The sequence below is a fragment of the Podarcis filfolensis genome (genome assembly GCF_964270895.1).
Source record: "Podarcis filfolensis genome assembly, chromosome: 6".
In the NCBI taxonomy this organism is placed as follows: Eukaryota; Metazoa; Chordata; class Lepidosauria; order Squamata; family Lacertidae; genus Podarcis; species Podarcis filfolensis.
Window position 1 is genome coordinate 38,387,679 of NC_139609.1, and position 901,826 is coordinate 39,289,504.

The 901,826-nt window shown below is 41.3% G+C and overlaps 14 protein-coding genes and 5 long non-coding RNA genes across 46 annotated transcripts; 7 read left to right on the plus strand and 12 right to left on the minus strand.

Moving 5' to 3' along the window:
* Positions 1-21,734: 21,734 nt before the first annotated feature.
* Positions 21,735-31,748, minus strand: LEPROT (leptin receptor overlapping transcript). Its single transcript, XM_083621204.1, has 4 exons — positions 31,365-31,748; positions 29,695-29,770; positions 28,289-28,475; positions 21,735-23,753 (listed from the first exon to the last, which is right to left on the minus strand). Exons 1-4 carry the CDS (start codon positions 31,378-31,380, stop codon positions 23,637-23,639), a joined length of 396 nt encoding a protein of 131 aa, XP_083477330.1. The 5' UTR covers positions 31,381-31,748; the 3' UTR covers positions 21,735-23,636.
* A 133-nt stretch (positions 31,749-31,881) lies between these two features.
* LOC310765760 lies at positions 31,882-155,846 on the plus strand. The gene is made up of 9 exons (XR_014549776.1): positions 31,882-32,182; positions 40,529-40,622; positions 113,282-113,348; positions 129,266-129,399; positions 131,067-132,340; positions 134,521-134,599; positions 139,489-144,660; positions 146,850-147,047; positions 153,214-155,846. It is a non-coding gene; the product is annotated as an uncharacterized lncRNA (long non-coding RNA).
* On the minus strand, positions 33,741-84,835 carry DNAJC6 (DnaJ heat shock protein family (Hsp40) member C6). 6 transcript variants are annotated; one of them, XM_083621102.1, is made up of 20 exons: positions 84,570-84,835; positions 73,259-73,436; positions 61,408-61,558; positions 57,990-58,039; positions 57,708-57,856; positions 55,407-55,541; positions 54,295-54,428; positions 52,634-52,828; positions 51,831-51,948; positions 50,699-50,778; positions 48,958-49,151; positions 48,768-48,848; positions 47,776-48,222; positions 45,317-45,469; positions 44,298-44,369; positions 43,033-43,167; positions 39,154-39,420; positions 38,183-38,328; positions 36,715-36,891; positions 33,741-35,725 (listed from the first exon to the last, which is right to left on the minus strand). In XM_083621102.1, the coding sequence occupies exons 2-20, from the start codon at positions 73,269-73,271 to the stop codon at positions 35,624-35,626; spliced, it is 2,799 nt and encodes a 932-aa protein (XP_083477228.1). In that variant the 5' UTR covers positions 73,272-73,436; positions 84,570-84,835; the 3' UTR covers positions 33,741-35,623. The 6 variants fall into 6 exon arrangements, with proteins under 6 accessions (XP_083477228.1, XP_083477229.1, XP_083477225.1 ...); XM_083621103.1 differs by having other exon boundaries at positions 55,419-55,541; positions 84,570-84,834; XM_083621099.1 differs by lacking the exon at positions 84,570-84,835 and having other exon boundaries at positions 45,317-45,466; positions 73,259-73,777.
* Positions 94,559-123,925, minus strand: AK4 (adenylate kinase 4). Of its 5 annotated transcripts, none has more exons than XM_083621191.1 (6): positions 123,605-123,925; positions 122,625-122,779; positions 103,602-103,721; positions 99,564-99,736; positions 98,776-98,894; positions 94,559-97,685 (listed from the first exon to the last, which is right to left on the minus strand). In XM_083621191.1, exons 2-6 carry the CDS (start codon positions 122,767-122,769, stop codon positions 97,571-97,573), a joined length of 672 nt encoding a protein of 223 aa, XP_083477317.1. In that variant the 5' UTR covers positions 122,770-122,779; positions 123,605-123,925; the 3' UTR covers positions 94,559-97,570. The 5 variants fall into 5 exon arrangements, with proteins under 5 accessions (XP_083477317.1, XP_083477318.1, XP_083477321.1 ...); XM_083621192.1 differs by having other exon boundaries at positions 123,716-123,920; XM_083621195.1 differs by lacking the exon at positions 123,605-123,925 and adding an exon at positions 123,423-123,512.
* Positions 155,847-163,521: 7,675 nt separating the features above from the next.
* Positions 163,522-164,548, plus strand: LOC310765775. The gene is made up of 2 exons (XR_014549797.1): positions 163,522-163,709; positions 164,055-164,548. It is a non-coding gene; the product is annotated as an uncharacterized lncRNA (long non-coding RNA).
* A 7,361-nt stretch (positions 164,549-171,909) lies between these two features.
* JAK1 (Janus kinase 1) lies at positions 171,910-205,869 on the plus strand. The gene is made up of 25 exons (XM_083621097.1): positions 171,910-172,235; positions 181,110-181,187; positions 182,513-182,711; positions 184,219-184,342; positions 186,998-187,151; positions 187,884-188,047; positions 189,472-189,811; positions 190,691-190,873; positions 191,031-191,188; positions 191,801-191,924; positions 192,679-192,868; positions 193,406-193,512; positions 194,294-194,434; positions 195,227-195,314; positions 195,557-195,684; positions 195,965-196,100; positions 197,140-197,291; positions 197,647-197,797; positions 198,583-198,677; positions 199,651-199,843; positions 200,924-201,048; positions 201,924-202,096; positions 202,829-202,946; positions 204,167-204,277; positions 204,452-205,869. Exons 2-25 carry the CDS (start codon positions 181,182-181,184, stop codon positions 204,551-204,553), a joined length of 3,462 nt encoding a protein of 1,153 aa, XP_083477223.1. The 5' UTR covers positions 171,910-172,235; positions 181,110-181,181; the 3' UTR covers positions 204,554-205,869.
* A 606-nt stretch (positions 205,870-206,475) lies between these two features.
* RAVER2 (ribonucleoprotein, PTB binding 2) lies at positions 206,476-249,087 on the minus strand. 2 transcript variants are annotated; one of them, XM_083621142.1, is made up of 14 exons: positions 248,064-249,087; positions 234,904-234,970; positions 231,386-231,855; positions 228,733-228,924; positions 225,371-225,497; positions 223,492-223,577; positions 220,803-220,901; positions 220,434-220,545; positions 218,509-218,774; positions 215,796-215,907; positions 212,308-212,456; positions 209,817-209,906; positions 208,649-208,774; positions 206,476-208,025 (listed from the first exon to the last, which is right to left on the minus strand). In XM_083621142.1, exons 1-14 carry the CDS (start codon positions 248,499-248,501, stop codon positions 207,879-207,881), a joined length of 2,481 nt encoding a protein of 826 aa, XP_083477268.1. In that variant the 5' UTR covers positions 248,502-249,087; the 3' UTR covers positions 206,476-207,878. The 2 variants fall into 2 exon arrangements, with proteins under 2 accessions (XP_083477268.1, XP_083477267.1); XM_083621141.1 differs by having other exon boundaries at positions 223,492-223,574; positions 248,064-248,354.
* Positions 249,088-257,342: 8,255 nt separating this feature from the next.
* Positions 257,343-380,928, minus strand: CACHD1 (cache domain containing 1). Of its 3 annotated transcripts, none has more exons than XR_014549766.1 (27): positions 379,806-380,928; positions 336,233-336,295; positions 320,122-320,270; positions 314,062-314,168; positions 304,519-304,645; positions 301,699-301,843; positions 300,612-300,828; positions 296,744-296,893; positions 296,269-296,502; positions 292,304-292,453; positions 291,552-291,675; positions 289,262-289,379; positions 286,616-286,784; positions 283,504-283,646; positions 282,544-282,725; positions 281,091-281,201; positions 275,580-275,702; positions 273,969-274,068; positions 273,707-273,823; positions 272,280-272,440; positions 269,399-269,485; positions 269,106-269,222; positions 267,618-268,767; positions 266,904-267,528; positions 265,607-265,684; positions 264,496-264,597; positions 257,343-259,779 (listed from the first exon to the last, which is right to left on the minus strand). XR_014549766.1 is itself a non-coding variant. In XM_083621096.1 (27 exons), exons 1-27 carry the CDS (start codon positions 380,046-380,048, stop codon positions 259,541-259,543), a joined length of 3,870 nt encoding a protein of 1,289 aa, XP_083477222.1. In that variant the 5' UTR covers positions 380,049-380,927; the 3' UTR covers positions 257,343-259,540. The 3 variants fall into 3 exon arrangements, 1 of the variants encoding a protein (XP_083477222.1); XM_083621096.1 differs by having other exon boundaries at positions 266,904-267,065; positions 268,616-268,767; positions 379,806-380,927; XR_014549767.1 differs by lacking the exons at positions 257,343-259,779; positions 264,496-264,597; positions 265,607-265,684 and having other exon boundaries at positions 267,085-267,502; positions 267,601-268,767.
* A 13,378-nt stretch (positions 380,929-394,306) lies between these two features.
* Positions 394,307-394,716, minus strand: LOC310764022 (general transcription factor IIH subunit 5-like). The gene has a single exon (XM_083617102.1). It carries the CDS (start codon positions 394,550-394,552, stop codon positions 394,355-394,357), a length of 198 nt encoding a protein of 65 aa, XP_083473228.1. The 5' UTR covers positions 394,553-394,716; the 3' UTR covers positions 394,307-394,354.
* A 19,318-nt stretch (positions 394,717-414,034) lies between these two features.
* Positions 414,035-438,787, minus strand: UBE2U (ubiquitin conjugating enzyme E2 U). 2 transcript variants are annotated; one of them, XM_083621179.1, is made up of 11 exons: positions 438,716-438,787; positions 438,334-438,435; positions 435,089-435,170; positions 433,408-433,500; positions 431,912-432,009; positions 430,176-430,302; positions 428,675-428,744; positions 425,565-425,653; positions 424,105-424,186; positions 415,671-415,768; positions 414,035-414,487 (listed from the first exon to the last, which is right to left on the minus strand). In XM_083621179.1, the coding sequence occupies exons 1-11, from the start codon at positions 438,770-438,772 to the stop codon at positions 414,360-414,362; spliced, it is 1,026 nt and encodes a 341-aa protein (XP_083477305.1). In that variant the 5' UTR covers positions 438,773-438,787; the 3' UTR covers positions 414,035-414,359. The 2 variants fall into 2 exon arrangements, with proteins under 2 accessions (XP_083477305.1, XP_083477306.1); XM_083621180.1 differs by having other exon boundaries at positions 438,525-438,723.
* Positions 438,788-444,945: 6,158 nt separating this feature from the next.
* On the minus strand, positions 444,946-599,541 carry ROR1 (receptor tyrosine kinase like orphan receptor 1). Of its 3 annotated transcripts, none has more exons than XM_083621106.1 (9): positions 599,430-599,541; positions 491,930-492,001; positions 480,079-480,366; positions 478,875-478,905; positions 457,472-457,599; positions 455,643-455,960; positions 454,309-454,554; positions 449,102-449,313; positions 444,946-447,694 (listed from the first exon to the last, which is right to left on the minus strand). In XM_083621106.1, exons 2-9 carry the CDS (start codon positions 491,997-491,999, stop codon positions 446,270-446,272), a joined length of 2,718 nt encoding a protein of 905 aa, XP_083477232.1. In that variant the 5' UTR covers positions 492,000-492,001; positions 599,430-599,541; the 3' UTR covers positions 444,946-446,269. The 3 variants fall into 3 exon arrangements, with proteins under 3 accessions (XP_083477232.1, XP_083477230.1, XP_083477231.1); XM_083621104.1 differs by lacking the exon at positions 599,430-599,541 and adding an exon at positions 598,501-599,223; XM_083621105.1 differs by lacking the exon at positions 599,430-599,541 and adding an exon at positions 553,103-553,219.
* On the plus strand, positions 447,006-449,430 carry LOC310765759. Its single transcript, XR_014549775.1, has 2 exons — positions 447,006-447,117; positions 449,073-449,430. It is a non-coding gene; the product is annotated as an uncharacterized lncRNA (long non-coding RNA).
* Positions 599,409-618,734, plus strand: LOC310765764. The gene is made up of 4 exons (XR_014549784.1): positions 599,409-599,528; positions 601,839-601,911; positions 614,116-614,891; positions 618,183-618,734. It is a non-coding gene; the product is annotated as an uncharacterized lncRNA (long non-coding RNA).
* A 136-nt stretch (positions 618,735-618,870) lies between these two features.
* Positions 618,871-648,225, minus strand: PGM1 (phosphoglucomutase 1). Its single transcript, XM_083621172.1, has 11 exons — positions 647,244-648,225; positions 629,034-629,196; positions 628,104-628,250; positions 627,258-627,383; positions 626,376-626,566; positions 625,250-625,404; positions 623,543-623,658; positions 622,318-622,453; positions 621,704-621,887; positions 620,224-620,358; positions 618,871-619,574 (listed from the first exon to the last, which is right to left on the minus strand). The coding sequence occupies exons 1-11, from the start codon at positions 647,487-647,489 to the stop codon at positions 619,485-619,487; spliced, it is 1,689 nt and encodes a 562-aa protein (XP_083477298.1). The 5' UTR covers positions 647,490-648,225; the 3' UTR covers positions 618,871-619,484.
* EFCAB7 (EF-hand calcium binding domain 7) lies at positions 632,159-684,356 on the minus strand. 11 transcript variants are annotated; one of them, XR_014549769.1, is made up of 17 exons: positions 678,584-678,833; positions 674,718-674,929; positions 674,448-674,534; positions 671,791-671,986; positions 670,793-670,917; positions 667,310-667,451; positions 666,756-666,865; positions 665,093-665,244; positions 664,781-664,914; positions 660,620-660,768; positions 659,636-659,845; positions 657,345-657,452; positions 655,826-655,910; positions 653,648-653,764; positions 651,877-651,942; positions 650,211-650,286; positions 632,159-632,556 (listed from the first exon to the last, which is right to left on the minus strand). XR_014549769.1 is itself a non-coding variant. In XM_083621156.1 (15 exons), exons 2-14 carry the CDS (start codon positions 678,768-678,770, stop codon positions 655,836-655,838), a joined length of 1,887 nt encoding a protein of 628 aa, XP_083477282.1. In that variant the 5' UTR covers position 678,771; positions 684,255-684,345; the 3' UTR covers positions 653,574-653,764; positions 655,826-655,835. The 11 variants fall into 11 exon arrangements, 6 of the variants coding, with proteins under 6 accessions (XP_083477282.1, XP_083477283.1, XP_083477278.1 ...); XR_014549773.1 differs by lacking the exons at positions 632,159-632,556; positions 651,877-651,942 and adding exons at positions 683,792-683,868; positions 683,929-684,356 and having other exon boundaries at positions 650,216-650,286; positions 678,584-678,771; XR_014549770.1 differs by lacking the exon at positions 653,648-653,764 and having other exon boundaries at positions 632,160-632,556.
* ITGB3BP (integrin subunit beta 3 binding protein) lies at positions 637,148-716,397 on the plus strand. 3 transcript variants are annotated; one of them, XM_083621181.1, is made up of 12 exons: positions 637,148-638,152; positions 675,514-675,644; positions 682,321-682,418; positions 690,029-690,071; positions 694,007-694,142; positions 698,717-698,792; positions 699,899-699,977; positions 701,107-701,200; positions 702,407-702,460; positions 706,620-706,645; positions 711,364-711,417; positions 715,009-716,397. In XM_083621181.1, exons 2-12 carry the CDS (start codon positions 675,618-675,620, stop codon positions 715,069-715,071), a joined length of 750 nt encoding a protein of 249 aa, XP_083477307.1. In that variant the 5' UTR covers positions 637,148-638,152; positions 675,514-675,617; the 3' UTR covers positions 715,072-716,397. The 3 variants fall into 3 exon arrangements, with proteins under 3 accessions (XP_083477307.1, XP_083477308.1, XP_083477309.1); XM_083621182.1 differs by lacking the exon at positions 706,620-706,645 and having other exon boundaries at positions 637,152-638,152; positions 675,517-675,644; XM_083621183.1 differs by lacking the exons at positions 637,148-638,152; positions 675,514-675,644; positions 682,321-682,418 and adding an exon at positions 684,355-684,466.
* A 5,571-nt stretch (positions 716,398-721,968) lies between these two features.
* ALG6 (ALG6 alpha-1,3-glucosyltransferase) lies at positions 721,969-747,313 on the minus strand. Its single transcript, XM_083621309.1, has 14 exons — positions 747,212-747,313; positions 743,093-743,177; positions 738,852-738,941; positions 737,304-737,392; positions 733,144-733,226; positions 731,782-731,846; positions 730,583-730,768; positions 729,931-730,066; positions 728,141-728,226; positions 727,410-727,494; positions 725,468-725,538; positions 723,472-723,540; positions 723,146-723,344; positions 721,969-722,528 (listed from the first exon to the last, which is right to left on the minus strand). The coding sequence occupies exons 1-14, from the start codon at positions 747,291-747,293 to the stop codon at positions 722,331-722,333; spliced, it is 1,524 nt and encodes a 507-aa protein (XP_083477435.1). The 5' UTR covers positions 747,294-747,313; the 3' UTR covers positions 721,969-722,330.
* Positions 747,314-766,277: 18,964 nt separating this feature from the next.
* FOXD3 (forkhead box D3) lies at positions 766,278-770,214 on the minus strand. The gene has a single exon (XM_083621305.1). It carries the CDS (start codon positions 768,387-768,389, stop codon positions 767,040-767,042), a length of 1,350 nt encoding a protein of 449 aa, XP_083477431.1. The 5' UTR covers positions 768,390-770,214; the 3' UTR covers positions 766,278-767,039.
* Positions 770,215-791,821: 21,607 nt separating this feature from the next.
* On the plus strand, positions 791,822-802,394 carry LOC310765804. Its single transcript, XR_014549811.1, has 5 exons — positions 791,822-791,963; positions 794,943-795,007; positions 796,281-796,748; positions 799,947-800,104; positions 801,007-802,394. It is a non-coding gene; the product is annotated as an uncharacterized lncRNA (long non-coding RNA).
* Positions 802,395-901,826: the final 99,432 nt, after the last annotated feature.

The following is a 901,826-nucleotide window of genomic DNA, read 5'->3' on the forward strand; positions in this document are numbered from 1 at the left end:
GTTCCTCCAGTAGCTGCCTGCTACTTGCTCTGCATGGCTGGCAGGCAGCAAAGCAAACACTGCAGTCCCCAGGCTTCTTTCCTCCACACCCCTCCATTCTAACACACACGTTACAAAAAGTTTGTTTCTCAGGTAGTTGTTTGATGTAACCAGCATGGAGCAGAGCAAATACAGCAACCAACCAGCTGATCCCTGTACTTGTTCCATCACTTCCAGCCCTGCATTTCCCTCCCAAGGTCAGATCAGTTGCCCACTGCCTGCTCCACAAGGTCAGCAAAGGAAACAGGAGCTGAATGTGCTCCAGTGCTTCTTCTTCCTCCCCTCTTTTTCAGAAAGCCCACAGAAAACATACCTTCTCCTATCCTCTTTTCCCCCTCCAAAAGCCCTTCCATGGACAAAATAAAGAGATGGACAGCCCTGGTGCTCCCAACACCCTCCAAATAAATAAATAAAATGGCTAGCAACCATCCTAATTGGTTGCTTGCCTTGCAAGTCTCTCCTGGCATAAAGTGCAGCTGCCTTGACTTGTCCTTCGCTCCAAAGAAGAGAGGAGTTGACACAACCAATTTCAGAGCAAGAACAGGCAGCAAAATAAATGCAGCAGCATATGGATTGACCTCTGTGCTTCATCTCTCCCAAAGCAAAGAGCTAAACAGGCCCTAGCACTGCTTCTCTCCCCTTCTCTTTTTATAAAGCTCAGGAAAAAAAGATTCAGATGGACAGAGAGGAGGTGTGCAGATCTGGTTCTTCATCCACCTGGACATCATCTCAAAAATGAAAAGGAGAGGAGGAGGAGGAGGAGGAGGAGGAGGAGGAGGAGGAGGAGGAGGAGTTTGGATTTGATATCCTGCTTTATCACTACCCTAAGGAGTCTCAAAGCGGCTAACATTCTCCTTTCCCTTCCTCCTCCACAACAAACACTCTGTGAGGTGAGTGGGGCTGAGAGACTTCAAAGAAGTGTGACTGGCCCAAGGTCACCCAGCAGCTGCAGGTGGAGGAGCGGAGATGCGAACCCGGTTACCCAGATTGCGAGTTTATCGCTCTTAACCACTACACCACACTGGCTCTCATCTTCTCACCAACCATCTTCTCACCATGAACATCTTCAGTGACTCAGCCTTTCCTCCGGAGACGAAGGGGAGGCGTTAACATCACAGCCAACTGGACTACTTAATTTACTTTTTTACATTGTTATCTTTTTCTCTTCTTTTACATCGCTTAACGTAACTCAACTTCTGCATGACTTGCTGGCAGAAGTGGATCAAGAGTTAATTAAACAAGATGTGATTACAGCGTCATTGAGGGGTGGTCCTATCTTGACAGTCAGTTGGTTTGAGCACTGGGAACTTTTTGTTAATAGCCAGTAAAAAGCCTAAATTTCATTGAGAAATTTAGTTACTTTTAGCTGAGTCATTAAAAATCGTTGTGCGTAAAGCAGTTCAGTCCCTTCAGGTCAATGGGACCTAGCCGTCGCATAAGGCAAGCATGCTCAGTATCATGTAAAGGGTAGAGGTAGGAACAAAATGGCAACTGAAGCAAAATACTTTGAGGAACTACATACAAAGTCAGAACAAGATCTTTTTTCAATTATATCATTAAAACTGGTAAGTCACAGTTTATAATTTTCTTTGCAGAGAATTCTTAGATCAGACAAGCGATCTTGGGACATTGTTGACAGATAATACTTTATCCTTCTTTAGTTTAGAAAACGATATTTCGCCAGTAGAGTTTGTAACCATTAAACACAGGAACAATCTGAAAATAGTTTCTGCATTTGGAAAACCTGTCCAAATTTTCTCCTGGAATATTATTTGATACATATATCTTGGTAGCTAAAATTTTCATTTTCCGGGTGAGTTTGTTTGACATACGGTTGGGAGTGCAAGAGTTCACTGAGCAGACTAAGGTCAACATTCTTTGGATATTCTTGCATTAACATGTCGCCACCATTGCGAATCTGTTGATAGCAGGTTCACCAAAAATGAAAAATTGCCAGCTGGACTCCTACAACCTGTTGCTTTTCTGTCTAGGTTGGCTTTAAGAGCATCCATGACAGGAATAAATGAATTTACCCTAAATTTGTCTCTCGGATAAATTTTGTCTAAAGGTGCCGTCCCATCATTGGTTTTTTTCATATGACTTCTGATAGTTTTGTACTCTACATTCAATAGAGCAAATTTTGCTTGCTGTTCGGTTTCATCAATATTAGCAATAGTATGCTGGAAATATTTACACATATGCTCAATGAAATTTGTGAACTGTGGAGTGCCTTGCTAACTTGTTAACAGACTACCTGTTCCATACAGTAAGGAAAAACCAAATGCACAAATATAAGATGTGTGGGATGTAATCCACTGGGAGCAGTCAAATACAACATTCCTTGTTTTGCTAGAGTGGACATGCAAGGGAATGTTTGGTCCAGCCAGCTGAAACTTCCTGTTCCTCCTGGCCTGGAGCATACTCCCTTGCATGTGACTAGTGGGTGGTGGGCATGATCTTTCAAGACCTGGTAAAAGGACAAGGCATGCTGCCACTCTCTCTTTTCCATCTTCCTTTCATCCTGCGAGCTTCCCGGACTGCTAACTGCAGTCACTAGGTCAACCCACAGATGGGGTAAATCTGTTTGTATATTTAAGCCTTAAGCCTGCCTTCAGGGATCACACTGTGCTCTGCCTAATCATGAATAAACTTTCTTTTTATTGCTTATGAATAAGACTGTGGTGTCTTTATTCTTTTAGGAGGGATTCAAGGGGTCTTACCAGGAAAATATTAGAAGACATTTAAATCTGGACAAGCCAGATTGAATTGTGTATTGTCTTAAGAAACTCACACGAGTTTGCAACTAGTTTTCTGCTGTGCATGAGAAGGGGAATGTAAACTCTGCTAAGTAAAGGAACTTGCTAGCACAAGTTAGGAAGGTTATTAATAAACAATATATCCTCTTCTGCCATTCTGAACATTCCCACAAGATGAATGATGTAACTACCTAGGGAGAAAGCTTTTCAGGTTGTACCAGATAATAAACTGAACATTAGTCAATAATGTGATGCTGTGACTCAAAAGTCCTTAGTCATTTTAGATGCTCTCAATACACAGAAGGTATTAGTCATGATATGTGTAAGGCAATGCTTACAAAACACATCATTTGAGGAAGCTAGACGAACAACTTCATTTCATGAAAAAGTAACACAGTAGCAAACTCCTTGTGAATGGGAAACTCCTGACTATGCAGATACAGCTTAGGCCAGTGATTAAACTATATAATGACACTATCCAAGCTGTATGCTCAGCATTAGTAAGCAGACATGCTATTGCAGAATGGTGGAAAACATTAAACAAGGTCTGAACATCCCACTCTTAGCTGCATTCAAGATGAACAAAAATGCATTTAATATTAATTCTCAGCATTTTAAACCTATAACTATAAGCAGTGTTACTAATCCAGTTGTAGCAGTCATGAATCCTCATAGTGCAACTTGCTAGGAAAATGGAATAGGGTCATAGGGACCACTCAATGGTGTTAAGACCAGCAATGAATGTATTGCTTGCATTTGGGAATTTGTGCGTGTTGCCTTACAATATAGTAATTTTGACCTGACCCCTTAGGTAGGGAATCTTCAGCTCCAATGACAGTCATGGCCCACCAGAGGGTCCAAGTTGGCCCACAGGACCATTTCTCCCAATCTCTTTGTCCAATCCATTCCAAATAACTTTATTGTACTAGCCTCTGGCCATGACAAACATGTAGTTTTGTCAGCGTATTCCCTGAAGGAATAGGCAGACCTTTTCCCCAATCCCATGGGTTAACTTTAACAGGTCTTGTCCACCTATCAGTCACCTAACACCATCATTATATATAATGATTGACAGGTGGGTGGCACTGCTCCCCTGTCAAAGTTGACCACCGGAGGGGGAGAGATAAAGATTTGGTCCAGTGGGCCAAAAAGGTTCTACCCCTTGCTTTGGGGCAAGGCATGTGCTTTCATTTAGTTTCACTTTGTGTTCCGTTAGTAATTTTTAGCTATGCCCAGGCACAAACCAGAAGCTGTTTTGCACTGGCTCTAATAAAATTCTCAACCCCATGAGCATCCACAGGAATTTGTGTAAGAGGAAGGGAGAAAATAAATACTCCAAACAAAATAACAAGTTAAAGGCTGAGAGAACTATGCGTGCATAGCCTAGCAAAAAGAAGTAGAGAGATATAGGTTGAGGAGGTTCAACCATGTAAATGCACTTCAGAAAGAAGAGGAGCAACAATAGTTTATTCTATCCACTGAAAAGAGGTGCAGAAACAAAGACTGTAACCAAAGCAAATCCAGCTCCAGGGGGAAGTGAATCCGCAACCTGATTGGCCTACAGGAGAATTCCAGGATTAGCCAATCATGTGCGGCCCATTGTGTAAATAATGTATATAAAGGAGATATTGTGGGGGAACTTTAATTCCTCCTCACCACTATGAGCTGAATAAAGAGCATGAAATCCACTCTCGACTCTGAGTATATTTCAGTGGCTATGGAAGAAGCAAGACCTTCTGGGGCGTTAATGCTGTGAGTCCCTCCATCTTAGGCTCAGGTTGCATGCATGTGTAAATAAACCTTATATCATAAAGATACCATCATCTCCGCTCTCCCTCAGTTCAAGGAAACCGAACCCCAAGTAAGCGCCTGGAACCCATGGAACCTCACACCACTCAGAGATTGGGGTGATGTGCAACAATATTTTATTTTTAAATTGTTGCAACCCACCCTGGTACATCATGGTGAAAGATGGGTAAGCAATCTAACAAATGATCATGAGATGTGATTCAGGACTGCTTACCTGTGTTCTCCTCTGAAAATTATAAGAACGCAAACCAGACATTTGCATTGTCAGTTCTGGTAAGAAGCTGTACACAATTGTTATATTTTAATCTGCAATGGTGGGGAATTACTTTGCACCCATTCTTTATAGCAATAGCTATTAAATACCTACAGCTATTATTTAAGTTGATTCATTTGCCAGACTTAATTGCCGTGAGTAAATTAGTTTGCACTCTTATTCCAATAAATGAATAAGAAATAATGTTACTCTGTTGTAGCTGCCTCTTTCTTCAGTGGAAGATTGTAAATGTTCACAGCAAGTGTTTGATATTAAAATATTCAATATCTTCAGTGTGCTTTGGCCACACAGTTCTCGTCTGAATTTATTCAAACAAGGGATCCACAAATGCTTACTAATAGGAAATAAGACGGCACAAATGCTTAAATGTTCAGTTTTGAAAGTCTCTTTCTCCCACTCAGTCAACATACCTGTCTGAAGTTCATTAACTCAGTTTTTATTTGCAATAATATCCAGAACTAAAACCAATGACAATTTTGTGTATTAACATAATGGCATAGAATACAATAAGTATATCTATCTCTTGTGAACGCATACCTTCTCATGCTCCTCCCTCCCCAAACAAGGCAGCCTGGTGGGAAGAAAAAACCTGATTTGAAGCCATAGCAACATTTGTTAAGAAATTAAATGGTGTTCCATCCAAGTACTTTTGGCCATAGCTTTACAGTGCAATATGCCTAAATACCCATGTATTCACGTATTATAGTGTAGCAGAAAGAATTACAAAGCTGTGCCTCTCACTCACATCATGTCAATTTATAAAGTGATTCAGTATTCCTACTGGATTATGTTTTCCAAGGATGCTGAGTTTCAAGGAGACAAATATCAAAGATGCAGATTTTTCTTATATACCACTCAAGTGGCATCATACCAGTAGAAGTGGGGGAAAGAGGTAGAGGACTTTTCCAGTGCAAAACTCATTTGTTTCACTTTCCAAAAAAACCTTTGGTGGATTGCCTATACATATGGTGGATTGCCTACACATACATACTGTACATATAGCGAGATTTGAGATGAGGGCAGTTAGTTCCTTCTCTTGGTGTGCAGTCCTGGCCTAGATCTCGCAGGGCCAGCTTGGGACCTGAAATGGGGCGTTCTGGGTGTGGAGAGGTCTCAGCTGGTCCAGGATCAATTGGATCCCAAGCTGGCCCTGCCACTCTGTTAATCCCTGCTGGATAAAAGCTAACATTTGTATTGCAAATGAAATGCTCTGGATGTTTAAAATGTTCTGGGGCTTCTCCATTCAGTTAAAACATCGGATTGATCCATTCCTTTCTCCCCATCCACCCATTAATCATTTTTATAACAAGGAATCAAATAATTTCATCCTTGCACTCTTACCCAAACTCCCTGATATTTAATCAGCATAAGTATGTAAACGATTGTCTCTGATTTTCCAGACATATTCAGGGCTAATACAAACTCCAAAATAGCATTAATCTTCCTACAGTTCTTACACAGTTCTTCCCCCATGCTAGACCACAACTTAAAATCAGGGAGATGATGATTGATTAGGTGCTCTCCTGATGCGAGCGGCTGCACATGGAGGAACTTAAATTAACTCACACGCCAAATAATCCATGGGGAAGTGCATCTCCTCATTTCTTCTTGTGGTAAGCACCCTCTGAGGAATTCAACAGAAAAATATTTTTGGGGAGCGGGAGGTACTTATCAGACTGAGTGCTAGTTTTTAACCCTGTAGCACTTCCATGTATTTACAAAATTATGACTTTGAAACTTTCGGACTGTGAAATGATATCCCCATGGTCCTGGGTGCACAGGTGATTGTATATATATTATCCCCAGCTCACCCTTCCCCAGTATCCACATTTTAAACATGAGCACGGGCTCCAATTTGCTCTATATCAAGATACAGAATTTCCCTGCAATGAGGATAAGTAATAAGACTGGGTGTCTTAACTGCTGCAAATATGTGTACCTCCAAGCAGCTAGAAGGTGGTCAAGAACTGTAACAAAACAACAATGATGATGGAAGCAAATGTCTCTCACCTGCCCTTAAAATAAGGTTACCAGATTTTTTTCAATGAATCTGGGGACACATTTTTTTCAATGAATCCGGGATTTCGTATGGGGACTAGTTTGTAAACCCGGGGACTATCCCGGGGAAAGGGGGATGTCTGGTAACCTTACCTTAAAAGGTGATGTTATTTGATCCAGTTCTTAGCTTTGGTGTGATAGCAACCTGCGTGCCCCAGAGTTGGCGGTAAAAAGGAGGTGGTGGTGGTAGAACACTGGACAGGTCACATACATAACTAGTCTCACTCCTATGGCAGTTATATAGCAAGGGCAGGCATGTGCTTCACAGCTTTTGTTTAGCCCCAGTTCCATAATGCAACAGGTATTGCAGAGTAAATAGAATGTTAGAAATTGGAATAGAGTGCTAGCATGATAATCAGCAAAACTCCCTTGTAACACTGTAAATGCCATGTCTGAATGCAGCCTATAGAACTGCTTCTGGACTTGTCTACCTTAGAGGAAGTGAGGAGAGCTTATATGTTCTTTTCATAGCTCCACTGAGACACACAGCATCAAATTAGCAAGACCATACTCATTTGTATTTCACAAAGACTTTCAATTATATTTAAAAATGTATTTCATTACAATGTGGCTTAATTTACATGGCTAACATATCCATAGTTCCATCTGCACGGCCAACAGACTTTCATTTTCTCAGGAACAGGACTTCAATTACTGCAGAAATACAACTGAGAGATTTTCTTTCTTTCTTTAAGAAAAATAAAGGCAGTGTTATAGCTGAGGGAAAGGACTGACAATGAAGAGGTGTGAAAGGTGCACTATTTCCAAAAAACTCGGATGCATATTAACGTGTACTTCAAAGATCAGCATAAAAGGTTTTAATCTGTTTCTTCTGCAAGGTGGTACATCTCTAGCAAAACAAACGCTTTCTGAGATCCATATCCTCCTGTCCTCCCACCCCATTTTTCTTGCCTATTTAGTATTGAACTTGTCTTGAAATGAGGTTGAGTTTCTTAAGCTCAAGCACTGCTCTGAGCAATCACCAAACAAACAATCACCACGTATTTAACAGATGCTAGGCATCATCACAAAGCAATTGAGAAGGCTTCAGTAGAAGATACTTATGGTTCATAACAGCCTGACAACAAGAAGAGCTTGGCTTTAAGTAAAGGTTCCTTGATGGAATAAGGTCACAGAGCACTTTGCAAGATTCAGATCTGACGATGAAGCATAAACATAATTCCATACACCAATATGATCAAATCTTTCTGCACCAGTTTAAGGACTATTCATTATGGAGTAGGGTTTAATGACACCCAGGGTATATTAAGACATGAGCTTACTGGAGTTTTCCAGGTTTTTCCCTTCCTGGGTTTTAATAATATATTCACACTATGTGCTATTAAGCTGACTTTTCTTTCTTCTTTCTTTCTTTCTTTCTTTCTTTCTTTCTTTCTTTCTTTCTTTCTTTCATCTATCTATCTATCTATCTATCTATCTTTCTTATTTCCGTTTAAAGACCACTTACTTTCAGAAGATCTCAAAGTGGCTTACAACAGATAAAAATATACAGGGGAAAAATATATATAAACAGAATGGAGCAGATTCAATGAACAAGTCCTGCTAGCAGATTCACAGCTGTCCATGGAGGCACAGGTCACTTCTGTGTTCAGGACAGCTGTCTACCAGCTCCATCTGGTACACTGGCTGAGACCCTACCTGCCCGCGCACTGTCTCACCAGAGTGGTACAGTTCTGGTTACCTCTCACTTGGACTACTGCAACGCGCTCTACGTGGGACTACCTTTGAAAGTGACTTGGAAACTGCAACTAATCTAGAATATGGCAGCTAGACTGCTGACTAGGAGTGGCTGCTGGGGCCATATAACACCGGTCCTAAAGGATCTACACTGGCTCTCAGTACGTTTCTGAGCACAATTCAAAGTGTTGGTATTGACCTTTAAAGCCCTAAACAGCGTTGGCCCTGTATACCTGAAGAAACATCTCCTCTCACATCTTTCTACCTGGACACTAAAGTCCAGCTCCAAGAGCCTTCTGGCAGTTCCCTCACTGTGAGAAGTGAAGTTACAGGGAACTAGGAAGAGGGCCTTTTCGGTAGTGGCACCCTCCCTGTGGATGCCCTCCCATCAGATGTTAAGGAGATAAAGAACTACACAACTTTTAGAAGACACCTGGAGGCAGCCCTGTATCAGGAAGTTTTTGATGTTTTCTATATGTATTGGAAGCTGCCCAGAGTGGCTGGGGCAACTAGCTAGATGGACAGAGTATAAATACCGGTAATAAAATTATTATTATTAACCCTGTTCAAGGACTTCCACTAGCACAACAGGGCTTTCCCTGCCCATCCTCTCACCCATCCCCAAAGTGGCTCTGGGAGGGGTCAGAAGAGGAGAACCACCCCCAGAGCAGTGTGCAGGTCAAGGAGAGGGGGACTGTTCAGTCTGGCAAGTGGAAATGCTGACGGAACAATTGCCATAGCTCTGCATTGAAAAGGTACAAGAAATTAAGGTACAAGAAGTACAAGCACCATGCTAGATGACTATCCTGCAAATGCACTATTCTGTGCATTTATTTATTTCACAAAATAATATACCTTTTGACTGTACTAAAACCTCAAAGCAGTTTGCAAATCATTTCGTACTTGACCTTGTTCCATCAACAAACCTTTTACTTTAAGCCAACCAGGCTATTGTGAACCATAAATACCATGTACTGAAGCCACCGTCAACGGATTTGCAATGACGCGTAGCATCTGCATGCTTGAGGATGTTCCCTTTGTGGTCACAATACCTTGAGTTGTATGTCATGATCCAAGCATCCCATGACCAGTTGTAGCATTCTTAGATATTGCACTTCCATTTTAGGTTCGCAAGATGAAAGGGGTCATAAGGCAGCTACTGAGGGGGCAGTGCAAGACCAACCCACTTTTCACTACTGGCGAGAATCAGACTTGCATGCTAGAAGGAGTATTTGAAAACATTGTGGGGGCAGGAAAGTGAGTAAGACATGTTTGTGGGAATCACTTGGTATGCCTTTTCAGTGCTAGATCCAAGCAGTGAACATCAATAGTAGTACTAGACCTTTGGTGCGTCTAAAGGAAACATCACAAAGTAGGGAGAAAATACTCAAGTTCACGTGGGTGGCGCTGTGGTCTAAACCACTGAGCCTAGGGCTTGCCAATCAGAAGGTCAGCGGTTCAAATCGCCGTTACAGGGTAAGCTCCCGTTGCTCGGTCCCTGCTCCTGCCAACCTAGCAGTTCAAAGCACGTCAAAGTGCAAGTAGATAAATAGGTACCGCTCCAGCGGGAAGGTAAACGGCGAATCCGTGCACTGCTCTGGTTCGCCAGAAGCGGTTTAGTCATGCTGGCCACATGACCCGGAAGTGTACGCCGGCTCCCTCGGCCAATAAAGCGAGATGAGCGCTGCAACCATAGAGTTGTCCGCGACTGGACCTAATGGTCAGGGGTCCCTTTACCTTTACCTTTTACTCAAGTTCACAGGACTTATTCAGGCCATCTGCTGAGGGGGAAAAGGAGGATGGATGAAAAAGCCCAGTCTGTGGGTTGCAATAGCTGTGCAGTCCAAACTTACACTTGGGATTTAGGCCTATTGTGTTTAGTTGCACTTGCTGCTGGACTTGTGTACGTAGAATTGTAGCCTTTTAAGAGAAGGTTATTTGCAGGCTTAACCTGAAATCACACTTAGTATTAAACTGAATCGCAGCATGCTGGCTGACTGACTGGCTGGCTGTTTGGGTGCCACAAATTCTGTAGCCTCACCTTACTGGCTTTACAAAATATGGAGAAATTAATGCAAAAATACGGGCACTAGCAATTAAGAGGGAGAAGCCACACTTTCGCTCATCAATAAACAGGACCTCTAGCATCATGAAGTAGATTATATTGCCTTTAAACATATTATTTGTCCCTCTGGAGTGAAAGTGAAAGAACACCTTGGGGGCAGTGGCGTAGCGTGGGGGGTGCAGGGGGGGCCGGCCGCACCGGGCGCAACATCTGAGGGTTAGGGTTAGGGGACGCAAATCCACGGGTTAGGGGGCGCAAATTACTTGCCTTGCCCCGGGTGCTGACAACCCACGCTACGCCACTGCTTGGGAGGAAGGCTTGCCAAACTCTGTCCTTTCACTTTCTACCCTATGAACTCTACCAGTAAGGTGGTCTAAGTTGGATGCTCCAAGCTTTGATCGGGTGGCTTAAGCAAGCCATCCTTGTGTTTCTATACAAATAATTTGGAAACTCTCACCATTTTGGAACCTAAGTTATACTGCCTGTATTTTCTTGCTGTCGTATGGAAAAGCACATGAATCTGGCCTTTGATGAGTTTGTAAGTAAACCATTTTTAACTTACCAAATGTGTGGTCTTTTTGTATGCTAAGAGAAGTTGGGAACTTTGGAAGCAACTTAGAAGGGATAGTTTGAAGGTCTAACAGCCTATATTTCCATGCTTTACTTTGCTGCATATTTTGTGATTTTAAGTCTCTGCTGGGGCTGTTCGACCAAAGAGTCCTTGCCCCCAAACCTGGATCTAGGCATCGAGGGAATTCTCTTTTTATTTCACCATATCTGTTTTTCTTTTTAACCAAACTAATCCAACATAGAATCCCTAGTCTGATCTATTTATAACAGAGCCAGAAGCAGAGTTTTGACAGACATGTCTAGCAGTGCGTTAATAAAGGCCAGAATGAAAACAACAAGGAAATATAACTTCTGGCAGAGTGGATAAGAAATGTCCCCAGGACAGTGATGAACCATGAAGACACCTATGAGATTAACATTTATTGAGCAGGACTGTAAGCAGCCACTCTGCTCTGTGTGTGAAAATGGCACAAAGGAGGAGAATGCTTTGGATGAGCCCAAATGTAGACTTCAGTGCAAACTTCAGTCACAGAATGGTATGAACATGCTGTAAAAAAATATTTTTTTAATGAATGTATTCATTGCATTACATAGATATGATGCAAAGCCCTTGTTGAATTACTAGGGATAACAGAATTAGATAACTGTCTGTGACTCAAGTCCAAAATAGGTTGACTCATAAATTGCAGTGTTTCCCCAGGTTTTATCATTCTTTCCCCTTTAATTAGTAACAGATATATGCAGTCACCACTGCACTGGTTTGCGATTACTCCCAAGTTTCATTTTCACTTTAGCAAACTGGTATGCAGATTAGCAAGTACAAAGCATATAGAAAAAGCCTTGCGGAACTTCTTAATGTGAACACACAGAGATACTTATTCAGGGGAAATATTTGGAAAACCTCTCAATGTCCAGAATAGGTGGACAATAAAGCTTTCAGCATAAATGGAAGACATCAAGCATACGACATAGCAAACCTTGCCCAAAGTAGGAAATGGATGCAGAAAATCTTGTATTATTTGGACACACATGCTTCTTCCTTATGTTTCTTGGGATTTGATCTGCAGGATGAATAGCAGCAATGATATGTGTTCATATAAACAGAGAAAAAGGATAAAGCAAAAGGAACTGACTGCAGTGATTGAATTAAAAAAGACTGAGGCCTCTCTGATCCTTCATGCTGCTGAAGTATCATCCAGGTAAAGGGTTTGGGGGCAGAATCCAGACCCCATCACACTCTCAGTTGGGCTTGGAATTAATGAAGAAATTTTCTACTATTTTGGGGAAAACAGCATGGTTAGCCTACCAGATTTCCAAACTAAATGGTGAGCAGGGGAATAAATAATAAACACATATATAAGAAAGTGGCCTAGGCTGCACAGAGACACCCAGGGAACATCAGGAGGCACTGAAACTCAAAATTATCCATTGCTCTTGGTCAGAGATCACCAAACTGTTTGGACCAGTTTCATAATTTTCAGAATGTGCAGTGGGCACCTGCCACAAAATAGCTGCTGTGGGGGGCATGGCATAACACAAAATTAGAAACTGCAGTCACCGTAGTGAAGCTTTTCTCACAATTGTTTTTCCATACCAGGAAAGGCTTCACTTGCTTGCTGAATTTCTGCCTGCCATACTGTTTTTAAAGGCACAAGAACCTTGTTCCCCTACCAAAACCAACCCTAAACCAAATCCTAGGCTACCATCTCTTACCTGGAAGTTACTGCCATTAAACTTCTGACTAGATATGAATACCATTGAACTGACAGTTAACTATACAGCTAATTCTTAATGAGTGTGTGGTCTTTGGTTTCTGCAGGCAAGTCACACCCCTAAGCTTCTTTGCAACATTTTCACATTTGCCTTTGGCGGGGAGCGGGGGTTGTTTAACCCCCTTAGCTGTGTAATTGTATTTGTGTAGCAGTATTCTAGGGACTACCCAGTGTCACACGAACCCATCACAGGAAAGATACATTCTGTTTGCTAGGGGGAAATGCAAAGCCAACTATGGACATTTCTGGACCTTGTAATCTCCAAGATTGCAGGACAAAAGCAGGAAATGACCACTAAAGAGGATGGAGAAACAGCAGTCCTTTAGGACTCAAGGGACTCCTACTGCCTGGTGTCCAAACAGCTCACTTATCCATCACAACTCTGATTTCATTCATTGATTAAAAACAGCAATAAGGAGGCTGGCTAAGTTCACCGAAATCATAGAGATATGTACCTGCACATTTTCTAATTTTATTTTTAGAAGGGCTAGAGACTTACTCCACACCCCCCCCAAAAAAACCCTCCAAAAGCTTGGAGTCTGGAGTCCCTGACCAGATGTGTCAGTGAAGGCCTGCACAGGTGCCCAGGGGTTCCGGGTTGGTGACACTGAGGTTATTGTTCAGGGAGAAAATTGGAATCATTCTGTAGGAAGAAGCAAAAATGTTTCTAAAATAGTGTCTTCCTAAAGATCCAGCCACTGGAGAGAGTACACGGGGAAGCATTTTTTTTTTTTAATTCTAATTTTTTCAGAGAACACATTATCTTCACATTTCTGTCAACTGTGAACTGCCAAAAAAATAAGCCTTGGACATTTTCACTCTCTTCACACATGGAAGCACAGAGACAGGTCACATCCTTCGTAATAAACTCTAATCTAGCCTTCCCCTGTCCCCCCCTTTTTTTAACTCTAATACTGGTAACTAAGAAAAATAATAGGTATCAAGTGCCTTAATGCAAAGTAAATATGCATGTGTAGAAAAGTGCAAGGTAAATGTAAAGCCAAACAGTTGCACCTTATGAATGCGAAGCACACCTGTGTTCTGCAGGCTTGTTTATGGAGTTTAAATTGAAAAAAAGTAGTTTCTATAGTAACATTTGCATCATAGTGTGCACTTATGCTGCTGCTGCTAGAGAAAGGCATTCTGACATGTGAACCTTTTGCATTTCTTCAGTGTTACAAAGAACAAGTCTGTTGTCCAACAAATACTGTATAAACTTCCCTCCTCAAGGTGGATGCCTTTCAATGTCAATAAGCACATATCTGATCTGTATGCACGTTTTAAATGATTATGAGGGGAGAGGAAAGGGTACATCTTATCTCGAACAGCTGGATCTCTCTCTCTCTCTCTCTCTCTCTCTCTCTCTCTCTCACACACACACACACAGAGAGAGAGAGAGAGAGAGAGAGAGAGAGAGAGAGAGAGAGAGAGAGAGAGAGAGAGAATGAATGCTGGTTCTTTATATGTCTGGTTTTGTTTCCCTTAGAATTCTAATGGTGGTTGCCAGTACCTCATTTAAACAGAGCTTTTCCTCTCTAGACTCACAGCAACTGCAGCAATGGAAAACCAGTACTGTAAAGGCAGGCTGTTAATTGACTAATTCTATTTGTCAATAAAATTGAAGCACACCACTGTGTTCTAATATGGATCTACAATGAGCGTATCTGTATATAATAATATGTAAGGCAGTGAACAAATCCACCCTTTTCCGGAAAAGGTATGTTTGGAGGACCTGGAGGAGTAGGTGAGGGCAGCTGAATTTTTGTCCTTAGAGCCATAAGCAACCTCTGTGGCTTAGAGTGCTGTTAACAGCTAAGACTGATACACCAAGTGCAGCCCTACTTGTTTACTGGGTTTACAGTCGTCCGTGCCTTATTAAACTCCCTTCTAGACTCCTGTAATGCATTATTTGCATGGGCTGCCTTTGAAAATAATCTAGAGACTGCAGTTAGTGCAGTATATGGCGGCAAGGGAGATTATTGGGACTGGGCAATATGAGTCCATTATGCCAGTACTTTTAACATCTTCACTGCCTTCCAGTCCATTTCCAGGCCCAAGTCGCTGCCCCACCTCCTGGCTGATCTAAAAACCCAAGAGAAAGGGAAGACATGCAGAATACTTGGTAGGTATATCTATCCAGTGGTTCCAATTATCCTTGTCTCCAGGATAGCCCTTTCATTCAGTTTTTCAAGTGCAGTTGGCAACCACCAGTTTTCCTAAAATGATTACTTCCACCATTTCTTCGAATGAAAGCAAATTAAAATATCCCTTATGTATTTTGCTGCACTAGTCTGGACAGAGACTGAAATTTGACAAGCACCTGAGTTTACTCTATATATTGCAGGACACTCTAGACCAGGCACCCCCAAACTTGGCCCTCCAGATGTTTTGGGACTACAATTCCCACCATCCCTGACCACTGGTCCTGTTAGCTAGGGATGATGGGAGTTGTAGTCCCAAAACATTTGTACGGCTGAGTTTGGGGATGCCTGCTCTAGACACAGTTGCCAATACATATGGGAGGCACTAAATTAGCCAATTAATCAGCACATTTTGTTGGAGGAACTCATGTGTCTCTCTGGATATTAAACCTCCACTAACATGGAAGGCCCAGCAGGATTATTTATGGTCCTCATGTCACAGTGCCATCAGGGGGCTGTGGACATAGCAGAGCAAGACTTCATTTCCTGAAGGACCCAAACCATCAGATGTTAATTCAATTCTTGGGAGTTTTGAATCGTAGGGGGACTATAGGATTCTTCATGTCTGACCCTAGCAGCACCAAAGACATGTTTCTTTCATGTATTTATCCCACATTGCTGCAAAAATTTTGCATGTTCAGTACAATGAGCATGTGCGTGCATGAAGGTGGGGTTGGGGGGGATTGTGCAGGTCCTTCCCATCTGATCAGCACTGCAGGATGAGACCTACTTTATGGTGCTATATACTACTTTATGGTACTTTATAGACATTCAAATATTATTGTAGTGTTATGGGATGAAGCCATAGAATAGCAACTCCTGTCACATAGTCACAGGCCTAGGATTTATTGTTCATTCTTAACCTGGAACTATCTCTTTTTTCAATACTTATTCTGACCAATGTGTTACCTTACTTGTTCTATGAAAGCAGTTCTGTAATTATGGTTGGTAGGTCACTTGATACAATTCTTCATGCAACTATTATATTAAAAGCCAATTCAAAATAACCATGCTGTACACAAAATGTGCTTGATGCTTAATAGGATGTACGTGCTGAATAGAAAGATGTCTCAGAGGGGGAGGAAAGTGGAAGAGGACTATGGAACAAATAAGCATGTCTTTTTTCACATATAATATGAAAAATTTCCGCATGTTCTAGCACTGCCAATAAAAAAAAAATGTCTCTAGAACCTGACATTAATTAGTTGCTGGACCATTTAACACAGCAGACACTATAATTCAATTAAAGAGAATATATGGCTTTCTAAAACTCCAGACAAAGAAGCCAAAGAACACTCCAATGTGCAATTTTGCATTTTCTTCTCCTTTTTCCTCTAAATGTATGACTTTATCATACACCATGTGGAAAACGTAAACTGACCCTGCAATAGCACAGAATAAGGATATGCTGGTCCCAAAATGCTGATGGTGTCAAATGTGAGAGATGAAGAGTCAGGGGCACCTAAAAACATCACTATCCACAAGTGGGTTCTGTAGTAATTCATAGTGAGGCAGCTGAAGGGAGAGTGACTTTTAATATTTTCCTTCATCCTGACCTTTAGCCAAATTGCTAAATGTGAAACGGGGGGAGGGGGAGGGTTGTTTGTCATTATGTTATGCATTTTTTGTGCTTTTATATTGTGAACTGCCCTGTGATCCTCGGATGAAGGGTGGTATGGAAATTTAATTATCCTCTTAATCAACATCGTCATCATTTTGCATTTGGGCAGCAACATAGTTCTTACTCGGCTGGTTAAAATATAATAGGGCCAGATTTGATGAAGTGAACATGCGTGAGGGCCGACCAAAGTTGTTGACCTTTTTTAAGGATTTTACCCCAGGGAACAAACTGCCACAGGGGCCGGATTAAACTGGCTGATGGGCCGGATTAGGTCCCTGAAATGGACTTTGGACATGCCTGCAATATAACAATACCACTCAGTGCTGTCCCTGAGGTTACCCACTATGATTTCACACATATTGATCAGTTTCCTTAACCGAAAGGTCTTGCCATGAAACATGTCAAGCATGATCCAGCAATTTTGACAGACAGCACTTCCCCTCGCAAAGGTTGCATCTAACATTATTCCAAACTGTATTTCCCTCCCCCCCCCATCGATTATAAGATTGGAGTCTATTTTGTATATACATAATCAACTAATGAAGCTAGCTGAACATAAAAGCTACATATAAAGTATGTTTTATTTAATCATAACAACAACAACAGCAAATAAATAAATAAATAAATAAATGCCACATGAACATTAAGAGATAAGATTTTTGAACCTTTATCCAAGAAGCAAACATATTGAAGTTACATTTAAATGCAGGTGCCACATTTTTGCCACAGTTGCTTGTAAACAGATTGATAAAAACACAATTAAATCAATCATTAAACATTCTTAAAGACCATAAAATGTAAAGAGCCATTAGATGCAAGAAAATATTCTCAATTTGTACCGTTGTTCAAAAGCAGGCTGGGGAATCACTGGCCCAGGAAATAAGCCACACTGAAAAGCATAGGACTTACTTCTCAGTAAACATTCACATAATAGTGCTGTAAGAAGACAGTATGAATGAATGATCACTTGCTGAAACCTAAAAGTTTGCAAAAACCTGTGGAAAATGCTACAGAGTTAATGAAATTACCTGAAGTGCTACAGGGAAACATACATTGACTGCTCCTAATAATGAGTTTAACTAGAAGACTTCCTCATTATCTACACATTACAAAAAAGATTTAGAGGTGGGAATAAAATTAGTTTCAACAACTTATAATACCTTACCTTACCTTGGTGGAGACGTGTGCTACAGAATGTCTATCTTGCTATTAGAAGAACAAAACCAAAAACAAGCACAATCATTCAAGTTTGTCCTTTAACCTACTTGCATTAACAGTTTTTACAAAAGAAAAAACCTTTGGATAACTGATTTCATACCCTCCAATATTTCTCCAATGAAAATAGGGATGTCCGATTCCATAATTTTATTTTTTATATTATTTATATCCCACACATCGTATTGGGTTGCCCCAGTACTCTGGGCAGCTTCCAACATATATAAAACCATAATAAAACAGTAAACATTTTTTAAAAAAACTTCCCTGTACAGGATTGCCTTCAGACAACTCAGGGATTGTATAACTCCATACCCTCCCAACATTTCTGCAATGAAAATAGGGACATCCTAAGGAAAAGTGGGACATTCTGGGACCAAATCAGAAACTGGGATGGCTTCTCTAAATGAGGGACGTCCCTGAAAAATAGGGACACTTGAAGGGCTAGCAACTGCTCCTCCCTCTACAATAAGCCAATTTCTCTTTATATTAATCAGGATGTAATAGAAATAAGAAAACAATTCTGTTTATCATCTTCCAATATATAGTAATATTATTTATGTGATGTGCAGGAATTACCAACCTTTTTGGACTAGTTGGCATATTTTGAATTTTGAGGTAGTGCTATGGCTGCCTATCACAAAATGGCAGCCATTGGAAAGTGGCATAGCACAAAATGGCTGCCATGAGGGTCATGGCATTGCTGCTTCCCCCAAAGACAACCTCGTGCTAATTTTAGGAAGTCAGTTATTCCCTGAGCAGAACCTAGCTGTATACTGCATACTGCAAATATTTCCCACAAACAGTTTCTTTGGAACATAAACCCAATTGCTCACTGTGAGTACTACCCTTCTCTTTTTCTTCCCAGAAGAAATATACTGTAGCGAATGGAGATGTAATGCATTGATCAAATAATGAGTATAGCATTTGCTATTCCAGTAAATGGCCTCAGCTTGAAAACAAACTGCCGTTTGACTACCTTTTCAAATATTGCTCAATACAGCCAACATTCATTTCTGAGACTTGAAAACCTTGACACCAAAACCCAGCCAGTCTCATCTGACTGCTCTGTATCCTAAAGTGTCTCCATCAGGTAAACACAATTTGATAGCTACATCAACCTCAATAAACTCACTCTACAAAGTCTGTTAATCCTTATTATAAATAATATGGTAAAACCTCAACAGGAATTGACTCATTTTTCAGACCAAGAAAAAAACACAATTCATTCAATATTATTTCGTCTGAAACTTACTATAGGCTGAAACGTAATTGGAATTATGTGAGCATATAATATTGGTCATAGTTCTGAGTGTCCATGTTCCACAAAAAGTCCTAGGAGAATGGATGGTAGCGGTCTATTAATCTCTCGTTGTTGAGCTCCCAATTAAAGCAACTTTTATATAACTCAGCCACTAATTTTCACACATACACATGTGCACACTTCCATCTTGTAAGGGAAGTTTCCCTATTCTACAAAACACCACTCACATAGGATGTGATGGTAATGTATCTCATTTCAGGACCTTGCGACAGCATTGCATCGACGAGTATGTCTTATGTTAAGATGTGCTTTGTGGCATATTGCTAGGAGGCAAGAAAAGTAACACCACTTAAACCTTAGATATGCATTTCCCCTCTGGGAGAAAAGAGAGTTGGCAGTTGTTATTCTGTTTCCAGCTGGCATAAAGCACAAAAGAGGGGAGAGAAATATTGCAGGATGTATTCGCCCTGTAAAATGTCACAGTGGTACACTAGTTTATTATTGTGAAGTTTTTAAAATGTCTGAATGACAATTACTTAAAAGATCTAGTCTTGAACATCAAGTTTTTTGGTGTTATTGTATTAATGTAGCCTTAACCAACCTAGGGTCCTCCAGTTGCTTTGAACAAAAAGTCCCATCAGCCCCAGCCAGCACATATCTCCTAAGCACTAGTGGGTAGAGTGGTAGAGCAGCAGCAGAAGCAGCACTCACCAGACCTCCTGCCAGTTGAATTTCTTACCCAGGAGAGGAGAAAGGTAGTGGAGAGGTTGGCTTGGTGCAAACACAACAGCAGGAGCACTGAATTGGCATACGCACTACGTCAACCTCCCCACTGCTACTGATTCTAAGAAATAGAATTGGGGGAAACAATGGACCACGAATGAAGAATTCTGTTGACTAGCCTCAGTAGAGAATCAAAGCTTCTTTCTAGAAGGCTTCATAGCCTTGGACAGGGTTGGAGAACCTCGGGGCCTATTTGGCCCTCAGGACTTTCACAATGCCACCCACCGTCCCAGTTCTGCACATGCCTCAAGTGATTTTGCCTGGCTCAAATGTGTCCTTGAACTGTGATAATGCCTCTTGCTTGTTTGGATGTAGGGGAGTGAATACATGGGATGGTGGTGTGTGTCTGCTTGACTGGCACGAAGCCAACAGTACAGAGGTAGGTATCACATCCACATTTGCCTCTGTCCCTGCCCACCACTGGGTGGAGGACCCTCTGGAACAGCATGGGAGGTGATGCAGGGTGAGGGGGAATCCAACCCAGAGCTGCTACATATCTACCCAAACCTTTAGACTGCTGTAATTTGGAAAAGTTAGAAGCAACAACTGATTTTGTAAGCCCGGGCTCTTCCAAGGCTATATTAAATGCTGAAGGAAAATATGCACGTTTTTAGGGGTGTCAATTGCCAACCACATCTAACCCCCTCACCAAACCTCCCCCGCCACTAACATTTGCTTGTCAAACCTGCCTAGCCTTCACGAAGCCCCCAAGTACTGCGCCAACCCCAACTCCTAGACTTTGCCATCCCTCCAGTCCCCCCATTAATCTATTTGTCCTTCTGGTTCCACCTCATGCCACCACTGCAGCCAAGTGGGACTACTGGCCCACCAGGAGGATCACTGCAGGAAACAGACCTGAAGTGGTGGCTAGCCAGCCTAGAGATCTGCTGTAGGCCAACTCTTCATTATAAATGGTGACAGTAATGGCAGATTACCAGGCTAGCTAGCTAGCCACCACTTCCAATCATGTTCCTGTGCTATTCCCACCACCAGGCTGGCTCTTCATCCTAACTGGTGGCAGAAAGAGTGGATCCCCAAGATGGCTGGTGCAAAGCAGTGTGCTCTAGCTGTCCCCCCACTGCTTCTTATCATGATGCAGTTTGCAGTGCCACACACCTGTGGCCAAGCTTACTACAATGTGAAAACAACCTTACATTTTTATTATATGTATATAGAAAAAAAGCTATCACTTATTTGAGAAATGCTTAATTTAATCTGCTGAAAATAAGAAAATCTTAAATTGCATCTTCACTTGATTGTAGAACCAAATTTGCCATTAAATGTAATTAGAACCTTTTTGAGTTGCATTAAAGGCAAGTTTAGATAAACAGTTCTTATAAGGTTTCTCTTGTCAGAAGTGATAAGTGCCAAACATTATATAATGGGAAGTACTTTTAACTGAGCTTGTTATGTTTACTAGGCAAAAACTGCTGTCCACATTGGTAGAGCCATGTCTTTTGGGGAATTTCATTTTACTGCACTTACAGTAAGTTTTTTACTTGCATTTATATTTTACTTTCCACAGATAAGGTCAGTGCAGTCCTTACTTCTTTTAATTTGTTATAAAATCAAAAGGGACGCAATAATTCAGAATGCATGCCGCAAAAAAGACTTTGAAGTAAAATTTTATTGAGTTTTTAAAAAATACATTCACAAATGTATTCTAATACTGTGCAATTCCAGTACTTCAAATGACATAAATTACAAAGGTTACAAAAGTTCATATATGCTGTATATGAAGCATCGTCAACAAGAGAATGCAAAGCAATGTTTATCAAATACATGCAGCATGGCTTTGATGCACATGCCTCCTGCAGAACACAATAATCTTGGAGAAAGGCACTTTGGAGTAAGATTACTATGAGTATTTAGGGTACCACAATACTTTTTTTTTTTTAAACTATATAATGAAAATCGCTAACATAAATGGTCACAGATACTGGCAGGATGACAAGCTTGGAGCCAAGCAGTATCAGGCTCACAGGAACCTTTATAACCCTTGCAATAACTCTTATTTCACACCACCACAAATAGTAATTTGAGTTTGCACATTAAATGGGGGGTGGGAACTTTCAACACTATATCTCACCTATAAAATAACTTGTGTTCCCACTTTAAAGAGTAAAGCACCTTTTAGAACAGAGATGGCAAAACCAATCTCCTTTTGAAGGTCACACTCGGTCAAGGTGGGTGCGACCAAAGTCAGTTTTGGAGGGGCAGATCCCAAAGCAAGGCAAGGCACACCATTTTTGATACCCATATTAAATCAGGTTGAAGGCCACGTGAAATAAGGCCAGAGGCTACGGGATACCCACCCCTGCACTAGAAAGTGAAGATTATCATTTGCCTTTATCACACCAGCTTTAAAAAGGTGTATTCTGTATTATTTGAAAATGATGGTGAAAGACAGACTTTTGGAACACCAGGAAAAGAAGATCAAAGCTAAATTTCTATTCCTTTTTTTTCATTTGCTGCAGCATAATTTATAAGGCAACTTCACAACCTAACCCTATGCATGTTGACTCAGGAGTAAATCCCACTGTCTTCAGTAGAGTAAACTGGTGCCTGGGTTACTCCCAAGCAAATGTGTAGAGTAGTGCAGCGTTAATTTTTATACCTCTACTCTTACCAGAGCTAAAACTACTTTTAAAATTAATTATCTCAAAACTTCCAGCAACACAGAATAGAACTGTCAATGCATGAAATGCATCTGCAGGATTGTATCCCATTTTCTCACTCATGCAAAAGCTCTTCTTTAAGAGTGTATTTCAAAGCATTACAAACCCTGAGTAATTTAAGAATCGAATAGTCTGAGTATTTTACAAACATTACCATTAAAATGTCTTTGTGCTATTGTCACGAAGAAATGCTTACTACAGTTATTTCAGCACTTTGGCAAAATGAAACTTCTTTTTTTTTTTTTTGCATTTGATATACTTTCAATACCTTTTTTTCTGTACTTCAGGATTTTTTTGTTTTTAAAAAGCAAATGTTGTATTAAATTTAAGTGTTGAAACGAAAACTCCACATCACTACAAATCCATCTAACCTGCAAGACAGTCCCAATTTGCAAAATGTAGGTTGCAGTCCAAAAAATTCTCACAAATTGCAGCAAGTTGCATGTATCCAACTAAAGAGAAAGACTAGTACTTAAAAGGCAATACATTTACCCTGTGTTAGGATGGCACCAGATACAAAAAGCAGACCCATATCCAATAGTGCATGGTTTTTCCCATTGGTTTTGGACTACAACTCCCATCATTGCTAGCCAGCAGGACCAGTGGTCAGGGATGATGGGAATTGTAGTCCAAAAACAGCTGGAGATCCAAGTTTGGGAAGCCATGCAATAGTGTAAAGCTATTAATGCATGCAAATAATATATGTCATCATATGCGTATGCGTGTATACACATACATACATACATACATACAATGCACTCTAAGATCCGTGTCATAGTAAAGCTCCCTGTAAGCCCTAAAGTGCAGGTCCATATGAAAATCCATTGTGAAGTCTACCACTGTTCCCAGGAAAAATCATCTCCTCTTCCAAATAGAACAAAAAAGCCTAAAATGGTAATGAAAATTACTGCATTTCCAGCCAGAACAAGGCAACAAGCTCCCCACTTGATCTGAAATACAAAGTGAATAAGAAGAAAGATTTACTCTCTATTCGTTGATAGAAAATGCACCCTACTTTGAGCATTAGACACATACAAAGAAATACAACATCAGGATGCTAAAAGCGCTTACGATCAAACAGTAAATTTTGAGTACCAAGCAAACTAATGTAATCTGAAATTGTTACATACCTAAGTAGTCATTACAGGAACTAATTAAACATTTCGTTAAAATGCAGTGATATATATAAACAATTATTTGTCCTTTATGTGTACAATAAAAGTGGTCGAGAGAGTTCGTGAAAAGTTTACAAGATGCTCAGTGAGAATTTTTCAAGCTCATCCACAATGGAAGGGGAAAATCATTTAGAGTAATTTAGCGGCAGCCAGCCAAAGTCTTCTCAAAAGAGCAAATTAAAAGTCTGCCCCCATTACTAGAACTATGAAGGCCTGGACACCCCACTGTCCACACATTACTTCTCTTTGCCACCTTGGCCAAACTAGTATTTAGGTGAAACTGATAAAATAAAGATAAATATGGCATCCTTTATCTTTGAACGGTGAGTAAAATGGTTTTGAAAAAAACAAAGTTTTAAAATAATATTAAAAAGAATTTACACTGTTGTAAATCTCTTACAGCTAAAATAAATTTAAACTGTTAAGTGATTGTTATTGCTCTAGATTACTAATAGGGCAATCCTCTATCTGTCTACTCAAAAGTAAGTCCCATGAATTCAATAGTGCTTGCTTCCAGATAAATGGGCATAGGATTACAGGTCCACCAAGCATTATTCTCAGAACTTGGTGCTGGAAAACTACTTTCAAATGCACGTATATGCAACAACTCTGGTCAACCTGGGAACATTTGAGTTCCTGCAACACGGAAGGCAGAAAGACGTTTGGACAACACAGTCACTAATCTCTTGTGCTTCTCACTGAGCCTTCAATTCCTGATCTTGTGCATCAGCGGATGCAAACCAATATTGTTTGAAAACATGCACACTATTAAGCAAAAAGCAGACATGGAAGATTGAGAACAATGATCCAAGGAAGCAGCCCATTTTTAAAAGTTGATGATATAAACTTTATAGTAACACTGCTTGGCTCAATATACATATTAATGCTACTTCTTGATTATATTATAGGTTTTCTGAACTTTCTAAAAATATGGAAGTTTTAAAAAAAATGGTATTATTACTGCTAGCAGTCTTTTTTATATAAAAGCACCTAAAAAAGCTAGAAGCTGTAAAATGATTGTAGTAAACAAAATGTAGGTTTTATTATATGGTTTTATTATTTGTTAAAGTTATAGACCCATAACACAAACTCGATACTTTCTACCACAGTATTTTATTTAAGTTTTCTCAACTAACAAAAACTGAGATATACCTAAATACCTTTGGAAGCAGTAACTTTCAAAATTCCATCTCTAGCACTGGCACTATTGAGAAATATTGTTTCAATACAATTGATGCTGCAAACCTATAAAGATCTACTGTACTTCGGAACAAATAAGTCTCATAGAACTCTGTGCAGCTTACTTCAAAGCACTGTGCTGCGTAGCACTTATATTTTTACATTTCATAAATATGCCACATAGATCAGCAAATAAAATTCTATTGGCTTAGCCATTATTCACTTTAAGCTCTTCCAGTAGAGTAATTTTGGGTTTTATATGTATTGTACAGATTTTCTTTCACCAAAAACCTGTAAAAATGTTCCTCCCATCCATGGTTTCTGCATTTCCAGATGTTTTACAATCTTCAGCCTTTAGCAAAACATTGTTTGGTAAGAAAAGGAATTAGAGCTCTCTCTAGTGGTCGGACTGTATTATTTATTCTTATTTAACATTCTTAACAAAGAGAAATGGACTAAGTATACAGAAGATGTATACAGTCATACCTCGGGTTACGAACGCTGCGGATTGTGCGTTTTCGGGTTGCGGACCGCGGCGAACCCGGAAGTACCAGAGCAGGTCACTTCCGGGTTTCGGCGCTCACGCAGAAACTCAAAATGACATCATGCGCGTGCGCAGATGCGGCACTGCGGGTTGTGAACGTGCCTCTCGCACAGATCATGTTTGTAAACCCAAAGTATGACTGTAGTACTACTACTGGAAAATAAATTAGATAAGATCTTGGAAAGGAGAATTCTAGACATAACAAGTTTATGAAACCTCAACTAAGGGCTCGGGAGTAAGGAAACCAGGGAGAATACTAGTAGATATGAGAAAGATGTAAATATATCTTTACGTGCTTCTGTTCTGGTAACAAAGCACTGTGGCTTAATCATTAAGGCAAAGTCAAGTGCACTAACAAAAAACAAAAAAAAGTTTGTTTATCTTAACCTGTCCTATTAAACTCCCAAAGTGAATGAGAGCAAACAGAACGGTAAACAAGATAGAAATGTAAATTGGGTGAAACAGACTGTTCACTATTTGTGAATGGGAGGGATGTTTTAAGAACAGTAAGAGATTGGAGACTGGAGTTTCAAAGGATTTCTAACTGGACACTGCAAGCAAGACAGCCAGCCAGCATCACCAAGCATTTTGCTGCCCAGTATGACTGTCCTTAGCCCAGCATGGTTGTCATTAGCCTATCTTGTCACAGGCAACCAACAGAGGAAGGAGAACAGAGCACAATAATAACATGCAAGGGCAGCAGCTCTTGCCTACTGATGTTGCTGAACTCACTCCTGCTGGTAGGGAAGCGGATAGAGAGGAATACCTGAATGAAAGCCAAAACAGCATCTGCAATAGCTAACACAAACGCCAAAAAATAATTCAGAGGAGCCAAGCATTAAAGCAGGTAATAGTTCGCTTTCTTAAAACATGGAAGGTGAGCAACTGCAGATATCAGTAATCGCAGCATGTAGCACCTCCTTCTGCCTTCCTGCTCTCTGTGGATTTGGAAAAGTTGCCGAGCAGATAATGGAAAGCAGTATGAAATCCTGCTATGCATTCTTGCAAGCACAGGTGGGCATATAAAGGAGCTCCCGTCATCAAAGCCAGACAATGCAATCCGGTGTGTGTTAACTACACCTAAACCCCCGTAAGCTCAGCTAGGTGTTTACGCTCCTCTAGACTGCAGCTAGAAAACATTTATTGCCGAGATTTCAGAATTCCACTCACACTACCAGTGGTTTATTCATGTGAAAACCTTATTGCGAAATAGGAAACAAACCAGAATGCATGTAAACAATGCAAGAAGACCACTAAAAACTTATCAGTCTGCTTCAGTCTGAGGGCAAAATGGGGGTTCAGCCAAGTGCTCTTAAGAAGCCCTCTTCAGGCCTTAACATTAAAGACATGAAGGTCAGGAGTGAAGGAGCTGACATCTGCATGTGCATGTACACACACACACACACACACACAGAGCACAGCTCACTACAAACTTTTTGCCCTCTCGTGTTCATGCTGGATTCCAGAGACAATGTGAATAAGGAAGTTATTAGCATCTGTGTCTGCCTCACACCCAGCACTATTTTTTTTACAACACTGGCTGAGTCAGCTACAATCACAGTCATTCGCAGTACCTCTGGGCTCCATCCCCAGTGCATGTCAGGGTCTGAGCCCAGAGATATGGGGACTAAAGAAATTAATGGCAATAACAGCAACTTCCTCACTCAGAACTGTAACTGCAAGGGCAGGGCAAATCCAAGGCTGTTCGGCTTGGGCTACAGGTTCTAAGGAGGGCTTATATTTAGTCACTTGTTAATTTTTTGGCATTTGACAACTTGCTTTTATGCACACTGGACCTAAATGTGACACTATCACACAGTTGAAAATTTAAGCAAGAGGTGATTTGGTAAAAGGCAGATGTTAGAAGAAGCATTTGTTAAATATCTTATTTAACACTGCACTCTTTTTAGTGCTTTTATTGTTTTCATGTATTGACATTTTGATATTATGGCTGGGCACCTCAAGAACCAGAAGCATCCAGGCCTCTCTGGATTCCTGAGAGGGCCTGGAAAAGTGTTGGGATAACTTTCTTTATCCTCAGTTACCCTGGGTCCTACCCCTCACCTGGGAAGTTAGCAGTGGCTGCCTCACCCAGTACTTCTATTTACAGTGCTGAGCAATTTTTTTAAAAAAAATTGTAAACTTTTCTTTAAAAAAAAACCAAAGGAGGGCAGCAGCATCACTCTCAGTGACATTTGTGAAATTATGCTTGGTGCTTTGTCTGGTTTACTGTGAGCAGCAACTTAACCAGAAGACATTATTAAGATGACTCATTTTGTGAAGTGTTTATCTGCAAGACAATGTGCCATACACCAGAAAAACAGGGTGTGGGACTTACCTAATGACTCTCATCAGAAGAAGCCCTGTCCAAGGACTTCTGCTTGAGCACCAAGCTCCCCCTAACCCAAAATTTGACTGAATGTGAGGAAACAGCACACAGGGGGAGGATTTGGGGGGCATCATTCCATCTGGCAAGCTGAAATGCTTGTGCTAATAGAGCAATCAGAAGAGTGGGATGTTGTATTTTGCCCAGGACTGTGAGGGGTCAAAAGGAGACATATAAACTTTTCTTGTGATAAGACCTTACCACTTCAACGCGTGCAAGGATAATAGGAAACGCAAAGGCAGAAACCACAATTCCAGTCGTGAAGAAACATGCCAACTCCCTGCAGGCACTGCTTGCGGCATCAGTATCATCGCTTACTCTTTTTGTGATGAAGTGGGGAATAGGACTTATGAAGTAAAATATCAAAACAAATAAAGGCCAGTAGACGCTGCAGAATGACAAACACAAAGGATGAGAGAAGTTAATGCCGTTTGAAATGAATTTTATGCACAACCTATTATCATCCTCTGAAATCATAACAGCTGAGCACAGAAATATACACATAACTATATACAGTGGAACCTCGGGTTACGTACTGCCCCCTTTGCAAATACTTCAGGATATGCACGCGGCAAACCTGGAAGTAACGGAAAGGTTTCCACCGCCCGTGCCTATGCAGAAGCGGGTTACTGTCGCGCACGCCTGCGCAGAACAGGCGCCTCTGGATGCAAATGTTTCGGGGTAAGAACAGACCCCCGAAACGAATTAAATTCGCATCCAGAGGTACCACTGTACATAGGAAAAAGTCACTGAAGTATAAATCTAGGGCCATATACATTTGTTCTTCCGCTCACTTCAGGATACGCAGTTTTCCAGCCCAACTGCATTTTCTTCCTCCTCCCTTCTTTGCCCCTTGTTTTCTGCAGTTTCATCGCTTTAAAAAAAGGGCAAATGACCCCTGGACGGTTGAATCCAGTCAAAGGTGACTATGGGGTTATGGCACTCATCTCGCTTTCAGGCCGAGGGAGCCAGCGTTTGTCCACAGACAGCTTTCCGGGTCATGTGGCCAGCATGACTGCTTCTGGTGCAACAGGACACCATGCCGGAAAACAGAGTGCATGGGAATGCCGTTTACCTTCCCACCTCAGTGGTACCCATTTATCTACTTGCACTGGCATGCTTTTGAACTGCAAGGTTGGCAGGAGCTGGGACAGAGCTTAGGGAGCTCACCCCGTTGCAGGGATTCGAAATGCCGACCTTCTGATCAGCAAGCCCAAGAGGCTCAGTGGTTTAGACCACAGCGCCACCCGCGTCCCTTGTCATCTCCTTTCCCCGTATCAGCTCACATTCTAATCTGTGAACCTTTTAGCATTCTACTGCATCTTCTCTGACATGCCAATTTCTATTCCTCAACACCCACTGCTTCAGCAAAGGTTTACCAAACTACCCTAAGCTTCATTTTCCTTCTCGGCTGTCAGACTGCTCTCCCACACATTAACCCCGTTACAATCTCTGATGCCGTTCATTTCCCTCAATCATCTGAAAGACGTAAGAATGAAAAAAGAATTCAAGCTGCGTTCATAAACCACTTGCTTAAGGATTTCTTTCCAAATAAGCATGCTTGGAACCATCACACAACATAGAACAGTGATATATCTCAGTCTTACCCGTAACTTTCCAGTGCACACCCCAATACAAGAAACGTCAGACCCATAGCTCCAGTGAACGATAAGCCAACCAGGGCTACACAAATGGAAATAAAAAGAATGACATCACTAACACGCTTAACATTAATTTGTACAATCACAGTCTGTGCAGTTTAATTCACAAAGTGATCCAACATTGCAGTTAAAGGTGTAACCTCCTGATACAGCAGATGTTCGATCTCAAGAGGTCGTCAGAATTCAGGCTTGTTGGATCTACTTTGTTTTTTACTGGAACTCCAATCAGAGCCATTTAAAAACAAAACAGTTAGAATTAAATACCAAAGTGCCTCCTGAACCTAGGAATTTCTTTCCAGTACCAGAACATAACTGAGCTCACAGTCATTTCATGTAAAAAAAATCCACTCCTGGCTAGCTTTCTTCATTTCAGCAGCCTACATGGGGGTGGAGTGGAAATCACCTTGTTGCTGCCATTAGTAATCTAATGCAGATCACCCAGAGATCTACCACTATATTCTGATGTACCTTAAGAATATGAGGAGCCTGATGGACCAGGCCAATGCCCCAACATCCGCTTCACAGTGGTCAACTAGATGCCTATGGGAAGCCCAGAACCAGGACCTGGGTGCAAGAGCTCCCCCCCCCCCGCCCCCGCCACTTGTGATGCTATACAAGCGGCCTTCAGAGGCCTGCTGCCTCCAACAGTAGAGGTAGTACATTTATCATGGTTAATATCCACTGACAGCCTGATCCTCCATGAATTTGTCTTCTCTTCTTTAAAAGTTATCCCAAATTGGTGACTGTCACTACTTCTTGCATTTAGACAAGCCTAAATGCAGAGAAAGCCAAGGTAATTTCAATGCTTTAGTATTTTAACTTTTGTGTTTTAAAGTAGGGTTTGTTGAATTTTCCTTGATTTTACTGTTTTGTTTTTTGCAAACCACTTTGAGGATTGTTTGTTTTTACTATCAAGAGGTGTATAGATCTTATGAAGTAAATAACGTTTGTTTCACTTTCGACAGCCATACTTCCAGGATGGGACCCTCTTGCTGGAATTTTTCAATGAGTAGGAAAATGAGTGTACCCATAAACATTTTTTTTAGAAGAAAAGCACTGGTAAGAACTATAGTGGGTTTCTTTTTTTCTTTTCTTTTTTCATTTTCTTTTTTTGTTTTCGAATCAAAACCGATCGCACGTAAAACAATGGTTTGGGGTGGGTAACAGCAGCTGGGAAACCCCTGAACTGTTATATAGGCTTCAAGGGAAAGGAATTTTCAGCAAAATGTGACCGGCCAGGGCCCTTCCCGGCAGTTGCTCCAGAGAAAAGAGCCCTGCCCTCGCCGGCGCCTCCGGATTCCCCACCCCGCGTGCTTCACATCCACACCCTGGAAAAGGGCGTAGGAAGGAGGAGGAAGAGACCCAGCGCCGGCGCAGTGCAAAAAGTTACGCTGCCCCAGAGAGGAGTCTGTTGTTGGTGACAACCGAGAGGGGGCTGCACAGCGAAAGGCTCCTTTAGCCGTATTTGCAGAGGAACTTTCCCCGGGCAGGGGCGGGAGCGAGGTAGCCATAGCGACGGCGGAGCGAGAGAGCCGCGCCGACGGGGAAAGCGGAGGGAGAGAGAAAGAGAGACAGACAGAGGCCACCGCCGCGCGAGGAGAGAAGCGGCCCGATACCTTTAATCCCCGCCATGTCTCCTTTTCTTTTGCGGGGCGCCTTTTTTGCTCGCTCTCTCTTTCTCGCTGGACGACGAAGCAGAGGAGGCGGAGAATAATGTGTCGACTTCTTCCGCCTTCTGCTCACGTGGCTCCTGCTCTAACCCTTCCCCTTCTCACAGGGGGAAGGGAACAACAACAAAAAAGCAGCACTTTCTTTTTTCAAAAAAGAAACTAAGACTCTTTTCACGCCTATGAACTGCCTCAGGGCGGCGCCAAGGCAGTCGAAGTGAGGGGAATTTCCCTCAGAAATGGCCCTCAGAAATTCCCTCAGAAATGACTGCTGCTTGTACCAGATGTTCAAACATCTTTTTGTGGATCCATCCACCCGCATTTCCCTTTGCCCTCCCAGAGCATATTCGGATTGCAAAGGCTTGGGTGGCCTCTTATCTCACTTTCAGGGTCAAGCATAGGCCCCACAGAGTAAAAACCTTGGTTTTGAGGTCGGGCATGTGCTCTTCTGATATTAACTCCATCTTAAAAACAAAAACAACAAAAAACTTTAACTTGCTGTTTAGTCTGGGCTGCCATCCCAGACACTTCCCTGGGAGTAAGTCCCATGCGGTTAGCGGGGCCTACTTCAGAGCAGACAGACGTAGTAGGATGGCCCTGTTAGTAAAGCAAAGACCTCAGCAAGCGAGCGCCGTCATGCCAGCCATGCACAATTCATCACCTCAGTTTCAAAAGAAGTCAGTGGGATTTTGTGGGCGTGCTGGTTTTTTCGCCCAAATAAATCGCACTTGTATGGATCCATTGATGTAGATCCATTTTCAGCGAGGGTAAGTCTTTTGACTGCACACACCCATGGATACTGTGGTACCTCGGGTTACATATGCTTCAGGTTACAGACTCCGCTAACCCAGAAATAGTACCTCGGGTTAAGAACTTTGCTTCAGGATGAGAACAGAAATCGTGATCCGGCGGCGCGGCAGCAGCAGCAGGAGGCCCCATTAGCTAAAGTGGTGCTTCAGGTTAAGAACAGTTTCAGGTTAAGAACGGACCTCCGGAACAAATTAAGTACTTAACCTGAGGTACCACTGTATTTAGAAATGTGGGTGGCATCTGTACAGCCAGGGGTTTCCATTACTTAAATCAAGCGTTAAGCATTGTCTAATTAGTGCTCCTTGGGGTCCTCATGCATATTTATATACCCACACACCTTTCTAATTCATGCTTTCTACTGTTTCCTACTGCAATTTTCCCCGAAAGTGATTTCACCACAATGCCAATGTTTTGTATAAAGCAGACGCGCCAACCTGAATGAAATATTGTGGGGGCCCAGGTAAGCCCTGCACCGCATAATCAATCACACGACACAGTGCACCCCCCCCATTTGAATAAGAATGCCCATCAACTTTGTGGGGGCCTGGCCCCCTCAAATATTTTATTGTGGGGGCTCCCAGGAGTTGACTTCTATGGTATAAAGCTGGGAGACATGGCAGCTAGAAGCATTTTTGCATTCAGTAAAACACATATTCTATAATGTTAGACGCACGTTCAGAAAGAGGAGCAATAGTTTTAAGTTTATATAAGAATGAAGTCATTTGCTCCTCTCAGCATATAAAAATGACTTACAGCTGCATTGCTATCTATTCTTTCTTACCCAGGAGTAAGCTCCACTGAACTCAATGGGACTTACTCCTATGAAGACATATAGGATTGTACTGTAAGGTAACACAAGAGAGTACATTCAGGAACAGGTTATTCAGTCCCATGGAGTAGTGGGTTTATTTTCTTTCGCCTTCTGCTACAGCAGCCTCAGTATCGATATACTCAATAACATCCCCTTTGAAGGCGCTTTGTCTTCCTCTCTGCATAGGATAAAATACAAATAAAAAGGACTGAAAGTTCTTTCACCTTTTTAATATATATACAAATGCTTTCAACCAGTCACAGTTCATTGAGTATACTGCATATTTACAAAAAAGAGAGATTATAATAGTGGTTTTAGTCAGAACAGTAAACCTGAACATTGACGAGCAGATAGGACCAAAAGGAAAAGGAAAAGCTCTTTTGAGTTCAGTAGTTTGACACATAGGTCTCACTTTCATGCACCATTGAAAGCACTGCAGTTAGAGAAGGTGTTTAAGTTGGGTAAGTTTTTTTCCTTTTTACTGAACTAGATGAAGCTTAAATGATATATTTATTTTGTTAAAATTTGAATTTATCCTGGGCTTTTAAAAAAAGATCTATTAGTCTGATGCACAAAGCTAATGTTATTTTTGTAATTTCAAAAACTGATGCTACATTAACTGAATCCATTTATATTTCATAAGCATAATTCACACAATATCTACAGAAGTGAATGAAAGATTAAAACAAGTCACAGGAACATGATTCACATTTCAAAATGTTTTTAATAGACAAGCACATACTTGATCAAAACATTTTATAATATGTTAATAAATAACATCCAGTTTGTTATAGTTGTTCAAACGTCTTAATATCTTGTACATATAAAAAGGAGAGCTTGGTGTTTTGTTTCACATTGGCAGTAATGGCAATAAATAATGGATCAATACAACAAAAAGATGGCATTTAATATAAAAATAAACATAGGCTGGTGGACATGCTGTATCTGCAGAAAAGGGTTTCCCACTATAAAGAAAATAGAACAACAGAAAACAGATTGTCTTAAAACACCAATTTGAGCAAGATTTTCACGTCATCTAGAGAGTTTTCCCTGCATGTGGAAACCTTTTTGTCCACCTGTTGAACATCAAAAAGGCAGATGCATGTTACCATTTCCCCCCATACAGTGTCTTTTGTAGCTACTATTCAACAGCTCCATGAAGAAATCGGCTGCATAATGGGATCCAATGTTTAATGGAGTCAGGTGGCACGATGCCTTCAACAGCCTGTAGATACTTGGTTTTCAAGAAATATATCGAATCAGCATCTATAAACACATTGGACCTCTATAAACAACCAAGTTTTGCATGGCTGTTGCTGCACGTTGACTTAACTATCAACTGCTTGAAGGAGAGGAGACCAGATAATATTAATCTACCCCATGCAAGCCAGAGACCAGATTTCATTCAGGAAATGTCAATAAATAAAACTCCCATTATAAGTTTCTCTGCAAAAGGAGAAACAGTTCAAAGTGCTATGTAAAATTAGTTTCATTAGATGAGAGAACATACTTTTGTTTTATCATCAGATACCATAATGTGAATATATGAACATTATTGCTTACTGGGCCAATATAACTTTAGTAAGTAAGTAAATTTTCGTATTTTTTGCTCACCTCAGATCTTACAAAACTACATGAACATAGTAAGTTACCTATAGAAGTCCAGAAGTTGAGGCTACATGGTAACATTAGCTTGTGTTCACAAATGTTCTGGAAAAACTGGATATTTGATTCAATTTAAATATACAATTTGAATCAATTAAGAACATAACTTCACAATGCTGAAGAAGGCAGCAAAGTTTGTTTCAGAGGCAGGTTTCAAAGTGTTTTTTAACTGGGAATTTTTTTGCAAGGTATTCTTTCACCCTTACTTTAATAATAATGAACAGCAAACATTGATTTGGGATAATGCTTCAACAGGCTTTTGCATGTTAATAAATAAATAATAATTTAAAGACACTTCCCAAATTCTTTGTTGGTGTAAAATGTCTAGCTGTCTGCTTGTCTGAAACACGAAATACAGTACTATGTTTAAGGCAGCAGTAAGTTGCCAAAGACATATCCAGTTGCCTAGCTGTCATATTAAAAAAAAAGAAACACTACAAGAAGTAATTGAAGGGTCAAATTATTATGAGAGTTTAGTGTACAGCAAATAACCACATATGAACATCCTTATGCTTTGTTTTGACAAAGCTTGTCCTGGATACAAACTTTCAAGACTAAGCCACATTCCTAGTGACACAGCATCTATTTGGTTTGTAGTGAGAGAGACCATTCATTTCACCTCACTTGTTCCAAGACAAGCAATCCCAGTTTTCTAGAATGCAACCTTACCTACCCTGTTTATACCTGAAAGAACACTATAAGATTAACTTCTAGAACTCCTCTCTTTGCATCTGTAATTCATGGCATACGTAAGGAGCAGCCTCCATACCTTCCCGCTCTCCATACGAAAAGGTTTTAGTGTTAGGGCTAGTCTTATTTTTTTCCAAATTTCCAGCCAGATACTAATTCAGCTGTGAAAATCTTGTGGCAAGGAACTATATGAGCACTAGCACAGGTCTACAGCAATGTCTGAGGAAGTACGCTAATACAAGGGCTTTTGGCCTTGGTTTTCAAATTCTGACCAGGCATCATTGAGCTCCATAAAAATCATCTTTGCATATTGTTCATATGGCTGCCCCGTAGCCTACAAGAAAGCAAAACAAGATACATCACAAACATATTAAAATAAGCTTAAAGATGACACTGTTCATACAGAAAGTCAATAGCAGAGTGTAGGTATAATTTACGCTTATCATAGAAGAGCAAGCATGCTGAAAAGGGTAGCATGAAACCCTGAATTAACCCAGAATAGTTACGAGTTGACAAAAATCTTTTCTAGCCTATATCCTCACATCTACTTATCAGGTATTTGTAGATTAAAAGAAACAGTCAACATAGTATAAAGTTTTCCTACCTAGCTGCCTAGAGGCAATTCTTACTCATAAAAGGCAAGCATATATTTGATCTGTGCATACATGTTTTTTTTGCAGCATTTACCCTGGGGTAATAGGGTATGTTTTAATGACACTATAGAAGTAGGTTGTGGTTGCTCCTGGTACATATTCACTTGCCTTTAGTGAATAAGCTTTATTGCAATCTGTAGTTCTTAATGGAGATAGACTTACAACTTCCAATAGGCCGGCGTAGTATTTACCTATTGATATAGTTTTGAGCTATAAAGTAATGTTGTTCACCATGACCTCACACCTTGCCCACACAATCGTATCAACATTTCCCCTTGTTTAATTTTTTCCAGACCCATCAGACTTTAATTCTTAGCCTAAGCATATCAGTTTTATGAACCACAGTTTTTATTTTAAAACATTTTTTTTGCTGCAAAACTCAAACCAGAAACATAATTAGTAAACATGCAAGGTCTTATTATTTTCATTCACTTGACTGAGCCATATCACATTTTCAGACTATTTCTGAAATTATCCCAATAAACTTTCCCTAAGCTCCCACACAACTGGTAATAATTGCTACACCAAAGGTTTTCAGTGAACTGCAGTGACTCTTCGCTCCATATTGTTTTAAAGTGATAATGGTGAAAGTAATTGCAGGGATGGATCAAGTAGGAATCATTAAACTAGTACATGAGGTAACAGATTAACATAAAATATTATTACTTACTTTATCAGGATGCACAACAAGCACTGCTCTCCGGTAAACCTTCTTTACTTGCTCTGGAGTAACAAGATCTGCCATGCCCACAGGTTTCCATTTTGTCTCTCCTTCCCATAGTACTGTGTGCATTGTGGACAACAAGGCTCTTATGTTTCTCTCCTTTCCTTCAATCCATTCAAGGATCTGTGAAAATAGATAATGTAGTACTAAACCAAACTGCAAGAGAATATCTATACTAGCATGAATACTTATTTGATTGGAACAGTTTATAGTTTGTTTCTTCCCAGTTTGCTTTGAATCTCCGAAAGACAGGAGATAGATATCATCAAATGGAAATGTCAAATTGTTACCTCCAAGAACAGATACATAAAACTGCTTCTGAATATGGAGATTCAGCTAGTATTGTTCGTAACTCTCCAAATTAGAATTGTGGGATACATGGATATAGCTAGTGACCAAGGAAATTAGTGTGAATCACATGCCCAAGGATTCAACAATATAAATAGAATAAACTTAGCAAAATAAATATTAGGTAACTTATATACATAATTCATAATCCTCCAAATGAAAGACTTGTACCGTTATTGGGACAGACCCTATTTAGTCCTTCATAAAAGATTAATGTCAGTTTAATTATAATAATTATTCATGAGTTTTTCTGGTAATCATTCCAACTAGTGATTAGCTGGAACCCACAGACCATATGAAGAGAGTTGGAGCAGAAGGCATAGTGAGTTTTGCACTTATCTTCCATCTAAACACCTTCATTTGCCATAGTGATCACAGACCTTTTCACCCCTTAAACAGTAATTAGAAAAGAGCCAAATGGGTTTAGAGACCCCCCCCATGGCCAAAGCCATTGCTGGGAGAAGCTGGGCTAAGTGGGCTTAGCCCCCGACCGCCACCGCCCCCCACACCTTGTTGAAGGGTTTGAAGCTGGCTGATTATGAAAAAGTGATAAGAGGGAATTAAGGTCTGAGGGAGCAGGCCAAAGGCTGCCCTTTTTCCTGATCCAGTCCTTGCTCCCCACACAAGTCAAGACCTAGAACCTGCATGCTGTTCTCTACTGCCAGAGATATTTCCAGGTAGCATGAGGGAAGAATGCATGCCAACTTTCACCCACACAGAGCTTAGGAGAACGGAGATGGGGGAACTGTTTTAATCCTTCTCCCACACTATTTTCCTGCACAAATAGGGAGTCTCTACTATCAAGACAGAGTCTTACCTACATTTAGACACAGTCCATCCCCACCTTCTCAGTTTTGAACAATCAGTTCCCTTGTGTGGATACTGAAGCTTTCTAGAAAAATATAGGCATGCAAAACCCAAATATTGACAAGGTCCTGTTACTGATCTTGGTATCATGCTTGCATCGTAAAACATCTCTGAAGTATTAAATATTCAACTATTATACAATCCAGTCAAAGCAAAATCTTCAACAATTTGGAAATCAAATCCAAAGCATTCAGCTTACTTTTAATTTTTCAGGGTCCATCTCCTTGGCCATTTCTTCTTTCCTCATTTCTGCTATTGTTCTTGGTCCCTTTCTGTCTTTGTGAGCATTAAAGCCTTGACCAGATAAGAGGTCTTCAAAATCAGCAGACACTTTTGGTTTGGATTCTTAATGGGAAAAAAGTATATAGTGTTAAAAGGAAGTATTACTTGATTTAAGAAGATATAAATGTCACATTATTGTAAATACTTTACAAAATCATTCCGTACGATGCAGCGAAGTACATATGGGCATACCTGTATTTTTCCTCTGCAGCGCAAACAGAAGGAGTTTAAGCACTTTTATTCCCAACACCACCGTTGTGAGAAAGATGGCACATTCACCCCTCTGCTGAGTACAGGTCACTCTAAAAACACAAGTCACTTAGCACATCACCCTTTCTAAAGCATCCATGTACAAGCAGGATTTCCCAGTTGAATCTTACAAGTTTTGCTTGCCCATTTTGAACTTGAACTCACTCAGCAATTCAAACTGAATAAAATAGTGTGATAAATAAGAACTAGATGGCTTCTAACTATTTGCTCACGACATCTGTTAAATCTGACACCCATTAAGTTGATGCAGAACAAATTAGGGTGAAGCTGAACATTCTGGCAGATATGGGACTGCCACCAAATATGACAGCCCCTCTGAGTGAGTTTCTTTCTTCCTATCTTCCCAGTAGCATCTCATGCCAATGGCAAGATGCAAGGTCATAATGCTGCAGGTTTCCCCATCCCTATTCCACACTGATGACAACGGTCAGGGCATGACATCATGTCTGCAATAATATCTAGTTCTTCACTTAGAACCAGAATGTCTAAATTAATTTCAAAACACATCGCCTGTATTATAGCTGAGTGAATATTTTCAGCTTGGAAATACTCCACCTCTAGGCCTTCAAAACTACAAAACCGCATCGGAAGACTAAAAAGATCAAAAAATCAATTTACCAGAACTGCCTGATCCTTTTCCACGGTCATTTTGGCCACCGGGCGCTGCAGAAAAACTCACATTATAATTAGGCCTGTTCTGTGGAGAGGAATGTGGCATGCTTTGTTGGGGTTTTGTCTGTGATTGTGGCCAAGAGTATCCAGTGCCTTGTTGCCAGCTGCCTCCTCCCATTGGCTGAGGAGATGGTTTCTGTGGTGACCCCATAGGAGGAAATACTCCACCCATTCCTGTCGGTGTGCTGGGTTTGCTAGCGAAGGAAGGACAGCCTGAAACATGAAGCAAAGCATTTTGTGTTAATAATACTGCCTGTGTAATAGGAAAGCAGAATTACCAGTTGATATCTGGTAATTTCCTTACTAAGATTCAAAGGGCTGCAGGTGGACCTGGGTCCAAGCATTGAGGCTTCCACCCATCCCTTCTATGTCTGAAGGTTGGAGAAGTGTTGCAGTGCAGCACAAGAAGCAAAAATAAAAACCTCTCAAGTCAATAAAGTCTCCAGGAAGCACTTTAGATATGCACACATAAATGTTTGGATTTCACCTACGTCTATATATTCTTTTGTATACTTGTTAACAAAATCATTTAATATACAGATTTTTACATAAATATATATAAGCATTTAAAGAAGAATATTAGTAGCATTGGGTTATAGATATATATTCCAATGAAGCATAGGGCAGGTGGAAACGACATAGCTTATATTGAAATGTGCTGCACCAGAAAACAGCAAATATGCATTTCTTGGAAGATTTGGCATAGATTAAACTTGTAAGTTCCTCAAGAGTGTAAATACTGAATATAATAGCATTCTGGAGCAGTCTACACAAATACAGATCACATATGATTACTCAACCTACTAATAATTGGGGGGGGGGGCAAAGAGAGAGAAAGAGATTACGTGTCATTCTTTTTCTCCAAGCTATCAGCAATTTGAAGGCTAAACACAACATTGTGCAAAATAAGGATAATGGTATTTTCACTTGCAGGCAGCAATTTCTGGATCAGAATGAAAATCCAATCAACACCAATGTCCTTAACAATTTTTTTTTTTTACAGAATTCAAAAGCTTCACCCATTTGTTTTGGTAAAGTACCACCAGAACTTTACCATTTCCACCATTTCCTCTGATCACATAAATATAGTAGAAACTATAGATTATTTAAAAATTGCCTTTTTGTTGCTTGTGGGGTTTTTTTGGCTGCTTGTTTTTTTTTACTTCAGATATTAATATTCTGCATATTCAACTTCTTTTTACTTAAAATCATGGAACCCCTTCAGTACTGCAGACTTTTCTTTTTTTTAAAAAAAGAAGAAATAGCCACAAGTTGTTGCACTACGTGACATCTGACACATTTTCTGTTTTTGATCCTGCAGAGCAGCAGAACACCAGCAGAGGGAAGCAGGACACCTAATTTCAGAACCAATGTGAGGTTTGGACACATGAAGTGGTAAACAACAGGGAGCGGAGGTAATGCAAGCTGTTATTGTTATGGTAGAAATTAGGGGGCCAAGGAGGGAAGACGGAAGGGAAGCCTATTTAGAAAAAGGAGGAAAGACAAAAGCATCCCTTGAAGAAGGTACTTGCAAACAAGGCAGTGACCTACATTTTACTCTCAGTTTTAGTACATTTTCATCCTTCCCACCCCCTCCCAGAATTTCCTACTTTGTTCCTCATCTGTATTTACTAAGCAAGGTTAACTTTTCACATACTGTTGTCAATGACAAGAAGTCAGTCCATGACTTTTAGGGTTGTGCCCCACATTTAAGTGATGCCCTATGCAAGCCACACATTGCATTGTTCACAGGACAGATCCATCTGTCTTGGATCTATCCAATTAATCATGATATATGGTTAAAATGGGTGGGGCAGGGAGAGGAAAGGCCACCTTCCCAGGGTAATTTTTTCATATATTAAAGCCTGTATTAGATATTGGAGGTTAAACCTTGAATTGCGAACACAAATATTTGTGTACAATAGCAGCCATGCACAAATTAGTGTAGCAGTTCCCTTTATTTTCCTATCACATATTAAATGTACTTAATTAGCCCAAGAGATCTTCAGTACTGCTCTTCATGTTTTGTTCAACTGACAAAAAGTTAGTGAGAATATAAGAAAAACCAAACTCAGTTCAACTTCTGCACTTTTTACTGGCTGCCTTTTTAGTTAGTTAGAAGGAGCATGATTCAGAAGTATCAGAGGAGAAAGGCTTTCTGTAAAAATAGTCAAAAAAAGTACTATAGCCTTCTGGGGTTAATTGACATAATTTCTCTCAGATATATTGCTGTAAGGCCTACTTGCAAAGCTCTATGCATTCCTGTCTTGTGAACATGGATTTTTACTATATTGCCAAGTTTTTATTTCTGTAAACGTCACCTTGTAAATGTCTACTGTTCTGGAGAAGAACTATATAGCTCAGTGTTAGAACATCTGATTTGCAGGCAGAAGGTCCCTAGTTTAGTCTTTGGCAGGGGTAGGCAATCTAAGGCCTGTGGGCCGGATGTGGCCCAATCGCCTTCTCAATTTGGCCTGCGGGTGGTCCGGGAATCACCGTGTTTTTACATGAGTAGAATGTGTGCTTTTATTTAAAATGCATCTCTGGGTTATTTGTGGGGCATAGGAATTCGTTCATTTCCCCCCCCCCCCAAAAAAAATATAGTCTGGCCCACCACATGGTCTGAGGGACGGTGGACCAGCCCATGGCTGAAAAAGGTTGCTGACCCCTGTTCTTTGGCATCGCCAGATAGGGTTGGGAATACCTGCTGTCTGGTGAGTTGCTGCTAGTTGATATAGACCATGGTCTGACTCAGGTCACATGCCACAGCATACATTTAAAGCACACAACATCCTCCAAAGAATCCTGAAAACTGTAGTTTGACCCCCCACTGAGCTATAATTCCCAGCACCCTTAACAAATTACAGTTCCCAGGATTCTTTGGAGGAAGTTGTGTGCTGTAAATGTAAAGCATTTTTGGAGGGTAGGGGGACTGGTGAGAATTTTAAAGCAATGGGGAAAGATCCACATAAGCTGAAACAGACAGGCTTGGACAATTCCTTCAGTGCTCAACTGGTAATGCCTCTATGGCCTTATTTACTTCAACACCCTTCCTGACCTGCTCTATCCTTGTTGTTTGCTAATCAAGACTGTAAAAGCCCAATGGGAGTTATTTATGCAAATTAAGGGTTTTTCAAATTCAATTGAACAGAACCATATTTAAGATACATAGCCAGTTTATCATGAGTCTCAGCAGATCCAACACAAATGTGTGTGTTTTAAAGCTTTGTTGTAGTACTGCTGAAACCATTGTTGAATGTGTAAAAGAGGTGAGAGCTTGAAAGCATAGCTTTACTTCATGCCATCCCACAATGTGGTTCTCTCATGGTAACTATGGTGGGATCAGGCAAAGGTAAATAGTAGCCTTTCACGCATATTAAATACAACATTTTATTGAAAGTCTAATCAAGCTACCGATCTGTATTAATTGACTCAAGAGATGGAGCAGATCCTGCCTTCTAAATCTGCCAGTCTTTGCAAACAGATTTTAAAGCTCTCCTCCACTGAATCTGCCTACTTTTACCATCTTTCTCAGATCAGCCTGCCTTTTCTCTCTCTTTCTGCTTCATAAAAAGCATAACAAGTTGAATATGCAGCAATAATATGTCAGGATCACAGGATCAACCTATGTAGTTCTACAGCATTTGCTTGCCTGCCATGGATGGGTTTGCAAGGGCTATTCATTCCAGAGAAGCAGGCAAGTGGTTAATTGCTCCATTGTGCAATTCACTGTGGTCCTTCTTTCATTGCCTAGTGTAAAAATGCACATCTGATTGAGTAGAATGGGTAGCCAAAAACATGGACAATGTTCAGGTTTAATCTAACCTGCCAGATTTGCACCAAGAGTTCCCAAGTCAGCAAAAGGATCCAGTGTTTGTGGTTTGGCTTGATGTGTAGGTGTGCTGTGCAGTGACCCTGTAGGGCTGGTAGCAGCTGATTTGCTCCCCATACGTAGACCACCTAAGAAGAAAAAAGAGAACGCTTATAAAATATAATTTAATGACCTCAGATACAAAATTAATATAAGATTGCTGCTTCTTATCAGTTGGTCAGCTCAACACATGGACACCTCAGCAGACGTGTAATTTAGAGATAAATGATAAGTACAAAATTCACACAAGAAGATACATTGAACAGAGCATTGAAGGTGTTCCTGCTGCGACCCAAATAACTTTTGGCAAAACTCACCAGTGGTGGCAATTTCTCAGGCTGCACCCTCATTAAATTTTGCCATCAAATGAACAAATACTAAAGAATTTTAACTTCGTTCATGTTCTATGAAGTGGCTTTTGACAATTGTGTAAATGTAGCTAGCAGTATGAATAATATGCCAGTTTTAATAGCATACAAGCCATTTGCCATGTTTAGGCATGCACAAAGAGAGTTGGGAATCTTCGTGTGTAAAAATGTTACATTTTGCTCAGACTTTTAAAACAAATTTGAGTAGTTCTTGCTTACAGCTTAGACTAGTTTTTTCTGTGTTATATGTTTTGTTTCTGAGGGCCAAGTTATAGACGATATCAAATTTATCATTGCATTTAATGTGCACATATTTAATGCAAATAGCAGCTTCTGTGGAGGGTGATGATTATTGGGATCACAACAGGTAGGGAAAAGGGAGGTTAAACCAATGGGGGATTTATTCCCAATGCAAACAGCAGCCACAGAAGGCATACGTTCATCAGGACAGCAAAAGGTGAGGAAAGGGTTAAATTCCTCTCCCCTGATGTTTTTAATTATAATTATTATAATTATTAAGCATCAACCATTGGCTATTTGCATTGTTTTTAATGCATGTTAAATACAAAGACACATTTAACTTCATAGCTAGTTTGGACCAGAGGTACAATCTTCTTGGTATCTTTGGTGTTCATGTTTTATGTTCAAATAAGAACAAATGAATTTGATAAGTTTATTTAAGGTAACCATTAGAGGTCTCCATTTGTGCAATTACCTCATCACATAGGTTCATTTTAATGTAAAGTGGACTATTTGGAAATTAGTGGAAAGTGTCACTGTTCATAGCCAATAGGAATGAACGTCACATAGCAAATCATCTTAAACAAGTTAGAAACTAGTTTCAGACAAACCTGATTTGCTAGGCCATTCCCAATCACCTGAAACATCTGGCTGAATGGAAACAGATGGTGTACTAGAAGAAGCTAAACAAGAAGAGAATTGCCTATTAACATACATTGTTTATCAAAATTAAGGAAATGTCCTTCCAGTAATTCTGGATGCACATTATTTCACTATATTCATAGTTTTGACAGAACACTGGGTGCACTGGTTACTCATTGTATCAGAAATTAGTACATGCTATTTTCCAAGCCTGGATATTAATACAGTGGTACCTCTAGTTACGAACTTAATTCGTTCCAGAGGCCCTTTCTTAACCTGAAACTGTTCTTAACTAGAGGCGTGCTTTCACTAATGGGGCCTCTTGCTGCCACTGCGCCACCGGCACACAATTTCCATTCTCATCCTGGTGCAAAGTTCTCAACTCGAGGTAACTCTTCCAGGTTAGTGCAGTTTGTAATCTGAAGCATTTGTAACCTGAGGCATTTGTAACTCAAGGTACCACTGTATTAGATTAAGCTTGCAGCCTGCTGGAAAATTTAGATGCACTTATACTAAGCTTTAAAATGGAGAAAAGTTCTACTGTAGCCCTCAGACAAACCCAGCCCATCTAGACCTACAGTTCATAATGACATGCTTTTTGATGCCACACAACCATATTCCATGTGTTCATTCTAAAGTAAGCACCACAGAGTTCAATGGTGTTTGTTCCTACATAAGTGTATATAGGATTTCAGTCTTTTTCAAATTTTATGGAAAAGAATACAGTCTCCCCAATAAACTTCCTCATATCAAACAATTTCATATTGTTTGGCATGTGAACAATTCGGAGCCCATGGCTTGTTGCTGTTAACTTCAAAACATGAAAATCATATCTTAGTATTGTATATCTGAGGCCCACTAACCACTTAAGAAATTGGAAGAGAAACTATTTGACCTTATTAATAATCTGCAAGTGTATGAAGATATGGTTATCACCACTAAACTTCTATTCAAAAACAAAAGAGTGGGCATTTGAAATATTTCCTACCCATATTGAAAGGATCTCCTTGAACAGTAGGTGAAGGACTCCGTGCTCCTTGAAGAAAAGGATCAGTGGTGGCATTTGATGAACCAAGAAAAGAACCTAGAAGATCAGGGGCAGGCTTCTTGGGACTACTGCCAAATGGGTCAAAGGCAGCTGCTGCAAGAACAACATATTTGTTCTATTAAACGTGTATCCCATTCACCCCAAGTCCACTATTAAGCTGTGTTCCTTTACTCCAGAGCATACCCATATTACTCCTAACTGTTTTGTACATAAAAATAGGATACAATTAGGGAAGAGATTAAGGATTTGCCATCAAATCAAGAACTATAGAAGACAAAGACTCGTGTAGAGGTATTGATTACATTGCTCCATCTTCTGGTGGAGGAAGGAGCAGGAGAGGCTGGAATGAGAGTGACAACCTTCTTCCACACGCACGTGAAATTGAGAGTTTATGGGAGTGTGTTTAAATTTCAACTCGGGCAACCAAAAAAACAATCAAGAAGGCAATAACTCATTGCAATAGGCAAGTTTGCTCTTGATTTGCATTTGGATCTTTCTCGTTATGTTCTGCAGCTCTCTCATTTATACCAACTGTTTCCTCCAGAATGTACATAAATTTCACTAGCACACAAGTTCAGTGAGTTCATTCACTTTTAGCATTTCAGTACTTTCTTCTCATGTTTCCTTTCTGTTTGTGTTCACTGTGAACTAAGATATTTCTTCTTATCTTCTAAATTTAGTTAAGAGGCTAGAAGGTTTAAGGAACAGCAATTCTGACACAAAGAGGAAGCATTTAAAATGCATGTTGCCTCTTATGTACCCAGAAGGTGCCCCTGAGCTGTTGTGGTGCCATGTTCAGGTGTTCTGTCAGCTCAAGGTGAATGTGTCAGTAATGTCAGTGCACAGCAGGTTTTGTGACAGATGTTCAGAATCAGGTTGAACGGAAGAAAGTTTCACATAGAACCAAGAAACAGGAGGGGCTTTGTATCATCAGAAAATTTGGGATAGGCATAGTGCTAAAAGGCAGGTGGCTAAAAAACAGAGAAGAGAGCAGGAGTGGGATGGCAAGTGGGAGGTAACAGAAGCCTAGGAAAATGGGGAGTGGAGCCAGGTAGAAAGAGAAGAAAATAGCAAGAGAATCTGTTAAAGGGACAGAAGCAAGTCTGTGAGGATAGCAAATAAACTTTGATAGAAGTATGGGCAGGGACTGAAATTCATGCATTTATTAGGACTATGCAGGCATCTTTAACTGCATACCAATAGTTGTTTATCAAGGTTTTTCATTTTTAAGGACAGAATAATGTGATGAGTTTTAATAAAAACCAGCAAATTCTAAATGTTGCAACGCACGTAAACGTGGAAAAATATGGCACATTCCCCCCCTGCAGTGCCCAGTTGCTATTGGATCAAAACACTGACAACAACAGCACTCAATCAGTGTTGGGGGTGGGGTGAGGGGATGACGTATGACTGCTGCCAGCATGCGCTAAGGAAGGATAGGCATTTAGCATGCTGTCACAATCAGAAGCAAGCTGGCAGGTGTGATTACGTGCTAAAAACTCAGCATGTTCCACTGGCAGCCACAACATGCACTGCCTCCTTGGCATACACTATGGGGCTGAAACAGAATTAGGTAAACAATAAGCATGGCTGTTTTGTTAGGGGGGTTTCAGAATTTCTTACAGAAAACAAGTGACCAGAATGACTTGAGATAATAAAGGATTTGTGACTGATACAACAAGAAATTTCTTGTTTTCATAAACAAAGGCTTGAGTTCTCACAACTGTGAATGGAAGGGAGTTCACAGAAGGGGACTTTTTCATTTTCCCATTACATCTCCAACTTCCTGCACCCAGCAAAAAGGTTCTCACCTGGGTCAGGAGACTTTCCTGAGAAGTGGGGGATGGGACATCACAGGAGCACCAAGGGCAGGAGGAAATTTCCCAAATTTGAAAACATGCAGAAAGTTTTCTCCCATTAACAATTTTCAGAACCAAGCCAATGGTTACTCCAAGTTAATAATCATGAAATAATACTATCTGAATCTTGATTGTAAAAATTAGAAACTAAAATTGACAGCTTAGGCTACCGTGCTTCAGACAAGTAACTGTTAATATAAAACAGCATTTATCTTTCTTAGAATTCTGCAGTTGTTTAAGGGTTTGTTTGTACAATCTTAATTTCACTTTGCCACATCAATTTGCATTTTTTAAAAGTCCTCATTAATATTTGCCATCCTTTTAGTTCACATTTCTCTTGTGATACTATTTTTGCACATTTCCCCTAGTGTCATGTATGTTATTGTTAACAATATATGCATGTGGTACGCATTTCAAATGTGAACTGAACTGAGTTTCTCCCCCATTCCTAGTAGAAAGAGAACCTATTTAGAAATGATTGCCAAGAAATTTTTTTAGAAGGTTTTGGGTTTTTTAAGTGTCACAATTAGGAGTTTTTACCTTCTCCTACTCTTGGGGACAGAGATGGGGATGCTGAAGCTGCAGACCGCCGTGGGGTGGATTGTGTGGATCCAGTGCCACCCATCTGAAATACATCCTCAACAGCCGACTGTCCACCTTGATTTGGTCCTCCAGAGTTACCAACCCCAAAGATATCACTCAGCAAGTCTGAGTTTGAGGGCGGTGCGGCAGGTGCTGCTGGGAAGTTCTTGCTCATAGGACTGCCTTCCAAGCCTAAAAGATCGACATCCTCTGGGGGTGGTGGACCTGGTGGCTCTTGATGCTTCTTGGTATGCTTTGGTGCCCCGTGGATTTTGTCACTGCTGGTGTTACTATGCTGACTGGAGAGGGATAAGAGTTCATCATCTGACTGCTCACTTTCTTCATGCACCAGTGCCGCCCGGTCCTCAGAGCTGGGATGAGAGCTGCTTCTCTCCAGTTTTTGATCTTAGTGGTCAAAAGAAGCTCAAGATTAGCTAGTAGTTCTGTTGATCCTTCAGTGCTAGATACAAAGGGGGGAAATACCCCTTCTCTCTCTCTCTCTCTCTCTCTCTCTCTCTCTCTCTCACACACACACACACACACACACCCCACATGTGGAAGTAAACACTACCAGCAATAGCAACGTTTACACTTAACCCAAGTACTTTGGGTTAAACACACAATGGAAAACACAAAATTGAAAACGCACAGTGCTGACAGCACATTGCTTTTCCAGGGGACATTATTACAGTCAACTGCAATGATGAGCACAAAATAAGCCTGTCATGAGAACTTGGCCAGAAGTTCTATGAAGTGTGATGAGCCCATGAATACTATGCATGTCTATATGCTGGCCAGTTCTTTCCTATGAGTCAAGAAAATGCTTATGCCTTGCCATGGGGCCATGTGAACACAGCATTCCCGAGCTCCTTGGGGACAAGAAATGAGATAAGGGATAGAAGAAAACTAGTATGTGAATTATGAGTTCTGAAAAGATATGTTACCCATACCTTGCCAGCTGAGAGATGACAAGAATGCACCCTGCCCCACATTCTTCAGGTTATCTTGTGGCGCATCTACAGGACCTCTACCTATAATGTACAAAGCGTCAAGGCATACCAAAAATGTGTGAAATAAATGGCCAACTTTGGCATTTTCATTAAGGTCAAAACTGCAGCACTAAAACTATAGAGCTTTTACCTGCCAAGGCAAGGGTGTCCTGGTGTTCCTGGTGTGATGAGAAAAGAATGCTGGGGTTGATATCTTTTGTTGTGAAGTTTTCCCATGGAGGTGTTAGATCAGTCTGTCTATCAGCAGAATCTATTTCTATCTCCAACATGACATGGAACAGCTGGGGGTACTTGTCTGATGAGTCGCATGCATCCAATTCAGGTCTAAACATTGACAGAAAGTTCTTCAAATTAAAATAAAACAGTTTGAAGATATCATGTTAAAATAAAATATTGAGCCTCCATAGGATGAGCACAAAGAAGTACTTGATATGGCTGAAATATGTCACATTCTATATATGTAAAGTAAGTTTTACAGAGTGTGACATCCTAGTGGACAGAAGCAATGACAAAATATTACCTTAGTGGGTTTTTTTTACTTTGTGCTCTCAATCTGAAGTATTTAAAATCTCAGAAGAAATTTCTGATTGCAGATGAAGAGGATAGTTTGGATTTGTAATTCTAGTCCAAATGGGTTCAGGGAGTATTTAATAGTGATCCACAGGGAAAGGACACCTACCTTTTATTTTAGAGCATGCAAAATGAAAGTTGATTCACATTTAACTTTCTCCCTGATAAAAAGCTATTTCAGTTCAAAACGTGTTGTGCCTCAGTGAGCAGAGTTGTATTAAAGGGCTCCTTTCTGCTACTTCAGAGATCTTGAACCAGCTCTAACATGTACAGAAGCCTTGGGCTAGATGTAGCAGATTAAATTATTGCTGTTGCCACAGCCATCCCTGTTTTAGCCCATTTAGCAGGCATTTAGCAGGCATGCTACTGTTGCTACCAGTGTTTGTCTCCTTGCTCATCATAACAGTGGTTGGCTTCTTCAGGAAGCAGGCAAAACAAGAGAGCCGTGGCTGAAAGAACTGGCATTAGCTTCTATGGTGGCTTTGCAAAGATGAGAGCAGCTATCTGCTATGGCTCTCACATGCAGGGGCTGGTTCACAGGATGCTAATTTAACCTGCCTACTTTACAGACACCTGGAGTAAGGTACCTTGCTTAGTCTTGCTGACCACTTGTGTTTTAAACATTCAAGTCATGATCTACATGACTTGTATGGATGGTCCTGCCCTGGAGCAGAGGGATAAATTTAGAGCATAATGGCCCCTTGGGCTTTACAATTAAATACTATGGAGAGAAAGTTAAGAATTTTCACATATGAGTTTTAATCTCAACCTTAACTTCAAACACATCCTATTTTGCTACTAGGAGAAGTGGAACATTTTCATGCCAGGGAACAGAACATCTTACTCACTAGCAAAATTACAGTGTCTAGAAGGCAAGACTTCTCTAGTTTATTTTAGAATATTCCTTAATTAAGGAGCATAATTTTGTTGCATTATTAGGTAGATCTATGACAACCAGTTAAGTATACAGGCTTCTCTGTGGATTTTGTTTCTGGGCCTATGCAGGCCTTCTGCATGAAACAAAACTCCAATGTGCCTGAAATCATGGGATGAAGCAGGAGAATGCCCGGCCTAGTATCTACAACCTTTGCTAAAGAGATTTTAAAAGCATGCATTGCTTTTGCAATGAATTATATTAAGATAAATAGGGAACTACATGCTTCATTTACTCAAACTCCTGAGATTTCTATTGAAATAGGTGTCGCTTGATTGCATATCAACACTTATGGGTGTTGCTGCAATAATCCATATGCAGCTAACTACTCAGAACACAGCATCATTTCTAGTCATGAGATACTTACTTATTGAATTTTAATACCGTTGTTCCCAAGGCTATAAATCCAGTGTGAAACTGAATCTGGAATATTTGTGTGTTCGTCATCTAAAAGAATACATTAAAACACAATTTTAAAATCAACCCCCCTCACAAAAATAAAATATTTGGTGTATAGTATGCAGGTATTAGTAAGTTAGTCTGTAGCAGGCTTAAACAGTTATTTTGCAAATTCAAATCCTTCATTATAACAAAGTATGAAAATATTGCATTGATGAAGACATACTTTTGGATCAGGGTTAGGAAATATGGATCTTTCTATTGCATTCAGTTCTTACAGTGGGGGGAGAAACAGAAGCCCATTTGCCCTGCTTACCATGAGTACATAAAATGTAATGATATCTGAGTCATAAAACATGATGGCACTCCCTCCTAATATTCATGTGACTAAGACACGAATGAAACATACTGCTCATGGTATAGAATTATTCTGTACAATATAGAATTATTATCATTTTTATGTTATCAGTAATAACATAAATTCTGACTTAGTTCTGCATGATCTGTCCACCCCTTTTGGAAAGGGAATGGACTATGTATAATAAGAATTTATGTGTTGTTGTCACCACATAGAGGAATATTACTTTGTGAAGACAGTTCAAGTTTCTCCATAAGTTTCTGAACTGGACTGTAGTCTAAAGTGACATCAATACTTGTTCAGCAATATTATTAGACAAACTACCAAACATCTTTCAATAAGTAGCACCACTGCCTCATTCTTATTTTGCTTCCATATCTCCCAGTTTTTTTAAAAAAAAATAATGGGTGCAGAACTGTGTACTGCAGAAAGGGAACATCTGTTTTCTTTTTGGTCTGCTTAGATGAGCTGAAAGAAGAGCAGTACCAAGCATTACCCCCAAAGTATTGGAATAAATTTCCCTTGATAAAGTGAATGTCTTGAAAAACATCAGGAAACTATTCTCTTTTTCAGCTGTCTCTTCCCTTTTGAGATTTGACTTCAGCAGCTGCTTTTGATCTTCTCATTGTGTCTTTCGATTTTGACACCCCACTGTAACCTCACCACAGTATTAAAGAATCTGGAGTTGGCTAACCACCCCCACTTGTTTAGCTTTACATTCAACAAATGCATCAAGTCATACTTTAGCTTGAAGTCGTCCCCCAATAGTTGATCGCATATGGTAGACAGAAACCACTACGTCGCCATGGACAGTGACTCCTAACGGAATTACAACTTTTCCTTCTTGAATACGGAATTCCCTAAAGAAAAGTAAAATAACTTTTACTTTACAACTCTTGTAATATTAATCAGAACTGTCAAAACAAAATTCACAGTGACCTTACCCCACACCCAAGTACTGTACCACTCTACCCAGTAGAAGGAGCAGGTTGGGCCAGTTAACAAGAAGTCTTGGTTTGGCTGGTTTGTTTACCTCCCTTCTCTCTCACAGCACAAGCTACAGCCTATTTCAACATCCACAAATATACTCTATGCAGAAAATGCACAGAATATGAAACAGTCCATAGTACAAAAATCAAAACTTCAGAGGCAAAACATTATCCCTATTTAAACATTATGTATCCCTATTTAAACATTATGTATATGTGTGAAGGGCTCATCCAGAACATGGCCAACATGTATGGTGGTAGCACTTCCCAGTTCATGTATGATAAGAGCCAGTGTGAAGATAGGAAGCCGCTACACACATATGCATTGGGAAATCCTGGTTCCCATTCAAATAGCCACAGCTGTATTGACACAGACCCAGGCAGATACCCATACCTATATTTCAGACTGGTGTTGATCACGTATCAACCAGGGGATGCAACCAGCATGTTTACTGGTGCCTGGGGGCATAAGTAACTTGTGTGCTCTAGATAGCTCCTTCCCCTGCTTTGTATATATGGGTGCAGAGGTATTCTAAGTAAACACAGTGGCACTCACTTCATTCTTTCATACTCTTGGGAGGTCGTGAAGATTCTGGTTTCTCCAATAAGAATGTCACAGAAAGGCCGGCAGCCTGTTCTCTGCTTGTTGAAACAGGGCACTGGACTGAAGAGGACTGATTTGATAGTTAGAGGCTTGCAGTGAGGTTGAATAGGTTTGTCTGCTATTAGATCACAAATATATCCTACATACCTGCAATGAGAAAAATAATTAAGAGGGGTCCATTCATATTACTGCTTTGCTGAGGTCCTCTTTCGAGGGTCTTCTGCTGGTTCCCTCACTGGGATAAGCGAAGTTGCAGGGAACCAGGAAGAGGGCCCTCTCAGTAGTGGCGCCCTCCCTGTGGAACGCCTTCCCTTCAGATGTCAAGCAGGCAAAGAATTACACAACTTTTAGAAGACATCTGAAGGCAGCCCTGTATCAGGAGGTTTTTAATGCTTGATGTTTTTATTATGTTTTTTGATATGCTGTAAGCCACCCAGGGTGACTGGGGAAACCCAGCCAGATAGGCAGGGTATAATAATAATAATAATAATAATAATAATAATAATAATAATAATTGCATCCTTTAGCTCTATAAAAGTATTTGGGGTTCCTCAAGTTGCAGAATCTAGTATTTTCAATAGTAGAAAACCTGCTGTCAAGGAACAGGAATGCTGTGTCTAATTTTAAAATATAAGATTAGAGATCTCAGGGGCAAAAATCCCATGAGGAGAAAGCAAGTATAACATAAGCATCTTACAGATGCAATCCCTGATGCAGTTCTGTTTGAAAGCTGCAAAAGGATTTGGCTCTTCTCTCCCCTGACAACAGGACTGCTACCAATTGAGTGTAAAAACAGGTCCTAAGTTAATATTCCCTTAAAGTTCAGAATAGGGGTCAGGAACCTGTGGCCCTCCAAATGCTGCTGGATTACAGCTCCTCATTTGTGGTAGGGATACCACATTTTAAAGTCTTGATGCTCTTGTGATTGTCAAAAACCCAGGGCTTCAGATTATTAATGACTAAAAATTATTATTCCCACTTATACTGGAACAGTCTATTTTTTTTTAATAAATATTTATTCAATTTTCCAATTTTATACAAACACAAAAAGAAAAAGAAAAATATTAAAAACAAATCAATTTCAGTATCAATTTTTCAATAACATGTTTCTTTGACTTCCTCATACCTCCCCTTCTTGTTTTCTAGTTCAAATTGTTAATCCAGCAAATCCTAATCTCTTAACATTCCTTTTAACTAACACCTTTTTTTTCCAATCAACTTTTTTTTTTAAATTTTATAACTTAAACAATATTAATCCCAGTTCTTTTTATCATAACAGCTAGAGACCACATACATTCAATCCAGCATCTGGAACAGTCTAATTTATACAGGACCAAAGCAATTTAGGAATACTTGTGTTTTGGAATGCAGCCTTAGGAACCCAGTGGGATCATTGAAGCCTTAGCTGAAAGCATTTGTTTTGCTGAACTGTTGCCAATCTGCCTTCAACCAGTCAGTGACTGGATAAAATGAATTCCCACTGATTTCAGTGCAGATACATAGCTTTAAACAGACAGGAAGGGTGAAACTGAATAAAATCTGACTCCAAGAAATAAAGAAATGGAAAGTCACATTTCATGTGTTTAGACATTTGGTCCGTCGGGAAAACTTACCTTCTGTGGGATGGCCAGAGTACTATTCCAGGTCTCTTTGAATTTAACAACTGAATGGCAGGAATTGGATTAGAGAAGAGATGACAGAAACAGAACATTGCACTGACCAGGACTGCTGATGCTACACGACCATCCTGTCAAATAAAACACAAGAGCATCTATCAGGCTAATTAGAGGGGAAGGTTTGCCAGTTTCTGTGTAATGCATACAACATTATTTGATCAAGGTTCTCTCAAGATAGAAGCTTCCTGGCTTTAATACTAAATTCATACAGTAGCAATTGAATGCAAATACCATTAATGCTCCCAAACCACTGTAAAGATACAACTCATAAGCCAGTGACATCCACACAATTAATTCTGAGGACCAATACAGAGTCTATGAAAAACTGTTTCTATTAAATCAGCAGCAAACCTCTTACTGCATCTTCCAGCCTCCATACCAGCACTGCATTTCCCTAGCAACTACAGTAGTGGCTCTAGTGTGGAGACTCTCCATGCAATTGAGTAGGCAGATGTGGCAAGAAGCTTGTCAACATTGTAGCAATGCCACAATGAAACAGTTTTTATTTATCTCCACACTGGCTCAGTAACCCATGAATCAGCCTTCTGTTCAGCTGAGATTTACGCAGAAAGGTACTTCTGTGTCCCTGACAGGCTGGAATTGATATTCCTTTTTAGTTCTCTTTTTGGCTTTGTTGTTGGGGTACAGCATCAAGCATATTAGTAAGACTGCGACTTTTAATCAATTAGGCTTACTAAAAAGTTATCCATAATTAATTGATCTTTAAAAATAAATATATGCAGGCAGAATCCAACCAACAGGTCCTGTCAGCACAAGGATTTACAGTTGCACAACTCCCCCCCCCACCCTCTTATCTCACTTTGTGCACCCTCCCCAAATCTGCTCTAGAAGGTTGAGGGAAGAACCACAAAATATTTAGGGCACCACAATCAAATAATTTCGCTGACAACAAATGACTTAATTGGATACCACCATACACACTTTATTGTACACCACCATGAGCTTTTAAAAATGAGTCAGCAGTTTCTCAGTTCCTCTATAAACAAGCTGTTTTGTGATCAGACTTTTCTTGAAGAGTGGTTACTTACTGCCTGACTTACCATACAGTGGATGACACAAACATTTTTGGGATTCTGCTGCAACCAGTTATGCATGTTCTTACATACAGCATAGAGGTTATGGAGACTTGGCGCTTGTCTAATTGGCCAGCTACATTCAGATACCTAAAGAAGTCACAAAGTAAGGAAAGGTTAATTTGAAATTTCATAGTAACATGTTAGGTCATCTGCTCCATTCATTTTAATGGACAAGCTGCCCCTTTAAGCACATTTCGCAATCATTAAACAAAGGGTTGCTTAGCAAACATAAAAATTCATGGTTTAGAAAGAAAAGATTCAAGTCTTTTCTGTAGTTTACCCCTTACAGCTAAAATTCCCAGCACCCTAAACCAGGCATAGGCAAACTCGGCCCTCCAGATGTTTTGGGACTACAACTCCCATCATCCCTGACCACTGGACCTGTTAGCTAGGGATGATGGGAGTTGTAGTCCGAAAACATCTGGAGGGCTGAGTTTGCCTATACCTGCCCTAAACAAATGACAGTTCCCAGAATAATTTGGAAGAAGTTGTGGAAGTTCCTACACTGATTTACAAGGCCCTCAGACCCTGGATACCTTAGGGATTGCCTGATACCTTAAGTTCCTGCCTAATCACTGAGGTCTTCAGAGGAGTCACTGTTAATGGTCCCCCAAGGCTTGGATGCACAGCTCATATCTCTTAGGAGCTGTGCATTCAGTGTTGTGGGTCAAATTTTGTTTCAAATTTCCAGTTTAGGTCAGGCATCCACTGAAGACTTTTTTATTATTCCAGCAGGCATTTTAGTTGAAGTTTTTTTAAAAAAATAGTTTTTAAAATTTTGTTTTATTTAATCTTCTGCACACCACTTAGAGATGATTGTAAATTAAACTGTATATAACTTGTTGAAACAACAACAATAATATTAATAATACTGTGCTTTAAATGTATGGTGTGTATGCATGCAGCCCTGGTGTTTTGAGTACTGTATCTACAGTCTGTGCTTGCATAGCACACAATAATTCAGCAGCTACCCAGTTAACAGTAACAATTTATTACAGAATTCAGGAATTAAAAACAAAATTTTCAGGCATGGCTTTTTTAAAAGAACAATCATACTACTTTGAAAATTACAATATATTTAATAAAGGGAGAGAGGTTGCTAACCAAATGAAATTGATATAATTGCAAACTATATGTGGCAACTAAGGACAATGGCTGCAATTCTGTGTACAACTGGGCTGCTTACATCTCTCTGAAAGCCACAAGATTAAGGCAGCTTAAGCTAATATATGAGTTTCCATGAACAAGAACTTTCTTCTATTATTGAGGCACAACAATATAAGTGCCAGCCATTCTTTGCACTGCAGCAAAAGAACTGTCTGTGCAAATTTAGATAACACCACATACAGAATAATGAACAGTGAAGAAGATACACTGGATGGGCCTTTGCCCAGAAAAACTGCCTAAAACTATTTTAAATAATATTAATAATAATTAAATAATTTAAATAATAATTAAAGTAGCTCTTCTGAAATATGCATTACTTTTCCTGCATGCTTGACTAATAAGTGCTCTTTGTATCAAGTATACACTAGTCCCTAGCATTTTGTCCACAATCTATTACAAAATTCCAGGTTGCATGCACCCACATTATTCTGTGGTAGTACACCTCATTAGTCTCAATGGTATTTGTTTCCAGTAAGTGTATTTATCCAGCTTGGGGCTAGGCCCTGCCATTGTTCTCAAAAGCTGCATTCACATGGCAGTTTATTCCATTTTCATGACACTTCCCTAAAATCTAATTTCCATATTATATAAAAGCAGCTTGATGTAAAAGCTACTTCCAGAATTATAGTGGATTATAGTAGAATACAGCACAAGTTAAGCACTCATTTCCACGTTATTTCCAAGGGGATTTTTTAATGGAAGCATATAACAGTCTAACAATAAGTGTCCTAACAATACACAAACTAACCAAATATCAGTAAGACAGCACCATATAAATATCAGCAAATAACAAACAAAAACTTAGTACAGGCTCCATCCAAAAATATAAGTCCACCAGAATAACATGGTCTTATGATATTGGTTAAAAGCAGGCAAAGAAGTACCCATCTGAACCTCTACTTTTAGAGGCCTTTCCATAATTTAGGCACCTCTTTTTTCCTTGCCAACTTGAGTGGATGTAGCTCACCAGTAGAGCACCTGTTTTGCATAGAGAAGGTCGTAAAGATAACATGCCTAATCTTACAAACAGAGCTAACACCCTGTGATAGTCTGTGTCAAATCACAGTACCAGCAGAAGCCACTTACTCTATTATGAAACCTGGCAGTACGATAAGACTTCGGTGACAAATTGAAAACTGTGTAGTGGTCAGGATGTCTTGTATCCAAGAACGTCCGTACATCATCAATATGATTCCTAAATCCTAGTTCAACTCCTTCACCAGGAAATGACATCACTATCAAGACATGAAAAATGTAAGTTTACATTCTAAACCAGAAAAGATACAAGATTGACAATTAACAAGTCTAACATGGCTGCATTGCTACATGGAGCACTGCTTCATTGTTTGAAGTAACTCACACACTTACCAATAATTCTTGAGGTAATGTAAGAAATATCTAGTTCTCCCTTGGTGTAGCTATTTTAAAAGATAGGAAAATAAATGCTGGTTAATACACACACCAAAATCAACAGAAGTTTTATAGATGTTCCATGTCCCATTAAGGCCTATGCACAAGTCTTCCCTGTGTCTGTAAAGTAATAATCATATTCGCTCAGCAAAGAGACAACTGCAGCATCTTGTAATGCACAGCATTTCCCCATATTTTGGGGGTGCATTATGCCCCTGTGGTTCCTCTCCAATTGCTGCATTCATATTATTTCACTTCTGACTATGCAGTGGAATCTCTCTCTCATGCAATTATGCAGATATTTCATGTCAATTAGCTATTGATTTTAAACTGGCCCTGCACCAGAATGCGTTAAGAGATGATGAACCAAAAAATTTTTTTTTATGTATACCCCTCCTTTTCTTCTGTCATGGAACCAAAGGTGGTTTAAGAAATAGTTCCCATGAGCTTTCTCTCTCACTCTCGCTCTCGCTCTCTTTCAGGTAACAATAAAGTATATGAGGGATGGGAAACCTGTGGCCTCAGATGTTGCTGGACTCCTTCTTCCATAAACACCAACCAGGAAGTACAATAGTCAGGGATGATGGAAGTTGTAGCCCAACCTCTGGGATGGCCACAGTTGCTTCATCCCTGAATTGGGATTCATTGCCTTTCACTCTCACGACTCTGTTGGAAATATCTAAAATCTCAAGCTATTTTGTAATATTAGAAATTAGGTAGTTAAAAAAAACAACAACTACAAAGCTCATCCTGGGTCTTTATTTGTAGACAACTGCATATAATGCCAGCTAAATAATTCAATAGATAGTATCCAAGATTGTAGTTCTGTTAGGACAAGGATCATTGGGCTGCCAAGAAAACTTCCCCTCCCTCTTCTGTCCATGCATGCTCCCTAAATCTGTTCTGGGTTTTCCCCAAAACCTCTGGAGTAAATTTGGGGAGGGCAAGTTCCATTGTGCAAACAGAAATTCTTGCACTAAGGGAACTACTTTGTTGGATACCACCTATGGTGTCTACTCAGCTAATATTAAATGTTCCTTTACTGTTTCAGTACATTTGACTCAAAGAGCATAATGACAGAAGGGCCTCCCAGAGCAAGAAAATGGTGGCTGCAGGGGTCACTTTGAACATTAGGAAAGAAGCTGCCTCATGAATTTGTGTTCATGGTTACCACCAGCCTGAATACTGAAGATCTCAGCCCTCAAACAAATCCCTTACTTTTCTGTCGAATTCCACACACTTTTAGACCAAGTTAAGAATGCAAGAAGAGCCTGCTGGATCAGGCCAGTGACCCATCTAGTCCAACACCTGTTCTCACAGTGGCCTAACAGATGACTATGGAAAGTCCATGAACAGGACCTGAGGACAACAGTGATTCCAGTAAAATGGCATTCGACAGCAAAGATAGAATAATAGCCATTGGGGTTAGCATCCACTGATAGCCTTAGCCTCCATGAACTTCTCTGACCCTCTTTTATAGCCGTCCAAATTGGTAGGCATCACTGCCTCTCATGGGAGTGTATTCTATAGTTTAACTATGCACTGTGTGAAAAATTACTTTCTTTTGTCTGTCTGGAATCATCCAGTATTTAGCTTCATTGAAAAGCTCTCTATATACTCTCTCCACACCATGCAAACTTTTATAAATTTTTGTCATGTCACCTCTTCTTGCCTTTTCTCTAATTTAAAAGCCCCAAATGCTGTAACCTTTCCTCACAGGGGATTTTTTTCCTATCCGCTTGATCATTTTGGTTGCCCTTTTCTGAACCCTTTTCAGTTCTACACTAACCTTTTTGAGGAGATTCATTTCCAAAAAGTGAATAATTTATGGATAGAGAGAAATTCTTCTTCCTGTCTATAACTCAGGGTCTACCAGTGGTTTTGACTGACAGTATGTTCAGAGGAAACAAGCGGAAATAAAGCTTCACTCAGTACAGAGTTAATTTATGGGGTTCACTTCCACAAGACGGCTTCTAAAAGGAGGATTGCACAAATTCATGGAGGATAAGGCTATTGATAGCTAACTAGTTATGATGGCTAAAGGGAACTGTTTCATATCTAGAAGTATGCTCCTGAGTATCAGCTGGAGAAACAAGAGAAAAGGAAAGTTACCGTATTTTTCTCTCCATAACACTCGCTTTTTCTCTCCTAGAAAGTAAGGGGAAATGTCTGTGTGTGTTATGGAGTGAATGCCTACGGATGGCGGGGGGGATCTGCTGCAGTCGTGAGCAGAGGATCCATGGTTCCCCTTCATTCCCTCCTCCGTGACTCGCTTTGAAACAGCAAAGCGGGAGAGGAGCCGCTTACACAGGTGTAAGCGGCTCCTGTCTGGTTGACTGTCTGGTTGGGAGGAGGGAGAGAAGCAGAGGCTGCTTGTTTTAAAGGAGCAAAGTGGGAGAGGAGAGGAGCCGCTTACACGAGTGTAAGCAGCTCCTGTCCGGTTGGCTCCTTTAAATCAACCGTGCTCTCTGTCCCTCTCTCCTCCCCACTCAGCTCGCTAAATAGCAGCAAAGCTTTTTAGCAAGCCCAGCCGGGGAGGAGGGAGAGAAGCAGAGCCTGCTTGTTTTAAAGGAGCAAAGCGGGAGAGGAGAGGAGCCTTCTTCCCTTATACCCCTCTTCTGCATTATTAGCAGCATCCTTCTCCACACACCCCACGTGTGTTCCTTCTCCCCTTAAACCCCTCTCCTGCATTATTAGCAGCATCCTTCTCCACACACCCCACGCGTGCTCCTTGTCCCTTGAGTGCTTTTCCTTCCCTCCCCACTTAAAACGTGGTTACAAAGCATGGATCCTCAGGATTTTTGCACTGGGTCACCCCAAATTCACCATCAGATCACATAGCATGTCCATGGCTACAGCATGCACCAAAAAAAACACACGCACCCACTGTTTCATGGGGCCACAATGGTGCAAAAACATGGTTACAAAGCATGGATCCACATGGATGCTCAGGATTTTTGCACTGGGCTACCCCAAACTCACCTTCAGATCACATGTCTGTGGCCACAGCATGAACCACAAAAATCATACATCCACTGTTTCGTTTAGAATATTTTTTTTCTTGTTTTCCTCCTCTAAAAACTATGTGCGTGTTATGGTCAGGTGCGCGTTATAGAGTGAAAAATACGGTAGTTGCTCCATGCCTTCCTTATAGGCTTCCTGGAGTTAGCCACAGTGGCTTGAGGGCCATCATATTATTCAAACTTCAGGCTTCTACAGCAACCTTTTCTGTTTCCCTCCTAAGATCTCACCAGGGTGCTAAATAATCCCTTTGTCCAAGCCTACTAAAATCTGATTATTTCCCTGTGACAGGGAAATAATTACTAAGCTTACTATTTTGCTAGCTGAGCTCTCCAGGGCTTTTGTTTCATAGTACCTTGCAACAGATTGCATAACTTTCGTAGAAGTGTCTTTAAGAGTGTCCTTCAAGTTATCCTTTAAGTTGCTGAACAGTCTCCCTGCTCCTCCTTTCATCATGTCTAACAGGCCTCCCCCATAGTTAGACTCTATGTCCGGAGACGAGGCACCTTAAAAGAAGAAAACCAGACATAAGACAACACACACACACATACATTGCTTTGCTGGAGATTTACCAACCACAACAAGCACCAGATCTTAGCACACATCAGCAGCAACAATGCAGCTTCCAGTTAGGAACGAGCAAATGGAGATGTAAATGCCAACCAAGTTAGTTACAATCTCTGGTAAACAACAGGATGCATCAGAGTTATTTAACTGTGGTAGTGACACAAAGAATGTTACAATTTTTGTTTTGGGGGGGGAAAGGTTAACAGAATTTTTCCTGGAAAGCAAAAAATCAGATTAAATGGTGCAAAAAGAGAGGCTACCAATGACATTGCATGGTCACTACAAAACCAGGCACATATGAGGAGCACCAGTTCTGCAACAAACACTGTACTGTACTGTTTTGTTCTGTTCCTTGTGGGCTGTGGGCTGGACAGAATCAGAGGTGAATGTACCTGGAACAGAGAGAGACTAGCAACAGGAAACAGGGTATCACAGAAAGAAGCATTTTTCAGATAGGAAAGCCTGTTTTCAGGTTGCTGCTCAGCAGGATGTACTGCAGGACCTGAGACAGCTTTCAGAGGCAGGTGTTGATGTGACAAAGCCCATCTGAGTCATTATATCACTAATGCATGGCTTGCTAAATACAGAACCACATGTCTCAAGTAAAGTTCCAAGGCATTTAAAAGAATGGAACAAAGGCATACTATCAACCATGCCCAACTCTGACAAATGCAAAAGAATTTCTGTTTATCAGTCCATCTTCCCTGGACAGGCTAAGCCTGTGGCATCAGATATTTTCAGCATTTGAATACACTACCCATTTAAAGAGAATTTAACAGAATTACATTGGGAAATTCACACTCTGACATGTATCCAGACATTGCGTTCTTATGATCTGAAACCCAGCGGTGATAAATTCTGATAGCAGGCGCAATGATATCCATGCACAGAGAGAGCATTCTAACATCTCTCACTCTTCTTATGCAAGTTCCCCTACTTAAAAGCCCATTGCACAGCTCTCTTCGAACCATTTTGTCAATCTGCAATTTGTTTTGTGGAAGCTACACCACATATATTGAGTGAATGACTGCATCAGCATTCCCATTCACTCCAAAGGAGGAAACAGATCCACAGAGTTGAATGGGCAATGGATCCTTGGACTGGAGCATACATGAACACAAAAGAATAAAATAAAACAAAAGTGTGTTTGTAACAGCACAGCTGCTAATTAAGAATGAGCAAATGGGTGCAGATGTTGTGAGGAGAATCAGAACTTACAGGGTTAAACAGTTACACAGTAGTATGTGCAGGTGCCCTAATGGAGTGCTCGGTCCCCCACTGGGCCACCTTTGTGCTATTTATTCCAAGGCAGATTCTTCTTCCACACCTCCTTTGCAAGCACCCAAAAGCTAACTGTTGTTGTGTTTCTGGGCAGTAGCCTCTTCATCAGGGGTCCACAGATTCCCCCTACAAATGCTTACAGGGAAGGTGCGGAAAGCCTGCCTTGGAATTAACATACTGGCCACAATGCTGTGCACCAGACAGCACAGTGGCAACCTGGGGGTGGGAGTGTAAAGCTCTACTAAATACTAGGGCACCTCTGCATAACACTCTATGTGCTTAGCGTTGCATCTACAGATTTGAAAGTCCTTTATGCATAGCCAAGAATATAGCCGGGATCCAAAGAGCCTCTTGGGCATAGCTAGTGCAATTGATTCTTCTTTCCACTTTTTCAACAGAGACCACAAACAATTACTGTATTTTTTGCACCATAACACTCACTTTTTTCCTCCTAAAAAGTAAGGGGAAATGTCTGTGCGTGTTATGGAGGGAATGCCTACGGGTGGCATGCCTACGGATTTTCCTCCTCTAAAAACTACGTGCTTGTTATCGTCGGGTGCGTGTTATAGAGCGAAAAATACGGTATGTAGTACATCAGTTATAAACTAGTTAACTCTGAACTTTTTGGTAAAGAACTGCTACTTTGGTTGTGAAATAAGACTAGGATATTTGGTAACAGGCATGCTTTCCTAAGTCAGTTGCTAACATCTCATTGGAAGGAATTTTTTTTTTTTATGAAATGCAGCTGCTTGTGATAACTGCCTCTGTTAATAGCCTTATCTACACCTTTATGAAAGTCTTAATTGCCTTGTACATTGTTGTTTTATTCTTCTATGGTTTACGGACCTTAATTAGATAACACAATAACAATAAATACTGTTCTGATTCTAATAGCCTTGATGGCAGAATAAGTTATAATCCTGCATGATTTCACCTACCATAGAAAAAGGGAGGGGGAATGTTTAACTTTTTCTCATTACCTTGACATTTCTATCAGCTTGTCACTTAAGCTTTATGTGGACTAAAATCTTATATTTATTTACTTTTTTGAATTATTATCTCACTAGCAAAAAAGCAATTAAATTTGTGCTTAGAACTGTCATTTAAACAACGACAATACGAAACACAGTCAAGGGCAAAACTGTGTAAAAACAAGCACTAATGATGCAATGGCAAAAGATGTGCAAGCGATCTGGCGGTGCTATTCAGCTCTTAGAAACAAAGAGGCTTATGAAATGGACTCTTCTGTTTTAAAAAAGGAGAAAGACAGACGAGACATTGTCTAACAGATTGTTTTGGTTTATTTTGTTTTCACTGATACAGAGATATCTCTCGGCTTATTGAAAAGCAAATATAAAAAGACAAGAAATGTTAACTTCTAGAAAATTAAAGAATACTTTGCTTACTTCAGCTGATCACTGCTAGCTCTTGAGATTAATCTATGAGAAACCCAACTCCAAAGGTCTTATCTTCATTGACGTTTCCTGGTCTGAAGGTATTTTGGACTAATTGAATGGTCAGTGTTTTGTAAATGAATCTAGTTTTGTCAATCAAATAGAGGATCTTTGTTCTCATAGTCCACCCTGCAGCTATGAAGTTTCAGAAAGCAAATTTAAAGTGATATTTTGCATTTCTAGATTCATTTCAATTGGGGTTTAGGCCCGGTTTTGGCACAGAAACTGCTTTGGTCACCCTGTATGATAACCACCATTGGGAAAGAGACAGCAGAAATGTGTCCCTATTAATTCTCCTCAACCTCTCAGTGGCTTTTGATACTATCAACCATGGTAACCTTCTGGAGCAGCTGTCCAAGTTAGGGGTGGGTAACACTGCTTTGCAATGGTTCTTTTCCTACTTCGGTGATCATTTCCAGAGGACGCTGCTTGGGGAGTGCTCTTTGGCCCCATGGAGCCTTCAATGTGGGGTTCTTCAGGGTTTGATTTTATCCCCCATGCTGTTTAACATGTACATAAAACCTCCCTCATTCAGAGTTTTGGATTATGCTGTCAGCAATATGCTGGTGACACACAGCTCTACTTCTTCTTTACATTTGCAGGTATGGGAGTGGGTGTGCTGGACTTTTGTCTTGCCTTGCTAATAGGCTGGATGAGAGGCAACAAGCTGAAGCTCAATCCAGATGATTGAGACTGAGGCATTGTTAGTGGGTGGTTCCATAGACCAGATGGATAGGAGGTTGCCTGTTCTTGATGGTGTTAAACTCCCACTGAAGGAGTGGGCACACAGCTTCGGGTTACTCCTGGATCCATTGCTGTTGCTTAAGACTCAGGTGGAGTGCCTTCCATCAGCTTCAGCTGGTGGCCCAGCTGTGCCCCTATCTGGACAGGAATAGCATAACTTCTGCTGTCTGTAGTCTGGTAACCTCTCGGCTAGATAACTGCAACACGTTATACATCAGGCTGCCTTTCAAGACAGTTCAGAAACTTCAGCTAGTGCAGAATTCAACAGCTAGGTTGCTCACCAGGGCAAGATGGTTTTGAGCATACTACACCAATCCTGGCCAAGCTGCATTGGCTGCCAATTAGTTTCTGGGCCCAATTGAAAGCGCTGGTTTTCACCTATAAGCCTTAAACAGCTCAGAACCATCTCAGAACCACAATATTTCAAGGACCACTTCTCCCCATATGAACTGACCCAAAACTTGTTATCATCATTTGAGGCCCTTCTTTGTGTGCCTCCTCCATGAGAGGCCCAGAGGGTGGCAACAAGAGAACAGGCCTTTTCTGCAGTGACTCCTCATTTGTGGAATGCTCTTCCCAGAGAGGCTCAGCTGGTGCCTTTATTATACAGCAGGCAAAAATGTTGCTCTTCAACCATTACAAAAAATTGCCAATGTCCACCCCTAGGGCCTCATATAGCAATTATATTGAAATCACTACTACCAGCACCCCAAAAAAAAAAAAAAACAACAACAAAGCACACCAAGGCAAAAAAAAATTATCTGCTTATGGTCATCAGCACTGCTTTACGGAAATCAGTGGAAATGTTTTTTCATACCTGTTCAGAATCTGACAGGTGCTGATGGTAAAGAACTGTACAGTCTTTTACATACTCTCATTTGTCTAGTTATTACAACTGAATTATTAGAATTTTTAGCAAGGCTTGCAGAAGATGTATTGCTAGAAGTAATAAACTGGAAATATGCATGTGCCTTTATCATAAAAAGGAAGATAATTAAATTCATAGAAGTACTAGAACTGGTATGCAATGCCTATAAATTTCAGAGAGTAGCTCACCATAGACATTTTTAAAATTAGAATAATGAAATGAATGAAAATAATAAAAATGAAGATATTCTCATGTATATTTTTTTAAGCATGAAGGTTTGCAAGAACTGATAATAGCTTACAATGCAAAATCTCGAGCGCAGGGAAAATATATTATCCCAGGAGCAGTTTGGGGTCAGAAGCATTTTTGCTAGTGATCAATTGAACAATGCATCCACACACACCAGCTATTGCAGAACAAATGCAGCAGCTTAAACAACTGTATAATATTCACCACATGGCTTCTATATTCAGGCATAAATTGCTATTTGTTTTATGTAACATGCCTCTTTTCATTATCCTAGTGCATTCAGTTTGATTACTTTGATTACTTTGAAAGTATACTAGCTATGCAGTATGCATACAGTAAATTTGAAGTGGACATAATTGTAGTATGTTGGTCTTTTTTGATGTTCAGAAGCCCCTTAATACCCACTGATCATGAGGTACTGAAGAAGCAGTTGAAGGATCTGGTAGATGCTCACAGAACTGGTTTTCAGTAGTTCTTTGCATTCTGGGCTGAGTTCCCATCTTGCCTTTCTGCTAAAAGCAAGGAAGGGAGATGGAAAGACACAAGATACCTGGAGGGAACAAAGCTCTTCATGGAGGGAAAGGAATCTGCAGCAGGCTAAGTCAGAGGCACTTTGGTTGAGACAATGGAAGCTACATAGAGGAAGTGGGTTTGGAAATTTCTAGCCGCAGTTGGGTTAATCTATGTCCTGCTAGGCCTGCATATGCATCGCATGCAGCAGTTATAGTATTTTGTATGCACATAGAAATGTAGCCATGATGTATTAGAAGTGATATTAATGCCCTTACCAGACTGCATAGGGGGAAATGTAACATAGTTCGGAGTTGTTCAGGGCCTTATATGTTAGTAGTAGAACCTTAAAACTGGTTCAGTGATTAAAGGCAGCCAGCACATATCTTTTAGCACTAGTGTGATATGTGCTTGATGAGAGGCATCACTCACCACTGGGGTTGTGGCATTCTGCACCAGCTGCAGTCTCCAGACCAGCCATGAGGGAAGGCACACATAGTGGCAAAATTATCCCTGTTCAGGAAAGGATATAGTTGACATACCAGCCAAAGCTGGTGATAAGCACTCTTCCCCATTGAGGTCACCTGAGTTTCTATGGACAAAGATGACCCCAAGAGCATTCCTAAGCTTCATACCTGTTCCTTCAGAGTGAGTGTGACCCCATCTAGAACAGGCAACCCCCTCTCCCGATTCTTAGACCTGTTGCTTAGTATTGCACACTTTTAAAACTAAATAAATGCCAATTCAAAACAGTTGCAGTTTCATACAATGCATAGCATGGCAGGTTTGCCTCTCAATGGCAATGTTTTCTAGTAATATGTTACCCATGATCAAAACTGCAATATTACACCTACTTCCCTGGGAGAAAGTCTCACTGAATTCTATGGAACTTGCTTCCAAACCGAAGTATATGGGGTGGCACTGTTAGAATCTGTACTGACAGCATCATTGTCCTCACAAGGCTTTTTAGCTTGGTAAAGAGGCAAAAAAAGGAGGCATATAGTGGTGTATAGAATTATGTCTGTAGAGAAAGTGGACAGAGAATTTTTTTTTGTTCTCTGAATAATATTAGAACTGGGTCACTCGAAGAAGCTGAATGGCAGAAGACTAAGGACAGAGAAGGACTTCTTCCAGCAAGTAGTTAAATTATTAAATTCACTGTCACAAAATGTGGTAATGGCCTCCAACCTAGATTAAACAATTTCACAAAGGATAAAGCCTACTAGCCATGATGGCCACATACCACTGATGACTATTTTATCTACTACTGTATTTTAATTTTCTCAGTTGTTTACTGCTATTCAAGCCTTGAATTTTAATGTAGTTTATTGATCTCTTGTAAGCCATTTAAGGAAAATAAACACTCTAAACAGTGTACTAGAAATCTATCCAATAATTTTAAAAGAACCAAAATGACTACCTCCAAGATCAGAGGCAATGTGCTTCTGAACTCCTGTTGCTGAAGAACAGCATCGGGAATTGGTATTCCCCTCATGTCCCAGTTGTGGGCTTCCCATTGCCATCTGGTTTTTCACTGCTGGAAAAAAAGATGCTGGACTAGACAATCCTTTGGCCTGATCCAGGAGGGGTCTTCTGTTATTATTAACTGTATTTGGATTTGCCATTTAGAATGTTATGGTCTTGGGACAAAAAGGTATTAAAAGATTTCTGTAATGTTTTCCATCATAACTCAGCCATCTCAAGAATGCACAAGACAAAAAATATAACCAGCAAGGAGACACAGAGGTTCTCCCAAGGCTGGCCTGAAATTGCCAGCATATTCTAATAAGATGGAAGCATATATGTATTTTAATTTTAAGATCTCTTTACCTGCCTCAAGTTCATAGGACATGTTATATTTCTTTAGACAAATCTATATTCAGTTTTTCCTTTCATTTTACCCTAGTGTGTGGATACTACTTTGTGGCATTTATAAAGCGCCAACACACTTGATTCCTATATTCTTTGGAAGCTTAGAGCTTATAGATCTGCAGAAATACGATTCCACCACGTCAATACAGACACATACATGCAATACTCAAAAACATTATACCTTACAGATATGTTTACCCATGGGCAGAGCACAGAAGAAAAAGAGTGTCTCTTCCTTAATGCAGGGAACACCAATTATTTTGTGGTGTTCTGATTGTGGCCTCAGAACCCAAAAGCATCAGATTTCAAAGCTGCAGATTCGGTATTTGAAAACTTTGCCCCCTGTGGCTTTCCTCTTTACTGTTTACTTAATTTCAGTGGCAAATGCTCTTAATGAAAAATAGGGCCAACTTTTGCATGGTTTCTCTTAAGTTTTCTAGGATTATATTATTAACATCATTATTACGTTTATTACCTGCCTTCACCAGCAAGTCCCAGGGCAGGTTACAATAATTTAAAATTCTTTATTATTTTTTAAATAAATTAAATAATATTTAATTAATTTAGAAAATACAAATACTGGACTACACAGAACAACAAAGTAAGGGTAAGTTACACCTCCTCTCATTTTAAATGAGTCGATTCAATAGTGTTGATTATATCTGTTTTCAGATCTGGATATTCGGTAATAAAACCTGTTAAAACAAATTATAGTCACAGGAATAGGATGTCTTCTGGAAACACACTTCTCAGTTGTCAAAGGTCAGAGTAAAGATGTATGTCTCCAGCATTCACTAAAAGCTTTATAGAAGGCTTCCTCAAACTTGGCGCTCCAGATGTTTTTTGGCCTACAACTCCCATGATCCCCAGCTACAGTGGTGCCTCGCAAGACGAAAAGAATCCGTTCTGCGAGTCTCTTCGTTTTTTCGTCTTGCCGAAGCAAGCCCATTGACGGATTAGCGGATTAGCGGCTTTTAGCGGCTTATCGGCTTAGCGGATAAGCGGCTTAGTGGCTTAGAAAAAGGGGGGGGGAGGGAAAAAAAACCCACAGGAACTCGCAAGACATTTTCGTCTTGCGAAGCAAGCCCATAGGAGATTCGTTTTGCGAAGCACCTCCAAAACGGAAAACTCTTTCGTCTAGCGAGTTTTCCGTCTTGCGAGGCATTCGTCTTGCGGGGCACCACTGTAGCAGGACCAGTGGTCAGGGATGATGGGAATTGTAGTCTCAAAACATCTGGAGGGCCGAGTTTGAGTAAGCTTGCTTTATAGTGAAGGTGCCAGATACATCTCTGTGAGGAGGAAATTCCAAAACTCAGAGGCTATCACAGAGCATGTCTTCTTCCAGGGTGTCACCTGTTGAGATTCTGCGGATGTGAAACAACCAAAAGGGTATCCTCTGGCAATATTAGAATGCTACAGGAAAGGAGTAAGCCTTTCAGGTATTTTTGGCCTGGGTCATGTAGGGTTTTCAACACTAATGTGAGCACCTTGAACTAGGCCCAGAAACAAAATGGCAACTAGTGCAGTTGCTTTAAAATAGGGATTATACAAGAGTTCTAAGGAAAACCCTAGCCAGTAATCTGGTCACTGCATTTTGAACCAGCTGAAGTTTCTGAGTTGACTTCAAGGGCACACCAACATAGAGAGCACTGCAATAATCCAATCTGGAAGTTACCAGATCAAGGTGAAACCCACAATGTGTAGCTGACAAACCAGCTGGAGCTGGAAATAGGCACTCCTGGCCACAGAGGCTACCTGGGCCTCAGGTGACTTCACTGGGTTGAGGAGTACCCCCAAGCGACAAGCCTGATCCTTCCAGGGGACTGCAACCCTGTACAGAACCTCTTCAACAAGACTTGGAACACATAACACCTTTGTCCTTTCAGGCTTCAGTTTCCAATTGTTGGCCCACATCATTGCGTTCATTCCTCAGCCACCTCTCTTGATTCAGATGGAACAGAGAGATAAAAGTGCTATCCACATATTGGTAACACTTCACTCCAAAACTGCTGGTGACAGTTCCCAGGGGCTTCATATAGGTGTTAAATAGCATGGGGGACAAGTTGGAATCCTGCAGAACACCACAGGAAAACTCCAATGGTGTCGGCGGCCTTCCATAAATGCTTTCTAGAAATGACCCTGGAGGTAGGAGCGGAACCACTGAAATACAGTGCCCTCAAACACCACCTCATTGAGCTGCTCTAGAAGGATGCCATGGTCAGTGGTATCAAAAGCTTCTAAGAAGAATAAGCAGGATTGCACTCCCCTCCATCTCTCTTCTAACAAATGTATCAACCACTGTGATCAAGACAGTTTAGGGCCATGAATGGGCCTGAGGCTAGACTGAAATGGATCCAGACATTCATTTTCCTCCAAGCATGTCTGAAGCTCAATTGCAATGATCCTCTCAAGCACCTTCTCCAAAAAGAGGATGTTTGCCACTGAATTCCAGGTCTAGGGAGGTTCTCTTAAAGAGTGGACACACCACCGCCTACTTCAAGACAAATGGTTCCTCACCCATTCCAATGAAGCACCAATCACTTCCTGGACCCTATTAATCTCCTATGGTTAGCTTTAAGAAGCCAAGATGGGCAAGGGTCATGAGGGTTGAACTGTACCTGGAAAGTCCAGCACAATTTATGAGTTTGCACAGACCTCATTTCTCCTTCTATTCCAAGAGAAACCGAAGCTTTACCCCTTACATCCTTCTCTGATCAGTAACAGTTAGGAAAAAAGACTCCTTACCTCTACAAGACCAAGACAAAGTTTTCTTAGATCAAAGTTATTCCATTGTGGGTGCACACTAACACTAAACACGCCTGTTTGTTTAAAACGAACTGATGCATGTAAACTGGGATTCGGCCTTTTGCTAATTACCAAGTGGAGGTAACGCATTGTGTGTGACTATATTAGTCTTCCCCAGCCTGGTGTCCTCCAAGTACTTTATGTCACAACTCCCATCAGGCCTAGCCAGCACAGGCTACAATTTAACATCTGCTCAGCTCATTGGGTGAAGAGGAGTAATCCTGGCAGATAGTTTTGAAAAGAAGCATTAGTTCTTCTTCCACCATTTTGAAACCTACATGGAGTCTATTTTTTTAAATAAACCATTAGTTCAGTAGTATTGTATTATAAACTGGACTCCCAAATTCAGGTCATATGGTTCATCATGTGTATTGCTCTTATATCATGTAAAGCATCTGGAATTCTACCCCCAACCCTGAGACAGTGAATAAACCAGTTCTCAAGTCCAATCCTCTTTATATCAACCAAGTTAATCACACCACATAAATTCAAGGATGGGGACTAAGTACTTGTAGACTATCATATTCTCACTCTAACAGTTGTGCTTTGGGATTCCACTTCACTGGATATGAGATTATATTTTTAAACGGACTGGCAGCACATCACTTTGTGGAAACTGCTTATACATCAAGAAGATGTTCTCTGGAGGAAAAAGGAAGCTAGCGTCAGAAATGAAACAGAGCTATGGATAAAATTGTTAGCAAACACAGCTGGCATCAATAGTATTGAAATACCTTTTTTTAAAAAAAGGAAGGAAGGAACACACCCATCCACACATTTCAGTACATAGCTGATAATCCATCAATAACTACTCTCCACAATCCAGGCCAATCTGAACCAGGACCCCTGAAGTGCATAGCTTCTCATTACCAATCCTGTGAGCCATCTGGCTATACAATTGGAAGATTTAGCAAGGGGTGGGGGTAGTTTCCCAACTCATGCAGCATGCCAGTCTAATTCCACTGGTCATGAAGAAAACATTCCAGCAAAATTACATTCAAGCTTTCCTTCCCTTTGCTATTGTGAGGGGGCACAACTTTATTTACCTGCCAATAAAGCAGTGTTTCCTAATTTATTCTTGTGTTGTTCCCTCTCAATAGATCTAGAGACAATACTAGCAGGCTTGTTAGCATTTACAGATAACAAAAGAACTATTTTGGCCAAGCCACTCGGGATAGTTTTTTGCAGAAATAAATGAGCCATTGTTTAGTAGCATTCATTTCCAATACAACATCAACATTTATTCCACATCTGATATTCAGTTGTATTTTACCCCCATTAAACAATGACCTAAAGCACTTTTTCCACTGTTATAATGTGTTCCTTTTAAAACTGCTCTTAAGCATGTTCACCATAAGGTAAACTGGACATGGACCCAATACTTTCTGAAAAATACATTTTCCTTCTTCCAATGATCACCCTGAGTTTACTATGATTTCTTCACTTATGTTAATAAGGCACACCAACAGCCAACGAAACCTAAGCCATCTTCCCTCCATCACTCTCCTGCCCACTTAGCACACATCCTGAGAACAATACACTGACCTCAGCAGTTCCTTTGCATCTCTCCTCACTCCTTTCCCCATCAATTAACAGAAGAGAGTGACAGCTGGGATACGTTTCCTCATTAGCTGGTCTTCAAAGCTCTTTAAATTTGCAGCACCGGGCCCTCTTAGGTTTCCTTGCCTCAGAAACCGGAGGATGGCCTGGACCCCGGCCAGCCTTGCCATCCTCCCAGCACCAGAGCACGCCTGGGCCTCTCAGATCTTGCTGGGAAGCAAGGTGGGGCTGTAACCAGAGCCTCCCATCACCCACAGCCTCCTTCCCCTCCCCGGCCAAGAAGTTAAAGCCGCTACCTGAGCTGTCCATGGTGCTGCAGTCGAGCGGCTGGTGCTGCTGTCGCGCTGGGCTCCGGGCTGCTGCTGCTGCCGCCACCACCGCGGGGATCACCCCTTGTTTGCTGATGCTGCCGCCGCCTCCGCCGCCGCCGGTTCGCTCCCGGCTGCCGCAGAAGTCACCGTTGCTGTCCACGAGCTGCAAAGATTCATAGCCATCATTGTTGGTCTTTTTCCGGTAGCTCCCGAGGAGGCTCATGGGCTAGTCAGGCACAGAGGGTCTCCACTGGCATAAAGGAGGAAGCGGCAGGAGGAGGAGGAGGAAGAAAGGGAATCACAAGTGCATAACCTTCCCCGAGAGGCGGAGGCAGCCACACGCCCAGAAAGGGGGCTGCAGCCCCAGCAGGGCCTTCCTGGCGAGCGAGCTGGTGGGTGTATGCGCGCGCGGTGGCAGCCTACCCGCCTCCCTCCCGCCGTCCCCGCCTCTCTGCCTGGAAGCGATTGGAGCAGCCTGGGCAAGGCACGCCTCGCCTTCCACGGACGAGAGCCGGGGCCTGGCCATTAGGGAACACATCGCTTTCCAGAGATCTGGTGCCCGGAAGCAATCCGGGAGGCGCCTTAGCCGTGCCTCCGTTGCCATTGGGCTTCTCCTCTCCGCGCACAGAGCATCGCCAGCCATGCAACTGTCAATCTCAATGGTCATGCAGGAAGGGGACGGGGTGGCTCGACAGCAGGAGCAGCCCTACTGAATCCCGACGGTGAAAGCTGCAGAGCTCCGCGTTCCACAACCCAGGAGTGTTCCTCGGTTTTAAGTCAGCCGGCAGAATTCCACAAAAGCGGAAGTTTTCCCAGCTCCCTCCCACGCCCTGTGTGTGATGCATCCGCCACTCTTGACTCCAGCACTTTCTCACGTCCCAGTTCTCCCATATTATTATTTTTTAAAAAATCTGCCGCCTCTTTCCCTTGTTTTAGGAAGGAGAGAGAGAGAGAGAGAGAGAGAGAGAGAGAGAGAGAGAGAGAGAGAGAGAGAGAGAGAGACTCTACAACCAAAGGAAGGGGAAGGGAAGCCTAGAGCTACCCTGAGTTTGTAATCAGGATAACTGGGATGTTAATGGAAAAGCGAAGTAGATGGGGATCTGTCCAACAATAGCATTGAGGTACATGTGGGTGTTAAAACACTGGATGCTATGTTAGTTAAAAAGTAAGTCTTACTGAGTTAAACAGGGTTTTTTGGCTGCACAGATTTGCAGCCTAAAAGGTGGCAATAGGTGGCCCATCTGCAGAAAGAGAAAAGCAAAAACAGCCATATCACTGGAAGGAAGTGACCCTAACTTGCTGAAATAAGTTGAGTTCCTTTGCATGCCCTAATGTGCTCCATTAAGAAACCTTTTCTGGAAGGAAAAGATAGTGCTGCAGAAACAGGCTCTGTCTGTTAAACCTGCCACCTATGGCTTGAGCCATTTTTTCTATAGCCTTACTACAGCTCTGTTTACAAAGGCTGCAGTCCTAACCATACCACTAGGGTGCTTCATTTTCCAAGACTGTGGAGGCCTTACTATTCAGTTTGGGAGTAACACAGAACTACAAATAACATCAACTCCATTTAAGCAGCTATAGAGCTCAATGCACTTGACTTACAGCTGCTAACCTCTGTGACTTTTGCAAAAACTATTGGTAGGGTGAATATATGTATATAAATCTAATAAAAATATTATAAAAAACCAAAGCCTGATGGTGGGGTCAGCATGAGAAGCGCAGTTACAAATGGACTTCTCTACCATCACGTTGCAGCCTGGGAAACTGGAAGGTCTTACTTGCTAGATAGGTAGGAGTAGATTCAGATGAAATGTTGAGATGGTAACTGATACAACAAAGTCACTATGGGGTGAAATGTTTTGAGAGTGGTGGCTAGAGGGTTTACACCATTCCCTAGAACATTAACAAAACCTGGGTCAACATGGAGGCAGGTTAATGATGATCAGCCAGCAGAACTGTGACACACAAAAACATCAAAGAGCAACTGGCCACCATGCCCAAAGTCACTAGGTTTAGGATGACCTTAATGATTCATCTGTTATTACAGCAAATCAAAAGAAGAGCAATTATTTGAAGAAAAGAAAGAGCTGTTGGACCCCAAATTGCCTGGGAGCTGTACCCTGTCATTGAGAAGCTTTTACTCTTCCTTTGACCCACAAAAATCCCAGAGCCTGAGGCTGACCATAATTATTCCATGATATGAGAAAGCAACACAGATATTTTTTCAGCCATAGAAAAACAATCATAGGCAATATATATTTTATGAAATAGAGTGTCAGAAGTTTTTTGCGTTCACATGCTTACATTGTCCTAGCTTCATTAACCCAAATAGAGGTTAGGTTCTCCTCTCATTGGGTACAGTGATGCAGAAGGACTATAGAACAAGGGTAGAGTGGCAATGAAATTAAGTGATTTCAGTGCAAGTTCATTAGAATCCCAATTAATCCTTTCTGGGCTCCTGAACAAATCCTGTCAGCCAGGCTATAGCACACAAGTACAATGAAGATGATTAGCTTATTAGAATGGATTAACATTTACAGATTGATCATATCATACAAAAAGATGCTCCTTCATTGCTCCTCCGCATAAGTTTGTTTATGAAATTGTATTTCTAAACTCTATACAAGTTGCTGAACCAGTATAATATTCATACATATTGTTAGAATAGTCTATAGCAAACACAAAAACGGTATTGAAATGGACAATATTCTTACCAATATCTACACATTTAGGAGATCTATACAGTGGTCTGTGAACATGGAAAGGGCTTTCTGCTATGTCCCAGCTTCAATCCATGCACATTCTTTAGCACAAGATGCTGCTGCACTTTCATCTATGTGCAAAATGCTAAATGTTTGCAAGAGAATGCAACTAAGAACTGCTGAGATAATTTGGATAAATGTAATGCTTTCTTTTATGCCTGCAGCTCACTGAAGTGCATCAAGATGTGTATTCATTACTAGTGCTTATATTCATTACTAGGACTTCCACTCAGTGGCCTGTTAGTGATTGCATTTAGACTTCTATAAATTAAATCTGTATATACTGTTATGCTCTCTCTGCTTGTCTGAGCTGTGACAAGCTCCAGAGGTTTGTGTTTGCCTTTCAAATGAAGGATTAGTGGAGGTGTATTGGATTTTGTAATATTTGCATTTATTTACAAATACACAGGTTGAACATAGGTGAACTTAAAATACTTCAACTGACAGCCAAAGTTCACTGCTGCCACACTGGATCTCCAGAAAGAGGTAGCTGGCTCCCCCAAAATACTGTTATGTAAAATGAAATTTGTTTGTTGCCACCTAGATTAGGAGTGCATAACTGGATCTGGCTGGTGAGCTAGAACCTTCCTACCCTTGTGGGACCACCTATCTGTCAATCACCTGGCATTATTATGATGCCAGGTAACAAGTTTAAAGGGGCTGGCTCTGTGCACTAATCAGCTGATTAGTGTGCAGAGCCATCCCTTCTGAAGTCCACTCATAAACACTTTGTATTGAAACCACCCCATCCCAATGGGTAACTTCTTAATGCAATCAAGCCCAGTGGGGCTTCCCGTCAATGGCAGTTGAGAAGCATACCTTCTGAAACATACAGCTGATGGAAGTTCCAAGCCACCTCCTTTTGCTGTCCAGCAAACTATTTATTCAGTCCCTCAAAAATGTCAAGACTTTCTTTACAAACTCTTCCTCTAACATTACTGGCATCCTGTCTAGTTTTGCTTGCCTTGTGTTTTTCTTCACTGACTCACCAAATAAAGCAGCCTTTCCCTTTTTATTGATTATTCTCCCAAGGCTTTCATTTCAGCAGTAGTTATCAAGCAATTTCAGTCTGTATGTCATTCTCTTGTTCCTTTCCTCATCCAAGAGAATGAATGTGATTTCATAAAGAATGTATGAAGTGGGAGGGCAGGTGGAAAGAGGGTGGGAGGCAATCAATGAATTCTTCCACAATTATTCAATGGAACAATGTCTGTTTCACTGTTGAATTGTCAAGGTGTTTGAGAAGATTGTGCAAGTGGCAGACCTTTCATAGAAATGAATGAAAGGCATTAAACTTTCCAAGAGCAGTTGCCACAAAGTGTTGCTTTGCAGAGGGTTTCCAGTGCCCAAATGTTTTTAAGCAACTTTTAAAGCGAGTCAGGGTCAATATGGCTGCTTACCCCTATGCACTGTGGCTTTTGATGAGAAGAAATAGATATGAAAAGACAGCACCAACATAGTTTAAAAAGATGGGTGGGAACATTAACAAAGCTAAACATTTCCCCCACTCCATCAGTAGGCAAACCACCCTTTTTAGAACACTTTGAGGAGCTGGATGTGAAGAAGCAGCTCCTAGACTATCCACTTGCTCATGAGGAGTACAACCAGTAATCAGCCATGATGGGCTACAGGTGGATAAGGCTGGTGCTGACAATACAGGCTGCAAGCCTCCAGACATCTACTGATAATATATAAGCCTCAAGAGGGAGTCAGAAGGAAGAGTGAAAGCTTCTAAATGGGTTGTTTAGTGAGCAGTCATGCTTATATGTTTCTGAAGAAGCTACATGACATTGCAAGCACTTGGCTGTTCTTTTGTGCTTTCCACTGCATTTCCCCTCTCACTTTTCCATACCCACCAACATTTCTCTGATAAAAAATAGGGACATCCTATTTGATAATAATAGTAATAACAATAATATTTATACCGTGCCCAACTAACTGGGTTGCCCCAGCCACTCTGGGCAGCTTCCAACCTATAAAAAAGCATAACAAAAAACATTAAATGTTTTTAAAAAACCTTCTCTATACAGGGTAGCCTTCAGATGTATTCTAAAGCTTGTATTGTTACTTATCTCCTTGGCTCGGGGGTCACATAGTGGCAAAAAGAAACACAATATGAAGATTGAAGCAGTATGGTGATCAAACGAAAGGAGCAAAGCTTTTAGGGGGGGAACGGGGTCCCAAGTGCTCCAGCCATTTTTTCCACTCTTACCCCACCCCAACCCCCAGGACTTTCTTTCTCCAGTCTGCTAACACACAAAAATGGGGAGGGGGCCTTTCCCTGACCATACATGAGAGATGTGTGTTTTAACTAGCTATCCAAATGCCCATTGGACAAATAACTTTTAATTTGGACTGAGAGAGCTTGAGATCATTTTTACTAGCACGCTCGCTCTTTCTTTTCTTAGATCTTTCTAGTATTGCAGAATAGAGTCAGTTTATTTGCAATCAATGGATAATGCACTGGGGTGGGGTGGGGATCCTGGCCTTGGGGCATACAGAGTATACGGGAGACCCTAAAGGGGGGAAGGAGAGACAGAGAGAGAGACCCCCTCAAGGAGCCTTTCCCGCCTGCTCATGGGCAGCTTACTGGGCACCAGCATCTCGGACAGGTCTAGGTAGCAGCCTTGGATCCATCGGTGGATGATGAGCCCAGGCTAGCACCATAGAGAAAAGGTAAAGAGTGATCCTCGTGCGCACACTTCCTGGCTCTGCTGGCAGAGCAAGTCTTTGTACCGAGAACAGGCGTGTCTATAGAGATAGGAAAAAGTAAAGAGTGATACTCGCGCACACACTTCCTGGCTCTGTTTGCAAAAAAATAAAAAATAATTTTTTTCTTGCGCCGATAGCCGCCACCAGCTCTGGCAGGGAAAGCGAGACATTCACGGATCCAGTCAGAATTCGGAATGGGATTCTGTAATCCGTGATGTCCTGCTAAAATAGGGACACTTGGAGGATCTGATCTATTCTGCTGTGAAGACAGATGAAAATAATTCATTCAGCAATCCTTATCTTCCTTCAGCACGCCTTTAACTCCCATATCACTTCCTCCCTATACTACTCCTTCTCCTTCTCCTACTGCTAATATATTTAAATATTTTGTTGGCAGTGACTGTCTTTATGTTTTTAGCAATGTGCTCCTAAAATTTTATGTAATTTTAGCATCCCTTATTGTCTGCTTGCATTTCTTTTGCCAAATTTCTGTTCCTTTCTGTTCTCACATGGACAAAACTTCCATTTTTAGGAAACCTTATTGTCTCTAATAGCTTCCTTTACTCTGCTTGTATACTGGCATATTCTTGGCCTTGGTGATACCTTTTCTGATCTGCAGTATGCATGGCAGTTCTAATTTTGTGTTTTTAAACAACTCCCAAGCATTTCAGGGAGATTTGACCCCCTTGGCTTTGCCTGTTAACTTCCTTTTTACCAATCTCTTCATTTTGGGGTGGTTTCCTCTTTTGAAGTAGATGTGACCATATTGAGTTTTCTTAGCGATTTGCATGTATATTTAACATAACAGCTTTATGGCCACTGCTCTCAATTGGTTCGACAACACTTAGATCTCATTACAGTGGTACCTCGGGTTAAGTACTTAATTCGTCCCGGAGGTCCGTTCTTAACCTGAAACTGTTCTTAACCTGAAGCACCACTTTAGCTATTGGGGCCTCCCACTGCCACCGTGCCGTCGGAGCATGATTTCTGTTCTCATCCCAAAGCAAAGTTCTTAACCTGAGGTACTATTTCTGGGTTAGCGGAGTCTGTAACCTGAAGCGTATGTAACCCGAGGTACCACTGTATATCAATGCTGTCCTCTGAGACCAAGCACACCAGTTTGCCTATTTTGGCTCAGTGAAGAAAGGAGTTCAGAACACTCATTCCGCAGCACCCTGCCTTTTACCACCCAAAATATTTATCTCCTAGCTAGATTCACTTTCAAACTGGAGCTGATGAAAATGTGATATTGGAGGAATGACTTGTTAGAAGTAAGCCTTGCAGTAGTGGTGGCGATGGGAGGGTGGGCAAGATTGCATAGTCCTGAAACATGCATTTTAGAATTGGGCGCACACAAATGATTGTGGTGGACCCACACTACCATTAGTTTGTCCTTATGAATAATATTTGAAATGATTATTAGTATTCTTTTTAGCATGGCCTACCATGTCCTAAGATCTGTCCTTGGGTGGTGTGGGGTTCACTGCAGCTTGTGCTTCTCCCGCTTTATTCAGATAATGTTGAGAAGATCTGGGCCACATAGGTGGTGCTCATAATAAAAACCAGTGTGGTATAGTGGCTGGAGTGCTAACCTAGAACCTTGGAGACTAGAGTTCAAATCCTCAATCAGCCATGAAGCTCACTGGGCGACCTTGGGCCAGTCACTCAGCTTAACCTACCTCATAGGGTTATTGTTTTGTTTTGTTTTGTTTTTAAAGGGTCAAGTAGCAGGTGTTGAGGAAAGGTCTGTATCTGAGAGCATGGAGAACTGTTTCCAGTTAGGGTAAACAGATATTTGATTAGATGTGAGATGCCAGAGAATACAAGATTTTGCTGCAAAACCAGTCATCAGACTAGTGCAAACAGGCCACAGACCTGCAGTTTAGTTCTTTAGATCTACGACTCTTTCTGAGGGTTGGTTCAACCATTGTACTTAGGAGGTCAATTGAGGGCTTGCTCTTTATTTATTTATTTATTTATTTATTTATTTATTGCTGTAACAGTGCAAAGCTGCTTAGTGCAGCTTTAAGGCATCGTGCCTTAAGTAAAAACACTTTGAAAATTCTGCAGGAAGTGTGTAACTGTATGTACAAATGGGCAATGAATGTATGGAAAGTGGCATATACATAGTACTGGTATGTGCCTTATGCCACTTGTGGGGCATAATAACTGGGTACATGGTATCCTGTGCCATTCTGAAATAGCCATCAGTACATGGGATCAGTCATCTTGTTGTTCATAAAATGCACTTTGTACATACCATTACATGGGAAGTGGCATGCAGTAACTTTCTGTACTATTTTTATAGTGTTTAAAGTACACGGTAGAGGTGCAATGGGATGAAATAAGTGTTAAAATAAGAAAAAACAACACGAAGGAGAGAGTAGGCCTTGGTTCACCTCATAAGTACTCTGCATGTGTATGTGTTCTGTGAATGTTTTAAATACCTTTTTAAAGGATTTCTCCAGAGTTAACCTTTAAAAATCCACACAAGGATGGGGTAGGACGTACTTTAAAATGTCCATGTGTAGTACTAGGATAAGTGCAACTGTCGCCGCATCTGCACTATACATTTAAAGGAGTGTCATACCACTTTAAGCAGTTGTGTCTTCCTCCAAAGGATCCTGGGAAGTCTAGTTAGCTAAGGACGCTGATTGTTCTTAGGAGATCCTTATTCCCTTCAAAGATTGTTAAACCACTCTGGAAATTGTTGCTGTGTGAGGCAACTAGGAGCAATGACATAGCTGTCAGCTTTTCCCTTTTATTGCAAGGAATCCTATTCTGAATAAGGGAATTTCCCTTAAAAAAAAGGGGGAAAGTTGACAGTTATGAGCAATGATTTTAAAACTATAAAAAATTAGAATGATCTGTAGTAAAACACAATATAAAATAGCAGTCAACAATTAACAGAAGCTGCCCCATCAAAATACAAAATACTAAAACTTTTTTTTGACAGTGATAGTTTCTATTATTTGGCTGCGCTAAAGAATTACAGAACTATGCTCAACTTGCAGAAAATGCAATGTAGCTTCAGGCACTGACAATGTAGTCCTATGCATGTTTACTCAGAAGTAAGTCCTGCTATGTTCAGTCGAGCTCAGAGTCCTGAGTAAGTATACTCTGCAGCCTGAGCTAGGATCTTCTATGTAGCCAGTCCATTTACTGGTTAACAAAGCACATCATGCATCTTGCACTGTGTGGCCAAAGTGCAGCAATAATAATTAAAAAGAGCACCAAGTCAGAGGTATCTTTAAAACAAGGGATGAGTTTACGTAATGCAGACAGATGGCTTGAGAATGTGAGTCATAGAATCCAGGGAAAGTGCCCCTTTGACACTAACAAGCCAAATGAGTCATATTCTGAGATGGGGGAGAAACTTGATTCAGATCACATTTAAAGGCAAATCTAGTGAATTTGTGAAACAAAATAGCCATGGTTCAAAAATTCGCACTTCTCAGAGTTTTGCAATGTACTTGTTTGCCAAGTGATGTGTAAAATTTTTTTTCCATATACTGAGGACAAGTGTGCATAAAATGCATATATTAGTAAAAAAATGAACTTTTTTTTTTATTGGGGGAAATAGCTTTGCAGCAATCTGTATTGGGCAAAATGGAAAACAGTACAAAGTGCATATTAGGGGGACTTAAAAAAAACACTTGCAAACTATTGAGAACTGAAGTTTGGAAAACTGAAAGAAATAAAAAAATGACAATTTTGTCTATCCCTAGTCATGTACCAATGAGGAGACTGGCCCTAATCACTTTGATCTAGAGTCAGGAATGCTTTCTTTGTATCCCTAAATAATCTCTCAGGGCACATGTTTATACATTCAGCAGAATCAAGTTGAAAAGATTTCCTGGACTGTACAACAATAGGAGCGGGAGCACATTATATATTTCCCTTCATGTATTTCCCTTCATGTACAAAGCTAGCATGTGAGGGAGAATTAAGTCTCAAAACCTAGGAGCGTTCACCCTGGTACACCATTTTTCTGTACGTATGTGCTGGGCAGCTTTATTTCTTATTGGAGGGGCTTTTGAATGTGCAAGTCCTCTGGCAGTGTGAAGTAGTACAGCCCCAGAAAAGCTTTACTGTTTGATTCAGCTAAAGGTACCAACTATTCTTCACCTTTTAATTCAATATGCTAATGTAATATTACGCAATATGCAATTCTCGCACAAAGGTATTTACACCTTGAAAGTAGAAGGTGAAGAAGTGAATATATACTGCAGCTTCTATATAATTCAATTGGTAAGATGGTTTAATGTGTGTACATATGACTGGCTTACTATTCATTCAAAATAGTCTCTTCATACGATTACCTCTTCTGTAATATATAATATCTATAGATTTTGTGCTGCATGGGAAAATCCATGTTGTTGTTTTTAACATGCCTGACTCTGCAACAACTCTAACTCCACTCTGAGTGGGAAACAGTGTATATAGACTTGAGGCCTAGGCTTTCTTTCCTACTCTGAGGATTAATCTGCAGCTGGGTAAAAGCCGTATGCAGAACAGATTAGGTCAGTCAGCAATTAAATGAGAGTGCTTATACTACCGTTGGCATGCAGTAAAAAACCAAACACACACAACCATGAGTTTCAAGGGCAAAAAAACCACCATGGTTTCTCCTTAAAGGTTAAAGAAATTCATAAATGCTACACATATGAGCTTTGGGTTTCTTGGATCAGAAGGAAACAGATGCTGTCACAGCTGGCTAAATATAGTGCACCCCTGCATTGTCTTCAGGCTGCTATTGGTAGCATCTAAATTACATGAGCCGATAGAAAGAGGCTGTACCTCTCAGATGAAGCTGCGACTGAAATAAACAGCTCTTTCCCTCAAGGAGCATTGGAAGATGGAGGCCTCATCCCAAATTCGGCATCTGAATCTATACTGCTCACATTAATTTTTGCCAAATTGAAAGGACATTTGTACATAAATCAGAAACATGATAGGAAAGGCCAAACACTTCAGTGCAAAATTGTGGAATAAACCTACCTATAGCATCGAATAGTGGCAGTAATGTCACATCACTGTCTCAGCAACATTGTGACAAGCACACAGTTCAACCAATCTCCCTTCACTCCTTTGGGCAGCCTTAGTTTTGATAATTCAGATTTCAAAGCAGAAATAATGTGACATAAATGTGAGGTGATTTGTAATGTAGATTTAAAAGTATTTTCCCCTAAAGGAGAAAATTATGTTCAGTTTTGCAATATCACTCTGATACAATTATGAAGGTCAAGTATCCTCAAATCAAATGGATACTTTTCATACACACACTGAAAGGAAGTAAAGGTCTGTTTATTTACTGTAGACCACAAGCTTCCATAAATATTTTAATGGGGAGACATCCCATTTCTTTTTGCTATTATCAATATTATCAGATAACATAACATTAAACATTAGGACTGCAATCCTATATACAATGACCTGGGAATCAGTCCCATTGAGCTCAATAAGGCTTGCTTCTGAGTAGACATGACTAGGGTTGCACTGTAAATATATACACTGGTATTTGAATAAAGCCTTGGTAATACAGTCATACTGTAAGACATACTGCATTCACAGCTATGAACTAACAAATCTGGCATCCTAATTTGTGTTTCAAAGAAGAAGGAGATTTCATACAAAGTCTATCCCTTAGCATATTATATAACTGCATTTATTTTTAAACATGGCTTGTTTGCATTCAAGATGCACGATGCAATTTTAAAATGGTTACTCAGCAGAATAGACTGTAAATAGTACCACATAAATGACTCAGGCATCATATGTTTATAACACTGTACATGTTCCTAGTTATAGGTTTTCCTTACCTTTATTTTCAGATTCTTTCATCCTCCCTTCCCTCTCCTTGCTGCAGCTAAGCAGGAAAAAAAACCACCCAGCTGATTTCTGAAACGCTGACTTTTGATTTGTCATTCACAGCCAGTCATAGGTCACGAAAGCTACGTTCCTCAGTCCGAGGCAGTGATGTGGTGATAATTTGTATGAAAACGGTGTATAATGCTGGGTTATAGTTCGGATTATACAAAATCAGAGGAAGGATGAGGATGCAAGAAGACATAGCATATTTTATAAAATCTGGCATGGAACAGAGGATCTGGAGTCAAAATGTTTTTCCTCATTTCATTTCTACAGGCAATGTTTGTTCATTATTTTTTTTTAAAGATCCAGATCTTTCTGTTACTTTTTTCCAACAAGAAACAGGATGAAGGAAAAACAGCTAAAAGATGTTCTTTGTGAAGCTAATGTTCACAATTCACATGGTATGATAGATTCTAGCATGAAACCTAGAATCTGTGTGGTTTAGAAATCTGGATAGTTAATTTCCACATTTAGCTATTTTTGTCTTGAGAATTCATTCCAGAGTTTATCAGAATGCAGTTTCCTCCTTGTAATAAGTACCCAAATTATATATCAAAAAAATGAAATAAACATATATAAAGTATACTGAGAGGAGAATAAATTATACTGACCTGTGTCATATAAATCTGTAAGTGGCTTTGATGTTTTATAGAATGTAAAGTATGAGATTGTTTATAAAATTCCATTCTTCCTGCCATGGTATAACCTTACTAAAGAAAAAACATGCCTGCACCAAACTGTTTATTTCCATGGAGCAATTTATTCTAGATCTCTGTTTTAGAACCAGCTCCAACTTAGCATTGGTTGGTCTGCAGCTATTAACAAAAATAATGGATGGACAGGCACCATTTTTCACTGTGAAAAAAGTGAATTCACTCTGTTTTCTTCAATCCAGCTGCTTCTCTCTCATAGGGCAATCCTATATGGGTGTACTCAGAAATAAGTCCTAGTAGGTTATTCCCATTTAAGTGTATGTTTATAAATGCAGCCCTATTGTCTTATAAATTATTCTGGATTGGTGAAATTAACTGGACCAGATAAAATCATAGAATTGTATAGTTGGAAGGGACCATGAGGATCATCTAGTCCAACCCCCTGCAATGCAGGAATGTCAACACATGGTATCCCATCCAATTTGAAACCATGCTGGACCCTGCTTAGCTTTGCAAGTATGCTAGCAATTTTATTGTTACACCAAGCTTCTGGTCTAGTCAATTTGTAGTGGAGGTTTAGCAACTTTTCCTCTTTTTAAAGGGCTTGCTATATCTTGTTTTATACCTATTCTTTCACATACAGAAGTCTTTTAAAACAGTCTCAAAGTTGTGCCAGATACAGAAATTAGGATTTAAGTGTTGTATATACCCAACCCATAAATCAAATATACTTAGACCTTCAGCTAGCTAGATGCTGGGGCAGAGTTGGAGGACTCTTAGTGAACAGTCCTAGAGAGGAATATTCAAGGCCTTGGAGCTTTCCTGCTGGGTGGGGAACTGCCTCTCAAATCTTGTTCTAAGTGCAATTGTCCCATTTAGACTTTTCTTTTTCTCCCTGCATTCTGCTCAAGTTCTCTGTGTTTGCTTCTCCTCTTGACCACCTAGAATTTTCAGGAATACATCACAAGCAGCCTGCCACAGCATGCATATTTTTGCATTATATAGCATGCTGTTACATGCCAGAGATACTATTGAATAGCTGCCAGTCATAGTCCCACTAAAATGTAAACATGCCTATATATTTTTAAGCTACATTTATATCCCACCTTTCTTATAAGGACCTCAAGGCAGCATAAGTTGTTGTTCTCAGGTGAGGGTTGTGGCTTTGTGAGTTCCAGTTTTTCCCCAGCCTTAGTCCAGTCACTATTACACCACACTGGCTCTCAATAGCTTAGATCATCTTAATGTGGACTAGTGTCAGTCTTTACAATTCAGAGATTTTAGTGTTACAAAAATCCAGACCTTGCTGCAAAACCATGCCAAATTGGGCAGGATTCAACCAAGTTGTTGCATGCATGGAACAAGGTCTACTCATGCAATGGATTTTCAAAAAGAAACGGGATAATAAATGGCAACCCATCACAAAGGTTAAAACGGATTTGTTTTGAGCTGTTGAGTTTGTTTGTTTGTTTGTTTGTTTTGAGCTGTTTGAGAGCCAGTGTGGTATAGTGGTTAAGAGCGGTGGACTCGTAATCTGGTGAACTGGGTTTGATTCCCCACTCCTCCACATGCAGCTGCTGGGTGACCTTGGGCCAGTCACACTTCTCTGAAGTCTCTCAGCCTCACTTACCTCACAGAGTGTTTGTTGTGGGGGAGGAAGGGAAAAGGAAGTTGTTAGCCGCTTTGAGACTCCTTAGGGTAGTGATAAAGCGGGATATCAAATCCAAACTCTTCTTCTTCTCTTCTTCTGTGACAGGTTTACTTGCCCACATCAAAATCCTGCCCCTTTAATAATAATAATAAAAGACCAAAAGACTTGCATTAAAGGTACCTGCACCTGTAGAGATTGTACTACTCTTCTGTTATTCTGGGGGGAAAGGCAAATATTCTGTTGGTCTGAGAAAAGTTTTTTAAAACCCACAAGGGAAATGTAGGATGATATGCAGTAGATGATAGCATTGTGTGGATGCCCCATAAAAAGTGAATAAGTTAAGCATAACATTAAAAATCCCATGTACTATATAATCATTGACAAACATGATATGTTTCAGAGCACAAGAGGACAGATCCCTCCCTGAGGAGCTTATACAGGAATAATGTAAAAACATTGCATATTTTACACATGTCTACACTCATTATAAAAAATGTATGACTAGTAACACAGATGTCATGTGTTGCTGTCCCAACCAAGCATACAAATAACTGAATTCGTGAATCACATGCTGCAATTTTTTTGAAAGACAAAGACCAATGTGATATAATGTGATGTAGACCTTGGCTTCCCCTGCTGAGCCATAAGAAAAAGAAAATGGGTTGTAAATTTTAAGACATAATTTATTCATGGTCATTAAATTAAATGAGTCTACTCAGAGTAGGAAAAATGTGGGCTGCAATCCAATAGGTTTGTTCTTATGACAGGTGATCTACTGATAGATATTTTATGGTGGATTGGCATGGATTTTTGTCCTCTGTAATCATTTAGTGACAACACTAATTTGTCCTGGCTGACCTTCTTTCTGTTGACTACTTATCTTTCCACCTCAGTGTTCTTCACTTGTAAAATAAGAGTTGGTTGGTTTCCTTTGACTAGGTCTTTTTGCAGCTCGGTTGGCCTGTTGTAGAGCTTTGTGTTAGCATCCCTGATCTGTATTAAAAACTCAGGTGAATATTTGTCCTTGAACTTGCAGCTTATCCCAGGGAATGGGTTATGGGATGCACAACATTATTGACTCCACCCAAGCCCCAATTTTGCATCCAACTCTGTATGCAGATTCTTCTCACACTGCTTTGCACCTTACTTCAGTTGGTGAATGTGGGGTTATAGTAAAACACAGTCCATTCTACAAGCCTGAAGTCCACCCCTATGCAAGGGGTGCTTGCTACTTAATTACCCTACAAGAAAACTGGATGGGATGGTGCATATTGTGGTATTTGAGGCCCAGATTTTATTGATCTTTATCTCACTCATTTTCATCAAGGAGGCATAGATGTCCCTCTCATATTCTAACAAGGCAGTGAGAGTCTGGGTTAAGTCTATGTGCCTAACCTAGATCAATCCATGACTTGGAGAGGATTTGAGCTGAAGTCTCCTTAGTTAGGCTAACACTATCCCCTGCAGCATATTGGCTCTTGGCTCTGTAAGAGACATATATTGGGTTACTCTGAAGTCAGAGGTAATTTTAATAAAACGTGTTGGAGTCTACAGTAAATGCCTCTATGGATCTCATGCGAAAGGCAATGCATATAGGCTACATTATCAGAACCTTTTGGACACAGAACAATACGATAGAAGGGTAGAATGGCCATATAGCATGAGAAGTTGGGACCCTTTAATACACATATTATTATGCTTCGGGGCCTCCTAAATAGAGCCAGATCTTTGTGGAGGTGGGTTTGTCCAATAAGAGATTCAAATCAGTTTTAACTGCCAAGCCTGAGTTTGCTGGGGGTATGATTGAATCCCACCTGAAAATAGTGAGTCTAGAAGCAGCCCCAGTGTAACAGAGTTCTTCATTCTGAATGTCTAAGCCCACAAACAGAATCCGATTTATGTAATAGCTCTGCAGAAATGTCTTTCCTCTAATCTATCACTTAGAACAAATATAATCCTCTTGTTAAATGCGGGTTTCCAGCACTTTATTTTTATTCCAGTTTTCCTCATAGTTGTATCCATGACTGTAATGTACCGTATTTTTCGCTCTATAACACGCACGTAGTTTTTAGAGGAGGAAAATCCGTAGGCATGCCACCTGTAGGTATTTCCTCCATAACACGCACAGACATTTCCCCTTACTTTCTAGGAGGAAAAAAGTGAGTGTTATGGTGCAAAAAATACGGTATATTTAAACAGAGCAAATATTTTTTCAGCTAATTAAAGTTGTGCTGTTGAGCACATGATTTAGGACACAGGGCAGATTCCAATACTGCAAGAGTGCAACAGAATGCTTTCCTCTCCTCTCAGCAAAGGGTCCCCCCTCAATCTCCTGGAGCAGATTTTGAGGGTATGTAGGAGCTACAGAAGAGAACAGATGAAGGTGAAGTTCTGTTGCAAGAGAAGTCAGTTCCACTTATGCATGAACCAATTTGGATTCAACCAGCAATAAATAGTGGTCAAAGCTTAGCATTTTGCATAGGACTGGGAAGGAGGAGATTGGACATTAATTCATTCCAGAGGGAAGGGAGAGGATTGTCCTACTCAGATTTCTAGCAACAATTGCCACCTCCAATGGCTTATCGTGTAGGGCATGGAGAAGCAAGCAGGAAATGCAAGACCCAGCACTGGAACTGGGGTAATTTCCCCGCTCATCTTACCTTAGTGGTAGAGCCCATGATTTGCATGCAAATCAGTCCTGGCTTCAGGCCCTTGCATCTCCAGTGAGGATTGGAGAAAGCTTTTGACTGAAATGCTAAAGAGCTGGTGGTCAACATAGACCAGGGTGAACAAATGGCAGACTGGGATCTACTTGTAGAACTGTGGGAGATTTGCAGTAGATAGCAAGAGTTCAACTCCCAACTGTTTAATAACAGCAAGAGCAAAACCATTCCACCTAAATAAGACTGCTGAAATTAAGAAAGCTAACCAGAAGTGGTCTTGATATGAAAGGACAAGAGCTCAGTTCAGTTCTGGGACTGAAAACAAATTTCTAAGCTCAGAATATGCTCAGGGGTGGCCTGCTGGTTAATTCTAATGGTGTGCCTTTTGCATGTGGCTCTGGATTGGTTCATCTTCGAATTCTAGTCAAAAACAAAGAAGATCCCACAAGCTTGAAAATCACCTATTCGTGGTCAAAACTCTGTAAATTCACAGTCCGTCCCTGCCTCACTGCTTTCTCTCACTCACACACTCAAAGTGCAGATTACCTAATTAGCTCAGATATCTTAAGTAATTTATGGTGCTATACACCACATGGGGGGATGTAAGCTACAGGTTGTTGTTTTTTAGCATATGCATAGTCAATCAATTGCTTATGAAGATGCTAGACTTGCATACAATGAAGTCTCCTCCTGGGTGAAATGAGATGAAGCCAACAAAGAGGAGCGAGCCTGGTGCTGCAAGCCCCCTCCTCGACCCTCTAGAGCAGTTGTAGAGAACCTTTGCCCTCTAGTTTCAACTACAACTCCAGTAATCCCTGCCCATTGGCCATGCTTACTGGGGCTGCTTATCATGTGTGTGGGGAAATGGAACATCACACCACATTATGTTACTGCATACCACAGGAAAAACAGAAGTATGAACTCAACTCAGGATTGCTATCTTTGGCAGACATCCTGTGTTCTTTGTTCTGCTTATTTCCTTCCTTGCAGCACTATGCATGAAGGTAATAGGTTTTTTTAACTTACCAAATACCACAAATTTAGAAAACTTGGATCTTCCCCTTTCATAATATAGAAGGGTGGAATCATCTTTATAATTTACAGAATTGGGTTTCACCAACAAATGTAGGTAATGGAATGAAACACATCTGAGAAGATGCAGAATAAGTTCAAAATAACTTTATTTACAAATATCAAATGCTTATACAGCTGTAGGATTTTCTTAGGGGGAGGGGGAGAGACTATCCAAAACAAAAAAACCCACCTCCCTCAATTACAGTACATACAAAGACTGTTCCCTAGAACAACTTAGTACAGAACTCCCTCCCAACATACTGTCATTAGTACAAAACAGAACCATAACTTTAGAAAATACATCAGATTCACAGTAAAGTGCCAACATCATGAGGTGAAAATTGTGGTGCATTACAGAAGACTGTGATTCTGAGGAAAAGCTAAAAACCAAAGCAATAGAGAACATAGTATCTGGGTAGCTTCTAAATGGAGCGCTTTTGAAAGTACTGTACTCAGAGCAGCAACAATAATGTATTTTGACCCTGGAATAATTTCTACAAATTCTATAAAATTCACCTAACAATATATTTTAATAATTATACCACTCTTGCTTTGAATATGAAATTAATGAATATGTAAAGTGAATCCATCACTTTGAACAAGTCAAATTTCTCAGAGCTGTTACATCCAAGTCAAAAGAGCACACCCAAGCTCCTTTATCTCCACACACTTGGCTCCCCCAGTTTCACATTTCCAGCTCTCCCCTGGCTTATTTACAAAGGACTCGAAAATAAACCTTACTTAAAATTAAAAAAGCACAAACTGAGCTCTGCCAAAGGGCTTTACAACCTTGAAATAAAAACACAGAATAAGAGAAGTGGATGGATTCTTTGTTATCTTTCTGCAGTTCTTTCCCATCACTCTGAAGCCAAACAACATTTGTTAAATACATAGTTACAGTCTGGAAGCAGCCCAAGTCTCATACTCGATATATTCTGCTCACATAGGCCAGTTGCTCTTAATGCATAGATATACAAGCAGGTAAAAAAAGTTGGGGTGCTGAGCAAGTAACCTCAACCATATTGTATTAAAATCCAATGTTGCATGAGAGGAAGACAGCAGAGTGCAAGATTCCTTGGCCAGTTTGGGGTTACCTTCTTTCACTGCAGCCCCAAATGATAAGGCCCAGAATGTTTGGTCAGTCCCCACCCCCCTGCACAACTCTTTGGCGAGGACTTTTGTTGGGTCTACAGGGGAGAGCAGGTGAAAGAAGGGGATCCATTGCACAAACATGACTTCTGCTTCTGCAACCCTGGAGACAGCCCATGGTGAAGAAAAACATGATAAAAATATAGAACTCAGTCAAGACATGAAACAAACCCATATATATATATATATATATATATATATATATATATATATATATGAGTCTTCTCCCACCTGCCACAGGCTGAACAAAGAAGCCCCCTAGAAGGCAGCCATACCTTCCTGCCCCCTTGAAACTAGAGTGCTTTGAGTTTCAGTGAATGAAGGTATCTCCCAATGTCCCTCCCATCACTTAAGACACCTTCAGGAGATGGTTTACTAAAAGAAGCTTCTCCTTGGAAGCCAGGGAAGGAGAGGGCACTTGGTGACCCATCTCCCTGGTTATTCTAGATATTGCTTTTTGTATAAAAATGAAGATCTAATAAAAAATACAAAAGTGCATTCTATCACTGGTGTCCAATTCTTTGTGTAAACATACATTTGTCACACATTTAATTATGTGCACCACATGGAAAGTCACTTAAAAAAAACATGACAACTCATGGATATCTGAGCCTTCTCTATATAATTGATGGCCTCATGTATACCTGGCCCACTCAGAAGTAGTCACAGTGAGAGGTGATGGATTTTTTGTTAAACTCTTTGGATTCTTTGTTATTAGCTTAAAATGTGCTCATCATTGTAGCCAATTACAGGGATACGTAAACCCTTCTCATTCTTTCTGGAAACTCCCTGCATTAGATGTTATAGAGTTGCAGTGCTGGAGTCCTCAGTACATAGAATCAAAAACTGTAGAGCTGGAAGGGACCCTGAGGATTGTCTAGTCCAACCCCATGCAGGACAGGAATATGCCGCTGTCCCTTATGGGGATCGAACTTGCAATCTTGGTGTTATCAGCACCACATGAGCCGTCTCAGGAGACAGTTGACCTTCAGAAGACCTTTAGTCTTTCTAAAGCACAAATATAGTAGTTGCTTCATCTACATTGAATGTCCAGATTGTCTTGATAAAAGTGCAAAAAAGAAAAAAGCAGCAATGCTAGAGTCTGGTTCCTGGGATGCATCTTTGTATACAGAATGCTTTTTTGGGTACCGGCAGAGCCAGATGACAGCTTGCCATTCCCTGTCATTTTGCTCTACAACAGTGCAGCCTGAAAAACTCAGGCTGCATTCAGATAGCATGCTCCTCCTTCTCAAAAGGAAATACCGTATTTTTTGCTCTATAAGACTCACTTTTTCCCTCCTAAAAAGTAAGGGGAAATGTGTGTGCGTCTTATGGAGCGAATGCAGGCTGCGCAGCTATCCCAGAAGCCAGAACAGCAAGAGGGATTGCTGCTTTCACTGCGCAGTGATACCCTCTTGCTGTTCTGGCTTCTGAGATTCAGAATATTTTTTTTCTTGTTTTTCTCCTCCAAAAACTAGGTGCGCCTTGTGGTCTGGTGCGTCTTATAGAGCGAAAAATACGGTACTTATGGATAGAGCCTTGACTGTTAGGATGTGTATGTTCAGGAAAAAGTGCTTATCCACACTTTACATCCAAGTGTAGAGAAGAGAACTGAGAACCACCAACATTTCCACTGCACTAAAGGGGGATTTAGGGGAGCGTAACTAGTTTGTTCGCACTGGGTGCTGCAGCTATGAATTAGAGTAGAGCAAGGGGTTGCCAAATTTTGGCGTCACACAGGGTGCAGCTGAAATTTGAGACCCCCAAGGTTCACCATTGTTTGCACAATGGTTAAGACATTGTGAAGTATTATCCCTATGCTGCCAGGGCTTAGTGGGTTCAAACAGTTATGCAAACAGCTATTGGGTAGAACAAACACTAATATAGGTGTAAGATGGCATTAAGCTGTAGTCTTGCACTGCTGATGTTAAAATGTTATTTCACTTAGTTTGGCAGTTAATACAGTAGCCCATTCTCAAATACTATAAAGCTTCTTGTATAATATGCTAGCCAGTGGGGGGGGGGGGACTTAAACGGCATAATTTTATCATCAAACTAGCATAGGTCTCTTGGCGGTGGGGACTATAAAGCATAATTCAGAATAATTTCTCCCCGCATTTTATATAAAATAAGGCAACTTGAGGACACTCAGATCAAGTTATAGTTCCTGTCAAATATTATGCATCAAAATTACAGTATTTGCTTCCAGTTTAGGAAAGCTGCTATATGAACTCTGGATATAGGAAAAAATACACAAAAATGGGTATGCGCGCGCACACACACACACACACACACACACACCTCTATACATTTAAGAATTATGGAAAACTCCCAGTTTTTTTTTGTTTTGACCACTTAAAGAGAAACTAGTTTTTGATTCTGGGGTGGAGATGGGTAATACCTGCAGGACTTCCCAGTCTGGTCCACTGGCCTCTCCCCAGCAGTGTTTCCCCCACTCCTGAGCTATAATCTCTGACCAGCTGAACAAGGCATGGGGAGAGTGCAGGGGGGAAAGTTCAACCACAGCCAGTGCTGCTGACTGGAGATTAAGCTCAGAAGCAGGAAAGACGGGGCATGGTTGAGACCACTGCTGATCTGCCCATGAACGAACAGATCATATTTCTTTGCCATGTGGTACAAAAGGAAGTCTGCTTTACTTCAATGCTGTGTAGCATGAAAACAATCTGTTCACGGAAAAGTATCACACTCTTTCTCCATGGACAGCAGCCTACATTTTTGTGCTCCTCGCATTAATAGGAGACACACACCCACTTTAACCAATAGCCTTTGACTATTTCATATACTACAGCAGGGGTATCCAACATGGTGCCCTCCAGAGGTTTAGCTACAACTCCCATCAGCCCAGAGAGCATTGTCGATGGTGAGGGTTGATGGGAGTTGGAGTGCAGCAAACTCTGGAGGGCATCACATTGGCTATGCCTGTACTACAGGAAAGGAAATAGAAAAGTGGAAACAAAGTTAAGTTGCACTTACATCCTATTGATTTCAGTTGGATACAAGTTACTTACCACTAACATATCACACTGAATTCAACAGGTCTTAAGTGCAATTTATTTTGCTCTGGGTCCAATCCAACATGCAGGAAAGTGAAGAGAAAAGTTAAAGCACATTTGATTTGATTTGATTTGATTGATCTGAAACAGTAGTTTTAAGACTGGTCTGGAGAACTCTGGCATTCCTTGCTACAGGTTCTACAGTGAGGAGATCTATAATGGCAGACCAGCATTCCCATCACTACTGATCTGATTAAATGTGCTCTCTGAGGGAGTGTATTGAAAATATTCTAAGGTACCATCTCCATTTTGCATGGATCAACACCAGGAACCATGAATTATGGCTGGCCCATGCATGTACTGCAAGAGCCAAATCATAAGCTAAAATATAACCTAGAATTCTACGTTATCTTCAGGGAATCCTGGAATTCTTTAGAAGTAACATCTATGCAGAAACTGGTTCTTTGAGGAAAGAAAGTTTTGAAACAATTGCTCTGGAAAAATCAAGTGTTTCTGTTCAGCTTTTGGTCTAAAATTATTTGGTAGCAATCTGCTCAATGTTCAAGTCAGCTTAGCACGCTTAGCAATACATTTCAAGAGCAACATTCCAAATGGCCAGCTATCAAGGAATACATGCATAGTAGACCATTTTGCTTCCATTCAGACCTGAGTGCTTACTTACCTTCATTTTCATTCAGATTCTAGTGAATGATGCAAAGAAGCATTCAGAGAAAAGTACATTGGAACTAATAGATGAGATCTTAAGACTTATGTGGACAAACACAGACCACTTAGAGGAAAGGGAAAATTGGTTTAAAACAGGTCAAACTCACACAGGAAAGAAATGACTTCATTTAAAGACAGGTGGTTAAAACACACAGAGAGAGAGACCAACTGAAGTAAAGCTATGTACACATTACCATTGAAGCTGGCTCTGGTTTGCTCCCACCACCTGGGTTTGAAGCCATACATATGTGTCATTGGCCACAACTCACATCTATCCTGTAGTTTCTTGAGAAATACAGCTGTTTGATGCTTCAAACCAGCTTCCATCCAATTTGAAAACTCCACTCACATCCACTATGCAATTTAAGCTGAGCTGTGTACATTTGAGATAGCCATTGCACGTGCATAATGATCATGCATGCACAATGACCACTTCATAAATAGGAGCTGGCTAGGGGGGTTGCAGGCATGGGAAAAGAGGAAATGTGCTTTGGGTAGGATATTCCTGTCCCCTTTCTAGTGTGTACAGCAACATGCAAATGCAACTTCAAATGCAGTGGGAGAGAACCATCTCACTGTGTTTTAACACGGCTAAAGTGTACATAGCCTAAGTCTTTGGTCCAGTACATAACTTTTTTTCCTTTTGCACATGTGAGCCTTCGCAACTGATTGTCTTTATATGAACAAGTCTAATAATCAAACCATTGATATATATTGGCAACAGTTTCCACATTTGTGACAGCGTTTTTCCTAGACTGTGTGGTCATGAAAATTTGTTGCTTACTGTCCTGGTTCACATGTCACAATAAACCACAATTAAACTAAATGGCTTAAACGTTTAATGTGAACACACAGCATGCTAGTGCACACTGACAAAATTGCAGGCATTTCACTCTTCCCCTGCTTTTGCCACTGCCCAGGAAACAAGCAATGATCTGGCTTGCCATTACATCTGAACCTAGGTTTATGGTTTGTTTCTGTCCAAATCACAAGCCGTAACCAAGATTTGCTCTTGGTTTCTTGATTGTGATTTGTTTATGGGAGGAAACAACAAGTCTCTGGTTTGGACAAAACCAACAGTAAAAGTGTATGCCATTTCAGAGGTTAAACTATGACTTAATGTGACTTGCAAACAAGTGACTTGTGAAGCAGCTCAATATAATAGTGATCATCTGGACAGGTCATTATGTTAAATCATACAATCACTTGTCTGGGAGATAATTTGGGATAATTTTAAATGTGATAAAAAGAGAGCAGAAGCTCATTGGCAGTTAGTAACAGGCTGTAACACTGTATAATATTAAGGCTATAATAATACTATCCAAGTTGTGCAACTTTTTTTGATAAAAAAAATAGACCACATTTATATCCTAGTATACAGGATGGCCTAAATCCACACCACTGAATTACAAACTAGTTCCATAAACATTACAGCAGCATTTTTATTATATATATTCTTAAATGTTGGTATTTTCCGCAAACCAACATGTTTAAAAACAACCATAATTTCCATTCCCCATTAATTGATACTTGAACACATTTTTTGTTATTTGAACTATATAATGCATATATGCTCCACAGTGCTTGTTGCACTGCAGGTACATTTAGAGAAGTGTTTGTTTTTAAATTGCTGTGGAGTGTTAGATCAAGGAAAACAATTCCAAACATTCATGAAATGGCACACTGAATATGCAGAAGAACTAGCTGTGGCTAGATGGAACAGACAACAGGCTCTGTAAGCCTCCTAAGGTATAGCTGTCTCTGCATAACAATTTAGGATTCCTTGGAAGTCCATGCACAAGTACTTAATATGCTGAGGACTAGGATTCCATATAGCATTTTCAGAGATGTTCTTAGCTATCACTATATTTCTGCAGCTATTCTCCAGTAAAACCAGGGAGACAGCTGCTTTCTATATATATATATATATATATAAAGGCAGAGCACAGATACAGGACACCACAAACTTAATAGAAAATTAACTCTGGTTATATTAACTCTTGCTTGTTTTGGAAATGCTTAGTTTGCTTCTTTGGCCTGGAGTGGAGGAATTTTGCTGGACACCAGAGAATACACATAAGGCCATATTTTGTTGGTCTCTGTCCCAGAGAATGAGTGTAGGATTCCTCTGTTTCTGAAATAAAGAAATTAAAAAAAATTGTAAATGAAGAATCTTTACAAACCAACCAACCCTAGTGTTGTAAGTTTAGTTACAATGAAATTATTATTTTATGATAGAGTGCTGATTCATATTCCCTTTTTTAGTGTGTGTACTTGTATTCGTACTTGTGACCAAGGAAGGCAATGTGTGAAATATTCCACAAGCCATGGGCACCGACAGAATAAAAGAGAAATGAAGGACTGTTATATATAAATGGCATGTTATTTCCCACATGGAAGAGCCTTGTGTGTTTGGATTTTGTGTGTTTGTCTAAACCTCTGGAGTGGATTTGCAGATTAGAACAGGGTGCAAAAAATACGGTATGTGTGTGGACACACAGTACCTGTACTTCCACTTTCCATCACACTTGGTTCTCTCCAAGAATAGAACCCGTGCAAGGAGACCCATGGGCTTCACCAACATGTGGTAACCCTTGGGCATATGTTCTGTGTACACATAGCTATTTTCTAATACAGTGGTACCTCTGGTTGAGAATGGGATCCGTTCCAGAGGCCTGTTCGCAACAGAAAAAGAGTGCAACCCACAGCGGCGCACCTGTGCACGTGTGGGTCGCAATTCGCCGCTTCTGCGCATGCCTATGATGTCATTTTGCGTGTCTGTGCATGCGCGAGCGGCGAAACCCGGAAGTAACCCTTTCCAGTACTTCTGGGTACGTAACCTGAAAGAACGTAACATGAAGCGGATGTAACCAGAGGTATGACAGTATAAGGTAGTATGTGTGTGATATATATATATAGCCACTCATGCATGCTCCAATTTTGGTTTCCTAAATGATATGGAGACAAGATATCTCATTCCAAAGTTTAATCTAGATGCCCAGCTATGATTTCATTAGCCAAAGTTCAATAATATAATGTACTAATAATTAATACAGTTTAGAACATATTAAGTTGGCCAACGAAACTGCTTCCAGAAATGTATATGCCATGATTATGGCAGCAGAATTTTCGTGAAATAATATGAAAACTCTACTGCCATGCCACGGCACATACACCGTAACAATTAAATTTAGTCTTAGATGGAGCTTGGGCTTCCAACTTACTTGTACAATTCCATTACAGGCTTTGCAGCATCTTTGTATTTTCTAAGCCTAGCAGCAACAGCTTCAGGTTTATCATCTTCCCGTTGGATTAATGGCTCACCAGTAACGTCATCAACCCCCTGTTAACAAGAGTGGCATGACAAATCAACATGTTAGTATTACCAAGGGATATGATTATGCTGCACTGAAAATAAAATTAACATTCAGGCAAAAAAGTGTCAAATTTTGGCCTATCTTCACAGTCTTGGTTATAGCAAGGAACTAGGGGCACAATATAGCCAAATACTTCAGACAGACACATGTGCTACTGGTATGCCAAATTATACACAGCCCTCACCCAAAAGAGCCACACCCAATGTGGAAAAAATGGGAACACAGGCAAAGCCAATTGGTGAGTACACAAAAATGCTAATAGTGTTAAGTAGCACCCAGTATTACAATATAGTTTTCAATAAATTTCCATGTTCCCACTGGGTTCTATTGTTTTCTGCCAGGGAAAATCTCCTATGTACTACTTCTCATACACACAAATGGTTCCTTCTCTTTACCATTTGGCAAGCACAGATGGAACTCACCTGACCTTCCTGTTTCAAAATGATGCATGGAAGGAATTATTTGTGTGCCTGAGAAGCAGGGCTTTGGACAGTTCCCCTGAATGAAGACAACATCAAAACCCAATGGCAACACACTGACAACTATTAAGATAATTCACCATTTTTACTGGCAGATGAATAGTCTATGGTTTCTCTTGCCAAGTCACATTGTTTGGGGAGGACTAGTTATCTTACATGTACTTGAGGTGGGTTGAATTCCATATTATAGACTCTCCCACTTGCTGGGTGAATCCAACGAGCACTTAGGCGGTCTTTTAGGGACTCAAATGGGATGTTCAAGCTTATCACTAGATCCAGTTCACATATTGTGTCAAGTGCTTCAGCTTGACCCAGTGTCCTTGGAAAACCTATGTGCAAAAAGAGAACAAAAATTAATAACCTGTTACAAGAGTTTGCCGTGAGTTTTAAATTCATCACCTACCTATCTACCCCCACTTGTGTTGTGACTACAGACTTAAAACAGTATCAGGATCTCAAGTGCAATAGGCTATAGGAGCAATCACACCAGGGATTGTTCTGACTGCTGCCCCACACAATGTAATATGCTAGTATTAAGCTACTTTAATTACTACATGAGCTTTCGTTGCCAAACCTGTATAGGAAGGTATTTTATGTTTGATGTTTCATTATGTTTTTGTATATGATGGAAGCTGCCCAGAGTGGCTGGGGCATCCCAGTCAGATGGGCAGGGTACAAATATTACTATTATTATTAGTCAGCGTCACACCACACTAAGCTAGATGGACCAATGGCCCAGCTCAGTAGAAGACAGATTCCTATTACTCAGGCCCTGATTGATAACCATATTTGCCCCCAATTCAGACTGTCCAACAGCCCCCGAGGGGTGTTTTGCTTTGCTTTCCACCACATGGTTTACCAAGCACTGAGTTAACAGAACAAATGGGTTTTTCTCTTTTTATAAATACACAGTGCTATCTTCTTGTGCTGGCAGTCTTGACTAGATCTACACATGTTCTTTGCAACAGTGAGAATCACTGTAAGAGAGGATGGGAGTGTTAAAGATTTACTTCATGTCTTTCGTTAGGAAACAACGTGATCTTTTACAGTACTGCAAGCCATGTGCATTAGTTCCTGGAGCTCTCAAACCACACTGGTTTCTTTATGTAGATGAACAGGAACATTTCAGAACCTGCAACAACTTATTTCTCTTTCTGAATACTGCAGTATTTCAGCAAGGACACATTTATTCAAGCAAGTGGCTGTTTAAATCTCATGCAAGCCACCTCTTTAATATTATAGAGATATAGATCTGGAACTTGGTCAAGAAAAAAAAGGAGACAACTACTGAATAAATCATAAGTATGTTATAGTGAGCAAAATAGTGCATAATTTGTGGCTAGATTCCTGCCCAGACCTTTCTCTGAAGTATAAGCAACTTAGATAGAGCTCCTTCACTTTTATATCAGATGTGTGTGCCTTATACCATCTCGAACTAATGCACACTTTGCACCAGCTTTCCCCAACCTGGTTCCCCCAGGATGCCTCGAACTGCAACTACTATCATCCCTGATCCATGCTGTTGTGGCTGGTAGAAACATCTGGAGAGCATTAGGTTGGGAAAAGTTGGTTAATGCCAAGTAGCAGCTGCATTTCAAGGCAGAAAGCTTTTATTGTTTTGCTACTCAAGGTTTGTTAGTAAATAAGTCCCTGAGCAGAAAATAAAGTCTTTCTCATCTGATCTGCCAACTTGGCTAGAAGTCTCATAGTCTCTCTGTCCAGTGTGGCGCTGTGGCCTAAAGTTCTAAACCACTGAGCTTCTTGGGCTTGCGATCGGAAGGGTTGGCGGTTCTAATCCGTGCAACAGGGTGAGCTCCCATTGCTCTGTCCTAGCTCCTGCCAACCTAGCAGTTGGAAAGCACACCAGTGCAAGTAGATAAATAGGTACCACTGCTGCAGGAAGGTAAACTGTGTTTCCGTGAGCTCTGGCTTCCATCACTGTGTTCCATGTACCAGTAGTGGTTTAGTTATGCTGGCCACATGACCTGGAAAGCTGTCTGTGGACAAATGCTGGCTCCCTCGGCCTGAAGTGAGATGAACGCCACACCCCATAGTCGCCTTTGACCGGACTGAACTGTCCAGGGGTCCTTTACCTTTACACCTTACTCAGTAATAGAGAGAGATGGAGACTGTTGCAGAATTTTATTATTTACAAAAAGTTAAATTCAAGTATGCATGGGCAAGTACTGCCATCCCCTCCCCCCAAAAAGTAGTATTTGTTCTGTTTTTGACCTCTATCTTCCTGCTTTAGTATGGAGGCTGGGTTCAGAAATCCATATAATCAATTCTTCCCATAGTAATTTGTCATAAACTCAAGCTTCCTGAATGCAAGGAAACTTGGTTTTTTAAAATAAAATGATTTTTGGATGAAGCATCTATTTTTAAAAATAATAATAATCAGGATGCAAATTAGCATAAATGAGGCATGGCTAGCAATTGTTCATAGCACACAGATGACGTTGCTATTAGCAATTTATCTTGGCTCTATGCCTTCCTTCCCACCTATCAGTTGCTACTTGCCACACTTCAGACACACAGAGAGAGCACACAGTTTCATGCAACAGAAGGCCGATCCAGGAGCCTCACAGCTTAGGCATATCCCCAAGCACTGGAGGATAGCAAGACTCCTATGTGTCATTTTTCACTGGGAAGCATGGCAAAGCTAAAGCATGTGTTTTTCAACCACTGCACAATTTCATTTCAGAAGGTCAAGACCATGCTGAAACAACAGACAGCACTACTACTGCTTTCAATGCACAATTCAACGTGTTGGCACTTGTCTTTGAACTCCTAGTTGGCTTGGGGCCTAGTTACGAGAAGGACTGTGTTGTCAAACATAAGCCTGGCCAAACCTGAGCAGGACTCTGCAGGTGGGGCAGTGGAGGAAGAAGACACACACACACCACTGCGCAAGTAGACACCCCCTCAGGCTACATAGGATATCACCCATTAAACAGCAATAAAATTTCCATCTTATATTTTCAAAAATATAAGTACCTAGTGCTTTTGCATTCATTGGCCATAGTAGCAGAAGTTGAGAGACAGTCTAACACAGGATATGAATATAGCAGGGGTAGCCAATCTTTTGAGGTCAGTGGGCACCACTCACCAAATAGCTGCCATGAGGGCATGGCATAACACAAAATAGCTGTTACATCTAAATAGCAGAAAAAGAAACAGGACCACAAAGTGCTGTGGTCATACCCCATCAATGAAGGAAAAGATACCATCTTCAACAAGAACTGCTAGGAATAGCTCTTTGTACCTCTCCTCTGTTCAGAACAAATGGGATGGTGGGCGTCCAGTTGTGGCATCAATGACACATTGACATGTTCAAGGTTATGTGATTAGCGTGGGGTAAGTCGAGCAAACAGGCACTGAACAGGGAAAGCAGAAAGCCTTGAACATCCACACACTCTGGATTTTGAAAGGGATCTTTACAACAATATTATGTTCTGTGGGCACCTGCTGGTGGGCACACTGGTCCCTGTGGGCATCACACTGATGACCTTAGGAAAAGATGATACCTCCTGCTTAGTATCCTGTATCTCCCACAGTATTATCATGGTTCTTTTTCCTAAAAGAGTAGGCCAGTCTTTTTCACCTTTTTCAGGTACTGAGGTGAAAGCGGCGATTTTCCGTGTGTGCCGACGCGGAAACCAATAATAGCCAGTTGCAGGACACACTGCTCTAGGCATCATCAGTAACCTTCCAGTTCATTCACCAAATGAACATTTGAGGCAAAATGAAATTGAATGTGTTGGGATGTTAGAAGCAGAGTAGTCCATATTAGTACTTGAAAGTAATTCAGGCAAGTACTGTACTGAGCTGCCCCAAGAGAAATCCAAGGTGGCTTGGACTGTGGTCACCTTTCTTCAGTTGCTCAATAAATGCACCATTGTGAAAGAAACCCAGATATTTTCATCCCTTAGTTTCCATGTGTGGAATCATAGTTGCCAAAGGTTTAACTATGAATCCTCTGTCCTTAGAAGCTCTCAGGGTGTTCTCACTTACCTCCCCATTACACCACCAGTTGCTAAAAATACAGGAAAGGCTGTTTTCATGTTACATTACTTTTCCACAAATAGCATGTTATTTAAATCAAATTTAAAAGAGCCTGTAGAAGGAGGGAAGTGCAAAATGGTTTTTACTAGCACTCGAAATGTTTAAAGAAAAGGGGGAGGGGTCACTTACCATCAAGTAACCAAGGCTGGGTCTGCATTTTTTCCAGTTCTGTTATCATTACTCGTGTGAATACATGATCTGGCACCAAAAGGCCTTTCTCAAGATACTGCTTTGCTAGTATGCCAACATCTGTTCAGGAATGAAAGAAGAAACAAAAGCTTGTTATTGTTCTGCTAAGATATATATATATAATGTTCTGGACATAATTTTGAATGAGTTATTCCCTCCTCTTGAACTGCTTCACTAACTCAGAAGAAAGAGGTACAAAACAGAATGCCTGGGGGAGCGGGAAAGAGCAAGAGAAAGAAACAGGCTATGTTTGAAACCTCCATTACTGTCTACCCCAAAGCAATGCCCCTCCCTCCCCATGCCCTATAGAACTACAGAGAAAGCCATGCAAAGACTGGCTGGCTATTCAGTGTTCCGTGCCTTTTGACACCACTAGAAAATATATATAATTTTATTATTTGTACCCCACCCATCTGGCTGAGTTTCCCCAGCCACTCTGGTTAGGTTACAGCATATCTAAAAACATCAATCCTTAAAAACTTCCCTAAACAGGGAAACATTATACCTCTCATCTCATTAGCATAATTCCAACTCCCAGCATTATCTGCCAGACTAAGATGAATCATTAAGTTGCCATGTACGTCAGTTTAGCCATCTTGCATCTGGCAGGCCAAAGACCAATTCTGAAGCCTTAAGGGTGGAAGTTCTCCCATGCTTAATCTATATAGCTATAGTTATATCTGCAGCTATAAGGGAAGTACTTGCATGGACATCGGGAGGGGTGGTATTAGAGATATTGCTGCAATATACTCTTGAGCAGATTACCTATTTTGCTCTGCAAATGAGCATAAAGTCAGATAATGCATAAATTGCTGTGGAAAGACAATACAAAGGAAGCATGGGTCAGAGCCAAGTTGAAAGTGTAGGACAGGGGTAACTAATCTGAGGCCTTTCCAGATCTCATTGGACTACAAGTCCCATCATACCTGACCATTGATCATGCTGCTTGGGGCTGATGGGAGATGGAGTCCAACAGCATCTGGAGGGCCACAGGTTAACCACTCCTGGTCCAACAAGAAAAAGCAGGGAGCCATGGAAGAGGGGCCAGAGACTTCAAGAAGAAGGGCAGATGATGCATCAGCCCAAAACACAACAGCTAAGGAAATCAGAGGTGGAAGAAGAAGTGAGTTTAAATAAAGATAACTGAGGAAAGTAAAAACCAGTGGGGAGAATTGTAGATCTAAGAGGGCTGGAAACAGTGGAGGCAAATAGGGACCCAACTTTAGAGCCACATCCCCAGTATTTAAGTTGCTAAATGATTTAGTTTCCTTGATGACCTCCTGCAGAGTCAGACCTACAATCCTACACTGATTACCTGATAATTCATTTGCTTATTAACATACCTAGCTATGTTTTGAGTACAATCCACTGCATGTTTACTCAGAAGTAAATCCCACTGCCTATAAATGGAGCTTACTCCATTCTGGGTTTCAGTATTTGTCTGCAGGTAGGTGGCTACCTTTCCCCACAATTCTGGTAAGAACATAAGAACAACCTGCTGGATCAGGCCAATGTCTCATCTGGTCCAGAGTCCTGTTCTTACTGCAGCAAACCAGGTGCCTGTGGGAAATCTGCAGGCAGGATTGGAGCACACGAACATTCTCCCCTCCTGTGGCTTCCAGTAACTAGCACTCAGAAACATTGTTGCTTCACAGTTGTGGAGGTAGAGCATGGGTAGGCAAACTAAGGCCCGGGGGCCAGATCCGGCCCAATCGCCTTCTCAATCCGGCCCACAGACGGTCCAGGAATCAGCATGTTTTTACATGAGTAGAATGTGTCCTTTTATTTAAAATGCATCTCTGGGTTCTTTGTGGGGCATAGGAATTTGTTCATTTTTTTTCCTTTTCAAAATATAGTCTGGCCCCCCACAAGGTCTGAGGGACAGTGGACCGGCCCCCTGCTGAAAAATTTTGCTGACCTCTGAGGTAGAGCATATCCACCATGACTAGTAACCATCAATAGTCCTCTCCCTCCATTAATTTGTCTCAACTTTTAAAGTCAGCTAGGCTGGTAGCTATCGCTGCCTCCTGTGGCATAGAGTTCCATAGTTTAATTATCTGCTGCTTGAATCATCGTGAATAGTCTAACATTAAGCTTAACTAGATGTCCACAGTTTCTAGTGTTATGAGAAAGGGATAAAAATCCACTCTCCCTGTATTCTCCATGCTATGAATAATTTACCATGTAAGGAAGATTCAGATTAGAAGCTTCAGAGATTTAACTGGGGAGGGGGGGAGAGAGAAGAGGTAAAAGGAAACAATGCATGACAGACAACTTATCTGGCAAAGCAACTTACTGACAGAGTAAACTGAGCTGTTACATTTCCAGGCATTCAATAGCTTGGGCATGTAACAACATGAACATTTCATTTTAGCTCTGAACAGAAATAAGACCTAAGCTCGAAAGAGTTCAAAACATTGAAAAGGAGTTTAAATGAGCACTCAATACTCCCCCAGCAAACAAACAAAACACCTTACACTTTACCCTTGCTTTTTGTAAATGATGCAAAATAGCTATTAACACTCCGAATAGCTTTTCAGCAAGCAATTCGTATCTGAATGTTACTAAAGTAACATTTAGAATAGTGTTCTAGATCCTTGACAGTACATAGAATGCATTTTTAAAGTTGCTTTTTGATAGCATATGAGGTGATATCACAAGCATTGTTTTTAATTGAGCTGTATTATTCAAAACAGGATAAAATGTACTTTCCACAAAAGCAGGTTATCTTGGTTTATAGAAGACCTAAAACAAGCATGTAATCAACCCACCTGCCTGTCAGAACAGGAACAGCAGCAGCCAGACAGTTGGTAAAATGAGATTAGAGTCCAGACAAGGGGGGAAAAACATTCAAATGGGGTGTGCATGTAACGCCAGGTGATCGCTTCTGTGGGGGTGGGGCTTGCCTGCCCTCCCATATTTTATTCAAGTTGGCACCCCTGCTTCCTACCCGCAGACCACACCCCTAACTAGTCCTGCTTCAACACCCTGTCCCACACCTTTGCCTTACTGGAATGTGTCACTGAGCTCTGATGATGCCTTTGGCTTGCCTGGATAGAGGATAGGTGTGTGGAAACTACTGTACAAAGGTAGAATTTACCAGCCAGATGGGCAGGGATGTATGTATGTATGTATGTATGTATGTATGTATGTATGTATTATTAGTTTATTAGTTACACTTTCCACTTTTGCCTCAGGCCCCACTCACCAATGGCATGTACCCCTCAGAAGGTTGTTCAGGAAAGGGTGTGGCCCTTGGGCTGAAAACACCCTCACCCCCCCCAAAAAAAACCCATAGAGATTACAGGCGTATGATCAAAGACTCACAGAACTGTAGAGGTTTAAGGAACCATAAGGGTCATCTAGTCCAACCCCTTGTAATGCAGGAATCTTTTGCCTAACAGGGTTTGCACGCACAACCCTGAGATTAAGAGTCTCATGCTCTACTGACCAAACTATCCCAGGTCTGTTGCCTCTGCTAAGACCTGATGAAGAGTAGAGAATCACAAATTTTCCATCACTCCTGCTAGTAGACCAACTTCCTTTGGCCTTCCAGTCAACTATCACCTACCAGCAGCCATTCCATCAGGCTATCTGAACTGTTTCCATCCCAGTTGGCCGTTAAAAGAACAGGATTTTTTAAGAACTGGTGTGTGAGCTTGCTCTTCTCTTCTTTGCTCCCTACCCCCTGCCCCTTTCCCTGTGCATAATGTTTTTCAGATTATAAACCTGAGGGCAGAAACTGTCTCACTACAGATTCTTGTAAGCCATTCTGAGGCTTCAGTTAACAAGTGAGGTGAAAATGCTTTAAATAAATCATCTTCAGCTTGCCTGACTGGATTTTCTTTTTAGGGAAGGCTAACACAGAGACAGGTACAGTGGTACCTCGGGTTACATACGCTTCAGGTTACAGACTCCGCTAACCCAGAAATACTATCTCGGGTTAAGAACTTTGCTTCAGGATGAGAACAGAAATCGTGCTTGCGCAGCAGCAGCAGGAGGCCCCATTAGCTAAAGTGGTGCTTCAGGTTAAGAACAGTTTCAGGTTAAGAACGGACCTCCGGAAAAAATTAAGTACTTAACCCAAGGTACCACTGTATAAGATGACAGAGACTTAAGATAATATAAAAAAGGTAAAGGACCCCTGACAGTTAAGTCCAGTCGCAAACAACTCTGGGGTTGCGGCGCTCATCTCGCTTCACTAGCCAGGGAGCCAACGTTTGTCTGCAGACAGTTTTTCCGGGTCATGTGGCCAGCATGACTAAGCTGCTTCTGGCGAAAGCAGAGCAGCGCATGGAAATGCCATTTACGTTCCCGCCAGAGCGGTACCTATTTATCTGCTTGCACTCTGACGTGCTTTCAAACTGCTAGGTTGGCAGGAGCTGGGACTGAGCAACGGGAGCTCACCCCGTCGTGGGGATTCGAACCACCGACCTTCCAATCGGCAAGCCCTAGGCTCAGTGGTTTAAGCCACAGCGCAAATAAATAGTTATTAGTTTATACAGACAACTTTATTCCAGAAAGATGTTAAGTTTTTATTATTATTATTTTTTACCAGGCACATTTATCCCCCAGTACTACAAAATCATATTAAGTCATCTTTTATCTGGTGATAATTTAGCCATTACATTACATATATGTTAAATTGTTAAACAATACATACAGCATGCTAAGATGCCTAAAGATTGAGTAACCTTTCACCCATTCAAACTTCCTTTAGCTAACCCTTCCTTACCAATGCTCTCAGTTGACCAGCACCTTTACATATTAACTCAAGAATGCAGTGGAAAAGTCTGCAACTCATTTACTAGGTGAAAGGGAGCGATCCAACCCTTTCCCTAAATATACTTTTATTAGTATATGACACAACAAAAGCTTTTTGATTTCTTCACAATAGTTTCTGCAAGAAAAGCTAGAACAACCTCTCTTCAGCAGACTGCATTGTTAGCTAAATGAATCTTTGATTTCAGAGACAACAGATACAATATACTAGATAGAAAAACCAAATGCCACGGCTTGTAAGTCTTCTCTGACAGGGAAGCAGTTCAAAATAAAGATGGATGGGACAGGAGATCACAGGTCTTGTAACAGAAATGCGTGGCAGAGGATACAAATCCAGGCCTGCCTTCCTACAGGGTTAATAGGGGAAAATATTTGTAAGGCCAGCTCTGAGATGTGCTGCACCAGCTGTCAGTTCCAATTACTATTCATCATAGCAGAAGTCAAAATAACAGAAGAGAGTGTCATGGCCTAATTCATACACACAGAACACATTTACCAACTCCATCCTAAAACATTGTTCCAGGTGATATGCAAGCTTGCTATCACATCTATGGTATATGTTTCATACATGCAAACTGTCGTTTGGCATGGCTGTTAGTATGCCATGTGGCACCAGAGATACAAAGCAGGGATTCTACTGGTGTAGCATCCACCACACTGCTCAGATGTCTTCCTCACTGAGCTGGTGGAGGTGGTTTCTGGGGTACTGTTAGATAATCCCAGGATGCTAGTTCTGAGAGATTTCAATAAACAACCAAAAATCGCTTTGAATGGATTGGCTTGGTACATCATGACTAACATGGGCATGGGGTTGTCTCAAAACATTGTTGGTTCATTATACGAGGCAGGCCATACCCTAGATTTTTTCTTCTTCAACTGGACAGCTAGTTAATAGTTATGGTGATAGTTACCATGTTGCCCTAGACCAACCATCTCCTGGTAACATTTGGACTGATTGCAGGGATAGAGGGACAATTAGGATGATCTACACAGACAGAGCTGTAACTCTGAGTAACTCCTTACATGAACAGAAGGACTTCAGCTTGCACCATGGGACCTTCTCCCTTCTCTCCTTTTGCTCCCCTAATCTGCTCTGAAGAACATTTGGGTGTGGTGCAGGGGACACATGGTGGGAGGAGAAGGGGGGGGGAGTCCCACTGCTCAAGCAAGAGTAATTCCATTTGCACAGTTATATACTAGTTGGATACTGCCCAGTGACTTATGGAATCTGGGGGATTCCTGAAGGGGGCAGGTTTCCATGGTTGGTGCCCCATCTTGGAATGGTGCAATGAAAAGGGCCATAAACACAGCTTTTTCTAAATGCTCTCTATGGCACTACAAACCCTGGATGTCCCAGGTATAAAAGAGAACTCTAGGGGATAAACGGATCCACTTATGGCTAAAGTGAATGCAGCATAAATCTTGTAACGAATGGCAAGCACTTGGAAGCATTTCATAAAAGACTGCTGTTTAACTAGTGTTTGGCTGTCATACAAAACACTATTCTTTATACTAAGCTGATGTAAATTATTAATTATGGCACAACCAAAGCTCCTGTCCAGAAAAAAACCACTTTTTTTTTTGAGAGGGGACATCAACCCTGCAAACAATCAAAAACTGGGATGGGTATTCCATAACTTGGTTACCACTGAAACTCAGCACAGTAGTTAGGAATTCAACTAAAACACATGTGTTATATTACATCTTTGAATTACATCTTCTCTCACACTGGGTGGACTTACTGTTTTAAAGGATGGCTCTGGCTATCAGTAGTTGCATCAGGCACTTTTCTTTATCAGGAATATTTACTTACACTATTTATATTCCACCTAATAACAATGTTATTTGAGCAGTTTAAAGTCAAAGAGCTGAGTGATGAGCCTTGGGGCTGGAATGCAGTCCCCCTTCAAGTTTCCCTTCAAGTACTTTTCCCTGCCTAGAACATGTCCTTGAACTATTTTAATGCCTCTTGCTTGCTTGGAAGAAGAACGGAACACACGAGTGCATGTGTGTGCGTGCATGAGAGAGAGAGTGAGAGACTGACTTTTGCATGATGGGAATTGTAGCCAACTATACAAAGACGATAGTCACATTGCTAGCTCCACTGACCTCTGGCATACACCCCTCAGAAAGTTACCCATGAGGGGATGCAGCCTTTGGGCTGAAAAAGATCCCCTTAGCACTGCCCATAGAACCTGAACATAGAGCAAACATAGAACCAAAAGCCAATAAAAATAAGAGAAGAATAATTCCAAAGTAAAACCAGTGACAGGGAACAGCCATAGTGCAAATGATCTTTAAAAACACTAAACATTTGAGACCTGGTGAGATCATTTGAGATCACAATGTAGACACCAAGTGATCCCCCCAAGAAGGGCTTTTGACAAATAGGCAGCACCACTGCGAACCTTCTCTCTCTAGTAGGCAGCCACCTAATCTGTACCAAACACTTTTCATCCCATCTCCTTCCCAGACACCTTTTCAATAACTCCCTACCACATCTTGGTGTTATGGTCCAATTGAAGCTTTATTTTAAACGGCTGTATTATTGTGAATCAATTTTTGATGGTGTATTTATAAACAAAGAAGCAAAATAAATTTCAGCCCCAAATCATCAAGCACCAATAATATTTAGGACAATTCTGAGAGGTGTCAAGACAGTTCTGTGGCAGAGTCAGCTAGAAATCACCACAAACTGGGATACAGGAAGGTTCCCATTTTAATATGGAACTTAACACAAAGTCCTTCAGAAGAGGCAAGTAACTGTGCCAAGCAAATGGAAAAATAAGATCTACAAATCATTAGCATTACCAGTGATAAAAGGTATACCAAAGTTTAAAAACTGTTAATTCACATCTTCATTGCTAGAAATGCTTTTTATAATACTTAATGGATATTTCTTTGCATTTCCCTGCCAGAAGCATAAAGAAGTTGGATACACAGCATATTCCAGATAATCAACCTTATGTTGAAAAGTGAGCTCATTCATTTTACTGTAAAGAAGATGAGTCACTGGTTAAAGCAAGGTATTTTACTAAAGCAAGTTTAAATCAGATGGGGAGATTCGTGTGCACACATAGTGTCAGTGAAGATCAATTTTGATTTTCACTGAAGAGATTTTTGTATACAGACACATCAACATTCTTTCCACTCCTCACTGCAACCTTGGCTAATGCTCCTTAAGAGAACTAGAAAAACACAAGTTATGAAACCAACCGTTGCAGATGACCTGTAATAACATCTTCCTGATTGCTTTTTTGTTTTACCAACTTTGCTAAAAGCTTGAGAATGCACTGTTGCTAGGAAGAGCCACTCCCCAACACAGTTGTTTGTGTGAGTTGGTTTGTGCGGCAATTCATTCACAGACTCAGGCTTGTTTTCAAAACCTCAGTGTCTTTATCTGGGGTGAGAGTAAGATCTGTCTGCTCAAGTACAGCATCAAAGTGCTACCTTCACAAACACATCCCTAGAACTGTGAATGAATAACAATAAAGATGGAGTCACAAATTACCCTATTATTATAATTAAAAGGCACCTGCTCTTTTCACCACTGGCCAATAGTATCACAATGGAAAGCATTCCATTTCTATGAGAGAGATGACAAATGCCTATCCTAGGAACTACAAGAGGTGGAGGAAGCAAACTATCCCTTAGCTGCTTTTCCAAGTCAGATGGCAAGAGACACTTCATGCAGGCAAGACCAGACATAGAAGAGCCACATCCATGGCTTGAATAGTAACAGGAAGATGGAATATGAACTGTTCTCCCTCCTTCCAAGTGCATCATTCAGGCACAAACGTTGAACAGGGCCTAGGCCCTGCCAGTTGATGGCAGTGCAAACATGGAATTGGTGAGAGATCATAACCAATTTCATCATAAAGTGAAGAGCCACATATGTCAAAAGTTACATTATATAAAATTGGGGGGGGGGGGAGAGATCTCTCTGCTCCCAACCCACAAGGCCTTGAACCAAAGCTTCATATTCTCAGAATATGCCTCAATAACTATAAAGAAAGCTGAGAATTAAAGCAATACTTTATGAATATACAGTCCTTGGCCTATCGAAGGAATGCTGGCGCTTACGAGGCCAACCCACATTTTCTTAGCTAGGAAAGGCCAATAAATCCTAAATTGAGATAACCAGCAGAAATCACTTATGGTGCTTGTGAAAAACCAGTGTTCTGATATTGAAAGTCAGAAAATAATTGACTCTTTTTCCAGGAAAAATTTCTATGCAAATTAGGGTAATTACCCACAGGGAAATTTGCTATGGGTAAACTTGCATTAGAATATTTTCAGTTTTCATGGTAAAAAAATTTGGTGCCCTAGAGAGTGATCTAATTTAGTATGTTTATTTTTCTTGCATTGAATAAGAAAAGCAATTAACATTTGCTCTTGGTTACCAATGAACTCCTCCTGCCAACCTAGCAGTTCGAAAGCACGTCAAAGTGCAAGTACATAAATAGGTACCACTCCGGCAGGAAGGTAAATGGCGTTTCCTTGCGCTGCTCTGGTTCACCAGAAGCGGCTTAGTCATGCTGGCCACATGACCCGGAAGCTGTACGCCGGCTCCCTCGGCCAATAAAGCGAGATGAGCACCGCAACCCCAGAGTCGGTCACGACTGGACCTAATGGTCAGGGGTCCCTTTACCTTTACTAATGAACTCAAGTGTGTACAAGAGTGATGCTGAGTAAAGGAGCACTCTATATACCTTTATTATTGTGGAATAAAGAACAACCCTTTTAACATAAGTAGCATCTAGCAATCCTGTAAGAGTTTTCTTGAGTAGGCATTAGTAAGATGGCGCTTTTGTTTTATTTTCTGTTTTCACCAACAGGTTCCACAGCCAAATTCTATGAATGTGTCCTTAGAAATTCCCATGAGTCCAATGGATCAACTCTCAAGTAAGTGTACATTGGATGACAGCCTATTCCCATGTGTAAAATTGCCCTAAAAATGTGGAAGCACACCTTCCATTCTAAAAGCAAACCCAATCCAACCTAAAAAGTGTCACTTCCATATACTTGTACGTAGAACTTCACAGTACAGCTCACTTTAACTGGCCTCCTGCTGAAACAATCTGAGGGATTTTATATTATAAATCATATTTTTATTCCAATTCATCTTTGACATTCTCAATCATTAATACGTATCAGAATTACATCCACAGTTGGAATACTCTTTGGAAGAATGGAAACAGCCAAATCCTTTACTATTCAAACATGCTTAAAAGCATGCCCTATGGAGTGATCAAGATGTAGTAGAAGATTTGTCCACACTAGGAAATGATTCTTATAGTGTGAGTGACTCTTTCCTTGCCGCCTAACTCAAATAAACATGTGAACGGCCTCCCCTGCCAGTATTCCAATGAGACTGGCAAATGGTCCTCCTGGCTTAACCACAGTGCTCTTCTGTTGGTCACAGAATTCCCACAGAATTCTTGCCTTATACTTTAATTCATGCAACTTTCCCAAATCCCTATTAAATCAATAGTGCAATATAGCCAGTCTTGAGCCCTTTTAAGCTGTTTTATGCACTTCTAATGAATATTTTTGCAGGTGGATTGCATTGGTGGTGGCTAGCTCCCACCTCCAATGAATGTGTGTTCATTGAGAAGATCTGCACACACAGAAAGCTCTTCTCTGTACTATTGGGAAGCTTGGAAAAGCAGAGGGTCTGAATATGCCGTGGTTTGAGTCCACTGCACATACATTTACACACTCAGGGGGTCTTTGCGGTCACTACAATGATTAGTACCGCTGCATGTGGTTCACTGTATATGTGTAAGGTATCTTCAAACAGCTCTTTAACTGCTTTCACTTGCCAAATGCACTCTATCCATCGGGGTCAAGGCCAAAATCCTCAAACCAAAACCTCTAGTTTTTCTTTAATTTAGCAAAAGGCTTTCATTAATGAGGAAGCATGCATATTTGCTGTAGTTAATCCTACACTAACCACAGTAAATTATGCACCAAGTTGATTAGAGTTCATCTATTAAGACCAGCTTCTTCCAATACCCAAAAGCCATTATAACAATCCTCAGTACTGTTCTGAAGCAATATGAACTTTAGCAAGGCAAAGGAAAAACCCATTGCTTTTATCATGGTATTTTGCATTTCATTGCATTCAAGACATTTCCTGAAGGCTCAGAACTAGATGGGAATTTGGGTTGGGGAAGAAAAAGACAAAATGTCATGGGCATTTAAAAAACCAAACAAGTTTGAAGGTAACAAATAAACATCCAAACAGAAAACAACCATTAAGTATAAAATAAACCAGATGGAAAGTCCAATAAAAATTTCCATTTGCTACATTGGGTGAATTGTTATTTAAAAGCTACAATTGGTTTAAATTGCAGTCTCCTGGATTTGGTAAGATCCCCATAATTAACAAGGATTCCACACTCAGATTATGTTTCTTGTTTAATAAACTGTGACTGTTTATCGTAAAAGACTTGAAAGCATGTCAGATTATGATAAACCTATATGGGCTGGCAAGAAGTCAAGAGTGAATTTAGCAGTGATACAAAAGAGCAGGGTGGAAAGGTATTGCTTTTGGAATATGCCTAGAAGTCTGAACAACAAGCGTTGCTTGGTCATTTGTTGTTCCACATCTCTATGACATGATGCAGAGCAGCACTGCATACTTACATGGTAGCAACCCCTAAAACAAATGCTACAGGCACAGGTACAATATAAAATTAAATCCCAATTTCCCATCCAGAAAACTCATGCGAAACAATTTGATCTCCATAAGGAATTAGACAATTTTGACTTATGAAAAACCCACAGACACACTTTACAAACCTATGGACCTTATCCGTGAGGGCGGAAAGCCCTCCTTTGATTTAATTGCCTCAAAGAGATGAAAGCTGTAGCAGCATCATTCTTGCCTGTGCCTCCCAAACGAATTATCGGACAGATCAGAATGTAGGCATGGGTGTAGCCAGGATTTATGTTAGGGGGCAGGCTTTATGTTATGAGGGACAGAACCTCAGTTAGTGGAATACTTTTTACTTTATTTAGGGGGGCAGTTTCCCCCCTGTCCCCCACCTTGGCTACACCCCTGGATGTAGGAGAGTCACCAACAAATCAGAGGGTGGGAGAAGTGAGGCTTAGGAGAAGGTAACACCATAAGGATTGTGCCTTTGATCATAAAAAAATTATCAAGGTGACCCTTAACTTTGTTATTTGATTAGCCATGTACTATCCAAGTACTAAAATTCATAATAATTTCAGATATCTTTCGGTAAAGCGTGAAGACCAGTCTCCTGCAACTAGTTGTCTAGCCTTAGGGCTCATCCACTCTGCCACTTGTGCTGGGCCTAGAAAACACGAGTCTGAGCAGTTTTCTGCTTGATCTACTACTTTCCAAGGGAAAACCCCCCTGGGAATAAAGGGCAATCTGGGAAAATGTTGAATTGCTGTTTGCTCTAAATGAGCACTAAAGAGTGGTTTTCCCCAAGGGAAAGCAGCAGAACAAAAGGAAGTGTTGATAAACCCTTAGACAGGGTTTGCTATTAGAAGAAGACACGGTTTCAGCAACCCCATAATAAACTGAAGTCAATAACTTTTCTTGCCTAGTGTTATAGTTGAGAATAGGAGCAAGAATTTAACCTGCGTGAGTGGTTTGCTGCCACAGGTGTGTAATAGATCTTTACCCGGACCAGAAGGAGGCCACTTCAATTCACAATATCATTCTCATTCAGTAGTGAAAAAGATTTATAAATGTGCAAATCCTAACAGTTGAGTTTGGGATCTGGCCTGGCATTCAATCCCCCATCTCCCAAGAACGACTCAAAACAAAACAAAAATAAGTCTTTTCATTAAAAAAGCAAACCAAATTCTTTTTCTAGGACACTGAGTTCCTTGACCCAAGAAGGATTATCCTTGCACCATAACACCCTTCATTCTGCAACCTTTTATTTCCTGCCCCGGTTTGAAAGTTTCAGTGTGTTAAGACTAATGCCCTGCTTTTAAAAAATATATATCTGTCACTCTCTCCTTCAGAGGAACATAACATTAAGTTACCCAAGTTCTCTTATCTGACATTGCATCTCCTAGGTAACCAATAAGAACAACACTTTTCTTTCAGATACCGAATTACTATTTGTCCAATATTTACTCAACTAGCTAAGAAGGACATGATAACAGAGCGACACAGATACTGTATCTATGCAAAGAGGGTAATGCAGAAACAATGGAGTAAGAGAAAGATCAGAAAAAGAGCTTTGTTCTTGCTAACAAACACATACACACCTGTCATGCTGAATTATAATACAATGATCAACTCCAGTGGTATTCTATCCCTACTTAAGGGTGCAAGGGCCAGGCAAGTATAATCTTTCCATTCAAATCTTCACCAAACACAGCTGGGGTGACATTCACTCAAAAAAACCCCTTGCAACTCAGGGTTTATTAACATGCCACAGAAACTCGTCAAATAGGGTGCCTGAATGCCTCCAGGTGGAAAGAATTCAAGCGCATACCTGGAAACTTAGGTTTGTGCAATTAAGATTATTGTTAATTCTTTTTATCAGTAATTTGTTAATTGCCCAAATGATATGTAGAACTGAGTGAGCTCTGGTGGCAAACCTAGGACAGTATCCAGAGTATCTTGCTGACTCTTCATTTATAACAAGTTTTCAAACAATTGACTATAATAATAATCTATGGGGCAACGGGAAAAGTACATTCAATATGATACCAGACACAGCTGTGTTTCTCCTGTAGAATCAAGGCACATACCATCTATCATGTATTGGTATGGGATTATCCCATGGAGAAGCAGCCCACATCATTGTACAAATGAAGCCAAATATGGGAACATAGGGTGGGAATATTAAGGCCAGAAGTAGGACCTTTGATATTGAAATATTTCTTCTGGATATATTTCTTCTGTCATTGTTTTGACATGAATGTAGCCTTGGTTTATTTTATATATGCTGCGTTTTGTTATATTGACCATTCTGATATTTTGTGCTAAGCTGGATTGTTTTCTGTTTGTTGTTTGCCTCTTGCGGCTTCCCTTGGGAAAGAAAAGGGGGATATAATCAGTAAATTAAACCATGGAAGTACTTCCCTGTTGCTGGGTTATGGAGTCCCTTAAATGGGTAGATGCTGAAAGGCAGAGCAAACCAGATCTAACACTATTGCTGTTATTGAATGAGGGCACAGCAGACTCTATGCTGGCACTAGTGAATGACCAGCATTCAAAATTTCAAATATGCTCCATACATCAGTATGCTGCATTTTTGTCCTCACGGCACTATCAGAATGCATTCATCCAGGCTAGGGTCGGAAAACTTGTAATCCTTCAAGAGGCTGCTGAACTTCCAGCTCCTATCAGCTCCAACAAGATATGGAGGTCCACAGGCTTCCAACCCTAGAGCTAGGCAGCACACTCCCCCCCCCTGCCCCCGCCCTGCAACCTCTTGTCTTGTTATAATTACAAGGCATGAAGACGTTTGCTTCCTGAAGAAAAGAAGCAATTTGCTTCAATAAACGAGACAAGATGCAGTCCTGAATAATTTGTAGATAGTGGGTGAAATCCAATGGTGCTGTTCCATTAGTGAAATAGCTTTTGTTCCAGTAATGCTAACATAAGAAATGGTGAGCCTGTTTCCTCAAATTCCCCCTTCCCTTCCAGCTCCCTCCCCTCCCCTTCTGGACAGTGCCCTAAACCTTTGGAAAAGATTTTTGGGGATGCAGGGGGACTTGGATAAGATGTCCTCTCCTCCTCTTACACAGAAGCATTGGAGGGGGGAGAAGTTGCATTATCCTTAGGCCATGGGTCCACCTAGATCAGGATTGTTGATATCATCTAGCAGCATCTCTGCTGGATTTTCAAAAGGTCTCTCTCCCAGTCCTATCTGAGGATGGCAGATATTGAACCTGGGAAGTTCATTACTTGGCCTGGGTAGCTCAGTTGGTTAGAGCTTGGTGCTGATAACACCAGGGTTGCAGGTTTGATTCCCATATGGGACAGCTGCATTCTCCTGCCTTGCAGGGTTTGAACTAGATAATCGCCAGGGTCCCTTCCATCTCTACAGTTCTGTGATTCTGCATGCAAAGCAGATTGTCTCCTGCTGAGCCACAACCCTTCCCACTTTTACATTAGTGGAAGCATTTTTTGGATCAAAAACCATGAAATACTTCCATCCAGCATTTTAAAGGCTACATTCATCGTAAATTAATACATTAAAATAAAGTTACACTATAGTTGAAAGCACTGTATTTTCTCATCCTTACAAGATGGGGGGAAATGAGAAAATGTATCTGCTTGTTGCTGCTTATTTCCTGAAAGATATACTGAATATAAAGGAAAACAGCTTCATTATTTTCCCTTTTTGCTTTCAACAATATAACAATTCATGCATAAGGGGACAGAATACTTTCAGCATTTAAAGAAGCACTTAAGACATATTTTGAACTAATTTCTTCAGTACAATGGGCTTAAAGCCACCTGTTCCACAGAAACTCTGCCGGGCTGAAATAACCCGCCACCCACAGTTAGATATACCAAGTCCCATTTAAATAATTGGGATGTCAGCACGTTAACAGAGCGCTCAACAGCTGCAACTAGGTTCAGTAAGCCTGTCAAAATTGCTACTTAGAAAGGCTCAACATGAAGGCTATAAGCCTAAACCCATTTACTCAGAAATGAACTCCACTGAAATCAGTGCAACTTGTTTCCAAGGACTGTAGTTAGTATCAGGTTATATAATCGCATGCTTCTTTGATACAGACAAGATCCATGGCATGATCCAGCCCATGCTAAGCAAGTAGGTGTGCAGCTGGTTTTAACAGGAGTGATGAAAGAGGGAAAAGTTTGCCCCAATTGATGAACCGATACTTATCATTCCTTCTCCATTATTAAGCAAACGTGCAAGTATAGCACAATATGTGGCTTGCATGCATCTGTTCACAATTTTGCAAAAAGCCATATAACTGCACATTCAGAGGTTACGAGACTAAGTAATACAGCAATGCATAAGCGCAAAACCAAATTGATAGTTTTTAGGCACAATTATTGATTCTGGATTCCACTGGATAATTACATAGTAGTAGAATGAATAATAGCTACATAATTAAATGTCAAAGTTCAGTCCTGGAACTTGAGGCAAATTCTATCAACAAAAGTTTAGAATAAGTCAATTCTGACATTTTGGCTATGGGTTCAAATTTCAGCTTCAAATGTGCCGCATGTACAAGGCAGTGATTAGATAGGCAGCTTGCTCCTACTCGCCTCTGCAGTTGTAATGGAGCTAACACCTACGAAACAAGATCTTATGCAATGCAAGGAAGAACAGCACAAAACTGCATCAGTGTTATAAACTGGCTGCCAGACTTAAAGATGTTAATGTCTGCTACCCTCTTTAAAGGAAAAATGGATCATTTAAAAAAGTATTCCTGTACCAAGTCAGGGTCTCCTTTTGGAAGCAGATGGCTGTCATTGCTTTGGCACAGGGATGGGGCCAGCTGTTGGTGCCAGCATCTGATCCTATATTCTGTCCTGTGTGGCATGCTTTCTAAATGCTACAGTCTAAATAAAAAACTTCCCATTTAGGGAGCTAAGTGACATTTTCATTTATCAAAACACTTGGTAACATGCATCATTTACAAGGCTCATCTTTGTTACATTTTTAACAAACTGATAAAATGGCAATGCTGGGGAATGAATAAGATATGACTAACAAAGCCCAAAATGTGCAATAAAGGGTGATGTTTATACCAGAAGACTGCACATGCATAAAAAAAACTACAAGTGACTGGGAGCCAATGTGCTTAAGAGCATATCTCCCGCCTAACAAAGCTGATTGCAAAGAGCACATTTTTGGCAACATGTCAACACCCTATAGCATGGGTAGGCAAGCTAAGGCCCGGGGGCCAGATCCGACCCAATCGCCTTCTAAATCTGGCCTGCGGACGGTCCGGGAATCAGCATATTTTTACATGAGTAGAATGTGTCATTTTATTTAAAATGCATCTCTGGGTTATTTGTGGGGCATAGGAATTCGTTCATTCCCTCCCCCATATAATCCGGCCCCCCACAAGGTCTGAGGGACAGTGGACCGGCCCCCTGCTGAAAATGTTTGCTGACCCCTGCCCTATATATAGGGTACTACTGTGAGAACATCCACCGCCACACCTGCATGTTTGTCATCAGCATATTTCTGACAACATACTCCAAAACTCTGGATAACCCCACTTAGCAGTTTCATGTAAATGTTAAACAGCATGGGGGAGAAAATCAAACCCTGAAACTCCTTGGAACTGAAGAACACTCACCAAGCATCACCCTCTGGTAATGATCACCCAAGGAGGAATGGAACCGCCACAAAGCAGTGCCACCCACCCCAACTTAGACAGCTGCTACAGGATACCACAGTTGATGATATTGAAAGCCACTGAGAGCAGAGGCTGATTTAGGAGAGTGTGACTGATACAGTCACACTAGGTGCAGAGCCTCAGGGGCGCTGCAGGGGACGTCACAACTAAGATGTAGAATGAAAGGCAAGGAGCACCAAATTTTGGAGTTGCACAGGGCATTGCTGAAATCTGAGATCCCAAGGTCTGCCACAGCTGAGAGGTTGAGGAGAATTAACAGGAATATATTTCCCCTCCCTCTCCCCCGACAGAGGTCATCATACAGAGCAATCAAAGCAGTTTCTGTCAGAAGCCGTAGCTGGGGGGGGGGGGGAAGAGAGGGACTAGCCAGGATTTTCCCCCCAGTGAAGCCTGCCATTGAGGCTCCCACCCTGTGTATGTACACCAGTGGTTTTCAACCAGTGTGCTGTGGCACCCTGGGGTGCCTTGAATTGTGGTCAGGGGTGCCGCAGGCAACTAGCCTCTGTCCCTCTTCCCTTCCCTACTTCCTCTGCTGGTGTCTCTGCTTCCCAAAGGCTTGTGCGGCTGTTTGTTGCAGCAGCCCTGGCTACAAGTTCAGCAGGTGAATGGTGCCTCTGGGGCTGGCCAGGGGGTGCTGCTGCCAGGAGCTGAGGTAGCCTCTAAGTAAGAAGGTGAGGGAGCCCAGCCAGCCAGTCTGCCAGCCCTTGTTGTTGGGAATGGACAGTCAAGTCCCATGACCCTGTGGAGCAATGTGAAGAGGCACCTCTCTTTGGAACAGGGGGGCAGCTCAAAGACCAGGGGCAGTGGTAGCAGCTGCCCAGAGGACTCCCAAGGAGAGGGGAGAGGAGAGAGGAGGTGGAGGGAACACTCTACAAGGGAGCGTGTTCAAAAAAGCATGAGAGGCTGCCAACTCTGCAGGAAAGGGGTGACATAACTGGGCTTCTGAGCCTCATGGGGTGCCGCAGAAAGAACACAGTTGGTCAAGGGAGCCATGAAATCAAAAAGGTTTAAAACCTCTGGCATACACAAATGTGCGTCTTTGACCTGGGAGAAATAATGTCTAGTTTCGCCGCTGGTTTCTGCACCAAAACTGGGTCTAAGCCCTGATTGAAATGAATCTAGAAAATCAGTTTCCTCCAAGAACTGTTCCCTCCCTGCTAGTTTCTAATCAGGCAAGAGGGACAAGGGTCCAGAGCACACACAAGTGACCTATCCAAGCACCTTGTCCACAATCTCCAGCCTTACTAACTGAAATACAGAAGTGGTGGTGTTGAAATCTTACAGTGTAATCGTTTGCATGACTATTCAGAAGTATGCATCACCAAGTTATATAGGACTTGCTTCGGGCAATACAGGATACTGTGTAGATATAGGATGGCAGGTCAGCTTAGATTAAACAGAGGACTTCACAACCAGCTCTCAGAATACTGGGGGAATGGCTGCTCTCTCCCTCCCATGTAACTGGTTCTAATCTTCGCCCTGCACTCATATTGCAGCTTTTGCACAAGTCCCTAAGACAGCATGGAGATGGAAGGTGCAACGTAAAATCTTGTAGTCCTCTTCCCAAGTTAGTACTCCACATGAAGCCCTTTCCAAAGTGCAGGTTCCGATGATACACGCTACCGCCCCCACCAAAAACAACACATGCCAATCTGTTCCTTTCCTAGAGGAACTGTGTACAGTCATTTTGAACAAATCACGAAAAAGAGCTGGAAGACAGCTGCTGCAACTGATCTGCTCCGTTCCGAATGTATCTTTTGCATGCAGCAAAGCACGTACTAGATCTCAAGCAGTAGGAGGACTCTCCCCCCCCCCCCCGCCTCTACTTACCACTGCTTGCTCTGATGTTTTCCCTTAAAAACTGCCCACTGGAAAGATGATGGAGGCCAAAGCTCTTGGCGATCCTCTCGCACACGGTTCCTTTGCCGGAGCCCGGGGGACCCAAGACAACAGCTCGCAGAAGCTTGGAGGCCATTGCGCCCAATCTAGGAGAAGAAGCAAAGGGTCAAAACCGTGACGTCCAGCAAAACCTGCAAAGCAGAGCGCGGCTCCCATAACGCTACGCTCTCCCTTATCAGAGAATTGCATACGGTCCCGTCCTACGCTTCCTAACTGCCCTTGCTTCCGTGTCACAACACCCCCCCCCCCAGTACGGGGTGGGGGGAGGACAGCCCAGATTTCAAATCATTCCAAGTCCGGAGCAAGCGCCACAGCAGTCGTTTCCGACCGTGTTGATCTAGCAAAACTTTCTCCCTCCCCGCCCATCACCTCCGGAGACGAGGCAGGAATGTTCCCCGCGAGGGGTGGGGAACGGAGAAGTGAATGGTGGTTTGTCACTTCCAATCCCTTCCTCCCAGAGCCAGTTAAATAAATGCAGAGGCAGAGAAAGCAATATGGAACACACAATTGCAAAAGTCTGAACGAGAGCTATGCCCGTGTGCACTCTCCCTTCCCCACCTCGCCTTTTTTGCACGTGGACAAAGTCTCCCCAAACGCCTTTTAAGCGGCAGCAGTGATTCCACAGAAATCAATAATGAAACTTCCTTCGCGCCGTTATGAGTGAAGATTCAGCCCTGCCGTCCGCTAAAGCAGCAGGCTACAGAAAAAGAGAGAGCCCCAAACACTAACTTGGCTTAGAGACCCTTAGAAAACTCCCAGAAAACTTTTGACGCCTGAACGGAGAGGGGGGGCCGCAAGCAAGCAAGCAAGCAACGCGGTCCATTCTTTTATCCTAGTCGGGAAAACGGACACACGCCCAGATTTAAACAAAAATAGCCAGTTAGGGTAAAGAGAAAGAAAAGTCAACTCACCACTTCTTTGGAGCGTTATAAAAGAGAGGAGGGCCGAGGGAACACCAGGAAAGCAAATAAACCCGCAAAATGGCGTTTTTAAAATGTTCAACTGATTGTTTCACATGTTACCTCTCTATCCTGACATCCAATTAAAAAATACAAGCTCGCAATGCCCCCCCCCCGCTTGCTGTCCCGCTGCTCCGCCTGCGCCTTTAAGAGGAGAGAGTGAGTGCCTGCAAAGGCAAACTGCTGCTCTCAATTACTCATCCTGCCCGCGAAAGCAGCGGCGGCAGCAGCAGCAGCCAGCCCAGCACATCATTAAGGCAAAGAAATGCCAATTGTATGTAGACAACAGCGAAGAAAACTCCGCCCCTTGTAGGAAGCAAGGAACTTCGGGATTTGTAGTACTGATCTGCACTTTTAAAAACCGTTCTTTAACCTCTGCCGCTCGGCTGGACTACGTATCCCAGCAGCCCAGTGGAAGTCGACCGTGTCCCGCCCTTCTCCACCCACCTTGCTTATAGGAAGACGCTGGAATGTAGGTGCAACTGGGCAATGTGTGATTTTTAAAATGGGGATTTTTGATACGTAGGCGCTGTTTCGTAATGTTACAAAGGATGGCGGGCGGGACAGCTCGTGCAGGAAATGTTTTTAATCAGCAGCGAGTAGTCTAGAGGTAGAAGCAATCATTTTATCAAAAGCGTACTATTTGTTTTTAACTATTTGAAACCTGGAAGTTTGTTCCTCGGATGCAGAGTTTCTCCATCCCCTTCGCTAATTTTAAGGGTTGGAAACACAGTAGAGAAAAAGGAAGGCAGCGGGGCCCCCTACTGGCACCGAGGGAGTAGGGAACAATTATTTGCAGCCGGAATCGTGCTTACTCGGAAGTTGCCTTGATTTCTATTAGACGAGGCGGTATCATGCAGTTTGCACAGTATGACTTTTTAAAACAAAAAACAAAAAAACCACACCCACACATTAAGAAACAACCTTCTAACAAGACTGCTAATTCTTAGGTTTGCAACGTCTAGGAAGAGGACAAGACACGAGGTGGAATTTTTAAAGATCAGCCACAATTTGGAGGCGGACCTAGCCATTTCTATAAAGTCTTCCTCCCCCCCACCCCGAAAATGCAACGTTCCCCAGAGATCCATGGAACAAAATTTTTTCACCGAGATGGATATAAATATTACAATTAATGCAGCTACATTTTTTTACATAACTATCACTACTCATTGAATCGACACCATTCAACATTAAAAGTTTCTGTACCCAAGTTCTGAGGGCAAAACACCTCCTGCAGAATGTACAACCTGACACATACGCTGTATAACAAAAATACAAGCCACAAAGCTGAACTTGATACATGTCTGCTCAAAAGAAAGTACATTGCAGCCTTGAAGTACTAACTTGGAGAGGCCCTGGGAGTCCTTTTTATACCTGCTTTACTAGGGCCCTCACCTCCCGAATTAGGAAATGCATGCAACCCTCTCCTCAAGCTGTAGATGCACAATCCCTAATGATAATTAAAATATAGACTAGAGACCCCTTTATGCTAGATCTATAAGGACAGGTGCCCAGCCTTATCCTTATACAATCCTTGGACTACCACAGACAAAAACTAGAATTATAATGGAAATAATGTTTCAGACATCACATAATAACAAATTGAAAGGCAAGGAAGGAAAATAGAAACATTTAAGCAGTTTCATCTACATATGAGCTTCATGTGCAGCATCGCTCATCAGTCTCTGCTATCTTTTGAAGAAACAAGTTTGTTTTCAATTTGGAGGGGGGAATCTAACTACAAAACTGCAAGCCGTTTTGTAACATTTTTTAAAATTTAAAATGCAATTGGTTACATAGCTACTCAGAAGTAAGTCCCCTTGAGTTTGAAAGTATTTACCCAGTAACAATACTTACCAAGGAGTAAGTTGCATTTACTTCAATGGTGCTTGCTTCTGAGTAAACCTGTTTTAAGATTGCAATAATTGTTGATTATTCAAAGTTGATGAGAGGTCTAGAGGAGGCAACATGAGCTTGTGGAATGCTCTCCCCAGGGACCTTCAGCCAGCACCTTTGTTACATATCTTTAGGCAAAAACATTCCTCTTCTCCTAAGCCTTTGGCTAATTAAGCAGTCTATGGCCTTTTAAAGGGGGATTTGTTTGTTACTATGTAGTGCACTTTTGTGTTTTTATATTTTATATTATAAACTGTTCTGTGATTGTAGAGTTGGAAGGGATCCCCGAGGGTCATGTGGTCCAACCCCCTGCAATGCAGGAATCTCAACATGTGGCCCCCTTTCCAAGCTGAAAGCATACTGGACCCTGCTTAGCTTTGCAAATGTGCTAGCGGTTTTATTGCTGCACCACAGAGGGGTACAGAAATTTAATAAATGAACAAAATACTGTAAGCTAACACAAGTACAAATCTGTGGAATTTCACTCCACGTTTTGTGTCTGCTTGAGCGCGCTTGACATACATACTCGTCCTCTTCAGGCTGTGTGTGTATTGAACGTAGAGAGATTCTCACACTCTCTTCACAAAAGGATGCTTCATAAAATAGTAATAAATCTGAGCACTGCTTTGAGTTTCTTACCACTTGGAGAATCATGGAACTGTTCGTTTCTGCAGCACAAGAAACCTGGGAGGGATGTCTGAGAGGTCAAAGTGTGCTGTGGGTTATGCTGGCTGAACCTTTCTCAGCCACAGGGCTGCACTTCCTTGTGGACAACCTTCTTCAGCCTGCATAATAGCGGTGGTCAGGGCTGGACGACTCTGGGGTTGTGTGCTCATCTCACTCTATAGGCTGAGGGAGCCTGTGCTTGTCCACAGACAGCTTCCGGATCATGTTTACCTTCCAGCCGGAGTGGTACCTATTTATCTACTTGCACTTGACATGCTTTCGAACTGCTAGGTGAGCAGGAGCTGGGACCGAACAACAGGAGCTCACTCCGTTGCGATTTGAACTGCTGATCAGCAAGCCCTAGGCTCTGTGGTTTAGACCACAGCGCCACCCACATCCCAATGTGAATGTTAGGTTCCTACAATAGGCTACTTTCCGTATTCAGTCCCTCTTCCTCTCTATGACAAGAGTGGTTTAACATTTGTTCTTCCCAGAGAGCTTTTGGAATTGAAGCTCTGTGGGGCAAATTGTCTCCTAACAACTCCTAGGACCCTTGACAAATTACAATAGCCAGTATCCTTAAGGGGAGGTGATGACTGTTTAAAGTAGTGTTATACTGCTTCAAATATATAGTGCAGATGGAACCTATAGGCAAGCAAAAAGCATTAGGAGAATTCAAGGACACATTCCAGGCCAGTGAGGGATGTGGCTTGGGGAGAATCCTGAACACAGGTTAGACAGGCCAGGAAGGCTGCATTTGACCCCTGGTCCAGAGGCTCTGCATTCCTGTTTTAATGGAAGGTTTCAGTTCTAATGTTGCTGTTCATACCGCTGTTATATGCTGCCTGAACTTTTATTGCTTTATTTACACCGCCTGAACTTTTATATTTTGTTTTATAAAATGTAATGGCATGTTGGCATTCGTCTGCCTCGGAAGACAATGTAGGAGTTCGCCTTTGGGGGCAAAGTCAAACTGTTGGAAGATTGCAGTGCCTGCTGTGGCTGTAGAGACTGATAAGGAAGAGACATGTTTGTTGCAGCTGGGGAAGATGGAGGCAACTTCAAATGCACCATGGCGTTTCTTCTCTCTGAGCTCCTTCCAGCGCAGGGGCAACAGCTTGCAAGGGCAATTGGGGGGGGTGACATTATGTGCACGGTGTTGTGCGTGCAATGGGAGGAGCCAGGGTGGAGCTGAATGCATCAGCAGCATAGTTTCAGTGGCCACTGGCTCCTCCTGCTGCTGCCGCTGCCACTGCCATTGGTGAGGGGCTCCTTTGGCCCTCCTTCCTCTCCACAGGAGAAGGAGAAGGAGGCAGCCACTGAAGCTGTGCCACGCTTGAGGGGCTTACAGTGAAGATGCCATATGAACTGTTGAAGGTCGAACGTACACCATTATGCTGTTTTGTGTGAATACTGGATATATGAAAGTTCATGGCTCATGCCAATATTTAAAATAGTAAAGGAGGCAGCAGTCCTCATTTGCATGTGTAAAGCTGCCACCAGAAATTAAACAGCCACAGAACTGCATGTCACCTGCATCTGAATGCTTTTTCAATGCAGTCAATTCACACCTTTGGTTCTGAGCATGAATACCAATTGTGAGGCACCACCAGTGTGTGTGTGTGTGTGTGTGTGTGCACATCTAAACTGACCCTTAATCCCTGGCATTCCGTCTTATTATTGATGTTTTAAAAAGCAGGAAAAGAATCTGTTTACTATTGTGCTTCAAAACAGCAGCAGTTTCCGAAATCAAACAAAACCCAAGGGATAGTGTTTAGTATCCTTAATGCATTTTGGAAGTAAAATTAAATGCCTTGAGTTGGTTCCCCAAGATGTCATGTTGCAGAAAGCCCTTTCGGCTGCCAAGGATGGAGCTAAGCCAGTTTTGCTTTGTTGCTATCTGAACTGTCAGTGACTCCGGGGTAAGCGACGCCTGCCCTGCGTCGTGTGGTCCTGGTCGGACACTTTAGCCACCAGCTGATCGGGTGTGCAGGTTAGAAGCGATGCGCCATGTGTTTGCTGCCGCTCTGTCAGCTGAGACTCCCGCTTGGATAGGAGAGAGACCGAGACAAGGTGCCCACACGTTCCCCAGAAGTTGTCTCCTTCCTTTCTTGTTTTGCTGCTTTCATTCTGGTCATGAGACCCGGAAGTGTGTGTGTGTGTGTGTGTGTGTGTCTTTCTCGGTGTTTTTTTTTTTTTTAATCTATCACATGGCAGTGAGAGAGATATATAATAAAAACAGAAAAATGGCGACAGTCACGTTGTGGCGAGTCTATGCTGCGTCATTAGATGATCTTCATGCAAAGATCGCTAAGAACAAAGAAAAAAAGAGAGAGGGGGTAGAAAACGCGACTGGAAAGGTGGGTGGGCAGAAGGCAGCGGCTTGCGGGGAGCGGGGGTTGGACGGGATCAGGGAGGGGGCGGGCGGGCGTGTGTGTTTTTCCAGGGCATCGCAGCCAAGCAGCCCAACTCCCGAGCTGCCAGGTCTCCATTCACATTTCAGACTCTCCTGGAAAGCCCAGCTGCCGAGGTTGGTGCATGTTTCTACGGCGGAGAGGGGAGGGGTGTTTCTCGAGGGTGCGGGGTCTGAGGGGAGGAGTAGCGGGTCAGATTCGGGTTCCCTTCCCCCTTGTTTTCCCTTCCTATCCGCGATCGCCCGTGGCTGCACGCCGCTGGAGACGCTGGGTTTTGTTTACAAGCGGGGCTCCCTAACAGCTGGCTAATTATTCTGCTCTAACCATCAGGCACGCCTACCGCAGGCGCACTTTTCGGGTACGGGAGCGAATGTTTTGCTTTGCTTTGGGGTTTCTTCCCCACCCCCGAGGGACGGGGAGGTGGGGAGGGGTGGGGTCCCATCTTCTCCCCGAACCCTTTGAGGGAGCGGATGTTTAGAACGAGGCGAATTTTTCTACCCTGCGGAGGGGAGACCTCCTCTTGCGCGGCGATTGTGGAGGTGGCGGCGGGGGGGGGGGGCGCATGACTAGTGAGCCCCCCAGGGCGGGTGCCTGGGTGGCTTTTTAAAAAACGTTGCGCACTCTTATTTTGCTTAAGAATCCTGGCGCTGCTCCCTTCCAGTCAAGCGATTGTAAATATAGCCTAGATGTTGTTTACATGAAACATCCAGAGGGAGGAGCCTCGGAAGCAGAAGGAAGAGGAAGACGGAGGAGGCTCCCAGGCTGGCTGGGGTGAGTATCCCGAAAGGAGGAGCTACAGCTGGGGCTGGAGGCTGTTGTCAAGCAGCCTTGGTACCGCGCGCTTTTGAGGGTCGCTCCTCGGACAAGTGCTGCTACTCGGATACCCCAAAGCTTCTTCCCTGTTGGAGATTCCGGGCTGGCAAAGAGCAGGCGAGCCGGTTGGTCTAGCCTGCTGCTGTTCTCAGTGCTGGGAATGTCTCCTGCCTCAAACCCTGGAGATGCCACTGCCGTTCAGAGTAGACAGTAGGGGGCTAAATGGACCATTGGTGTGATTTGGTCTAAGGCAGCTTCCTGTAGAGTCGTGTTTCTCCAGTATGGGCTCTTTTTGGTGTGCATCTTCTTTTATTTTCAGCTGGTAAGGTAGGGAGGGCCAGGGGTGCCTTCCAACATAAAAAAGCTGAAGATGCACTGAAAGGGCAGCAGATTGTCAGTGACTCAGTGTAGTGCGCTCTGTTCTGTTTGTTTTACTGCAGAGTTTGGATTTTAAGCCAAAATGTCTTGAGGCTGTGCATGAAATGATCATCTTTTGAATTAAAGAGGGAGGCGTTGTCAGCTCTTAGCTCTTTATTGCCTGTCACTTTAAAAGTGAAGGAAGCTGCAGTTTTGTGCCACCTGCCCTATTCCACCACTAGCCCCTGTCACCTACCTTTCTCTTCTGCCTGCTGTAGGGCAAGATCAACTCCTGCTTGTTAAGGCAGCTGGATAGGAAACGCTGAAGGAATGGAAAGGGCAGCCTAGTGGCTGTGTCTTTGCTCTTGCTTCAGAGGTTTCAAAAGACCACACGTGATCTCTAGCCTGTCAGGTGACAACACTAACTTTGGGGTTTTTGTGTTTTTTGACAGATTTGGGGAGATGGAGCTTAGCCCCACCAGTACTGTGGTGAGGTGAGGTGCGCAGTGGGTTGCAAGTTGCATCAGCTAAAATTCCCTCATTTGCACAACTAGGGCCCTGGGTGTTTAAAAGGCTGCCCCTATTATAAGCAGTCATAGCATGCACACCACATTTATCCTCTCTGAGAGAGAGTAACTTGCCCAAGGCCAACTAGTGGCATCTTGGCTGAGCAGATATCAGGACTTGTATGTCTCTTGTCAGAAGCCAGTAGTGTGTTACTGTCTCACACTGGCCCTGTAAGGCTTGAGTTTATCCAGAAACGGTGGTATGCCAACTGATCCTAGTCACGTTTACTCAGAAAGAAGGTCCATTTAGTTCATTGGGGCTGACCCCCAATTAAGCGTGCAGGACTGAAGCCTTAAGCTCCATCTTGTTTTCAATTTCTGGCAATGCATGTAAGACTAGAATGCCTCTGGGTATGGCCAGAGTGTCTTTCCATCACACACTGAGTCTGGGACATTCTGACCCTCAGATTCCAGGAATATGCTCTGAAAATATGGAGTTAGGGAACAAATTTCAAATACATGACATCTTAAAAAAATCAAGGATATCTGATAGTTCTAGGCATAACAAATCCCTATGAAGCTATTCCCGCAAGATCCAGGGAGCATTTCCTTTTTCTTTCTCCCTCCTGTTTTATTTTTATGTTGCAATTTAGCTGTTTCTGAACATGCTTGTGGCAACCGGCTACTTGCCAGCCGAGCTTCAAGGTCTTCCTGCTCATCCAAAAGTACTAATTATTTATTTCTTATTCTCTCTTGCTCCAGAGGGCAGGGTGAAAATATCAGGGAAGCAGACCTCAGCTAAAGATTAGAAGTAGTAGGAGATATTTAACACAGAGGAGCAGGCTGACCCTGGGAAGCAGCAGGCGCTCATGTTTAAGCAGAGACTGGGCAGCTTATCCTGCTAGGAATGCTGTAGTACCTTGAGCAAGAGGTTGGACTTGAAGTTCCTTCCCTAGGTCCCTTCTGCTTGTGTTACCTGAAACATTTTCATGCTACCAGACATCTTTTATTTCATTTCTGAACTGTGTACAATAAATAATTTTAACAAAAATAAAACTGAATAAAAGGCTTTAAAAATTGACTTCCAGCAGATTAAAACAGCTGGGTAATAAAACACATTGTTGCCTAGTGCCAACATTATTGTAAAGTTGGTGCTAGGCAAGCTTCTCTAAGGAAGATGTTCCATAGCTGGGGTGCCACCACTGAAAATGCCCTGTCTCTTGCTGCTGAGTGCTGTCCCTCTGATCAAGGAATTATCAGAAGGAGGGCTTCAGCAGAGCAACAAAAACATAAGTTGATAAGGAGAAGAGGTGGAGATACTACCAACCCCCAGTCTCACCTGCAGTTAGATCCTAGGTTTTTTTGCTTTGTAGGGGAGATAAGATCATTTAACTCTACTTGGCAAACCTAGGGATTTTCTAGGGCTAAGTTTATATATGAACAAACAGAATGGCCACTCCGTCAGAATGCTTGGATAAACCATTTGCTTCTTGGTGACTGACTGAGGTTATATTTTAACAAAATATAGGGATGTTTGCTCTCTTTGGCCAATAAGTGACAAAGGTCCAGGTCTATGTCCTTGGTTCCATGACTGCAGCATCCGTGAATTTTGATAGGAATATAGGAAACTGCAGTATTTCTACTGAGTCAGACCATAGGTCCATTTAGCTAAGTATTGCCTACACTGACTGGCAGCAGCTTTCCAGAGTTTCAGACAGAAGTCCTTCCCAGCTGTACCTGGAGATGCCAGGAATTGAACCTAAGACCTTCTGCATACTAAAACAGATGTTCTGCCACTGATCTACAGCATGCCTGAATATGACAGAGACATTCTAGAAATAACAGCTAGCTCTTCTCTTCCCTTTATTTTTGAGTGCTAATAAGGACTTTGGAAGCGATTGAATCTTTACTTCTTTGTGAACAAAATTTGTCTCCATTTCACTTGATAATGGGAAGAGATGAAGATACTAACCTCACAGTTCTAACCAGGTCTGCTCGGAGGTAACACTACTGAATTCAGTGAGGCTTACTCCCAGGTAAGTGGGATTGCAGCCTTTGCCTTAGGAGACATAGGATCAATGCTGCCATAATGTTAACTGGATATCTTCCATTGTTCTTATACAAGAGCACAGGTTTGGGAGTGCATATCTAAGGATTTTTGGAGAAGGTTGTTTGGTCCATGAGGCTTCTAGGGAAAAGAAAGAAAGACAGGATTACATGCCTGTGAATAATAGCTAATGCATAACTAATAAGGCATTTTGGAGACTTATGTGTTGAATTATTCATTTGTTTGGTGCTCTGACAGCAAAAGTTGCCTTTCAGGGTGAGTGAGAATTCTCTTGTCATATGTAGACTCTCAAATAACAGATGTCTGTAAAGAAAGGTGTGGTAGAAGGGAAAAGAGAAGAATGGACCAAAGAAAGGCAGCCAGAAGCCTTTTGATGACTGATGGCACACCTGAGATTTTGTTTGTCATTTGTGTGATTCTTGTGGACCATCAATGTTCAGTTCTTCTTAAGCCACAGACAACAGCCATTTAAGCCAATGGCTGGGGAACCTGCATAGGACTTGCCTGTGCCATATAGGTTTTCATTTGGTAGGATGTAACCTGGAGCCTCACCTAAGGTCTGTTCCTCTAGCAGCCACCACCTGCTAGAGGAAATAAAAAAAGACAGACAGACAGACAGACAGGGTGAGAAAGGAAGCAAGTGAGAGAAAGGAAGAGCTAAAAAGATGGAGCCATTTAGATGGATAATAGTAAGTTTACCCAGTGTTGAAGGTTGGGATTAAATCTGGGCCCTGACACACAAAGGGTTGGAGCCTGGTGCTTTAAAATATTCAAGGAAAGAGAACTCAAAAATAAAATATAGGGCAGAAGTCTTGCTCATTAAACTTATTGGGAAATTGATTGATTTTAATGACAGTTTCAGAAGTATGGCTTTTCTGTTGCTGTGTCTACATTTTCCTTCCGTTAGTAATTCATTTGTTTCAAAAATATAGATTTTCTTCTTAGTAGCACCCAGAGCACTTGGAGCTCTGCTCTTATTGTAATTTCATACAGCATTGTCTGCTGGGAACCTTTCCTGCTCAAACCACATTGAAATGTGCCCCTGATTTCAATAGGCCTTGCGTACAAGTTTCCCAGTGGATTGTACTTAATATCTCCCTTGATTAAAATATTAATTCTTGCTAATCATGATTGTGATGCATTTCCTTCTTGTAGATGTAAATTCTGGGTAGTGTGGAGGCTATTAATGAAGCATATGGTGCTATGGGGAAAGGGGAAAATACATTTAGCAACAAGCTGAACTTTGATTGTCATTACAGATTATATAATTAAAAAAATATTGTTGGAACAGTGCAGTGTGCTGTAGCTCAGTGGTACAACATATAGTTTACACCATCCTTATAAACAGGCTGTATATTCCTGCATTGCAAGGGGTTGGACTACATGATCCTCTGGGTCCCTTCCAACTCTACAATTCCATGAGTCTGACTGCATAGCATGTGCTCTACCGCTTGAGGCATGGCCCAGAACTATAGCTCTTTCTCCAAGGAGCTCAGGAGCATATGTATATTTAAAGAAATTGCACTTTTTTGTGCAGCATGAAAGGGGGTGACTTTTGCTAATTCTCGATTTTCCTGCTTCCTCTTGATCCAAACCACTGCCTATTTTTATTACATTATTTTCATGTGTAGATATTTTCTGGAGAGACTGGATGCTGTTTTGGTTTAGCCTCTTTACCATTGGCAGTTCCTATTGTTTAGTTCATTCTGGAGAGCTAGCTGCACCTCAGTGTTCATTTTAAAAGAAAAGTGAAATGGAAAATAAGGTTTCACATTCCAATCTAATAGGCATTAAATGGCAAGATTCAAGACATTCACTTTTTCACTTTAGTTGCATTGTGCTTATTTGGAATAGGAAGATTGGGAGTAGTAGCAAACTCACTTTATGGTTCAGTCACAACATATACTTTATATGTGGGAAGTACTTATACTTACTAGATGATGGGCATGTGAAGATGGGTAAGGAAGTTGAAGTCGGTTGCCTAGCTCTGTTCAGTTTCAGAGTCTGTTATTTCTTCACTTGGGGAATTTGATTAGCAGAGTATGTGAATTATACCATAATGAAGACTCATTCAAATACTGCCTCCGACCTTTCTCCTCTCCCCAAAAAACCCCAAGGCAATATGTTATTTTGCTTTTCTTGCTGTAGGTCTCAAGTAAGAATGCCTCTTTCAACCCTGTTATTCAGCTTCTCCAACATCTGGCACCATCGTATCTGAAAATGACAGGTTTGTATTAAGAGGTCTGGATAAGTGTGAGTGCCAAGTCTGTACTTGGAAACAGCCATCTGTGTGTGAACTGCTCTTACGGCTGCTGGCCAGCACAAACACAAGGGGGAAAGCCCACATCCAACACCTGAAAGTGTGCATACAGTGCTGACCTGGGGGGTTGGGAGACTGACTCGAGGCAGTGTCTCCTTCCCCAACAGGTGATCACTATCTGAACTGAATATCTTGCTCATCTGTTTTGTGGTGAGTGCAGGAAATCCTCACATCTTACATCTTGCAGCTTATGCACAGCTGTTTATACACAGTATGATCTCTGGATCTGGGGCTATTATGTTACATGCCTCTTTTCTTTTATACTGGCACAGGGGTTTGTGGGAGATACCCAGAAAATTTGGGTAAATAGGTTTGTCGGATCACTCCAGGTTTCAACTAACCAAGATCGGATGGCTGGGGCTTCATATCCCGTTGTGTAAATATCTGTCTGCTGTTATGTAACATTTGCTTGGGATTTATTTTTAAGACGTTAAAAGTATTTTTCCAAGAATTTTTTCTGTCTCTTTATTGCCCTCTTGTGTTTAACAAAGTATGCAAGATTTATTCTAATACTAATTCAGCCTAGCAATTTCTCTGTGCAATTGCTTGATGGCTTTATGATTCCCATCTTGTAATATGGAAACATTCATTGGCGTATACATACATAGTTAGTTTGGGAACTTAGATGCAGATTTATTTATTTATTTGCAGTTCTGTTTCCTTTCATTTCTAGAGATACTGGTTTAACATTTTGTATTTTGGATCTAAATGTCAAGGAACATCGTAGCCTGAGGTTACAGTTCACGTCTCGCTGAAGTTAATGGCTAAGCAGCCATTGATTTGTGTGGCATCCTAAATCACCAGACTTATATAAGCCATCTTCTTATGTAATTTTTCATTAACTTTTGTCTTCATATGGAAAATGTTGACATCTTTCTGCAGGTTGCCTTTTTTTATTCTACTTGCATTCCAGTAATTGATGCACTACTGTTTCTAGCAAAGGCAGGACTTGCTCTGGTTTCTTGCTATGTTTGTTAAGACCCGTAAGAGTACAGTAAGAGGTTATGTCCCAGAGCTCCTTGGAATAACCAGAGAGCACTGAGGCTCAATTTTCACTACAAAAGTCCAAACTAGTCTGCAGCACCAAATGTAGCAGGAACCCTTTGATGAAATCTTCTGTTCCATGGGGCTGGAGGAGTGGTTTAAGGCACATTAGTAAATAAGTAAATCAGGTTAAGCTTACCTGAGCAGAAAATCAAACTAGGGTTCCTTCTTTACAATTTTTTTAAAAACGGCTTGTTTGCTTTCTGTTTATTCAGAACTATCAGTGTACATGATACTTAACAGAGAACTATAAGCAATACATAGGTCCCTCCCCCAACAAGCTTACAATCTAAATATAGAGGTGGAGACAGCAGAAGGAAGTGGCGGTGGTGGGGGTGAAGATAAGCTATATAGTTTATATGTTTGTGTGTGGATGCAATTGATGTATATGCATATTAATGCTGCCCAAAATCACCCTGCCTAATTAGAGATGGGCTGCCTGAATTGGGCAGGTCCTGAATTGGGATGAAACATTTTGAAATGCTTTGTGAAACAAAGTCCTTATACCCTGCTTGTATAGTCACTGGTGCAAATGGTGATTACATCAGTATATATTACATCAGTTGTAATATTTGTTTTTTTGATGTAACATGAGCATTTGAAACACAGTGATTTGCTGCTTCCACCTGTTTAAATGGCCACAGTGCTATTAGGTTCATTTAATTATTTGTCATTTGGCTAACATAAGGATGGCTGGCCGGCCTTTCAGCAATAGGTCTCTTATATCTTTATCACAAGGAAATTTCATTGAGGGCTCCTTGCTATTTCAGAGTTCACATACCCAGGTTCCCACTCCTCACTAATGCAAAGTTTGCAGTACCTATTTTTCAGATTGAAAGTGCGCTGCAGCGCCCAATATATTTTCTCAGCATTTTGTATTTTATTATTCAGGAACTTGGGCCTCATGACAAAGCATGGCTCTGAAGACTTGCTAGTAATATTTAGCACTTCTGCAGTACCTTTTTCATATTCTGAGTGCTTTAGCATACCTCATCTCAGTAACTGTTCTGGTAGACCTGTAATGTAGATCACATTCTTATCCCCCTGTTACTGGAAGGGGGGTTGCAGTTTGCCTGAGGCTGCCTATTGCATTAACAGTCTCTTAGCCACTGGGCTAGAGTAGTCACCCCATCTCTGATCTCTTTTCTGAAATTTGAACTGGCAGGTTTCATAACAAATGCAACACACCAGCCACTGGATGGCACTGACTTTCCATTAGGGAGTAACACTACTAGAGACAAGAGTTCTGTTGGGATCAGTTCCCGAGAGTTTTGCTGCATTGTTTTTGGAAAGATGTACTCACAGATGAGCCCTGGGTCCTGGAAATTCCTTTTTTGTGCCACAACAGTTATTAATGCTACAGTAGGTAGTCACAAAAGCCCTATTTAACCTAAGACTACAATCCTACACTCACAGACCCGGGAGGAAGTCCCATTGAGCTCCATAAGACTTGCCTCTGTGTAGACTTGCCTTGGATTGTGCTGTTGGGCTATGATGAATAAAAGACATAGAATAGCAAATGGTATGCAAACAGCAATTTACAGGTGTTGTACGGTATATCTTCTTTTATCTTAGTGTTTTTTTTAATGTATTGCTGAATGCTTTTTAAAGAATGTTTTATTTCCTGAGCTGCTCAGAGAATGTTGTTGTTGGCATGGAGTACCGTATTTTTCGCCCTATAGGACACACTTTTTCCCCTCCAAAAATGAAGGGGAAATGTGTGTGCGTCCTATGGGGCGAATGCAGGCTTTCGCTGAAGCCTGGAGAGCAAGGGGGGTCGGTGCGCACCAACCCCTCTCGCTCTCCAGGCTTCAGAAAGCTATCCGCTAGCCGTGGGAGACGCAGCTCTCTCACGACTAGCGGAGAGCTTGCCTGCACCCAGAAGCTTGGGGCGCGCTGAGCTCAGCGCGCCCCAAGCTTTGGGCTTTGCGCAGCGCTCCGCTAGCCGTGGGAGAGCCGCGCGACTTTGTGTGGCTCTCCCACGGCTAGCGGAGAGCTTGCTGGCACCCAGAAGCTTGGGGCGCGCTGAGCTCAGCACGCCCCAAGCTTCGGGCTTCCCCCACCCCAGCCCTGCACCTGGGAGGGAAATAATTTTTCTTTATTTCCCCCCCAAAACACTAGGTGCGTCCTATGGGCCGGTGCGTCCTATGGGCCGGTGCGTCCTATGGGGCGAAAAAAACGGTACTTATAAGTAATGTAAATTAATAATGATTTTACCTTCTGGGACGGGTGTCAGAAGTTGATGTGACTGGGTACCTCCAGTGGCTCACAATCTAGGGGTCCAGTCATGCCATAACATCTAAGCACTGCTGCTCACATGTCCTTTGGATCAGAAGTGATGAGCAAGCAGGTGATGGTAGTGAGAAGATGGGCAGAAGCAGCTGACAGCCCTCCCTTCTCTCTATCTTACCTATTTGCTTTCTTCTTGGAGAGAGCAGGCAGCTATAAGCTATAAGAAGAAATAGGAGGAGGAAGAAAGGCAAGGAGGGAGAGGTAGGCCAACTGAGGGCATCTTTCCTGTAGCCTCCCACCCCTCCACCTTCAAACCAGGCACTGCAAACCCAGAGGATCTTTAATGTTTGCTGACAGCAATTCTGCACTCTTCCTTCTTTATTCGGCACCTAGAAGTTTAAATGTATTGTGGACAAAACAGTTTGGACCTCCCCCTCCCCCCCCCCACAGTTAGTCATCTGCTTAGATTTTAAAACTCTGAGACCTAGATTAGATTTGTAGTCAAAACAAGACATAACAGCTCTGGTGGTCTTGGTGGTGGTGGTGTTTTTTAATTAGTTTATGATTTACTTTTCACATAGGTCCAGAGGTGATTTACAACCATACCATAAAAACCATTAAAAGCAGGTAAAAAAAATTACAAAAACAACAACAGCTAGATTTAAATATAAGCAAGCACCCAAGGCAGAAGCCTGAAATATTGCAGTTGCAACACCATTGCTATTCTACCTGTTCTGTTAGTAATGGTCCAATGGCACAATCCTAGGCATGTTTATGCAGAAGCAAGTCTAATGGAGTTGAATGGGATTCCCAGTTACATGAGTAGCGTGATTTATAAACATACCGTAAAAACAGTACAAAACAACTACTGAAGATAGGTGAAAAACAATACAAAATGAACATCTAAGGCAGAGACCCTTTCATCCAGCTGGAAAAAGCTTGTTGAAACAAAAATATCTTCAGGAGTTTCTGGAAAGTACATGCTGGTGACAGAGCAAACAAACTGAGGTCCATTGGGTGATTCTTCTTTCAGGATCTCCCCATTCCAAGTCTGAAAACTGCTTTTAAAAATAGGTATTGTGTAAAACATGATTTCATGTGAAATGTTTCCTGAGGAAAGTGACATAATAAGGCCTAGTAGGAGTGCCAGTCTAATAACTACGCATCACTGAATCCTGACTCAACATTTCAGTTGGTTTCAGCAGAGCTGTGAAAGACAACCCATGCCATGTCCCCCCCCCCCGCCCCTGTGTGAACAGCTCTTCAACCACAGTGTTGTTCTTTTGCACAAATGGAAGTCTTTTGAGCATGATGCCAGTCTCTCTGGAAGGACTCGGCCACCATTTTGTCAATAAATGCCGTACCAGTGATTTTTGTTGTTGTTGTTCTCTGGGCAGTTTGTATAAAAATACATCTAGTCATACCATGAACAATTAACTAGAGTGCTTGCAGCATGGTTGCTCAATTACTGAATAAGCTTCCAAGCAAATTTTCCTGTATATTTATTATGTGTGCATCAGATTCAGCGGTGACGAGAGTCGAGCATCAGTGCCCCCTGTGACCTTCATCTTTCTGCACATGCAGCTGAGGAGAAGTAAAGCTTTTGAGTCTTGGGGCCATCTGCATCTGGTAAATGGAAGTCCAGTCACCCTAAGAACATGGGTAGGCAATGACTGACAGGCTGCCCTGGCTCAGTTATCACTGTGCTGATGCTGTCTATACAAAAGGTACAGTACTGTGATAACTGAAGGATGGCAGCCATCTTAGCGTCACAGGAACTCAGCAAGCGGTGATCAGAGAAGACTGTGTTCTGTCCTGAAAACCTGGCTGTATTTTATTGACGAAAAACAAAGCCAGCAGCACGTACCAAAGCTGGAAAACACACATTCACTATTTTTGCAGCTTAACATTTCACTTCAAGATGGTACCTTCAATAAAATTTGAAAGCAAAAGTTTGCTTTTCTCATGTAACTCCTTTCTGTTATTTAGAGGTTCTCCCATAAATTATAGACATTAGAGTAAAGAGTGACAGGTGGGCTTGGTGATCTCTCCAAAAAATGAAAATCAAACTTTGCTGCACAATCACCTTTTAGGAAGGAGACTTTTAACATGATGCAGTTTGAAAACCTGAATCTGACAAATATCCGTCATTCATCCAAAGGTATAAGGAGCCTAGCAAAACATAACAACACACCCACACAATCCAGTTAAAGCACTTGGATTCCACTGTCACAGCCATGGCTTTTGTCCAACACATACTCGGAACTGTAGTTCGTCAAGGTGCTGAGAGTTGTTAGGAGACTCCAGACTACAGTTCCCAGGATTCCTTGGCAGAAGTCATGACTGGGAAAGTGGTAACGGAGTACTTTAACTGGATTGTGTGTATGTGACACAAATCTTCCAATGTGACTTTTAAACATTTTAAATTGGCATTCAGAATTGATGGGTGAGTCCCTTTCCCGAGTTGTGGGAACAAAGACAAAAATCTATGGTCATGGTGAACGTTTCACTAGAAAACACAAACATAATGCTATCAGTTGCGTAGTCATTGTTAGACAATTTGAGCGAGAGAGAACAAGGTAATGTTTCCAAGCAATATTTTTGGAGCTATAAATTTCCTCTGACAGGCTTACACATGGTTAGCTATTTAGGGCCTGTATCCACTGGAGTTTACTGTATGTTTGCAGCTGTTTGCATTCCCATTTAATTTGCATAGTCCACAAGACATTGACCTCAAACAGTACCAATCTCCCATGTTTGTCCCTCTCTAGTAAATTTGAGTTTACTCTATATGGAGATAATTGGATGAGTGGGGGGGGGAATTGGGCTCCAAAACTTACTTGGGGCTTTGGAGTGGGTGGATCCATTGTCGCTTTCTCTTCCTCCCCTTTCTGGGCCCACTATTTCCTCTATGCTGTCATTTCTTTTCCAGCTGTGCTAATAACTATTTCCTGGATCCTCCCTCTTGATCTCTCAGATTTGCACTAATCCAGATAACTGCACAAGCAAACCACATTAAAAATTTCTGCACTAGATATATTGGGCACCAATCTGACCAAGGCCTTCGACACTGTGGACTGTCCTTCTGAAAATTGGCTGCCCAGATATATTTGTGAACACCCTACGGCTCCTCTGTGATAATATCACAGCAACAATCGCAGATGACAATGGCTCTCAAAGTGAACCATTCACAGTAGGATCAGGTGTTAAACAGGGTTTTATCACCCCAACTCTATTATTTTCATTGCCATGATCTCACATGATCCCACCGGGGTAGAAATCATATATCGAACAGATGGAAAGATCTTTAATCCGAGTAGACTGAAAGCAACGAGTAAGGTTACCATAACATCCGTCATAGAGCTTCAGTATGCTGATGACAACGTAGTGTGTGCACACTCAGAGAATGACCTCCAAACCATCCTAAATATCTTTGCAGAAGCTTTCAAAAAGCTTGGCCTTTCATTCAACATCCAAAAAACCAAAGTGTTGTACCAACAAGCAGCACCACAAATTGAACTCAATGGTGTAACGTTGGAAAGTGTCAATCACTTCTCCTACATAGGCAGTTATCTTTCCACAAGGGCTGACATTAATGCTGAAATCTAGAATCGCCTGCGCTCTATGAGTGCAGCTTTCTCCCGATTGAAGTGCAGAGTGTTTGAGGACCGGGACATTTGCAGGGAAACCAAAATGCTTGTTTATAAAGCTGTTGTATGTCTAACCTTACTGTATGCTTGTGAAACATGGACCACTTATAAATATCTTTAGCTCCTTGAAAGATTCCATCAAGGGTGTCTCTGAAACATTTTACATATCACTTGGGAAGACAGGTGAACTAATGCTGGAAGAAGCAAAGATCACCAGTGTCGAAGCAATGATTCTTCAACCTCAACTTCATTGGACTAGTCATGTTCAGATGCCTGATTATCATCTGCCAAAGCAACTACTCTATTCCGAACTTTAAAAGGAAAAGTGTAATGCTGGTGGTCAACAAAAGAGGTTTAAAGACTCTCTCAAGGCAAATCTAAAAAAATGTAGTATAAACACCGACAACAGGGAAACACTGGCCTGCGAGTGCTCCAGTTGGAGAACAGCCTTTACCAAAGGTGTCATGGACTGAAGACACTTGAACTCAAATCAGGACAAAAGGGAGAAATGTGTTAAGAGGAAGGCATGTTTGGCAAACCCTCACTATGATCAGCTCTCACCTGGAAACCTATGCCCCCACTTTGGAAGGACGTGTGGATCCAGAATTGACCTCCACAGTCACTTACAGACTCACTGTTAAGACCGTGTTCATGGAATACAATCTTACTCGGCTACAAGTGATTGCCAAAGAAAAAGAAGAAAACTTTCTACACTAGATTTATTGGGCACCATTCTGAAAAGAGTGTGCTGAGAATTTACAATTCCTTTCTTTTCCAGCATGGCAGCAAGGATGTGCCAGGTGCTTAGCCTTTTTATATACAGTACTTTATATATACTTTTCTTTTGATCCCGCACATTTCCACAGAACCAGAAAGCTGCACAAGCAAATGACAATTGCTTGACACTGTGCTTTTGCACACTTCTTAAGGGGGAATTAAAAACAAAACAAAACGTGAGCAGCTATATGTGATCATGCCCTGTCAGTACTTAACTTGCATAACAGAATCAACAAATTAGAAGGCAGGGACAAACACAAAAGAGATACCTACTAGTATAAATGGGAAAAACCAAAGTTGCTGTTCATACATGAATTTAAAAATGTGCAGGTGGGAACTATTCTGGGGATTGGGTTAACAGCTAAATAATGCTCAGATGGGACAAGCGCCCTGTCAAAATCAACATTAACTATGTGCAGGACTAACCTGGGTTCTACTTAACACAAGACCTGAAACCATACTTTAGAGCTAGCTTCAGATCCTAGATTAATCAGACAACCTCAGTTTCCTCAGTAACTCTAATTCCCCTTGCTGCCAATTTAATTGTTGATCATGGTTAAGCCTGGTGGAGGAATCTGCTTCATAATAGAGAGTCTGATCGCATGGACTGTTCCTGATTGGGTATTTATTTTAAGCAATTCTACATTCTTCAGCCTCAAATCCCAGAATGGCTCACATACATAAAATCAATAAGCAAAAAAACCCAAGATGGATCCTAGCTGCAGGCTTTTCATCTGAAAGACAACACAATAGGAAAAAGATGGGGACAGAAGATTTAAAAAAACCAAGCACCCAGGCACTGCCAGTTCTTGAAGCTACAAATTTGTTATCATGACCAGATTGAAAGGGAATTGCTACTATCTTACAAATGCAACACAGAGCCAAAGACCAATATTATATAATTTGGTTACCACCTTCACATTCTGACCCCTTACAGAGCCACTCCATGCTAATCAAGAGCAATCCGGGTTCACATCATTTTACACCCCCCTACTTGAGTGTTGAAAATGGGTGTAGGGAAGAAGATAGAATTTGTCTTCATAATGTTAATAATGGTCACAAATGTTGATAGTTACCACATTAACAGTACTGGGCACTGAGAACCAGTGCACAGATGTGAGTCACACTGCCAAATTATTTGAGCTGTGTAAACTGGGGAGCTTAGCTTGATAAGACGATTTCTGATGGGTGACTTCAGTGATTGCCCAGTTGAGGGAATGGAACAGCCACCAAAGCAAGAAGGGTGACTGAGCTGGGCTGCTGCTTCTGTGTGAAAACAAAACATGCACACCTTGACTTTGGGGGTGTACGTATGTGTTCTGTCCTTCAAGAGATTGGGCGGGAGGGCAGTTATAGTTGGTGCATCTTCCATGGTGCATAAAAAGCATAAAAACCAAAGTAGTGCTTGATCACATTTCCATCAGCATTTGTTACAACATCAGAAACTGCTCTCAAACTTGTATCAGGCTTTGTAAAACACAAGCAATGCTGGAAGCAGCCCTTGAAAGTCTTGCATTGTTGCTGTCTAATGCTGCAAAATTAAGAACCGGACGCTAGAGGGTGCCAGAGTGTCTTGATTTTTAGGTTTGCTGAAATTTTAAAACCTAGGTTTTATGTACAGGGAGGAATCTAAAGAATGCTTAACCACTTCAGCTTGGCTCCAGTGTTATGAAGTTATTGGTTTCAGTAGGAATGGCGAACTCCAGATGTTGTTGAACTTCAGCTTCCATCTCCCCTGACTGTTGGCCCTGTTGACTGGCACTGATGGCAACTGGATTCCCATAAGTGCTGGGGGACCCCAGGTTCCCAGTCGCTGGGCCACAGTCTTTGTACTATGCAAAACTGAGGATTTAAAAACAGAAATTAAAGCATATCCATTTTGTGCACATTTATAGTTTACTTCTTGCTCTTCACCAAACTATAGTGAAATAGAAGCCCTTTTGCCTATCTGCCAGGCTTACAAAGCTTTTTCCTTATTGTATACAGTGGTACCTCAGGTTACATACGCTTCAGGTTACATACACTACAGGTTACAGACTCCGCTAATCCAGAAATAGTGCTTCAGGTTAAGAACTTTGCTTCAGGATGAGAACAGAAATCGTGCTCCAGCGGCGCGGCAGCAACAGGAGGCCCCATTAGCTAAAGTGGTGCTTCAGGTTAAGAACAGTTTCAGGTTAAGAACAGACCTCTGGAACGAATTAAGTACTTAACCCGAGGTACCACTGTACCTTGAACTGCCAGCCTCCTAGCTAACTACCAGTTTATGTACATTCTCCCTTGTCTTTTTTTAAAAAAAATATTTATTACTTTTAAACCTTACAAAAAGGAGAAAAGAAAAGAAAAAGAAAAAGAAAGAAAAAACAATACAGTACAATATATAAACAATACACAACACAACATTAACACATTAAACAAAACGAAAGCCAAAACAATTCAAAAAAACACACATCATACCATCTCAATACCCTCTCGTTCATTCCCTTGTTTCATCGACGTCCTCTCACCTCCCTTTTTGTATTCCATTTCTATTAATTATTTCAGCAAATCCTTTCCATCTTTCTCTATTTTCTGTCATATGGTTAACTTAACATATTTTAACCTTATTTTCCATTAATACTATAGTACTTATTTATGCTTAATTCATTATAACATTTCTACTAAAGCCATATAATTCCATTCCATCATTTTTCTAACACTCATTAATTTTACATTATTTCTATATATAGACTTTAAACTTTTTCCAATATTCTTCCACCGTCTCTTCTCCCTGGTCTCGGATTCTGCCAGTCTTTTCCGTCAATTCCATATAGTCCATCAACCTGGTGATCTTCTGTCCGAGGCTCTTAACTCTTTTCCAAGTCCCTTCTGCAAGTCTTCTTCATATTTATACATGCACTTTACTTTGTCTTCTCCTGATCTTGTTCTTATTTTCCTTCCTTTGATGCTGAAGAGTAGATCTCGGGGAAATTCCCACCTAGCAATGTTTTTATTCCTTCTCGACAGGTCAGCCAAATCTCCATAGTTAAAACTAAGATTCAAAAGATATTTCAGGACGTATTTCAAAGTTCCTCCAAATCTGGAGGTCCCCACAACTCCAGTCTCCTCCTGACCCAAGTCCAGGTTCCAAAGGTCAGTAAATCCCTGCATGAAGGGATCTATCCAACTTTCCTTCTCCAGTCCAAGCGGGGCTCCGATCCTCAAAATCTGACTTTCTCTAAATTCACTCATAAAAAGCATCGACTTATAGTCATCAAATTACATCTGTAAGGCTGGGGCTCTCTCCCTCTCCACTTGTACTACTTTAGGTTCAACAACAACAACTTTCTCCCCCGCCTTCTCCACAATTTCCCATGTCGAAGTAGATCCCTGTATCGATTCCTGAATAGTTTCTGTAATAATGTTCACTTTTTGTCCCAAATTAGTCACTTTTTGTCCCAAGTTATCAATTTTTAGAGTCATCACATCCGTCTTCTTATGGAGCTGTTCCAGTGAATCATTTATCTTACATAATGCAACCACTAAGGCTTCTTCTGTCAACATTCTTAACGCTCCAAGGTCAGTCCCAGATTCTCACAGTTTTTTATCTTGCAGCTGGAAATTCCCCCAGCTCAGCTCATGTAACAATTTCAAAAGCTTCCTCTAGGGGGAAACAATTTCTATTTGTATCAATCCTTTTAAGCACAGTTCAAGCAATAAAGTTAGTTTCAATTTTCAGTTACTTTTACTCCTTTTTAAATGCAGAAGGAGACAATGGAAACAATGTATTTCTCTTATTTAACTAGCTGTCAACAAACGATCTATTCACAGTCAATGAGCATTTCCAAAACGTCAGTCTTACTAGCAGCCCGTTTCCAGGTTCAGAGCGGTGGTAATTTGACTTTCTTCACTCTCTCCTGCAGGCTTACACGATCCAAAATTTCCCCCCTCTTCTCCTGCTTCCAAGGGGGGGTTTAATAATTTTAGCCGATGGAAGTTTAATCCTTTACGGAAGGCTTTCCAAGACTTTAGCTTGCAGCCTCTTTGCTTCAGTCTATTTACAAAAGGGGAAGGCGGACTTCCTGTTTGAAACCTCCCCGTTTCGGTGCCAAATTAAGACGTTTAAAAATCCAATTTTCCATTCTACTCACGGGTAGTTGTTTTAAAATCAAATTGTCCACAGGAAAAAGTCAGCGCTCTCCAGCAACAGCAATGCGGCTTCACTCTGTGAAAGAAGCAGTGAATTCGAAGCACCGCGCCACTCACCCCATGTCGCTCTGGATCCCTGAAACCGGGTTTCCCCGCGAGTAGGGGAGGCGCAAAAGGTGCCAGCCGAATCCCACGTTCACAGGCTTCTCCCGCCTGTGATTTTTTGTGGGTCCCCGCCTTCGCCGTGGTGGCCAGACCCTAATTTCCACGAAGCAAATTCCTCCCGATCAGAGGAATTCCGCCATTATCCGGAGGCGCCAACCCGGAAGTGTACATTCTCCCTTGTGAATCACATGTTCCCCCCCTCAGGTTACAGGCTCAAGGAAGTCTGGAGTCTTTTAACTTCAGAAGAGACATGTCATCTCTTACATGTGCAATGGAGTTTTAACTACAGTGGAACCTCGGGTTATGTACTGTCCTCCTTACGAATGCTTTGGGTTATGAGCTCCGCTAACCCAGAAGTAGGTGTCCCGGGTAGCGAACTTTGCAAGTGGAAGTCGCACGGCGGCAGCGGGAGGCCCCATTAGCGAAAGCACGCCTCAGGTTAAGAACAGTTTCAGGCTAAGAACGGACCTCCAGAACTAATTAAGTCCGTAAACGGAGGTACCACTGTACGTACCTTGATACTTGAGTCTCAGAGTATTTGCTAGGTTTCTAAATTAACATTATACTCCCCAATGGATAATCAAGAATGATATGTTTACAAACAGGCGAAATATCCATGCCTCTATGATATGCAACAATCCATACAAGTAGCCGAAGGAAACAAAGTCCAATCCCCCCCCCTTCCCCTCGCCCTCCTCACTGGCCTTTTAAAGATGTGTCCCGTTTTTCTTTCTCATTGGAAACGTTTGTGATTGTGCCTTATATCTTGAGTTTCTTTCTCCATTAGTATATCTAGCCATGGAATCTTACCTAGTATCTGAGCTTTTTAAAACTAGTCTTCCTGAAATCCACTATACATCTTTGCCTATACAGTACTAACTTTTAGCTTTCCATAACTATAAGAATTCCAGTGTTGAATGGTCACTCCCCCCCACCCAGGTTCTTCCTGATTTAACCTCACTGACCAAACTACTGGTTACGATCAAATGGAGGGCAGCTAATCTCCTTAGTCCTTCCTCCAGCTTCTGCAAGAGGATGTTGTTCTGCAGTGCATGCCAGGAATGTGTTCGATATTCCATGCTTAGCGTTCGTCTAACAAGCAAACATCAGGGCAGTTGAATTTCTCTGTGACTTCTAATTCTTGCTTCTCTGAAACGTGTTGCAGGAAGACACGATCCACATCCTCTCTTTGGTGTGGTGGCCTATAGTAGTAGACGCTGACCACAATGTTGTTTGACTTTTTTGTTGAGGGGTTGCTCTATTTAGCCTTGCACAGATGCTCTCCACAGGCTAAATAGGTGTTCAGTCTCTTCAGATTTCTGTGCAGGTGAACAATACTATTTTATGTTGCACGGAGCCAGTAGCTCCCAGCAACTGAAACGACTATTCAAAAAACAATTAAAATCAGCAATAAGCTATTAAAAAAACACACCAACCAGATTAAAACATGTCTTCATAGGCTTGCCTAAACAAAAAATGTTTTTAGCAAAAACATTATTAAAGCCAAACCAGCATTTAAGATCTGGACATCATTCCAAAGTGCAGTCAGATGTTGCTTTGGGTGAATTTGTTTGTTGGTTTCTGTTGTATCCCATGCATCACAAACATGATGGACTCAGCCAAGTCTTGATCTTGGCTGAAGTTGCACACATCTGGTACTTGTTTTATCAAAGGGGAAATACAGAAGATATGAACGTGTTTTGAGTGGGGTAAACAGTTTCTGGATTCAAAATGCTGTGAACACCCAACATTACAAACCTTATTCTAAACAAAAACACAAAGCAAACTTCAAAGTCCAAAACACTCCTCTCCAGCACCTTTTATTATGCACAGTAACGAAAAGAACAAGAATCAATTTACGATTGCTGTTTATGCAGCCATACAGAGATACCATTGCATGTTTTGTCTACTTTCTTTTTTAGAAGCTGAGCACTTCCTTCCTGCTCATATCCTGTGAAGCAAATAACCCCATAAGAGTTAGCTTTTTTCCATGCTGAATTAAGACTTTTATGTGCCACAAAATAAGTTCTGAATTATCCCTCCACCCCAAATGATTGAAATGAGATATTTGCTTTCTTTTTGCTAGGATAAGTTCTGAATGATCGCTGACCCCCATCCCAATATGATTGGAACGAGAGGTTTGCCTTCTTTTTTCTAAGAGGGATCCTGTGTTTTCAATAGCTTCACAACATACAGAAACCTCTTTCTTCTCTGGTTGTGTTTAAGCACATGTTGAAAAGTTTGATTGCTGTGGATATTTTTTTAAAAAACCAAGCCCTTTAAGTAATGCTTTGTGCGCTGCTCTAGGTTTGCATTTTTGGTTGATTTTGTATAGTGAGGTATGGGTAATTTTCTGCTGGGGCTTATTGTTTCTTGCTTTTTCAAATATTTCAAATATCCTAGTGGTCCAGCAATAAAACTGCCAGCACATTCACAAATCTAAGCAGGGTCCAGTATGGTTTCAGATTGGATGGGGGACGGCATGTTGAGATCCCTGCATTGCAGGGGGTTGGACTAGATGACCCTCAGCGGGTCTTCCAATTTTCCTAGTTTCTTATTCCTTGCACCCAAAGGGCAGTTTGTCTTGTAAAAAGCGCATGCCTCAATAAAGCATAATCTATTTGCTATAGAATAAAGCTGCCTCTTTTTCCCCACCAGTCTCTGCTTCTCTCCCTTTTAACTGTAGCTTGATCTTCAGACAGGAGCAAGTGATAATGCTTATCTCCATGTTGCAAAATTTTCACCCACTGATCTCTCTGAAGATCCAGCTGCTGTTAAATTCTTTCTTTCTTTCTTTCTTTCTTTCTTTCTTTCTTTCTTTCTGTTTGCTTTTCTTTCTTTTTCCTGCTTAGCAGTCCTGTAACAGGGCCACAGTGCTGCGTTTGTTCAAGCCTTGTCACCTTTTTTAGTTAGTTTGTAGAGAGAGTGTTCATGTTTCCCGAGGAGACCCTTCTTATAGGACTTGCTGTGTGCTACATTTGGGCCTGCATCACTGTGCTCACACGTCTCTTTACATTAAGGCATGTTTGCTTTGAACCCAGTGTTTGGTTGGGGCTTGTCAGTACCATTAAGGAAGTCTGTCAGTTACAATGCAGTCCACTTAGAGCATTTCTAGAAGGACAAAGGAAGGTCGGGTGGTTTCCAGTTGTCTTCTTCCCAGCGACCCTCTTGCTTCACATCGAAGCTCAGTATTGACTGCCTTAATTAACTTTATAAGTTGACAGGAGATGCTAAATAATTCAAAAATGGGCAGAGGGGTGGAGGTGTTCAAAGATTTACAGCAGAGCGATGTTCTTTTAGCTTTTAAAAATGCACAAAACGTCTGTGCAGAACAAACTGTGTTTCCCATGTAATAATAATAATAATAATAATAATAATAATAATAATAATAATAGAAAATTCAATAGGAATTTGAATGAGTCAGGGACAGAGCCTCCTTAGATAGATTTTATAGGAACTGTGTTAACTTCATTGGGCTGTGCCTCCCTGCATTTCTGCCACAGGCCATTGCCTGTTTACAAGTCGTATAACTTGCCTGGGCCAGAGTAATCTGAAATACTATGGTGCTTCTGGTATTGACACCTGCCAAAATGTTTACAATGCAGTGGCGTAGCGTGGGGGTGCAGGGGGGCCCGGCCGCACCGGGCGCAACATCTGGGGGGGCGCGCTCGCACTCGCAGCTCTCTGCCCCTACTAAAATCCACGGGTTAGGGGGTGCAAATTACTTGCCTTGCCCCGGGTACTGACACCCCACGCTATGCCACTGTTACAATGCAGCCATGTAGCACCTTCCTTAGGGAGCTCCGATGAGCTGATTGACACTTCAGAACGATGCAGCTCCCAGCGCTCAGATAACAGCCTGCAGTGATGCCCTGGCTTTCCCAGTGACAGGAAAGGAGTATAATAGGTCCTCATGGCACAGCACAAAATGAAACCAGTTTGGCATTCAGAGAAGAAGAAGAAGAAAGCTCAAGTAAAGCAAACTTAGAGATGAGGTAAAACTGAGTGCACATTGGGTGGAGTTTTATAATTCACAACATAACACAAAATATAAGTAGTTAAATTTTTTTTTTAATTCTGCATTTGCATAGAAAATGTGCTGTGGACAAGCATCAGTTAGTTATCCCACTGTTGTTGTTTTTTTGCATTCACTATCTAGAAAACCTGAATGTGGGATCATATTTGCTTCTAACTGAGCAATTAAACAGTATATTGCTTGTGTGGTTTGTTTGTTGTTTTCATTTTCTCTCTCCCTTAATAAGAGGACTAGACTTTTAAAATGAAGAGGCTAAGAGTTCAGGGAAGAAACCTGAAAGATCATCAACATCATGGGTTTCCCTAGCCTTTTGCCCCTCTCTGGCATTAACTCTGCTACTATACATGCCCTGTCTTATGCCAGCAGATCTGAGTCCAGTTTTTATAGGAAAAACTTCAGTCCCAGCAACCAAGGTCTGTTAAGTTCTTTGCTTTTAGTTCTTGGCATGGCTGACTACCATTAGTGGGATTTTTTCTTTTCTTTTCCTGGCAATCAGTAAAGAATCTTGTTTGAAACAGCCAAGTATCACAATAGTAAACATGCTCAAATCAGCGAACTATTATTTCCCAAAGGAACATTATTCTCTCTAAATGGAGCAGAGCAGAGACAGTTGCAAGCTAACCTGTGCAGGGGGGTGGGGAGTGGATTCAGGAAAACATGGTATAACAAAAGTAGGATGCTGCTAATTAGACTGATAAATTAGACTGATCAGGGTGTGCAACCTAGAGAAAATGTCATATATTGAGTACAGCATAACATTTCCTATACAAAACTGAAGTTCACTCTGTCAGAACAATACACCGTACCTTCCTGGGTACCACAACATGGTCCTAGCATGTTCTGAATTAAAAGCATTTCCAACATTACAATTACCACATGATTGGCACAGGAAGAGCTTCTGTGTAGCAATGGCCACATGCAATATATTCTACGTGTTCTCACAGCTGCAGCTGTAAGCAGTGGCTGTGCAGAAAAAAATCCTGGTGCTTCTACGTACGTGTCAGCCATGATGTAAGAAAACTTTGAATGTAAGAAACCACCATATAAAGATAGTCCATAACATCTCCTGTCTCTTTGCCAGTCACCCTACAGTATGGTCCGTTTTGCTGCCAAAGCACTGACTCACTGAAGTCAGTGAGTGCTGCAGACAGTTCTTGATGCCAATTTTTGTTGTGAATTTCTGTATCCTTCATTTCTTAAATTTTATTTTTCCGAAGACATTAAAAATATTGTGCCAATATATAAATGTTTTCAGGATCTTTGATCCTTGGCCTCTTTCCCAAAATAGAGGCCAACTGTTATGGTGTTTGTATTGGCCGTGTGTGCTCAATTAAATCTGCTACCCGCTTGACTAGCTGAAGTTGCTAAAGTTGCTCTAGTATTAAAGACTTAGACCAGGGGCTGCCAACCTTTTCAGGCCAGAGGGCACATTTGGAAATTTAAGGAAATGTCACAATTAAAATGCATTTTGCATTTAAAAATAGTTTTAGTAAGTGCTTGTTTACATTTGCTCTGCATTTCGAGGGATGGGTCCAGGCTTTCCAAGCACTTCTTATTTTTGCCCTGACGCTTTCCCTGTGAAAACCCTCTCTATGCTGCCGAATCAGAACAACAATCTGCTGAAAACCTGAATTGCAGTTTGCTCTGATTCAGCAGCAAAGCATGTGTTTTTGTAGAATCATAGATTTTTTTTGAGTTGGAAGGGACCCTGAGGATCATCTAGTCCAACCCCCTGCAATGCAGGAATATGCAACTGTCCCATATGGGGATCAAACCTGCAACCTTGGTGTTATCAGTACCATGCTCTAACAAACTGAGCTATCCACCAGTGCCTTTTTCCTGGGGGAAGTTGTGGGGTATTATTATTATATACCCCACCCATCTGGCTGGGTTTCCCCAGCCACTCTGGGTGGTTTCCAGCAAAATATTAAAATACAATAATTCATCAAATATTAAAAGCTTCCCTAAACAGGGCTGCCTTCAGATGTCTTCTAAAAGTCAGATAGTTGTTTATTTATTTGACATCTGATGGGAGGGCATTCCACAGGGTGGGTGCCACCACCAAGAAGGCCCTCTGCCTGGTTCCCTGTAACTTCACTTCTCACAGTGAGGGAACCGCCAGAAGGCCCTCGGTGGTGGACCTCAGAGTCTGGGCTGAACAGTGGGGGTGGAGACGCTCCTTCAGGTATACTGTACTGGAGTACTCAGATAGACTGAGAAAGTGCAGTAAGTCAATGCTTGCTGGAGTCATTTATGTTCATAATATATTCTTTATTACATATAGTGTTTTTAAAAAGCAACACATCTTAATTCCTTTCTCCCCTTTCATTTATTACATTTCTTTAATGCAGTAGCTAGATTTAAAACTTGGTATAATAAAGCCCTGCAGATTCTCTATCAGTAACCTTAAAATCAAGCCTAGATGTTTTTAGCAACTGCTTAGCAACCACATATCAGAACAGATACATTTTCCAGAATGGTTTTTCTTACAGGGGCTGAAGAACAAGCTGGAGCAAGCTGGATTTTGCTACTTACTCTGGGCCTCTACAAACGGCTGTTCCCATGCACGTGAATCAAGACAGGCCTGGATTTTGGCACTGGATTTTGGCAAAGGATAATGCTTTCACAATCTGTGTCATTATGGTTCCTGGAACATGGGTCTTTGTTCTCTAAACTACATGCTATTATAAAAGTAGTTCTTTCTCAGTGCTGATTTGGAGAAGGCAATTCAGGGAAGGCAACATAGCAAAGCCCCAGAGGCAACATGGGGCTGCGGCTGCTTCTCTCAAAGCCTCACCTTTTCCCGTATTTGCTTGTTACAAGGAATCCCTGGCCAGCATCCTTTTGTATGTGTACCACCCCATTATTGGTATGTGTGTAATTAGGCTTAGGGACTATTCCCTTCACTCCAGTGCAGTCTTTCCTTTTTCCATGGTAACTCTCTATAAGGGAGAGGACTCCATGGCTGTGTAAAAGTTTGGTTAGGAATGGAAAGGAGGGCAGACCCCAGCAAGGGAATCTATGCAATAATTTGCAGCCAGCTGTTGCTGGGCTAAAGCATGCAAGCAGCATGTATAGGTCAGCCCTGGAGGTCAGGCAACCCAAAATATATCCTCCCATCAGCCGCTACCATGTTTGTGGTGCTGCATCTTTCGTTGCACCTCTCCTCTGTACAGAACAGAACAGAAGGTGGGTGTCCAGTTCTGGTATCCAATAAAATGTGGACATATTTTGGGGAACATGTTCAGTGCATGAGAGGCTGAGAATGTGCAAACAGAAATTGAGCAATAAGAATAAACAGACTCTCGTGCATTTTGATTTTTGAGGCAATATTTACTGAAAACTTTCATAGGCACCACATGAAGTGCTGGTGGGCTCACTGAACAAGTATAGTGGTGGATGTAGGTATAACTTTTAACTAATGGGCAGCATGACACACAATGTGGTCCTGTATTCCTGCTCTGAACTGCTGGCCCAAAGGAGGGATTTTGTGAGTGGTTGGGTGCAGGGATACCAAAGAAGGATGTCAAAAACATCAGAATGGCCAGTTCTAGTGCTTTATTAAAGATGGGTGTAGGTCTCCTAGACTTTACAAATGCAGGATGAACATTGCACTGAAGAGATGGCTTGTCTGCACCTAAGCAAAAGTGCACATATTCTTTATACACAGAGCATCATAGGTCACTTTGTCTAGGACTTCCCATCACCTCACTTGACTAGATGGGGGTATCGGTGGCAAATACCAAAGTCTTACAGATAGTTCCCTTTTCTGAGCTCAGAGCCCAGCACCCTCAAGCCCACAAATAAGGGTACATATATATAAACATATATGAACTCACTGCTGCAGCAACTACCAATAATTGTGGGGTTATCTTTGACTACCAAGATGGTACTAGCAGAGCTTCCAGAACAGTTCATCTTTGGTTGAACACAATCCCCCTCTCACCAAAAAAATTAGATGTAGATGTCATTTTGTGTTATGCCATACCCCAAGAGCAGTCATTTTGTAGTGGGCACCCATAACAGTTTATCAAAATTCAAAAGTGGCCACTCACCCATGAAGATTGGCAAGTCCTGGTCTAATTTTCCAACCAGATAATTACCGACTCCTCATTTAGGTCCACAGCTAAGAGTAGACAGTACTTTCTTATACACTATTACCCTGTTCCTACTCTTGTAAGTAAGGTTTGCTCCAGATTTTCCCCATTATTTTAGTTTTTTGTTAGATACAGTGGTACCTCGGTTTAAGAACACCCCTGTTTATGAACTATTTGGTTTAAGAACTCTGCAAAACCAGATGTAGTGTCCCGGTTTGCAAACTTTACCTCGGTCTAAGAACAGAAGCCAAACGGTGGAAGGGCACCGGCAGTGGGAGGCCTCATTAGGGAAAGCATGCCTTGGTTTAAGAACAGTTTCGGTTTAAGAACGGACTTCTGGAACGGATTACGTTCATAAACTGAGGTACCACTGTATATGGAAATAATGTATTGTATCCAACTAATATACACCCAGAGCAGACCCACAGAAATAAAGAGACCTTGATCATGCCCATTAATTGTTGTAGTCCTCCTCTGAGTATGACTAATATTGGTTATAACCCAAATACAAGCATGAATGTATTTTCATAATGATTAAATATACATTATATTGATAAATCTCAGATAGTATAATCAAACACCTGTCCTTTAAATAAAAATGTTTGAAAAGGCCTTATCACTTTTTGGTTTCCCAGAACAAATTATTTCAGCGCTGCCTGCTCCTAGGGGAAATATCTTCCCTGGAGGCATAAAAATTGCAAACAAACTCATTCCCAGCACAGAGTCTTCATTTCAGCCAGTTCTTTTAAAAGCTTCGCATTCCTCATGGAATAGAAGACTACATGAACGCTATTTCCATATATTTTGTGCATTTGGCCTTCAGATTTGCCTTCCATTGCATATGTTGGGGCAATATCCAAGTGGAATGGGGAAATACCTACTTGAACTTCTATCCTATGCACACATACCTGGAAGTAAAACCTACTGGACTCAATAGTACTTACTTCTGAGGAGGCATGTATGGGATTGCACTAGTAAAAAGGGGTACTGTTGAAAAAGTCTCATTTGGTTCTAAATTAACTTTATATTTTTTAAAAAATTGGCCTGAGCAGTTAAAGCTGGGTTTTATCCTTTTAGGTATGGTTGCTTTACATCCTACCTGACTCAGTGTCAGTGCCATGGGCCAGGAGTCAGTTTCACCTGCTGAACAGTAGCCTGAAGGGGGAGAAGGTGGAGTGACTCCACCTGCAGCTGATCAGCCTTCAAGGACACAGAGAAAGCACTGATAATCTGCTGGCTTCAGCCTTCTTAAACAAAGCTTCCAGCAGCAGTCAGATGCGGGTAACAACACTGGAAGTTCCTGGCCCTACCTTGCTGCTTCCTGCTCGTCTTAGGCCTTGACCCTTGACCCCATGATCATTGGATTTCCTGACCCCTGGACCAACTGACCACATGGATTGCTGTTCACCCAAACCTAAGACTGGACCTGACTTCTGCCTCCAGGCAAGTACAGTCGTACCTCCGCTTACATATCACTCCGGTTACGTAAACTTTGGGATATGTAAGCGGTGAACCCGGAAGTATATTTCTGGGTTTTTGCTGCATGCACATGTGCAGAAGTGCTCTACTGCCGCGTGTGCATGCGCAGAATCTGTCCCTCCGGATGTGGAAACCTTGGGATCTGACCAGAGATCCAGAACGGATCCCGTCCACAACTGGAGGTACCACTGTACACCTCAGAGATTCTTTTGGTTGGCTGGTTTCCCACTCCACTGAGCTCTGCACATTGTTGCTCAGTAGTGAGACTATGACAGTCAGGAGCAGGTCAACAATAGTTAACTCTTTATTCAAAGAAACCAAGACACCTCATGCCAAGTGATCAGAGCAATTTTTCCCAGTAGGTCTTGCCCCAGCGGAGCAGTTGCCAGGACTGAAGGTTCCGTCCTTCCCACCACTCTCCATGACTGCTCTCCTGGGTCCTTCCCAGCAACCTGAGGTTTGTTCGCCTTGTCCTTCTTTGCTCAGCACTCTTCATTCCTTGTCTGGTTCTGGGAGTTCAGGGGGGAGAGGAGCTGGTCACAGCAGGAGGGGGAGACTCCCTGGCGTCTTCAGCAGCCTGCCTGATCTCTGCCTCTTGATCTGCCCTTCTTTCCAGCCTCCACTCCTCTCTGCCTCGGATTCTGAACTGTTCTCTGCCACAGCCACTTCCTGCTCACTAAACCCTGTTACCTCTTCAGCTTCTGACACCTCCTCCTCCCAGTCTGCTCCCGCTTCTCCCTCTAACCACCCATCACCATCCTACCACCAATCCCTGTCTCTGAGTGTTCCCCACCACCTTACATGCCTTACTTTTAACCTCTCGGGAGAAGAGGGGGTGGGACATCAGTAAGCCTACTCTATAAATTTAGAACTCCGTGGTCCTTAACCCCTTCACATACTGACTGGCATTGTTAGGTTTGATAGCAAATCTCCCACACGTATCCCCTTATGATTCCCTCAAGCACCCTCCTTGTGCTTCTACACTAAGTGGAAGATGGAGAGTGCACACACAACAGGCAGGGTGTAACTATGCTCTAGGACAGTAATGTGAACACGCCCTTAAAGAATGATCTGAGAGTAAAAGGGTAAGAAAGAGATCAGGTTTCCCAAAGAAATGGGACCTGATTGAGTTTGAAAGCAGAATATATGAGAGAGTGGGGGTTTGGTTTTGAGAGAGAGAGAGAGAGAGAGAGAGAGAGAGAGAGAGAGAGAAGGGGGAAGGGCTAATAACTTTCCATATGTCTACAAGGAGTGGTTTTTTTGTGGTTGAGATGAGGGCACCTGTTCAGCAACAGAAAGTGACAGACGAGGTGAGGCAGGGAGGAACAGTCACATGTAAAGGAAATCAGGTCTCTTTTGGGACCCCAAAAGCAAAAAACAACCATTTTATGACTAAGATGGGGCTTTAATGATTAAAAGGAGAGCAAATACTAAGAATCCCATTTTCCTGTCTTATCAAAGCTAGGATTAAGAGATTATAGTCTTAGTTAAAGGTTTTGTCTCTTCCTGAGCTAACAAAAGGAAGGTAAAAATTAACAGCCAATGTAACCATGCCTGTTGGTTACTTCTCAGTTGGAGACTTAATTTTCTCCCCCTCTTCCCAAGTAATTCCAAAAGGGAGCAGACAAAGCAAAAGAATTAGGCTGGAAACATACAATGGGCATGCCACAGGGGTGTTTGCTTATCGTGTGGGCAACAGTAAGTGTTCTGCCTGGGTTTTGGTTATGCCTCATGCTTTTCCTAACCCTGCCTGTGGCTGCAATTTCATCTGCTATTACCTACACAGGCTATCTGTAATAAGTTGATCTCATATGACACAACAGATACAGCCCTCCTGGATAAGGTTCAGAATCCACCCAGGGATGAAAAGACTCTCTTGCTAAACAGCCAAGGGCCAGGAGTTGCAACGCAAGTCTTATCATGCCCAAGGTCCACAGAGTTCTTTCCCTACATAGATACTGTCTTCAGCTACATTCCAAACCACAGCACTGGTCTTTACTTTTTTTACATTTGTAATTCCATATAACTTTATATATGGAATCAGCCCTGCCATTGGAGCCCTTTTCAGTAGGATAAAAGTGCCCAACAACAACAACAACAACAACAACAACAACAGTCAAGCCTGCTGAATCAGGCCAATGGCCTGTCTAGCCTAGCATCCTGTTCTCACAGTGGCTGACCAGATGCTTACAGGAAGCCTGCAAGCTGGACTTCAGTGCAGCACCACTCTCATGACCTGTGATTCCCATAAACTGGTATTCAGAAGTTAACAGTCTTTGACAGTGGAGGAAGGTCATGATGATGATGATAATAATAATAATAATAGCATAAACTCAGGTGTGTTGCCCTTAGGAAACAACAATTGCATGCTAGTGCAGAGTTGTCTTCTGTGCAGTTGTATAGATATGTATACCTATATTTGCAGACTCATCCAAAAGGTGAAAAGGGGAATTATTCATTTACCAGGTAAATAAAGACAGGCAAACTGCCATGTTTTCCCTGGCCAGATATAGTATGCAACTAGAAACAGATTAAAAGATGATACAGCTAGGTATCATCTTCTTTTTTTTTTAACCATCTAATGTGACTTTTTAAAGGAACAAACAGTCAACATGAAAAGTAGAATTTCTTGTTTTTTGGGGAGAGAAAGCCAGGTGAGAATAAGGAACAATGCAGCTGCCTTCTACTGAGTCAGAGCACTGGTTTTCAGTACTGTGTGCCCTGGCTGGCTGTGGTTCTTTGCAGGTTTTGGGCAAGAGCCTTTTCTAGTCCAAACTGGAGATGGCAGGGATTAAATGTGGGATATTTTGGGTGCAAAACCAGGGCTTTCCCATGGTTACAAAATTTGCCCCAAATGCAAATAATTTAAACCTCCAACATACCAAATTATACATTTCTGCAGTACTGTAATCTGCCCACTCAACAAACTAACTTCTTGCCAGGGACCAGTTTTGAAGTTCAAAGTCAGGGCATAGCTTATGTTCTAAACAGCAACAGCAACAACAGCAACATTGCCCTGTGTTCTGTTGTTCCTTTTTGAAATATATAAAAATGATCTAGTTGAAAAGAAAAGAAAAATCAAACTCAATTCAACCCTGGTGGTTTCATTTCCACATGACTTGGAGCTTTGAAATAATGCAAGAATACAGAAGGAAGCTATGTGTTGTTCTTGTTTTGGAAGTGGATGTCTTTTAGCCACTCTCTTCCTCCAATCATTTGCTTGCTCATGCTGAGCCCAATCCCCACCATTTCTCAGAGAGGAAAGGCCAGATAAGGGAGTAAGAGGCAGCAGTTACCCTCCCATAGCTTGATGGCATGACACTCTTTCTTTTTCTCTCTGCTTTGGTCACAAGCGGAGAGCCAGTAAGAAATGGCAAGAGCAGCAGCAATGGCATCGGGGGCCCTGGCCATTTTAGGTGTGGGCTTTGACAGGTGTTTGAGGATGACATACAGAGGAGACTGTGCTGTCTTTAGGATATATGGTTTATTTACACATATATACAACCTGAGCCTATGATGGAGGAGTTCACAGCATCAACACCCCAAAGAGTACTGTTTTTCCCATAGCCATAGCCTTGGATTCAAATGTTGCTCTGATTTTTTTTCTCTAGCTTGCTGCTTTACTTCTAGGTCATATCACTACAAACTTTTAACTCCCAACTCTAGTTTTTGCCCTTCTTACTAGGTGCAGTTTGAAGGATGGGCCCTGCTCATTTGCTGTCTTCCACAGAGCCCTTTCCTTTGTTCTCCTTATACCTCACCCGGAGGCTAGCCTGGCTATTAATTTTAACACTTGGTGGATCCAGGGGTTCAGGAAGCTAGCCTGTCTTGATTAGATTTCAACACTTGCTTGATCCAGGGATTAGAGGGGTCTGGCACCTAGTCTGACAAATACACACACCAATCTTATAACGAAACATTGATCCCCTCCCACACACATTGCCAACTAGGTTCAGTCAGGTTTTGCAACAATACTAAACCCTGCAAAGCCAGTTTGCTAGCAACGCAAATGAGGTATGTACAATTGACAAGCAGCAATCTTTTTAAAACAGCCTTCAGCTCTCTAGGAAAAGCAAACAATCATCTGTTTCCATATTGGAATTAAAGACCAAGCATAAAGTTTACTGATGAGAAGCAGGAAATCATTTCCCTCTGTAGCAAAGGGAAGCTTATGGCAAAGGAACAACCTAGCTCCAGTTTCCCTACAAGGTAGCATTTGAGCTATGTTGCCCTGTTGCAGTAAAAATAATCTTATGGCACCTTAAAGACTAACCATATTTTATGGCAAAAAGTCTCGTGGGTGCTATCCAGAGCACCTGATGAATGGACTGCAGTCCACAGAAGCTATGCCAGTGTAATTTTTTTATCCTATAAGGTGCTTATGACTCTTTGTTGCTTCTTGCCCCAATTTCCAGATACTACTGTTTGTACCATCTGAGGCTATGCTGCTCACCTTCAGACATCATTGTAGTAAGTATATCTTAAGCAAGAGCTTATAAAACTTTCTCCCCATTGTTGCTTACTAGGCAGCCTTTCCACACCTGATTTTGTCAGGAGGCAATATCAGGTTTGGCACTTTTTCATACCTTCAGGGTTCACTTTAGCTAATGCTATGGTATTCCCAGCTTTAATTACTATATACTGGAAAATACACATATGCATCAAACTGAAAGTACACTTGAGCTGCTTCTGGAAATCTAGCAGAATCAAGTAGAAGTTTAGCACTCATCTCTGTGTTAATTGCTTCTGGGGGGGGGGAAACCATTTTCAGCCCCATTAACCTAGAAAAAATGTGGGACAAAATTTGGGGTGATATCCTGGCATACTGTGCTTTCCCAACATTTCCATAGGCAACTCATGGGGGAACAGAAGCACACATGTGCATAAAGGGCGTGTAGTGGTTGGTAACATGTCCAATGACATCCTCTGCTGTGTCACACGCCAGCCAGTGATGTGGATGGAACTTAGCATGACATGGGAGCACATCAATTTAAAAAATTCACAATTCCACAACACAGCAGGTAAAGCAGTGTAAAAGGAACACTGGAAATCAGGGCAGAAGCACCAACATTGTAATCAGAAAAACTAATGTGATAACCCCCACATTGGAATGCATCCTATGTCAAAACAAAACTTATGTCTGGCTTCATTATTACAGAGGGAAACGTAACAGGAAAGGCTTGAATAATGGAAAAACAAGTAATCCCAAAAGACATTAGTTATACACTAATAATAGGTAATTCCCAGTTCTATGCAGGTGCAGAACCTTTGGAGTCTTATATGATCCCCACTGTAATCTCAAAGGGAGAAAGCTGGCTATCGATGGTACTTGGAACATAATGTATAAGGTATTAAGCTTGTGTTGATCTGTTCCAGCTTTGTTTCACTCAGTTTTGGCACCACAACAGCCTTGGTCAACCTGATTGATGACCTCTCTTGGGGACAGATGGTGGAAATGAAACCACCTTGGTTCCTTTTGACCTCTCAATGGCTTTGGGCACTATTGACCATGGTGTTATTCTAGAGTGACTGGGGGAAGCGGGAGGTGGTTCTGCTCCTACCTGCATGCTTGCTACCAGAAATTAGCATGGGGAAATTGTTGCTTGGCTCCATGGCTTTTTCTGCAGGGATGAGCAATATCCATTTCCATTAGATAAAAATAAATAAAAAGTATATTGCATTCTTGTGCAAGAATATATCTCAGTGCGTGTACTGTGATCACAGCCTCTGAGGTAACCCCCCATATGAACTCTATAACCGGGTTGTTGAAATTCAAATACGACTTCAGCAAGAGGCAATCAGTAAAAAATAAGCAAATATGCTTGAGGGACAGCTCAGTTGGAAAGGGTCACAGGAAACAAAATAGCTAGGCAGAGCTGAAACGAGGAGCAAATTGAAGTCATGGTGTGCTGTTAGAGGACACCCACTGAAACATCACAAACTGGATACCCATAGTCCCACGTCCCACCCGAAAACCTACACTAATGAGCTTCCACACTAGCAGTGGCGGCAGATGTGTGTTATTTTTTACTTTTGTAAACCGCTTTTTTTTTCTAAAATCAAGCCCTTTGTGAATGTTATGAAATAAATAAATACTTGGCATACACCCTACCCTTAAAGCACATTCCCTCCCTCCAGAGAATCCGGGGACTGTTTGTTGTTGTTGTTTTTAAGACTGCTGAGTGTTTAGCTCTGTGTGGAAGGTTAACTACAGTTCCGTGGGGGGAGGGGAGAGAAGGATGATAAGCTTTGAATGATGGTCTGGTGTGTGGATTTTCCGTGGTAAGAGCAAATGCGGAATAAATGTTTAAAAAAAAAGTAGTAAAGGCTGGCATTTTAATGAAGGTGTTGTTGTTGTGGACTCTACAATAACCGCAGCAACCTTGCTTGCACGAGCAGCACGCAGCTTTCTGAAAACGATTTCCATCTGCAATGGTGCGATTTATTGTAGCTCTTTTCGGCCATCGTTACTGCTCCAACCTTGACTTTCCAGGAAGAGCCGTGAGTAATGCTCGTTCCCGCACCGCGCGCGCACACCCCTCCCCTCCGGCGGCGAGAAGACGGCAGGGCTCAGGTCCTCGCGAAAGGTTAGCAAGCGCAGGATTGATCCCCACTCTGAAAACCAGCAAAGGACTCGAGGCAAGCGGGGAGACACGACAAAGTTAGTGGCACGCATGAAACCTGATCTATTCATCTCACAACTAAATCAATACTTGATGGGAATTCCAGGATATCACATCCAAACCCCGCCAAGCGCGGTCCACTTTCGGTAAAGCCCTCTCTCCCCGCCTCCTCCGCCCACCTTCCACTTTCCAGCAGTGACGTCTCGGCGTACACGCAGCACGGAGGGCTGCGAGGCTCCGCCCGGCCTCTTCCTCTTCTGGCTCCATGCAGCTGCCGGGTCCTAGGGCGCATCGTCTTCTCGCTGCGCTTGGCATCAGCAAGGGCCCAGGCCGGCTCTGCAACGCCCTGGCGGGAGAACAGACGGACCACCCGCCTGCAAGCGGTGCAGCCGCGCTGGAGAGAGCGGGCCAAGCCGAAACGCAGAGGCGAGAAAACAAAACGAAAAGGACGCGTGTTTCTGCACGTGTCGTGCAGCTGAGGCGAAGTCTATGGAACATAGGTGGAAAAAACGAGGGAGAGAGGAGACTAGAACAGACTCCCGTTTGCTTTGCTACGCTGTCCTAGAAAAGATGTGGATTACTCGGGTTTAGCATCTCCGCAGAGCGGCCTTCGTCAAGCTGGCGCCCTTCAGATGATGTTGGACTTAAGCTCCTATTAGTACCAGCCAGCGTGGCAGGCGGCCTGGAACAATTTGAGTTGGGGCCGATTAAATGTCCAAAGGGCACCAGAATCTGGGAGGCCGATTTCGACAGAGCTGTAGGATTCCTAAGCTTGGCCCAAGGCCTGAGGTGGGAGGGCAGGGTGGAGGTGTATACGTCTAAATCCTAGTACCGCATTCCTCACACCTTATACCACAAGCATTGCTGTCTTCCTTTTCTGCTTGGTAAAATGCTCTTGCACTACACAAACTCACACAACCCTTTTGCATCTGTTGAGTTTCTGCCAGTGCCAGTAGGTGTCATTTGCAGGAAAAGGAATAAATTTTACAGAACACTGCTAAACAATTCCCCTGCTGCTCAGTTTTGCCCTTCCCTTGTCTAGAAAATCTACCCTGTCCAAACATTTCTCTCTCTCTCTCTCTCTCTCTCTCTCTCTCTCTCTGTGTGTGTGTGTGTGTGTTCTTATTTTAACAGTGAAGATGTTAGACAACACCTGATGTTTGTCTGATGATGAGCTGGGAACCAGGGACCAAATTCAACCTTGTAGCTCAAATGCAAAATGTCCCCTGCTCTGGATCCATACAGTTGGCTTGTTGTTGTTGTTTGACATAGAGATGGGAGCTGGCAATTTTTAGTTCTCACCAACTCTGGTGCCATAATGTTTTATGGCAAGACTGAGTCAATCCTTACCTCCCCCTTTGTCTGTGGCTTATTTCCCCCAGCTGACCAACTCATTATCTCTTGAGACCCACTGTGGGACAGAAAAGCAGAACATGAATAGCAATAATATATAAATACACAAAAACATTAACTGATTTGTGCAATCCATGCTATTCTGCCATTTGGTTACACATTTGGTTGCATATATGCCAGCTAAACTGGGTTTAGTTCAGGGTGTCCAGTATAAGATTTATCACTTCAGAAAGGATGCCACGGTGTGTATTATTCCATAAATTTCCTATATTTTTTTTTTTTTATAATATATTTATTAAAGTTTTCAAATAAAACATATATCAAATAAGCACTTATCGTTGTCCATTTAACATCTTTCAATTGTTACATGGGACTCCCCCACACCTCCCGCATACACTTACATCATTATTAAATTATTTTCAAGCAAATTATCATTTAATTCATCTTAATTAATAATCTTAATTTGGTTTGACATATAATTCGACTTTAAATCTATTTTAATGGTAGACAATTGTCTGCACTGGCATCCTATTCAGCACTCAGCCAGATTACAATATTTTTGTAAATAAGTCTTAAATTTCCTCCAGTCTTCTTCCATCCTTTCTTCTCCCTGGTCTCGAATTCTGCCGGTCATCTCGGCTAGTTGCATATAGTCCATCAGTTGCATCTGCCATTCTTCCACAGTGGGTAGCTCCTGAGTTTTCCAATTCTTGGCAATTAATATTCTTGCTGCTGTTGTTGCGTACAAAAAGAATGTTCTGTCCTCTTTTAACACACTCTGGCCGACAATACCCAGGAGAAAGGCCTCTGCTTTCTTAGTAAAGGTGTATTTAAACACCTTTTTTAATTCATTATATATTTTCTCCCAAAAGGCCTTCACTCTAGGGCAGGTCCACCAGAGGTGAAAAAATGTTCCTTCATTTTCCTTACACTTCCAACATTTGCTATCAGACGAATGGTATATTTTAGCCAGTTTGACAGGGGTCATGTACCATCTATACATCATTTTCATCACATTTTCCTTCAACGCATTACATGCAGTGAAGTTCAGCCCAGAGGTCCACAACCTTTCCCAATCTTCAAACATAATATTATACCCAATATCCTGCGCCCATTTTATCATTGTTGATTTTACCATTTCGTCATGTGTGTTCCATTTCAGCAGCAAGTTATACATTCTTGAAAGTACCTTAGTCTTAGGTTCTAACAGTTCAGTTTCTAACTTTGACTTTTCCACTTGGAATCCTAACTTTTTGTCGTTTTTAAACACTTCTTTAATCTGAGCATAGTGTAACCAGTCTCGCACTTTGTCTCTCATCTTTTCTAAACTCTGCAATTTCCAGTTGTCACCATCCTTTTCTATTATCTCCCAATATTTTGGCCAATTGGCCTCCATATTGGCTCTTTTCCGAGCCTTAGCCTCCAGGGGTGACAGCCACCTCGGAGTTTTATTCTCCAGTAAGTCTTTATATTTTGTCCAGACATTAAAAACTGATTTTCTGACAATATGGTTCTTGAAGGCCTTATTTATCTTAGCTTTATCATACCATAAATATGCATGCCATCCAAACGCATTATTAAAACCTTCCAAATCCAAGACATCCGTATCTTCAAGAAGTAACCAATCTTTTAACCAGCAGAAAGCTGCAGCTTCATAATACAACTTTAAGTCTGGCAGGGCAAAGCCCCCTCTTTCTTTCGCATCTGTTAATATTTTAAATTTGATTCTGGGCTTTTTGCCCTGCCAGACAAATTTAGAGATATCTTTCTGCCACTTCCGGAAGCACTCTGTCTTGTCTACAATCTGCAGTGTCTGAAACAAAAATAACATTTTTGGCAATACATTCATCTTGATGGCAGCTATTCGGCCTAGCAATGAAAGTTTTAATCTTGACCAACTATCCAAGTCTCTCTTAATCTCTGACCAACATTTTTCATAATTATCTTTAAATAAACTCAGATTTTTTTTCCTTCCTTCAACCTCTAAGTTTGTTACTGTATTTAATCTTTGTCTCCTTTTCAACTGCCAAGCTAGCAGTTTCCCACATTTATTTGCCGATTCAAAAGTTTTTTGTTTCATTGTTTTAATCTTCCATTCTATTTCCTGATTTATCAGCTTGGAATATTGCGCCTGATAAAGTTTAATTTCTCTCAGAATCGGTTGGGACTTCGGGTTAGATCTTAACTTCTTCTCCAACTCTTTGATACTTTCCAGAATTTTATCTTTCTTTTCATTTTGCAGTCTTTTCTTTAAGGAATTCTGTTGGATCAAGAACCCTCTCATCACAGCTTTACTTGCATCCCAGATAGTTCTTTTTTCCACCGTAGTGTTCAAATTAATCTCAAAATAGTCCTTTAAGGTTTTTTGGGCCTTCTTTACAATTCTTTGATCTCTAAACAGGCCATCATTCATCTTCCATCTAAAGGAGCCGATTGGGATCAATGTCATATCCATTCTCAAGGCGTTATGGTCGGAGCATGTTTTGGGGCAGATTTCCACCTTCCTCACCTTAGGTGCCAGACTTCTAGTTATCCATATTTGGTCGATTCGTGTCCAAGTCAGTTGAGCTTCAGAAAAGAATGTTCCTTCTCTTCCCAAGGGGTTTCTAACTCTCCAGATGTCAACCCAGTCCATATTGTCAGTCATTTCAAAAAAGGTCTTAGGTAGTCTTCCCTCTTTAGTAATGTTCTGGTTCTGTGACTTATCCATATTTGTTGATACGACCCCATTCATGTCCCCCATCATGATGACGTTGTTGTAATCCAGATAGTCCAGCATGATCTCGTGCAACTTCTTATAAAAATCCGATTTTCCTTCATTTGGAGCATAAATTCCTAATATCAAAATTTTTTCTCCTTGATACTGTATTTCTATTGCGAGGATTCTTCCACTTTCGTCTTTAAAGAGAAATTTTGGTGAAAGGCTCTCTTTTGCATAGATCACTACACCTCTCTTTTTAACTGTATCCGATGATATAAATTCTTGACCAAGCCTTTTATTTATTAACACCTTTCTATGGAGCCTAATCACATGCGTTTCTTGTAAGCATATAATGTCCAATTGTTCCTTTTTTAAAATATGAAAGATTTTAGACCTTTTTTCGGGACTGTTACAGCCATTTATGTTCCAACTCAAAAGCTGCAGAGACATCCTGGATAGATCTGGTTATTCTTTCTGGGGTGGTACCTTGTTCTCCGGTCCTTGAGGATCCGAGGGGGCGGGCTCCCCTGGAGGTTCTGGCGCTGGCAATCCAAGTCCTTTGTGGAGGTCTTCTCCGTGTGCTCCCAAAAACTTGTCTCTATCTTCCACTGTTTTGATTTTGATCTTTCTCCCTCTGTAGGTAAAGGATAATCCTTGTGGAAACTCCCACCTGAAGATAATTGCGTTGCTTCTCAACAGTCTTGCCAATTCCGTGTAATTAGATCTAAGGTCCAGCAACTGCTTAGGAATGTCCTTATAGATTTCAATTCTCTTGCCCAAGATGTCTAGTGACTTTTCGTAGTGCAGGCCCAAAATCTTGTCCCTTTCCTCCTTTGATCTCAATGTTATCAAACAATCTCTGGGCTTCTCTGTCCTTCTGACTCTGCCAAGCCTGAAAGCAGATGCAATTTTAAAGTCTTTTTCCTCTAACTCCCAAAACTTGGCAAATTCCTTAGTTAGAAATTCAATAAGATTATCTTCTTCCACCTCTGGTATTGACCGTATCCTCAAGTTGGTCTCCCTGTTTCGCAGTTCTGTCATCAAAAAGTAAATCTGATGTTCTCCAACTTGTTTGCTGAGTGGTCTTACTTCTTTCTCAAATTCTTCCAATCTTTGACTAGTATCTTCAGCCAGTTTACGATTTTCACCTACAGCCTCCTTTAATTCTCCAATGGATTGGGCATTCTGTGCAACTTGTCCAGTCAGCTTATTCAAACTTTCTGTGTTCTGTTCAATTTTAGCTGTATGCAGATCAGCCTTCTTGTCCAGAGCCTCCAGTTTCTCCAAAATTTTCTTCAAGACAGAGCTACTTGTCCCTGAAGCCATATCTCCCAGGTGCAGCTCCTCTGTCTCACCCTCCCCTGCCTGTATTAGGGAGGCCGCCTCTATGTCTGGAGGCAAAGTGGAAGGCAAGGCCGGCACAGAAGATCTACGCTGTGAGGCTGCAGATAAAGTTAAAGTTGTTTGTTTAGTCCTTCCTCTTCTCCTTGCGCCACTCATTCCAAAGTTATCTGTAATCCAAGGTCAATCCAAGTTGTTCCCATGAGAAAACAGAGTCCCAGATGCAATAGTCAAACAGAGGCCGGGAAAGGGAAAGTAAAACAAAGTCACTGCTGTAAGCCCAAAATCCTCTAGAGGGAGCTTAATACGTCTTCAGGGAAAAGATCAAATCCAAGTTAAACTTATAAATTTAAATCCATGTCTATCGCCTCCACAGTGTGTTATTTTTAGCAGAGTAAAACTTAAAGCAAAACAGTGTTTCTTACAGTGCCTTGACTGCAACAGTTTCAAAGTATCCAGTTCCAGCTCAGAATGTTTCAAAACCTGAATTCAATATATCCAAAGTTGCAAACTGGTGCTCATTCAGGCAGCTCCAGCACCAGAGATTCTTATTTATTTTATAATCCACTGGTACCACAGAAGAAGAATATCAGTGCATCCCACATATGACCAGCAAAAGTCAATAGCTCAAAGTCTTTCACTCAGAAAACTGCTTTAACAGGGTGCCAGCATTTAGTTAAAGCATAACTTTTTGTCTCCACTCCTCCTGCTCTTTGCTTAAAGTTCAGTATCGCGGGAGATGGGCTTCCTGCTTATTCTCACTCCGTTTTCAGCCAAATTTCAACTTTTTTTTAAAAAGTTTTAAAAGTTCCATAAAGTTCTCAAAAAGTTTCAGAAAGTTGACGAAAGTTTCAGAAAGTTTTCAATGTCCAAATTTACTCACGGGTTGTAGTTTCCAAAGTTCAGAAAAGTTGCAGGAAGAAAGGACAGCGCTGACCGGCAACAGCAATGCGGCTTCACTTCGCTGTTTGCGCAACGACCCACAGCGCCGCTACCCCCTCCGCGATCCGGAGCCCCTTACGGGGTCCCTTCAACGTTTTGGGGGCTGCTTCTGGCGCCCGCCGGGTCCCGAGACCACAGGCTTCTGCCACCTGTGGTTTTCCTGGATGGGTCTCCGCTTCGCCGTAGCGGACGACCCGTTTACAGCGGAGCTCCCTTCTCCTTACTCGGAGAAGGCAGCCATTACCGGTCGCGCCGCCTCCGGAAGTCCCCATAAATTTCCTATAGTATTCATTGGTGCTTGAACTTCCTACCTGGGAATGCTAATCTTCATTTTCCATTTTGCTTTTGAGTGCCTTCTTCAGGCAGTGATAGATGAATGCATATTTGTACATACTATATTTTATCTCATTATACCTTCAGATTGTTTTATCTAATCTCTTTGGGAACTTTCAGCTTTAAGCAATCCTAACCCCACTTAACTCGGAGTGAGCCCCATTGAAGTCAATAGAACTTATTTCTGAGTAGAAATGCTTAGGAACATGTTAGCCAGTTATTTTGCTGCTTAAAATCTCTTATCCTTCATATTTGTTGAAGGGTCTCCATCTGCGAAGATGTCCCCCCCCCTGTATTTCAGGTCACATTTTTACATTACTGCACACACTGGATGCATATGGATTGTGGCTAATGCTATGTGTACTTGGCTTCAAACACCACTGGAGCTGGAGAAAATGGTAATATATACACAGCCTCCGTTTATAGGATGAGAAAATCACTAGAAGTTCATTCTGAGTCAGTTAACTTCTAGGGTTGTTTATTCTAGATCAGCTTTCTAGTGTGTGTTTTTTGTCACTCAAACAATGACTGATTGTAGAAATATTCTATTAACTACACTGGGTCTGGCATCATTAGATAATTTCTCAAGATATACACTGATAAGAATCTTTACAAATGCCTCATCTTTAACCCATCTGTTTAAGAAAGTGGTGTTGTGTAACAATTGCACGAACATGCTCACTACAGTATTTAAAATGTGCAAGCTGTTAGTAATAAGGCAGAAGAACTGCTAGGGTATGACTCTCAGCCAAGGGAGAATGGGGCCCTGCTCTGCTGGGTGTTAGTGGGCAGAGGTTTAGCTTTTCAACTTTGAATGAGGTAGGTTAGGGGGAGGTCCTAGGAGCACAATGACAGGCTTGAACAAAGAGACACAGAAGATGCCCCACCCCCTTTTTTCTGTCCTTTTAATCAAATGCTGCTCCTTTGGTGGAAGCCAGACCTTCATAGCTAGGGAGCTCAGGGTGGTGCAGGTACATTGCTTTTTCAAGCAGTGCAGAGTCCGCCCACCGCATCTCCCTCAACTGCAGAGTGGCTGAGGGGGAGGCCTGCCCACACTGCTGTTTCGGGCAGCATGGAGCCTGCAGGCGCCTGAGCCACCCCATTACTCCCAGGAAAGATGCATGGCTCTGGCGCAGTAAGTGCCATCCCCTGCAGTGTGGCACCCAGTGCGCCCGCCCCCCTAGCTACCACTCTCCCCTCCATCTAGGTGCAGGTTGTAGACCAGATCCATGTGCTATGGGATTTTCTGGATCAATTGGGGTTTTGGCTGGTTTTGGCACAGAAACTGCTTTGGTCGCCCTGTAAGATGACCTCTGTCGAGAGAGAGAGAAGGGAAACATGTCCCTGTTAGTTCTTCTCGACCTCTCAACGGCTTTCGATACCATCAACCATGGTATCCTTCTGGAGTGACTGTCCAGTGGTTCCAGTCCTGCTTGGATGGTTGTTCCCAGAGGCTGTTGCTTGGGGAATGCTTTTCAGCCCCGTGGAACCTTCAATGTGGGGTTCTGCAGGGTTCAGTCCTATCCCGTATGTTGTTTAACATCTACACAAAACCACTAGGTGAGGTTGTCATCCAGAGGTTTGGAGTACATCAGCTGATGACACTCAGCTCTGTTTCTCCTTTACATCTGCAGGTGAGGCAATGGAAGTGCTGGACCAGTGTTTTGCCTCGGTAATGGACTGGATGAGAGCCAACAAACTGAAACTCAATCCAGATGAGATGGAGGCACTGTTGGTGGGTGGCTCCCTAGACTGGATGGGTGGGAGATTGCCTGCTGTTGATGGGGTTGCACTTCCTCTGAAGGAGCAGGCTCATAGCTTGGGGGTACTCCTTAATCCTCTGCTCAAGGTTCAGATGGCCTCAGTGGCTCAGCTACATCCCTATCTGGACACGAATAGCCTAACTACTGTCGTCTATGCTCTAGTAAGCTCAAGGTTAGATTGCAGCACTGTGTTATACATAGGGCTGCCTCTGAAGACAGTTCGGAAACTTCAGCTGGTGCAGAATTCAGCAGCCAGGTTGCTCACCAGAGCAGAACACTTTGAGCATATTACACTGATCCTGGTCCGACTGCACTGGCTACCAATTAGTTTCTGGGCCCAATTCAAAGTGCTGGTTTTGACCTGTGAAGCCTTAGGATGGCAATACTTCAAGGACCGCCTCTTTCCTAATGAACCTAGCCGGACCCTGAGATCAGCTTATGGGGCCCTTCTTCGTGTGCCTCCTCCTGGAGAGGTTCTGAGGGTGGCAACACGAGAAAGGCACTCCAGCAACAGCGCGCGCGCGCACACACGCACACACACACACACGGCTGGACGGACCGAAAACGTAGCGAAGGCTGAGGAAACTTCAGTGCGCCTGCGCTGGGCAACCCCCCGGCGCTTGCGCACTGGCTCGGCGGAGCTGGCTTCCTCACTCAGCCGTCGGCGAGAGCAGCTGAGGGGTTCAGTGGGTCCGTCGCCATCCTGCGTGGGCGGGAGCGGACCTCGACTCCCCTTGGGGTCGGAGCCTGGAAAGCCCCGCGTTTCTCCCCCACCCTCCTTGCTCTGGCTGGAGAGGAAAGTATGTGGGGCAGAGAGTGAGGTCGGGCAGCAGCAGCAGTAGCGCGGAACCCCTTTCGCCCAAGGAGGCGCCCATGGAAGCGGTGAGTACGTCGAGGGGCGCAGGGCGAGAAAGGAGCCCTCTTTTCCTCATACGCCGGGGCGCTGCGGGGTGAATGGCGTCCCCCCCGGGGGTGACTCTTCTTTTGCCGTCTTAGAAGCCTGGCCCGCCCAGCTTGGGGGTCGCGCTTGCCCGATTTGTAGAACAGGGCTCGGGGGCTCCTGCCCACAAAGCTCTCCCCCCGCCCCCGCGGTGCTTTTCCAAGGGTGGGGACTCAGCGCAAGAGGCGGGACCGCCTTGGGAAGGGGAAACCCGCCAGCCTCCCTCCCTCCGGGGAGTGGGGCAATGGCTGGAGCTCCCTGGAAGGGCTGCTGCTTTGGACGGTGCTTTCGATCCCCGGCGCCCTACAGGCAGGACTGGGGAAACTGAAACCCTCGAGAACTGCTGCTGCTGCTGCCGGCCAGAGTAGGCGGCACCAAGCTCGGTGGGGGGTTGGTGGTGGCCCGACTGAGTGGTAGGCGGTTTCGGGGGGGGGTGTCCCGCAGAAGCCAAGAAATTCGACTGTTGCCCAACCCCAAATAAAAGAGATGGGGGGGGGGTGACGGGTGGACTTGTTGCTGAGTACGAGACCAGAGGTTTGCAGAAAAAGAGAAGAGAGAGAGAAGCGAACCCGCTTCCTTCCCTTCTGCATACATAGCCAGCTCGCGTGTACAAGTCGTCGTTGCGCTTTGGTGACAAACAACCAGAAGTGGAGATGGCTGACATCCTGTTTATAATCGCACCAGAGGTGGTCTGTGTTCTTGAGACAGCTTGGTGTTAATAGTGAGGGTTCTGTTTTTGTGTTTGCGTTTGCTCAGTTCTCGATAACCAGATGACCCCGTCCACACACAGGCTACTATATGGTTTCTTTAAAACCAGAAAAGAACTTGCAGCTGTTGCCGATCGCTGGGTTTTGTATGTTGAACTACAGCATTCGAAGAAGGGCACGAAAAGTCCTAATCTTGAATCATGGCACGGCTTCTGAAGAAAGCTGTAGCATCAGGAAGTTCCCTGTTTACTGTTTTGCTTGGGGGAGGGCCAGAGAAATGAAGCTGACCTTCTAGGACAAATGGTGTGGGAAGGGGAGGAAAGAGGAACCGACACAGGCACAATTAGCAATGTTGCATAAGGACATTGACTTCGTGTGAAAGAACAGTTCTGTGTCATAGAGAAAAATAGTAGCAGTTGTTTTGCTAAATGTACTTGTAAAAAGCCTATTTTGAACTGCTCAGTCTACTGTGTTTTATGTATACATCTTAGTATTCAGATTTTAGGAGTGGTAAAGCAGCAATATGAGTACAGGATGAGCTTGATGAACTTGCACCAGGTGAAACTTACTTGCACCAGGTGAAAAATGTGTTGCAATCAGCACTGATACTGGCTAAAATGTGACCAAAGCACAAACTGTTAGGCTCTTTAGAGCCAGTTGTTACAATGTTACAGTTTATAGTTTTGACAAAGTGAAGAAATATGGATGTGCCCCTTCTATGGCAATATAAAGCAACATTATGAATGAAATTACCGTAATAAAGTTAGGTAGTACCACTTTGTGCAATGGAAAACAATTTGAAATCATCTCTCCCCCTCCCTCATATTAATGAGCTCACTATTTGGTCATCTTAAAAATACCTAATATGGACTGTTCATTTCCACCTATTTTATATTCATGTATGTCACTGGGCATTTAGGCTACTACTGAGCAAGCATTCATGTGATTGTAAGTCCCACTGGGTAGTGGTATTTCTTCCTGATGAGAGAGACAGACACATATTATGGGACTGCAGTCTTTTAAGCAGGGTGCTTGGCTTGTCAGGTGCAGAGATCAGGGGTTTAAAGGAACTGTATTCCTTTGGGTTTATTATTACTATATTTAAAATATTATGTACCCATAAGTCTTCAAGGTGGGATGAATTAAGAATCTAAATGTAACTTGCCTGAAGCCCTTCTCTTCATAGGCAATAAGATTTATGGGGTAAGATCAATCTATTGATCTTACTTTAAAAGTAAACAGTTGCATGTTAGCTACAGGAGTTGTTGGTAACTATGGCTGCAGACAGTCCTATACATGCTTACCTGTAAGTCCCATTAAGCTCCATTCATTCCTATGCTTGTTTACTTGGAATTTGATGTCAAAATACTTTTTTGTTTTTTGTGTTGTAGATTGCTGCCAAAAACAAATTTCTTGTGAATTACCTAATTGTTGAAGCATGTGTAAGCAGTTTTTAAAAAACGACTCTTGATTTTAAAATATATGAATTGCAGTGTGGGCCTCAGCGTATTCACTTTGCCCACATATGGAGAAAAGTAATGCATTTTTTTCTTTTCTTTTTAAAGTGTACAGGAAACCACACCTTTTTAGCTGAAGCTGTTGCAGGTGTTATAGCAATGCAGGAGCCATGGTAGATCTCTGATGCTAAGTGGATTTGTGTGTGTGAAAGTGTCCTATCTTGAATACTTGAAGGGACCAGAGGAGCCTATTATAATGAGTAATTGTGCAGTGACTAGAATAGGGTCTCATGAAAAAGATGAAACTGCTTAGGAATTTTCTTTGAATGTTTATGTTACATAAATTGCCCAGATAAATAACTCTACGTTAGCTTATCTTCTATATATTTTTATACAGCAGTTCAGCCTTCTCAGGACTGTGCATGTCTTCTTCTTTTTCTTCATATGTAATACACTGATTTGTGTTGGGGGTTCTGATATAAAACCCCCCATTAGTAAGCAAGTACCTTATACCATGAGACGCGGGTGGCGCTGTGGGTTAAACCACAGAGCCTAGGGCTTGCCGATCAGAAGGTCGGCGGTTCGAATCCCTGTGACGGGGTGAGCTCCCGTTGCTCAGTCCCTACTCCTGCCAACCTGGCAGTTCGAAAGCACATCAAAGTCCAAATAGATAAATAGGTACCGCTCCAGCGGGAAGGTAAACGGCGTTTCCGTGCGCTGCTCTGGTTCGCCAGAAGCGGCTTAGTCATGCTGGCCACATGACCCAGAAGCTGTACGCCAGCTCCCTCGGCCAATAAAGCGAGATGAGCGCCGCAACCCCAAAGTCGGCCACGACTGGACCTAATGGTCAGGGGTCTCTTTACCCTTTACCTTTACCTTATACCATGGATATATTTCTACTTGTCCTTTATCAGCAAAAAATAAGGTGCTTCACGGGTACTTTAAGTAACTTTTTTTAGTGGTGAGACAAGTAGAGGAATGCGGGGCATACGTGTACTCCAAATGCTTCTGCCAGTAGGTCTTTCTCTAGATCTCATCATGTTATAGGGCAGGGTGGGGGGGTGAGAAGGGAAGGGAAGACTGTACAGTGGTACCTCGGGTTACATACGCTTCAGGTTACATACGCTTCAGGTTACAGACTCCGCTAACCCAGAAATAGTACCTTGGGTTAAGAACTTTGCTTCAAGATGAGAACAGAGATCGTGCTCCGGCAGCGTGGCGGCAGCAGGAGGCCCCATTAGCTAAAGTGGTGCTTCAGGTTAAGAACAGTTTCAGGTTAAGAACAGACCTCCGATAGGAATTAAGTACTTAACCCGAGGTACCACTGTACTTGTACCCAGAGCTGCACCAGCTGAATTGGAATTACATAGAGTGCATTAGTGTGTGGCTAAACAAGACCTTTTGAGCAAATATGATTATGCTTTTCTGTAAAATACTGCTTTAAAATAGACACCTGTATTAAGGCAGACTTTACGCTTGTTCTTCATTATTGCACATGTGTGTGTGACTGTGTGTGTATGTGTGCATGCCATTGCATCTCTTCACCTAAACATTTTGCTAATATTTATGTGTGGAGAGGGGGATGCAATTTCCTTTAGAAATGATGAACTCCTTCATGATCTTGGACCATATCTATATATAATTCTTTCTCAAAGGCCTCATACATGCACCCTTTGGGGGGAGTGGGTCAGGTTACATTAAATATAATCAGCTTTCCCCCCTACATGTATTTTAGCAAATTCAGCATTTCTTCAGAGAAATAAAACCAAACCCCATCATTCAAAGGGGAAGTAGAAGCCAACTGGTGAAAAGTAGTGGTTAGGATGAGGAGAAACAAAACTAAACAAAATAAAGAGTTCTCTAACATCTGCATGTGGGTGAGGGAACAGGGTTAGCTACATCCCTAAAATATATCTGATGAGAGAGAGAGAGAATGAATTTTTCACTTGATGCCCTGAGAAGGTCTTCTTTTCCTTCTTAGGCAGTACAGAACTAGTTGGCTGTTGCATCTTGACACCTTTCAGGCCCCCATTTTCTTGATTTGCCCCATACCTTGCTATAAATTATGTGTGTGGGGCAGAGGAAGGATTCTCCTCCCTAGTCAGAAGAAATGCCTGGCCAATAGAATGTGGCTACCTTAGATAAGGATCCTAGAGGTACAGATATTTGAATAGACTGATCTTAAGGTTAGAACAGATCTGCTGAATTCCAGAGTAGCTCTGACTCATGTGTCTCCTTATGTGTCACTCCAAAAAGACTCCATGTACTATGAAGGGCTGCTTTCCTTTTCCCACACTTCCTGGAAACAGGAAATCAGGGGTAGGAAACCTGTGGCTCTCTGGAAGTGGTTGGGACTGCAAGTCTCATAATTCCTGGCCATGCTGGCTGGGGCTGACGGGATCTGGTGTTCAGCAACATCTGGAAGATCACAGGTTCTCTGTCACTGATTTAAATCATGGTTATTTTAACAATAAAACTTTTGTAGTTGTAGTTCTTTGAGGCTTATGGTCTATAGTGCAACCTAATATTTCTCCCTCATAAAGTTGGTCAAATGCATATCTTTGTGTGAAAACTAAATGGTAAATGTGATTCTATAGCAATAGCTGATCAGTAAAGTGGTGGTGTTGGTTTTTTTTTTTTAAATAAGCACAGAACATTTTTGAACTCTTTTGTACTATGACTGAATATCGTATTTTTCCGTGTATAAGACTAGGGCTTTTTTCCTTTTAAAAAAATGTCAAAAATTTGGGGGCATCTTATACATGGATACATCTCTCCCCATTTTCTTAAATTGGAGTCCCCCAAAATAGGGGGCGTCTTATACATGGGGGCATCTTATAGACGGAAAAATATGGTAAGTACTGAAAGCAATCTAGATAAAGCTGTTATTCTTTTCAAATGCTCTGATTGTATTTTATAATTGGTGTATTTTGTGCTAGGTACCTCATCTGATCATAAAATGAGCTGCTGGTTGTGCTGTCAGTCTGTGCTGCCAACCATAGAGCCACTTCATATTTCACTTGTTGCTGACCTGTACTACTGTGCTATGACTAGTGGAAAGGAAGACTATGATTGACAAGGGAAAAGCCAGCATTTGATCAGATAGGATCCTGGGGCTTACCAGACCCAACACTTAGCCAGATGATTAGTGCATGGGAATAGTTTTCGGAGGTAATTGAAAAGGATCCTTGCATTCCTGATCGCTGGTCCTGCTAGCTAGGGATTTTGGGAGTTGTAGTCCAGCAACAGATGGGGACCCAAGTTTGAGAAACCCTGCCCTAGCTGTATAGCTGGCTCCCTCCTTATTGAATTTTAAGTGTGCTGTGTAAAAAAACAACACAACACCTTTTAAATTAGGCCTGTGTGGCAAAGTGATTCTGTCTGGCCTTCAGTGTTTTTTATGTTTGTGAGTTTTTCTTTTTTTAAAATGTGGTTTTAATGCTTGTATTGATAACGGGCAGGCTTCTGTTGTTTTAATTGTGAGCTACTTTGAAAGAACCCCAGTCCTGAAAAGTGGCATAAAAGTCTTGTAATAAAAATTATCTGCTCTTGGTGCCCTTTGGTTAGAAGAGTAGGGTGCAAAAAATAATTGTTTGGTTTATTTATGTGCTGCCTTCCCCAAATCTGAAACACTTCTTAAAAATTGGTTGGGAAGATGAGTTGCAGCTATTCAGATTTACTAAGAAGTATTTGGGTAACAAGATAAAGATTCAGTTGTGAAGGAACTGGTTTCCCTTCCTGTCCATGGAAGTTAACAGTGGAATCCTTTAATGTTTTCCTCCATTAATATCCTTAAAAGAATTGTGATTTTAGTGGCTGTCCTTGCAATTTTCTTCCAATAGTGAAATAGCTCCATTAGCAGTACATAGATATTATAATGCTGTTAATTTTTCATGTTGGCCATAGATTTCTGTAAACACTACCTAATGCCCTAAAGCTGCCTTCCAACATTAATATTTTAAGAGTAATTTTAAATTCTGGATTACATGTCATACTATTTTCAGTAGCTAAATTAAGCTACTGCTTACGGGCAAACAATTGCCATTATAATATTAAGTTCTTAATGTCTAACACATCTACTGCTTCAAGTAGAGGAATAATTATTCATCAGTATATCCAGTATATTACGTGCTTTTTCACACCATCCAAGGTTATTGGTCTTGCCTTAAGACAGCCTTTCTCAACCTGTGGGTCCCCAGATGTTGTTGAACTACAATTCCCATCACCCCTAGCTAGCAAGGCCAGAGCTCAGGGATGATGGGAGTTGTAGTCCAACAACATCTGGGGACCCGCAGGTTGAGAACCACTTGGAAGTCGAATGGAATCCATTCCAGAAGTCTGTTTGACTTCCAAAACATTCGGAAACCAAAGCACAGCTTCCGATTGGCTGCAGGAAGTTCCTGCAGCCAATCGGAACCCGCAGAACCCGATTGGAATTTGCAAACCAGAACACTCACTTCTGGGTTTGCAGCGTTCGGGAGCCAAGACTCGCAAGGCGTTCGACTTCCGAGGTATATGGAGCCAGACCCAAAATACTTTACAGTTGTCACTTGCTTTTAAATATACTTAGCCAACGAATATGTATTAATAGAACACCATAGAGCAAGGGTTCCCAAAGTGCAGTCAGCTTTGTCCCTGTGGTCTTACAGCATGGACCACAGAATTAAAAATTGTAAAGCACCTAACACAGTGCATTACAATTGCTACAACAACAGAAAAATCCTTAAGCAGCTCACCAAAACCCTCAGTAATATTCAAGCAGTCTGTGGCCAGTCTGGGGTGCGGGGTGGGCAGTTTGGGGACCATTGCCATAGAGAGCAGACAACAACAAGCCAAAGGATGCAGTGAGGTTCCACCCTCCACCTTACACAAATCCCTGCAGCAGGTGGTGGAAGAAACTGCTCTTTGCACCCTGGCATGATTCTCCCAAAGCAGTAGAAATGCTCAAGAGCATACAAGGTGTATAGTTTGTGTGGATCATAAGTGTGGATTTCTGTTCTTCTCCCATGATACAACTGTATTAAGTGTCTAGATAAATGGTGTCATTTGCTGGATACGGAGTACTCAGCAACCAAGGTGAATATTGTGGATGACTATGTCCCACTGACTAGATTGTTGCTGAAGAGCTGCTTTTTAAAAATTAAAAATGAAAAAATCCTACTGAATACAAGAATATGAGGACAGTTTTGCAGTAAGTACTTATTGACTGGGCATTGATTGTTTTGGCCCCTAGAAGATTATTGCAAAAGAATTGCACTCACTACTTTCTGTATTCCTGGAATAGTTGCTATAATTGGAGTCTAGAGTTAAGGGTTAAGTGTAGCATAAAAGCAGTTCTCAAAAGCAATAGTTTTGACTTGAGTTGAGGTTTTCGGGAAAGCTGTAGGTTTTATTTTTCATCTTTAAATCTGTATTCTTCCTTGATAGTAGTTCTTACAAATGTTTCAGTGGTTGTGGTATTATCAATTTTCAAATGCATTGTTCCTCTATTAAGTTATTATTAAAAAAACATTTCCAATGAGTGTCTAGATTCTGTAGTCTTCAGGAGAAATTAATTTTGCTGTGAGACCCTATGGAGTGGAATACTAGGAGGTGCTAACATCATCATGTTCTGTGATTGTAAAATAGGGGAGGGCCTTTCTCTCCATCCCTCAGGACTCTCCTTAGGCTACACCATAGGTTTTTAACCTTTTTGAGTCCACAGCTCCCTTGACCCAACTACATTCTTTCTGCAGCACCCTTGTGGGACTCATAGATGCTGAGTTATGTCACCCCTTTCCTGCAGAGCTGGCAGCTTCTCACCCTTTTTCAAACACCCTTCCTTATGGAGTGTTCCCTCAGCCTCCTCTCCTCTCCCCTCTCCTTGGGAGTCCTCCGGGCAGCCGCAGCTGCCGCCCTGGTCTCTGAGCTCCCCCTTCTGCCCCAAAGAGAGGTGCCTCTTCACACTGCCCCACAGCAGCCTGGGAAGCACCCCTGGTCAGCCCCAGAGGCACCATTTGCCTGGGAAGCTTGTAGCCAGAGCTGCTGCAGCATCAAACAGCTGTGCAATCCTTTGGGAGGCAGAGATGTGAGAGGGAAACAGAGGAGGAAGGAAAGAGGGACAGAGGCCAGTGTTGCTTGTGGCACTCCTGACTATCATTCAAGGCACCCCAGGGTGCCATGGCACACTGGTTGAAAACCACTGGGCTACACCATTTGTCCCAGGCCACACCCCTGCCAATCTTGCTTTACATTCTCAGATACTTTTGCCTATGATTAAAATGTAGCCATTGCTCCACCTACTATTCCCACCACTTCTTAAATGTTGTTGTCCATGAGGACATGTGGCTCTCCAATGGAAAAAAGATTCCTTGCTGTTGTAAAATGATAACATGGGATGTTTGGAACATCAGTAGACATGGATGAGAGTTTTTGAAAAGTTGGCTTTAGCTCTGTATTTTAGCTATATTATAAGTAGACAGAATGGAAATCTCTCTCTCCCCACCTCAAATATATATAGCCACTCTAGTTTAGAACATTTAGATGATTAAAGTATCGTATTTTTAGAGCATTCCTAAAACCCTGTTCTGGTAAACTGAAAATTATCTTTGGCATCATTTTCCTGTAGCCTAAAATTTCAGGATTTGATACTATTTTCTGTTCTCTTGTTCAGGGTTGACTAAATTCTGGATTATCTTGAAGTCACATCTATTTAGCTGGCTTGGAAGTTCAAACAGCCATATAAATGCCGGTATGTATTTTAATGTAATTACAGTGTTAGCAAATTTAAGACTAAACCACACACCATTTCCTAAAAAATCAGTTTAGTCCTTGTTTCCTGCCAGTCAATAGCATATGTGGTATTGTGGCAACTTAAAGATTAAATTTGTTATAGTATAAGAATTGGTTAGCCAGAGCCCACTTTGTCAGTTGCTCAAAGTGGTACTTAGGTGGATAGGCATGTATGTCCTGAGTACAGAGAGAAAGGATTTTCTTCTTCTTCAACAAAGTGAGATCACAAAGTCAAGCAGGAAACAATAGTGTGTGTCTCAATGCTATGCAGAGCACAAATGAATCCAGAATCCAGTTAGATTGATGCAACAACTCGTCTGCATGGGTGACCCCTTCTGAACTAGGGAGCCACTGGTGATACAGAGGTGGAGCATGATCTGTTAATTTCTGTGATGAGTGACAGTCCCAGAACTAGTTGAGTCCAAATTCAGCAGTGTCAGATTTGTGGTGGTGTACTTTTACTGTTGGAATACTGTCTTGGTATTTACATCATTAGGAGTGTGTGTCCTGTTAGTAGTGGCTTGTGCCATGTGAGAGGGCATCTACGTTCTAGCAAACATAGAACCAGAATCAGAGCTTGAGAGGGTGTAGAGCAGAGGAGAAGCTACCATTTGACTTGTTCACTAGCAGCATTCTAAAATTGGCCCCTCTTCATTGATCAAGACCTGTACACTGGTCTTGGATCTATCAATAGCTGGAGCCACCTGTACAGCCTTCAGCCCACTCGCTACCCTACACCTCTGAATTGCCCATAGCTGGCTGCTGCAGTGAGATATCTGGTATGTGCCACCCACCTTTGGAGGAAAGCACTATTTAAGTTTTAAAAAACACTTTATAGAAAGATGTACAGAAACGGCATTAAGCCATTCATTTCACTAAGCAGGTGAAAGAGCAAAAGCAGTTCCAGATAAAATGACTTTCTGTGACAGTGCACTGAAACTTTTTTTATCCCAGGCCCAAAACAGAATAGCTGATGTTAATTGCAATGAAGATCAAGAAACTAATATTGACTGTCAGTCCCAGCCAAAAAATTTTGTGCCTTAAAAGCTGGATAGTATTCTTTGTTAGCATCTTACTGTTGCAAGAAAACTGTGTATCCAAAATTGACCATAGTTACTAGAGTCTTTACTTTTAATAGTATTTTCTGGAGCTTTTTCTCACATTGATTCCTATCCCCAGATGCCTGCACAACCTTAGCTGCAAGACGTGTAGGAAATGGAAGTACAATCTAACTCTTCTGTGTACTGTTCTCTGGTTCTTCCCCTTTCATGTACCTGTATATAGTTTTTTAATGTAAGAGAAGACTGCAAAGCCATGGCTTTCTGTGCCAAACTGAGAAGTTCCAGGAAAAATGAAGTGAACACAGAAGCTCAAGAACCAGGCCTGGAAGTAGCATTCTATTTGCAAGAGAAGCCTTCTCTTAGGTATACGTCTGGCAGGTATACAGCAGAAGACCTCTGCATTGAAGCTGCCCGGAAATGCTGTGAGTTTTAGTTGCCTTCTATACTATTGTTTAACCTGAATGCCAATGCAGTTAGCTTAGTCTGCTGTAGCCTAGTGTCTGCTGAAATTCCCCAAATAGGTTTTTCTCCCCCCCCCTTTAATCTTGTTTGTGGGCCTTTGGAACACACTTTCTCTGTAGGTGATTCCCTTGAGAAAATTAGAGTTTGTTTTCCCTTAATGGATTTAGAGTTGGCCAAGAATTCATGGCTTCACTGCCTTATCCAGTGAAAGATTGGGCCCTCCAGGATGCTGCCGCAAAAATAATCGTAATATTTATGAAGCTTAGTAGCTTTATAAAAGCTTTTCAGTGTGACTTACAAATATACAATGCAACATATAAAAAACAAAATAAGTAAAAATGAAGCGCAATACGAGGCAATCAAACCATGAACACAATCCCTCCAGTCCTTAGCATTGGTTTAAACTACGACAGACAGTCCCAAAAAGAAAATACCACCAGTTGCCAACACTCAAACTCATTCTATTCCATTCTCAACAACCTTTTCTGGTTTAAATATAATAATTTTCTGATTTTTTTTAAAAAAATATCCCTTTAGATATTGTATTAGTTTCCCCCCCTTTTCATTCATAATTATTAGTTTAACAAATTCTCAGTTTTGCCTCTGCTTGTGTGGACACCATGTATAAATGTGACCCATTAAGTCCTCCTTAATATGTCCTGTTCCCTAATGTGTCCTCTTCCATCTTACCAAGGTGTGCACTGGTCACAATATTTGGTTTGTACCTTGCTTTGGAAAAGAGCAACATTTGATCTGAAGCAATTCTGAGGCTGTCAGATTTGGTTTAGGATGCAGGCCTGCATCCTGATACTGAAAAACGAAGCATCATGCGTCCCACACTCGCTGTTATGGATATAATTTTTTTAAGTCCCTTTGACAGAAGTACAGTAGATGGATTTTTTCCTGTGCAGACCAATATCCACCAAATTAAGGGGTTTTGTGCTAGATACCCTACTCCCCCCCCCAACAAAAAGAAAGGAACAGGCAATAACTTTGCTATATTTTGGTTGAATTGAGTGATATTTGTAGGCATGGGTTTCTCCAGCCACTCTGGGTAGCTTTCAACAGAATATTAAAATACAATAGTCTATTAAAAATTAAAAGCTTCTCTAAACAGGGCTGCCTTCATAAGGGTGGTTTAATATCTCCTCTGTTCTTCTATTGACAACTTATGTTAAAACAGTTCCCACTTCTCTCATGATTGCTAACATGCAAACAGGGCTGAAGTTTCTGTATTTGTTTTATCCAACTTTGTCGTCACAAGTGTCTAGTACTGTGTAAACTCCCCCTCCAGATTGGCACACAGTGCTGACTGGCTGCTATTCACATGCAACGTGCCCTTTAGTTCTAGGTGTCTTGTGCTCTGCTCAGTTCCCCATCTCCTCTTTCTTTTTAAGGACTTGTGTGAATACATATTTAGTGAGCTTTTCCCCAAGCTGATGAACTTACATTGTTTTCTTTTAACAGCTATATCTCCATTGTGCCACAACCTGTTTGCACTCTTTGACGAACACACAAAGCTGTGGTATGCCCCGAATCATGTCTTCCAAATAGATGACAAAACTGTACTCCGAGTACATTATCGCATGAGGTACATGTAACAAGACTTTTATTCCATTGTTAAATCTTTTCAAATACCTGTGCCTTTCTGTAGAATATGGTATTTAATTCAGTTTGCAACCAGTCCTCAGACTATAGCCATGGATATCTCTTTCCAAGAGTCTGACTTGAAAGGTTTGAAAAGGTTTTAGTCTTACTGCTTATGACACAAAATGATTTTATTGTAACTTTTGTTATTTGATTGTTGCCTTGAGTTTCCAGGGTTGTTGAGAGAAGATTAGGTATAAGCTCAATGAATAGCTAAGCCATGCATAAAGTCATAATTATTTGGTTTGATGTAGCCTTACAATTAGGGTTGCCATATTTCAAACACTGACAATCTGGACAGAGCTCCCCTCCCCCTAGTTGTTCAGCCTTTTTTTCCCAAAATCACTTTAAAAAATGCTGTTTTTGAACTATTTTTATGAAAAATTGACAAAAATGGCACTGCTGACATACACCCGAATTTTCATGGACATTCTTCCGATTTCCACCCAGACACTGCTGCCAACCTCGGTATTCCGGATATGTCCGGAAAATTCCGGACGTCAGTGGCGTAGCGTGGGGGGTGCAGGGGGGGCCGGCCGCACCGGGCACAACATCTGGGGGTTAGGGTTAGGGGGCGCAAATCCACGGGTTAGGGGGCGCAAATCCACGGGTTAGGGGGTGCAAATTACTTGCCTTGCCCCGGGTGCTGACAACCCACGCTACGCCACTGCCGGACATATATCAACCCTACTTACTACAGGAGGATCTGAACTTCTTATAGTCTCTGTATATAAGAATTTAAACTTATATGAACTGTGGGTTTCTTGAAACATGGTCTTTGAGGTAACGTTGATCTCAGACTGCCATTGGAACAATTGTTACAGCATTTTGTAGCCTGCAAAAATATATTCTTTGAACCCTGGCGGGGTTGTCCTATTTAGCACAAAGAGAAATTGGCTACAGTCCAAAAAACAGCAAAGTAAAAACAGATACAAGATAGAGGCTATTAATTTGTGTATGTGTAAGGAACAAAAACGCAAATTAATGGCTGCTTTCTCATATTCATTTCCACACACCCTTTTTAGGATGGTTTGTATTTCCAGGCTACATAAAGTAGAGCAGTGAGATAGATGAGAAGGTATATCTGCTGATCCGATGGAGATGTGGCCATTCCCAGACTCATGCATCATTATTTACTTCAAATGCGCACATATATATATATAAAATGTATACACACACACAATTTTCTAGCTTTTAATTCCTAAGCATACATATTATACCACCCACCTCCCAGCTCTAATTCAGTTGATCTTTATCATCAGAATCCTCCTTTATTACTTATATTTCACAAAACTTAAAGCCACCTAGTAAGTTCATGGGGAGGATTTGAACTGTGGACTTTCCAGTATTCAGCTCACTCTTGCCCACTCTGCTCCAGAGATCCATGTGAACAGGATAGCACCACCTGTTTATCAGAATGCTCTTTTAAAATTACTTTGTTTTCATCGCTTCAGTGACAGTATTGTTAGTGGCACAATTAAACTAAACAGTACTGTACCAGATATTAAATATGGTAAATTGGATTCACCTCCCCCCCAAGGTCACAAACCTATTGGGTGGAGTTTAATGTTCTGTTTTGCCCAACCTTGTGTGGTCATTACTCTGAGTGATGCTAGTGGCCAGCAGGAAGTATCGTATTTTTCGCCCTATTGGACGCACTTTTTCCCCTCCAAAAATGAAGGGGAAATGTGTGTGTGTCCTATGGGGCGAATGCAGGCTTTCGCTGAAGCCTGGAGGGCGAGAGGGGTCAGTGCGCACCGACCCCTCTCGCTCTCCAGGCTTCAGGAAGCTATCCGCAAGCCTTGGGAGCTCCGCGGGAGTTCCTGTTGGGCTCCCAAGGCTTGCGGATAGCAGTCTGCATCCTGAAGTCTGGGGCGCACTGCACAGCGCGCCCCGGGCTTCATGCAGATATCTGGCAGCCCCACAAGCTCGGGGGACAGCGGGGAGGCGGAGCGCTGCCATCCCACTATTCCCCAACCTGGTTTGGAGGCTGGCGGTGGGGAGAAGCGCGCTTCTCCCCACCGCCAGCCCCACAAGCTCGGGGGACAGATATCCGCAAGCCTGGGGAGACCAGCGCGACTTCCTGCCGGGCTCCCTAGGCTTGCGGATAGCAGCCTGTTCTGGGGGCTGGGGTCGGGGGAAGCTCGGGCATCCCCCGCCCCAGCCCCACGCCTGGGGGGCAAATAATTTTTTTCCCCTCTATTTCCCCCCCCAAAAAAAACTAGGTGCGTCCTATGGGCCGGTGCGCCCTATGGGGCAAAAAATGAGGTAGTTGCTGGGATTAAGTCACGTTAAGGGGAAATTCTGTGCTAAGAAGGTTGTACGGCCATCACTAGCTTGGGCTGCACAAGGAGGTTGTGGGGCTTGGGAGGGAGCAGTATAAGGGACTAGGTAGATAAGCTGCAGATGGCTTTGCTACTCTTAAATTAGCAGCCTCAACTTGAGTCGTTATGAGCGAATTAGCTGATTGTTATTTTTGTTGACCAGGTTCTATTTTGGTATTTGCTGAGTCCTTATTTTCCAGTCTTATATTAAAAAGGTTAAATTTTGCACATGACATCACATAGTTTCCTTAAGTCCCGTTCTTTACTTCCTCAAGGTTTTACTTTACTAATTGGCATGGGACAAACGAAAGCGAACCCCCGGTCTGGCGACATTCTCCAAAGAAATCTAAGAGTGCTTATGAGAAGAAACTAGCACAAGAAGGAACACCTCTACTTGATGCAAGTTCACTAGAATATATCTTTGCACAGGTAAGTTAGAGAGTGATTTTATGTTTGGTGGTATAGCAGCAGCATCCTTTTTTAAAAAAATTATCAGTACAATTTTATCTTTGTTTCTTCAGGAGGGGGTAGGTCTCATGATCATGTTCATGACCTGATCGATTATTTTTAAAATGATCCATATAAAATCCCATTTAAGTTCTCCGTTCGTACACTGTCTAAATGCAGTAGTGGTTAGTGAAGTGGGGTGGGCCACTGGTGCTTGCCAAGGGTAAGGGCACATGGAGCTTGGCCCAGTGTTGTGCCTGGCAATGGAGCCAATCTGATGCTTCCCCCCTCCACATGCTGCACATTGAGCTCCCTGCACCTTGCCTCTCAATAAGTGACACACTGTATTGGGAAGCAGGGGGAGCCATGTTGCTCCACCCACACCACTGGCCACTACTGACTAAATATTCGACAATTTTTTTTAATAGATTCATTTAGATTTTATATTTCTTTAGATGCACATCTGCAGAAAAGTTACCTATAGATAATGTGATATAAGTAAATTAGGTTTGTGAACCTTTTTGCATCCTACACCTGGGCCTCTTGATCCTATATGTGTTAACTATTTCTTTTTTGTCGTGAAGAAGTGGCCTTGCCCATTTGCTGATTCAAGCTTTAAAATGTTTCACATAGTTTTCTTCATGGGTTTCTGGTGGTTGAAATGATATAGCCATGCCTTTAGCTAAAAACAGGTTTCTCCCACTTTCTGATTAGGGACAAAATGATTTGATAAGATGCTTTGCACCAGTTCGGGATCCGAAAAATGACCAGGAGATTAATGAAATTGAAAATGAGTGTCTGGGGATGGCTGTGCTTGCAATCTCACACTATGCACTTAAAAAAGACCTGAAGTTGCCAGATGTTTCCAGAGACTTCAGGTGAGTCGGAATTGTTATTTTTAAAAAGTTTTTATGAAGTTGAAGGCATTCATAGTACAAATGTGCCATAGCGGGTCCTGAACCTTTATTGGTGTGAACTGTAATGACTTAAGTTTTCACTGAACTCAAAGCATTTTAATGGTGTGTCTCTCAGTAGTTGATGTGATTGAATTCTTCCCTTCTCCCCTCAGAATCCCTGACACAATTCCACACCACTCAGTTGTCTCCTGTTGTTTGCAAAGCAACAGTATGTGCCTGTGTTGTCTTGTTGATATTGCATGACTACAAGAGAGTAGTTTAGCCAGGGCTTTGCTGACTTGGAAATCTTCAGCCTGGTCTCAACTGTACCAATCAAGTAGCACATTTCTGCAGTTACCAGAAGCATTACCTTCTCCCTTTAGCTCCATTTATTTCACTGTTCCTTATTACTGTTGTCCAGAACACTACTTTTATTAGCTAGTCATGACTAATATGGTAGCAGTTGGGGCCAGGTAAACTCTCTGACTTGTTCTTAAGAGCTCCTTTATGTCCCCGGAAGCATTAGCCTTGGTCAAGGGAAGGTGTTCAGTGGCTGTTCCATCTGGACATGTGATGCAGGATGGTCGTCTGTCTCTGCTCGGCACATTTTGTGTAGAGTGTGGCAGTTGACCAAGCTATATGGTTCTTAATTGTATTTTTATTGCTGCTGATCTTTATTGCTAAGAGCCATAGACCACCCCAATTCAATACATAAAGAAATAGAAACAAATCGAATATACTTCATCAAACAAAACATATATTCCATCAAGTCTGCAGTAACCATCAGACCTGAGCAATAAACTGCAATACAATATAAGAAGCGATACAAATATAACTAAAAATAATATGAATATTCAGTGCAGTGGTTGTGCTATCTCCCATCTTCAACCACAAATCCACACACAGAGACTGCAGACTTCCTGAATAAATCTTGTCAAACACTGATGGTCTTCAGATCACAATTTGGGAATGCCTACTGTAGATCAAGGTTTCCCAACCAGCTGTTTTTGGACTACAGTTCCCATCATCCCTGACCACTAGGGCCCTGCAATCTAGGTATGATGGGAGTTATAGTCCAAAAACAGCTGGAGACCCAAGTTAGGGAAACTGTGCCTTCTGTCAGTGGTGGACACATCAAAGGATATCAACCCTCTATTTCAAGGAGAGGTTTCTGAGCCGGAAGGAGAATAAGTTGAACCACATATCTTTAAATACATTGCACTCATAAACAACAAATATGCTTTTATGTGTTTACGTATATGTATTCAGTATTTTTATCTGATATTTTGAAGGATTTTTTGTTTCTCTATACATTGTTTTTCATGAAATATCCCCTTGGGCAGCTTAGAATAAATGAAACATTGACAGAAACAATGAATATGCATCTCTTCCCCACCCCTTCCCAGCTATAAACGGTATATTCCCGAAAGCCTGAGCAAGACCATAAGACAGAGGAACTTCTTAACCAGAACACGGATAAACAACGTTTTCAAGGATTTCCTTAAGGAATTTAACAAGAAGACCATTTGCGACAGCAGCGTTTCTCCGCATGATCTGAAGGTGAAATACTTGGCGACATTGGAAACGTTAACGCAACATTTTGGTGCAGAAATACTCGAGACTGCCTCGTTGTTGATTTCATCAGAGAATGAGAAGATCTTTGACACGGGTTACTCTGAGATCATCCCATGTTATCAAGTGATGGTAACAGGCAATAATGGAATCCAGTGGCGGCTGAAACCAATTGTAAGTATCCTAATGGGCATAAGTGCCAGTTCCATTGCCTAGCTAAAAGTCCTTGTGCTAGAGGAATTGTTTCGTTGCATTTCACCTATTTATTTAAATAACATCTGTACAGCATCGTTAATTTCAGAAACAGCTATAATCAGGAATCCAATAGGTAAACCACCCAGCCTCTGAGGTCATGAAAGTTGCAGCCAGTCAGTAGCTATGGCTTAGATGTGTTTACTTATTTATAAACACCCTTTGTACTGGTAGAAGTGTCTTCTTAAATAAGGTTTCATTAGAACAAGACTGTACAACAGAAGGAAGTTCAGACAATGGACAGAGATCTTTTCAGTTATAGGACTTTTGAACTCTTTGTTTTATGGGAGTGAGATGATCAAGAATGAATGAAAGAGCAGGTGTTTGCATTGCAAACCTGCTCATATCATGGTTCAATACTAATGGGATGTCTTGTACTTCTAAAGCCTCATTTGGGGCTCATTCCACTTGCCACACCATTTTCTCCTGGGAAAACCCAGTGTTTGCTGCTGAATCGGAACAAACTGTTTTTCTGCAGATTGATGTTTGTTCCGATTCAGTGGTAAACAGTGGGTTTCCTTGGGACAAATGAAAAACTGCTTGGACCCATGCTTTCTCATTATGGGACAAGCAGAAATGTGGACAAGCCCTGTAATTCAGTTATAATTGAAGAAATATAAAACTGCCTTTTTGTAGGCCAACACAATTGCCTACAATTAATTTGATTTCACTTTTATCATTCAGTGTTCTTTTATGTCTTTTCTGTGCAAGCACACAGCACAACACACAGTTCCAGAACTGTTCAGGTTCAGGGTTCTTCTATCTTTCTGCTCCTAATCTACATGTGTTTATGTCACACAGGTTACACAGAGCGAGAGAGAGAAACACAAAACAAAGAGGAAAAGATCAGATGGCAAAGCCAAGAAAAACGAAGAAAAAAGTAAGAGAGAAGAATGGAATAGTTTTTGTTACTTTCCCGAAATTACTCACCTCGTGATCAAGGAGTCCACAGTCTGCATTTACAAGCAAGATAACAAAAGGATGGTAAGAGCTCTAGATCCCATTACACATGTTCATACACTTTTGAATTCTGTGCAAATGATAACAAAATTACCATTCCTGAATTCTATGCCCTTTGGTAGAAAATCAGGTGTTGCACTAAAGAGGAATAATTCTTCATGAAATTACTTTTCTGCTCTAGGAATTCAAGCTGTCTTCGTGTGAGGAAGCTTTGTCATTTGCCGCTTTGATAGATGGTTATTTCAGGCTTACTGCAGATGCCCATCATTATCTCTGCACTGATGTCGCGCCGCCCTTGATAAAACACAACATTAAAAATGGCTGCCATGGTCCAATATGGTTAGTTGATATCCTTCAAATACTATACTTTGTAAAGTTTTGTTCACATAAACAACATGCACGTTATGTCTCACCAATGCTACTTTGGACTCTGCAGAATAATTAAAACCAAAGTAAACGGTTACATTGAAGTGAAGGAACTGATAACAGCTTCAGCTGCTAAAGTTGTTCTTAAAGTATTCCCTTCCCACATTCAGTGCCACTGGTTAACTTAATAATAGTAATATGAACATCTAGAGAAGATACCTCCATATGGTGGTACTTTTGAATAAGCATGGTATTCTTGGTGGTGGAATGCTTTCTAAATAATCTTTTAAAACGTGTTTTTTTAAAAAACAAATGTTAAGAAATATGAGTCACAGTCCAAAATTTGAACTTGCTCTTAAACTGCTATTTACAGAATCTCCAAACTTTTAAGGTCATGAAAACTGAACTTCATATTCTGAATTTCTCACTCTTATTTTTATTTGGAATTCCTGATGGCCCCTACTTGAAATGTCTATGCTGTGGTTATCCCATATTTTTTAAAAAAATTGGCTCAGTTTTGCTACATGACAGACTTGCTTTCAAGAGGCTTTTTGAGTATAACTGCTCATTTCTGAACACTTCCAGCACAGATTATGCGATCAACAAGCTGAAGCAAGAAGGAAATGAGGAGGGGATGTATGTCCTGAGGTGGAGCTGTACAGATTTCCATAACATCCTCATGACTGTTATATGCAGTGAATACTCACAGGTACGATAAGAGTTATCATTTATATGCCCAATAGCTTTAGCTGTAAAGACTGTACTTTGATCTATAAAAAATAATTTATGGATTTAGGATTGACAAAAGTCTTGCCTTTGCTAGTTTTATATGCTCATGAGACTCCAGTACAAGTGTGACATTTTGTTCCCACTTATTTCTGAGAGAGCCTCCAAGCTGAAACTAGCTGAGTCTATTTCTGCATGTGACAAATTTAAGCAGACTCCATACTATGTACCTTTCTGCTGTCTGGAAGGTAAACTAGAGACAGGGAGTGGTTGATTAAATAATAATCTAGTTGTGGCGGTTCCTTCTCATCTGTAGTATTTCTACTACCAGTTGGAGTGTGATCTATGTGTAGCTAAAGTATTAATCTGAAATTTTGATGCCAAGGAGTTCTGAAATCATCTGTCATTGTACCTCTCTGATTGACATGGCACTGTTAACTGATCAACTTACATTGGATGGCAAAGCTCTTGATGACATTGTTCCAGATTCTGGCTGAGAAAATACATGTGATGTTTCCTCTCATTATCATACATGTGATGAATCATCCAGGACTCCTTCGTTGTGTCACAAGATAGGATGAAAATGCTTAATCAAATGCTTGATAAACAAACCTCTAGTATGATTTCACTGCATTTACTGGAATCTCCTCAGGAATACATTTAGACCTAATTATTATCTCCATGTTACTTGGGTTTACTTGATGATGATTTATTCTGTCTCCCTTCCTTCCCCACAGCAAATGTTGAACCCTACAAAACAGTACAAGAACTTCCAGATCGAAATGACTAAAGATGGATGTCGTTTACATGGATCTGATCGGTTATTTCTATCTCTGAAGGAGTTGATGGACCATTTAAAAGGACAGATGCTTAGGACAGACAATATAGTCTTCACACTAAAGAAGTGCTGTCAGCCAAAGCCAAGAGGTAGTGTCTTTAAGGTGGTCTTTCAGTAAAGATACTTTACAGAAGTACCGTATTTTTCACTCTATAAGCCGCACCAGACCACAAGACGCACCTAGTTTTTGGAGGAGGAAAACAAGAAAAAAAATATTCTGAATCTCAGAAGCCAGAACAGCAAGAGGGATCGCTGCGCAGTGAAAGCAGCAATCCCTCTTGCTGTTCTGGCTTCTGGGATAGCTGCGCAGCCTGCATTTGCTCCATAAGACGCACACACATTTCCCCTAACTTTTTAGGAGGGAAAAAGTGAGTCATAGAGCAAAAAATACAATATATTTCTCACGGAAAACCTTTAACTTCAACTTGTGTTTCTCATAGAAAAAGTCTGTATCTCATCTAAGCTTTCTGTGTTTTAAGCAGGGCAATGCTGAAGAGTATGTTCAGCATACGTTTTACCTACTACAGTAATATGCCAGTGCTGGCTAATTGCCACTGTTCTGGAAACATCACATGAAGTGGCAAATCTATTTGAAGTATTTTAGTGAACGGTTTTTGTATTTCCAGAAATCTCCAATTTGCTGGTGGCGACAAAGAAATCCCTAGAATGGCAACCAGTCTGCCCGTTAGGACAGCTGAGCTTCCACCGAATCCTTAAAGAAGAAATAATACAAGTAAGTGATCATGACATTTAAACATTTTGTGTTTTATTACTCTTTGATAAATATTAATACCAATGTCTAAGAAAATGGAGGAAAACACTGATCACCTTATCCCAACCTCTGTTGAAATCAGTTGTAAATGTTCAGATTACAATGCACCTTCATGTTTCTGTGGTAACAAAAAGGTTCATTTCCGCCTTCTTAAAATCCTGCAAGTTATTGTATGCACTGCTATTAATCTGTTGCAAAAAAGGATATTCTAATCTATTTTTAGAGAGGGAGCTATGAGTCAAGCTGTTTTTAGGTGAAAGGTTACTCAGATCAGTTTGTTTTAAAGAGGAAGACTTCCTTAATGAGAAATGCATACCACACATGATTCTGTAAAGCATAAAGTAACTTTACTGCAATTTGCAGAACACTCTTGTGACTCCAGAATTCATTTGAGTACAAATGACTTCTTATCAAAGCTGTCCCATCAAACTGACTTGCAGCCTGAGGAAAAGATAGCAACCCAACTGGAATTACTTTTTAGGATTTCAAAATAATTGCATTCATATCTTGTTAGTTTGAAAAAGAAGCCATTGGGCAATATTCTAATTATATCTGTCACGTTGGACTCATTTGATACCAATGCAGAAGACTGATCTCTAGCTTCTTATCTATCAAATGAGTATAGTACAATTAATATACCTCTTGATAATGAAAACCTGATGTGATGTGATGTTCCTTGCAGTTCTAAAGCCAATGGATAAGTATGGCACAATTTCTAACTTGGATTTAAACTATAATTTAGGGTGAACACCTTGGCAGAGGAACAAGAACACAGATTTACTCTGGGGTCCTTAGGTATAAGGAAGATGAGAGCTATCAGGCTGAAAAGGCGATGAAGGTTCTCCTGAAAGTCTTGGACCCCAGTCACAGGCACTTTTCTCTGGTATGTTTCACTTTATGAAATGGCTGCTGTCACTGCTGCTAAGTTTTTATAGGCAGTCTGGAATGCAAGACTATAAATGATTGTCAACCCCATTTGAAATTACGGTTTATAACCTGGGTGAGAGGTCATACAATTGTTTCTGAAGCCACATCAATGCATATTTCCACTTGGGAAGAGATAAAATGCCCATTTATTAAAGGTATTTGTTGAACTGAAACTAGTCTCTTTGTGTGTGAAAGATCCGTCTCATGTTCCCAGTTAGGAATGGGGTGTCCCAAATTTCTGTTAGTAACTGACATTTTATCAGGAAATCTTTCTTTCTTGCCTAGAGGGGAAGATGTGTGTTGCATAGGGGTTTCTCATTTCCTGCGTGTCATTATAGGGTAGAAACAGGAGCTGCATCTTAAGCTACTGCTCCTCTAATGGTGCAGACCAGCAAGTGCTTCTTGGACGGCACATCATTGGAGCTTTAGAAATGCAGCAGACTGCTTCCCTTTGTAAGTCATTAGAAACTGGCAAACCTGTGTTTCTGTTACAGCCACATGAATCACTCCAGGATCTTTCTGTGGCTGCAGGACTTTACATAAAACCTGTTACCTGGGCTGTTGTAATTGGCGAGGGGAATTTTGCTCATGGATAATAACAAACTCAAGCAGTAGTTTAAACATATGCGCATCACTGAACTTGGCTATTGTTTAGGCACTGGCTGTCTGTAGACTTTTACTATTGCTTCTTCCTTTCATAGTTTCGTTGATCTAAAATCTCTGCATTGTCACCCTGTGTGTGTAATAGGCATTTTTTGAGACCGCAAGCATGATGAGGCAGATCTCCCACAAACACATCGTCCTCCTCCATGGAGTTTGTGTCCGTGATGTGGAAAGTAAGTGAAAACTTTTGAGTACTGCTTTTCAAAACGAAGTGGTAGTTGAATTCCTCATCTTAAAACGACACCTCTCTCTCTCTAAATAAAGAAATCAAGTCTGGTGATGCATATGCTTCTAAGTTAAACCTGCCTGAAATATGCCTTGCCTGCAATTTCCCTCTCAATTAAAAATGCATGAAAGAGATTGAAGTATCTGTGCTCTTCCTACACCACTAATTTTTTTCCTGTGCTTGTTGCAGACATTATGGTAGAAGAGTTTGTCGAATTTGGACCTCTGGATCTCTTCATGCACCGCAAGAGCGATCTGCTTACTACTCCTTGGAAATTCAAAGTAGCAAAGCAATTGGCAAGTGCATTGAGCTACCTGGTAAGTCCCAGATGTCATCTACTGGTAGCAATTCTTTCTGCAAGTCTTCCATATCACAAAATGCAACTTGCATTGGCTATGCATTCTGATAAGCCAGTTATGCACACATAGGCTCAGTCAGTCTTGAAGTGAGTGGAAGCTTGCCTTCTGTGAACTCCAGTAATGTTTTGTGAACTGTTGTTCTAAGCACGTTTTTCAGATTATTCAAAAACCGTTTTCAGTGCATTTGGATGCCATTGTCTTAACATGCCAATTTCATGACATTCTCTTATAAATGCAGGAGGACAAAGATCTAGTTCACGGAAACGTTTGCACAAAAAATATACTCTTGGCAAGGGAAGGAATTGACAATGAATATGGACCTTTCATAAAACTGAGCGACCCAGGAATTCCAATAACAGTGCTGTCTAGAAAAGGTATTCTTTTAGAAAATAGTTTTTATCAGAATTGTAAAGAAAACAACCTTACTACCTGTATCATGCATCTGTATATCAATGTGTATGTCTAGAGTGTGTTGGCACTAATTTTCCAAAGAGATGCACTGAGAATAGCTGGCATTGTCCATATCTCAACTAAAGCATCCATGACAGATGGCCTTTCAACTTCTGCTTAAAAAGTCGAACTGCCCTTAATGTTATAATTGGGTTAATATTAGAAGGACTAACTTGCCCACAGCATGGTACTGAATGCCATAACTTAATTGCACACTGGTTGCATTTACATGCTCATATCTAGGCTTTGACCCTCTGCTTGCAGTACTTTGTTCCTCCTTTTGTGTGAGCAAACAGACAAGCCAGTTAAAAAAAAAGTGTTGGAATAACTCTTGATGACGTGCAGCCCTGAAATTTGGTATACATGGGTCCAAGAGGCCAAAATTACTGGGGTTTGTTTTTTTTTAAAATGTTATATTTATACACCCTTCTTGCAATATAGGGCACTCAAAGGACACCTCAAAATGGGCAGATTGTTTACACATTGACTAAGAATGATGTGCATATATAGATCAAGATCCCTTGAATACTAGAAAAGTAAAAAAAACCAAGATTTAGCAAGTTTCTCCCTAGAAACAAGAGGGCAATAAATGAATCTTCAAGTGACTCAGGTACTTCAAGGCTGTTCGCACAGCTGAAATATGGCAGATACATAGAATTGTAGATTGGAAGCGACCACATGGGCCATGTTCAACCATCTGCAATGAAGGGTTTTTTTTTGCCCGATGTGGGGTTCAAACCCACACCCGTTCCGTAACTGCTTCCAGATTCTTTCCTTCCGTGTATTTTCTCTATAGGAGTGGCTATTTCTATTAATAGTTCTGTGCTTACGTTAAAAGTGAGTCTCCTCAATGTACACTTACCCCCCCAAAAAAAGTAGTTTAAAAAGGAACATGTATTTAAGCAACCAATACCATGACTAGCTTCAAAACCGTTTTCACCTCATTTTTTTGTTTCCTCCCAGAATGTGTTGAGCGCATCCCTTGGCTTGCACCAGAATGTGTAGAAGACTCAAAAAAATTAAGTGTGGCTGCTGATAAGTGGAGCTTTGGTACAACACTGTGGGAAATTTGCTACAATGGAGAAGTGCCACTTAAAGACAAGACATTAGCAGAGGTAAGGCCTGGGTGGCTGTGGCGTGGCAGCGTGAAGGTATCCCTTTCTTACTATATTTTGCCTTTTGTGGAAATACATTTTTAGCTCTCTTGTAGAAAGCGTGTAGGGCAAGTGGAGATGTCAGCCGAATAACCTTTTCGTAGAACGCAGTAGAGTTTTACAAACAGAAGCCACGTTCTGAGTAGCCTAATTAAACCCCAGTGGGGTTTTGCAAAACCTCAGTCCACTGCTAAGAGCTCCCCTACAAAAGGATATTTCCTGCTGGAAGGCAGCCTTTTTTGAAACTTGGGGTGTGAAAGAAGGCATGTTTCCTAGCTCTATGAATAACGCAGGTGTCTCCCATCCAATCTTGCAGAAGGAGAGGTTTTATGAAGGGCATTTCACACTTCCAGTCCCATCCTGCAAGGAGCTGGCTGACCTGATGAAGCAGTGCATGCACTATGACCCCAGCCAGAGACCATTCTTCAGAGCAATCATGCGAGACATCAACAAGCTAGAAGAACAAAGTAAGTAATCTATTTTGCTTATTTCCCCTCTTCATTGTCAGTTTTATTTTCTTTGCTCTGTGGGATACATTAACATTAATGAATTTGCAAACATCTTGATGGCAGTATAAAAAAGCCATATATAGTCCCCTGCAGGCACAGAAGGGATTTGCTGTTCAGAAAGTAAGATAGTTACCAAGATGGCTCTATACATAAAAATCTGCAACCCGACACTGTTTGGGATTGCCGTTGTCATGGAATATTGTTTGTGTTACAGTAGTTATGGAAGCATCCAGGGTGACGTAAGGGTAGAGCTGTCAAGCTCTGCCGCACCATCAGTTCCTGTGTATTAATGATTATTTTGCCGGTGTTAACACCCCTCCGATAGCCCTTAGTATACACTGAGAGGTTGTGTGTAGTCGTCTTCCCACACCTTGTGCTATGATTCTGCTTGCCTTGGTGAGAGTGTGGTTGGCTCTCAGCTAGGAATAAGACGACAAGGTTTACTCTGCAAGTTCAGAATGGAGCGGGTGACTGCTAATCCCTGCCCTCAGATATTGCCAGCTTCTCTTTGCAGTTTAACTCCCTCGTTTCTAAAGCAATCGTCCATCTTCTAGGAAGATTTTCACTGGGGCCAATGATTTAGAGGAAGATACACAAATGTTAGGAATCTGCAGTTTGACAGAACATTCTGCAAGGTGATGGGGTCTGTTGAAATGCAAAGTAAGCGTATGTAAAAATAGATTTGAAAATTTAAAGGGTAAAAGTACTCATTTGTACCACACTAATATTCTTACCTGTGTCAGATCCTGATATCGTCTCGGAGAAGAAGCCTAATGCGGAGATTGATCCTACCATTTTTGAGAAACGCTTCTTGAAGCGCATTCGAGACTTAGGCGAGGTATGTTTACTTCTATTGCTGCTGCCCAGTATTTTTTGAAGATTTGGCACTGAGGTGCTGTACAAGGTGCTTCCCCTTTTGCACCTGTAGTCATAGTGTGCTGAAACATAGATGGCTTGTATGTTTATTGTGATCATTCAGCATTGTGTTCCTTCTATTGTTTTTAGAGATGGAAATAACGTGTTAAGTCAGCCCATTTCTCTGTGCAGGGTAATGGATTTGTTCATATGTTTATAGAGCAAGTGAAGTGTGGAATATTCCCTTCTGACAGAAGTAAATATGCATAGGGCTCCAAAAGCAGCACAGAGTGCAAAGGGCAAGGTTTCTGAGTAGAGATATGCCTTAGCTCAAACCTGCCTGGGAGTCGCACCTCCCTTGGTGTAAGTTCCAGGCCCCCCATTTTACTTGTAGCAAACACTTCAGTGAGAGAAAGCACCTCACACACGTTTTATAGACATTCTGTTTATTGCTTGACATCTGTGGTAGCTAAATAACACCATCTGGAAGGCCACAACTCCCATCTGCACCATCCAACATAGTTCAGCGCCACCTGGAGGGCTACAGGTTAGCCACCCCTGCTTTCGTATGTTCAGTAGATATGTTCTGGTATTGCAAAGAGGGACTGAAGCAGATACCCAGAAGCGCCCAGTATGGAGTGATTTTTAGTCCATAAGAGTTAAGTGATTGTACGAAGAACCACAGATCCACTAAGCAATAAAGCCAGAAGCAGATTCAAAAGTCTGTAAAAGAAACCTAGCAGGGATTTGGTTCCTATTCATTTTTCTTCTGTGGAACTTCTGAATAGTGGAGGTCACCCCGTTATTGCAGTGATAGCTGATCACGAATGCAGCCTATCACTGGGTATCATTGAAACATTCTCCTAGGTGAAGTAGCTGCCTCGTTTTCTCTTTCTTTTGCAAAGCAAGTGTGTGGTGGCTGACCATGGTTTTTTTTATTTTCTTTTTGAAATTAGGGCCATTTTGGAAAAGTTGAACTCTGCAGGTACGACCCTGAGGGTGATAATACTGGAGAACAAGTGGCGGTAAAGTCACTGAAACCTGACTGTGGTGGGAACCATATTGCTGAGCTAAAGAAAGAAATTGAAATCCTGAGGAAACTTTATCATGAAAACATTGTGAAATACAAAGGAATCTGCACCGAAGACGGTAAGTCCTGGAAGTCCTGAAAATGTTTTCAGTTTTCCTGTTTGCTTTTAAATTATCCATTTTCCCTCCAGACATCTTTAGGAAGAGACCAATTACTAAATTCTAGCAATACAATACACTTCTGCCTTAATCCCATTGAAAACATTGTGACATAACTAGTGATGAGCAAGCCTAATTTTCCATCTCTATCCAGGACTCTAGACTGCAACAGATTTTTGAAAAGGAAAAAGATAATAAAAATTTAGGTCCTATTGCAATTATAATCCTCCCTACTGCCGCTTTTCACTGTTCTCTTAAATTAAAGCAGTGGTGATTATGAGGGCGGGCACTGAGGGCCACAGCATTATCCTAAGGCCCTGAATTTTCACTTTCTTGGCGGCTTGGCCAGGGCTGTTGCTACGGCAGCACTTGGGAGCCTTAATGGAGGACCTGGTGCAAATTCTTTCCAGAGCTGTTGCTGTTTTGTACTTGTTAAAAAAACGGCGTGGTGCAAGGAGGTTGGCACTAGGGCCATAACAAAATGAGCCTGAACTTTTCGAGTTCCGGCAGTCCAAGACTCCCTCTAGTTTTTTAACAGCTTCAGTTCCAAAATTCAGTGCTGTCGCTAACCATAACTAAAAGTGTTGTTTTTGACCAGCAGCTTCTGAATTGCTTCTTGGAAATGGTTACTGACTGTGAGAAAAGATTGACGCCTCTCTGGGCGTTGCATTTGTATGTATGCGGAGTGCAACACTTAGTTGCCTTGCATTACCTAGAGTAAACTTTTTTTATGCAGCAGACCTGCATTTGTTACTGCTGCCCCTCGCAACACTTATCCAGCGGCAGGTAGGGTGAGGGGAAGGCACGTACTTCATAGCAAGGAAGACCCCCTCTTCTTGCCTCACAGCTTACAGAGCTAGCGAGGAAGCCATCTTGGTTGCTCATCTTGTGGCCCCTCCCCTCCCAGCTTTCCCTGGAAGTTGCCTGTGTGTTGGCATGCGGGAGCCAAGATGTTACCATACCACCACTGGCTGGACTCACTGTATAATAGGCGTTGACTCTGAAAATGGCTTGAGATAATTTTGGCTTTCTTGATCAAAGGTGGAAATGGAATTAAGCTGATCATGGAGTTTCTTCCTTCTGGAAGCCTAAAGGAATATCTTCCGCTAAACAAGAATAAAATCGGTCTGAAACAGCAATTGAAATACGCTGTACAAATCTGCAAGGTAATGCTGTACATATTTTAATATCTAAGTTGTAGCAGTAGGTGTCTTGATGTTTAATTTTCATTCATGTGCTCAGTATTGAAATATCTGTTTAAAATCATAATGCATGAATTTGGGGGGAGGGTTGTTAGCTTTTTGAAAAAAATAATTTATTTCACATTTCCATCCCAGTTAAGGCCAGCCTTTCAGTTGCAATAAAAATGCAAGAACAAACCAACGGAGCAAAACGGCTAATAAAAGCTAATAGGACAGCAGCCATAAGCAGCTTGGATAAATGCAAAAAGTATTTAGGGGTTGCTTAAAAGGCAAGTTCCTGGGGGAGGGACAGAGTCCACAAGTGTGGGGGCACCAGTTAGTGACCTTGGTGATGGCAGGATACAGGTCCCTTGAATCCGACTTTGGGGTTTAAGGAGCTTTAAGGTGTGTGTAGCTGGCTCTTCATACAACCTGATACCAAACCATGTATATCCTTCACTTTATCTCTGCTCCCAGTTTCTTACCTTTAATGTGCCCCATGTTTTATGCGGTGAATGACTTCATTTATGAAAGCTGAAAACGATGTTGAAAATGACTTTGTATTAAAGTGAGCTTTGTTGCTAATTTTCTCTCTGGCTAAATTATATGTAACCAAGCAGCAGCAGAAAAAAGAGAGGACTTTTTAGAAAAAGTAAAAAAGAGCCTAAGGCCTAGGGATTTAGTTCCAAAACTCTAGCTGGTTCTGTAGGAGGTTGAGACTGAGCACTGAAAAGCTTACCAAACAGAAGGATTGGGTGTACAAATTCTAAAGAACATTGTTAGAGGTGCTTGAGGTAGAAAGCAATTAATTGCAAGAGAATGAAACAATACTTGAAATTTTGTGTGTCTTCAACCATCAGGGAATGGACTACTTGGGATCTCAACAGTATGTTCATCGAGACTTAGCTGCAAGGAATGTTCTAGTTGAAAATGAACAGAGAGTGAAGATTGGGGACTTCGGGCTAACCAAAGCAATTGAGACGGATAAGGAATATTACAAAGTCAATGATGAAAAAGACAGCCCTGTGTTCTGGTAAGGAAGAGAGAGAGATATATAGTGACAAGCTAGTAAGTTTTTGCTGCAAGAGATATTATTTTTCGCTGAAACTGCACTGTGTGTCACTATGGATTATCCTCATGGTAGGTGTTATCAATAAGTAATGGGAGGTTTTAACTTGATAATGATCACTTGACCATAAGAAAGGGTTCTTGTATTGCATTTTCTAGTTAAAGAGCAGTCTGACAGGTGGTGACATGTACATATATTTATTGATGCATTTTATGCTTACATTTGTGGTTAGGTATAGGAATTACTTGCAAAACTGTAATGTGGCTGTAGTTGTCTTTGCCTGAAAACAGACATAGGCTGGATCTATATTGATCTGGAAAACACTATTTAAAAAGGAGTATAAGCTCTCAATGCAATTTTACATTGACGATGGCTCACTGCTCTACAGCGTCTTCTGGTGTCACATTTTTATAACACGTTTTTAATGTTTTAACTGACCAGTGTAGATTAGTCCTTACTTTGATACTTGTTTCTCTTTACAATCTTCTCTTACCTTTAATTATTTCAATATTTGTTTGTTTCTTGTTTGTTCAATTGATGCATAATACGTCTGTGTGAAGCATATGGCGTCATCTTAGTTTCTGTTGCGACGGCAACATCACTATCCAGAATTCCACTATTTAATGATGCAAAGTGAGTTTTGGCTTTTGTGCCGCAGTTGTACCAAAAGTAAATGAAAGCGTTATATGGTTACAGGTATGCTCCTGAATGCTTACTGCAGAGCAAATTCTACATTGCTTCAGACGTCTGGTCTTTTGGAGTCACCCTCTATGAGCTACTGACCTATTGTGATCCTGCATGCAGTCCAATGGCAGTAAGTAGCTGTGAAAGGAAAAGTTCTTTCCCATATGCTTTTTTCCAAAATAAGAGTCAAGTGTGTGTAAGTGCTTTAAGGGGTCCTTTCCCCCCTTAATCTTTAAAAGTCCCAGATTTCAGGGCAGTTACGTTTGTGCATACATGGATAATACTGCATTTAGGGGAATGTTGTTCACTGTCTGAAAACGATCCCCACCCCCGAAGCACTTATGAAACTCCTAAGCTTAAGTTGGGATGAAATGAAAGGATGAACATACGACCTTTTATTTGATGAAAATGATCATACTTTATATAGCTGGTCCCACGATTTCTGATTGAAACTAGTTATTTATATTCACAGGAGAACCGTTACTACTTCTAGGTTGTCTAGGGATCTTAAGAAAGCAATTTGATATATAGCCAGTGCTTTTTTTCCTAGACAAATAGGTGTCAGTACTCACCATGAAGTTGTTACAGTAAGTGCCACACAAAAAGAGGTGCGGATACTGCGTAGCCTGCAGTACCCCCTGGGGAAAAAAAGCACTGGATATAGTCATTATAAAATTGGGTTACTAGTAGGCAAATTCTTAAACTTCTCTCCAAGCACAGGCTCCCTGTAATTTAAAGTAGTGCTGAGCTTGACCTGGAGAAGGACACTTTCTTCTCATTTTTGTCTCATGAGACAAAGATGTAATACACACACACACAATTTTGGGAAATTTCACTTTAGGGTCCATCCTTTGCAAAGATGTGAAACTGTTCCTAAGGGGTTGCGCGTCCCAATCCTTGGGTAACTAGACACAACAAGTCAACAAAAGAGGGAAGGAGGGGTTCATTCAATAAACTGAAGCCTGGGTTCTGCCAGTTTCAATCTCCCCAGGTTTCTGTAATCCACATTGGTCTCTACAGCAAAGCTGACTTGCTTGCTTTTGTTTGCATTCCATTTATTGTAACCCTCCGCCCCAGTGCCCATGCTCCCTCCCCTTCTACCTATGTACAACCCAACATTGCTGGTCTTTGGAATGGCAGCTGTGCATGCATACATATCCCAACTATTCCCCCCATCGTTAACCTCTCTTCACCCACCTCCAAACCAATAGTCCAAGGTTCTGCTACCTATCTTTGGGCCCTTGTCATCAAGCAGGCACCACTCCTACCCTCTCCCTTGACTCTTGCACCCAGCCGTACCCTTTTACTAATAGAAAAATAAGATTAAACGTGGGTTTTCATAATTTACAGGAATTCCTGAATATGATTGGACCAACTCAAGGCCAGATGACAGTGACACGGCTTGTGCGGGTATTAGGAGAAGGCAAACGTTTGCCATGTCCTAAAAATTGCCCACCAGAGGTAAGGCATTAAGAATTATATGCATCGTCTTGTGTTGGGCAAATTCCCATCAGCTTGATGTTTATGAGCTTTCACAGGAAAAAGCTCTTTTAATCACAATTTGTATATGTAGACACAAACTTAATGTCGGAATCTTTCGGTGTGTAAGCATAACGTACCGTTTTCATTTACTAGGTTAACCAACTGATGGGGAAATGTTGGGTTCAAGACCCAGGTGAGCGGACAAGCTTTCACAATCTGATTCAAGGATTTGAAGCACTTATCAACAAAATGTAACCCATGCATTTTATACTTGCCACTTAAATGTTTTGAAAAGTGTACAAGGCCTTTTTATTACCTAGTGTAATTTTGTACTTTGGTAATGTTGTGTCTGAAAAGGGTTTTTCTGTTTGAGTAGCCAACACATGAGTCCGATGAGCAGCAGAGAACATTGCTGAGCATTTTGCCAGTTTATATATCTGTGCCAACAGGGTCTACCTGTAGGATCTCAGCTGCTGGGCCAAGTACTTTTGAGGGAGGAAAAAAATCTTTTAAGTCTACTGTTAAGTGATATGTGCCTATACAAAGTTTGAATCATGTATTATTAGAGTGCAAAAGATGATTTCCAAACAGTGTAGTGGCTGTCATTACAGTACAAAATGTTAAATCATGGCAGATAAATAGAAATGTTCTTGACAGCATTCAAAAATGAACATTAAGGAGGTGTGCTAGATAACTTTGGTTGGAACCCAACACCAGTTTTGTCCTACACACAAAGGGACTTTGGATCTGTGCCACACATCCCAAGCTACTTTTTGAGCTTGCATCAACTCGCAAAAGCGGGTTGTGTTCAGCAAAGCTGAAGTAACTCCTGTCATCGCAGCATTGTTTCTCCCTCTTGATATATATTTGTAGCATTTGCTTTTAGTATATTCATTAAAATCCAGACACCATTGGCACTTTGTCCTGGAGCATTCTGATCTAGTCCAAAATTTCTACATCACAGAAGTCAGTCCTTCTCATATTTTCCTTCTCTTTTAAAAGGAAAACTCTATAATCTTAGGGGTGCAAAAATAATGCCAGGGGAAAGACCACTGAAGCATGACAACATTTGGGGTTTTTATTGGGTAACAGATTGCAAGTGACAATTAAGCAGAATAGTGAGTTTTGAAGACATTTCCAGCAAGGCTGAATGGTGCATGGATTTTAATGCGCACTCTGTAAATGAAGATATTACAAGAGATAACATATACCAACCTGGAGTGGATGTACATTATTCCTGCATTGTGCACTTGCTATAAAAGAAGTAGGATTCAGTATGTTCTGCAATGAAGAGAGAGTCATGTACAAGCTCTGGGGCCAGAATGCATGCATTGCCTTACTCTGTGAATTTGCTTGTCTTAACAGATAGAAGACTAATTTGGAGGCTAGTCTTTTCCTAAAGTCAGATATTGCTTTTCAGGAATTATTCAGAATTTGCAATAATGTAATGTGTAACAAATTAGAAATGCTATCAAGTAAAGAACCCTCTTGCAAATACTGCCTGTTTCCCCCCACTGTACTCTGTATGCACTTTGTTATTCTTTATAAAAAATAAAGATTTTATGAATTAATATTAATGCATTGCCTTCATTCGTAGCTGAGACAACATTTCTCAAGGGGTGTTGGCTGTCTTGAGTGCACCTCTAAAGGTGAAGTCAAACTGTTGGGAGAATCACAGCGCCAGCTATAACCTCACTGGTACTGGCAGCCAGTTTGCTGTGAAAATCTGGGCCCTTACTGTGCAAATAGGTTGGTACATAAGTACAACGTGAATTAAATAGAGCAGCGCTTCTAGGTCAGAGGTGAGGGGTAACCTATGGTGCCTGGAGGTTGCTCAGCCTCTCCTAGAAACTTAAAAATTCAAGCAATATGACCTCCAGTCATGTTAACAATACCACACATACACTTTAGGGGATCACTGACTTTTCAAGAAAAGAGTTGTCATGTACTAGGGTTACAAATATTCAACTAGCTCAACAAATCAAGTTTTCAGAAAGGTAGCCCTGCTGATATTTGACATGGCTTGCTTTTTATAGCACCCTAAGTGTCTTTAAAATGTGCCGCAAGACTATGCATTCATAGGACACAACTCCTCCCCTTTCTCAGCTTCACAACAGGCCTCCCCCCCCCCAACATTCACAATGTACCTTCAGGAGCACACAATAAGCCACGCCAGCTTTATACTTCAGTGTAGCTTGCCAATTTATTTACAGAGAAATTGATTGCTCAGAAAAGATACATTCAATGTGAATAATACTAAACACAGAGAAGAAAAATCTCGCTATGACGTTCTGTTACTTCTGAATAATGTATATTAGTTTTATATAACGGCCTCCTAATCAAGAAACTTGTAAACTGCACCTAACTTTAAATCTGACTGGATTTAAATCAGGCTTACCTTGATCTCTCTTCAATGGAGACAAGCTATGCTGCCTTCATTGATGTACATTTCTTCATAACCTCCCACTGCAGATTTTACCATTGCTAATGCTGGGCCTCATGCATTTTAAATCTTACTTCAGAAACAAAAACCTACAAATTGGGGTCACTATGGAAAATGGCAGCTGTATTGGTTATTTCAAACATGTTCCAAAGAACAGGAAAGTAGCTTTCTGTGAATCTTAGTTAGAAATAAATTAAAAGCCAGCAAAAAGCATGAATACACCACATTCCACCCAGTTCCAGTGAACACAAATAATTGCCATGGTTATAAAGTGCAAGAAAAGATACTGAAGAATTTCCAAGGTGGCAGTGATTAATCAAGAGTACTGTAGTATAGACATAGGGTGTGGAGCAGATAGATCCTTAAACTAAATGCAAGTCAGTAAGATAGCAATGCATTCAGTTCCACTGGATACTAAATGGAAATTCACATTATTTTTCCCCAAAGAAACCAATTAACAAGAAATAGACCTAGAAGCCTAAGACTATAAATGCACAGCTAGTATCAATTCTCTTCATGGAAATTTTGTCATGCACACTTGGTATTGCCAGCAACCATTTATTTTAATGAAGTGTGTTGATATCTTCCTAGCGTACTTCCACTTTAGCAGCTACAACTGCTATTTTATTATTTTTTTAATCCAGAAAAGATCTGCCTACTTTGACTAGACTGTACTGCAATGATTATACTCAACCTAACCATTGTCTGGGCTGTAATCCAATATGCAAGCCCCATTAAAGCCAATAAAGGAATATTGCTATCAGGATCAAACATGAACTTAACTTTGCAGCCAGGATTCTAAATCTTTGAAGGAGGAAAAACCCAGCACAATTGTTTCTTTAAGACTACCACTGCAACTTTCCCAGCAAGAACATTTCCTCTCACTCTTATTTTATTGCTTCGAGAAACATTCTCAAGGGGGCAAAGCTGCCATTTCTTTAAGAGCTTAAGAAATAACTTAATTGTCACTCAATGCATAGAAACTAGTCTGGAGGGTATCTGCCATTAGTAGCTCCCCACACACAAATTTACTCAGAGAAACTACATAGATTGGTTCTCCAATATCTACAATACATATTAAAAGTGAAAGGTAAGGATGACATGAATGTGGCTTTGACTCCAAGCAAGATGCTGATCTTAATAAACACGTTTTCTTTTAAGATACAATTCTGCATAATGTACTCCCGAGCCCTGAGTTTGCTGACCAACGTATTCCACTGGGCCATCTTCTGGAGTGGTGATGAGGTACGAAGAGCCCCGCTTTTCATTTCTTATTGGTGCCATCTAAACGTCATAAAAGTCCATTATTACAGCAATGTGTGTGCAGTTATTTAAAAGAATACTGAATTATCCTTTCTATAAGCAAACTATACTGCTCTCTAAGGATGACCAACACTAGATCTAGTTACGTAAATAAAATAAAATAAAATAAATGGACTAGGACAAACCATAAGGCTACTTGGAATGTTTTTCAATAGCAACGAAATGAAGTCAAAAGACTTTGTATAGCAGCCCTGACAAATTCTTAAGCTGCATTATGCATTTTCTGAACACTAGGTGGCAGCACAAGACATCAACCTAGCAACATGTAGGTGCCAACAGAGAAACAGACTAGTATGCAGAACTTTTCCAAATTGGTCTCTCTGCTTCACTCTCTCTCTCTCTCTATATATATAATATAAAAATCTGACCACATTTCATATGTATGTGTGAAGGAATTCTAGCTCATTTATTTATTGCACTTTCATCCTACTCATCCACTGCATTCGGAAAGCTGTAGCTAACGAAATTTCTCATTTGCATACTATTTAAAAATACATGAGAATGTTGAAAGGCTATCCGTCACAGATGTGTAGTGTAATTTATCGGCTGCTTCAGGAATAAGCGTGCCAACTCTTTCCTCTTACCTTCAGTGGGTTTTGAGGCGCCAGTGGCAAAATGCCTGGATGGAAGGACCCCTGGGTGGCAGCGTAATACGATGGCATGACTTGCAAGTAGCTACTGAAGTCCCCATACACTCCACTATCAGATTCCTACATGGAGAAAACACAGAGAGGGAAACACTACGGTTGCTGGCCACTGAACAGAAACGGAGACATATTTCCGGGAGAAACGATTAATCATAAATTCTGTGACAGAGGAGAGTATCAATGTGCAGGCAACCCCCAATTTGCGCAGGGGTTGCAGTCCAGGTCATGATGTGTGACAGCAAGAGGGTGCATAAGCCCATTTGACCATGCCTGCTTTTCCTGCCACTTCTGGGTCTCTGCGATGTGCACGTGTGCAGTCGCACCTCAAATGGACACACACAAATCTGTTGTTGCCTGTATTCAAAAGTAGTAAGCATAAGTTTCTTAAAGGCAAAGTATCTCTGAGAATCTCCCTTTACTGTTTGGGGAGAGTATATTTTTTTCTCAGACATCTGAGCCAGAAACATGGTCAGTACCAAACTTGGGAGATGTTTTACCCCAAACACCAATGAAAACCAATTCATTGTTTTTCAGATGCTGTAACCTTTGCTACATCACCTTGTTAAAATGCTTCCCTAAAATTACAGGCGTTTTGACAATGGTATTGAGATTTTGCTAGAGCCCAATGAACAATTTTATTGATTTCCCGTGCCCAGATCAGCCAAGGAAAACTCAGGCAATTATAAATACAGAACATGAACATAAGAGGAATGCGCCTCATTCCATTAAGGGAATGTTTCTACTACCAACAAATACCTATCCTATAAATACCCTGGATAATTTTCATTTACGAAAAGAATTCCGCAAAAAGGGAAATTCAGAATTCTATGGTTCACACTGCCTAGCCTATTTTTTTTTTCCTTTTAAGAAGGATAAGCTCAAGTTTGCAAAGAAAAAAAAAATTCTTCAAATAGTGTTTGGTTACTTCATGGCACACAGGTGTCCTGAAGATTCTGAAATATGCTTACTGAAAGAACTTCAGGGAGAAAATTATAAGAAGTGCTATGTAATCTGTTACTTTGGTTGAATTTCAAAATCTAGCCTTGTTTACTGACAACCCTGACATAGGCTGCTGGTGAAGCATACTGAATCATCATCCACTTACCTCTGAGCCACCATTTTCTAATTCCCCTACTCTAGTTTGGATGGTATGGTATGCCTGGGCATATTGTTGATACCACTGCTGGACTGAATCCTGCAAAAGACGAAGGCAATTTTTATCAACTTCTGCAATTTCGCACCATGATTAATATGCTCGTTACCAGATATTAAAAGCACAAGCTTTGCAAAAACAAATACATATGCATGTTTTTGTTAATCTGGATCAATCTGCTCCATCTGAATGCAAGAGAAACTTAAGGTGGTGCTTTCTCTGCTCCCTCTTACTTATTCTCTTTCATTTCCTATAGCAAATCACTCAGCAATATTTTGTGTTTTTATATGTGCTTACCTAGTTGATTCCTTGATTTATCAGCTTTAATCCCCAACAATATCTAACAGGTTTATAACTTTAAGGTTTTTCAGGAAGTACAGTACTGGAAAATGTTTAATACTCAGTGTCTTGAGATATTTTGACAATCATAATCCTATAATTTATACAGTAATTTGCACAGCTACAGGAGAATTAATAGGTTGGCCCCATCTATTAGGCACATCCTTTATTTTAGAAAGAAACCAATACAGTCCTGTGACAAGTATTTCGATTTGTGGAAAACAGCTCAAAGCATAAGAAAATTCCTTCCCATCTATTCCAGCATCGTGTTCTCAGAGTGGCCAACAAACAGGACCTTACTTAGTGTAACTGTTGTTACAGTCATCCAAGTTTCTGCCCTTGTGTGCTATATATTTCTATCTATATTTCTCAAATGTAAAATCCTCTGTCTTGGCTGAAATATAACTTTGAGTATTACAGCAAATAATGCTTCTTGGCTAACAGATTGTAATGTCTTTATACACTTGGATGAGAATGTCAATGTGACACAAACTGACTTACACTCTGGCTTTTGAAAATATTTGCAAGACTAGTTGAAAACCAACCAGGCTGAAGTTGTCATGAGACCCATTTTTAATGACCTGTTGGCCTCTATTATGTATACTGACCGACTGTCCAGAAAAAAATAAAGAAGAGGATGAAAGGCCAACTAGAATTTGTGCAGGTTAGATAAAACAGAAGACTAAATCCAAGTCTTGCCATCTGTTTAGCAACATTCATCACAAGCTAAGGTAGAATTTACTTAGAATTGCTTGTTATGTTAATTTTTATATGAATAAATTTATATTTTATTATGTTATCTTTTATACATGCTGTATTTGGTGAACTAATCATTAGTTTTGCTGCAACCTGTCTTGCATAATTGATAACAAGCATTTGTTTTGCTACGCTAGTAGCTACAGTGTACAGTGGTACCTCGGGTTACATATGCTTCAGGTTACATACGCTTCAGGTTACACACTCCGCTAACCCAGAAATAGTGCTTCAGGTTAAGAACTTTGCTTCAGGATAAGAACAGAAATCGTGCTCCAGCGGCGTGGCAGCAGCAGGAGGCCCCATTAGCTAAAGTGGTATTCAGGTTAATAACAGTTTCAGGTTAAGAACGGACCTCCGGAATGAATTAAGTACTTAACCCGAGGTACCGCTGTATTTATTTGACGGGGGCTGGTCTGGTAAAAGCTAATTCAGCCCCATGTTCACAGAGGAAAAGGCAGCTTTCGCAGCAACATTCACAGCTCAGCACTTTCGGCATGGATTAAATAAATGATGAGAAATGCCAGTGAGAAACTTAATCAAACCAGCTGATTAGCGAATGCTCTTAATTCTCTCTTTCAGGATTCAATAAACTAAGCTGCTGTAGCAACTCAACTAGATCAACTTCCCCCAAGCTTTAAAACAGTATTGCACATGTATGTCTGCATGCCATAGCTACTTCTCATCAGTGTCAGAAACTTCCTGAATGGGAAACAGTGCTGGTGATCCCTCTCAAGTTGTACTGGGTCTACAGGACATACTTTGCCATGTGGTTCCAGGTGCACTATTAGCAGCACCTCACCAATTTAGAACCATCTGCCTCGCTGTGCTTCCATATTAAATGGTGCTATTTGTCTCTACTCCCATTAAATGTATGAAAAGCTGTTGACAGCAGGATTGTCTGCCAGCAGAGACCTACAGAATCCTGCTGTCAACAGTTTCCACAATTAGCAGCAACACACACAAGGCAGACCAGGCACTTTAGAAGAAAGCAAATTCACAAGAACTAAAAAAGTGGCAAAATGCAGACAGGTAATAGTTATACTTTCCCCCTTAATGTTCTATTCAAAACCGACACATAAACCATTTTATTCAACTTTATCAGTTTCCTGCACAGAAAGGTTCATGACTCTGTGAATGGTATTCCAAAGCTTATACCATCCCTTACATCACACAAAACATTTACCAACTAGAAATCTGACTCACTGTCTCATGCTTTTAATGCATGATAATTTATGGGTCTCCTTAAATGCTCATCTGCCTAGAACCCAGTCATGCTTTTATAACAAACTCTGACCCAAACAAAACACACAGCCACCAGCTGCAATGAAACCATATTCAAGCCACATACCTGTGTGTAATCCTCATACTGTGGTGAATAGTTAAAATAGCTTTCCACCGGTTGTTGCGCTGTGGTTCCCTGAGCAGCTGCAGCACTGAGTGAGTTATTTGGAAGTCCGGCCTGCTGCTTAGTATTACTGGCTTTGCTGGCAATTGCTGCTGCTCAAAGAAGAAAAAAGGCATTCTTACATCTCCTATAAGATCGAAAACAAGGCTTCATCTAAAACAGAACGTTCACCATCAATCCATAGCCCCAAAGGCCAAAGCTAGGCTGAAAAAGGAAGGAGTGATGTTGAGCACTTGGTTATCACCCTGATTGAAGACCTTATTCTTCATCGAAGAATGAAATTCTGGCAGTAATACAGAACAGGGCAATTTTGCTGACTAACCATTGGCTTCTCTCTTAATTAATATCAGAATCTAGGCCTCGATTGGAAGCCTCTCCCAACACTTGGGAAGAGATAGACCAGGTGTTTAAGTCTGTATAAATCTTTTCTGTTTTTTCACTACTATTCTGCCTTCTATTTATGCTTCTGTATCATCATGGAGCCCTAGGTTCCTGCTTAAAAGGTTCTGATTAAAAGGGGTAGGTTGTAGTCATTTACTTAAAGTTATGACTGGGACTCACAGTTCCTCAACTTCCGATATCTAGGGAGCATGACAGACAGATGGTAAGGCACCAGGCCAGATCAAATGCAGAGGCTCAGAGGCTTTTTGTAGAGGAGAATCAGGGGGTAAGGAGACCCCACCTTCTGATTAGCTCCTGCAAATGCTCTCTTGAGGCTGTTTTCCCCTCAGCCAGGAACCTAGCTGGAAGAAAATGAACTAAAAATGGCATAGAGCATTTGTGGTGAACAATCAGTAGAATACGCGAAGCACTAGGGCTGCCAATTCTCACCATAAATGCCTCCCCACCTCTGCGCATTTGCACAAGGATGGAAGCCCCCATGTTTGTCTCATAATGGGTAAGCTCTGGCCTTAGGGCTAAACTGCATATTATGTAGGAGCTTTGTTTTTGGTGCTCCCAAGTAATTCCTTTCTGTAAAAACAGGTGTAGGGGACTCCCATTTTTAACTGGGACTATGGGCATTCAGTGAGGGTTGTCCCACTGTACCCTACCCTATTGCAGTTCTGAAACTCACACACATGCATAGTTGCAATTAGCTGCAGAGGCTAAACTAGAAGAACTAACACACATTTCCCCTTGCAACTAATAGCATGGAGCGGAGGTTTTGGTGTGCACAGAAAGGATTAAGATACACGCCCCCCACCTCACCCGTGGTCCTAATCCAAAGTGGGTGGGCCCTGCTGTCGCTTGGCAAGTCAACATAACATGTAGTATTTTGGCTTTTGTTATCAGCATTTTCTTGGAGTTAAATAGGTGGGGCACTAGCTGTTATGTGCAATGCAACTTGTTCAAGACACACAGTTTAGTTGAGACTGTGGATGAGTTAGTTTGATCATATGAAATTAGATTAAGAAGGCAAAATCCAGTGAAGGTGAGTGGTGCATGCTCTAGTAATCTCCTGCTTGGATTACTTCAATGCGCTCCAAGGGGGGCTACCTTTGACGGTGACCCAGAAACTACAATTAATCCAGAATGCGACTGGTGACTGGGAGCGGCCGCAGAGACCACATAACACTGGTTCTGAAAGAACTACCTTGGCACCCAGTATGTTTCCGGGCACAATTCAAAGTGTTGGTGCTGACCTTTAAAGCCCTAAACAGCCTCGGCCCAGTATCCAAGCATTGCAAATAATTGATAAAATGGATTGTTTCAAGAAGTGGCAAAAAGACATATCTAAATTTGTCTGGCAGGGCAAAAAGCCCAGAATTAAATTTAAGATATTAACGGATTCAAAGGAAAGAGGGGGGTTTGCCCTGCCAGACTTTAAATTGTACTATGAAGCGGCAGCTTTCTGCTGGCTGAAAGAATGGCTGCTTCTTGAAAACACAGACATTTTGGATTTGGAAGGTTTTAACAATATTTTTGGGTGGCATGCATATTTGTGGTATGACAAGGTTAAAGCACATAAAAGTTTTAAAAATCATATTGTCAGAAAAGCACTATTAAATGTCTGGGTTAGATATAAAGACTTGCTGGAAAATAAAACTCCAAGGTGGCTGTCGCCAATGGAAGCTAAGGCAGTTAAAAAGTTAAATATGGAGTCCAAGTGGCCAAGATACTGGGAAATTTTGGAAAAGGAAGGGGACAAACTGAGATTGCAGAGTTTTGAGAAATTAAAAGGGAAGGTGAGAGACTGGTTGCACTATCATCAAATAAATGAAGCGTTTAAACTGGACAGTAAAATTGGCTTCCAGGTGGAAAAATCAAAATTGGAGACAGAACTGTTAGAACCCAGTACTAAGAATGTGTCAAAAATGTACAATTTGCTGCTGAAATGGAATACACAAGATGAAACGGTTAAATCGGCCATGATTAAATGGGCTCAGGACATTGGTCATAATATTTTGTTTGCTGATTGGGAAAAGTTGTGGACCACCGGGATGAAATTTACGGCATGTAATGCCTTAAGAGAAAACATTATGAAAATGATATACAGGTGGTACATAACCCCAGTCAAGCTTGCAAAGATTTACCATTTGCCTGACAATAAATGTTGGAAATGTAAAGAAACTGAAGGTACATTTTTTCATCTTTGGTGGACTTGCCCGAAGATTAAGGTATTCTGGGAAATGATCTATAATGAACTTAAAAAGGTATTTAAATATACTTTCTCCAAGAAACCAGAGGCCTTTCTCTTGGGTATTGTCGGCCAAGGGGTGTTAAAGACGGATATAACTTTCTTTATGTATGCTACAACAGCAGCTAGAATACTCATTGCGAAGTACTGGAAGACGCAAGAGCTACCCACACTGGAAGAATGGCAGATGAAGGTGATAGACTACATGGGCTTGGCGGAAATGACGAGCAGAATCCGAAACCAGGGAAGAGAAGCAGCGCAAGAAGAATGGAAAAAATTTAAGGACTATTTAAAGAAATACTACAAAGTTAATGAAAGTTAGAATGATGTTGGACTGGAAAGTAAATGGTTACTATTAGTAATGGTTAAGACAAGGAGAATAAGGAAGATTAGTTTAAATCTAAATCAAAACAAGGGAAGATTTGCTGAGTAATCGATAAGAATTTGGAATACAGAAAAGGGAGGCATGAGGAAGTCGGGGAAGTAAGGTACAAGAAATTAGGATATGAAATGGTACATTTTTTTTTGTTTTGTTTTTGTCTTTGTATGTTTATGTATGTTATATGAAAAAATTCTTGAATAAAAATATTTAAAAAAAAAAAAAAAAAAACAGCCTCGGCCCAGTATACCTGATAATTTTTTCTTTTAATGGTAATCTTCTTAAAATGAAAGGTTTCTTTTTAAATAATTTGAAATACCGCAGTCGCTGGCATTATTTACAACTACAGTAACCACACTCCCCCTCTTGAGAAAACCCAAGGGTTGCCTTCAGAGGCACCGGTTACCTGCTTACCTGAAAGACAGACTGAAGGCAGCACACTTGCTAAGTTCAAGTAGGGATTGGTACTCAGATGGATCTCCTTGGGAGGTTCTCCAAGCAGAGAGGTCTGGTTTTTTGAAGAACTCTGAAGTAAAAAGCGAATAAAATGTCGACACTTCTACTAAAGGTTGAACAACATAAAAAAATACATTTTGAACAGATACTGAAATTAAACATCCTATTAGGGAAATTTTATTTCTCATAACATAGACCCAAAGAGCTGAAGAGACTAAGGCTGCAATTCTATAATCCTATATAAGGCAGGAAACAGTAAATCAGTGTTATGGCAATCAATTGTTTGCAGTGGGTGCCTATGTGCAGAGATGAAGAGAGAAAATGGGTATAGAAATAAACAAAACCAAAAAAAGGGTCCAAGAATGATATTCAGCTGTTCTATCCTGTTTGTGCAATGGACTTCTGCTTCTATAAATGGGATTTAACCTTTCCTCTCTTCCTGACCCTCCTTCATGGATCACTGCCTTGTCATGGAAGAAAAGCAATGACAAACCTAGACAGCATCTTAAAAAGCAGAAACATCACCTTGCTGACAAAGGTCCGTATAGTTAAAGCTATGGTTTTCCCAGTAGTGATGTATGGAAGTGAGAGCTGGACCATAAAGAAGGCTGATCGCCAAAGAATTGATGCTTTTGAATTATGGTGCTGGAGGAGACTCTTGAGAGTCCCATGGACTGCATGAAGATCAAACGTATCCATTCTGAAGGAAATCAGCCCTGAGTGCTCACTGGAAGGACAACTCGTGAAGCTGAGGCTCCAATACTTTGGCCACCTTATGAGAAGAGAAGACTCCCTGGAAAAGACCCTGATGTTGGGAAAGACTGAGGGCACAAGGAGAAGGGGACGACAGAGGACGAGATGGTTGGACAGTGTTCCCGAAGCTGCCAACATGAGTTTGACCAAACTGCGGGAGGCAGTGGAAGACAGGAGTGCCTGGCGTGCTCTGGTCTATGGGGTCACGAAGAGTCAGACACGACTAAATGACTAAATAACAACAACTCTTCCTCACTACATTATCCCCATTTATGCATTCTCTGGTAGGTTGGGAGACACACCCAGAGCAGATGTGAGCAGAAAAGGGAAGAGGAGCAAGAGGAAGTTGCATTTCATTTACAGGCGCCATATTGAATCTTGCCCCCACTCTGAATTTTCGTAAGTTGTGTACGCATAAGGCGTGAATGGGTAAGAATTGTATGACTCTTCCTCACTTTCCAGTCATTGTTTCTTGGAAGACAAAGGAAGAACCAAGGGTCAGGTTTGTATCAACACAGCAAAAACATACATCTATTTACTCCTAGCGGACGCCTTGCAAACCACAACTTACATGGAAATTATGTTAATGCAGAAAGATGTTAATTGATTAAGTTAATTTTATGAGAAAATTAGTTTTGGAAAACTGTTACAATGATATACACTGAAATTCAGCTAGGGGGATTTGAGGAAGTCAAGTAACAATGTTACTAAGATTGGATTAAGTATAACTAGGATTTATGTTGTTTGTTTGAAAATTTTGGAAAATCAATAAAAAGGAAATTATGTTAATACAAAAAGGCTCCAGTTAAAAATGTGTTTCCAAAGTACCCTGCATTTATTCCTTGCCCAAGAATAAACACGCTTCCCTCTCCATAACACCCTTGATATGACTAAAAGCAATTTAGATTTCAAATCTTGGTTAAGTTTTATGGGGGTTTTTTGTGTTGTTGTAGTAGTTGGAAGAGACCCTGAGGGTCATCTAGTCGAACCTCCTGGAATGCAGGAATCACAGCAAAAGCACCCATGGCTGATAGCCATATTCATGCATTCATTTGTTCGTTCGTTTATTTAAGCCTGTTTCAGATAATTGCAGTTAATGTCACTGGCAATGATAATGCAGTGCTGAACTGTGGTTAATACAGGCAGTGGAATTCAATGCAATCAATGTAAAGTGCTGATGATATTGTGACCTAACTCTTCTTAACTGCGGTTTAGAAAGCCCATTTAATTATCTCTGCACTGGCCCCAATGCACTGTTTTGAAATTTTAACTAAATATAATATACTTTACATCATAAAAGAAACATTGATTATCTATACATCAGATTCTGCTGCACAATAAAACCCCCACACAGAATAGTTACAAATATAAAATTTCAGCTGGGTAGTTATTATTAAACAGCACTAACATGTCATCTCCTGCAAGAATAAGAGAAGTGGTTTTAAATTCATGTGAAATTAAGAATGAACAGTTATGGAAATACTACATGAAGGTGTTATTTCCTATGGACTTTAACAACACCAGCACCCGAATGGAACTGCAATACAGTCATACTTTGGATCCCAAACACCTTGGCACTCAAATACTGCAAACCCGGAAGTGAGTGTTCCGGTTTGCAAACGTTCTTTGGAACCTGAACGTCCAGTGGGGCTTCCGATTGGCTGCAGGAGCTTCCTGCAAGCAATCAGAAGCCATGCTTTGGTTTCCAAATGTTTTGGAATCCAAACAGACTTCCGGAATGGATTCCATTCGTCTTCCAAGGTACGACTGTACTGAACTTACAAAATTTATACACCTCTTGAATGTAAAGAGAAGCAAAATAAATTTGAAGCAGTTTACAATGATAATAAAACAAAGTTATCAGTAAAAACAAGTTTTAAAAACATTTTTTTTCAAAATAATGTACTCAACTTCTTACCCCCAAGCTTGAATCTGGGCTCTTTGCCTGGCCTTGTTGCTTGAGATGTCCCGCCCGTAAGCCTCCAGCAGCGACATTTGGTAAGCTTTGCAGGTAACCCTGGGACCCTGAGCCAGTGCCTTCTGTCAGTCCTACTGCGGTTGACAGCTTGTCCTGCGTGTTGTTTTGCCTTGGCACTGCTTGTCCAGATACATGCTGATTTGGAAAGAATGGCAGCATGCCAATCCCTGTTGCAACCGGTGTTTGAGCTGCAGCCCGATTAGATACTGCGCAGCCAACCATAAATGGAAAAAAAGGAAGCTATATTAGGCAAGAATTATTACTAGAACATCATGCTCATGTTGTTTATTATGTGAAAAGCACTGAGAAATCTATTTAAATGATTGCAACAGAAAAGATAATTCTAGTGGCTGGGCAAGGAAATACATTAAAACTTAAAAGGCTCTCTAGCTTTGCTATTTATACAACTGGTCTTACACCTTAACCGTTGCTAGCGACTGAAAAGGGGGATCTTGTGCTTTAAAATTTCACAGAGGAGAATTAAAAGAGGATGCCTTAGGCAAGAAAGCATTGGGAAGAATCTTCTGTGGTGAAGGAGAAAGCTACGGCTCTTCATACCTTAAAAAATCTGAATTGTCAGTAATATGGGAGCCACCATCTGCTAACAAGAGAACATAGACTCCTTCCAGAAGTGCCATCACATACTGGCCATTCCAGCCCAGCAGTATGTCAGTCCACCTCCTCTTTATTATAGAGGAAACAATTTGGACCTACGATAAAATGGTGCCAGCCACGCTTTCCTTCGGGCCCTCCTGCCCCTGCCCCCGTTTCCTGTCCGTCCACCCCACCCCCAAGCCATGGGACTAGCCAAGGGGGGGCAGGGAGGGGCAGCTGCCACCCTAGATCAAGCAAAACAATAGAAATACTTGACTGACCAATCATGACGGTCCTGCCCCCCAAAATCCTGGCTACGCCCATGCCCCCATTCCAAAGACATTCATTGTTCTGTAACTAAACAGGGTGGGAAATGCAAAACATGGAAGCCTCTTGAAGGAACATGGGTAGACCTGGAGGCAGAGCTTTCATTAAGACAATATTTTTTTTTAATACATGGCGATACGCCCATATTTTTTTTTTCTGCTGCCTTCTTCCACACATGCCAAGGTTGTGTGTTTGATCCCTGTATGGGACAACTGCATAGTTCTGCATTTGGTTTGGATTGGATGATACTAAGGGTCCCTTCTAACTCTGCAATTCTATGACTATTTAACTTTATCCTATAACAGGATTGCAGTCCCTCTACCAGGTATTTGAAATCTGCCATGGCAAACAACCATAGCTACCCATAAACTGTCTTTGTTAAACATTCTCGTTTCTAACACAGTTGCTAAAACAAAGCCAAGAGCATGCTGTCTAAAGGGGCTGCTGTTCTTAATTATACATGCACTGTGGGAAATCTTTTTTTTTTTAGCTCAAGGGCCACATTCCCTCCTGGACAACCTTCCAAGGGCCACATGCAAAAGTGGGTGGAGCAACGACTATGGCTCTTTACCTTGGTTCAGTGGGCTGCATTGTATAACAGGCTACAGTCCTACTACATAAGAAGTCAGAGGTATCTGCATGCACCCATACCCCTCCAAACAAACATTGTTCAATTCAGGCAAGCAAGAGCCATTTACACAGTTCAAAGACACATTCGAGGCAGAGAAAAGCACTTATGCAGCAGGTCCATTGAGGGTCATAACCCTGAAACAGAGGGTCATCCATGGCCAAGGAATATGCCCTGGGAAAGAGTCCTGAAAGCCAAGACTGAGGGGCCTGGAAAGCTGCATTAGGCTTCCAGGACTGAGGTTCACCACCTGAGTCAGAAGCATATTTTCGAAGCGGCCGTTTGCTACTATAACAGCAATCGAAATGTTACTTGCAATTGCGTGCTTCTCCGTGACTCCCCATATCTGTGGTCACTGACGGCACAGCACCCATTCCTAACATTGTCTGAAGCAGCACAGCTGGAGGCTCTCCAAGCAAACCTGGTTTCTGCAAAGAAGTACAAAAGAATTGCATAGGTTTAAGAGATGCCTTAGTAGACTTGTTTCTCAGCCTTTCAAATGCAGGTAATTTATTTGAATATACTACTGGATTAACAGGAGACCAAAGAAACAAGGAAACATTTAGTGTGCGATAAGATAACATTCTCTAGGAGGAAGACTTCCCCACTTTTTATCTAATCCAGAATTATAGACTAAAGGAGATTACTACAGGTTTATTATGGTCAGTCTAAGATTTCAACTCACACTATTTGTCTGAATATTCTCAATCTTCGCTAGTTGTGCCAGCTGTAAATTGGAAAGGTTCTGTAGCAGTAAACTAGATGCATTTCCAAGAACTGGTCCCTGTCAGTTTCAAGTGGGAGGGGAGAAATGAGTTATATATGAAACCAGCATTATTCAGATAGAGAAGAAGAAATATTTTCATATGTCTGTCAGAAAACTCTACAATCTCAGTTTAAAGAAAGGTAAATTCAAGAGCTACATTAATTATCTGCTTTTGTCAATTCACAATTCTGTTAAGAGGTTATTTAAAGTTACTCTATTATTCAGGATAGTCTCCATTATAAACTGGAAGAACTATCTATTCCCTTCTTTTTTTATACTACCTAAAGCCCCCTGCAGCAATCACTTTGAACCTCAAAGCATTTAATTTGCTTCCCCGCTCCCCTCAATGCTTGTTTCAATAGATGATATTGGACTTATACATTCTTCAAACCAAACAACTTTATCAAAAACACATTTGGAAGTAAACTGCAGTATAACACAGATATAGGGAGCTGCCAACTTTCTTCAACCAATTACATAAAAACAAAACCACTGGATTCTAAAGAAGCTGCGGCAATTTAAATTAGTCAGGAGTTAAGTATAAAAATAAATCTTTCAGCAATTATATCACAAGTATGGTGTTAAACAAAATATAGCTGATTATATGACAGTTTAATTAATCTTTCTGGGTCAAGTTTAATGACTCATTTAAACCATAATTCTTCCGTTAAGTATAATCAGGGCATAATTCTGTTGCAAAGTAAAAGCACCTCCTTGTTTCGTCGTTGCATACCTAATCCAAGGCAGGAGTCTCAAGCCTCATCATTCAGACTCTGACTACAGTCAAACATGCCTCCTCACTGTGATTTGAGGAAAGGCATTCCTGTTCCTTTGCAAAGCAGTTACATAATTGGCAAAGACCATAGAGATAAACACCAATGACATGTATTTGGGAAAGGGTTAATTTTTAAAATGCAACCATGCAACATGTGTTTCCAGTGATACTTCCCAGGGTGGGGGGTGGGGGAAGCAATTTTCTTTGGGTATAAACCAAAGTCCTACATAATAGCGGTAACAGCTAACACCTACACAACTTTAGCAGTTACACTTCCAAATGCAGAAGTGTGATTGACCCTCTGATATGACGAGTGTGAATCAACTGCATATCACGTTATACCTATTCTCTCTCTCTCTTCTGGTTTAGAAAACAAATAAAAACAAAAATCCTCATGCTTCTAGAAAAAGCATATTTCTAGAAAAGTGAAACAAGGCTTATTATCTTTAGATTCATGTTGCCTTATAGACAGTCTGTTAAGAGAACAAGTTGGAGGCTTAGCATGTGTTTTCCTTTAGCCATACAACAGAATTTTAAAGGGAAACGCTATATTCGCTTTATGGTTTATTCTTTACTTCTCCCTCCTCCAAACTTTAGAACAATCTGTCATTGTGGGTCAAGTAAAAAATCCCAAGATTTCATGCTGTCTCAGACAGTTCAAAATGAGGTCATGCTTTGAACATCTCCCTAACTGAAAGGTGCTTTATTTTAACAAGTCCTTTTCTTTGTCTGCTGTTTAATGAATAAATCAGTGATATTTGGGCATTTTCTCTCTCTTTTGAGAGTGTATTTAGGAAAGCAAGCATTATTGCATTGCATTGTAAGATGATATACCATATATACTCGAGTATAAGCTGACCCAAATATAAGCCGAGGCACCTAATTTTAGCACAAAAAACTGGGAAAACTTATTGACTCGAGTATAAGCCGGTTCACCACACCACAAACCTGGTGGTGGCGGAAGAACAAGCAGCCTGAAAGGGCTGCTTTCGGGCTGCTCGTTCCTCCTCCTCCACCGCCGACAGCGGCTTGTCCCTCTCTTGCTGCCTCTGCCACTTGCAAGAGCAGGCATAGGAGCTGCAGTTGGGAGAAGCACAGCTCAGTGCCTCTCCCAACCACGTCTCCTGTGCCTGCCCTTGCGAGAGGTGGCAGTGGGACCAGCAGCAAGAAAGGGCTCCCTTTCGGGCCTCTCGCCCCTCCACCGCCCACCTCACTCGAGTAGAAGCCGAGGGGGGCTTTTTCAGCATAAAAAATGTGCTGAAGAAGCCGGTTTATACTCGAGTAAGAATTCCAACTCCATTCAGCACTCCATTCTGAAGTGTGGATCATAAAATATATTATTGTTATTATATGAGAAGTCAATGAAAACAGGTGGTATTCAACTAAAGCAGGCATAGGCAAACTCGGCCCTCCAGAAGTTTTGGGACTACGACTCCCATCATCCCTAGCTAACAGGACCAGTGGTCAGGGATGATAGGAGCTGTAGTCTCAAAACATCTGGAGAGCAGAGTTTGGGGGTAACTGAACTAAAGAGCTGCACGAGCAACATTAAGATCCAGTTGCACAATGGAACTTCCTTTCTTGTCCATGTGCCATCCCCAAATCTGTTCTGCTGGATTGGGGAAAGCCCCGTAACAGATCTGGTGCGGATGGGGAGAATGTTCCACTGGACAAGGAGAAATATTTGCACTGAAGCAATGTTCCCCTTAATGCTATATTGACTACAGCCCTAGATTACAATTGACATTTTGCACTAGCTGCACGTGAACTCTCACTGTGCATGTTGACTTAAATTACTTCGCGAAAATATTTTATATCAGCTTATAGACATACCTGATGAACATTGTTGAAATGCAAAAAGGCTGGGTTGATTGATGGGTTTACAAGGTGGGGCACACTCATGGGAGCTCCAAGGACTGCTTTAGAGTAAACAGATTGTCATATTTATTATAAATCCACAGCACTTAATGCCTTTATATATAAACAGTATAAATAATTGCTAAAAAAGCCACAATTTCCTTGCTATTTTTTAACTCTTCTGCTAGATGTGGAAATAGCTAAGTCGTCATCATTTGCACAAAATGCTAAATCATGGTTTTGCTGGAATGAACCCAAACAAAATCGAGGGCTCCTTTCCTCTCCTCCTCTCACATATTTAGGGTCCCAGAGAAGTTCAGCTTAGAATCTCTGCTCGTTGTTGCATACAAACCAGAGATTATGGCCTGTCACAAACTCTGGTTAGTTAACAAGGCTACCTTCAAAAGCTACGTTTTGAACATGTCTTATTTTGAAAATGACCAGTCTGTTTTAAACCAGAGATCTGGTTCACATGACACAAGCTAGGTGAAAAGTGAAACTCAACATTTGTATAGTCTCATAGACACAGGAGAGAGGAAGAATGGAGCACTCAAGTTTAAGGCTTTGCTTAGGCTTGTCATTAGCTTTTGCACATAGCAATAAACCATTGTATTACTTGCAAATTGGGCCAAAGAAACTTCTTCATATGCCTTACATTTGCTTGCACTTCACATTGGATTTGCTTTGGTACAGTCAGACCTTGTGTTTTGTCTTTTCGCGTTACATCCTGCGGCAACCCGGAAGTACCGGAAGGGGTTACTTCCGGGTTTCGCTGCTCGCGCCTGCGCAGAAGTGCCAAATCATGTCGCGCGCCTGCGCAGACGCAGCACTTCAAGTTGTGGGCATTTCACGTTACGGACAGGCCTCCAGAACGGATCCCGTCCATAACACAAGGTACCACTGTATTTAGTAGCATGCAGACAAAAGTGACAATTCCTCTCAGGTGCGAATTTTCCTATCTCCCACAAACCGACCCCCCGCCCCCCGATTTAATGACAATGTGAAGTCCTTGAATGCTGATAACAATGAACACGTCCTGGCAGTTTTTGTCCAGTTGGCCACAAAGAAGAAAACACACCAATTAGAGAATGATACAGTTTAGAGTTACTTCTGCTGGTGAAAGACTATGGAAGCCAAAGCAGAATCTGAAAGGGGTGAAACAAAATCTCCTTTTTGATTCTTAAGAACTGTACAGTTGCATTTAATTATGCACCAGCCATAGCTAATATAAAGGGAAAGCACACATGAGCTTTTGGAGGTAAAGCAGAGCAAGCCAACTTTGCACACTCTGCTTGGCACAGAAATGAGTTTTCACTTAAGCAGCACACAACACAGCTTGCGCTGCTACATAAAAAGCAAATATGCAGCAGTATGGATATCGGGCTAATTCTTGATGTTCCAATTTTGAAAACATATTAAAGCTAGAATTAGTGAAACACAGAAAAACAAACCCGGCTGAGCAAAGTATCGCAAAAGCTTTTGTGGGTATTCGGAAGAGTCAACCAGTATATCCCAAAGATGATCCAGAAAGCATTTTTTACAAAGATAAAGAAGAGGACAGGTTCTCTTATGGATCTGTAACTGGTTCAAGGAGTCAGAACACAGGAACAAATTGAGAGTTTCTATAAAGCAAGCAAGCAAGCAAGCAGTGAGGTCGTCCAAGGATATGTGAATTAGGGTCAATGCAATGCAAGGATCACAAGAACGTGGCCCCAGAACCTGTTTTTGAAACAGTAAGTCTGTATTCAAAAGCCTTTACTAAGGTGGAGACTTTTCCCCAATTCAGATATACTGGAAATAGATAGATATAGATAGAGACAGAGACAAACAGACAGATATATTTAAAAAATCTTACCAAGTTTATTAGAACATCCATGTAACTGGGGTTGCAACAACATTTGTAACATCGCTGGGGTATTTAGGCTTTTCATAATCTGCACTGCATTTGGTTCAGGAAGCAAACCTTTTCTGTTGTTCCTCATCTTGTATTATGAAGAAATAGGGGGGGAAATCAGATTATCTCCCAAGATAGAAGAAAGTTCATTTTGTAAAGTTGTTTGCATATAGCTGTTGAACTTCAAGTAGCTTCTCAGTCACATGTAAGACTGAACACATTGAGGAACCTTTTGTAACTCTGACAAAGACTAGAGATGCTCCCATTTTCCCTTTTAGCCATTTAGATTTCAATTACTACATATATGCTTATTAAGGGTAAGGATCATCACCTAATGAACATTTACAAACAGGCAATCTTATTTTTTACTTTGTGGCTTCCAAGCAGTCATGATAAGAGACAGTAAGATGAGCAGGCTGTCTTAATTATATGCACTGTGAAAGCTAATAATATTAACTGTAATCTCAGATAGTCTTTTACAAATAAGCCTTTCTCAAGCTCGGGTTCCCAAATGTTTTTGGACTACCACTCCCATCATCCCTGACTGCTGCCCCTGTTGCCTATGGATGATGGGAGTGGCAGTCCAACAAAATATGGGAACCCAAAGCTGAGAAAGGCTGTGATAGATACTCAAAACTGGTCTAAGAAAATATTTAACCAAAGACAAAACTACCTATGTACTATCACAATGAAAATATTCAAAGATAACATAAGGTCCCCTTAACTATTTCACTACTACTTTATGAATATAAAAAACCTACAATGTTGTTTATTGAAAATACATGTCAACCAATCAAATCACTGGGTTAGATTATGTTACTCATATCTTTCTATATCTGCCAACACCACTGATATAGACACTTTTACACTTTCCCTTCCTTCCACATCACTGTACTGTACCTTTCTTTGTTAATTCGGTACTTTTCAACAAGGCCCATTTTATATTTAATCCTTAACACAAGGCATAACCTTAAACCATACCAAATCATTGGTCCATCTGACTTAGTATTATCTAATTTTAATTGGCAGCGGTTCTCCAGGGTTCAAGACAACCCTATCTGGTATTGCCAGAGATTAAAATTGGGACCATTTGGTATTAGAGAGCATTGAGTCATGTGACCTTAAACATTTACTTCCAAAGGAAGGAGGAACGATACTTGTGCATTAGGCACAGTTCAATTAGCACCAATTTCCACAATGTATGGGAGCATAATTCCAACACAACTTTGACACACACAACCCAACTGTGTACTTGACATCAAAATATGTCTAATCTGTCTAAAATTTCAAGAAAACAAGCAGCCAATATTTGCCCAACCCCTCCCCTCTTCTGGAACTAAGACTAATACTGGATTTTACTAGAGAATATCTTTTATCAGGCAAGACCACCTGATTACTACCACCAATCTGAATTGCAGCTTAACACACTGCTTCTCTGCCACAGGCCATGGTCTCTCACAGTGAGAAGAGATCCCAGGTTCAGATCAATGTATTGAGCCTGACTGCCAGTGTGAAAGTGTTTCAGCTTGAGAAAGATGGGCGTGTAAAACCATGGTTCTTTTTTATTCAGTGCACATTTATCTATTGATATCAGTTTATTTTGAAGGAATCAATGTTTGTATGTTTGTAACTTCCTAGTGAACTCTTAACTGTTCCAACAAAATAGAGTCGTCATGAAGGGCCTGGTCACACAGCCAATTCTCCTCGTGAGAGGACTGTGAAATCAGAAACTGGAAAATTTCCAATTTTCCAATAGGTTACCAGTGGGTTATAAGAGCACACATATCCAAGAACAAAGGAGTTGAGATTTTAGCAGCCTGTTTCTCAGCATGTCAGCATTACATTCTAATCAAAAATAAAACTCTGTTTTTCTCATTTTGAGGTATTATTGGGCTGTGCTTCAGTGGTTTCATATGCAAAATGGAATCCCAAGGTTCTTCGTTTGAAAAAAATCTGGCTGGCATCCTAGATGTAGGTGATATGCAAGGCTTTTGCAACAAGGTCCAGTATGTGAGTGCCAAAGTAGCTTTGCCCTACATGGCATCTTGCTCTTCTTTTGTTTATCAAGCCATATTCTACTCCACATTACTCATTTCTGCTACCTATTGCTTTCATTCTTCCTTTCGACTGCCATGTCATACTGGCCATTGCCAGAAAATTCAAAATTGGGTGAGAGGGAAAAGAACATTATGTCCTAAGAAAGTTTGTGAGTCACTATTACATATGCAGTGGGAATTCATTCTGATCTAAGGCTGCATACAAAAATCACCTCGCTACCCAACATTCCGAGGAATAATCTCTTATGACAAGCAAGGCATGAAAGCCTCACTCCTCATCAAGCATGAAATTAAGCCAACTCCACTATCCTGAAATTGTTGTATACTTCTCTGCTTTTTGGTCAGTACCATGCCTACTAGCACCGCCTGTTTTTAAAATGGCATAGCACTCTCTTGCGGATGCAATTCTTTCCAAAATTGCTTAACTACAGTGCTCTGAAGCGTCAGACAAAAGCTCAATAACTACCCCCTCTGGTCTTTGTGTTTTTAAATACCAAAGAGTTTAGACAAAATTAGGTAGCTAGACCTAATCCAGCAAGGGGGACATTCTTGGGATATATACAGGTGCCATTGGCTCAAATTTCAGGAGAGATTTTATTGGCTTGTAGTTCAGGGAAAAAATTGCAAGAATCACCATATCATACGCTAGTGATGCAAACAAGGTGGGAGAGAAAACCTGGGAAAACCACAGTGTTTATATCTAAGAACAGTTTTATCAGGAGCCCAGTTAAGAAGTAAACCAAATTGTGACTTAGCAAGAATGAGGAGCTGTGTGAGTTTCCATGGAGAAAACCGCAACCACTTTACTCCGCAACTCCTGTCGCTGCCATGCTATGCAGAACTAAGTAACGATTTGGTTTCGTTCTACACACAAATCTGGGCTCCCGGGTTGTCTCACTCTCAACAAACCATGAGGCTTACTGCTCATCGTTCCTTTCTGGGAGACAAACTATGAGCACAAGTTCACACGTAATGCTAAGCCATACTTTTGGTAGCTAAGTAGCAAAGAAGCCATGATTTGCTCCCCAAGTTGTCACATGCTCATTCATTCTTGCCAAGTCAAGAGTGGGTATCTGCATACTTGTTTGTTCTTGCTAAATCATGACTTGGGTCAGCACTATGTATGAACAAAGCCACTAATTGCCTACCATGCCCAAAGATACAGCCATCATATCAATATATAATTCAGTTTTTTATGTCCAGTGTCCTAAATGCACTTGTCACATGTTTTTCCTTGGGGGTGTGGGGTGTGGTAGAGTCTCTTACCATGCGTTGTGCTGCTATAAGTGTAGCAAGAGTTCCACGCCCTGGAGCTCCCGGAGCACAATAAGATACATGCACTCTCTTCTCTCTGAAAGTCAAGCCATCTGTGCCTTGCTGGACTTCCTCTGCCTGCTCTGCTGTCTCATACTCAACGACTGCAAAGCCATCAACCGAGCTATCTTCATCCTGAGCAAGCTGAAGGGACATTTCACAACACAATGAATGAAGTACATGCTCTCTATATCAGTTTCCAGACAGCACTATATCCTTCCACCTCAAGCACGAACCACCTGTGAAAAATACTAAGTAATGTGTTTCTAAGACCAGATTAACATTGCTGATCACTCCTCCCTTCAAGCTAAATTTAATACACAAATATTTTGCAGATGACAGCCACACAGAACTTGTACTTGAATTACTGCTGCCCTGCCATCTAATCTCATGAAGAACTTGAGCTATGAAATAAATTTGACAGTTATTTTATGGAGCATTAAGGGACGGAATTAAACTGGGGATTATTTTGAAACCATGGGCACATTCCCCGCCCCGCCCTTGCATTTCTTTCCTATGGGTGAGGAATACTAATTTTTTTCATGTACAGTTTGGCTGAAAAGTTTTGCATTTTAAATAATATGAAAAACTGCAGTGGTGACATCTGCAAAATTCAATGAAATTCTAGCTGGTGGTATATATTTAGTTTTGACACCTCAGTTATTGGCGGAGGTACAGGAAACCAACTGCTTTGCACACGTGCAAATGTTCGTTTTCTTGCTTCTTTGCAGGATTGCAGCAGTCTCCCGAAAACGCATCAGAAGATGCCTTTTAAATAGCCATGTTACAAAAGCTGTTTGCGTTTCACTAGAGGTGAGAGTTATGCTGCACTAAAGGAGGAGGAGGAGGAGGGGAAAGACCTTGATATTTGGCCAGAGGAAAGAATTTGGCACATGTACCCTTCTGGATCACCACCAACAACTTAAGACTTATTTCAGTAGCATTTACTGTCACATAAGTATTCCCTAGGAAGATATGGATGGCGTCAGTTTTATGTAATTATCAAATCGACTAGTGAAAAGCAGGGATTGTTTGTTGGATACAACGTCCAACCAGTGTTACAAAGCTTAGTAATACAATCAACATATGTTACAATAAAAATAGTAAAATGAATAAAAACTAGCTGCATTTCTATATATCTTGAAGGTTCCACATTGAACTAATTTATTTGTACCCCATTTTCAAAACATCTAAAACGATTTTGTCTCACAGGAAATATAGAGCTCATCAGGGCTTATTTCATGCCAGCTGAAAGCTTCTGCCCTTTGATAAACATGCATCAGCTGTTTATTCTGTCTTATGGAATCACTCTGGAACAACATTAAAAACATAATAGGTATAATCAACTGGTGCAAACCCTATCAAAATGCATTGAAAGTTCATAATAAACCATGCCTATCAACCAAAAATATCCTAAAATATATCCTTAAGCCACAAAGGACACTGTAAAAAAACACACCAACCCAACATATTTATATACTTAAGACAATAATATTGTGACAGGTCAAAGAGATAGGAAGCATTGTACATTCTTCCAAAACTACATGTAAACAAAACTGGAATAATGTTTAGAAAAAAATAACATCTGTGACTAAACAGCCCACAGCTGAAATAGTCTAAGACAAACGTATCTCCAACATATATTAAGAGAAGGGGCTAGTTTAAATTAGTTTAAAAGGAAGAGGTAGGGAAGAAAGAAAAATATTAAATATAAGGATGTTTCTCAGCACACTGGAAATAACTATGAACACATGGAACAGTCTTGTGGCATCTAGACCAGTATACTGATCACTGTGGTCTCAAGCAGAAGCTCTTCTAAGTTCTGGCTTTCAATATATTTTTAACTGGAAATCCTGGAGCTTAAGTCTGGCACCTTCTCCATGCAAACATATACCCTACCCACTGAGCTATAGTCCCCTCTCCAATACTATAAACAAGCAGTATTAAATTGTCTCTTCCCATTCACCCCCTTCAAAACAAAGGTGATGTTCTTGCCCCTGTCTTTTCTAGTATCCAAAGAGATTGCCAACTTAAGTCTATTGAAGGGGAGGGGGGACTACGGAGAGTTTTCTGGAATCCTGAAATCTAGCAGACTTCTTGCGGCACAAGTTTTCATGAATTAGAGACAACTTCATCAGATGTCTCAATTGCTTTCCTCAGTCGGTAGGTTATCTTTACCAATTTACAGTAAATGATTTCTAAATTCCAATTTGGGGTTCTAAAATATAACATTTTTATATATACTGAGGGAGCTTTATTCTGTTGTTTCCGACTCCCCTCCCCTGAAATACCAGAAACTCTAAGATTTATAAGTGAAAGTTTAAAATGTTTCCCAGAATTGCTTCCTCAAACAGAAATTCTGTAAATGCAAGGAAGTGGGCCAGATGGCCTTTTACATAATTTTCAGGTGACTAATGCAGGCCAGCCATACCCAACCCTAATAAACCTTTATACTACTACTGGAGCTGTTACAAGCGTACTATAATCATTCACCAGCTTGAACATATTAAGCTAAAAATCAAACAAAGGAAAGTCCATGTAAGGTGAGTAGTCAAACCACACAGCCCCCAAAGACAAGAGCTGTGGCTTTAAAAGTCCTACATACCTGATAAAACACAGGGTTATATTTCGACGAAAAAGTCTGCATCAGATCCTCTGCATCTGTGTAGTCTGTAGGGAGGTTTTCCACACAAAGGCACTTTGAATGTATGAGTTCTGGAGTTAACTGATTGACATCCATCCACTGAGCAAAAAGGGCATTCCCACCTACTTGTTTCCCTAGAAGGTCCAACCTAGCTTTAGCTGCAGAATCCTTTTTCATGTATTCCACAAAACCATAGCCCTTCGAATACCCAGTGATTTCACTATAAATCAAAAAGTGTCTTTCAACATTGCCATAGGGCCGCACCAACTCTTCAAACTCTTGCAATGTATAGGAGCGTGGTAAGTTGGTAATGCAGAGCAGGGCATCGGTTGGCTGAAGCTGCACTGAGATTTCTTTCCCTCGAAGGGAGTATTGGTGAAACAACCGTATTGCATTCTGAGCCTGCTCTCCATTCAGTAAAGTAACAAAAGCTGGAAGACAGCAAAAACAGCAACAGATATTTACATAGTCTACCACAATTCATCTTCCGCAACAAAGTTGGCTTGTTGGATGAGCCTCAGAGCAAGGAAAGTACCAGCATTTATTACAAAGTTGGTGGTTGACTTTTGTGATGCCCCAAAATCACAATAAACATAAAACAATGGATAGTGTAAAATGTAAATCAGGCCCTATTGCTTCTTCTTCTTCTTCCTGAATTCTGAAACAAAGTAAGGGTTTGAGAATTCATGATTATAGTTCTCTTCGCTCATAGAAAGTGGATGTTCCACTCTTACAAATGTAAGTCATATCCACATTATATATTTAAAGCACACAACTTTCCCAAAGAATCCTGGGGGCTATAGTTTGTTAAGAATGCTAAAAATTACAGCTCTGCGAAAGATAAAGTACAGTTCCCAGGATTCATTTTGGGGAAGCCATGTCCATTTCCCCGTAATCCCCTATTTAAAAATATGAGGCCTTTCCTAAGGGTTCCCCAACCCTCCGGATGAGGCTTTTTAGAGGACTGTTGGGGAGGAAGATCCCCTTGCCACCACCCTAAACATAGATAGTTTCCAGTTCTATCATAATATTGTTTATACACTAATCACAGTACAGTGGTATCTCGGCTTACATACGCCACAGGCTACAGATTCCACTAACCCAGAAATATTACCTTGGGTTAAGAACTTTGCTTCAGGATGAGAACAGAAATCACGCGGCGGCAGTGGGAGACCCCATTGGCTAAAGTGGTCCCTCAGGTTAAGAATAGTTTCAGGTAAAGAATGGACCTCCAGAAAGAATTAAGTACTTAACCCGAGGTACCACAGTACAAGCAAGGCTTACTTAGAAAATATTCTTTGTCTTTACTATGTGAGGGCATACTTTAAATATTATTAGTAGTGTGGTTAACAGCTCAAAATAAACACAGCTGTATAATGTTAAATAAAAACCAAGTAACATGGGATGTACCTATTAATTCCATGCCCCTCCTCCTCCACCATGTGCTTTGTCAAAAATTGCCATGATGTGTCTGTGGGGGTGACTGTGCTGCCTCATGCGCTGTAACCTTTTAGAGTTATTGCTGACATATCATATTTCAATAGAGCCTTTTCCTGAAATTCAATTCCAGGAAGCTCTGGTTGCAAGATTATGGTTTAAAACAGAAAACATCTTTTATTCCAGATTGCCTATTAATCATCTGCTTCTACTGAACACCGAAGCTCAAGTAGAAGTGAAACTGAGTGGAAAGATGATACCACTGAGAATCAGGAATGCTAACATTTTCTTTCAAGCCTGAATAATCAGAGGTTACACTATCCTCAAGTCTAAAAGGTTTACTAAATAAATTATAAGCATAGTGACACTTATTTTTTTTAAAGCAGGTTTAACTGAATCGTAGCTGGGACCATCTTATACTAATTAAGCACATACATAGATAGATTAGAGTAAGTATTACTGTAACATTAAGGCTTTGGTCTAGATACCAGCTACGCAAAGCTTTCTTATAACTTGCAATATGTTTTGTAATTGAAGGGAAACAGCTGTTTCCTCATAAAACTTCTGTATTGCACAATTTGACCAATCAGGATGTGTGATACCACCACCCTTATATATTCTGTTATTCATCTATAAATATTATTTATTTATTTATTTATTTATTTATTTATTTATATGAATAAATACAATTCATGTTCTAGAAAATATGGTAGCAATCAGTAGTGAAACTGAAACGAAGTAAGTGTGATGCTTATAAACTACTAATTCCTATTTTGCTCAAAGGAATTATATTATGATGCCTACAAAAATCATAATATAATGCCATTAAGATGTCTAACTACAGCATGGTGGGGGCAATTTACATTTTTGGGAGGGGACAGTAAGACTTTCCTATATTATGCCACCACCACTGCCCTGCCACCATTAGACTTAGGAAGCAAAGCTTCCATTGGTGCCAATGGAAGCTTTTGATCTAAGCCGAATTGCCCCATGGGGACAGGAGAAGGAGAGGCGCAAGAAAGGGAAGGAGAGAGCAAAAAGGGAGGGAGAGAAGAGAGGAGGAAAGAGAGGTCTTTGTGTATATGTGAATAGATTAACCGCAATGAGTGGCAGGGAGAGAGTTGATGGTGAATGGGTGATGACTGATGCAGTGCAAGCTTGTGTGGGAGAGAGAAAGAAGAGAAAAAGAGTTGGGCAGAGGGCCTTCTCGGTGGTAGCACCCGCCCTCCCATCGGATGTCAAGGAAATGGACAACTATCTGACTTTTAGAAGACATCTGAAGACAGTCCTGTTTAGGGAAGTTTTTAATGTTTGATGTTTTATTGTTCTTTTAATAGTCTGTTGGGAGCCACCCAGAGTGGCTGGGGAAACCCAGACAGATGTGCGGGGTACAAATAATAAATTCTTATTCTTATTCTTATTGGGGGTGGCTCCGGCTTTACCCACTTTGGCTCTGGCCTCACTCACTGCTGGTGTTTAGTCCTTGAGTTAAACAGGAAGGAAGGAAGGAAGCCCTGCTTTTCATACTAAATAAATTGTGTTGTTGAACGTTAATATAAGACCAATGAAAGACTTCTGATTAAACCAAAGGAAATTCAAGGCAGTTCTGATAAAATTGAAATAATTGAATCTGGCAACATTTCCGTACTCCTTGCACACACAAGAGGTCGCAATGCACACGCTAAGTTCCCATGCAAACAATGGGATAACAGACATGGGGAGTGTCAGTTTCAGAATCCTTTAAGGCTCATTCATATAGCATTAAACCACAGCTTTGCATTATGTGTGAACAAGGGCACTGAAGTCACAGTTTAACTACATGTGTGTCTTATGGACTTAACTAGCTCTGTATGCAAAATCTTATAGTCCTAGTTCTCTGCCATGGGCGTAAACTCTTTTTGTGTGTACACACACACACACACACACACACACACACACAGCTAGATAAATAAATACACACACATCACTTGTTTTTAACTGGTTTTTTAAGCTGTAAGCAATGTGTGGAAGGTGATTAATAAATAATACTTCTTGGTTCTTACCTGTTCTTTTATTTTTGTCCACATAACAGTACTTCAATTCAAAGTCTTTTAATAAATTATGGATTTCCTGGGGAGGTGGCAAAAGAAAAAAACAACACAATCCATCAGAATAAACTCAGTGCACTGAACATTTTTATTTTAATGTTAAGGTTTTTGAATTGTTCCAAATAAAGAATTACTCCATAGACATACTGCTATACAAAACATTAATTAGGAATCAATATGAGTGAGCACTCACTTCAACCACAAGCTCTGTCCTTTGAAAAGTGAAATTCCTAGAGTAGTTACTTTTTGCCTAATGAAAAAAAGAACTATAAAAGGCTGGCATACTGAGTTGCCAGATAAGGATGATGTAGAACACTGCTAATAATGCAACTCAACGGTATTTATTCTGCATTGTACAGCAAAACTCCTTCTGTTTAAAATGAAATCTCTTACTGACATAGATTGCCTTGTTCTTCACAGAAATGAAATATCAAAAATATAATTTTTGATCCAAACTTCAGTAGTCACATTTTATTGAAAGATACAGCATTCAACACCATGTCAATGAGTAGTTAGCAATATCTAAAGTCATAGGGGAAAGTCTGCATGCTCCCAACATTTTATTGTGCGCTTCTACAACACTCCAAGACTACATTCTGAAACTGTGCATCTTACCATTGCAAACAAGGTCACAGAAAAGTATAATTAGAGAACACAATTATTTCCAGCGTTTCAATGAACTTACACAGTACTACTCTTATAATGCATTTTCCCTCCTCTATAATTAGGCAATTCTGTGCACATCTCTGAGGAATTCAGCAGCTAGCACCTGTTTCACAGGTGCTAAATGCTTCTTATTTTTTTCCAAGGGGTGCTGCATCCTCTTCCTGTTGTGTACTGAAAAGGAACATGTGCTTCTCCTCTCTTGTCAATGACTTAGAAATTGGGTTGGGGGTCAATGGGAACTTTATAGACTCACCAGAGGGATAATAAATTCAGAGATTTAGAGACAAGGCAATGTATATAGATACCATATTTGGGCTGGTAAAATCAAGATAGTTCCAGAAGGGACATGAGATTTTCCTCATTAAAGAAGAACATGCTAAGCCTGTTGGCACAACAGGCTTATTCCATAGTTAATGGTTGACGGTGAATGCACACCATTCTGGGCTGTTTTGCTTTCTCCCTGCAATTGCATAGGGGAAACTCACCACAACTCCTGACTTAGTGCTATGCCTGAACCAGTATTTGCTCCCAATAAACCACAATCTGTCAACTAAGGTTTGTTTTACTATGGTATATGAACTGAGTCATTTTGTGGAGGGGTAATACAGAAAGTAAAGTTCACAGAAAGTTTACTTCAAGAAATGCAATGATGAGACAATGCTAAGATGCCTGAACTATATGACATTACAAAACTGTTAATCTGAGCTTTAAAAGAAAAGGAAAATAGGTGATTATAGCCACAACAAACAGGGGCTACAAAGCCTCGTGCTTAAGGAAAGCACCGTATTTTTCGCTCCATAAGACGCACCTGACCATAAGACGCACCTAGTTTTTAGAGGAGGAAAACAAGAAAAAAAATATTCTGAACGAAACAGTGGATGTATGATTTTTGTGGTTCATGCTGTGGCCACAGACATGTAATTTGACAGTGAGTTTGGGGTAGCCCAATGAAAAATCCTAAGAATCCATGTGGAACTGTGCTTGGTAACCACGTTTTTGCGCCATTATGGCCCCACAAAACAGTGGATCCGGGGGTTTTTTGGTGCAGGCTTTAGCCATAGACATACTATGTTATCTGATGGTGAATTTGGGGTGACCCAATGCAAAAATCCTGAGGATCCATGTAGATCCGTGCTATGTAACCACGTTTTTGCTCCATTACGGCCCCACAAAACAGTGAGTGCGTGTAGCCATGGACATGCTATGTGATCTGATGGTGAATCTGGGGTGACCCAATGTAAAAATCCTGAGGATCCATGGGCTTTTACCTCCCCCCTCCTTTATCGCTAGCGTCCCTTATCTCCCTCCTGATCGCTTGCCGATCAGTTGCTTCCTTTCAACACTCCCTTCCCTCGTTTGCCTTAGTGTCTTTTCCTTAGCTGGAGCAGTTTTTTGCTCCTTCTTTACTTCTAATTTCTCTTCTCATTGTTTTAGTCTTCCTGCCTCCTCTCCTTGCAAGTTCGCTGTCTTTACTTCCCCCCTCCCAGGCTTTATTTATTACTTTATTGCTAGCATCCCTTATCTCCCTCCCGATCACTTGCGGATCAGCGGCTTTGTTTCAACATCCACTTCCCTCTTTCAAAAAGAAAAAAAGGGGGGGCATGATCTGCTTTTTGCCCTTGGGCAATTTGGCTCCAGGGACCACACATTTGCTCCATAAGACGCACAGATATTTCCCCTTACTTTTTAGGAAGAAAAAAGTCTGTCTTACGGAGCGAAAAATACAGTAGTTTAAAAGAGAAAGGAAAGGTGGCAAAAAGTAATGATGAAACAATAATGCAGTGGTACCTCGGGTTACAGACGCTTCAGGTTACAGACTCCGCTAACCCAGAAATAGTACCTCGGGTTAAGAACTTTGCTTCAGGATGAAAACAGAAATCATGCTCCGGCGACACGGCGGCAGCGGGAGGCCCCATTAGCTAAAGTGGTGCTTCAGGTTAAGAACAGTTTCAGGTTAAGAACGGACCTCCGGAACGAATTAAGTTCTTAACCCAAGGTACCACTGCAGTGGAATCCCACAGCAAAGGAAGAGATACATAGATATTGATTATTATAAAAAGAATTAGGTCTACTTTGGGGTGTAAACAAGCACTATTATTTAATTTATGAGTCTCTTCTTACAAAACAATTTGCAACTAAAAACACTGGTTTGCATCCAGAGAAGTCATATAGCACAAGGACTTCATCCTGTGCATTGGAACTTCATCTCCTCCCCCCCCCCCCCCCGCCATGCTTCACAGGGTTGTGTGGTGGGACGGAAGGCAGGACAGATTTGGGGGAGCTCACAGGAAAAGGAGAGAGGAAGTTCCCCAGCAAAAGCAAAATTCCTTGTGCCAACTGTATACAACCATTATTAGTATTTGTTTTTTGTTTCTTTCGTTTTGGGGTTTTTTTGCTACTTTTGTTACAGCTTCCAAATAACAATCTATCCAAATCATAATCTAATGCTACTTTCATATTCATTGCCCATTTATGTTACACTGTTCAGTTTATTTTGATTTCAGTTTAGGGTTGGCATAGCTGCTGCTTCTCCTGGTGCATCTAGTGTGTGAGGAGTGCCTGTATCAGAATTTCAACCTGACTAGGAGTCGACCTGCACACTGTGGAACATTGTTTTCAATTAATGTGCAACTGGCTATGTCTCTTCCTTTTAAAAAGAGCATTTGGTATGGCCTCCCAATCTAGGTCAGGACTGCTGTGCTGGAGGAGAGTTTAACCATTTCCTGCTGGGCCATTTGCTACCAGAAATCACCCCTGATGTGGCTATTTGCCCTTCAAATAGCACCTTTGGAACAATAATCAGTTTCGTATGGAGATTTTGATTCGGAAAACTATACAGGAGAAGCCTGTGCTACCCTCCCAGTCTACCCACAGATTTTTCTAAAGCAGGTATGGCTTACTTGTGATGCTCCAAATGTTGTTGGACTGTATGACCATGATTGATGGGAGATTAAGAACAACATCTGGAGGCACCAAAGGTTAGCCAGCCCTGTTCTACAGAAAGACGTGGCAAATTTTACTTACTGATTAAATTTTTATTCTGTCTTTCCTCCCGAAACAACAAAACATAAAAGAACAACGCAAAAGCAATAAAATATCCTCACAGGTTAAAGAATTTCAAAGTTGCCAGGAACAGTATCTTTCAGCCACCAATGGCTGGTTGAACAGAAATGTTCTTTAAATTCCACATGTTAAAATAATGTTAATTATGAGCAAGACAGATGTACCACACCAGGGAGAGGAACTGTGACCAAGAAGGCCCTGTTGTTGCATTAAAAACAATGAGTACTTTTGGCCCTAATCAGACTGATTATGATATATTTACACACTCACTCTGCCTTGAGGGTCTCCAATGAAACTGAATTTGTTACGACACATCCTTCTACTCTACAAAGTGCCCTAGATCACAACACACTCCCACCTTGCCAATCTGCTAATTCAATATACATAGCTTAGTGGGTAATAGGGGTTTGATCTGAATAGGATCAAGTGTATTCTTTTTAGTCAGATTGGATACTAGTCTCTTATTTCATCGGTTAACAGCTGTCAAATGCTGTGTTAATAAAACATGATGCTGCTCCTCAGGCTATCTACATACACTGATAGTATGTTATTGCTACTACTCAGCAATCCAATACATCTGCCTTATGGTGGGTTAAATGCAAGGGGGGGGGGGGGAGTTGTGACCAGAATGGGGATTCTGACTGGCATAGGGAGATGAGAGAAAGGCACATTTCTTTGGAGTCCATCACTAAAGTGAAGGAATGGTCAGTACACGACCAATTTGTTATGTGTAAATATATATTTGATGTTTACAGAAGGTTGAAAGCATGCCTGAAACTCACACATGCATCTTCTGAAATTTGTCAGCACGCATCATTCCCCTTGGAGTACCCATCAAATAAAAACAATCCCTAGCTGACACCTATAAAACAATATTTTTAAAAATGATTCACTCACTAAAATGATCGGCTAAGCCTGTCTCTATATATAGGAATTTGTTATGCTTTCTGGCAAGTAGTACTGTACTTTAAACAATGGCCTAGCTAGCACGACATGGCAAACCAAATTCGCAGCTGCTTTGCTCTTCCTCAGTCCTGTTTTACTGCCACTCCATGCTGAGCTAGACCAGCATGTTGCCTGAACACAAGCTTATAATAGAATCATAGAGTTGGAAGGGACCATGAGGGCCATCTAGTTCAACCCCCTGCAATGCAGAACTCTTTTGCCCAATGTGGGGCTCAAACCCGCAACCCCAAGATTAAGAGTCTCATGCTCTACTGACTGAGCTATTATACTCAACTTCTCTTCTCAACTAACCACAAGCTGCAGCCTAGAACAAACCTTGGCTTCAGTTAATGGTTTGAAAGGGGAAAGCTTAAACCATGAGCCCTGGTTTGCACAACATGCTAAGTAAAATGTGGCTTAGCTCAGTGTACCATGGAATTAATAGAAGGACCAGGAAGGAGCAAAGTGGCTTCTCTGCAGGGGGCTGTGTGATTCCCCAAATGCATAGTTTGGCTTACTGCATTATGCAAACCAGGCCAATATTCTACAACAGGAGTGGGGAGCCTCCAGTCCATGGATATAATTAGGCCCGACAGGGGTTCTAGTTACCCATTAATCCCACCCCCTTGACCCACACAACTAACAGCACTCCCAATGGTGCATTAGCAAGGAATGCTGATTGGCAGTGAGCGTGAGCCTGCTGGCATCAGCGGCACTACTGGGTTCGACATGGGGAACTTGGCAATGCAACTGACCCCTGCCCAAAGTGGGGCGTGGGGAATTCCAGCAGGCTTGAAGCTGCCACCTTTCAGTTGATAGGTGGCAACTCCAAGGTACAGTGGTACCTCGCAAGACAAAATTAATTCGTTCTGCGAGTCTTTCCATCTTGCGAGTTTTTCGTCTTGCGAAGCACGGTCAAGTCGCAACTGCACCTCTTCAAGCGGTTTTAAGAAAAAGGAAACAAACTCGCAAGACGTTTCGTCTTGCGAAGCAAGCCCATAGGGAAATTCGTTTTGCGAAGCAACTCAAAAAACGAAAAACTCTTTCGTCTTGCGAGTTTTTCGTCTTCCGAGGCATTCGTCTTGCGAGGTACCACTGTAGTTCATTGTCTGCATGGCCAAGTTCCCCCTACAGCCAAGTCCTGCAGAAAGCAGGCTTGGAGTCATGCTTGACCAGCTGACAGGCAGCAGCTTCAGGTCTTCCTTAGCTTGGGTTTTCTTTTGCAATAAAGCTTGCCACTCTCCACAGGGGAGAATTGGCCAGCTGATTCCAAAGTGATGCCAGGTGGGCAGGGCAAAGTTGCGCATTGGGGTGGGAAGAACCCAGGACTCAGGCTTCTGGTCAAACCCAGTTCCCCATTCCTGCTGTACAACCTGACAATGTTAGCACACTTTTAAACAGGGCTGCCTCCTGATCTGTGAAGTGTTTCTTTGAGAACTCCAAATAAGAAAGAAGATTCAGAAATGCTATTTTCCAAAAGGAATGCATATTCTCACATATGTCTTGGGAGCTAAATGAGTGTCTTGCTTGCAGTGCAACACTATTCAACAGTCACATTATTTATTATCCACATCTATCCCACTATTCTTCCAAGGAGTCTAGGAATCAATAGAGCTACCTAATTTTTCACCCTCGTAGAAGCCCTGTGATCAGGATGGTGAAGTAGGAAGTTCTCCAGGGTCACTCAATTAGCTCTGCAGCTGAGTAAGGATTTTATCCATGGTCACCCCAATTCAAACCCCATACTCTACCCACACTCTGATCTCAGTTCTCATCTCAAATAGTACCTTCTTATTATGACAGCTAGATCACCAACCCGCTACTACAAAGTACTTTCTGTTAAGTTAATTTATAACCTTTGACTTTAAGAGAACGAAATCAGCTTAACTCCCAATACACCAGCTTAACTAGTGTGGGAAAAGGCCGATCGGTCTCTTTTAGCTTCTTGACAGCTAGCTGTGCTGCCCACATTATTACAAAGAGAGAAAGTAGATAGCTATAATAAGACTTTCTTACTATCCCATGCTACAACGAGAGGATCCCATCTTTTTGTTTATTTCCTGCAGAGCTAAGCATAGCCTTTGGCCATTAGTTAGCATATGTACTTCTTCAGTCTGCTAGTTAGACAGCATAAGAGGCACCAGGAAAATCATAGCAGCATCCTTTATGAAAAGGAACCAGAATTAGAAGACTGCTCACTACAATGCCAGCAGATAAATAAAAGCTTGCACTGGCTGCCCATTTGCTATCAGGCCAGGTTCAAGGCCCTTAACAATTTGTGTCCAGGTTGCCAAAAGAAGTGACTAATCCCTTATACCCCTGCCCAATCACTGGGATCTTCATGTGAGCCTCTGTTAGTGGTCCCCCATGGCTCAGATGCATGGCTTATATCCACCAGGAGCCATATGTTCAGTGTTTCGTAGAACTCTCTTCCTGTTGAGGTCAGAGAGGCCCCCTCCCTCTTAAACATCCAGCACCTACTGAAGACTTAAAAAAAAAATTAGTGGGTATTTTAACAACTGAAATTCTGATTTTATAACTTTAACTAACTTTTATCTTCATTGCATTGAGTTACTTGTACACCACTTAGAGATTATTGTAGTTAAGTGGTACAGAATATACATTTTCAAAATAAAATAAATAAATACTACAATGAACAGGAAGTATAGTTCTGAGGCAAATGACTTTAACTATGAAAAATGCAGCTTGTGACACTAAGCAGAGATGCAAAAGTGCGCATGAATGTTTTATCAATTAATACATTTTATATTTTCTAACCTATCAAATAAAGTCCTCTTTTGAATGATAACTCATAAAAATGCTAAATCATAGATTTCTAATGTACCAAGCAAGCTATGGTACTTTCAAGAGCTTATGTGTTCTCACAATTTCTAGGAAAAGGCAAATGAAGTCATGTTGAAGCAGCAGCAAAGATGAGTACCTGCTATTTTGCAGTCAGTTTGGGGGGGGGAAAGCTTGCTTTTTCATTAAATGGACTTTTCTAATTGCAGCCGATTTTAATAAATATATTCCAGAACCAAAAGCTATGCTTCCACAAGACTAAAGATTAAGAGTTCCCCATTTTGAAATGCCAAGAAACAGAAGTATGTATCTCTACAAAGCTACCAGAAAACATTTCCAAAACAAGTACAAATGATAAAATATGGCAATTTGGTTTCAAATGCATATATAAGGCATCATTCTCTCAACTAGTGAGTGTTGGTGGCTCAGTGCCTATCAGTGTGAAACACTCCCTGCCTCCAAATAAAGTATCAGTTTCTACATAAAGAAGAGAATGGTCTCCATGTATCTAGAGGTTTCCCTAGAACAGATAATCAGATGTCTGTAAAATTAAAAGTGCATATTTAAAAATAGGCTGACAAGGATCTATGAGCTTCCAGGACTTACAGAATCTTGATGAAATCGAGTATAGAGACACAATGTTGGAATAACTCAAGCCAGTCCATTGCAAGGCAGCAGAAAGGACTCCAGTCTAAGTCCCTTTCCCATTGGCTAGTCCAATAGTGATATATGAGTTTCAGTTGATGTGGTCTGAGGAAGTAGATAAGGCTATGGATCTTTGCACCACTTGGCTTACAAAGTCTAGCAGGATGGCCCAGGGAGGCTCCAAATGCCTCATTATAAGAGGGAACAGTTTCTGCCTGCCTCAAGGAATGGAGGTGAATCCAATTCTAGAGAAACTTTCCCAGGACCAATAAAATATAAACAACTAAAGGCTGGTGCAGAGCAGTCCAACTTTTCATACCAAGTGGCCCGCAAAAGTACTTCGACATGGAACCTGCAGGCCGCACACTGCCTTGTTGTGCAGGGGCAGTGAACAAAGACAAAAGTTGGCGTTGGCGCGCACACACACACACACACACACACAGTCCTTGTGCTGCTTTCCCAAATTTGGCTAAGTGAAGTACTGTGCTTTAGGAAAGAGGCACAAGGTTCTAGCAGGGTCACAGAGCCCTCTCAGCTCCTTCCCAAAGCTGGGGAAGCACTAACTAGGTTTTGTGATGGAGGCTGGAGGTCTCTAGGACCTTGCCAGAACCCTCATGCCAGAGCCCCAAGTCCAGAGCTTCAATAACCCAGCTTCGGGAAGGTAGCATAAAGGCTGCAGTTGGTGTCAAATATTGCTAAGGGCTACCAAAAGAGGTAGTGAGGGCTGCATGCGGCCTGGACCGCCCTGGGCTAGTGGCAAATGCTCCCTCCTTGGGCAATGTCCTGGAGTGGCTGGTTGCTGAACTGATCCAGCTCATCTTGAAGAAACTAATTTTCTGGATAAATTTCAATAGTGGAACAGACCTGGTTCTGGCACGAAGACTGCACTGGTCACCCTTTTGGATGACCTGTGCCAGGAAAATGACAGGAGGAACACAACCCCATCAGGTCTACTGGCCCTCTCGGTCCAGTATTATCCAGGAATGAATAATAATAAATAATTGATGAAGACTAGCTAATAGACCACTTAAACAAAGACAGAGGTCATGTAAAGCAGGAACAAATGTTTGTTATTAGCTTATAAAGAATGAAACCCCAAACACTACAAGCTGAATCTATAGTTCCCTAAAGGAAAACTACATTCAAGTACAGTCCAATCCTATGCCTCGTTACTTGAAGACCTACTGACCTAAACAGGACCTATCACTGCAACCCATGTACAAACATCCCACTCAGTAAGAGAAGTTTACATGTGAATGTCCTTCTGGATCAGAAACCATGTATGCAGATTAGATGCACCGTGGTACATATCCAGAGACAAATCATTAGTTCTGTCTTGAGACGTGGATTTCTACACGCATATGTCCAGTAACTGTTTTCAGCCAGTACTTTCTCACAATACCTTGCTGTGCTTAACTATCTCGGGCTTAATCCGTTTATATTTCATCCACATACACGGTTAAAAAAAATACAGTAAACAGCACTGAAGCACCATCCTTCACAAGAAACAGAAGGTTTAAGGAGAATAAAGACTATTGCTTTTTAAATTTTCATCTAAATTATTCTTGTTCTGAGGCTGCAATATTTCCAAAAGCAAAATATATTTAGACACCATGTGTTTACTCCTATCTACGTGTAATCCAATATTCCGATGGATATCCAAGCAAGCCTGGATAAAGAATGAGCTTAAAGAATACTCCGACAGCATGGCTAATGAAAATGAAAACATCTTGGCAGTGAAATCCTTTTTTGGTAACAATCCCTGCAATCCTATTGCAAGTTTCTATTACAAGGACTATTTGGACCATGAAGACATATGTCCTAAAATTACTTTTCAGCACAGCATAGCAGCTTGACTCCCTCTTATGGAAAAACACTGTTTTCCTGTCAGAAAGTACATAATTTTAAGGAATATTTTAATCTATTTCAAGCAATTATTCTTACAGGACAAGGAGCAGCCTGAATACATATTTGCCATCCTCTATCTATGCTATGCGGCAAACTCGTTCAGACAGTGCAGTTCCTTATGTGGCCAAAACAGCACTGACCATGAACAAGGGAGAAGTATCAGCAGATTAGGGGAAAGTACAGAAATGTTTGTAAAGTATATATATGGGGGACTGGGGAGACTCAGCAAGCCACCAAGAATGCTCAGTGAGCATGGAAAACTGAGTACTAGAGACAGAAAAGTTGAAGATAATAGAACAGAAACTTCTGAAAGAAGCTATAACTAGCTGGCTGGAACCTCAACAATGCAATATTTTGTTGAAGGTCTCACTTATTTTTAAACCAATTAATAATCCCCAAAATGCTAATTGGAAAGCTGAAACCTAAAATGGCTTACAGTATGATTCTACGCATGTTTGCTTAAGCAGCAAGTCCCACTGAGTTTAATGGACCTTACTTCAAAGTAAGTTGCTGTGACATTTTTAAGGCCTTCCTTGTATCCATATATGATCAGCATTATGTGTAATATCCAACGTTAACCATACTCAGATTTAAGTCAATTGATTTTTGGGTGGTCTTTTCAGGGAAAGAGTTAGTTAGATCTCACCCTGTAAGTTCCTCTGAAACCAGAAAAATGTGTACTTCTATCTGAGGCTGAAGGCAGACCACAGACAAGTTGCAGAAGCAATTCTTTCCCATGGTGCACACATATATTTCTTTTGTCTCATTGTCACTCCTGGTAAAACAGATTTTGAAAGTTCTTTTAAGTAGGGTGATGGTGGAAAGTGTATGGGGTTTACAGTCGGCACACCTGTGATCTTAAAATAGGAATTGTCTATTGATGTCCACATTGAGTTAAGCTTTTGTATTTTGAATGCCTCCGCATCCATGCATAGGGCAAAACAGGAACACAACAGGTTTCAAGGGTTTTTTTTTTATCATATCCACTTCACAGCAAATGAAAGGAACTGGCACAGTCTCTGCAAGAACTGTAAGATCTTAATCTGGTTTGATTTATGGCCTGTTCTTAGTGTTCACCTTTCCTGTATTTTAACTTATTGCAAGTTGATATGAGACTTATTTTTAAAAAGCAATGAATACATTTAATAAAAAATAACAATAAATGGAACATTTTGCACTCTATTATAAAGATGCCAGACATTGGAACTTTCTATGTGGCACTTGACAGAACAGAATATTATTGTCTTCTTTTTATCACTCATTTTCATTATCCACAGACTCATTCAGTGACATTTATTAGCTTGCTCATGATAGAATCTTTGCCTTTAACTTGCCATCGCCTTACTATTTTAACAGTAATGCATTTCATTAGACGTGTGTCCCTACCACTAGTAAACATTTTATGCATATCAATACAGTAATTTTCTGGGGACTAATAGCCTCTTTAAAACTCAATTCTGTATAACCTACCTCCACCCACTAAAGCAAAGCACATAGAGATTGTCACTGAACAAGGCAACTTGTTCAGCATTCAGGAACATAACAGGAGCTAGAAAGTCCTGGTTAATTTGCATGTTTTATTGCATGAGATTGACCACTTATAACTGGATATGGCATGGGTTTATTATACCTTTATTCCAAAACTGTAAATGTTAGAGGAACTTGAGTCTGCCTTTGCAAAAACCTCTTATCTTGAGTTGGAAATCTATGACAATTTAAAACAATAAAATTTAATCCCAGTTCTACTTCTTTATTGTTTTCCCACACTTTCCCCAATTTTCAGATGCAACCTGCGCAATCATGAAGACTACAAATCTGTTACTTAATGGAAAACAATAATTTCTAACAGTGCCCAAAAGGCTGAAAAAGGTAACTCCAAAAACCTCCTATTGGCTATCCACATATGTAACTTCTCATTGAACTACTGTACAACCTTTGCAACAGAACATAGTTATTCTACACAAGAGTTAGAAAAGCCAAGGGGGAAGAAAGAAAAACAGCTTCAGCTATCTATTCCAGTTAAGTGTCATTGATGTTAGCAATGGGAAGCAATTTAGAATGTGTAAGTTCTTTAGTCAATAAAATAAAACTCTTACAAAACTTTCCTCCACCTACCCTACAGGCATATATTCTTGGTGAGTGAATATGAAAAATAAATAAAAATGATGGTCTCAGCAACAGTAAAAGACATGCAAAGCAATAAACAAATTGGGGAGGATGAGAACATACAAGTGTTTTTTCCAAAGGCAAAAACAAGGCACAGACAGGATGTTGAACAAAATCTCATCTGCTTTCCGAATAGGAGAACAAGAAGCAATGCCCATTTTGTTTTGCTTCTTTTCTCCTATTCTGGCTGCCTTTTGACTTTCTTTATTCAGGGATGGGAGTTCCTGCTGAGCTGCTGCTCATGCCACCAAGTGTAAGGTATAATCCCAACACAGGGCAACAAGCAAACTTCCTATCCACAGCACTGTATCCATTGCAATAAAACGAAAGACAACTCCGCATGTTTTGCTGCTATGAAAGCGAGAGAGGAGTGTTCCTCGTTAACTCCCTCCAACCCACAATCCCTCCTAGAACTTTCAAGACTTAGGCTTCTGCATGTGTTGCCTTTCAACCAATTATAGAGACGTCCCCTCTCTCCCACTATCTCAGGAGATGAATGACGATACCTACCCACCTGCAAAGTTCTGGAATCTTATTATTCCCAACATTAAAAGGGGGGGCCCTCCCCCTTCTTCTTCCACTTTGGAGAGGATGTGCTTCTACAAGCTTCCCTCCCAGCCCAGTCACCTCCGTTATCCCTGGCAAGTTCTAAATTACCTCTTCCCTGCCTAGAGACGATGCACCCCCGGGACATCTTTTCTCTCCCCACGGGTTCCCGTCACGCTCCTCGAGTGACCAACTCTGCGTGACCAAGCTCCTTCCACAGCTGCAACCCATTAACTCTCGGCTCCAGCCCCGGGGAAAGCGGGGGGCCCGTGGCTCGTCCTCCCCCCTCCCCGCCGCCCCTCCAAGGGCTCTGCCCCGAGCTGTGCTCCCCACGCGCCGCGAGGGAAGGGGAGAAACGGGGGCGTTTCCCTCACCTGGCTGCTGCTCTCGGTGGGCAGGTTCCTCAGCAGGATCTTGCGCCTGTTGCTCAGCTCCCGCCTGGTTCCGCGCAGCCTGCGGGCGATCTCCTCGGGGGCCAGAGCGCGAGGCGTCCCCGCCGCCGCCGCGCCCTCCGACTCCCCCAGAGTCCCGGGCAGCTCGGCGCCGCTGGACCCCGACGATGCCGCCATCTTGCCGGCCCGGACGCGAACGCAGCTCTCACACCGCCCGGGGGGTGGAGGCAGTGAGTGGGGGAAGAGAGCCAGTCGGGGCGGGCTGGGCTTGGGTCTGGGGCGGCGGCAGGGGGCGGGAGCCTGGGGAAGAGGGAGCTGGGCGCCACCCCGCGCGCAGGACCCAGCAGCCACGCTGCATACAAAGAGAAGAGAGGAGGACGGTCTCGCCCGCCTCCGCCTTCCCCTCGCGCCCCCCGACATGCCCCCTAACCTCTGAAGTACATCACTGCACTCTCGCTGCCTCTGCTTTGCCTCAGACTCACGCCCAACCACAGTCAGAGCGCTGTTTGGCGTGGCTGGGGGGTTTTTTCGGTCGAAAGAAAATGATAACACACTTTTGCTAGGTTGCTTAAAGAACAAACGCCGTTGTTTTCGGAAACAGGCGCGGCTGCTCTTATTAGGAGCTGCGAGCCGGGCGAGCACGACTAGCTAGCAAGGCTGCTCTCCTTTCCCCTTTGCTAACCCTTTAATTAATAAATAGCCGGGTTTTCTACCTCGAGCAGCTGCGTAAGAGCGCGCGAAGTGGAAGGCAAAGGGCAATTCGCCAGCAGTCGAGATGCAACGGGGAGGTGGGGCGGGGGGAGCAGTGCCTGTTGCGCTGCATATGCAGCTCGCAGAACACGGGGCGAGTTGAAATGGAAGTGAGCTAGGCTACAGTCATATGCATACTTGAACTCCAAAGGACTTACTTCGAAGCAGGCAGGCATACAATGCACCGTTTGGCCAGAACGTAGTGTTACAATGGCACTCTGAAAGCCATTTCTCGTGCGCGTTAGGAGTCGTGAGAGCTTCTGGAAGTTCCTCACAGGAAGGGCGGAGTGTGAAAAGCAAATAAAACTTAGTTGCCGTTAGGGATCTTTCTTTTCTGCTTTTGCTTTGTACTTGTTTTCCTATGGGGGCATGGAGTTTGCATGAGCTTTCCAGACACTTATATTTAGCCACGTTTAACAGCCTCTGTAGAAAAAAACTAGGGGCATAAAATGTGAAACAAATCTTTGTGTTTTAGAAATATGGCCCTTTTGTATTTTGTTTAATAAATATTTCTTCATTTTTACTTTTTGCATTGCTCTGCTGCTTTGTTGCTTGCTGCCCTGCACTCCTTTGGGACAGAATACAAATTTATTTAAAAAATAAGTATTATTGTCGTTTAAAATGGCTCTCTTGGTTAACTAAATAAAAATTTTAAAAATCGCAAAAATATGCAAAAAAATTATAAGGAAAGAAGAAAAAAACCAAACTGACTCAGAAGTTAAAAACACAAAGGACATAAAATCTTGTTTGGTTTCAACAGCCACCAGGTCAGCTGGATAAAAATAAAATAAACAGATGGGGTCAGAATGAAGAACTGTTGAGTAGAGAAATTCCACCCCACCTTGTGACCCTCCCAGTTCTACTTCTGCCACCCACTAACAATGGAGGAACACAAAGGTCACTCTGCCAGTGCAGTACAAACATGTCCCTTGAAAGAGGGCTTGCCAGTAGAGTAGTAGCCAAGCAAATGGCCCTGAAACTTGGTGTTTTGGTGGTGGGGTCATTCAACCCAGGGTCTTACTACCACCATGCAACAAATATCAGGCCCAATCACTGCTTCAGCAAGCTTACTGGCCGGTCTGCCCCCCACCTTCTGCCCGAGCTACTAGGCAAGGCAGGGCTGTGGATGTGACACTGGCTCCATTGATCTGTAAAGCCCCACTGATGGTGGGGGGAAGTTTGGATTCTGCCCACTTCTGTTTTATGGTCTAAAAACACCAACAAAACAGTTCTATAGCAAAATCAATATTTCCCCCACCTTTCAATTAACTTATTCATGAAAGTTAATAACTAAAATTAATGTTAAGGATTCCCTGTACTCTTGGCTCTATACGAGCAGCAGTTGTTAGCAGTATTTCCTGGGAAATCATTAGTCACACATTGCAGCTGACTCCTGTAGTTAAAGGTTGCTGAATCCTCCATATTGGAATTGCTATAAATAAACCTGATTGCGCTTTACTTAAATGCCAGGCCTGGGCAATACAATCTATAACATCCCATCATAGACTGGTTGGTTCCACACTTAATTACCCCTTCACTTTCTACAGCTGCAAGTTGTATTTGGGCTGCATTTTTGTATTTCCAGTTGCATTAAACATTGCACATCAGTAAAGACCAACACCTATTTGCAGGCTTTGTCTGACAAACTGGACCAATCAACTGTCTGATCCTGTGATTGGCTGCACGAGCAAGCCAGTATTTAAAGTACCGTAAGTAAAACTTAGAATATGGGGTGTTGCACTGAAATGATTGGCTAACCCAGGATAGGTGCACACTGTAGCTTAGTTGATGCTCCTATGAGTTTGATGGTACTGCTGCTACTGCAAGTGTGGCATGCATGGTTTAACTACTTCATGCAAAGTTTTTGCACAGAGCTGATAGATTTGGGCAGAGGGCAAATAGAACTGGTGACCATTTCCTTTTGCGATAACCTAATGTCACTTTGTCAGCACTTCTTGCGTCTCAGATATTTGCCAGTTTCCTTTTGCAGCGTGACTGCAGGTGACAATCGGCGTAACAGGAAAAACTTGCCCCACTTGCAAGTGCAGGACTCCGCTCCCTGCAGTTTGCAACTGAGCAATGACTTCACTTATTTATTTATGTAGTCAATTGATATATCACTTAATTTTGATTGTCTCTAAGTGGTGTACAAGTAACTCAGTACAATAATGACAAATACCAGGAGCAAGACTGTAGCAGCATATCATAGGACTAGGACCATGAGGTCAAAACAGTCTCCCAACGCTACTGTCTGGACCAGGGGTAGGCCTTCTCAATCCGGCCTGAGGACGGTCAGGGAATCAGCGTGTTTTTACAGGAGTAGAATGTGTCCTTTTATTTAAAATGCATCTCTGGGTTATTTGCGGGGCTTGCCTGGTGTTTTTACATGAGTAGAACGTGTGCTTTTATTTAAAATGCTTCTCTGGGTTATTTGTGGGGCATAGGAATTTGTTAATTTTTTTCCTTCAAAATATAGTCCAGCCCACGAAAGGGTCTGAGGGACGGTGGACCGGCCCACCGCTGAAAAAAGTTGCTGACCCCTGCTCTGGACAGAACCCTGTAGGCAAGAGTGAAGAAGCCACTGTAAAACAGTGCCCAATACCCAGCCCATAGAGCCAGTCCAGGAGGATACCATGGTTAAGGGTACCAAAAGCCACAAGAGACTGAGAAGCAGACGCACAGATGCATTACCTCTGTCCCACTCTCAACACAGGTAATCCATCAGGGTGACCAATTACGGCACAAGTATCAGAAGTCTTCTGATACTGCTCTCTCTTTTGCTATACAGTGGTACCTCGGGTTAAGTACTTAATTCGTTCCGGAGGTCCGTACTTAATCTGAAACTGTTCTTAACCACTTTAGCTAATGGGGCCTCCTGCTGCTGCCGCGCTGCCGGAGCACGATTTCTGTTCTCATCCTGAAGCAAAATTCTTAACCTGAAACACTATTTCTGGGTTAGTGGAGTCTGTAATCTGAAGCGTATGTAACCTGAAGCATATGTAACCTGAGGTACCACTGTATTTGTATAAAAGCCAAGAGACTTTGAGATACTACCCAGCCATTCTGGGCAAGACAAATAGAAGTGCAGTTGAAATTATGTTCATCTCAGGACACAGTTGACTAAGAGATTTGAACATATAAGAAAGCTACATTAAGAAAAAAAATCTGTAATGTACTCACAACATATTAAGTTTGTAACCTGCTGGATCATTAAAATCTATGTTCGCGTGTATCCCTGTGTCTTATTGTATAAACACACCTTACATAGCAACGTAACATCCTTGTTAAATATGGGTTTGCAGTCGGTTTAACAGCTAATGTTTTATAATTTTAAAACAGAGAGAATAAACCATTTTGTGGCTTCCAGGTGGAGAGATCAAAATTAGAAACAGAATTGTTGGAACCCAATACTAAGAATTTGTCAAGAATGTATAATTTGCTGTTGAAATGGAATACACAGGATGAGATGGTTAAATCAGCTATGATTAAATGGGCACAAGACATTGGTCATGACATTATGTTTGCTGACTGGGAACAGTTATGGACTACCGGTATAAAGTTTACGGCATGTAATGCCTTAAGAGAGAACATTATGAAAATGATTTATAGGTGGTACATGACCCCAGTCAAGCTTGCAAAAATATATCATACGCCCAATAATAAATGCTGGAAATGTAATGAAACTGAAGGTACTTTCTACCACCTTTGGTGGACGTGCCCAAGGATCAAGGCCTTCTGGGAAATGATCTATAATGAAATTAAGAAGGTCCTTAAGTGTACCTTTCATAAGAAACCAGAGGCCTTTCTCCTGGGCATGGTAGGCCAACTGGTGTCAAGGAAAGATAGGACGTTCTTTATGTATGCTACAACAGCAGCAAGAGTTCTTTTAGCAAAGTATTGGAAGACACAAGAACTACCCACGCTGGAAGAGTGGCAGACGAAGGTGATAGACTATATGGGACTGGCCAAGATGACTGGCAGAATCCACGACCAAGGAAAAGAGACGGTGGAAGAAGATTGGAAGAAATTTAAAGTTTATCTTAAGAACTGTTGTAAAATTAATGAGTGCTAAAATGTCATGGGTAATGTAAAATAGAATTGCAGTGACAAATAATTGGGTAAGAGAAAAAGGATTAAAGAAAGTGAATTATAAGTAATTGAAACTAGGGGTTGCTGGAAAAGTTTAAACAGGGATGCAGAAAAGGGAGGTATGGGGAAGTCGTTGAAATAAGGTTTAAGAAAAAGAGGTTATGAAATTATACGTGTTTATATGTTTGTTTGTTTATGTATTGTCAGTTGTATTGTGTCTTAATATATGTTGGAAAATTAATAAAAATTTATATATATATATATAAAAGAATAAACCATTTTGTAAAACTAGTAGTTTAGTCTCCAGTGACCAAGTAAATATTTCTTTCCACCTTCTGTTAGCTGGTTTGACAATCTTTATGTAGGTATGGAAACGACTTCTGTTAAGATTCCAAAATGTCATAAAAGGTAAAGTAAATAGTCATTAAAAAGAATCAAAGAATGCAACAACACCTGCCCATTTCATGAGCTGAGGTGCTTGTCTAGAGTGGTGAACTGCCATTAAATGGTTGAAGGACATTACTGTGAAATATTGCGATTCTACTGCTACTCAACAGAAATCTTCAAATAAATGAATGGAAAACCAGAAGTGGTTCTTCTCTGGCTCAAATGATCCAGAATCATGGAGGATAAATTATTTGATTACTTCCCTAGAGTATGGTGACCAGTTTAAAAATGGACTGCAGAGATTGAACTCTGTTCAATCATCTGAACTTCTTCTATAGCAGTTGGCAACCCAGTTGAATAAGGCAAGGATGGAGAAACACCGATAGGGGAAAAGTGGCCATTTTCAGTAGGGCAAGCAGTGTGTGACACTGGAGGTGGGATGGCCTTTTAAAACAAGGTGTGAGTACAGTGAGAAGGGAGTTCAGAAAGGCTCTGTTGAGCTAGCTTGTTGGTGTTAGCTTCTATGTTGTACCCACTTTTGCTATTCCTCCTTGTTAAGCTGCTTGCTGCTGCTGCTGTTTTAAAAAATACTCAGTGCCCCTCCAACACCATTTATTCAAACTTAACGCTCTTCCATTTCTCAGCTACCTCCTGTGAGAGGGATAAAGGATATGGAATCCTCCAATATTCCATAGTGCCTTTACAGACTGTACTTCACTCCTGGTACCATCTGTTGTCTTCAATGTGAAGTTTCGGCTTCCACGTAGTAAATTATTAACAATCAAACACGCGTATACGGACAACACCCACTGCCTGAATTTAATCTTCAACTGAACAAGCTGTCAGGCATGCTCTTAAAGATATAAGAGCATAGATCATCATGGGATGTGTGCACAAAGGGGGCTGCAGAACAGGAAAAAGAATGGGGCATGGCAATTTGGGGTAGGCTGTGTGCAAGAGAGAGTTGAGAAAAGCAAGGAGGGCAAGGGGGGTGAATGTGATAATGGGGTTTGTATGCAAAGGGGGCTGCAGGAAAAGAAAGCGGGGAGGCATGGAAATGGGGGTGAAGATGAAAGCAGATGCATGAAAATGTCTGCAGAATATATTCAGCTGGGTTATTGTATTGGGCCCAGTGTATTACACCCTTTTAAGGTGTAAAGAAGAATTGCTGTGTCTTGGTTTTCAAATTGCTAGGCCTTTGGCTTTGGCCCAGAAAATTGTAAGCACATGGGCTTTTTATAGACAACTACAGGAAGCCTAAGATCCATTTCAGCACATTTCTTTTCACTTGATATATAATGATGAGCACCCTGTGAAACCCGGATTTTCTTCATTGTAGCAATTGCTTTTAATTCCTGGGCTAAAACAATTCTACACTGTGTGTCTAGAAAACTCTCTAGTTCAGAGTTTAATACCAGCAAAGTTTCCCACTCTAAATTTTCAGTGTATAAATATCTCTTTTTAATTAGCATGAAATCTGGGGAAAAAATATTGTCTGCTATTGCTCATACTGAGTGCACAGTAAAATTATCCTCTATCCTTTGATGCTGTAATCCACAGTAGGGCAACTTATTTAATTGCACAAAATAATGAGTAATATCTTGAGTTCTGCAGATTAATCAGGCTGAGTGCCGAGTAAGGGGCTTGCTCCTTAAGAGTGCATTATTATTAAAATGGTGTGTGGAAGCACCTAGGCTCTTTTAGGTGCTGGGCTGATTTCAGATTACACTCGGGGATGATAGGATGAAGAAACATGCAGAAGTCAACTACTCAATTAAAAATAATAATTAAATCTAGCTATCTTCTAGATCTCAAGTAAAAAAAGAGAGAGGATAATTTAACACTAAGTGACACAAAGTTAAATCTAGTCATGCCTTTAATGCCCCTATGAAGTAGAAAAATCCCGAAATGTGCGTATTAATAGGACTTAATTGTCAGAAGTACAGATAGGCAGGCAGCAGATACCAGATAAAGAACATGTGATCTTTAAAGTTAAAGCAGAGCCAGCAAAAGCCAAGGTTTTAATCCAGACTAATGAGTCCCCTTCTGTGACCTTGATCTGTAGCCAACATGGGTCTCCTTAGCCAACATGAAGGATATCTCTTCAGTTCAACCAATTCTGAAGATGAGAACAGAATGCCAGAAGTCTGTGGCATCGGCTACCCTGGAAAAAAAGTTAAAAGCATTTGTTTACTATTATTGTTACATGCTAACTGTGGGCCAACTGTAGTTAAGCACTACCCGTACAGGGATAAAACAGGTGATAATATAGATGCATGGGGTAGGTGGGATTCAGAGTTACTGTAAGTGGAATGTCACTCATGGGAAAGGTCAGTTTCATCAAATTCTCCTTTCTACAGTGCTTTGTAGCGCCAGAAAGCCTAGGGCATAGGAAACAGTCTTATACTCAGACCATTGGGTCCATTTAGTTAGTCCATTTAGTTAGCTCACATGAATTGCATTCCTAGTCCTACCTTGGAGAGGCATGGGAGTGAACCTGGAACTTTATGCATGCAAACAATGTGTTCTGCTACTGAGCTATGGCCTGCCCCTGCCGCCACCACATGCACCATCTGAGAGGTACATGTGCCAACCCTCTAGCAGGGATGCGCCTTGTGACCGAATTCTATGCTGCTTTCTTCTGGGAAAACTTTCCTCAACCTGATGTCCTCTAGATAATTTTGACTACAAATCCCATCAGCCCGTCAGATGGTAGTTGAGTCTGAAACATTTGGAGGGCACCAAATCTGGGATATAAACACTGCTGGAAAGGTTGCAAGCTGTGCTATTTCATCCACAATATGCAAGAACCAACCAGAACAAAGTCCATATTTGAACAGAGTCTGCAAACTGACCACATGGCTACATCAGCTTAATTTTGTTCTTCGTTCTCGTTACCCCCCTGCTTTGTGTAAAAGCTTGTTTGATGAAGGGTACAGGAGAACTCAAAGGACTTCTGTGACATTCTGGTTGGTTAAAAAAAAAATGATATTGTCCAATTGTGGGTTCTGAAGTACTTTAAAGTGTGTTGGTGTAACGAAAGCTTTGCACATGTGGCAGTGAGCATACTGTGCGTATCAAAATCTGTAGCTTTTGGATTGATGAGGACATGTGTAAAAAGTATAAAGCTGAGCAGCAGATGGATCAGGTGAACTAGAGCTGTTAAACCTAAGAGGCTGGCCAGAACACTTTTACCCAAATTCTCGGTACATCTCCTTCCCAACCGGCTTCAGATTTTCCGAGTTCACTGGCTTTCCCATCAATTCATCGGTATAAATTTATTCTTCTCCTTGGCTTATGCTCCCGCGTACCCTTTCTCCCTCTCCTCCCCCCCCCCCCGGACACCCTAAGATTGCAATGCAGCTGCCCATGTGCTTTCCCCCTTTCTCTCGGTAACAGAAAGGAGTACGGCCATTTCAAACTCTCTGTTGATGCACTATCTAAAAACTGCCCTTGAAGAGGCTCAGCCTGCCCATTCAATAAAGGACTGATTTAGCAATGCTAACTGTTCTCACCCTTCTCAACTGCAATACCTGTTTCAGAGTTTAAAGTCTGAAAGATACACATCTCCATCACTGTGGATGGCAAGAATGGATACAAGCTGCATACAGCACAAGTGTAGGGTATACATTTCCAGGCTGTTTTTTCACACACACACACACACACACATACACAGTCAGGAGAGCCACAGCAGAGAGCAACATCAACAGAGGTTAGCTCTTTTGTCATGTGCCTCTGTTGCGCATTTGCCGCTGCGCTCCTTGCAAGGAGAGTCCACATCAGTCCGTGTTACTGGATTCCTGTAAAGTCCACATGTATCAGAAAACGGTGACTTCCACATGCACTCTCCACAGCGGTATTTCATGAAGTTTTGAGTTTGAAAAGTGAGACACGAAGATGACACAGTTGGGGGAAATGACCTAATGTTTGAAGACTCCACGCAATCTACTTCTGAGCTGAAATGAGAATTTGCTGAAACAAAGTTATGTCCAGTTATATCAAAAGGAACTGTTCCAAAGTGAACTGACAGACCCATACTTTATATACAGTTTATTCCACTAGAGGTTGTAATTTTATACATAGTATAAAGGGGATCCTGGTAGCACAAGCATCCTTACTTTACCATACTGCTTAAGAACCATTTTTTACATATTAAGTATTAGGTACCCTATCATTAAAACAATATCTAGATCTTGTAAAAAACCAAACCAAGGCCCTACATATAAATGGATGTTTATCATAAGCACAGTGCAAGAATGTTTTCATAATATTTGAATCACAATGAACAAAATGCTGTGATTTAAAACTAATTGAAAATTATGATGGCCCATGTGGCACCCAGCAGATGATGCTAATCACTAAAGCAGTATTAATTTCAGATAAAGGTGACAAGGGGCTCATCATTAGGGTTCCAAAATAAACCTTTCACAATGGCCCAAAACTTTACAAAGCTTCCCATCTACCTCCCCATGGGTTGACCTATCCATTTAGTGAATGTGAAAAGGGTCAGAAACAACAGACCATTGGGGTGGAAACCAACTGGTGCCCTTACACTCAGGGAAGGGCTTTTGATCCAGCAGACATCTGCCACAATAGAGTCCCACCACCACCAAATCATCCTTACACCATCTTATAGGCAAAGGTAAAGGACCCCTGGGTGGTTAAGTCCAGTTAAAGGCGACTATGGGGTTGCGGCACTCATCTCACTTCAGACCAAGGGAGCCAGCGTTTGTCCACAGACAGCTTTCCGGGTCACGTGGCCAGCATGACTAACCACTTCTGGCGCAATGGAACACCGTGACGAAGCTGGAGCTCACGGAAACGCCGTTTACCTTCCTGTGGCAGCGGTACCTATTTATCTACTTGCACTGGCATGCTTTTGAACTGCTAAGTTGGCAGGAGCTGGAACAGAGCAACGGGAGCTCATCCTGTCACGGGGATTCAAACTGGCGACCTTCTAATCGGCATGCCCAAGAGGCTCAGTGGTTTAGACCACAGCAGCACCCACGTCCCTGTAACACCATCCTATACCCTGTTCTAGAGGGTTCACCAACACACTAGAGCTAATTTCAGGGGTCCCTAGGGCGGGGGGGAGGGAGAGAGAGGGGGATTAGCAGAAATTGCTTCTCCTCTTCCTTCTCCAACCAGAGGTGTCCACTGAATCACCATCCCTTCCACAAACATAAGGTCACCAAGTGAATTCAACCCATTATTGTTTTCTATCTCACCAGTTACGAATAGTGTTTAAACACTGCATTATCACTGCGCATGGAAGCAAATCCTGCCCAGGTCTGAGAATGAACAGGAAGGAGTGTGGGGAGAGGACTCCTCAGTGCTTTAGCCAGGAGGCTTGATATCCCTCCTCCCCACGTTAAAATATATATTTATATATAAAAATACTGTGTTATAAACCATCTTCAAAGTGTACAAAATGACCATGGAAACCAAATCTCAATCATGTAAACAAATCAGCTCACAATTTCTTCATTTTCCCTTTATAGCATGGTGGTGGGGGAGGAGAATATCCCATTCAAAGGGGTGGCAAGTCTTCTTGAAAAGAACCACAACTTCACCAACACAAATAAAACATAGACTGCATTCATGGAGAGCATCTGATGCTTTTGTTTTTTATCTTCCTCTCCCTCAGAGTTCATGAATGTTTTGAGTTCAATAAATAGTACAAAAATAATCCTTTATTTAAAAAATCTTGAGATGCACTGTCCCAGGTCCCATACAGCAATTTGTAAGTGAAAGGAACGTTTTTTTTCCTCTTAAAAAAAACCAACAACCCACAAAAAAGCCTCTCAACAAATGGAAACCTCGTGGCAATGTCTATTTCTGGAACTGGCACTTTCTTTGTTTCTGGCTGCAAAGATTTCTGTTCTTCCAGTTAAGGAAATAAACTCTCTCTCTCTTTCTCTCTCTCCTTTGTCTGAGCACACTCTTTTCTTGGCTCAGACCAACAGGGTTCAAAAGGCTCCGTTTACTGTATAAACCTTCCTTCCTGTGTTTGGAGGCCGAACATTCCTACTATTCCATTTTATTGAATGTTATGGCAGGTTCATTCATCATGCTAATTTCTCTTCCACTTCAGAGCCAACCTTACATTTTGGAAATGTAAAGTTTTCATGTGAAACGAGTCCAATGAAGTTAGTCAAAACCATGCCTCGTAACGGTATAAATGTCAAGTCTCCTCTCAGCTGCATTTTTCCCCCTCCCAAGGCCAGAGGTCATTAGCATTCCGCATCTACAGTATGTACTGTGACCGCAGCCTGTAAGTGGTGACTGTGATGAAGTGCTGGGTGATGCAACCTGTAGTGGTGGAACTTGTGACTCAAGAGGGCAGCAGTCTGAGGAGGGGTATCCAGGTCTAAATCTTCATCATGATTGCCCACGTCTACACCAGCTGACAATGGGTCGTTATTGCAGGGAGGGTTTTCGCTGTCTTCCTGAGGACTCATAGTACTGTAGCCTGGAAAATATAAAGCCATATTGGTAAGAAGCGACGGCTGTATATAGGCAAACAACAACAACAAACTCAGAAATGCACAGTGCTCAACGCCCTAAGCTTCCATTTACACCACTAAAATAATGCACCCAAAATGCAGCAATCCTAAATGCCGCTTGGGTGTTGGTATTTATTATTTGTTAAATTTGTATGTCTCCCTGTACCCGCAGGTCTCAGGGCGGCTCACAAGATACAAATCTCCATATAAGAACACAAAATACATAATCAAAATAAAACTAAACCCACTAACCCCCTTGTTTGCTTTCCTCTATACTCTCCCAGGTTTTTGCCTCTATAAAGTCTTGCACTGAAATTCCTAGTTTTCACACATGATTCAAATTTTCATTCGAAAAGGCAACTTTATAATTATGCTGCTTTAACTTCTTTGTCCAAGGAGGTCAACAGATCACACTCATGTATGTTTTGGGGAAGTATCAATGACAAATCAAATTGGTCTTCAGCCTGAGCAGAACCTGCCAGTTTTGTATGTTACCTCAGAGTGGACTCCTAGACAGTTGCTCTACAGAAGTGTGGACCTAAACTAGTCAGATGTCACCATAAAAGGAAGGAGGGAAAACAGCCATCACAAGTCCAGTAATCATAAAGATCTCCCTAACATGGCTACTCCATTTATCTTTTGTACTTAACCATTTGCAATGAAGTAAATGAAAACATGCCCAGAGCTACAATACAGTAATACAAGGAGCCTGTTTGGAGCCAGTATGATGTACTGAATCTCTCTTTGGATAGAAGACTCATCGTTGCCTGAGCAAATGCAATTTGTTCAGTGCCATAACTGAGACACAATGGCATTATCTCTAAGAAAACAAAACCAAAATAAATAACAATTTAAGATCCCCTATGGGATCTCATTTGTGTTCCCTTTTATCTGCACTGATGTTTTGGGGCATTTATCTGCCTTTCAGTTACTGGCATCATTGATTGGAACCAGCACCATTAAAATCCACAGTTTGAGGGGGTATTTCAGCTAATTTGTCTGGCTGCACTTAAGTGAGCTTTTGAAGTCTGCTACAAAGAGAAAAAAGCCCTAAAGATGACGGGGGGGGGGGGAGGAGAGAAGAAGAGGGTGAGCAACGTCCAATAACATTGCCACCCAAAAATATATGGAAATGTACACGTACTCTGTAAATATATGAACAGGCAAGAAATAGTTTTCAATAACAATACAATTTTTAAAAATAATAGTATTAGGCAAAGAAGGTGCAACATATGCCTACTTGTTAGAAGTCTTCAGATTTTGTACTGCAAAATTTAATTGAGTGCAGTACCTTACAAATGAACTTGGACAGTGTGACATCAACAACAAAAACAGCTTCATACACCAAGCATACACCACTCCTCTGTGAAAGATTTTTGTTATTACCAAACTCAGTGAGAAACAGTAACACACTCAACATGTTCACTGGAATGAACTGGTCTTCCGCCTGCTTCCGAACAGTCAATGACCATGAAGCCACAAAAAGTGTTGCTAAATGGCCTGCTCACTCATTTATTTTTAAAAAGCTGTTTCTAGTTAAGCCAATCAGGCAAATATTTCCTCCAAAACTGTCAGCTTCTGACAGTCTCAAGGGCCACATAGAGGGGTCTATAGGGTGGCACCAGGCAACCAAGCTGGAGATTTTTCCATCCCTGCTTTATGGCATCAATATTGTAGGGTGATAAATGCAAGAAAGGCAAGGTTTATTTGCAACATTTGGTGAAGGGGAGGTGTCTTCCTGCTTGTGATTGTACTTACTGCTATGCAATATATCACTCTCTCAAGTTGTTCTAGACTTACTTGATTCTGCCTTGCTCCCCTTCAAACACAATACTACAATCTCCAATCTGTATTTAGTAATTTGTTACGAAACAGAAGACACCTTAATATATCAGCATGCTTCTTTGGAACCATTTTTCACATACTGGGTTATGAAACACAGCTCATTTTAAAGGGGAGTTATCTTTAGAAAAGCTAGTGGACACTATAAATTGTCTGAAGTAAAGAATTACAGAGATCCGTTTGGAAGGTGGACACTCTCTAATCTTGTGCCAGTCTCTCTGATTAAAAGGAAACAGGAGAAAGGGGAACGTCTGCCATGTAGATGCCCCAAGGATCCATTTCAGAGCAGCAAACAGGATGAGAAACGCAGATGACATGTTTACAGTCATAAAATGAGGCATCCCAAGTTGGACACACCCAAAGTCACAAGCTATTGTTCAAGGTCCTTGACTACTTTATGTTGCTTCTGGAAACAGACTGGTAAAAAGAAATGATGCAGTGTTTCAGGGCCACTAAACACACAGAATTTTTAGGGATAACCTTAAATACATCTCTGGGCATACACCTAAATAAAAAAAGCAAAAGTATTGTGGCAGCTTTCACAAACTTATTATGGCATAAGCATTTATGGACTACTGTCCAAAAGCAGCTTGCCAGGTGGCTCAGAACTGCCAGGCTACTTTTCCCAATCGGTTGCTCTTGCTTACTGAGGGGGTGGGGTGAGGAAATGGGGAGATCAGCATGGTGCAAACACACCGGCAGAGCCAATCTGGTGCTCATGTCAGCGCATTTGCACTGTGATGACCTCGCCACCACCTCGCCATTCCTTCTTTCCTTCCCAGTATGCAGAAATGGTCCATCTGCTGGGAATTTAGTGTAGTGACTCAACCCCACCTGGCAAACCGTTTGTACACATGCATGAAGTTTTATTGTGAATTACAGGAACGTGTACATGTGTGTGAGGAGAGAATTGTAAACGGTGAGGTCAGAGGAAAATGAAAGGCAGAAAGTGCATGGACAGCGATAGTTTCATAACTAACAGTGGTCATTCACAAAATGGTAGTTGGTGATAACACAAGGAGTCTGTCTGAGCAACAGCTACTGTTTTGTGATTTAGCACTATTCATGATGTAATAATCACTGTTTCTGAACTTTCTGTGTTTCATTTCCTTCTGACTTCATTGTTTCCCATCACCCTCAAAAACTTATGTGTATGTATACCTGTAACTCAGGGTCTGGCTGCATACCTGTAACCAACTGAACCCACTGTAATATGGAAACACTCATGCGGTATAGTCCTCTCAAATACCTGAACTGCCTCAGAATACACACAGGGGACAAGCATTATACTTTCTATAGGATGTCAAATATACAACACAGGTTTACATTCCCCCCCCCTTTCCCTTTTGATTTGGTCCAACGAACAAAACAGAACATGTTCTATATTTTTAAAAATGTGCTAAAAACATGTCTGTCTAACTAGTGTGGCACTGCCATGTTTCCTCTTTTAAATTCTGATTTTGTCCACCAGGCCCTGATAAAATGTGCCACATTCTTTTACCAGAATATTATTGCCATTGTCATTATTTACCACTTTTTGCCTCCAACCTGCAAGCACTGAAGAGGCATATGGATTCAAATACCTAGCAACAGTATATTGTTGCAAGCACAGAGATAGATGATATCTTTACCCTTGCTTGGTGGTGGGTAACTTTGGAGGTAAGTGAAAAGTGCTAGCACTCGTGTGATACAGTCTTTCCCCATGACTGTACCACCTTGGCATTTACTGGTTTCCCTTCTTAGGTTAGACTTCTTCCTGAAACGCATACTTTCCAGGTAGATACAGATTATAGTTGGAGGAACACAATCAAATAAGCAAGTGCCTCTTGTGTGTTCTGAGATGAGTATTCTGAGTCTTAATCATCTCTTCATTTCATGTACCGCATGGAGATGTTGTCATCTAGAAACATCCAAGGACTCCAAGAAATAAAATACAAACACAGTCCTCTGCCTGTCCCCACATTTAGCAACATAACGTATCTGTATTTATAGTAAAAGTGACACGAAGATACAGCTGACAACGCTGGCAGAAACACTCGCTAAACTTCTATTAATCCTTTTAGTGGACTCATCAACTTGATACAGGTTTGAAGACTTTGAAGCAGCTGCTCACTCTTGCTAGCTATTTCTCATAGGTCAATTATGTGGCAAAACCCATAGCCCAGCAACAAAGGGAATGCCAGAAAACCCAAATGCTATCAGAATAAACATCTTCCCTACCTATAGCCATATATGGTTGTATAGAATCAATATATTTTCTTGTGTGTCGCATGTTCTTTGCTCAAATATAATGCATGGCAGGAAGCCAAGACAGCATTCAACTTTTTTTTAAAACAAAAATCTAACACAAGCTTAATTTAACGCAGCAACCAGGAGGAGGCCCATGCAGCTAGAAATTAAAGGCTGTTTTATAAAACTTGTGCAGTTCATTTCAAACGACACAAAGGAATGAAGAGTTTCTCCTCTTTTCTGGAGAATTCGAAAGACGTCAGGACTGGCAGGGGGCAAAAGGGGGAGGGAGTGTGAGATTAGTGGTGTCCTGCGCCTCTTGGAATGCTGAGAGGTTATGTAATAATGCTGGTGCTATCCATACGATTAAGATACTGAGCACAGACTTAAGCTAAAGGATTCATGTTGGAAGATCACCCTGACAAAAATAGCTTCCGACGCTGGATAAAGTCTTGCCCTGGAATGGGAAAGTGTCAAAATTGTTTTCAAGTATGGAAGAAACAAGGAGCAGCGTTGGGAACGATCTGTTTGATGATTTGTCCGCAATGCTGCCAAGAGGCAGAAGTAAGATGAGCGCATAATACAGACGTCAGCAACTTCCAAAGTCTTACCATGATCGCTTTCTGTTCCTGAGCGTCCCCAGTAGCGGCGTCTACGTTCTGGGCTGTGCGCATGGCGCTCAATAACTGCTGCTATAAACCGGGTGTTGCTGACTAGGAGTGAGCAGAATAAGAAGGGGGGAGGAGGGAGAAAAAAGTTTACACTGAGCACACATTCTCAAATAAAGCATCCGTTTAGAAAATATTTTATGAAAGAGATCATTATAAGGTTGCTGTGGAATTCCAATATTGACCAAACTCCCCCCTCCCTTTTAAAAATCTATTGTTGTACTTTATATGCCCAGTGGAATTCATAATAGGAGCCATCTTCAGCCTTCGTCTGAACACATGAGGGTTAAAACTGTGTAGAGGGATGAGGGCACATTGATCAAATTTCTGAATCTCACAACAAGGAGAGTAGCTGCTGGTTTTCTGTCGCAGGGTCAGCACTGTGTGTGTTTCATGACAAATCTGGAAGCAAATTATAACCACACCTGCCTTTAAGGCACCTTAAGTTACAGTGCTTGCTGCAAAAAATACCAGTGGCAGCTAAAACCTGGCAAGGCAACCACAGGAACCTGTAGAATAATAGCTGTGATTCAGTCTGCTACATTTATATCTAGGTTTCAGGCTCCTTGAAAGCTAGCAAGTCTAATTTAGATTCTGGGAGGTGACTTGGTGTCTGACGGCAAGCATACCGTCAGTGAGGGCACAGAAATCAGCAAGTTAAGATCAACTGCGGTTCATGAGCTGTTTGAACTAAGGGCTGCATTTATATTTGCCAGATTGTGTAAGATCTGTGAAAGAATGTAAGGAGGCAGGAGGTGGAGTGATACAATGAACAGAATGTTGGCCCAGCTTCAAATCACTGTTCAGCCAGTGGGTGGCTTTAGGGCAAGTCAATAATTTTCTATTGTTGCCTCCAGTCTGTAAGCAGGCAAACACTGCAGTGTCACTCGCAGGGTTGATGCGAGAATGATTGGGACCCAAAACCGTAAGGCACTTTTGTCATCCTGATGGAGATAAATGCTATGTGTTGGAAAGGCGTGCAGAAGAAACAGCACCGAGCCTCATCCCATAGTCTTCCCCACCTGCAACGACAGTGTGACTGCTTCATACTTACTGATTCCTCTGTCTTCGTGACTGTCGTCATCCCTCTCGTCCCTCTCATTCTCCAGGTTGGACATGCGGACTGACATTTCTACACACCATTACAAACAGAGAATTGCAACTGTTAAGGGTGAAGATGTTGCATTAGCCTGCAAAAGTACCCAGCTTTGGAAATGGCCATGAGATGCCCCCCTTTTTTCCTGAGAACAAGAGATCTGAGGTCCAGAAGCCTCACAGCCAACCATTTTAATATTTTGGTTAAAACTACGGACAGCAAGTACCAAAAGGGCACGTACCAATATTGAAAACAAGGATGCAAACTTGCTAACCTCTTGCTTCCCTTTCTTGAGCCACTTCAACAACAGTTAGTCACAAACTATGGGTGACTTATTTTGACTTGATGTAATTACTACTGAAGCAGTTGCCTATTAAAATTGCTATCGTGAAACTCAATTTTTCCAGCAACAGCACCCTTAAAAATATTTTGCCTATCATGCTCATAGGGTCAGTTGTGAGTGTGCTAGCATAACAACCGTTCATATTTGTCAGATAATGGACTTCCTACAGTCTATGTTCAGAAGGCTCTGGTTATGCTCTTAAGTTTTTTATTGAATGGTGACTGTTTCTTAATTCCTGTGACTGCTTGTCCAGGACTAGCACACTGGCTGTCAACATTCACGGGGCACACTATTTAGTTTAATTTTAGGAAATGGTATAATAAAATGAGGAATAATGCACTCGTTTTTTCATTTCATAAAGAGAAATTCCCTAATACTGGATACCCTTTCTCATTTGTGTTTCTGGTATATGTCATCTTCTGTTCAGTGGGAACAGAAGAAAACGTCTAGGAAAAAAGAACTTCGGAAGCAGGAGGCATTCAACAATATCATGACAACATAACGCATACATATTTATGCTGAAATCATTCACATCTGTAACGGTCAGGAGTCTAGACAGGAATGTAGAATCCTAAACTCTAAGATGAGAAATTGTATTTGCAAGAGCCTAGAAAGTGGTGTGTTGCTATGTTTTTAAGGTCATTTAGCTAGAAGACTCCAGCTTTAAATTCTGCATCCAGCAGAGGGCAGCAGGGCCCATTCTATGTCACAGCAGATAATGTGAAGTGAACATTCTGAGACGCATGATTACAAGAAACCTTGGATTATCAGAAAAGTGCTAGGGCAACCCTCAAAGTAAGTTGTTTCAGCTGTTGTGGCCAGAAACTCTCTGAACAATTTGCATACTCTCTGCAACCCCCACCCTCCACAAAATAGTGGTGTTTTGGTTTTGTTTTTTAAAAAAGTTCTTACCTTGTGCTGCAAGTGGGGACATGTGCTGGTGGCTTCTGCGGTGAATCTGATGACGATAGGCATAGACTGCCAGAACTAGCACCATTATGCATCCCATAATACCTCCAGCAACAGGACCAACTGGAGCACTTTTAATCATATTTAAAGCTATCACCTCATCTCCTTTATTTAAGAGGGGGAGGGAAAAAAAAAAAGCTTATGTAAATGCTTTGCAAAAAGTTCAAACCACCCGAAACGTAAATTAGAAGGGAAAGAGAAAGTCACAACAATTACTGTATAATACAGTCGTACCTTGGTTGATGAATGCATTAGCAGCCAAACGTTTTGGCTCCCAAATGCCGCAAACTCAGAAGTGAGTGTTCCAGTTTGTGAACGTTCTTTTGGAAGCAGAACATCTGGTGGGGCTTCTGTGGCTTCCGAATGACTGCAGGAAGCTCCTGCAGCCAATCGGAAGCTGCGCCTTGGAAGTCAAACGTTCTGGAAGACTTCTGTTTGGCTTCCAAGGTACAACTGTACTGACTGCACAGAGAAACTCCCAAAATTAAAATGTATCAGCCTTTAAAGTGACACACTGTAAGAATACAAATCTGTTGACTATTCTAGGTAACACGCACACCAGACATAGCTGTCAACTTTTCCCTTTTCTTGCGAGGAATCCTATTCGGAATAAGGGAATTTTCCTTTAAAAAAGGGAAACGTTGACAGCTATGACACAAGAGTGATATGCTGGAAGATTGGTACGAATGGATGCAAAACTCCCTGTTCAAGTTTGTTTGTTTGTTTGTTTGTTTGTTTTTTCTTAAAATATTTCTATACTGCCATATCATAAGATGTATCAAGGCATTGTATAGTATAAATCATAAAGCACCATTTTAAATATGTAAAAAGTAATAATACAGATATTCATCCTGGTGACTGACCAATCAAAAAAAAAATCAGGTGCAAAGGCCCATCAGCACAAAAAAGATGTCTGGAAGTCAAAAGTGAGGATGCTTGCCAAATCTCTGCTTCAAGAGCGTTCCACGGTATGAGAACGGCAACACTAAATGTCCAAATTATCGTTGAGGCCAAGTTGGCCTCTATAACATGGGGAGCCACTAACAGCTCTCCTTTGGATGATCTCTGTGATCATACATATAATAAAGGTTCAGGTGGTTTTTCAGGGTATCCTGGACCCAATTGTTCAGGGCTTTGTCAACAACGTTGTCCTCAAAGTGTCTGGCAAGCTGCTCACAGGTAGTCACCATGCACTCCAGAGATTCATCCCCTAATCTGAAGTAATGAGTCTCTGGACCACATGAAACAATTCTGCCAATGGACACCTTGAGGATGAAATGCTTGCAATGCAGTATGGGTTGTTTCCTGCCTTCACTGCCATGTGATAGGCATGATTATGTGTCCTAAACACATCCTTTGTCCACTTTGGAAAGAGATTTCCACCACTTGCACCCCAGTGACTGCCCAGCCTGCTTCATCAACTGCAGCTTCTCAGAGTACCAGGGAGCAATGTGATCAACAAACACGCCGACAATGGCACTTCATCTTACAGTGTGCAATGGCTGAAAATGCTGTATTTTAATGCACGGGAAAGCCCCAAGATACTCTGTCGCAAGGATGTCCCAAGTGACTTGTACAATCTGTCCAGGTTTGACTTTATGACAGATGTGAATACATTAAATACATTGATGTTTGTCCACCATGACCATCCTTACCAATGGCTCCCATGTCATCCACGTAAGGGCTTTTGGCACCCACAATTCCACCAAAGCATTCCTTCTGAGGAGCGCAGTAGGATCTATCTAAATGGGTCTTTCCATCGCTGTCTACCATGCACCACTCACAGTCCAAGACACCAAAGCAATCCCTGGAAGACAAGGAAATGGCAGTGAGAATTATTAGAACTCTGCTGTCCCAAATCTCAGAAAACATACTACTGAAACTGTTCTCCACCCCCCAAAGTTAAAGGCGTAATTTTCCTTAAAAGTGAAGCAAGACCATTTTGTTGTGGCGGCATGTTACGTTAAGCTTGTATAAGGCCACCTCCCCTCATTTCCCAGTGCCACTGATTTTAAGTCAAGGACAGTTTTGTGACAAGGCCCACTATGAAATTCAATCATGATTTGCTGTTACCACACTACAGGTGTTTTATTTTAGATTCACTCGTGCTTGTGTGTGTGTGTATGGAAAACCCACGAACTTCACCTGCTCTCCATCCTTTGGTTGCACCGTGTATTAATACATTGAGGAAGAGCATCTTGTAGACTGGGATCAACTGCAATAAATGTCATAGGTTCTTGATGGACTTCACAACTAGGATTTCTAAAGTTTGGGAAAAGCACAGGGGGGGGGGAATCAGTTACTAAGAGTTATGAGAAAATGTACTCCGATTTAGAACATATAGTACGCTGTGCACCTATCAGCAAATATAACGCATGCACATGTGTTGCGAACTTCACCGGGGGGGGGGGATCATTATTGTGCTAGTCCTAACTTACCTGCTTTCTGCGTTGGTAAGGTTGCCAGTACACTCATTAACCTCTAGGGGGCACTCGCAAGGACATTCGCATTCGTTCTGCTCCATTCTTCAGGAAGGAAAGAAAGAACAAACGAGACAATGCTTATTAGAATCACATTTATTTCTGTCAGGAAGGAAGGAAGGAAGGAAGGAAGGAAGGAAGGAAGGAGTCTGCAAGTCTCTTATCCTGGGCCAAATCTCTCTTTCACATGCACACTTTAACCCTGAAAGTCCACTTGGGCAAAGATGTCATATACAGTGGTACCTCAGGTTACAGACGCTTCAGGTTACAGATGCTTCAGGTTACAGGCTCCGCTCACCCAGAAATAGTACCTCGAGTTAAGAACTTTGCTTCAGGATGAGAACATAAATTGTGCGTCGGTGGCGCGGCAGCAGCGGGAGGCTCCAGCAGCGGGAGGCCCCATTAGCTAAAATGGGACCTCAGGTTAAGAACAGTTTCAGGTTAAGAACAGACCTCCAGAACGAATTAAGTTCTTAACCCGAGGTACCGCTGTACTGCACAATATCTCATAGTTTCAGTGCACTCTGTGTTGTACTGAGCGTACTGCCAATGCAACTGCAGGACAAAGGGCCCTGCTGGCTCAGATCAAAGGGCTATCCAGACCAGCATTCTGCTTCCCACAGTGGCCAACCAGATGCCCAAAACTCTTCTCCAGCTGTTGTTTCCCATGGGCTGGTATCCTAAACTCTGCTGACTCTGATTCTGCACTCCGTCATCTTGACTAATATCCCCCATGAATTTGCCTAATTTCCTCTTAAAGCCGTGCAAGTTGGTGGCTGTTAATTACATTTTGTGGTAGTAAATTCCAGAGTTTTATTGTGTGCCAAATGAAAAGCTACTTCCTTTTCTCTGTCCTGAATCTTCCACCAATCGCCATCATTAGATAACCCAGGTTCTAGTATTATATATATATGTGTGTGTGTGAGAGAGAGAAAGAAAGAAAATTTAGAAAGCCTCTAGACAAATAAGGGAAAATTATAAAATTATGCTTCATGTGGAAAACAGTACTTCCACATGAGGCACAATGTCAGAAATTTCATTTAATACTCCTCCTTATTTGCCGCCTTCTAAAGCAGCTCCAAATTTTTCTGCCTAGGAAAGGCCCTTAATTATTTTGATTGGCCTTTTCTACACCTTTTCCAGCTATCCAGTTACCATTTTTGAGTTGTGGCAACTAGATTTGTACACAGTATTCCAAGTGTGGTTGCACCAGAGGTTATAGATAATCTGGATGCACGAGGCAAAATCTAGCTGTTAAGTGAAGACTCAAAACACAATAGCTATTAAATGATAGATACAAATAAATAAAACGTATGGAAAAATATTAATTTCATCAACCCTCAGAAACACATGAAGTTTTATGCCGAATGAGCATTTTTCTCTGAGTTAAACTGAACTGAGTTAGCCAGGTAGGTTAATTCACACAGCTAATGTGCAGAAGACTGAAGAATACTAACAACCAGTTTTGTTCAAGAGAGCTTTTAACATAGCTGTTGGCTGCGGCAAGGATTTCTGTAGTGCAAAAATGGAAAGCATCACAGGAACTGAACTTATTATTATGGTACAAAACTGTATGGAACTTAGCAAATAACTCACAATTGGAAAGTCTCCAGTGGATCTGAAATTCAGAACACTTCTGGCAGGATTTGAGTAATGCTTGTAATGTACGAAAAACTATGGTAAAAACGGATTATTTTTTAAAAATAGAGAAAATAAGGGAAGCAGTTGAAGATTGAAAATGGTAACCATGGAAGGGCAAAGGGGAGTCGAAGGATTCAGGAAATCCTAAATGTTGATGTTGATGTTTAATGTTTGAATTTAAATTTGCAATGTAAAACTCAATTAAAATATATTTTAAAAAAGAAAAGAAATCCAGAACACTTCTACCCCATTGGTTGAATTTTATTTCATGTGCTACTACTACAACGGATACATATAATTCTTTCTACAATTACCAATGTGTGAAATTTTGTCATGACAATGGTGCCTTATACACTGTTATTACTTATCTGTGTATTACCTATGTGGTTTGTTCTGTGCCTTTGTGTGTGTGTTTTGTGTCTTTTGTTACAAAACACTCTCTCTCTCTAACAATACTAATGAAAGAACCTGAATACTCAGAAGGTATCAGGGACAGGTAAGAATTCATAGGCACTAGGGAAGCTACACTGATGTTAGAAGCAAACTTTGCTTCATATTAAGAGGCAAATCTCATTCCTAAAAGATCACAGTGCTGACTCAGAGACTATACTCCCAAATTCCTCCGAAGTGTGCAAATATGTAGCAGTAAAGGGGAAAGCCTGGTTTCTTCCACAAGCATCTGAGCCTTTTCCAGCAGGAAGCAGAGCTCAGATGTGGCAATCCAATGGCTACCTGCCCAGCGGGCAAGATTAAGTAGATGGCATTCCTGTTCCTTTGATGCAACAGGTGGGAATTCTACCTCCACAGTCAATATGACTAGGCTGCAGCTTTCGATACTCAGGCAGGTGCAACAGTAAAGGTGCCATCATTTCTTATATACATAGTTAGAGGGAATAGCAGCCACTGCTACTCTGGAAGAAAGAGGGAGACACACCGACCAGGTACCCAGGGATGCTTTCGCTTGTGTTTCAACAGATGCCTCAAACATGAGGCACTGAAAGTATTACAGTGCACAAAAATAAGAAGTGTGCAAAGCTTTTTACATAAACAAGATTTAAAATACTCCTCTGCAATTCACACATGGTTCAGTCAATGACTTTTTTTTTTAATGCACATTAGCTGATGCTCCATAAGGCCTCCACTTTGGATAAATCTAATCCAATCACTATAGTGGATGTTAAAAAAAATATTCTCTTACCTGTGACAGTTCAGACAGAGCCTATCTACCATACTGCATGCACAGAAGGCGAGCGAGTCACACGTTTCATTTACGATTCCAACAAAGGCATTGGTTCCAGGTATCCTTGTCAGCCTGTATTTGGAACAGTGGCTGCCATGCACGAGATTTGTCAGATCACCCTAAAGGAGAGAAAAACGCATCAGACATATGGCAGGGAACATGTCTCCTGGTGAGGTGAAGTGTTACTACTACCACAAATGTTTCTGAAACAAAAAAGTCACCCTGCAATGAAACCTACAGGGTTCCCTCTACTTAGGGTTGCGTAGTTCTTGTTACCAGCGCAGGAAAAGTGCTAACAACACACAAAGCCCCCTTCACATGCCACAAAGGGGTTGTTAAGGGATACACTTCTTGAAGATTTCCTCACTCACCAATATAGCACCGGTTAGTAAAGAAGACACCTGGAGTGTCTTCCTTGACTTCTTATAGAAAGGTTAAACAGGAGGTGGAAACAGAATCCACAATATCAATATCTTTTGTTTCCTGAGTATTCATTTTAACTCTAAGTTGATCCCCCCCCCCCCGGTGAACTCAGTTTATACTATTTCCTCAGTTATCATGAAGGATTTAAAAGTATCCACTCAGCAACAAACTAGTCATCAGAACCCACCATTCATTTTAATCATTTAAAAAAGGGTTATTATAAGCAAAACCAAATAATGCAGTTTCTTTTTGAGAGCTGGGTTCAGTGGTGGCTGGACCTTGAGGGGTGAACTAGCGGGGCACTGGAGGCTGGACCAGTTTGGTCTAGTTTTCTCCTCAACATGCATCCTTGCAAAGTTACTGTGGACGCTTAAGCCGTGAATCTAACTGAACTCAACACTGTGAGGGAGGTTAGGCTGAGAGACTCCTCCTCCTCCTCAAGTTCAACCCCGCCCTGCCCCCGCCAATCTAGGAGGACAAGGATGATGGTTGGACCTGCTAGCCACAGTGATGCTTGTGATTGACTGGGCTGTTTACAACTGTGATTGGCTAGCGGAGTTTATGGACAGGAATTATGGGAAGTTAATGAATATGAGTGTGTGCGGGAGGGGAGACAGCTTTGGATTTTGGGGTGAACACAAAAAGGTACTGTTCCTGAGTGACCAGCCTCCTCTGTTCTGTTTTTTATGTGTGTGTGTTTCAAGTTTATGTGAAGCTACTGTAAAATTACAATACCCCCCCAGCCTCCCCAAATTTGTCGGAACAGAACAGCACATGGGGAGATGATAGGGGAGATCGCTCCTTTGGACATGAAGAGACACTTGTGCCAACGGAACTGTCACAGTAGTGTGGTATTGAATTCCACTCATGGTATTTTACTATTTTTCATGCATCCAGCTGCAAGAAAACAAACAGCCAAACAAAAACACACATACATCTCCCCTCCCACACACCACACATACCGTCAGGCTGGTATTAAATTTATAAAACCTCTGGACTGTTCTGTCACTGAAACTGTTACAAAGGTTTTTCTTCACAAAGTTTGGATGGTTTAGAATATCATTTGCCACCAGAGGTTCCTGCAAATAAAAGGTAAGGATTTTAACTTTTTTAAAATTTTACAAAGCAACAACAAGCTGCTAAATTAACATTTATATCTCTCACATGATAGATAGATGATAGATAGATCGATCGATAGAGATAAGTACAATAACTTAGCCAAACCTTGTGTGTAATGTGTTGTTGTTCTACTGGAGCATGGCCTTTGGGGTCAATAAGAGTAGGGTGTGCCACAAGATATCCTCTGTCCTCCATAATAAAGCACCTGCCCAACAGGGTACAATAAAATGAAACCTAGGTCAGAATACCTATAAAAGTACATTTAGCATGTTGTATGTTGAGAGCAATTTTGCGGAAACAGCTGTGGAGACAAATACAAATCACAGGCTTTGGTACGAGATGCATTCTGCACATTTCTGTTTGTTCACTGAAGCAGAGACTTTGTAGTATTGCATGTCTGAAAATCATGAAAATCTGTCGCAGAATATATGCAGCTGAACGGTAAGCGAAGTTTCTGAAGCCACTGGAAATTCAGTGCCCTACACTGCTTCTCCCCCATCACCACAACTAACACAAGCAAAATGAACAAATACATTAAAACGAGCTTAACTTTCATAACATACAGGTCACAAAAAATCTACTTTTCGCTGGCATTTGGATTGTAATGGTACAGTTTTAAATTTTCAAGAGCACTGCCCACAGAACTCTGCTTTTTGAGACTTTTGAGGGACCATTCTGAAGGTATTTAAGAGCCAGGTGTTGATAGCTGGTAGCCAGGACCCAAAGGTAATCAGAATCCATAGGCAACCAGAGAGGAGAGTTGGAGAAAACGTTAGGAGTCAAGACCAAGAAGTAATCAGGATTGGCGAGTAAACCAGAAGGCAGGAGTAGAGAACGAGTCAAGATATGAATGAGCCTCCTGGGTGTGCACACAACACCTTTGTGCAAGGGAATGAACAACTCAGGAAATCTTCTATTAGCTATAGTTGTCTGTTTCATCCAGAGACAAACCATGGTTAACAGCTTCAGAACATGCCAGGATATTAAGCTATGATTTGGCTTAATATCCTGTTTTAATTCCTCAGTATGGATGAAACAGGAAACTGCAATTAACTGAAGTCTTCCTGCCTTTTTTGCTGGCTCACATGAAGGGAGCAGCAAAGAAGCTGGGTAAGAGCACAAAAGGCTCATTCCTATCTCTGTTTATTAAGCAACTACAATTGTCCAAACACAATTTCTCTGATGGAGAGACCCGGTATTTGGATACTTAACTTAGCATAATCTAAGATAGCAGCCAAAAAACAATAGGAGAGTGTTTGGGTGATCACATGTTGACTTAAGAAACTGCCAAACAAACCAGGAAGTCTCCAATTAACTAGTTTTTTTCTGTTTTGTCCAAACTTAGAGACAAGGGTTAACATCTTTGGAGCAGGTCAACAATATTAAGCTGTTTGAAGATAGTTTAATGTCATATATTAGATAACGAAGTTAGTGGTTTATGGAAGCAATTGTCACTGTTAACCAGTTAATCTCTGTGGTGCTCTGCATTCTATCTCCCTGCTACTACAGATTAAAATGGTTACTTTTTTTGGCAATTCAGTGGTTAAGAGCGTCACACATTCAACATGATTATGCTTCTAGATTTCAACAGATTTGACAAGGATAATGAATTTAGGTTGCAATGCAATGTGTTGTTGTTTTTTTAAAGTGTTGAGTGAGAGACTTCATTGAACAGAATTCTAAAACAGGTGAAATATGCAACTAACACTCATTTACCTTATTTTATTCCCTTCATCTTGGTTACAAATGGGCAGGAGGTCCATTAGAACCTTGTAGAAATACCTCAGAGTGAAATCAATGCCCATCACAGCAACCGAATGGCCTGAAGACTTTTGTGAACTACAACAATAAAGAGGGGTGGAAAGGTCTTGAGAGACATGTTATCAAAAAAACAACCAAAACATTTTATATTTTATAGTGGTCATGGACATGTCAAATGAAAAGCAGACTATGGATTCTGAATCAGTGAGGAATCAGCCTGCTCCATGAGCTCATAAACCATGATAATGGCCTCTCACTAGATCACAGAGACAACCAATTCCCCCCTCAAAGTTAGGTAAAATACTTAACAGAAAGAGCAACCAACATACATATCTCAGGTAAACACACATGTGGTGGTAAACAATTTTACTCTATGAAATACCACAATTTTCAATGGGCAAAAACAGTAAACTTGCACGTCAGGGTAGGGAAGTAGTACATTTGTAGTTGATGCAATTAAGGGTCAGGTCTTTGTTTTTGCCCACTTCCTTCTAATTTTGACAGAAAACAATATCAGATATGAGAAAGCCATGAGGAACTTGATTAAGTTTCTCGAGAATTGTGAACTTGAATCTCATTGGTCCATACCTCACGTTTTAAAAAAGACTTTAGCAAATTAAAATTTTGCACCTCCTATCACTTCCATCCTACATTATGCTTGGACAGCATAAGAGCAGCGTAATAAATGACCAAAAGTAAAGCTTGACACCATTTTCATTGTGATGTTCAGCACCTTAACAAATCATACTGTTGAGTTCCACATTCATAAAGCTGGATTAAGATTCCTGCGAATCATGACTAATGTAACTAAGAATCTTCCATATCATTGATAAATATAAATATAAAAGTAGATAAAATGCAAGTCAAGTAAGTAGGCAAGTAAGCTGATATGTCTCTTAATGGAACTTTCTAGAAGATTCTGATTGTTGAACTGAATGAATGTATGCATATGTTTAAAACACTTCCGCTCTTACTGGACAAGGAGTTACGAAAGCGAGCCAGGTGCAATTAACTTAATGAAAATTCTTGTGAGAATGGGCCATGCCTAAATGTTAACAGAGGAAGCACAATTTTGTATCTATCTGCAGCTAAGTCCAGTAACACTAAAAATTTGAACCATTTGTATTCTTTGGCAGCATACAATGAACTGGAGAATTTCAGCATTCTTTGCATCTGAAAGTCACACACCAATTGTTTATAACATGTTGTTTTGCTTCAAAATATGATCTGTACCGAAACATTCTCCTTACGAAAGCACAGCGGAGCCACTACGTTAAAGTACCAAGGACACATACGAAGCAGTCATAATTTTTTTGTCTTTTTAAAAATATCAGTGCTGGTTTTCATTAAAATACAGCAGCGCTAGATCAACTTTTTAAAAATCCTGAATGGTAAACAAAAAACCAACAACAAATCCCTTGGCTCATCACAGGCCTGCAGGTCCCCTGAAGCATTACAGAAGCTACAGAAATACTTCTGCCTTCTGTGGATAGATGCTGTTTAAAGGATCAGATTCCTTTCAGCTTCTGGGGAACTGCGTGGCCTTCAGACCTTCTGCTTATTAAAATTCTTCACAGCTTTTCACTTATCCTTCCATCATGAGAAAGGGAATATGAATTCCCTGTAAAGATGTTAAAATTCCAAGAAGCTGAAAGGTCATTCCCCCCCCCCCCCCAATTAGAGTTTTCTTCTAATTCCCATTTGAAAGGTTTGGGTTTAAAATGAATATGGACACAGCGTGACCCACCATCTAGGTCAGAAAACTTGGACTTCAGCCTAAAATAAATCAGCTTACATTGAAGTGTTCCGACTTAACTGCTTTGTGGATAAATTACGTTTTCTGAAAAGACCTTTTTATTTATTTTTTCTTGTGGTAGAAAAATTGTATGATTAATAAGGGCTGGGATGCAATAGTTACTTCATCGTTTATTGTTAAAAATCCATGAAATTAGCCCCTTTACTGCAAACTAATCCTTTCAAAAAGTATAATTTACCCACAAACCAGTTAAGTCGGAACACTTCAACGTAAGCAGGTTTCATGCTATAGTGTAAATTTGGGTGTAATACTGTGCACCAAATGATCTGGCCCTGAATGAAACCAAGCAGCCTTTGAAATGGATAATAGAGCCGCACGGCAAAATTAGTATGGAGAGAAGCAGCTTGTCGATGGACAAACATTTCTCCCAAAGGGACCACTCCATCTGCGACCTCTTGATCTTTGTGTTAAGCATAAACCTCTAGATGAGGCACGCCGGGAATATGAAATTCATATCCACGGGGGATTTGTTACACTGCCAGCTGAATATACATTTCGGTTTCTTGGCCCTCTGTTGGTTGCAAAGATTCCCACCTGTTTAGGCACAACCAGCATCTTTCTGGATTTGGTAGGCACACCATCCTATGCTAACTGTGCTGCTGTTCATTCCACCCAGCTTTTAAAAAACAGTTATGGGAACACCCCAGCAAGGGGCCAGGATGGACAGAATAAGACCTAAAGATCATGGAGAATCAAGATCACAGGCTAGTCTTCTCAGTTTCTTCCCTCTTCAGCGGTACCCACTGCCCAAGTGACAGTACTGCATTTATAACCCATCATTCCTCCATGGAACTCAAGGTGGTATGTGTGGTTCTCCATCCCCATTTTACCTTCTCAATAACCCTGTGAGCTTAAGCTTTAAGGCAACTGTTACTGTCTGCACTTTGTGTGCGACATTTACTTCCGATCTCATTATTTACTCTCTCCCCCCCCTGTTCTACAATCACATGGATACATATCTGCCAGCTGATGATCACACTCCATGCATCTGATGAAGTGGTCTCCAACCCATGCAAGTTTATGCCACAAATAATGTGTTGGGTTTTTAAGGTGCCACTCCTAGGAGGTTAAACTAGGGTTGAAATAAGTTTTTTAATGTAATTTTTGTTGAGTTCCAGAGCAAACACCAAAAGAATATACAGAACAAAACCATACTGTATTCAGAAGTCAAAACAGGATGAGAAATAGTGACTGGTCCAAGGTGACCCAGGGAGTTAAGTGGGGATCAGTCCAGTCTGAGATTCTAACCATGATGCCAAACTGGCTCTCCCATTATCCCTTTCCATGTGACAAATGGGGGACGGGAGAGAGAGAAATGGGTCTCAAATTCTAGCCCACAATCAGATCTACTTCCCAGTAGTCTGAGAACTACTGACCAGACACATGTAGTGCAAGTCCTGTAACTTCCCAGCAGAAATGCATAATGCGAACCATAAATTTCAAATAAGAAACAAACATTGTGCCAAGCACCTCCACCACTCCTTAAAAACACTGATTGTGTGGAACCGCCCTAGGTTAATACAGTGCATCTTTTAGCATTCCACTACCTGAATTAAATTCTGCCAATCTGCCCTCTCATTCTCTTCATCCAATGTGTCAATTATTCTGTTTTTCAATATTACCCCCACCCCAACAATGAGGAAGTGCCCCCCTTTCTAATGGACGCTGGGGAATCTTACATTATCAGAACAAAAACCCTCTAACACAAGAAAAATAAAATTTTGAGGACAGCCAACATTAGCTGGGCGCAATCATGATAATTTAAACTGGAGACAGTATGGTTATTTGGTATGTGTTGTGTATGTTAAAGCTTAAAAGATGCAGAAGTAGTAAGAGCCGCTGTGAATAAATGATAACATCTTGCCCATATGTGGAGGTCTGCTGATACTCCTATTTTGCTCCTCAGCTCAAGACTACATATTGTTGCCTTAGCAACTGACACATCAAAGGGCCATAAAACACAGTCTCCGAGAGCCTATACTGGCATATTTTTCACAATAATATTTAGAAGTGGGGGGGGGGGGGCGGGCGGACCATCTCCTTGTTCTCAGACATCTGGTACCATTTTCCCACCTGTACTATATATTTTGTTTTGTTTGTTTATATTTATAATCCACACTTTTATGAAAAACATTTCAAGGGGGAGTACAATATATGAAAATAAATTCAGTAAAAGCTTCAAGATATCCTTTTGAGCTCCATGCAATCCCTTTTTGTTTTAACAACCCTCAGGAATCATCTGCAAACATGGCCACCTTACTGCTGCCCCCTAAGCCCATATCATTTGTGAACACATGAATTTGATCCTTGATATTTTTTACACTCTTTCCATTGGGAGAGCTGTCCGTTTATTCCTATTCTCTGCTTCCTGTTTCTGAACCAGTTACTGATTCATAAGCAGGGGTGCCAAATTGAATAAAATATTGGGAGGGAGAGGTGAGGTAAGCCCCGCCCAGCATAATCAGTCACAAGACGTGGCACACACATACCATAGCTGTCAGCCTTCCCTTTTTTTTTGCGGGAAATTCCCTTATCCAGCGCCATTTCCCGCTGCTTCCCGCTGCTATCCAGGATTGTTAGATATCCCGTAGACTGTCCCTGGGACAGGTGAGGCTGCTGATCCCTTATTTTCAAGGCTGCTGAACCCTATTTTCAAATCTGAAAGTTGACAGCTATGACACATACACAACATTTGAATGGCAATACCCATCAACTTTGTGGGGGCCGCCCCCCTCAAATAATTTATGGGGGGGGGACTTCAGTCCTTAGGAGTTGGCTCCTATGTTCATAAGAGGATCTTCCCTCTTATTTCTAGGTTAGTGAGACAGGGTTTACCCTCGCACAAGCAATCCTGGATCTGCTTCAGCAAGATTATTCGCCTACATGCTTGGTAATTCAATGTTTAATAATGCTTTCCACAGCTTTCTCAGAACAGCCATTAAAAGCTAACCAACCTGTAATTATCCAGATCCTCCTTAGATCCCTTAAAAATTTTACTTTGCCCACTTTCCTATCCTCAGGTATGGAGGTTGATTTTAGGCTCAAGTTACACAGCTTTGTTAGAAGATCAGCAGTTTCACATGTGAGTTCTTAAATAATTCTTGGGTAAAATTTCATGGCTGCATGAGGCTCTCCCTGACCAAAGTGTAACTCTCTGCCTACAATAACACACTAGCCTGTCACCAACTGCTGCAATATGGCACCCTAACCACATGGAAGAAGCATCCATGCCATAGAAGTAGCAACTCATCTATTGGATAGGGGATGGGGAATGCAAACTTGCGCACACAACCTCTGTGCACCTTAACAAGTCTATAAACACAAAATTAACTAAATAGCTAGGTAAAAATAAAATGAAAACACACCACACTGACACCAAGCTTCCACTGCCTCTTCTACTATTATCTAGCTTCATCACCTCTTGCATTATATAGACTTGCTATACAAAAACTAAAGCGTTCAAAAAGTCTAATAGCCCATGTTTTCAGATGCCACCAAAATACACTCTGCATGGTTTAGTTCCCTTGAACTAGAGCTTGGATACATAGCTACTCCTCCAGAAAGTTGAATCTGAGGAGATTCTTACATAAAATATTAGCCAGGTTTAATTGTGGCTCAAGGACGTTGGTCACTACCAAAAACAAATCTACCTTGAAGAATGAACCGTATGACTGATGGTAACCACATAACCAGCTCCTCCAACATCTAAGTAGGGCCCAGTGAAAGTAATTAATCCCGGATTTGCCACAGCATGGAGGTACCTAAGAGAAAGGAAAATAAGCATATTTAAAGTAATAAAATAACTCTGCATGGCAACAATGAATGCTGGGGTGGGGGGTGGGGAGTTCGCAAAACACATGGAACCTGAATTTTGCTAAAAAACACACACACCTGAACTATGTGCAAAGTGAATTTAGCTTGCTTATGCTTTTGGGAGCCAATGTGCCTAAACTATATCAACATTTTTTTAAAGAGTAATTTCTAGTTACTGTTTTTTTAAAAAAGGTTTTGCATGTTTACGTTGATTATACTTGAGAATGATAGGAAATAAATCCCAGAAATAAAATAAATGCAACGGGTGATGTATGTTATTGTTTCAGAGTCAAAACATGAAGGGTATTTGCTGTTTAAATAAACCTTTCTGGAGGTATCTGCAGCTTTTACTTCCTGTGATATTTCTTGCTGCTGCAGGGACAGCCCCTTCGGGCCTGCTGCTTGGTTGTGAAATATACTGTAGGACTATCCAGCTAATTAAAACAAGGTTACTGTAACAAGCTTCTTAAGACAGACTCTTGTCGGGGAGGGGGAGAATGCAAACATTTGAGATGTAGAATAACAGGATAGCTGGAAAATGGTTATCTTATTTCTCCTGTATTTTGCTCACTGAGCAGATTTAAAAGAGAGCGAGAGGAAAACCGCGCCAGTAGACTTGACAGAAGTGATTGACAGTATGAATAGCTTGAGGGGGAAACCCTGCATTTGGTATATAAACTAGTTTCTTGGTTGATTTGCAACCCCCACCTGGATGGCTTATTTCAACAGAGCATATGGAATGTAACACACTCAGGAGTTCCCTCATGTTTATTATCACATTTACTGTGTACACAAAACATTTTCTTAAACCATGCTTGTGCATAATTAATAGACTACTGTTAAAACTAGCATAATCTTATGTGTGGAATTAGAGCATAAGACATCTCCAGAACGGGGGGGGGGGGGGATTGCTGTATACAAGAGTGAGATTCAAGATTGCCACAAGAATATGAAATTCATAATGAGAACCTCACGAGATAAGCTTGGAAGGGATTTTATGAGGAAGGTGGATTTTAGTAACCATATGCAGATGCGTTCATTATTCATTGCTGCACAGAAGGGCAAGAAAAAGAAGCTATCTTGGAAAGCGTAAGCATCCAGTGCAATATCCACTACAGATTTAAAATACTGAATTCATCACTGTATACTATTTCACTAGAGAAGAATTCTGCTTGTTTAGTCCACAAAGACTTTTTACGAATCCAGCACAAAATATTCTCTCTCACACATACAAAATTATCAACCTAGAAGTCTTCCTTAAACCTTTCATAATGGGATCCTAAAACTCACCATTGTCTCCTAGTGGGATCAAATGCTTTGTCCATGAGGGAACCAGGATAAATTCTGAGCACCCCATTGGGCGTTGCTATGTAACGGCGGACAATGTAACTGTTCAAGCTACTCATTTCCATTTGTGTCATCCATTCATCTGTGACGTGACTGGTAGCCATTACTTCATTTCTGACAGAGAACTGCAAAACAAAGGCAGACCTAGCAGGGTTCTTTTAAGACTTGCCTGAAAAGATAATAAGCTGCTTGCAGGGTTTCCTAAAGACTCATCGGAGATAATCTAAACCCAATTACTTCTTTAAAATCTTCTCACACCAGATGGACACAGCAAATTTCAAGAAATGAAAAAACAAATATACTAAGGAAATGCTTAGCATTTTTGTATTTTATGTTTTACTCTGGGTAGATCTAAATACTGTCCCCAGCTTTATATTCCATGCTCCCAAATACAAAGAGTGTTCTCCGTTCCTGGTGTTGTAACACTGATCTGATAACACCCACGTGATCCAACAAACCTTTATATTGTTTATTTTACTTGAGGACTCTTAAAATGGTTACACAGCATTATCTCACTATCTTTGGGAATCTACTTTTGAGTCCAAGTAGCTGTGTGTGTGTGTGTGTGTGTGTGTGTGTGTATTAACTCAGTTAACATTATTCTTTCCAGCCCGGGAAAGAATCATTCTTACTCCTCATGTGCCAAGTTAATTCACTCCTTGTGTTGCTAAGTACAAAGTACTCCTGGCACTGAGGAAAGTGCAAAAATTGCAACCAAACCATCTATTTGATCTAGCAGAAAACCAAGGGATGCAGCCAAAGACTCTACCAGAGAAAGCAAAAACCCAGATGTTTCTTGAAAATCTGGAGCCAAGGAAACTCAAATAAATGTTTCAGCAAGACTTATCACGGTAACAGAAGAAGGTAAAAAGCCAAAAACGAAGGACATTTGAAGCTACGTACTTTCAGACCCGGGTTGGCAATGAGGCGTGTGTTATCGCTAAGATATGCCGTGTAGTGCTCCACCATCCTCTTAGTCTCAGGCTGGCTCAGATGCTCGTATGGAGAAGAGAAGCTACCAGCAGAGAGCATTACCGTAGGGCTTTCTGGAAAGGCAACATACATGCAATATACACAACATCAGAATATATCCCTGAAACCCAGCCATATGAAAACTCAGTGATGCTGTTGCTAGTAACATACTGGAGCAACCCAACCCAAGATGAAAACGCCAAAATAATCCAAGAGATGCTTTTCAAACATCAGTGTTGCTACGTACGTGGCCACCAGGGGGTACTGTTGCAGCAACAGTACACTACTGAAGCTTTTCCTTCTTCCCTTTCCTCAATTGTAAAGGAAGGGAAGGAGCTTTAAATATAGGAGAGAAACACCTGTTGTGCTTGAAGGATGTCATAGGGAAACGGGACTTCTAGCAGCTACTAGAGGCAGGTCTTAGTGCCTGGGACCTTAAGGGGTACAGGAAAGGATGAGAAAGACTTGGGTCTGCTGTTTTGGGGCACCCAGCAACTAGTTCCGTTTGGGGTGTCCACATCTGTCAGTCCATATGGACTTCCCAGAGTCTCCACCCACAGCAAGACAGCGGTGGGTAGCCAGCCGCCTGCGTGTATATGAGTCAGCCTGAATACAGATTGCAGCCCAATGGTATATAAGCAATGTCTGCCCTGGTGTATCTATTCTGGAGTGAAAGCAGGCTTCCCAGACCACCTCAGGCAGCTGTCAAGGTTGCACACGCCACCTGAAGACAGTAGTTTGCCTTGTTGTTGTTGTTTAGTCGTGTCCGACTCTTCGTGACCCCATGGACCAGAGCACGCCAGGCACTCCTGTCTTCCACTGCCTCCCACGGTTTGGTCAAACTCATGCTGGTAGCTTCGAGAACACTGTCCAACCATCTCCATCCATAGTTCTTCAGGCACTCTGTCCACTAAATCTAAATCCTTAAACCTGTTCCTCACTTCTACTGTATATTCATAAGGGATTTGATTTAGATTGTATCTTACCAGCCCTGTGGTTTTTCCTACTTTCTTCAGTTTAAGCTTGAATTTTGCTATAAGAAGCAAATTTTGCTATAAGTAGCTTGCCTAGGCTGAGAAAATTTGTGTGAAGGGGTTCTTAGGCACTTAACAATGTTAGTTTTGCATTGAACTCGCTTGAGTTAATATGACCGGATGGAAAATATGAATTAAAACTGTTCAGGATTCTTTTTCTCACATTTTTTTCAATCAGCCGAGTGAAATTTATTCCTAGATCTTTAAATAAGCAGCAGCAGCAACAGCAACAGCAACAACGATAAAACTACTTTTGCTAATAGTTTTTAAACAAGTGTCTTAACTTCTTCCTTCCTTGGAGGTATTTAGGCAGAGGTTGGACGGCCATCTGTCATAGATGCTTTACAGCTGAGATTCCTGCATTGTAGAGGGTTGGACTAAATGACCCTTGGGATCCCTTCCAACTCTTCTATTCTACAATTCTATAACTCTGTGATATCAAGAAGCTTACAAGACTGCCTACTTTCACTTGGTCTAGTCTTATTCAAAAGATGGCAGGGGAAGAAGGTCATTCCTCAGAGGGCACAATGTGATAGAAGCTTTATGGGGCATATTCATTTTTAGGGGACAATATATATGGAAGTGAAAAGCTGTTACCACAAGGAACTGGGTCTGAACACTTATGTCAAAATAAATTGTCAAAAGTATTTTGCATAAAAATAATTGTTTATCCTCTCTCCAAGTTCCATTTTTCTATTGCAATATAACCTGGGGCAAATTTCTAAAATGAATGTGCTTTATTTTAATACACAAAACTTTAAAGGTATTTTTCAGAAAAGAAAAAAAAAGATGCTCCACTGCATTCAGAAGTTTTACACAGTTCTTATAGTCTCTGAACTCACCAATTAAAAATATTTCAAAGTATATTCTCACCAGAGTTCTAACTTCTGGCTTCTTTCAGAGGGATTGATGGTATTAAATATTTATAGCTCGGAATAAAATCTGCATAATTCCAAAGTCAACAGGATACAGCATGACTGGCAAGAACTTCAATGTTTTCACGTTATTGCTAATGATTTATTTGACAGCGAGGAGAATAAAGCTCAGCTTTGAAAAACTGTAACAACACTACCCATACCCAACCTTTCTGACGAAAGGTAAATTATGCAGCTACCTGGTTCTGGTATACTTATTTCACGAGGGTTTCGTTTTTTTTAATGAAGCTGACAATCTCAAGACACCTCACTTTGTAGCATTTAACCACAGTGCTGACTGGCCCATTAGATTTGGAGAATGAGGAGAGCAGCTGAAAGAAAGCAACACGCCGCAGTAGCAGCAAGGGCATACATGCAGACTTTCGCTCTATTATTATCCTTTAAGAGTACCAAAGCCTTTGCTGGGCTGAGACAGGCAACCCCACTGAAAACAGAGGGTATCATGAGTTATCAGACAGCAAAGCTGGAAGGGTGAAACACAATTAGAAAGACAGGAAGCTGTTGTATACTGAATCATACCAGTGGCTCCACAAAGTTTCAGGCAGAGTAGATGCCAGGAACTAAACCTGAGACCTTCTGCATGCGAAACATGATGAGATTTCCCTTCTAAGCTTTAGGTCAGCTAAATAGGAGGATGCTCCAGAGCTTGGTCAGATGAGCACAGAGACTGGGGCCCTTGTTCTCCTAGTTGTGCTATGGAACCACATAGTTCCCTGGAGCTTTAACTATCAGCCTTTGGAGGCTTTTGCACTGCTCTGTGTGGGCTGGGATTAGTCCCCAGGACTTGGGACACAAAGCCAATAATTCCTTTGGATTTTCATACACCCGAAAATGGGTATTTTGAAATCTTTCACTGAACATACAATCTCCAAGACAAAAAAGAAAACAGTTGCAAGAGTTCAGCTTCTCCTTATCTAACATATGAAATGGACATCTTAGATGCTATTTATATAAATAACGATTGGATAAGGATCAAACAGGGTTTTCCCGACTGGTGATTTGATAACGTATAACTATTTCAGCTTATAGCAATGGATTGGTGAATGGATGGATTTCAGAAAATAAACGCTTTACCTAAGGTTGCAAGTTGTTTGAAATGCAGGCAAGCATTGGGCTGGCCCAAGAGATCTAGTCGATGGTAAAGCAGCTTGCTACTGGGTACGGTGTTGAGATTTTTCAGTTGTCTAACAGGTATTTCTGGCTGTATCACAACAATACACAAAATGAATGATGTATCTTGAACCTAAAATAAAAACAACCACAAGATCGTCAAAGTTAATAAGGAAAGCATTTGTATTAAAATAAAATAAGAATCATTAAAATTAAATCAAATTCGGACAAGTTAGATCATTAGAGCACATCGCCTTGTGGAAGGCAATTAATAATAACATTTTAGAAGAGTACTTCTCAATGTGCGACTATTGAGACATGCAAAAAAAATTATTTAGGTTAGTTGCTCAGCATCTAAATATTTTCTTGTTTCTTAAAACAACAAAAACCCAGAATGGCTATGACAAAGAAGTAGTACAGGCACAATTCAGTAGTTTAATGATGTGAACTACTGAGGGAAAACTACACAGCTCTGAGTTCACAAAGGTAGCCCCAGGAAGTCAGCAGTTATAGATCTGCCCCAAAAGATAATTCTGTACACTGTGTATGAGCATATAATCAATTTTTTTCTCTCTTGTCCTCACCATGGAGCCTGACAAGTTGTCAAAGCCACTCTGTGCTGCAACATGGAAAACTGTGCTGCAACTTGGAAGAGGCACAGGACACAAAACACCAAATAAATATTGCTTCTGTTGTCTTAACTGCTTGCTATCGTGTTGATTCAAAATGAAATGTTTTCAAAGCTGCAGCTAACTGTGTTACATAATATTCATAAGATAATTGTTTTTCTAATTTTATGCATTTTCTAAAGATTACCATGCTACTGAATCATAGGAAAAGTAGAATCTAAATGCAAGGTAGTCCTTGGGTAATATGATTTCTCAATATTGCAAAAAGAGTATCAAGGGACATTCATACATAATACTTAGCCATCTTAGGTAATGGCCAGCGATAGTCAAACAATGTTAGGTGACCCAAGATTAAAGAATACTGTGCCAAATGATGAATATGTATAACCTCTTAAAAGTTTCTCAGAGTCAGCTTTGGAGACTGCAAGCTTAAACATATTTACTAGGGACAAAGCCCCAGTGAACACAATAACAGTAAATCATGGCTTGCTTAGATTGGCTGAGATCTGAGACACATATTGCTGGACACTGAAGAAAACCTGGTTGTTGATGTGATTGTGCTGGGCTGCATAACATCCGCAATGTATTTCTTCTATTTCTTTCCTATAGAAACACTCCAGCCTCCCCATACAGAAGGCTGTGGTGCTTGCAGTCTGCATCACCTAGTGAATCCATTGGTTTGAAGCAGACAGCCTTCCATCAGACATGGACCATCAGAAAGAAGCATTATACTGAAACACTAGAGGTGAGTTCACCTGGGATGATTATCTCCACACTACCCATAGCCTTGAGATTGTTCTTGTACGCATACACTAAGAGAAGCCACTCTGAACCATCCATTTCATGCACTCAACTTTCTGACTCAGCTTTTCATGACTCTGTTATATAACCTGATCAAATGTATGCTAGAGAGGCTACTGTTTGCAGATACAAACATACCCATGGGAAAAAAATGTTCATTTCATACAGTTTTACAGCTGGGAAATGCATGCTGATTTGCAGGTCAGAGGTTCTTTCCTGAGGCCTTGCTTTACTAGATGATTAGTAAAGCTGGAAGGTAGTCAGGTGACAACTTTAAAGGGCCTTACTATTAACACTTGGTGCTGTCAGTAGATTCCGCTTTTTCTGTTTGCAGTCACCATTTCAATTCAAAATAAAAAAGGGTTCCCCACCCCCTCTACAGACCAACAAAGCTGTCCATAAAGGTAAAGTGTTGATTTGCAGGCATGGTTTGAATCCAAACTACATCTGCAAACACACAACTTCACTCTCAGTGAGCTCACTTGCTGAGGAACAACAGATTGTCTCTTGGTGGCCATGTCTTTACTGTTTCACATATGACGTCATATATGACCACAGTTGGCATGTGGTAAACAGCCTCATGGAGCAAATCAGGACCCTTGTAAAGCACCACTGTTCTACATGATCCAATATTCTTAAAAGTCTAAACTTCCCACTCCTGAAATTTCTTTTCTTTGAAGTATAGTTGTGATGAATTAGGAACACTGGTTCCCATAATACTTCTTGCCACAGCACTAACATACATGCCATCAAGGAGGACTGACATATGTGACTACTCCGAAATCATACCAGACCTGAGCATGGCATTTTCATAGCTGAGGGTCAATTTAAATATTCAAAATTTTAACTTGTCATGTAACGATGCCAACTCCCACAAAATATTTCATCACAACAGTGTACTGCATCAATTTCAGAAAGTTGGAAGGAAACCTCACTCCTAAACTTTTGATGGTAGTATTTACATAGCGCTTAACAATTTACTAAGACTATAACTAAGGGTATAACAATTAACTGAGGGTATAACCTTCAGCATTGAGAGCTAGGCTTCTATGCGGATAACATGCAGCCCAAAGGCCATGCAACAGACTCAAAATTCTTGGAAATACCTGTTCTGCTGCAATTAAAATTCTCCTTCCATGTCAATACATTAGCATATTTTAAAAGGTGCTCTGTCACTTACCATCTTCCAAGCATAGCTCACATTGTAGGCTTCCTTCCCAATTTCTCGCAGTTTGTTTACATGCCAAGACAGTGAGGAGTTCACCGGGACAGTAATAAGCTGACTGCCTAGAGGGAGGCTAAGTTGGAAACAAACAATATCCATCACTTATTAAACAGGGAGAAAAACATTGATGCTTCTGTTTACTCTAAAATGAGATTGCTTAAAGAAGGGCTTTAAGGATTTTTTTCTTAATTAAAATGGAAGTGGAATGCTTTGCTACATCATAATTACCAGTTCCCCACCCAAAACATTGCTGGTTGTGGTATTACCACTCTGATCAGATAGACTGGTTCTGGATGAGAGATCTCGGTGATAATATCACCAGCGGAATGAAATCACCAGAGGCATTGGTTTGTGTTTAGCAGCAGAGGTACAGTTAGCTGCTTGTATGCTCAACAGTACAACACTTCCTATCAGCTGCTAAATTAATCTTTGCTTTGCTCAGAAATCTTTGCACTATGGAACAGTCTTTGTGCATCAGTGCACAGGGCAACCCTGAAGGATGGCGATTTTCTTCCACACCGGGTGTTCCCAATATCTAGACAGGCTGTGGTGGATAGCACTGTGCTGTCAATTTCCCCAGCTAAGGAATGCTGGGGTATTATTGTTGCCATCTCTCTCAAGCTTAAAGTGCCAGGAGGGGCATTTGGTTCAGAAGTATACAAGGGCCCAGACAGACAGAAAGGATGGTGCCCTGGTACTTTGTGAGTAGGGAATGGAAGTGGGAAAAGGTTATTAAGAAGCTGCAAGAGAAAACCAAACAGTGGGCGGATGAATGTATAAAAGCTATCTGCAAGACTGTATAACACTGTCCAGTCCTTTGCAAGTTGATGTGTTTTGATAGCCTAGCATTTTTCTCTCAAGTAACTGATGGTTTCCATGTCTGTTCTAAACCATGTAGTTCCTTTATGAGCCTATGTGGCAGAACACAGAACTAAAAGTGCAGGATGACATACAGCAAAACCAACAGAGTTGATTTCTGTGTTTATATATTTGCAGCCTCAGGTTTACTGTCCATGCTGTTTTATAAGTACAAGATAAATAAGCCTAAGAAAGGTAACACTTATTTATTTTAGAGTCAAGACTTATTTAGTAAAGCGATTTGAATTGTGAGTGGTCAAATATGTGGAGTATACCAAAGTTTATATAGCAAAGACAATATAGGTAGGGTTTAAAGATTAATGGCTAGCTGCAGCCTTGAAAACATGTAACAGCAATAATACAGAGACTGAAGTAGGCTGAAAAATCTGTTGTCATTACAATTGGGACACACCAGTAGAATCAATGTTTCCACTCTTGGCACCTCCACACAACTTCGTTAAATCCATTGGGGTGGAGGTAGTCTGTAAAAAGTATTAATGGCTCAATGGGGATGGGAATGATGTTTATATTGACTTACGAGTCATGATTTCAAGATCAGGATACAGTGGAACCTCGGTTTTCGAATGTAATCCGTTCCAGAAGACAGTTCGACTTCCGAAACGTTCAAAAACAGAGGCGCAAAGGGCTGTCAGCAAATACAGTTGAGAAAACTGAAAAACATGCAGCGGAAGCTGTTCAACTTCCAAGGCGTGTTCAAAAACGGAAGCATTTACTTCCAGGTTTTTGGTGTTTGGGTTCTGAAACGTTCGTCAACGGAGATGTTCAAGAACTGAGCTCCACTGTTTATACAAATTAACTTTGTTAAAATAAGAGCTAGTAGGATAGAAAAGTTATAACAATAATCTGCAGACATCTGAACAGAGGACAGGACTGTCCCTTGTCACCCCAGTGAACTTAGCTGGATTTTAAAAATGGGAAATAAAATCCAGAATGAGTATCTGGTGATTAGGTATTCAAAACAGTGAGACACATCCCCAGAAGAAATGGAAGAAAGTACCATTTGGCTCTGGGATGATGGCCTGTGGACAATCCAATATTCTCCTGAGCAATGTTCCCAATGAAATGTTGGGAAACTGTAAGCAAGCTCACATAATTGTGTGCTGCCCCCATTAATTTCAATGGTACTTTTGCAGGAAGAGAATGTATTGCAGCCTTAAACTAAACTATGGCAACTGAACCTATGAGCACAATTCAAAACCATGAGATTTCCTATTGGATGTATGGAGAATCTGCCCACTAAAAACACCAGTAAGACCACAAGTGTATCACAGCTGCTGAATTGTAATCACTGAGTACAGCATAATTTCCACTGAAGCTTAAGCATGCATGCAGCAAGTATGTATGAAACATTAATTTAAAGTCTTACCTAAGGATGTTCTGTCGAACTAACTCAAATTTTGGAATATTCTCATAATGTATTATATCTGTGTGAAGCGGTGGTTCAGAAAGCAAGTAGGGTCTGGTAAGGGAGGGGTGCATAAGGGTATAGCCTAAAAATGAAAAGAAAAAGGAGTTGGCACACATGTTTATCATCATATAAAGTAAAGGGACCCCTGACCATTAGGTCCAGTCATGGCCAACTCTGGGGTTACGGCACTCATCTCGCTTTATTGGCCGAGGGAGCCGGCGTACAGCTTCCGGGTCATGTGGCCAGCATGACTAAACCGCTTCTGGCAAACCAGAGCAGCGCACGGAAGCCGTTTACCTTCCCGCTGGAGCAGTACCTATTTATCTACTTGCACTTCGTGCTTTCAAACTGCTAGGTTGGCAGGAGCAGGGACCGAGCAACGGGAGCTCACCCCGTTGCGGGGATTCAAACCGCCAACCTTCTGATTGGCAAGTCCTAGGCTCTGTGGTTTAACCCACAGTGCCACCCGCGTCCCTTATCATCATATACAGGACACATTACATGCTATATAAATATGTCCAAGGTAAACATGTAGCACTACACTGCAATCCCCTTTAAAAAACCCCACCAAAGACAGAATTTTGGAGTGCCAATAGGTAATTATTTGCGAGCTGACAAAAACAAAAAGACAACCTGAATCAGAAAGTAAACAATACAAATTTGACTAGTGACCTCTAAAACATGAAGTATTTTGATTGCCTTGAAGTTACCTTTATTATCTATTAGGAATGTGTAGGAAGCCAAAGAATCTTGGTAATAAGTGACATCTTCCAAAATATAGGCAAGATTAACATCTACTCCAACAGTTCCTAGTAGCAGGTTTCCAAAATAGCAAGGTTTGCTTACAGTCATTATCAGACCTGTTAATAACAAGAAAAAGCACGCATACAGTTAGCAATAAGGAACTGTCCGGTAGCTATATATGGAGATAGAAAAGTGATTTGTGGCCCAATTTATTGCATGCAATGGGATTTACTTCTAAGAAGTTATGCACAGTATTGCAGTCTAAATTACCTCTTTCGGAGGGAGCAGGGCGGTTTCTATTAGCCATTGCAACAGACACTCTAGGTGAGTGTTCAGAATCCCTACAGCAATAATATTGTGAGGATAGCACTGTGGTCCCATGAGAACCTATGCTGCAAAACACCAGCAGACAGTTGTATGGGGTTTTATGGAATGAAGTACAATCCACTGAGAAGCCATTGTAAAGTAATATATGCAGGGAAGCTACACACAGTTGTTTCAGTTTCACATGCTTGGGCTTAAGTTATAGCCATGTAATGTATGGTCACCAGGGAGTTGTTTCATGAAAACTGTGGTCTTTGAGGAGGGATTTGACAGAAGTCAGAAAGGTGGCATCACACATGTGTTCCTGGAGGCAAGTCCAGGCGTACAAGGCAGAGAGAAGGGCAGAGTCTTTTGAGGAAGAAGGAGACCACTGGATGGCGGAGAGAACTCTAAGCTGGCTAACACCATAATATGAATTTAATTAATCAGTTACATTAGTACACAACTGTACATGAACCAACAATTGTTCTGAAAGGGAGCACCTTTCTTTGTGTTTAGATGTTGCCTGCAGATCTCGTTTTAGGAAAGAGCCATCCTGTGTGGCAGAGCAGTGTGGAAATAGTTAATCTACTTAATTAAAATAATATATTTCCTGATTAATAGGGGCACCTTTTTAATTGATTAAAATAAATTAATCGAACCAATTAACAGACTAAATGCTATAGCACTTTTCCTAAAGGAATTTAACGCATCATATTATCAGCAGTATTGATGTAACCTATGTGCCAATTTTTTTTATTTTGGGTGGGGTAGAAGGAATAAAAAAAAATAAAATTGCAACTGTTAGGAAGCATAAAGTGGACCAGCTATGCTGCTCCAATATACTTTTGTGGTTTGCTTGTTTATTATTCCAGCAATTTGTATATTGTTTAATCACAGGCATCTTTAAGCAGACATTTGGTGATTATGCATATCAGTAGGTTCAGGGTAAAAGAAAGCATTATAATTCTAAACATGAAAGCAGCAATGTTTATGCCCAGTGTAGCTGGAAAAAAGGAAAATGCATGAATGTTTTCAAACACTTAAAGATGGGCATGATTAGTTTTTATGGTAATTTGAGGAATCATCTCCAGTAAATTCAATTCAAAGCTGGATACTGCCAAGTAGCACCGTCCCAAAATAAAGAAAGAAGGGATTTGAATTGCAAATGCATATTTAGCTCCTTTGAATAGTCGCACAAAATTATGCAAGTTTGGTGAACTATTCCTTCCTTTACCCTCCAGGGTAGCATGGAGATCGATGATGGACTTCCCAAAATAATTTCAGCAAGAATCCCAGATAATAAATAGCACTATATATAAGTGGGAACAGAAGAGCTTAGGAAAAGAGAAGAAACAGTAATACACAATTATATTTATGGATTTATTTACATCCTGCCTTTTCTCCAGGGAGTTCAAAGCAGCAAACACAGGGTTCCCAGGCCGTTTCTCATCCAGGAACAGACCACACTCCAAGACCTGCTTAATTTCAGCAAGATCGCTGCTGCACATCTCCATGCTTTGGAAAACCAGCTGTTATTTGCCCATAATATACGACACTTGTGTGTAATTCAAGTGCCAATTATGTACTGCATATTGTTTCTGTAGGTCTAAAGTCAGGATTGAGTACCGTGGGGTAAACGCTAGGGTCCAATGGGGTCCAGCACCACTATTGCTGCAGCAGCTGAGATAGTAGCAATTGTGGCTCAGCTAGCTGGTGGTAGGGCCTGGGGGTGGGATAGAGCAACCCTGTTATGCTGGTCCTGCTCGCAGGGATGGGGGCAGCATTAAAGCATGTAAAAAATCCAAGGAGGTGGGGATCTAGGGACTTAATCTTGTTTGCGGTTACAGCACTGAGGCTACTATATGCTGGAAAATGGTGTTTACAGATCCTACCGGCAATAAATGAATAGGTGGGAAAACTGGGAACTGGCTGTTACGGTGAAACTGACACACTACCTAAGAACTAAAAAGGTGGGAAAGTCAATGACAGAATAATATTGTTACAAGTTGGAATCCCTTTGTTGTACATTGTAGAAGGAACCATCTACTTCCTCATCTGAATGGTGGTTTCTTAATATATCGAGGCTTTTATGATATCGGTCATGTGATACCGCAAAGAGAATTTGCTTTAAGAGCATCTAAAAGTACTTGGCAGAAAGAATTTGATCCAAATAAAATGCTTACAGCTCTACTCCTTGTGGAACTGTTATGTTTTGTTTTCTATTTTCCTCATAAGGCATGATGGCTAGGTTTCTCAAATACTCCAAATGAGGTTAAGCTTTAATCACAAATAAATAAAATAAAATAAAACTAAGATTTCCAGGGACAGCCATCACGTTGACGTATATCGCAGCAGTCAATCCACAAAAGTGCAGAACAGCACCACAAGATCTTTCTTCTTCTTCCAAAAAAGCACCACATACGCAGCAAATGGAGTTGACAAATATAGCTCCTGGCCACAGCTGACACCAGTCTACCCAGCAGCCCTAGGCAATCAACTTGATTGGAAGAAAAAATGCCACCCCACCTATTACAGGAATTAACCACCTTCTCCAAGCATGTAAATAACCTCTATCCTTTCTGGCCTGAATTTCAGCCCGCTTTAACCTCACCAGCTTGACCACAGACACTGGTCAAGATCCAGCTCTGTCTTCTGTTTTTATCTAAGCACCCAGCACTATCTTGGCTCGGATGAAGGGTGGTGTATAAATTTAATAATAAAATAAAATGTCACACAGATAAATTTTTGGTGAAGAAGCAACCCAAGTGGCTACTTGAAGTCCCCTCTATGCCACAAGCCAATGTTCTTCCCCATGGATTACCAGACATGCATTTACTCTTACAAACATGAATCTGGAACTCGAGAGCAAAGAAAGCTAATGGTGGTGAGGGAGCCGCAATTCAAAAGCGGAAGCCATTTTTCCAGTGAAAGTTTGCCTCCTCCTCATGTTACTTTTCTACAACAAAAGCAGCCGTCAGAATTTTGATAGGCCTTTGGGAATATGCAGCAATTGAAACAAGAGAACCCATTCTTGACAATGGCCCGGTTCACATGTCATTGTGGACAATGGCTAATAATTTACCATAAATGTGGAGTCTCATTTCTGCTTCACTAGCAACAAACCATAATCCCTAGTTTAGCATTATGTACAGATCATAGATTGTGGCTTGTTTCACTCAAGTAAAAAGATTGGTAAGCCAAGAATAAATACTTCTTTCACACTGTGGTTTGTCTGGAGCAAAACAAACCGTACTCCCGGTTTCGATGTAAGGCTAGGCCAGGGATTGCAGTTTGCTGCTCTTGTTTACACTGGGGCAAAGCACAGTAAGCCATTAACTGTTGCTATGGTGTACTAGGACAAGCAAACCTACTTATAGCCTACTGCATCACCATCTTTGCACATCATGCTACATTGGCCCTCATTTTTCAAATAAGCCTCTTGTACTGTGGATGGAGGGTTTTTAGTACAATACCTCCAGGAACTCTCCTCCTAATTTCATAGCTTCCGTAAGGTGCAGACATGTAAAAATGCCACCTACAAAGTTTATTAGATACATAAGTCATTGTAAACCTTTCCATATATTTTTTTAAAGCATCTTCATTTTCAGGTCCCTGAAGCACTCACCATCTCCCATTTCATCTGAAAAGGGCAAACTGAACACTGCTTCATCAACCATGTGGTTTGGGAGATTTGTATAAAACCGACCAACTGTGGTTTCCAAATTGCTCAGCTGGTTCAGAACCATCATGCTCCCTTTTATCACGGGTAAAGCAGTTCGATCAGGTACTCCATATTTTGCCGAGTTTTGTTCCGCCAGATCTCGGAGAAATGCTAATTCTTTTAAACCTGTCACTCCCTCTGCAAAAGAAATGTTACAGTCAGATGAGAAGACGTAAGTCTCCAGCTTATTAAGCAATTCTGAAACATCATATATGCACAAATGTGGAAATCTTTATAAATAGTGGAAAAGGCATATCATTACCCACACAATGGGTTGTTGGACTTCAGTTCCTATCATCTCTGACCATTGACCATATCAAAGCCCAAAGAACCTTAGAAGTTTAATTTCTCTTTTCTTTTTAAAAAGGTAACTTCTTACCATTCATGAGAGCATAGGTGAGGATCATTACAGAGTTGTTAAGAAAACCATTTTCTTCATTGATGACACGAAGTGTGGTCTTTTTACCATCTTCTGATGAATCCCTAGACGTTATTCCAGCTGACAAGTAAATTATGACCATATCTGTATCTGAGATATGTAAGATGGGAGCTGGTTAGATTAGAAAACATGTTACATTATGCTATGTATCTGCAACGTTGGATTCCCAGCATCAAGATTCTTTGCAGTAAATGAAAATATAAAAACCACCACTGCAATAATGGGTAGTGGGTAGATTGGGCAGGAGAAGCTCTACTGCATCCTACAGAGCTTTCAAGCCAGAATCTAACATAAAAGAAACCTTTAATCCAAACACAATAACACTGATTTGTGCCATGTGGAAGACTGGTTGTGTGTGGTGTACATCTTGGAGAGGATGGCAATGTGTGCATGTTGGCCAGGAGACTATAATATTCCATTCCTAAATTTGCAACAACATATAGGATTGTATACAGAGTAGATGAAATGAAATTAATGGACCTGAGTTAGTACACTGGATCCAACCCATAGGATCTTATTTCACCCCTTTCAATATTGGAACTGGACGAGGCTGAAAGCATCTGAGCATAGCCACGTAAGGTACACATTTTGACACCCACCAAAAAAAGCAGACTCCCATCTATGTTTACTAGGTAATAGGCATAACAAACATAACACACATCTAGTTTGGCACTTTGGATGAAGGATGTAGGAAATATAAGGAGAAAGGAAAGCTGGTTTTCTGTATCATCACTCTTAACATAGCACTTCCAAACTAACTGCATCCCCAACCATCTTGGGCTACTGGAAGAATGGCAGATGAAGTAGAAAATGCAATTTGCCATCCAGCAGTAGCAGAATATTACTGAGGTTTGTTTCCAAATCAACAGGCAGACAGTAGTTTACAGAATTGCATTATTCAATGGGCCAGTCAGTGCCTGGAAAACATTGAGTGTGGGGAATATTATTGACACCACTCACTTGTTCATAACATCATTCTTCTACTGTTAAAGAGGTCGTAGCAGTAACCTAATTTATTTTGCCGTTCTATAGCCCAAGCTCCTGTTCTTCCTTACAATTTTAGGATCTTACTTTTCTATTGCATACTTAAACAAATTGCAGTGCAAGGTACTCAAGTGTTTTTAAACCCTTGGCCACATATTTTCCATTGTCAACAGACTGTATTTCATCTGACTATTGGCACTTATTTTCTGTTTTTATTCTAGGTTACTGAATTGCCGTAACAGCTTTGTAAGGATTTATCATTTATGAAAGTGTTGTGAAACCCTCTGGAATGAAAGAACTGTAAGAATGTAAATTAATTAGAGGTGGCCACTGCTCTTTTGGAGACTAGCTGAAAGGTATGCAAACACCCATCTTTTCAGTATCAGTCTTATCTCTCAAACCAGATATGCCTCAGTAATGTGCATTTCAAATCTCCATTTAAAAAAATAAATAAAAATACCGTGTGGCTTATTTGACATGCATGCAGAGCCTGCTGGGAGAGCAGGAAGTTAGAAACCTCACAACACACCAGAATAATAATTTTTTTCTGCTGGAAATGAAAACAAGCAAGAGGATTGTTTACAAGGAAATGGAAGTACTTTGCACGTCCTATTTCTGAAATTATGGAGTGGTGTGGCCCCTCCATTCTGTTGTTTGTGCACAATATACAATACCTCAGCTTTAAAGGCTAGCATACGCTCCCATTGCCTATTTTAGAAAGGAACAAAAGTGATACACGAAGCTGTTTTTGAAAAAAAGGGTTTCCCACAGGAATAGAAAAACCATGCCTGTGTTTTTGAGACAAGGAAAAAATTACAACGAACTACGAAAATAAAGCTGAAACTGTAAAACAGCGTCGAAACCCTGAACACTGAAACAGAACCAAATAAAAGTTCATTATTGGGTGCCACCTGCCCAATTTGTCTTTATCTGTCTGAATTGTCTGAAGGAGTTTTATATAGATCTAAGTATTGTGCTCATACTTTATACCCCACCAGTTAGGGAGTTTGACGCTTCAGTAACTACAGTGGTACCTCCGGTTGCACACAGGATCCATTCTGGAGCTCCGGTCGGATCCCGAGGAATTAGCAACCGGAGATGCCTATTCTGCGCATGCATGCAGCCGAAACCCGGAAAAATACTTCTGGGTTTGCCGCATGCGTAACCCAAAGGATAGGCAACCAGGTATGCGTATCCAGAGGTACCACTGTATTATGTACTCTACATACTCTTGTTTAGCACTTATAACTATAAATATGGAGGTTTTGAATTCCTGCCATCTTATTTTTCGTCTTTTCAAACTGGATCATTTACTCGTGTATAAAGGTAAAGGTAAAGGGAACCCTGACCATTAGGTCCATTCGTGACCGACTCTGGGGTTGCGTGCTCATCTCGCTCTATAGGCCGAGGGAGCTGGCGTTTGTCCACAGACAGCTTCTGGGTCATTTGGCCAGCATGACTAAGCCGCTTCTGGCGAACCAGAGCAGCGCACGGAAACGCCATTTACCTTCCCGCCGGAGCGGTCCCTATTTATCTACTTGCACTTTGACGTGCTTTCAAACTGCTAGGTTGGCAGGAGCAGGGACCAAGCAACAGGAGCTCACCCCATCACGGGGATTCGAACCGCCAACCTTCTGATCAGCAAGTCCTAGGCTCTGTGATTTAACCCACAGCGCCACCCGCGTCCCCACTCGTGTATACTATTATGTATATACAGGACTGTGTAGACAGCAAATGTTTGATAGAAGGTTTGTGAGAGACACGCTGCCATCAGGATGTAACAAATTCTGGGCTTCAAGCAGGTCACAACAACTTTATCGGATTAGACTGCAATGGCATGCTCAAAAGCAACCCATGCAGAGATCAAACTGGTAGTTGTACAACTGCCCTCAGCACATGCTGTTGGAGCTGGAACAGTGCAAGGTGCTTGCTTTTCAGCAGCTGCTGCACACAAATGGTACTCGATTCCTTCAGTAAACTGTCAGGGGTCAAGACTGCCTGGAGAGGGCACCTTCTTTCTGCTCTGCAGTGGCTCCATGGTAGCAAACCCTGCATCTGCTCAGGAGCATTTTCATGTATTCAACTGTAAAATCTCCCACATTCTTTACTTATTTCAATGTTGAGGCCTGGTTTTGTGCACAGACACCAGGACAAAGTCTGAGTATGCGCTGGCACAAGTGAAACTCTCAGCCCTTGTTTTTACTAAACTAAAATTTATCTTGGGAATGAAATGCATTTTTTGTTTTGTTTGTTTTGTTTGAATACAAAAAACCCCCTTTGTCTGAGGTTTGTTACTTGACTTGTGGCAGACAGTGTGCTACCTTTCTCTTACCTACAGCACATAACACCCTAGGCCTCAGGACTAGATACTGGTGAAGCCCAAATTTGCTAAGTTTCAAATTGGAACTACATACATTTCATTATCTGGGCCATTCTGCACCAGTGGATGAAAACTCACTTATAGCAGTTCGGACATTAGTCGGATTCACAAAGGAATCACCTTATTTGCCCCATGAGATGATTCTGTGCGGAACATCTAGCTAATGTGGCCTTGCAGTTACTAAGGCATGTGAGGAAAGGAAAATTGGCAGAGGTGAAGACAAAGATGCAACAAAACCTTCTTTTGGCTGCTGTGCACCACATTCATTTAAAAACAAACACTGTCATTTCAGGTAAAATAAAAATAAAAACTAGTACTTCAAAATGTTACAACCCTCTATAACCCCTGCTAAAAGCAGATAGTAAAATAAAAAAGGAAATGCAAGAAAGAAAGATGCAAGGGTAAGGGGGGAACCCCATTAATACTGCATAATAATAGACTTACTTGCTTGGAGTTTTGTGCTATTGTTTGTATTTCGTATCAGCTGAAATGCTTTTTGAAATCCTGCCGCATGCTGGGTAGGGCTGTCAGATGACTTTATATTGCTAACGAAGGTGGACATTTTCCTTTTTGTCTCGCTGGTGGCAGGAGACAGAAATGTCTTATAGCACTGATCCAAGGAACAGGTTCTCACTGTGTCTGCCACGGTTAACACAGAGATCTTAAGAGAGAGAAATACATATATTGGATTACTCTACCATTTAGAATTCTTTATGTGCCGTATTATAGCACACCCCATGATAAGCCAACAGAAAAGTCTATGTGGGTTTAAGATTCAATTGTCTAAGAAAAGAACACTTGAGGTATAAATCTGACAAACCTGAAAAGGGTTAGACTTGTGTGTGAGAGAGATTTTGGCCTTTGTTTTGTGAAGGAATTATGGCAGTTTCTGCTCATAGGTAAACCTTGCAGTTTCTGCCCATACGTAAACCTGCTGAGCTTCTAGACTACCAGTAATGGGCATTAGGGCTACACCAGCATAGGATTTGAAGGAGAAAGGGATGTTATTGCCAAGTATGAGACAACAGGAAGGGCTAGGGTCCTAACAAAATCACGTTTATGAGTCTTCTGAATAACCTGTGTAGGAACTACCACATCTGAAGTAGCCACAGAAGGAAGTTTTACTGAAGACTCATCTCTCCTCACCCCCCATCCCTCCACAATATATTGCCAGCTGAGGTCCCCAAATTTGCAAACCACAGCAAACATCCCTGTTCCATTGCACGGATCACTTGAGAAGCAGAGTATTATATGTGCAATAGTTGCCCCATGCTCATCCTCTTCTTCTCCTGCAAAAATGCTGGGCTTCAGAGGATCAGAGCACATTTGAAGCCAAGAATCACACGGAGGGGAAAAAATCCTGAATTTCTTCAAGGCTAGAAAACGGGGGTGCAACAGCACCAGGGTTTAGGGAAACTCTAAGCCTGCCTAAATCTATGACTGGGGGAAAGGCAGTACTGACACACTGGGCCCAACAAAAATGAATGTTTAAAACCATAACATGTCACTTATCTTGCAAGAGTTAACTCACTTTATCATGTTCATCTATTGAGTTGAGAATAACTTGGGATGCATCCTTAGCAATTTGGAGCTGTGTCTCTGTAACGGAAGCCCCATGGTCCACAATGACAACTATGTGTTTAGACTGAGGTCTAACTGTAGAGACGTAGACAGGCCTGAAATTGAAAAAGAAGTTAGGAAGCTGCACAGAAACTTTGAACAAAACTGAAGAAGAATTCATTGGAAGGCACTCCTTGGTATTTTAAATATTTATATATTTATTGCATTTACACCCCACCTCTCCCCCCACAAGGAGCTCTCAAGGTGGTGTACATGGTTCTTCCTTTCCTCATTTAATCCGTACAACAACCCTGTGAGGTAGGTTAGGCTGAGAGGCAGTGACTGGCCAAAGGTCACCTAAGTGAACTTCATGGCCAAGTGAGGATTTGAACCCTGGTTTCCCAGGTCCTAGTCCCAACATTCTAATCACTACATCACACTGTGCAAAGAACTGCAAAAGGCACCATATTAAAGAGCTCTTAGACAATGATTGGAACATGTTTTGAGAGCTGATACGGATGCTATCTTTACTTCTTTCATGTGCTTATTTTTGGTTGAGCAAATCCCAGTTTAGCGGCTGACTAGTTTGGCAGCCTTGGGCATAATTCTCCCCAAATATTTATAAACACTGGAATAACAGTGACCTTACCTGATGAGACTTTTGAGAGGACAAAGCATGATAAAGATTTCAAGCATTAAAAGTGAATTAGCTTCCCCAGAGAGTCTGCTGTGCAACTGTGTGAATGGTACACAAACAGTGTGTGCAAGTCTAATTCTCAAATGCAACAGGAAAAATTATGCTGGGTTATCTGAGTAAGCCTTAGGTATCCAATTTTAAATCCATCATTTAGTAATAGTCCAACCAATTATGATGTTTACATCATGCAGAACTTGTTTCAACAAAGAATCACTGTTTTGCACTGAAAGCATGAGGTCTGAACCGGTTTACATCTATATCAGATGATGCAGTGACTGCTAAGCAGCTGGAGAAATTATTACAGCACAGAATAGCTAGCATGTAGGGAAAAAGGCAAACTGTGTAAAATTGCATTAGTGCATTAGGCTTGGGTTTATGATCATCAGACAAAGTCTCTTGCCATGATAGTCTTTCCTATTAATGCCCTAGAATGTAATTCATTCATAAAGGTCAATAATCTGCAAGACTTTCTTATCTCTGCATACTATTAAAAGGAAGTCTTTGTCAGGTCTATTAAGGGAGCAGAGTATTTGCATGTTGAGAAGGGTTTGACTAAAACAAGGTTGTTGTTTTTTCCACTGAGGTTTGAAAATCTTGACAAAGGAATCCCGACAAAGGAAATTAAAAAGACAAAACAGGAACATACACACCCTGTTCCACCTCTCCGTTTGTCAAGACCATAGACTCTCTGGCATAAACAAAAGATCTTTGTGTCTAAATATTACTATATCAAAGACTCCCAGATAATTCTTATTACAGGAAAAAGGAATTCAGAAAAAAATTCTATAAGCATTAGATTATACTTGTTGGCATCATCAGCTCTTAATATTAAAACAACCTACAGCCATACACTGGTGCAGTATTAATATCTAGGATCTTTAAAACACATAGTGGACATGCAAAGCTTACATGCAAACATCCATTCAAATGAGTGGAATAAGATGCCACAAATGCATGCCTTGCTTAATCAATGATACTTCTGAAGCAGCTCTGAAAATTACCTTTCTATTAATGGGACAAACCTATCTAAGAGGTAATTTGTATTCTCGTAGAACGACAATTCCCAGAATTCATGTGATAAAGCAATAAAAGAGGCAAATTTTAAAACCACTAGAATGTCAAATGAAGTTTGTAACCATGGCAAGAACACTGAGCCGGAAGAAAAGTGCAGGGTCTAGATGGGCCACTTGGCTTCATGCAGCTCCATTCTTACGTTCATATTGGTTACTTTTCTTCCCAATAAACTTCTCTTACATCCTTGCACATGGAACACAAGGAACCTGTTTCTGCAAGTAGATAGCTTTTGCTGGATCAGGGCATTTGACTGCTGACAGACAGTCTTAATCTAGAAATTGTCTTCAGTCCCTTCCAGCATTTGCAATTGAATACTTCCTCACTCATTCAACTTAATTGAATAATGGAACTTCACTTGCCACACCTTTCTGGTTTGGCAACAGCCTATTAAGCTTCTGCTATATAGCAATCTCAAAGTATGTGAGTGTTGTGTGTAGCAAGGAGATAACCATCCTTTCTGGAAAGCTCTTTCAGCCTTCTTGATTTTAATACTTCTTGGAGAAAAGCTCTGTTAATATTTTAGAGTGAGATTTTTATTTTTATTTTTTTAAGTGAAGATGTTAATGGGGAATGGTTCAAAAGACTGAACTATTATGTTGGCAATCGGGATTAAGTATACCAGTAAACTGTTTAGCTCACTGTGAAACAGCCATATAATTGTTTCGCGAGCAACCAGCTTGTGTCACCCTATTTGAAATCTTCAGTTCCACTGTAGAGCTGCAATCAGCTGAGCACTGGCACACTGAATGTCTGTTGAGCTAGAGTTTGAGCACCTGAGGCAGTAATCACGCTACAACTTCACCATGTGCTGAAACCCACTTAAAATCCATATTTTCATCACGCCTGTTTGAGTGTATTAAAAGTTCACAGGGTATGGTCAGATTATTATATTACCATCCTTACTGATAAAACATTCATAATGGAGGGCAGCCTACAAATTATATCGAATAAAATCACCCATGATATATTTTCTGTTCAGATTTTGTTTTTTAAAAATAAAAAAAATAAGTAAAACCATACCTGCTGCGGTGCTCGTAATTGCCCTTACATCGAAATTTGTGAGCTGGAAACACAGTAAAAATGCCTTCTTCTGAACTAAAGTACTGCCATTTAATTCCTGGGTTGGACTTCAGATTGTCAGCAAGTACTATTTTTTAAAAAAGAGAAGGTGAATGAATGGTATTATAATCAGAAGAATGTTTTAAAATAACAGGTTAATTGTTTCTTTAAAGTAACATTAATGTGACTGAAATCAAAAGAGAATGCTTTTTTTACAGAGTATATAATTGTAAGAATGCCCACTATCAACACTCTACTGTATTTTCATTTTTTAACCAACATGTTTTCAGACACCTCCCCCAAAACCAGACATTTTTCACTCCTAACACTTTAGGCAAATTTAGGCAAGGCTACATGCCACCCTCAATTCTGCAATGTGTCCACAAACCAGCAAAGTAAGCATCCCAGGCATTTTCTCAGACCTATGGTACTTGTTGAGATGAATAGCTGTGGAAGTGTTTGCAACGTCAGATTTTTGTTACCGGCCAGGAAACCTTTGGGCCAAAGGGTAAAATAGGATATATGTATTTTTCCTGAACGAAATAGCCTTGGTGGACTGTATACAGTAAATGCGCCTTACATTGTATATACCACTACAATAGGATTTCTACATATGGACTAACCATGAAGCTGTGCTATAGTAAAATAAGTGAAACATTAGAACTTAAGAAACATTTCAAGGCAAATAGCCAAAAACAAATGTAGAAGTCAATGGTGATCTTACATAAGGAAGGGTCCCTTGGTCGGTCCCCACAAAAGCTTTCCGGAGCTGGGTAGCAGTTCAGCTTTTGAATGGGAGCCAAGCTCTGCTCCTTTCAGTGGTGGCCACCCACCATTTTATGCTACCCAAAGCATACCTCAGCCCCACAGAGCTATGAAATCTATAGTCCAGGTAGAACTACAGACCTATTGATTTTGAGTAATTTAAGATGGCGGGCAGTCAGCATGGATGAGAGCAAAGCTTAACATCCATTCAAATGTCCCACCACCCATCCATCACTGAAGCTGTCTAGGAGGCCAGTGAAGTGTGGCAACTAGTGCCAAAGTCGAAGCAGCAACAGCATATTGCCCTAGTTGGGAGAAGGCCCTGCCCCCAAGGCCTGGTTCCAGGCCTGTCTTCCTGCCAGAACTCTCCAAAGGTGCTCATGACATCCTCCTTGGTCTGGCTCAGCAGACTCATTCCTGACCACTGACCATGCTGGTGATGGGAACTGGAATCTAACAATATCTTCTGGAAAGCCACAAGTTCCCCATCTCTGGTACAGAAGAAACATGGTTTACTGAAACCCTGACCAGAAGTTCTCTCCTGGTGTTTTTCGGGTGGGTGGGGGAAAGTTGTGAAGATATGCTGCAACGTTTTGTAGCAGGTCCCATTCCTTCACACTGTTTCCATGCTTCCCAGCACATGCAAGCCTCACTTAACCCATGGTATAATGAGACTTCACTGTAAACTCAACTTGTTCTATTCCACTGAGTTAATTATATCATTTTAAGAGCGTGTTTACAACAATACATATTTTCACTGTATGACGCTTCTCTTCCTTTTCCTTCCTCTGCCACATTTTAATAGTTACCATGCTTGTTCTTTCCCTGAACACAAATCTTTCCCCAAAATTCACAGAACAGGACCTATGCTGCTCTTCCTTAAACCTCTTAGCTTTGCTTTTTCTACGAAGGCAAACTTCCCTGCTCTAAGTAACTGGTTTTATTTCATGACTGTGAGCATCAGCTTCAAACAATCCACAAATACTAAATGCTCTTTCTTATATAGAACAAAAAAAGTCTTAATATTAGATAAGCCTGTGTAGTATGAAGAGAATAGTACTAATATGGTGCAGATACCAGGACTCCCCACCACGACTCCATTCAAAGCGCCTTCACAAACGCACAGATGAGGCAGGATTGTTCTCATCTTACAAATATGGAGCTGTGTGCAGAGAAATGCAGTAACTTATCCAAAAGCTCAAAGTGAGTGAAGCAGCCAAGCAAGTAATATAAGCCTTGGGGAATTTGCTCCTAGCTGCAAGTTCAAGTTACTAGACTATGCTCACTTACTCTCCCAGACTGCACTTTCTTAATTATTCAAATAGACAGCTTTTCAAGTGCAGATTTTTAATTTATGGAGTGAGACTTGAAATTTTAAGGCGGTATTTAAGCTTGGAGAAGAAACAGCTGTTAGACACATTTTACCAAATAAGTCAGAACACCAGCTCTATGTCAGCTCCTTATGCTAAATTACATTTTTGGGGATTTATATTTTTATTTTTAAGAAAAAACAGATTGGGAGAGAAACAGGAGAACTGCAGTATACCCCTGATAAGGCTGTTCCCAGCTAAACCTAAACAAGCAAATCTACCAATACAAAGTTAACGTTACTGAATAGACTTTTTTTTTAAGGGATAGTGTACCAAGCGTCCTCGAATACAAATATCTCCAATGAATCCTGCAAACTCCAGGTGCCAGTTTTCAAAATGCAAATATAAAAATATAAAAACATAGTAACAACACATGCCCTGAAGGCTCTGAAAGCTTTTATTATCTGTTAGGCAGTGGATGGGCATTGTTAAAGCTAACAGTAAGTAATGGACCAGTTTTTTTGGTCTGGTATCAGGCTTCCAAAGGGGAACCACACAAGTGATCTTCACTGCTAGATGAGAACAGCAGGAGGCCAATATATAGCACCATCTCGATCATACAGTTCCAGGGCAGAAAGAAATCTGGGTAGTAGCTGCATTGTGCAGCCAATTCTGAAACTCTACATGACATCATTTGATGCTTCCTAGGCATTGTATTCAATGCAGTGCTAAGGAGGATGTTCCGTGAGCTCAATGATATCTCATAGTGCTGTGGAACATTCTCCCCCTCTGCTCCCTCCTAAATTTGTTCTGGGGGTTCCCCCACCTTCCAAAGCAGATTGACTACTATTGACTAATATGCAACGTAAACTATTAAGCCTCATTTTTGTAAGTCAGCAGCCAGCTGAGAGCAAAACAGCTGACAGCATTGCCCTGGCACCTTACTCCCTGGACCACCACAGAGAGAGTTGCTGGCTGATCCTCGCTGCTTTGCAGCACCACTCTGCATAGCAGCTGGAAGGTGTTCTGCAACTTGATGGCCCAGCTGGATCAGGGGATCTGGGCAATCAAAAGGAGCCCTGCTGGCCTTGCCCAAATGCTGACTCAGGATTTGCTCCCAACATTTAAGAAACCTGTCTGCTGGAGTAATTGCTCTGTGCTGAGCCTTGCCAGCAGATTTATCTTGCTGAAACCTTTGCACCACTCACTCACCAGCTTCCTGGCTGCCAGACCAGCCAGGCACCAGCCCTGGTCATTAAGCCCGTAAACACAGGTTTTGCTCCCCAATACACCATAACATTTATTTACTAAGGGAGAGCACAGGGAGAAAGCTTCATTTGTGAACACTTGCCAGCTGTGAAAGCACCTCACCTTTCAGTGAATTTTGAGGAAGTAGAAATGGGGTGAAAATATTTTGTCCATTCAGAATGAGGGCAGGAAGCATTGCCCTCAATCGGAACTGGCTTTGTGGTAGCATCATGTAATCACATATATCACATATATGTAATCACCATGATGCTACCAAGCTGATTATGTGTTCCAGTTTCTGGGATAATGTTGTCTGCATGCAAAGAGCCATGAGAAAAAACTCCTGCTGATTTGGGAATAAATAGCAGAACAAGGGCAAACAGAGGTAAGCAACCTGGGATTTCGGGAGATATTTCAGGTGCCAGAGGGATATTTTTTTGCACTAGAAATGCGAACATTCAATCCAGCTCTGATTATCAAAGCCAAGTAAACCTTTTGGTACATGTGGGCCAGCTCCATCTGCTCTGATTGACACTAGCTCTACAGGGGCCTCCACAAAGGTCCTTCTCAGTTCTGCTACCTGAACACCTTCATAACTGGAGATGCCAAGAGATTGAATCAGGAACCTTACACATGCAATACACATATTCAATTCACTGAACTATGGAACTGCTTTAAATTAATAGACATGAAGCCAGGGTACATCTGCACAGTAGTCTCCATGCTCCCGACTTTAGGATTAAAGCACAAACATTGAAAAAAACTATGAAAATTAGGGAAGAACTGAGGCCCACATTACTATTGTCAGACACACAAACAATACTCCCAGTTTGCACTTCAGCAAACAATCTGGGCAGAGAAAAGATGCAGTCATGAATAAAGTCTCTTGCAGGCAAGAGAACAAATTGAAACTCTCCCCTAAGGTAAGGTTACCAGATTTTTTTCAGTGAATCCGGGGACGCTTTTCAACTTCAATGGATTTTGTATGGGGACTGATTTGTAAATCTGGGGACTGTCACCGGGAAACAGGGATGTCTGGTAACCTTACCCTAAGGGTCACCAGATTCACATACTGTATTGGCCCGAATATAAGCCGCACCTGAAAAACTGGAGGAGGGGAAGAAAAGAACAATACCCTAATATAAGTTGCTCCCTTCCTCACTGCTGCTGGGTCCATACTGGGGGGGTGGAGTGGGGGGAAGCTGCACTGTGTTACCCCCAGCCTTGGGGGAGAGGACAGGGGACTATGCGTGGGGCGGTCCTGGCACTGTTTGCCCCGTGGTCTTGGCTGCATACCGTAAGGTCGCGGATATTAGCTGCACTTTTAACTTTTTACGGTCGAAATTTGTGGGGAAAGCTTATATTCAGGTCAATACAGTACATCTCTTCTACTGCAATGAAAAGCTTGAAAAATTACAATGTATTTGTACTTGGCTAAAGCTAGTTATTTGGTACAAGGCAACAACAACAACAAAAGTGTCACTTTAAGTCTTAACTTTTATTGTTTTTGCATAGTTAGCAAAACTGACTGGGTCTGGTGCTATGATGAGCAACAATGATACCGAATTGTAATTGGGTCATACTTCCATATTGTTAGCTTTTTAGTCAGTGCTATATAGAGCTGTTAAAAAGAAAACCACCAATAAACACAGACTGATTTTCAAAAGGAGGCAAGCTTTGTCCAAACAACAGTGTGTGTCAATTGATGGCATGCACTATGCAATGATAAAAGACGATAAAATATGGGAATTTTACAGTGGGAAATCGTTATCACTAGCAGTAGAGAGAACACTTTTTAAATCTGCTATTTTTATTACCTGAAATTTAACTGTACAATAAAAGAAGTTGCATTACAAAACATCTTATCCAGACTGAGGTTTTTAACCCATCGTAATAATTTAATTATTTATACCCCACCCATCTGGCTGGTTGGGTCCCCCAACGCTTTCTTAAAGAACTTTAGATGTGCATTAAGTGACATTCCTGCCTCTCAACGCCCCATTCCTCAGGATGCCTAAAACACATAAGACACAGTTGAGGAAACTGACATAAAGGGGGGGGGAGAGAGGTGAGAGAGAATCTATTTTTAGCTTCCAACAGAGGATTGCCATATTACATATATAATGTGGAAAGGGTGCTGCTCTCATTCTAGCCTAAGGCACTCAACTTTAATACTCAATATGTGACTTATTAAAGTAACTGTTACATAATGAGTAATCATGTTCCATTTTTAGTATGTTTGAAGATTAATTAGTTAATGATTCCAATACGCTTTATATCTTGCAAGTGTTATCCATAAGTGCCAAGCGTTATCATTTTGGCATTCTCTCTGAAGTTTTTAAAGATTGTCTCCACAAGGGGCCCGTCTCCTGTTACGTGCTTCACGCCTTTAAGGTAATTTTTAATCAGGAAGAACTAATAAGTGCTTTGTGTGGGATTTTGCAAACCTGACAGCATTGCACCAAAGTCATGCATTGTTAGTATGCCTCTCTTAAATGTTCACACCCAGGCCTGTGCTAAAATCTACTGGACACCCTGCACTTAAAGAGATGACCTCAGGATTTTGCCTTTTCACAGTGCCAAGATTCAACCCTGAATAAAGAGACTGCTACTGGGCATGTGGCAAATGTTTTTACCTAACTCCTGGGCGGGGGCAGGGGGGACAAGGAAAGAGTTTTGCGGTGCCTAAGCTTTCGCATATAAGCTTATTTTATCAAATGCGCAAATGATCCTCGCTTAGCAGCTATATAAATACACATTGGTTAAAAAAGGGGGGGAGAGATATAAACAGAGGAGCCAAAAAGTCATGAAAAGCAGGCTTGCAAATTCCAGGTGCTCCTAATCTTAGAAGTAAGGCACTTTTAAGTACTCTTCCAGAAAACCCGATTACCTCCACAAAAAGTTTTTCAGGATCCCTTTTAAATAGCTCACTGCAACTCTGCAGGAAAAGCACCACAGCTCCAGAATGGCAGAATTTTACAAAAGTGATTGGTCATTCTTTCTAGGATAGGAGTTAGTAGGGAGAATGTGTTAGCAGGAATGTGGTTATTTTTTGCTAAACCAATACCTTGAGGAGATTTATGGAACAATGCTACTGTGCTTTAAATAAATCTATCTGGGCACCAGAAACAAGAGAGATACCTGCTTACTTAGTTTAAATGCTAGGATATATAAAAATGGATGCCATCTTAGCAAGCCTCACATAGGAACATGGCATAAAAGGAAAGCATTTTAATGAGTAAAAGGCTTGGAATGAAGATAAAAGGAGACCCCCAAAGTACACCTCTTAGGGATTGTAGCAAGGAAGAAACTAAGAAATCTCAGCGGGGAATTCTTGCAGCTTTACTGGATGAAAAATAAAAGGATACCTGAAAGTGGGGGGGGGGGTTAGAAAGCTTATTTTTTCAGCTGAAGTAGTCCCTGCTTATCTCACAGAAGATTGTACACTGTGGTCATAGAAAAATAAGCACAGGGTTATGGCAAAATTGGCAGCTCTCCCTAGGGAAGGCAGAATGAACTAACAAGCTGGAGGAAAATAACTATCAGAACTTTCTGAAGATGAAGATAAGGAAGAAAGGCTTTTGAGGCTACAATCAACTGCAAACCTGTTTAGGTATCAGGAACAATCTGTCTATTTGGATAGAAACCACATTATTCAAGAGTTTCTACAGACCCGATCCCTTAACAAAACAGATCAGTAACGATGAGTAGTTTTGCAATGTTTCGTCTTAATTTGCTGGAAGCTTTACTGTTTGTTTGTTTGTTTGTTTGTTTGTTTGTTTGTTTGTTTGTTTTTCCAGGAAGTGCAAAGGATTATAGTCTAAACTCACAAAAAAGTGAGCTCCTACATGACACTCCCTGGCATATATAGGGAAGAGAATCATCAGCACCAGCATTCTTTTATAGCTATGCTGCAATTCCCTAAAGAACATTAGGGGCTTAAATTTAAAATCTGGCTGGGTGTTTTCTTTAATACCATATCTTCACTTATATGATTCCTGACTTAAACTCAAAATAATAATTATTCATTGTAAATGGAAACCCACATGGCCAACAAGGGATAAATCAGACAGCCAGAAAAGGAAAAGGGAAGGGAAGGAAACCAGCCACATTTGCCTTTTATGTTCGTTAACATTCAACCACCTTTTCAGCTCAAAGCTGTAGTGTATGTAGCATGGATGATTCCTGGGACAGCTGAAAGGCATTTCAAAAGGTGCATAACCTCTCCTAGGATATCTCTTCCTGCATTCTACCATATTAAACCAACAAGAGGAGAACCAGATATAGTGGCCTATTATGGCAGTGACAGCAGCGATAGTTCTCCTTTGAGAATACACAGCCACCAACAGTGAAGAGTTGACCCGGGAAGGATCAGCTACATGGCAGTGGGTCCATGAAGAATCTCTATATCCACACAGCAGCAAATGAACTAAAGGTGAAGACAGATGTGAATTAAAATCAGAATTCATGGCAGATCTTTCCTGGCTTCTCAGTGGAATGGACAGGTGTTCATACCAGCAAGCTGAATACTTGTTCAAGCAATCCGTCATGCATCTCCCTGCACTCTGCCCTTTCTCTCACTACCATTGGTGCCACCTCCTCTACCTGGAAAAAGTTAATGAAGTAAACACAAAAGAAGGCTGTGCCAGTTCCATCTCAGGCAGCCTGCTTCAGTGCACTGCTATCCCCGCCCCCGCCCCAGCTAGAGAAAGATGTAACAGCAGCAAGTGAGCGAGGGAAGGCCAATAGCTTGAATTAGTATTTGATATGCTGGTATCATAGAAATGTAGAGTTGGAAGAGACCCCCAAGTCATCTAATCCAAACCCCCACAAGGCCAGAAACCCCCACAAGGCCACCCACATTTTACCAGCTTCTCCACAAGAATATAATGGGGGGCTTTGTCAAAAGCCTTGCTGAAATCAAGATACACCATATAAAAATACAAGTTTCATGAGTATGTTCTTCAGCTGTGAAGCCATGCCAGCATATACCATTTCACACACCAGGAAGAACTTTCTGACAGTAAGAGCTGTTCTACAGTGGAACAGACCCCCTTGGAAAGGTAGTGAAGTCTCCCTCCTTGGAGGTTTTTAAGCAGAAGTTGGATGGCCATTTATCATGTATGATCTAGTTGAGATTCCTGCATTGCGGGATGTTGGACCAGATTGCACCTGTCTTTACTCCAAGCATTACAAAAGCAGCAGTTGTAGGACTGATAATGAGAGGAAATGGGTGGAGAAGAAGTAACAAGGAAAAGAAAATGTATTTGCTAACTGAAGAGTGATCCCTGCTTGTTACAATCACAGCAGCTTCTCCTGAAATGGTCCTTTTCCATTTAAAATGCAGGACAAAGTCCTCTCCAGTAAAAAAAAAATAAAAAATCACACACCTGCACCCCCTACATTACTGATATAATACAAACACACACACTACTATATCTGTAGTTGACTGCACATCTCCTATATACCCACACACAGAGACTTTCGTTTTGACCTCTACAGCCCCTTAATCTGTACCTTTCATTTAAGGGGGGGAAAGAGGGCTGGGGAGTTAAAGTCAAATCAGAACCCTCCCATGCTATTAAAAACCCCACCACCACATATACCACTGGATGACAAAAGAGTTCTCCCCGCCCCACCCCCTTTTCTAAACAGTAAAGCTAATTTATTTCCACTTGAAAACAATGCTAATAAAGTAGTGTTAACCGAAGGCTCAATCTCTTGTGAAAAGTCTTGCAGTCTTAGATAGCAACCACACCTCCAGTTTTATAACGTGCCAAGCAAATGGGTATAGAAACCCCACAGCACATCAAAGAAACGAAGTATTTCAGAGCATCTTCATAAATCTGAGTTAATGCCAGTTTGCTGCAGAACCTATACGTTAGATGAACTCAAAAGATCAAAGAGGCCCCTTTGTAATGTCACTATGGAGAACTGACATTACCAATGCCAGGGCAGAATGGCTATACAGAAAACAAATTAAGTTTGATATAAACCCCTATCAATTATATATGGTATATTGGAATATCAACATCATTGCAGGAAAACGTATTCCTCTCATTCAGTCCTGGAAATTAAAAACAGTGTGGCAGCATCAGATAAAACGCGGTTGCTGTGGCACTGGATGCTGGTTTTCTGCAGCAAAAGGCAGAAGTTACACGCTCAAGTATGCATTACTTACCAGAGTTTAAGTCACGGCCAGGATTGAACGCTCGGCTATTCACAGTGGTAGACAGTCTATCACAGCTGATCGTTCTAGACACATTAGTGTTAAAGTTTCCATCAAACCTAAAATGAATGCAATAGTAAAATTAATAAGACAAATAAACTAGTTCTGTTGTTTAAATATGGACTCTTCCTTGAGCTTGCATTAGGGGAAGAGCGTTTTATTGCAGTGCATTATACGTGGGGATGCCTCTGAAGATGGTTCAGAAACTTCAGCTGACCAGAATTCAGTGGTCAGGTTGTTCAGCAGAACAAGACAGTTTGAGCATATAACGCCAATCCTGGCCTGACTGCAAAGGCTGCCAATTAGTTTCCGGGTCCAATTCAAAGTGCTGGTTTTAACCTATAAAGCTTTAAACGGCTCAGGATCGCAATACTTCAAGGACGGTCTCCTCCATATGAATTGATGTGATCATCATCTGAGGCCCTTCTTTGTGTGCCTCTTCTATGAGAAGTCCAAAGGGTGACAACATGAGAATGGGCCTTTTCTATGGTGAGTCTCGACTTGTGGAATGCTCTCCCCAAGGGAGGCTTACCTGTCATCTTTATTGCATATCTTTTGGCAGGGGTGAAACTAGGCTTTATTTCACCTGGGGCCAAAGACCCAGTTTGGCATCCTCCATGTGCATTTGCGCACACACACACACACACAATCTGGAAGCCGCAACAGCACCCCTCTGGAGGCTTCACCCAGGGCAAAACACCTAGCTAGCCAAGTTCACCCAGGACAAAAAAACCCCGGTAGCTATGGCACTGCTTTAGGCCTGTTAGCAACTTTGCACAGCCTTGATCAGGGGTAGGCAACCTAAGGCCCATGGCCCACAAGCAGCCCATGGGGGTCGTTTAACCGGCCCACGAGCCGCCCCCAAACCGAGCCGCCCACTCGGTGAGTCCCTGTGCGCTGCGCTAAACTGGTGCAATGCAGCACGGGGACTCACTTCCACTGTGCCGGTAATCACGTCTGCGCATGCGCCGATGCCGGAAATTGTGGGCATGTGCACGCAATCCGGCCCACAGAGGGATCTCCTCTGGAGTGAACCGGCCCAGGCGAGGAAAACCTTGCCGACCCCTGGCCTTGATGCTAACCCTTCTGTACATTTTACACAGTACCTAAGTTAGCAGAAACCATCCAAACTAACTCATTTCTGCTCAAGTCTAAACATATCCAGGTCTGTTCCCAACATCTTACATTACATTCTGCCTTCCAAATAAAAAAATCAGAAGGGATATGAATTACAGGAAAGGAAAATTTAAGGAAATTAGTCTCATTTCATACAACCTTGTTAACCTTGTTTACTCAGATGTAAGTCCCACTGAGGTGCCCCCACTATAACTTAAGAATGAAAATGCACCAGATGAATACAGGAATTTCCCCCCCATTGCGCACGCCCAGAAATACCGTCCGCATAAAAGAAAATGGAGGATGTACTCGTTGGGAGTTGCTGCATGGTGTCCATGGCTTCCAACACCTCCATTAAAATCTAAAAGCAACTAATGTTATTAATGGTACTAATAATTGTTTCAAGCAATTTGGCAATTTCATGATTTTATTTTTCACCATCCTTAAAATGTATACAATAACAGCACTTAAAAGTAAAACCTGACGTGTTCCTAATGATTAAGATACTAATCACAAAAAATGTAAGATGAACTCTTGATCTCCAGAGAAATAAAATATATAGGCACTCTAAATAGGGACTGGGGAGTTGTTTAACTAGTCCCTCCATCTTTTTCAAACAAAAGAATGTAGATTAACTAAGCAGGTTTTAAAACATGTCCTCTATAAAAACTCTTGAAAAAATGTATCCGTAACAAATCCCCAAACAGTCTGGGGGTTGGTGGTGTTTTTTGGTGGTAAATAGTTTCTGCAATTAAAAAATGATCAAAATGTGCTCTTAACTTCAGCTGCAAGAAAAAGTATCATCCATTCCCACTACCCAACCCTCTTCTTTCCCCCTTTCTTTTTCTATACTATATGAAAACCCTTCCTTCTGGATTCACTTTAATGAACAACTGATCGAAACTGCATCCAGAGGGAGAAAACAGAACTGTGACTCCCACTTTGATCTCTTCCCCATGGAGAAATTCGCTCCCTGCCTAACTTGCAAGATGTTCATTTGATTGACGTTTGCTCTGATGTGCAAACTGCTTTGAACTTCAGACATTTAATTCCCATCAGGCAGCAGTCATTTTTATTCTCCTTCAACAGGATTTACAAGCAGAAGATCAGCAAATGTAGAAGATAAAATAAATTTGCAGAAGCTTTGAATCTTACATCAAAACAGTGTTCAAGTAAGCTCCAATTGGATTGTATTCAGCCTCTATTCACAAAGTAAATCAACTTCTTCTATGTAGTTTCAGTTTTAGAAAACGGGGGGGGGGGGGGGGAGAAAGAGAATGTGTATATAAAAATGACACTCATCTGTTGTTGTAACAAGACCTGTCCTTTTTTCCATTCTTTGTTTAAATTTCTATAAAGGTGTTTTCCCTGGGGTAAATGCAGCTACATTACAAACTAATTCAAAATTAACAATTTTATTTAAAATGCTAAAACTAGTTGCTGTTTTTTAACAGCAAGGCTTGTAATTAATGTTTTATCTGCATATTGCAGTACAGTACTGAAATATTAAACATGGCTTTTATTTTAAAATAGTTATAATGAACTAATAATGGAGCTCTAATCCTGAAAGCACTTAAGCATGCACCTGTTTTTACGGAATGCAAACACAGTAAACCATTATCCATTTGACTAACCTGGAGACTTTCCAATATGTCTGGATGAAACAAATGTTGTTTATCTGGTGTTATATTAACATGAATGGTGTTAAGTATAATCTCAAAGGCTTCTTAAATGCTTATTTATTTTTTAATAGTGAGAATAACTAGGAACTCAGGACAGACTTTTATGACAACGGGGAGGGGTTCTATTTTATTCTCTCAGCACTTAATTATACTAGAATTTAACTCACTGCAGCGATTTGTGACGGAAATAATAGTTTTGTCATTGTATGCCCTGATAATACTTGTGTTAGAAGGATTCTTCCTAGCCTATCCCATACTTGGATTCCTACAAATCAAATACTAATTTCTAAAGAGTGCTTAAGAAAATTGTTTGTATAATACACATACTCCAAAACTGTAAGACTCAGTCCTTCCAAATCTCTACAACCATCTTTGCACACTGTTGAAATTCCATTAAGCTGAGTCCAAATCCAGTTTCGTATTCTTGAAAATACAACTCCACCAGCCACTTGAAAGATCAGAATGGGAATCTCCTTATCTCACAACTTAACAGCCCATGAGAGGGCATGTAAACAAAAGAAAAGGCTGTGATAAAGCTGAACTGCAATAGCAAATATTTAAGCAGCTATTTTAAAAAGGTGAGCCAGACCACTTCTGAAGCAATTATCGCATTCATGAAGTAAATGATCTTCAAAAATAGATCTGTTGGTTTACCCATGTAAATATTACACTCATGAATCTAAGGTAGACTTGTCAAGTAATATGTTACAGTGATAAGAATTTCTCTCAGTGTACTGAGATAAAGAAAATGTCCCTTAAGGATTTCTTTAAAAAAAACAAAAACGCAGCATAATCAATTAAGGCACAGAGAACAAAAACTGAGTCAAATAATGTTGAGTTTAGTCAACATGATAAATCATGGTTAACCATGATGGAAGAAGCCTGTGCAAATCTTGGGTTTATGCGTTTCCTCCTCTCTCCAGTTTGCTTCTCGTTTAGATTACTTGCAATTTAGCCTTCTGTTCAAACCCGAAATAGTGGTTAACCTTAACTATGGTTTATTGAAATAACTCAGCTTCATAACCCTTGGTTCGAAGTTGACTGATTTCAGACAAACCAGTTAACATTAACCATAGATTGCTGGGCTCCTGGAATCTGGCTGTACTCAGCTTCAGGCTAGAATAATAAAACCTAACTAAAACAGCCCTCTATAAGTACCGTATTTTTCGCTCTATAAGACACACCAGACCACAAGACGCACCTAGTTTTTGGAGGAGAAAAACAAGGAAAAAATATTCTGAATCTCAGAAGCCAGAACAACAAGAGGGATCGCTGAGCAGTGAAAGCAGCGATCCCTCTTGCTGTTCCGGTTTCTGGGATAGCTGCGCAGCCTGCATTCGCTCCATAAGACGCACACACATTTCCCCTTACTTTTTAGGAGGGAAAAAGTGAGTCTTATAGAGGGAAAAAATACGGTATCTCTGCCTGCTTTGGCATTGTCCATGCCTGTGTCACATCCTCTGTTTAACGCAACTTTCCTTCCAGCTGGCAATCATTCTAGTCCAGTTACTAAGTACAGGAGGGAGGAGAGGAGAGAATGCTAGAGTATTCCCCACAGGCCACTGGTTGGCCACTATATGCTGGACTAAATGGGCCACTGGCTGGATCTAGCAGGCTCTTCTTATGTCCTTATGGTTTCACAATGGAACCTTAACTCTGTTAAGTCTTCCACTGCTCTTTGTGATTTTGTGAAGAAGTGCTGGAGCTGCTCGTCCAGTGGTATCTGAAAGAAAGGCCTGCAGTGTGGTTAAGGCTAACAGCTTCTTCTTCACACCTTTGTTGATTTGGAACGCATGGCTTGTGCCCACAGTATTTGTGAGCTGCCCACTCACAACTTAACTATATTCAGTGATCAATGGACAGCCCCTTTCAATGCTTCCGGTGTACTCTGTATGGAAACACACTTAAATAGTAACTCCTATAAGGAACAGCCTCCTGCTATTTCTAGCCTGGCTCAAAATAGGCTGGGCAAAGCGAGGTTGGTACGGGCAGAGAATGCGCTCAGAACTGCACTACAAAATTAATTCTTCTAAAAATTAAAAGCCACACACAGCTAATGTACTTATCACTAAATCTGTAACTGTATTCCAACAAATGCCTTATCAGTGTAATTCAGGAAGTCCTGAGCTATTAAACAGAAGCATGCTTTTATAAGACCATATAAAAGCCATCTGTTTTTAGTAAACCTGCTTCCCACTGCCCGATATTCACTGGGACTCTCAATAATTATTTGCAAGACACAATTGCAGCAAAGGTCACTATTTCCATAGCCAACTCTCTTTAGTAAAGGTAGAGAATAAATATAAAGATCATTTTATGTGCATTCTGTAACTGAAGTGATCCTGTTTCATATACTGTAATGCATTTTTATTATCTGTTTAGAGGCTTTTATGTCTGTTAATTAATATTGATCAGCCAACCAAAGCACTTTATATACAGTCCAAAAATGTGCAGCCTTTTCAACTTTCAGGCCGGCGATATTTTTTAAAAGCAGCATTAATCATGTTTTCCAAACAAGTTTTTCATATTTATAAATCAATTTTGAAATCTGACACATTAACCAATTTTCCTTCTGTAATGCCTTACTACAACAAACTTTTTCTGCTTTTTCTTGCAAAATTCAATAGCACCAAGTTCCAAAACCAAACCAAAGCACTAGGCTGAAAATACTTAAACTTTCATCTACTGGCTAAAAGCTGACCTGATAATGCAAGTACATCGTACAACACGTACCATTTAAACTGGGCCACAAACAAAAAAACAGGGCAAATTCAAGGCCAAATATTTAGAGCCTCCTTCTCTATATCCTCTTTGCATACTTCTGCCTGGGTAGAATTATGTCCATGAGCAGTGATAATGCTTATTGCTTTCACAGATGGAGGACAGAGAAGGACATATGTCTATAGAAACACGCCTACTGTGTGAAGGTAACATTCCACCCACTTTTTGCTTCTAACTCTGCACAACACTGGAAGGCTGTGAAGAAAGGAATGCAGTCCATGGAGTGAAAAGGTTTCACTGCCTTCACAGAACAACCTGATGTCTGTAATTCCCATGGGATCAGCGTTCAACTTGAAACCATTTCAGACCGTCTGCTCCACCAAGCCTCTTTCACAAGGGCCCTGCCCCAAGACCAGGTCAAGCTGTCCCCAGACGAATGGGCTTACCCCAATTAATAAGGCAACTCTCAGTTGGGATCCTTTTGAATACTTACTCCATCATAGATGGCGGAATGGTGCAGCAGTCTTGAATTGCAGTCAGAGGTGATGTCAGATGAGCAGTGTATGAAGCTTCCACTACATGCTTGTTCCGATTTACCACATCCAAGTACCGGTTAAATTTTTCCCGGATCTTTTTTGCTAGCTAAACATTTTAAAGAAAATAAATAAATCAGTCAATCACAGTTGCTTTTAGGTGTGCATATATACTGTATACTTGTTATGAAATGCCCCAAAAGAAATGCCTAAAAGAAAGCAACATACCCAAGATCCCACCCACAATATTTACCATGAAGAAATGCTTCTTTATGTTGCTATTATGAACAGCTAGTGTTAATATGAACAGTTTAAAGACAAATGGTCAAATTTATGAAAAAGATGAAATAATCTGGGAAGACACATATTGGGGGGGGGGGGGCGGGAATATTCAGTGTTGTGCTAAGGATATTGCTCCATTAACACAAACATTTCTGCTTCCCTGATGGAAGGAGCCTCATCTCCTCCCCTCTCCCATTGTCCTGGGGGTTCTCCTCACACTCCAGAGCAGGCATAGGCAAAGTCAGCCCTCCAGATGTTTTGGGACTACAATTCCCATCATCCCTGACCACTGGCCCTGTTAGCTAGGGATCATAGGAATTGTAGGCCAAAAACATCTGGAGGGCCGAGTTTGCCTATGCCTGCTCCAGAATGAATATGGTGGAAGCACAGGAGGGAGAGAAGGAGGGAAGCTCCCCTGGGCTACCAAGAGTTATTGTGTTGGCTTCTGCTAAAGGAACCCAATCTGCTACAGAGCATTTAATATACATTTTTCCCCCCACTGCATTGAGTTTTCATTTCTGAGGGGCCACCTGCACATTTTTCAATTCAGCTTTAACTCTAAAACCAGATCAAACTAATCAAAATCGAACATCCCGATACTGATATCAAAGGAACTAAACTTCCAATTAATACTTATACAACTGGTTAACTGATTTTGGCCAATGTAGTACATGAGGGTGGCATGGCTCTCATCTGACCTCCAACACCATATATGTGCCAGAACAAAGCAGTAGTTAAGCTACCCTATTGTATTCTAGTAGCATTGTAAATTTAGGCTGATAAGATATCCTTTTGTCATGGTGGTAATAAAATTGAAATTTTCCACAGGCATGTTTACGGAGTCCCAAAAATGCACTCATCCACAATGAAAAAACTGATCTAGAAGACCTATATGTTATGGTCACTTGAAGGATGCATGATAGAGATTTGCTGAAAACCTACACATAATTCTAGTGCCATATTAACTGGGATGAAACGGTTTAGAAGTATAATAAGAGTTACATTCTAGGGGCCCCCAAACCAGATGTGTGTATAAATGTTCTCAATATGTCTTTACTATACATATTGAAAACCCATATGTAAATGTAGTTTTGCAATACGCTGAATACAATTCTATTATCATGCTTGACCCTCAGCTTATGCTCCAGATAGTGTTTTTCTCGGCAATCAGTGCTATGAACCAGAGAACTATTCCCCTATGCTAATTTGCTATAAGGGGACACATAGAGTAGCATCATCTGCATAAGTGGAATAGCTGCTGTTGTGCCAAAACGGAAACAGTAGCTCTTTACCCCTAAAACAGGATGTGCCTCTTCTTTAACTGGCTTCCTTTTACACATCCTGTTTTACATGGAGCCACATCTGTAAGCAACCTGTTAAAAACAGGAATCAGAAACAGAAATCCCAAGATATTGTGTGTGTGTGGTTGTGTGTGTGTGTGTGTATATAATTATATATCTATATTTGTGTATACATGTGTATGTGAGAGAGAGCATATTTCAAGTTTTCTTCATAATTCTTTCAAGAAGCTACCTCCAGCTTGCAGCCTAAATCAAGAAAGAGAATAATCTTTTAACAATTTACAGCTCACAGCAAAATGTTCAATATCATATTTTAATGCATTCTTGCCTTCGGAGGCAGATAAAGTTCTTTAATTAGTAATGTCTAACTGGCTGCCTTTCAACACCCTCGATCACCCCTTACTTACACATACCATATTCCACCTAAAGGAACAACCTGAAAACACAACTCAATTTGTGTATGGATTCCTGAAATACATAATTGGCCTGTTCATTAGTCTCCGAGACTGACAAATGTCCTTCCTAACTATTAATAACAGGTCATTTCATCATGATTTACTTCCTTACATGAATAATGAGGCCTACACTGATAAGAGAAGTGACTTTGCCTCAATTGTTTCCATCAAATACTACAGCTCAATTACAGGTCTCCAAGGAACATAGTTTTTAACAGAATGTTGTTCAAATGAAATGACTTGTAGAATTATACCTAATTGGCATTGTAGAATGATTTATTACTAACACACCAGAGGACTGCTAATAGTCCCAACTAAGCTATGAGTCTAACACCATTAAATTGGTCTCAATTGTCAGTGAGGAGGTAATGCTGAGGAGGTTTCTCTGTTTTTCCCTGCACAAACCAATTGCTTTTGGGTGAGTTTTTCCCCTTTACACTATGAAATATAAAGTATTCCATCCTCCACATTTTATTGGAAAATACCAAAGCTGCAGAATCAGTTTTTCTCAGTAGGAAAATTGTCATATATATTAGTAGATCTGGCTGATAGCACCAACTTGGCATACATGCCAGATAAATCTGTTAGCCCTCCTGACAATACAAATCATGTGGCCTTTATTAGAATAAACCAAACAATAAACTTAATAGCCCAGTGCAACACATTACTCTAGTTTATGTGATTCACGCAGAAGCTGCAGCATATGACAGGTGCAACACTGCACCTGCAACTCCTTGTGTACCCCTTAAAACGGGCACGAGGCATTAGCAGAGGGCTGGCCACCTTTTGATATGGCCCAACAAACAAAAGTGCTTTCCCATCCCTACTCTCTCCTCTATTCTTCCCCTTCCCCTTCTTGCTCCCAAAATAATAAGTCATGGCACATTCCTGCCAAGATGGCTGCTATCCCTTGCACTAACAATGGGATCTGGGAGCCAGAGTTTGGTTACTAAGCATACATGGATAACACCTGTTTGCATATTTATACCCATGTGTAAAAAGCACATCAAATGCTGCTGGTCCTATTTACAATATTTCTTCATAACATCAGTGAATCTCTCCATTTCCTCAGAGACAGCTTACTCATTTGCATTTACCCCTTGAGCTTTAAAAGCTCCTTTTAATGCTAAACTCTCTCTGATGTTCTCTCCTCCACCCCACTCCTTGCCTCCTCACTGGTTGAGAATTAAAAAACGCTTCAGAGCATGCTTTATTGATGCCAGCTGTAAAATTTGTATGCTATAAAATTGTATTCAAAACATGCATAAATTAAGCCAACACTTATATAATGACACTTGATGTAGCAGGAGTTAAAACTGCATGATTCCAATAATAATAATAATAATAATAATAATAATAATAATAATAATAATTCATTTGTTAATTTAAAACAGCAGACTTTGGAGAGCTGCAAAGAATTTAGCACAACAAGAGACAAACATACCCTTCCAATCTATAGTCCTGGTTTGTCATTCACAAAACCCTAATGAATATATCCTCTATTGTCACCCATAGCCTCCTAAGTGGCTTGATACTGCTAGCCATTGTCCTGTATAATTCAAACTAGGGAGTTTGCTACAATCACAGAAATTTTATTATATCCTCTCCAGAAACTATTTTGTATGTTCCATTGCCAAGCTGTATCTGATATCCTCTCTTAACTCATAGTTGGATTTAGGAAGCAGCCTCATCCCCTATCTGATGACAGGTTGAATTACAAACAGGAGATCTATGGGAATGCCTGCTATCTATCAGCTGTTTCTTTCCATATGATACAATGCTAACACCTTCCTTAGAGCTACAGTTAAGCCTGCACTGGTGGCTTGTTTATACAACAGTGACACTTCCTGACCCTTCTCACAAGCAGACTTATACAAGTTGCTGCATGTAAAATTACTAAGAGCTACTTCTGAAATATGTATCAAAGAGGTTGCCCTCTCAGTTATCTCTCCCTGCATATCCTAGCAAATCTTCAGCAAACAGATGAACTTGTGTATGTTGGTTTTTTTTAATGGGTCTGCACATTTAGCAACGTCCTACAGGATAACTTTGCACCAAAGAGACGCTATTTCCTCTGCAGCTTAAACCAAACGAAGGCCATCTGAAACTACAGGCAATGACCGATTTATATGTGTTCAACTGATGCGCGACCCTGCACTCGTGCATCGTGGTGACCCGGAAGTGGCCGGAAAAGAAGGCAGGACACTCGTCGCACCCAATGGCCGTCGCACCCAATGGCCCGGAACGCAACCCCCTCATGAATCAGGGGTTGCCCGTATGAGAATGTCTCAAACTGCGACACAGCAAGAACACATCCACTTGCTTCTAAGGAGGACCCAGCAATCCACAACATAAACATAAAGCTAACACTGCTTTATTGCTGAAAGAGAGAGAGGCATATGTAGCAAAAGTAACACAATAATGGATTTACACAAATCTAATCCACCACTGGATTTAATGTGCACCACAATTTTTGCAAATTTGGCCAAAAAAGGTGCGAATTACATTCAAGTAAATACGGTAAGTTAACAGAATGCTCAAACCTACTTTGTACATATGGATGTTTCAATATGTATTTTCTGTCAATGATCATGGATGGGTGTAGTTATTATGACACAATAACTCTTTCTCACAACATATTCCACTTAACAGATCAGCCACCTTAAATTTACTACCAATTTTATTTTTATTATTTTTTTCCTGAGCATTTCCCTAAATACACTTGTTACATCTTTGGAATCATAGATGTATTTTGAATATTTGAGTATTTTGTACATTTTCTGTATCCATCTTCACTATAAAAGCTGCACAGACAGAGCTAAAGGTTCCAATCAAACCTGTCCTTCATTCCTGGTGTGCATGCAAAATATTTGCCACTATTTTTGCCTTTCTGATCAACTCAGATCAAGAATCCAGATCAGCAGTCATGGTAAAACTTTCTAACAAATTCTTTAAAATGTTACTTCCCTTTTTCACAGGACGTTCTCAGTCTCAGCTGGGTGTTCATCAGTATGCAGATGATACCCAGCTCTACCTCTCTTTTAAATCAGAACCAGTGAAGGCGGTGAAGGTCCTGTGTGAGTGTCTGGAGGCGGTTGGAGGATGGATGGCGGCTAACAGATTGAGGTTGAATCCTGACAAGACAGAAGTACTGTTTTTGGGGGGCAGGAGGCGGGCAGGTGTGATGGATTCACTGGTCCTGAATGGGGTAACTGTGCCCCTGAAGGACCAGGTGCGCAGCCTGGGAGTCATTTTGGACTCACAGCTGTCCATGGAGGCACAGGTCAAATCTGTGTCCAGGGCAGCTGTTTACCAGCTCCATCCGGTACGTAGGCTGAGACCCTATCTGCCTGCGGACTGTCTTGCCAGAGTGGTGCATGCTCTGGTTATCTCCCGCTTGGACTACTGCAATGCACTCTACGTGGGGCTACCTTTGAAGGTGACTCGGAAACTACAACTAATCCAGAATGCGGCAGCTAGACTGGTGACTGGGGGCGGCCGCCGAGACCATATAACACCGGTCTTGAAAGACCTACATTGGCTCCCAGTACGTTTCCGAGCACAATTCAAAGTGTTGGTGCTGACCTTTAAAGCCCTAAACGGCCTCGGTCCAGTATACCTGAAGGAGCGTCTCCACCCCCATCATTCTGCCCGGACGCTGAGGTCCAGCGCCGAGGGCCTTCTGGCGGTTCCCTCATTGCGAGAAGCAAAGCTACAGGGAACCAGGCAGAGGGCCTTCTCGGTAGTGGCGCCCGCCCTGTGGAACGCCCTTCCAGCAGATGTCAAAGCAATAAACAACTACCTTACATTCAGAAGACATCTTAAGGCAGCCCTGTTCAGGGAAGTTTTTAACGTGTGATATTTTACTGTATTTTTGGTTTCTGTGGAAGCCGCCCAGAGTGGCTGGGGAGGCCCAGCCAGATGGGCGGGGTATAAATAATAAATTATTATTATTATTATTGAAGTTTATGTACAAGTGCATCATTAGCAAGAACTTCAGATAAGCCCCAAAATATTTTCATCCCATGGTGGGGTTATAATAGGGGTATTATCATAAGGAATTTTACCTCCACAAAGGAAGGAATTCTCTTTGATAGACTATCATCTTGACTGGTCAGATTAATTCGACACCCCGCCTGTAGCCAGTAGCGGAACAGGCCTGTTTTTGTTTTTTGTTCTAAAGTTAAAATTGTTGTTTTGTTTTTTGTTTTTTTTTAAAAAAACCTTTTAAAAATAGCAGATAAAACCTTTTTTGGAGGAGCAGCGCTGAGTCTCTTTATGCAGCTCCCTGCCGTGCCGCCATCTTGAATCCTTTTTTTTTTGTTCTATATACTTACATGTTAAGTCACTATTCTCCTGTATGCTTTAAGATAGTAGCTTTGATTCCCTTTTAATAGTAATTAATTAGAATGCCTGTATGTCTCTTTTTAATGTGCCAATAATGTGCCTTCTTTTCCTGAACTATCTTGGTTTCTTTAACTATCCTTTGTTGACTTTTTTGTAGTTGAAAGGAAGTTCTTGCCATCCACAAAGTCTTGCTCAAAGGCGGGGGACCTGCTACTAGTCCATACGGAACAGCAGAAATAAGTTTTGGGTTGAAAGTCACCTGTCAAGTAGCAAGAAAGGAGTTCACAGACCAATGCCAGCTAACTCCCAATAGTGGAGAATGTGTAAAGGGTAGCAGGCTGACCTAGGTCCTAGGCTGGCTTAAGAATCACCTCGGAAGTGATTAAAATGATCAGCAAATAGATGGCACTCAAAGCTGTGGGTAAAGAGAGACTAGAAGACAACCAAGGCGAAAACCTCAAGGAACCTCAATAGATTTGGGGACAGCAGATATAATGGAAATACTGAAAAGGTGATTGTCAGGATAAATTCCGCAGCAACAGTGAGAGATTCTTTGAGGAGCAATTCTTAAAGGAAGCAAGAGCAAGACAATGTCCATGCCACGGAGAGGAGTATTTGCTCCAACAGTGGAAGTGAAAGGGAGCAGCTGGGGACAGAAGACAACTTTATGTCAGGGTCCACCGAGCAGCAGGAATGCAAGTTGTAAAAAGTTCAGATCCCCAAAGGTCAGGAGTGAGAAAGCCATTAGTGTGATGGGGCTAGAAGCAAGCACCGCAATCTCTAGGACAAGTAAAAAAGAAAAGAAAAGGTGAAGTTCCAGAGGCAACAGCTTAAGAGCCAAATGTTAGAAGAAAGCAGTGCATCTTGAAGGAAGTAAACAGCCGCATTCCAGAGGCAGAGTGTGGGGTAAGTGTGGTGAGCAGGGCCTTTTTGCTGCGAGATGCTGCACAGATTGAAAAGCTGTCTCCAGAGCTGAAGATTTATAGGACAAGGTGGAGCTGCAGTCTCCCTGAGTCACCTGACCAGAGGCTTGTAATGTTGTCGATGCTCCACATTTGGATAGTACAATTCAGACTGTCATTCCTTCAGGAGACATGCTGCCTTGGTGGTACAGAAGGCAAAGTATTAGAGCCTAGGGTTCCATTTTTAAGACCCCTTACATTGTTTCAGAGAGTTTATCAACATGAATGTTGAAATCACCAGAAGCCAAGTGGGAATACTGTCAGAGAAGAAAGCATCCCTAGCATATCAAGGTCTGATGCAGAAGCAGAGAGGAACTGGAAGTGCGGTAATATGAAAAGCATCTTAGCTGGAGTAGAATAAATCAAGGTTATTTTCATGAAGGCTGTCGGAGAGTGGATATTAATTACATAGTTCTGCTGCTGCTGTATATTTTGAAAAGCAGAATTAACTTTCCTGACTTCAAGTCCTTCGCACCTCATCATATCATATATCATAACAAAATGTTTCATAATTACTTATTTTATATATGTTGCCAATAATACTCTTTCCCCCATCTCTCAAGCTTTGTATTATATTCTCTAGGCAGCAGAAACATGATTTCTCAGAGAATCTTTCTATTACTGGGTACGCCCATCATTATTCCTTAAATCTCTCCTACAATACTGACTTTGCTCCCTACTATTAAAGGGGTGGAAGGACTTCGATGGAAATACCCTTCCAAATGACAGACAACTCTGAATTTTAAAGAATAAAGTCTAAGGTTTTAGTAAACAGTATTAAAATTTAACATAGTAATCATTTTTTTAACTTTAAGCCACAGTTGTATTTTTTCATTTGTTTGGGTTGCAGAAAATTGGTACGTTTTCTACATTATAAAAACGTGATTATGAAATCAGTAACCTACCAGAAACATTCTCTCGGCTGACAAACTGGCAATAAATGCTTTTAGAGTGTCAGTTAAGAAGTTAATGAACAATAAGAGGAATGGCTGATGGAGGATTAGGTTTGCTTACAATTTGTCTGCATTTGTTTTAATACGATCCATTTGTATATATTACCCTACACATAAACCTCCAGTACTTCATGATTCATTAGCACTAAAGAGCCAAGTTATTATTAAAACAGAAGTGCTCACTTACTCTCTTGCTCTTTTCAATCTTGAGCTTTTATCCATGGTAGTTATACTCTATAGGGGCCTCATCTATCTTCTCTGACAGCTAAGTATTCGTCACAATACTTAGAATGTTTAGACATTTATTTATATATTGTTAAGAGTTAATGTATGCATCTAGGGCCGTGGTGTAAGCAATATATATTGGAGGCTTTACCAGAAACCTCACCACCACCACCCCCTTCTTCTAAAACCCATTGTATAATTTAACCCATATGATTTTAAGTGGTGTGCAGACCACCCAGAAAATGGCAGTGAAAGGCATTATCCTTCAAATAAAGCCGATGAGACTGTCTCTGAAAGAATCAAGATGGTTTCAAAAAGGCCTAGATTTTACAGTTACTTTGACAATAATCCTTTTAGCTCTCAAATTCACACAAAGTTTTCAACACGAAGGTTGTCTTGGCTACACTATGTGATCTGGGATGTACAGTGGTAAAAGTATCTCAGGATATTTAAATTTTTATTTTCATGTTCATAGCATATTTTACCATATTTATTATAGGTCTTTTAAAAAATGTCCTTCAATTATTAAAGTCCTAGAGTGTATATTCTGTGACATTTCGTCACTGTACCAAAATTGGCAGCAATCCTAGGGCCATTCTTTATGGCAATAGGATTTTGTCTCCATGGGACGTACCTTCAAATACAGAGTTTGTTTTGTTTTTGAAACATCACCTGGATCCAGGAGGACTACTGACTTTACCATAAATTATAACTACTAGTAATAACCTTGACTTGTACGGTCCTAGTGTCAGAAATCAGATGTGAAGAAGCAAGTTTGCAGTCTGGGAGTGCTCTTGAAACCAACTTTGTCACTGAAGACCCAGGTGGCCTTGGGGGCTAGGACAGCCTTTTACCAGCTTAGGCTAGTACATCAACTGTGACTGCTTCTGGGATAGCTTGATCACAGTCGTCCAGGCATTGGTAACTTCAAAGTTAGATTACTCAACATACTCTATGTGAACTTCCACTGTGGTTGGTCCAGAAACTGCATTACATAATGATGCTGCACTATTCTGCACGGACAGGAGTGAGATCCTACCAGCATACTGCATCTCTGGTCAAAGTTCTGCATTGGCAGCCATTTTGCTACTTGACCGAGTTCAAAGTTTTACTATTAACATGTAAAGCCCTAAACGACTTAGGAAGAGTTTATTTGAAGGGTCACCTTGTCTCATACATGCCTGCTTGACCACTTTGATCTGTGGAATATGCACGTCTACAAGTGTCATATACTGTTCATTCACATACTTGAGGAGCCACCTATGCTTTAGAACTGTCTGCCTATTGTCTGCCTTATAAGATATGGCAGAAACTCTGCTATACTAGCAGAACCAAGTTAAACTGGCAGAAATTAAGTCACATCAGCACTACTGTGGTATGTGAGAAGTATGCCAGTATATCTGCTTTACCAGTGCCATTCTGCGGGCATAAAGCTATAGGCTGGAGGAGTAGACAGGTTGGAGGAGGACTGAATCCCATACCCTTCAAACCTCCTTCTCACCTGCAACCACACCTAAATGTTGAGCCATTCAGAGCCAGGGTAAAGAAAATGATTTCTCATAAGAATCAATGGAGTGGGCGGGGGGGGGGGATACAATCAAATCTATTATGTGTTTCCACAGTCAGATTCTGGCTACTAGTTATGTGGAATGTTACAATTCAATCTGAAATAACACACACTGGATACGTTTTTAAGTAGTAACAGAATAGACCTATTGTCCATTCTCTTTCTCAACTGACTACTTGATCAATAAACTTGAATTCATAAGACTATCTACTCAAAAGGGTGAAACCAAACATAATAGCTTGGGATTAGGGGATTCATCTCTTTCCCAGAAGCATAGTTTGTAAACATCTTACCTAAATACATCCTTTGAAGTGCCCAGCATTAGTCACTTTTCAAGGACCGAGTATTCGAATGGAATGACAATTGCTATCATGCTAGTTTATGTTAGCCTCCCTAAACATGGAGGCCTCCAGTTGTCCTGGGCTACAACTGCAACCAGTTCCTGCCAGAACAGGCTGGTTTGAGAACATACCACTGACAAAGCAGCTCAATGTATCCAAGATAAGTGAATCGCGGAAGGCAATCCACACCAAATGACAACTAACTGTTTTCCATTTGCTTTTTAATATTAAGATACGCAGGCCTCAAACATTCCTCCTAGTGTCAGCTATGGGTTTTCTGTTCAGAATATTCCAGCTACTTCCATGTAGCTTGCTGGGATTGTTAAACCTTTCCTTGTGTGGCCCTGGTATTCTCTGTGGGAAAATAGTGGTTGTTTGCAGGCTACAACTTAGGCTTCCTGCGAATTTGGTCTCCTACCTTAAGGTGTTTTCACATCATTGTTTGCTGCGCCTCTAGCATGCTCCCACCACCATTTTTAAAGACAGGTTCGCACAACATTAACTGCAATCTATCTGCATTCTATTGCTTTTAGAGAAATATTTATCTTTGATGCACTCACACCAGGTTCCACGTGATTTGAAAATGGAAGCAGTCATTCCATTGTGGTGTGAACAGATCAGGGGGCTTTAGAGCATACACAGAAGACAGCAAGTGCACAGATAAAACCTTCTGCAACACTGGGGAAAGAAATCAGGTGAATGTGAACAGCAGTGGGAGATATAAACTTGGAAATGCAGCAGAGGGGAAACCTACTCACAGGGGTTCAAGCTGAGCACAGCCTCAGAGAGACCTTGTAGCTACAGGAGACATCACCTGTTGAGAGCCAGTGTGGTGTAGTGGTTAAGAGCGGTAGTCTCGTAATCTGGGGAACCGGGTTCGCATCTCCGCTCCTCCACATGCAGCAGCTGGGCAACCTTGGGCCAGTCACACTTCTCTGAAGTCTCTCAGCCCCACTCACCTCACAGAGTGTTTGTTGTGGGGGAGGAAGGGAAAGGAGATTGTTAGCCGCTTTGAGACTCCTTCGGGTAGTGATAAAGCGGGATATCAAATCCAAACTCTCCAAACTCTTCTGTTCTGTAAAAGGTATTGATGCTGTGCTTGTGCATAAGAGAAGTGTTTGTGCCATCACAAAACATGGGTAACCCATGGGTGTTATTGGGAGTGGTGTGTATTTGATGGGTGATGACAGAATTGCTAGGGATCTTTTCAAATCGTCTTCACAGTTGTTATACTACATCTATCTCCCTCCCTGTAGCTATTGTGTTTTTAGATTGAGTAACAAAGGGTACCAGCTAGTTACACTGGTATAAGTTCCACATAGTGGTTGCCATCTTAGCGGGACCACAGGAATGCCTAGCACATGTGATTAAAACACTGTCATACCCGAAAAATGGGTTCCTATTGCAAAAAATGGGTGTATAAAGAATTTGTATGTTTGCCAAAGGCTCACTGAGAAATGTAAAAAATCAAGTGTGCAGAAAGCAGAAAATAAATGATACCTTCTCTGGTATTTCCACAAAGGAACTTTACCACAGAGCAGTTTTGGATCTGTGTTTTTTTTTTTAAAAAAAGGAGCAAGCTTGTTGTCACTAAAAATATTTTACCCACAGCACCACGCTAATCTATCAATGTTTTTCTCAAAAAATTTTTCAAATATATATTGGAACTCAAAATTGTTGCCCAGTATTTCTAAGCCGTATCTTCCAAAAGCCAATCTTCACACTGAATATTGCCCTGAACAGTAATGGTTAACTAGAGAACTACTGAACTCGGAGAACTACTGAACAATGTCAACATGAGCCTAAGCATGACTAATGGTAATGTAATACACAGCACTTGGCTGATAGCAGTGTACTCCTTGAAGGGTATACCAATTATCTTGATACTCTTCGTAACACTATTATCAATTATCATGTTATCAGTTATCATAGCTCACTGCCACTTAGCCAGCAATGGAAGCCAAGGTGATAAACCTGTTAATTAAAATGAATATGTGAACACTCATTTATAGCCAGTTCATATGACCTGGTATTATCAACTGTTTCCTCTGACACTAAGTATGCTGAGATGGGTTCAAATAACAAGGAAGGGGATTTAGACTAAACAACAGGAGGAACATCCAGATGCTATGAGCGGAACAGCATCCAAACAGGCCTGCCTTGAGAAGTGATGGATGCATGAGAGGTTTAAGCAGAGACTAGATAGCCACCAATTAGAGATGGCATTGTAGAGGATTTGCTGCAGTGGCAGAAGGTTGCACTTTGAGGCCCCTTCCAATTCTATGATTCTAGGAGAACAAGAAGCTCACTGGAGATAAAAAAAATTGGTGGTAGCTGTTTTTATAACCAAGCAACTGAGAGGGTACTTGCAATTACTGTATCATCATCATCATTGTCACGTCAACTCTCCCTGACAGTATCTTATTTCAGTTTCTAAAATTTGGTCAGACAACTGATTTTTACAAGGCTGGTATAAGCAGCAAGCATTACTCAATAAGTCTCCAGCCATGACTACTTACACTGCCAGCCAGCCAAAATCACCCATTTGATGACTGAAAATACTTTTCCTCCCAGGAACTTGGGGACAGACACGTGTGTTTATCCCATTTAAAGCACAATTCTATACATGTCTATTCAGAAGTAAGCCTCAATGACTTTCAGGTACGCGTACATATGAAGCAGTGTTAGAAGCTAGGTTAGAAAAGCTAGGAGCCAAATGGCTTTTGGGACCTGGGTTGTTAGCACCAAAACAGAATGTCTAGTCACCACTGGGAGGGGGTGGGGTTGGCAAAACTTTTAATTTATTATTTTGTTAAGCATGAATTAATACACAATTAACGTTAAGTGACACATTGTTAATATCACATTTTTAGCAGAAATTGTCAATACAAATATAAAAAAATTTGTCCAGTAGCACCTTAAGAGACCAACTAAGTTTGTTCTTGGTATGAACTTTATTGTGCATGCACACTTCTTCAAATACACTGAAGATAAACTTGTTAATACAAGTTTAATTTGATGTTGACAATAAAAGTATCGGTACCATACTCCAGTTTTCAAAACACTCTACCCTTTATTGTTAAACTCCATATTGTCTATCCTTAACAATTACTTCAAGGCTTCAAAGCACATACATTTCAGTAATTCTTGTGTGTCAGCCAGGCTCAAAAACTGGCACCCAGACTTTTTAGGTGCTCGCAAATGGGGAATCTTTAGGTGCAAAATGCACCTGGCGCCTGCTAATTTTGAACCCTGATATGAAAGTAATGCCTCAAAATGACATGTGAAGCTGGTGAGGCCTAGCAAGTCCACCCAAGTGAGCACTGTGAAGACTTGAACTCTGTTCTCCAGGCCTATGACAGTACTACTAGAACTTACTTGCTATCACTAAATAAACTCTGTTTTAAGTCTGCATGTAACAACAAAGAATTTTGGTGCCATTAAGATAAAAGACATTTTTGTGTCATGAACTTGGGGGTCAAATCCCACCTCTATAAACTTGGGGTTATCCTCAGTTGACGTGAATATACACACTGCAAAGTGAGTCCAGAATGCAAGCAATGCACAAGACAGATAAGTCCTATTACTACACAAAGCACAAATGTGAATGCAATCCAATCCAGAGAGCAAAAGATACTGAGATGCAAACACCTAAACAGAGAAAATTAATTTCTGCAGTAGTCACTTTGTCTCTATTCAGCTCAAGTCTGATAGTGTCAAATCTACAAATGAATTCCAACACAGCTGCTTAATACAACTCTCCCTTCAAAACTTTGTGAGGTGTTTTTTTAAAGACGTATGACAACGTTCTTGTCTCATTGAATTTTCCCCGCCAATTTCCATTTTTTATGTTCATTTTTTATGTTTTGAGAAAGCAGTCTGGTTGCCTAATGGTAATTGGGAAAGGGTACTACTGACACATGACGGGATGCTTGGAAACTTCTCAGCACACCGTCCAAGGGATTCCGGGAAAACAAATTTTGGAAACCCACTGGCTTAAGCAGTGAAAGGGATGGAAAAGGTATTGCATTCTGCCTGACAACTGTCCACTTCTCCCACCACCAAATATATGTCACATCGTGCCTTAGTAACAATTACAATGGGGCACGTATTCCACATTTACATAGCCAGTGAAGCGTGGTTAGAGGATCCAGCTAGGGCAAGGGAGACCCAGAAACAAATCTCAACAGTGGTATGAAGCTGTTTGGGCCATTCACTTTATCTGAGCCTAGCCTACTCTGCAAGGTTGTGGTATGGATAAAATGGGGTGGGGAAGAACCAGGTAAACAGCCCTGAACTCCTTAAAGAAAGGAGTTGGGTAGGATAAAACCATACTAAATAAAGAAACACTAAATTTACATTACCAGTAAAATATGGAATGAGAAATAAGGTAAAACTTTTAAATGTTGTTTTTGTTAGTTTGAAAACTAAGCTGATATGAAAAGAAGGGTGCTTGTTTTAGATTAAGATTGTAGCCTCTATTCCAGACACAAATGAGAATTAAGTGGCAGCATCTTTCCTTTCCCCACAGAATAATGGAAGATCGATCAACTCTATTTTCCCTTTTAAAAACACTTCTCTTCTCTTCACACTAATGCATAAGAGAGATTTCTCATGGGGAAAGGAAAGAAAGGGCCTTCTTCTACTGCCACTCTTTTCCCAATAGCCACTAATCCAGTGGCTCTCTATCTGAGAAACTCTGGGGTTGCAGAGAAGCTTGCCAGAGTTCAACTGTGAGAAGATCAATTGTGGCAGACAAACACTGGAATGTCAGCTGGTCTGCAATCAGTACAGTTTCCCCACAATGTTCAGCTGCATGTGAGATCCAAGTTTTCTAGGGAAAACTCGGTTCACATAGGTTGACACTTCAGCCCAAGAGGCCTAGCTGGAGCACTATATGAATGGGTACACACCCTAGAACAAGCCCTAGCATGCTTTGGAACATACAGGGACGAGGGGAGTTTAAATCCTTTCTATAAGAATTTCAGAAAACAGAGAGCCCAGTGACCTCCTTGCCAGCTCTAATCAGTGCAGTGTAGAAGGCCATGTAACCCGCCCCTTGTGTTTATCATCAGCACTGGGATAATTGACGCAGTTACATCTTCTTTTTGTTTCTTCTGCGGGCTTTTTGCTTCCAAATGGTCCTTCTCTGTGGGCCCACATGGCCCTGCTCATTCCATCATCCTTTGATCTGCTTTCCTCCCCGCAGGCAGAGGACAAGCAAAAGTGCTTCCAGATGAACTGCCTTTGTTTTGTTTTGTCTTATTTACACTTCAGGAGGTTTGAATGCTGTTTTCTCCACTCAGAGAAACTTTACTAGAGAATCCTAGTCTAGTGTGAATGCAGCCATCTACAGGCATCAAGGGGGAGAGAGATGCAGAATGACAGAGTCAAACCTCAATTATCTCTTTTTAAAGTGGGGGGGGGGGACACCATGCAATTCATGAAATAGTAAGCTGCGCTAAAATCTGCCTATGCCAAAATATATCAAACTTCTACTTACATACAAAGAGCATAACTTCAGACATATACGAAAGTACAACAGAAACCAGCTACTGCAGATATAAAATTTTAGGTTGATTACTACTACAGTATAGTGTTACTGCCATATAATGCTGATCAGCAAAGGAATTCTTACCTGCTGAACTTCACTTTCTCCATTTGAAATTTTTTCCGTGTACACAAAGGAGTTGAATATCCGCTGTAATAAAATTAAGAAAGATTGATTAGACACATCGGTATAATATCAGTGACTGAGCGTATTTAGGTGAAAAAAGCAGCTACATACGGAACAGGTAATATAAAAGAGAAGATTAAGGAATAAAAGAATTATGGTAATAAGAGACGGAAAAACCACAGCAGTTTCATTAAAAACACATACGCTTCCATAATTAAATTAAACAGATGTTTGTGTTTTGTGGAAATATATAGGATATTGCATCCAGAGTGCCTGACATTGAGTGCAAGTGGTATGAATTTAAAATAGCTATGCTTCACATTTCAAACATGGCTTTCCCCAAATAAAGTAATTGTTTACATATACCATACATTTAATGCAATGCAGCTTTTTCAAAAAGGTTTTTTTTATTTAAAAAAAAAAATTCTCATTCTAAATTTCATTAGGAGCCTGTCTAGATTTCACTTATACTCAACGGGCTTTGCTTTGGGACTCCTGTGGGGGAAAAGGAGCAGCAGCATTCTGTACCTCCCTTTTCCCACTGTATACATACATGTTGTTGAAGGGAACGGCACGGAAAAAGTGAAGGCTCCTTACGGAGAGACAAAACTAAATTATTTATATATTACTCACACACATCAGCACACAAACCAGCTCCGCTCGCACCCTCCCTTCTTGCTCACATTCTCCAGTCTATGTCTTGCTGGTCTTCTCCTTTATCTTTCCTACATCTGGGTCAGCAGCAGTGAGGGAGGCTAAGAGGTTTTAGAAGTGGATAACCCTTACCTACAAAACAATAATCAAAGCTTCTACTGGGTTACTGAGAGGAAGCCTATCCAACCTTAGCTCCCAGCCCAGAGGCAGGCATCTGCTCAGGCTATCCTTGCCCCCAAAGATCTTAAGAAGGCTTGGCTTGGGCAGAAAGGAGACAGTACATAGCTTTCATTGAGCCAATGTCATCAAGGGCCTTCAGTAACCATCTCACTATTGGTGATGGGCTGTTCCCAAAGCAATAGGAAGGGGGATCTTGGACTCAGTGGATGCATGTAACAAGCCAAACATCTCCTGAGAACAATCTATCTTTCCTACTTTTGGGCTGATGGTGGAGAACTGAAGCTGCAGGCAAACATTGACAGGTGAGCAGGAATGCCTATCTGTCAATCACCTGTTGTTGTTGTTGTTGTTCCACTTAATGCCAAAATAGGCTCTAAGCAGTTTAGAGTCAATGTTTAAGGGAGGTTGCCAAGACTGCCAATCTGCTGATTGATGGTTACAGCAACCTCTTCTTAAGACACATTTACTGCACCAATCAGCTGGCTGGCACTGCCAGCTCCAAAGGAGGTTATTGTAACAGCTGATCAGCTAATTGGGAGTTACAAGGAGCCCCTTTGAAGTCTGTTTGGAGGAAATGGTTTAGAGTGCAAAGGAGCATCCCCCCCCCCCGCAGACATCTGTATACAGAGATTGGTCAAATTAGAAAAGAGTTGTGTACAAAGCCAAAACAGAAATTTATTATTCTTATCAGTAGAGAAGTATAGGCAAAGTAACTATATTTGTGTCACGACTGCTTTACATAATACATATGTATTTTGAAAGAAAAAAAGATTACTTCCACGGAAACAAGGTTATGATCATTTTCCCCATTTATTTTCTACACTTTCTAAACTTAGAATTTTGTTTTATTCTATAGGCTCATAAATTTATATTGTTAATATGCCTATATCATGTAACTAAATACCCATATGTACCATTTATTATTCTGCCAAATTATGAATATTCAAAACTACCAACAAAATAGCATGAATACTTATTTTTCATGTCATGTAGAAACACAGTTATTCAAAGAGCTACCATATAGCATGCTTAACCAAGAGTGTGGCTCTTGTCTTCACATAAGTGATAAGAGAATGCAAACCCAATCTGAATTACTTTCATTTTACAATGCTCCCACCTCCTTCTGTAGCTGGCAAGCTAGGAGTGGGGGACCTGTGGTCCTCCAGATGCCCTTGGACTCCAACTCCCATCAATCCCAGACAACATTGCCAATTGTCAGTGGTTAAGGAAGCTGGAGTCCAGCAGCAAATGGAGGGCTACAGGCTCCTCCTCTCTGCTCTAAGCAGCTATAATTATGTAGCACAAAAATACATCTGTGCTTCCTGGTCAGAGGTTTTAGATCAGGGGTTGGCAAGGTTTATCTTGCCTGGGCCGGATCAGTCCCGCAGAGATCCATCTGTGGGCTGGATTGTGCGCATGCATGAGTGCGTGCGCCCACCATTTCCAGCGTCTGCGCGTGTGCAGATGTGATTTCCGGCGCTGCAGAAGCAAGTTCCCGTGCCGCGCTGGCTTAGCACAGCGCATGCGCAAGCGGGGCAGCTCATGGGCTGGTCAAATGACCTCCAAGCGCCGCTTCTGGCCTATGGTCTTTAGGTTGCTGACCCCTGTTTTAGATAATGCTTCTTGTATCATAAAAACTTCATTTACTTGCAGACCAATCTGTATTAACTGTAATCACAACTGTATAATATGCACTCTTTTGTTCAGGAAATAAATTTTACAAATTGGGAAACTCATATTAAACCAATAGTTTAAATCACAATTAAGCTCAACTGCTTAAAAAATACATTTCAATCATAGGCATACAGGCAAAGCCAACAATGAGTTCATTTAAAGAAATATGGGACCAAAGACAAATGGTAAAGAGCATTTTTGGGGGGAAATGGAAAAGGAACAAACCAAGTACAGTACATTTAACTAAGGTGGGAGTGTAACCCACTGCCAAAGCACAGCAGTAATTTGATCCTAAGTGTGCTATATGTGTTAATATTAAGATTAAATTGCTTTCCAAGCACCTTATTCTAAAAGATAAAACGTATTGTTGACTACATCGAGCAACAACAGATTCAAAACCCCGTCATATTAATTTTGTTGTCTGGTTTAGTTCTTTGAGCGCCACACTTTGTGTGCAGTGCTTTACAGAGTTTTAGTTTATTAGCTTATTCAATTTATATACAGTGGTACCTTGGGTTACAGACGCTTCAGGTTACAGACTCCGCTAACCCAGAAACAGTACCTCGGGTTAAGAACTTTGCTTCAGTATGAGAACAGAAATTGTACAGCAGTGGCGTGGCGGCAGCGGGAGGCCCCATTAGCGAAAGTGGTACCTCAGGTTAAGAGCAGTTTCAGGTTAAGAACAGACCTCCAGAACGAATTAAGTTCTTAACCCGAGGTACCACTGTACCACCCTCCATCCAAATATCACAGAGCTGTAGCAAAAAGAGCGATTCACAGCTAAGGATGCAAGTGCTTTATCTGAACTAGATGTAGCATCTAAGCAAGTAAAGATATAAGCAGCAGTTTGGCAGGTCAAATTCTATCCTCAGCACTCCTCTTGCCCTCATTCAGGGAAGACATATCCTTGGTCACAGAAAACACTGTGGAATAATCTTACGTTTTGTTCCACTGAGCTTATGACTGTCACTTTCTCTTATTCCTTTCCCTCTTGGGGACTTCAGGAATTTAAGAAATTTGAACTCTTAATGCTAAGGCCACCCCTGGAGAGGGCGGCAGTAAATCTTCTGAGTTTACAAGTCCCAGTGAGCCTAAAAGGATTAAAAAGGCAAGATACAACTATTATGAAAAAGCCCAACACTGAAACTTCCTCTCATTCTATCCCTTTTATTAAAAGCTCTGATCAGTTTCTAAGACTACAAACAAACCTTTCCCACCCCACCCAATTTAGAGAAGCTAATTTAACATCAGAAGAAAATACATTAAAGGTGTCATTTTGATGCAAAATGAACTGCATTTTCTTTTCCACTCACAAATTGCTGAATATCTGGACATCAAAGGAAACAAAGAAATAACCTCTTAGCTAACACTGAGGTTTCTATCCATAATACGAAGCTAGCCCTTAACCTGAGCTTTTACAGATCTATGAAGAAGCATTAAAAATAATGAATATAGAGACCTGGGAGAAGAGTTGGTGGAAGAAGACTGGAAGAAATTTAAAGACTATCTGCAGAAACACTGTAAAATTAATGAATGTTAAAATGATGTTGGATTGAAAATAAGTGGCATTAGCAACAAAGTTAACAAGAGTATGCAAAATTGAATTGATAATGGATGAAAATATAGAGTTATAATATGTTAAGATACAGAGTTAAGATAAACGAAAGAGGGTAAGGATTTGCTGATTTGATTATTTAAATGGGGATACAAAAAGGGGAGGTGTGAGGAGGCCAAGGAAATAAGATAATGAGTTAGGGTTACAAAAAATGGAATTGTTTTCATTTTTCTTTTTTCTATTTTATGTATTTTTCTATGTTTTTTTTCTGTATTTCGTTCTTTTTATATGACCTTTTTAAATGTATGTTTTTGTAAAACTTTAATAAATATCTTTTTTAAAAAAATTTAAAAATAATGAATATAGTTAGGAAAAAAGAATACCGATAATCACTTGTTTGGTTACTTAGCTTATGTTTTCAAGTGAGAGTTTGAGTCGAAAAAATAAGTATAAAATTTTCCACTATGAAAATGTTTGCTTCAAATCTTAATTTTTGCTACCTAACAGCAGCACATGAATACTGTGATCATTGAAATGTTCTATCTTCTCTCCCCATGGTTCCTGTAATTAAATGAAGGAAAAATTGTGTGATTGCAAGCAGCATGATTGGAGTTATATGTAGTTGGGCCCTTTGATATGGATAATGCAGTGCAGTTCTGCATGCACTTTGCATCACACTGTGAAAATGTGGCATACGCAAATTTATCTATACTGTATGTGGAATATCTGACAAATTACCATCATTGATTCGTGTTTAAACATGAATGGCATATACAAAACTGCTGGGTTTATTTATACATTTATCTGAAGTACTTATAATTCACTCTTCATTGAATATTGTCGATTCCAGAGCGGGGAACAATGAAGTAAAATAATAATATACAGGGAGAAAGCAATAAACAGAATTATAAAATCCATCAAAGTATGTCCAATAAACATCAAACAAATAAACAGCTCCATTATATAGCAAAAAAACCTAAACTACAACAATTAGAAATTCCAATTTAACAAAATACGTGGATGAAGAAAACAGGACATTCAATTCACTGAAGAACCAAATGGTCGTATCAACAGTTCCCACACCGTTTCTTACTTGGTGCAATGAAACCCATTCCCCCGCTCTCAATCAGAGAGAGGGCCCCACTCTGTGCTAACAGACTCTCATTCCAGTCTTTTGAGCACCTTCACTGCTACTCTCGAACCCATCCAGGCTCTCACCATGAGCAGCAAATTGTGAACTCTTAATATTATAACTAACTGTACCATATGTTTTATCAAAATGTAAATCAGCCTAGCAACATAGTACAAGGTCAATTAGTTTGTTGTTGACATTTAAAGCTGTAAACAACTTGGGACAAGGACATATAACTGAACTATGTCCCCTGATACAGACCAAGCTCAGCTGTAAGATTTTCTTATGGATGACCTATAACCAGCAGTCTGTCCCTTGGGGACAATGCAAAAGTGGGCTCTCTCAGCGATGGCACCCAGTCTTTGGAATACCAACCCTCGGTCATGAAGTGGTCATCTTAAAACAACTCTCAAAAACTTAGGTTTATGCAAGTTTACCTAGACTCTTACCAACTCCTACTTTCTAATTATGGGCTCTTTTTAATATTTTAAAAGTATTTAATATTTTAAAAGTAATGAATTTTTAATGCTCAGTTTTATTAAATGGTGTTCTGCTTTAATTACTTCTATGTAAACCACTTGGAGATGTTCATTACATTAAGCTGTATACAATTTTTATAACTAAATAAATCTGAGAATGCATACTGCTCCATGCATCTGTGCTGATTCTAGATCGCCATTTGTGGGGATGGGAGGAAAAGAGGAACAGCAGCTCTAGCCTGACTAGGCTCATGGCCAAACTACATGTGATCAGATCAAACATTTATTTATTTTTACTTAAAGGCAGCCTCAGTGATGCTATAATTTGCACTGTAGCAGCAAAGCTGGGGGTGGAGAGGAGTCAACCCTTTCCTATGACATTTTACAAAACTAAAGAAAGTACACAAACATACACACAGCTAGCCCTGCAGCAGAAACAATTTCCCAATACGGGGCAAAACACTTCCCCTCCCAACTACAGTTGAAACGAGCAAAGTCTGACCACTCATACCATTCACTTTTCTGCCTTATCCCTTGAATATAGGAAGTGGAGAGAAGTCCTTTTCTGAGCCAGTACTGTAATTAAGGCTCGTGCTCCCTAGAGAGGTCCTTCTTGGTACCTATATAACTTGGGCACCAATTGAAGACTGTTGTATTCTCTTTGGTTTTGGTCCAATTAGTTTTGATGCTTGCTTTTGCTGCTCTGAATTGTTATATTTTATCAAACTGTTGTTTTGTTGACTGGTTTTAGTTTTGGTTGATTGCAAAAAAAAGAGACTGAGTAAATGTCTCTTTTACTCAGTGCTAGTTAGAACCCTTATTTCTACATCCACCTGTATGACTTGCTTTCTGTCTTTTGATGGGGGTCGGAGTTTGCTAAGGAATAGAGGAGGGAGGACAAAAGACAGGGAGCATCTTAACTAGGAAAAGAGGAATCCTGGAGAGGCAGCTTGGCTGGACCACTGCAGCACTGCTTAAGAAAGCATATATACCTGTATCTCATGCAAGCATATTTAACCTAGCATCTTCATTAAACAGATTTTCAAACCCTTAGCTGGAATTAGCATTTGGGAGAGAATCTTAGAAATAAAACAAAACCAAAATGGATGGAAAGGAGACTTTGAGAAAGTTTGTCCAGTTCTTAATACCTTTATTACATCAGTCCTTCACTTCCTTTTCGCAGTGACTTATGCCAATCAAACCCTTGCCCAAACATCCCAAAAGGGTGAACAGCAAGTTATTATTACCACAACAGATTATACCAATGTAAGAGGCTGTTCCACTAGGCTCTATTTCTGAAAGAACCTGAGCTGGCAGACGCTCTCTGCACTCTGCTTTATTTTATTTATAGACGTCAATGGGATAGTGTAATTGCTCAAAGCTATGCTCAGTTACTTGAAGACATCCAAACTGAGACCATTAAAAACATAGGGGGAAAAGATTGAAGCCCCAACTGGGACACTGTATTTCTAGACATAACCTCTTCGAAACCCCTATTTACCCTGAGTAAAGAAGAGCTGGAAAACTACCAAAAATGTCATCAAGATACTTTTTTTGAAGCCAAAGAAGGGGAGTGGGGAAGGAAAAAAATTAGTTCCACATGTTAAAACGATTCAGCATTTAGTCTATGTAATTTGACTAACGTTATACTCATGACAATGCGCATGGCACTCTTACAGAAAACTAAAATTGATGTTATGCAACCTCAGAATATAAAGCAGATGGTGGAAATAAACCTCCATACACTATTAATTTTCTTCATCTTGAGCCTGGGAGTAGGGGACAAGGGAAATATATTTACTATAATCTACAATAATAGTAGATAATTATCCAGTGGATTCCTGTATTCTCAATAGAGGTCAAGAGCAGAATGACATAACGGGGTGGGGGGGGGGAGAGAAGGGGAGAGCCACACTCAAGAGTCCAAAAATGCCATTATCAAATGGTACAGTGTCCAATTGTAAAAGATAGAGGAGCATTTCCAGTACAAAAGCAATTTTGAAATATACAGTGGTACCTCTGGTTGCGAACAGGATCCGTTCTGGAGCCCCGTTCGCAACCTGAAAGGAATGCAACCCGCGTCTGCGCATGCATGGGTCGCGATTCACCACTTCTGCGAAAGCGTGTGACGTCATTTTGCACGTCTGCGCATGTGCGAGCGGTGAAACCCGGAAGCAACCCTTTCCAGTACTTCCGGGTCGCCGCGGGACGCAACCTGAAAAGACCTTATTACTTTCAGGTCAATGTAGAGTGGCAGCTAAGCTTAGCATATTGTCCAAGCTCAGACTTGGTTAAGCTCTCTCCTCCTAGATCACAATCTAAAGCCAAGTTTTGTTCTTTTCTCTTTCGTCAGGACCAGTGCTAGTGGCCAGCTGACGTTTCATAGATCTATAGGCTGGGGCATTTTGCGTAAATTAAGATGGCAAGCAGCAGCCACCAATGGAAGTGAAGCTTCCCATCATGTGGCTCTGTCTTTAAATACCCTATTGACGTGAAAATAAGCCACACTTTCCCCCCCAATTCCGATTGTAAAAAGCTAAAGTGCGGCTTATATTCACGACCGTACGATATCGCTGCTGAAACAGCTGTCACGAGGGCCGTCGGGAGCACAGGGCAATGGCGCCCGTCACGTTCACGGCTCCCAAGCCTCCCCCAAGGCACCGAATTTTAAAGGTGAGGCTTATATTTGGGTGCGGCTTGTATTCGGGCCAATACGGTAATGTGTTTGTTTCTAGTAGTTATGGCACTAACAATGAGCACAAAGGGAGGCTACCTATGCTGCTCAGCCACCTGAAAGGCTGTTGCTACTGAGGCAAACCAAGGAAGGAAGAGACTCAGTTACATACAGCACTAGCAATTGCTATGGGGTCACATACATGGAACAGCTGCAAAATGCAGATGCCATCACCTGTACAATTTTTGCAGAAACCAACACAGGTATAAAATTGAAGTATCTCATCTCCACCATCATGAAGCTGTAACTCCTGGTCACCAATGTCTTGCTTTGCGCTAGCTGAGTAAGTTGACGTGCCAGTTAACTCACTTTTTTTTTCTCTGTTCCCAAAATATGAGCCAGGAGTAGCTGCTTCGTCATATGAGAAACCATTCTAACACAATTGGGGACTTCTGTTTGGTTCTTCATGGATATTTATTAAAAGACAGAAAACAGGAAAACCCTATCAGAATCTAAGAGGAATGTTGGCCTCAGAAGGATTATGTTCGTGTCGAGAGAGTTTCGTTTCATTCTTGGCGCTGTGTTTCTCTACTTTACAGATCTATCAATCACAAGACAGGCTGCACACTCACAGCTCTAATGGCATGGGATAAGCCTGTGTAATTTCATACTCCACAAGAAAAAAAAGGTCCAATACATGCAATGCTGTATGCACTATAAATCTGATCAGTACAGGCAAAGCTGGAAATATATAGTCTTCACATGCTGGGAGTGCAGTGCATGAGTACATTAAAGTTCTTGTGTTTTCACTGTTTACATAAATAAAAGTGAATCACCCTGAAAATAAGTTACTGAAGGACGACAAAGAACATTCATTCAATATCTAAGTGAACATTGCTGAAAATCAAAGGTTAAAATATAAAGAATTCACAAAATGAACAAACGAATGCTAACTTTGGATTCAAAGTTATACACTTTTAAACTTCAGCACTATCTGTTTTGCAGTAACCCAAGCAAACAAGGAGTACCTTACAGGCTGCTTATATAGATGTATATGGCCCAAGAAGCAGCCTAGGCACAAGGTATTACTCTCTGAACTTATCTAAATGTCTTTCCACATACGAAAAATGACACCGCAGATTTACAATATTGGCAATAGCTATGTAGACACCTCAGAGTCAACCTGGAGTAGTTTCTATTGCACACCTTTGAAAACAAACACCTCATTATTTCCTTTTTTTTTAAAAAAGCTCTCACCACCTTTGGAGTCTTGATATTAACAAATTTATGGTGGCACAAACAGAACAGGGGGAAATGCCTAGAAGTGAAAAAGTTTAAAATGTTTGGAATTCAGCTTCATAAAGAAGAATTTATAATATTCAGTGGGGTAACAGTGTAGTAGGCTGTTGCAACAAAACAAGCCTAACAAGTTTATTATGGCACAAGTTTCAGACTACAGATACCCGGAATGTTATCCTAAGCTTAAAAACCAGCCACCCACAAGATAAAATTGCCACTTTCCACACAAGTAATATCGCCATATAGCCATTGGGAGGGTTTGTCTCCTCCTTTTTAACAAAACCATACACAAATCTTTAGCATGCGGTCAAAATTCCTGTGGTTTAGTACTGAAAGCCATCTATCGCCAGCTTTACGTCAAGAACAGTTTATTTAACGGGTCATCCTAATTATTCTATTGCTTATACTGAATCACTGAAAAGCAGAAATCAAGTCTACTTTACAGCAATACTCCCCACACCGCCCCCTCCAACAAGAACTATTACTGTTAGGTCTGGAGATATTAACTGCTGCAACACTCAAGGATACAAACTGAAGAAATGAAAAACCACATCCTCAGGCGAGGGGGGGGGGGAGTGTCCCATTTCCTTGCCTGATTCACTAACACTGCAGTGCTACATATGTCTACTCAGGAGTAAGCTGCACTGAGTTTAACAGGACACGCTCCCAAGTAAGCATGTTCAGCATTACATCCTAAGTAGCAAAAATTGCTCACTAGCAAAGGAAAGTGGTTATGGGCCTGAAAGGGTATTTTATTTAAGGTTTTAAAAAGAAAAAGAAAACATTCCTGACCCAGATTTGCAGATTGTATGAAACCTGCAACGCTGGTGAGTAGATATATTTTTAAACTTATAAATTAGGAAGTGAAAGGCTGGGACTATTTCCCAGTAATTATCAATTATATCCAACTGCTTTCTCTCAGTCAGCTACCCTAAATTACGCAAGAACTACTGCTTTTGACAAATTGCTACAATTAAAACAATTTCTATTACAGATTGGAGTGGGTGTATAAATCACTTGTCACTTCGCCTGTCTGATGAATTGTAACAAAAAAAAGATTTATATGTCCTTAGGAAAAGCATACCTGTTTATTCAAAATAAACACTATAATGCAATTTCCTTCCAAACATCATATTTATATATTCTTTTCATTATTTAAGATACCCCTATGCCAATCATGGGTGCAATGTCTTATTAATTTGAAAGAAACTTGAATCCGCAACATACATTGATTCCTGAAATTACAGAATTTCCATTCTACTCTAGAAGAGGAAGGTTTCCTTAAACTCATTCATATTTAATTTTTGAGGATGGTTCACTGCACATAAAATATTTATTAGTCAGGTTTTTGAAACTGCAATGCTAAAATGTCGGTCTCCCTTTCAAAATAGTTTTCACTTTACTTAAGGTTATATGCAAGCCTCTCTTTTCTTGGCCATCTCTGAAGTAAGAAGGACACAGTTACAACATAATCTTGCTAATTTCAAAGCCAATTGCATAGAAAATGGATGAGAATAGATACTATTTCTTAGACAATTTTATAAGTCACAGTAATCTGATGATGCAGAAGGAACCCCCACCAAATTCAATGGAACTTGCCCCTATAAATATAGGATTGCTCCCTATTGCACCAGCTTTTTCATCAACCAGTAGTCTGATTCATCTCCTAAAAAATTTCATTTTAGTTTATAATCTATATAAACATGTAGCAACATTAATTCTTATTAAGCACTATTAATATAATCCATTCATTCATTTTATTTTATTTTCCACACTGAATTGCTAAGAAAATTTTCTGTGACTGATGTGCTTCGCACACCTGCTTATGACAAAGTCATCTAAAAGAAGGGAAACAGGCGTGACAGTGGCCAAAGGTGCATTTTCCACACAGAGCATCCGAGCCGGCTCATTACATGCAGAGTTAGCACGACAGCAGTGCACCCTTCGAGGCCATCAATCACTACTGTGCTAGTATGCAAATTAGCAAATCATGTGCTAACTACATTTAGACGTGACAGGACATGCATGGAACAAGCAAGCGCTTTTTCCCATGGTCCCTGTCATGTCTGTAAATTCAGCCCTAAAGTGGCAGTCCACTGGCCTCCCCAACACTCAAGCTATAATGAAATGTAAAATTAAGTGAATGGCTAGGGACTGTAACATCCTAAGCTGTTCTTGGCAAACTGAAGAAAAACAGCTAAGTGAAATCAAATTGAAACGAGATTTTTATCATCTCTTGCCTATCTCTATTGCTTTCTAGCTTGGTACTGGAATTCTCTGCCCCCAGACATCTGGTTAGCTCCCTCTTGCTGCTACGTTGAAAGGCCCCTTAACTCATTTGCTTGCTGTGGTTTTTTTCTAGATTGATGGAACCTTGTCTTGCTGTTTTAGAAGCCCATAGGGAGAAACAGTGGAATCTGAGATATGAGTTTTTCAGAAGCAGGCTGAGGGCTAAGTTCCTCATCATTTCTTGGTGTAGATGCACTAATGGATTCCTTATCTAATGGAAACCTAACGGCTGGAATGTTTTATGAGACTTCTTTTGTTGAGTTCCAATTGTGCCCACGATGCTCTTTTTGGTAAAGCTGTGACCTCTGCATTTTAAAAGAACAATGGAAGAAACTGTGGCAGACCTAGACCATGACCATCTTGACCGATTCCTGGAAGTGCTGCTCCCTGCCTTGCAAGCCTTTTTCTACCTGGCCTGGTTGGGTGGGGCCCTGACTGACTCCAGCTACAAAAGATGGGGCTGGAACAGACTCTTGGGCTGCAGTGTTGTTTGGGAGTTGCTGTTGGGTTTTTTTGTATCTTGTGATTTATGTGGAAATTGTTCAGTTGTTTTTTTAAAAAAATATTTTATTTATTGTTTCTGATACTTTTGTTATGTTGTAGTTGCAGTTATGTATTTTTTCATGTTTGAACATGGTTTGAACTGTGGAAAAGAAGCATACAAATAAAATTATGTATGTATGTATGGTTGGATATGCATGTATGTATGGTTGGATAGTGTCTTCGAAGCTACAAACATGAGTCTGACTAAACTGCGGGAGGCAGTGGAAGACAGAAGTGCCTGGCGTGCTCTGGTCCATGGGGTCACGAAGAGTCGGACACGACTAAACGACTAAACAACAACAAATGTATGTATGTATGTATGTATGTATGTATGTATGTAAAGAACCCCAAAACTGAAATCTGGGGGAGGGCAGATCTATACAGATGATTATACACAGAGAGAAGGAACATCTGAAGATGATTCAAAGCAGAACAATGATCTTTTGATATATGAATGCAGGCCATGTAAGGGAAAGTATTAAATGTATGAAGTATTCAAGCTTCAAGAAGTGAGAGTTGCATTAAATCCATGCCTGAAAGATTCTGAAGAGACTCTCACCACTGTTACTTAATGTGAAGGAGAAAAGATCTGCTTTGCTTGCCACTACTCAGGAACCCACAACTCTAAGCATAGCCCTTACACAGCAGTTACAAACCTCAAGATCTAACTGGGTTGGAAACATGACCACAAACAAGTCCTTATTAGTGACAGACAGCAATTTACTCCCTGAAGAAACAGAAGTATGAAAAACGTTTTGCCACCACTGCCACCTCTACGCTAGCGGAAAGAGACAGAGAGAGTTTGTTGCTTGATTGGAAGAGGCAGAACCAGCTGAAGGAAATGTTTGCAGATGGAGAAACCAGTGCTATAGCCGATAGAGACGGACAGACAGACAGAAAGACAGACTAGGATCAATGTGAAATTGGCCGCACCTGCAAATAAGCTGCACCTTTAAAATTCAAGGGCGGGGGGGGGGGAGAGAGAAAAAAAGACAATACCCGAATATAAGCCATTCCCTTAAAATTCCACAGGCACCCATTCTGTTTTACCATATATCTGTTTCAGCAACAATATCGTAAAAGCCAATTTTTGTAAGGTCGAGAATTTAAGCCGCACTTTACTTTAACTTTTCATGGTCAGAATTTGGGCGGGGTGGGGGGAGTGTGGCTTATATTTGGGCCAATACGGTATTGGGAATTCTTAAAGGCCACCTGCTAAGATTCTTGTCTGAGAAGTCCCCAATTCAAGCATATGGGAATTAATTCATCGCTAGATGATCTACCAAGTCACCCCAATGTCTTTCTTACTGTATCCTATTGTATTCAGTGGGAGGTGACCCACTCATAAAAAAGAAAGGAGACTGTTTTGACAATTTCCATTCCTACTGCAGCCTATTGCAGTAGTCCCTGAAAATCTGCACTGAAGAGTTGGGGAAATCTCCAGAATAAGGTGAAAGGTGTCAAAAAAGATAATTATGTGCCCTCTCTAGAGCAAAAGCACTAGGAGCACCAATTAGATTCCACCTATAGGAATTAAACAGTTGTAATTATCTCAATACTTGAGAAGACTCAGACCCAGTAGACTGGGCCCTTTGCTCCACTCACAAGAGGGCAAATATTTGCATAAAGTTGGCATACACTTCATGCCATGTGCAAATCTGTATCATCCTTTGCACGTGGGAATCAGAGGCCACACAAATAAGATAGCAACAGGTCAAACTTTCTCCAGCATTTCCATACCTGAAATATGCTATATTACTACCATCAGTGCAGGCCCCGAAGTGGTAGGGAACCATGGATCTACCCCTCACTTCTGCCTCACTGTGTAGCAGCTAAATCCTCAATAAGCAATTGGCTTAGTAACTTAAAGTGAAACTCTGCCTGTATCTTTTAAAGCTGCAGTGTTGGAAGTAGTTTTCTTGGCACACAATTTTCAGGGTTTGATGATGAAAAATTAAAAACTGTATCTATACCAGTTTTTATCTAGTCTTGTAAAACTCTTGCCCTGTATTTCAGCTTATCAGTTTTTATGAGCAATGCTTAGCAGGTGATTAATCAAATCTCTTACCATTAGCAGTAACAGGGGAAAAAACAATATAAAAATAATTTTAAAAGGGCACCATTATTTTATGCTCAATTTGTTTAAATGAGAGCGCTTTGTTTTTTTGGTCCAGATTTCTGAGAACAGAATACCCCTGGACTGAGCAAAAATTGCAGGTGAACTTTTTTCTGGCTATGGAATCCTACCCACAAAGTCTACTGTGAATATCAATACTTCATGGATGTCCACTTACACAACATGTCTTTTTCCCTTCTTCTCCCCTCATCCATCTGCTGTGCCCTCCAATCTGCTCCAGAGAGTCTCCAAACTTTCCAGAGCAAATTTTGAGAGTGGGAAGCAAAGGCTATAAAGTCCCGTTGTGCAAGGAGAAGTCTGTTCTTCTTGTGAGAGAGCAACACTGGATGTCATCCCATACTCAGAACACTAGACTTAAACAGCATGAAGACTTGATTAACACATAGTGTTAATAGAATTTCATTCCATATACGGTTGTATAACAGTGTTAAGGCCACATGTGCATGTACTTGCAATATATTCACATGCCTACAAGCACAATACTCTACATGCTGTGACCCACTTTTTCCATTCATATTATTACAGTTTAAAAACACGAGTAAGCTTTATTTCAGAAAACGAGTTATAAGCGGAATGTCAGCAAAGTCTTATAGACGTGCAACTTTCAAGTAGTGAACATGGTACATTGTTAGGCCCTCATTTTAAAATGTAGAATATATTTTGAAGTGACATGGTCTTGTTTCATGGCTACCAACAAGTAAAGGACTTCCATCTACACACTTTCCTGCTCCTCAGTATGGGGGCAGGGGGAAGAGAGAGACAGAGATTGAAAAATAGTTTTCCTCCATTTCACCCCTCTAGCCTCACCTGAAACTGACAAACTATGGTTAAATCTTAAATATGTTTTGTTTTGGGGGAAATTAACTACAAACCATGGTTTATGAATAAATCATAGTTAAGATCAAATGCAGGTTAGCGGGTCAGCTGCAACACTAAACTATGGCTACTGGAAACTTTTCACTTTTGATTTCCATCTCCTCCTTGCAGCACGCAATGTCAGAATGTAGCCAATGTTTCAGTAATCTATAACTGCACAGTATCCTGGTGATGAGACCAATTGTAATGTTTTTTTTCCTGTGAGCACTATGACACAAAGTAAGGTAATGGTGATTATAGTAATGAAACATTACAATTTTCCTATTTGAAGACCCGGTTCACAGGACATTGTAAGCCAAACTATGGCTTAGCAAGACTTTATGTGTGGGTTCCCAGAGCAAAGTCAAATCAATCTAAGCTGAGGTTTGGTTCAGCATGACATCCAAACTGGTACTCCTTGTTTAATCTCTCATCTCACTAACTAAAATAATAAACTTGGCTACAAGCTTGTGCTTAGTGAGGAGAAAATTCAACCATCAGCCTAGTCTGGACAACACAGTAAGCCAAACCTTTGCTTTACTGTGCTCTAGGTGGTCACACACTCACCAAACCATAGTTTGGCTAACTGTGTCTTGCGAATCAACTCAGTATGTCCAGTTCCAAAGTAATTATTCTTTAATAAAAAAAATTGTGGAAGATAGCATTAAATGGCAAACATATTTCTTATTTTTCAATTTACTGTTTCCAAAAAAAAAAAACTTTAAAGAGAGAATTAAACTGCTTCCCACAAATTTACATAATAAAATCATTACACATGGAAAAAGTTCAAGTCATAAATTGCGATTAACTTCCTCCACTGCCACCTCTCTTCTGATTCTTTATTTTGTTATTTTATGCTATTCTTTAAGAGATCTGACGAGGCAGAGTACTTAATTTTATCATAGCTGCAGTACACAGAAGGTTCATATTAAGGCATCTTTTTTCCAACTCCCAGCTATCAGACAGCAGAGAGGGAAATGCCTTGGGGTAAGTAGGGCAGTCATAGGGAACAGAGTCCATACGGCTCTTCAACATACACTTCTCTTCAGATCAAAGCTCTTTTTTATACTATCATATTTCCCTCTTTCACTGCACTCTGGTCAGATTTTTTTTTAAAAAAATGAGTTTCTCTCTCCATAGCAATACAGTATGTTTTAGTACAGTGGTACCTCAGGTTACATACGCTTCAGGTTACAGACTCCACTAGCCCAGAAATAGTGCTTCAGGTTAATAACTTTGCTTCAGGATGAGAACAGAAATCATGCTCCAGCGGCGCGGCGGCAGCAGGAGGCCCCATTAGCTAAAGTGGTGCTTCAGGTTGAGAACAGTTTCAGGTTAAGTACAGACCTCCGGAACGAATTAAGTACTTAACCTGAGGTACCACTGTATATTAAAGAGTTACTACAGATTCTGGTCCACTCATGTTTGAAGTATGACTGTGTGAAATGTGTGTGTGTGTGTGTGTGTGTGAATGAGAACATGGTTTCTGCAAATCCAGTAAATGCAGCTTCCATTCTTTCACTAATGAGAGGTAAAAACAGCAATTCTAAGAGAAACAAAAAGAAAATAACATTTTGTCAAAGCTGCAAGACTCTGTTCCACAAAGCTGTACTTTGTATATACTGTGCCATCACCATTTCTTGATTTCCTGTTTACTGTTGAAGAAATTTAATAGAACAAAGCAGTATCCTCTTTCACTTTTCAACATGAGGAAAAAAAGATAGAAACTAAGTACATCTCCTTGGAAATTAGGTTCCCAGTGAATGTGCTCAGGTTCATTTCTAAATGTAAGTTTGCTGAGTTATAATCTAGCTATCCATTAAATCTGTAATGTTTTGTATGTTACATTTATACTAAATCTTAGTTGTAAGGTGAAGTTTTCTACTGACAGCTTTGAAGTTTCCAAAGTCCAGAACCTCTTGGAACAAAGTGGAATTTGCAGATAATGACATTATCTAATAAAAAAAAATGTCCAGGGATACAACACCGAGGAATTAGGGAAATTCTACATATGCTATTAATTATGAAGTGGTGACCCTCACAGTAAATTATGAAAAAAGAAGAAGCAAATGCTAGCAAATTCCTCACATTTATTTACAGATGTTCAATACAGCGTCCAATCATAATTCTAAAAGTTAAGGTAATTTCAAAGCTACTGTATCTGACCCATGCAGCAGCCACCTGTTGCATAAGCTGCTACAAAATGTCTTCAGAGTGTCTGTATCTAATTTTTGTTTATTCACAGCCCCAAACCATTATTCCTACTATAAAAGCAAACAAACTGGGTTGTTGCATGTCTTATATAGCAAGCTGTTCTCTCATGCAGACAAAGAATAAGGGCCCCAGTATTTTCCTTTTAAAGTATGAAAAATCAGAGCAAAACCTTTAGAATCTTTTTCAAAGCCAAGGCTTAATTTGCATGACAGTTTAGCAATTATGAGGGATTGGGGTTTTTTGTTTTGTTTTGTTTTACTGGTAATACAAAGAATGAGGTACAGGATAATTTCCAGATGGTGTCCTATTTTGCATTGATTTTTAGGCTTGTGTTGTCCTGGGAGCTTTAGTTTTATCCCCAAGTTTCACATTGCATCCCCACTTCAAAGTAAGAACTCTTTCCCCCCACTTTCCTCTAATTTATTAGTCCTTCTCTAAACATACAACAGCCTCCCCGTAAAAAGCTATAACCCATTATTCTGTACATGTTTCTAGAGAAGGGCTCCACCCAGCATCATCTTTCCATTGACTTTCTGACAGGAAGCTGGTCAACAGTGGAACAAACTCCATCCAAAGGTAGTGGACTCTCCTTCCCTGGAGGTTTTTAAGCAGAGTCTGAATGGCCACCTGCCATGGATGTTTTAGTTGAGATTCCTGCATTGCAGGGGGTTCAACCATACTACCCTCGGGTTCTCATAGAGCACGTCTTTGGGGATCTGCCATCTTCCATTCTGTGGACATGACCAAGCCAGTGTAGGCGTCACCAAGACAAGAGTGCAAACGTGCTGGGAATGTGGGCTTGGGAAAGCACAGCTTGGTTTGACTCTGTCCTGCCACGTGATGTCCAAAATCTTCCTGATGCAGTACATATGGAAGGCATTCATGTGTCACTCCTAGCTTTATGGAAGTGAGTTGCCCACAACTCACTTCCATAAAGCAGTGTGTGCAACACAGAAGCCTGACAAAACTTCATCTTGGTATTGAACATTAGCATCACAATATCCTATGCCCTTTTGGAGATGCAAGCCATTGCCGTAGCTGCCATGCCAATATGCTTGTCCAGCTCAGTGTTTATTGAGAGGTTGCTGGTTATGGTGGAGTCTAAGTAGTCAAAATCATCTACCAGCTCAAGCATGTGGTCACCAAAGCTTATGTGTGGAGTGCTGGCAATGTCCTGACCCAGGATGTTGGTGTTCATCAGGCTGAACTCCATCAGGCTTAGGCAAAACAGCTGATGAGTCTATGTAGAGCTTCCTCTGAGTGGGTTGTCAAGGCTGTGTCATCTGCAAACAATATCTCTCAGATCAGGACCTGCCACACTTGGCATGGGATTTGCCAGGTTGAATGAAAGTACAATGGTACCTCGGGTTACATATGCTTCAGGTTACAGACTCCGCTAACCCAGAAATAGTACCTCGGGTTAAGAACTTTGCTTCAGGATGAGAACAGAAATCGTGCTCTGGCGGCGCGGTGGCAGCAGGAGACCCCATTAGCTAAAGTGGTGCTTCAGGTTAAGAACAGTTTCAGGTTAAGAATGGACCTCCGGAACGAATTAAGTACTTAACCCGAGGTAACACTGTACACACCATCTTCAGTCAAGTTGAAGGCATATGAGGGCAACAGAGAGAAGAATATGCCAAAGAGAGTTGGGGCAAGAACATGGTCCTGTGTTGGAGAAGGCATCCAAGAATAAACTATCATACTAGACCAGGGTGTCCCAAACTTGGGTCTCTAGTTGTTTTTGGACAACTCCCATCATCCCGTGCTAGCAGGACCAGTGGTTGGGGATGATGGGAATTGTAGTCCAAAAGTGCTAGAGGCCCAAGTTTGGAAAACCCTGGGAAACTCTGTGCTAGATGGTGTCGCGCATCTTCATCAGGGACAGAGTCTATATTACAACATTCATCTGCTTTCAAGTTACAACTACAAAAACCTATATTAAAATATTCAGTATTTTAGAAAAACGCTAAAAACACGAGACCATCTCAACAGAAAAATCCATTCTGTGTTCAGCAGCAGGTTTGATTCATGTGCACAACTAAGGACAGAGCTGATTGACAGACAGGTTTTGTGATCTTATGAGCAACGCCGCAATCTAAAAATGTAGAAAATGGTCTCTTGGAAAACCCTGGGGAAACACTGCCCTTCCCAACTGATGGCATGGCATTCTTTCCTCTTGAAATAATGAGCTGTGCAAGGCTTGTTTGGCTTTCATGCAAACAGTTTTTCACACCAAGGTAAGGCAGTCAGCATATTATCTGTCTTTTTGCGGTACCTTAGCAGATTACATTACAAGTAAATAAACATAGGGTGCTTTCAGACCTGGGATTTATTGCATTGCTTTTTCTGATTATAACGCTAGTGCTTCTATACTATTTTCTAATGTCCCTTTCACACATATTGCATTATGGAATAAGGGCTTTTCGACATATACCAGCATGTTGTGTTAAGAGTTCATTCACACTAGTGGGCGTGGTGTGGCACAACTAACATCACTGGACAATGTCACTACTCCCCCACCCTTTCCACCCACTTTTCACCCCAGTTCCTCCATGATTCCTCCATGAAAACATGGAAGAAACTTTATGCCTGTAAACTGCCCCAAATTTTTGTCACTTTACTGCCACAATGTTCTGGGTTGATGCGGTTGCAAATGGATTCCCCCCCCCCCTCCCAAAGCAATTAAGACAGAAAAAAATAGCTAAACATCCACTATAGTCTGCAAGATTTCCAGAAGTGGCTTTTACATTGTGTGAAAGCTGAAATATAACACAGAAATTAAGCATTAAGGAAATGGAATAAACTGCCATTTGAATGCAGCCATAGTGAAGTCATAGAATGTACATGCTTAATCTGCATTCTGAGAATCTGGAGTTCTTAAAATAGTGCTACTGCCACTAGAACATTTGACAGAAGCAGGTTATGGAATCTCTTGCTCAATTATATATGAGAGTGTCACCCAAAAGATTCATTTAACAAGCTGGTGTTCTTAATTTGGCCCTTAAAAATTCTAAGCATAATGCTGCCCGCTGTTAAACTTGAATCTACCACCTGAAACCTAACATCTTTTCTTTCATTCTTTCCACGCACTTTAAAAATAATGCTCATTAAATATAGAATTATGGAGGAGAGATAACCAGAGAAGATAAAAACTCCTGCACAGCCACGAGCATTTCGCTCGCATTTAGTTTCACTCTGAAAAGAATCTTGGCTTGTCATTTGGTATAGACCAGAGGTCTTTCCTTGTCACATACCAAACCAGACATTGTGGTTGAAAGCAATCTCTGGTCAGTTCCAAACAAGCCAACTTCAAAACAGTGGGTTATGAAACTGGTTTGTGTAACTAACCAGAGGTTTAAATCACTACCCCAGACTCATACATAACAAGCAAGGAATCTTTGAAAGTGAAACTAAATGCTAGAAAAATTCTCCTTCTGCTCAAAAGGAGGAGAGAAGAGAGGAGTGAAAAAGCCTAAGGCTTTGTTCAGGCCTATTTATTTATTTCATTGAATTTATAATCCCCATGACTAGAAACCACTCTGAAGAGTTTTTTAAAAACAAAACAAAAACAAATACTCTTTTTTTGGTTCCTGCACCCAAAGCTAAACCCTGATTTAGTGTTATGAGTGAACAAAGCCAATGTTGAATTCCGACAATGTCCAAGGGTGGGGTTTTGGAGGCCCAGATCAAAGAATCCAGATTTTGGAAACTGGAACAGGAGTTAGCATTTAAATGCTGAACATGACCTCTTCTAGCTTATCTACCACACAGATACTCTGCAAAACTATGGACAGAGTGTGCTAGTGCAAATCTGGTACATCATTTCAGATGACCTCCATTCCAAATACTGACAAGATTGCAAGCTTATGTTCTTGCATTAATTCTGTGATTAGAGTTGCTCATCCATTAAGTCTATGAATAGATGAAACAGGCCCACAGCTCCCGGTTGAATGGAACCAAGATGAGAAGAAGAAAAACATTTTTCTTTCGGCATGTGACATGTCAGTATCTCTGCTATGTAAGACAAAACAGAATCAAAAGAGATTGTGAAATGTTGTTAGATAATGGAAAACATTTACTCTGCTAGAAGGATATCATAAAGTGAATTATGTTCTAACATCCTGGTCCAAATGCTCTGGGTGCCAGTTAGTTTCTCGGTCCAATTCAAAGTGCTGGTTTTGTTGTTGTTTTTTTTAAATGATATTTTATTAGAGTTTCAAAAAAAGATTACAAAAGTAATAAGAAAATAGAAAAAAGAAAGCAAGTAATACAAAATACAGAATAGAAAAAAAGAAGAAAAAACTGTTAAAAATAAGTCCATCTTTCAATGTCTTGCCTTTCATTTACTTGTTTCCCTGACCTCCTCACACCTCCCTTTCTTGTATTCCATTTCAAATGGTTAATTCAGCAAATCCTTTCCCTCTTTGTTTTTATCTTAGTTCTTTAACATATTATAACCTTATATTTTCATCTATTAACAAGTCATTTTTACATACTCCTTTTTAACATTGTTGCTAAAACCGCTTCATTTCATTCCGACATCATTTTAACATTCATTAATTTTGCAGTGTTTCTGTAAATAGTCCTTAAATTTCTTCCAATCTTCTTCCACCGACTCTTCTCCCTGGTCTCGGATTCTGCCAGTCATTTCCGCCAATTCCATATAGTCCATCACTTTCATCTGCCATTCTTCCAGAGTGGGTAAATCTTGTGTCTTCCAATACTTTGCAATAAGTATTCTTGCTGCTGTTGTGGCGTACATAAAAAAAGTTCTATCCTTCTTTAACACCAATTGGCCGACCATGCCCAGGAGAAAGGCCTCTGGTTTCTTCAAGAAGGTATATTTAAATACCTTTTTCATTTCATTATATATCATCTCCCAGAAAGCCTTAATCCTTGGGCACGTCCACCAAAGGTGAAAGAATGTACCTTCAGTCTCTTTACATTTCCAACATTTATTATCGGGCAAATGATAGATTTTTGCAAGCTTGACTGGTGTCATGTACCACCTGTATATCATTTTCATAATATTCTCTCTTAAGGCATTACATGCCGTGAATTTCATACCTGTGAGTTTCAAAGTGCTGGTTTTGACCAACATAGCCTTAAATGGCTCAGGACTGCAATACCTGATGGACTGCTCCTTTCCATATGAACCTACTCAGCCCCTGCGATCATCATCTGAGGCCCTTCTTCGTGTGCCTCCTCCGCGAGAGGTCCAGAGAGTGGCAACATGAGAATGGGCCTTTTCTGCAGTGGCTCCCCATCTGTGGAACGCTCTCCCCAGGGAGGTTTGCCTGGTGCCTTCATGATATACCTTTAGATGCCAGGCAAAAATGTTCCTCTTCAACTAGACCTTTGGCTGGTTAACATCCTATACACTTTTAAATGTATTTGTGGGAAGGGAGGGTTGTTGTTGTTGTTGTTATGTATTTTGTGTTTTTATCTTGTATTTTTATGCTGTGACCCACCCTGAGATCGACGAATGAAGGGCAGTATACAGCTTTAATAAATAATAATAATAATAATAATAATAATAATAATAATAATAGTACTGAAAGTCTTTCCTGGGTGCTGCTCACCACTGAGCTTGTAAGGCTTAGCGCACAACACTTCATGTGCTGTTCAGAGGATCAATACAGGACACAACGTACATAAAATCTCCTTTGATTTCTGCAATCAGATGAAATACTCAAGTACAGGAGGGGACAAGACTGCAGTTGGCCATCAAAGCATAACCAAACAAAATTTAAACTACCATTGTCTACAGGAATCCAGTGCCCCAACAAGAACTTGGGCATTCATTGATTGGGGGAATTGTTTAAGTAACCATTGTTTAAGTTGGGGTGGGGAATGCAACAGCTGCTAATCTTATCAATATAGAGTCTCAAGCTCACGGGAGTAAACTGAATTTTATGCTCTTTTGTGTTAAACATGAAAGGACTTGTTCCTCACAGTTGCTACACTTGGCAGATGTCAAGCTTGGACTCAAATCATTGAGGCTTGTGCCATTTTTATCATAAAAAATATAAAACTAACAGGGCCTGCGTTCAGTGGCATCTGGCAGCTTTAGTGGCAAGTATCAGCCTGGCCTATTGCCCAGTACTGTAAGCTACTGTGGTGTAGTTTTGACATTGCTATCAAAACTGAATGGCAGCATAGTTTAAAATGTTGGTATTTGATGTTTGGGACATAGGTATATTATTTCAAACTTGCTATAATTTGACAGGATGTTGGAGGGAAATCTCTGGTCAACTAAAGGAGGATTTGTAAATCTTCTGTGCCTTCTAGAAGATATGATAAAAGCAATTAAAGATACATGGCATTTGCTTTGTTGCCTCAGTGTGGTGATATTACAGAAAACAAGAACTCAACAAAATTCAAAATTATTCAGCTTCACTTAATTTATAAATATAAGGAAGGATATAAATGGTCCTTTTATGCAACACCATAGAAAAAGGGGGGGTTATTTGAAGTTTTGAAGATTTAATATTTAATTCCTTCAAATTGTTTTATTATTAGTGCCTTCCAAAAGGTGTGTATGACTTGCTGGTGGATTGCCAGGGGAGACTCCACCTTTCCCTTCCCAGATAATTGCCACTGAAACATTAGTATACCTCTACAAAATCTTGGAAGACAAGAGAGTTGAACAAAGTACCAATAACTTTTTGTTTCATGGACGGACAAGACACCTCATCCCCTAGTTACCCAATGGAGACATCACAAGCTCATAAAATTCATCAGAAGCTCAAAGTCTCTGATCTCAGGGACTTAAGGGAAGTGAGAAGACACTTGCAAAGTCTTTGTCAGTCCCCCTCCCCTCCCCCTTTTAAGTCCCAGATCCCGCTCCTATCTTAAACAAGGGAGAGATATGAAGCTGGCCCCAATCCTATCACTTGACAACATCAGGCCCAAATGCTCTGCCAGCTACAGAGCAGGATTTTGCCTGCCACCTTGGGCATGAACAACAGGATTGTGGATGCAATGATACTCTGTCATGCGTCACCACTGTCTGGCCAGGGGCTGGTTTGCACTTTCAGTTATCACTTTAAATCGGAATATACTTTATTGTTTAAAAAAGTAGTCCTGTGCATTCAGAGGCATTGGGTTTTTGTTTTTTGCATGCTCTAGGCTCTGTTAGGTCACCTTCTCTTTGGAATGTTGTAACTGAGGAGTATAAGTATATACACAAACACAGCTGTTCCACTTTTGCTCCATTTCATTTTATTTCTTTAAATTAAACCTTCCCCAATTTCAGCCATCCAATTAGTTTCTCTCTATCGAAAGACATCCTTTAGCCTTTCATCTTCTTGAAAACTGAACGCGACTGAAGGGTGTCATGGAAACCGTATCTCAGGTCATTTCCTGTTTCAATTGTTTTGCTACCCAGTAAATAAAATACACTGGCTGTGTGAGATGGAAACAAATGGATAATTGTTATTCCATCCTATGGTGTGAACAAAAATAATAATCCAAAACTCTGTTTCTCTGTAACATTTGAATCAGCTCTATTTCTGCATAACTTCTGAATCAGGAGAGGCTGTGCAAGCCCCAAACCACTGCCTTAATGCAGTGGAGGCCAGGAACAGGAGCAATAAACTTGAAGTAGAGGCTTTATGGGTAGGTAGTTTCCATGTCCAGAACATAGGCCAGTTGCCTGTTCTGGACAGGGCTGCACTCTCTCTAAAGGGGCAGGTGCAGAGCTTGGGGGTACTCCTGGATACATCTTTATCACAGGGTTCGAAATTAGCAGGGTGCCAAAATTAGCATTTTGCGCCTAAAGATTCTCCACTTGCAAGCACCTCAAAAAGTCTGGGTGCTATTTTCTGCACCTGGCTGACACTCAAGGATTACTGAAATGTATGCACTTTGAAGCCTCAAAGTATATGCTAAGGACAGACAACATATCAAGGAGCTTAATCATAAAGAGTAGAGTGTTTTGAAAATTGAAGTATGATGCCAGTATTTTTATTGCCAACACCAAATTAAACATGTATTAACAATTTTTGCTAAAAATGTGATATTAACTATGTGTCACTTATGTGAACAGCATATTAGTTCATGCTTATCAAAATAATGAATAAAAAGTATTGCTGCCGCCCTTCTCCCTCCACCCCAGTGGCAACTAAGACATTCCGTTTTGGCGCCCACAACCCAGGTCCCAGAAGCCATTTGGCTCCTAGCTTTTCTATCCCAGTTCCTAACCCTGCTTTATCATCAGAGCCCCAAGTGACCTCTGTGGCTAGGAATGCCTTTCACCATCTTTGTCATGTATGCCAGTTACAGATATATCTGGTTCAGAATAACATGGCCACTGGAGTCCATACATTGGTAACCTTGAGATTGGATTACTGCTCTGTGTGAGGCTGGCCTTAGGTCTAGTGTGAAAACTCCAACTGGTTCAAAATGCAGTGGGTAAACTGCTGATGGGCGCAGGAAGCTGACAACATGCGACACCTCTGCTAAAGCATCTCAACTGGCTGCATATACCAGGCCAGGTCCAAGGTGTTGATTCACAAAGCCCTGAGCAACTTGGATCCAGGATCAGGACAGCCTGAGCTACACTAGAGCTCAATCACTGAGATCCAGAAGAACATTGCTAGTTTCCCTTTCCCACATAGTCCACCCATGTTTCAGATGCCCAACTGGCCTCACCTAGAAGTCAGGCATTTAGTGTTGCCTGTGCCGTGTAAGCCTTTTTTGTACAGTGGTACCTCGGGTTACAGATGCTTCAGGTTACAGACTCCGCTAACCCAGAAATAGTACCTCGGGTTAATAACTTTGCTTCAGGATGAGAACAGAAATTGTGCAACAGCAGCGTGGCGGCAGTGGGAGGCCCCATTAGCTAAAATGGTACCTCAGGTTAAGCGCAGTTTCAGGTTAAGAACGGACCTCCGGAACGAATTAAGTTCTTAACCCGAGGTACCACTGTATTTAATGAACGTGTAACATCTTCTTGTGGAAAGAGATGGATCAATGTAAATACATAATAACTGATAACAAACACTGACTTACAGCATGGTTTCGCTTTAGAAGATGCCAAAACATTTACAAGGGGACTGGAGAGTCCAATATGAACTCCCTTGAATAAGAAGAAAATAGATCCTGCATATTCTAACAAAACATAAGCACCCTGCCTTTTTATTTTCCTTTAGAATTTGCTGCCAAGGAGTGTGGTGGAGTCTCCTTCTTTGGAGGTCTTTAAGCAGAGGCTTGACAACCATATGTCAGGAGTGCTATGATGGTGTTTCCTGCTTGGCAGGGGGTTGGACTCGATGGCCCTTGTGATCTCTTCCAACTCTATGATTCTATGATTCTATGATTCTATGATTCTAGACAGCATCATTTATTGCACCTCATGTAGAACAAACAGTTCTGTTGTTTCTTAATGGAGGAAGAAGAATTTATAAACATTCTGCCATTGCTAATCAATAATATATTTTCAAGACAAAATAACCCCTGTAATCTGTAAACTGTTCTTTTAAGTAATATATAGTTAGAATATTAGCTAATAGACAAAATAAGCACACACTACTGGTAGGACCTGAACCAACACATGGTCTGGATCTTATACCTATGACAAGATGTCTAAATCTGAATGAAATAAGAAAACCTTGCTTTCCCTTCACAGTCAGAATGCAAATGCAAAAGCTCCATTTGCAGGAGGATGAATGAAGAGTATTAAATGCTCACATCGCAAATGCCAATACCAATCCTTTACCAATTCCCATCCCCCAATCCCCATCCCTCTCTCCCTTTCCTCCACCTCCAATTATTCTCCATTCAAGCTTAAAATTAGAAGGGTTTTTTTCCTTCTTCTTTTTTGCTCAGTCACAGGGACTTTGGAAGCTCCACAGGAACTGCCGAGAGATTCAGAAATGCACAATAGCTTCTATCCACAAAGCATTCTTTCATCCAGGCAGTACCTCTATTAAAAACATCCCTTTAATGTGCACACATTTTATAAAGAGATTGTGAAGCACAAGCTCACACACTAATTTACACGCATGATCAAGATTTTAATTTTCACATTAAGAGGAAAAATTCCAAGGCTTCGCAATTAGCATGTATGAGTATATAGAAATGGAGCTGTTTACTCTTACATCACATAAAGGTAAAGGTAAAGGGACCCCTGACCATTAGGTCCAGTTGTGGCCGACTCTGGGGTTGCGGCACTCATCTCGCTTTATTGGCCGAGGGAGCCAGTGTACAGCTTCCGGGTCATGTGGCCAGCATGACTAAGCCACTTCTGGTGAACCAGAGCAGCGCACGGAAACGCCGTTTTACCTTTCTGCCAGAGCGGTACGTATTTATCTACTTGCACTTTGACATGCTTTCAAACTGCTACGTTGGCAGGAGCAGGAACTGAGCAATGGGAGCTCACCCCATTGCGGGGATTCGAACCGCCAACCTTCTAATTGGCAAGTCCTAGGCTCTGTGGTTTAACCCACAGCACCACCCACGTCCCTTGCCTTACATCACATAGTTGGTTCCAAATGTATTACAAACACATTCAAATTCCACTTGCCCAATTCCCACGCGTGAGGTTTATTAGAACCTCACTATTCGGTGTGTCTTTTTTAAGCAGCCTCTCACTTAAGACTGCAATCCTACACACACCTACCTGAGAGTAAGTCCCACAGAACTAAAGGGAGGTTTGTTTCTGAGAAGGCACTGCACATCCTTCGGTGAATTTAGCAATTTTCGCAAAACATCAAAAACATTCTTGGTGAAGAAATAATTAAAAGCGTGCTAAATCATGTGTTCTCTTGTAAAATGCAAGTCACAGAGTCCATTCCAGAGCCGCTTCAGACACCCTTTTTATTGTGCATTCTTGATGATGTGTGTTCATGATGGCATTATACACAATCCCACTTTCAAGACTGCATGTGCCTGCAAAGGTTTTAGTACATATATAATACTTTGTTTTCAAACAGTGCACATCCTGTAATGTCTTGATGAACTCCTATGACTTTTCATACCACAAATGTTATTGTTGGGTTTTTATACTCCTACTTTTGCTGTGTTATAGTGCAAGGTAAAGGTAAAGGTACCCCTAACCATTAGGTCCAGTTGTGGCAGATTCTGGGGTTGCGGTGCTCATCTCGCTTTACTGGCCAAGGGAGCAGGCATACAGCAGTCATGTGGCCAACGTCTGGTGAACCAGAGCGGCACATGGAAAAGCCGTTTACCTTCCCGCCAGAGCGGTACCTATTTATCTACTTGCACTTTGATGTGCTTTCGAACTGCTAGGTTGGCAGGAGTTATAGTGTAAGAGTGCAGCATAAATGTGTGGATAGCAGAGTATAAATCCACCACCAAAGCATTATTATTGTATCAATGAAATGTTTCAGAATACACCTGGAGGTCTGAAGGAGGCCTTAAGTACTTCTGTCTGTTTCCAATATCATTTTAAGGTGCTGCTTATAGAACACTTAAAGCTCTCAGTCAAGAATGGGGAACAGGTGGCTGTCCAGTGGCAGCTGGACTCTATCCCTTAACCTCGGCCAGGACAATGGAAGTTTTAGCTGGAACAACATCTGGATAGACACCCTGCTCTAACTTGTCCAGTATAACGCCTACACACATATGGGAACGCCTACACACATATGAATCTCCCCTATCATTAATTTGCAGGAATCCACATTTGCATTAGGTCAAATGAATGTCTGACTTACAGAAAAACCTGCCTATAGGCTGACCTACTTACAATACTTATCAGTTTTAGAAAATTAGTAAAGACTCTCCTGTTCCACCAACCTTTATAAAAAAGGGCTAGTAGTTTTAAAAAATTGGTTTGTGGGGATTGTGGCTTGATCTTTTGCTACTCTTATTTGTTTCTGTTTGTTACTAAAGTGGTTTTATGTGACATTTTGATTTTCCCTTTGTATTCAACTTTTGGTATTTGCTGACAGAAAAGTTGTATAAACCATCAATAGCTATTGTTGAATACACACACACTGTGGTATATGCACACACAAAAACCTTTATTCAATAGTCTTCTTTAGCAACAATAGTCTTGTTTTTTAGTAACAATAATATATGATTCAGATATTTTCTTATTTCAGAGTGTTTTAGCAGTGCCTTGACTGTATGCAACAACAGAAATTGCCTAAAATTGTATCAGAATCAATACTGATTTATATCATGTAGAGAATTTGTAGAATATGCCTGTGCTGGTCTTGTACGCACCCACATGCACAGACCATCTGCTCTGTAGGTTGAAGAGGCCATCTAGTCACTGATTTCACTGAAGAGAAAGGAAAATAGGAATGAGCTTAAAGGTGAAGGTAAAGGGACCCCTGACCATTAGGTCTAGTCGCCAATGACTCTGGGATTGCCTCAAATTTACTGTGAGGGCAAAACAGAGAGACAGAGGGGGGATCCATGTATATTGCTATAGAGGGGGGGAAGTCCAAGAAAAAATCAATGAGCAAGCTATATTATACAATGGTACCTCTAGTTATGAACTTAATTCATTCCGGAGGTCCGTTCTTAACCTGAAACTGTTCTTAACTAGAGGCATGCTTTCACTAATGGGGCCTCTTGCTCCTTTCAAAAACCACTTATCTCCCTGAAACTAGAATGCAACTTCTTTGATTATTGGTGATTGCTATCTAAAGGCATGGTGCTATTTAAGGTAAAAGTCGCTCCATATACACATTACAAATTATTTATACACCCATCTCCACTTAATTTTCTGGGTGCCAAATCCAAACAACTGTTACATTACAATAACAAGAGAAAACAGTCACCAAATGTGATGAAAGCCTTCTGCAACTAGCCATTATGAGAATATACTTTTCAAATTTATGGGACTAAAATGTACTGTCATGAGTCATCCATGGGCGTAGCCAGGATTTTTTTTTATTTTTTTTTTTGTGGGGACAGGCCTCAGTTTGCTATGTACTATTACTGAATTGTATTGACTGGGGGGGCAGCTGCCCCTTCCTCCCCCCCCCCGCTACACCCATGGAGTCATTTATAACATGAATGCCTTCAGTAAACATAGCCTACAGATGTGTTGTACAACCATTCACACTATTTTAGTTTTCATTTATTTATTAAACACTGGATATACATTCACACGTTGCGTGGCACTAGGGAAATGTACATCCTCTAAACACTTCGGATTACATGCACTAACCAAGTACAACTGCATATGTGTCCTCTGAGTTGGGAACTGAGCATCTCTCCTTTGCACTTTAGGGCTGTTTCAGAGGTCATGAACTTGGTTTCATAAACCTTGGCTTATTAAGTCAAGAACAAGAATTGGGACTGCATATTCACCCCACTACTGCTTTCCTCCCCTTGCACAACAGCTGTGGGGGCTTCTAGCATGAATAATGTCAACCACAGCATTTCAGAAGCAAAGGCGCACACGGTCCTGATGTCATTCTTGAGTTAACAAACTATAGTTTGTTGCATCAGAACTGGTCCTGTATGTTTATCACAGCAAACACCAGTGAATCCCAGCATACAATAACTACAACTAGGTCATACAAGAAGGTGGGCTCCTTCTCACCTACGTATGGCACAAATCCTCCCTCCCCTCTTCCAACCAGCCTTGCCACAGATGAAACTTTTATCAGCACTAACCTTATGGATGCTGAATGCTAAACTAAGCTTTGCTATTAACCTGAAACTTGCAATTAGCTTCAGACCATAGTTTCAAATCTAGTTAATGGTGAACCATAGGAGTGTGGGCATTAACCACCTAGTGAAGTCAGTTAAGCTCTTAAACCAAGTTCTGATCAGGCTTTCAAAGAACATGGAAGCGTATAAAGCTTGTAGGAGACCTCTGCTGCAGGTTCATCTCTGTACTCGCATGGTCCACCACGGAACTTCACACACTGAGCAGGAGCAACTAAAGCTAAGAAACCAGCGAATTACTACCCCCACTTTCTTTCAAAATGTTTCAATAAAATGGAGTGATAAATTTATGGCATTCGTTGCCACAACACAACAGCCACTATCGGTTAGACGTACAAATTCATGAAGGACAGGACTGGCAATGGCTGTTAGTCATGAGAACTCTACATACAGTAACCTCCACATTCAAGAGACCGTCTATCACTGAATACCAGTTGCTGTGGTAAAGCAGGATACTGGACTGATCCAGTAATGCTGGATTACTTTGGGGTATCTTGATCCAGAAGGGTTCATTCAAAACTATGCCACACTACATTATTTGCTACAAAGTCTTGTTGAGACTAATGGATCCAAAGCAATTATTTTACTACACAGTAAAGGATTCATTATAGCCCATGCTATTTCCAGTTGACTAAATTAAAGTTTTGAGGGGTTTTTAATTAAAAAAGTGGCGGCAGCAGCTTGCGATATCATATACTGTACTCATTTTGTGTGCTCCCTTAACATACATCTTATCAGCCCTGCCACAGCTGAAGTGATTCCAGAAGTGTTTTATGGCATATTTGGATTTTCTCCCAGTTAATAATTCCAGCTTTCTCTTTTCCCTGACATGACTGGCAGGGTTCTTCAGCACAGCAGTAAAAATGGGACAGCTAATTATCTACAAATCCACCTTGCTGCACCACATTTGGCAACTTTTATCTGCACAGGACAGCTGCATTCTCTGTGTTTGAAGTGAAATGTCAGTCTCCGCTAATGCAACAAGACTTACATCACTAATGATGCCTTGACGCTTTGAAGAAACAACTAAAGCCTAATTAAAAATTCAGATTTTTTCCTCCTCCTAAGCATGACAACATTAACTGCCTTTCCACTAGGGCCTTGTTATATCTTTCCAAAATGTTTCATAAAAAAGGCAAGTGGAAGAGGAACATAATGAAAAATGCTGTAGTCCTGAGCATTCAGAGAGTCTCTTAAAACACTGTTATGATTGGAACCAAACCAACACACAATCATGTAAAACAGATGATATTTTACTTCACTGACTTCCACTCCAATTACAGTAGTATACACCATTTTTGAAGGGGAAATGGCCCCATAAAGCATTTATCAGCTTCAACATTAAAAAAAAAAGTTTGTCAGATATTTAAATAATCTACATCAACCAGAAGCTTAAAAAGAAGAAATACATTTGAGCTGTTAATCTGGTCAACTTTAGTTCTAGCAAGATGCTTATAATTAATGTAAACCGAGTATACACCAAATTGTTGTAACACAAGGCTTAATTCAGTTGGCAAAAGAGTTAATTTGCTCTATTGTTGAAATAAAAGTTTTACAACACAATCCCTTCAGATATATGTCCCACTGAGTTCAATAAGATGGACCCCCAGGTAAGTTGTGCATTGAACTGCAGCCTTATTTTGATGGGTTGTCTTGTTGGCATTGTCAGCACTCTGTATGGTGTAAGACTGGATGTAAGGACATGATGTACACCATAGTAGTTATGTAACCATAGTAGTTATGTAACAAAATCTGCAAAGGTCCTAATCAGCTGAAATATCTGTTTCTCATATAAAGTTCTCATATATATTCTGTTAGTTCTTTGTATTAACAGCTGGGAAGTATCTGCTTCCTGGTTCCTCCTTTGAACTCTTAATAACTGGAGAGGTTGCATCTATCCCAGACCAAGATATTTTCCATTTCTCTGCAGGTAAAAGACTGATAATATCTAAAGATATTCCTGGAATGTCTTCAGCATGCATAGCCTCATCTCAAACTATCAACCACATATTATGGCACCAGAGTTGCGCTGATTCTCCTCTAGAAGTGGTAAGAAATGTTACTTGATGCCAACAGATATACACTTGACAGCATTGGAGAAAAGCTCTGATTCTCACATCTGGAAAACTGTTCCAATATCAACATCATGATTTAAAATCACCATTTAGTCCGTAACATCTGTCTTCAGTGTAGTATTTTTTATTGATATTCATCTTGGCAGGCATACTAAACAGATGCAAATTGTTCTTCAGTGCCATGTAAATAAGGTCCCACTTTTGTTAACGAGCTGCTCCTCAAAAAGAGTTGCAACATTTTTGCGCATTCTCTGCACATAAACCTTTTCCATGAATGGATTCCACAACTCCCTGAAGTGGTCCTTCAATGCACTTTGCATATGACCTTAACTATAACTCTCCTACAGTCTCAGTATTGAATAATCCTCTGTCAGTCCACTATTCTACCATCACCTTTGACAATGTCATTATTTTGTTCATGTACCTGGCAATTGCTGAGAAGAGGCAATTTGTTTTATAAACGAAGTGATATGAATGCATCAGGAATCTCTAGCAATTTAATAGCCGCTTCCTGTCGTTCCTTCAGATGAACCGATAACCGGTGTGCACAGCAATAATTCTCAAAGCGACAAAACGCGTAAGGTCATCATTATTTTCTGATGGTCACAACATGGAAAGTAACAACCTTCTCTCTAAAGCAAACAGATGAAAATCAGCTTCAGACATCTCTTCCAGGGCATGAGGATAGGAGGCCTCTTGGCTCATGTGGAATGTAACAGCCCAAACTCCACTCTCACTCTGTCTCAGTTCATTCAAAAGCAAGTGATGCGCCACAGCAGTTAGCTGGCAACTTCCTTTGGTAGCCTGCATTACATTTGGAACTACCAAATTCCAACACTCAAAGTCACATCTTTAAAACCACTTCCTTTTGTTCACTGACCAACAAATCAGAGGACATCTTGCTTCGCAGGAATAGCACCAAACAATGAGAAATCTACTTTTCCCATGTAAGTCAGATCAACTCAGTTTAGTTTGCCTAGCTAACAGGACAATTAGTAGAACCTGAGTGCTGTTCTACACAGATCTTTACAGGAGATGAGCAAGGACCACTGTACAGGTATAGGTTGCATCTCACTATTTTATCCTAAGGTGGGTTCCTTGACCATGCTAGTGCATTTGTTTGCTGCAAGTCGTGCTCTACATGCTCCATGCCTTGCCAGCCTCTTTTCACGTGGCCTGGGTGGGTGGGGCACTGACTGAGGCTGCTAAAGAGGCCAGAGAAACTATATTTGATGTGATTCCCGCAGGACCTGCTGCTCAGCATGCCTAGAGACTCTTGGGATTGGAATAGGGGTACTGTTTAGGAGTTTTGTTGGGGTCAATGTTTAATTTTGGACATGCTTAATTTTTGCTGTTATTTGTATGATTATTTTTTAATCTTTATTGCTAGATCTTATTATGTCTTATGTGGGAATTGCTTAATTGCATTGAGATTTTAATTTATTGGTTATGATTATTTTTGTTATCATTTTGTAATGATGTAAATCTTTTTATGTTGCAAGCTGCCTAGCACATGGTTTATAGAGAGGCAGCATATAAATAAACCATGATGATGATGATTTGTGCACTATTATTATTTTCTTCAATTTGTGTAGGTATGACATCAACTAGCACACCTGATGAGGAAGACACTACACAACAACATGTTAATATTCAGCTCAAAAACCACAGAAACACCTTGATACTCACACACATATATATGATATAATAAGATTTACATACAACTGAAACCAAATCAAACTGATATGTACAATCTGAAAAAGTGGATTTTTTTTATCACGGTCTGTGGCCTCTGATTTTCAGAGCCTGTTTACTGCATGAAATATGGGAGTTCTTTGGGATGATAAGTAGCAGCAACAGTTTGCACAAAAGCAGCTGAATGCCCCTATCTTAAGAGGAAGTTTTCATTACTGAAGTTGTACATGGTTGGAAAGTCAAAGATACACCTCAAAATACAGCAATGGTTATCGAGCTCCTCTTTTCTTCCTCACCATAGGGATGCCAAAGGCAGCTGACAGCAACAAGGTTCTCAGAACTACAGTCTAAAATATTACAATATTGCATGCCATTAAATTAGTGCAAAATATTACTAAAATATTACACCCATAAGGTAAAGGTAAAGGTACCCCTGCCCGTACGGGCCAGTCTTGCCAGACTCTAGGGTTGTGCGCTCATTTCACTCTATTGGCCGGGAGCCAGCGCTGTCCGCAGACACTTCCGGGTCACGTGGCCAGCGTGACAAGCTGCATCTGGCAAGCCAGCGCAGCACACGGAACGCCGTTTACCTTCCCGCTGGTAAGCGGTCCCTATTTATCTACTTGCACCCGGAGGTGCTTTCGAACTGCTAGGTTGGCAGGCGCTGGGACCTAACGACGGGAGCGCACCCCGCCGCGGGGATTCGAACCACCGACCATGCGATCGGCAAGTCCTAGGCACTGAGGTTTTACCCACAGAGCCACCCTTATTACACCCATAGAAAACCGTTAAATGTTGTTTAAAATAAATTCACTTGCATTGCTTGCTAATTCATCAGGACTGACATGAAGCTTCTGGACTATTTGAGAAGAAAATGCCAACCTTGTAAACAGGCCCACAAAAGTTAATATTCTGCCAAAACAAAATTTCTAGCCTCCTTGCAGAGGAAGGATGGAGAACAATGTTGCTCTGGTGGCAGCCTGTCACATTTCCATGCTAGACACAGAGGAGGGAGTCTCCTTTCTCTACCAGGCTGCTTGGGTTTCCATGCTGGATGCAGAGCAAGGAAAGAGCACTCCAGCCAACACATTCTCCTGCATAGAATTTCTTGCCACCAGTGGCCTAAACACACAGCTGCGCAACACTTTGGCACCCCTGGCCAATGTGAAAAGGTCCTGCTCCAGCCCTTTCCAGTGGTATGAGGAGGCTAAGTGGCATCTCCCTTGCTGTTCTTGAAAAGGACAGGCTGACACCTATGAAGAGAGGCGTTCCAGCCTAAACTAGTTACTGACTCATCAAAACATTGATGATATCACTCTCATTGGTTAGCTTGCAGATCCTTGCTTATCCTTTGAGCACTGTGTTTCAGGTGAAGTTGCCTGTGGTGCAAGATCTGCAGGTGCCTATAAACAGATCCCTTCTTGATGCTCAGTCAATCTGCATGTGAAACCCACAAGCATGGAGTATGTAGTCCATGTCCACCTTTTTGGATTGCAAAATTTAGATATACAGTGGTATAGGCAAGTGTACACAACCATCTTTGCTTATAGGTTTGTCTCTTCCATTAGAATCCTCTGGTCATCTGAACTCCTGGCAGCATAAGTCTTCTATATACTATGAAGCAGACCACAGCAATGTGTGCCCCAGTGACACCAGATTATACATTTACACACCAGCAGAACAATTAACGTGTTTCTGTCAAACTTAGGGCTAATTAATATTTTAAATCTTGTTCTACATAATTAGAGCTGGGATCCCTTTGTCAATTGTTTTAACAAATCACATTTATTTGATCACTTTCCACCATCATGTCATAAGCCACAGACAAAGCCTGACTGTCTGGTGAAACTAGAATAATTTGACTTTTATACAAATGCTTTAATTCTCTGTAGGCCAAGTTATGCCAATAGATAATGTAGCCCAAAGCACTGCCAAAGACACAAAGCAGAGCAGAAGGAAGGGGAATTTTCCTCCCTCTCATGTTTCCTTTAGCTTCAACAATTTTCCAAGTGTGTAAATAATGCAATAAATAGTAAGGCAGAAGCCTTTAGGCAAAGATGGCCAAGCAAGGCTCTTTGCACCTTTAGTAGCTGTAGAAGAGGAGAAACCTGTAGGTGTTGCTTGCAGGTCAAGCAACACCTGCTAAAATTCCCTCTTCTGCACAACTAATAATACGTACAGGAATCCTATATTTTCTATCTGGTCGTCCTACTTTAGACTAGGGTAGCCAATGTAGCATCATCTCCCAGATGCTGCTCAACTCCAACTCCTTTCAATCCAAGCCAGCATGGCCAACTGTCAAATATGATGGAAGTTGTATTCCTGTAACATCTGGAGGGCAGCACATTGGCTATTCCTGCTTTAGCCTGAAGTACAATTAATTTGTGGTGTTCCTTGCGGTCAGACACATTCACTTTTATATAAGCAGTTCTGTGTTAAAACAATCTTGGGAATTTTTCTACTCGACAAAACAGCAGCTTTTCATATGCTAAACCTTCAGCTAGCACAATGCCTCATCCAATTACTAAGTACTCCCAATTTTGAAGTGATCCACTGACCCCTGCATATTTTAAGCCTGTTTTTGCTTCATTAAATACAAAACATGAGGATGTTTCGTGCTATGCAGAGCCAAGAAACCTCTTTGACCTTCCCCTCTCAGATCAGGGGTATGCAACACTAGAAACCTATCAAGAGCTGGGGTGATGATGATACACTTACTTTTCCTATTTTAATTATATGGTGTTTAGTGGCCAAAGTACAACAGCACTGTGGGCTGAATACAGAATTTCCCCTCTGCAGCTTTCCCAGGTGCCCACACGTCAATTAAAGTCCAGAGGGAGATATCCAGAGATGTCTCCCCCCATGGGCTTTTTCAGATCAGGAAGTGCAGGCAGCCTACAGATTTGTTTATTGAAAGGAAAACCAAACACAACTGTCTTTGGCCACTTCCCAATAACAAGGAAAACTCAAAACCTACATAAATTCTAATGTGTCCTAAGAATAAGAAAATTTTAAAACCTATTTCACAAACTTTTTTTGTAAAATTGGGAGGGCAGATTTCAGCACAGTACTAATTATAATACACTAACATGATAAATATTTTGACATTTTGTAACTTATACTTGAAACAAAAATTTTTTTTCCTTCCAGTAGCACCTTAAAGACCAACTAAGTTAGTTCTTGGTATGAGCTTCCGTGTGCATGTATCTGAAGAAGTGTGCATGCACACGAAAGCTCATACCAAGAACTAACTTAGTTGGTCTTTAAGGTGCTACTGGAAGGAAAAAAAAATTTTGTTTTAACTTATACTTGTTATGGATGAGGGACAAAGACACATATCTCCAAATACTAAGGTACAGTGGATACATGATGGGGAATGAACAGAATTATCTTAGGAACAACTTGGATAATGCATAGAGAATGCATGTAATTGTCTCCTAATTCCCCCCTCCCCAACCCCAAGATTTCCACTGTGATTTAGGAATGGTCTCCTTTGGTTCTTTTCCACTCAATAATGGAGGAAAACAGTTACTTTTCCATCCATCCAATTGGGGGGGGTGGATTTTAAGCAGAACAATTAACATAACATAAAGAGAAGGCCTTCCTAACACAGTTTTCTATCAAGCTGGAAGCCTCCCACACCTGATTTTCATAACAATGTACTTTTTCATTTTATAAAAGCATCTCCCATGTAACACCTAGTTTGCATCTTACGACAGGGTCACATACATGCACATTACTCTATTAGCGATTAATCATCATCAACAGTACTTTTATATCCTCCAATACCAAATTCAAACACAATTATTATTCAGAGGAGACCATTTTATATTGTGAACTGCCCTGTGATCTTTGGTATAGAAATTTAATAAATAATAATGACAATTCACACTTTTTGGCCGTGTCTCTTGTATGTAAAATAAGTATTTAGTGTTCAAGTGACGTATACTGTACACATGCATGAACTAGCTTCTCCTTCTTCAAAGAATTCACAAATAGGAATGGCTAACAGTCTTATCCTATGCGTATTTACTCAGAAGGCAGTTTCACTGAGCTCAATGGGTTTCACTTCCAGCTAAAAGTACTTAAGGTAAGGTAAGGTTATTTCACTGGTCTATCAAGAAACAAATCCCCAGTAATGATATTGCTAGTCACTTCATATTTATTCCAATTTCCCAGTCACAAGCAAACAGTTCAGAACCAGCCTACCAGTACAGCCTGACAAAAAGTATAGCAAGATACTAAGATACCTTACAATTGTGGCCAAATTCCTATATACCAGGTATACCATTGAAGCCTTAGGATGTTACCTTACACATATTTTTTATTCAGAGTATACCCATTGAATTGAAAAATCATATCAATTTCAACAGGTCTACTCTGAGTATGACTAACACTGGATGTGACCCTAGGTATAATGTATTACCTTTTTCTGAGTCATAGCATTTCTCATTTATAAACCACAACACAACTTTTAGAGACTAGGTTAAGGAAAGTATAACTAGCTTTCAGTAAAATACTAAAAAAACCACTACTGATTAAACGTCTATATATTCTAGATTATTTATTCCAGCAAGTACCAGAATATGACCAAATGGTCAAAATGAAGGATCCTTTAGACATTTTGTGTAATATTTGTAACCATGCAAATTCAGACCACACATTTGTTGGTTGTTTAACTTTTTTGATCAAAGACGAAACACATTCTTTGTAAAATGAAAGCCATGCCATTCCATTAGCAGTACAGTGGTACCTCGGGTTACATACGCTTCAGGTTATACTAAATGCAAATCAACACAACTATCTATATTAAAAGCCCTAAATCCACATTTCTGTTACAAGTAATTCTGTGTGCCATACAAAATGAAAAACAATCCTGATGTTTAGATCAATGCATTCCTGCTACTAACCTCACTCACTGCGCAACAGATGTGTGTTTTTCCCCACAACTATACATAGGTGCATGTCTCCATATCAAACATGCTTTGGGATGAATTTATTACATTTATATAAGAACTTCAAGCATTTCACATTAAGGGATATTAGAACTGTAAGAATAAAACACAGAAGACGGAAACATATCAGCAGTAAACGAAAATCCAGGAACAGGAGCAAAAGAATGCTGTAGGAAATTCAGAAACGCCTAACAAAAGTTCTGAATCTTATCATGCTCTCTACTGCACACAACCACCCACTACAGGGTCTTCTGAGGCCGATTGTCACATTGGTTACCCTTGGTTACCCTTCTCACCTTTCCTGCAGCTTCTTCAAGATTTAGAGGTTTCCTTCATCCCTTCTCCCTTTGTGGGGACCATTTCTGTAGGCGATGGGGGACTGAGGCTGGTTGCTTCTTCACACAGCCTTCATGGGCAATCTTAACTAATTCCCATAGATTCAAATATACTCAAGTCAATCTCTGACAAACGTTTTTGATACGTCATCTCACTGCCACCCCACTCACAGGGAACAGAAATACTGTTTTGCCTTTCAAATCAACTGAAATACAGATAGCCCCTTCCATTCTCTCATCATTGGGTTTCACAAACCTGGGAGTGGCTACCCGCTTTCTTATTTTCACATTGTTCTGGTTGGTGTCACCTCCTTATACAGTCCTGTTACTCCAAACATAATGATGTGAACTATTCAGAGCCCAGAATCACCTATTCAACTTCTCCAACCCCTTCTCTCTCCTTAACTTAATTGTCAGGGAGAACATTTCACTCTCCTTCAGTTCTTCTGATCAATCATTTAAGGCATTTGAAATCAAATTCTACCTCCTTACAATCACAACTTGCAGTCTCGCCCTGATTTATTCTCTCTTCTCTGGGCTTTGTCCTTGTCATTCCCCATATCTCCTTTAGTTGGTCTCTGATTTTTTAGGCCTCCTTCCTGCTGTCTCCACTGCTAGATACCCACTCACAACAATTAGGATATGTAAAGGTCCTTCACTGTTCCTCTAGTTTCTTTTTTGACACATTCCCAATTACTATGGACACCTGATGATGTCAACAGGACCATAGGGAGATCTTCTGTATTATACCAGATTTACGACTGCAGATATTTGAGACAACAAACACGCTTCAGTATCTACAGCTAAATTATACATAAAAGTCAACAAAATCACCACCTTCTGAATTAAGTATTTTTACACTAACTTCCTTCTGCAGTAAAGTCTCTGCAGAAACCATGGCAAGTTTGAAACAAATGAAAAACAACGAACTTTTTTTTTTTTTACCACTCTCTTTTTTACCAATCTCTGGCTTTACTGTCTTGATGGCATCTAGCTTCACCCATCCCAGTTAACAGTAAGACAATATATTTAGTATGGGCATCAAACATTTCTTCTGGAAGCCAATAAACCTTTAAAAGCCACAATTCTTAGTGACAGATACTTAATCGCCCAACAAGCTAAAGAATTAACATGACAAATAATGCATGCAAATGCATTTTTTACATGCCCTGATGTAAAAAAGAAAGAAAGAAAAGACCACTTTGCACAAACATAATTATACATAGGCATGTACCAGTAAGGGGGAAGTTCGTAAAATGAGAGCATCTCTTTTAATGGTATAGTAGCATTTTCCTTTAACAGTATTCCCAGAGTCTACAGATTACACACAGGGAGAGAAATGTGCCATCGGCTCTTGTGGGTGAAAGGAAGTGACTTCTAAATTCTCCATAGTTCAGTATATCAATAATTTACTACTATCTACCTTGTTAAGCATAGTCATTTTTAATGTGCTGTTTCTTACAATAAACGAGGGGGAAAGAAACTCTGACAAAAGCCCAAGAGCCCTAGGAGGGAGCCGAAACAATAATATTTCAAAAGATAGTAGAAAGGAGCCAGTTTGAAGAAGATAAAGGGCCATTTGGGCACAGACCCCTGCTGCTTCCATGAAGCGTCTCCTTTTCAATCTGGGAGGCTTTAAAACTGCCTTTGCCACTGACCCTACCTCGCATTTGCAGTGTGTTTGGGGATCCAATTTCACCTTTTGTCAGGGGAGGCTGCAGTTGGTTGCTGTAACACAGCTATTAGCCTCCTTTACAGAAAGCACAATAGTCAAACTGTCATTAATATGCAACCACAAAGGCAGAGATAGACTATAATTGCTAATCATCTCGCTCTTTCTGAACTGGGGCAAATTACCCAGTGCCAGGAAATGCGTTTCAGGAGTTAAAATACTAAAAATTTGTTAAACTGCTTTTTGTGTTTTGTTTTTCGCAAAAAAAGAGAAAACTACACCAATCCTCTCAGCATTTCCATTTATATTTCTGATATATTTCTAGTATTTTTCTCCTACCTAGCTGTTGTGTTGAAAATTGGGGGTGGGGAGGAAATTCTAAAATGTTAAATAAAAATATTTCAACGGAGGAGCTCTCTCTTCCTCTACCCAGCAAAATTATTGAGCAGTTTGGCAACTTTAAGAGAAAATGTTAATGATAGCTTTAGGATACACTCTTATCCTAATTTACTTGGGAATAAGGCCCCCTGAACTCAATGAAACTTAATTCCAAGAAAACATGCATAGGATCATCGTCCTGTTAATGCATTTTCTTTTTAAAAAGAACTCTGCCACACACAAAAAGATCCAGGAGAAAGCAGTGCCAGTCAACAATCAAATCTCATTTTACTTGCTTCCAAGTAGTCTGGCTTTAGCTACTAATTACGACCCTAGCGTTAAGTGGCTGGAAGCATTCAAGCTTCTCAAATCTGCCAAAATTGGATTTGTCAAAGATAAGGATTTCCATAGCTACCTCAAAAATGAAGCAGGTCTTTGGAGCAACACACACACACACACACACACACACACACACACACACAGTATGCAGAAAACCCAGTTCCAAGCCTCCTCCTTCAAGTATCTCTGCCCAGGGGGGCAACAGCCTGAAACCAGCGGATCATGTTTCAACATTCATCGATGCTCTTATATGAAAGGATTCAGCAGCCTGCTCTGATCAAAAGTCTGCAAACGGTGAGAAAACACAGGCTCTTTCTGCCTAACCCGCCCCCCGCCCCAACAACAACGGTGAGAGCCAGCGTGGTGCTCCAACATCGGAGATCTAGCGAGGGACGCCACTAAGCGGGTAAAAACTCCAGTTCCCTGCAAGTTGAGGGGAGGGGTGGCACTTCCAAGCAAAATTTAAAGCAACAAAAGAGCAGAGGATATAAACAAGCAGCAGCCCATTGGTGCGGGGGGGAGGGGAGAGGAGAAGGGAGAAAAGGTAGAAGACAGGATTTGAAAAGAGAGCGGGGGGGGGTTGGAATGGGAGAAAAAAGAAAAGTGGGAGAAAAACAGGAAGGAAAGGATGAAGGGAAAGGGAAGAAAGAAAACCAGGAAGAAGGAAGCGAAACTGAGAGAGAAAGGAGGAGGGAAAGAATTCAGGGGGAAGAATGGGAAAGAGCGCCGGGGAGAAGGGAAGCTTACCTGCATGGTGACAACCCCAAGCTCCTCCGTGGCCAGTTTCCTCATCTGAGTGGCTAAAACTTGCGCCTCGTCCAAAATGGAAAACTCCGAATCGGCGGCGCTAAGCCTCCAGAAAAGCGCCATGTAGACAACCCAGAGGGGCCGCTGGCCAACACTGCCCCTTCGCAAGGGGGGAGCCGAGCCGCCGGAGGAGCGGCGAGCCGGCCGGGCGGCCTCTTCCAGCTCTGCCGGCCTGCTCGCCATGATGCGGGGGGCGACTTCTGGAGCGCCCTGCTGGGGACGGTGGCCACGGCCGTGCGTAGAGCGCGGCGCTCAAACTTTCCCGAGCGCCTCCCAAACTTCGGTGTGGGATTGCAGGCGGCGGAGGAGGAGGGCGCTACGCCTCGGGGCTCCGGGGAGCAGCGGCCGACGCCTCCATGCAGGGGCCGCCGGGCGCACGAGCCCTCCGCGGACCTCTTTGCAGCCGGAATGGGTCGGCCGAGCAGAGCCGCGCGTCCGATTCCTCCCCGATACGGGCAGCCAGCGGCTTGGCTCGCCTGCGCTCCAGCTCCGGGGACACTGGGAGCTCTGCCTCGGCTGCCGACTGAAAACAGCGGCGGCTGAGGAGAGCGGCAAACTGCGGAACAGAGAGAGGAGCAGGAGCGGCAGGGCCGGGATTGGAGTCACCGAGGGGGAAAGGGAGGTGTCTGGTGCCACCAAGCTGCGCGCAGGCTCTTGTGCACAACAATGTGTGGATTGGAATCGGGAGTCCGGGAAAGCCTCGCGCGCTCCCCGCTGACTGCTCCCCGCCCTCTAAGACATTCAGAAACTTTCCAGCAAACACATCCAATCCACATCATCGCCAGTGCAGTTTGTGGAAAGCCGGGTCCTCTCAAAGCTTTTCCAAAGTCGAAGCGTTCACCTGTTGGGCTGCGAGAATCTGCAGAACACATCACAGCCCACTGTTCAGAAACTATTGAAAAGTGGGGAGGGAGAACCACCTTTGTTTACTAGCGAACGTAGGATATCATTTTGGATCCTTTGCACCAAACAAAGCTTATGCCAAAAATAAACAAGTTCATCTTTAAAGGATCACCCCATCATTTTTGGGAAATGACGGAGGCGGGCTGCTGGTGGTGGGGAGGGCAGAACCTCAGTTTATTGAGTACTTTCAATGCTTTTTAATAATATTTGTGGATCCCCTGCCCCCCCTGCACCCCATTGTTATTAAATCTTTCGCAGCACTCTTTGTGCCAGACTTCCTTCTAGGAACTTTTCCCTAACAACAGGATACAAAAAATGGTGTTCCCTGTTCTTGCTTTAGCTGGGCTTCAATATATATATAGCCTGGAGCTATACGCATAATAAATTTATCTTTGTTTAAAACTATCACTGTTTTTTCTTCCATAAAAAATAACTGCCCTGTATATTAAACCTGGAAACTGCACTGGGATGTTTAATATTCTGTAAGCATATTTCATTTTTGAAAGGTGAACATTTTCAAATGCTCCACGCATTTTCACAAGAGGTGGCCTACTCTTGAGAAAACATTTACAAAGCACCAGGGGAAAAAATACAGGCGTGCATGTAAAAGTCTAACTGATTTAGCAACAAACAGTGACAGCTTCTGTCTTGGGATGTGCAACTTAAAAGAGAGAGAATGTGATAGGCCAAAACCTCGGGGGGGGGGGGACACCTCTTAGACATCCAAGTGGTAAAATACTCTCCTGGGATGTCAGAAAATAATTTGCAATAATGTAGAGCAGCCTCTTTAACCCTTCAGATGTACAGTATCTACTCACTGGAGTAAATGCTGGCAGTAATAAATTACCCCACCCTACACCCCAAGCTAGTGTTTTTATAACCAAGTTTGGCAGCCATTGCCCAGCAATAAAATAAATAAATAAAACAGGTTCCCAGTAGCTCTTTCTGAATGTAACACATTGAGTAAATAGTATTATTTACTCATCATAATTATTGTGTTGCTTTTTTTCATTGACCTTAAGAAACTCTCTGTGATTGTTTTGCGCAACCCTCCTGAAAGTTAGTTCAGCAGGACCACAGTTCTTAATTTTGTTTCACATTTTATATATAATATTTGGGTTATAATAAGCGCCTCCCTTACCAACCTTTAAGTTTATATTTGGGACTCATTTCAGCTTTCAAGCTAGTTATGGGAGTTCACTGAAAGCCATCCTTAACTCCCCCACCCCACCCCTGGGTTCTATGAGACTATAATCACAACAAAGTTCATCTGGATTTGGGCCAATGCTTATAACATAGGGATGGGCATGGTGATGAGAGGACACTTGCCTGTAGCTGTTCATTTGAGAACATTCCTTCAACGAAGAAATGTTTTGCTATAATTTTTTTCTATTGCAAACCACAATGTTACATAATTTCTAAGTATATGGAACTTAGGGTTGCCACCCATCCCTAGAAAATTTAGATCATCCCTTTTTTGGGACAAAAGTGCCCCTTGTTCCATTTGGACTTCAAATAGGACACCTTCTTCCCATTTTTGTGCTCCTCCTCCTCCAAACTGCAGGCAGTGGGTGGGTCCAGTGGGAGGAGAAGAGCAAGAACATGAGTGGGAGTTTGAGAGAGCACATTTTTTCTGCAGGCAGACAGTGGGTCTAGGAGAGCAAGAGAGGACATCTGCACTGCATGGGTCTGTTACAGTGGAGTCTTGGATTTGCGTGGACAGGGGTGTTGTGGCGGATGGGTCACAGAGTGAGAGACGGGGTTTGCAGGAGCCTGTTCCATCCAGTGAAAGGTGGGGGAGGAAATAGTTTTTGCTGTGGCAGAGGGGAGGAGAGGGTCAAAGAGCAAGAGAGAGGGGATTTGCACTTTGCATGGGCTACTATCTCCATCTTATCCGCATTCTGAGTAAACATGCGGAAGTCTACCTTACATTCACCTGAATGCCACTCCTTACTAACAACCAACTAACTGATAAACTTAGATCGAATTGTCTGATACCAGGAGCAGTTTTAGCTGTTTAACACATTCCCTCTCTACTAAGTACCCCTACACCTTTGTTTAATACATTCCCTCCCTGCTAAGCTCCCCTTTACCAAAGTCCCCTGAAGTGCATTCTAAGTTCCTGTAGTCATAGGCATAGATTTGTGAGATCTGTGTTTCCTTATTAAGCCATAGTTGTGAAGAGTTAGCTGGAATCCTATCCTCTGTTGGATAGAGCTCAGAGTCACCTTGGGGTTCTCCATTAATTTAATAAGAATGTTTTCACTTGCACCACCTTTTCTTTTTTGCATAATGCTGTGCCTTCACCAGCACAAACATGTCACCATGCCAACATAGATTCACAGGGCCAGTATATATTCTGCCTCTACTGTACAGGGGGATTTAGGAGTGATCCTATCCTCAGCCAGCAGGTGTAACTCAGGATTGAGCAGTAAGCAGTTTTGTGCCAGGAAAAATTGAAACCTTATTCCTTCTCTTCAAGATAGAATTGCCATTCCATGAGATCCAGACCAGACCCTGCTTAGAACATACTTCTTCTAAAAATAGGGGATATCTTATATCTGCATTAAAGGTACAGTGATATTTCATTAACAATGAACACAGTTGCATATGGCATCCCCTATCCCCCCCCAACTCCCTTTGGTTAATTATTTCAATTAGCAGTTCAGTTGACTGTTGCCAGATAATTAAAATGGCAATTCATTGATTATTACCACAGAATTAAAATTACAATTATATATTTCAACAGACTTCTAAATTGCATAATATGGGCTCTTTTAGACTTAATCAAAACAACAAAGAGTTGCAAATGTGGATAGATAAATTCCCAGCTGGTTTTCTTTCCCTTCTCCCACAAATAGGATTAGAATACTTATCACTCGCTCTCCAGTTCAGATTTTTATCACAGATTTTTAGTTTTGCTAGCTAATGAGAACATGAACTAATTATCTCCTCCTTAAACATACCTGGCTGTCCCCATTAAAAGTGAATGCAAAGCACAGCTTTCAGATGCCATATATAGACACATCTATATATTTAGATAGGCACAGAGGCACAGTTTGCAGATGTCATCCTCATTCACAGCTGCAATGAAATACAAGGAATGAACCATGTAATCTGCAAGGTGGGTCTTTTAAGGCTGCAATCTTCCTCCCATTTATCCAGGAATAAGAACCACTGAGCTAAATGGGATTTATTTTGAATAGAAATATATAGGATTGCACTGTGAATATATACGGTACTTAGATTCAGTATGCATCAGGTAACACAAGGGTGAAGACAGTTACAGCATATAGAATGCAGGGGCTGGATTTAATGTTTTCCAGTGATACATGTCCAACCATTCTTCAAATCTGCCCTGATTCCCTAATCAGAGGAGGGTATTTTTGGTGATACAGACCAAATAGCATCAGGCACAGCCAGCTTCTACTTTGAACTTGCAAAACCACCCCCACCCCTGGAGTTTAATCATGGAAAGCAATAATACAGTTCAGTTTTGGAGAGATTTTATTTTCTTTTTCTTTTCTTTTTTGCAAGTTACAAGCAGACTTTGGCTGTGCCTGGTGCTAACTGGCTTGCTTCCCTAATCCCCAAACAAGTTTTGCTTAAAAAGAGTTTAATTTGCTCCATTCAGTTTCTGATATGCCACATACCCTCCAAGGGTCCTGATTTTCCAGGGACAGTCCCGGAATTACGAAAGCCATCCTGGCTTCTGATTAGATCCCAGAATGTCCCTGTTTCCCCCGCCAGTGCCACTGCTGCCAAGCTCAGGGAGGAGAATGAGCCAGTGCTTGTCCCAAACGGCAACGATGGTGGTAGCAGTGGCTGCGAGGCGGCATCCTGTTGTCTCTCCATGACCCCCGCTGCCAGCCTCCTCCCTTGGACAGCTCATAGAAGCTGCTGGAGAGAGGGAAAGGAGGAGGTAAGGTTGTGGCCACTGCCGCCAAGGCCCAGCCCCAAGTGAGATGCCAGCTCTGAGAGGCAGAAAGAAAGAAGGAATCTCTTTTTTTTATATTAAAAACACTTTCTGTATCCGTGTCTAATCTTGCCCCTTTCTAAAATTCATTTTCAGTGGTACCTCGGGTTATAGATGCTTCAGATTACAGACTCCGCTAACCCAGAAATAGTACCTCGGGTTAAGAACTTTACCTCAGGATGAGAACAGAAATCGTGCGGTGGCAGCGGGAGGCCCCATTAACTAAAGTGGTACCTCAGGTTAAGAACAGTTTCAGGTTAAGAACGGACCTCCAGAACGAATTAAGTTCTTAACCTGAGCTACCACTGTAGTGTTTTTCTTTTTGTATATCTACCAAAGAATAAAATAAAATAAAATTGGGATTAAGGGGTTTCCTCAAGACGGCGGAGGGCATGTGTGCTGTGCCTCGCTGGTGGTAGTGGCAGCGGCACTTGTACTTCTTCTGACAGGAAATGCTCCGCCAAAGGAGAGAACACAAAAATATGGGGGTCAAGGAAGGTCAGTTGGAGGAGTGAGAAATGTCCCTACTTTCATTTGAGGAATGTTACCGGGTATGTATGCCCATAATGTCTATGGTTATCGAGGATGTGGCCTGAAGGCACATGAAGCCACCAGCTAATTGAACTCAACAGGTCTACTGTTTAGTGCTTGGAGAGGTGACCTCATAGGAGCCACAGGTATGCTACTCTGAGTTCAGTGATCACGCAAAGCTGGGAAATGAACACAAGGACATAAAAATGTGTGGGAGTTTTTTTTTATTGCCAGGATCTCAAAATCCCCCATCTTGGCTTCAAGGCTGCTGGTGTCAACACAGAAACACCTATACGTTGTGCCACTCTCTAACGCCGTTTTCATGCCCTCTTTGTGAATACTTCTCTGTTAATGGGAGCAGCTTCTATGCCAAATATGGGGAGGGGGTATTGTTTTTGTTTATTACTATGGAATCTATTATTGTGTTTTTATACTGTAAACTGCCCTGTGATTCTCGGATGAAGGGTGGCATAGAAACGTTAATAATAATAAGCTGTTCATCAGCAATATCTACTATACAGTAAATGCGAGGTGGTTTTTGACTGTGCAACCAGAGAAGACAAAAGGAACGGCTACCAGCCTTGATGGCTATGTTTTGCTTCCACTGTCGGAGGCAGTATGCTTCCGAATACCAATTGCTAAGAATCCCAGGTGAGGAGAGTGCTGTCTGAACTCGGGTCTGGCTTGCAGGCTTCCTATGAGCATCTGGTTGGCCAACTGTGAGAAGAGAGTGCTAGACTAGATGGAACCTTGACCTGATGCAGCGGGGATCTCCTTATGTGTTTGTGTTCTTAGAGAGCCGCAATAGTCCAATAAACAACAGTTAGAATTACAGGACTTTGACCATTTAAAGAAATCAGGCTGTTCCTTGAGAGTATTGTTATAAACTGAATTCGATTGAGATGTGCAGCCATACCTCTCTTTTTGCTACAAACAAGGGGAAGAGAATAATGTGGGAAAGAAAGAAGGCTTGAAAGAAAATCTCTGGGCACATACTGAGTATGAATTACAATTAGCTTTTAGATGCTGTGTGAAGTTGCCTATGTATTGCCTGTGCTATGTTTTTGGTTGATGTATTGTGCAGCAAGGACATAGAGTTACCTTTGAGTGTACTGAAAGATATTATCAAAGTCACACAGTTAAACTCCCTTAAGTCCTACTGATTTCAACTGGGAGAGATTTAAACTTGTTTAGCGTAACTCTTTTTCTGAAATTCATGGGATATAAAATTGTTTATATATTTTCTAAGCCCCACATCATTTAAAAGATGCCACATGTCTTTTTATACCCATTCCAACTTGGATGCTACCAAAAAGTCCCCCTAAAAAACCAACAACACTGTCGGACTTGGGTTGAATGACAAGCAAAACAAAATTAGTATTATATGCGTACTAGTACACACTAGGTACTAGGGACGCGGATGGTGCTGTGGGTAAAACCTCAGCGCCTAGGGCTTGCTGATCGCATGGTCGGCGGTTCGAATCCCCGCGGCGGGGTGAGCTCCCGTCTTTCGGTCCCAGCTCCTGCCCACCTAGCAGTTTGAAAGCACCCCTAAGTGCAAGTAGATAAATAGGTACCGCTTTATAGCGGGAAGGTAAACGACGTTTCCGTGTGCTGCGCTGGTGCTGGCTCGCCAGAGCAGCTTCGTCACGCTGGCCACGTGACCCGGAAGTGTCTCCGGACAGCGCTGGCCCCCGGCCTCTTAAGTGAGATGGGCACACAACCCTAGAGTCGGACACGACTGGCCCGTACGGGCAGGGGTACCTTTACCTTTACCTAGTACACACTTTCTCCAAATCCCCACATTGTCTATTGGTACCATCAACACAGACAGGAGAAAGTCCCAGCAGCTTGCACATATCAGGTATACAGAATAAAGGTACTGCATACAAAACAGAGGCACCGCAGATTTGTGTCACTAAGACCAAGAAAGGCACACACAAATTCCCACGTTCTTCTCTAGATAACAATAATTATTAGCCAAAGCTACAGTGTTAGTCTTGGTGCTGTGCCAGACTACCACATAGTTCAGAAAGGCATTAGCAGCAATAACAGTGACTTGCTTAGCAACTTCCTCCAGGAGGAGAAGGCTTCGAGTGGGTTAGCTGGTGAATGAATACCAAAGTTTGGTCAGGACTGGGCAGTCATAGCATTCTAAAAAGCTGCATTAGATCCCACCAACAATGATGACCACAATTCAGTTGTGTAAAGAAGAGTAAACTTAATAATAAAAACAAAGGAGAAGTGAGACAATATTTTTGATGTGGCATGAATAAATTGTCCAGCATATGTTATAAAGTAAAAGTGTTTCATATTAAAATCTAATAAAAAATATTTTAAAAAACTAAATATTTTATTTTAAAATATTTTATTTTATATAAATAAATACTAAATGGTAACAACTAATCATTCACACAGTAAGACTAAAGGAAACTAAATTATTTGTTTCTAAGTAACGGAAAGTGGACCATATTGTTCTTTTAAAACACAGTTTTTGGATTCAACACACATGTAATACAGAGCTACAAGGCAGATTATATGCCTAATTTTAATGAATACAATAAAGACAAAATTATAATAAGACCAGGGTTTTCTTCAGCCAGAACTCACCATTGCCATTCTAAGACACCAAGGGAGGTGTTTGTGGTGAGTTCTAGCAACTCTTTTTCTAAAAAAATAGCACTGAATAAGACAACATTATAAGACAAAATTAATTAAAACAAAATATGTGTGCCTACCTGGTGAAAGTCTGCATACTGTAGTGGTTGGTTTGTTGGGCTAGGACCAGGGAGACTCAGGTTAAAATATCTGCTCATGCATAAACTTTAGTTAGTGATCCTGGGTCTATCCCCAGGATGAAATGAGGTGCTTGTGAAAAACATGGCAGTGTGGGATATAAAGGCCTGGGATATAAAGACCCTAAGCTGCTAACTAATTAATTCTTTAGAATTTTATGGAGAAAAGGACAGAAAATATAGTCCAGATCATCTCATATTCTTTTCTACTGGAATCCATGGAATCCATCTTTTTCTGTTTTGTCACTAATCAATATATTATGTAATAGGATTAACAGAGAACAGAACTGAAGTAAAAACAGATGGGATAACACAATTCTGAAACAGAAAGTTTATAGAAGCAAAAGACACAACAGGGCAAGTGGAAGCATGCCAAGCCTGAGACACAGTGTGTCTGAAGAAAGAATGTCATACAATATATAGTTTGGCAAGCAGAGAAGAAATTGTTTGGATTGAAATAAAAAAGAGCAAAGGAATTATGATAGGAAACTATTATGAGACCATCTGGCTCAGATAAAAAGACGTCCAAAGTATTTCCACAGATAAGAGAGACTACGAAGAGTTCAAGACAGGCAACAGACGATTTCTAGATCTGGACTGGGACGGCAATAACCTGTGCTGTTTTCTTTTATTCCTCAGCAGTGTTGCCTCTGTAATGTTTTCCAGCTTTTCTACAATGCAAGTTATACAACCTTGGCAGTATTTTAAGGTTATAAAGATAGGCTGGCCCATCAGAAATGAAATGCTCCATTTTCTATGTTCTAGGAAGAAACACAAGAATGTGCACTGATAATCTCTTGTTCTTTTGGCTTGCTTCAGACAGATCTCTATAGATACCTAACAATTCAAGCCCTCCCACCCCTGCCAACTACGGGGCTGGTCCATTCCAAAACAAGTTCTCCTGCACAACTCCAGTTTGAATGTTAGAGCCATATATCCTTGGTTCTGTCTTGGGTCCTTTCAACTTCAGGGGCCTTTAGTGCTAATTCACCACAAACAACTGGAAACAGATTTATTAAATGGATTTCCAGTCTGCATTTTTAGGGCACATTGTTCTTGTAAAGCAGCTTACTATATATATCATCAAAACACAACACTACTATTTTTAAAAATACCATTTCAAAGTTCTAAATGATCAGCGGTTAATATTTCTCAGTACAACACATTAGTTAACCAAAGAACATAACCATAAAAATGCAAAATATAATTTTAAATTAAAAGCCTATACCAGTTAGTAAAAGAACATTTGGAAATATTTTTATTATAGTCCATGTTTAACTAATTTCCCATCCTGGGTTGGGGGGGAATAACTGGTATAGGGTTTTAATTTAAAATTGTGCACAGTACACAAGGCTATTCAAGTTATTTTGGCACCTGAGACAGAAAGCACACCTTTCCTTCTATGGAATTTTGTTTTAAAAAACAACAAACAAATACATTACATTTTGCTGCCTTTCCATGACAACCAAAATCAGCTGACTGAGGTGACCAGTCTGTCTAATAGTAGGGCCGGACCTAATTAACCCAAAGGCTCATCTAGCCCAATATCTTGTTCTTACAGGGACAAACCAGATGTCTCTGGGAAGCCTGAAAGCAAGACCTGAGTGCAACAGCACACTCCTCACTTGTGGTTCCGAGCAATGGGTATTCAGAGGCATACTGCCTCTGACAGTGAAGGCAGAACAAAGCAATCATGTCTAGTAACCACTGATAGCCCTGAATGTATTGGTTTGCTTCTGCTGTACTAGGAAAAACAAAATGGGAAGCCTAGGCAAAGCAATGCATCAGCAACCACATCATAAACTGCATCACAGACCACTCATCATCTCAGGTGCATCAAGAGATCTTTGCTGATTCACACAGGACAGGCTAATGCTACAAGTGCATATACTCAAGAAAAAGTATCACAGGACTTAAGCAGTAACATAGAAAGCCCTAGAACATAGTAGTTTGGCAGTGACACAGTGCCTGAAATCTTTGTGATAACAAAGAATAAATTATATCCAATCTAGAAAAAAATAGCTAGTAAAGAAGTAGTCTTACTTCCACAAAAGCCAGCTGATCATCATTTGATTACATCTTGTGATAACATTTAAAAGTTCTTAATGTTGTCTTTGTGAAGAACAGTTTGAAGGGTGTTTTTAAACCCAAGCTGAATAATCTGGGAGTAGGGGAATAGCAGACTTATCACAACATGTATTACAAGAACATATGGTTTTTTCCCAGGCAAATAATAGTACTATTTGCAGGAAGATGTGACTAAGAGAATGAGCAGGCTGCCAAGATCTTCAAGCATTGGAGCTGTTATGGCAAGCCACACATTTGTTTACTGATAAGGACAAAAAACCAGTTCAGAAGTTGCATAATATTACTTGATAATTAAGTAGGCTTATGTAGCCAGGGCTCATTACATGATCTTGCCATACTTTCTCAGTTCCTCACAAAGCAGAATGAAATAGGTGGGGGAAAAGCACTGAAGCAGGTAGGGCAGTCATAAGGTTTTCAACAAATAATATATGCGTGCATTTGCCACAGTAAATAAAGCTACAGTTTTAAGCTCCGGACCCTGTGCAATATTTCCCCACCACTATAAGTTAAATATGGTTGTGTAAAATATATTTTCTTGCTAATTTTTATGTTTCCATTCTTCACAAAAATATTCTACTTGCTCATGTCTCTGTATCCAACATTGACTGTATTCAACACTGAAGCTCTGCTTGTGCATCAGGACTTCCATGTGCATAGCAGATCTGCTGCTGTTGCTCTTGTTCCAGCTACACCCACATGCTCATGCATCTTAAAAAAATCACCTTCAGACAGTTGTGGGGGCCCCTCCAGAGCAAAGTTTGGGGGGCACTCAGTGGAAGGAAAGGAAACAAAAATTCTGTTGCATCAGTGGAACTTCACACCCTGAGTGTTTCCTTTGGGAATTGTCACACCATATCATTGAGAGGAGATACAAACAATGTTTATTGACAAGTGGAAAACACAACTGATTAGACATCTGGGTGTCTCTTCTGAATGAGATAAATTGGGAGGGATGCATTATAATCCCATGATTAATAACATTCAGGAAGGTCTAGAAACACAGAAGAAAGGAAGATATATTGGTTTGCAAAGATTTATTGAATGAAAATGCATATAATCTCCAGACCTCTGTTTTTATTCCACATTTTTGAATGATAATGCAGGAATGTAAGGTGAGAAAATGGCAAAAGGTTATGGATTTTTGTAAAATGGAAAATGATTCAAGGGGAGAAAAACAATTTTAAAATAAGCAGAGTCAATTAGTTTTTCTGCAACTTAATAGTTATATTACTATGCAGCTCAATTATTAGACTTACTAGAGTGCATCAGACAAGATAATTAACACCACTATTATCTTTTGAACAGCAGACTATTAAAATGCCCCTGAACTATTTACCCTGGGCAAGAGAAAAAGAGCTGAAAATATAATTGTACAGTAATGTTATAGTAAAAGTAAATCTGCATGTTTGGAATAAATCAAATCTCCTGCCTGGCAGCAGGATAGTGTAGTATAAAGGAGCGGATAGCAGTTTATGAACCTCTAAGGCACAGCCCTAATTGGAATAAATTGGAAGAGAAGCTAAAATATATCCATGGGAATCTTATAAGTTGGAGGAGATGGGAAGTACATTTGTTGATCACTGGGAGCTGTATAACTTGAGAAGACTACAGCATTAATCAAAACTAATTTAATTTACTTTTGGAAAATTAATAGAAATAAAAAATGAACAGAGATTATCCATTTTACGTACTGAACTGAAAGAACACTACAGAAATCAAACAAGCAAATACTGAGAAGAGGAACAGTCTTTAAAATAGAGAGCAGCAGAGTCGGTAGGGATAAGTTATAGAAAAATATTTAAAATTAATCATGGAATTTTCTTTTCAGTAAGATTATTACTGTTGAATGTAATGCAGACTCTCAAGAAAAATCTTCCAAGAAGTATGTGGAAATATATTTGGAAAGCAGGTGTCACCAGTGCATTATTAATCTGAGTGAGAACTGCTTTAAAGGTGCTTGCTTATTGATACTATGAGCATTGAGGAAAATCCTAGTGTTGCAATGCTGCAGTAGTCATTTGTACTGGTAACATATTTTTTAAAAGATGCGAGATGACTTATATAGAAATAAAAGTAGAATTAGTTAATGTTAAAGAGCTTGGATTTGAACAGAAAGTAGAACTAATATGTATTGTAATTTATTGGCAGCTGTTATTATTTTGGTTGCACAACTTTCTGAGGGTGGAGGGGGAGCAGAAAGCCAGACAGTCAAGAAAGTCAATGGAAAATATAACTTGGGTGATGATTAGCAGTGTGAAAGTAACATGCATGTTACATTACAGAAGATAAGAAATAAAGTAAACTGAGATCATGCAGGGGATGGTTTGCAGTTTACTTTGCTTATTCAGATAGGAACAATGGAAGTGGAACATTTGAACAGATATGCTGCAGCAATAAATAACTATGAAGAACAGATCAGAACTATGATTGTAGAGAGTGGTATATTTATGCACATCTCATATTATCTGATTAGATTATGGGTTGTATTTGGTGCTAGTCTTACTCAAAGTAAACTCCTTTAAAACCAATGAAACCAAGTTATTGTTTGTTTATTATCCACACTTCACCCTAAGGTCCCATGGCATGTTATAGCATTAGAACACAATATTAAAACAAAACAACTTACAATCATAAAAAGTAGGTCCCGGAACCTTACACATTAATAGCAATAAAGAAATGGGCAGAGATTATCCATTTTAAGTATTGAACTAAGAGGAAAATCACAACAGTTATATACATTAATTTCAATGGTCTCTTCTGAGTAGGACTAGCATTGGATACAATCTGATGAGCCAAATTCAACTAAATAGTTGTGCTGGTGGGAACCAGCGCAATGATTCCCGCTAACACAATGGAGCATCCACACACTCTCCTCCACATACGTGCCTCCTGCCCACCCCCCAAAATCAGCTCTGGAAGGTCAGGAAAACCTACAAAGCAGCATATGGGGGAGGACAGGGGAAGATTGTTCCATCTGACAAGCAGAAATGCTTGCGCCGACGAAGCAATCAGAATAGCGTGATGTGGAATTTCTCCCTAGATGTATTTAACATAGGGCTGCCATGCGTCTTGAATTTCCCAGACATAGCCAGGATTCGGCCCCCAGAAACAGAGTCTGGGTGAAAATTGCTGAAATGTCCATGAAAATCCGGAAGTATGGCAACCCAGATTTTCACTTTTTGAAATACGGCAGCCCTAATTTAATATACAGTGGTACCTCGGGTTACATACGCTTCAGGTTACATACACTTCAGGTTACAGACTCCGCTAACCCAGAAATAGTATCTTGGGTTAAGAACTTTGCTTCAGGATGAGAACAGAAATCGTGCTCCGGTGGCGCGGCGGCAGCGGGAGGCCCCATTAGCTAAAGTGGTGCTTCAGGTTAAGAACAGTTTCAGGTTAAGAACGGACCTCCAGAACAAATTAAGTACTTAACCAAAGGTACCACTGTGTATATGTATTTTCTTTTGTAATTTTATGGTATAAAATAAAAAAGGATTAAACAAATTTATAGAAGATAAGGCTATCAATGACTTCTAGCCACAATGCTATGTTCTACCTCTACTGCTGGAGGCAGAAGGCCTCTAAATACCAGCTGCTTGGAATTGCAAGAAGGGAGAGCACTGTTGAACTCAGGTGCTGCTTGCTATGACAGTAGGATGTTGGACAAGATGGGCTATTGAATTTTATTACATCATGGTTTAAAATTTTCGTAAGCTGCCCACTGGCACTACATGAGTGGGAGAGAAATCACTAAACAAATACAGTGGTACCTCGGGTTACAGATGCTTCAGGTTATAGACGCTTCAGGTTACAGACTCCGCTAACTCAGAAATAGTACCTCAGGTTAAGAACTTTACTTCAAGATGAGAACAGAAATCACACAGCGGTGGGAGCCCCCATAACTAAAGTGGTACCTCAGATTAAGAACAGTTTCAGATTAAGAACGGACCTCCAGAACAAATTAAGTTCTTAACCTGAGGTACCACTGTAAAATAAAATAAAAATACTGTACCTTTTGATAACTCCTGTTTTTCCTGGGTTAACTGCATCCTAGTGAGCCACCATAGATAGCTGCTAGATTTTGTTTGTCTTGATGGATCAGAAGTTTATGAAAGGCAGATTCAAAATACTTGATTTTCTTTTTTTAGACATTATTGATTGCAGTTTGACACAGACAATTTCAGTCTCATTTTCTATTTTTGTGTAATAGGGAAAGAGGTCTGGTCCATTAACTCTCCCATTCTCTCCTGCAGGAAGGAAACCATCTCAGCTAACACAAAGTCTTGTATGCTGAACTTCTCCCTTAGGGTATTTGACTCATCTAAGTACAGCAGAAACTGCTTCATGGCTGGGTCACATTCTATAAGTATTCCTTTCAAAACACTCACCATCTTCCCAACAGATTTTCTGATTTGTTTTATATGACCAGCAACATTGCCTTTTGATATTTCTATGAGATGAACACTGATGCTGGATAACACTGGCTGTTAAAGGTCTTGGGGCACTTCTGTAACAGCAGGATGGGTTCTCTCCACACTGATTAACCAACTAGAATTTACCACTGCAATTCTCCTTGCTTAATGCTTCTTGAAATGCCTGCTGAAAGATCCATTCAGCATATGAGTTCTTCCTTCACAAGCTGCCATTAACTGCTGTTGACTGACATGGGAGTGTCAAGCAGCAGCTGTGTTCCACCCCAAATTAGGTGATATTACTGTACGGGTAGATATTTTATATTATAATAAGCTTTTGTCAGTCCAATCTGGCAGGTGGTATATACTGTACACTTCAATTAGCTGACATTCTTTAAAAAATTGCATTCCTATGGAAGATGCTAAAGGAGTATACATCTTTTAACCAAAAATAATCCTGTACAGTGGTACCTCGGGTTAAGTACTAAATTCGTTCCGGAGGTCCGTTCTTAACCTGAAACTGTTCTTAACCTGAAGCACCACTTTAGCTAATGGGGCCTCCTGCTGCCGCTGCGCCGTCGGAGCACGATTTCTGTTCTCATCCTGAAGCAAAGTTCTTAACCCGAGGTAATATTTCTGGGTTAGGGGAGTCTGTAACCTGAAGCGTATGTAACCTGAAGCATATGTAACCCAAGGTACCACTGTAATAATGTTTGCTGATCACATGGCAGATTCAACAAACAAACACATACATACATACTAACAGCTTTTATTAAAAGAAGTTATAAACTTCTAGAAATAGAAAAACTGAGGTAGTCTCATTTGTCTTTACAATGTCTGTGCTTTTTTACTGGCTCAGACACTTACCGGTAAACACACACAACTTTCCTTGTTTCACATACAGTTTCTAGAGATATTGAGCACATGCAGTACAGGAGAACATAGTTTTCTAGGTTCTAGATTATGTATGATCAAGAACCACATTTCCTATTATTCAAATTTCTCTGGACTTGGAATGATTTGGTCCCTAATGATAAATTAAGCTACTCTTGGGTTCTTTTTTGGCTGCCTTGTACTCAAAGAACTGAGCATGAGTGTTCTACACATTAGAGTGTAATCTGAGGGCTACACACAAAAAATCTAAGACTAAGATTTCCTGCATTAATAGGGTGGGGGTAGCTCACCTCTGAATTGGGTACTCCTTCCTTTCAAACAGGCAATAAATGTTTTCTTAGAACTGGGTCCCACAACTGCAGAATCCCAAGCACAAGAACCGGCACTGTAAATATAAAATTATAAATACATAAAATGGCAATATTGGTATTATTATCTTCCATTTTTCTTCTTCGAAAAAGCAAACGGGACTAAGCAAGAATTAATAAAAATTGCTGTATTGACTTTACAGGAGCCAGAATCTAGTACTAAAAGGGTATTGGAACTGATTCAAGAATTCGGACAGGTAGCAGGTTTTAAGTTGAACAAGATTAAAACTAAGGTTTTAGAGAAAAACTTAACTGTGAATGAGAGAGAGAAGTTTCAGGAGGAGACAGGACTAACATTGGTTAAGAAAGTGAAATATTTAGGGGTTAACATGACTGCCAAAAATGTGAATTTATTTAAGGATAATTATGAAAAATGTTGGATTGAAGTGAAAAAGGATTTAGAAATATGGACAAATTTGAAGTTATCATTGTTAGGCCGAATTGCTGTGATAAAAATGAACGTGTTGCCAAGGTTGTTGTTTTTGTTTCAAACATTGCAAATTTTGGATAAGATGGACTGTTTCAAGAAGTGGCAGAAAGATATTTCCAGATTTGTTTGGCAGGGCAAGAAGCCTCGAATAAAATTTAAGATATTAACTGATGCCAAAGAAAGAGGTGGACTTGCCCTGCCAGACCTTAAACTTTATTATGAATCAGCTGCTTTTGGCTGGCTGAGAGAATGGCTGCTTCTTGAAAACACTGACGTGTTGGATCTAGAAGGCTTCAATAATGCATTTGGCTGGCATGCATATTTGTGGTATGATAAGGTAAAAGTACATAAAGCGTTTAAAAATCATATTGTTAGAAAAGCATTGTTTAATGTTTGGATAAGATATAAGGATTTGTTAGAAAAGAAAACCCCAAGATGGTTGTCACCAATGGAAGCGAAGGCACAGAAAAAACTCAATATGGAGGCCAAATGGCCGAAATATTGGGAAATTCTGGAGCAAGATGGAGACAGAATAAAATTGCAGAGCTTTGAAAAATTGAAAAACAAAGTGCGAGATTGGCTCCATTATTACCAAATAATGGAGGCATTTAATTTGGACAAAAAAGTTGGTTTCCAGGTGGAAAAATCAAAATTGGAAACAGAATTGTTAGATTCCAAAATCAAGAATTTGTCACGAATGTATAACTTGCTGTTGAAATGGAACACTCAGGATGAAATGGTGAAATCAGCTATGATTAAATGGGCACAAGACGTTGGACATAACATAATGATGGCTGACTGGGAACAGTTATGGACCACAGGTATGAAATTCACGGCATGTAATGCCCTAAGAGAAAACTTAATGAAAATGATTTATAGGTGGTACATGACACCAGTCAAGCTTGCAAAAATTTACTATTTGCCCGACAATAAATGTTGGAAATGTAATGAGACTGAAGGTACATTCTTTCACCTTTGGTGGACATGCCCAAGGATTAAGACATTCTGGGAGATGATTTATAATGAAATGAAAAAGGTATTCAAATATACCTTCCTGAAGAAACCAGAGGCCTTTCTCCTGGGCATGGTTGGCCAATTGGTGCCAAAGAAGGATAGAACTTTTTTTATGTATGCAACAACAGCAGCAAGAATACTCATCGCAAAGTATTGGAAGACACAAGATTTACCCACCCGGGAAGAATGGCAGATGAAGTTGATGGACTATATGGAACTGGCGGAAATGACTGGCAGAATCCGAGACCAGGGAGAAGAGTCGGTGGAAGAAGACTGGAAAAAGTTTAAAGACTATTTACAGAAAAATTGTAAAATTAATTAATGTTAGAAAAATGTTGGAATGAAGTTATATGGCTTTAGTAGAAATGTTATAAGGAATTAAGTATAAATAGATTAATAGAGTATTAAAGGGAAAAATAAGGTTAGAATATGTTAAGATAATTATAAGATAGAAAACAGAGGAAGATGGAAAGGAATTGCTGAAACAATTAATAGAAGTGGAATACAAAAAGGGAGGTGTGAGGAGGTCGTTGAAATAAGTGAATGAAATATAAGATATTGAAATTGTTTGATGTGTTTTAAACTGTTTTTGTTTTGTTTTGTTAGTTTAACGTGTTAGTGTTATGTAGTGTCTTTGTATTGTATTGTATTTGTATTGTATTGTATTGTTTATTTTTTTGTAGTGTTTAAATTGTTGGAAAAGTAATAAATATTATTATTATTTTTTAAAGCAAGAATTAATAAAAATGAAAACCCATGTTGCTCCCATCTAACTAGAAATGGAAAATAGGCACTACTCTATGAAACTTGTGGCAGATTAGAGCTAGAACAGAGCTAGCATGAGAGTTTTTAAATGTCTGGAAAAGATTAATCCATGCATTACAGTGATACCTTGGGTTAAGAACCTAATTCGTTCTGGAGGTCCGTTCTTAACCTGAAACTGTTCTTAACCTGAGCTGCTACTTTAGCTAGTGGGGCCTCCTGCTGCTGCAGCGCCACTGCAACACAATTTCTGTTCTCATCCTGAAGCAAAGTTATTAACCCGAGGTACTATTTCTGGGTTAATGGGGTCTGTAACCTGAAGCGTCTGTAACCTGAAGCATCTGTAACCCGAGGTACCACTGTACTTTCTATGGGAAAGCACACCTTGGTTTTGGAATGCTTTGGTTTTGGAACAGACTTCCAGAACGGATTAAGTTTGAGAACCCAGGTACCACTGTATACAATTATATTAGCATCTGCAAATCTTTTGTGAGTATGTGTCCTCTTTTGGGGTGCTGCGTTCCCTCTCCCTCTCTTTCTGGCAATGTGCAATTGGCCAACCTAGTCTGAGTTGCCACAGGCAAAGAAGAGAATGTACAAAATGGCATGAGTGACAGCAGTGCTGGCCTCCAGCATAAGGTTTGGCATGTACTTTAATAGGGCACTGATCTTACCCTAGCCTTACAAATAGCAACCTAATTCATCTGAAAAGAAGGAAAAGCAATAGAGGCAGTTAAGAATTTTTTATTTTTTTTTAAAGGCTCTTAGTCTTATTAAACTAATTGCAACATGAATGCAGAGGAGGACATGAAGCTGTGCACCCCCTCTGCTGGCCTTCTCTTGATATGCACATTAGCAACTTTAAAAAAAAGAAATAAATAAAGGATGCACAAAGATGCAAAGGCGAACAAAGGCTCTTTTTCAGAGTGCATGATGAGCAACGAATCAGGATGTGGTAATGAGACATCCTATTAAACTCAGATGGAACTTTGTCTTTTGAAAATAAAAGAGTACAATACTGGCATATAAATGTGGTTTTTCTCAAAGACAAAAGGTGGGTGGTGTAAGTACGAGTACAAAATGAAAGAGCCATTCATCTGTGACCCACAACAGTCTACCTACGATCAAGTAATTGAGTATCTCCACTCCATTTATGTCTTAATGGGGGTGGGGAAGGTACGTCACAACCATCTGTTTAGGGCCATTGTGTGAAGATGCATTACAGGAGAAGATTGCACAAGGCAGCAAAGTTTACTGCCAAGACAATATGGGATTATTTGAGAATATGTCAATGCTCTAACGCGAAAAAGGATCTGCTCCAAAAACCAGCCAGAGATCAGCAGAGAGGAAGCGTGGATATGTCTCAGACTATGAAATATCAGGCCACCCAGCATTTGAAACTCGAAATACTGTCCCAAGTGAATGTGATTTCTACACGCAGTCTTCTTTAGGCAGGCAAATTCATGTTAAAAGTAAACTCACAAGGTTCTATCCAGCTATGTCATACTCAGAGTGGACCCAGTGGAAATCAGTGAACTTAAGTGAGTCAAGTGAGAGAGAGGACCCCAAAACCCCACTTTTTTTTAGGGCAAGATCTTGGCCTGAAATCACACGAGAGCAAGGAGCCCAAAATGGCCGCCATGCTCTTGTGGGGGAAAACAGGATGTCCCAGTTGACAGGTATGAAAATTATCCATATCTCAACCCTCCTTTGAAACTGGAAGATGTTAATCGTCCACTAGAGGATCATTCATGAGTGGATAAAAAGAGCACCCTGCAGAAAGGAAGGACAGAGCACTGATGTAGCCTCTCTCCTGAGATTATTTATTACATTTGTATCCCATCTTTCCTCCTAGGATCACAAGGCATACACTCCCCATGTTTAGTCTCACAAACTCAATAAAGAAGCATATTAAACAAGCAAGCAAGCAGGTATTTGAAAGCATTCAAATATGACTACTAGAACATAGAAAAACATTTTGAGAGTATACAAGCCCTGACTAATGTCTTCCTGATAAATTCCAGCCTCCCTGAGCCACTTCAGGTTGCCAGGGGCCTGCCATGCTGTGACTAAGGTAATTAGGCACCCAATACTAAAAAACAAAACAAAACCCCAACCCCAATGTTGTAAAGGCTTTTTGCAGCACAATATTCCCAGAGTTGTCTTCACAGTCCAGAAGATGCTTCTGCTTTTCACACACTAAAGCAAGCTTCCTCAACCTCGGCCCTCCAGATGTTTTGAGACTACAATTCCCATCATCCCTGACCACTGGTCCTGCTAGCTAGGGGTCATGGGAGTTGTAGGCCAATAACATCTGGAGGGCCAAGGTTGAGGAAGCCTGCACTAAAGCATCATTATCTCGTTTATTGCATTTTACCATGGAAGGAAATGAATTAAAAATAAAATGATAATAGAAGAGGGAGGAATAAGGACTGTGCCTTAGCCCTCTACAAGTGAAAAAAGAGGTATAGTGCTCTACTCAGCTATGTGCAGGGGTAAATAGTATAGTGTGCTACTGAGGCTGTGAGGAGCCCAAGGAAAATCATATTGGGTGGAGTGGTTATATATTTATACCCAAATGGTTTAACTGCAGCAGAGCGAATGTGGAGGGCCAATCATATCGCCAGCCCTGAATGAAGTTGTGACAAAGGTGAAACAGTTCACTAGTAGAGCATGTGCCTTGCATGCAAATGGTTCTTAGTTCAATCCTTACCATCTCCAGGTAGGTCTAGGAGAGACACTCATAACTAAAACACACACAGAGAGATCTCATATAGCTACAGTCAGTCAGTGTAGAAATACTGATCTAAAACGACCACTGATCTGATTTGATGAAAGGCAGCTTCCTATGTTCTATCCAGCAGACAGTGGGCGAGTGATTACATTCATGCTGGACCTTATCTGCAATGAGATTAGCCACATGCCCCCAACTCCTAGTTGCCAGGTTCCCTCTGTGTTTCTGAATTTCCCCAGAATTGGCCCTGTTAGATAATCTGTTGGGGCTGCTCCATTGGCTCCAGAGACTCGGCCACCCAGAACTCCAGAAGGAGAGAGGAGGGCCCACTAACACAAAAAAGAAATCCTTCTTTAATTAGTGCAGCCTGGGCTGTTGCTTCTAGCAAGTCCTGCCAATATGGCTGCCAACCAACCAGAAAAAAACAACAACAATTGGACTGGCTAGATTCTTTTGCTTCTAGTCAGCTGGCAGAAAAGCAAAGGGTGGCTGTTTCCTCCCCTGTTTTGCCCCACTCTTCCTTATCCTTTCATCTTTATTCTTAAAGCTCCATACCTAGTAGAATAAATCTGGAATACACACACTCACCTGGGAGAGTAATGTATAGTGAACTCTATTGGACTTATTTCAGGTTAGATATGCACAGGTTTACACTGTAAGATTTTGTGCTGGCCACTGCCTCTGAATCCACTAGAAGCCACTCTTTATTTTATTGTAGAATAGCAACGGGGAATCTGCGGCCCTGCAGATGTAGGACTCCCAGCTCCTGCCAGTCACAGCCAGCATAGCCAATGGTCAGGGATGTATCTCTGGATACAAGGTGGCATTCAAATGCTTTTAATCAACGCCTTGGGTGCAACTTGAGCCTGCCAAAACCTGCTCAGGCTACATTCCAGGATCTCTTCTTGGGCCAGCTATTGATCTGTTCCAGGATCTGTCCAGGTACCAGTGTTGTTGTTGTTGTTGTTTTAATCAAAGCAAAATACAAGCATTGGCCATCCTACTTGCCAAGTAGGAAGAGAAATCAGGATCAAACTGTGTTTGGAATTATGGGAAGAAGGAGGAAAAACCCTCCTTTCTTTTTTAACCTTGGTGCAATCTAGGTCACCTCCAGACTTTCAGTATTCTGTGGGATGGATTCAAGCACATGCCAGAAATTTTGGCTTGCCCAATTAAAGTGGATTAAAGCTCTCTCTTGCCCTGATGTAATAAATCCACTTAAAAACAACACCAAGTGGCTTTTTGAAATTGGGATAGTGTTAGGGAAATGGACTGAAAAGTATGGAATGGATAATTGATCAATGGGAAGGTCTATATCGTATTTTTTGCTCTATAAGACTCACTTTTTCCCTCCTAAAAAATAAGGGGAAATGTGTGTACGTCTTATGGAGCGAATGCAGGTAACTGTGTAAGCAAATCAGGATGCATTCAGAATGACTATTCTGAACAAATGCTCAATAAAGACCAGACACTTGAGATGTGCCTTTTTAGGCCCCATCCTGGGGTTTTTTATGACTGTGTTCTTTCTTATTTTGAGTTTTTAAAATTTTATAAATATTGTTTATTAGATTGTTGTAACCTGCCCCGGGACCTTAAGGTGAAGGGTGGGTAAACAAGAACCTTCCCTTCCATGACAAAGAGTATGTGAGGTAGAAGCTAAAAGTAAGGCAAGAAGCTAGGAAGGCAGAGGGCTGATTTCTCCTCAAATACAAAGCTGTGGCTATGGGAGAAGCAAGGCCCTCTCGGGGTGTTAAGGCTGTGAACCCCTCCACTGTAGGCCCAGGTTGTATATCTGCGTGAATAAACCATATATCATAAAGACACCACTGTCTCTGCTGTGGTGATTGAACCCTGAGTAAGTGCCTGGAACCCCTGGAATCTCACACCACTCAGAGATTTTATGATTACACAAATAAGCCATGACTCACAAGTTTCATGATGAGGATGGCAACTGAGGACATGTTAGGCTACATTGGGCACATCTGCTTGTTAAGAAACCATGGACAATATTCTCAGCCACATCCTTATGCTGTTCTCTGACCAAGGCATTAAACACTTCCAGTTTAACCAGGCAGGATGTAACAAGAGAGAGAGATTCATCAGCTATGATAGATTAAGATGGAATTAATTAGCTCTTTTTCAAAGTATATCTTCATCAATAGCAGTGCCACACATGTCAACCATGACTACATACGTGGGATGCAATGAGGGATGCCGAGAAGCTTATAGTTACTTTGCATTAAATCAGATGGCAGCTCTAAATGTGCCTTTACTTCATTCTCAGACCTGACACAGCCTCCTCTTTCTAGACTACCTCAGCACTTGTAGAGTGGGAAGGGACCAAAATGGAAGGGACATTAGTCCATCCCCCTGCAACGGACTGTGCTATACAAATTCTCAGTTATAGTATAGTTATGAAATTTTGGAATTAATGGTCCTATGTGGGAATAAGGGTCCTCTCTGGATATAAAGTGTATTCCTTCCCTTCAAAATGTGATAAACTGGTGCATGCTGCACCTGAGTGCCCTTCTGCTGAATGGGGTCCTGTATGTCTGCCCCAAAGCCCTGCCCTCATAGCACCACTGCTCCTCAGTGCCAGATATCCCTAGCCTCCGAGTAGTCTTCATGAATCTTCCTGCAACTGTGAGAAAGGAGAAAGAGGTTATAGGGGCACCTCCCTGACCTGCATGCCAGCTAGGGTCATGGTTTCCTGGGGCACATTTCCTCCCTCCCATAACCCTGCCTCCCTACTCATTTCCTTCATCTGTTAATCTGACCTCTTGGTGAGAAGCAAATAGCAGTAGGATTTTAGCCAGCTACTCACTCTTCTCTTTCAGGCACCTCTTGAATTTTGAAGCACGGGTAGAAGCAATATAGGAACCAGCACACCGGGTGAAGATAGGATATGATCCCATGATGCGACAGCACTACTGTTGTTGTTTTTTCACAATACAAAAAAGAGGAGGGACCACAAGAACTAGAGAAAACAGTGAAAACCATTCTGAAGTGGGGAGCATGATTCTGAAATCTCTTTTGCTGAGCATGTGCAAGTAAGAGGTCTGGCGATTCTGCATCCTTGTACTTCAAGCTGTGGCAGGATGGGATTACATTTTGTGCACAGTCTTTAATAATTATCCAACATTAAATCTCATTTGAGTCGATTTCCAGTGCTACAAGGGCGCTTTAGGCACTTTGTGCTTTTAGTAGGAGTTGTTTCTATTTAGCATTAATCATTTGCTGGTATCCATTATTTTCTATCTTTGCAAAAGTGGAAATGAGTTCCACATGGATGTTCATTGCGGAACTGGTGCTGTGCATTCACCCAAGTTTTTCATTCTGTTCATCAGATGTCACCATTATCAAAATAACAGCCACCACCTTTCACTTCAACTACTAGAAAACCACAGTTTCTATCACTGTGGCTAGGGTGTAAATTCAGGTTTAGCTATTACTTTTAAAAAATCTTTCTGAACATTATGAGGATTTAAAAAACAAACAAACAACCTCATGCAATTCTATTTTTTTGGTTTTAAAATTATTGTAAATCCTCTTGGAGCCTTTAGGATAGGGTGGAGAAAGAACTAATAATAATAATAATAAGAGAGAGAGAGAGAGACTTGCAACATCCTGTATATTGTTATGGTTAAAATATGCAATGGATTTCACAATTTATTCTTAAAAACAATGGTAATAAATTCCTCAGCCCTGGCAAAACATTGTTTCTTAACACAGATGGTCTCAGTTACGGTCACATGAAAAGCAGAAAGGATAAGCTCAGTTGTATTTGTTTATGTCTGGGGTGGGGTTCTGTGGCCCTGAATTCAAATCTTGCATTGGCAGCTAAACAAAACATTACCCTTTAAAGAACATTTTGATCTGCTCTGTGGAACCAGATTTAATATCCATGATGCTTTATGGAGCTACTTTGTCCTGGAATATGAAAACATTATACAGAACGAGGGATGTCTGACAATATTATTCAGCACTATTTAGGATTACCCCTTGGGCCTAGCCTCACTCCCCCAATTTATAATAATCATTTAAAAGTGATGCACATTTTCTAGGGATGGATAAAAGCTGTGGCAAATAACCTTGTATGATTTATGCAGAGAAATTGAACTGTGTGCACCACAGTAGGATTATTCCCTTACCTTATCACAGTACTGATAATAGCTGTTAATATATGATAGCCTGTGGAAAGCCACGGGAATGTAGTCATGGAAGAGAAATGTGAGGTGATGCAACTGCAGGACACTTTTTCAGAGTGGAAGTGATGTGATCATTTGCCAGAGCACTTGAGCTGAGCATGACATGCATGGGTATGGGGCACCCCACTTTATCCTCATAATAAGAGCTCTGTGAGGTAGACTAGTCTCAAAGACTGGACCAAGTTCAGCCAGTGAACTTCATGGCCAGCCAGGTCTTCCCAGCCAAAGTCCAACATGCAAAGTCCTTTTTTGCCAGTTTACCATTTTATGACTGCCAGCTGACCAGAATAAATTGGATATTACGCTAAATCAAAACATCTGAAGGGCACCAGATTGGAGAAGGTTGGACCACAAATTCCTTTGGCAAACCAGCAGGGATGTTGGAATTGTAGCCCAGAACATGAGATTGGGGATGACCATGCTATATAATTGCACAAATGTGCAATTTCTATATTCATCTCCTACCCCCTCACATACACACACAAACACATGATCAATGCAGCCATTTGCATTTTTTGAAAGGCTATGAACTCTCCCTGGAGGTGTTCATCCTGAAGATGCTCCTGCACTTCAAAATCTACCACTGCACCTCTGGCTAAACTGGTTTACATGCTTTACTGCTGCAATGTCTGAAAGGGAGGTGTACATCAGCCAGTACTTGGACTCACTTCATGACAATTAAAGTGTCCACAGCACATTTGGAGCTGTGTGTCTCCCTTCCACAGGGCACATGTAGAGTCAAGTGGCTCTGTCTGGACTGAGAGGTGAGCCCAGATAAGCTTTCCTTTAAAAAAAGTTGAGTTCAACCTCACATTTCCTAAGGATGGCTGGTAGTGCCCCTTTCCATTTCCTGCTGCTGCTGGCCGAAGGCTTGAGCTGTTTATCCTGCAGCCATTGAGACTGCTGCAGACAGCCTTTCTTTTTCTTGTGAAAACTTAATCATTTAATAATAACCCTGGCAGAGTTCAGCAGAGCTCTTCCTTTGCCAGCAGCTCTCTCCTCTTCCACACTCGTTTCCACCCTGCTGTGACACTTCAGACAAAGCAGCTGGCCTTTATTACTTGTTGAATCAAATGTCTGTAAGAAGTGGCACAGAAATGTCTCATTTGCTGGCTTCTCTCTCTCTCTCTCTTTCTCCTCGCCCTATTTTCCTTTAATAGTAGTTCTTATATAAAAAGTCACTTTAGATCATTGTGATGAAAGGTGCTATTAAGTGAAAATGAATCTGAATGGAAAGTATAATGAATGCAAACCTCAACCACCACCCCCTCCAAAAAAACCTGGTCCTTTTTCACAGGAGCACATCAGCCAAGGAAGGAAGGAGTATCACTTCCAAGTCAGTCTGAAACCAGGAGCCCAGAGACACACAGTTTTTAAAGCAATGTGTCTGTTAAAACAAGACAGACAGATGCTAAGATGATAGCTGTGGAATTTAGCTGAAGGTTTCACCAGCAGCAAGAGAGTATGAGGTCCATTAGAAGTCAGTTATTGACTTATGACATGTACCTTGGTCAATGTGTGCCCTTTTTCATCACGCCTACCACGCAGTTAGGGTGGCCACTTATGTATCCCCATGAATCATTAAAAAAAGGCAGAAGAGGAAAACATTTGTATCAAATTTGCATATGCTGATTCATACGCAGCACTGCAAATTCAGAAATAATTACAATAAATTGAAATAAATAAATTCCACAGATCTGGTGACCTGCGTGCTGCCCAAGTGTTAACTGTTAGTGGCCAATTTAAAGACCTCTGCTCTCCACTCTTAATGGCTCTTCATCTTTAAACTGGAATTCGACTGGACAGCCCTTTAAATATAGCACTCCTCCAAATAAAGGCCTGTCCACTGTATGGTAGGATATGTGGTCAGCCTAAATGTCATATTTTGCCCTGTTCACACAATCAAATATAGGGGTAGGCATTCTGTAATATACGGATTAAACAAAGGTGAAGGCGTTTAATCATTCCGACAGACAGCCAAAACTTTCTGCTCCTACAAACAGATCTTCAGGGGAGAGACAGCATCTCTGCAATGTTGTTAAGCTTACAGAGCCCAATAATCCACATCCTCTGTTCTCACAAAGATCCCCAGACTACATCTGCTGGGAGGTGAGAAGATTCCCAAACACACATTATCTGAGCCACTGCTTATAATATTCTGCAACACTTTATCAAATATTCTGCAACACTTCTGTATCAAAAAGTCACTGTCTAACCATTAGTACCTACAGAAACTTATCACCTAAACTTTTCTAAACAAAAGGATTTGTCTGGAAACTTTGCCACAAGACAGGGAACATTTACTACACCATACAGGAGAAGGGAAAGGTGTTGAAAGCAAACAAACAGTCTGAGAGTGTTTCAAGTCAATTTAAGTCACATCAAATCAAGCCCAGTTTTCACTTTAGCGGCATGCATATTTTGAATGGGGAAGCCCACTCACTGCTTTCCCTCCAGACGCATCACCTTCAGGATGTGGGGAACTTGTTTCCTCTTGGTAGAAACTGGCTGTGCATAGCATTGACCGGTCAGAACTGATGGCAACAGCCCATTTCTTCCCTCAAGCATTTTGTTGTTGATTCTGCTTTTTAAAGGGGGATGGAGGTACATTCAACTGAGAGAAGCACTCTCAAACCAGTAGGTGAACCCCGAGGAAAGAAGAAACCTGTGACATGTCTATCTATTCCCCTCACAGGCAACGCAGCTCGAAGTTGGACTTACCTCTGGAAGGAAACTCTGTTGTCGAGATACTGAGGGGTCTTGTATTAGGCCTTGTTCACATACATTGGTTCTCTGAGGAGCGCAGACTTCTGGGTAAAGAGGTGAGCGCAGGAGAGAGCAGCTTTTCTCTCAGCAAGTTGCTCTCACTCTCATTAATAACACCTGTGTTACTTAGTCAGCACCAGGGCTTCTAGGCTAAAGAGGGCCAGTATGCTAATTACTTACACCTGGAGTCACTCTCAGCTCTGGAAAATTGCAGCCTAGGCATCTTTTGATTGGCTGGGAAGAGTCAGGCTAGTCACTAGGTGCAAGAGTGTAAGTTATCCATATGCCAGTGTGTGAGGCCTCACCTTTTGTCTTTACCTCCTTGACTGGCAACTGCGTTCCATTTTAATGGGGTCATGAATTCAGTGGCAATGTATTAGGCAATAGTAATAATAATAATTTATGATTTATACCCCACCCATCCGGCTGCATTGCCTCAGCCACTCTGGGCAGCTTCCAACAGAAATAATAATAATAATAATAATAATACATCAAACATTGATAGTAACAATCAGATTCTATATAAAAAGCCACAATAACTTTAAAATAAACAACTTACAGTGCTACCTCGGGTTAAGAGCTTAATTCGTTCCAGAGATCCGTTCTTAACCTGAAACTGTTCTTAACCTGAGGTACCACTATAGCTAATGGGGCCTCCCGCTGCCGCCGCACTGCCACCGCATGATTTCTGTTCTCATCCTGAAGCAAAGTTCTTAATCCGAGGTACTATTTCTGGGTTAGCAGAGTCTGTAACCTAAAGTGTCTGTAACCTGAGGTACTGCTGTACATCAAACAAATTAATATCCAAAATTCCACTAGAATCCAACAGTAAACGGCAAAATTAAACAATAGCAAATAATAGTTGAACAGTTTACAGTTATCAATTGCAATAAAGAATCACTAATCTATAATCAACAAAATAACAGCAAATCACAATGCACAAAATACAACAAAACGTTCAAAACCATGCAAAAGGATGCACAATTTATCAGGTTAGCTCCTCCTTCATATGTTTTCAAGCATTTTCCCTCTTTTCCCCCTTAGTGCCTTCACAGTCTGCTTCTATTCTGTTTATCTTGCCCTGAATCTAGTTTTGATGACTAGTGAGCCAGCTAAAGGTCAGAGCCCCCTTAGTGCCTGCTACATCGCCCTGCATGTGTGAACTTTCAAACACCCTCTGCATTCCTCAGCACTATCTGACCAAGGTACTTGGGTTTTCTTCAACAAACCTGCCATCATCATTAGTCACATCTTGTCAAGTTGTTATTAATCCTCACAGTATGCCTCTTCTCATCAGGTCATTATTACCATGTCAAAACAGAAACACTCTCATAAATGTAGAGTGGGGGTAGGAAGAGCAGAGTAGGAGGCTCTGCGTCTGTCAGATCTCGGAAGGGCTTTGCGGTAATCTTAAAAGAGGGTTACTCATATTGTTTCAATGAGCGCTGCCTCAAAATCTGTCCCCCAGTTTCTTGGAAGTTTTCTTCCTCTGTAAAAGAGCTTTCCATTTATCTGCCTCATTCTCGGGGCGTTTTAGAATATTGGTTGATATGCGGACTGGAACTTTCCTTATGGTTTTAAGCAGTGCTGTTTTAATGGCATTTTATTGTACATTTTATTTATGGGTGCTTATTTTAATGCTTTGATGAAACTGTTTTATTGTTTATTTTAATTATGTGGGGCCAATACTTTCATAACTGGTTTTTATACTTGTAAGCCTCTTAGAAGCCATTTTGGCAAGTAAGCAGTATATACAGTGGTACCTCTGGTTACGTACTTAATTCGTTCCAGAGGTCTGTTCTTAACCTGAAACTGTTCTTAACCTGAAGCACCACTTTAGCTAATGGGGCCTCCCGCTGCTGCCGCACGATTGCTGTTCTCATCCTGAAGCAAAGTTCTTAACCCGAGGTACTATTTCTGGGTTAGCGGAGTCTGTAACCTGAAGTGTATGTAACCTGAAGTGTATGTAACCCAAGGTACTACTGTACATGGATTGGTTCGTTGAGAAGTCCCTAGTATGTGAGTTTGTTTTTGACATACGCTGTGCAGGGTGCAATCCTGAGCTGAAATAGAGGGAAGTTTTAGCACTGGCTATAGTGGGGGGGGGGGGGTCAGGACTGCATTTAAAAGGGTGGGGAATGGAGCCACTAAGATTTAACACTAAATGCCTTTTTCTGTGAATAATGTTAACAAGACACATGTATTTCAATGTTATTGCAGTTCCCTGTTACAGCAGTACTGGGTCATTCCATATCAAGTGATCCAACTTTTTTACCTTATGTCATCCAATTGAGAGACGTCAAAACTAAAAACACCAATCTCTTCAGAACTTCATGGGCTTTAATATGCTATGTCACATGATGGACTTACTTTAAGTTACAAATTTTTAAGTATTTAAGTACAAGTAATTAAAAAAATTAATATGAGTTTAAAAATTCAAAAACTTTTTATTGATTATTTAACATTTCTAAGAGCTACTTGCAATATTTCATCTTGGGATCTCAATGGGATCACATTTTTAAAAAATTATTTTATACATACACGTCTGCCTTATTGGGTGCTATTTAGGATAAATGGGTCTTCTTGGAGTAAAATATAACAGAATAAACAAGATTTCAAACTATAATATCAGTTACTTCAGGCATTTCTTTAGAAAGTCATTGAATTAAAAAGTATCTGAAAAGCTAGCCAAGCTCTTTAAAAAAACATGTTCCAAAGCAGAGTGTAAATTGGATCACTTGATATTGACCTGACTCAAATGTACGTCATTCAGTGATTTCATAGAGTCCTGATCACTGTGGTACATTTGTAGCTATGGGTGGGGGGCTGGCCAGGATTTTTTGCCCCAGGTGAAGCCTCCCAGCCTATGTGTGTATGTACGCAAATGCACATGTGGGTGCCAGATTGGGTCTTTCACCTGGGTGAAATAAAGCCTGGTTTACCCTGGGTACCCTGTTTATTTCCCTTGCAACTTCCAGAGTGTTTCTCCTATTATGTATATGCTTTTAAAAATACTTTATTTAATAAAGACGTTAAATAACTTTTCAAATACCAAGTTTAGATACCATAATTCTTCACAGGATTCAACACTTAACAATATTCTTTAGATGTATTTATGTTTGTTTTTTTAAAAATTGAGACGGTCCTTCACTTGTAAATTCCATCATACTGAACAAAACATCCTTTCCCACAAAAAGATGCACTGTATTGTGTTAAAATGATTAAAAAAACCTTTTATAATTAAGAGCAGGAAAACGATGATAACTGGCTTCAAATCAAGCAATTACAAATGGCTTATTTCCTAAGCGGAATAAAAAAACCTGTTAATTTCACAGTGATATAGTGCCTTCTAGAGGACATTGAGCTGAAGAACACTACACTGCAATCCAGTTCTCACTGCAAAAGAAGATATAAGCCCATAAGTGATATCAGTGCATTTACACTGGTTTCCTTCATGAAGGGATTTCTTCATATTCTTTATCCATAAATAGTATTGCACCCAGCTACACACCAATTTTGGTTTTTTACATGATGACTGTATGGGGCTCTATTCTAAGGTATGGGTGTCTATTCTCCAAGTAATGGTGAAACTTAAAACCACCATTTCTTGTTAAGCATGAGAAGCAGAATCATGTATGCTTTAGTGTGCCGGGTTTAAGAGGCCAGGCTAAGCTGCCTGCTCCTATAACTTCACATAGGAGGGAGGTTGCTCTATGGGTCACAGAAATGTGGTGGTTCAGCTCATGGTCTCCATTTCCTTTAATGTAGTAGCAGCACTGTCAGAGCCAGCTGCTGCAAAGCAGTGAATTTGCGGGCATTTCCCCATTCAAATAGTACCTGCCAATATAGCACCCCTTCTCTTCACATACAAAACATTGCAGTCAAAACTCAACAGCGCACCAGTCAATATAACTGATCCAGTGTGAATTGCTTACGGTGTGATTCTGTGCAGATGTCTCTTTTTAGGAACAGGCTGTTAAAGTTACGGCATGAAACTTCATCAACTGGAGAGTATGAGAATGCTGAAATTGGCAAAATACCAGCATGCTTCACCACGTTTGTTCGTCCCCATGCTGAGGCCAGTCACAGTATCCAGGAGTGTCAGGTAAGCTCAACTGACTTACTCTTCTCACATTCACATTGCTGGGTTTCATTCGGCAGAGCTGCTACTTGCCTATAATCGGTTGGAGCACTTAAAAAAAAAACCACCACACGCACAAAGAATATGCTCTAAATGGTCCCAGATGTGCATGTGGAGCCCTGCTCAGCTTGACACTTTGTTCCTCCCACGTCCAAATCCTGGCTGTGTCCCCTCTTTAAGCCTCACGATCCCAGAACTCATAAAAAAGGCCTGCAGTAAAATAGTGCCTATAAAAATGCACAGAACGGAAAAGCCTGGTTCTGCTCACAGAGTTAATGATCATTTGCTTAAAGCCTATTTTTGATTAAGAACTCCCGATGTCTCTAGTACTTTGGATTGAGAAATCTGTGATAATACTATCTTTTAAATTTGGAACTATCAGCCCTGTACTTCAAGGTAATTATCGCAGCACAAGATGCACTCAATAAACAGGCCTTGCATCGGACAAAGCACTTTGATGACCAGAGGCCCTACCAAGCTGTTATTCTGAAAATATAATGTATTTATAGGGCTGTAGTTTCTAGTAATCCTGGCTGAGATCACAGCCCACCCAAATTAGGCACTGCACAAGCACATGGTGAGAGACAGACTGTGTTGTTGCCAAAGGATAGCTGCCCATAGGAAGGGAGCAGCACTGGAAAGCTTTCCACCACCCAAGTCACTGGCTGCGTACAGGAAAGACAAGGGTGGCCAGAACTGCCTGTGAATAACCTGACTTATTTCTCTCTCACTAGAAAGGAGATGAGGAAGAAGTGGTATATGCATATCCCTAGGAACCAGAGGTGAGAAGCGAAATTCAGTGGGCCCTCTAGTGATCAGTGAAGGATGCCTGTCACTCCCAAAGGCATGTTGCATCAGGCATGTTGTATCATAAAATAATAATAATAATAATATTCTTATTTATACTCCACCCATCTGGTTGGGTTTCCCCAGGCACTCTGGGCAGCTTACAGCACATATAAAAACAGTAAAAAGTCAGACATTAAAAGCTTCCCCATCTTGTGATGCATGTCATCCTCTCATACTTCTGTCTCCTTTCCAATGCTCATCAAATCACCCTGGGATCTCAGACACTAGCCTTAAGGCACAAGCCACCTGGACAAACCCGGTCAAAATGAATGGGAGTGGCTAAGAGCAGTCAAGTGCAAAAGCACACCGACTCAGGTTTTAAGGACAGAAAAAGTTGCCTTGGCTATCATATGGTGGATAAGTGGGAAAGGACACCAAGAGTCTGGTATCATGGCTGGCTGATGGGTGGCAAATGCAAAGGTTGATATATATTCTGTGTTTGGGGCTTGTGTGGCTGGTAAATGCTGTACCCAGATGTGTTATCCGGGCATCAGATTTTGAGGTGAAAGCAGAAAGAGGGCTGTGCCTCAGAGCACATGGGTTATATGAGGACAAGAAACAGAGACATGGAATAGTAAGAGAAATTATATTTTCTAACCAATAGTAGGGTTAGGAATAGCTAGTAAGTCATTATTAGATAGGGAAATATGTTGACAAGGGTACAGTGGAAGAAGCATGGATATCCTCAATTATGTTCTTGACCTGCTGAAGAAAAATAGTAGCAATGATGAAAATGTTTCTCACATATAGTGAGCTAATACTCCTTCATTTATGCTCACTAATATATATGTTGATTTTTATATGGATGATATTATAAAAATAATAAGGCTGGACCTATGGCTGACATGATTTTAGACTGCTTTACACCAAAGTTGACTTCAGGTCAGTAAAACCCAACAACTTGATACCAAATATAGGGATTTTGCTGGAGTCACAGGGGCTGGAAGGTATTGTTGGAAGTTTGCCACAAGTGACCAGGTGCTACATGTTTTATCACCTATGGAGCAAAAGATTGCAGAAGATGAAAACTGACTACGGTAATGTACTCAAAGTCGGAGGTTCCACGTTCCTCCAAACTTTTAAGTCTTTGGAACATCCCCCTAGTCAGCATACTACATTCTAACTAAGCTTAAGTACGTGCAATTGAAACAATCCCATGCTCTTCCCCTTTCTATCTCTGCATTCATTTGCCTCCCCTTTCTCTGTCTTCACTTCATCAAGCATCCTGCACACAGTTATATGCCCAGGTATTAAAATAAATCACAACAGCAGCAGACCACATTGGTGCTAAAGTGTGAGCACTTCATTTGTAGTCTTTATCTATAATGAAACACTTAAAAAAAACCCAACCAAGGCTTATGTAACCCACCATCAATCTCTGCTCATCAATTTGTCAGTATTCACAGCCTCATAATACAGAACTTTGGGGGCTGTGATTCAGGCAGAGGACCCTTGACTATGAGAACATGCCACCCACTTATTAAACTGCACAGTTAATATGCAGATGATCTCCCTCGTATTAAACTGTACAGGGTAGGGGGGTCTGGTTAATGGCTGGACATTTGATCCTATTGCAACAACAATATTGCTCTCAACCTTGATTACATTAGTGATCGTAGTTTAATCCAATTTCATGTGCTCAAGACTTGCAGACCACATTACTAGATCTTCCGCTTCCTTCTCCCATTGCTCCTCATCCTGGCTTCTGTTCTTAGACTCTCTTCCAGAAGTATTCTGGGATCCAGATGCTTTCATAGTAGGAATTATGCAAAAGGAAACAAGAGAATAAATGACTTTTTTGTGTGTAAAACTGTAAGTAAATTGGAGCACAACATTTGTGGTTTACTATATTAACATATGTGCTAGATAATTTTTCTTATATTTCAAAGAACTCAAATGGTGTTTTAGTATATTAGGAGTAGGGTAGTTACTTTGAAGTGACTTTTTATGATCATTTTGAGAAATATGCATATAATTATTTGTGTCTGGAAATATGGCTTAAGATGGTAGGACCTTTGATTTGGGTTAATATTTATTGTTTTAGGTATAAAATTTGTTTTGTTTATGCAAAAGTCCATCAGGTAAAGTGTATGCTCAAAATGTTTACATGTTGGGTTTTACAGAAAAAGTTAACACATTTTATAGAAATCTGCCCACCATGCAGATAGTACAAAAGAGGAAACCAGATATCTTTATGCTACAGAAGATATGATTAAAGGAGAGTACAATAACATTTTCCATATGTTGAAAATGTACTCACAGGGAAGATTGAGGTTCACCTTTGCCACTCATGCAAGGACAAGAGGCAGCGTGGCAACAATGATTTAAGCCGCATATTATGGAAAGAATTCTGTCTTGCATTTCTGGGCCATAGACCTGACTGCCTAGGGAGAATGTGAAATCATCCTCTGGAGGTGTTACAGGGAAGACTGATAAGCATTTGTCAGGGATGGATCATTAAGTTTTGGGAAATATCTTCAATCTGGCAGATCAATCTTCTCTGTGATGGCGTACTGTTCCAAGCCAGGCTATGAGCCCTCCAAGCATTAAGCCACACCTGGAAGGTCTTCATTTGAGGTTCCTGGTGCAATCCAGAAAGGAATGGGAATGGCACTCTCCATGTTTGTGCAGCAGTAGTTTGGTGCAAAATAGGAGGATTTTGTCCTAGTCCTAATAGGACCCCACCCCCAATGCTCTTCACAAAGAAGGAAGTGTGTAACACCTATACACCTTTTCATTCATCTAAATGACATGATCTTCAACAGTGAAAAGGGATGGCTACATTTTTATATAGTATATTATAAAATCAGTTTAGCTCTAAGCTGACAAGCAACAGTCCCAATTACTTCAGGGAAAGTTGGCTATTTCTTCCGCCTACACATGTCGCTTCAAAGAAAGTAAAAAACAAAAATCTTGGAGTCTGAGAAGTACCTGGAGATGGGCTTAGCAGAGGATGATAACTTTTCTTGCTTTCTACCAATCTTTCTCTCTTTTGGTTTTTGATAAACTCAGAGATTAACAATCGATGCCTGAAATGATAAAGAACCAAAAAGGAAATGAGCCCGGTTGAACGTAACTTGGGCCATGAACAGAAACATGGACTTGTTTGCTACAGTACCAGAAGTAAAGTCTTAGAAACCTAATTGATTTTCAGTTAATCTTATCTGCAGCAGATGGCTTTCAGGTTAGGGCTCCAGAATAGTTCAAAGTTAATTCTTATCTGAAAAAATACTTCAGCATGCACAAAAACAAAACAGCTGGGGGCAATGCTGGTACAAGAGATTGCATTGCTTGACGTGAGTGGCCACAGCCTCCTCACCTCTGCCCAAACTCCTCCTCCTCCTTGCCACTAGTGCCACCTTTTCCTTATCTTCTTCCTCTAGCCCCTGACATGGCCACCTACCCCACTTCCTTCTCCGCCCCTTTATCATCTCCCCCCCCCCATGCTAATGGTGGAAACACTGGCATCCTCTCCACCTCCTCCCTACATTGCTCTGAGGAAGGGCCAAGGGGTCTTTTCTCAGAGCAAGGCATTCTGGGCAAGGTGACTGGGAGAGCCCCTGCACCACCACTGCTGCTTTGCTGCTGCGCCTAGATGTTGTACTTAAACCCACAAGGCAAGCAGAGGTCTTGGGAGCACCCATTTGCCACCCCCAGCTGAATGCTGCAATTGTTTCAGCTTGCCTCATGAAAATGTGGGCAGGTCCTGACTGGGGCTTTGCTCTTCCAGATATTTAGCACTTTACCCAACTTTCAGCAAGATAACAAAGCAGGTTCTTATCTGCTAAGCATGAAAGAGACCCTTTGAAGTAGGATTGGCAGGATAACCCACATTCCCAGGCATGCACTTACGGACTCCTGCGGACAAGAATGCGTGTGCCTTGGCACCTCACATGCTCTCACTCACAACAGCAAACACAATTCCCAGAAGTCATTTATTTTTAATGCTCTGCTCATATTGCTTCTTTGCATTTTGTGCCATTGTTTTCAGAGAAATAAACATTATTAACAAGATGCTTTTTGCTATACCAATTGCAGTTGTTCACACCGGAATCTGAGCAACGGGCAGCATGCGATGTAAAGTTGAATACTTGAACACTGTATATATTCCAGTGGAGTAACTCTAGTTATCTGCCTTGGCTGTGGCAGAGGGAAATATGCACCAGATGTAGTCAGCATGGTGCCCTCCAGATGCTCTGCAGATGGACTACAACTCACATCAGCTCCAGCCAGTATGAACAATAGTCAGGACCAATGGGAGTTACAGCCTACAACATCTGTAGGGCATTTTGGCTATCCTTGCTGACTGTCGCAGCTAAAACAGACCTAACCTTGGAAAGAAATATTACAGTCCTGTAATATTAGAAAAGCTATACCCTTGTGCATCACAACAATATAGAAGAGTGGTAACATTAAAAAGACTAAACAAAACATGGAAAACGACACTTTGAAATCCAATCAGATCTCCCACAGATCTCCCTTTTTATCCTAAAAAGTAGATACGATGAATTATTCCGTTATCATTATTTTTTTGCCTACCCACACAATCATGCGGGTGGATTGCTCAGAGTACCAATACAGCCACAATGAAAGCAAATTTAAATCAATACCACCCCCCAAATTCTGGAATCACGTTTACCCTTTCCTTAAAATTAGACAACATTACTAGATGCTCTCCAGTGCTACAGAGAGGGGCAAAGAGATCTTTCAATGGAAATATACTTTTAAAAAAAGTTAGCAAGAACTTAATTATTTGCAGAGCAATGCTGCAATGGGGAGGGGTTAACCTTGAATTTTTCACTCTTTTAAATGGGTCACATAAACGCTTTAGTAGTATTAGTCTTACAGGTTCCTCCCTTATTTTTTTTAAATGTATAAGTATTGTTCAGGCACAGAGAGGGGATTGAGTCTTGTGACACAGTTAAACCGATGTCTATGACAATCACAAAAGTTAACACACATACACTAAATTCATATATTTTGGCTTCAGTGACTTCTGGTGGGAGAAAATCTGTTTTGTCCGGTGTGATTTGTGGTTTGCTTGCCACCATAACTCAAATTCTACTTCCTGACAATGCATAACCTAGAAGGAAATCAACCCAAGAGCCCCTTGATCTTCTGAAAAATGAAAAGTCTGTATAAGCTCTTGATTTATCCATTCTCCTGCTCCCACTGACAAAACGGGGGGGGGGGGTGACTTTCAATTAAATGTAAACTTAATTTGGTTAAATGAATTCTCCTTTCAGCCACATGGGGGCATAAATGGTTTAGATTTCCACAAAGAATTGCAGGGGGCGTTTCTTAAAAATGTACTACATGCTCAAAGTGTTTCAATGATCATTAAGCTGGTAAAAACCCTGTGCTCTCTCTCAATCTGTTAATTGAATCTGAGGCACCCTTCCCAATATTAAAAAAAAATCATCTTCATATGTACCTTTCTCGCTATTATTTGCCACTGCTGTTTTATACAAATAGTTATAAACTCCATTGCCTGGTGCATATGGATAAATCAAGGGGAAAAGAACAAAATCTAAGCCTCACTTCGCTGCAACAAGAAAGAATTTAGTTTAATGTCCTAATCACCACCCATTCCCCAAAGTGTCACCAATTGGAGCCAACTAACTTTGTCCCACAGTACTCAATGGGAGCTTATTAAAAAATGAGCCCACAGTTCCTTGTAAAACCTTATTCAGCATTTCTTGTTCCTGCTATGACCATGGGGCAGAAGCTAACATATATATGTGATATACTTCCTTGCGGAAAGTCCAGTTGCCTAACATAGGACCTCCTAAACTTGCAAAAGCTGCTCATGAATGTCACCTGCAGAATGTCAGAACACATGACAACACACTAGTGTTCTGGGGATATTACCCAGTCATTGCAGGAGATATCCCAGAAAGAAGAAATGTTTAGGATCAATCACTATGGCTACGAAGCATTTTGGTGCATAATGTTGCTTACTAGGTCTAGCAAAATGAGAGATGGGATGTCAAAAAGGGAGCAGTTTTTGTAAGTGAAGCTAGTAACTGCTTTGAAGCTTTTCATTTTCAAACAACTCATTTTAATTGCAGAATTCAGAAGAGCTCTGTACATAGCAGAAGCTTGCATTCTGCAGCAGAGAGACTAGTTCTGTAATAAGCATTGCCCTAAGTACTTTATGAAGTATCAGTGTGTGAAATCCGATGACCACTTAACATGTGCTTATCAACTTAAACCCACCCCCACCCCGCAAGGCAACTGTAATTGCACTGAGAGACAGTAATCTATAGGCTCCAGCTATTTAGTGAGCTGAATGGTATTCTCATCCTGCCCAACAGCTATGGAAAGTCCACCAATGGCAAGGCTAAGCACACAGGGCCTCCAGAAAATGAGGGCCTTCAGACAACTGTTTATTTACATCCTTCAAGCTGCTACAGGCAAAGTTTGCAGTGGTGCCCACAAAATAGGTGGCTGACCGTTCTCACCACAGTTTGTAGGAACAAATGCTACATAAAAACAGACTTATGTGCTGTTTTAAAATGTTTTATGAATTCAGCTTTAATCACAGAGATAAAATTACTGGTTTATTTAGCGGAGCTGAAATTATGACTATCACTCTGCTCTTTTCTTCCTATCCAAATTTACATGTTAAAAGAGAAACTGCAAATGTTCAGACTTACTGTTCCCAACCCTAACCCTGCGGAAAGCCATCTAATTAGACTTTAATTTGATTTCGACCTGTTTTTAGGAGGTAATTTAATTATTGTTTGATTTTATACCAATGTTATATATCTGATGTTAGCCGCCCTGAGCCCGACTTTGGCTGAGGAGGGTGGGATATAAATAAAAGTTTGTTGTTGTTGTTGTTATTTATTGTTTTGCACAGAGGAAACAGCACAAATCCAGGGCCACGTGCACGAGTATGTATTTGGGGAAATTCCCATTTCTGCATGTTAAGATGTGATCTTAATTGTCAGGGGAGTGCCTTATGTTCCTAAAAAAATATAAATCTAAAATCTTATTATATACATTATACACAAAATATTGTATAAAATTAATATAGTCAATATACTAGCAAAACACTCAAAATACATGCTTGAGTGCTTCATCCTTGAGCAGAGCTTACTTAGAAGCCTGTACTGAATTATTGCTTTTAAGCACTTAGCTCAAGATGCCTATGACATATCTCTGCTCATGCTGAAGTGCTCCTCAGGCAGCCAATGCCACCTAAAGGCATTTCCTGCCTGAAGCGGAACCCAATTGGCACCTCCCTGCAAAAGACAACATTCTAAGATGCCTTGCTACACCATTCAGACGCCAATCTCTGCCTTCAGGTATGGCTTTATGCTGCGACACAACAGGGTCAGCCACGCAGACAACTTTTTCACTACAAGCAAAACTGGATTGCTGCCGTCCTCATCTGGACACGCAATAGTTAGGGGAATCAGCTTTTTGCCAACCAAAAGAAGCAACAGATAAAAAGGAGACCAGATTGGAAAGTGTCTGTCTCCTACCGCCAGATGGCAGTGGGAGGTGGCCATTTCACTCAGGCAAATTCAAACGGGTGGGGGGTTCATAGCAAGTTTCTTTCATGTTCCTATGAAGTTAACATGAGAAAGCTGCTCTGATTCACAGCAAATGCTGCTTTCTCAAACAGCTCCAGCCTGTTCATGCTGCATTTTTTTAAAAGTAAAAAAATGGACAGATGGGTCAAAAAGGACGTTCTCAGTTTTTTGGAATGTTTTCTTGGGTCACGTAGGATGCTGTGGTGCTACATAATGAAGCAATTATCAAATGCATAACACAAAGAACTTCTGTTAAGGGAAATAAAACAAGGAAGTTGTGTCAAAGAAAAATTAACCCTATATTCCTCGAGTTTCTTCAGAAAGAAAAATAAACTCATTTAGTCCCATAGTTTGCTTTCCTTCAATTTGAACTTCAAATTAGATATTCATAGAGTTTCTGTGAGTTTGTGGGCAAAACTATCTGGTGAAGTGCCTTTCCCTGCCCTGTATATATAAACATATATATGAAATAATTAGTTGCAATCTTCTTCAGCATGTTTCAAAACATACATTAAATACATAGTGCAAGTCAGGTAAAATAGGTTCTTCCATATGGGTATAATCTATTCTATAACCTTTAGACATTATAATCAGACTGACTGATTATTTGCTCTGGGGTCAGAGGGACAGGGGTGCACATGCTTCTCTGTCCCCAGAGCAAGTCCCAAATAAAATGGAATGGTTGGCCTTTATAAGGATGAGGACGCACTCCCCACACAGCCCCAGGATCAGCCCATTCTACGTATTCTGTCATATGCAAGTATTGAAAATGACAGGGGAAAATAAGCAGCAGCTAAAGGAGGGCTGGTTGCAGTATTGGGGAAATCACAGGAATCCACTAGCAGTCAACTTCCTTGTCCCCTCCTCCTCTCCTAAATGAGACAAAATGTGAAATACTGCAAATTTACTTGGTTGAGTGCTGCATCCTGACCATGATGATGCTCCTTGTGGAGATATAGAGGCACTAAGACCAGTGATTAGAGACAGAAAAGAAGCAGTAACTGTTATGTGTAACAAAGGAGGACCAGGCTGGGTGACAGGTAGAGTTATTGACAATTTATTTCTCAGATACTCAGTTGTTTGAAGGCAGCAAAACAATACTGTCCATTTAGTCCTCTGTGCCACCAAAAGCCATTTTCTATAGAGCCAGTGAACTAAAGAAACACTGAACTGAGTCACAAAAACAAATAAAGGCAAGATTATTTGGAGATCCATAGGGACAGGTATGGGCCTCCTGCAACTTGATTGTTGTTGTTTAGTCGTTTAGTCGTGTCCGACTCTTCGTGACCCCATGGACCAGAGCACGCCAGGCACTTCTGTCTTCCGCTGCCTCCCGCAGTTTAGTCAGACTCATGTTTGTAGCTTCGAAGACACTATCCAACCATCTCGTCCTCTGTCGTCCCCTTCTCCTTGTGCCCTCCATCTTTCCCAACATCAGGGTCTTTTCCAGGGAGTCTTCTCTTCTCATGAGGTGGCCAAAGTACTGGAGCCTCAGCTTCACGATCTGTCCTTCCAGTGAGCACTCAGGGCTGATTTCCTTAAGAATGGATAGGTTTGATCTTCTTGCAGTCCATGGGACTCTCAAGAGTCTCCTCCAGCACCATAATTCAAAAGCATCAATTCTTCGACGATCAGCCTTCTTTATGGTCCAGCTCTCACTTCCATACTGCAACTTGATAGTCTTCCACAAATAATTAAGAACATAAGAAGGGCCCAATCAAACCTAAGTCCTATGTAATTCAGCATTCTCTTCTCACGGTGGCCAACCAGATGCACATAGACCACAAACAGGACATGAGTATTATATCCCCAGTACCTAGTATCAGAGGCATACTGGAAATTCAAGCCTCTTCTCCCAGTCCCAAACAGACACAAAGAAGAAGAGAAGATTTTAAATCTATTTAGGAGGCAGCAACCACACACATTGGATAAAACAATAAAGAGAATTGTCCCCAAAACTAATTCTGAGTCAAACATGTCATTTCAGTTTTCTTTTTGCTTTTACTATTGTCAAAAGGTGCCTATATTTTCAGTGAGTTTTCAGCAGCCGCTTGACATGAAGGAACCCTACCCTAAGAGTCTAACTAGGGTGACATGGACTAATGAAAGGGTTTACAGAAAGAAATTATAAGGAGACCCTGTCAAGGTTTTGCTCATTTGGACAGACAAGTTCAAGGATTGATGAGCTCCCTTGCTCCCAAGGCTCAGGAGCTGCCTCGAGATGCGCTGTAACTTAAGAACTCAATAGTTCGACAGGAAAATTGGTTTCCAGGTGGAAAAATCAAAATTGGAGACAGAATTGTTAGAATCCAAAACTAAGAACTTGTCAAAAATGTATAACTTGCTGTTGGAATGGAATACACAGGATGAAACAGTTAAATCAGCTATGATTAAGTGGGCACAAGATATTGGTCATAACATTATGTTTGAGGACTGGGAACGGTTGTGGACCACCGGTATAAAATTTACGGCATGTAATGCCTTAAAAGAAAATATTATGAAAATGATTTATAGGTGGTACATGACTCCAGTCAAGCTCGCAAAAATTTACCACTTGCCTGATAATAAGTGTTGGAAATGTAAAGAGACTGAAGGTACATTCTTTCACCTTTGGTGGACATGCCCAAGGATTAAGGCTTTCTGGGAAGTGATTTATAATGTAATGAAAAAGGTATTTAAATATACCTTCCTGAAGAAACCAGAGGCCTTTCTCCTGGGCATGGTCGGCCAATTGGTGTCAAAGAAGGACAGAACATTTTTTATGTATGCTACAACAGCAGCAAGAATACTCATCGCAAAGTATTGGAAGACAGAAGATCTACCCACCGTGGAAGAATGGCAGATGAAGGTTATAGATTATATGGTACTGGCAGAAACCGAGACCAGGGAAAAGAGACGGCGGAAGAAGATTGGAAGAAATTTAAGGACTATCTTAGGAAACATTGTAAAATTATTGAAGGTTAGAACGATGTTGATTCAGAAATTAAGTGGTTATAAGCTGTAATGATTATGTGATCAAGAAAAGAAAGGTTAAAAATTATATAGAAATTAGGGGAAGGATTTGCTGAATTGAATTAATTAGAGATTGGAATACAGAAAGTGGAGGTATGAGGAGGTCGGGAAAGTAAGTTTTATGAATATAAGGGATTGAAATTATACTTGTTGTTGTATGTGTTTTGTATGTATTTTTACTGTTTCTGTTTTTTTCTTTTCTATTTTATATAAATTCTTAAAACTTTAATAAATATCTTATATATATAAAAAAAGAACTCAATAGTTCCCTAGAACAATTAGCACCTAGGACTGGGATGAAAATAGAAATGAAATTTTGAAGAGCAGTTAAAAACTTACAGCTTATGAATATCCATAATCTCCTTGTATATTTTGACCTAGAGAAGACCTATCAAGAAAACAATGCTGAATTCATAATACACCTGAGCATTATAAGCAAGACAAATTTGCATTCTGAACAACAGCATTATGAACTTTTGGGAACCCCTGCTTCAAACACCCCAGAAGTTAGTTTCTTTCTCTCTTTCTTTCTTTCTTTCTTTCTTTCTTTCTTTCTGCTGTTAAACTTTCACAAAAGAGACAGGTGAACTCATTGCTGATGGAGACCTTACACTGTATTATTATTATTGCTACATGATTACTTGACCCTGTGGCTTCATAATTCAAAGCATACATTTTGATTTACTGCGGATACCCTCACAAAGACATTTTGCATATATAATCACTATAACACCAAGACCCCAAATTTGGCACCATATTTTGCTGCTGCTTCTAGATGTGCACAATTTGAATTTTCATAAGATACCTACGTAAGACTATCCCATTGTCCTTTGTCCACATTTTCTGCCCTCCATCCATAGCGGTTTCCTATGAAGTTTGGGTCTTCAAACACTAGAAAGATAATTGCCAACAGTTTCAACAGGAGAACAATTATGTTTAGTGGAAACAATAAGGGTCTGAACGACAAGCCTGATCCTTAAACAGACTATGCCTTTCAGCATAGTATGAAAGCTGAAGGAATGCTAAAGGAAAACTTCAACGAGCAACATGAACCCTAAATAAAATCCTATATACAAAAGTGAAGTTAAGACATGTTTCATGGTTTCTTCTATGGGTGTTTCTGCCAGATGACATTAGGAAGACAGCAACCAGGAAAACGACCTTCTCAGTGTTTGTGTCCCACTTGTAGAATAACTGAGCCACCAACCTTTTATTATTCAGGAGACAGGGTATAACCAATTTTCATAGACACTGGTGACTTCTATGCCTTGCTGTATTACTGCTGCTATTTTAAATTCTAGCTTATTATTAGAATTGTTCTGTGTACACGTTTTTTTGTTTTCAAAAATTCTGTTTGGGGGAATGGCAAACTGGTCCCCTATCTACCAGCCTACCCACCAGCCCTGCTGCTGCTGCATCAGAGCAGCAAGAAGCTTCAGTACCACCCCCTCTTCCCCCTGCCATGCTCTGAGGAAGAGCAAAGGCATTTTGAAAAAGGTGACTGGGAGAATGCCTGTGCTGCCATTGATTGGCAGCAACAGCTAGAAATTCTGTTTAAACTTAAGCGTAGGTGCCAACTCCCTAGGGCCCTGGGTGTCCAAGCACCCACAAAATTCCCTATGAAGGGACTGGGCACCCACAAATTCCAGTGCCAGGGCCATGCACACTGCATGGCACCCACAGCCCCGGGCATCCATGGTCGCGGGGCCAAGCTGGCACTCCTGAAGTTAAGTTTAATGTAACTAGTTGAGGCAAGGAAGGGGTAACAGTGGCAGCAGCAGAAGGGAAAGGAGGAGGGGAACTGACAGCAGAGGTAGAGGAAATGGGGGGGGCAGGATGATGGCCACTGTCTGCCTCAGGTGACACAATGTAGTGCACCAGTCTTGCTCCTACATATCACTTGAGCATTTCAAGAGCACACGGTGGGTGAAAAATATCAATCATGTGGTACTGGCACATACACGCAACTTTAAAAAGAAGGTAGCTACGTTTGTCCATAACAAAAAAAAGCAACTGCTCCAGAAGCTACAGTATTATAATACCTTAAATAGGACTAACCAAAATCTCACAAAGTCATGAGCCAGCTTTCATTCAAAAATTTCCTGTGTGTATGGAATTGCTCCTGAAAGTTTGTGCGGCCTGACTTAAAACTGCAGCTGCCGTACTGGGAGGTCATGAGAATGAGCCCTTGCACTTACTCAAATCTAGCACAAGATCAGAATCAGGCTTGTTATCTTTAGTTTTTGCTAAACCAAAAGCATCAGCTTACCTGGGCTTTTAAACTCTTCTGCAGCTTTTGATGTGGCCAATTTATACCATGTCCAGTAATATTCTTCATACGATATGGATGTAACATATCTGAAAACATACATTTGGGAGAAGGATGAGTTTTCAGAGAGGGTTATGCAATTAGCTATCTGACACAAGTTTTCTGGCAGAATGTTCTACAAAGCAACAGAATCAGCAAGAAAATGAAAAAGAAAGGAGGCTTGAAAGGACCACATTTCTTACTACTCACTTTCCACACAAAGACAAACAGTATGACTTTAAGGAAACACAAGCCCACATATTTGCACCCAGTTTGAGTGAGCTGGATTGGTTATTTCCCAAATCCCTTTGTATGAATCTCCTGCCCCAAAACTAAGAAAAATGACCTTATAACTTGCTTAGGACAACATCAAGAGAAATAAGCCTTAAAAATTCATATTAGGGATGTGTTTAGCAAAGTAAGTTCACATATGAACCAACCATTTTTTCCTCAATTTTTTTCCTCTCTACACAACTCACAAACCTCCGTGTGAATCAGGCTGCTAGCAATCCAGACTTTTTTTTAAAAAAAAAGTGGTAGCATTTTTTAAATTTTGCAGGATGGCAATATCTATGGAAAATCAAATTCATATTCCTGCTTCTCAACATGATCCTGTTTGTAGAAAGAGATCACATACAAAAAGAAAAGCAGTTAACTTCCATCTGTGATCTGGTCTTTGTTTTTTTAAAAAAATCTAACACAATAAATACTGAAATCGTCTTAAATCAGAAACAATGGAAAGGATGTATTTTGAGTCATAGAACAGAACCAGTGTTGGAAAGGACCTTGGAGGCAATTTAGTCCAGCCACTTGCTCAATGCAGGATCCATAATGGAGAATCTGTAATGCGGCATACAACCGAAGCTTCCCTGACAGATGGCAGTCCAGTTTCTGTAAAGTGATGGACAGCCCACATGAAGTAGATGGTGCCACAAGATCAGGGCCAGCCTTACCATTAGGCAAACTGAGGCAATCACCTCAGAAATGAGCATGGGAGGGGCAAGTTAGCATCCCACAGGCCTACCTAGATTTCCCCCCCACCCCCTGCTTTGCTGAATTAAGGACCAAGAAGGTTCTTCCACAGAATGAAACATTCTGGGTGCAATGGCTGTGAGATTGCCTGTGCTTTCTCTGTGAGTTGTTGTAGTGGTGATGATGCCAAAAATTAGTGTGGGAGGGGGAGTTTATAAAGATACTGAAACTTTACATTTTCACCCCTAATGATTGCATTTAAAGACCCCCAGAGCTGCACTGAAATTCCAACTGAAAGCTTTTCCCTCTTCCTCTGATAAAGTCGTCAGAAACACACCAACACACTTGGCTATAACACAGGGCAGGTTATGGCTTCTCAGACATTCAGAAGCAAGCTATGCTGTGCTGTGTTTAAAGAAAAGTATAATCATGTCATTCAAACAAACAAACAAACAAACAAACAAACAAACAAACAAACAAACAGGTGAGAGCTAGGCAGCGGGCTTTTTCCTGACTTTCTGTCCGGTGCAAATGAAGAAAAAAGGATGGTCTCTCTCTCTCTCTGGCAGGGGGATACTATGAGAAAGCAGGCAGAGTTGTATGCAGCCTTTGTATAGCTTAGTGCCTAGGGCGTTCAGTGTCTTATTCACTGTTGGACATACTTCAATAAAATAGGCCTATCACCAAATCAAATAATTGAATAATTAAAAATAAAAGCAGCAGCATAATTTTATAAATAAGCCAAACAGAGGGAGCCATGTATAGGAGCTCCAAAAAACCCTCTGGGCGTGTTACTACCACAGATATTTCAGCAGGCTTCAAAGAATTCAAGAGGAAGGAGACCAGCAACGTACTATCTTATAAAATGACAAGAATCTTGAGCACAAAGAACATCATTATTCTTGGTATATTTGATGTTTCTGCCCTGCTCTTTCCTCCACTTTTGTTTCTGCTGTCCTGTAAGATGTTAGCAGCTGCTCTTCAAAGACTTTATACTCCCCTCTTTATTTAAAGTTGTGAGAAACTGTTCAACTCTGAACCTTCTTCAGCCACTAACAACAAGGCTGACACCTCTATACTTTCCTAGTACCCTCAACTCTAAAGCTTTTTGCTCTCCTGCCCCATAAAACTGTCCCAATATTTTTCTACCACAGAAATTCTGGTGGGAAGGGATGGAGTTCAAGAAGGGGCATGTTTGTAGCTTGAGGGTACTCCTGGAACCAATATTGTCACCTGAGGCCCAGCTGGCCTCAGTGGCTTGGCTGTTTCTAGATATACTTGGTTATTGGCAATGGCCCCCCAGGACAGAGATGACTTGGACACAGTATTCCAAATCCAAATTCCAAATTCTAAATCCAGTAATCAGACTGGATTATTGCAATGCGTTCTATGTGGGGCTGCCCTTGAAGACAAATCAGAAACGTCAACTGGTTCAAAATGCAGTGACCAGGTTACTGGATAGGGTTGCCTTTAGAATTCGTATAAACCTTCCTCTAAAACAGCTGCATTGGCCGCCGGTTCATTTCTAAGCTTAATTTAAGGTGCTCACGCTAGTGTTTAAAGCTCTAAATAACAGGTCCAAAGTATCTGAAAGCTCACCTTTCCTACAGACCCCCTTGTGTTTTCAGTTACTTTTGTAACAATACGTAGTGACAAGCAATGAATTGTGGAATGTGATACTGAATCACAGTTCAATCCTTCTCCCAGTCACATGGGACGAAGGGAGTGGGGAACATTGCAGCCTATGGCTTCACTTGGCCTTGCAGAGGCTTGTGTGCGTAAATCATGGTTTAGCTCAGGCATAATAAACAGTTATTATTATTATTATTAATGTTTTATCCATCCTGCTAAATATTTATGGTTTTCTTCTAATGCTTCTTCCACTGTTTCAACTTATAGAGGTTTTATATCTTTATTGTTTCTATCATTTTATTGTTATCCTGATTTTTTCCTGAAGGGTGGCTTACTAGTTTTCTAATTAACCAACCAACCAGAAATATACAAAATGAGTTAATTTATACAGTTACCCTAATTTGGATAGTTATAAAATTGGAAGCTTTTTGTGGCCCATTTACAGCCTCTTAATCATAATTTATTACCTTCCTTGGCCATATTCTTCATCTTCCTGGGGACGCCTGAATGTGCTGAGAGATCTTTCCAAACTGATAGCTATAAAAAGAGAAACTTTTAAAAATATGTGATTTGCTTATCCTTAATGTTCTGGGCACTTACAATCCTATCATGCCCCCCAAAGGGCACACGAATACATAGTTCAGATGCAGTTGAACCCAGTGCACAGGAATGTCAGTGGTCTCAAAACCTGGCCAAAACTACATGGATGCAATGGTTCTGTGAATTGGTGTTTGCAAGTGTGAGGTAGACATGCAACTGCTGCAATTTGCACAATCACTGCAGCTTGAAGAAGTACTGCATGACCATTCAAAGTGCAGTGGCAAATTGTCTACATACCATGTGCAACAAGTGCCTCATTTGATCCTGTCTGGCTTTTGAGGCTGCCCCATACTTAGTGCCAACCCATAGGAAATTGTATGGGGTCAATGAAGACCTCAACGGATTCTAACTTGTCTGAACAAACCCATTCACATCACAGGTGCAGAATAAAAATGATGTCTTGACCCAGGAGGCCTGTTGTATAGTGATAATACTACAACTACCCTAGCTGAGAACTGCATCCTCCAGTCAAACACAACCTCAAGGAAAGAATGCTCATATAGGGTCTTGCCATATGAAGACCAAACCACCCTTGTGCTCAGCCTTTTTCAATCTTGGGTCCCCCTATGTTCTTTAACTGCAATTCCCATCATCCTTGACCACTGGCCATGCTGGCAGGAAATGACGCGAGTTGTAGTCAGTGCTATTTTTCTAGAAAAAGAGGTGCCAGAACTCACCATGAAGGCCTCCCTCGTTCTCTTAGAATGATTGGAGGTGCTGGAACCCACAAGAGAGGTGCCAGAACTGAGTTCCAGTGAGTTCCTGCTGAAAAAAGTCCTGGTCGTAGTCCAACAGCATCTGGGGACCCAAGGTTGAGAAAGGCTGCTCTTGGAGGTCCAGTGAATGTGGCCTATAGTTACACATATTTTAACGTGTCTGAATTATATCACATCTTTGATCTGCTCAGGTGAGATCAGAATACATGGAAGGTGCAGGATACATCTCAGTTCCAAAGTCAATATTTACTTGGGCTTAAACCTTAATGTAAAGTAGTAGCAAAATAGTGGCATTGCTATGTGGTTACTTTTCATTGTGGGTGATGCTGTAGGGTAAATGTGGCATCTAAAGAAATCACTGGCTAACAACTCTAACTTTCTCCTATTCCAGTGTTGCCCTTGCTTCATTTCCCAGCTCATGACCTCTGCATCACCTCTGAACACTGCCTGGCAAATATGCTTTGTGAGATCATAGATCTGCCTAGAGAACCCATACTCAAGTTACATTGCCAATCACACTAATTAAAATTTACTGCCTTGTGTAAAATAGTGGTTTTTTAAGAAAGCCATTTAAACGGGTTCTTCTAAAACTCCCCATGGTGCTCAAAGAATATATTTATGACTAAAAGCATAAAGCATGGAGGTTTATTACCTTCTAGGTGCTGGCTAGTTTTGACACACTGTATAACTTTTTTCCTATACAGGGGATAATTGTTCTTCAGCAAATTAGCTGCCTCCAAGTTCACTGGATTTTTCAGAACTGGAATAGACAGCAAAACCTGCAGGAAGATACAGAACCAGTTTATAAAGCTTTATGAATCACCAGAATTCAGAGAAAGTAAAAGCATTTCATGACTGTAAAGAAGGATACAAACATTTGCTTCGTTGGAAAATCCTGCTCTATGTGTGTATGCACAAGGAAAACAGTATGGTCAGCCTATACCTCCCACCGTTCTGCTCTGTTTGCCTCAACCATGCCACTCCTGACTGCCATGGCTGAGTGGCAGAAGAGGAGTAATGGGGGGGGCAGTGGAGTGAGCCAGATCTCTCTATGGCTAAACCAGTTAACAGGGAAGCGACTTCGCAGCCTCATCTTCCTTACAGCAGTGATTGCCGCCAGTCCCACCATGAGAAAAATCTATGGGTGAATTCCTATCTTGCGTGTGCAGAGCGTTAGGCTGCACATACACCATACTTTTAAAGCACATCCAGCCCCAGTAGTTTGTTAAGGGTAGCTTTGTGAGGGGTGCACTACAGTTCCCATGATTCTTTTTTTGGTGTGTGTGTGTGTGTGCGCGCTTTAAATGTATGGGGCGTGTGCAGCCTAATACTTTGCACACATAGAAATTCACTCACAGCTTTTTCTCAGGGTTCCCCAACAAGATTCAGCTGGGTGTCTGTGCATGGCACCAAAGAAATGTAGGCACATTTTGTCCCAGAACACTCAAAAATTCATGATGGAAAGTTAGCCAGGTTGATTACTTTGCCCACACTGGTTTGCTTGTGAAAGAGTGACAGAAAGAACATATGAAAGATAGAACTGGTAAAAGCTGAAGCTGGGCTATTCATGTTCACCATTAGAACTGTCTGAAGTTCTGTCTGAAACATAATTCACATACAAATTAAATTCTTATCCAAATTAAGAACTGTTGTTACTGCTACAGCTTTTAAAAGGTGGCCCTTTTCTGCTTTTATTTTATTGCTTCTCACAACAGTTTTGTCCAAGCTGTTTCAGACAAGGCTAATAAGGAGTAAGTGAAGCACATGAGCAAAATGAGGTGAATTAACAAAAGATGAACAAAATGAAAATGTGAATTGAGTTTCACATTTCATACCTTAATTGGAAAATGGGGCCAAAGAAATGAGTTTGTACAAAACTGCTGATATATTACATCCAAAGCAACAACTACTTCTCGACTGAAACAGATTTCCTTTCTTTTTGGGTTCCATGTTTTGACTATGAAAATCAATAGCAAACTGCTATGGCGTTCAATGAAACAAATATATGAATAACGGTTCCTGCTTCATACAAATACAATTTAGGATTGAAATCAATACTGTGACTGGAATCCAAAAAACTGAGAAAACAATTCTTTGAAGCTGGTGGATGTGTGCTATACTTTTCCCCTTATAGGCCCTCTCTCCTACTAACCAGCAAACTGATTCTGAAACTTGTAAAACCGAGGGAAGCTTCATAAACAGTTTGTGCCATGGGAGGGAGAGTGAACACATTTTCAAATGGTGAGCGGTGGCAGGGACTTCACTGGACTCATGGAAACCTATTACATGAACCTAAGTAAGCTATTTGGATCCTGGCATCAGACCCCAATTATCCTGATAACAAAAGAAAAGTAAGATAAATTATTTTTTGCACAGTTCTTTCTTTACCTGGATACAAAGTAGGATACCAGTCATTGTAAGTTTGGTGTCCCACTTGGTAGGATCATCTAGAAAATCCAGACAAGGTCTTCCAGTCTTTGGGTCCACTTGCATGGAAGACAAATCATTAATGCTCAAATGGAGGTTCATACACTTATATGCCAATAAGACAGTTGAAACTTTGTATCAGAATTATGCTAGACAGGCTATGATAAGTTTTATTCCCTACAGCTAGACAACAAAAGAAAGGTATGCAGATATTTATAGCTCTAACTGAGTTATTTAAAATTTGTATCTAGCTTTCTTATTAAATAATTCAAAGTGACTAACAAAATTGTCATAGCAATGAACAAACAACATAATAAAGGCAAAAAAGTACACAACACCAGAAATAAAATAAAATAAAATAAAAATTGAAAGTGGTTGCAAATGTATCAGCAGAAGTAATCTATACAAAAAGCAGAAAGACAACAGAGTTACTGCACCAATGGCCTCCTTAAAAAGACATATGCTGACCTGTAGGTCTAAAGGGAGGCAGTAATACTGGCCTGGGGATCCAGTTCTATGGAATCTGCTCTACTACTAAAAAAGGATCTTCTCCTACATAGTAAGCAAACTTCAGCTTGTTGGGGTGGGAATGGAGCAGGACATCAGATACTTAAAAAGTACATGAAAGAGTCCATATAGAAGAAGCTATATTTAATGCATCAAGGTCCCAAAGCCATTTAGTGCTTTAAAAACGTGAACCCATTACCTCCAGTTGAGCTTGACAACAAACAGGCAACAACCATAGACCTAGCAGTGTCTTTTTGTACTAGTTGAAATTTCTAGATGCCTTTAAAGAGCAGCACAATTTAGAGTGCACTACAGAAGCAGCAGTCAAGTCTACTGGGTACTAGATCATGAATTATGGAGGCCAGGTCTGATTTGGAGGAAAGGGCAGAATTGTAGTACCAGCTGAAGCTCATAAAGGACAGTCCTAGTCATCACTGCCAGTTTGGACTCTAAGAACTGTGCAGGATCAATGGCGACTCCCAAGCTGTGAAATTGAGTCTTCAGCAGGACTGTAACTGCATCTGAATCAACCTGTACACCTCTATCCGGATCAGACTGTCCACAAACCAACAATGTTTCTGCCTCATCTGGTTAGTGTACATATTCACAACACTTTTCTACACTAGAAGTTTAACTATCAAGTAGATAATTATTAGAAAGCTATAACTGGTGTAATGACTACAGCTAGCTTTGGTTGGTTTTGGCAAGCCCACTTTATAGGGTTGTTTTGAAGCTAAAATGCAGCTCTAAGGACCTGAGAGAAATGTAGCAAGTCAATAGATTCCTATCCTTAAGGAAAGGCTTTAGCATTTGAATTATGTGTAGCTGCTAAAAAGCACTTTGAAGTAGAACCACTCTGAAATCTAGGAGCATGACTGGGTCAAGGACACCTAACCTCTGCTGCTAAGCAACCACCATGGGAAGGACACCACCATCAATGCCATCCTTACCATTGGGATGGAACGGAATAGTGTTGAAAGTGATGCTTGGAGGGACTCTGTTGTATTCTTCAGTGTACCTTAATGATAGTTGGAGTTCAGCTCCTGGTACAAAAAATAAATAAATCAGAACATCTAAGTGCACGTGTAGCCCCAAATTGCATGCATTTGCTTGGAAATAAGTCCTGCTGTCATCAATATGCCTAACTTGCATGTAAGCTTGCACAGACTGTAGCTTTATATTGACATACTTTTAGAAATATTTATAGCTAGGGTTGCTACTTTGCAATGCAGACACCGGATGCAAACCTTTTAATCTAATGCAGCAATGGGAGATAAGGCAGCTGCAGATCCTCCCACCCACTCTCTTCCTGGTCTTGTTGCCCACTCCTTCCCTCTCCTGCTGTGGTGAACAGGACTTCAAATGTGTGAGAGGAAAGCAGATGACAGGAACAGAAATAGAACGGGCAGAAGGAGCCTAAGGTGCATCAGGGGATTTAGAGAGATGCATACAGTGTCACATTTATACCTCTAAGATAGCCTTCTCTAACCTGGTGCCTATCAGATGTACCACTCTCTTCTGCCACAACCAGCATGGCCAATGGTGAAAGACTATAGCAGCTGCAGACCCAAACAACTAGACCGCATCAGGTTGGGGATGGTAGCTGTATGGATAGCCACCTCTGAATTAGCAAATAATAGAGCAATGAGCTCAAATTCATTGTGTTTAAAGTTTATATGCTATTCCACTTGTTACATAAAGATATAGACATATTAATGCTTATGCTGTGATATTTCATAGTTGCAAAATATCTGTTTTTGAAAATTTGCAATGCTATCAATACATGTGCAGTCATTTCAAAAGGTTACTGAAATCTTTTTCTTCTTCTTTCAATCTTTTTCTACATGACAAAACATTTCAGGGAGGTGACCTATTATTTCAAAGTTTTAGAAAAATTAAGACTGAACTCACGATGCAATATATGAAAGCACAGGAGCAGTTATTTTCACATATATACTTGCACCGAGTGTGTGGGCTTCATTCCACGTAATGGGAAAGACTCTGGGTAGTGCTGGGAGTGTCCCTTGTCTGAAACCTGGAGAGCTACTAGCAGGCAACGCAGATAATACTGAGCTACATGGGAGCAATGGTCCAACTGAATCTAAGGCAGCTTCCTATATTCCTATGTTACCTAACTGTAGTGAATCCACTGGCACTGTTCATGTAGTTAAGGACTGTCTACACACCTAATGACACTCATATATGCTTCAAATCTGTGTTAAGAAGCACTACATGACATAATAAAGCTATACACTGTATTCACAACCCAGTGTGAATTGTTCATTGGTGTTAAAATCAGACAAATATTTACAACAGGAATAGATATTTTATTGGATTGTGAAAGGAGTAAAATTATTCTTGAAATGCTACTGTTAAGGTACTGAACTGAGATCTGGAAGACATTGATTCAAGTTCCACTTCCAGACTGACTGGGCAATATAATATAATCCCTCAATATATTGCAAGGTAATTGAAGAGAGAACACAATAGAGACTGCAAAGCATTTATATGTAAAGGGTTATATATTTGGCAAGCAGTAGTAACGGCACATTAAAAACATTGCATTCGTAATTGTTTTGGCAGTGCAATATCACAATGCAACACAACATTTATAGGAAACAGTATGGCTACCTTCCCATAAGGTATCCTTCAGGCCTTCAATTTCAGCTACCCATTCCATCAAGCTGTCTCCCACAGGAGCAACTGTAATGCCCTGAGAAAAGAAAATGAAAGCAGCCTAATTCAGACTTGATGGGACTATCACTTTACTTCTCCTTTCATGTGCTAGAGGAGATCATAAGCTTCTGATTTTAAAATTACCACAGTTCCCTGTGATGTTTGAACTTGGTGAACTGTGGTTTGATCAGATTATGACTAGTGACAACAAACTAGGATCTGAAACCACAGTTTAATTTTGGCTTATTCTCACTAACCTTAACTTAAAACTAACCCCAGTTCCTTGGGTTCAGATTCAGTTAGTCTAAAATTAGAAGCAGAAGCTTCCCATCTCCTTCCCCATCACATGAAAGAGGAAGAGAAGATTGGGGTGGGGGTGCGCAAATCCAGCATTTGGACAGGCTCCATTCACACAGACAGAATGCTGATAGCCTATGTAATGGTCACTTTAATAATTGTTTTGTATTACTATTAATTTTTATATGGCTGTACATCACCTGGATATATAGTGTGTGTGTGTGTGTGTGTGTGTGTGTGTGTGAGAGAGAGAGAGAGAGAGAGAGAGAGAGAGAGAGAGAGAGGGAAACATGGTTTCCTGGTGTATCTGAATCATGTTAATTTGTACATTTTCATTCAAAGTATGTCTGTAAGTTGTTTTATTGCAGTTTTTATCTATCAACATACCTTGTTTTATGCACACATAAATTCACCTAAATCACTCGTGAAATTAGTTATTATTTATAGATCCATTTGAGTTGATAGGGCATGCTCCCCTGCAGGCAAGGGGTGTTTACAATATTTTAAAAGTCTCCTATCATGTACATCTTTATTTGCCTCCTACTAAGGAAAGGATGGAATCCACATTCTTTGCAAGATCCATTCTTTCTATGGACAGATGTTTTAGATAAAATAATATTTCACACTATGCATTCTCCCACCATTTCCCTTCATTCCTACTCAAGCAAAACAACTCATCAACACAACTCACATACTGTATTTGGTTCATTCCTCTGTGTTCATCTTAACTCCAGATTGTTCCACAGTCCATTCCTTATTCTAAATTTATTACTTTAAGGATAGGTATGTAAATCATCTTCTCAATACAACATTCTTACTCCCCCTCCCCCCCGAAAAAACTAAAAGGGATATATAATAAAAACCCTACACTGAGAAGTAGTATAGCATATACCGTTACCTTGTACAAAGGAAATAATAATTGCTTGGTTACTACTGGGGGAAGATGGGGTTCATCAGCTTGGAAAGGTAGCCCATCTAGGAGAAGGAAAACTCTGATCCTAGGCCCCTGCTGCCTTATGGGATATCTTTGAGAAAAGAAAAGGCTAAATAATAAACCCTACACAAATCCAGAGTAGAGTCCCTGAGGCGGTTGGATGACACCTTGTATGCCTCCTTCTGGCGACTCTAGCAGCCAAGCTGGTGCCAAATGTATTGATCTGCTTTCCTTTGGACCACATCAGTGAGTGAGGGCAAGAGGAGGTCTTATCATCTGGGCAGCAGAGGACCTCCATACAAGCAGCCCAGGCTTGCAAGCCGGGGAAGTCACTTCAGAGCTGCTAATGCAATGGTTTGAATTCACCCCCAGAAGTGCACTCCATTGTCTCTTGAGACAGATATCATCTAGAAAAGATTGCAGAACCTCAGGCCCAGGGACTGAATGTGGCCCTTGAGGACCCTCAATTTGGCTCTTGGGACTTTCAGCCGGTCATGTCCCCTTCCTTGACATCACCCCACAATGGTCCAGCTCTGTGACCTTCAAGTGTTTTTCTCTGGTTGGATTTTTAAAAATTATTATTTTTTATTGCACTTCTATTCCATTTTGCCTCCTAGAAGGAGCTCAAAGTGGTACACACACAGTTGTCCCCTTCCCCATTTTTTTCTTTGTAACACCCTTGTGAAGTAGGCTAGGCTGAGAGAGACTGGCTCAAGGAACCTTATGCCTGAGTGGGGATTTGAACATGGGGCTCCCCAGTCAAGCCCAACACACTAACCACCACACTACACTGTAATAATGCCTCTTGCTTGCCTGGAGGAGAGCGGTGCAGGGAGTGAGTGAGTGGTGTATTCTGTACACTTTTGCCTCTGTCTCCTCTTACCACTGACATGAACCCCCTGGAAATGCAGCCCTTGAGCTGAGAAAGGTTAGTTGTCCCTGTATTGTAAGTTGTCCCCACACAAATGAAGGCTAGGTGGCTGCTACTGCTCTGGCATTGCTGGAAAACCCCTACATGGCAGAAGGGTCACTCGACGGCTTTTTCACTTGGGGTTGGCACAGGTTAGCCTGTGTTTTTAACTGCTGAGTGACCACGGTGCAGAGGATCAACAGGCAAAACGTTCCTCACCATCCCACTGCTGTGCTGCAAAAGGCTGTACGGGTAAGGTTTCTGCCTGTCGTGAAGTTTTTTAAGATGGCAACCTTATTCTTAGGAAATGGAGAAGGGAGGGCTGGTCTATTATGCACCATCATAAGCATTTTAGCAGAGAAGCTTTGAGATGCTAGTAAACTAATTCCCAGCATTTCAAGAAATATGAGGAAGAAAGTTAGGTCTTTTTCAGAGAAAAGGGGGAAAAGGGTCAGAAGCTCAAGTTCTGCAGGTAGAAGCATCCTGTGAGCCAGCAGAAATGGGGAGGTGACTTTCATTGACCTCATTTCTTCTCCTGGAGCCCCTTTTCCCCTCAAAAAACTATTCTAGGGAATTGGGGGACTCTCTGAACACCATATGTGGCAGTATAGGAAGGAGAAATTGGCAAAAAATATGTCATCAGTGGGAGTGTCTGCTAGATCCTTCTCACCTCTACAAATGAGAGAATCCTCTCTATATGCAGAGGATCAGTTAGGATCCAAGTCAGAAACATTTTTCATCATTTGGTTACAAAATCAATGCACAACTCATTTAAAAAAAGAATCATAATAAACTGCCCTCTCTGTGTGTTTTTTATTTAGAATATTTCTAGCCCATTTCATCCAGTCAGGTTATTAAACATCAGTTACCATGTGTAACATTAAAATAATAATAATAATTCTCTTGATTTCTGGAACAGTAGAGAGGAGACATTAAATCCCTTATTAACGATGAGGAGGGTTATGATGATGATGGATACAGTGTTATACTTCAGTCTTGATCTTGACCACTGTAAACAAAGTTGTAGGGGTTGGGGGTTGGGAATCCAGCTGTACTCACAAAGATCTTGGCTTCTTCATGTTCTATAAACTCTCTTTCCAGCAACAAGTAAGCTCTCGAGTGCATATTCATAGTACTCATGGCTCTCCCACAGAATCTGTCCTAAAGACCACAAAAATAAAAGGTTAGAACATTTTGCCTTTTCAAACTGTTGAATTGAATTGAGCTGCAATCTGCCAACACAAAGTTACCCTGGCAAAGCAATCTTGATATAGAAGAGCTTTTAAGCGGCAATTTTTTTTTATTTTTTATATTTTTTAAGACAGACAGACGAAGTCAACCCTGATCCATTTCTTATTCTTAGATAGAAGGTCAGCTACTGGCACAGGTAGCACCCATAAGAAGGGGAAACTACAAAGGCAGAGCAAGAACTAGGCCATACTCTGTGTATGGAGTGTAACCTAGCAACAGCAGCGTGCCTTCCCTCGGCTTGGTTCATTAGTTTTCCCTCGCCCAACCAATCAGGACAAGCCTTTGTTTGCTCTTTTGTCCTACCTCCAATCAGAAGCAGGCTTTCATCCAGACCTTGAAACTACAGTTCTTCAACTTCTGCTGGGATCAGATTACAGAAGCGGGGAGGCTCTCCAAACGCAGCAAGTGTTCAAAAAAGCAAGGGCGGGGGAGCAAGTGCTTTAAAATGCTATGGGGCGTGGAGGCAAAACGAAGGGGCTAAGCAGCCCATGCCACTCCCTCACCAACCCCCTTGGCCACATCCCTCAGACGCCTGCTGTGGGGCAGAAGCACAGATTGCAGGAGGAGGAGCCAAGCGGGTTGGTTAAGGTCCAGCGCATCAAGAGCAGGCTTGGTGCCTCCGAACAAGTCCTGGCACAGTTCCCAGGTGTGGGTCTGTCTGGAAGTCAGTGCCGGATTTATGTATAAGCTAAACAAGCTATATCTTAGGGCCCCACTCTCTTGCCCCCCCCAAAAGGGGGAAAAACTGGATGTACATTTCCAAAATATAAGATAAAAAATAAATAAAACCTACATACAGCAACAGTGTTTTGTGTTGAGTAGGTTCCTATGATGTAAGTCATGGGCCCCTCCTGCTAGCATGCTGCCTAATATAAAACATTTTGCTCGTTTCTGTATATAGGGTGCCTACATTCTGCATGTGCCAATGGCTTTAGATACCTATTAGGTCCATAAATTACCATATAGCATATATTCAACACAAAAGCGACAATTTGTTCTTGACAAAGGACCCCATGACCTTCAGTAGCTTAGGGCCTCATCAAACCTAAATCGGGCCCTGATGGAAGTGTATGTTAAGCAGAGCTTCATGGTGGAAAGCAACACACGAGGGCAAGATGGCAGAAAAGGCAAAAGTGCAACTGACACACCATGGCTTTCCCACACATAGATGACCGGAGGAAGAGATGAGCAAGATGCTCTATGCTTTCTGTGATATTTTTGCACATCTGTAGTCAAGGAATAGAAACTTTCATCTCCATTCTGTTGCGCCTTGTTGAACATGGAAGTGTGTGTGCGTGTTGTGTGCGTGAGAGTACTTGTGTTGTGTGTTTGAGACTTGAGCTGCTTAAAAACACACCTGAGAGAATATAAGCACATGCACTGGTGTAAGGTAAAATACTTATACCTGTGTTGTGACAGTGTCAAAGCATGCACAACTGCATTTTTGGTATGGGCCACTGGCCAATTTAAAGTTTATAAATTGTGGCCTTCCCCCAGTTTTCAAAAGCTTTCACATTTCATCCTTGCTATGATTTCCCTCGCTTAGTAGTTTATTGTAGTTTTTGTCTTAAGCTAATGTTGAATGAAATGTTTGGATACAAGTGTGTCATCTCTACCCTAAAGGGGATGTAGTATTAGTCATAAAACAAGATAAAACTACTCCTGTAAGACTTGCTTCTTTAAATCATTCTACTGGCCATTAATTAAAGTAATTAAAGTCAGTGTGTGCCAGTAACATTTGCAAAACTATGTTCTCAACACCATGGCCTTTCTGCTTTAAAAGCATTTTTTGCAAATGCAGCACCAGAACGTGGGTGCTTTATTTCCATGGGACTGTGATGAAATCTGGATGCAATTTCCAGATAAGGAAAAGGATCCAAATTCTGAAGCTAAATCATATAACAGCCAGATTCTGGATATAAAATACTTTGGGGAGAGGTATGGACAGAGTGCAACTACACAGGGTGGGGGTGGGGAAGAGACCAGCAATTCAACAATTGAAAAAACAAGATGTTGTCACAGGGCCTAAGCAAATATAGAGCTCCTGGGATTAACTTTGCAACAGACTTCTTTTGCAGATATCCCCACCTGCATGAGCTTGCTTTTATAGATCTAGTATATATCTATATCCTCTATATCTCATGGTGGTTATACTCCCACATCAGCGGCAAGATCCTGCATGCTGTTCTGTGGTAGAGCAGCTTTTTTAAAAAGCAAAGATGGAGAAATGAAAATGAATTCAGACTTATTTCTGGACACCTAATATTTCAAATATTCTGCAGTTGCTGTTCAATTCAAACAGGAACATAAATTGTTCTGCTGGATTCCTCTACTTTAAAGGTCCCTTGTTAATTCACATCCAGATTCATGTAAAGATTATATTTTATCTCACCAACCCTTAGCACAGCTGTGTGTGCAACAGCTCTTGTGTTTGTTTGGGGGGGGGATTGCATTTGATTTTGTATGTAAAAGCTTTCTTCATCTCACGTTTCTTTCATTGAAATTGCATTTGTTTTGCGTTTCCTTCATGTGCTCATTTTGTTATTCAGTATAGTTTCAAATCTCCATTGAAATTTCCCCTCCACCCTTTTTTATTTATCTATTTATTTTGTCCATTGCTACACTAGAGCAGATATTGGAAGCCACCACCTAACCCCTCAGATGTCTTCATGCAACATCATTCTGTTGCATTTTCAGCAAAAATTAGTAGCCACCAATGGAAAATGTGATAATTGCTGCAGCTGATGCCATTTTATCTTCCCAGGTATCCCAGAATTACCCTGTGTTGGAAGCTTCTGGGGAGATGGGTGGCTGCCAAGAGCAAGCTACTGCTTTCTGCTCTGCTGCCAGCAAAAACATGTAATCCCCACCCACTGGAAACCTTTAACAGTGCTTCCATTCTTCCATGTTTCATCCTCTGAGCATTGGGATAAATGTGAACTGGACCACTAGTTGTTCCAGTTTTCCATTCATCACAAAACATATGCACACCCCTAGATGCAATTCAACTGTAATCTGTCAGAACAGTTGAAATCCTGCTACTAAACACATGCATATTTAGCACTACCGGAATAAAATGGACAATTCCACTCAGAAATGAAATTGGTTTGAAATCAGTTGTCCCACTGCAGACATAAAGATTATTTTGATGATTCAAGGTTGTTCTTCTCAGAGACCAATTCAATACATAGTCTCAATGTGTAGTGTCTTGTATTTTCAGCATTTTTTACTACCTCAGCAATATAAATGTTCTTACTTTTTCAAGCTCAAACAAGAATATGATTGGGGTATATCGGCTGAATGAATCATCTACCCTCATAAAAATATGAAGTTATAAAAATTATTGCAGAAAGTTGCAGCTGCCCCATTGTGAAGTCAAAGGGTTTGTAGGCCCACAGAGAGACCGGGGTTTTGGTGAGTGATGATCCTTAGCGATTGAAGATCCAGCCAGAAGACAGACCTTTTCTGAGAATCAATGGATGTGGTTTTATGAGTAAGAGCTGCATAACCGGTCTCCAATATCATTAAATCTTTATGCTATAGCAGTGCTTTGCATGTGCAATGTAAGAGAATGTGACTGCTTTATTTCCTGTTGATGGAGGGAAATATTTGGAAAGGGGGGGTGGGTAAATGTGCATACAGTGTTTTATTTATTTTTTCTTGCTCTGGGCATCACACGTATGTTCTAAATAGGCTCTTTAAGTATTGTATTTGTTCATTGTTTCTGACACTTTCTTGAAGAGTTTCCTTAACCAGCTTGCAAAGCTGAAATGGTTGCTAAAAGTGGAATACCACTGAGCCAAGCAATTAGTATTTGTACAACCCACATAGTACTCTCTGGAAATTGTTGAATTCACCTTAGCCAGTCTTACCCAGTATGGTCAATGGTCAGGGATGTTGGGAGTTACAGCTCAACAACAACTGGAGAACACCGTACTGGCTATCCCTGCTCTAGGCTGTAGTCCACACTCCCAAGGACTTTCCGGTTCATGGGTCAGTTGGTTAGTCAGTGCATTGATCCAGCTGAGCTATGTGGAGAAACAGCCTGCCAAAATAAATGTGCAGTTGGTAAAGTTGTTACTAGCGAGCATGCTGTTCACACATACCCATGAGTTTTGGAATGCACTGTTTCACTGTGTATGTAACATCAAGCCATAACCCCTGATTAAGCAAAAAGAGCCTGTGCATACAGCTTCCATTTTGTTCATTCCTCCAGTGAGGAAACAAACCACGTAGTGGCTGGCTTAGCATTAGTGGCTGGCCCAGGAATTGTTTCTCCCAAACAATTACAATTGAGATTTGGCTTTAGATTGTGGTTTGCTTGGAGCTAAACAAACCACAAGTGTTGGGTCAGATGTATGTAGTAACAACTAGCCACTCTGTGGTTTGTTTGCACACTGGAGGAAAAGTGCAATGCGGGAGACTTTGATCTGCAAGCACCAGCACATAGCTTGTACACAGCATAATTTGCTTAGCCATAGCCTATGGTTCCGTGTTGCACCTGAATGTGGCCATAGTGTTCTCAATTTTATTGCTAGCAGCCTCATTGTTCCTTGGAGCACAACTGCATTGTATAGTGACTGGGCTGATAATATAGTGACTTGTGAAAGGTCACCCAGTGAGCTTCATGGTTGACCATCCAAACTTAATTCTACTCACTGCATGAATTCTTTTCTTGAGCAACTAACATCATATGTGAGAACTCATAATTGTCTATTCAAGGGGTAGCTAACTTGTGGCCCTCAGGTCGCTGGAGTCCAGATCCCACCAGCCAGCATGACCATGGTAAACAGTGATGGGAGTTGATGTCAAGCTACATCTGAAGGCCCACAGATGCCCCATCCTTGTTTACCCCATTGAATGCTTAAATGCAGAACTGGGTACAAGTATAGCTCCAGGTCCAGCAAGAGATTTGGTCAGTAAGTGTACAAGTCTTCTTGCATGTATTTCAAAAATAAAATCCTATTTTGCTGGTTTGTCAGATCCAAGAACCATGCAGTATTCAGACCTGTCACGTTCATTGTCATATATTTATTTTCAGTCCTTAACTCACTGCAGGGCAATTCCCAGTTCCAGCTGTGATGCTTGCTTTGTAAAAGTGCCTCTCTATTGAATCTTTGTGAAAGGTAAGGAAACTATTAAACTGTGTGAGGTAACCTTTAAATTAGCTGCTTTTTTCTGTTAGCAGGATTAGACAGGATTTTGTCCTTTAATTTCGCTGTTTTTCTGAACTTACATTTGCATCTCTCAAGCTTCATAAGGTATAGTTTAAAGTATTATATTTCATTTATTTGAAGAAAGACGAAATGATTATTTAAAGTGTGAAGGTTTGTGACATTTCTTCCTCTGTATGTCCAAGTTGCAGAAACCGTATTTTCACCAGAGTTTGCAAAATGTTGATTCTTTAGCAAAGGTTCCCCTCACCCATATTATCCAATTGATAGTGTTGAACTGCTTTCTTGTCTTCATTAGCTCCTTTGTGAATTCCTGTTCCTATTTAAGTGTTGTTGTTTTTTTTAAAAAAGCACACAACCTGTACCTTGTGCAAGAAGAAAAAGATTTGATAGTTGGCATTAACAATTTTTTCTATTGCGCAAGACAACTGGCTCAGTTTTTCCTCAGAGCATGGTTTTCACTGCCAGTATTCTATATTTAAGAGACACACAATTGGCTTGCATTTTGAAGATGCTTAAAGCATCCACAAATTAAAATATAAGCAATTTGGCTTGTTATTCAGAATACACCTCATGAGAACTTTTGATCTGTTTAGCAATAGTGACTAGAACAGTAATAATAACTGTAATAGAAGAGCCCAAGGGGGCTTTTAAATTGTTTTTCCTCAGACAGGAGTCTCTTTACCTCATTGCATGGCAAATAACTCTGGAAAATGACGGGGAAATTTTGTAGAGTCATGAAAGTAAGCAGTACACAGAAAAATATAAAATAGCCCACTTTGTGAGATTGATCTGGGGACAGTTTGGGGATGGATGATGATTAACAATAGTCTCAAATGACTAATAACAATAGTCTCAATTGACTTATTGTATAAGGAAGGCTAGCAGGATGTGGCACTTAATCCATCTGAGATTTTCAGAACATTGATTATCATTCCGAAAATATGCATGTTGTTCTTTAAAACCATGTTTTAATAACCAGCAGCATATAATAATCAGAGTTTAATATCACTCTGGTGGTGTCTGAAATACAAAAATGCACTGAGCTTCTGCATAAAGTAGTCTGTGTTGCTACGTTTACATGCTTACCTTAGTGCAACATCCTCAATGAGTAGATTAATAAAGTAATACAGTAATCAAATGCATGCAATGAAAACAAAATATGTATTAAAACATTGTCTGAATGTCACCTTGTATATTTTAAAGACATATCCACGTAGTTAAAAAATGAGAAACAGACAAGAAATAAAAAGCAGGATGTATTTTTCACTTCTGCTATACAAAGACAACATTTTTGTGCAAAAGATTTTGAAAAAAAGTACTGTCAAGTGTCTGAAAGATTTGTGTATATAATCCATACAAAAATTATTTTAATAAAAAAGTCTGAGAGGTTGTAATTTACACAGTATTTTTTCAAACATTACAGTGGTTTCAAAATAATCCAGATTGATTACACCTGAATAAAATTCAGTAATAAAAATGCAATTTTCTAGTAAAAAGTTAATTCTAATTCACATTATTTGAAATGACATACAAAAGTTATCATAGAAAATTTCTAAAAAATTGCTGTGTACAACTGATGGAATGTAGGCTTCCCATTTCAGGGTTATCACTACAAAAGCTATTTATTTTACTTGAAATAATAAATATTCTTGGGAAAACTGATTGTCTGTTATAAAATAAGAATTTAGAGTTTTCTTTAATTAAAGGGTTGCATAGCAACAAAGGGATACAAAAATTCTATTGCAACTACAGATATAACGTCAAGAAGTATAATTTTCACTCACTTATCATATGCAGTTCCAAGAGGGTTCTATTGCTTGTCCTAGTTTATGCATGAGCTTAGACGTATCACTAGACAGAAACTGTTTACATACTCAAAACTGAATATGTCTGAACAAAATTCTTGTCTAAAAAGGAATTGTCATTTTGATAATATATTGCACATCCACTACACTTCTGATTTGTGGATGCTGTTTAAAGGGGGAAAATAATAAAAGTCAATGCCCAATGTGTGCCATTAGAATGAAATACAAGCAAATTTATCACTGTGTTTGGTTTCACCCTGTCTCTGGATCAGGTACGGTACTTGTGTCTTGTGGTGCCCTCAAACCACATTAGACCAAAAAAAAGAGTACAACTTCCATTCTGCAGGAGCATACTTAATTGTCCTCAACATTTGTCTTAACCACATTCATTCATAAAAGTGACCGATATTAAAATGGGTTTAGAATAATAAGATTGCTGAGACAGAAATTACGGAACTGTGATTAAATAAAACGTATCACAGTTAATTTTCTTTTTCACTCACACACAAAAAATTCTTTCTCCTTGGTAGCTGTAAAATAAGGGTTCATCCAAGATACTGAGTGTAAACTCCATTTTTGAAAAATACGGTTGGCACCTCTTTATCCTGTTAAGCACAAATAAACTTCACAGAAGATACTTATTGCAAATATCTCTTTATACAGCCAGAAGAATCTCCAATAAAATATTTGAATATAAATCTCCTCTAAAAACGTTCTATATTCCATATTGTAAATAGGTTTATTTACAAAAGTCTTGTTTATTTACATCTCTGCTGAAATCACGGTCTCATTATGTCCATGAATACTAGAATCTCCTAATAGAGATGTCTGTTTGGAGTCAATTTTGTAGGGTTTTTGAGTTTTGTTTCCAAAAACGGTTATACTAATCCCACTTGGATGACTCTGCATAGACATATGAGACAGCAAAGGAATATTTGCATCCTGATTAGATCCTGAAGAGGGTAAGCTAGTCACGTGCCCGGTGCTGGTTGATCCACTTGCACTACTTGGCGAACGACTCTTTGGTGGAGGACAGTGCTGAATTACTCTGGGTGGGCCTGCAGGCTGGTAGTGAGCAGCTGGGAAAGCAGCATATCCAGGAGGAATTGGATATCCATTTATAGGAATAAATCGCTGGTTTTGAGGTATTGGTGGGCCAATAAATCCAGCAATTTGGCCTTGTGGTATACCCTGTGCTGGAAACATGTAGTTAGGGTACCTAGGGTTACTCAGGTTGCTAACTGGGCTTGCACTGAGAGAAGTTGTCTGAGTGGTAGCATTTCCACCAGAAGGAGTAGTAGAACTAGTGTGACTTGACAGCCCCTCCCAAGAACGCAGCCTGGCATGGATATCTTTAAACCTTGGTCTCCGAGATGGCAGCTCATGCCAACATTCGGTCATTAAGCTGTACATTCTGGGAGGGCAGTCTTCAGAGCATGGCAAAAGTTGTCGCTTCCTAACCATTTCTATGACCTCTTGGTTACTAAATCCATAATAGGGCTGGAGACCAAAGCTGAAAATCTCCCACAGGACAACACCAAAGGACCAGATGTCTGAATCGGAAGAGAATTTGCCATACAGAATTGCCTCTGGGGGCATCCAACGAATGGGTAAGAGGGACTTGTTTTGAACTCTGAAATAATCTGCAGAGTAGATTTCTCTTGACAGTCCCAAATCAGAAATCTTCACGTGGAGCTGTTCTCCAATTAAAATATTTCGAGCAGCCAGATCCTTGTGAACAAAAAAATGACTTGATAAGTATTCCATCCCTGCTGCAATCTGGACTGCTACGTGCAGAAAATCTCCATGATCTAAGCTAGATTTTACAGTACCATCCTCATCACTGCTGCACCCAACATCTGAATGTGGTGATCGCATTATAAGAAATTCATGCAGGTCCCCTTGATTCATGTACTCAAAAAGCATGCAGACTGGCTGCTCCTGAGTCACAACGCCAAGAAGGCAAACGATGTTGGGATGATGCAGTTCTGCCATCAGAGAGGCTTCCTGCTGGAACTCTGCCCACTGTTGTGGATTGTTGCAGTCCTTTAGGGTCTTAATTGCAACCAACTGAGCATGATCCATGCCTGGTAGATAAAGGTGTCCCTTGTAGATTTTGCCAAAGGCACATTCACCCAACTCTTCCATAAAACGGACAGCAGATAGAGGCAGCTCTTTGGCTTTGCTCTGTTAGAAAGAAGACGACATGTCAACAATAAATTTGGATGATGGCTAAAATCTCAGTGCCATATGTCTGATACTGTAGGAGGATACTATAACAAGAGTGGTGTTGCAGTGGTTTTCAAGACACCCCTTCCCATTTCTTTACTTTATAGATACAGGGTTAAAAATAATTCCATCATAAAGCATGTGAACTTCAATGTTTCCATTCATGAAGTAGGTGACAGTAATTGAGCGAGGAACTCAATGTTCAGGACCTTTCGGGAATTAAGTTTTCCTTTACTTGAGATCCTTGCTACTCTCACTCCAATTTTGCCAAAGCAGTATTGCAAACAAAAGAAGACAAAGAAGAAAAGGGGAGGAGCAGAAAGCCCCAATGCACTTTATTATCATTTGAAAGTGACACTCAGGACTGAATTCTAATTTTCCTAACCATTTACAAATTTTAGATAAATACTGTGTGAATTAATATATCGCAGAGGCATTTAAACAAGCAGCCAGTTGACTGTGCAGTGATGGCAGGAAATTAGCTGTATTGTTGAGACACAGATGGTTTATATTATACAAATCCTTTAGGCTAAAACTTGTTTAGGTCTGGCATATTGTAAATTATATTTTAGTAATGAAAGTGAAATGACCTCTGTCTGACCTCATGCAGGATTGTCTGTTTTAACCAACCTAGTGGAAAAGTATGAAAGAAAATGAAGTCATAAAGTTTTGGCAGGAAAGGGGTTCATTTTAAGTTAAGCAGTTATAAATCTGCTTAGTTTTTGTTTGACGGGTATTTGTCATATGGTGGTGTACAAAATGCAAAGAAGTGTAAAACACATACGAGGCACCATGCCAACATAAACCAAGTACAAAGGAAATTTGTCAGGGGACACTTTATCTCTATCAGTTGCTTCTATTAAATGAATGACAAGAGTGGACACAATTTATGATATTATACTAAGCATGTAGCAAGTGCCTTGAGTTAGGGATTACTCTGTAGTAAATGTGCTTAGGATGGCAGCCTAACAGTGCAATCTTATACATAGCCACTCACATGTAAGTCTCACCAAGTCCAATAAGACTAAGTTCTAAGTAAATGAGTACAGGATTTAGTCTCATGTACAAAACTGGGAATTTGGTTTATTTCTTGTTTTTATTGAATCAGTTAGCGTATGTCCAAACTCAATACAATTTTATATTCACAGAAGAAAGAATATTTTATGGAGTGGAAACAATTGTAATATTGTCCTACTAGTATTTGTGAAATGCAGTCAGCTGGGATTGACACATCATTAGGAAAACTATTGCACCCAAAAGAGCTGGAAGAGACCAAAATAGCAAAGGTTCTTTGAACTAGAATACCAAGTGGAAACATTTCTCTTTTATGACATAGGCATATAAAGTAGATTTCACCAACAATACCTTTGGTTTATATGCATTCAGCATAGACATCTCTACGTTCTGTCCTCTGACATGCTTAGGCTGCCTTTGCACTGGAGGGGAAGAAGACTTCTGGTTGTTGCGGCAAATACAGATGAAGAAAAATAGTAAGGCAATAGCCAGGGGAATTGTAACACTTGGCACCAATATATAGAGGATTTCCATTTTATTCTTTTCCTTGGAGTCTTTTGTGTCTAATTCAGAAAAAGAGGGGTGGGGAACAATGGGAAGAAAAGCATAAAATCTCATGCTAAAGAATGCAGTTTTGTACATGAAATAAAACACAAGTTTTGTGTGCCACATGAACTGTTTCTGATGACTGTTCTATTTCTTGACTGAGCAACAATAATACCAGATAGTTGTGTGCTATTAATTTGAGTGCAGTTCATTTGAAGGCACTTCAAGCTTCCAGTGGATAGCCACAGATCCTATTTGGAAAAAAGCCAGCTAAATCCAAACCATTATCATAAGAATTTATTCAGAAACCATGGGGTATGAAGTGCACTTGGAGGAACATTTTTTAAATCCCCAACAAATAATTATATTCACATTAGTGTTGGATTTCATGCTTCTCTAAAAGGCCTGACACATGGCAAAGGTATTCTTTAGGAAAAACTTGACAGCAGATGACAAAGAGTTGAGATAACCTGGACCAAAAAGATAGATACCCACCCAAACTGGCTATGGTTGCCCTGTAATCGGATAGATTAGACATTAAGAAAAACAAGAGCTTAGTGCATAGTTAATTGTTTTTGTAATGCTGTATTTTGGCAGAGCAGCAGTTTTGCAGCTCAAAACTGCCTTAATGGGGTGAGGGGAACCAATTGTTTTCTCTGCGGAGAGTGGGTTTACGTAAGTAACATCACAAAAATGTCCATCTGTGGTGCCAATGCTATAACCCATAAATGGGCTACGTGCCTCTCAATGCCTTCCACACACAAAAAAATTGGCTGAGACTTTTTGATTATACTGAAAAGTTGCCAACATATTTGGGAAGCCAGACAGGTATACAATGCCTTGGCCAAACCAAATGGGGTGGAATGTTTTCCATATCTTTTCAGAAAAAGCCACATAGATAATGTATACTATTTCAGAGAGCCAACAGATACTAGAGTTTAGAACCCTGAAGGAATGAGGCACTGCATTATCTTAACTGTGACATGAACTTCATTCCTAAAATTCAAGTGCAGGCTAGTTCTCAAATTTCTTTTAAGTAGTTCTAATTGTGCTTTTCTAGGTATGGGTAAAAGTACAACTCTTAATCTCTGACTCTCTGATTCATTAGGATTTTAGTGTGCCATCCATTGGGTATTTAGTGGCACTGTTTGAATGTGACAAGTGCTGAGAAAGAATGGCATATAGGCTTCCATTGTATACATCGATAGCTTTATATCTCCCACTCTTGGGTGTGTTGTTCTTTTTAAAATATTTGAAAAAGCGCCAAAGGTGTTGAGTCACATTCTGTGTAGAGTTCAGAAGACCCTAATGCTTCATGGTGAGAAAATGGAGCTGCTTTAGAAGGACGGAAGGAAGGAATGGAGGATGTGGGGAGGAGAGAGAGAGAGAGAGTGAGAGAGAGAGAGAGAGAGAGAGAAAGAAAGAAAGAGAAAATGAGACAGGTGACAAGAGTTGAGAGAGCCTACTGTTGTAGGTGGCATTTCGGACTTTCCAAGTGTCCAAGTGTGCCATAAAGCCCACTTAGAATAGGTCAGCCTGGTGCTCTCCTGTCTTTTGCAATTGAGTAAGCAAGCCATGCAACAGAGAGAGAGAGAGAGCCACTTACATCTGTTGTAGGCATTTTATGTCTTGCATACCAGGTATAAGGGCCAGATGAAGGAAGAGAACACCCTGAAAGATCCTCTGGGAAGGATGGTAGTGGTGTGTGAATGTTATTTTGCTGTTGTTTAGTCGTGTCCGACTCTTCGTGACCACATGGACCAGAGCACGCCAGGCACTCCATTTAGTCCTCCTTAATTATTAATCTTGTGTTTTTATATGGCATATTTCATTTTTGTTTCTGGTATTCTCAACTCCTACCTGCCCCCCCCCAAAAAAAACCATTGGAAAGAAAGAGAGGTGCATGTAGATATTATACTGTAATAGGAGGAGAGTTGCTCTTATTTGTTCTTGATCATGCACACTTTGGAGTGTGGTGGGGAGGAAGTTAATGGAAACTTCCCTCTCTTGTAAGATGCTTGTTTGCATAATACAAATGTATCTATTTCCATTTTTTAAAATGCTTAAGGCTGTGAGTTTATCTTTTTAATTCTCCAATATTAAAAGATAACGGTCTTCTCCATTCTTGCAAGAACTTTAACCTCATGGGGACTACACATCACTCCTGGATTGCAAACAGCTGATCACTGCTGACACCCACCACCCACTCACTCCTGAAGCAGCCATAACAAATGCTGGCCACTAAGGCATGCTGCCAAAAGAATTGAGGGTTCCATCCAGAAAAACCAAATGCTGGTCTAGTTCAAGCCCTGCCCAGAGAGGTGAGTGGGAGCTTGAACATTAGGCTGACACATCTTGACAGTAAAGTCAGACAAGTCGGAAGAGAAGATGCGAACTACTAAGTCAAAGAAGCCACATGTAGCAAAGTGATGAAAGATGAGAGAGACCAAGACCATCACAGCCATTTGATGAATCTTTCAAGGATAAGAAAAGAACAGAGACTCTGAATTTTTGGCAGCAAAACCTGTAGCAACATTTCACCTCTTTCCCTCCTTGTTCAATAACAGAAAGAAGTACATGATAGGAGGCATATGCTGAAGCTCAAGGAAGTACATGTTTCGAAAGCATTTTAAGTTCAACTCTAGCTGTATTTGACATTCCCTTTTATTCTGCCCTGTCATATTTGAAGGTTTCAACAGAAGATGTCTGAAAAGTCTCAAGGACAGTGTTTCTGGAATGATACTACTGTTTCGTGATAGCCAATATTTTTCATCAGCCAATATTTTTCACAAGAATATGCAAGTAAGATCCATGCTATGGATCAGTGCTCACTAGTAGAACTTTTAAAATACTTTCAGGGTTGCTTTAAGGGCTGTGGTGATTTTATCCTTTGGATAAATTATAACTGTAGGATCGGAAGTTTGTTAAACACATTCAGGAGTTTATCTTGTAGAGAAGTGTTCTGGAAACCAATTGTCCCAGTTTGAATGTAACGTTCTCAGTTCAGCAATCTGCGTTTTGACGGAGCAGAACTGAACTTCAGGGGAGGTTATCGAGGACTACTAGTCATGATGGCTGTGTACTACTACCTCCAGTATCATAACTACGCATTGCTGGGGAATACAGGTGAGGACAATGCTGTTGTACTCATGCCCTGCTTGTGTGCATCTAGTTGGCCACTGTGAGAAAAGGATGCTGGACTGGATGAACCTTTGTTCTGATCCAGTAGGGCTCTTACATTTGTATGATTTCCTGGTTTGTTAAACCATGGCTTGCAATAACATCTGGACCAAGAAACTGGTTTAAGTGCTCACAACAAACCACAATTGCAAACCACAGTTCGATCTTGGTTTGTAGAGATCCCTTTAAGTGATAAGGCAGTTTCTCAGTTCAGAAGTCATGGGAAACTGTAATTTAATAAACCAGAAGTCAGAGGTGTGTGTGGGAGAGGTGCTCAAGTTCACTGCTTGTTCCTGCTTTAATAAATGTTTTTCCTTGGTCTGGCAACTTCATGTATGAACCAGCCCATAGTCTTACCAGTCTTTAAAACACACATTAGTTTTATAATTTAGATGTAGTACTATATATTGGTATGACATGAAGGCAGGCAAAAGTATGTATGCCTGCTAAGCTTAGCTAATGTATGTAAAACATACATTTCTAGGTACGGGTTGATTAGAGAAAAATCACTCCTTATATTCTTGCTTTCCCTTTTTATATAACTTCACATCAGAAGGTGGCAGGCAGGAGCTGCTTATGGTTAAAATTAGCTAGTACTGGTAGATACAGTCGTAACACTGTACCTTAGCTGGAAGCTTCACATCTATTTCAGAACTTCTTGGGCTTACTAAGGAGAGTGGAACTATCAAAAAACTAGAATACCGGGGGGTATTCTCCTCCCCTACCTGTCCTTGGTGGCTCTTTTCCTTAGGGAGGAAGCAGAAATTTTGGGAATACTTCTTCACCACCATAGTATCATAGTCATAATGTTTGCACCTTTGCAATCTAAAATATCTTACTCCTGCTATTGTACATCAGGAGTCTCCAGTCAAGCTGAGATTATTTTAGTGTCCTTTCTTCTGAAGCTTCATGCACAAATTATTCACCAGTTATGTAGAATTATAATAATACCACAAAGCCTTGTTAGTTTTGAATAGATCTCAATCAAGTGAGTTTCCTTATTCAACCGGCCATCAATTCTGAGTATTCTGTTTAGGGACATTACAGTCCTAAGATACGTCACACTTCAGTAACGTTGTACACGTTTCAAAATGCCGAACAGTGCAACCATTAATTTGAAAATTCTCCAGTCCAAAGTAATAATATACTTTTCTGGAACAGAGAGGCTGCTTTGCATCTTACTTTTTACATATCTATTTTTAGTAACATCCAAGCTGATAAAATGATAATTGAAGTCAGACACATGCACTATAGACCTGATGGGGAAATGGTATCAAGCTGCAGAATTCACAACATCATGGGTGGTAAAACTGGCATGTCAGCCACAAGAAGCAATTTCAACGCAGCCCATGGGCAACTGTAGAAAGTGAATATGTTTCTTTGTATGTGTATGGGTCTCTTTTGATAAGCAGGCTGGTGTGGTCTCACAGTTCCCAGAACCTGCCAGCAGCTTCCATGGAGATCCAATATGTTTCCCATCAAACGCAGGAATTGTGGATGCTGCTTAGTATTAAGAAAGCTTCCCTGCCGCAAACTCTTTGAAGTCCAACAATGAGAAGATAGACACGATCCATCAGACTCCTGTAATTATAATGAAGCCTGGATTGTCACTTGCCTTCAGGCCTTCGTGTTCCTCATCCACACCTCTCCTGACGGTTGCTCACCAGCAGAATATGAGTCTTCCTCAACTCTCTGCACCTTATTCATCTTTGTTGTAGGGCTGAACCCTCGGCATGGCTCATCATTGTGTCAACTGTGGTTTTTGAGAATTCCTTTTGCTACACCCAGACTTGGGCTTCCCTTTCAAAATGGGAGAGTTCTACTACACTTACCACAGGCAGGGATGTCACAAAGCTCAGATTTAAAATTTTCATCTAAGGTGAAGCACCATGGAGCCTCCTTCTGATTCCCTGGGTTTCGACAATAGGAGTGTCCCCCATTCAGTTCTGGGTATCGCACAGCAGTGAACGTGTGCGTGTGGGGGTACTGAGAATTCCATGGCTGGCACTGTCGCCCAGACTTCGTGACACTCATTGTCCCTCGGTAGTCTGCTCCTGTGCTGTTGTAACATTTGTGATCTGTAAATGACAACAGCAGTTCAATTGTGGTGAATCAGAGGGGTATTGTGCACATACTGATTGGTGTAAGAACATGAAAGTGAGAGAAAGTATAATTCTGCTGACCCGTGTCCTTCAATTTAATTCAGGTTCTCAATTTGCAAAGGCCATAATGCTAGGCTTGCTCTTCATTCATATACTTGAGAACATATAAAGCTTAGGTTTCGGGAATTAAATAAAAAAACACTTATCCCAAATATTTTAGAATAAAAGACATATAAGAAATCAAAACTGCCCTGGAAACCTGAAATTAATCCCTTACTTTGGCATGAAAGTAAAGAGCAGCTGTGAGATCCAATTGTTGTTGCGCTATCTTGGAAATACAGCTATTTGATATTATGTTAATTCTAATCAGTCTGTGATCTAACATGAACTCTACTCAGTGTCTGGAGTCAGGCCTACTAATGTAGCAAAGAAGCACTGCATAGCAACCTTTGGCCCTTTAAGAAGTCTTTACTTACCGTTAGTAGTGCCATTTACTTTAATGGAATGGCTAATGGGGATTTTAATGAGCAAGGCTTGGGATACCAGACACTAACTGGTGTAAGAATAGTACAAAAAGCAGGTCAAAATATAATAATGGTTAATTTATATTTTGAAATGCACTACAGTGGTACCTCGGGTTACAGACGCTTCAGGTTACAGACTCCGCTAACTCAGAAATAGTACCTTGGGTTAAGAACTTTACCTCAGGATGAGAACAGAAATTGCGCGCCGGCGGCAGCGGGAGGCCCCATTAACTAAAGTGGTACCTCAGGTTAAGAACAGTTTCAGGTTAAGAACGGACCTCCAGAATGAATTAAGTTCTTAACCTGAGGTACCACTGTATTCTAAATAAGCAGCTTGCAAACTAAATCCAAACAAACGTGTGGGTGCATTGGAAGATGGATTCTGGCATAATGAATGGGGCTTCCTACCAGGCTAGTAATTGAAAATATGAACTTCTGTGACCACAAAGCATATTACTAATTCTTCTTGACATTAAGTCCTATCCAAAGATGGGTAGGATATTTTGTATGCAATACATCAAGTTTACAGCTATCACTCACTCTTGTTGATCGGATCTGCCATAGGGATGCCAATGCGGATACAATTTACAGCTTCTGGGCTATCAGGCTGTGGAAGATCTTCACAATTAGGCAGCTTTAAACGCATCAGAATCATCGGGTTGGATCTTGCAAAGATGTACTCAGTTTGGCAAAGGACATTTTCCAGAATTTCACACTCATCACGGCACAGATCCCGTGGCTTTGCAGCTGAAGAAGTCTCATCGCAGTATGGGAAAGCGTAATGGCAGAGTGAAGGAATGGCAAACTGGGAACATTTATCAGATAAATGACTGGAGGTTCCAATCATAGTGAAGGCAGCTGTAATATAACCATACCAAAAAAGTTTAGGCAATACAACGTGAAGTGACATATTCAGCACCATAATGGTTGTTCATAGCCTAACTAGGGGTAAGCAAACTTTTTCAGCAGGGGGCTGGTCCACTGTCCCTAAGACCTTGTGGGGGGCCAGACTATATTTTGAAGGGGGGGGGGAATGATGCAAGAGCACCATGAGCCCTGGTGGCTGCTTACCTATGTCTTGCGAGTGGCAGGGGCTGGCAGTGGGGGGAAGATGAGTGGCGCGCAAAAGGGCTCCGGAGAGAGGTTGCTTAAAATGGTGGCTGCTCGAGCGCTGCTGCTGCTGACACCAACAAAGCCCAGCCCCCTTCCTCCTCTAGACCGAGCAGGGAGAAGCCAGGAGGCGAGAGGAGGCACCGCCGCCGTGTGAGGGAGAGGGAAAGAACGCGCGCTGGTGGTCCACGCGGTGATTCCCAGACCATCCATGGGCCGGATCCAGAAGGAAATTGGACCTGATCCTGCCCACGGGCCTTAGTTTGCCTACCCATGGCCTAACCACTTCCAAAATAAGATGCATAATGGGAAGTCTATCTATGTGGAGATGAAAGTCTGTTTGAAATTTTCAAAAACTATTTCACATTGAATATTGACAACACTGCATGAATTGTGACCTGACATGCTGAAGGTCGCGTGCTATGGACTCAGTTCTCCTTTTGCTGCCTGTGTGGAACTGAAACAGGGTAGTTGTTAAGCTACTAGCAAGTTACAATACAAGGCCTGAGTTTGATGGGCTGACTGACAACTTGTGAAGCCCTGCTTTAAGGGACACTGGTCTATAAAGCAGACATTGGGTGGAATCCAACTGATGGCCTTCACAACTCATGGAAGGGCTTTTGATACTGTGGCCACCTTCACTAACAAAAGAACCCTACAGCTGCTCCGTAGAAGGTTTTCTACACTGTTCTGAAGGTTTCTCCAACTCTCTGGAGCTGATGGGAGGGAGTTACTTGGGGCCTGCAGGGAGGAGGAGTAAGCAATAATAATCTCCCATCCTTTTCTATTAGCAGAGGTGTTCACAGGAGCAAAAGCCCTTTTGTAAGTGCAGGGGCACCAACTGGACTTCACCCCTAGTGACATTGAAGACCCCATTAATACAGCTGGAGTCAAGTCATTATAAATTTACTATTCTGTTTTCAATAGAACTTAAGCACCACTAACTTTGTAGCCTTTGTATATATTATAAAGTTAAATGGTTGTAAAAATACACACACAGTTGATAAAGCTTAAAAATATATACAAATATATTTTCATTTTACATCTTTTTAAGCATCAGTTTTGTTTTCATGGTAGTGTTTCCAAAAGTTGTAATGTTTCTTTCCTTAAGAATATATTTACACAGAGCTAACCATATATTCTGCTGCCTATGAGTACATTAAACATACTAAATCCCAAGCAAGCTTGCTATAGTGTAGATTATGGTAAGGTCAAGAATGATGGCAATCTAGCTGAAAATAAAAGCAAACTTTACATACCAGTAATCTGATTTTCTATTTCACCCTGCATATGCAAGGACTCCATATAAATGGTTCGGTTTCCAATAAACCTTGCACATGCTATTCCTCTGTATGGCTGACAAAATCCATCTTCTTCATATTCATCACTAAAATCAAATAGGCACAACTTAATTACACTCTGATGAGCACTGTAGAGGCTGTTCTCAGTAAAGAAGTAGAGTGTCATGGAACCTTAAGGACCAGGAGAAACTAAGCAGCATATAGAAATATACAGTGTGAGTAAACAATAATATTCAAAGATGGAAAGATCTACAGTTGCCTCAAGCTTCGAGTGCCATAGAAAGTCTGGGAAACAGCATTTCACAGCAAGGTTTATTTTCGTTCTATGGAATCTCCAGCCTTTGCGACTAATTAGGCCCACCAGGCCTCCCCCTTTGGCCTGCAGGACAGTTTTGGCCAAGCCACATTCACCTGTCCTACACCTGACATCAGATATGGGGCAAGTAAAACCCTGGGCATTTGGAAAGAAGTGTCTCCCTTAGGATCCCTTTAGAGGGATTCCCATTTTCCTGGAAGGGGGGCAGGTGGAGACTTCCAGCTTACCCCCCTCTGACCCTGACTAAGAATCCAACCCATGTCTAATCTGCCAAAAGTTGTGACGATTGCTATGAGTTGGGCATAAAAAAAGCCCAGACTCACCCAATTTTGTCTGGGGAGAAAATTCATCCCAGGCCCCAAATATGGCAACCAGATACTTCCATAGCAAAGTCATACCCTTGACTTGCCCCTTGGAGTCGCAGTCCTGCTGTACAGGAAGAGAGATCCAGCTCTAACTGAGGAGCTGGGTCCCATGGCTGCTGGAATTTATGGCTTGGAAGAGGACCTGAGTGAAGATTCCAGTCAGCCATGTCTGACTCCCACTTCCTGCTCCAGGGCTGCCCGCTATTGGTCCAATTTAAGGGTGGACCCAAATTCAAAAAATCTGTGGTTTCTGGGAGAGGATATGACATCTCCCATTGGCCATTTGGGAGATGGAAGAAGTGACCTGGAAATGGCAGCGAGATGCGCTAGGACGCAAATGCTGCGCCATGCCAGAGAACGCGAGTGGGCTTTAAATTTAAAAGAAAAAAATAGAAGGAACTTTGAGAATAAATGCATTCATTTGATTTACAAAACTGGAGATGAAACGAGTGGCAAAAAGTCTGTTCAATTGGGTAAGATTTTTATGGGCTTTCAGATAGGTAATTTTAATGTTATATATAGCAGAACATACCAACACACATGTATTAGAACCATAAGATTTATTTTCATATTCTTAAACTCTCTGCCATATTCTGTAATGTTGTTCCAACTCTATGTGGAGTAAAATGTAAAAGCTTTTGCTTGGCAAGAAAACATTAATGCAAATGGATAAATAATATTCCGTCATACTTTCCAAAAGAGTACAAAATGGTTACTTGTGTCCAACTTAAAACAAAATACATGCTCACTCTGTTTCATGACAAAAATTTGGAAATTCAGAGCTTATATTTTACTTTGGAAGGGGAGAGAGAAAATTATCTCAGATACTGTTTCTGTATTATTTGAAGTATGCTAATATGTGGCCAGGGATTCTTTGAGAGGAATCGTGGGATATAAATCTAATAAACAAACAAACAAACAAACAAACAAACAAACAAATAATATTAAGATGCAGTTCTGAAACTTAGGTTTTTGCTTTGTCCACTTATAAAGTGATATTTCTAAAGCCTGCATGGAACTACATTGTCTGGATGCATGTTGTAGCAGGTACATTAGACAACACTTTTGTAAACTGCAAAAATGTATCTTTCCGAATGTGTGGTCACTACCAAATCTAGTGTCCACTGGAATCTTTTAGATAATGATACAATTCCATAAGGATCCCATTGTTATTGACTGAAGATGCAGGTAGTTTCACATGAGTTATCTGAAGCAAAAAAGCAAAATAAAGTAATAAAACAGCTATAATAATGCTATGTTGACGTAATTTAATGGCTCATATGATACCTTAGAAGAATAGATAATGAAAAATCCAATTTCTTCAGTGAACAAAGCAAGGTAATTTCACTGCTAAAGCATCCATGACAGATGGCCAACACCTAAATATGTTTATTTGAGATTCCTGCATTGCAGGGGGTTGGACTAGATGACAAAACCCCCTCCAAGTAACTGTTTTCAGGATAGTGCCTTGAATTCACAATTCTGGCTGCATGTTTAGTATATAAAAATATTTTGGGTAAGCTCTTGGTCATACAGACGAGTAGGCTGTCCAGGTAAATACAAACAGCCCTCGCCACTCTGTAGCCATACAGCCAACAATTCTAGATAACAAACCCAGTGCTGGTAGTGAGAACGGGCCAAATCTAGCCCTCTGAAAATAACCTCCTTCTTTGCATATTAATGTTTTGCAGTAATCACTTCCTTTCCAGAAGTGGTTTCCTTTCCAGCTCTGCATGGAGGCACAAAACTATGGTAGCTGCTGTCAGATCAACAGCAGCTGTTACTAGTTATGGAACAGCATTGATAACACTGCTTGGATCTTTCCTGGCAGCTTTCTTACATCATTTTTGAACGTGAACTACAGCTCGTAAGCTCACATTATGAAAATGGCAAGAAACACCTAGAATTTGCCTTTTTTGTTTGATGGAGCTATGCTGGTTTCCCTTGGAGAATGGCTAGCCTCCCAAACTTAGGATAAAGAAATCTGTACAACGGGGGTATTCAATGCTATCTCTACTCAGAGTAGATCTATTGAAGTTAATGGACATAACACAGGTTCATCCATTTTAATGGGTAGAATTCTAATGAGTATAATTTAGTTGGCTACAACTCAACACGAGGATTAGACAAATAGGCTATGGCTATCAATGCTGTGCACCGTGCATGCTACTGGATTTTGTATCTTGTACGAAAGCCTCTGTATTTCATGTGCTTGCTGCACCAGCACATGAACATTAGCTGCTGGGATAGCTCAGTCGGTACAGCATGAGGCTCTTAATCTCATTTGGCATCAGGTGCAGAAACTGATATTCTGAGAATCTCAGTTAGATCTAAAAACAAACCAAAATCCAGAAAACCAAAACGACAATAAAAGCTAGAAACAAAACCTGAAAATTTCTAGTTCTTATGATGGCCTGGATAACCTTGAAAACAGGTTGGGCAGTCAGGGCCGGCTCAAGTAATTTTGGCACCTGAGGAGAACCACAGGATGGCACACCCACCCACACCCTGCCAGGGAAGAAAGAGTGAGTGAAGGTTTATATCAGGAACAAGAGCAGGGGGAAAAAACACCTACATCAGGAACTGCTGCCCCTGTGGATCCTGCTGCTTGAGGCAGTTGCCCCACCTTGCCTCATGGGTGGGGCAACCCTGTGGGCAGTATATCTGGCAACATCTTAAAAAGCCTAAACAGACTGAACTGGAGTTCCGGTTAGAGTGGAGCTTCAGTGCTCTGTAGAGCTCCTTGGCTGACAGAACCAACATTATCAGTTTGATTTGTTCGCACAATATATTCCAAGTGCAGAACTTAGGCTCCACTTGCTACAGTATTTGTAGCAAGAAAAACTCTTGCTCAGACAAATATTTTACTGCTCTATTGCTGTCTTCACCTAGCTATATGGAACTCTCATAATTTGCTCCGTGGGTTACAATAAGAACCAATACCAGTCTTATGCTCAGTGTTCATTGATTTTACAGCTACAGATAGTAAAAATGCAGCTGGATTTGGTGTTACCTATCACCGGATAATCACGCTCAGTTGTTAGCCCAGGAAGTCGAAGTTAAATCCCAATTAAATTGAAATGTGAGAGGAAAGAACTTCCCTTGTGGAACCAGCAAAGCTTTAGCCCTTAGGTTATTTTTAAAACTCTTGTTCTACCAAATTCCTTTTTAGCTGATACTTGATACCTTTTTAACATGAGCTTTATTAACAGTGATGAAGTGCAACAACTTCACAGTCAAGCAGTTGTATCTGTGCTGGCCACCCAGACAGCCACCCTTTCATGGCTTTTGTTGTAGCTTTCTAGCATAAATAATATAGGTCTAATGTATCTGAGGTCCTCCTTAGTAAAACACTTCACTGTTTTTGCACATACAAAACCTATTTATCTGACACATTGGACCAGGAAGCTGAGATTCTCTAGAGGAATGCTGCACACATATATTCCTTGCCATAAGTAGGAATTATTATACGCACACTTTAACACAGTATGAGCCTTTAACTTTTTTTTTTAAGCTTATGAGGTAGAGAACAGGATACTTTTTACCTCTTAGTATTTCTCCAGAATGATATACATGGCCATAAACATTGTGCCAAATCCCAAAGTAACTACTTAGATTCTATACAATCCTTAAGACAGAAGTCCTTTATACGTAAGATTTGGTCTACTGTTCTTTTTGCTGAATACCATGTGTGTAATGGACTAGTTATAACTCTAAATACTGAAGATAATGGTGGCATTAATGAGGCAAACTTGGCATATATGAACTGCCTTTCTTTTCACAGGCAAGCCAAGTGATCAATAACTGAGACAGCAACAAACTCATCCTCGATTTCTTAAAAGGTCCACGTCTCTTTAACAAGTTCTTCTTACGGAACTTGAGGCAATACATATGTTATTAAACATAAATCAATAAGTGTATTGTAAGCATATCAGTAAACCACATGCAAAACTATGCCTCTAGATACTAAGTTATATCCAGCAAAGTCTTCACATTTGCACAAGGAATTCTGCTTCCGCAGTGGAACTTCGCTTGCCTCTCCTCCCTCTGTCTCATACCCAAATCTGTTCTGGATTTCACCCCAAACTCCCAGAGCAGATTTGGCGGGGGGGGGCACAGTGTCACGCAGGGAGAGGAGAGGGAGGGGAAGTTCCGCTGTGCACGCTGATCTCTACCACCAGCCCTGACTTCCTATCTAAAATAAATACATGTAGCTGCATTTAGAACATAATCTTGCTGACAATTACTTTTCCATCCATTTCTGATAGTGCCCACTTTGTAACTTGCACACTTGCTGGTCAAATACTTTGTATCACATGCTATAAAATGCTCATATGCTTTGCTGTGCTATTGAAGTCTCCAAATTACTTAACACTGGTATTTTGACAGAAACCTGAGGACAATTTGATATAGGGTGAGGAGGAGGACTTCTCCCACTTCTGTCCCAAATGGCAACAACATCCTAGCCTACCCAGGCACTTGATGTATCTCTGCTTTTCTGCATCACCAGATAGAAAAAGAGTGACGGGCCCATAAGTGATCTAAAAGATGAGGCAGGACTGGTCCAGGTTTTCATTTTGATCTGTTAGGCAAATAGCTCTTTGATTGTATGCTGAGAAGCGTAACAATCACATGTAACCATCAAGGGTTGATCAGGATACGATTTCCTCATATTCATTTGGAAGATCAGTAATTCAGCAATCACACTATGATGCTGATCATTATCTTGACTACAGAAATCCCTTATCTTACGCAGGGGTTCAGTTCTAAGAGTTACACAAGTATACACAAAAATCACACATAGTCAAACCCTTGGAGCCACCCCATGGCTAATGGGAGAGGGAGGGAGCATCCCTAGCACTGCCAGAGCTGATGTGCCAAGCTCAGCAAGCAAGGTGGAGAGCGTCAAAATTCTTTTTGTGCTTGGTCCACTTGGGTTACCTGTTGTGAAAACAGCTTTGAAGCGCTCTCGCAGACTCTGGAAGGCCAAGGATGCTCACACGAGATCTCATGGGAAGTCACATTGTCTCACAGGAAGATCCCAGAGCTTTCCAGAGTTGGTATGCTGATCAGGCCTTGCTCCACAAGCGATTTGGAGAGCTTAAAGGCTCTTTCCATAGCAGGCACAAAAAGCGTTTTTAAGCTCTCTCCTTTGTCTGGGACTTGACTTGCACAATTTCAACTAGCCCACCTTCATTGATGAATGTTTGAAATTCCACAAGTCAAATGTGTGTAAGATGAGGGATTACTGTAAATACTATCCTGAGACTCCTCATTTTCATCATTAACTAGTAGAATTCCCTTTTCACCTATGAACAAGCAATGCAAAAATCTGTTGAGCACCAAAATGGTAACAGTCAACCTTTAATTCAACAGAAGAAAATGGGAAAGCGCATCTTCTTTAGGTGTTCACTGCAAATGTCAATTGAGGACAGCAGGTCGGAATGCATGGAGTGATGGTTCTTGGAATGTGAGTGTCCTAGGCTTGTCTCCATGCTTAGCTGGCTGTGGATACCATACCTGGAAATGTGCAGTCTCACAATAAAGAAAAGTATACAGAGTATAGTCTCACTACTTATTTCTTAAAGGTGGAGATTTATATTTATAAAGGTTTTCACTAACATTTCAATAGAATGATGACATACTATTTTAGTGGTGTCCCCCATTTTTATTAAAAAAAAATTTTAGAAGAAAAGCCAAATTATCCCATGTTTTATAAACAAAGGCAGCTTATCCATGGAAACCAAACCTCTAAAAATAAACATACCTTTCTGTTCTAAGTTTTCTTCTGTTCCTGCCAAAAAGAGACTGCTTTAGTTATGAAGGATATGAATATCTGATTATGTCACTCTCCAGGGGATGTTCTCAGGGGCTAGGGTACTAGTTACAAAATATATAAGCTTGGTACTCCCAAGTACTACAAATAAGGACAGGGTTGCAGATTCAGCACATTTCAGGAAAACAAAGGTCAAGCACAGAGAATCAGTCTAGGTTCAAACATCATCCAGAAACAAGATGGGGAAATAGTCCAAGGTCAGTACAACAGGGAGGTCAGGCAAGGTGCAGTAAAACAGAGAACCTAGAATCAGGAAAAAGGAGCTAAAGACCCATGTTGTTTCCAACAACTAGACAACTCAAGAGGGATGCCTTATATACTGCTAGCTGTGGAGTAACAGGTATGGCTTACTCACAAATAGATCCCTTACTTACAAGGAGGCTAACTACTCTGGGTCTGCAGACACATACTGCACTATTGTTCTTTGGCCTGGACCCAAATACTTTGGTGACCTTCCTCTTGAGGAATGCAGGGTTGCTGCACCTTCTGCTCAGAGAGTTCCAGGGGTTCCTCATCAGGTACCAATCCAGAGAGCCCCTCAAGGGGATCCTCACCATTAGACTCAGAGGACCTGTCCTGCTCCTCAAGGTCCTTGTCTTGGGGGTGGGGTGGGGTATGCAGATTGTCATCCGAGGACTTCGTATCAGGTCAAAACATGGAATGAAACCAGTGGTTTCATCTCTTAGAAAGAAAGCTCAGGCTGCAATCCTTACACTACTTACGTATGAGTAAGCCCCATTGAATTCAGCGGGACTTACTTTTTGGTAGACATTATTAAGCTGGCACCATCAGCATCACTAGTGCCCTGCCTTAAGGGGGGGAAACACATAGCATAATAATATATTACTATGGCTATATGTTTAAATAAATATTGCTCTTGGTGAGCCAATATTACAAATTTAAGGATGATGAAAAACAGACTGACCAGATCTAACTATTAAATGAAAAGCAAAATACGCTAATTGACAAAACTTAAGATGTATACGTTGGCTGGTTTCTAACGTAATACATATTACTAATTGCAAAAACTAGAAAAAATACACTAACAATTCTAATTGAAGTCTACTGGAAAAACAGCTTTAAACTAACTCTTATTCTATGTCCCCTTAAAGTGCTTTCCCTGTGCCAAAAGTCTCTTTTTACACATAAAGATGGATGCAGTGTACCAGCAAATCTCATTCTACTTGGTCTTCTCTAGAGGTTGGCCACCCACCACCTTCTCCCTCTCCCTTACTCCTGTTGATGAAGTGCCCAGAAACAAATGACCTGAGATGGAATAAAGTGTGCCTCTTCCATTTCATGTACTCAGTTGCAGAATCTTTCTTTTTGGGCATGCTTACCCACACCGCCAGTGCCTTTTTGCTCAGTTCCCCCCTGGTTGGTGAGGAGGGCTTAGAAAACCCATGTGGTCTCTAGTGCAGGTGGTTGTATGTCACCAGTAAGCAGCTCCTCTCATGTCTCTGTGCAGTCCCGTAGTACAAAATAGTTCACTGCTTTATATGGAGTGGGCTCCTGTTATTGTGACAAACTTCGCAGAACTTTTCATCCCAATGCAACCATCTGATTTGACTAGCAGACCTGGCACACAAACAGCCCCTATTCAGCTGTTCTTCCTCCCTCCTTTCCCAGCATGAATATTATCACATAAGGGGGAAAGCAGGGATGAAACTTACTGTTCCCGCAGGCCCCCAGATGTCGTCACCCCCCCCCAAATATCTGCAGTGGGCTGCCTGCTCTACCCAGGGTTCTAAATCACTGAAGTAGAGCAAGCTTCCTCAGTGCAGATGTTCAACCATCAACATGCGAAGGGCAGTGGGAGAAAGCAGGTCTAAAAGACTCACCACTGCACTAGGGCAAGGGAAAGTAAATAGGACTATGCTTTCATGAAGGCTGAGGCATGGTAGTCCAAGAACACTTTAGTACAGAGAAGGTACTATGGATGTAGGATTGTTTTTCTTCTTTGTGTATGTTGCCATAACCGGAGCAGAAATTTCACTCACTCTTCAAAACAAAGCAACTGCCACCAGGATTGCCATCTTGAGATAAAGATGCATAAGAATGAAGGTTGTATTCAGCTCAAACAGCTTCTCAATTGGGAGGGAGGGTGTAATCGCGTGCAAACCTAAGCCATGCTGCCATGCTCTTTTTTAGAGAGATGAGGCTTTCTCCTGGAAACCTTTCCAAACAACCCATACTTGTTCTGTCTTTTTCTAATTGTACTGTCATGAACCTTAACATTTAACATGCTAACTGAGGCCTGTAGAGCCTGACATGTAACTTTTGGTTTGTTTGTGTCTCTGAGCATTGCATGGTCTGACCTTGGGGTGAATTTGCTGGGACATCCACTCCTGAGAAGATTAGCAACTGTCTTGAATGTTTTCCACTTTCGAATAATCTTTCTCACTGTAGAATGATAGACTTAAAATTGGTCGGAGGTGACCTTTCCCAGTTTCACAGGCAGCAATGCACTTGCTTATCTTTCCTTCTTGGTATAGTGTTAAAGCACACCTCAATGATCCAGACCATCAAACTGCCAAAAGTTCAGTTTTTATAGAGGTGGGCACACTTGCTGATGATCAATTAAGCAAGGGTATTTTATTAACAGCCCCTGTCCACTACTTAGCCTCTTAATTCCTATGGAAGCAGTAAGAGTGTACTTAGTTTTTCACACATGATTTCTCAATCTTGGCTTTATTTCTGTTAAATAAATCATGACACGGTATAATATGTCATGTGTTGTTGTTCATCTGAGGTTGTATTTATCTATTTTAAGACCTGCTAAGGAACAAGTGATTGCTATTATGTCCTGATATGTAAAATCACAGAATTCAAATAGGGTGCACTTTATTTTCCCCATGGCTGTACGTGAAGGAGAAATGTCAACTTTGCTGCTGCTAAATTATCTGGGGTTTGTTTGGTTTAGAGCCTTGGCTTTCTAACATCATTTGGGGCAGCTGTTGAGTCCCAATGTCTTATATGCAGTTACTCTTAGTTAAAATAGATGAAGTGGTTTAACAACTGTGAAAACATTAGAAGTTCACATAACTTGTGCGCCTTTCATAAATTCCACTCCTGATAGACACGTATAAATAGAAGCTATTCATTGGGGAATAACTGGTCAGCTTTAAGAATCTCAGGAGCTATATTAAAATGGTGTCGGAAAAAGTTGGAAAAGAGATTACTCTTGAGATAAGAAACTGATTCCTAAAGCAACAAACATCTATGGACACGTGCTTCATTGAAAATTAAGACCTGCCACTAACTCATGCCGAAGAGTAGGTGTTTTCTTCAAAATTACCAAATTATACTTCTATCACTTCTTGTGAGTCTATGAAGATGTGGGAGTGTGGGGAAAGCAGAAGATAACTCATCATTTTCGGGGACAGGGAAGACCACCACTATAGTAGGCACCCACAACAGCCCCCAAGTTGAAAGGTATTTCATTCTATGTCTCAATTAGAGGGTGTTTTTTTTGTAAATGATGCTAGCGCCTGACTTTGGATTTTGGGATCTTGCTTCTTCATCAGCAAGGAAAAGTGAGTCTTATACTTTGAAGCAAGGTGAAAGTCAGCACCACAGACAGAAACTTCAAAACAAGCCAACAGCCACACACCCCTCCAAACACAAAGCCTAAAGATGGACATTTAAACAGTTCCTACGTATGTCAGCCCCTGCTTTATTTTAAAACTTTTGAATTTTTATATTTCAGGACAATGTTATTTTTAAAGACCATGAGCAGAAGTCACAATATTGCTAGTCATGTAGCCACACGCTGATTCCTTATTGAAACCTGGTGGAAATGTGGGGCCAGCCTGAATGGCTTGGTAGATGATATGAGTCAGGGGAATGGAAGGGGTGAAAGTTATCAAGTGCAACCTTTCCTTCCCCCATAATATGCCTGCACAGTCCCAATGCAGGGCCCTTAAAAGAGCAATGGCTCTTAACCAAAGTAAACTTAAATCCAAGCCATATTACAATCCATATTATAATTTCTGTCACAAGCATGCAGTGAGAGTTTTGAAGAATATATACGTAAATACGCTAGTCAAATTGAACTTACAAAGATGTCAGTAGCACAAAAACAATTTTAAAATGTACCAGCAACTTGGAATATTTAATACTTTATTTTGAAAAAAAAAAACTTTTCTCTTAGCCAGCCATCTCTGTAGTTCCCTTATTTCTAGAATCTTGCCTAATTTCTTCTCTGCTTCCCAGGACACAACACTGCTATTCAAAATGTTAGAGATTCTATCATTTGATTGGCCTAAGCAAACCTTTGGAGTCTTGGGCTACATAGAGTCAAATATACAATCACTGTGAAAATAACTCTGAAAGCCATTACCCAACATGGTGCTCACAGGTGTCCAGGATTTTTAATCCTAATTAATCTGTTTTTGTTGGCACCCCGTTATCATCTTAGACATGGGGATAAAATGTACTATACAGCACAGGAATAACAGCAGTGACCAGGTGACTAGTGCAGCTTTGTTCAGTCCTGAACAGTCCTTTCTACTAGTCCTTTTCTCTCTCCCTACCTGTTTCCTCTGCACCCAATGGGCTGCCAGGGGAGGGCAAAATAACTGTTCTGTTCCATTTGCAAAGAGCTCTGGAAATTAGGCCAAAGGCTGCATACAATTAGGCCTAGGTTGCTGATCCTCTGGGTTAAGGAAACCACATGTTTCTGCCTTGTCTTTGGTTATGAAAAAGTTGTATGGAGCAGCATGTGTCTCTGCCATACCACTGTCTAGCTTCCTTTGTCCCTCAGAAGATACCCCAAGTCTTATTAGCTACATGTGGATTTCATGTGAGTCTGTCCCTAGTATAATAGATGCAAAAGGTTTGAGGATGGCACAGTAATGTTTCCCCATTTTTTTTTACATGTTATGTCAATATTTAAAGGTTTCTTTTAAAAATAGCAAGGACATCATCTAAAAAAAAAAGTAAACAGTATGGCTAATGTCCTTCTGTAAAACATTTTATGACAAGGTCAATTTTTAATGATATTCTAAGTAATGCTACAGATAAACCTGTGTGCATTAATCATTTCATTTATCTGACTTATCGCTGAAAAATTATTACCTGAGGTTACAAAGATGTTTCAAAGAAGCTGTCTAAGACAACCCTGTTTTAATAAACTTGGCTATGGCATACTTGTGTTGTTTTACTTTATCAAGTCCAAAAACTGGAATCTAAGGCTGGCTAGAAAGCTGGTTTATATCAAGCAAAACTCTTATCATGGGCTTGGTAATAGAAAACATGCATTTTACAAATGCATTAAAAAAACAGCTTCGGCCAAGTATTGTTTAAAAAGATGCCTATATGCTACCAAAACAATGAAGCAATGTTAAATTTATGAGCAACATGCTTTGTATGTGAATCATAACATACAATGCCATGTCCACATCACTGGTTTTGTTAATGGACAGTTGCACTTGATTTTGGCATAGGTAGTATCAGCCTGTTCTCACAACAAAGGAGTTATCTAAATTAATACAAATGTGGAACAATTCCAAATGATAATAGCTGCTCTGCCTTGACATGGGTAGTTTAATCTTTGACCTCTGGGTATAGGGCGGTATATAAATTCAATAAATAAAATAAAAAATAAACTAGGCAAAGGCTGTCAGCCTATAATGTACACAGTGGAGCTGGATGAGCCTCTTTTGAAACTTGGGGGAATTTGAAAAGCTATTGCTGATGCAGTGCAAGGACCTGTTTTGCAAGGACCTAAGAGAATAGCTCCCACCACTATGCAATCTGAACAAAAATCTTTCAAAACAGGACATGAACCTGAATAAGGAAGGTGAAAGTAACTTGCCCCTGGAATTGCATGGGATATAAATGAAAACTGGTGGCATGGGCATTAGTCGACTCAGAACTGAAAAAACATCTAGATAACAAGGGAGTGGATAAATGTTTTGCTTTCCCACAGAAATAACCATGCACATTTTTTTGCTGTTAACAAGATCAATAAACTCGCCACATTGTGAAGTCAATGTTTAACCCCGTTTTACAGCAATTGACTTCTGATAGGAACTCCTACCATTACATTTCTGTCACTTTACTTAGATATGGCCAGCACTGTAGCACTGTATATGGTTTTAATTTTCGGAATAAATGATGTAACACCTTATAATCTTTCTTCTGCACCCTTAATGATTTTGTGATGAAGTAATATAAGTTGCAAGTGACCTCTGTAACTACCACTCAAGACCATAATATACACACTGGCTATGCAAACTATATTATCTTTACCTCTAAAAGTCCTTTCTAAATGTTCTATGGTTTATAGCAGCAGTGAAAGGCAGTTCAGGTCACCAGGGATTTATTCCCCTTTTTAATGTTTTTACTAGACTGAATAAACACATTCCCAAAGATTGAGACCACTGGCTACTCCAAAGATCGGTGAAGCACAGGGTAAACTTGTTTAAGTTGAAGTCTGCAAGACTGACACTTCTTCACAACAATGGGCAGCTTTGTTAACTTTAAGTGGAACTGGTTTGGGCCACATAGCTTACAATGTACCCTGTTCCATCGAAAGCAATAAATGAATCTGGCCTTACTGGCTTCATATTGAGTTTCAATGTCATCTTCTTCACAAGGCTGTCTGTTATAAAATGGTCTCATTAATACCATGAAGTCACCCTGCCCTGAGCCCCCAAAACATTGGTTGCAGTATGATGATTGTTTTCAGTTTCTGGTAGGCATCACAGAAGATATACACTTTGGCAATGAAGCCAGACTAAGAAGGAGAAGTCAGCAAGCTTTTCTCTCATGGAAATCAAACTGGAATTCTTGTGGTGTGGAGTGAGAAGAGTGTAGAGCATGTGGCTTTATCAGATCAGCCTCTCAGTTCCTGATATTCAATCACAGATAAAAGGAGCAAACCTCAGACTTTGCCTCAACTGGGTTGAATCAGCAATTGTTTTAAAAATTCAATAAAGTCTCCCAACTCTTTCAAGTCCATGGTATATGCATGACAGAGTAGGATTAACGCTGGACTTCTGGCATAGAAAACATCTTTCTTGTCATTTTTGCAGTCCTTACCAAAATGGCCATCTGCATTAAGACACCCACAGTGGACTGAGTGGTTTTGTTTTGGGGGCTTTAGGTATTTGTTACTGTGATTCCCCTCACCCTTATGAGGAGCTTGTTTGCTTGTTTTATAGCCCACCCCAGTCTGAAAATTGTGAGTAGAAAACAAAATACAAAGATTCTATTTTTATCTATCGATAAAATTCCACAGTTTGCAAACATGACCTGGTTTTTGAAGGTCTATCTGCCCACTGTGGGCAAGGCAGGATTTTGCTGTAATGGAAATTCAGATGTAATGATGCATTCACAGTTTCCGCCCTTCAGCCCTGTGGCTTTCTTGGCTACCCCCGAGTTTAAAAACTATGCATCATGAACCTATCAACTTTCCAGAAGGGAACACCCCAAATTGCTCAGCTTATTACTTCCTCCCACTCCCACACATTATTAATGAAATTCTGCCCTACAGTCTCAAGTGCTAACCCCTACATGAATTCTGCCAATCTGTTGAGTTCCTAGGATATCCAGATTTAACTGTTTTGGGCCAGTTGTTATTAAGCAACTCTTGCAGCGATTCAGTAACACAGAAATTGTGCAGTAGTTCAAGGCAAGCACATACAGATCTGGCTTCGATGTTCTGAGATGCTCAGCATACAGAAATTATTAACCTGTAACATCCTAGCTCACGGTTCATCCTCTTATCCATTGCAGCTACACAGCAATAGGGTGGGTTTTCTAATGCACGTAACTTTTTAGAAATGCTTCTACATTTGAAAATGCACATGGTGGAGACATACAAGATTTGTGCCTTTTAATGAAACTTAACAATGAGATTTTGTATTGGAGAGCCATTCTTAGTTTAATTTAGTTTAACTCTTAGTTTAATTCTATGGCCAGATATCTCTGTGTGTTCCTCTTAGTTACAGCAATGTAAAATCCTTCAAAGCTTTCAGTGAGCTTGCTTCTGATTTATACTGGTGTAAGTGCACCATCAAGTCTAGGATAATGATATAAGAAGTGGAAAAGGAGAGGAAATGACATGAAGATGGAAAAGGCTAGAGTTTCAACCCATTTTCCCAGGCTAAAAGTATTTTCTCCCCTTTTAAGAAATCCTCTTATCTCTTGGAATCTGCTATGCCATGTCTGCAGCTGCTGCTGCTGTTGTAGCACCAGACTGTTCTATCTCTCTTCTGACTGCTGATCCATCATGGTAGCAGCCAAACAGCTTGAAGATTAAGGAAGTAATACAGTTCTAAGGCCATTAAAAGAGTAGGCTGCTCTCTGGGTCATGAAAATTATCTCAGATTTCAATGCGTGGCAAATAATGGATTACTACTGGGATATGATTTTAACACTTTAGGGGTCAAGTCTATTTCTTGGTAGTTAGAAAGATGCATCGTCGTCATCATCATCATCATCATCATCATCATCATCATTTTTAATATTTTAAAAGGGCTGCCTTACAGTGAAAAAGACCAATGATTATTCTACAGTGAAATCCTGTACATGTTCACCAGTAAGCAATCCCACTGAATTCAGTGATGCTATTGGACCGTATAGTAAGGTCCGTATAGTAAAAGCTATGGTTTTCCCAGTAGTGATGTATGGAAGTGAGAGCTGGACCATAAAGAAGGCTGATCCTCGAAGAATTGATGCTTTTGAATTATGGTGCTGGAGGAGACTCTTGAGAGTCCCATGGACTGCAATAAGATCAAACCTATCCATTCTTAAGGAAATCAGCCCTGAGTGCTCACTGGAAGGACAGATCGTGAAGCTGAGGCTCCAATACTTTGGCCACCTCATGAGAAGAGAAGACTCCCTGGAAAAGACCCTGATGTTGGGAAAGATGGAGGGCACAAGGAGAAGGGGACGACAGAGGATGAGATGGTTGGATAGTGTCTTCGAAGCTACAAACATGAGTCTGACCAAACTGCGGGAGGCAGTGGAAGACAGAGAAGTGCCTGGCGTGCTCTGGTCCATGGGGTCACGAAGAGTCGGACACGACTAAACGACTAAACAACAACAATTGAACTCTAGCCTTAACCTAGAATTCAGGATATTGTGTTATAAATGTATCATCCCTATATTAGTACACCAGAGAAAGAAAGCAGGATCAAGTAAGGTATACTATGACAAAAGTTGCTAGCAGCAGAATAGGAAAAGTAAAATGTTCCCATAAGGCTTCATAAGCAGATGAACTATACATAACATACTGCTTGGGAAAGTCAAAGATTTCTACATGAGTAAAGGGCAATTTGAGCCACACTGCTTGCCTCATACCAGTGTCATGCTCACTCTTCCAACCTGGCCCTCCAACCTCTGTATGTGGAGCACAAAGATCCCAGCTTCTCAACATAACTGAGGCAGCCCGACACAATGCCTTGATCCAGGCAAGCAATTATATTTAAGATCATTTTTTGTTATTTTTACTGTTATTTTAATATGTTTGTTTTTTAACGTTGTATGATATTTAAATCTTATTTTTGGCACAGTTGTCAGAGGGGTAGCCATATTAGTCTTTTTTGTTTTTAGTCAAAAGCATCTTGGGGCACTCTGAAGAACAAGATGGTAAAAACTTCACTAGAGTCATGAAGTGTTATCTTCAATTAGCAAGAATACATATGCATGGTTTTAGGGTGTGTGTGGGATGTAGTCGGTGTGGTCAGAGGAAAAGGAAATAGTACAAAAAACTAGACTGTGACAATAAGTAAAGATTAAATGTATGTAAAATAAGCACAGTGACCAGACCCAAAGCAGTGTTGATGGTAACACAAACATCCTGCCATTGCTAGCTAATTAACACCTGCAGTGGGATTAAAAAAACTTGTTATCTCTGTTCAGCTGATAGAATTGAACTTGTCCATAAGTTGTGATTTCATTCTTCTTTCAAGAATTCTCACTTTAAGGTCACCAACAGAGTGTCCTGGGAGGCTGAAATGTTCTCCAACTGGGTTTTGTTAGTTGCTTTTATAAGATTGTTTTAGCACTAAAGAAAGGGAGAGGAATGGTGCTAAGTAGATCTTTCTGTCAGCATTTCTGCGTGTCTGACAGAAGGATCTCCAATCCCACCCAATTGCTTTGGGGGTTCTCCCAACCCTCTATAGTGAATTTGGGGGAGGCACAGAGTTTGTGCAGCAGGGAGGGGAAGGGAGGGGGGAAAGCCATGTTGTATAAGCAGGAATGGGTTAGTTCAATCCAGCCCAATGATACAAATGCTAACAACTCAATCCTGTCATAACATTTCTAGTCCTATTCCTCTGTCATATATTTCTATTGCTGGTAAGTGGCGTCACAATTTCTCCACTCAGCCAAAGGGAAACCATATAACTGTGCATTAATACATTTGTGCAAGCACTCTTGCAAACATTTAACACCAAGCAAGATTCAGTGTACATATTACTTGTTGGATCAGAACCTACCAGCATAAACTAGATGCATATCAGGACATGGGCACTATCTAGTTCAACTGAATTACTTTCACTTGGATATCAATTTTACCTGGGAAATCAGCCATATGACCAGGGCTATGCTAGGTTCTAGGTGTGCAGACCTCATTCATATATTATGCCCTCGTGAACAGCTGCTACTGGTGCGTCTGGTGGGGATGGAGGTATTAAGGTTCTCTCTAGCTTCAACTCTTCATCACACATTTGGGGAGCTATCAGAAAAAGTACTGACTGATCTGCCACGTAACAATATCTAACTACTGCACTTTGGCTTTCTTTCTGTTAAAGCCATTTGAATGGGTACTTATGGAAAGTAATACATCATGTTCATTGCTACTGAAATCCATGATTCATTATGGCTTAACACAACAAACCTCTCTCTAGTTTGAGATCTTGAGAGTTCAAGGACTTGGAATGAGGGCATTACAATTTCTAACTCTGTTCCAGTCTGGACACTCAACTCTATATTTAGCACCATTTCTTCTACACTTTACCCATTAGCCCAATAAGATATGTGACTGAATTCTCAGTGTTTCCCTTAAATGAAGCGGTGGGGTGAGGTGAGGCTCTTAGTAAGACCAAGGAAGCAGCACAGGAGGTGGGGGCATTTAACCATTTCATCATGCACTCTTCCCCCCCCAGCACTACTATTTGCAACATGGGGGGTGGGGATACAGTCATCATGCAGGTGTCTGCATTACAAATGCAGAGCAAATGGTAACCTGAGCGTGATGATGGGGGGCGGGGAAGCAGACAAGAAAAGGGTTACATGTTATTAGCACTCACACTGCTCCCAGTGACAGATCTCCCTGTGCAATGTGTACTTTGGCCCACAGTTGCAGAGAGAGAAAGTGAGAAACCAACATTTATCAACTCTGTTATGCTGCAAATTCCAGAAGAAAACTGACTCAAGCAAAGTAAAAAACAAAAAACAAAAAACCCCACACAACTCCCAACCTTTAGTTTAGTTTTACTCATTTTTCATGTTCCTTCCCGCTATCAATCTACCGCACCTTGATTAACAGTAAAACTTAAAGTAGACGAAGGCAATGCATAACATGACAGAAGTTGTGCCTCTTCTTACAAGTCCCTTCTGGATGGTCAAGGAAAGCAAGCATATACCGGCCATGGGATTTTTGTTCAAGGCCATAAAGCTAGAAGAAGGTATGCTACTAAGTAAAAAGAAAATGCTTTAAGTAAATTTAATACTTTTATTTATTAGCTTGCCTAACACCTAAAGGTGCATTTTTGTGATTTTTCATTAGAAAGGATAGCAACATGTCACTTTCTTCTTTGACCGCCTTCCCCAGAATGACACAATTGTATTGCAATATATCCTTGGTGCACTTTGCACAACACCACCTTTACTCAAAGGTAAGTCTCTTTGAGAATTGCAATCAAAACATTCCTTAGTCTCCACAATGTATTTAGCAGGCCTGACGGCATGAATTGTTTAATCACAGATTAAGAATGGGAATATTTAAAATCAGAGTTGTCCCACAGGAGATGCTGTTCAGGGCTAATTAACCATATATATTGCCTACTTCAAGCAAAACAATTTTATTTTCATGTTGCTAAAGAATTTAACAGCATCACATACTTTTTTAAAAAAAATGCTAAAAGGATTATCCACATTGCAGTATAGTAATATCATTATTAGTGTTCCATCGTAAGTAAAGATAGAATTATTATGTGCAAAACCATCAAGCAATTAAAGCTGTAATCCTGTGCACAAATAATTTGGAGTAAGCCCTATTGAGGTTTACTTCTGAGTAAACATGTTTAGGATCGAGCTGGAAGCTTAAGTGCAAATACACAAAACTAGGCTCTGTTAAAAATCAGCAGGAGTTCTTGGAAAGTTAAAGTGAATATGATGGCAAAACCATTGTAACAAAAGCTTTCAATCATGGACAGTTCCCTTTTTCTGAATATCTTTTTAGATTTTTAATCAAGTTGAGATTCCTAAATAGCATGAGTAGCTTAATTTTACTGGTCAACAGTAGCTGCCATAGTATAAAACAGTCCAATTGAATCTTATGCAGGGGTTCAGGTCCGTGCATATGCAAAAATGTGTATACTCAACCCCTCACCCTGGAACCATCTCTGTGTGAGCATCCCTAGCTCTTTTCATGCCAGGAAAACCCACCATGAAAAGAGCTTTTAACTCTCTGCCTTGCTTGCATTTAACTTGCTGGTTTTCAACGAGTCGGCCTGTAGCTTGTTTGGAGTTGTTGGACCATACTAGGTCTCTTTTCCCTCAATGATCATCAGAAAACCCTGCAGATGAGTTCATTCTTAGGTCCTTCGGCTCAGGGCCTGTCAGGAAACCTAGATGGATTTCCTCAGGCACAGCAACAAGTGAAAGGTCAGGAATCAAAGCTTTGAACAACACATAGTGTGGTTAACAAGGGTGGCAGTGCTACCTGGTTCTGGATCCTCCAAGATGAAAGCTAGGTCATCCCCCCCCCCATTCAGATTGAAGTTAGTTTTTTGGGGGGGTGGGGAGACACATCAGAACACAGTATTTCACAAAAAGCAACAGGAGAAGCACGATAATATGGGTTGTGTACACCACTTCTCAAACCAGTAGTGGGAGTACACTGGATTTAGAGTCAGCAGGGAGCAGGGGGTTGTACACAGCCAAAGCCTTCCTCTCCTCTTGCATTTGACCAAGGCCAGTGTGATAGTAAACACTATGGGTGTTACTAAATTAAATACCGTATTTTTCGCACCATAGGACGCACTTTTTCCCCTCCAAAAATGAAGGGGAAATGTGTGTGCGTCCTATGGTGCGAATGCAGGCTTTCGCTGAAGCCTGGAGAGTGAGAGAGGTCGGTGCGCACCGACCCCTCACGCTCTCCAGGCTTCGCACACCTCTCTGCAAGCAGCGGGAGCCCAGCGCTGGGCTCCCGCTGCTTGCGGAGAGTTGCCAGCATGCCGAAGCCTGCGCGCGCTGAGATCAGCACGCCCAGGCTTCGCGGACCTCTCCGCAAACAGCGGGAGCGCTCCCGCTGCTTGCGGAGAGTTGCCAGCATGCCGAAGCCTGCGCGCGCTGAGATCAGCGCGCCCAGGCTTCGCGGACCTCTCCGCAAACAGCGGGAGCGGTCCCGCTGCTTGCGGAGAGTTGCCAGCATGCCGAAGCCTGCGCGCGCTGAGATCAGCGCGCCCAGGCTTCGCGGACCTCTCCGCAAACAGCGGGAGCGGTCCCGCTGCTTGCGGAGAGTTGCCAGCATGCCGAAGCCTGCGCGCGCTGAGATCAGCGCGCCCAGGCTTCGCGGACCTCTCCGCAAACAGCGGGAGCGCTCCCGCTGCTTGCGGAGAGTTGCCAGCATGCCGAAGCCTGCGCGCGCTGAGATCAGCGCGCCCAGGCTTCGCGGACCTCTCCGCAAACAGCGGGAGCGGTCCCGCTGCTTGCGGAGAGTTGCCAGCATGCCGAAGCCTGCGCGCGCTGAGATCAGCGCGCCCAGGCTTCGCGGACCTCTCCGCAAACAGCGGGAGCGCTCCCGCTGCTTGCGGAGAGTTGCCAGCATGCCGAAGCCTGCGCGCGCTGAGATCAGCGCGCCCAGGCTTCGCGGACCTCTCCGCAAACAGCGGGAGCGCTCCCAGGGCTTGCAGAGAGCTGCCTGTTTGGGGGCTGGGGTCGGGGGAAGCTCGAGCTTCCCCCGCCCCAGCCCCGCGCCTGGGGGGGAAATAATTTTTCCCCTTTATTTCCCCCCCAAAAAACTGGGTGCGCCCTATGGTCCGGTGCGCCCTATGGTGCGAAAAATACGGTAGTTGTGCAGACACAACAATCAATACTAGCGCAAAAGAGTTTTCCTTCATGCACCCTGCAACATTCCCAAATCTGCTCTGGAGGACTGGGGGAACCCTCAGAACAGATTTAGGGGGTATGTAGTGGGAGGAGAGGGAGAGAATGTTCTGTTGCGATTTCAACTGAATATAATCCTGTATTTGTAGGATTGGATTCTAAAATGCTTTGAGCTGTAACCTACATTTTCCTTTGCCCACAGCAAAGACTAAGAAAAAGCACAGTCTCTGCAAGCATCTGTCAAAAGTGGGTAACATCTCAGGTCTGTCATCTGCACTCTTTCCAAACATTCAGGAGTTAGGGTGGATTAAGGACCATGGAAGCAAGCAAACAATTTGACTTTACTGACGGAAGAATCAGTCTCTAGCTTGGGCATGACCCACTGTACAACTCCTAGTGTGTGCATGCATGTGTGAATATATACATATAATGAACTTAAAATGATACCACAAATCTATTCTTAATGTTGAATTCAGAGCAGAATACATACAAACTATAAAATTACTTTTTAAAAAACCTTACAGAATTAATTAACATAGTAAGTATTTAACAACTCACGATGTTCCTGGACTTGCTGTTGGCGGAGGACCTAGAAAAATGAGAATTTTTTTTTAAAAAAAGAAGAAGAGGAGGAGTTAGTTTTTACTAAGTTTACAGCAGGGATTTTTTTGTTTTTGCTTAAGTCAATTTTAATTTTATTTTATTGTTCCAAATTTCTAATATAAGATTCAAAGCTATTGCTATGTATTTCTCTGCTATCAATAGGTATACATTTTGCTCTTACATCACTTAATATTTTAATGAGTGTATTCTATAAACAATGACAGACAGTGTGTGTTTGTGTGTGTGTTTAGTACAGTTCGGCTTTCACTCTGCTCAGTATTGTAACCCCAGCATATGATATGAAGGCACATGAGGCCACTACCTTGCTGAAGCTAAACAGATTTGGGTCTGCTCAATGCCTGAATGGGTGATTGTCTGGGAACCATATGTAAGGCCAGCTTGGATTCCATGGTGGAAGAAAGGCAAGATATATAACAACAACAATAACAGATTACATGTTCTCATGCCTACTGGCCAGCAGTGTTAGGGGAAAAACAAAATGTGATGTTAAATGCATGCAAAAAGTTTAAGGGCACATTTTGAAATTACTATTTAAATCTAGTCTGCAGAGATTGGGGCCTCAAAGCAGCATCAGGATGGACGTATCCTGCGATTTAATTCTTTTGCTGCATTTTGCATTTAGCCATGGGAGAAAAGCTTCCATTGGCACTAACAGCATCACATGTGGGAAATGTTTTCCCCGCCCAAGCAGGACAGCAAGAAGAGAAAACATTAAATCCCTGCACACCAATATCTCAATCGCTACTCTAGCCTGCGTGGCTGATATTTAAGTAATAAAAAATGCTTACACATTTAATATAACATGTAGTTTGGCTCTTAGCTGCGCCTGCCTCCAACACTGTTTGTTTAACAAGCTGTTTATAATGTAACAATATCACAAGATTCTCCATTGCAACGACTTGTATTAACATCAATCAGATTGCAATGGCTTGTATTAACATCAATCAGATGTAATCTGAAAAGTAAATAATTGAATAAAGTGATAAATCTGCTTGCTTTGTTATTCTGAATATGCAGTTTTGTTCAGCTATGTCCTGTGTTAACTTGGTTGGGCATGATGGGGAAACATTTATATTTGCCTCCATTTTACCCAACTTTCCTTGAAAGAGGAACTTTTCCAGCAAGAGGGACTTCTTACCGAATTTCACAAACAGTACCCCAGTGGTAGAAACGGTTTTCTTGCCATTTGTTGCCACACACTGAAAGTAGCCGGTGTCTGTGGTATCAAGGTTTCTTATTCGTAATCGAGAGCCATAGTTGGTCGCACGGAAAGATATCCTTCTGGGTTCCTGTACGACGGGAGCATCATTTTTCAACCAACGCACAGTTGGAGGAGGATTCCCAGAAACCCTACAGTGCAGTTCTGCCGTCTGGCCTAAGGTAGTGGTGATATTGTTCATGGGCTCATCAAGCTTCAAGAAATAATCTGTCAAATACACAAGGAAGAGGATTTAGACAAAACAACTGCTCACTTGGCCACAGTTTTAAACAAATCAGTTTCTTCCACCCAAGAAATTCCTATTCAAACATAAATAATGTATTCTAGCATATCAACTATGAATGAATCTCTTTCTCCTATCAAGAAAGATTAATGGATGTATATCTATTGCTACATACAACACATACTAATATGTAAAGTAGTATAAGGGAAAGTGTCACAAATAATCTACTGAAGATGCTGTCTTACATTTAGATGTATACTCATAAAGCTGACTGTTGGAAGATCTGTTCTGTCTCTTTCACATTCCAAATGTGCTTGTGGTTATGTTATTTAGATAATATAGATAACGGCTCTGCATTGCCTTATATAATATTTAGCTACTTCTGTCACTGTTCACCCAGCACACTTATTTCATTTTATTGCTATATGATTATTATCAGATTTCTGAAAGTGGAAACAATTTGAAATAATTTGAAACTTACATTTGGTACCAAAGCTAAGCTTTTCTTCAGTAAGTTTAACAACCAACATATTGAGTATGCATTTATATCTATCTGTATTTTGGACATAAAATATTGTGTGAATTGTCTTCTTAGTCCAGCAGTTGAGTTTCAGGTGAAGGCAACTACCTAATTTGAAAAATTAATTGTCTTTTTTTTGGTAGCTTTTTATACATACCCACCCTGTTTTATCTTTGTTATGGTAGCTTTATTTATCCAAGCAATGTTGTTGAAAAGGTAAGCTGCCTATGGGAAGCCACAACTAAGTTTTCTAGACCAGATAAACCCAACTCTCTAGCAAGTTATACTAGCTTGACCTAGGGATGCGGGTAGTGCTGTGGTCTAAGCCACTGAGCCTCTTGGGCTTGCCGATTGGAAGGTTAGCATTCAAATCCGCATGACGGGGTGAGCTCCCATGCTCTGTCCCAGCTTCTCCCAACCTAGAAGTTTGAAAGCATACAAGTGCAAGTAGATAAATGGGTGCCACTGTGGCAGGAAGGTAAATGGTGTTTCCATGTGCTCTGGCACTTGTCATGGTCCTCTGTTTGCCAGTAGCGGTTGGTCGTGCTGGCCATGTGACCCAGAAAGCTGCCTGTGGACAAATGCTGGCTCCCTCATCCTGAAAAGCGGGGTGAGTGCCGCACCCCATGGTCACCTGTGACTGGACTTAACCGTCCAAGGGTCCTTTACTTTTTTTACCTTACAAGCTTGACCACTCATCTGTATATACATTAATATAATTTTATGGTAGCTGTAGGCCTTCACACATAAATGAGTAGCATGAAGTAACGCTGGCACTTTAACAACATTTAGCAAGCACTTTAATATTCCCAATGTTCAGCTAAATAGGCACTTATCTCTGGATTTGGTCAGAAAACAGGTCTGTTGGTTCCTTTCAAGAATGAGTTTCTTAAAGAAAATAAACTTCTTCCCCCTCTTGAACTAGAAATCTATCCGCTTCTAATGTTGATGCATGTATTGGTTTCATTTCCCACAAGACCTACATCCTCCATTTTTTCTAGCTTCTTTTTTTGGCATTGCGTTAGGATTCAAATGTCCATTATTGGATCTATGTTCCATTTTTTGGCTATCAGTAGTGCCAATGTTTTCTTCCATGCAACACAACACCAACTGCTACCTATCTCTATTAATTTCCTTCAAGTATGGCACGTTTACTCTTTAAATCCAAATTTAACCAGCTTCTCTCTTCAAAGGGCCACCTTTTCCTATCCAGATGTTCAGATTTGGTAGCCAATAGCAAATGTTGTTCCTGGACATCTTTACTAAAATCCAACCCACCTAAAAGTCAACTCTCAAAGTACAATTTTGTAAATATATGTGCTTCTTTCAATTACAGAGCTACTGCGGAACTGTAATTTAGAAGGCTAAGGAGGTGATTAAAGAGATCTAATTTTACAAGCTTTTAACACCTTAACACAATTTTGCCTATGTAAACTTTGGTTAGATGTTTAGCTTCATATCAAAGACATTGCAATATCATGAATACTGTGGGCAAAGAACCCACAAGGGGCTGGCAGTATATATGATCACCATTTTACTGAAGAAGGTATTATAGCAATGAAGACAGTTGAGTACAATTTTACAAGTGAGCAAGGGGAAGTGGGTTCACCACTCACTTAGGGGTCCATATAATCTGGCATCATGCTTTGAACACTTAAAAGAAAACTCATTGTTAAAGTATAGCCTGAGTCAGATCATACATTCTTGAATTCCCACAAAAATCTGCATTTAATAAAATCATACTAATAGTGCACAGCTTCTGAGCAACCACATTCAAATTTTAAGTATTAGATTTCTTTACAATGCTGAACTTGATTACACTTCAAAGAAAGTAATTTAGCTGCTTTACAGTGCAATAGAGTCAAAGAGGGAAATATTAATTTTTCTATGATCGTCATGCTGACAAGGGTACAGAAAACTAACACAGAGCATACAGTATTTCCCAAGAAGCACGGGTGAGGAACAATTAACAGGGTGCTGATTTGTTTCTGACACGTCGATAAATAATGGATAATTTAATATACACTGTTATAATATGGTTGCATCATCACAAAAACACAGATATAAATTTTACAGAGATGTAACTGCATTCAGATGACCAGATAGAGATATAAGGAGTTGTCATATGGAATAAGACCAATGGCTTACCTAGCCCTTTGTTGTTGTGGGAGAAAATGGTTGCTTGTTGTATATCAGCAATGGGTAAGGACAAAGCAAACAATCAGCAGGGATACCTATTTTTGCCACCCCCTTCTCTCTCATACTTTCATCATTCATTCATTCATTTTTACTTTCACACAAGCCCCCAACCCGCAACTCATCCATTCACACACCAAGTATATACCCCAGCCATCCACCCATCATTCATTATCTTACTCTTTCGCGCACACATCCATTCACACACATTCTTAAGTTTCCCTCCCATCCTTTGTCTGCCTCTTATAGTTCCTGTAATCCGAATTTATATAGGTTTACTTGGACATTAAGTCTCAAGGAGGCATTTCTGAAGCATCTTCCCAACACCATTGTGGAGTTTTCCCTTTTCAGGACTGCACCAAGAAGTGTGGCAAAGCACATGATTCCCAGTAGAAATAAAATATTCACAAGAGGAGCAAGAGGAGCTTCTGGATCTCTATGTCACACCTGTGGTGTGGGGTGGGAGGCCATGAGAAGTCATCACAGAGGGCAGTGGCAAAGGTATCTTTCCTCTCCATGAAGTGTAGCAGCTAGAACAGATTTCTAAAGGATGTTACGCTGCTCTGTTAGGCTGAGTCTCCAAGCTCCAATGCCACTGCAGGGTTTATGGAAAGGAAGAGAGATCCCTGAGTGCTACCAGATGCTGAACACATAAGGCCATGGATTACCCACCTGATTAGTGTCAGGAAGATGCATTTTCAAGTAAAAACAGGATTTCCCAATTGGTGTGTAGAGGAAAGGGTGGGGCAGCATTGAGTAAACCTGAGTTTTGCTACCTAGGTCACTGTGTGCAGAGGGGGAGGGAGAACCATAGTATCAAGATGGATCCTAAGAAGCACAATTGTTTTATTACTGCTTCACCTGTTCTTGACATGAACACTGTCATTGAAAACAGGTTGCATAATATAAATCCTGACCCAAATTATATCATCAACCCTTTAATATTTTTTTGACTATGGCACTCAAGCTAATTGCTGCAGAATACACCAATTATATGTCTGAATTTAGGAGGATTTAAGGATTGTACCATAAATCAGTTAGGATTTTCTTCATTTTTAAAAAACATATATTCGCCTTTTTTGATACCAAGCATGTATGACGACGCTTTCAGAAAATACTTTAATGTCAGAAATTTTGAGATGAAACCAGAAATCTAAAATTTAGACCACATATAATTTGATAACAAGTCAATTTTACTTTTCAATTTGTTAAAACAATCTGTTCCCAGTCTTAAATCCTAAATGCCAAGTTTCAACCCACAGAGACTTTTTTTCTTTATGCTCAAGTTATAAACCACTGTAAAATGCTGACAGACCCTTACTGTAGCAGGCCTAGTGGGTGCCCTATAATGAACTTCTAAATTACTTGAGATAATATCTAGAAAGCTTGGCCTTAAATATGTTTCTGGTTTTGAGGCCTTGCCAAAGAAAACACTGCACATCATAAGTCACCTTCATGAGTCTAAGAGTATAAACTGGAGACAAAGAGTGCAAAAACTAAATATTAGGTGTCTTTATTCTGCAACTTTCCCCCTCATTTTTTCATTATGGAATAGTGCTTTAATACATAGTTAAGTTTAAGGAGTTCTGAAACCACAAAATGTGCATTGTAAGAAGAAATATGTGCATTGTTAAAACAGGAAAGCTTTCAGACTATTTACTACTTTAAGTGGTGGCGTCCAGGTGCATTTTAAAGTAAAACTGGCAAATTCTTGCAAAGGAATTTGAATCTTTTGTAGGATTACTTTAACTTAAACTTAAGTTGCAACTTATTTTGATGAACATTTGGCATGCTAAGGCAAAAGCAAAAAGCTCATTATCATTGCTAATGCTGCTGTTAGTACTACCAGGATGTCATGCTAGAATCTGTTCCAAGCCATTCAGCTGCAAAAATAAGAATTGAATGCAAGTAAAGAACCTTAGTTCCTCTTTTCCTTTTCTTTGGGGTAATGAAGATGGCAGCAAAAGAGGATGCAGGAGCATCTTTAAAATGAATCATTTCATCATATTGATTAATAAAAACAAGGAAAATGCAAATTGACTTTTCAGACAACAGAATTATGCTTTTTTATTATTTGGCAACCCACATGAAGCATATCAAAAAGTTAAAAGAGACATGAATGGAAATATTTGGTCATCAGCATTTCAAGCAGGAAGCAAAGGCCAGCAACTCATTTTGCTCAGCCAGCTTGCTTTTATTTCACCAAAGTTCTCAATGAAGCATTCATAGAAAGCTTTATCCAAACACATAGTGCTGAATGGATTGTGTTTTCTCTTTATTGTTCCACGGCATATATTCCTTTCCGAGTTAATAATATACAGAAGCAGGCAATAGGCATTAGGGTGGATATTTTCTGAAAGCTTAGCCATTTTCTTTCTTCCTTTTTTTCTCCCTTCCTTTCTCTCTTTCTCTCTCTCTCTCTCTCTCTCTCTCTCTCTCTCTCTCTCTCACACACACACACACACACACACACCACAGAAGCTGGATAGCTTCGCAGTGTCATACATCTCTATCAGCCTTTCTGATTTATTTAGACTACCAACACCCAAGCCACAGGATGAAAAAGGAAAAGACAGTGTCCCTTTGCAGCCAGCATATCAGCTTCTGGGGTTCATTTATTATATTTCTGTCACCCTTCAATTTAGGAGCTTAAGGTGGTATACATGGTTCCCTCCCTTCACTTTATCACAACCCTTTCATGTACATTAGACCAAGAAAGAGAGAAAGATGGGGACCGACTCACAGTTACCCAGTGAGCTTCATGGCCAAGTGGACAGTTGAATCTGTCTCCCTTGTCCTGGTCTGGCACTCAAACCATATACTCTAACCTCACTGTATGTTTTGGGAGCAGAGAAACTTCCATATGAAGTTGCCCATTCTTTAAGTATAATATCTCCGTCGGAAGCCCTGCTCTAAGTGCCCACACCTTCAGAGGTTAGATAGGTGGCAACTCAGAACTGAATTTTCTCAGTGATGGCATCCCAATAATGAAATGCTCTTCTGGTGCCTGCTCTCTGAACCAGGTGAATACAGTTTCCTTCTTCAAAGCTTTAAATAGATAAGTTAATTTTGCCTTTTCCTGTCAACCACTATTTCTTCATTGAGTTTTGTTGTCCTGGATGATTTATGATGAAAATCAAGTTTAAAGAAATGTTTTAAATAAATAAATGTCAATATTTGAAACAGGAAAGGAAGCAGAATAAAATTCCATGAAACCCCAGTCTCTGACCCCCACTGAAGGGAAAAGGCAGTAAAACAAGGGCAAAAGTATTTTAATAGTGCATTCCAGACAGCACATTCCTAAATGTATTAATTCAACTCAATAATATCCCCTTAGCACAAAGTCAACTGTATAGCAGCAGAGTAATAGCCATGAGATGAACAGACACTGGAATTTATTTAAAAGTTAGAACAAATATATTTATATTTATTCCTAATTTTCGTACAAAGAAAGTTAACAATATATGATGCCATATATGATTGAATGAATAATAACTCCTCACAAAAACAAACAAAAGCAGTTACTCTCAGAGTGACTACCATTCTGAAATATTAAATGAGATTTCAAAAATGAAACATGACCAAACTTTAATGACATTATTTATTAATTTATGCTGCATCTTTTAAACTGAGATTTACTCTAGAATGGCCTTCAATATTTTCAAAGATGGTAAGGAGAACAAGCAAACTTTTAGCTGTCAATACAAAGTGAATTTTCTATCTGACTATGCTCCTTTTGACAGTTTTCAATTCTGTGTTTTAGATTTTTCATACTGCTTTGTTTCTGAATGCATTTTAAAATTTCCAAAGAGCTTTGGTGACAATTTTGATAAGTGAAAACTGGTGTGGAGGAATTACATTTTCTTTACTTGAAATCTGGTTTATAAAACAAGCAGGAGGTCTACACACTTGTTACTAATTTATAAAATGTATCAGTTCCAAAATGGCCCAAAGCAAATGCACAAATTATAACAACAATTATGTTGTTAGAGGTACACACACACACACTGGTAGCATTTACAAATGTATGATTAAAATAGAAGGTTCAACAACTGTATAAAAAAAGAAAAGGAAATCACAGTCTAGAAAAGCTATGTGCTACAAATTATTGTTTATAACAAATAAGTAATTTGTGGCTAGCATACAAAAATCTGTATCATCTTGTAACCTAAACTACTGAAAAACATCAAGGAATTTTGTTGTCGCTTTAGAAACCAAACTGTGTCTTATTCCAAACCTTAACTTGCTAAAAGTGTGTACAAATAGGTAGAGGTCTCCACTATGCGTATATAGATATATATTTGCATGTGTAGATATATCACACATACATAGAGGATGGAGAATAATGCAATGAAGCAGATTGTGTGTATATATAAATAAATGTATGTGCCTACCCATCTACATGAATAAAATGGCTGAAGAGTAATGCTATGAAGTCAAAGATAAGCAGTTATTTTTGACATTTTGACATACAATCACATTAGAATCTGCTTCTTATTAGCCCTTCCTTTGCCTGTTAAAGGTCTATTTTTTAAACCCCAAATGTCAGGAAATCTGGAACAGAAATGTACAATAAAACACGTCCCTTGGCCCTCTGATCTATTAATCTTTCAAATAAACCGAGATAGCTGGATGAGCCAGGGCAAGGTTATTATATATAGCTACCTTGTGTGTAACGTCAGACATTCATTATACACACTGGGGTTTATAAGGGGAAAAACCTAACCAAAGTCTGAAATAAGTTACACATTTTCTGAAACAGTTTAGCAGACTGGTGAATGGTACTTAGGTCAATTTCTTTGGTAGCTTTTGTTGTACGACCTTCACATTTTACGTCCTATATTACCCATAAATGAGACATTCAAGAAACACAAATTCTCAAACAAAAACACACACTCTATCAGTGGAAAAGCAAACAAAAGAGCTAATGTGCTGTAACTAAAAAAATTCTCAAACAAAGTCATAGTAATTTACTGCCTCAGCTACTCATGGGACCCCACAAATAGAAAATACACACACACACACACACACACACACACACACACACACACGTCCCATAAGGGGTACTTGATTTACTGAATATCCCTGTATAGCAAGAGAAAATGAAAAGGTAAATTGTGCATGAATATGAAAGCTGTAATTTTACCTCTTTTCACCACATGAAGCAATTTCACATTTAAAGATTTTGTGAGGAGAATCATGGATAATCTATGAACCACCACAGAAATGAGTGACCAAAAGCATTAGATTCAGTAGAATATTAGAGAATCTGAACACTGAGGATTTTGACCCTCTCAAAACCAACATTAACAGAGCCATCCTCAGCAGTACACCAAAGTAAGTGAGCATAGGATTCACGCATTCAACCAAAAATGAAAGGGAGCAAAAACTGCAGGGGGGAAAAGTTTGAGCAGTGACAATGATTTTACAGAATCCCTGCTGCTATAGAATTTTTATATATTAAGGAGAAATCGATCAGCTGCAGTCATCTTTGGAAGACTTTTGAAGAATGCTTGCCTGAATAGCAAGGTTTTCAGAAAGGGTCTGAAACATATCGTGTTGCTGCTTGTCTAAGAGAAGAGGCACTATCATCCTAAAAGCCCTACTTCTGATGATGGCGGAGCAGAAAACAGGGGCCATGAGGGATTACTAACATGCCCTTCCTAACAACTGCAGTTATTGGACAGGATCATAAGCAGTTAGGTAGCCAGTCCCTAAGCCATGCTAATATCAAGTTGCCTATAGTTGGTATCCATCTGTCTCAAGAGACAATGGAGTGTGCCTCTAGGGGTGAAGTCAGACTGCTGTATTAGCAGCACTGAAGTGACCTTCCCAGGGGGCAAGCCCAGGCTGTGTGTATGGAGGTTCTGAGCTGCTCAAACAACTGATGTGGTCCAAAGGAAAGGAAAGCAATACGTTTGGCACCAGCTTGGCTGCAGGAGTTGCCAGAAGATGCAAGATGCAATCCAACCATCTTAGGGACTCCACTCCAGATTTGTGTAGGGTTGGTACCTTAGCCTTTCCTTCTCCCAAAGATATCCCGTAAAGCAGCGGAGCTTTAAGACCAGAGTTTTCCTTCTCCTAGATGCGCTACCTTCTTAGGTTGATGAGCTCCAGCTCCCCAGGACTTTGTATATTAGCACAAGACACAAGAAACATAAACTTGGTCTGGAATCATATTGGCAGCCAGTGCAAGTTCTTTCCTGCAAAGCCCCTTCAAGGATCAGCTGGCTACAGAGCTCCCCAAGGGGAATTCAATAGTGAAGCTCATCCCAGTTGGCTCAATTTCATTGCCAATCAGCTGACTGGCAATAACAGGAAGTCTCCCTTGCCAATACATAACAGTGTGTGTACTGTAAGGCTTCTGGTTGTGCACTGGCAGTCCCTTATTATGTCGGTTGTGTAGCATATGGGTGTGGTTTGGAAGAAACAACATTGTGGGCCAAATTAGGATCTGTACCATGCCTAATTAGGCATGTGTGCCAGAGGTCCACCACCCCTGCTCTATCCACGATTGACTTGTATATATGAACTGGTGCTCTGCAATCACAAGATCTTGTGTCTGTCCTCTCAGTAGTCCTAAGACAATCTATTGTTTCTTCATAACAAGACTCTATTTTCCCCAAAAGTCTGTAGACTCAGATTTCTAATGTGCAATGCCCTTTTAACAACTGTTAAATTCAGCAGCAGCAACAACATAATAATCTCTTCTCTGTAACAAATGTCTGCTGAAAAGTAGGTAGAGAAATCAGGGTGGTAGGAAGAACTAGAAAAGCACTTGATGATCCGGAGATGCTTTTAAAAATGATTTTTTTTTTAATTTAAAAAATGCAGCATTTATTTCTCTTTAAAGTGTTGGTGAGAAACCACCACCTCCCTGCTGCATCAATTGCTGCTTTCAACAGGTCTTCACGGGTGGTTGTGTCCCTTTTAAATTTCATTTCCTGATAAAAAGGATAAACAGGCAACTGTTTAATGCTGCCAATTTAGCTTATTTAATCAAAACTGAAAGTTGAATGAGTCTCAGTTGGTAGACAGTCACTGGAGAAGTAGTCAGGTTGAGGGCAGGGGAGACAGAATAACAAGTTTGTTGTTGTTTTTAAAAAATATTCATTCAGTTTTACAATATTTTAATAAGAACATGAAAAACATACCCAATGAAACACTGAAGTGTATACATTTGTGGGGTTGTTGGGGGAGGGAGTGCTTCTGAAGAGTGGCAGGAACTGTGAAGGTCACTGAATAGGGACATCTGCTTAATTGGGAGTGCTGGCTGGGAACCAATTTACATGAGGCGTTTAACAAGCTTTAAAATCCGGTTTATATGGATGCTTCTGAGACCACATGCCAGCTCTTGTGGAAAACAGGTGGAAGTTGATTTCTTTAGGCTGTATGTTTGCATGACCTGTGATTTCTCAATGCACGTTTAAAAACACTGGAAGTTCACTGTGGGTGAACTACTGACCTTGCTATTATATTTAATAAAACCATGCTTTGCAGTACTTTAAAGGCCAGATAAGAGACTGGCAATCCCACCCCAGAACTGACCATTGGAGACCCTCAATCATATCGGGGTGGGATTGAAAAACTCATGTTCTGCATGTTTTAAACCTGGTTAAACTTTGTTTTTTAAAAATATTTTGAAGAAAGGGCTAGGTAACAAGTGATGAGAAAGATCTCTGTCTGAGCATTCCAGTAAGGGTGGACTGGAGAGGGACAAACTTTCCAACCCAGTATAAGGCAACTTCCTATTTTCTTCCCACCCCTTTCGAGGGGCTGTAAGGCAACTTTCCCCTGACCAGAAAGTGAAAGAAAGAAGGGTATTTTAAGAGGCCAAGAATTCCACCTTCCATGATCATATTTCTAAGCAGTGGAAGCACACGATCACCAGACAGAAAAAGAAAAAAGATGCTTTGCATGGGTGAAGCTAGATGAGAAGCAAGAGAAACAAGTGTCAATACATTTTTCCCAGTGGAGGAAAATGACAGCTTGGGCAATGGGCAATATCTCTGTGTAGGACTGGAATGAACTCCTGTACATGGGTGTAGCCAGGATTTTTGTTGGGGGGGAAGCCACGCCAGATGTTTGGCTTCCAAAAATAATTCGAAAACCAGAACAATCACTTCCGGTTTCCGATCATTCGGGAGCCAAAACGTTCGAGTTTACAGGTGGTCGGCTTCTGAGATTCTACTGTATAGATTATACACAGATCACAGAAACTAACAGCTATTTGAAGACATGGAAAACAGGTATGCAAGAACAACTTCAGACTCGTTTCTCATGCAAGCACAAATGAAATTGCAGACCAACACATGCCCACTGTGTGTGTGTGTGTGTATTCAACATCCTAATTCTCTGCATGCTGTATACAAATATTGAAAGATTTTTCATTCCTCCTCCTAGTCTAGCAACTAACTGATTGCCTCCAAATTTCATAGGAAAATGTGCATGCAAGGTTACTTAGACCAAAGCTTGTTAACATAGAGTCCAGGCAGGTAATATTGAATCCAGATTCCAAGAGGCACAGATGAAATGTCAGGTAGGTCATAAACTGCTATAATTCACATCTTGACATATTTTCTTAACATGTGGAACGTGTTACTTGAAGTAAGAAAGGGGAGGGAGTGAATCCCAACATTCTTCAGAAATCACAAACTGGGGTGTAATTGAATATCAAATGATTGCTTGGCATACAAAACAGGTCTCAATTCCTCCTTCTTGTGACTTTAACAGCAGATTTTGATATGATCAAGCACAAAACAAAGGAACTTTAAGAATGGCTTCTTAAAATCTAGGATGATTTTTAATTCCTCTTTCCCCCCTACATTTACCTTTGTCTAGTTCACTTGACACATTCCATGATGATGTAGGCATTAAATCAGCAGCAGCCGACACATTCATTGCTGAAAGAAATCAGAGAGGGGGGAGAAAGAGTTAATACAAGCTGTAGCTTATGTAATACCATAGATGGTTTTGAAAAGTATTTGGTATTAAGATATCCTGAGCAGTGCCAGCATTGTTCTGAATGCAAAGACAAGCATTGTTCTGAAGCACAAGACTGTTCTGTTGAAAAAGCAGGAGTCATGATGATAAGCAGGGCTGACTCAAGACACTTTGTTGCCTGAGGTGAAGGACAAGATGCCACCCTCCCCCAAGGCACACACAGAAGCCTGTTGGATTGGCAGTTTAATTATACTCCAATACTGGTGAAAGGGAAATACAGTCATACCTCGGAAGTCAAATGGAATCCGTTTCGGAAATCCGTTCGACTTCCAAAATGTCCAGAAACCAAGGCGCGGCTTCTGATTGGCTGCAGGAAGCTCCTGTAGCCAATCGGAAGCCGCGGAACTCGTGTTGGACATTCGGGTTCCAAAGAACGTTCGCAAACTGGAACACTCACTTCCAGCTTTGCGGCGTTCGGTAGGTACAACTGTATCTTCCACTGCACTTGAGGGCAGAAGGCCAACCTGGGGGGTACAAGGTAGGCCACATGGCACTCACAGATCTGCCTTCCCTGCCCCTCAGCAGCTGCCTCACTCTGCCTCATCATAGAAGAAGAAGAGTTTGGATTTGATATCCCGCTTTACCACTACCCTAAGGAGTCTCAAAGAGGCTAACATTCTCCTTTCCCTTCCTCCCCCCACAACAAACACTCTGTGAGGTGAGTGGGGCTGAGAGACTTCAGAGAAGTGTGACTGGCCCAAGGTCAGCCAGCAGCTGCATGTGGAGGAGCGGAGACGCGAATCCGGTTCCCCAGATTACGAGACTACTACTCTTAACCATTACACCAGTGTTCCCCAACCTTGGGCCTCCAGCTGTTTTTGGACTACAACTCCCATCATCCCTCGCCAGCAAGACCAGTGGTCAAGGATGATGGGAATTGTAGTCCAAAAACAGCTGGAGGCCCAAGGTTGGGGAACACAGCACTACACCACACCAGTGGTCAAAGGACCACCCCTGACTATGAGATTCCATACAAGCTAAATCTTCAGGGACTAATCAGGGTGTGTGTATGTGTTTTTGTAGCTTTTGAGGAGAAGATTATTGCAATGCCACAATCACACTCAGTAGCTTAACACTGTATGTAGAAATGTAGAAGAGGATACAAACAAAATAAAAGTACAGTGGTACCTCAGGTTACAGGCGCTTCAGGTTACAGACTCCGCTAACCCAGAAATAGTACCTCGGGTTAATAAATTTGCTTCAGGATGAGAACAGAAATCGTGCTCCGGCGGCACAGCGGCAACGGGAGGCCCCATTAGCTAAAGTGGTACCTCAGGTTAAGAACAGTTTCAGGTTAAGAACGGACCTCCAAAACGAATTACCAGTAAGTTCTTAACCCGAGGTACCACTATAATGTAACATAAGAGGTTTGGGCTCAGGTAGCCATATGGCAAGCTATAATCATCTACCGGAGCTTCCAAGTCTCAAAGTCCCTTTCCACTTCCTATTGCGCATCCTCATAGCTTGCCAAAATTTGAAAAATGTGATGTGCTTTCAAATGTGTTGAATGTTAATACCAGTTTTAAGACCAAAATTACACTGAAGACAAAAGCAGCTGTTCAGACTACACAGGCATCCATGCTTACTTGTGTGTGTAGGAACACAAACAAATTATTGGCACAGTTGACTTTGAAAATACTAGGAACTCCTGCTAGTGTAATTGGGCTTCTCAACCCACCTTCCCAAATCTGCTTTGGGGGATTGAGAGAAGCCTTAGGACAGCTTGGCAGTGGCAGGGTTGGGGGGCGGGGAGAGACTGTTCTGTCAGCCAAGCAGTAATGTTTTTGCTGACCGTGGCACTGAATTCCACTCTGCTTGTATTAAAAAAGTTAGGTTTTAACTGAATCAGGTGTTTGTGTAAAGCCAATAAAGTCATGCATAGTAAGGACACTACACTCTCATTGTAAAAAACCCCCCCACAAACACACGAACACACACACACAAAAGGAAAAAAAAGTTCTCTTTCAAGCCCACCTGGTAGTAAAGTTTATTTAAAAGTCAGCCAAGTATTCCCAATGTAAACACAGAGGCTGAAAGCATTATAATTCATCCATAAATGTTTTCATGGAACCAACTTTTAACATACGTGGCACCATGAAGCCAAGAATTTTAAGGCAATATAAATGATATATTGTCTAAAAGAGGTACCATATAGTCAGGTAATCTGAATGCCAAAATTTCCATGAGATTTAGAAACAGGGAAATTGTCTCAGAATATTTTGTGGGATTAAAATTATATAAAAGTGTTTTGGATGGCCAGTTGGCTGTTGAAATAACTGAAAATATGCAAAAACGAAATGTTGTATGGATATTTATAAATATAAATGTAGATTCTGCTTATAAAACAATGCACATTTATGATGAAATATTTTTGTTTCTTGTCTATTGTTTGCTTTCTAGTAATAATAAGATTATATATTTCTTTTGAGAGTCTGCTAATAAATAATGTGTTGGATGCAGGCTTTGAGTTCCATGAATGGAAGAGCTTCTTTTAAAGTTATTTTATCCAGTGGGGGCATCTTGCAACTTGCACTCACACACAGAAATCTGTTCTGGAGATTTAACCTTCCTAAACAGATTCTGGGATGATACAAGCAGCTACAGGAGGAAAAGGAAAATCAGAAGGAAAAAAAAAAACACCTCAGCACCACACACTCTCCTGAGCATATCTCTCTACAAGGGATGCTTGATCCAAACCACATTGCTCATTCTATTTTTTACTTTTGCTTCAGCTTTGGCCAAAGCCATACTCCCATGTTTCTCATTGCATTGCTTCTGTTATTTATTTACTTTTTCAAATGAGAATTTCCTGGTCTGCAGAAAGGTTGCAGAACCTCCAAGAATATCTATACTTGATGCTGTACTTGTTTCATTTATTTTTCTGTTGACTGGGTCCATGGCCTGGGGCACATGATTTTCATAGCATAGCCCTTGTGCTGTCTGCTAATTCCCCCCTAAAAATTTACCAGGTAAAGGAGCCCTTTTCAGCAGCCAGGCTTAAGGCCCAGAATTTTCATAACAGGATAGTGGTTTTGATGACAATGCCAGTGCTAAAGAAAAAAAATGTATTAGCATTTTTTAAAAGGTCCACATTTTTTTTTGAGAAGTACTGTGCTAGATTCCTTACAAGAAGTTTCCAGTTAATTCTTTTAAAACAACATTTTGATTTTATTTGCTTTCAACTTCATAAATATCTCAGTATTGTTTAACACTTGTGTATATATTTTATATATCACTTCTTAAATTAAAGAAAATGATTGTAAAATACACACTGATCATTTTTTGATTAGAAATTATGGGTTGTATCTGACTAAGGGTGGACCTACACACAGGAGGGGAAAACCCACTATAAATAAGTCAAAAATTAAATTGTTATAACAAAAGAAAAAGAAAGCTATGGAAAATCGCTCAGAATTATTATTATTATTATTATTATTATTATTATTATTATTATTATTATCCAGCGCCATCTGGTGTTGCATGTTTATAACACATTCAAAACACTGTTTTTTTACTAATGTAGCTGACTCCTAAGTGATACTTAGACACTTAACCCATTGGGATCAATGGACCAAATCTACCGTAGTTACACACTTAAATTCAGTGATCTTAATGGGTCTATTCAAAGTTTACTTGGTCAGATACAAAGCTTCCTCACGGAATTAATAATAGAAAGTAACATGCATTTATTCCAGTGGTATTTGCTATACAGATAATTATATTATATATGCCTTTCAGTGGAAGTCTGGTTTTCAGTATGGATATAATTGTCACTGCAATGACAACTCAATTGGAGTCTTGGCACTGATGAAACCAAAAGTGGTCATCTTTCATCACCCAGCACTAGATACGCCACTCAAGTGAGTCATCTATCTGAGACTGTAAAGAAGATTATTCTTTTGTGGAGACACACTAAAGAGTTATATTGATCACTGTTGTGAGACCTTGAAATCTCTGTTTTATGAAGAAGCCAAGACAGAGATGTTACTCAGAAAGAATCAATGTCCTAGAATGAGATAAGAATCTGAAGAAACATTGGGAGGCAAGATCTTCCACCACTAGCTCTTCATAGAGTATTTATCGAATATCTTTCTCCCTGCACTGCAAACCATAACTTTATTACCTATTCCCTCCGTATAGCCACAGTAATCACCAGGTTTCTGTGTTCAGTAGGTGAGGAAAGCACTGAAAGCCCACATATTTAGTTGATGTTTTTGCAAACTTCCCTGCATGTCTGATTACATATACATAGGTTCAAACACTGTAAAAAAAAATGGCATGGTGAACAAAAGCCTGACCCAGAATGGCATGTTGACAGGAACGGCTTCTTGGTAATAATTTGCATGTGCATGGCAAGTCAAAATTCTAAATCCAGTCCTCATGCTCATGTAAATCAAGGCCAGGAAGGAATTCCTGTCAACGAGTTTGCACCTGCCCAGATGTTATTTGATCCCCATGTCATGTCCACTGGGATACTCATGGTTGTACAGAATGTGAGTTTGACTCTAGTCTTGAGGTGTTTCAAACCCTTGTATGTATGCCCATTTCCTGAAGTATACAATTTCTTAGTCTAAACTTACCACTCACTGTATCTTGGGCCCATCAGCCAAATTCATGTATTACCTCATGAGATATTTTCCGCTTCCCCTTGGTCCAAGTTGCTCTAATAGAGTTTGAAGGCCAGAAAGTTGTGGCCAAACAGCTCATAATGGTAGCACCACCCATGCTAGTGTCCCATCTTATCTAAACTGGCAACCCTGTCATAAGCAGTAGAAGTATTATCCGCCTGTTCTATAGAATTCTAACCTTCAAATATTACCAAGGTAATAAGTTAGCTGGAGGTAAGCATCATACTTCACTGATAAAATAGCAAATTAATTGGGCCATCTTGAGCATAATTCTACATGGTCCAGTGGTGCTTCAGTCTGTGATTCATAATGTGCCATTTCTTCAAGGTGAGAAGCAATTCAGGAGGGCTGGGGAACCTGCAGCCCATGGGCCTAATTAGACCCAACATGCCTTTCCATTTGGCCACACCCACCTGTTCCAAACCTGATGTTCATATATGGGGCAGGTAAAGATGGGCTTGGACAAAAGAAGCTTTTGCAGGCAACGTCAATCAGCAAAGCCATTTGTGCAGCAATTCCCAAATGGTATCAGCTGTGTTCGGGAAGTCCTATGCTCAGCACTTCTGTAATGCTCCACAGTGGTCACCTAACAGCTCACAGGGTTCACCTAACATCTTTGTGATGTCAGGTAACCGACAGGTAGGCAGAGCCTGAAGGGTTGTGTGGAGATAAGGATCTGGCCCACCTCCCAGATCCAGTCCCCACTCCTGCATTTCAGGGCTGGCCTTCTGTTCATTTAAGGGCCAGGCTTGCACTTCCCTGTAGTATCCCAGAGAATAGGAAATAGCATGCAAATTTGATCTATTTGCATCTCTAAAACCCGAAGGGTCCGTTCTCTTGGGGCCGCAGTGTTTTCAAAGTGCAGTTCTCAGGAATCTTGATAGAAATCAGAATCAGTATTTTAGAAGAAGAAAAGAACTCTAATCAGGTTTGAGTTTTCACCAACTATTATGAAAAGCAGGCTAAGGTTATATTTTGCTTAGGCTTTTGTTTCAGATTGGAATTTTTAACCCAAGAGTGGGAACACACACAGAGAACTGGGCCTTTTAAACCTCACAAGCCTCCACAAAATGTGAGTAAGCTTGGGGATGTGCTGACTGGATAAATTCTGTCAGTCATTTATTTTTGACATATATAGAGAAAGGAACTTGGCAAAACAGTCCTGGTTAAACCTCACTGCCATTTCCTTAATCCATACCAGGTGTGAAGATATTAAAAATGCTTGGATGGGATATCAGAAAGCAAGTCTCATAGTGGTATATATTTTGTGCTCTATTTATGCTTGTCCCATGTATCCCACTGTTATGGCTGCTGCATCACTCAGGGGAGTAGGATGGAGTACTCATTCCTTTACATTAATGTAAGTTTTGGAACCAATCATCTCACACTCAGCATAAGCACTTCAGATTATAAATAAAGTTCTTGTTATAGGACATCAATGCACCACTGAATGAACGTCTACTAAATCACATTGGGGAGAATACTGATGATAGTTCATAAAGGTTTTTGTTCTCAAAAAACCACCACCAAAATATTCATCATTCGGGGAAAACAAGGGTAGTTAGCGTTGTCAGATTTGACAGTGCTGATCACTTTTAGAGAAGGGAGGGAGGGCCTGGAATTTGTCCCTCTACTTCCAAACTGACTGGTGTTTGATGCTATTACTGCTGACAGGCCACTTGTCTGTTTAGTGGTGTGTGCATGATAGATGCAAAATCTTCCCCCATAACAGAAGTGGACTTTTCCTATTCACAACATCCTCTAATGCATCCGTTAGGGATGAAGCCTGTTTCTGAGTCTGGGCTGCCTATGCAGAATATAAAAGCTACGCTTATAAAATATAAACTATAAACTGCTGAACATTAAATATAAAATGGTCATTGGCTGCTAAATATATAATGCTGTCAAATATCAAATAACGGGCACCAAATATTAAATCCCATTAGATATTGGATGTCAAATGCTAAACAAATACTCAACATCAGAATTTGTAAAGACAAATCCCTATGAAAATATATGGGGGGAAAGTTACTTTGAGGGAAAAGTTTAGTGGAAAGTATAGCAAATATACGCTTGGGCTACTTCATAACAGGTTGCCATTTAGGATTGTATAGTTAGTACATCAACACTTATTTCTTACGCAGCTCAAGGAAAGCGATTTTTCTATGGAACAGAGAGAGAGAGAGAGACTGAGACTTTCAAAGCTGGAATTGTTGTTTTAAAGTGATTTGCAGGAGGATTTGAGACTTGGTTTCTTTTTTTCCTCAGAACAAAGAACATGAAAATGTCTTGTGCCACTGGAGATGTTAAGTAAATCTTCTAAACAAACACACTTTGCTTGGGGAATTTAAGGGATACTTAGTTTCAAATAAGCATGAATACTAACTAAACATCACTAATTAAAAACCTAAAGAGCTTTTAGTGAACTGTGAAATAGGATAGAATGCCCATAAAAACAACTTTTATGTTTAAAGTGTGCCCATTCACCAGTGTGAAATAAAAAACTACCTTCCAGGGGCACCTTCAGATTTCAGTGGGAGAAGGAAATATATTTTTAGCAAGGAGGAGTGAGCTCCAGCAAGGTCAAATCTGAGCTCTTGGACACATTCAAGGTTAAACAGCAAAGAAGCAGTGTGTTAAGGCAATTTTTATAAATATCAGAGCAGCTATAGAAACATTGCCAACACAGGACTGCCACACCTTTTTAAAAAGCCAATAATTTGAGCATTTGACATGCATTCCTTAAATCGTACATAGCACATTTAATTGTTTTAACAGAGTGCACTTAATTGTTTTAACATGGTTGCTTTGTGTGAAGTTAGAACCACTGAGAAATAATCGTGTGTGCAGCGCTAAGGAGGGAAATCCCCCTCGCCCTCTCTAATTGACACCCAGGGCTACCATTGCACAGCAGTTTTACACAAAATACTAACTGGATTACAGACGCAATCTGGAACAGAGAAATATCTAGAAATATTCTTTGATGCCTTCTTTCAGAGATAATGCTTTAGAGTCCATTGTAACCAACACCAAATTTCAGATAACACCACCGGTAAGAAAATGCATAACACCTCAAACCAAGCTCCACAAAGCTCACAGATTGGAGGCTAAAGTCGAGGTCTTAACAGATGTGCACTGTGATCAGCAATGCTGTGCAATATCACAAAATGTGCTTGCTTACAACTTACACTCCAGGCATCCATGCTTTTCCTTTCAGGCCCAAATTCCAGATGAGGAGGATGGAGTGCTTAGGACAAATAAAGATGACTCATGTTGTCCTGGGCCTGTACTGAATTATGAAGCATCGGGACGTTACTGTACTGCTAGAGGAATCATCCTGTGATTTCACCCATGCCTCTTTGCTGCTAACCAGCAGGATGGGTTAGAGCAAGAGTCACCAACCTTTTAGGGCCAGTGGATACATTTGGAATTTTGAGAAACTGCTGAAGTCTCCAGTCAAAAAATGACTGTCATGGGAGTGTGGTGTAACACAAAATGGCTGCTATGGAGACATGCAGAAGAAGATGAGCCAGTGCAAACAGGAGTCTCATGCATTGTGGATTTTTGAGGGTACACTTACTGAAACCAAGACATTGAACAGCTGCTACAGGAGTTATTGGTGTACACACAGGCAGCCACAAACACTACATTGGCATCCCCCTGGGTTACAGAGTAGGAGATAGGGACTCCTTTGATACATTAGGAACAAGACTGTCACTGCTACCAATGACTCTGCATGTGGTGCTTTTTGCCCTGCTTCTTAGCACCGTTAACAACTGATGGTTGTATCATGTAAGTTTCAAAAATACCCCATTTAATACAGATTTAATAGATTTTAAAGAGCCAACAAAAAAGATGCATCTTGGCAGTATGGAGGTGGAGAACACACTGGTTCACATACTGAGATCTGCATCCTGTGAAAGATCTGAGTCCTGAAACATAGGATTCTATAACACACAAAATTATCCCATTCTGTTGTAAATGAATAAGCAACAAAAAGGCAAAACTTTGAGGTTAGAAGACATGACTTGACCAAGATGGCATCTCTCATTTTAGAGAATAGTCTTTAAGCCTGAGCTTCATGGGGTCAGAAAACAGAGCCTTCTATACAAACTTTAACTTCTGCCCCTCCAAGTGTTAGATCCTGGCCAAGAGAAGATAGCAAATGGCACAGCTGCTGAAAGAGTATTTATGCCAGGGTCTTCTCCACAGTGGCACCACGGTTCTAGAATTTCATCCCTTGGCTTGGAAGATACATTTCACCCCTTGTGTCTCTTCTTTTTGATGGTCACTAATAAAGGCCACCATTTTCTGTATTTCGTCCTGAAGTTGCTGTGTTGCTCCCTGATTCTGTAGTTTCACTGTTTTCTTATATTACAATTTAAAATAAAATAAAAATTGCTTGGAATTGTTATTTCTCATTGTAATTGAATAAAATGCTATTCACCCTGTGGGAAAGGGTGTGTGTGTGGAAAAGTGGCATAAAACCCAAGAGCAATAAATGGAAACGGCTAACAACAATACAGGAGTCCCTTTTAAAACAGACATCTTCCTCAAAATATTGGGTCAATTTGGGGCACATAAAGAAAAAAGCACAGCTGTAATAGTATCCATGAAACAGAACTATGCCAATGTATAGAATTCAAGGAAGCTGTGGTGAGAAAAATGATGCTCCATCTGGAATTTACATTGTGAAGTCAAAACAGAAACCTGTGTGCCAGCCAATCCAGTTTCCAGTGGAAACTTGATCAAAAGTAATTCAGGGAGAACCTGTTCTTCCTATCAGACCAAAGCACCTCTTGTGCCTGACTGATTCACAGTTAGTTAGCTATGCCTGTAGCCACACCAGCCATTTAAACATAGTTATAAATGAGAACAGCAAAAGTACCATTCTCTATATTTAACCCTGCGCACTAACAATCTGCATTCTGTTTTCCACAATCCACAAAATGAATTCAGAAATACTTTTAAATATGCCATGAAGTCCCTTTGTAGGATGCCAAGTCAATTAACTGAAAAACCAATTATTTCAATATCATGTGCTTCAATCTGAGCGACAGCACTGAAACTATCTACATGAATGTGGTGGTTGTGCATTTAAGATGCTTGTAAAGGAAAATATGAAATTAATATATCATATCGCTTAAACAATGACAGCTAATAATTCTGGTTTGAAAACAAAAGGAACTGAGAAATGCAATCTGTGGAATGGTTAACTCTTCAACATCTAGGATTTAGAACACAGTTTCCAAGTCAGTGTAAAAATAAATAAATGAAAGTTTCACAGGCAACGAGCAAGTTATAAAGAACTGCTCCATACCTTTCGTTGGACATAAAATTAAAAGCAAAATATAAATGGTAAAAAAGACCCCCCAAATTTAGGTGAGTACAAAGGCTTACAGTAACTCAGTGTACTTTTTGACTTCTTTTATTTTCTTCCTTTTAACACCAGACACACTCCTTAGCTTTGCAAAACAACTCTGTGGCCTGGGCAACTGTTGTTTAAGAAACAGAAAATCCAAATATCCATTGGTAGCACAGAACTAGTTGCATGGTCCTTTGAATATCAGCCAAAATACCTACTTTATACACATTTAATGAAATATATGATGAGAAATTACTCTTGACTAATGAGACACAACTGTAATTAAATACTTCTTGGTAGTAAGCCAACTTAGTCACACACACACACAAATGAGAGAGAGAGAGAAGCTGGCTCATATCTAACTTTATTGATTTATTGCATATGCGACATAGGAGTTTCATGTGTGATCAAATCTGATGCAGCCTTTCATAATCAAACTATTTGTTGTATTGGTCTTCTCTCCCCCACCCCCACCCCAATAGCTACAAATTTACTGCCCCAGGTCAAAACAAGAGAGATGGGTCACAATCTAGACAAATCTGTATGCACACAGGTCAAGCAAGAACTTTTAAAAAGCCTATTCATTTTTGAACATCAGCTCCAATACACATCATGCTACAACACAAACAGATTTTTTCAAATTCCCTGAGTTTCAAAAAAGAAGCTTCAAACACTTCATGGAGTGTTTTCAGTGTGTGATGGGTGACTAAAAACTGTTGTTTAGTTCTCTGGATTGTGTTTCAGCAACTAATTTTCCAAAAAAATAATAATAATGTGTGATGGACTTGAGAACAGGTTCATCAATCTTCTGTGCTTGGTAACATGCACTGGGAAAATCACATGCACTCAACACGCAGAAATGTTAGAAGGGTATTAGAACTGCATCAAAGGAAGAACCGTCAGATTAACTGTCTATCAACTGTCTTGGGTAGCATCTCCCCAGATTCATTAGGCATCATACTGCCAACTCGCTATGCATGCAGAAGCTGAGAAAGGGATGCACGTTTTAGTGTGGTGTTATGCCCTATAAATAGAAACAAATGGTGAACACGTATACTTGTTGAACTGTCTATAATGAAGCACTGAACTGTCCATAATGTGCAACCTGCAAAGCCACCTGCTCAACCCATCATCTGCCTGCTGAAGTTCATCAAATGGAATCTCCCTCATGTGACTTTGGGAATAGGTCACTTTGGGAATCCCAATCATCTCCCATTACAAGAGCTGGCATCAACCGGAGCCAAACGTAGATGAATTCACAACATACTGTACTGCTGTTAGCCTTTGTTGTATGGCATGGCAAATGACTAAGCCCAGCTAGATACGATGTTTCCATGGCAGATATGCCTCTCGCATGAAACATGGCCCTGAATAGCTTATACCAGAATGTTGCAGAGATTCAGAACTAGCTGATTACCCCTGCCCTAGAGGAACAATCTGAAGCACTTTGACCAAGAAACGAGCATAATGCATCCACTATGATATGTGCTACTCAAATATCACTGTAGTCTCAGATTGAAATCTGAACATGGACTTTCAAGACCTGAGTTCAAAACCAGCTCTGTCATGTTTCACTGTCTGGCCGCATCTGTAAACCCTTCTCCCCCTCCATCTATAAGGAGATGGGAATAATGGTGAGATGTCTCATACAATGAAATTTGGAAAACAATCTACAACAGATGTGCTAATTTTTGTAACTCTAAATGGTTTCCACTGCACTAATTTTGCGCTTTAAATTTTAAACAGGTTAGAGTGTCCAGGCTGCTGAAACAGTTAGTAGTGGTATTAATGGATCTTTTCAATAAGAATTCACTGAAATAAATGATCCATAAGGTTAAACACTACCCATAAATGCTATAATGACGGCATGGATACATATTGTTACCTTTGATTAATCAGGAACTGTAGTAGTAGTAGTAATTATTATTATTATTATTATTATTATTATTATTAATTACTTATACCCCACCCATCTGGCCAGGCCTCCTCAGCCACGATAAAACATCAAACATTAAAAACTTCCCTAAACAGGGCTGCCTTCAGATGTCTTCTAAAAGTCAGATAGTTGTTTATTTCCTTGACATCTGATGGGAGGGTGTTCCACAAGGCGGGCACCACTACTATTATCCCTGCTGTATAGCACTACATTGAACTTCAGACAATTATTTATTTATTTTTTATTCGTGGAAATATTTGTATGCTGCTAATTAGTTTTTTTAAAAAAATATCAGCGTGGTTTACAACAATTGTACCATTTCCCCTCAGGTTTCTGGATTTAATTTTACAGTTTATACATATCTTATAGACTTTATCTGCAGGGTACAACGGTACCTCAGTTTTCAAAAGTTTCCGTTGACAAATGTTTCGGAACTCAGCCGCCATAAACTCGGAAGTAAATGCTTCCATTTTTGAACACGCCTCAGAAGTCAAACAGCTTTCGCTGAGTGTATATATTATTGTTTATAAATTTGCAGACCGCCCTTTGCACCTCGGTTTTCGAACATTTCGGAACTCAAATGGTTGTCCGGAAGAGATTACGTTCGAAAACCGAGGTACCACTGTACTACGGCACACAAGTAGAATCTATCAAAACACCACTTAGAGCCCACATCGTTAGCTAGCATTATAAGCTTCCTTCCCTGTGAATCTGAATGGCAGCAGACTCCCTATCTTAATTTCCAGAACAGGGACAAAGACAGCAGTGCTATTACAACCACCACTACTTACGGCACATCAGATTAAACTATCATTTTATCTTTGCCACTGGGGCTTTCACTTTCATGTACACACTAAGCGGTAACTCCATGCCACTCTTTGTTGTAGTAATGCCTAAAGCTACTGAGAGTGATGAATGAGGTGTGGAACTTGTTGATGATGAGACATCACAGACTGACTATCTAGGCTCAGCACTTGGGGGGTAGAATGGCAAGATACCAGAAGATTCTGGGCACACTGGTTTAATCTTTTGCAGGCCTGAGTTCTCATAAGGTTCTCTATTAAAGTCAGCAATATTATTATTAGACCAAGTAAAAATTAGTCTCAGAGATAGGACGTAATGATTACAGTGAATCCCGACAGAGCCAACACAACTCTAGTACTATTTGCTCTGCGAATTTACCTTGGTCCAGGGATTACTTGATCATGGTATATTCAGCCAAGATGTTAAGTGTCTAACTTAATAGAAAAAACAGTTGTCATACATGGCACACAAACAGAGGTGCTGTGAGAGCAAGTGAATCTTGATACACATTTAAGCAACTTTTTCATGAGTGGAATTCACACCTCATGATTTACTTATCTATTTTTAGCAGCTTGGTCTTTTAGTTAAGGTCAGATATAAGATCAACTTTAAGTTCGAAAACACATCCTATCAGTGTAAACAACACTCTCTGGAAGGCAGACATAGCTAACATCTTTCTCATCTCCGCAACCGAAAAAGTTGCATAAGAAAAAAATTATGCAGATCAACTGAAAGCTTTCAAAGGACATATATTTTCATATGACTTCATAAACTGTGGAGCTTTGTTACAAACATCTTGCTGCAACAGAGCAATATTTCAAGTGATCCCCAAAATGTAACTTGTCCTTACTGGATGCTAGAGTGACTGGCTGTAGTACCCTAAAACATTGTTAAGGACTTTAAATGCCAAACACATTCACCAAGACCCAGAACCAATTTGGGGCTATTATAAGGCTACTTACTGCAAACAGTTGGCAGCACACAACATTCAAAAAAAGTTTGGTCTAGGACTTCATGAACCTATTGGTCTATAGCAAAAACCTGAGCCACTGCCAAACATGATTGACACTTCAGTTTGGAATTATTAAACATAAGCGGGGCAGGGGAAGAGAACAAAACAAATCACTCAGCAGGTAACAGGTATGTGTGTGTGTGTGTGTGTGTGTGTGTGTGTGCGCGCACGCACAGAGGAAATAGAGATAAAAAGCTATCATATTTGAGAAAGCTGCAAGCACTACAAACCCAGGTTTCATCTGCCATCTATGTTCCACAGGAAGGAAAATCCTTAAAGGGAGAGAAGATCAACATGAAGGAGTGAATCCAGGGATACTGCTAGAATGAGCAACCTGGTACTTGTACTAAATTAACCCAGTATCAATTTGCAGCCTTGATAACAAATGGACTTTTGATGACAAACACCCTAACTTGGGAGTAAGCCTCAATGGGCAACAGAAGAATAGCTCCAAGTAAACATTCATAGATGTACAGTTTTAATGTGTGTTTCATTAAATATTTAGTAACTTTAAAACATTGGTCAAAATCCAAAATAGAGCTAATCAATTTCAATAGGTTAAGCATAATTAATGTTGTGCTAGATTGTGGTCACTGTGTCCAATGGTGATGATTCTCAAATACATGACTAGCACCCAGAAGGAACTCTTTCTAGCATTGTGGCTGCAACTGAAACACCAACTCCTGATCATGTGAATGGAAATTTGCTAGTTTTTACTGACCTACATAGGAAGCAACATATTCCATGAATTCCAGTAATCAGAAGGTGTAGATAATTAAAAGTGGAACAATACAGAAGGTTCTCTATTAAACACAATCTAAAAAAGCTTTGTAAGAAATCAGGAGGGAGGAAGGTGGTTAATTTTCTTTGGACCTTCCTTTACAGACACCCAGGTGACCCCACGGAGACAGTGCATTTCAGATAGCTTAGCTCATATTTTTAGAAACCAGTGCACAGCGATAAGCAAGAGCATCACACTAATGTGACAGGGAGCACAAGTCAACGTATCCTGTACACCCATGTTAAGACGTTTGTGAAACCTGATGCCCTGGCATCTGCCAGTGAAATTTTTGATATACTCCAGTCCTCTGTAGAGAAGGCTTCTCTTTTAGCAACTCATAACATGCAGAACATTTGACTTAATTCAACTGCTACAGAGGAGAATTACATAACTTTTAGAAATTTGCTTTGGCACAGACTAAGGACACAGTGGCACCGTTTGTGTATACTTAGCAATTTCAGCATCCAAGGATTTTTCAAGCTTGTTGGCAGTCTAGCAAGAGAATGCGACATGTTCCTGGACTGGCAAAATGCAGCAGGGGAAAAAATGGCTACTTTTTCTTTTTTATTATTTAGGTTGCAGTCCTATATACCCTGTGAGGAAGTGTCACTGAACACAATGGGCTTCCTTCAGAGTAGATAGGCAGTTTTTAATGTTGGAAGCTGCCCAGAGTGGCTGGGGCCATCCAGTCAGATGGGCAGCATATAAATAAATAAATAAATAAATAAATAAATAAATAAATATTTATTATTATTATTATTATTATTATTATTATTATTACTACTATTACAAAGTGACAGGAGGATGGAAAGTAGGTAAGGGTGATGATTGCCCTCTATATCTCACCCCTTGTGACTGGGCCATACAGAATGACATTTTTGTGAACATTTCCCCAAATGTAAGAATTGCTGCCAAACTGCTACTTGCCACTGCCTGGCTATTTTTGCCTAGTTAGAATGTGTGCTGGATCTCTGATGGTGCCTCTTGTTTGCCGAGATTGAATATAAAGATGTAAGTTTGTACAGAAACTAGCCTACTGCACAAAGGTAACATAAATTTTGCTTCTGACTATGTATAACTTTGCTTCTGTCCCTGCTCACCATTGCCATGTGGCCCCTGGAAGGTTGCGCAGAAAGGAGTATGGTCCTCAGGTTATTTTTTAAAATTATTATTTTTTAATTTTTCTTTACGCATAAGGGGCTATCTTTTTAATTAAAAAGTGAAGAAAAGAAAAAGAAAGAAAAGAATATAGTATACCACTGTAACAATTGTTAACAGTCAACAATTACATTTTTTAATCTGCTGCATTTTGTATAAATGATTTCTAAATTTCATTATACTTCTCCATGCGAAGTCTACTTCTATAAGCAATCTGCTCCTAGGTAGCAAGAACAGTCATGCCTTCAATCCTTTGAATAAATGGAACTGTAAATTTATCTTTCCAATGCAGGAATATCAGTCTTTTAGCCATAGTAAACTTTAAGATGGCTCCCCATTTCTGCTCTAGATAATTTAGACCTAATGAATCAATCTAGCATAACATGCTTGTAGCTAACTATCCAGCACAGTCTCTCAATGTGTGCATGTGCTACATGTACCTGGGGTATTTGTTTTTATTTATTTTTTTATTTTTTATTATTCAAAATTAAAACAAAACATATTATCCAGAAACATATCATCCTTATTCTCCCCCCCATTTTTCCTCCCTCCCCCCACCCTCACACACAAAACCCACCCACTCCCACCCCCCGACTTCCCTCAGTTCCATTCTTTGATTTCTCTGAGAATGCTGATTTCTGCATGTTACAAAGTTGTATAGATCCTTAAAGGGGTATTTGTTTTTCTACAGAATCAGCAGCCCTCCCACCCTAACCTCTACAGGCTAGTTTGTAAACAGCTTTTATAGTGCTGTCTATGGATCAGTTGTGAGGGTGGGTGACTCAATAAATGAACAAAAAACCTTGGATACCCGCACATGTCTTGTGTACACACAATGCTCTTGACCATAGCTATGGATTCTGTTATCGGCCACATGTGGTTCTCTTTACTAAGGTCAAAAGAAGAAAGTGCACTGAACGAAGACGTATTTGCAAAATTCTGATTGTTAACAGAATGGTTTTAAAGAACAAGTGTGCCATCATTTTGTAATGCACGAAAACTAAAGCACCTAATCTCCTTTAAAGAGAACTCTGTCTACTGTAGGTGATGTGGAAAATGCCTGAATACTAAGTATGGGAGCATGTATTAAGGGTGCATTGTTGGAGTGTGTGTGTGTAAAAGTGTCTGGTCATGTAAGGCGATCCGAAGTATAGACTATTTGGGAGGATTAGAAATACAGGAGCTTGGTTTGCTTCCAAATAAGGAGATTAACGTCAGTATTTAAGAGAAAGACAAGCTGCTGGCTCAGAAAAGGAAACAAAAATTTCAGTCATTTGAAACAAAATACTAGTTCGCCTCTCTATGAAAGGATTTGTCAAGACTGCCTTTGATGCTCTTTTTTTTGTTGTTGGTGGTGGTTGTCATATAACTGTGCCCTTTCCAAAACTTTGGGGCGGGTGGGGGAGAGACACAGTCTAAGCTACAGGGAGCGGTAAATAAGCAAGTCACCATCTGAGCAAAAATCACGCTGTTCCTTTGTACAGGAGCTTTTGACTACTGAAACTGCATCAAATGGGCACAGCACTTTACAGAGCAACAGCTTAAAACCTTTAGTTTATGTTGGATGATAAAATCCAACGGGCCAGAGTTTATGCTCACAAAGCTATAAACACTCATAGCCATTTAAGATGCCTTTTGCTGGTTGGCAAGTAATTTTCAGCATGGGCCATATTTTAAATGAGTTAGAGAGGATGGAACAGCAACACTGACATCATCCCCATTCAAGCAGAAAAAAACAAGCAATGCACCTCTTTTTGTTGTTGTGTTCCACTGCTCACGTCCTTTTAATCCCTTTATAGTTCCACCCACCCCCATTTTTACATTGTCTCTTCGGATAAACTCATTAAACACCATGATTTTACCCATAAGGGGCTACCCATAAAGCCCTTAGTTGAAAGTGTGGGGAACCTAGTTAGACCCACGAGGCTTCCCCATTTGGCCCTTAAAGACATTTCAGCCAAGTCATGCCCACTTGCCCTACAGGTAAAAAAACCCATTGTTTTTAGGTAATGCACATGTGTTACAGTTGGTACAAGAGGCATTTCTTCCAGTGCAATAAAAAAGAGAAATGCTCCTCCTAAGAGACTCCTTGCCTTTATAAGCAATTGTATCCTGGTGTTTTTCTTATCTTTTAATAAACCACCCAATTAATCAGTGGCACTTTTTTAGTCAATTAAAGGTTTTTAATTTATACATCAAGTCAAGTAAACACTGGCGCCCTACTGATTTCCTGATCATAGTCACTCCCTACCTGCCCATTCTTTCCTTTATCTCTGTGATACAATCCTGCACACCCAAATTTAGCTTAAGAAAACTTCCTTTATCTAGCCCTACCTTTAGGCACAGGGATTGGACAACCTCAGGCAAAACTTTAGTTATTTAACTCATTACTTCTGTACTCCCCCCACCCCTAGAAAGAGATACAGAGGAGTGCTTGTGACAAATTGTCAGCACTTTGGAGAGATGCCATTTTTTGTTCTGCCTCAGTCAGCAAAATATTCTGGGCCAGCCCTTTCATGAATTGATGAGATCGGAACAAAACACAATATTTAATTAATCATTGCCCTGCATATAAATCCTGTGCAAATGCAACATAAAAAGTTTACACTGGTGCAACACCTAAGAAGTATCAACATCAAACTCTCATTCTTTTATCATGAAGGCAAGCATTCTAAATTATTAATAATATATCTTACACTTCAATGCCGGCTGTTCGCCGTCCCCATCAGCACACCCACCCAATGCATGGATGAACATTGTGATTTCAGTAAAGCCGGAATACGAGTTATACTTTTTTGAATGTCATGCTGAACTATGCAGGCAATGATGCACGGCTTATTAGTAGATTTAGGATTACAGAGGTTTGGTGGGAATGCTCCCAAACTCAAGTATGCTTTCCTTGGCTCATATGTCCCATTAGATGCTATTTTCCCTGACATTTTAAGAATTGTTTTATGACTGCACTTTCTATAAGTAATATCCATAGAGGTCAAAAAGGAAATTACTGTTCCAGGAATACTCAGATAGTATCCACAGCAGCACAAAAACTCTTGAGTTAAATAGTAGCATTCTGACTAACCTGATGATGTGATGATTAAGAATCCTTTCTAACAGTCACCAGCCTGAGGCTGGGAATGTTCCCCACATGGCCTTTTCATCAAGCCAACTGGGTTTCGGGGGACATTTTTGTGGTTCAGCATCCCATAGGAAACAGCTTTTCCCAGTTGCTTTCCTTGTTGTACATCTATTTTCTTTTACATTTTATTCATCACTGCTTTGCATGAAAGAATTTGAATCCCTGGGCAAGAAAAGGGCCCAAATGCAAAACAAAAACCAACAAAAAAAACCAACCCCAAAGCTTCTCCTTCCCCCTTCTTAAATAGATGTTCTTACTTGAGATTTTGTAAGAACAATGAATGAATGTCATTCATGATTAGGAAACAGTTCACAATGAATTCATGAGGTGAGAAGATTACGCCATAATAAGACACAAATGAATCGTAGCAAAATTAAAACTAAGCTTCTCTAAAACCTGCTTTTGAAATTTTCCCATTTTCCAAGTTCCAGTACTATTCTAATGTCTCAGCTAGGCTTTAGCAAAAGGAATTTGGGCCTAATATTCTTTGGAGGAATAACACCAGCAAAACAAAGGATAGAAATATTGAATAGCATAGTTACGTTTCCCATATTTTATGCTCCAGGATTACCGTATTTTGGATCTAGGGCATTTCTTTTAGGTAACATTTGCTTAGAGTGCAGCTTGAGGCCACAGTTGCACTATACAATTAAAGCAGCATCATATCACTTTAAACGGTCATGGCTTCCCCCAAAGAATCCTGGCAACTGTTGTTTGTCAAGGGTTTTGAGAATTGTTAGGAGACCTCTTTTCCCCTCACAGAAATGATCGTAGTTCATCAGCCAATGCCTCTTCCTGAGGAACTTTCTGAGGAACTGTAGTTCTGTGAGGGGAATATGGGTCTCCTAATAACTCTCAGCACCGTTAACAAACTACAGTTGCCAGGATTTTGAGGGGGCAAGACATGACTGTTAAAATGGTATAATAATGCTTCAAATGTATAGTGCAGATGGGGCCTGATCCACTTGTTCTGAGTAATGCAGACTGGTCTCTGTACCTATGTATGCTATGACCCAGGCTACGCTAGATGAATCATGGCAAGTTGGATTGTAATACGTTTGGTTTGAGATCAGTTGTTGTAGCCTTTTTATCCCCTGTGACACTCTTTATTCGGACTGGTCAAAGTTTTCAAAAAAATAGGTTCAAATGAGCCAGGTCAAGATCAAGATGACATTGCAACCAGGAGATGTTTTAATGAGGTTTGAGCTCAGTTATACCGTTAGATTTAATCTGGTCTTCTGCCAATTCTTATAGCAACTATTTTTGCTAGAAAATTGATATTCCTGGCTTTGTGCAAAGTATTTGCAGCAAACTGTATATGTGAAAAATATGAGCACTACAGTTTATCAAAGACCCAATGGACACCTAAGCACCCCTCTGATAAAGGATAAAACAGATCTCTTGCTTGTAAGGAAGTTTATAGGCTAAACAGATAAAACAGGCACAAAGAAAAGAAAAGGATTCAACACTTAAAGAATATGACCAAACTAGGCTCATGTTTTATTAACTGCATCATTTTCCGCATGGGTCTCATTTCCGTACCAAAGGGGGGGGCGGAAAGCTGCTCAATAATGTGTAATGCAGAGAAAGAGGGGAAATGACAAACAGATTTGAGGAAATAGTTTTTATATAAAGAGAGAGAATCAAGCGTGTGAAATGTAGTTATTTTAAAAACATTTTCTTTGCCTCTCATCTATTTCCCTTATCCTTTGCCCACGTCAAATCAGTATGCACGATCAAAACTAATTTCTCATGGATTCCCCCTTTGCATCACTAACCATTAGCTTGGAGAAAGGTTAACATTACAGATGTAAATAAATCACTTGACAAAATTACAAAGGAGGTTAATTCATCCCACCCATTCCGCCTGAAACTGCAGACACTGCAGACACTGGAGCAAGTTCTGCTTTTGTAAGTTTTAGTTTGTTTCTCTTGCATAGTCTTCAAGAGTACTTGCTACAATGAGGCCATTTTGTTCGCAAAAAGAGGTGCATTAAACTACTGCTTATTGCAATTCCAATACCACTCCACTGGAAGTGGATTCCCCTCCCCACCCCCACAGTAAAAGAAATACTGCAATCCTTTGCAACTTTGCTTCTATCACTGTAAACCGCCCAGCCTGAAAAATATTAAATTTTCACCCCCCAAGTCTCTGAAAATACCTCCTTACTTTCATGGGATACAAATGGGCCCATGAAACTGGAAGAGAGAGGGCAGTTACTAATGTATGTCTCGATCGTGTGTTCATGTAGAGCACAGAACAGAACAGCCTACTGTGCGGAATTCACAATGAATAAAGCTTACTTTGTTGTTAAAGTCCAAAGTGTTCCTGTGTCCGTGATATAACACTAATTCATTACAAAAGCCGACTATAATGTATCAGGTATAGTTTCAGATGTTATAATGCCCATAGGAAAGGCCTTTTTCATTTGTAGACCTGCCCTTGTCAGCCCACAACTCTACTCACTTGGCTTTATATGATACTGCTGGGTTGCAAATGATATTAGTGGCTATTGCTTCGGAAGTAGTGTCAATTCAGTATGATCCATTACTGGAATATTTTGTATTGGCTTCCAACTGTAGCAAATAACACCTAGTCATGTAGTTATGATTCTATGGCAACGAGCGATACTCAGGTCTCAGTTTTGGCCTACTGCAACCTTTGCCAACCTCATACCATCCCAGTTTTTGTTTGGGATTATGACTTCCATCAAGGATGTGCTGACCAAGGATGATGAGAGTTGCATTCCAAAACATCTGAAAGGAGGCCATAACTGAGATTTGAAAATGTAAGAGTAGTTCAAGGACAATGACCTTCTTTCGTATCAGTAGGAAAGAAAACAAGGCTGGAGAGATTATTTTAAAAAGTCTAAAACATATGAGTTGGAATTCAACAGTGTTAAGGAGATTGTTTTTCTTGCAAGACAGAATTATCTGCCCTTTCCTCTCCCCCTACCTTCTGGTGCTGGTGTGCTATTCTAAAGATTCTCCTGACCCTCCAACGTGAATTTGGTGGAGGCCTAGTGGTGGCATGCAGGTAGGATGGGGGAAAGCCTCATCACACTAGGGCGGCAATCCTTGTGCTAGCTTTCACTTGCAGAACAGGTTAGTTGACCCTGTCTTATAATAACCCATAAGGGGCAGTTACTTTACATTTGTTTCACTCTCAGTTGAGTGAGCCAAATACCTTTCGTCCCAATGGTCCTGTAAGTTTTGCTCAAGCTATGGTGCATAACTTCACTTTGTAACATAGTGCCAGGCCTTATTCAAGTACCTGCAAATTCACAAAAACATTGCAAGTTGTCCTATTGAGTAACAGAAAAAGATTCTGACAAGTTTCTGGATTAGACAACAGTGCACAAACCAGAAGTCTTAATGATGGAATCATGAATACAGTTGTAAAACTCTGAAACACCACTAGTGGCTGTGTATGACAACCATACTTCACCTCCAATAGAGATCATAAAGGTTCAGCAGGTAGCTCAACAACTAAAGCAGGTACATGACAAGCCTAGATTACAATATAAAGAAGTACCTCCTAGTCTTATAAATCTCCAAGATGCAGCATGATGTTCATTTTGTCAAAAAAAATATAATCGTGAGAAAAGGAACATGTTGCAAATCACTTAGAGGTGGTTTTTATGATGCAATACATAAAGCTATACAAATTTATTTATTTATTTATTTGCTTTAAAGTATTTTCACCCTTCTCTAGTTAAAAAGGCTCCCCCAGGGCAGCTTACAAAGACAGTGCCTGTCCTTGAGCTTACTTTTTAAAAGACATTACCTACAAGAAGATTGGGGTGGGAAAGGAGGAGGGTTAAAACAAGCTCAGGCACTAGGTCTTGAACTTGAAAGAGTTCAGGTAGCTCAAGTCAATGGTTGCTGTGAAGTGACAGCCGAGGGAGAGAGCACACTGTAGCTCATGAATCTGTTGGTTGTGCTGCATCTCTGCTGAATATCATTAGCATTGTTATCTGAAAGAAAGGTTTCAGGATTATTTGTTATTTGCTAAATGCCACAGGAAAATAAAATGCCCATGCTTACTGAATAAGAAACTCAATGAAAACAATTTGGCAAGATCTATATGTTATTTAGAGCACATGGTTACCACTAGGAACATAGGAAGTCAAACCCTTGGGTTCATCTCGTTCAGTATTATCTACACTGACTCACAGCAATGCTTGAGGCTTTCAGGCAGGGGACATTTCCGGTCCCAGCTAGAGATGCTGGAGATTGGGCATTCTGTGTTGATGGCAGATGCTCTACCACTGAGCTCCAGCCCTTCCTCTGTGAGAACAGCCTCACATTCCCTTCTCATCTTCTCCCCAATGGCATGCAGTGCTACAAAATGTGTGGCACAATGTCATCACGTTTCAACATTTCCTGCCGCTCACTCCAACTCACTGGCTGATATCGTGGGTGGGGAGTTCAAAGCATGGTGTCATCATGTAATGTATTTTGTGGCACTACATGTTTTGACTGTTAGCATGTAACATGTAGGCACTGGTAGGGGTTGGGTGGAAACTGTAGTCTAAAACATCTGGAGGGCACTAGGTTGGGGGAAGCTAACATAAGGCCTTGAATCCTATCAGGCAATTGATGCGAAGGATTGGCAAACTGACAAGGGAATATAAAAATGACTTAGTAGTAGCCGCAGGAGTTTGGATGTTTTTGTAGATGTGCAGGTCTGGTTCATACATTATATTTCTGTAATCTTAACCTTGACTCATGCAAGGTTGCATCTGGGTACAAAACTGATGGAGAACCAAGCTTTCCTTGTCTCTGAAAAGTCAAACATGATTATTATGTATGTACGTCAGTTTGATGCTCAGAAAACAACTCAAGGTACCGTACATATATCTTATTTGCATTTAACTTTTATTCAGATGAGACAAAGCCCCCAAGGTGCTATTTAGAATGAAATTCCATCCATACACAGGAGGAAATGTTGGGGACCAGCATCCATACTGAACTTATTGCAAGAGACAATGAGAAATATGTTAAACAATTTTGTACGATTCACTTCAGGTCTTCTGCATAAAGAAACTGTTTATGTAAGCTGTTGCAAGATTGTTCTGTCAAAGGAACAGGATATAATGGGATTAAAAGACTACAACTGCATAGCTTGTCATAGAAGAAACTAATCATATCATAAGACCTTGTTTCTTTAAGCAGTTTTCAAACTGGCATCCTACATATCACAAATTCAGTCCATTTGCCAAGCTTTTTGTCTACTGTTCTGCTTTTGGACATAAATTACTGCAACAGTCACAAAAAGGGAAACCCATGGGCAAAAGTAGAATAAATGTTGCTGCACACAACTGTAACAAAAAATGTTAACATCAAGTAGTTGTACTGTGGCACTGCTTCATTCATCAAAATAAGCTCAGGTACATTCATGAGTTTACAGATAAACAAGAGAACATTTAGGGAAGTTAATATGTGGACAGTAAAGATTTCCATGTAGTTTATTGGAGATTAAAAGTAATGTCAGCACTTTCACATTTTTCACTCCACAGTGCTTTATTAAATTGCTAAATTATTCACTAAGGGACTCCCTACTGCTTTCCATATTGAGAAGACAGATTTTTAAAAAACTTGTAAGCCACCCACAAAACTGTGGTGATGCAAAGCAAGTATAGCTACTGTTCCTATGCAAACAACAAAATTAATGAAGTATTTCAGCTTCTTTTAATTCAATTAAACAGCTGGCAAAGTAGTTGTAAAGCTACCATGGTTCCTGGCCACTGAAGTCAATTGGCATTATAACAGCCTTTGGAAGAAATCAAATGTCTGTTGATCAGCCAAGACAAAAGTTGAAGAATCTCTGGATTAAATTAATTCCCCATATCTCTGTATGGCAGGAGGTTTTTTTAAAACTTAAAAAGCAAAAACTCATAACTCAAATTTTCTCAGAGAAAAAGTCTTGTTTTAAGACCAAGAAACACAATACCCATATAACAGGTTTTATTTTATGTTAAGAAAGAAAAAGAATAGAGACAGATATATTTATCTGATAGCTAGATCAGTAATTATAGGCAGGACTTTAGACATCTAACCTACAGCTTATAGTTAATGATACGTTGTAAAAGCAAAAGCAAAACATTGAGAGCAAAATCTGGCTTACCTTGACATGTAATTATTACCTCATTGTTTATGTTTGATCCTATTGTTAAGCAAACATCCATATTTAGAATATACAGGTTCACAAGAGGCACAAATCAGATCAGATAGGCACATAAGCACAATTGAATGCTTCGTACATGCAAATAAATATTATAGGTAAGATGGTTACATTAGGTGGGTCCATAGAGCTCTAGAGGCGGAGCCAGGCAGCATTTCCAATACCAGAGATGGATCAAGCAAAACTTCCAAATGTCCCTATTTCCCAGGGACATCCCTAATTTAGAGAAGCTGCCCTGGTTTCTGATTTGATTCCAGAATGTGCCCTATTTTCATTGGGGAAATGTTGGAGAGTATGGAGTTATCCAACCCCCGAGCTGTCTGAAGACAATCCTGTATAGAGAAGGTTTTTTTTTTAAAATGTGTAATGTTTTATTATGTTTTTTATGTATGTTGGAAGCTGCCCAGAGTCCTGAGGCAACCCAGTAAGATGTGTGATGTATAAATAGAGAAATTATCATTATGGAATGGGATGTCTCTATTTTCATTGGAGAAATGTTGAAGGGTATGGTCAAGGCCAGAGTGTGGTCCCACTTCCCAGCACTCAAGCATAGTGTCCCGTTCACACATGTAACATGAAAACTGAAACTGGTGAGAAACTGTTTTTATTTCAGTTTTCACATTGTTTTCAGATAGGAGGCCCAGAACTACAATTGAATCCTTCCCCGGAATAGTCTATTCAAACTTCTAAGAAGGAGAAGAACTGACAAAGCTGTGAAACTGACAAGGCATGCCAGCTCTTTACTCAGAAACGAAGTTCAAAGCTTCAAGAAGTCTCCAACAATGTGATGGGGTCTTGGACAAGTTCTCTTCACAGCCATCCCACAATCATACAAAGACCAAGTATTTTCTGTTTTAATAAACAACCGCAGTCTATCCACAATCAGTCTCTTCACAATCAACCCAACTAGAAAAATAACACTGTTGATACGTACAGAACTGGGAAATTTTGTCTGAAACATGGCAGGTTTGATCCTTTGGAGGCGTAGCAGCATGACTGAAAACATCTGTACCATTTACATAGAAAACATCAGAGTTACGAGCAGTGGAATAAAACACAGGGTGGGTCACCATCAAAAGTAATAGGAAGTTTATTGAATATATGGCCTTTTTGAACTGTATGTAAAATGGGCTCTCTTTGTCCAATCTGTTTGAAATTTATCAGGTTTTATGTCTAAAGGGTGGGGGCAACAGAATGCCTGCAAATGCTGAAGGCTGCAGAAAGGCAGGGTGGGCATCTAATATTGTCCAAGGATGTTTCAAGCTAGGCCCTTATCCTGCAGCACCTCCGCTCCCTGCACTGGAAGCTGCTGTGCATTTCCTAAGCACAGCTGAAATTCACCAGAGAACATGAAGCGCTGGGCTTCCTCCAGAAATTATTACAGTCCCCACCAGAAACTGCAATTCTAGCCCAGATTTCAGTAGGGCAGTGCTCCAGCCTATTAAAATTCACTTTGTATGTGGAACTACTACCACAGTCTGATTTTTGATGGTTAAGTGAAAACTATCTGCAACAACAACACAATCTTGTTATTATGGATGGATGGATATTCCACCACCCTTCCCCTGTCTTAGTAGATAGACCCAATGCAGAATTTATATGGCCATATAATATTCCAGTGAAAGAACACACACCAGTATTATATGAGAGGAAAAGGAGTAAAACAGATTCAGTATATTTGGCATTAGGAATGTATGAACAGAGTTATATGAACACTGGATGATAAATATCAGTGAGTTTTGGACAACTCTCCATGACTATGAATGGTAATTTACAAATGTTCCCTCTAAAGTGCTGAGTTTAGTGATTTCTTTTAATGAATCACAGCAGAGGGTTAAGAACAGACTGTTTCATATGAAATAAAGTCCAAAAGAAAATTATATATGGAGATTTCCCCCATGTAATTTCCTAGTTTTTTTAAAAAAAATTAGCTAGACACATTAAGTATCAGCTATCCTGCCAACTGGATCTCATATAATGAACACACAATACACGTCCAATACTTCTATTGATTACCATGTGCTATGAAAGTGTGCCCATCACTTTAAGAGAAGGAATGTCCTACCAGAACCGGAAGAGAAGGAAGTTGCAAGCTAGGATAATTTGAATTTTAGAACAATTTAAATAAGACTGAGCATTTTTGCAGGAACTATTGAGATTTTGTGAAGAGATACATCTGAAGAGCATGCTACTTGAATTGCAATCCAACCCTGAGAAGAACTGTCCCACCCACCCACTTCCTCATCCAAGGGCAACAGACAGGAAGGCAGACTTTCATACTTCCTCCTCCTTGGTCACCTTCCCTGGTACTTTGCATGCAGGGGAGTCAGAGCAGAGTCAAAAGGAAAAGGAAAAGATAGAGAAAGAGAAAAGAGAACTCCTTCCTCCTGTCATGGACCTGTGACCTCCATGGACAGCTGTGAGTCCAAAATGACTCCCAGGCTGTGCACCTGGTCCTTCAGGGGCACAGTTACCCCATTCAGGACCAGGGAGTCCTCCACACCAGCCCGCCCCCTGTCCCCCAAGAACAGCACTTCTGTCTTGTCAGGATTCAACCTCAATCCATTAGCCGCCATCCATCCTCCAACCGCCTCCAGGCACTCACACAGGACCTTCACCGCCTTCACTGGTTCCGATTTAAAAGAGAGGTAGATCCTCATCAATACAAATAGCAACAGATATCACCAGAACACCACATATTTCCAAAAGAACGAATACGTGAGGTATGTGCCTGAACATACGTAGAGTGGGAAACAACCTGGGATTCCTCCTGGGAGGGACTACCATAAGCAGAATGCTGTCACCAAGAATGTCTTCATCACCACCTTCACCAATGGGTCATATGTTCAGAGACTTGTTTATTAAAACAGAAAACACTGGTCTTTGTAAGTACAAATATGTGGCTGTGAAGCATTGACCGGGGTCACTAGTAGGGAGCCTTATGCTCCCCTAGCAATTGTGTCTCCCCTGCCCCCAAACTGTTTTCTCTGTGAGCCAGACAAACTGTACCACCACGTCCATTTTTGTCTGCTGCAGTAACATGCTGTTATCAGTCGCACAAAGGTGGTTGCATTTTACAGGGTGAAATGGGAAAGGATTGTCAACCAATCCGCCCTTTGATCTTTAGATCGGGAGGCCCATGCCATCCCCAGTACCTACAGAGGTTTCCCCCTGGACTATGAGCCCCTTCAGCTGCTCAAAGGCGAGCTCTGAGTGATGAAAACCTTTCCATTTTTTTATTGGCGCTCCAAAATAGCAATCAGACAACACCCTCAAGAATTAAGACTACTTAAGGAGTAAATTTATTTTAAAAGAGAAGGTAAAACGTAGTTATTCCCCTTTAAAAATTCAATTCATCATGAATTATTCCTCCTGCCTTTAAAAAGAAACCTTTAAAATTAATGAGTACTCTGTGTACACCAATAAATTATTGCTTGGCTCCCTCCTTACCCTTTGATTTTGATTTTATGAAAAAACTAACTATGGGGCCTGGGCTAACTGCCCTTTAAATTGTCAAAATGCTTGAGAGGCATGCAGCTGTGCCTCCTATACAGCAATGTCAATAAGCCAGACTCTATCCCCCATGCCCCCAGGTCTTTTTAGATCCATACATCTCCATTTCAAAGGCTGGGTGGAAGATGTCTGCCAGTGTCCTGTTTAATCATGGATTCTTTTTCCAGGATAAAAATTCCACAGTTATTAGACCAGCCCAAAGTACTATTTTTTCCTCTTTATTCCAATTAGCCTAGATTTATAGCCATTAACAATGTTCACGTCATTATATGAAAACACTCAATACACAAATGGCTATCAAATAAGGCCTGGTTTAAACATGATGGCTCCCCCAAGGAAATGCCATGTCAATATCCATGTGACAGCTATGACAATTCAAAAATAAAATAAAATACAAGACTATGTGTTGCTGCTAATAGACCCATACAAAACCACCATGCAGGCTCTGTATGCTAAGGGCCTGTGCAAGCTGTTAAAAGTATTTTAATTTACTACAACCCTCATGTGGAATGCCTTGGCACCACAAGGTAAGTAGTTTTGGTTGACCTCCATGTGGAAGTCGTCATGTTTAAACCACCCTTCAGGCTATTTTTTGAAATAGTAGCTACTGTGGAATTTACTGTGGGTTTTTATAGCTGAAGTGCCCATAATTTGGGGTGCTTTTCTACATTTCCCGCAATGGGCTTCAGACTACTACAAGGAGGTCCCACACTAGTTCAAATCATTCCAAGCGAACTGCGTGTGAAAAGCACCAAACCCAGCCAGGAAAAGCAGCCGCAGCAGCAGGACTCGGGGACCTGAGCCAGGCCAGCAATTATTTATCCATCCATCACAGCATCTCTTGTTCTGGCAACAGGTAGAGACACCATGCATGCTCTTGTACTGTCAAAGGATAAAAGAAACTGCTTCATCCCAGTAACATGAAATCTGTCACTGCAACCATCTCTCATGAAAAAGAGGAGCAGCACCAATCCACCCACTCATCCTGTATTGTCATGAAAATCAGAGTAGTGATAGTAACAGATCAGGCTCTACACTTGCCTCCCACCGTGGAAGAAGGAAGGAAAGCAGGAAGGAAGGCAATCAGCTAACTGGATCCCACTCTGCTTCTCTTATTGCAGATACTTTTGTACTCTGCAATTATATCCAGGGTGTGTGAGGTGGTTTTTTTTAGCAGGATAGCAGCTGCCAAGGATTTGATTAGATATCTCTTTCCCACATTAAGAGGAGTGAGGGGGCAGGGATAAGGAGATCATCTAGTCAGTTCTCCCATTACTTGTCCTGACCAGCAGAAGGCAGCTTGTAATGCTGTCTTTATGGGGAATGTTCTGTTCCAGCGATCATGCTTCCTAGCAGGATACAGTATTCCCATGTCTAAAGCTACTGAAAAATGGCAAGAAGCTGCCTTCTTCTGGTGGCCAAATAAGCAACAGCAGGGAATTGTACCTATTCTCAGGAGGTGAGTATAGAAACTGATCCCAGCTTCTGCTTTCCCAGGCACCAGGAGAAGGCTACCCATATTCCCAAGGTGCATTAATTGTTTGGCACAAAGGTATTTGGAATGCACTTTCCACAGACATGAATACCAGATGGGCCTGGGCAGTAGATTCATATTGCATCCTTCTTCCTGCACAACATCTTAACCAGGACACTGTAGCCTGCCACATGATCTGCTAAATTCAGATATGATTTCTCCACACTCTAAGAAGGCCATCTAAACATTTAAACCATGCTTAGCTGAGACAAAATGGGCAGCAGTGGGCAGCTTCTTTAAAACTGGCTCAGCCCATCAAAGCCTCTAGAGCTGCTGACTCTGTGTGAAAATGTGATCTTGCTACAGCGAAGTATAGACAAACCCTGAGTGCCACAGGCTCAAACACCTGTGCAAATGAACCTAAAATGCCTCAAGTGATAGTTAGTCTGACATGGCACCCCTGGGTATCGAAGGCAATAACACAACTACTGAGAAAGTAATATTCTAATAGGCTGCACCAGAAAACCCAATTCAGCTATGTCTATATGATTGCTTTAATTCTCATATAAAATGGTGAGATAAATAAAAGAGGAGAAAAAGAATTAGGATTGAAGTATCTAACACTGATAATCTAGACAAGGTAGGAGAACATTAGACATATGCACAGTGAATGTGTATGCATATGTATGTACACACTCACAGATTTTTTACCTTTGTGAGGAATATTTTCATCAAATTTCATATTAGTTTCTCTTCCCTTCTAAACAAAATCTTCAGATCGTGCTAGAATTCAAGTCACTTCCCTCTCTAATATTCCAACCGTTCCCCAAAAAAGTCTCTGTAAAATGTGCAGAAAATTATTAGTGTGCCTCTGTAAATAAACTTGTGAACAGACAGAAGAAAAACTAATTATAGGTTCAGAATTCAGAACAAGCATACAAAGCAAGCCTCTCACCTGGATATATAAACAAAGTCATCATAAAAGTTCTATGGGAAAGCAACACAAAAGAAAATGCTGATCATGTGGATTGTAATAACCTACAGATTAATAGAATGAGCAATAACTTGTTCAGGCAAAATGATCCTACATATTTAGTTTCCCCAGTGCCACCCTCACTCAGTAGAGCAGAATACAAAAGGAACATTCATTCAGTCACACATTTCTCATCAGGGTCTAATAAATGCATGATAGAGGGGCACAAGCTTGTTGAGAGGAATTGAAAGGAGGGAGGGCTGACAAATGTTTAATAACATTGAAATGCGATAGCAACCTACAACATACTGTCTTGGACATGAACAATGGAATCTCAGAAATGGTTCTGATTTGCAAATAAATTCATTGTCATTAAAAAAAAACAACCAGGTTTGATTTTTCAATTAAATAAATGGTCTTAGGTTTACAAGCCCAGAAAGAATATTAATTTTGAGGACAGTCTGACGACAGTGTAGCTACTTTGACAAGATCCTCTTTGTCATGAATGAAACATACATTTACCCGGTCTATGCGAAGATAAACTGAAGTCAGTCACTCATTACAAGAAAAGCTTCCCCCTCGAATGCTCCCTGGATTTCACCCTCCAGCTCAGACATTTTGGTTGGGTTGTGGGCACTGAAAATATATCCTGACTACAAAATTGCTCTTGGGGTCTGGTAATGCCACTCACATCAATTCTGTGAAGGCGTCTGATCCATATGAGATTTCTAGATATTTTGACTCTATGGTTTCATTTACTTACAGAGCTCCACCATCCACAGCATCCCCATTTCATAGCAATTGTATCCATATCTAACGATATAAATCCATAGGTAAAGGGACCCCTGACCATTAGGTCCAGTTGCAGACGACTCTGGGGTTGCGGCGCTCATCTCGCTTTACTGGCCGAGGGAACCGGCGTACAGCTTCCGGGTCATGTGGCCAGCGTGACTAAGCCGCTTCTGGTGAACCAGAGCAGCAAACAGAAACGCTGTTTACCTTCCCACCGGAGCTTGCACTTCATGCTTTCGAACTGCTAGGTTGGCAGGAGCAGGGACCGAACAACGGGAGCTCACCCTGTCACGAGGATTCGAACCGCCGACCTTCTGATCGGCAAGCCCTAGGCTCTTTGGTTTAACCCACAGCGCCAAATCCATATATAGCAGGTAACCTGTTAGCAAGTTACCTGTTCTGGACGGGGTTGCACTCCCTTTGAAGGAGCAAGTGAGTAACTGGGGGGGACGGGACACCTGTATACATCTTTGTCACTAGAGGTCCAGATGTCCTCTGTGGCTAGGGGTGCCTTTTACCAGATTCATCCAGTTTGCCAATTATGATTGTTCCTGAACAAGGATAGCCTGGACAGGGTAACTTGTGGGGCTGCCCTTGGGTCTGGTTCAGAAGCTCCAGCTGGTGCAGAATGCTGTGGCCAGATTGCTGATGGGAGCTTCTGGTCAATAACAGCTGCACTAGCTACCCATCTGTTGCCAAGCCAGGTTCAAGGTTCTTGTGTTGATTTACAAAGCCTTGAACAACCCAGGATACCTCAGGGATCACCTGAACCCTAATATACCAGCTTGATCACTGAGTTCATCTGCAGGAGCGTCTTTAGTCATTCCCAGAGTTGGTAAGGCTTGTTTGAGAAATTGATGCTTTAGTGTCAATGGCAGGCACCTTCTGTGCCAACTTTTAAACACCTGCTGAAAAGCTTTTTGTTTCGCCTGGCCTATGCAGGCAATTAAGAGTACACACCACCCAATGGTCTATTGCTATTTGTTTTTCATTTCTTTTTGCTTTTAACCTGCTCTTAACTTTTTCTGATTTTATTGTTTGGTTCTCTCTATTGCATCAGGTTCCCATTATGTTCTACAAAACTAGTCATTCCAAGAGCCCATCTTGGGCTTGGGGGCTTATAATATTGGCACATAAACACATACACACAGTGCTCCTCTCCATATGTCCCTGCTATCTGCATTTCCCTCTACAGATATTTGGTGTCTCTTTGTCCAGTATTCGTGTCCTACAGTGTGATCTTTACCTAATCCACTCTGACCCTATCAGATACATTTTTACACTCATCCACTAGGGATTATTCATCCCAAGACAGATCCTCTCTAGCTCTTGCCAGCTTTGCCCCACTGGTCAGCTTAAAAGCTGCTCCACAATCTTTTTGATATTAAGCATCAGCAGTCTTATTCAATTTGGGGTCCAATGGAGCCCTTGCCCTCTGTACAGTCCTGACTTGTCATCATGGTACCCAACAAATCCAAATGCCACCATCTCAGTCATGTATTGACACTCTTCAGCTCTGCCTGTCCGGCTGACCCTGTATATGGAAAAGGTAATGTTCCAGAGAAAGCTTTGCTGGTAATTCTCGATTTCAGCTTCCTACCCAGCAACCTAAAATTTGCTTTCAGGAAGGCGCAGATACATCTTCCTAGGTCACTGGTGCTGATGTGCACCATGACCAACTGACTTCTCCCCATAACTATTTTCCAACTTATCTAGACAGAGAATGGTATCCAGTACTTTCCCTTCATGCCCATCACAAACCCATCTACCCCGATTCTAATTATCAAATTGTCTGCTACTAAGAGCCCCACTTCACCCCAGTCTTTAACTAGGTTGTTAGCTGGCAAAATAACATTAAGTCAAACAAGGCAAGCAATTATATTTATCCAGACAAGCAAGAAGTCTTATCAGAGTTCAAGGACACATTCTAGCACAGCAAAAAATACTTGAGCTGTGGCTGAGGTGTGTGTGCCTGAAGAGAATTTCAAGGACCAGACAGAAAGGCCTGGGCCTGAGGTTCCTCACCCATTATCTATGGCATGTAAAATTCCAGGCTAACAGGTGGGGGGGTTTTGTAGGTGTTGTGGTTTTTCTTTTAATCCTCAAACCACTAAACTAAATATGGGTGAGTGGGAAGGCATGTAAAACTTATTTGTGGACCAGTAACTCCTGTAGACTGGATGTGGCACCACCACCACCACCACCACCACCACCAACAACAACAACAATAATAATAAATTTTATTTATATCCCGCCCTCCCCAGCCGAAGCCGGGCTCAGGGCAGCTAACAACAATAAAACAGTACAAAAGTACAGCACAAACAACACTCTAAAACCATTCATTATAAAATTAATTCATGTTCACATATAAAGTGACTATTCCTTGTGGTATGTTTTAATAAGAAAAGAAGTGCATAGGAAGTACACACTGCTTTTCCCACTTGAAAAGGATTTGCACGCAAGAGAGAAAATTATGCATCTACCACTGTCCACATCAGGCTTATTCCTTATTTGAGAGGTAACACTGTTATGTTACCCAAGTTAAAGAGTTAAAAGAAAGAAACCAGAATGGAAACAAAAGCAGGCAGTGATTTAGTTACGTAGTCCGCTACACTGTCACTGGATTTACAAAACAATGCTTGATACTACTACGGTGGGAGAGAAATACAACTCAGTTCATATTTTAATGCAATATCGCTCAATTTGCACGTCCTGAAACAACATGCAAATCTGAACAGAGCTATCCCTTGAAATTTGCACCTTTCCAATTTTGTGATGCATTTCTTTAACCAAATAATGTGCAGAAAAATACACACACACATACACACACACACACACACAGAGAGAGAGAGAGAGAGAGAGAGAGAGAGAGAGAAATTTGGAGCTGCTCAGAACAGCGTGTTGATTCTAAGCTGCACTTAGGTTCCATCTTTAATGAATGAATAGGGCAAGTAAGTCATGACTTAAGTTCCATTCCTTGTTATGGGAACTAAGCTCAACTAACTTTCAGACTAAAGCAAGCCTCACAAAGTTCTCCCACTGAGTATTCTAAGGGATAAAACTGCAGCCCTAGACTGGATCCAACCCAGAAATGTTAAGTTCATAGAAATAACTTCATAGCTCTTGTGTTTTCTCTATTGTTTATTTATTACTACTTTATCTAAATCTTCTTTTGAGAGTTTCCTCATTATATTGTGTCCCAAAGCAATTTGCACACAGTAGCATACCAAGGTCAGCCACTAAGAGCACAGTGCAACTGTTGCTCAAAAGAATTAAATCCATGGAACACACAGATCTAGCTTTCTGCAGAACCATACAAATAAACTTCCTCTGTGCACTAACAAATCCATAAGAGAAACACTCCCTAATGCTGATATTATCAGATAATCAAATCCAGCAGCTGAGCATCTTTAGTAGCAGATGAGACGGGAGATACAAACCAAACAAGGATACAAAGACAAAACAAACAACTGAAAATAAACAGGATAAACAGAACCACAACATGCCTTCTAAGAGCTGCTGAAAAAGCTACTGCAGCATCACAAAGACTGTGTGTGCTACAGGGAAAACATTTTCTACATTTGGAGTTCAATAATGGGCATAGATTCAATGCCAACGTTAATACAGAGCTGGGAGGTAATGCTTCTGTTGAATCCCTGTTCCAAAACCAGACTTGTAGCAGCCAGAACCAATCCTATATGCAATTATTTCAGTTTTGAAAGCCCTTAATGTGCTTTAACACCACTTTTGTTATAAAAGAAAGACAAGAAAGAAGGTGAAAAGAAGTGTGTGAAATAAATGTTACCATAGTACCCTTTACCTTTGCCATAATGCCTCTGACTGCCCTACAGAGTGGGCAACCGCTTCTTATGCAGAATGTATATAGTCAAATGCATTACAGAGAATGTTGAGAAACAGTGTAAGCCACTGATATATCCACCCAAATGACCTCCCTGAACTTGATCACTGTTGAAATACACAGAGAGCTATTCTGGGGTTGACAATCCTTAGTTGAGGGTTTCCCCTGGATATTTTCTAAAGCCCAAAACTGGTTTTGAAGTCAGGCTGTTATCCCATGAGCACTTATTTTGGAGTAAGTCCTATTGAACTTGCATCTGATTAAACATGCATTGAATTGCACAGAGACTACATTTTGCAAAACGCTGAAAAATCCACTTCATGAAAAGTGATACACCAATCGAAGCATTTTGCTGATCTGCTTTAATATCACAAGCTTCTGACCCTGCTGGGACATTAGGTTTAGGATTATTATTAGGCTTATTAAATGTTATACATCGTTTCCCACTGAAAAAAAGTCCCAAAGCAATTTGCAACCAAGGTTCGAGTATAGTTTTGATGAAGAATCATTTCCTTCAATAAAAATAGCCTTCTTCCTGTTATCATAGCATATAAGAAATGGTTCTCCCTATGTGATCATCTGTGGTATTTAAACTGTGTACCACTGACAATGTGTTACCTCATGAACTTCACTTACTCATTTCTTTCACATATTAGAAACATTATTCTGCACATTTTATGGTGTTTTAAGATCTTTTATTCCCTACGCCTTCAAAAAACCATCTGCAATACATCTAACAAAGTCACATTCTGCAGCAGAGAGCTGAATATCCCCAGTTGCTGCTGAGCTGGCAGAGAAGGGCTCAAATCCTTCTCACGCAGGGGTACAGATTTATTTATTTATTTTGTGTCAAATTCTCATTCTGGGGATTCGTGTAAGCATCCATTCACCTATCCAGCACTCTTCTTTTATGATATCCCCATGATCTCCCACCTCTGCTTCTCTTTACTACCTTAAAAATAATAGTAATAATCTTTTCAACTCCAATATTGCACACTTTTCAAAGGGTAGCATTAAGTCGCCTTAACCTTCACCTCAGTGCTAATATTTATTCATGTCACCTCCTCCCCATGGATGGTTCTGGTGTTTATTTAGAGGGTTCCGAGGCTGCCAAGGGGATCTGTTGTATCTTCACCAATTCACACACTGTTTATGGAACTGCTAATTTCAACGTTTTCGAAACTCACTAGTTCTCTGTTGGTACATGGAGGAGGAATTCATATAAGTTCTGATACTTTCTGCTTACATTAGACTTGGTTTCAGGGTTTTTTAAAATATTAACTCCTTCACAGCCTTTGAAGTTTTGGAGCCGAGCAGTAGTGTTGCCCTAGGTCAGTGGTTCTCAACCTGTGGGTCCCCAGATGTTGTTGGACTACAACTCCCATCATTCCTAGCCAGCATGACCAGTGGTCAGGGATGATGGGAGTTGTAGTCCAACAACATCTGAGGACCCACAGGTTGAGAACCACTGACCTAGGTAGACCCTAGTTTGTTGTTACTGGGCAAAAACTATGACAAAGGTGGAACAAATATCCTTTGGCAGCATCCATCACTATAGACCTTCTATCATATGCATCAAGACTGTTATAAATGTAGTGATGCATTTGACTAGCAATAGGGCCAAGTTGTCATGCTGGGTAAAGTAACACTCTATAAGTTCTGGAAATTCAGTGGTGCTTGTCAGGGCAGATATGCGGTTCTGCATACTTACAGATTACCTGAAGTATGTTGAAATTACTTACCTTACTGCTTCACTTCCAAACCGCTAGGCAGCAAATCAGTTAGCTTTGTTATTAGAATTAATTGATAGAGCATTATTAATTGTAACATTATCTGGTTTGCAATCACAACCATATGGTGACGTGATTATTACTACCTTTTTACAGAAGAACTAAGTCTAAGAAAATGTGACTGGTCCGAGCAAGGCTAAGTAACGAACTCATAACAGAGGTGAGACCCGACTTCCCAGTCCAGGTGGGACACACTAGCCCTCAGCTGCAATGAAAGTGACAACACATTACTGAATATAATCCTTATGAAGCAGGGGCATCTTGTATTCAGAAGAAGCAGTACACAGAGATAAACTAAGACCACATAAGGAATCTCTAGGAAAGAAAGAAACTGAATCTTTAAAAAAAAATATTTAATCAATTTTTTGATACAAACATCAACCGCGAAAGACACATACAACAAAAACCATAATAACAATAATAACACAATTTGACAATTCAGATTTGGATACATTGATACACCTATGACTACACTTTTTTAAACAATATTTTCCCACCCCTCTCTCCTCCCTCTACTTCCCATCACTATCTGTCTTATCGCTTAAATATTCGTTCCAGATTTCTTCATATTTATCCATTCTTATTTTGTGTCGACATGCAATTCGTTCATATGTAGCTAATCTGTCCATATTATCAATCTGTGTGCTCAATGGAATCTTTTTGCGGCTCTTCCAATTCATCAAAACAAGTTTTTTTGCTTCTAATATAGCACGGTACATCCATATATTTTTTTTGACCCCTTGAAATCTCCCACGTTTCCGGAATATAATTTAGAATTAAATTCAGTTCCCCTAAATAACAATTTATTTTTATTACTCTTGCTATAAATATCCTCACCTCGCACCAAAATGATCTTATCATCGGACAGTTAATCAACATATGTATTAAGTTCGCATTTTTACTCCCACATCTCCAGCAATTGTCTGCACTTGTTATTTTCTTCTGGTATAGTTTTGCTGGAGTCTAATGGACTCTGAATATTATTTTCTGTTGAATAAGTCTTAGCCTTAGATCCATAGAGGCTATTTCTGTTGATTTTATACTTGACTCCCATATATCATTTGTTATCTGTACCCCTAACTCTTCATTCCATTTTTGTCTATCATACTCTAAATCATATTTCTTCCTGTTGAGTAGGGTTTTATATAGAGTTTTTTGTTTTTGTTGCAGAGATTAAATCTTGTAGCAGCATGGGTGTTTCCGATGCTGCTATAGTGTCAGGGCCAAACTGCCTTTCCAACATATGTTTCAGTTGAATGTATTGCCATTGTATAAGAAACCAAATCTTTATTTCTTACATTTCAGTCTAGTCAAGACCCATTTTCCTTCTCATTTAAGTTTGAACTGCTGAAGGCAAACTTGTTATGACTGATCTAAACAATCCTTCAAACAAAATAATGGGAGTATTGGGGGAGAGGGTTGGCAAATGCAGAGAGATATCCAAAATGGTGGTATTTGCCTACATCTTGCTGGTAAGTTGCATACTTCTCTTCTTTCAACACCCCAGATTATTCCTGTATGCTCCAAAGACCATTGAGGAGGCCTATAAATATGATGAGCAGAATAATGCTCTTAAGCCTCTTGAAAGGTAACATTCTGTCAAGAAAGAAAGCAGTTTGGCTTATAGATGAAGAATTGCTTCTTCCCTAACTTGTCGACATGGGAATTTTGAGGTTTGGATATGTACAGTCTTGCACTACATGCAGATTAATTGCTAGTCGTAGGATTTATGCCAACTTTTCTTTTTAAACTTTCTGAAACGTGTAATACACTTACAACATAAAACTCAAAGCAGTGCAGATAATATCAATTACTTAGAAGAACCTCGGGGACAGAATGAGTGATTGGGCACAAGGATTAGGAATGTCACAAATGCTGGATTTCATTTATAAAAATACTATTTAGGCTAACTGATATAAAGACAAGTTTTTTGTTGTCCTGCCTAAACATTTATTTTTTTCTGTTTTAGTTTGATCTTGTAACCAAATTCTGAATTCCATAGAGAACCTAAGACATATTGGTATTAAAAAAGCACACACAATAGTATTTTCTAAGGTATCCTACATGGAGGGCTTAAATACTTATAATCAGCACCCATGATTGGGACCTCTCATATTATTATTATTATTATTATTATTATTATTATTATTATTATTATTATTAATAATAATAATACATTTCAGAATAGCTGTCTGAAGCAGTCAATTTGATCATGGAAGTAGACTGGTGTAAGGGAGTGTTAAATCTTTTCCTTGTGTGCCATATTCCTGATCTAAATTACCACCGCCTCTCCCTGCAGCTTCCATTAGCTAAACAGAGGTGGAAGATGCAGTCTTTGAATTCAGCAATATAAAGTAGTTTTTCTTTTTTTTATGTTTGACAATTTAAAATAGTGCATATTATTTTATGTAAATAACATGGCAGTAAGCATGAAAACAAATTTTAGGAGATGCAGTATTATGCCACCTTATTTCAAAGTTATTTTAAAAATTACATTTCAGCAGGCAACAATGTAGTAAGCCATTTTCTTCTCTTCATTTGTGTTTATATATTACAAATTATCCATCACTTCAGGCTTTCAAATAGATGCCTCCTGTTTGAATCCATTAACACCTGAAATCTGTATAATAAATATCCAAGTTAGACATCCGTCCTTACTCTGACAGTGAGAAAACACAGATTCCTACCAGTAGTGCACTTATACAGGGCTTTTGAAGCAGAATGTGGAATGTTTCTTCCTCTGCACTTCAAGTAGTAGATCATTCTTAATATGGAGGTTTCCACACACAAAACCTAAGATGAAACAAAGTCCACCAATCTCTTGGTGTGGTTTATTGCTTTTACTAATGTATGCACCTGTGTGAGCTCAGAGCAGCAGTCCCTCAAGGCCCTACACCTGATTTATATACTCTTAACACTACTTAAACATTTTTGAAATGATGTATTTTGTCTCTGAGGCATCCGCCAATTTAATAGGAGCAACAACAACCAAAGACCGCATTCAAAAAGTCTGTTTATTCAATAACAATCAAAGACCACATTCAAAAAGTCTGTTTATTTATATGGCACTGGTTTGATTTCTTAGACCAAGTGGGCGGGGGAATTGGCTCCACAGGTGCATTTTTAAAAATTATTTAATTAATTAGTTTATTTAAATATTCATAAACTGCACTTTCACATAAAATACTACAGCGGGTACAAGAATTCCAAGTGTACTTCCTTTGGATGGTAAGCGTCACCTCCTCCTTTGGACGATAAATACTAATCGGCCTTCTGGAACTTAAAAATGGGTGTGTAATTTAACTTGTGGGCACACAAAACAAATAAAAGATTGATATATGGAGGACATCTCTGAGTCGCAAATTCTTGGGTGCTCAACAGAGTCCTGTTTTTCCTCTTTTCCCTGCCTTACTGCATGCACTAAGGTACTGTTGCAAATGTTTCTTGATTTTATTGTTTTATCTTTTTGTTAACCACTTTGAGCTTTTTTTGTTGTGTTGGCCTAGTGTGGGGCTCTGAGGTGAGCTTGGCTGTCTGGCTGGTGTACCGGCCACCTAGCGCACCAGCAGACACCCTGTCAGGCCTATTGGAGGCGGTGGCCGGCTGGGCCTTGGAGTTCCCTAACCTATTGGTATTGGGGGACTTCAACATCCATGCTGATGCCACTCCCTCCTCACAGGCTCTGGACCTGGTGTCTTCCATGGCAACACTAGGGCTCTCCCAGTTTGTTTCGGGCCCGTCTTGGCTGATTAGAGCGTGTCCAGACGAGGTGCGGGCCCTCCTGGGGGATATCATCAATTTGTCCCTTGGCACGGGGACATTCCCAGGGGAACTGAAGGAGGCAGTGGTGCGCCCGCTCTTAAAGAAAACATCATTAGATCCTTTAGATCTATCCAATTACCGCCCGGTTTCGAATCTTCCGTTCCTGGGTAAGGTGATTGAGAGAGCGGTTGCTGAACAGCTTGGTGGGTTTCTGGATGAAACATCGGCTCTGGATCCATTCCAGTCCGGCTTCCGCGCTGGTCATGGGACCGAGACAGCTCTGGTTGCCCTAACAGATGATCTTCGTAGACAGCTGGATCGAGGCGGGTCGGGGCTGCTGATTCTTCTAGATCTGTCAGCAGCTTTTGACATGGTCGATCACAAACTTCTGGACCACCGCCTTGCCGACGTGGGGATCCAGGGCACAGTCCTTCAATGGCTGCACTCGTTTCTCTCTGGTCGGGGACAGAGGGTGGCGCTTGGGGGAGAATTGTCATCGCGCCACTCCTTGGTGTGTGGAGTACCTCAGGGTGCGATACTCTCCCCGATGCTTTTCAACATCTTTATGTGCCCCCTCGCCCAGCTTGTCCGGAGTTTTGGGCTGGGTTGCCATCAGTATGCCGATGACACCCAACTCTATCTGTTGATGGATGGCCATCCTGACTTGGCCCCAGACACACTGACCAGATGTCTGGAAGCTGTGGCTGGATGGTTACGTGGGAGCCGGTTGAAGCTAAATCCTTCGAAGACAGAGGTCCTCTGGCTGGGACGGGACGATATGGGATTGGGGGGGCAACTCCCATCTCTAGCGGGAGCGCAATTAGTACCAGCTCCTCCGTTAAGAGTTTGGGTGTAATCTTCGACACCTCCCTTTCCATGGAGGCGCAGATTGCAGCTATAACAAAGGCGGCATTTTTTCATCTCCGCCAAGCTAAGCAGTTGGCTCCTTACCTCTCTCGCCCTGACCTAGCCACTGTGATCCACGCGACGGTCACCTCCAGACTGGATTATTGTAACTCGCTCTACGTGGGGCTGCCCTTAAGACTGACCCAGAAACTCCAGCGGGTGCAGAATGCTTTCAGCGAGACTCCTTACGGGGTCTTCGCTGCGAGATCACATTCACCCGGTGCTATATCAGCTGCACTGGCTCCCGGTGGAGTACAGGATCAGGTTTAAGGTGCTGGTTTTAACCTTTAAAGCCCTATACGGCCTAGGACCCTCGTACCTACGGGACCGCCTCTCCTGGTATGCCCCACAGAGAAACTTACGGTCTTCAAATAAAAACATCTTGAAGGTCCCAGGCCACAGAGAAGTTAGGCTGGCCTCAACTAGAGCCAGGGCTTTTTCGGCTGTGGCTCCGACCTGGTGGAACACTCTGTCACAAGAGACTAGGGCCCTGCGGGACTTGACATCTTTCCGCAGGGCCTGCAAGACAGAGCTGTTCCGCCAGGCCTTTGGCCAGGGCACAGCCTGACTCCCTCCCTCGGCAATCTTCGCGGAGCTCTGGCCCAATGGTGGCCAGTGGCTTGAATTTAATTAATTTTGTAATGAATGATTTTAGAGTGTTGTTTGTGTTGTACTTTTGTACTGTTTTATTGTTGTTAGCCGCCCTGAGCCCGGCTTCGGCTGGGGAGGGCAGGATATAAATAAAATTTATTATTACTATTATTATTATTGTTCTGTTTTTTCAATCTATCAGTGTGTAAGTAAATAATATGCAGGAGGTGCAATCCTCTTGATTCATTATACTGCCTACACACACATACACATGTCATTTGGGAGGATTGGGGGGGTATAGGAGAAGTGGGACTCAGTTGAGCCCTATCTGTATCCTCCACACACAATTACTGCACATACAGCACAAGTAGACCACAATCTTCTTTTAATTAATATGAAATAAAGATACAAATCCTCCATTTTTAAGCACTAAAATTACAATGGTACTACTATTACAGTGGTACCTCGGGTTACATACGCTTCAGGTTACATACGCTTCAGGTTACAGACTCTGTTAAGCCAGAAATAGTGCTTCAGGTTAAGAACTTTGCTTCAGGATGAGAACAGAAATCGTGCTCCGGCGGCGTGGCAGCAGCAGGAGGCCCCATTAGCTAAACTGGTGCTTCAGGTTAAGAACAGTTTCAGGTTAAGTACGGACTTCTGGAACGAATTAAGTACTTAACCCGAGGTACCACTGTAATTTCATATGGTATACCTCATGAGCAATAGGGCTGATGATGGAAAAAAGAAAGTTGATTACTGGGGACTGTAACTCATACAAGGAGGCTCAGACAATAAGCAGTGGGTAATTATTATTATTATTATTATTATTATTATTATTATTATTATTATTTATAGCCCGCCCTCCCCAGCCAAAACCGGGCTCAGAATAAAATCCAATCAGATGGCAACTCGCAAATTAGGGTTGGGGACTTTAAATGCTCACCAGGCCCAACTGTTTGTGCTGAACTTATATAAGCCTGTGAGAAAAATGGGGAGGCCGCTTTCATTCACGCTCTTATGAAAGGGGAGGTGGAGTCAGACTGAACCCCGACCAAAGGCCTGGCGGAACATGGTAACATGTTTATCCATCTACTTCAGAAAGAGAAAGGAACTGGGGGGATGCAACTGTGCACTAAATTATTTCAAAGTATATTTTTCTCTGAAAGAAATGACACAAACACCTGCTTTTGTGTGTGTGCGCGCGTGTGTGTATATATATATCTTTCCTCAACCACTGTGGAAAAAAATATGCACACCTTGACTGTGGCAATTTTACAGCACTATAAAGTTAGCAGTCTCCAATATCCAATTAACAGCTCACCATATAAAATTAAACCAAAGTCACATACCATTGTATTAGTAGGAGGCTGAGGTAATACGTCTGTCCCCAAGGTGACCTTCCACTGCACACTAGCTTATAAACCATTTTCCTCAGAGAACTTGAAAAAGGCCAGGGAAGATTTATCATCAAACAATAAGGAAAAGTTTCACACAGAAATAGGAATTCACTGCTGTAATAACCTACAATGTAATATGAGAAGGAACTAGAATGTTAAGGGTAACATTTGAAAAATAGTGTGCCGTGGAAGCTGCTTTTCACCCAACGTAGTTCCTATGCTGTTATGTGTTCAGTAGGGTTTATAATAGCCCTATTTAGGTATCCAATGCCAAGCACATGAAGGAGAAAGTGGGGCCACGTTTGCTGGCCCAACCCCTCTGCTACATCCCCCTCCCTCTCCACACAATGGAGTTAAAACTCCATTCATGAAGGCAGTGTAGCATGAGCTGAGGAGATCTCTGTCTGTAGCCCCTTGACTACTCTGTTCAACAGAATGCCCAAACTATGCACACTCATGGTTACTTTTGGTCTTACTTGCAATCATTCAATTAATGACCATGGTTGGCCCAATGGATCATAATCAGCCAACCAGTTTTTTAAAAATTACACAGATAAAATGCTTTTCTCCCCAACGACCTCCCACAGAACTTTGTGATAGGTCTTGGCAGTCTGAATTGGATCCAATGGACTGTCTTTATGTGCCCCTCATTGATCCACAGCTCTCTGGTTCTAAATAATATTACTTAAGGTAGATTTAGCAGTTTTCCGTATGTTTCCCCATCACACCACCTCAATGTGTTTTCTTTTACTAAGAGAGTAATTATTCATCTTGTTGTCATTTATCACCAACTGCCATAAAAGTTGAGTGTATTTTGCCAGTAAATATATAGTCTCAATTTACCGGAATATTGCCTGCTATGAAGGCAGTTTTGAAAAATATGTTGCTGATTCAAGCAACAGTCACTTGCTAACCTCACAAGTGAAGTGTTTTACTGATGCTATCCCTCTAGTAAACACACTCTCTCACACACACAAAAACTTTGGTCACTGAACATGCAAGCTGAAACCTTCCCTTGGTGTCAGACAAATCCGTTACATCAGTCATCCCAGGTTATTTCAATCATATGGTGCCAGGCTCCCAAGTTATGGGATTAGATATGACAGCTAGAGCCAAGCTGATCGTGTTGCTTGTTACAAAATGACATGGCACTTCTGAGTTGGGTTCTTTGAGTTTAAGGTACTTGGAAAAGGCAACCTCCGCTGTGAGACAGAGAAGGAAGAAATGCCTAACATCCATAGTTTGTGTAAGTTCCTGTACTGAAGATAATTTATATATTCAAGAACATGTTTGTTTGCTTTACTAGGGTTCACTTTTTTTATTAATTTAACCAACTAGTCAATTTAACACAGCAAGTTTAATTAGTAACCGAGGCTTAAGATTTATTTTTATCTGTTTAGCTGTACTGGATCAGGATAAGAATATCCCTCAGTATTTGAAGCTGACCTCCATTGATGCTTGTACCACTCTCCTCTCCACATGCAAGGTACGAACACGAGATATCACATGAATAAAGCCGCATAGCTAATAGAAGCACCAAATTCTTTTGCATGTAACACCAGAAATTCATGCTAATCTATTATTAACACTAATTGTGCTTTTGGCAAACAACTCTCAGTATATCCTCCAAATCATGATCAAGTAACATTGTACTTGGACCTCTGACAACTTTCAGGCCAAAAGGGAGAACGGGAAGGAAAGACATTTTTACCCTTGTATGAGATGGAAAGGGGGCCAGTTTCAAGTATCACTGTGAAGGGTCAGAGAAGGTTCAGGAATCTTTTACTGCAGCACAACCAGAAAGGGCTCCATCTATGAAGCCAAAAACTAAAGAGAGGTGAGTACCAGGGGCAATTATTCTTCCACATTGTATAAACATATGCACTAGTTACTTTGAAAAGACTAACTGCTGTTTTTAAAAAAGCCAACAGCATCAATAGAATAATGCAATGCGTATTTAAAACTTGCATTATTTCCTTAGTATCTGGTATGTGAACACATTTGATCAAGAAAACACTCTCTTATGAGCCACTATCCAGTGGGAATATTCAGTTTTTCACTTTAAATTGCAGGTGCTCACGCCATATTAAACTGAAGGTAAAATGCAGATTAAAAAAGAGAAAAAAATATAATGAGGATACTAATAATCCGTAATCTAATTAGAACACATATAAGCCCCTGCATTTAGTTCTGAACTTCCACTCAATACTGTAGCGTAATTGCATTATTCGTTAATTTCCTGCATAACAGTAGTTTAAAAGCTATTCAGGAATGAAATAGAGCAATATGTCATCTTCTGCACTCTTTACTGGTCCTGTGGCAAAATTGGAGACTTTCCACAGAACCTACAAATCTGTCATGGTCACACAAATTCAATGATGGTTCCAAGGAGCCATCAATTAATTTTTTAAAAAAACCACTGCAAATGACAGATCCTCGTGTAATACAGTGGTACCTCGGGTTACATACGCTTCAGGGTACAGACTCTGCTAACCCAGAAATAGTGCTTCAGGTTAAGAACTTTGTTTCAGGATGAGAACAGAAATTGTGCTCTGGCGGCACGGCGGCAGCAGGAGGCCCCATTAGCTAAAGTGGTGCTTCAGGTTAAGAACAGTTTCAGGTTTACGGACCTCCGGAACGAATTAAGTTCTTAACCTGAGGTACCACTGTATTGCAAATTGCTTTGGAACCTATCTTCATTTTGAAAGTTCAGTCAGTACAGAATAGGACTCTTAATCTCAGGGTTGTGGATTTGAGCCCCACATTGGGCAAAAGATTCCTGCACTGCAGAGGACTGGAATAGACAACCCCCATGGCCCCTTCCAACTCTACAATTCTATGAATCTATGAGTAATTCCTTGGATGGGAAGAACGAGTAGCACATTTCTTTCATCTCTAAGCCATAGGTGGGGAACTTGTGGGTCTTGGCTTAATTTCATGCAGGTGTAGGGAGCCTTGAGGGAGGGCAGGAGTGGGGAAGGGGTAGCCAAAACTGACAGAGCAATAGAAGACGGATAGGAAACCTTGCAAGAAACCAGTTCAAATTTCTAGCAAGGATGGAAGCCCAACTGAAAGGTAAGGGGAAAGCTCTTTTCACAGCATCAGTTCAAATGTTTGGCACAAGTCCAGGTAGCCCACTTGGAAGGAAGGAAGTGTGGCAAAAGAAGGAAAGAATGATAGGATAAGGGAGGTAAGGGAGGTCTCCTACACCTAATCTAAGTCAATGTGCATTATTCATGGGCTACGCAACATAACAATCATCTATTTTTCAGAGTTTGAACCCAATGTGAAATAAGCAACTTTTCCCACCAGGGGTGCCAGCTTGAATAAAATATTGTGGGGGCCCAGGTAAGCCCTGCCCCACATAATCAATCACATGACACAGTGCACACACACACCATTTGAATGCCCATCACCTTTGGGGTCCCTGGCCCCCTCAAGTATTTTATTGTGGGGGCCAAATACCCCCCCCTGGCCCCTAGGAGTTGGCTCTTATGTTTTAGCACACTTTATTCAAACACCTCTTTGCCACACAGCCAGCTGTAAAATATGCTATAACCCTGTAAAGGGTGAATTTTCAATAACTGAAGGCATGTGTTTTGTCCTGGAAGTAAAAGTCTGGGTTTAAGGCAGTCTGAGTTTCATATCTGGATTTTAACATTGCTCTAAATAAAAATATACATCTGTGTTGTAAGCTGTGGGGGTAATATTTTGGCCGCTAGACCTATTTTGACCACAATTTGCTGATTTATTAGTACAAGGAGATATGGAGCAAAGCCAACAGGATATACTACTCCGGGTTCTGATGGAAGAACCAGCCCACATGTGACTAACCACACAGCAGTAAGACAGAGAGCTGCATAGGACACAAGAAAGACAATATGCGCCTGTGAGTTTTATGCACACTTTATTTTTGAATAAAGTGTGTTTTATGCAGCCTACTACCACTGAGGAAAAGAATCAGCAAATATATCGAAACAAAAGTCTAGTAAGAAAAATGTATAGAAGGCAAATCTAATCCCCTTTGCCTGAAACCCTAGAGACGGAATAGCAATTAGGGGGGAGTGGCAACAGCGGAAGGGGGGGCGTGACAAAGCTGTGGTTAAGCACAGATCTTTGCTCTGAGAGATCCCCTCCTGAAGCTGCTTTTGCCTTGCAGAAGTAACGTTGTGGTTTCGCTACACACACTTGTGTGTAACTCTAATGTAAGCAATACAGACCTGAAAAAACAGAGCTAAAAGCTAATACTATGAAAAAATACAAACCACAGAACAAGCGCAAGAGTCCTAGCTTGCAATTATCCATAACCATTCATGGAAAATCCAAGTTCCAGCTACTGAAAACTATTGAAGCATTTTCCAACAACATGGACTGAGGCATTAGAGCACAATTCATTAAAATGAATCTGAGGACCTTTTGGGAAAGTGAGACTCAAACCGTTCATTTTTTTAAAAAACAAAAAACTGCTTTGGGCATTTCCTTCACCCCCTTGTCCTCCTCAGCTCAGAGCTCTTGAAAGTATCTGTGTGTCAATGGCCTGCAAGTTTACAGGTGATTTGTCACAAGAGGGAGGCCTGTTTCCAATAAAATAGGGAACTTATTTTGTATTGTTTGAAAAAAGCTAGTGTTTATTTGGGGTCTCTTTCGAGTCAGTCTGTGCGGGGGGGAAATGAGAAAAGCCAGACTTTTCTTCACACACACACACACACACACACACACACACACACACATTGTTCTCTTTCAAATATCTCTCTCCTCCCCATTAGATTATTTTCTTGTACATACACTTGGAAGTAAAAATATCCTTAGTTTGGAATAATCCAGTATTCTTCAACAGCTAAGTTTAGGAACTCGTGATCTTTATTTATAAGGAAAGCATTTGACCGAAAGAGTACGAAACTCTTGCTTCATCAAGTCCTAAGGTTAGATCCCTACCAGACGACGAGTCTCCAAACAGGCAGGGAGAAGCAGGTACATAGTACCAATTCCCACCAGTGTATCACTGGTACATGGTTTAAAGTCCTCCATGAGTTTGAGGGAAAGGTCTGCAGTGGGCAACTTTCTCTACGCATGGAGGCTCCTCATCCTTGTTGTGCAGCGTTCTAGGTCAGATGGGTAGACTCCATGAGTAGATAAGCATTCCCACTGCAGACCTTTGCCCTCAAATGTATGGAGGGCTCTAAACTATGCATAGATGGCATGCCAGAGGGGGCAGCGATTGGTAGTCCCACCCCACATTCCTCCTCATGTGTTTGTTTACACACAAAGCGAATCAATGTCCAAATAGGGCTACAGTCTCAAGATTCAGCATGAAGGCTAATGTAGGTTTCATGCTGCAAAAGAAGAAATGCCCTCCAGAACACAGCTGCAATGGAAAGCTTCCATTTCCCCACGTCTTCTCTTGCCTGAGTCACTTGCTCTCTCCTTGAATGTATTTGGGGTCATAGGAAGCACAAGTGATTTTGCATTTTGTTTTTTTCTTCCTTCACTGTAATATGTCAAAATACACAAGTACGAAAAAAAACTTCCTGCAAGCAAAATGCCAAAAAAAAAGCGCACAGAAGTGTAAAAACAAGTGCAGGCTGATTTGTGCATCCTCTTTCTCTAGTGTATCTAACACCCAAAACCACTCTTAGTTGAGCAGTCACCCCTTTTCTCAACAAAAAGGTGAACATTCTGTCAGCATGGTGTTTCAAAGACCCTTGAAGATATGTATTTGCAGTGCAGACAATAAATTAGGTCATTGTTTGAGAGAGCCCATAAAAATAAATGGTTTGCATTAAGGGTTAGACATCTTAAATGGTCTTGTATATTTAGCTTGTTCTTGCTCCTTTCATAACTCTTATCCAAACAGACCTGACAGCTAAAGTTGCAAGACTTCTGCAAACACTGAGAAGGTACACCAAGTATGGAGGGTGATGACAGAATCATAGATTGCTTGTGGCTACTGTAAGCACTTTTAATTCTTTTCAAATTTATAATAGGTGAATAATTAGATCAAAAATTTTCTGGATTGGCTCTGTACTCTTCCTTAAGAAAAAAAGATGAGTGCTTAAGAAGCCTTTCCTGCCCAGGGCTAGATTAAGCCATTGCGGGATTTCTTTGTTAATCCACATTCAGAGTCCCACACCTTTGCCTGTTAATCACACTATGCCCTGTGCCAAGAGCCATGCAAAACATGTTCATAATATATTTTTCTTGAGTGCTCAAATCACTTCATATAAATCATCACAGTACAGTTGCAACACTCCTGTGAAACAAGCCAGCAATTACAGTTTTCCACATTCAACATGGGAAGACTGTAAGATAGTAACTTGCCTACAAGAAGGAAGTCTATCCTTTATCAGATTGAAATCTCAACTGGGACTACCAAGTCCATCATTCATGCTTTTAACCACTAAGCCATAGCAATGATATAGCAGGACCCTACACTGTAGCCAACATGTTAGCCGTTCACTGTTTTATAATACAGTACACACACAAAGGCATGTAATACTCAGATCTGAAATTCACTATGCTGAATGGACCTTTTGACCATTTTGCACTTTAAACTGGGAATGCTCTAGGTAGTTATCATAGTTGAGAACTTGGCCACATTATTTATTTAAATGCATTTATAGTCCACGATTCACTATGGACAGTTTACATACAGCTCAGTGCAACAATAAACCACGCAAGATGTAAACATATTATATCAACATGAGTTAGAAGGAGCAACAAAACTATGACAGGACAGATGTTCTGATGTTATCCTCCACCTGCCAAGGTCTGTGCAAAAGGTTTATCTTGTCCTGATGTCAAAATGTATAAGCCAAGCAAATAGCTGACCCAGCATTACAAACTCAAATGACTCTTAGTCACTTTCCCATTGCCTTTCCTATACAAAAGCTGAACTCCTATGAAATGATTAAGGAATTTATCACAGGGCTTGTCCAAGCAGTAGTTTCCCTTGCAGCTGGTCTCATGTTGCAGTGCTAAAAAGAAAAGAAAAAGCCAATTCTGGTTTAGCATTGCATTCCCTTCTTTCCATTTTAGTTCTGTACACAAATATTTACCATTTGATGTAGCACTGCTGGCTGTAGCATAGGACTAATTCTGCAAGTCCCCCATGCGGACTACAGGTGTCAGGTGTGTTGACACTTTAAAAAAAAAACACCATCCACCTGTGAAATAAGGATTTTAAATGTGCATCACTTTATACTTGTTTAAACTGAACGCATTTGACACTTTACTGCCCATTCACCCTGTTTGAAGAGATCCCTCTGGAACAAATTTTTGTTTTAACCATCTTGAAGGATTTCTTGGCTAGCTCACGGCTCAACGCTAACTTTTGATAATCAATGGATGTGATAAAAAGTACAGGTCTTAATAATGATCCTTGGGTAATTCCACTTTCTACATATCTCCATTAGAGGAACTGGTATCAGTTTCCATTATGTATGGCACCAGATCCCTATTTTATTTTACTTTACTAAGGACACCTATCAAGAGACTCTTTTTTTCCTAGATTGGGACATGCTGGTTTCAACCACATTACCAGGAACTGAACTACTCTTCTCTCCAAACCTACAGCTGTCACTTGGCTCAACCAGTTATGAGACACTCTTGGTGGAACCCAACCTATCATCTGGGAATTGTCCAGTTTTATATTACTTATCTGTAAGCTATTTCAGGCTGCTTCCGACTCCTGATATTTGTGTGGGGAATTCATCACTCCTTCACATGTCTGGCAAAGTCTTTCAGTTAAAGGGGCACTTACACAAAAGAAGTTATCCAGAGAGAACAAGGCAGGGCAAGTTTCCTTGATCTCACCAGTACAGCACCATTAACAAGGGACTCATAGTGAAAAATACTCACTGCACTTCCATCATTCCTTTTAAAAGCATTAGAAATGTCAAGCACGTTGAAGAGTGTAACATTTCAAGGCTGCCTAAAACTCTATTCCCTTTCCCTTCACACCTGCATGGTGATGAACATGTGGTATGTGTATCCAGACTGCCTGTGGGATTCAAAAACTGAACTGATTCTGCTCCAGTGGTTTAAAAATAGGCCTCTTGGGGTGGGCAGGGAGGTGGAAGACAGGTTATTACATTCCTTTTGGGCTATAGCTTTTCTTGTATGCATATATGTAAGAGTAAAATTGGTATTGGTAAACTTTAGGAAACATTTGGAAGACCACCTCCCCTTCATCTTTAGGTCAAGGGAGGGTTTGCAAGCTGTTATTGTACAGAAAGGCTGGGCTGGATGAATCCCTAGCCGGAATTAAGATTGCCGGAAGAAATATCAACAACCTCAGATATGCAGATGACACAACCTTGATGGCAGAAAGTGAGGAGGAATTAAATAACCTTTTAATGAGGGTGAAAGAGGAGAGTGCAAAATATGGTCTGAAGCTCAACATAAAAAAAAACTGAAGATCATGGCCACTGGGCCCATCACCTCCTGGCAAATAGAAGGGGAAGAATGGAGGCAGTGAGAGATTTTACTTTCTTGGGCTCCACGATCACTGCAGATGGACCATAAAGAAGGCTGATTGCCGAAGAATTGATGCTTTTGAATTATGGTGCTGGAGGAGACTCTTGAGAGTCCCATGGACTGCAAGAAGATAAAACCTCTCCATTCTTAAGGAAATCAGCCCTGAGTGCTCACTGGAAGAACAGATCGTGAAGCTGAGGCTCCAATACTCTGGCTACCTCATGAGAAGAGAAGACTCCCTGGAAAAGACCCTGATGTTGGGAAAGATGGAGGGCACAAGGAGAAGGGGACGACAGAGGACGAGATGGTTGGGTAGTGTTCTCGAAGCTACCAGCATGAGTTTGACCAAACTGCGGGAGGCAGTGGAAGACAGGAATGCCTGGCGTGCCCTTGTCCATGGGGTCACGAAGAGTCGGACACGACTAAACGACTAAACAACAACAAAGCTTCCATCCCCAACTTCTTACTGAGGAGGGTCCCACACCGCAAGGATCCTAGATACAGATTTGGGTACACTAGCAAATTTGGGTACACTAGTTAATTTCACAATCTGTTCTGTTTCTAATTTGAATTGATTTGGCTTCACTTAGCCATTGAGTTTTTATAACAACCTTCTCTGCAAGAGCCTGTGATCAGCCATTACTACAGAAGAAAAGAAAACGAGGGGATAATGATGATGATAAATTATGACATGAAACTATTGTTTTAACATAAATGCATCTGGAAATTGCATCTTTTGCAATTTTTAAAAATATGGAATCAGCAAATCTGCATGTTATGGGTATTACTAATAATGCTTATATGGAAGCTTCTTATGGGTAATCATGCAATGCTACATATTCATTTATCATTAAAATATGGATCTTACACATATTTTTGTTCCAATAAGCAAAACATTATGAGGAAATGTTGGGGAATGAAATGTGGCAAATCCGTTTTTTGAAAAAGGAATAGCATTTTTGGTACTCAAGTTATTACATTTGCAGTACCTAAACTTTAATATATATAATACAGTTATTACCACTGAAAAGAGGATGTCTCTGTGCCTGCCACTCTGATATGAAAATGTATAAGCTGAATGAGAAAATGGGATACAATCACCTTAGAATATGAATTTCAGTATCTGATCTGTGCATAGTAAAATTCCAAATATGTGTTTATATATAATTTGTTAGCAGCAAGAACTGCAAATAAGGAAAAGAACTCCTAGACATGAGTTTGCAGTTGGGATTCTCAGTCATGCTTGCCTTCTGCGTTCCAGAATCCGGAAACTGCCAGTGCAGCAATATATTTAACATTGTCAGAATTTGTATTATATCTTCCTCCCAAGAATTTCAGAGGGGAAAATTACCGTATTTTTCCCTCTATTACACGCAGATTTTTTCTCCTAAAAAGTAAGGGGAAATGTCTGTGCGTGTTATCGAGCGAATGTGTGGTCCCTGGAGCTGACAAGCGCGAGTGAAGGCAAAAATCAGGCAAATATCAAAACGTCCAGAGAAGGGAGGAAAGGAGGAAGTTGCTGCTTTCCTGCATTCTGCCTCAGGGTCTTACTGCCCACCCGCTTCTGTTTCCTTACTGTGTTTGCTCAAACGGAACAAAGAGCAGAGAAAACCCCTCCCCTCCAGGCAAGCCGAGCGTCCTTCTAAGTCCTCTCCGTGCGTCTGGGACTCGAAGGCAACATGCAGGTTGGGGGGGGGGGGAGAGAGAGAGAGCTGGCTGGCTTGTGGGGGGGGGGGACTTTTGCCTTCCTTTCCTCCCTCCGGTAAAACCCCTCTCCTGCATTCTTAGCCAGCTGCTTCTCTGCACACCCCTCTCCTTGTCGCTTCTATGTTTTTCCTTCCCTCCCTACTTAAAACGTGGTTCCAATCACGGATCCACATGGATCCTCAGGATCTTTGCATTGAGTCACCCCAAATTCACCATCAGATCACATAGCAATGATCTGATGCAAAAACAGGGCTGCAATGGTGCAAAAACATGGTTACAAAGCACGGATCCACATGGATCCTCAGGATCTTTGCATTGGGTCACCCCAAATTCACCATCAGATCACATAGCATGTCCATGGCTACAGCCTGCACCAAAAAAATCACGCACCCACTGTTGCCTGGGGCTGCAATGGTACAAAAACGTGGTTACAAAGCATGGATCCACATGGATCCTCAGGATCTTTGCATTGGGCTACCCCAAACTCACCGTCAAATCACGTGTCTGTGGCCGCAGCATGAAGCACAAAAATGATACATCCACTGTTTCATTCAGAATTTTTTTTTCTTGTTTTCCTCCTCTAAAAACTATGTGCGTGTTATGGTCAGGTGCGTGTTATCGAGCGAAAAATACGGTAAATGCATTCTCCAGAAAATGAATAGAGGCGTTGTTTTTGGACATGAACACAGAATCTGGCCTGAAATTCCATTTAGGGTATTGTCAGCTTTTCAACATGCTTGAATTAAGATAGTATCCTGCATCTGACATCCTTCCTATGTGTGCTTACCACCCTGGGCTCCTTTGAAAGTAAGGACATCATCATCATCATCATCATCATCATCATCATCTGAGAGAAATCCAGTCCAAATCCAAAAAGCTGCTTAGGCTCACGCATACGGTTTGTGCCAACCTAGTGGAATTTTAAAGTTCCCCCCTTTTAAGAGCTGATCCCTTTTAACATAACTGCTTTTGAAATTTCCTTTCGCTTCAAAAGTAGGTTGGCGTGTGAATCGTTCAAAAATGACAATCCCATATTTGTTAACAGAGTGAGCTTCAAGGTTCTTTGCAAAACCTTCACGAGTTCACAACAAGGCTTTCCATGACAAGGCTTCGCTATGAAGCATATGGTACCTTTAGACTAGAGTTGGAGCCCCTTCCAACTCCACGAGTCTATGATTATATCTGCTTCAGATGACTGCCTTATATCCCATTAGACTACTTCTCCAGCTAGTCTAATAATAACAGGATCAGGCCCTTCTCAGATTTCTCCCCACACCTCTCACCGACTTCTTCACATGCTCTGCTAGGTTTAGCGCCTCGTTCTTCCCTGCAGCTTTTCCAATTTTGGCTACTGCTGATTATTCTCAACTTGCTGTACCTATTATTTGTTCCAGCAATCAGTGTTTGAAGTCAGAAGGAAATGAGGTGTGGCAAGTGACAGGCAGATCCCACTGTGGGAGAAGGTAAGACAAACACAAACTCCACAGGTTTTTTTCTTCTGAAATTCAAAGTTCACCCACCCAGCTAACCATCTCTAGTCCGCAAGCCTTGAAGGGGGGGCTGGCTTAATGTGGTCTCAAACACTCTGGGTCATCATATACCTGACTTGGTATTTCTCTTAGTTCCTCTGCAAGACTGGGAGAATAGGAGCCTAAACTTGGCAGCATCTTTTCATAGTTAAGGGGTGGTGCTTCTGCGACCCAAGAGAGAAGAATTTGCCTGTCTTCCACAGTTGCTTGTCTAAATATTCAAAACTCTGCAATAAATGCAACATGTAACAAAAATATACATTATTATCTTCATTTTTGTGTTAACAGCCTTAGTATTCATTGAAGTTCTATCCAAACAGCAAAGATTTGATTCAGGCCAAATGAGAGAAAAACTGAAGGGTGTTAATGTATTTATTTGAACCGTGAACCTGCCATCAAAGAGCTCTACTCTCATATACATATTTTGTCACCAGAATGTTTTAGGCACAAAAAATAAATGATGAAGCAGCTGTCTCATTTTTAAACATAATTAATACTTATGCTGCTCAACTCAAATAAAAATGCAACTTTCTGGAGCCACGTGATTATATGAAAAGTGCTGATTTAATTAAAACAGAGGCTAATTTCAAACCCACACAGTTACAAAGCAAAGCTGGAACATACAACACAAGCCTGCCCTGAAGGCTGAGAAGTAAATAGCAAATTACAAAGAGCTTTTTAAAAGCCACGTGACTTTAAAGCTGATCTCATTATTTTGGACAGCAGACAATTTTATATGCATTGTCAGTACCGAGGCTGATCACATCCTAGTTTTAAGCACTGAACATTAAGTTTATCACACAGTTGTTTTCAACACACCTTTTGTAAGCTGCCCTGGTATTTTCTCTCTGACAATTAGTGCTTAGCGTCAAAGGCCCGAAGGAAAAGTGACTACTAGGCAAACCCCTACAATATTATAAGTATAGTCTATGATACAGCTGTATGTTTTGCTATGATAGGTCAAGCCATGGTTTACTGGGATGTGAATGCTCCTAGAGAACAGTTCACAGTTGGTTTGCTCCTCCCTCAGTCTATTTTACTCTCATACCATATGTGAGCTAACCCAAGATTTGGCTTAGTGTATGTCATCTGAAGCCAAGTTTGTGGTTAAGTTCTCTCCTCCTCAACCAAAAACTGTAGCCAGTGTTTATTTGTGAAGAGAGCACTATTGTACGCAGCTCCTGCTTGTGTTTCTCATAGCATCTGGCTGGCCACTGTGAAAGGAGAATGATAGACTTAATGGGAGTTTGGCTTGATCCAGCAGGGCTTTTCTCATGCTCTTGGCTAGAAAGCTTATATTTTCCAATTTACAAAGCATATGCTTTTCGGTATTCTTTTCTAAGCTCACCAAGTACCACTGCAGTCATTAATGAAGTTGTCCTAATATAGATACACTCGAAGGTGGAGGTAGCCTACATTGTATATGTACATTCTCCAAACAGCAATCAAAGAGAAGAGCTGTGTTAGAAGCTCAGATCAAAATAGGAGACTCGCTTGTTATTGGATGAAAGGAAAAGGAAGCAGCATCTGTCATCTTAAAGAATACAAAATAGGATCGGACCATTAGCGAAATAATTGGTGAAACGAACCTTTCAATTCACTAATCACAAATTCGTGACTTGTGAGCTGATGACATTACACTAAATAGTTTAATTCACTGCCTCTTGCAATGCATTTAGGATAATTCTTCAGGTAAATTATTCATTCATTCATTCATTCATTTAGCTTATCCATTCAAAATACACTTACCATCATTAAATCTCCCAATATATTTCCTGCACTGAGATTGATTTATAGACTAAATACTTAAAATCAAGGCAAATAAGAAACTAAGTGAAACCTTTAAACTCAATTGTGATAGAAAAACGAAAGTTAAAGCATGTGATGCATATTTCAAGGATACAGAACGATGGTGAAATTTTAAGTTTAGAATATCCTTTGAAGTGAAAGGCATGTCTCTGACACATTAAATTAGGCAGGATGATTAAGAAATGCTTTAAAAATTGCGTCATGCCAACCTACCCTGACCTTTTTACTACAAACCCTCAGGTCTCCAATAAGAGCTGGGTGCTTTGTCAAAGCAATTTACCAGACATCTTATTAGCTGTGTCAGGGGGTCTCACTCTTTAATTTGTTGAAACTGTTTGTGAAGGAGTTCTGTGCAGCCTTTGAAGACAATGTATGCAGATGAACTTTCTAATTCGTTTCCCCTCTGAACTAGAGAGTCATCTGTTTTCTCAGAAACAATAGCTTTTGCCAACTGTCTCTTGTGGCACTCTCAGAAAAACACAGGTGTTCCCTCTGGTCTTCAAGGAAGAGGAAATACCATACTGATTAAAATTTGGGACGCACTAACCAAGGGAGACTTGAGCTTCTTCCCCCCACTTTCCCATCACCTAAATAAATGAGTAGATATGTGACATGTAGCCTGCAACAGGCTTATTCTCAACGTTCAAACACATAATTGGATAACCCCAGGTGGAACCAGAAAGATTATACCAAGGAGGCCAAGGAGGAAAGCTGTTCTATTCCACAACAGCATATGCAGCAGCCTATAAAAATCATAGCCAACATGCTTCATATCCACATTCTAGTTTTTTCCTACAGGACTCTATTGCTTAATACCATTTAAAATGAAATGAAAAGCGGAGCCAAGAACACAAGGTGTAAGAGCCTAAGAGTTTTGCCACTGGCTTCCCTGGAATCAGAATTTTAGCCCTAGTTTTTATGCAGTTGCTTTTTTCTATTTTGATGAGCAGCAGTTTTTTTGCACACATACACTTACGTGTATTCCAGCATTGCCTCATTTCTTTCCATCTAGGCTGAAACACACCCTTGAGCATGTAACAGTGAACACACCCATGGCTCGTAAAAACACTTTCCAACTCTCCTCCCCAACTCCTTTAACTATGAATCATCTGTGCCGTTTACTACCAGGATCTACTAATGGAATTTTGCCTTCATGAATTCCTCTCCTGGATCTAGAAATCACTGTGACTTAGTACTTTGAGCCTCACTGTCCCCAGTGAATGCTACCTACAGCCAATGACTCATCATCAGGCTCTCAGTAAGTCTGTTGACTTGAGAATCACTGCTGCAGAGCTTGTGTCTTCAGAACTTCAAATATTCCTTGTCAGGATCAATCAATCAAAAGAAATGCAAAGTCATTTGTGCTAAATCTCTGTGGCTCTCACAGATCTTAAGAGGATGTTGAAATTTCATAGTGGTGAAATGTGTCCACCAGATGTCATCATCAGAAAATGAATCCATGAGCAATATCTACAGTACAAGATCCAGTCTGGACACGTGTAAGTGGTTTCTCATGCTTCCAGTACAACATATAAAGTGAGGACCCCTAATCTTGTTTCAGTGGGATGCACCTGTTGGCTTCACACTTGGCCTCCATGCATGTGCATGGATGGGCTCTCCAAGAATTAGCAAGTGGTTGTGCAAGGTGCTGCGTAAGTAGCCAATGCATGTGCAGTGATATATGCATAGAAGCCTCTTTCACATTGTGGATTATTGGCTCAGAGTCTGGGAACACAGTTAGCAGATGTCGCCTTGATCCCCACCCCCCCATATTCAGTGTCTGTATTGAGGGAATTAGGAAGAGGCTTATGGATGTCACTCAAATACACAAACTTAGCAGAATCGTGTTATTTATCAGTCTGGAATCCTTGCATCTTGTAAACATCTGAATTGACTAGCCCACACTGCCAAAGAACCCAACTCCTTTTGAGCATCCTAAACACCTGAGTTCTCTTTTATTTTCAAATAAATGCCCAAGTAACCATGTTTAAGCAACACTATCCTCCATCAGCTGTTTTAAAGTAGTGCCAAAAACTCTTGTTTGGAATCAAGTTTTTCGCCCTGGGCCCTTCCCAAATACCATAAAGTCTAAACTTCATCTTAGTGAACACTGTCATTCTGTTTCTCAAGGTTTCAGATGGGATTACAGTGTAAAAAACTCACATCTGTATGGTGGTTTTGAAAAAGGTCAGATGCGCATCCAACCTCAATACCTACACATGCCACCTTGGTCTTTCATGAGCCCCATCTATTCACAGACAGAAATTACAGAGCCCATAGGCATGATATAATGAAGGTACTCCATACAAGAACAGAACTGATCTTTCCAGTGTTCCAGTCACTTCTTGCCCTTCCCATTCAGTGTTGGAGAACTCAGATTTTATTTTTCTGTTCTGAATGCCATCCATGTTTAGAAAGAGTGTAAATAATTAAATTATAACAGTGAGCAATTAGAAAGGAGCAAGTCACAGTCCTATCTTAAAACAGGACTGAAGGAATACATGCCATTACCTGTTTCATTGCCCTTTGATAAACCACATGAAGGGTAAAGCAAGTTAACAAATGCAGTTCACCAAGCCAGAGTTTGTGCAAGTGCATATTTCCATACTTTGTCTTCTATGAAAGAGAACGTTTCCACATGCCTGCCCACTGATACACAGACAGCAATGTCAAATACAGTATTTTTCAGTGAAAACTGCATCCCAAAAAAAAGTCAGAGACCAAGCTGTGCACTGGGCCCATCAATGTTTCCTTTATGAGAGAGCCAAGTTAACATTCTTTGATAACAGTTCCATCTCTCAAGAAGAATAAATCACTATCTTATTAAAACCATTTGAAATAAGGAAAGCGTTTTGGGAGCCAAGCATTCATGTAATGTTAAGTGTTCTGCAACTGTTGATGGGATTCAAATGCCTCCCTTTTACTGGCTTTAATTTAGAACTACTACATGAAGCCTATCCAGCCTTAAACCAATTTGTTACTCGCATAAACATATTGAAGCTAGTGCTGTATCTCACTTCAAACCACCCCCCTGGCAACTCTTTAAAGCTATCTGAAAAAGGAATTGTTCAAACACCCTTGCCTAGACTTCCCAGTTGTCAGCATTTTACCTGGGCATTTTAGGTCAGCCCACTTTCATGGTCCTAAGAGTTTATTAGAATCTCAATCCGCAAATACAGTACATAACAATGCTAAACACAGGGTTGAGAAAGGTTACCGACCCTATGAATATGTTAAACTCTGCGTCTTGACAGGTCATTTTGTATGGGCAGTAACAAAAAAACAACAGTGCTTCCCCCCACCCACCCCCGGTTCCACAAGGCAAAAAAGAAATCCACGACATCTAAAGACAGACAAAATGCCACATCACTGTAAGACACTTGCAATTAAAGCTTTATGATGTAGAAAATATACCTGCCAGCATTTGTGTAGGCAGACACCTGCTATTCTCTGCCAGCACATCTTGCTTTCATTTCTCAGCTGCACAGCTCTGGAAGGCGGCAAGCTGAGTGTTCAGTTCCCCATCCGACCTTCTAATTAACAGGCACCAACAGCTAATCTCTACTTGCAATCACTGTATTTGCGTTCACAGTGAAAGTTGCACCACAACTCCCTCAGGAGATCACTGGTTTCAACCCTTTCAGAAGCTGTAAACTCCACAAGGGCACCCCAGATTTAAGAATAGGGAGCTCCTGCAAAAAAAAAATTAAAAAATGGACATGTGAACATAATTGTTTGTACCAAACAGGGAATAACGAAGCACCTTAGGCAGCAGCCACCTCAGTTTTTCTCTAGGCATGAAGCATTCATACACTGTAGACCTGGGAAATCTGGGCTGAAGTCCCAGCTCAGCCTTGAACTCACTGGGTGGCCTTTGCTAAGGCATTAAATCACAGGCTCTGAGTCTAAAACTAGAATAATAAATGATCAAGGTGTGGTTGTATAAATAAACATGATAAAAGATTACAAGGCACTAGTATGCTGATCAATAAAATTCTCTTGGAAGTTTGTGTTTATGATAACGCCACTGTGCACTGGCTCATTCCAGGTGAGCAAAACATGCTGAGGCACTCCACTCTGCCTAGGGTTTAGCTGTGAGTGATCTGTGCAGATCTGTGTGCAATATTTGTGCCCTGTCCCAATTAATGCTCCACTTGCAGGTTCTACAGCATGAAAGTCAGCACTTCATGTTAACTAGCACTTTCTATACGGTATCATGCGTTTTTTATGGTCAACCTCATCATTGCCATTGCTCCAACATTTCACATTCATCGCCCCTATGTTAAAATATTCTTATGAATTGTGGGGGGGTAGAATGTGAAGGGTTAGAATGTGAGCAAACCCATGAATTCAAGAATTTAGCAAGGCCTGGAAATATTACCAGCTAGCTTTTTCATGAGGCCAGCCTGGCAACAGCTCACTAGGGCTGGGTCACTGAAGAAACAGAAGGTTGATAACGGCCTGGTTTGTTTGATAATGGTAAGCCATCGCAAAGCATGTCACCACCATGCCTCATTCCAAAGGAACACAAACCTTGATTACGTGTAATCTTGCTATCACTAGGCAAAATTTGGGGTGGCTTGCAACAATATGTTTGAATATGCAAGTTTCTGCCCTGGTAGACACTTAATGTTGCTTTTGCGGGGTTGGAGGCTAGATAATGTTTTTTGATATTGAGTAGCAACAGTAGCTCCAACTGCTGTATAGGAGAGAGTCGTTAAAAATACTTCAAGTAAACAAACATAGGATTGTGCTGGAACAAGAGGACAGAGTTCTGGTGACCACAGATTTCGGCTTCACTACTACTGTGATGAGCCACTGGTTATGTGTGAGCACAATTACCACTTATCTTAATTTAGTTCCCCATATTCCTGCAAAAGGCATGTATATTGCTGAATAGGTTTTTATACATGTTGCCCAATATAAGTGCCAGCATGTTGAAAGCCATGTCAGGTTAACACAGAGGCCCCATCTGCACTACAGTTGTACCTTGGATCCCGAATGCCTTGGTACTCGGACATTTTGGCTCCCAAATGCTGCAAAACATGGAAGTGGGTGTTCCAGTTTGCAGACGTTCTTTGGAACCTGAATATCCGATGGGGCTTCCGTGGCTTCTGATTGGCTGCAGGAGCTTCCTGCAGGCTATACGACCATATAGGTAAATTTATTAATGTTTGATGTTTTATTATGCTTTACATCTGTTGGAAGCCACCCAGAGTGGGGGAACACATATGTTCTATTGTTATTCAGTTCCCAGAGTTCCCTGGAAAGAGGGATGGGTTATAAAACTATCCAGAAATAGGAGGAATGAGAAATTTCTAGTGTAGATGGGACCAGAGTGGCTAAAGAGACTTGAATGAAAACAAAGCTATCTGGTCTCCTTTTTCTCTGATATTCTTGTGGCAAAGAGGTTAGTAGTTTTGCAACAGAACTTCTGCAACTGGTAGTTGCTGGTTTGACTTCACCAAAGTCAATGAAGGACAATCAATGAGGAGAAAGACTGCCCCAGTCTTCAAGGAAACCATGTAGAAGCTGAAACAATATTCATGCAAAGATCTGACTACAAGGGGATCAAATGCTAATACAAATTGTTACTCCTGTTACCTCTGCCTGCAAGGAGGAATCTGATCTCTTATCAGCAAATTGGACTAAGTTACACATTCTGTCTAGACCTAAGTGACATGTGGGTGCAAAACAAAATACAAAAAAAGGATTTGAAACGTACACCTTATGGCTGCAGTGCTGTCAACTTTTCCCTTCCTATTGTTTAACTACCGTATTTTTCGCACCATAGGGCGCACCGGACCATAGGGCGCACCCAGTTTTTTTGGGGGGAAATAAAGGGGAAAAATTATTCCCCCCCCCCCAGGCGCGGGGCTGGGGCGGGGGAAGCTCGAGCTTCCCCCGACCCCAGCCCCCAAACAGGCAGCTCTCTGCAAGCCGTGGGAGCGCTCCCACTGCTTGCGGAGAGGTCCGCGAAGCCTGGGCGCGCTGATCTCAGCGCGCGCAGGCTTCGGCTTGCTGGCAACTCTCCGCAAGCAGCGGGAGCGCTCCCGCTGTTTGCGGAGAGGTCCGCGAAGCCTGGGCGCGCTGATCTCAGCGCGCGCAGGCTTCGGCATGCTGGCAACTCTCCGCAAGAGCGGGAGCGCTCCCGCTGTTTGCGGAGAGGTCCGCGAAGCCTGGGCGCCCTGATCTCAGCGCGCGCAGGCTTTGGCATGCTGGCAACTCTCCGCAAGCAGCGGGAGCGCTCCCGCTGTTTGCGGAGAGGTCCGCGAAGCCTGGGCGCGCTGATCTCAGCGCGCGCAGGCTTCGGCATGCTGGCAACTCTCCGCAAGCAGCGGGAGCGCTCCCGCTGCTTGCGGAGAGGTCCGCGAAGCCTGGACGCGCTGAGTTCAGCGCGCGCAGGCTTCGGCATGCAGGCAAGTCTCCGCAAGCAGCGGGAGCCCAGCGCTGGGCTCCCGCTGCTTGCAGAGAGGTGTGCGAAGCCTGGAGAGCGTGAGGGGTCGGTGCGCACCGACCTCTCTCACTCTCCAGGCTTCAGCGAAAGCCTGCATTCGCACCATAGGACGCACACACATTTCCCCTTCATTTTTGGAGGGGAAAAAGTGCGTCCTATGGTGCGAAAAATACGGTATTTCCTTATGCAAGTGATAACAAGATACTGGCTTATTATTCAAAGCTTGCACCTTTACATAATTTAACATAATTGTTCACAACACTTATTTGGCTACTTGTATCTACATGATGTTTATGGCATGTGCTTTCCATCTTTTCATCCAAGGTCATTTTAATCTGTTTTAGTATTTTAACTTTTGTACTTTTAAAGTAGGGGGTTGTAACTTCTTCTTGAATGTAGTGTTTTATATTTTGTAAACTGCTTTGAGGGTTGTTGGGTTTTTTTACCATCAAGCGGTATATAAATTTTATGAAATTAATAAATACAAAAATAAAACTAATATCTACTTTAAGGTCTATTGTTGCGTCTCTGATTTATGATCATATTTTTGTAAATATCTATCCAATTTGGACATTCCCTGTATCCAATTATAAAAAATGAGTTGGTTAACAAATATGCCATGTGCTTGAAATAGTTGTGTGTGATTGTTACCATGTTTTGTAATTTCTGGCTTTCTTCTCACTAGACCCCTCTCAACATTCAGCAATGGGTGCAAGCTTCCCATTCCCATTGTACTGAAAGAAAGGTGTAAAGTTGAATGTGCATCCACACCATAAAATATGAAAGGGGTTTTCACATTGCTTGATTAAAGTACCCACGTGCAAACTAAACCTACAAAGGCTACAGCTATCAATTCAATCCTGATACGGAATAAAGGAAAAACATTTCAGGTGCTCTTTTATTAAGAGGCTTGAAGAAAAATAAATCATTTCATGCATCCAAACACAGTCAGAATCCACATTCTGGAAAACTTGTTATTCTAGTAAACAACCTTTTCTCTTATGCAATATTTTGTGCCTATAAGGCACAATGGGTACATTTCAACTAGGTAAGCAATCTACAGCTTCTAGGTTACCTGGAGGTTCTTTGGAACTTAATTAGAATCCCAAGAAACTTCCCATGCTATTTGTATTCTTGGGGTTTGTGTGTAGTTTTTTCCAGGGGGGTGAGGGTTGTTTCCATGTGTTCCCAGTGTGTATTTGCTAAAAATGCATCATATGAAACAAATTTTAGATTTTCTATTTGACAGATGGGAAACATGGGCCTTGGCCATGCATGGCAATCCTTTAATAAAATTATACAGCATTGCAAGCAACAACTGAACAAAAAAAAAAAAAAGTTAAATGTGAGTTTGCCTTTAATGGTGGCAAATGATTAAAAAAAAATAGAACTTGACAGTTTTAAATCATTTGGGTCTGACAGGTTGTGCTTAGACACACAGGTGTTCCGCACTAGGCTGACCTTACTCTCAGGGTACATATGTGCCATTAATCATTGAGCATCTTGTAAAATCAATTACAAGGACAAGACATTGTGGATCTGCTCTTACAAGAGAAAGAAAGAAAAGAACTCTACACCTGCGCTGCTGAGAGCAGAATCAAACACACAATGATGACATTCTTCTACCTTCCATTCATCCTTCTGATTTATTCTTGTCACTGAAGAAAATTCCCCCATTGTTTCATATTAAAGAACAATGGTGGAAACCAATAGCTTGCAGAACCCCAAGTCTCATTCAAATTCTCCTGCATTTGAGGCACTAGTTTCAATGAGCACTGCATAACACAAACAAACAAAACCCACAATATGAAATGAATGTCCAATTAAAAATCACGTGCCGAGGCCTAGGTTACTAAAAATGAAAGTATTGTTGTAATGAAGCAAGTTCAGAAAGCATCTTCAATTTGATTTGCTATTACAAAGGTATTGCTGTGCAATAAATATTTAATATTAACTTTCTGGATCAGTCTAGGCTGAACCAAACAGTGAACATGGAATATTTATGACTAGTCAGACCGCTGGCTCTTATGCACCTCTTAACTGACATGGGAAAGGCCTTTCTGGTCGTGACCCACATTCCATCTATGAAGAAACATGGTTGGACAATGGCCTTGGTTGGGCTAGGTTATAAATAAATTACTGAGGTTGCAAAACAGTTACATTGGACACATCTTTTAAAACACAATAAAAAGAAAGTATTTAAACTACCTGGGCATACTTCTTGATTAGGGAAGGTCAAGCCAGTTAACAAACAAACAGGTTTAATGTTATACATGGGTAGTGCTGAGGGGTGTTTTCTTAATTTTGAGTCCCCCAAAATAGGGGGTGTCTTATACATGGGGGCATCTTATACAAAATAGGGGGCATCTTCAAAAAGAGAGGGGCTGGAAACTAGCGCATTGCCTTAAAATACTCTATACTTGTTTGGGGAAAGTCTTCTAGGGATTCCATCTACCCTAATGAAGAAGAGATCTGGAAAAGCAGGCTGGATTTTCATTTATTCACACACTTGCTTTAGAGTTGTTATCCTTTGCATACAATCATGTTAGCCCAGGATGTGCAATATTTACAAGATATATAAATCAGGATTCTCTTCACTAAATATTTTAGTTTAAAAATTCATGGGGGGCCAGCAATTTCATAATAATAAACAAGAATGGAATGTATTTTATGTTAATATAGGCACTTGAGACATTTACACCACACACTGCAAAATAGTCACAGCATATTCATAAATGTCAGGGACTGGCAGAGCTCCGAAGAGTGTGTGGTAGAGGCTGGGGACCAGGAGAGTGACCCAGGAGAAGGGACAAGTAATTTATGGAGTGTGATGCCACCCAAAAAGCAGGAGTCAGGGGCAGGAGGGAGAGTCAAGGCAGGAGGAAAGTACACAGGATGTGGTAGAGGGAGAAGGGATGGGTCATGTGAGGAACAGGCCAGTATATCCCCCACTTTCCCTGCCCCACTGTCTCCTAGAACCAGGAGCGGCTTGAAAAGGGAAGAGCAGTGACGACTTCCATACAGGAGAAGTCTCAGGGTGTAAGCAGGCAACTCTACAGAGGAGGGTATATAAGCCAAAAGAGGACAAGGGCCCTCTGTTGCTGCAACAGCTCCATACGGCTAAGACCTGTGGACCGCTGCCTAGAGGCTAAAAGCGTGTGTGTATCTGGAGCACCGTGGAACCTGCTGAAGTGTTTTTCTTGCTGATAAAGTGTAAACTAACAGATGTGTGATTTTTCCTTATCAGGGATGGGCCATGATATGATATGATATTCCATGATATGGAATACAAACATAAACCAAGTAGCAACCTGCTTAGCATAACCATTAATGATTTTGACAGTTCATCTGATGTAAGATGTAAAATTTGATGTAAATAATTTTGCCGCAACAGAAGTTAATTAACTTACATTTACAGAAATGTTGCTTGCAAACTCAGTTCCACCAAACTGAGATACTTTGAAGTAAAGTGACTGATTTGGCTCCAACTTTAAAATGCCTATTGAATAAAACAGAGAGAGGCGGGAAGAAATTCAAACAAAGCCCAGCAAACCAATCTAAGTGATTGATTTGTTATACTCTGGTTTCTCTTCAGATCGTATAAATCTTTCGCCTTTTACTAAGTGATTGCTTTGTTGTCCTGCGAGAAACATTGACTTAGTTTGAACAATGTGAACACACCCCATTTTCATGTGGCCTTCTTTCCATCCATTTCAGCATGCTGCAATAAGCCAGGAAGTAGTCAATCAACCATAGTTTGCCATTTTGACCTAGCGATTATGGTAACCAGGTTTGGAACAAGCCAGTTTCCTGGTTGGATGGAATAGGAAACTATGGTAACTGCTGGGTTTAATTAAGGCATTATTAGAAAGGAGGGAGGGAAGTGCTACATGTGTAAGCAGAAGGCTCATACATATATTGGTTTATAAAGTTGAGATATGATTTCCCAAATGTAAGTCCTGTTGACTCAAACTAAGTGACAGGCTGCCACAATGGGGAAAAGTATGAATTTTTGCCCTTCTTTCTGGCTTTCAAGTATGAGAATTTGGGATATCAGAAATTAACCCTTAGTGACATTTAATGGTTGATTTAAAACAACAGCAACAACAACTCCAGCAGGATTTTCTAACAGACTGCAAACTCCAGTTGAGTTAACACAGATACTGATGTAATGCATAACAGGATTTAAGAACAGCTAGAAAAATGAAGCTGGGCAGAAGAGGGAGGCAGATTGAATAAATACATGATACCATAGTCTACTCTTAATCTCTTATGACATCCCAGTGTTAAATTAGCACTGATCCTAACAGCCTTCCTGCTATTATCATAAATTCTAGTAAGGATAACAAGCCTTTTACTGGACCAGTCCAGCTTCTTGTGAGACTATGCCATAAACAGCCAAGTCTGCATTGCCTTTGCCTTTTCTTTTTGTTGTAGACAAATTCATCAACTCAAACAATTAAAACTGCACTATGTTTATTTTTACTGCAACATAATCAGAGCATCCTTTTGTTTTTTCAGGACACTATCTAAAAAGGGAGAAAAGTTTTTAAGAGCAGCAAGGTATTGTTGTGTGTGCACTATACATAGAAAGCTGTGACCCTTGAAGTATGAAACTATGCAAACAGTTGACTTAGAGTATTTCCATCATAAACATTTTGATAGCAGGAATTTTTAGGAAAGATAGCCCTGAAACAGTGTACTCTATGATTATACAAAAGGAAATTAGAACTTGTGTGTGCTTGGTTATAAGAAGAGCACGAAATAGTCACTAAAGTAAACCTTTCCTCCAGTAACAGTGTATAATAGAATCTACCTGGCATGTGACTAGTAGTGCAAAACAATTCATTATTCAAATATAAATTGTAATAAATAATTTCAGCTTGTTCGCAGCCCTAACAGTGGATCACACGCCCATCTTAAAAACAAAATGAAACACTCCTGTAAAGGAAATTAAGTTGTGAACCACCTAGTCCAATGAGAATAAACACAATTGAAGGTGTGAGGATTGGACTGATGGCCCTACTACTACTGTGTCAAACCTGGGTTACTCCATGACTGATGTACACACACTGAATAAGGACACCTGAAGAGAAACCTCTACGCCATGCCCTAACAAAAATACCTTCACTGAAGACCTTCCTCTTACACCACATTGTGACCCTGGGCTTCCAAGGTCAGCAAGAAGCATGACAATAAAGCCTTCATTGACTTTCAAAACAACACAAGTTGTCTGAGGCCAAACTAGACATGACACAATCCAAGCAATTTGGGTTGCTGTGTATTTGAATGGATTGTGATTGTTGGTAGGAGGGTAGGGGAACACTGACCCACCTACCAAAGTAATCCCATTCTTGATAGAAGGAGCCTTCATCCTCATGCAAATAGCTGCCAAAAGCACGTCAATCCAAATATTCAATACGTAGGTTTGGCAGGAGCATAACACCTGAGATCTGGGACACAATTCTCCATACTGCTCCCATCTTGAAGAATGAGGGGGCTTCAGACATATCATGGATTACCAGAAACTAACGGTAGGTATTAAAACAATGCTTCGCAGCTGGTTAAGAGAAATTCACTTCAAAAAAGTCAGTGATTGAAAGAGGCCCACAAATAAAGACAGAATAATTCTGATCAATGCCATAAGCAAGAACTGCAAATCAATACTTGACACAATTTTGTGACATTTGCAGAAGGAACATATAGAATATGGTCCAAATCCAGAATCCAGCATTTATCCTGGCTTCCTTCTATTTAAGATGGAAGTATAACCAGCTAGGACCTGAGAACACTTTTTATAGCTTCTTGGTTATAAGCCCTCCATGGGGCTGTCCCTGAATAAGTTTGGCCCAACCCATAGTCGCGGACATGCCTTGGACCTGGTGTTTACCTCTATGGATGTTGGTGATCTGACACTAAGTAAAAGTGAAATGAAAGAAGTGCCATGGTCAGACCACTTCCTGGTGCAACTTAACTTCTCTGTGACCCTTCCCCTCTGCAGGGAGGTGGGACCGATTCGGATGGTCCGCCCCCGCCACTTAATGGATCCAAATGGTTTCCAGAGAGTGGTAGGGGATGCTTTATCCCATGTTGATGGCCTTTCAGCTGATTCCCTGGTGGCCTGCTGGAATGTGGAGTTAACCAGGGCTATTGACTGTTTGGCTCCGAAGCGCCCTCTCCGATTGCATGGAGCCCGGAAAGCCCCGTGGTTTTCCACGGATCTGAGGGCAATGAAACAATCGTTGAGACGGCTAGAGCGCCGATGGCAGATGACCCATTCTGAAGTTGACCGGACACAGGTTAGAGCTCAATGTCGAGCCTACCAAGTGGCGGTAGCAATGGCGAAGAAGACTTTCTTCACCGCCTCTATTGCATCTGCAGAAAACAGCAGCAGGAGACTTTTTCAGGTGGTCCGCAGTTTAGCGGAAACACCTGCTACATCGGGGCCCAGTACGGGCCACATGATCTCCTGCAATGATTTTGCAAAGTTTTTTGCAGATAAAGTCGCTCAGATTCGGGAAGAGGTAGACGCCACTGTGGGAGCAGGGCCACGGCGGGAGAGTGCTAGAGTCCTGTCTAGTCAAATTGCGTGGGATCAATCAGAACCAGTGAAGGCGGTGACAGTCCTGTGTGAGTGTCTGGAGGCGGTTGGAGGATGGATGGCGGCTAACAGATTGAGATTGAATCCTGACAAAACAGAAGTACTGTTTCTGGGGGACAGGAGGCGGGCAGGTGTGGAGGATGGGGTAACTGTGCCCCTGAAGGACCAGGTGTGCAGCCTGGGAGTCATTTTGGACTCACAGCTATCCATGGAGGCACAGGTTAAATCCGCGTCCAGGGCAGCTGTGTACCAGCTCCATCTGGTACGCAGGCTGAGACCCTATCTGCCTGCAGACTGCCTCGCCAGAGTGGTGCATGCTCTGGTTATCTCCCGCTTGGACTACTGCAATGCGCTCTACGTGGGGCTACCTTTGAAGGTGACCCGGAAACTACAACTAATCCAGAATGCAGCAGCCAGACTGGTGACTGGGAGCGGCCGCCGAGACCATATAACACCGGTCTTGAAAAACCTACATTGGCTCCCAGTACGTTTCCGAGCACAATTCAAAGTGTTGGTGCTGACCTTTAAAGCCCTAAACGGCCTCGGTCCAGTATACCTGAAGGAGCGTCTCCACCCCCATCGTTCTACCCGGACACTGAGGTCCAGCACCGAGGGCCTTCTGGTGGTTCCCTCACTGCGAGAAGCCAAGTTACAGGGAACCAGGCAGAGGGCCTTCTCGGTAGTGGCGCCCTCCCTGTGGAACGCCCTCCCACCAGATGTCAAAGAGAACAACAACTACCAGACTTTTAGAAGACATCTGAAGGCAGCCCTGTTTAGGGAAGCTTTTAATGTTTAATGTATCACAGTATTTTAATATTCTTTTGGAAGCCGCCCAGAGTGGCTTGGGAAACCCAGCCAGATGGGCAGGGTATAAATAATAAATTATTATTATTATTGGTTCAGTGCTTGAAGTAGTGAGGACAGTTTAAATGTTTAGTGCGGACATAAAACTAAAACAATATCTCTGTGCAATTATTTCAAGTGTTTCGTATTACTTACTTTAAAAAGAAAGAAAATCAGTTAACTTTCAGAAAGTAAACAATGCAAAACTCCTTCAAATAACTCATTAAAGCATTGTTCCAGAGTTTTAAACATCATTCCAGAACTCTGTTTTAGAAACCCTTTTATTTCTTGGTCCGCCCCCCCTCCTCAGCAACCCAATTTTCATGCCTGCAAATGGCATCAGTTGATGAAAAGCATTTGTTCCTTTTCAGTCCTAAGTAAAACCAGCCATGTTAAAACAGGTCAGGTAAAACACATACAGCTATTTGATGAGAAAGAAAAATGTTTTACTGTGCTAAGTTAGAGTGACAAGAGAAAATGTCTACCAGCTTGAGGCTACACTTCCTTTTAATAAAGCGTTCTGTATTTATTTAATTAAATAGACAGGAGTTTCCTTCATGGCACCTTACAAACTCATCTGAAAGGAAAGCAGTAACGATTTGAACTAAATTGTGTAGATGTTTTAGGTACTTTGAAAAGTTCGGGTTTTTGGAAGCCACAGTCTCATCTCGCAATCCATTACAAATTTTTACATATTTTTAGTTCTTCAGTCACTCCAAGCAGGAAATCTAAGAGACTCTGAATAGTGCTTTTTGTTCCATATAGTAAGAATTTCAGCAATCTGCCCGCCCACTCAAGTATAGTTAGAAATTTAGTCCAGACGTGAAGAATTTCTCTGTCAGATCTTGTAAATGCCAGCAATTTAACATTTGAGGGCACTGAGAAAACATCTGTGGAGCTCTGAAGCAGACTAGGTTGGTAACTTCCCAGTTTTTATTTGTAACATGAGGGTGCTGAGGAGACATCAGTGTAGTCCTGCAGCACACAGGGTTGCTAACTTCCCCATTCCTGTGGGGGCACTGAGACCATCAGTAGAACCCTATAGCCCCCTAGGGACTTGTGACAAGGTTGTTAACTTCCCATTCCTTTTTCCCTACAGTAAAGTAAGAAAGAGGTCGCTTAGAGAATAAAAAGCACATGTCCTTTAAAGCAAGACCTTAAATTGCCATGTCATATCATGAACCTCCAGCCCATTTCACATTTGAATATGAGAGCATTCAAAGCAGCTTGAAACAATATTTTCTTTTCTTTTTTTCTTGAAACCTGATCATAGACTGAGCCAATTACTATTTCTTCTATATGATCTCGCACTGGGAGGGAGGGAAGGTCGCATATTTTGAAAGCATTACTGAAAGGAACTCTTACTCTCATCTCTATTAATACACGTTAAAAAAATGATGAGTTGTTCATCATTTTTTTAATTAATGGGAGAAGCAACAGACCAAGGCAGCAAGTGATTTATTCTCTTACTGTGTCTTTCCCAACACACAGCATTCTGGGACCTTTGCAAGTGAGAAAGGGCCACAAGGCCTTCATTACACATGGCTTCAATGTAATGCCTAGTGTGCCCCTCATTGTGCAAAGACCTGATATCAGGTTCTTAATGAAGATCACTTCTTTTCTGTGGACACAGTCAAAACAAATACAAAATAATACCACCATGTTATCACAGCTGGTCATACAAGTTACTCATCCCTCAATTTATTATGTGACTCCATCATTCTTCATGGAAAGAATCCTCGGGAGTCACCGACTGAAGTTGTGCATGTTTCTTATTTCATAAATTGTTCCATCTCAACCTATTCATCAAAGTAGGTAGTAACCATATATGAACCGAATCCCAATATAAAACAATTACAGGTTATTGAAATAATCCTTACTTATCTCTGGCAATTAAAGCCTATCAAAGTCTCCAAAAAGTGTTCAGACAGATTTTGGAAAACATTCAGAGAAAGAGTAAAAACATAAGAAGATTCTTGCTGGATCAGGCTAAAGGCCCATCTACTGTGCTCAAGAGAAGTCTAACATTTCCTGGCAACTGGTATTCAGAAGCATACAACCTACAATAGTGGAGGCAGAGTGTAGCCATTTGATAGCCCTGTGCTTCATCATTATCATAGAGCAAGGAAGCAACCACTTGTTGTCTAGCTTATCATACGGATATTATACATGGGACAGGCAATGACTGAGAACAGAAACTGTGGAGCCAGGTAAATGAGCTGTGCCATTTAGGAGTCTGCAAATCAAAACAAATATCTTGAATTGTACCTAGAACATAACAGGAAGGCCAGTGCACTCACTGGAGAACTTACATAGTGTACTCCCTTCCAGATACCCACCAAGAGCAACATTCTGCACTATCACTAAATCACACTAAGGCAGCATAGTCTTAAGAGGAGCCCTGCTGGATCACGCCAGAGGCCTAACTCATCAAGCATCATGTTATCCACAGTAGACAGCCTATGGGAAGTCACAAGAAGGACATAAGGACGACTAGCTTTTCCTGGGAGGCTGCAAAGCAGGCTGGGCAGAGTCTCACAGGCCAGTTAGAGGGTTCCACTTGGCCACTGAGCCTTAGGTTTCCCCACCCCTGGGTTATAACAAGGGAAACATCACAGCAATAGTCTGAGGGCACATATGTATGACAGCATATATAATGCAGCCCTTAAGAAGTCCATGTTGGCTGTGGCTGGAAGGTTGCAGGTTAGCCACCTCAATATATAACATTCAGTGAACTGCTCAGGCATGCCTTCTTCTACCATGAATTAGGGAGCAAAGCACGGAAATTATTATGCAGCTCTGAAGACCAACGCAGACATATGGTAATACTTAGAAATCGGTCTCATGCAAGGCAGTAGAAAAGACTGAAATAAAAGGATGGTATTGCACTTTTTATTTTAAAAAAGCAATCTCTCTCACAACTATTTTGTGCTTGGTTCAATCCATGTGTGGCAAATTTAGTAGGCTGAAACACACTAGTGAATGTGCCAACATATACACAGATTGCGACTTCTTTGAAAAAAAAAAGCGTTTTAAATCAAAACATAACTACTTACCAACTAACCATCTCACCATGTATATCCATTACTACAATCAACTTTTTTTACAATAGAGATGTTTCCTTTCAAAGCTGAAAGTACTTGCATGTGCAATCGGTATTTGTAATGGGCATGCACAATCAGTGTTTGTTACAACACTACTGTGTTGGATACACACTAAGATGGCATTTTCCCATTTGGGAAAAGTTGAAACTACAAAAACATATTTATGATGTGGGAAGAAATCTATTCTTAATTTGTATGACAGTTATACTGAATAATTAATTCCCAGAGGAGAATTTAATATGGTTGTGAATGTAAAGGAATTCAAGTTCTCATAATCTCAGAACACAGCCAGCCAAACGCCATGGAATTTGCTGAGAACGTAACTTCGGGTCCTATAGACTGCATCTTCAATTTTTAATAATGATGGTGGTGGTGGTGATTTAAACAAAAAACAAAAAACTTTTCCAGAATATACAAATTGCTTTTTAATGAAATGATTTTCATTCTAAACACATGCAAATAAAAATAGATTGCCAAAGCAAAAGAAGTGCTTCTATAGAATATTTCCCCATAAACCTAATGCTTAAAAGTCTCTAACTCAAGATACCATCTCATCTCACAATGTACAATATCAGGAAACTATTTCCATTTGGAGCCAGACTATTTATTTAACAGAATTTGCATTAATCATAAAAACCTCTAATCAGTTTACATAAAATATACATTAACATTGATACTGTAAAAAAGATTGACCTAAACATTAAAATATAAATAAATATAAATATAAATAAAATCAGCAATTAAAAATACACATTATAAAATAAAGTTACATTCACAGCATACTTACATATCTGGGTAGGCTTGCCTAAACAAAAAAGTTTTTTTGCAGGTGTCAAAAACAGTACAGCACCAGCCTAATGTCAATGGGCAGAGAATTCCACTTCTCCTTAGAAGTGCAGAACAAACATTATGGGCTGCTTGCAGTTTTGCATACTGAAGTGGTCAAGTGAGATATGGGGGAAGACAATAATAAACTCTGCCCATTCCAATATATCAGAAATGTTCAGAAGCAGAACAATAACCATCAATCAGTCCATGATGGTCCCCTAAAGGTAAAGGTACCCCTGACCGTAAGGTCCAGTCGTGGACGACTCTGGGGTTGCGGCGCTCATCTCGCTTTATTGGCCAAGGGAGCCGGCGTACAGCTTCCGGGTCATGTGGCCAGCATAACTTAGCCGCTTCTGGCAAATCAGAGCAGCGCACAGAAATGCTGTTTACCTTTCCGCCAGAGCAGTACCTATTTATCTACTTGTACTTTGACGTGCTTTTGAACTGCTAGGTGGGCAGGATCTGGGACTGAGCAACGGGAGCTCACCCCATCGTGGGAATTCAAACCACTGACCTTCCGGTCGGCAAGCCCTAGGCTCAGTGGTTTAGACCACAGTGCCACACTACTAAAAGTGCTTACATAGAGATGCCCTCTGAAATCTGGGGGAGGGGGTGTTTCAGAGGACAGGGCTCTTGTATCATATGTGTTAATAACAGTAATCCCACAACATGATTTACTTATGTGATTGCAGCTTTGCACAGGTGGCAGGAAAATAAAGAAATGGAGAACAGCAAGAAACAGCCGGAAGAGGCCATCCGAGATCTTGCAAAAGCTCATGAAGACCCCATGAGATCTCATGTGACCTTCCCAGAGCCTAGTAAGCAAGGTAGACCTCTGGAAGACTGTGGGTGGATCTCTCAGGAGCCACCGGCTTCCAGAGGCCTCATGCAACCTTCCCAGAGCCTGCTAAGTTAGAGAGGGGGCAGTTCTGGGGTCTTCCTAGCTTTGTGTGATTTTTGCCTTTGCAGATGAACCCCTGGAACATAACCCCACAAACATTTCAGCCTACTGTTCAGTTTGTGGTGCTGGAATAAGAAAGGCTGTATCTGCCAAATACCTAGCAAGAAGTGCAGGAGCACTGTTCCTTTTTTAAAAAATTGTCACTGTACCTAAAATTAAGAAAGCTAATTTTTTGCATAGATCTTGGTTAGGCTTGTGTTGGAATAGTCATTTGGAATATGGATACTATGCTCAAGAGTACTCTTGTTAATCTGGAATGTATGAAAACACAATATGCTGGACCCATGTAACCAAGAGCAGAAAGGAAATGGATGCAAATAACCATTTGACAAGCATCATAATACATGGGCTCTATAGCAGTTCTCATAATGATGCTTTTACAAGAGGTTGCACAAGCTCTTGAGCCAGTGGAAGGTCATATTTGGATTTTGTTTCATTTTTCCTCCCACAACAAGTTGGCATGAGGTGAGTGGAAGACACTTTCTGCATGCCGAAGAATACCTTGGATCCAACCCAATACTGCTGTCATAATTAAAAGATGTCTCCAGATAAAAGAGAATGTCACTGAGGCAGTCTGCCATCAGAAAAAAATATATATAATGTCTGAAAGCTATCAAAAGCATGGGGTAAAAAACCTTCAAAATATATCTGGATAAGTGAAGCGTTCACAGATTTCTTTCATTCCTTTTCAGTTCACTCCTGTGTAGAAACCTCACTATTACTACACAGAACAGAAGCAGATTCATCCCCAGCACAATTAACTTCTCTGTTTAAAGAAGTGCTAATGACACTAACGAAGTTTGCCAGCTCAGCCAGCTATCAATTAGCTACTGTGTCTGGGGACACAGTCATAAAGCCATTAACACAGTGCCCACTTTAAGCTTTGAACTTCCTCTCTGCCACCCCCCTCTCCAAACCCAGTAAGAGGGGGAAAAGAAATAGAAATATTACTTTCTTCAAAATGTGCGCCTAAAGTTACTGCACCCATATTGAATAGGTATCTAGGTTAAAGCCCTGCCCTTATCATAAATGTTATTTGTACTTCCAAAACCATTATTTAACCTATAGACGCAAAGGCTGCTGAATGTCCAAGACTCTGCTGATTATTAAAGGAACACTGCAATAGATAAAACCAGTTTGCTTATTTTCAAAAACATATTTACTTCAGCAGGCATGGGTATTACTAGCTTACTAAGCTCTCCTACATTCTACATAGGAATGGGCACACTTGTGTGTGTCATATAAATAAGGACCGCATAGCTAAGAAGTGGACGAATGATTTCCACAGTCGAATGGCTGTCAAATAATTTTTGAAATATTAAGTTTAAAATATCCATATGCAAACATTCTTTCACATATTCTAGAAAACATGTACAATGCTTCATTTGTAATATAGAAATGCTTTCAAAATTCAGCAGATTCGAGCATAGTTATGTGATCTAGACAGGTAGAGCCATCTGGAAGGCAAGTACTGTACAAGTACTGTAATAGGATTGCAAAGGGTGACCAGTGAAGGCTTACACAATTCCCCAGGGCAACTATGTATAGTAAAAGTGTGTAACAGTATCTAACACAAACAAACTTCATTTCAGGTGAACTAGTTTGCCAGCTGGATCCCAAAGCATGAGAGATGACTACTTTGGTTTATGGCGGCAAAAGGGTAGATAAAACATTTGAGCAACAAAACTTTTTCCCAGGCCAAACAAGATGTAGATAACAATGTAAAGATTACGTAAACTGACTGATGAACTGTGTAGCACCACTACAGTTCTATAACATTAATCAACTTTATTTGTTTTAGATTTTCCAGCCCTGCCTTACATACTTCAGAGAGTTCTCAAGGTAGGCTACCTATGACACAGTGGGGAACCTTTGACCTGCCAGATGTTGCTGAACTACAACTCCCATCATCCCTATCCATTGGCCATGCTTGCTGGGGCTGATAGGAGTTGTAGTTCAGCAACTCCTGGAAGGTCATAGGCTGCCCACTCCAGGCCTATGGAATAAAAACTATGATAGAAAGGCAAACTATGACCAAAAAAACCAAGTAATTTAACATCAACCCACAGCAACATTCAAGGAGCTCAGATCAAGCAGGAAATATAAGCCAGCAGAAAAAACCCATATCAGATCCACTTAGGAAGCACATTCTACAATAAGGAGGCAGTAACTAAGGCAGCCTTGTGTGTTTTAGCCATCCATCTCACTCCTGAAAACTTGGCATTTTGATCCCTGTTTCTCCCACTGGGGACGAACAGCTAATCATCAAATGGCACAGAATACTTCATGCCTTCCAACACTTCAGTTTTAATTGACACTGCACAATGCCACATTTGTCACATTTTAGTGTCATCCAACTCTTTTGACATTTTCCTGCACCAAGTCTTGGGAACTATCAGTTAGCAGCAGGCAGCCAAGTTAACTGGTGATTCCTAAAGGAACGCAATATTCTTTATCATAAAGTGTATTTAAAAAGAAAGGTGGGGGGACATACACCAGAGCTGCCTCAAGGAGTCAGGGCTACAACAGATGAAGAACCCAACAGTAGCTGCGGTCTTTTCAGAGGCATGAACAAAAGTGACACATGGAGCCAGCAGGGGGCCTGTAGCATTTGATACACAACCAGTAAGAGAAGCATAAGAAAAGAAGCATAAGAAAAGCCTTGGTGCTTTGTTGCCAGAATCAATCTGCTGCCCCAGGACAGAGGAAATATTTTCCTTCTTTACAATGTTTTAACATCTATTAACATCTATTGCAAGCTGGCTTAATGGCATCTTAAAAATAAAAAAGGAAGATTCTCCTTCAAGTAATAAAAGTTTAATTTCTCTTCTCCATGACTTACATTTAACTATTAAGGTATTTACCTACATGCACAATTTTTGTGTTTTGTGTTATTGTTTTGCTGCTGCTCAAAGTGCTACCAGAGGTCTCTGAGAAACCCAATAAGATTTTTTCAAAGATTTTGGACACAATGATGGAAGGGGGGGCTAGAACTCCCCCCCCCCCACTATTTCATTCCAAAGCAGAAACAGGAGACTCTCTGATCAGCAGATAGCTTATCATGTCTACAGAATACCTGCCTCCACTTAACCCTCTAGGGCTTTCTGCTTCAGCTGGTCCTTTCAAACAGGGTTTGTAGATCAACAGGTACTCTAAGTTCTTCAGAAACAAATACTCTCTCTTCCCTTCCCCCACTAAATAATGTCTTAGCTAACAACTTTCAATTCTAATAAAGGGCTTCCATCTGTAAGGCTTTTTCCAAAGGGCTCCAAATGTGGGCTCACAGCAGAGTTGGAACAAGCCAGATTTGTTTCTGTCAGTTCAAATACCCTTTTTAAATCTACAGAAGGGTATCTGTGATGGGTTAAGAGTTACACAAATGTTCGAAGCACAACACTCTGTTTGATGTTATGGATCCCTTTTATCATGGGCCTTCAAGGAAACCTGATGTTCCAGTCATGAATGTGTCTGCATTTTAGAGAATTTTTCACAAGACTGTGAACAATAATATAAAGTTAAACAAACATATAACAGTAATATTTTTTTAAGTATTCCAATGAAACACGAAAAGTCATTTCAAATTAGTCATAGATAAAATAATAAAAGTCAGCAACTAATAAAACAAAGCACCATTCCTAGATTACCAAGATATAGCGGAGCCAAACAGTAGAAACCAAAGCCACCAATTCAGCTCTCCTTCAAAGAGGAAAACTTTGAAAAAGGCAAGTCTTCAAATATTTCTGGTTTCAAGTATTCACTTCCTATTGTGTCCAGCATTCATTTTCTTTTTTAAAAAACAACATGCAGCACAATGCTTTCATTTGAAAAACAAATAATTTGAACCGTCAAACACACACATTATTTAGCAGCACACATTTTCATGTGATCTTCAAACCGCCCACTGCATTTATCTAAGAGTCTGTGTATAGCCCCTGGAGATTAGCTGCCTCAGCACATTGGGACCAGTGAAGGAAAACATCAATAATTAACTGTATCAGTACAATGGCATTATGATGCCATCACAGGCAGAGGCACCAGCACTAATGTTAAGGCAATATATTACACAGCTTCATTACTCTACATATGTGTATTGCCACTGTAGGTGCCAGCATTTGACTTGGATTTATTTTCTTAGCATGCAACGATAATATTTTAAATCTCATCTGCCTATGAATGTTTGAAAATTCACTTTCATTGTACTATATACATTAGTTAATGCCTTCTGAAACGCACCAGCCCAAGTTTTGAAAGAAAGAAAAAACAGCAAAGGGAAGCAGTATAAATGCTGTTGCATAGAAACTGAATGCTTTCCAAGTCCTTTCCCCCCTATTCTGACAGAAGACAGCATTATAGAAAGCTGGAATTAAAAGTACAAAAGGTAACAGAGCTTGGTGGGAAGTTAAGATGCTTGACTAGCCTGTTTAGAGTGAAGCAGAAAAGCTCTATTAGCGCCCTGCTGTTTCTGCCAAACCAGGCCAATCGCCCTGTGGGAAGACTTATCATTGTTAACTCTCTTTGTGATGCATAACATTCAGTTTGCTGCAAGCTGAAAGGGTGCTCTAAGTGCAGAGTTTTAATCACTTTGAAATTAACCATTTATTTCAAGGCAAATAAACATGACTGTGCTAATATCAACATAATGATATTTTGAATGCCCATAAAAGCTGTGTAGTTCTTGTACTATATAAGCCATTTTGAGCATTGGTATGTACAATTTTGGCACATTTCTGCTACACTCACCACTGAATTCAGTGGGGCTTACTTTTGAGAAAACATCTATGCAATTACATTGTTCTGATCATGTACTGCTTAACAGCATGTACTGCTTTGATTCCCTGAAGACCAGGATGTAGTGTCCTGTGTCCAGGAAGAGAAGTTAGAAGTTATCCTGTATTAATCAATGCTGTACAAGAGACTATCCATTATTTGACCCACCTAGTGCCTGTCTATAGAGATGAAGATGGAGGTCTGGCTGTCAGAGGTGCACTGCCTAGCAAATGCCCTTTGTGCATACAGCGTGGCAGAAAACATTCATCAACAGAACAGGGCTTGCACGTGAATGAACATTTACTTATGTGATGAGACAAAAATATAGAACTTAACCAGTGCTGACATTAGCAGGTGACCATAGACATGAAAGTGAGGGCCTTATGAACATGGTGTATGAGGACGTGGGAAAATGCATGACAAGGGTAGCTAAAGGTGTTGTTTAAGATCTGAATATATTCATAGTCACAGGATACATTGCTGAATTTTTGTAAAGTCATTGGCCTGTTTCACATTTAACACTAATTCATGATTTGATGGCCCTCTGTCATGTATGCTTTACTTGAGATTCCTGCATTGCAGGAGGTTAGACCAGATGGCAGCTCTACAATTCTAGGATTCTATGGTTAAACCATAGTTTGGTACTATGAGTGAACCTTCCTAAGTATTGCCACTGTGGTACGTTTACTTCCAACAAAACACAAACTGAAGCCATGGTCTGTAGTCTGCTCATGAACCTTGGTGTATTATGTACAAACCCAGCACCCTTTTTAAAACTGTGATTATTATTATTTTGGCTACTCCATCCCAAATGCTTATTGAATTATAAAGGCATTGGGCAAGACCACCTGGAAAACAAACTCTGGAGAGATAGTTACAGATAGGTAGCCGTGTTGGTCTGCCATAGTCAAAACAAAAAAAATTTTTTTCTTTCCAGTAGCACCTTAAAGACCAACTAAGTTAGTTCTTGGTATGAGCTTTCGTGTGCATGCACACTTCGTCAGATACCTGACGAAGTGTGCATGCACACGAAAGCTCATACCAAGAACTAACTTAGTTGGTCTTTAAGGTGCTACTGGAAAGAAAAAAATTTTTTTTGTTCTGGAGAGATAAGCTCTGGTTTGTATGATCTTCTGTGGGAGAACCCACGGATAAATTGTGATTTGTTGAACAGATCATGGCTTTGTATTATGTGCAAACCAGGCCACAGATCAGAATGCATAGACTGTTTGGCCGATACCATTATATCATTTGAATTTCATTTAAAAAAATACATATTCTAGTATTCACTGGGCGGCGACTGGTGAAAAATTTTAAACTGCCGTCTGTTCTTGTTTCTCTCAGTGTTTGTATACCAATTTTTAAATCAACCTTGTTCTGCAGAAAGAGTGGGAGGGTGAACCCTGAATCAGTTAGTGTCGACCTACATAATGTAAACAGTTTAATTTTAACAAGGATTTCAGTTTATATTTCATGGGTAGCAACTAATCTTTCCTTCTTCAGTTGGCAGTAACCACCTCTTCACAGGTTTGGGAATTTTTCCTCTCTGGCAGCATGACAGAGCTGTCTTTTGGCTGCAATTCCATCATCTGTTTATCTCCACCACCACCATCACGAAGGTCCAATGCAAGGCTTCTTTTACTGCAAAGTCCGAAAATTCAGACTCCACAGCACTCTATAACAGCCTCCCCCAACCTCATGCCCTCCTCATCCCTGTTGGGAGCTATAGCCTAAAACATACGAAGGGCAACAGTTTGGGGAAGACTACTGTAGAATGTTTTTCAAATTTCCCTCTGTAGGGAGTTGTCCGCCAAGTAGCTCTTTTAGAGCTACTGAGGAATCCCTGGGTATTGTGTAGAGGAGTGTTTCTCAGGGGGGAATGAACCTTCCCCTCAACATGAACTGAGATTTTGATAACAGTGGGTGGGGGGAGGCTATGTCTGTATTTAAGAAAAAAGGAGTATGTAGCTGCTTGCCACACATCCGTGTGACATGTATTTTGAGCCTGAGAATTTCTGCTTGTGCAACAGCACATTCTCACCTTCTCCCCTACCCACCCCACCACAAATCTGTTCTAGGGGTTCCTCCAACCCTCTGGGGCAGATTTAGAGTAGGCATGGTGTATATATGGGGGGAAGCGGGGTAAGTCCCATTGTACGCTCATGGGGGTAGTTATTAAAATACTGCCCTATATTTGACACACCTCTTCCCTGTTGCTTATTGCAAATGTAACTTCAGTGGCATGTTGCAATTAAAACAAATATAGCATACATAGTGCAATGGTACTAGAAAACAGGAAGGGAAACTACAAACAAATAAATTCCGGAACTAAATCTCAACATAAGCAGGTACAGGCAACTCCCAATTTATGCAGGGATTACATTCCAAGGCACCATGCATTTAAGAAACATTATTGAAACACTATTGAGAAAGCTTGCAAAGAGCCTGTTCCGCCCCTTTTTGTGACATTTTGTGGTCATTTCTAGGTTCAGCACAATGCATGCATGTGTGGTCCTGAACATATCAGACACATCTAAAATGGTCGCTGCCTGTATTCAACCCTTGTCAAAAACTGAAAAGAGTAGGTGCCAACTGTATCCCAGAGGGAATGCAGTCGCAGAACTAGAAAGTCTCTCCCCCTGCTAAAGATGGCACAGCTAAGAGAGGCTCCCTGGCAGATCTTAGCAGATGTCCCAATATGCAAATAGTCACAGATAAGTTATTTGTTTAAAAATATGCAATTTAAATATGTTAAACAGCATAATTATTAATACCATTTTACCTAGAATTGAGTAATAACTGAATAAACATTTCTCCACAATTTGATGGTCAACAATTTTACAGCCTTGTTGTTGTTTGTTTGTTATTATGGTATTTTTTGTGTTTTTATATTATAAATCACCCTGTGATCCTTGGATGAATGGTGGTATAGAAATTTAATAATAATAAATGATTGTTTTGACAACTTTGCCAAGTATTATTTTTTTATAGCTTTCTCTGCTGAAAGTAGAAAGAAAAACACCCTACTAATTGTATTCACATTACACAATATCAGCCAAACCTGTTTCTGGATCTTTTCCAAGACCACCAACATGGTTCAAATTACTTTAAAGCATGCTAAAGCAAAGATAGCAATTGAAAAGTATTTTAAACATGTAAACAATAAACATAATGTATGGGGGGGAATTAACAAAAGGGAAATTGGAAGTGTCCTACCTCAATAATTTATATTTTCATCCCCAAGGTAATAAAAGAACTGCTGAGAGCATATTTTGTTGATAGCTAGCAGCCTGAGTTATCCATTATCTGTTGTATATTATAAGTGGTTCCCATTGGAAAATTTCACATTATGAATGACCTGCACTCATATTTATGCAAAAGAAGATAAAGAAATGAGAAAAACACCTGTAGCTGTAGTTCTGCTTTACTACTTTCTGGTAATTAAAGACTATGAACAATCGCAGCAAGGCAGCCACCTAATCAGCTGTACCTTCTGGTTACAACTCAATTATATGTGTGTTTGATATTTTTGATAATGAACATAGTGTATATTAATCTCCGGTGTGGTCTAGTATGTAGAACATAGCCTTGGACCAAAAAGCTCTGGATTCATTTGCCATCCACTGAGTAAAATAAAATAGGCTTCCTATCTCTCCCCTCTGTAACTGGATGTACAATTCAGGTCATAAACCCACAGGTCACAAACACTAGTTCAGGACAAAAACTTACAGATTGTTAAGAAAGCAACAACAACAACAACAACAAAAGTGTACACTGGCAGGATACTGATCGCACTAGTCTCCAAATAGGTGTGTTAAAATAATGGTGGCAACACTGCTAATCTCTGTGGGACATAACACAACACCTAAGTGAAGGAAATTAATTAACAGATCAATTCTAGATCTGTTCTTGGAATCTTGCAAAGTGCAACATGTGCTCCGCTAAAATCCAGTGGTCCACTATACATGCCTATATCCAAATCAAGGTAATCTGCCAGCCTCCATGCCATGTCCAAGGAAGACTGCAAAGGATCAAGCCAGGATGTATAATTTAATGGTGCCTGGAACTGTACTACAAGCACCACCTCAGTGATTCCACACATATCTGGCTATTTGTGAATTAATGAGGAAACTTCATCATGGGAGAAATCCAAGGGTAAAACTATCATGTCATGTGTTCCTGTTTATAAACTGTCATAGATGCTTTACATCTATTTTTGTACTTAAAAATAAATCCTGTATCACAGCAATCATTTATAGCATGTCAGTTATGAAGAGTACTCATGTGTGCAATTATAACCTTTGCATGCATGTTTGGAAGCAGTTCCACTTTTGACAAATAATAGTTAAGAGTGGGCTGTTGGACAAAACCCAGTCCCCTAAGCACAGTTGTTGGAGCTGCAAGTGATAGACTGTCAGTATTAACATTTCTTTCTGTACCTGTGGGTAATTTTTTTTTTAATTACCTAAGGACTTAAGAGGTTTGCTTTTTTGCCAGGCTGATGATGTTCTGCTAACAACCAAACCTTTTCTTCTTTTTAAAATCTTCCTATTCCAGAAAGGTTTTTTGTTTGTTTGTTAACAATTAATCAAATCAGCCACTTGAAAATGATGATGTATCAAAATATTGTAACAATCTCAGAAAGGATTGAAAAAGAAATCATTGTCTCATTGGCTTTTCACTTGCTAAGAGAAACATTCAGTTGTCTTAAAAGCTTTATAGTGCTGGAAATGTTTTAAGTCAAAATGACATCAATTATTCTGACCCCAAATGGAAATTAAAAAGATCCTTTCTCAAACTTAAAAAGACACTGGATGATAGCAGCCAGATAAGTACATATAGGTAAGTATAAAGCATTACAGGTAGAGGTGTTTCTGTGCTAAAAAAAAATTACAAAGAAAAGCAGAATCCTGTTTTTTAATTAACTCTTCTTCACACCTTAAAGTCTGCATCTCCTGTGGGGAAGAAGTGGAAGCTGGGAAAAAGAGGTGATGCTATTATCTAAGAAGCAAAACATGCAGGAAACAAAAGAAGTTCTTTTTTCTTTTTTTTACTTCATTCAGTTGTGTAGCCTCCAACTTAGATCCTAAAACTAATTATTTTGAAAGCAGGTCCAACTTATTTTTAAACGTAACTGATTTTGTATGCATATGATCACCATATAAAATTCTACAAATGATGTAGCAAGCCTGAGGCTGTGTTTTGAAGTGTTGCTGAGAACATCTTTTTGTCTTGCACATTTTTGTTTGGAAGCTGTTTTCAGAATTTCTTCCAGAGGAGATAGTGCCAATTCACAGTTTATTCTAGAGTCTGTAGTGTAATTGCTTTTAAGATGTTTTAAATATGTTTTTACTTATTTATAACTTAATGTCTGCAATTGGGCTCTTCTAGGACAAAGGGCAGAATATAAATTTAATAATAAATAAAATAAAATATATCCATAATTACAAAGTAAACTATGAATTGTTGCCTCCTTATTTTAGGTTCAGTGTTACAGTTCAATCTTGTTAAAACAAAGTTAAAATCTTGCTACTGATATACTATCAATTTACTCACCCCAAATACATTTAAATGTATTTTCCCAAGTGTTCCACACTGATCTCAACTTCAATCTGTGCCGTCAACAGCAAAGCAAAAAGGGAGGGTAAATTAATATTCTTGTTATAGTTAATAGCTAGAGCTGGGTGATATATCAATATGATCGGAACAAGATGTAACTTTAAAAAAGGTTTTAGTGACTGCATGCAATTTGAAGTATTAATTGTTGGAACACGCCTGGGGGGCACACACAGACCCCGGAATGAGACAGACCTCTCCGGGCGTCTTCCTGATGAAGCGCAGCCTGGGACGTTCACAAATCAGTCCTGGTGCGCACCAGCAACACATATCAAATGATATGTGCACACTCAGCAGAGTATAGCAGAAACGATCGTGGAGCATGAGTGTGTGCATTCTAAGTATTTATTAAGCAATATATACAGGACAAAGCAATCATGGCGTCCTTTCACTTCTTCTCCGAGAGAGAGAGAGAGAGAGAGAAAGAAAAGTACAGAAGTACAGTACAGCGGAAGAGAGATAAGACCAGTTTCTGTTCTTACATTTTCCAAGCCTAGAAAGCATACACAGGCATGTGATGTAACAATCACACATCCAGCAATGGAGGAGTGAAATGCTGACATTAATATCAACACTCCTTTGTGTAAAGCTATCTTTCAGTTGTGTCTTAGCTACTGGCAAATCCAAGTTCTCATCTGTACCACAAGGATAGAACATTCTGATGCTCACTTGGTCAGATCATGCAAGTCAAGATTTTGGATCTCCACCCACCCAGGAAGAAATTGAGGGCAAGTGGCAGGCACTGTACCTCACCATATGTACACTCTTAAGTATGTCTGCTATGTATTCATGAATGTACACCTCTCTCCAAGGAGCAGAAACTCAGGGTTCCCAATTGTCTGGAGACAAATATACACACAGGCACATTAGAGATGGGGAGGGCTGGAAAGGAAATATAATGCCAGCCTCTATCAGCGGTTCTCAACCTGTGGGTCCCAAAAGATGTTGTTGGACTACAACTCCCATCATCCCTGAGCTCTGGCCTTGCTAGCTAGGGGTGATGGGAGTTGTAGTTCAACAACATCTGGGGACCCACAGGTTGAGAAAGGCTGAATCTAGATGCATTCAATAAATATGTAGAGGAGAACCTGAGCTTCAAAAATAGCTCCCAAGTCTTGTACAGAGTCACACCCACAGCAGTGTCACATTAGTGATTCTTAAAGAGGTAAACTTACTTGATAAGATAAGCATGTGAGACAATCTGAGTCTTAGACCTACAGTGTGGCGAATTACAGGATGCTGGAATTGAGAACCGATACACAACATGTTTTGAAAGTTGCTACAGACATTTGGTCTGTGAGCTCTGTCATGCTGTGTCAAAATGAAATCTAGAATCTTGGCCATGTAGTATTAATATTTCATTTAATTGGAAGGAAAAGCCAATAAAGATTAAAAATGATGTCATAACTTGGGGAAAGTATGTTTTTTTAAAAAAATACACACATTGTCCTCACTTTGACTCCCTTATATTCTAGGAGAGCTTTATAAAATTCAGTCCTCAGTACTGATAGGACCCTTAATAAGTAAAGCCTCCAACAAACTACACAGCATGGTAATGATACCATAGACTCTTCTGGGACCTTGCCAAATTGTAAACAGCCTCAACATATGTAGACTTCCAACAGGAAATTAAATAACTGCCGTGCTGGAAATATAAACCAATTTACAGTGGTCAAATGTGAGCTTTCCAAAACACTGACAGCATTTAAGGAACATAAAGCTCTAAGAAAATCAGAAGGAAACTAAATTAATGATCAACCTAAATCGTTCATACACATTTTGCACCACCCTCTAGATTAAGGCAATTAATGCATCATGAATCTTTATGAACAAATGCGTAGGGTAGACATATAAAGTCATGATCTTTGCTGACGAATTAACAAGCTAGGCATGGGCAATTCTCTCTGCCAACATTTAGATTAATGTTTCAAATTCACCATGATGCAATATGTGACACTTATAAAGTCCAATTTCATATACCTGCATGAACCATTACAAACAGAACTCCAATGACCATTATAAGTATCATGTGTAGACTTTATTAGTACAATTCTTTTTTCCATCTTTACAAATTTGGGCTTCCATCCTAAGCTCACTTAACTGGAACTCTACTTAATACAGTAGAACCACTTCCAAGTAAGCAGGTGTAGGACCAGTCAGAAAATTCATTTTAATGTCCTCTTTCCACATGCACAATCCCTCCATCAAAATAAAATTATAATTTTAAGAGTAGTTAATCTTACCACCTGCATGCAAGTAAGTGCATTCTCATTTGGGTGCTTGAAAGACGGTTAATTCTTCCAGCACTGATATAATGCATAGCCTCTGCTAGAATCTAAACCTTATAGCAATAGGGAGTGAAAATACAACCTCAAGGTCCTAGCAAAGGCCAGCATGCCGCACAAATTTAGTCATGTGTTTAGGATATTTATATGTATACATGAGCACATATATGTATTAGCTCCTTTGGGAAGAAGGGGAGAATATATATTGAACTAATAGTAATAATAATAATTAATGATTAAATAATAAATATGAGAGGCTAGTGAGATATATGCACATGCACAAACACACTGGCTTGGATCCTAACTTTCTATGAAAAGAACAAAATTCACATTAATGAAACACAGCTTTCCCCTTCCTGTGCCCCCACAAAAATCTGCTCCTAGGAGTTGGAGGATTCTCAAGAAAGGTGTAGGATACGGTGTGAGGAATTTGTAGAAATCACACATGTACTTTATGTAAAAGGAGAAGCAATTTAGGATCCAAGCATTCATCTTTTCTCTCTCAAAACACTCTCCTGCCCCGCTCAGTCAGCTGAACTTTTAATAAGTCTGCAGTAAAGATCCTCCTCCTCCTCTAGAGAAAAAACGCAAAAGACTTCTACTGATTGCTGGTCCATAATTTTTCATGGCCACTAAATCATGTAAAATAAATATTCAAAAGTAATAACTGGAGACAAGAAGAAACAGGATTTCCATCTATTTTGTTCATTTTTGCCCAGTTTAAATCTTTTCTCTTCCTTTACAAAGGCAAGACCATGTTGTTCTCTGCTACAACATTTTGCCTATTTGCGAAATAAACCGTTAACCTGCCCCAAATAGTAATTAAGCTTTTTCTCCATGTGAAATTATTAATAATGCTGCCTTGTGTTTCTTATACAGAAGCACCTTTCATAGATTCAAGGATGTGAAAGTGTGTTGCACAGGTGGATAAATATTATTAGTGCCCATTTTACAAATGAGGAAGCAAGAAACTTAGCCAAGGTCACATAGCAAGCCAATGACAGGCCTGGAAGGAGAACTCCGTTTGCCGGATTTCCAGTCCTCTACTGTAGATAATGAGGAATTAGATGGATGCATAAATGTTTTATCAGAGGGTTGTGTGTTGGATGCTATGAGTTAATGCACCAAGTGCCCTCACATCTGGAAGCCCACAAGAAGGATATGAGTGCAACAAAAACCTCCCCACTTGTGCTCTCCAGCAACTGGTATTCTGAGACATTCAACTTCCAGTACTGGACACAGTATACTGCCATCATCCCTAGCAGTTACTGACACTCAGCCCCTACCATTACACAGCTTTGTAGTGCAAGAACTATGTCTAGTTTTCAAAGAGGTGCTAAATCTGTGTGGACCATACTACTTCAGGCAGACCCCATTCACACATCACAATAAACCAGAGTTAATGGTTTACCACAATCAAGCAACATGCTTTGGTCCTGTCCTGGCACAAGTGGAAGCAACAAGTCATGAAACTTAGCTGTATGTTACAACCAAACTGGGAAGGCACTAACAAAGCACAACCACCAACAGCTATCCTTGGCTTCTTGAAACCACTGCTATAACACCCCTAATGGGAGGCGTCTAGCGTTTCCTTAAAACCTATAAAGAAGCAGAGTCCACCACCTTTCAATGCTTCCTGTTCCACTGTGAAACAATTCTTACCATTAGGAAGTTCTTCTGCTTAGTCAAAATCCTCTTTTCTCATAATTTTAACACTTTGGCTTGGGTCCTACCTTCTGAAGCAACAACAAACCAAGTATCTCCACCACATATTTGGCAATCCTTTGAATATTTGAAGATGTCTATCATCTTACTTCTTAATCACCTGTTGGGGGTAACTGTACTCAAGCCCTTCAACCTTTCCTCTTGTTCTCTTGGCAACTCATCATCTTTGCTACCCTGTTCTGGACACATTCCAGTTGGTTGATATCCTTCTTGAGCAGCTGTGTACTGCACACAGTACACCACGAGAGATGTGATCAAAGCAGAATACAGTATGGTATGATACCATTATGTTTCATGATCTGGATACTATACTTCTGTTGATGCAAGCCATAATCGCATTTGCCTTTTTTATTATTATTTATCTAGATACAGGTACTTTATTTACAGCATTGTTACAATAAATGAGTACAGCAGCCCAAATAAGTCCTGTCACATTTGCCTTTTTATCCTCTTTGTCACACAGACCTTGTTTTAGCTTGTAGTCTACTAAAAACAAAAGCCCCTGTATCTTTGCACATGTAATGAACTGTACACATGCAGCTAAAGACTACCTATAAGAGTGGGCTGCCCACTGCTAAATGCATAGCAGTGTCCTGCATAACTATGTGGAGGTCAGCTTGGTGAGTAGGCAAGACAATAAGGCATCCACTCTAACCTGGTATGGTTAGACTTCAGTTTTCTTCAGGACTCAAAAAGAAAAACCAGGGAAACATTGTTTGGGAATTGCAAGGGTGTGCATGCTTAGATTTCAAAGAGCTTGAGCTCCCAAATTAAATGGAACACAAAATATCAGATGCAGTTAATATCAGATGCAGTCATTTTTAGAAATACAATATATCCAAAGTCAGTGTGATACACTGTTAGCACATCAGACTCACAGCCCGGTTTCATATCCCCACTCAGCCATAGAGCTCACTGGGTGACCTTGTGGCCAGTCGCTATCTCTTGGCCTAACTAACCTATCTTTTCACAGTAGCTGTGAAAATAAAATGTTGCCTTGAGATCCTTGGAGGAAAGGTGGGAAAGAGCAGACGTTTACAGCCGAATCTTATTGTCTACTCAGAAGGAAGTAAAATCCCAATTGTAAACCTGTAAGTGTAGTATGTGTAAAGAGAGATATACTCTGTTTACTAAACCCCTTGTAACTATTCACCCCTCACAGAGGAAACAAAGCTTCCAAAGCAAAAACAAAACAAAACAAAATCCTGGCCAAGGATCAATGTTCATCTGGAGACCGCATGTTTCGGGCTCAGATGCATTATACAATAAGATGAAAGCTTAGAAAACGGCTGCTGTTCTTCATCCGCCACAGCATAAAATATACATTATTGGCATGAAAGTTGTCACTTAGGCTCAGCAAAGAAAGTCACAGTGATTTGGATAGAAAGCCAACCCGAAACACACACTATGGAAGGATTCTCCCAGGGGCATTTTTTGCAAAATGGTTGACGGTGTCATAAAAGATGACAAAGGGGGAGGGAGGAGATATCTGGTTACAAAACAACCTAGAGATATAACAGGCCTCAAAGTTAACATATTACTTTATCACACCTCAGCCTTCAGCATTTGCACTGCCATATCTGCCTATGACAGAAACATAATAGGAGACATTACAATGTGATCCAATGCGTGTTTACTCGGAAGTTAGTCCTAATGTGTTACAGAAGCTTATTTCCAGGTAAGTGTGTATGTAAATGCTATGTCAGCAGCACTAGGAAGCCTTAGACTACAAAGACTATAATGGATTTACCTAGTTTTCAGTATACTCCTTCCAAAATACTGTAAATTAAATCAGACCAAGGCTTCAAACATTCAAGATACCACATGAGATAGGCTTAAACATGCAACTTCTTCAGTGGGTCAACAGAGGCGCCACAATGAAGAATTCTATTAGCAAAACATTGGTAACTTAGTGGTGAGGTCATGTCTGAAACTTGTGATTTGTTCAGTGTTGCTAGTAAGGGACACTGTAGGCCAAGGGGCTGACACTGACCTAACAAAGTTGTCAAAATATCTCATCACAGGTGTCCTAATTTTTCCCCTTCCACTGGGTTTCACATATTTTTAATAACTACAGTCTTCCATCAAAGTCTTGACAAACTGAAAAATATTAATCAGCTAAGTACCGCTTAATACAGGATCAATACATTGAATTTCACAGGACAGTTTGGTTCTCAGACAGGGACTACCCATAATTTGTGCAATACTGTATGAATAATCATCACTTTGAAACACAATAAAACCATTTTACTTTGAACAAAACCATGAAAACTCAAAAGGATGCAGAAATAACCTCAAGGCTATAGTCAACAAACACATTTTTGCGGACTAAAATGAATCTTTTCACTGAACAAATTGTGAGCAAGCCAGTATAAACAAAAAGGCCACACAGACAAGCAAAGAAAGCAACCATTTCCCATTCAGGAGAGCAAATTCCCTGAATTAAAATAACTTGGGGTTTGGTTTTTCTATCATTTCCCCCCTCCCCTCCTTTAAAGAATAAAGCACAACGACATTTAGAATACTATCCACTTGTTCCACCATAAATATGTGACTTATTTTTAAGAGATATAGGTCATTTTAAAAAATGCCTGGTACTTCTTTCAAGTTTGCATTAACTGTATGTTATTTTAGTAGACATTATTTGGATATACTATACAGAATTTATCTCCCTTACTGGACCAACCAGTACTTTAAAATGTTGAAAACCCAGATTTAAAACTAGACTGCATGTCTAGACTGATTACGGACACCTGGTTGACTCTGCTGTTCTTAGAACAGAGAAGACAAAATCTCAAAGTGATTTTTTAAGGTAATATTTCCACAGAATATGAACTCTCCTCTATCAAGAGCAGAACAATTGGGGGGGGGGAATTAAACAGGTTGACTGACACAGGAGCTAAGGTGACTTTGGGGTAACTAGACTATATCCAGCCACTTCTTCCACGTTGCTCACTCCAAGTATTATTATTGTCTGAAGTCAGGTGATAACTGTGCATGCAACATGTCTTTTCTGATCATGGAATAAAAGCAAACAAACAGAAAAAGAAGGTGCAGTGGGTGAATTTAAGTTGAGGTGAGAGCCGTGAGAGGGCCCTTTGGGTGGTGCCACCCCAATTGTCGCATGCCTGCTCCACAGCGGCTTGCCTGGCATTGGCCTTCTAAAATTGCTCCTTGGTATTCTGAGGCGCTGAAGACTTGGATCATGGCTGCAGCACAGGCAGAATGACTTTCATAGTGAATATGACTGAGCCAACATTGGATTTAGGGTGGTGTGGGGGCTTCCCCTGCAAAGGGCTCCAAGCTGAGGGGACACAGAAAGAAGGCAAGAGGGAACAGAGCATGAAAATAATAGTTATTAGGGGTGCACCAAATTTTGTCCTCACTCAGGGCAACATATTACCAAAGTCCACCCCTGACTTGAGCACAGTCATGAGTGTGTATAATCAAGCCTACTGCATGGCAGCAGCAAAGAGAGCTTACTTTCCTGCCACCACTGCACCCTCAAGTTGACATCCAGCTGAACTTTTCAGAATAGTGAAGCAGCTGGTTGGTCCCAGTCTATCTTCTGGGACAACAGAACCTTCTGAGGTCAACTGTGACAAAAGCTGCAAGGAACTTTGAGGACAAAAGTTGCCCATATTTACTATTAACTTGATGGTGCTGAGTTGCAATATGCAAAGTATCCAAGGTCTTAGTACTGTACATGGGATCAGTTTCAGTTCTTGTGGCTAGATTATGTTGACAAGGCACTTGAAGGAGGTCACCCCACCCCTGCCCATCTTGGCTTCTACGAAGTAGCTTGAGGGGATTGACTGAGTATGCCCAGGGAATTGCCAGAAGGTGGGAATGATGACCTTGAAAGGGATATTGGTATGCTAAAGCTCTTCCTGAACTGTCAGGAGCTGAACACCTACCATCCAGTGGTGAATATTCCCTTTTTGGGTCAAGTGGTGGAGAGGACAGTGGCTGTTAAATCATGCCTATCACCTAGTGAGCTTTGTAGGTGAGAAAGATTTTTGGGTTTCCCACGACTAAACTAACACTCTAAACATTACAAACATAAGCAATTAGTTCCCAGGTTGAAAATTATACACCACACAACTATTGAAATCTGGCCAGCTCATTAAGAGTTTCCACTGAAGTCCTTTCAAAGTATGAAAAAATGGGGAGGGGGAATTTAAATTTCACTTGACAAGGGGATAATATCAGATCTTTCCATTGCCAACTGAAAGGAAAGAATTCAAGATAAGTTAGCATCACATACTTAAGATCATGAGCAGTTTTCCACTTCAACCATGTCTTTAAAGCGAGAGTAATATTTATATAAAAGCAGAACAAAAATAAGAGCTTTGTAGGTGTAACATATGCATTCTCTTAAAGATCCAAATAGTTCTAACACTTGCTTTGACAGGTAACATGTGTAAGTTTAACCTCTTAAATAATTACATTTAATAGATACACCCGTAATCCCCTTACTTAGAAAGACAGGATTGTTACCCTTAGGTCTTTTTATCATCTTATGGGATTATCTGAAGTAATTCCAAGAGCAGCAGAACTGACAATAAGCCATGGTTTGAAAAATGGGCTCTTCACAGACTTGGCAATAAGCGGCCGGGGCGGGGGGTGTTGGATGCCATGTAGGCACACTGCTTGCAATCTCCCTCACTGGAAACCTGCTGTTCTTATTCTGAGCATTTTATTAGATTTGGCTCTAAAAATGGTTGAAATGGTCTTTTGGCACCATGTGAACCAATCTCAATCACTTTACCTTGCAACTGGCTTGGTATAACAGTTGCTTAGAAACAGCTGAACAAATTCAGTTGATCAAAGGATGTAACAAAGCTCATCTCTTCAGTTCAGCAAAGACAGTTTAAGTATTCACTTTGAAGTGGCCAGTTCTTAACTTATATATTTTTTATGCAGAGCACTACATGAAACCTGAGGTGGTAAGGTCCCCTGTGCAAAAACTGTACTGCCTCATTACTAGCCTACAATGGCCTAAGCCTAAGGTAAGATAGCACAGGAGGAAGAAGAAAGAGGGTGGACATATTCCATGGATACTCCTTAATTATGGAATTGTTTTCTTCTGGATTCTCAAAGTACAATACATTATTATCCACATTAAGCTGTCAGGAAATGGTATGCTACACATCCTGACAAATTATAATCACAACAAAAATGAACACAAATATCTCACCTAAGTATTAACCATGGGCACAAGAGTAATTCTTTGCAAGCAAGTAGACCATTGCATGAGCAGTTGAAATCCCAGAAGCATCACCACTGTCCTCCACAAAATCCTAAGTGACTGAAGGGGAAGGCAGGACACCAAGAGTCAATATTAATAAGGATGAATGCTGCAGTTTCAGGGAGGGACCCTATCCATTGTTCGGACAGCTGATGAAGAAAATGCATATGTATTTCTCAGTGAAATGCATCTAGAAAAATGGATCAAAATCTTGGAAAACACAAGAGAATTTGCAAATCTAGCAATGAAAAATAGTTTCCAATGATAGCAGGAGTCAAAGCAGTCGTTACAGATAGTGTATGAACCACACTGATCTCATGTAGCAACTCCATAAGGTGGTAATATATCCTAGTAGGCCTGCAGGTTCAAGCTATTACCAGTTTTGTCTCCTTAGAATTTACTGTAAATTTGTATCTCTTTATCAAAAGGCACAATATTTTAATGCAATATTAAATTCTATACAGACAAGCAACCCCTAACCTTAAATAAAACCCTCCAAGTTGTTGCAGCCAGCAGGAGGAAAGATTGGAATGCAACATACTTAACCTCATGGGGATTTGCTCAGTGAGGGTTTAATTCATCCAGGGTTTATCCAGATGTCTGCAATATCAGAGATTCCAGTGATTAGCAATTCTATAACATGCTTATATTTGCATAAAAATGCAGTATGCAGACTGGCTTCTATTAGCCAATTATCATCCAATGTATAAGATTTCACAACAAAAGCTTCAGGAATGAAAGTAAGAGGGAACAAAAACAATCTGCTTTAACACCACAAGAATTGCTTCCTGCTGCAACCCCTTAGGCCACAGAACTGAGCTTCATTTCTCAGCTCTTTTCAGCAGTCAAAGGAATCCAAGCTTCACTACACAAAAACCATTCTAAAGGACATCGCTGGTAAATTGCTGCTTTCTCCCTATACCCACACAAAGTTTTAATAACCAAAGGGTGGGGAGAGTGGCTTAGAAAAGAGGCAGTGAATTATGAGGGTTGATCCCTAAACTTATAGTGGCTATAATGCAATACAGCCAAAGGGTTCCAGAATAATCCTAAACAAGAAAAACTAAGCACCTCTTCTGCATCCTGATGTATCACTTAGAGAAAAGGCACCAATGCAATACTGTATACCTTAGTAGGTCCTTCTCTCAATGGGATACCAGTTTTATTGCAGAAGGATATGAACATCAGATATGAACACAGAAACACAATTAGCACTTCTAGGCTTACAGTCTAGATTGCAGTCTCCAAGGTCATTCAAAAGCCCTGGGCTATCCAACATTAAGTCTGCTCTGAGGGAATATTGCCAGAGCGAAAGTGCGCTGCAATGAATTTGAACTGCAGACATGAGAAATGAAAAAAGGAAAAATCAACGGCCTTGCCGAACAGCCAGGGGTCTGACTTAACTGGCATCACTGACATATGAAGGCGTGAGGCACATGACTGGAATACAAACCCAGAGTTTGGCAACAGCAGAAGAGGAGATGGTGGAGATTGCTTGCAAGCAGCAGATGCCTGATATGGTCAGCCACTTTCATTATTGTGATTGACATGAGAGTAGGGCCCTTCTCCTCCACAGCTGCACCTAAACAGAACTCTTGCCCCATGAGGTTCAGCTAATCCACTTTCTTATGATGTTTCACCATTTTTAAAAAAATATTTTTGTTAAGACAGGCTTTTCCAATTTTTGTTTTTTATGTGATGCCTTTGCTTTACCTACTGCATGTGACTTTGTTTTTACTATATTGTTTTTGTTACATTATTTTTGCAGAACATTGTTGTATTTCACAGTTTGTTTCCATTATTATTAGTTGTCCTGAATGGAGAATAAGGAGCAGGATATAAATCTCCATAAAAAGAAAAAAATGAATGGATGGATAAATAAAATGTATATTTATCCTCATAAACTCTAAGCACCTGGGGGAAGATACCAAGGGGAGAGGGAAAGGATGGCAGCTAAAGGGTTAAATACTCTTTTCACATCATCACTTCTCAGCTTTAAATGCTCTCCAAATTACTTTGATGTCTGATTTCAAGTTTATAAAGGGTTGGAGTTTTTTTAAGGATAATATATCACATGATAAGCCCATGACACCTAGATATATATAACATCATGACATTGGAATGCTATAATTCTATGCAAATTACTAATGTATGGGGAGGCTCCATGATGGGAAAGTATATTATTTGGGTGTGCTGGTGAGAAGAGTTCCTTATGAACCACATATTCAGCACTGAATCAAAGGGGGAGGGGGTTTGAAAGGGGGAACGTGTCCCAGACAGCAGGTTGGCAAGTGCATTAAAACTACCAGACTGATAAAACTGAAATCATCATTTTACTTACTAACTGCCCTACAATAAACTGAATTCTGTTTAAGTCTCCCAAAATTCAATTAATATCTATTACAGTTTGTAGGAAATGGGGAATACCATAACGTCAATTTAAGTAACCCTCATTGTTAATTCTGATATAATTACCTAATACATGCCCAAAGGGCTGGCCATCAATATGGTAGCACGTAAAAATAGACATGTTGCATATGCACTACTGCTTGTGACCTAAATCATTGTCCAATCCACAATGAGAACCTTATGACTGAAGGGCTGAGACTGAATGGAACCACCTGGTGGCAATCTCAGGGTCTAGGCCAGGCATGGCCTAACTTGGCCCTCCAGCTGTTTTGGGACTACAACTCCCATCATCCCTAGCTTACAGGGCCAGTGGTCAGGGATGATGGGAATTGTAGTCCCAAAACAGCTGGAGGGCCAAATTTGGCCATGCCTGGTCTAAGCAAGCTTGCATGCAGCGGGGGCAGTCCACAAGGACTTGGGGTCCCAAGCCATGCAAGACTCTATAAGTCAAAGAGAGGCATAGCTATGGGTTGGCGAAGGCCTGGGCACCCCCACAAAAATCACCATATCAAACACTCCATACATGGAATGCATGATGTATGGGGGGCACACACCGCCACAGTCACAGCAAGATCAAAAGCTTCTCAAACTTATCACACCGCAGCATGTGCGGTAAAGTGATATGAGAGGGGTGGGAGGCACCAATACATCTCCTTGCCAAGGGTACCCTAGGTTCACCTCTGAAGTAAAATCAGCCCTTTGAATACTGTATTTCAAAAGTTGTGGAGATTCCTAGCTCTGCCTGAAACATCACTTTCTATTTCAGCTGCTTTACAATACCAGAATATTTAAAATAGCTAAATAAGTATATCCATAGCTTTTAAAGTGATAAAAATGCATTGTTTACCAGTTTTCTTAAGCAACAAGAACACACGACTTTGCTAACTCTGACAAGAGATATGCTTTTATTCGGCCGATTTCACAGTTATTTGTTTTTATTTTGCATTAGGCAGCTTTATAGATATTCCTGGAATGCAAGATAACATCTGTGCAACAAGCACCTGCTTTTAGTTAGGAGTTTTTGAATCATTTTCAACTGTGAGATTTTTAGGGTCTCAAATGGCCACTGCATTTCTCTGCCTGTCTCTAAAGAACAGTATCCAGTGTCACACCTCGGGGAAGGCATTTTTTCTCCAGGTTTATGTACTCACAAGTGATCTTCAGATGTCTAACTCTTGCTTGGGAAAGTTTAATTTAAGTTACCCAGACTTTTTTGTGAGTATATAAATCAGCACATACCTCCCAGAAGACATTTGTCAAAGTAACATGTGAAGATAATACTTCCTTAGGAACAGTTACTATTCCACCCCGATAGGTAGGGTAAAAATGGAACAAACAAGTTAGCTCAGTTGGTATAGCATGAGGCTCTTAATTTCAGGGTCAAGCCCCACATTGGGCAAGTTTCCTGCATTCTAGGGGTTGGACAACATGGCCCTCATGGTCCCCTCCAACTCTATGATTTGGTGATGGTAAACATAAAAGCTAGGTCTGGGGTTAGCAACCTTTTGCAGCCATGGGTTGGTCCACCATCCCTCAGACCTTGGGGGGGCTGGACTATATTATTTTGGGGGGGGAGGAAATAATGTATGAATTCCTGTGCCCCACAAATAAGCCAGTGATGAATTTTAAATAAAAGGACACATTCCACTCATGTAAAAAACACACTGATTCCTGGACCGTCCGCGGGCCGGATTTAGAATTGGGCTGGATCTGGCCCCTGGGCCTTAAGTTGCCTTCCCCTGAGCTAGGTCATGCAGGATCAGGGTTTGAACAAAAACATGCTGGGTGGAAAATCCAAATGCAACTTTTCACAGTCTCCTGGAGCAGCTGCCTTGCTGTTAAGAACTTTACAGCTATGATTGTGGCCAGATCTGTCTTCTTCCACTTTGCCACCATTAACAGTGCCCAAAATTTGTTGTGTAAAGTGACTTCACCACCACACCTTATGTTCAGATAACCTCTGAGTCTGTTCCCATCTTTCCCTCTGGTTGGCAACTATTAATGTAGATTCAGATGAGGACTGTACTACCTAAGAGACTGTCAAGGAGGCCCTGTAACACCTTTTTTAATTTCATTTTCTTATATAGGCACACCACCTTTGACATGAAAAACATTCCAAAGAGACAGTGTACATATTGGTCCACAGTCTGCATAGTTCGTTTCCTGAGAGTATGTTCCCCACTGTTAACTCTCAAAAGTCTCAAAATTTAGGGAAGACCTCCCTGTTTTCTTTATCCACTCCAGTGTGATAACTTTCTTCACATATTTCTGCCCTTGTTGATGACATCCACAGCAAGTACAACATTATTTATCCCTTCTATATGGGTGGGGGGATTTTTTATTTTTTATTACAAGGCAAGGCAAATAATGTTCCAAAGAAGATATAGGTTCAGAAAACTCCTGCATGCAAAATGACTTTGTGTGGCCCATGCACAATCCCCTTCAGTGTGCACTAAATATGTTCTTTTCATCATGGCAAACAAAAGCAAAACTAGGAGTTTAGATCCTTAACCGTTTGACTAGGGTGGAATCTACACACATACCAAAAACATTCTGAAAATGCTATTTTTAAAGGGTTTTTCAAAATACATTGAATTATCCATAAGGCTTACCATCGCCATCTAGTGTAACATTGTATATTGCACATAAAACACACTTAAAACGTTTTATTTGCAGCTCTCTATTTTAACCGAGCAACGATTAAAAAACGTTCCTCCACCTAAGACAGTGAGGTCAAGCTGGTCAACTGGCATCTCAACACACCCACCTTTTCCACTGATTTTCTTCTTTCTCAAGGGATACGGATCAGAAATTGAACCCTACCACTAATATAAATATTAAGTGTTAGCACCAGGAATCAAGCTGGTAAAAGCAGGAAAAATTGTAGAAAACCCTCTGCTGCACCAATCCTCAGGCCATCAAAGCTCAAAGAGGTGGGACTTTGGCGAGGTAGGTATTTTTACTTCCACATTAAATCCCCATCTTCACCCTGAAACTCCTTCTGAACAGCCTATGGATCTCACAATCTCCCTTGCAAAGCTGAGGCAGAGAGACTTGCACCAGCCAACACAAGCTGTTAAGATATTTGGGTTGCCTCCTTAAAGCATTTGACATGTGTCTACTTGTTTTCTTTTGTTCCAATCTACTTTCCAATAAATACATGTCCCCCCTGTGAAGTTTCTCCTTTTGAGGTTTCCTGTCAATGTCACCAGCAATTAAGGGAACTCAAGGTTTGCAAGATGAAATATATTTCTTTTAAAAAAATGTAAACTATCTAAGTACAATCTTAAATGAGCATTCACTGTCGGTGCTTTAAGTTGTCTTCTATTTTCACCTTTAACAAGACACAAATGTGATCTGAATTAGCAGAACTATTAAAATACCATATCAGTTTATTGGCTTTACCCTTCACCTTGGGTCAAAGGGTGAGGAGCTCAGGGGTCAGGGACAGAGTTTGACAGATGGATTTTTAGGTCAACAGAAAACATGTAAATCCACCTGTTTGGGATTTTGAAACACTGACAAGTATGCATCTATGGAACAGATGAAACTCTAAAGTCACGGAGGGAAAATGGGTCTGGGCCAACTCATGGAACCAATAAATGTTCATCACAAAAGGAGTATATTATGGCTACTTCCTTTCTGCATATATAATAGCAATCAGTCATATATGTACCACCACGTATAACAATTATATATACTTAGCTAAGCTGGAAAACTGCAGCTAACCCATCACTCCCGTGTTCCTACCTCAGTTTACTAAACCATTACATATAAATGAGCTTTTTGCCTGTACATGGAACCCCTTTGCTTATCCCTTTACAGCACAAGCAAACCAGAAATCTTCAATTAACCATAGTTTCCTGGTTTCACACTGGTTACCTGCTTCAGAGCAAACTAGGGTATTAAACAAAATTCAAACCATGGTTTACTATCCTGGTTTGTTCCAAAACTGGTAACAAGAGCTTCACACTTTAATTAGAGGCCTCCTAGTTTAGTTATGGTTTGCCTGTGTGTGCAAGGAAAAGGCTTGTTCATAACTTGGCAGACGTGGAAGACACATGAACAACGTGGAGAGAAGATTCACAAGCTTAGTGATATGGGAGTAACTTCAGGAGCAACAACTTCAAACTGCTAAGATATCACAGATGTCTTCTAAAAGTCAGATAGTTGTTTATTTCCTTGACATCTACTAATTGAGAAGTAAAATATTTTGTAATATCTTGTGCTGTATTTTCAGTGCTGTGGGTCTAGAATTATTTAAAAGATTTAATTTAAAGAACTACAATTAAATGTTTTTAAAACATTTTATATATATATATATATAATCAAACTGGATAAACTTTATGTTACTACCTGTTGCAATTTCTTCCTGGCTAGAAATTTCACATGTGTAACATAAGAGCAAAGCTGCATCAGAGAAAAATAATTATTGACATTATTATCTCTGAGTCCTGCTCTGGTTTCAAAAGAATAACAATGCACCGTCTAACTTGGAATGATGTTTTACAGAAGAAATATGAAGGAATGCTTGGAATCGCAGGGAAACTCTCCAAATTTGTCTCTTAAGAGACAGCTTGGTTATAGTATTTTACAAGAAGAGTGATAGTGATGTGAAATGTAAAAACTCAGCAGAACATTATCTAAATACTGGATTAAATGTTTAAGCCTTCAGAAAGATAAATTATAGACTTAAAATTCCACAGAAGATATTCCTAAGAAAAAGATAAACACCCACTTATTAGCTTTTACATTTTTCTCTGCATAGTATTTTCCAAAATAAAGTGATATTTTACTCACCCTTCCACATTAAAAGATGCATATATAATCATATTAGATCAGTATTGCACATGGCCTCCCAAATAGGAAATTCTTTCTTACTCCCTAATGTAAAAATCTGTAGCAACTAAAGTTAGTTGCCAGCACACACTTCAGCTGAATCAGAGAACATGTTGCAAGCAACTAGTCCCTTAAGAATATTTCGAGCTATGTCTACTTTGCTTATATATGGCTATTCCTGGACTATTTCCGGGCCATGATAACCTCACATCTAGATTACTGTAACACACTCTACTTGGGGCTGTCCTTGAGGGCAGTTCAGAGGCTGCAGAATGCTCAGTTCCTGAGTCCTATTACACCTATTATCTGTGATCTGGACTGTCTGCCTTTTTGCTTCTGATTCTAGTTTGGTTGTTTATATTTAAGCTCCTAAATAGCTTGGGACCCAAATACTTTCCTGAGTGCCTTAACCAATGTGTCACAGTCCAGCCACTGATCCTTGGAGGTAGGCCATCTCTTGAGACTATCTCTAGACAATGATGGTCTAAGTTAGAGCCTTCTCAATGGAGTTGTCCTCTTTATGGAAAACCCTACCTCTGGAGATATGTCAGCTAGAGGTCAAACTTTTGCAGAGGGAAGCCTACTGTACTCAACTCCCTGCAAGTTTCAGAATCCTGATTTTCCATGTTTTGTGGAAAGAGCAAAGCCTGAAAAAAGTTCAAGCGATCATTGTTTTTGTTTGACACTACAAATTTAGCACCACATACAGTGGTACCTTGGGTTACATACGCTTCAGGTTACATACGCTTCAGGTTACAGACTCCGCTAACCCAGAAAGAGTACCTTGGGTTAAGAACTTTGCTTCAGGATGAGAACAGAAATTGGGCGGCGGCGGCGCGGCGGCAGCGGGAGGCCTCATTAGCTAAAGTGGTGGTTCAGGTTAAAAATAGTTTCAGGTTAAGAACAGACTTCCGGAACGAATTAAGTATGTAACCAGAGGTACCACTGTATAAGATTTTCACATGACCTAAGACAACCTCATGTGCAATGTTTTCTAGTTCACACATTCAGCTGGCAATCATAAAGCATATAGCAATTAATTAATGCATGTGTGAAACACATATTATAACTATAGGGTCTAAGAATGTCTCATACAAAGCATATACATAAAATCACCCTCTTGTGCTCATCATTAACCCAGAAAAGATAACAATCCCAAGGTTGTCAATCACATTCAGTGACATATAGTAGAAAGCCTTACTTCACCCATCAAGCATTCACAGAAAGGATTGACTGTGATTAGAAGAGTAGCTGGATATGGCTGAGGTAGTACTAACTGATTTCTGTTATTTATGCAGTGTTATCAAGTACATTGTCTTCTAACAGGGACAGAGGGAGAGAAGAAAATAGGTTCCTGCCTGCAATTATCAGACAGAAGAGACAAAGGATAGTGACCAAGGGCACATGCTTATATTTATGGGTGACACTCCTTATCAGGGGACCAAGCTATATATTTCCTCATGATCCAATTCCCCAGCTCAGCCAATGAGGCTTACTCCCAGGTAAATGGGGCCAGGACTGCAGCCTCAGTCACCTCTCTCAGCTTTTCACCTCCCCTCCTCCCCTCCCCTCCTCCAGGAACAGTTCCAATGAATCCACAGGAGCAAACCATCATCCCTTTCAATTATGTACCAGCCCAAAAAAGAAATAAAAGGAAGCCCTGAAATGCTTCCCACGGAGCCATTAGTAAGGCCTGGGCTTGCCTTATTAATTTAGCTTTAAATGTTGCCATTGTGCTTTCTCGTCTTTTCAGTGCCAATTCAGATAATGCTTAGGAATCCACAGATCAGCCTGACTAACCAAACAGTTACCATTAGGCTCTGCAGATGCTGTGCTGGCCTTTACAGATGCATGCACAGATCTCACTGAGCTCTGCTACAAAAGTGCGAAAACGGGTGAGCAATAAAGTAAACAACTGCCGAGTTCCAGGCTTTTGTTTATTCAGATTCACGCATCGACCTCCAGTTTCATTCAACAAAATGCAAACTCTTGCAAAAAGAGAGAGAGAGAGGATAGGGTTGAGGGGAGACACTCGGGTGGTTCCTGGCAAAGCTCTTCGAGAGGGCGAGAGAGCCAAACAAACGGAATAGGACGAGGCGGGAAAAGTCGAAGGAACCCTGAACAGCAGCGACTCCGAAGTGGAGAGACCCCTCCAGGCAGACACGGTCCTCCAGCCTCAGATTTTGTTTTCAGCGCCTGCTGTTGGAAAATGTGAGTTGCTTCTAAGCATGTACAGAGTATCTCCACACACACACACACCCGGTCACTGAGTAAACACAACCACCCCAAACATATCTGGTGTTGGGCAGAGGAGACTCTCAGCGAACTGGGGGCCCCGGGACCTCTTGTTTTGCAAGTTAAGCATGGGGCAACGCCCACCCAATTCGGCTCCGGAGGAAAACAACTATAGGCACTCGGAGTTAGCAGGCACAACGTCAGCAACCGCGGAGGCACTTTGAACGAAGGAGCATCGTAGGAAAGGGAAGTATGTGCGTATAAAACGACTTATAGGTTCATTTTTGCAGTGACACATACCAGGACTCAAACCCTAGTTTTCGCTTCTCCCCACACTGGGAGAAACTGCTTTCTGCACATGTCCAGAGGCAACACTCCTGGCCCGGACAGGCTCTTATACTCTAACACTCCGGGAGAGGCTGAATCCTTGCTCCCATAAACCCCAAGTTCTCAGAATCCGACCATCCATCACCCTCACCCACAGAGCAGACTTATTTGGAGGGGCGCCCCACGAAAACCCCGTCCCCGTGCGAGCGCGCGTGGGTTCGCACCCTAATGCCGCTGTGAATTCCGTGTACCGGGGGGATCCCCCGTTCATCTGCACTGGATCCCGGCGGGGTTGGCGGATCCAGCGCCTTACAGACTCCGGAATTTCTCCTGCAACCCGCAGTTTGGACAAACCGCCCCCTAACTCCAAGCAACAACTTGGAGGGACGGAGAGAAAGGAGCCAGGAGGTCAGGCATTTGCAGCGCCGCCGAGGCAAAGGCAGCGGAGGAGAAGCAAGAAAGGAGGAGAAGAAGGGGAGGGAGGAAATCCCCAACCGGCGCATCCTCCAGCCCCGCCGAGAAAGAGGCGACGCCTGGGCGGCCGGGGGCCTGGCTTCTTCTTACCTTGGGCTGCGGGCTCCGCCAGGCTCCGCGTGTGCAGCAGCCACAAGAGCAGCTGGAGCAGGAAAGGGCTCCTCTCCCAGCCGCGCGGCCGGAGGTGCCGCTGCATCCCTGAGCCGGCTCTCCTCGCCTGCCCTCGCGCCCTCCACCATCCACGGGATCCTGAGCCGAGGTGCTGCTGCTGCTGCTGCTGGGACGGCGCTTGGGCTGCCCCGTCCCCGCTTCCCTGCCCTTCCCCTTCGCGGGGTTCTGCGCTGTGGAGCCGGCCTCGAGGTGACTGCCGCTCCCAGCGCGCTCTCTCGCTGCTCTCAGCCTCCTCCGCTTGTCACTTCCCCAAAGCGGCGCTCCAGGCCGACCCATCCCAGGCCGAGGCAGCCCCGTTGGCTGGAGGCGGCCGGAGAGGCAGCCCTCGTGCTCGGCTCACCAGCGGCCCCTGCTGGGTTAGCGCGGGAAAGCGGCGCGGGAAGTCCCTCGTCCGCCTGTCTGAGTGAGAAGGCCCAGCCAGGCTCTGAAATACTTGGGAGTTTAAAACTGTAAAGCACGCGCACGTTCAAAATTAGTTTTAAGGCCGCACAGAAGGAAATAAAAATAATAAAAAAGGACAGCTCTCTAGTCCTGGTTTATGGGAAAGGCTGAGGCAACTGAGGAAAGGTCCTGCTATTAGGCAGAGGGAGGCAATGGATGGAGTAGGTTAGGGGATAAGAACAGAGCTGGGTGCTCACAGCCTGCCCTGCGCCCCCTAAGCTGACCTGCTGCTCTGGGGAGCTGTGGGGGATGCTGTTCCCTCACCAAGCTGCCAGTCTGCTTGGCTTCTGTATGAGTAATGGGGGTGGGGGGTGTTGCGCCATATTGCCCTTTTGCCTCAGGCAGCAAAATGGCTTGAGCCAACCAGGAAAATAAATGAAAGTAAGCTAACAGAAGACTGCACTTACCTAAAGTGGGTTTGTGGTTTTACCGGCCGAAGCAAGAGAAAAGTAGTCCATTTCTGCTGAGGGTCATGGTGTTAAGTTTTGTTAGGAAGGCAGAATGAGGTACAGTATAATACAGTGGTACTTCGGATTACATACGCTTCAGGTTACATACGCTTCAGGTGACAGACTCCGCTAACCCAGAAATAGTGCTTCAGGTTAAGAACTTTGCTTCAGGATGAGAACAGAAATCGTGCTCCGGCAGCACGGCAGCAGCGGGAGGCCCCATTAGCTAAAGTGGTGCCTCAGGTTAAGAACAGTTTCAGGTTAAGAACGGACCTCCGGATAGAATTAAGTACTTGACCCGAGGTACCACTGTATGTGTATGGATAGCGTCATGGTCGCTTGATGGCACTGGGCTTTATTTGACTCTGGGTGGAGTCAGGACTTTCCTGTTTCCGCTTTGTTCTTGTTGGAGAGGAACAATAAAGTTCTTGTTTAGGTTCTTGGCTGGTATGTCTTCTAAGTGTTCCCTGTCAGTAAGCTACTTTGAGCATGCCAATATGCCTACCAAACATTTTAGGCTGTGTTAATTGATTTAAGCTGCAATCCTATCCATACTTGCCAAGCTAGAGAGAGAGAGAGCATGCTTTGAATTAGTATAAGGACAGTGGTCAGACCAGGGCAGCGGCTTCTGGGACAGACTGGTTTTCCCAACATTGTTCTTTTAGAAATGTGCTGGTTTAACATGCAGCTTTTTAAAAGGTCTGGGAAGAGCTTCCGGGCCAGAGGGCATAGTTTTCAGGAAGACTTGCAGCTCTGCTCCTCTCATTTTAGGAGTAGGACATATTTTGGGGCCTCCTCAAATTATAATGTGACCCAGGGGCCCTATTCATTTTTAGCCTCATTCACATTCTGCCTCAGGATGAAACACATGGACGGAAAATAAATAGAACTACAAGCCGTAAGGTGAGGAACCTTAGGCCTGGGGAGCAAATGCAGCCCTAAAGGCCTCTCTTTTTAGCATTCAGGCCATACCTCTCACGGGTCTTGTTTCATTCACACTCTCTTTGAATGTGTTTATGGGTCTAATATAACTCTGATAATGCCTCTTGCTTGCTTGGATGAAAGACAAGAAAGAAGTGTGTGTGTGTGTGTGTGTGTGTGTGTGTGTGTAGAAACTAGTCTACAAAAGTAAAATTCACATTAATTGCTCTGCCTACTTTCCTCTGGCCCTGCCCACCACCAGAATATGGCCCCCAGAAGGTTGTCTAAAATGGAATGCTGTTGTCAAACAGAAAAAGATATCCAACCCTGGTTTAGGCCTTATGCCTTGCTACAAATGGAGGCAACCTATGCTCCACAGGGGGGGAAAAGAACCTTTAACAGGGACCTAGTGGGTAGCAACACAGGAGAAAACCCAATCCATTTCATTATGGCTCCATATGTAGTATATCCCACATTCTCAAGATGCTGCAGCTAAATCTGAGCTAGAATACTGTCTATTTATTGACACATCATTTTAAATAGATACAAGAGGATCAGGTTTACTCACCCATATCCGGATGCAAATTGAAGTAGAGGAACTTATTAGTACAGGAAAACATGTTTGAAATTGCTGACCGAAAACATTTCCGGTACTGGATGAGTTGCTTACCTAAGAAGCAGCAGCAGGGGACTGAACCCCTGAGCCAAGTCTGTCACCTTTAGAGACAATTTTCCACTGCTGCATCATGGGGAAGAAAAAGGACCAGATTTATGAAGGATATATGTCTGGAATTTCCTAGATAAAGCCGGGATTTGGCCGTCAGAAACAGTGTTTGGGCAAAATTGCTTAAATGTACAGGAAAATCTGGATGTAGGGCAACCCATGCCAAAAGTGTAGATTTTGTTGAATTTCCTTTACAATAGCTCAAAATCTTCTTCTTTTTGAGATTTTGCCACCACCCCCCCCCCCCCGCAAATTTCAACAACTTTTGTTTCCACATTCTCACTTTATGAAATATGGCAACCCTAATATACATCCTTTTTTTTTGAAGGTACTGTTTTAACACTTTGCTAATTGCCGCCTAGGGGTCCTTTGGTAGGAAAAGTGGGATACACAACTATTATCATTACAGTGGTACCTTGAGTTACAAACGCCTCAGGTTACAAACGCTTCAGGTTACAAACTCCGCTAACCTGGAAGAGTTACCTCGAGTTGAGAACTTTTCCCCAGGATGAGAATGGAAATCGTGTGCCAGTGGCACAGCGGCAGCAAGAGGCCCTATTAGCAAAAACACACCTCTAGTTAAGAACAGTTTCAGGTTAAAAATGGACCTCCGGAACGAATTAAGTTCATAACTAGAGATACCACTGTATTATTATTTCACTCCTCCTTCTTATTTAGGCGTGTGCTCTTAGTGCTTCTTTTTAATTCTATTCTCTTAGCAGGGCCTGCCCAAGACCTTTCGGCACCTGAGGCAAACCACAAAATGGTGCCTCCCTCCCCACCAGGGAAGAACAGGTGAGTGAATATCTACATCAGGTACAAGAAGGGAATAAAGATCTGCATTGGGATCTGCTGCCCCTGTGCATCCTGCTGCCTGAGGTGGTTACCTCACCTTGCCTCATGGGTGGGCCGGCCCTGTCTCTTAGTCATAAAAGATGGGGGGAGGGTGGATTGTGGAAATATATGCTATTAATTGGTTTAGCACAGAAAGTTGACTGATGCCTTGATGACGACTCTGTTGGAAAGTACTGCAAAAGTGTGATGCAAAACTGATCGATAGATTAAATGCACCAGATATATTCTGTTTGAGAGGCGGAACAAAATAATTTACAGTAATAAAACATAAAAACATTATTTTTAGCTCCCCATCTGCCAAGCTGCCCACAATTAGCAAATGCAATATACTTCCTGGCCTACAGAATGTTCTTCAGAGCACATCAATGAAAGCTGAAACACATGCTTGGGGAATACATCTGCTCTTAATCTGCAGCATTCTGAAGTCAACACAAATATTTTTGCTATTTTCCCCTTAACTCTCAACAATCAGAAAGCCTGTGGCATGCTACAGCGGAAGAGCTGAAAACCGAATGAGACTGCAATTCGATATACACTTACCTTGGAGGAAGGTCCATTGAATTCAGTGTGTCTTACGGGAAGACAAGCCCAGAGAAGTAGTATAAACCTGAGAAGCAGGAGAAAGTAACAAACGAGACCCAGTTTAAAAAATAATGATAATTAAAGTATCAGATATCCATATAACTCTGTAATGGTATAGAATAAGCAAGATTGAGCCCCCACCTATACATTTAAAGCAGTATCCGAACACTTTAAATCAGAGCTTTCCAAACCGTGTGTCATGACACGTTAGTGTGTTAGCTGCAGTGTGTAGGTGTGTCGTGTGAACTCTCCCTGGGCTCCTCCCAGGACTGGAAAGGGGTTTGTTTAACATCCAGTTTGCTAGTAAAACTGAATTACAGTGTCGCAAAATGATTCATGTCTAAAAAGTGTGTCACCAACATGAAAAGTTTGGAAGGCTCTGCTAGTCATGACTTCCCTAAGGGATCCTGAAAACTGTAGTTAGTTAAGGGTGCTGAGTGTTTGTAGGAGACCCCTGTTAATCTTACAGAGCTACAGTTCCCAGAGTCCCCTAGAAAGGAGGGGTTGGTGATTAAACTACTCTGAGAATTGTAGCTCTGTCAGACAGTCTCCTAACAATTTTTTTCACACTTCACAAACTACAGTTCCTCCTTCCTGGGGCTCTTTGGTGGACGCCATGACTGTTTTAAATCATATGATATTGCTTTAAATGTATCAAAAAGATGGGGTCTCAGACAAAGGCAGACCATAGTATAGCGGTTAGATTTCTCATACATAATTTACTGGAATTCACTGAGACCTTATAAAACTATCAGAGGAAAAACTATGTAGGAAAAGCCTTGGAACTGTGTATTCCAACATTCTTTTCTGAAACAGCAAACAGTTTTGTAGTTGATCTCCTTAATTAATTCCAGTAAGAAAAATTATGCATGACAGACTACTTTTTAATTTTTTTAAAAAAACACGATGATAATAATAAGAATACTATCTGGGAATAATTTGTAAAGTGAATGTAACTATGTGGAAGCAAATGTTGCAATGTGAGAAATTGGCTTCCCATAGATGACAACATTGCACATTTGTTGGTCACATGGGCTTACAACCACATTGCAAGAATGTCTGTATATTCCTTCCAAAATATGCCTCCCGCTTCATACTTTCCAATTATACTAATAAATAGTGTAATTTATGGACATTTTCCCCAAAACATTTAGTACAGTGGTGTCCAAACTTTTTTCAAAGAGGGCCAGATTTGATAAAGTGAAGAGCCGTGAGGGCCGACCAAAGGGCCAACCAAAGTTGTTGACCTTTTTTTTACCCCAAAGTTGTTGAGCTTTGTACATGCCTGATTTAGTAGAAAGATTCCTCATTCTTTGTCAAACATGCTTCTGGAACTGGAAGGCAAGGGAGAATAGCCATGGAGGCAATGTGCAGCAAGAAACAGTGCAGCTGTCAAATGTTTAAGGCTGTGCACACACCATGTTCAAAACAAAAAAATAGAATTAAAAACACTTTTCACTACTCTCTGTGCTGTGAAACTTTAATAAAACACTGTCAAGTTGTGTACTGCTGCTCCTAACTCCTACAAATAAAAACAATGTTGTAGCGCTTTAAGCATCCCATTTCGCCAAGCATGGCTATCGCACGAGCACCAGTAAGATACAAGGAGCATTGCACCCTTTCCACACATACTCCATTACCATTTCTGGAACGCTCAGCACTCTGAAAGAAATCCTGTAAAAGAGATCACCATAATTCCTGCAAAACGGTGACTGGCTCAAGGCCATTGAATGAGCTACCCCCTCTTAAAAAGCAAGGCTAGCTACAACATTCACACACATATATTCTGGCCCTTGAGTCCAGTCCAAAATATTTATTCTGTAAGTTAAGATAATAATTACATCATTGTTCTATAGCTGGGTGAGACATGGGATACCATTCTTTCAAAAGTGGATTGGGGGTGAAATTATTTCTATATTCATTATTGCCCCTTGAATGAGAAATGTTATTTCTGTTTATTAGCAGTGGAAACATGAGGTTTTCAGTTACAGTTGCAATCCAGAGATATCTGAGCTGATAACTTTTTACTTTTTTTTTAATAAAAGGGTTTAAGTTATCACAAAGTCTTGCTATTTGATTTCTACAAGACTTGGAAGTTTTGCTCCCCGCTGTGTTTGAAGCCCTCAGGTACTGCTCTGTTTTGCAGCAGAAACGTCAGAGAGAATATATTCAGTCAGCCGCTGTAGACTGAATTTCATTTTGCTCTCCGAATGAATAAAGGCAAAAAGTGCAACGTCCGCTGGGTCATACACTCTGAAATGTGAGAGCCATCAACTTCTTAATTGAAGTTTATAAGAATGAAAAGGAAAAGCCTCTTCTAAAGAGTGGAGGCGGGGGGCTTGCATCAAGCGGAAACAATGGAAGAAGTGTATAATCTTGAGGGCTTGGGATCTTAGAAACTGATGTGACCATTTGAAATAATGTTGGCTTTGCTGTGGTGAGATACAGTCAGTCATCTGGTGAGCAGCACTCAAGATTTATAAACAAGGAACAGAAATAAGGGATTGGGGGGAAGCAGACTCTTTTTAATCCTCCATCCTCTCCTATTAATCCCTTTCCTGTTATTGTTCTCTGGAGTATAAAAGGAGGAACATTTTTTTAAAAATCCGTTCAGATATACACTGACACCCTTCTCATTTGGAGACCCTCAAACTACTCAGAATTAGTAGTTTCTTCTCAGGTGACAATAAGCCAAATGTGAAGCTAGAAACATGTAAAGGTTAAATGGTGCAATGGGGGTCATTAAATGGGGGGGGGAGCATTATATAATGCTTCTTTAAACAGACTGAGAAATTCCCTCCCAACTTCCAGCACATGCATCGCTTACCTTTCCATCTGAGAAACAGTTGCATGACTTTATGTTTCTTTTCATGTTTCTTTCACTTTATACAGTATGTGACAAAGTGGCTTTCCAAAACTTTTGACTGTTCTTTAAATACACCTTATCTGTTGTCTATTTGCAGTTTTTGTCCAAAACCACACACCCTCCCTTTGTTTTCTCAGGTCACAGTTTGCTTCAAAGGGGTATTCTAAAAAATGGAAAACTTTCCCCCTTAATCTGTTTTACTGCATACTCTTATGCATTATTCTGGGCTTGATGGTTCTGCGATATTCAATCCTCTCCCATATTTTGTTGTTTTCAAGTTGATGGTTGCGTTAAAAGGGAAATTTACACCTGAGTTAAAATGAATGGGGTGTGTGTGTGTGTGTGTGTGAGAGAGAGAGAGAGAGAGGGAGAGAGAGAGAATGAATGAATGAATGAATGAATGAATGAATGAAACACCACATGCTTGCACTCTTGGGGTTTAAACTTTCATTCAAGTATTCTTTGCTCCAGTATTGAACAGCAGGGGCACAAGAAGCAACCCAACCCCTGGAATTGCATGCTCTTCCCCCACCATTTCTTGGGGCTCCCAAAACCACACCCCTCATTAGCTCAGCTTTACACCTATCTTAAGCACCTTTTGTTTTGCTGGAATGGGCCCTTGAATTGTAATACTCTTGTTTGCCTGGATTGGGAGGTTTGTGTGCGAATGTAGCAACCTCTGACTTGTGTGGCTGCAACATAGCCTACTGTACAAAGGTCAGAATCTCATGCATTACTCTGCCTACTTTTGCCTCTGGCCCTGCAGACATTATCGTGCAGCTCCCTATATATTATCTATGGGGGAATGGGTCCCTGTGCTGGAAAAGACTCCTCTAAATCATCTTCTAAATTTTGATTAACATTTATTAAACTGCAACCTTCATTAGGGTGGAGAAGTGGTAACAACATTCCAATAAATATATATTTTGAAATAAAACTAGCATATAGAAAAGAGTGCATTTTAATCCCTTTTTTGTTTACATATTTTATTTTGAAAGGAAATGCATGAAGACCACCACCCTAATGTTAACTTCAAATGTTATCCAGCATAACAATTACACCCGAGCTACTAGCTGGTTTAGGCGAACAACTTGGTTAGATTGTTTATCCAGGAGATTTCAAAATAGAACAGAGCAAAGAAAGTCATTTGGGATAATTAAAATGTGTCCAAAGAAGTCTTCCTTGCAGAATTGGAAAGCAGCATTTAAGTTCCATAAATCAGTTAGATTAAACAAGTGAGGTTGCTATTTTATAAGATTCCAGCCTTTAGAATAGCAGCTGTTAGGCGCTTTTGAAATGTGTCAGTAAAATTTAAGGACAAATGGTAAAGGTTTCTTACCAGTTGGGAGCAGCAAAAAATGTTTACAGTTTTTCCAAATGTTTGACTATTTCAATTACATCAGCACAATTCAGAAAAAAAAGCTTTTGCCTTCTACTACAGAGCAGAATTAAAAGCTCAGGGTTGTTTAGAATCATGTTCTTTCATTTTGTGCCATGGATTTTAATAGCTGAGAGTCAGAAAACTGCTATTATAAAACTTTCTTCTTTGAGGCATTATAATTACAGAGCAACTTAATGCTTGTAGCTTCACAGCATGTGGAGGGGTGTGTGTGTAAATTTGTAGTCACTGTCTCCTGATTTGCTTTCAGAGCAGAAAGTGTATGTATTAAATATTTGCAAACTTTAGATATGAAGAATTTTCATTTCTTTTCATTATGGTGTTGGGGGGGGGGAGTTCACCTTCCTTTGTTGGACCTTGACACACTAGATAGCCAATGTGGCCATTCTCCCCACCACCTAATACACAGACCAGTGTTCAGAAAAGCCAAATAATTAAAACCTGCAAACAGCAGTATTCAGCAGTATGAACCTTTGCATATTTACTCAGAAGTAACTCCCATTAAGTTCAATGGGACCTACTCCCTAGTAAGTGGCTTACTACTCCTTAGTAAGCCTTAGTAAACATATAGCGTTGTTGTTTGTCCAAGATCCTTTCCATTTATATTTCAAAGCCTATCTTCTTGTTTCATCTGCTGCCTGGTACCCAAGTACACAGAGCAAAAGGGTAGCTCAGCTTCTCCTCAGGCTGATGCATTACCTCTGATAAACAGCCATACACACAATCTTCTAATTTCCCAGAGACCTGCTCATCATTTGCGCTTACTCAATATGGAGTGCTAAAGTCAGTGAAGGGTTTTTGCAGTTCAGCACAAATTAATTCAATTGCTAAAATAAAAAAATAAAATAAAATAAGCCTGTTTTGTCGAATATGCAGTTATCTGAAGAACTGAATTCAGACTAAGCCCAATCTTCAGCTATTGTCAGAGTAAGTTTTCAAACCAGCCTTAATCCAATTAACAGGGTAGAGCCAGAATCCTCTTGCAGATACAAATGGCTTTAGCACAAATTCATGCCACATGGGTTTCAACCGTAGTCTAGTTTATCTAGTCTTCTCCTCCAAAGATTGATGAAGGGCACTACAAATAAGTCAAAATTCTGTAGGTGCTTCTGATCTCTTTTGTGGGGTTCCAGAAAACATACAAATTGCATCCTGGGATCCTATATTTAGATTTATGGGCAGGAGAAAATGACTTCAGTTATCACCGCAAGATTAACAGATGTTCTAAACTACCACTAATGGAACATCAAGGCATGTTGCTCCATCAGACGACTGCTATATCTGAACACTCTCTAAAAATCAGATTAATAAAGTGTTTAGTTAAACATCGCCTCATCAGATGGTGGAATCTACTAACATCGCAGAATTTTTTAATTTATTTTGGGACCATATATTGATTAACTGCTTTGTTAAGGATGAGAGCAAATGTGTTGCCTACACAAACGGATTTCCACAAATTAAGCCTTGTGGTCGTTCAGCTTTTTTGCCATACCAGTCAGATATATTAGGTGAAGTTGCAAAAGGGGGGTGGGGAGGAAGACAAACACAAACTCCCAAACATCTGGATCTAATTGGATTCTGGTAGGATGTGCAATAGCCGGTAAGGAAAGGAAAGTGTGGGAGGGATTGCTCAGCTGCTCTTTTGCATAAGGATATTAGGCCTTTGTGAAAATATTTATTGCTATCTCAAATCCAAACTGGGACTAAGTGTTGCATAAAACTAAAGATGCAGAACTCTATGCCATTCACTCATCACAAAAAACTAACTTATAGCACAATGCATCTAGAGGCTGGGGCAGATGCAACCGGCCATTGGAATTAGCTTTCCCACAGCAGCTGTCCTTTCCCTTCACACCCCTCACTTGCACCATATAAGATTGCTCTACACATTAGTTGCACTTAACATGCATCAAAATCAATGGGACTTAAGTGGTGGCCAACTTTTCATGGTGATTTCACTTAGATCTTACTGCAACTAACCAACCCAAATAATCACACGATTCACTTTCAGGTTTTTTGTGGGAAAATGTCCTAATATGGGCTGTTCAATTTGTTTTCTTCATTTTCAGTCTGCGCATTGCATTGCAATTTGCCACAACACTCTCCTGACTGACTGTCCAAGCTTTCTAAAATCAGATCGGTAGCTGCACAACTGTTTCCATTCAGGAAACAGTCAATAGAGAAGCTATGCATTCTGTCCCCATTATTTTAAATGGCCAAGATACTTTCCCCCTACCCTGTGCTTCCATTTCCATAGCTGAAAATGGTATTGTAGAGCTCTTTGGTGCGTGTTTCCCAGCTCTGAGTAGGCATCCCACTCCATTTGATTTACGTATTAATGCTGTGTGCTGCCAGTACAGTAGATCTGGTAGGCTGAGGCCACTGGTGACATAGTCATATGCTGCATATGTGACCACTCTAGCACAATGCGCTGCTAGAGGGCAGTGGTGATGCAGCACTGCCCCCGGGATATGGCCCAAGGCATACCCTGGGAGACCCAAGACATACTCAGGCAAGTCTGGGATGGGATAACTAGAGATGAGACCTAGGAACCACATGCATAGCTCATTGCATTTCATGATGGAAGAAAGGTGGGACATAAGTGTAAGGAAATGTAAATGTATTTGATTTAAATAGCACTTGAGCAAAACACTGCCTCTGCAAGAACTTGGTCATTTAGTGTGGCACCACTGACACTTTGGAACTCCCTGCCTATTGAAATCAGACAGTATTCACTGCATCTTTTTTGTTGCCTGATGAAGACATTCATATTTAAACAAGCCTACCGAGATGTTTAGAAAGTTTATATGTGTTTTGATCTGCTTTAGTCTATTCTATTGCAGTTGTAACTTTCTGTATGTTTTAGATTATGGTTGTAAAAAATATTTAGTGATAATTTTATTGTTTTATCTTCTTTGTAAACCACGTTGAGGTTCCTTTTTTTCTTCTACAATTGAGCTATATAGCAATTTTATGAAACAAACACGCACTAAGCTGCTGCTTTTGTCAAGGCATGTCAAAGGTTTTGTCATAGTGACTAAAACAGAGACAGAAGAAACTTCCTAAGTCAACTAAGGGTGTTTGCAAACAGTCAACAAGTTTGCCTATGATCTGTGTCAGCATGATGGGAATTGCTACGTTTTGTGAAATAATTTAAAATAAGCATGCAACGTGTGTCCAATGCAAAGGCTATGTGCAGCTTGAAAAGCATTCAGCTATGACTGACCCATTTCTGCCTATAGCCATCTTTCTTGCCCCATTCAGGCATCCAGACCGATTGACCTGAATTGCAATAGTCAGTGGAAGCACAAATGACAAATTGTTTTTCTCTGCTCTCCCTCCCCCTTTGTTGTGTCAGGAAAGAAGTGAACATGTGGGCTATGTTAACTTTTGCCTCGCAGTGCTACAAGGGGAACTGGAAAGTTGTGTGTGTGTGTGTGTGTGTGTGTGTGTGTGTGTGTGTGTACCCTTAGCAACAAAATAACCAGCAGCACTAATTGCAATGCATATTTGCGCAGACTGAAAATGAAGAAAACAAATCGAACAGCCCATATTAGGACATTTTCCCACAAAAAACCTGAAAGTGTATTGTGTGATTATTTGGGGGGCCCAGTGTGTTGCTCCCAGATTTATGCATGGAATTGTGGACTTGATCTGGATCTAACTCCAATATGTTCATATGTGACCACTGCTGATGCAGTATAGTGGCATGCAAAAGGGAGCTACTTTAAAATTCAAATGTACATTCCAGCTTATGTAGGTTATCAACATGGGGGTGCAAATAGCACAGAGATTGATGGATGGATTATATTTCTATGCCGCTTTTCATTCAAATGAATCCCAAATAGGCTTAAACAACAACAACAACAACAACAACAACAACAACAACAACAACAACATGATAGAACATAATACAACATCACATAAATCACATAGAATAATTAATAAATCATCCCTGAAACAATTATGATCTATAAAACACTATTAACAAAGCAGCAACTAACAAAATAAGCTAAACATCACACTTAAAGCAAAAGTCATATTCTATGCTTAATAAATCACTACAGCATTTATAATCTATACAACAATATTAACAACGTCTAGCAACCAAAATCTAAACTAAGCAGCATTAAGTTCATACTCACAGCCTCCACACCATCATGACTCATCATCTTTTACTTTTTTCAGCTCATTAAAATACACATCTACATAATGCCTATGGCAGCAACTCTCTTCTGAAGGTTCTTCAGGCTGGAGGTGGTGCATCGGAGGTGAAACAAGCCACCCACTGATGGCAAACAGAGCATCTCTCTCATCAGTTCTTCCTCTGGAAACAGGTCCCTTATGAAGGCACTTAGGGCTGGAGGGTGGGGCAAGGCAGGTGGGAAAAGCAATAACTTGCTGGCCAAGGTGAACACAGTGGGCAGGATTCACCTAACAAACTCCATCACAGCCTCCATTTGCTCAACAGGGCTTCCCCCATCCTCCCACTGCACCTCTTCCATTGGCTTGAGGGAAGGGGGGGTTCAGGAGAATCCCCAGAAAAGCATGTGGGGAGAGGGGGATAATTCCATCTGGCAAGCTGACATGCTTGCGCAGACATAATGTTGAATTCCACCCATAGTATTGAAAGTAGACTCAAAGCAGAATACTTCTGTATCCCCCAGACCCTGCATGTGTAGCGTGCAGGATTATTTTGGAAGATTTGACATGCTTGTTTAATGGGACAGTTCTTTGCTCATCGCCTTCACTAACCCCAAATCCTTCTTCACCACCACTTCCACTATGAGCCTCGCTGTTTGCACTGCTGACTTAATGATGTGTCGGTTGAAGAGGTACCTGCCTTTTGCAAGGATGTATTCCATTTCTGATGTGAACTAAAGAAGGGAGCCAACAAGGGAGCGTCTCCCTTTTTCAAAAATCAGAACTGATTGCATTTTCTTTTTTAAAAAAGGAGGGTACCTGTATTTTACATTTAGTTATAGAGTATTATAATTTCTAATCGTTTTGCATGTTGCTTCATATCAGGATGAGCCTTTTGGGACGGGAGATAAGTACAGAGAACAAAGCACTGAATTCAACAGCGAAATGAGTACATGCTGTCCTTCTGTTCTTCCGTACAATCTTCTACTGTTCAGCTGCTCAGAGGATAATGGCAAAACAATGCCAACTGCATATCCACAACAACTGGGGAACAGCTGTAACCACAAGGAAACTCATGAACACCTGGGCCTCATACGTGTTAGCTTAACATCTTGCTGGCTGGGACTAGCAACTCATACATTTATAGGCAGGTTTGGTTTTGTCCTTTGCCTAAAATTAGACACACAGACGCACCTAAGGTAGATTCAGTTGACAAGCATCTGGTTGCTTTAGATCCCACTGTATGGAAGGTTATTTTAGCCCTCTCTAGAGGTGCATTTTGACAGCAGCCATGCTTTTAACATAGTGACATTTTCAATTAAATGTCTCAACACATGAAAACTGAGGTCTACGCTAGATACTATAGGCAGAGGCGTGTAACATTATCAGGACAACAATTTCAAATATTGAAATGTGGCTTCCAGAGGGAACAACAGAGATCACAGAAGTGGCAGGGGAGGGGTTACATAATATTTCCCCACCTGCAACTCCCCCCGTGGATTTCTCCCTGCAGAATACCAAGTATGAGTTGTTATTTGGAATCCTGATCTATAAAGATCAGGAGAACCGCTTTCATGCCCAATTTGGAATTCTGCAGGGGGAAGCTTGGTGAGTATGATCTGAAACAGGAAATAGTGTGGGGGGGAAAGGGTTAAGTTCCCTGTTCTCCCCTGATGCATCTCTCATCCTGATCAGAGATTCTTGAACTTACAAGTTGCTTACCACATACAGGGAGATTTTGGCCTCTTTACTCCCAGCACTGAGCTTCTTAAAGTCTGTCTATGCACATTAGTTTAGAGCAGGGTTGGTCCAAGACATTTTGGCACCTGAGACGAACTGCAAAATGGTTCCCCCTCTCCCCCGCCAGGGAAGGTCAGTGAAGATCTACATTGGGAATAAGAAGGGGAAGAAAGATCTACATACAGATCTGCTGCCCTTGTGCATCCTGAGGTGGCTGCCTCACCTGTTTTAGAGGGTTGATGGCTGTATTTCAGAGTTGTCAGTGATCATTGTTCAGTCATACCTTGCATCCCAAATGCCTTGCAAGCCGAAGGTTTTGGCTCCCGAATGCTGCAAGTGACTGTTCCACAAACTATTTTTGGAAGCCGAACGTCCGACGGGGCTTCCACGGCTTCCAATTGACTGCAGGAGCTTCCTGCAGCTAATCAGAAGCCACACTTTGGTTTCCAAACGTTTCGGAAGTTGAACGAACTTCCGGAATGGACTCTGTTTGACTTCCAAGGTACGACTGTACTTACATTCACCTTGTAAGTCCTGCCATCGTCACAGGAAGAACTGGTTCTGGAAGTTTTTGCAGCACTTTAAATAAGTACTTTGAAAAAGCTGAAATCTAGTACCATAACCAGTATTGCAGCAGTGCTGATAATGGCTTTCAAGAATACTCATTATAAGGAGTCCCCTTTCTTCAAGGTCCAGAGCACTTTTGGAACTATTTTTAGCTTTGCATAAGAGAAAATGGGTGCATATTTGCAAATTTGCTAAAGGAGCCCTTACAAAAGAAAACAAAAGTGCATTTTTCCCCTTAACAGTTCCATTGGCTAGACTAGGTGTTATTTGCAATCCTTTCTATTACCCTTTTATTTATTTGGGCTAGACAGAGAAGCTGAAATCAGGAATTAGACAAACTGAGTAAACAACTGCACCCCCCTCCGCCCCAAAGAAAAGTTCCCCTTCTTTCATCACAGTGGTTCCAGTGATCAAATTACTGACACTGGATCACAACGGTTGCCGTGGAAGTGTTATTGGGGATGCTGCTTCTGTTTATTTAGAACACTGTTAGTCCCCAGGGGTCAAGAAATGTCTACTTACCAAAGTAACAAGATGTGTAAACATTTTTATCAAATCTACAATATGCCTCTTCTGCAGTGGCAACATTTTAGATTCCTGTATCATTATGCAACGAAACCTCATAGCTTTAATGGTCTTAACAAAATCAACTGCTCAGGTATATTAAATATACCTTTATCTCCTCTAAACAGAGTATATAGAGAAATAGTTGCCTGGACAAAGCCTAAGATTCCTGGCAACTTTGAACATTCTGACTGCACAAACCCGGGAGGAAATGACCAGATTCTTACTGGAAGGAAATAATAATAGGTAAAAAGGTGGTAAAAGTGATCCGTACTTTTTCCAGCAAGTAGAGAGAAACTCATTCAGGAAGAAGTTGCCCTGAAGAACTTACCTAAAGGTAGGGGAAGTCAAAGGATCCTTCATATATTTTTGTCTCCAGAAAGTTTTGAGTTTCTGATCTGGACATCCATATGGAACAGAGTTCTGTCTGTGCTGTGGAAGATGAGGTGAGGTGAATTTGAAGGAGGGAAGCTGTGCAAGTGAATAGGTGGACAGGCCTGCATTTGTGCAGGCTCTCTGTGTATTTGTGAATACTAGTCAAGTAACTAGGAGGCAAGCAGAGTTATGGGTCAATGATGCATAGAGTCTAGCGCTACAACTTTTAATAGATTAATTGGTTTTAAAAACCCAGTAAAATAGTAACCCCCGTTAGTTGTGAAATAGACTTTTATTATTATTGCCTAGTGTATGCATAAAAGAGACTGCTGGATCAGGCCAGTGGCCCATTTAGTCCAGCATCCTGTTCTCACAGTGCCAATGAAAAGCCCAGTATTTTATCATGGAAGCATTCGAGCTGCCAAGATGCTGCCTTGAAAAACTACCCTTGATGAAAGTTGAATCATTCAGTCAATTAAGAATCATAGCATTCATTGGCTTAGATTTATTTAATTGGCTGGCAGCTCTAAGTAAGAAGCCCATAATCTGCTTTAGCATAATGCTTTAATCCACTTCTGCCTGCCAGTCTCTCCTGTCTCTCTCAGGTGTCCTCCACAGCCTCTTGTAAATTTTGGCTCCTGGTTGCCAGCCAGTGCCCAGTCACTGAGAGGCCACCAAAAGATGGTGAGGAAAGATTACAACGCTTAGAGCTTTTGAGGTTTGCGGGGGTGGGAAGCTGAATAAGGAGGGATTTGATGGAGGTCTATAAAATGATGTGGGAGGGGGAGGAAAGTGGATGGAGAGAAGTTTTTCTTCTTTGCTCTCATAAGACTAGAGCCTGTGGTCATCCAATTAAGTTGAAAGGTGGGAGTTGCAGGACAGATAAAGGGAAATGCTTCTTCACACATCATATAGTTAATTTGTTACCACGAGGCCGCAACCAGCTGGGAAAGATTTTAAAGAGGGATTCAGTGAATTTGTGAAATATGTGTCTATCAAGGACTACTTGTCACAGTGGCAATATATAAAATGTTTTAAACTGTTTTTAATACAGTGGTACCTTGGGTTACATACGCTTCAGGTTACAGACTCCGCTAACCCAGAAATATTACCTCGGGTTAAGAACTTTGCTTCAGGATGAAAACAGAAATCGTGCAGCGGTGACGCAGCGGCAGCAGGAGGCCCCATTAGCTAAAGTGGTGCTTCAGGTTAAGAACAGTTTCAGGTTAAGAACAGACCTCCAGAACGAATTAAGTTCTTAACCCGAGGTACCACTGTATTGTGCTTTAATTTTGTAAGTAACTCATTCTGGACCCTAGAGTGTGGGCAAAATTAATAATAATAGTAATACATTGGCTCCAGTGTCAGAGGCATATTAGTTGGTGGGAAACATGAGCAGATTTCTTTTGTGAAACTCTCCTACTTGTGAGCTTCCTATAAACAACTGGTTGGTCTTTGTGAATGCTGGACAAGAGCAGGACTTTTGTTCTTGTGTTCTTATAAAGTGTATCACACGCCAAGGCCTGAAATTCGAGTTCTTTAAGGACCACAGTGACCTCTACAGGCTATGAACCATGTTGGCAGCCTCTACTAAATGCATCTTTCTACAAAGTAGGGAATAAGGTGGAAAAGATGGGGAAAAAATTGTATGAGCCAGAGAAAAGGGCGATACTCCTAACTGAAATTGCACTCCTCCTTTTCCCAGAGAATTTCACTTCTGTTAATTGTGGCTCACACTTTGGAATATGTTTTGATCTTGCTCAATAGAATCCTAAGCAAAGCTTCACAGACCACTGAAGCTCTCACATGAAGGTTTTACCGAAAGCTACCCACACATTAAGTACTGCTTAAAGTCCAAAATAAAGGGTGCAACATTGGAAAGGGATATGCTGTTGTTTAGATATGGTTCCAGCATATTGATAACACCACTCACCTTTTGATTTGAGAAATATTTATTCCAAAATCCACTGTTGGGCAATACAGTTATCAGAGCCAACCAAAATGTCACAAAATAGCTCAGATTTTTCTAGATTTCTTTTTATCAGGTTATATGTTACCCAAACTGGGTGGGTCAGATCCCACCCTGCAAAAAAAGAAAACCACATCCTAAACTTAGGCTGGATGTTGCAGCCTTGAGGTCTGCATTTAGATTCAGTCTGAAGATGAAGACTGAATTAGACTGCTGAGTGCTTGCAGGTATCAGGTTACATGTAGGATTCAGGGTTGAAGAAGCAATGGCTGATGCCCATTTTTTAAAACATACAGCTGTTGTTCAGAATGTTAGGTAAAAGTCATCCATAGAAACAGAGGCTGCATTCTACACATTTACCTGGGAGTAAGTTCCATTGAACACAGCAGGAATTACATAGCACTGGTCTTCCTCAAAACTCTGAAAGGATATAATCCTAAACGTGGCTTCTAGAAAATAAGTTTCACTGGGAATTTTTTTGGAATAGACATGCTAGAACTAGGCTAGAGAGGACCCATATTTGCAGAGCAATTCCACCACAGAAGTGCAATGGATACACCCAAACTGGCATGCTTTGACCAAAATAAGTTTAGCATGTATTTTAATGAGGGATGTTTTTAAAATGCACCCAGATAGTGTGTTGCAATCTAATCAGGGCTTCTTTTCCCCCACATCACATCATTTGCTGCTATTCAGGATAAACAAGGATATATATTTCACTATTAAAACTTTGAACTTGTGTCACTGAATAAAAGCGAGAGCAAATATTTTCCTCCTTCCTGGGACTTGGTATTTAGAAGCTGTCATGTCCAATTATGATGGTAGTTTTCCCATTAAAAAGGGTAAGGGAGGGAAGGAGACACCCAAAAGTAATTTGGAGGCCTCATTACGTGCTCTATCTGGGCTCTCTCGACTGTGGGGACGGGGCTTGCAGCATGATTAGTTTTCCCAAAGCCACAGCAACTGCTTACATTAATGGTTCTTGACACTTGCAGGAAAAACTGTGCAGAGTAGTTTATTGGGCTCCTCTGTTAGTGGCAAAGTTCAGGCAATTTGAATGCACAGCTATTAGAAGCCTTAGATGAAGGCCCTGATCTGTTTATCTCACTCTAACTTCATGTACATTTGGGACATGCTGTTAACGAAGATGGGGGAAGGAAACAGGGGTGCCTGTCAAAGAACAGTGGATAAAAAATGTAGTCTAGTTGGAAAACAGCTGCCAGAGATGCTCGAAAATATATCCTGGTTTAGCCACACAACTCCTAAGGCTTCTGTACTTTCTGATCATTAACACAAGACAAGCCTACTGGATCTGCCACTGGCCTTGCTAGTCCAACATCCTGGTCTCACAGGGCCTAACTAGATGGCTGCAGGAAATCCATAAGCAGGACCCGAGCACAAGAGCACACTTTCCTCCTGCAGTTTCCAGCAGCTAGTATTCAGAATCATACTGCCTCCAACTATAAACCTCTATGCAATTCAGGTGAGGAGATTGATAAATGATCTTTTTTAGGTTGGTTAAAAGTACAGAATTATTAGGTCTAGTCCAGTGGTTCCCACTTAGCTAAGAACTGCAGGCCCCATTTTTCAAAAGCCAAGCCATGGACCCCCTACTTTTGGAAATTTTGATTTCTCTATGGTAGCTTTTGATATGTGAATGGTGCCATGGACCACTGGGTAGGGGTGCCACAGACCTCCAATTGGAAACCACTGGTCTAGTCTATTCTCTTGTGGTAGCAGGTCCCACACACATACTAGCACGCATCAGAACTTGGTGACTTTCCCAAGAAGAGAAACACCTGCCTAAGCATAAAGAGAAACATTTTTGAGACAAGGGCCGATTTGCACTCAAGCTAGTTAGTCATCTCATTTGTGTATTGTGGCTCTTATGGAAGAAATTCTTATATAGCTTAACCCTGTGTATACTTTGTTGCACTGATTCCAAGGGACTCACTCTGAAGTAAGGATACAATTGAATTTATGTTTTATATTGTCTTGGCCCCGAGGATATGGATGTCTTCATTTCCCATCTATGATCCAGCTCGCAGCGCAGCTTCACAAGTGCTTTCCGATCCAGCCAAAGAACCTCTCTGCAACGTTCCTTACTGAAATGTTGAAATGACAAGGGAAATCAAAGCAAGGACATTTGCAAACTTTAGAAGGGAATTGTAACTGCTACTTCCAGACTATCTGAAAGGAACTTCAGCTAGTGGGGGGGGCGCCACACCCCCAAAGACATATTCTTGGCTTCCACAAGATCCTTTTCAATGCCAGATCCTTTTCAACTCAAGAGTGGGCTGTGACAGCATTAGGAATTATGGTAGTTGGAGAGGGCCAAAGGAAATGAGACACGGCTGAAAACTATGTCTCATCTAGCAAAGCATAGTGACAGAATTGAGAGTCTGTGGGCAGGAATGAGTGATGTCTTACACAGAACTGGACAGCGCCTAGAGCATTGACTTTGTGAATAATAAAATGATGAAGAAGATGACTGGAGCGAGTAGGGAGCTGGCATTCCAACAACATGTAATATAAAAATATATAGTAAAATGCTAATAATATCTTACCTAGTTTGGGGTTGGGGGTTTGTTTGTTTTTGCTCCACTTGCAGCATGACTATATAAGATTGCTATATAAACCTCAGATAGCTGATAATAAAAATAATCCATAATAAATAAAACCACTCCACAGTGATACTGCTTCATTTCTTTAATCTCTTGTAACATTTGTATCAATGGTGAATTTTGTGCAGGGCTGGCAGTGCAATCTGTGTATGGCAGATCATGGGACAAAGTTCAATTGATTCTTTGGGGTTCTTGTTTTTCTTTTGGAAACAAGACATTCCATGGTGATTGGAAAAACAGCTGTTCACAGTGATTGTACATTTTGTTGCACAAAGCTAAAAAGAAAGCCTACACATTGCCAATAAAACCAAAGAAAACCACCTTTGTGCAGAGGATCTCCTGAGAAAGGAAGAGTAGTCTTTTTCCAGGGTTTACTCCCATTGTTGTTTTTGTACAGCCACATCTTACAATTCCTGCTAAACCAAAAGGCAGTGTATACTAAGTAAGTCCATTGCACGAATGATAACGGTAACAGGTGACATTAAAAAGACAATGTATAGCAGCATACACATAGTGTAAACTTTTAAAAAATATCACATCTATCCTTTTATAGGGCTTTTAAATACAGTGCTAGCTAGTATTTTTAGGAATAAACTTGATAACAGCAATTAAAACTAGCTAATTCCAATTGACAGCTGCCAGTCACTCCATGAAACCTGTCCCAAATGGCTTCATGTGTTACATTTATGTGATGACTGTGGGGCCGGTGCGGCCTGTTCTCTCATGAAGCTGTGAAAGTTTCAGTGCAATGGAGATGAGGGGAGCCAACATGACCTGCAACGAAGGGAAAGAGGCAAAAATTAGAGAAATAAGTCAAAATCCTAGAAACAGTGCAGCGTTTATTATTTCATCCTATTCAGAAGCACTGCAAAGATGGATAAAGCTAGAGATCTAGAAACCTTCATGCAGTGGCAGACTTTGGGAGTTCAAATTTCAGTGGCACCCTGTGCAATGCAACTTCCTACCTCTCACCTTCTGTTCTACATCATTGTTGTGGTATCCCCTGAGGCACCTTCTCGACTCAGCACCCTAAATCTTCCTCTGCTTCATGGCTATAATCATCCTATGCAGCGCAGACTCAATATTGGTTTTAACATTACAAAATGAATGACAACTTTCTAGCACTCATAGTTACACATTTAATAAGCTTTGGTACTTTGTATACCTCATTATGACCCCTTTGTTCAGAAATATGCTAATATATATTAGCATCCCTGTTTCTTACTTTTCTGACCATGACAGCCTATGCTTCCTTTTTGCACCTCCCACAGTCTTCGCTACAAATAAATAAAAAATTGAGCACATTTATGAAAATCTGTATCAGTTAGTCTAATAATGAGAATCTAAGCACTCCCACCCCAGGAAAGGAGTCTCAAGGACAGATGGAACAGAATGAGGTCCTGAACGTGGCAATGAAGCCTACCTGTGGATCTTCATATATTTTTGGTGCATCCTTTTCATAGCTATCAATATACAGTCGAACAGTTGCTCCAGCACTTCCTGTACCACTTAGTCTGAAGATGATGCGAGAACCATCAGCAAAGATCAGCCTCAAACCCTAGCAAGAGAAAAACACACAACAACAGTTTTCCTGGAAGGCCACTCCTTTCAGATTGCAGAGATACAAAAAAGTGTGTATGCGTTTAGAAAACCACATCCGACAGCTGGTGAACTATCCTCTTTGGTGATCCTTGATATATTGCTGTTTGGGGGACAAGAGTCCCAAATTTTATTTTTTGCTGAACAGAGCGACACATGCTAAAAAAGATGCATAAAAGAAATAATATTATGTATGCCATGAAGTTATATCTCTTGTAGTTCCTTTGTCCGTTAATTATTATCCAGCTAAATGAACTACTTAGCTATGTTTATAGGAAAACTCAGGGAAGGCAGACACCACACAAAATAGAACTGGACAAGAAAAGAGCAAAGAAACATTTAAAAAAGAGCTTCTAGAGGGGCTAATGTAAAGGCTGAGGCCAGTGAAACCAGGATAGGCAAATTATTTCCAAGTGAGCTTAACTGCACCCAAGCAGGACAGATGATTCCATAGTTCCTAGAGAAGCAACCCATTTTACTATTGTTCATTGAAACAGACAAGCATTGTGTCACTTTAGCTCTGAAGTATATTTGCCTTCAATATGAGAGAAGCTCATATTGAATCCTAGAATCATACTATTGTTGAGTTGGAAGGGTCCCCAAGGGTCATCTTGTCCAACCCTCTGCACTGCAGGAATCTCAATATGCTGTCCCCCATCCAATTTAAAACCAAACCAGATCCTGCTTAGCTTTGCAAATGTGCTAGCAGTTTTATTGCTGCACCACCAGGAGGATATGGCACTCTTTTTGCACAGTCTGCAACAACTATTTAGATCAGGCTTCCTCAACCTTGGCCCTCCAGATGTTTTGAGACTACAATTCCCATCATCCCTGACCATTGGTCCTGCTAGCTAGGGATCATGGGAGTTGTAGGCCAAAAAACATCTGGAGGACCGAGGTTGAGGAAGCCTGATTTAGATGATCAAGAGTCCAAAAGAAATGTTCTCTTGCTTTTCCAGATCAAGTCAAAAGGACCTCAGGAGATGGAGGGCAACATAAGAGGCATTCATTCTTATGACATTTTCCAATAGAAATTGTGATTATAAGGCTCTAAATTGTGTGAGTTATTGTTTAGCATAATAGCTCCTTGTAGCCATGGGAAGAACAAAGAAGTCTGATATGGCTTCTATGCTTCCCACAGGTGACCAGGCATGGTCTTACCATTACAAAATGGAACTAAATACAAAATTAATTTTTTTCTCAAGTAAGCTGTGTGCATGTCTAAGGGCATCATTATAAATTGATTTATAAGGCAAAGCATATCTTTCTAGGAATTTAAATCTACAAGTCCATCTTTATTCTACCTGGTTCCTTGAGATGCTTCCATCCACAGGATCACTGTACTCAAAATTATCAGCTTTCTCCACAGTGTAAGATTTGTCCCCTACTGATAACTTCTTCCCCACAAAAGAACGGTCAAAGAACATCGTCTCTAGATCCTTCATCATCTTGTTGGCACCATCAGCATCCACTTCTTCATAGTCATACCTAGAGGTATTCAGGGAGACTTTAATGAGACAGAGGGGCAAATATGACCAGTAACCACCACCATCCAGACATGCCTTTTCATGTTTAGCTTTTCATACAGTCTGTGCTGGGTGCTTTCCTAGTAAACCTTCTTGCGCTGGATTAAAAATAAGGGGCAGTAAGGAGAGCTCTCTTCTTTGGTTCCTACTCAGCCACCCCAGCTCCTGAATCTGTAAAGTGGCTTTTGGTCCCCCTTCCCAAGTGCCACATTCAAACAGGTTGTTTGATCAGTATTTTAACGTTTGGTGCAGAATTTGATTCTCCAAATTTGCATATCAGTTCCTTTCATGGAATATGGGGCTATGGGAGTTCTGCCCGTTCCAGCTAACCACATATAAAATGTGTGACACTGCCATGACACAATTCTTAGGTGAAATGTGCTAATCCTCACCTTGTGAAGAAGTTCCGCCCATATTTTTGCCAGTGGTCTTTCAGGATCTCTTCCACACTCTGTTTACGGACAGCGATGATTGACAGCCATGCCAAGACTGCCCAGAGTCCATCTTTTTCACGGATATGGTCAGACCCTGAAGCACACACAAATCAGACAAATGGAAGAGCAGCACACCCGGAGAAAAACTTGGGTTTACCATAGTGGGGGAAAACAATGTCTAATCTGCAACTCACAAAACTTGCACCTTGCACAAAATACAGGTGGTTGGTAGATGGCTGCACTAAAAGCATAATAAAGAGTAGGCAATTGATGCTTCACTGACTGAGAAACATGTGTGTTACGATCAGAGGGCTGAAACAAGTATTTTGCATAGTAAGACCTCTCTCCGGTAAAAATGTTTGTTATCTACTGGTTTGTACAGAAAACATAGTCAACAATAAGTTTGGTTTATAAACTTATTATATTAAGGGTAGCATGCAAATGAATTTCCCCTTCTACAACTTCCTCTTCTTTGCTCCCCCCCCAATCTGTTTTACCCTTAATCCTTCTGAACAAATAAGAGGATTCATGGAGGCTGCAGGTCGGAAATAGAGGAAGAGTAAATTATGTTGCCCCAGTGGAAGTCCACTTCCATTGATGGGTGGCCACAATTAGATGTCACCCTAAGAGTTTAAGAAAAGAAAAGCACAGGGTTCAATCCAGGCCTCTTACTCCTGCTGGCTCTAAGCTAGATTTCTCTGCTTTATAGCACAGTGATATGCATACCTACTCAGAAATAAGCCCCATCAAGGAGAATGTATCTTACTCTTACATAAATATATATGGGATTAAAGCCTTCATGCTATATCTGATGGAATGGTAGTTATAAAGCGTGCATACTTAGAATCATAGAGCCTCATCCTCTACCGATGGAGCTATCTTGTAGAGTGTCTTTTTGAGTGCTGAGATACTTTTGACTAAAGTATGCATGGTATTTTATAATCCCATTGATTTAATGTTTATGCATTTTATATGGTGTCTTAACTGTTATCCCTCCCTTAAGAACCGAATTTACATTTTATAGTAGCATTTTTATGTTTTAAACAATTTTTCATGTTGTTTGGATGTTGCTTTTTATATTATTGCAGTCGGTTTGGTATGTTGTGGTCTTCTGTTTACAATATATAAGGCGGGGTACAAAAACTGAAATAAAGCAACTGGATATTTGAGGCTGTTTACTTACCAGTACCAAAACTCTCTTCTCCGCACAGGGACAGTTTGCTTGCGTCCATCAGATTTCCAAAGAACTTCCAACCTGTCGGAGTTTCATACAAAGCAATCTTTGTCGCTTTGGCCACCCTGCGAAAGAGGTCAAGAGAGAATCACCAATGTTTTACTATAGAGAAGAACAGCTGTTATTGGGCATTCCACTTAATAAACCAGAGGTGCAAGGCTCATTTCGGAAGTCAGCCCCTTTGGGCCATAGCTCAGTGGCAGAACTATTTCGCATGAGGAAGGTTCCAGGTTCAGTCCCCGGCATCTCCAGGTAAGGGTAGGAATGTCCCCCATTTGAAAGAGCTGCTGCCAGTCGGTGTAGGCCAGAGGTCAGCAAGGTTTATCTTGCCTGGGCCGGATCGGTCCTGCGGAGATCCCTTCGTGGGCTGGATCGCTTATGTAAGCACACACACCTGTGATTTTCGGCGTCTACATCTGGGCAGGTGTGATTTTCGGTGTCTGTGCATGCAGACACGTGATTTTTGGCACTGTGGAAGCGAGTCCCTGCGCCGCGCTGTGCCAGTTTAGCACAGTGTGCATGTGGGCGGCTCGTGGGACGGTCAAACAACCTCTGCGGGCCACTTCCGGCCCATGGGCCTTAGGTTGCTGACCCCTGGTGTAGACAATACTGAGCTAGATGGAGCAACGTATAAGACAGCTTCCTGTGCTTTTTAAGAGCATGCTTACCTTACTCAAGCATCAGCTAGGAATGGATGAGCTGGAAGTCATCAGATTCCAACTTTTTAGACAAAGGGGCCTTGAGAGCAAGGCCAGGTCCCAAAGGTCCAATGCAACTTGATCTGTGTGCTGAAAGGGGCTCTTTGGATTTGGTTTCCCTAAATAAAAGCCCCTCATGCTGCATGACAACACACTTTTAAAATGGGAGAAGAGTCCCAAAAGTAGCTTGCCTGGCAGATTGGTTGTTTATATAATAATATAGTAACAACCAACCAGAACCTTACTAGGCATGTCCAGTATCTTGAATCCAAGCCAATACTGCTTGCATAACAACAATTAAAAATACACTAAAAAACCCAACAATTTCCCGTGTGTTCAAAAATTTTATCCTCCCCCTCAGCTAACAGACTGGTCACTGAAATGACACATACAATAAAGCCAATTAAAAACTGTTAAAAAACAAATCCATTTAATAGATGCTGTAATAAAAATCTAGCCAACAGTTAAGAACCACTATTTTAAAAGAACATGCATCAGTTAAGAAAGTACCATCTTAAAGAGGAATTAGGGATGCTATAAATCTATTAATTTGGTTTCAAATCCCATGACTCCAAAGGAACCTTCAGTTCATGCGACCAGTTCTGTCTGCACACAGATCATCCTCACTCCTGTTATTACATCATTCAATCCCTACAAGCGTTCCCAGAGCACACACAGGAAAAGAGGGTCGACAGTGGCTCCCAGACATTTCATAGCTGTGGAGAAGAGTGAGTTTTCAACATGAGTAGTTTATCAATCAAGCCACATCAACTGAAATTCTCTCTTGTACACAGCTATTAAAGGTGTCAGAGCCCTGTTCTCTTTTGCATATGTCCACTCTAATAGAATACAATGTGAGAGTGTAAAACATATTCATTCCTAGTCATGGTTCACCCATAATTTACATAAACCGAAGCAAATGAATCAAGCAGAAGGCCTTCCACATGTAGAATCCTACCTGTCAATTGCTCCACTTGTTGGCATGCTCCGGGCAAATCCTCGAACACCCGTCTGCTGAAAGTAAGGAATACTGAAGATATTTGCAGCGATAACAGCGACAGAGTCTGAGGGATTAACAAAGAACCCATGTTTTCCAAGTATCATGTTGCGATCCTAATGAAGACAGTAAAATAATAATAATAGTGGCGACAGATTGTTACCTTGTTGATACAAATGGCTGGAAGAAAAAATCAAAAGCGTACTCCACATAAACTCTGAGAGTAAGATCAAGTTTTAAACACATTGACAATACAATCCAGGATTCCAAGAGAGAGAAGGTGGCAAGTGAAAAGCACCTCGGAACCTGTCCTAGCTGGACTGTCCCTTCCCACCTCCAGGCCCCCAGCTGTCCTGTGGGAAGGACTGAGCATCTCTATAAACTTTGATATTGTGGTTTTTAAAATGTGCATTTTGATGTTACTTGCATAACGTGAGTGGGATGTTTATGCTCAGTTTAACACCATGTTCACCTGGCGCTCTCCAGATATTATGCAGGAAGATTGCCACTATAGAGCTTTGCTCAAAAAATAAATACAAATTACCACCCTCTAGCTTATAATTATTCTATAAGTAGCATACAGTCCTGAACAAGTTCCCCTTACAACTCCAGAACATAGCAATTAATTCATCCTAGATTTCAATATACCGTATTTTTTGCTCTATAAAACACACTTTTCCCCTCCTAAAAAGTAAGGGGAAATGTGTGTGTCTTATGGAACAAATGCAGGCAGGAGGCTCTGCTCAGTGCCCCCTTTAAAGAGCCGCACACACGCTCTGCGCGCTCTTTAAAGGGAGTGCGGCTCTTGGGGGAGCCTGCATCCCGCTGCCTGGGAGAGGCTGTGCGTGGCTATCCCATAAGCCAGGACAGCAAGAGGCTGTACTGGCTTCTGGGATTCAGAATATTTTTATTCTTGTTTTCCTCCTCCAAAAACTAGGTGCGTCTTGTGGTCTGGTGCGTCTTATAGAGCGAAAAATACGGTAAGTTCTGCCAATGATAGGTCTAGTCCAATTCTTCATGTTCCACATGTTGTCGGGAACAGTCTTCTCCTCTCTGAGAGAACCAGGAGGAAAATAGGTCCACATACCCCATCTCCATCAAAGGCAGCTCCAAAATCATATTCTCCCGTCTTCATGGTCTGGACCAGATCAGCAGCATAGGTTAAGTTTGGATCAGGATGGTGACCACCAAAGTCCTCTAGGGGTACGCAGTTCACAGCAGAATTTGCTGCTGCTCCAAGTTCTTCACAGAGGATCTTTTTTACATATGGGCCGACAACTGATTGAGCAATGAATGGACAGATAAAACAGAAACACATGTAAATTACTGGCAATCAAAAGTTTATTGTATTCTTTTAAAGATTTTGCTATAAAATGAATGTGGTTAAGGAATGGTTGACTGCTCATACACGTTAAAGAGGTATTGATACGCTTCACACAAGTGTTTCAACAACATTTAATATGCACAAAATTGTTTGGGTACATGAAGTTCAAGAGCAGCACTGGACCGAGACATTTTGCTGCCTGAAGCAAGATGGCGCTCTCCCCTTCTACAAACAGAGGCCAACCAAACTAGAATTTTCCTTGAACACTAGCAATGGAACAGCTTCTTTCATTGCACCTGACAGCAGCAGGCTAACTCGGAGGGTGCAAGGCAGACAGCATATCACACACAACTCCATTCACTCTGTGACCCTCAACACCTGTCTCAGTCTGCCTAATGGTAGTGGCAGCCCTGTTCAGGAGAACTTCACCTCAAGCTCATGGAACAAAGAAGAGGAAGGTGGAAAACTTGACAGTATTGTAACACAAGGCCTCTTTTAAATGGCTTCCTCAAGCTAGTGATGGTGCTTGGAAAAAAACAGTCTCTCTTCCTCTCCTTATCAAAATATGAAATATATCTTCAAGCAGTTTTAGAGTAGAACATTTGTACTTTTTCAGTGGAAGTGTCCCTATGTAATCTTTCTTACCTCCGTGCATAGCATCTATCCGAATCTTTAGATGGTTTTGACCTGAGAGTAGTTCTTTCAGTGCACTAAAATCAAAAATATTCCTCAGCATGTTAGCATAAGCTTCTACTGAGTCCACAATTTCAACTGAAAAATAAAACAGAACAACCCACAATTATTTGAAGAACCTGATGATATGAAAGATACTACTAATTCAATACAAGTAGATACTTTCATGATCATTCGGCACCAGTAACAGGGGAAACGCCCAAGAGATGTGCTTACTGTATACAAATATGGAACATCTCCACTTTGAGGGAAGAGTACAAAAGATGTGCAACTTCAGGAAACAATCCTCATCTTTCCAAACTTGTCTGTGCTAATATAACCCCAATGGAAAATAGTGTTTGATATTTACAACTTGGTCCTTTGTGAAACTGCCCAACATTTTTATGTACAAACCCACTAGCACAATGCCCCATGGCAATATTTCACAATTACCAAATTGTAAAAGTGGGATATGGACGCAAGAGGCAAACTTTGATAGATCAATTGGTAGTTCAAAATGGAATTAAACAAGTTAGCATTTTACAAAACCAAAAACATACATGTATGTGTCTTTGTTGCCTGGGCTGATTACATGTCCTCTCATTCAGGAGAATATGGGCTGGATCCAGAGTTTAGTCATGATTATTTGTAAGTCTACTCTAAGCAAGGAAATGAGGTAAGTCAAGCATGTCTGAACCCAGTCCAATTAATGCTTCCTTTTGAGGCTTTCAAGGTTGAAACAATACTACAATATTTAAATTGCTAGCTATTGCAAGTGAGAACCTTCATTAATAAGGGGAGAAAATGGATTTTACTTGCCTGTAAATGGTTTAAACTTATTCTCCAAGTCAAACTGCTGCTTTCCAATGGTACTGAGGTCTACATTTAGATCTGGACATATAGCATACTCTTCAATAGTCTTGCTAATTTGGAAAATTTTATCAGTAATTCCTTCAGGAGCAGGCCCTAGGGAGAAAACAGATTTTTATGGCAAACCACAAAAGATATGCTCAGATATGCTCTCAGAGTCAGAGATAGAAGAGTGCGCCTCTGGAGATAATGATAAAAGGAGGTAGATTTAATATATGTGCTCAGAACATAAACACAAAACTGTTTGCATAATTCCCAGCACATCAGTGGTAAAAGAAAGCTACAACGTCCTATGATACAAAAGGTGTGTATGTATGTGCGTGTGTGTGTACACACACACACACACAAAGAGAGAGTTTTATATTTAAATGGACAAGTCACTCCTGTCTTCATATGAAATGAGTATGTATTGGCAGTGTAGATCATAGAAGAAACAACACCTTAAATGGAGTTATATTATCATTGTTTTTCTTTAAGGAAAACCTTGTTTGCTTTTTAACCCAAGCAAGATACATCTGGGTAAGAAAGTAGTAAATGCAGCATTATCTTAAAACAAGGGTAGCCAATGTGGTACCAATGATTACAATTCCCATCATTCCTAACTATTATCCATGCTTGCAGGGACTGATGGGAGTTGTAGTCCAACAAGCTCTGGAGGGCATGCATTGCTGTGGCACTGCTGAAACTAAGTGTAACATTCTAACTACACTGCTCAATTTCTGCAATTCCTTCCTGGTTTCCCCTTCAAACTCCCTCCCTCTCCCTTTTCCTCAACTTCTGCTCTACCCTGAAGCAGCTCCCCCCCCCAATGGATTTAACAATAGTCAAGAGGGAAGCGATCACAGGTGATGAGTGGGATTGGCGGTCAGAAGTACTCACCTCCATTTGAAGTATTGAATTTAATGCCAAAATCCCCATTAGGTCCACCAGGGTTGTGGCTTGCTGTCAAAATGATGCCGCCAATTGCTTTTATTTTTCTAATAATGCAGGACACGGCTGGGGTAGAAAGGATTCCATTCTGTCCAATGACTAAATGGCCAATCTGAAAGAACAATTCAAGGGAAGGGGAAACAGCAGTGCATTAGAGACATACGGCTTGTGAGCATTAAAAAAAAAAAGTTGCTATGCATCAGAGTAGCAAACGTAGTGCCCTGCAAAAGTAGGACTATGGTTCCCATCATTGATGGGAGATGGAATCCAACAACATCTGCAGAGCGTCATGATGGCTAACTCTATATGAGCAAATCCTTTCAAAGATTCTTAGAAATACTGTGCTGCATTTTTTTTAAGGCAGTTTTCCATGCACTAAGTGGAGTGCAGCAAGTTTGTTTTGAGCTCTAATATTCCACCATAACTTTTTAAAGATAGGTTTTATTTATATGCAAGTTAAGATTATAAAAAAATAAATACTTACAAATAATCAAAAAGAAAAAGAAAAAATTCTCCATAACTTATGACTTTGTTCTTACTTAACTCATATATATTTGTAGGGTCACATTCTATTTGAAATGCCAAAAGACTTCTGATCACTTCTAGGTAGCCTCCATTGCATTACTGCACGTATTTAGAGCTTATCCACACCTCCTCTTGTCCTGGTACTTTCCCTGGGGAAGGAGACTGCTCTTTAGCACTCAGTTGAGCAAACAACAACTGGGTTTTCTGCAGATTGCAGTTTGTTCCTATTTAGAGCTAAAGAATGCATTTTCGCTGGGAAAGGAGCGGCCAAGGGGAAAAGCACTTGAGGTGGTGCGTTCAAGGCAAGCAGCAGTGTGGACAAGCACTGAGCGTATCTTGGGTAGTTCTATGCTGCTTATAGAAAGTGAAATTACAATTTAGCAGTTCTCACTGTACTTCTTTCCTATTAAATATTCTCCAACAGAAACTTTACTGTACCTGTTTTTCTTTTGCAACCAGTGGCTTTTCCCTTATAAAGTAAACTATACAGCTAAGTTTTGGTTTTCACTAATATATACTTTCCGTTCATGTCGCTCAAGCCAACAAGTCACCTCAGTTGGTTAGAGTGTGGTGATGATAATGCCAAAGTCATGTGTTTGATCCCTGTATGGGTACATATTCCTTGGACTAGATAATCCATAGGGTCTCTTTCCAACTCTATGAGTCTATGAACTTATCACAGTAATTCAGGATGGTTCATCAAGTTGTCTTTCACTACCAATGAAGCCAAAGAGCCATTGTACTTTCTTCCACTAAATATTAATAAAATATGAGTTTGATCCAATCTTGCTCTTCCACAGACAGAACTCCAACTAGTTACGGGAAGCACTGCAATCCAGTGAGGGTCTCCACTGGAGGGATGCAAGTCATGTTCATAGATTCCCCTTATGCAACCCCGCCCACAGTTCAGGAGGATCACCCGACTCTATAGCAGATTTTCAGGAGAGAAAGGAAGAATTCATGGAAATTATACCCCCTCTACATACAAACCTTTTCTCCAGCGGAAAGGTTTTGTGCATGGAACTTGTTCCCTGCAAGTCTTTATTCAACCCTTTGTACGTTCGCAAACATCTGCCACCTTATCAAGACCTTGGCCCATCTGAAATATTTGACCCATTTTCTCCCTGCCTCTGTATGTAAAAGAAGAAAGAGAAGGCATCTGCACCAGCCATGGGGACTTATAATGCTGGCTCCAGAGAACATCTGCCACAGATTCTTACCCAAGCATCCTAGGTCAGAGTCAGAAATCCTGAAGAGTGGAAGCATGTTATCTACCCAAGATTGTCCAACGGTTTAGCAAGAATTATGCATGTAAAAGCATGGAACGAAAACTATGAATCTCATAAGGAGGAATCAGTCAGGAGGGCATGGGAGCAAGTGACAATAGTCATGTTAATAATAGCATTAAAGAAGCAGGGGGATTATAAAGAAAGACTGAAGAAATGGAGGTCAGTTGTGTAATATATAAGCAAGGAATTTTGAACAGCTGGGGATGGGGCAGATCAACTGCATATGGAATGGTGTAAGTGTAATACTTTAGCCTCCTCTAAAAGTTATGTTATTTAATATTTGTTAATTCTTTATATTCTATTTAAGACATCTGTATATGACTTATTTTAAATAATTGGAATCAATAGGAAATGCACTGGTAACATGAAAATAAATGCTGCTATATATAAATATATTGTAAGAATGAATTGTTTTAAATATTGTTCACACAGAAAGGGGGCTAAAGACTCAGCAGCTTTTACTGATGTCATGCACGTTTGAGGCAACCTTTTGGATCACGCCCCAATTCTGCTGTTAATGACCTATCGTTAACATACCTAGGGAATACCATGAACATGCCATCAATAGTAGTTACGGTAGCTATTTCGAACTATGTCACTAGCCTGGTTTAAGGATTAGGTACTAACTCTGACCCCTTTTCAAAACTAACAGGATCATTTTTTATCTTTTAACACAGAACAATGCAACTGATCTCATCAATAAACACACTTCCTCAAGTCTGGCAACATTCTGATGTTTTCTACCTGCTTTTAAGATAAATAGGGCTGGTACTTTTCTCCCCACTTAGTTATTCTGGTGCTTTCCTATTAAGAGTGAAGAAGAGCTTTGTGTCTCTCTTCTGACTCCTTGGGGTGAGAGCTATGTGAACTTCGACTTAGCTGGCCATATTCAGGAGCAGTAAGTATACTGATAGCTTGTTGTGACTCTTGTGTAAGTTCATAGGAACTTGCTCAATTAGGATGCGACTGAGAGGGAGGGAGAACGGGAGAGGGCGGAAATTGGTGTAAGTTACAACTCAAACATTAGACATGCACATTTCAATCTCATTTCCTGCAGCTATCCAAACAGCTCATTTGTACATCCCAAAGGTAAAGAATATCCCTTAGCAGAACATAACCATGAAATCATCCATATATATATATATATATGTGTGTGTGTGTGTGTGTGTGTGTGTATACTCTCTCTCTCTCTCTCTCTCTCTCTCTCACACACACACACACACACACACAGACACACACACACACACAGACACACACACACACACACACACACACACACCACTGACAAGTCACCACTATCTACATTATAGCATTTTCTAAGCTCCAAGAAGGAGGGTTCATCATGTACTACACAAGAGTTCTCTGTATACCAAGGAAAAATGTTTAAGCAAAACATATTTCATCTGCTGCATTTCCTAAAGTGGAAAATAAATTGATTATTTGAAATACCAATTCAAAATAGATCCATTTATATAACCTGGATGGATTCTGTCATTTAAAATTGCATTGTGTTACCTATGTTCTTAATCAAATTCATGTCAGAGTACATCTCCATTTTTCTTTTCACATGGCTGGCTCTTGGGCCCTTAAATAGTAAAGATCAGATTCCCCAGTGAAGCTAGTTGCTGTCTGTAGTACCATTTTCTTCTTTAGAACATCTATATGACAGGAAGGAAACCGGAACGACACATCAGCAGTCTAAATGTGGCTTCTACGGCCCTGTAAACCATCCTATAATTACAAGTCCAATTATAGATATCACTGCCTAGGCATGCCAAGTCAGGGAGCTACTAACATATTAACTTCCCTTAATTAAATTAAATCATCATGTAAAAAATGGAAAATACATTACTTAACTGACCAACCATTTACAGTAGTGTAGTCCCATCGGAACCAGTGAAAAATAACCAGCATAAAAGGTAATGAATCACTTCTCAAGTATTTGTGGTCTTATTTGGAAATCCTTTGGATTCATCATTCCTAAAGAGGTAATTGTACCTGCCTCTATCACCTACCACTGCTCACACCTAAGATGTGATATGTTCATCTCATAAGAAGTTTATATTAGCAGATGTCCTTGGAAGCATATTTCATTTAACCCCTACAATTACTGATGAATGAAGGCCATAAATATATTACCAGATGTTGAAAAACATTTCACAGAAGTAAAAACATTTAATAAAATTGTATTTAATGTATGACACTCACAAATAAATAATGTGAGGTGATCCTGGTCTTAAATTCCATGCCCTAAAACACTGCTAAATTAAGAACTTTCTAGAACTAAAGCCACAAGTGTAGCAGCTGTGTACTAAATTACTTGCACAAAATAACCAGTTTCAACAGACTTTAAACAAGTGTGCTATAAACTACGGTAAATTGCAGTCTAGTTATCATTTGGATTAAAAAGTCCTGTTTTTTGGTTTCTTTGTTTAGTTATAGTCGTAATTTTTGGCAGGGCTCTTTCAGCCAGAATCTCAGATGGGCACCATTGCTATTATAAGAGAACAAGGGAGGTGTTCCCGGTGAGTTCTGGCACTTCTAAAACAGCACTGATTTTTGGTGAGATGGAAAAGTAACCCTTAAAAAAAAAGTATCATGTTTTTTCAGTTGGAAGATACCGTATATAGGATTTTAGCCAATACTAGTCCGACTCAGAGGAGGCCATTGGAGTTTGTATACATGTCTAACTTAGGTTTATTACTTTCAATGGGTCTACTCTGAGTAGAACCTAGTTGGATACAACCCTGCAGAAGTCAACATAACACTCTTCCAGTTGCAAGCATTTCAGTTCACCTGATGAAATGACCCCCCCCCTCCTTCTCCTACATGCTGTTCTGGTGGTTCTCCAGACCAGCTGATAATCGGGGCTGACTAGGGGTCCCATTGCACTAGTGGGCCTTGTTGCCCTGGCTCCTGCCAGCGCACCTACTTAATTGAATTCAGTCTATAATGGCCAGTGTGTGTAGGTCAAGATAATTGGATCTGGGCTACTTTACTGACAGATTTGGAAGCTGAGCTCAAGAAAGTTAACACCTCTAGTAGCCAATACCCTGAAAGAAAGACTAATAGTAAGCAGAAAGGGGCCCAAATGAACAAATGAGCAGAGCAGCGGCAAAAGTGTAGAAGAAATGGCATGACAGTGATGGAGTAGAGGGCGGAGGGGGAGAGCTCTTCAATCTTTAAGAATAAATCCCACAAGTACAAGGCATTCTAAAATTTGTTGAGAATTGGTGCCAAAGACAACTGTAGCACAACAGAGCAGAAAGGCCAAGTGTGGTTAAGTGAGGGAGGGGACTTGTTTGTATCATCCAATGGCTACTGCACCATCTTTGTCCAGCAAGCATAGGGTGCTTATCCCCAATCAGCTGCACAGAAGCACGGGATGTGGTGAAATAAACTGTACAAATTGCTGCATCAGCACGGGACAGTCAAGGGCTCTGGAATTCTCCACTAAACAAATTCCTGCCGTGGTAAACAGAATTAAGTACTGCTTCACACGTGAGTTTCCTACAGTCCTATGGTCACTTTAAGGCTTGCTACAGAAGGTCTTAGATGACTGACATGCTCCCACGCTGAATAGCTTCATGTTACAATTTTACAGTAACTCGTTTCTGTTCCATTTATTCTCTTGACCTATTTGGCCTTTGTAAATCAGTGCAGACTTGAGTGCACTTTAGTTCACTGGGTTAGATCTTTGCCATGCTAGAAGTAGAACTCGGTAATTCCCATTTATTTCAATGGAGCTACTGAAAGCATGGCTAAATCTTGATCCAGTCCATTGACTTTAACATGATTAAAACACACACACAAGCTGTTCACTGTGAACACATCCTATGCCCCTTTTAAAATGTGTTATTTGGTTGTTGTTTTTATTTTGATTATGTATTTTGTGGTTTTATATTCTGATTTTATTCTGTACACTGCTCTAAGACCTTTGGGTATAGGGTGGTATATAAATTCAATGACATTAATGAAATGAAATAAATGCTCACAGTCTGTGGGTCTAAATTGTGAGAAGGAAACAACACACTTTCATCACTTATTTACTTTCCTAAACATTTTGAGCTTCAAAGATGGGAGAGAGAGGGACAGCTGGAATTATTGAGTTTCTAACCATGGTTCCTCCATACTGCTGAAAACTTTCAGAGAGCCTGTTCCCTGCCCACCAACCTCTTTTGAAGCATAGCAATCCTAAGGAGAGCCAGCTGGATCAGAACCATGGCCCATCCTGTTCTCACACACTGGCCAACCAAATGCCTATAGGAAGCCCACAAGCATTGCATCATGGAAGCTTTTGACCTGCTCAGATGTTGCCTTTAAGAACCACCCTTGGTAATAAATTGCCCTAATCTAAGGTATCATTTGGACAACAATGTAAAGTTCATTTCCCTGATTTTGAGCAGATACCTCCAAAATATTTTATTTGGGTTATCCCTTCACACGTCACATTGTTATACAGTACAGCATTCACTGCCACAAGACACAGTGATTGGTGCCAATCTAGACGGCTTCAAAAAAAGGGATTAGACACATTCATGAAGGATAAGACTATCAATGGCTACCAGGAATGATTGATGTATATTGCCTCCAGGATCATGCCTCTGAATACCAGTTGCTAGGAAATGACAGCAGGAGAGGACTATTCCTCTTGTTCTGTTTGCAGGCTTCCCAGAGGAATCTGGTTGGCCATTGTGAGAAGAGAATGTTGGACTAGATACACCTTTGGAATGATCTTTCTACTCAGCCCCCCCCCCCCAAGTTTACATGTGGTTTAATAACCAGTTGCAATTGCCTGATCCTGAGAACTCTGAAGCCAAAACTGTCTGCATTAAAATGCAGCATTATATGAGAAGCACCTACACCCTCTTATGCCTTGGGAGGGGGCACAGAAGCCTGAGGCTCCCTGGGGCTTGTTCTCAGCATGCTAAACTATGCTTGTGCATGATATCCAAACACAACCATTGTCTTCTACATGCCCTTATGAATTACTTGATATCAAATTCTGGTGAAAAACTATTAATTTTAAAATTGATTTAACCACCAATGCCAGTTTTCAGACATTCGTGTATGGAAAACCTCCATTGGCTAGAATGCATATTGATTTCTCTTTTGCGTTAACAATATTCACGTGTACACACCAGAGGTTCAAATGCAATTTTAACATTATCCTTCCAAACTTACCAATCAAATCAAACGAATGATTTAACTGCCCTACACCAAATCAGTGTTTGAAACTCCCATTGTTCTAGGCGCATTTTGTGATAGGGAATTTCATTAGTGCGAGCTGTTTCTGAGCTCTGGGCACAGTACTGCACTTAAGATTTCAGATTAAAACTGCAGAGTGGAAGGAAAGGAGGACCTTTTTCTGCCTCTCCACTTCTAGCTACTCTGTGAAGATTGGAGAAGAGACCCTCTTAAGAATATTAGGGGGGTGGGCAGAGGAAGGAGTAGACCATGTGAAAGGTGAACATAATATTTTAGCTGCAGTTCATTCATTTTCAGCTTTGTATTCTTGTTTTTAAAAAAGCACGCCTAGAGATTCCGTTGTTGCGCCCATAACCCAGGTTTAAGGTGCCATTTAGCTCCTAGCTTTCATATCTCAGTTTCTAACACTGTACCAAATGACAGAAATAATTCTTAACATAAGGGTTTAACTAGAATGGAGGCTGACTCTGCATCACTCTAACTTATCCAACACCATGGTTTTACAGCAATTCTCATAACACAGCTATTTATATTCATTGAGAAACTGAAAACATGCTTTGTCGATTCATCTACTGAGTAGCTCAGATGGAGAATGACAGAGCTTTGGCTACTCTAAGAAGAGCAGAGGAGGGGGATGATGACACAAAATCCTTCTCTCAAGCAATCATACACTTCTTACTATACTATACCGCAATATTTGCACACAGTGGCGTAGCGTGGGTTGTCAGCACCCGGGGCAAGGCAAGTAATTTGTGCCCCCTAACCCGTGGATTTGCGCCCCCTAACCCTAACCCCAGATGTTGCGCCCGGTGCGGCCGGCCCCCCCTGCACCCCCCACGCTACGCCACTGTTTGCACATGTTAATCTAACACTGAAATCCACCGAACAGCCAACCATTTGTTGTCGACAACACGGAAACAATAGGAAATATTTCTACGTTTCCATCAAAACCCAACTTTTCAAAGCTAGACTACAGAACAACATAAATTTATAGTTTCCAAGACTGCTAAGGCAGCCCCCACCCCCACATCCCACCAATCACCATATCTGACCCTAAGTAGTCAATCAGTAGCATCCAGATAAAAATGTGTTATTATTGCATTACAAAATGTTGAGAACTTTTAACACGTAAAGAGTCAGCACATCAGAGAGCTGTTAGGTATTAGAGATGCAATCACATTTATGATATACCAACCCCATTGGCAGCAGCCATCTGAACTATCAGTGTTATTGCAAGCTTATTAAAATATCTCCCATCTCCTCCAACTACCATAGTAGATCCTTGTCGATCTCTTAGGTCTATGGAGAAAAATATACTCTGGAAAAAATTGTGCAGGTAGTTTAGGTTGGTCTGAAAAACATATGTCTTCTTCCGTAATCCACTAGTTCCTGGTTTCTGGTCATAGTAAGGTGCTGTTGGCAAAGTCAGGATTGGCAATGGACTGTCTTCCATGATCCTTTTTCATATAAATGCATTAAAAAATAAAGATAGAAAAATACAACAACAGTGAAAAAATATATTTGAATCAGCCTTGATACTGGTAATAGCAGATCTCTTGGTTAGAGGTTCAGTTAAGTAGCTCTGTACCCTAAAATAGCTCCTTGAACCTTCTGCTGAATGTGGTTTCTGTAACTGAAGAACTTTTCTTGCACTTGCTCTGAAAGATCACTGTCAGAGAGAATACATCCAATTCCACACTGCAATCCCTGAGGAAAAATGGATGTTGTAGAAGTCTTTAAAGCCTTTTGATCACGACAGCGGCAGGGCTCTGAGCTCCTGGTTGTCACCACAAGCGGGATTTAAATGCAATGAAATCTGTATGACATTCTTTTTTGGGTAGAGGAGATGGGGAGAGAAAGCTGTTTAGTAGGTCAGCTCCTCAGTCAGAAGCATTGATTGATTTGTCACCAGGCTGAGCTCTCCAAACCAATGCGAAGCTAGAATTGTTTCAGCCAGATAAGCAGGTTTATAAATTGACTGCCTGGTTTCCAGTTGTGGAGCCTACTTTAACACCGTCTTCATCAAGAGGCAAGTATGTTGAGAAGGTAAGCCCTGTTAGAAGTGTGGTAATGTAGTGCGAAAGTTATTTTGTGGAGTCTAGCATGTAAAAGGTCACTCTTAAAATGGAAGTCAGGACTTCTCAGTTACCTACAGTTTCCTTAACCCTCTGTTATTTTAATAACTAGAAAACTCTCCAGTGTCAAAAAGGATTTGCTTCATACTGTAAGCTGAGCTAATATAACAAACAGAAGAGTTATTGGCAATGCCAAATTTTGCACCCAATTTTCAACCTTCCTTGGATAAAGTGCAGTATAATTGCTTTGATTTCAAACACTTCATTCCAGATACACCTAATTTTAAGCTGATCATAGCAACTTTATTAAAAATGCCATTTGCTTGACTACAATGCATATGACAATCTAAGCAACCCATGTGCTTTAACTTTCGTATTACAAACAATTAAAAAAGAAAACACATCTCCATTCCATATAATAAACCTGAAACATTGATCTTAAAAAACAGAAACACAATGCCTTTTAATGGGTTTTAGAGAGTTGTGTAAGGAGCTCAAAATATTTTGCACAAGGAATTAGGGCAACCCTGTAGCAGGTAAAGGTAATAATAATAATAATAATAATAATAATAATAATATAATATTTATACCCCCCCATCTGACTGCGTTTCCCCAGTCACTCTGGGCGGCTCCCAACAGAATATTAAAAATACAATAAAACATCAAACATTAAAAACTTCCCTAAATAGGGCTGCCTTCTGATATCTTCTAAAAGTTGTTTCTTTCCTTGACATCTGATGGGAGGGCGTTCCACAGGGTGGGTGCCACTACCGAGAAGGCCCCCTGCCTAGTAGGTCCCTGTAGCACCACAACTTCAGTCCCTATATTCTGAACTGCTATGATAATTCGCCTTTCATGGAGTTTATTCCTCCCATTAGGGTTGACCAGACATGTGGCTCACAAGCCATGTATGACAATGGGCAGATGAAGTACAGTTTTGCAGGGGCAAAACTGGGGGAAAGGTAGAAAAGACTGAAGGAGTAGCTCCTAAACTAAACTGCCTGGGGGAAATGGCCCCTAAATCAGCACCAACTAAGCCAGAATTAGGTGAACGAGATGCCACAGCTAACAAATCCAACACATAATTCCCCAACAAATCCAGAGCATACATAAATTTAAAAGTCTTAGCCTGTTTTGATACCAGTGGGAGGCAGCACTCTTTTATAAGTGGATTTTACCATCTTTCCATCTCCTTTTAAGATGTATGCAAATCAGTAATTCTATCTCCAGGATGGAATTGTATATATTCCCTCACTGTAGCCTCACCCTTGGGAAAATGACCGGCCCAATATATGGCATGGAAAACATCAAGTTTTAGGTAAGGGAAGAAAGCAGTGTTTTGTTTTGTTTTTTGTAAAACCCTGTCTGTATTGAAAATTGTGGAACACATGCACTTGAACTTTGCAATGTGGTTAAATTCATAGGCAGAGGCTTTCCTCTTGTGGTACATACGTGCAAGTGCACGTCCCAAAGGGAAACTGTACATTCCTAACATAGAATAAGCTCTCCTTTCAGATTATTAAACAGCTAAGAATCTTGTGGCCACAAAAACTTGTGCCATAATAAATTTGTCAGTTTATAAGGTGTGACCAGACACTGTTGTTTCTGCCCTTCTGGAAACTATTTCTGGTTAATGTAGGCCAGAATTCAATTATGAAATCTTTGGTATGGTTGAAGCCAAAACTTTGGAAAAAGAAGTTTCCCCTACTATTTTCTATTAGCACTGGAATACTTAAAAAAAATCTTCTCTGTCACAAAGGACAGCATCAGCAATGACTGGAAGGAACAAAAGGAGAAAATCTCTGCTTCTGTTTAGAAGAAGAAATACTGTAGTCACAATGTGTTTTTTTTAAAAAAACAACAAACCTATTTTTCTGAAGTCACACTTTATTAAATTCTGTCACAACTTAACATTACTGCTGGCATTTCTGAGATTGGCTAGTCTGCATTAAACACTACTTCTGAAGTTAGGATGGCTGACAAGAAAAAGAAAGGCTAACATTAGGATCCTTAAAACAATTTCATTGCAATCCTCCAAGTCTGAAGGTGCAGAAGTGTTTATCTCACTAAAAATAATTTCCACGTCACATTGGGTTATGTATTGCATCTATATGCTAACTGTTGCAGCAATCTGCATGTGTTCATAATCTCATTATTTTCATTTTTCAATAACTTGGTTCATTCTACAGCTCCAGAATTTCTTCTTTTTAAAAGTTCTTGGCCTTGCAGTTCAATTCCCACAATTTTTTATTTAAAAAAGAAATAAAAGAAAGCAAGGAATCTGGAACATATGGCTTACTGTCCCTGTTGTCCCCACCTCCTACAGACGCCCCTGATTACTGATCCAGATACAGCTTTGCTTGATTCAGAAAAGCATCCTCATTCAACTTGTAGAATATAACTTGGCTCCCCCTGGTGGCAGTCCTGGGTGCTTTTTGAACAGGTCTCTCTTCTCTCAGCAGTAATGCAGTCAGGGTGAGTAATCTATCCTAATGGCTTTAAAGAGAGTTGTGGTGTCACTGGTTCCCACCCACTCCCTGGGTGGTTTAAAGCTTCCTGTGGTGTTTGAGGTAGTGGAAGTAGCTCTGCCTCTGTTGTTCCTGGGAAAAGGAAAGAGCAGCTCTCCTGAAGCAGCCTGCCAGGAAAGCCAACGTAGAGACCTTTGCTGTCCAAACATGGCACTAATTAATTTTACAAGGATATTCTTGGTTTATATTAAACATTACAAATAAAAGGGACTGAGGGGACACTGTGACATTTTAGGTAAGTTGTGCCACTTATGGTTTAGCAGGTCAAGATCCTGCATCTTGAACTGTTCTGGAAGGTATTTAGTACATTTTACACTCATTCAATATGTGCACAGCCACAAAATCAGCCCTAACAGAGAGGGCAAAACAGAGCAAAAACAGTGCTTAGCAATCCTAGAAGCCTTTGCAAGTGCAATCCCAGGAGCCCTTGCACCAACCGTTGATGTCTGTGGAGAGTTGGTGTTTGAGCAAGAAGGTTTGGAGAGAGTGATTGTGCTGTTTGCAGGCTTTTTCAATGGTGTTCCCAATATACACACTTACACCTAAGTACACGGTGCTTTGGAACACAACCCCAACATAAAATGGCCATTGCCTGTAATGCATGTAGATTCTGGGGCATGTGTTGTCAGTGCCCAACTACAGATTCTGCTTAGAATCAGTCAATGGATTCTGCAGAAGCTAAATTTCCCAAACAACTGTCAAAGCCAGTGTCATATAGCATGCCATTAGCAATATCTGATCAAAGCAGCTATGACTGTTAAACACCAAGTGGAACTAGTGAAAGGCATCCCTAGCCTTTAATTCTAGGCATAGTAATGAACCCAGACTCATTCTGCTATGTACCTCATTGATGAGTGGTGGTTTCCCACCTCACTGTAGGCCAATTTTGACAGGAGGGTGGGATTGCCCTTGTGGAAATCACATGACATCATTATGACATCAGATGACAAATTCAAAGGGGCTTGTTCCTTTGAAGGTATGCTGTCAGCACCAATCAGCAGAAAAAATATCTGTTTACGCCTGTAGAATGAATCCAAGCCATGTCTGTAAAGAGACATCCTTCCTCTCTGTTTACGGTTGCCTGCAAACAGTCTCTGACGGTGCACTGTCAGGCAAAGATCGTTGGTGCTTGCAAAGGCACAGGGCTTTGCAGGCACAGATGATCAACACTGCTTTGTCCTGTCTTTACCCTCCCTACCACTGATGCTATATATAGTGCCAGGTATGGAGGAGTTGGGCATGGCTTAGCAAAGGCAGCCTTGTGAGCCAAATGAAGAGGGAGGCTGGGCTTAATAGGCCCTCTGGGCAAAAGGTTTCCCAACACTGGTCTGTGCAGCCTTAGGCTACAATTCTTCCCTGGAATTAAGTTCTATGGAATTCAGTGGGGCTTCTTAGTAGGTCTTACAGAGCTGCACTGTTAATACACAGCACTATATACGTCTGCTCTGAATTCACACTGAGCACAATGAGATTTGTTCCTAGGTAAGTGGGTAAAGGACTGCAGCGTGAATTTATTTTCAGACACACTAACTGGACACAGATATCCCTTAGAAAAGCATGATCTGCCATGCGCAGAATGCTGATTGACACAGCCACTTTTTTACGTAGTAAAATTGCTTTAACTTTACCATTTCACTCATTTGGTATGCTGAAATCCTCCTGTGTATATTTCAACATGTGCCGAGTTCATGCCTCATTATGTGCCAGTTTAGACTTTGAAACATTTGGGAGCAACCCAACCTTGGATGCTATCAAAAGGTTGCATAAGGCCTGTTCAACACTAGAGACCCTGTGAACTATGCTCCCACATACTAAATTACAAGATTCATTTGAAGTCAGAGAGAAATCTTGTCTTAGATTTCATCAGTTCATAATTTGTTTTCGGGACGGTGGGGGATCTTTGCAAGCATAATACCAAAATCTGTGGATTGGCTAGAGGAAAACCATTTCTTTTTTAAAATGTAAAGTTATCTCTACTGCGTATTCAGAAATGTGCATGTTTACTCAGATATATGTTCAATGTAGCTTGAACAGAAATTGCTTCAACACACATTACAAAAAGAAGACGACTAGGACTCTGTGTGACCTAATTTCTTACTCATCCTTCACCACTTGGCATTGCTATGACATAAGCAGAGGCACTGCTATTGCTCAGTCTTCTGGAAACACGCCATGTTCCCTTAAGGTCCCCTGGGTATACTTCCAAAATCTGGACAAACCAGCCTTTATATTTAGCTGAAGCCAATCCTAATGCCTGCCCATTTGTGCCCTCCCTTCTTCAAACAGATCTGTATATACACTTCCCCGTGTTCTGAAAACTAATGTTTAAAATTAGTGCTGTGTTGTACTACTAATCCCTTTTCATCTAAAATATTACTCTTTCCTTTCTAAAAACTTTATTCTAGAACAAGAGTGGGGAACACCCCCTCTCCAAAAAAAAAAACAACCTGTGTAAGGCTGCATTCTCTCAGGGGCAATCTGCCAGGGGTGGACAAAGCCAGTGTTAGAAGCAGGTGGGGCAGCTTTTCCCTACTTTTCACCTACTTCTCCACCTTCACCCCTCATTAGTGCTCACATTAAATTAAACCAAAGGTGACATGAAAGCAGACTGCAGTTTGCTGACCCTGTTCTAAAGCTCTAATTCTGAAGGACCTCTACGGTTAAGGAATAACAAGTTTGCTGTAAGATCATTATACATCTGAGGGGGTGATTAAAATTTAAAGGACAGCACCCCACTTTTATGCTATGGCTTCTTAATAAAATGCTATTGCTTTTGAGTGAGGGAGAAAAAAAGGGGAGGGAGTGAAGTAGCAGAAAGAGAGGAACAGGTGGCCTGCCCAGTTTTCTTTTCTTCTGTGCCCACCACCTATTCAAGCTCTGCCCATCCCTGGTGTACAACTCCCAAATGAATACTGGCAAAGGAATGCAGTTGTTGGCATAGAAAGGGATCACCACATCTATTGGATCTTCTACAGAAGGGGTGGAGCATCTCCGGCCCATGGACTCATCTTGGCCTGCCATAGGATCAAAGTTGGTCTCCAAGCCTGCTTCACGCAAATCACAGCTACCTGTCCATCAGCTGACATCTGGCAGGGTTCAGCCATGCAGGACTCTGTTTTGCCAGCATGGATTGAATTCTCTGCTCATCAGACATGTAAGCACCACTGACTTAAATGGAACATACTCCCATGTAAGTAGCATACAATTGCAGCCAAAAAGCTATTCATTTTGGTTTAAAATTTCCAAGTGCTAAGCAAACAATGAAGTTCAGCAGAACTAGGAAGCATACCTCCAAAGCTAACAAGGCAATTCACATTGGTTAGGATCTCTTTGATTAGTCCACTGAGGACAGACTAATCATGTGCTATAATTAAGTCGGGCAGAAAAAACATCCAAAGCACAGGTAATCTTTATCAAGTTTCTTAGGGCAACTTCAAATCTTGCACAGCGGACAATGCACATTATTAAACTTAAATGAATGTCTGTTATATGCATACAGTGTGTGTGTGTGTGTGTGTGTGTGTGTGTGTGTGTACTCATATTCTGTAAAATAGGGCCACTTTACACCATTTTGGGAAGGTGCATGTATGAAGAGTGGCATATAAATGCCTAAAATAAAAACAGCACACAAAACATAAGAATATCCATCTGGATCAGGCCAATGCCCTCTCTTGTCTAACACCCTGTTCTCACAGTGGCCAACTGGATGCCTATGGACAGCCAGCAAGCAGGACCTGAGTGCAGCAGCACACTCCCCACTTATGATACCCAGCAGATGGTATTTAGAGATATACTGCCTCTGACTGTGAAGGTAGAATGTAGCCATTGTGGCAAGCAGCCATTGATAGGCTTGCTACCAAATATTCTGTCAACAGTGAGTTTCTTGCTGAACACACCTGTAGGATCCATGTGCTTCCAAGCCCGTACTTGTGACTTTCAAACTTTGGACTTAAAACATCCTAGGGGAGGGAGCAGCTAACCCCAAGTTGGGTGGGGACTGATCCAACCCCTCCAGTTTGTCTGCCCCTGCTGCCTGCTTCCAGCAATTTTGGCAGTAGTGGCAAGGGGAGTGGGGATGATGTAGATACAACGCTGGGGTTGTAGATACAACACTGGAGCTCAGAACAACTATTATTATTATTTGTTAGCCACCATATCTTGCCCATGGCAACCGTCCACCGATACATTAATACCAAGAGGAAAAAGAAATACATTAAAAACATCCCACCCACTTCTAAACGGCCACAAAAAAGCCAAAGGCCTTTCCCAGTCAGCAAATCGTTCATTTGATGAGCAGAGTAGAGGCAGTAACCCTGGATCAGCTGAGGCGGAGGGGTTGTGTGCCTGTCTGACTACCCACTTTTGACCACACCCATCACTGGCACGAAGCCCCTGAAGGACTAACCAAGGGTTAAAGTGGTCCTCAGACCAAGAAATGGTAAGCACTCCTATTCTAAGGGCAGCCCCTTAAAAAACATAGTACAAACTCAAATTTGGAGCCCAATCATTTTAAACCTTTGAAAAATTCAACAATTAGACCATTAAGACTATAAATAATGCAAGTACAATAGGTATGTAAGGGGAGACAAGAGCAAATGGAGCACAAATGATAAGAGACTGAGCTACAAAACAGTAAATCTCCAGTTCAAATCCCGCTTCTGTAATGAACTCCTTAGATGGTCTTAGACATGCTACTCTCCCTCAGGCTCAACATTTACAAAAGGGGGGTAATAGGGCTGACTTACTTTAGAGGGTTGTTGTATTGCAACTAGATAACGTATGTGAAACATTTTGAAAGTGCCAAACAAATGTTATTATGTATTCTAGATTGGTTACAGGCATAGCTACACTTTGACTACTAAATGAAATCACCATAGACTAGAAATGCAAACCCAGGAGTGATGCATAGTGTCCCATCAAGGGTTCATTTAACGCAGCAATACTGATTTCCTATCTGGGACTGGGAAACCACAAGGATTGTCAGGGTCTGCGAGGCTGCAATGCATGGCTGGTGAACTTTGCACAGGTTGCTAGGTCTCAGGCTGTGCAGGCTTAAGAAGCCCAGATATTCAGTCTTACAAGTTTTATCCTTCTCCCTTGGAAAGATTACCTTTAAATAGTATTGGGCAATCTATTTACTTTCAGAGGGACAGAAAAACCTACTGATTTATTGCTCATGCCTCATTAGCATTTGTTTGAAATATGTACCTGAAGGATAGTTTCTTTCAAACTATGCTAATCATCATTTTAGTTCCTGCCTGGCGAGAGGCCAGCATTTTCGCTGCTAGGGAAGCGAGGCCTTTTTAGAACCATGCCAAGAGGCCTAGCAATGCACTTGGCATTAAAGCTGCCTTTGGCAGAGGGGGCAGGGGTGGAAATCAAGAGTTTTAAAAAATATAAGAAGTGGACTTTTAACTGTCATGAGGTACATAACCACAAGCTTTTGCACAATCAAGGTCTTTGCAAAAGGTCACACAAATGCAAACATATTAAGAGGTAACTTAGGTCCATTTGCAAAGTTCCAAAAATCCTACTTTATTTTAAATTGAGGGTCACCTTTCAAGTGATTTGTTACGAGCTGCACGTACTCCTGCAGCAAAGCAAGAGAAACCATATCTCTAATGCCTGAAAGGTTAAGCTAAATGTCAGAGATTGCCGAGCCTTTTGCAGTAGGCAAGAGGAGTGCCATCACAAACACCCCCCTCTAATGGCAACGGATGTGTGTGTAAAAATAATTAACTTACCTAAGCAGTACCTCAATCCCAACTTGGTCTAACTTTACTGGTGTTTCGTTCTCTGTTAGCAGTCGCTACAGTCACAAGAAACATTTTCATAAGGGGCACTCGGAACATCTTTTTGTCTACAGCACATCACTTGTGGTTGTCATTAAGGCAACACAAAACGGAAGAGAATGGTAAAAAAAGAACTCTGTAGGCAGGATAATTTTTTCCTTTGAATTTGATACTAGAAATTTGTATTTGTTTTGGGATTTAAGCTTCAGGTGTGGAATTAGTTTTCCCTTCCTACCAATTTAGACAAGGATTTTAAATTCTCCCATGGCTATTTCTCTTGCTTATGACAATGCAATGGCGGTTCCATTCACCGGCAAATCTTGACAACACTCCACTCAAAACAATGGGGAGGGGACGCATAGAAGGAAGATTAGGAAAAATGAAACTTTATAATGATGCATACAGCCACTAGCCTAGTGCACAGAGCCCATCAGAGCACACAGAACACAACCCAAAGCCTGATTAGCAGGCCCAAAGATGACCAGGAAGCAAGGAGCATGGTTTGTGGTGGCAATGCCTGATCATTTCGTTTTCCCTCGGGCAACGAGTCGTCCTGCGCGCCCAGCTTCATTTCACACGCCTGTGTTGCAGGACAGCCGCGGGGCCCGAGAACGCACGAAGGGAGGGCAGAGGAAGCCCCGAGCTGCGCGCCGAGAGGGAACCTCCGAAGCTCGCCAGTTCCTCCAGCGCGCTTGCCAGGGCGCCTAGCGAGCGAGACCCCCGCGCCTCCGGCCCCCCTTACCCCGTTGGCGGCGGCGATGCGGATGATGAGCTGGATCGCCTCCTTCATGTAGAACCTGCCGTCTCCGCCGACCACCAAGGTGGCCCCCTGCCTCTCGGCGGGGTCGGTGGTGGAGATAATGCTCTGGATGAAATTCTCGGCGTAGTTGGCATTGCCCTGGAACACCTTGACGCGCTTGCGGAGGCCGCTGGTGCCGGGCTTCTGGTCCGGGTAGGCTTTGGTTTTGACGATCACGATCTTCACCATGGTGCCGAGGGCTGGAGCTGGATCGGGCGGGCGCGCTTGGGGAGCTGGGCTGGCTGCAGGGTGACTCTGCCTTCGCCTCTCTCCGCCTCTAGTAGCAGCGGCGGGGCTGGACTTCTGCAGTCACCTCTCACACCGAGCAGCCAGCTCCGCCCTCTTAAAGCCGCAGGCGCCGGAGATGAGACTCCCCTTCCGGATGGCCCGCCTGCAGCCCCATTCGGCGCTTCCCCTTCCCGGCTGGGTGCTGCGCCGACGAAGCCCGAGCCTGTGCTCACTGATTTCATACTGAAGCAGGTAGGGATGTATAAGACGGCAGCAGCCCATAGCCGACAGCGGGAGTACGCACAGATTCGAGACATATTTCATTCATGACTATTTCACTTTGTTCAAACAAAATAAAAAAATCCCTTCCAGCAGCACCTTAGAGACCAACTATGTTTGTTATTGGTATGAGCTTTCGCGTGCATGCACACTTCTTCAGATACCAAAGGATAAATGGACATAAATCTGATATCAGGAATCGCAAGACAGAGAAACCAGTAGAAGACTTCAATCTCCCAGGACATTCTATACAAGATCTCAAAGTAGCTGTCTTATTACAAAAGAATTTCAGAAATAGACTGGAAAGAGAAGTTGCTGAATTGCAACTTATTACCAAACTTAAAACCATGGAGAGACCTGGTCTGAATAGAGACATTGGATTCTTATCTCATTATACATGATAAAGCTATTTTTAGCCATCTCACCCCTTGCTTTTTCCTGTAAGACCAATTGCAGTCGTTAACAGTCAACAGGTTTAGCACACCTATCAGCCAATCACCCATTCCCACCACCCTTCTGAGTAATACCCCTCCCCACCCTCTCACTATATATAAGGGTCTGGTGACTTTTGTTTCAGTGTATCTGAAGAAGTGTGCATGCACGCAACAGCTCATACCAATAACAAACTTAGTTGGTCTCTAAGGTGCTACTGGAAGGATTTTTAAAATTTTATCATAGACAAAGTCCAAGCTTTTATTTGTCCATCACCTTGCTCTTTGGGGGGCAAAACGGGGTCTTTGAGCTGTACATCAGCACTGCTAACATATATATAATCATCAACTAGTTCTCTTGCATATGGGTTACCAATCCACCTTCTGCTAGTGATTTTATTTGCTCACCTCCTTAAAAAAAAATCATATCTGAAGTATGGTATAATCCCTTCATTCCAGTTTTAACTGTATCAAAGCATGGTTAAGTGTAACAATCCTATATTACTTCCTTGCTTATCTGTCACCACCTCCCTCATCCTCCAATGTGTGCTGAATTTAAGATAGTAAGCTCCTCGGAAAGGGGCCAGCCCCTTTATACATTGAAAAACACCATGTATACACATACAATGTTAATTATAATCTATTTTATTCAATTAGGCCACAATTTTCAGAGAAGGGAAAATGGCTTGGGGGGGGTTAGGTCAATAATAAAGTCAAATGGTTAAAAACAAGGGATTGTAGCCAATGCTAATTTTACTCAGAGTAGACACATTGACATTAATAAGCACAACTTAGGTCCAGGAGTTCCCATGGGTCTACTCTGATTGGACCTTAGTTCGATACAACCCATTTTGATTTTTTTTAAAAGCTCAACAGATCAAAACATTCTAAAATAAGCATTATGTGCCACACAAATTGCTTTTGGAGTTTATAGCTCTGGGTTACTGTACACTGATGAGTTCTGAAGTGGAGCTTCTCAAACTGGTTACACTGAGCAATGTTTCCTGAAGTTGCAGTATCTTGGATACAGTTTTTTTCTGGATTAAAATCAGAAGCAAACTTCACTCCACTTTTTAAAAAGTGATTTCTTCATAATAGAACAACGAGCAGTCAGGTAGAAGATTAAATACTGCATATGCCCCAGTTATTTAAAGTATTTTTACCCTACTTATCAGTGGCAAAAAGGCTCCCAGAATGTAATATAAATATAGATATAAATATAAATAATAAGACAATCCTTGTCCCTCAGGAATAAAATAAAAAATGCACAATATAAATGGAAAAAGAATTGGGATGGAAGAGGGGAAATAAGCCATTTTCATAACGGCTACTATTGGTAATGGAATGCTGCACTCAAGAGACTTTAGTCTGACCCTGCAGAGCCAAGTCATATGCTCTTATGGTGATGCTCAATTGTGTGTAGTTTCTCCAGTTTTCTTAGTTTACGAAATGTAGCCACAGATGTAGCCTTCTGTGATGGAAGACTAAGTTGAGTGTGTGAGACAGGGGCTGCTTAACCCTTTCCCCCCAGATATTTCTCACAATCTTCTCCAGCTGTTTTACCTTGCAATGGGGGGGGGGGTTTATGGTTAGACAAAAAGAAACATGTACTTGTATTTTTGCCCCTCTGGATGAGAGGGGAGAAAGGAGTTTTGTAATGAAAAAACAATTTTAGCAGGGGTGACCCCTCTCCTTATTTGGCAGCTGACACTTTGGCAAATGCATTTTATAAAAGAAGAAACTCAGAGAATAAATACTTGGAATAATAATTTCCCCAAATGTGGGCGTTTTTAGACAATTGACACCTGGGAAAGGTGTTTAATAGTCCTTAGAAGTCTGTGTGTGTCTGCCTAAGCCCTTAGACATTACTTCATGCTCTCAGATATGAAACATCTGGTTTGTGCAAAGTGAATAACTGCTTTAATCTAGTTTCAAATAGGCAAGTATTAGAAGAAGAAAAAACTCCACTTACTGTTCGGATAAAGGTCAGAGTTGCCTCATCTGAAGTCATGTAGAGACCTCTTGCAGGTTCTGCATGATGCTGTAACCTGCAGAGTGTGGCATGAGGATGGAGTTTGGAATTATCTAGCAAAGCATTTATGCATATTGTCATAATTTTATAAAAGACTTAAAAAAAAAACTTAATACCATCACCGCTTAAAATTAAATAATTCAGCATCCTACAAACCAAAGTATAAGCATGGTTTTGCAAATCCTATTTGACTTTCATGAAGCTTTATTTTACTTTAGAACAACAAAAAGCAGTTCTCATTATTTTGCTCTTAAAAAGTAGCTTACCAGAGGCTGATGCTTTCAGCTACAGTACAGGGAGGCCCACACTGGCAAGCCCTCTGAAAACAAGAATTCTGCCTTGTCTTTGGGTTATATAGATGGTAACTACCAACAATTGTGCTAGATCATGTAGCCTTACTTTATGACGGAAGAGACGTACTTGTTTGGCTTTTTCAGTCCAATATAAAAAGGGAGATGGAAAAATCCATGGATAGTTTGGTTAGATAATGGTCTGGTAACACCAAGGTCACAGGCTCGATTCCTATATGGGACAGCAGCATATTCCTGCATTGCAAGGGGTTGGACTTGATGATCCTCAGGGTCCCTTCCAGCTCTACAGTTCTAAGATTCTGTGTGCGCCGCCATAGACACCATGCATGGCAATATTTGGTAAATGGATGCCTTTATTCATGAGCAGCAAAAGGGATCAGTAGATGTTTGGTGATGGAAAAAATTGCATACACACAAAATCACACTATGCTTGCCCTGATAGAACAATTGCCAAGATTCTTAAGGTATACTGGTACAAGGAAATTTAGGACTTTAAAAATCAGTACCTTGATTTATTATTTTTACTTATCTCTCTATACTCTAGAGGCCTTCCTTATACTTTAGAATACATGGTTCACTTATTATTCCTTGTTTAAACATGTTGTTTTAGCTTCTCTGTTTAAAAATTACTTTCCAAACATGAAGTTTTCATTAGTTCTACAGTTTCTTCTATATATATATATATATATATATATATATATATATATATACACACACACACACACACACACAAACATATATATGAGAACAGTTTTAGACAGACTTAAGCAGGCAGTTTCTGCACTCGACCAAGCATGGTTTAAATTTCATAACTGACATTTACTTGCCTAGTATCCTGTTACGGCATAAGAAGCCAGTCTACAAGAGTGGCTGTGATATAAATATAGCTTTTCAAGACTTCTTGCACTTTCTTAGACAAGGTCATATAAATCTGATCTCTTATTTAAATTATAAGCCTGTTTTTAGTAGGCAGTTGTAACATTTCCTCATAGGCGTTTTGAAACTTTTTCAATTCTCCCTTTTGAAATGTGAAAACCAGAACTGTACACAGTACTCCAAGGGCAGTTGCACCAAAGATATGTATTGGCTCGGTTTTTCTCAATTCTTTATCTAATTAACCCTGACATGGTAATCATTTTTTCCATAGGTGTCATACATTGTGTTGCCATTTTCATTGAACTATCCACCACTGCTCCTAGCCAGTAACTGCCAGTTCAAAACTTGAAAACATATACATCAAATTAGGATTTTTTACCCCAATGTACATCACTTTATACTTGCTTACATTCACTCACATTGGCTATTTTGATGCTCATTCATCCAGTTTGGAAGGCTGCTTCTGGAGCTCCTTTCTGTTCTTACTGTCATAAACAATTTGGGATCGTCAGCAAACTTTGCTACCTTATTGCTCATTCCTAACTCTTGGCCATTTATAAACAAGTTTAAAAACAGCAATCCAAATAATGATCCTATTCTTATATCCCTTCTTTGTAAGAACTCTCCATTTATTCCTACTCTCTGCTTCCTGTTCTGTAGACACTTACTGGTTCCTAACAGGACCTGTCATTTCCCCTAACTGCTTATGAGTCTTTAACGGACATTAATGCACCAGATAAGCTCAGTATAAACTTAATATTGGATTTGCCTTCCCCATAGCAATGGTCACAACTTTGGCGGAGAAGCCATTGCATGAAATTCTTTAAGTCTAACATCAGGCGGGGGGTGCAGCGGTGCATCAACGCCACCACAGAACAGTGCAATAAGAGGGTACCCCTTAGAGGAGTCTAGCTGGAAGGCTCGGTCCAAAAGCCTAGGTGTATGGCAGATGGGCCACAGAGCTTTCTTCAGTGGCTTGGGAGGGTCATCCGTGTAGACCTGTGTCTTGGGGAGGACCCATTAATCCTAGGCTTGACTATCATGTGCCTGCCCTCCACCAGTCCTCCAATGCCTAAGCCAAATCCAACCTACACCGGGAATCAATAAAGTTGTGGCCTTATTTTAAATTCCAAAACATTGCCTGTCCAGTTTGTTCAGGGCCACTGCATCAACTGAAATGCCCTCGGTGCACCAGATAAGCTCAATATAAACTTATTATGGCCATTATCTCGGTCGCACTGTTTTCTTCCATCAGAGTCGATGGACAATATGGCGAAGAAGAAAAGACCCTGTATCCACAGGGTGGACATGGTCTTTGAATCCTCTTTGAAATGCCCTCTGTGCACCAGATAAGCTCAATATAAACTTAAAATTGGATTGTGGTGTAAGCTGACAGCCCTTGCTTGAATCAGTATCTGAGCAAGCAAACAGCAGAGCAGTGGGAGCTGAAAGTGTTGGCAGCAGGGGTGCCAACTTGAATAAAATATGGGGGGCAGGTAAAGCCTGCCCTGCATAATAGAACACATGATGGAGTACACACACACCATTATTATTTCCCCTGCACCTGATGTCAAGTGGATGCAGCTTGGCAGAAATAGTCTTGTGGGCTAAATTGGGGCTGGGGAGCCTAATTAGATCTGCAGCTGGAAGTTCCTCACCCCTGGCAAAATAACTTGCTAGTGATAGGGGTAGCAATGTGTAAACTTCCTGTTGGTTATTGGGAGGTTATTGGTTTGTTTTAGTTTTATTATATATTTTGTATTCTCATTTTCTGTTGTGAACCATCCTGGGATCTTTGGATGAAGGGTGGGATACTACACACACACACACACACACACACACACACACACCATACAATATCTAATGGATATGCTCAAAGTGTTAACATCTCAAAGATCTCTAAAAGGTTAGTTAGACAAGACTTACCTCTTGTAGAACCCATGCTGTTTCTCCTTCAGCAAGACTTATTCTTCCATATGCTTGGCAATCCTAGCTATAACAATGCTTTCCACCAGTTTTCCCATGACAGACATTAATTTCTCTCATGGATGGATGCCCTATGGATCAGCTGATTTGGCAGTTTTTATTTCATCAATGAAGTCTAGAATTTCATCTCTTGTCACCACTGTTTATTTCAGTTCCCAAGATTCCATTTCTTAGAAAGTTAGCTAAAGCACAGGGATCTCTTACATCGTTTGCAGTGAAGATTGAATTCTTTGCATCTATGCAATCTCCTTTTCCTCCTTTAACACGTCTTTGACTCCTTTGTCACCCAACAGTTGAACCGCCTCTCTAGCTGCTTTCCTCCTTTAATGTATTCAATATTATTTATTGTTGATTTTTTTTAAAAAAATATTTTTATTAAACAATTTCAACATAACAAATTATCAGTCCAAATAGTCAATTACATTATTCCCCCCCTTTTTCCCTCCCACTCCCCCCCCACCAAGGACTTTCCTCAGTTCCCCTCTGATTTCTTTGCACATATTGTTCTCTGCATGTTATAAAATTGTACATAACCTTGCCTTATCTATCATGTGTTCAACTAAAAAATTTGTGGATGTTTATTCAAAACCTGCCAAGGAGTCCAGATCATTTTGTTGTCTTTTTAGGTCATTTGTAAAATTATTTATTGTTGATCTTAATGCTTTAATGATGTGCTCCTTGAATTATTAATTTGCATCTTTGATTGACTGCCTGATACTTTGTGTGTGTGTGGGGGGGGCAAAGTTTGCATTCCTGCATTCCTATATTACTCTTGGGCCAAGTATTGCCACCCACAGGAATTCCATGAAGGAGTCTGCCCTATGGGGATTTCTAGTTTGCTTGACTCAACATCACTGAGGTACAGAGCAACACCACCTCCAGTGTGCCCTTCCCTATCCACTGTATAGTGTTCGTATCTCATACAATGCCTACCACATTTCCATTGTGCTCTCTGTATCCATGCTCTCCTTTAAAACCAAGCACTCCAGTCCATCCATCTTTATTCTAGCCAATCTCTAGCATGAGCATATAAACACCTTTGCCAGCTCTCTTTTTCCAAATGCCTCTGGCACATGCGTTTCACCGTATGGCATTTGGTATCATCCTCTCACATTTTGACAATCAAACATTTTCACCCACATCTCTTAGGGATGTTTTATCCTGTGCCAATACTTCTCAGCTCCTGTTGGCTTTCCCCAATCAGTTCAAAAGCCACTTTGCTACTTCTTTAGTTTAAGCACCAACAGTCTGGTCCCACCCTGAATGGAGGTACTCTTTAGAATGGAGGGGAAGAACTGATAAAAGTGCACACAGCCTGGTTTATTACAGCTCAGGTGAGCAAGCTTATGCCAGTTTACAATTCTCGTACCCCAAATGGGTTAAACTCAGTTTCTTTACTTGGTCTTAACCCTCCACCACCCAATCCAATTTACAGCAAGGAATAGAGCTTGGAAAAAGCAACTTCCACATATTAGGACTGTCATAAAAATAGTCATGCTTAATATTGCTTATTGTTGTATTAATTCTCACCATCCTAAGCCAGAACAAATAAAATGTTTTCACATTGCTTCCAAAAGATGGCAGACTCAGGTTTTGGCTACTCTTCAAAAATTTAAGTTAATTTTTGTGGATGAGCCATTGCAAATATTGCTCTGTAAATTCATTCTATGTACTCCTCACACGCTTGCCATAATCAACTGGACCCTCTTGGTATATCTTAGACATTGTGATATGAGGGGTTAATATTTAAAATATCATGGATTTTAGCTATCAAGGGCTCTGTAGGCCAAGTCCATTACCTGCAGGAAGGATAGCACAGACAATGGATGCTACAGACAATGCACTGATTGTATTATTCACAAGGCTGAGAATAAGGTGGACCTGCTCGTAATAGAACAGGTGCAGTTTCTGCAGAGTCTTCATGACCAGTTGTACACAAACATGCAGCAATAGTACAGGTTTAAGATTATGAATGCATGATTGACCATTTCAGACCCAAATCCCAGATAAAAGACCACAGCCAGCTTTGAAATCACAGAAAGCTGTAGTTTTGAAAGTGGAGCGAAGAAACTTTGATGTGAGGCATCATCTTCATATTGCACTCTGATGTTTGTCTTTATGCACAGAAATGTCTAGGAATATTAGAACGTGTTTTTTTGATCAGGCCACCTCTGTTAAGTCCCCTGCTTATGTATGAAACTGTACAGAAAGGCAAAGGCTGAAGATTTGTGATAGATTCTTGAAAAGATAACCACAATAATCCAAAATGAGGAACAGATTCTTGGTTTTAAAAATGATGAGATAAATCAAGCCATCCATGTATCAACGTGTAGTGCAAGACTGAATCTTTTCTACAAGGACCAAGAGAATGCCATTTCCTACCTATGATAGCTTAAGGCAAGATAGAATAAACACAGCTGTATATCCATTCTTCTTGCTCATTCTGTGGCATCACATGCTGACAGACCTGCATACAAAAAGCAGAAAAAGGAAATAACAATTTCAAGAGAAAAATGATTTGTATTGTGCAAGGACTATGGAAAGTGTCAATAGTTACCTAGGATATATTAACACACACACACCATTTATTTTTCTTGATTTGAATGTTTATCCCACACTTCCCCTGTAACTAGTTATAGAATTACATCTATGTTTTGACTTTTGTAAATACGCTAGAGATTTACCTCTAGAATTCTACATAATTACCATATTTTTGAGGAAGCATTGGGAACTGCTGGGGGAAGAAGGAAATCAGCAAAAATCACCCCATCCCTCCATTAGTGACACTTCCAACTAGAGCAAAAGCACAAGGAAGACCAAGTGGATTCCACCCACTGAGGATTACTGGCCAAGCATCTTTTCCCTCCATTATTACACATTGTGAAAACCCTGATCTACTATTGTGAAAAAGCCTAGACTTTTGGTTAATGAAAAGCATGAGAAACATAACTGTTCTACAATATGTGACAAGCCATTCAAAATATACCTCTGCGGCTGCAATGTGTGAAATGGCGGGCTGTGCACTGCATGCTGCCTCAATGCTCATATGCATGTATTTAAGTGGATGTGCACTATGGGTAATATGCATTCATTCCCACAAAGTGACTGAACTCTAGTGACTCCGTGAAGGGAGTGAAAGTCTGAAAAATGAGTCTGGCAACTTGTGCTAACAAAATTTCAAAAAGGGAACCCTCAAGGCAAAAACAGGGAGAATGCTTTATCAAGTATAGTTACCAAAAACTCAGTACTATACCTGGGAACTAGTGACAGCTGGGTCATATGTAATAGGGAAACAGAACAGAAAAAGGCACAGGCATGGACACTAGAGGCAGTTTCTCCATCAGCTGTTCTTGTAGCAAAACATCCACATTTAGAGAACAGTTTGGGGGTTTACTTTGGAGAGCTGTTCACAGGGGCAAACACTGAAAATTGTTATTGTGAGATCCATGTGTATAACTCTAGATCTAAGATGTGGTGAAATGAAGTTTATCCTGTACTTGAAAGCATTGTGCAAACTTGTAGAATAGGAAAACAAATCTATCAACAGCATGAAATAAATACTGTACACATTTGGCTATGATGAATGCCAATACCCAGCCATGGACACAAAATGTATTTTCAAAGTCTAGCCTATCACGTTGTCTAGACTTTCCTAAAAATTGACACTTTTTCTTTTCATGTGTTCAAGTCTGCAAGAAAATGTTTTTAAAGAACAGGACATAAATGGTTGTGTATAACGTTTTGTTTACAGCGTATTACTGCACAGCTTTAAACAGCATGAGTTTTGTCCCTGGTTTGTTTGTGGTATTGTTTTATTACATTTGCTGTTTTAAGCTGCCCTTTGGACCCTGACAATTCAAAAGGCAGAATATACATATCTTAAATAAACAGATGCAATTACCATCATGGAGTTGGATGCTACTTCAATGGCAAAAGTGTTGAGTCCTCTATTACTGACACAGTTTCTACTTTGCTCATTGTTGAGGTGAATTACTGTTTTGCTTTCAGACTGTTAAGAGAAAAGCAACTTTAGCATAAACACATTTAGAGCAGTATCAATCCATGGGATTAATATTAATGACACTACAAGAAAAAGCAAGACCATTAAGAAATTATCTAAATACTGTCCATTGAAAAGATCATAAACCTAGTATTAGCTATGGGAGTTCTGCTTTTAACTCAATCTATACAGGGCAGTGATTTTCAACCCCCTTGAGGCCCAGGACCCATCTTTAAATTCAACCAGCAATATCAGATCAACTTATTTTTGTTTTGCTTCTTAAAAATTGTGTGTGGCTTTTTATGTCCCTATCTCTAGCCTTTAAAAACCCAGTAAGAAAAATAAAATAGTGGTTTTGACAGTGGTTTGATCCAGTTGTGTCATGGTCTATCACCAGCAGTTCAGTACTCCCAAAGGCTGGCTTGGGAGTAGACTGTCCAAGGAGATCATGAATGTTTGTGAATGTCATTATTGTGTCTATAGGCCAATAATTCTCAGGCTCCAGGGCTTATTAGTGGGCATCTGTGTATTTTTAGGTGTTTTGAAGAGATAGAAACTCACTGCAACAACTTAAGAGGAAAGCAAAGTTGAACTTTAAATTAAAAGTTGCTTGGTTCCTCAGTAGTGCCATGGCTGAAACAGAAATATCCAGGCATTAAACCATGTCATGCAGGGCAACCTGCATGGTGGCCATAATGGCCCTGAATAACCAACAAGCATTATTATTATCATCATCAATATTGTTTGTTACATTTATTTCCTACCTTCCCTTCAAGGAGCTGAGGACAGTATACATGGTTATCCCCCACTCCATTTTCTACATATGTTCTTCACATCAACAGATTTAAAATAAAAAAATGGACCAGATTTATAGCCTAAGGTGGGATTGTTGGCAACTAAGTGGTTAAAGCTGTTGTAGAGGGAAATATAGACAAGAGGACCTTTGTTATTTGGACTACTCGGGGGTTTAAATGGATTGCCATTTGGTATAGCATGCTTTAGTAAACAAAGTGCTTAGAAATATTTTATTATGGTAAGCATATTTTATCGTACACACAAGGTCCTTAAAGTTCATTTGCAAAGAACACTACAGAAAGTTTGGTCTATTTGCTTTTCTCTGTTACTGAGCTAATGTGATATGGATTAGCCTGGATAAATAATTAAGTATAGAGTACACTGAAGACTAGCTTTTTGCTATTTTCCTTTTTTATTTCTTAATATTTCATTGCTTATTTGGAATGGAATTTGTCGGGAATAAAATGTTTCACTAATATGGATACTGAATATATGAAAACTTGCAATAAGTTGAAATAAACCTAGTAAAGATAAATTGCAAAATATACAGTGGAAATGCCCAATATACCAACTTTTCTAGTTCCTGAATATATACACAGAAATCAGGAAGGAGAAATGAAGAGTGTTCATTAGGCTGATTCACGTGATCCATTTGATCCTTAAATTCAAACCGCTTCCCTTTCTTTGCTGTAAACCTAGTATAAATCTGGATATGGTGAACTGGTCATTAGGCAGGCTCCCCGCCACCCAAGTCCAGGTTGACAGCATGGTGACAACAATCATCATAGGGGAAAGCCTATCACAGGTTTGCTGACGATCTAGGCTACAAGTGGGGAACTTACCCTGCATCCTACCCAACTTTGAGATGTAGCTGGGGTCAATCACCTGACAACATTAAGATGTCAGGCAACAACTTGAGAAGAGATCACCTATGAAATCCATTTACAAGTGGTTTCAATAACAAGCTGTTCTGCAAAGGGACTTCCAATTGATGCCTCTCTGGGCCCATCAGGTGACTGGAGCTGATTAGTAAACAGGCAAGAACACCCAGTTGTCTCCGCTGGAGTGCCCATGCAGCTCTGACCTTGCCATCGCCTTGCCCCACCTTTATCCTGTAAACAGCAGTGACACAGTCAGGAAGGCAGCCACATAGCACTGTCCCTCTGAGCCAGTCACACCTCATTTCCTGGCTTTGCTTGGTCAGAATTTACTGCTTACTGCATGTCTGGCTTCAACGTGAGAGTCCAGCTCAAGTCATTGACAACAAAGACCCTGAACTAGAAGGGTTAGATTGGTCCCAGTCTGACTGTGATAAGTCAATGGTAAAAATACAAAAAGAATTTGTAAGGAAATGCTTATGTAAGGGCTGTTCCTGTTATATATATTTCATACAATACCTTGTTTCCAATAACAGATGTGATCCGTGTATCACTTTTATAAGTGTAAATAACTATATTTTCACTGGCATCCATCGGCTTAGCGTCTCCTTTATTAGCCACACTCATACAAATGGCTGTCTTAAGTTGCTCACCACCTGCTTCCAGACAAACAGGTTGAATCCTGGGTTTGCATTTTTCTGCATAGACGCGAATGGAAAAGGGGCATGCCTATAAAGAGTGAGGGGGGGACATTTGTTATATCTATCATTGTAGATATCATATTTTGATCCATTCAATGAAAGGAACCTGAAAATGACCTTAGACCTGTTCTATTTGATGACCTAAAACTGCAAGATAGGCACAACAGTTGGTTTTAAAAGCCTTGAATGCTCCTTCCCTGGTTAGCTATGATTGTGACAATGCTACATAATGTTCTGCTACAGTTAATGCTAACAATGGAGCAGGGAGCAGCCAGTGCTCCCCTGATGACTGAAATGGACCGTTATCTTATTTCCAAGCTATAACTGGGGACTACTTATCCTTACATGGCCATGGACAATATCTGAAGAGGTAGCAAATGCATATGCATGCCAGAGAATATTCTCAGCTTCAATTTTTGCTTCATCTGAAAAGCTGCTTTGCCTCTTTGGCCAAAGGAACTGCTGCAGCAAGAACCACCACCAATTGCCAGCTGCACTGTTTTTGGATTCCATTCCATATTGTCAGTCTCATTAGTCCCTTTTACCTGCTGGACTGGAGAAAGTTTTGGATACTTTCCCTTTGGATAACAGATGTGATGCCTTTACTTTGGGTATCTATATGACACATAAACTATTAATTAATTTGGGGTCCCTCCCAACTCTACAATTCTATGATTCTATGATAACATGCAAAGCTTGAAGCACATACTTACATTACGACTTTGTAACTGGTTCAACTTAAGATCAGCAAAATTACACATTGTGGCTACTTCCCCCTCACCTTGCCCAACACTGATCATACCTCAGTCAATTCCAATGCTTTGTTGTAGCCCATTGACCGCAAAGTCATCCAGAGACTGCTAAGATCCCTGTCTTGTTGACTGGCTTCCATGAGATTCAGATCCATAAATCCCTGTCTTGTGAGTTCATTATTCTTCATATCAAAATTCTCTAAGAAAACATAAGGCAAATATTTTCACAGGCTACAGTGGAAACGATCAAAATTGCCTGTATTCAGGAGAAACAAACATTGGATTCCATCCCTTGGCCCTTCCCATCCCTCTTTTCATTTTGTTGTTTGCCACACTTGCTCCTCTCTTACTTCCTTTGTTCACATTGCCTCCTACTGTAAGCTCCTTTAGGCAGGCCTGTGTCTTTTTGATTTGTGAAACTCTGTGAAGAACCGGCACTTTGATGGCAATGTTTGCATCAGCGGTGGAGAACCTATGGCCCTCCTAATGTTGTTGGACTGCAACTCCCATCATCCCCAGCCGTCAAGGAAATAATAAGGGAAGACAGGAGCTGTCGTATATACCAGATTCCCCAGTCCTGGTATATATGTCAGTAATTATAAAGGTTTGATTTTGCATCCTTGTGTTTCAGAAAATTTGTTATGAAATGTATACATGACAAAGTTATTTATTTGGCTTCACGGAAAACTCAACATGCAAGAAATGACAAATTAAATGAGTTTCTCTTGAAATTATTTGAGGCAGTGGGTGGAGTTTTATCAGCAAATCAATAAAAACCTTGGCCACAAATTGTGGTTCGTTGTAAGGTCTCTTATGGCTTTCTTCTTCCCAGGGCAAGCAGGGAAGAGCAAATTGGCCAAGATGGGCATATTCATGGTAAACTATTAACTATGATATACTGTGATGCATGAAAGAGGCTAATGGCCAATCCCCATTTTTGGAAACAGCAACCTAGATCAGTAGTAACCTAGATTTCTTCAGCAACAAGAATAAACACAATATTGGCTTTTAAATCAATGGAAGACAAGGTATTGCAAAGTAAATGAATACAGTATATAAACAATGTCTACAGTCTGCAGTGTATAATTGTGGAGGGTGAACCAAGCGGCAATCCTTGGTATGAGAACTGGATTGATACAAGAATGCCACTATATTTGCATCTATGAAATTATCATTCACTTTCATCACTGAGAGAGGCTTTTATGTTATGGATGCTGTGAGCTCATATCTTAGATAAGTTTGATTTTTGAAAAGTAATATGGTTCCAATAATATTCAGCAAATTCTTCTAGCAAATTCTTGCTAGAAAACCAGGTCATCAAGCAAATACAAAATTAAAATGTTCTTAAAGCACAGAATATTTAAAAATGGATTTCTCATCTTCATTACAATGCTAATTCTTTACTATGTATTATTTAAAAGAGATTACCAAATGAATAAATCTAAGGGTTCAGGTGCTATTATAAACTGCTTGAACTTTGTTCTCAAGATTTATGAGGTTCATCTGAACCCTCCAGCTGATTAATTGCCAAGTAATCTATTCACAGCTTTTGCTGTTGCTTCCTTTTGACGGGCCGGCTAATGTCTTCTAAGTATTGTTGCTGTGTTTGTTCCAGAAAATGTAAGAATTAATGAGAAATGGATATACATTCCCTTGTTCTCTGACTTGTGTCCCCTACTCTCAAATATATAGGAAACCAAATGCACAAAATGCAAAGCCAAAGCTGAGAACTTTATGTCTGCCCAAAGGCTTGGGCATGTCCAGTGAGATTTTTATAATTCGCTTCTTTGAGCAACAGATTTTGAGATCTTCATGGAAGTCCCCTCAATTTCAATTTCCCTTGGGCATATGGAATTAGTCACATGGTCCTTTGGACTGAAGCCATCATATAAAGGATGTCTGAATTTGTGTTCCTTAATGAAAACATAAAAAGCTCTAAAGATTTTACAGAGTAATATGAAACAGGATCTGTCAAATGCTGAATATTTTAGCCGGAATTAACAAAGCACCGCAGCCTTTAAAATGTCTATTTAAGCTGTTGCAAGCCTACTGGTACACCTCATTAATTCCAGTTTCTATTTTGTGCTGTAATAATAACGAAGTTTCTCATAAGCATTAATGAATTTACCTTCATATCATCCATGTGCGAGATCATTTATTCTTAGCATGCAATTCCTAATTTGTGATACTGAAGGCCAAATAAGAAGTGACAATAAATTGAACTATGTCTGTGGATTATGAATAGTTGAATGCTTAGATGAAAGTCTCCGAAGGCATGCACAGTCATAGTTTTATCAAACGTATTTACAATCTAAAAATTCAAAACTGAGAACATACAGCACTCTGGATGAGTAAGGGCTAATTCAATTCTCTTCCATGTCAGGAAATGCAATTCCTGCCATGCATGAACTCATTACGCACTTCCCAACAATAAGGAGAATGAGGTGGCATGCATTTGTGCACACATGCTGAACAGACATAGTTTTCAATGCGGTTACGTGAACCTCCTGAAGTTTTATTTGCAATGAAATATATCTACATATACAGGAACATTTATGCAGCCAGATTTTTCCAAAGGCGTGAACACATTATAAAACTTTTTTAAAAAATGCAATTGACATGAATGAATGAATGATTATTATGATGACCAAGCAGCCAGCATAACATGGGCCCTTTCATGCAAACACAAATCTATTCTGTCTCCCTTCCCCCTCTGAGTGCCAATATCTCAATATTCTTTTTTATGTAATAGAACCTGTATAGCTCATTTGGTTAGAGCACAGGGCTGCTAATACCAAGGTTGCAGGTTCGATTCCTACATGGGACAGCTGCATTGCAGAGGGTCCCTTCAAACTCTACAATTCTATGATTTTTCCACCCATTTTCTTTCTAAAAGTGGAAGATACTTCAGCGCTGGATTTCAAAACATGGTTGACACTAGTAGCAGGACATTTATGTGGAGGAGGATGGTAGGTTATATGAACTCTCATTTTAACATGGAAAGCGCTGCCTGTATACCAGTCTAGAAGTAATTTAAAATAAAACAAGCTTTACAAAATATTGCAGGAAATGTGCTGGGAAGTATTTTGGTGAAGTCATGGACGTTAATCAATTGGTGCCTGTGACACAAAACCATATTTCTCCAGAGTCTGGAGTGGTGGCACAACAGATTTGACTCTTACCTTTGTACAGTAGACTACATTCCAGCCATGCAAAAGTAAGAGGCTTATTCTCTCTCTCTCTCTCTCTCTCCATTCATACAAGCAAGGGGCATCATCACAATTCAAGCAAAACAACAACAGTTGAGGAGGGTGCAAAACAAAGTCAGTAAGGGGGTGTGATCTATGAAGGAAGCAAGGTCTGAGGAGTCTGAGGGCCACATTTGGTCCCTGGGCCTGTGCTTTTCTACTCCTGCTCTGCACTGTAGAATATGTGCAGGAAAACATCACATTTTCCCATTAACAAAATATTGCTGCTTGAATGCTGGGGAAATGAAAAAGAAACATTACCTTAGGGCAAAGACATTTAGATCCCCTGCAACAAATGAATAACAACTGTACATTTACTGTGCAATAAAATGACCATCTGGAATGCCCCCCACAACTGACATGAGACTTACTGAAGCTGCAAGAGTAGAAGCCATGAGGAGATAAAGCAGTGGAGGGTTTGCCCCCTTTTTTTGTTATTCTCCAACATAACCCCCTATTAGGGACATCTTACAGTCTGACCTCAGGCAAGAGCAAAATAAAGCAAAAGGAAATGGGAGAGCTAGCAGGGAGACTGAAAATGACAGTCAGGGGACTGAAGGAGCTGCCTTTGATATTACAGAGATGCACGCTAAAAGAAGAAAGAGGAAAGAAATGAATTTATGAAGTAATAGAAAGACCTCGTAAGAACAGCACAAAGCAATAAGGGAGGGGGGAGATGACAAAGCAATATATGTCACACAGAGCTTAAGATGCTGAATTCTATGGTATATTTTCATTAGAAAAATAACGTTGCCTGTGAATACACCCAAACTACATTAACAGTTAGCGAACTATATTGTTCCTTCCATGTAGCCTCATGCTAATGAACTGTGAATCTATGTAATCAGCATTTCTATTTAATCATATGATTATCTGAATAATATTGCCAAAGGCATTCAGATAGATGACGCTGCACTTGGGCATAGAGAGGTTAAATTTGCATATAGATAATTTCAGTGTTACCTTTGCATATGGCCCAAGCTTCTTCATCACACTTTTCTCCACTAGTTCTCATTTCAAAAAAGTTGTTCTCTTCCAGGCTGAGAAAGCCATTCCCATCCAAATCAATCATTTCAAATATTTCTGATAAGGCTGCTCTGAAAGGTTGAAGAGAAAAAGCAGCTCAACAGATTGTCTGCTTCCTTCATTTCATCCCTTGGACTCACTCATCAGTTCATTTCAGAAGACGGATTTCTTTGGGAGACAATTTTTTCAGCAACATATTTTTGTTAAAATATGAAGAGCCTAAATTTCACAAAAGCTGGCCTGCCTTACCGGAACTCTTTGGTAGCTGTGAATTCTCCATCTCCATGTACAAGTTTGGCTTCTCTTCTAATTTGCTTTTTTGATTTTCTGAATCTACAGCCTGTGGTGAAAGGAATTACCCAATAGACACCACCTTCAAGTTCGCCTCTCCAACCAAAAACCTACCACAAAGGAAAAAGATAGATGCAGGATGTTTTAGATTTCTGACCACCATCATTCTTTCTCCTCATACAAGCCCAACAAGTATTTGAGTTCATATCTTGTAGACCTTTCCCACATGTAGATCACATAGATTAAAAAAGGAACTAGAGATAATAAAGTAAGAGCCAATGAAGTGCACAAAATTGAGTTCTGGACTCAGAACTCAGAAGCCTGTGCTCAAAAGCTCACACAGCACTGCTTCACCCTTTACAAGGCAACCTGGGTACACAAGTATTTGCTGTAATAAATGCATAAAACGTGGAGGAGAGCTGCACATTCCCACTCTCTATAAAGTAGATTGGAATGCAGTGGATTTGGGCCCAGTTCCCTGACGTGTTTTCTGGAAGTGAGTTTATTTTCATGTAAACAAACAAACAAATTTATTTTATTTTATATGTTTATGTACAATTATATACTTAATGCTTAAGATAGTCTCTAAGTGGTCTACAAAACAACAAATACAATATGTAAAACCTCGAAAACAGTGTGAGCATGGGAAATCTCTCTCACCAATTGTAGTTTTTCAAACACTGGAGAAGACAGCAGGTTCAGAGCTACCTTTCAGTGAGAAAATTATGTGTGGCTTTAGGATTAAACTCTCTGTTCCCTGGCAGTCCTTGTACTCCTGCAACTACTTTTTTTAAACAAAGGGACGTGGCCAGTCCAAATATGTTTTTGAATCCTGTCCTTAAAGTCACATATTGTTTGACCTTGATGAAAAGGGGTAATAATGGCATTATATCACATACAAAACAGAGTACGCCAAATGTGGGGAACACTGCAATGGCCCTCCAAAAGAAATGTTATATTGAGGGAAGACATCAGCACTCTGCACCAGAAGTGGGTTACATATGTATACTTACTGTGCTAAATAAATAAATAAATAAATAGATTGGACATAGAAGGCCTTGGACTCCTATTTATACTTGGTTTAAGAGAGTTCATATCTTGTAGACCTTTCCCACATGTAGATCACATAGATTAAAAAAGGAACCAGAGATAATAAAGTAAGAGCCATAAGAGAGAATCCATCTATTTGGATTGACTCATATCTGGTATAGGAGGAAATAAAAGTAATAAGTATTTGATTTATCTTAGTATTTCTACTACACTCACTTGAGGACAGTTTGGAAATTAAAATGAAAGTTCTGTTGCTTATTCAAGTCCACATTTATGTGTTGTGAAGGAAATCAACAGTCTTCTCAGGCCTAACCAACATAAGTAACTTTTTAAAGGGATTCTTCAGATTTTGGCTTTTATCATCTGTTCATAGGGGAAATATTTGGAAAGTATATAATTAACAGTGTATTAATTCTGTTAGGAATAATATTACGTTTCCTTGACTACTTCATTGATAATTTAGCTATTTTCTCAATGGCAAAGCACAAAGTACCAGCCATTTATAGATATCATCATTATTAATATGCTACATATATAAAGTCAGTAAAGGTAACTTAAAAATGTCTATGACCTCTTTATTTCGTAGCTCAGTGAAGCCGACAAGCTGTATGTTTTCTTCAGTTTCATTTTCTTTGAGTATGTACAAAGCTGTGTCCACCACTAACCAAGGAGAAGGTTTTCCTGTCAAAAAGCAAGCAAAATTGTACTAATAGTCAAAGATCTGTCATTAACTGAGTGATGCAGCTGAATACAGTGGTACCAAAAGAATCCATCGTGTTTTGCCCATTATCATTGTAAGGTCTCACATGCAGTGAAAACAGTTGTCATGCATGTTTGTGATTGAATGCATGTTTGCAGCATACAATCAATCAATCAATCAATCAATCTTTATTGTGGTCAAAGACCAGAAAGCTGCTGCTGTTGCTGTTAACAACAGCAACATATGCCGCAAATATTAACCTTTATGTTTTTGGTTTTTTTAAAAAATGCTAGAACTAATAATTTGCAACCCTGCAATGGTTACATTTTATCTTGGGCTGCTCCATTAATCCTTTGTGCAGTTCTATTACAGGGACATCTCCCAGTTTTCAACCCCTAGTTTTTTTTAAAAAAAGGTATTCCTACCTTCCATTTGGCGAAGGTTCACAGGATTAATGGTAATGCATACTGTAGATCTCTGAGATAAAAACAACTTATATTTATGACTAATTATCTCTCCATTTTCCTCTAAGAAGAAGCATCCTTTGGACTGTGCCTGTTGCCATTCCTAGAGACAAATCAAATAATTAATATAAAAGAAGTTACTTAATTCCTTGTAAGGCAGTGACTTTGCTAGTCACTCCTACCATCTGTTGGCCAAGCGGTTCTTTAAGTCTTAAAAGGTTAGTGTCCGATCTTTTGAAGGTTTATTTTCCAAACCTTATTTACTGCATAATTCTTTGGATAATTGGAAACTGGAACATTCCCCTTCAGAAAATTTGCTTGCGACAACAACGTATCTTCTGATACAACTTAGAACAGTACTGCTAACAACAGCAATAATAACACTTATAATTTATATGGCACTTTGAGTGTTGAGAGTATGCTATGTACATCATCTTAGTCATCCCTATAATGACGCTTTAAGGTTTCCAGTTTTATCCCACATTACAGACGGGGTTGTTGTGGAGGATGAGAAAACAGTAACTTGCTAGGGCAACCTTGTAAATTCTTAGCTAAGACAATGTTTCAATCAGGGACATCTCACTATTCACTCTTGTTGAGACTGCACTAAATTAGCTCCTAATATTTAAATGCCGGAGTGGATTTGCATGTCTCAAATAACAGAAAAATTCAGCTGCAATAATTCTGCAGAAAACACTGTCTATGTTGTGGAAAGGATTGAAAAACTCAGAAAAAAACCCTAACTCTAGCCTGTTATGCTTCTGAAGAGCATAAGGTGGTGCTACAGACCCTGTATCTACTTGTAAACCAAGATAATATAGCATTCTTCAAACTGATATTTGCACATTGTATGGCTCATTTCAATTTGCAGTGCAGAGTGTGACATGGGAAAGAACAAAATGTTGAATAATAAGGAACATCCACACTCTGAAAACTAAGATTAAATGCTGAAAGTGTATTAGAGAAATGGCCATGGCTTTTTAGCTTTGGGCACAATCAAATAAGATAAACTGCCATTCATTTTGCCTAAAATTCCCCATATATGGTCCAATGAATTGAACAAGGCTTGTGGCTACAAGCCTACTTACAGTTACTTTGGAGTAGGACTTGATACCATGTATGGGATAAAGCTGCATGATGCCACTGTGTTTGTTTAAGCATAGAATGGCTTTTTCTACATGCCTTGCTAATTGATACTGCAGATTTAAATCATAGGAATGGTTATACTGGAAAAAGTATACTTGTCTATGCCTAAATCCAAGAGAAAAGTTAACCCAAGTCAAGTGACAAATCATAAATGATGGCATCTACTGCTGTTTGCAATGAATTCTGGCATGGAATTCACCAAGTTTTCTGGTTTACAATATTTCAGATGGATTTTGCTTTTTTACATATTCTTCTACATTTATTTCATAACAGCCTATTCCTACATTCACTAAAACACTTACCGTATAAGGGGGTCACAGGTTCTATTGCTCTTTTATATCATATTATTACGGAGTTGCCTATCTTCAGTACAGGACAGTTGACTAAGATGGATATTTTTGCAATTTATCACATACACTGCTCAACTTTATATAGCATAACTGGAAGGGCTCTCCCACGAATGCTTTGCTGTTATTCTTATGTGGTAGACTGGAGGCAGGGTGGGGTTATAAGCATATAGATGAATGTTCCTTGTAATTTATCAAGCTTTCCCAATTGTCAGGGATGTCTGCAATTAGAAACTGCAATGGCTTGGAAATTTATCATATATTCTTGATTTTTTTGATTTGCCACATAACCTGTGCATGCTGCAATAACCAGTGTAAAGTAGACATCCAAGTGTTATTTGGGTTTCAGCTTTCTGCTGCACCTTGTGGTGGGAAAGGATATTCACATATATCCCCTATTTGAAGCTGGGGACCACACAGTTCCCCATATGCGGCAAGAGTCTGCTTTTCTTCTTTGTGTATTACATGTAGTGGGAAAACAGTTGAAGTGGAACTGGTACCTAATGGTTTGAGGTAATTGTAGTGCTCAGAAAAATACTGGAAAATATCCAGACACCTCAGCTGATCCTGTCCTTTCTAGCAGTGCCCACCTGTTAGGAAACCAAACCTTGTTTCGGAATACTCCTGTTCCACCTGCAAAATCACCTCATGCACAAATAGCTATCAGCAGAATACTATTAAGAGATACACAATGGGGTGCAAGTCAAAAGAACAACGATGAACTTTTATTAGCAAAAATTTAATAGAAACCTACTCAGAACACTAAACTCATCTTTGGGAACTTCACTATTTAAGCAGGCGGTGGATCACTCTTGTGATGACCAAACTGATCATTCGCTAACAGCTTAGAAAGCTAGTTTTCATTACCATCTAATAGGTTGTTGAAACTGAACCAATTACAACTAGTAGAAAACTACTGTATGTGTTTTTATAACCAACAACATATCATCTTTGAACATACTGGAATTACAGGCTAAATTGCATAGGGGTTTGGATACCTAAACACACAGAAAAAAATCCTTGGAGAGGATGCTTTTAAATTTTAATATAGAACAAATGTCACTGTCTAGCAATGTTAAAGATATAAAGGACTTCAGAGTTCAATAACAAATACAGAGTTGTTATTTGAAACAAAAATGTAACTCAAGAGAACAATCAGTTCAGTCTTCTAGCTGCAGTTATATTATGTGGTCATAACCATTCGTTCTCCCTTACACAGAGGTCTCAAGGTGCACATTTTTAATGTATCTTAGCAGTTTCCAGTTAATGTTTTATATTTCTCTAGCTATTATTTTCTGCTGAAAGAAAACTAGTAAAGGTTGAATCAGGAAAGGGAAAACAAAGGGAAAAGATCAATATTAACACTCTACAAATATTGACTTAGCAAAGTGACTTTGTTGTCTTTCTCCCTTAGGAATGGTTATTGAATGAATGACTTATTTAAAAGAAATTACTTGCAAAACTTATTAGTCTAAATAACAGTCAATATTTTCAGGCTACAGTGTATATTTACCAATTAATGTCTTCTGATCTGGGTACGTTTGAAGATATTTATTTCCAATTACCTTGCCTATAGAGGGTTGTGATATATAATCTTTCAGGCTACTTAAGCATTTAAAGTACTAATAAATTATTCAATTTTGCATTTCTCAAACAGTCATTAACAATTTTATCCAAGAGTGCTTTCCTTTATAGAAAAACATGTTTTGTTCTAGCAAACCTTCACACCTGAAAAATGATCCTAAATAACGGGATGTCAGCAAAACCAACATTATATAAAAATGTTTATAGTGTTTTGCAACCAGAAATCTCTGTGTGCTGTGTTGCTGCCCTTGACAAGCAGTTAATAAAACATAAGCTATAAAAGAGAGAAAAATTGCTTTCTATTTAAAATGCAATGTCTATACCTGGTGAGGGGGAGCAAGAGTCAAACTAAATTAACGAAGTCTACCTTTGCAGCATTTGCCTCAATGAGCTTCGAATGTTTGTTGCTGCTGGCACCCATACTGATAGTGGAAGAAACAGATGCTTTGCAACTTGGAGCTGAGGAACACTGTGAAGAAGTCTTGCAGTGACCTACAATTGCAGAGTTTTATTTATAGCACCTTATTTATGAATATTTACATTCATCAAGTGAGAAAATAGATACAGAATGATAAATATACCTTATAGTAGTTAATCTGGTCTGGTAAACTGATTTGTGTTTTGCTGGGCCAGTATATGCACTGGAAAAATTTGGTATCTGCTTTGATTTGCACTGAACCTGCCAAGTCTACTGGTAATGAATCTCCAACCCAGCAGCTGCCAAGTGATATTTGCACTAAAAGATTAGAGAATCTATCAAATCTATTAATTCAAACATTAAATAACCCATATCACAAAGTTGGTGTCATATAATACTGTGCTAAATCTTATCAGGGTAAGGCCAAATTTAAATTGTAAACTGCCCTTTTATTAAATAGAGTGGACATTCTGCCAGCTTTCAGTGAACCAGCCACTCATAATGCAGGAAAAGTTCATTTGCCAAAACACAACATATGGAAGATCTCTGGTCCAAGGTTTGCTCTTAGCTTATTTGGAAAAAAACAAACTGCAAGTAAGGTTCAGAAGACATGAAAGCCAAACTGTAGCTTGCTTCTTCTGTGGCATTGCAACAGCAGCAGAAGAGTGCTATTGGGATATGCTATGTGAATGGGGTCACTCAAACATTAATCAGCTAATGCTAGAGAAAGAAAAATGCTGAAATGAGGGATGTAGCAAAACTTCTTCTGAGCCTAGGGCTTTGGAAATACCAGAGAGACATTTCTACCATTGATAAAGCAAATATTTTTAGTGAAATAAATGAACACACATTTCAAAAAAGAGAGAGAAAAATCTATATCCAAGGTGTCATGCAGAGGGGAAATGACACTCTATGAAGTAGAGCTTTCTTGTTTGAAAAATTATTACCTCTTTTTAGCATTGGTTTGGATTCTGTTTTCCTTGCAGCTTTTGGTATTGTTTTTGATATTAGTGATGTAGCCAGTTCTGATGAAGTCTCAAGTTGACTTCCAAACTGCTGACGCTTCAGTTTACTGTCAGCCTCCAGTTTCTCTAGTGCGTTCTTCAGACATTGCTCGTTGGTTGTCATATACAATTTACAAAACTGTAAACAAAACACACACACACCTTAGTCTCTTAAGTATTTTAGAAGGAAAATAAACAAAGGCACTACTAAGCAAGAAATAGATCAACAGATAAAAAATATTTCTTCTGTTAGTACAATCCTCATCTTGCTTTCATGAATCAAACTGACCACTCTCCAGTGGCACAATAAAATGGAGACATGATTCAATGAGGAGATCATACAACTGAGAGAAAATAAAAATGAAAGGTACCCGAAGATAAGATTTATATTGTCTACCAGACATATTTGTGGACAGACTGGCTTTTTATGTCTAATTTTAAATGAAGGAGTTTTCTTTTCTTTTCTATGAGTCTGGATGGGAAACTTTAATGAACAACATAGTCATTTCAGATAAGGTAAACTCCAAGATTAACAAACTCCAGATAACATAAAATTAACAGTTGCATTTTTTAAAAGAACATTGCTTTAGCTACAGCCAGAAAGATAGTATTGTGATAGATGACACTGCATACTCAGGAAAGTATTTGGAAAGAACTGCCTTTAATCAACACTTATTTTACACATATACATTCCTTATCCTATTTTTCTTTGTTAAAAAAGGGATGTTCTTCTATATTCACTGTGAACTCTTATGAGAAAAAGACATTGTCAATATAGCTCGATGGGATACTACTCCTGTTCTGACACTCTCTACACTCCTTCTATTTTTAAGTATTAAGCTTGATGTCTGCCATAAATATATAGTTGTATATAGGGTTGTGTCCAAAGGTTTATGTTTGCAAGCAGAACTGAATTCTGCTCACACAATGGGATATTACCTGCCTCTCCTCCCCCTGCAGTCTTCAAAATCTGCTTTGGAGGACTGGGGGGACCCTGCAGAGCAGATCTGGGGTGTGAGTGAAGTTTGCGGGGAGGAGAGGGATGACTTACTGCATGAGCACAAGTCTGCCAGTGCAAGTCTGGATTTCACTGATACATGTATGATCTAGCTAAGATCCTTGCATTGCAGGGAGTTAGACTAGATGACCCTTGGGGTCCCTTCCAACTCTATATTTCTATTGTTCTAATACACTCAGGCTGACAGTGACTCTTCCTTTAGTAAAAAGCTTCTTCATTTCTAGCATATTGAAAGAGTGTCACATGGCAGAAATGACTGCATATTCAGAGAAGCTCTTCCATTTGCACAAGTTCCTTCTCAAGAGATTCTTATAGCCGACTAGAGTTTCCATGCTACAGCATGTATCTTATTTATCATGGTTGTCATACTATAACACAACCTCTGATGTACTGTGGTGCCTCACTGTGAGAAGTCTTACACTCCCTTGCCAAGCAGCACATTGAATAGCACCAATACATTTTCTCCCTCCACTCCTAGTACTTTGCATCCAAGACACAGTGTGTGATAAGATATTTATAAGTACTAGCTACATTACCATATTAATAAGCATACTTCAAGGTTGCAAACCTATACCTTTACTTTGTCAAAGGCCAACCACACTGAGCTCTATTGTTCATGTCTGCAACATGAAGAGCTGTTCTAATATATCACAACTAAAAACTTGCAATTTTTTAGTGCCTGACATACTTTTCTCTGAAAGCATGCACTGACAATCAGATCCTCTAGAATCATAGAATCATAGAGTTGGAAGAGACCACAAGGGCCATCGAGTCCAACCCCCTGCCAAGCAGGAAACACCATCAGAGCACTCCTGACATATGGTTGTCAAGCCTCTGCTTAAAGACCTCCAAAGAAGGAGACTCCACCACACTCCTTGGCAAGCAAATTCCACTGTCGAACAGCTCTTACTGTCAGGAAGTTCTTCCTAATGTTTAGGTGGAATCTTCTTTCTTGTAGTTTGGATCCATTGCTCCGTGTCCGCTTCTCTGGAGCAGCAGAAAACAACCTTTCTCCCTCCTCTATGTGACATCCTTTTATATATTTGAACATGGCTATCATATCACCCCTTAACCTCCTCTTCTCCAGGCTAAACATGCCCAGCTCCCTTAGCCGTTCCTCATAAGGCATCGTTTCCAGGCCTTTGACCATTTTGGTTGCCCTCCTCTGGACACGTTCCAGTTTGTCAGTGTCCTTCTTGAACTGTGGTTCAACTCTAACACCTATGTATCACATTCTGAACTGCTGTAACCTCCAAGGATTACTAAAAGGTGACCAGAAAACTTTGACACCATGGAAATATCCTATTAGGCGTTTAAGAACCAAATCACTCTCACTTATTCAGCCTCACCTCTTTCTTGTTTAAGCCCCCTTAACAGCATGTCAGGGCTCAGGGGACCTCCACTATTATAATCTGCTTTCCCCCAATTTTTACCCATTCCGACTCCCAGTCAAGACTGCACCACATTGAAGACCTTTCCTGAGGGTTTAGTGGGAAGGAGAGGGCAGGAAATCCCCAATACAAAAGCATATGTCTGTTCAAGTAACTTTAGATACAAACCTATGTAGTCTTATCCACTATACCTTGTAATAATCAAACTTTCCATCACTGTTCACTTCCACCAATTCGGTGATTGCATTTACTTCATCATGGGTCATTTTTTCACCTCTCTGCCAAAAAAAAAAAAAAAAAGTCAGCTTCAGTTGCAAAGCAATGAAGGAAAAACACTGCAATATTTAGTTATCATGCCTCCCCACAAACAGTAATGATTTATTAAAGTTTAAACATATTTCCCCTGTGGTTTATATGAATTGTTAAAAGTATCAGTCCTAACTACCCTTTGAGGTACTTACAGTTGTAAGAAGTTTATACAGCTCACTATGTAAAATACAGCCCTCATTATTTACATCTATTTTTGCAAATGCTTTGAGCAACTCTGTTTTCCTAACAGGTTCTTCTTGTTTTAAGATGAAGCAAAAATCATCAAAATTCAGTGTGGTGGTTTGCAGTGTCCAGTATTTATTAACTGTCTTCTGAGATGGATTTCTTCCAGCTTGCTGAAGTACTGCAAAATAAAGCAAAAAAAAAAAAAAAAGCATTTAGTGACGCTGACAAGACGGTGTATATATCATTTTCTTAAAACACTCTGTAAGTAGCTACTACTGAAAATTACTCTTTTCTACTCCTGTAACAAGGGATGCAGGTGGCGCTGCGGGTAAAACCTCAGCGCCTAGGACTTGCCGGTCGTATGGTCGGCGGTTCGAATCCCCGCGGCGGGGTGAGCTCCCGTCGTTCGGTCCCAGCTCCTGCCCACCTAGCAGTTTGAAAGCACCCTTAAGTGCAAGTAGATAAATAGGGACCGCTTACCAGCGGGAAGGTAAACGGCGTTTCCGTGTGCTGCGCTGGTGCAGGCTTGCCAGAGCAGCTTCGTCACGCTGGCCACATGACCCGGAAGTGTCCTCGGGCAGCGCTGGCCCCTGGCCTCTTAAGCGAGATGGGCGCGCAACCCCAGAGTCGGTCACGACTGGCCTGTACGGGCAGGGGTACCTTTACCTTTACTCCTGTAACCCCACTGTGCATTAAAGGCCCACCAGTGCAATTCCAGGAGGTATTTAATAGCTAGTATTTGTGCAATCTTTCCTGATGCAGCAGGTGCTGGTACAAGAACAATGTGACTACCAGGGCTGGTCCAAGACATTTTGGCACCTGAGAGTGAACTACAAAATAACCACTAGCAGGGGGAAAAGGAATGAATGAAGATCTACAACAGGAACAAGAGGGTAATAAGTATATATATTGGAAAGAAGGGTGGGAGGAGACAAAGTATTGCCTCCAATTTGCCAAAACGCTGCTGTAGAGGCATCATGGGGGGGCGCAGCTGTCAAGGAGGCAGCGCATCCAGCCTCCAAGGATGTTCTGCAGCTGTTGCTGATATTATGCTTAAGAGCTTGAAACTGCCTAATGGAACTTTCAGCTTCTTTCCCTTTCTAATAGCAAACCCCAATGATGAGTAACAAACTACTTTGGAATTCTGCCTATATTCAAAAATAGTTTGTCCGGAAGGCTTTTGTTTTAAAAGTGAAGTCTAAAGGCCTGTTGGGCATTTGAATCTAGTTGCATGGGTTCCTGAATTGTGGTAATTGCCTGCAAGGTACATTTTGCTATGCGGGTGGGTTTAGCTTCTTGGGAGGCAATTTGGCATCCCTCTTCAAGATGATATTCATTTTTTTCAATATTTTTTTTTAAAAACACTTTAAAACTCCAACTCTCTTGAAATATATTGTGAAATTCTGCTGGTTGGTATATTATTTATACTTACTGGGAACTCAGTACTTTCTGTGAACTGCTAACTAGTCTCCTCAGACTATTTTTATAAGAAGTTCTTTTCTTGTACTCTTTAAATGTACCTGATAAAAAGACTTGGACTCTGATAAGTGTCTACAGAGACATTTTAGCTCAGGACATTACATTTCATAAAATAAGTACAACTCATATAAACAAGAGTTTGAAGAACCAGGTTGTAGATTACAAAGCAGAATCTGTGTTATTAATCAAACACCATATAACCAATGCCATTCCGGTGATTTTATTCCTAGCCAGAACTGAACTCTAAGCCTTGACACAAATCTGTAATGGGCTAAAACATGTTTGTTTGTTTTTTCTAAAGATCCAGACATCTCGTTAAGAATATGGAAAGCTTGAACTCTCCGTTGTCTTTCCTAAACTGACCTTGAAGTGCACATGGCCAAACACATGCCCTCTTCCCAAGTGACATATGGACAGAGATGAAAGAAACAGCATAAAAAAGAGCAAGTGAGCATTTGTTCACACTATTCATATTTAAAATCCAGATTATCTGATGCTAACAGATTTACAAACTGATTCTACTAGCCTGATATTAGAGTCACGCCATGTAAGGCTAATGTATAAGAACTTTGCCTCTGAAATCATGAGAGTATTCTGTAAAAATGTAGGTGGGATGTAAAGTACAATGATCCTTTGATGTATATTGATGCCAATATATAACTAATTAATAGCATCAACTGCAAAGAAAGGACATTACAACAGGATGCAGTGTTTATCAAATTTTTTATACTTTTGTTCTCTTCTAAACTTATGCTACCGTCTATGTAACATTCCAATGCACCACCAATAATCTGTTCCACAGGTAAATTTGTGTACACAACCATGTCTTTACTGTCCATTCTGTCTCCTATGTCATTTAGTTTCTATATGAAACCATTGGGAGCTGTCATTTAGGGATTTGGAACATGGTGTCGTAAGTATGCTGATGACATGTGACTTTATTTCTTCATTCCATTGGAATCAGGAAAGGCTGCAAAAATGTTGGACGCGTATCTGGAGGTAGTGATGAACTGGATGGGGGCCAAAAAACTGAGGTTGAATTCTCATAAGATAGAAGTGCTGCAGATGGGTAGTTCCCATGTCTGGTCATTAAGTCTACATCCTGTTCTGAGCAGCGTTTTGCTACCCTTGAATATGAGGTTTGCAGTTTAGGAGTATTCCAACTTATCACTGGATTCCAACTTGTTAATGGAGTCTCAAATAGCTTCTGCATCTAGGAGTGCTTATGCCCAGATTAGGCTGGTTCATCAGCTACAGCTGCTCCTGGACTGGGACAGCTTGGTCTCAGTTGTCCATGCTATAGTGACCTGCTGCTGGGACCACTGTAATGTGCTCTATGTGTGGCTGTCCTTGAAGATGGTCCAGAAGCTGCATCTAGTACAGAATGTGGCAGCTAGGTAGATAAATGGGGCAGTCCAATGGGACCCCAGTCCTGAAAGGACTGCACTGACTACCAGGGAGTTACTGGGCTCAATTCAAGGCATTAGTACTACCATATAAAGCGCTAAATGGCTTCAGGCCCAAGTACTGAAAAGAGCATCTTCCCCAATAGCAACCATATCAGACTATGATTGGCAAGCGAGGCCTCGCTGTTGGTGCCACCACTGGGAACTACCTGGTTGGCACTGAGCTGTTGCAGGGACTTTTCATTGGTGGTCCCTCAGTTGTGGAATGCCCTGCCTAGTAAGGTGTGCCTGTCTCTATGATTATTAACTTTCTGGAGAAATTTGAAAACCTTCCGAGCCCCACATTGAGCAAAAGATTCCTGCATTGCAGTGGGTTGGACAAGACGACCCGCATGAACCTTTCCAACTCTACAATTCTATTATTCTAGATCATGCTGGATTTTTTTTTTTTTAAAGAAACTGATGTCTTGGTTTAAAATTAATTTGCAACTTTTCCCATGAACAATAAAATTATACTGATTTATACAGCATAGCTATTAATCTATGCATGCAGAATGAGTAGGGTTGTGTCCTTTCTGTGTATCCATCAAAAACAATACGCAAAGTGGCTATTATTTTTGTCACTCAGTGGAAATAAACTTACTTCTCCTCACCTTTCATAGGGAGAAGAGAGTTAGGTACAGATACTATTTTGATCACGGTAAGATGCTTGGCCTGATTTTCTTTCCTTGGGCCTCCCTAGCATGTCCCCCCTAGTGTGCAGCAAGGGTAGGACATCTGGGGTTCTCCCTGAAGCACTTCAGTGAGTGTCCACCCAACAGTGCTTTGATTATAGAGAAATATGGCACATGAATCGTATCAAGGTTTCTTAGCACTCAAATATATTATCGACTGCTGGAATTCAATATTTCTCCTAAACTGATCACAACTTTAAAAAATACACTCACCCAAACACAGTTGTTCTTTTGATTTAATGTTTTCTAAGCTGCTTTTGAAGACAGCTAAATAGGCTGCTCTGCAGTTCTTATAAAATGTCTCCTCTTCATAATTCTGGGATCTTTTTGCTTGAGAACTTTCCTGGGCGGGGGTCTGATCACTGAAGAGGGATGCATTGCTCTCCTGACTGCCAGCCATCCTGTGAATAATGCAAACATATCTAGAGCCTATTTCTTTTATTTGCATATTTCAGTATCACATCACCATCTGTCCATCCCTCTCAGGTGGGAGGGAGTGTTTACTGGACTTTGCTGTGAGCTTCTGCTTCTGCAAAAATGGGAATAGTCTGCAAATATGCTTTGACGTATATGTTTGCATTTCTTTTTAGAATATTTATATACCTTTGATAGCCATCATTTTCAAAGCCATTCACAATAATAAAATCAGATTTGCAGGTGTCTCATATTGCCCTCACAATGATAGACCCAGCATACCACACACTGTCTAATCTACGAAATGATATCGTATGGCTCCTTGTTCTGTTTCTATCAAAAGCTGTGGCAACGAAGGGTGGTCTGTGGAGTGGAGTTGTTTTTCAAAGCCCCCTTTCCCCAGTCCCAGAGGCTGAAAATTTTGCGGAAAGTATCATTGGCTCCCAACTCTTAGAACTCTCCAGAGAAATGGAGGTTCTCTACCCAGCTCTCTTGCTGGAGTGGTGATGGCTAAAGGAGGTCCTGGGGAGAAGCTATTTTAGAAAACCTGGAGTTCCTCTGAAACAGCTGGGAAATTCTCATTATTACATAAAAGTTTATACATTACACTGTAACACAATATAGATGCAGTGGAGAATGAGGCATGAAGGTGGGATTATTATGGCAGGACATCCCATAATGACTAAGACTTGCTCTGCAACAAAGTATTTTTTACCTTATCTTTTTAAAATCCATCTCATGCCTGGCATGAGTGCATAGTAGGTGCAGGAAAAACACCCAAAATTCTTGTACTTGCAAGCTCCCTGAGTTGTGTGCATCTGCTGCCTCACACCAGCATCAGCTTTTGGCATACCACTGAAAATGCCATTTCCCCAGTATCTACCAATGTGCGTTGAAAGATGAATCCTGCATGTGGCTGGCAGGTGCACTTGACCAGCTGCCCGTGGGCGAGCAGCCAACATGTGCTGGATTGCCATGTGAATAGGCTTCTCATTCTATTGAAATGGATTTGATTAAACACAAATCCTGGCTTTGATGAAATGTATGAGAATTTCTGTCCCTAGCAAAGGCAACATTTCCACCTTAAGCTGATCTAAAACTGGTGGTTTATAAGGTAGTGGTTTCCAAACTTTTGACCTACAAGGTACCATTTCCACAGCAACTCATCTGTCAAACAAGCCCTGAACATCCACCATGAAGCTCCTTGCATTCCAAGTGATTCTGGGGCATGTTCTAGAATAAGCTCAGTTAACACAATGCACTAGTTTACCTTACCATTGCCCCATGCCCTGTACCCTAAACACACTCAACACTTCCCTGCGGCTCTTTGTTGCAGGGAAAGATCTATTCTAGGAAGCTTGTTCACCACTGCCATTTTTTCACCAAGGAAACCAGATTAACCTCAAAGGAAGCTCAAGGATTCTCCTAAGCGTGATCTGAAAACCCAAGGTTTAAATATTAAGGTGTGCAACAGCAGAAGTGTGAACATCTTGAGAGGGAATGGGTAGAAACTACTTCATTAACCTTTACATTCAAGATTCTAACAGGACTCTTCTCCAGGTCAGCTGTGTAAATCAGGAATTCACCTGAATAAAGAAGGACAATCAGACTGGAACACAGTAAGTGTGTTTAGGTAGACGAGAAGAAATCTAGAACAAACAGGCAAAGGGTAGGTTAATCAGGATTCAGGTGAGATAGGAGGCTCACCAAAAAGAGCAACAAAATAAAATATATGATGCTGCCACACACTGAGTCAGGCCGATGGGCCATCTAGTTCAGGTACCTGTTTTATTTCCTCCATGAGACTGATAGTATCTTTGTGGGGGGATTATTTAGATTAGAAAAGTTGTGATTTCAGAAACAGGGGAAATGTAGCACCTGATTCTATGTACAGCTGACTGAGTGATTAGGCTGTAATTTTATGCATGCTTATATGAAAGTAATGTCCACTGAAATTAATAATATTACTTTCTTCCAAATAAATGGGTTATAGGCATGAGGGTCGCAGTCTGATTGTCTTTGGGGCAGTTTATTTCAAAAGGGCCAAGTGGATTTAAATGCAAGTGTTCTAACTTAATGGGTTTGTGAATTGGGCAGCCCATCACATGCAGTAGCTGCCTGGATGAAGAACCTAATAGCGCAACAGAAGAAAATTGTATAGAATAAAAGGACCACATAAATGCATTTTCTTTTTAAATAATTGATATAATTCTGCACAGCCTTTCCTCACGTATGGTTAGTAAATGTCAATAGTAATTTTCTTCTATAACAAAGGTGATGAGGGTTTTTAGAAGGCCATCACAGAGGGGCATTAAATCGTGTGCTACTGTTGGTCTAACAGCCTGCAACATTATTTTATCCAGTGCTGACTTCTGAAAATATATTCCACTATAATAAATTGAATATTTCAAGTTCAATAACAAGACAACAACATAGGTAGGGTCCCCTTCAGGACTCATTGGAGCCTTACTCAGGAGGCCTAAATCACTCGCACCTTCTTGAGTTATATAGGCCTTTTACACTTGGGAAAGAAAGATAATAATCGCTTATCATGGATGAAGTACCCTATTTATAATGCACAGACCGCCTTGCCTGACAGTTTCATATTACAGTGGCATAAGAAGGACCCAACAGGGACACAGTCCAGTTACTGCAAACGGGTGTCACTATAATAATTAAGCACCAGTGTTAGCACACACAAAGGAAAGCGAGTTCTAGCCAATGAGGGAAAAGAGAATAAATGTTAATTTTCCAGTAACCAGTTTTATCAAATATGAACACTTGTTTATGCTCCTCAGTTCTCTCATTACTTAGCCATTTCTTATTTGGGCAGCTGTGCAGCACAGAGATGTTTCCAATATGTTACTCAACGTACAGCATGCAAGAGTTATTTAGTAGAGGGAAGCTCTCTTGCTAAGGTTATTAAAATATAAACTTCACTGATAGTGCACTACAGAAATATAGACTAGGGAACAATTTTGTAGCATCTTCTGTTGGTGGCTGTAGACAATCTGACTGAATTTTCAAATTCTAATTTCTGTTATTTCAACATAGAATAGATGGCATTAAAATCTGACACCTACATTTCCCCCCATTATTTATTTAAAATAACTGCCCTTTCCAATTGTACTTCTGTGCCAATGCAGCCAGACTGGAACACACCATACACTTCCAGAAGCCAGCCTCAATTTAAATTGAATGTACTTGGGAGTTAGAGCAAATGATATTCTTCCTGGGACCTGAATGTACTAGATGCAGCACGTCCAGTTCCAACAAAGGAAGACTTTGCCAGTCCCCACACCTGTCCACACTTGTGGCATTACAGTATCAGGCAATGTTTTTTTACACAGAGGAATACTGAACAACACCTTCCACATACTATGTCCTTTTCTCAAACACTGCTTACTAAGTGCCTACTTCCAAACAGAGTAAACATTCCATAAATGCTTACTGGTATATTTGTAAATAAGTTCAATTAAAATACTTGGGATTGAAGTATACTGCAAAAATATTCACTCCGAATGACCATTTCCTAGACTCCAAAGTCAAAATTGATGACCAGGAGCAAGACGCTAATTAGCCCTCAGTGCACACAGAGGAGAAGACTGGGTGATGTGATGAACAGAAGAACAAGGTAATAGGCATAATGGCTGTATCCTAATTTTAATACATTAAATTTTATGCGTAAATGCTGCCAAAATCTGCTTGCATTATTGTGGAAAACTGGCTGCCTAAGAAGAACTCTCCCAATACTTACTGAAGGAAGAAGTTTTCCCTGCTAACACAACTCATTTGTGTGATACTATATTACAGAAGTCCTGAAGAGAAACAGTGTTTAGATTATTCTCAGCAGTACACTCCCTCTGCAAAAACCATGGGCGTAGCCAGGATATTGTTAGGGGGCAGGGCTTTTGTTAGTGGGGCAGGGCTTTTGTTAGTGGGGCAGGTCTTTCGTTGGGGGGGCAGGACCTCAGTTTGCTATGTATTTTTATTGATTTAGGGGGCAGCTGTCCCCCGCCTTGGCTACACCCATGTGAAGCCACATTCTTTCAAAGGGCCCTTACAGAAGACCAATCCATGTTTACTCAGAAGTAAGCCCCATAATTCTATGTGATTTATTCCCAGATAAGTAAGCACACAACTGTAAGCACACAACTGCAGTCAAAATTCTCTGTGATGTTAAAAATCTGCGTAGACTCAATGCAACTAAGGTGGAAGTGGGATCAAGCCTTCTATCCCTACCTCCAGCCTCCAGTGTACAAGTTATACATGCATGACTGGACGAGTTTCATGTACACAGGAAGTCAACACACAGGACACCAGGGATAGGAAAGACAGGGAACAGGGCTTAAATCAGATGAGACACTGTCAACTGCACAGACAATTCCTTATTCTACCATGCAGACCAGCCCCTAAATCAGTGCGCGCAGTTGACAAGTAATGCGTGGTTTGGGAGGATGACATACTGAATCATCTGATTCAAGGATTGTAAGCAAATTTTAACCCTAGAGCAGGCATGTCCAACAGGTAGATCTGGTAGATTGTGGGGTGTTCCTGGTAGATCCTGGTAGATCTCTGGCCCCTCAGTGATCTCCTTCTCCTCCCCACCAAAAAAAACCTCAACAACTCAGGCTTCCTAAAAAAGCTCAAGAACTTTGGTCCATCCAACGACAAAGGGTAGATCACTGCCAGTGTTTTTATACTGTGAGTAGATCACAGTCTATTGGGAGTTGGACGTCCCTGCCCTAGAGTAAGGCACATCTAGTTACCACTACAGTTTCCTTGCCATGCACTGGAAGTAAATATGCCTGATCAAAACCTGTAACCAAACCCCAGTGAACCAGCTCCTACCATAATAAAAGATGTCACAACATTTTATGGTACTTTTGTGGGGGGATCATGTGAAGCGCCTTAATATCTTGTGACGAGGGGCGGTACATAAATGTAATTAATTAATTAATTATCACCAGTGCTTTTTTTTATAGAAAAAGGGGTGCAGGAGTTCACCAGGAAAACTTCCCTTCTTCTCTTAGGATAGCAATGGCGCTCACCTGAGAGGCGCCGGAACTGAGTTCCTGTGAGTTCTAGGCACCAGCAGAAAAAGCCTTTTCCTCATCTCTGCAGAGGTACAGCTTCCCAGCTACCCCCCCCCAAAAAAATTACCTGAGAACATAAGAAAATGCACGCACTCCCAGTTTACCCCCCCAAAGCGGCAAACTACTCGACCGTGACACGATTCAGAAAGGAACAGAACGACGACGCCTCTTTATTTGGACCAACCCGGATCTTAAATCCGAATTCCGTGACTTAAAGCCGCTTCGCTTTTGCAAGTCCTTGACACGCTTGTGAGAACAGCCCTTATAACCGTGGTGATAATGAGAGGGGCGGAGGTTGTGAGGGGGGGGGGACGGAGAGAGAGAGAGAATATAAAGGACGATGAGACGAGAAGCAAATGAGAAGAAAGTCCGACCTGGCCTTGGGCGGTTTTGCGGCCCTGCCTTCTTTGTCGCCGTCGCCTAGTAACCCGCGTCTGCCTTTGCCAGGCCGGGCCGAGACCCGGAGCTTCCAGGGCAGACTGGCCGTGTTTCTACCCGGAGCGCTTTGAGAGCTGCACGGCGGGAATCTCAGTTTCGGCGTCGCGGGCGGGGAAGGCGAAGAAGCGCGTCGGGCGCCGGACATGCCGTGAGTCGCGGGCGGGGTGAGGGGTAGCTGGATAGACGGGCAGGACCTGGTGGGCCCACGGGGCATTTCATCCCCCTCAACACACACCCCTTCCCTTCCTTATGTGCCTTTCATTTCAACCGGAGAGAACTAGAGTTTAGCCCTATGCAGGTTTTTTGTATACAGTACCGGTTTAGGGAAGTTTTAAATGTTTGATGTTTTGTCGGTTTTTCTTATTATTATTAATATTCTGTTGGGAACTGCCCAGAGTGGGCGGGGTACATAGCTGTCAACGTTTCGCTTTTTTTAAGGGAAATTCCCTTATTCCGAATAGGATTCCTCGCAAGAAAAGGGAAAAGTTGACAGCTATGGCCGGGGTAGAAATACAGTGGTACCTCGGGTTACATACGCTTCAGGTTACATATACTTCAGGTTACAGACTCCGCTAACTCAGAAATAGTACCTTGGGTTAAGAACTTCGCTTCAGGATGAGAACAGAAATCATGCTCCGGCGGCGCAGCGGCAGCAGGAGGCCCCATTAGCTAAAGTGGTGCTTCAGGTTAAGAACAGTTTCAGGTTAAGAACGGACCTCTGGAGCGAATTAAGTACTTAACCCGAGGTACCACTGTAATATATTATTTTATTATTCAAGGATGAGGGCTTCCTTGCACGGGTCCTAGTCTACTATTCCAACAAGTTCTTGACACAGTGGGAGTACGTTAGTAGTGCTTCGGTTTCTTTTGTCGTGCTTCTCCAATTAGGCTACCGTAATATGTATCCCTTTTGATGTCTCTGAGCACATAAAAATCAGGACCGAAATATAAGCAGGAACCGTTGTGGTGTGAAAAGCTGTGCGATTTCAGTTGCTGGTTCCTTACGGCGGGATACGCACAGGTTGGGAATGAAGCAGTATGACTGCTGCCCCCACAAACTGCAATCTCATTGTGAATGCTCAATAAAAAGGACCCATGGAAGGGAACCTTAGGAAGAAACAGGGATGGCAGATGTGCGTCCGAGCCAGAGCCAGCCCCGTCATTAGGCAGGGTGAAGCCACTGCCTCAGGTGGCAGAACACCCACCCACCGGTGCCCCATCGCCACCATTGGTGCCGATTGGGGGCAAGATCATGTCCATCTCGCCCCAAATTGGCGAGATCTTGCCCAGAGTTGGCGCCGATGGTGGTGCCACTTCTCTATCAGTGACAGATGTGACAAAGCTCGCAGCAGAACGGATGGCGATGGCAGGAGCAGGTAGGTGGTGTGGGAGTGACAGCAGTAGCAGGGCAAGGCATCACTTCCCATTTCTCCTCAAGTGGTGAAACAGGATGCAGCACCCCTGCTCTGAGCATATGTAGAGTGTTTTCTGCTTACCAATACAAAACTTAGTCAGACCCTATAGTGTGTGGGATTGCTTGCTACAGGATAGGTGAAAAGATATGCTTTCCAGGCACAAAGCCATTTTAAGTATGTTTGCTCAGTTGAAAATCCTGATCTCACTTTCCTGGGATTTAGCCCCATTGAATACAGTCTGACTTCAGACTAGATGTGGTTAGGATTGTGCTTTGAGTTTAATGACTTATCCTTAAGTGGGTTTAGGTCTGCAGCATTGCCCAAGACATTAAACACAAGTGTTTGAAGATACAGAATTAAGAGGATGTAATAAAAATCCTGCTGTTCCATCCATTTTTCAAGTACACCCCCCAAACTTTATATTTTGTTGCATATTAGTGTTCATTGAAGCTGTACCTAAATGTGTTTCTCTCATACATTAGTTTTGTTTGTTTATTATTGATACATGTAGCACTAGGCATTCTTTATAGAGCTAGAGAGAAAGCTCCCTGTTCTGACAAGCTTATAGCCAGACAGAACAATTCAGGGAGCCTGTGGTGCAATGGGTCAGTGCATCTGGCTGTTAACCAGAAGTTTGGTGGTTCAGGCCCACCTAGGGACAGCTGTGGGCAGGATTCCTGCATTGCAGGGGGTTGGACTAGATGACCCTGAGGGTCCCATCTAACTCTACAATTCTATGTTTCTAACTGGGCAGATACACTTGTGCATATCTTGTGTGAGGTAGGCTACATCCTAACTGTTCCTGATTATGGGGGCTGGGGTGGCATTGTATATCTTCATTATCTGCCCTTCCATCGTCTCCAGTGAATCAGAATAAGGCAGCTGCGTATGTTCCTCTGAAGCAGACCACCTTAAGATGATAGGAAGTGGTGGAGTAGTGCATATGGAGGGGTCAATAGACGTTTAAGGCACGCTGTCTTTGAGTACAATCATGGAGATGACTGCTGATAGAAGAGTTGGTCATAACCTCTTCAGGGTATAGCGTAGGCTTCTCAGAACACTGCTGACTATCTCCAAAGTGGGGTGGGGTTTGATGGTTTAGAAGAATAATGGGCCTGGCTTCTCCTCAAGTACTACAATAGTTCAATCCCAAATCTAAAGTAGCATATCATGGTTATGGAAGTTCTGATAAGAAGTATATAGAAGACAACTAGTGTTGCTGTGAGTAATGAATAAGCTATCGCAGAGCACACTCCCTGATGCTGATGGGTGGAAGGAGTTAGGATCGTGGCCTGGTGTCTCTACCAGTGGAGAGGAGTGCTGCCAGTGCAGATGATCTCTGCCATGGTGGAGACCCCAGTTGCACCCAGGCAGGTGGATAGTGTTAAGCCTCAAAATGAGGCATTGCAAGGGCAAGCACCAAATCCAAAGCCCCATGGAACTGGGTCCCTCAGCCACATGAGCCTGCAACTAGCATATCGAGAAAGGAAAAATTGCCCTCCACCTTTGTCCCTGGTTGGTGTGTGCTGAGGTAGCAGGACTTAGGATCCAGTGGTGGATATTGCACCCCACTCTTCTTTGAGCCCACTTAGGATTGCTCTGCCACTCATTAGTTACCTCCCTTAAGTACATTGACAAATAGTGAGCATAACCAACTATAACTTATGAATGGATAGATGGGATGGAAGGACGAAGACATTTCCCCAAAGGGTCCATCCGCCATACCATTCCATGGAACTGGTAAACAGAAGCATTTAGCTGTTGCTCTTCCTGGACTCCTAAGTTAAACTAACTTTGTATGCAGTCCTATACATATACTGTGTTTATTTGTGAATACATCTCATTGAACTCAATAGGACTGATTCATGCCTAGATATGCATAGGACTGCACTGTTAGTCTCTATCCAACCCAGAGACAATGATGACTAGAATTCACATTTTCATGCATTTCCTTTGTTAAACTGTGGCAGTCTAGTTTGAATGACAGGCTAGTCCATCTTAAATATAATTTATTTTCTGATACTGATATCCTACGAGACATAAACAGTGATGTGAAATAAACAAATTCTTCTAATGCGACTTTTTTCATAGTGGAGCCTTGAATGAATTTCCTGCCCTTTAAATTGGCACTAGTGCTCCTACCGGCCTCTGTTACTGTTAGTGCATTGGGGAGGCAAGCATTTATGTTGGGCACAGTGGTAGTTGGTGCCTGTTTGGACTTGTAGGGTGGAAGGCAAGGAGGCCACCAGTAGGTGGAGCCAGAGCTAATGGCAGGTAGTGCCTACTAATTCTAATTTTGTCCCCATCCTTTTCGCTGAGTTCCTGCTGCTTTGCCCCCCCCCCTTCTTTAGCTGCTGTGCAAAGTCACTGTTTTACTTGCAGGTTGTCCAACCCAAGCTTGTGGTTCAGCTTTCTCAGACAAACCCTAAGCTATAAACCATAGGACAAAATTTGATTATAGCTCGTGGTTAATCTGCAGAGAGCTAAACCATGATCCCACATGCTAAACCAAACCATGGTTTAGCCCAGCATGGCACAGCAGTAAAATGGCTGTAATCTCCTCTCCAGGAGCCCATGCATTGTGTGACGTCCAAACCAGGCCTATAACTACTACCAGCCAAAGTCACTGGAAGATTTTAAATAGCATAGTGCTTGACCATTCTGCCACTTTTTTTTGACAAGTCTTTTTTTCCAGGTTGCTATAATTTAATGTGATTTTCATGTAGTTTTTCATTTATCCTAATCATAAAGCTACCTTGAGTCCAGATTCAGCTGTACTTTGGCTTCCAGCTTCCTCTGAAGTCCGTCATAAAAACTTCCATCATAGCATGCCTTAGTATAGCATGCAAATACATGGTCCCCTAGAGCACCTTTGCAGAGTGAATGTATTAGCGTATAAAATGTTTCTCTGCTGCCACTGGGGTGGAAGATGTAATGGAGTCTACATTCCTTAAGCAATATGAGGCACTATATTTAAAAAGAAACATGATGTTAAGAATTTTTGTCAAACTGTTTCAGCTTTGACTGTCCCTTGGCAAGAATGTGGATGGCTTTTTAATATAAAAAAATGTAAATCTTGCACAGTATAGTTAGTCTGCTTTTTAAGACAAAAATGTTTTTCAGTGATCTATTTTCAACATAAGATGTTAAACTGGAACTAGCATAGTACAGTCATGTTTCATATATGCTTTTAAACTTTCTTTCTATGGTTCACCTTGAAGAATGACAAGGTTACAAAAATGCTTTGAGTGAAATCATTTCAGACTGTGGCCCTGCTGGAATGCCAAGCCATTTATGCTTGCAGAATCTGGGCTTTGTTAAACCTTATGAGCATTTTTAGCATTGAGATCTTGGTTACTAAATCAAAATGCCCTATTCCTAATATGGTGCCTGCGCCTTTCTATTCTGAAATGAAATGTTTCTGCAAACCTTGTTTAATCTAAAATAATCTTCTGAAGCTTTTATTGGATGATTTTAAGGGTTTTTAGTTGCTTTATATAAAAAGGCCTTTAACTGTTGTTTAAGATTTAAGAATGTACTTTAAAAGTTGGAGTTGTCTCTGGGAAAAAATAGTCTTAATTTATGTTGACCTTTCCTTCCTTTGAGTATTTAGTCTGCATTCAATAAAATTTTGATGACTGCTCTTTAGAAGACAGCTGTACGATGTAAAGTATTATAAATATTCAGCTTTCCATTCCTAGTGTTGCCATTAACAGCTGGGCATCCAGTTCAGCAGAACAGATTTTACAGAGAAAGCTTGGCGTGTTCCTGAATCAGTATAGTGAAGAACATGAGAAAATAGTTTCGTATGGTTTAGGGACCTGTAAAGACATAGAGCATCTGTTCCCTAGTTAAGTCAAAGTCTAGTAGCATTGAATCATGTTAAGAGCTAAAATGATGAGAAGAACTACTTTTTTCACCTTGAATGTACTGGTGGTTAAATGCCTAGTACATTATTTCTGTGAACAGCAAAATAATTGCAACACCTACACAGAAGGTAAGTTGTTATGCATGTCCGTATAATCTCATTCTTTATCAGTTTTATATAAAAAGCAATTGTTTTTTATTGTTATTTTTTTGGTAGTGTGACATTGGGATAGTGAACAGGTTGGGGGGAGCAATCAGGATAGGATCAAATTTTCAAAGCAGTATTCAAAAACTATATGCCATGTATGAGGTTAGTTTTACTAGTGTAAAAAATGCTATATGTGGTCTGATAACCACTGATAAGGTTATCAATATAAACTTTACTTTTGAAATATGATAAAACTTGCTCCCCCCCTTTTCTTTTCTAGTGCTAAGAAAGCTCTGAAGTTGGAAAGCCTTGCCATGGGAAAAGTAAGTGTGTGTGTGTGGGGGGGGGGCGCACACTATGATTAAATTATTTTCTAGGATATACATAAATGATCAGCAGTTCAGTGAGACTATCATAAATTACTTGGCAATCTGCAGTAAAGCATTCCTGAATATGGAAAAGAATTGACTGCCAGACGTCTTTGGGAGAAAAACTATTCTTATATAATATTTGGACTTTGCCTACATGAAGCAATTGGCTATAACTGAGGAGACTGCAGTGGTTGTTTTTTATTATGTACACGCCTCTCTCAAATGAGTTAGGGACCTTTGTGAAATCATTTATTAGAAATTAGTTCCGTAATTTGTGAAGCAAATGCAGTGCCATCTCTCTGTACATATAACAATATGGGATTATGATAATGCCGTAATCTGCATATTATAAACTGCAAAATTGAAATGAAAACATTAAAGACATTTTTATGTTGAGAATATAATTACCTCTCTCAGCTAATCTAACATAATGAAACGATAAAGTACTAACACTGCAATAAATTTCCCCTACAGTTATCACAATAAAAATAAAATTGTACTGTTGCTGTCCCCCACCCCCACCCCATCTCTTTCTCTGATAAAATGTGGCCATTCCGTGTTTCCAGTGCCATCATGTCACGACATATGCCAGTTTATTATCTTCCAATACCAACTGTGGGCGTTGCTATGAACAATAATGCAGAGGAGTTCATTGGGCAGGTAGCCTTTAAGGAGGCAAAATAGGTGGGGGAAAATGTATACCTAAATGTTTGGTAAATAAAACAAGCCTCCTGTTTTGTTTCTGCATACCAACAGTTTCTTTATAGATGGTAGTCTTCAGAGGTCTCAGTGGTACTTAGCAAAATTGGAAACTTGGCAGTGTTAAAAATCTTCTGTATACTTTTTGTATTTAAACAAAGGTGACAAAATACAGCAGGGGCACTAACAAAAATCATTAGCAATTTAATTAGCAATTTAGTTTTCCATTACCCACCTTGTTGTGCTCTGAATACAGCTGTGACTGTAATTTTGCATCTGCTTCCTTGGTTGGAGTAGCATTTTTGGAGGCGAGCAGTCCAGCTTGAAATGATTCTGTTCCACCCTAAAGCTATTTTTCCTTCTGAAATGGAAATTAAAAGGGGGGGGGGATGTCTGTGTTGAGATTAACTATTTAGGAAGTTTCTAGTGTCAAAATTTCTTCATTGAAAGCTTGAGGTTTCAGGTTTTCCAAAATTCAGTGATAGAATTAATTTCTAAAGCTATGAAGCAGAATTATTATTATTGCTAGTATAAATGTTGTATCCTTATCCAGAGTTTTAAGATAATTGAAATAGTTATGTGAAAAGGAAAGGAGAAAGGGAGAAAATGGTTTATTATATGTTTCAGAAACACGCATAGGAGTTTACTATCAGTCATTTCCAGTTGAAACAAAGGTGGCTATTCTGCAGCTCTTCAGATGTTGTTGGACTACAACTCCCATAAGCCCCAGTCAGCATAGCCAGGGGTCAGAAGAGAAGGGAGTTGGAGGCCAATAACATCTAGAGAGCCATACGTTAGTCCTTCCTGCACTAAGAAATGTTTTTAATTGTCACTCTTTACTTTTCTTAACTCTGCGTGTTTACTCAGAAGACAGTCCTCCTTGGTTTAGTGCGGTCTCCTTCCAAGCAAATGAGTGTAGGATTGCACCTTAATTATTCCTTTGGTTTATTTACTTATGGCATCTGTATGCTGCCACATAACAATAAACTTCTTGGGCTGGGTTACAATTAATAAGTAAAATCCCTAACAACAATTTAAATACAACATAAAACCATAAAGTAAAAAATATAACAAAAACAAAACTCACTACACCTCCCCCCCACTCCAAATGAAGACACAGGCTTAAAATTGAAGGGTCCACACTACATACGTACCTGATGTTGAAAAGAGCCCAAAGATGGTGTCAGGCAAGCTTCCATGGGAAGGCTCCCATGGACTCCAGCTCCATAGTCCTGTGCAAACAGTACTTCAATATATCTGAACTTGTGACTGTACAGCTGTTTGATCAGTGTATTTTTAGTGTTTTACCTGATTGTCTTGTTGCTAATAGTATATTTCTTTTAACTCAAGTTTGCTTTGGAAGATTTGTTTTACAATCGGGTTATAAATAACACCAATCTATCAATCTGCAAAATACTTAAATATATATTTTTAACTTACTCCAGGTGTAGCACATTTTCTGGATCCCATGCCATACTGTTGGCAGGGATTCTTCTGATGAGTGGGTCATTTGGGAAGAGCCATGCTGCACCACTCTGGTGACTCATGGGGCTTAACATGGCTAGTTCCCAAGTGATTCTTTCATTCAGATTTTGCTGATGTGACGTAGGATCCACTGCATGGGTGATGTTTACATTAGGCCTACATCTATGGAGTCACCCAAATAGGCCACAAGCAATTCAGCATAATATGGCTATATTGCAGCCTTATAAATGAGACCACAGAAGTCACTAGTTTGCAAAAAAAAAAAAAAGAGAAAAGTTTATTAGTCTGCTGGGGGTTGGCAGAGGAGGGAAGGCAAGCTCTGCCCTTCTTGCAGTAGCCCTGTACTAGTCATGAAAGAGGGGATTTCCTTCTCTGGCAGTCCACTTGGCATCTGTGCTCAGTGCAGAGGGAGGGATGAAGCTCTCCATTGTTTCTTCACCAGCCTGATCACTTGTCTACATGCAGTTTCTTACTGCCCATTACTTCTAGGCTAGTGGTTTAAACACAAGGCTGCTGTGTCATAAATTGAGGATTGGTAGACTAATCCACTAATCTCTTCACACCAAACCTAGTATTTATATAAAACATGTAAAGGTCAAGGAGCCTTGGTCAAAGGCGACTATGAAGTGCGGCACTCATCTTGCTTCAGGCCGAGGGAGCCGGCGTTTGTCCACAGACAACTTTCTGGGTCATGTGGCCAGCATTATTAAACCGCTTCTGGCTCAACAGAACACCGTGATGGAAGCCAGAGTGCATGGAAACACTGTTTACCTTTCTTCCGTAGCGGTACCTATTTATCTACTTGTACTGGCATGCTTTTGAACTGCTAGGTTGGCAGAAGCTGGGACAGAGCAACGGGAGCTCACCCCATCACGTGGATTCAAACCAGCGACCTTCTGATCAGCAAGCCCAAGAGGCTCAGTGGTTTAGACCACAGCGCCACCCGCTCCCAAAATTTGGAATCGCTGAGCATTTACAGTCATAGTTCCGGAGTATTAAGGAGCAACAGTGTTTTACTGTAGGGCAAGGATGGGGAACCAGTGGTCTTCCAGATGTTCTTGGATCACAACTTATTTAATTATTGACCATTGGCCATTTGCACTTAGGCTGATGTGAGTTGGAGTTCAGCAACATCTGGAAGGCCAGAGGCCTCCCACCCCTGCTATAGGGCAAGCTTTGTGCTATTTATATAGCTTCACCTTTCAGAGCCACCTTTCTAAAAGACCATTTGAGTTGGAACATGAAAGGTAGTTTGCTCATTTAATTTGATTGTTCTTTCCACTAATGTGATAGATGGCCCTGAGTGTTGTAGCTATTTTCCTTCATCAGGAATTGTTAAACAAAAAGTTAAAATCTTGTGTTAGTCCCTTGGAATAGATAGGTGGGCTTGAAAATCATTTGATTCTTTTTTGTTTGGATAAAGGACTAAACGTGAGACTCATGTTACCAGCACAAGGACTAGAAACATAGTTTGTTCTAGGAACTTGAGCTTTGAAGTGTTAAAGTGTGTGGGTTACCTAAAAATGCACCGAGAAGCATGATTCCCTACATCTGTTATAGGAGAATTCTATAGCCTGCCTTGACTAGAAATAAAAAGGCAGAATTGGATATTGTGAAGGTTGAAAAGGAAAATATGAATGTGCTTTACACTGCATAATAATCCTGTACAGGTTGTTTTGTTACCATTATTTATTATACTTTAGGTGTCTGCAACACCATTGCCGAGGAGTAAGAAGAATCTAAAGTCTTATTCACCAACAACAGGAACGTGCCCAATCAGTCCTTTTTCAACTCCCAGGAGCAATAATGTACAAGAGCATGGAAATGGTCTATCAAATGGTTAGTTGAACATTCTCTCCTACTTACTGCAGAATTTTTCTGGTTATTGACCAAGTCAAATTCTTGATTTAGTAATTTATGTCTTGCTCGGTAATTCTGATTCCTTCCACCCACCCACCCACGAATATGAATTTGGATCTTTATGGTAAAGTCCAACTTTTCTGCAGCCTTCACAAACCTCTTCAACAATTCTCCTCTGACTAGTTTTGCTTACTTTTGCTCACTGAAGAGAATCAAGCAGTGGCATAGCTAGCCGCTTGTGCGCCTGGGGCGGCATGTGCGTTCTGCGCATGGGGGCCGTGGCAAGCTGTTGGCAGGGCAGAGCGTGCTGCCAGAGTCCCAGTGCCCAAGCTGCCGTGTTCCGTTTGGGCGCCCTGTGGGCCTGCGTTACTTTTTCAAGCAGCGCAGAACCTGCACAGAGTCTGCCCGCTGCTTTCCCCCTCAGCTGGAGGTCAGCTGAGGGGCAGGTGGTGGGCAGAGGCCAGCCCCACGCTGCTTTTTTGGGCGACACAGTGCCTACAGGTGCCCGAGCCACTCCCAGGAGAGACACAATGGCTCAGGCGCGCTGCTGGCTCAGTGCTGCTTGCAGGGCCAACGCATTCCAGTTGTGTACTTCTCTGCCACCCTCTGATGGCTGGGGAAAATGCAGCAGCTCAACACCCTGTGAGCACAGCCCTCGGCTGCGGTGCTTTGGGAAGCAGCACGCTGTGCTCTGGGGCACCTGGACTTGGGCATCATCTTGGGCTCCGGCGTGCTGCCCCCAAGGTAAGTGCTGCCCAAATAATAATAATAATTAATAATAAATTATTTATACTCCGCCCATCTGGCTGGGTGGCTGGGTTTCCCCAGCCACTCTGGGCGGCTTCCAACAAAAATACCATAAAACATCAGTCATTAAAAACAGAGCTGCCTTCAGATGTCTTCTAAACATCAGATAGTTGTTTATTTCTTTGACATCTGATGGGAGGGCATTCCACAGGGCAGGTGCCACCGAGAAGGCCCTCTGCCTCGTTCCTTGTAACTTCACTTCTCACAGTGAGGGAACTGCCAGAAGGACCTCGATGCTAGACCTCAGTATCCACGTTGAACGATTGGGGTGGAGACACTCCTTCGGGTATACTGGGCCAAGGACGTTTAGGGCTTTAAAGGTCAGCACCAACACTTTGAATTGTGCTCGGAAACGTACTGACCCTGTGCGACCTGCCCCCCCGCCCCCAGATACACAACTGGAATCAGGCGTTGAATTTAATGGAACCAAATTTCTCTCTGTGCAGAGTGGGCAGAGTTTGTTAATCCAGCAAGTTTATGCTGTTACTAGTTCCCTGCCCTTTGAAACCTGCTATGATAACATTTAACAGGTTTGACATCTGTATTGGGGAAAGTAAAGGTCTTACCTGCCCTGTACAATGGAACTGAAGGTGCTGCCTTGTGTGGAGTCTGACCATCGGTCCCCCTAGCTCAGTGGTGACTACACTGACTGGCAGCAGATGTCCAAGGTTTTAGGCAGGGATCCCACCCAGCCCTGATGAGAAATGGTGAGGATTGAACCTGGGACCTTCTCCATTCAATTTATATGCTCTAACACTGAGCCCTTTAATGATGGCTAATAATATTTTAATAATGCTGAACCCTGCATTAATTTGCCTGTGTGTCTGATCTTGTGCAAATCTTCTAACCTTTTACCGTCAATCTACATCATCATACATGCACAATCTTTTTCAGGCTTATGCAAGTTCTTTACAGTGAACATTTGCAGAACATGGTAGCACAAAGGTTTATATCTCAACTAAGTCATCTTTGGTGGGAGCAGCCATTCCACTAATGAAGCACTTCTACCATAGTATGGTTCCCTCTTCTCCCCTCCACTTTTGCTTGTGGAAAATCTGCCCTGAAGGATCCTCCACTTGGGAATCTTTACTGGATCCCTTCTCTCTCTGTCAGCAGAAGGCATCCTTCCATTTGCAGATGGCTAGTGGCTATCGAGTGCAATTTGCCTTAATATTGTTCTCCATGCATCTTGGTGTTCAACAAGGCATAATTTAAAAAAATTCAAAACACTTATAAGAAAATAAGAAGAGCCCTAGTGGATCAGACCAGTGGCCTGTTTTGTCCAGCATCCTTTCCCCACAGTGACCAACCAGATGCCAAAAGCAGAACAATATCCGATTTGCATTGCTGTTTTCCGGCGACTGGTATTAAGAGGCATGGGGCCTGGGATCATGGAGGTAGTATATAGCCACTGGTAACCTTATCTTCCATCTGTTTTGGAACCTTTTTTGAAGTTGGTGGGTGTTACTACTTGCGCTAGTTAATTCCACAGTTTAACCTTATATCCCTTTGCTGGGAGAAGTATCCATTTATCCTTACTCACTGCTTCCTGTCCTTGAGTCTACTAGAAGCAGCTGCATTTGCTTCCTGTATCCCACACATTGTTTTCCTCTCTAGCGTCAGTAAAGGTCTAGAAAAGAGGAGGACTATTGCAGTGAATGCTTTAATCCCCAATCCATAGAAAGTGATCTGAGGAATTCCTGTAAGCCATTAGGACTATCTTCTTTATTTAGAAAAGTTGTGCTCTACCCTTCTGTTGCAGTCAGAATGTGCAAGGCATTGTCCCATTTATTTAAACAGGGCACACCAACCACAAACTCTCTAAGATGATGGTCTAAAGTTCTCAGTGCATAACTTGGCTCAGAACCAAACACATTTTGCCAGTACTTGAAAACCTAACAGTCTTCTAGGTATGCTAAAGTGTTGCTCCTGCCCTCAAATAATTTGGGTGTTGTTGTTTTAGCATAAGATGAGAAATGCATTTTGATTTAATTTCACAGAATAATACAAGAAAGGAGTTACTGTTGAGGTGAAGAAGAGGAAGCAGAGGACCTGGTTTAGGAATCCATATTACTTGGTCTAGATACACTATCTGTATTTGATTGCATATCACCGGCCGTTTTGCAAAATGCAGCCATTTTACACAAAGCAGCCAGTTGCTTGTAGGAGAAAAAACACAATATGACCATTTGTGAAAGTGCATCTTTGCTCTGCTGATCCTGTTCTGTTAACTGAAAACTGACTGACATTTTAAAGCAGTGCAGTATACATACAACTTGAAAACTCCAAATGCTGTTATCTCCCCACTTCCCAAGCCAATCTTTTATTGATGATATTATATGAGTTTTGCTTTCGCTGTTCGTATGTGATTCTGTGTTTGTGGGAGGGAGGGAGAAAGTGAAACAGGAAAAAAATCTGTTGGATTTTTTTCACATGCCATTTCTGACAAAAAAAGAGGGAAATGCCTGAAGGAGTAAAACGCCTGTGTGCCGGGATGTCAAAGGCAAAGGTGAGTGTGTGCTATATTTCCATATTGTAATTAAATATGGGCATAAGGGAACAGTCCTTTTGCACATAAAAAGAGAGATCACGTGTCCGCAGCTGACATTTAGATGGATAATTATTCAGTAAAGTAGGAATAGCTTTCCTTTTCTAGTTTCACCAAGCTACAAAATGGTGGTAAGGACTTAGAATTCTGAGTTGTCTCCTATATATTTAATGTTTTCTTTTTATCATGCAACAGTGTTAACACTGCTTTATTGTTGATATATGTATAAGTGCAATTATACAAGTTGCACTTGTTATTACACTAAATGTAAATGAATAGGTATTTTGACCTGAAACACATACACACGCACATATATCCCCATATCCCTAAGGGCTTTTTCATTCACATTCTTTGTTTTGGTCTGTCCCCCATTCTTGAGCCTTCGCAATGAGATCAAATACAAAATCCAGTAAAATCTCATTCATATATATATATATATATATATATATATATATATTTATATATAGTCTTGTTGAACATTGAGATGTGCAGAGAACAATATTAAGGCAAATTGCACTGCATAGCAACTAACCCTCTGCAAATGGAAGGGCTCATTCTGTTTGCAGGGAGCGCTGGGATCCATTGCAGGCCCCCATTAGCGTACTGGGCAAGGATGGCATTTTCTACTCCTCACTCTTTTCTCTTGCAGTCCCTTTCACCATTCTCATGTTACTACGTAGGATCCTTCAGAGTAGTGTTTTCAATTGTTCTGTGTTTTTTTGTGAGTTTTATCTTATGGGGCTGCTATATAGCTTTGGTTAGTAAAGAAATAATTTCAAATGGAAACTATAGTGGTTATTGAGCATGTTCTTTCATGTATTTTTATATACCTAGCATCCAAATTAATAATACATAATATCTTGCATTTGCCAACAATCTTACATTTCTATGGAGTGAAATGAATGTTGGGAATTTTTTAACCTCTTAAATCTGTTAGTAGTAGTATTAATTTTACCATTTCTATTTTTGTATTTGTAGCTTTTCTTTCTAACATAAGATGTTTATAATGGAAAAGCTGTAATTAATTAAATGTCAGGTTATGGTGCATTTGTAATGAAAAGGGGGTGGGAATAGAGAAAATAGTTCATGTTTATCTTTCGTGCAGAAGATGGTAAATCTTAATACTGTTTTGATTTTTGTCTTCAACTACAGGATGGTTATAGTGTTAAATCTTATTTCTTGATTGTCTTATTCCTAGGAAACAGAGAGAAACGCAGTAACTTGCTAATCAGATCACCCAGAAGGGGGCATCCTGAAATGGAAGACTATGAAAAGTAATGTTACCTAATTCTGTAGTTTAAACCAAGCATAGAGAGGCACAAATTTAATTGCAACAGAGCCTCTGGGAAAGCCGTTTCTGCTGTAGCAATATTGGGGAGTAATTTTTATTTAGTCTTTTTGCAATTATTATTTATCAACAAAACTGAGTTTTAAAAAACCTAAGAAATGTTTGTTTTATATCACAGTATTACACAGGTAAATGCAGATTAACATAAAATCACAAAAACTCTTCTAAAAAAAAATCAAAACCTACTTGAATTTGTTTTTGTGGGAGGTAATTATTTTCCTGGCAATATTTTAGAAATGGCAGCCAGTTTTCCCATAATTTATTCTATACAATTTGTCTGTCTATTCAATGAGCTGCCTGGTACTACGGCACTGCTTCAGTTGTTTCAGGCTTATGTCACTCCAATTAAGATCTGTTCTATAAGAGAAAAAGTTACATTGCTTGTTAAGCTGCCTTCATCCTTTTGCTTTATTAATTCATGCAGTCTTGTGCTTCTGGTGCACTCTCTAGCCTTTTGGATGATCCTACTGGTTTTTCCACTTCTCTCACCCGCTTCCATTCCTGATCTGCTTTTTACTGTCTCCTAAAGCAGGGCTTCCCAAACTTGTGCGCCAGCCGTTTTTGGACTACAATCGCCATCATCCTTGACCACTGGTACTGCTAGCTAGAAATGATGGGAGTTGTAGTCCAAAGGCCTAGGTTTGGGAAACCCTGTCCTAAAGAGTCCCATGTGTAGGACTGGGCTGGGCTGGAATCTTGTGCAGGAGTATTGATAGGTTTCTTTGCACTATCGATGGGAAGTGGGTGGAACTGACTCCCTATGCCGGAGTTTAGGGAGGAGGTAAGATAATGATGGGAAAATAGTATAATTATACATGCTAGAAATGTGGGCATTTCACTAGTGGTTGATGTACGATAAACCCTAGACTTATTTACCTGTTATATACCAACAAGTTACAGTATTTCACAGCCAGGGGAGGGATGTTGCCAGCAAAGCTATATCAGTGTTACTTGGTTTTTATTCATTTTTGTTCTTGTTTCAGAAATTATGCCATCAATTTAAATAATTCCTTGTTTCCCTCTTTCCTTAAGACTATTAATACTGCAGTCTGAAGTTGAAGATTCTCTGGGCAGATTTATGAAAATCAGACAAAACCTAACCAATTTACAGGTCTGTTCTCCCCCATCTTGATCCTTGATTCTTTCTTTCTTTCTTTCTTTCTTTCTTTCTTTCTTTCTTTCTTCTCAATTGTTGCAATCTTCATTATAGAGCAGGGGCGGGGAGCTTCTGGTCCACCAATCAAATTTGGCTTGCAAGGCTGTTTTCCCTAGCCTACTCTTCATATGTGACATCATGTGCAGGGCAGGTAGAGATGCAGCTGGATCATCTGTGCAGCTGGCAACATGATCATGCAGCTTATCTCTGCAGAAAGCCCTTGCGCTGCAGTCCCCAGGCATCCAACAACCACCTGGCAGATGGGCACTTGGAAAGTGTTATGCAAGAGACTTTGACAGGTGGGTGGAGGTTAGCCCACAGGACAGATAACTAATTGGCCTACTGGGTCAAAAAGTTTGCCCACATCTGACAATACCTATAATTTTATTAACTATTGTTCTCTCAGGTCAGTCTCCACCCTGTACCCAGCGAGATAGTTGGTTTTCTGATTCCACTGTGAGGATCAAACTAGGTGTGATTGTGGAGGTTTTTTTTTAAAAGCATGTTAACACTTTCCCTTATATCTGTTTCCTAGTTTAAACTGCCCCTCTTCAGCTGCTATTTGCCCCACGAGGTCACACCTATGAGTATCCTAAGGGCACCTGTTTTGCCTGCCACTCTGTACCTGAATCCTGGGTGGGGTCGTGTCCTAAGGGCTGGAAAGAAAGCAGAGGAGGTAGAGTGGGATGGATTCTGTGGTCCAGGCTAGAAGCCAAAGTCAGGGCAACACTTCCTCTTATTGAAAGGCATGGCCGGATACAGAGTGGTTGGGGTAAACTAGGGGAACTGACCAGGATTCAGGCAAGCAAACAGTCTGAAAAGGCAAAGTGGCAGCCTGCTGTGTCCTTCAGCGATAATGTGCTCAGATTGTGGGGATGCGACAAGGCTTCCAACTTCACACCTGTTGGTCGTACTGTGCATACAGAAGCATTCCATTTCTAATATCAAATGTTAGTAATATAGAATTTTTTTCAGCCATTTAAACTAATGATGCAGAAAGAGTGGGAGGTTTTAAGAGTTCTGTTTTGTTAGAAGATTCGGCATTAAGACTTAGCTTTTTTTAAAAAAAATATTTTTTTTTCAGGCTTTAGAGGGCACCAGAGAGCTTGAAAATATTATCGGTGTTTCAGAGACCGCTGGTAACTTGAAAGGCGAAGTGAGCAAAACCAGAAAGCTAAGTAAGAAGGACTTTTCATAATTTCCGTTTTTGTGAAAGAATTAATATGCATCCTTTCACATATTTAATCTTTGTTTTACATGAGCATGCCTAGGTGTCCTAGAAATATTACGTATTGCATAAATACCGATTAGTTTCCATATTGAGTACTTCATATTAAGCAACATAATTAAGCAAACAAATAATTGATAAGTGGTAACACTACTGATCACTCTTGGTATAACTCAAGTGAATTTATATTACGGGTCTCTATATCCAAGTTACTATAAGCAGGAGTAGGGAGCCTCAGGCCCAAGTGCCAAATGTGGCCCTCCAAGCCTCTGTTTGGCCCTCATGACTCTCCCAACACCAAGCCCTTGCCCTTCAGCCTGTTTCACATCCTCTTTGAGTGTTTTGCTTGGCCTTGAACTGATAATTACCGGTAAGTGATCAGCCTGTGAACACTTAGAAAAGGATGCTATGATTACTAAGACTCAGTGTGGGCTTCTCAAAAACAAGTCATGCTGGACCAATTTCATTTCTTTTTCTTTTTGATGGCATTACAAGCTTGGTGGATCAGGGGAATGCTGTGGACGTAGCGTATCTTGATTTCAATAAGGCTTTTGACAAAGTCCTGCATAATAACATTGCAGAGAAGCTGCTAAAATGTGGGCTGGACGAGGTGAGTGTTAGGTGGATTTGTAGCTGGTTGACTGACTAAACCAAAAGACTTCCCAATAATGGTTCCTCATCAACTTGGGTGAGAAGTTAGGTGCCACAGCGATGTGTCCTGAGCCTGTTGTTCAATGAAGGTATTGAGGGGTATCATTAGTTTTACATTTGGCCTAACAATCCAGTGTGTCTTACTCAGAAGAAAGTCCCTCTATATTCAATGGGACTTTCTCCCTAGTAAGTGTGTTTAGGATTGCACTCTTCAGCTAGCCATGTCCAAAAAGATTTAGCAGAACTTTTGTCTACAGAAGTGTGTGTGAGAAAAAGGGAGGTGATTGTTTTCTTCTGATTTTTCCGATGTACAAAGGTTTGCAGGGGAAAGGGAGAGCAGAGATCTGGGAGTGCCCTATTCTGGGAGTAGAACTCTGCTTGAGGAACTATGAATTCAATCCAGTATTTTCTTTAATTGAAAAATTTCCTGGAACCATACCATTTTTCTACATTAGCATCACATGAGTAGAGTTCTCACAATATCTAAATATATTTTGTTCCTCAGTAAAGCAAGCAGGAAAGCTGCTAAGAAGAACCAATGCAAGACAGGCTGCCCAAGGTAACTCCCCCATGTTATTTGTTTTGATGGCAAACCGTTGTCAAAGGGGTCCATTTAGCAAATTTCTTCTGAAAGACTTGAAAAGGCCTTTTGCAAGAGACCGTATCAGATTTGTGTTCTTTTCAGCAAAATTAGGTCTCTTGCCCTCTCTTTGGTTGTATGACATTTAAGCTGTTGGCAAGATAAAGATTTTCCCCCCACCCACTGCTTTCAGATTACAAAAGTGCCTAACTGAACAAACTATGCATTTTAAAAATGCATTTATTTGATATGTTTTTATATACCACCTTTTACTGAAGTCTCCCGGTGGTGTTCATATTAAAAATAAGCAAGATAAAAATGATAAACTATTAAAAAGCACAACAGTATAGAGGCTAAAATTCAGCTGCCGCGGGGGGGGGGGGGGGCCGAAAGTAAGAACAAAAAGTGGAATTGCACATCTTCAGAGTCCTGGTTAAATAAGTGTGGTTTAAAGAGGTGCCAAAATAGAATAAAAGATGGTGCCTGCCTGCCCAAGTTCAGGAGGGAAATGATTCCATATAAAGGGTACAATTGCAGAAAAGGCATGGCTCCAAGGGGGGACATCAGTTGCACTTCTGTTGGCTGTGACACCAGAAGGAGCTGCAGTGGAGGAGAACCAGCCGTTTGCCAGAACGGGTGACAGATACATACCTCTCTATTTTGAAGTGTTTGCAAAAGATAGGAAGCCACAATTGCTAAGTGATTTGCTTGCCTGCACACAAGGTGAAATGGACACCAGCATTTATCTTATGTTAAGGTGTTCATACAATGTCCCTAAGGGGTATTTATTAATTCGCCTTCACCATTAGCTCAATGAAGCAGCTTTGTGGGCAGTTCACCAGCAACATACCTATTCTGTCTTTCTGGCCCCGAACCAAGAAAAAATACTCAAATCTAGATCCAGAGCATACTGGCCTTGTGGTGAGAATGATGGAACTCTTGTGGGTTATGTCAACTCCTCGCTCCCCCTCGGTCTGTGTGGGTGTTGCACTCAGCTCCTGGGAGGCAGAGCTATCCATGCATGTTGGACAGAGTTATCCATGCAGTGGTTAGGAGAATGCACTCTGCAGATGCTCTGTTCTCTCCTTTTTCCCCACATGGTTTGGCCTCAACTCTGGCTTTCGGGAAAGGTTGAGCCCCATTTACTAGTCAGCCCCATTAAAAAAATTAAGGCTGCAGTTTTTTGCCCAGTAATATATCTTTAACTTGTCAATCTGAGTTACTGGGCACAGGATGGTAGTCAGAACTGTTCTTGGTATTGGCATATGAGCACCCTACCAGTTTGAGAAGAACCTTTATTTAACTATCTGGATATGAACTGCCTCCATGTTTATTTTATTTTTAATTTTTTTACATTTTCTTCCTTATCCACATCACCTTGTCTTAGGTGTAGGCTTTTGAGTGAACTATAAAGCCTTGATGTATCTCAAGGCTTTAATAATGATAATAATATTTCTCTAGTGTCTATTACCGGAGGACCTGAGCGTACTTTGCAAACATTTATGAATACAGCCTTGCCACATCCCAGAGACATATGATCTCTATTTTACAAAGTCCCATTTCGGCGAGGTGCTTAAGAACATGCCTTGCATTAAACAGAGGAAGTGCATCATTGACGTCACGGCTTGTCTGATATGGGGCATAGGCATCTCTTGGAGAACAGGCACATTATATTTTTGGTATTCTGCGAATGAGTGGCTTAGAATGAGCTTTCGAGCAGATTAAATATAGCAACTACTTCCATGAAATCCTGTGGAACACCCACCCCTTTGGCAGAGATTTTTAAAAAAAGTTTTTAAATTAAACTTGATTGAGTTTCCAAAAACACTTTTCTAAATGCGCACTGTGTTATCATGCAACGCACCAGCCTTGCTGATGAGTTTACTACATCCATGCCATTTTACTGTTCTGTCATGTAAGTCAGTGGCTCTCCCAGGAGGAATTGTTCCTCCCTCTGTGCGAGTGGGTAACACTGTCCCATTGTAGCCTTTCCCCAAAATGTTCAGAAATGTAGTAACAAAGCTCTGTAGTAAAATGAGAGGTTTGGCACTGTGCCAGCTAGGTAAGCACATTTGGGGTATGAATATAGACCAGCCCACCAGCTGGTACAGAGAAGGTGCCTGTGAGTCTTTTACTACAAAGTTGTGGTTAAATGCTGAAAAGATGAGTGGCTTGTCTGGCCTCCCAGGTAAAGTATGAAATGAGACGACAGCTGACTCCTGGTCTTGTGCCTTAAACTCAAGGCAATACTTCCTCCTAAGCTTGAAGTCATTTAGCATTTATATCGATATGAAGTGAAATCTCTGTAGCTCAGCAGTGTGTTCTTGATGCCAGACAGGCAGCCACACATCTTGATCAAGTAGATTAATTTTCCCTCGTGGTTTATGATTTAGTTTTTAAAAGTAGCAGAATAAAGGACATTTTAACGATGAAGACTTAGCTTGCCAAGTGTCAGTTGTGTTGAGTGGTGTTTTTTCATTCTTTAACATGGAGTAAACAAATGACTTTCTTTCCTTGGTTTCTCCCCACCTCCTTATTATGTACTTTTAAAAATTGCCTTGTATCAGTTCATAGGATCGTTGAAAAGAGCTGTTTCTCTTTAATGTAATATATAGACCTTAGTTATCGTCTTCTTCTTTTTTTAACTTTGAAGTTTAGAACATCACAGTGGCAATTACTGCCTCTGAGTGGAACAGAGTTGAGTTTATGTAAGACTACAACTGGTTAGGGGAACAAAATTGCATTGGGCCACATACCAGGCCTACTTAATATCTGTTGGAATGGTGCCTGTGTATATAAACCAGAGCTATGAGATTATTGCTTTCAAAATCTAAGGTAACAATTGCACATATGGATCTAGGTATGTAAATAATGATAGCACAGAGAAGCAGTACTTTCCCATCTCCATGTCTTTGTAATATGAGGGGTAAGTCAGAATAAACATATATGGGTTAAATTCAAATCTTTTTAGATGAGTTGATCCAGTGAAAGAGAGGGGAATACCATTTTGCTGATTTGCCCTGCAGCCCCTACTCTTTTCGGAGGATCCTCAGAGGGTGCAAGCAGAAAGAATAATCAACAAAAGTCCCCTCTCCAGGGCACCTGAGGCGAAGCACAAAATGGTGCTCCTCTCCTGCCAAGGAAGAAGAAATGAGTGCATGGGAACAAGGAACGAGGGTGGGAGGAGACCAGCAGCACCTCCTATTCACCAAGAGGCCACTGTAGAGAAGGCATTGGGGTGAGGGGCTGCTGAGGAGGTGTCAGATCCAGCCTCTGAGGAGTATGCTGTATGTGTGGTCACTGCAGCCACTGCCACAGCAGCGGGCAATGCATTCCTTGGAGGCCAGGTCTACTGCCCCTGTGGATCTTGCCACTTGAGGCAGTCACCTCACCTTGCTGTATGGGTGGGCCAACCCTACCTCTCTCCCACTTTCCCCAAGTGTCCCAAGCAGAACTCCATGCAGGGGATGAGCTTGCTGATGGGAGCAAAGTCTGGATCCAAGCTACTGTCTGGAAACCAATTGCTAGAATATCCGTGACCAATTTTAAGCTGGGAAATCTAATCTTGGTCACATACAAGAATCCTTACAGCTGCAAGTTTAGAAAATCGGTCAAGTTGGGCTGCAGAAAACCAGGACAGAAGAGCGAGTTTGCTTAAGGAATTTTCATTTGGCGGAATTCTTACTCGTTCTGAAGTTGGTTTCGCTTACAAATTCTCCCACTCTCTTCTTAGCCTAATGAAGCCCACAGAAACCAGCGCCATGCTATACTAAGCATCTTTAGTTGCTTTCTAAGTAAAGGAACCATATAGCCTTATTTGTGCTCAAGAACAACAGTTAAACATGCTGCATCATAATGTTTCTTCCATTTGTAACACTAATGACCCAAGCAGTGAAAATTTAGTATGACTCTGAAATCATATGGGTCAAAATGACACACTTTTAGCATGTTAACAATATAATAAATACTTCTTGAATGGGAACTTTGATCCCTTCTGCTGTCCTAATGAAAATAAAAGCTGGAGAAAGACTGTCTTCTTTATTTAGCTTTTTTACTTTTGGATGTGGTTTTCCATAATTATTTTTAATTAGTTACGCTCAGGACATGAAACCTATGACTATTCTTTGGCTTGATACAGATGGAATGTCACATTATCATCACATGGTAAGGCATGAAATTTATTTACTTTACATAAACAGCCTCTACTTAAAACAACTTAATTCAGAACATTCCTTTGTCAATGGGCAGCATTATGTAGATCTTAGTATATCATTCTGCATTAGCAACATAAAAAATGGCCCCATTGTTTGCCCATGACTAGCATTTATAGTAAACAAAATGTTTTTTGAAGAGAATGTAAGCAAACTTGAGAGCAGCTGCCAGGAGATGAAATCTAGTCATGTTGCTGCTGCCCAAAGCATGCTTTATGTGTGTGTAGGTTGCACTCTGCATATTTCAAAGGGGAACTTTTTAACAGTTTTAGCATTTTGTGGGAGTGAATACAAACAAAACGAACCTTTATCCTGCTGGTTCTTAGGCAGGGTTTCAGTAAATGCTAGATCTAAAAGAGACTTTTTACTCAACTCTTCCCTAATCAACTAGGATTGAAAGATTTGTTTACAAATGTTTTTGTTCAATGCAAGACAAAGCACCAAAGTTCTGCAGGCTTTAAAAAGTGCTGTTCTCTGTTACACAGCTTTGAATGTACTGCTTCCAACCTGATTTGGTTCAGCTTGTCCAGTTTCCCATCTTCACCCAGTATAGATCAGAAGTAGGCAAATGAAGGCTAGTGGACTGTATCTGAATTTACAGTTTGGGGGCGTTGTCCAGCCTGCTGCAACCATGTCGTGACTTGGTTCCAGTCCAGTTGCCCCAGAAGATTAAAAAAGGAACAAAAGATTTTCAAAGGAAAAAATTTGTGGGATGAATTGGGAAGATGCTGCCTATGCCTGACATTTAAAATGGTGAAGAGAGCTAATAAGTGCTCTAGTCTTGTTAGTTACTACCTCATCCCTTGCACTATTTAGGTGCTCTTTTGTGAAGAACAGGGGGATCTGCCTTATACTGGCTGTGTTATGATGACATGATAAACTATGGTTTGTTGTGATGGGGGTGACCTTGAGCAAGCCTCAGGCTTTGTGTCCACTTCTCTTCCAGAGAGCTGCCTTCAACAGCTGTGTGGCAGGTCAAAATTCAACAGGTGAAGCCTTTTCTGGTATGGAAAAAAGCTCTACCTGTTCACATTCAGTCTGTCAAACATTTTATTACTTGTGTGGTCCTAATTTGTTTTGGGGTTGTCCAGCCCAACTGCAAAATAGGATACAAAGCTTAAACCAATTTGTGTCCCCTTTTGCAAAGGGGGGGCAGAAGGCCTAATCCACATACAGTGCATTGGACCCATTAAATACTGTTGGCACCCTGGACTTACTCGCAGACAAGTGTGTGTAAGATTGCAGCCTTGGTTGCCTCGAAGGCTGTGCCACTCTTGAGATTATTTTGTAAGAGACAAAGTTTTGGCTGTATTGATTTTTGTGGGGTGTTTTTGTGTTTTTGCTTCAGGTGAGACTTTAATCTGTCTAGTAGAGAGATACTACTTATTGTGAAGAAAAATGGTCAGAACTCAGTTATTCATTTGACCTACAAATACTGCACGATTAGATCTTTTTCTCATCTCAACAAAAAAACGCTTTGTTTCCCCTTGTGTCAATATGTGGCTGTAATTAGGGTGTGAATTTTAAAATACAGCCTTTGGCATGTTTAGCATCACAGGCCGGAGCTACAGGTGTGATAGATACTTGGGAGGCAAACTACAAACTTCTCCAATTATTTATTGTCCTACGTAGATGAAATATTAAGCTATTAACTTTGGTGGCAGACATAGAAATGCATATGAGACATATGACTATAAAGCTTCAGATATATATACACAACCAACCATACGGATGTGCACAAACACTCACTGACCTGTCAAACTGCATTCCTTATATGAAGGTCTACCATTCAGCCATTGTACATGAACTTTGATGCATTACTTTTACAATGTGTTTTTCTTGCAGATCTCTTCCTACAATGCTTTTTACAAAAAAAACCAAACCCTGACATTAGATATCAGGTGAAATGAAAACTATTAATTATATAAGTGTTATGTATAGTAATTCGTACATTACTATAAATACTCCTAAATATGTCTTCTTTGAGACGTACAATAGTTATTTTAAATAATAAAAAAGGAAAGGTGCATTGGTTTGGAGTCACTTAATAGCAATTACATTTTAAGAGGTGTAAATAACTTGCTATCCAGACATTACAAATATCCAGGTGCTCTGTATGTGCTGATGACAACAAAATTGAAAAGAAAGACTGCAATAATTCTGACTGGTTTTCTCTGCAGAAGATATTGATTATTTGTGTGTGGTGAGAGATTTGGAAAATTCAATTAAAGGAGTTGTGCAAAGGTTTCATAAATTTTCCTTATACAGCGTGTACACAGACACTGTTGCGTATTAAATCAATGCAGCACTTCACAATATATTTTCTTTGAAACATAAAAATAAATAACATTTAAACAGTTCTGCTTACTACAGAAACAAGTTTTATTTTCTGTGAAGCATTTAGTCATGTGCTATCACTGACTCATACACATTTGCCAGCTGTAACAAATTTTATAGACATTTTCTCCAGAGACATAGCTCATGTACTATGAATTTTTAAATGAGCAAATGGTGAAGAGGGGATGTCAGCAATATAAAAATTGATCAGTTAAAAGATAAAAGCATAAGTAAAGAGATTTGTATGGTAGTCTTAATAGGTTTTATTAAATAAAAATACTATAAAAGGACAGTAATGAATAGACTGAAGGTTTTAACTGTAGTTGAGGTGGAGAAAAATTATTCTGGCACATTTAAGAGAAGATTGGTTTTATATCACCAGACAGGTGGCCATTTTTTCCTCTCTCCCTCTCCACTTTAGAGCTGTTCATGGTTTAAAGCATTTAAACTTGCACACACATGCATAAAAGAGAGTAAACTTTCAACTAGATCATGACCTTTCACTGTGCTGGTGGATGGGTAGAGGAACAGAAGATTCTCCCCCACTTTGCACAAGCGGATTAGGGTAGTTCTATAGAAAGACTTGTGCAACTCCCCTTGACCTGGGCAGGTCTCTTGAAATTGAATGGCAAAGTTGGTTAAGGTCTCTACACATCACAGTTGATTCTGATTCAGCTCAGAGTCTGTGTGGTGCAGTGACCAGAATCTGTAAGAAGGGCTGTAGCTCAGTGGTAAGAGGGCAATCCTTAGCATGGCCAGGGTCCCAGGTTGAATCCCTGGCATCTGCAACTGGGGCTGGGAAAGAGTCCTGGCTGCTGGACAGTATTTACAACACTTACTTAGATGGACCAACGGTCTGACTTGGTAAAAGGAGCTTCCTATGTAACCCCAAATCCCCACTGAGCATTGAACTCTATGTAAGACCCTGGAAAAGCCAGTATCTTGACTAACTTGTTGCGTTGTTGGAGAAAAGGCAAAATGGAATGGTAAGAAGCCCACTGTGGGGCCTGATACTGTTATAATAAACACAGGACAAGACATAGGAGGTGTCTTCGGGGACTGGACCTTTGGTGGTGAGTCTCAGATCTCCTGCTTGTTCCTATACACGCGCATACACACACATTATATATATATATAGGATCGTTGACTTTGCAGTGTGCACATCCCATAAGCAAAGTAGTGTTCCCCAGCACCGCCATCTTCATTCTCCAGGGATGATGTTGCTGTTTAGTCATGTCCGACTCTTCGTGACTTCATGGACCAGAGCACGCCAGGCACTCCTGTCTTCCACTGCTTCCTGCAGTTTGGTCAAACTCATGTTAGTAGCTTCAAGAACACTGTCCAACCATCTCGTCCTCTGTTGTCCCCTTCTCCTTGTGCCCTCAATCTTTCCCAACATCAGGGTCTTTTCCAGAGACTCGACTCTTCTCATGAGGTGGCCAAAGTATTGGAGCCTCAGCTTCAGGATCTGTCCTTCCAGTGAGCACTCAGGGCTGATTTCCTTAAGAATGGATAGGTTTGATCTTCTTGCAGTCCATGGGACTCTCAAGAGTCTCCTCCAGCACCATAATTCAAAAGCATCAATTCTTCTGCGATCAGCCTTCTTTATGGTCCAGCTCTCACTTCCATACATCACTACTGGGAAAACCATAGCTTTAACTATATGGGCCTTTGTCAGCAAGGTGATGTCTCTGCTTTTTAAGATGCTGTCTAGGTTTGTCATTGCTTTTCTCCCAAGAAGCAATCTCCAGGGATACCTATACATATAAATTAGCTTGTGTCATGGGCCTCAGCCACAGGGTCGTTAAAGTCTCCCCCAATCTTTTGTCCTTCAAATGCCTTGGACCTTGTAAGCTCTCATGATCTCCGATTGTGGCCTGTACTAGCTGGGGATTATAGGGGTTGTTGTCCAAAACATCTGTTGAGCACCAGTTGGGGTAAGGCTGACTTAGCAACATGCCTGACAAAAGTAGCTTCCTGGTGGTCAGCACAAGATTGAGTTGGTTCTTGGAGTTCTTTCTTACCTCAGTTTTTAACTTGCCAAATCCTAAGAGCTTGAAGTTCTAACAACCCAATGAAACATTTTGGGTAAGCCTCTGTTTTTGCCACTATTGTTAAAATAGAATCTTCAACATTTGCATTAACTTGTGTTTAAAAGCAATTTGTGTTCCACAAGATGAATGCATCCCAATGAAAACAGTGGGCCGAACTACATGTTAGATTGTGTCCAGTGACTATGTTAGATTTTTCATTTTCTATACTGTAAGTATAAACTGCAATATATAATTGTATTGGTTTTCTTGTTATGTGAAAAAAATGTTCTTTGTTTTACAGACTATCTCCAACCTGCCAACAGCTTTGAGTACCTTAAGTCCCTCATCAACTGAGGTGAGGAGATCTTCATGTTTAAAAGACAGGACTGAAATCTGTAATTGAAAGTACAGTTAAAATATATGTGTTTATTGGAAACTTTTTGAGGAATGGTAGATTTGTGGGACTTAATTTCTAGCAACCCTTGATTAATAACTCATAAAGGGGGGGGGCTATTTTCACTGGTGTTCACTTAATTTGAATGTAAATGACTCTGAGAGTTAATTATTAATATTTTCTCTGCAAACTGATGATTCTTTAATTCCCAAAATGTGTATTAATCAATATGCTGGGCTAGTTCAGACATAATGTCTTTCAAAAGGCATTACTTAGCACACATGTGTAAGTTTATATGTCAGAATGTTTTCCAAAACAGTTTTTTGTTTGTGTTTTCATTCATCCAAAGAAATATTTGCTGGGATGATACCACATGAAGTGCGTTCTATTTTTGGCACGGCATCAAAGCAAACTTAGCAAGAATTTGAACCATTTTTGTTTCTTGCTAGCTCAGGAAATTCTAGTTTACTTGAGAGCTCATGAGATGTAATTTTACAATTGCTCAAAATAGGATGACTTCCAACTTTGACGAGGTTCCCTTGCACAAAGTCAAAATTTAATCTGAAGCTCTCCTAAAATCATGTTGTTTTAATTGCCATTTTTCTCCAGGAATATGTGTGCTGAATCACGAGATGAGACAAGTTTCTCACTTTCGAGTACTGGCATTTCCAAAGCCCAGCTCATCTTAAAAAACATGCAGTATATGTGGGACATGAACACCATGCCCTCCTCCAAGGGCCACCCCACATTCATAAGCTGGATGTGACAAAATGGTGTTTAGTGCACCATTTGAATTGAGTAGGTCTGATTTGTGTGATCTACTCTTTCCCCAACTATTTGAGCAGGAAAAACTATTGCATCAGCTGGGCCTGCATATACTGAACTCTCCTCCTGTAGACCTTTTCATTCCATCATTGTATGCAACATGTGGCCCAGAGGATGGGTTGTGGGGGGCAGCAAGATCCTGTTCCCCGACTTAAAAGTAGACAAGGCATGTGTGGTTAGGACACAGGTCCCCAGACAAACAAAATTAAACTATCTTGCTGCACAGAGCTATTCCATAGCATAATTTTTAAAAGAATCCCATCCTTTCTGAAACATAATGAAGATATTCCAGGTCTTGCCTTGCAGGCAAACATTAAGTTCATTGAGCCTGTCCAATATGTCAGCCAAGAACCCTAATCAAAGCTAGAAAATGTTTGTCAAGGAAATTACAAGTCCATCAAAATGTATGGCTCTTGTTTCTGAGTTTACAGACTCCTACAGATTGTCACTTTTTATAAAATCTGCAGTTTTTCACACATGTGGTAAGAACTACATTAGCTTCATTTAAATTTGTTTTTTGTAGCTAGTACCTGGTCCTTTACCCATTCCACATGGCCAGTGTTGTGTCTGATAGTAGCTTGGATGTCATCTCTTCCAAACACCTTCATTATATTATTAGCTGAACGAGAAGATTTGAAAAAAGAATTGTTAGCAGTTCTTAATGTCAGTCAGTGATAAAATAAGGACTCCTACTCAATCTCAGGTGAGCCAGTGTAGCAAACATAAGCCATCCCTTGTGCATTCCTGGTGCTGTTTTCATGGTTATACACACACAGTGCAAAAAAGGGACTTGGGTTCTGAGCATCAACTGCCGTATTGGCAGTTCTGCAGCAAATTCTGGTATTGGACAGTAAATACTTAGCTGTATGGTATACTACAGATGCTGCTATTTTTATTGCTGCAAAGCACCACAAATTTTTTGCTGAGGGAACAGACATGGCTGCTTTGTTCTTGCCACAGTACAAAAGACACCATCATGCCTCAAATAGAAGATGGAAATAAACTCCACTGAAGTTAGTGAGGCTTACTTCTAAATATGCGTGCAATGAATTGTGCTGTTACAGAATTCCCTTTTCAAAAAAGAAGAAGAAGTTGATTGCAGGATATCTTTTACCAAATGATTGCTCAATTATTTTATTGATTGATTATTCAATTATTTTAATCAATGGTTTCATACTATCATGATAGGATGGCAATTTTGCCTGTAGACAAAGTTGTGGCTGTTCTTTTGAAATCAGAATATGAATCCTCACCTCTTGCCAGACAGGCAGCTCTTTTGTTGCCCTTCCAGCTTTCTCCCACTCAGATTCCTGTTTCTGGAATCTCCTCTACCCCCTTATTCCTGTTCCCACCTTCTCTAAGTTCTAACCCTCATTTACTAAACTGCTGCTAACCTTGGCCCACTAACCATTTAGATCAGGGTTTTCCAAACTTGGGTCTCCAGCTGTTTTTGGACTACAACTCCCATCATCCCTAGCTAGCAGGACCAGTGGTCAGGGATAATGGGAATTTTAGTCAAAAAACAGCTGGAGACCCAAGTTCTGGAAGCCCTGATCTAGAGTCCTCTCTCCTAAGCCAGCTCCTACGCCCACCAGTCTTCTTGGTTCATAATTTCAAAAGTACAGGGAGGCTTGAGAGAGTAGCGTGTCTCTCTGCAAGACACAGCGAGCAGAAGAACCTATTGAAAGATCTATCAGTTTAGAATCCCATCCCTTTGATTGGACCTATGACATGTACCTCCAGGTGAATGGAGGTGACTTGCAGAAAGATCCAGGGGTTGCCACTCCTGCAACACTGCTTAGGTGGCTTTGCAGGTTTGCAGTAGCAGCCATGCTCCTCCAAGGGAAACGTTGGCGCTATGGCAGGTGGCAAGAATGTGAAAAGCAGTGCATTAATATGGTTTCTTGCCTGTTTCCATGGCATAAAATGCACCAAGGAGGCTCCAAACAAAGCGAGCACAGCAATAGGCACTCTAGCATCTGTCACAAGCATCTAAAAGTAACTTGTGCTTATGTGTAGCATTTCCCCTCCCCACCCGCCTCCTGAGGTGCTACATGCACATTGAGGGCATGCACAGTCTCCTTTCGATGCTTGCTAATGGACACCACCCTGTAGGATGCTCATGCCAGGAAAGCAAGCTGAAGTCTTAAGACTTGGTCGATGGAAGCCAAAATTGTAGCCAACACAGCTGGCATAATCAGTTGATGAACTGGCAAAGCTCTTTCATGTCTCTTAATTAGAAAAATCACCTCCCGTTATTCCAGAGCAGCTAGGAAAGAAACAGGAGTTTGCTGAAAGGCAGTCACAAAACAGAGAACATATTCAAACCCAAGGATGCTATGTAATATGTCTAAGTTTATACTTCTTTATTCTAATCCTTTATATCCCTCCTTTCAGGAAACAAATCCTTTGTAGGTTGAAGCTTTCTAAACTGGCTCTTGGTAATAGCAACCAGAATCAATGTATTTGGGGTTTTTCATTAAATATGTGCCTTGAAATATTAAGCTGACACATGAAGTTGCCCCATGTTAAATTGTGAACTAAAATAATACTGGGAAGCATTTGTATTTTAACATCCAGGATGCTTTCAAGGAAGTGGGGTATTTTGTTTTCTAGGTGTTCTGTATATACACAGGAAAGCTAGAGCTAAACCACAAATAGTGTGTTCAAAGGGCAACATGGATGCCAAAATTGTTGTTTATTTTAATCATTTTTTAACCTACACAGGCCATATCTGAAGAATATATTCTGCTTGGCTGCAAGATTCTACAACTGCCTGATCCTACTTAAAAGGTTGAAAAGAAACGCCTGTAAATCTATCTCCCCAGCAAATACCAGCTAAGGATTGCTCAGTGCACTAGGCAGGTGCACATCTAGATACAGTTTCTTGCGTCTAATTTAAACTTTACAATCTGCACAACCAGATAATCTCAATGTAAATAATACACTTCTCCATAGCTCCTTTATGCAAATGGGTAACAGCACAAGCTGAATTTCTGCACCAGGCTCCTATGCTTGCCCTACCTTGGTAAAAGGCCTCTGTGAGCTTTCCCCTCATGTTTTGGGAAGAAGAGCTGTGCTTAAGGATGGACACTATTTCCCAGGCCTTCAAACAAACTGTAAATTTCACAGTAATGATATGCTCCATGCTTTCTCTGAAGGAGTGCCAGTTTGACCACAAACAATGAAGACTGCTTGCCAATATGCGGGGCATTGTTTATGCAACTTATCAGCACACCCAAAAGGAAGCAATTTTCCATCTATCTTTGGCTCGCTACCATCGTTTTGCTAGCAAAACCGTATGTGCCTCACATGCAACATTTGCAATGCCTTTTTAGTTGCTTTGGTTTACAAAAGCACCACATAACTTTAGTTTTGCACTGCTAGCAAAGCTATCAGTATGTTCTTCTGCTTTGTGGTGCCTGAACTTATGCTGCAAAATCATTAAAAAGCAACACCATAGAGATTAATGTTTCTTTGCAATAGTACCTGCAGGGACAGGAATCAGTAAAACCTATCCTAGCATGTACTGAGATCCACAAATGATATCATGTTTCAGTCAAAATAAATGGTAACTATGCTGGAATGTTTAGAGGGCCAAGTACATCTTTAATGACTTTTTAACATAAAGATTATTTTTAATGGAAATTTAGGTGGTGGTGAGGCTGAGGCATGTACCTTCTCAGATGACTGACACTGAAATGCCAGCTTCACCATTTTGAGTGTAAGCAAAGAGTGGAGCCTTAAAAATGTGCTTGCTCATCTCTTCTGTATATATACCCTTTATGATGGTTTGAAGACACTACATAGGGAGGTTTTCCTTCTTGCTTTGCACTGGGTCCCCTTCTGATCCCCCAAAAGCTACTCTTGAAAGTTAGAAGGCTGTATACAACAGGTTTGGGAACTGCTGAAGGGGTGGGAGACAAACAGGTAGAAATTGTGGAGCCCTTGCTCCCGGTGTGGAATGTACCGTAAGTGCCTTCTGCCCATGCAAGAAGCTTTTTGCAACCAAGCAGACAGTAATAAGTTGTTTGGCATGTACCAATTTCAAAACTGAAGTTGTCAACTATAATTGGGTCACAATTCTTTTTATAGAATAAAACTTTTGAAAGATAATTTGGCATTGACAAATTGTTTTAAAAATGTGATTTGCTTAGACATTTCAGTGTAAAGAGTATAGGTTTTAGGTTACGGTTCAAAGTATTTCACTGCTTTCAGTGCTAGTTACTTCAAATATATGCATATGCTTTAAAGCAGGAAAAGGTTGAGGGACTTTTTCTTCTCAAGATGCAATTGCTAGTCAGTTTCACTTACACAGTTTGAGGGACTTTATTGGGGCAACATCATTGCTGCCTCTTCATTTGTTTGCGGCATCATAACTCAGTCCCAAGCATGTTTACTTACAAGTAAGTTCTACTGATTTCCTTGGGACTTGTAGGCTCCTTCCCTTGTAGGCTTCTTCGGAATTGCAGCCTGAGGCTATTAAAGTACTGCTTCTCAGCCACTTGTACTAAGCTTTTTCTCTTTTCAGAAACAGCTGGGTCTGTTAAGAACCATTTCCTAGTTCTACATAAGGTAGATCAGATAACTCGCACTTTATCACCCTTGAAGGCCATCTGAAGGACAAAGAAAAGAGATACACATAAAACTAATGTTTTTCTATGCTGGGGAATACTTGCTCTGGGCTTCTGACGACTACAAGCAGAAGAAATGGCTAATGGAAATGTGAGATCAGTGCTCTGTCAGCAAGAGCGACTGTTTCACACTCTCCTTCCCTGAGTGATTTTTGCAGTGCTTCAGCATCTTAGAAATATTTTACCAAACTGTACTTGGGACGCGGGTAGTGCTGTGGTCTAAACCACTGAGCCTAGGGAGCTTCTGGGGTGGCGCCATCGGCAATGGCCGTCTCCCTCTGAACTGGAGGGACCAGCTCTGCGTGAAACGGGTCTTTTCCGCTACGGCGAAGCGGGGACCCTTTAAAAAATCACAGGGGGGGGGAAGCCTGTGACCATGGGACTCAGCGGGCACCTTTAGCGCCCCCCAACCCGCAAAGGAACCCATTAACGGGCTCCGAAGCGAAGAGGGGGAAGTGGCGCGGTGCTGTGAGTCAACTGCTTTTTCCGTGGAGCGAAGCCGCATAGCCGTTGCCGGAGAGCGCTGCCTTTTTCCTGGGACAATTTGGCATCTAAAGAATCACCCGTGAGTACTTAAATCTTGAACAACTGGACTCTAAATAAGGACTGGCCAGAAGAGAGGAATTGGACTCAAAATTTACTTCAATTTGGTACTGAAACGGGAAGGTCTAAACAGGAAGTCTGCCTTCCGTTTCTTTGTAGTCAGAATAAAGCAAAGACAACGTAAACTAGAGCTTAGAAAATTACTTTTAAAGGATTTGCTTTCATCATTTAAAATCGTGGAACCCCCCTTCGGTAGCAGGAGAAGAAGGGGGATCTCTTTTTGGACTGTTTAAACCTGCAGAAGTGAGTTTAAAGTAAAGTAACTTTCCACCGTCCTGATCCTGGAGCGGAGTGTCAGGACTGACGTTTGAAGCTCATTGACCAGAGACATATGTTTTTGACAGATAGCTAAAAGAAAAGTAACATAGTGATTCCATTGTTTCCTCTCGCATTTTAAAGGAACAAATATTGACAGAATATCTTAAAAAGGAAACTTTGTTGTTATTGTTCATAAAAGAAAGAATAAACAGAAGTTTTCCCCCTAGAGGGAGACTGTGAAATTGTAACCAATTTCAGGAGCTTGCAGCTGCTACAGATTACAATCATGGGAAAGGACTTGTGACCTTGTAGGAGAATGTTTTCAGAAGCTCTGTTGGGTGCTTTCTGTAAAATAAATGCCCTATTGGACCAGTTAAGTCAGAAGACGGATTTGATGACTAATGCGGCCAGAATTTTTGAACAGGCAGCAGGAAACTACATGGAGCCTACCCAGGAACTAAAACAGGAGTGTGCTATGACAGCACAGATGAGAGAAGAGGATGCTGCTGAATCCTGGGTGCCAGAAATGGAGGGAGTTGCGGCCCTGCAAGAATATGAGCCCTTGGATTTGATAAATCAATTTGGAAAAAAACAGATTTAGAAAGATAAAGTTTGGTTTGGTTTGGAAATGGGGGGTTGGATTGACCCTCCTATGCAGGGATGTTGGGACTTTCTGAGTCTGGTAATGGGCCATCAGATGTTTGGAGTTGTGGGGGCTCTTAACTTTGGAGGGAATCTGAAACAGGTGTTTAAATATTACATGGAGTTTAGTCTGGACTATGGAAATGGGGCTGATCTGCTGAAAAGGGTTAAAAACATTACTAAGATGGAGTTCCCACGAGTGAAAGGAAAATATGAAGAAGAGTCGCGGAAGGGACATGGAAGAGACTTGAGGGCCTCTGATATAAGGATACCAGGTTAATGCGCTAGATTAATGGGACAAAAAGGACTGACAAAATCCAGGACCAGGAGGAAGGGACGCTGGATGAAGACGGGATTGTTTTATCTTTTTTTTCTTTTATCATTAGGACTGTTTTAAAATAATTGATGAATGTTAGGAAAATGTTGAAATGGAACTATTTGGTTCTAGTAAAAATGTTTAAAGAATTAGGTTAATGATATGGTTATGAGAAGTTGATAAAAATAAGATTTAAGTTTTAAGGTTTGCTATAAGACAAGATGAAAATAGATTAAGGTAATGTAAGGACAAAATATTATGAACTATGGAAAGGATTTGCTGTGATAATTATTAACCAGGATACAAGAAAGGGGAGGAGGAGGAGGTCAAAGAAAGAAGGTAATGAAAGTTGAAAATTTGAGAATGATGGATGTATTTTTATTTATTTTTTCTATTTTTCTGTTTTGTCTTTTTTTGTTTTTTGTTTTTTTTCCTTTTTTCCTTTTTTGTATAATTTAAAAAAAAAATCTCCTGCCAACCTAGCAGTTCGAAAGCACATCAAAGTGCAAGTAGATAAATAGGTACCGCTCCGGTGGGAAGGTAAACGGCATTTCTGCGCGCTGCTCTGGTTTGCCAGAAGCGGCTTAGTCATGGACTTAACTGTCAGGGGTCCTTTACTTTTTTAACAAATTAATGAAGTAAATGAAAACCCACACAATCCTCATTTTGGAGCAGTTCAGTTGCTGATAGCACTCTGATAGCACTGTAGAGACTGAATATGCCCGCTTTTCCCCATCTGCGGCTTTAGACCCGAGGGAGGTGAGGCTGGCACTAGGCCCAAGTTGCTCCATACTTTGAATTGGCTCTCCAGTGGTTGCAGTACCTATGCCTCTTGGGAGGAATAACTGCTATGAGAAAGGAGTAATGTTAAGCTTGGTAGTATTTAATAAGGGAAATGTGGAAGTGATCCATAGATAGATAGCCCTTTCATATGTGGAGGCTAGGAGACTTAGTTTGGTCAGAACCAAGTATACACATTCAGAGTTAACGTTAAATGCATTACTTCTGGCAAATGTGCCACCATAGACACTAGTGGGTCATAAAAATTGTGTCCTGGGCTTTTTAGACTCATGTATTTTCTGAAACCAAAAGGGTGCATTGGTTGCCAGATGTGGGAGGAAAATCACCTCTCATACCACACTAATAGCTTTAAGAATGGGGTAAAAACAGACTATTGTTAATGTCATCATTCAGTAAAACATTGGGTTGGAACCAGACTACAGTTTGGAAAATTAAGATTTCCTACCTGGTCCATGAAACATCACCCAGCAATTCCCCTTACATATAGCCCTGAGAATCCTAGAGGATAGTATGGGAACTGTTGCGATGAAGTGGGGAGGTTCTTCCAACTATCCTGACACACCAGTTCCCGCTGGTGCAAGGCATCTCTGAATCCAACTCCCGGCTGAGGATTTAACTTTCATTACTATGTGTGACAAGGCTGCACATTCAGCACATGCTATCCTCTTCCGTTCACAATAAATAAATCCAAATTGCATAAGGACGCTGGGCCTCCACTCCAGGGGAAATTGCACACACCAGTGGGTTTCTTTGCACACATATCTGAGCAACAAGCCATCCAACAGATGGTCAACAGTGAAGGAAGTTTGGCTGGATTTGGGGCACACCCAAAAGAGAGGCAATTGCACCGTCCAGGCTGACAGAGCCAACCATCTGTTTGGTATAATCTTTGATCCAATATTGGGAACCAGGAGTGCTTGATATAGACTGACAGGAACTAAACAAACATTTTATGCATGCAGTTTCTTTTAGCACACTGGACCTTTGTTGGATTGATATACAAAACTTTAAAGAATACAGTTTGAAAGTGTGTACGGGTTTGTATACTTGAGACTTAGAAGGCTCACTTGGTGTAGGAAAAATACAAGTTTCATTGGTGTGAGATATCATTCCCTTTAATACAATAAATTATGTATTACTGCTTTGTGGCAACTTTACTTTTAATAATCTTCACATTCCAGCACAATGTTTTAATTTCAAGTCCCCATGATTGAACCTATGTTCTCAGCTTCTGTTCATTTTCATAGAGCTTAGCAGGGCCATTAGAAAAATAGAGGGGAAGGACATCATTAGCATTTGTTTGCATAATAGATTGTAACTGTGCATGCAGAATTTTGGTTTCCTGGCACAATATACTAGGCAGCTTGAGCTTTGTAAAGAGCTACATTCAGATTATGTTGCATTTTGTATGGCAGCAAACCAAAACATGTACTTGCAAACTGAAAATCTGTATCAGAAATATGTAGTACCACTTTATCCCATTTTGAGGGCTTTGTCTTATGGCTGTACATGTTTTCAGAACAGCAGAAAGGAATAAATTTGGGTGGAGCTGACATGCAATAGAAGCATGTGATGATAAGTGTATATTGTCTTGTTGAATAAGGTGCTAAAATATGGCAACATATCAAATTAAATCAGAGGCTAGTTGAATTTTGTATTTAAAATGAATACTCAAAGTCAATGTGTATTGAATGTCAGACTTTGGCTAGGAACAATGAACTGATTGTTCATGTCCATGATGAAGATGTGTCCTATACAGCAGAAATGTCAAGCCTTCATAAGTGGCTGCTAGAAATTGGTCTAATTCTTTATACGCCATGTATACTTTTGTCAGTGCAGGCAGATGGCATGGAGACAACCATCAAGCACCAAAGAATTCCAAATGGATTTGAATTCTTGCAATAACTTAATTTTTAAAAACCCAACAATATTTGAGTTGCAGGCTATTAAATATCAAGACTGTTACAAGAGAGTGCTACAGAAAAAGGACTTTGCACAATTTGAGTTCTTAGTGATCTGCTGCATTAGAATTATAGAATTAGAATCTATATGACTAAAATGCTATTTTGGCTATAAAATTTGCATATCGCTGGGAGGTTTGCATGTTGATGTACATTAAAAATAATGTTGGCCACAACAGCGCCTTGGAACTCTTGTTATGGACTTTTAGCTAGTATAAAGGTTAATACTGAAATAAGACTGTCATGGAAGCATGAACCACGACACTGAGTCATGAATATTAGTTCAGTGGCCTTGATGATTTTAAGCATATCATAGAGAATAGTGAAATATTGTACAAGGCAGCTTAATGTATGTAATCAAATAGGCTAGAAGAGACAGCATTTAGTAGCAACAGACAAGATATGCCATAAAATATGGTTCTGCATCCCCAACACATTTCATTTGAAGTGCATTAAACTGAAACTCATACTATTAAATTAATTTGGAAATTTTATTCAAAATAAGCCAGTAAAGGTGGCCAAAATATTACTTAATTGTTTTCAAGGTACCAGTAGCTTTCCATCTTCAACAAATAATCAAGTATGATGTTTCCCTTTTATTGCATACAGAGGACAAAGAGTCCATTTCAAACCTCCCTTAATAATGGCTATTCACATTCCTGAAACAGCACAAATTGACATGTAAACATTTTTGTGTGGCTTTCCCCAGCAAATACATAAAATAAGAAAGCAATTTATACCTCACATTACATATGATTTAAGACATAGTTCTATGAAAATATTAAAAGGTTTCCCCTCTCTTTAGTCATTAGTTTTGCGGGTTGGCACTTTGACCTAATTGGTTTTTTTCTGATTTCGGCTATCTCTTGATTCCCATATTGCAATGACATTAAAATATAGCAAGAAGAATAGAAAGTGCAAGCAGGATACAGCAGAGACAGCTAGAGGAAATAAATCTGGTAGCCTTTGTGGAGGATCCAATGTAGCACTCATTAAAGTCAGGATGCCCATCAGAGTTATTGAGACAAGGAACTGAAAGGAGAGAGAAAAGGTACACTGGTTATCACTGATTTACAATGTCCAATAAGTCGTTTCATTGCTTAGGTGCTCTGTTTTCATCATCCTTATGGAAGATATTTCAGAAAATACAATGTGTCTCTAACATGACATCTTATGTACCAATTGCCAGGGTTGATGCAAACATGGTCACGTCGTCCATATTAGGATGCTGAACCTAACCATAGTTTAGTGTGAGGTGAACAAGCCCAAATGAGCTGGATCAAACTTCCTATTCACATCCTTCCCTCTCCTCTTTTCTTGATGCTTGTTTCAACGTTAACCACAGTTGGTTGGTTTGAACATAATAGCCAAATTGCAGGGTTGTTGTTTTTAAGTGCAATCCAAGGCATGCTGCAGCTTCTTCATGCCACACTAAAAGTGTCAGATGCTGCCCCAGATAACTGCTTAAAATGTTCCAGCAGTTTTCTCCACCAGCAGCATCTGCACACGGTGGGAATCATGGCAGCGGTGTGACTAGGGACCTTGGCAACTAGACAGTAGCTTATGTTTAAAACACAAACAAAAGGAAAGCATCTACCCCTTAGACAAATCAGTGCACAAAAGACAAGGTTTTTGTAAGAGTTACTTACTGAACTCCTAATAACCTTTGAGAATGTTCTGAACCATGGCATGCATCGCCTAATGGAAGTGGGGAAAAGCTTTAGCTGCATATCGTCTTCAGAAGTATTTTCAAATATTGAGAAAGAAGTTGCACACACTGTGAGAAAGGCCAGTGTTGTCACAATATATGGCAGGAGCAGGCCATCCTTCAGGAGAAGGGGGAGCATGCTGTGGAGAAAGAGACAAGTTAGTTCATGCCCTATCATGGTTATTTGCCCAACAATATATAAGGGGGTGGGGAGTCCTCAATAAACTCAAGTTAGAATTATTTAGAAATACTAATATTCCAACTCACCTGAAGGTTGAAACGAGTAGAAACCATGTAGACATAAAAGGAATTTCATGTATAACTAAGCAGACGGGTCTATGGGGGAAAGCAAATAAAACCTACATAAACATTGTCAAGGTAACATTTCAATTAGTTGATAGCGGAGCTGCTGCATCATACATTATTTTTTTATTTTAACGAAAGTGATGCAAAACAACAGTAAGGGGCATTTATTTAGAATACAGACCACCAGCACATTAATACACAATACATAACAATATTGGCCAAGCAGCCCATTAGGGCAACAGAGTAAAATAAATTGCACATGGAGATTGTTTATGCACCTTCCTATGGGGGTAATTGAAGTGTTAACACCACTTACTATTCTTACTGTCATGTATACATAGCAACAGAAAATCCAAATGGTGAGTGCCACCAGAACTGTAACCAAAACAAGACCACTGAGAAACCAAGATAAAGGTATTAGCAGTATTTACTAGGGAAAACTGTAAGGGGAGAGAGCTAAGTATGTACAGTAGCTACTGAATGTGGGGTGTCAGGGGATGAGGCATTGGCAAAGGAACCAAAGCAAAATATAGTGAACCTAGAAAATGGAAGAAAGCTTGGCTGGCTGGCATATTCAATACTGTCACCCCACAAGTCAACATTCTATTGCAAGTCCCACTCTTTGCTACTACTTGACTCATTTTTAACACAGGAAGTTGCCTTATACCAAGTCAGACCACGAAGCCCATCCTGCTTAGTAATGTCAATGCTGACTGGCTCCAGTGTTTCTGGCCGGAGCCTTTTCCACCTCTAACTGGAGAGACCAGGAATTGAACCAGGGACATACTGCATGCAGACGTGTTCCATCATTCAGCCATATCCCTTTCCTTGTCAATCAGAGCAATTCTGACAGACCCATGCAAGCAAATACAGTGGTTTACAACCATAATCTGTTCCAGAGGTCCATTTGTAAACCAAAACAGGTTGTAACCCAAGGCGCGCTTTCGCCAATGTGGCCTCCAAAAAAAAAATTAGTTCGTAATCCCAAAAAAATGGGTTGTAACCCAAAAAAAGGTTGCAAACAAGGACACGGACTTCCGAGTTTGACGTGTTTGTAATCCAAAATGTATGCAAACCAAGGTACCACTATATCTGAAAGTAGTTAACTGAAGGGCTTGATAATGAAGCTCACATAAAGGTGACCTGCGGAAAGACATACTAACAACATATCAGTTTCAAAACAAGGCAGCTTTAAAAGCATGGTTTCTGAAACTGGCTGGTTTAACTACAGTTTGTTGGTCTGGATAAAACGAGACAATTTCCAAAGAAGCCGGAAAGTAAATACTAGAAACATCCTTCCAGCTATGTAGGAGGAGAGGAGTAGCGTGCAAGCCTGAGTCTTGCTCAGATTCATTTCAGCTGAAGCGTGTAGCACTACACCATGGTTTAACATTCTGGGCAAACAGACCTACAGATGCAAAAACTGCTCTTCGGTCCCAAGTAAATCCCAAAATCTCAGATTTGACATTACTGTGATATAGGAACCTGGCTCTACGGTTCCTGCTGAGCATGTGACTTCAATCCATGTTCAGCATCTTGTGAACTTGGCAAAAACCATCTCTGAAGCATGTGGATCAATTTTAGAGCTGTTACTTTTTCCACCTCCCCACACTTTTCCCAGTTCCCAAGTCTACTTCTTACATGATGGGTGTAAAAAGAAAAGAGGATGGAAGACAACAATGCATTCTAAAACATTTAGCTTTTCAAAAATAACACATAGAAGGCACCTCCTTTGGCCAGGCATACTAAATACCCTTTCATGCACCCTGGGCAAAGGGAATAATGTTATTTTGTTGAACCAACTCTCTTGTGCTTCGGCACATTCAAGATTTAACCGTGCTGGAGCCCTATTCTAAATCAGATCCCATGATCCACTTCATCAGATGTGCTGTTTATTTACTTCCCATTTCAACAGATAATGATGCAATATATTTTTAAAGCAGAAAATACAACTTACATTGAAACTAGAAGAATAGATTTTTCATGCACTTGGAATGAGAACAGGAAGAAGGATAATGCACAGCTAACCTGTTAAAAACAAAGTTAGCAAGAGGCAACAAGTACTGTTTATATTTCCATCGACAGGAACATGTAGAGGATGCTTTTGCTATTCAGGAACAGCTTATATGTATCCATAGAAGCAGGCTTTCCCAACAAGTTGCAGTATAAAAACAACATTCGAGAGAAAAGCACAGTTCCTTTTTAAAGTTATTGCAACAACTACTGTTATTTTTTACAAGTAATATTGATCTGGAAAAAAGCAAAATAAGAAGTGAACACTCATCCATACAAGGCTTTTTTCAGTGGTGGAACTTGAAGTCTCAAATTTCAGCGGCGGCCTGTGCAACACAAACAATTATCCCCCACCCCGCCTTCCATTCTACATTATTGTAGAATGTGACACACACAGGACACTGTGCCCTGTGTTGCTGGACCAGTCACACTTCCTTAAATCCACCTCTGCTTTTTTGCGTGATTTTGTATTTTGAAGAAAAACTATAGAACAAAAAATTAAAGGCATTTCCCTTCCCTTCAGCAATTTGAAGAATACTACTTACGTATTGCTGGAGGACTGCTATCATCGTGTTTTGTTTAAAGTGTTTTAAGTAATTTTTAAGAAATACAAAGTAGCATAGCGGAGTAACTTTACTGATCCTTTTAAAAGTACCATGTGACTATTTAGGCAAAGCTTCAGCATGCAATGACAGATAAACTTCAAAATTTAAGTAATGGAGACAAGGGTGGCTGTTTATCAGAGATTATTAACAGAAGGCATAGGTCAAAAAAGAACATCGAGAATCGCAATACAGTGGCTATTCTCCAAGCCCGAAATATTAGTCATCTGATTTATGAGTCTTTTTGGGCAATTTGGACCAACAGGCCTGCTAATGGGATTGCAGTTGTTTAGGCTACCACATAAATGTTTATTTAATTTGGCTTCCTCATTCCCAGGAGGCGGAGTTGGTTCTCCTTAATCTAGATTAATATGTAATGATCCATGTGACATGAATAGATGAACTCTACTGCCCAAATAACTTTTAAGTGTGCAACCTTGCACAAGTAGCATGACTGATCATGTATCATCCATCAGGTCTGATCTAGTTGAGATTCCTGCATTGCACGGGGTTGGACTAGATGATCCTTGGAACCTTTTCCAACCCTACAATTCTATAATTATATCTATGGTGAGAGGTTAGGAGTTGTGGTTCCAAGTTGGTCAGGAAATACTTTAGGTGAGCTAGAAGTCTTCAGAACCAGATAAATTGCATCATAAGCTTTTAAACAAATTTGTTCTCTGCTGTCCCAAAGGGCAGAACAAGGGTGTAATAAGCATAAATTACAGGAGGATAGACTTCAGAAGTTTCTCAATAGCACCAATTACCTTGAGAGTAGTGGGCTCCCCTCACTAGAGGAATTCATGCAGAGGCTAGACAGTCATCTGCCAGGGTGACATTGCTCCAGATTTCCTGCATAGGCCAAATGGTCTATATAGCAATTTCTGTGCATATTTTGCCACCTCATCCTAATTTCCATTCTGTGATATATTTTCATCCTATATATGATTGTGTGTGCGTGCATATGTACATATGTATTTGTGGGAAGGAAAGCAATAAGTCTTCTGACGTATGGATGATTCCAACTTCATAATCTGTTTCTAGAGCACCATGTTTTGGTGCGCAAACAAGAATAATGAGCAGTCCGACTGGTCTGAGATACAGCACCTATGGTCACTCAGAATGGCCAGGGTTTTGGTTTCTTATTGGAAGAGATCGTATGGTACATATATACGTTGTTCTATGAAACTGAACAGAGTGTGAATGGAGAAAGATATTTGTTTCTATTATAAAACATACAAACGTTACATTAAATAAAATTTAAAAAGTTCATTAAACACTTACCAAAGCATATTTAAATCCTTTGATAGAAGGCTGCAGAGTTAGTTTTATGCAACTGGGAAGTGCAGTCAGGAATGTTAAGGCAAAGCTGAACATAAAATAATGTATTAAAAATGCTACCTCAGTAACAATGGATTCACCTTCTTAAAACTATGGATCAAACCTGATTTTTTCATACCATAAAAAACAAATAATAAGGTTCCTGTTTTGAATTTCCAAATTTTAAACTCACAAATTAAACAAGCAGAAAACAACCACATGGCACTCCTAACAGTTTAAATCAACTCTGTTTCCATGCGGATGGTTGAACCAGTGCCAGAATCTGATATTTAATGTATTTATTATTAAAAACTATGTATAACCTGTCCTTCATCAATACAGATGAGTAAGGTACAGAACACAAAATGAAATAAACACCAACCAACCAAATCATAAAACAAACAATAAATTGTAAAAGAAACCATCAAAGCAGCTAGAAAAAACAAAGCAAGTTAAATAGCAATCAACTTGCAAAACTTAAAATGCCTGGGCAGATATAGGTCTTCAGCTGGCATTGAAATGATAACAATGTTGGCACCACTCATAACCATAAGGGGAGGGCATTCCACAGACGTGGGAACCACCATAGAGAGGGCAATATTATTACATTGTTTTAAAATACTATCTTGTGATCCTACCAACAGTGTAACATAATTCAGACTTGAAAGTTGCTATGGACTTCTATTCTTACTTACCTTAGTTTAAGTTGAGTTTCTGCTGACAGCACTGCCTTTACTTTGAAAAAAACACTTATGGTGCACCAAACATTGGCCACTTTATCCTGAGAAGATATTTAAAGTGTTGCATTATTTTTTTGTTGATGGGCCTTATTTATACATTGAATGGCAGGGATCTTTTTGCATGGATGTACATTTGATGCCGAGATTAAATGCATCTGTGTGACCTTGGTTCAAAATAGTGGGCAATGTCATTTTGATTAAAACAAGCCTTTAATTAACAGAGAAGTACGTTACTGAGTACAAGAGCCAGAGCTTGTGTTAGAAAAATCTCTTATAACAATACTGTAGCATATTAAGTAAGAGAAATTTGAAACTTTTTTTTGCAAATGTGAAGCCACACTATATTTTGCCACATTCTGCTACCAGAACATATTTAGCTCTGCTTGCTAGTTGCTAGCAATGACAGAGTTAACCCTAATAAATCAAGAAGTCTAAAGACATTAGCAGTTGTGCTAGGATCACTTTCCAAATTAAATTTGTAACCACACAGCTAGCATGCTCATGAAACTCATCCCTAAACAGCTGCTTGAATCACAGCTGTGTAGACATAACAGCAAGAAAGCTACTACCAACAACTGAGACATCCCTCCTTGTTCACTTACAAGTGTACAGAACACACACTGCAAATTTGCTGAAGGTGACAAGTGCTTGGCAGCACCCACAAACATATAAGATGCCTGTTTAATAGCCAGAGAAGTTTTACAACTATCAGCACTTGCAGGCATCTCTGTAAATGGGAACCAATTCAAAGAACCTGTCACAGGCAACCCAGTATAAACTTACCGTGCACTGCTTACGTAGACAGTTTCTCAGTTTATCCAGATTAATATCCAAATCAGTCACTCCTCTGCTCAACTCAGAAAACATTTCAGCTAACATTAGATCAAAAATCCCTGAGCTATCCTGGATAAAATCGTGTGAAGTTTCTTCATTATAAAACATCAGCGAAACCTAGCAATGTGTATCAAAAAAATACATATCCTGCCTCCCTAAAAATACACATGTAAACGCACCAAATTACTTGACAGTTCTTTGGCTTGTGAATTTCTATATACCTCACACTTCGTGTAAAATGTCAACATACAAGTGAGCCTAAATTTTTCTACCAATGTGCCAGCACCACTACCAGGGATGTTAATGGTTTTCAGAAGTAAGTCCACTGATGAGTTGTATCACTATTTCTCACTCTCTCTTCCCCACACCACCCAATAGAAGTCATATCTGTAATAAAATCATATGCTTTATGCTCAACACCTTTAGGCCTTACTTTAGCAAAGCAAGATGGCACTTTCCAACACAGCAAATCAGGAATCTCAATGCCTTCTAAAGCATGTAACATTTTAGCATCAGTCCAATGACTATTTTAGAAGAGTAAAAAAAAGAGAATCCAGTATGTATTCATTTTTTTAGACCCTCTAGATAAGATTGAGCAAGGACGCTGTTAATTACTATGGAATCTGGTCAAACGGAAAAATGTACGTCTGAGCTATAGATCTGACGATGGGATAAATGTTGTCCACTCATATAATATCCTGGAAGATGCCAGCTGAGCTAGGGGTTAAACGCTGGATTAAATAACTGGCAAGAAATGACGGTCAGAGAAGCCAGATCATATTACTAGCCTTCTGGTGTATCTTCCACATGAAATCCCTAAGGGTCAAAGTGAAGGTTTCTCAAGGGAGCTAAAAATATAAAACATTTACAAGAAGCTTGTAAGGGGGCAGGGCAGGGAAGATGAGGCATACCTCGAACAAACCTCGATCAACTGGGAAGAGCCTTCTGAGCACTTGCAAAATTTGTTCAACGTCTGTGCAAAACGGGAGCCAACAGAGAGCAAAAGAAACACCTACGGTAAACCCCAGTTTCATTAACAGTAACAGCCTGTAAGAAAAAAATTAAAATAATCCAAGCCCTGAAGAAGAAGTGCTCATGTGAAAGAAAATAGTAATGTTTGTGTGCTCTCAAACATAAAGCTGACTTAAAGTACCGTGCATAACGACAGACATTAAATAACCTAATGTGAGATAGCTAACAGGAGAAGAGATCAGGGATAAGAAAACTGCTAAATGTTAAAAAAGATATGCTAAACTCTTATCTTCTAAATCTGGGTGTCCATTTGTGACCTGTGCTTAACTAATGACAGGTGTTGAAGAGAAAAGATAGTCGTGTGTATTTTGATACACTATGGACACTCTTAAAACTATTTAGTATGTTATTTAATGACTTAGGAGAAAATGTTCTTCTGGGGGAGGGGGGGGAGTAAAGAATTATAATGACATGAATCCCTTCTCCAAAAGCTTAATCGAGAAATGAATGACATGCACAAATTCCCAAGGCAAGCCTGCCTAAGTGCATTCCAGGACCATTTTCTGGATGTCAACTTTTAAAGATACTCACCCCTTCCCCACCAGGCCTTTTTTGAAGCACTTTCCCAAGAGATAGCTGAAGAAGGGCAATGAATGGTACAGCTCCATTTGTTTGTAGTTTAGAGCCAAGCAGAATGCTATTGAGCCCAAGAGGTCCAAATCGTAAGACAGGCAAAGCACTCCCCACAAAGCAAAGCCAAGGCTCACGGAATTATATATGTTTTTAATGTTAAGGACAAAACAGATTTAAAAAGGAAATACTTCAGATGGTCTCCTCTCGCCACCATTACTGATTGCCCATGCCATAAATTTAATCCTGTCAAAGTCTGAAGTCCCACTGATTTCAATGGGAGAGATTTAAGCAATTTGATTTGAGGTTTAATTGATCTTCCAGTTGAAATAAATGTGACTTCAAAGCATTTAACTGTGAGGAGATTTTGCCCTGAGCTCTCAAACACCAATATGAAAGAACCTGAAGGAACGACATCATCTGTGTGTCTCTGTTCTGGCATTACTGGAAACTCAAAAGCAAGCAGAGCTGGGGAGCAGTTCCTACACTTCTCAAATAACATGAAACAAGGACCCAGAAAATTTGTAGTTTGTCCATACTGGCTGCAACCATCATAATGATGTGCAGTTTTGTTACCTTTCCATAAGGATCCATGCATAGTACATTCCTATGGATTGCCTCCACTGAAATTCATTTTGAGATAACGGCAGGTGACATCAAATTGTTATCTTTGCTGTTTAATCTCTGATGGCTGTTTCACACATACAACTTTTATTTCAGTCATCTTGAGATAAAGATGCCTATGTGAACTCACCTTTGGGTATTTATACCACGTACTTCATACTGAACAAACATGTATCCACACATTCAGCATAAGAGAAGAAACCCAGATTATGCAATAACTGTTGTTTTAGCTGTACCATTAATACCTAACAGCACAATCCTATGCATGTTTACATTGGGAGTGAGCTGCTCTTGTGTGCAAATGGGGCTAATTCTGAAGTAAGCGTGCACCGGGCTGTATCCTTTATCTGTATCTATTTCACTGCTCTTATAAATATCTTATGCAATGAACAGGAATTATTCCTCCCTGTTCACATACTTCCCCTAAACCATTACACTCCTTGTTGCTCTATAGCAAATAGATTGGTGTTGGGTTAAGAGGATCCATTGAATTGGTAAAGTGTAAAGAAACGACATCACAGAATAGGCAAGGATACTGAAAATGTCCATAATCAATCAGAATGAGTCCCGGATAAAGCAGTATGCAGAGAGCACTAGAAATCTGGGAAAGAAAGACAGGCATTCTGCATTAAAAGAAACACAAAGAAGCTAATTTTGTAATAAGTCATCACATACTAGAACAAGGGTGGGGAACCCTCAGGCTTGGGGGCCAAGTGCAGCCTCCAAGCCTCTCTATGTGGCCCTCAGGCCACTCTCCTCAGCAGCCCTGGTCTGCATCCTCATTAAGTATTTCTGCTTTGCTGGAATGAGGCTTTGAACTGTGATGGCGCTTGCTTACTGGACTTGAGGACAGATGGAAAGGAGTGTGCGACTTTTGCAAGGCTGGAATGTAGTCCTACTTGTACGAATACAAAGTTAAGAGGCACATCCATTGCTCTTCTGCATTTTGCCCCTTGTCCTGCTGCCTACTGGTACGCAGCCCAGGCTGCCCATGAAAAAATGTTTTCATCCCCATGCAACCTCGAAAGAGTATGTGACCATAAGCACTTCACTTCTCCCAGCTGAAACAATGCATAGAAGGCAACAGAGAATCCACTGCATCACTCTACAAACATATCTTGTTCTACTGGCCAAAACTGTGATTCCGCCAGCTATTCGTGGCTATTAAAAGGGCCAGTCTAAATGTTAAATGTGGGATTCAAAAGCATGTACTGAATTTAGCCCCAAGCACACACAAACATTTGACTACAGTAAGATCTGTGACCTTCATTGGGCAGGGACGTTGGAAGTGGGCGGGGAGCATCTAAAGTGCAAGTAAGGCTAAAAAGAAAGTCTCTTCCAATGTGAGCAGGTACGTCTGATGTAGAGGTTCCTATCAACATCTGTGTCCTATCAACATCTGAGTGGCGTTTGGAGGTGGCCTGGGAGAAGGCTTTTCCTGTGGCCATTACCAGATTGTTAGCAGCCTTGGGCATTTTTAGTGGAAAAGCAGGGCAAAAGTATTTATAATGAAGAAAAACAAGTCCACAATCCTATGCGATCTTCCTTGGGACTAAATTCCACAGAAGTTAATGGGACCTACTTCTGAGTAAAAATATAATTTGCATTATGCTGCATACTATGTTTGTTTTTGCAATCCTTGTTTCTTAATTATATGAAAAAATGGCCAACATTACTTGCAACACATTTTGTTTTTGCAAGGCTTTCCAGTAACTGAGGTCAATGTAACATTATTAACTATAAAACAAACTAGCAATTTGTGCTATCAATTTTATGTTAGAAGAAAATATTTTCTGATTTTGTAGCATTAAGTAGCCCCATCCTTGCCTTCCATTCTAGAAGAAAAGTTTTCATTGCAAGTCCAAAAAAAAAAAGAAAGAAAAAGAAATCATACCAACCTTCCTCTTAGCTGAAGTCTCTTTTAAATAACAACAGTACAAGATTACTGCAGGTATGTAAACTAGCATATCAGCAACAAAAACTGAAACATAGAAAATATATTTATGTATGAATCAAACTACTATTGTTTATTAGCCAACTGGGCTATTGATTATTCTGCTTCAAATATTGTCTCCTAACTGTGACTATGCTATTATTCTTGGCCTTCCCCCAGAACCATTTCCCCATCACCTGCATCTGACATATATTTGAATTATTTAAAATATCAAAAGCAGCCAAGATTAACTCTTATGTGCTATGGACATAATAATTCACTACACACATACAATTCAACCAGATGTAAGTCTGCACATACACTCAAAACTGATTTAGGGATAATATCCTTTTCAAAGATTCTGTGGCCACAAGAAAATACAGGAATCATTAACCATCGCCTTTTGCTGTGGCTGACAGATCCTCAACCTGAGATAGTGTCCAGTCTACACCTTTAAATCAGGGGTGAAGAATGCCAGGTCTGGGTCTGAATGTGGCCCTTCAGACATCCTTATATGGCCCTCGGAACTCTCCCCAGGCCACACCCCTCACTGTCCCTTCTTCGTGCCCCAAGTGCTTTTGTCTGGCTGGAATGTGTCCCTGAATTCTATTGCTTGTCTAAGGAGAAGACAGAGAAAAGTGAGAGACAGAAGGAACTAGGCTACTGCACAAAGGTAAAATTTACCTTCATAACTTTCCCACTTTTACCCTGCCCACGTCTGGCCCTTGAAACCTAAATGCAGCTGAAAAAAGCTCCCCATCCCTGCTTTTTTAAATGCTTTAAGGTGCTGAACAAGGACACAGTCAACATGTCTCTCACTTTGGTCTTCCTTTTCCACTCGTTTTCCCCTGCCTGCAGGATGGTAAAACTGGACTCCTTGTGCGGTAGGCAGCGGGGAAAGGTATGTAAAGGAATCAATGGGGAAAACAACATAGAAGCTGTATCATCTCTTAGTGCTAGAGCTTCTAAGTGTAGAAACACCATCTCCAAGCGAGCCCACGGCAAGCCTCATTTTCATACAGTAATGATATGTGCTTCAAGGAGCTACCTTAAAGCAGTTAATTTTTTTTTGGAGTCATGTCTTGTATATAAGGCATGAGCAGTTTCTGGGATTACTATTTTAAACATAAGTCATAATACTGTCAATATGGTAATATCAGAAACCAGCTAGCCTCAAGGCTAGGAAAACTCTACAAAATTTGATCCAGTGGCATCATAGGGCTGGTACTCATAGCTGATAATGAGTTCTCATAAAACCAAGTGCTTCCTTCAGAAATGCTACCAAAGAGGTATAGCTGCAAGAAGATCAGCCCAATGCCACTCTTTTCATTGAAATCTGCTTAAAGGTTTTATGACATGTTTAAAATAGTAATCCCAGAAGCTGTTCAAGCCATATATACATGAGTTCAAAGAATGAACTGCTTGCAGGGCAGTTCCTCGTAGCAGTTCTGAAATCAAAATGGATTGCTTTCTTTCTTTTTCTGACTCACTTCATTCAGTTACATTCAAAGAATGCCAATAACTTCCCTAAATGTTTAAAATTAAGCATTTATAATTAAAATGTCCTTGACAGAGTTAAAGCTGAACCCTTCAATCCTGCACACAGGCCACTTCAATTCCACTGAAGTCAATGAGATTAAAGAAGACTTAACTCTACATAAGGACTGCAGCCCATGTGCTCAGAACCGTGTAAGACTAGAACCCCAAATTCCTCCAAGATGACAGAATATAACCTTGAAATTTCTTTTAAGATGTAGAGCAACTGAAATGATACCTTTATTTGCACGCATAATATTCAAAATGATGGAAGAGAGTGATACGGAACTCTTCTTTAGATTACGGGGTTTCAAAGCAAAAAATTTAGGAAATACACACACAAACACACCAGCCACCTGGAAAATGATGCTGGGGTAGTATAAACCCAGTGGTTTGGAGAGCTATTCGCAACATGGGCATTTTTGAACATACTGTTAACTATTTCAAGCCAACTGGAATTGTCGGTAGTGGCACCCGCCCTGTGGAACGCCCTCCCATCAGATGTCAAGGATATAAGCAGCTATCCTATTTTTAAAAAACATCTGAAGGCAGCCCTGTTTTTAAGGGAAGTTTTTAATATTTAATGCTATATTGTTTTTAACACTTGATTGGGAGCCGCCCAGAGTGGCTGGGGAAACTCAGGCAACTGAGCGGGGTATAAATAATAAATTTATTATCATCATCATTATTATTATTGCTCATTTAGAAATATTGCCTTGTCTCAGAAGCTCTATACTATTTGTTCTGGAAGCCCAGCACTAAAGAGTTATTCAGACAGAACAGTAAGCCATCCTGGTTCGTGGGCAATACCATAATTTACCCAGATTGGGGGGGAAATGGTAAACTATGGTGTGCCAGAAATGCGAAAGTAAAGGTGGGGACCACAACACAATAAGGGACAAAAGAGTGTCTGAGGCCAAGGCTCTTCAGGGTTCACTCATGAAATGCCACATCATGGTGTCTGAATGAGCTCCGGGACTCCTATGGTTTTAATTTATTTGGCAGAATCTGTTGTCTGTGCATGTGCTTCAGAAACACAGAGAGAATCTTCTAAAACATCTAAAACTAATGGTCAACATTTAACTGTATTGAATTTTGTAACCCTGGTGCACTCGTTTAATGGCAATTGTTAAAAAGAATGTCTATCCATTTTCTTAGTTTGTACATCAATGATTTGTCAAGCGTGTTGATTTGAGCATTATTAAAGACCATTTCAAGGGTAATTTGGTTCTAGTGATTTTTAAAATATAATCAATTACTAGAGACCAGATGGAAAGGTTTCTGGCCAATGCAAGAGGTGGTGTGGAGGAGTGTCTGCTTCTGCCCAGGATAATCAGCAATAAGACAATGCTGACACGTCATAAGAGATTTTTACAGGACTTCAGTCAATCCTGTGAAACAGAGGAAGACTGAATATAAGCCAATAAATGCATTGTCTGGGCTGCCTGATACGTTACTCTTGTGACAATGCTGTCCATGTTTTTCTTCACTGACCACCACGTGAACTATCAATTGATATGCATCTGAGAATTATCATTGTCTTTATCCTCCATTTGGTTTAGCTGTAAAGGCAAATGAACACTGAACTTTTAGTTGTATATTGGAACTTTTTGAAGCCTGGGAAAAGCTACTTTACTGTATAATGATTCACAGCACCTATAAGCATTTGATTCTGAACATGCGTAATAACACCTTCTTCATTCCAGTATTTCTTAAAAATATATAATTTCATTACTTCAATATTAAAAATCCCTGAGCATGACAGCCCTTCCAACCGCTAAATTTAAAAACTAACAGAAAAGATCTATGAAATTCTTTTTTTAAAAAAACAGACAAGCATAGGCTATAGTTAGTAACTGACATGAACTTCAGAGTGCTATCAAAACTTAACCTTATATAGTAGGAATTGGCAAAACTATTATGTCAAATAGGTAACTTCTCAATATACTGCCATTACTGTAGAATATTACCGTGTTACATTGTAGAACTAAGTTCATACAAGGCAGTTATACAGAAACAAAAAACCCTATAATGTCCAATTTCTAATAATATATAAAACCACAGATTAAAACAATTCACAGCTAGCAGCACACTGGCATATCTAAATAATTAAAAACTATATTCTCCAGAGATCATTAAATAGTTTAACATTCAGCCCAGCATATCAACTAAAAGCAGCCCCAAACAGTTGGATTTCTGAGACCCATTTTAAAAAGCATGAGCTAATGGAGCCAAGAAGCACATATTCCATAGGTATGAAGTCACCACTGAAAAGATTCTGTCTCTTATGCCCTTCAGTCTAATTTATCTGAAATATTGGGTCATGAGCAGTGGCTGTCAGTTGTACCCCTGACTACTCATTCATGGCCATGTAACCCATACCTTGAGCAATCTCTCCCACTATAGTCTTTTATCAGCATGAAGTTGCTTTAGTGTTAGGGGGCTGAGGCCATTCCCACTTAGAATTATTTATCTCCTTGCATCTTTACACCTTAAGAACACCCCTTGTATGGGTAATCTGCACTGCAAAAACATAGAATTGGATCAGGAACATTTTGAACTTATGTCGAAAAAAAGGCTATTTTCTACCTGTTGCCCGCATGAATAGCTTGTGTGGCTGACTCTCATACCCACGAGATGTGTGCAGAGCAATCCAATCTGGATTGATTAACTTCGCTCTATAAAACAAAGTATCAAAACATTAAAAAGTAGACTATTCACACTGCTAATTGCTTCAGCTTAACAAATGCAGATGACACACATAGAATCATCATGAAGAAACCGCTTCAGTTTCAATTATAATTAAGCACTTATCAGCAATACAGAGAACTGAAAATATTTTATCTTTTCACATACAGGCTACGATTGTGCACCACAGCAAACCATAGTTAATGTGTGTTGATGGCTCCCATTTCACTCCCCACCCTCCCAGTGTGAACAACAACAACAAACTACAAAACGTGCCTCAGTGTTTTGTCCAAAAAGGCAATCATGGATTATTTTTGCTCCAAACAAACCATAAATGCTGGTTCTTTGCTTCCTGATCATAGTATATGTAAAACAGACCACAATCTCTGCTTCAGGCATAACACTAAGGCAGAGGAAGTCATGTCACATCTTCTGGCACAATGCTGGGTATTGCCTTACCACATAATATAGGCAACTAACAATTTACGCGTGTCCAACTGAAGCACAATCGCACATGCGTGCATCGTGTGACTTTAAAAATGGCAAAAATAGCCCAGAAAGGGCAAAAAGTAAGAAAACAACACCTAGCAGTCCCATGAGCCTTTGCAAGTGCAATTCCAGGAGCGCTTGCACTGACCTTTGAGGCCTGTGGAACGTCTGAGTTTGAGAAAGGAGGCTTGGAGGGAGTGACCGTGGTGGAGCTTGGCGCCTGGTAAGTGCTGCTGGTATTTTAAAGGGTTTTTTTCAGGGAGTTTCAGAGGTTTAGAGGTTGTCTGCAGACTTTTACAATGGTGTTTCAAATATACGTGATTTCACGTAAACATGTGGTGCCTTGGAATGTAACCCCTGCGTAAATTGGAAGTTGCCTGTACATAGAAACTTTGTTGTTGTTGTTGTTTAGTTGTGTCCGACTCTTTGTGAGCCTATGGACCAGAGCACACCAGGCACTCCTGTCTTCCACTGCCTCCCGCAGTTTGGTCAAACTCATGTTAGTAGCTTCAAGAACACTGTCCAACCGTCTCGTCCTCTGTTGTCCCCTTCTCCTTATGCCCCCAATCTTTCCCAACATCAGGGTCTTTTCCAGGGAGTCTTCTCTTCTCTTCTCTTCTCTTCTCTTCTCTTCTCATCTCATGAGGTAGGCATAGAAACTTAGCCAACTACAACCCCCTTTTATCCACCAAATAATCAGGAGAGACAGAGCTGTCTCATCTGTGATTGTTTACCACACAGGTAAGCCCTCCCATGTGCTGCTTATGTGTACACAGTCATAAGTGAGTAATTGCCACACTTATTGTGAATGGGGAATGCTGTAGCTGTGCATCAGAATTCCCATACATGGATCAGCCTGCATTTTTCTATTTCTTCTAGCAAACAAAATGCATTTAAAATAATGCTCACATATTTAACTTACACATTGCATTTAAAATAATGCTCACATATTTAACTTACACATAAGCACACAGAAGACTGTGATAAGCAGTAAGAGGCGGATAGTCAAGGCCCCAGTATTGCAAATTATTGTCACTGGTGTTGAAGTACCTGAAAAAGAAAAGGAAACCCTGAAATAAATATGTCTTCAGAATGCAGCTCACACAGAATGCAGATCTTCCTCCTTCCCTTTCCCCGTTGCAGCAAGATCCCCCTGCTCAGTGCTGTCCAATTCCCCACTTGCACTGCAGCCCAGTAAACCACACTCCTTACTGTTCAGAAGTGTCCCAAACCCTATAAGGAGGAGTTGCAAGGGATACAGAGTACTTCAGGGGGAAGAGAGGACAAGACAGATTGGTTATACATGTTGCATTCCACCCAGGCAGCATTCTACTCGCACAACCAATGGATACAACCCAGGGTCATGTTTGTTTTCTACGAAGCTGGACAGCTTCAGTATAATAGTAAAAATAAATAAATAAATAAAATATGGCTCTTACTGCATTTTTGTTGTAGATTCTTTTTAAAAAATAAAACAAAGACTTGCCTGAGTTTTTGGATGCAATTGTTGATGTTTGTGTTATGGCAGAATACAAGACATAAAGAATCTGAAGGATATAAAATTTGTGCCTGTAACCATCTGATATTGTTCTGGGAAATACATTTTCATTTCTAGGAAACAAAGCTAGAATAATTCAAAAATCTACTGGGCTATGAAAGGTAATTATTGTTCCAATTGCCATGATTCACAAGATCTGATTCATCAGTGCCATTAATTTCACTTTTTCAATATATGTGAGCAGCTCCAAAAATACAAGGCTCTATTCCAGTCAGCCCTACATTCGTTGGACGCTTTTCCTGACCTGACCAGCCTTTTTCCTGAAACCTTCTGCAATCACCTTCAGCTGAATATATGTTCCCAAGGACCCTCATCTAACAAAGTCCGTGGCTTTGACAAGATGGTGTTTTCTGAAGTGTCAACAGACAACTTAAACAAAGTATTAAAGAAATACAGAGTTGCATATAAAAATGTTACAGTAATAAAAAGTCACTAATATAGTTACTGACACACTCTCCCTCTAAGGCTCCGGATTCTAACCCAGGGTTCAAACAAACTCTCAGCTCACCCACAAAAGTGGTTAGAGCATTACAGCCTTCAAGGTTTTGCAGTCATAAGCACAATTTTATCTAAGGGATTCTAAGATCCAACACTAGTTCTCCAAAATCACAAACCCCAAACATCTGAGCTAAAAGAATGATTGGCAATTCTTGTGAGCTAACAAACTACTGAACCTGAGCTACTCCATATCAACAGTATCCAAATAGTACTGCTGGCTTTCACAAGAATTAGGAGGTGCTAAAAACTAAACTCTACTTAATTACAACAGTACCAAGTTGTCAGCACAATAGATGACAAAGGTCCTGAGCCTGTTCAGTCATACCAATAACAACAAATTCAACAGGCCCTTTAAACTAGCCCAAGAAAGTAACCTCTGGAGGACAATAAGAAAGCGCAAAGATAAAGGAATTTCATTCATACGACTTTTCTGTACTTATGCTTCTGTGGAGAGCAGTCAGAATTTAGCCACATCTTCAAATTGAAAGGCAGAAGATTTTATTCAATGAAAATAAAAGTTACAAAAATAAGACATCAGAACCTTTAAATCTCAGTGAAACAGAGTGACTAGTATTTTATAATTGCCAAGGGGCAAGTTCTTAGCTTTCCCAGTCTATCCACTCAAATGCAGCCAATTTTTGACATTTATTACAATAAATGATATTTCTTGAATACCTTATGAGCAGCCTGAAGTATCTTATGAACAATTCATGATAAATCATATTTCTTAAAGCTGCATCTCTGCCCCTTATCCCACCATTTAAAATTTCTCATGCCAGGATAGTTTTAACTCCTTCATTTGGATATTGATGTCTTGCGATTTACTAGTAAATATCTCATTCAATTCCATGCTCTTATTTGAACTTAGATTCCAAAGAAAAAGTTTGTGTATAGGTGAAAAAAGGTAAGAACTGTCACATTTCTAACATGCAATATAAGAAGAAAAAGATGCTGTCAAGATTGTCTTTGATAAATATGCATGGGCTCCAAAGAAAGATAGAGAAGGCAGAAATATTTAAATTTGTGCCTCTGGCTCAGAAAAAACTACATACAGGAAAACTACATACAAATCACATTTCTCATTTACTGCCTACCTTTTTTAATATACTTTTTTTCCAGAACAAAGGAAGTGAACATGGAGTACATGATAATACCATTTGAGCATACCTGAATAATAATAGTAATCATTGCCTTTTCAAAGGCAAAGACTTTAGGGGGCAAACGTTCAAAAGATGCCACCTTGCACCCAGTACAGGGGATCACAAATTTGTTTGTTACCAAACAATGAAATCTCATCCCATTACACCGCTCACACTGTTATACTATACAGCAATATATGCAGAACAAATTGTAAGTTTCCATATTTAAACTAGTAGCATGTATTGGCTAATTGTAGTACAGTATTTGGTTTTGATGGCAGACAAGTGCAGATTTATTGGTTATCATTCCATTGGCTGTAAATTTTAATGCTGCTATCAACTTCTAAAAACAGCTAATTCTTAAGCAATCCTTTTCCCCTTTCTCACCAATACCAACCACACATTTTATGACAAATACATTCCTGCAATTAGGTCATGTTGCAAACAGTTTCTCTCTTTACTCTCTCTCTCTCTCTCTACACACACACACACACACACACACACACAGTAAAAAAACCAACATCATTACTATATACAGCAACAGTATGCCAAGTCAATTGGCCGATTATCCCGGTATAGTGGTACCTTGGTTTAAGAACAGCTTAGTTTATGAACAACTTGGATTAAGAATGCTGCAAACCCGGAAGTAGGTGTTTTGGTTTGTGAACTTTGCCTTGGAAGCAGAACATGTTTTGCTTCCTGTTGAGTGTGTTCCATTTGTAAACTGAGTTCCTCGCTCCTATGGGAAAGCACACCTTGGTTTAAGAACTCTTTGGTTTAAGAACGGACTTCCAGAATGGATTAAATTCGTAAACCAAGGTACCACTGTATTCTCTATTGTTAGGCAACAACCTCCAAAGTATCTTGCAGACCTGCTATTGTTCTTAATATTGTACTGTTCTTTATGTGCTCAACCTATGAGCACATATAAAAGATAAGTTATGACTTCACCATGTAGCAAGAAAGCATCTTCTGCATATCGGAGTGGTCAATTTATTACAACTGGAGGACACAATGTAATGACAAAATATGCTCTAAAAGGAAATCTTGTAGGTAAACTGGCTCCAAGTTGTTAAGGGCTTTATAAGACCTTGAAGTTGGTCCAGTAGCAAATTGGCAACAGAACTAGAGGACCCAATGTGCACTGCAAAATAAGCCTCCTCCTTCATTTTTTGCAGCCTCACTGCCACATTATAGGCACGACTGTGTGTTCTTAGCAGTGTTCAGTTGGCTTCAGAGTGAGACTTGCGCCACCTGCACTCCAGTCTTCATCCGGACTGTTTTACAGTCTGGAGCTCTTGAGAGTACCAAGAACTCCTTGGGCTCAAAAATGCCAGAGAGAATGCTCAGCAGTGATTGTGTCTACTGCCTGTTTCCTCTCACCATTCCATAGCGACGAGGCCTATGACAGGATTACCTGCTTTCTCCACTGGAAAAATTCCCCAGAGCATTCAGGAACATATCTGGTCCCATCAGTCTCTGAGAGCGGGCCATGTAAATGGGCTCATCACCCTTACAAGTTGAGAGGTGTGGAAACCAGAAATCTACTGCTTATGTCTGAACTCCAGTTTTCAGAGAATTCGTATCACTTACAAATCGGTACTGATAGTTGTAAAATATATTTAACTGGACAAATTGGAAAATATTTTTTTCAAATATTAATTTTGCTAAAATATTAAAATTGGTGGATCGCATCTTAAAGGGAGATGACAGGAATCGTTGTACGATATATATTTTTTGTTACATTACTAAATAGTTCTAAAACATTTTAGATACAAGTATTATATAGATCTAAGTAGCTCTAGAATGAGATATTTCAAGGGAAACAAAAATAAGTAAAGGAAATGGTAATTGGCTGCAGTGCTATCTTAACTGGGGCTTACTTCTTTGCAGCCTTATGTAGGGTTACACTGCAAAGGGCTGTGTAGGCAGGAAGGTTTTATGCACCCCAAGATTATAGTCTTTCCATATAAAAAGGGAATAAAAAAAATCAAAATTAGGCATACCACTGTTTGACTGGCAGATTGTAGGTAACTTCTTGCCAATGTCTTTGAGCTTCGTAGTCTCCATACATAGGTGGTTTTCCTGCACCTTAAAAGAAAGAAAAAAGATGGGAAACTATATTTATCATTTGTTAATTCATGTATAAATTAATTTTGCTCTACTAATGCCTGCAATTCAATGCTTTGCCTGGAAATTAATATACCCTCTGTAGCAAAAGTGTGACAGGTATTTGCATGTAAGATTCTTTTACAATCAACTCTGTCAGGAAGAGAATAAGTTCTTGGGGGAGTATTAGACGTAGGATACATTTCCATTTTATGAATACATCTTTTATGAGTATTCTTCTTAGTTCCCTATTCTTCCCTCCCCCCCTTTCTTCTCTCGTCTTTGTTTTTTCCTGTAACTTTTTAAAATCAGTACAAAATTTGCATGAGTTTCTTCTTTATTGAATACTACAGAACAAGCCAATTGTGGCAGTATCACATTAAACAATTAGGCACACAGATTATTCATTTCCTGTCGTTCCTGATTAGCTATTGAGAGCACACACTTATTTCTATGGTATTGACTCTAACTTCATGGAGATTGAAGAGTTTCTTTTAAATATAGGAAAGCTATCTATAAATCTTTCATATGATCTATGTTTGAGCGATTCACACAAACAGCAGAGAAGGACATAATCTGTCCTTTTGCAACACCGAGAGCAGACAATTACTACAAGAAGGATATTAAGAGGAAAGGGTTTCAGATAGGCCAGTGCTTCTACAAACAGAAGACTCCTCTATGGACATTTGGGAAGAGAGTTAAGAATATGTGGCAAGAGACATGTGCAATAACTTCCTTCTGCCCATTTACCAACGTAATGGATGAATAGGATTGATTCAGCAAAAGAAAACATTCACATGGCAGCAGCCCATGCTCCAGGTACAGCGCACAACCAAAAGGATGGGAAACATCCCTACATGGGTCCTACTGATTCCACAGAAAACAATAATGTCTGATGGAAATGCTTGATATTTGACCACTGATGTCTTTTACTGCAGATCTATATCTATCATTATTATTTACAATGCTGGGAAGACTGAGAAACCTACAAAAATTACCAACCAGTGATCACTTCTCCTAGAAGGAGTTTATGACAGTGTTCTTCTCACTACAAAACCAAAGAGGAACTGATGTCCAAACAGCAAAATATATAATACAAGACCAGAATCAGTCAAAATTAGGCCTGTTTAAATTATCAACTTTGAGGCAGCAGTGAAAGTAAACAAAGCAAGGGCAAGCATTTTAGCATCTGCTGTGCTTTGTGGTTGTTGTTTTCCAAAATGAACCAAGAGAATGCATTGGAAAAAATTGGTACCCATTTCTAATTGTTTGGGGTTTATTTGTACACATGATGCAAAAGGATATAGGTTGACATCTCAAGGCAAAGTAGTAGTGGTGAGTAATTAAATACCAAACTGATCAGCTAAACTATCTGGTCCTTTTTAGTTTTTGCACTTTCTATTTTGCCTTGGGTTGCTATTCTGGGAAATTAGGCTGCAAAAGCACATTGTAATGAGTGAGCCTTAAACAGCATGTGTGCAGTATTGAAGCCATGGGCTGCAGGCAATGAACTGCTTCCAAAGGGGACATTTTAATTCCATACACCTTTTGCAAGGGAGACAAAAGCTGTAAAGTATAACATTTTAAAAATTATTACTAAGCAGATCCTCAAAGCAGCATACAGTACTGCTTTATTATAGTGAACGAGATGTGCCTTTGAAGAACAAGAGGTTCCCAAATATAAAAAGTATAATAAGTTGCCCTAAGATCAGTTAAAGACCAGGACATTCTCCATAGCTTTTTATGCAACCCATATATAGAAGCAACTAAGACTTTGGGCAGCTTGATGACACAAACATAAATTTCTCACACAAAAAAACAAATTTAATTCCTCATATTAATAATTCTTCACCTTTACATTGTATTATATTATTCTTAACCATGAAAAAAATTGAACCAGTAGTGTTCAATGCCATTTGTTAGCCACATTCACTAATGCTAACTAGCTCAGCAAACCCACCTGGAAGAAAATATATGGTGAGAAAAGCAAAGTAAAAAAAAAAAAAAAAGCTTGATGCATCTGAAATATAGTAGACTCACAGCAGAAGTAACCTTCCTATATCTGGTCATCCACGTCTTAAGTTGGAACAATGTTAAATTAGAACTGCTCATATCAGCCTTTCGATCTCAACTGCCATTGCATTGGGCAGCACCTGCATATATTTTGAGGGTAACTAAGCAAATTGGACACATAGTTGGATTTTATGAATGAACATTTGGGGTTTTGCATCCAAGTCTTCTATGATGGTTTATGCTACTACTGTACCTATTTAGAAAACATGTAATGTGATTCATAAGCAGTTTGTATTAATACAGGCAACAAGTATAAAATGCAGCTTCTCTCTACCATCATTTCATCACCACTTTCACCTGATATATGTACTGTACAAAAGAATTGCCACCCTGGCCAATTGTAGGGGAGAGGGAGTATATCTGTCCGTCATAGTGACTGATCTAACAAATTACTCAACTGCAAGGAATTGTTCCTTGTCCCCAGTGAGCATCTAACAATACATACATTAAACAAAAAGTGAGCAGGTTAGCACTATGCATTACAATACACAAGACATACAGTACAAGTTGCAATATACACAACTACTAACAGCTTCAACTTAACTCTCCTTTGTATGTTGAAAGTTTGTTAAAGCGTTGGCCTTTTTTGTTTTTGTTTTTTAGTTCTTAGATGTTTCCGTCAGAATAGGACAGTAGTTGTAACTTAATATTCAGACACTATTGCATCTGGAAAGTTAATTTTGTTATACCAAAAAACATAACACATTAGACATAGCAGAATCTTAATTGCTTCCTCTTTGTTCTGTTAACTTGAACAGGTGAGGGTACAACCAGAATTAAATACCAGTCTTCCCATTTTGACTTCCACATCATGGTAACTAGATTATAACAATGTGAAGGGAGACCAGAGCTGTGCTTTTTGGACCCACCTTCCCACCATCCATGTATTGTTGGGGAAAGGCTGAAGAAAGGAGCCTGTTCTTGTGTAGGCTCCCCAAGCAACATGATCAGAAGGATTCTAAGCTGCACAAAGAGCTTTTCAGGTGTAAAGCAGGTTCCTAGAGTTGCAGCAAAGGAGGTAGGTCAGGAAGAACAGCTACTCTCGCTTTCACATGAATCATGTGAGAGGTCAACACCCAGACAGAGCTCAGATGTTGTTTATCATAGTTGTGAAAAGAACCTAAGGTCCTAATCTTGTACTGTATAACTAAATGTTTTTCTAAATAACTACATTAGACAGCTACTGCTGTCACTACATTTGTGTGAAAACAGTAATATTTTTTTCTGTTCTCTTTTGTATTTGGCTTAGATTTATAACAAGCTTAAATGATATAGATTTCATTTTCATCAAATGGAAAGTAAACATGAAATGCTAAGAAAATAGTTATGAGTATGATGTGGCGAAACAGGGAATGGGAAGATAACACTACTTTATTCTAATAGTTATAGCGATGGTTGTAGTGCTGTGCTGTCAGGAAATGAAGGAAATTCTTTATTGTATTTTAAATTTTATTACATGTGAAAATTCTTCAGTTTGGTTGTGTACTTTTTGATGTGCTTTATTTATTGCTTACGACAACTTTTATGTTTTTAATTATGTAAATAGTTCTATGCAGTGTTTTTTTCTTTAAAAATGTTTAGGGGTACTCTCATTTTCCTATTCATATTGAAATACTGCCCCTCAATGAGACCAAACTTGGATTAACAAAATGTTTAGGGGTATACATATCCCTGCATCCCCCCAGAAAAAGCACTGCTTCTATGTTGCAAGCCGCCTTGAACATAGTTTTAACTATGAAAAGGCAGCATACAAATAAAATAATAATGATGAAAAAGCAATAAAATACCGTACTTTTTTTTTTAAAAGAACAAGGCTATTCAGAGTTGAGGACATGATTATTATATACCTTTCATTTTTAACTACTATATACTTATTTCCTTTTAAGAAACTTCTAACAGTAATTTCACTACAATAGTTCATATACATTCAGAATATTTACTACCTGAGTAAGAACCAAGGGACACAGTCCAACGGACAAGAAGGCCTAGTAATGTAGTAATTGTCATTAAGCTCCATTTTTCCATAGCTGCTTTTCCGAAATCACCTTGAAACAAGAACAGAAACAATGATGATACAAAATTCTGGCTTCTGCCCCTAAAGTTTATATACAGAGATAAATCCACAGGTAGGACAGTGAGCAAATGCAGCCTTTTTGATTATGCTACTATGGGAAAGGCAAATCCAGCGAAAGCCATTACTGCATCCAGCAAAGTAATCTTCAGAGCAAAAAAATCTCTAATGCTGCCAGGGATATAAGAAAAATCAAGTTTTTACTCAGTCTCTGTTCACAAGGAGAATTTAGCTGGACGGATTAAATTGGCAAAAGTGCAGATGGCTATACAGTGGTACCTCGGGTTAAGTACTTAATTCGTTCCAGAGGTCTGTTCTTAACCTGAAACTGTTCTTAACCTGAAGCACCACTTTAGCTAATGGGGCCTCCTGCTGCCGCCGCACCGCCGGAGCCAGATTTCTGTTCTTATCCTGAAGCAAAGTTCTTAACCTGAAGCACTATTTCTGGGTTAGCGGAGTCTGTAACCTGAAGCGTATGTAACCCGAGGTACCACTGTAGTTCCAGGAGATGTCAAAGAAAATGTAACTTCAGCTGATCATAAATTTTGGAAGTATAATCAAAGTAACCAATCCAATTCTACAAGCTAAACCACCACTATTATTTGGGAAAAGGCTAATAGAATAGAGCTGGACTAAAGGAATCACAGCCATGATCTAAGTTCTATGCATGTTTACTTGTATGTTCCGCTGCTGATTTACTCATGCACAGAGCAACACTTACTCTCTTGGTTTAAGCAGATCAGGAGCTATAATCCCACATGGCCAGAAAAGACTGAAAGGTCCCACAGTTTACATTTGACAATCAAACATACGAAATGGCAAGCCTGTCCCCAGATATCCCCCTTTAGTTCTGTCTCATGCTAGGCCTTAATGATAGTCTAGACTAGAGCATGAATAGGGAATCTGCAGGTCTCCAGGTGTTGTTGAACTCCAATTTCCATCAACTCCAACCAGCATACTCAAGGGTCAGGATTACAGGAGTTGTAGTCGAACAACCTCTGGAGGTCCACGTGTTCTTCATCTGTGCTTGATAACAAGGATAATGCCTGGTTGTCAATCTTCCATGAGTCAAGCAGTGAAGCATTAAAATGACAACACGGTACAATTCACAAACCATTGTGAAAACAAAAGCAAATCCTGACCTAGAAACTCAAAGTGTTTGTTTTTCTTTTCTGAGAATCTGACAGACGCCAGAAATTATAAATGCATAAATCATGCATATCAGGAGCTGGAAAAGCTCGACCAAAATGATAAAGAGGGTGGAGCAACTCCTCTCTGAGGCAAGGTTGTAACATTTAAGGGTATTTAATTTAGAGAAAATGCAAGAAAGGAGATGTATAAAATTATGCATAGTCTAGAAAAAAACAGATCAAGATATCACATATATATCAATAATATCACATATTATTAGCGCTCATGAACATCCAGTGAAACTGAATGTTAGAAGGTGCAGAACAGAAAAAAGGAAGTATTTCTCTGCATAATGCATAGTTAAACCATTGAATTCACTCCCCAAGAGGTAGTGATGTCTGCCAGCCTGGATTCCTTTAAAGGAGGGTTAGAAAAATTCGTGGAGAAGGCTATCAGTGGCTGACTGCCACAACAGCTATGTTCTACCTCCACTGTTGGAGGCAGGAAGCCTTTGAATAGCACTTGCTAGCAATCGCAAGTGGGAAGCACGCTAGTGCACTCAGCTCGGGCTTGCTGGCTTCCCATAAGTATCTGGTTGGCCACTTTGAGAACAGAATGCTGGACTAGATGGGGCACTGGCGTTACCCAGCAGGCTCTTCTTCAGGAGAGTTACAGTGCAATCCTATTCATATCTACTCAGAATTCTGCTGAGCTTAACCTACACCAAAACAGAAGTCAACCATTAGACCAAAACAGTTGGAAACTTTATCCTGTATTTTCCTGCACAATGGACATTCAAGGACTAGGTTTAATTTAATCTATCTGGGGCTCCTGATGTTCAGTGGCAATAGTCAATACCATGTAATTAAGCCATAGGTTTATAAATATTTAAAATCAAAGACTCTGTTTGTCAATATTATTTCCTCTTATTCCATGCTGCCAACCTAGCAGTTCAAAAGTGCAAGTAGATAAATAGGTACTGCTCCGGCGGGAAGGTAAACGGCGTTTCCATGCGCTGCTCTGGATCGCCAGAAGCGGCTTAGTCATGCTGGCCACATGACCCGGAAGCTGTACGCTGGCTCCCTCGGCCAATAAAGCGAGATGAGCGCCGAAACCCAAGAGTCGGTCATGACTGGACCTAATGGTCAGGGCTCCCTTTACCTTGATAGGTTTTAGCAATAAAAATAAAATAAGACACAGAAATGGAATTACTAAGCATAAATTGCACACCAGACCTGCAATGTCTAATCTGTGAAATTGCCACTCACGTGGAAATAGGGCAAACATCTGTTGCACTGCAGTTCTGTAGAGAAAGGGCTATCCCAAGAGGTTATTCCCCCCCCCCCAAAAAAAATACCCAGAAGTGTTGTGGCAGACGCTTTTTCAAAAGCTCACTTGCCTACCAAAACACTCTCCACCCCCGTGTGTGTGCGCGCGAGGGTAGGGATACTCAGAGGAGAAAGGGAAAGAAACTCTGCACACGCCTCCAGAACATGTTTCTTCAATAAAACTGACTACTTCACATAACCCAGGGCCGAAACGGGTTCTGCAGCAGCCGAGGCACAGCATCTAAGCAAATCATCTGAGAGGGCTGAGTAGGACCAGGGTCGCCTCTTTTGCTGACAGGGCCAACAAAACACAACCCCGAGCAGGGAAAGTCGCTGGAGTGACACACTGTCAAAGGAAAAGGATGGGGGCGGTGGTTGGTGGTGGTGAAGCAACGCCTCCTTCTAGGACGAGGCTCTCCCTTCCCTCCCTCGAGTCGGTCGCAGCTCAGAAAGCCCCCCTTTCGAATTTCCAATAGAGGGTCCCGCCCGCTTCGCTCGCCACCTGCAACCCTCCTACAACTCCCCGCCCCTCAAATCCATTTCTGCCAGCCGAGAGACGCCGCGCTCCCGGCTCTGGCTCAGCTCAGGAGCGCGCTCCCGATGCAAGCCCGCCTTTTTTCTCTCCCTCGCTCAGGCCCCCCTCCCCGCCAGTCCAACACGTGGCGTGTCCATTCCTTTCCGCGCGAGGCTCCCCTGCCTCGGACGCTCTCGAACTCACCGAGACTGACAGGCGCGAAGAGGAAGTTGAATGGGCAGGCGCGCGCCCGACCTGCTTTTCCTCCCCGCCTTCGTTGGTCAGGCACATGCGCAGAAGGTCCTCCTGACGCGACAGCCGCGCGCGCGTCGTGACGTTACCTTCCCTTCCCACGGATTGGAGCGTTCGGCTCAGTCACAGCCCTGAGCTGAAGTGCTGCCTCTCATTCGGAAGCGCGCCCCGTGGACTGGGATGGTAGCCTAGGAACTAGGGCGATCTCTAGCAGAGCCAGGCCGGCCCTTAGGCGAGCCTTAACCCTGCACGAGGTCGAGTTTGAACACCGTGGGGGTTTGCAATTGCAGCTCCAGGGAGTTCCTTAGTAGGGCGTTTGTTACTAGAGAAGTTGCTGCGCTGTTGGCGAAGAAGCAGGCTTGAATTATGAGGGATGCTGCTTTGCATACTTTCTAAACAAAGGCTGCTGTTGTAGCACCACAGAGTAACAAGGCTGCAAAAGTTGCTAGGCTGCAAAATACTTTTATAGGTGGCAGAAGCGAGAGGGAGCACGCTATATCAGGCAGCCTCACTGCGTTTCTGTGCTGGGCATAAAAAGGTAAATGACTTCTGGACGGTTAGTAAAGTACCTTTACCTGTGCTTGGCATGAAGCCCTGATCTTCAACTGATTGCAACCTGATCCAAGGTGGGTTGCAACAGGAGCACTACCACCATGGAAATGTATAGTGAAAGGTTAGGACATGGGCCCTCAGGTGCACGCAGGGCCTGTGCCTGAAAAGGTTCCCTCTTCTGGCAGCCTGCTTGGTTTTCCATGTTGGGTGGAGAGTGCTGTGTCCCTCTCCACCATCCCAGTCACTCTTCTCTTGCCTGCAGGCAATTCCTTGCCTCCTCTGGCTACCAGGTGGGTGCTTAAATACAATGCTGGAAGGACATATACAGTGGTACCTCGGGTTAAGAACTTAATTCATTTTGGAGGTCCGTTCTTAACTTGAGGTACCACTTTAGCTAATGGAGCCTCCTGCTGCTGCCGCTGCACCACCGCCGCACAATTTCTGTTCTCATACTGAAGCAAAGTTCTTAACCCAAGATACTATTTCTGGGTTAGTGGAGTCTGTAACCTGAAGCATCTGTAACCTGAGGTGCCATTGTATAAAGAAGGCAGGTCCCTTCCCCAAGAAGACTGCAGTCTAGATTTTGAAAATGTGGAGGCAATGGAAGGAAGTCTCCAGAAGAACCAGGGTTTCAACACGCTCTCAATCCCCAGGCTTGGCTTATTAAGGGAATCAGTGGGCAAGGTTGTTGTGAGGATAAAATGGGGGTGAAGAGAACCATGCTATAAATGTGATGGATAAATGAATAAAATAATGACTCTTTCAGCCAGTGAACTTCATGGCTGAAAGGGAATCTGCATATTTGTGGTCTTTTTCAGCTGCAGATAAGCCCCCCCCCTTTTGTTCTGCTATTTTAATATTTTGCTTCTGTTTGTTTTATTTTAGCTTGGTGTTTTTTAATCCTACTCTTAACGCACCCTAAGGACATTTTTTATTGTGCAGTGTACAACTATCACAAATAAATAAATCCATCCATCCATCCATGTTGGCTTAAAAGAAGCCCCCTCCATCCAGACACTAAACCTTCATAGTTGCATCTAAGTTGTTATGTCATGAACCTTCAGGCTGCACCTTAGGATCAGGATATTTTATAGAATGGGAGCAGGATCTGCTTGTAGAATTCTGACGGCTTTGTAGTAGATTGGCAAGAAAAATGAAAATGAAAAATCAGCCAGTGCCATGGCAGGTGTAGTACTTACCTCTCACTTACCTCTCAGCCTAAGTGTTCCTTGCCTGCAGAATATTAATTATTGATCAGATCCTTGGAAAGTTATGCAGGCCAGGTATAAAATGTTGCATTCAAGTCCCACCCTGATCTGTCATTCAGAATCAGATTTGTACTTGTACTATAATATGCAGGTTGTCCCCATGTGTTGCTCATGTAATGGGGCAGATGGTTGGTCCTGCCATCCACCACTGTTTTGAACCTGGCTGTCAGGGTTCTAGTGAAAAGCTATGGAGATTCTTCAAGGCCGCCCCTGTAGTAGAAGGAACTAACACTGCAATATTAAGTATGTTTACTTAGAAGTAAATCCTATTGAATTCAGTAGGGCTTACTTCCATCTTAGTGGGATTAGGGATTAGGACTGCAGAAGAGCTTTATAACTTGAGAATTTTCTCCCTAAATTTACACAATAGGCCTTGAAACTCAGAAACCAGCCTTTCCATTAGACTAGATGAAAGCATGGCAGACAGTCAAAGCTGCTCACCTCTAGGAGGAAATGTGTGCTTTACATTGTCTCTTGTTAATGTCCTTAAAGTTAATGTCCTAAGCAGCCTCCTGTACAGTTTTAGTCTAAGAGCTCCTTCTAGTATCAGGCCAGCCAAATACAGAAAAGGAGAGAAGCAGAAAGATAAACTGCCGTGTCTTTAACAAATTGCTTGATTGGTTTTCATTTATAAGACATTTTAAATTAATAGAATTCAAATTCCTGCTCATTGAAATCCAATTTTAATTAGTGGAATCAATGCCTGGTATTCTTATTTTGAAAATAAGTGAGCCAAATGGTGAGCTCTGAATTAGTCTGCAGCCACCAGATGGTGACTACATATTGGGGTCAAGGTGTACATATCGATGCAGATGATGTTTGCATATAAACTCTGTTAATACAGTCTAATGTTGATGCAAGAGGTGGATGCAGAATTTGCTACTCCATGGAGCTGCTCACGGTCTCCCAATTGTCCATGTTCTGTGTACACATGTTCAGCACACTGATCCTTCTGAAATGTGTGGTGATATTTACAGTGGTACCTCGGGTTAAGTACTTAATTCGTTCCGGAGGTCCATTCTTAACCTGAAACTGTTCTTAACCTGAAGCACCACTTTAGCTAATGGGGCCTCCTGCTGCTGCTGCGCCGCCGGAGCACAATTTCTGTTCTCATCCTGAAGCAAAGTTCTTAACCTGAAGCACTATTTCTGGGTTAGCGGAGTGTGTAACCTGAAGCGTATGTAACCTGAAGTGTATGTAACCTGAAGTGTATGTAACCCGAGGTACCACTGAATAGGGAAAGGGTTACAACAGTCCTATAAGCTTTCTCCTTTGTTCAACATATTCAGCCCATCAACGTCTTACCACTTCTGCCTTCAGAACATGGCAGAAGATGGCCCTTCCTCTCTATCCCCTCAGCAAAAATTCTGTTCCATGACCAGAGTCATCTCTTCGCTGGTATTTTGCCTCACCTTGGTCCCCTCACATCTGTCCGCCACTGGGAAAGGCCGTAGCTCAGTGGTGGAAAATATGCTTTGTGAAATGTGGAAGGCAGAATCCCCAGGATTTTTAGGGCTTGATGCAAAATCTACAGACCTACCTTTTTTTACACTGTTCCTGATCACCTTTTGATATCAACTCCCCTTAATAAAGCACATAATTGTCTAAATCCAAATGATACCCCTGTCTCCAGCTTTGAGGTTCTAGGGACTTTTATGAAGTTCGGTTTTACTAGTCCTAAAACAGTTAGCGTTATGTACTTAAAAGATACAGAGCATTGGTATTACATCCACAGGAAGTATTTTAGTCAACGAGTGTGTAATGTAGCAGGTAGACATGAACTTAGCACGTCTCTCCAGATAGAAAGGGGAACGGCCTCACCAACCATAAAATGCACTTAACAGTCTATTTAATAGTGGCAGGGTCCTTGAAAATGCAATATCCATGCTAATCCAGCCTATTCTAAATCAGAATTATTATTTTTAAAAAATAATAATAAGCCAGTAAGATAAAGCCTCTCTCCCTCATGTTAAGATCTGATATTTAAACAGCTTGAGTAAACTAGATTGATTCTGCAATTTGAAAATTAAAGAGGAGACACACACACATTTGATTGAGACAGGGAAAGGAGTTGTAATTGAACTTAAAAGTTCAATTAATTCCCTTCTAACCCCTGAAAGGGGGGGGGGGGACACACCAGAAGCAAAAGGAAACTTCTTTCAGTTAACTGTGAATTAACTTCTATTCTTGTTGCAATGGTGCAAAGTTGCCAAAAGGTTATACACACACACACACACACACACACACACATTTTCTGGCTTTAAGATCATACCACCAAGATCATTCACCCTTCCATTTAGATGGCAGTTAGCCCCAAACCGCTATGGTACTATAGTGGTTAGAGTGTTGGACTAGGACCTGGGAGACCTTGGGCCAGTTATGCACTCTCTCACCTAACCTACCTAACAGGGTTGCTGTGGGAATAAGATGAGGAGAAGTATGCCATCACCTTGAGCTCCTTGGAGAAAAGGTGGGATATAAATGTAAAATAAAACACTGTAAAAACTTTCTTACAGGTGAGGCTAGCAAGAGATTTGTTTCTCTCTCCATTATCAATGCATTTCTGTAGATGTAGGGGGGTACATCCTAAATCCACACTAGTGGTTGTACCTTCAGAACCAAGGAGAGCGGGTGCCTGTAGCCAGGTTGTTGAGACTCAGGCAGCAGGACATGGAGGGCAGCCTGGGAGAGCCTACAGTCTTTCAATGATGAACTCAACGTGTGTGAACTTAATGAACAACCACACCCTAGGCCAACCCCAACCTCTCTCACCACCAAAGGAACACAAGTGAACAACAAAGAACCTGCACAAGCAACACTGACACCAAACCCTACATATAGTAAGTAAAATAGTAACACCGTCGCCCGACCCCACCCCCATCCATCTTTCCCCCCCTCCACCTCTTTCCCCCTTTTCTTCCCAATGTCTCTACAAATGAAACTGATTTGTAAAAATGTTACACGGGAAAAAATGCGAGAGAGACTTTGCAAACACTTTTGTAAAACAAAATCTTTAATAATAAAAAAGTGTGTCAACTTCTTTCTTAGACAATGTCAGATTTTCCTATTTGAGCGACATATATTGGCCAAAGAGACTTTAACAGTATATTTAAATCATACATACATAGATATCAAATACATCTCACAGATACAGTCTAAGTAGTATTTTTGTGTCCTCATAGAATATAATCCTATGCATGTGTACTGAGAGGCAAGTTCCAGTGTGTTCAATCAATCCTAACCCCACTTAGATGGGAATAAGTCTCATTGAATTCAATGGTACTTCATTGAATTCAATGGTTAGGATTGCAGTCTTACTTCGTAGTAAGCATGTTTGAAACTGAACTCAGTGGGACCTGTTTCTAAGTAGACATAGGACTGAGCTATCAATGTGATGAGTTTATCGTAGTTTTACCTGCCCCAGCCCTTCTTGATAAAAGAGTTTGCAAATTATTTTTTTAATGCATTATCAAGTCTTCTAGACTTTTGTTTGGGTCTAGTTTGGAGATTATTTTTTATTTTAGCAAGTCTTAAAATTCAGCAAAGTTAGTTGTGATAAAATCCCATCGAAAACAAATGAATGTGTGGGTCACAGTGTCAAGACCTGTCGCTCCATTTCTGGACTGTTGCCTTCGAACAAACCTTTGAAGGAAGGGAGAAAAGTTGGCTGAGAAACCAAAGACACTGAGTAAGTAACTGCGGTGCCCTCCAGCGTCGCTAGACTACAGCCCCCATCAACCTTGACCATTGGCTGTGCTTGATGGGGTTGATGGGAGTTGGAGTCCACCATTGCCTGTCAACCCATTGGCTAACCCTGCCAATCCTTTCGGGAGCTATTCACCATCGATTGCTTTCTATGTGCCTCGACCCTTAAATTAAGCACATATTTCCTTGGGAGGAAGCCCCTTTTACACCGACGCGGTGCTTCCTTCCCAACAAAAGCCTTAGGGGGCGCCAAGTCCTCCTTTCAGTCCGCCAGAAGGTCTAATACTGTAATAAGCTCACCTAGAAGAAGGTCAAGCTGGGGCTCTTGCAACTGAAAATAAGGCACATATGAGCGCTGCTTTAAAAAGCCACCACCATCACCCGTTTGGATTTCCAGTTTCATTCTTTTGCACCCCTCAGCCCATAGACAACACCTTTCTAATTCAGGGAAGAATTTAAAAGTGCTTCCGATTTCTCTCCTCCCCGCAGCTCAGAAAAGATATTGGTGTTTTGTTTTCTGGCTTGCTGGTTTCTTCCTGATCGTTTCATCCAGGGTCTTCATCATTGCCCTGGGCGGCAGGCCAGGGAAAGGAGGGGGTCCACAGAACCGTCCAGCCCGCCAAGGGTTAACGTGAGGGTATTGAATCATAGAATTGTACAGCCTGGAAGGGGGCACAAGGGTCATCTTGTCGAACCCCCTGCCACGCGGGAATCTTTTGCGCAAGGTGGAACTCGAACCCACGACTTGAGATTAAGAATCTCATGCATCCCCAGCCTTCCCACCTCCTCCCGGATCAGACTTGACCTGCCCAGCGCCCTTCCGCGCGTCCTTAACGCCTTTCCCAACCATTGATCTCAGCAGAGCTGTCAAAGTCACGGCAGAAGCGACAGCGTCGCGGAGAGAGGCGCTCGACGGCCGGCGAGCTCTCCAGGCAGCCCTCCTCTCCTGCTGCGGGCGCTGGAAACATTGCTAGCGCGCACTTGAACCAAGCGCCGTCGCAGCTTTGTAGCCTGGGACGGAGCAAATCACGGCAGGGTTTCCCTGCTGTTAGATGAGAATGAATTAGGGGAAGCCCCGCTCCTTCGCGTTTCCTGCCACCTCTCTGACTTGCAGCGCAGTCCTACTCGGAAGCAAGGCCCACTGAGTCTCATGGGGCCTCGCTCCCAGGAAGAAACGTGGAGTAGGATTGCGGCTGCAGTCGACGCATCCAGTCGAAGGGTTCCAGGCTGCAACCCCTGCCACACGCGGTTCTTAGGGAGCGAGGTCAGTTGAACTCGGTGGGTCTCTATTCTGGGCGTGCATAGGATTGCTAGCTTACTGCATTCATATCCCAGCTTTTCTCCAGGGAGCTCAAGGTGGAGCACGGGAAAACTTTCTGACAGTGAGAATGGAACAATCTCCCTCGGGAAATTGTGGACCCTCCTTCCTTGGAGGTTTTTAAGCAGAGACTGGATGGTTATCTGTTGAATGGTCATCTGGATGCTTTAGCTGAGATTCCTGCATTGCAGGGGGTTGGACTGGATGACCCTTGGGGTCCCTTCCAACTCTACAATTCTATGATTCTTTGGTTCCCCAGCCCTCCTCCTCATTTAATCCCCACACACCAACCCTGTGAGGTAGAGGCAGCAACTGGCACCCAATGAGCTTCATGGCTGTGCAGGGATTCAAACCCTGGTCTCCCAGGTGCTAGTCTGTGATGCTCTAACCACTTTCCCACAATGGCTCACTTCATTAGTCATCAATCAATTAATTGAGGGAAGGGGACGCCAATGCAGTGGACAGAGCATAAACTTTCCAAACAGGTTTAATACCTGGTAAGGTAAAGGTAAAGGACCCCTGACAGTTAAGTCCAGTCATGAACGACTCTGGGGTTGCGGCATTCATCTCGCTTTAGTGGTTGAGGGAGCCGACGTTTGTCCACAGACAGTTTTTCTAGGTCATGTGGCCAGCATGACTAGGCTGCTTCTGGCAAAACCAGAGCAGTGCACAGAAACGCCGTTTACCTTCCCACCGGAGCGGTACCTATTTATCTATTTGCACTTTGATGTGCTTTCAAACTGCGAGGTTGGCAGGAGCAGGGACCAAGCAATGGGAGCTCACCCCGTTGCGGGGATTCGAACCGCTGACCTTCCGATCGGCAAGCCCTAAGCTCAGTGGTTTAGACCACAGCGCCACCCATGTCCCTTTAATACCTGGTATCTCCAGTTAAAAGGATCAGGAAGGGAAAGGCCACTTGCCTGCCAGTCAGAGTCGACCAGGTTTCCACCAACTTGGGGCACTCCATCTGTTTTGGACCATAATTCCCATCGCCCGAGCTGGGTGGAAGGGAGTTGTACTTCAGAGGCAGAGTGTGAATGCTGGGCTGGATAGCAAATAGTCTGACCTGGTTGGATAGCTCAGTTGGTTAGAGTGTGGTACTCATAATGCCAGGGTTGAAGGTTCGATCCTTGTATGGAACAGCTGCATATTCCTGCATTGCAGGGGGGTTGGACTAGGTGATACTCATTCTGTTATATAAGGCAGCTTTCAAGGCAATCGATAGAGGGAAACATTTGCACATGAAGAAAAACAATAGTTCCGAAGGGGGGGAAGTACATTCCATGTATATCACCTTGTGGTTTGTGGCTGATACAGCTGACCAAAAGTGTGCAAAGGTGTGCCCTAAGTAAAAGAGGTTGGTGTAGCTCAGGGACCCAAGGATCAATGGGGCTTTGGATCAAGGGGACCCAAAATTATTGGTGCCCCACCCTTGAAAGCTCAGTTTGCAGTCTCTGTGCGATACCCCCTGCAGGAGCTTACCACCTATAATGGAAAGCAAATGGGTGTGGATAAGGTTGGAATGCAATCTTCCATTCAAGCCCTCGCTGCACCCACACCTCCAAAGCTGCAGCTAAACAAGCATAGTTCAAAGCACTATGATACCCTTACCTTCAGTAGTGGTTAAAACAGTCCTGTAAGGATGGTGAGTATTATTATTCCCCTTGTTGGAGAAGTCAGTAGGTTAGCTGGTCAGTTGTGAAGTCAAACACATGTGAAATCCAATGGGAAGAGAGAGGCAAGGGGAGTTGGAATGGAAAAGCAGTGGGTGGGATTGGGGTTAAGCACTCCTCTGCTGATTCTCTGCTCCAACCCCGCCTCCCCAAAGCCACCTTTCATTCACAAACAGGGCTATCAGGTTCTCAAGCATGTTCTTAGGCCCTAAAGTAGGGGTAATAAACTCTTTTTGGCCCAAGTGCTGCATTTACCCCTGGTCCACCCACCCGCCACCTGCCATGTGTGGATGTGGCTAAAAATGGGTGGTCACTCCACATACGCATGTGCACACAGGCAGATACCCCCCCAACACAGCTGATCCACTTCCATTCATCAAATTATTACCGGTAATCTGATGAATGGGGAGGGTGGCAATTTGTATCCCTATTAGGACTCTTGGCTCAGCCTATCCCAAGGATTTACCTACCTTAATATTCTGTGGGGTTTTTTTTGCTGCAGCCACTCAAATTGGTTGAGTATTGGGGCTTGCAATATTGCAGGTGCACATGTGCACATATTAATATATATTTTGAATATATTTAGCATAGGTGATAACTACTTTAAACTAAATGCTTCTCTAAGCCTCTTGATAATTTCGCCGTCCCTTTCTGTACCTTTTCCAGCACTGCAATCGCCTTGTTGAGGTGGGACAACCAGATCTGTACAAAGTGTTCCAGATGTGGATGTGCCATCAATTTGCACAAGAGAATATCAGCACCGAGTTTTATTTTCCATCCCTTTCCCTAAAGATCCCTTGCATGGACTTTGCCTTTTTCATAGAGCCATGACCCAAATTGTTTCTTTCCTAATTAGTTCGTAGCTAGTTCAAACACTATCAATGTATATATGTGAAATTCATTAGGGTTTTTTGCCCCAATGTGATCCACTTATACCCAGCTTAAGTTGACAATTCACCCAGTTTGGGGAAGATCTTTTTGCAGCCTTTCCTACCCCTTTTGGTTTTTCAGACATTCAGGTATAAAATCCCTCCACCTGCAACCTAAAGTGGTACAGTCCAGGAAAGGTTTTTTCACTCGATTATTCAGATCGTATAGGCCAGGCTTTTAATATCTGGCAATACAAGCAAAAGATGTAACTTAACATCTTGGGAAGAGGCTGGCTGTTGCTGTGGTAGACAGCATGTGCTCTGTATGAATGATAAGGTCCAAGGTTCAGTCCCTGGCATCTTCAGGCACGGCTGAGACAGGCCCCTTCCTGCCTTCCCAGAAGGCTGAGCTATAAGGACCAATAGAGCCAGAGTGGCATAATGGTTAGAGTGCTGGACTAGGACATGGGAAACCAGGGTTCAAATCCCTGCTCAGCCATGGAGTTCACTGAGTGATCTTGGGCTGGTCACCATCTCTTAGCCTAACCTACCTCACAGGGTTGTTGTGATGATGCAATGGGAGGGGGGAACCATGTTACACCCCCTTGAGCTCTTTGGAAGAAAAAGGTGGTGTATAAATATAATAAATAAAAATAAATAAAATAGCCTGACTCAATATGAGGCTGCATAGTAGCTTAGAAAAGGTGAGAGAGGTGGCTAAATGCCCCTTCCTTCTATGAATAGTGTGTTTCATTACAGTTAATGCTTTTTTTTTAATGGAATAGCTGCATAAAACTGAGAATAATAATAATAATAATAATAATAATAATAATAATAATAATAATAATAATAATTTATACCCCGCCCATCTGGCTGAGTTTCCCCAGCCACCTTGGGCGGCTCCCAATCGAGAGTTAAAAACAATACAGCATTAAATATTAAAAACTTCCCTAAACAGGGCTGCCTTTTTCTTTTAAAAATAGGATAGCTGCTTATTTCCTTCACATCTGAAGGGAGGGCGTTCCACAGGGCAGGTGCCACTACCGAGAAGGCCCTCTGCCTGGTTCCCTGTAACCTCACTTCTCGCAATGAGGGAACCGCCAGAAGGCCCTCGGCTCTGGATCTCAATGTCCGGGCTGAACGATGGGGGTGGAGATGCCCCTGTCCCAATTATTATTAGCAGGAACATGGTATTGATTCCCAACCCCCAACATGCATACACACACAATTCTATGGGTCTCTATATACAAATTCCTCCACACACCAGCTGCCCCCTGGGGATTAACCCTAGAGATGTAGGGCAGCAATGACATTTTGCTTTCCATATACAGTACCTACTAAGAGCTGAGGTGTGTGTTCTTGGGTGGCATGGACTCTATGAAAAAGTGCCATAGCTTTTCCCATCCATTTGTCCCGAAGTTTGTACAGGTGGGGGCAGCAATAGCCTCTTTCCAAAAATTCCAAGTCCTCCAAAGAAGCCTCATCCTAATGTCTCTTTACTTCAGTTGTTGAACCACCAGGTAATGTCTTTCAGCTTCAGCACGGGAGAATCCAAAAGGGAGAAATGACTAAGACACAATCCGTCACCAACTGTTGGCCCAGCCAAACCTCCCCCCCCCCCCCACCATTTGTTATAATGTACAAAACCCTAAACTGTTTGGGAACAGGCTACCTGAAGGATTCCCTTCTCCTGATGAAGTCTCCCGGCTTTTCGACAGGTAAACCCCATATTATTTAAACAGATGTTTTGCCAGTGAAGTGATGTGTTTTTCTTCAACGCTCTATGGTTAATCTGCATCCTTGCTATAATTGTTTTATTTAACTGGGTCTGACTTTACTGTGAGAGTTATTGGGATGTTGCTGACTTATTATCTGTTTGGATTTTATTGTTAGCAAGATGATTCTTCATGGAAAAGGGGGATATATGTAACAAAATAACAACAACAACAACTAAAAGGGTAGTGTTCAACTAAGTCTTACTCAGAGCAATCCCATTGAAATTAATGAACCTGCCTAAGTTAGGTCCATAAATTTCAATTGGTCTGATCTGAGTAAGACTTAGTTGAACACCGCCCATTATCTTGTTACTTTGAAAATGCTCCAGAGGACAGAGTGTCATGTCTGGTTAAAACAGGCGTTTGTTTTAGTTGAACAGTTGGGTGTCTGGAGGATGGCAGAGAAGAGAAAATGGAAGGACAAGAAAATGAAAAATTCTGGTGTTCTGAGAATTTGGATCGTGGCATGGGCGTAGCCAGGATTTTTGTTAGGGGGGCTGGCCTTTTGTTCGGGGGCTGGTGGCTCTGCTGGAATTGGGAGGAATTTGCCTTCTCTTTTGCCGCCATTGTTCTGGGCAGGAAGGAAGGGGCAGGTCCTGGGAATGGGGTCCGAAACGTGACCAAGATACTACTATCTCTATCGCCCCCTACACCCGCGCTTACTATACTGCAGCAACCAACGAAAAGAGCAGAATTGGGTTGTTTTTGTTGTGACTGCTACTCTTCCACAGCACTTTTTTTTGGGGGGGTGTACCGAGATGCATCTACTCACCTAACATTCCTTCCCCAATTCAAACCAGATGAAACACAAACACCCAGGTGTTTTATCCTGAAAAATATGACGTCCCTGTTCACATTGACTGACGCTTCAGAAGGGTCAGAAGGCAAACGGGCATATATTCTGCGAAATCAATGCCTAGCATTCGAGATCGATTATCTGTTCCCCAGAATTCCCCTCCCGCCTTTCTCTCGCCTGCCTACATAGCCGAGCATCTGCCCAACTATATCCGCCTCCTCCCGCGTCTTGCACATCTTCCCATTAAGCCGCGTAAGGATGACCATCTCTGAATTATCACAACGATAGTCATCTTCTCGTGGCTTTCCCAGTTTAGCCCCTAAAACGAAAAGTTCTCTTCCTCCTCTTGCCATGATATGACGACGCCCCAACCTAAGATTCAAGGATAAAATGAGGCGCGCCTCTTTCTGTCCCAGTTTTCATTCAATGGGCCTGGAGGCTGGAAGGCAACGATCCAAGAGAGCGGGAGAACTCTGCGCACGACAGAAGCCCCCTAGAGGCGTCACTCTGCCACTACAAGGTTGTCATCCTTCCAGAGTCCAGCTTCACCTGCCTGCCTCTTCTTCGGACTTCTACTCCCCGGATTCCTGGCGTTAACATCAATGGCCGCCCTCTTCCCTTCCTTCCTTCCTTCCTTCCTTCCTTCCTTCCTTCCTTCCTTCCTTCCTTCCTTCCTTCCTTCCTTCCTTCCTTCCTTCTCTCTCTCTCTCTCTCTCTCTCTCTCTCTCTCTCTCTCTCTCTCTCACCACAGCTCCTTATGCCTAACGCTAATAATTCCAAATGCGCTTTCCTGTGGCCTTCAGCACAGGCACCAGCCGTTGGGGGGTTTTAGCTTTGCGAATGCAAATACCTAGCTCTTAACTATTCCCAGCCGCTTGGACACAACCTAACGCCGTGGAGAAGGATTCAGTTTAACTCAAAGGATCCGCCTCTGAGCTGGTCAGAGAGCAGGGATCCCCTTAAGAAGGAGAAGCGCCTCGATCTGGATCCCCGATCCTTCCTGCTCGGATCAAGGAGCTGCTCTGATACACGCAGAAGGAGAAAAACAGAGAGAATACTATAATTCCTGTTGAAACTGGAAATTCCCCCAACTCTACACCTTGGTCCCTGTTACCCAAGCGGCAATGTCCTTCCAGATTATCATGCCCTATATATTCTCTTGCACGCTACGAGACAAAAAAACAGGTCCAAGCAGAAAAGTCTCGAGGTTTTCCTCCCCCCCCCCTTCCTTTCTGTCAAGCGGAGCCAATTGGGCAGAAAGTTGACGGCTCTCTTTCCCTTGCCCTCCCTCCTTCTCTTCTACCTCCAGATGATGCCCGGGGACGCCTTTGGGTGTGTTGCGTGGACCTTATTCCACTTTAAACCAAAAGGCTTCTGGTGACCCTCAGCACACACACACACACACACACCCTCCCTCCCCTCCGCAAGGGCCGCGAGGTATTGGAGCTATGCGCGGAAATATGAAGGGAGTAATTTTATAAGTAACAAAGGATCAGGGCTGGAATGAGCCCTCTGTTATCCAATGTCATGGCGAAGGCCTGGCTCAGCAGCAACGGCGAGCCGGCCCGTGAATTCAAGAAGAGCCCCCTTCCTCTTTTCCCAGGGGTATCAGCTAAATATAGACCGGGGTTTTGCACAACCCACGGACCATTTGCTGTTTGTGTAAAAACCGATTAGCCAGACACAACTGTGAAACAACTTGTGACTTTTATAGCGGCAGCAGGAGGAGAGGCAGCAGTGCACCGAGCAAGTTAAATCCGTTTCTCTGGCCTTGGAAGAAAAAATAAATAAAAGGAAAAGAGAGAGAGACAGACAGACAAGCAGAGAGATTTTTTAAAAGGGAAGAGAGAGAGAGAGAGAAAGAAAGAAGAAAAAAGAGAGAGAGAGAGAGATTTTGATAAGGGGGGGCAGAAGGGAGCGAAAATGGGAGGCCACGGCGGCCCGACGGGGGGGGGGGACGGGACACACACACACACACCCGGTGCTTCCATGTAGGGGCCTGCTTGAAAAAGCGGCTGATACCTAATCGCCCGCTTGGATGAGCTGCCTGTTTGCCTCGGAGTGTCAAATGATTAGCAGGTCCTTATTTATAAAGTTCAAGCACTCGCTCCCCGCCTCCTCCCCGCCGCCCCCCCGTCACCAGGCAGCTTACTTTATTTTCGTCCACATATCCCGAGGTCTAAATGTTTACTTAGGGTGGAATAATATTTATGGTTTATCTGGAAAACAAATTGTGCACCAGGCAAGGACAGCAGCCCTCCTTAAAGGCGCATCCAGGCCAGTATCCAGCCTCTTGCCTGCGCTAAAGGAAACTGAGCAAGGCCCGTTCCTGACCAGGAACAGAGCAGAACGAAATCCTTGCCTTCCCTCAACTGACAAAGCGCATGTTTTGTTCCAAAGAGAGAGGGGTCATTTGCACTTCCACTGCCATGTGTGTGTGTATATATATATATATATATATATATATATATATAATACATAGAGATATCAGATAGACACCCGCGCGCGCGCCATACCCATATTTCCTACCCTTTGAAGCTTTCGGTTGTCTCCTTTCTTTCAGAATGCAAACAAATTCGCTCCAAAATGGTTATATCACGCCATAGGGTGGGATCTACATTCTCAGAAAGTCAAGGAGAAAGGCGCCCATTGAGTCAAATGGCTCCCCTCTCCACCTCCTCGCCAGGCCCTTCCGTGACTTAAAATATGACCCCAAATATCCCCATTTCTCTAGCCACAGATCTCTATCTACAAGGCTACTGATATATAGGAATAGCTATAGAGACGTCTTTACCCGATCGGACACAGCAAAAAGGCACGATTTCCTGCTTCAAGACATTTTTTTTTCGTCGATGATCGGTTTGTAACGCACACCTTCTTTTTTCCATCGCGCCGCAACCTCACCGCGTAGCTGCTTGTTAAAAGAGGAGCTTTCATTCACAAAGGTGAGTGATTCTGGGTTGTGCCCTATACCTTTGTTTCTATTTCAGGAAGGGAGAAAAAAACAAAAACCGTTCCAAGCCTTCAGTTCAAAAACCTGGAGTTAAACCCCAGTATTTCCAGACATCGCACAAAGCGACCCACACCTTCAGAGTCGAGCAGGTGAGAAGCCTGGCGCCTTTTCCTCTGCTGTAAAAGCGGGAGGAAATGCATTATTTGGGTAAGGAAAAGGAACCTTGGCGGAGAATTAAAGTTATCCGGTTATTGGATGAGAATGGAAAACTTAATTTAATTTTTGATAATGCTGATTCCGCATTTAATTCGATTTCCTCTCCTATAGCTTTGTGGGGGGAGGGGGATGTTGTCCTTTTACCACCACCACCGATAAACAATTTGGCGTCAGCGAACAACCCTGGTCCAGCTTGCTTTATTAACGAAGGCATTTTCAGTAACCTGAGACCTTAAAATCTGTAAATAAGATCCTTTGCGAAATTAAAACTCGCGCTGCGTAATTTTGCAGGTATTTAAATAGGAAGTTGTCTTTATATGTTTTCCATCATCATCATCATTATTTAAAAAATGTTAAGGGCGATATTTTTCGTGGAATCTGTGATAGCTACCCTTCGCCTATTCCGTTTTAAGGCATCGGAATGCCCACCTTTGCGGGGAAGCGAATCCCAGCGATTTAAACTGAATCTTCTCCCACCTGAGGGCCTCGACTTCCTACCTGAAGCCGCGAAATTGTTTTTCCACGGCATCCCCTCTGCCTCGAGTGATTTCACACGCTCCCATCAGTAGGAAGTCAACAACCAAAAGCACCGTTTTAAAAATTTATTTACAAAGCTGTGTACAACACGAAGGGATAACATTTAGAATACATATATTCATTCATATATAAACAGACTTCTATAATAGAACGATAGGGGAATTCCCCTATTTCATTTTTTTGCTCGATTTCTTTTTGTTCTTTTCTTTTCCTCCTATCCAAAATCAAAATGCCTCCCCTCATTATTCAGGTGTGTGTTCGGGCTTATTTTTCCCCTGCCGAAGGAAACGACCGAGGAGAACAAGAACCTTCAGCAAAAGTGAAAGTTCGGGGCTCCCAATCCTTTGCTTGCGCGCTTGTGTTTCCTTTATTTCCCTCCCAAATGTGGCTCCTTTTAAAAAAATAAAAACCGCAAAAGGGAAGACAGTCTTTTGCCTCCCGCTTTCGCCCGAATACAAATATGTACAAATACTTTGCCGTGGGTTTTTTGAGCGTTAGGCTTTTTTTTACCTGCACAGACAGACACAGCATTCCTTTTTGTACGTGTGAGCGGGAGCGCGAAAGTTTTTAAGCGCTGGAGAAGCGTCCGTGCAACGGTTCGGCCTCCAAGAGGGCGCCGTCCAGGAACCAGCGACTGGAGTCCCAAGAAGTCCGCGGACTTTGCCGCGTTCCGTTCTTCGTCGGAGCCTCTGCTCTCTCCGGAGACGTCGGGTAGAAAATCTTTACGGCCGTTTCTTATTATAAAAAACCCCAAGAGCCGCCCTAAGAGCAGGAGCGCGAGAGGGGAAGCATCCCGCGGGGGCCCCGTCGAGCCTACTGCGCCGGCCACTTCGCCTGCACCGGCGCGGCAGAGGCGGCGGGCTGCAAGAACTGTCCCGAGATAATGTTCGTGGGCACGCTGAGGATAGGCGCGATGGCCGCCGTGCTCCGCGCCAGCGAGAGCGGCTGGTGCGCCAGGAGGCCCGACTGGACGGTGACCGGCGGCCGCAGGAAAGTCTGCGCGCTGGCGGCCGACGACGTAGCGGCCGGCCCGCCGACGCAGCCGATGATGTTCTCGATGCTGAACGACGGCCGACTGCTGGGCTCGGCTTTCACCCCCGACGAGGCGGCGGCGGCTGCGGCGGCTGCGGCTGCAGCGGCTGCGGCTGCGGATCCGGCGGCGCTGAGCCCGCTGAGCTGGATCTGCAGGCTGGGGCTGAGCTGGGAGTTGAAGGCTTTCCGGCTGAGCTCGCTGGACGGCAGCAGCGGCACGGCGGGAGGCAGCATGGGCCCGACGGGGGGGATGTAGGGGTACTGGAGGGCGGCGGCCGGGTGCGGGTAGGCGCCGTGGGGCAGGCCGTAGGCTCTGCCGTAGGGCCCGGCGGCGGCGGCCGAGGCGGCGGCGGCGGCCAGGCTGTAAGCGCCGAAGCTGTGCATCATGAGCGCCGTCTGTTCCCGCAGCTGCTCCTGCTGGTGGCGCTTGAAGCGCTTCCTCCGGCGCAGGAAGGAGCCGTTGTCGAACATGTCCTCGGACTGCGGGTCCAGCGTCCAGTAGTTGCCCTTGCCCGGGTTGCCCGGCTCGCGGGGGATCTTGACGAAGCAGTCGTTGAGCGACAGGTTGTGTCGGATGGAGTTCTGCCAGGCGGGGAACTTCTCCCGGTAGTAGGGGAAGCGGTTGCTGATGAACTCGCAGATGCCGCTCAGCGTCAGCTTCTTCTGCGGGCTCTGCAGGATGGCCATGGTGATGAGGGCGATGTACGAGTACGGAGGCTTCACCAAGCTGCTCTTGGGCTTGCCGCCGCTGGAGGCAGCAGCAGCAGCAGCGGCCGCGGCCCCCGACGGCGCTCCCCCCGACGGCGCTCCCTCCTCGCCGGCCAGCTTCTCCTCCACGGGGCTGCCGCCGTTGCTGCTGCCGCTGGTCGTCGTCTCCGCTGCCTCTTTGGCCAGCAGCAGCTCTGCAGCGGCCGCCTCGTCGAGGGCCAGCTGGACTGGCAAGCCCGACGACGTGGCCAGGGCGCTGGGGCTGCAGCCGGCCTCGCCGTCGCTGGCCCCTCCGCCGCCGCCGCAGCCTCTCTCCTCCAGGCCGTCGTCTCCCTCGCCCACCACGTCGATGTCCACATCTTCGGCCGTCAGCACCGCCTGGCCGGACATGTCGCTGGAGCTCAGGCTGCCGGACAGGGTCATCACCGCTGGCGGGAGGGTGGCGGGAGACGGAGAGCGGGGATTAATAATAATAATAATATCGCGGGTAATACTACTATTTTTTTTAAAAAGCAACAAAACAAAACGAGGAAGGGTGGGGGCCAGCCAGGCACCCGGGAGCCAATCCAGTCCCCCTCCTTCGAAGATCCGTCTCCAACAGGTAGCGGAGCTGGCAGAGGAAGAGGCTCCCCCCTCCCTCCTGCTCCTCCCCCCCTTCTTCCTCCTCCTCTTCTTCCTCCTCCTCTAGCTGCCGGCCTCGGCGCCTTCTTCTCCCGGGGCAGGCATCTGGGAACAGCTCCAAGTCCTCTCGGAGCGATCTCTCAGCCGGGTCTCCCTCTTTCTCTCCGATCAAGGATCAGGATACTGCTGGTAGCAGCGGCGGCGGCGAGGGACTCCCCCACCAGCCCCTCCGTAAAGGACAGCGACGGCAGCAGCGACGGGGCGGCGGCGAGGAAGAGGAGGAGGCGAGGACGGTGGGGAGGGGGGGCGTCGGGTGGGAGGGGGAGGAGGAAGGCGGCCGAAGCTGCTCTCCGCTCCAACTCCTCGCCTGGCTCCTCTTCCCGGCTGGGATCACTTCAGGGGTTCTTCCTCGTCGGGGAATCGTCTCTGCAGGCGGCGGGAGAGCGCGCATCGGAGCGCCCGGGCAGCGAGGCTGTCCCCCGCCGGAGGGATCGCGCGATCTGCTGCTGCTGTTGCTCGCAAGTCATCGGAAGTGCCGCCGGCGCTGCAGGTTAGATCCCTGTCGAGCCGCTCTCCCCATCGCGGGGCTGGGAAGCTCCAGCCACGGCTCCAGGCTTTGACTATAACCCCCCTACTTTTCAATAGACACCTCCTTTCCTCTCCACCTCTCTCTTTTTAGGATCTTTCACCCTCTCTCTTTCCTGCCCTCTCCCTCCTTCTTTTCTTGCCCCCTCCCTCTAAAGGTTTAGGCTAGTGGTGTTGCGGGGGGGGGGGAGGTGGTGTCTTTGCAGCCAAGAGAGAGAGAGAAGGAAGGAAGGAGGGCGGGGGAAGCGACGGGCGTGAGGAGGAACTCGTTGGCCACTTTGAAAGTCCCTTTTGAAAAAGGCTCGCCTGATAGATTACTTTCCCCGTGCAAGATATACTAGGAGGCGGGGCCACGTGGTTCCCTGACGTCAGCGCAGCCCCGCTGGCAAGCCAGGCAAAACTCAAGTTGTTGCGCGGAATTGTCAACAAAGGGACAACAGCGGCTCTCGCGCCCTGTTGGTCGCAGCCGAGTTATCAGTGCAGCCCCTTCAGGGAGGCTCTGGGGGTGGCAGGGTGAGGAGAGAGAGAGAGAGAGAGAGAGAGAGAGAGAAAGAAAGAAAGAAAGAAAGAAAGAAAGAAAGAAAGAAAGAAAGAAAGAAAGAAAGAAAGAAAGAGAAAGCACCTTTGCCACGTGAAAAACACACAGAGACCCTCACAAGCCCCCTCTTTGCTCTGCCTTCATTTTAACTATCTCGTCCGGCAACTTTCTTCTGTTGGGAACGAAAGGAGGGCTCAAATTATTCCATCTACGCATCTGTCAATAGAATAAAAAATCAAAAGGCTGAAATTTTGCGAAAGGCGGAGGAGTTGCTCTTTTAAAAAACTCCATGCTCTTTCTGTCAAAGTAAATAAGATAATGTCAGATAACAAAAGGGGGGAAGGAGTCTCCAGCTGTGCTAAACGGGCCGGGATCAAATTCTGAAGGGATCATGGCCAGGACCAAGGACCAGCCCCTGGTTTATTAATGTATTTTAATTTATTTTGAGAACACGCGCACGCACACACACACCAACAGCCACCACCAGAACTACTTTTGGTCTGTGAAAATCACACCCCCACCATTGTTTTTGTTTTTTCTTCCCTTCCTCCCCCAGCTTCCCAAACAACGGCAGCATCTGCTGGGAGCCGAAGATAAGAAAATAGCTATTGATTAATCTATTAGGTCAGTTGCAGAGAAGGAATAAAACAAAAAAGACGTAAAATAACAACAACAACAACAACAACAACAACAACAACAACAACAAACAGAGAAACAAAAACAAAAACCCGCACCACAAAAAAGAAAAAAGAAAATGTAAATGCAGAAATCTTTAGCTGGTGTCTTTGTTGTGACTGGTATTATTTTGTCGAGGTGCTAACGAAGTAGAAAGGATGGCGCGTTAGCATATGCAAAAGTAGGAAATGGGGTAGGCGGGGGGGGGGGGGAGCTGTGTGCGAATGAAAAAGCTCCATTCAGCTCCGATCAAGGTGGGGTTTCTCCCAAGGAAGCAGAAAAGCTGCGGGGGGAGGGGGAGAGGAGGGAGTCGTCAAAGTTTGTTGCAAATTCCTATTTCCTTTTCTTGTGTCAGCGATGTCAATGGAGAGCAATAACTTCGGTTTAGGTAGGAAACAGCCCGCTCCGTGGGCGGCTTTGTTTTGCGTTTGTTCATCCTGTGTATTGTTGCAATAATCGCCTGTGATTTGGGAGGCGATGTGGATAACAAACACCAACAACCGTCACAAAAAAGGGGAATTGGATGAGGGGGGAAAGGACAGCCTTCAAACAGTTCCAAATAAACCAGAAGGCGATATACAGACACAGATTTAATTTAGATACATGATAGATATAGATAGATAGATAGATAGATAGATGATAGATAACTATAGCTATATAGTTATAGCTATATTCATATTGTATATGAATATATACAAAATGTATATGAATATTATTTTGCAGACAAACCAAACGATTTCCACCCCAGCAATATACATACATACATACATACATACGTGTGTGTGTGTGTGTGTGTGTGTGTATATATATATATATATATATATATATATGGGTTTATATAACTCAGTGGCGTTACTTCTTCCAGCGCAGTATCTGTCATCCAGGTTAGCCTATAAAATGTGGGTCAGTCTTTGTAAGGACACGGGGAAGCTGCTACGGCGAGGGTGTCGCGATGGGGAACTAAACTGGGGAATAAAGAGATCGAGGGGCGAATATTACACGCGTGGCACTGGGAAAATACATGATTGATTTATTCCGTCCTCCCTCCTCCACCAAACCCAAAGAAACCGGGGAGGGGAGAGGGGGGGAGCCATAGGAGTAAATCTAATTTTCGGTGTGTATGTTGCCTCTGAATTGTTTGTTCACACGAGAGGGGATAGGCGTTCGCTGTTTCACCTATTCGGGAAACTGGGGCAATCCGAAGTTTTCGAAACTGCTGGGCCCTTGGCTTGCGGGGAGGTGGGGCTGCTCCTCGGCCCCCTAGAAGGGGTCTCTCTCTCTCTCTCTCTCTCTCTCTCTCTTTCAGCGTAACTTGATCTGCTAAATGAACACGGAGGTAAAAAGAAGCCGAGCTGCAGGGCATAGCTGTCAACGTTTCCCTTTTTTTTTTAAGGGAAATTCCCTTATTCCGAATAAGATTCCTCGCAAGAAAAGGGGAAAGTTGACAGCTATGCTTTAGGGTCCTTCTTTGCGTCTGGGTTTATTTTATTTTATCATTATTTTTGTTTCCCCCCCCCGCAAATCGCTCCCCCCCCAATTTCTGTAAAGGAAAATCTCCTCTGAAATAAGCCAGCACCCAACCCACAAGCCCTCATCACGTGCTTTTACTTCTTCTTTTTAATAAAGAGAACTCAAGTACGAACTTGCTCTCTGGGTCGCGGTGGGGAAAAGGACTGGACGTTAGTGTATTTCTAAGTATCGATCAAAAACAGTGGAGAAATGTTATCTTTTCGCTGAGGTGCTGATCAGGGCGGCGAGGTAATGAGATGCTTGCTTGGGGGAAATCCATAAGGGGGGGGTGCGCGTGAAAATCCGCCGTTCTTCGCCCAATTCCGCATATCCGTTGTCTTTTGGTGAGGATGACAGTCGTTTCTATTGATTTCCGGGTTTTTTTGGTGTGTGTTTTTTTTTAATATTTCCTTCAAATGATCCCAGTTTTAATGTTGTCAATCCGGTCCATAAACTCTTCCTTGTTTCTGCGAGGAATTGGAGTTAGCTCATTTATTTTATAGCATCTCCGATCCACACAACAGGATTCCTTTTAAAGGAAGGAATAATGAACTCCTAATTAGGATCTCCTCGTCGTCCTCCTCCTCCTCCTTCTTCCTGGGGTCTTTAAAATAAAAGTTGTCCCTTTGGCTGAGCTCTGCCCAGAGTCCGGATGACCTCTCTGAGCTGGAGATCTCCGAGAGAGAGATCCTCTCTTCCCGAAATCTCTCAGGGAAATGTAAACGGGGAGGGAGAACGGAACAAAACAAAATGCGCCCTGACCCACGCTAAAAGCCTCGCTTTCATTTGTTGCGCTTTTTTCCCTTTCGACACAATAAAAGTCAAATTAATTGATTCATACCATTAATTACGGTGCTTAGCGTGAAAAGAAACGTTTCCCCTCGATTAGAGATCTATTGTGCTAATCTCTTGTTCAATCAGTGTTACCATCTGATGCGGGGGGGGGGGGAGAGAAGGCGCAGAGAGGAGGAGAAGGAGCGGGGGAGGGAAGAAAAGAAAAGATAAACCCCCCTTTTGGACAGAAAGTTTGGGTCTCCCTTTGGCGTTGAAGGGAGCTCTGAGCGGGAAGGCTGGCCGCTGTCGTCCCAATCTCCTTTTGCCATTCATTTCCATCAAATGACTGTGGGGTTTGCGGGGGGGGGGGGAGGCGGAGTGGAAAGGATGTGTCATCCGGACTACGGGTCACTCTGAATATGGTGGCCACGTTGGGGGCTGTCTTGCCCTCCTTGTCCAGCATGACAATACAATAAAATAAAATAAATGGGAAAAAATGAAAAGCGTTGCTTTAGAAAGCAGAACTCTAAAACAGCACCCCACCCCCGCTACCCCAATAAGGCTGCGTCCAAATATATTGGGTGGAGTGGGTGGAAATGGGTGATATGGTGGGGGGGGTTGAGGTGTGTGGGGAGGGTAGCAGAGAAAAAGGAAGGTCACCGTCGAGAAAGCGCCTCTGCAACGGGCCAGTCCATCTGACAGTGCTCGGGTGTTAAGTAAATCCTGTTTTAAGCCTAATTGAAGTTTGCTCTTAAAACCCACACGTCTTCAATCATCAGCGCTAAGCTGAGCTGGGATGTCGGGCGGGCAGGAGGGGGCGAGAGCCAGGGAGGGAGTGGCGGGGGTGGGGAGAGAAACCCTTTTATAATAATAAGCAAACTTTCACAGGAGGTGTGTGGGGAGGGTACCGAGAGGCGCCCAATTTGGAAGAGTTTATCTATCTATCATCTATCTATCTATCTATCTATCTATCTATCTATCTATCTATCTATCTATCTATCTACCATATATATTGCGGGTGGGTGAAGAAGAGCTGTTGACCTTACTTGAGCTACCAGAAGTAGAAGAGGTTGTGTGCATGTGATATATACGCACAAAAAAGATTTAGCAACGAGAGGCAAGGAAACTGTACAGCCTAGATCGATAAGGAGTCAGATAGAGACATAAGCAGCATCAAAGCCGGGAGCCGAGGTTGCGGGTGGGGTGGGGGGGTGGAGAAGAGAGAGGAGCAACTTATGATGGAGAGGAGAAATTAATTCCCGTCCCCTTCGCTTCTAATGCGACCAAAGCGAGAGAGTATCTGGCCGGGGAAGCGAGTTGAAGATGAATCCGGAGACCAGGTGGGACGGGAGGTGGCGGGGGGGGGGCGGCGGCGGCTAGAGCGAATCGCAACGCTGGACTCAGATCCTCTCTCTAATCTTTTTAAGGGAAAGGAGGGACCCAAGGTGTCCTCTTTCCTCTCCTTAACCCAATTACTTTCATTAATTAGGTATATACATCCCTGACCTGCATTATCGGGTGGCTGGTGGGGTTTGTAAGAAGGATGTACCTACCGGGCTTTTAAAAATAAAGGCAAGGAAAACAGAAGAGGGGGATACTTGAAAATAAAATGGACACATATTTCCATTTGTTTCCAAAGAAGCATGTCGACCAATCGGAGATGCGGGGGAAATTGAGAGTAGAAATTGGAAAGGACCAGACACTCTGTTCTGGGCTGAAATCTTTGGTGGCTGCGTCGGAAGTGGCCAGGATTTGGAGCGCGGGAGGCGGCGGGGAATCGCCTCTTGTGAACCCCCTTGGACTGTGTTTTTGACGCCACTTTCCCCAGGTTTCCTGCAAGGCCGGAGCGGGCTGGGAGAGGAGGTGATGGAGGCGCCCCTAGAAAGCGCCGTCTGGATCCAAGCGAGGCTCCTCCATCCACCTCTCCCTGCAGCCACAACCTGGTGTGGCCCCAACCATAAGCAGGTTTTAGAACAAAAGGGAACACGACTTTCATCTCAACACCTCTCTCTCTTTTTCATTCATTCATAGATGATAGATAGATAAGGTTCCATAGAAGCAAGATAATAATATTAATAATAAAAGCAAATTCACGAAAAAGCAAAAAATAAATAAAAAAGAAGCAAAAACCAAAAGAGCGCGTCCTGTTTCCAAAACTGGATATATTTGTCCTGGAAATGTACAAACATCCATTCTGCAAAAGGCAACACGTTTAATTAACGATGAGAGAGCAGTTAAGGGCAGAAAGCTAGTAAAATTGTGTGATAAATTTATGGCATTGTTAGCGTGCTTTTAATTATGGCTATTATGTTAATTATTTCACATTAGCATGGAGTTATCAGCAGCATGTCAGATTTAATCAAAACGGGCCTTTCTCTCGAAAATTGTTCTTTTCATCCGCCGTCAGGAAAAAGGGGAGGGGAAGGAGAGAGAGAGAGAGAGAGAGAGAGAGAGAGAGAGAGAGAGAGAGAGAGAGAGAGAGAGATAGGAGGACGCAGGAGAATCCCAGGCCAGAGCTGTCTCGATAACAAAACAAATGACTTCCCCTTTTGAAAGGAGCGGCTTGGACGTGATCCTGCGCCGACTCCTCTCTCTCTCTCTTTCCCCGCAGATCCCCTCCGGTCACAAAGCGAAGAAAGGAAAGGAGCGCTTCGGTCTGTTTTTTAGGGATTCTCCATTTTCGCGACGCCCGCGCCCCCTCCCTCGGAGAAGGCGCTTCATCATCCTGGATCACTCTGTCAAACAATATGCTGTGGCTCATTTTTATCTGTCCCGTTTTACAAAGCCCCCTTTCACACACGCGGGAAAGCCGGCCAGGGCAACACTCAAGAAGCAGGTAACCGCGGAAACACAAACAAACAAACATCTGAAACCCAACCAAACGCGCAACGACCAGGGAGGAAAGATGGAGATGGGCAAATATATATATCTGTTTTGAAAAGGGTTTTGTCTGTGTGTCGTCGTCGTCGTCCCTCCATCTACCAGAGATGGGTGCAGCCTTGAACTTGTCCCCTGATGTTAACCCTCAAACTGACTGGAAGTCAGTCCCAGGTTCAAATTCAGCCACCTCCTTCGGCCGCCAAGTCCCCTGCATGGCTTTGAAAAAGTTATTTTCTCTCTCTTTCTCGTAGTCCGGGTTATCTGACCCTCCCAGACTTAGTTATAGCAGAAATGAGATGGCTAAGCGTTTGTGGCACCGCCAGAGATGCTAACCAAAGAACCAGGATAGTGCCCCTTGCAGTGTTCTCAACAGCGAGGCTTAGAGAAGCTTCTTTCCATTCCTGGTCCTATTTTGTGGCTGGCGGAGCATACTCCCGCGTATTTGTTTGTTGCGTTTGTATTCCGCCTTTCCTCCGAGGAGCTCAAGGCGACTTACAGGGTTCTCTGCCTTGTGACAACACCGTGAGGTCGGTCAGGCTGAGGTCACCCCGTGTGCTTCATGGCTTGAGCCGGGATGCAAGCCCTGGTCTCCAACCACAAACAGGTTCTCCCAGCGTAATCTTATGCATGTAAATTCATTGTGTTTCAGTGGGGTTTACTTCCCAGGTACAGGATCGCTGTTTTAGGGACCAAGGCTACAATCCTAACCCTACTTACCTGGGAGTAGCCGCCACTGAATTCAACAGGTCTTGCTTCTGCGCAGACACTTTTAAGATGCTTAGGAATGCAGCACAGCAGCGCAAACCCGGACACCTTTACTCGTAAGTAAGCTTACCTCAGGGCAAGTGTGCCTGGCACACTAATGTCAGAGGCTGACATTACGATCCCGTTCATGACTACACAGAAATAATAAGCCCCATTCTTCAACGGAGTTTAACCCCTAATAAGCGCGCTTGACATTCCTGGTCTAGAAGTCCCGGATTCCAATTATGATAATTCGTTAATTATAATTACTCTAGATTTGTAAACGGATTAGAGATCTTCCATCATCACTCTTCCAGGTCGGGCGTCCCCTAAGGCGGGACTGAAAGCTCACCACGGCTTCAGGGCGAGGTTTTAAACCCCTGTCCGGCCCTCTCAATTCAGGCTGAAGATCGGGGCTGGCCTGATCCGCATCGAAAAAAAGAGAAGACCAGTACGTATGTGTCAAGAAGGACACAAAGATCGCTTGATCCTTGATATGCTAGTTTTTCTATGTGGAGGGCTGTTCCTCTCCCCCTTTCTTTTAATAGGCGGTGGTCGTTCAGTTTTTGCGACCTCCCCCCCCCCTTCCAGTTTAAAGTACAGTGGTGCCTCGGGTTAAATACTTAATTCGTTCCGGAGGCCCGTTCTTAACCTGAAGCACCACTTTAGCTAATGGGGCCTCCTGCTGCCGCCGCGCCACCGGAGCACGATTTCTGTTCTCATCCTGAAGCAAAGTTCTTAACCTGAAGCACTATTTCTGGGTTAGCGGAGTCTGTAACCTGAAGCGTATGTAACCTGAAGCGTGTGTAACCTGAGGTACCACTGTACTAGAGCAGGTTGGGGCGAACGCAGCCAGAAGAGCGAGGTTCAAGTTTCTAGTCCCTAACCGTCGACTGCTCCATATCCCTAAAACCCTCCGCGCGTTTGTGCCATTTAATGAAACGGCTCGTCCATGGGGGGGGGGGAGGTCAGGCTTTTATTTATTTTGACCTTGTTGGTCTATTTCTCTCCCCCCCCCCCGCCCCGCGCACTATCTCGGACAGTCCCATTCCTCTGCTCAGCTAAGCACTCTGAATAAGGTCAGGTCGATACCAAATCCTCGTCTCGATATTCTGCGCTTAGATTCCATCCTGCAGCCCTTGACTTGGAATCATATACCTTGAACTTCAATGGGACTAACCTCTTGGGCAGACACGCTCGGGATCGTGATGTTAATGCTTCTCGCTGAACCTCCTACCCCGGGATCCTAAACATAACACTTGCTCGGAAAGTCGATGCCCATTTGATTTCTATGACACCCAAGGGAGCTGGGTATCCAAAACGAGCACTTTCAAACCCTCCTTCCGAGCTGCTCCATTTCAAGCTGGGTTTTTCTGAAAGCCCCCAAGCGAGCAGGTGGGCGAGGTGGCGAGCGACCCTCCATTTCCTCCCCGGGAGCCTGTCCAACCGAGTTCACGGCTGTGCGCATTGATCCGCACCCCTCCTCCTTTTATTTTGGAGCTAAACTTTGGAGAACCTGTTTTCTCCCCGGTTAAGAGGAGGTTAAGGATTAGGGGCAGCTGCTGGGTTATTTTTAGAGTGACCCCATTCCCCTTGTTTAAATTTAGGCTGATTGATTAATTCTTTAGACCAACACCCAGAGCCCTAAATTCACTCCCGGGGAAAGGCGGCCCATAGCTTTTCCACGGCAACCGCTTCCAAACGAAGTAGGGTGGCAAAATTTTACGCAAGGCAATAGTAGCAATACATCGAAGGAGACTAATCGTAGCGGGAAGCTCTTGCACCGAATTCTTGTCTCCTGTAAGCCACCACCACGACCCAGCTTTACGGTGTTAAGAGAGTGGTGAAAAGCTGGGATTTAATTCCTCCCCTTTCCATGGGTGTTTATGGGAGAACTGGAGGTTTTAAATCAGGATTAGTAATTGTGACTACAGAACCGAAGGCGCCCTTAAATGTTATGTTATAAAAGCGAGACCTTATCCACGTGGCATCACCGCGATTAAAAAAAGAGACTTCAAGGGGTGGGTTATTTCCCAGTTTTGCACGCCTTGTATAGGGTCGGTTCTGCAATCCTATTGAAATGACAGGGCCTGATTCCTTAAAAAAAATTCCCTTCTTCAAGGCGAGGATTGTAAAACGTCACTGCCTGGTCACTATGGGTGCTGTTTGTGAGGACGGATGGCGTTTAGGCAGGTGGGTTTTCCCCCCTGCGCGTTGTAGACTTCACTTTTTTGGGGGGGAGAGAGAAATCACGATTTAGCCTGGTAGATGCTGGGTTCAAGAAACTGCTTGGCTATCTCTGAAGGAAAGGAAGAATTCAATAGGTTGGCAAGCAGCGTTTTCTTTTCCGAAACGCTCACGGTTCCTCCAATTCCTTTGCTTGCAATAATTGCAATGCTAACTTAGGCAGAAGATGCGCGGCGGACCCCCTTTAAAACAATGGGAGGGGATGAGCTTGGAGGGTGGTTTCTTTGTACATAACTAAAAAAAACAAAGTAAAAAAAACATTTCGAGCATAAAAATCTGGGCAGTGCCAGATAGGTTGTTTCTGCGATCCTGTACACAGAAACCGTTCTGGGAGGCAGGATCCGATTCCTGCAAACAAAACAAACAAAAAACAGAAAGCAACTTTCAGTTTTGGAAACGAGGGTGGCAAAACTTCACCTTCCCCGCCCCTCCCTTCCTGTTTCTCCCGGGAAATCGTATCGGGTTATACTGCTGAAAGAGGGAAATCCGTGACTGTGCATCTCACACGTGGCTGTTTTTCTCTGTCCTACTACCAGGAGGCAGCACCGGAGGCAAGCGTCCTCGCCGCAGCAGGGAAACGCGCTCCACCCGGCAGCCCCGCCGCCACTCCAGGAGGTTCGGTTCGGTTGACAGGAGAACTTCGCTTCCTTGCAGGACAGGAAGAGGAGATTTCGTTGGAAGGCCCGGACATTGTGGGAATGCCAAGCACACATATTGATGATAGATAGATAGATATTCCAGTGGCTCCCAACGCAACTTTCTTCTGAACTGGAGGAAGGCCAATGTCTTCATAGCTCTTTAGGTTCTCTTTCCCATACGTTGCAGGATTCATAGCGTTTTTTCTTCTAGCGTCGTAAAGTTGTCAGCATTTTCTTTCAAGTGTATTAGATTTATTATTTTTTTAAAGAGAGAAGTTTTCTTTCTTTCTTCCTTCCAGTTGGTGCAGTTGGTAATTTTAGACCCTGGATTGAATGCGGTACTTTTAAAGCCCCGTCCTCTGTTTAGCTGGCTAGGCGTATTGTTTCCCTTCAAAAGGTGGGGGGTCCTCCTTGCTCATTCTGCCCCAGATTTGTGCTCCAAAGTCCTGCCATGATGGCGCCACTGCATGTGTGTGTGTGTGTGTGTGTGTGTGTGTGTGTGTGTATGTGAAGACCCATGTCCCCGTGTGACTTTATTTTAACTCTATCCAGGATTAATGCCTCCTCGTTTGGGATTCTGCTCAGGATCATTTATTAGTCACTCCGCCTTAGCTGTCCAGCTCGCACTCAGGAGCCTAAAATGTGCTAAAACCACAGGCCAGTCCACCCATCCCTTCCCACGCTTTTCGAGCTCGGTCCTTCGTGGGTAAGTTGAGATTCTAAAACGCGCTTCTGGTTATGCGTAAAAAGAAATGGGCGTGGCCGTTATCCCAGACTAATTAACCTGGGCTATTAGGATATGCTTGGGCGGGTCTGGCCCCTCCCCGTTATTTTTCTCCTGTCTCTTCCCCCTCTGACCCCAAGGCTTAACGTTGAAGCCAGCAGTTACGATCCCACGAAGGTTTGCTCAGTAGTCAGACCCACTGGATTCAATGGGACTTGTTCCAAGGCGCCCCACCCTGATCTTGCTGCTCCTAATCCTAAAACTAACCGGATTCGCACTATTTCCCCTGAAATAAAAAGCAAGGAGGACCAAAAGAAGCAAGAGCACCCGGAGTCACCTAGTCCTGTTTTTAAAGGGCTGCGGCCGGGGACAACTACGGATAGACCTTGGGGACAGCCGTTCCGAGCACACCTCGCCCGAAACGACATTTTAATGGCATATAATCCTAATTGTTTAACTTCAGGTTGGCTTTTTGGAAGGAAAATCGCTTTGATTTCTGCATTGCAGGGGGTTAGACTAGATGAGCTTTCGGGTCCCTTCCATAGCGGTCAACTTTTCCCTTTTTTTAAGGGAAATTCCCTAATTCCGAATAGGATTCCTCGCAAGAAAAGGGAAAAGTTGACAGCTATGGTCCCTTCCATCTTGACACTTACACACTATGTCTGTGACTTAGCCATCCTCTCCCAGGCAGCGAGGGCTGTGCTGGGCTTATGGAAGTTGGCGAGTGCAAACCTGCAGAGGTCCCTACCGGGTTGAATAAGTGCCGGGGCTGGGAGTGATGACTCGGAAGGCAAAGCAAAGTGGCCAGACAGCCGGGAAGCGGTCAAGCACCTGCAGCGGGGTAGCAGCGGGTTTGTCTCCGGAGAGACCCTTCCTCAAACGGTCCCAAGCAGCGCTTTGGAGACCCACCGCCCCAGGAGACTGTCCGCCAGGTCCCTTTCCAGCAGGGTGGGGGAGAACAAAAAGTTTGAAAGGGGAAACGAAGCAGTCCTTGATGTAGGCCAGTTTTCCCAAACTTGGGTCTCCAGCTGTTTTTGGACTACAACTCCCATAATCCCTAGATAGCAGGACCAGAGGTCAGGGATGATGGGAATTGTAGTCCAACCCCCCCCCCCCCCAAGTTTGGGAAACACTGGTGTAAGCAAAGTGTGATCTTTACATATGAAACACAAAAGGGACCAGCTTGGAGCCCAAGGTCTGAGTTTTGGTGGACCTGCTTCCTTCCAGCCCATCCTGGCCATTCGTGGCTCTTGGCTTACCCTCTTACCCCAGCCTCCTCCCCTTGTTCACAGTTGCATTTCCACTCTGTCTTGCCAGCTGTTTTCAAAGGCAGCAGCAGGGATCAAAGCAGGGCTCTGTGCTCCTGCCGCCTTGCTTCAGCTGGCTCTCTGTGTATGACTTATCACAAATCAGCAGCACAATTCATATTTGAATACCCAGCACCAGTTTTGCAGGGGCACAGAGTAATTCATGAAAAAATAATCAAGCCAGATTGAAGGGAGGCGATGACTTGTGAGGGTAGCCGCTACAGGAACAACTAAATCATTGATTGCAATTTATTTGCTCTCCTCCAACCTAAAAACTAGTAGATGGTCACAGATTCTTAAAAATAAAAATGAAGAGGGCAGGAGCTGCTTCACAACACTGTGAGAAGCTTATGCCCCAAAGTTATGAACAGGCAACAGAAATATTGGGAATAAGGCCGGTTCATCTAACTCAGTACACACCAAGGTTTGAGGCCTGTAACCCTACATTTTTTATAGTCCTAAATTCTTTTGATTAGGGCCTGACACTTAGGCTAGTCTTGTTGGAGTCAGTGTTGCTGTGCATTTTTGAGAACTGCCGCTCACCTCCCGTGGCAGTCACCTGGTCTGCAGAATCAGGAAATGAGGTGGAAAAACTGTTCCTAGATGCTACCACTATAAAAGTGCTGCGGGGGGGGGGGATGGCCATAGAGAGCAAACTAGCATGTCAGAAAGGAGGCTTGGATAGAATCCTTCTCCTATATTGTTTTTCATGGGTAGGAAGGTTTGTTTGTTTTAAAATGCAGGGGGAGCATTCAATCATGCAACCCCTTCCTTTACTGCAATATAAAGTGATACAACCCAGGAGCAGTTTGATTTTTCTTGAAGCTGGCTTGTTGTTAGTTTGTTGACACAGATGTGGCCATGATGGGCTAGTTATAGGTGAAGATAATTAGAACTATAAGCAACAGTTCTCCTTATCCTGGTTTATGGAAGTTGCCAGCAATGTGCAACATTTCATGCCATTCAGAAGACTGTGTGTGCATTTGGGCATTTATAAAAAAAACATAAGGGCTCTCATCAAATTAATAGCAAGCATGGATTTTCTGTATCTTCAACGAGGAGGATAGAAATTATTGGAGAAAACTAATACATCAAGAATGGTCAGTTTAATTGCTGTAGTGACTCTGCCCAAATTAGAGACATGACAATGACCGAAAATCTTTAAAAACACACAAATGAAAAACACCACTTTGGACAATTACTGGAAATACCTTAAAGTTCCATCAACCTTTGAACTATTAAGGAAGGTTTTTGATTTGACAAACATGAACGGCCTGCCCACTGTCTTGATAAAACAAAGAATAGGGATTCCATATACGTAAGTGGGATCCATGCATATATTTCCCCCCATATATGAAGCAGAAGTATTCCTCTGGAGAGATATATTGTACGCTCTGTTCTTTGCATTTCTCGATTTAAAAAAATCCAAGGTGGCAGATGTGATGTGACCATGGGAAAGACACTTAACTCTTTCCTTGCTGACATTTTCTCTGGTTTAACCCCCCTACCCCCCCTTGGCTACAGCCATGCCTCCCTCCCTCTTTGTGAAGTTCCAAGTGCTTTACTGTGCAACCCTAAAGCCCTGCTGGGAGTTCTGTGGGACTCACTTTAAGGTACTGAATGTGTGCCTAGGATTGTTGCCCCAGAGAGTGCTGTAGACCCTTCCTCTGTAGAAACTAAATTACATTGTGGGTGCTCAGAGATCCTCATGATATTTCAAGATTGGCTTTAGCTGGCTTTCATCTCCCCTCCCCTCCTCACTGGCCCTTTTCCTATAGTCACCCCCCACCCCTGTCAGAAGCAGGAGGCCAAAGTTCCAATGCAGGCAGCTTTGCCCTTTCACATGTTCCCTTGTTTCCATGGGAGTCAAAGGAAGCTTTGTGTGTGTTTCTCCAAATACATTTTTTGAGCCTGTAGCAGTGCCACATGGACAACATCCTTGGTTGTTGGTTTTTTTATTGCTCAGAACAGAACATGTGTTGAAATGCTAAGTCCATAAATAGAAGGATTCTGAACATACACACAAACACAAAAGGGACACAATACGGTCAATATTAATTCATGCCGAGTAAAAAGATTTCCATGCACACAACATCAGCTCCAGGGCTGTGTCTCTCAAGCTCTCACAACAAAGCTTCATTCAGAAATGTAGTCTGATCCTCTGCATGTTTACTCAGAGGTGTCCCATTGTGGTAACTGGGATGTATTTCCAGATAAGTGTGCTTAGGACTCCTACAGTCCTAAGTTATTTTACTCAGGGGCCAATCGAGAGAAAGTCAGTTGCACTTTAAGTCCTATTGAAACCATCCCTTAAATCACAGCAATCCTGTGAGCTTGTTCAATGCTTTCCTCAAGGCTATCTTCAACCCATTTCTGTGCACGTTCACTGGGAAGCCAGTCACAACAAATTCAAGCACACTTGAGACGGATGGATGCCAGTAGTAAATTCCCCAGGAAATGTGCATACGACCACAATCCTTATATTATTATTTTTAATAGGTTCCCACATCCAACCTATGCATATTCCTGGTCAGGAAGTATTTGTCCTCCTTTCAAATATGCTTAGGCTCTGATGGTAGGGACACGGGTGGTGCTGTGGTCTAAACCACTGAGCCTCTTGGGCTTGCTGATCAGAAGGTCAGCAGTTCGAATCCCCGCAAAGGGGTAAGCTCCTATTGCTCTGTCCCAGCTTCTGTCAACCTAGCAGTTTGAAAGTATGCTAGTACAAGTAGATAAATAGGTACTGCTGTGGCGGGAAGGTAAACAGCATTTCCGTGCGCTCTGATTTCTGTCATGGTGTTTTCTTGCACCAGAAGCGGTTTAGTCATGCTGGCCACATGACCTGGAAAGCTGTCTGTGGACAAACGCCAGCTCCCTTGGCCTGAAAAGTGAGATTAGTGCTGCACCTCATAGTTGCCTTTGACTGGACTTAACTGTCCAGGGATCCTTTACCTTTACCTTTTTACCTAGGCTTTGATCGCCATCAGGGATGAAAAATGGGTTCCAAAGATGTAGAGGAACCACTAACAGTAGATTTTAGTAGTTGCAAAAGAGGGGAACAACTAGTGCTTGAGAGCTATTCCACATGTACCTGGAAGTTTGCACATAACTCTTTCGACAAATGATTCACAATACAGAGAGGTTTCTGAAGAAAGAGCTATAGGGATCAAGGCTCCTCTACCGTAGATGGCTATCCTAGGCTGTTTCTGGATAACAGGACTGAAGTGTTGAAGGGATTCTGATCATTGGGTCCTGATAAGCAAAAAGGAATAACAGCCGTCTGTGAAAACTGCAACTTACAGAGTTAAGGCACATTGTATTGTGGGAAATACTACTCTAGGGAATAAAGGGAGCTAGAAAGGGAGATTTGTTTTTGTTTTATTATGTATTTTGTATTCTCATTTTGTATTTTTCTGTTGTGAATTGCCCTGGGTTCTTTGGATGATGGGCAGTATACAGATGATGATGATGATTAGTGTGGAAGTGGGGGGGAAGTATTATAGCTGTAGGTATTGCCCAGCTACCTCTGAGTCTGAATTTATTTTGAAAATAAATATTTATTCCTGAAAATGAAAGACCCTCTCCATCCCTGCCCACATCGCCACCTATTTTAAAAGTTTGTTGAAAACAATTAAGGGATGGTGTTCCAAAGCAGACCAGCTGCTGTGTTATGTCACATCCCACAAGTGGGAGCAGTACCAGAGGAAACCATATCTGCAGTCCTGGCTTGATGAGAAGAAGGGCTGTAGCTCAGTGATGGAGCATCTTCTTTGCACACAAGCAGTCCCAAGGCCCTGGCATCTCCAGACAGGAAAGGCCTCTGCCTGAAACTGCAGAGAGTTGTGCTCAGTCTATGTAGACAATACTGAACTAGATGGTCCAAGGACCTGACTCAGGGTAAGGCCTTTTTCTGTGTTCCTAAGCACTTCCTCTTTCCACATCTGACAATTCCCTCAGGCCCAAACACCCTGAGTGAGTGTAAGGGCAGTTTGTTGTTTATTAGTTTATTGCTATCTCTATTTTAATTTATCTCCGTTTGTGATTTGTTTACAGTTTGGGTGACACAGCTTTATATACCCCTGACCAGCTGCCCCCTCTTGGTTAGCACTGCCTTTTGGTGTATTGAACTGGAAATGGTGGTTTCATCTTGAATAAAGATGCTTAGATACTGTAAGAGAGGGACAGCGGCCATCCTAGAAACTAGGAAGGCACAGCACTAGAGTACTTGCATTCTGTGCTCTGATCTGCCTGCAGCTGACCACAAAAAGTCTAGTGGGAATCAACCTGAGAGGCCCAAGAGCCTCTTAGTCAGCTTAGTAGCTGTCTCTTAGCCTGGCCTACCTCAGAGTGTTGTTGTGAGACTGGAACACTGCTGTGCTCCCTCCCAGAAAGACATGATACAACTGCAGCAAACCACAATACTCAGTTCTAGTACTCCATCTATAAAATGGGAATAATAAAACTATACAAATGATGGTTGTGGTTCCTCACCCCAATTTATGGTGTTAGATCTGTGTTGACTCTATCACTTATGTAAGCAATTACTTAATGATGCAGCTATCAAGTGCATGTGTATACCACTCTGAGTACCTTGGAGAAAAAGAAGCGTATGAATGCAATGCATGCATGCATAAAAGAATAAAAAATACATTTTCACCCTTGCTGATTGATTTTGCCCCCTCTTTGCCGCCACACTTTTTCTCTACCATCCTTGATTCAGATACCCATACACAAATACTGTCATAGAAGAGCTCTGCCAGTGCAGTCTTTGAGATAATGCCACGTGAACCTCTAGAGATCAGTCCAAATTCTCCCCTGATTGCCAGCTTTGTGTCCTTTCCTTGGCCTTGCGCACAGGTACAGCTTGATCTTGGGGCTACTCTGATGCCATTTGGGAAGACAGGGATCACCCCTGGGACCTTCCACATGCAAAGAACTGTCCTTCTTGTGGAGAGCAGCAATATTGATTGATTGATTGATTGATTGATTGATGCTTTAAATGAATAACAAAAACAAACAACCTACACACATGGTCTTGTGCATTACATAAGGTTATTCACATTGACCCAAATAAAGTTTGCTCATCATGGGCAACATGCTAATTTATTCTAAATACAAGGTGTCCGCAGTTTAGGTTGTATCATCATACCGCTCTGGAACAAGTCAGGAGTGTGCAGCAGGCTCTTGTGCCAGTTACACTGGAGTTGATAGAAGCAATAAATCAAAAGCACAACTGCCTATTGAAACCCAATCCTTTTCATAGCAGCATCCTAGCTGCTACAAGGAAAAAAAAAGGCAACAATTATTTTTGCAACACTTTAGGATTGGTAGATATGGGCAGGAAGGATATAGCAATTTTAACAACCAGATGTTAACAAGCAAAGATCTTCCTAGGTATATAAGGGATTTTGGTCATGCTAGTTTGAGGAGTAAAAAAACAATAAGGTAGGGAAATGGTTAGGTAAGTTTTAGTAATGATTGGATAAAACAACACTTAAGAAACGTTTTCAGTGATTGAGTTCTTGAATGGCTTCCCTATTGGTATGAAATGATTTTTGCCATGTTTTTAAACAGGTTATCCATGGTTATCATACTGAGTTCTTGTTCTGTGGACATTTCTGATGATCATACTCAAATATACAACACATTGTAGCAGGGTGGTGTGCACAAAAGTTAATCCAAGTTGTGTCGGTGTGATACAAAGGGAAGCTACAGTTCAATTTATAGTAAACTTTCCTTCACAATGGAATTGATGGGAAGAAGTGTTTCAACTTATCTAAATTTAAGCAGTCAAATTAAAGATAGATTCATCATGTCAATGTGATATGATTTGTGCCTATTATTGACTTATATGTAGAAATGCCAGGCAATCAGTCTGAACCTGAAAGGATATTTATTCCCTGCTTTCACATGAGACTTTATACGCCAGTCTCTGGGGGTCCTTTTCAGTTTGATCACTCCTCAGCTGTGTTTTGTACCTCTTGGCTGGTTATTACAGCAAACAGCTTATTGGCACAAGAGCAGGAGGATTTCATTTTTTTTGTTATTTCCCATAGATAGAATGCCATGCATTATTTTCAGATCAGTCAAGCAACCCGGTGACTCTCACATAAGCTTTTTACACAACTCAACAGTGAATGAAAAATAACAGAGGGTGTATGTGTGTGTGTGTGTGTGCGGGGGGAACCCCCCAGGGGTGGAAAAGAAATAATTAACTTAGAACAGAAAAAGAGGAAATGCAAAGGATCAAACATGGGGGTCAGCAATCAAACAAACAGTGGGGACATAGAACTGATGATTTGGTGCTGAGTATTGATCAAATGAAACGAAACAGAGAAACTGTTTCAGCAAAAGCCATCTTTTCCACAGTTATTTATTGTGAGGATCTGGACCCCATCTTTCAATAAAAGGATCTTCAAGTTAGCTTACATGCAATACGGAATAACAGGGGGGCAGGGAAGCAACAACCCCCAAATCATACTGACTTTCCCAAGTCTTCTGGCAGATGTTTGAGGACAGAGTATCCCTTCCCTTAGGTTCTGAAGCCAGACTGTTTTGTGTCCTAGGCAAGGCTAACTATTTGCACTCCCCCGGCTAACTTCAATTTTCAAAAATAGATATCCTGTAGAAAAAAATGAAAAGCACAACACTTGAAACTGCTGAACTTATTTTAAATTGCAGGAATAAGTGATTTCCACAATATGTGATGTTCTTCCTCAAATGCAAAAGAAAATGTTTTCACACACAAACAATTCTGAACAATCTTGTGAATTGTCATGTTGAAATTTAAAGTCTATTAAAAGTTTCAGTTTCAGGCACATCAAAATCTCCTTTGTAAATTTTGTCGCCGATTCCTTCAGAACAAGTGCTGCTGCCGAGCCAACTAGTACCTTTTGAAACATTGCTGAGCGTATGTAACTTTTTATAAGTATGAAATTTGAGAAACTGCATTCAGAACTTGCCACTGACACGGGATGTGTGAGAAAGATACTTAGAGCAGCAGAAACAAAGGGCACATTATCCAGGAGTTTTCATTGTACATAGTATGAAGATAAGTATTCCTTGTGGCGGCATGGACTTTGGAAGTCTTTGAGCTATCACTATATGTTCCCAGCACAGATCTTTAGCATCCACATCTTTGTTTCCATTGTGCATCAGTGATTTTTCCAAATTCTCACAGGCCTTAAGTATATCTTCAGCAGATTTTTGTTGTTGATACGGTAGATATATCATACAGAAAGTCAAATAGGGAATTGAACTATTATAGCTGTTTGCTTTCAACAGATTGCATAGCCATGATTAAGACAGCACAGTAGAAAGCTACTTTCGAATTTCAGCTTTGGATCTTGCACAGCCTCATACTCAAACTGCTGTTTCTTTCTCATTTTTTGAATTCTTTGGGAGAAGCCATACGCTTTAAATGTTTGTTATGGAGGTGACCTAGATCTTCCTGGGCAACACTCTAGCCCAGAGCTTTCCAAACTTTTTGTGTTGGTGACACACTTTTTAGATACGCATTATTTCGTGATACCGTAATTCAGTTTTACTAGCAAACCAGAGATTAAACTGGGAGGAGCACAGGGAGTGTTTGTGTGACACACTGCAGCCAATACACAGCTTGGAAAGGTCTGCTCTAGCCGCCATTCTGCAGTGACTCTCGCCAGTCTATGTTACTTTACAAGGACAGATGATGTCTTCCTACTTGCACAGGGAAATCTGGCTTCTCATCTCCATGCTACACCACCACAGCCCACTGTACGCTTTCAAAATCTGCCCTTGGGGCTGCAATGGGGAGGAGAGGAAGGAGAAGCCCCACTGCAGAGCAGAGCCTGGTGCAGGTTTCATGGAAATCTGGGTGTTTACATTACATAATAATCATGGATGAGAAACCCACGTAGGGTGAGCAGGCTTCCATCGATGACTAGAGAGGACTACATGAAGGGCCTGGGTTTCTTTCTGTGTCCTGGCCTTGCACAAGTATGTTTATTTCCCATCTTTCCCATCGCTCCCTGCTAAGTTTGGTTGAAACAGAACAAAAGAGTCTTTTGAGTGGCTTTCCTAAGCGATTCCCATTCTGCCGATTTACAGGCTGGTCTGTTGTCCCTCTCATGGTACTAATCAGCCTGGAGATTGCTATTTGGGTTAACAAACTCTTAATTCCTGACACAGGTAACTGTCACCTTTTGTTTCATTGGAGGCTTTTATTTTTCCAAGCACCACAGCTGACCCCCGAACTCAATTTGCACTTGCCTATTGATGCATAAATATCTATAATATCACAGTAAATTAAATTCCATTTTAAAGGGTTTCTATTTAACACTCTGTCAGAACTTTCACAGCATTTGATTTCTGGTTTCCTCTGTCCACTGGCAGGTTTATCTCAATATGGTGTGATTAATGGAACCTTATATTTAGGGAAAGCATATCTATCATTACCATAATCTCTTAATGCTTGCTTAGGCAACATTGTCTTCTGCCAGCAGGGCTCCAAAAACTTCCAGCCTCTTTAGTTCTAGCAGAACAAGCAGGAAAGATTAGCCGGGCTCAGAGAATGTGCAGGATTGTAATGCATAGCTATCTGATGGCTTGCTAAATGATACAACTTTCCACTTCAATGGGACAGGCAAAGCACCTTGGAGGTGTTTGTGGGTTTTTATAAAAAGCCATCTCTCTCTCTCTCTCCCCCCCAAACAACCAGGATGTTTAAGGGGGACAGGTCTTTTTTAAAGTTTAAGGAGTTGGCCCTGTCATTTTGAGGCAGGAAAAACAACAGAAACTTGTCTTGTATATGCAAACCTGACAATGACTTGGATGCTACATAATGGCAGTGGAGTTTTGTCACTTTTTAATCAAGCATTGTGGTAACTTAGAAAGGGGTCACTTTCGAAACTGCAGGTAAACAGCCAATGTTAGTCCTGCTCAGAGCAAGCCCATTGAAGTTAAGGAACATGACTCCCTTAGGTTCTTTAATTTCAGTAGGTCTACCCTGAGTAGGACTAACATTGTCTACAGCCCAGGGCGCTCACTTATGCAGCATGAAAAAAGAGGAAATGCAGCCCCCCACTCCAAAAAGTGAATACAGGTTTGCATAAAATTTGTGTATTTCAATATATATCTGTATGGATGCAAATTTAGAAAGAATGATCACAATTTAAATAATGCATCTCACTATAGTGAGGAAGGCTGCCTGATTCCTGCTACTGAGGTGCCAAGTATTGATGGGCCACTTCAAAGTCTCTGATCCACCTGTCTTAAGTTCACTTATTCTTTCAACCGGACCAGGACCGGCAGTCCTGCCAACTGAGGATTGACCTACATAAAGTAAGGCACCTGGTCACCCTGTTTGGAAATGCCTTGGCATTGTCAATACATGGGCAGCTGGAATTCACAAATAACTCACTGTAAGCCTTCAGGTTTAAGGTACAAGCTACACATTCCATGTACCCCTTCTTCTCAAACGGTTTGTTTGTCTTTTACAGATATTGTACAGAACAGGAACAATAGATGAGCTTCCTTCCACCCACTGTGGTTGTTTTTCCTTATTTCAGGTCAAGAAGTAGATTGTTTGTGTGTGTGGTGGTTGTGGTTTTGTGTGTGTGTGTGTGTGTGTGTGTGTGTGTGTGTGTGAGAGAGAGAGAGAGAGAGAGAGAGAGAGAGGTACTGTTAAAATATTTTCCTTACCAAGTCTTTTGCTCAAAATCAGAGTCCATTATTTTTTTAAGTAAGTAAGAAATCATGCTGGGGCACCATATTTTTCACCCGTGGGTAGAAAAGATATGGAGAACAACTGATTATGAGGAGGAAAACGTCCAGGAAGAAAAGGGGTTAAACAACTCCTTTCTCCCCTGCCAGTATTTTACTCAACAGGGTAGCTGTTGCTGTTTTGTTTCCCCCTTGGATTAAGTATCTAAGTTTGTGGTTGGTGCTAATGTTCATTGAATATTTTGTGGTGATGTTTTGTTCTTCTAATATTGCAATTTTTACCCCTTTGACACTTGAGATGTATATTTTTAGGACCCACTTTGTTTTTTTGTAATTTTGAGTTGTTTTAAACTCCTTTTTATAATATTGTTCAGAACTGTGCTTTAATATGAATGTTGTGTTCTAGTTTTGGTAACCTACCATGGGACTTTAGAGTGAAGGGCAGGTAATAAATTGCAATCATCGTCGTCATCCTCATCCTCATAAACAACCCAAACCACAGAACTATGTGAAATGTATAGTTTGGTCTGAAAAGCATCCTGAGGAGCACTAAAATGCAATACAGGGGGATTATAAAATCTTTAAAGATAAAAGAAAAGGACAAAGTCCATGATGTGTTAGAGGCCTTTTGTAGTGGGTGAATATTTTTTGGTGTGTGTGTGTTTTATTCTCTTCAATGCCTTAATAGTATGATAGGAATTGCTCAGTTACCAATGCTGAGAAGGGCACAAAGTGCAACAGGTGGTAAGTGGAGAGGGTTGTGTCACCTGTCATTAGTGACACACCGTCCAATAGCTGCCCATGGAACTGTGGAACTTGTGCAAGCCACAGTCCATGGATCCCTCAAAAAGCTAATGGAGGCTTTGGTTGGGAAGTGCCGACAGATAAATTGTATTTTAGTGACAGCATTCTGATGCAAGGACTTCCGCTAGCACAACGGGGCTTCTCCCACTTCCCCTGCATGCCCCCACACCACCCCAAATTAGCCGGCAGGTTGTGAAAGAAACCCCGGAACAGATTGTGGGAGGAAGAGAGGTCAGAACGTTCCACCAGGCAAGCAGAACTGTTTAATCATAGAAACATAGAATCGTAGAATTGTAGAGCTGGAAGTCATCTAGTCTGACCCCTTTCAGTACAGGAATCTCAACTACGGTAGATCATACATGACAGGTGGACACCCAACCTCTGCTTAAAAGCCTCCAAGGAAGAAAAATCTGCCACCTCTTGTGCGAATCTGCTCCACTGTTGAACAGCTCTCATTGCATGACAAGGCCCTGGGCCCTGTAGTTCCATTATATAATAAACACACAGAGACACGGATAATTTAGGTTAATGGGCAAAAATAGGCCACAACTTTATTGGTTACAGATGTGAGCGGTTTGGCATTGGGTGAAACCAGACTATATCCTGACTCCTGACAGCCAGTGTGGTGTAGTGGTTAAGAGCGGTAGTCTCGTAATCTGGGGAACCGGGTTCGCGTCTCCGCTCCTCCACATGCAGCTGCTGGGTGACCTTGGGCTAGTCACACTTCTTCGAAGTCTCTCAGCCCCACTCACCTCACTGAGTGTTTGTTGTGGGGGAAGAAGGGAAAGGAGAATGTTAGCCGCTTTGAGACTCCTTAAAGGGAGTGAAAGGCGGGATATCAAAACCAAACTCCTCTTCTTCTTCTTTTTCTGCCCGTCTACAGGGAGTCTCCTAAGGGTAAACCTTATGGTGAGCCCGATGATATACATCAAATCGGGGCACCCCCAGGGTCCCTGGTGGGGTCATGGCATGGACCTAACCCATGCTGATGCTTTGGAAAGAATCCACACCCTCGGATCCCTTTAACAGGATACCCTTGTCGAGGAGGGGCAGGCGGAGGCTACAACCTCCCCTCCCATCACAAAGGCAATCTGGCGAGGAGCCGAAAAGGAGGCCGCCCCCTGGTCATGCCACAGTTTAAACATCCTGTGGCTATGCCCCTTGGATGCCCCGATTGGTTGGCTGGGGGGGGCGGTGGTGTGACACGGCAGGGAGTCTCAGTGACATGGGCGGCATCCCTCTGCCCCCAATCCGGGTCACTGGGGGTCCCGGATGCCAGTCTGCAATGCCACCCCCCCAGGGAAGGGGAGTGGACCTGCCAGAAAGTTCTTCCTGGTTTTGTCTCTGGCTCCACCAAGCAGGGGAGGATTGGGGGCAGTGTGAGTGGTGTGGGGATATGCAGAGGGAGGGGATAAGCCCTGTTGTACTAGTGGAAGTCCTTTCATGGGCTTGTGCTGGTGGGGCCAGTTAGCTGGATCCCATCCAATGTCTGCATAATAGACTGTAATACTGAATAAACTATCCCAATAGACTGTCCTCAAGCTGACTACATCCATCCATGATATCTGATATATAAGACAGGCATTAAATATTTTGTATGTCCCTACAGTTATCCTGATGAAACACAAAACCTCACATGTAAGATGTTTTTTGGGGGGCACGTACATGCTACAATGCCCCCCCTCCCCTGGGGAATCTGTGGTGTGTGAATTGACATTTACAATCAATAAAGTCAGTGTTCTTCAATATCAAGGCCATACAACAGCTGCCACCATACTATTAGATATCATATGGTATTTCACTAAAAAGAAAAAAAAAGTTTTTATGTTATTCTAGGAATAGTTAATTGCAGCAAAAAGGAACTACCGTACCTTCCTTTCCTGAAATAATTCCTGTGAAAAATATTGTAGTTATTCTCCAGCACGTTCCTGACTTTTGGGTTGTTTCCCACCCTGCTTTTTAACCTTCGCCAACAAATATTGTTGTATCATGAAGACAGCAAATCCAAACAATTACATATGTAGTCCAAAGGCATACCCAAGAAAAATCAATATTTGACATCTTTGCAACTCCTTCTTCAGAACAGCGTTCAATAGCCTTTATTCATTATACACTTATATCTCTTTCAGATTTGCCTTTGTCACTAGAAACCCATTTTTTCTCTCCTTTGACTTCCACATAACTTCTTTGCCCTGTACTTTTACAGATGCCTTCTGGCTATAAATACTAATGAAATCTCTTTGCTTAATTCAATTTTGCTGGTACACTTACAGTTATGACCTAACTTTCCCACGAGAGAGACTGATTGAACATTCCAATACCTTATGGATGGGAGCAAACATTCTACAGAACTGGACTGACAATTTCCATAATTATAGAATTCACAGCCTAATGACCTTAAAAAACAATAAAAAGATCTCTTGTTAATTCCATTTCTGTTACTGACATTCAAGATATTTCATTTTTCACAGGACAACAAATTTACTTTTTACTTTCAAAAGAGCACTCTATCCTTTTACCCTAGATTAAATTTTCTGAATGTTGAAGGATTTCATTGAATATTTAGCATTTCTTTGTCTTTTAAAAGTTAGAATATTTATGATCCTTAGAATGCGTTTGACTGATTTATAGCAATCAATTATAAGAGTGCGTTTTCAAATAGCCCCTTTAAAAATGAAGAATAGAATAATTAAAAAGATCAGAAGTCCTCCTTTGCATATAATTATTTCATTATGTCATTACAGAGCAGAAATTGTTTTTGCTGACTGTGAACTATTTTAATTGAGCAAAAGCTGTAGTAATATACAGTAGCAGGCAGTTCTTTTAGAGAATTAAGATCACTAATTGCTTAATTTTTTATGCGGCGCAGCTATCCACATTGCATATAAACCTAATGGCTAGGTTCCTTTCCCATGGTATAGACAGACTCAAAGCATAACCTTGCAGTACAGTTAATTGATTTCTTGAACAGGTTTATTGCTTTATTAAACATTCGTTTGGGTGATGATTCACAGTGTATCCACCACAGAGAGCAATCTATGACTACCACCCAAGCACAACATCCTCTCCCCTTGCTACATATAGCACAATGGTAAAATTTCCAGATTGTAAACAGACTTCTGGGGTAGTACCTTACTTGTCTCTATGGACATTGTAACAAAATAACAGTATCCTATTAACACACCTAGTATCTAATCTAATCTAATCTAATAATCTAATTTAATCTAGTCTATCCAATTAGTGGTAGAGATGACTGAGTTATCCATAGTCATTACAAGACCAGGATCCGAAAAGTAAGTATAGTAAATTTGCACTTTTACTATATAAGTAAAGCTTATCCCATATTTTCACCTAAGAGATATTGGCCCATATTGGCCACAAGCTTATCCTGAGAGATCTGCATCATGAAACACCAAGTTTAAAGGTCGAACTTCTTGGTAACACCTGAATCCAGGCACAATTCATCCATCCAAAAAGGAAGGAACTGGGGATGGTGCAGAGCAGGAGTGCCAACTTGACCCCGTGACCATGGGTGCCCGGGGCCATGGGTGCCATGCAGAATGCATGGCTCGGGCACCAAAATTTTAGGGTACCCGGCCTCTTCATGGGGAATTTTGTGGGTACTTGGGCACCCAGGGACCCAGGGAGTTGGCACCTATGGTGGGGAGGTCTAAAGAACAGAGACACAGAAAGACAAAAGCTTAAGCAAGCCTAGGATACAGGTGGGCAGGAGTTTAGGGAATGTATATCCGTGGAACAGCGTTTTTGCGAAACTATAAGGTTATGAACATAAGCAGGCCAGGTCAACATCAGCACCTGCTATCCTTAGGCAACTGCTGGAGTTCCAGCGGCCTGGCAGGGCCTACTACTGGTACTTGTTGTGAGTCCTGCTGTAAACATTTTCCCCCTCATCCTAGCACTCCGAGTAACACTAGTAGGCCAGTCTAGGTGGCTTCTCACAAAGCCACAGATGTAGTGCTGCTGTGGGGCATTGTGGGAAATTTAAATGGCATCTAGATCCGCCCATCTGCTGCCGTTTGGAGCAGGGCCACCTTTGCCTCCAATGCTCACCATCATCATCTGGTAAGCCTTCCAGTGCCCGCTGATAGAACGGGGGGATCCAGTATGGGGCTCTTTGCTCAGAACCCTTTCAGGCTTGCACTGCAAGTAGGTATAACTGAAATCACTGCAATTTTACGTGGACACTTATCTCCACTATGTCTATTCCCATCCATCACCTTATGCCCGGTGTGATGTGACCCTCTAGATGTTGATGGACTCCAGATCCCATCAGTCTCAGCCAGTATGGCTCATAGTCAAGGATGATGGGAATTGGAGGTCTACAGCTCCCCTGCTCCTGTTTTATACCATAGAACATGAGAACCTGATTTGACCTCGTGTCAAGTGATAGAACTCGAGACTGACCCACATCACTGACCTTTGGTCTACTAGAATGCTGGGATTTGCTTAGTCTGATGAGTGAATTCTAGGCAATGGGCTGTGTTGACTGAGTGCCATGTCAGGCGGAAGCTCACTTCTACCTCTTCTTTTTGCTTTTCCTGCAAGGTGCTGCAGGCTGTTGGTCTTGGAATCCTGCAAGGCATGTGGAGCCTCAGTTATACTCCAGTCTAATCTTTTGTGGTGCTAACCCCCCATTCCTGCCACCAGCAAACAATCCAGCCTTTCAGAAACTTTGGCATTTCTGCCTTGGTGTGCACTGCCAGGATTTCATCAGTGGCCAGGATCATCTCTACCAGGACCATTTCCTTGCAAGCTGTCACTCCTGGGACAGCTGTGGCCAGAGAGCCTATTACAAAGAGATTTAGCTGCCATCTGTGGCCTTTGTGCATGCCCAGAGCTTCTCTCCCCCAATGCCCTGGAAGATGGGGAAGCTTATTGGTCTCACGTGTGTTCCCTGCTGTCAGTGTTCTCTTCAATAGCCCTGCTGCCTGGCAAGTTTCTCATTCTCTAACTTCCCATTTTTAAAACAACCATGGAAAACAATTGTCACAATTATTTCTTTTAATACTTCAGGTGAGTACTTTCATTTGCTAAAGCACCTTACAATGTTGACCTTGTTTGCACTTCCAACAACTCTTATCATGTCCGCTCTATATGTACCACAGCAAAATAAGGGTGATGTGTGGCGAGTTCATAGCCATGCTGAGAAGTGCGCACCCAGGTTGCAGGGCCAGGCTTAGAAGTCATTAGTCTCAGCCAGCATAATTTTAAAATAAGTGACCTCTAGGGCATGAGCATTATTTTGTCCAAACCATAGGTCCAATTAGTAACAGATATACATCTAAGAAGGACAATAAATGTTTTGTGTAAGGATCAGTTATTCAGATGTATAGAAAGGATGTAGAGGCAAATCTTGACTGGACATACAGTCAACCACTGCAAGGGCAGCACAGTACGTGCACTGTACCTCAGTGGTAGATGCAGAAGGTTGCAGGTTCAATAATGATAATGATAATAATAATAATAATAATAATAATAATAATTTATTATTTATATCCCTCCCATTTGGTTGGGTTTCCCCAGCCACTGTGGGCGGCTTCCAACAGAACACCAATAACAATAATAAAAAAGCAACAACATCAAACATTAAAAACTTCCCTAAACAGGGCTGCCTTCAGATGTCTTCTAAAAGACAGATAGTTGTTTATTTCCTTGACATCTGACGGGACAGCGTCCCACTACCGAGAAGGCCCTCTGCCTGGTTCGCTGCAGCTTCACTTCTTGCAGTGAGGGAACTGCCAGAAGACCCTCGGAGCCGGACTTCAGTGTCCGGGTTGGACGATGGGGGTGGAGACGCTCCTTCAGGTATACTGAGCCGAGGCCGTTTAGGGCTTTAAAGGACAGCACCAACACTTTGAATTGTGCTCGGAAACATACTGGGAGCCAATGTAGGTCTCTGGCATCTCTGAGTAGGGCTGGGGAAATGTTCTACCTCAGAGCTGTTGCTACTAAGTGCAGACAGTACAGAGCTTCATAGGCTAATGTTCTGATTCAGCACTAGGCATCTTCATATTTTCCTTATCCCTTCCCACCAAAAGCCAGCATGAATAATGTCAGTCACTTGTGGGAACTGTGGGCATTATTCTTACTCCAGGTGTAATTTCAGTGGGGGTTGTATTCAACTAACTTCTACCTAGAGCTGAAATTAATAGCCATAACCAAGGTTCATTAATATCAGTGGGACTTCTCTGGGTGAAAGGTAGTTGAATGCAACCCAGTAATGCTTGAGCAGACCAACTTTTCAGAGGATTGTGTTTTTAAGCCTAACAATACTGTTTTGTTGTTTAGTCGTGTCCGACTCTTCGTGACCCCATGGACCAGAGCACGCCAGGCACTCCTGTCTTCCACTGCTTCCCGCAGTTTGGTCAGACTCATGTTTGTAGCTTCGAGAACACTGTCCAACCATCTCATCCTCTGTCGTCCCCTTCTCCTTGTGCCCTCAATCTTTCCCAACATCAGGGTCTTTTCCAGGGAGTCTTCTCTTCTCATGAGGTGGCCAAAGTATTGGAGCCTAAGCCTCAGGATCTGTCCTTCCAGTGAGCACTCAGGGCTGATTTCCTTCAGAATGGATAGGTTTGATCTTCTTGCAGTCCATGGGACTCTCAAGAGTCTCCTCCAGCACCATAATTGCCTGTCTAGTAAAGGAGACCATTTAGTAAAGAGCTAGAGTCATGGTATTCACAATTGGCAGGGTAGATTTTATCATTTTGGATGGTGCTTTTAGGCTGCTGTGTGGTCTCAGCAGAAACAACATCCTTGGAGTGGAGCGGACATCTCTCTCTCTCTCTCTCTCTCTCTCTCTCTCTCTCTCTCTCTCTCTCTCTCTAGCAGCGGACATCTCTGAGATATCATTAGCATGAGTAAACCAGTGCTGGGCTCTGCTCTGCAACTGTTGAAGCCTACCGGTTCCTGACTACTAAGCCTCAATGATGTGTGAAAAGAGCAACCGATTAGCAGGTCCTCAGTGGTGTTAGTGTCTGGTACACTGCTCTGGGGGCACCAGCCTGGCTCATTTTGAATGCAAATGGCTCCCTTCACCTCTGCTTTGTGAAAGCAGGCGGGTGGGCAGATTTCAGGAAGTGTGGCCTTTTTGCATCCCTGTTAGTCAAGTTTATTCTGTGGAGGGATATTTATTTATCAGTCACTTTTTTTGCACTCAAATGCTTCTAAGTGGCTTCCACAGGAAAAACAAAGGAACAAAGACATTAAAACCATATGAAAACAGCAAGAAACAACATCCACACTAAAATACTCACCAGACAATGTATTTAAAAGGAGCAAATCCTACCCATCCCACTTGAAGGACACAAGTCCATCTCCACTGGAAGAAAGTTTGGACACAATACATACTGATATAAAAAGCTTGGAAATACTGTCTGGTTGTTTCAGGTGCAAATTAAATATTATTCATCATTTCTAATATCAACATGCATAATGTCTAAAGTGCATTATAACCTGTCTCTTCAAAATAATCTGTGAGGGAATAAATTATTGCTCAGCTTTTATAAAATGAGAGATTGAGGCTGAAAGACTGTTTGTCTCCTTAGACTAATCACATGTCCATGACTGAACAAAATGTTAAAAGCCAAGCTTCCCTTTTTGACTTTATTCAGGGATATCGTGTGGAGTCACTAATTAGCAGGGGTGAGGTGTTTATCTACTGAGGAGAAATAAATTCAGCCCCAGTAAAGAGGTGCTAAATAATGGTGCCAATAGCTGTTCTGATCAGAGAATGACTAATGCCGTTGTCTGAACTTAAATGGATGACCCTCTGTAGGAACCAGGGCGGGGGGATGCCCCAAAGGCTAAAATGTCCCAGTCGCCATCCCATATTGTTTGAAAACTATCTAAGAAAGTAAGAGGTTTTTTTTTTTAAAAAAAAGGGCAACAAAAACTGCTTTAAAAATTATTGACATCTTCAGTCCTGTGCATATAGTACAGTTCTGTATCTTAGGATATAAAGACTTGTTATAAAGACATTATTTAACTAGTTAAAATACTGGGGGAAAGCATAATGTCACTGAGTACTAATAAAAATGAGAAAGATTGAGATGACCATCTCATACTTCCTAGGTGCTGAGAAACTTTGGGTGATTTATATCACACCTTACCTATGCCCTTATTATTTGCCACTGCACCTTGGTGTAAAATATTCTTTGTGTGTGCTTCCACTTTATTTACATGATGAATTTCTTACTCATCTTTTCTCAGCTGCAGTGAAATCTGGGCGTTCCAAAGACCACTGGGATTCATGGTTCTCCACACAAGTAAAATCCATGATTCTGCGTTTTCCTCAAGCCACTTGTGCTTCTGTGTAATGTGTGAACCTTCGTTGAACAACTTTCCTATCTACAAGACGCCAGTTACTGGTGAATTATCAGTTGGGAACAACTAGGCCAAGGAAATCGTTGTTGAAGAATTGTGTCTTAAATCCCCTGTGACCTAGGAGAATGTTTGACATGATGTTGAAGATCCATGATGAGGATCTATCATGTATTTGAAAGAAAAATAAATAGCAGGGAAGGTGAGGTGGGCAGTTCAAATTATGACAGAGAGTGGTACAGGGTGAGGGGTAAACCTGCTTTCCCAATTAAAATTTGCTATTTGCTCCATGTGGGGGACAGGACGGGGGACGACGACAACGATTTCAAATTATCCATATGAAATTCTCCCTTTCTCAGTAAATAGCAGCAGTGGAAGTGATTTTAAGTGCGGAACAACCTCCTGCCCCAGTGTAGCTTAGTATTTAGTATTTAGCAGTTTGGTATTTAGAGCGTTATTCTAGAAGTAGGGAAACCCAAGTCCACTTCCCCAGTCAGTTGCAAATCACAAGTACAACCTTAGCCAGCCATGACCTGTCTCTTCCTCACAAGGTTGTTGTGTGAATAAGAGGTGGGTACGGAAAATTAAAAAAATCATAGAATGAACATCTTACAAAGGAAAAGAAAATATCCTTTTTATAACAACATTTATGTGGGCCAAGCAATTGGTTGTAAAAATAAGAAGCAATCTGCATCCTTACTATGGAGTGTGAAATTGCAGAAACAAATCCTTTCAAAGTTACTAGTTTGTGCACTTTGTTGCAAAAAAGAGAGAGAGAAGCTCTGTTGGAGAAATGTTTTATGCAAATAGTTTTTAATATTTAAATATATTTTACAGTGACAGTTTTATTACATAACCAACCAGGGGTTGGGAAAGGGGGGTGTTGTTTGATTATGTTGAGATGATACTCTATTATCTTATGATACAGGCTGTATCTTTTTTATAACAGAAAATGGAAACAACGCGTCCTTGACCTTCAGAAGAAATTGACTTGCCTAGCTTAACTATTCAAACAAACAACTGTATACTGTCTGCAATGCCGATGATGATCTTGATTTACTGTAAATGGGGTGACTTTAATGAACTAAATTACGTTATTGAAATGCATTTAGTGAATGATTCCACCATTCTCTCCTAAGCATTCTTTCTATGCTAAAGTGTGCCATAAATGATATGATATGGAACATATGTGCTGTATTCATAATTTAACTGTTCTAGGGTATGCCTACTTAGGATGCTGTGAAGAACGAGTCTTTATTTACCTGCTGAAATGAAAGTGATTTTTCAGGAAATTTCTGTGACTCCCTGACCTTGACAGTATTACAGTTTTCACATGGATGAGCCGTTGGAATGATTTACAAAAAAACAAAACCTGAATGGCATAAACAGAGAGTATCCCTTAGCATCAGTCACATACTCTGTATCTTGACTCCCTCCTCGCTGTCTCCATTGAACTAACATTTTGTAACACTGCTACAGAAATAATTTGCTTTTAACGATGGTCATCTTTGTCTGTCGTCCACGGTTGGGAGGGGGGAATCTGTGCCCCTCCAAATATTATTGGACTGCAGCTCCCAATATCATTGACCATTCTGGGAGAGCGTGAGGTTGTTGTGAGAACATCTGGATGCCAACAACATCTGGAGGGACACATGTTCCCCACTCCTGCTCTAAGAACTGGGATGCTGAGTCATATACAGAGCAAGTAAATACGCATATTTACTCAGAGGGCAGTACCAGCCACTGAGCTTAATGAGTTGCAATGTTCTTAAGATATTAGACTTAATATTTTGGAATTCAGCCGTTATAACTCCCAAATCCTTTCTTTACCATTGTGGATCCATTTGAATAACATGGAGAGGCATGGGCAATTTCTTATTTTTTTCTACTGGAAATCAATCCCATTTTCTATTGGGCAATTAACTGAACCAATGTAGGTGATATAGCTTTAAAGATTACTGTCTTAAAAGTTATTGCAGCTACCTTGGTTCAATTAACTGCCCAATAAGGAGGTAGGAGAGAAAACCTTTCCATAGATGGACTGGATGTGGTCCAAATTGGAAGTCATATGGCTCTGGCAACTTTCAGAGATACTTCCCTATTCTTTTCTGCAGTGGTTCTTGTGGAATTCTCTCCCCAGGGGGGCTCGCTGGGTGCCTTCATTGTACATCTTTAGGCGCCAGGCGAAAACTTACTTCTTCAACCAGGCCTTTGGCTGATTAACATTCAGTGTCCTTTTCCATGTGTTTGTGGAAGGGGTGTTATGGGTTTGCTATGTTCTTGTTCTTGTTTTTATTATGTACTTGGTGTTTTTATTTTCTGTTTCTATGCTGTGAACTGCCCTCAGATCTACGGATAAAGGGCAGTATAGAAATTTAATAAATAATAGTAATAAATAAATAAAATTATTTTCCTGGTGTGGATTAACATGTGCCTTGCAATCTGACATTATAGATGTCTAAGGAAGATAGCTGTAATGGCCAATTAGACATTGGTAAACCTACATGGAGCCTCCAGGTGTAGAACAAGTATACCTTTGAATACTAGAAGTTGGATTACTTCTTTGTGCTTTGCTTATGACCCCTTCTGGAGGCATTTGACTTCCGGATGCTGGAAACAGAATATTAGCTAAATGGAGATTGATCTGATCCCAGAAGAAATTTATTATGTTCTTAAGTGTCAGTATTCCACAAAGGAAAGCCCTGTTGCCCGTCAACTGACAATAGCAGAAGTCCATGTTTCCACAGCAGTTGCTACCATTCAGTATGGTGACTAAGATTTTGTAAAAGCAAGAATCTCTTCTTTTTTTAAAGAAGCGGCTTTTGGATAGTTGCTGTGCAGCTTATCACCAGCCAGATCCTGCCCCAGAAATGTCAGTCCCTGCTTGGAGCAGACAGAATAAGCATAATTAGAGATACGCTGGCAGGATATTTTAACACTGATGGTGACAATGTTTAAATTTTTAATCAGGCATGTAACATAAAAAGCACATCACGTGAAACGGGCAAAGAAAATGGGCAAATACCGATGGGCTGTTTGACACTTTATTTCGCTGATGGAAACGAACGTCGATAAACATTATTTATCATAAATGACAGAAGAGGAGGTGAGTTACTAATAAAACCTACATAGTGAAAATGGTGATTCTCAGAAACAGTGCTTCTGTTAAGGCAGTTTTGTGCAAATCAGCAAAGGGGGAAGCTTTTTCATGCTACTGTAATATGTATGTAGAAGATGTATTCAAGTGAGAGACAAACATGTACACATACTCTCTGTACACCTATTAAAATCAATGGATTTAAGTTAGGCATGTCTGAGAATGACTTTGTTGGATTCAGCCCTCAGCTCGGATAGCTCAGTTGGTTAGAGTGTGGTGCTGATAACACCAAGGTTGCAGGTTCAATTCCCTCGTCGGACAGCTGCATATGCCTGCATTGTAGGAGTTGGACTAGATCAAGCATAGGCAAACTCAGCCCTCCAGATGTTTTCAGACTACAGCTCTCATCATCCCTAGCTATCAGGACCAGTGGTCAGGGATGATGGGAATTGTAGTCTCAAAACATATGGAGGGCTGAGTTTGCCTATGCCTGGACTAGATGATTCTCAGGGTCCCTTCCAACTCTATGATTCTACTCTTTTGGAAGTCTACTCAGAAGTAAGCTACACTGAGTTCAATGAGACTTACTCCCAGGTAAGCGAGTAAAGGATTGCAACTTATTCTTCCCCACCCCTTTTAATGCTCCAGCCAAATTCTGTACCCAAAAGCTTTAATCACTTCCTGAGATTAGGCCAAATTGCACAGACTAGATGTAATGGTGAATGTGCCTTTGCTTCTTTAATAAACAGAGCTTGGAATAATAAATATATCCTCATTGGCTTACTGAACAAGAAGATGCTACTTAAAGTAAGAGCAGCAGCATGATTACAAGAGAAGAAAGAATCAAGTAAAGGCAGAGCATATTTGGGGGAAATTACAACTCCCACCAGCCACAGCCAGCATAGCTAATGGTCAGGGATGGTGGGAGTTGTAGTCCAAAACATATGGAGGGCACCAGGTTGGGAAAAGCTGTCCTAAGGTTGCAATCCAGTGCCCATTTCCCTGAAAGTATATCTCACTGAAGTCAGTAGGACTTCAGAATCAACAGTGTATATCAGTGATGGGGAGCCTATAACCCTCTAGTTGTTGCTAGAGGACAGTTCCTGTAATCCTTGACAATTATCTATGCTGGCCAGCGTTGGTGGTAGCTTGGGTCCAACAGCATCTAGAGGACCACAGATTCTCCTGCCCTGCTGTAATCCTTTAGTAGACATTGACATCTCACCAAATCCAGGAGCATCAGTGGCTTTCATGAACACAGTTGTAGGCTGAATTAAGAACTAACAAATCGAGGTTTAAACCAGACAAGGCAGATATGATGATAGCAGACTTACCTCATACAGATGGGACTGTAATCTTGCCTGGTCAAGATGTATTACAAGATTCACAGTTTTGTGGAAATCTGCACTCTTTGGTGGTGGTTGAATTTCAAAGTACCTTTTACCAGATTATCTGACTGTGGTCACTCCCCTCAAAAAGAATGATTTCGCCTCAGTCACCCATGTTTATGTGTACTGTTGCAATGGCACTACATGACGCAACCATTGAAGACGGTTCGGAAGCTGCAGCTAGTGACTGACAGGATTAAATTCAGAGAGCATATTTTTCCTTTTCTGCTTTATTGGATTTGGTGAAATGCAGCAGACTGTAACATTGGTAGAGAATTACCACCTGAAACTCCCTGCTTCCATACAAACCTGCCTGATCTTGAGATAGGTCTGTTCATATGTAAGATCTTGCAGATGGAAGCGAGAGACGGGGCTTTCTGGTGGTTGCACCAAAATCATGCCACTTCTTTCCAGTGAAACCATAAGCTTGTTCATGCCTATAAATAAACTTGATTATTTGTTAATGTTAACAACTGACTGGACTCCATGTGTACCTGTGAGAAACGGGTTGGTGGCAGCGAAGAAAGCAATCACAGTGGTGGCACAGGGTCAATAGACTGTCAAACATCCGGGGACCTTGTGATCGCCACAGAGGGTAAAGGTGTGCAGCAGATAGTCTCCTGAACTGGTGGAGGCTCTCCCCATGGTTCAGAACCCTGGAAAATCAGGATTCTAAAACATATGGAGAGTCTCCATGAGGGTAGGAGTGTGAAGAGCTGAGTGTGATGGGAAAAAATGATTGGTAGGGTGAAGCTAGTGTGCTTATCCCTGTTATCCCTCTCATGTGTTTTCATAACACTTAATGATAATCTCTGAACAGGACTCCTCTCTTCCCATCTTTTGATGGATGGTAACACTTTTAAAAATTTAGGCTAGCTTTTAATCAGTAGCCTGTTTTATGATGCTTGTGATGAAGTTTTAGTACCGCTGCCTCTTGATAGTTTACTACTGATGTCTTTCTATTGTTGCTCTCTTTTAATGGTGCATTTTTAAATTGCTGTTTATTATGTGGTAATGTCTTTTTTTAAAATTGTAAGCTGTTTGGTTATTATTTCAATGTACAAAACTGACTTCAGAGAGACACAGGGACGGTGAACATCTTTTGAAGTCTTGGAGTTCCACATTCCACATGAGGAAAAGGTTTTGAATCTTATGACTGTGTGATGTCAGAAACGAAGATTTCTGGAGGGCCAGTTTTAGATGCTCTAACTTTATCTTGTTGTTGATGGCATTGAGAGAGATTGCTCTAGTTTCTTCAAAGAAACCACTTAGCATCACCATAACTATTCTGATCAGGAGATTCAGGATTATATTGCCCTTCTTCCCTAAGGGAAAATTCAAAATTTTGCTTCTCTTACACTTATGAACCTCTGAGTTATCATCATACCTTCCTTACTATTAAATTATAGTTGCTACATAATCTTCCTCCAAATTGTCTAAGGTTCCCAAGAAGAATACCCGCCCCCCCTACATTGGGATAAGATTTTTAATTTTAATTGCGACCTCAACAGACTGCTTTAGAAGCTCATAATTAAAACACAAATTAACAAAGCAACTTGATGCATATCTGCTCAAAGGTAGGTGTCATTCCATTCAATAAGGACTTACTTCCAAGTAATTATATATAATTTTCCAGGCTATGGCTGCAATCCTATACACTTACCTGTCAATAAGTCCCATTGAGCTCAATGGGGTTTATTATTTCTGAGTAGACATATTTAGACTTGCTCTGTAAATAACAGAATAGAATTGGAATCTATGACACCAAGATTACCAAGGCAAATGAATAATAAATTTATGCATCTAGAGAAAAATCCTGAACTAAACAGCAAACTTGATGCTGACAAAGTCTCAAAAAGATTAACACATAACGTATGAAATGAAGGATAAAAACCAAAACAACAAAATGGCTAAAAAATCTCCACCTTATTGTACACTGTGTGCGCTTGTGTCCAAATCAATGTTCCTGAGCAGATTTGATATCCGATTCAGTGGCTCACTGAAAATTCATGTTCGGTTTAGAGGCAGTCTCATAGGGCTTGACCATGCCAAGTGTGTTTGCATATAGGCCACTTATTGAACTGAGGTCCATTTCTATCTGCAATCTTCAGGTCAGGCCTAGCCAGCTCATTGTAGAATCAGGCGGATACGGTGAGGGATTAGTGAAATCATTAAATGAAGTTTTCCAATATATACTCAGAAACATTATTAATTTACTAGGACGAAGGCTGCGAGAATCTAATTTACAGTAGAGGCAGGCAGCCCTTATTACAGCCCTTAGGGAGAAAAAATAAAGTTTCAATCCCTCATAGCAGCAGAGGAATTCTAAAAATGTACCCATTTTCTTTTCATTTTCATTTTCGTTTTGTTTTGTTTTGTTCTAAAGATCCGGAAGATCAATTGGCCAAGATGGTTCATTTGGGTTTTGAGAGTTTAACACTCTGCATCCATCGAACATTTACATATGCAGCTGAAGAAAAAAACCCATGTTGGGGGAAATTAAAACAACAAAACTTGATTGCATATCATGATTTCATATTTTGCAGATGTTAATATTTAATCATATGCAGAGCCATTTAGCTTAAGTACATTAATGTAACTCATTTAAAAGAGACCCGTAATGGTCCCCTATTAACTCCCAGTCTGGATGTTATCCATGTTGCCCTGCTGGTGAGGCCAGAGGGAGTGTATCCTATTGGCACCCACTGAGATTGCTCTGATCTGTTGAAAATCCTGTTAAAATCTAATTACTCAAGAGAACCATCCAGGGAATAGCTAATGAGCTGCAGGAAACCCACCAAAAGAAATTCTCCTTTAATACAGAATGAAACGTCTTCTGTCTTTCAATTACAGCCATCCCACATGAACATAATTATGCTCTTATGGAATGTGACTCTTATTTGTTGTTTTTAATTACTGGTACATGCCACTGGTCACATGCAAAAAAAAATATGATTTAATTTTCCCGTCCTGGGTAAATGTTGGTGAAAAGCTTAATACTCAAGCGCGTTTGATAACGGTTTATAGTTATCTCTACCTTGTTGGATGACCAGATGTTAAGCACATCAAGGGGCATGGAAGGGAGAAGGAAGTGGAGAAAAAAGCCAGGCCCACAGCGCATGGTTTTAAGGACGCTAGCCTTGATAATGACAGACTTGGGAAAGGGTTTGTGGGAATATGATTTCTGTAGTTTTGCTGGATCATATATCAGCCTAAGTTTTCTGTGTGCAGTTATTAAAATATGACTTCACAAGAAAAGAAATGATGAATGTGAATTGTATATACTTGTGAAGAAGAGCAAGGAGATGTACAACATAAAACGCCTCACCCCAAATAAATCCAGTGTTTTTCTTCTTTTTTCTCCTGAAGGCAATTTTACATGACCAAAAGGCATGTTGCTGTTGTTGCTATTTACCTACCCTCTACCCTAAGATCCAAGGGCAGATAAGTACAGTTAAAACACAGTATTAAAAACAGTTTAAAACAACTTACAATAATGGAGTTAAGGTGGGTCTGCCTTAGGTAACGAGAGTCAGGGTAAAGAGGGGCATCTTCATGTTGAGCTTGTGGGTTTGAAGAATCTATATGGATCTCGGTATCTAACATAGTACAGAACTGAAGTCCTTCTTTCGGGGTGTACTGCTGTTTTCAGCTGCCTCTGAAGACTGGCTTGCATTGACTCATGACACCATGGGCTTCCTTATGGCAGGAGTGGGGCCATACCTTCTTTGTGGACAACTTTCGTGGGGCCACATTCCCTTGTGATAGGTAGAGTCATAAAGTGGGTGGGCAATGGATGTGACTCCTACCTTTGTAGAGCAGGCGTCATTCCAGCCCTGCATGATTTAGTCACACGCTCACCCACACCCACTCCCATCCAAGGTAATCAAGAGGCATTATTATCACAGTGAAGAACATAGCCCACCTAGGCAAAAGCAATCAAGGAAGGCATGGAGCAGGGCCACTGAGGGATGTCACATGGCCAAGTGAGATTCCCAAGGGCCAGACAGAGTGGCCTGGAGCACTACATTTAGTGCCTAGCCATGTAGGTCTTCACCTCTGACCTATAGGAATAGAAGACTGTGTCTACACTGTGAAAAACCTGCCCAATCCCTTCTTCACTCCTGCCTCATTCAGTGATGCTGACTTTCTCCCTATACCAAGCCACTAACACCATAAAGGTAAAGGGACCCCTGACAATTAGGTCCAGTCGTGGCCGACTTTGGGGTTGTGGCGCTCATCTCGCTTTATTTGCCAAGGGAGCCGGGGTACAGCTTCCGGGTCATGTGGCCAGCAGGACTAAGCCACTTCTGGCGAAGCAAAGCAGTGCACGGAAACATCGTTTACCTTCCTGCCAGAGCGGTACCTATTTATCTACTTGCACTTGATGTGCTTTCGAACTGCTAGGTTGGCAGGAGCAGGGACCGAGCCACGGGCGCTCTCCCCGTAGCGGGGATTCGAACTGCCGACCTTCTGATCAGCAAATCCTAGGCTTTGTGGTTTAACCCACAGCGCCACCTGCGTCCCTGGCTAACTGGCTAACACCATAGTGTCAGTCAATGCATTGCTGCTAGCTGGCAGGACAGTGGCCAAGGATAAGGAGAGTCCATTGCTGCACTTGCTTCACAGCTGCTCCAGCTTTTAACTAAACCTATGTTTACCGTACTGGTCAAAGCTCCCCAAAGTGCATCCTAGTTCTCACAAACATAAGTTGTGGTGCAGGTTGCTATGCTAGACCACCATGCTGGGAGGGGATGGTTGGAGCAGTTTAAATTACTTAAAGAGCCACCATATGTAAACATTCTGTATATAAAACGTTGGCAAAAGAAGGCCCTTCTCCCTGGCATCTTTTATTTTTATGTGCAGTTGCATGCCCCCCCCCAGATAAATGCCCACAAGTTACCACCCCATATGTTCTTTGTGAGAATTAGCATGAGCTCTAAAGAGTCACAGGAAATTTGGCTTATTGCATTGTGAAGCATTCACATAAGCGCACAACCACTTTACCCACATTCTTGGCATGCAAGCTTTGTCCTGTAAATGGGCTCTTAATTTTGTTTGTCAAGTTCTTCATCAGGCTAGACTTGGGTTACCTCAAGTAAAGTGACATTTTCGTTAAAAGGGCTGAGCTATTTAATCTGCTGATTAACAAGCTCCACCCATGATTTGATATGATGTTCTTGCTAGCATTCAGCTTGGCTTAATAAAAATAAAATAAAATAAAAAATAAAATAAAATAAAATAAAATTAAGCAGCTGGGCCCTATTAGCTGAATCTTGATTACTCGCATTGCTTAATGGTCTGAATTGTCTGTTTGCATCCCTTGTAGTTCTACACCAGTTGTAATCATATCTGATTAATCTCTTCTCTTCAGTGCTTTGATGATCAGAAAAATGTTTATCTTTCTCTACACCACTGAGAAAAATGAGGTTGTGTGCTACAAACTGTGGCTGTATCAAGAAAGGTCTGGTGCTATACGCATACACTGCAGATTCTTACAATCAGAAATTGGATATGTAGGGTTTAGTCCAAACCACTACATGGCAAACCAACCACTTTATTGAGAGCAAACTCTGACACACATTAGGGATGAAAAAGCCTACCAGAAATCTATCTTTGCAACTGCTCCTAGGTCTAGTCTGTGGAGCTCTATAAAAACTGGACTGGAATTGCTCCAGACTCTGGTGAACTGGAACACATAAAACATGGAGTGGATTATCTTAACATTCCAGGATGCTGTTGCCATGGTGACTTTGTTTAAAAACTTGCATAATAATGCCTATGCTCTTTAAATGTTTGACAGAGTTGAGGGTGATTCTGTTGAAATAAGAATGCTCAGCCCAATCTATGCACATTTATGTCAATGTAAGCTTCATTGGGACTTAAAGGTAAAGGTAAAGGGACTACTAACCATTAGGTCCAGTCGCGGACGACTCTGGGGTTGCGGCACTCATCTCACTTTATTGGCCGAGGGAGCCGGTGTACAGCTTCCAGGTCATGTGGCCAGCATGACTAAGCCGCTTCTGGCGAACCAGAGCAGTGCACGGAAATGCCGTTTACCTTCCCGCCGGATCAGTACCTATTTATCTACTTGCACTTTGTGCTTTCGAACTGCTAGGTTGGCAGGAGCAGGGACCAAGCAACGGGAGCTCACCCCATCGCGGGGATTCAAACCGCCAACCTTCTGATCGGCAAGCCCTAGTCCCGCATTGGGACTAACTTCCAACTAAATAAGCGTGGATTGCTAATTTTTGACAGTTTGGGTTTCATTTGGTTAAAGGAAATTTGGCAAGCCCTTGAAAAGCGAGAGGTGAAATTGGATCACAAGATGTGTCAGAATGCTTATTGTCAGAACTGCTAAGGGAGACAAAGGTGCTTCAAGGGTCATGAAGCACCACACATTCTCTAAGACATTTTAAAAGATGTAAATGTTCACAGGTAAAAGTCGACAGAAAGATGGCAGCCACATGGGTGGAAGATAGGTTGCCAACTTGCCAACTAGGTCTTATATCAAAAATATTACAGCTTAAAATGCTTTAAGGCATTCACATTGTTGCTACTGTATTTAGGACTAGGATGTAATGTTGAAGCACAGGAGTTCTTTTCCCTCATGCACAAAGAGAAGCACTCCATATAGAATAATGCATTAGGATCACCTGACAGTTACTGTATAGAATAATTGTGAGCTGGGGAAAGGGTAGTGTAGTGGCTAGTATACTGGAATCTAGCTGGCAAGACCAAGCCAGGGCTGGCTCAATACATTTGGACACCTGAGCCAAACCACAAAATGGTGTCCTCCTACCAGGGAAGAATGGGTGGGTGACGATCTACATTGCGGTAGTGGGTGATGAATTCCTTGGAGGCCAGATATGCTGGCCCTATGGATCCTGCCTTGTCTCATGCGTAGGCCGGCCCTGTGATCAGCCCTGTGGCATGACTACAGATTCATATAGGATATGTTTACAGTAGCATAATAAAGTGATGATAAGGACAGACTGCTCTTTGCCGTGCAGGTAGGATCAAAAATCATGGAAACAGACTTTATAACACTGGATCTATAATCTTGGATCTCAATAAAGTTGCCTCGATTCTGTGACTAACAGGTCCTCTAATGTAATGCTTTCTTTCTTCCTCTTTTTATTTTTTTTAAAAAATACCTATTTATGTACATGTATAACTAGCCGAAGTAATTATAACATTTAAAAATAAATTGCTATCATACTCTTAGCACCATAAGGAACCTATAAAACTGACCTCAATGAATCCTAACAAATTAAAAGGTTTTATTAGTCTATAATTTGAAAATTATTGCTGCGATTATCGTAGGGATGATAATTACGCTGGAGGGAACAACTTAACTGGGTCAAAAGTGCCTCAAACTTTTACAGATTACAAAGGAATATGTGTGTTCAGTGTCAAGTCACAAGCCTAGGTTGGAAGACTCTAGGCAGAAGGACACTCTTTTCTGAGAAAGCAAGACATCTGCCCTGTTGCATAGATGCCTTTCTCTGGTTTTAAAACATTTGATGGTTTCAGGAATCAGTGAGCTCCTTGCTCCAATCCAGAGCCCCACCTGCACATACAGCATGCAGAAAGTTCCTGTGTCTGCAGACCCCACCATGCTTTTCGAATCTGAGAGTAGCTCGGGACACGCATCTGTTTGTGCTCATGGTGGCTCAGCACCACAGAAATGAATCAAGATTTTTGTATGTTTATATACCGGTATGTATGTGTATGTGTGTGTTTGTATACACACACACACACACACACACACACACACACGGGGACGTGGGTGGTGCTGTGGGTTAAACCACAGAGCCTAGGACTTGCCGATCAGAAGGTCAGCAGCTCGAATCCCCGTGACGGGGTGAGCTCCTGTTGCTCGGTCCCTGCTCCTGCCAACCTAGCACTTCGAAAGCACGTCAAAGTGCAAGTAGATAAATAGGTACCGCTCCGGCAGGAAGGTAAACGGAGTTTCCGTGCGCTGCTCTGGTTTGCCAGAAGCGGCTTAGTCATGCTGGCCACATGACCTGGAAGCTGTACGCCAGCTCTCTCGGCCAATAAAGCGAGATGAGCGCCGCAACCCCAGAGTCCGTCACGACTGGACCTAATGGTCAGGGGTCCCTTTACGTTTACCTTTACATGCATGCATGTATGTATGTACACAGCTAGATATGCTATCATGCACTTGCAAGCAAATAGTGAGACTGGACCACCTCTGCATAGCAATAAACTTTTTTCCTATCTATCGAAGAGGGATTTGAGTTGTTCTTATATTAGATCTAATCTGCTAAGTTTTCCATTTCCATTTATATTTCACTATGGTGGTGCCAGAGTCGACAGGAATCCCTGATCATTTGTAAAGCTTTCGTGTATTTCAGACCACTACTGTAGTTTTCATTGTGCATTATTTCACATGGGTGGCTTCTTCAAAGGTTTTCAAATTACGGTAACTCTGCCCTTTCTTCATTCTGGATTGCTAGGCATTGTTTGGTTTGGGCTTGTTCTATTTGTTAGACTAGGCAGGCACCATTTGTGGAGAAAACAACAACTTCATTCCATTTTACTATTTGAATCATGATCTCATAGACCATTCCTGGACCTTGGGCGACTGTGGTTTAAGAATTATTAGCTTCGGGCTGGAGGAAATGGATCCTACCAGTCCTCTGGAAACATGAAATTTCTGCTATCAAAATCTTGGCTCCATTCAGTGAACAGAATGGAGAGGTTATTATCATGAATGGAGAGCGACCACACACCCCTTTTTGGTGCAGTTTCTTCTAGTTAACTTTAGGATACAAACTCTGTGAACTGAATATGAAGCTGCCTTGAAGAATCTAGGTCTAGGATAATGTTGTGTGACCACCTACCATAGGTGGAGGTGGAGGGGAAGGACAAAAGCTACCTGCTATCTCATGCCTTAAATTGATTAGTTGCACATTTGATTGCAAGGGTTTCTTCACTGATTTCGCCCTCTGCTTTCTTGCAACTACCTACCTACACCCTGGACTGTCAACATGAGCTGCTTGTGGTCTGCTGTTTCTCTTACTTGGACCATTGTTGTTCCTTTGTATGAACTGCATTTCTTAATGAAACTCAATATAATTAATGTTTGAAAAAGGTGTTGTTAGATTTAACATGACTGTACTTCAAAGCAAAAAAATAAAATAAAATTGCTGATGTTGAGAAGCTTGGTCTGAGCTGGGACCGTAGCAGCCACACCAAAAATGCCTTCAGTGGACCAACATAATGGTGACTTCACCTCCAGGCTGAATACCTGTCATTGCCCATCTGGCATTGTTTAGGCCAGGCATGTCCAAAGTCCATTTCAGGGACCTTATCCAGCCCCCTGGTTGATTAAATCCGGCCCTCGTGGCAGTATATATCCAGGGAAAAACCCTAAAAAAGCTTAGCAAGTTGAATCCTAAAGGAGTTAAACAACTTTGGGGTTAAATCCTAAAAAAAGCTCAACAACTTCAATCCTAAAAAAAGTTCAGCAACTTTGGCCCTCTTTGAAAAAAGTTTGGGCACCCCTGGTTTAGGCCAACCACAATGTTGCTGCTCCTCCTCTTTGCCACCCATCTCATCCAACTCACCCAATCACCCTTGCCCTCTAAACTACAAAGTGCAACTGCAACAGTGAGCCATCTGACAAAATCACTGCTCAGTGGGCAGGTGACAGCTGTGGCTCTGTATACCTGGAGCATCTCCAACCTCATTACAATAGGAACCAATTCCTAGGGGCTGAGGTCCTTTCAGGGTATCCCTGTGCTGTGTCATCTGATCAATTATGCTGGGCGGGGTCCCCCCAATATTTTATTTAAGTTGACACCCCTGCTCTTCGTTCAGCTCAGACACTGAGGTCCAGCTCCAAGGGCCTTCTGTCAGTTCCCTCAGTCACAGTGATAAGTACATTTATAGGGAATCAGGCAGAAGGCCTTGTTGGTAGTTGCTCCAATCCTGTGTAACGCACTCCCATCAGAAGTCAAATAGAAAACAATTATATGACTTTCCGTGGACATCTGAAGGCAGCCCTGTATTGGGAAGCTTTAAATGTTTGATGTTTTGTTGGGTTCTTTTATATTCTGTTAGAAGCCACTCAGAGTGGTTGTGGCAACCCAGTCAAGTTGGGTGGGATATAATAACAATAATAATAATAATAATAATAATAATAATAATAATAATAATAATTAGTAGTAGTAGTTCTCATTATTAGGTGAATGGTGGTTGATGTTCCTCCTCACCTTTACAGTTGGCTTCCAGGGGCTCAGTAAATGGTAGGATCCTGGCCAGTACTAGAGCCCTGGCAGATGCTTGATGACTTCTGCTAGTGAGCCTGATTTCAAATATACCCACAACTGTTTTGGGATTCCTTCTTTTGTACAATGTCTGCAGGTATCTACACGGGGGCAACCCACCTCCATGTTCCTCCACAGCACAGCCAAGATAAGTGCAAACATTTTAGGTCAGTCACTTAATTACAGAGAATCCAGTTTCACTGATTGAAACTTAAAAGTGCTGATAAATTGTGCTCAAATTAATGATGTGTATACGTGCTGTGTATGTGCAGAAGTATTGTGTTCATTATAATACTTATTGCTTAATACCTGAGTGAATAATCACCCCTCATTTAAATTCTGGGTACCTTCCAGTTTTAATTTAGTTCCAAGAAAACCAGACAGAAAACGCAGATGTAAAATACAGTAGTTAAATGTAACACTGCAAATAAAGTACATATAGATAAAATTAGAGCTGTGAAGTGAGAGACTCATCAAAGTAAAAGTAACTGTGACTAAGGAGTATGAAAATAAAACGGGATTAACATATGTGGTGATGGGGTAATTAAATCCTTAGTGTTTTCACTGTAATGATTTTATAGCTTCTTCTTACGCTTGCCAGTTTGGAGGGTGCCAGTAAATATTTTCTTAATCACAAAAAGAGACAATATGTGTCCCACTGTTTCATTCATAACATTTGATTAACTTGAGAAGGCTACATTCTTACATTAAAGAACAAAGAGCTTGAAGTGGACATGTTATAGGTTTGAAAACACGTCCCTGGAACGAATGATTAACCAGAAATTTTACGGCAAGGAAGGATAAATGAGGGAAAGAAAGGAAAAGAGAGAAAGGAAAAGTCGACTTGTCTTGACAGAATAGCCTGATCCTGTAATAAACCTTCCCAAAGTCAACAGTTCATAAAGTCTTTTGTTCTAGTAAGAGGGTCTTTAATTTTTAACACAAACTCACACTTTGGGTATGCACGAGCTTAAGTAAAATTAGAAGACATGTATATAATAGGATTTAATGGATTATCATCTGCATTTTCCAAAGATGTCAGCTTCTCTCAGCTCTGATGGAGTAGCACTTAATGTAAATTTAATTTGAAGTGATGTATGGAAGGCTTGAGGTGATACTCTGTGATTCCCTAACTGCCTAGAGAGCCTCTGTGGGTAGCATCTGGATTTGGCGGCTCCACATGCCCAGCAGCATAGACTAACTAGGATTAATGAGATGGCCTGTTCACCAGTGATCCAAAGGAGGTATGCTACATTTACTCCCAACAATATGAAGAGGAGGGCGAGTTTCCTTTGGGGGCACACACTGTTTGATGAAACTTAATGATGGTCTTGCAATAAAGTGCAATAAATACACAGTGTTGAAAGCTTTGCTGCTCAGTCCAATTTAAATGCCTTTTTCACCATGAAATCGTGTTTGGGATGGAAACTCTTTTTTTTTTTTTTGGAGATCTGAATTATAATTACCAGTGGATTGTTGTTTTTGCATAGTTATGAAAATGTGATTTTTAAACGTAATTGTCCTAATTATGTAACAGATAATTGGTTTCTTTCAGGGGAATTTGCTGAGATGTAGACAAATTCTCAAGCTGCCTGTTTTGCAAAGTTACCGGGATTCCTTTGAGATTGTGGGAAGATTGGGGGTGGGGTGGGGGAGATAAAAGAAACTCAGACAACCTCCACATTATTAAGTGTATGTGTCTTTCTATTTTATCTAAACGAGTGGCTATTAAGTTAGACAAAACTTTTCCATGTGGCCTCAGCTTCATTTAGGCATTTGGATTGCATTTTGCCTTTGTATCTCACTGAAGCATTGAATGAAACCTCGGCTAATTTCAAATTCCCTTTGTCATCGTGGTTTCCAGCCAAAAGTCTATAATAAATGGTCAGAAGATGAGCTGAGACTGAATGAATAGTGAGTGGTATTCATCAGCCAAACATAGAGTCCAGATCCAATTATATGTATTCATTAAGTGATAATGATATCATGGTCTTTAACTAGGAAGAAAAGAGTGTAATTGAATAATAACAGTTGTACAATCCCAACGGAACACACTTTCCATCCCAGCATAGCGACCCTTGGGGATGATGCAGGATTGATGGAATTCTATTACTCTTTGATAGATTTATTATGAAGGGCTGAGTGGAGTTGCTGCCCCACTTTGTCACTCACACTAATCAGTATCGTAAGGCCCCGAGCGTGCAGGCTTTTGTATCCCTTTGACAAAGACAAGGTTAGGGGAGGCTGACAGACACCCAGACCTTTACAAACCCATACCGCAAGATGAAATGGGCCAGCTGAGCTCTGTGCTGGGACAGAATTTTAATTTGTTTATCAATGGCTCACATGGGCAACACCATAAGGATATTTGTCAGAGGAGTAACACTGAGGCTAAACTCTTTTGTTTGACAAGTGGAGCTTGGGAAAATATTTATTGAACTGTAAAAATCAGGGGGAAATGAAAGAAAGGGTGTTTCTTTTTTTTAAAAAAAGAAGAAGAAGTCTGAGTGGAAAATAACTCACATTACTGTGCATGAAATTTAAAGATGTTCGTGTTTCTTTTCTCTCCCCTCCCCCACCTCCGTTAGAAGCTTTTATTTGCCACAGAAGGCAACTTTTACCCTATGCTTGTCACTTCAGTGCATTGCTAATTTAGATATTGTTTGGGACTTTAAAACATGAATGGGAAAATGGGAGGGAGGAATTTTAGGATGTTTCTGAAGCCAAATTTTCAGTTCTAGTTTTCAGCCTGTTCTCAGTAAATTGAAAGAAAGAAAGAAAGAAAGAAAGAAAGAAAAGATGTCTTGTAGTTCTAGCAAGGAAATATGGCATTTGCCAACACAGCTTAAGATGCCTTCTCTGTGTGTGCATAACATGGTTCCCCCTCTCTCTCTTTCTCTCTCTGCTCCTCTGTTTTGAAATTCAAATACAAGCCATGGTCTTTGTCACTTTGGCCTCCATCTATCCTCAGCCCATATGAATCAGCAGAAGAGACAATTTGTTGTGCTTCTGATCAGAACAGGATCTGCAGCCATGATTGGCATAAACAAGGCCCCTGCAGCTGCCAGGGTTTGTTTTTCGTTCGTGTTGTTGAGTGATATATATTTGAATCCTCCTTTTCATGTTGGGTTACTTCCCAGCCTATTTGCAGATGAAGAAGAGGCTGACAGATTTGACTCTGGCTGCTGGAGGCTCAGTGTCTTCTGTGGCTGCTCTTAGACTGATCCATTCTCCATGTGAATGGATTAATCCAGTCCTTCTGCAAACGGAACAGTCCACAGTGAGCCTGGCAGGTGTCAGCAAAATATTTTGCAGCAGGTTCAGTGGAGCAAGTTTTTGTGCAGTGTTGTGGTGAAAAGAGGGCAATGCAGCAGCTCCCTGGTTCAAACATCATCTGCATTACAAACTCACTAAGTAGGCAAGTGACCAAGCCTTGGTGTAGGGGTAGGCAACCTAAGGCCCGTGGGCCGGATGCGGCCCAATCGCCTTCTAAATCCAGCCCGCGGATGGTCCAGGAATCAGTGTGTTTTTACATGAGTAGAATGTATCCTTTTATTTAAAATGCATCTCTGTGTTATTTGTGGGGCCTGCCTGGTGTTTTTACATGAGTAGAACGTGTGCTTTTATTTAAAATGCATCTCTGGGTTATTTGTGGGGTATAGGAACTCATTCATTTCCCCCCCCCCAAAAAAATATAGTCCGGCCCACCACATGGTCTGAGGGACGGTGGACCGGCCCACGGCTGAAAAAGGTTGCTGACCCCTGCCTTGGTGCTTTGCAAGGTTGTTGAAAGAATTAGAATGTGTGTACCTGTGAAGTACTTGGAACATTCTATAGTGTGCTTTATAGATACTAAGGCAGTAATACTACTTAATCTTGGGAGTAAGGTCCATTGAACACAACAGGACTTACTTCTGAGCAAGCATGTACTCAGGATAGTAATGTAAGCTGGGAGCAAGTCCTATAGACCTCAGTGGAATTTACTTCCAGGTATACATACTTATGGTTGGCCTGGATACAGGTAAAGGTAAAAAAGGTAAAGGACCCCTGGACAGTCAAAGGCGACTATGAGGTTGCAGCTCTCATCTTGCTTTCAGGCCGAGGGAGCCGGCGTTTATCCACAGACAGCTTTCCAGGTCATGTGGTCAGCATGACTAAACTGCTTCTGGCGCAACAGAACACCGTGATGAGTGACAGAGCGCATGGAAATGCCGTTTACTTTCCTGCCACTGGCATGCTTTCGAACTGCTAGGTTGGCAGGAGCTAGGACAGAGCAACAGGAGTGCATCCCGTTGCAGAGATTCGAAACGCCAACCTTCTGATCAGCAAACTCAAGAGGCTCGTTGGTTTAGACCATGCACATCCTAATAGGGTACAGCATTCAGCACTAGGGAAAATATACCATTCGACGTAGCAGTACAGTACTGTTCACCATTTTGCTCTGTGAAACCTTAATGTGATTCTTAGTGCCATCTTTTCACACATGCTCATGGTACTCTTTTACATTTGCAAGTAAAAACTGCTTTAAAAGTTTTAAAACTTTAGGATAACATCAGGAACACAGGTGAAGCTCAAGCCTTTATCGTGTGAGCAGTGCTTTCAGTTTATATGTACTATTTATTTAATTATGTTTCGGCATGCCATGTTTTATTGGGTTTTATTATTTCACAAGTGATATGGCCCCAGATCCTTGGAGGCAGACTCCTCCGATGATGGCATCCCCGAGGAGAAGATGGATCCACTCCCTGTTCCACAAGGAGCCGAGGGCATCAGAGAACTGTATCCAAAACAGGATATTGTAGAGTTGGAAAACATTCAGAAAAAGGCAACCAAAATGATCAAGAGAAAAGTTTTTCTCCCTTTCCCCTGGCCCTAGAACTTGTGGACATCCAGTGAAGCTAAATGTTGGAAGATTCGGCAGGAAGTCCTTCTTCATATGGCACATAAAACCATGGAACTCTCTCCCACTGAAGGCAGTGATGGCCAGAATCTTAGATGGCTTTAAAAGAGTATTAGATAAATTCATGGAGGAGAAGGCTATTGATGGTGTTAGCCATGATGGCTATGTTTTTTCTCAATGGTTAGAGGCAGCAGTGCTTCTGAACACCTGTTGCTGGAAACCGCAGAAGGGGAGAGTGCTTTTGTGCTCAGGTCCTGCTTGCAAGTTTCCCAAAGTCATCTGGTTGGACACTGTGGGACCAGGATGCACCACTGGCCTGATCCGGTAGGTTCTTTGTAGGCTCTTATATGTTCTTATCACCTTTCTGGAACTCCAAGGAGATATTCCCAACACCAGACTCCTTGGACTGCTCTACAGATTCATTGGAGGATCAGGAGATCCCTGGGGTGATATCCCCAAAGGCTGGAAGCCTAGAAGAAGGCAATGGCTATAGAGCCTTTTCGCTGGACAGATGCAGGATTCACTGGGTAGGACCTCTAGTCAGTGAATGCCTAGCCCAGGTTATAAAGTTCTGCCAATCGCTCCACAACATGACCGCTCCTGCCATGAGTGCTGGAAGGAAGACTGCTCCTGCTGCAAGGCCAATTTCTACTTGGCCTAGGGGGCAGGGCCCAGATTAACCCTGAAAGAGGCTCCTGGGAGGCCACTGGGACATTGCTGGAGCAACTCTTGGGTTTGGGCAACTGGCTAAAATGTTTTACAATGTTTTAAATGGTTCTAATTTTGGTACCTCTGTTTTGTTTTTGTCGGGTTGGTGTTGGTTAAATGTTTAGCTGGAGTTGGTGGTTATTTTAATATATAACTGCAAGCTGTTTATTATTATTGTCATTGTTGTTGTTATTATTACAGTAGTACCTCTGGTTGCAGATGGGATCTGTTCTGGAGGTCCGGTTGGATCCTGAGATTTCTGCAACCTGAGGACCACTTCTGCGCATGCACGCATGGCGGTAGACAGAAACGGTTTACCCCTTCTGTGCATGCGCGCACGGTGAGACCCGGTCAGATACTTCCGGGTTTGCCGCTTTCATAACGTGAAGTTTACATAACCAGAGGGTTACTTAACCTGAGGTACTACTGTATTGTAGTTATTCTTGTTTCTATTGATTTATTGGTTGGTTTGTTGCTTATATAGGATTTTTTAAAAAAATGTTTGATGGTTTACTGTATTTTTATATATGTTCTAAGCCACCCAGAGTGGCTGGGGAAATCCAGCCAGATGGGCGGGATATAAATTAAAAAATATTATATCATTATGATATTATGCCTCAGCTGCGGAGTTACTGTGGTCCTGAAATCCACACCATAGTCCCTCTCCAGGGTACTGATCCTGCCTTGCCTTCCTTTCTGCCTGGAACTATTGGTCTCCTCTTTGCTTGAGCCATCACCTGTCTGTGGTCCTGGTTATCTCCATGGCCTGGGCTGAGATGTATTATTGATGTTATTGCTGTACATAACTTCAGCTGCCTTTGAGAAGAGCAGTGGCTGATAATTAACTAACTTATACAACTTATACTTTACATTATCTCAGAGGCTCATGTTGCATATGACCACAATAGGACTGTTCCAATGTTCATCTGATCACTCACACAGAATGGGGAGCTGCATCACTACCACTGGCTCTGCCCTCACTTCAGTGCCGGATTTATGTATAGGCTAAGTAGGCTGAAGCCTAGGGCCTCTAAATCTAGGGGGCCTTGCCAGCCCGCCTTCTCCCCAGCGGGCAGCCTCCCTTCTCCCAAAATTGCAAACCCAAGACTTCATGTGAGGGCAGAGCAACTCAGGCCTCTAAATCTAGGGGGCCTCACCAGCCTGCCCTCTCCCCAGTGCTGCAGTCTCTCCTCTCCCAAAATTGCAAACCCAAGACTTCATGAGAGGGCAGGGCAACTCAGGCCCATAACCTATGAGACTCAGGCCTAGCCAGTGGGGTCCAATTTGAAGCAGTGGGGCGCAACTTTGTTGTTTTTTTTGTAGGCCCCCAGTTCACAGCCAAAGTCAGCAAACTCTTGTAGATATAAATAAAATCCATCTAGATTGCCCTGGTGCGGGGGCCCCCTTAGGAGCAGCACACGGGGCCCAATTTGGCCAAATTGCTCCAATTGCCTTAAGGTCAGCCCTGATGAGACTGTGCAGGGGTTGGACTGACAAGCCCTGCATCTTCTAGGTCCCTGGTGTCACTATTCAGAGTACAAACTCAAGGACTTGTTATGGAAATACAGGGGGGACACCTATTGGAAATCAGTTTTGTCACCTCTCCCCCACCCCCAACCCCCGAGACAATGAGCCCAGCCACCTTTTATTCACAGTCGCATAAGCACTACACTACAGCATGGCCATAAACCTGTACGTTCAGATCCTACACATGTACAAACCATATGCAACCTACTGTTCTGCTTTGGAACAGGACTGCCTTCTTCCTCTGCTTCCCTGTGAGCCTATGCCAGCTAAAGCAAATAATGGCAGCCCAGCAAGATAACTTGAGCAGAGCTTTCATAATTCCAGCAAACGTTCTAGGCAGTGCTGGATCCACCAACCCACATCCCTGGGTGGAGAATAAATCCTTATACTGACTCATTCTAAGTAGCTAAAGATGAAGTTGATCAAAGGCTTATATCTCAATGGTTGACTGCCTGCTTTTGAAGACAGAAGAATCTCTGATATCTTCAGGCAGGGCTGTGAAAGACCCCTGTCTGAAGCCCCGGAGAGCAACTGCCCGTCAGCATCAATAATACTGAGCTAGGTTGTCTGATGTGGTACAAAGCAGCTTCCTGTATTCCTAAAATTTAATCAGATTGCTTTATAACTGAAGCAATCTGCAAAGTAAATTTCCAGACATCTTTCCTACAAAGGTGAGGATTTAGATCTATCATGTCTTTTCACTAGAATGAAACCTTTGAAAACCCAGACAATCACCACACTGAAACTCTGGAGATTGACAGAATAAGACTTTCTCAATGGAGATCTTCTTTTCAGCATGAGACTTGCAGCTGTTCTCCTTGTGGTTCCTATAACGACTGCAGTGCAGATGAAGGCAGAATCCATCACCTGTGAACTCAGTGTGGATCCAATCTGATGCCAGATAAAGTATGAGTGATTGAGAGGTGCCCAGGCCAAACCCAGACAGATGTGCACACTTGTAGGCAGGCTTTTTCCATGTGATTTGGTGTCCCTGGACACTCAGTGGGATAGGACAGCGTGGTGGAGTGATGCTGCTCATCTAGCCTCTAGGTGGTTACATCACTGATGGTTACTAGGAGGCAGAGGGTGAGATGGGCATGATGCAAACAAGCTGGCAGGAGCACTGGGTTGCTCTACTGGTGCATTTGCACCATACCAACCTAATCATCTCTTCCATTCCATGCAGCAACATGACCAACTAAAGTTGAGTGGGGACTGGTGCTGTCCCACCATGCTGTCTGCTACTGGCATATAGTTCATACATGCAAAAGCTCATTCAGACACTGTGCTCCAGAAGCAAAGGACAGGCTGGCATCCCTGAGCACCTGCAATCCTGCTCCTGTCTCTGCACATAGAATGACAGAAGCATTGAATTGTAGATTTGGAAATCCAGCCCAGCCCTCTGCAATGCAGAAATCTTTTGCCCAAAATGGGGACCGGACCCACGACCCTGAGATCATGCCTCCTCATGATTTCTACCGACTGAGCTATCCCACATATGTTTATACAAATATCAGAGGGGTGCCATTAGTATAATCTGCACGAGACAAAGCATGGCAAATGAAGGCATCAATCTAGCCTCCGTTTTGCTTAACAAAGGCCACCAAATGCCTCCTGAAGCAAAATTTTAAAAAAAGTTCTGCATAACTCGCTATATCTGCTCTGGCTCGGGTTCTGGAAAATAGAAGCAAGCTCCATAAATGCGACGTGTACAGCAAAGCTACCTCTGTGCGTGTGTGCCTTTGATAGAGGTGATGCTGTGTGTTGATGATGCATTCTGGTTTCACAAGATTTGCGGCACACTGGCAGCCACCGATGCCTATCTGTTTCTGCTCTGTTGCCCTTGCCTCTTTTTCGAATGTACACAGGGTACATAATGGAGGTAGGGCCTGTGTTACCATTAGCCGCATAGAGAGCCACTTCTTGCAGAGCAGATGTCATTTGTAATGTTGCAGAGACTGCCCATGTAAACCCTGCCTCAGCTGGCCAAAGAGCTAACCAGCTTGGAGGAAGGATGCCTCACAAACAGATGGGCACGAATAAAGGCAGGCCAAAGGACCACACGAGAACATGAGGTGACGCTGTGGCCAGGAACATCAATGTGTCTTTCCAGGCTTTCCCTACCATGGCAAAGGCCCATGCAGAAAATAGGCAAGCATCGGTTGGCGATGGATGTGGAATCAAGTGGAGATGCTGGCGGCAATCCTAAACTTACTTTATTTGGAAGCAAATCCCATTGAAATCAATAGGACATACTTCCAAGTAAACATGATTAGAATTGGGCTGCCTATCTAAAAGTGGAGACGTGTTTATTTCTGTGCTTCCACCGTTGTTTGGCCATTCAGGTGAAAAACTGGTGGGAAGAGCCAGAACAACAGTGTTTGAGCCTGGCTGAGTTTAGAATGTTTTGGCCAGTTCTGAAACCTGTCCTATGCAGTTACTCAGGACACAATGACGCATATGGATACATCTCTAACTGAGCCAGTTTATAGGCAGAGGCTGTGGTCTCTAAGCCATTTACTGCTACTTGGAGGGAAATGTATTATGCAGCTGTTTACAAGAGGGAAAACTGATTTAACTTTTTTAAAAAACCCCACACAAAACAAATACGGTCTTGTTCCTTCCTATGCTTGCTAGTTTTTGTGCAGGACAATAAACAGCATTTCTAAAAGTTACTTTTCAAATGCACTTATTATTAAACAAAAAAGCCGCTTTAATGCAAGAGTAAGAAGGTAAGAGGGACGCGGGTGGTGCTGTGGGTTAAACCACAGAGCCTAGGGCTTGCTGATCAGAAGGTCGGTGGTTCGAATCCCCGCGACGGGGTGAGCTCCCGTTGCTCGGTCCCTGCTCCTGCCAACCTAGCAGTTCGAAAGCACATCAAAGTGCAAGTAGATAAATAGGCACCACTCCAGCGGGAAGGTAAACGGCGTTTCTGTGCACTGCTCTGGTTTGCCTGAAGCAGGTTAGTCATGCTGGCCACATGACCCGGAAGCTGTACACCGGCTCCCTCGGCCTATAAAGCGAGATGAGCACCGCAACCCCAGAGTCGTCCGCAACTGGACCTAATGGTCAGGGGTTCCTTTACCTTTTTAAGAAGGTAAGAACATAAGAAAAGACTGCTGTATCAGACCATTGGCCCATCTAGTCCACCTTACTGTAGGAAAATCACAAGCAGGACCTGACCACAAGAGCATTCTCCCCTCCTGTGGTTTCCAACAGTTGGTATTCACTGCAATCTTTCTTTATAGAGGAGTTACTTCATCCCCTTGATCATTCTGGTGGCCCTTTTCTGAACCTACTCCATCTCTACAATATCATTTCTGAGGTGAGGTGGCCAGAGCTGTACACAGTAATACAAATGTGGTCACCCCATAGATAATCATATTATGATATCAGCTGTTTTATTTTCAGTTCCTTACCTAATAATCCCTAACACAGAATTTGCCATTCCCCACCCCCCACAGCTGCAGCACAATGGGTCAACATCTTCATTGAGCTATCTACTACAACCCCACGGTCTTGTTCCTAGTCTGTCACCACCATTTCAGGCCCTATAAGCATATATGTGAAATTAAGATATTTTTGCCCCAATATGCACTGCATTACACTTGTTTACACTGAATTGCACTTGCCATTTTACTGCCCATTCACTCAAATTGGAGAGGTCCAAATTTGGAATTCCTGCCTGCACCCCCTAGTCCCAGTATCTCTAAGTGGGTTTTGTGAACCCTGCCAATGAAGTACCGCTGGATCTATTTCTTTGTGTATCCTGGGGATTTACTTCCCCTAAGACAGCAGAGTGTACACTAGCTGACTTATCTCTGAACCATGGCAACAGTTTGAAAAGGTAAAGCAGAGAGTACACCGAAGAGCCATTTGTCAAGAGCAATTGCAAGCAGTCCAAAAGTGCAGGCAGAGTATATGAATCATGATGTAAAAATGGTGAAAGGCAGGCACTTAGACCAGTTGTGGTAATACTGGGACAGAGCCTAGCTGTGGCATGATTTACTAAAATTGTGTGCAGAGGGACAAGTGCAATGGAAAAAGAATTAAAGTTTGCCTTTGTATCTCATGAGGCATAGGGAATTTAATTTGACAACACACACAATTCACAACTTTGGGTCGGAAGGAAATGGTGGCACAGCAATTGTAAGGCCCCTCCCCACCCCATTCCTCCCAGCCCTGCAAATGAAACCTGTAACATGGACAAATTAGCAAAGTTATACCTACACTATTGGTGGGGGCAAAATGAAAGAGAGAAATGGGATCCCCTCCCCTTTCTGATTACTGTGTGCGCTCTCTCTCTCACCTCAAGTATGCTCAACAGGGATTGTTGTTGTTGTTGTTGTTGTTGTTTAGTCGTGTCCGACTCTTCGTGACCCCATGGACCAGAGCAAGCCAGGCACTCCTGTCTTCCACTGCCTCCCGCAGTTTGGTCAAACTCATGTTGGCAGCTTCGAGAACACTGTCCAACCATCTCGTCCTCTGTCGTCCCCTTCTCCTTATGCCCTCAATCTTTCCCAACATCAGGTTCTTTTCCAGGGAGTCTTCTCTTCTCATGAGGTGGCCAAAGTATTGGAGCCTCAGCTTCGAGTCAACAGGGATAGCTCAATACATTTTGCTGCCTGAGGCTCAGGATAAGATACAATGTACAGAAGTCAACTGGACTGGAAGTTGACTCTACATTACTGGTTCTGGAAAAGACCGGTCACTTGTCTAACAATTTTCTCAGGTGCCAGGCATGGGGAGCAGCACACTGGTGCTGCTCTGGGCACCCTGCTCACTTACCTCATTGTCTGCCTGACCCTGCTGCTGAGGTCATTCCACACTCCTGGTGAGCACCTGTGCTACCACTCTTGCTAGCTTTGCTCTGTGACCTTTGAATGAAGAAAGTTCCTCTGCAAGCTTGATTTCAAAGGTGCAATTAGGTAATTTTAGACTCTAGACTTCATAGGCTTATGGGAACCCCTTCTCAAGGTGTGCAATGTGCATTACCTCAGAATGTAGTAAGGCAGCCCTACTGCCCTGGAGGTGCCCCTCTTGCTCATTCTTCTGAGTAGAACCCTAGATGTCCGACCCAAGTCTTGCCCGGATGACACTGCACCATTGAGATGAATGGGAGCCACACAAGGATACCACTGTACACTTCCCATTTATTTCAATGAGGCTGCAGAAGAGTACATCCTGGTGGATTGTGCCCGCTGCTGTTTCAGCCTAATGTACAGTAAACAGCGGTTAGTCAAAGTGATTTGTTTATCCTAGCACTGAAATAGCGCCTCTTTTGTCGCAGTCAGTTTAAATTAAGTGACTCCAGTCCAGATTTAATTTTCAATTAATAAGAGTTATTACAGGATAATTAGATGCCAATTGATTAGTAAAAATGTTGCTGAAATATAACAACTTCAGTTATTATACTTCAACCAACATATTTTTATAATCAATTGGTATTTAGTCTTGTTACATGTAAATCAAAGCTATTTAAGACTGGGTGAACAAATATTCTGTTTCATTCCATAAAACCATAATTGTTTTGCCTAATAGCCATTATGCTAAATAAATGTAATGGAGTGGATTTTCTGGGGCTTGGCTGTCAACAAATTTATTGATAGAGGTTCACAGCACAATTCTGTGTAAGCCTGCGTACGCAGTGCTGGCTTGAAACGCAGCTGTGCCATTCTTTTCCTCAACTTGGACAGAAGCTGGTTTTGGGGAAAATGCATGAAGAACACAGTATTTCATAAGAAAATACAAAATAGGTATGAATTGTGGCAATGTTGTGTGTACACCACTTCTCAAACCAGAGGTGGGAGTGCAATGAAATGTGTACACAGCTTACAAGTGCTCAGAAATAAGTACCACAGAGTTCAGCGGTACTTACTTGGACTTCGTCCCATCTTCTTATGCACTATGTTGGCTAAGTCTGATGGGAGCTGGACTCCACTCATCTGGAGAGTCTGGAGAGTCACTAATTCCCCCATCCTTGCATTTCCTCCTGTAAAGAAAGACATGCCTATTTGATTTATGCTTGCCACGCAGCAAGTAAAGGGACCACATCTTTATTAGGAAACAAGGTGTGATTTGGTGATCCTCAAATGATGCAAAGTGGCTTTAATAAGGCAGGAATATTCAACACAGGAATTAATTTCCATCATCAGGTGAACAGGTTATAGAAGCGATGGGCTTCTGTTCCTTGTCTCTGACCACCAATCATACCCCCTACCTACACCAATGGCCACTGGAGTCTTCCAGCACCATTTCTGAGCCTTGTCTGGCCTATGCATTATTAGATATAATGCAATTTTGGCAGTATTGCCAAAATGTTCTCTTAATTACAGATTTGGAGAACATGCATGGGATATTAACAAGGAGTAAGATGTTGAGTCCTGGAAGAGGAAATCTTTCCCATATTCTCAGGAGGATCACTTTTCCCCCTTGAAATTTCATGGAGGTTTAAATGGCAGTTCTCTGTAGTTTCCAAGGCCTATAACACTTTCCCCTTCCATTTTATTTGAACAACTACAGTAAATCACCATTTGCTGTGACTGGAGCTGCAGGGTTTGTAAGTACCATAAAACTCTCTCTTTTTCCCCTGCCCAACAGAAAAAAGATCAGGGGAAAATCCAACACATATATCAAAAATAATCTTTCTTTTCTTTTCTTTTCTTTTCTTTTCTTTTCTTTTCTTTTCTTTTCTTTTCTTTCTTTCTTTCTTGTCAAGGTACACTAATAAGGTGAGCTTAATGCTGAGGGAAATCACTGAAGTGATTTCAGAAGCAACCAAGTAAATAAGCCTCGATGATCTCAGTGACCCAGCTGTTCAATCCAAATCATGGGATAAAAACAGCTCTTCGCAACACTGCAAGCTAGTCTTTATTGTTATCGAAATGAAGGAACAGCTTTTGGGGAGTCATAACAATAATCTTCCTTTTCAAGCTATGCTTTGCAGTTCTTCACAATCATTTGTTGCTGTTTTCAACCCAGGGCAAGGTGCTTTTTTAAAAAAAGAAAGACTGTCATTTAACTTCTGAATGAGATTTCTGCTTCAGCTTTTGAAGACGCTGTTGCCTTGTTTTTAAAAAATAACTCCTTCTGCATTGATTTAGGTAATGTTACTATTGAAATTTGTTGGTCACTTAATTCTCCATTGGCAATTTTCCACGTACAACAATAAATGGAAAACTTCCTTCCATTATTGTCTTGGGGAAACTCAAATAGTTGAGTCTCTTCTGGCCCATCTTCCACCAAAATTTGTTGCACACTATCATCACATTTGTTCCAAAAATTAGGCCAAGTAGCAGGATACCCTTGCCTGTGCTGGATAGGGGAGCACCCTCTTAAAGCAGCAGGTGTGCTTTGGAGATGCTCCAGGAGCCATCTTTGCCACATGAATTCCAGAGGCTAGAAGCACATTTTACCAGATTTGCCTGGCATGCCATTCACTTTTGTTCCTTGACAGAGATAGCTTTGCCACGGTAACCGGTGGCAGACTTTGGGCTCTAAAATTTGGGGCCCATCACCTCTTGTCCCCCAGTCTAAAGCATTGTTTTGGTGCCCCTGCAGCATGGCACCTGCACTGGTTAAGCTAAGGGTAGATCTACTATGAAACTAATGAAGCTTAAGCATCAGGGTCCCTAATCCCATTTGGACCCCAGAAGTGGCCTCAGTCCACATTGCATAAAATTTGGATCCAATCTGAGTCGCACGACTCAAGCTGATTACTTTTTTGTTATATATAATTCAACAAAGTCTGAGAGTCAGTAGCAGAGACGTCGTAAAGGTGGAGTGTCACAGTAAGTTCGCTGTTCTTCTGTGGCTAAGGTACGCCCCCCCTTTTTTAACAGAGGTCAAGACCCTTGAGGAATAACAATGAGTTCTCAAAAGTACTTAAGTGAATACCTGAAAATGCAAACTCATGGAAAATTTGTGGTGAACTGTCGTGGAACAACCCCATTGAAGAAGATAACAGTGGTTACCCAGACCTTGCTTCTGGTCGTGAAGGGGCCCCCATGATAGTTCAAGCCTCAATGTAAGTCCACCAGTGGGTCATGCCACCCTAAAACCGCCTCTGCTGTGACTCTTCCACTGGTCACCTTGAGATTCCAATACTGCTCTGTGTGGGCCTGCCCTTAAAGTTGGTTCAGAAATTGCAGCTAGTACATAATGCAGAAGCCACCTACACACTGTTTGTATATTGCACCACTGCAAATAAGCTACCGCATCAGGATTAACGTTTCAGTGTTAATTTATAAAGCCTTAAACAACTTAGGTGTAGTTTCCTGAAAAAAGCATCTTCACTTACTACCCTTAGTCACTGCAACCAGCTGATGAGACCCTCCTGGCTGTGCAACAGCTGACAGGACTTTGCTTGGCAGCCACCAGGGGGAGGGCCTCCTTGGTGGTGGTGCCCTGAACCAGCTCATCCGTAAGCTCAGATGGGCCCCAACTTTAAAAGCTATGTACCACCCCAACACTTATTTTTGAATAAGAAAATTCACACACATACAGGGCTACACATTTAATGTAATGTGTACTTTGGTCCTTAGACTAAGGACCAGGGCCAATAAAATGGCCGCCTCATGGAGACAGCCATCACATGGACCTATTCAAAATGGCTTCCATGGAGAGACTGGTTTGGGGGGCACCAGCCCTAATTGCTGTTGTTGCATCAGTAACCTAGACTTTGTGTACCAAGTCACAGGGCCAGGATGGCTCATAATGAATGCGGAATGCTTCTGTGATAGTTATTATAATGGTACTAATCTTATGGTTATATTAAAACATCCTTGTAAACCAGGTATCCAATTAAATAAATAGATCACAGCCACAAATCAAGTCACCCACTGTAACAATTCTAAATTGTACCTGGAATAAGAAAACAGTATAGATAAAAGTCATAAAAAGCGCACACTATTTGATTAGATTCAAGCCAGTGGAATCAACTGGCTTTGCTCATTTAACCTGTCTTCTGATTGCAGTACTGCCGTCATATCGCTGCAGGGTGGATGTGTTCATACTGAACTATTAATCTGTTTCAAAATGCCATAACATTTCCATGAAGAACTTCCTAATTTTTTTTCAGAAATTAAATGTCTGTTTAAAGTTCATTCCCTCCTGCTGCAACTAATTGAAATGAGATTTGGTTTATCTTTATGACATGAAAATGGGATAGAGTTTCATAATAATAACAATAATGATAACTCTATAGATTTTAGGACTAGTAGTTAATAATTATAGTAGATGCGAAGATTAGACAAGAGTAATGCAGCATAAACACACCGTCATTATTTGTTGGGAGGTGTGATTGGGTGTCGCTTCGTTAACGGCTGCTTCTTAATTTTTGTGCCTATTTTCAGCTCTCATCGAATTTTTATGGAATGCTTTAATTTATAGAGAGCCAGTAGAAAAATAGTTTGGGAACCCGTTTGTCAAGCCAGCAAGCATTGCCATGGGAAAAGAAGTAGGCTGAAAATGCCAATGTCCAGACATAAAAAGGCCAAAACCCCAGGCGAGGACATAAAAAAATGTACTTATACCACTGTGCCTAGTTAGTAGGTGGAAGAGTTAATGTTGTAGATAGAAATCCCAAAGCTTCCTATTTCTCAACTGTTTTTACTCAGCTGATTCATTACTTGCTCCTCCCAGTTCCTTGTATACTTCTCCAGCAGGGGTCAATTATTTTTGACCTAACTTGCTAGATATGTTTACTGAGGTATCTAAGGTAGCAGGTAAATGTCAGCCTTATAAGTGCCTTTTGAGCAAGGGGAACGCTTAATAGAGTCCTAGCAAAATGCAGAGAGAGGAGGTTCTCCCCACCCTGCTATCTTCCTACCTTTGTTTGGTAAGGCTAAAAGCCTAGAACACCCTCTAGCAACCAGTCGTCATCTCCAAACACCTGGAGGGTCCCGGGTTGGCTGGCTTCAGAACTTTATTCCAAACTACTCAAATGGAAAATGCATGTACATTGCATCAATTGTGAATAATGCATGCAATATTCACAGCTTCTTCCCTTCAAAGAAGGCAGTTTTGTTCTAAGGGAGCAATAGGGCTTGCTGTTTCTACAAAAGGAAGGGAGACATAGCAAATGGTAGACCCAAACAGTATTCTGAAAGAATCAGCACACTTTAAACTTACTTGGGCAAACCCACACAAGCACAAAGCAAGAGCGCGAGAAATCCCCTGCTCTCAGTTGTGTGCCTAGGCAGCAGCTCTGCTTTTAATGGCTTATCTATGTACTTAAATTTGTTTCCAGTCACTGTTTTCCTTTCCGTATCTCCTCCCATAAAAGGACTGTGTTATCCCTAAGGCCTATGCATGGAGCAGCCCAAACACACAACTTTTGTTTGAAGGGGAAAGACTTGTTACTTGAGCAGTTTGGATGCTCATGAACCAGTGTAAGATGCTTCCCTGATGCAAGTGTGTAACAATACAGATTTCCATGCTAGCGTCAGCATGAAACCAAAGCAAAGAGAAGGAACTGCGCGCTTGTCCCAATTGCATGGAGCTCCTGTTGATTGTCAAGGATTCTAAATAGTGTGGGGAGCCACATGCTTACAGGAGGGCTCCCATCTGCATGAGTAACCCTTAAAAACACAAGAGGTGCATGGATAGGGTGACAAGGGCATGGCAGAGGGCCAAGAAGCATGGCTCAGCTCTTTCTTTCTTTCTTTCTTTCTTTCTTTCTTTCTTTCTTTCTTTTCCCCAAATCATTTTGAATCTGATTCTACAAATATGAATTTATAACCATACCAAATATACATCCATGTAAAGAGATTACTCTGAATCTCGGGACTTCCCCCATCCTCTCCATGGGTCCTATGGTCAACTGCATATTTTTACGTAATCTATATTTTGTGTCTATCCATATTATCCGTAGTATTTGTTACATTACAGGTAAGATTAAAATCTTGCTAATGTTTTCATCTGCTTACAGTGGTCTCCTAAATAAATTATAAACCTTTCCTGTTCTTTCTTGAGTTTCTTGTCTTCTTGGTCTCTGAGTTTTCTGGTCAGTTTTGCCATTTCAGCGTAGTCTTAGTTTGCCATTCCACTCTGGCAGGGACTCTTTCTTCTTTCCATCTCTGAGCTACTAGCATCCGTGCTGCTGTTGTCGGTACACATAAAAAGTCTTTTCTGTTCCTTTGGGATGTTGGTACGTATAATTCCTAATAGAAAGACTTCTGGTTTTTTGGGTTTTGTTTTTTTTACAAAGTTATTTTAAACATTTTTTCCAGTTCATTATATATCATTTCCCAGAAAGCCTTTATTACCTTACATGACTACCACAGCTCAGCTCTTTCTTTTCATGTGACTGTAAATGCCTGACAGGGAGTAACAGAACATGGCTAGTATTTCTGAGTCTCCTTGGATCGCAAATAGATACATTCAGTTTACTTTGCATTTCAAGGGTAGATTCCAATGGCGGTTAAGTAGCAATGAGTAGCATAGCATTACACTTTTGAGGAGCAACCAGATCTGTAATAATAATAGTAATAGTAATAGTAATAGTAATAGTAATAATAATTTATTTATACCCCGCCCATCATCTGGCTGGGCTTCCCCAGCCACTCTGAGCAGCTTCCAACAAAATATTAAAATAGATATACTACAGTCCCCTCTCCTTCCAAAATCTCTGCGGCTTTCTGTTGATTTAGATTTTTCATCTCTAAGCTTCTTTTTGTTGTTTACATGCTCAGCCATCAAGAGAGAATTTCCTATGTCTTGTCCTGGAGGGCACAACAACTGTGAAGGAAAGGGACTTGAAGGAAGGGGAGGGGGGTGGAAAGGAAGCTAACTAGGGAATGAAGATGAAAAGAAGGTCTCCAAGAGAGATGAAGAAGGCCTTCGCAGGAGGGAGGGGAAGGGGAGGGATTAGTTGACACAGTACACAATAGACAGTAATGGCTCTTTCAGCTGACTACTGTTTTATTGTGTAAATACATGCCTACGGGCTCTTTAAATTGCAGATTAGATACCTAGACACTGTATTTAGGAGGCATGGGTGAAAGAATAGCATTGGCTCCGTGGATGGAACAGAACTAAATTTTTTAAGAGCTTATGGTCCAGCATAGTAAGATGAACTGAGGAGCTGTTGGATGAACTGACTGGAGCTGTTAGGAACTGGATGTTCAAAGTGTGGATTCCTTCTATGCTTCTGTGATAGGTCAGAGTGCAAAAAAATCTTGATGCACTTGCTACCCCACAGAGTCAAAATCCTTATGAGAAGTGCTTGTAATTCTCATATTAGTTCATCTCTTTCTGCAGAGCCTATCTCATCCCCAAATTTAGTGTTTGCTTGCTAGTTAGTTAGTAAGTAGGTGTTAATGCCTTTTTGTTAAGCAGGAAGTCAGAGGAAGTTTGAGGCCTTCTGCCTCTTCCCTGAATTTTACCGAATCTCTGCTGACTTTGACTATTTGAGGGCATTTATAAAAACAGAGACGCTTACCTAAGTACCCATGTCTGATGTTGCTTTATTGGACCAAGTGCAGCTAAATTCTGGTTTAGTTTTAATTTCTTGCTCTGCACTATTTCTTCAAATGTCTGCAAAAGAGGCAGGTATAAGTAGTGCATACATAAACTAATATGATATCACAATTCAATCACTCAAAGAGACTATTCCAAACCTCAACGAAGTTGCTGCTAACCCTTGTTTCTCCTGCGACAGGAATGGGGAAACTGTGGCTCTTCAGATGTTGGAATCCAATTCCCATCATTCCTGAACATCAGCCATACAGACTGGAGCTGTTAAGAACTGGATCTCAACAATGTATCCAGTATTGGAGGGCCCCAGGTTCCCCATCCCTGACCTAAGAATGCGATGTATATTGGAGCCACAGAGGCAAAAAGTACACTTGTTGGCATCTGTCTGTCTCAAGAGACAATGGAGTGTGCCTCTGGAGGTGAAGTGACCTTGTCAGGCTGCAAGCCTGGGCAGTGTGTATGGAGGTCCTGGGCTGCCCAGATAACAAGACCCTCCTCTTGGCCTCACTGATGTGGTCCAAAGCAAAGCAGGGCAATATGTGTGGCACCAGCTTGGCTGCAGGAGTTGCTGGAAGGAGGCATACAAGGCACCACCCAACCCTCCACTCTGGATTTGTGTTTATTCCCTTAGCCTTTTCTTCTCCTAAAGATATCCCATAAGGCAGCAGAAGTTTAGCGTCTGTGTTTTCCTTCTCCAGATGAGCTACCTTCCCAGGTTGATGAGCCCCATCTTCCCCCCCAGTATGCTCTACAGTACATGTAGAAACCGCCTTCTTGATCATTGGACCCACTATTGGTCTTCTCCACTTAATCTGCTAGAACCTGTCTTCGCATGCATCACCAATGATTAGAAACCCATTGGCTCCCCTCACCTGGTTTAGCCTGCCAGTCGAAGTCATTTCCTAGGGTGTGGCTGCAGTTGCATGCTGACAGCTTCTATGAGCCACAGGTGAGAGCTGAGCACAGGGTAGGGGAAAGTATTTCTCACTCTCTAATAATGCCATTTATTTATTATAAATCTTTCTCCTCCTTTCCCCCCCTCTAATGTGGTCAAGACGGGGTACATGCTTCTCCCTCTCCTCATTTAATCCCCACAACCATGCTGTAAGGTAGCTTAGGCTGAGAGGCAGTAACTGGAATCAGAAATGTATAGGCAGCCAGTACAGTAATGCCAGAACTGGTGTTATACGGTCAGAACACTTTGCTCCCATCAGCAGTCTTGCATTCTGCAGTTTCTGAGATTTCTTCAAGGGCAGCCCAACATATCGAAGCAATATAATCTAAAGATCACTAGAGAATAGAACAGTGAGGCAACTTTTATCCTGTGCAGATAGAAGTGTAGTTGGGCTACCAACCAAAGCTGGTAGGTACTGAGATCATCTGTGCCTGCAGCGATGGTAATGGATCCAGGAGAATCCTCAATCTACAGACCTGTTCCTTCAAGGGTAGTTCAACTGCATTTAAAATTAGCTATGCAGCAGTCATCTTCAACCATTTCAAACCAGGGACCCACCCTTAAATCAAACATGTATTTGGGAACCCATTAAAATTTATTTAATATATCATCTATTTTCATGGAGGTAGTGCTGCTATTGTGATCCACCTTAGATCAAGCCATGACCAATATTGGGCCCAGCCCACCTGTTGAAGACTGATGCTGTACATCACACATCCATCCAGTCCATCACAGTGATGAGGCACCAGTTCAACACATCCACCACCTCACCTGCAGAGGACGGAAATGTGTGTCATTAGCATATTGATGGCAACATGCTCCAGAACTCTGATGAAGCTCACAAACTTTGCCTTTACAGTGGTACCTTGGGTTAAGAACTTAATTCGTTCTGGAGGTCTGTTCTTAACCTGAAACTGTTCTTAACCTGAGGTACCACTTTAGCTAATGGGGCCTCCTGCCGCTGCCACACGATTTCTGTTCTCATCCTGAAGCAAAGTTCTTAACCCGAGGTACTATTTCTGTGTTAGTGGAGTCTGTAACCTGAAGCGTCTGTAACCCAAGATCCAAATCATTTAATTTACTCTCCCTATCCCACTGAGATGACGACACAGTATGTTACTTATTCAACTGACCTTACCATTTAGTTTCATGAACTTATGACACTTAGGATTGAACAGTTTTCACTTTTAAAGGTCCTTTTATGTCTAGGAACCTTGGTACCTTGCTTACAATGTCCACTAAATCATACAGTGCAGTACAGATAAGGTGGAGATAAGGTGAACAAGCACTACCACTTGTTTATGTCATTGTTATTTTAAATTGTTTTAAATGCCAAAGCTGATGCATGTGGAATGGACCCCCTTCATAGGCATGTGCTAACTTAAGAGACATGTTAATTTGCCCTAAAGCTTTCTCCATGTATTAGAACATGCAGCCAATGCAAACTTGGTGAGTAAATCTTTCAGACAGCAATGTGGAAACCCAGAAAATGATTATCTCCATTGTCTTAGAAGTCTTACTTGTTCACGTGGTGTGGTAGCGTCTATCGTGATAAGAGATTTAGACATTTTAAAGCTGTAGGTGCTTAAACAAAGGAAAAAGAAATATCTTCAGTGCTTTTGTAATGCTGCATCTTGTAAACTGCTGCATTAAGTACATGTTTAATACGCTTGTGAGCAGAATCCCCTGCATTCACTCAAGATTTCCTAAAGGACAGATTCTCTGTAAATTATTAACTTTTATTGCCATCTTCTCCAGATTCATTTAGATTAACATTTAGCATCGTTACTCTTGAACTGACAAGCCATCAGGCTGGTCCCCCCCCCTTTTAATAAAAAAAGGGAGATGTACCATATACGTTGCTGACCTTTTGCTTATCTTGTATTTAAAACAATAAAGAAGCATAATGGCATGTTGGAACCTGACTAGTTGATTGTGGTGTAAGTTTCCATGGGCAGCTTCATGGCTTTGATAAAGGTGGAGGATGTTGCTTACAAGGGATGCTCATGCTGCAGTAATTTAGTGATGGGGTATCTGCATAGGACTTTTCAGGAATTGCCTACTATGTGTTGTATATTTTAAAAAAACTGTTGTCTAGCTGCACCATTCACGTAGGGTGAAAAAGGGCCTATCTGAGCTGTAGTGGTTATATGTCCCAAAGTATGGTGTCAAAGTATGGTGTTTGTACTTCTGCTGCAGTGTGAAGGCACCAGACCATGAGTGGAGAAGAGTCATGCAGATGTTCTTTTCAACTTTGGTGGCTTTAAAGGGGAATTAGACAAATTCATGGAGGTTATCACTGGCTACTAACTGTGCTGGTTTTGTGCTGCTTCTAGGATCACTGGTAGCATGCTTCTGAAAGCCAGTTCCTGGGGAACAACAGCGGGAGTGGAGTGTTGTCCTCATGTCTTGCTTCCCAGGGACATCTGCTTGGCCACCATTGGAAACACGATGGGCCTTTAATCTGATCCAAAAGTAGTTTTATTATGAGGAACCCCAGTCCTCCAGTGCCCCAGGCAATCTGCCTGAGAGGGTCTAAAGATTGCTTTGGACCTTACAAGAGGAACCAGGCAGATGTGTGAATGACTGACACTTCTGATTTTGACAATTCTACAGAAATATTGGAGGAGGAGAAATGTGCATCTGAAGACTGTGCATTTCATCCACACCTTTTCCATGTGCATGTTCTCCACTGGACTTCACAGCACAAATAACAAAACGGAAGGCATTTATGTTTGGCTTCCAATCTGGCTCCTTTTCCGTAACTTGTATTTTAAGGAAACAATTCATATTATAATCAGCAGTCCATATGAAGCGCAAGCTGAGCGACAGGGCAGAGCTTTTGATGTGCTGAATAAAGGTAGCCTTGCAGGCCTTATTGTTTTACTAACACCACAACACTCTTCTCCACAGTATGTGGTAGCATCCAGAGGAGTCACAGCCTCCTCGCCGTTGCCTTCACTATGCAGCAGTCACTTCAAACACAGTTTCATGAATAGGAGCCCATTTGACCCTTGACCACAACCAGCCTCTAAACTGGCAGACAGAGAATCGGAGTAATTTGTATCATTTCAATTAGTTACTAGCTGCATAACAGGGAGGTCATGGCTTTCTGAGGATGATCATTGCCCATGGCAACCAAACTTCAATGTACAATCCGTTTCCAAATACTTTCACTTAATAAATGTAAGTTCATAAACAAGGCCCAATTGTTGCAAGGGGACAACAAAGCTAATTATCTTGTACTGCTGCTGAATGAACGGAAGATGACATAATTTTGTCGGCAAAATGCTTTTTATTAACACAAAAAAGTCCGGGGGGTGGTGGTGGAGAGGATGGCAAATAAATGGCTTTAATAATGCCAGATGAATGAGAGGTATTGATCTCCGGTTATGTCCAAATGGTGAGGAGAAGCAAGTTTATATAAGAGCACTGTTGTTGTGCTACTGAGAGCGGGCAGTTTTTGTTCTGCAGTTTGTTCTGTGCACCAAAATTCTAAAATCCTAAAATCAATGTTGCCATTGTTGGGCCAAAACAGCACACCCGGACCCTAGACAATGCAAAGAATGTCAAAATATAGATAGCTCCCTGATACATACAGATCGGACCGCGAGAAGCTTTTGGTTGTTTTTTTCCTCCCCCCTTCTCAAAGAAAGGGCAGCTTGTTCCAGGCCGCACACAATGGTGTGTCTACACTGCCTTCTTGAAGCCCATGCAATAATTCAAGCCTTTGATTTGAAAAATGTTTTCTGTGCCTTCCTCCACATCTGCAAATACCTCCATTTTCCCTTGATGCCAGCCAATAGTTGTTAGCCTCTGAATGTTTTCCACTTGAGAAAGGGGGAAGAAGGAGGGGAGGGGAAGAAAAAAAAAGAGGACTAGTGTGTTGCTGGGGTGGAGTGGGTGGCGGCGGACGGAGGGGAGAAGTTAAGCACGTACCTAAGTTTTGCTATTTGGCTTTTGTTTTTTGATTTAAAATAAAGGTTTCCTTCTCTCATGTCACAATCTATTAGCCACAGGGAAGCCTGGTATCACAGTTCTCTCCCCTTCACCCCTGCATGTGTAGCAGATTTGACGGTGTGTGGAAACTAACATAGCCACTGCGCTGTGACCGCGTCGCCTGCAATCAGCCTGTGCTGCTGCTAAGATTAATCATGACAGTAGGCAATATTTCCAACATTATTAGAAGAGAAACCTAATATTTTGGGACATCAGGGATCTCTGAGCTGTTGTCCATCAAAGTGAGGACCTTCATTTTCTCCTCCTTGGATGGGTAACTTTACGTATTAACCATTTGATGGGTGGAAAGCCTTGGTGCACAGACCCATCCCGCTGTCTGCAAAGGCTCAGGCGGAGGATAACAGGCCAGGTGCCTAAAGTTAATCTTGGATGCTTTTCTGCGGTTCACGCCAAATGGCTTTTTACATTACTGTGCTTTGGGACACATCGGCGGCTTCTTGAATCTGCCTTCCCAGCATGTTTAAGTGCGTCCCAGTTCAATCCCTTACCTCCTCATCCATTTGCTAATTTGTTTATAAATCTGTGAACATTTGCAAGACATAAAGCCCAATATTAGTGTTTGGTTAACATCTGTCCCTTCTCCTGTATATGGCGCAAGAGGGAATTTCTTTGCTTCGCCAATGATATCTCAAGTGCAAATTTAATGAGCTGCACTGAAGGTGCGTTTAAATGTGGAAATGTTATATTATGCAGGAGGGCAAGCACAGTGTCAGATTTAATGAAATCGAGCTTTGGCTGTTTGGACCACTGGAAGAACACAAAGGATAAAGAACTAAGATATGGAAGCATTTGCCTGCAGCCTGGAGAGCTGTTTATTTGCATCAACAGCGGTTGGCTCCATGTTTATGCTTCATGGGTAAAATCCACTGGCCACACCCCCCCCCTTCCTGATCTACACTGAAATAAAAGGGGGCTGAATGGAAGAAAGCTTGAACGGCTGATTTTTTTTTTTTGGCCAATTTACATCTATTGTTCATTTCCCCCACTTTGCAAATCTTCAATTTAGCCCAATGACAACATTTCAGTGAAGATCTGATTCCTTCATCCTTTACAATAGGCTCTAGGTGACCTAAATAAAAGTATTACATGAGGGCAAATATCACGCAATGAACACTTGCATGTGAAACTAAGAATGGAGGGTTTGTATTCTTTGTGTACTGGGGTGTGTTTTTATTTGAACATGTGAATGTGGCTAACAACAGCACGTAACATCAGAAACAAGATCTGCCTCGTCGGATGCACCATATGTCCTCTGCCGCCACTGAGGTCTGCTAGCCTGGTGGGCCTTATGGGCAGGCCCGTATGGAGGATCGCTTTGAGAGCAAGTGATGTGGAATAGATGGTGCATGAATTCAAAATAAATAGATAAAATATAGGTGTCAGATGACAGGGGTGGTCATCATTCTTGTTCTCTTGGGAATGTCCACAGTGATTTGGCTGGACACCAGTGGGCAAAATGTCAAACTGGGTGGTCCCTTTAAGTAAGGCAGTCAGCTGTTCTTTCAAAAATGATGATGATGATTATTTTGATTTATTAACCACCCTTCACCACAAGGCAGGTTACAGCAATGTAAAAATCCAATATTAAAAACAACAACAGTTTGAAACAAATTACAGTCACAAGAATAGGGTGGGTCCATATGTCTGTCTGTCTGTCTCCAGGATAAAGAGGTTTATTTTCAACATATGAGGGAAACTGTATAAATAAGGTGTCAGGCTCACCTCTGTTGGGAGGGAGTTCCACAGTTTAAGAGCTGCCACATAGAATGCCCTCTTCTGCCTCCCAGAAACTTCTGAGGGCAGTGGAACTACCAAGAAGGCCTCTTCTACTGATCTTAACACCTGAGAGCAGTGATGGCCAAACTCGGCCCTCCAGCTGTTTTCAGACTACAACTCCCATCATCCCTAGCTAACAGGACTAGTGGTCAGGGATGATGGGAATTGTAGACCCAAAACAGCTGGAGGGCTGAGTTTGGCCATCACTGCCTGACAGGGTTTGTAGGGAATATCTGCATACAGTTGCTTCGTGCAGTAAGTCGCTGAAGTTACGCACTTCTCTCTTCATTTCAGGTCTAGATGTTCATGTTAAACACTACTTAAGAAAGTCAGCTTTAGGTACTGGTCAACAGAGGGAAAGGAGAACAATGACCCTCCTTCCAGACAGATTTGTTTAGTATCCACACTGCAAATGGGGCCACTTTTGAGACAATGAGACAGCACACCTGGGAAAGTTTATTTAGAAATAAAGAAGGATATAAAAAATGGGTGCCCAGCAACTTTTTGTAGGAAGTTAAACCTTTGTAGTTTCCTGCTACAAAGGTCCATTCTGCCCCTCAGACGTTGCTTTGACCAAGAGTACAACATATTTAGTTGTATTCTATTTTCTCCATATGAAAAAAATAAAATAAGATTAAAAAGAGAAGGGTTGTTTTTTTTTGCTGGATTTTACTTCCAAAGCTTTTCAGCACTCCTGGCTACTAATCCCGCTGGCCCTATCCATCATCCATCATCATTGATGCTTTGAGAACTAATTCATTTATCACATTGCTCTAACTTTGTCACCTAGAGCTTTGGCTCCATAGACCCAATTTCTTGGATTTGGTCTTTCATGTGGCCTCTTTCCTGCTGGCATCCACTCAATCATTCCTTTTGCCATCTGAACTTCTTCTGAGCTGTCCATATGTCATACACTTCCCAACCACCTGGTGGTTGTGCTGGCAATATCTACTTTTTAGCTCAACTTCCTTGTGCTCTCTCTCTCACCTTTGGTATAACAAAGAGGCTATAAAACCCAGTGATTAAAAAGGCCCATAGTCAAATCCGAGCCAATTTTGTCATAATGAAGTATTCATGGAAGTGTACCAAATATCTCCATTTCAGACTGTGGTTTTGCTTTTGGACATTTTGTTTCAGAGCAAATTCTGGGTTTAATGCCTAGTCCCTTGCACCCTGCTCCCAGGAGCTCCCTATCTGTTCTCTCAAACTTGACTTGCACATGATCATAAAATGTCCTCTTTCCCAACCCAACCTGGGACTGGGGCATTTTCACTGGTTTTCAGCAGATGTCAGGTTGGAGGTCTCCTGAAGATTTGGTACCCAAGACCAAGTGACCAACCCATGTTATGGCCCGATGGTAGAGATATCCCTTCAGTAACATTAGACTGTAGTAGTGGTAGTTGAATCCTGTGTAATACAGGAATATAGGAGCTGAGTCAGCCCATCTAACTCAATATGGTCCAAACTGATTGGCAGCAGCTTTTTAGGGTTTCAGGCAGGAGCTTCTCCCAGCTCTGCACCTGGAGATGCCAGTGATGGAAGCTGAGACCTTCTGCATGAAAGGCAGATACCCTGATCCCTAATCTACAGCTGTGTCCAGCAAGCTTTGGACTGGGCAGTGTCAATGCAAGCCATACCTTTGAGAGACTTATGGTGGTATTGATAAAAATGGCCCAATCCATGAGACAAACTGCTGCACACAAGCGAGAATAGACCTAATGAGGCTGGGGAAAGTAACTTGGAGAGGCTTTCACATGGTTGGTGTTTTGTATGCACTTCTGGCCATTTGTCTGGAAGGGAACTGCTTTCCAATATCCCTTTATATTCACCTGCTCTCCTTTCTGCCAGATATGGCTCCATTACCATTAATATTCCTTGCTGCAAGGTAGAATCATCTTCTGCATATTCCAGTTAACTGCCTTTTGCTCTCTGACCATTACTCCCATATAACTCTTGATATGTTAAAGTAGTACCGGCTAGCATTAACCTTATTACTAGTGATGTTTTGAGCAATCCTATAGTCCTGGGGTATCACAGAGCTATCTCACTAATGGGAAAGCCACTTTCCATATAAGATTAATTCTTCTACCACTGACCTTTAAGCTAGGAATTGCCTCTTTTAAAATTTGACATTAATTTCTGTTACTTTTTGTTTTCTCTTTTCATTCACCTGCATGTGGGCTCTTCACAGTATGTGGGTATATTGATGAAATATGTTATTGGGCTTAAGCTCATGCATCCCTTAAATGCCACTTGAGTATTATGGCTATGGAGGAGGCCAACAAACCTGGTTAACACTGATTTTTTTCCCCTGGACACTCAAATTTGATGAAATTTATCTGGTTATCATGGGGATGATAATGGAACTACAGTACACTATTCTCAGGTCTGAGCACACCTCAAATTAAGGTAAACTAAGAGCAGAGGCTGGCTTGAGGCAAAGGGCAAGGTGGTATTCCAGACTGGTAGCTGACTCTTACTTGAACACTGGTGATGGGAGAACATCCTCCACCACATTCATAAAGTAATCAATCAATCAATCAATCAATCAATCAAATGAATGTTCACCTCTATGATAGATTAAACAATATGTTGCATCTACAATACCTATTTACATAGGAGATAGCTCCATTAATTCCAAGGGGACTTACTTTGAGTAGACTTGTTCTGTAAACAAGTTAGCAATCACAGATCCTCTCAAACAGCCAGTGCAGCTCTCAACAGAACTGGGTGTTCAGGAGATCAGCCGTGAGGGCTAAATTTCAGAAGGTCTGCCACTGAGAAAGAACTACCTCAAGAACTATTCTCAGATACTTGGGTGACCAAGAATATGCTTTTCACAAAATGTTTCCGTTTGTATTTTTCACTGATAGTTTCTTAAAATTTCCACAGCGGTACAGTAACATAATTTGACCCTTTCTCTGCTGACCAGTCCCTGTCCTTTCCCAGACTTGTCCTCTTTTACAGTAGCATTTTCCTTTGTGTCATGCACTCATTTATCAGGTGGTGAAATAGTTGGGCGCATGTTGGATGACTAGTCAAGAAAGGATTAGAGTATGCTGTTGGCAACACTGTGTTGTGAATTCCAAGGAATAAAATGTGAATTAGAAAAGTTCCAGGCAGCTGTTCTTTTTACTGTTAGCTGCTTTATTGTGAAAGAGATGCTGGAATACTAATGCTGGAATACTAATGCATTGGTTTGATTGTGTACAGCCTGCTGTCATATATTTGCTTTCTTTCCCTCTTCTCTCTGATGATGTCTTGATTCACCATTTGCGCACTCTCCCCAATATCCCTGAGTGTTTCTTTGCACACTTTTAGTCAGTTTTCAGCAGGTGCTCTATCCACATGTTTGGGAGAGAAAGCCACCAGAACGATCTTCTTCCCTGCAGGAATGCTTAGCCATTCCTCACCTCCCGTTTGGTTAATCACTCCTGCCAGCTTCATCCTGCAAGTACAAGATGATGGTCAGATCCAATTTAGCCTTTCTGAAAGATTCTAGTTTTGTACCAAGAGTCTCACTCTTATTGTCACACAATTAGACCCTTCATCTGAAGTCTAGATGAGCTTCTCCTGTGGCTTCTGTTGCGGGCACTGCAGTTAATACCATCCAATGGCTCTTTGATAGTGTAGCTTGCCTGAACCTAAAAGGAGGATACGTTCATAGTCCTTCAGAAGTAGTGGCAAGGATCCTTTCCTCTGCTTCTTGCAACTTTTCCTTTGGGTTTGCCATTCTCTTGGACCATTGACAGTATGATCAAGTGCCCAGGGTGCTGGACTTGGACTAGAAAGACCTTTATTCAAATTGGTTCTCAGCCACAACTGGACTCATGTCTTTATCTACAGCTACACAGGGTGATATCCAATGTTAGTTGCACTCAGAGAAGGCCCACAGAAGTCAATGGATGTAAGGAACTTAGCCTTTGTTAAAACCCATTCTCAGTTACATTCAGTTTGTAGAATGGCTGTGATTGTCAAGACATTTCTCCTAATAAAAAAGATATAAATTTATTTATGTATGCCACAGCGGCAGCGAGAACTCTCTTGGTGCAAAGGTGGAAACAGCAGGAACTCCTTACATTGGAAGATTGGAGAACCAAGATGGTAGAATTTGTGGAATTGGCGAAGCTGACGGGGAGAATTAGGAATCAACCTGAAGAAAAATATCAAAAGGACTGGAGCAAATTTATTTATTATCTGAAAGAAAATTGTATCTACATGAAAACGTTTGTAGCATTTAATGTGATATGTTTTGTAATGAGGAATTATGATGTTGATTTACAAATAAGAATGTGATTTTTTAAAAATGATTTTTAAATGATTTTTTTTTAAAAAAAGTGACTATGAGAGTGCAATAGATATGTCAAATGCTATAGGGATGCCAGAAAGAAAGACGGAAGGAAGTCAAGGCTCAATATGAGCAAATAATATAAGTTGTAAATATGTGTATGGAATTACGATGAAATACAGAAAAACCTAATAAAAATTATGTTAAAAAAAAAAGACATTTCTCCCAATGTTCAGTTGAAAATCTAGCCTGCTGTAACCTAAGCCCATCAAGGAGCCTCTGGGAGAAGATTCTGACTAAACACCAGGAAGAACTTTATGAGAGTAAGAGTTGTTTGACAGTGGAATGGACACCCATGAGAGGTGGTGGACTCTCCTTCCTTGGAGGTTTTTAAGCAGAGGTTGGATGGCCACCTGTCATGGATGCTTCAGTGGAGATTCCTGTACTGCAGGGGGTTGGAGTAGACGACCCTCAGGTCCCTTTCAACAGCTACAATTATATGAGTCTATGAAACCCCCTTAACTGGCATAACAGTTAAAAACAACAAGAACAGCCCAGTACCTAAAAGTCTGCCATGTTCTCTGCAGCAGAAAACAAAGAACAGCTATATGCACTTGAAGGCCTGGGGCTATTAGCAAGTCATTGTCAAAGACAGAAATAAAGAAAGAAACACAAAAGTAAAAGAATTCTGGAGAGCAGAGACCTCCAGACATGAGTCAGGCAATAAAAATGCCTCAACATATTGAAAAAAGCTCTTTGTCACAGTCCCCAAACACAACATTTTAAGTGTTTTCCCTACTGCTTGACATCCCGCTATTGCAAGAATATGGCTAATTCTGATCTGAATGATACCTATTATTCCTGTGTCCTTCTAGACTGAGCCGGATATGTTCCAAATATGGCCACAACCCATCTTAATAGAGTGCAGTGAAATCAAAAGAATAAGATAATTATGTTTTAAGGGTTAATGGTATTCACTCCCACTCAGTTTGAATCACTGGACAAAAGGACCAGTGTTGCCTATTCTAGGCAGCTGTGCTGAATAATAAAGATTTGGAGTCCTTTGTAGGCAGGAGGAAAAATAAGTCTTTGTCAACTTTTACTTGGGATATTCTACCCAACACCCATGTGTAACAGTAAAGACATTTGGAGTTGCAACAGGCTAAGGAAAGTTTGCACAGATAAACAGAGTTATTCTAAATTTTGTGCCTACTAAGGACTGACTCACGAAGGGCCGTTGCATTTCATTTAAAAATGTATGTGCAAATCATCTCTCCATTAAGTAGGCCTATTGTGTTTGGTGGCTTTATTTAGTCATATGAAAATGCTAATGTCAAAAGGCAAATCACAAGTATATTCATCACCATCCGTGGCAGTTTAAACTGGAGAAGGCTTTAGTGCAAAATTGTCAGCCATTTCTTCTTTAGCAGCGTGGTCCTGGTAAGTTTCCTCAGGTGTAAGTGTCACGTATTCACAAGTAAGTGTGACAAAGGAAGCTGCCTTATACAATGTCAATTTATTTGTCCATCCAGCCTAGATTAGGCCTTTAGATAAGAAACACATAATCAGAAGGCTTCCTTATTGAACCGAATCTGTTTTTAGTGCTGATAATAATAATAATAATAATAATAATAATAATAATAATAATAATTTATTTGTACCTTTTATTTTATTATTTGATACTGCATATATAATGCCATTGTGCATCTTGTTCCCTCTGGATGTTGTGGACTGTAGCTCATGTGAGTTGTAGTCTACAACATGGAGGGCACAATGTTAAACAACACCTGTCCTAATGCATCATGTTGGATGATGATGTTTTTTCTGGCAAGGGCTCTTGGGAAGGAGAAGGGTGGAGCCAAAACTCTAGGCAAGGGCCATGTGGGGCAGAACCATCTTGTTCAGGATGCCTTGGACTCTAGTGCTGGACTGCTGTGGGGAACAAGCGCCCCTCTTAAGATGTGATGCTTTGAACTCTCTCCAGTGTTTTGCAGTTCCATACATTAGAAACCTGTCAGGAAATGTGGACAGTCCTGGATTAGTCAAGGGCCCTGAGAGAAATGAAGAAGCAACTACCGGTACATAATCTTTGGGAACAAGCTGAAGTGGAGTGGAAAAGATGCAATTCTGAATTCATTCAAACAACCCCTTCATCTCATGAATTGCTCCTGGTTTTTGGTCAATTGTGCTTTTGTTGGGCATCTTCAGATGCACCCAAGAGTCCACATGTTGCCACAGCAATGTGTTGAGTTACAAATGACTTCCCATTCTAAAACAGATCCGTGGTTCTACAGTATCAGAAGAAAACAACGAGGATTTTCCTCTCTCTCTTCATGCATTCCAGGGTTCTCTTAGAATGAAACAGATGAGATTCAGAAGCTATAATAACATTTAATCTAAATGGTTCTTTATGTCTTACCATTGTATAAAATGACAAAAACATAATTTGGATTTTTTGTGACACTATTCCACAAACAGAGGGTCCTGTCATTGGACCAATTTAGCTGTCTAATCAGATATAACTGTTGACTTTGGCACTCTAATAGCTTACGCATGTAGTGTTAAGGTGAGTTTAAAATATGAGATGATCCATAACAAATTAGGCAACCAAACCAAGTCATAAGCATGTATTTATTGGAAGCTCAAATATTTTCTTTATAGACAGATTTCAGAGCCAAGTTTGAAAGACTACTATTATTGGACTAAATGCAGAGTATTGACAAATGAGGTTTCTAGATATAGGAATCCATTTTTCAGAGTCAATCCCATTCTGACCTGCAGGCAAGTTTTCTATATCCCTAAAGCTCGACTGTCAATATTCCAGCTTTAGTCCAATAAAAGGTATTACTCGAAACTTGACTCTACATTTTGTCTCACCGATAATAAAGGCAAGTAATTAAAAATATTGAGTTAGCTAACAAGACGCACAGCGCATTGTGATGCACTAGTAACCACATTCTTTACAAATGAAATGATCTGCTGTATTGCTCTCTAAAATACACAATGGATACAAACAAACAGAAACTTGTAAACTGGAGAAGGAGAAAGAAGCAATTTCCAAGTGTAGTTAGATAAGCAAATATATAAAGGAGCATAACATGTGAGATGCATTCAGCAGTCTCTCAGTTCTGTTCCTTGACACCTGCAGTAATGCAGGAAGACATTCCCAGAAAGGATATTACTCAGTAGCAGCAGGCCTGGAATACATAAGGCCAGCTGGAGTGTTACTCTGTTGACCCTGAGAAGTCTATGCCCCTTTGCCCCAGTTGCAAGGGCAATATGCAAATAGAAACTGGCCTCTTTGCATCTGGATACAGCAGTGTGCTGGGGCAGAGAAGACAACCTCACCCACTAGAAAGTATTCCTTTTCTTCAGAAAGGAGACTCATACACGGAACTCTACGAAGGCAGAAACCTTTATTCTAGTTGTATTTTCAGGAAGAATGTACCGGTATATTGTGCGTTTTAGAATGAGAGACAATTCAGCAACCCTGACACACCTGGAGTGGAATTTGTGATACTGCGTAATAGCACATGGCTGCTGAATGAATGTCGTTCTTTAGGTGTCCAATACCATCATACCTCGGGTTGCGAATGTGATCCGTGCAGGAGACACATTCGCAACCCACAGTGTTTGCAATCTGCAGCGCCACGTCTGCGCACGTGCGTGACGCGATTTGCGCTTCTGCGCATGCGCGAGTCCCGAAACCTGGAAGTAACGCATTCCGGTACTTCCGGGTTCGGCGCAGTCCGCAACCAGAAAACGCGCAACCCACAGTGTTCGCAACACAGGTATGACTGTATATGTTTAGGCACTAAATACGTTGGGTTGTCGTATCAAGCCCCTCTAACCAGCTTTTGTAAGCCAGTGGTTTTTAAAGGCTATGGCACAACACACTGGTGTGGCAGGAGAGGATGCCAAGTGTGGTGGACAATCAAAGAAATATTTAAGCCTTTCAGTGTAGTATAGTATCAAAACATTTTTTTTTGCAGAATATGGATAGATTTCCTTTCAAAATCAAGCACTGCTGGGAGTTTTTTTCTTTCTTTTCCAATGTATTTCTTATCAATAAAAGATTCAATGTAGTGCAAGCATCCCCCCCTCCCCGAAGGTGTGGCCCAGAGGAGGAAAAAAGAGAACCACTGTCCTAAGCAAATTCCCTAATACTCTTCTCTGAATTTTCTCTCTCTCTGAAGTCAGATTGGCTGGTATGTGGGTTAGGCATTTTCTGCTCATGGCACCTTTATACTAGAACTCTTTCCCCTTAGAGCAGAGCTTTCCAAACTTTTCATGTTGGTGACACACTTTTTAGACGGGCATCATTTTGCAACACAGTAATTCAGTTTTAGTAGCAAACTAGAGGTTTAACTAACCCCTTTCCAGCCCTGGTAAAGGAGCGTGTGGAGCATTGGCGCAACACAACTACACACTGCAGTCGACACAGAAACATGTTGTGACACCCAGTTTGGAAAGTTCTGCCTTAGAGGCTCATTACTGTCATGTGTGGAATTCCATGAAATATCTGATAGCAAAGGAAGCTGCGTAATACATACGTGTTCTTTCCCTGTAACCAGCATTGCCGCTAGGGTCTAATTTAGGTGCATTACACAGTCAGTGGGAGTTTTGCAATTAAATAAGATATGTTTTGTACATAATGTATAATAAGAGACAAGGAACAGCATCTATAATTTTCCTTACCTTGCTAATTAGTACTTTCACACATTTGAACAGCACCAAATATATTTGGCCTGCAAAATGAAATTCTCAGATTTGGAATCAGCATGCAACGTTGGTGCCATAATCTAGTAGAGAGTTTAAAGGACTTAAGCCCATTAATATCAACTCTGTGTTGAGTTGTGACCCTGGCCTGTAAGTGAAAATCTCAATTTTTAAAAGAAATATTGGCAAAACTATTTGCACTGCTTCTGACCAAGTGTATCAATAGACCAGCAAGCAAGCCAAGCTCCATCCTCTGAGTTTGTTTTACTTTCGAAATGAAACTGACTTGTAACTAAGGGGAAGATAAAAGTTACTTAACACTAAAGCTAACAGAAAAATCTGTGACAGGGCTTTGAAAGTATCATGTAGGAAGGACAACAATGGCAAGCGAATAGAAGACTCTTTGTCTGTTTTGTTAAAAAACTTCATTTTTAAGCAAAACTTAACCATCAAAATATTAGAATACATACACAAGAAGCCATTGTCTCTAAAACTAATTAGTGTTCTGCTGTCTAATGCAAAAGCCTACATGATGTCTTGACCTTTTTACACTATTGTGTCTAAGGTTGTGCCATAAAACAGAGGGATCCGCAAAGCGCCTCCAGTGAGCCTCAAAGGTTTTTTCCGCCTTTAAGTCATTCAATTGATGGGAACAATGTGAGCTGTGTATGGGACCCTTTAAAAGGTGCTCTTTATTAGATCTTGGCTATCAGGAAAGTAATGCCATGAGGAAGAAAAATCATGTCCCACCAGTAAAGAGCTACAACTAGAACAGCTGACTTTTTCAACAATAACGCTTCCACATTAAAAAAAATCTTACGTAACCTTTACTTAAAAAAACAACAACCTCTGTGAATTAAGGGCTGTTTCCCACAGAGAGGTCCATGCTCTCTCTCTCTTGTATGAATACAAATGCATTCTTTTTTTCTAATAGGTGCAGCTGGTTTCAGATTTATTTATAAATATCTTTAGGCTGCCTCTTAGGGCGCACAGCTCTGACAAGATGGCTTACAAAAGAAGAACATCAGGCCATGTAAACAGCTATAAAGCAGAAGCTTCAACGCAACAAAGCCATAGGACCAGATACCATAAAGGCAAAGGTAAAGCGACCCCTGACCATTAGGTCCAGTCATGGCCAACTCTGGGGTTGCGGCGCTCATCTTGCTTTATTGGCCGAAGGAGCCGGCGTATAGCTTCTGGGTCATGTGGCCAGCATGATTAAGCCGCTTCTGGTGAACCAGAGCAGCGCACGGAAATGCCGTTTACCTTCCCGCTGGAGCGCTACCTATTTATCTACTTGCACTTTGACGTGCTTTTGAACTGCTAGGTTGGCAGGAGCAGGGACCGAGCAACGGGAGCTCACCCGGTCACGGGGATTCAAACCACCGTCCTTTTGATTGGCAAGTCCTAGGCTCTGTGGTTTAACCCACAGCGCCACCCACATCCATACAACAACAGAATTAAAACAGTTCAGAACCCTGCAGCACTGAAAACCTTGAATAAAAGTTTGTTGCCTAAAACAAATGAGTTTCAGGGCACATTTAAAGGCCTGGGGGGGGGTTATGTTGTGTTCACTTGGAAGTGGAGTTCCATAATGGGGGGTGGGGGGCATTGCCAGAAAAGGCCCTGTTTCTCATACTTGCCTAACTTACTGGCAAGCTTATGAGAAAAATCTCCAAAGCACGTCTTAATGCACAGACAGGACCTTCAGATGTCTATTGGCCTAAAAAAGGGGAAAATATTTAAGTTATGCATTTAGGCTGCAATCCTATGCTCACTTATTGGACTCAATAGGGTTGACCTTTTTTGGGGTGGGTATGCGTAGGATGACACTGTTAATAAAATTTCTTGCAGCACAACCCCAAGTATGATTGCTCAGAGGAAAGTCACTTTTAGTATTTAAGTATATTTGGGCTACAGCCTTGGTCTCTTTTCCAGCTTGAAAGTGCTCAATGCCTAACTCATACGACACATTAGAAAATATATGTTGTCGCGTACAACGTATGAATTTGGATCCGTGTATATGAAGCAGTACTGTGAGTAGGAGCTTTCATTGGGCTAAAGGAGATTGTTCCCCCCCCCAAAAAAGAGATAACATGCGGATATTCAAAATACATGTGAAATATAGCATGAATATTGTTCTCCCATGGTGATCTGACAGCTGTTTAGTTGTTTCTCCTACAGATTACCAGTTCTGAGTATTAAGATTAGACTCTAAGTGAGATTAATAGGGAAGTATCTTTCAAGTCAGGCGGATTTTGCTCCCATAAATTTTTAAGCAATGCTTTGCTACAGGCTAATGCAGTATTATGGCAAGGAGAAAAGAAGATCATCACACAAGTCACTGGAAATTGCACTTTCCCTTCACATGTTTAAAACATACCAGAATGTTGTCATCTCAGATTCAAGAAAGTTCAAAGGCAGAATTGGTTTTTAAGGTCCCAAATGAAAACATAGGCATTCTAATTAATTAGTATAATTGTCAATCAGATTGTTTTACTGTACTTACCGAAAGGCGGCAGCAGCAGCAGCAGCAGCGATGCCTCTTTATGTGTTGAGATGCAATTACACTCTAGCAATATGTTTGTGATGTAGTGACAAAGAGACCAAACAAGAGAAATAATGAATAGTTTTCAAGGACCTAAACTGACCACTGTAAATTCCTACCCCCAGAAGAATCAGAAAAAGGCATACAAGAATCTTGAGGAAGGGAGAGAAAGGGTGTTTAAAAAAGAAGGGAAGTGGGACACTGAACCTAAAAGTATGAAAAATCAAGTCAAATCTGTTGGTCTTTTGACCAGGACAACTTTTCCACACGAGTTAGTAGATCTTTTTGAATGGCAGACAGGGAAGTGAAAGTGGATGGAAAGAGCTTCAATGGCACCCACAGTTGTTAGCAATCCTAAGACTAAAAGTGGTTGCTCTGTTAGAACCAGCAGATGAAATAGCCTCTAGATGAAAGAAACGTGCAGCAAGGCTGCCTTCTGAGATCCTACAGAACAGAGAGGGAGGTTCATGAGGAGAAAGTATGCAGATATCAGTCCAGGGATTAGTAGTCGGAAGCTATCATGCATCCTGGTTTATAAGTTCTGTCTGCAACTGACTAAAAACTGCCCCTGGTCACAACTGTCAGAGAAGTATGCAGTGGCGGACCCTGGGGCTCTCAAATTTCAGCTACAGTTAGGTAGCCTTGTTGGTCTGCTGTAGTCGAAACAAAATAATTCCCCCCCTTCCAGTAGCACCTTAGAGACCAACTAAGTTTGTTATTGGTATGAGCTTTCGTGTGCATGCACACTTCTTCAGGTACACGAAAGCTCATACCAATAACAAACTTAGTTGGTCTCTAAGGTGCTACTGGAAGGAATTTTTGTTTGTTTCAAATTTCAGCAGCGACCTGTACGATGTCAAAATTGGGCACCCTTCCACGTCTCACCTTCCACCCTACATAAAAGTTGCGAAGCCCCCAACAGTACCCCCAAGGCTCTGCGCCCAGTGCAACTGAACCAGTTGCCCTCCTAAATCCACCTCTGAAGAAGTTAGCCACATTAGCCTGCTGATCATAGTGCAGAGACTTATGCCCGGTTTCATTAGGGCCCAAGCTTTCTTGAAATGCAGTTGACTTTATGGGCTCTAGTCCGCAAAAGCTTATGCCCTAATAATGTTGTTAGGAATTACGGAGCTACAAGGCCCTTTGTTGTTCTCTATGGTCAATTACAGAACTATAACTCCTTACGCCATTATCATTTCCACCGTCAGATCCATTTTCCTTGCAGCTTCAGCATTTGAGACTGCTAAGCTAGTTGGCTTTGAAAATTAAAACCTAGCCATTCTTTTATTGACTGCCTAATGCAAGCCTCAGCATTCCCTTAGTCGGAATTAACCTCTCAGGTCAGAAAGGCTGAGACTGACCTAAATAAGAAGATAATATTTGCAATTATGTAATACTGCAGGGTCAACATTACATATTTGTTAATTATAAAGGGTGTGCAAGTCATGTCAAGCCCCCTTTTTTGTTGTCCTGGGAGTTAAACCGATCCTTTTCTGGCAGTTAGTTTTAAGATCATTAAATGATCCTCATTTGCAATATATTTGCAGAAGATTACAGCCCATCTAAATTGACCCTGAAGGAAGACTTATTTCATTAATAGGCTGTCCCGTGCTAATGCATAAAGCTAGAAAAAATATATCTATTAAATTCTTAATGTCTAAATGATGTTTCTGGCTTTCTTCTTAATTACAAAGCAAAATGAGCCTGAAGTGCAGTATGCCTAAGAAAAAATGATCAATTTAATCTATCTTCAAGGAGAAAACTAAAAAAAAAAAGGGGGGGGGAGAGCAGGTCCAAAAAGACAGACATGCTCATGCTCCAGCTGTAGAGCATTGTTGAGAAATGTGATAAAAACGTGTCAGTCCAATTTGTATTCCCCTGCCTCTTCGATTAATATTCCTCGTGGAAAAGATGCCTGTCACAAGCAGAGCAATTTGACAGTTTTCAGTCCCCTTCCCCAAATTCTAAGAAGAGCCTGCTGGGTTAGGCCAACGGCCCAACTTGCCCAGAGTCCTGTTCTCACAGTGGCCAACCAGATGCCTGTGGGGAACCCGCAAGCAGAATCCAACCACAAGAGCACATTCCTTTCCCCTGGTACAGTATTCAGAAGCAATACTGCAGAGCATAGCCATCCTGGCTAGTAGCCCTTGAGAGTCTTAATCTCACATGAATTTGTCCAATCCTGTTTTAAAGCTATTCAATTTAGCGGCCATCACTGCCTCCTCTGGGAACAGCTTCCATAATTTACATGTGTGCATTATAAAAGGTAAAGGTACCCCTGCCTGTATGGGCCAGTCTTGCCAGACTCTAGGGTTGTGCGCTCATCTCACTCTATAGGCCGGGAGCCAGCGCTGTCCGCAGACACTTCCGGGTCACGTGGCCAGCATGACAAGCTGCATCTGGCAAGCCAGCGCAGCACACGGAACGCCGTTTACCTTCCCGCTGGTAAGCGGTCCCTATTTATCTACTTGCACCTGGAGGTGCTTTCGAACTGCTAGGTTGGCAGGCGCTGGGACCGAACGACGGGAGCACACCCCACCGCGGGGATTTGAACCGCCAACCATGCGATCGGCAAGTCCACCCGCGTCCCTTATGCACACCCGCAGTGTGCATTATACTGCGATGCAAATCCTGGATGAGCAGAGTTCTAGAAATGAATGATGTCATAGTATTACTGCTTAATGACATGCACATTGGTGACATGATAATAACAAGTAATACTGCTTGGGCAATACTAATACAGTTGTACCTTGGATCCCAAATGCCTTGGTACTCAGACATTTTGGCTCCTGAATGCCGCAAACCCGGGAGTGTTCCGGTTTGCGAACGTTCTTTGGAATCCGACTGTCCAATGGGACTTCCACGGCTTCCGATTGGCTGCAGGAGCTTCCTGCAGCCAATCAGAAGCCACACTTTGGTTTCCAAACATTTTGGAAGTTGAACGGACTTCCGGAACAGATTCCATTCGACTTCCAAGGTACAATTGTACATTTTATAGCAGGAATGGGCAATCTTTTTGATTCTGAGGGCCCCATTTCTTTCTAGGTCACTAACTGTGATGGCTTTAAAAGAGGACTGGAGAAATACTCAAAGATGATGTGAAGCCTGGAGGGAAGGGGGGTCCAAGGCTAATCTGTAGAGAGTCCCAAGGCCAAACAGAGAAGCCACCGAGCCTGTGAGGCTCCCCACCCCTGCTGTAGAGGGGCTGAAATGATTTTATATATTGGGGTACATCAGCTTGAGTTCTTCTTTGGAGAAAAAAACAGAATTGAAATGCTATAAACGAATAACCTCACAGTCCTCTTTGCCTGTCTGTTTTCACCACCCAAATTAAATGTATACATTGGTATTTTAAGCTGTATTTCTCTACTCATGTAGTTGAGAGCAGGCCCCCTTAAACTGAAGTGGCTTACTTTCAAGAAGACATGTGCAGGATTGTGCTTCTTTACAGCACAATCCTTTGAACACTTACCTGGGTGGGAGTGAGGCCCATGGAACTCAAGGGGATTTACTTATGACTGAGCTGTGAATAGGATGCACTATTAATTTGGGGCAAATTCCAGGCAAGGCACGTTGCTGATTTACCAAGCCCGACAAGTTTATGTTACACTTTCTTGTTACATTTTATTGTTGTTTAAAGAAAATGCATCTCTGTGCATTTAAGGCACGACAAACAGTCGCCATCTTCTTATAACATAATCTGGGTTATATTTAAATGATCCATACTGAGGAAACAAGAATGGTGTGAGGAAAATCCTCAGTGTTTGTTGATGCCCTTGGTAGGTCAAGTAGAGTATTGCTGAAACCAAAGATATCACAACATGATTCTGCCAGCGGAAATGAACATTATACCACTGATACTAACGAGTACATTTCCAAAGGGACCAGAGGTATTATAAGACTCCAAACAGATGTCTCTGAACTTAAAATACACTTAATTCCCAAGGCTTGTCTTGTAATTAATTTACCCAATATAGAATCCAGGAAGAAATTGCTGGTCACAGTGTGGCATTGCTCACCAGTTTGAAAACCTTCATGGAACATCATGATAATTGAATAAAAAACTTTTTTTTTTAAAAAAAAGTCACTCAATTTTTCGCCTTTATTTCCATCAGGGCTGTGTATAGCAGCGCACGTCAAAGAAAACATTTCACAGTTCATCATTAATCTCCTGCAAGAAAAATATCCCATCTCCTATAAAAGGCCAGCGCACATATAACCCACATCAAAAGGATATCACTCATTCTTTAGTTTCAGTTTGTATTCCCATTAATTTGGACTTCTGGTATGCAAGCCTGTAAACAGCCTATTAGGCATATGAAGCTTACGACTTGACTGTTTTAGCAACATGTATTTGAAGCAACAGTTTTAAAATGCCTCCCGCTTAACACAGCTTGTATTTCATTAGAAACTACCAAATCTCAGCTGTTATGTGAGAATTGACAGCTGTATTTTTCTAGCATTAACTAACGCTAAGGAAAAAAAATTGCCAGCGTTTCCTGAGCTTCTGTCACAAGTTTGTTGGAAATATGGCCTCCCCTCGAATGAACTATGCAATATGGATATTGCCAACTGTGTGCTACAAGCTGTTTCTTCGCTGTGATTCAAACACACACACACACAACAATAATGCATTGGGGTTGGTGTGGTGGAAAGCGCTGGAAAGACAAATGATCAGGCAGTGATATACTGTAGTCAATTTCCTTTCCAAGGAGGCCTAGGCTCTAAGCTTTGCAGTGAGCCTTTGCATTGTGGTTTCTTTCCCATGATATGGGGAGGTATCAGCCTTAGTTAGGTAAGTAGAGTTGTATCATGGGACATTCCCTTTCTCTCTCTTCCTTGTGCCCCCATTAAATCTGCTCTAGGGGGTCACCAACCTGCTAGAGTGAAGGGCTGCAGGCAATAGGAGGGGGGCTTCCATTGTATAAGCAGAAGTCATGGCTTCCTGATCAGTGCTAGAAAACCATCTGCATATGGGAAACTCCATGCGCCATGCCCAGTGCACATTCCATTGTGTGTGTTTTGGTTCCACTTTCTATTTTAGGCATCAGCCTAAAAATATCTTTCTAAAAAATACTGCAGGCGAGACTATGATAAATTAACATAATATAAATCAATGTAATTATCTTAATTTGATCGAAGTGCAAAATCTGGGCTTTTGCAAAATATTGCAAACATTTGAGTTTAGAATGGATGCTGGAGAGCATTATGCAGGAGGTATATTTGTCTTAATTCAGAAATTCAAGAATGCTGTTTAAGTAATCTTGTTATAGTATTGAAATGTGTTTTTTGTGTGTGTTATCATATGGTTTGGTATGTTACGAAATGGTTACTATATTATAGTTTTGCTATGTAGTGCTATGTAATGCATTTATTTTTGTAATGTTTGTCTGAAATGTATCCCTGGTTTGTTTTTTGGTAATCTACCTTGAACATGTTTCTTTGGGTGGAAAAATAACATACAAATAAAATGAAGGAATGAAATTCCTCCACCTATCTGACAAGTGTAAGCCATACCTAATTACTTCTTGATTTTGAGTATTTGGGAAGATATGAAGACCAGCCCCAAAGTCTGACTTCTTACAGAGGACACTTCCTTAGTTATACTGAGTCAGACCATTGAGCCGTCTAGCTCAGATCTGCCTACACTGACTGGCAGTGAATCATCAGGATTTCAGGCAGCAATCTTTCTCAGTGGTACCTGGAGATGCCCAGGTACCTTCTGCATGCAAAGGAGATGCTTTTTGTCTAAACTAGTGGAGAGAACTTCAACATGGACTAGAAGGAGGTCCAGCTCAGAGGGCCTTCTGGTGGTTCCCTCACTGTGAGAAGTGAAGTTACAGGGGAGCAGGCAGAGGGCCTTCTCGGTAGTGGCACCCACCCTGTGGAATGCCCTCCTACCAGATGTCAAGGAAATAAACTACTATCTGACTTTTAGAAGACATTTGAAGGCAGCCCTGTTTAGGGAATATTTCAATGTGTGATGTTTTATCATGTTTTTAATATTCTGTTGGGAGCCGCCCAGAGTGGCTGGGGAAACCTAGCCAGATGGGCAGGGAATGAATGAATGACTAAATAAATAAATATTGGGAAGTATACCTTTTCCTGTTTGCAGATCACCCTCACTGAATCCGTGTGCTGGCTTATAAGTTTTTAAACACAAAAACTTAACCTCACAACCTAGATACTTGCTTTTCATGTGTGTGTTTTAAAATTAAAGCTCCAACCTTTAGGATTCTCTCTCTCTATATCTATTGTACTTCGCAGCCAAACATACCCAGATCAACCTTGCAATCACCAGTCCCACAGTGGTGGCCTTAATTGAACAAAAGAATGCTACATTTAGGTTAAAGGATAATTGGGCATTTTATTTCCTGATTAGTAACTCAAGAAAAGTGCCTTAAAGCCATTCTTCACAGCCAGCTGGCCTAAAATATTCATTTAAAGTTAGATCACGGGTGCTGGGCTCACAATCATTTACATGTGGAATTTTATACTAGGTTTCATTTTATGTCTGGCTGTGGAAATGTGAGAAACAAATGGTAAAATGCATGAAAACTATTTAAAAGGCAGCTTCACCCTGTTTTGTGTCTTGTGGGGTCAGCTCAGACTGGATTGATAGTCTGAACAAGTCAGCAGATGTCAAAAGAATAACCTCTCCGTTTAATGACAAATCCGAAGTGTTCCTTCAAACACATCTGCTTAGGTTTCATGGAGGTCTGTGGCTGATGACTTAATCGCAGACAAATCTGAATTGGTGCTTTTCTCTTCTTCATAGCCTCACACTTCACAACACTGCTGGGGTAAGGTCTGTGATCTGTCATAATACGGAGCTCAAACAACTTACTTTGGGAATGGTCCCACTAAGGTCAAGAGGTCTTCTCAAATGAGCCACTGAAGACTGCAACTTTGGGGGCCGGATTCAAGCACAGAATTGACAGTGGATAATTTGCCATTGAACACAATGCTTTGTTTTAGAATAGGTAGCTGTATCCTTTGCAACACATGTAGAAAATGAAATTGCATATATGTCTAGCAGAACATTTACGTGATTTGCCTTTTAGTGGCAAACAGTACATGGCACAGGTGACTGAAACTCACAATGTCTTCTCGCCCAAAAAAGAAGGAGTCTGATCTGGCTGTGCACCATGGTACAGGAGAGGGGAGTTTAAGCCCCAACCTCCAAGTCAGTTCTCTGATGCTGATCTGCAACCAGCTGTTATTAACCACGGAGAAGAAAACATAGAGGCAGATGCAGTCTATCCATATTGAAAGCAAACACATTTTGCTGAGAAGACACAGCTTTTTCGTTTGTACGTTTGGGAAGATGTGAATCACTAGTCCATTCTCTATAGCCTTTCTATAGGACTGTGCAAAGTTTTCCCTCATTCTATAAATAATAATAATAATAATATATTTATACCCCGCCCATCTGGCTGGGTTTCCCCAGCCACTCTGGGCGGCTTCCAATAAAAGACTAAAATACAATAACCTATTAAACATTAAAAGCTTCCCTAAACAGGGCTGCCTTCAGATGTCTTCTAAAAGTTTGGTAGTTGTTGTTCTCTTTGACATCTGGTGGGAGGGCGTTCCACAGGGCGGGCGCCACTACCAAGAAGGCCCTCTGCCTGGTTCCCTGTAACTTGGCTTCTCGCAGCAAGGGAACCACCAGAAGGCCCTCGGCGCTGGACCTCAGTGTCTGGGCAGAACAATGGATGTAGAGGGGCTAGGACATCTTTTGGATCCAGGCCAAACAGCTGCCCAGTGTGGTATCAGAAGGATTACTAAATTTAGCTTGAACATTGCAGCAACTCTATTTGTGAAGGTACTTTTAAACATGTTTGCAGGAAGTCAAGAAAAAGTAACCATTATCTGATCAGTTTTATTCAATGCGAACAGCATAGTACAGGATTGGGCCACTCTCTTTGGCCTTTGGGTCTTAGTCCCAGCCACACCTATTTCCCATATCACTACCCCTCTCACTGACCACACACTGCCCCCTTCTTGCCTGGCTGGAATGGCAAGCTGAACTATGATATATTTCAACATTTGAAATTGATCTACTGCATAATGATGCTGAATTCATTTCTCTTTGCAGTGCAGTATATGGTGCCCATATTTAGATGTGCAAGTATCTTTATATCCAGGGATGGAAAACCTGTGACCCTCCAGGTGTTGTTAGACTACATGTTCCATCAGCTCCGATAGCAAATGGCAAATGGTCAGGGATGATGAGATTTGGAGTCCCAACAACAATAGTATGGCCATAGGCTCCTCACTCTTGCTCATATCTAAAAATACTGTTTTAATCTGGGTGACTCTTTTTCTTTATGCAGGGCAAAAGTATTAGGGCATGACCTTTCACTTAAGAAGTATAGATAAGAGAGTCCATTTCTTGCTATAGATTTCCAGAAACCAACAAACGAAAATCCCATTCCACTGATTTGTGTGATACTGGAATGTGAAATTTATTGATAATATGATTGAGATTGTTTTTCTTTCTTTTTTGCAATTCAGAAGATTTTCTAAAAAGAAAGGGGGTGTTTATTTCTATTTGTCAATGCTTTGATAAATCAGACATTTTTAGTATTTTATCAATGGCAAAAATCTAATTGCCTTCTTGCCTTCTGATTTATTTCTTTCCTTACTTTCTTTGCATCTGCTGTGCAACAAATGAGTCTCCAAAGAGAGATATGTTATGATACAGTGTCAGTGAAATTAATCCTGATCAATTTTAAAGTTCACATTCTTATTTGATGACTTCCTGGGGATTCACTAAAACTGAGATTGACTCAGCCTCTTCTTTTGTTGCTTAAATATTGTTGTCCGAACACCCTGAATATAGGAGGAACTGTTATTGCCATTCTAGTATGACTGCACTTCTAATATAGAAAATCAGCCTGTGAACTGCTAATGGATAAACAGTCACTAAATGCTGCCCTTTCTGAAATCCGTATTAGCAGTTTAAGCTTCCTAGGTATTTCACATTCACACTAATATATTGCACTTATAGCTTTATACAGTATTCAAAACAAAACAAAAAAGCCTATAATTTTAGCTTTCTGCCATTATTATGGCAAATTTGTGAGAAGGTGTTGCTGTAGGTAATCATAGTGGCTTTTAACTCCCTGTTTAAAATCTGTGACAGGCAGTCTAACTACATTTTCCTGATTGGTGACAAATCTTGACTAGAATGGCATATTCACAACTATGCCCATTCCACTTATAATCGTTACTGGGTGAGATTATAGCATGATGCCACCCAGATGTTGTTGGATTCCAGCTCTTGTCATCCTGGCCATTGGCTGTGCTGGCTGGGGCTGATAGGAGTCTGATGATACATTGAGGGCACCTCATTGGCTACCCCTGGATTACAGGACAGCCACATTTCCTGTTTCACATAAGAAGGGACCATTTGTGGTGGCCTGAGGGCCATCAGGCAAGATTGTGACTTGGCCAACATGAAGATGTCCTTTCTAAGAGTCAGTGCCTTCACATGGGTGCTGTATATATGGCCATAATATAGCACTCCTATACCTGGCACTATCATGGACATTGGGGTAATTCTAGATATTTGTTACCTGCGTTGATATGCTGGTGATACACAGAATCACAAACATCACATATGTATGGGGTGCCTATAAGCCTAATGGCAGCTTCACACATCCTCAGGGCAATTGTGCTGGGACCATCTCATGTGCAGAAAGCCCCTTTTTAACATGCAAATTAATGTGATTGGGATGTAGCTTGCTTATTTGTTTGTTTCATAACTATCATACACCGCTTGATTGTTAACAAACAAACAAACAGCTCAAAGCATTTTACAAACATGTTGATTGGAATTGATAGCTATTTATGCTACTGTATTTGTATTTGGAGGGTGTGTGTTCATATCATTTAGAAGAGCAGATCTTAGTCCATCAATAAATGGGATCAATGTATACTATGCTATATAGTTTGATAACTTATGACACTTCTATATAAAACAATTATTTAAACTCATTTTTGTTAAGTTAACATCTATTGCTGCTTTTCATAAGATTGTTCGTATTAACAGGTAAACCAACAGCTGACTCCTGTAAGTTCTCCTGGCATCCATCACTGAAGTTTCTATAGGAAAGAAAGCTTTTAGTGAAAAGTTTAGTTAGAATTTCATCATTCTGATGACCTTCTTCTCCACAGGTCTCGCCAATATTCTTAGGAATTTGATTGTGTGCATCAATGAAAACCAGAACCACAACTATTTTTTCATTTTCGTGAAATATAAAATTTGATCACTTTAATGTTATTTGTTATTTAATGTTATTTTGGGCCAGAAAAAATAAAACCGAGTGAAAGAAAAGAGTGTAAAATTTGAAGCCATAAATAAAATTATCTATTCAGGAAAATACTGATGGTTGGGCTTCTTCTACTTCTGAACTTTAAGAAAGAAAAACCAACCTCTTCCAAAATACTTATGGGAAAGGATGACTTTAACTTGACAGGAACCACAAAATTGCATATCTTTTCCTATTTTCTGTAAATGAAAGAAGGTTGAACGTGAAAGGATATGATAATTTCCTCTTGATAGTAGCAACATTGGCATTGCACTGGAAGTCATAAGCAAGTTTCCCTAAGAGGCTGTGATTCTTTGTACAACTTGTTAGCTTAAAATCCCATGGAGATCAGTGGGATTTACGCAGATGACCCTTCTGCATGGGATTGCAGCCTGCCTCTGTGTAAATACATCTCTGGCTTCTGTGTTGAAACCATATTTTTTATTTTATTGGTAATGTCAAATAAACATTTATTTCGGGTGCAAAGCCTTGGAATGTGTTAGTGGAAACAGGGGGCACTGCTTACTGCCCACTAAGTGGGTGGGAAAAGGGTGTTCTGACCCTTTTACCCTTCCCACCAGTCTCCCTAACAGCTTTGGCCTTCAGGTCAGCTCAATTTCCCCTCCACTGAGTGGCCATTACTGTGCAATGCTGTGATAAATGCTTTCTCTTTTTCCCTCTTTGGTAAGAGACTGTATTGCCGTCAGCAAGCGCTAGGGACATAGGTACCCTGAGCCAGGCGACGATGCCGAGAGACAGATAGGCAAACATGCCTGTGCACAGAGGCAGCCGTTCCCTAGCAACGGGGCGGCGATTTCAAAAACAAATAAATAAATAAAGTGGAAAAGTAAAAATAAAAAATGAACGGGCGTACAAACAAAAATGAAAAGGAGATTAAAAAGTGAGAGAAGGGGGGAGGGGGAGTCTGCAGAGCTCAAAGGTTAATATTCCTCTGTCTAATAACTTAGTTTCAGAAAATTGCATTTTAACCTTTTCAAAACGTTCAGGAGGGAGATTTCTTTGGAATTAAATGAGATCTCATTTGTATCAAATTGGGGTGGCGGCAGCTAAATGAAGAATTTAGCTTTCTTCTTACTTTGCTATTTTTGTTATTGCGTTCGCTCCTGCCCCACCCCTGCTCATGACTACTAGCGTCCCAAAATTTTGGAGTACCAACACTAGCCCAAGGTCATGACAGCTGCATTTGAACAAGTGTAAAGCTAATCCCCTCCCCTCCGACCTGTCAAATGGCTGGGAAGAAATTGGTAAATGCAGCCCACAAAGTTTCAAACCTGTAAGCTTAAAACCAATCAGAACCACTAAGACTTTGTGCCCCATAACTGTAAGTGCACCTAGAAGCTCTAAGTCCTCTCTCTACAGATGTTTGCTCTGTGCATGATGGGAGAGTACCTGGATGAAGTGTGTGGTGTACAAGTCAGGGATACTTCACATAAAATATACATTAAAATTGAGGTATTGTACATGATGTACAATGCAGCGAACAATGTCTGAAATGGGCTAGAGTAGATTCCCCACTCTTGCTTTCCGTTGAATATCAGTTTGCCCATCTCACATTTTCTAGCCCAGCAGATTCTAGACTACCATTTGCTGACTGGGGTTTGTTTCATAGGTATGTGTGGGTGAAAGGTCCTGAGTTACTGTAAAAGTCTGTGGTTCCCTTAGTTTTCCATCCAAGCCTGTGATTACAGCATGGTTGATGTACATATCTGAACCAACAATGGATTTATGAATCCCTTCTCTCAACCACGCAGATTTTTTGGGGGGGTCCTAGACTTCGTTATTTTTCTTGAAGAAATATGTGAATCATTTTCTAGTTTTCACATTCCAACAGTTCACATTCAAGGTTTCAACACAATATTCAGCAAAGAAGCCAAAAACAGAAGATGCATTGGGAACTGACCAGAAAGAGAGAGCCATCTCTTCTGTTTCATCTCTGTTCTGTTACAATGTCATATAAAGAGCATTTCAAGGCAAGTTCAGTGAGTACGAAGGATCCCCAAGAACTCTAAGAGAACAGAACTTTTTCCTGTGTGTCACAAATTCCAAAGAGGCAGTTTCTGGACTGGTAGTTTCTGGTTATGCACATCATGTGCTTCTGCATTTCACTGCTGTGTGTCTTTTATCACCCCCTTGCAACAGGCTTTTGTGCAGCTTCAAGAACCAATTCATGTGTTGAAATTTGTTTCTGTAGCAAATTACATTATCTTGATAACTGCAGATGGAATCAAGCTATAATCCTAATGCGTTAATGAAATCCCTTGTGTTTGCAGTTGTTACATTTAATTTCCATTTTGCCAGCATTTGGTGCCTCTTGGGAGTGAATTGGACAATGTTGGGTTTGGGCTGAAACCATGACCCTGTGGTTTAGGATGCCAAGAGCTCACTTTGTGAAAAAAAGGCAGTGAAACATATAGCGTTTTCACTGCCAAATGTTGCATGGGGTCTTTTGCCAGCGTTTGGAGTGAATCAGACAATGTTATGTTTTTGGTGTGTGTCAGGGGCTGGGCAGAGGAGGAAGAATTGTGGAGACGCCTCCCCAACCCAACCCTTCTAGGTAGGAGAAAGAGGAAGACAGTATAGATTTACAACAGTGTTTTGTGGGAGGTCACAGCTCAGAGGCAGATGAGGGGAAATAATGGGAGAGGAGCAGCAGGCAGAGCCGGAGCAGCAACTGGCTGACACGTTGTGGTGTCTGGTTCGGTTTCTCACCCTACTGTGCCATTGACCTGGGGCTACCAGCTCATCGAGAGCAAGCTACCTTAATAACGTTGTCATTGGAAAGCGTTCCAGACCCATCATCTCCCAAAAGCCGGCGAGCCTTGAAAGTAGGAAAGCGAAGAGCTCAAAGACAGAGGGCATTTGGCGGCACCCATAGTGGAGGTGATGAGGATGACGAATGAGGAAGTGGGAGAGACACGGATGGGGTGGAGATTCACTCGTGACAATGCCATTATCCAAGATGTTGGTTTCTGTAGCCTCTCTCTGTGAAGTTTGAAATAAAAAAGGACTTTAAGAAAAATGTCCTTGTTTTTATACAGCTCTCTTCAGCTCTCTGGATCAAATTCTGAAGGTGTGTGGAGGGCTGCAAGAGAGAGGGGAAGAGGGGAACGTTCTGTTGCACTATTGGAACAGCAGCATTGGATATGACCCAAGTAAACCTGGCATTCTTGCATTCCCAGTTAGTTTGATTACTCAGAGAAGCAGCCAGGTGAATGGCTTCTGTTTATTTTCTTGCAAAATACATGTACCTAAGAGCTAACCATCAGCTTTACTGGGCATGGTGGAGTTTCTGGTTCCTGTGGAATTTTTCATCTTTTTCAATTACTGGCACAGAAAGTGCTCAACCAAGCCTAAATGTGTATCTTACATAGAAGAACTCATCTTTAATTTCTTACCAATAATATCCTATAACAGCAAGTCCTAGAGAGCCAGGAATGGTCTTAAATTTGAGCTGTTTCCAACCTTCCTTCTTTCTGTGTGTAATAATCTAGGAGATAACAAATGGGCTTGTGCTAATTAAAAGGCTATAATTCCATCATGGAGTTGCGATGATGATGAGGCAATAAACTCTGAGAACAAAGCTTGAGGGGCTTAATGACTCATCAGCCCCTTGATGGAAATTTAACCTTACAATCACTATCCATTCGTTATTATCTGTGATATATGTTACTTTGAACACATACACAGGAAATGATGCCTCTTTCATTATGTTCCCCCATAGGGGGAAAGAGTCTGTATTTTTAGTTCCAGGTATGCCAGCTCTCAAGGCTGGAATTCTTAAGGAACATCTTCCTTCTTGACAATCTGAAGGGTGATCTATTTTATTTTAGTCAGTCTTAGTGGTAGATCATACAGTATCTGGCATGGCACATAGGATTCCTGGAATGTTTCAAAGAAATAATGAATTATGGTAGTTGTAGTATAGTACCTCTGGGAGCTACAAGATGCTTCAGTGGTGGGCACACAAAAGCTGAATCAGTTGATCACCTGTCACATTAAATACCAGAATGGACTATAAGCCTTTTGTTGGACTCCAATACCCAGCTGCCCAGTCTGCTTGATGAATGGTCAGGAATGATGGGAACTGTAGTCCAACAACATCTGGCAGGCTGCTAGTTCCCCATCCCTGGCCTATCATCTTTGAAAAGGACTCCCAATTTGTGTGCTAGATTGAAACCCTAAAAATAAATTCTGATCATCAACTTTGAACAGGGCACATGTTATGGGCTCTGCTGAAAGTGACCACATCATGGCAAGTCATGCTGGGAATGTGGAGTAGAGGCATAGTGGCTCACAACACAATAGTGCAGCAGCAGCAACAACAATCCATGTGCTGTGTATCTGAAGTCATTGCTGTTGGGATGCAAATGATGCAGCCTTCTCAGAGATTCCAGTCCGAGAATTCTTTCACAGTAGGAAAAACAATCCAAGCCAAAACAGTCTCAGTCAACACACCCACGTTTTAGCTGTGGTACCCCCAAATTTCTGAGCAAAAGCCAACTCAAGGTGGTTCACAACCATTTGAAATAGACAGTATCACAAAAAGCCCTTAACGACCCATTATATTTGAGACTTTGTTGCCTTGGTTAAGTACCTATGTCAGACTTGACTATTCATACATAGTAAGAGATGTGGGGCTGGTCTAGAATTGTGGAATTCCCTTCTCAAGGAAGCTTGCAATATCCTTGCCCTGAAGCTTTTTTGAGAGGCTGGCTTTTGTTGCTTAGGTTTGGATTTACATATATAACTCTTTTTTATTGATGTTTAGCTATCTATTTTTATGAATAGAAGCCTAAGAGCTACTTTTGAGATTAGTTGAGAGAGGCAGGCAGCGCTAGGTAAAATGTGTTTGCTGAACACTTCAGTCTCCTGTGGCACCATGTTATACAAAGCTTGTAGCTAAAATATGACATTGTCCAAACACAGCATCCCCTGTCTGAACTGAATTCTCTGCAAGGGAAGGAGGAGAGAGGCAACGTAGCAGGAATGCAGAGGCTAAAGAACTAAGAAAATATTCTGAGATAGAGGAATATATAATAGCAAAACAAAAGAGCCTTGAAGGATCTCCTGAAATTCTGTTCCCCCTTATCTAAACCTTCTGACATGCAGAAGACGTGACTGCCTCTGTCCCTCCTGAGATGCCCATAACTTAACTTTCTATTGTATTCAAAACTATGCATACAGACAGATAAACTTGATCGATGGAAATAGTTGGAGAAAATATATTTTAAACAGGAAAAGCATCCTGAATGTTCATTCGCCTGCTGCTTAAAATAAATATTTCTCGAAAAATATATAACTATCAGCCTTCATGCTTCTTAAAATGTTTGGGCCTCTGATTATGAAGAAGGAAAATATTTTTTATGCTGAAGTGACTGATTTTTAAGGATTTCATTTTTTGTTCTTGTTATGTTGCTAATCAGCAAATGTAATTAAGGGCAGGCTGATGGTACATCAGGTGCTCCTGTTGCCTCTCATTACCATTCATGATTTGTCTTTGCTATAATTCACATCCCTTTACCAAATACCAACATATTAGTTAGCGCTTTTAATTAAAGGAGGGGGAGCAGACCACTCAACACCTGCAGGTGGGAAAACACAGATGGATTTGCTTTCCCCTCAGAAAGACAGTTTCATGCGAACTTGCCACAGAGTCAAAGTGAAAATAGGTGTTAAAATAACACTCCTCTCATCATAGGGACTCCATTCATTCCTGCAGATACAAACATACCTGGCATGTGTACACAGCTTGTTCCACACACTTTACCACTGGATTGTGTCTTTTGAAGACAGTTTACAGGCTGTCTTTCTATCAAAGGCCCAAGAAGACCAAAGGCAAACTTGGCTTTGCAGAAGAGCTGGTGTCTTAGTGTTGGAGGCTCGGTTTCTTTTTAACCTTTAGACTTGAGATTCATGGAAGACGGGAGGCTTTTACACTTTGAAAATTGACCTTTTATTTCATGTGATCTCAAGGCTGAATTTCCTTGTAATTTTTCAGGGAGTTCACCCAACCTCTTGGATTTAAAGATATTAGCCAAATTAAAATATATTAGACCCACATACGGCAGCCCTTCCTGTTCCCTACCCCAGAGACAAAAGAGATACATATACAAAGTTAAATTACCCACTCCAGTAAAGGAGATGAGCCTTTTTAAAAAAATGTTCAGAGTGTGAGTGTTGTTCCTTACGTAGCAAAAGCGTGTACAAGAGTGAGAGATCAGCAGCCTTGGGGGAACCACAAGGTTTTCAGGAATACACGATAACTTTGGGGGGAAGGCACCAAAACAGCCCAGAATGGACTGAGCATGTTGGACGGCTATAGAACACTGACTTTTTTTGGGGGGGGGATGAAATATCAGGAGGAGAGAGAATGGAATGGAGTAACTAGAATCTGGAAGGCAGCACTGCCACACTGCAACATTTTGTTGCAGGTTCCACTTGAGAGTTGCTCATGCAGCTGCAGATGCTCACTTAGATGTTCAATGGTCATCCACGCCCCATTATGTATTTGTGCATAATGAAGCCAATACCCTGGACCAGCATCAACACCTGGGAACCTTTAACAGTTGCTGAGCCACCAGCAGCCTGGCAGGGCCCATCACTTATACCTATTTTGGTCCTCTTCTTTTGGATACTCCCATGACAGCCAGGCAGTTTGGAGATGCCATTTGTATTTTACAATGCCCCAAGGCACATGTTATATTGCAACTGATGTATTTTAGCAATTGGTGCAAGCAACCAGGGATTCATTGGAACACCACTAATGTGTTGCCACTAGGGCTTTAGGGGTGGGACACTGAAGAATACTGTGCTGAGGGCTCCCTCAAATCTGAAGCCAGTTCTGCCTACATCCCAAGAACTAGAATTCATTGACCTTGACCTTGCGGTATCCTATGAGGGTCAAACTACACATTACACTTAATATGTAGTAGGCAGCTTGATCCCATTTTTTAAAAAGCTAATTAAAGCCTTGGGGAGTTGTTATCAGGATTTCGGTGTGTAGGTAGGGTAGTTTAGTCCCATGTCTCCCCAATCTGCGAGTCCACCACCCAACAAGGAACAGCCTCCAGTACTTGCAGCTGGGCAAGGAAGGGATAAATCTGCCTCCCATAAAATCCCAATAACAATCCACTCACAGCTGTAATTAGTTTAAGAAAACCAAGAGACCAGGGCTTCTTCGTTAGACACACCAGACAAAGTGCTGCTCTCTCTGTGAACTGTCAGCATCTAGCTTCACAAAGTATTTCCATGTCTTCTAGCTTGCTCATAGAGGTGAAAAATCAGGTGTTTCCTCTCCTACAGAACTACCTATAGACTCTAGACTCTAGTAGCAGCATTCTCACGCAGATTAGGAGCAGATTCAGGGCAGGTAGGGGGAGGGTGGCAAAGTGCCATTGCTCCCTGTACCATGCACTCAGCCACTTAGTTGAAATACCACCTATTTACATTTATGATGAACAGAGAAAAGTAAAATATAAATATATGGAAACACATAATATTGCATTAACATCCAACTTGATGACATATATTTCATGGAGGAGGAAGGCCTAGGAAACCTGGGTCTAGGTTGGTACCATGGCAAACTGCAGATCAGGGCTTATATGGCTGGATGTTGTTCCATTTTTTTAAAAAATCCCTTCATGCAGAAAATCAGACGCCAGGGAGAAAAGATCTAGTTTTCTATAGGCAGGGGTTGCTTTTTAACTGGAGGAGCATGGAGCCATGTGCGTTCCCCCCACCTGCAGTCTGAAGTAGTACGACCCAGACACAGGTTTCCCCTCTTTGGTGAGAATTCAGACTGCAGTGTTAACACTGAGAAACTCTGGTACACCTGGGGCACCCATCAACCATGCTTCTTATATGTAATTGCATAAGGAGGGGGCCCTAAATATATAAAGAAAGGACTTTGTTTCACTGCCCATTTTGCACTTGCATTCTTCCATTGTCGCATTAAAAAGAAAAGTCCGTTGGAAAAGCTTCCAGGAAAGAACAAAAGCGTCTCATGCATGCAAGGCAGTGTTAAGGGTGAAGTCGGTGGCCTCTTCAGTCTATTTAGCAAGCTCTGAGATGTGTAAGTACATCATCTGCAAGGCTGGTAAAGAGCGCTTAGGGAGGATTTGTGGGTCTGCGAGAAGGACAAAGAAAAATGTTTTCTAATAAATTATTCACCGTCTCACAATCCCTTTTGGGCAGATTGTTGCTCTGTTTGCCCCGGCCCTTCCCGTCTCGTCGCTCGGCATCCGCGCTCATGGAGCCGCTTCTCACCTCCAGAGAGCAGCAGAGATCGCAGGCAGGCTGCTGCAGCTAATGGCAGCAATTAATAACTTGTCATAATCCTGAGGATGAAAGGGAAGCCTCGGCATCAGCAGTCAGGTCATGGCGCTCCGGCAAAGCAAATGAGGTGCAGGTGTTGTCCAGATTCGAGAGCTGGGAGAGGCTGTCAGTTGCGCGCCGCGGTGCCAAGTCGACGGCGGGCAGAGGATCGCCCTACCTGCTGGGCCACTTTTCAGACTCCAGGTGCCCACAGGGTGTACAGCTTGCCTGGGCTTGAACAACAACAACAACTACAAAATAAAGCCCAGCGTCCTTTACTGGAGCTGAGGATGAGAAATCCCAGTTGGAACAATTCCATATATCATAAGCCAGAGCACTTAAGGCCAAATGGATAATTGCAATTGGGCTATACATCTGGAAGGGTGAAGGGAGGTGGGGGTGGGCAGGAAACACACACTAGGAGGAAAACACACCCCACAATTCTGCATTTGTAAACAGGAATGTGTTTTTAATCAAACGTGTTTCCTTTCCTTTTAATTGAATGTCATGGGCAAAGTGTGGCTCAGCTTCCCTAATGACATTTGGGGGATTGTGTTTAGTAGTCAAGCTTGAGAGGATGAACTCTCATTATGCACTCTCCTCTCCCTCCTTCCCTCTCTCTCTCTCTCTCTCTCTCTCTCTCTCTCTCTCTCTCTCCGTTATACTGTAAACTACAGAATAACTTATTTTTAGACAGCTCAGCTGCCTCTTCTCTTTTCTCTTCCCGTGGGGTCAGTTCTGCTTGAAAAGAACCAAGTTTACAAATCTCTACTGGTTTGTACACTCCTATTATGCATACTAGGTTATGCATTTGTAACTGTCACACAAGTCAGGGTGATACAGCACTCTCATCTGACCCTATTCATTTAAATGGGTGCGTCTTGTTGACATTGATTCATGCTATAAGTGATATCAATGCATTATAATGGTTGCATGTCACCGCCGCTGGTTATCTCTGGGAAAATGGGGCAAATAAATGCCGGCAACGATGGTCAGCAGGATTTTGAAACTCTTTTAAGGGCTGCGAAGTACATATAAAAGTCCCGGGTCACTGCGTTATGCTCCCCCTTGTCTTCTGGAAAAAGGATTAGCATGCAAAGTGCTCTATTTCTATGCATTCGGCTGGCCAAGACGCTGCCTCCCAGCTTATTAAATAATTTGGGACCAGGCATTCTCAAGGTGCAGAGCGCCAAACCAAAGGGATAAGTAAACACCATTATGCATGCATGTAGGTCTTCATCAAGGTGTGGTTGATAATGTATTAAAGCGGAGCGATCTCTCATGAAAATAGCTCCCCTTAATAGCCTCTGTCTCTTTATTGTGCTTCTTAGCGAAACATAAATCACTAATATGTTTTCAGCTGCAAAGTACTCTCTTTTCCCATTGTATTCACAGATTTAGTGGCATTTCAAATAGATAAACACAAGCAACATCTATCAACACTACAAAAAGGGGGCCTTAATCAAAGCTCCAGGTCCCAGGTCTCAGCATCTCCATTTACCTTGAGATAAATCCATTGGTGTGACCACCACTGCGCAGGGTGACAAATCACCCTCGTCAGCTGAGCAGTGCAAGGGCTTATTGGCCTTTCTTTAAGTGGTCTTACCCTTCAATGAAAAGGATGGTGCTTGTCAAGCGGGACCAGATTAAAGTTAGACAAAAAGAAATGATCTGTTATTAGAAAACTGCGATTGAGAATCACAAAACAGGGAAGAAATATGAATGAGAATTTATAGTCAGGGATGCCTGACCTCCCCCAACTCCAATCCAAATGGGGAATTAACTGTAATTTCATGTACGGTTCAGTGTGTTAGGTCCATCAAGATAATGAGGCATTAACATTAAGTAAATATGCAACTGGAGAAATGATGGTTGCTGTTGGTGCTGCAATGCAGTTTGGTCTGCAATGTTTCGGGGGCACCCCTCTGTTGCTTAGGCTGGCACAGTCCACTTTTATCACATCCCTGTTCTGCTACAGCATGGGTACAGCGAGGAGGCATGTTCAGGCTATCGAAAGAATCAGGTTATATAATTGTGTTCCTTTAGTTTGTCATTTGCCACTTAACAGAGATGGTTATCAAGCGACCTATCAAGCGATGGTTATCAAGGGACCTGGGATCCAGCAGCAAAAACAAAAACAAAAAAGCCTTTTTTGTGAGGGGGAACCCTAGCAAGATTTTATGCAAATGCACTGAACTTGGAGGTTAAAGTGCCTGTGAACTTTCTGGGGGCATTTGGTGGCAGAGAAACATATCATATGCCTATATGTCTTTACTTAGAAATAATGACTATGGTGTTCTATAAAATGTACTTTCAAAGAAGTGAGAACAAGATCACAGCCGGCAGTTAAGTTCACACATGTGTCATCATCACTCGGTGCCTGCAAGCTCATGGGATGACCTGCGTGTATGAAATAGCCACCAGAGATTTAATATAATGGGTGGGGTTTTCATAGCAGCTGAAGTTACCTCTGACACAGACCTGCCATATGAGGGCAAAAAACATGCCCAGTAAGCCACTAAGAGGGGACATACTGAGTGATGTACATGGGCAATTGTAAGTCCGACTGAAATTTGGTTTCAAAAGCTTGGTTTGAAAAGTAATCATCATCAGACAACAATTATCATGCTTGTCTTTGAAAGACATGCACTTTCCCACTCCAACTTAAGATGAATGGAGATCACCAAAACACTATGCATATTGGTATCCTGAGCAGATAGTAGACATGTTTTCTAAAACAGTGGAAATTGTTGCAAAGTTTAGCCGCCAGGAATTCACTTATCTTTCTCTTACTGTGGAAGTGTAGGTATCAAAACATGTAGATTTGCAACTGCTGCACACCGAATCAGCATGTTTATCGAGCTATCTACTGTAACTCCAAGGTTTCATTCCTTGCCACTCACTACCAGTTCAGACACCATGATTGTATATGCAAAATTAAGACCTTTTTGCTTCAATGCATATCACTTTACATTGACATTGAATTGCATTTGCCTTGTTAGTGTCCATTCACCCAGTTTGGAGAGATCTTTTTGCAACTCCTGTGACCTTTTCTTGTTTTGCCCACTCTAAACAATTTTGTATCATCAACGTGATTACCTCATTGATCGCCACAATTCTGGATTTATGACCTAGGTTATGAACACGTTAAAAGCCACAGGTCCCAATACTAACAGCACACAACATCACAGTTGTCCATAAAAAGTCTGTGGAAAAGATGTCTGTGTGAGTGCCAGGTGGACCTCACTAGGAAGAGCAGTCCACAAACAGGGAGTCACAATTGAAATGGTCCTTTCCCTTGCCAAACTCACTCAGAAGGGGGACACACAGAAGAGCCTCAGTGAAGATATAAGGGTCCAGGTAGGTCCATATTGTTGTTGTTGTTTAGTCGTTTAGTCGTGTCCGACTCTTCGTGACACCATGGACCAGAGCATGCCAGGCACTTCTGTCTTCCACTGCCTTCCACAGTTTGGTCAAACTCATGCTGGTAGCTTCGAGAACACTGTGCAACCATCTCGTCCTCTGTCGTCCCCTTCTCCTTGTGCCCTCAATCTTTCCCAACTTCAGGGTCTTTTCTAGGGAGTCTTCTCTTCTCATGAGATGGCCAAAGTATTGGAGCCTCAGCTTCAGGATCTGTCCTTCCAGTGAGCACTCAGGGCTGATTTCCTTAAGAATGGATAGGTTTGATCTTCTTGCAGTCCATGGGACTCCCAAGAGTCCATATTAGGAGAGACATTCTAGAATATATTGCAGTCCTGAGTTTAAAGAGTTTGATAGGTCAAAATCTATTATCTACCGGCCGTATGTTGTGGGTGGACATGCTGGAACAAAGTAATCTGAGTGGTGATGGTGGTATCTGACTAGAATATACCTAAATCTTACATATCCTTCCAAAGACATGGCAGAGAGCTTTCCTTGGTTAAATTTATACAGAAACTAGAAGGGTTTAATCTGGCATCCTGTTCTTTTCTTCTTTTGGAAACCTCCCTGTGATGTGATATCTGCAGATGTGAGATTACACTTATACGTTTTCTACTAAAGTGTTCATTTTGTTATTTCATCCTCTCACCTGCCCCATTTATCAGGTTTATCCAGCTGTCATGTCCTCTCTGAAACACAGACTGTAAATTCTGGCAAAGGGTTGTCTTTTTTGCTCAATATCCTTTCAGTACCTAACCCTTTGCTAAGAGCTTGTAGGTACCCAAACAAAGGTTTTGGTGATCCTACCACAGAAACTTTCTATTATTATCAGCCGTACACATAAAATATCAACAGGGCACAGCAGAGATCAAGCTCTGATACGGTCTCAGATGATTAAGTACTGAAGAAATATGTTCTCCTAAATATTATTTCAACCAGCTGCTTTCAAAGTGGTAACAGATATTCAATGACTTTAAAAAGAAAATTATGAACTGTTTTAAAGCAATATTGTATTTCAGTATAATATAGCTCAGGGGTCAGCAACTGAGGGTCCAAGGACCAAATGGCGCTCTCCAAGTCTCACTATAGGGCACTTTCAACTCTCCTCTGTCCACATCCCTCCTTTGCTTTGCACCATCCTTGAGTGTTTTTGTCTGGCTGCAATGTTTCCTTGAACTCTGATCATGTCTCTTGCTTGTCTGGATGGAGGAAAAAGATTGGTGTGTGAATGTATACAGCACAGGCTCCCAACCTTTGGGGGGCCCGACACACACACATGTGGTGTCATGTGGTGGGAGGAAGCCTGATGGGGCTCACCGCGGCCACAGGGAGGCCCAATGGAGCCTGAGACATCTGTGGGAAGGCCCGGTGGGGGCCCCCTGCAGGCTGCAGAATATTGAAGGTGCCTGACCCCCTCACTGAATTTTTTTGGGGCCCTCAGCCCCCCCAGATAGCGCCCTGGTATATAAAAACTAGTCTACTGCAAAAAGGTGAACAGAGACATACCTCTTTACCCTGACCTTTGCCACTTGAGATGTATGTTTTCAGGACCTATTCCTGTGACTGGAATTTGTTTTAACTGTTTTCACTACTGAATTTTAAGTTGTAACCTGCTGGGACTTGCTGGTGTAGGACAGACAATAAATTTAGCACTAGTAGCATCATCATCAACAACTACCACCACCACCACCACCAAACAATAACAACAGCAGCAATTTCAATTGTTGTTTCACCCACCCATCACTAGCATGTGGCCTTTGAAAAGGTTGCACAAAAGGAAATGTGACCCTAGGGTTGAAAATACTTCCCTACCCCTGGTGTAGCTTGTCAGAAACATCACCAAGTCTCAAGGCCACCAGAGAAACATACTGGAAACTTCAAAGCACAGGTGTGTTTATTTTAGTAACATACTGAGGAAGCAAGACCACTAAGCCACAGGGAAATGTGACCAGCGCTGCACAGAAAGTAGCAACTAAGTGTTCCATGAGTGGCTGTATGGGAGGCAACCATTTTGGGAGAATACTAGCAGTGAACTGAAACCTAGGGCATGGTAATACCTTATGCTGTCAGTTGTAGCAACACATGCAATCAAGTAAAGTTCTCTGTTCCTCACATCAGTCTCTGTGGTGTCATTTCATTCAGTTGCAGCAGCAAATATTGTGTTGGCCCTTTTGCGGGCGGGGGAAGCTTGGGCTTGTACATTAAAGCCTTCAGCTTGTACACTCCACCTCACCTCCTCTCCTCTTTTGCAGTCATGAGGAGGAGATCGGAAACTTCCGCTTTTGTTTTTGAACTAACCAGAGATCCTTGTTGTGTCTGAATGCAGGGTATTTATTTTAACTTAAATCATGGCTAGTTGAAACCAAGAATGGTGAAGCCACAGTGCTATGTCCAGGAGATAAACTAATCCAACAATGAAGCAATAAATTGGACCCACTAAAGCCTCTCGTGTAAATAAAATGCTGCAGAAAACTGGAGAAGATAGAAACAAGGGCTTGAGTTGTACTGAACTGGAAGTAGAGCAGATAGGGCTGCCATATTTTGAAGAGCAAAACAGAGGACACATTTGCTGACTTCTACTTTTAACTATGGATCTCTATGACAACTCTCATTTTGCATACCTGTGAAAAAGAGGGTGTGTCCTGGAGAGGGGGCACATATGGCAACCCATATATCTGATACGAGGTTTCTGTCAACAACATTTCATCATGTGTCAGATTAGGAATACAGCACCAGCATTTTACTGAAAATTCCTCCTAATAAGTAGTGCTATTTTGGGGGGGGGGAGCTGGTGGAACTCACCATGAACATCTCCCTCATTCTACTAGAATGGCAATGGCGCTCACTTGAGAGGTGCTGGAATTGAGTTCTGGTGAGTTCCTGCTGAAAAAAAGCCCTGTTGATAAGTATATATCACTTTGGACATATATGCATATTTTTGCATGGATTCTTTCCTAATACAATGTATTTTTGTAAGTTATTTTCATTAAAATATTCATTGATCTGCACACTTTGTCATGATATATACTTTTTTGTACATGTTGCTTGGCCAGAGAGCAGCATTGCAAAATTCAGGAAACCACAAATTTCAAAGGATGGGTGTTTTGGAAAGTGTGCATTTGTAAGTTTGCCTTTGAATGTGAACTGAATTGAATTTCTTTGCCATCCCTGAGCAAACATAATACCTCAGTCTTGTCTGGATTCAACTGCAGTGTATTGACACCCCATCCAGGCCATTACCACCTCTGGGCAGCAGTCCAGAACCTCAACAGCCTCTCTTGGTTCAGATAAAATGGAGAGATTGAGCTGGGAGTCACCAGCATGCTGATGATACCTCACTCCAAATCTCCTCGTGACATCTTCTAGAGGTTTCATTTGGTATTGAGCAATGCCAGCAACAAAATGAGCACCACACCACAGGTGGCACCTAACCGTGACTCCCCAGCTGCTGAATATGGCCCTGTAGGTAGTGCAGAATCAAAGAGAGACACTTATGGAATTTTCAACCTCAGGTGTCAAGGCAGCCTTGAGTATCATTCATCTGGACTTGGTGGTGATGAGGTGTAGATGAAAGAACAAGACCAATTTACAAAGTTTCCTAGGAATTGGTACTTACATAAAGGTAAATGGATCTCTGACCATTAGGTCCAGTCGTGGATGACTATGGGGTTGTGGTGCTCATCTCACTTTATTGGCCAAGGGAGCCGGCGTACAGCTTCCGGGTCAGGTGGCCAGCATGACTAAGCCACTTCTGACAAACCAGAGCAGAGCACGGAAACACCATTTTACCTTCCCACCGGAGCAGTACCTATTTATTTATTTGCACTTCGTGCTTTCGAACTTCTAGGTTGGCAGGAGCAGGGATCGAGCAACAGGAGCTCATCCCGTCGCGAGGATTCAAACCACCAACCTTCTGATCGGCAAGCCCTAGGCTCTGTGGTTTAACCCACAGCGCCACCCGCTGTACTTACTTAGCAGTGTTTATTTCAGCACAATCCTATAGATTGCTCAGAAAAATAAGTCTCACTGTGTTCAAACATTTTTAAGTGGAAGAGATCATATTGAGCGCAATGGAACTTGCTTCTGAGTATATATGCATGGACTTTCACAGTTAGTCATTATTGCCTAAAATATCGTGTTGGCCAAATGTCAATCCGTGAAGCTTCACTCAAGCAGTTAGCCATGTATATACAAAATATATGACTAAATAATAAATACTACTATATTAATTACATATAATTTTAGCATGTGATTTTTTTTACATGTAATCTTATTATGTGTAATAGTGTAATATGACCCCTGGTGTCTAGATCAGACAGGTATTCCCACTGTTACGTATCATCTGAAAGCCCTGGGTAGGTTAATCAATTGCACAATGGGCCTTCTTCATGACCCAGGGCTACTTTGGATTCTATTATATTATAATTACAGAAACAACATGTGGTACGGATTAAGGAAACTGAGAAGAAAGCATTTCTCCCTCCACATAGGAAGCTGCCTTAAGCCAAACCAGTAGTCCTACCTAAGATTCTTTTCTGCCCTGCTTTCCAGTTGGCTCTTCAGAGTTCCAGCCCCACCTAGAATGAAACTGGAACCCTTTGCAAGGAAAACATGTGCTCTACTGTCCTTCAGACTGTTTATTTATGACTACCAGTTAACATACCACTGGAAGGCAATCTAATCCTCAAGCATGTTACTGCAAATAAACCTGAGATAGGTGCTTCATATAAAGATAAGCAGTCCTGGTGGCTCTGGTCAGTTCCTGGTAACCCAATGGACACCATCTTTCACTTCATCATGGAGAAAGGGAGGCTATAAATGTAAGAGTAGCAAATATTAATCCATCAGGTCATCTTTTGGAATCAACCCACCGGATAGGAGCAGAACCAATGCAGCATCATGCTCACAACTCCCATCACAAACAAGCGATCCAGATGTAGATTGTGGTCAGTGGTCCAGAGTACCCTGAGCATTGATTGCATCCAGTATTAGTCGATATTGTCACCTTCCTCCCAAAGTCACCTAGTGTTCATAAATGAAATGATATGGTGCATCAGTGATGTATTAGTCATAAATAAAGATTTAGGGTACATAACTTCGCGAGAGTATGGAATCTTTTGAACCACACACTGTACAAAAATTGAGCCAGGAATCTAATCTAATCTAATGGTGTGCGTTTTTAAGAATAAAAAACCCCACAATAACAAGAATAAGCAGTTTCAGGTTTAAGAATGGCCTGACGTCCAAAAGAGCATTGTTCATCGCAAGCTTATTTCATTGAATTTTACTCTTATATGCTAGATTAACATTTCATTTGCATACAAATTACACTCCATAGTAACTTTGTCTGAATCTACACCGTCAGCAGTATCCTCTGCTGCCATAGGTGTGGCTTTGTGGCATTTTAGAAATTTTATAGCTGCCTGCATAACTTTTAGTGAAGCTGCTTCTTCAAGTGGTCCAATAAGCAGTGTTGTCTGAACATGGCACGGAGGATTTTAACTCTTGTATTGGGTTCCTCGCAAGATGGTGCCTCGCAAGACGAAAAGAATCCGTTCCGCGAGTCTCTTCGTCTTGCGGTTTTTTCGTCTTGCGAAGCAAGCCCATTAGCGGTTTAGCGGATTAGCGCTATTAGCGGCTTAGCGGGCTTAGCGGATCAGCTGTTAAGCGGCTTAGCGGCTTAGCGGATCAGCTGATAAGCGGCTTAGCGGCTTGGGAAAAAGGGGGGGGGAGGAAAAAAACCCTGCAGGAACTCACAAGACATTTTCGTCTTGCGAAGCAAGCCCATAGGAAATTCGTTTTGCGAAGCACCTCCAAAACGGAAAACCCTTTCGTCTAGTGGGTTTTTCCGTATTGCGAGGCATTCGTCTTGCGGGGCACCACTACATTGGAAGAGTTTCAATGCACACCTTATGGGCACCCTCCAGCCAACAACTTTTGAATGGCGTTGATACAACGAGAGGCATTTAAGATTGGACTTAACTCTCATATTAAGAGAGATCTGTAGGATTTAGAAATTCTGTACTGTGGCTGAGTTGTGAAATGTCTATGGGTGGTATCCAATCACTGACAGAAGGTTCTTTGTTCTGGGCCGGCAGAGGCTTCCATGAACAGAAAGGGGGTTGATTCTTGCTGATTCACCCTTCCCTATGCATTGCCCTCCAGCAACCCAAATCTTCAATCAGAAGATTGAAGGATGCTTTGAAATAGCGTGAGAGGCAGTGTCTGCAGAGGAAAGTGGATTTCCAAAAATCTCCTCTTCCCTCTTCCCTCTTCCCTTCCATCACTTTTGGTACATGCAAGTTCCTCCTTGGGCTGTATACACACCATACATTTAAAGCATTCCCCCAAAGAAACCTGGGAACTGTAGTTAACCCCTTACGCCTTGCAGATCTACAATTCACAGCAACTTCAACAAACAAAGAAAAGTTCCCAGGATTCTTGGGGGTGTAACTGTTTTAAATGTATTGCAATCCTCTTTCCTTCTCTCTCTGTGGGCCCAGACTTGCAGTACAGTTTCTGGGCACAATTTTGTTGCGTTATTGTTTGTCCATAAACCGCCAAGTAAAATAAGAGATTTTCCAGCACCAAATCTTAGCTGAAGAAGCTGGGGGTGAGGGTGGATAGTGTGTGTGTGTGTCGGAGGGGGAGCACATATGATAACCTACAGGGCCAGAGTGCAAGATCCAATCTCTCTGCATGGCTGACAAGAGCATGTCAGACATAATGGAATATTAAGAGAAGAAACCCTCTGGCAGGCTCAGGGGACTCTGGTAAGATAGCATTAAAAACTTTACTGCTATCGAACCTGAGGAAGCAGCAGATCATTTTGCACTGGGATAACTGAGCTTGAAATGGCTGTGGTTGCTGGTGTGGTTAAAAAACGCTATCGAGGAAAATAACTGCTCAGAAAGAATTCCTCAATAAAACTGAAACAATTGGGACTAGATCAGAAGCTCCCGCAAAGGAAAACATCATTTTGCTGAGAAGATTGGAAAGGTTCACTAGGGCAGTGGAGTTTGGGGACTACCAACAGGTACTGAGGGTAAAGAGAGAGAAAAGCCCCCACAAAAAACTATAGAGACTTTATTAACTGCTACAGATGGGATTAGAAATAGGCTTCTTTGCAGGAGGGGAAAGGGTTTGAGGGAGCCAAAGGACCATAGAGCCTCAACTAGAGCCAGGGCTTTCTTGGCTGCGGCTCCAATCTGGTGGAATGCTCTGTCACAAGAGACTAGGGCCCTGCGGGACTTGACATCTTTCCGCAGGGCCTGCAAGACAGCTGTTCCACCAGGCCTTTGGTCAGGGCGCAGCCTGACTCCCTCCTCTGGCAATCTGCACAGAATTTTTGCTTAATGGTTGCCATCAATTTGATTTTAATTAATTTTTATAATGAAATGTTTTTAGAATGTTGCATTATTTTATTGTTGTTAGCCACCCTGAGCCCGGCTTCGGCTGGGGAGGGCGGGATATAAATAAAATTTATTATTATTATTATTATTATTATTATTATTATTATTATTATTATTATAGCTCAGTGGTAGAGTATCTGCTTTGAACGCTTAAGGTCTCCGGTTCAATTCCTGACATCTCCTGGTAGGGAGGGGAATGCCTCCTAACTGAAACACTGGCGATCTGCTGCTTAACAGGGTAGGAAATACTGCACAAGATGGACCGATGGTTAGTATAAGGATGTTTCCAATGTTCCTAATAGCAATAAATGCTCCATATTAGTTACTGGCGGTAGTAGCAGGTAGAAGCTGTGGAAGCTCCTCAGAATGTCTTGCAATTTTGAGAGGCAGGACTATTGGCTGCAAGGACAGAACCAGAAGTTGTTGGCGGTTGCACCAGATTTAATTAATGCAGATCTCGAGGGTGGGATTTCGTGAATGAACATTACACATGGGAGGTGACCGAGTAGTCCTCTGACTGGAGTGATCCTAAAGCACCTGGTTTCGATCAAAGAGCTGCTCGCTGTGGGACGTACTTGGGAGTCTTGTCAAATCCCTCAGCTCAGAATCTGTTCTGATCAGGAAGTCAGTATGGCAGCATTTGTTGGATTTTGCCAAGCAGCACTGAGCTTAACCATCACCAAAAGTAGCAAAGGTGTCTTAAAACATCAGTTCCCATCTTCGACTGCTCAATGAAACGATGATTGTTGTTATTTATATTTTAATCCTTACTATTTTTAATCATCAAAGCTGTTTTGTGAGTCTAAAATAATAAATCAAACCAAGTCAATGGAAACAACAGACACCTTCCAAACACATTTCCATTCAAAGGAATATCCAATTACTGGTAAATAGTGGTCTATAAATTAGTTGCCCATGACCTCCACCATCCATGTGGTGAAGGCCTATGTGGACAGGGAAACCACAAAAGTCTTGTGACAAGAATTCTATAGACAAAATTCTATAGACAAGAATTCCTTGATTTTTCTGGGGAATCAACCATGCAATTTCAGATAGGCCATGTGAATGACTGCTGCGGCAGCTCTATGTGTATGGCTGGACTGGACCTCTAAAGCAAAGTCTGGCCTGGCTTTCACACTGATTATGTAGCTGTCAATGAGAGGGAGGAGGAGTATATATACATTGGGATTTGCCAGTCAAAATGGTGGCCCCAAGCCTCTAGCCGAGTTGTTTCTCATCCTAGCAAGGCTATCCACCTCTGCAGCAAGGCTGGTGGTGCTGGGCTTTCTAAAGGGCTATAAATGGCATACTTTATTTTCATTGTCTGAAAAGCCCCGTATACTTTCCTAACAGTTCCATTTACACTTAGAAATGTAAAAAAAGGAACGGCAATTTGCATAAAACAAAGTACTTTAATGAATTGCACATAGACTGCAAGTGACGATAGACAGAATCTGATGGTGTGAACAAAGTATATAAAAAGCCTGCGTGCATATACTGTTTATAAATCAAGTTCTTACCCAACACTCTTGGAATAGAAATCCAAAGGAACCTATCAAATTACATGAAAGGTCAGTGAATGTAAAATACTTGTAGAGACTGTTATGGGATCATTTTTTAATCTTTTTTCATCACCTAAAAAACTTGGGAGGGAGAAATTATATTTAAATACATCGGAAGAGCTAATGAGAGTTTTTTGGATTATAATACCAAAGTCAGGAGACATTTTTTTTATCCTAAATACCTAGCACTTGCTAGAAATTCTATCCAATTACTGAAGACATTTTGTGGGAATTAACATTCCACCTGAATTTTTTATGGACTGTCAGCTTCCCCCCATCTCTTTCTCTTTTAAATGAAACAAAAGTTTTTTTTAAAAAAGTGAATAAAAACACTTAGCTCCTTTTTACTTTCAAAGTGCTTTGCAAACACTCTTCATCCTTCTTGTCCTAGCTAAGCATTACCTTCGTTTTAATAATGATGAAGCGTGAAGAGCCAAAGAAGAAAAACCAATGCATTCAGACATGGATTCTGGAATTTGAACACCTAGGGATAGGGGAGACATGCAATTCCATTTGCATTTAAAGGTAAATCTACCTAATTTGCACCTTCCGAAACATAATGCGAACTGAATCACAACCATTATTTGAAATCAATTTATTCAACCAAGTAATGGGTATAAATATGCATATATTCAGGTAAAATGTGAATACAGTGGTACCTCGGGTTAAGTACTTAATTCGTTCCGGAGGTCTGTTCTTAACCTGAAACTGTTCTTAACCTGAAGCACCACTTTAGCTAATGGAGCCTCCTGCTGTTGCCGCGCCACTGGAGCACGATTTCTGTTCTCATCCTGAAGGAAAGTTCTTAACCCGAGGTACTATTTCTGGGTTAGCAGAGTCTGTAACCTGAAGCGTATGTAACCTGAGGTACCACTGTATATTAATGAAAAGCACATACAAAAATGTATCACATTAGAGAAAACTGCTTTGCAAAAATGTCTATATTGTGCAAAATTTCATGCAAGTATATTTCTGTTGGGCGAAATTTGCACTAAAATGCTGGTGAATTTTCATGAGGATCACAAACTGCCGTGGAAATGTGGAGAACTGAACTTATGATTGGAAAAATGAGAGAAACCAAAACTGACATATTCACTAACTACTTGCTGAAGGGACCCATCAATACCCTTCACTCAAGGGAAGGCTAACAAAAGAGCCTTTCTTTGAAGAGAGACGGAATTTCTTTGCCCCTGAATTTGCTGCCCACCTTTACATTTCCCTAACAGAAAGGAGGTGGCTAGTCTTTAATGTTTCCTGTCCCTTCGACTCAACCACTCTGTGACATGTTGATGGATCTTAAGCAACATAAATGACCTAAGCAGATGTGTCTTATCACAAACCTGATATGTCGTCCCCCAGAGACATGACAAAATGAGAAGGCATGGCTTTGTGACACATTGTGGTGGAAAATGAAAATAGTTTTTGGAAACAACGGTGCTTTAAAAAGAAAATCTAGGCCTGGAATGGTACATGCCGTGATTGAGTATGACAATATCCTTTGTTAGCCCTCTGTCTGGATTGAAGATGGAACTGGAGGATCATCTCGGTGCAGTCACCTCAAGAATTCCAGGTGACAGAAAGTAAAAGATTCTGGTCTAACAGCTAAGCACTAATTTTATCATTAGTAGCTCTTTGTAATGTCCACGTTTCACTTTGTGTGAGTTAAAATGTCCAGATTTGAATGAACAAATGCCAAGTTACATATACTGAGCCGAGACTGAATAATATCCACTGATTAATTGTAAAGAAAAATCCCAGCTTGCTTTCAGACAATCAGATCAGTTGACCCAACTTTGTGGTGGGAGTGAGGGAATCATCAGATTAGCAGCTCTGCCAGGGCAATAAGATGAAGACCAAGGAATCAGAATGAGGATACAGGATTATGTTAGAACTGCTGTGCCGGGAACTAAGCACTACTGCCTTAGCAGAGCAACTCACAGGGCTGTCTTTAAAAGCCTCGCTTCAAATGTATTTATCTGCTAGCACGTGTGAGAGTTTGTGTGTGTTCCAGCAACAATATATAACTGTTCTGCATCGGAGGGAACAGGCAGACCCCAAAGACATTTGGGTTAGCCTGGACTGACTGCCCTTGAGGGCCTTCTCAGTGGCTGCCCCCAGTGGCTCCCTCCTTGTTGTCCTTCTGTGGCAGGTGAAGACTTTATCATTCCAACTGGCTTTGGGGAACTGACTAGCTTTAATGAAAGGGTTGGTGCCATTTAATTTCTACGTATACCACTTCATATATTAAAAAATAATATCTCTAAGCACTGCAAAGAAAATTGAAGCAACAACAGAGCCAAAGAATGGGAAAAAGAGCCCCTTCTACCCACAGCTCTTTCTTTACCCTCTGTCCTCTCCTCTTCCTCCAGCTGGAAAGGGTGCAGCTCAAAATTTCTAGCAGGGTGGATCTTTAGCAAAGATGGCCTCTGGCCTCTTCAGTAGCCTCAGCTTTTGTACCTGGAGTCAGCCAACGAAGCAATTCATTAAATAACGACTATAAAATGACCGCCAAATAATGTGGCAATATGCTTCTTTTGGGTTGTGCTTTCAATGTAACATTCCATTAAACAAAACAAAACAAAAACAGATCTTGGGCTCTGGATTAGGATTTAGATCAGCACTGGAAGTGTCCTCGCCCTTTTGGTATGAAAGTTGTGATGTGAATCAAGCCTCAGTTAATCTTATGCCACCTGGAGATCTAGTAGCATAGAATCTCAGCCTAAAAACTCTTGTCTGCTACTAGATTTCCAAGTGGCATAAGATTAACTGAGATTTGACAATTTTCATCCCAGAAGGGCGAGGACACTTCTGGTGCTGATCTTAAATCCTAATTCAGAGCTCAAGACTTCTCCATTTAACTATGCCGACAGACTTGTTTTGCATTGCATTACCCAATCGTGGTCATCTGAACTTTCTTACTCGGTGAAACTTCGGAGCACTGTCCATGTAAGAAAATTCAGATGTCTCTGATTGGGTGAGGCAATGCAAAACAAGTCTATGGGCATAGTTAAATACAGTCCTCCTTTTTGTTAACAGTAGAACTAAGATCATTTTAAATACAATTCAACATTGCTCCATTCATGCAACTGAGCTGATTTTATGATGAACAAGATGAAATGCGTTATTTTCAACCTGTGATAGAAATAAGTTTAAGAATACGCTGTAGCCTAGATAAACTAACAAAGTGTCCATCTCTTGGGAACATTGCGGTTCTCACTTCCCCTTTGACTTCTCCCAGTAAATTAAATTATTAGCTGGCATGTATTTTTAATGAGGTGAGCAGCAACCTCTGCTGGTGTCTGTGTGCAGAGAAATTCTCCCAGAGCTCTTCTTACATATTTGGCATTCGTGCCTCTCTTAATTGTTTTCCTTTTGCATCTTAAACGGCAATTATTGTGCTGGCAAGGCCAGGAATGGCATTCAGAAGGAAAGAAGCCATCCATGCACAGTGACAAACTTTCTACCCAGCTTCTGGGAGATGTTCCAGGCCCCACTTGCAATCCCACACCCCCCTCCCCCAGCAGAGGAAAACAAAACCCATACAGAGAGAAACATTAAAAATGAGTACAGTGGTCTTGCATTTTCATTAGGTTTGAAGTTAAAACAGAGCTGCAGTTCATTAGACTATGTTCTGGGGGGCTTGATAAAAGACAGAGATTGCCTGGTCTTCTGGTTTCATTTTCAGAGCTAAGCCCCAAGACAACTACTATTACTAATAATGTCTTGAAGCATGTACAGAGTGCCTTTTCTTCACCAGTGAGTAACAACAGCCAGTCACCAAACAATGGGGAGGCAAGACTATCGGATGGAAAGAAGTAGTCTCTAGGCAGGCTTGGGCCAGCATATACAAGTAAGATCAGAAATCATTATCAAGTATTCAGAATGCTTTCTGCTAACAAATTATGTAAATTCTAAATACAAGTTCCTAATGTCACAGTACAGTAGTTTTATCTCCAGTGTTTCATTTTAGATTCCTGTGTGTTCTTTTGAAATCCTGGGAATAGAAGACTATGTTAGACTACAGTTCCCATCATCCCTGACCATTGGCCATGCTGAGAGAGCTGATGGGAGTTGGAGTCCAGCAACCTCTGGCCAGAAAAAAGGTCATCCTTTTGAAAACTAAATCAGAAGATTGAACAATTTCCATTATTATGAGGATGGAAAGTTCCCCTCTTCCATGAAAAATGAGTCTTTGACAGAAAAATGCTAATTTTCTTTTTGCAATCAATTCCATTTCAACAGGGACTTCCAGTTACCCAGGTTATTGGAGTATGGTTTCCTAATAGTTTTTTTCTTTCAGAATTAAGGGGTCAAGGGTGGCACTCTAAGCATGTTTCCATAGAAGTAAATCTTATTAAGTTCAATGGGACTCCCTAGTACGTGTGCTCAGGACAGCAGTCTAAGGCTGCTATCCTATACCACCTTACCTGGAGAGAATAAGGCCCACTGAACTCAATGGGGTGACGTCTGAGTACACATGTGTAGGATTTGCATGGGAAATCAGTTTAGAATAAGAAAAATTACACCAATACGTGGAAGGTATTGTTTTTCACATTTAGAACTTTCCTCACCCACCCCAGACACAGAAGCCTGGATCCTGGAGAACTTAACCAGATTTCACTCACATGAAATCAATGGATCAAAAGCCTTGTGTGTGCTTTGATGTACACAATATCCCAATAATAGGAATAGATCAGCATGTGTCAAAAAGCAGAGGTCAGCTCTTCCCATTTAAATAACAGAAGAATTTGTGTGTGCATTGGACCTTCTTCTACACCAGAGGCAAATTGTCCAATCGAGCCATTTCAATATGAGGGAGAACATCATCTGCCCTTTGAACCAACCAAACAAGAAAAAAAATGTTAATTAGAACTTTCTATGTTGGACCTTAGAGATTCTTCTGCCCAATGAATATTTCTAGGTAATTAGAAATCATGTATGCTCCTAACAACAACGGAAGTTGGTCCAATAAAAGATATTGCTTTGCCTATTTTACTATTCCTTAATTATAGTTTTGAAATGTCTCATAAAATATCTGATCAGTTTTATTGACAAATATGCTTCCCGGCTATGAGCAATGCATGTGGATATAATCCAAGGTTTAAATAACATTTAATCATGCATGCGATGTATTCTGTGTTTTATGAATGCCAGAATTTCGGATACTCTAGGAAGTCTTAATTGGTTGAAAGTGGTTCTTAAAGGAATAGCAGGTACTATACTATGCCATTCTGACTAATCACCCCTCTGGCATTATGAGCAAATGCAGGTTAATGGAGAATCTTTTAATAATTTTATTAAATTAAATTAAGTATATTATCCTAATAACTCTTTAGTCAATTTTCCCACACTTAAATAATGACTAGAATTCACTAAATGACTAATAACCAATAATGTTTTGGGGGAGATTTACAGCCTAGTTCTATGCCTGTTTACTCAGAAGTAAGTCCCACTGTATTAAGTGTGCTTGCATTCAAATTATCCGGGATTAGCACTGTAATTTAGCTCCCCTTTCATTTTGTATGTTTGTTTAACTAAAAATGAACTGAAAATACATATTTAGGTTATTTTGCTCAAACAAAGATTGAAATAAACCTCATGATATAGTCAAACCTGATATTCAGTAGTGCAGGTGTAGAGAACCTTTAGTCCTCCAGATGTTGCTGCACTACAACTCCTATCATCCCTGGGCATTGCCCATGCTTGCTAAGGCTGATGGGAGTTGTAGTTCAGCAAAATCTGTGGAGGCAAAAGTTCCCCACACCTGCAGAGGTAGCTGAGTTCCAATTCAAATGCATTCAAAAGGCCAGGTTAATGAGAGATGGAGTCTCACACCAGGTACTAAAAAAAAAGTAGTAATACATGGTTATGGGTATAATTCCATGTCATGCTATTACGAACGGTACACCTGTGCAAGCATTTCAGTTTGCCAGGCTGAAAGATGCACCCTCTTCTCTCCCAATGCTGTTCTGGGGTTCTGCTGACCCCCCTGTGTCAATTTTGGAGGGCACACAGAAGGAGGAGATGGGCATGGGAAGCCCTGTTGTGCAAGGCGTCTGCTGAATAGGGTTTATTAGCTAAATCCCACCCTGTTTGGACAAGTCTGTTTCTTTTCAGTCTGGAGTTGGCATATCTGCGCTAGAGGAAAGCCTGCGGGTTGTAACCAGTGAAGTCCTTCCACTCGTGCAACAGAACTTCCTCTCCCTCTCATGCCATAGTGTGCTTCTGCAGCCCACCCTTCAAATCTGCTCTGCAGGTTTCCCCCAACTCTCTGGAGTGGATGGGATTGTGTGTGTCACACAGAAGGAAGAGTGGAAGGGCAAGCTTCATTGAGTTATTGGAAGTCGTTCCACGCATGCAAGGACTTCATTGGATGCAACCCTTAGTAGACAATGTGAGTTTTATAAAGGCATAAAGAAAATAGCATGGATAATTGCTCCTTTTATAGTTCTTCTATAGTTCTCCTATAGTTCTTTTATGCTTCTTCAAACTGAAGAAGTATCTAGAAGTGATTAGAGTCACATACTTGGTTATACAGAATTGTACTTTCATATATATATATGTACATGTATAAATCAATACTCCAAACACATAATGTACAAAACAACCTAATTTATGGGATTTCTAAAACAAAACAGAAAATAGTCTAAGAACCTTTTGTTTAGTAGCTGGTAGATTGCAGCAATTTAAAATAATCAAAGAAAAAAAATTCCAATTAAATACATGATTGCATATCAGGCCTTTTTGATTGCAGACTTCATTAAAGAAATTGAAATTGTGAGGTATTTGGTTACCTAATATTCAGTCACATTAATCACAGAGATAAAGATTGCACTTTGCTTGAGTTAATTTGAAGCAAAGAATTCCGGTTGAAACAATACATTTCAGTTTTTAGTTATAGCAATTAATAAACTAAATTGTGTATCTAACTTTTCCCCTGCAATATTGATTCGGAAAATAATTGGGTGAACAAACACATTGCAATATATATATTCTCTAAGTCGCATAACATTCAGCTTTAGTTTATGTGTGTCTGCATATTACATGCAGATAAAAACACACACATACCCTGATCTGGTCCAGAGTGACCCTTCTGCAAAAACAGGCTTCTGCCCACACCAATTACCCTTCTGGATCCCCCTACCTACCTTTTAAAAGACCTTGCCAGGACAGGGTAATATCCATCTCTCCAGTGTGTTCTATTCTCAATATAGGTTGCATTCTTTTGCCTTAAGAGATGGTTGATGGTATGAGATCTGTTACAATGGATAACCAACTCAACTTGTCCATCCACCTTCCCCAACAGATGATCAGCAATGGTGCATCTAGTAGTGCGGAATGTCTATTGATATGTTTTTATATAGACATTGACATTAAATCTGCTTTGAATATATATATATATATATATATATATATATATATATATATATATTGGATCAGACCAAGGCTCATCTGCTCCACCACCCTGTTTCCGACAGTAGCATTTGGTTGACCACTGTAGAAATTATAAGGGCATACTAAATGGACATTTGGTCTCATCCAGCAGAGCTCATCGTATACTGCTGTGCACACAGATCTTTAGACTGTGGGGCAGGGACGCGGGTGGCGCTGTGGTCTAAGCCACTGAGCCTCTTGGGCTTGCCAATCAGAAGGTTGGCAGTTCGAATCCCCATGATGGGGTGAGCTGTTGTTGCTCTGTCCCAGCTGCTGCCAAGCTACCAGTTTGAAAGCATGCCAATGCAAGCAGATAAATAGGTACCGCTGTGGCAGGAAAGTAAACAGCGTTTCTGTGTGCTCTGGCACTCGTCATGGTGTCCCGTTGTGTCAGAAGTGGTTTAGTCATGCTGGCCACATGATGCAGAAAGTTGTCTGTGGACAAACGCCGGTTCCCTTTGCCTGTAAGCGAGGTGAGTGCCACAACCCCATAGTCGCCTTTGACTGGACTTAACTGTCCAGGAGTACTTTACCTTTTACCTTTAGACTGTGGGCCAAGATCTCTCACTGGACTTGTTTTAGCATGTTTGGACAGAAACATTATGCTTTTAATTTTTCTGTTGTGTCTGTTTCTTGAATTAAAAAAAGCCTAGTTGTGCTGAGCTGTTCTAAGTATCATAGAATCAGAACTGTAGAGTTGTAAGGGGCCACCAGGATCATCTAAGTCTGCAATGCAGGAATCTTTTTGCCCAGTGTGGGGCTCAAACCCACAGCCCTGAGATTAAGAGAGTCTCATGCTCTAACAATTGAGCTTTCCCTTGAAATTGTTTAAAACTCACTATCATTCACATCATCATCAACATCATCATCATCATTTAAATTTTACAACATAAAACTATCACATACCAACAATACTCGTTTTTCCATACAAAGCAAATATGAGCATGTTCTTCAGCAGTTGCCCAAGATATCTGTTTAAGCAAAAGGAAACAACAGGAGCTGCAAAAGCCTTACAGCTGCTTTCAAAAGCATGACACTCAGTCAGAGTTCAGTAGGGAAAGTTTTAATGAATAACCCTGGTAAATTAGAGAGCTCTGTGGCACAGTGATTAGCTCTCGTTTGTGCGTTAGTGTTGAAATTAATTAAAATACTTGAGCCATAGGAGGTAGGTTGCCATTTCGAGACCTGGCTCTGCCCTCTGAGTCAGTGTAGATCTAGCAGTGATTCATCTTGGCTAAGATGAGAGGGGGTTAAAAGAAAAGAACAGTTGGGACAAATGTGTTTTCAATGGTACTTAACAGCAGGAACACCACTGAGACGTCAGCGCAATGCTACTGAAGTGTGACATGATAATACAGTATGGACATTGTTTTGTGTTTGAAAGTTTGCTAAACACTGTGAAAGAGAAGTCATTGTTTCCCTCCCCAGACCTAACATCTCCTCCTAAATTCAGACTGCATTTTAGCCAGACGTAACATAGTTGATTTCCAAACCAAATAAATTCTGTAGATTGTATAGATTTCTAGGGCAGAGTTTTAGAAGTTAAGCCTGTCCCGTGACAGCACTCCCTGATTCATTAAAAAGACTATGAGCAAGTAATACGCTTTTATGTTATCAATATTACCAATACAATCAATGATATTGTTTATGACATCTTACATTAATTTCATTCAAGATGAAATAAGATGAATTAATAACTTTGAAGTGAAGCTGGTATTAAAAATGTTTTGGTGTCTTTTATAGGTTATTTTTTTTTCAACACACACATATTCTAAAATTGAACTTTCCTTGAAATAAATCCACTCTGTTTCTTCCTCTAAGGAGCAAGGCGTCTGCGTTGCTTCCCAGAGATATCCTTGCTTGGGCATTGGTGCAATTATAAATGACAGCCTGTTTTATAATGGAGAGAGTCTTTGTTGACAGTGCAGCAATATCACACGAGTAACAAATGGGAAAATGTGTCATGCAACACAGTGCTTGTTTTCAAAGGGTCAGGCCAGGCCAGTTATTAATTTTGCATTGGTTGGCATTAAAGGGTTTGGGGTGGGGTGGAATTTAGCCTCTAAAATATGGGGGGGGGGAACCAACCCTCTAATAGCAACGGCTGTTGTTTGGTATAGATCTATAGTCATAAACTTTAAAAACTGGATGCCTTACCTATTCCTCCCTCCTGTCCTCACTCTCTCTCTATAGATTTCTTGTCAGCCAAAGAGTCAGAGGTCAGTGTCAGAATGCCCCTTTGGCACCTATTAGCTATAAGTAGCAAACTTGTTCAGTATTGATCCACAATGTCTAAATATCTATTATGTGGGATATAAAAGGTGGTTTCACATCTTTCTAAAACAGATAATTCATAAAGGCCAAAGGGTCAGCTCTAGTGATATATTATTGTTTCACTATATCGGAGATCACACAGGAGCAGAGGGACAGCATAACAGGGTAGGAGAAGTGTCAATGAACTCTCGAAGCAGAAAGTTCCGTGTCTGCTGGAAACACCAACTTTCCGGACGCAGAGCACAATGTGTTGAGAGCTGGCCTCTTGAACTGTTGGCATACAACATGATGTCTAAAGATGACAAGGGCTTTCCTAGGTGCAGCGTCACAGTATGGTCCTAGGGTTGAGTTATACCTGCTGGGTGGAAGCAGAATCACTACTAAATCCCTTGGGCGGAATTCAACTTGGCGCTATTATGGATATTCCATCTGCACAAGAATTTCAGCTTGCCAGTGAACTCTCCCTTCTCCCACATGGTGTTCTGGGGGTTCTCCTCATCCTCCCTAGAGAGACTTTTGGGGTTTGGGGGCACATGGGGGGAGGAGAGGGGTGAAGCCCCGTTGCGTAAGTGGAAGTCCTTGCACAGGGCTTCTGCTGATGGGCCCCTTAGGTCATTCTGAGCTCTTTTGCCTATACAGGCACCGGCCATTTTAGGCATATGCGAAGACTGAGCATATGCACATTGCACGCAGCCTGGAAGTGACTCAAAAACGTCACAGAAAGGGGCAGAATGGGGCCTGGAACAAGGTGTTTGAAGGCTCTTTCAGTGGTGTTTTAAATATATGCAATTTCACTTAAACCAGGCACGGCCAAACATGGCCTTCCAGATGTTTTGGGACCACAACTCCCATCATCCCTAGCTAACAGGGCCAGTGGTCAGGGATGATGGGAATTGCAGTCCCAAAACATCTGGAGGGCCAAGTCTGGCCATGCCTGAAAACGTACGGTGCCTTGGAACGTAACCCCTGCATAAATTGGGAGTTGCCTATAGAACAAAAAGTTGCAACCAGACCCATAAATAAAGAGATGGGACACATTAGATGGGTTGAACTTGGGCCACATTTATTAATACCTTCAACATAAACCTTGGGCAAGTCCAACCCAAGGGGCGTGAGAAAGCATAGACACAAAGCCTGAGCCACACCTTCCAGTGAGTAGGGAGGCTTTCTTGACCTATTTTCCAGGACCCCAAAACACATAGCTCAGGTGCAATGGGCTAGCCTCAAGAACGTTCCCTACCTTAGGAACTGTAGTCAATAATACCTGGAGAATATCAGGTTTGGGAAGGCAGATTTAACTATGTAAGTCCCTAAACTTTTGTAGCTGGATATGGACCTTTGTAAAGGGACGCGGGTGGCGCTGTGGGTTAAACCACAGAGCCTAGGACTTGCTGATCAGAAGGTCGGCAGTTTGAGCTCCCGTTGCTCGGTCCCTGCTCCTGCCAACCTAACAGTTCGAAAGTACGTCAAAGTGCAAGTAAATAAATAGGTACCTCTCCGGCGGGAAGGTAAACGGCATTTCCGTGCGCTGCTCTGGTTCGCCAGAAGTGGCTTAGTCATGCTGGCCACATGACCCGGAAGCTGTACGTCGGCTCCCTTGGCCAATAAAGCGAGATGAGCACCGCAACCCCAGAGTCGGTCACGACTGGACCTAATGGTCAGGGGTCCCTTTACCTTTACCTTTATGGACCTTTGTATTGATCACATTAGCAACTTTAAAAGATGGGTTGCAGAGTTTTAAATCAATCATCTGCATTTTTTTCATTCTTCCCAGAATCACTTGGTCATTTTTATTTTTATCTAGAAATAAACAAGTGACCAGGGTTTTTAAAAAAAATTATTTTTATAACTGGTATATTTCTTAAATATTACTACTGGGAGGGGCATTTAATTCATCCCCTTTTGTTCTGCAAGCCTTGAGAAATCAAAGCAACTTAACAGATATATGGAGGCTGATACCAGAAGACACAAGGAGAAAATGGCACAAGAGCATCACTTAAAATGTAAAATAATAATAATAATGAGACATTTGTCATAGTGAGTGATATTGATGCTCCAGTTTCAGGTGTTCCATTTCATTTGTATTTATTTGTTGCTGTGCTGCTTCCCCTCTGTGTTACTCTGAGCATCTTCACATGCCTTAGTTGGACCCAACTGAAGATGAATTATTTCCCAAATGCTCCCATGAAGTTCAGCAGAAGTTTAAAATAATTCATTTTATTTTAATCACCTGGAGCAGGATCAGCCCCATAGTAAGTAAACTCTGTCTGCAAATGAGCTGCTACTGTATTCTTTTAAAGCATCTCATGGTTTTTGAATGAGTCCAAAAAGCTGGTTCCAGCCTACATTTCTTCCGGGCTACATTTTAGAAGAAAGCAAATTGAGATGAATCATGCTACAATGAGATAGTTAAAATGTCAGGCTTCATAAGTTTCAGTGCATCCTTATGGCTCCGAACACTAAAATGCAACAGAACATTGAAATAAGTGAAACTAAAAAGCACCAGATAACTAGTTGTTAAGATGTGAAAAGCCATTTCTGGCTGGGCTGCTATACCATGGAAATCCACATAGCCTAGTTTTTAAAGCCTTATCTCTAAAAACCTACACACGCACACACACACACACACACACACACACACACCCCAGCAGTTTCTTTTTATCACTGGTCTTGGTTACTTACTACAGCCCACATCACAATACACAAGGATTGCAGTGTTTTTGAGGCAAACCATAAACTAGTGGCTTTATTTCTGTTTACAAATGTTACCAGAGGGAAATGTGCCTGTTCCTGTTGGGCAAATTACAAACCATTAGCACCAAATGTGCCCTGAAACTGCAGCATGGAAAGAAACAGGCAGGGCAGACTTCAGCACCAGGGAATGTAAAACCTGGGAAATTCAGTTTGTAGTTGTACAGTATAGCCTAATTTATGAAATGCCGTCTAATTCACAGTATCCATACTTTGATCAACAAGAAGTCCAATCCTAAAGATTTCTCCATAGCACTGTAACTTGCTCATCCCTTCTCTGCTTCCTTGAATTGTGTCACAAATGCCCTTCCACAACACCATTGCACCATGTTGGACTCAGAAATCCATTTTTCCTCCTTTTAGTGCAGCAATAGTTGGGGTCTTGTCAATGCAAATCTACCATTCATGGCTTTGCTCCAATATTTGGATGACCCTTGTGTTCAGATATGTGGGCTATGGTTGCTGCTGCAGTTCATAGGATTAGCCCCTGATTTCTTCTATGTGCATGATTGTGTGGTGGCATAATATATCTGTACCTTATCGTGCTAACTTTCCATTTTCCTCCAGTCATTTGAGTGAATATGATTTTATGTAGTAATGTATACTGAAGCTGAGGCTCCAATACTTTGGCCACCTCATGAGAAGAGAAGACTCCCTGGAAAAGACCCTGATGTTGGGAAAGATTGAGGGCGCAAGGAGAAGGGGATGACAGAGGACAAGATGGTTGGACAGTGTTCTCGAGACTACCAACATGAGTTTGACCAAACTGTGGGAGGCAGTGGAAGACAGGAGTGCCTGGCGTGCTCTGGTCCATGGGGTCACAAAGAGTCGGACATGACTAAATAACAAAAACAACAACAATGTATACTGTGTGTATGTGTGTGTGTGTATGTAGATAGATAGATAGATAGATAGATAGATAGATAGATGATGTAAGAAAGCCATCATGCAGTCCCCAATGGAGAATTTGTAGCGCTGCATCACAATCCTGGATCTGCATGAAGTCAGAGCAGGATAGGGGAACAAAAGTGAAGGCAGGTTGCAAAACAGCAGTGGCCATGGCATAGGAGTGAGAAGGGAAGGACATTGAGACAGAGGGGGAAAGTGGTGGTTTAAAACAATGGCGGAAGTTTTAAAAGCAGGGGTTGAGGAAACAGAGGGAAATCGCTGTTTTAAACAATGGCAGAGGTTTGAGTAAAGTATTATGGTATATTTGAGGGCTCTGCATCCTTCATCTCTCACATGAGGCAGTTGATGAATGGAAGAGGGGAGAATTTGAGTACAGCAAGAAGGGATAGAAACTGAAAGGGGGGAAGTGGATGATTTCTGAGTAAAGCAGGGATGAAGCGATACTGAGAGGGGGGAAACAACAGTTTTAAACAATGGCAGTGGTCTGACTAAAGAAAGGGAAAAGTGGTGATTTTAAACAATAGCAGAAGTTTAAGTAGAGCAAACAGGGTGTTACACTGAGGGGGGAGTGTCAGTATAAAACAAGGTTTGAGTACAGTGAGAAGAGGGTTTGGAAAGGCTCTGTTGTGTTAGCTTTTGTGCTGTGCTCATCTCTGCTATTTCTCCTTGTTAAAACTGCTTTGCTTGTTTTGACCCCTCAATATTTCCCCATCCCTGCTTCACTCAAACCTCTGCAGTTGTTTAAAACAGCCACTTTCTCCCTTCCAGTGCCACTTCTTTCTCTCTAAACTTCTCCCCTTTCTATTATTCAGCTGCCTCATGTGAAAGATATAAAGGATGTGAGGCACGCCCCCCCCAAAACATATTCCATACTACCATCATACAATATATTTCACTCCTGGTGCCACATGTTGCCTTTAACATGAAGTTCCAGATTCACTGTAGTAAGTTAGAACAGATATGTTATTAAGAAACATCCATATAGGTACAAAGGGACGCGGGCGGCGCTGTGGGTTAAACCACAGAGCCTAGGACTTGCCGATCAGAATGTCGGCGGTTCAAATCCCCGTGATGGGGTGAGCTCGCGTTGCTCGGTCCCTGCTCCTGCCAACCTAGCAGTTCGAAAGCACATCAAAGTGCAAGTAGATGAATAGGTACCGCTCTGGTGGGAAGGTAAACAGCGTTTCCGTGAGCTGCTCTGGTTCGCCAGAAGCGGCTTAGTCATGCTGGCCACATGACCTGGAAGCTGTACGCTGGCTCCCTCGGCCAATAAAGCGAGATGAGCGCCGCAACCCCAGAGTCGGCCATGACTGGACCTAATGGTCAGGGGTCCCTTTACCTTATATAGGTACAAAATCCATCAGTCTCCTACCGAACAAGCTAAGAGACAGGTTTGCTCTTAAGATTCTATTCATCTTAACGATACAGTAATATATATCATGGGGTGTGTGCACAAAGGGGGCTACAGAATAGGAGATAAAATGAGACATGGAATGGGGGTGATATATGTGCAAGGAAGAGTTGAGAAAAGTAAGGAGGGGGGAGAAAAAAGGGGGTGAAAATGGGAGTGCAAAGGGGGTTGCAGAAAGGAGAGAGTAGGAGGCATGGAGTGAAGATGTAGGAGTTCAAGTGAAGATGAAAAGGCATGAAAGGGTCTGCAGAATAGGCAAGGACTATGGATTCATAATTGGGGAGAAGGTGGAAAAGCGTGCTTAGTATCAATGTGTGGGAGCAGAAAGATTCAGGAAGTTACCATGAGGGTGGTTTGTGTGCAAGGAGGGATTGCGCAAAACGGGGGGATAAGGTATGGACATGGGGTGAAGGTGAAAAGGGGTGCAAAGTGGGGCTGCAGAACAAAAAGATACGTGGCTTTAGAAATGGGGTTTGGAAAGTAAAATGTAAGCTTAGTAGTTACATGTGGTGGGAAGGGGAAGCTTTAGGGGGTTAATGTGGGGAAATGGGGGTGGGTGGGTATTGCCTAGACCAGGGCTCAGCAAACCTTTTCACTGTCCCTCAGACCTTGTGGGGGGCTGGACTAGATTTTGGAAAAAAAAATGAACGAATTCTTATGCCCCACAAATAACCGAGAGATGCATTTTAAATAAAAGGACACATTCTACTCATGTAAAAACACGCAGATTCCCGGACCGTCAGATTTAGAAGGTGATTGGGCCGGATCCGGCCCCCGGGCCTTAGTTTGCCTACCCATGGCCTAGACACATGTTCATGCACACACATGCACAAACACACACGGTGCTTGCTTACATCCTCTGACCTAGATCTGCATTTGCTACCCATAGTGAAGGAGTGAGCTGTGGTTAATCACTGTAATTACAGTATTATTGCATCAAATGTTTTATTGCCAATGGAGTAGTTTTAGGGCTGAGCCCTGGCTCCTAATCTCTGGCCTTCCAAACATTGTTGGACTCCAACCCTAGTATCTCTCACCATTGGTCATGATGGCTGGGACAAATGGGAGTTGGAGTCCAGCAACATCTGTATGGCCACCCCTGCTCTAAATAAAATGGAACTTGTTTAAAGACCGCCTCACATGCATTAAAATAAATAATTTACAAATAGATTGCTTGGCCAACTCATTCCACAGAATTGCCAAATTTAGTCAAGGGCAAGGCATTGGCTGGAGCAGAGGGTGGGAGGAGCTAATCAAGTCGTGCCCTGCACTTTTGTCAGAAGCATCCTGCAGTCTGCCTGTCTTTCCTTCTTGCTCATACACAATTGTGCAGGTCCAATAGGCCAAATCCTTGACTGGGAGAGAATCTGACATCATTGCCCCTATGGTATTTATCAACGTCTTCCTGCCGGGCCTTACGGAAATAGGGCTAATCCCAGGCTTGCAAAGAGGGAAGTACATAGGAGACCAAATGATGTACCTACAGTTCATAGGGAATCCAGCCTGCCTAATACCCACCTCATCCCTGTGTCTGTGTATCAGGTCCTAAGTGCAGCCAGGTTCGGGAACTCAGAACAAACTTTGCACATGCCCCAGAAAAGCCTGTTGATGCTGGACAGTCTGAACAACTTAAGATCCAAAACTCACAAGGGTATGGAACCATTTCCTATTTAATTTCCCCCCATCATATAGAAAATACCTCTTTGCAGTGGTTTGAGCAAGGTGGAAGCGGGCTGGACCTTGTCCCCTAGGTTGATTCTGTGTGATTCATAAACCAGATAACTATTTTCTTGGCGCCAGTTTAATTTGTAAGAAATGGATGAGTCGTCACTTTTTGTGTTGCATGTCATACATACCATGTAAGACTTCTCTTCTGTAAATACTGTATTGGTCTTGGTCACTAGTCAGAGCCACTGATCTACTGTTGGTCAAGACAGGGAACAAGAACAGCCTATCAATGAACTGGATATTAAAACAGAAGCAAGAGTGTCATGGAAGTTTTACGTTAGACTGGTCAAATTACCACAGCAGATCATACAGATTTTGGGACAGCCTCTCATATCTATCCTGGTGCCTTTAAGTGTATTCACCACTAATCAGCGTTTTTAATTGCAAATCTAAAGCTTGAAATTCTTAGTAGCTCACCACTTTCAAAACAAGAACATCACAAGACACTGAGGACAAGACCGATACATACAAATAAAATAATAAGAAAGAGGACATGTTCTTATACCCCTATACCAATAATTCTTCTTCTCAGAGATTGTGAATACAACAAGCCCAGTTGTTAAATACTTTTTTTTCTTTGCATGTTTAATTTTAATTTTCATTCAACTGTATATTTCTCTTTCTCTCTTTCCCCATTTCTAACATGGTATTGAATTATATATTTTGGTCAAAAAGAAAGAAAAAGAGACATTGCACACAGAGACACACAATACACACACACATTTTAAAATGGAAATATAAAACTTGGAAATTTGTTCCTTGACGTATGAATATGGTTCAAGTATCAAGTATTGACTAACGTGTAGAATTATCTACAAAACTAATGTGTGAAATTCTAGTGGGAAATTTGCGGCCCTTCAGACATTCTTAGATTCAAACCCCCATTAGACCCAACCAGCATGGCCAATGGTCAGGGATGAAGGGAACTCCAATCCAGCAACAACTGAATGGTCACATGTACCTCACCCCTAGTGTAAAATGAAACATTACCAGGTTATTGCTCACCCTTGAGGAGTTGTGCCGTTATTAAAAGTAATGCCAGGAATGGGTTGAAAAATGAACCGAGTGAGAAGAGGTGAGTCTATTTTGTCAATGCCACGGACCAGATAGTGTTTTGTTAGACCTAAGTGGAATTACGTTGAACAAATCAGGTTTTGCAAACAACAAATCCCCCTAATCTATTGAAAACTCATGGGACTGTGTGTAGGTGTTGTCAATTCCGCGGCAGGAAAGAATGCGAACTCCCACCACTGGGATATGTTAACAATTTGTAACGCAACAATTAACAGGGATATTGACATGCATGTGCATTTGTCAGGGAGCTGGCATCCCATAGACTTGCTAAGTAACACACAATGCATATCCTGTACGACATCTTTTCCTAACATGGGCTGTTTTCCTGATTTGGTTGCAGCTTAAGCAAGTGACTTGCGCCTACACGGTGAAGCGTGCCTTGCCATTTCAGAGTAGCTCTCTCAGCTGAAGGTGACTGTGTTGCAAGGAAGTATGTTGTATAA

Coding starts and splice junctions, on each gene's coding strand:
- LOC310764022 (XM_083617102.1), bottom strand. CDS start 394,552: ATGGTGAGTGTTTTGAAAGGAATACTTATAGAATGTGACCCAGCCATG.
- ROR1 (XM_083621104.1), bottom strand. CDS start 598,606: ATGCAGCGGCACCTCCGGCCGCGCGGCTGGGAGAGGAGCCCTTTCCTG. Junction 480,367..491,929: donor GTCAAGTGAACTAGACAAAG/GTAAATGTAGGG, acceptor TGTATTTGACAG/ATTATTTCTTGAAGCTTGAT. Junction 455,961..457,471: donor AATAGAAAATCAGATTACTG/GTATGTAAAGTT, acceptor GTTATATTACAG/CTGCCTTCACTATGATTGGA.
- ALG6 (XM_083621309.1), bottom strand. CDS start 747,293: ATGGAAAAATGGAGCTTAATGACAATTACTACATTACTAGGCCTTCTT. Junction 730,769..731,781: donor ATTGATTATGGACATTTTCA/GTATCCTTGCCT, acceptor CATTAAAAACAT/ATATAATTCCGTGAGCCTTG. Junction 728,227..729,930: donor TTGATCGAGGTTTGTTCGAG/GTATGCCTCATC, acceptor ATATCTTCTCAG/GATAAAGTGGCCAATGTTTG.
- FOXD3 (XM_083621305.1), bottom strand. CDS start 768,389: ATGACCCTGTCCGGCAGCCTGAGCTCCAGCGACATGTCCGGCCAGGCG.
- ITGB3BP (XM_083621181.1), top strand. CDS start 675,618: ATGAAGATCTACAACAGGAACAAGAGG. Junction 682,419..690,028: donor GTGATGAACAGAAGAACAAG/GTAATAGGCATA, acceptor TTTCTTTTCTAG/TGCTAAGAAAGCTCTGAAGT. Junction 694,143..698,716: donor TGGAAATGGTCTATCAAATG/GTTAGTTGAACA, acceptor TCTTATTCCTAG/GAAACAGAGAGAAACGCAGT.
- UBE2U (XM_083621179.1), bottom strand. CDS start 438,772: ATGAACCAAGCCGAGGGAAGGCACGCTGCTGTTGCTAGGTTACACTCC. Junction 433,501..435,088: donor GAAGGATACCTTATGGGAAG/GTAGCCATACTG, acceptor TTTTTGTACCAG/GAGCTGAACTCCAACTATCA. Junction 415,769..424,104: donor GGACAATGGGATAGTCTTAC/GTAGGTATCTTA, acceptor TTATCATTTCAG/GCATCGATTGTTAATCTCTG.
- AK4 (XM_083621191.1), bottom strand. CDS start 122,769: ATGGCCTCCAAGCTTCTGCGAGCTGTTGTCTTGGGTCCCCCGGGCTCC. Junction 98,895..99,563: donor TCAACCCACCTCAAGTACAT/GTAAGATAACTA, acceptor TCTTGTTAACAG/GGGGTTGATGACGTTACTGG. Junction 97,686..98,775: donor CCTGTAATGGAATTGTACAA/GTAAGTTGGAAG, acceptor TCTTTATTTCAG/AAACAGAGGAATCCTACACT.
- JAK1 (XM_083621097.1), top strand. Junction 184,343..186,997: donor CGAGTACATTATCGCATGAG/GTACATGTAACA, acceptor TACTTCCTCAAG/GTTTTACTTTACTAATTGGC. Junction 202,097..202,828: donor AAAGACAGCCCTGTGTTCTG/GTAAGGAAGAGA, acceptor ATATGGTTACAG/GTATGCTCCTGAATGCTTAC.
- LEPROT (XM_083621204.1), bottom strand. Junction 28,476..29,694: donor TGTGCACTGGAAAGTTACGG/GTAAGACTGAGA, acceptor GTCATTCTGCAG/CGTCTACTGGCCTTTATTTG. Junction 23,754..28,288: donor TCCTTGCACGCGTTGAAGTG/GTAAGGTCTTAT, acceptor TTTGTATTTCAG/ATCAAGTGGGGAGCTTGTTG.
- RAVER2 (XM_083621142.1), bottom strand. CDS start 248,501: ATGTCGGGGGGCGCGAGGGGAAGGCGGAGGCGGGCGAGACCGTCCTCC. Junction 225,498..228,732: donor TTATAGCAGCACAACGCATG/GTAAGAGACTCT, acceptor TCATAATACAAG/ATGAGGAACAACAGAAAAGG. Junction 209,907..212,307: donor AGTATGAGGATTACACACAG/GTATGTGGCTTG, acceptor CGTCTTTTGCAG/GATTCAGTCCAGCAGTGGTA.
- DNAJC6 (XM_083621098.1), bottom strand. CDS start 73,496: ATGAGCCTCCTCGGGAGCTACCGGAAAAAGACCAACAATGATGGCTAT. Junction 57,857..57,989: donor CATTACCTCAAGAATTATTG/GTAAGTGTGTGA, acceptor ATGTCTTGATAG/TGATGTCATTTCCTGGTGAA. Junction 45,470..47,775: donor GTCCCCAAGAGTAGGAGAAG/GTAAAAACTCCT, acceptor TTGTTCTTGCAG/CAGCTGCCTTTGACCCATTT.
- PGM1 (XM_083621172.1), bottom strand. CDS start 647,489: ATGGTGAAGATCGTGATCGTCAAAACCAAAGCCTACCCGGACCAGAAG. Junction 628,251..629,033: donor ATTCAATACTTCAAATGGAG/GTGAGTACTTCT, acceptor TTTTCTCCCTAG/GGCCTGCTCCTGAAGGAATT. Junction 625,405..626,375: donor CTGCCTTTGATGGAGATGGG/GTATGTGGACCT, acceptor TGTCTTCATTAG/GATCGCAACATGATACTTGG.
- EFCAB7 (XM_083621152.1), bottom strand. CDS start 678,818: ATGCAAATAAAAGAAATAGGCTCTAGATATGTTTGCATTATTCACAGG. Junction 664,915..665,092: donor ACAGCTACCAAAGAGTTCCG/GTAAGGCAGGCC, acceptor TCAACCTTTCAG/AGCAGCCTTATCAGAAATAT. Junction 660,769..664,780: donor AGCTTGGGCCATATGCAAAG/GTAACACTGAAA, acceptor ATGTTTTCTTAG/AGAATTTTGATATGAAGAAT.
- CACHD1 (XM_083621096.1), bottom strand. CDS start 380,048: ATGGCGAGCAGGCCGGCAGAGCTGGAAGAGGCCGCCCGGCCGGCTCGC. Junction 320,271..336,232: donor GAGAAAGTGAAGTTCAGCAG/GTAAGAATTCCT, acceptor TAAAATGTTTAG/CTAGCAAAAAAGATCCGGGA. Junction 267,066..268,615: donor GGATGACATGGGAGCCATTG/GTAAGGATGGTC, acceptor TCTTAAATAAAG/GAGATGAGGTGATAGCTTTA.